Genomic DNA, 1,153,433 nt, shown 5'->3' with positions numbered 1-1,153,433 from the left:
CCCCCTCAGGATCCTGGAAGATAACATTTTGTTAGGGGACACAGCCCCTTCTTATACTTCAAATTCCTTTGTCTGTAGGTGCAGGGTGGGGGAGAAACCAGTCGCAGCTGGTTTTGGAGCACCCTTGATGGCTCAACCACCCCTTTCATTCACTAGGGAGGCTAGGGTTGTTAGATGCACCACAGGGAGCGGAGCCAGAATTGTGTGGGGGAAGCCCAGCCCCATTCAGGAACCAGGTGCAGCCCCTCCCTCACATCAGCATGCTAATCTCACACTCACCACCAGGCAGACCCATCCAGACTTCCTGGAGCCTGGCTCTCCAGCCAGCTCCAGCCAATCACACGCCAGGCATATTTTACACTAATATGCCAACTCCTAGAAGTGGCACTTCCGCACAAGACACAATCATGCCACATACATCATTGCGAAGCATTCAATCCCACGAGTTTGCCCATACCAAACTCGAGCATGCCCACCTCACGCATCAGGAACTACCAGGGACACAGACATTCCCCATGCATTCCTATGGGAGGGCAGGCCAACCTCACTCCACGCACTTTCCACTGGGACACAGTGAAAGTGCTTAGAAACCAAAAAATCACCATCACCAGGTCACCATTAAAAGCAAAAAGTTCAGGGGTGTACCTGCCAGAAGGGCCAAGTCCAACACAACCCCCTTCCAGCCAAAACGCAGGGGAGACCAATCACCACCGTGATGGACTTCCCTGCTTGGTGCGATAGAACACGGACGCTGGCCCGCAACTGCAGGGACACCCTCCTGTTCTATGCCACGGTGAACCCATGGGATTCCTTCTCAAAACACTGTCTGGACCAACTGGGCTACCCCACTGGTACTCCCGAGCTGTCTGCGGCCAGGACCAGGCCCTGGGCCACCCAGGTGCCACCGGTCCTTACCTATTCGCAGAGCGGGGGTAGTAACCCCTGGCACATAGTAGCCATTCTCCACTCTTCCTGTCTGCAAGACAGGACTAGACTGCCACTGGTTCTCCAGCCAAGGGTCTACAACCTCAGACGGACCAGGAGTCTCAGGGAAGGCTCTCCTCCCCCTACCTCTTCTTCAAGGGTTCCTCCTCCTCCTGCGAGGGGTACCCTTACAATGCCACTCCAACCCAGGGTTTAACCCCTCAGGTTGCACTGGGGTCAGAGGTGGGCTCTCCCACCCTCTGCACCCCCTTCCAGAGGTCTGCCCTCTTCCAACTGGAGAGGTTCCTCTGGAAGAAGAACCGGTCAGGACACTGGTTACAGTCGTCCTACCCTTCAGGTCAGGCTGATCCTGAACCTGGCCTCCCAACCTCTGGTCTAAAACCTTTGGTGGAACAATTGCCTGGCACTCCAGGACTTCTGGGGATTCACACACCATCCCCCTGAGGCTAACAATTGACACATATGTTGTGTGACTGTCTGTCTGGCGCAGATCTCCTGTCCCCTGTCCACCTGACAGGGCGTGAAGATCCCCCAGACCAGAAGTGGCGCCACCCGGGTCCCCCCAAGAAGACCTAGACCAACTGGCTAGTCCCTGGTCCACTGGTGCATCCACTGGGAAACTCATCTCCCAATCACTCCTCACTTCGGACTTCTGTGCACTCCCTCCTGGAGTAGCACTGCCGGACACTGGAACCCCTGGAGCTCTAGTTACAGATGCTCCAGATTCCCTAGACACTAGGGGATCTTCCTCAAATAGACTAACAGGACAGCCTAGGTCCCCAACCTGGTGTTCCCTCAAGAAACCATCCAAGTCCTGAGGCAGGTCTTAGGGCGTCTGGGGACCCTCGGTCTCCCTCTCACTCCTGCTCCACTGAGCCAGGCAGTGCCCCCTACACCCTCCTCGCTATCCTGGGACCTAGCTGGGCTACACTGAGCCTCCTCCACCACGCTGGGCTGGAGGATACCTGAACCACTACTTTTGGAGTCACTCAACAATGACTCTAGAGAACCTCTGGCACTTTCCAATCTGTCTGCTTCCTTTGCAAGCTCCCAAGGATCAAAGGTCTCCAACCTCAACAAGTGTTGCCGCAACTCCGGCCAACAATGACTGAGCACCTGTTCCTTGAGAATAAAATCAAACAGTTTGTCAAAATCAGGTCCCGTGGGAACCTCTAACCACTCAATCAGTGCACACTGACAGTCCCCTGCAAAGTCCTCCCAAGACTGGTGAGACAGTTTCCTACTGTCCCTGAACTTCAACCTATACTCCTCTTCTAGGGAAACAGGTACCAGACTGTGGGAACTGGGGGTGGGACTTCCTGCACTGGGCTCTATATAGCTGCCACCACTGGACTCAACCCTCCCTGGGGAATCCAGAAAATCACAATTACGCGCAGGGGATAGTCTAACTTCTAGGGTTATCTTCTCCCTGGCCAAGGCAATCTCAGCCTCTATCCTCACCTGCGCTAAGACCCTCTCAGTCTCTAGCTCTTGCTTCTTAACCTCCAGCTGCGCCATAGCCTGGGCATGCTCTAGCCTGAGCTTTTCTAAAGCCTGCTGGTGCTCCCTTTCTCTCCTCCTATCTTCCAGCTCCTCTGGGGACAGGGAAAGGGATGAGGCGCTGCCTCCTACGCTGGACCCAGCAAGGGACTCCCTACCTATGGGGTCTTCACTCTCTACTGGCGTCCAGGTACTGACATCTTCTTCCTCCTCTGAATCTTCAGGGCTCCCTACAGACCCACCACCCTCATGGTGTGAGGCCCAGGCCCTTTCCTCACTGCGCTCAAGATCTCATTGATCCTCTTGCCATCTGACCAGGCAGTTCTTAAGTTCGTACCGGCCTGCCTTATCCGCCCCTATGCCTCTCTCTTCACAGAACTTTCTCAGCTCCCACACACCGTATGTGGCTAGCTCATTGAAATCAATAACAAGCTCCATCTTGGCAGGACGTTCTGAGAAAAGATTACACAGGGAACCTAGGGGTCTGAGCTAAACACAGGAGTACACAATTCACAGAAGGTATTCAGTGAGCTCCCTATCCCAGAGAACTCACACTCACTTGTCCAGTGCAACACACCATTCATCCACACACAACCCCCCCTCGGACTGGTAAGGCAGTTTCTACCACCCCTGATTCCTCAACCTGACCACATGTGACACAGGTACCAAACTCTGGGCGCGGGGCGGGGGAACAAATGTACTGGACACAATTAACCAATGATACCTTCAGGAGAAGAAATATGGAACTTCAAAAACAATAATCCCCAAAATGTGGTCATCTAAAATGCAGAGTTTTGTAGTGCGGCCAGTTGCCACTGTGGTACAACGCAAACACAAATCCTTATCCTTTCCGCTGCGTCCAATGTTAGAAATGGGATCCCTGGCTGGCCAGGGCTTGCGCCAAAGTCAGTCAGAGACCACCACTCCTAAGTCAGGGCAAGGGAGTTACACGCCAAGATAACCCCTGCTCACCCTCTAGGTAACGTGGCGCGAGCAGCAAGGCTAAACTTGGAGGCGATGTGAGTTAAGTATTTGCACACGCACCCCAGCAACAACACCCAAGGCCCACCACAAAGGAAACTCAACACAAGGTTATATATAAAAATAGCCTTTGTATTATACCAAAACACATTAGATAAAACACACACTTTACAATGTGCCAACAGGCACGGGCAGAATTTACAGGGGATGTGTACAAGACAGGGCCACATGGACCACTGCCAGGAATCAGCACTTTTAGAACTCAGCACTAGGTAGAATTAGCACTTAGAACATGGAATATAAATCACTGTAGCACAAAATAGAACATGAAGCACACAACCAGTAACTACTGGTAAAGGTTAAGTACCACCTACGCAATCCTAACCACCTTAGGAACAGGTCATGCAGGGAACCAGGACCTCACTAGCACCACCTGTACTAGGAGAAAACAACCAACTAAGTATCACCATACATTTAGGGGTATAGACCTGGGGACAAAACACATGATGCATAAACATACATTCAGCGGTGTAAGAACATGGCACATGACGCATAAAAACACATTCAGAGGTGCAGGGAAGGAAAACACATGATGCCTAAAAACATTCAGAGGTGTATCAAAGAACACAATTGCGCAAAAATCACATTAGTCACCACCTGTGACTGTCCCTAGGCCAACTGGCCTCGTTGGGGCTAGGACGCCCTGTGTCCCAGTGTCAGGGGCCTAAATGTGGCAGCTGCCCACGAAGTGCTGGGCAGCTGTAGACAATGGTGGGCCAACGCTGGAGCCTCGTGGGCTCAAGAACCAAACAGAATATCTGAAAGTGACACGTTAGTGATAGATTCCTTACCTTAGAATATCCCCAGGTGTCAGACTGGATCCGGAAACTTTTGCGTAGCAGTACCCTTGTGCGTCGGTAGGCGTCGTCTGCGGCTCCGCGTTCGTCGTGAGCGCCGTGATGACGTCGTCGGAGTATATAGACGCCGCCTCCGCGTGCTGACGTCAGTTGTTCCTTTTTTCCGCGCCAGCCAGCGCAGATCTGGAAAAAGCAGTAACCCTAGTCAATTTTTGACTAACTTTTTGAGATATTTTTGATCTTTTCTCGAAGTCTCTCGACTCCGATTAGTGCCGTAAGGATGCCTGGTTTCAAGCACTGCGAGGATTGCGACCGCACGATGTTGGTCACGGATCCTCACCACCTGTGCCTAACTTGTCTAGGCGTCGACCACGACGACAAGGCCTGCTCCGACTGCCGGGCCCTCTCTTCGAAAGCCAGACGGGAGCGGTCCCGCAGGCGACTCGAACTCCGGCAGTCGGCCCCTCGCCGCTTGAGGTCCCGGTCCCACGGGAGGTCGAGGGACAGGTCGCGGGGACGGAGCCACCAAAGCTCCGGGAGTCGGCACCACTCCTCCGGGTCGAAGTCGTCGTCAGGTAAGAATGCTGCCAGAGTGTCCGTTGGAGGTATGGGCCAAACTCGGCCAAGCTCTTGTGGAGGGCCGAGATGCAGCCAAGTATTCTATCCGATGTGGGCTGGATACCACCGACTCGCTAGGCAGAGCGATGGCAACGACGGTGGCGGTGAGACGCCACGCCTGGCTGAGGTCCGCCAACTTTTCGGCAGATGTCCAAAACACTCTGATGGACATGCCGTTCGATGGCCGTCGCCTTTTTGGCGAAAAGGCAGACCACGCGCTTGAGCGCTTTAAGGACTCCAGGGCTACGGCCAAGTCCTTGGGCCTCTCGGCCCCACGCCAGCAAAAGGGTGCCTTTCGCTCCTTTCGTGGCCAAGGAAGGGGCGCCCCCACACGTGCCGCCAGCCACTCGCCGCAGACTAACATCCAGCGTTGTGGCGGCTGTGGAAATCGCTGTGGAGGCGGTCGGGGACAACGGCGAGGCCAGTCCACACCTTTACCCGCAGCATCCGCCTCTAAACCCTCCTAGTCCGTGCTTCTCGGCCCATAAGACGCCAGTGGGGGGCAGGGTTCACCATCACCACTCTCACTGGCGCACTGTCACTTCGGACAGGTGGGTGCTGCAGATCGTCTAGAGGGGCTACTCCCTCCCCTTCGAGACGACCCCTCAAGCCATGCCACCACAACACCACCGCGTATCGGGGGATCACTTGCGGCTTTTGCAGGAGGAAGGTTCGGCCCTCTTGGCCAAGGGGGCCATCGAGCGCGTTCCTGGGCCAGAAGTAGGACGTGATTGCTACTCCCACTACTTTCTGGTACCCAAGAAGGGCAAAGTGGGCCTACGCCCTATCTTGTATCTACGGAATGTCAATGGCTTCCTCCGGAAGGAGAATTTCAAAATGCTGACTCTGGCTCAGGTCTTAACTGCCTTGGACCCAGGAGACTGGATGGTAGCGTTGGACTTGCAGGACGCTTATTTCCACATTCCCGTCCTGCCGGCCCACCGGCGTTACCTGCGGTTCACGGTAGGCCACGAGCATTTTCAGTTTACCGTGCTCCCCTTCGGCCTTACCAGCGCCCCACGGGTGTTCACAAAGGTGATGGCGGTGGTCGCAGCTCATCTGCGCAGGTTAGAGGTTTCAGTCTTCCCCTACCTCGACGACTGGTTGTTGAAGGCGTGCTCGCCCCAAACAGTCGTCAGCCACCTCCAGACAACGGCAGACCTCTTGCACCAGCTGGGGTTCTCCATCAATGTGCCGAAGTCACACCTGTGCCCCTCTCAGAAGCTCCTTTTCATCGGAGCGGTTCTCGACTCGGCGCAGTTTCGGGTTTACCCACCCGAACAGCGGGTTCGGGATATACAGACTCTGATTCCAATCTTCCAGCCTTTATCCCGAGTTTCGGTCAGGTTGAAGCTGCGGCTTCTGGGGCTGATGGCTTCCTGCATCCTTCTGGTGCATCACGCCCGGTGGCGGATGCGGGCTCTGCAGTGGGACCTGAAGTTTCAGTGGGCCCAGCATCAGGGCAACCTGTCCGACCATGTCCTGATCTCGGAGGGCACTGTGAGACAGCTGCAGTGGTGGCTCATGGACCGCGATTGGGTCAGCGGCAGATCCCTCTCCCTTCCCCAACCGGAGCACGTAGTTGTGACGGACGCGTCCCTCCAGGGCTGGGGAGGCCACATGGGAGAGGCGGAGATCAGAGGCCTCTGGTCTCCGGCGGAGTCCCGGCTCCAAATCAACCTTTCGAGCTGCGGGCGATTAGTCTAGCACTGAAGGCATTCCTTCCCTCTGTCCGAGGAAGTGTAGTGTAGGTGTTCACGGACAACACCACCGCCATGTGGTACTGTAACAAACAGGGCGGGGTGGGGTCGTGGACCCTCTGCCAGGAGGCTCTGCGCCTCTGGTAATGGCTGGAACATCAGGGCGTGACTGTGGTGGTTCAACACCTGGCAGGTTCTCTGAACGCCAGGGCGGACGAACTCAGCCGCCGGTGCAGGATGGATCACGAATGGCGTCTGAACTTGGACGTGGCGCAAGGTCTCTTTCTGCAGTGGGGAGAGCCTTGGTTAGATCTATTCGCCACCGAAGAGAACGCGCAATGTCATCAGTTCTGTGCGTTGGAATTTCCAAGGCGGCACTCGCTCGGAGACGCTTTTCGTCGCGAGTGGAGTTGCGGTCTGTTGTACGCCTTTCCGCCTATACCACTTCTGCCCAGAGTGCTGAAGAAGATCAGGCACGACCGGGCACAAGTCATCCTTGTGGCTCCGGACTGCGCACGAAGGTACTGGTATCCCGAGCTACTCAGTATGTCAGTCGATCCCCCGGTTCGTCTGCCTCTTCAGGAGGACCTTCTGTCGCAGCAGCAGGGGACGGTCCTCCACCCGAACCTGTCCAGTCTCCACCTCCATGCTTGGAGATTGAGCTGCGACAGTTGAGGCCATTTGACTTGCCTCCTGAAGTCTGCAACATCATTCTGGCAGCCAGGCGTCCCTCCACGAAGTCGGTATACGCCTGCAGGTGGAACAGATTTGTGGCATGGTGCACAGCAAAGGCAATGGATCCCCTCAATGCCCCTCTTTCTGAGGTTCTTCTCTTTCTTCTTTCTCTTGCCCAGCAGGGCTCTGCTCTGGGCACTATCAAGGGCTACCTTTCTGCTCTTTCAGCCTTTCTGAGGCTGCCTGATAAACCTTCTTTGTTCAAGTCCCCTATCATTAATCGATTCCTGAAAGGCATCACACATACGTTCCCTCCTGTTCCCTTTGTGATGCCTCAATGGGACTTGAACTTGGTTCTAACTTTTCTGATGTGCGCTCCCTTTGAGCCACTTCACAACTGTCCTCTTCGCCTTCTCACTTTGAAGACTGCCTTCCTGGTAGCCATCACCTCAGCCAGGAGAGTGAGTGAGCTCCAGGCTCTATCCTGTAAACCTCCTTTCCTTTCAGTCCATCGGACAAAGTTGTGTTGCGGACAAGGCCCTCCTTCTTGCCCAAGGTAGTCACGGCCTTCCACATTGGGCAATCTATCACCTTGCCCACCTTCTTTCCGCCTCCGCATCCCTCGAGAGAGGAAGAGAGGCTCCACCGTCTGGACCCAAAACGTGCGCTCTCGTTCTATCTGGACCGCACACGCCAGTTCTGGGTGGATGACCAACTCTTTGTTGGTTACGTGGTCGCTAAGAAGGGGAAAGCGGTGCACAAGCGGACCATCTCGCGGTGGATCATCTTGTGTATCCAGGCGTGTTACTTCTTAGCAAAGAAGGAACCCCCTGTTGGGCTGAGGGCTCATTCCACTCGAGCCACAGCGACTACGACTGCTTTGGGCCGAGGTGTGCCCTTGCAGGACATTTGCTAGGCGGCTACGTGGGCCTCGCTGCACACGTTTGCAAGACATTATTGCCTGGACAGTCAAGTCCGAGGGATGGCTTCTTTGGCCGTTCTGTCCTCCAGGACTTTCTGGTGTGATTATTGGTTCGCAGACCCACCACCACGGGGTTGGTATTGCTGGGGTATCTATTCTAAGGTAAGGAATCTATCACTAATGTGTCTCTTTCAGATGCCCAAGTTACTACTTGTGTAACGATATATCTGTAAGAGACATTAGTTAGTGATAGATTCCTTACCGACCCACCCATCCTCCCCGTTCTGCGAACCGATATCTAGGGTTAAGGTCATCCCCTTTCAGGGCCCTAGTTTCAAGACACCAGTGTTGGTTTTTGGCATAGCTCTGCGTTTCTGGCGCGGAAAAGCTGTGTCTAAGAACTATCGTCAGCTTGCGGAGGCGGCGTCTATACACTCCGACGACGTCATCACGGCGCCCATGACGCCGACGACGGACGCGGAGCCGCAGACGACGCCTACCGACGCGCAAGGGTACTGCTACGCAAAGGTTTCCGGATCCAGTCTGACGCCTGGGGATATTCTAAGGTAAGGAATCTATCACTAACTAATGTCTCTTACAGATATATCGTTACACAAGTAGTAACTTGTGCGTCACCTGACGTTGGACTCGTAATCAACAAATGCCCCCCAAGAGCCTCGTGGGCTCTAAACAAACACTGTGGCACTCCAGAGCCTCCCGTGGGCTCTAAACAACTAATTGCCCCAGTTGAGCCTCTCAGGGCTCTGAACAAATGCTGCACTTAAGAGCCTCTCTTGGCTCTAACACTAAGATGCCCCTTGAGCCCTTCGTAGGCTAAAAATGATCAAATGCTCCCGGAGCTGGAGTAACACCACGGGGGGGGGCGGGCACCGGCAATGTGCCCCGACACTCCCTCTTGCTCTGACGGTAATGGGCACTCTGAGCCTGGCTCGACTCTAAACAAATGACTGCCCCCCAAGAGCTTCTTGGGCTCTAAACCGAAGCTATGCACCTGAGCCTCAATAGGCGCTTCACACTCGAGGGGGGGCGGGCACCGGCAATGTGCCCCGACGTCCCCCCTCTCTCTAAGAGGCCCATGCACTCACCGGCTTCTCTGTGCGGCGGCGGCTCTCTCTGGGCTCTCCCGGCACTCTTCCTGCGCTCTCTGGGGCTCTCCCTTGCGCTTGGGAGCCCCGGGGGGAGGGAGAGACGCCGGCTGCCTACCTCGTCGTGGCTGCAGGGCGGGACTTCCGCCTTTTCTCACAGGGCTGCGCTGCTATTGGCCGCCCAACTAGCTGCTTCCGGGTCGCCGTGGGCAGAGCGGCGGCCCGGGGGGCAGGGGGGAATGCTCTCTTTGGCGGTGGCAATCCTGGGTAGCCTCCCGGTTTAAAGGGACAAAAAAAGCAGGGTGAGCACCCGTGTTTCAGACAAAATGAGCAATAAGCGGCAAATAAGCGGAGTGGGCTCCCACGCCGCCCAAGTGGCCACAACACGCAGACAAGACCGGGTGGGCACCGGCTTTCACAATTAAAGCACTCCCAAGCGCTAGTTGGCAATAAGACAGCGCTCCCAAGCGCTATAAGTAAAAGAAAGCTCCAGCAAGGTTCTTCAGGTGGGCAAGAGGGCAAGGCTGGGCCCAGAGCCAGCTCACTGGGTCTCCAGGCAGGGAGACAATCCAAGTGGCGGTCCTCCAGCCCAGCAACAGCAGCAGCCCCCTCAGGATCCTGGAAGAGAACATTTTGTTAGGGGACACAGCCCCTTATACTTCAAATTCCTTTGTCTGTAGGTGCAGGGTGGGGGAGCAACCAGTCGCAGCTGGTTTTGGAGCACCCTTGATGGCTCAACCACCCCTTTCATTCACTAGGGAGGCTAGGGTTGTTAGACGCACCACAGGGAGCGGAGCCAGAATTGTGTGGGGGAAGCCCAGCCCCATTCAGGAACCAGGTGCAGCCCCACCCTCACATCAGCATGCTAATCTCACACTCACCACCAGGCAGACCCATCCAGACTTCCTGGAGCCAGGCTTTCCAGCCAGCTCCAGCCAAACACACGCCAGGCATATTTTACACTAATTTGCCAACTCCTAGAAGTGGCACTTCCGCACAAGACACAATCATGCCACATACATCATTGCGAAGCATTCAATCACACGAGTTCGCCCATACCAAACTCGAGCATGCACACCTCACGCATCAGGAACTACCAGGGACACAGACATTCCCCATGCATTCCTATAGGAGGGCAGGCCAACCTCACTCCACGCACTTTCCACTGGGACACAGTGAAAGTGCTTAGAAACCCAAAAAATCACCATTACCAGGTCACCATTAAAAGCAAAAAGTTCAGGGGTGAACCTGCCAGAAGGGCCAAGTACAACAGGAGAACCTTGGTTAAATCTGTTCCCCTCCAACAAGAACATGCAATGTCAGCAGTTTTGCGCACTGGAGTTTCCAAGGTGGCTCTCACTCACCCATACCAATCTTGTCCAGGATGCACAAGAAGATCATGAGCGACCAGGCCCAAGTCATTCTTGTGGCTCCAGACTGGGCAATGAGAGCCTGGTATCCAAGCTTCTCCAATTGAGCATTGATCCTCCGATCGGGCTGCCCCTTCAGAAGGATCTTCTGTCGCTGCAGCAGGGGAGGGCCCTCCATCCGAACTTGTCCACTCTACGCCTTCTAGCTTGGAGATTAAGTGGCAACAGTTGATCGCAATTCACTTTCCTCCTGAAGTTTGCAATTTTATTTTGGTGGCCAGGCGGCCCTCCACCAAGACCATATACACCTGCAAAGGTAAGGAATCTGCAGCTATATCATGTCTCTACCAGATAAGGCGTTACAGAAGGTAAGTAACTTGTCCTTTAATACAACCTATTAGCTTAACTGTAAACTAGGTGAACTTGTACTGGGGCATTATATGACTTATGTTTTTCGTTTTGCTTCTATATTTCCACTTGAAAAAGTGATAGAGCATTGCAAAATGTTGGGATCTTGCTTCTTAGAATAGTGGGGATGTTGCTAGGAGGTTGGAATGTTGTGATATGAATAGCAGACAGTACAGAGGAAGCTGTGGAAGGAGCTGGAGGTCTCTTTACTTCTGAAAAATAAAGTCTAACTTCAACTTTTACCCTGGATTGAAGATATCTTCTTTACATTGGCAACGAGGGAACCCTTTACTCTGGCAGGGGCAGAGATTGGAATTGACCTCCACCCCTGGATGATTCCACTACTGGATTTGACTGTGGTATACAACTTACTCCTCCAACTTTGTTTCCTATTTTTCTTCCCAAGGCAGCAGCAACCTTGTGGTATGTACATTTTACTTCATATATTGCTCTCTATCTGAATCTTGGAACTGGATAGATAGATCGAGTTTTGTTTAAATTTCAGATTCTTTCACTGCCATTTGTGCGACAAGAATTTTCATTTTGTTATTCTTGCCACTTTTGCGCTTTATTTTTCAACACTTCTGAAGCGTTTTATCTCAACAATGGACGTTGAACCGAACGTAGATTTTACTAATTTCTGTGATTACCTACATCTTTCCTGAAATCGCATCTTTTAAGCTGAGCTTACTTACATGCTCCTGCGATTCTTCGGATTTTAAAGCGGCCGCCTTAGAAGCCTTAGAAGCCGCTGCCGCCTCAGAACCCTTGGACATCACTGGCTTGATTACGCACCCGCGTGATGTTGAAGGCGTCACTTGCGTAATCCAACATGGCGGCCATTTTTGTTTGGGATTGTTCAAGAGTGTCTACGTTGGAGCGTCATTGTGTGATTCAACGTGGCGGCCATCTTGGTTATCCAGAAAGCTTCGTTCGCCCGATCTGATGTGTAAACTGGCTTCCTAGTTATCGAGGCTGTTTTCTCTTCACCGCGTTATTGTCCTGCTTGCTCCCGGTTTTTCAACAGTCAACTGCTGAACTGCTGATTCCTTTCTTGCCTATTTGGATTGCAATTACCTCTGACTTCAGTAATTTTACAACAAATAATTTATTTACTATACTAATCTTCATTGTTTTAGAAAAAGAAAAAGAGATTTGTTATTGATTGTTTACCATGGGTGACCAAACCTTTTCTACTCCTCCTTCCTTCCTCCCTACTCCCGGTGAACCCCCAATACCTTGGAAAGAATGGAAAAAGTTATTCCTCACTTATGTTTTAGCTTCTGGTGCAGACAAATATGGTCCTGTACGCAAACAAGCCATTCTTCTTCACAATTTGGGAGTGGAAGGTAGAAGATTGTACGAGGATTTACCTGAAATATCTTTAGGTGTGGGAGACGGTCATGCTGCCAATGTCTATGATATGAGTATGTTGATGTTGGAAAAGAGATTCATTACAAAAATTAATACTCTTTTAGAAAGGCATAAGTTCTTTTGTCGTGTTCAAAAAGTCGATGAGGATGTTGCAACTTATGTGGCAGCCTTACGGGGATTGTCACTTAATTGTCAATTTAAAGATTTGACAGATTCTCTGATTCGTGATCAAATCGTTAGGTGCACTAATAATAAGAGAGTGCGAGAGAAGTTGCTTAGTAAGGATTGTAATTTAGAAGAAGCTATTGAGATAGTTAAGGCTATAGAAAATACTGACTTATGGATAAAAGAAATGGATAAATGCTCTAGTTCAATAATATCAAAAGATAGTGTGACAAAAGAATCTGACTCCACTATAAAATCTCAAACACAAGCATTTGTTGATGAAACTAAGGTTGTTAAAAATGTTGGGAAGTTTGATTCTAAAAACAATAAGTTGTCAAATTATCATCCTCCAAATTATCGCCCTCCTAACTTTGTGCAACAAAGCAATTCACGTCTTGTGAAGTGTTATAGATGTGGATCTCCAGGACATATTGCATCAAGTCCTCGTTGTACAGCTAGGAATGCCATTTGCAGAGGATGTGGAAAGAGGGGTCATGTAGTTAAGGCTTGCAATGCTAAGACTCAATATGTTAATGAGATTGATGACTCTTGCGAAAATGTTGAGAATTTAATGTTGTGTGTAGATGGGCTGATTTTGAGTGAAGATTGTCTTTGCGCACAAAGTCCTATTTGTCTTATTGATGTGGCTACTGAAAGCACTGATAAACTTGAGAAGCCACATTGTTTAATCAATTTTGATTCTAGAGATCCTATGCATTCTCGAACTAGAAATGTTAACATGCTGGTTGATTCTGGAAGCCTTTATACTTTGTTGTCCAAAGATATGTATGTTGAAATTTGGGAAGGTGATGTGGATCTAAATTCTTGGACTCCTCTAGATATAAAGGCTGTAGGTTATGGTGGGAAGACCATTGACATCTTAGGCCTCAAGTGGATGGTGATCACTTTTCTAAACAAAAAAGTATTTGGGAGAGTGTATCTCACCAAGCAAGGGTCTAACTTGCTTGGTTGGCGTCACCAGAAAGATCTAGGAATTGTGCTAAATCCCAATGCTCCTGAACCTGTTTCTTCATTCTCTGTTCTTAGTATTGATACTTTTGAAACAGATGTTATGAAGAAATTCCCTAATGTTTTTACAGAAAAGTTGGGAAAATTGAAGGGATTTTCTCATAAGATCATTCTTAAGAAAAATGCGGTGCCTGTGGTTCATAAAGTGAGGAATTTACCACACTTGATGAGAGAACCCCTAAAAGTAGAATTGGACAAGCTATTAGATCTGAAGATTATAGAACCTATTGAGGCATCTGAGTGGCTCGCCCCCATTGTAGTCGCGCCCAAGGATGGTGGAACCAAAATTTGTCTCTGTGTAGACTTACGCGACTTAAATAAGAATATATGGGTGGATAGGCAACCATTGCCTAATATTTCTGAAATGTTAAGTGCCATGGGTGGTGGTGTGATATTCAGTGTGATTGACATGTCTGCAGCTTACCACCAAATTGATTTAGACGAAGGATCGAGACACCTTACCTCGTTTGTAACACCACTGGGGGCATTTCGCTATTGCAGGATGCCTTTTGGATTGGCTTCAGCCTCAGCGGTGTTTCAGAGAGTGATGGAAAGAGTTTTAGGTGGTATTGAGAATGTATTATGTTTTCAGGATGATGTATTAGTAGTTGGGAAAGATTGTCAACATCATGATAAGATTTTAACACGAGTTTTAGAACGTATGGAAGTTAATGGTCTGACCATAAAAAAAGAAAAATGTCAATTGAAGAAAGATTGTGTGACGTATCTAGGTCATGAGATATCAGGTTTAGGTATTAAGCCAAAAAAAAGTATAATTTCTGCAATTAATGATGCTCCTACACCAACAACTAAAGATCAGCTAAGATCTTTTTTAGGATTAGCTGAATATTGTTCTAAGTTTATTAGAAATTTTTCGGATGTGGTTGAGCCTTTAAGGCGTTTGATGAAGAATGGTGTGGTTTTTGAATGGGATCAAGTTTGTGAGGATGCTTTCAAGTGCGTGAAAGTAGGAATTCTCCATGCACCTACTTTAGGTCATTTCGACGTTAAGGCCAAGACTTTGGTTACCACTGATGCTAGTGCTGTGGGACTTGGAGCTGTGCTCTCTCAAGTATCTGATGGTGTGGAAAGAATTATAGGCTTTGCCTCTAGAAGGTTACAAGGTGCAGAAGTATCTTACTCAGTTATTGAGAGAGAAGCTCTTGCTTGCACGTGGGGAATAAAACATTTTAGATATTTTCTTTGGGGATTGCCTTTCAGAGTGCGTACAGATCATAAGCCTCTTGTGCATTTGTTTAAAGGAGGGAGAGGTTTGGAGGGTAATGTCCCCCTAGAATATCCAAATGGATTTTATCAGTGCTTGACTACAATTTTCAGATGGAGTATGTGAGAGGAGAGAAAAATGTTATTGCGGATTGTTTATCCAGAATGCCTGTAGACTTTGTAGATTTTGTAGAAGTTGATGACCCTGTAATTAGTTGTGATGAAATTCTTGCTTTTGATAAGAGTGATTGGGAGTCTGCCATGGCTGATGATCAAATGATCCCTTTGGTTATGAAACATGTTTCTGAGGGATGGTCTAGGGAATCCTCTAATGACATTCGCTTGAAGGGTTTTTCTAATGTAGAAGCCGAATTGAGTGTATCTGAAGGGAAGTTGTGGAGAAGGAACAGATTGGTGCCACCGTGCAAGCTCAGATCAAAGATCATGAATATAGCACATGAAGGCCATTTGGGGAGGAACATGACCAAGAGAAGGATCCGCGAATCTTATTGGTGGCCAGGGATGGATGGTGAGATTGATGAGTTGGTTAGGAATTGTCATGCGTGTGCTGCTAGCGATAAAACGAAAGTCATCAGGCAGCCTTCTCTTTCCTGCGTTGAGTTTCCGGTACGGCCATGGGAGAAATTGGCGATTGATTTCTTAGGGCCAATTTCCAAATTGGGTACTCGGAATAGATTCATAATGGTTCTTGTGGACTATCATTCTAAGTGGTTCGTAATGGAGTCCACTGAAAGTATTGACACAAAGAGAGTGATAAACATTTTGGAAAGAACATTTTTAAATGAAGGTATTCCAAAAACTTTGGTATCGGATAATGGTGTGCAGCTGGTGTCGAGACAAATGAAGGAATTTTTGGATGGCATGGGGATTTGTCATGAGAAGGTTGCGTTGTTTAGGCCACAGGCCAATGGCCTTGTGGAAAGAATCAATAGATTGTTGATGGACAACATTCAGTTATCCTTAGCGAATGGTTTGGTGTGGGCTGAGAAGCTTAAGAAGATGGTCTGGTCCTATAGAATAACTCCACATTCGGTCACGGGTATCTCTCCATTTGTCTCTCTAAAGGGGCGTGAGCCAGGTTTGAAGGAAGTTCCGGGCTGGCTCAAGAATAAAGAATGTGTGTGGGTTGATCGATCAAGTGTAAAAGATTGTGTTGTCAGTAGGCAGCGTGATTCTACACATTCATACAATCTCAGGATGAGGGTGAAAGATTCGAATATAAATGTTGGTGATTGGGTGGTGACAAAGAAATGTGGGATTGTAACTAAGGGAGAAAGTAAATATTCTCAACCTAAACAAGTAAAGTTTGTGAAGAAAAATGTTCTTATCCTAAATGATGGTTCTGCTTGGAGCTGTGGCAATGTTGCAAAGTGTAATGCTCCATAGATTTTATTGGTTCCTGTTTGTTTTATTTTTATATGTTTCATTTGTACATTTCTTCTGATATTGTACTGGGGGGAGATGTGTTGGGATCTTGCTTCTTAGAATAGTGGGGATGTTGCTAGGAGGTTGGAATGTTGTGATATGAATAGCAGACAGTACAGAGGAAGCTGTGGAAGGAGCTGGAGGTCTCTTTACTTCTGACTAATAAAGTCTGACTTCAACTTTTACCCTGGATTGAAGATGTCTTCTTTACACAAAACACGTGTTTGGTGTATCAATATATTACTATAATCTAATACAATGTATAACTGTTATCATATTTGTCTATTAACTTTCAAATGATGTATGAATAATATAATGATTGTGTCAATCATGAACTGAATCAATAAATTTCAGATCTCGAGGAGGATGGGTATTTTAGTTTTATATCTTAAATTAAGCTGTTAGGTGGTTCAACAAAATAGTTTTACTTTTTGAAATAGTTGTAATGCTAGAGAGGTAACTGTCACTATAGACAGTAACTTGCTCATGACTTAGATGCTCTCATATTACCTCTAACACTCTAAGGGCCAGATGTAGGTAGGTCGTTACCGATCGGTAACGGCCGAAAATACCGATTTTGGGCCCTTACCGATCGGTATACAGCCATCGAGATGTAGGGCAAAGAAAAAAGTCAAAATCGGAGCGAAAACCGATTCGGAATGAGTACCGAATGGAAAAGAATCCGATACGTACATACCGAAAATCGGATATGTAACGAATCGGTAACACACCGATTCGGATGCAAACACCGAATCGGTCCATGTACCGAATCGGTAGTGACACCGAATCGGAAATTATCCAATTCGGTCCATGTACCGATTCGGTAGTGACACCGAATCGGAAATTATCCGATTCGGTCCATGTACCGAATCGGTAGTGACACCGAATCGGAAATTATCCGAATCGGTCCATGTATCGAATCGGTAGACACACCGAATCGGAATAAAGCCGATTCGGTCCATGTACCGAATCGGTAGATACACCGATTCGGACATGAGCAGATTCGGAGAACCTACCGATTCGTATGAATCACCGATCGGGAAATTCCCCGATTCGGACAGATGGGGAGATGTAGGGAGGCACAGAAACACCGATTTCGGCTCAAAATCGGTAGAATTCACTCGGTATTTACCATGGATTACAATCAGGTGATAACCAACTCCAACCCATAAAAACAGCCCCAAAATGCATTGCAAGTTGCAGGATGGCAGCTTTTTATGTCATTGCGAGGCGGCTACGGCTACAGCAGGAAGGACAGAGGGAATGGCTAAGAAATGAACAGGTCTACAGACAGAGGATAACCCTGTTCATGCTCACAGAGGCAGAGATCCTACAGAGATACAGGCTGGACTCTGACACCATTCTTGAGCTCATCAGGGACCTCAAACCATTGTTGGACCACCACACCCCAAGGGCACACGACATCCCAGCACACGTCCAGGTGCTATGCAGCCTACACCTGCTTGCGTCTGGCAGCTATCAAAGTGGAGTTGCAGCGGCAGGAGGGGTGACCCAGAGCAGCCTGTCAAGGTTCTTCCACACATTCCTTGACGCCATGATACACAGGATGGACCAATACATCTCTTTCCCTGCAACCCACGCAGAACTGCTACAAACTAAAGCTGACTTCTACCAGATGGCACAATTTCCCCAAATCATTGGCTGCATAGATGGCACGCACATTCCGATATGCCCACCAGCGGACACAGAATACATATACCGCAATCGCAAGTCTACGCACACCATCAACGTGCAGGTGATCTGCAATGCGAAGTGCACCATCACAGACCTGGTAGCAAAATTCCCAGGGAGTACCCACGACTCCTATATTTTCCAACAGAGCGGCATCTATGCACGGCTGATGGCTGGCGAATTTGGTGAAGGATACCTCCTAGGTGAGACACATCATCAGACCCCCATAACACAAAGTAGCTAGGTGTAATACATGTATGCATGTGTGTAATGTTACCCCTTTCCCTTCCAGGAGACAGTGCATATGCCCTCCGCTCATTCATACTCACCCCCTACCTCAACCCCTCCACACCCAGCCAAAGGAGGTATAACCGGGCCCACAAAAGCACAAGGAATGTCGTCGAACGGACCTTTGGCATCTGGAAAAGTAGATTCAGATGCCTGCACAAGAGTGGAGGTGCAAGGCAGTATACCCCCATCACCTGCTGCAAGATCATAGCTGTATGTGCAATGTTACACAACCTTGCGGTGAAGAAGGGCACTGAGGTGGAGTTGTCTGACTACGAGGACCATGACGACGACGAAGCTGTGCCACTAACACAGCCAGCTGGGGTGTGTACGCCAAGTGATGGCAGATACAGACGTGAGGAGATTACAGAAAACTATTTCTGAGTGAGTACAGATGCACAGACAGGTAAATGGTTGTGGTGAAAAGCCAATTTTAATACTGTTGCAACACAGTTACTGCACTGATGTGCAACAAAAATAAGGTGTAATAGCTAAGAAAACAAAAGTCTAAGGTGCAGGTTGCCTCACCCGCCCTTGCAAGCCTATTTCTTTGAGCGCTTGGCAGCCCCACTGGGGTGTCCCTCACCCCCTTCAGAATGACCAGCGGCTTCTGCGGAGCGCCTGCTGCTCCTGCGTGGCTCTGACGCAGCGCTGGCCGGGCTGCTGCGGCTGCTGCTGTCCCCAGCATCCCCCAGGTCCAGGGCAGGATTTGCGGCAGTGTTTGAGATAATCATGCCCTCCATTGCTGTAGTGATGCGGGCCATTCCCCTTGTTATCTCGGCGGTATTTTGGGTGAGACTTGACTCCATGTTGGCACCGCGCTGACAGAGTTGTGCCGTTGCAGCAGCAAGGCGGCTTATGGAGCGGTTTTGCACCCGGGCATCCCGCCTGCGCGAAAGCTCATGCTCCTCTAGTCGGCCGCATAACTGGGTAATGGCAGTGGTTAGCCTGCCTAGACTTGCTGCTACCTCCTTGTTGGTATCCACAAAGGCCTGAAAACCTTTCACCATTTCCCCCATCTGCAGGTTGTGCTGCAGGAGCTGGCGTTGGCAGGCCATGATGGACTTCGCCTGCTGCCTTTGGATCTTCACCATATTCCCTTCAAGGCCCAGGAATACACTGCCCTCCGGTGCTGGCGCTGCAGTGGTGGGAATGGCACGGCGCTGGGTACTGCTGCTGCCGGCCTGCTGAGTGGGCTGGGGTGCCACTGGTGGGGGTGTGGTGCTGGCCGGGGCCTGAGCCCCTGCTCCCAGGACAGGGTGTACTGTAGCCACAGCCATAATCGTGGCAGGAGCTGGTGTAGGTGGATGGAGGTCCCTTGTCGGGGAGTTCTCTGGGGAGAACAGCAAGGGGGGTGTGCTCGGCATTTGTGAGGAGTGAAGTAGATCATAGTCAATTGCCAGGTCTCCCTCAATACCCAGCCCTATGGTGTTTTCCTCCTCCTCCTCGGCAGCCTGACTCGTGCTCGGCACTGCGACTGCACTGCTAGATGGTGCTGCTGCCTCTGTTGTCTGTGGTTCTCCGCCTGATGGAGCCCCTAGGTACAAAGAAGCATTTGTAAATTGAGTGCCGATGTATTACAGTCAGTACAATTAAAGCATTCCACATGTCCTTGCATCTCCTTAGAATGTGTTCCACTGTTTCCTATCTTGTTATTCTGCACTGCCATATTTTGCTACCTTCTGCTGACTACATGTACCATGATGCTTGTCTCTTGTATGTTGGTTACAGTACTGTGCTGGGGTTTGGCTGTGCATTGTGTCTAATGGGGAGGTGTCTGGTAGGGTGTGTCATGATGCGCATGCTTCTTACCTGTAGCTGTAGCTCTGGCTGAGCTGTCCAGGGTCCCAATTCCGATCACGCTCTCCCTCTCAATGGTGCTGGAGACCAGTTCCTCCAGCTCTGTGAGGGGTGGCGCCGGGTTCCTGCCTCCACCAGTGCCTCCAGCTTGCCTCTGGATCTCAGCCATCTTCCGTTTGGTCAGGCTGCGGATATCATAGAAGCGCTTCTTCAGCTCATCAAGGGACCTGGGGGTGACACCCACAGCATTGACCTTTTGGGCGATTTCGCTCCAGAGCCTCCTCTTGGTGCTGTCTGGCACATTGAGGGACAGCTTCCCGAATAGCTGCCGGTGCACCCTCACCACCTCCTCAACCAACACCTGCAGCTCGATGCTGCTGAACTTTGGCTTCCTCTTCTGGCTGGACTTCTGGCTCTCACTAGGGTTTGCCATCTTGATCTGAACAGTTCTCTACCTCCTACTCCCACTGCTGCTAACTGTGAGTGTTCAGCTCAGGCTGGCTCTCCAGAAAGTTCTTAATTAGCTGCACCTGCCAGGGTTGCCACTCCCTGTTTGGGTGGGGGAGGGGGGATCCACCTCATTGGCTGAATCGGCTTTTACCGAATCGGATTTTACCGAATCGGATTTTAACGAATCGGTGAAATCCGATTCGGATTTCGCCGATTCGGTTTCTTCAATGCATTCCTATGGGCTTTTTGCCCATGGGTGTGTTTTCATACCTCTGAATCGGTAATTGCTGAATCGGATTTTACCGACTCGGCTATTTCCGAAACGGTGGTAGCCGATTCGGCTATTTCCGATTCGGTGGTAGCCGATTCGGTACTTTCCGATTCGGTCCGTGCCGATTCGGTACGTAGCGATTCACATTACGGATGCCGACCGGTTCGGTATTATTTCGCTGTTTGTTTGCTACATCTCGTTTTCCGATTTCACAATACCGATTCGGCCCGCCTCGGTATTTTGAATTCGGAAAATCCCTTTTACCTACATCGGGCCCATAGTCATTAAACCTGTGTTAGACGTCTGACTAATGGCCAGAGAGGCCCTACTTGGCAAATGATTTCACACTGCGTTGAAGTCTCCACCCAACAGAATCGCATGATTAAAAATATGCCATGACAACTACGGTTGTGCTTCATTGACCACAACGCTATGTCACCTCGAAAGCTCCACTTGTCATTGTTGCTTTGCTTCCTGTGCTGGCTCTGCCCTCAAATGTTATGCTTTGATTGCTGTATCAGCTGGTATTCTCAAAACGTTTGTTACCTCCAGGCCTGTACTACTGGACAGTTGAACTATATGCCCATACATTTGGGTACTATGTTTTGTATTGTCCTTTTTGAAAATCAATAAATAAAGTTTTAAAAAATATGCCATGACAAATGGTGCAGATACTTTAAAAAGTCAGCATTGTCAAAATTACACACATCGACATTAGCCTATTCAATGTTCAACCCCTGCCACCATTTATTTTATTAACTTACACCCTTTTGAAATATGCAGCCATCCTATACTACTTCATTCTATTATTCAGCCCTCGAGAAATCCATGGCCTGCACAACATTACTTCCTCATCCCTGGTGTCCAGTCATTGTTCAAACCTATCTTGGACCCAATTATCCTAGCCCATTTTGTCCTTACTTGTACCTCTTCTGCAAATGCTCTATTGTAAAAAATTCGACCTTCACACAATAAATATGGGTCTACACTGGTCCATTGTGTGACACCCAACCACCAGATATAGAAACCACCAACCAAACAACACAACAATACCAATTTGTGTGATCAGTGCTAGTGATCATGAATGCCATTGGTCTTTGGCACCCCTCAGCTGCACTAGTGCTGCCTCTCCAAACCCCACCTACCCACGTTCGTACATTAAACATGGGAATCCCACCAACTCATGTACTCATCAATGTACATGTAAAAAAATAAGGAAAGGATTTAGACATTGCATACTGAGTCACATGACCTTGGAATTTTGCAATATACACACCCACTTTTGAACCCTCCAGCACCAACTTAATGAGCAAAATACATGCTTTATCTATTGTCAGTTTTCCACTAGGTAATATCAGTATTAGTTCTGCATTCTGTGTCTCTTAATCAGTGGTAATGTGTGGATGATAAACGTTAATGTACCCATGGCTTCTAAGACCAATAGCATTCTTTGCCACGAAAAACACCATCACATGCTTTAATTCACTGTCCTTTATTTCTAAATTGCACAATACCCTCTTAACACATATAAGGTACACCTTTACTCTCACCAATAACATTTAATTTCACTTCTAGACACAATTAATTAATTGTTTAGCCTACTGTTTCTTTAAAAAAAAGTGCTTCCAAGATTTCGTTTTCGGTTCAGGGTGCACATTACAACCCCAATCGCACAGCAACACTCCCTGTGGCCACCTCTACTAATGCAAGGTGTAAGTTAATCCAATATAATGTGGTGCATCCTAAACCCTAGTACATTACATGCAATTTACCCACCGTGACCCTCCTCATGCCCCCGCTGTGCCAGGCAGGGATCGGACTTCATTCACATGTTTTTGGGGTACCCTAGTTCAGCGGAATATTGGGAGGGGGTTTTAAAGTCCCTGAATGCGACCACTGGGTGGTCCATTCCCAGGGATGTAGAGCAGTGTCTATTAGAACGAATCCCAGTTAGAAGAAGCAGAAACTGAGTAGGAATTAATAGAGTGTTTTATATTTATTATAGATATGTAGTTAAGCTGGTTTGTATTTGTGATTTTGAAGTTCTCTGCACATCCTGCAGCTGCATCAACATGGTTGCCTACAATTTCTTTTGGGAAGTTCAAAGCCCGGACTTCAGTAAACTCTATTGTTTTTTTCCGACTCTTTTAATATTTTGCCATTGCAGTTGCACTACTTTTTGGTTTGGTTCCATGGTGACTTTTGTTCCAGTTTGGAATTTTATGTGAATGGAAACTGGGGTTCAGCCAGAGCATGCGCCTAAACCGAGCAAGTGCCCACATGCATCAAACTCCCGTTTTGCGATTCCAAATTTGCGATTTTTACCGAATCGCAAATATGGAATCGCAAAACGGGATGCATTATTGAAAGTGCATAATATTTGCGATTCGGTAAAAATCGCAATTTTTACCGAATCGCAAATATTATGCGAATTCCAATTTGCGATTTCGCAATTCCCATTGATTCCTATTGGCCAAAAGGCCCATAGGAATCAATGGGAATTGCGAATTCGCAAATTGGAATTCGCAAAATGTTGATGCATTCCATGGGTGCAGGGGGGGGGGTCCAAAGGACCCCCCCCTGCACCCCTGAAATGTATTTTAAAATGGATGTTTCAAACACACATGTCCTAAGGACATGTGTGTCTGTAACATGACAGTGTTTAAAATGCTAATTTGAGCATTTTAAACATTTTTCGCAAATTACCACGAGGTTCAACCTCGTGGTAATTTGCACTTGCAATCTTTAAAATCGCAATTTTTTTAAGAATGATGCATTGCATTTAAGGAATCGCAAATTTGCGATTCCTTAAATGCAATCGCATTTTAGAAAATCGCAAAATTAGCGAATTTCAACAAAAACAAATGATGCATCTCAAAAAGCATTTTTGGAATCGCAAACGGCCGATTTTAAGGAATCGCACCGTTTGCGACTCCAAAAATGCTTGATGCATGTAGGCAATAGTCTCATAATCCCTTTGGACATCTTTGAGGATATGAAAACTCAGTTTGCATAAGAAACTTATAAAGCCAATATGGGTTTCTTTTTTATATGTAAAACGCTTTCAGCATTGATTGGTGTATTTTTGTGTGGTTGTGCGGATGGGCGATGGGTGAAATTGGCAACAGATCAATGGATGTGTGAGCTCATAAGGATCATGCCATAGAAGGCTAGATGAGTCCGTGAGTGCAGGGAGGAATGAGTGGATGAATGGATGAAAGTGACACAATTTTCTATGCCATCTTGTTCTTATGTAACAAACCTCTGTCAGTGCTACACTCTCATAGTACTGATGGCTTTCTGTGGGATGCATTTACAATTGGGAGCTGAAGTAACTGCAAACTTGCTTCTGTTTGGAGATATGCTCTGCCTGTTTCTCCCCGTTCCTGTGTCTCTTGTATCATGGTGTTAGTTCGCCTTATGTCTCCTTAGTGTCCATCTAAGATCATTATTACCATTTATAGAGCATGCTTGTGCCTTTTGTAATTTCTTGCATAAAAGAGAGAATTAACTAACTAAAGAGATTGCAAGAAGATGTAATAACTAGAACTGGGCCCCAAACCGTGGTAGCGGGGACCCGACCCCTAATCACCATGAAATTCTTTAAAAAAAGAATCTATGCATAATTACTCTACAAATTGCCCAGGGAATACTAATTTTCATAATGTAATTTGTACTCTGTATGATGACTCTATCTTAAAGAAAGAAAAATGAAAAGTTTCAAACCATATACTATTAAATGTCTGCATATAAACCATCTGTTGCCAATGAGTTGCACTAAGTCGTATATATTTTTAATGTTTTTACATATATACAAATATTCACTGAAATCCATTATTGGAAAGAGTAACTTACATTATGCCTAGTTCTCACAAACTGCACTTTTTTTGATTTGCATAATTGTCACCCCTCCCCCAGTTAGCACCCCTTACCAGGTGCCAAGAAAATGTAGTCTCCCGTCAGGGTCCTGCAAGTGAACAAATGCAGTACACTGGAAAACATATCTTGTAGAACTCTATCCAGTCACCGTTTTCCGCCCATACATGTAGCAATTAGCCCAGCAAGCACAAAGATTTATCTGACATGGTGCCCTGTCCTGCCACATTGATTGAGATTCTGGTACCTTTGTCAGGTGTCCCTTATTTGATCCGCTTGACAGTTGAAGCTTTTCATCTCCTCCATTACCGAATTCTATTTGGATTTATGATGTAATGTTCTTTCAGGTTCTGCGTGGAGTGGCATCAAAGGATTAATACATAATGGCAGCCTCCGGTCTAGTAATGAAATTCTATTTTGAGGTGCCATTCTTCAAGCGGCAAGCGTTTTCTTCTCTTTCTTCCGATGAGCTTAACGAATGTCTAACTTGGGCTTTGCTGAAACATGTCGACTATTTTGTTAGGCACGGACTTACTCTTTTTTCAGCAAATAGAAAGATGTAAAATGGGTGCCCTTGAATTGGTTGGTGCACCCAATTCGGAGTCTGCATCTTGCTGGCACCTCATTATGGGTACTAATGGGAGGATGTATGCACAGAGCGTTTTATTTTAATTTCAAAGTAATTAAATAATTGAGTCCCCACTACCACGGTCTAATTTTTTTTCTTCAGAAAATGTTTTCGGGAGTTTCTGCTTTTTTTTTGTCCCTGTAGCGAATGCCTGAATCTCTGAAATAGGAATTAATCCCTGAATTGGTAATTCCTTCCAGCACCGAAAACTGTATAAGTAATATTATTTAACAATGGTTCAGGGCATCCTAGAGGCTGGCGACTGATTTGAAAGGTTCTGTCCCATAGTCACCATAGACTTGACTCAGTCCTTATGTCCCTCCAGTGCCCCTCGCGTGATTTGGACCCACACCTCCCAGGGCAGCTATGAATATGCAGTGAGATTAAGACATCTAGGCAATATATCTTTACTCTGTGTGCAAGGGAAGCTAGCACTGCTGCTCACACCAATGTAATAAATCGTTTTTGTGCGTGAAAAGCATACCCTGATTCTGTGTCTGACGTATCTGGTTTGGGTCTGGCATGCAAGCTTGAACTTCCCTGCACCCTGTCTTCCCTCCTTGCACACCGCACTCTCCCTTTTGAACCCTGTGGTTCTGATTTTGCACCCTCCTGAATCCTTTTTGCACGAACCACTCCCCACCTGACAGCCTAGATGTATAACTGTGGAACCTCTGTGCTCCCAAATCTGTACCCCTACACTATCCCGTTGCAGCCAGCCCCCTCCAACCTACTCTTTATCCTATACACTATGACGTCCACATCTTGATAGTGTCAATCATTTTGGCTTTTGCATAGTGAAAAGCTGTTCACCAAGCATCACAAACATTCCACACAGATGCAGTTTGAGCAGCAGAAATTCAAGAAATGCAACAGTGAAAGAACCCAAATGACAGAAGACAGCAGTTAAGGGTAGAAGAGATAATGATAGAAGCTGGGCTTTAAGTAGAGAAGGCTAGAAGGGATGCAGTGGTGTGCAGTGGACATGCTTGCCCTGAACTCCGTCAGTTGTTGGGACTCAGACACCTCCAGAAACTTATTGATGACTGGTTTGGCCTACGCCCTCCCCATTAGCTACTTATGGTTCCTGGAGGTTGTGGGCATTTGACTAGATCCGTCTACCTGTACCAGGTGGATGGAATACAGGGGATGTTTCTGTGTATGCCCCGCCAATCCTGCTAGGTATCATACAGGCGAGCCTTGCAACCGTGTCAACACACAACACCCTGGGATTTCCAGGGGAGGGAACAAGAGGCTACAGTGTTTTCAGGGTGAGCTGGCCTCCAACCACTAATGCACACACAAGGAAGCTACCCTGAATAAAATAGTCATTTTAGACTAGTAACTGAAAGCTGCAAAGTACTAGGTGGGGATGCTGGGCATCTCAAAAATGTGAAAGACTGTCTTCACACACCACCAGGTGTCATGCTTCATCATCGACAGTCCTCGCTCTCTAGAAACCACGTTTGGCAGCGAGCGGGCCTACACCTGGAGACAGGGAGGCACTTCTAAGATCTTAGTTGGGGCCCGTGAGAGAAGTGATTTAAAAACCAATGTAAAGGCCGAAAAACATGTATTCGCTGGGTATTTACTTGGTATTAGAAACTAGGTGTAGGGATTGGAGGAGCTAGTACCCCATCACCACCATGATCACCTTGCAACTGACCACCATCCAAGCTGGCAAGGTGGCAGTGTTGTCTCAAGATCAATCTGTTGAGTCCTGGGGACAGGGGCACACTCTGCAGTCTACATCCTGTTGCCCTGCAGCCTGCCGCCCTGCACCACAGTGCAGGCTTTAGCACTGGCGGCGCCCTGTGCGACAATGCTTGTTGGCGCCCCAATGACCACCTCTGCCACGTATTCCCTCACTACCATCATTTAACATTTAGTTTTGTAGTGCAACTCATACCAGTGTAAGGCGTAAGTAAGCAATATGCTTATAGCGCGCATGAATGCCGAAGCATCTTGGCGCTATAGCAGGACACTGAATTAGTACCAGGCGGAGTAGCTTACTTCTGTCTGGAAAATAGTCATGTCTTCAACAATTTCCTGAACCGAGGTCTAGAGGGTTGGAGTCTGATGTCGTCAGGTAATTCATTCAATAACCTAGAAGCACAATATGTCAGACTTCTTCCTCCCCATCTGGCTCTTTGTATTCTGGGTACCTGGACTAGACCTTTGTTAGCTGATCTAAGATAACGCCGAGGAGTATACTGCTGAAATAACTTCTGTATGTCAGGTGCTCCTCCACCAATCTGGGTTTTGTTTACAAGGCACAGCGCTTTAAATTCGATTCGCTGTTGCACCTTCAGCCAGTGGAGGGTAATGCTTCTCGAGATTTGATGGAACTTTGGGATGGTAAGCAACATTCTAGCCGCAGCATTTTGCAAAGATTGTAATTTGGACAGTTGGCGCTTGTTAATGCCCTTAGAGAGGGCATTGCAATAGTCGATCCGTGAAAAGATCAGAGCGAAGACAACCAATATCCGTAGTTTCTGGGGAATGAATGGGAACATTTTCTGTAGGACTTTTAGTTGAAAGAAGCAGGCTGATGTAAGCTGATTAATTTGGCTTAGAACCTTAGTTGATAGTCCAACAGGATTCCCAAGTTCCTGGCTTTTCCTGCCAGTACTGGACATTGACCTGCCTCTGCCGGCCACTTCAGAGCACTTTACATCACAGACACATTGCAGAGACAATCACACGAGTGTAAATCAGTGTATAGAAAATGTTACATAAAACAGAGAACTACACAGTGCAGGAGTCACATGTCATCCAGACTATTAGGCAGTATAATTTAAGAGCACTTGGTATGGAAAAGCACAAATTCCGAAGTTAAAACATAACACCATCGTTAGGGGTTTCTCTTTAATAAGAATAATTGATTTCTACCCAATAGAATATTTTTTCCAAGATTAGTATAATGAAAGACTGGGCAAAAAATATATAGGTCCAATATATACCTTGCAGTTTGCATGCAGCTCTTTGATGACAGTTAATAGCTCACTGTTCTATATTCGAATTTTAATGTATAAAATGCAAGTAACGAATGCATCTCTCTAACAAAAGCAGTAACCCACTGACCTATTTAGATTATATGCATTTTGTGATCTGCATAGTACACGTTCTTTGCAGCAGGCATATTAACCCTCTGCACTATCTTAGGATGAGTCAAAACTTTCACTAGACAAAACTCTGGTCTCTCTCCAGGAAGAAAATTAATCACTGGAGTTACCTTGACATTTTTATTGAGGCCTGAAAATTACTGGAGGCAAGAGACGCATTTGCAGGTGCTTTAAAACCATTAATATACTTGCAAACATGGCGCCACCACCCCAAGTCAACACCCGGTGCTGTGGCACCGGTTACACCGCCCTAGAGCCAGCCCTGCTGCACCCTACCTGCTGGGTGCCTTGAGTTCTGATTACTCAGGCCTCCCAAACTTTGCCAGCCGGTACCCACACACTTACTGGATGACTAAGATGGCAACAGCATTTGCTTGAAGTTTGTAGGCTGTCGGTATTTCTATACCGAAATCCTACCATTTGATTGTCCCCTAAGCACTTTTGGAGTCTGGGCAGTGCTTTAAATGGGCAGGTACGGTCAGGTACTGAGTACCTGCACTTCCTAAATTTGAATAGGGGAGTGCCTGTTCTTCTCAGCTCTCCTCCAATGCTTGTAATGGGAGAGTACCAGCACTTCTCAGCAGCAAACAGATACTCTGCATTAATGAGTACCTGTGCTTCTATATTGCCATTTCAAGCACTGAGTCTGGGAACCCTTTTTATAAAGATCTGGGATAGTCATTGACCAAGTATAGACCTGAATAGATTAAATTGTCTGATCTTTACAGTATGTTATGCGTGCAAGTGCACATACTAAAGGATCCTGCAATAATTTGCACTCAACTGGTGTGTCCAGTTATTCATTGCCTGATATGTTGAGGGGCATAGTTTGCCAACAATGTATCTTTGATGCAATAGCGTGCAATAGTGGTTATAGCATGATAATGTTCATGGTGCTGAGATGGATGTGGACGTGAGTGTGAGGAGGCTAGGAAGTGCTGTTGAGGCAGCAGCACTTTGTCTACTATATGGCTTTGGTACCTTGTTTTGTGCATGAGAGTGCCAGGAGGTCAGTGTAAAGTGTTCTGCTGAGGTAGAGTGATTTCTGAATAACTCAGGACAGGACTAAGGGCCTGATTTAGAGTTTGGCAGATGGGTTACTCTGTCATAAACATGATGGGTATCCCTTCTGACGAATTGCAAGTGCATTATATCCTATGGCACTTGTAATATGGCGTATGGGATATCCAGCATGTTTGTGATGGCACAACCTGTCCGCTGAGCTCTATAAGCATTTGTGAGATTGGCAGAGATAAGTGCTGCTGGAACACAGGTGATGGTTGACTAGATGATGCATGTGAACTGTGATGGGTGTCTCCGATGCACTGACTTAAGGTTTTTGTTGAATGGCTGTCCTCATGGAACAAAGCTTACAATTGATTCAAACATTCAACAGAGAATAATAAACTAGTTAGTACAGCATAGTGAATAAGGAGATGTTCCTCCGTCAGCCCCTTCGCATGAGGAAGGAGCGGACAAGGCAATCATTCATTTTGGTGCCCCTGAGATTTCCTTTTTAGTGGGGAGCCAACAATGCCTAGATCATAATAATTAGTCAAAGGCGGCATTGTAACGCTTGTGGGGTCCAGGATTCATAGCCCGATTGGAGAGGGTGCTAGCTGTTGGACCCTAAGAGCAGAGCATTGATAGGGTGCAGGGGGATTTGCGGAATCCTTTGAAAAGGTGGGTGCCAAAGAGGTCAGTGATACATTGCAGAAGAGAAGTAGGGGTACTAGAGTCTATGGGTAAAGCGAAAGAGGAGCCCCAGTGTCTCACACATTTAGACGTGCAGCAATAGAAGCAGTACAGAAGTGAAAGGATGACCCAGATACTAATGGAGGTAGCCACTGTGCGGCATCCAACCACATGGCACGATATGCCAAACAATAGATTGAGGCAAAGAGTCAGTACTTTCATACTGGGGGTGAGCACAAAGTAGCACAGTCAGTGCTCAGTTGAGTATATGGCAGACTCATATGCTGTGCCAGAAGAACACATAAGGTCAACCGAAATGTGACATGATCAATAACAGTTAAGAGAGTGCAAACACCCACGTGTAGAGAGACCACAAAGTATAGCTCACCCAAATGGGACATTAACAATAGAAGCGTAACAAGTGCAACAGAAAAACAAGAATTAGCAAAGTCTTGCCCTGTTGACCCATTCACTATGTCAATGCATTTTGCGGATGCTGTGCAGCATCAGAAAAAAAGAAAGAGAAAAAGGAGCAATGACACAGTTGCTGTTGCCAGACTCATCATTGAGTAGACCCATGCATTTATCAGCATGCCTATATGTGCCTTACCGAATGATGCATGCACTTTTTTCTTTTTTATTGATCTAAAATGGTGGACTCCACTTAGACCAATGAATAATACAAATGAAATTTTAAGTGTGCAGAAGCTGCTGGGACTTCCACACTTCCAAATATATGTTCAAATTATATTACCTACTGGCGGTTGCCATTAGGTAGTTATAGGTAGGACCTAGTTTGCACAGGAAACATGTTTTTTAACTTGCCTATACCTTTGGTGCCATTTGGCGAATCTTCACAAACTTTTCCCAAAAAAAGGGTGCTGGTAAGTCTTATTGTGCATGGAAAGTTTTGGAGTGATCCGTCAAGTGGGGGTTGAGAACATTGGGGGGGAAGGGGGGGTCAAAATAGAGTGGTTCCCGTTTTAATTCCCTTAGAGATTTTAGACACGACTACAGCCCGAAGTGCTGAGCAGAATCACTCCAAATTTGGCAGAAATGTCGCTCTTGGTCGAGAAAGTGCCTTTTTTGTTATTTTGTGTAAATTCATTCAGTAATTTTGTAGATATTAAAGAAAATCCAAATTTGTATATTAAGGGTGGCGAATAATTCGTGAATATTGACAAACTTGTGCAGAGATCCGATTGGCTACCAACACTTCAGCCAGGATGGGTTGGCAGCCATTCTGGAACTCTGCCTCAGTCTACAAAAAACACATAAAACTAAAGTAAATTTTGCTGTGAAATCATGAGGATTTGCGAATTTGCAGCAAAAATTGAAAAAACCAAGCAAGCTATCCAATGCTGGTTTCTTTTTTACATCCCGGGTGGGGGATCTCGGGGCATCAATTTTATTAATAAATGGGGAGAGGAGTGCATGCAGCTTCTGTCCCCATGTACAGTTTGAACCCTGGGGTCCGCTACCTCACCAGGCCTTTATTTATTAATTAGGAGAGGGCTGAATGGCCCTCTTCCTCAGGCCTTTAGAGGCCCCGGGGACTACCAACTCCGTGGGGCTTATAAATTATAAAAGAGGGGACCATGCGGACTCACCTCCTGCTTCGGAATTGCCCAAGAACAACCACCTCCCTGGGGCACAAAAGTTGTGCAAAGAAGGGAGTGGGACTGCACGGCCTTTCCCCCGGTCCATATGCACATCTTGGAACCACCACCTCCCCATGGTCGGCCCATGGTAACTGAAGGAGGGGGGCTGTGTGACCCCCTCCTGGAGCCATTAAGGGCCCTAGGGACGACCACCCCACAGGGCTGGCTCCCTATGTCCTGGGGTTGCCCATCCCCAGGACTCAGCTGTTTGCTTTTGATTGGCGGGAGCTATGACCGCTCCTGCCAAGCGGGAGCAAACAGTAAGTCTGCTCCCAGCGAGCAGGAGCAGGAAACCTGCTCCTGCTCGCTGGGAGTGGACTTTTCATCTGTTTTCCTGCACGTTGTCGAGCCTACATGGAGGAGTAATGCTGGCTTCCACTGGAGGCGGGGAGCCAGAGGGACCGCAGGGGCATTGGGGCTTCCTTCCCAGTCACTAACAGTCACCAACAGTGCTCACAGGGTGCCTTGGGTGGGCACCAGGGCACCCAGCCTTAGTTTGCTGGGATAAATTATCCAGTGGAAAGTACTGTTGTTGGGTAGACATTTTATGCAAAACTGTGCACTCTTGCTGGATAAACAGGCAGATGAGGTTCTGTTGTGACCCAGCTGCTCATTTCAGAAAAATTAAACCTCAACAGGAAGCAATTACATTTATAAACATAGCAAGTGCCCCAGCGGAAGTTCCACTTCTGTGAAGGACAAATGATCCCAACTTCCTGGGCTTGGCGAAGGCAAAGCAAGTATGTTTTCTCTGCAATTCCACATTGAAAAACGATCTGAAATGTTATGGTTTGTTACCAGGGTATTTGTAGAGCGTGCGGCTAATCGGCTGAGTGTCCCGGCGCTGGGTGAGTGTGAAAGGCTGCCTCAGTAGAGAAACCGGGGACTATTGTTGAAACAACCACGTCTTAGCAGCCATCCTGAAGGGGAGGAGATTGTGCATCTGTCTTAAAGTAAGCGGCATACAGTTCCAAAGTTTGGCAACTACTACCTGGAAAGATCGACCTCCTGTGCGAGAGCGGAGGAACCTGGGGATGATTACTAGCGAAAGGGACGAGGAGCACAAAGAGCGCCGTGGGTGATAACACTGGGCTCTTTTCCTAAGGTAGGTGGCCCCGGTATCATGAAGGGTTAAAGGCCAGGACAAGAGCTTTAAAGAAGATCCTCTTACGGATCGGAAGTCAATGGAGAGATTTCAAGTGAGAAGACATCCACGTCCTGGGACCAAGTAAAAGTATCGCCCTGGCTGCAGTGTTTTGTACCACCTGGAGGCGGGTGATAAGGTACTCTGGTAGGCCAAGGTACAGAATATTTACATAGTCCAGCCTGGATCCTATCAAGGCCTGGACTACAGTTTTCCTATGGGGGACCGAGAGAAGGGGCAAAAACTGTTTTATCATTTTCATGAAGCCAAAACATTGTCCGGCAACTGCTTGAATTTGGGTTTTCATACTAAGGGTGTCGTCCAGTTTCACCCCAAAATTTTTCACTGACCGGATCGAGGTAGTAGGCAGATGCATGTCCTGTGGCCACCACCTGCGCCACATTTCTTTTGGGGGCAAGCCAAAGAAAATTATTTCCGATTTATCGGAATTAAGTTTCAGTTGTTTTAGTTGGAGCCAAGCAAACACCTCCGATAAACAGTGGTTGATTTCTTTGCGTTAAAATTAATGTCCTTGTCGCAGGTGAAGTGCAGCTGCGTGTCATCAGCGTACAACACTATTTTTGCTCCAAGAGATTCAGCCTGATTTGCCAGGGGGGACATGTAAACGTTAAACAATGTGGGACTAAGAACAAAGCCCTGCGGGACTCCCACTTTTAAAGGGGGAATGGGAGCCGAGAATGGTGGAGCCCAAACAACTTGTTGGCGGTCTAATAGAAAAGAAGCGAACCACTTGAGTACCCTCCCCCCGAAACCAGACTCCTGGAGTCTCTGCAGGAGTCGGTCATTCGGGACGGTTTCAAAAGCTGCAGAAAGATCCAATAATATCAGCATGGCTTTGCCGCCCTTGTCCAGGACGTCCTTTATGGACTCTGAGATTTTGAGGAGTGCCGTTTCAGTGCTGAAATTTGGTCTGAAACCAGATTGACTCTGGTGCAGTATGTTGTTGGTTTCAACAAACGTGGAGGTGACCATAGTAACATGTTTTGGAGAGAAATGGTAGAAGGGATATAGGCCTATAGTTAGAGGCCAACTCCGGGTCCAATGTTGGCTTTTTCAGAAGGGGGAGTACTAGCACCTTCTTCCACCTGATAGGTACCTGCCCTTGCTGCATGGAGTCATTTAGAATCAGATTGACTGCTGGATTGATTGTCAAAGTTATTGACGCCAGGATGGAAGCTGGGCAAGGGTCTGAAGGAGTCCCCAACTTCAAAGCTTTCATAATTGGTTTTATCACAAAAGTATAGGGACATGTGTTCCACCCATGACGCAGATGGGGTGAAGATCCTATCCACCGCTCTAGGGAAGGAGAATTCTTTCACTATTTAAAAAATCTCCTTACTTTTATTATCCGCCACCTCGATTTTATATAAGAAAACAATGTTTTTCTCCTAAAAAATGCGTTTGTGGTGAGAATTAGGAGCTTGTTTGTAAGCTAGTTTCTCATTGATATCGTAATTTTTATGCCATGCTCTCTCTAGGCGTTTACAAGCACTCTTGCTGTTCTTGAGGGCCAGTGTAAACAAGGGCGCAGAGACACAAGAGGTCTGACCTGAGCGGGAGGAAGGGGGTGCAAGCTCCCCTGCTCGAAGCTGAAGCCAGTTGTCCAAACAGGCAACATTGTTCTCAAGCGTTCTGCTCAGGATAATAGGATGGTTATCGAGGGCCTCCTTCAAAGCCTCTGATATAATGAGGTGGAAGGGACTGAAACTGCCAGTTAGGGGCTTGCCCTGAGAGTTAGGATTGACGGACTCGCTGTTAATTGTGAACTCCAGACTTCGTGAAGGTGAATGCATCGTTCATCTATTGAAGTGCAATCTTTAGTGGCTGTGATGAGTGGGCTCTTTCTTCGCCTCTCATGGTGAAAGCAGATTTCCTGGTTCTCCCTTTAAATGACTACGAGTATGCAAAAGTATAAAATCACCTGGAGGCATCAGCCGTTTGGCCCTGCCCGTCCACCTTAGTGGTATGCAACTCACAGACCCACACAGCACTCACATGCCCAGTCACCGACCCATACAACCACTGACACACCAACTCACAAATTCATACAGCCACTGACACACTCACTGACAGACCCATACAGCCACTCACAAACCCACGTATATAACCACACAGCTGCTTATACATCTGCTTACAGACCCATATAGCTACTCACACCAACTCACAAATCCACTTACACGCTCACTCACTCACACACCCTTGAAACTACTCACACACCCATTTATCCACCCATACATAAACTCACACACCCGCCCACAGACCCATGCAGCACTCACACACCTAGTCACCAAACTAATCATTCACACACCCACTCACCTACCTATACTGTCACTCACACACCCACTTTCAAAGGTTACAGTTAGAAAATATTTTTTAAAACCTTAGAAATTCACTAAAATGAAAAAGGTAAGGGAGACGTTATACTTAGAAAAAAACATTAAAAACCTTAGAAAGTTGCTAAAAAAAAAAGGTTACAGGGAGGTTATAGTTGGGAAATAGAATTAAAAAACCTTAGATATTTAACAATATAAGACAAAGGCCACAGTGATGTGATGACATGGCCAGTGATATCACTGATTACCTCACTGATTATATCATCCATGGAACAACTCACACACCCACTCACATCCCCATATAACCTCTCATACACCCACTCGCACACCCACACAACCACTCACATACCCATTCAGAGACCCATATAACGACTTACACACACTCACTCATACAAAAACTTACACACCAACTCATTCACAAATACAGCCACTCACTCACCCACCCATACAGCCACTCACACACCCATTCACTCTCCAACAATCACTTACATACCCATTCCGACATCTATTCAACCACTCACATGCCCGATCACTCACCCATACAGCGACTCACACAGACTGTGATACAAAGCCACTCATGCATCCACTCACTTGCCCGTAGACATGCTCAAACTGCCACTCACTCACCCATACACCCACTTACATACCCAGGCACTCACCCATAGATTAACTCAGTCACCCATACAGCCACTCATCCATACAGCTACTCACATACTCACCCACATTTACAGCCACTCACACAGGCACTCATCTACCCAGGCAGCCACTCACACACCCACTCACTCACCAATACAACCACTTACACAGCAGTCACACACATATACATCCACTCACACACTCACTTATTTACCCATACATCCATTTTCACATGCACTCACACACCCATACAGTCAATCAGATATCCATTCACATACAGATGCAGTCAGTCACACAGCCAATCAGATGACAAATCTTAGAAACAGTGTCATTCATTACTAGCATACAAAGAATAGTAATTTAACCTACTTGTTAGCTTACTAAATATCTTTAAGTCTCAGAACTGTTTACAAAACACTTTCACTCACTGCATGATGTAATCTGTGATGTCACTGACCATGTCATGAGTGATGTAATGCGTGAGGTCATAAGCAGTGCATTGCGGGGGCTTAAGTTTAAGTTAGCTCAGATAACTATAACTGCTGAATTTCAGTGGTTTTGTAAAAGTGAAATCTGAGCCTAACTATATTGATCCTGTAACATTTGTTTTTTTCAGTGAATATATGTGTGTGTGCGTGCACATGTGTGTGTGTGTGTGCATATATCTATACATATACATGTGTGTATATATATGTGTGTGTATTTTATGTATATATATATCCACAACAAAATTCTTCACCCATTTAGGAGAGCCACAAACAGGTAGGCATAGATGTTGTTATATTGCAGAAGCAGCAGTTGCAATGTAGCGTAGATCTGTGCCAAAAAGTTCTAATGCCTCAGAAGTGTGGACCAATGCGGCTGTCAAGCGACGAGCGGCAGAAAGGGCAGGAAGGTCGTTTTGTGGAAGTCTTAATGGCAGTGCTAAGTCAGCAGGATGGTTTCCAAACCCACTTGGTATTTCATTAATTTGTTTTAAATTTGTTGCATCACGCAAGCACCTCACTCGAGGAATACTACAGCACTACAAAGACCACCATTCTTAGCGCAAGCCACCGCCCACTGGGGCAGGTGGTGTCAGTTATTAAAGTGGTGCTGGCTGCCTTGCGTTGTAATGAACATTTTGCCTCTGAAGAAATGCAAGCAGTGCATGAAACGCGTCAGGCATTAGAACTTTTTGGCACAGATCTTCGCTACATTGCAACTGCTGCTTCTGCAATTAAACAATATCTGTGCCAATATCTATGCCTACCTGTTTGTGGCTCTCCTAAATGGGTGAAGAATTTTGTTGTGGATGTGTGTGTATGTATGTATATATATATATATATATATATATATATATATATATATATATATATATATATATATATATATATATATATACATACATATATATATATAATTAATTCACTAAAAAAAACAAAGGTTACAGGGACGTTATAGCTAGGCTCAGATTTCACTCAAGGCCCCCCCCCCCCCCCCCCCCCCCCCCCCGTCCCAGCCGGCTCCCCGAATCCTGCAGTAGCTGGCATTGTTCTGACAGACAGGGGGCTGCTGAAAGGCAGCTCTTTGTCTGTCAGACCAATGTTTTCATCTGTTTCTCTGCATGCATTTGCGTGCAGGGAAAGAGATGCCAACAGTCAGACATGCCAAAGGACACCAAAGAACTACCCGGGGAGCAGAAAACCTTTGTAGTATATTCAATCCCATGTTCAGTAAAAAGCTATAAAGCACATTTATTTTAAAATAACGAGTCAGCTGCATAATAAATATAAGCGTGGGCACAGATTAATGAAGATATTTAGGCAGACGAGTTATTAAATACAATGTATCGAGTCATGGCTCTAAAGACAATCACGGAATGCGTCTAAGTGAATTGTTACAAAGTTATTAATTGATCACGCAGCAGAGCATTTCAACCACAGTTAGCTTTGGAAGTAAATATAAAATGTGCAGACAAAGTAAAAAGTCGGAGAAACGAGAGAGCATTATTAAATACACCAGGTACAGGAGTAAAGTCTGATTACAAAAGGAAGGTTTGAATACACATGGCAGTTTTTGTTGAACATTTTCTCTACTATTCCTACTGATGTGAAAGAGAAGCCTCACAATAAGAATAATGAAAATCACGCAAGGAAAGGGAATTGAGTGGAACCTACCAGAGAAGTCGCAAAAAATGCCAATAAAAGGCTCGACAGGAAGCTTAAGGTAAAATGCATTTTTCAATTTTCGTGAACAGATACTACAGTCCGTTTATATTTAGAGTGACAGGAATACAACATTAATTTTATTCATTACTTTACAGAGTCAACGATTCAGGTCCTGATGAGAACGCCAAAAGAAATGTGAGGTTTGAAAAGCAAAGCGTCAATAACCATTCATGGAGAGTTATTTGTATCCATTGAGACAGCAGCATGTAGGCCATCCTGGAAAAATAAATTTGTAGCCTACCTTAAAGTGCACTAGATGACCCCTATTGCTTGACTGGAAAAAAAGAGATCACTAAGGAGTTTAATAGAAGAGACCTCACTACCAATGAAATCATTTGACTTGTGTAAATGTAACATAGATATGTGAATCCTTGTTCATGTTCGATGTATATTTTAAGATGTTGAATGTTTTTACCGATATTTTGTTTAGAAATGACTTTACTGTTGACTTTAAAGTTGTTGTGGAAATGTATTGTGCAGCCACAGAATGCTGCAGAAATGTGCCTCATACTCATATGTGGTCCAATTAATAATATGAGGTGTTTTTGAAATGTCCTTGAACAATAGGAAGTCCGTAAATCGTAAAAAGATTAAAACAATTAAATTACTTGATCTTATGAAAAATGTTGCTTGACTAATTTTAGGTTTGGAACATTGTAAGTTTTTTTTACTTTCGAAAAGTGGACTTTTCAGAATTGTGACTTGAGAGACAACTTTACCATTAAAGAGGGTTTTAAATTACAATTCTTTAGAGATTAAACTTGACCTTCCTACCTGCTCCCAATAGAAAGCTATCACTGTTTATATATAAGTTAACCAAATGTTATCATATGGGAGAGGTAGACCTTGCAGTAGTAAAACATTAATTTAATAGTGTTTCAGTACCAGGGCAGGTAAACATTAAAAGTACATGTCTTACTTTTCTATACATTGCAACCTCCTCTCTGGGGTGTCCAGGGCCTAGGTGACATGTGAAGAAACAAGGACCCCCTGATAAGAATCAAATTCCTGGGTCAGGGTAAACAATATATGTAAATAAAACACCCAGGCAATATCACAATACCTACTAGCACATAGACAAGGTGATTTGCACCACAGGAAATAATAATCAAACTACTGTTTTAACACATAAAATACAATTTAATTCATTACAAAGAGTATTGTTTGATAAAATCAATACATGGTTATTAACATTTGATAAAACATTTTTAGCATTCTAGCATATGCCTTCTTTCATACAAAAAACATTAATTAGGTTAAAAATGGATGGTTTCCTGTCTACGCGTTTCGACACCTATCCGTGTCTTCCTCAGGACTGTACCATCGTGATGCTGTGAAAAGATATTTAAAAGTTCTTTACAATCTTGTAATCTAGTGCAAAAACAGCATATATTACAGAAATACTATTATGTGCCAGATATCGGTTATGAACCTACGATGATGATACCGCCTAACGATATAATGAAACATTTGTATATTTTCACACAAGAAAAATAGAAGAAACATGGGAGCCTAAATCTGTTTAGTTTCATACATATTAGAACCCAATTCTGTTCAAATTCATACATTTCGGGCATATTCATGATATAAGCATAGATAAACATATACAGACAATGATACCATTCAAGTTTGTCTGGTATTTCATAGGTTGGCAATTTCTTAAAACCTCATAACGCCATTCGTCCTATGTAGTTCTATTATAAATATATTCATATGGGTTTCATATTAATCATAACAGATTAGGAGAAAGGATAACAGAAGGGAAAATGAAAAAGTATAAAGAGGAGAGAGAAGCTTTAGTCTGATCTGTTACGAATACTGCCTGGGAAGGGAGAGGATATTTACAGTGAGTCACTCTTACCCTTTTAAAATACTCTTTTAGAAGGAGTTTCTAAATCCTTTGAGATACCCTTTGTGTATAGGACTGGCGTGCATTCACTGCTCAAATGCGTCTGACTTCACGATCATCTGTAAATGGATTAATGTTGCTATATTTTTTCTTTACTATTCCTTATTATGCATGCTAAATTTATTTTCTAAATGAACAAGGTCTCACACGCTGTTTAAGCTAATCTTTTTGACCTCCTTTAGGTACAGTTGTATGACAAAAAGATCCAAATTTGAGAAACAGTTGGTTATCTATGGAGTACCTATTGTACTATTTCCTAGTTATAACTATTTAGATTAATCTATTCCTGATTTAATTGTAATGCTTACCTATTTTGAAGAGACGACTGGCAACTATCAGGGTGCCACGTGAGTATTGGGCGTATCAATAACGGTGGTCTGAAACATGGCAATATCTTTATATTAGTTTCACCTCTCTAATTTGATTACATGTGTAAAATGCATACCCTATCTGCCTCCTATGTAATTACTTTACATTGTGTACTTTGCTTACCTATTTAATAATAATTCATGGACTTATATAGATCACATATATGTCTCCGTCTTGCCAAGTTAATCTTAGGCGTGTCAATGATGATAGTCTGAAACATGGTAAGATCCTTATATTAGTTTCACCCGTTATTAGTTTCACCTGTTATTAATAGCAATTTTTAACGTACATTCCCTATCTGCTTCTTATCTAGTTTCATTGCAATGTGTACAATGCTTACCTATTTAACATGAATCCACGGACTTTTATAACCCACGTATGTGTCTCCGTTGCTTCTACGTTGACACGATAAACCAGGCTACAGTGCTGACAGTTCGTTACCAAAGGGCAGCGTTGTCCATAGTGAGTCGGTATAATTACGGCAGCGATAGCTCTCTGTGAATGAGCAACGTTACATTAGCTAAAACCCGTATGGACTGACAGAGTGGCAATTACTGTGTAACAGTGATACACATCTTACCCTGCTTGAGTCTTTTGTATTCGCGGATATGCTCCAGCGTGTAAGCGTTCATTAGTCTAATGGAAAAATAGAGCACATCGGGCGCTTCATTAGTAAAAGAACCTTTTGTTCTTTTTGTTGTTTATTTGAGTTAAGTAAAGCATCTCGATCATAATATCGAGCCCTCTTGTATGCTTCGCGCACAAGGCGTATGCCTTTAAGGAACAAGCAGCTTAGGCCGACCTATCCACAGCTAGGCTATATAAACCAATCAAAAAGAAGGTTATAGCTCCTTTGCCGAAAGAACAAGATCCCGCCGTGGACATATCCGGTTCGCTCACACCCTGCCAAATACAGGTAACAAGTATTTAAACCTGAAAATGCCATCCACTCGTGCGTAAACTAGAAAAAGTTGCTCGCATTTGCGTTTCTTAAATAACTTTCTGAGGGTTCTTTTACTAATGAAGCGCCCGATGTGCTCTATTTTTCCATTAGACTAATGAACGCTTACACGCTGGAGCATATCCGCGACAACGTGACATCACGCCTATAATACTTGCAGCGAATACAAAAGACTCAAGCAGGGTAAGATGTGTATCACTGTTACACAGTAATTGCCACTCTGTCAGTCCATACGGGTTTTAGCTAATATAACGTTGCTCATTCACAGAGAGCTATCGGCGCCGTAATTATACCGACGCACTATGGACAACGCTGCCCTTTGGTAACGAACTGTCAGCACTGTAGCCTGGTTTATCGTGTCAACGTAGAAGCAACGGAGACACATACGTGGGTTATAAAAGTCCGTGGATTAATGTTAAATAGGTAAGCATTGTACACATTGCAATGAAACTAGATAAGAAGCAGATAGGGAATGTACGTTAAAAATTGCTATTAATAACAGGTGAAACTAATAACGGTTGAAACTAATATAAGGATCTTACCATGTTTCAGACTATCATCATTGACACGCCTAAGATTAACTTGGCAAGATGGAGACATATACGTGATCTATATAAGTCCATGAATTATTATTAAATAGGTAAGCAAAGTACACAATGTAAAGTAATTACATAGGAGGCAGATAGGGTATGCATTTTACACATGTAATCAAATTACAGAGGTGAAACTAATATAAAGATATTGCCATGTTTCAGACCACCGTTATTGATACGCCCAATACTCACGTGGCACCCTGATAGTTGCCAGTCGTCTCTTCAAAATAGGTAAGCATTACAATTAAATCAGGAATAGATGAATCTAAATAGTTATAACTAGGAAATAGTACAATAGGTCCTCCATAGATAACCAACTGTTTCTCAAATTTGGATCTTTTTGTCATACAACTGTACCTAAAGGAGGTCAAAAAGATTAGCTTAAACAGCGTGTGAGACCTTGTTCATTTAGAAAATAAATTTAGCATGCATAATAACGAATAGTAAAGAACAAATATAGCAACATTATTCCATTTACAGATGATCGTGCAGTGAGACGCATTTGAGCAGTGAATGCACGCCAGTCCTATACACAAAGGGTATCTCAAAGGATTTAGAAACTCCTTCTAAAAGAGTATTTTAAAAAGGTAAGAGTGACTCACTGTAAATATCCTTTCCCTTCCCAGTAAGTATTCGTAACAGATCAGACTAAAGCTTCTCTCTCCTCTTTATACTTTTTCATTTTCCCTTCTGTTATCCTTTCTCCTAATCTGTTATGATTAATATGAAACCCATATGAATATATTTATAATAGAACTACATAGGACGAATGGCGTTATGAGGTTTTAAGAAATTGCCAACCTATGAAATACCAGACGAACTTGAATGGTATCATTGTCTGTATATGTTTATCTATGCTTATATCATGAATATGCCCGAAATGTATGAATTTGAACAGAATTGGGTTCTAATATGTATGAAACTAAACAGATTTAGGCTCCCATGTTTCTTCTGTTTTTCTTGTGTGAAAATATACAAATGTTTCATTATATCGTTAGGCGGTATCATCATCGTAGGTTCATAACCGATATCTGGCACATAATAGTATTTCTGTAATATATGCTGTTTTTGCACTAGAATACAAGATTGTAAAGAGCTTTTAAATATCTTTTCACAGCATCACGATGGTACAGTCCTGAGGAAGACACGGATAGGTGTCGAAACGCGTAGACAGGAAACCATCCATTTTTAACCTAATTAATGTTTTTTGTATGAAAGAAGGCATATGCTAGAATGCTAAAAATGTTTTATCAAATGTTAATAACCAGGTATTGATTTTATCAAACAATACTCTTTATAATGAATTAAAATGTATTTTATGTGTTAAAACAGTATTTTGATTATTATTTCCTGTGGTGCAAACCACCTTGTCTATGTGCCAGTAGGTATTGTGATATTGCCTGGGTGTTTTATTTACATATACAGGGCCTAGGTGACTACATGTATTAAAAAGGAAGGTTTGAGTCTAGCAAAAGGTTAATTTTGCCAGGTCGAAATGGCAGTTTAAACTGCACACACAGGCTACAATTGCAGACCTGAAACATATTTAAAAGGCTACTTGAGTTTGTGGCACAATAAATGCTACAGGCAAACTGGGTACCTGTAGTACAACTTTACCAGGGACATACAAATAAATAAAATGTGCCAATTGGGTGTAAGCCAATTTCAGCATGTTTAAAACCAATCGCACAAGCACTTTACCAATGGTTAGCAGTTATAAAGTATGCAGATTCCTACAAGCCAATAGAAACAGATTCAGAAAACAGGATGGTTAAGGCAAAATGTTTGAGGATAGCCCTGGCGAAAGGGCCAAGTCCAACGGCTCTCCTCCGTAAAACCTACATATTTTCCAAGGTAAAAGATACATCTGGTGGGCGAAGTTAAACTGGGTGAACTTGAGCATAGTATTCCTGGACATTTTTTTTGTGTGTAAGCCATCATTTTCTCCCATTCCCATTCTCTGTCCTTTCATTTAAAGCCAATTTTCTCTTCTCCTTCACATTGGTGTAATCTAGTCTAATATGCACCATATTGTTCAGGGTCTTGTGAAACAACATCACCAAATGGTGACCAGCCTCAATTAGCATCAATAGTTGTAGTGCCAGGTTGCTGTAGTATCATGTTGCTGTGGTTCATCTAAACCTGTGACCCACAAGCCCTCAAATGTTCTAATAAGAGAATACATCAGGAACTTCCTAGGAACCAGCCCGTGGTCAGCAATAAATGTCTCCAGGGCTAATTTTGAGCCATTCGAGTAGCAATCTCTACCCATTAGTATTCTAGCCTAAGTCCAGTGGGAGAGTTGGTGCAGTGTAAATAGGGCAGAGGGCTCTCCTTACAGGATTCAAACTAGTGGCAATGTTGCGGCATTCTGATAGGGACCCCATGTCTTTTTGAGACATCTCTTCCAGCTCTTCATCGAAATGGAGAGCAGCGACATGCAGTCCTGTGTCCTAGGCTGCATCAATAATGCTATCAAAGCAAAGTAGCAGTATTCCCATAGCCATGACCAACTTTCAGCAAAAGAGGATTGGTTGCCAGGCTGTTGTAGAGATGTAAAGTGTTTGCTTCAGCATATTGAAAAATCTATTTAATATAAGAACGTAGATGTGTTTCTCAGACTCGTCCGGCACCGACTGGGGGTGGCGGGGTGGTGGCAGGAGGGGAGCATTCAAGGAAAGAGAAAATATTTTAACAAAATAGTTAAAAAACAAACTTACCCTACTGCCACATCTCTTCTCCGTCGTTCAGCTCAACCAGAAGGATCAGGAATCACACCCAGGCTCCCTAAGCCGAGCACAGCTCTGCAATGCAGCTTTGTGATTGGTAAGCACCCAGGCACCCCTAAGCGAATAACAACGCTGCAAAGCAGTGTTGTGATTAGTCTGAGCACCGCGATTCAGTGCTCAGCCAGGGAATGGGAGCCTGGGCATGTTCTCCACCAGGCGGGAATGCAGCCTGGGTGGAGAAAACATTGTAAGTGCGCATGAATGTTTGGCCGGCCCCAGGCGGCAGGCCAAACATTCATGCGCACTTGCAAAGTGTGCTCGCCACTCCCCCAGCTCCTGTGTAAGAGCGGCCCCGCCCTGCCCTACAAAGCTGCCACAGCAGGACAAAATACAATGATACTAACCTCAAGTTATTTTCATTTTATTTTCCCTTTATTTAGCTGCTGCACAGCAGTGGGACGACGGTCCTCCGCCTTAGTAGAGAATTCGCCACTGGTGTTTCTGTACTTTTCCACTGTTCAGTTTGTCCTTTGTCAGTATCGATGCATCTCACCTCACTCTTTGGCTGCTGAGGCCATATGTCAGTCCACATACTCCTGTCAAGAAGAGATCCTGTGCAGCATGCGTAAGAAGCAGAAATATAATTGACTGCACATCCGGTCTGCTGAGAAGTAGATTCTCTTGCTTGCATGTCAATGGTGAGAATCTACTCTATATCCTGGACAAGGTATGTTCCATTGAGGTGCTGAGCTGCATGTGCATACTATTGAAAGAAAAAGCACAATCCCATGATGGAAAACCTGTCACCACTGAAAGTAATCAGTTCCGGACTACCAAATAGGCAAAGTAGGTACCGACCTATGGTCCCTACTCCTTTTAGGAACCCTGCAACAACGGATCAAAATAATATTGATTTGATCTTGAAAGAAAATTACAATAAAGACAGAAAAAAATGAATTAACTCAAAAAAATGAAAACTTTACAATAAAGACTCAACTTGAAATAATTGTAAATGTTTAGTTTTGTGTAATAAAATTCGTTTATTTTAAATTGTTGGTTGGTAAAATTAAAAACATATTAGGAGATAATTTGTGATTGGGGAGGGGGGGAATACGAAATTTTGACTGCCTAGGAGCCTCCACAGGGTTTAATCCGACACTGAAAGTAATCAGTCATAAAATGATGAATAAATGACACTGGAAGAGAAATCTCTGATAGATGTCGTTTTTCAGAGATAATTCAGAACTACTTTCCCTAAAGGATAAACAGAAGTCACTGGATGGATGTAAACAGTTCAGCAATTATTCAATTGGTAGATTCCAATATTGAACGGTGTTCTTTTCTGCCTTCCATAAAGGTACCCATTTGAAAAGCTGTGGAACAACAACAACAAAATCATGATGTTACTTTTTTTATTAATTCGAAACAGTGCAGTCAAGAATGTAGTTTTTTAGAACTTAAATACATTTTTAGCAACTGATTTATGAAAAAAGTTTTTCAAGACAGCTGTTTTTGGTCAAAAAACATGACTGCAACATTTGTTGGTGCAAACAAAATATATAAAGTAAATAAGGGTCAGAGAATAAAGCTGTTTCTTCATATAATTTTGGAGACTTCTGAAATAACAAACTTGCCACTGTATTTCCCGATAGAAAACTACACGTAAGTTACTGCTGATTCTTTTGTCGTTGTAGTGACCTGGCGCAGGGTACTAGGACCCTGCAGGGGAATGTGGGGACACAGAGGAAACCGGCACCACATCCGGTCAAGGGTGTGGGAGGGGGCATTGCAGAGCGAGGAGAAAGCGTGGGCAGACGTGCTTGGGCACAGCACAGCATACTGAACAACAATAAAGCATTGAAGATCCTTACCTGTCTCCCGTGTGTCTGTGGGGCTAATGACATGACAACGGGCGAACGAAAGCGGGATCAGAAGAGCAGAAGTGGATCGGATCGTTGTTTCCTCGAGAAAAAGCACAACAGAACCAGGAGCCCACCCTGATCCGCTGGCCAGCACAAGGAACATCGTAGCGATTGGCGTGACGGTGAGGAAGAAGAAGTGGAGCCAGGAGCCCAGCCTGGTCCGAGTTGAGCAGCCAAAGAAACAGCGACTTGGGAGCCCACCCCTGCTGCCGAAATAGCGGTAAGAGCGCTGTGAGGCTGTGCGCTAGAGGAAATAAATAAGGCGTCTGCCAGCGAACCAAAGAGCAGGCAAGCGTCAGCACCCGAGAGTGCTTGTAGAGAACTAAAGCAGAAAGACGCGCGTTAGTTCAAACGAACAATTGCAAGAACGGTGGCCATCTTGAGGACAGGCAGATCGGGCCAATCAGAAGCCAGAAACAAGCGGCGGCCATTTTAAGAGGTCAGGCAAAGCGAGAGGAACAACGAAACCTCGCGAGACTACGGTGACAATTTTGGAGTCAGGCAACTGAGCCAATAGGAGCAAAGAACAGCGCTGCGGCCATTTTGAAGTCAGGCGGCCATTGAAATAGATAGGAAAACAGAGCGAAAAGACTCAAAAAGAAGAAGAAAACAGTGGAAATAAAGCACAATAAAAAGGAAACAAAGGAACAAATAACGTAATAAAGAAAATAGAAGAGGAAGACGAGTAGGGGAGTGCCATGGAAGAAAAATGAGCGACAATGATGAGAAGCAGAGCACGCAAGCAGTCTTCTGCAGGCCTTTACCATTCAGCCTATCGGAGCCGCAAGCAGGCATCTGGTGGGAAAGATGGATCAGAAAATGTGAGCGCTACATAAGTGTGCCACTGACGTCCCGGAAAGCAAGCAACTGCACCTCCTTCTGAATCTTGCAGGGGATGAAATAGAAGATCTATTGTTAACATTTCCCGCTGATCAAACTGTCATTTACAAGGGAGTGATACGGTGTCTCACACAGAAATTTGACCCTCAACGAAACGTTGACTTTGAGAGATACACATTCAACACTGTATGCCAGCAAGGAGAAGAGAGCCTAGACGATTTTGCAACGAGACTGAGAAACTGGTCACATGCAGCGAGTTTGACAAATTTGACAATGAGCAAGCAATAAGAATGTGCATCATCGAAGGTTGTCCATCCGTGGAGTTCCGAGCATGCATTCTGAAAGAACCAACGACGCTGGAAAAGATATTGACGATGGCTCGCACGGAAGCACGGGCCACAGAGCACGCCAAGCAGAGGGAGATGGGAAAAGAGACGAGAGTGGCGCTGGCAGTCCTCGTGTCACTGGGAATTTCAAAAAGAAAGAATTCCAGGCGCCGGTCCTATCAAAGAAGGGTGAACAAACATGCTACCGATGTGGCCTTGAATTCCCACATGTTGGTACCTGCCCAGCAATGGGCCAGAAGTGCAGAAAGTGCAACAGGGACAATCCTTTTTCAAGCACGTGCATGACCAGACAATTCTGAAGTGAAAGAGGCAGAACAATGAGACCACGGATGATCAGCAACAGGTACGCACGACATATGGAAACAGCCGATCGCAGCTCCTCCGAAGAGTCAGAAGAAACGGCAGTATCTGTGAGGGAGGCGAGACTATATCTATTTTCAGACGTGCTCAGAGAAGCCAAAGAGACAGAGCACGTTCATCGCGTGGAAAAGCAACTAATAAAGAAAACCGCCACTGTGGACATTGGCGTAGGGAACCACCAAGCTAAGTTTGTGCTTGACAGTGAAGCAACATGCAACATCATGTGCATGTCAGAATACAAGAAAATTTGAGTGAAACCACAGCTATCACTGTCGACCATGGATGTGTTTACGTGGGGCTCCAAAAGCCCAGTAGAAAATATGGGAACATTTACAGAGACTTCAAGGTACAAAGGCAGGTCCTACCAAGAAGAAATACATGTGCTTAAGGGTGACATCCCATGTCTGAACTGGTGTGGCTTGGTGAGCAAAATAACGATGGATTAAACCCAGATCTGTAACTAGGGGTGAATGTTTTGCCATTGTGCAACATTCTGTCCATCATCTTGTGTGTTTTGCTGTTCACCCTATGTGGGAAGGGTATGCCCAGACGTGGGTCCCCTGCTCACTAAGCCACTGCAGTCAAGCTATCCTGGCTGAAGACGGTTGATAGCCACAAACCGGTCCTAGGATGCTTGATTCCGGTCTAGGGAAGACATTGTTTGGCAGTTGGGGCTGGACTGTTCCCATGAGGCACAGGGTCAAGACTGATTTGCAAATGGCCATGTCTGAACTGGGGTGGCTTGGTGAGCATAATAACAATGGATTAAACCCAGATCTGTGACTGGGGTGAATGTTTTGCCATTGTGCAACATTCCATCCATCATCTTGTGTGTTTTGCTGTTTACCCTATGTGGGAAGGGTATGTCAAGACGTGGATCCTGTGCTCACTAAGCCACTGGAGTCAAGCTACCCTGGCTGAAGACGGCTGATAGCCAGAAACCGGTCCTAGGAAGCTTGATTCCGGTCCAGGGAAGACATGGCTTGGCAGTTCAGGCTGGACTGTTCCCATGAGGCACAGGGTCAAGACTGATTTGATAAACCATGTCTGAACTGGGATGGCTTGGTGAGCAAAATAACGATGGATTAAACCCAGATCTGTGACTGGGTGTGAATGTTTTGCCATTGTGCAACATTCCGTCCATCATCTTGTGTGTTTTGCTGTTCACCCTTTTTGGGAAGGGTATGCCCAGACGTGGGTGCCGTGCTCACTAAGCCACTGGAGTCAAGCTATCCTGGCTGAAGACGGCTGATAGCCAGAAACCAGTCCTAGGATGCTTGATTCCAGTCCAGGGAAGACATGGCTTGGCAGTTTGGGCTAGACTGTTCCCAGGAGGCGCAGGGCCAAGACTGATTTGCATATGGCCACGCCTGAACTGGGGTGGCTTGGTGAGCAAAATGATGATGGATTAAACCCAGATCTGTGACTGGGGGTGAAAGTTTTGCCATTGTGCAACATTCCGTCCATCATCTTGTGTGTTTTAAGGGTGACATCCCAGCACCATGCCTTCTAAGCAATGTGATGGCACAGGTGATGGGGCTACTAGCAATGACATACTACATGTCGGAAACAGAGAACATCCTACAAGAATACCCAGATATACTGAAAGTTCTTGGTAAGCTGAAAGGAAAACAGATAACACTACATATCAATGAAGCAATCAAGCTGGTGGCCCAGCATCACAGATGAGTACCAATCCACCTACAACCACAAGTTGAAGAGGAAGTAACTAGCTTACTGGCACAAGATATAATTGAACCTGCTAAAGGGCCAATGCCTTGGGTGTCTCCGATTGTGGCAGTTCCAAAGAAGAACACCTCAAAGATCCACATCTACGTGGACATGAGTGTAGGAAGGTGGATACCTGACTATGGTTACACCCAACGTTTTGCCTAGTGTTTAGCTGATTTTCGACTTAGTTGGCCTGGGATCCTGCTAATCAGGGCCCCAGGCTATCTGCTCTCTCTGTAAAATGGACTTCATGTACTTTAGGTACATCTCCAATTGGATATTGGGTCACCTTATGAGCCCCTGTACAGTGTACTATAGGTACCCAGGGCAGAGGTGCGCCTTCAAGGCCTACCAGGGGCTGCAGCATGTAATATGCCACCCCTGGCTGGCCATCCAAATTGACACAACTGGCTGATCACTCAGCTGGGGCAAGGTCGTGTAATCACCACTTGCTTAGATATAGTATTCCTATATCTATCCTTATATATAGACACATATATGCCTATAAGTCACTCCTATGGCAGGCCTTAACAATCCTGGAGGCAGAATGCTTGGATTTATGTGCGATGGTGCTCTAGCATGAGCTGAGCCTGTCTGAAGCTTTCGGAACCATGTCCTTATAGCTGTTCTATGATATAGCTATACCATATACTCTTAAGTGCATTATCATCCTCGCGGTTGAATGCTAACTTTGGTTTGTCTTTATCAAAACATGTCGTGTAAGGTGTCACACGCTTTGGAATACTACTCCCTCGCCAGTTCTGGCGACGGGGGTAGCATTCCACTCTTCTAGAGGGAGAAGACATGTTGTTCCTACTAATCCCGGTTAAAGTTAACCAGAGCCTCAGCATCACAAAATGGATGCTGCTGCCACAGACACAAGTCTGACCTACTGCTGCTGGGAGTCCTTCCAGCGAGGGAGGCTTGGACAATAGGTTTCCTGACTTGGGAGGTGCTAGCACCACCCCAGACAGGCCATAGTGTATTGGGGCAGGGAGGGCTGAATGAAATGAGACACTGCCTGGGGCACACAAGGTGCTCCATGCATAGTCCAGTTCAAACCAGTTGCTGGGGCACTCCAGCCCCAGCTCTGGTGCCAAACTGGACAAAGGGAAAGGGGTGTAACCACCCCCTTCCCTGGTCTCACCAATAGGAGGGACCTAGCAGGTAAACCAGCCCCTTTAATTCGTATAAAGGTAGGAGTCTAGAGACTTTAGATTTATCCTGACTGAAACTTAAAATGAAACTCTGGACCTTCGACATTCTATTGCGACTAGAAGACTGAAGAATCTCCCTTGTGGTCAAGGAGTGACCACTCTGTGCAAACAGGCACCATCCAGCGATCTGCGGTTTGCTTTGTCGACGCTCCCGCTGGAGCCCGAGCACAGAGTCTGACAAGAACAAGACTTCCAGACTTCCTTGAGCCGGATCCACAGTCACAGCAAAGCTGAGACCTGTGGAGGCGACGAGAGACGTGGGACCGGCCATCTTGGAAAATCTGCACCTTGCTACCTGCACAGCTTCTGAGGCACCCTCAAAGTTGTGCATTGGGAATTGAGAAGCCCCAGCCCCGAGCACCTTCTACACTGATGCACAGCCCTCCACACTCCACGAGTGCCGCGTGGGGCATGCTAGTGTTTCTATGCTCGACGCGTCTGTCCGGTCGCTTGCCCGTTGGCTAGTGGCCTCTGTGACAAATAACCTACAAATCTACACCACTGGCCTCGTTGCTCCAGGCTGGCCCTTGCTTCCCTGAAAAGGAGAAGCCCCTCAGACCTTGTTGGTCTGCACCAGAAGCCATCTTCGATTCCTGCGTGGGTTGCCTTTGCCAAGGCTTGTTTACTCCAATCTGGAAGCCGACAGCGAGATCCTTTGTGGGACAGTCCGTGCCCAGCTCATGGTTGTCGTCGACACCTCCTGGTCCACGTGGCTGCAGAGACAAGCTTCACAACATCACCTGATTGCTTCGCAACATCGCCTGGTTCCTTCCTGGTTCCTTCCTGGTCACTGGCTAGTGACCCAGACTCTGTCCCCTCTGCTTTCAGGTACTCTTCATCCTTGATCCACCCTTGGATCACACCGGACACTTCTCTCCTGGTCGCCTGCAGCATCTTTTCACAGGTCTCCATAGGAATCAGCGACAAACCCCGACACACTTTGACACCTATGCACCCGGCTTCTGTGGGTGAGGTAACGTGAGTACTCCGGTGCTCCTGTGGGTATTGACTATCCTAGTGTCCTAGTTTTCTGTAGCTTTCTCCTAGTCCATCCGGAAGTGTCCTAAAATAACTAGTTTCCAATTCTTTTGTTTCCATTGTATCCCTATGGTAACTCGCATGTGTGTTAAGACACTGCACACGCATCCTGTGGGCCACCTGCTTCATAACCTTTGGTAGTACAGCGTAGCCCCAGCGATTCCCTAGGCCCTAGGCCTATCCATTGTCCGTGACGTGGTTCTTATACCACTATTTTAGTATATGGTTTAGCATGCCCCTAGGGCCCTACTGTATTTTGTGCATTTTATTGTATGATAATTAAGTATCTTGTTATGTGCTTGTGCCTCTGATCTCATAAAGAGCTCAGAGGGGTTGTTTTAGTAATAAATACATATATATTTTATATATAACCTGTGTGGTGTCCTTTCATTTGATATTCAAGGGGTTACAAATGGTAAAACAGCTGGCTTTACATGCCCTCTGAAGTTTTAGCCTAAGACTGCTTTGTCTATGCTACCTCTAGGATAGCTGGTCTATAAGGTTGACTTTACAACCATCACCATAAGGGTTGTTTGGACGGCAACTACAAGTTGAAGAGGAAGTATCTAGCTTACTGGCACAAGATATAATTGAACCTGCTGAAGGGCCAACGCCCTGGGTGTCTCCGATTGTGGAAGTTGCAAAGAAGAACACCTCAAAGATCCTCATCTATGTGGACATGAGGATCCCAAATACCGCAATCGCAAGGGAACGTCACCCACACCTAAACAACATATCTGAAAGAGACACGTTAGTGATAGATTCCTTACCTTAGAATTTCCCCAGGCGTCAGACTGGATCTGGAAACTTTTGCGTAGCAATACCCCTGCGCGTCGGTAGGCGTCGTCCGCGGCTCTGCGTCCGTCGTCGGCGTCGTTAGCGCCGGAATGACGTCATCGGAGTACTTAGACGCCGCCCTCGCGCGCTGACGTCAGTTCTTCTTTTTTCCGCGCCAGCTAGCACAGATCCGGAGAAGCTCTACCCCTTAGTCACTTTTTGACTAAACTTTTTTGATCTTTTGATCTGTTTTTTCTCGAGTCGTTCGACTCCTACGGTGCCGGTAGGGATGCCCGGGTTCAAACCCTGCTCCGAGTGTAGCCGACTGATTTCGGTTACCGACCCCCATCGCCGGTGTCTTCAATGTCTAGGCCTCGACCACGATGACCGAACTTGCTCCGACTGCCAGGCCCTGACGACCAAGGCTAGGCGGGAGCAGTCCCGCAAGCGGCTTGAGCTCCGGCAGTCAGCCCGTGCTGTTCGAGGTCCCGGTCCCACAGGAGGTCGAGGGACCGGTCGCGGGGTCGGAGCCCTCGTAGCTCCGAGAGTCGGCATCGGTCTTTGGGATCAAGATCCTCAGGTAATTAATTAATTAATTGTGTGTTTGTAATGCGCTAGAATCGACTACCGAAGGAGTATCCCTGCGCAGTAGACCGCTGGGGAACCCGTCCTGGCTTTCCCTGTGAGATGGTCCCTACTGGGTATCTCCAAGGTGAAACCAGGCATCCCTGGCGTATGTGGGGGGCCGTTGTGGAGATGAGGCAAGCTAATGCCCAGAGTTGCCGAATGGGATCCCTGGTTAGAGTAGACACCGAGGTGAGAATTATCAAGTCCGCTGACCCTGGTCCATGACCCTGCCGCGTCGGGAATTGAACCCTGGTCCCACGCCGTCCTCTGCTCTCGGGTCTGCCGCCTGTAACCAGTGAGCCACACCACTCCACTAAGAGGCATGAGAGGTCAGAAAGGCGCCATCGCTCTTCCGACCCACCCCGACTCTCGCGCGACGTGGCCGGGGGTTCGGGTGACACCACCCACGTGGCTCCGACGGAGTCGCGGGCGCCACATCCTGCCCCATACCTAATGGTCCCTGGGCAGGATGCAACGCCTGAGGAGGTCGAGCGGTACCTCATGGCCATGAGGTCCCTCCCTCTTCCGCCGAGTTCAGCGGTGCCTTCGGGCCCAGCGGTCCCGGCTGGGGGTCCTAGTAGGTCGGGTGCTTCGGCTCCGACGCCGCCAGGTGCTTCGGCCCCGACGCCGCCGGCGACTTAGGTCCCGGTGCTGCAGGCTCCACTGGGTCCGCTTCCGGATCCGGGTCATCACCGGTTGACCTCACGACCTCACCGACGCCGGCCCCTATCCTACCCTCGATTCGGTTCCGGCGCCGGAGCGGCTCCGCTGGGCGCCGCTCTCGACATCGTTTTGAGATTTTTATTTCCACGAACCGGCCCCATCCTTTGAACCTGAATTTCAGGTGATGGGTGATGAGGGAGATTGGGAGGGGTCTGTGGATCCTCTGGCACAGGAGTGCCAGTCTCAGCAGGACTGGACATGTGAGCTTGGGGATGCCAGTGGACTGGACACTTCGCCAGACACTGGTTTTGTCTCCCCTCCAACCGTGGCTACGGAGGAGGGGGCAGCCTACAGTGTAGTGTTGACGAGGGCGGCCAAGGCCTTGAGCCTGGAGCTCCCTGTCGCGGCCGTGAGGACTAACCTCCTCACTGAGGTCCTTAAACCGCAGTCAAGCTCAGCTGAGCCTCTGCTGCAGTTTAATGAGGCCTTGTGTGATGTTCTTTTGGGCACCTGGTCCAGGCCTGCTACAGGTCCGCCTATGGATAGGAACGTGGCCACATGCTACCGCCCGGCTCCGGGCGACCCTTGCTTCTTGTCCACCCACCCCACCCCGAGAGCCTGGTTATCCAGGCCTCCACTTCCCAGACCGCATTCCCGACGGCTCCGCCTGATCGGGAATCCAAGAGGTATGAACAGTTCGGTAAGAAGGTGTTCTCGTCCCTGAGTTTGGGACTGCGGTCAGTCAATACCGCTGCCTCTTGGGCCGCTACACCCACACTCTGTGGGACACGGTCGCGGACGTGCTGCCACAATGTCCGGAGGAGGTCCAGGCTAAACTCACCCAAGCCCTTGCGGAGGGTCGAGATGCGGCACGCTACTCCATCCGGTGTGGGCTGGATACCACGGACTCACTGGGCAGAGCAATGGCAACGACGGTGGCTGTTCGACGCCACGCCTGGTTGAGGACCGCCAACTTTTCGACTGATGTCCAGGCCACACTTCTGGACATGCCGTTTGATGGCCGTCGCCTCTTTGGTGACAAGGCAGACCATGCGCTTGAGCGTTTTAAAGACTCCAGGGCTACGGCCAAGTCTTTGGGCCTCTCGGCCCCACGCCAGCAAACGGGTGCTTTTCGCTCCTTTCGTGGTCAAGGAAGGGGCGCTCCCACACGTGCTGCCAGCCTCGCGCTGCAGACTAATACACAGCACGGTGGCGGCCGTGGAAACCGCTGTGGAAACCGCCGTGGCGGCGGTCGGGGACAACGGTGCGGCCAGTCCTCACCTTCCCCTGCAGCATCCGCCTCAAAACCCTCCTAGTCCGCGCTTTCAGGCCCATGTGACGCCAATGGGGGGAGGGTTGGCCATCACCACTTCCACTGGCGCACTGTCACGTCAGACGTGTGGGTGCTGCAAATCGTCCGGAGGGGCTACTCCCTCCCCTTCGAGACGACCCCTCCAGCCATGCCACCGCAATACCACCGCGTGTCGGGGGTCATTTGCAACTTCTGCAAGAGGAAGTTACGGCCCTCTTGGCCAAGGGGGCCCTCGAGCACTTTCCTGGGCCAGAAGTAGGGTGTGGTTGTTACTCCCACTACTTTCTGGTACTCAAGAAGGGCAAAGGGGGCCTATGCCCTATCTTGGACCTACGGAACGTCAACGGATTCCTCCGGAAGGAGAAGTTCAAAATGCTGACATTGGCTCAGGTCTTAGCTGCCCTTGATCCAGGAGACTGGATGGTAGCGTTGGACTTGCAGGACGCCTATTTCCACATCCCCGTCCTGCCGGCCCACCGGCGCTACCTGCGGTTCACGGTAGGCCACGAGCGAGCACTTTCAGTTTAGCGTGCTCCCCATCGGCCTTACCAGCACCCCACGGGTGTTTACGAAGGTGATGGCAGTGGTCGCAGCTCATCTGCGCAGGTTAGGGGTTTCAGTCTTCCCCTACCTTGACGACTGGTTGTTGAAGGCGGCCTCGCCCCAGACAGTCGTCAGCCACCTCCAGACAACGATAGACCTCCTGCACCAGCTGGGGTTTTCCATCAATGTGCTGAAGTTACACCTGTGCCCCTCTCAGAAACTCCTTTTCATCCGAGCGGTCCTCGACTCGGCGCAGTTTCGGGTTTATCCTCCCGAACAGCGAGTCCGGGATATTCAGGCTCTGATTCCAATCTTTCAGCCTTAATCCCGGGTCTCGGTCAGGTTGACGCTGCGGCTTCTGGGGCTGATGGCCTCCTGCATCCTTCTGGTGCATCACGCCAGGTGGCAGATGCGGGCTCTGCAGTGGGACCTGAAGTTTCAGTGGGTCCAGCATCAGGGCAACCTGTCCGACCGTATCATGATCTCGGAGGGCACTGCGAGACAGCTGCAGTGGTGGCTCACGGACCGTGATTGGGTCAGCGGCAGATCCCTCTCCCTTCCCCAAGGGGAGCACGTAGTTGTGACGGACGTGTCCCTCCAGTGCTTGGGAGGCCACATGGGAGAGACGGAGATCAGAGGCAACTGGTCTCCGGCGGAGTCCCAGCTCCATATCAACCTCCTGGAGCTGCGGGCGATTCACCTAGTCTAACCCAGGGTGGTGTGGAGTGCAAAAAAACGATGGATTTGGGCCCAGATCTTTTTTTTTTTTTTTTTTTTAAACTTTATTTTGCAATATGGTAAAAAGGAAAAATAAAAAACAGGCGACATACCGCCACGAAACCCCACACAGGGGGCGCAAAGAAGGGGGAGGGACTCATCTAGAGGGGAGGGGCGATAGAGCTCCATAGTCCATCCATAATAGGAATTCCAGTCCAACATAGGTAGTGGTAGAGCGAGGCAGCGCTCAAAGTCCGCTCGTGGCACTGTAGCCCTCCCCAAGCATAGTTAGTCGCAACGAGAGAAAAAGGGGAAAGGAGAACAGAAGACGAACACCCCAACTATCCCCCACCCATAACCCTCCCCAACATCACCCTCCCCCCAGTGACGGCGACTAGTATTCATAGCACTCAACTCAGGCATTCTTGAAATCAAATCTGGAAAAGATGGAGAGATCGCAGTGTTGGCGGGCACACAGCTGAGGGCAAACCTCGGGATAGAAATCTCACAAGTGGGCCCCAATTATACATGAAGTTCTTAAAGTGCCCCAGGAAGATGTCAGAGAGGCGTTCCATGCTTAACAGACGCCACAGTCGGGCATGCCACAAGGAAATAGCCGGGGCAGATGAGGATTTCCACGCTGCCGCTAGGGTCTTTTTGGCCGCCCCCAAACACAACCACATCATTCGCTTATCCGCCCTGGTCTGGTGTTCAAGCAGCGGGTCTCTAAGTCCCAGTAGGACAAAGTCCATGGAGTTCGGTATCGGGTAACCCAAGATGTCTCTAATGTGGGATAGAATCTCAGCCCAGTACGGCTGGATGGTAGGGCAGTCCCACCAAATATGTTTAAAGTCTCCTAACATCCCACAGCCCCGCCAACACCTATCTGAAGTAGCTGGGAATATGCGGTGCAACTTGGAGGGATATAGGTACCAATCAAAGATGACTTTCATATGCGCTTCCCTGAGGTCAGCAGAGTGATTGTGTGCTGTCACGTCTCTCCATAGGGCCCGCCATTCGACAGCAGAGATGTCCCTCCCCAGCGTGGATTCCCAGTGATCTTGGTATCGTGGGCGCGGTGACACGGCAGAGTCTAGTAACAGCTTGTACAGGAAGGAGACTGCACCCCTCATGTTAGTAGTGTGAAGAAGGAAGGACTCAAATTTTGACAAGGGTCTGGTAGCCGCGTCCACCACTGCAGGCGATGTAGCCCAATGCAGGAGTTGGAGATGTCTGAAGCGCTCCGTCGGGAGGACACCATAGTCCCTCATACAGTTGTGAAAGGTGAGGGGCTCGGCGCCATGGAACAAGTGGGTGAGCGCTCTACAGCCACCCTCCCTCCATCCGTCAAACGGTCCCTCCTCCAGAGCCGGTGGAAAGGCCGGATTGAAATGAATTGGTGTGAAAGGGGACGGGAACGTGGTCCAGCGGTCATCACCGCTCACCGTGTCCCACACCTTCAGCACCGTGCTCGTGGGGGTGCTAATGTAGGCATTCCTGGGGCGGTCCGCCTTAGGTTTCCAGGCTAAGTCCCAAACGGAGCGGCCCGCCACACTACGGTCCATGTGGAGCCAGTGCTTCTCCGACTGCTGCTGGGACCACTCCACCATGACCCTCAGTTGGGCAGCTTTGTAATATAAGTGCATGTCCGGAAAGCCCACCCCCCCCTCCAAGCACGGGCGCCTCAGGACGTGGAATGGGAGCCTCGCTCGGCCACCCTGCCAGACATACCGGAGCATCATGGTCTTCAATTGGCGGAAGTAGTCCAGCCCTATCGGAATAGGTAACGCCTGAAATAGATACAACAGTTTGGGAAGGAGCACCATTTTAAGGGCGTGCACCCTGCCTAGCCACGAGATGTATTTAGGCTTCCAGCGTTCCAGCTCAGCCCTCACGGAGGATAGCATCGGAGGGAAATTAGCGCGGAACAGGGCATTCACGGTAGAGGTCAGGCGTACGCCCAAGTAGAGCAAGGACTCTGAAGCCCAGGCAAGTGGAGTGAGCAGTCCGGCCGCTTGCACCTCCCCCGCCGAGAGAGTCAGGTTGAGGATGTAGGATTTATCGAAGTTTACCTTAAAGCCCGCCACTTCCTCGTAGGCCGAGAGTACTGAGTGGACATGTGGTAGCGACCGCGCCGGATCCCTGATGGACAGCAGAACATCGTCCGCAAAGAGCGAGATCTTGTGCTGTTCGCCCGTAAAGGGAAGACCCAAAATCCCCTCATTATCCCGGACTGCTAACGCTAACGGCTCAATACTCAGAGCAAAGAGAAGGGGTGAGAGGGGACAACCCTGGCGCGTCCCTCGGGAATGGCGAAAAGGCGTGGATCTATGGCCATTGACCAATACACGGGACGTGGGACCACTGTAATTAGCCTCAACCATCTTCACGAACGCGGGTGAGAAGCCGAAAGCCACTAGCGTCCGATGTAAAAAGCCCCAGTCGACACGGTCGAAAGCCTTCTCTGCGTCGAGCCCCACGAGCACCGCGGGTATGTGGAAGCGCTCCGCCTTCTCGATGAGGTGTATGACGCGGCGCAGGTTATCATGGGTCTGTCTGTCCTTGATAAATCCCGATTGATCAGGATGGATCAGGGCCGGCATCAGGTCCTGCAACCTAGTCGCCAAGATAGAGGAATACAGTTTGGCATCTATATTGAGAAGTGCTATCGGGCGGTAGGATGAACACCGAGTAGGATCCTTCCCCGATTTGGGAATAATGCTGATTAGTGCTTCAGCCATAGAGTCTGTGGTTCTGCCATCAATCGCCATGGCGTTGAAGAGGGAAACCAGGTAATCGCATATTTCAGAAGCAAATGTTTTGTAAAAGAGGGCCGTGTAGCCATCAGGCCCTGGGGCCTTGTGCAGCTTCAGGTTTTTGATGGCCTCCAAGATCTCCTCCCGGGTGATGGGGGAGGATAGCGATTCGTTCCATTCTCTAGAAACCTTCGGGAGAGACAGGCCCTCTAGGAATTTGGACTGTGCGCCGGGATCGAGAGTGTCACTCGAGTAGAGTGCCGCGTAAAAGCGCCCGAAGATGGCTGCTTTGTTCGCGTCTCTATGCTGGACAGAGCCCGCCTGGTCGTGAATACCCCCGATATAGTCCCTCTCGTGTTTATCCCGCAGTTGTCGGGCCAAATGACGCCCGATCTTGTTGCCCTGGGAGTAGGAGGTACGCCTGAGTCGCAGAAGGGTGAATTCCGCCCTGTTATTGTAATGGGCCCTCAGTTTCCCTCGGACCGCTGTCAGGGGGCGTAGGGTCACCCTAGAAGGGTTCGCCTTGTGGGCCTGCTCCAAGGTAGCCAATTCCAATTCCAAAGCCTCCCTCTCCTCGCGCCGCAGTTTATTCAGGTTCGCGTTGAGAGCGAGGCACGTGCCCCGCAGGGAGGCCTTGCAAGCGTCCCACGTGGTATATACCGACGTGTCCGAGGGTGGGTTAAGGAGGAAGAAATCACCAATTGCCTTACGTAGCGCCTTACACGACGTCTCATCCCGGACCAGAGCCGCTGGAAAGTACCACTTACGCCAACCATCCCCCCCAGCGGCCCAGCGCAGACCCAGAACAACAAGGCTGTGATCCGATAGCGAAAGCGGAAAAATATTCGCCAGTTGTACATCTCCCCGAAGAGCCTGGTTGAGTAAGATATAATCAATACGGGAGTATGTGTGGTGTACGTTGGAAAAGAAGGTGTAGTCTCTGGTCTGTGTGTGAAGAAAGCGCCAACCGTCAAACAACCCTAGATCTCTCAACTGCTGCTTAGTTTTGTCCGAGAAGACGCCTGTGTCCGCCCTGCGGTCCCCAGAGCTATCCTGCCCTCTATCCCACACCATATTGAAATCGCCTAGCATCATTAAGTGACCCTCCACAAAGTCCCCCATTCTGTCCAGCAAATCCTGCAGAAAGCCATTCTGACCCGCATTAGGGGCATACAAGACAGCAAAGGTACACAGGCGGTCCCGCAACAGACCTTTCACCAGAAGCCAACGGCCGTCTCTATCCGCACTCACACCCATGGGCTGAAAATGAAGGGAAGCCCGAAAGAGTAGGGCCACCCCTCTGTGCTTCGTGGCCGCAGAGGCCCTGTAGATAAGGGGGAACTGCCGATGACGAAGCCTCAGTTCATCTTTCCTAGCCAGATGGGTTTCCTGGAGGGCCACTATATCCAGATGGTGATCTATGATGTACTTCCAGAGCTTCTGCCTCTTCTGTGGGGTGTTAAGGCCCTTGACATTCCAAGTCCCTACGCTAACAGGCATAAGGGCTCATATAGATACCACTCCATGCTCACCGTCAAACAGCCACGAGGTCCGCACCAGACTCGTACTAGCCCCATAAGCCAAACCCAAAGAAATAGAACATCCACGGGTACTCTAGGGAAGAAACCCAGCCACAACCAACTCAGGAGGCCCTCCCGGCCACCCCGCGAGTCCCAAGAGGCAACCACATCCCCAAGGCACATAAGGGTCAACAAGGACAGTTCCCAGAACCCTACGTAAAACACAAATGAAAATAACGATAATGAACCTGTCATTCCACATTCACCACACAGTGTCGCCGCCACCCCTCGAACTCCCAACCCCAACCCAAAACACCCCGCTATGTCACCCATAATCAGAGCGTCAACAAACCCCCCCAGCACCCCTCCAAGAACAAAGAACAACAAAACGCCACTCAAGGCACTGAACCTGAACCTCGCAGTCTTCAGTTCCAGCAGGTCATGGTTCAAAAGTCCCCCACTGGACTGTAATAGGGGCAAGGGAGTCCACCTCGGGACCCCCAGGTCCGAAATCCGGGGTGTCTTCTCCAAAAGTACCTTAGTACCCCGAGGACCTCAGGCCAAGAGCCCTCTCCGACGCCACCTCGCTGAAGTGGGGTCAAGCTGCTCCAGAGCTCAGTTGGGAGTCCGCCACAGTGGCGGAGGCCACCGAGGCTACCGCTGCGTCTCTCTCCTGTGCACTAGCCGCCGAATCTGGTCGCCGCCGCTCCGGGGATGGGCCCACCCTGTGCCACGAGGAAGAGCGCCGTCGCCCACGAAATGGCGAGCCACGTGCCTCCTGCGATGGTGTCGTCTCTTCGATGCCCAGCAGCTCCTTCGCCGCCTGCAGGGAGTTGATCTGTCTCAGTCTATTCTCCCACCGAAAGACGATCCGGAAAGGGTGTCCCCAGGAGTAGGACACCCCGCGCTCCCGGAGGAAGGCGGTCACAGGTCGGAAGTCCCTCCGCTTCTGCAAGGTTGTCGCCGCCAGATCCTGGTAAAGCTGGGGGTGATGGCCCCTGAATTGTAATGAAGAAATGGTTCTAGCCTTCCTCAATATCCTCTCCTTCATCTGAAAGTCATGCACACAGACGAGGATGTCCGGTGGTGGGCCCCCCCCTCTCCTGGGCAGCCCCACTCTGTGCACTCTGTCCATCAGGATATTCCGCACTTCTTCATCTTCTAGGATCTGCAGGAACAAGGCGTGGACGTACCCACGCAGGTCCCCCGCTTCGCCATCCCACGGTACCGCCTTAATACGGATGTTATTTCTTCTGGAGCGGTTTTCCAAATCCTCTGTGTGGGTCTGCAAGCTCAGATTCTGCTCCGTGAGACGTAGGATGTCCTGCTGGAGCTGGTGCACATCATTCGCCATGCTAAGGTCATGGTCCTCCAGCGTCGCCACCCTCTCGCCGATCCCATCGACATCCCTCCGCACCTCCCTGAGGTCCGAGGCCAGCTGTGTGCGAAGTTCGGTAATGTCCTCCTTGATGGTAGCGAAGAGTTCCTTCATGAAGGCCTTGGTCGCCGGTGCTTCATCATCCGACTGTTTAGAGGAACCACTGGCTCCCGGCGACGCAGGTTGCTGCGATGATTTGGGGGCCCCCTCCTTCCCCTTATTCCCTCCTCTGCGCTGTGAGTTGGACATGGCCGTGAACTCCGTCACACTCCTTCCACCAAACTGTAGACAGCCGCAATCGGGAGGACAAGTCACAGACAAGGGATTCACAGTGTCGGGCCTCCTGTCGGCGGTGTAGTTCCCCTCTTCCCGTGTTCATGCAGGCATGCCCAGGCGGCAGGGCGGCTTCCTCCTCTCAGGGCGTTAGGCACCCACCTCCAGCGTTCACAGGACCACGCGGGCCGTCGCGGGAAGAGACCTCCTCCCGGTGGTCAGTGAATGCAGTTCGCCACCATCCGGTCTCCGTGTCCTCCAGCTGCGTCCCCTCGTCTACTTCAGGGTGCAGGGGGCAGGCCCTCAGGGTTAGCGGTCAGTCGGTCGCAGGTGTGGGGAGAACGCGGTGGGCGTCTCCAGCCAGCAGCTCCAGCCAGAGAGACCGCGAGGACGAGCGCCAAACAGGGGTTCACCAAGATGGCGGCGCCAGCCTGCACGGCGGGACACCCACCTCAGGCAGCTAGTCGTCCCGACCGCCGGTGCGTGCAAAGTGCTCCTCCGGGCAAGGCCAAGCAACGTTGGGGGGGCGCCCCTGTTCGCAGAAATTGTGATAGGCGATGGACTCCCAGGGAAGCTAGTGAATTGTTTCCTCAAGCCCCCACGCGGCAGCACCCCTGGGACGAGGAGCGTCCTTGAAGGCAGTCACCAAAGTTTTTTCCTCCCTGCACCGATCCTCCCCCAGGATGGGGACACCTCAATAATGTGGCGCTCTCCCCCACCGGCCGCCAAGCAGGGTCCCTCCAAGAGGCCGTCTCATGTGTTGTCGCGGGGAGAAGCAGGTCCTCGGCCTCAGCAGTTCGGTCCCCTCGTTCTCCAGCCGAGCCCCTTCCGCTATGCCTGGACGCGTGAGTCACCACCACGGCCCCACTGCTCAGCCAGCCGTGATCGTGGGGGGCCACTCCGGGCCTCCTCCTCGGCAGCAGTCCGCGCCCGAGATAAGCAGGCCAATCGCCCACCAGGGAACCTCCAAAATGGCGGTGCCGGCCCGCCCGCCGAGTCCGCCCACCCCAGGCAACAGCGTCCTGGTCACTCGGGCCAGTCCATGGGGTTCATCGCTCAATGCCCAGCAACGTTCAGGGTGAGCCCACCGCAGTACAGGATGCAGGTAGGTCGATAGAGCCGCCGCCGGTCAAGCCACCGCCCAACCAGTCGAGGGCGCCGCCTCAGATCCACAACCGGGCCAGGTCACGGCTGTTGCGACTTTCCTCACGCCCTCCGCCGGCTCCGCTCACTCCACAGTCGCGCTGGCTCACCTCGGATGCGTCATGGCGGTGGGGGAGCGAACCATGCTCCCGTCCAGTCTGCCTCCGCCGGAGCTCGGTCCGCCCGTCCTCGGCCCTTCAGCGCCGTAGCCGACGAGTCTTCCACTACATCGCGCTGTGATCAGCGCCGCCCCAGGCAGAGTGCACTCCGCTCTTTCCAGGCCTACGCCGGGGCCGGCAGCACAGGATGGGCCCCAGAAGGGCCGGGCGACGCTCCAGCCGGGCCGGACCTCCCAGCACGCGAGGCCGCTGCTCCACAGGCCGCAGCTCCGTTCGGCTCCGGGGGGGATGCGCGGGCACCAAATCGCCCCGCTGTCGGCACCGGAGCTCTCCGCCAGTCTTCGCCTGCAAGGCAGCGCCGTGCAGCACTCCCGGGACCCCGCTATCAGAGGCTAATTCGATGCGGCGTCGGAGAGGCTCAAAGATGCGTCCTACTCCGACGCCATCTTGGCCACGCCCCCCGGGCCCAGATCTTTTGACTGGGGGAATGTGTGACATTGATCCACATTCGGTCCATCACTTGTTGTTTTTGCAATTGCCGCCCTAAGTGCGCTGGGGATGCCCAGACGTGGGTCCCAGGCACTCCACACCACTTGGAGTCAAGCTAGCCGGGCTGATGAGAGGTGTTACCTCGAAACCGGTCCGGTCCTCGGATGCTTGATTCCGTTCTGGGAAGGACATGGCTTTTGTAGTTCGGACTGGACTGTTCCCATGGGGCAACAGGGTCAGAGCTGATTTGCATATCGCCATTGTCTAACCCAGGGTGGTGTGGAGTGCAAAAAAACAATGGATTTGGGCCCAGATCTTTTGACTGGGGGAATGTGTGACATTGATCCACATTCGGTCCATCACTTCTTGTTTTTGCAATTGCCGCCCTAAGTGCGCTGGGGATGCCCAGACGTGGGTCCCAGGCACTCCACACCACTTGGAGTCAAGCTAGCCGGGCTGATGAGAGGTGTTACCTCGAAACCGGTCCGGTCCTCGGATGCTTGATTCCGTTCTGGGAAGGACATGGCTTTTGTAGTTCGGACTGGACTGTTCCCATGGGGCAACAGGGTCAGAGCTGATTTGCATATCGCCATTGTCTAACCCAGGGTGGTGTGGAGTGCAAAAAAACGATGGATTTGGGCCCAGATCTTTTGACTGGGGGAATGTGTGACATTGATCCACATTCGGTCCATCACTTGTTGTTTTTGCAATTGCCGCCCTAAGTGCGCTGGGGATGCCCAGACGTGGGTCCCAGGCACTCCACACCACTTGGAGTCAAGCTAGCCGGGCTGATGAGAGGTGTTACCTCGAAACCGGTCCGGTCCTCGGATGCTTGATTCCGTTCTGGGAAGGACATGGCTTTTGTAGTTCGGACTGGACTGTTCCCATGGGGCAACAGGGTCAGAGCTGATTTGCATATCGCCATTGTCTAACCCAGGGTGGTGTGGAGTGCAAAAAAACGATGGATTTGGGCCCAGATCTTTTGACTGGGGGAATGTGTGACATTGATCCACATTCGGTCCATCACTTGTTGTTTTTGCAATTGCCGCCCTAAGTGCGCTGGGGATGCCCAGACGTGGGTCCCAGGCACTCCACACCACTTGGAGTCAAGCTAGCCGGGCTGATGAGAGGTGTTACCTCGAAACCGGTCCGGTCCTCGGATGCTTGATTCCGTTCTGGGAAGGACATGGCTTTTGTAGTTCGGACTGGACTGTTCCCATGGGGCAACAGGGTCAGAGCTGATTTGCATATCGCCATTGTCTAACCCAGGGTGGTGTGGAGTGCAAAAAACCGATGGATTTGGGCCCAGATCTTTTGACTGGGGGAATGTGTGACATTGATCCACATTCGGTCCATCACTTTTTGTTTTTGCAATTGCCGCCCTAAGTGCGCTGGGGATGCCCAGACGTGGGTCCCAGGCACTCCACACCACTTGGAGTCAAGCTAGCCGGGCTGATGAGAGGTGTTACCTCGAAACCGGTCCGGTCCTCGGATGCTTGATTCCGTTCTGGGAAGGACATGGCTTTTGTAGTTCGGACTGGACTGTTCCCATGGGGCAACAGGGTCAGAGCTGATTTGCATATCGCCATTGTCTAACCCAGGGTGGTGTGGAGTGCAAAAAAACGATGGATTTGGGCCCAGATCTTTTGACTGGGGGAATGTGTGACATTGATCCACATTCGGTCCATCACTTGTTGTTTTTGCAAATTCACCTAGTACAGAAGGCATTCCTCCCCTCTGTCCGGGGGAGTGTAGTGCAGGTGTTCACGGACAACACCACCGCCATGTGGTACTGCAACAAACAGGGTGGGGTGGGGTCGTGGACCCTATGCCAGGAGGCTCTGCGCCTCTGGCAGTGGCTGGAACATCAGGGCATGACCCTGGTGGTTCAACACCTGGCAGGTTCTCTGAACGCCAGGGCGGACGAGCTCAGCCGAAGGTGCATGATGGATCACGAATGGCGTCTGAAGTCGGCAAGTCCTCTTTCTGCAGTGGGGAGAGCCTTGGTTAGATCTATTCACCGCCAAAGAGAACGCGCAATGTCATCAGTTCTGCGTGTTGGAATTTCCAAGGCGGCACTCGCTCGGGGACGCTTTTCGTCGCGAGTGGAGTTGCGGTCTGTTGTACGCCTTTCCGCCTATACCACTTCTGCCCAGAGTGCTGAAGAAAATCAAGCGCGACCGGGCCCAAGTCATCCTTGTGGCTCCGGACTGGGCACAAAGGTACTGGTATCCCGAGCTACTCAGTATGTCAGTCGATCCCCCGGTTCGTCTGCCTCTTCAGGAGGACCTTCTGTCGCAGCAGCAGGGGACGGTCCTCCACCCGAACCTGTCCAGTCTCCACCTCCATGCCTGGAGATTGAGCGGCGACAGTTGAGGCCGTTTGACTTGCCTCCTGAAGTCTATAATGTCATTCTGGCAGCCAGGCGTCCCTCCACAAAGTCGGTATACGCCTGCAGGTGGAACAGATTTGTGGCATGGTGCACAGCAAAGGCTGTGGATCCTCTCAATGCCCCTCTTTCTGAGGTTCTCCTCTTCCTTCTTTCTCTTGCCCAGCAGGGCTCTGCTCTGGGCACTATCAAGGGCTACCTTTCTGCCCTTTCAGCCTTCTTGAGGCTTCCTGATCAGCCTTCCTTGTTCAAGTCCCCCATTGTAAACAGATTCTTAAAGGGCATCACTCATATGTTCCCTCCTGTTCCTTTCGTGATGCCCCAGTGGGACTTGAACCTGGTTCTAACTTACTTGATGTGCGCTCCCTTTGAGCCTCTTCATAACTGTCCTCTACGTCTTCTTACACTTAAGACTGATTTCCTGTTTGCCATCACCTCTGCCAGGAGAGTGAGTGAGCTCCAGGCTCTTTCCTCAAAACATCCCTTCCTTTCTGTCCATCCGGACAAGGTTGTGTTGCGTACAAAACCCTCTTTCCTGCCCAAGGTAGTCACAGCCTTCCACATCGGGCAGTCCATCACCTTGCCCACCTTCTTTCTGCCTCCGCATCCCTCGAAAGAGGAAGAGAGGTTCCACCGTCTGGACCCAAAACGTGCACTCTCTTACTATCTGGACTGCACACGCCAGTTCCGGGTGGATGACCAACTCTTGTTGGTTACGTGGGCGCTAAGAAAGGACGGGCGGTGCACAAGCGGACCATCTCTCGGTGGATCATGTTGTGCATCCAAGCGTGTTACTCCTTAGCTAAAAAGGAACCTCCTGTTGGGCTGAGGGCCCACTCCACTCGGGCCAGGGCGACTACTACTGCCCTGGGCAGAGGAGTCCCCTTTCAGGACATTTGTCAGGCAGCTACGTGGGCCTCGCTGTACACGTTCGCAAGACACTACTGCCTGGACAGCCAAGTCCAGAGGGATGGCTTCTCTGGCCGTTCCGTCCTCCAGGACTTTCTGGTGTGATTATTGGTTCGCCGACCCACTACCGGGGTTGGTATTGCTGGGGTATCTATTCTAAGGTAAGGAATCTATCACTAACGTGTCTCTTTCAGATGCGTCGGTATTGCTACTCAAAAGTTTCCGGATCCAGTCTGACGCCTGGGGATAGTCTAAGGTAAGGAATCTATAACTAACTAATGTCTCTTACAGATATATCGTTACACAAGTAGTAACTTGTGCGATCAGCTGCCTCACTGGGGCCTGCCGGTTCTCGAAGCTGGACTTGTGCAAAGGGTACCATCAATTAGAACTGGACCACCAGTCCAGGTACATCACGACATTCTCCACACACCTGGGTCTGTTCAAATACAAGCGACTGAGCTTCGAATTCTCATCGGCAGCGGAGATATTCCAGGAGACAATACGGCAAGTGATAAGGCCGGTACAAAACAGCCTAAACCAGAGCTTTCCAAACTGTGTGTCCTGACACAGTACTGTGTCGCCTGCAAAAGGTGGGTGTGTCGCGGGCACTTAGCACATAACTGCTAATAATTAAGAGGCATTCCTAGACACTCTGCTCTATGGGGGCCAGGCGATTCATAACAAAGCCTCATTAACAAGTAAATGGTCTTTTAAAGACCTGTGAAGTGCTCCTTGCGGCTGTGTGTGTGCCTGGGAAACTGGGGTGAGGTGACAGAGGGAGGGAGACAGAGGGAGGGAGACAGACAGGAGGGAGAAAGACAGGAGGGAGACAGAGGGTGACAGAGAGTGAGCGAGATGGAGAGTGAGGGAGACAGAGAGTGAAGGAGACAGAGGGAGAGAGAGAGGGAGACAGAGAAAGATGGAGAGAGAGGGCCACGGAGAGAGATAGAGAGAGGGAGACGGAGAGAGGGAGATAGACAGAGAGAGGGAGGGAGACCGAGGGAGAGAGGGAGGGAGAGAGAGAAGGAGAGAGACAGAGACAGGCAGAGAAAGAGACAGACAGAGACAGGGACAGACAGACAGATATGGCAGAGACAGGGGCAGACAGATAGAGTCAGAGACAGACAGAGAGAGGGAGACAGAGGGAGGGAGACAGGGACAGACAGACAGATAGAGGCAGAGACTGAGACAGACTGAGGCACAGAGAGGGAGAGGGGGAGAGAGAGAGCGTGACAGAGGGAGAGGGAGGGAGAGAGAGAGGGAGACAGATGAGAGGGAGATAGAGACAGGGACAGACAGATATAGAGATAGAGACAGGGACAGACAGAGATAGAGACAGGGACAGATAGAGATAGCGACAGAGACAGATAGAGATAGAGACATGGACAGATAGAGATAAAGATAGAGATAGAAACAGGGACAGGGACAGACAGAGACAAATAGAGGCAGAGACAGCCAGAGACAGGGAGAGGGAGACAGATAAGCATAGGCGGATTTCGCGGATCCACGATCCGCGAATTTGCGGATTTGCGGATTCGCGGATCCGCAAAATCTGCGAATTTGTGGATTCGCGGACTTTGCGGATTGTGTGTGTAACTTTGCCATTGCGCCGAAGGGCGCCGGGGTCCTGTCTATCATAGTGGGTAAAGGGCAGGAAAACTGTGCACATCACTAGTGTGAGGGGCAGGGCCAAACGGGCGAGGCTTATATGCAAGTTCACATGCCTCTTGTGTGTATAAAAGGACAGGCACGGATCAGAGAAGCTCGTTGTCACAGGAACTGCACAGGGATTGAGCTCATGAAAGTCAATAATGCAAAGGCCTCCATCAAGCATCATAGCTAATTTTCGACGATAGATATGGGGAGAACGCACACCTGCCCAGCCTCGACAAAACTCACATTTTTGGGGGGGCTGATTAACTTTGCCATCACACTGAAGAGCACCGGGGTCCCTCAAGTGAGCTGTCCATCATAGTGGGTAAAGGGCGGGAAAACGGTGCACATCGCTAGTGTGAGGGGCAGGACCAAACGGGCGAGGCTTATATGCGAGTTCACATGCCTCTTGTGTGTATAAAAGGACAGGCACGGATCAGAGAAGCTCGTGGTCACAGGAACTGCACAGGGATTGAGCTCGTGAAAGTCAATAATGCAAAGGCCTTAATCAAGCATCATAGCTAATTTTCGACGATAGATATGGGGTGAACGCACACCTGCCCAGCCTCGACAAAACACTCATTTTTTGGGGGGCTGATTAACTTTGCCATCACACTGAAGAGCGCAGGGGTCCCTTGAGTGAGCTGCCAGTGCCCATCATCCTGTAACTATTTTAGGATGGCGCCGGGCAAGCTGCCAGCGCCATCCTAAAATAGTTACTAAATTAGCTTCATCAGGAAGCCATAATAGATCAAATAAAGCACGTGCTCGAGCGCCTGCTTTATTTTATCTATTAGTGCTTCCTGTTGAAGCTAACTTAGTAACTATTTTAGGATGGCGCTGGCTGCTTGCCGGCGCTATCCTAAAATAGTTACAACTTCAAGCTTGAAGGCTTGAACTTTTGCCCCCCAAATCCGCCGCTCGAGGATTCGCGGATTTTCGGTAAATTCGCGGGAGTTCGCGGATTGCGGATTTACCGAAAATCCGCGAAATCCGCGAGCGGAACGGATTTTGCGCTCACCCTTAGAGACAGAGGTAGGGAGACAGGGACAGACAGACAGATAGCGGCAGGGACAGACAGACAGAGGCAGAGAGGGAGACGGAGGGAGAGAGAGGGAGAGAGAGAGAGGGGGAGCAGAGGGAGGCAGAGGGAGAGAGAACGACAGAGGGAGGGAGGCAGAGGGAGGGAGATAGAGGGAGGGAGGCAGAGGGAGGGAGACAGAGGGAGGGAGGGAGGCAGAGGGAGGGAGACAGAGAGATGGAGACAGGGAGAGAGAAGGGGAGGGATGGAGACTGAGGGAGGGAGATGGAGGGAGGGAGACGGAGAGAGAGGGGCAAGGACAGGGAGAGAGGGAGACCGAGAGAGAAAGAGGGAGACAGACAGAGTGAGGCAGAGGGAGACAGGGAGAGAGAGTGAGAGGGAGAGCGAGAGAGAGGGGGAGGGAGACAGAGAGAGGGAGGGAGGGAGAGATAGAGAGAAGGAAGGAGACAGAGAGAGAGAGAAAGATGTGTGTATGCCGGGTCAGATTCACAATTGCTTTAGTAACCTTCCTGCTTTTTCAAATTTGCTTGAAAATGCACCATTGCCCACTTTTATTTCAACATTTTCTTCAGGGAGAACCCCCCTTGGAAGGTTCTGGCTCGCTCGCTACACTGCCTTACTGTGTCCTAAAATGATGCATCTCCAAAAAGTGTGTCACCAACATGAAAATTTTGGAAAGCTGTGGCCTAAACTATAGTGATGACATTTTGGTATTTGCGTCAAGCGTGCACACTACTGGAGCAAGCGGGCCTAACATTGAATGGAGAGAAATGCGAGCTGAGGAAGAGGGAAACTAGTGTTCTTCTGACACATTTTCTTCAAACAAGGCATGAGGCTAGACCCCAGCAAAGTTGAAACACTGAAGAACGCAAATCCCCGACGGATGTTGCAGAAGTAAGATCATTTCTAGACCTCGCCAGCTACTGTCCGCGGTACATAGAGGACTTCATTACAGTGAGCACACCACTAAGAGAACTGACCAAACAAGGACAGAGGTTCATCAGGTCTCTGGAATGCAACAAGGCATTCGAAGAAATAAGACAAGCAGTGGTGACTGTGGAACATCTGGCCTACTTTGACGCCCTGCTCTGCACTGAACTGACTGTCGATGCCAGCCCAGTAGGACTAGGAGCAATACTAGGGTAGCATCTGCCAGGGAGAGATTCACAAAGAAAAAGTGTCACGTATGCAAGCAAAAGCTTAACAGACATTGAAAAGGCATTCTTGCAACCAGAAAAGGAGAGCCTAGCAGTGGTATGGGTGTGTGAACACTACCACATGTTTATCTACAGGAAGTCGTCCACCATCATAATTGACCACCAGGCGCTGACCCACAAGACGACATCAATGGCAGAAGAATACCTCAATTTCGTACTAAAGCAAAACATCCCGGCACCGATAACACTAGCGGAGCAAGCAAGAGAGACCAAGGAGGATGCCACACTGCAAATGGCCACGGAGATAACGAGAAGGCAGAGATGGGGGCACATTAACTATAATTGCATCTGGGGAGCAGGAGTATGCAAGGAAGAAGTGCTAGCTCTAAAGAATATACATGAAGAACCGTCAGAGACAGACACAGGAATAATGATGAGAGGGACAAGAATCATGATACCAAGTTCACTCAGGAGGCAACTGGTAAATCTGGCTCATGAGTCACACCGAGGCGTAGTAGCAACAAAGAAACTGCTAAGAGAGAAAGTATGGTTCCCTGGCCTAGATCGCATGGTGGAAGACACCATAACGACATGCCACCTCTGTCAAGTGACAGGACCACCAGCTAGGATGAACCACTACAAGTCCTTCATTCCTGGAATCACCCCCATTGCGGACCAGATGTTTCCTGAAGACTGCCTGCCCAATCATCCAACTTGATTGAACGACTCTGTTTACCGGACCCAGGAGGACCCCCCCCGGGCCTCTTGAAGGGCTGCCATTCCGAGTTCCATCTGTGAACTTCCTCTCCCTCTGCCTGCTTACTTCACCTTCATTCCATCCCACTACAGATTGTACGACTGTTCGGGCCTTGATACCCAGTGCCGCGGAACGAAATATTCCCACGAGGACCTTGCCACCTCCCGACCTGATACTCTGCGCTGCCCTACCTTGCGCCAGCTCACCCTCGAGGCATATATTTTCCCTGTCCCCGGAGTTCCTCCTGCTCTTGCGGCTATCTATAGACCTGGAGAAGTGTGGCTCAATGGTTAGAGCGGCAGACCCTGATGCGGAGGTCTGGCCCGGGACCAGGGTTCAATTCCCCGCCTCGGCGGGTCTTGGGCTCAAAATTCCACGGACCTGACAATTCTCGCCTCTGTGCCTATTCCAATCATGTTGTCCCACTCTGCAACTCTGGGCAATAGCTTGATTAATCTCCACAACGGCCCCCACAATGCTAAGGATGCCTGGCCTCCACCTTGGGGGTGCCCAGGAGTGGACACCTCACAGGGAAAGCCAGGATGGGTTCCACAGCGGTATTCGTACAAGCGCCTTGAGACCCTTGCGGGTGAGTAGTGCGCTATACAAGTATCAATTTACATTTACCTGCTCATTTCCCGTTTAAACCTTCAGATAACCCCATTTTTGTCATTTCATTGGTTTGTGCCCTGATGAAGGTGAGACCCCGATGAGGTCACACACCGAAACGTACGTCGGCACCACAAACCTACTTGGCGAAACCTACATGATCTACTGTTTCCCCTCATATCGTTATTGTTACTTATTGTGGAGAGAATTTATTGCTAATTTTTATATTTCTTTCTGTGTTAACATTCACTTCATTTTGTTAACTCTGTTTAGTTTGTATTTTTATTTCATTAATGAGAGGATACAACACTGTATCTACCAGCAGCTATCCCATTTACTTTTTTGATTATTATCCAACCCTTAGGTATTCACCCCTTTTTGACCGTCGCCAGAATTTCTGGTTCCTAGAATGAATGTACCTCTGTAGTAGTTGGACGTCTATGAATAAATGAGTGAGAGTGATTGTGATTGCTTGAATGTTCTTTTATTGTGTGGGGTATTATTAATTTAATCTTGATTGTATTTTGCAATTTAATGTCTCACAATGTATGAACTATGTTTCCCATGAATTCTGATTTAAACAAATCTATGTATTCATAATCCTTTGCTCTGTTGTTTACCTATTGTTTCCTGGGAGGGAGACCGTTTGTATCAAGTGACTTTACAAGCACCCATTGATCGAAAATAGGTGGAGTTTTTGTGGTTTATTATAATGAACCACTACAAATGTCAGAACTTCCAAGAGCGGTATGGACAACATTAGCAGCTGACTTCTTTGGGCCCCTAGACACAGGCAACTACCTGCTTGTGGTCATTGACAAATACTCACGATTTCCAATAGTGAGACACGTCCCATCGACATCAGCAACAGCAACACTACTGATATTAGATGACATATTTGCAGCATGGGGTTCACCAGAAACACTAAAAACAGACAATGGTCCTCCATTCTCAGGAGAGGACTTCAGCAGATTCATGGCCTATCTAGGGATAAACCACAGGAAGATAACTCCGCTATGGCCTCAAGCTAATGGAAGGGTGGAGAGGTTCATGGGGAACATCAAAAAAGGCAGTTCAAAGGGCGAAGCTAGCACAGATATCACTTAGCCAAGGTCTGTGCCAGGTACTATGTGACTACAGAAACACACCCCACAACTCCACAGGAAGATGCCCAGCAGAGCTAGTACTAGGAAGAACAAGTAGAACAAGGCTACCACAAATAAAAGTAACTATGGCGCCAGATCACAGCAACATTGCAGCAAAAGACAGAGAGGCAAAAGAAAAAATTAAAAGATATGCAGACGCCAAGCGACACGCCAGCTCATCAGACCTAAAGGAAGGAGACACAGTGGTAGTGCGTCAACGAAAACAAAGGAAATCTGACAGCATGTTCTCCAAGGACCCGCTAATATTAACAAAAGTGAAGGGCCCAATGATCACGGCAGAGTCAGAACGTCAGAGGATAACACAGAACAGCTCACATTTCAAGGAACTAAAAGAGAAGAAAGGGGAAGACCAGGATAAGGAAACAGCAGAACAAGAAGAACAGGAGCACAACAGGAAGGAAAGAGAAAATGGTGAGGGACCAGCAGAAGAGCAACAGATGGAGGCCGGCCCGAGAAGAGCATGCAGACGGCCAAAAAGACGAATAGAAGAAATGTAATGATGGGAAGCACACCGACCTGTGCCCAGGCAGACTTGCATCTATCTCTATCTACACATCTCTGTGTTTCACTTTTCTTGTCTTTTCTTTGTGACAAAGGGGGGGGAGATATAGTGACCTGGGGCAGGGCACTAGGACCCTGCAGGGGACTGTGGGGACACCGAGGGAACCGGACGCCACATCCGGTCAAGGGTGTGGGAAGGGGCATTGCAAAGCGAGGAAAAAACCTGGGCAGCCGTGCGTGGACACAACACAGCATACTGTACAACAATAAAGCATTGAAGTTCCTAACCTGTCTCTCGTGTGTGTTTGGGGCTAAAGACATAACAGTCGTGACCCACCTCCACTTCGGCACTGATGCATCATGGTCTTGAAACAGGTAACTGAGGGACTCTTCCTTCACTGAGGCGCACTTTACTCCTCATTGCTGGATCAAGGTGGAGACCTCAAGGATGAGGAAGCATCAGGAGAACTGACTGGAATGGTCCCGGATTATGTAGTCATCTTTTCTGATCAATCCAGCATTAGTGAAGGTCTGTAAACAAGCATTGTTCACTTCTAAGGTGGATTTATGCCTATTGGTAAAAGATTCAAATGGTTTCAGAATTATTGTATTGGGTGCAGCACCTTGTTTTATGGATGTTGTGTGATGGTTATTATCAACTCTTATTTTTCATAACATTGCACTGCTTAATGTATTCTTCACTAACTTCATTTGCCCTATCAAGCAGTGTTGATCACCTGTAGAATCAAATTCCTTTTCTACGCTTTGCTATTCTTATTCTATTGTAACTTCATTTTCGAAAGGTCCAACATATTCTGAACAATTCAAACAACTCAGCTCCTTGACAAAAGCTTGCCGGCGTGGTGCCTAACTTCTAGAAGAACCAGTCCTCGGAATTGATGTCAATGGATATTCCCGTTATGATTGTATGTAAATGTAAATGTATAGGCATTTATATAGCGCACTACTTACCCGGAGGGTCCCAAGGCGCTTCGACCGCTGCGAAACCCTTCCTGGCTTCCCTGAGAGATGGTCCCTTATTGGGTATCTCCAGGGTGAGACCAGGCATCCCCGGCGGTCTGGTGGGGCCGTTAGTGAAGATGAGGCAAGCTAATGCCCAGAGTTGCCGAGTGTGAACGCTGATCAGAGTGGGCACCGAGGCGAGAGAATTATCGAGTCCGCTGACCCTGGTCCAGAAACCTGCCGCGCCGGGAATCGAACCCTGGTCCCGGGCCGTCCTCTGCTCTCGGGTCTGCCGCCTCTAACCAGTGAGCCACACAATACATTATATTGGACAGCAATGGGATCGACTTCTTATTTCTGTCCTCTTATTTTGCTTTACCTTTTGCAGTGCCTGTAACATGAGAGAGTAACAAAAACAATAATAATGTATCAAAAAAGGCAATACAATGCAGCACTTCACTGCAGCAACATTTGACTCTCTTAGGAGTAAAGTAAGTGTGCCTGAAGTTAGTTGATCTCCCACCTACTCTGATTAGGTCAAGCAATATCTTAAATGTCTCGAGTATCATCAAAGAAGGCATCCAGTGTGGCATCCTGAGAGACAACCTGTTTGGCATGGTTTCTAACAACCTGAGTAGCGTCAAGTTTTGCATCCAGAAAACCATCCCGACAAGCATCCTGTCTGTATGCATAGCACCAACATTTCCTGATTTTTCAGGATCCATAGTTTCAAGATCCTTTAACTCTATTCTGGATATGTTCAGGTGGATGTCTGCTTGCTAGCTCTCAATGAACTTTCTTTAGGTTCATTGAGAACTTTCTTTAGGATAAAGATATTTTTCTTTGCACTTTTTCTCAAAGATCATGACATCTTTTCTTCAAGTGCAGAATGGTGTGCTTCACTATGATCACTTTAAGTGCATTTTTCTGCCAAAATGAATTCTTCACTAACATTGAGTGCCTTGACCTACTACCAAACAATTTATCACACTGGGGTGTTATCTCTTGGATGAGTTATACAATGACTGTCCAGAAAAGTAACTTTGCCACTCTATGTGCTTCGACAGCTATATTGTCCCAAACCACTTGTAAATGTTTCCGCAAAGGTATGCTTTACAACATTCTGTGTCCTAAAAGAGATAGAATTATTAATTTGCATAACAATGTTGAAATCAGGAATGTCCTATTACTTACCGGTAATCTTCATTACTCCTGGTCCCGTTGTCCTTGTCCCATTCCTGAACTAAGTGGAGATGACCATCTCCGCGACAGAAAAAAAGAACAGGAGCATGCTGGGATTCCCATCCCACTCCCTCCCACTGGGAGTACTTATGCGGTACCAGCCCAGCAAGCAGCCTGAAAATACCAAGCGAACAACCAGAAGGCTGACCTCCAGGGAGGGAGGGAGGGAGGGGTGCAAGGAATAGGATGAGGAAAACGGGACCAGGAGTAATGAAGATTACCGGTAAGTAATAGGACATTACCCCAGGTCCCTCCTGTCCTCGTTCCATTCCTGAACGAAGTGGAGAATACCAAAGCAGACAATCGGCCTTCCTGACACCCACCATCGCCAGGGGTACCAGACTGAAAAACTGCACCCCCCAGGAGCAAAAGGAGCCCACAAGAAAGGAGAAAAATGCAGGCAGGAGCACACAACCAACCATGCCCCCAACCAAGCGGCCAGAGCCGAGACCCCAAACCAGCAGGGGACGACCAGCAAAAAGTACAAGAACCCCCCCAGGCAAGCCAGAAGGAGGCCCTCATGCAGAGCCAAGCCCCAAGGGAACAACCAGTGGGGCCAAAACAAAGCCCCTCCACCCCAAATAACCAACGGGAGCCAAGGAGAAGCAGAAGCGCCCCAACAGAGCAACCGAGCCACGAAGAGCAACCGACCAGGGAGAAACCGCCATAGGTGAAGCCCACAGTCCCATACACCACAAGGCAGCCACCCAAACAGGGACAAAACAGGCCAACCCGGCCCAAAGGCCAAGAGCAGAGGAGAACAGACCACACAGGGTGGCAAGGCCGAAGGCCCAGGAAGGAACACTGCAGAGGCAAGACAGAGAGCGACCCCCCCCCCCCCAGAACCGGGAAGAAGGCAACCCACAGGTGCAGGAACCCACAAAGGACCAAACCAAAAAGTGCGGGAAGGAAGACAAAACTGAAGAGGCACGCCAAAGCAAGAGAGCAGGGAAAGGCATGACCAACCACAGGACCAACTCCAACACACCAGCTGAAGCCACCAGCAGAGACGCAAAGACCAAAGAGGCACAATCAGACAAGAAAACAGGCACTGACCCAGAGGAACAGCCAGAAAGAAAAGGGGGCAGGGAACCCAAGCAAGGCCCCCCGCCCTCAGCCGACAACAGCAGCAACAGGGAGCCCAGAGGCACAGAACACATGGAAAGCCCAGGCCACAAGGCAGAAACGATCAGCGGCCAACCCCAGCAGAGACACCGAAGAACCGCAGGAAAAAAGGCCGCCACACAGGGAGAAGAACCCAAGGCACAGGAACCGGCCAAGTGGCCAGGGCCGAGGCACACCCCCAAAGCAGGAGACACTGGGACATGAAACCAGCAACCCACCCTACGGAGGCCAGGGAGAGCAAAGAAGCTCAACCCGAAGCAGACCTAGTCAAAACCATAGCACAGCCAAGAAAGACAACAACAGAAGGAGAGGCAAAAAAGAACCAACCAAGAAGGGGCACAGGGAAAGGCACAGCAGCCAACCACAGCCAGGCCACCCAGAGAGGAGAAGCAGCAGGAAGACAGGGAGAGAGACCAGCAACTTACACCAGACAACCCACACAACGGCCAGCCACAAAGGAGCGGCAAAGGAAAGGACAGAAGACCAGTTCAGACCGAGAACACCAGGGTCAGAACCACCAGGCGCCAAGAGGCCAAAAGAACTCCAAAAGCCCAAGAGAACGAGCGGCCAGGAAAGGACCCAAGCAGGGACCAAAAAAGGACCTAAAAGCAACCAATGGCCCCACAGCACAAATCCCGAAAAAAACAAGTCAAGAGGTGCACCAGAGACCCACACGCACAAGCGAAGGGGGTCCAAACACAAGGACCGCAAGGCCATAGCCAACAGAGGCAGAGCCCAGGCCCCAACAGCACACCGGAACAACCCAGGCACCTGAAACCAAAGAGGAGAAGCCTGGAGAAGCTGAACGCACACCACCCCCCCCAGGGTTGCGGGAACAGACTCAAACAAGGGGAGAACAAACACCCCAGAGCCAACAAAAGAGCAAGGGCCACAGGCACCACAAGCCGAAAGCTGCCCACACAGGAGCAAGAAAAAAGCTCAGGCGCAACGACAGGCCCCCAAAGGGGAAAGGCCAGCGCCCCAGTACCTAGGCAAAGCCAACCGCAACCCCAAGGCGGAAAGAGAGGAGCAGGAATCAGCAAAGCGGCCCATACCCCAGGGAAGGCCGACACCCAACCCCACAATGCAGGGAAAGGGCACAGCTGCCAGGGCGGGGTACAGAAGCCGGACACCCGAAGGACAAGGGGCCACCCAAGGCAGAGGCCAAGGAAGACCAACGACACCCAGCCACCACAGGAAGCAAAGGGAGCGGCAGACGAGAGGCAAAGCCCAAAGCGCACCAAGCCACCAAGAGAAACACAAGAGGCGAGAAGGAAACCACAACCGGAAACCAAACCCCCCCAGCAGGCAACACAACCCAGCAGCAGGGGAGAAGCAAACCCAACTCCAGCCAGAACCTACCAGGGGCACAACCAGCACCGCCCCGGAGCCAACAGCCCAAGAAGGCTAAGGGCCCACCAGGACAGAGGGAGGGCATAACAGCCCCCCTGAGGAAAACAAAGGGGAGGATCCAGCGAACCCGCGGAAGGGCAAGAAGAAACCAGACACCCCGAGCACGGGCCAAGCAAAAGCCCCCGTAAGGATGCAAGAAGCGCCCAACAGCGAAAACTGCAGGCAGGCACCCAGACAGGCATGCACCAGGCCCGAACCCACAGAAAGGGCAGGAACCAACAAGTGGCTGGGCAGGAGGCAGACAAAGGAAGGCCAAGAACAGCAAGGTAGCAGGACCCAAAAAAGGGCAAAAACACCCGACAAGCAGCCAGTGATGACCAGAACAGGCCACAGCAACAGGCAAACCCAGGCGGACCCCCAACCAGGCACCAACCATGGCCGACCAGGGAGAACAGACGCCCGCAGGGCAGGACGGCCGGAGGCCTCGAGGACCGAACAAAAAGGCCGCAAGAAGAAGCCAACAATCCCCGGGAGAGACCGCACAAAAGCGGGCCATGGCACAGCTAGCAGACACCACACCAGGGATGAACTAGGGCCAACCCGGCCGAACCACAGATCGGGCAGCAGTGAAAAAACGGGTTTTCAGAACCCAGCGGCGCCAGGGGCACGCCCAAAGTCTTCGGATTCACCTGTCTTGGTTTACAGAGACACAGAATACTTCTGGGTGGCGTCAGAGACCAAGTTTATTAGCTGCAGCCAGTAACAGTGATCCTAAAAATACAGCATGGTAGTATTTCAGGAGACTGCTCAAATTCGTAGAGCAAGACATCCCTTTTTATACCCAATATTCACATTTTACGAGCATACACTCCCACTGTGCCAAAAGTTAACCAATGAAATACATTCTCAAACAAAGTATCACATGACGAAAAGCTCAGTTTGCAATGTCCCAACCCAAAGTTAATCATTGGGAATGTCCCAAATCCAATCACCACAAGCAGGACAAACCCATAATTGAAAAGCACAATGCATGTAATAAAGAACATAGAAAAGGAAACAATGTGTGATGGTGAGCAAGATAAGGCATGTGTAAGAAGACTAAAAGTTAACGATGTCCTGAACAATGATTGGCAATCTCAGACAACGATCAAACCAGGGAAAGTGACTCGGCAGGGTCAGCTTCAGGTGAAGGAATCAGATCCTTGGAATTCACTTCGGAGTCAAGAAAGACCCTGTTAATGTATAGCAATACATGAAGGCCAGGTTGCTTTGTTCGTTCGACCATATTCGTCGGCCTGCGCGATGGCAAGACAAAATGGAGACTTAAACAAAATGGAACCCATGTTTGAGACGAAATCTCCAAATACATGGCGTACTCGCTAGCTAACATGACGAATTCACTCCGCATTAGCCGCATTCACTAAATACGGTCCGACATCACCAAAATCCTGACGGAACCATGACCTTTCGTAACGAGGCCCGTTTTCACAGAACCACAGACCATCCTTTTGCCATTATGTAGGCAATCACCTAAACTCACGTTAATCTGAATCTAGGTCTATCATCATCAGACCATCTAAGTGTTGCTGGAGCATCATCCTATTACTCTCTACTTCTCTCGAGACAGGTCTTCGCACACATGTCGTAGCACAAAGACCACAAACGGTGGGAGCACACTGAATACAAACGCAACAAGAGAAGAGAATAGCTAGAGCCATACCAAGAAAAATAAGAACTTTCCATCCCCATTTAGACAACAATTCCCAAAACCATCCAATCAACGACCAGTTTCCTTCGTCTACATGAATAGACTCCGAAACTTTATGCAATCTGGAAATGGCTTGGTACACTGTCGGGGCATTATCTGGTATGCAAACGCAGCAACTAGATTGGATCAATTTGCATACCCCTCCTCTATCTGCAAGTATAACATCCAACGCAACACGGTTCTGTAATGTCATAACACGATCAGCCTGTAGCTCCACCGTAATATTACTGAGAGCACCTGCAGTTTCATTTATAGTGGCCTCAACCACTCTCGTAAGCTGTTGTATGTGTCTGCTATTGGCCAAAGGACCCCAAAAGTGTAGGAGACCCTTGAAGAAATCTCCTACTTCCTGTGCTGCGGTATCTTCCTGATCAAAGACACCTCTAACATATCTTGTCCTGTGATAATCCATAGCAGCCCTGTACGTAGGGGGAAGCAAAAACGCCACATAACATGTGCCTGAAAAATCGGGTGGCAACCATGTATAGTCTCTGTCGTGACATACAAAATATGTACCTTTAGCTGGGACAAACGGAGGAGAAGTCTGGGATGCATAAACGTAGGTTTGAGCACATACACTCTCACCTAACTGAGCTCTCGGATTTCGACCATTACCACGCAAACAAAAGTGGCCTCGATGGGGTACGATCCAAATCGGGGGAGACCTCTTTCGTCTCTCCTTTACTGTCAGACTAGCGCTATACCCAGTGACATTCCAACCAATATATGCCTGCGCTTCATCCTTAGGGATAGCATTGTATGCATCGATATCTCTGATCATATCTACTATTCCCTTTATCAGGGTACTATTGCTCGGGTTGTCTCTCATGGAACGCATAGGGTATACCTCATTCGCACAAATGAACATTGTCTGTAAAGCCCATACAGACCCATTGGAAGAAAAAGGCAAAACCAGATATGGCATACCTCTATCTGTCGTATGGGGCATAAGACCACATACCCAGCAATTTGTAGTATTGACTACCAACTGATGCTGATGCAAAAGCTGTATAAATGAGTTGTTCACGAACTCCGATCTTCGTGTCTGTTCATGTTCAGGCAACGTATAGAATTTGTGCAAAGAAATAGTAGTAGACGAAAGCATAGGTTGAGAAGTGGGTGCAGAAATCAATGGTGTAGCATATACAATCCAACCCACACAAGCCAATGTGATACTCAAAAACACAAAAGAACACAGTATAATAAAACATCTGTTACGAACCAATGTACACAATTTCATTCTAAAATTCATTTTCTCAACAACTCTATCCTTTACAAAAGGCTCCATCCTCTAACCGTGCTGTTCGCGGCAGTTGTTTCTCTTCGCTCAAGTGTGCGTCTGTAAGTCTAGGGAACGCCCTAGAACAAACCAGAACTGCTGACCTTGCGTCCACGCGGCTCACAACCTTGAGTCTTTATACCGCGACCCTACAGCTGAACCCGGATGGTGGTTCAAAAAAGAAAAAGACAAAAAAAGTCTCTTGTCTGATAGAGTATAGTTCATTCAAAAATATCCAAAAAACTCGTAGTCTTTATTAGTCTTTTCTGCTACGCAGATTATAACGCTCTTTGCCAGAAACAGTCTGATCCTGAAACAATGTTTCTGGATTCGTAGTGTCGAGTCTTATCGACGGAGGCACAGCTTCTTGCAAAACTTCATCATCCTCGCGTTCAGACTGAGTCCATGTCAAATGCGCATCACTAAAGGGGACAAAATTCACAACTCTCTCGCTTCCTGAATCAGGAATACCATCAGCAATGCTTTGGTCATATGGCAAAGGAAGTGGAAGCTTCTTGGTGTGGGTGGAATGCGCCCAATTTTTCTTCCCGGAAACCTTGACGGCTGTTCGAGTGGTCAGAAGAATTTGAAAAGGGCCGATTCACCTGGGCTCGAGATTCTTCGTCCTCTGAAAATTCCGAACCAGTACCCAATCTCCAGGTTGGATCGAATGTCCTACATCCACGGAAGCTGAAGGTAAGGTGTCATACACCTGTTGGTGAAGAACACGCAATTTAGCAGTCAAATCATGTAAATAGTCAACCAACATAGGGTACTCGATGTCGCTGTACTTTTTTGGCCGCGGCACACCCCAAACATTTGCGGGACGACCAAACACAACTTCATACGGACTAAGTCCCATACGAGAATGCACTGTCATCCTCGTTGACAAAAGTGCCAACGGCAAAGCATCAGGCCATGCTAGGCCAGAGCTCGCTTGTATTTTGGCCAACTTCAACTTAAGGGTGCCATTGTAGCATTCAACCAAACCAGCTGACTGGGGGTGATTCGCAGCATGAAACTTCTGCCTTATTCCCAAACCTGCACACACTTTCTTCATAATCTGACCCACAAATTCACTTCCGTTGTCACTCCATACCATTCTCGGCAAACCAAACCTAGGGAAGAACTCCTTCAATAAAACCTTAGCTGTAGATAAGGCAGTATTATCCTTTAGAGGGTAAGCCTCTACCCATCTTGAAAAGGCGCAAACAACCACAAGGACATACTTTAGGTTGTTGCATCTCTCCATATGAATAAAGTCCAACTGTAGAGCCTCAAACGGATACGTAGGAGGAGCAAAATGGCCTGCTGGAGATGGGGTTCCCTTACCAGGATTGTGCATCAAACAAACCATACAATTTTTCACCAGATTCTCAGCACATTTTGGAATTCCAGCATTCTGCCATACTGGAGCCAACAACTTACATATCCCCTTCACACTGATGTGAGCCATTCCATGTGCCATCGTAACCACTGGAAGCACATACGCATCAGGCAATAACCATTGCTGGTGTTCTGACAACTCAATCCAACAACCAGTCGAATCCAACATTCCTGTACTCTCTCTCCACACTTTCAATTCTTTCTCTGTAGCTTCCGCCTGAATCGATTCCACACTCTCTATTGTATCTTCACACATTCCTCATTCCGGAACCCATCTAGCAGGGCCTGCAACATACATTCGACTCGTCACATCTTTCGCCGTTTCTCTCGCTACTTCATCCGCAAACGCATTACCACGACCAACGTCATCCGTAACCTTCTTATGTGCACTGCACTTCACAATCGCAACTTGTGTCGGCAAAGTAAGTGACTCAAGAAGTTCATTCACCAACTGTCCATGCTGAATCTTCGTACCATGGGAAGTGAGAAATCCCCTTTCTCTCCACAAACGTCCTAAACTATGAGCAACACCAAACGCATATTGGCTATCGGTATACACAGTCACTCTCTTTCCTTTCGACAACACACACGCTCTCGTCAGTGCAATCAACTCTGCTGCTTGAGCTGAATTCTGTGGAATACGTGCAGCTTCAACAATCGTGTGCAAAGTCGTAACCGCATACGCTGCAGTCGTATCTCCATTCGGAAGCTTAAAGCATGAACCGTCTACCCATAAGGTACCATCAGAATTCGAAAGGGGAGTATCTTTCAGATCAATTCTACCCTTCGTTTCTTTCTCTGTCCTGAGAAAGCAATCATGCTGTTCCTGAACATCTGTCTCTACAGAAATCGGCAACAACGTAGCTGGATTCAAAGCGTTGCATCATTTTATATGCACGTGACTCACCAAAAGCATCAACTCATGACCTGACAAACGTGCACTAGTAAGGTGCTGTGTCTTAGTCTTATTCAGTAGAGTATCCACTATATGTGGGACCATCACAATCAACGTATTATCCAATACCAGACCAGCAGACTGTCGGATAGAAATAGCCGCTGCCGCTGTAGCTCTCAGACAACTCGGCAACGCTTTAGCTACTGGATCTAACGTAGCCGAGAAATACACACATGGGCGTTGCTTGTCTCCAAACTGCTGTGTCAACACTGACAATGCACATCCTTCTCTCTCGTGCACATACAACGTAAAAGGCTTACTGTAATCGGGGGTACCCAACACCGGAGCCGAACACAACGCATCACGCAATTCAGAAAAACTCTTCTAACATTCATCAGACCAAGGAAGAGGATTCAGAGTATCCTTAAGAGTAAGTGCCAACAGAGGTTTCGCCAGTAGAGAAAATTCGGAATCCACTGTCTACAATACGAGGTGATACCCAAAAAAGCGCGCACTTCTCTCTGTGTGGATGGTACAGTCATTTGCGCAATCGCTTGTATACGCTCTGGGGTCAATCGTCTTCCCTCCTTTGACAAGAGATGACCTAAGTAGGTCACTTCTTGGCAACAATATTGCAACTTCGAAAGCGACACTTTATGATGAAGGTCAGACAAATGCCGTAACAAAGAAAGCGTAACTTCTTTACAAATCTCCTCATCATCAGCAGCAATCAACAGGTCATCCACGTACTGGATAAGAGTCGCACCAGAAGGCAAAACAAAAGAATCAAGCTGAGTCTTTAAAGATTGACTATATATTGATGGACTCTCACAATAACCTTGAGGAGCACGCTTAAACCGGAAGCTTCGGCCTCCTAAAGAGAAGCCAAAAATATCTCTACTCTCTTCAGCAATAGGAAAACTAAAGAAAGCATTCTTCAGGTCAATCACAGAAAACCAAGCAGCCGCAGCTGGAATCATAGTCAGTAAAGCAGTAATGTCCGGGACAACAGGAAACTGCGGAACCACAATCTTATTCACTTCTCGAAGGTCGATCACAAACCGATACACAGGTGGCTGAGAAGAATCAGTACGTTTCAGAACAGGCAAAACCGGACTGTTACACACGTTACCTCTCGTTTCTTCAATCACATCTTTCTCAACCAAATCATAGATAATCGCTAAAAGAGCTCTCTAGCCATCACTCGAGATTCGGTATTGTGGAATACGAGGCAACTTAGTATTCGCCTTAAGGGTAACAACGTATGGTGGAATCTGCAAAAGGCCAACATCATTTGGACCCGTAGCCCAAAGAGTATCAGAGAGAGAAAGCAATTCCAGTGGAAGCCGATCTTTAGACAAATACATCGGAGAAATCACTCTCTTACCCAATGTTAGATGTACTCCCGCAGGAGAACAGTACAATGTCGCATTCAATCTTTTCAACAAGTCCAAACCCAACAGATTCTCACCACTACCTGTCGTTAGAATCAGAGATGCTTCCAATTCACGAGGCCCAACAGAAAGAGACAAAGGACAAGAAACCGGGTTACGAACTGGGGCGCCAGAAAAACCTACCGAAACATTTGTCAAGCCAGACAAAGGTGCGCCAGGGAGTTTAGAGTGCATGCAGTATCCAACCGAAAAGGCTCTGACACACCTGATGTAATCACTTCAACATAAGGTCCACTCTGGTCTACTTGAAGTGACACTCTCCCTCTCTTTGTCTATGGCTGTCCTAGCTATCATTACAGTCAGCATTCTCACTCTCAACATAGTAATCATCAGCATAATATTGAGCCGACTGACCAGACGCAACATTCTGTTGATCAAAACAGTTCATAGAATTCTGTGGGGGAAAGGAACGTCCATTCTGGGGGAACACACCACGTCCTCTACCTCTAGGGACTTGCTGAACACCTCGACCTCTCACACCAGACACACCATTCGCACGCTGTAATAAAATCGGACAACTATTCTTGAAGTGGCCCTCCTCCTTATACTACGCGCACTGATTAGGGCCTACCGGAATTCGCTGCGGAAAAGACTCGGGCTTCTGCAACACTCTCTGAAACTGTGGGGGTTGCTCAAACTCACGCTGATTAAAACGAGGCGGATACGCCTGCTGCAAAAGAACCTTCGTTTTCAATTCTTTAGTCTTTTTCTCTGCTTTATCTTTCTCATCTTTATCTCTATTCTCGTATTATTGTGCAATAGCCAATATCTGGGCTGAAGAAGAAACAGCCCATGAACTCTCAGAGTCCTCCAACTTATTACAAAGCTCGGGAGCAAATTATAGACAAACTTATCCACAAACAACCTTTGGCCACCTTCCGTACTCATATCTTGACCACTGTGATCGATGAATGTCTCTTCAAACCTAGTGAAGAAATCAGACACACTTTCGTCTTTCTTCTGCTTACATGCTGCTAACTTATCCCAATTCACTCGCAACGGAGGCATCAAAGTCTTCATTAAAGTAATAATCTTACCAGGGAGTTCTGTAACTAAAGGCTCAGGTTTAGCTCCTCCACCTTGACGACCATCTGCAGCAACAATATTAACCCACGTATCTCCCAACTCTACTGCATGATCCTTGTGACGGATCTTTGCCCACAATGGTTGAGGGACTACATTCCCCAACAACATATCTATATCAGCTAAATTCATCACACACGCATCAACTGCCTAGGACAACTCTTTATAATAACCTGCAGGATTTTTACGGGGTCAGGTAGAGTCTGCTTAAGAGCCAGAACATCAGCTCTCTTCCAAGGAACATGTACCCAAACACGCTGAAAATGAGCCGGTACACCCTGAATATTATTAACGGCATTGGCAGCAACTGCCTCTCTCCATACCGGAGGAACTTCTCTCATCGGATACTGCTTCACTTTTCTCCTAACAGAAGGATCAGGTTTAAACAACAGCTGAGAAGGAAGTCTACACCTGAACGCAAGAAGCGTCTCTACCGCTTCTTCAACATCGGGACCCACTATCGTCCCTTTAGCAAATTCCGACTGAACATTAAGTAACGCCGATGGAATCAGACCCAATTTAGCATTGTCCCATTCTTCACGAAGGAAAGTACACATAACATCAAAAACATATCTTTGTTTTGGCGCTTCCCACTGTAGAAAAAACATCCATGTATGTCAAGGAGAGAGGTAGGGAGAGTATGTGACACTCTTGTTCCCCGGTCAAATATCAATAAACAAAAGAAGAGTGTCTGGGAGGAGGCTAGGCCGTTCTAGGGAGCACAGTAACAAGCACACTGGGATGTTTTAGAAGGCCCTCACTCACCACCTAGTGATGACATGCTTCATCATCGACAAGGGGTGGTGAGGGACAGAGTCTCTGAATTAAGCAGAAAGCTCTCACCCAGTCAAGAGATCAGGGCTAGATCCAACACCGTTTTTTAGCTCACTGCACCATCCCAGTTTCAGAACCTGGCTGTATGCAAATTAGTCTGTTCCTGTCCCAGTGCATGACGGGAACAGGGCAAACCAAACTACAAAAGCCAATTCTTACACTGGGAAGGAAACAAGCTCCCGGGGACCGGTTTCTGGCATTACAGCCGTCTTCGGCCCGGTTTGCTTGAATCCTGATGGTGCAATGAGCAAGGGTCTCACATCTGAGAATACCCTTCCACGCTTAGGGTGGACAAAAATATTTACAACAAGGGGTGGTGAGGGACAGAGTCTCTGAATTAAGCAGAAAGCTCTCACCCAGTCAAGAGATCAGGGCTAGATCCAACACCGTTTTTTAGCTCACTGCACCATCCCAGTTTCAGAACCTGGCTGTATGCAAATTAGTCTGTTCCTGTCCCAGTGCATGATGGGAACAGGGCAAACCAAACTACAAAAGCCAATTCTTACACTGGGAAGGAAACAAGCTCCCGGGGACCGGTTTCTGGCATTACAGCCGTCTTCGGCCCGGTTTGCTTGAATCCTGATGGTGCAATGAGCAAGGGTCTCACATCTGAGAATACCCTTCCACGCTTAGGGTGGACAAAAATATTTACAACAAGGGGTGGTGAGGGACAGAGTCTCTGAATTAAGCAGAAAGCTCTCACCCAGTCAAGAGATCAGGGCTAGATCCAACACCGTTTTTTAGCTCACTGCACCATCCCAGTTTCAGAACCTGGCTGTATGCAAATTAGTCTGTTCCTGTCCCAGTGCATGATGGGAACAGGGCAAACCAAACTACAAAAGCCAATTCTTACACTGGGAAGGAAACAAGCTCCCGGGGACCGGTTTCTGGCATTACAGCCGTCTTCGGCCCGGTTTGCTTGAATCCTGATGGTGCAATGAGCAAGGGTCTCACATCTGAGAATACCCTTCCACGCTTAGGGTGGACAAAAATATTTACAACAAGGGGTGGTGAGGGACAGAGTCTCTGAATTAAGCAGAAAGCTCTCACCCAGTCAAGAGATCAGGGCTAGATCCAACACCGTTTTTTAGCTCACTGCACCATCCCAGTTTCAGAACCTGGCTGTATGCAAATTAGTCTGTTCCTGTCCCAGTGCATGATGGGAACAGGGCAAACCAAACTACAAAAGCCAATTCTTACACTGGGAAGGAAACAAGCTCCCGGGGACCGGTTTCTGGCATTACAGCCGTCTTCGGCCCGGTTTGCTTGAATCCTGATGGTGCAATGAGCAAGGGTCTCACATCTGAGAATACCCTTCCACGCTTAGGGTGGACAAAAATATTTACAACAAGGGGTGGTGAGGGACAGAGTCTCTGAATTAAGCAGAAAGCTCTCACCCAGTCAAGAGATCAGGGCTAGATCCAACACCGTTTTTTAGCTCACTGCACCATCCCAGTTTCAGAACCTGGCTGTATGCAAATTAGTCTGTTCCTGTCCCAGTGCATGATGGGAACAGGGCAAACCAAACTACAAAAGCCAATTCTTACACTGGGAAGGAAACAAGCTCCCGGGGACCGGTTTCTGGCATTACAGCCGTCTTCGGCCCGGTTTGCTTGAATCCTGATGGTGCAATGAGCAAGGGTCTCACATCTGAGAATACCCTTCCACGCTTAGGGTGGACAAAAATATTTACAACAAGGGGTGGTGAGGGACAGAGTCTCTGAATTAAGCAGAAAGCTCTCACCCAGTCAAGAGATCAGGGCTAGATCCAACACCGTTTTTTAGCTCACTGCACCATCCCAGTTTCAGAACCTGGCTGTATGCAAATTAGTCTGTTCCTGTCCCAGTGCATGATGGGAACAGGGCAAACCAAACTACAAAAGCCAATTCTTACACTGGGAAGGAAACAAGCTCCCGGGGACCGGTTTCTGGCATTACAGCCGTCTTCGGCCCGGTTTGCTTGAATCCTGATGGTGCAATGAGCAAGGGTCTCACATCTGAGAATACCCTTCCACGCTTAGGGTGGACAAAAATATTTACAACAAGGGGTGGTGAGGGACAGAGTCTCTTTTCTGGTAAAGAATTGGCTTGGTAGTTTAGTCTGCCCTGTTCCCATGATGCACTGGGCCAGGGACAGACTGATTTGCATATAGCCAGGTTCTGAGCTGGGATGGGGCAGTGAGATAAATAACGGTGATGGATCAAGCCCTGAACTTTGGACTGGGTAAGAGTGGTCTGCTCAATTCAGACACTCTGTTCATCACCACCCCCTTTTGTAAATCGATTTTGGCCACTATAGGTGTGGCAGGGTATACTCAGACATGAGTCCCTTTCTCACTGCTCCATCAGGATTCAAGCAAGCCGGGCCGAAGAGGCTGAAATGCCAGAAACCGGTCCCCGGTAGCTTGTCTCCTTTCTGGTAAAGAATTGGCTTGGTAGTTTAGTCTGCCCTGTTCCCATGATGCACTGGGCCAGGGACAGACTGATTTGCATATAGCCAGGTTCTGAGCTGGGATGGGGCAGTGAGATAAATAACGGTGATGGATCAAGCCCTGATCTTTGGACTGGGTAAGAGTGGTCTGCTCAATTCAGACACTCTGTTCATCACCACCCCCTTTTGTAAATCGATTTTGGCCACTATAGGTGTGGCAGGGTATACTCAGACATGAGTCCCTTTCTCACTGCTCCATCAGGATTCAAGCAAGCCGGGCCGAAGAGGCTGAAATGCCAGAAACCGGTCCCCGGTAGCTTGTCTCCTTTCTGGTAAAGAATTGGCTTGGTAGTTTAGTCTGCCCTGTTCCCATGATGCACTGGGCCAGGGACAGACTGATTTGCATATAGCCAGGTTCTGAGCTGGGATGGGGCAGTGAGATAAATAACGGTGATGGATCAAGCCCTGATCTTTGGACTGGGTAAGAGTGGTCTGCTCAATTCAGACACTCTGTTCATCACCACCCCCTTTTGTAAATCGATTTTGGCCACTATAGGTGTGGCAGGGTATACTCAGACATGAGTCCCTTTCTCACTGCTCCATCAGGATTCAAGCAAGCCGGGTCGAAGAGGCTGAAATGCCAGAAACCGGTCCCCGGTAGCTTGTCTCCTTTCTGGTAAAGAATTGGCTTGGTAGTTTAGTCTGCCCTGTTCCCATGATGCACTGGGCCAGGGACAGACTGATTTGCATATAGCCAGGTTCTGAGCTGGGATGGGGCAGTGAGATAAATAACGGTGATGGATCAAGCCCTGATCTTTGGACTCGGTAAGAGTGGTCTGCTCAATTCAGACACTCTGTTCATCACCACCCCCTTTTGTAAATCGATTTTGGCCACTATAGGTGTGGCAGGGTATACTCAGACATGAGTCCCTTTCTCACTGCTCCATCAGGATTCAAGCAAGCCGGGCCGAAGAGGTTGAAATGCCAGAAACCGGTCCCCGGTAGCTTGTCTCCTTTCTGGTAAAGAATTGGCTTGGTAGTTTAGTCTGCCCTGTTCCCATGATGCACTGGGCCAGGGACAGACTGATTTGCATATAGCCAGGTTCTGAGCTGGGATGGGGCAGTGAGATAAATAACGGTGATGGATCAAGCCCTGATCTTTGGACTGGGTAAGAGTGGTCTGCTCAATTCAGACACTCTGTTCATCACCACCCCCTTTTGTAAATCGATTTTGGCCACTATAGGTGTGGCAGGGTATACTCAGACATGAGTCCCTTTCTCACTGCTCCATCAGGATTCAAGCAAGCCGGGCCGAAGAGGCTGAAATGCCAGAAACCGGTCCCCAGTAGCTTGTCTCCTTTCTGGTAAAGAATTGGCTTGGTAGTTTAGTCTGCCCTGTTCCCATGATGCACTGGGCCAGGGACAGACTGATTTGCATATAGCCAGGTTCTGAGCTGGGATGGGGCAGTGAGATAAATAACGGTGATGGATCAAGCCCTGATCTTTGGACTGGGTAAGAGTGGTCTGCTCAATTCAGACACTCTGTTCATCACCACCCCCTTTTGTAAATCGATTTTGGCCACTATAGGTGTGGCAGGGTATACTCAGACATGAGTCCCTTTCTCACTGCTCCATCAGGATTCAAGCAAGCCGGGCCGAAGAGGCTGAAATGCCAGAAACCGGTCCCCGGTAGCTTGTCTCCTTTCTGGTAAAGAATTGGCTTGGTAGTTTAGTCTGCCCTGTTCCCATGATGCACTGGGCCAGGGACAGACTGATTTGCATATAGCCAGGTTCTGAGCTGGGATGGGGCAGTGAGATAAATAACGGTGATGGATCAAGCCCTGATCTTTGGACTGGGTAAGAGTGGTCTGCTCAATTCAGACACTCTGTTCATCACCACCCCCTTTTGTAAATCGATTTTGGCCACTATAGGTGTGGCAGGGTATACTCAGACATGAGTCCCTTTCTCACTGCTCCATCAGGATTCAAGCAAGCCGGGCCGAAGAGGCTGAAATGCCAGAAACCGGTCCCCGGTAGCTTGTCTCCTTTCTGGTAAAGAATTGGCTTGGTAGTTTAGTCTGCCCTGTTCCCATGATGCACTGGGCCAGGGACAGACTGATTTGCATATAGCCAGGTTCTGAGCTGGGATGGGGCAGTGAGATAAATAACGGTGATGGATCAAGCCCTGATCTTTGGACTGGGTAAGAGTGGTCTGCTCAATTCAGACACTCTGTTCATCACCACCCCCTTTTGTAAATCGATTTTGGCAACTATAGGTGTGGCAGGGTATACTCAGACATGAGTCCCTTTCTCACTGCTCCATCAGGATTCAAGCAAGCCGGGCCGAAGAGGCTGAAATGCCAGAAACCGGTCCCCGGTAGCTTGTCTCCTTTCTGGTAAAGAATTGGCTAGGTAGTTTAGTCTGCCCTGTTCCCATGATGCACTGGGCCAGGGACAGACTGATTTGCATATAGCCAGGTTCTGAGCTGGGATGGGGCAGTGAGATAAATAACGGTGATGGATCAAGCCCTGATCTTTGGACTGGGTAAGAGTGGTCTGCTCAATTCAGACACTCTGTTCATCACCACCCCCTTTTGTAAATCGATATGCTTCATCATCGGGCCCCACCAAAGAGACCGAATGTCTCTTTGGTGTGCTGCAACGCCAGGATTACTGCGGAGCGGGTTGGTGAGTTTAGGGCGTGTTGAATGGAAATGAACTATTAGTGAGTGATGAGGGTATTTAAAAATGTCAGTAGTGTATCTGAAGTAATTTTATTAAATGATCACTAAAGACAAGAAATATAAAATATATGTGAGGACCCAGTCCACTTTTAATTGAGTGGTGGGATCCTAGAGGGTAGTCGACATGTTTCTTGCCATCGAAATGGTGTTAATTTACCCGGCAATTCGTCAGGACTGGGTGTGATAAACCCTGGCGGTATGGGCACACTAAGGCCCACCCTTACCTAGGGACGTGAAATGTGAAAATTATAAAAAAAGGTGAGTGAAAAAAGTGCAAAAAAATTTGGAATAATTGATTAATTCCTAATTACTCCTGGTTTAGGAGGCTTCTACTGATCGTTTCTGCACCTGGAGGATAAAGGGACAGAAACATACAGATAGAACAAGACACACATTTAGAATTACTCCTTGTTGTCATCAATCTTGTGGTGAATATCGTGCTCCAAACGTTAAAGACACTCTAGCTGTGGTTAAATAGCGCTATGTTTAACACCGCCTGGTAGCCATGGGTTCTCAAGAGCTAGGAGAGGTGTGGTGTACTATTTGTGGTACAAGCTAGTAGGGACTAAGGGATAAAACAGGTGAAAATCTTCATGGAAGATCGTCAGCTTAGCGATCAAATTAAAAGGTATATACAGATCGCGATCAAGTTAAAATTGTCTCACTTTTAAGGTGTTGGGAATGAACACCATGGGTCTCAGGAGGGGGGTGGGAGCGTATTCGGCACACCCTATATCATGGCGTAACAAAAGAAAAAGAAAAACAAAACCGGCATCAGGATTATGACAACCCCTTTGGGAAGCGGGGCGCGATCAATACTTAGCTCATTGCAGGCAGATTGCTCCCACTTACGCCCTTGACGCTCGGCACCCGTAGTCTACCTACTTCGCCCTCGAACCGGACCCCGAAGATGATAAAGCGGGTTTGGTTCGTTGTTTTAAAGCAGGGTAGCGAGGCGGCAAATGCTTCCGGGTGGGCGTGGCCAAATGACGTCATTGAACGTCACGGAGGCGTCGCTACGCGGGAGCGTTCAATTGGCTGAGATTACGATAGCCTCACAGGCTATGAGCACTAGTGATTCAGTGGAATGGAAAGCGTTATACAGTTGCCTGGGTAACATGGAAAGCGTTATACAGTTGCCTGGGTAACATGGAAAGTATAAACAGACGCGTGTTACCGCGACGGTGTCTGCATTGAGGCAAAGAAATGTATTTATGTCCCCAGATTTATGTAGTAACGAAAGACTTTAGAAATTAGCGCGACCTGCTCATGTGGAGTCAGGGGGTATTCATAATAAAGCTCTTCTTGTAGTTATTAATGCAGCTGAAATCACAAGACTCTGATCTGGTTCACTTAATTACTGTATTCCAGGGAATGTCGTCATTCAGACCTATAAGGTGGGTACCCAGTCTATACACCCACCTTTGTTCTTTTTCAAATAGAAGATGAGGAGTGTTTTTAGTGCCACTTACATGCTCGATGACAGTCCAACGCATGTCGTTGGGAGTATGATTGTGCTCCAGGAAATGGCGACTCAGTTTGGTGGTCAGTTTTTTGCACCTGATATTAGAGCGGTGTTCGCCTATTCTTTACTTGACTTTGCGGGTTGTCATTCCTACATAGCGTAGGTCGCAGGTGATCAGGTAGATAACATTGTCCGTGTTGCAGTTGGTGTGACATTTTTGTGTCCATGTTTTTCCAGGTTCAAGCTCAAGGGTTTTTGTGTGTGTCGTAAGGTGGCACACACTGCAGTTTGCACAGGGAAAGTGTCCAGTAATTTGTGGGAGACCCCAAATCTCTGTGATTGATCTTTCCGTGGTGGGTGTCTCGATTCTGGGTTGTGTGTGTACAAGGGTGTCCCTCAGGCTACGTCCTTTTCTAAAAGAGAACAATGGTTTCTCCCAATCAGTTTTGATGCTTGATACAATGCGCCAATTCTTGTTAATTGATTTTTTCATGTAGTTGGACATAGCATTGTATGTGGTAACGCAGGTCAGTGGTATGGTTTGATTGTTAGTGACCTTGTCTTCAAGGAGAGATTCACGTGGTTGGTTACGGGCCCTCTTGTAACCTCTAACCTGCAAACTCTACCTACAAACAACGGGGACTTCAATGGGCAGTACATTTGCCCCCAGCGTAGCTGGTTTGTACGTCGCTGATTTTGAAGCAAGACACATAATACAACCCAACAGCCCTTGGACGTCTTCCATAAAAATATGGAGGCGCTACATTGACGATGTCCTGGTGATATGGACAGGCAGTGATGAGCAATTACAAACTTTTCTGGGTTGGATTAACACACTAGACACCAACCTCAAATTTACTTCTGAACTAAGTAAAACAGAGATCACCTTTCTGGACGTTAGGATCCAGATCTGCGGTAACAAACTGTCAACAAAAACTTACCAAAAACCCACTGCTCGCAACAACCTACTTGAATTTACGAGCTTCCACCCTAGACCCCTAAAAGAAAACCTCCCATATGGACAATATTTGCGAATCAGACGCAACTGTTCAGAACTCCAAGACTTCAAAACCCAATCTGCAGATTTAACAGATAAACTGAGGTCTCGTGGGTACCCCACACAGATACTAAACAAAGGTTACAAGAGGGCCCGTAACCAACCACGTGAATCTCTCCTTGAAGACAAGGTCACTAACAATCAAACCATACCACTGACCTGCGTTACCACATACAATGCTATGTCCAACTACATGAAAAAATCAATTAACAAGAATTGGTGCATTGTATCAAGCATCAAAACTGATTGGGAGAAACCATTGTTCTCTTTTAGAAAAGGACATAGCCTGAGGGACACCCTTGTACACACACGACCCAGAATCGAGACACCCACCACGGAAAGATCAATCACAGAGATTTGGGGTCTCCCACAAATTACTGGACACTTTCCCTGTGCAAACTGCAGTGTGTGCCACCTTACGACACACACAAAAACCCTTGAGCTTGAACCTGGAAAAACATGGACACAAAAATGTCACACCAACTGCAACACGGACAATGTTATCTACCTGATCACCTGTTCCTGCGACCTACGCTATGTAGGAATGACAACCCGCAAGGCGAACACCGCTCTAATATCAGGTGCAAAAAACTGACCACCAAACTGAGTCGCCATTTCCTGGAGCACAATCATACTCCCAACGACATGCGTTGGACTGTCATCGAGCATGTAAGTGGCACTAAAAACACTCCTAATCTTCTATTTGAAAAAGAACAAAGGTGGGTGTATAGACTGGGTACCCACCTTATAGGTCTGAATGACGACATTCCCTGGAATACAGTAATTAAGTGAACCAGATCAGAGTCTTGTGATTTCAGCTGCATTAATAACTACAAGAAGAGCTTTATTATGAATACCCCCTGACTCCACATGAGCAGGTCGCGCTAATTTCTAAAGTCTTTCGTTACTACATAAATCTGGGGACATAAATACATTTCTTTGCCTCAATGCAGACACCGTCGCGGTAACACACGTCTGTTTATACTTTCCATGTTACCCAGGCAACTGTATAACGCTTTCCATGTTACCCAGGCAACTGTATAACGCTTTCCATTCCACTGAATCACTAGTGCTCATAGCCTGTGAGGCTATCGTAATCTCAGCCAATTGAACGCTCCCGCGTGGCAATGCTTCCGTGACGTTCAATGACGTCATTTGGCCACGCCCACCCGGAAGCATTTGCCGCCTCGCTACCCTGCTTTAAAACAACGAACCAAACCCGCTTTATCATCTTCGGGGTCCGGTTCGAGGGCGACGTAGGTAGACTACGGGTGCCGAGCGTCAAGGGCGTAAGTGGGAGCAATCTGCCTGCAATGAGCTAAGTATTGATCGCGCCCCGCTTCCCAAAGGGGTTGTCATAATCCTAATGCCGGTTTTGTTTTTCTTTTTCTTTTGTTACGCCATGATATAGGGTGTGCCGAATACGCTCCCACCCCCCTCCTGAGACCCATGGTGTTCATTCCCAACACCTTAAAAGTGAGACAATTTTAACTTGATCGCGATCTGTATATACCTTTTAATTTGATCGCTAAGCTGACGATCTTCCATGAAGATTTTCACCTGTTTTATCCCTTAGTCACTACTAGCTTGTACCACAAATAGTACACCACACCTCTCCTAGCTCTTGAGAACCCATGGCTACCAGGCGGTGTTAAACATAGCGCTATTTAACCACAGCTAGAGTGTCTTTCACGTTTGGAGCACGATATTCACCACAAGATTGATGACAACAAGGAGTAATTCTAAATGTGTGTCTTGTTCTATCTGTATGTCTCTGTCCCTTTATCCTCCAGGTGCAGAAACGATCAGTAGAAGCCTCCTAAACCAGGAGTAATTAGGAATTAATCAATTATTCCTAATTTTTTTGCACTTTTTTCACTCACCTTTTTTATCATTTTCACATTTCACGTCCCTAGGTAAGGGTGGGCCTTAGTGTGCCCATACCGCCAGGGTTTATCACACCCAGTCCTGACGAATTGCCGGGTAAATTAACACCGTTTCGATGGCAAGAAACATGTCGACTACCCTCTAGGATCCCACCACTCAATTAAAAGTGGACTGGGTCCTCACATATATTTTATATTTCTTGTCTTTAGTAATCATTTAATAAAATTACTTCAGATACACTACTGACATTTTTAAATACCCTCATCACTCACTAATAGTTCATTTCCATTCAACACGCCCTAAACTCACCAACCCGCTCCGCAGTAATCCTGGCGTTGCAGCACACCAAAGAGACATTCGGTCTCTTTGGTGGGGCCCGATGATGAAGCATGTCATCACTAGGTGGTGAGTGAGGGCCTTCTAAAACATCCCAGTGTGGTTGTTACTGTGCTCCCTAGAACGGCCTAGCCTCCTCCCAGACACTCTTCTTTTGTTTATTGATATTTGACCGGGGAACAAGAGTGTCACATACTCTCCCTACCTCTCTCCTTGACATACATACTTAGCAGCGCAGAGCTGTGAGAGCTTGTTTAACTGAGCACACTTCTGGCTCTTTTATCATTTGTCTTACTGTTTGGTCTCCAAATTAACACCAAGGGTTTATCATGGCAAACCTTGGATCAACATTTTCCGAATCTGAAATAGCTGATATCCTATCTGACTCTGACCAATTTGCTGACCCTGCTATTTCTCAGGTAATAGCTCACACCACAGAGTGGGACAAACTCACTGAAATCAAAAGGGACAGGATACGCACCATCCTACATGGGACTATACTGAAACAATATCTCTTAAAAAATATAGCACCACGTGGAGTGCTTGTCACGAATGCCCCGCGAATCTTTCTGAGTGATGCCACATTTAGAAAAGAATGGGCAATGATCGCGTGGCATTGCACCCGCGATTGGCTTGCATTGATTATTAAGACAGCGTTAAGATTCTCGGACGCCCTCCAAATTGAAATACAAGAAACCGAGTCCAAATTCAAAGCAACAATAACGGGTTACAAGAAGAAACTCGACAAAATAAATAAGGAGCTAAATGAGTATAAGGATAATTTGACACAAGCAAAAGTTAATAAATTTCAGAAAGATCTGAAAAAATTTGAATATGAGAAAGTATATCCATACTCAGCTCCAACATACACACCACCCTCCAACAACCCTTCGAATGAAGACGTGTCAGATGATAATAGATCTAACAGTAGTGGATCTAGCTCGGGATCATTCAAGCAAGGAAGAAGACGAGGGAATAGAGGCAACCGAAATAATCGCGGCTAACAAAGCTACCACAATCAACCACCCAGATGGCCAGGACCACCCCAAATGCCTACAATGGGCCACCAATTCCCCTTTCACCAACCACCATATCCTATGATGGGCTGGAACCCAGGTTTCTTTCCCCCCCCAACTATCAACCCCATTATCGCCAGCCTTTTTTAGAACAGGGCCGGAGAGGAAGGGGAAAGAGAAGAGGTGCGGGTCAACCAACGAACCATGTGTCTTGGGAGACCGACGACGCAGTGAGCAACCACACCCGCAACAGGGAACAACAACCAGGGTCGAGCGGAATTTGAGTCTGATAAACAACTTGTCTGACAAAGTGTTGACTCCAACAGAAACTGCTGTCCTTGAAAGAGGTCTGGGCTTTGTACCAACTGCCCGCCCAGACAAATTTAAGCTACATTGTGAGCTCTCAGCGTTTTTTAGGAAACTAAAGCTGAAAGCGTTCTTTGAGGGCAAAGAAGACCCGAATGAAGTACAACGCAAAGGTGACACCGGTTTAAGATTGAACTCTACCTTCAACCCTCCAATCCAAACAGTACCGGCTGCTATCACTGCCTTTGAACAGGCAGTATTTTTGGACCTGGAAACCTACCAGGCTGCCCCAACCTACTGCAATTTCAGCACAGAGGAATACCAAGCACTAAGATCCCTACAAAATGATCCCAAGATCACTATAAAACCAGCAGACAAGGGCGGGGGTCTGGTAATCCAAAACACCACTGATTACGAAAAGGCATGTGAAGTCCTCTTCGCTGACAGGCGGAACTACACTCCCCTAACACAAGACCCGACCCACGAGCTAAGAGCACGGATCACTAATCTGGTTAAAAGAGCTGAAGAAAACGGAGAAATCTCCAAAAATGAGGCTAACTTTCTCAGCACTTGTGAAAGTGTAATACCTTATTTTTACACTCTCCCGAAGACACACAAGAACCGGCTACCACCACCAGGAAGACCGATTGTGTCAGGCATTGGTTCCCTATTGGAACCACTCTCTCGGTTTTGTGACCACTATCTGAAACCCTTAGTACAAAACACCCCAACCTACCTCAAGGACACAAAAAGTTTACTGCAATTTCTTCAAAATGTTGACTTCCCAGAAAACACAGTCACTCTCGTGACATTAGACATTGAGAGTCTGTACACCAGCATCCCCCAGGACGATACCATCAAGGTCCTGGGGATGGCTTTGGACTCTTGCAACTGGGATTACCAAACTTCCAAGGCCTTTATCCTAGACTGTGCCACTATAGCTCTTAAGGAGAATTTCTTTGCCTATAAGGACAAACTCTACCTACAAACAACGGGGACTTCAATGGGCAGTACATTTGCCCCCAGCGTAGCTGGTTTGTACGTCGCTGATTTTGAAGCAAGACACATAATACAACCCAACAGCCCTTGGACGTCTTCCATAAAAATATGGAGGCGCTACATTGACGATGTCCTGGTGATATGGACAGGCAGTGATGAGCAATTACAAACTTTTCTGGGTTGGATTAACACACTAGACACCAACCTCAAATTTACTTCTGAACTAAGTAAAACAGAGATCACCTTTCTGGACGTTAGGATCCAGATCTGCGGTAACAAACTGTCAACAAAAACTTACCAAAAACCCACTGCTCGCAACAACTTACTTGAATTTACGAGCTTCCACCCTAGACCCCTAAAAGAAAACCTCCCATATGGACAATATTTGCGAATCAGACGCAACTGTTCAGAACTCCAAGACTTCAAAACCCAATCTGCAGATTTAACAGATAAACTGAGGTCTTGTGGGTACCCCACACAGATACTAAACAAAGGTTACAAGAGGGCCCGTAACCAACCACGTGAATCTCTCCTTGAAGACAAGGTCACTAACAATCAAACCATACCACTGACCTGCGTTACCACATACAATGCTATGTCCAACTACATGAAAAAATCAATTAACAAGAATTGGCGCATTGTATCAAGCATCAAAACTGATTGGGAGAAACCATTGTTCTCTTTTAGAAAAGGACGTAGCCTGAGGGACACCCTTGTACACACACGACCCAGAATCGAGACACCCACCACGGAAAGATCAATCACAGAGATTTGGGGTCTCCCACAAATTACTGGACACTTTCCCTGTGCAAACTGCAGTGTGTGCCACCTTACGACACACACAAAAACCCTTGAGCTTGAACCTGGAAAAACATGGACACAAAAATGTCACACCAACTGCAACACGGACAATGTTATCTACCTGATCACCTGTTCCTGCGACCTACGCTATGTAGGAATGACAACCCGCAAAGTCAAGCAAAGAATAGGCGAACACCGCTCTAATATCAGGTGCAAAAAACTGACCACCAAACTGAGTCGCCATTTCCTGGAGCACAATCATACTCCCAACGACATGCGTTGGACTGTCATCGAGCATGTAAGTGGCACTAAAAACACTCCTAATCTTCTATTTGAAAAAGAACAAAGGTGGGTGTATAGACTGGGTACCCACCTTATAGGTCTGAATGACGACATTCCCTGGAATACAGTAATTAAGTGAACCAGATCAGAGTCTTGTGATTTCAGCTGCATTAATAACTACAAGAAGAGCTTTATTATGAATACCCCCTGACTCCACATGAGCAGGTCGCGCTAATTTCTAAAGTCTTTCGTTACTACATAAAACTGGGGACATAAATACATTTCTTTGCCTCAATGCAGACACCGTCGCGGTAACACGCGTCTGTTTATACTTTCCATGTTACCCAGGCAACTGTATAACGCTTTCCATGTTACCCAGGCAACTGTATAACGCTTTCCATTCCACTGAATCACTAGTGCTCATAGCCTGTGAGGCTATCGTAATCTCAGCCAATTGAACGCTCCCGCGTAGCGACCCCTCCGTGACGTTCAATGACGTCATTTGGCCACGCCCACCCGGAAGCATTTGCCGCCTCGCTACCCTGCTTTAAAACAACGAACCGAACCCGCCTTATCATCTTCGGGGTCCGGTTCGAGGGCGACGTAGGTAGACTACGGGTGCCGAGCGTCAAGGGCGTAAGTGGGAGCAATCTGCCTGCAATGAGCTAAGTATTGATCGCGCCCCGCTTCCCAAAGGGGTTGTCATAATCCTGATGCCGGTTTTGTTTTTCTTTTTCTTTTGTTACGCCATGATATAGGGTGTGCCGAATACGCTCCCACCCCCCTCCTGAGACCCATGGTGTTCATTCCCAACACCTTAAAAGTGAGACAATTTTAACTTGATCGCGATCTGTATATACCTTTTAATTTGATCGCTAAGCTGACGATCTTCCATGAAGATTTTCACCTGTTTTATCCCTTAGTCACTACTAGCTTGTACCACAAATAGTACACCACACCTCTCCTAGCTCTTGAGAACCCATGGCTACCAGGCGGTGTTAAACATAGCGCTATTTAACCACAGCTAGAGTGTCTTTCACGTTTGGAGCACGATATTCACCACAAGATTGATGACAACAAGGAGTAATTCTAAATGTGTGTCTTGTTCTATCTGTATGTCTCTGTCCCTTTATCCTCCAGGTGCAGAAACGATCAGTAGAAGCCTCCTAAACCAGGAGTAATTAGGAATTAATCAATTATTCCTAATTTTTTTGCACTTTTTTCACTCACCTTTTTTATCATTTTCACATTTCACGTCCCTAGGTAAGGGTGGGCCTTAGTGTGCCCATACCGCCAGGGTTTATCACACCCAGTCCTGACGAATTTCCGGGTAAATTAACACCGTTTCGATGGCAAGAAACATGTCGACTACCCTCTAGGATCCCACCACTCAATTAAAAGTGGACTGGGTCCTCACATATATTTTATATTTCTTTGGCCTTATTTATGAAGGCCTTGCGCCACCGGTGCGTCACTTTTTCCCATGTTAAAAGTGACGCACCGTTGGCGCAAGGCCTTCATAAATAAGGCCCCTTGTCTTTAGTGATCATTTAATAAAATTACTTCAGATACACTACTGACATTTTTAAATACCCTCATCACTCACTAATAGTTCATTTCCATTCAACACGCCCTAAACTCACCAACCCGCTCCGCAGTAATCCTGGCGTTGCAGCACACCAAAGAGACATTCGGTCTCTTTGGTGGGGCCCGATGATGAAGCATGTCATCACTAGGTGGTGAGTGAGGGCCTTCTAAAACATCCCAGTGGGGTTGTTACTGTGCTCCCTAGAACGGCCTAGCCTCCTCCCAGACACTCTTCTTTTGTTTATTGAAAAAACATCCATAACCGCTTGCAGATCATATCTGGAAGCATTCAAAACCCATCTACGAGCAAGGAGATCTAACACCGCCCGCTCCTCGGAACTCAGGAGCTGACTACGCGTTTGTTTCCGTACAGAAACTGGGGTCATATTGAGTGACCCAAAAAGAGGAGAAAAAACACTAGTGACAGTTTCAGCCATTCGCTGTCGAGTAGAAGGAGAAGAAGTCGACATGAGGACTGGAGACAAAGTGTTCTGAGACGACAAAGACATAGGGTCAGTAAAAAAAGAAGTTAAAGGCAAAGGAGTAAAAATTGATACTTGTATAGCGCACTACTCACCCGCAAGGGTCTCAAGGCGCTTGTACGAATACCGCTGTGGAACCCATCCTGGCTTTCCCTGTGAGGTGTCCACTCCTGGGCACCCCCAAGGTGGAGGCCAGGCCTCCTTAGCATTGTGGGGGCCATTGTGGAGATTAAGCAAGCTATTGCCCAGAGTTGCAGAGTGGGACTCCATGATTGGAATAGGCACTGAGGCGAGAATTATCAGGTCCGTGGAATTTTGAGCCCAAGACCCGCCGAGGCGGGGAATTGAACCCTGGTCCCGGGCTAGACCTCTGCATCAGGGTCTGCCGCTCTAATCATTGAGCCACACTTCTCCACGAGTAGAAGGCAAAGGAGTTTGAGGCAAAGCTGGCGGCCCTAGAGAAGGCTGCGCCAGAGGAGAGAGAACCAACTGTGGAAGAACCGGTGGCTGAACAACAGCAGGAAGTTGAACAACTGGAGGTTGTGCAACTGGGGGTTGCGGAGGTGCCGTAGCACTCTGCACATAAGGGGGTGGTGAACTCAACAAATGTGACATCAAAGGATCCTTTTCAGGGTCCTTAGTCACATTCGGGACAGGAGGTAGCAAAGCCGGATAACACTTATCAATGGCCATGTAACTTTGTCTATCTGACACCTCAATCGCACGATCTTCTTCATCTTCTTTAAACTGCGTAGCAGCTTGCATTATCGACATATTCTTTTCTTTCCTATCTCTTTTAGCTTGCTTAATTTCTCGCTGTTTGGCTTCCTTACGCCAGAGGCGGAAAGAGTCAAACATCGCCGACCGGGCTTTCTTCCTAAATAGCGCAACTTCCAAATTATCTAAAACATCTGATTCGAAACTACCGTGTTGTGGCCATTTTAAAACACCATCTTTACGTGTATAGCGGACCCATACTTCATTATACGTAATGGGACCCACCTCATGCTTTGACTAGAGCTCATAAGTCGGAGTTCCAACCGGAGGTATCGGACATGAGTCCTCCAATCAGGAATCCCTGTTGCAACTACAACAAAACAAATTCCTAAGTTTGCTAAGACCAGGCATCTTCGCTCACTAATCTAGCTTCAAACTTCAAGGAGTTATCTAACACGATACACTCGCAAATGTACGAGCCCCTTGGCTTTGGTATTTGCAAAAACCAAATCAAAGAACCCAAGAAACAAAACCAAGTCGTGGGAGCGACCCACTTATACTTAACCAAAATGTATTGTCACGCCACCAGAAGACCGTCTATCGTCTCGCTCTACAAATCATCACAAAAGGGTCCAAGACACGGCGACAGTCAGAGCAGCAGTCCTTCGTAGCCGTCAGAAAGGGGAAGCCTCGCAGCAAAAACCTTCAGTCCACATTCGACATGCCGGGGTCGATGAAGTGGGGGCTCTCTTCCAGAATTTCCTCATGAAGCTCCTCACGATCCTCGGGCTTGGACCGGTACCGCTGAAGTCACCCGACGTTGGGCGCCAACTGAAGAACCGGATTTTCAGAACTCAGCGGCACCAGGGGCACGCCCAAAGTCTTCGGATTCACCTGTCTTGGTTTACAGAGACACGGAATACTTCTGGGTGGCGTCAGATACCAAGTTTATTAGCTGCAGCCAGTAACAGTGATCCTAAAAATACAGCATGGTAGTATTTCAGGAGACTGCTCAAATTAGTAGAGCAAGACATCCCTTTTTTTACCCAATATTCACATTTTACGAGCATACACTCCCACTGCGCCAAAAGTTAACCAATGAAATACATTCTCAAACAAAGTATCACATGACGAAAAGCTCAGTTTGCAATGTCCCAACCCAAAGTTAATCAATGGGAATGTCCCAAATCCAATCTCCACAAGCAGGACAAACCCATAATTGAAAAGCACAATGCATGTAATAAAGAACATAGAAAAGGAAACAATGTCTGATAGTGAGCAAGATAAGGCATGTGTAAGAAGACTAAAAGTTAACGATGTCCTGAACAATGATTGTCAATCCACAGACAACGATCAAACCAGGGAAATTGACTCGGTAGGGTCAGCTTCAGGTGAAGGAATCTGATCCTTGCAATTCACCTCGGAGTCAAGAAAGACCCTGTTAATGTATAGCAATACATGAAGGCCAGGTTGCTTCATTCGTTCGACCATATTCGTCGGCCTGCGTGATGGCAAGACAAAATGGAGACTTAAACAAAATGGAACCCATGTTCGAGACGAAATCTCCAAATACATGGCGAACTCGCTAGCTAACATGACGAATTCACTCCACATTAGCAACATTCACTAAATACGGTCCGAAATCACCAAAATCCTGACAGAACATGACCTTTCGTAACGAGGCCCGTTTTCACAGAACCACAGCAGGAGGAACAGAAGCTGAGGCCACAGGCCAGCCCAGCAGGAGAGCACAGCAAGCAAGAAACCACCAGCCGGCACGCACCAGGGGGACAGTCCCACAGAAGTTCCACAGAGACTGACGCCCAGCCCAGACGCCAACCAACAACAAGTGCTGAGCAAGCAAAAATCCAGAAGGCTGGGAACACACAACCAGTGGAGGAAGCGCCCAAAGGACCCGCACCAGACAGAACCCGCAAAAAAAGGCAGTGACACAGCGGAAAACATGGCCCAAGACAGGGCAGAGGACCCACAGCGAAGGCAGGGGAGCCGCCGACGCAGGCTGCTGAAGACGCTGATGGACAGAGAGGACCCCAGGAGCAGGGGGCAGTGGAGGTAGAGAACCAGGCTGGAGAGAACAAGGGCCCTGGACCTAGACAGCACCCGGACCCACGCCTCACGCAACCAGCAAAGCACAGAGGGTCAGCACTCAGGAACAGGAGCCAGCAAAGAAAAAGCTCCAACAGGAAACCACCAGCACTGGGAGAGACCTGAAGAATATGGGATCCAACAGCACCTGAAAGAAAGCAAGGAATCCAAATGGCAAGGCCCTAGGGAGACCAACCGTGACCAGCGCAACCCAAGTCGGACGCAACTGCAAATCCAGTGCACGGTCCAAGGTCACTGGAGATAGAGAGCTAGGTGGAGTCAAACCCAGACAACAGCTGGATATACATTAGAACCTTGCTATGGCATGCATCCATTCCCACCATCAGCATGAGAAAAAAATGGAACCGCTACGCGGTACTCACCAAGGGGGCAAAAACAGCGCACCACAAGCTCACTGCCCCCCAACTGCCGAAAATGGCCTCCGAGGCCACAGCAAGGCCCGCCCCAGCATCGTCTCAAATGAACAGCAGGGGCGCCAGGAAGTAGAAGAGGCTGCAGGACACCAAACGCCAGGCAGCGAGCCAAGGAGCAGCGCCAGCAGAGGCCCAGGACCCGCCAAACATCCGCAGCAGCGTGTCACCCATACCGGCCAAAACCACAGGGAGACGTGTACTGCAACCTGGAAGAGACCGGGAGGAACAACGCCCCAGCACAAAGGGCCAGGCGGCAATCAACGTGGCTCCTGGAAAGCCCGGCAGGCCAGGAGAACGCGGAAAGAGGATGCCGAGGACAGCCCAGCAGCCCCGACAAGACGTCCAGCGATGAATCTTAGCAGGTAAGTCCAAACACGTCCCGTCCTGTCAGAAGACAGAAAAAATGAACAAGCTGCATGCTGGGCTGGTACCTCTTATGTACTCCCAGTGGGAGGGAGTGGGTTGGGTATCCCAGCATTCTCCTGTTCTTTTTTTCTGTTGCGGCGATAGTCCTCTCCACTTAGTTCAGGAATGGGACGAGGACAGGAGGGACCTGGGGGTAATTACGTGATCTGACCTTTGCCTTTTACATAATATGGAACCCAGAAGGGAGTCAGCTCTCCTTGTGTCTTGGTATATACAGGAGCGGCTGGTAACATATGCATTTCTGCCAACTGTTATTAAGGTCTATGCTATACTGACAATAGACCTTATAAAAATGATGCTAAATGGATACTTTTACGAAAAACATACACAAAACAACAAAACAAGGGGTGCTCCGGCCAGTTAGCGGCTTCCAGTCAGATGACCACCAGCTCCTACAGGTGCCGGTGCAGGGAACACAGGTGACAGACCGTTCTTATCCCGCCCTCCTCTGCCTGATCAGGTCCCCTCGCATCGTTTTTGTCTCAACGAACATTGGTGTAACAAAACTTGAGGGGGCCCCCCTACAAAGTTCATGGAGGGGCCCTCCTCAGGACTCACTTAGGAGCTCTCAGGATAGGGTACTGTGCTGTAGAGGACCCTCTGGAGCTCGGGCCCCGCTGCACCGCGGGGGCCTATGTTATGCCACTGCTCATACCAAGTAGTGGCATACTGCTGCTCACCCTCAGCACCCTTCTTTCTTTGTCACGCCTGTGTTTCGTATGCTTTTGTTTACTCATCGACCCCTTCTGCATCTCAAAGTTCCTACTCCTCAATCATTGTTCCCGTTTCACCTCTCCTGCAGGCTTGATCTTAGATTGCCATGCTTCTTTGGATCATGGCCCATCTTGGACCAGGAATGGTCATACTCATTGACCCGGCCGTACCCATGACCAAAGAACCCAAAGATTATGGATGGAAAAGCCTCACCCACTGTCTTGTGGCATGCTTCATCATCAGCCAATCCGCCCTACTGTGTTAGGACATTGGCAATGCGGTGGTCTCAACCTTTCTACAATGGAGCTCAGAATAAAGCAGTTCTGGATAGTCAAGGGGTCTAGATTTTATAATAAAACTACCTCTGTGTAAACCCAGGGGATTCCCTTTATTCAGACCAATTTTATAATGAACTCTCTGCCTCTCTTTGATAGTTGCTTTTGTGAAAATGATATCACAGTGCATACATTATGGCTGCAACCATCCAGGAATTAATAATGCGGCAAGAAAAACCTCTGTAATTCCATGTAAAAATGCCCTCATGGCATGTTAGTCTGAAACGTAGCTGGCCACAAGTCCCTAGTCATAGCTAAAATCCACCAGGCCTTACATTATTCTGTAGTCCCATGATCTAGCCTTCTCTAGTCGAACTCCGATTCCCCAGGAGTTAACAACATGCCAATTACAGACCGTGCACAACTGCATAGCCAGTGTGAATCTGGCGTGCAGGTCACACGTGCATGAAGTAACCATCGCAAAAACAGGATTTTGGGACATATTTCTGTAGTTTTACCTGGCATCGAAGACTTCAGAACAAAGAACTATGAATCCAACAACAACACTCGTTTCCCCCCGCTTTTTGTGACCTTTCTGCCCTTTCTTGGGACCTTTCTGTCTTCTGTGCCACTTGTTTCCCCCCATTTTTTTGTGACCTTTCTGCCCTTTCTTCGGACCCTTCTGCCTTCTGTGCCACTTGTTTCACCCGATTTTTGTGACCTTTCTTCCCTTTCTTGTGACCTTTCTGCCTTCTGTGCCACTCGTTTCCCCCCGTTTTCTGTGACCTTTCTGCGCTTGTTTGGGACCTTTCTACCTTCTGTGCCACTCGTTTCCACCTGTCTTTTGTGACTTTTCCGCCCTTTCTTGGGACCTTTCTGCCTTCGGTGCTACTCGTTTCCCCCTGATTTTTGTGACCTTTCTGTACTTTCTTGTGACCTTTCTGCCTTCTATGCCACTCGTTTCCCCCTGTTTTTTGTGACCTTTTCTGCCCTTTCTTGTGGCCTTTCTGCCTTCTGTGCCACTCATTCCCCCCCGTTTTTTGTGTGACCTTTCTGCCCTTTTTTGTGACCTTTCTGCCTTCTGTGCCACTCGTTTCCCCCCGCTTTTTGTGACCTTTCTGCCCTTTCTTGTGACCTATCTGCCTTCTCTGCAACTCGTTTCCCCCCGCTTTTTTTGTGACCTTTCTGCCCTTTCTTGTGACCTTTGCCCTTCTGTGCCACTCATTTCCCCCCGTTTTTTGTGACCTTTCTGCCCTTTCTTGTCACCTTTCTGCCTTCTGTGCCATTCGTTTCCCCCCGTTTTTTGTGACCTTTCTGCACTTTCTTGGGACCCTTCTGCCTTCTGTGCCACTCGTTTCCTCCCATTTTTTTGTGACCTTTCTGCCCTTTCTTGGGACCTTTCTGCCTTCTGTGCCAATCGTTTCCCCCTGTTTTTTGTGACCTTTCTGCCCTTTCTTGGGACCTTTCTGCCTTCTGTGCCACTCGTTTCCCCACGTCTTTTGTGACTTTTCCGCCCTTTCTTGGGACCTTTCTGCCTACTGTGCCACTCGTTTCCCCCCATTTTTTTGTGACCTTTCTGCCCTTTCTTGGGACCTCTCTGCCTTCTGTGCCACTCGTTTCCCCCTGTTTTTGGTGTGACCTTTCTGCCCTTTCTTGTGACCTTTTTGCCTTCTGTGCCACTCGTTTCCCCCTGTTTTTTTATGACCTTTCTGCCCGTTCTTGTGACTTTTGCCTTCTGTGCCACTCGTTTCCCCCCGTTTTTTGTGACCTTTCTGCCCTTTCTTGTCACCTTTCTGCCTTCTGTGCCACTCGTTTCCCCCCGTTTTTTGTGACCTTTCAGCCCTTTCTTGGGACCTTTCTGCCCTTTCTTGGGATCTTTCTGCCTTCTGCGCCACTCGTTTCCTCCCGTTTTTTTGTGACCTATCTGCCCTTTCTTGGGACCTTTCTGCCTTCTGGGCCACTCGTTTCCCCCCAATTTTTGTGACCTTTCTTCCCTTTCTTGTGACCTTTTGCCTTCTGTGCCACTTGCTTCCCCCCGTTTTCTTGTGACCTTTTCAGCCCTTTCTTGGGATCTTTCTGCCTTCTGTGCCACTCGTTTCCCCCCGTTTTTTGTGACCTTTCTGCCCTTTCTTGGGACCTTTCTGCCTCTGTGCCACTAGTTTCCCCCTGTATTTTTGTGACCTTTGGCCCTTTTTGTGACCTTTCTGCCTTCGGTGCCACTCATCTCCCCCTCAACTGTTGTGCCCTTTTGCCTTCTGTTTCCTTCGTCACCCCTTGCCGCTGCATCCCCTGCGTCCCCACCCCCCTGACTGCCCATTCGCTGCCCCCACCTCCCGCCTCCCAGCTGCTCCTCCCTCCCATCTCCCCATATAGGCTGGCCGCTGCGTGGTGAGGAGAGCGACCCTTGACCCTTCCAGGTAGGTCGCTCGCCCTCCGCACAGCACCGCCTATGTCTCCCTGCCCCAGCTGCCGCTGCTGAGGAACTTCTAGGCCCTCCACCACCCGCAGGCTACCACCTGCGCCTCATCCCTGGTGGTCAGTGGTAGGCCGTAGGTTTGCTCATCCTCCATTGTATTGCCTGTATTTTCTTTCATTGCTCCCGTTGTAGTGACTGCGCTTTCATTGTTGTGTCTGTGACTGCTGTTGTCTGTCTCCCCAGCTACCTGTACGTGGTCTGTGCCCGTTCTCTCCCTCTCGCTGCCCCCTTTCTCTTTGCCCGGTCTCCCTTCTGCTCCCCTCGCTGCCCCGTGTCTCTCTGCCCGGTTTTTCCTTCTGCTCCCCTCGTGGCCCCCGTGTCTCTCTGCCCGTTTTTGCCTTCTGTTGCTTAGCTGCTCCTGCATTTCTATGACCTTTTTGCCTTCTGTGCCACTCATTTCCCCTCGATTTTTGTGACCTTTTTGTCCTCTATTGTGACCTTTTGCCTTCTGCACCACTCATTTCCCCCTGTTTTTTGTGACTTTTCTGCCCTTTTTAGGATCTTTTGCCTTCTGTGCCACTCGTTTCCCCCCGATTTTTGTGACCTTTCTTCCCTTTCTTTTGACCTTTCTGCCTTCTGTGCCACTCGTTTCCCCCCGTTTTCTGTGACCTTTCTGCCCTTTCTTGTGACCTTTTTGCCTTCTGTGCCACTCGTATCCCCCCCATTTTTGTGACCTTTCTGCCTTTTCTTGTGACCTTGGCCTTCTGTGCCACTCGTTTCCCCCCTTTTTTTGTGACCTTTCTGCCCTTTCTTGTGACCTTTCTGCCTTCTATGCACTCGTTTCCCCCTGCTTTTTGTGACCTTTCTGCCCTTTCTTGGGACCTCTCTGCCTTTTGTGCCACACTTCCCCCCATTTTTTTGTGACCTTTCTGCCCTTTCTTGGGACCTTTCTGACTTCTGTGCCACTCGTTTCCCCCCTGCTTTTTTGTGACCTTTCTGCCCTTTCTTGGGACCTTTCTGTCTTTTGTGCCACTCCTCTCCCCCCGATTTTTGTGACCTTTCTGCCCTTTCTTGGGACCTTTCTACCTTCTGTGCCACTCGTTTTCCCCCATTTTTTTGTGACCTTTCTGCCTTCTGTGCCTCTTGTTTCCCTCACTTGTTTGTGACCTTTCTGCCCTTTCTTGTGACCTTTTGCTTTCTGTGCCACTCGTTTCCCCCCGATTTTTGTGACCTTTCTTCCCTTTCTTGTGGCCTTTTGCCTTCTGTGCCACTTGTTTCCCCCCGTTTTCTTGTGACCTTTTCAGCCTTTTCTTGGGATCTTTCTGCCTTCTGTGCCACTCGTTTCCCCCCGTTTTTGTGACCTTTCTGCCCTTTCTTGGGACCTTTCTGCCTCTGTGCCACTAGTTTCCCCCTGTATTTTTGTGACCTTTGGCCCTTTTTGTGACCTTTCTGCCTTCTGTGCCACTCATCTCCCCCTCAACTGTTTTGCCCTTTTGCCTTCTGTTTCCTTCGTCACCCCTCGCCGCTGCGTCCCCTGCGGCCCCACCCCCCTGACTGCCCATTCGCTGCCCCCACCTCCTGCTTCCCAGCTGCTCCTCCTTCCCATCTCTCCATATAGGCTAGCCGCTTCGTGGTGAGGAGAGCGACCCTTGACCCTTCCAGGTAGGTCGCTCGCCCTCCGCACAGCACCGCCTATGTCTCCCTGCCCCAGCTGCCGCTGCTCAGGAAGTTCTAGGCCCTCCACCACCCGCAGGCTACCACCTGCGCCTCATCCCTGGTGGTCAGTGGATGGGCGTAGGTTTGCTCATCCTCCATTGTATTGCCTGTATTTTCTTTCATTGCTCCCGTTGTAGAGACTGCATTTTCATTGTTGTGTCTGTGACTGCTGTTGTCTGTCTCCCCTGCTACCTGTACGTGGTCTGTGCCCGTTCTCTCCCTCTCGCTGCCCCCTTTCTCTCTGCCCGGTCTCCCTTCTGCTCCCCTCGCTGCCCCCGTGTCTCTCTGCCCGGTTTTTCCTTATGCTCCCCTCGTGGCCCCCGTGTCTCTCTGCCCGTTTTTGCCTTCTGTTGCTTAGCTGCCCCTGCATTACTGTGACCTTTTTGCCTTCTATGCCACTCGTTTTCCCTTGATTTTTGTGACCTTTTTGCCCTCTCTTGTGACCTTTTGCCTTTTGCGCCACTCATTTCCCCGTTTTTTGTGACCTTTCTGCCCTTTTTAGGATCTTTTGCCTTCTGTGCCACTCGTTTCCCCTCGTTTTTTGTGACCTTTTTGAGTTCTGTGCCACTCGTTTCCCCCGTTTTCTGTGACCTTTTTCCCCTTCTTGCGATCTATTTGCCTTCTGTGCCACTCGTTTCCTCTTGTATTCTTGTAACCTTTTTGCCCTTTTTGTCACCTTTCTGCCCTCTGTGCTGCTTGTTTCCCCCTCAATTGTTGTGCCCATTTGCCTTCTGTTTCCTTCGTCCCCCCTCACCACCCCCGCCGCTGCATCCCCTGCGGCTCCGCCCCCTGACTGCCTATTCTCTGCCCCCGCCTCCCAGCTGCTCCTCACTCCCACCTCCCCATACCTGCTGGCCGCTGCGTGGTCGCGCCGCTGACCGCCAAAGGTGCACCTAAGGCAAGCCCGTCTGCGCCCCTCCGCTCCCGGACCGCGCCAAGCGCCAGAACCCCTGGCCACCACACCCACCACGACGACCGCCACCACTACGACGCCAGCACTCTGCGCGCTCTCGGACCTACAACTGCTTTAAGGCCGCCCCGAAACGCACACACGGTCCCTTCACCTGCCGGAACTGCAGCTACACCAGCCACAGAGCCAACGAACCACCCGCCAAGAAAGACCTCAACCTCCTCCGATGCATACTACTTGTAGGAAGGTGGATATCTGACTATGGTTGCCCCCAACTTTTTGCCTGGTGTTTAGCTGGTTTTTCGACTTAGTTGACCTGGGGCCCTGCTATTCAGGACCCCAGGCCCACTGCTCTCTCTGTAAAATGGATTCCATGTACTATAGGTACATATCTAATTGGATAATGAGTCACCTTATCAGCCCCTGTACAGTGTACCTTAGGTACCCAGGGCATAGGTGCACCCAGGATCTACCAGGGGCTGCAGCATGTATTATGCCACCCCTGGCTGGCCATCCAAATCCGACACAACTGGCTGATCAATCAGCTGGGGCAAGGTGGTGTAATCACCCTTTGCTGTAGATATAGTATACCTATATCTAAACCTAAAATGGACACATATACTCCTATAAGTCACTCCTATGGCAGGCCTTAACAATCCTGGAGGCAGAGTGCTTGGAATTATGCGAGATAGTGCTCTGGCATGAGCTGAGCCTGTCTACAGCTTTCGGAACCAAGTCCTTTAGCTGTTTCCATGATAACGCTATACCATATACTCTTAAGTGCGTGATAATCCTCGCGGTTATTGCTAACTTTGGCATAGCATTATCAAAACATGTCGAGTAAGGTGTCATACGAATTGGAATACTACCCCCTCGCCAGTTCTGGCGATGGGGGTAGCATTCCACCCTTCTAGAGGGACACAACATGTACCTAACTGTGAACCCCGGTTAAAGTTAACTCGAGCCTCAGCATCACAAAATGGATGCTGCCACCACAGACACAAGTCTGACCTCCTGCTGCTGGGAGTCCTTCCAGCGAGGGAGGCTTGGACAAAGGGTTTCCTGCCTTGGGAGGTGCTAGCACCACCCCAGACAGGATTTTGTGTATTGGGTAGCACAGGGCTGAAAGGAATGAGACATGCCTGGGGCACACAAGGTGTCCCTGTGCATATACCGGTCTAAACCAGTTCCTGGGGCTCTCCATCCCCAGCTCTGGCGCAAGACCGGACAAAGGATAGGGGGTGTAACCACCCCCCTTCCTGGTCCCACCCATAGGAGGGACCTAGTCATAGTACAGCCCCCTTTAGCAGGATAAAGGTAGGAGCTGGTCCCATTCCAAGTTAGATTAATCCTGAACTGAAACTCTACAAGAAGAAACTCTGGACTTCGACTTTCTGCCAAGAAGACTGAAGAAACCTCCCTTGTGGGCAAGGAGTGTCCACCCTGCACAAGCAGGCACCATCAGCGTCCAGCGGCCTCCCTTTGTCGTCTTTCCTCAAGGATCCAGACTTCAGAACCCAACGAGACCTGGATTCCCATACCTCTCCGACCTCTACCTACATCTGCAGCACAGCTGAGATCCGTGGGTGCGACGAGACACGTGAGACCGGCTATCTTGGAAGAAGCAGCACTTCGCTCCAGCACGACTTCTGAGGTAACCTCGACCAAGTGCTTGGGGGACTGAGAAGCCCCAACCCCGAGCAGCTCCTGCACCGAAGACCAGCCCTCCAGCATCCACGAGATCTGCGTGGGGCCCTTCTGCCTGTTTGCTGCTCGACGCGTTGTCTGGCCACTTGCCGGCTGGCTAGTGACCTCCTAGACAACGAACCTTGAAATCCAATCTGCTGGTCTGGTTGCTCCAGACTGGCCCCTGCTTCCCTGCAAAGGAGAAGCACCCCGGACCCTCCTGGTCTACTCCAGATGCTGTTTCCACTCACCGCGTGGGTTGCCTTTGCCAAGGCCTGTTGACTCCAAATCTGGATCCAAAACCGCCAACAGCGAGAACCTGCGTGGGACAGCTCGTGCCTCCATCCTGGTCATCGAAGACACCTCCTGGTCCACGTGGCTGCAGAGACAAGCGTCCACTCTTCACCTGATCGCGAAGATGACATCTGGTTCCACTCCTGGTTCGAATCCAGTCAATGGCTACTGACTGTGAACATTGTCCCCTCTGCTTTCAGGTTCTCCTCTTCACTGATCCACCCTTGGATCACACCGTTCATCTTCCTCCTGGTCGCCTGCAGCATCTTTTCTTTCAGGCTCCATTGACTTCAACGCCGGAACCCGACACGACTTCGCACCTATGCACCCGCAGCCTGTGGGTGAGGTAACACGAGCATTTCGGTGCTCAAGGGTAGATTGACTCTCCTAGTGTCCAGTTCCACAGCCATTTTAGTCCTAAGTAGTCAGGATTGTCCGTACTCACCTTTTTCTTGAACTGTACTGCCCATAGACGTTGTTACGCATCTCGCGTGTGAGTTCACATTCTGCACACGCGTTCGGTGGGCCTCCTATTACTTACCTAGAGTCAGGATAGTGTAGTCCCAGCTATCCTACAGCCTCTGGACAGCTCCATTTCCTTACTCGACTTTCACATTCCACTTACTCAGTATATGGTTTGTTGTGCCCCTAGGGCAACATTGTAATTGTGCAACTTAAACGTATTTTTCTTAAGAGTCTTGTCATGTGCTTAGCCCTCTGATCTCATAAAGAGTTCAGAGGTGTTTGTTAGTTAATAAATATCTTGTTTATTTTCATAACTACCTGTGTGGTGTCCTTTCATTTGGTATTCAAGGGGTTATATGTGGTAAAACAACTGGCTTCACATGCCAAAAGAGTTTAGCCTAAGACTGCTTTGTCCATGCTACCATTAGGATAGCTGGTCTATAAGGTTGACTTACAACCAATCACCATAAGGGTTGTTTGGACTGATACAAGGTGATCACTAGAACTAGTGAGCATCATATATCAGGCCAACTTCTCACATTGGTGTGCAGCGGTTGGATTTGAGCTTGCTGTTGTTTTTACCAAATATAATCTTGAGATATCATTTGAAAGATCACATAAGGTACCATAGGTACATATAACAAAGCTTAGAAATACTCTGAGTTCTACTGAACCAGCTGTTGTAGTAGAAAGGGAGTAGCACACCCTGACTACAACTCTTAGCAAGGGATCAGTAGGTAAACCCATAGTGTAGGTAAGTGCACCACTTACACCTCACTAGAAAGCATGTCTATCACAGGAGAGAACGCAGTTAATTGAATTAATTAATTGCAAGTTTATATAGCGCTAGGATCGACTCCCGGAGGAGTATCTCCGCGCTTCGACCGCTGCGAAACCCTTCCTGGCTTCCCTGAGAGATGGTCCCTTAGTGGGTATCTCCAGGGTGAGACCAGGCATCCCCGGCGGTCTGGTGGGGCCGTTAGTGAAGATGAGGCAAGCTAGTGCCCAGAGTTGCCGAGTGCGATCGCTGATCAGAGTGGGCACCGAGGCGAGAGAATTATCGAGTCCGCTGACCCTGGTCCAGAAACCTGCCGCGTCGTGAATCGAACCCTGGTCCCGGGCCGTCCTCTGCTCTCGGGTCTGCCGCCTCTAACCAGTGAGCCACACTACTTCACCAGTGGCTCCCCTTGTGGTTGTTGACCCTCCACAGGCCACTTCCAGATATGCAGCCCTTAGCTTCCAGGAGATGAGACAATTGTGTACCTCCAGGAAACTAAAACAGGGTTCAAACCCTACCATTCCTTTTCTGATAGGTCTCTTAGAGACATATGATGCAAGAAGGGCTTCTAATCCAGGCCCATCTGATCCTACAGAAGGAGACATACCCCCAGTAGAGGAGGACTCTAATCTCCCTGAGACTGAAGAAGTAGAGGAAGATGGAGACTCATCTGATGGAGAGGTAAATCATGGTCAGGTTAGAGTCAGCAGACTTACCAGGGCCAACTTAAGCATGCATGAGAATGGAACTGGGGGAGCCCCAGAACCATCCTCAAGCAGGCCTAACCTTGGGAATAGACGAATTAGGTCTCACTCCAGAGGCTCTAACAGATCTATTCACACCCATGTCTCTCAGGCATCTTCTCAGAGAGGGATGACATCCCCTCAGAGAAGAGAGCATGAAGCTAAGATGAGGGAAGTGCATCTGAGGATTGAGAGGGAAGAACTTGCCCTTGCCAAAGAGAAACTTGCCTTTGCCAGAGAGCAGAAATTGAGTGGATTAGATTCCACTGGTGGCAGCGACATTATCCCTAGAGATAAAGACAGGAGTTTTGATAACAGAAGCAATAAGATAGTGCCCCCCTTTAAGGTAGGGGATGACATCCACAAATGGATGACTGCTTTGGAGAGAGCCTGCAAAGTACAGCAGGTACCCCGAAGTCAGTGGGCAGCTATATTGTGGCTCTCCTTTGAAGGTAAAGGTAGAGATAAGCTCCTCACTGTTAGAGATGAGGATGCTGATGATTACCAAGTCCTGAAAAATGCACTGATTGATGGGTTTGGCTTAACCACTGAACAGTACAGGTTAATGTTCAGAGACACCCAGAAAACTCAGGCTCAGGATTGGACTGACTTTGTTGATTGTGCCACTAAGGCTTTGGAAGGCTGGCTACTGGGAAGTAAGGTTACTGATTACACAGGATTGTATAATCTAATTATGAGAGAGCAAGTCTTAAATAATTGTCAGAACCAGTTATTACACCAGCACCTGGTAGACTCTGATCTGACCTCTCCACAAGAATTGGGTAAGAGGGCAGACAAATGGGTCAGAACCAGAATTAGGCCTAAGAACCAGGGTGGTGACCAAAAGAAAGAATCAGCCAAGCCTCAAGAGAAGGGTGGGAATAAATCTTCAGATCAAACCACATCAGGGTCCCAAAAATCCTCTGAAAAGGGTGGGTCCCAGAATCCTTCCAATACCCAAAAGAAACCTTATTGCCATACCTGCAAACAGGTAGGCCATTTGAAAACTGACAGCAGTTGCCCAAAGGCCAACAATATGGTAAATATTCCTCCAGGTAATACTCCAACACCTCCTGTTACTACTAGTAGTAATACCCCAGGTGGTGGGAGTGCCCCCAAGAATTTAGTTGGGTATACTTGGGGAACTCAGGTGGACTCTGGCCTAACCGGGTCCCCTACTACAGATACTCTTGTCTGTGAGACTGGCATGGGGTTTGCCAACGTCACTGCTTGTCCCAACACTTTGGACAAGTACTAAGCATGGGCGGAAAATCCGTTTCGCTCGCGGATTTTGCGGATTTTCGGTAAATTCGCAATCCGCGAGATTCGCGAATCTCCCGCAAAATCCGCAAATCCGCGAGCAGCGGATTTTATGGCTTGCTCGCACTGTTCGCGTGAGTTCGCGGCTTTCCAGTACAACTTCGCGCCCCGCGAATAAGCGCTAAATTGCAGAAATACGATCTTAGCAAAACTGAAACTACTTACCAGGTTCAAAAGTTCAGGCTCATCATTAGTAGCCATTTCCTGTAGTGCTTCCTGAGGGGCCCCTCCAGAGTTCAGTTGCCAGTTGCAACTCTTATGTGACCCTGCTCTGAACCTCAGAATAGTTACACATATGCCACAAAGGTCCTGAATTACAGCTAAGGGAGACAAGCAGGAGCCAGGCTGGAAGTTCAAATCCATTAATCAGTCCCTAATTCATTATTGTCAGTTGGGGCAGGGCAGGTGTTGTAACTAATTTTGCAACAATGAAAGCACTTAGCAAGTGCAAAAGATCACTAACCAGGAAGCACTATGGAAGCAGGTGCCAGCTAAAAAAATATTCTGTGACACATTAATCAGCCCAAAATTAATTCAGGTCACTTGAGGCAGGGAAGGTGTGCTTTGCTTTGCCACAATAATGTAAAACTGGGCAACCAGAGGGTGCTGTGATGAAACAGAGGGTGGCATGGGTGGGCCAGAGGGTGGCATGAGTAGTCAGAGAGTGGCAGTGGTGACAGAGAGTGGCAAACACACAAAAAAAAAAATCCGCAAATTCGCGAGAATTCGCGGATTTTGCGGATTGCGAGTTCGCAAATCCGCAAAATTCGCGAACGCGAGATTCGCTAAATTCGCCCATGCTTAACAAGTACAGACAAGGAGCCCCTCATCAATGGTCTAAAAGTTGAGGCCTATAGAGACACAGGGGCTAGCATCACCGTGGTGACTGAGAGCCTAGTCCCCTCAAGGCAACTTATACCTGGAGCCACATACCAGGTGACCAACATTGATGGAGTACAGAGGGATCATCCCATGGCAGTGGTCAATCTCAGCTGGAGAGGTGTCACTGGTCCCAAGAGAGTGGCAGTGTCATCAAACTTGCCTGTAGATTGCCTACTGGGGAATGATTTAGAGATCTCAGCCTGGGCTGAGGTAGAGCAAGAAATCCATTTTAAAATAGTAAACCTCCATGGTAAGGTTAGTGGGGCAGGGATGGCCACAGCCCCAGTCCAAGATGTCCTCCCTGAACAGGTCAGGAGGGCTGTGCCAGTCACAGCCTAATCTCAGACAGATTCCTCCCCTGAACAGGTTGGCAAGGCTGTGATGGTAACAGCCCATACCCAAACTGAGTCCCTTCCTGAAAAGGTTGGTGGAGTTGTGATGGCCACAGATCAAACTCAGGAGGAGGGGGTCCCAGTGTGAGGGTAATATAATGTATACAAATCAAAAATTATTCTACACATGCACTGAATGGATCCACACTGTTTAATTCACAATGGGATTAGGTATTCTCAATATACAAAGAATTTATCAAAAGTTTTAAACGGTTGTACAGTGCCCCAGGGAGGAAAAGGGGGGGGGGGGAAGTGGTGATCGGGTGAGGATGTAGTGATGGAAGGAATTGGTGACAGTAAAATCAGCCAGTTGACAAAACTATGTTGGCGAATGAAATACAGAACAAAAGGACCAATAAGTTCGTGTTCGAATCAAAGCATCATACTTCACATAATACAATGAATGTTATAATGATGGCGTGAAGTTGACAATGAAATGGGTTGTTGTCGACGTTTCGACCCTCAGAGATACGCGCAGGGATTAGTCATGCCCTTGCTGTCGGGTCTTCTTCAGGACCAGGAAAGGGGGCAGGCAACCTAGTTATTGTATAGAAAATAAAGAATTATTCAAGGAGGTGGGACAAATATCATTGTTCCCTAAATAAAGTAGATATAGGCACAAAATGGTCAATTGGGGAGTTATCGCTCTTAACATGAATTAATTAATTGCTCCACAAGCGTGGCCGTACAGTGCCACGGGCGGGCGGGACTTCTGTGGTACAATAGTACAGTACGTAGGAACCATTAAACAATGGATTCAAATCATGTTGGCGCGTTAGACTATTAAATTGAAAAGAGCGTTAGGGTCTGAGAACTGGTACGAGGGGAGGTGGGGGCCATTTCTAGAACAAGACATAAAACAGTAAATGAAGGGTACCTTAATTAGTAGATTGGCACAGGGTCAAGAAATGACATCACATAGGGTCCCTTCACATGGTGCGTGTCTGAAACAGAACACATGAAATGAGTGGAACACGGACCATTTGCACTACGATAGGCCCTTGGAAATAAAATAAAGCAGGCTTACCCAATGGGTGAAATCACAAAGGCACGAGTTTTAAAGGATGCTTGGATGTAGGTCGTCAACAAGAGGATATCCTTCAAGCTCCTCATCCACGCACACAAGGCACTGCACAAGACCTGCCCAGCCTACCTCAACAGACAGCTCTCCTTCTACACCCCCAACCGCCAGCTACACTCCGCCGACCTCTCCCTCACCACCGTCCCACGCATCCGAAGAACAACCACCGGAGGGAGATCCTTCTCCCACCTCGCCGCTAAGACATGGAACACCCTCCCACTCAGCCTACGACAGACCCAAGACCTGCTCAATTTCGGGAGGATACTGGCTGTTCGAACAGTAGCGGCCCTTGACACCCCCCAAATCCCCCCCCCCCGCCCCGAGCCACCTTGAGACCCTCGCGGGTATGCAGTGCGCTTAACAAATGACTGATTGTTTGATTGAAATAGATACACACCTTCCTAGGTCTTCCACAGTGCTACGAGGCCAGACCAATAGCAAACGTTCACTATACAAATGCCAAGTAACAGAGCTCATATGCTTCACGCCCCCACGTCTCTTCATTTACTCCGCAAACCCACTAACGTACTTACTCACCAACTAAATTGGTTAATGTACCGGTCACTGACTCGCTGCAATATTGCAAAGAATGAAAAAAACAGAGGCACTAGACAGCAAGAGAAGCGCTGCACACATGCCTATTTCGTTCATATTTTAAGTATAGGGTAGAAAAGTGTTCTTTTAAAATGGCTCCAAGCTTTATTGTGTTTACCAGCACACAGTAGATTATCCTGCCTCTGAGGCAATCTGAGAGCCCTTCATTTTCCTTTCTTCCAAGCGCAGGCTAACGTGCAGTAAATCACACCTTGCTGGAAAAAAAGACGCCGCAGTCAAATTACTCGTTGTCAAGACGTTGGTTGATGGAGGGCTCGTTTTCTCACGCTACAGTCTTGGATAAAAGGTAAGCGGAGAAGGAGGGGCACCTCAACAACATCGATCGGGGTTTTTTGTGAAAGTGGGGGTAAAGGGCCTGACGTAGTCCCCTGGGAAAGTTGGGAAACTTAATTTGAAATATCGCATTTTAGGTCTTCTGCAAAGGTCAGGCGCTCAAGAACAACTGAAAACCCAGCCTTTGACCGTAGAGATACAACGAAATGGGGAATTTTCCAATCTGTTAATTGTATTTTCACTTACTTTAGATCTATGACTTGTTCATGACTTTTGTTTGCATTTTTGAAGATATTAAGTTCCACAGAGATAACAGCTGTCCTTTATAGGCAAGGATAAAAAAGACTAAAAATGGCTTTTGGAAACCCGACACCTTTTATAATTAACACTCTGCCTCTCTTTGATAGTTGCTTTTGTGGAAATTATGTCACAGTGCATACATTATGGCTGCAACCAGGAATAGCATATTTGTGCATGCATTAGTAAACCACCCACACGCTTTAGTTTTTCGTGAATAGCAGTGCTCGCCAGATAAATAACACAGAACACTCAGCAAAATCATGTTATGGATGGTTCTGACACGATTTCATTGATTACCGTTCAATCTAAGGGCCTGCTTTAGCCTTTGGTGGACAGGTTGCTCCATCATAAACATGAAGGATATCCGGTCCAACTTATTACAAAAGCCAAAGGATCTAATTTGGGCCACTGGAATTATTCAATTTTGTGGGTGCAGTGTCTCTCTGCATAATTATGGATGTGGCACATAATGCACGGTCTGCTGCAAAACCTGCAGATTTTAACAGAAAAAAATGTTTCTAGCTCAAATGGATCAAAAGTTACTAAAAGTGCTGCAACACTTGTTGCTGCGCAGGGAAAGGCCCTTGACTGGCCCCCTTTCTGTTGCTTATTGTGTATTTGGGTGTTAAACTGGTATTAATGAGGTGAAACCTTTGTCAGTGGCATAGCTAGACCTACTGCCACCCGGGGCGGCCCCTAACTTTGCCGCTCGGTGCAGGTAAGAGCGGTGTGGAGGGGTGGGGGGGGGGGGGGGGGGGGTTAGGCAGCTGATGGACAAACTGTTGGGGGGGGCGGTGGTAGTGGCGAGGGATGACTTGTTCTTGAGTGGAAGGGGATGGGATGGTGGTAGTCGACAGACATAACTTACTCACTCTGCTGCCCCCCAAAAGAGTGCCGCCTGGGGTGGACCCCACCCCCCCCGCCCCCCTCCAGCTACGCCACTGACCTTTACTCAGACAGCATTACTCTGTGTAAAAATGAGAAACTAAGGAAGTAATACTATCACAAAATGTGCTGCAATAAGTCACATAATTTTCCTTTTCTTGCTGCATAATTTGGCCCTCCAGTGGCCCTGGATCTAATGCACTTATGAGGCGGATGGCAAGCACACAATGCCCATTGGGCTAAAAGGCTTCAAATCCCCCAACCCATCGTGTCTTAGCCTGGGTTACATCTTCCAGGACCCACACACTACCCTTCAGTTGATGTGTGCTGGCCTCTGGTGGAGATGGGGCCGAAGCGACAGCCTCCTTCAAATATTTTAAAGTTCATTCACAGGTTGAAGTGCATAAACAAAGTATGGTAACTGTGTTAAAGTAACCCATGGGAATTGCATTCTTTTATATTATAAATGCTCAGTTGGTTAATGCAATCAGTGCAGAATTCAGTGTGTCTAACCAATCACAGAACTGAATTCTGGTTAGTGCACTAGAGAATAGTGATGTAAGTGCAATAAGGTCCCATCCTGCACCAGAGAGCACTGTGAAGACAGAAATCATTATTTAAAAATGGTATTGCACGCAGTATAGGATAGGCTGCCTCAAAATTTACAAATATACTTCTTAACAATTTGCACTGGATTTGTGTCACAAAAGAATAAAGGCGTACTTGAAGAAATACAATGAAGACTTCTGTAAATTACTCTGGGATATTCCAAGTGAAATTAAATAAGATTAAAATGTACCTCCTTTTCATGGATCTGAGCCAGTAAGGGATGTTACACCCTGTCAGAGGGTGTAGAAATGGCTGACCCTGATTATTAAGAATGGAGAGGAGTTCCCTTGTGGAATTCTGCTCTGCTCTGCTCATGAGCGGGCCCTTGTTCCTGCACCCACATTTACCAGGGGCAGGACCGACAGACCTGATTCTACTGGTCAGAAAATCTTGCTTGCAGAATCACTTTAGGAAAGGCCCCAAACTGCCCCCAAGTCAGGGAACATTTTCTTTCTCCATCCTCACCTCCAGCCACTCTGTCTTACACCAGCCTTCTGCACACATTTACCACCTGCTCAGAGAAGATCTGTGTCAAGCACTGCAGAAAAGGGGTTACCGTACAGCTTTCTTGCCAGTAATTCCGGTTGTGCACTGTTATTCCCCACTCCGGACAGTTTAATGCATAACTCCAGAAATTGAAGGCAGAGATTTTGACCAGCAGCGGAAATTCCAGCCAACCAGACTACCTGCATACAATCCCTAACATGTCTCAATTGGTGCCTGTGACCTAATCAATCATCCAAACTCTGGTACTAGATACAAAAAAAACAATTTGGAGAAACCACACACCAAGGCTAACTAAGAGACTTTTCCGTCATTCTAAACCAGCCAACCAAGAAAAGAATGGCATCTGAATGTCTACTAATGAACTCCAACAAATGAAAAATAGAGAACCCGCAGGCAGTAATGTGAGGGTTCCTATATTAAAGTTTAATATTAAAGAAATTATGTTTTACGAGGTATTGACCACATAACGTGCTGGTCTTGGTATAATAAAGTACTAAACATTTCTAATTCAAGCTTACCTTCTGAAATTTTACATTTCTGCATAGTGATGAGCCTTAATATCCATGCTGCTGAGGATCACTCCCAGTACCTGCCTATACAAATTGCAGAAGGAAGATAAGAAGACTGACCTATTAGGGATGCGTTATTCTAGAAATATCGCATGTTAAAGGCGTGTTAGAAGCTTGACCCTAAATCACACTTACCAGGCATCAGCGAGACCACTGTGCTCAAAAAGTCAAAGTCAAAAATAATTTTTATTCGTTTTTTAGTAATCCATAAAAGAAATAAAATATTACGTTCAGCACATACAAACGTATTTAGATAAAAAAAAAACACCATATGAGTCAGTTACCAATACAGGGTATATAAGTGCTTGTGCAAATCTTATTCAGCTCCGGTCTACCACATAAAAAAAATACAAAAACAGATTATAGCTCATACCAGTGAGGCGATAAAATGTGCAAATAGTGCTTGTGAAAACAGTATATAGTGCAAAATCAGGGCTACTCAGAGGTAACATTGATAGATACAACAATGCTTTGATTAAAACATAAAAACCAATTTAAAACGCGAAGAGTGTTTTAGCTATTACAGTTCATATCCAACTTACAATTCAGATGAAAAATATTTACTCATGTTCATATCTTAAATTATCCAGGTGGGTCAAATATTTTCTGTTAATTACAGGCATGATAAAGGTAAAAACAGTATAGCAGATCACTTCATTCTTTAAATTCCACAAAAGATTAAAAGCATCCCGATAAAACACAAATCTCTCAATTAAAAATATGGGATGCAACAGGCTTTTTCTAATGTCTCTGTACAGACCACAGAACAGATTAGATGAATAGTTGACTGGATGGCTGTCCCATCACAGAGGCATTTGGGTAACTTTTTTTTTTACCAAGCATTCCCCTTTGGGAATGCTACAAGTTGATGGAGAATGCCCAACCATAATCTCATTAAATAAAATCTCTGTTGGGGGTTCATGACCATTATGAAATATTGCTACACTCCCTGAGTAGCCGGCCCTTGCATATATCTGGCTATAGTATGCTTTTGGGATTCTCTGAATTCTCTATCTTCCATTCTATTATTGATGAACATACATTTCATTTCATGCTTACTGTAACGTAAAATTTTGGCAGGCTTAGTTACAGATACCTCATCATGAACCTCTTTTAATAGGCCATCCATATTTTTTTAACCGGTGAATCCTATTGTCATTTTCAAGCATGAGGCAATCATGTATAACATCTCTAGAAAATTTGGCCCCAGGCTTGTTCCAGATATTGTGCCAGCAGGTAAACATGTTCAAGAAGGGCATGTCCAGCTCTCTATGGGTAACAAAAGATGTTACGGAGTAGGGTACGGCTAAGAGCCTACCTAAAAAAATTATTTTACTGAGTTTGTAAAATGCCTTACTTGATTGGGCCCCACACTGCAGCTCCATAGGTAGCAGAGGAAACACATTTACTCCTATAGAGCTGAATCAATTCCCTTATTTGTTTATTACCAATCTTGCTGGAAAATCTAACGTTCTGGCAGTTTTTAGCTTTTGCGGGACTTAGGTAAGGGCCCCATGTACCAAGGTGAGATAAAAGCACCCATAGGTAAGAGAAATCTTTCAACTCCTCCAGTTTGTGGCCCATCAGCCGATGTATTTTGTACCTTGGTTTTCCCCTCTCACAGACCATAATGAAGGTTTTTGCTAGAAAATTGCTGCAAACTCTTCAGTCAGTGATTGCAACCCATTTGTGGTTCTGGAAATTAGAATAGCATCGTCGGCATATAGGCACACTGAAGTGGGTCAGGAGCCAATCTTGGGAGAGTCAGCTTCTACCTGTTGTAGCATTTTATTCACCCCATTGATTGATAGCGAAAATAGGAGTGGGGCAAGGACACAGCCTTGTCTAATGCTTCTGGTGACCTTGAAACCTGGGATACATTCACCCCCCATCCCATATCTTATCCGTTCTGTGAGTCGGGCATCAAGGTGCGATAAGTGTGAGATTATTTCAGTCGGGCACCCAACTCGGTCAGTGATTCCCATAACTTAGCATGGTTTACCATGTCAAAGGCACTGGTCAGGTCGGCTAAGCAGAGATAAATGTGTTCCTGTCTGGCTTCTGTGTATTTGTCTATTATAAGATCATTATTTATGCACTGATCAGTGGTGCTGATGTCACTTCTGAACCCGTACCCGTCCAGTGTGCTCATCCTAAACTTTTGGCACCAACCATCTCTTTACAAGATATAAACTCCTAAAGTTAGGCATTTCCAGTGGGATGTACTTGGAAGACTAGGAACATTCTCAGAACCAATAGCCCCCTGTTGGAACATTGACTTTGGAGAACATTTGGAGTGAGTTGATGCTGGAACTGGTTTTCCCTAAATTGTGTGCTCTACCCTCCTGTCCGTAACCACCATACCAGTAATGGCTCGGTTAAGTAGACAGGGGGACTTTGACATTATAATCAGTTTCTTTTTACTATCCTTTTTCAGGGTTAAGAATCCAAGTTCTCTTTAGGCAATGCTGGTTTGTGCTTTGTGAAGTGGATGAGAAATTCTCAGGGGTCAGGCACACTGAATTGTGCCTTCTTGTCACCACAACTTCTGGGCAATGTATTACAAAGAGCAGTGACATCAAAACACACTGGATACATTTGATATATTTTGTAATGGAGAAACATTGCCAGTAAAAGGCTGAGATATATTAATTTACACAGATCATCTACATCTAGCAATTTCTGACCCATAATATTGCATGTATATAAACTGCTTTATGACCCCTCACAGTATATTACAGTGTGATGTACCAAATTACTCTCCATATGGACAATCAGGTAGATGCCCAACTGTCCAATGCAGGGATGATGGAAAGGTGCTGGTTGATGTGTCGTTGTTAGTGTTCAGTGTTGGTGTCATTTATGAGTACACTCCAACCTTGTCACATCAAACCTCGAGCAGCACCCTTTGCTGAAATCAGAGATCAAAGATAATGTGATGAATATGTTTCTGAGCAACGTATGCAGGCCTATGTCTTCAGTTCTGATGTATTACATTATGGGAGGACTTAAGTCGTTTCAGTGAATTACTAAATGAAGTCATCACAAGACTGATAGGGCCCAATGACTAATGGCACTGGTATGCCATCCATAAATTACTACATGGGGTCCACTCAGGAGAAAAGAGTGTCCAAAACCCAGTGACACTGTTAAGCTAATCATACACTACTGAATGGGGTCCATCCAGGAGTGATAACTCATAACCCCTATCCCCTAGTGGCACTGTTGAGCCACTGACTAGCTAAATTACTATATGGAGCCATCCCAGAGAGAGAGGAAGATGCCTTTAATGCATAGTATGTTTTTACATGTCCTCCTATACATAGAGCCCAGTAGACTTTCCTTACCCCTTAATCAAGCACAGGTTTGAGCCAACTTACCAGCTTGGGTGAGAAAGACAGATAGGTGGTGAAACATGCATCTCCCATCGCTTACCTGGAAACAAGGCATATTACGTAACAATCAGTCTTTCTACAAACTGCAGGAACACACTTCACCGAAGGACGCACATACAATGATTCTATTCTTTTATTTCAAAAGGATTTATTAAGAGAGTAAAGCCCTGTTTCAGACAGTGTATATGAATAAATGTATTGTAGATATCAACATTGTGGTCAATAAATATAAAAGCAATACATGTAAAAAATTATAAGAATCGGCCATATATTGGTAAAACAGACAGCAAGTCAATCTTTGGATGAAATATATGATGGAATCCCTTCTTTCTAGCTAATGTTTTCGTTAGTGCTAGTTGTCAAGCTTATGAGCTTCCTACAGTGGCCCTCAGCACACAGACCTGCACATAATTCCATGTGTTCCCATCTGCAGCCTGCTATGAAGAGCACGGCCAGTCTTCGTTTATTTTATCCTGCTGATCTATCATGCAAGCACCAGTATGCCAACTTGATGCAGACTGTTATGAGATGGGTGCTTTGACTAAAATGCTTAAAGCATCACTCTTGCTGATAGTCTCCTTCAAAGGTCTAGTATAACGTTTCTCAAAATTTTAATGAAAAAATGAGTAGCACGATTTCTGATGTAAGGGATGAAAAGAAACGTGTGAATTCTCTTGCACATTGTCAAACACTATATATTTTTTTCTATACATACTACATATAAATATACGACATGACTTAATATTGTTCTCTCAACCTATAATAAAGCATCATTATACTGTTATCATGTGAATAAAATAAATGAAGTAATGTGTTATAAAATATATGTAAATAAAAATGAATACACAGTTAAATGAATGCTATGTGGGGACTGGAGGAGAGTGCAAAAGCAGGAAAAAGGCAAGGCACACATCCTCTACCTGCGCTTTACCCATACCTGGACTGTGTGGATGTGGAGCATTACTGCACTTTCCTACCCAGTCCCTTCTGGCCTAACTGGGGTAACTCTCTTACTTTGTAAGGCATTTCTGCACTTTGACATTGCTTGGATTAGGATGTTAGGCCTTATTTTCAATTGTCTATTTGTCCATTCATGGCTCTCCATGTAGCCCTTGACAATCAATGTTGGTCACATTTTCAGTATGAGTATCTGTCCTTTTTGGTTTAATGATCATCCAGTTTTGCAGTCTTTTGATTTTCGTGACACGTGCACCGGAAGGTTTGTGTGACCTGCAGAAGGCGATGACTCTTGGAAGGCTCATTGTAGGGTACCTTAAAGTTGACATTTGAACAATAGAGGATTTGCATCTTTGACTAACCTGCACTCTCACTTCTGGATCACCATTGGTGCAGGTGCTCACCGTGGATAAAGGTTTTCCAATGTTTCACCTTCTGTAATAAATTGGGTTATTAGTTAAGGCACGTAAGTACCCCACTCAAGTAATAATCACAACCCTTGTCAGGGTGAATCACTAAAGTAAATAAATAAGCCTGCGCTTACCTTGGTAGCTATGGCACAGAGAGACAATCAAAACAGTAAAAAAAATTGTCTAAATACAAAACAATAAAAATCCAAAACAAAATTAGGAAAATAAAGTAAAATGAAATAAAAAAAATGATACCAAATTGTCAAAATCAAATAAGAGGAACCAGAGAGATGATTTTAAAATAAATTGAGTAAACATTTCAGCAAGAAGCAGAGAGTGCCAATGTAAATGTAAATGTATTTGAGGTTGTAAAGCGCACTGCTACCCGAAGGTTTCCTGGCGCTGTATAATGCTGGGGAACCCGTCCTGGCTTTCCCTGTGAGATGGTTCCTATTGGGCACTCCCAAGATTAAATCAGGCATCTCTGGCGTTTATGGGGCCGTTTGTGGAGATTAATCAAGCTATTGCACAGAGTTGCTGAGTGGAACCCATGGTTTAGAGTGGCACCGAAGGCGAGATTTATCGAGCCCGTTGACATTGGCCCAACTCCCTGCCGCGTCGGGAATTGAACCCTGGTCCCGGGCCGACCTCTGCGTTTTTTGGGTTTGCCGCCTCTAACCAGTGAGCCACACTACTCCACGGTGGTCAGTGGTCGCAGTAGAGCAGGATCTATGCACAATGAGACACTGACTGTAATGGAGCGCAGGGCAGATACACCCTCGTCAATGATTTTACCTTCTGACTTTAGGCCTTTAAGTCCCAATCCACCATAGAAGTACACGTCTAAAGCTACGCAGGACCTCAGGAGAGGCACTTAGAGGTTTACCGTGTAATCCAGGTCCAGGTGCCACTGATCAGCAGGACAGCTGCAGGAAAGGCCTCTTGTAGTTTACTGTATTCCTGAAGATTGAACAGGAGATTAGCCTCATGAACTTTGGAGCCCACTTCTTTGTCCTGGGTACATGAGAGAGAGCAGGTCCAGGGCTGTCTTTAGGTTGCAGACAGCAGGCTCAATACTCTCCAGATCTTCCTCAGGTCTATGAATGTACTGAAATGGGTGCCTAGAGATGCCAGAACTATTCCTGTCTTGAGCTAGTGGTTGGGAATGGGGAACAGCCTTTATAACAGAGACTTTACCACAAAGTTCCGTTACAACAAAGGGCCTGATTTAGATCTTGGCAGGCAGGCTTCTCTGTCACAACAGTGACAGATGTCCTGTCTGCCGAAATATAAATCCCATTATATCATATGGGATTTATATTTCGGTGGCTGGATATCTTGCACCGTTGAGACAGAGTAACAGGTCCGCCAGGATCTAAATCAGGCCTGATGTCTTTAGCAACGCATTGATCTTCACCATGCATGCCATTACCAAGGATGTCTTCACATGTATAATGATACGTATAGGTAAGTATTTCTTATTGAGTTGTCAAGCAGGTCTTAAGACTCCAGCAGTATTCAACACTGTGATGTCAAGAAGAAGTCCACTGTGATTGGGGCCGGTCTAGTTGAGGATCAAACAAGGGTGCAGCCCAGGGTCTTAGATACATCTGCTTGTGACAGGTTAGGCTTCTTTGAAGATAATCAAGTTCCTGGTCTGAGCCAATGGGCCATCTTTTCAAGGACACTAAGACAACTTCACACCCAAAGCCTTTTGTCCCTGTCCTGGAAGCAAGTTCACACCTTGTTCACACCTTGCTGGCAGAAGTACAGATTAGCTCCTATTGACTTCAGTTTTTGCAGTCAGCAGCCGCGGGAAGGCTGCAACTTAGAGCTCCGTGATCTTGTAGACAAGATGCGGCATATTTGATGCGATCTTTAACGACGATCCGCCGATGTGGAGATATGTGAAAAGTCTATAAAATAGGATACTCCGAACTCTCGCGGGCTATATAGACCCAGTGTGTTCAAACAACGTGATTAAACCTCCCCAACCAGCCACGCTCATCTTCTACAGTCAGTAACCGCGGAAAGGCTTCGATTTAGAACTCCGTGAATTTTAAGACAAGATGCGGCATATCTGATGTGATCCTTAGCGACACACTGCCGATGTGGAGAGATGTTATAGGAGCAGGATACTCCTAACCTCTGCGGGCTGTATAGAACCAACGTGTTTAATGTGGACATAGCCATGCTACTTGCTCGACCTGGGCAGATATTGTAGTGCTCCCTTGCTGTTTACCCTGTCCTGATGAAGACCCCGATGTAAGGCAATATACACGCCTACAAGTGTAGCGTGGGGTCGAAACGTCGACGGCTACTTCCATCTCTTGTTCAGTTGACACTCCCCCATTAATTTGAATACTTCGGTGTCAACAGAAATAGTTTAAACCTTTGGGATATGTTATGATCCCCTACTTCTTCGGCTCAGGGATCTGAAGCCACGAAACCGTATTGCATTCTGAATTAATTTCGCAATATATAAGTTGTCACCAACTTTATTCCCTCACTGTCCTTTTCCTTCACAGCATCACGCTATCCCACTCCCCTTTCCTTTCTTGGGGCACTTTTATTTACCAAATGATATGGCTCATGCATTGTGATTAATTGACATTGTTTGTTATTACATTTGATTTTTCTACAATAAATGTAAGCAAATGTATAAAGTTCTACTGGGACCCTTCTTTCCTACACTCCAAACAAAAGTTAGCATTATTAGATGTAGTAATGTAACTCAAAGTTTTCCTATTGAGTAGCCCACCTTGCTTCAGTCAGTAAAAATAGCTTTTGGGCCTTTTTTCAGTGTAAGAATGTGTGGAACAGTATAGTGTTACATGTCTGTGATTGGAAGACTGGGGATGTGACTGGAACTGGCCTAGGCGAGGTACCTGGGGCCATGAGGAGAACGCAGACGAGCATTCTAGCTGTTTCCCAGGACACACCCCTAGAAAGCTTTGGGGCTAATAATAGGTCAAGGGAGGTAGCGTATGGTGTGTGAGACCAGGAGACGTGGAAGAAGCTGCACCTGGAGAGGAGGAGGGAAGAGACCCCGAAGATGTGGAATGAGGACACCACAAGGAGGGTATAACCGGCAGGACGGAATCGGGAACGGAGGAGTTGAGTCATCAGAGTGGGTTTTGGCATTGGAGGAGGAGAAGACCACATCACAGCAGCAGGAACTGCTGAACCCAATCCAGGAAGTGGACTTTGAGCGGGAATCCCCATGGAAAGGCGACACAGACAAGGCAGCTGTGACTCTAAAGCAGAGCCACAACCACAGGCGAGTACCTCAAGGGGGCATACAAAGGGTTGTTTGGTGGACAATGTCATGGGGATACTTGGTGGGGTTTTAAAAAGAAATCCCAAGCTGCACTTTTTATAAACCCCTTAAAGCATGGGTCACACTATAAAGCACGGGATGGTGGGGAGCACTTTGGCATGAGAAACACTCGGAGCACATGTCTGTAACATACTGATGATGAGAGTACTGATAAAAGGGGTCATAGTGGTGGCATATTCAAGGTTCTGATACCAACAAATCAGATACAAGAGGAAAACCTACGGTGCTGTGTTGGGTCCCTATATTTGCCATAGCCTGTTTACTAAGGCCTCTCTCCCATTTCTATTTTCCCTGAGGGTGAGTCTTGAGACCATGTAGAATCATCCCAATAGAAGGAGAAGACCCAGAGAAAACAATAGCAACAGAAAAGACCCATTCATTGGATGCTAGTAGTGCCCATGCACTCAGTAATCCTGTATACTACTCTAATAAATCCTTATAGCTATCTATACTGGTCTAAATCATATTCTTTAATCTGTTACAATGTCCTACTTTTAAATACCATGCACCCTGCCATATAGGCAATAAGGAGTACTTTGGGATGACTCATTAATATTTAAAAGCAAGATTTTGACCTGTCAAAAGGGTTTAATTTGACAGGTCGAATTGGCAGTTTAAAACTGCACAACTAGACTACAAAGGTTGGAATGGAGACAGGTTTGCTGGATCACTGCAGTGTGTGGCACAATGGGTGCTGCAGCCCACTAGTGACATTTACGTATAGGCCCAGGTTACACTCTGTACAAGGGGACTCCAACAAGTAGCTCAGGAACTACTGGTAGCTCGCCAGTATCTTCAAATAAGCTCTCACCATCTGGATAAATGTATGTACCAAAATATACATAATGTTTTGAAGACAGCGCATAAACACAGATTCACAAAAGAAAAATCTTTGCACAATAATAATGTTATTTTTTCTAAATGCCGGGTGATCACATAATATCAGCAGGGCAATTTGGCTACTTTTGACACTGGTTTTAATGCTGTACTGAGTTTATATTTCCAATGAACGTTGTACAATAAATTCAGTTCTCTTTGCAGCTTATTTTCGTTTGGATGCTTACATTTAAACATATATGCAGTATTAGTTGTATTTAGTATCCCGGTAGAAAGGTGCTTGCAATCCAAAATAAAGGGGGTCGAGCCAACAAATTAACAGGAAGAGCTGAGGCAGAGCAGAGCCAAGCGCGAGCTGAGCCCTGAAAATATTTACTCCGTAAATCATACAACAAACATCACGTAAAGTCTGTTTTGCTCTTTAATTCAATATGTTGGCACTTCGACATTAATAAGGCACATTATACTGCCACATTGAGAAGTACTTATTAAAAGTGATAGTTTTGTACAACCGATAGTCTGAACTCATACATTTGGAAATGCGTTCATGCGTGATAACGAAGAAAAAAGAGTTTTGTTGAAATAAAATAATGGCCTCACATTAAACCATTTAATCTGGGAAGTCGAGATTTATCCAGGTTTTCTGGTTTTACTTTGTACATCTCAGCAGCAAATGTGTATTTGTGTTTCCTTATCTTAAGGTTTTCAGAGTTCCTTTTATATCTAGCAGTTTTCAGGCAACAATAAAAATGTCAAGATTACGTTTGTACTTAATGTTCCTACTAGAGAGAGGATCAGAGTTTTGTCTAGTGGAAGTTTTGACTCATCTATTGTAGGGCTGAGGGTTAACATGACTGCTGCAAAGAATGAGTAACAGCAGACGGCATCAGGGCTCGTTCTATGTATATACGGGTGATTTGTATTGTGAATTAAGTAAAAAAAAGCCAAGGATACCAATTCACAGTGTTTGGTTCACATTGCACCATTGACTTGTGTGGAGTCTGGGGCCCAGTGTATGGTAGGGTGTCATAGAATCTGTTGGAGAGTGGTCCCGTAGAGTGCCGTTCAAGACAAACACTGTGAATTGGTATCCTTGGTTTATTCAATTTACAGTTACAGTGTCAGCAACAGATGAAACAGTGTTGGCGAGTTCAAAGACAAGGGCGAAATTGGAACAATTGAAATACAATAAAGAACTGTTCATACCATGACCTCAACGCTAGAATATTTTTTCGGAGTGCTCGGAGAACCCCTCCATTTCCTGCTTTTCCCTGCACCACAGACTAATCTTTAATGCTTACTTATGCTTGGTAGGTTAGATACATTAATAAGGTCCTGTTGCTTGTGGTGTTGGTGGCTGCTTTTTCATTCTCCATACATTGTCTCTTGCCTTATCTTGCCTTATCTAAATTGGCACAGAATCATGATTTCACACGTATGGGCACAGCCATTCTGCTGTAACAATTTGTAAGGATATGCATAAGGAAAAATGTGAATATTCAGCCTCAACATTTGGTGCATTTAAAACAATTTGGGTGCCAAAGATGTGCAATACCTGAAAATTGCAGGCTGTGAAATTCACAAACTAGAAAGATATGCAGAGATCAGTTATCTTTCATGACACTGGAGTTCTTGTCTGCAATGTCCTTAAGGTTCATGTGCAAAAACCACAGGTGATGGACAGAATGCAGAAAAATGTCATACATTCACCCCAGTACAGAGATCTGGGCCCAAATCCATCGTTTTTTTGCACTCCACACCACCCCAGTTCAGACTTGGCCATATGCAAATCAGTCTTACCCTGTCTCATGGGAACAGTCCAGTCCGAACTGTCAAGCCATGCCTTCCCTGTACCGGAAACAAGCTTCCGAGGACCGGTTTCTGGCATTCCAGCCATCTTCAGCCTGGCTTGCTTGACTCCAGTGGTGTGGAGAGCATGGGACTCACGTCTGAGCATACCCAGCCCACTCGGGGTGACAAATGCAAAAACCACAGGTGATGGACAGAATGCAGAACAATGTCATACATTCACCCCAGTACAGAGATCTGGGCCCAAATCCATCGTTTTAGGTTCATGTGAACACAGCATATCAGAGAGACTGTGATTCTATAAGAAAATGTACAAATTGATGCAAAGGAATGCTGTGTATGTCTTGCATACATTGCGCGCCAAGACTGGTTGTACTCTCAGAAGTAAAGCATTTCTTTCTCAGGTATCACCTTCCTGTAATTTTCAATCTACCTTTTGAATAGATGAATAATCCAAAGAAAGATGCATTTCAAACTATGTAACCCGCTCACCGATCGGCTTCTTGTCATTAAGGTGCATGAATACAAAGCAAAGTCAATCCTCAGAGACCCATCAACGTTTATCTGTAAGTACCAGTGACTGGTGAAATTGCAGCGAGAGAGATTAAGCAGCAACTATAAAATATACTACAGCACTTCAGAGTCTGCTGAGTGAGTCAACCCCATCTCAGGACTGTCTGGGTTTGCCTACCAGATAGAAAATATTCAAATAATGGGACCATACAGTGCATTTCACAGCACATTTTTTCGAAGATATTGGCTAAAAGGGGATAGGTTTACAGGCTGCTTTGAAGGCTAACTCGATACTTTAGGATCACCCTCAATAAACAGGAGTGTTCGAGTTAAAGTAATCGTCTAAATGCCCAATGGAAAAGATACAACCTATTTGACACTGGCTGGAGTAAAACCCATAGCATTTACAGAATGGACAGGGGAGTGAGAGGAATTTGTGAATACCCGCAAACATATGGATGTGGGTGTTCACAAACTTTCAAGGCTGACCACACCATGGGTGCCAAATTTCCCACGTGGGATTTACGGCTGCGAGATCTCTGCACACGTAAATGGATTTACGCCTGCCTGGGGAATTCCTAACAAGAGTATAGCAGGTATATTGGGGTGAAAACTTACTTTTGTCACCAAATGTATCTTTGTGAATAGGTCCCGCAGATCTTATTTCCATGAAAACCTATTTCGATAAGATAGTGCTAGAGAATCTAGTGGACGCTATATTTTTATCATGAGATGAATCGCATGTGATCTAGTGACCCCCCCCATGCCCTTCCAACATAGGGAAGGGAGTTGCTAGCAGATGAATGACTGTTTGAAAAGAAATCTGATCACACATTTAATCCCATGTGTACTAAGACATATTTCCATAGACACAGATTGGCAAACCCCTTTTGTACATCAGGCTCTTAATTCTTTGTCTCACAGATGCATTGTTTACAGAACACAATCATTTTGTGTCATTGTTCTTACTGTTTATTTTGGAGTGCTTTTTCACAGCTCAAGTGTGAACTTGACCATAAGAGAGATCTCCACAGATCGGGGTGGCAGATCCAAAAATGGCCATTCCATCTTGAGAGATCCCAGGTTCAGCTCAAACCACTTTCTTGTAAGTGTGGCTGTCCTGCTGTCAGGCCACTGCACACACTTTCAGAGCACTTAGCAGTTCAAGTGATGATGCTTCATTGAGCTCCCACTGCATATTTGTGTACAACTCAAAGCACTTAGCCTGGTGGCACTTCTCTCACTTCTGTGCAGTGACTCTGCCAATGACAGGTGCTTATGTTTGCTTTGGGTCTCTTCCTCCTTGTTCAGCAGCCCCACCATTACCACATCCACTATTATCACAATCACTGTTGACATTATTACCACCACCATTACCAGCAACACTACCATTAACACCTTCATTACCACCACCACCATTACCAGCACTATTTGACTGTTTTTTTCTTGGTTTGTATTTTGTGCCCTGATAATTATGACTAACATTTCTTTTTTACCCTGAATTTACATACGGGGCAGAATTAACACGATTACAATTGAAACTAGTTTTATATGATGTGTAGAAATGTGTTTATTATTGTGTTTTAGAAATGCCACATTTCCTATGAAATCGGCATCTTGGACAAGATGGATGCCATCTCTGTCACTAACTCCTCTTTCCCCCTGCAAACAACCTCCCTTCACAGGCTCTCCAGAGTGCAGTCAAGGTGATGTGTAGTAGTTTATTTCCATTGCTATCATTATATTCATTCAACAAACTCTTCCCTGTTCTCTAAGACTAGTAACATTTGTCAAGGTCCTTTTACTGCTTTACGCTGTGATCACTAGTTTATTCATTCACTGAAAGCTTTTTTTTTGCCATATCTCTTCATTGAATTTTGTGAAACATCAACAAACAATGCAGAAGGATCACTTGGCGACAAGTGCATGCAATTCCGACTCGTTCTGGTTACAGCCGAAGTCTGCAGCATAAATATATAATAAACAATAGTAGTGCTTGCATTATATATGTCTGCATAATAACCACAAGGGTGCCTTACTGTAACACTAACAATAACCCTTCGAGTGGTGCACTGTGGTGTAGGAGTAATTGAATTAGTAAGACTAACTGTGAAACTTAAGTATGGAGCCTAGAATCAAGTCATGGGAGACTGTTGAATGCAAACCTCCCTCGTACTAAGGACCCCATCTGGGCACCCACCATCCTGACCTGTTCATTTCTATGTCTGATCTACCACTACAATGTATCTGCTGCTCAGGGAGGGTGTATGCCTGATCTAGGCTCCAGTTTTTCCAAGTAGGTGTCCCAGTCAGCATAGCACACGCCTCTGCCCCACTTACCACGGGGACCAGACATCACGTCGATTGTGGTCGTTTCCGGAGTTCCTTCACCCAGTCTCTGAGTGTCGGTGCCATTGCAGCCTTCCATGACATTGTAATGTGCCATTTAGTAAGCACCAATGCCAGATCAATAAATCGTGATAAATGTTTGTGCTTTTTTGAGCTGGCCAATAACCCCAACAGGCACAGCGAGTTGTATGTAGGCATCAGCTATCCCGTAAGGTCTGTTATATATTGCAGTATTGCGTCCTAGAATTTGCCATCACTATGCCATATAGTGTGCGGGAAATCAGCTGCTTCTTCTCTACATCTAGGACAAACTGTTTCCGTTCCTGGGAGCATGCCGCCTATTCTATGGAGATTAAATAGGTTTGGTGAAGGTAGTTAAACTGTACATATATCAGGCATTCCTGGAAACCCCTTTGACTAACACTAGACATTTCACTCATTGTTGGTCACATAAATACATTTGTCTCTCTCGCTACCACTTTTCCCTAAAGTGTCTCAGTGGTTGTGCAGTGTAATGCTGCACAGTTGTGTAAGCAAAAGACACACAATTGATGTAGAGAATGCAGAACAAATCAAAACACTCACCCCCAGTGAAGAGATCTGGGTTAAATCCATCATTCTTTTGCTCACCATGCCACCCCAATTCCTCCCTGGACCGGAAAGAAGCATCCTAGGACCAGTTTCGGGGTTTCACCCTCATCAGCCAGGATAGCTTGAATCCAGTGGCACAGTGAGCCTTGGACCCACGTCTGGGCATTCCCGGCGCACTTAGGGCGAGAAAGCAAAAGACACACAATTGATGAACGGAATGCAGAGCAAATCAAAACTTTCACCCCCAGTCAAGAGATCAGGGTTAAATCCATCATTCTTTTGCTCACCATGCCACCCCAGTTTAGACCAGGCCATATGCAAATCAGTTTTGACCCTGTGCCTCATGGGAACAGTCCAGCCCGAACTGCCAAGCCAGGTCCTCCCTGGACCGGAAACAAGTATCCTAGGACCAAATATCCTCGGACCGGTTTTGGGGTTTCATCCATCATCAGCCAGGATAGCTTGAATCCAGTGGAACAGTGAGCCCGGGACCCACGTCTGGGCATACCCGGCAAGAAAATAAAAGACGCACAATTGATGGACGGGATGCAGAACAAATCAAAACATTCACCCCCAGTCAAGAGATCTGGGTTAAATCCATCATTCTTTTGCTCACCATGCCATCCCAGTTTAGACCTGGCCATATGCAAATCAGTCTTGACCCTGTGCCTCATGGGAACAGCCCAGCCTGAACTCCCAAGCCAGGTCCTCCCTGGACCGGAAACAAGCATCCTAGTACCGGTGTCAGGGTTTCACCCCTCATCAGCCAGGATAGCTTGAATCCAGTGGCACACTGAGCCTGAGACCCACATCTGTGCATACTCGGCGCACTTAGGGTGAGAAAGCGAAAGACACACAATTGATGGACGGAATGCAGAACAAATCAAAACATTCACCCCCAGTCAGGAGATCTGGGTTAAATCCATCATTCTTTTGCTCACCATGCCACCCCAGTTTAGACCTGGTCATATGCAAATCAGTCTTTACCCTGTGCCTTATGGGAACAATCCAGCCCTCACTGCCAAGCCAGGTACTCACTGGACCGGAAACAGGCATCCTAGGACCGGGGTCAGGGTTTCACCCCCATCATCCAAGATAGCTTGAATCCAGTGGCACAGTGAGCCTGGGACCCACATCTGTGCATACTCGGCGCACTTAGGGTGAGAAAGCAAAAGACACACAATTGATGGACGGAATGCAGAACAAATCAAAACATTCACCCCCAGTCAGGAGATCTGGGTTAAATCCATCATTCTTTTGCTCACCATGCCACCCCAGTTTAGACCTGGCCATATGCAAATCAGTCTTGACCTTGTGCCTTATGGGAACAATTCAGCCCTAACTGCCAAGCCAGGTACTCACTGGACCGGAAACAGGCATCCTAGGACCGGGTACTACTATCACGACCTTCTTCTCAAGACAGTCGTCCTCAAAGCTTCTGTCGAGTCCTTTCCTGTTGATTCAGGGCTGCTTGGAAGTGACAGAATGCTTGAGGCCCCCGGCATCAGGGGCCCCCTTGTCTCCAACCGTAAATGTGCTCCCACCAGGGTTTTAAAACAGTGCACTTTTCCTTCATCTGTGACTCGGAGTTTGGCCAGGAACATCAGACCCCTCCCAACGACTCTCAACGGCGTTGTGTCTCTGTAGTACAGTCCAGATAGAAACTTACTTGACTGTTCTTGATCACCCATGGCGCTCGTGCTCTGGGTGCTTGTAGGATGTGCTCTCTATCCCAGTAGTTGAAAAGTCTTGCCACAACTGGTCGGGGGGTGGGGAGGCGCTCGCGGTGCAGTGATCAACTCAGCACTCTGTGTGCTCCATCCGCTGAAAAAAATCGTGATTGGTTACCTGTCAGCACTGTGTCCATAAGCCAAGTTTCAAGATAACGTTTGTTTCTGGGGTCCCACTCCAGTCCAGGAGGCCAACAATACGATCATTACTCCTGCTGACTGCCCTTTGGCATCTTCTGTTTTCAATTTTAGGTATTCTAGTTCCTCCTGGAGAGCTTTAATGTATGTTTACACATCGCTCACTGAGGGGCAAAGCACCCCCAATCCTGACTCATTAGATCCAATCGTTCCACCAGCTTTCTGTGGTCTGCCCTTAGTAGTCCCACTTCAATCGCCACATGATCCAATTTGGGCTTCAAGTGGATTTCACCTCCTGAATATCCTTCAATATGTCATCCAGCCGGGTGGCATGTTCCTGCGTCGCAACAGCAGGGATGGCATGCATTCCCGGGGTTCGAAGCTTGAGATGCTGTCTCTGCATCTAAGAAGCCATCATGGCTTCCAGTTTTCACATTTTTTGGTTTCACCATGGTGTCAGGGAAGACTGTAGCTAACTCCGGACTCCCAGCAACTCGATGCTGTGAGCCGATGAATGGGTGTAGTGTTGGGGCTCTCGCCTTTAGGTAGGTTACTTTCTGAAGGGCCTCTACAATACCACTTCACCTCAGCCCTGTGCCCTCACCCGCTTAACACAGGCTATACAAGTCAGTGCTAGGTCTTTAGTGTCTCGTAATGCTCCACTGGGCCAACATACAGTGCGCACTCACCAGTGGGGTGGAAGTGTCCTCATCCATCCTACAGAATATCCATATACATAGCCCTGTACTCCAATAGGGGTCACCGTGATCGTCTGACTGGGTCGCAGTGGGTGGGGGGGGCCCTATGTGTTGTTTTTGACAGGGCAAGGTGAGATGGCCATAGTGCACCCGGCCTTTTGATCCCTGCCAATTACATCTGACCTGCTGGGCCCAGTTCACCAATGCCTAGTGCTGTTGATCCATGTAGCGAAGACCCAACTAGGCCGCCTCGGGCTCATTGACCTCCCACAACTCTTTCCGTGGTCAACCCAGCAGCGCAACATGGGCGAGACAGCGCCAGATCATTCTTGAGGCAATGAGGGAGTACGTAGATCATCAGGCTCCCGCAGGTAAGGCAGACGGCAAGATTCAGGGCATTGTCTGCTGCGCCCACTCTTCTGTCTCCTCCAGCAAGGCCTGCCATGTTCCCCGCAGTGTCCTGGCCGCGGCACGCCACTGGTGCAGGGGTCTTCAAGGTCCCCGTAGGGCAGAGGTCTTCAAACTTTTGGGCGACGAGACCCCCCTGTCAACATTTTCAGTCGTAACGACCCCCTCCTGACAAACATTTCTAAACCTGTAGGCAAGGCTTCTGGAATTACGAGTTAGGTGAGGACCAAATTACACGAAAGGCTTGACTAAATTGTGTGGGAGGAAAATGTAAATAATGTTATGTGATGCCGCGTTATTTTAGGATAGAATTGCTTCATTATTTTGACATTTTTTGCACACAATAACAAAGAGGAAAGATTTCACCCCATCAGTACCAGTTTATAACCAAAATACAGCAATTAACATCAGAAAGATGTCTAGTCAACCTTTGTGATGGGCCTTCCACTCTGCAGGAATACGTGCTGCCACATTAGAAGCTCATCTGGCCCTGGCCGGGAGCAGCAGGGGTCCCTTAAAACCCTGGCGGTATTGTGCAGAGTTAAGCAATTTACCCATGCCACTTTCATCTCACCCCCTCCCTTCTATCCCTCTCTCCTCTCCCAACCCTGTATCCCTCTCTCATATTGCCGGCATTTTCTTTCACCCCTTTTTACAACTTCTGAACTCTCCCCATTCAACTTCTCACTTCACCCTTAATCACCTCTTGCCATTCTGTCTTTTCACTGCCCTCATCTCTAACAGTTTCTCGCATTTATCTCATGGCCTCTCTGACCCCGTCACCTCCCGTGCCCATCTGCACTTCTCATTCACCTCAAGTCTCTCCATTCAAATTGTTGTCTATTTGTACCTTACACCTCTCCAGTCCCCCTATTCATCTTTCACATATCTGCTTTGTTCTTTCACACCTTCTTGAACAAATGTCCCTCTCCCCTGTTACCTCAGCACCGGTGCTTAATTAGAGCAGGTGGTTTCCGGTGCTCCGCACTGGCACCTAATTGTGCACACTGGCACTATGACCGTCTGCCACATGGTGGCTCTGTCTGTGTAATTTAGAGATGAGCAGAACAGCTGTTCATTAATTCAATATACATTAAAAACAATAAACTCCTGACATCCATGCTTGAAATAGTCACACTTCTACAGTGTTATGGTTGGTAGTTGCATAGGTATTGTCAAGAAAAATCTTTGCACAATAATAATGTTTTTTTTTCTAAATGCCGGGTGATCACATAATATCAGCAGGGCAATTTGGTTACTTTTGACACTGGTTTTAAAGCTGTACTGAGTTTACATTTCCAATGAACGTTGTACAATAAATGCAGTTCTCTTTGCAGCTTATTTTCGTTTGGATGCTTATATTTAAACTTATATGCAGTTTTAGTTGTATTTAGTATCTTGGTAGAAAGGTGCATGCAATCCAAAATAAAGGGGGCGAGCCAACAAATTAACAGGAAGAGCTGAGGCAGAGCGGAGCCAAACGTCTAGCTCGGACCTTAGAGCCCATGTGCGAGCTGAGCCCTGAAAATATTTACTCCGTAAATCATACAACAAACATCACGTAAAGTCTGTTTAGCTCTTTAATTCAATATGTTGACACTTCGACATTAATAAGGCACATTATACTGCCACATTGAGAAGTACTTATTAAAAGTGATAGTTTTGTACAACTGATAGTCTGAACTCATACATTTGGAAATGCGTTCATGCGTGATAACGAAGAAAAAAGAGTTTTGTTGAAATAAAATAATGGCCTCACATTAAACCATTTAATCTGGGAAGTCGAGATTTATCCAGGTTTTCTGGTTTTACTTTGTACATCTCAGCAGCAAATGTGTATTTGTGTTTCCTTATCTTAAGGTTTTCAGAGTTCTTTTTATATCCAGCAGTTTTCAGGCAACAATAAAAATGTCAAGATTACGTTTGCACTTAATGTTCCTACTAGAGAGAGGATCAGAGTTTTGTCTAGTGGAAGTTTTGACTCATCTATTGTAGGGCTAAGGGTGAACATGACTGCTGCAAAGAATGTGTAACAGCAGACTGCACCAGGGCTCGTTCTATGTATATACGGGTGATTTGATTTGAGAATTAAGTAAAAAAAAAGGCCAAGGATACCAATTCACAGTGTTTGGTTCACATTGCACCATTGACTTGTGTGGAGTCTGGGGCCCAGTGTATGGTAGGGTGTCATAGAATCTGTTGGAGAGTGGTCCCGTAGAGTGCCGTTCAAGACAAACACTGTGAATTGGTATCCTTGGTTTATTCAATTTACAGTTACAGTGTCAGCAACAGATGAAACAGTGTTGGCGAGTTCAAAGACAAGGGCGAAATTGGAACAATTGAAATACAATAAAGAACTGTTCATACCATGACCTCAACGCTAGAATATTTTTTCCGAGTGCTCGGAGAACCCCTCCATTCCCTGCTTTTCCCTGCACCCCAGACTAATCTTTAATGCTTACTTATGCTTGGTAGGTTAGATAAATTAATAAGGCCCTGTTGCTTGTGGTGTTGGCGGATGCTTTTTCATTCTCTATACATTGTCTCTTGCCTTATCTAAAATTGGCACAGGATCATGATTTCACGCGTATGGGCGCAACCATTCTGCTGTAACAATTTGTCAGGATATGCATAAGGAAAATTGTGAATGTTTATCCTCAAAATTCGGTGCATTTAAAACAAATTGGGTGCCAAAGATGTGCAATACCTAAAAATTGCAGGCTGTGAAATTCACAAACTAGAAAGATATGCAGAGATCAGTTACCTCTCATGACACTGGAGTTCTCGTCTACAATGTCCTTAAGGTGCATGTGAACACAGCATATCAGAGAGTCTGTGATTCTATAAGAAAAGGTACAAATTGATGCATAGGAATGATGTGTACGTCTTGCATACATTGCGTGCCAAGACTGGTTTGTACTCTCAGAAGTAAAGCATTTCTTTCTCCAGTATCACCTTCCTGTAATTTTCAATCTATCTTTTGAATAGATGAATAATCAAAAGAAAGATGCATTTCAAACTATGTAACCCGCTCACCGATCGGCTTCTTGTCATTAAGGTGCATGAATACAAAGCAAAGTCAATCCTCAGAGACCCATCAACGTTTATCTGTAAGTACCAGTGACTGGTGAAATTGCAGCAAGAGAGATTAAGCAGCAACTATAAAATATATTACAGCACTTCAGAGTCTGCTGAGTGAGTCAAACCCATCTCAGGACTGTCTGGGGTTGCCTACCAGATAGAAAATATTCAAATAACGGGACCATACATGGCATTTCACAGCACATTTTTTCGAAGATATTGGCTAAAAGGGGATAGGTTTACAGGCTGCTTTGAAGGCTAACTCGATACTTTAGGATCACCCTCAATAAACAGGAGTGTTCGAGTTAAAGTAATCGTCTAAATGCCCAATGGAAAAGATACAACCTATTTGACACTGGCTGGAGTAAAACCCATAGCATTTACAGAATGGACAGGGGAGTGAGAGGAATTTGTGAATACCCACAAACATATGTATGTGGACGTTCACAAACTTTCAAGGCTGACCACACCATGGGTGCCAAATTTCCCACGTGGGATTTACGGCTGCGAGATCTCTGCACACGTAAATGGATTTACGCCTGCCTGGGGAATTTCTAACAAGAGTATAGCAGGTATATTGGGGTGCAAACTTATTTTGTCACTAAATGTATCTTTGTGAATAGGTCCCGCAGATCTTATTTCCATAAAAACCTATTTCGATGAGATAGTGCTAGAGAATCTAGTGGACGCAATATTTTTATCATGAGATGAATCGTATGTGTTCTAGTGACCCCCCCATGCCCTCCCAACATAGGGAAGGGAGTTGCTAGCAGATGAATGACTGTTCGAAAAGAAATCTGATCACACATTTAATCCCATATGTACTAAGACATTTTCCCACGGACACAGATTGGAAAACCCCTTTTGTACATCAGGCTCTTAATTCTTTGGCTCACAGACGCATTGTCTACAGAACACAATCATTTTGTGTCATTGTTCTTACTGTTTATTTTGGAGCGCTTTTTCACAGCTAAAGTGTGAACTTGACCATAAGAGGACCACCTAATTGTTTTTTCATCTCCACAGACCGGGGTGGCAGATCCAAATATGGCCATTCCATCTTGAGAGATCTCAGGTTCAGCTCAAACCACTTTCTTGTAACTGTGGCTGTCCTGCTGTCAGACCACTGCACACACTTTCAGAGCACTTAGCAGCTAGCTCATGTGATGATTCTTCATTGTGCTCCCACTGGGCATTTGTATACAACTCAAAGCACTTAGCCTGGTGGCACTTCTCTCACTTCTGTGCAGTGACTCTGCCAATGACAGGTGCTTATGTTTGCTTTGGGTCTCTTCCTTCTTGTTCAGCAGCCCCACCATTACCACATCCACTATTATCACAATGACTATTGACATTACTACCACCACCATTCCCAGCACCACTACCATTAACACCATCATTACCACCACCACCATTACCAACACTATTTGACTGTTTTTTTCTGGGTTTTTATTTCGTGCACTGATAATTATGACTAACATTTCTTTTTGTACCCTGAATTTACATGTGGGGCAGAATTAACACGATTACAATTGAAACTAGTTTTATATGATGTGTAGAAATGCGTTTATTATTGTGTTTTAGAAATGTCACATTTCCTATGAAAGCAGCATCTTGGACAAGATGGATGCCATCTCTGTCACTAACTCCTCCTTCCCCCTGCAAACAACCTCCCTTCACAGGCTATCCAGAGTGCAGTCAAGGTGATGTGTAGTAGTTTATTTCCATTGCTATTATTATATTCATTCAACAAACTCTTCCCTGTTCTCTAAGACTAGTAACATTTGTCAAGGTCCTTCCACTGCTTTACGCTGTGATCACTAGTTTATTCATTCACTGAAAGCTTTCATTTTTTTTGACATATCTCTTTATTGAATTTTGTGAAACATCAACAAACAATGCAGAAGGATCACTTGGCGACAAGTGCATGCAATTCCGGCTTGTTCTGGTTGCAGCCAAAGTCTGCAGCATAAATATATAATTAACAATAGTAGTGCTTGCATTATACATGTCTGCATAATAACCCCAGGGGTGCCTTACTGTAACACTAACAATAACCCTTCGAGTGCACTGTGATGTAGGAGTAATGGAATTAGTAAGACTAACTGTGAAACTTTTTTTTTTTTTTTTTTGTGTGAAGCCTTTATTAACCACATGGCTGCTGCGGGGATTTTTGCGCTGTGCTGCAAATTGCCATTTTGCTGGTGTCATGACGAGCTCAGCTCGTCATCAGCACACGACACTCGTGGGTGATGACGAGCTGAGCTCGTCATCAGCATCGAAAGGGTTAAGAACCAAAGCAGTAAAACAGCACACAGCTTCTCGCCTACAACCTGAGACGTCAGGCCGGCAGCCATAAAAAGGAAGTCAAAGGCAGGCACATACTTGAAACGGCATGGCAGTATAGTTTAGACACAGCATGTCGCCTACAACCCCGTAGGGCTGGCCGCGATATAAATGAGGTACAGTCAGGTAAGGCATATATCATAGCAGTGGGAGAAGGCACACTGTATACAAGAAGAATGCAAATGGGGCTTCTTTTATAGTTTTTACAAAAACCCAAACTGGGAACAATCCCACCCGTAATGTACCACCATATCTTGTATGTGGATCAGAGAATTTGGAGGTGAGGAACCACAGTGTACTGCTGAATAGTAGGGGCGACCTGCGCCAGTATTAGTGCGGTCCGCACCAGGGAAATGCTTCTGGCTAACACGGGATAGGAGGGGAAGAGGGGGGGGGAGGGAAGGGTACGAGGGAGGGGGGGAGGGGGGAGACATCATATGGTTAAGTCTGTGAGGTACGTAGAGTGCCGAGGTCATGTGAGTAATGCTACGTGTGATATGCTGGTGACGCGAGTATTGTGACGCAGAGCTGTTAGAGGCCGGGCTTCGGGAGTGGGCAAGGAGTATATGAGGACATTACATGATTAGGAGGCAGAGGAGTATCTTAGGTCAGGGGGCCTAAGGGCACAGAGTGCAGGCAGGCCCGTCCACAGGATAGCAACCTGGGGAGGGAGGGAGGAAGGGGAGAGGGCGGCATGGGAGTAGGGCGGTCAGGGCAAGGGCCAGGCAAGGGACAGGGGAGAAGGGGAGAGTGCTTCAGGTATCAGGATGGTCCTCGCTCTGGCGTCGGAGTAGATAGGCAGTGAGGGGCCCCCATATGTCCTTGGGACGTGATTTGTGTGGTAAGAGTTCGGCGTAATTGTGGAGGTGATCTTGCCAGGTAGACATCGTATTGATTAACAACAATGGAGGAGTACCCCCTATGAGTGAACAAAATACAAAGAAGAGAATCCTTCTGTATCAGGAGCTTAAGGCTCTGGTTAGCAAAAAATTGCCCCAACCTTTATATAGGACAGTAGTAGTCCTTAGAGAAGACCCCTCACTCACCAACCTGGTTGGTGACATGCTTCATCATTGGGGTCCCACCCCATAGGCCGAGTGCCCATAGGGTGTGCTGCGACACCTGGTTACAGTGGAGCGGGTTTCTTTGTTTTTATATGTGCAAAGTAAAACTGTGAAAAGTGTTTTAAAAAGGGTCAAGTCTACTCACACCAAGAATTTATTCTGGAGTGCTTGAGCCCTGTTAAAATATATGTGTGGCACCAGTGCCTATTTAGGAAGGTTTTGGTGCCTCGAGACGTGTGAAAAACTTAAAAATAGCCAAGTGTGCTATGTGAAATAGTTAAAAGTAGGTCTACATGTTTCAACCATCTGTAAGATTTTTTGGTTTTCGTCAGGACCGTGTGTTGAACGGGGTGGTCCACGCACGCTAAGGCGTGTCCAGCCCTCGTTCAAATACAGACCATAAATAGTGGTCTGGTGTAAAAAAGTGCTTTTTCCTGGGTCAGGAGAAAAACCTGTAATAGAAAAACATATAGAAGGTTGGGTATACGAACTGGGGTGACAAAACAAGGGTATACACTTTGACAAATATTGTGCTAGGTGAATGCACCAACATTCAGGTGATTGTAGAGCACCTAACGTATCAGGTCGTACCCGTGGTCTGTCTAAGGAACCAGACTGTGGTGCTCAGGCGGAGATTACCGGAGCGTAGATGTGCTAAAAAATGAATCCAGCAACTAGTTAATACACTAGTTGATGGGACACGTGAAAAGGGAAGTGGGAGGTGTGGGAGAGCAATCGCCACTAACTAGTGTGGCGTCACAACACGCCCAGGCATTACTGGAAGTGCACGGTATCTAAGGTTAGTACCGAAGGGAGTCATAAACCGATGCTTACACTGGAAGCGATTGTTAGCGCTTCATGGGCATCGAGTTGGCCAAGACGGCAAGTATCCGTCACCTGGAAATTATGACAAAAAAGAAAGGCGCGCATCCAATTAACCAGTTGCCTAAGATGGATGCTTCTAGGTCCAAGACGTATACTCAGCGTCTTAAATCTGTCCTATATAAAGGTTGGGGCAATTTTTTGCTAACCAGAGCCTTAAGCTCCTGATACAGAAGGATTCTCTTCTTTGTATTTTGTTCACTCATAGGGGGTACTCCTCCATTGTTGTTAAACTATACCTTAGGGGACCAGGAGTTCCCACCACGCATAGACTGTGCAAACCTCCCTTACTCTCTCCTTTGTTATACACATACTAGGCAGCGCACAGCTGCGAGAGCTACACATAATTTAAGCCTATTTTCACAACCATGGCCGAAAACCAAGGTCTTTCCTACACCTCTGAAGAGGTTGAGGAGGTGATGAGCGATCTCTCTATTTTTGCGGACCCCAGCATTGCTCAAAGCATTTCTGCAACCTCAGATTGGGAAAACTTAACAGAGCTAAAAAGGAACAGAATTAGGACAATCCTACACGGGACTATCCTAAAACAATATCTGGACAAGAACATGGCGCCAAAAGGGTTACTAGTCTCCAACGCTCCACGTATCTTCCTAGAAGACGCAGTCTTCCGTAAAGACTGGGCTGCCATAGCGTGGCACTGTACCCACGACTGGATAGTCTTGATTTTAAAGACAGCCCTAAGACTATCCGAAAAAATCCAAGTGGAAATCCAATTAGCGGAAGGCAACATGAAGGCGACCATCACCGGCTTTAAGAAAAAGCTGGATGAACTGAACAAAGAGATGACAGACTATAAAGATAACTTAACACAACAGAAAGTGCAAAAATTCCAAAAAGATTTAAAAAGATTCACGATGGTGAAAGCATACCCATACTCGGATCCGGAGTATGTACCACCATCCAAGGGGGATGACAACTCTGATGCTTCAAGCAATGCCTCTAGCAACACCTCCAATTCCAGTGGTAATTCCAGCAATGGAAGCATAAAAATAAGAGGTAGAGGACGAGGCAGAGGGAAGAACAATTGGCCTACTTTTAACCCAATGCCAATGCCGCCTTTCCAAGATGTATACAATCAGCCAAACTTCCCTATGTACGGATGGCAACCACCGTTTCAGCAACCTTTTTTTTCCCCAAAATCCCTACATGCCCCCTTTTTTAAACCGGGGCGGGAGAGGACGGGGAAGGAGAAAAAATGCCGGCCAGGGCAACCAAGTCCATTGGGCACCGGAAGATCCGAGTACCAATCAGGGCAAGAACAGAGCTCAACAACCAGGACCGAGCAATCGGAGAACTTAATTACTAACCTCTCCAACAGACCACTCACTAAAGAAGAGGAATCAGTACTCAACAAAGGGCTAGGCTTTGTGCCGACCGCAAATTTGGACAAATTTAAACTCCACTGCGAACTGGCTTCCTTTTTCAGGAAATTGAGACTTAAAGCTTTCTTCGAAAAGAAAACCTCAACAGAAGAAAGCACCGATGCCAACGAGACGGGGCTACGGAACAAGTCCACATTCATGCCACCACCACACATGGTCCCCGTAGAAATCTCTACATTTGAACAGGCTGTTTACAATGAGGTGGAAAAAATATCCCCAAGAAAAACGTTTATGAATCTTACCAAACAGGAAAGTATTGCACTAAAAAACCTACAGAACGCAGACACCATTATCATCAAACCCGCTGATAAGGGCGGAGGGATAGTCATCCAGGACAAATCAGCTTACCAGACCGAATGCCTCAGACTACTGGGGGATCATCTGAATTACCGCAGACTACCGACGGACCCCACAGAGGATCTTAGAGGTGAGATTACATCACTTGTGGAGCATGGAGAAGCAGAAGGCTACCTCTCTAAACAAGAGGCTGATTTCTTGTGTAAGAGTGAAGGGAAGATCCCCTACTTCTACACTATCCCAAAGATACACAAGAACAAAATTCCACCACCTGGGAGACCCATTGTCTCGGGGATAGGCTCACTGCTAGAACCCCTTTCTTGTTTTTGTGATGTCTTTTTCAAAACTATGGTTCAAAAAACGAGCACCTACTTACAGGATACCAAGAGCGTACTTCGACTCCTGGACCAACTTACCATAGATGATGACACCATCCTGGTAAGCTTTGACATTGAGAGCTTATATACAAGCATTCCTCAGGACGCTACTCTTGAGGTGTTAAAAAGGGCGCTGGATAAAGAAGACTGGACCTCGAGAACCCCAAACAGAGTTTATCTTAAAATGCGCAAGACTGGCCTTGAAGAAAAATTACTTTCAATATGAGGACAAGATCTATCTCCAGACCGGGGGCACTTCTATGGGCAGTACTTTTGCTCCTAGTGTAGCAGGTCTTTACGTACACGATTTTGAAGAAAAGTACATCCTGAACCAGCAAAATCCCTACAGTTCTAATATCTTACTTTGGAGAAGATATATAGACGATGTGCTGACCATCTGGAAAGGCAGCGAAGACACGCTATCCTCCTTCTTCAACTGGATTAATACACGGGATGAACATTTGAAATTCACCTACGTGAAGGACCTGAATTCCTTGGTCTTCCTGGATCTCACCATAACGAAAGCTAATGGTAAACTATCCACTGCCACCCACTACAAACCCACCGCTAAAAATAACTTACTCCGCTTCGAAAGCTTCCACCCAAGACCTCTGCGAGAGAATTTACCGTATGGGCAATACCTACGGTTGCGCAGAAATTGCAGTGAACTTGACGATTATAAACATCAAGCTCAGGATCTAACAACCAAACTGAAGAATCGTGGTTACCCTATGAAGATCCTAAATAAGAGTCAAAAGAGAGCCCGCAACCAACCCCGGACGGCTCTTCTAGAGGCTACATCCAGAGCGGAAGAGGAACCTCCCTTAACATGTGTTACAACGTACAATACAATTTCCAATGAGGTAACGAAAATCATAGGAAAACAATGGAGCATCCTCAATACCGGCAATCTGCGATGGGAAAAGCCCCTCTTTTCATATAGAAGGGCTAGGAGCATCAGAGATGTAGTGGTGAACACAAGACCGAAAGTGACTACGGTGGAGAACGAGTCAGTCCTCAACACATGGGGGCTACCCAAAGTGACAGGACACTAAAAATGCGGCAATTGCAGCGTATGCCCCTTTACCCATAACACAAAAACCCTACAACTAGAGCCTAACAAAATTTGGACAATCAGGGGACACACGAACTGCAACAGTGAGAACGTAGTGTACTTGCTAACATGCCCCTGTGACCTACGCTACGTGGGCATGACTAGTAGGAAAATTAAAACACGCATTGGTGAACACAGAAGCACCATCAGGTGTAAAAAGGCCAATACTAAATTTACCGAACACTTTCTGTCGGTAGGACATAACGCTGATGACTTACACTGGACAATAATTGAACAATTAAGACCAGGGACTAATGTGAACCAACGCCTTTTTGAAAAGGAACAAAGGTGGGTTTACAGACTTGCCACCCACAAAACTGGGCTTAATGATAACATCCCATGGAACACAGTAATGGGTTAACCGACCCTTGCCCCCCACCAAACTGGGCTTAATGATAACATCCAATATAATAATATAATACAGTAATGGACTAACCACATGCACCCTACATTGTAACCTCGGACTGTATACAAATCATACTATCCAGTATTGAAGCCCTTCCTTGTAGCTCTATAACAATTGTTTTCCCAAATGTTTATCAATCGAAATCAGGCCAATACCCTGAATTCCAGCTCTCTCCCAAGGGGCGCGGCTATTCTAAAAGCTCGGATCACCCACCAGTTCCCTAGACAACCGCTAAACATTGAACCCCACGTGACCGCCACGTCAGACGTAGCGTCAGCGGGCCCCGCCCCTGAGCCGCGCTCTGATTGGTCCACAGGGATCCTCCGATTGGAGCCACGCCCAACGAGGAAGTAGCAAACAATCTACTTCTCGGTGCCGCTACCACATCGGATTACTCCACGGGGCAGTACAGAGTTAGAACCAAGTAGGTTTGTAGCCAGACGAGCAGAAACCGCAAGTAAGTGCCCAGTGATGAGATTTAAGACGCTGAGTATACGTCTTGGACCTAGAAGCATCCATCTTAGGCAACTGGTTAATTGGATGCGCGCCTTTCTTTTTTGTCATAATTTCCAGGTGACGGATACATGCCGTCTTGGCCAACTCGATGCCCATGAAGCGCTAACTATCGCTTCCAGTGTAAGCATCAGTTTATGACTCCCTTCGGTACTAACCTTAGATACCGTGCACTTCCAGTAATGCCTGGGTGTGTTGTGACGCCGCACTAGTTAGTGGCGATTGCTCTCCCACACCTCCCACTTCCCTTTTCACGTGTCCCATCAACTAGTGTATTAACTAGTTGCTGGATTCATTTTTTAGCACATCTACGCTCCGGTAATCTCCACCTGAGCACCACAGTCTGGTTCCTTAGACAGACCACGGGTACGACCTGATACGTTAGGTGCTCTACAATCACCTGAATGTTGGTGCATTCACCTAGCACAATATTTGTCAAAGTGTATACCCTTGTTTTGTCACCCCAGTTCGTATACCCAACCTTCTATATGTTTTTCTATTACAGGTTTTTCTCCTGACCCAGGAAAAAGCACTTTTTTACACCAGACCACTATTTATGGTCTGTATTTGAACGAGGGCTGGACACGCCTTAGCGTGCGTGGACCACCCCGTTCAACACACGGTCCTGACGAAAACCAAAAAATCTTACAGATGTTTGAAACATGTAGACCTACTTTTAACTATTTCACATAGCACACTTGGCTATTTTTACGTTTTTCACACGTCTCGAGGCACCAAAACCTTCCTAAATAGGCACTGGTGCCACACATATATTAACAGGGCTCAAGCACTCCAGAATAAATTCTTGGTGTGAGTAGACTTGACCCTTTTTAAAACACTTTTCACAGTTTTACTTTGCACATATAAAAACAAAGAAACCCGCTCCACTGTAACCAGGTGTCGCAGCACACCCTATGGGCACTCGGCCTATGGGGTGGGACCCCAATGATGAAGCATGTCACCAACCAGGTTGGTGAGTGAGGGGTCTTCTCTAAGGACTACCACTGTCCTATATAAAGGTTGGGGCATTTTTTTGCTAACCAGAGCCTTAAGCTCCTGATACAGAAGGATTCTCTTCTTTGTATTTTGTTCACTCATAGGGGGTACTCCTCCATTGTTGTTAAACTATACCTTAGGGGACCAGGAGTTCCCACCACACATAGACTGTGCAAACCTCCCTTACTCTCTCCTTTGTTATACACATACTAGGCAGCGCACAGCTGCGAGAGCTACACATAATTTAAGCCTATTTTCACAACCATGGCCGAAAACCAAGGTCTTTCCTACACCTCTGAAGAGGTTGAGGAGGTGATGAGCGATCTCTCTATTTTTGCGGACCCCAGCATTGCTCAAAGCATTTCTGCAACCTCAGATTGGGAAAACTTAACAGAGCTAAAAAGGAACAGATTTAGGACAATCCTACACGGGACTATCCTAAAACAATATCTGGACAAGAACATGGCGCCAAAAGGGTTACTAGTCTCCAACGCTCCACGTATCTTCCTAGAAGACGCAGTCTTCCGTAAAGACTGGGCTGCCATAGCGTGGCACTGTACCCACGACTGGATAGTCTTGATTTTAAAGACAGCCCTAAGACTATCCGAAAAAATCCAAGTGGAAATCCAATTAGCGGAAGGCAACATGAAGGCGACCATCACCGGCTTTAAGAAAAAGCTGGATGAACTGAACAAAGAGATGACAGACTATAAAGATAACTTAACACAACAGAAAGTGCAAAAATTCCAAAAAGATTTAAAAAGATTCACGATGGTGAAAGCATACCCATACTCGGATCCGAAGTATGTACCACCATCCAAGGGGGATGACAACTCTGATGCTTCAAGCAATGCCTCTAGCAACACCTCCAATTCCAGTGGTAATTCCAGCAATGGAAACATAAAAACAAGAGGTAGAGGACGAGGCAGAGGGAAGAAATATTGGCCTACTTTTAACCCAATGCCAATGCCGCCTTTCCAAGATGTATACAATCAGCCAAACTTCCCTATGTACGGATGGCAACCACCGTTTCAGCAACCTTTTTTTTCCCCAAAATCCCTACATGCCCCCTTTTTTAAACCGGGGCGGGAGAGGAAGGGGAAGGAGAAAAAATGCCGGCCAGGGCAACCAAGTCCATTGGGCACCGGAAGATCCGAGTACCAATCAGGGCAAGAACAGAGCTCAACAACCAGGACCGAGCAATCGGAGAACTTAATTACTAACCTCTCCAACAGACCACTCACTAAAGAAGAGGAATCAGTACTCAACAAAGGGCTAGGCTTTGTGCCGACCGCAAATTTGGACAAATTTAAACTCCACTGCGAACTGGCTTCCTTTTTCAGGAAATTGAGACTTAAAGCTTTCTTCGAAAAGAAAACCTCAACAGAAGAAAGCACCGATGCCAACGAGACGGGGCTACGGAACAAGTCCACATTCATGCCACCACCACACATGGTCCCCGTAGAAATCTCTACATTTGAACAGGCTGTTTACAATGAGGTGGAAAAAATATCCCCAAAAAAAACGTTTATGAATCTTACCAAACAGGAAAGTATTGCACTAAAAAACCTACAGAACGCCGACACCATTATCATCAAACCCGCTGATAAGGGCGGAGGGATAGTCATCCAGGACAAATCAGCTTACCAGACCGAATGCCTCAGACTACTGGGGGATCATCTGAATTACCGCAGACTACCGACGGACCCCACAGAGGATCTTAGAGGTGAGATTACATCACTTGTGGAGCATGGAGAAGCAGAAGGCTACCTCTCTAAACAAGAGGCTGATTTCTTGTGTAAGAGTGAAGGGAAGATCCCCTACTTCTACACTATCCCAAAGATACACAAGAACAAAATTCCACCACCTGGGAGACCCATTGTCTCGGGGATAGGCTCACTGCTAGAACCCCTTTCTTGTTTTTGTGATGTCTTTTTCAAAACTATGGTTCAAAAAACGAGCACCTACTTACAGGATACCAAGAGCGTACTTCGACTCCTGGACCAACTTACCATAGATGATGACACCATCCTGGTAAGCTTTGACATTGAGAGCTTATATACAAGCATTCCTCAGGACGCTACTCTTGAGGTGTTAAAAAGGGCGCTGGATAAAGAAGACTGGACCTCGAGAACCCCAACAGAGTTTATCTTAGAATGCGCAAGACTGGCCTTGAAGAAAAATTACTTTCAATATGAGGACAAGATCTATCTCCAGACCGGGGGCACTTCTATGGGCAGTACTTTTGCTCCTAGTGTAGCAGGTCTTTACGTACACGATTTTGAAGAAAAGTACATCCTGAACCAGCAAAATCCCTACAGTTCTAATATCTTACTTTGGAGAAGATATATAGACGATGTGCTGACCATCTGGAAAGGCAGCGAAGACACGCTATCCTCCTTCTTCAACTGGATTAATACACGGGATGAACATTTGAAATTCACCTACGTGAAGGACCTGAATTCCTTGGTCTTCCTGGATCTCACCATAACGAAAGCTAATGGTAAACTATCCACTGCCACCCACTACAAACCCACCGCTAAAAATAACTTACTCCGCTTCGAAAGCTTCCACCCAAGACCTCTGCGAGAGAATTTACCGTATGGGCAATACCTACGGTTGCGCAGAAATTGCAGTGAACTTGACGATTATAAACATCAAGCTAAGGATCTAACAACCAAACTGAAGAATCGTGGTTACCCTATGAAGATCCTAAATAAGAGTCAAAAGAGAGCCCGCAACCAACCCCGGACGGCTCTTCTAGAGGCTACATCCAGAGCGGAAGAGGAACCTCCCTTAACATGTGTTACAACGTACAATACAATTTCCAATGAGGTAACGAAAATCATAGGAAAACAATGGAGCATCCTCAATACCGGCAATCTGCGATGGGAAAAGCCCCTCTTTTCATATAGAAGGGCTAGGAGCATCAGAGATGTAGTGGTGAACACAAGACCGAAAGTGACTACGGTGGAGAACGAGTCAGTCCTCAACACATGGGGGCTACCCAAAGTGACAGGACACTACAAATGCGGTAATTGCAGCGTATGCCCCTTTACCCATAACACAAAAACCCTACAACTAGAGCCTAACAAAATTTGGACAATCAGGGGACACACGAACTGCAACAGTGAGAACGTAGTGTACTTGCTAACATGCCCCTGTGACCTACGCTACGTGGGCATGACTAGTAGGAAAATTAAAACACGCATTGGTGAACACAGAAGCACCATCAGGTGTAAAAAGGCCAATACTAAATTTACCGAACACTTTCTGTCGGTAGGACATAACGCTGATGACTTACACTGGACAATAATTGAACAATTAAGACCAGGGACTAATGTGAACCAACGCCTTTTTGAAAAGGAACAAAGGTGGGTTTACAGACTTGCCACCCACAAAACTGGGCTTAATGATAACATCCCATGGAACACAGTAATGGGTTAACCGACCCTTGCCCCCCACAAAACTGGGCTTAATGATAACATCCAATATAATAATATAATACAGTAATGGACTAACCACATGCACCCTACATTGTAACCTCGGACTGTATACAAATCATACTATCCAGTATTGAAGCCCTTCCTTGTAGCTCTATAACAATTGTTTTCCCAAATGTTTATCAATCGAAATCAGGCCAATACCCTGAATTCCAGCTCTCTCCCAAGGGGCGCGGCTATTCTAAAAGCTCGGATCACCCACCAGTTCCCTAGACAACCGCTAAACATTGAACCCCACGTGACCGCCACGTCAGACGTAGCGTCAGCGGGCCCCGCCCCTGAGCCGCGCTCTGATTGGTCCACAGGGATCCTCCGATTGGAGCCACGCCCAACGAGGAAGTAGCAAACAATCTACTTCTCGGTGCCGCTACCACATCGGATTACTCCACGGGGCAGTACAGAGTTAGAACCAAGTAGGTTTGTAGCCAGACGAGCAGAAACCGCAAGTAAGTGCCCAGTGATGAGATTTAAGACGCTGAGTATACGTCTTGGACCTAGAAGCATCCATCTTAGGCAACTGGTTAATTGGATGCGCGCCTTTCTTTTTTGTCATAATTTCCAGGTGACGGATACATGCCGTCTTGGCCAACTCGATGCCCATGAAGCGCTAAGTATCGCTTCCAGTGTAAGCATCGGTTTATGACTCCCTTCGGTACTAACCTTAGATACCGTGCACTTCCAGTAATGCCTGGGCGTGTTGTGACGCCGCACTAGTTAGTGGCGATTGCTCTCCCACACCTCCCACTTCCCTTTTCACGTGTCCCATCAACTAGTGTATTAACTAGTTGCTGGATTCATTTTTTAGCACATTACGCTCCGGTAATCTCCGCCTGAGCACCACAGTCTGGTTCCTTAGACAGACCACGGGTACGACCTGATACGTTAGGTGCTCTACAATCACCTGAATGTTGGTGCATTCACCTAGCACAATATTTGTCAAAGTGTATACCCTTGTTTTGTCACCCCAGTTCGTATACCCAACCTTCTATATGTTTTTCTATTACAGGTTTTTCTCCTGACCCAGGAAAAAGCACTTTTTTCACACCAGACCACTATTTATGGTCTGTATTTGAACGAGGGCTGGACACGCCTTAGCGTGCGTGGACCACCCCGTTCAACACACGGTCCTGACGAAAACCAAAAAATCTTACAGATGTTTGAAACATGTAGACCTACTTTTAACTATTTCACATAGCACACTTGGCTATTTTTACGTTTTTCACACGTCTCGAGGCACCAAAACCTTCCTAAATAGGCACTGGTGCCACACATATATTTTAACAGGGCTCAAGCACTCCAGAATAAATTCTTGGTGTGAGTAGACTTGACCCTTTTTAAAACACTTTTCACAGTTTTACTTTGCACATATAAAAACAAAGAAACCCGCTCCACTGTAACCAGGTGTCGCAGCACACCCTATGGGCACTCGGCCTATGGGGTGGGACCCCAATGATGAAGCATGTCACCAACCAGGTTGGTGAGTGAGGGGTCTTCTCTAAGGACTACCACTGTCCTATATAAAGGTTGGGGCATTTTTTTGCTAACCAGAGCCTTAAGCTCCTGATACAGAAGGATTCTCTTCTTTGTATTTTGTTCACTCATAGGGGGTACTCCTCCATTGTTGTTAAACTATACCTTAGGGGACCAGGAGTTCCCACCACACATAGACTGTGCAAACCTCCCTTACTCTCTCCTTTGTTATACACATACTAGGCAGCGCACAGCTGCGAGAGCTACACATAATTTAAGCCTATTTTCACAACCATGGCCGAAAACCAAGGTCTTTCCTACACCTCTGAAGAGGTTGAGGAGGTGATGAGCGATCTCTCTATTTTTGCGGACCCCAGCATTGCTCAAAGCATTTCTGCAACCTCAGATTGGGAAAACTTAACAGAGCTAAAAAGGAACAGATTTAGGACAATCCTACACGGGACTATCCTAAAACAATATCTGGACAAGAACATGGCGCCAAAAGGGTTACTAGTCTCCAACGCTCCACGTATCTTCCTAGAAGACGCAGTCTTCCGTAAAGATTGGGCTGCCATAGCGTGGCACTGTACCCACGACTGGATAGTCTTGATTTTAAAGACAGCCCTAAGACTATCCGAAAAAATCCAAGTGGAAATCCAATTAGCGGAAGGCAACATGAAGGCGACCATCACCGGCTTTAAGAAAAAGCTGGATGAACTGAACAAAGAGATGACAGACTATAAAGATAACTTAACACAACAGAAAGTGCAAAAATTCCAAAAAGATTTAAAAAGATTCACGATGGTGAAAGCATACCCATACTCGGATCCGAAGTATGTACCACCATCCAAGGGGGATGACAACTCTGATGCTTCAAGCAATGCCTCTAGCAACACCTCCAATTCCAGTGGTAATTCCAGCAATGGAAACATAAAAACAAGAGGTAGAGGACGAGGCAGAGGGAAGAAATATTGGCCTACTTTTAACCCAATGCCAATGCCGCCTTTCCAAGATGTATACAATCAGCCAAACTTCCCTATGTACGGATGGCAACCTCCCTTACTCTCTCCTTTGTTATACACAGACATCGTATTGAGCCAGATCTTGAATTTAGGAGCACGGCCTCTGCCCCATCTACATGCAACATGGCGTTTGGCCAACAAAAGGCCCAGCGCAAAAAAATTCCTATGTGCTTTCAATGCCGGGACCGCATGTCCCAGCAAGGCGGTCTTGGGACAGGGGTCCATATCGACCCCAACCATATCAGATAAAGCTCTAAAAATGGCATGCCAATATTCCGCCATTGCAGGGCAGGTCCACGCCAGATGGAAGAAGTCAACCCCTCCCACCCCGCATCGGAGGCAGCGGTCATTATCTCGGAGGCCGAGCCGGAATAATTTGGAAGGAGTGAAGTAAGTGCGGTGCAAGACTTTAAAGTGAATCAACCGTAAACGAGTATTACCGGTCACTGCGGTAGTATGCGAGCAGCTTTCCCCCCACTGATCGTCAGAGAGCGGTGTGTCAAGGTCACCATCCCATTCCCTGCGAACCCTGAGCGGGGGAGGCGATGGGGCAGGCTGGGCATGTTTATAAAGCATGGACACCACGTGTCTAGGGGTTTCAGTTTGTAAGAGTGAGTGCAAGGGGGCCAGGGTATCCGGCTCGTCAGGGAAGTTCGGAATGACTGCCCTGACATTCTGCCTTAATCGGACATAAAGGAACGTATCCATGACAGTGGGGGTGGTCCGAGGAACGGAACTGCCCCTGGAGGAAGAGATCTCCCCAGGTGTGGATCGCCACTTTCGTGAGGAGTTTGCACCCTATCTCCTCGCAGGTTACTCTCAATCTGGGGTCGTGTGCTAAAGGCATACATGGTGAGTATAAAAATGTGACCTCCATGTGAGCCGCCATACGGCGCCAGGCCTGGACAGTGCAGTCAACTGTGGTGGGGTCGTGATCTGACACTCTCGATTCGGTATATAGATAACCCGATGGTTGTATAGGGCGCATATATCCATCTTCTACCGCCAGATGGGCCATGAAGGGAGGGGGATGTAGCCAGTATGCCACAAAGTAGGCCTGGGCACAATCATAATATCGCTGAAAGTTAGGGACATCAAACCTGCCTTGATGAAAGGGTAACATTAGCCTCTTTAAACTAATCCTAGCTTGTTTGCCACCCCATATCAGTTTCGACAGTTGGGAATTGAGGGCATGAAAGAAGTGGGAGCCCGGGCGATATGGTATGTTGGTGAAAAGGTATAGCAACTTGGGGAGTACAACCATTTTTATAAGGGAAATGCGCCCCGCCATCGAAAGTGGGAGATGGATCCATTTGGTGATGTTGTCAGTTATTTTGCAAGTACTGTGCCATAGTTAGCCCTGATGAGGGTCTCGCGATTTCGGGACACTACCACCCCGAGGTACTTGATTTCCTCGGATTCCCATATCAGGGGATAGTCCAGGGGAAATTGCACGGTCTTATCTGTTAAGGGGAAGAGGGCCGACTTCGCCCAATTGATCTGTATTCCCGAAATAGCACAGAATTTAGTGATTTCGCGTAGCAGGGGGTTGAGGTTGTCTTGTGGCTTGTCGACATATAGAGTTATATTGTCAGCATATAATGCTACTAGGAGCTGCCGCTCCGGGTATATTGGAAAGCGGTGGTTATGATGCTGCCGGAGCTTGGCAGCCAGCGGCTCAATGGCTATCGCGAAGAGGACAGGGGAAAGGGGGCACCCTTGTCTGGTGCCTCTGTGGATGGGAAAGGGAGCAGACCTGGCCCCATTGAGGAGGACAGAGGCGCACGGCTCACCATAAAGCAGCTTAATCCAGTCCAGGAAGCTTTAAGGGATCCCCATGCTTTCAAGGAGGGCACATAGATAATCCCACTCAAGGGAATCGAACGCCTTAGTGGCGTCAAGAAACACAGCCGCAGCCTCGCACCTTGGGTTAATATCTTGTAGTACAGCCTGGAGGGTGCGTAGGTTATGTGAAGTCGCCCTGTTGGGGACGAAACCCGCCTGGTCAGGGAGGACCAGGCGCTCCATCAACAGGTTGAGGCGAGACGACAGTACTTTCGCTAGGATTTTGACATCCGTATTAAGTAGAGAGAGGGGTCTATAGGAGTCGCAGCGTTCCGGTGGCTTGCCCGGTTTCAAGAGGGACGTGATGAGGGCTTAGCGCATAGACGCGGGTGAGACCGCCTTCAAGGGACGCATAGTAAACTTGCTGGAGTATAGGGGCAAGGATATCAATATATGCTTTGTAGAAGTCGACCGGCAGGCCATCAGATCCAGGCGATTTGCCCGACTTCATGGACATGATGGCGTCCTTAATTTCATCTACTTCGAGTATATGGTGGAGAAATTTTTGTTGGGACGGGCCAAGCCAGGCAATAGCTGTGTCATCCAAGTAGGGACGCAGGTCAATAGGAGCCGATCTGTGAGAGGTGTCGAGAGTGGAATAGTGATTCGTAAGAATACGGAGTTGTTCGAGCAGTTCCTGTTGTGGGGTTTGGTGCTCATCCAGCAGAGTGGTGACATAGCCATTGTACCTAGGGGGGCGGACAGCGGAGGCAAGTGCCCTTCTGGGCCTATCTCCCTCGCCAAAGACACGCGCCGTGTGTTGTTTGCAGAGGAATTTGCACTCCCTATCCGCCACCTTGGCATATTCGTTCAGTTTTTCCCGAAGGAGGGCGTTAGAAGAATGGTCGCGGGGTTCGCGCGTACTAATGTGCTCCAGTTCCCTCAGCTCGGATTCGAGTTTGCGAAGCTCGCCCCGCAGGGATTTGAGGACCCCCCCCCCCCCCCCTTTAGAGATACACCAACCGTGGACGGTGACCTTGAAGGCCTCCCGGACCACGGTGAGGTCCGACACCGACCCTACATTCCGGTCAAAAAAGTCTTGGATGTCTTGTTCAAGGTCCGCCCTGAAGGCAGAGTCAGCAAGATGTGAAGGATTGAGGCACCAGCTCAGATACGGAGAGGTCTCAATGGGGATGCGCAGTGATATTAGGACCGGGGAATGGTCGGAGAATGTCCTAGAAAGTTGTATGGCTTTAATTAACCAGGGAGAGAGGCCTGCCGATAGGAACACGTAGTCTAATCGCGCCCATGTGGAATGTACTGCAGAGTGATGAGTGCCCTGTTTGAGGGATGGATGTAAGTGTCTCCATGAATTGATGAGGGAATTTTCAGTAAGCAAGGAAGATAGAACACGCTGAGTATGGGAGTAGTGCACTGCCTGAGGGTGAGAACGGTCCATGCTCGGTGTCACGACGGCATTGAAGTCCCCACCCTGGATCACATGGCCTACGCCCAAGGTTTGGATTTTACCCCATAGTGTGAGCAACGATGAAGTATCATCGACATTGGGGCCCTAGTAGCAGGCAAAGAGGATCGTGTGTGAGTGTAGTGTCCCCCAAACCATGCAGTATCTGCCACCAGGGTCCGCCTCCGTCCCGACAGGCAAATACTTCATACCCCGTCGAACCAAGATCGTAACACCCCTGGCGTAGTTAGAGTAGGAAGAAAAAACCCTGCAGGAAGCCCATCTGGATGCGAAGAGGGAGGTGCTATCTGACAATAATCGTGTTTCCTGGAGCATAGCAATTGAAATCCCCTGCCTATCGAGGTACCCTAAGATTTGCCTCTTCTTTCTGGGGTTGTTCAGCCCCCTAATATTCCACGATACCAGCTGGAATTGGTGCGCTGGTGGCATACCCTCTACGTCACCCATTCATACATAAGTAGCATCTTGTAGCATGAAATCACATAGTTTAGGACCAAAGCATAATCAACTCTGAACACAGCAAAATTACCTCGCAGATACCCCCCCCCCCCCACACGCTCCACCCAGGGACTTCAAAACCAGTATTTCTAAATCATCAGCAATGAAACGAAAAACTTTCCCACCCACACCGGCAACTCCAACTGGCCGGGAATTCAGCCCCCACCCAGCATCCCAAAAACCAAACCAATTACACCCTAAACAGAGTAGAACACAAATACCACCTCCCAGGAGGGAAGAGGTTCTTTGGGGTTCGCCCATTGGGGGGACCGGAACTATGGGCCCCAGACGTACCGAACCACCTCCTTACTTACACCCACAGACCACAGGTGAAACCTGTCGTCTAACGTGGGACGGAGGTGGGTGACCGAGCGCATCCGTGAGTCTCAGACCATTAGGCCCCATGCTGATCTAGCGCCCAGTACAAAGCATATACAAACAGGTACATACCAAGCGATATTCAGCGCACTACTCGCAAAAAGGGGGACAGTACCACCACAATGTTTCTCAATCCTGTTGCGACAGTGGTGATTGCGACCTAGATCTGCACCGAGCTGCGTCATCGCCATCCCGCTCCCTCCTGCAGCTCTTAAGGAAGTCCTCTACCTGTTAGGGGTTTTGGAAGAGGTGATGTTTACCCTGGAATGTCACTTTCAATCTGGCGGGGTAGAGCATAGCATAAGAGATCTCCTGCGCCTGGAGCTTCTTTTTGAATGTTGTGAATTTGCGCCTGGCCTCCTGGACGGCAGAGGTGAAATCGGGAAAGAAGGAGAGTGTAGTATTGCAGTAGTTCACAGTTCCCACATCCCTCGCCCGTTTTAACACTGAGTCTCTGTCTCTATAATTCAGGGAGCGCACAATTATGGGGCGCGGTTGAGCTCCGGGAGGCGGGCGTGCCGCCAGGGATCTGTGGGCGCGCTCAACTATGAAGTGTGACGAGAAGGATTGTTTCCCAAACAGTTCGACAAGCATGTTCTCTATGAAGGTCTCCATTTTACCCGTGTTGGTGGTCTCCGCAAGGCCTAGGATTCGGACGTTATTGCGCCGAGACCTCGCTTCCAAGTCCTCGTTCTTATCTGCGATGAGCTTGAGCAGCCTGTCCATTTGAGTGACCTGTTTGCCTGTTGAGTGGTGCCGTCCTCCAGGACAGAGATTCTATCCTCCGTTTCCTTGATGCGGGTGTCATGTTGCTCAAGCTTGGTGACAACGCTGTCCATGCGTGCGTTAATGTTGTCTATCTTGGCGTCGATCGTAGAGAGGCTTTGCTTCAGACCCAGCAGCAGTGCCTTCCAGTCCTCATCCGGAGACGCCTGGATGATAGGGCCACCATTGGACTCCGGGGTCGGTTTAGGAGTCTTTTTGGTTTCGAAAGGAATTTTGGACTGCCGGGCATCGTTGCGGCCCATGACTCTTCTGGGCGTCCGCGATGGTGGAGGGAAAGTGGACGCCAGGTCGCGAAGAGGTTCGAGGTGGAAGCTGAGAAGGTGCCCCTCTGGCCGTGCTCACGCTGAGAAAAGGGGGAGGCTGTGTCAAGGAGGCCCCAGGTAGCCTGCCAGGGGGTCCCACGGAGGGAGGGCAGCAAGGAGATCAGCCCCGGAGGAATGGCAGCACCGCGGACCGTCGTCCCACGCAGTGCCACCGTCTGGGCAGGCCTCACTTCAGGTCACACCTATGTCCTTGTACAAAGTGTGGAGGCATAGGTAGTTGAGCAGTAGGCAGTGCAGTAATGGCAGGGGGGATGGGAGGAGAGGTCCGAGGAGCCCGCCGCCCTTGGTAGAATGCCAGAGTGTAGATGGAGCTGTATGCCTCGTTGATGCCTCGAGAGGGCAGCAGGTATGGCCAGCCAGGTAAGGAGGGGGGGGCGCTCTAGAGCCGAATATGTCGTCCAGAGGCCTGGACGGACGTGCAGTAGAGTCTGAATCGGCGCAGCGACCCGCAGCAGCGAGGCTCGGAGCGGCCCTGTCACGGCCTGGGAATGGGCGCCAACTGTGCAGGCAGAGTGAGCAATCCGGCGCCACCGTTAATGCAGCGGACGGCGTGCAGCCACAGGTGCGGTCAGTCAGTGCCTCGGAGGGGGGGGGGGGTCCGAAGAGGTAACTGCCTCGATGTCTCTGCCCCAGGCCGCCCAAGATGGCGGAGGGTCCGGGTGCCAAATGTGCCGCGCGACCCCGTAGGACTCAGCAGTGGCGGCGGGGGAGGGGGCCAGTCGGGAGGTAGCAGACGAAGCCCGAAGGCAGCAGGCAGCCCTCACCTGAAGGATTGCTGCCCCCCTGGGCGTTGAAGCAGTCCTCGAGCGTCCCGCAGGCCCGAGCCCCGCTATAGGCCAGACCTCCAGGCCACGCCGGCAAGGCCGCAAAGCACCGGACTATCCTGGCGAAACACGGCTGATCAGGAGGACCACTGCAGCAGCACCGCGGGCCGCCCAAGTACAAACAGGCAGCCGATCTCGCCCAGGTCCAGGCTTTCCGGGCAAATCAGGTATCACCGTGATCAGCACGAAGAAAGGCAGATGTAGGGGCTATGTAGAAGCGAATGATAGAAGACAGGATCCCTGCAGGATGAGTTGAAGCGCTCTGTCATTCGGGAGCCTCACATCAGTGCGGCCATCTTGGTCTGGCGCCACCTAGCGCCCCCGACTAACTGTGAAACTTAAGTATGGAGCTTAGAATCAAGTCATGGGAGACTGTTGAATGCCAACCTCCCTCGTACTGAGGACCCCATCTGGGCACCCACCATCCTGCCTTGTTCTATGTCTGATCTACCACTACAATGTATCTGCTGCTCAGGGAGGGTGTATGCCAGATCTAGGTTCCAGTTTTTCCAGGTAGGTGTCCCAGTCAGCATAGCACATGCCTATGCCCCCCTTACCACGGGGACCAGACATCACGTCGATTGTGGTCCTTTCCGGAGTTCCTTAACCCAGTCTCTGAGTGTCGGTGGCATTGCAGCCTTCCATGACATTGTAATGTGCCATTTAGTAAGCACCAATGCCAGATCAATAAATCGTGATAAATGTTTGTGCTTTTTTGAGCTGGCCAATAACCCCAACAGGTATAGCGAGGAGTGTGTAGGCATCAGCTATCCCGTAAGGTCTGTTATATATTGCAGTATTTCGTCCTAGAATTTGCCATCACTGTACTGTGCTATATAATGTGCTGGAAATCAGCTGCTTCTTCTCTACATCTAGGACAAACTGTTTCCGTTCCTGGGAGCATGCGGCCTATTCTATGGAGATTAAATAGGTTTGGTGAAGGTAGTTAAACTGTACATATATCAGCCATTCCTGGAAACCCCTTTGACTAACACTAGACATTTCACTCATTGTTGGTCACATAAATACATTTGTCTGTCTCGCTACCACTTTTCCCTAAGGTGTCTCAGTGGTTGTGCAGTGTAATGCTGCGCAGTTGTGTAAGCAAAAGACACACAATTGATGGAGAGAATGCAGAACAAATCAAAACATTCACCCCCAGTGAAGAGATCTGGGTTAAATCCATCATTCTTTTGCTCACCATGCCACCCCAGTTTAGACCTGGCCATATGCAAATCAGTCTTGACCCTGTGCCTCATGGGAACAGTCCAGCCTGAACTGCCAAGCCAGGTCCTCCCTGGACCGGAAAGAAGCATCCTAGGACCAGTTTTGGGGTTTCACCCCTCATCAGCCAGGATAGCTGGAATCCAGTGGCACAGTGAGCCTTGGACCCACGTCTGGGCATTCCCGGCGCACTTGGGGCAAGAAAGCAAAAGACACACAATTGATGGACGGGATGCTGAACAAATCAAAACTTTCACCCCCAGTCAAGAGATCTGGGTTAAATCCATCATTCTTTTGCTCACCATGCCATCCCAGTTTAGACCTGGCCAAATGCAAATCAGTCTTTATCCTGTGCCTCATGGGAACAGTCCATCCCGAACTCCCAAGCCAGGTCCACCCTGGACCAGAAACAAGCATCCTAGTACCGGTGTCAGAGTTTCACCCCTCATCAGCCAGGATAGCTTGAATCCAGTGGCACAGTGAGCCTGGGACCCACATCTGTGCATACTCTGCGCACTTAGGGTGAGAAAGCAAAAGACACAAAATTGATGGGCGGAATGCAGAACAAATCAAAACATTCCCCCCCAGTCAGGAGATCTGGGTTAAATCCATCATTCTTTTGCTCACCATGCCACTCCAGTTTAGACCTGGCCATATGCAAATCAGTCTTGACCCTGTGCCTCATGGGAACAATCCAGCCCTAACTGCCAAGCCAGGTACTCACTGAACCGGAAACAGGCATCCTAGGACCGGGTTCAGGGTTTCACCCCCATCATCCAGGATAGCTTGAATCCAGGGGCACAGTGAACCCGGGGCCCACACTTGGGCCAGTCGCGGCTTGCATGACTCGTGGGTGGGTGGGGGGGCGGTCGCACAGGGGTTCACACAGAGGGCTTTAAAAAACGTAACTTACCGGGTCCTGCGCAGCCTCCGCTCCTGGCCGGGTCCTGCACCCTCTTTTTCCAGCTACTTTCCTGCTCTCCGGCAGGAACAGGAAGCAGGCATCCTCCCTCCCCTAAGCCAATCACAATGCTGAAATGGCAGGGTTGTGATTGGTGCGAACGGAGACCAGCCAGGCACCTATAGGGAGGCCACTTTCTCTACGTAGGCTGCATGTGTAGGTCCTGGGCTCACTGTGCCACTGGATTAAACCTACCTGGCTGATGAGGGGTGAAACTCCAAAATCAGTCCTAGAATGCTTGTTTCCAGTCCAGGGAGGACCGGGCTTGGCAGTTCAGGCTAGACTGTTCCCATGAGGCACAGGGTCAAGACTGATTTGCTTATGGCCATAAGCAAATCAGTCTTGACTGGGCAACTGGGGTGGCATGGTGGGCAAACCAATGATGGATTTAACCCAGATCTCTTGACTTGGGGTGAATGTTTGATTTGTTCTGCATTCTGTCCATCAATTGTGTGTCTTTTGCTTCCTCGCCCTAACTGCGACGGGTATGCCCAGACATGGGTCCTGGGCTCACTGTGCCACTGGATTCAAGGTATCTTGGCTGATGAGGGGTGAAACCCTGAAACCAGTCCTAGGATGCTTGTTTCCAGTCCACGGAGGACCTGGCTTTGCAGTTTGGGCTGGACTGTTCCCATGAGTCACAGGGTCAAAACTGATTTGTATATGGCCAGGTCTAAACTGGAGTGGCATGGTGAGAAAAAGAATGATGGATTTAACCAAGAACTCTTGACTGGGGGTGAATGTTTGATTTGTTCTGCATTCTGTCCATCAATTGTGTGTCTTTTGCTTCCTCGCCCTAACTGCGCCGGGTATGCTCAGACGTGGGTCCTGGGCTCACTGGATTCAAGCTATCCTGGAAGATGAGGGGTGAAACCTCGAAATTGGTCCTAGGATGCTTGTTTCCAGTCCAGGGAGGACCTGGCTTGGCAGTTCGGGCTGGACTGTTCCCATGAGGCACAGGGTCAAGACTGATTTGCATATGGCCAGGTCTAAACTGGAGTGGTATGGTGAGCAAAAGAATGATGGATTTATCCCAGATCTCTTGACTGGGGTGAGCGTTTTGATTTGTTCTGCATTCCGTCCATCAGTTGTGTGTCTTTTGCACAGTTGTGTAAAGCACAATGACAGCGTGCCTGCCAAAATCGTGTGTCAATGACACTAATAGAAGTCTTCTCCCAGTTGGGATGGTGTTTGGACAAAATATTGAGTCCAAAACATTGTGTGGACAGAATATTGTGTCAAGAATATCGAGGACAAGAATATCAGGAAGGTAAGTTTCTATGTGAAAAAAAAAGTTTTACTATGCTTGATTTCACAGATATATGTACCATGATTATATATACATATCTTCAAAGGAAGTAGATGTGGAATTATGAGTAAAGAGTAGTACATCTATACTTACTTACTTGCACTTACCTTCTCGATATTATGATTCTCGATATTTTTAAAACGATATTCTGTGCATAAATATTTTTTGTGTTTGATATTCTGTTAGTGATCCGGTTGGGATAGAGGATAAACCGCACCCCTAAGTTATGGTCATCTTAATAGGGCTAAGATCGTATTCTGCATCTATCAGTTTACCTACTAATGTCTTGCTGCAGTAGGACAGATCTTTGGACGTTTGTAAGGTGTGCACCCAAAAATAGAAAAAGTATTCACTACAGGTTGGGTAAATGGCTCCACATACTTCTGTGACCGCTATGTTTGTCGCCCATTCAGATAGTGGTTTTGATGGCGCCAGTGAGTATGCCCGAGGGCCGGGTAGAAGTGGTCTGTCAGTGTCAGTGTTTGGTACCAGGTTGAAGTCCCCTCCGCATTCTCATGGCAAAGTTGGGCTCAGAGAGCAAAGAGGGGTTGAGTGTGGTGAGAAAGGGTGCCACTTGCGCGTTAGTGATGTATATCGCTACCCTTCAAGAAGCCCTTCTAGCATTACATACCGGCCCTCCTGGTCTATCCTGGAGTGTGTCAGCAGGAACTGAACCCCAGGTGCAACACAAATGAGTACCACCCTGGTGAAATTAGAGTATGTGGTGCTCATCAGTGTGCCTTCCCAATGCTTGCGCAGTTTGGTGAGTTCCATGGTGAACATATGTTTCTTGTAAGCATGGAAAGTGTATACCTCTATGTTTAAAACAAGCATCAATTCTGTACTGCTTGATGTGGGTTCCAATGCCACAAACATTTCAGGTGAGTATATTGAATTGAGAGGTGATGCTTGTGAATGTATCAGGCATTGTGTCCCTTGTGTTGTAGAGTATACATCACATCTCCCCCTCAGTAGGCCTGGCCAGACTATATGTAGTGTCCTTTCAGTCTGAATTCCTAAACATGCTCTCGAAGAATGAAGTACAAAAACCCAACTCCCCATCCGCGGTTGAGGACTCAGACTTGCCTCACCTAACTTCGGCACCCCAAACTGGTGCCTTGGTAGGTATGCGCTCTATTCTCTGTGTCCCACCCCAAGGAAGTTTTCCCAAGAGCATGCTTCCCCCTGGCCCCCTCGCGCTACTCCTACATCCTAGTCTGGAAGGGTTGATGACATTTGATTTCCCTCATGACATAGACACCATTTTAAACAAACAAAGGATATGCAGGTGCAAATCAATTATCCAATCAAGTCCACCATTAGGGGCATCAGTGCAGGCCGTGCCTCAAGGACAGCAAGGCCTTCTCCAGTTCGGTACTGTCTACATCTGTGTGCCATTCCTGATTGTCCCCGACGTTGATGGTCTGGGGTTAGCGTACCTTTCGATCTCCTCTACTATCATGGCCTTCTTCTCAAGACAGTCGTCCTTAAAGCTTCTGTCGAGTCCTTTCCTGTTGATTCAGGGCTGCTTGGAAGTAACAGAATGCTTGCGGCCCCCGGCATCAGGGGCCCTCTTGTCTCCTATCGTATGTGTGCTCCCACCAGGGTTTTAAAACAATGTACTTTTCCTTCATCTGTGACTCGGAGTTTGGCCAGGAACATCAGACCCCTCCCAACGACTCTCAACGGCGTTGTGTCTCTGTAGTACAGTCCAGAAAGATACTTACTTGACTGTTCTTGATCACCCATGGCCCTCGTGCTCTGGATGCTTGTAGGATGTGGTCTCTATCCCAGTAGTTGAAAAGTCCTGCCACAACTGGTCGGGGGTGGGGTGCCAGCACTGTGTCCATAAGCCATGTTTCAAGATAACGTTTGTTTCTGGGGTCCCACTCCAGTCCAGGAGGCCAACAATACGATCATTACTCCTGCTGACTGCCCTTTGGCATCTTCTGTTTTCAATTTCAGGTATTCTAGTTCCTCCTGGAGAGCTTTAATGTATCTTTACACATCGCTCACTGAGGGGCAAAGAGCCCCCAATCCTGACTCATTAGTTCCAATCGTTCCACCAGCTTTCTGTGGTAGTCCCACTTCAATCGCCACAAGATCCAATTTGGGCTTCAAGTGGATTTCACCTCCTGAATATCCTTCAATATGTCATCCAGCCGGGTGGCATGTTCCTGCGTCGCAACAACAGGGGTGGCATGCATTCCCAGGGTTCGAAGCTTGAGATGCTGTCTCTGCATCTAAGAAGCCATCATGGCTTCCAGTTTACACACTTTTTGGTTTCACCATGGTGTCAGGGAAGACTGTAGCTAACGCCGGACTCCCAGCAACTCCATGCTGTGAGCCGATGAATGGGTGTAGTGCTGGGGCTCTCGCCTTTAGGTAGGTTACTTTCTGAAGGGCCCCTACAATACCACTTCACCTCAGCCCAGTGCCCTCACCCGCTTAACACAGGCTACACAAGTCAGTGCTAGGTCTTTAGTGTCTCGTAATGCTCCACTGGGCCAACATACAGTGCGCACTCACCAGTGGGGTGGACGTGTCCTCATCCATCCTACAGAATATACATAGCCCTGTACTCCAATAGGGGTCACCGTGATCGTCTGACTGGGTCGCAGTGGGGGGGGGGGGCCCTATGTGTTAGTTTTGACAGGGCAAGGTGAGATGGCCATAGTGCACCCGGCCTTTTGATCCCTGCCAATTACATCTGAGCTGCTGGGCCCAGTTCACCAATGCCTAGTGCTGTTGGTCCCTGCAGTGAAGACCCAACTAGGCCGCCTCGGGCTCATTGGCCTCCCACAACTCTTTCCGTGGTCAACCCAGCAGCACAACATGGGCGAGGCAGCGCCAGATCATTCTTGAAGCGATGAGGGAGTACGGAGATCATCAGACTCCCGCAGGTAAGGCAGACGGCAAGATTCAGGGCATTGTCTGCTGCGCCCACTCTTCTGTCTCCTCCAGCAGGGCCTGCCATGTTCACCGCAGTGTCCTTGCCGCAGCACGCCGCTGGTGCAGGGGTCTTCAAGGTCCCCGTAGGGCAGAGGTCTTCAAACTTTTAGGTGCCGAGACCCCCCTGTCAACATTTTCAGTCGTAATGACCACCTCCTGACAAACATTTCTAAACCTGTAGGCAGGGCTTCTGGAATTACGAGGCAGGTGAGGACCAAATTACACGAAAGGCTTGACTAAATTGTGTGGGAGGAAAATGTAAATAATTTTATGTGATGCCACGTTATTTTAGGATAGATTTGCTACATTATTTTGAAATTTTTTGCACACAATAACAAAGAGGAAAGATTTCACCCCATCAGTACCAGTTTATAACCAAAATACAGCAATTAACATCAGAAAGATATCTAGTCAACCTTTGTGATGGACCTTCCACTCCGCAGGAATACGTGCTGCCACATTAGAAGCTCACCTGGCCCGGGTCGGGAGCAGCAGGGGTCCCTTAAAACCGGGCGGTCTTGTGCAGAGTTAAGCAATTTACCCATGCCGCTTTCATCTCACCCCCTCCCTTCTATCCCTCTCTCCTCTCCCTACCCCGTATCCCTCTCTCATATTGCCGGCATTTTCTTTCACCCCTTTTTACAACTTCTGAACTCTCCCCATTCAACTTCTCACTTCACCCTTAATCACTTCTTGCCATTCTGTCTTTTCACTGTCCTCATCTCTAACAGTTTCTCCCATTTATCTCATGGCCTCTCTGGCCCCGTCACCTCCCGTGCCCATCTGCACTTCTCATTCACCTCAAATCTCTCCATTCAAATTGTTGTCTATTTGTACCTTACACCTCTCCAGTCCCCCAATTCATCTTTCACATCTCTGCTTTGTTCTTTCACACCTTCTTGAACAAATGTCCCTCTCCCCTATTACCTCAGCACCAGTGCTTAATTTGAGCAGGTGGTTTCCGGTGCTCCGCATTGGCACCTAATTGTACACACTGGCACTATGACCGTCAGCCACATGGTGGCTCTGCCTGTGTAATTTAGAGATGAGCAGAACAGCTGTTTATTAATTCAATATACATTAAAAACGATAAACTCCTGACATCCATGCTTGAAATAGTCCCACTTCTACAGTGTTATGGTTGGTAGTTGCATAGGTATTGTCATTGGCCGCAAAGGCAAGGCAATGGGTGGGTGGTTAAAGTTGCAGTGGCACCAACAATGCACCTCATCTCTCTGTTGAATAGAAAAATGTACCTTGAGGACTTATTTTATCTCATTACTTACTCTTTAGCAAGTCATAAATATGTACATTAATTCATAATAAACATAGGAGTCATGGTATCTGATATTTTCAGTTTTATATTACATTTGAAATTAATTCAAGTCATAAATCTTTTGAAAAAAAGGGAAAAAGCCAACAAAAAACACTACTACATTCAATCTAGCTTCTGGTAGTGTGTTATACTGTTGGTACAATATGTATTATACACATATATACATAACGTGCTCCTGAAACCTCAGTCAGCTCATTCGTCAGATCTTTCTGTGAATGCTGTTGTTAATAATTATAACGCAAACAGTATACAGGCGTCGACGTTTCGGTCTTTAACATGCGATTTTCACCAAGACCATCCTCAGGACTGTGTGTTGCTCAAAGTATCTACAAAAATATACAATATGTACAATATATTAGACCCTACCCCTAATGTCCAATATAGTCGATTGTCTGCTAACATTACCCGTCACCACACCCAGTGTGACTGAACATCATTATCTACAAAAATCCAATACTTACTATGCAGTAAGTCCAATATCACCGATCTTCCTAATCCATTTAAAGGTATCTCAACAATAGATAATCCAATTCCGGCGTGCTCCTATACAAATAACAAATATATACAATATACACTATGCATATGCCCAAACAGCATGACCATACAGCACTACTTATGCCTAAACCTGTATATAATCACTGCATCACTTCTGTCAGGCTTACCTCCACAATGTTGTCGGAGCACTTCAGATTAAACCGGGTGTTACTCCACAGTATGTCTCCAATAGTGTACCGTTAATCTACAAAATAAAAACGGGGGAACCATCCTCCATTACTAAAAGTAGACTGACATCGTCACCTCTAACTGCAGCCAGCGCTAGCACGCTAGTACTTACTTGTACACTTCGCTGGCGACGGGACACAACCTCGTCTCTCTCAGTTAGCGTACAAACTCCATCTGTAGCCGGAAGACGATAAATCAAGATCGCGGACTTCACGCATGCGCAAATGATTAGAAACGCGCATGAACGAAAGGTGGCCATATTAGAGTGGTGTAGGAGAATATACAAGTGGTCCTAATCGTTATGGGATACAGTAAAGTTAAAAACCGAATTCTCCTATTGGCAACATAAAACAGCCAAAATCTCAATCGGTGTACTTCATCTGGAATCTCTACATAAAAATCAAAGCGGAACTAAATATAGCTAAAGTTCGAGTCTTTCGGGCATCGACCTCATGGTAGGGACCAGTCAAAGAATAACACAATCCATGCTGTGCGTTCATGCGCGTTTCTAATCATTTGCGCATGCGCGAAGTCCGCGATCTTGATTTATTGTCTTCCGGCTACAGATGGAGTTTGTACGCTAACTGAGAGAGACAAGGTTGTGTCCCGTCGCTAGCGAAGTGTACAAGTAAGTACTAGCGTGCTAGCGCTGGCTGCAGTTAGAGGTGACGATGTCAGTCTACTTTTAGTAATGGAGGATGGTTCCCCCGTTTTTATTTTGTAGATTAACGGTACACTATTGGAGACATACTGTGGAGTAACACCCGGTTTAATCTGAAGTGCTCCTACAACATTGTGGAGGTAAGCCTGACAGAAGTGATGCGGTGATTATATACAGGTTTAGGCATAAGTAGTGCTGTAGGGTCATGCTGTTTGGGCATATGCATAGTGTATATTGTATATATTTGTTATTTGTATAGGAGCACGCCGGAATTGGATTATCTATTGTTGAGATACCTTTAAGTGGATTAGGAGGATCGGTGATATTGGATTTACGGCATAGTAAGTATTGGATTTTTGTAGATAATGATGTGCAGTCACACTGGGTGTGGTGACGGGTAATGTTAGCAGACAATCGACTATATTGGACATTAGGGGTAGGGTCTAATATATTGTACATATTGTATATTTTTGTAGATACTTTGAGCATAACACAGTCCTGAGGATGGTCTTGGTGAAAATCGCATGTTAAAGACCGAAACGTCGACGCCTGTATACTGTTTGGGTTATAATTATTAACAAAAGCATTCACAGAAAGATCTGACGAATGAGCTGACTGAGGTTTCAGGAGCACGTTATGTATATATGTGTATAATACATATTGTACCAACAGTATAACACACTACCAGAAGCTAGATTGAATGTAGTAGTGTTTTTTGTTGCCTTTTTCCCTTTTTTGCAAAAGATTTATGACTTGAATTCATTTCAAATGTAATATAAAACTGAAAATATCAGATACCACGACTCCTATGTTTATTATGAATCAATGTACATATTTATGACTTGGTAAAGAGTAAGTAATGAGATAAAATAAGTCCTCAAGGTACATTTTTCTATTCAACTTATGTTACCCAGTTCCTGGGGGAGTATTGGGTTGCCCTTTTTCTATTAACCTCATCTCTCTGTAGCACCTTTCTGACAAACATTTTTGTTATAGTGCTACGCATAGTTTACTCACACTCAGTTCTGTGATCTGCATAGTACATATTCTTTGTAGCAGGATCATTAACCCTCTGCTCTCTGTGGATGAGAAGAGTGCCCATGTGAGTGCACGGTGAGCGATGCAACAGTATGAGAGTAGGGAAAGAGGAGTGATTGGATATAAGTGCAGTGTGGGATGAAAGAATGCATGGTTAATGATGGGCTTGTTTGAGCGAGTTGCAAATTGAGCAGTGAGGGGGCAGGTGAATGAGGTGTCACATGAGTGCAGATGAGTAGTGTGACTGCATGCTGAGGTACAGGGCAAACAACGCAAGTGCATTGTTATTGCAGAGTGATCACTGTGAGTGCAGGATGAGAGGGTGAATGATGTGAGTGCATGGTGATCAGTGTGAGTGCATTGTGATCGCTGTGAGTGCAGGGTGAGCGTGAAAGTGAAGTGTGAGAATGATAAGTGAGTTCTCTGAATGCAGGGTGCATTTCCAGACACTTGAAGTAACTCAACATATTATTGACGGCGGCGTAGGGTTTAAGATATAAGTTAAACTATTGCTATTATGACATTAATCAGGGATCGAGAGTGGAGTAAATAAATAATATGCTGATCTTGCAACACACTTCCAGTTCTATGGTTAGGGTTGCCTGCTCATTATTTTGATGTCCCAGATGGTACAAAAATAAGCAGTCACCTAAAGCTGTATATTTCAGCACTCATCTGTGCATACTGGGAACAGAAAATATAAATAGAAAACACTTTTAATTGTGTTCTAGGGCTGCCTCAATGATCCATGACTGATAATTAAAGGGAACAAAGACATTAAAGTCACATTACGAATGTATTTATTTATTTATGCGTTTTTATATAGCGCGGACTTTACCCGAAGGTGTCAGAGCGCTTCACAATAGGCACAGTAGTGAACAAATTACAAAAGCAAACGTTAAGTTACATGAGGCAAAAGTGACAATAGTGAGCAACCAAAATACAAGAGGTGGCAAACGGTATATTACAGGAGGAAAAAGTGATATGTGTGCAGGTTACAAAAGCGTATAAAGTACAAGTAGAGGTATAATACTGCAATAAGTGGCAGACACTCCAGCACAAGAACAGACGTTATGTAGGCAATGGTGGCACTTGTGCAAGTATCTAAAGCAAACAAAATGTGAGAGGTAGAAAACAGTGTGTTACAAGAGAAATGGCTGGTATTTTTTTCTTCTGGCAACCCTACTTTATATTTCTTTTCATGAAATGCATTCTCACACTATTGCAGTAAATGGAAAATACAAATGTGAGGAAAAGGCTGAGTTGAGGCCCAGGGATTCCTGAAACTATAAAAAAAACTAAGCTTCATTAAGCAGTTTTCAAAAGGTATGTAAATATGCAAATGGTCTTTAACGACCTGTGAAAAACTCAGGGGTGCCGGGCTGTGCTGGAGATAAAACTGCAGACACAGCCCAGCGCAGCTCACAGCAGCTCGAGCTGAGACACACTATGGGGGAGGAGGAGGGCTGAATCCCTGTAGTCAGATGGGCCCAGGCAGAAGTGTGATTGGGAATGCACGACCCCTTTTCCATCACTCCACGGCCCCCCTGGGGGTCGCGCCCCACACTTTGAAGACCCCTGCCGTAGGGTGATTCAAGGTGCGGGGATCGTGGCCAGTGCAGTTCAGGATGCTAGCAGGGGGAAAACTGTCAGAGCGTGGAGCTGAGTGAATTACTCAGTCGCCATCTTGGCCACACCCCTCAAAAGTTTTCATATTAGTTAGAACAACACCGAATGACATTAGCATAAAAGAAGGTGAACAATATTTTCTGGAAACTGGGATGGATCTTCTTTGTTAAGGTAAGGATATGCATCATCTTGAACATTCTAATTTGCCAAAAGAAATGTTACGTATGATCACATCACTGTGTTTGAGCAATTTTCCTAATTTGTTGTGCAGGAATTGTGTATAAGAACCTCTTGAGTTTGGGGGTGAAACAAACTACTTTTCTGTCCTACTAGGTATGCTACCTAATCCTTTTCTGATTTCGCTACTCATTTGTGACTTAAAATATTTTCGGACTTTTACATACTTTGTGTAACTTTGCATCTGAGAACCTTCATGACAATACCTCTGTACCGCTTTTTAGGGCTCGGCCTACATCCCACGAAGTGGGTGTGGCTTCAGAGTCCTTTTGAGAGGATTTCGAAAATCTAACCTACGAATTCCAGAGAAGCGCGTGAATTTTGTTTGTTATTTATGGCAGCTGCATGGCAATTGGCCCTCGCATGGCTGTGTTTTTACAAGGCAGCACGCAATAGGCCATAGTCTGTAGAGTTGCTCCACTTCCTGCATATTTCGTGCGGACACGCGCAGCAGAAGGCTATAATTCATCAATTACCAGCTGTCAGGGGCCACGGTAATTGAAGCATCCTCGTGAGCTCGGTCTGAGGCGCCGGCCGTGCTTGTATTATCTCGTCCCAGCCCGTGTGTGTGTTTTGGGGGGGCAGCACTGGAGGGTGGGGGAGCTGCGGAACACGAGGCGGTTCTGTGGACAGCAGCCAAGAAACCTGTCAGGTGAATAAACATGGAACCTCTTTGGGGCAGTCTGACGTCACTGTTTTCTTAACTCCAAGTCTTGAATTAATCATGAAGTTGAGATGGTTCCCGTGCTCAGGGGCGTGAGCGCTCCCGCTGCACTGGAGGGGAGCTATTGATCTTTATACGGATTGCCGGAGCATATTGAAATAAATTGAGATTCAATTAAGGAGGCGCGTGCACGCTGTTAGGATGAATCAACATTTATGAAGTAAGAATCGTTGCGACAGGCTCTAATACACAAATTAAAACACAACTTCCAAAATAATAATTACATAATGCATATCTGCTGTTAAGCGCTCTATGTCACGCCTGCTAATATTTCTCAATTTATATTACGCAGCTTTTCTGCTTTGGCAGGATTGGAACTCATAACTCAGAGAACGCTCTATTTTGTTAGTGGCGAAAGATAACAGGAAGCATCAGAACTTAAGCTGAGATACTACCGATACAAACAGCCCTGCACGATGCGTCTTCTTTTGAGACAGAACACTCCAGCGAGCCACCTGTAATTTCTGAAAGCAAAGTCAGGTTTGCTAGCCAGCGCCAAATGTCAAACACAGCTTCGTAGGAAACACAAGGGCATATTATCTGTCTTTGTAGGCCCTGCTATGTGCTAATTTATCTGGCGTGCTCTCTCCGGCGAACACAAGCAGAGACACATGAAATAATCAATCTAATTATGTAGCTGTTTTGAGAAATAGAAACAAAGGAAGGTGTTTTTTTGTGTGAGCCACTACAAAGTATTTCACGAAAACCTAACACAGCTGATAAAAATAAACGAAGTGCTTGTAAGCTGTTACAATATCAGAGCAAATCAACGTTTACAGGTTTCATATGCAGCCTAGGCGCAGGTGTCTTTCTCACTGCCCTCCAGCTCTCTAAACTACTTGCCTCAAACCTGATACCTCACCTGTCTCCATCCATCCCCATCCTGCCCCCTCATGTCCATTCGGGCTCCCTGTATCCCGTGCCTCGCCGCTCGCTGTGCCTCAATCCACCCTTCCCTCCCGTATCGCTCTCCCAGTCTCTCGCTCTTATCTCATCTGCGCTGTATCTTGCAGGGCTGCAGCCCTCCTTCCCTCTCGCCCCCTTCTACCCCTCTGCTTCTCTTGCCTCAATCCTACCCCTCCCTAACCACCTGTCCCACCCCAGCCCCCGCACCGGTCACCACCACCCTTCTCCCTCTATCTCTCTTCAGCACCTTCTCTGCAACCCGTTCCCTCGCCACTGATTTCGCTTATCCTCCCTCCCCCGCCTTCTGTGCTATCTACACTGCCCCTTTCCTCGCACCAGTTCCACGTCCCTGTCTCCCGCCTGCCCTGCTCTTCACCACAAGCTGTATCTTATTCCTCTTTTTCTACCCCTATCTTCTCCAGGATACAAGAGACCATCTACCCTATTGCACATTTTCCGCCTCGCACCACCTTTTCTTTCGTATTCTGCCTGTCTGCCCCTCCCCCGCCCGTTTATATTTCTGCGCATGTTTTTCTCCCTATTATAGGCCTGCTCTGCCCATTCCCGTCCTGTTCCTCCCTGCCCCCTCCCCTCACTTCCCTATTTGGCCTTCTCAGCTCTCCTGAATGCACAATTTCAGCTCTATTGGGTTCTTTCCCTGCGTGCCGCTCTCCCTTCCAGTTTCCTTGCCCTCTACCGCTCTGCAAAAGGCACCCACCTTTCTGAGTCACTGCCTCCCCACCTGCCAATGCTTTTCTTCTCCTTTTCCAGTTTCCGTGTTCTTCCTTCCCTTTCCACGCCTCAAGCACCCCCTCTCATTCCGATAGCACACCTCTATCTTTCTCGTATGTTTCCTCTCTCCACCTTTTCTCAAATTTCACTGAATTTTTTTTATTCTACCTTTTTAATTCCCTTTTATGTTGCTAATGTCCCCATTAGCCCCCGCCCCATTTCAAAACCACTCGTGTCCCTGCCCTTTCCCCTAGTTAACTCTCCCCTCCAGATGCCTCTCCTCTCTGCCCCTGCGTTGTCACCTGCCTCTCCTCTCAGTCCCTGCGCTGTGTCCTGCCTCACCTCTCCCCCCTTGCGTTGTGTCCTGCCTCACCTCTCCACCCCTGCGTTGTGTTTTGCCTCTCCTCTCTGCCCCTGCATTGTCTTGCCTCTCCTCTCTGCCTCTGCGTTGCCTTGCCTCTCCTCTCTGCCCCTGCGTTGTCCTGCCTCTCCGCCCCTGTGTTGTCCTGCCTCTCCTCTCTGCCCCTGCGTTGTGTCCTGCCTCACCTCTTCCCCCCTTGCGTTGTGTCCTGCCTCACCTGTCCTCCTTGCGTTGTGTCCTGCCTCTCCTCTCGGCCCCAGCGTTGTGTCTTGCCTCTCCTCTCTGCCCCTGCGTTGTATCTTGGCTCTCCTCTCTGCCCCTGCATTGTCCTGCCTCTCCTCTCTGTGTTGTCCTGCTTCCCCTCTCTGCCCCTGCGTTGTCCTGCCTCTCCTCTCTGCCCCTGCCTTGTATCCTGTGTCTCCTCTCTGGCCCTGCGTTGTACTGCCTTTCCTCTCTGCCCCTGCGTTGTCACCTGCCTCAACTCTCTTACCCTGCGTTGTATCCTGCCTCTCCACCCCTGCGTTGTATCCTACCTCTCCGCCCCTGCGTTGTATCAAGCCTCTCCACCCCTGCGTTGTATCATGCCTCTCTGCCCCTGCGTTGTGTCCTGACTCTCCGCCCCTGCGTTGTGTCCTGCCTCTCTTCCCTGCCCCTGCGTTGTCACCTGCCTCTCCTCTGTGCCCCTGCGTTGTGTCCTGCCTCTCCTCTCCGCCGCTGTATTGTGTCCTGCCTCTCCTCTCTGCCCCTGCGTTGTCACCTGCCTCTCCTCTCTGCGTTGTGTCCTGCCTCTCCTCTCTGCCCCTGCGTTGTCCTGCCTCTTCTCTCTGCCCCTGCGTTGTCCTGCCTCTCCTCTCCTCTCTGCCCCTGTGTTGTAGAAGACCGGGCACATGTTACTTGAGGCACACTGGTGTGGTGGTGTTAAAGACAGGGGCACTGCTTTCAGAGTCTTTGGCTCCTAAGGGAGACCCCAATCACCTGCCAGCTCTTTCACAGGAGCGCAACATTTCCATGCTCCCCCATCTGACCAAAGCTTCCATTCCAGACAACAGACTCCAGTGTCTCACAGAGGATCACACAACCCCACACAGACACACACCACACAGACACAAACCACAAACACCCCACACACACACCACACACACACACACACCACACACACATAACACTACATACATAAGACCACACACACCACACGCACACACCACCACACACAACACCACACACACAAACACAACACCACACACACACACACACACACTCACCACCACACACTCACCACCACAAACTCACCACCACACACACACACCACCAGCCATCAGTGCACACTTTCACCAAGCACATACAACACCAGCCATCACTGCACGCTTTCACCAGGAACACACACACCACCAGCCGTCAGTGCACGCTTTCACCAAGCACATACAACACCAGCCGTCATTGCACGCTTTCACAAGGCACACACACCACTAGCCGTCTGTGAGTGAGAGTGACTACAGAGTGAGAGTGACAGCATGAGTGCCAGCAGAGTGAGAGTGACTGCAGAGTGAGAGTGACTGCAGAGTGAGAGTGACTCTGGAGAGTGAGTGTTCCAGAGAGAGCAGGGTATGCGTGTGCGCTTACAGGGTGCACTGACACACAGGAGCTAACACAAAGAACAGGTGAACACGTGTCTTGGGAGCTTCATGGAGGCAGCCGGCCTTCTCTGAGGGGAGCAGCAAGGAGGGGACGCCCCAACCAATCAAGCCCAACTACTCACAACCTACTGTACGATTACAACGCAGGCCAAAGGGCAGAGCTAGGTCTTTTTGTATTACGTAGGGTGAGCAGTGTGTGAGTGTGTAGGGTGAGCAGTGTGTGGGTATGCAGGGTGAGCAGTGTGTGAGTATGCAGGGTTAACAGTGTGTGAGCGTGCAAGGTGAACATTGTGTGAGTGTGTAGGGTGAGCAGTGTGTGATTGTGAAGGGTGAACATTGTGTGTTTGTAGGGTGAGCAGTGTGTGAGTGTGTAGGGGCAGTGTGTGAGTGTGCAGGGTACGAAAACCCGAACTAAGTCCACCACACACACACATAAGACCACACACATAAGACCACACACACACACTCTCACACCACACTCTCACCACCACACACTCACCACCACATACTCACCACCACACACTCACCACCACACACTCACCACCACACACGCAACCACACACACAAGCACACACACACACCACCACCAGCCGTCAGTGCACGCTTTCACCGGGCACAAACACCACCAGTCGTCAGTGCAGGCTTCCACCAGGCACACACCACCAGACGTCAGTGCCTGCTTTCACCAAACACACACACACCACCAGCCATCAGTGCACACTTTCACCATGCACACACAACACCAGCCATCAGTGCACGTTTTCACCAGGCACACACACCACCAGCCGGCAGTGCACGCTTCCACCAGGCACACACACCACCAGCCATCAGTGCACAATTTCTACAGGCACACACACCACCAGCCATCAGTGCACACATCAATTGTTAACGCATCCACAATTACCTATTTTAGCAATCGCAATATGGTGCACTTTACATTTACACATATTCATCTAAAGCGCAGCATGCCACCATTGCTACAATTCCAATCCAACCCACATAATTCCACTACACACAACATGCATACACTCCATAACACTTGGCTAAAAGACATTGCCATTTACAATGCCATTAGCTCTAACTCAAATAAATCCGAGACCTATTGCAGTTCCAATGCTTGTTTTTTTACTTTGTGATAAACCCTTTAGCTTTTTGTGGATCTAACACTGAATTTTTGAGTGGGCCTCATTACTTAACTGAGTAACTTATTGTTTAGTTAATTAAATCGATAACAATTGTAGCATAATAAAAACAGGGTACATCAGGTTTTATAATTAAAAGAAACTTGATTAACTTGTCATCAAACATTGATTCCTTGTGTGGAAATAGTCAAAGCAATATACATTATTTGGCAACGCAGAACGCATGAGGTTAGCCAGAGCTAGAGGAGAACAAGCTTCATTCTTAAGATGGAACATAAATAAAAATTTCGAAATTAATTAGACGTAGAAAATTAGGAGGTTGATTTAGTGTGCAAAAAAATCACTGTGAACCCTGGCCTAGTTTACAGGGACCATAAAGTGCATTGTGCTATAACTAGAACTGTCACACAAGATTCACTCTTACATAGGAGCAGAATAAGTGCCTCGTTTAAGAGTTGATTCAATGTGCAAAAAGCAGCAAGGTAAACACAGATTCCATTCTTAGTTTTAGACATTCTTAAATTGCATGCCGTTGCTAGTATGTAAAGTGCATTGTGGTGACTAAAACTGCCTCACTGGCGACATTCTTCAATTGAGACGTGGTGTGTGCTTCGTCGAAATGTTATACTTGTTATTATATAATTAATTATAATTAGTTAGGATTTAATTTAATTAATTTGGACAATTAGGTCCATTAAAATAGCTAATACAAAACGAGGATATTGCAAACATGGTTAAATCAAACTTAAAATCTGTACAAATACACATCTCATTTTTCAGTTCAACCAAGTGCTATATAAAAAGTGCCAGAACGACATGTGCAAACTTAGATATGTTGGATAGGCTTATGCAAAAGAGCAGTTGAACAAGCAGACCATGTGGAACCCTGCACAATAGTCTGGATTTCATTGTAAATTTAGACCATGTTGTGCTACATAATACTCAATGACCTCATATCATACTGAATCAGGGGGGTGGTGGACTAGTCTAGTTTTTTGTCATCTACTTATGTGATTTTAACTGGACCAAACTGCCCCTATGTAAATTGGTTACGTTTAAATTAGTAAATCTATACTACAATAAATGCAAGTGGAAGCGCCATAAAATATTTAAGAAATTATAGTTTGACCCTAACGAGCGGCCCTCGTTGTTTGTCCAATCTCTCATAGGAGCCTGCCAGTTTCCGCGAACAATTTGCCAAACTGTGCTAGATTCATTGGGGTCACAGAGGTGTAAATGGGCGATTGTGCCTCCTCTCATGTTCTTATTCCATGCTGTGCGAAGATTGGCCTTAAGTACCTTTGTCTCTGTTGTAATAAGCTTACGCAGCATACAATGGGCACAATTGATTCAGAGTGGTATTGGCACAGCCTGCATTTTTCCTGTCCCTGAGCCAAGTTCTTCCAGTGTGCCCTGTATTCCCTTATGGGCTTTTGTGATTTTATCTCAGTTTGTAAAAGTAAAGTTAGGAGTCTTAACTGTACTACTACTAAATGCCTTCTGTGAATACCAAAAGTAGTAAGTTTAGGATTTTATCTTAGATTAGTTCTGTGAATTGGCCCCTTTATTCTTTAGTTGTCCTTTAGTGATTCGGTAAGCTAAGAAGACCACTGAGTTCATATTCAGCATTCATCTTGCTTGTCTGAAAACATTGCCTTAAGGCCACCCCGCAAAGACTCAGAATCTGCCCAGCTCTCCTGAAGATAAAATGTGATTATATCTTTTTTGCATGCTATATCCATGTTTACTAGATTGAATTCCAGACGGAATAGGGTGCGCTCAGTGTTGTTTGGCATGCCAAATATTTTCTTATGTGAGGTTGTGAGACAGCACTCTATTGTCTCGGTTAACCTTCCTGGGTAAGCCAGGTGACCATAATTGTGGGTGCAGGTTTGGCCCGATGACTTTATTCAAATTGCCTCAGCGCAGTGACTGTTTAGTTTGTGATATAGCTTTGATAGCGCGTATGTAGTTTTTGCAGCTTTTCCTGCTAGTGCCTTTGCCTGCAATGTTTGTTTTCCTGTGTCCATCAGCCAAACTCCAAGATAATTATATTTGGAGATTGTTTATGTTTTTATTGGGCTGAGTTGCAACTTGAGCTGACTTTTTTTGGTAATTTGTCCGAAGACCAGGACTTTTGTTTTCCTGGCGTTTGCCTGGAGAGCATTGCTTGTGATGTATGTGTTTATTATATCCAGAGCCCTCCTCATTCCAATGCGGGCCTGACCCATCAGGCCCAAGTCATCCGCATATTGTATTATTGGTAGTTTCGTCCGGCCTAGTGTGGGTGGAAAAGTTTTGCCTTTCAATAGTTCTTCTCCAAGATCCGCTGTATACAAATTGAATAAAGTCGGGGCAAGTATGCATCCCTGCTTTAGACCTTTTTTGGTGAGGATTTGTGCAGTGGCGTGTGATTGTGTTATCTTGATCCTCACCCAAGTATCGTTGTATGATGCTGCTATTGCTGCAAGTAGTTGTCTCAGGATGGCCTATATTGCCAATTTTCCCCATAGTATATTACGGTCAATACCGTCATATACCGCACTATAGTCAACAAAGCAAGCATGCAGAGGAGGAGTGTTAGAACTGGGGGTCTCTAGTTCGCAGAAGTAGGTACCCTGCTCACCCCCTTGGTAGCTTGGCACGAGCAGACAGGCTTATCTCAGAGGTAGTGTGTATAGCATTTGTGAACACATACAGTAATACAGTGAAAACACTACAAATGGACACCACACCAGTTTAGAAAAATAATTAATCTTTACCTGACTTAACACAAGACTAATCGACAAAAATCCACAATACTGTAATCAAAAATAGACTTTAAAATAGTAGAAAATAGCTTAGTTTAATGTAGATGGTAAATGTGACACTTTACTCTCAAAGTACCTTGGATGTGTCACGCAAACAAACAAGAGGGTCGCAGGGAAGGTGATGTGTCAGTTCCTTGCTTCGGGGGAGGTGATGCGTCGGTTACTTACTGCAGCGCAGGGGAGGTAATGTGTCGATTCCTTACTGGAGAGGAGGTGATGCGTCGGTTTCTTCCTGTGTTCCGATTACAATGCGACTAGATGGCGCCTCGATGCGATGCGATGATCCGGTGTGATGGCGATGCGAAACAATTGCGTCTTTATTGCGATGCGACAACATTTGATGCGATGCGTGCACGCCGGACGGTTTTACGGCGAACTCTGTAACTTCTGAGCCGCGAAAGGCCCTGCGACACACTTCTTCAGGGATGCAACGGTGACCTCTGCGGTGGCGAAACGCTTCTCCGGTGATGCAACATGCTTCACCGGTGATGCAACGGCGAACAGCTGCGGCATGCTTCCTCGATGATGCGACTGCTGCAGCGGCGACACGCTTCTCCTTGTTGCGTTGCGCTTCCAGCTCCCAGCGACACGCAGTCTTCTCAGAGGGCCCAAACAACAGCAGGCACCTCTCTGCAGGTAGAATTCCCAGCAAGGGAATTCAGGGGAGCTGGTGGTGAAGTCTTGTATTCCCGAGACTTCAGGCAGGAGGCAAGCACACTTCAAGCCCTCGGAGATTCTTCCTCAAGATTATGAAAAGTTCACAAAAGTCCTCTTCCCCTTTCCTTGGCAATAAAGTAACCACTGCAGGCCAACTTCAGAAATAGCAAAATAGCACAGGGGCAGCCTCCTCCTTCAGCTTCCTTAGTTCTTCTCCTTGTGAAAGGTTCATCTTGATTCCCAGAAGTGATCTAAATTCTGGGGTCTGGGCCAAATATTTTACTGCATGTCCCCAGCCAAAACCAGTTCTGTGAAGCTTCCTGGCAGGAGGTGGAGACAACATTGTTGAAAGCAGACCTGGCCAAGGTCGCTGAAAGGAAATCTCCTCCCCTACTATATATTTTATGAGGGCTCAGGTCAGTGAAAGGAAATCTCAGCCCCTCCACTGTCTATTCAATGCAAGTCCTATTCAGCCCAGCCCTGAGCCATCAGACTGCTGGAGCCAAAGCCCTTTCCAGCCCATTGTAACTCACAAACCAGACATGGAATACACAAATCTAGCAGAGGCATGCTGGATGGTTAGGCAAGAAAATACCTACTTTCTAAAAGTGGTATTTTCAAACACAGAATGTAAAAACCACAGTCTCTAAAAGATGCATTTTAACATTCTGAGTCCAGGCATACTAAAGTCGAATTTCTACCTAGTTCCCTGAGTCAGTTAGGATTATAAGATGTTATAATCAAACTGCCTATTCTGGCCTATGGGAGCCTTGCAATAGTGAAAAACGAAATTGGCTATAATTCACTATCAGGACATGCCACACACATCAGGGCATGTCCTACCTTTTACATACAATGCACTCTGCCCATGGGGGTACCTTGGGCCTACCTTAGGGGTGGCTAACATGTAGAAAAGGAAAGGTTTAGGGACTGGCAAGTGTGTGCACTTGCCACGTCGACATGGCAGCCCCAGGCTGCACACAGGCTCTGCAATGGCAGGCCTGAGCCACATTTTACAAGCTGCTTCTGTGGGTGGCACAACCAGTGCTGCAAGCAGACCAGCAGCATTTGATTTACAGGCCCTGGGCACACATGGGGCATTGTACTAGTGTCTGACAAGTAAATCAAATAGCGAATCATGGAGTCACTACTCCATTATAGCAATTTACAATAGGGAGCACTTGCACTTTGGCACTGAATAGCAGTGGAAATGCGCCCAAAGCATCTAGACCAGCAAAAACATAGCAAAAACACTGGAGGCAACATAAAAAATGGAATGGAGACCCACGCCAATGGTGCTGGGTCTAACAAGGAGTATTTGTTTCGCGAGCTATGGAACTCAGGTATGTGAAGGAGATAAAGTTGTCCATAGTTGAGGCATTGGGTCTCAACTCTGGTAGGTCGGAATGATTTTGTTGTTAGTTATCCATTGTTCTAATTCTTGTAGTAGCACTTTGGTAAAGGTGTTGCCATTCACATCTAATAGGGCAATTAGCCTGTAGTTTTCAGGTTCAGTGGGATCTCTTTTTTTGTGTATTGGGTGGAGGGTCAAGCCCTTCCATGCTGCCGGAATAAATGATGTGGCAAGGCACTCATTAAACAGATTGAGCATCAATGGAGCCCAAAATGTTCAATCTTCTTTAATGATGATCCCAGGTAGGCCGTTGGGTCCAAGGCCCCCTTCTCTCCGGCTATTTTTCTGTATCTTCAATATCTTCTCCCTAGTTACTATTATTTGGCTATCCTTCAGGTCTTCTTGGGAGTTCTTCAGCCGAACAGTATGGAAAGACTGTGTTTTATCTAAGTCTACATATATTTTTTCACCTGCGTCTCCCATGTGGTGGCCAGTACAACATTCTCCTTGCTATACGGTGTAGTTGCTAAGCCATTTACGTATCCCCAGAATTCTCTAGACTTGCTGGTTGATAGCAAGAAGTATATATATTTCCATTGTTCCTGAGTTTCTTGTTTCAGATTCTGACCTCTTTCACTTTGCTTTCTGTGGCTATGGTCCTTTCTTTCCTATGTTGTTGTTCTGCGCGTCGATATGTCCTTTTTCTCTCTAGGGTCTCCCGTATTCCGGGAAGTCGACCCGACCAACCTCCTTTCGACGCAGCTTGACATATTTTTCGTTTTTGTTGTATTTATGACCCGTGATGCTTGCATAGCAATAAGGACCAAAGCACTGTCATACTTCTCTCATGTTCCCATGACCAGGTTGTAACGGTGTGCTTCCAACCTTTGTAGATGATCATGTTGGCTGGGCCCCATTTAATTATTTTTGTCATCGGACCCACATTTATTTCGGACTTGCAACCGACTGGATTGTAATTATTGTGGACCTTGGCACCTATGTTGATGTCTATGGTGATCGGATTATGGTCACTTTCGTTCCTTCCATGTACTTGGTAGGTTGTGCATCTCTTTAATAGCTCCTTACTGAAGAAGATATAGTCCAAGGTTGATAACTCTTTATAAGTATGGATCTTGGTGTCCCCTGTGGACCCTCCTGGGGCCGCCGACTCAAGATCAAATTCACTGTTACATGCTTGTCGAATCGACCTTTGCTGGTCTCCATGTGTTGTTTTGAATTGGTCTTATTTACAGGTGTTGAACTCACCAGCCAATATACACTGGTTCCCTGGATACTCATATAAAAAAGCTGGGGTGGCCCCTCCACTAGGGTGGAGGAGTGTCACCCCACTGCTTTCTCACAGTGTGAGAAGCAGAAACATAAAATGGTAATAACTTTCCATTATTGCCATTTTATGTTTGGTTGCGGGTGGGCGGGCTGCTCTGTGAGCAGGCAGGGGAGGAGTAGTGTGCCCACTGCTGAGGGTGCAATGACTGTTTGGTCGGCCCTCTGGGGCTGCCCAAACCAGTCATGCACAATCTGATCTTCTCCATGCAGGCTGCAATGCAGCCTACATGGCGAAAATGGACTTCCCGTAAACCCCTGACTGGGCGGCGGCCCCACCAATCACAACGATGCTTGCAGCTTTGGGATTGGCTTAGGGGAGGGTCTGGAGGGAGCCTGGCTGCCTGCTTTCTGTTCCTGCCAGAGGCAGGAGAGCAGGAGCAGGAGCCTAGAAGAAGACACAGGACCTGGCTGGCGGAATGATAAATCTATTTTCTTTTGTAAAATAAATCCCCTGTTGCCAGGCAACCACCCCCTCCCTGTACACCCCCCCACCCCCTCATATGAACCCCAGCCTTACCACCCTCGAGACATGCCAGCCGCGACTGTAAAAAATCCTTTATTCGTTCAATGATGTTCTTCACCTTGACCAATTTTGTGTCTCTATGAGGATTTATTTACAGATTTATCAGTGATATTGTGTGGGGTCTTTCATCAAGTGCTAGTCCCTCTATATTGACTGCCTGTATATACCAGGAATTGTTCGCCCATTCTCTAATTTTCAATTGCAGATCTAGTTTCTGTAGATTGCGAGGCTGCCCATTGGGCTTCCAAACAGGCTTTTTTATGGGCTGGTATATAGCTAGTTTGAAATCCTAGAATGGGGATGTGAGTGGCTGACCAGGTTTTTTTTTTTAATGCCATTTATAACGCGCTTGAATCACCCTGAAGGGTATCTTGGCGCAGCCAGGCGACAAGGCAGCTTATGCAGCCAGCTCAGAACAAAATTGTCTTGAGTAATTTCCTGAAACTAAAATGATCCGCACAAATCCTGATATATTGTGGCATCTTGGTTTCTTGCATACATAAAATGTCACCTGTAAAAAGTCCTGTGTCTTATCATCTGTCCTGAGGGAGTGTAGGCCGGCCACGTTCCAATTAATTAACCTTAGGGCACTTTTATTTTCCCCTTTTCTCGCCTAGGAGTTTGACCGCTCTGTAGTCGTAAAAACTGTGGGTAGCCAAGCCCAGTCCAATTGTTCTGGGTATGTATGTTTTGTTTGCTCCTCTATCTTGAGATTTTTGCTCCTACTATTGCATAATTGAATTTTGATCATGCTCCCCAAGAGAGGGTTCCTCTTAAGATTGTACTTGCATATTTGAGGTGCCCTATTGTATTCTGCCTCCCCAATAGAACTTACAGATATTTTTCTGTAGTTGGTTTGTTAGGTGATATACTCCACTCCTTAAATTAATGTAGTCTGTATTGATATCCGTTAGTCTTATATGTCAATATGGAGACGTCTGAAATGCATACCTTGAGGCACATAATCTATGTCAGGCATTCCCAAACATATGTCAGAGATACCAATCTCTGATAAGATTTAGGATATAAGGACTGTCACTTGGCCACTTGTCATGAGAGGTCCTTCACCCAGATTATTACTAGAGATGCTGCCAGAGACGGTTGCACCTTCTGCAAGTACACTTCTCACTTCACGGATGATACCTCTCACTTGAAGCTGATTAAGCCACATCCCAGAGGAAGACCAACTGACTGTTACCAAAGATGGCATTTGCACTTTGCAGGGGACACTGTCTTCACAACTCCACAGATAAAGATAGCCTTAGTCTTTGCTTTCAACAAGGTATACAGTGCACCTTTTCTCGTAAGAAACTCTAGACTGCGAGTTGCTCTGCCTTTCATGCTCTCGTAGTATAGTGCATAGAAGTAGGCATTAGAGTGTTAGATTCTAGATAACATTTTAAATGACATGTTTATGTTTATGTTTATGTTTATTAAAACTTTTATAGCGCGCTCTATTACCACGGAGTATCCTGGCGCGGTGAGTGGTTTGGGAACAAAAGTGCTGGAGCAAAACCTGGATAAACTATTAGAGAGGAGCATTGAACAAATGGGTCTTGAGTTCCTTCTTAAACACAGTAATGGTTGGCGAGGCTCTGAGAAAAAGGGGGAGAGCATTCCAGGCAGAAGCTGCTTTAACTGAAATGGATTGGCCTCCCATACGAGCGTATTTGAATTTAGGGGTGGCTAGTAGACATTGATTGGCCGATCGTAGGGCACGGTTGGGAGTGTAGAATGAAAACCGTTTCTGCAGATATGTTGGTCCCAGGCCATGAACTGCTCTGAATGCCAACACAAGAATTTTAAACAGAATTCGGTGTGGTACTGGTAGCCAGTGCAAACTGCGTAAGTGGCTACGCATGCTCGACCTCCTAGGGAGAGAGAAAAGCAAACGTACTGCAGCGTTTTGTATCACCTGGAGGCGATGAACCATGTACGCAGGTAGACCATTGAATAAGGCATTGGCGTAGTCGAGCCGAGATAAGATCAGAGCTCGGAGAACAGACTCCTTGGCTGCCCTAGGCAGAAGAGGAAAAAATTTCCTCAGGGCTCGCAAGGTACCAAAGCAAATGCCGGTCAATTTTTTTATGTGATCCGCAAACTTCAGATCCTGACCGAACCAGACCCCCAGGTTCTTAGCTGGGCCTCCCGTCGCACTGGGACAGGGCAGGTCCGGGGGCCAAATCTGATCCTTAAAATTGTCAGGAAAGGAGCCGAAGAATAAGACCTCGGATTTGTCTTCGTTGCACTTGAGTTGGACTTGTGCAAGCCACCTGAATACTTCCGACAGACAATGCTGGACTGCTGATGAATCAGACACACCCTTAGGCCATGTGAATAGCAGCTGAGTGTCGTCAGCGTACGCTATTATCTTGGCTCCCATATGTTCCGCCAGATATAGTAAAGGGGTCATATAAACGTTAAACAATAAAGGGCTTAACGTAGAACCCTGCGGGACTCCAGTTGACAGTCTCTTCGGGGCCGACGAGTAGGGGGGCATCCAGACCTGTTGAGTTCTATCGCTCAGAAATGATGACAGCCAGTCAAGGGCCAACCCTGAGATGCCGACGGCACGCAGTCTGGCAATCAGCAAGGCATGTGGGACCGTATCGAAGGCGGCAGAGAGGTCCAATAAAATCAGGACCGCTCTGCCACCTCCGTCCAGGCACTCACGAACTGCCTCCGAAACCTCAACTAGAGCTGTCTCGGTGCTGTAGGCCGTTCTGAATCCTGACTGAGCAGGGTGTAGGGCGTGAGAGGACTCAATGAAGTTGTCCAGTTATTTAAAGGCCACCTTTTCGCACACCTTCGCCAGAGCTGGCAACAGTGAAATGGGCCGATAGCTCGATGGTGTTGCTGGGTCTGAACCGCCCTTTTTTAACAAAGGGAGCCACTTTGCCTCCTTCCAACTTCTCGGGATCGTGGCCATGGAAAAGGAGAGTTTAGTGATATACGTCACCTCTTGATTGATGGTGTCCGCTATCCCACCCAAAACCCTGGCTGGGCAGGGGTCTGAGGGAGATCCAGACTTTAAAGCAGTCAGGATTTGCCGAATGTCCAGATCCGAGGCCGGGAGGAAGGCAACAAACTGATCCTTTAGACATTGTCTGTCCGATCCAAAAAGGACAGGTGGAGTCGTAAACGACTTTTGAGCCACTTCTAAGTCCAATTGAATTTTTGCAATTTTGTCCGTAAAATAGCAGGACAGTTCTTCACGCCATTGAGCGGAAGAAGGGAATTGGGGTTGGCCAGCACAAGGAGATAGGAAATTTTGGACAGTTGAGAAGATCTCTTTACTATTGTTTTCCGCCTTCTCAATTCTGTCCGAGTAGTACCTGCTTTTAGCTGTCTTGATCGCAGCTTAATAGTCCATTTGGGCTGCTCGTAAGGATTTCTTTGCGGCAGGCAGGTAAGCTTGTCTCCATGCTCGCTCTAATTTCTTACAGATCAGCTTCTGTTCACGCAGGGCATGCGTGAACCATGGTTGAGAGGGTCTTGACCGCATTCGACGGACACCCCCCACATTAGTGGAGGTAGCGACACCATTCGCTATCCAAGAATTGAATGCGTCCACAGTCGCTTCTAGCTCCATCATTGGAGCCGGACGGGTGTCGGAAAGGGACTCAGATAAGGACATCAAATTAATCCGGGGGTGATGTACCATAGAAGGAGTTTTCCTCAAACCCTCATCTAGCTGCCAGGCAAACTTAATCATGTAATGGTCGGACCACACCATAGGCATTGGGGGGGACAGACTGATATCAAAATTAGTACAGATCAAGTCAAGAACATGACCTCCCACATGAGTGGGGGCGTCTACCCATTGAGAGAGGTGAGCCATGCTGAAAGTCTCACTGAGACGAGTAGCTTCAGTGGTATTCACAGAATCTACATGTATATTAAAATCGCCCAGCAGTAAAAAACGAGAGAACCGTAAGGCTCGTGGCACGATAACCTCCTCCAAAGATCCAATAAAGTTTCCGACATAACCTGGCGGGTGGTACAGTAGTGTGCCGCCTAAGGTGAAATGCGGACTAATGTCCAAACAGAAATGGAGAAGTTCCGCCTCTTTGATTTTGTCCAGATGCTCGCAGGTGAGAGACCAGTGATCCCGATAGATCACGGCAACCCCCCCTCCTCTTCCCACATCTGCAGCGCGATCTACTCTGCAAATTCTGAAACCACGAGGGATAGCTAACTCGACTACCGGCGAGCAGGAGTCAGTCATCCAGGTCTCAGTAACAAAGAGTAGGTCGAAATCATTGTCAACTAATAGGTCAAAGACCTCAGCCGTGTGGCATACCAAAGATCTGGCATTGATCAGGCCCGCCTGTATGATCTTAATCTCATTGCAGGGTTGAGTAGGCGGGGGGACAGGACTAGGAAAATGATAATTACAGAAGGGGCAAGATCGGAACCGATTATCAAACAGCGCCCAGGAATGCGACGCCTCACAAGGGGGGATCTGAAGGGCCCTAAGGTCGGCAGCGGTATACCGAAGTGGTGTAGGAGGGACAGAGGTGGTAGAAAAACGGCCAGGGGTGTTATGCTGGGAATGTTCATCTTGTTCTCCTTGTTTATAACATGTCTCGTTGCTGTTTTTATAATTTTCTATGTCGATGTTTCAGATGTACTGAGAAACAGATTGTTCCTGTAGTAATATATACTTTTAATGCAAAAGTGTTCATTCGTCTTAGAACAATGAGTGTGATACTTTGAATAATGAAATAAGGTTTGTTGCTGTTTCTACATGATCCCTTTATGGGATTGTTAAACACCCAAAAGTAATACCTCTATATCAATTACACATTGAGTAGTGTTTGCAGGGCTGTAATAACTTGATTTCACATTCACTGTGGTGTATTGAACCAAGTTCACCTTCACCCTTGTCCCCTGTGCATGAGAAAAGCAGCCCTTGTAGAGTTTCGTCAAAGTCGTAATTTACGCAACAATCTGGTCTTGGAAACGATCAGATGGGAAAACTCATTGGATCCATACACCTACATTTTCCGTCCTTGAAAAGGGTCACTTTAGCATCTCATTCCTCAATCTGACTGCAGACTGGTACTTCAAAGGCTGGCCGACAAACATTCCTTTCATCATAGATCACCTGTTGCTGCATGGCATTGATTTATCAAAATTTGGAAAGTGTGCATAATTGTGCTTGTAAATGTGTGACTTACCACCAATTTGTTGTGTTTTTTTCTTTTACTAAAGGTCTGACCAAGTATCTTTATTAAACATCTTTACGAAAAGAAGGTAACACCTGACTGTGTGATTTCATATCTCTCCTCTGCATCATTAATTCAGTACAGTTCTCATTGCATTACCATAGAGTAGGTTTAAATAAAATCAGCCTGGGACCAAAGTAAATTTAGGTCACAACACTTTAAAGCGTGAAAATTGTGAAAGCCCTCTTCTAAAGGAAATACACACACTATTTAGCAAGCGATGTGTGCATGCTAATGTACTGCTTTGAAAATCAGGCCCTTTGATCTTTATGAATCAATGTGTATAAATGCAAAGCATTGGTTAATGGCCGTCAAGATATTTTCTGCTATCCATTTTCTTCTTTCCTAAAAGCATGAATATTTACTGCTGTGGGATTGCCATAGCTTCTTTGATCTCAGCGTAAAATAATCATATGAACAAGTACCTATGAAGAGGGAGAAGGAGAGGCGATCATGGTGATGATGTGGAAGTAAAAAGAGATGGAGGGTAAACCTATGCCAAGTAGAACATGAGGTGGTACAAAGAGGGAAGACAATTAGCCAATTCTTCATTGGAACTAGTTTTGATTTGCATAGAAATCAATATGAATTTAGCTTGAAGAAGATGTGGTATTCCAATAAATTTTAGGCATCTGCTCAGGCTCTGGAAACAACCTCAAGGTCATCTAATAATTTTGAAAAGCATTCATGTAGGAGCTTTGTAAAGCACAACCAGAGTCCATGTGGCTGCCTTAGTGTTTTTTGTATATTATGTTATGTTATGTTATGTTATATTTGTCTTGTATAGCGCACGGCTACTCGAAGAGTGTCCCGGCGCTTTGATGCAAACCTGTATCACAACATAACAGAAAGAAAAAAGCAGAAAAGAGGGGGGAAAAGCCTGACTAACCAGCGAAACTGATATCTAAGAAGTAAAAAGCCAGGTTTTGAGGCCCTTCTTGAACGCCAGTAAATTTGAAGTACTGCGCAGTGTCACTGGCAAAGTGTTCCAGAGCTGCGGAGCCAGCAGTCTGAAAGATCGGCCTCCTATACGTGCCCTTTTTATTCGAGGGACCACAGCAAGAAACAAGGACCCGGACCTCAGGGACCTTGCAGGATGGTAGAAAGTTAGTCTTTTTTCTAAGTATTTTGCTCCTGAGGCATAAAGAGCTTTATGAGCCAGGGTCAAGGCCTTGAAAATTATCCGCTTCCGGATGGGGAGCCAATGAAGTGACTGCAGGAGGCCCGAGGTTCTAGCTCGGCCAGGTAATCCAAAAATGGCCCGTGCTGCCGAGTTCTGGACCACCTGCAGTCGTTGCAGCAGATACTCCGGCAGGCCGAAATAGAGAATATTAGAGTAATCCATTCTCGACCCGATTATGGCCTGCACCGTTATCTTCCTATGTTCCTCCGATAGTATGGGAAGAAACTTGCGAAGCATCCGGAGCAGACCGAAGCAGGTGCCAGTAAGACCGATAATCTGTGTTCGCAATGTCAAGCCATTATCGATCTTAATCCCCAGGTTCTTGGCCAACTGGGAGGAGCCTGCAGGAGGAAAAATATTCGCCGGCCACCATTCCTGCCAATCTGGATCCGATCTGCAACCGAAAAAGAGTACCTCGGATTTATCCGAGTTGCACTTGAGGCTGTTGAGTTGGTACCAATTAAAAACAGCCCCAAGGCAACCCCGGATACTCTCTCCATCAAAATCCGCACCTTTCCCGCACGTGAAAAGGAGCTGGGTGTCATCGGCATAGGAAACGATCTGGGCCCCGAAAGACTCCGCCAGTGCCGCCAGAGGGGTCATAAAGATGTTAAAAAGAGTCGGGCTCAGCACTGAGCCCTGAGGGACTCCGACACCCAATGACAGCATCTCGGCGGAACTCGAGGTGGCCCAGACCGTTTGTTGACGGCCAGCCAAGAAAGATCAAAACCAGCTGAGCACCGTCCCCCTCAGACCGATCTTATGAAGTCTGGCGAGGAGACCCTCGTGGGGGACGGTGTCAAAGGCCGCCGACAGATCGAGCATCACAAGCATCGCTTTGCCACCAGAGTCCAGCACCTCCTTAATAGCCTCCGAAACTTCCAAAAGCGCTGTTTCGATGCTTAAGTTGGTGCGAAAGCCGGATTGAGTGAAGTGCAATAGATCATGCGATTCCAGATAATTGGAGAGCACCCTATGCGCATGCTTCTCGAGGATCTTGGCAAAAGCGGGCAGGAGCGAGACAGGCCTATAATTAGCCAATACCTCCGAGTCCAGACCGGGCTTTTTAAGCAGAGGGATAATCACTGCCTGCTTCCAGATCTGGGGGACTGCACCCTCACTAAGAGAGCGGTTCAAAAGGGGTTTCACAATAGGATTGATGACATCCGCCATTTTAGCCAAAAATTTGGCAGGGCATGCGTCGCGAGGTGATCCCGATTTGAGACAGGCCATCAGATCCAAAGATGAGGAAGATGAAAGTGGTGGAAAGTCTGCCAAAATCGGGACTACACTAGCTGTAGAAACAGGGACACCCTCTGAACAGTAGGAGACTTCAGGCCCCTTCAAAGGAATGGAATCCTGAATCAACTTAATCTTGGAGGTGAAGAAGTTGGCAAGAGCACTCACCCATGCCTCCGTAGGGGTTGCCTGAGTCGAAGAGACACGAGGGGCCATAAATTCCCTTACAATGGCAAATACCTCCTTGCATGAATTGGAGGCCGTCTCAATTTTTCTTGCAAAGTAACCTCTCTTCTCAGAGAGAATGTCGCGATGGTATTCTTTAATAGAGGCTCTGTAGGCGAGTTTTGCCGCCGGATCGTATTTCGCCCGCCACACTCTTTCTGCCACCTTGCACTGCCGTCGTGAAGCCGCCAGGGCTTCGGTAAACCAGGGAGCGGACGCCCGTTTTACAGTATTACGAGGAGGCCTAACCGGGGCAAGATCATCCAGCCTCTCTGAGAGCCACAGTTGCAACAGCTCTGAATCCCTTTCTAAATCCCCTGTAAGGATACAAGGGTGAGCCAGACATGCCTGTGTCAGCAGTTCTGGAGTCACCCGATGAAAAGCCCTAGATCCTTGGCAAAACTGCCGGGGAGGAACATTAGATGGTTTTCTTGCCTCCGACACATAGTACTTGACCAACCTGTGATCCGACCAAAGCACCTGAATAGGTGCTAGCATCTCTATAGAGGTCGTCAAGAAGACCAGATCCAGGATATGGCCCTTTTCATGTGTTGGTCCGCAGTAATAAGGTGAAAGGCCGAGAGGCGCCGTCACATCCATCATTTTAATCGTGTCTACATCCGTTACGTCATCCATATGGATATTGAAGTCGCCTGCCAATATACACTGCTCAGATCTGAGTGCCAGTGTTGAGATTATCGACTGAAGCTCTTCAATGAAGGTGCCTGTCGGCCCCGGGGGCCTGTAGACAAGAAGTCCTTTGAAAGAATGGTGCGGCGATAATACAATGGAGAAAGCGAGGGATTCGCAGCCCATAATAGCCTCCGTAGGAACGGTGGTACAAGTGGCTCGTTTGTTCACCACAAGTGCTACACCCCCTCCTCGCCCTTTCAGTCTATCTTGCCTAAGGATATTGTAATCAGGGGGGATAGCTGCGGCAATATCGGGGTTAGAGAACTCCCCAAGCCACGTCTCAGTCAGCATCAGGCACAGAGGTTTTTCTGTTACCAAAAGATCATAAATGTCCAAAGCATGCCGACTGAGAGATCTAGTGTTTAAAAGCAGACAAAGATGCTTAACACTATCTGCCTCCCTATCTAACACAGGAACCTGATTTTTCTGAGGCAGCCATCCACAGTCAGGGCATCGGCTCTTACCCTTGTGGCGGGCAGGAAATACCTTACGGCAAGAACTCCCCATCTTTTGTAAAGACCGGAGCTCCTGCGCCGAGTATTGTAGCATGATGGTAAGATAAAAAATGAGGACCGCCAGAGACCAGTCCAGCCCGCCGCCCTTGACGCCTCCGGGACGCTGACGGGCGCAGATGGGCTGGACTCTGGTGTGACTCCGGCGTCACTACAGCGAAAATGCTGCGCGTAAGAGAGGACGCTTTATATGCAGGCCAGCGTGTCCTTGCGACAGCTGGTCTGCTAGCAGAACTGGCGCCGCCAGGCGTCCAGAAAACTACCCCCAATATGGCGCACAAACCTGCGAGAGACCGGGGAAACCAGGGACCCGCCAAGAGCGGGGGATATCCGATTATGGTGCAAGTGAGGGAGAGGCGCTCTGCCTAAAAACAAGGTACAAGCAACAGAAATTAAATAAAATGGCAAAACGGAATAATTTTAAAAAACGCTGCCGTGTTATTCCTGTATGCGCTGCAAGCAGTCTTGCGAGTGAGGTAGCTGTCAGGTGGCTAAAGATGGTAGGAAGGAGCCCGCCTATAATGCCCCCTTATATGCAGGCCAGCGTGTCCTTGCGACAGCTGGTCTGCTAGCAGAACTGGCGCTGCCAGGCGTCCAGAAAACTACCCCCAATATGGCGCCCAAACCTGCGAGAGACCGGGGAAACCAGGGACCCGCCAAGCGCGGTGGATATCCGATTATGGTGCAAGTGAGGGAGAGGCGCTCTGCCTAAAAACAAGGTACAAGCAACAGAAATTAAATAAAATGGCAAAACGGGATGATTTTAAAAAACGCTGCCGCGTTATTCCTGTATGCGCTGCAAGCAGTCTTGCGAGTGAGGTAGCTGCCAGGTGGCTAAAGATGGTATGGCAATCCTTGATACAACAGATCGGCGGGGTAGGAATATTTGTGTATGCTTATAGTATTGATAGAGCGCAGATTGCTCTGTTATTGTAGGGGTGCATTATAATCATGGGTAATCTGCACCCGCATATAATCTTTATTGTGTTAACATTTGTGCCCTAGATCGGGTGTTGTAATAACGTGTAAAGTGAAGTGATAGGCATATTTTCATATAATGTGGAAAAAGCTGCATTTCAACTGCGCATAATTAGATGAAAATCTCAAAGTGAAGAATTATATATCTGACTAATGAACTTTATTATTTGTATGCTTATGTAATGCATTGATTTAAATGTGCTCAGTAACAATGATCATGTATCCTTAATAAAATTACGAGAAGCTTCTTATGTTGGCCGATTTCTGTAGGCCCAATGTGTATTTCTCCATGCTGCTCACGAGCTACATTTGCTAGTAGAATTCATGTGTATGCAGTACTTGTTCTTTCTCACGTTTCTATTGCAGGTGGAGAAACGCATATTTTTTAGTTAGAATAATGTCTTTGTTTTAGAAGTCAGGCTTAGGGAGACGAAGATGCATTGCATGGCGATGCTGATAATGTGGTACGGTGTTCTTTTCTCACCAGGGAGAGGCTGGGAATCAAAGTCATCGAGCCAAGGCCTAGGAGCATCGCTGCTGGATGGAAAGTTACCTACGAGTAGGTGTCTTGAGTGGATGGGGTAATGTCGCAAAGCCTGATGGGATGGTCTGAATCGATTCTTCTATTGAGGTTAGGGACAGAGGCCGGGGACTTCTGCCTTGCATTGAGAGAGAGCGCATCTTAGAACAAGCTCTATAGCTTCATGCTACCTGACCCATTCAAAGTAAATGGCCTTTTTAGGAAGCCTTCACCCCCTGACTCCTTTTTTAGAACTTGCCTGGGAAATGCTAAGAAGGGATGTCACTTTAGCACTAGAGTAGGGACAGACTAACGCTCTTTACCTACGAAATCTCCGATGAAGGGGACTCTTGATGTCGGGCAGTTACATTCTGTGTCCTGATTGTTCGAGTAGTTATTCTGTGTATGCTGCATTATCTTAACTTCACTCGTAGGTTTGACTTTTTATTAGTTCCAATGTATTTCTACACCCTCATTTTAATGTGTTTTTATGTCCAGCTGTTTCTGTCTTTGTAATAAACTGACTAAACTTTGAAACGGGAGTCAGTGATTCTTTGGAGTCATGAATCACTGGAACTGTAAAGCATAATTGGCTAACGATAACTTTCTATCCTCCACACTTTCAAGCAGAGCAAAGAAACATCGGCTAGGGGGTTCCAGAGTAAGTCTAGAAGGTTGAACCCGGCTCCTTGAGTATTACGTGTAGTACATTGGTGTCCGTGAAGCTGGCCTTGTAATTATATTCAGCGGGCTCAGATTCTCCGTTGTCTATCACTGATGCAGGTTAACAATAACGATCTACAAATATATAACATCCACTATATGCCTACCACTATATTGTCAAAGTACATAGATATCGGTATATTTCATTTTACTGGGGCCTATTCAGCAATAAAGTCGGAAAAATGTTTGCCTATACTTTTCCGACTTTATTCTGTCCAAAAACATTTCTAAGAGTATGCCTGGAAAGTTGCACCAGGAGCAGGTTTCCAGGTTCACTCTTGGGAAAGCCACGTTACTTTTCATGCAGCTCTCCATAGTTGAGAAATCTTCAAATGGATAACAGAATCCCTTGTGCAAATGCACTTTATTTTGTTTTAATTTTATTTTTTCTCCACTGGGAAACAGTTTTTCCCCTTTGGTAAACCCCAAGCAAATCTTGGGGTGATTCATTCCCCTTTCTACCCTGGAAATTGATTTATTCCAGCCAAGGGCTGGAGAAACAATCCTACAGTTTCCATGGTGGAAAGGGTATTAGAGGAGAGTTTGTGAATGCCCAACAACGCTGATATTTGTGGGTGTTTACTAAATTCCAAGGCTAACCATGCCTTGGAAGGCCCATTTTCCACCCGGTGAGTGGGACTTATGGAAGCAGAGAACTCCAACACAAGGCACAGATTTGTGCACATATAAACAGGTTTACACCTGCCAGGAATCCCTTTGTGAATTCCTGACTGATGGAAAACTGGTAAATTCAGGCATAAACATTCGTTTATGTGCGAATTTACCTTTGTGCATAATACTTACTTCAAATGACAAAGTGTTAGTCAATATAGCTTGTGTGATATTTAGTTCATATGATAAATCAAATGCAATATAGTGACACCCCTCCCCACACAAATATAGGGGTGTCAGTTTCCAGCAGTTGAATGTTTGTTTGGAAAGAAATGTTTTTAGGTCTCTCTCGAACAGTTGGTTGTTCGCTCATGACTGAAGACTGCAGTGCAGATCATTCCAGAGTTCAGTCGCCACTCACGCCTTGTACTCTTCCTCCATGTTTTTTTTAACCTCCTCAGTCTGTTCAGGTATGCATGGCCACAGTGTAGTTTCATGGTGGATATGTACTGGTTTGCTAGATTTTCAGGTAGATCAGATCCATGCCCAAGAAGGTTTCCTACAGTGGACGTGGGCCATGATGTTTGTTCTTTTCACCCTCAAAACCATTGGATGATTTAAAAGGTGGCTTTACGTGATTTAATCTCTTTAAAATTAAACATGTTTTTGCTGACCCGTTCTGCATCTAGTCATTCTCTAAATGTCTAAATTAGTGTTCAACAGAAGGGTTAAAGGGGTACCCTGAGTCAAAATTAACAGTCCAAGCGTATGCCCTTCATTACTAGCAGAGGGACATCTCTCCCCTAATGAAGCAAAGGATTTTCATCATAAGGTATCAAACGCACCAGAACATCTGACAGCGAGCTGTTCATTTGAGGCAGCTCTCCCATATTTTTTCGTTGATGTATTCCTGACATTCCAAAATGGTGCCTGGGTACTCTAATCTACTCCAAACTTTGGATGGATCTGGTTGTTGTGTGCATATAATTGGAGTCATTTGTGATGGCATTGTGTGAGGTGAGATAACTGGCACATATAAATATTCCACAATACAAAAAGAACCCTACTTCCTACACCCCTCATATCATAAAAAAATTAGCACCCTTCAAAATTACCTTTTATGAGGGTTAAAAGAAGTAAACAATCTTGTTCTTATGGGGTGTATATTCATTGAGAACCAACAACTACTACTAGGTGTAGTGCCGTTGTGAGTTAATAATAGGAGGCACCTCCCGTAAGCTTAAGTCTGTTGGATGGCGATCCCACCAAACTGTGCTTCCATCACAGGTGTACCTCTTTTGTTTGCAGGGAAGCCACCATACCACCCCATAATTGAGCACGCATAGGGAGGATCTAATGTGCATCTTCAGACATCACCCCGCTACCTATTGTGTCAGGCCCTCATCAACTGTATTGCTGAACTACACTCAAATGGTCAATTGACCCCACCACAATAATGTCTATAGGGAACTGTTGGACACTTTAATATTACAGACCCTGGTACACGATTAAAAACCAAATAACATATTCTGACCAATTATCATGGAAGGCCAACATGCTTCATTGCCACACTTTCTTGTCGCCACTGCCTATATTTTGGCTTGGCGTGCAGGATCTCCGTATGAGCTCACAGATGGAGAAAAGGAGCAAGTGTGTGTGTGCACACAGTAGCTGAAGTCATTGTCCATTGGTATGCACCCACCCGGTGAACCTATAGTGCAGTGCATAATGTGGGTGATGTGATGGCCTTCTAGCCTTGATGTGATTGCCGGAATTTTTGTGGCAATGAAATATGTTGGCCATCCATGATTATTGTGGTTTTAATCATGCTTTTATGGTGCAGTTTGGAGAATTACTTTTTTCAAAAAAGGCCCTTCTGTAGATTTAGATGCAGAGTGTAGATACAAACTGCATACTTGTTTACAACTATTTCATTACTAGTCACTTCTCAATGTGCTGCCATAAATACAAATCTAAAATGTAGAGAGAGACTCACCCGGACACTTGGCGGTATCAGTTGATAAACAAAACTTGTTCTGGTGCACAAAACAAAACTTTGTAAATCTACTTACAGGGTGTATGATTTGAGGAGGGCATTAGCATCAATTTCATGCATTGGGCTGCTCCAAAATAAGATGCCAGTGGCCGTTATAGCAATTTGTTTCAGTTTTTTTAAACAGCTTTAAAAATTGTCTTGTTTGTGTTGTACTAGTTTTAGTGTACATTTATACATAGTTCAGCCAACTCTAGAGTACTCTTGAAGTATTTTCCATGCGTTCTTCCAGTTTTTAACTTTTTATTTTCATAAAAGGAAAACAATCATGCTATCATTTATTTTCTGCATTTTTACCAGCCTTTGACATAAAAATACAGATGTTGTCAGTCAATTGATATGCAGGTTGCATCACTACTCTTACAAGACCTTGCCTACATAATGAGACGGAAACTGCTTCAGGTGAGTTATTTGGCAGTCGGCTAGCACTGAATTCCCTCTGGACCACGATCAGACTGATAGTCATTGTTGGAAGCTGGTTTGCTAGGATTGGTCTAAATCCTGACGCACCAAAGAAAATCACTCTTAGACCTACTCAACTACACACACACACACATACACTCATTGTATCTGGTGCAATAGATCTCATTGCCATTTGTTCACTACTTGGCCCCCTGCTGCCCATTAACTGCAGTGGGTAACTCTGCTGTCTTTTGGAATTTGCATACCCTACCCAATCTATCACTATGCAGCACTTGGCTGTGACAACTTCATGTGATCTTTCTAAAGTACGTTCATTGTAAAAGCAGAATTACATATGAGACTAGGCATCTCTGTGCTTTTCACTAGTAGGATTCCCAGAGACCCGGAGATATCTTCTGAGTTTAGTAAATTCATCTCAATCTAAGTTTCAAGAAAGCTCAACAAGACATTCTTTCAAGCTAAATTCCCACAGGAGGCTACAAAGGATCGGCCATAGGTGCTGTCATGATCTAAACTTTGACATTTGACAGGTTTTGTGCATTAAGGTAAGTGAGACACCATGTTTTCACTAGAAATCTTCTTGTCCAAAGGCCAAGAAGAGAGCAGCATTGGGAGTATGGTGCTGGAGAATGTATCTACTCTGAAACCTGCTTTCCGGCGGTTAGTGGTATGAAGGGGTCAGCTTCAGCATGATGGGCACGTAGCATGGATTCCCTGGGATTCTGGATGTACAAAAATGGCGCCTCGAGCTGCGATGTTGAGCTTGGAGTCTTACTTTGAGGAAAGACTAAAAGTTTCCAGCCACTCACTGGAAGCTGTTTTTTTCCATCTGGGCAACGGCAGCAGAGTGTGACAGCTCAGCAGAACTTTGGAGGGAGTTCAGTGCCTTGTGTGCTACTGAGGCATTGCCCATGATGACGCAGTTCTTACCTAGGCACTATAAAAGTAGGTATGGGTGCCAGTACAAGCTAAGCTGCCTTACAACACTGAATATACCTTATGAAGGCTTGCTCCTGCCTTTAGAGTCCCTCCTGTGTTCTTGCTGTAGTATTTCCTGTGAATTACATTTTCTGAAATGTCAAGGTATGTTTATTACTTCAGGACAAGCTCATGGGCTTCTCCCATTTGGCAGCTTCCTGTCAGCCTTAATTAGTGACCTTGAGCCAATTCACTAAGGAATTTATGAGTGAGTAAAGTAGTTCTGCTTATGTCTTTTCAAAATGTAATAAAAAAGATTATTTTTTTAAAAAAGTAATGTAGTTCTGCTTGACATACTCTTAATTGGCTGTGTGAATCAGTCCCAAACGTCCGCTACCTATTAGTAAAAGTGCAAATACAGCACAGCCCTTTTTATTTGTACCTATTTTACACGAATATTTCCGGAATATTCCCATTTTTCCCCATTTTAGATGTTGGGGGCCAGTTCACAAAGGCATTTCAGAGTACAGGAAGTAGCATTACTGGATTACTACGTCATATACTCATAAATGCCTAAGTGAATTGGGTCCAATGTAAATAATGGCCTTTATTTGTCATAGCACATGTTGTGTGTTGGTACCGTCATGTAACTGTGCGTGCTAGGACACTTTTCAATGTTGGTTAAGGGAGATGCCTTTATAAGCTTATACTCTGATCCCAGATCACAAAGCCAGATGTGCAATAGGCAAACCTTCTTTGTGCCTGTGGCTTCTAGCAGTGTGCATTCAAGGCTTGGATTTGGCTCTTGGTGGAAGTAGCTATAAAGCAGTTAAAAGGAGTTTCATCAGAGCCTGGCTTGATGAGGACAAAAACCATAATAAACTGGATGCTGAGATAAAACCATCTAAGAACAGAATTCACAGATTTTACAAAAGCAAATGTCTACGATGTTATAAGTGAAATTGGAAAATGCTGATCTATATACGCTCAATGCAGATTTATATACACCCAGTGCTATTTTTTTTTTAAGTAAGTGCAGAGGCATTTGCATTTGTTGTACCTTTTTTTTTCTGTATACAGTGCAGGTTTTTTGCCATCGTGGCTTTTTCCCGCTCTTCTCTAATATCTATTTTTAGGTCTTGCCCTATTGAATATACCTTAATCCTCTGGATTTCATATGGGATCCGACTACGGATGTTAAGGAGTGAGTTGAGCAGATAGTGATTTCAACTGTCTCTTCGATTGTAGTGGAAAGATTTTCTCGAGTTTTCTATTCTGATGCTAATCTTTACCTTTTCTTTTCTCTTTTTAAAGATGCGTGTGGCTTTGCCTGGCTCCCAAGAAACTCCGGAGAGTGATATCAAGATTTGTCCAATATCTTTTCCTTGTTCCCTTGTTCACCTATCTTCCCCTGGTGCGTTTTCCATTCATGTCTGTTTTCCTCTTGGGCATGAAGGGTTAAGGCACAGGGGGTGTGGTGGGACATTCTTCGTTCCTGCAGTACCTGGTTTTCAGGTGGGTGGGGGCAGAACATGGATAATTATAGAGGATTGACATCAGAGAAGCCACTCTATATTACTATATTTACATTTGATTCTAATATGTTTAGTAATTTTCAAACTCCATGTCAGTTATGTTTTTGGCGCATCATTCAAAGTTTTTCCAACTGATCAGACAAAAGTAATTTTTGTCATCTCTAACTTGATGGAAGATCCATAAGCGTGACACAGACCGGGGTTGAAAACCTGGGACCGTCTATTCTCTCTACCTTTCTCCCTTCTTCCCACTAGTCTGTTTTTTGCCTTTTTCTTTTCCCCTTATATTACTCGATCAAGAGGTTACCAGTCCACTTCAAATGTTTATACGCTTGTTTTGTACCACCCGTAAACTCCCAATAAAAACTTGTTCGAAAAAAAAAAGAAAAGTGCTCATTTGTTCATTCGTATCTGCCAGAAAATGTCATGTTTTGGTTGCACAGTGGTTCTTTACACAAATAATAGGGTACCACTGATGTAACTGCATGCATGCCAAAATTCAATTCAAGAGATTAGCATTAGAAGAGATGTGGATTCAAGATGTTCCATTTCTTTGATTATTTATTTCATTTTGGGTAAAACCACCAATTACAAGATATTATTGTTACACAATCTCTTGCTAAGATTGTAAAACTATGATGAAGTGATGTAACCCAAGGCAGCGATTAGCGGTGCCTTGCGTTACTCTAGATTTATCAAGCCATGTAGGGTCACAGCAAGTTGGCCTTGCGAGGCTTGATAAATCTTACTCAGGTGTTGCGTCAACCTTGAGCCCCCTTGGGTGGTGGAAGGGCGATGCAAAACCTTAATAAATCTGGCCCCTAATGTGTAAGTAAGCCACTTGTTTTATATATCAAGAGGATATGGTACCTTTGTGTGCTGAAACAATCAATCAATCAGCAAATTTGTGTAGCCCGCTACTCACCCGCTAGGGTCTCAAGGCGCTGGGGGGAGGGGGAGTCGCTATTGCCCGAACAGCCAGGCCTTGAGTTGTTTCCTGAAGGAGAGATGGTCCTGGGTCAGCCGTAGGTGGGTGGGGAGGGAGTTCCATGTCTTGGCTTCCAGGTAGGAGAAGGATCTTCCTCCGGCGGTGGTTCTGCGACAGGGGTTTATCACGTCTTTACTAATTCAGTGAATTGTGGTCAAATGTGTCAAGAGTTGGTTTCGTGTGGTGTTTAGTCTTTGTTGTCAGTGAGACTGATGAAAGAGTTTGGTCATAAGACAGAGAAAGAGATGGATAGGTTGCTCAGAGGTAGGCAATTTGTCTTGCCTCTCCATGCATTGTCTCTCGGTTGCGGACAAAGAATTCCCTGATAAGCAACTCAATAGTGGGTGACGAGCTTGCAGCATGAAGTCTGCTGTTGACTTCTAATCCTCACTCCACTGGGCTGCGCCTGTAACGCGGAGGCACAACACAGAGCCCCAGAGGCACTGCTTGCTGAGAGGCACAGGCTGGGAACAGAGATGCAAGAACACTACCTTTGTCGGCCATTCCTACCGCCTTCAAAAAGCTACTACCAAGCCGGCACCCGGACCAGCCAATGGCACTCCCACCCTTGCCACAATGCCCATCATCTAGCAGGGCACAAGGTCCTCTGGCTTCCAACGGAGGCACAGATTTATCAAGCCTTTGCCCCTGTGCTAGTGCAATGCAAATTGGAGCATGTCATTTACATTCCAGTGTAAATTGTACTTTGTACTACTAGAAAGGATACATTTTCATAGCACCACTTTGTGTCAAAGGAGCATTACTGAGACTATCAATGCAAATACTCATATGCTTTGATATAAAGCTGGAATTTGTGTTAAAAACTAATGCCGACTGGAATCAGGCACAAATAGGGGGACGTGTTTGTTTAAAAAAAACAAACATGTACTGCATGGTTGCTGAAGTGCACACCTCAAATATGTGAGAATCATCTGTGTTTTCCAAGTACGAAATGAGTGTTCAACGCCTTCTGCAACTCATTGATGTAGGCATTAACCCCATCAATCTTCGTGTGATGCTTGAACCCAATATGTACTGGCGAAGACTTTGGACCATAGATGAGTTGGAGTTATTTAGAAATATAAAGGCACTCTTAATATCCTTGGGTAATGAGAGGATCCTCTGGTATGTGTATATGAAATCTATGCTTCATGAGATTGGTCTGCCTTCCTTGTAGGACACCCTGGGCGCAGCAGAGCCAGTTTCTCGCTCCCTAATTAAAGAGCACTTTAAGAAGTGCTTGTGATTGCAGGAACTGAAATATGTTCAGGCAGGGAGGCTCACAGATGCATTCTTAGACTTTAAGATTATTCTTGCCTATGGGTTGTTCTATTGCTTTGAGATGTTTTATGCTCTTGTGAGGGTGTTTACTTACTTACAAGTCCCTAGTACATGGTGCCCAGGGCATGTACGGGAAAGTGTTCACACAGGGCGGCAGCACTGTTTGTGCCACCTTAATCCGAAAACACTGGAAGTTGGTGGTAAACATTTGAGGTCCTTTTCAAATTGCAATACGAAAAATTTAATTTACAATATTAGACCATACACAATGATTTATATGGGACAGACTACACAGATGGCGAAACAGATGTAAAGTGGAGAGAGCGCCACTGGCACGCCATCAAATGGAACTATAGCACACAGAAGACGAAATACAATGGCAGGTGGCAGAAGTGGTATCCACAGATAGCCTAGGTGGCAACATTAAAGGACTTTTGAAATTATATGAATGCAAATGGATGGACATGCTAACCAGCACCAAATGGGGTTGAATGATGCAAATGACATGAGGTCCTTGTCAATATTGTCATAGACGGTATAGATGGCAGATTTTTTATATGTATGTGGGTAGTTTTGACAACATGATTTTTATTCTCCACCACATGTGCAACAATGTTTATATATCTGAATATGGTAATGTGAATATGGTTATATGTGGTGTGCAATGCTCTGCATTATACACATGAGCGACATCGCTGGTATATAAGACATGCACCATAGCCTAGTATGGTTGCAACCATGTTAAGCTAGTATGCAATGATTGTATTCAGACTGGGTTTGTTGTATTTTCAAACCTCACACACCCATTATGGTTAAAGAAGAAATACACATCTTGGATTCCCTGTGGCATATTCAATTAGCTTGTGTATGCACTTTGGCTCACTTTTGCCTTTGGACTATTGAGTACTTTAGGCTAGATCAGTGTGAGTGTAAGAAGGATACACCCAAGCTCTGGTAGACCCTCCAAAATAGCCACGGAGAGTTAGTTTGTCTAGACTGCCCTGAGACAAGGAAAGATAAGCGAGCAGCGTCTGCCGTGTCTTGCCTTGCTGACATGTGATGGAGGGTGATGGTGCTCTTTCATTTGTAGGGGTGCATCATAATCATGAGTAATTTGCACCTGCATGTATTCTTTTGGCGTGCTAACATTTAGTCATTAGAATGTGAATTGTAATATTGTGAAGAGGTGAAATGATAGAACGTTTTGTGCAATGTGAAGAGATTAACGTGGCAGTTGTGTTCTGAATAATGTAACCTTTAGAATTCATTTATAATTGGTTAATGAAGTCTGCTCATTAAAGTGTAATGCATTGATTTAAATGTGCACCATATTAAAGTCTGCACATATATGTGGTTATTTGAGCTTTAACGTATAGGATTGTGTAGGTTGCCTACAGTTGCTGATGCATTTGACGTATTCACGTAATTTGTTAATTTAGAAGTATTTAGTAAAATATTAATTTCTGCGTGATTTCCACAAGGCCTATGGGCCTCATTCTTGTGTTGACCGATCTCTGTAGCCTGAAATGCATTTTCCCTGGCTCTCTTAGTCGTAATGTTCATGTACATGTTGGATTTGTTCTGTTCTCACGTTTCTGTTGCAGGTGGAGAAAGTCATTTTTGTTAGTAAGAATAAAGCTTTTGTTTTAGGAGTTAGGCTCGGGAAGAAGAGGATATGTTGGTACAAGGAGTGCTGATAATGTGAGACAGTGTTCTTTCTCACTCGAGAAGGCCTGGGAATCAAGGTCATATAGCCAGGAGCTGGGAGTTTCAAAACTAAATGGAAAGCTACCTATGAGGAGGCGCCCAGAGGGATGAGGTGATCTAACGATATCTAATGGGTGCGTTCTATGATTTGGTATTTTGAATTAGGAACAGTGCCCCGGTAATGAAGTTAGGAGAAGAGAGGAGATCGATGGAGAGGGAAGGAGCATCTTAGAACGAGCTCTGTAGCCTTTGTCTACTTGATCCATACAACGTTTAGTGCACTTCTTAAGAAGTCTTCACGAGCTGAGAACTTTTCCTAATTTGCCCTGGGAAATGCTAATTAGAGATGTCACATTAGTAGTAGTGTAGGGACAGACTAATGCTTTTTACTTGCGAACCTCAAATGAAGACTGATCTTGACATGGGGCAATCATTGCCTGCGTTCTGTTTTAGGAAATGTTCATCTTTTTCATGTTTCAGAGAGGGAACATTGTGCTCAGGTTTGGATTTGTATTAGTTCTGATGTATTTGTACAACCTCGTCTTGAGGTGCCTGTATGTCCAGTTATTTTTGGCTTTGTAATAAACCCACTAAATTGGAAAAGTGGAGTCTGATTCTTCGGAGTCCTGATTCCTTGAGCCTGTGAATCTGACCTGAGTTATTTCTCCCCTCTACACTTCTAAAGCAGATACAAACGGTTCATTGTCTGAGGGTTCCAGAGTACATTGAAGAGAGCGAATCCGGCTCCTTCACATGCACAGGATACAGTGCGGTGTATAGCGAAGCAGAGGCATTTACTGCTCACAGTAAGTGTTGATGTCTCAGGGGTCACTGTAGAGGGGATGCCAAGTATTATGGGCATATTTGATGATGACTGTAATGACTAACGTCGTTCACATCTTTAGGATTGCTTCATCGGGTAATTTGTGGCTTGCTTTGAATATGAGATAGAGTTACAATCACATTTTCTGATGTTTTGGGGAATTACCTACATGTGGGGGCTTATGTTTACTTGTGGGCACTTTCCTCACAGTTGGTGTGGCATGTTGGCAATTGAGGGCTGTATGTGTTTGAGGTATAGTTGGTGAAATGACTTGCTCTCACAGGAACATCACAGAGTTGAGTAATGTTTTACTAAGCAAACTCCTTGCTCCCACCTGACACATCCAGGGATTGACATATGTCAGCATAAATTACAAGCATTGCTTGTGTCTGTTGGCCATGGTTTGTATGCATCTGAGATTGGCATCATATTCAGGCACTTTTGGCATAATAGTTTGTATCAAAGCACACATATGTGGTGAAGAAGAGGACGTTCTGAATATGAATAGATTAATTCCTTCTCATACTCTCTTATATAGAATGTTGGACATTAAAGTGGTTACTGTTGAATTGTTGTCAGCGGCTCAACCCTATTTCACATGTTGGTGAGTCGTTTTCTGGTTACAATACGCCTTGGTGGTGTGTTTATTGAAAAAATATGGAGACTAAGGATATTATCTGTTTTCTGACTTATTACTTGCATGTTGAAGAGTCAGGTGACTAGGTCCTGATAAGACCCCTTAACTAACACTAGGTCGAAACATCGACAACCCCTCCCCTTGCTTTTTGTTGAGCAAAATTATTGTAACAGGGCTGCTGTGATTTCCGGCACATCCTCCCCACGTGTATAACAAAGAATCCTATGTGAAACCAGAGTGTTGCACAGTGTTTGGATGCATATACTTTACATTTTTGTTTCATGTGTGTGCACTGCTTCGTCTGCACTTGATTCACCTTTGACTGCCTGTGAACTGCAACATGTATAGTATCTAATATATACAATTGACAGAAATAACCGTATTTGTGGATTTTTTTACGGTTTGGTCACCTGTGTCTTATTAACATTGGTTGTATGGAGAAATGTGTTGTATATTAATTATTAGATTCCTCTAAGTCGCAAAGTGGTCTTCCACCTTGAGTGAGTCCCACAGCACATTTGTGTGTTTATTATGTGTTAACCCTCCTCCTGGTGGGCGTACAGGTAGTCCTTGTGTTAGGATATGAAGTAGTATTATACAGTATTGTCAGGGTTCAATGGGGCCCTCTCAAGACTCTGCAGCATTGTGCCCCCTAAACCTGTTGTAGCTATGCTCCTGAGTACCTTAGCCCACCATTGTTAAGTGATATATTTTAAACAATATGCTCCATAGGCAACACACTAACATAATGTGTATTTGTAAAGCGCACGTTCACCCCAACAAGGTCTCTTGGCGCTGAATAACAGATGTTTATTGTTACCCAACGGTACTCATGTTATCGACCTCAGATGGATGAAAGGCTGAGCGGACCCACCGTATTTTGAACCTGTGACCATGAGGTCGAACACGGGCCCCTGTAGTGGATGCATTAGTCCACTGAGCCATCAGACCCGGCATTACTCACCCAACATTCTCCTACACTTTGTGCAACACTTGGATTTTTCACAACCTCTATGACTTAAATGACGTTACATTAATGGCAGCACCCCCACTTTGAATATTGTTCCAGCACCACTGAAGAGAGGCTGACATCCTCACACATAACGTGCGTAGGTTTGCAGTTTATGTATTTTCTGTTTCTTGCATGCCCAAATTTCGCGTACTAACACAATTCAATTAGTGATGCAAAAAATGACAAATACGAAAACAAGCATTTACAATGCAATGGTTTTGCCTTTGTTAAAGTTAGAGCTATTGGCATTGCTCTTGACATTATTTTTATTTATGTTTTTTTAACATAAATAAATGGCATTGCCACTAGCTTTATCTCTCGCAAATGACACACACAAACACACACAGAGCCCACCCACACACACACCCACACAGAGCCCCCCACACACACACCCACACAGCCCCCCACACACACAGCCACACAAAGCTTCCCACACACACAGCCACACAAAGCTTCCCACACACACAGCCACACAAAGCTTCCCACACACACAGCTACACAGAGCCCTCCACACACACCCACACAGCACAAGCAGGCAACAGGGGCACACGGAGGCACAAGCAGGCAACAGGGGCACACGGAGGCACAAGCAGGCAACAGGGGCTCAGGGAGGCACAAGCAGGCAACAGGGGCACGAAAACGGAGGCACAAGCAGGCAACAGGGGCACGAAAATGGAGGCACAAGCAGGCAACAGGGGCACGAAAACGGAGGCACAAGCAGGCAACAGGGGCACACGGAGGCACAAGCAGGCAACAGGGGCACACGGAGGCACAAGCAGGCAACAGGGGCACGAAAACGGAGGCACAAGCAGGTAGTGCTTGGAAGCGACCAAACTGTAACCTTAAGCTCTATCTCCAATGCAAGCCATATTATTGCATGTTGGCATTTAAATTGATTATTGGTTATTAAGATTATCATTTTTTGCTGCATCCTAATACATACGATGTGCTTTTCTGCGCGTCATCCTTCACATTGACGCCTTCCATGGAGGGACTGCACCTAGCCTGTCACATTGCATTCGTTGTTTCACCTCCCTGACCTGCCTACCTACTGGGAAAGTTTGCTACATATTTGACCTTTCATATCCTACTTGTGATGTGACGCGAGTTGGAGAGCAGACTGGGCTTTTTTTTTTTTTTTTTTGATAGCAGAGGCCCCGGACAACAAAGAGGATTGTTGAGGAGATGGCAAGAAAAGATACAAAACCTGCTGGCAACGGGATGGTACAAAAGGTTTTCTGTGCCCCGTACATCGCAGTACTTGTGCAAGTACAGTTAATCACTTTAAAAAGATGACCTCGGTGTTATAGTAGAGTTCCCCGAACCCGAGAGGGAGCTGCCACAGACCATGAAAATATTTGCACCTTTTTTGAGAGCATCTCGCAGTTCTAGCGCAGCTTAAGTGATTTGGCCTAAACACCAGAGGTTTTCTGGCGTCGTTACCTAGACTCGAACCCAGATTCCCAAGTCCGGGGTCAAGCGCCCCAGCCTTCAGCCCACGGCAGCGATGAGAAATAAGTGCCACCTTGAAAAGATACTTCAACACTCCCTAGATGTATTTCAAAAGGGATCGCATCAAGAAGCCATATGATATTGAATTAATTTTTCATCAGTGTGTAGGAACAGTTGCAAAAACAATCTGTGACAATATTGTACACAAATGCGGCAGCTATCATAAACAGCTGTATTGCTTAGGAAACCTTAGACAGACACTGCGATGTAAGCTTCAGAATACATTCCTCCGGAATAACTTTGTTCATGATAAGAGGTGGCATTCCCTTTCCGTTACAACCCGGCGTTCCCCGCAAATAGAGGCTGCAAAGCGAACCACTGCGTCACCAAGAAGGCCCTTCTCAATTCTGACTAGGGTTGAGATAATACGTGGATGCAGCAGTCAGGGACGGACAAAATTCCCTCGGGCATATGGCTTGCTTCTACCTTTCAGATAAACATTGCCGCTAATGGCGTAAGGGCCTTGTAAATAAGCCCCTAAAAGTGCAAGTTACTCTTTAAGTGGAAGCACCCGATTACTGCCTCATTTAAATTCTATACTCACCAGAGTGACCAACACGTGGAGCAGATACTTAAATAGACACTTTACAATTTGAAGGCTGTACTTGCATAGGGTCTCACATTCTTTTAAATAAATGGGGATACACGATAAATGCACAGGTTGACCTGTGCGGCCATAGTTAAAGTATGCTTCGTTCCTTGTTTGAATTGTTCTTCTGTATTTTCCCATGATGCAGTGCACTCAGACAATGCGAACGTTTGCTTCAATGGGAAAATAATGTTGTTAAAAAGGGGCGATTTCTATGACTCTGTGAAAGGGATACGGCGAAGTGTGGGCCCTGCAAGTGTGAAGCACCCATGAGGAGGGGCAGGGGGGGGGGGCGCCGGACAACTCGGGAATCGGAACTAGGACCCGCCGCCACTTGCCACAGTCGGCCTGAGACCCCCACCTCTCTCCATGGTGGGGGGGAGGGGGAGTGGGAGGGCAGTTAAGCTCGCACGGACCAACACAATAGGTCGGCCAGGCCCCGCTCGGCGCCGCATGTGCCCACACATAAGTAGAGTGCTCTGGGAGCAAACAGAAGCGGCTCAGCCTATGCGGGGCTCGTGCTCGGAGCCCCTGGACGCCATGCAGCCGCGCCACCAAGCGCACCTCTCCATTTATACCCCATCTATAAAATTGTCAGGAAACGATAGATCCCCAGGTGCCCCCATGCCACGCCGCCGGACGCCATGCCAACACTAGCATGCGGGGAGGGGGGACGCCTCACACTGTAGGCGGAGCGGGCAGGGGACCGGCTAAGTACAGGAACACCAAATGGACCTGGCACACATGGGAGGAGGGGGGGGACTAACCTCGTCGCAACCCCCGACCACGGCAACGGCGTCGAGCCCCCTTATTATTATTGTTACAGCTGCCGACCCCTGACAATTGCTACGGAGTCCTTGGTGTGCTTTCATTATACCGCGTGTCTCAGTGCGCGTGTCCGAGACCCTCCGGGGGTATGTAGCGCGTGGGGGCCCGTGCTCCTCGTGGCTGAAGCCCCTGGTTTAGCCCCTGTTTCTTCCGAAGATCCTTACCCGCACCCGGTTGCACATGACCGGTCAACCGGAGCTAAGCCGGAAGGCATGGCACGATCAACCCCTCGAAGTGCCGAGGAAGATTCCGTGGGACGCGGGCAGCGGCAAAAGCCGAGGAGCTCCTTACTCGATGTCCCAGAAAGCGCTTTTAGCCGTTTTAGAGGAATGGCAGCACCTACAACTCGCTTCAGTACACGGCAGGGGCCGAGTCAGTTTCATGTCCGTAGTGCCTCAGAAAGGATGGCCGGGCAGCTGCAACACCCAGACGAGGTGACAGGGAAGAGATAATCACGCCATGGAAGGCTGGAGAAGTACTGAACAAGTTAGTGCTTGATGCACAACAAGCAGGAAGGCGGGTGCCGGCTCAATGCCGGGACAGATTCGGGGGCGTTCACGGCTTTTGGCTGACGTCGCGTGACGTAGCCAAAGCCAAAAATTCTCGGGAACGCCCCCGAATCTGGTCCGAGATTGACGGACGGAGCCCTCTCCCAATGGCTAGCCTCCATTTATGGAGCTAGCCAATTGGAGGAGGGGGCGTTTACCCGACCCACACACACAACTCAGGAGGTTTTTTGGCGCATGCGTACTGAAGTACGCATCGCCAGTCAAAACCTAAAAATGGGTGTGCCTGGACCTTTTCAGTACCTTCCCGTTTAAAGTACTCACTGTGTACGCAAAGAGTTGGCAGGGTTTGGTGGAGGAATGGTCCCTTCAGTTTTAGTTTAACTATACCAAGGTCAGCCAGAAAACGAGCATAACCTTACAATTAAGAAAGGGTTTGTTGTTTCATTGTCTGATGGGATAAAAGATGATTTTTCGAGTTTCACTCATAGGGCATTTAATTATCTGCTTCCTTTTCTGCCATTTGACGTGACTTTCCCAAACGCTTTCTGTTTCTATTAGTGAGGAGAATATTTTGATGGTTTATATTAAAAGCAGCCTGGGCCCTGCGCCGGCTGCTCCCCCGTAGCCCAGCGTCGCGTGGTGCCCTGTAGTAACACACTGACTGATTCCCTCACAGGTGTAATGATGCAGACGGATAATTATCCTATGGGATATCCCTGCAGGATGACGGAAGGGCTCGACAGCCGGACTGATTGCTTCCCCTTTAAGAGGCTGGTTTCCCATCTGTGACGTCAGGGTGTTCCTGCATTAAGATGGGTATTTGATAACGAGGGATTAGGCAGACCTAGGAGAGAGCGAGAAAAGGACGAGAATCCCCCCTCCCCCTGCGATCGGTCCGTCCGCCTGCGCTCTCACCCAGCAACAGCAGGCGCTGCAGACCGCAGGAGTGCAGGCGGCATCCGGGCAGCACGGCACAGGCTCGTCGGTCGCTCCAGGCACAATGTCGGTGGCAGGGCTGAAGAAGCAATTCCACAAAGCCACTCAGGTACGGCGGGCTCGGCCTGCGGGTGCTGTCTGTCTGTCTGTCTGTCTGCCCTCTGGCATCCCCTGCATGGAAGGTCGCCCCCTCCCCTGGCGAGCTGCTGCAGTGCCTGCAGCTGATGAAGTTGTCCCTTGTTGAACTTGAGCTCTGAAGGTGATTTGCTTTGGTGCATTGCCTGCTGCCAGGGTGGATGCGCAGGCATCTGGCTGTCCTTGCATTGGGGGTTGCCCTAGGTGGCTGTGCTGCACATGGCACGTCAATGTATGCATTAAAAGGACAAGGGTTTAAGGGGCAGATATGTGGTGTGTTTGGTGCTTTTTCTGGTGCGGTTGGGTGTTTAGTACTAGTTATCCGCACTGGAAGGTAGAGAGGATGCCACAGACAGACCGTGGCTTGCTGTTACATTACGTCCACTGTTACTGCACCTGCCCTGCACGGTATGTGTCCCAGGTTCGAGGCAGTCATGCTGGTTCACTCTTAGCTCCCTTATTTACTGCATGTGACTCAAACGTGGGACGGAGAAAATAACCTCAACCTTCCATAAGGTGCACACTTGCACGGGCAACCGGCTAATTGTTGGTTTTGTACACATAACGTTTTGTTATTGTTTTTTTTTTTTTTTTGCTGCAACCACCCTGATTCCGCGTCAAGGCGACCATAGGGGAACAGGAATGCTGCCCGTGTAGTAGTCCACATTTGCTGGACGTGCAAGTGGAAGCCTGTCGATGTATAGATATGTGTGGTTCACCTGCTTCGTGCACTGGTCGTGTGTGTGATAGCATGCCCGCTCTGTGCAAATCCCTGAAATAAGTGTAGATCCATGTGGTGTTTGACTTTGTACCATTACAAGACATCCACGTATTTCGAACAATGATGAAATTCGAAGCGTGCATTATTGGCAGTGGTGAAATTCGAAGCGTGCATTATGATGAAATTAAAAGCGTGCACCATGGTATGATGAAATTACAAGCGTGCATTATGGGCAGTCATGAAATTTGAAGCCTGCATTACGATGGCATTACAAACGTGCACTCTGGACGATAAGGAAATTACTAGCGTGCATTATGAAATTACAAGCGTGCGTTGTGGGCAGTGATGAAATTCCAAGCGTGCACTGTGATAACGTTCCAAGCGTGCACTGTGATAACGTTCCAAGCGTGCACTGTGATAACGTTCCAAGCGTGCACTGTGATAGCGTTCCAAGCGTGCACTGTGATAACGTTCCAAGCGTGCACTGTGATAACGTTCCAAGCGTGCATCTTGGACTATGATGGCATTACAAGTGGGCACTGTGATGAAGTTACACGTGTGCAGTTTGGTCACTTATGGCATCACTGTGCATAATGCACAGTGATGCCATAACCCGGTGCACTGTCTCCCTCCCTCCCCTTCCTCGGAACCCCCCGTGGTTTCTTTGAACCCCAGCCATCCGCCATTCAGAGCCGGCCTGCGCAGCGCTTAGCAACTGCATTATTAAGCGGGTGTCGGGTGGCCGCTGGACTGCTCTGCAGTGGGTGGGAGCCCTCGCTGCGGCACAGCCCGTTGCAGGCTCCTGTGTGCACGGTCAGCCCGTGATGTGCTGCGGTCTCACAACGCATATAAGGCGCTGCCAGCAAGAAGGGGTGGGTTCTGTGATTTTTGTTCTTTTGGTTGGACGACTTACTTTACTTTTGCACTTTTTTCAGTCAGCATAGCTCAGTAAGTCACTCAGTGGTGCTTAAGTAATAAATATAGATACAGAAGTACATATATATTATACCTATTCATATCAAGAGATGCACATATCTTTAGATAAATATAATCAAATTAAATGTATATCCTCTACCTCCACCCTGACTCCTCCCAAACCGTATTCTACTACTATGATCTCCAAAATAACCCTTTCTAGGCTCTTCCCTCCCCTATCCCCACTTGGGTCACCCCAAACCTCATTTTAATGCTAGAATTCCCCAAACTACCCTTCTAAATGTTTCCCTCCTCTTTACTCATACCAAACCTCATCTCCCAATGAACACTTTCTAGACTCTTCCCTCTTCTATTCCCCCCACTACCCTTTTCAATCCAACTAGCACTCACATGTCCACTGCTCAAATTAACACATATTTCCCTTCCTGATTCTCTGGGTTCTGGGGCAGCGTGCTACTCGCCCAAAAGAGCTTCAACGCCTCATCCGGGGTAGTAAGTGCTTTATTAACCCCTCCCCTGCTGGTGACGGAACCACTCCGTCATCAGCCGCGGTCGTGCTGTGCTGATAACGGAGCGGTTCCGTCACGGCCCGCTAGGAACGCCTGCGCGGCGTGGATTCTGCACCTGCGCTGATCGTTCTATTGAGCGGGTGAGGCCGTGACGGAACCGCTCCGTCATGTTGAGTGGTCTAGGCTAGGTAGTGTATGGACCCAGGCCTTTCTTGTTCCTCCCGTCATGAGCACAGTGCAATTGCGGCTGGTGATGGAGCGGTTCCGTCACCAGCATGCGCACGCCGTGCGGCCGCCCCACCCCCATAGCACTGCGGCGGAATAGCCGCCGCAGTGAAGGGGTTAATACAATTACAATACAATACACGCGTTGGGTTCTGCCCCGACCTAATTTTAAGGATTTCTTTAGTCTGCTTTCAGCCCGGTGGGCATAGGCAGGTGTGTTTTAATAATGCAATGTTGTAATGCTTTTGCAGTTGTGATTTTGGCCTCTCAGCTCTATGTTTGATTTTTTTGACACCGTGCATTGCGTGTGGTGTCACTGCAACTTTTTTCAATTGCCTTAAAAGGTCTAAAAGGCACCAGGCGAGACGGACCACTGCTTTGATAGTGGGAGGCCCTCCATTTCCTGTCACTAATATATTAAAGGGACCATCCGGCGACTGATGTCTCAGTTCATCTTACAAACCCAGCTGATATAATCAAGGTTGTAAAATTCCTACAGAACAGGGTAAAGAAAACTTCGTTTTTTCTACACTTGGTGGCCTCTTTAAGGTCCAGAAAATGACAAGGTGGCGTCCACAACATTTTTTCTCCCAAAATGGCCTGGATGTAGCACCGAAACATAGTAGAAGTGTGTGTGTGCAGAGGGGGCTACAAGTAAAAGAGCCGAGGCTCCTTACTTTGCACACAGGGTGGATCACGTGACATTTACAGTTTTCAGTGAATGCCTGCGGGTGGGAGCTGTTCGAAATACCTGTGGCACAGAAATCCTGCTGCAGCCGTCCAAAAACAAGTTATACCTGTTGAGGCGATGGTAGCTCTTGTGCTGAACAGATGCAGGTAGCTGCAGGGGGCACTGACACGCAAAACCGTGTGATCTCATTCGAAACGATCCCATTCCCAGGTGATCTGACTACACCAAAGATTGATTACATGGACGTCATAGCATGACCCCTTCACCTCTCACTTGTGTCTCAGGGTTCAGGGGTGGCTCTAGGCTCATGGTGGCCCTGGGCAGGGAGCATAGGTAGGGGGCCCCGGAAGAGGGGGGCGGGGCGGAGCGCAGAGGCCAGTGAAAAAGGGGGGGGGGGGGGGGTCAGGGTGTTTGGAAGTGGAACAGAGCCGGAGGCCGCCTAATCCCTGCCAGGGGCCACCACGCAAATATGTATCCATCCTCAGATAATTTTTATATTAAGGATATATATTGGCGTGGCGGCCCCTGGGGTTTGGTGGCCCTGTGCAGCTGCACAGCTTGCACATGCCTGCAGGGTTGTATGGCATTACAACGCGGGCTTTTACCAGGCGTGCCTTTACAACGCTGTTATTACAACGCAAGTCTTTACAACGACTTGCACTGTAAGCGCTGGATAGTGGAAAAGTTTAATTTTCTATTCCAACTCCAGCCCACGTTACAGTATGGAAGGTGTTGGAATAGAAAATTAAACTATTCCCTATCCAACAGCGCCCTCCAGCACAAGTCGTTGTAACGACTTGCGTTGTAATAGCAGCGTTGTAATGGTAGCGCGTGGTAATACCCGTGTTGTAAAGGCTGTTCCCCTTGTCACAGTTCCATACTGAGCTTTGAGTACAGTTTTTGAATAGTATCTTAGAACTTCTTGTCTTGCTATATGACATTTAAATGGAGGCGAGCTAGCAAAGGGCTAGGAAGCGAATTGGGTTAACCGAAGAATACCGTCCCCCTTCTGATGTACAATTGAGCCTTTAGGATTTTTTTTTTAAATATCTTTACTGATTTTGAGTATTGCAGCAATGTTGAAGCATTGCAATAAACTCATTCTAAGGTGCCAAACTGGCAATAAACATTTAAAGAAAAAACATGAAGGAGCCCTCGTCCACACCCACACCAGTAAGCACAGTAGGACAATGTCATAACATCTGCATCGTACCCAAAGAAGAACCCCACGCAAATTCTGAACACTAACACAATCAAATCAGGGAAATCGCCGCCCCCTGTGAAGAAGGAATATTATAGTATTGCAACCATCCGCCCCATATTTTGTAGAATTTACAAGGGCAACCCATAAGCGTGTATACAACCTTCTCGGCCGTCATATACTAATCCATCCGCCTTTTCTATTCCGACAATGTCAGAGCCTCAGGCCCCCCCAGTGTCTTGCCACATCCCGCTTTGCCACGACTAGCCCTAAGTTGCAGAACAGCAGTTGAGCCCTAGGAACATCTACGTCCCCCCAGGATACCCAAAATATACGTTGGGTCAAGCGGGATGGTCTCGCCCACTACCAGAGCCTTTTGGACTTCTTATCTGCCCAGAATGAGGCTCTGTATCTTGTGAAATTGCCCATTTGTGGAGAGTTCCTCTGGTCTTTGGTCAGTGTCCGGTTCTTGGAGGGTCTCCGCAGTAAAGGTTGCGAGAAGATTGGGCTCACAGAGAAGAACTAGATGGAAGCTCAGGGAAGGAGAACAGAGGCAGGAAAAATCTAGATGTGGGTATTGTACTGGGTACATGGAATCGGGGATCCACTAATGGAGGTAAGGGCGCACTCTGAGGGAAAGACTAAGAAAGCCAGAAAAGAAACATGGAAACCAGAGAAGACAAGGAGCAGTCAATCTGAGTCTTGGAAGACACCCAACAGCTCTTTGGAAAGAACGCTCAGTGACTCTCTTGTGAAAGAGGCACCAGGCCTTAGAACTAACAGGCACACTCTGGGAAAACGATTAAGATTCAAGCACAAACACTAGTGAGGACAAAGAGAGTGGATCAGGAGGACCTGATGGTTATGATTCCTCTGCTGAGCAAACACAAGGAGCAAGTGGGGGTCTTCTGACCTTTATTAAGTTATATCTGACACATGATGGAAATTAAGCCTTGTAACACCCCGTACATACTCGGGGTCCTCCTTTTTTAAATTAACCATACTAAAGTATTATGTATTAACATATATAATCCAATTTATGGAAAGGTGTCAAATGATGTAGTGGCATCTCTTAGTGTTTTTTTTAATCCTATTTTTCCTCTCATCCTTGCAGACACCCTATTCTGATGATCACTGGAGTTTTAATATTCACCCCTGTGGAAACTGTTATCTGTACAATGCAACAGACTCTGAGGTTGGATCTCAGAATCAAATCCATCTTCAGGGCACGGTTCAGGGTGATCTAATGAATGGGCCTGGTTAACTTTTTGAGTGTTGGGACCTTGCTGTCAGGTACCAGTGCCCGACTTTTAAGGGCATGGGTTCTGGTTCTGAATGAGACAATGTATGTGTCTCTGCTGGCTTGTTTTCTTCCTTAAAAACCTTCTCAGTGAATTTGAATGTCTCTAGTGATCATAACCCCCTTTTTTGATAGTTTCCATTGGGACAAGAAGCAGATAGATTCACAGTTCTTTTAGAGTCCCTGTCACCCTTAAAGATTAGGGGCTTAGGCTAAAGTAGGGCAAAGTCATTCCCGAATTGTTCTTCGCGAAGTTGGTTACGATTTGTCACTCTGAATTCCAGATATGCCTGGATGAAGAGGACCCTTGTGACCGCATACAGAGGGCTTTTGACACAGTGTGTATCCAAGTCAATTCTTCCATTCTGAGGCCTGGGCAGGCAGGACTCCCTTCCCCAAGTTGTTGGTTTGATAAGAATTGTGGCGGGCAAGGCACTCTTAGATTCACAAAAAAAAATCCTGCAACCCTGGAGAAGTGAAAGAGAGGACAGCCAAATATAGAGTTGCTTTAAAACATGGGAATCTGGAGTAAAGAAGGAGCTGTGGGGGGATCTCCTCACAATCAGTACCCTGAAAGATAGCACCAAAGTTTGGAAGGTGGTCAATCATCACTTCTTTAAAGAGAAATAGGTGTCTGACGAGGCAGTACAATTTCCGGCTCAGGCCTGGGAGGACCATTTTCCTGCCCTGTCAGGATTCAGAGTCCCTGTCGCCACTGCTAATACATGGTGTTAAGTTGACATTATACTGGGATGAGGTCAATGGGGTGCCATGTGACCTGTTTAGGTCCCTTGTGGACTTTTGGGCCCCTGTACGTACCCTTCATATCAATGCAGCTCTTGGCTCCTCTTTGCCTGAGGCGCGGCGTAATTACCTGATAGTGCCTCTATTCAAGAAGCATGACCGAAGTAGTCCTGCTTGCTACAGACCTGTTTCGTTAATTGACGTGGAGGTGAAATTATTGGACTGGTCATTTGAAAGAGATTAACCAGTGGGTTGATGACCATAGGATATTATCTGACCTAAATTATGGGTTTAGACCTAGCAGGGGTACAGTGGAGCAGAATCTAAATCTACATCGAGTAATAAATAAATGTCAGGGCAAAGAGGGGATCCTTACATCTTGTCTTCATGGACCTCAGCTCGGTCTTTGATGAGGTTAACGAGGAGAAGCCCTAGGCTGAGCTGGGGTTAATGGGGTGGACTACTCTGTGGTTGTATTTCTTAACCCGTTCTCCGCGGCACGAATTCCGCTGCGGTGCGGGTGATTTATGACTGGGCGTGGTTCGGACAGCTGCCGGCTATCCTCCGCACACGCCCACCGTGACTTCGGACGGCAGGCGGCCGTCCGACGCACGCAAAAGGGTTAAAGACTGTCAATTTTGTCTGTCGGGCTCCGTCCGATTCGGTAGCAACGGCTAATGGATTAAGCACTATGATCTGAACACAGGGGGCCAGCAGGCTTGTATCTGGGCATCCTTCCTTTTTATCATATATATATCAGTCGTCTAGCGAGGGTACTTTCAGTCCAGGAACAAGATGTATCAAGAGCTGGGGGAGATCCCTCCCAGCTCTTTTGTATGCAAAAGATGCAGTCCTGATTACTCGCATCGCTAAAAATCTTCAGCGGATGTTAGACATTTTAATCTGCTCTCCGCAAAGCCCAGAGAGAGTACTATGCGGCCATGTTTCAGTGGCTTACACATGCCCAACTGAAGTGCAGTGAGGACAAGTCGGAGGTCCTTTTGTATGGTCAGTTTCGGCCCACCTTTAGAGAAACCTTGTGGTCATCAGACTTCCCTTGACCCAAGTTAGAGGGCGTTCCAGTAAAGAACTTAGGGGTCTGGTTTGGAGAATACCTTCGGTTTTCGGTGCAAATCAAGAAACTCACTGGAGTTTGCTTTGGCACTCTTAAATCATTAAGAAGGTTCTTCCCCATGCTTCCAAGGTGTGCCAAGGAGATGGTCGCCCACACTCTCATTCTCTCCTGTATTGACTATGCCAATGCCTTGTACATTGGCATCCCAGGATATTTGTTAAAGAAATTACAGACCATACAGAATGCTGCAGCTAGACTTCTGTTTAACATCTCAGGAAGATCAACCATGAGACAGCATTTACGAGATCTTCATTGGCTTTCTTTGGCCCACAGAGTGCAATTTAAGGCTCTCACCTTGGCCCATAGAGCCCTGCACGGTCTTGGACTAATGTATATCAGGAAGTGTTTTGCTTTCTATGTCCCCAGTCGATCTTTGAGCTCGGCCACCCAACGACGGTTGACGATCCCCTGATTCTGCAGGATGCGGCTGGGGTCAGTCAATCAATCAATCAATCAATCAGAGGACTTGTATAGCACGCTACTTACCCGTGAGGGTCTCAAGGCGCTGGAGGAAGGGGGGGGGGGGCGTGGCGCTGTTAGTGCTCGAAAAGCCAGGTCTTGAGGCGTTTTCTGAAGGCGAGTAGGACTTCAGTCTGACGTAGGTGGGTAGGTAGGGTGTTCCAGGTTTTGGTGGCGAGGTGGGACAAGGATCTGCCGCTGGAGGTAGTACGCTGGATGCGGGGGACAGTGGCGAGGGCGAGGCTGGCGGAGCGGGGCTGGCGGGAGGATGTGTGGAATCTGAGACTGCTGTTCAGGTAGGCTGGTCCGGCGTTGTGGAGTGCTTTGTGTGCGTGGGTGAGGAGTTTGAAGGTGATCCTCTTTTCGACGGGGAGCCAGTGGTGGTCTCGCAGGTGGGGGGTGATGTGGCAGCGGCGGGGTACATTGACGATCAGTCAGGCGGAGGCGTTTTGGATGCGCTGGAGACGACGCAGGTGTTTGGCTGGGATTCCGTAGAATGCGTTGCTGTAGTCCAGCCTGCTGCTTACGAGGGCCTGTGTTACCGTTATTCTTGTCTCGGTCAGGATCCATTTGTAGATTCTGCGGAGTGTACGGAGGGTGTTGTATCAGGAGGAGGATACGGCGTTGACCTGTTTGGACATGGAGAGGGTGGAGTCCAGGATGAATCCTAGGTTGCGTGCATGGTCGGTTGGCGTTGGTGCTGTTCCCAAGGTGTTCGGCCACCAGGAGGCATCCCAGGCTGAGGAGGTGGGTCCGAGGATGAGGACCTCCGTCTTGTCCGAGTTCAGTTTCAGACGGCTGCTCCTCATCCAGTCGGCGATGGCCTTCATCCCGTCGTGGATGTTGGATTTGGCGGAGTGCGGGTCCTTGGTGAGGGAGAGGATGAGCTGAGTGTCGTCGGCGTAGGAGATGATGGTGAGGTTGTGGTGTCGGGCCACTTGAGCGAGGGGGGCCATGTAGATGTTGAACAGCGTCGGGCTGAAGGAGATGCCCTGGGGGACGCCGCAGATGATGTCGGTGGCCTCAGATCGGAAGGGCGGGAGGCGGACGCTCTGGGATCTGCCGGAGAGGAAGCATGTGGTCCAGTCGAGGGTCTTCTCTTGGAGTCCAGGTTCCTCGAGGCGGGTCTTTAGTGTGCGATGGCAGACCGTGTCGAAGGCGGCCGATAGGTCCAGGAGGATGAGGGCAGATGCAGTTTCCGTTTAAGCAGCTACAGCATGGAACTCCTTTCCTTTGGAATTACGTTCTATCCAGGACTTCATACTTTTTAAAAAACAACTTAAAACTTTCCTTTTTAATCAACCGATTTGACTCTCCGCTCCATCAGGCTATGGTAACTGTGCGCACCAGGACACTCTTGAGTATTTGAGTGCGGTATAAATCCATTATAACATAACATATAACAAACCAATTGTATAGATAGTTTGGACCTACTCACCAATTTTAAGAAATCTCATGTTATGGTTCTGGATCTGAACAACACTAAAAGCTCTACTTTTGTGGTGCAGGGTAAGGTTTTAGGCCAGGTGGATACCTTCACTTATTTAGAGATTTTAATCAGCTTGGGTCTTAGTTGGCAACCATTATTGAAAAAGAATGTTGGAAGCCTTAAAAGGGCCTGTGCCGGAGTCATTAATTTCTCCTCTCAGCGGGGCCAGAAGCCGTTGAAAATTATGCTTTACATTTATTGAGTGAAATGTGACCCTATTTCTACGTTTGGTTGTGGGATCTGGGGCTATGTTAATATAGCCCCTATCCTGGTGGAGGAAAATACATTTTTAAGGGGTCTCTTTGGTGTTGGGCAGTGTACGCCCTCTGAGATTTGACATGAAGAACTTCGGTTGAGCTATACTGCTGATTTTATCCGTCTACGATCACTTTTACTTTGGTGTGCAGTCTGGCTAATGGAGGAACTTAGCCATAACTGGCTAGTTATTCGGGATTGACTGAATTTAGATGATACATCCAATTTACCATGGTTGTGTTATGTAAAGAAAAATCTCAATGCCCTTCGGAGGCCTGAGCTTTTCTCTAACCCAGAAGGTATTAGGAAACATGATGTTGCCTGGTTAAGGCAGGCCTTTCAACTCAGGCTGGTAGGCAAGAGGAAAGCTTCTGCCTAGGCCAAAGAGACATACCATCATTTTGCTATGATCAAAACTTTTCCAATGATTGAACCTTATCTTCTTCTTGAAATGACAGGCCATCAGCCGTGTTTGTTGAGCAACTTCAGGCTAGGTATATTTCATCAGCTGCTTATTACAGAGGGCTCCTGGTTTAAAAATGCGGACTTGCCACCACGTATTTTGTGACCAGGTCTCCGTTTGCGACACCTTGCACGTTAAAGACCCTGCGTCATACGTTTTTAAGTCCACCCCTTTTCACCCTGGATATCAGATAAGATAGGATTTCAGACAGGCTAAACCTGCTTTATTATATCTATAGACTTTTAGCTGCACCCAAAATTTGTTTTCATGTGTCATGATATCTGTCAGAGGTTTTTAAGATTGACCACTAGGCCCCACCTCCCTGCTTTTTTTAAATCTCGTGCAGATTGCTTTCTAGAAGGACTTTTATCTGGAATGTGGGAATATAATGATGTTTGTTACTGGGATTTTTTTCCGATGTATTTTTATCCTATACATCTGTATGTTTTTAATGGTGTTGTAATGGTCATATTTCTATCTATGTAATACCGGATGCAATGTTTTTATCCTTGTATGCTTGTATGATTTTACTTTTGTAAAATTGAATAAAGCCTTTGATTAATTGAACTGAATGCATCAAAGGGGCTCAGGAAAAGCAGGACTGGATTCTATGAAGGAAAAACAGAACTGTAAAACTGAAATAGAATAGAATAGAAGGAATTTGCACAGAAACAAGGAAAGGATTGGAGGTATACAGACTGAACTAGGAGCACTGGAAACCAAGCTAGGGAATCTACTCCCAATCACTGGAAACCAAGCTAGGGAATCTGGTATGCACCTGTTACAACGCATTCGTTACTCCGCACTACCATTACAACGCGACTTTTATAACGCATACCATTACAACGCATTGCTCTGGGGGGCGCTATAGGATAGGGAATAAGTATAATTTACTATCCAACACCTTCCCTAGGGTCCACGGGGACTGGAGTTAGAATAGTAAATTATACTTACCACTATCCAGCACCCCAAAGCGCTATGCGTTGTAATGGTATGCGTTGTAATGGTCGCGTTGTAATGGTAGGTAGTTGTAACGGTATGTGGAGTAACGTCATACATCCAGGGAATCTACTTCCAATCAAGGCAAGTGGAAACCAAGCTAGGTAATCTACTTCCAATCAAGGCAAGTATTGAAAGTAAGGAGAGTGAACTATGAACACTGAGATACAACAGGGACAGAGGGACTGTAGCAAGAAAGAAAAGGAACAGAGAAGCTATAGTAGCAAAACAGGTACTGTAAAAACAAGTCCAATCCAATCCAAAAATCTTTATTTCGGCCTTTTAGGCCATAAAAGAAACATTCAAATACATACAACAATATAAAAAACATCATTGGAATGTACACAAATACAAGTAACAAGTCTTCTTACCCATTTTAAAATCGAATAGATAAAATACATAAAAAGGGAACAACACAATTCATAACACGAGAGTAAAATTGACATTATGGTAAAAGACGTTTACAACGGAAGCCGTAATTAACAATGAGACAGTGGCAGAATATTCAGTCTATGTTAGTTTATCCTTAATCAGCTTGGACCTCATACGCCACATGGCAAGAAGAAATTTGGAAACTGCAAATACAATATGAGGGGAAGAGTCAGATTTCAGTATTCTATAGGATGACAGACAATTCCTTATGGCCATGTTCCTGCATAGGGGCACCAACCAATATTTCCTTGGGGATTTATAGGTGGGGCAGAAAAACAGAACATGGATTTCGTCCTCATCGCACAGATTGCAGCCAGGGCATAACTTATCCCCCCCATTGGTCCATTTACTAGTAAAGGATTTGATTGGCAGGGAGCCAAACCGCCACTGTAAAAACAGCTTCCTTGCCAAGGTTGGATATATAAAATCCAAAAAAGTTTCAAACTTGTATGAATTTTTGGATTGAGTAAAACAGTGAGTTAGGGTGCCGGTGCTAAGTGCAGTCATGTAAGATTTTGTTCCTTGTACACTTCCACTAGTCTTTTCCGGGGTACCTTGCTACAGCCTATTTCTGGAGTCACCCAAAGCTCGCTAAAACCAAGCCTGAACAATTATTTTTTATCAAATGCTAGCCATGGGATCTTGTCATTGTGGTTCAGGTTCATGACATTTACAAGATCTTGCCTGTAATGACTAAGCTCCTTTGTTGACCACAGTCTATGCCAGAATCTAATGGGTTTGGATTTGAGATCCTCTCTGATGGAAGGTAAACCCAGATCCAGACGTATGGGAAATAGGGGAGTTGCAGTTGGGAGGGCCAGGAGACGCCTCATAAAGTTATTTTCAGCACTAACCAACTCAGTTGCCGCTTGGTGCCCCCATAGCTCGCTTCCATAAAGCGCAGCAGGTTTCACTTGCACTTTATACATCTCAACTGCAGGAGCTATAGGTTTATATGTTGAAGTGTTGGTAACCTTTAAAATAGCCCCAGACAGTTGGGAGAGCCTTAATCGCGAGCTTGCAATCTGTGGGCCCCATAAGAGGTTCTCTTGAAGGGTTACACCCAAATACTGAAATGTTTTGACCCTCTCTAGGACCGTAGAATTTAGGGTTGGGTTAGGTCTAGTTGTAGAGGAGGGGTTAAAAATTATGTATTTGGTCTTCCCTGCGTTTATCTCAAGGCCATACTGCCTACAGAAGAGATCAAAGCCATCAAGGATTCTCTGAATTCCCATGGGTGATTTGGAAAGCAGGAGGGTATCATCAGCAAACATAATCGCTGGTACCCTCCTGCCTGCCAAGACTGGGGCGTCATTATCCTCAACATTAGCTAAGTGTGAGATGACGCTGTTCACATATAAACAGAAAAGAGTAGGGGCAAGGACGCAGCCCTGCCTGACCCCCCGGGAGACAGGAAACCTATTTGTCAATGCTCCGCCCCGTCCACAGCGTACCTGAGCGAAGTTGCCCTGATGAAGTCTAATTAAAGCCTGGAGTAGATTAGTGGGCACTCCTATCTCCTTCAGGACCTCCCAGAGCTTTCCTCGCGGTACCAGATCGAATGCTGACTTCAGGTCCACGAACACCATGTACAATCTCCCGCCCTCGATGGTCACCGTTTTCCAATAGAGGACAACTAGGCGGAAGATTTGGTCCATGGTGGACGTATTTTTCCTGAAGCCAGCCTGGAGAGGACTTAGGATTTCATTATCCTCCATCCAGACCACCAGATGGTCCAGTAGGATTCGCGAGTAGATCTTCTGGGGGACATCTATCAGGCTGATCGGCCTGTAGTTGGATGGGAGCAGAGGACAGCCCTTCTTGAAGATGGGGACTATCTCTGCCCCCAGCCAAGTACAGGGGATCGCCATACCACGTGCAAGTGAATTGAAGAAGATGTGGAGGTAAGGCGCCCAGATCTCTGAGTGGGACCTGAAAAGGTCACCAGGTAATTTATCAAGGCCAGGGGCCTTACCCATGGCTAAGCCATCAATTGCACTGGCCACTTCCCCTAATGTAAACTCCAGAGTATCACCAGGAAGGGAGAGGAGTGTTGCAACAGTGGCATCAGTATTCTCATGGACATCTGCATAGAGTTTCCCGAAGTGATCTTCCCATATTTGTGCTGCTATATTAGGTTCTACTGCGGCTTTGGGTTCCCCTGAGCCGGCAGTAACCAAGGACCAAAATCTTCTTGAGTCCTTGGCTGTTAGAGCTGCTGAAAGATCCTGCCATCTATCCCAGTCCGACCTCACTCGAGCCATTGTGTCTTTGTACTGTCGCCGCAAAACGGACACCTTGGACCGAGGTTCCCCCTCTTTGACTGCAGTGATAAGGTCTGCTTTGGCCTTTCTGCACTCAGAGTTATACCAAGTAGATGTTCTGGTCTTGTGCTTGGGCTTCGGCACCTCTGGGTAGAGGACCTCTCCCAATGCAGCCACTAACTCTTCGTGAATAGAAGGTAAGGATTCCTGCAAGGCCTGGGTGCTGGGTAGACTAATAAGTTCTTCCAAGGCCTCAAATTTGGGCAGCACCAGATTATAGATTTTCCCCACGTTTTCTTCAGATTTGGAGAAATTCTGCCATCTCACCCTACGCCTATTTGAAGTTAGTACCAGATTTCCCCTTTCATCTCTTTCCTCTGGGCGAGAGGGTCCTATAGGTTCGGGAAGATAGGCCAAGAAGAGGAGGAGGGCATTATGGTCACTATCAGTGCGGGGAATTATATAAAAGTCCTCCACCTTAGGCCAGAGGCTGGTATCAACAAAAATGTAGTCCAGTCGTGACTCGTGATTGGGTCTATTGAAACTGCACTTGGAGGGGGTGTCTGAGGGAGTGCGTCCATTACAGGCTCTTAACGCGAAATTAAGAGTTAAAGACTTAATTTGGACAGCAAGTGGAGACCAGGATCTAGGATGAGGCGAGTGACACACTGGTATACCCCAGAAATCGTCTTCTGCAGTAAGAGCCCCTTCCCTCAAGCCCTCTAGGGGCTCGAAGTGGCAATTAAAGTCACCGCCCATTACCACCTTGAAGTCTGCCGGCAACTGGCCCAGAAAGGAGACAAGATCTTCAAGTGTGGTGGACTCTGCCGTTGGTCCTACTGGGCGGGAATAAACATTTATTATTGCTAACTTTGGAGCCCCCTTCCAGTTTAGTAGAACACACTGGATGTCTTGGGAAGACGTAGCTAGGGATTCCGCTTTGCAGCCAATATGCGAAGCTATCCAGACCGCCAAACCACCCGAGGGCCTCCCCTTGCCGTTCCAGGTGGCATGGATTTCAAATATGGCATAGCCAGTTTTGAGAACCGGCTCCCTCGCCCATGTCTCTTGAAAGAGGCAGATATCACTATTTGTTATAAGGGAATCCCATTCTTCCGTGTGGATTTTGTTGGAAATACCTGCAACATTCCAAGATAGTACCCGCAGGGCACTAGAGGGAGTGTGCAGGATTAGTCCCTGCCCCCCTGAGATGTTTCTACCACTACAAACTTTTGGGATGGGAACCCCTTGTGGGGAGGGTGGACTAAAGTTAGATGTAACTGGAAGACTTGGGATCGTACCATGAGGGTCTGCTGACAGTTGGCGAGGGGGGTTGGCACCGGCAGCGTGAGAATTTTCATTCAGTCCATTTGACGCTCTTTCTTCAGCAGAATAACCAGGAGAGGACCCCAGGCGTCAATCACAAGAGTCCAAACCAGAGAGAACTTCAAATCTGTTATTAACTTCCAAAGGTGTAAATGGAAGCAAATGGTCCATCCCCCCTGAATGAGAAAAATGGTCCATACTCCTGTAATTAGTTCCATAGCCCCTTGGTGGGACATGTTCCCACCCAAGAACATTGTTTGGGATCATGGAACCTGGGTGTGAGGGGAAGTAATGGTTAGTTTGTTTTGGGCCATTAATCCCTATCGGGGGCATGGGGGGCCATGGGCATGACAGGGGAGCTACTAGGGCTCTAGGGTAGAAATAGGTGAGATCACACGGCATAATTGATTTGCCTAGGTTCCCCGGCATCCAGCTCAGAATAGGCCTAACAGCTTCGGGGTCCCTGAAGTTAATCACAATCAAGTCACCCTCTATGTCTTTCTCCCGTCCCCCTAACCAGGAGAGTCGGCGCACATGCACTATGTCACCATTAACATTAACCGGGAGAGGTCTATTTTTAGACAACCAGTACATGGTTTTGTTTTTAAGTTGCTCTGGGCCTTCTCGCTTATCGGGGTCTAGAGTGGGCACACCCGTAAGCACCACTACATAAGGTAGTGATTCTGGAGGAAGTTCAACCTGGGGGATCCTGCGTTTAGGTGCGTTGCTAGAGGGTGCCCTCTCTCCCGCCGGATGGCTTGATCTTGTGGCGGTACTACTTCCACCCTTCGAGTTGGTACCGTTCTTATTAATGACAGCTGTGGAAGGGGTGGCGGAGGTTAAAGTGCCTAGAGGAATATGGGACACTGTTTTAGTGGGAGGATTGGGCATAGGGAATGAGGCTGTTGTAGTGGTGGTAGAAATCGTATGGGCCTCCTTGGCTAGATTGTTAGACGTTGAATGGAGCATCTTGGAAGTAGAAGGTTTTGGGCTGTTAAGTGAACTGACTGCAGTCAGAACTATACTAGGTGTTATAGGGACCTTCTGATTGGCCAGTCTATTTATAATAGCCTGTTCCAAGTTCCCTAACCGTTGTTCTATGGCCAATAATCTATCTACAATAGGGGAAGTGAGCGTCCTGAGCATTTGCGCAAGGAACTCTAAGGTAGGGGCAAGCGGAAGAGTCTCCTCCAGAAATGCACATGGAGGGGTAGTAGTTAGTATAGGGGGTGGTATTTCTTGTGCAGTCGCTGTAGAAGTAGTAGGTCTAATACCCACAGCTGGTATAGAAACAGAGACTGCACCCCCCCTTTCCCCTTACCAAATTCAGAGTGGCTAATTTTGCCCTTTTGTATAGTACCCCCCTTCCTCATCCTTTTTTTGGGCGGAGGGCCAGGGATTATCTGGGCCTCAGTCTTCCTCGATTGATTTTTAGCAGTAGTTTTTGCCATAGGGATGGGAGCTGGCGTAAGTTTCTGGGCTGCATCAGGATTGCAAGGTGGTGGGGGAGCGACAGTAGGCAGACTAGAGGGATCCCCTGAAGAAGAAGGAGGTGTGGAAGTAATATCCCTTAGAAGTTCTGGGATTCCCTGGGATGTGAAGGGGTCCTCAGTAATGGGGGACACCTCTGTACTAGGTATTAAGATATGCGGGAACGTAACCAAGGGGGTTCTTGCCTTGTAACCCTCGATGGAGCGTCAACGCTCCACCCTTCTCTCTGCTAAGGCTTCTTCCCTTTCAATTTCTGAGATGGATTTCTTGAAATAGTTATCTAGAGTGCCCTTATTAGGGTTAACCCCCGATGTCCCAGGTGAAGCCGTATCCATAATGGGAAGAGGATACACAACTGTGAAGTTATACAGGGGTGACTATATCTAGAAATACCTAACCAGCAAAACTGAAACAACTATAGTAACACTTAAACAGTGTGTACAAACAGTGGTATTCACAGAGAACCCGGGTCTAGGTAGGGAGCACAAATAAAGGGACAGGGCCCAGCCCAGCCTCTCCAGCCACCTAACGGCCACACAACGGCCCGCTCTTTGCCCGGTCTTCGCCCGCGCGCGTCCCGCGTGCGCGTGCGGAAGTTGGGCTAAGTAGGAGGAGGAGGGGGCGGGAAGAGGCCCAGGTGCGCGCGATTACCTGGCGCTAGCACCTTTCGTTGCCTCGCAGTCCCGCTCCCGCTGCCAAAGTCAACTCCCTCAGCAGGTGGAAAGATCTGGCCTGGAATGCGCCGGCTGACTCGTGCAGGGTACCAAGATGAATCCCTTGGGCCAGTTGCAGTGAAGAAATAGAGCACACGGGCTCAGGCACAGTTCTGCATTCAAACGCAGGCGGTGGAAACACAACGGAGCACACAGGCTCGAGATGCAAGGGTCCCAAATGCGGAAAGACAGCAGCAGTGTAGAGGGCTCCCCACGCTTCCAGCGGCAAGCACGACTGCGAGCGGCTCCCACGGAGCGGGGGCCGCGAGTCGTTAAGTGCTTGCAGGGAGGAGGGGGCAGGAAGAGGCCCAGGTGCGCGCGATTACCTGGCGCTAGCACCTTTCGTTGCCTCGCAGTCCCGCTCCCGCTGCCAAAGTCAACTCCCTCAGCAGGTGGAAAGATCTGGCCTGGAATGCGCCGGCTGACTCGTGCAGGGTACCAAGATGAATCCCTTGGGGCAGTTGCAGTGAAGAAATAGAGCACACGGGCTCAGGCACAGTTCTGCATTCAAACGCAGGCAGTGGAAACACAACGGAGCACACAGGCTCGAGATGCAAGGGTCCCAAATGCGGAAAGACAGCAGCAGTGTAGAGGGCTCCCCACGCTTCCAGCGGCAAGCACGACTGAACACTAATAGTGCACAGAACTAGGAGAAAACTTAAAGCAAAACAGTAAGATAGCACCGGTTCGTGCAGTCTCGCAGCAGTAAACATGTTTTCAAGAGCACGCGGCTCTCAGCTCAGAGGAAAGAAATAGCTGAAAGCTTACGAATTGAGTACATGCAGGAGAGGGATCTGGTGTGAGTAATTAACCAGTTACTGGGTACCAGAGATCCTCAAATGGAGGGAATGCTGCACTCCGAAGTGGAGAGGGAAATATCTGAAAGCCAGAAGGTGCAAGAAGGAAAACAGGAAACTAGGAATGGAGTACAGATTGCATCTGAGGAAGAGAAAAGTCCAGAAAGTATTAAAGTATGGGCCAGCATATCCATAGAAATCAGACACCATGATATTAAATAGTGCTTCACCTCCAGGGTTTGATCTAGGCAAGGTTTGTCAACAGAATGAACTACATGCACCAAAATGCATCAGAATAGTAATGTGGAAACAAGATTGGCGTGTGATGTGGAGAAAGGTGTGCTGGTATGTGCTAAGGCAAAAACTGATGTTGAGACCGCACTGGGTAATTATTAGGTTTCGCCTGCATAGTGCTTGCGCTGGGCTTGTGCAATCTTTTGTATTCAATATATCTTAAAAGAGACTTACATCTTATCCTCACTTCTTATTTGTTTGTGTGCTTGTCACTTTACTTTTCCTCCTTTTCTATTGGTTGTAGCTTTGGATTTCCTTTTTTTGGATGTGCTTCTCTTATCAGGATCCCTTCACCCAATTACTCATTTGTATCCGCTTCTATAACTAGAACTTCTTCTTTTATTATGTTAAGGCTGGGATCCAACTTCTTTAGTTAAAGTTTGCTTACTTTCACCGATGCATTTGAAGAATTCTTTTCATGAAAGCCTGCATGGCTACATTTCTTCGTTTCTCCATTTAATTATTTAAACCAAATCTCTCCCTGCATGCATTTGAAGTGTGCTCGTCGTCTGCATGTCATGTTTTTTGTTTGCCCGAAATGCATGCTTGTACACGATGTTGAGCCAACGCCGAGGCTCCCCAGCTCCAAGGTCAGCAGTTCTGGCTTTTACACCACATCCTTAGTTCTCCCCCTTTGCTTGTTTTTATTTTAACATTCTCAAACCTACCACTCGTCTGAGATTCCAGTCACTGTCTCATTCAGCTTACATAATAAGTACGTTTAAGGTAATATATGCCTCATTCATGGCTACTGCTGGTCTCCGTTCATTGTGCTGGCCTGTATTGTACTGTAGTATACATCGTACTGTGACACTGGAAAGGATCGTTATAGTATAGATAGTGCTTAACAAGGGCGCTTTTATTTGTGAACTGTTTAAAATTTTTGAGGAAAAAAAAGTAATACAGAGTTAATTAATTTTAATGTACAGCTGATGCCGAGACTTGAACCCGGCTCTCCATCTCCAAGGTCGGCAGTTCTAACCATTATGCCACATCCCCTGGCACAATGTTTAATTAAAGATGGGTCACAGGAGAATCACCTTACACACAAGCTGCTTCAAACACAGTTCAAACAACAAGGACCCACCCCGCAAAGCAGTGACATGGACACTTTCTGTGAACACACAGACGACCTGCACTAGTTTCTTGTGTTTTATTTGATGGGCCCACTCTATGCTTTCAGGGACGCTGGGCACAACAGGGGTTTCTTCTTCCCTAGTCCATGTTTTTACCTGTCATTCATTGCCTGTTACTCGGTCACCGGTTAAGAATCAAAGTCATATAAGCGGCCTGAGTAGAACAGATTTCAAGCAGTCTTTTTCAAAAGTAATTTTCTCCTTTTTTAATTTAGTGAAGAATTGAGCAGAAAAGGAGGAAATGGGAGCGGGAGCACCCTGCTTGTCATCTCAGCACTGTTAGGCCCCGTTGCATCTTGGTAAACGCAGTAAATTCACACATTCAGGTCGCTGTAGTTTTTAACCATTGTTGGTTCTGACAGTGCAGATATCTCTAGACACTAGTGTTTCAGGGTTTAGCCCATCGTCAGTAGAGAGCATATATTATTTCAGAAGCATGGAAAAAGTCTTTGGGGGTTGCTGAGAAGGAGCCCAGCTCGTCGCAGGTCACAGTACCTATCCGAGGCACACCGGCGCTACACCGGACAGCTCGTCAGCTCGAAGCCGAAGAAAACCGGAAATGGGGGCGGGAGCACCCTGCTTGTCATCTCAGCGCTGTTAGGCCCTGTTGCATCTTGGTAAACACAATAAATTCGCACATTCAGGTCGCTGTAGTTTTTAACCATTGTTGGTTCTGGCAGTGCAGATATCTCTAGATACTAGTGTTTCAGGGTTTAGCCCATCGTCAGTAGAGAGCATATATTATTTCAGAAGCATGGAAAAAGTCTTTGGGGGTTGCTGAGAAGGAGCCCAGGTCATCGCAGGTCACAGTACCTAGCCGAGGCACACAGGTGCTACACCGGAGAGCTTGTCAGCTCGTCAGCTCGAAGCCGAAGAAAACAGGAAATGGGGGCGGGAGCACCCTGCTTGTCATCTCAGCGCTGTTAGGCCCCGTTGCATCTTGGTAAACGCAGTAAATTCGCACATTCAGGTCGCTGTAGTTTTTAACCATTGTTGGTTCTGGCAGTGCAGATATCTCTAGACACTAGTGTTTGAGCATGTGCAGCTGGTGCAGGTAGGAGCGGTGTGGCAGGGCAGGGGGGGAAGTCGGCAGACAATGCAATAAGGAAAGTAAAATAAATAAAAAAATATCGTTGATGCGGCGAGCTCAAGGTAGGTGGGTTTCTTCTTTTCTTTTCCCTATTCCGTTGTCTGTCAACTCCCCCAACCCTCTCCCTTCGCTCCGCCCCACCGCTCTTACCTGCACCGGCCATGACTGGAACTGAGGAAATGATCTTAGATTCATTTGGTTTATCACACTTCTTTCGAAAAAATTCACAAATGCCTATCCACATCACCCTTTCGGTTAATGCTCTTAATGCAGAATTACTAATGTGCTCACCAGAACTGAAGGTTTATCACGTGTGCGCCCTTTAATTGACCTCCTTGGGCCACTTTTCTGTTTTTACGGATTGGAAGATCCCCTTTTAATTGTATGCATGATTTTATGTTGAAAACAAGGTTGTACAGGTTCTGTTTTTACCCAGCCCTGCTACTTTACTCCTCCCTTTGGCTGGTACAGGGCTCGGGTGATTTTTAAATTTATTTTATTTAAAAAATATATAATTCCTCTGTTTTCTTCAGACAGCCATCAATTGCTTCATCGTGTTTAGGGATTTTTCAGGAAATGTTATCCTTGGATTGTTATCTGTCTTCCTGTTCTTAGGAAATAGGAATGTACTGTCCATTTCAGATGCTCTGGGTTTGTTTTTTAAGATATTCTTTCTTGATTAGATACTTTTTTACATTTCCTGCTGAGTTTCTTTTGATCCTAGTATATTCTTTGGTTGGGATGTTGTATTTGACACTCAGCACAATATATTGCCTTCCTCAATAAACAAGTCATAACATTTTAACGGAGTTTCAGTTACTCATATTGCACAACTGCTCACCAAGCTACAACTTACTACAAAAAACTCCTTCTTATTATTCAATTAGGCGAAACATATTGCATTTACCAATGTTTGTTATAATTCTAATAATAGTGCATAGGATTGTCAAGAACTCCTTAGAAAATCCGACACTGCATCATTGGAGCACCAGAACTTGAAATGTAGGAAATTAAAAGACTCCTTGCTTTTTCTTCGCTGGTGTGTCTCACAAGTAAGCTACATCTAGAAAAAACATACTCTCAGACGCAACAACCATCAGGGACTGAGTGTACATACTAGAGCATACCAGCATGTGCTTCAAGCTTCCTCCTTTTTCCTGTCGCTGCCCAATCAGTGATCGGTGATGTTACCGCCTTATACTTTATTCCCTTACTGTGCTTTCTATATTCACTTTGTGCGGTGCAGTCAGTGACCCAAAAACTGTTAAGTAATCAGCTACCAAAAATCTTTCTGTCCGGCAATCCCTAAATATACTCTATTAGGCGTGTGCCAGCACACGACAGGGTCTTAATATTTATAGGCACTTCTAACAAGCATTGGTATAGCCAATAAGTCTTGCCTTTGGACCTTAGAAGTGTTTAGGCATGCAGCACATTATCCTGGGTGCTACAACATCTATTGTTACTTCACGTGTGCGCGGTGTAAGCCCACAGGTTGAATACAGCATGCACTACCTAGGGTCAACCTAATAAATGACTTTGGGGATGCCTGGCTGGAATGGGACCTGTGTGGCTCACTATCTACTGCATACAGTAAAGTGACGGAAGAAGGGGTGATTGGGAGTATCCCCTACAGCAACAAGTGGAGAGGTGTGGTGCAGCGGCCAGGGCAGCTGACTTCGCAGCACAGGGTTCACGGTTCGATCCCTGGCTCCAGCGGCAGCTCAGCACCATGTGACTCTGGGAAATAGCTCACTTAATTTCCACCACGGCCTCCAGCGCATTGAGGCCCGTAAGGGTGAGTAGTTCGCGCTTTACAAATACAGATTTATATTTTTACATCTTTCTCGTACCAGTCTCAGGGAAGGGGCCAGAAGGTTGGCATCTTTATCTACACACCCAATGTCAAACAAATAAATATATTTATTACAGGCACGCGGCGGCTAGAGTGCACACGCCAAAACAAACCATAAAAAGCAATTGTAAAGCAAACTGACAAGATGCAAAGAATAAAAACAACTACAACAAAACCGGGAGAGAAAGGGTCATAGGGAAATTTTAAAGACCATCCCAAGTTCACATCCCCAAAAATTAACTTGTAAACAACACAAGAATAAAAACAACACATTCAACACTGAACACGAATACATGGCTTTGCACAGCACAATACTATTCAAAGTTATGCACCGATTAATGAGTGTAAATCAGAATTGAGTGTCCTTGCTATTCACTTACACCAGACTAAGGTCCTCCCCAGGTGTTGGAGCCGGAACTGCTGGTTGGGCCGACTCCAATGGTTCCTGTACTCCTTTCTGTACACCACCATTCCACAGGTTAATGTTTGTTCTGATGAGACTCTGACACCCGCAAAGGGTCGAAATTCTGTTGACACCAAAAAAGAGAGACCGTATTATTTTTGTATCATTAAACACCAGGACTCTACACGCTGTGTTTGAAAACATTGTGATATAATTTGGCTGTCTTTCTTAAAAGTAGTCAATATACCATTAATGCTCAACTATGTTATCACTTCTTCTTTTATGGTTTTGGTTCTTGTCAGTTGGGGTTCCTGAAGAACATTTCTCTACTACTCACTTGACTGTTATTTTTTGGGATTCAGGATTTGATTCTGATATTGATGAGAAAATACATTTTGATTCGGTTGAATCAAATTAATTCAAAATACTGGTATGTTTATGTTTTATGGATTTCATTAGAAGAGAAATTCTTTTTTGTATAAAACAGAAATTATTTTCTGTAAAAAAGATTAATGTTTTTCGTGAGATTAAGTCCATCCATGATTTCCTGTATTACCATATTGCCTTTTAGAGAATGCGTTCCATCTGAACACTTGTCTTAAGCTATACTTTCTTGGAAAGTCAGGCATAGATCTCATCCTAGAATGCACCCTGAGGGCTCGGGTCTACGCCACATCAGGTACTTACCAATCTCCAAGGTCTTGCTCTGGCAGGAAGCCTTGTTTTTTTCCATAAGAAAGGCCCTGGAGATAAAATAAGCAGAGAAATGAGGGTGTGGGAGATGGTATTGTTGCTGTTTCTCTGCTGGCAGCAACCACATTCCTACTAACATTCACTGTTTCAAACTTAAAGCCATTCACATTAATTCTAGTAGATCCCTAACAACATGTGTTCTAAATGGGAGTGCAATAAATCCTACATTGATATTCAATACGCAGGGTGACCAATTGAAGCTCGCCCCATACATTAAGTACACCAAAGGTGTCCCTAAACTGCTTCAGAAATGTATTTTGGCAAGTCACTAGGGACCTTTCATGACATGCCAGAAATTATATGGCATCCTCCAATGCTGTCATGCCACCATCAGTTTGTGTGTACATATTTGGTAGAGGATTGTAAGGTCCTCTGGGACAGTGATAGATGGTGGGAGTGAGCCACATTTCTGTGAATAGTGCATCCATGTTGTTGGTAGTTATTCGCTCTATGTGTGCCAGTGCCAGAATGAGTACCTGACATTAATTAACATGAGTGTTATGAAGGACACTGGTGGGGAATGCTATTGATTGTGGTGATAGACATGAAGATTGTGTGGTCTAACTGTTTTTTTAGGAGGTGTCCATGTTTGTATGTGTAACGTAGAGAGTAAGAATGGGGCATTGGCTGCTGAGGTACACGTTGGCTCACCTGAGTAGAGCAGGACCTCTGACCCTGGAATCTCCAGATAATAAAGTATAATTACATTAGTATTGGATGACGTGGGAAATGGAACCAAACACACTTTGAGTCTATTTATAAATTGTGTGCCAGTATGTCTGGCCACGCAATCACCTGGTACTAGAATAATATAGTTTTTCTTCCCATCTCATTCTTGATCTCTTTCTAAGTTCCTTCTTTGAGGGAAGCATGGTGAACCAAGGGACAGACCGCTCCGCTCATCTGATGCCTTTACAGGTACCGGGTGCTACAAGAGGACAACATCTCAGGTTCTGAAGAAACTCTTTCCACTTACCAGATCCTTTGTGGGAGAAGGGTGTTGCTGCTGCCCTCCCTTGATAGCTGATCCTAGGAGAGCATAAGGGAGGAATGACCTTCAGTCTCATCAAACATCCTTAGTCCAGTGACACTGGATAGCCCAAAAATAAAAATGTACAGAAAGAACTGCAGTGTTCTGGGAATCAACTCCAAGGGCCTACATTAGGGCACCGAATTGTGCTTGATGCAAGTAGTAATGATATGAGAATAGTAATTTGTGATTTGTAGTCCTCATTTTGCAGTCTTCTTAACTGAAATAAACCAATAAAGGCATATTAAAAAAGAGATTACCGTTTACTTCTCAAAGTCCTCTGCAGTTACTCCTACTGGTCAAATATAAGATATGAGAATAGCCTCAACCAGTATAACATTTTTTTTATAACTTATTTCATTGGATTCCCAAGGTACATAATGAGCCATTGCCTGCAGTGAACATGTGATACATCGGATATATCTAAGGTACCTGCGTTTGTGAAAAAACTGGAACCCATGCATAACATGTAGGCAACACAACATAAACATGACACAGAGCATTTTAAACCCCACAAAATAGATTTAGTTAGGATATATTCGACCACCAGTAACAATAGTATAGTGTCTAAACCGTTCAGGGGCTGGAATCTCATGAGGGAACCATTCTGTTCAGCGTCTATGTTCGGTAGAGGCGGTAACTATTTTCCTCGATAAATCGCCCATCTGGACCATATTTGTCTGTATTTCTGAGGCCACGCCGACCCTGGAAGACCGCTATCTCTGCCCCCATGCAATAATCCAGGGCCTTCTTCCAACCACCAATTGTCAGGGGGCGTAGCCTTCCAATGCTGTGCGATGTCTTGCTTGGCCAGGGTGAGGGCCAGGAAGAGTAAGTGCTGTTTATATTTGTTCCCACCAATCCCGTCCGTACTATGCAATAAAAACAGTCTGAGGTCAAATGGGAGGTTCCATGATCTAAGCAGGACACTACTACTACTTTGTGCACTGCAATTCCATAAGGTGTGCATAAAAGTCCCCTTAGTATAACTGGTTTTGAGGAGGCTTCAGAATAATGTTTTTGCCAAAGGTATTTTGATAAGCTCCCTCAGACATTTACTAGAAACTCTGTTCCTTTATATACTTTGTGTGCCAAGTAGCGCTACTGCAATTTCCAAAATGGCAACCATTGTGTCTTGCTTAAAATGGCCCAGAACCCTTGTGCTGGTGGACCTCGACTGGTAGAATCGGAGAAACGTGAAAGTGAGACAAAAGGGATTTAAAGGGCACGTGTTTAGAGTCAGACATTTTATACAAACTATTGCCCGCATCTAAGGTTGACATCTGGTTGGGTTTTTACTGGCATGACCAATATTTTAATGTCCGAGCTGGTACAAAATTAGGAAAATCCCCTAAAGGCATCCTTTTTATCCTTTACCAGTACATACTTAAAACAGCAATTAGAAGAAGAAAACACTTAAAAATGTATTCTAGAGAACCTTAATTGCTTCGGACGGATAATTAAAGTTAACTAAGGCAGAAAGGCTGTGTGAAAAACAAAAACAGATTTAAAGTTCTGTTGAAGTATCATGTCTGGGCCATCCACCTAGATTTCTAAACCTTTGCTAGACTAGTTATGTATATTTATTTGTTTTGTAAAAGTGTGGATTTTGAAAATCTGCTTCCACTTGTCGTTGATAAATATGGAGGTGAACTTCCTACCTTCACCATTCCCTCCGCAGTTAGCTGACGATCCATGTAAGAAAACCTGGAGATCTCTTGATGGTTATTCTGTTTTAATGGCTCAGAAAATCAAGTTGTACTCAGTGGTGCCATCCCCATTTTTAAGGGTGGTGCAGGGCGTAGGCCTAGTTGTTTTCACATTCAAAAGTGGAAATCTCATTGAAGAAGTTTGGATTGAGATTTCTTTGACACTTTCCTGTTTCTATGTTTTGGGAACAAAGATTTCCCAAGTTTTGTGCCCAGAACTTTAATAGTTCTCTCTCTGTGGAGCAAGAGCTTAAATCTGAATTGAGCTAATGCGTTTGTCATGCTGCTTCTAAAGTTGTCATTATGTGTCTTGAAAGGAAATTGGGCATGAAAGTATTTTGGGTTGTAAAGACATATCATGCTTCGTGCGACTGGAAGGTAATGGAAGACGTTCATGCTAGTCATGATTTCAGATTAGTTCAGGGTCAGGAGGAGATTTGTGGCAGTCTGAAAGCTTGGTTTTACAATCTCAGTAACTTAAATATCTATTTCTCGGGGCTCAACATAATAAAAAGGTACAGGACAAAAATCTCAACACCAAAACCCTGGTCGGTTGAAAATGAGAAGAGGTAGAATGTGTCGATTTTGTTTTACTACCATGTTTATTTGGTGGTCAAACAATAGTTTTTCATAAAACATTATTCCACGATTTTCCTGCATGAGTAGAGATGGGGATGGCTCCTAGGCCCTTTGGTCATGTAAAAAGTAGGCTCCCATTTGAAGAGGATCCATTTCTGCCATTCGTGTAATGGTAATTCTCCTTCATCAAAAGGTACACAAGTTTTAGGAGGGCAGAGCTGTTTTTGCTTTGAATGCCTTGACTGGCCAGACATTTGGGAAGTCGATTGTTGGCATACCGTTGGAACTGCAGGTGGGTTTGGGACAAACCTGTGCCAGTGGACCCAGGAAATTAATTAAATGATAGGGGAAATTAGCATCTCTGCGAGACCCCACCTGAGATCGATTTGACTGTCGAAGAGAAGGATTTGATTCTGATTTGGTGGCAGTGGTTTGGTAAGAATGTTTGGCACCATTGGCAAGCTGCTGCAGTATTACCTGCCAATCTGTACAGTACTTCCAATAGAGTATTGTGGTTGAATGTATCATATTCTTCCCATAGGTCAAGAGTAATGGATTTAGAGCATTGAGGAAGGAGAGAAGGTTTTCTCTAATGTCAGCAGTTGACATTTTATCCTCCTTTCCAGACTGTGTTATGTAGTATGGTGTTGGGTTCTGTGAATTCTTGATGTTGGCATCTTGCATACCCCTTCAATGATCTTAATAGTAAATGTTGAAGCTTCATATGGGCCTGTAGTTTGCTGTATCCAGGCAGGGGTGTGCGCAATTCAAGTACTTTGCTTTTATGTAAATATGCTAAATTTCTGGAAAAATATGTAAACTTACGTAAAATATAAAACCACCATAAAGAGCTTTATTTCCTATACTTACATTTATGACACAAGTGTGCATTTTGTGTTTACAAAAATTGCACAAAAACATAATTGCTGCAAAGAACAGCTGCTCAGATACAGGCTACAGTCTATATCTAGGGGGCTGTCGCATAGAGAGGTACTATTATTGTAGTTCTACCCAAATCAAAGAGCCCTACAGCTCAAGAAAGCAGTAAGCTTTACAAGTGGAGAGCAGACATGTCCTTCCTTCCCAGAACTAAGCCCGATACTAAAGGTCAAGCGGAGAGGGTTGCTAGTCGTCCGGAAAGGGCTGCTTGAGTAGCGACTGTCTGCCTCATCTGGTACCCAACTCACCTAAAAGTGACAAGAGAAGGTCAATCATATGTTTTTGTGCAGGTAGAGGTGACACTATCATTTTGAGATTCTGTGAAAGGCATTTCTTGCAGGCAAGACTGGCATAACAGGGCTGGACTGGCAATATTCGACAAATGCGATACTCACTGCTTCATCGGCAGGCCTTTTGGGCGGGTGGGTAGGCTCATTTTAATATATTATCATATGTATATTGTAGATAGGGCTTGGGAATCCTCATTTTACTCCTCTTATTTCCTCTCCCTATTCCTCTTCTTCACTTATGCACTCTACCTAATTTAAGTTAGCAGGGAGAATTCTTTGTAATATTCATGCATAATCCACCTTCAGAAGAACAGGAATTCAAAGGTGTTTGACAATAGGCTAAAAAATAGAACTTTGTGTTTAGTGGGCTAGATATTACAGCTGTTTGTGACACATACTCCTTTTAATTAAAGATGGGGAGATTTATAGTCTATGTCGTGTCCCTATTTTTCTTTCATAAAAAAATGTGAACCATAAAGATGGGTGGGGGCAAGGATATGTAAATATGTAATGGTCAAAAGACTTGATGATGCCAGTGGTTAAGTCCATATTTATAACTAGCAACTTGTCCATGATAATAGAAGGCATAACCATGATGTTGAAACCCTATGAAAATTTGTAGCCACAGGACAATGAGAAAGAGACAAACCTTAGGTGTTAGAATTTGATAGTGTGGGGTGGGCATAAAAAGACCATCTTTGGGTGTTATCCATAAGAATGACAGTTTCTTGAGGTAGGCAAAGGCACAGTGGATTAATGAAGTCTAAGGGCAATCCAAAATGTCACCCTCCCAATGAGAGATAATCTGGAAGGGCATTCCAAAAGATAAATAAAATCTTAGGGTGGCAGAGACTAGTTATCATATCTGATGTCACTGCAATTGTACAAATGATAAGATGCTCTCCTGACTACTAGGGTGATTTTGGATTTGAAATTGAAGAAGGGCTCTTGGGTTTGGTATTGATGGTGGTAGGCTATTTTGATGATTGATCTTATGATGGGGAGAGACCTAGAGATCTACATCAAAGATCACACCCTGACTGCGTTTTCAAAGAGCAGTTTTGGTTTCATGTTGGATAAATGTTGCTCTTCATGAACAAATTAGCTTTTTTATCTTATATCAGGCAGCCCTGATGAGTGAGTGATTTCCGTTGATACTTTTGTGCATGGCTAGTTGCCTGGAAGTTATGAGCATTCCTCTGTACACATTTAATGTTATTTGGCTACTGTTGTTGGCAGAAATGCACATGCTCTCTGTAAGGCTCCTTCAGAGAGAATGTACGTTGGGTTAGAAAATATGTTTGAATGAAGTTTTCTTGCTGCATCTGGCCATTAACCAGCCTAGAATTGATATTTATTCTACCCTCCACAGAGTGTTTAGGTCTGGCTTGACAACACAATTATCACTATACCTTATGTAATCAACATTTCAGCTATAAATCTGATCAGTTATTATGAAACAGTACGACAAATGTGGTAGGTTTGACGTACTTATTGTGCAAAGAATATTTTAAAATCAATAGGCCTATAAGGGTTACATTGCTACACTGTGGTAAAGCCTTTACACAGGCATTTTATTCTGTAACCAGGAATCTCACTGGCTACTGTAATTGGAAGAATGTTGGTGTTCATTACTGTCTGTGACAAAAACTTGGGGGAGAAGATTTGCCATGTGAGGATCTCAGTTCTACTGACTTTAGAGGGGTTATATAGTTTTGCCAACTCCAAAGGTGTACATATTTTGAATTTACTGAATTTATGTAAATGGTTGCATTGTGTGAGAGCCTATGTTCGATAGAGTAGGCCTGACTTGGTTATTTTGACGAGCCAGTAACAAAGTCAGTATTCCTGATTGGTTCATTGGAAAAAGTTATATCTGATCTGTTTAATATGAAAAGTTATGGCAAAGGCGTCGACCAACATATTTTCTGCAAAAAGCATATCATAAAGCCACTAAGCCTGTAAGGATGGATAGATACTATGTGTTAAAGCCTGTTGACAGGTATTTTGATGCATGGATTCTAAGTACTGTGGTACGCAAGAGATTTTTGTATTGCTTTCCACCATGATCAAACCTCTTGGTAGATTTGCCCTTTGAGAATCCTTGTAAGGGTGACTTAGGAGAGGTTTTCATATTGTTTTGACAACTGCATGTTTGTACATCATTCTAATGTTGTGAGTGTGTGCCTGGTGGTTGCACTTTGGCAAAGCTTTTGCTCAATACATGAGGTCCATATTAGTCATGTTGAAAAGCCATGATGAAGGCTCCAGACCTGAATGGTCAATGGGAAAAAGTGTTATCAAATCCCTTGTAACTTTGTTTATTACTATACAGGCAGTAGAACTGACTTATTTAGAGTAAAACACATGCAAAAGACAATTGCCCACATGCATCAAAGTCAATTGCATTCGCAAACAGTGCGAATCGCAATTTTTGGCCGTTTGCGAATGGAATTGACTAATTTGGAATGCATCATACATTTCGCAATTTTAGGAATCGCAACCATGTTGCGATTTCTAAAATTGCGATTGCATTTAAGAAATCGCAATTTCAGATTTCTTAAATGCAATGCATGATCATTTTGAAATTGCAAATTCGAAATTTGGAAGTGGTAAATTAGCATGAAGTTGAACTTCATGCTAATTTACCGAAAACTTTCAAATATGCACAAATTGCATTTTTAAAACTTTTAATTTACACACACACATGCCCTTGGGGCATGTGTGTGTGTGTAAATTGCATTCAAAGTTACATTTCAGGGGTGCAGGGAGGGGTTCTTTGGAGCCCCCCTGCACCCTTGAAATTGCACTCACATTTTGCGAATCGCAATTTGAAATTCGCAAAATGTGAATGCCTTCCCATTCATTCCTATGGGCCTTTTGGCCCATAGGAATCAATGGGAAGGGTTTTCCTTAATTGCGATTCGCAAATTGTGAATCACAATTAAGGAAAAATACCGAATCGCAAAAAATATTGCGATTTTTTTAATGCATAGCATTTTGCGATTTCTTAATTGCGATTCCTTAATTTTCGCAATTAAGAAATCGCAAAATGTTATAATGATGCATGTGGGCCTATGATCCTTTCAGGGTGGATTGTTAAAAACTGTAGACAGGAATTTTGTTACATAAATCTGACAGGTTAATGTGGTAGGCAAGTGTTTTAGTGTTTGTTAACCACCTCTGACCAAGCCAGGGGGTAGAAGATTTGGAAGGTTGCGTATTGTCTTACTAACTGTAATGTTTTACATTTGTAATTTTATGCATAGCATTTAGTTGTGTATTAAATAATTTTTCAGATCTTACATTTTTACCTGCCAGGCTCTTGTAATAATAATTGTTTTTAAACATAAAAAATGAGTGCATACATTCACATACATACACAGAGGGACCGTGGGTCAGCCCTTGTCAGCAGTTCATCTGCCACTGAGTGTCATTCACATTCTGTTTGTAAATGACAGCTTATGGCATGAGGCAATGCGTCAGCCCACTTCAGTTATTGGATCTATTGCAGTTTTAGAGGTGGCAATCTTCCTGATCACATGCACCCATCTGCTTAAAATTAAGTGCACTTCATTGTGTGCCAATCACTTCACTTTAGCATTGCATTTTTATCTTTTATAGATCCCCTCCTCTTTTTTTTCTCGCATTCTCTTTTTTAAGTCTTTACTTTTTTTTAAGCTTCTAGCAGCCGCCTAGACCATGCTACAGGGCTGCTCATTTTATCTTCAGTGCACCACATTCCCTATGACCCCTGGTTCTAAACTGAGCCATTGCCTTGAAGAGTAATGTCCATAGTGTAGCACTGTTTTACCCCATTACATGATGACCACCACATTTAGATGCAGCATGACCGCGATCTTGGATTGGTATAGCAATTAATCACCATACCGTTCAAAAATGGCCACTTTCTGCTGTGTTTTTTATTCATTTATTTTTCACTTTTTCTTAATTGCAAGGACATTCCTTGCACCTACTTCTACTCTTATTCTTTTAATTTAGCTTTCAGTTTCCTGTTAAGTTTGTATATATGCTTTATTTTACATGGTTTGCTGGTTGAATGTGAGAATGAGTCAATGGGTGGATGAGTGACAGAGTGCATGTATTGAGGTTTTGAGTACCTAATCTCACTCCTAACTGAAGAGGCTCTTTCAGGTATTCGCTAGACTATTGGCATGGTCAATGCTTGTTTAGATTACAGTGCTTCAGCTGCCCTCCCTGGGATTGTGAAGACCACCAGGTTGCCACTCGCGGCAGGGGTAGTGAGCTGGATTCGGCCTGGGTTTGGCCATTTGTGGTGTGATTCTGATTGCTCAGGTGGATGAGATGGATCCTGAGGCTCTGCGTGATTTAGAGGGCGTGGGTCTGTCATGGGCAGGAGTTGAAGACCGTGAGTCACATCCCTGGGTGATCTTTACTCGGAGGTACTCACCTGAGGAGGCCCTCGTGGGCCCCTGAGAGTCTCGCTCTAGGGTTTGTGCAGATTGCAGGCGCATCCAAGAGTTAAAAAAGAATATATATATATATATATATATAATATATATATTACCTACTGGCGTTCGCCAGTAGGTATATATAGTTAGGATTATTTGTCTATGGAACTTTTGAAAATTCTATGTCTAATAACTTTGGCGTTTGTGGACGGAATCGGCTGAAATTTTCAGGAAAATGGCACATTTTGTTTCTGAGCAGCCCCTGAAAATTTGGGGGGGGTTTCGTCAAGGGGGTGCCGAGAAAAAAGGGGGGTCCCAAAATGCGTTTTTCCCATGTTAATTTCCATAGGGCCTTTGGCCTCACTTTTAGCTCGAACGGCTGAATGGATTTGCACGAAACTTGGCAAAATTGTAGGGACTGTTAGCCCGATGTGCCTTTGCTAGGTCTCAATATATGTGCTCCAGTGGATTTTGAGAAATTAACGTTCAAAACAAGATATATATCTGTAACAGCGCTCCGGGCTGCGCTCCGGTCCGCTTACTTTTCGCGAAACGGAACTTTGCGATGCGAAGCTGATTGGCTCCCCGGTGTCTGTCAACATTCTAAACAGTCCGGAGCGGCCGCCATCTTATCTCTCGGTAGGATCGAGAGAGAAGAAGAGGTGAAAAACTAAGGGGGAATTTAATGAAAGGGGGCAAGGTATACCCCTCTTGACCCCCTAGGAATGTTGTTGGGGTTATTAAAGGGTCCCGTGGGGAAAATAAAAAAAAAATTATTTTTCACGGTAGAAGCGCTTCACGGGCCGCGAACCGGGTCGCAAACTGGTAGCGAAACGGGAATTCGACATTTTGTGTTTCGTTTTAATTAAATTACTAGGTATAAGGGGGTGCGGGAGACGTATCCTAATCCCTTATGTTTTCTGAGGGTGGCTGAGGAGGCTCATATATGTTGATACATGTCTTCCAGCGGCTGTGCGTGAGCTTTTTTTTTTTTTGCTGCGTGACGTCTGTTAACGTTCGATTCGATGGAAATCAGGAAGTGTTGACCGCCAATTTGTCAGTGCGATAAAATATTTTGTTATAAATGAATCCTTATTGATAAACATTGTCTGCGCCATCTTGCCTTTTTTCCAATGCCACAATTTTGTCGTGCACGGCAGCCATTTTAGATGCCAGGCCGGTCCCAGGCTATCACCTAGCCCTGCGGATGTAGTTTATGGCCCCAGCTGTAGAGAATCCAGACATGCCAACCCTCCCGATTCAGGCGTGAGACTACTGATTTCAGTGCTAGTCTCCCGCCTCCCGATTTCTGCAAGCAAAAACCCGGGGGCATATTACCAACAACTAGCGATAATTTTTGTCTCTAACTTGTTTAGAGACAAAAATTATCGCAGCACATCGGCGATTTTTATCGCTGATAAACCTTGCTATTAGCAAGGTTTATCGCAAATGCGATAAAAAACGGCCGCAATGCATGAATATCGCTGAAAAGTCAGCGATATTCATGCATTATCGAGCAAATGCTCTTAGCCATGTTATCCACCTCCCATTGGATAACATGGCTAAGAACTGCTCAGGTCAGGTGTTAGCTTTTGGAGATATTCGCGCTTAGCGCGAATATCTCCAAAAGTTGGTAATAGGAGATAGCGATGTTAGGGACTGTTTCCAGTCGCTAACATCTTGGCACGCCCACTTTGCATGTCATTAGTGATAAATATCACTGACATGCAAAGCGGGGCCCAAGATGGTCGCTATCTCCTTTTAGCTGTCACTAACTGGTGTTAGCGACAGCTTGGTAATAGGGAGATAATTTTATCTCCGCTTTCTTGGCTTTTAAAGCCAAAAAAGCGGAGATAAACCCCCTTGATAATATGCCCCACGATTCCTCGGGGGTTTCAGCTGACAAGGCTTGGTATTGTGTTACGTGGTAATTTTTCCAGGAAACGTCAGAGGGTCGATGCAGGGGTTCTAGAAGGGGTGATAAACCATTTAAGCCTCATGAACAAGCGCATGGTCTTTTAAAGATCTGTGAAGTACTCGGGGCGGCGGTGTGTGTGTGTCCTCTTTCAGGAGCGGGCGGGGGGGGGGGGCACTGCCAGCAATTTGCCAGGCCAGGCAGTGTTCAACACTTGCATCACCCTTTCTCTGCCTGCTATTGCGCTCCATGCTTCGGAAAGGTAAGAAAAAGAACGTGCATTTGAGTTTGAAATGTCCGATCCTGTAGCAGTACACTTGCAAAGCCCACACATGACAATAACCCGATTCAAGGCCCCATTCACCCGATTTTTTAAAAATATATAGCACTCCAACAAAGTGGGATTATAAAACTTTATTAACTTTTAAATATAACGAACGGAACAAAAACTGTAACAAACATTTAAACATTTTTGACAAAAAAGAGCAACAATGGTCAGAAGCTGTCTTTTGTGCGAATAGTCCCAAGGCAGCACAACGTGCTGAGTTCTGGACGGCACCCAGGTGATGTCACCTGGGTGCCGCACTGGTTTTTGGGATCCTACAATGCAGCTCAGAAAAACAGCGTGGGGCGTCCCGGGTGGTGCGGGGGGAGGCCTCGTCACTAGCGGTCTGTTTTGCGAATAGTCCCAAGGCAGCAGAACGCGCTGAGATGTGGATGGCACCCAGGTGATGTCCAGTAAACTGCCGCACTGGTTTTGGTATCCTACAATGCTGCTCCGAAAATTGGCGTGGGGCGGCCCGTGGGGGGCGTGGGTGAGGCGGCGTGAACGGGCCTCCCCAGGTGGTGGCCATCTAGCTGAGTTGCGCCCGCTCTTGCGGCTACAGCGTCTCGCTCACCATGTAGTTGAGTTGCTCCCACTCTTGCAGTGCAGCGATAGGCGGGTGCCACAGGACTCTTAAAATGGCGGACGGCTCTTCGGTTTTGGGCCTGGTCCACTAAAATGGCCCTGGGACACCTTGGAACTTGGACGCTTGCCTGCTAGGGCTTGGGCTCCATTCTCGAAAGCGTACCCTCAGCCGTGAAGATTCTACAAAAGTCTTTGGGGGCCCTCGACTCCTGCAGGCTTCCAGTGGGGAGCGGCTGCCATGATTGCTCGCGGAATGACCACGACGGAGCCACGAGATGGTGGTGCTCTCATGGTGACGCCAGCTTCAGTCTGAATCATCCAGAAACAAGGTGGGGCTTTCATCGTTTGGGAAAAAAAAATGTTCTAAACCAATGAAAAGTGTTATTTTTAGGTCATATGACCAAGCCTTCCATCTTTAGGAAACCAAAAGTAAAATGAACCAATGAAAAGTTTTATAAACAAGTCACATGACCTGTTATGCGGCATAGGGCTACAAAAAGCGTAGAAAATCCGTTGGCACGTGAGGCGGCGTCAGTAGCGGACCGGTGTGCGAATAGGCCGAAGGCAGCACAACGCGCCGAGATCAGGATGGCACCGAGTTAGTGTCCAGCAAGTTGCTGCACTGGTGTGGCTATCCTACAATGCTGCGCCGAAAGTCGGCGTGGGGTGCCCCATTGGCCTGTGAGGTCGCGTCAGTCAGTGGGGGCTGTGCGTCTCCCCCAAGATGGAGGCTCTTCGGCTGCAGTGCGGCGCTCCTTATCTTTTCACTCGCCGTCCAACTGAGTTGCGTCCGCACTTGCGGCTACAGTAGGCTGAAGGCAGCACAACGCGCCGAGATCCGGATGGCACCGAGGTGGTGTCCAGCAAATTGCCGTACTGGTGTGGCCTTCCTACAATGCTGCGCCGAAAGACGGCGTGTCCAGCTGAGTTTCGGTCACTCTTGCGGTACAGTGACTCGAACGCGCCGAGATCCGGATGGCACCGAGGTTGTGTCCAGCAAGTTGCCGCACTGGTGTGGCCATCCTACAATGCAGCGCCGAAAGTCGGCGTGGGGTGCCCCGTTGGCTTATGAGGTGATGTCAGTAGTGGACCGATGTGTGAATAGGTCGGAACCAGCACAAGGCGCCAAGATCCGAATGGCAAGTCCTGGATGTTGAGTGCCATAGTTGAGAGTTCTGAGCAGTGCTTGTAAGACTATCTGAAGCTTATTTGCACCTGCTGCAGCTTCACTATTGCCCGAGGTGGTGTCCAGCAAATTGCCGCACTGGTGTGGCCATCCTACAATGCTGCGCCGAAAGACGGCGTGTTCAGCTGAGTTCCGGTCACTTTTGCGGTACAGTGACTCGAACGCGCCGAGATCCGGATGGCACCGAGGTTGTGTTCAGCAAGTTGCCGCACTGGTGTGGCCATCCTACAATGCTGCGCCGAAAGTCGGTGTGGGGTGCCCCGTTGGCTTATGAGGTGATGTCAGTAGTGGACCGATGTGTGAATAGGTCGGAACCAGCACAAGGCGCCAAGATCCGGATGGCAAGTCCTGGATGTTGAGTGCCATCGTTGAGAGTTCTGAGCAGTGCTTGTAAGACTGTCTGAAGCTTATTTGCACATGCTGCAGCTTCACTGTTGCCCTGGTGTGGCCAAAGATCGCCCATAACATAGGCGGCCGGCTCCCGAGGTCCGGCGGAACTTTTTTCCTTTTCCTTTCTGCTTCTTGTCCCACAATCCGTTTCACCTGAAGACACGACCAGGTCCCTGAATGTGTGCAGGGGGACGCTATTGATTGAATGAAAATGGCGGCTTGACACAAAGCTGACTCAAGCGTTGCTGTTGATGCTATACAGACAAAAATTGGTTTTCAGTTTGTACATTCTTCAGGATTTTTTTTTCCATCCAAGGCTGATTGAGAGTTTGTAGAAAAATGGCTTCAGATTTTCCACATATTACTCTTCAACATTCTTCCTAAATGTAACAATGTGAGACTCACTAGGAGAACGGCTGTTTATCTTTCCTTTCAAAATGCTGCCAACAATATTTTCTGAATGGAAGGCACCATCTTGTAGCATAAAGGGCCGAAAGGGGTTCTGGTCTGGCCGATGGTTGGTGGAGACATTTTGACTATATCTTGGACCTGCCCGGCCTCGCCCAAAATGGCGCCGGTATAAATGGGACTCGTAACTCCTTGTTGTGTACTGGTTGAACAACCTTGATATCACGAGATATGAATGCAGTTTTGATGCTCATGGCGGGCGGGGACGAGAATTGATTGAATATTTCTACATCCCTATTGATATTAAGTTCTGATGTGTTATTTATTACTGTACTATTGAAAGTTCGAATTAACGTCACCCATGGTACTTGCACGCAAATGTATATCTAGATAACTTTTTTGTAAGTGGCCCTGTCGTATTTTAATTACAAAATGTACGTCCACCGATTCCGCAACTGTTAGACATCTTAGTTCTTGCAACCTAATGGCTCGCTCGTTACGTTCCTCTATAATGTAAATGTCTCCTCATCATATACGATTTCCGTTTGCTCCGTGGCCGGCCCACGTGGTTATAGGCCCGTATTTGTATACTGACATTTTCACAATAAAGGTTTTTAAAACAAAACATGGTAGTAGTATTTACATTGGTAAAGTTTTTACTTTTAGTCACTGTTTTAGAATCAGTAAAAGGCAAGTGAAATAAAGCAGTCCAATTACATGACGGATAAAAGGTATAATATGTAGGAACGCAGTAAAGATAAATGGTCAAGGGCAGTTGTGTTTTCCACTCCTGCAACATAAAGTGATCGATAAGAATCTGATAATCAGGCGTATCGGCGACTAAGACAGCAGGCCAAGTCTCTTTTACTCAACGGCTCCGTCATGGAACGAAGAAATGCCCTTATTCTCGAAAAAGGAATATATTTTACTTGCAGGACAGTTGTAAATTTTCCGGGAAAGTACATTAGCCTGGAATATTATAACATATATGTTATAAAAAAAAAAGTTCGAAATCAATAAAAAGCGTAATTTTTAGGTCATATGACCAAGCTTTTCATCATTAAAATAACAAAAGTAAAATGAACCAATGAAAAGTTTTATTAACAAGTCACATGACCTGTTATGCTTACGTTACGCGCTGCGCGCCGCGCCCCGGATCACTTCCGGGTGCGCTAACGCGGCGTGTCATATAACGCATTACGCGACAACGTAGGTCAAGAATATAGTCAAAATGTCTCCACCAACCAGCGTTCGGAACACAACCCCTTTCAGCAGTCCAAAAAGTTCTGTTAAATGACAACAGAGGGGACAGGCAACAAGAACCATCAGTCAAAGAGGGGAGGGCAAGTTCTTCTCTACCGGGTCATGTTGGGGCGCTACCGGAACTGATCGAATTGGTAGTCTACAGTGTTTCTGGATGTTTCAGACTAAAGCTGGCGTCAGCATGAGAGCACTACCATCTCGTAGCTCCGTCGTGGCCATTCCACGAGCAGACATGGCAGCCGCTCCCCACCAGAAGCCTGCGGGAGTCGGGGGCCCCCAAGACTTTTGTAGAATCTTCACGGCTGAGGGGACGCTTTCGAGAATGGGACCCAAGCCCTATCAGGGAAGCGTCCAAGTTCCAAGGTGTCCCAGGGCCATTTTAGTGGACCAGGCCCAAAACCGAAGAGCCGGCCGCCATTTTGAGAGTCCTGTGGCAGTCGCCTATCGCTGCACCGCAAGAGCGGGAGCAACATAACTACATGGTGAGCGAGAGGCTGTAGTCGCAAGAGCGGGCGGTAAACAGCTGAATGGCGGAAGAGGCACAGTGTAGAAAAAGCGGGCGGAATGGCAACTAAAACGGTAAAGGGGCGCCCCACTACAGCGTGTCTTCAGGTCAAACGGATTGTGGGACAAAGTCCAGAATAGAAGAGTCATCAAAAGGCAAAAAGTTCCGCCGGACCCCGGGAGCCGGCCGCCTATGTCGGGGGCGATCTCAGGCTACACCAGTGCTATAAGACTTGGGGAGGGGGTCGGAGCCAAGCGTCTTCTCCGAGTCCGTGCCATCACACCGCCCCTCGGGGGCCTCCGTCAAGCGGTTTAGGGAGGTACCATATAACATTGTTTTCAAATGCAGTCAGGTCCACAAACGACCCTCACTTACTTTGAGAATAGTGAAGCTGCAGTAGGTGGAAATAAGCTTCAGACAGTCTTACAAGCACTGCTTTTCTAAACATTTTTTGATTTTTTTGTATTTTTGCACAGTTTTATATATTTTTTTTTGTTTTTGATGGAGGGGAAACAACAAAGCACAGGCATTGAAAAAGGCTCAAACTCAGAACTCTGAACTATGGCACCCAACATCCAGGACTTGCCATCCGGATCTTGGCGCCTTGTGCTGCTTCCGACCTATTCACACATCGGTCCACTACTGACATCATCTCATAAACCAACGTAATGTAAATAGTTATTTAATAAAATGTTTTACCCTGTTACTTTGCTGGTGTGTTGTCTATATTTTTAATATTTGCATAGGGTTTGTCGTTATTTTGGGCGGGGTGGGTGACGGAGCCGAGCTGTCTTGCAGCCCTCATGGTGTGGAGCTCAGTTCATCTCACTATTTTCGTATTTCTCATGAAGGGTTGTTCCTAATGTTTCTATTTTAGCGAGGTCAAAAAGAGATCCAATTAGTGGCCTACTGATTTTGCTCGATTACTTTTATTTTTTTACATGATTTTTCACGATTTTTCACAATCTGCAAAGACTAAACAGAGTATTGCGACTTTGTGCTTGTTTGTAAATAGAGAATGAACCAAAGAGAATCAATTGTAAAACAGTAAATGCTTGGATAACAATCAATCAAATGGAGGGACAAGCAGGCACGACGGATTACAACGGGGGTAAAGGCCTGCGTTAACTACTCTTCACTATCTGCAAAGAGAGAGTACTACTAAGAGAAAAGAGGGGAGGGGGGCAGCGTTCAAAGCACATCAGCGTGCATAAACACGAAAAAGTTTTTACCTATCACGTACTTGACATTTTACAGTTTTTGATATTTGCTATTAAAAAACCAATGAAATTCACTGAAAAAACCATAGGTTATAGGCCATATATAGTTAGGAATTTGCATTTACAAAACCTAGAAAATTCACTGAAAAAACCATTGGTTATAGACCATATATAGTTAGGGATTAGCCTTTTCAAAACCTTATTTTACTCGCACAAAACCATTGAAATTTCATATATAGTTAGTTCCACTAACTATATATCGCGCACCCGCAATCCACTGCTGATGATGTCACATATTACATCATTCATGACATGGTTAGTGACATCACTGATGACATCACTGATGACATCTCAAATGACATCACTGATGACATCTCAAATGACATCACTGATGACATCTCAAATGACATCACTGATAAAATCACTGATAACATCTCATTTGACATGACTGATCACATCACTGATGATATCATTCATGTGATAATACCATGAATCTCTTCAGACTCTAATATAACCTTAGATACAATCAGTGTAAACAGACAGTCACAGACTGTCACTCATCCATGGAGTTACTCACACACCTAGTCAGTTATGCAAAAAATCAATCACACCTCCATTTTCTTAACTATACAGTTATACACACCTTACTTATTCAAACATATACTAACACATATTTACTTTACTCTCTTATACAATCCCTGATACATGTTCACAATGATCCATACAGCCACTCACACATTCACTGGCTCTTATGCACAGTTATTTATATATGTCAACTCTCACTTGTACTGTGTTTTACATATGTACTTACTTTGACATGCAGCACTGAGATATCCATTCACTCACTAATACACTCATGCACAGTCAACCGCCCATACAGCTGTTTCCACATGCACTTTTGAACCCATACATATAGTGAATCAACTACTCACACATCTATGTACAGAGTCACACACCTCCCAGCCACCCATACACACACACTCAGTTTCCCATACAAATACTTGGACAACCAATGAATAACCCATACAGTTACTCATATAGCTACTGATCAACATATGCAGCAGTTTGTAGAACAACAGATATAATGATGCACAAATTAAAACAGTTTAGTCACTAACCCATGCACTCAGTGAGACACATTTAATCACTCACTCATACAGTTAGTCATGCACCTACTAAATCCTTCATCCAGACACTTATACATCCACTCATTCTTCAATATGTAAGACATATTTTAACTTTACAGAAACATACAGTCACTGGATGTTGTCATCAGTGATGTCATCAGTGATGTCATTTGAGATGTCATCAGTGATGTCATCAGTGATGTCACTAACCATGTCATGAATGATGTAATATGTGACATCATCAGCAGTGGATTGCGGGTGCGCGATATATAGTTAGTGGAACTAACTATATATGAAATTTCAATGGTTTTGTGTGAGTAAAATAAGGTTTTGAAAAGGCTAATCCCTAACTATATATGGTCTATAACCAATGTTTTTTTCAGTGATATATATATATATATATATATATATATATATATATATATATATATATATATATATATATATATATATATATATATATATTCCTAAATATACCTGAATAAAGTTTGCAAGGGTGCAATGGAATCCGAAGTATGCAAAAGTGTAGTACGTATAATGTCATAGAATATTTCATAGCCATAGAGCAAACGCGATGAAACCGTTCTTTTGAGCATTCATTCATTATAAATGTCCAATAGAAAAATTCCTTGCTTAAATAAGAATTTATTATCAAGCAACGCAATTACGCTGCTTGGCTTATAACCAGTGCAGATAAATAAATTGCTCTTGTCTCGAATGAGTAGTTGTCTAAACTGCAATTGATGGTGGACATTATTCATATGAACAAGATTAAAAACGTTGAATGGTATGCTCGGATGTAATTTAAAGCACATGCAGCGCAGCCTCCTAAAATGTACACTCCTAACACTCATATAAAAACATTCAGCTTGATCCTTTGCTTTGCTACATGCAGTAAATCCCTTCATTACTTTCTCTATTTAATACTCTCAACATATAACTTATTTATAACAGACACTCTCATCAAGCAAGGCTAATCACAGGTTGGAAAACGGTCACATACATTTTTTTAAATTCCAAATATAAAAATACTTCTTAAACTAGACACACAACGTACTATGGGCTATGACTTTGACCTGGATCGAACTACTTCTTAATATGCATGCCAGGCCGTAGGCGTTAATTTCATCTCAGCCTCTCTTATGCTTGGAGACCATGAGTTGCTGCTCAATCCTCTGTCGAGTCTGTCGTAAGACACCTATAACCTGTGGGACCATCGACCACATGGCTGCCAGGTCAAGGCAGCAGTAGGCCTGCTCTACTCTGGGCAGCCCTGTGGATGCATACTTTTCTTGCCTGTAACTGCCATGTGAGGCTAGAGGAATTGCAGTACTTAATTTGTAAAAAAAAAAAGTAACTGCCAGCGGCTTTCTCTGGAGGCCCCTGCATCTTGCACAACCTATTGCCCCTGCCAGTGCTGCCAATGACAGTACCAACACACAGGGGCGGCTCCTCCACATGGGCGGAGGAGCGTTGCCCCCCCTGCTTTCTCGCAGCGCGAGAAGCGGAAACATAAAATGGTATTATGAATACCATTTTATCTTTCTGCTTCTCGCATTGCGAGAAAGCAGAAGGGTTTGGTTAGGGGCGGGGGAATGGGCGGTCCTGCTGCAGGGCTGGGGAGGAGTGGCTTGCCCACTGTTGGGGGCGCTGACTGTATGGTCGGCCCCAGGGCCGACCAAACCAATCATACGCACTCTCCCGTTTTCTCCATATAGGCTGCATGCAGCCTGCATGGAGAAAACGGCCTCCCCATAGACGCCTGTGCGGTTGCCGTACAAGCCAATCACAACGCTGCCATTGCAGAGTTGTGATTGGCTTAGGGGAGGAGAGGAAGACTGCCTTCTTCCTGGGACTCGGAGCACAAGGAGGAGTTGCGACGCAGGACCGGAGGCAAAGGTAAGTTTTACTTTTTTTATTTAAACCCCCCACCCGCCAGTTATGCCAGCTGCGACTACCAACACAAATACTTACCATTTCACTTCTGTAAGTGTGACAATTCTGACTACTCTAGGCCACCCAAAGCTATAAGAATTGCATAGGTGGCAGATAATATTCATTTTGAATGTATATTGAATCGTTAAACACTGTTTGTCTGCTCACCTTAAAATTTGAATGATGCCACCACCATGTGAAAGACAGTCATTAGAGCCGGTGTTGAGAATAAAGTGCCGGTGCTGAGCACCGGAAACCAGCAACTCAAATTAACGGAATTGGGGATTAAAAACGGCCAATGGCTCTCATGATCAGCAGAAAACTCCCTGCATGTCATGGCCATTGTTTTGTTTTTTTCTTTTGTGCCAGGGACAACCTGCTACATTGGTGGGCTATAAATGAAAGTCGAGTAGCCACCATGACATGTGAGTCAACTGATACTACGGTTTTGAGGAAAGTGCTGTAGCTCTGTCAGCGAAAGCACTTTCTCTAACTCAATCCCTGCGAAATTGGTGGGGATCTCTGCTGGCGGGTGGGAGGGGGTGAGGACCTCCATCGCACTGGCAGGCAGGTGGACACTCCCCAAAATCTCGATGACTACCATAATCTATTAGAACATACGCACAAAGAAAATGGGTTTGCTCATTTGATCCGCACATCTACTGACTTACTGAGTCCATGGCAAGATTATCTAACTTCCACTTGGTAAGAGGTGCTCACAAATGGTGTTTTCACACCCACCCACTGGGGTGTCAATCAATCTATAGATCCAAAGGATCCAGACTTAATATTATGTACACTACACCCGAGCACACCGAATCATTATTTTTATGATCCAATCAAAGCATATTACAAATGTTAGAGAATTATCAAAAAAACAGTTTCCAAACTTTTTTACCACGGAATTGGAGGTAGTGAATGAGCCCGAAACAACGTCTGTTACATTACAGGCTTCCGGACGTATCAAGGTCCGAAGGGCCTGACCTGAATTTTTCTTGGATTGTGCGATACTCTTCACAGTCCCGATTATTTAAACTGGATTCAATACATCGACACTGAACATATTTTATGGGAAAGTGAATACTTGTAGAAGGCTTATTGACAATATATCGAATTCAACGTACCAGCTATAACCACAATCCTTGATATGAAACTCTATTTTGAGCCTTGAAAAACCCCTGTGGGCGAAACGCGCGTCGGCTGCTGCTGTCTCTACATTTATGCCTTTGAAATAAAACAAGACCTGATTTGGAAATGTGACTTGAATACTCTGTGAAGTGTGATTCTCAGGAGATTGGACCAAGGACTGTTTGGAAACAGTTTTTTTGATAATTCTCTAACATTTGTAATATGCTTTGATTGGACCATAGAAATAATGATTGGGTGTGCTCTGGTGTAGCATACATAATAATCTATTAGAAGGGAACTGGGATTCAGCATGGAATTTATAACAGAAGAGACAGACCCCAAAAGAGTTGTAGCACTTAGAGTGAAAAATGGCAAGATAGTAACTAACCGGTGACGCCCCTGAATCTAGTGTTCCCGCACTAAACAGGCATTCTTCACACGATGACTCAACCAGTAAGAGCCAATTAGCTCAAGTGTTTCAGTTCTATGCTTAACACTGAATGGCTGTGCCACAGATACTTTTAAATAAAGCCTGTCAGAAGGGGGAGGGGCAGCGGATTCGGTTATTCGCCAGATCCTGCAGTTTTTCAGGGCCCTGCACATGGGCTGCAACCTTTATTTATAGATTTTACGAGAAGTCTTCTGTGTTTGTTAATGCCGAGGAATCTAATATAGCCAATAATAGTAGAGAGCACTGGATGTTTTCGGGGGGCTTGCTGAACAAGGCCCACAAAACCGTATTCCTGCTCTGAATGAAAGGCAGTCTCACAAATAATATCAAAAAAGTTTACAGATATTGCACATCCTGTGATGAATGTATACCACAACTAATCTCAGACCTGCCAACTTTTGAAAAATGTTCAGTGTGAAGAGAGGGTGTTGAAGGGTGGAGCGCTTTGTGCTGAGCACAGCCCAAGACACTTTTAAATTGACTGCCTCTTCTCCCCCAACTACACCACCAATTTATCCCACCCCCTTTCACCCCACCAACACCAAAAACACAACTTTGGAGGCTGCTGCTGATGTCCTGGGGAGGTTTCTGACCTTGTAAAGGAGATCCGGCCGAACAGAACTTCCAAACATTGTGCTGGAACCTGCTCTCTGCTAGGGTTACCTTCTGATTGTGTGCACATTGTCTGGTATTGACTCCTCACCAGGTGAGTGTCATGGGAGCTGATATCGCATGACACACAGTGGCACCAAGGGAGTTAGAAGGTCTGAATCCTAGCCCAGTTAGAGAGCATATAGCCGAACTTACCCTAAGTGTTGGCCAAAGTGATAAACTACTTTAATAATCTGGGGATTCAGACAAAAGATGTCTAGAATATCAAGGACAAAATATTGTGATGGTAAATTTCTACAGGTACGTGAAGTTTACTATATATATATATATATATATATATATATATATATATATATATAGCTTCAAGGTACATAGATGTGAAGTTCAGAATAGTAAATCTATATTTACCTATTTGCCCTTACCTTCTTGATATTTTGGTCCTCGATATTTTTGACATGGTATTCTGTCCACACAATATTTGTGATTCGGATATTCTGTCAGTGATCCAGTAATGTGCCCACCCCAACAAGAATACTGCCTAGAGGAAAGTGAAATACAGTCTTACCCTCAGAAGTAAATCCCACCTGCGGTGGTACATTGGCAAATACCGTTCTTGAGTAGAGTTAAATACACTTCAAATTCTGCTTCTTAGGAATTTAATTTAGAGCCTCATTCAGAGTGTTGTGCAATTCAGAGTAGATGCACTGGGTAAATAATCCAAGCATGTGGTATTTACTGGGTGGGGTATTACCGCATCATATAAGATAGTGATATTGGAATGTGCCATCAAATGTGCTATGGTATCAGAAATTGTGCATCTGATTACTACGTGTTTCGGCTCTTTGTGATAAATTTTGCTTGGGGAAATTATGCCCAGTCTTTTCTCAGTGAAATGTGTCTGAGGAACTTTGCAGAGCTGAGGTGATTTGTACACAACACAGAATTCCAGTTGCTTTGTAAACTCTAGCTTGCACCTGAATGAGCAAATGCTGGATACTCATAATGTTACCCCTATTGTTCAGCAAAAATTAATAAGTGTTGGCAAAGCCAATAGTTGTGACTTGCATTTTAAGGTTCTGAATACAAATTTAAAAAAGCCTGCAACATTGAAAACAAACAATGCACCAAATGATTGCTTTCTAAATAAAAATGCATCTATGTTATAAAGAATTTAATGTGTGATGATTTATTAAACATTTGATGTGTTTTGAAATGTAAACTAGTCTCTCAAGCATTAATAAAGAAGCAATCCACAGGAGGCAGAATGCTGGACTAAGGTACCAGTAGCATGAGTGAGATAGATACACTCTTCTGAGTGAAGTCACAGTCTTCTTCATGTATTTTTAGGTTTCCCCTACAGACCGCTTTTATTTGTCTACTAGCAGCCCGTCCCGACGTTGTCCGGGTATGAATTGGTGCCGGCTAGTAGTATATTGTTTTGTAGGATTTCGTTTTGATAGCATTTTTGATCTGTGACAGGCCTGTAAAATGCTCCGATTCACAGTGCACTGCTGATATACTTAAGAGTGCGCGTTCAGTAGTGTGTGAACTCGAGTTTCCCTACTTTATTTTTCCTTGCAATATTATATAGCGCAAACTCGACAACCTGGCATGAGCACAATTTCATTACAGAAGAACACATTCATTTGTGGTAGGCACGGGGAGACAAAGCGATTTGCCTGGAATCACAGGATGTTGAGCTGATGCTGAGATTCGAATGTAGCTCCCCAGCTCTAAGGTTTGCAATTCTAGAACTTGTGGCGGGAGGTGTGTCTAAAAGTGTATGTCGGTGCTGGCCATCAATGAGAGAGACCTGTGCATTTTTCAAATGGGTGGTGAAAAAATATGAGTATGTTGCTGGATATGTGGGTCGCCGTGCCACCAATGTACTTACCGGGGGAGGGTAAACACCCATTATTCCACAACTTTCTTTCCGCATACCATCACTCCGCATACTTTCATTACGAAAGTACCATGACTCGGCAATGCCATTATAACGCATGGCATTACATTTTATATTTTTTATAATAATAATCTTTATTCGGTTTTTTGCAGTTGAAAAACCATGAAAGATGACATAGTTATACAAACATTCATTAAAAAATTACAATTAAGTATTCAGTTAAAAAGTCAAATTGCCGGCAATTTACATAGGATATAAGTTAGTACTTTGCTTTTACAGATTATTTCTGTGTCTCATAATACACTTTAAAAAATGTAGTACATGGTACACAGTGCATTCAGAGTCCAAAGATTGGAGTGCCAACATAGCTGGACGACATTGTCTATAACCCCATTTTTTTAATAGCGGGATAAGCCATGTCCTTCGGTGGGTATGATAAAACTTGCAGAAAAGTATTGTATGGATGGTGGACTGTTGTGAGTGATCGTCACAGGGGCATGGGTCCATCTGAGTTCTCCAGTTATTTTTTTCCGGGAATGTCACTAGTCTGAAAAATAGGTTCATTCTGAACCTTGTTAGGAGCATCTTTTCATACGTGGTGATTTCTAGAGTCAGATAAGGCTGAATTTTCGGAGACTGCTGTATGATGATTGCGTGCATGACAGATTTTTTTGTAATCAGCGAAGCTAGTCTCAGGGAATCCAAGTGATTCAATGCAATTTGCTTTAGTTCTTTTTTGGATATTTCCTTTAGTTTTTCTGGGTTGTGGTAATATTGTTCAAGTCCCAGATCACAAAAGAAATGTCTTATGTATGAGAGCCAAGCTATTTTATTGACATGGTCCAACTCCATGGTATCCTGTATGATGCTTTTTGTCAAGGTGTTTTCTTCGGACAGCCAGACTCTCCTCCAAAGCATAAGAGGTTGGATTTTGATGAGATCTTCAATATATGAGATTCCCAGTTCTACGTGTGAGGCATAGGTGGAAGTACCTCGTGGGGTTGATAGAAGGAATCTCATGAAGATATTTTCCTCTTTTTGTATGGAGCCAGTATTTGTGTGCCCCCAGATCCCTGCGCCATATAATGCGATGGATTGGCACTTTGCGGCATAAATCTGTAGCAGTTCTACTGGAGGTCTTTTTCCGAGTTTTTTTGAAAATTTCATTAATGCCAATATCGCTCGTTTAAAAAGATGTCTCCTTGCCTCTACCGCCGCTTTCCAGTTTAGGGCATCATCTATCATGATGCCTAAATAGGGGTATTGTGAGGTTTTCTCAATTTTTTGATCTTTCAGAAAGATGGACTTGACAGGTTTTCTTGTTCCACCGACTACCATCACAAAAGTTTTTTTCACATTTATGTGCAAGTCCAAGGCGGCCATGAAATCTGCATATTTAGATAGTGATTTCTGCAGTTCATTCGGAGTTCGGGCTAAAATGACTGCGTCGTCCGCGTAGAGCAGCGTGGGGATCAGGCGTTCTTTTACTCTTGGGAGGTCTCTCCCCCCTCTCAACATGGACTCTTCAAGGCTGTTAGTATAGAGTGAGAAGAGAAAGGGGGCCAAGACACAGCCATGTCTCACTCCCCGCTCTACCCTAAATGGTGCTGTTAGTTCTCCTCTTGTCCCATACCTCACTCTCGCCGTGGCTTCACTGTAAAGCTCCCTTAGGAAGTCCAAAAGCGGGGGATCTACCCCCATTACACTCAGCAGCGACCAGAGCTTGGCGTGTGAAACACAGTCAAATGCGGAGGACAAATCCACATAAGTCATAAAAATGGTACCTGTTTTGGCGTGGGTGTACTTAGATGTCAATAAACTAAGGTTTAGTGCTTGTTCGATGGTACCAAAGCCCTCCCTGAAGCCGAACTGAAGGTCCGATAAGATGTTTTTGTCTGCTACCCACTGTTGCAGCTTACCAAGGAGGACTCTGACAACCACTTTGCCCAGGGAATCAAGAAGCGAGATTGGACGATAGCACTTGACATCTTGCCGATCCCCCTTCTTGAAAATTGGGACCATTATAGATGATGACCATGAATCTAACAGCCCGAGTTCCATTGTTGCTGTACAGACTCTCGTGATTATTGGAGCCCAAAGGTCAGGGAGAAATTTGAAAAGGTCAACTGGGACCCCATCTGGACCGGGGGCTTTCCCAGACGTACTTGAGGATAGTGCCATTTCAAAGTCCTGTAGATCAACTTCCAGGGAAATAGGAAAGGCGACTGGATTGTTATTAGACTGATGTAATTCGCTATTGGGTGTCAGTTGGAAAATTTTCGAAAAATGGTTCACCCATGTTGCCTCGTCAATAGCCACATCTATTTTTGGACCACTGGAATCAGTTAACAAGGGGGATTTAACTATTTTCCAGAAAGTCTGGCTGTCTTTCAAGAGAGCACTCTCGTGCAAGGCCTTCCACAAGGATAGTTTTAGTTCTTTTTTCCTTGTTTTCCTAGCAGTGTTGTATTCTCGTCGAAGATCTTGGATCTTTGTTTTGTCTCTGTTTGATTCACCAAGAGCCTTCCTCAAGTTAGTCTGAGCTTTAGTACAGTCTCGGTTAAACCAACCTGTGTGGTTTTTCTTGTTTTGGTTAGAAGTTCTGGTTAACAGGTTTTTGACCTGTTCTATTATAACATTAAAGTTTTCCAGGATTTGGTTCGGTTCCGCCTGAGGGTCAAGGCATATCAATATGTTTTTATATGCAGAAGTAACTAACTTTTTTGTAAGGATATTAGGATCTACTTTTTCCCATTTGATTGTAAAACCATTACTGTTGCCCAGTTCAATCCTGTTCTGTGTTAGTGTGTTAGCTATGTTTGCCATCAGAGATTTTGGTTGATGTATTTGGAGAATTAGACTTAACGCAGAGTGATCACTGAGATGATTTTCCAGGATTTTGATAGTACTGATTTGAGCTTTCAAGCCTTCTGTAACTATTACGTAGTCTACAGTAGTCTCATGGCCCCTTCCTCTGTACGTAGGTTCTAATTTATTGGTTGACTGTTGGACGGGGTTTATAATTTGCAAGTCCAGATCAGAGAGTATTTTATTCATAGCTGGCCCTGTGTGGATAAAGTGGGTTAGAGGATTGTCATGCTCGTCCACCATTCCACAAGTATCGATGTTGGGGCAAGGATGTAGGTTGAAATCACCACCCCATATTACATAGGGATTAGCCGTTTTCTGTTTGATATAAGAGTGTTCAGTTATTTTGTCTTGAATTAAAGAAAGAACACTCACAAAGTTGTCAGCATCCAAATTATTGTATGTGTTTATTATTGTGATAAAGAGTTTTTTTCCTATAGTGAGAGTGAGGATCTGGAAGTTCAAAAAGAGATCTACCTTGAAAATCTTTGTATCGGCAATTGTGTTGGCCATGTAGATTACTAAACCCCCTTTAGGTCTTCCTGAGGTGCTGGGGAGGGCGGGAGATATGAATGTCCTGTACCCCGCAAGATGAAGGGGTGTCGTGGCCCAGGTCTCTTGTAGACAAATGATTTGATTGTCCTTCAAGAATGCGGCTGCCGAGCCGTCCTCAATCTTGTTACGGAGTCCGGCCACATTCCAAAAGATCACGGAGAGCTGAGTGGATGCGTGTTCTAATACATCATTAGTCGTTTGTGATGAAGGTGGAGTAGAAGAGGAAGGTGCCAGGGTTATTAATGTAGGCTCCGGGGATTTAATTATTGGTCAATCGACCATTTCCAGGCCGCTAAACCTGTTCGTGGTCGGGATGCCTAGCCAATGTTGCCCGTTATTGGTGTCTCCATAGTTAGGTCCGTAAGGCTGGTGGGATGGTCTCTCCCACTGCTCCCAGTTTCTAAATCTGTTTTGTGGGCCCATAACCTGCCATGGAGCTTCTCTCTGGTGGTGGTTCTGATTAGGTGGGCACCAGGAATTGATAGGGTCGCTATATCGCATTGATAGGTTTGGGCCAGCAATATCTAGCTCCCATGGTTGCGGAATTGGTTTCCTCCAGATGTTATCGGTGTTACGTGTATAGTTGTTATTGTTGTACCTCTTTGGGTAAAAATAGGACAAGGGTCTTGTTACAATCCCCCCTGAGGAGTGGTTATATTCCCAGGAGCAGATATATTCAGCTATACTGGGGTCGTCAAACGTAATTACTATACAGTCTCCCCGGATGGATTTTTTCTTATAGCCTACCCACGGGGTCCGGGATAAGTATGGGCGGAAAATCCGTTCCGCTCGCGGATTTTGCGGATTTTCGGGAAATTCGCAATCCGCGAGATTCGCGAATCTCCCGCAAAATCCGCAAATCCGCGAGCAGCGGATTTTGCTCGCACTGTTCGCGTGAGTTCGCGCCCCGCGAATAAGTGCAAAATTGCAGAAATACGATCTTAGCAAAACTGAAAGTAACTACTTACCAGGTTCAAAAGTTCAGGCTCATCATTAGTAGCCATTTCCTGTAGTGCTTCCTGAGGGGCCCCTCCAGAGTTCAGTTGCCAGTTGAAACTATTATGTGACCCTGCTCTGAACCTCAGAATAGTTACACATATGCCACAAAGGTCCTGAATTACAGCTAAGGGAGACAAGCAGGAGCCAGGCTGGAAGTTAAAATCCATTAATCAGCCCCTAATTCATTATTGTCAGTTGGGGCAGGGCAGGTGTTGTAACTAATTTTGCAACAATGAAAGCACTTAGCAAGTGCAAAAGATCACTAATCAGGGCGCACTAAGGAAGCAGGTGCCAGCTAAAAAAATATTCTGTGACACATTAATCAGCCCCAAATTAATTCAGGTCACTTGAGGCAGGGAAGGTGTGCTTTGCTTTGCCGAAAATAATGTACACTGGACAACCAGAGGGTGTGGTGATGAAACAGAGGGTGGCATGGGTGGGCCAGAGGGTGGCATGAGTAGTCAGAGAGTGGCAGTGGTGACAGAGAGTGGCAGTGATGAAGAAGAGTGTCCCAAACAGGCTGGACACGTAGAAACAACAAGTTCGCAAAACTTGCGACCCGACAGGTAAGTTCGCAAATTGCGAAATTGTAAAAACCCTCGCGAACTGGCAGAAACACGGGCGAACACAAAAAAAAAAAATCCGCAAATTCGCGGGAATTCGCGGATTTTGCGGATTGCGAATCCGCAAATCCGCAAAATTCGCGAACGCGAGATCCGCAAAATTCGCCCATGCTTAGTCCGCGATACCGATGCTATTTTGCTTTTCCAGGGTGGCGGGACAGGGCGATTTGTATTCAACCAATACTGGACTTTATTCTTTAAAGACCAGTTGGGTTCCGACCCCTCGCCTGTGAGTTCGGGTACCCCCGTCATAACCACCACATTGGGAGAAGCCTCAGGTGGCAAATGTAAGGTAGGTGGTCGTTCAATTGTCCCTTTCGGGGCACCTTTTGTTTGTGGTGGATTTGTCTTTGTTGTAAGAGGAGTTTTAGAGGCAGGTGTTTTTACGGTTGAAGTGTTTGCTGTTGGTGTTGGTTGAGAACTGGCTTGTGGGGGAATAACCAGGGACGTAGGAGTTGACTTTTGTGCAACGGGGGGATTTGTTGGGAGTGTTATTGTAGTTTGTTTTTTGGACTGCGGGGGAGGTAAAGTTGCAGGTTTCTTGGGTACAGAGAGAGTGGTTGATGGGTTTGAAGGTGGTTTGGTATGGGGTTGTGAGGTTATAGATTTAAGGGAGCCAGTAATTTTTGTTATCTGACTCTCTATGTTACTGAGTCTGGATTCTAATGGACGGATGTAGGAATTTAAGAGGGAGGCTATCTCTTTAATTAATCTTGCTGATTCTCTTTGTCTTCCTGTGTGTTGTGGGCTTGAAGGGTCTGGGATTAAAGATTCTCGAAGGTCAAGTGGTAAATGATGTATTGTTACCACGTTATTAGTTGGGGGAGCAGTATGGTTGGGTAGCGCTGAGGGATTTGTGTCGCTTACCAAAATTGGGTGCTCGATTGCTATGGAATTTGCGACGTGTTCTGACTTTTTCTTTGGGTTCCGTTTCTTTATGGCTCCCTCCCGTCTCCCTCTCATTTGCCTTGCTTCTTCGGGTGTAGGATCAGGAAAGATATCAGGGGTTTTTTCAAGGTCACTTTCTGTGAAGGTTACAGATAATTGGGATGCTGAAAGGTCGACATTATTTGGCAGGCTGTCTGTTTGTAGTCACCGCCGTTTGAGTTGGGGCTGGGTGTACTTCAGGAGTTTTTGCAGTTGCAAGAAGTCCCATTGAGGATCGGCGTGCAATTGCAAGGTCCGTGGAAACTCTACCCTCGATTAAGCTTATACTCTGATCAATAAATGTGTTTGCTTTGGCCAAGAAGTCATCCATTGGACCTAGTAATTTTTCTCCTATTCCATTCTTTTTAGATTTTTTCTGCTTGGTGGATCTCGTGTTCATATTGCAATGAATGTTCACCTTGGAAGGATACTATATTACTTGTCCGGTTGTAAAACAGGTCAAGGAGATGATGGATACCTTGTGTTGGGTTGTCCAGGGGGTAATTCTTGGGGGGGTGGGCCGGACCGGACTCTCCCGTTCTCGAACGGCCTCAAACGGCCCGTCCTTTGCCCGGTCGTCGCCCCGGCCTGCGTCCTGCGTGCGTCCCGCGTTGCGGGATGGGCCCCTCTTCCTTTACGCTAGAAGGCTAGGGGCGTGGCCGCCGGGGGAAGAGTCAGCAGCTGTGGTGAGCTAAGGCTGCTGGTACTCGCAGTCCCCCGGTAGGCTTGCCGCTCTCTTGACCTCCGCTGTACTCAACCTGGGAGCGAAGCTGGCTTACCACCGACTGTGGGCGCTCACACCAGGGAGAACGGAGGCAGGCAGGTGATGAGCGGCACCCGCGAAGCGGGTGTCGCGAAAGGTCCGCGTTGAATGCAGGCAGCAGGTTGTCCTTGCAATGGGAGTCAGATTATGGCCAGGAACACACCACTCTGTGTGCGCAGCTCAGCGCTTCAAGAGGCCGAAGGCTGGGGGCGTGGCCGCCGGGGGAAGAGTCAGCAGCTGTGGTGAGCTAAGGCTGCTGGTACTCGCAGTCCCCCGGTAGGCTTGCCGCTCTCTTGACCTCCGCTGTACTCAACCTGGGAGCGAAGCTGGCTTACCACCGACTGTGGGCGCTCACACCAGGGAGAACGGAGGCAGGCAGGTGATGAGCGGCACCCGCGAAGCGGGTGTCGCGAAAGGTCCGCGTTGAATGCAGGCAGCAGGTTGTCCTTGCAATGGGAGTCAGATTATGGCCAGGAACACACCACCTTTTATATGCTTTTACCACGCATACATTTACAACGAAATTCGTTGTAAATGCATGAATGGTAAAAGCATGTTTTTTTATGTTTGGATAAGGTAAGTATGGGTATAGGGGTATATGTTTTGGGGTACTGAGGTATGTTTTTTGGGGTGTTTGGGTATTTTAAGGGTTCACATATAGTTTTGGGTTATGGGGTACAGGGGTAGTTTTAGGGTTTAGGGATAGGTATGGTTTTCGGGTACAGGGGTATTTTAGGGTTCAGAGGTAGGTTTGGGTTTTGGGGTACAGGGTTATTTTTAGGGTTCAGGGCTAGGTTTGGGTTTTGGGGTACAGGGTTATTTTTAGGCTTCATGGGTAAGTTTGGGTTTTGGGGTACAGGGGTATTTTAAGGGTTCAGGGCTAGGTTTGGGTGTTGGGGTACTGGGGTATTTTAGCGTTCAGGGGTAGGTTTGGGTTTTGGGGTACAGGGGTATTTTAAGGGTTCAGGGCTAGGTTTGAGTTTTGGGGTACAGGGGTATTTTAGGGTTCAGGGCTAGGCTTGGGTTTTGGGGTACAGGGTTATTTTTAGGGTTCAGGGCTAGGTTTGGGTTTTGGGGTACAGGGTTATTTTTAGGGTTCAGGGGTAGGTTTGGGTTTTGGGGTACAGGGGTATTTTAAGGGTTCAGGGCTAGGTTTGGGTTTTGGGGTACTGGGGTATTTTAGGGTTCAGGGGTAGGTTTGGGTACAGGGGTACAGGGGTATTTTAAGGGTTCAGGGCTAGGCTTGGGTTTTGGGGTATAGGGGTATTTTAGGGTTCAGGGCTAGGTTTGGGTTTTGGGGTACAGGGTATTTTTAGGGTTCAGGGCTAGGTTTGGGTTTTGGGGTACAGGGTTATTTTTAGGGTTCAGGGGTAGGTTTGGGTTTTGGGGTACAAGGGTATTTTAAGGGTTCAGGGCTAGGTTTGGGTTTTGGGGTACAGTGGTATTTTAGGGTTCAGGGGTAGCTTTGGGTTTTGGGGTACAGTGGTATTTTTAGGGTTCAGGGCTAGGTTTGGGTTTTGGGGTACAGGGGTATTTTTAGGGTTTAGGGATACGTTTGGGTTTTGGGGTACAGGGTATATTTATAGGGTTAAGATGGGTTAGTGTTTAAGGGTGTCGAGGTATTTTAAGGAGTAAGGGTGGGTTATGATTATGGGGTGCAGGGGTATTTAAAGGGATCAGGGTGGGATTAGCACACAATATGAGATATGGCATGAAGGGCGGAATGCACCACACGCCCCCAGAAAAACGCCCACAGCACAACGCAGACACGCCCACAAGGGACTACTTTGCTGGCACGGTTCTTTTACCTTTTTTAATGTATAAGGTGGGCGTCTGCATAGCCTATGTCCTTCTGCTGCAACTGCCCTTTCCAACGCTGTATTGGGTGTTGTGATTGGTGTTGTGGTTCCTGAGATTACCCGCCTCAAAGTTTTGGGCTCTCTCTTTATTATATTAGTATGGATTGCCAAAATACCTGTTGTGGACAATAACAAAACTTACAGATGGATTTGGCCCAGCCCATTGCTTATCATTGATTGACTTTCTTATCAATCTCATTTACTTGCTTCTTATTTTTGACTTTCATGCCTCTTCTAGTCTTTGTCCCTCCCCTTGAGTATAGCTTCTTTACCATTCTTTTGATTAAATGACTTGTATCCATCCACTGCTCACATTCAGGAAGCTACTTTTTATTTTTTCTTAGCATTCCATGGGAGTGCATGTGTTTTCTTGCTCATGTGCTGTTTCCCCAAAATTAAATATGCTTCATGTTGCTCACCTTGTTTGCCCATTGCTTCCTCACCTGGCTTTTTTTAGTTTTATATTTATTTTTTCTCTACCCCCGCCTCAAGATCCCCCCCCTTCTCCAGCCTTCTCCCTGTTACTTCCTTTTCCTGTAAGTGCTCCTCTATTGCTCTCCCCCTTCCCGTTGCGTATTTTTAACAAAAACATATTTCAGACGCGCTTTTAAATGTGTTTTTATTTATCATTCGAAAGTTAAAGTCCACCATCTTGGAATAGTAAATAATTAAAGAAAATAGCTGCCAAGCCATGGCATTTGCACACATAAGCCTGGTGCTTCATGTACAAGCATACGTCATTTCACTGAGCCGCTGTAGCACCGACACATAAACCTGCGTGCAATTTGCCGCATGCATGATTGCAAGTTGTTGCACTTTTTCTTTTGTATCTTTTTTTTGCTGTTGCTGCACAGTATCGGCAAAAAAAGTATAGTCATAAAGCATTTCTTTTTGCTGAAATTGATCAACATTGACAAAGCCTTGGATAAGCCAATAGGGCAAAAAAAGTTAGACAGATTGGATTTGCCAATGCTTGTTTAAAAATGTATAACACTAGGCCTCGCAGACAGCTGCACTTTTAAACAACATTTTAAAATGTATCACCCATGTAAACTGGGTCAGTAAAAAGGGGTGATATTTGCGAGGGATTGGTAAATCTTCTAGTTTAAAAAGATGTCTGGCGCAAGGCCAGTCAGTCTCAGGTGACACTGCAGTGTGACATCCCACCCACAGCAAAGCAGCTCTCATTAGCACCTACTAAATAGAGTAGCAATCTGAGTTACGGAAATCATATTTTACCAGCAAAAAATTAGGCCATCTCCTATAATTTGATAATTCATGCACAATGAGTAATGTTTGCACATAGGTACTTTTGGAAAGTGTACATTTATAGGACACTAATGCCGCTGAATATAAATAGGCCCACGCCTTGTCTGGTGATGTTCCATGATGATGCATAGGAATATGCTAATTTAAAAGGAATAATGCCTCCGGCTACTGCTGCAGTATGTGTGGCAGCAACATTCAGACTCTGTAACGCTGCAGCATGAGAAGATGACAGAAGATTATGATAAGCAACTGATGAAAGGAATATATAAACTGAGATGCAGATAAGGCTGCCTGCAGATCTGCAACTGAAGGAAGGTGCAAACCAGGTAGCATATCCTGTACTCTTTAACCTCTTCCATGCTCGTGACGGCCGGGAGCCGTCACGCGTCACAGTGGGCGTGTGCGCAGTACGGCCCCCGGCCGTCTGAATCCCCGCCCACTAATGGAAACGCCCGCACAGTGTGGAAATTCCGTGCGCACGGAAGGGGTTAAGGCGTGCCCCCTGAATACCAATGTCAATAGTATTGAGGGGCAGAAATAGAAAATAAAACATTGACAGGTGAGTCTAGATTTTCTGTGCCTGTCGCCACATACATGTACTTACGCGGTACATATATCTTCAAGGTTTGTAGATGTGGAGTAGGAATAGTAAGTCTGTACTTCCCTTCCTGCTCTTACCTTTCATTATTTTACCCCATCATAATCTGTCCTTGATATTAGAATGCACCATATTGTTGGTGTCAATATTCACAGTACAGTAATGCTTTAATGCAGATGACACTTACTTGCTGGTGCACATTGCTGATGGACCCAGAGTTGAGGGCACATGCCTCCTGTTAAACATTCTGAGCCTTATCTTCGGAATTGTCATTGCGTGTTCACCTAACAAATCTTCCCTGCGACTGTAGAATGTGTGACAGCTAGCAATTGGCAGGGGTCACCACGCGGGAGATGCCATGGGGTACGGACGAGTCTACAGTACTGATTTCTACAAGCCTCACACATCTCTTAAACAAGTCGTCTCTCAGCACTGCTCCGAAGAGACGTCGAGCCCTTGCACTTGTTCTATTGATGTTGACAATGATAATACGTCTTTGCGGACTCTCGGTACTCCGAAAGTGCTAAAGTGATGTTTGCTCATTTTCAACTCAACATGCCCTTGAGAGAAGCCATTCTAGTTGAGGTCAATCACACATCAAATTGCAAGAGTAAAAGTCACTGAGATTGCTCTGGTCTACCTTGCCTATCTATAAGGAACTTGGCTTTTCGGGGAATTGAATCTCCTTCCTAGACTGATTACTTTTCAAATATTTGCAGTATTGACTGGGTTTTTGTTTTTATTGAAATACTTTTTTTCACACACCCATCTCTTTTGTTCATATACACCACCACTCCCAAATTATAAAATAGAGAATTGCTTTTTAGCTAGGTTTGCTTTGTGTATGTCCACACATACATATATAGAAGCATGCATGATATGATAAAAGATACTTATAGCGGACACAGTTACACCTGATTGTCTTTTGGCTACTACAAGAATGGTTAAGAAATAAAGCAGTTAGGTAACAAACAGCTAGGATCTAAATTATTTTCAGTAAAAGGTATGGGAGGAGATCGATTTGAGAAAGAGAGGCACATTTTCCTCAGGTGAGGGGTTAAAGTGGAGAAGATTTTGTGCCAAAATATTTTTAGTTCATGTAACTGTTATTGGGAGAAGAGAAAGCTGAAAGAAGAACATGTGTGGGTATATATATTCATTCACTCTGTATTTCAAGAAATCAAGATGAATGATAAAGACAGTTGTGGACCCGATATCATTTTAAATGTAATTCTTTTATGAGTGGATAACCAATGAAGTCTTTCAAAACTAAAGGAAACAGAGAATGGGTACTGATGTTATGAGTCTGCCTGATTCTGAATAATCTGTAATCAGTGGATTTGTTTAGTTGGAGATGGCGAGATAAATGGCATTACAGCTGTTGAGCCTAGAGCTGATGAAGACCACCATTACAGATTTCTTCCAGTCAAAAGAAAGAAGCTGAAGAATGGGCATCAATTTTCAAAGATCTACGGTACAAACTGAGACCTCAGCTGAGTCCTGAGTATCCATTTTGAGTTTGGGGTCCAATTTGACCCCCGACCTTTAACGGTGTTCTTGGGCAGTGGAAAGGGGACTAGCGAAGAAGGACAGAGTGATGGCGAACACATTAAAGGATTACCACCAACCACTAAGATCTCCTTTTTAGCCAAATTTATTTTAAGCTAGCTAGAGTATACCCAGTTTTATAGAAATTAAACAGTTTATTATAGATTCCTTTTGGATATATGGACAATTAAACCTTGAAGATCAATTGGGTTCCATTTTCGTACATTTAGAAATTGTAATGAAACCTCTGAATTAGATTGATCAGAGGATAATGTAGAGGCTGAATATATAGGGTTAAAGAATGGAATCTTGGGTACCTCCATTGTCAATGGAAACTGAAGTTGATATAAACTTTTAGCCTTGCACATTGATTTCTGTTGGCTAGAAAAGAGAGTGATTTATACCATACTGAACAAGTCTCATATTCAAAAGAGAATGGTCCAAGGCATCAAAGGCTGCTAAAGACTTGGTGCCGCATAAAAGCAAATCTTTCTTTACACTACATAAAAACCTATTTTGATAATGAAACTCTAATGTGCACTTTGCACACTTCAGAAAAATAACACTAAAGACCGAAAAAGTTGAAATACCAGCACAGTAAATGTGTGCTTGGATAATAAGAAATAGAAGATTTTTAGAAGAATGCGCTTAAAATGTTTATTAATTGCTTGCCTTATTCCTTTACAATGTTGTTATGAAAGATTATTGATTAAAAGCTTTCTAGGATGCCAAATAACACAAATATTATTATGAAGCAGTATATCTATGTAACAAATGAGTCGTACACACAATTGTACATATATTAATGATGAAACTTGACGTCTATATTGCTTTTAATTGTAATCCCCCATTGCAAATTAAAAACTAGTGCAAATCAAAATTGTTACTTTGTATATGATTGAAAGTTTCAGCATAAATGATTGATATGATTATAGTTTTAGGCTTCTTAAAACAATTTTATCATAATGACTTTTAAAAATAGTTTGTTTACTTCTAAAATTGTGGTAGTAGGCCATATGTAGTACATTTCTATGCAATAATCAATCACAACATTATTACTCTATATGACATTCTTGATTTATTTCATTATTCTTGAACTTAATTATGAGTTTATTTTACTAAACAAGAAATGCTGACTTTACACTGAATTATATTGCCTCTTTCCTTAGCCTGCATGTTGTCATTTCCTGGTAATGGACCTTTTGTTATGCTTCCTCAAATGTTGCTTTGTCTGCCTTTTTTACACGAAATTCATAAATCAATAAACACTTTTTTGGTACTTTGTTGTGAGTGAATTGATGGGAACTTGTCCATTCAACTTAATACATAAAGAGCAACAAAGTAAATAGTCGCTTTGTCAACTAATCTGTGAGGACAGAATGGACAGTCGTTTCTCATGAGCAACATGGGACAATATGTTGGAGTATCAATTTTGTCCTGGTGAATGGAAGAAAGGTCAAATGATGATCAGTCCATTGCACGGTGACAATTGATGTCACATATGGACTATTTGGATTATAAAAAGTTACTTTCCAAGGAGGAGGGATTGGAATCTCTCTCTCTATATTTCCTACCCACCCACCATAGCGTTGGATTTTCCATGCCCCTTGCCTTTTTCCCTTTGCTGATGGACTTCCCTGCTGGATGATTTGGAGCTATCTGATGAGAGACCAGACTTGAACTTTACTGGTTTTATCTCCATTCTCCTTGCCCATGTCCATGGAATTTCCCTTAGTGGACTCTAATCTGATTCTTTTTCCCATGCTAGGAGAACTCTTTTGAATTGTCCTCTGACCTTTGCTGGTAATTGGAAACTCTAATCTGAACCATCCTCTTTATGGATTATTTTATTCTGCAATAGATTTACTTCGACTAAATGTGTGGTTTTATACAGTGTGCTGTAAGACACATGACTGAACTGTTTAAACTTTACTAGCATGAATTGATTTTGGATCTTTAATACAAAAAACAAATTATCTAAAATTTGTCTTTTATTATATGTATCTTAATGTTTTTCTTTAGAAACTGTGCTTATAATTATCTGATTTGTAATGCATGATAAAGAGTCAGAGAGAATCTTCAGAACATGAGTTTATTTTGCTCTTGTTCTGTGTAGCCACAGCAAAGCTTCTGGTATTCATGATTCGTGTTAGATTGAACTTCTTTAGGAGGTTTGGTCTTCCAATTGCATTACTCTATGTCTTTAGCATAGTTCTAAGAGTAGTGTATTTCGATGTGATGGTTAATGTGTGAGTTAGCTACTAATTATTGGTCCTCATTAAGTGGCCAACAGTTCGACACACTGATTTCTCACCCCTGCGACGAAGCAAGGTCCATCTGAGGACCAGTGCCTCTGTGGGTGAACTATAAATTCTGTCATTGTTTGGCCCAGAAACGATAGAAAAACAGAAACAAGAAAAAGCTTCCGCTGCAATAGATTCAATAAGTTAAAATCAGATTTAGTATTGCTATCAGATTGTCTGTAACAGTGATCAAAGTACTTATGGCACAGTGTAAACACACCTAAAAACAATCTAATACTTTGAACCCATTTTGGCTAGATTCTGAATATTGTGCATTTGTATAAGAAAGCTACATACAAGCAATACCCTAATGAAATAATATAGTAATCCTTCATTTCCTATGTTGTCAATGTACATCCACCTCTACATTGTTTAGGGATGATACAAATAAAGCTATTTTCCACTACTATTGTGCAGAGTAATGAGAGATGCCTATAGCTTTCTCTTTATGAAGCATCCTAATGATGAAAAGATGCTAAGCACTCTTGATTGCTTTCTACTTTATCAACATTTATTAAAAAAAATACTTTTTTTATTGAGATGTTTATTGATTTTTCCATTTGAACAGCATTCAATCAGAACATAAAAATGTCACGTACACAGAAAATAGTAAATCACATGCAGGAGATAATGTTGCTTCAGCAATGTATTTTAATAAATTGCCTTTTGAAGGGCCACGCTAGACCAAGCATGCCCAATTTCTTTCATGGTCTCACTGTATGCTGTGTTCCATCACACCTGTCTACCTCATTTGTTTATATAACAACAAATCCATACTTGCCAGCAAATCTCCCTGGCTGTTGGAGTAAAATTACAGGTTCAAGGCCGTATGTTTGAACACAAAATAAGCTAGCACAATGACCCTTCCTGCAGTCTGGCATTCAAATTGTTCTGCTGTCAATCAGCAATTTTGTATCCATAATATTCCCTTTTCTGGGCTCATCCCCCCTGTTCCTTTGTACAGGTCGACAAGGCGTTCATGGCAGTCTAGTATCTGGAGAAACAATTTGTTTCTGCGCCATCACTGCCTAGTCTGCTTGGTATTCTGCTAGTTTTTCACCATGCCTTGACAGTTTCATTTGAACTTCTTCTGCTGTTGCCCACTCCCCCATGTCTTTGATCCAGCTGCTAAGTTGTGATGCCTGTGGTTGTAGACTATATATGACCAGCCATCTCTTGGATAACATTGTCCCCAGTGCTGCAGATTTATGCCTCATTTTACACTTCGTTTTCCTAGTGTTAATACCCAATAGGCATTGTGTGGCAGTGAGGGCATGCACGCCCCCGAGTAATCGACTACAACTTTGCTATTAGTTCAAACCAGAAGACCTGTGCCTGTAAATAATCCCACTGCAACAACAACAAAGGGGTGGATAGATGGAATGAATCTCAACCACCGGCAATCACTAAGACTACTTCCCAGTCCATCATTTTACGTCCACCATGCCACCTCAGTTTGGACCAAGCCATATTCAAATCAGCGTTGACCCTGCTCCAATGCAAACAATCCAGCCCAAAGTGCCAGTACAGATCCTCCCTAAACTGGAACACAAGCAACCCAGGACTGGTTTTGCTTGACTAAGGCTTATTAACAAGGTATAGCTTGGCTCCTGTGGCACAGTGAGTATGGGACCAACATCTGGGCACACCCATCGTATTTAGGGTGCGAACTGCAACAAAAAGGTGCTGGATGGAATGCTTGAATTAATCTCCACCCGTGGCAATCACTCGGGCCACATCCCAGTTCATCATTTTTCAGGGCAAAACTAGTCCTCGGTTGCTTGTGTTCCTGTTCAGGGAAGACCTGGCCTGGCAGTTCGGGCTGGAAAGTTTCCATTGGAGCAGGGTCAAGACTGATTTACTTTTCGTTGGGTGCCAGCTAAGGTGGTATCAACCAATCAACTGGATTTGTTTAACCTGGCTTATCGCCCATGAGGTTCTCCAGGTCGAAGGAGTTCAGTTGAACAGCCAGGTCTTGAGTCCTTTCCTGAATTCCAATGGAGAGGATGTGGTTTGGAGGTGAAGGGGGAGGTCCTTGGTTGTGCAGGGCTTTGTAGGTGTGGAGCAGCATCTTGAATTGGCATCTTTTCTGAATGGGCAGCCAGTGTAGCTTCCTGAGGTGGAGTGTGATATGCATTCATGTGGGGGAGGTCAAGGATGAGTCTGTCTGCTGAGTTATGAATGGTTTGCAGCCTTTTCTGGAAGTTTGTGGTGATTCTTATGCAGAGTGTTGCCGTTGTCGAGCAGGCTGGTGACTAGGGTTTGAGTGATGTTTTTTCTAGTTTTGACGGGGAGCCACTTGAAGATCTTATGGCGCATGCAAAGTTTGACGAAGCAGGCTGAGGAGACAATGTTGATTTGGTGAGTCATGGAGAGCTTGCTGTCATGGATGATTACAAGGTTGCAGGCATGGTCAGACAGGGTCTGGAGGGTCCAAGTTCAGAATGCCACCAGGATTCCTTCCAGGCTGTGGCGTTGTCCTTGAAGATCAACTCTTCTGTTTTGTCTGTGAGTTTAAGGCAGTTGTCTTTCATCCAATCGACGATGCATGTCATGCAGATGTGGAAGCTGGTCCTGGTGGCGGAGGTGTCTTTGGATAGCGAGTGGATGAGCTGGGTGTCGTCGGCGTAAGATATGATCCTTATTCCATGAGATCTGACGATGTTGGCCAAGGGGGTCATGTAGGTGTTGAACAGTGTGTTGCTGAGGGATGAACCTTAAGGGACCCTGCAGATGATGCCCTTAGGATCTGAGGTAAAAGGGGGTAGACAGACTCTCCGGGTTCTTCACCTTGAGTGCTTTTACTTGGATTCTAATATGGTGGAGTCTCTTGATGTGGGTGTAGTGGGACAAGGTGTCGAATGCAGCTGAGAGGTCGAGGAGGATCAGGTCGCTGTTTTGTGGTCCAGGTGGTTTCTAATGTCGTCAGTTGCAGCGACCAGGGTGGTTTCAGTGCTGTAGATGGTGCGGAATCCAGATTGGGAGGCATCCAAAAGGCTGTTATTCTCCAGTTGTTCCATGATGGTCTTTTCGAGGACTTTAGCTGAAAAGGGGAGCAGTGAGATGGGACAGTAGTTCTTGGGGTTCCTGGGGTCGGCAGAAGGTTTCTTGAGTAGGGGCTTGACTTCTGCGTGTTTCCATTCATCGGAGTAGATGGCCATGGAGATGGATGTGTTGAAGATGGTGGTGAGCTCTTTGCTGATTATCCTGCTCCCAAGGTTGAAGATGTGGTGGGGGCAGGGGTCTGAGGGTACTCCAGAGTGGATGGAGTTGTCTTGAGGGGTGAGCTGGTCCCAGGTGATGAGCGGGTGGGTGGTAATATGGCTAGAGGAAGCAAGGTGGTTGAGGGTGTCGGCTGTGGTGGCCTGGGATTTGAAGTTTTTGTAGAGGGTGTTGATAGTTTTGTGTTTTTCAGGAGATGGTGGTTGAGTTCTTTGGTTGCGCACCAGCTCCTTTCAAGTCGCATGCATGTTAGTTTCGTTTAGTGGTTCTTAGCTCTGTGGTGTACCAGCTGGCTTCATTGGTGGGTTTATTGAATGGTGGGCTTGATGAGAGCGACTCTGTCGGTGATCCAGGTGGAGAGGTTCTTGAATGCTTGGTCTAGGTTAGTGGAGGTGTCAGGGTGGGAGGTGGTGAGGGCATCGGTCCACTGGGTCTCAGAAACTTTTTTCCCTCTGGGGTGATGGGTGCTGGGAGGCATGGTGATGGAGCCTGGGGGGGTCTTATGATGGTGAAGTGGACAATGGCATGGTCTGTCCAGGTGAGCTCAGTGACATGGCTATTTTTGACTCTGTCGCTGGCTGTGAAGTTGGGGTTGAGTGTGTGTCCTGCGATGTGTGTGGGGTCAGTGGCATTTTGGGTGAGGCCGATGTTGTTCATGCTTTCCAGGAGGTTGGCTGTATTGGGGTTGTCGAGGTGGAAATTGAAGTGTCCGAGGAAAAAGTAGTACTTGGAGTTGATGGCGAGCGGGCGATAAGTTAGGGAATGGCGTGGCAGAAACTGGGGCAAGGACCTGGGGGTCTAGGCAAGGGTGCCTCTGATGGTGTCTTTGCAGTCTGTTTGGAGCGGGAAGTTGAAGTGCTTCATGACTGGGGTGGTGTCTATGGCTGTATTGCAGAGAATGGTTTCCTTGTAGATACTGGCAATCCCACCTCCTTGTTTGTTAATGCAGTCTCGGAGCGTGATCTTGTAGCCGCCGGTGTTCCTACGGTGATCTCAGGAATGGAAGTGGGGTTGACCCAGGTCTTTGTGAGGAAGACCACGTCAGGGGTGAACAAGGTGATGGTGACCCAGATCTCTGTGACTTGCTTGCAGAGTGATTGTGTGTTGAGCAGGTAGCAGTTGAGTTGATTTGGGATGGTCATGGAGGTGGTAGCTGTGCATGCAGGGGAAGCGGTGTTGCAGGAGAAGAGGCAGTGTCAGAAGCTGAGCAGTCCTGTTGTGGAACTCTGTGTGGTGTGGCAGCAGTTGTTGTTCCAGGGCCCAGGATCCAGGGCTCCGAGCTTGTTGCGATGTATCTTCAGCTTGCGGGAGGCCCAGGGTTCCTGGCGCTGGGCGCGGTCCAGGAGTGGATGGGCCCAGACAGGCTGGCCTATGGCAAGCCGGCATCAAGCCTGCTGTACACGTCTTCTGCACGGCCACGCTGCTGCCTCCATAAGTAGGTTGGTAGGGGGACAGGCTGCTCCGGGCGGTGGGTGGGGTGGCGTGAAGAAAATGTGAGAATGGGGTGAATGAGGAACAAAGAACAAGTATACAGAAATAATAGTTAATACAAAACTTACAGAAGAGTACAGATACCCAAATTAAGTAGAAAGGATTAGTAAAAGAAAGGAAAACAGATGGATCAATTTAAGTTAACAGTCACTGGGCAAACAGAAGCAACATGCACAACAAGCAAAACATGGCTGCGGGAGAGTTAGAGTGGGAAGGCTGCTCATTAAGGCATGCAAAATAATGCTGTACTAGGATGTTGTTGTTGTGGGGGAATTGTTAATCCATCACTTTTTGTATAATGGAGTGTAAACAATTTGACATCATGCATAGAAAGTCCGCGTCCTATCATCTTGCATAATTCAAGGTCCTTTGTGGATGGCTATAATTTAATGTCCTTAGCGTGAGATACGTACCATGCAATTAATTGAAGTGGAACAATTTAAACCAGGTGTTATTTCATATTCTTTAAAGTTATGTGCAGGCTCGCTCCCACTCTTCACCCGTAATGGATTCTGGGAAATTTGAATCCCATTTCTGCTTCTCTGTAGCAGTCTATTCCCCTTTACTTTTTTGCAATACCCTAGGTATATTAGCTATCAGTCTGTCACCCTCTGTTAGGCTCAGAGTGGGTTCTGTTGTTTGAGTTGCATCAGGGACCTTGGGGAATTCTTTCCATTTTCCCTTTGCAGTGTGAGCTTTACTTGCATTTTGGAGGAATTGCCCTTTTCTGATTCTAAAGCATTTTGGAGCTAATGGCCTGTTCTGATTCTAAAGTGTTTCAGGCTTCCTCTAAGGTAATGAATCCGCCACTGGTGTATGTGTCCTGCTGTCATACTAGCAACCCACCTGTATCCATCTCCTGTGCAATTTTTTTAAATGGTCTAATACACCACCACGGCATGTCTTCTACGTATTACCTTAACCACCCTTTCCTATACGCTTCCCACCTGTGTCCCTATGTAGGGGGAGTCATCTGGTTTCCCATCCTGAAGAGCTCTGGTAGTATTCTCTGAATGCATGTTCACTCTAGTGTGCTGTAACCCAGTTAATTTTGTCAAACCTATTAATTAGGCATATCCTATAGTTGTAGATCAGGGAGGGCCTAGCCATTTTTAGGTTGAGCCTGGGCAGTGCATGTGCTGCTCTGCGAGGCATGCTGTATTCTGGTTGGGGCTTGAAGCTCCACCCACTCCCCACCCATATTTTTCATTGGCTTGTCATTTTCCATGCTAAACTGTGGCTGTTTATTGGTCAATAGGCTTAGTAGTCCCTCCTTAGCACAGCCTTGTCTCATTTTGTAATGTCCTATGGCGACACCCCCTGTTACGTGTGTTGTTACTTGGTAAGCTTTAATTTCACCTTTCGAGCACCATTTTTCCAAATAGCTTTGTCCTGCTTGCTGTTGCAGGTAGGACACACTCTCTTCTAAAGCTTAAAAAAAAAATTATAGCACAAACGCATTTACAATGCATACGGTTGCGTATTTGCGAGAGTTTAAGCTATTGGCATTGGTAATGACAATTCCTTTTATTTATCTGTTTTAAAAACACATAAATAAACTGCATTCTCATGTACAATGCCAATAGCTCAAACAATCGTAAAATGGGAGACCTATTGCATTGCAAATGTTTGTCCCCCTGCAGTTTCAGCATCTGCAATGTCACCTGGCTACTCTTAACATCCTGGACCAACAGGGACCACAGCTGATCTACCTCTCAAAATAACCAAGGTCAGGGGGGCAAATTGATTCCTGTAAGACATAAAGGCGCTGAGGTAAAAACACAGGTGTCGAGTAGCTGTAAGACATTGACGTATGCGAGCTTGGAGGAGGGGAGGGGTGGTATGAAAAGAGTGGCCATAGGACAAGAGCCTTGGAGGACTCCAACTGCTAGAGAGGTTGTTAGAGATAGAACAAGACATTTGAAAACTAGGAGAACCATTATAGTTGTACCTACGACTTTAAGTGGACCTGGTCTCACAAGTGCAGAGCACCTGCAGTTTTTTAAAGGAGGCCTCGAAACGGGTCTCTATCGGGCGGGCTCTGTTTTGTGCCCTGGCATAGGCGGTCCATTTTTTCCGGACTGCATTGACAGTAGGCACATCTATGTCGCGTGCTCACACTACTCACTTCTCACTAGTCGAGAAGTTATTGCATGTCCTCATGCCAGGTGAGCGTTGTTGGGGAAGAGAAATCCTTTAAAGAGAGTCATTTTCTCTCACTTCTCCTTTTGAAACACAGGAGCAGCAACATTGTTGTGGTGTCACCAGGGCTTTAAGTGGAAGCTTTTTCCATATTATATACAAGCCATAGTTGCTGCTTATTTATCTTATGCAACAAAAAACCCTTGACAAAGCCAATAGTCCTGACTTGTTGTAGGTATGATGCTACTTGTATCATATATCTGGATGCAATGACAGAAACAGCAAAATACAAGTCGGGCGGCACACTATGCTAAGCACAGATTTTTAGCTCATATGTTTTTAAGCCACGCCCTTAATTACATTGCCATGGCCCTTTGAGAGACCCCCAGTTTTTTCATCCCACTTCAAGCCCTGGTTGTACCGTTAGTCTAGTTGCCAATCATTCGATGATTCAACTTTTATAATTATCTCAGACGTTCACTGTTGGAATCGCGACTCGTCTCTACATTCACGTGTATGAAGCAGAACGCCACCTCCCTCCCTCATCTCCTGCACAGGGAGTGTGGAACAGAAGATTATGACGCATTGTTTATATATAAAATTGTGGTATTTCCTTTCACAGCTTATAATTTATTGCGCATTGTTCAACAGCCACTTACTTCTGGAAACAAGCAGTTCGCTTTGCAGCAATACTATCTGATATCAATTTCTACGATTTAAACCTTTCCCATATTTATTCATGAGGCTGTAGCGTAATGACTGTGCTCGGCTTGTCTGGGATTTTGTTTTTTATTTGGACTGCCTAAAAATAAATCCTCCTCTTTGAAAGATGTAAGTGTTAGAGTGCGAGCCAGCGTGTGCGGATTTCATTTTCAGCTCTGCTTGGCTTGTGTTATCACTTCATGACTCACCGAGTTGATTGAGACAGTCTAACGTGTGTATCTAGTTTGGAACAATGTCCAGTCGTATTCACTGTCAGGGCCAGTGCTTTAAAAGAGCTGGTCCTCACCGTTACTGAGTACCGGCACTTCTTTGATTTATCACTCTGAGTACCGGCACTTCTCTGATTTATCACTCCGAGTACCGGCACTTCTTTGATTTATCACTCTGAGTACCAGCACTTCTCTGATTTATCACTCTGAGTACCGGCACTTCTCTGATTTATCACTCTGAGTACGGGCACTTCTCTACTGCCCTGGAGAGTACTGGTACTCATGAAAGGGTAGGGTCATTAGCTGTGCTGGTGAGCAGGTGTGGAACGTGTCTCTGGCAGCCAAGGCACCGCTTCTGTAGCCCCGATCTGAGCCCCAGCTGAGCTATTCAGCAGGTCTCATTTGAATAATGTCCGGGTGCTCACCAACACGCTGTGTTTGAAAGGGCAGGGTCCATTCAGGCCCTGTGCTGTCAATCACATTCACTCTATCCTGCGCATTCGTGCAAGTACAGGAATCATGTCAGTCCCCTGTCAGTGGCAATCAGGCTGCGGCCAGCCCAGCCCTGATGGCAATTAAAAAAGCTTTGGTAGGAAAATAGAAAAGATGGCTTTTATCATACCTGAGTCTTTTGTGAGTCTATGTTTGTGTTTTATGCTTGTTTTTGTAAGAAAAGAACATCAGCAGGTAAATGGTAGGATGAAAGGATGAATGGATAGATTGATAGAAGAGGCAAGAGATATCTTCTTGGGAGGGTCATGATGAGTTGCTTCATTTGCTAGGTGTCATAAGAGCTTTGGTGTGACGTGGGGTTATTTTCAGTTTTTTCCTACTTGCATTCTCAAAAATATATAGAATTGTGCCAAACAGCAATTAACAGTATGACATTAAGAAGGTGCAACTATTGCAAAGAAAGGAAATGTTAACATATTATCGCATTTCTCTATCAATGTGTGTAATGAGTTAACCTGCTTTGTTTATATAAACATATTTCTCATGTGTTTTGCTATGTGCTGCAACTAATATAGAAGTTATTCAGTATCATCATGTCTTGACCTTAGCCCGCCCCTAGCCTCGCCCCTCACCACACCTCTAGCTCATTTTAATGAGTGCCTGCACTTATTTTTTCCCATTTAAACCACTGGTCAGTGCAAGTAAAACCACTGTCAAACACACAGTGATAGTCACTTCCCGTTCATAGTGATGCAATAGCCACTTCGCATGAAGCGACAAACAACGTTTATTGCACAGTGCTATAGACTAAGTGCACAATAAACACTGTCAATGCAGGGATTCAGTCTTTCAATAGGCAATGGTGATCAGTCTCAGTGGAGAGTGATATTAGCATTCTGCGCACAGCAATAACCACTATGAGTAGGGTGATACTATTTTCCAACGTGAGGTTACAGTTGCTATAGTCAGAGCTTCAAATGATTAGTCAAGGATAGAGCAAGTCTCGGCGGTTGTTTACTTGTCTTCTGCCTCCCTGTACCTGCCTTCATCGAAAACTTGTCTTCTTCAGTATGTAGTGCAAATTAAGGAATGTGCCCTTCAAGACTCCTGAGAACTCTTTAAATCATTGGTTCTTCCCCTTAGAACATGGGTAATCACACACATTTCCCCAGGGGCCATAACGTTTGGTCTGTGATGTGACAGAGGGCTGCAATGATGTCTGCAGCAGGGCATGGGGGGAGTTGGTGATAAATTAGATGTAGGGGAAATGAAGCATATACGTCTTGTGGCTGACTTGCTCAATGTGAAACCAGAAAACTTTGATTTGATCCCAGCTTCCTCATGTAACCACATTGTGTGATCCTAGGCAATCACTTTCCCTCCTTTCTCTTCTTCTTCGCATAAAAGAGAGCCTGGAAATGAATTCATCCAGGATGTGCGCTTTAAAAAACCTTTTCCTGTGTTTGATTTAATAAACCTTAATGTTGTTAATGTATAATAGTCAGGGCCACTGGAATTGAGAGGGCCAAATTATTTGGCAGGTTTGAGTAATTATGTGGCAAGAAAAGGCAAATTATGTAGCACAATGCGGTACATTTTTTAATAGTATTACTTCATTATTTTCGTCATTTTAAAACTTGGTAACACTGTCTGGGCATTGGTTGCACCTCATTAGTACCAGTTAACACTCAAATATAGCTATAAGGAGCAGAAAAGTTAACCAGTCCAGTTTTACAAAGGGCTTTCCAGTGTGTTGCAACACTTGTCACTAAATGTTTAGTAACATTTGAACCTGTTCAGCTAGAAACAAATTGTTTTCGTTAAAATATGCATATTATGCGGCAGATGATAGATTATGTGGCAAATGCGGCAAAGCTATAACTATGTGAAAATTTCCAAGGTTGCACAGTTGCATAATTCCAGTGGCCCTGATAATAGGAGCTAAGGCTACCCAAAGAATGCACTTAACAACTGACTTGCGTCTTGGTTCTTTCAGTTCATACGTCTTTATTTCGATATATTTCATCATAAAAGACAATCATAAAACACTGTGTTCTAACTAATTGCAGCATATGCCCTACTTAATAAAAACACATTAACCATTGATTTCGAAACACATTTCATACCAGATAAAAAATTAAACCAAACATGCAAGATAATTAATTAAGATACATAAAACATGATTAAATTGATGATCAAAGACATACCAAAAATACATTACAATTAAAACAATCAGTTATTCGACTAACAGGTGTCAGACGGGTGCCTTGCTCTAATAATCCATGTCCAACCCAAAAATTTTGCTACAGCTATGGCTACAGGGGCTGATGTATTCGTCCTCAGCAGCCATAGGGCCTCCTGTCCCACCCGTGTTCTCAGGTTATTACAGATTGGTTTTAACCATTTTCTCCAGGGGCTTGGTAGGATGGGCAGAAAAAGAAAACATGGCCAAATGACTCTTTCTGGTCTCTACACCAAGGACAGGTGTCCTTAGACTGACCCCGCCATTTGTTTGTAAAGGATCTCAGTGGTAACGGCCCGACTCTAAACTGGAGGTAAAGCTTCCTATCACTGCTCTTGGTGATAACATCCCAGTAATTTTCTAACAGAGGGTCGAGCTTATGATCCAGAAACCTACCAGACAGAGAGGCTGAGTCAGACTGGACGATAAGCTGATTTCTTTGGGCGGCCCAATACAGTTCCTTAAATACCTTTTTAGGAGGGAATACATTATTTCCAGGGGCCAACCACAGCTGACTAAGGCCCATGTTCTCCAATATAGATTTTACATTCTTAAACCAGGGGAAATTACCTGAACCCACTATAGATCTAAGGTCTTGAATTTCCTTTGCAAAGGGTGCAAGTTCCGAGGTTGACCATATCCTCCTCCACAAGGCAATAGTCCTAAACCGAGCAACTTCTTCAATGGATTGACAACCCAGGTCCAGTAACAAGGGTTTCATGGGGGTAGATTGGGGCAGACCAACCAGGTTGCGAAGGAATTTGTTTTGTACTCTTACCAGCGAGGACAAATCCGAGAAACCCCAAAGGTCCGCACCATACAAAATTGCAGAACTTATTTTAGCATTATATATTTTAAGTGCAGGACCAATCCTTTTTATTAGAGAGGTTCTTTGTTCCTTGATAAGGCACCCAGTCAAATGGGCGAATTTCAAGGAGAGTACGTCAATCTGCGGTTTCCATCTAAGCCTATTTTCTAAGACAACCCCTAAGTAGGTCATCACTTCCACCTGCTCTAACCCAATGCCATTCATGCTAACATGACCCACCAACGGCCTATTTTTCATTAGCACCATAAATTTGGTCTTGCTCACATTACCCTGAAGCTCATTATGCTTGCAGAACTCCTCAAATGTATTTAGTGCATCTGAAGCCCCTTTTGAGTTTTGGATAGAATAAGGGTGTCATCTGCAAAGATGAGCAGTGGGAACTTTGTGCCACCTAGAGCAGGGGCATCTGTTGGTGTGTCCGCAAAATACTGCACGACTCTGTTGATAAATAATAAAAACAGGGTTGGTGCAAGTACACACCCCTGGCGGACACCACGAGTAACTGGAAATCTCTGTGTAACCTGCCCCTGCCTACCCCATCTAACCTCCGCAAAGTTTGCCTCGTGCAGTCTTATTACCAAATCCAAAAGCACATTCGACATACCCATAGTTCCCAAAGCATCCCATAACTTGGCTCTTAGTTCACTATTGGCATTGCTGTCAAAGTGGGAGGGGAAGAATTTGTTTCTAAATTCATGTTGGAAAATGATCACTTTTAGAAACAAAAATACATCTCAAATCACTGATATATTTTGATGTTCTAAGGTGAAACTGTTGTGCATGTTAATGAAATACGCACTTTGAATTTTAAAGAGATATATTACTTTTTTACACTCTTGCTGCAAGATGTCTTAAAAAAATTAAAGTGTTCCCAATGTTAAGCGGTGCAGGATGCCCTAGTTATTTCCTTTAACTTCAATTAACCTTGAAATAAACACTTTCCTGTTCAATGAACATCTTTTTTGTTAGTGCTGTCAAGCAAATAGCAGTTTAGTGCTGCAGTTAATGAGGGGGCCACATGGGAGGTCAAGAGGGCCGCATGTGGCCCCTAGGCCGTACTTTGAGTGTCACTGCTAGAACATTCTAACATTTTTACATGGTTTTATAACTTCCACATAAAACGTGGTAATCTCCAGAAATATTGTATATTTTACATGGCTCTAATCTCAATTTCCATTTGAACTGTACAACCCATACATTTTTTTGAACTAAGATAATGTATCATTACTTTTTTTTTTGCTCTAGTGCTCGAGACCACAATTTTGCATTATCTTTTCAAAGCACTATATATAAAAGTTGTTACTATTAAAACATTCCAATGGTTCTCAGAATAGCGACATTCTATTGAAGGCTGAGTTGGGCTTGCCAGGATTCAAATCTTTACCTTGAGAAGCCATTTTCTGCCAGATCTCAAGAACCTTTCTTATTGATCTAATTAGTGTATTTCATTCGGGTTAACAACATTTGTATATCTATGCATAGATATATTATGCATAGTTTTAATACTATGGAAGACTAGATCCATAAGGTTGTTTCTGGTAGGAATACATGTTTTGTTTGCTTTAAAAAAAATGTTTTAACAAAAGCAAAGTTAAAGTTTTGTATTTTAAATATTCATATTCATCATCATTTCTGCCCCATGTGTATTTTGCCTTTTTCGTTAATCATGAGTAACTTAAAAAAACAAAATGTAATAATCGCCGGTTCCATAAGTCAAGCTCACAGACACAATCGGCAATATTTGCCCAATTGGTGGTACATTTGCACCACTAGTTTAACTGTTCCTAAAAATATAAAACTGTCAGCATTTTTAAATGTTTGCATAATTTACTCTTGAACGTTGTAAAGACTTTATCATTAAAGAATCTAGTTGAAAATCAGTGTTTACGGCCTAATTATGAGTATCTTGTAGATTGGTCCCGGAATACTGCATTGGGGGTATCAGTAACTTCAGCGAGTAGGAGTTACAGGGTGTTACTGTTACATGAGGTACTCTGAATGTCCCCTTCGAAACAAAATTCTGCTGCATTTCTCCTGCTGTTTGAATCTGAGACCATATTTGCTTAAAACTGGTTAAAACAAGTAAAAGTTTGCCTTCAAGGGATTTTGTTTGTAGATGAATTTCAGAGATAATATATCATAAACATTTACTTCTGTTCAACCCTGACTAGTGGTGAACTGTTGATCAATCTGGCATTAAAAGAATGATTTTGCTTTCTGTCTTAAAATCATACAGTATAGCATACGGGGCAGACTTTACTTCAAACAAAATATATTTAATATATGAACAATTAAGACCCAGAGAGAATGAAATTGAAATCAGCCAGACATAGTTCTAGAGGTAACATAAATGTGCCTACAAAGGAACTATGTGTACATCTATTCTATAAATGAGTAGAGGGAAACAATCTGATACAACAGAAAAAATTCCTTCAATTTAACATGAGCATAAAAGTAGATGTCGCAGTCGACGTTTCGGTCTGTGTTGGTGATGAGACCGTCAGCCCACCTTCAGGACGTAAGGTTGAATAATATCCTTCTATAATTCCTCTTGATAAGCCAAGAGAGTCTAACATGTATTCCTTCAAGTTAAAAAGAATTTTCCAAATTAATGGTTCCACACTGACAGGAACCGGAGCCTGTGCGCGAGCGTTCTAAATCAATCAGATCTCTTGATAGCAACTTAAATATATCTCATTTTCAGTTCAACACTGAAGGGCATTGGAGCTTGTGCGCGAGCGTGTTAAATTAATCAGTTCTCTTGATAGCGACTTGAATACACCTAACGTGCCGAGGTGCCGATTCATTTGTGCCCTCTCACATCGTGCTTTCATTAATTTGGAGAATTCTTCAATATTTTCATTACATAAATTTCTCAATACTCACACTTCACAAACAACCCTTTGACCAACACCTTCTAACAATAAATTAGAATTAGTTGTCCCAGTTACATGGTATTAATTTTTTTAACTTTCAGTCCTTATTTATTCATAATTATTTTTAGCCATCTTGTTATTTATCAAATATGTATTTTGTGCTTTGAGAAGAAAAGAGGTTATTACTTGCATAACACTGCATTTATTTCACTGATAAACGCGCACTCATACTTTGATGCCTGTCAGGTTTTAGCACATTACACAGCCAATAATAATAAAATAATAAATCCACAGCAAAGAAAATAGCATATTATCACAAGTAGATGTGGAGATATGCAGTAATTTAAGCAAATCTCCTTCAGCTTTGTGACTTCCCTTGCTGCCAATATGTACAGCGATTGGCCTGAAATTCATTAATATCAGCATGGAGAGTCAATCAAAAGAAGCCAAATTATCTATATTTTTCCACATTTCTAAATAAATACAGACTGGAAACACACATTTTTCTGTCTGTATTTATCTGTAAAAATCAGTAAAAATAGAAAACGGTGGAGCCTTAGTCATAATTTCAGATAGTGAGTTGTTATCCTTGGCTTCAGGCCCCTTGGTTTTTTATGAGCCTTAGCTCCTAGCATTGTCTTCAGTCTTGCTGCTGTAGTGCTTATATTGCAGCAAGAGATGACGATTAGTGCTTCTAACCATATTTGAATCAATATCCGGATAGCGCGTGCTTAGTGGAAAATTGTTGAAACATTAAAGCATCAACTGCACCTTACTTTTCACAGAATATTGAACAATCTGCGAGTTCATTTCCCCATTATGTAAAAAAAACAGTGGGAGTTTTTCTGTATTGCCAGGTCTTCACACTGTGGATGAAATCATCAAGCGTTTCCTCCTGTGCCTCCACAAATAGTGTTTTTGCAAGAGACTTTTTTCCTACGTTGTGAGGACATTTACAAATTGGATATTCTGAACAACAAAAAACGCGTGTTCTTTGTTTCCTGTTCCAGCTTTAGTAACATGCAGACATTTTTCCTACAGTTCCCTGAATTTGTAGCTTTCTTTTGGAGGAGCATGTGGTTTTGGACAAAGGTATAAATATGTTGGTATTTAATACATGGGCATTTTCATGTGTCCATGAATGGCATTCTTAGAAGAGAAGTGTGGCTCACTGGTTAGAGGAGGCATACCCTGAAGCTGAGGTCAGACCCGTGACCAGGGTTTGATTCCCGACGCGGCAGGGTCCTGAACCCAATTGTCCACGGACTTGATAATTCTCATTTCGGTGCCCACTCTAAGCACGAGTTCACACTATGCAGCTCTGGGCAACAAGCTTGCTTAATCTCCACAATGGCCCCCCTGCGGCGGGATGCCTGGCATTCACCTTGGGGATGCCCAGCACGGGTGATCTCACAGGGAAAAACCAGGACGGGTTCCCATGGCAAGCGCCGAGATGCCCAAGGGTAAAATCGAGCGCTATATAAGAACACACATACATACATACATACAACAGGAGATCTGTAAATTGACTGATTTCGAAGAATGCTGACTGCTCAAATTTTGGATGAAAATCTCTAGTCTCTACCATTTTTAAAAAAAGCATTTTTTTATATAATAGACCAACAATAAATTAATAATCAAAAACACCTCATTAGAATTTCTAGGTCTGGTATTAGCCAAACCATTTTGTTTTGAATAAAAATATGTGTACTGCACATATTTACAGGGGCTTTCAGCAAGTCCTCCTCGTCTTTTGGTCTGGTGTAGGGTTACTGATATTTGGTTCCGCTCACCACAGCAAACAGCATCGGGTCTAACTAAGGTCAGACCACTTCAGTCTTTGGCTAAACTCTCTGTGAGTGACTGTATTCTGCTCTTGCACAATGTGCATATCTCCACAATAAGAAGTCCCCTTCAGCTCCTGGGACTAACTAACTATCTATCTATCTATCTATCTATCTATCTATCTATCTATCTATCTATCTATCTATCTATCTATCTATCTATCTTTATCTATCTATCTATCTATCTACCTATCATGCTTTGCCAATGCTTGTTTTATCTTGTAACGTGTTGTTGGTCGTTCTGCTTCAATGTTTGCATTTTTATGATGACAGTGGAACATCAATTTTCCTGAAGGTATATTTCTGCAATTCTGCTTCTCTGTTTTGCTGAGTAAATTAGATGCCTGTGCCTGGGCCTGATAGAAACAATCTTTCAAATGGCCCCTGCTGGGCTAGATACATTTGTTTTGTTCTTCGTGGGAGAAGCCTGCTGGACCGCCACGCGGCTGCCAGGGAACACTTTGATTCTTATTTCTCAAAAACACGTCAAGCCCATGAACAAATTGCTGTTCCGCAACAATTGGATTCACGTTGCGCTTTCTGGCCAACCGAAGACCCAGGGACCTTAGCATCAAATCACTGCTGATGTAGTGTACGTGCACCTCCAGCGTGGAAAGCATTCGGCACTGGGCTCACCAGACCAGCACCAGCCCAGGCAGCTGCATGCTGTGGACCTGTGTTCACACTTAGAGGAACTTTACAACCTTTTACCTGATTCATAGATATGTGACAAGCCTACGCTGGAGAAGTTTATGGTTTTCCTAACTTCCTTAACATACATCGTCTCTTGTAACCCTACCAGATTGTAGTATTACAGTGCAGAAAATTCCCATATGTAGGGTTAAGATGTTTATCAGACCTGAGCAAGATCATGTAAGCAGTCAGCACACAACTTTGTGCAGTTTTTTCAAAGTTCAGCTACACATAGAAAGTAGTTGGAGAAGTTCTAAAAAGCAGATAAATAGGGGGTGAACATGGTTCCCACCATAGAAGAGGGCACTGCCATACAGGACCCTTAGAAGTAATGCTTACAGTTTTCTGGCTGGCTGCACTCACTCATTATCTGTTCCCCCAAAGACATACTTCTGGACTACCAAAGTAAGGATCTTGAAAGTCTGGGGGGAGGGGCGGGGGGATTCACAACCTAAGTTCCTCAGGATCAGGGAATGAAGATGTTAACCTTGCTGTCTGATGTCCCATCTTGTTGGATTGGTCATCAGGCTTTAGGGAGTTGATGCTAACTGAATCACCTCGGCGGACAACTCCGGGGCACTACATACTACATCCGAAGAGCAACATTCCTTGAATTAGTCATTTACCCGACAATGATTGAAACGTCTCGCATGCCTAACATTCACACAATTTCAAAATTGTCTTTAGCTTCTCTTTTTACCGCACATGGCAAACGTTTTCCATTGTGCACTCTTTCCTTCTCTTATGCGTGCTATTAAACAATGGGGTTTTCCTTGAACTTTTACACATTTAGTGCACCCATTAAGCCAAGTTTGGGAAACTATGGGGAAGGTGTTGCAAATGATGGTGAATACCTAAACATTTGCAACTCTGTGAGCTGTGGGATTTCCACACTCTGCATCTCTTCATCAAAAACTCTGCCACTTCTCCCTATTTCAGGTGCTTTTTAATCTAGAAAACAGGTGGGGCCATAGAAGTAGGAGGGTCATAGAGAAGAGATTTGTGCCTGCCACTGGCTAAATCACCTCTTCTATCCTCCCCAAAACGCCAACTCCAAATTCCTGGGAGGTTGCAAAACCCAGAATAGATCTCATCTGTGCAGAGCATCCACAAAGCTGCTGGAATCCTACTCTATGTAGGGGTTTCCAGTTCAAGTATCTATGGGGTGTACGGTTCCGAAGGCAAGAGGGTACCAGTTGTCTGCCATGGCTAGCAGACCTTTTAAAGGGTCAGGAACAGCGTGGCTGTGTAGGAGCAAATGTCCTCACCCACCAATTTGGTAGCATGCTTCATCATTGGATGTATGCTGTCCCTAGGGCTGACACTGCAATGCCCTATGGGCCCCTAGCGGGCTCTTTGCCGGAGATCTTTTGTTGTTTGGCCAAGGAGTCTATTTATGTCGACCCATTATAGAGTGGAGACTGGCTTTGAAGATGAGTGAGATTGAATGATACTAACTAAAGAACCATTTCAAAGAATTTTTAATATGCAAGAGCCTTTGTTATAGTTAAAACCTGAGTTGCTCCTAAGGAGACGATGTTCCATCGGATCTAATTGTGGTGAATATGTTTCTTGCCCTTTAGCAGTCCGAAACAGGCTCTAATGGCAATTCATCAGGACCTAAGATGCTGTGCCTTAGCTATATAGGGGGATCTCATTAAGATCATGTTATTCAAGAGTGCCCTTGTGGCAGACCCACACCTTGTGTTATATACACAGGTAATGGTTGTCTGAAAAGAAAAAATAATATATATATTATATAGTATATATATATATATATATATATATATATATATATATATATATATATATATATATATATATATATATATATATATATATATATTATATATAATTTGTAGCTCAATCACACCATCCTTCTTGGAAACGACGAGCGTGGACCCAGGATATTGCGCAGAATGTATCTTTATTTAGCCAGCTCTGCCACTATGCGTTTCGGGCGCTCCCGCCCTTGATCACATGACAACTCCACTATTTTTCTCACCGCTTTTTAAAGTACAAGTGTAAATGGACATGGATAGACATGAACAAAATACTATGTCTCTAGTTCCTATAATAGTAAAAGGGTAAATTTGCATTTACAATATTTACACCCATGATCACTGTAACTTAGGATATTAAAATCACTGCATAAATGCATTTAAAAATCCATAGTTGTACAAAAAAGAGGAAAAAAGAATATATAGATATATATATACACATCCCTATTATTGAGGTTATATTGGCGCCGTAGAACCTTAAAAAGGTATAGCCCCTTCTGTTCAAGCATGGAGATAAGACCACCTTGCTAAGCCCTTGTTAGTCCGAATGATCACCGCTATTAGTCTTCCCGTCTCTGTGGATACAGAAGGGACACCTTGTGTTCACCATGTGATATCACCGTGTGATATCAGCTCTTCATCGGGTGACCATGTGATGTGACCTGATATCGTGCAACACATGCATCATGTGAGCTAGCAGGTCTTCTACATGTTTTTGGATCAGATTTTGCATGTATTATTTCCCCTTTTTGCCGTACATTATCCTGAAAGACAATGGGAGAAGGATTTGTGAATTGGGCCCTCTTTTGTCTGGAGTATTCTAATAGACTGGACTTCACATATCACCAATTCGAATATGCAGCACTAAAAGAGCCAAGGTTTGATCCAGTGCTTTAAGTGGACCGAGTCCATCCGGGTCTCAGACCCGGTAGTAATTAAAAACGGATATGAAAACTGGTCCCCTTCGGGCCCTAAATTCAAGTTCAGGCAAAAACACTGCAATTTCTGAACAATGAATGAAAATAAATGTGAACGTAATCCATGTCAGTGGTTTAATTCCTGTTTATATTTCACATGTTTTACTTCATCTTGCATCCTCTTGGAGTATTTGCTAATTCATGATGTGTTTCTGTATTTTTTGTGTGTATCGTCTTACTCTTGTATAGAGCATACTTTGAACTGAGTCGCCTCCAGGTGTTCAAAACAGGCCACAATTGAGAGCACAGTGTGAGTTTCTCACAGTGTCTGTCAGTGGATCAGAAAGGTGATCAGAAAAGTTGTTCCTTGGCCTCTCTGCAGAGCGCACAGAGTAGTGCTTACAAATTCCAGTTGCAATTGTGATTCTGTGCAAATGTGTGTGAAGCAGGTACACAGTTGCCAAAATGCAGTGCTTTAAGTTGAATGGGCGAGTTGTGTGTTTGCGGGGTGGTGAAGTAAAGGAGAAGCAAGGAAATGCTTTGCGGATAGAGAGAAAAGAGGGCCCTGAAGAGAAAAGAGATGAGATGTAACATATGCAGAGGGACAAGATGTGAAGAGAAAAAGCGTGTACATGTCTAACAGAGGGAACATAACAGGAGTGATTGAGACACTCTGAAGGTCACTACAAAGGCCTTATTAATGTTTAATTTGTGTTGTAATTCAGAATTGGAACTTTTCAATATTAATTATTTACATCAAACTCATTATTGCGCTTAAACAGCTAACAGCCATTGACAAATCCAATAGTTCTGGCTGGTGTAAGGTGTAAGTCAGTTGTTGTGTTATGTATCTGGATACACCTACAGAAAGCTCCCAGAGGAACAAAAATACCGGCCAGTTGGCACATTATTGCAAATCACAGAAATTGAGTTTACATGTTTAAGCCACGACCCTTAACCCCTTCCGTGCGGGGCTGTTTCCCCCGCTGTGCGGGGGGGGGGCGTAAAGCGCCCCAGTGCTCATGACGAGGTCAGCGCTCGTCATGAGCTACGGCGCTCCGGTGCTCATGACGAGCTGAGCTCGTCATGGCCACACCCGTTCCAATGGAACGTTCAGCACAGCAGGGGAATCAGCCCAGCATGCGAGCGTTCCACGGAACGGGCGAGGTCATGACGAGCTCAGCTCGTCACGAGCACCGGAGCGCCGTGGCTCATGACGAGCTGACCTCGTCATGAGCACCCAAGGGGTTAATTACACAGGATACGTCCTTTTTAGAGACCTTGACTTTTTCCATTCCACTTAAATTCCTGGTTTGGTCTAAACCACAAATGCCACCTGTGAATGTATTGAGTAAAGAAGTCCACTTTTTTGCTCATTTACTCGTTTAATCAGAGTGTTAGAAAATTAATATTAACCACTGTTGAAATTAAAATGTGGGTACCTACAATACTGTACACTATGTAGAGGCAAAGTTTGAAAACAGAGAGCAAGAGCTGGGATGGAAATGGTAAACTTGCTTCCATGCAGTATGAGTGCTGGAATAATACCTGGTGACTGCTATTAAGGAATTATTAAGGAATTATGGCAGATCGATTTTGTAATGGATGTTTGTGTCAATACTGATTGAATATGTACGGACAATAATTTAAAACTGATCCTGTTTTTTGTTATCGTTTTGTAATTGTGGCAAAATGGATAGCGTTTTTGATGTAATCAAGATTTCTGTAAAACATTTTGCAGGCCAGATTTTCAGGATGTCTGTTGATGACACTGTCTGCATTAGTCCACATTGCTTATTGTGGCTCCCCCATATTCATTTTTTTTTAACATTGTTTTTATTGCAGAACCAAATCTAACATATATCATATGGTTATGGGTATTTCACCACTGCAGCAATTAGACGGAGAATTTGCTCAAGCGAATCATTTACACAGCCAATAAGCCCACAACCCGAAGGCCGGGCGGCGTCAACTCGTTATACATCCTTCACAGTTGCCCTCGATTTCTTGTAGTCCGTATGCCAGGATATCAGCGGTCTGCTTTTGCATTTTCGCCCCTCCCCCTAACTTCCCGCCCGCCCAGAACCCCAACTCTCCCCCCCTCCACCTTCCCTCCCAGTGCCTGCGCCTGGAGTTCTAAGTAGCGTATGTTCTGGTTTTTGCTAGGAGGAATGTATCATTTGCTAATAGTGTGTACCTGGTGTGCTAGTGTGATCTTCCGTTTCAGAGTCGGTGTGCCCCCCCTCCTCCTCTCCCGTTCCATCACGGAGAACGGCTCCCCCATATTCATGAGTGGGATCAGGGGCCTGTCTTCTTTGAGCGGGTCCTCTATGCCCCTGGTGTGTGGTATAAGATATGTTTCCACAAGGATGTTTTTATGAGACATATGCTGCCAGTTGCCGAGATCAAATACACAAAGTTCCTCCACCCGTCGAGTAGATTGTAAGGAACAATCAATTTTAACTAAATAAACAGAGTGTGCTCTCATACGCTGAATATAAATTTGAATTTAGATAAAGAAACCCATCTGTATGGGGGAATAAAATAATGATACCTGTATACCTCAATGCAGGTAAAAACGAAACTCACAAAGACAAGATGTAATGACAAATGGAGGTTATATCTGCCAAGGGAGGAAATAAAGACAATCTAGACCTAATCGCAGTGCCATTTTAAATATATTGCTGGCCCTGAGCAAGACATAATTTGGGGGCCCCTGTGCACAATAAATTTTGATTGTATTTCCCATGTCTAGCTAATGTAAGCCAGCACAAAGGCAAACAATGCGTAATTATATGTTAAACTTTATCAAGGTAAAATATGTCTTGCCCAGGACTCCAAAAATTCATAAGATGACACTGGGTAGAGAGACAGAGTCAGAGGTACAGAGAGGTTTAGGGGGAAAAATAAAATGGAGGTTTAGTAGAGGGGAAGATCACTTGGAAGTTGGGGGCACTGGTTAATTACCCAATTTCCCCATGCCTTAAAACGTCTCTGCCTAGTCTGACCAATGGTGGCAAAACTGAGCTGTCCAATAATGGGAAAACAGAGAACCAGAGAAAGGGTCCCTAAAGAGAAAGTGGTGTGGGTGAGCTGTCCTCCCACGGGGCATTTGGGGGCAATGGCACATCTTTAGGCGTTACAAAGTGCACTGCTCCCTAACTAACCAATTTGACTGATGGACAATGAAATGTTTGTGCACCAATGGAATTTTATAATCACAATCAAATCTAGGTTTACATGAATACCTAAATAAGTATCCTGGAACCTGCACAGGAGACCATCAACCACCAAGTATCCATAAATTAACACACCAAAATATTTCCCATTAGCTTGTTAAATTCCAAAAAAGGTGTATTGTACTTTCTACCCCCTGTTTAATCCGGAGTTATTCTATCCTAGTCTATGTACCTTATCCTCGTTTTCTGAACTCAGGTTTGGCTTTGTGCACATCGGTATATTTTAAGAAAAGACCTGTTAAAGCCACACATTTTACATTCTTTGTCCATCCCATCACAAACAAACAAAGTAAAAAGTACTGCCACACTTCTAGCACACGTTGCCATTTTATTTTCAGCTACCCTTCTATATCACTATTGTGTACCAATAATTTTTATCACCGATGTTTCAATCCAGCAATATTTTACCAAGCACTCACACATATGTCCCTTTCTTAGTGGTTGTCAGCATGCCCAGTTTCTTTATGCATTCTTTTGCTCTTCAAATTCTATTTTTCACAGCTATAATTTCCTTTTGATCTTTTATTCAATTAATGAATCTCAGACAAGCGGCTCTCCATGAGTCCCATCCCATGCTTCCTCAGCATTGCCACAAGTTAATCAAGTGATCAGAGACTCACTGTGGGGCCATTTAGAACTTGTGATGTTCCACTGCCATGTTGAAACTTTTTTCATAATGAAACTCCAACCATCTCAGTGCCTGCTCATAAACGTCATCCACCTCATTGCCATCACCGATTGCTATTGAAATATTACCATCTGAATATTGTTTCTACGGAACAGGTTGTTTGCCAGATGGTTGGAAACAGAATGGAGATCCATCCACTCGTCCATCTCTTTCCTGTATTTGGAATGATGGGCACCTCCATTGGGAGCTTCCACACTCTACACAGATCCAACCTTGAACAGGGTTATGGAATGCCCTTCCTTTTCATGCCTCATTGACTTCTCTGTCCTGTCCAGCACCTGAACAGATACAAACCAATATCCTACACCTCAAGATACCATCGCATACGCACCTCACAGCGCACGGGTCTGTCCTGTGGTGGTCAGCCACCATATGTAATCTCCTATATGCTAGCATCTTTGGCACTGACTCTCCCAGGCACTTGTGACACATCCCCGTGCACCTAGTTAAATGTAGAATCCTCTTTTGGTGCTAGACTAGTGTAGTGCGGCTTTCTGTAGGTCGCCAGTGCAATAAAGACTACAGTATGATTGTCAGCGGCGGCCAGCACAGAAAAATGTAGTGGGGCGATAGGGCAGGGTGGGATGGGAGCGGGAGGAAGTCGACAGATGACGGAATAGATATAATTAAATAAATAAATAAATAAACAACACCTATTCTCTCGTCTGTCTGCTTCCCCCCTGCCCGCTTGCCCGCTTCACTGCCTCACCGTGCTAACCTGTGCCGGCCGCCGCTTATGATTGTACTATTCTTTTGATAGTATTAACAGAACTGATATACTTAATTTTATATTGGCTGATTTAACCATGTTTCAAACTTTCGAACTCTTCTCTGGAAGGACAGCTATACTACAAGATATAGTTTTTTTGCCTAAAGAGGAACTAAGAGGTTCCAAGAATTGAAGATGCTAAATTATCGGGATCTCCTCTACAGAACCTTGCTTAATTTATGACATTATTAGAAGGTCTTGGTTATTGGTACAGTTAACAATTAAAATTGCCGTAGGGTTGGGTGCTTTATGAGGGGTTAGCTGAAGCATGCTGAACTGACATACTGGCTACATGTAACTTCCAGGCTTGAGGCCACTAGAAGGAAATGTCTCAGTTCTTAATTTGTTTAAAAAGGTGCAGGGATCAATGCCCCCCCCCCTCCGCCCCCCCACCACCTTTCTTACGACTACGCTGGCTTCCAATCGGTGGTTGGGTGAGTCGCGCTTTTCATCAAAAAGCCATTTTCCCCTCATTTTTATGCGTGTCCATCAATGGAGCAGGGTCAGATTTAAAGGGGGCAAGGCAATGGTAGTTTGGCATGTTTGAAGAATTTGCACAAACTTCGTAGAAGTTTAGCAAGTTCAATTTTCTTTTGGTTACATCTAGTTTTGATCAGATCTGTCAGGGGGCAAGTATAAATAGGTGCAATAAAAGATTAACTCACTACCAACTTAGAAACTCTTTGACGAACCTGCATGGAATTTGGCAGAAAGTATGCTAAATAAGCCCAGTGCACGGTCAGCCAGGAGCTGTGACTAACCCCTGCTACACGCTGCTGCAGAGGGTTGACTGCAGGGCCTGGCCAAAGGTTGGGAGTGGAATGAGTATATAGCAAGTCAATATGGTTCATTATCGAAAACAAATATGAATTGCACTGAAAAAACTGTTACGTTAGCTATGGGTCAGAAAGTGAAAAAGCCTGAAATTCACCATTTATTGTGAGCAATGCACGTGCATACCATACCCCCTGCTGGGGCCAGTGCACCTCTTAACCAATGGCATGTTAAAAAATAAACCAAAAACTGTGTACACGGAGCTAAAATTTCAGGGACATGAGTTATGGTGTGCATTGTGAGTTGCACACCATAACTAGCAAATTTCCTTCCTTCCCCCCTCCCTTTCTCCCTCCCTCCTTCCTTCGCTCAGGGTGAAGTTGAGTGAGTCATGACCCCCCCTTCCCTCTAAGGGGGTTATTTAGAGTTTGGTGGATGAATATTGGCAGCTGTCCAGTCCACCCAATTCCGAGTTTTTTGTGAATGGCCATTAGGCAAACTCTAGCCAACCCCCTATGACCAGCTGGAGGGAAGAGGCTGTATTGCACAACCTTACTTTGATATTAACTCTAGAGAATCCGTCTGCTCCACTTAGTATTACACACACATCATTTGCCTTTTTTAATTGCTCCAGCCAATCTTCTCTGTTTTATGCTCCGTGGGTTAAGAGGTAAGATTAAGACTGTCAGGAGGGGAGAGGATGTGATGTTAGGGCCAGAGCTGCCGACCTTGGAACTGGGAACCAGTAAACCGGGTTCAAATCCTGGCGTCGGCTCAGCATGTTGTGGTTCTGGGCAAACCACTTAATCGCCCCGCGCCTGTAAAATAGATATGACCTTGTGTAGTATGACTGGTGCTCATGTAAAGCGCTCCAATGCCCTTGGGCCAGAGTGTGCACCCCCTCCACCACCGCTGGACGGATGAGTGAAAGTGTCAATAGGTGAGCAAAAGGATGGATAACTGAAAGGATGGATGGATGGATGAAAGGGGGATGGATAACTGAAAGGATGGATGCCCGAGTGAAAGGAGGGTATGTTTGATGGACAGGTTTAAAGAAAGATGGATAGGTTTGGATATGGATGGGTCGAATTGTGACAAACTGAGTGTTGAAAGAAGAAAGACTGAATAGATGATAGAATGTAAAGATGAAAAAATGGACATGAATGGGTGGATGGACAGATGAAAAGATGAATATATAGGTGCTTGAATGGTCTAGACAAGCAAGCTCTTTTGGGAAGGGTTGCGATGACTCGCTTCACTTGTTTAGTGCCGTAAGAGCTTTAGTTCAATGTTGGGTGGGGTATTTTGATTTTTTGGCTATTTAATCAGTTGATTCGTGCTATATAAAACTGCATAAGAAGAAGAAACATGAAGCTTCACTTCAGGCACATTGTGCACTCAACAGTAGCATTCCATGCCTCTGCATTAAAAATAGAGAGCACAGATTGTGGTTCTGGTGACTTTTGCTTGCCCTCGCAAGCTATAAATAAAAATCTGCTATGATTAAGCTTTTATCGTGCAAACTTATGGCAAGGTAGGAACCCACAGAAAAGGGCTGATTTTTCTATCTCGTTTATTTAAGTGGAAAGGGTATTTTTAAAATGATCTTCACATGAGGTAGTTTCACAGTTGGCTAATGAGGCATTGCTAAGGAAGTGTGAAGCAGAATGGTTGACGCACTGCTGCAGGAAACGGGAGCCACAATGTGTGTGTGCTTGTGTGTGTGTATACATAAATAAATAAATAAATATATATATATATATATATATATATATATATATATATATATGTTTCACCACAGTTATAGTTAGGAATTAGCATTTAAAAAACCTATTAAATTCACTGAAAAAACCATAGGTTTCACACCAGTTATAGTTAGGTGGAAATTTTACTCGCATAAAACCATTGAAATTCCCACGTTATAGTTAGTTGGACTCACTATAACTTGCGCGCCTGCAATGCACTGCTGATGACGTCACATATTACATCACTCATGACATGGTCAGTGACATCACTCATGACATCACTGATGACATCTCAAATGACATCACTGATGACATCATCCAGTGAATGTGTATCTTTCTAAAAAATAAATATTTTTTATATATGTATATCTAAAGGTTTATGGAAGAATAAATGGGTAAATAAATGTCTAAATGGATGTTTTTTTTGTGTAAAATTGATTGGTTAACTGACTTATTAAATGTATCTTAGTGAATACATATATTAGCGAGTAATGTTTAAATATTTAAATATCTGTATCTGATTCTCACTTTGTGTATAAGTGGCTGCATGGGTTGGTGAGTAGCTACATGAGTGAGTATATGGGTTATTAGTTGTTTTTTTGAGTATCAGTATCAGTGTCTGTATGGTTCGGTGGGGGATATTACTTAGAGCACAGATGCATGAATGAGTGACTCACTATTTGTATGTATTTTGAAGACAGCATGTGTGCAAGACTGTATGGGTTGATGAATGTGTGTATGGGTGGGTTAGTGAGTATGTGTTTTTATAATTGATTGTTTAAGAGAGTAAATATGTTTCCGTTTCTGTAGAAGTATGTGTAGTGGTGTGTATATAGCAGTATAATCAAGTAAATGGTTTTTTGATAGTTTATTTGCATGTGTGAATTTGTGTGTGAGTAACTATATGGATGAGTATTAGTGTGTAACAGGATGTATAGGTGTATGAGTGCATATGATGAGTAAGTACATGCATGAGTGACTATATAGAACTGTTGGTGAATGAGTGGATGTGTATGTAGATGTTGGACTTACCTAATAAGTTGTTGTAATTGGTATTGGTTTCTCCTTTTTTAAGAAAATGTTAGTTTCTATTTTTGAATGTGTGTGTCAAAGGTTATTTTATGCTGATAGGAGGTCTGCCACTTTGTCACAAGGATGTTGTCATCAGTGATGTCATTTGAGATGTCATCAGTGATGTCATGAGTGATGTCACTGACCATGTCATGAGTGATGTAATATGTGACGTCATCAGCAGTGCATTACACGCGCAAGTTATAGTGAGTCCAACTAACTATAACGTGGGAATTTCAATGGTTTTATGCGAGTAAACTTTCCACCTAACTATAACTGGTGTGAAACCTATGTTTTTTTCAGTGAATATATATATATACACACACACTCACACACCTACTGTCGGTCACCAGTACGTAGTTATGGGTAGGACCTAGTTTCCATAGGCACATTTTTTTTGTTTGACCAATAATGTTTGCTCCGTTTGACGAATCTTCACGAAATTTTCTACATTAATTCAACAGTCGCTTCAGGTGTAGTCTTAAATGTTTTGAGGTGTAACCTCAAGCGGGCCGAGAATAAGGGGGTCCCAAAATGCATTTTCCCCATGCAATTTCCCCTACGGATTTTAGACCAAACTGCAGTACAGAATTGCACCAAATTTGGCAGAAAGGTAGCTCTTGGTCCAGAAAGTGACCATTCATTCGGAAGTTTTGGAGATATTTAAGAAAAGCCACATTTGCCTATCTTGGGACACGAATCCACCGCAAACGCTCCCGATCTCATACAGAGATCTGATTGGCTGCCAACAGTTCAACCAGAAAGTGTTGGCAACCATCTTGAGACTCTGACTCAGCTGAGTCCCCAAAAAAAAGACAGGTGTATGGTACAAATACCCTGACCCTCTCGGCCCTACCTGGACAAACCAAATTTTTTAAATAAAAAATGTCTGACAAAAATCGCAATGGAGGTGCGAATTACCAAAAACATATTTAAAAAAACAAGTGCGGTCTCCAGCGCTTGTTTGTATTTCAACTCCCAGGTGGGCCAGGTCCTGGGGGCATGCTAAGCGCTTGGATTGGATTTGTATAAATGTGCTGTATCTTCATATGGGTTAGAGTACACATATAACACATCTTAGAAGAGATGTTGCCATTATCCCTTCTGCAAACTGTAATACCGTGTGCTTAGGGTGAAAAATACAGGATAGATTTAGACACATCACGTACTCCTGTGCTCGTTGGTCTCAAGCATGGGGTGAACAGGGCCAGACTGAGATCCCAAACCAGCCCTGTCAATTATGTCCGATTCGCCCCAGTTTTGGGTGGGGGTGTGCTCTGCAGGAACACTGTTGCTGGGTTTTTGTTATAAGGGGCGATTGGGCAGCACTGCTGCAAAACCGGTCCCCTGTAACAACAAGCATTTGCAATGCAATAGGTCTCGCATTAGGAAAGTTTGAGCTATTGGTATTGTAAATGACAATTTTTGTATTTATGTTTTGTTTTTGAAAATAGCTAAATTAATAGCTTTGTCATTTACAATGCCAATAGTTATAACTTTCGCAAATGTGACACCTATAGCATTTGTAATGCAATATGTGTTGTATTTACGTGACTTACATGTATTGATATTACAAATAACAATGGCTTTTAATTTTTTTTCAATAGTTAATAATTAAATAAAAGTTATTGTAATTTATAATGGCAATAGCTTAAAGTTTTGTAAATAACTTTTGTGAAGATTATGTTCAGTGTATTTTATTGTGACGAAATTCCAAGAACAGAAGTGAAATATTAACATCTTTTTGTTACATTTGTAATAAAGCTTGAAACATTGATAGAGCATATTTGAACCAGGTGTTGTTGAATGGTCGCAGAGATTGATGATGTGGTGGCGCTGAGTGATGTTGTGATGGCAAACGAGTGATGCTGTGGCGTTCAGTGATGCTGTGGTAGCACATAGTGATTTTGTGAGGGTGAGGGGGTGTGAGGGTGAGGGGGAGTGAGGGGGTGAAGGTGAGAGGGGGTGAGGGTGTGTGTGAGGGTGAGGGGGTGAGAGGGTGAGTGAGGGGGTGTGAGGGTGAGTGAGGGGGTGTGAGGGTGAGAGGGGGTGAGGGTGTGTGAGGGTGAGGGGGTGTGAGGGTGAGTGAGGGGGTGTGAGGGTGTGTGAGAATGAGGGTGTGTGAGGGTGGGGGGGTGAGGGTGTGTGAGGGTGAGGGTGTGTGAGGGTGAGGTTGTGTGAGGGTGAGGGGGTGTGAGAGTGAGGGGGGTGTGAGGGTGAGAGGGGGTGAGGGTGTGAGGGTGAGGGGGTGAGAGGGGGTGAGGGTGTGCGAGGGTGAGGCGGTGTGAGGGTGAGGGTGAGTGAGGGTGTGTGAGGGTGAGGGTGTGTGAGGGTGAGGGTGTGTGGGGGTGAGTGTGTGAGGGTGAGGGTGTGTGAGGGTGAGGGGTGTGAGGGTGAAGGGAGTGTGAGGGTGAGAGTGTGGGTGAGGGGTGCAAGGGTGTGAGGGGGAGGGTGTGGGGTTGTGAGGGTATGGGGTGGTGAGGGTGTGGGGTTGTGAGGGTGAGGGTGAGGGAGGGTGAGGGGGGTGACAGGGGTGAGGGTGAGTGAGGATGAGGGTGTGTGAGGGTGAGGGTGTGTGAGGGTGAGGTGGGTGCGGGTGTGTGAGGGTGAGAGGGTGTGTGAGGATGTGTGTGAGGGTGAGAGGGTGTGTGCGGATGTGTGTGAGGGGGTGAGGGGGTGAGGGTGTGTGAGGGTGAGTGAGGGTGAGTGAGGGTGAGAAGGTGAGTGAGGGTTTGTGAGGGTGAGGGTGTGTGAGGGTGAGGGTGTGTGAGGGTGTGTGAGGGTGAGGGTGTGTGAGGGTGAGGGTGTGTGAGGGTGAGGGTGGGTGAGGGTGAGGGTGTGTGAGGGTGAGGGCGTGTGAGGGTGAGGGCGTGTGAGGGTGAGGGGGTGTGAGAGTGAGGGGGTGTGAGAGTGAGAGTGAGGGGGTGTGAGAGTGAGGGTGTGTGAGAGTGAGGGGGTTGTGAGGGGGTGAGGGTGTGTGAGGGTAAGGGGGTGTGAGGGTGGGTGGGTGAGGGTGGGTGAGAGGGAGGGTGAGGGTGAGAGGATGTGTGAGGGTGAAAGGGTGTGTGAGGGTGGGTGGGTGAGGGTAAGAGGGTGGGTGAGTGTGTGAGTGCGGGTGCGGGGGTGTGAGGGTGAGGAGATGTGAGGGTGAGGGGGTGGCGACTGGGGAGGAATGGACAGCAACTTCCAATCTATATTTACTGAAAGGTCTTCCCATACACTGTTACCTATTTGAAGATCCTTAACCCACTCACAAATTGCAATTTCTGGCATTGCTCTGAAAGCAGGCTTAATAAGGTTTGTAGAACCAGAGCGGTAGAAACACATTGCTCCACGATAAGGTAACTTGCCTTGAAGCAGAATTAATAAAATTAAGCCATCAATGTTTTATATGCTAAAACAAATTAGCTACGTTATCTGCATCAACATTAGTTGAGAGGCCAAAGAACAGTGTAAGAAAAATAGGCCCCAGAGGTTTTATGTGTGTGACTTCACTGCATAACATGATAAGACCCCTGTTATAACCTACTTTAAGGCACTGTAGGAGGATGCGGTCCGTATATATAATTATACTTCAAAACTAATACAGATTATGTAAAAAGCGTTTTCATATGAAGAGTTATGAATAGTTTAAAAAAAGTATAACTACGTGAGTTAATGGATGCCCAACGCTTCAGCAATTTAATTAGCAGGCTTGAAATCCAAAAATAAATCCACGGGCTGCTTCATAGTTCAATAAGAGCACAGATACCAATGCTCAGAAAGCCAAATTATATATAGTAATCGGGGCACTTATTGGCAAGTCAGTTAGGCATTCTTATATGAGAGAGCCAAGATTGAAACTGAGAAACTCTATTCAGTGTTCCGACAAACCAAGGTTGGACTGGTAAACCCAGTGTGAAGATTATGACGAAAATATTGTCTTAGCACTTGTGTTTCAAAAATGGTGGCACGGCCTTTTGTTTTGCAGGAACACAGACATAGGAAGCAAACATGTCGTGTCTTTCCAATTCAAAGTGCGTTCACTTATTGAGTGTTTCCAAGTGGAGGACAGTATTTGCAGTGTGGGGTATCTGCAATAATTGTTTGCATATCAGCGGTCTGGGGCTAACTTGACATTGACATGGTCATGTATGCAATAACCAAATGCTAACATTTAATTAGATTGAGCGAACTCCTATTTCAGACAACAGTATCCCTGGCTTTCCTAAAGTATGCTATATTTGAAATTAGACGCGTTAACCAGATGAAAATACTGGGTAGGGTCCCGTGGTGTTATAAAGGCTTGTTACAAGATAGCTGAACGCTTAAAAAACACACGTATGTTTGCAAACTTGCACGTTGTTTTTTTTCTTTGTACTGGTACTTTAAAACTGTAAACACGTTTTTTCTTTGCGGTCAATTAGAGAGCACACCTAAGCAGTCAGGGTTTCACTGTTGGGCCAAGCAGGGAGTTTTCTGTGACACGCTGACCCTGGGGTTGCTTGCAACCATTTCATTTCCAGTCTGACGCATAGCTCGGGATGTTTCCTCAAACGTATGCCCTTGGGTACTCTGGGATGACGAAAAGGGCTACAGTGAATACGTTGACAGATTCCTCGAGTACCGACTCTTTGGAGAAAAAAAAATATCTCGTTAACAACTTGGATGGCCTCACTTTGGAATTTGCAACCGGAGACATGACAGACGTTTTTTTATCGCTTTCGTAAGAATGCTCATTTAAGATCGGAACCTCTTGATATTTGTTTTAGGAGTTACTGTTTCCTCCTCTGACATTTTTGAACAAGAAGCTAAAAAAAAAAGCGCTATGACGGAGCAACAAAGAATACTGTGGATGCTAAAAAGAACAAGTCAAAACGAAACCTAAGAGCCGCGCGTGTGAGCTTTTACCGTAGACAGCTCACATCCCGCGGCTCTTAGGTTTTGTTTTCCAAGGCGCATGGCAGAGTCGCGCTCGCACGCAAACAGCCAGCAGCAAATCCGAGACGGAAAATGCGCGCCTCCGACTCGTGTCCCCATATTCAAGTATACTAAAGTATACACGAGGTCCATCGCTACGCTCGACCTAAAAACGGCCCTCACAGGTCCAAAACCGGCCCCCTCCCTTCCGGCCCACCAGGGAATCGCCTGGTGCCTGCTACTCCCAGTCCTGCCCTGGGGGTGAACTACCTCAGACCGCACTTTTAAGCACCTCTTTCCGCATCCAGCAAGAGAAAAGTGTCTCTACCTTCCGAGTATGGAAAGGGGAACCCTGTCGCTTTGTCAACTAGAAAGCTGCTCTTCCAACTAAGTTTGTCAAATCCTGCTGTTTGTGGGGGGGTGGGTGTCGGGGGTATGGAGGGGTTCTCTTTTGGAAAAGGGGCACAGAGCAGTTTAAGGAGTTCAAACAGCCCCATGGGGAAATTTCGGACTGAGTGAGAGCTTAGCTGCCAAGGTTTCAGATTGCTATGTGTGACATTTCCATAATTTTAGTGTAATTATGAGTGACATTTCAAGGACTATGAGTGACATTTTCTCTTGAGTAAAATCAAGCAATTTATTCATAAATCACAACCATTCAAGCACCGAGAAGCAGTGTCACTTTAGAGTAACTGTTGTAATGTGACACACACTGTACTCACACAGACACTCAGCAGCAATTGGGTTCTCACCCGTCCAGGCTCCTCTGATGACAGTGATATTGCAGCTCTCTCGGGTGTCCTTGTAACTTATTGTTACATTCTACCACCCCAGTGATGCTGTATGCAGCTGAGAAGAGCTGTAGCTGAGCCAGGGAGCCCCCAAGCCTGACGGAAGCAGCGTGCTGTGCGCGCGGCCACTGCAGCTAGTATTGTACTTTATGGTAACAGCGCTCCCAGCTTGAAAGCTGAGGAGGCGCTATAATGTATGACTTTGCATTTCAGTGCAGTGATGCGGATCACCGCACTGAAAAGCGTTAGTCTAACACCTGATGCGTGGTACATGGCAAGGCTATTCGAGGTGGAGAGATCATGCTGCAGACATTCATGAAAAGAGGCGACAGGACAGGTAAGGTGGACTAGGTGGGGAGGTACGCAGTGCTGGGAGAATGAGTAGGCAGCAACATTAACGTCTGTGCATCGGGTCCTCTGCTAAAGTGAGCAAAATCAATGTGCTACTCATCAAAACGAGTCCACCTTGGATGAGAACACCGACGTTGGCCGGGCAGCGTATCTGCATGTACGCGCTTCTCTTACAAGTGGTGAATATTACTTCGTAAACTTTGAGGAACAACAATATTGCTTGGACGTTTTGCTCTGCACCAAATAACGGAAAGGGGGAGGTGAGGGATCCTCCCAGTACTCCCACAAAACAAACCCATACTCGCCTACCAAAACATTGTTAGAAATAGCGAGTGGACCAGTAGGCTTGGTGAGGTGGTTTCACAGAAAAGCTTAACAAATGTTGCCAGATTTTCTGAGGGTAATTCGTCAAAATACGCTAATCTGAATTCCGTTTTCACTCTGGTCATATTGGGAAGCGAGTAAAAATACTGCGCTAGCTCCATTTCCTGCCCACCAAAATTACCAAAGATGATAGAATATATTTTTTGGTCTGCTTTAACTCTGCTGGAGTGAGAAGGGGTGACAAATAGTGTGTACATGGAAAGAAGGGGACGTCATTTGTGACTGTTCTAAACAAATTAATAATATTAAACCTCGACCCCCAGACCCTGCGGGCGTGAGATTTTGATCGATTATCTTATCACCCTGATCCTTATCTCACTTGAGTCTCTATCTGAATCGATTATTGACTGTCATTGAGTAAAAGGCAACCCACATAGATCAAATCAACCCCATAGACTGACGCAACTCTAAAGAACCACCTACCACTGGAAAGTTTTAAAGATTTATTATAAAGCCAAAATCAGTTGCAAGTACAAACACCTCATTAGGAGGTTCAAAAGGTATACAGGTAATAAAATGAACATGAACTCTCTAAGAGATCTCAATCGACAGAAGAAAACGACTAAAACCAATTCAAAAATCAATAGGTTGAATATCGTTGACACAAGATGAATCTGGAGAGTCATTTACAGAAAAGAAATGAAACAGGTTAAACTGTCCCTACACTATGCTAGATGACATCCCTACTTAACAAGCTCTTTACCTAAAAAGGTGTCAGCCGTTGAACTTCCAAAGAAGCTCAATCTCTCTTAATCTCAGGTGGAAAACCTATGTCGTGTAGCAGAACCCTTTCTGCCTACCCATCCGCTCTCTAAGAGTCCTCAGGCCATCTGCTCTACCTCCTCCCCGGGGTACTGTCCCTAATACAAAATCACAGTATGGGTGGAACGCCCCTTGAGACGCCCACCACGTATGCATTTCATGTGGTCTTGCTTCTGTTTTTTTCCATAGTTTCGTTTCTTTGGATCGTCTGTTAAGTTGACCTTGCTTCCCAGGCGCCGTCTCCATCGTGCCGGTACCCCCATGACATTCCGGTTGACTCCTCCGGACCCGAGCCTATCTCCTCAAACAGAGCTCTATTCATAAAGCTTTGATTGGTACCCCCCTTGCACCTGGAAACAGACACTTCGAAACAGGGCCCCAAATTCCAGGCTTCTCTTATCTTACTAGGCCGTAAAACTTCGACCAGCGTTGGCAATTTATTTTAACGAGACTTTTGACTTGTAGCTCACACGTGCAGATCAAAGACAGCCACTATCTATCTAGGCTCACTAAATTACATGCAGTATTCTACGCTCTGTGAACTCTAATTCACTCTGCTTAAAATAACACGCTAACCTACCACACTAAAGTTATACAAAACACTTCTATAAAATATTGCCTTTAATATATATGTAAGCGAAATCATTGATTATAATGAATCCATGTCGCATAAAAGATGCAATTGTGTCTTTCTTCTCACACAGTGCCATGTGGTCTGCACGTTTCTTCATTTTACGTTTTACATCTTTCTTCATTTAGCAGCTACATACATGGAACTCGATTAACACGTCTAATAATTCTAAACAGTCCACTCACTTCTACTTTAGCTCACACTCTATATGGATTTTCTACTTCTAACAAACACTCTAGAGTAAATTCAAATACATTTTCTCACTTCTGTGGTTACATTGGCTAACATTACGCCACAAGCTTGTAAATATGATGTATACATGATTTTCATTCAAATTTCGCTCTCTCAGTTCCCCCCTTTGATGACCTCTAGGGGTCATCACTAATATGTCAATTTGAATGTGTCACACAGAACTTATTGCAAGGCTCCCTCTTTTTACCGCTTCTAGAGCTCTCAAACTTCTGTATTGGGTATCTTGCATTGCAGCTAATCTCCGCTCACGTTCTCTCATGGATCTTTGTAACCTGTTTGATCTATGCCATCTGTACAACCTCACTAAACCCCATAATATAATCATACAGATTAAGACTATGAGAATAGGCTTCAGAATATACCAGACAAGGCTCTTCCCGAGATTGGCAAACCATCCTCTGCTACCAACTGCGGGCGTGAGATTTTGATCGATTATCTTATCACCCTGATCCTTATCTCACTTGAGTCCCTATCTGAATCGATTATTGACTGTCATTGAGTAAAAGGCAACCCACATAGATCAAATCAACCCCATAGACTGACGCAACTCTAAAGAACCACCTACCACTGGAAAGTTTTAAAGATTTATTATAAAGCCAAAATCAGTTGCAAGTACAAACACCTCATTAGGAGGTTCAAAAGGTATACAGGTAATAAAATGAACATGAACTCTCTAAGAGATCTCAATCGACAGAAGAAAACGACTAAAACCAATTCAAAAATCAATAGGTTGAATATCGTTGACACAAGATGAATCTGGAGAGTCATTTACAGAAAAGAAATGAAACAGGTTAAACTGTCCCTACACTATGCTAGATGACATCCCTACTTAACAAGCTCTTTACCTAAAAAGGTGTCAGCCGTTGAACTTCCAAAGAAGCTCAATCTCTCTTAATCTCAGGTGGAAAACCTATGTCGTGTAGCAGAACCCTTTCTGCCTACCCATCCGCTCTCTAAGAGTCCTCAGGCCATCTGCTCTACCTCCTCCCCGGGGTACTGTCCCTAATACAAAATCACAGTATGGGTGGAACGCCCCCTTGAGACGCCCACCACGTATGCATTTCACGTGGTCTTGCTTCTGGTTTTTTCCATAGTTTCGTTTCTTTGGATCGTCTGTTAAGTTGACCTTGCTTCCCAGGCGCCGTCTCCATCGTGCCGGTACCCCCATGACATTCCGGTTGACTCCTCCGGACCCGAGCCTATCTCCTCAAACAGAGCTCTATTCATAAAGCTTTGATTGGTACCCCCCTTGCACCTGGAAACAGACACTTCGAAACAGGGCCCCAAATTCCAGGCTTCTCTTATCTTACTAGGCCGTAAAACTTCGACCAGCGTTGGCAATTTATTTTAACGAGACTTTTGACTTGTAGCTCACACGTGCAGATCAAAGACAGCCACTATCTATCTGGGCTCACTAAATTACTTGCAGTATTCTACGCTCTGTGAACTCTAATTCACTCTGCTTAAAATAACACGCTAACCTACCACACTAAAGTTATACAAAACACTTCTATAAAATATTGCCTTTAATATATATGTAAGCGAAATCATTGATTATAATGAATCCATGTCGCATAAAAGATGCAATTGTGTCTTTCTTCTCACACAGTGCCATGTGGTCTGCACGTTTCTTCATTTTACGTTTTACATCTTTCTTCATTTAGCAGCTACATACATGGAACTCGATTAACACGTCTAATAATTCTAAACAGTCCACTCACTTCTACTTTAGCTCACACTCTATATGGATTTTCTACTTCTAACAAACACTCTAGAGTAAATTCAAATACATTTTCTCACTTCTGTGGTTACATTGGCTAACATTACGCCACAAGCTTGTAAATATGATGTATACATGATTTTCATTCAAATTTCGCTCTCTCACCCTCCCTTCACTGTCTGTAACGTGACTGCAGCTGAAGCGGACTGGTATGGCTGTTGCTTGTCAAATGTAACCCTCCTGGCGTTAGAGTGGGTGCCTCAAAAGTAAAACTTAAGCTTTCAAAAAGTTTGAAAGTTGACGAGGCGGGCACATATTACCCGTATTCTCATGTGCTCACCGTGATTAGGTTCAAAAGGGTTAACACAGGGGAAAGAGATCCATGCCCTCTCCCTACAATAGTTAAAACACAAATTGGAAAAATAATTTATGCGCTGAATTGGCCTCGAGGCAGTATTGAAGTGTGGCCACAACCTCAGGAGTGCTGGCGGGTGCTATCATATTGGATCTAAACAGAAAGAAAGTGTTGAACCGCACTACCATCATTCACCTTACTCTAGAAGACCCCAAAACATGGTAGCTAAAGCCTAGTATCCATGTGACGCATTTAACCCAAAAGCAGGGTGAGGGGTACACAGATCAACAATTGCAAAATATTCATTTTTGGGCAGTTTGGTATAGCGCAAACTCTACCAGAAGGTATTAGAGCACTTTGCATGAGCACCAGTTATGTTACACAGGGACACATTCATTTTTTGGTAGGCGCCGGGAGATTAAGTGATTTACCTAAAATCGCAGGATGTTGAGCTGGCGCCGAGACTCAAACACGGTTCCCCAAATTTAAAGTTGGCAGCTCTGGCCGTTGCGCTGCATCCTTTCCCATAGTGCTGTCATCCTGTGAGGTTATCAGTGATGTCATTTGAGATGTCATCAGTGATGTCACCGACCATGTCATGAGTGATGTAATATGTGAGGTCATAAGCAGTGCATTACGGTGGTGTAAGTTATAGTTAGCTCAGGTAACTATGCTGAATTTCACTGGTTTTGTACGTGTGAAATCTGAGTCTACCCATAACGTCCCTGTAACCTTTGTTTTTTTTCAGTGAATATATATATATAAATAATATATATATATATATATATATATATATATATATATATATATATATATATATCCATATCCATATCCATACTAATATAATAAAGAGGGAACCCAAGACCGAGGTACGTCACCGGCCATAAATAAATTGAATTGATTTGTTGCTGGCCCCCCCAGCCAATAGCTGGCTAGCCTTGTCCTGCCCCTGCCTTGCCTGCTGCTGCCTGCCCGGCTGGCCCGCCCGCCTCACGCCTACCTCTCTGGGCCTGAAGCCTGCAGGCCTGGCCGGGCCAAGCCCCAGCCTTCTGGTTGGGTGGGGTGTAAGCTCCAGGAACAGGACTGGGGCTCTGCTGGGAGGCATTGGAGAGTGAGCGGGGCGGCATTGGAAAGGCAATTGGCCTCACATTTGTTTGAGTTGGAGCGTCTCCCTGGATGGCTCGCAGTGTTTCCTCGGTGGCCTGCCCAGCAGTGTCCCTGATGCTGATGGTGAACATGGAGGCGTTCCCAGGTCTCCACAGAAGAGATTGAAGGAAAGTGTCTCAAGAGTGTTTGGGGGTGAATGTGCGTGTAGAGAATGACAGAGTGCTTTTTTATGGTTGTTTAATGTGGCGCGGGCTCGCCTCCAGGGTATTGGAGTGCTTTGCATGAGCGCCGGTTACATTACACGGGGCCACACTTGTTTTTTAAGCACAGGGATATTGGGTGGTTTGCCCAGGATCACGGGATGTTGGGCCAACACTGAGGCTAGAGTGTGATTTTCCCCCCCAGTTCCAGGACCGGCATCTCTGGCTGTTGTGCAGCATTTTATTATTATTATTATTATTATTAATGAGTTTTATATCGCGCCTGGTTACCCTTGGGCATCCCCGCGCTCATCCAGAGAGAAACGCCAAAACAACAGACACAGGAATTAGGCAGGGAACAGATGAGTTTTTAAAAGTTTGTGGAAACGTAAGAAGGTCGTTTCCGAGCGCAAATACAGAGGAAGAGAGTTCCACAGTGTGGCCACATTTATGGAGAATCTTCTGCCACCGGTTCTTGCCTTCCTTACCCTCGTGACCTGCAGCAGATGTTGATGGTCTGAGCGGAGGGCACGGGAGGCCTTATAAGATTGAACCATATCCCGTAGGATAGGTGGGCCTTTCCCCTGCAGAATTTTGTGGGCCATACAGAGTGCTTTGAATTTCACCCTCTCTCTGACAGGGAGCCAATGCAGCGCCTTCAGCGCAGGGCGAGCCGACTGACGCCTGGGAAGGTCCATCAGGAGCCTGGCGGCCGCATTCTGCACTTGCTGCAGTTTGTTTAAGGTGGATTCTGGGCCCCCCGGAAACAACGCGTTACTGAAATCCAACCGTGAGATGATGAGCCCCTGGATAAGTAACCTCCTAGCGGCCACTGGGAGGAGTGGTAAGATCTTCCGGGCTGACCGGAGCAGACCGAAACACACGCCTGCGGTCTTTTTAGCGTGTGTCTTGAAGGAAAGGTCCTGCTCCAACCACACCCCCAAGCTCTTGATCTCCTGTTTGGGGGTGGGTACCGCTCCCAGGCAGCTGGGCCAGCTGCTAGGTGATAAGGAGGGAGGGGAGTTCCCCAACATCATCAGTTCCGTTTTTGAGCCGTTAAGCTTGAGTGCTGAGCTACACATCCACGTGAAGATCTTAGCCAAACACGTGTGCAGCCGGTCGGGATGGTAAGCCGACTGGGGAAGTCCTACCACCAACTGAGTATCATCAGCGTAGCTGATGATCTTGATACCCAGAGGCAGAACCACACTCTCCAGTGGGGCCATGTAAATGTTAAATAAAGTAGGGCTCAGCGATGAGCCCTGTGGCACACCACACTGGAGAGGGACCGATGATGACTTCTCGTGGCCTTCCCACACCTGAAACGTCCGGCCTTCCAAAAAGGAAGCAAACCACTTCAGGGCCACTTTCATTTGTATCTGTGGTCTTCCCGGTTGCAAAGGAGGGGAGAGCATGTCTCTGGTTGTTGCACACTTTTGAGCGACGTTTGAGACCAGGTGCGGACTGTCTGGAGCCTACAGAAAAATTCTATTTTTTGTTTATTGCTCCCTCCTTGGAATAGATTGGTGGTGTTTGATGCTTTTGGTGTCAATTTGGGGCTGTCTGGTGCTGGCACCATAGGCACCTGCCTAGTGTTGTTGACTCGCTTTGTTATCGGCCCTTTGTTTATTTTTGGAGTCTGGACATGGGCGTGCATGCCAATGGTGCAGTATGTGCAGTGGCATCGGAGCCTGGGAATAGGAGGGGCACACTGACTGTGGCTGTCTTTCACTAACCTGGAAGAAGCCATGGGGCCATTTTCACCTCCTTAAATGAGGGCGCGTGGGGCTCATGCTACTTCACTGACTCCAGCTTGGCTGAGAGGCTCACATTTTGGGGGTCTCCGGAGTGCTATGGAGTTGGGGAGAGTCGTTCTCGGGTTCCACAGCACAGAGCCTTCATTTTCTCTTTTTTTCGATGCATTTTAAGTACTCGGTTTCCGCCCATGCTGTGCACTTTTTGTTTTGTTTGTTTTCCTATACATTCTATTTCTTGTTGTTCACATTGGTAATGTTTTTTGTTGAGGAATCCAATAGAGAGCATGTTATCGATTGGTGGTTAACGTCTAGTGAGGCGTGGAGTGAGCCCCCAGAGCAGCAACTGTGCCAAGAATGATAGAGATATATTTGGGGAAGTGGATGGGACTGGAGTGAGGCAAACTGTCGCCGGAGTCATATGGGAGAGAGCGGGACACACATGGGCAGGAAAGGAAGTTGTGGGTCAGAAGGGGAGGACCCATGTGGGATGTCATATCTAATAAGCGTTGGCAAAGCCAATGGGTCTGACGTTGGTTTCAGAGCTATTGACTGTGCCAAAGTATGTTTCTTTTGCTGTAGTTTATTGTGACTTTGTTGTTCCAAGATGGCTAGTGGAGGCTGAGAGAATAAAGACTTGAAGAAATCTCGAAATACGAAGGGGTGTAAATGCAGTGGGTGGACAGTGGTGTATGAGAGACATTGAGGCACTTCAGGGTGTGGATGCAACGGGTGGACTGTTGTGTATGAGAGACAATGAAATGCAGTGGGTGGACAGTGGTGTATGAGAGACAATTGAGTGCTGCAGGGTGTGGATGCAGTGGGTGGACAGCGGTGTCTGGGAGACAATGGGATAGAGGATGTGAGTGCAGTGTGTGGACAGTGGTGTATGAAACAATGGGATGCCACAGGGTATAGATGCAGTGGGTGGACAGCGGTGGGTGAGAGACAATGAAGTGCAGGGTGTAAATACAGTGGGTGGACGGTGGTGGATGAGAGGTGTGGATACAGTGGATGGGCAGCGGTGTACGGGAGACAATGAAATATAGGGTGTAAATACAGTGGGTGGACAGAGGTGAATGGGAGACAATGAAATACTACAGGGCGTAAATGGGTTTGCACAACATAGACCATGAATTGGAACGGGGCAGGGAGTAAAGACGGTGGGCTTTGAAATCGTGACACTTGGCTGTCCTGCAGGGAGCTGTGCACCAGTGCCCCATAGCCTATTGCAGACCCTGCATCGTGCATATGGGTCAAGCTGTTTTTGTTCAATGGGATGTCTTCCTTACTTTCCTACGTGGGTAGCCATTCCAGGATGGTTGATATGCATTTGATCTGTGGAGGGGTACAGGGGACATGTGGGTGTCCTTGTGTACTGGGAGCTTGTCGAAGCCGCTAGTGAGATTCTGCAGAGCTGCCCCATTTCAACACCGGCTATGTTCCATGATTGTGTACTTGATTGATGGAATGACATAGTGTTGGCCCTGCCATGGTGGTGGTACATGTCGGCCCAATGTGCTCACCCATGGTATGGTGGTGCCCAGGCCGGGTGGAATGTGGGCCTTGGCATAATAGTGGTGGTTCCTGTCTGATTACGTGATGGTGCACAGCCCTCGTGCTAGCTTCGGCTTGATGGTCGTGGTTTTTGGCATGGGATTGGCGCATATGACATGCGGCTATGACACATGGATGTTATGGGCAGTGGTTCATGGCAGTGGTTGAACTTTTTCACAAAGGAGATGACTTCTTGATTTAAGGAATTTGGGTTGTTTTTCAAAAATGCAAAGCTAGTGTTTGGTGTCTGCTTTCATGGGCCGACGGGCTTATGTTTTGGAGACAAATGACCGAATTTGTTTGGTGCTGAGATTTGAGTGGTTGGGGGGCCGACTTGGGAAGGACAGCCCCGGGCACTCCTCTTTCACTTTGGTGTGCTTGTTGTACTCACTTGCTCCTTTGGTTTGGGTCTCGATTTTTCGTTCCACCACTTTTGGGATCCATCGGCCGCCACTGGTGCACGTGCAGCAGGCCCCTGACCTGAGAACTTCTGGTTTAATCCGGAGCATGGGGGGCCCCCTCCTATATTATTTACAGGGGGGCCCCCTCAAGTTTTGTTACGCCACTGGTAGAAATGTGCCCTGCTTCTTTTGGAGGGGAGGTAGTTGGACGGGGTTAGGGAGGAGAGAGCGGGAGACAGAGAAACAGCTAGAAACTGAGACTGGTTTTGTACAAGAACCGCTGAGTCCTTTGGTTGAATTTTGGCACCAAGACACATTCCCTCTCCCTTCCCCTCCAATCCTCTGTTTGGTGAATTTGTTCAGTTATTTCACACTTTGGTTCTTATTATAATTGCTCAAACAGAAGTGATTTCAAAATCACCATCAGATTGCCAGACCCAGGATCACCATGAATTGGAGAGAAGGCGGAGGAGCGTCGCCCCACTGCTCTCTGAGCAGTTCAGAAAGGAAAAATAAAATAACTCAGCATTATTATCATTGTATTTTTCCTACTGTAGTGGCTCAGTTGGTTATGTGCAGGTGGAGCTGGGCTCAGGGCCGGACTGGGAACCACAACCGGCCGTGGAAAAGTGTTCGGTCGGCCCCCCTCCCCACTCGGTGTAGGGAGGAAAGGGGGGGTGGCCGAGCACTTTGCCGGGGCCGGTTTTCGGCCGATTTTGTTACAGGGCCGATTTTGCATCGAGGGGCCCAAAACCGGCCCCCACCAGTGCGGCGCACGGGGGGCCTGGCTGGGCTCCGGGATGCCAGAACACTGCAGGGATAGGAGTGGTGCGCAGGGCCGGCTCTAGGGTGGTGCGACCGGTGCCACCGCACCGGGTGCTGACTCTTTGAGGGGGCGCTGTGTTTGGAAGTATTTTATTGTTTTAAAAGCACCTGCTGCTGCATTGCTGGCCTCCAGCAATTTTCATACAACAATAAAAATGACAAGATTACTCTGGTGATTAATGTTCTTCCAGGAGAGAGAAGGTGGTTTGTCTAGAGGAAGTTTTAACTCCTTTTACTGTTGCTCAGAGGGTTAATATGCATGCTGTAAAGAATGTGTACCATGCAGATCACAAAGTGCATATAGTTTAAATAAGTCAGTGCTTTTATCAGAGAGATCCTTTTGTTACTAGCAGTGTAGATGTTAAAATCCTAATATGGAACAGTGAGCTATTAACTGTCATCAAAGAGCTCCATGCAATAATAATAATAATAGGGGGCATTTGTAGAGCGCTGAGTTACGCGCACCGGCGTGTCCCCGCGCTGACAGTGAGAAAAACATAAGACAGGGAAAACAGTGCTGGCAGGTCAGGATTATCTAGTAAAGAGGTAAGTTTTTAGCTTAGCTCGAAACTTCATTTCTGCTGGCTCCAGGCGAAGGTCCGCTGGGAGTTTGTTCCAGTGGTTGGGGGCCAGGTGCCTGAAGGACCTGCCTCCCATACGAGCTTTCTTTATCCTGGGAGTCCTCAGCAGTCCTCCGCCCGCAGATCTGAGCGCTCTAGAAGGTTCATAGGCTTTGATCAGTTTCTGCAGAGGTCGGGGCGCCCTACCATGCAAAATCCGATGACATGTGCAGAGGGCTTTGTACTCAACTCTGCTCTTTACTGGAAGCCAGTGTAATTTTTGGAGTGCCAACTTCGAGGGCGCCCTTTTGGGCAGCCTAAGAATCAGGCGTGCCGCCGCATTCTGCAGCACCTGAAGGCGTGCCACGTTTTTAATCGGTGCCCCAAGGTACAGCAGGTTCCCATAGTCAAGCCTTGCGGTCACCAGGGCATGCACCAAGGTTTGGCGGGCTTCCAATGGCAGAAGGTCTAGAACTTTCCTTAGTCTCTTCAGGACCCCAAAGCAAACTCCTACCACCCGATTGATCTGAGGCCCGAAGGTCAAAGCCGCATCGAACCAAACGCCCAGGTTTTTAGCCTCCTGACAAGGGGCAGGAGTTGGTCCAAGACAGGATGGCCACCAGGCTGACGACCAGGCTGACTGGGCCCTCCCTACCACCAGCACCTCTGTCTTGCTGCCGTTTAGCTTCAAACAATTCATGGCCATCCAATCGGCAAGGTCTTTCATGCACGATTGGAAGCCATCTGCAGCAAGACAGGGCGCGTGCGACAGGGAGATGACCAGCTGCGTGTCGTCAGCGTAGGTTACCAATTGGAGGCCATGGCTCTCCACAATCGATGCAACAGGTGCCACATACAAGTTAAAAAGGGTCGGGCTCAGGGACGAGCCCTGAGGCACGCCCTGGCCCAAAGATACCCCTTTAGAGTAATGGTCACCCTGCCTCACTTGAAAGCTCCTTCCTGTAAGGAAGGACTGGATCCACCTCAGCGCGGTACCGGCGATGCCACCTTTGCTCAGACACTGCAGCAAGGTGGAATGTGCTACAGTGTCGAACGCCGCGCTGAGGTCAAGCAGGATCAAGGCCATGGTTTGCCCCTCGTCTACGCCCTGTCTCAGATGTTCGGTTGCCATGAGAAGGGCGGACTCTGTGGAATGACGCGGTCTGAAACCGAACTGCGTATCGTGGAGCAAACCCACCTCCTCTACATGCTTCATGATTTGGGTGTTCACTACCTTCTCAGCCACTTTGGACAGAAAAGGTAGGAGTGAGATGGGCCTCAGATTTTCCAACACCTCAAAACCAATGTGAGACTTCTTTCGAAGGGGGAGTACCACCGCCTGCTTCCACCCCTCAGGAAGCGTGCCCGATTTAAAGGAGATATCCAAGACGTGCCTTATGTAAGGCTCCAGGACACTCAGGCTGTCCCCCAACCGCTTAGGAGACACCGGGTCCATAGGGGAGCCAGATTTTACCGAAAGGCACGTCCTGACCAGCTCCTCAGGAGGTGGCGTGATGAAATTTGTGAGGGATCCCAGAATCTCCATCCCCACTGCCGTAGCTTCAAACTCAGCCCCCATGGGAGGAGGATTGGGGAAGGTCGAGTAGATTTTCTCAACTTTGGTGGAAAAATAGTTGGCGATGCGGTCACATGTTTCAATCGAACAGCTCTTCGGGTCAGCAGACGAGTCGATTGTGGTCAGTGACTTGTAGATACAGAAGAGCTCCTTAGCAGAGTTTTTTGCCCCTAGAATTTTCCCTGCGTAAAAGGCAGCCTTCGACTTTTTGATCAGTCTGTGATGCAGCCGCCTCTTCGCTAAAAACGATTCCCTGGCTTGCGCATCATAAGATACCCTCCAGGCTCGTTCAGCACGCTTGCACTCTGCCTTTGTCCGCCGCAGCTCTCCATTAAACCAAGGAGCAGATCTTTCCTTGCGGCCGCCCTCAGATGTACGGCAGAGTGGCGCTGTCTGATCTAACGCCTCGGTGATGCGCCTATTCAGGTTGAAAACAGCAGATTCAACGTCCGCACCTCCAGGCTGACCTTCCCTTGTTAGTGCTAGATTAAAATCCTCCAAAGAGAATTTTGCCCACTTCCTACGAGAATAGTTCATGGGTGCCTGACTACACTTTATCGGTTTTGTGTTATTTATCGAGAATGCCACCAGGGAGTGGTCTGTCCAGGGAATCGGCTCAATTGTAGAGACTTGCACCCCTCCCCAGTTAGCAAACACCGGATCCAGTAAATGGCCTTGGCGATGCGTGGGACTAGAGAGCTTGAGCTCAAGCTGAAGTGCTTGGATGTCCCTGCAAAACTCCTCCGCTCCTTTGTCCTCTGGGCTATTAAGGTGTAAATTCAAATCTCCCAGTAAAAGAAATTTGTCCCTACGTAACGTAGCCTCGGTAAGACTCTCTACCAGGCTCTCTCTAAACTTGGTGCAAGGCCCAGGAGGTCGGTAGACAAGAAAGCCTTTAATCACCGTCCCCCCATGTATATGTATGGTAAAAGTACCTGCCTCACTCTCTGCGACCGGAGTGGACTCCAGTGCACGTTCAAGATTTTTCTTAAAAAGGATCGCTATTCCTCCTCCCTTCCCCACAGGCCTGTCCTGCCTGACCATGGAATAATTCTCAGGCATGGCCTCTATGATATCAGAGTCGGAAAACTGATCTAACCACGTTTCCGTGAGGAACAGAAGATCAAACTTTCTCTCCGTGAGCAGCTCGAAAATATCGAGTCTGTGCTTACGCAGCGACCTCACATTGAGAAGTCCGCATAACAGCGCGGCACGCTCCTCGATGGTGTCCGGCACGGTGGTGAAACGATACCGGCATTGGCCACACTCCTTGTCCTCACCTGACATGCCATGCAAGCAGGGACATGGAATCACCGGCCGTAGGCTGAGGAGCTGCTCCCTGTCCCAGCAGATTTTACCAACCGGACCAGGGGTTCCAGCCCCAGCCCGCTGTCGGCCGCAGACGGGCTCGACTTTGGCGACACTTCGGCGCGCCTTCGTCGCGCCCGCTGCGCTCGTCCGCTGCGCTTCCGAATGGACATCCTCCTTTTGAAGCCCTCAGCCCGTCTGCCTCACAACCACTAGACCGCTAACTGGTCAGTCACAGGCGGAAGCGGAAGTGACTGTCTCTCACCTCCACGCCCTCCGCTCAACGGTGCTAGCCACCCTGTCGGACCGAGGCGTGGAGGAGGGAAGACGAGACAGTCAGCCCAAATGCGTCCGGTGAGTCGGGGGATACGGGGGGGATACGGGGGGGTTAACGGAGCCACAGCCCACTAGGACTTGACCCCGGCGGAATCACCGCCACGAATGCAGCCGAAAACAAACAGGAAAACAATTTAAAATGTTGCTGTGCAGCACAGTCCGTGGTTAAAAGCCCAGCGCGACCGCTGTTTAAAACCCAATGCCTGCGCGCAAAGCAGCTGTAAGCCCTGCCACTGCTTACTCACCGCCACTCGCCCCACGCCTCTGGATCCCTTTTGAAGCCCTCAGCCCGTCTGCCTCACAACCACTAGACCGCTAACCGGTCAGTCACAGGCGGAAGCGGAAGTGACTGTCTCTCACCTCCACGCCCTCCGCTCAACGGTGCTAGCCACCCTGTCGGACCGAGGCGTGGAGGAGGGAAGACGAGACAGTCAGCCCAAATGCGTCCGGTGAGTCGGGGGATACGGGGGGGATACGGGGGGGTTAACGGAGCCACAGCCCACTAGGACTTGACCCCGGCGGAATCACCGCCACGAATGCAGCCGAAAACAAACAGGAAAACAATTTAAAATTTTGCTGTGCAGCACAGTCCGTGGTTAAAAGCCCAGCGCGACCGCTGTTTAAAACCCAATGCCTGCGCGCAAAGCAGCTGTAAGCCCTGCCACTGCTTACTCACCGCCACTCGCCCCACGCCTCTGGATCCCTTTTGAAGCCCTCAGCCCGTCTGCCTCACAACCACTAGACCGCTAACCGGTCAGTCACAGGCGGAAGCGGAAGTGACTGTCTCTCACCTCCACGCCCTCCGCTCAACGGTGCTAGCCACCCTGTCGGACCGAGGCGTGGAGGAGGGAAGACGAGACAGTCAGCCCAAATGCGTCCGGTGAGTCGGGGGATACGGGGGGGGATACGGGGGGGTTAACGGAGCCACAGCCCACTAGGACTTGACCCCGGCGGAATCACCGCCACGAATGCAGCCGAAAACAAACAGGAAAACAATTTAAAATTTTGCTGTGCAGCACAGTCCGTGGTTAAAAGCCCAGCGCGACCGCTGTTTAAAACCCAATGCCTGCGCGCAAAGCAGCTGTAAGCCCTGCCACTGCTTACTCACCGCCAAACTGTAAGGTATAGATTAGAGCTTTATGATTATTTCCTCTGTCTTTCATTAGTCTAATGTTTTAAAAAGGGTTAATTTTGGTTAAAAAAAACAAATCCTTATTATTAAATGTAACTCCCAAGCATGGGATTATATTTTAAATTGTGAGTTTGTTCTTCTCCAGACCAAGCCCTCGTAAACTGTACTGTCTACCAATATGGATGACATGTGACTCACCTTGTAGTCTTCTGGCTTATGTAACATTTCCTATACACTGGCCAAAGCGCCATGCACACTTTGCATGTTCTCCACCCAGGAGAACATACCCAGGCTCCCACTGCCTGTCTGAGCCGAGGACTGACCAATCACAAATCTGCATCATTTCAGCATTGTGATTGGCTATGGGGAGCCTGGGTGCTTCCTGTTGCCGGACTAGAGATGAAAAGGATGCAGGAGAGGCGGCAGCCGGTTGGCAAGCCGTAACCAGGTAAGTGTGTGTGTGTGTTTTTTGAAAGTCTTTCATTCTCCTCCGCCCCCATCACTTCCGTTCGTTAGCAGCCGCTACTAGTTATAACAGGGGGCATATATAAATCACTCAGCCTGTTGTTTATCATCGTGTCTGTCAAACCCTTCAATGACACTATGTGGCCATATTACTTCATACCTAAATCACAATCTATTTTGTGCACTGAAGTGTAGATTTAGTATGCAAAAAGGCACCAAGGAGGGTGAGGTGCATTTATAATTGTTAAAAATGTGACTAAGGCATCTGTTTCACCATTGTAACTTTAGGATTACGGGCAGGAAGGCTGTGTTCTCGGGGAGAGGGGTTTGTCTTGTAAGATGCATGAAACACCCACAGATTGTAGGCATTCACAAACATTTTGCATGTCTGTTGCTACACTCTAACAATTTCGAAAACTACATTCGCCGGTTTCTCCACAGGGATAATAATTTCCCTCTTGAGAGGTAAAACAGAAAAATAAATGGTTTTAGTGGAAATGCACAAAGCCAGCATTCTTAATAGTGCAAATTGTATGCCCTGCGGACAGACTGCAGGAGTAAGTTTACTGAACGAGAGAATGCATAGCGATCTATATATCGGGTACACTTCCACACATTCTCCTGGGAAATTTTGTAAATCCCCAAAAAGTCCGAAATCTATGCCAATTGCAGGCTGAAATCTGTTCTACAATACATAGATTTCTTGTACTTTACTAAGCGTTTCCCGAATCGACACCTAACTTGAGGTTATGTAGAATCGGTCTAATGGTAATAACAGCCACACTTATGTTTTTACTGTATAAAATAATGTGTTTCTAGTTGCTGAAAATGGGAGATATTACCGAACAAAAATATGTTTTTTTATTGATGTGTGGGAGGTAGAAAGGCTAAACCTATGCCTTGTGAGTTCCATCTTTGCCCTTCAGATTTTACACAAACTTCTAGATCTACTACACTATTTTACTAGTTTTCAAGTACTTTCAATAAAATGAACTCCCTGTCCAGCCACTGGACCCGACGAAAAAAATGAACAAAGCAATTTCTTTTACGTGTACTTATGCAAACCACCAATGTTTGTAAAATAGGGTCAGAAAAATAAGCAAAGCATTTAACAAAACAACATAGGGTTTGAATAACTAAACCTTTACTTTTTGGGGCCCTGTGTTACCTGAATATCTGGTCTTTGACGCGAGCTTCACACAATCATTGCCATCATGGGGTCATTGAATGATCCAGATGGGAATGCGCTCCATGCTCATTTGGTCCTAATCCTTAGATCCACTGAGTTTAGTGTTGAATCAGCATCATTTATCCAGCTGCGTTAGGATCTCCATAGAATTGATGAGCATAGATGGGTTTCCTGAGACACACCTACTTGTGGGGGATTCCTGGGGCTCGTTCAAGCCTCCGAGAAGGTTGGGCACATAGCCGCCATCTCTCAAGTGACGGCATTTCCATCCATGGCTTCACCGATGCATTAGGTGGAAATGACCTCACGGGTACAGTGTGCAAAGCTGTTTTCCGGAAAACAGAAAGGGATCTCTTTTAGTCATCTCTGCCTACTCTTCCCTTTCCACCCTATGAGTTGATTCACTGCCGTCACCGTTAATTAATGCCAAAAAACGTGTATTTACATGTCTTATGGTTCCATGGCATTGGCGACAGGAAAAACATGTATGGTAACGAACAGCTGTCATCATACCTCGTGACTGAGAGATGCCCATGCCACAGTGAAAAAATGCATGCTGGGGTTAAAACCTTAAACCCAGGAGTGGCCCGTGTAGGTGAGAACAGTGGGTCGGAGTGATTTGATGCGCTCCCTTCCAAGGTGTTCTGCAGAGACCCAAGCAAGTTCACGGGTGGCGGTTTTAGCAGCCTTTCCTTCACCTCTACCAGGTCTCCAAAAACAGAGGCAGGTGGGGGACTATGGACGGCACTCTGCCCCCACCTCCTGCCACATTCCCTTTCAGCCAGGGCTTTAGGTGGGCCGGGTCTCACCAGTGCTGAGTACCAGCAGTTATTTAAAGGGGGCCTCGAAATGAGTCTCTAACGGGCACTCTTTTGTTCCCAGGCACATGCCTGTTTTTTTCCGTACTGCAGTGACAGCCGGCACATCAAGTACGCGTGCTCACACTGCTCAATTCTCATTAGTGGAGAAGTTATGGCATGACGTCATGCCACGTGAGAGTGGTAGGGGAAGGGAAATCCTCTAAAGAGAGTAATTTTCTCCCTGGATTTCCATTCTGTTTTTGAAACTCAGGAGCAGCAAACATTGTTGTGGTGTCATCAGGGCTTTAACACCTTGGCTGCTGCTGGAATTCCGCGCCGGTGCTGGACATTCCGATCGTGGGCGTGGTCATGACGGCTCCCAGCCGTCATCAGCACACGCCCACCGTGACTCATGGCGGCTGGGAGCCGCCATGAGAACCGAAGGGGTTAAGTGGTAGCTTTTTCAATATTATATACAAGCTTATTTATCTTATCCAACTATTATCCATTGACAAAGCCAATAATCCTGACTTGTGGGTATGATGTTACTTGTTGTATCATATATCTGGTTGCAATGACAGAAACATCAAAATACAAGTCGGGCGGCACACTATGCTAAGCTCAGATTTTTAGCTTACGTGTTTTTAAGCCCCACCCTTAATTACCTCGGCCGCACCCTTTGAGAGACCCCCAGATTTTTCATTCCAATTGGAGCCCTGCATTAAGCCACAGGTCTCTGCTGACCGATGCTGTAAAGACATTGAAATCTGTGCTGACCAGGCTCTCATAAAGCTTGTGCAGCTGCGGTGCGGGGCACAGTGGGGAGGTTAGAGGAGACTAGCACAGAGTGGGATGGGGATAGGGTTGTGAGGCAGGAAGTCACATATTCTTTTCACATATTTGAGGATGGATGCGAAGAAAAGAAGAGAGAGTATGAGGGTGGTGACATGGGACCGAGTATTCTGGTTTTTATATATTTGGGTGATTGGGTGGAAGAGGAATGCAAAAGAGAGTGATGGAGTGGGTGGCAGGAGTCCAGAAATGTGTTTTCAATTGTGGCCGGGGTGAGGAAAAATGCACTGTGTGGTGGTGGCGAGATGCAGGTGACCAGGTATTATTTTTTTCCATTTGCGAATGGGAGAGAAGGCCATGTTACATATGGTTTCCCACTATTCACCTGCCAGAGGGCAGGGTTGAAAGCATCAGTTGTTGGTTTTGTGTGGGAGCATATATAACACAATTAACAAGGCTGTTTTTCACCATTATAGACTACTCAAGTTGTGCGCTCATTGTCTGCTTGATGTCATTCAGACAACCTCAGTGAAAAACATCCCTTTCATTTCATGTTACCTATCTACAGTTCTATATACCTTCTTCTGAAGGGTTTCAAGGGACTTCATAGGCAGGGGAAGAAGAGTTCCTCTGAAGGCCATATATGCAAAAAGCTCATTTTGTAAAATAGCTGTGTAGTGCTTGAAACAGTAATTTGCTGATAGTGAATTTTGCAGTTTAACCCCTTGGTCATGGCGGTAATTCCGCCGCGGCGCTAGGGGGGAGGGAGGCCGCGAGTCGCCGCCATGCTCGTGACGGAACCACTCCGTCACAAGCCACAAGCGCGCTGGGCTTGTGACGGAGTGGTTCCGTCATGGCCCCGCCCGCTCAATAGAATGCGCCACGGCCGGGCCGTGACGGAACCATTCCGTCACCAGCACAGAGCGTCCGTGGCTGGTGACGGAGTGGTTCCGTCACCAGCACAGAAAGGGTTAAGGGTCGTGGGCTCATTTGAATCTTTATATTTCAGGGGTCCTTAAATATCTTATGATTTGGTGCATTAAACTCTGCTTTGACCAGTTTGGCCTACCTCTTGGGACTCCTCAGAACAACTGCTTAGGTGGACTACGTTTTCGGGGCTCATGTTCTCTGAGACCACTTGACCCAAATTTCCTCATGTACCCATCTAATGCGGATTACCACCTGACCATCTGGGGTAAATAGATTTCTCAGGTTCCATCACCACCTTTTGTTGCAATTTCAGAGCAAAGTGAATTTGTAATCTGTCTACTCAAAGGTTTTTCTGCATTTTTTAGGTTTTCAAACTTACAGATGAGTTATTTGCGGAATGAGATGGCTACCTTTATCTGCTTCTTTCTCCGTCGCCAATATAGTCATGCAATAACGTGTGTACAGTACCACGTGTGGCGATTGCAAGTTCCTTTGATTTTGGTCATTGCAAAACAATGTTTGGGTGTTCTGGTTCCAACACCTCTCTTGGTCATGTTTTAAAAAGACTTTCAATTTGTTTATTTTGCCACTGAATCCTTGAAGTGTAGCTCCTAGTTCTCTTTGCCCCAGACTTCACCCTTTTATCATTCTATTTGCACACGTCCTTGTCGTATCGCTCCTTGCAGTAAAACACACCGATACAGAGGTAAGCTTTGTACGTGCTTCTTTATTCATTGCCAGCATCGCACTGGCTCACAGACTAAACTTCTTTCTGGACGTCACTTCCTATATCCTGTTTCCTGTCTGCCTGTCCTGTCCTGCGACAGGGTCAGGCGGGACGACATGACATCTCCCCTGTTTTACAAAGTCTCATTTCCTCTACATTTCCTCAACGAGGCGTCGAGGTTTTCTTATCAGGCGTTGCCGACGTTCTTCTCGCCTCGGTGTGCGACTTGTGGTTTCCACCATTCGTGGGGGGCTGTGATTGTGGTCACTGTGTTGGTTCTGGTCACTGCCATCACTCTGGTTGGAAGAGTCGCTCGAGGTTTGACAAGATGAGGTCTCGTGTCGATCGTGCCTGTTGCACCTTTTGAAGTGCGAGATGTTTCTCGTCAGCAGTTTGTGGTTTGATTTGGCTGTGATCATGGTTCCTTTTCTCTGAATGACCTGCAGCGGAGTGTCGAGATATCGACTGTTTGCTTTGGCTCGTCGATCACCCCGTACTATTACCCAGTCTCCTTCTTGGATGTTGGAGTCCCTGGCGTGTCTGCGCCGGTCAGCATATGTCTTCATCTTGCGCTTGTTTTCATTGTCTATTTCAACTAGAGTGTTGTGATCAACTGTGACATGTCGTTGTTGAGGAGCCGCGTTTAACATGGGTAGTTCGAGGCGTCCTTCCTAGCATCACAGTTGCTGGACACGGATTCGTGGTGGTGTGTGGCGTGGTTCGGTACGCCCTTAGTACCTCATTTAGTGTTTGTTGAATGTCCCGGTGGGTTAGCTCGGCCTGCTGAATCGCTTTTTTAAGTGTTCCCATGAATCGCTCCACCATGCCATTCGCTTGCGGCCATAGTGGAGTGATCTTTTGATGTTTGAAGTTGAGGTGCGTTGCGAAGTTTGTGAATTCGTGGCCGTTGAAGGGAGGCCCATTGTCTGTCTTTACTCGCAGTGGTATGCCCCAGGCTGCGAATATCTCATCGAGCACGGGGATCACTGTAGTTGCTCGGGTAGATGGTATTAGGTGTGCAAATGGGAATCGAGAATATTCATCCATGGCTACGATGATGTATTGCCCTGATTGTAGTGGTCCAAAGAAGTCGACTGCGACTTGTTGCCATACTCCTTCCGGTAATTCAGACATTTGCAGCGGTGCCGGCGGTTCTTCCCGGCTGACTACTTGACAAGTCATGCAGTCCTTCAGTGTTGTTTCTACCATGGCATCAAGAGTGGGGAACCAGACACGTTCTCTCAGGGCTTTCTTGGTTGCATTTATGCCCCTGTGGCCTTCATGTGCCAGATTGACAATTCCCTGGCGTAGTTTGTGTGGAATCACAATCCTCCCCCCTCTCAAGAGAAGGCCATTGTCACTAATGGAAAGTTCATCACGCACACGTTGAAATGCTGCGAGGTCTTGGCGAAATTGAGCAGAGTCTTGGGTCGACTGCTTTATATCCCTCCATGAGTTGGTGCAAATTCGGGTCATTATGGCTTGCACAAGAGGGTCAAGTGCGGAAGCCTCCTGTATGGCTTCAACTGGGGCTGTGGGGGGACATGCTGTGTCAACAACGAAGTGGAGGTATTCATCAGCCACAGAAAGGGCAGCTCGCATACCAGGTAGAGGGTGACGCGACATGAAATCAGCTGGATTTTCGGCTTTCCCTGGTTTGTGGACTATGGTGAAGATGTAGTCCTGTAAGCGGAGACCCCACCGTTCGATGCGTGGTGGCATTTTCGCATTGGGGCTTCCGAAGATCGTGATGAGTGCCTGGTGATCTGTGATGATTGTGAAGTGCTTGCCGTAGACGAAAAGATGGAAATGTTCGCATGCCCATACGACAGCCAGGCTTTCTCTTTCTGGTTGGGAGTACGCCTTTTCGGTGTCCGTGAGGCTGCGGCTTGCATATGCAATGATGTGTCGCTGATCGGAATCTTCGCGGTACTGGGCTAAGATGGCACCTAGACTCACGGGCTGGCGTCTACCGTGATTTCTGTCTTTCTCTTTGTATCGAAGTATGCCAGGTTGATTGCGGATCCGACAGCTTGTTTGATTTCGGTGAATGCTTTATGACATGCTTCAGTCCATTCAAATGTCTGACCTTGGCGAGTGAGCTCTCGTAGTGGGTAGCTGATTGTGGCGTAATCTCGAATATAGCGCGCACAATAGCTTGCCATACCAAGAAAAGAGCGAAGGTCACTCACGTCTCTGGGCTTTGGAGTATCAGCGAGAGCTGCTACTTTTTCAGGGTCTGGTCTCATTCCCTCTTTGGAAAATATGTGTCCATAGAATTTTAGAGTGTCTCTATGGAATTCGCATTTGCTGGCATTGAGTGTTAGGTTTGCAGTCAATAATGCGTGGCAGACTCTATCCAGAGCGGTGTCATGCTCTGTTTGGTCCTTTCCGAATACAAGTAAGTCATCACTGTAGTTAAAAGCATTTGGGATGCCTTATATGACCCTTCTAATGGCTTCCTGGAAGATCTCGGCGGCCGAGGAAATGCCAAAGTTCAGGCGTTTGTAACGGAACAGGCCCTGATGGGTAGTGAAAGTCGTAATGTATCTTGATTTTTCATGTAGCTCCAACTGGTGGTAACCTTTATTCAGGTCAAGTTTGGAGAATACGGTGCCACCATTGAGTTTCGTGATCATATCACTGATGTGTGGCCCAGGATGGCGTTCTCGCTCAATGGCGGTGTTGGGCGCACGCATGTCGACACACAGTCTGACCTTGTTGTCTTGCCCCTTTTTGGGAACCACCAATACCGGGGATACCCAGGGGGTGGGTCCTGTCGTGCGTTCTATGATGTCTGTTTGGAGCAGGTCTTGGAGCTCATCGTCGACGGCTTGTTGTAGGTGGAACGGCACCTTTCTATGATGTTGAGCAATCGGTGTCACGTTTTCATTGATGTGGAGCTTTACTTTGAAGTGATTTAGCTTCCCGAGACCTTTGAACAAGTTTGGGAACTTTGCTACGATGTCGGGAGCATCCTCAGTCATGTAAAGGAGTTCTACAAGCTTGAGTCTTTCAGCTGTGGGTAAGCTAAGCAGACAGTCTGCCACATCCGGTCCTTCTACTACGTGAATGAAGGCATCAATTTTGCGGTCTTTGAAAGTGAGAGTGGTGTGGAAACGACCCAGGCATGGTAGTGGCTTGCATGACATCCATGTGAATATGCGGACAGCTGCGGGTTCCAGTTTAGGTTTATGTTTCATGTTATGATATTCCAGGGCACAGATGTAATTTAAGGAAGCTCCGGAGTCTAAGACAAATTTAGCTGGGTGGTCACCTATCAGGATGTCAAGCTTCGGGTATCGCTTCAACCGGTCCGGGTCTGATACCATACAGATGTACTCATCACTGTCCTGTGACGTTGGAGTGTGTGATGATGACTCGCTGGAGGTGTCTCTACGTGACCGGTAGGATTCAGTCGTTTGACACCTGGTGCGGTGACTACTTCCGGAGCGACCTCTTGATGGATAGGAGTACGCTGACTGGACGCTGGAGTTAGATGAGCTGCATGAACGTCCTCCTCTCTCTTTTATTGCTCGAGCGTGATGACGCGTGTCATGTCTTTTGGCCGGCGACCTGTGAATTGACTGCTTGGCTTGGCATGCAATCTCGAAGTGGCTGTCTCTCCCACAGCGATGACATCGCTGGCCAATCGCTGGACATTGTCCTGAATGTGGATACTCTTGTCCGCATCTGTAGCAGGTGGGCGCAGACTTTGTGGATTTTGTGTGTCGTGAGCTTCGTTTAGACGATGTCTTTCGGGTGGTGTGAGATTTGTGAGACTTAGACTTGTGCTTGGTCGTCTTGGAAGATCTATGTGCTTGGACTCGCAGAGCTTGGTCTTTCCGATCTGACGATTTTTGCGTTCCCATTCGTTTAGCGTAATCTTCTGCTTGATCATTGATTCCGGTTAATTCTTCAATTTCTTCTAGTGTGTACGGTTTTTTTAAGAGTCTCCTGCGGAGGGTTTCGGATTGGCATCCATCGATGATGCGGAGTCTCAAGGCATCTTCTGTTTTGAAGTTATCAAAGTCACAGTATCGCGCTAATCTTTTAATGCACGTGATGAAATCGCTCATGCATTCGTCTTTTTCTTGCGTGGCCAGATTGAACGCGTGGCGTTCATAATCTACATTGCGTTTATGAAGGAAACGTCTATCAAGGGAAACTTTTACTTCTTCATAGCTGGCAGTTGCTGCATTGGGTAGTTCCTTGATAATCTGCGCAATGTCCGGGCCTATCAAATTTCTCAAGGCCACTAGTTTTTGTTTGGGGTCTTGCACTAGGGATCATACCATGAAGTCCTCAAAGTCCTCACTCCACGTTTTCCACGTTGGACCCATGCTATTGCCTGGCGTCAGTGGCAGTGGTTGTGGTTGACGCATGAACGATGCTCCAATGGGATTGGTGGCTATCGTGGACACGTTTACTGGGGGCGCTGGACCTCCTGTGCTTGGACCTCCTGTGCTTGCTGGTCCTACTACGTCGTGTCCTCCTGACGAGCTGTCGGGATTCGTATCGGACATCTGCTGCTAACCGGTATTGAAAGATGCTCAGGTTTTGTTTGTATTGCTGCTATCTGCAATTGCAATGAGTGCTTCTCTTATGTTGCAGGGTTTTCTTTGGCTTTGGGCACGTATTTGCCCGCCTTTTCCAGCAGTCCTTGAATTTGAATTGTGCCTGACCTTAAGATGGCCGCCGTCAAGGGTGTGTGAAGTAGCTTACGCGCTGGCGCCTGACCCCAAAATGGCCGCCGCGCGGGACATCATGTCTCTCAACTTCTCGTGTGCTCGTAGCAAGTGGTATATTTTGGCGCGCAGGGACGGTTGCAGGGTCTTTGGACTCACCCTCACTCTTCGCTTCATCCTGGCGTTCGGCTCTTTCGCCTCTCTCCTGGGCGGGCGCTGCTCTCCAGCACGCTGGCGCTGCGGGGAGCCGGTTGCTCGTCCGGGGACACGTGGTGACGGCGCTTTAGCACCCGCGCTCGTCCCACTGCAGGTAGCGCGTGTCTTGGCAGGGGGCGTCTGGATATGCACACACACAGAGCGGCACTCCGGCACACGCGCTCTGGATCTCCGGCAGACGGCTTGATGTGCCGTGACTTTCGCGCTCTTTCCGCAGAGTCAGGAATGGTGCTGCAGGGTTCGGTGGTCGGCCACGCTGGTTGGCTGAGCGATGGTGTTGCATGTGGGTTTTATGGGGATCCCACCCTCGTCGCCAATGTCGTATCGCTTCTTGCAGTAAAACACACCGATACAGAGGTAAGCTTTGTACGTGCTTCTTTATTCCCTGCCAGCATCGCACTGGCTCACAGACTAAACTTCCTTCTGGACGTCACTTCCTATATCCTGTTTCCTGTCTGCCTGTTCTGTCCTGCAACAGGGTCAGGCGGGACGACATGACAGTCCTCCTCCTTTAAATAATTTTAAAATATTTTTTTTTTTTACATTTTAATTAAAGAATACTTTTTCTGTAAACGTTTGCAAAGTGATATAAATAAAGTGATTATATTGATCCACGAAAAGAAATTAAGATATCGGGTGCTCGTCTCTACAAGTTATGTTTTACTGAGCATGCAAACGCTATGAATTAAAAAAAAAAGAACATTTGTCGTAAATTATGCATTAATATGAGTTAAATACTAACAAAGCTTTGTTATATTAGGACACTTATCTCACACAAAGCACTTCTAATTACTGTGAGCGTTCAACAAATATTAAATATGAAGAGTATAAAACCTTGAATGAAGAATAACATTTCAGTAAATAGGTTAACTTTATTACTTTGGAGTTTTCTAAACTATCTGGTTGTAGACATGTATGGTAATTGCAGTGGATGCCCAATCAGAATCAGTGTGGATTGAAACATGTCGGCTGCATCTCTAATATCTGGTGTATTAAGGCGGGCCGAATTCCATTGGCCTGACCTGAATACACAGCTTGAGATCCATTTCCTTTGGAAAAAGTGGAAAACTAAGAAGGTCCACATCATCTAAGGGTGATTTGTTTCACCGTGATTGATAATGCTGTGTGGATGTGTTAAAATGATTTACTATTACGTTAGAACAAGTGTTGTCTTGGTATTTTAGTGTCCTGTGTGATTGTCTCTTTGGAAAGCTTGCAGCAACGACAGCCAGTCCATATTCTAATAGCCCTATATATTTCCAGCTGAAACATCTGGATCATGTAAAATGTGTTCCAACATAACATTGGCTTTTTACAGAATGACTTCAGAGTCACAAGGTTTGATGCACGAGGGCCCCTAGCTGTGAATAGTGAAATTCACAAAGGACTCTGACGTTATTTATTTATTTATCTGAAACTTTCGCCAGACTTTTCTGCTAGAACACATCTGACATGTTTGGACCATATTTGCTGTTGAAGCAGAGCACCATTGTGAGGGTCTTTTGAACTTGCAAAGTCAAAATTGTCTGATCCACGTTCATTTATAATGGAGTTACAGCGTACAGTGTGGCCTCTTTCTCTCTGCTTCTGAGCGACAATTGGGAACAAGGGAAAAGACATAAAAGAAGGGCTACCAGAGAAAAGGTGGCAATCAACCAGGGACTAGCTCCGCTCGGAAGGCCGACTCTAGTTCCTGTTTTACAGGCCAAGGCCTCCCTGCAGCGTGCCTTGTCTCGCTCTTGTGAATCTACTATTGAGTAAATTGACTGCACATTTCCTGTTAACTGGAGCTCTTTCATTCTTTTTCTGGCTCACTTTATCCGGGAGATTTGGTTGAAGGCTCTTATTTTCAGGAAAAATATCAACAATGTCTTACTTTATCAAGCATTTGAGTTTTCCAATACTTTATTTTTTATTTAAAGGGTAAGGTAACTTGAACAAAACCTGATTTAGTAACATGGCATTTACATAAAGTTTAAATACTTGATCACCTAACATTTGTTACATTATAAAGTACTGAGGACAAGTGACGCAATGAGAGTTACTATCAGCAGGAAAGGCAGTGTGTGTGAAATTCCACGGACAGTAAGTCGGAAAAAAACAGCAGTGGTGGTGGTGTACAGGTACTCTGTCTGGCTCTTTATTAAACAGGAGCCGCACAGATCCGCTGCTAGTCGTATGTAAGCCTGCCACCAAACATGATTTAAGAATGTTCTATCAGAGATCCAGCAAGTTGCAACACTAATGTCTGCAGTTCCAGGCCTTTCATATTGATATGATTAAATCAATTTGCTTGTGGACGGGTAGGTAGACTTTTTAACTTGCAGCAGCTTCATTAAAGCCCAGAAGTTGGGTAGCAGTTTCAACTCTTCGACCATTGCAGAGAAGGACATACCAGCCTGCAATGTAAATCGCGAGGGACCTCCTCCAATCTCGTCCCCTGCTTCAGTGCTCTTCACTCTGTCACATTCAGGTACGTGTTCTGGCCCCCTTAGCGAGCATGAAAGAGCCTGACATGAGATATCACGTCCCTCATCCTGGTTGAACCCTCTCATTGACATTTTGCACCATCAAATGCACTCTATGGAGTTTCGTCACAGCCTCTCACAGGGGTTCTTGGTCCAATGTGAACGCCACTGTTTTTGATCCACTGGAGCACTGTGGTGTGAAGGCTCATCCCACCCAGCATCTACACCTAAGACGGACATATGGGGGGCATAGGGAGACCAGCTGCAAACCTAGCTCACATCTGGAAGGGCTTATCGATGTACCTAGTGTGCGGCCAAGATGATCACAAGGTTTGAGCCGCGAGTCTCCGTTGTCATTATCCGTAAGCTTCTACCAGCCAGGACACAGGGAGGGTCATTGGACTTCTAGGATTCCTCAAACATCTGAAGCTCTTGGAGACACTACTGAAACCTCTGTCACAGTCCTCAATCCCTCACCATGTATTAGTTTATTTGATTTTCATAGTGTGTGTCTTAACCCGTTGGCTGCTTCAGCTTTTTTGCGGCAGTGCGGCCGTTTTAAAAAACGGACGTGGTCGTGTCGGCCATTGGCCGACGGCAGCACCAGCGAGGTAGTGCTGCCGACGGCAGCAGCCAACGGATTAAACTCCCTTGTTTATATATCCTTTCCAATTTCACTCCAGCAATTTGTATGAAATTTTAAAGGAACCTGCTAAAAGCATTTTTCTCCTTCATAAATTATCTAAACATAACCAGGAGTGATGGCCACAGCTGTTTTTTACTTTCCCATTTCATTCTGATAGCTTTTAGGGAACCTTTCCTCTGACTGACCATAACATTTTTATTAGTGTTCAAAACATTTCTACCAAATGCAAATATCCCTTGTGGGGATTCCAAATGGCATGGTACAAAAGGAATCTTCTGCTTTCAGTACCATCCATTCGGTGCTTGGACATTGTATTATATATGTTCAACTGACAAAAGTCTACTTCTTAAAACAAGTAACCACTGAGGCCATTAGACACAATTCGCCTCCGAGAACCAGTTCCACGATTCATCTAGAACAGCCTTCTCCAACGAGTAGCTCGTGAGCTATTGGTAGTTGTCCAGCTACCTTGAAGTCGCTCTTTTGTGTGCATCCCAGACTACTATATTGGAACATTTTGCTTGTTTGAATTAATATGTGTATACCAAAATTATGTGTTCAAGACAAAAATATATGTATTTTCAGAACTCATAAGCTGATTTTTGAATGCTTAAGCATGTAGGGAGACTTATTACTCATAATATTACATTCATGCCAGGGTTACCGCAGCTTTGGCTGGCATGTTTTACCTATGTAGAGGCATTGCAAATTGACAAAGCCTTTTTACATAGCTGTTTGCAAGCCTGGCCGATGCACTGAGGTGATCACTGCTGGTCTTCTTGCATATAGCGGTCACTAATGTAATCTTGTCTGATGTGGTCACTATTACAACACTTATAATATCAGCAGCTTGTCATGAATTTACAGCAGCTAGGTTCTTAGGTGCCTTGAGTTTTTTTTTTGGTAAAAATGCACACTGCAAATGCTTATAGTACTAAGGGGCTCATTATGATCGACCATCGAGGAGGAGGGAACCTCCGAATGGCCTGCGGAGTTCCCTCCTGTCCAATTAGGATGTGACCGCCACCCTGGCGGTCACATCCTCTATATTTAACATTGCGTGGGTGCGGCTTCAAGCTGCACCTGCCGCAATGTTAAAAATGCATACATTGCATTTGTATGCAGAAAGCGGCAGGCACCATGCGGTGCCTGCCAATTACTGCATACAAATGCAGGGGGGTACCATAGGTACCCCCCATGTGCACCCCCCACCCCCCCTTCACCCAGGGGGCCCGCATTGGGCCCCCGCAGTGAAGCTCCGTATGCTTTTCCACGGCGGAAAACCCACTGTGGAAAAGCATTTCTTTTTGGGCATCCTAATATGGCTGGCGGTGTCTGAGAGACACCGCCACCATATTAGGGCTTTTCCGCCGCGGTTGTAAGGCAACCGCGGCGGAAAGGCTGCGGACAGAAACCAGGACCCACCAGCCATCCTAATGTGGCGGTGGGTCTTTGGTGGGTCCGCTCCGGTTTTTCCGCATCCTCCGGGCCGGCGGTGCCTTCCGCCGGCCCGGAGGATGCGGAAAAACCGCAATCCTAATCTGCCCCTTAGTTTGTAACCGGTCCTCTGAAATGTCCACCAAATATGAAAAGATGTACAGCATAGTTGCTGCCTCTCTGCCCCCAGAAGGTTGACACAATATTTGTGGTCAGGGATACCACTGTAACATTGTTTCGTTTTATAACAAAACAGCTGTCTCTTGGTTTTCCTCTTTCCAGCTACTCTTCTATCTGTATAAAACAAGCACACTTTACACTTATTATTCTGGAAAAAACACAAATGCTCAAGAAAAGGAAATCTCGCGCTGGAGACTGATGGGAACAAATGATGTGGTGAGAAGTACAGGTGATTTTTTTAATGGAGGAAAATGTAACCGGAGTATTTAAAATGCAGAGTGAGCTAATTGAAAAAAAAACCCACTGATAATGTCACACGCCTGCACATCGCCTCTATGAGACGCGCCACTGCGGCGAAGGCGCGTGATGCCCTCAAGGTGTGCTCTGTCATTTCTCTGCAGGCTGAGTGCCTAATTATTTTCAGTCCCCAAACTCCCATTCGGCTTTGAAATCAAATACCCCGGAACCAGGATGACATCGTATAGGGAAATTATAATATCAGAATCGGGCTGGAAGAAAGAACCCTACAGAGCAATGCGTGGTGGAAAATAATGCCAGCTGCTTACAGTGCGGGGGCTATTAATATTCTTTCAGCCTCTCGGATTCCATGTTTCCTGTACATGATGCGGCTGAGCCCTGGATCTCCAAGGCTTGGTCCCCATTGATTCCGTCTATCCGCTTTCCCTGCCCCCAAGTGATGCTCGAGGCTGCAACAGAATCACAGGAGCATATTGCTGGCTGCTGTCACTTGAGAAGCGGTTCTGTGTTAAACAGAAATGATGAAGCACAAATGGTTGGGCAGAAAATAAGTAAAAAAATAGCTCAATTTAATGATCAGCCACAGGCCGCGGTAACCAGCCAATAGGCATGGACTACTTGTGCTGTAGATTCTGTAAAAGCTATCTCTGCATCTTCTAAGGAAACCCAAATACTGCGCGTGACACATTAGGACATATTATTAAGTAGGCAATTAATTAACTGGTAATGTTGTAGGATTTGTCACAGTACTATAAGTCCATATTGTTTTTGGATATTCATATTAACCTTAAATGTTGAGATGTATTCAGATCCATATCTCACCAGGGAAACTCAAGATGCTTGTCATGGCTTGTTGTTCCGGGTCAAAGGTACATGACTCCATGGTCATTACTGACTTAAAAGGTACATACTGCATAACGTGCCAGGCAAAGGTGCAAGCATTCCCACCACATCTTTTGAATCGACTTTGAAATTAACTTCTTTCCATGTGGGGTGCATGTCAAAACCAAACCTTTTCCTTAATAGCGGAAATGTAAATTGTATTTCATCATGTTATAGAGATAAGAAAAGGCATATGTCAAGGGTTTGTGATAGATTTTGCAAATTACAATGTCAGCAGTAGACTTGGGCAAAATTCTCTTTATTTCCTTTGCAAGAAATTACGTGAAATGCCCAAGAAATGAAGTGAAATTTCAGATTTTTGGGCAAAATACCAGTGCAGCATTTTAAGCTAATTTGGACAGATTTCGCACTATAACACAACAGTTGTGTGCACTTCACATGCTATAGTACTCTTTTTTTTTTGTTTTGTTTTTTTGTTACCAGAACAAAATCTCAATTACTCACAAAGGCATAATTATGTAATCTCAGGCATTTTTTCACAACAAATGTAATGCAAAATGCTTGAAATTACGCAACATTACACACCTGGAAGCAACATTTCACCAGGGTCTAGCCAAAAGGTGTCAAATGATAGCAATAGATTTCTCAACACATTAAATCTCTCTTTGAAGTGCTGCTGGGTACAAGCTTCTGTACCTTTTTTTGCTAGTGGAGTGATCTGGGCCTGATCCTGTGCGGTGCTGATCTCTTTCCCATCCTAAACTTCTGAAGACTTCTACCAGATCTCCCTGATACAGTGAACCAGACAATTAACTATAGAGTTCCTGTTAACAAAAAAAGTTTAGACCTTTTTAGTTCTTATTTTTTTTTTTCAAAGTAGCTTTTAGCCCGCACTTCATATACCATTGGTTGGCTTCTTTTTCACTCTCATTTCCTTGATTCTATTTGGTCAGAGCATGCTAGCATCACTTCCTCTTTGTGTATGTTCCTCACTTCGATGGAGCATGGACCAAGTACTAATTAATGTCTTTACTGGGGTCCATCCGCTGCTTGCACACAGATTTGGGTACTTTTTCTGTTTTGTTCTTCTCCCGTCGTCGATGCTCCCCGTCTCTGATGCTTCCCGTTGACAGTGTACTCTGCTGCTGCTTGTTTGTGGTATGTGTAACTGTTGCACTTTGTGCTATGAGGCACGTTTCTTTTTTGTTAAGGTACAGTGAGTATTAACCAGTCACTTTAATTTGTATGGGAAAGATTGCATGTAACAATAACTTGGGTCAGGGTATTCCTACGTACTGCATGCGTGTCCATTTTATCTGGTCTTTCCATGGTTCTAAATTCAGTCCCAGAAGCACTGCCTGCTCCCTTTGAGACTATAAGTCACGATCTAAAGTAAGCAAGCATTGAATAGAATTTAAAACCCTGATTTGATCTAAGCATACTTAGCGCTGGACTGGGATTTTGAGATAGTTTATACACTTTCCTACCTATTTACAGGTTACAAATGGGGGAGAGGGTGGTTTGCAAAGCCTCGCGTGTAAGACCATACTAACCTACAGTACATTGAATCTATTCTCTAGACAATAGCAGTGTTGGGTGTATATATTAATATTTTTCTGGATTTCACAGTAACATTTCAGTTCCTGTGTTTGCTTTCTTTCTGCAGGGTTCCTGGTTATTTTCTTGGGATTGTCTCATTGTGCTTTAAGTTTGTGAGCTCACCCAGCAGTTGGGCCCATAGAACCAGAACTTCTGTAGGTTTGTCACCTGTTTGTTGTGCTTGTGACATGGATTTTTCATCTGCTAATGTCCTTTCACCCACACATGTTTCCCATTTATATCTTGGCTTACTTTGTGCGCCACACAAAACAGTCAGCCACACAGTGCTGTATTTACCAAAAAACTGAACTTAGAAATATTATAATAATAGTAAAATGGACGAGCTAAGAAAACAGCAGGCAAAATGCAATACTTGCCTTTGCTCGTCGCTTTCCCCCTTTTTAGGTCGAGCCTAGCCGCAGGCGCTGCTCGCTCTGCGAGGCATGCTGTAATAGAGTATGCAGTGGAAGCCCCACCCATTCCCCACCCATATTTGTCATTGGCTTTGTGTCATTGTCCTTAAATGCTGGCTTCTGATTCGCAAATAGGCTTGTAAGTCCCTCCTTGGTACCGCCTTGTTTGCATTTGTTACTGACCATAACGACTGGACCTTTTACTTGGCTTGTTACACGGTCTGCATTATAAGTGGGTGAGCACTATTTTGTTTATTGACACTGGTGGGGACAGTGCGGCTCCTTTTTTTTTGTATTTGCATGCTGAACGCGGTGCCCGCTTTAGGGACACATTGCTCAGTTTACATTTTATTTTTAAAACTTTGATGTTGAGCCGGCGCCTGCTTCAGGGAAACCGCACTCTTTCATTTTTTTTCGTTTAACTTTAATAATGAGCGCAGTGCCCGCTTCAGGGAGACCGCGCTCTGCAATACAATATGTATTGCTTTTGCAAAACCTTGAACTATTGGTATTGTGATTGACAATGCCTTTTCATTTTTTATAAAAGGCATTGCCATTTACAATTCCAATAGCTCAAAAACTCGCAATTGTGAGACCTATTATATTGTAAATGCTTGTTGTTGTAGTGCTTCCTGCCAGGTGTCTTAACCCCTTCAGTGCGGCGGCAATTCCGCCGCGGTGCTAGGGGGTGGGGGCGGGTCGCACGGCTCACCTGCGCTTGTGACGGAACCGCTCCGTCACGCGCCTCCGGTGAGCTGTGCTAGTGACGGAACGGTTCCGTCACGAACGCACCCGCTCAATAGAACGTGCCGAGCAGGCGCCAAATCAGCGCCGCGCAGGCGCGTCGAGCGGGCCGTGACGGAACCGTTCCGTCACTAGCACAGCTCACCCGAGGCGCTTGACGGAACGGTTCCGTCGTAAGCGCCGAAGGGGTTAAACTATGAATAAAAGACTGTTTTAAAAAGATCTTCTTCCCCATTTGGGTATTTTATATTATTCAGCGAATCAACATGTGTGGTGAGCTCGCAAGACCAGATGGTGGTCAGTCCTGAAATTTGATTTTGATGGGCTAACAAAATATTTATATTATACATATAAGCATTGGAAGAGCTAATATGTCTCGCCTACACAAAATACTATACTTTGTTAACGTTTTTCATAGCCATTTTGTACCTGCAGTATGGCTGAAAGTAAAAAAACAAAATGGTATGACGTGGCTAGCCATGACCACATCTTTGCATTTTTTTCTTTACTTTCAGCCGTGCTGCACAATAGCTGGCCTCTGTACAGCATGGCTTAAGTGCTTTGACAAAGCCAATAGCACTTGATAGGCGAGACCTATTGGCTTTGCCAATCCTTGTTTTCCCTAAGGTGAAATATATGTTCTCAGGGGAAAAAGGCGACATAGCAGCTGGTGCTATCTAGTGATAGGCAGTGCTGCAACCTTCTACATATTTAAGAAACAGGGCAGCCTTGCTTTATAAACTATGGAGGCGTTTGCAGTGAGTGGGGGGAGGGGCGGGGGTTAAAAGCACAGGGCCTAGTGCACAATACCACTATCCCCCCTCTTTTGTTCCGGAAGACCTGCATCTGGCCAGCCCTATTCGAAGGAGACAATGACTATGGCCTCAAAGCAAAGTCCCATTTCTCTTCTGTTTCCCTTCTCATGGGTAACCTGGAATTCCTGTACAGGCCAAAATGCAAATAACACCTCCCCACGTTATTTGCATAAATATTTCCTGAGGTTGCACTCCGGATTTGAAAACGATTTAAAGGACCCAGCCTTCCTTTTCTTTCAGTTTCACAACACGCACACATTTGCTTCGGGCCTTTCTGCTGTTGTATAAGTTGGCTGGGGCTGTTATTGGAAGTTTTTTAGTCAATCATTTGCCTCTTGGCTCTGGTGAATGGCAGCCTAAAACATAACTGCCAAAGCTGGTGGATTACTGCTTAAATCAATTTTTTACACGTCTGCTAATTAGCAGATGGTCCCTAATTAGCCCCTGCCATCTTGGATTTCCAAAAGCAGCGCGTGTGTAGCCATAATGAATGCACAGGGCTCGAGCAGTCTGGAATATCTGGGCAGCTGGTCCAGAACCGATGCCATGACTTCCTGGTTTCACTGTGGGAAGGCTAAGCTCCTTAGAACTCACTTCAAAGGAAAAATGGGGGCTTTGGCCACCTTCAGTCTCTGTTGATATGGCCAGTGGCAGGAACACAGAAGCCTGGTTTGTATTTAACTACTGGCGGGGTGATTGGCAGGTGCCATGTGAGGTTTGCAGGGATTCTTATATATTGATGTGGCAAGAGGATCAGCTGCAGCAATGTTGTTTTATTGGTCGTGTCCCCTCCATTATTGTTGGTTAGCCTTCAGGGAGCACATTTATTGCTTTTTTTGTCAGTTAATTTATACCCAGGGCCCTGAGTGTTCTCTGCATAGTTTGAGTGGACCACGAAGGATTGTTTGAACCCCATAATATGGGAAAAAGAGACTTGCTGTACAGAAGTGGTGGCAAAGCCCAGTCCACGAGCTGGTGAGGAGCTTTAGCAATCTATGGATGGGCAAATTGTCTGTGAGGCTTAACATGAAATATTTCTTCCAGGTGAGAGGTGTGCTGGAGGTGGTATTTAGAGCAGCCTTTTTATCAGGATCTGGTGGCTGACGGTGTCCAGGCCGCTGACAGATTCAAATAATAACAGGGGATCAACCATGTCATATTCGATCTTCAGCATCGAATCGCGAGAGCCGTCACAGGCAGGGTGCTCCCCTCCCAGAACATCACCCTGCCTGAGAGGACACCCAGAGAGGATGTTCTTCCATAAAGGAGGGGAACTGAAGCTGTGCGTTGCAGTGGTACTCTATGCAGCTATGCTCGACCGTAGAACTCTCCGCAGGTGTACTTCTTCATGGTGTCTCATCAACAACACTCCTGTACCTTGTGTTCACTACATCGGTGTTATTCTGCGTAGAGGCGTAACGAAACTTGGGGTGCCCCCCTGCTAGGCGCGTGAAGGGACCCTATCCGGAATCAAATATGAGCTCTCCAGCCAGAGTACTGTGCTAAGGGGGGTCCCTGGAGCTTGGGGGTTCTGCGGGGGCCTGTGTTACGCCACTGATCCTGCAGCGCTAGAGCATTTCTGTGCTGTGTATGCCAGAGTACTGTGTTCAGCTGTGCCGTACCACTGTGCACTCTACAGATGTGCTCCACGTCTTTATGCTCTACTACTGTGTTCTATCACAGTGCTCTCCACAGCTCTGCTCTGCTCAGGTCCTCTCTGCAGCTGTGCAGTGGCCTATCTAAACAATTGCACTCTGCGCTATGTTCCTCTATGCTAATAGTTGAGACAGCTGTGCTCTGCTCAGGTCCTCTCTGCAGCTGTGCAGTGGCCTATCTAAACAATTGCACTCTGCACTATGTTACTCTATGCTAATAGTTGAGACAGCTGTGCTCTGCTCAGGTCTTCTCTCCAGCTGTGCAGTGATCTGTCTACACAATTGCACTCTGCGCTATGTTACTCTATGCTAATAGTTGATACAGCTCTGCTCTGCTCAGGTCCTCTCTGCAGCTGTGCAGTGGCCTATCTAAACAATTGCACTCTGCGCTATGTTACTCTATGCTAATAGTTGAGACAGCTGTGCTCTGCTCGGGTCCTCTCTGCAGCTGTGCAGTGATCTGTCTACACAATTGCACTCTGCGCTATGTTACTCTATGCTAATAGTTGAGACAGCTGTGCTCTGCTCAGGTCCTCTCTGCAGCTGTGCAGTGGCCTATCTAAACAATTGCACTCTGCGCTATGTTACTCTATGCTAATAGTTGAGACAGCTGTGCTCTGCTCGGGTCCTCTCTGCAGCTGTGCAGTGATCTGTCTACACAATTGCACTCTGCGCTATGTTACTCTATGCTAATAGTTGAGACAGCTGTGCTCTGCTCAGGTCCTCTCTGCAGCTGTGCAGTGATCTGTCTACACAGGTGTAGTCTACGCCAATAGTCTCTAGAGTGAATCATAGCAATGGATTCACTATTAGAATGATGAGAAATAGGCAGAAGATAAGGAATGCTGAGCTGCTATTGTGTTCTTGGTGTTGATGTTGGTACCTCTGAGACCAGAGGTTACAAAAGCAGTGCCAGGGGTCTCAAGGGGCAAGACAGGGGTCGGAGTTGCATCCCTAAATGATGCCCATGCCTCAGACTCTGACATTGGATCGAAAGGCCTGCTCCCTATCATGATTTGAAAATTGGTTGCACTAAGATGAGTTAAGAAAGTGGAACTAGATTTGTAACTACCATAAGCATTTGAAATGTGTGGTAGATCTTTGAAGTACATTTTACTCGTTCTTTTTACTGTACTAAGGTGGATACTTTCTGATATTTATCCCTACATATGGATTTCATTGCTTGGTTTTACTGGTGATACAGACTCACTCAAGGTGTCACGAATTTGGCGATAGAATGGCAGACATAAGCACAAGAAAACAATTGAAAAGTTGCACACGTTATATGAAAACCATATGACAACTATGCATTCTGTCATGGTTTTCTTTGAAAGAAATGCTACATGACTGGTGTTTCGAAAATTGAATCCCTAGCAATTTGAAAGGCATTTTTATTCTGTATTCTGCAGGCACCTTCACTTGGTCACTTTGTGTCATTTCATAAAACTCGAATTTTCAATAGGAGCCTAAAAAAGATGAAAGTGACCCAGGCAACTATATTTTTAGGTGACCTTCACGAAAGTTACGTCACAGGACAGTGTGGAATCCAATTAAATAACAGGGATAGTGCCATCCAATATTCCTGTGTGATGTAATCATTCTTAGGAAAGTCAAGTGTTCTAAATTGTAGTTGCATTGCTTGTTTAAATTTGGGGTTCAAAACATTTCCACCTGTGCCCTATAGGCCAGTCCGACACTGGACATAACAAGTAGGGGGTGTGTGTATGTGTAGTAGTGGCTGCTATTTAACGGCAGTGCGGGTGGATCACGGGGGTAGGGAATGAAGAATTTTTTTTTACCTGTGTGCCACCATCACTAGGTCCTCTTCGCCCGCTTCCAGGACTCCAGGGGCAAGAAGCAGGATCAGGAAGCACCCAGGCTTCCAAACTCCCCTAGCCAATCACAAGGCTGCTGATAGCGTTGCGATTGGTCTGAGCACCGTGGTTCGACGCTCAGAGAGAGACTGGTAGCCTGTGCATGTTTCCCACCAGGCTGTACAATGCAGCCTGGTGGAGAACATTCAAAGTGCGCATGACAGTTTAGCCAGCCCAAGATGGCCGGCCAAACTGTCATGTGCACTTAGAGTGCCACCACTCGTACCCCTGCTCCTCTGACACAGCCCAGTTCTGCCCCTAACCTGCTGAGCAATGACGGAACACAAAAAATGATAACAAAGCGTTATCATTTTATTTTTCCTTTTTCACCTGCTCACAGAGCAGTGGGGCGACGTTCCTCTGCCTTAGCGGAGAGGGGTGTGTGTGTGTTTGTTTGTGTGTGTCAGTCAGAGCTCATCTTGCTTCAATCTATGGTGTGTACTTGATCTGTTTGTGGGAGAGACACTTTATTAGTGTTTGGCATGATTTAGCTTCTGTGTGCGAGTGGGAAGCAATGGCTTTCCTGCTCATGTCTCTGCAAGGGATGTTTTTGCTGCTTTAGTCTGTGCTGTAACATTTGTAATGTGCACTTGCACTACTGCTGCCAGGCTGCACCTGTCCGGTGTGTGAAAGGAATGGAGAAGTCTGCAGTACTGTTTCTGAAGGTGGTGTGCCGTCCTGTTACCTTGTGTTAGCAGTGGCATAGCAAGGTTGTCATGAGTCCTAGTACAAGCAAGAACAAATGTCTTTCTGCCCCATCTGCTGTTTGAGTAGTGAAACAGAGCCATCATTTGAATCCAGGGTTGGATTGGGATAAAAAAAATCGACCCGGGCACACCAAAAAAAGTGGCCCACATTTGCGTATTGCCATTCCCCAAAACACTGCTTCAGAGAAGTTTTATGAAAAGAAAGGGAATGGGGCATGTTTTATTAACTTCACTTAGATAAAAAAAGACAGATTAGTTCACACTGCTGAGCCACACATGAATGCAAGTGAGACCACTTCTGCTCAGGCCCCCTGACCCCGCTCAATCAGCATACATTAATGGGCCGGCCCAGTGAGAGAAAGGGAGTGATACCTCTGACCATCTGCCTCTAGAAAGGCCACTCAGGCACCTACTGGACCGATGGCAACATCCTAGCAGCACAGACAGAACTCAGGCTCCCAAAAAAGCATCTCCCAGCTAGAACTCGGCTACTGACCCGTCGGCCATTTCCCGAGTTCCCCCGTTACCAAATCCGACCCTGCTTGAATCCAGTGCGCTACTAATGCACATGGGTTCTGGTGCCACTGAGCTTGCTGCAATATTGATAGCTACGCCCATAGTTGGGAAGAATTACTTGTTACCTGTATCATGAGCTGACACAATTGTCCCATTTAGTCCTTTAGTGCGACTAAATCATACACAGCAGCTTACCATGTACCTGTGTTCTCTGTATTCATGGTTGTGTGGATATGTGCGTGTGTGAAGCTGGACGTGCTGCTATCTGTACTATACATGTTCTCTATGTAAGCTACGTTTTTTTTTTTTTTGCAGTTTTATATAGCGAGAACTCAATTCAAAAGTATCAGAGCGCTTTCCAAGAGCACTAGTTGCATTACAGACACATTCATTTTTAGGCACGGGGCGATTAAGGGATTTTCCCAGAATCACATGATGTTTTTGCCTCCCATCAGACTCGAACCCGGTTCCCCAGCTTCAAGGTCCGTCGGTGCTCCAGGGCCATAATAATGGCGGGAACGAGCCATACAAACGCACTTCACACAGCATTCCCCAACGGCTGCCGCCCTTGCGGTGCGGCTCGAGAAAACTTTTTCACTATTAAAAAAGCAATGCCATCCCCGATTATAAAATTTGATAGTGATACTTTTGTTTATTCCTTTGATAGTAGCCTTTACCTAATTAGTTCCTTTATTTATAACAGGCTATTTTTACTTTTGAATGCATTTACTTTGCTTACACCTCAATTTTAGCCTCTGATTGTGTGTTTATCTTGACTCAATTGTGTCACTTTTGTTATATTATGTACCTACTATTCTTTGTCACTTCTTTATAAATAAAATACTTTGAAATCAAAAAAAAAAAAAAAACAATGCCTTAAAGCTCGGTTTAATCCATTATTATATTTAGTGTCTGTGACGCCAGGGAGATAGTAGGGCTCCATTGACTAATTTCTGTGCAGTTATGATGCCTCATTTAAAATATAGCATGCCTTTGGCCGTCGGGCTCAGCAGCAGTATGCTGGCCCTCGGGCTGAAAGACCCGCTGCCATGCCAACAGACCCTCGCAGCAGTGATTGGATAGCTGCTGGGTGAACAGGAAGGTTCTGCGTACAGCGCGCGGCTGCGTAAACTCGGTTGCATTTGCTCAAATTCTATTCAGGTGTTCTGATTGCAACATTCCTCTGTTTTTGTTTCTTCTCCTTTTCCTAGTCTAGATTGGAACATTGCATCAGGCCGGACATAAGGACATGTTTTAAAAAGATAAACCATTTAGTGCCGGCCATAAGCAGGTGGCCTGCCTGCTTTTTTACAACCTTGGCCCTAACTCCAGGTTTACTCAACCTAATATACCTAATAAGAATCTTTTCATGATGCCCAGAGCTCTCCCTCGCCAGTGGATGCGCTGCTTTGAATGAACGCCTGTGCCCCCTCCCCTTCTCCTGTGCCTGGGTTAGGTGCCAGCCTGTGGCTTCTCTCCTGCGGGTTGTGCTGCCTTCTCCCACGCACTGCTGACTCTCTGGGGCTCTGTGGGTGTCCGCAGGGGGAGGGTGGAGCAGGGGTTTTGAAATCCCACGGTGGCATTGCCAACAAATGCCAACTGGAGCGAGTGACACTCCTCTCTGCGGAGACCTCGCGCGTTCTGCATCTTGAATACTAAAGGAATGGATACTCAAAATGTGGAAGCTGGAAAAAACAACATTTTATAACAAGTATTGGCACAGCCAGTGGGTATCGCTTGTTGAACTTATTGGCTACGAATGCTGTTTGCCGATGGTGGGCAACATTGGCAAAAAATGTTTTTTTTTCCCTGAAACTATGCAGTATTGGATTAAATTAAAAAAAGAAGGGGAAAAAGGTGCAATGGTGCGAGCTACTCATTTCATGTGCGCACGCGTGGGTGACCACACAGGTCTGTGCCTTCGAAGTAGCGCAGGCACCATGCATTTGTATTTGTTGAGTCTAGATGAACCAAGACATTAAAAAAAATGAAATTTAACTAGTGCGAAAGCGGTGAATGAAATGTAAATAAATTGTATGAGGACTGCCATGCTGAAGACCCTTTTAGCAAGGCACAAATCCTAAAAAAAGAAGTGGGGAGCAGCGCTTGAAATGGAAAATAGAAGCGCAGGTACCCTATACCTGAGTATCTGCTTATTTCTGAGAACTGCCGGTACTCTGCAATTAAAGGCATTACGCTTCTCTTTAGGAGCGCAGGTACTCTCCCTCTCAAAATAAAAAAGTGCTGGTGCTCCGTACCGGACAGTACAGGCCCATTTAAAGCACTGGTGGGGCGACTAATTAAGTTAGACAGTATGCAAGTGACTTCACGGTGTGTGACATCACTGCTGTGTGTCATCGCATGTGGCATCACAGGTAGTGACATCACAGTAAGTGGCCTCTGTAAAAGAATTAAGTTAAAACATTGGGTATTTAAATGGCTATTCGTGTAAATACTCACACAGTCCGATAGAGCAGACATTCCTAAAGGGCATGCTCTTTTAGGTAGGGATTGAATAAAGTCAAAGGCTTGCTTCCAAATCGTAGTTTCACTTATACTCTTTTAAAGTTATAACAAGCTGTGTGTGTGTGCCTTTATTTCTCCTCGACTGCTCAGGCACCTTGGTGTAAGGCTGCAGATAGCTCACAGACAGGATTGTACTTGCACAAAAGGAGAGCTAATGGCCTTTGGGGGTTGAGTTTCTTTCAATTAAGAGCATTGCAAACTCCTCTTATGCTAACATTTGATTAGTTCACACTGTCCTCCATCTTGCCTCAACGTCATAATATACCACGTGCTGATTTTGGTTCTAAATAAAGTATCGCTAGTGTCCACATCACTAAGCAGAGGGTGCTCTCTCAGAAGTTTCTCACTGTACTGAACAAAGGATGTTTCCAACAGGCCCAGGCTCTTGCTGAAACAATGCATCTGTTCAACGGTATAGCAAACGCCGTGAGAATGACGGCATCTCAATGCATTACCATTAATGAGATAATTCTCAAAGGTATTCTATAGTAAAAGGTTTCTTCTAGCTTGCTACCTGTTGATGCAAATCCGGAGAAACATGTATTCCCACTGAATGTATGAAAGTCTTTGTCTAAAGCCCTATAAAAGTAATTGGAATTCTGTAACCCTTTCCCCACCATTAGAAGGTGAATCTATTCTGGGTTGCACTTAGAACAGTATAGAGTTATTTGAACTTATGCTTTGTATGCTTTGCTGCTAAACTCGCTTATGGTTTATTGTGGTCTGCCTATCAAAAAGCTTTGAAATGGCAACCCTTGTCTGTCATTCTTAATAGAATGTTTCAGTATATTCATGTGAATTTACCAAAATAAAAATAGTGACGTTTCCAATCGGGGAGCATCAAAGTCCGTATCAGGACTACATCGCTCTGGGTCCTAATTGTTGGTGCAACCCTTGAGCTAGAATGTGAGACTAAATTGTGCACGGACAGCCTTTAACGCCTTAACTGCTGCTGTTATTTCGGTGCAGTGCGGGTGTTCTAAAAGGTGGGCGGGGCCGCGTCGGCCGTTGGCTGACGGCAGCACTAACGAGGTAGTGCTGCCATCGGCCAACGGCCGACGGCAGCATGCAATGGGTTAAATCAGCCATTGGACCTGGAGGGGAGAATAAAATCCTCCGCTGTCCGCATATTGTTACTTGGCAAAAAACAATCAACAGAGCAGGCGCTGCTGAATTTGTTACAGTGCCAGAAAATGACACTGCTACAAGTACAGGTTGTTTTACTGTGAAAATAGTGGATAGGCGCTGTCTACTTGTGTGTACCCCCAACTTGTGCCCTGTCCTTTAGGGTGATTTGCTTCCTAATACAGATCTTGGTGGGAGAAATTGAGAGGGTCCGGTAAATGCTGCCTACAAATTCAAAATATGAATTGATACAATTGGAAGAGGGATAAAAATTGCAAAAATCAAATGTAACATTTCTGCAGAGAAGCGCTTGGTAGTCTTCGAATGTAATTATGAAATTTCGGGTAACCTGGTTTATATTGTTTTTGTGACTTTGCCTTTGTTAATATCTGGTTTCGCTGCATCGCACTTTAGAGGACAAAGGTGCCTGTTTCCAAAGCCATCAAAAGAACATCAGGTGTGACTTGCATGCAATCTGCCTCATTCAGTTTCACACTGCAACACGTTCCTCTAAAAAATGCAAAATATGCAGTCCCCCGGGAGTGAGTGGGTAGCAAAATTTAGATTTTACGCACTTTCATGCTAGAAGTGGGCATTGCCTCCAGGGAGAAATGAATTACTGTGTGTACATTTGCAAAATGATTAAACTGTGCCATCGACCCCTCTTGCGCTGATTGCTCTGCGATGCATATTCTTAACCAGCCCACATTGATTTTATATCAATCAAACTGGGCTGAACTTTCCTTAGTTGAGCTTGTAGCAACCCAAAGCCACGAAGTTCTATTTCTGCATTGTTCAGGATAAGAGATAGAGCTGTGTTTGCCCTATAGTCCGATACATAAGCAGGGTAGGAGATGAGTGGATATGTCAGCTCAGCCTGCGGAGTTCGCAGAGTTTTGGGCACACCGCATTATGGTTGTAATGCATTGTTGCAGCCAAACTCTGCAAACCGCCGCTTGTTGGAGTTTTTTCATGTCACGGCTCCGAAATGGTAAGTTGGAAAGTGTGAGCGAGAATTGGCATCCCCTATTGCGATTTAGGGGCACTAGGAGGGCAGTCGTGAGATTTTCTCAACACTGGTGGTGGGGACCATTCTCTGTGAGAAAGCTGCAACTCGAGTAGAAAATCTATTCGAACAGCAACAAAGAAGCAGTGGCCTCTGGCCAGCAGTGTGGTGCCATTCGGGGTGATTTTGCAGCGCGGAACAAGCTCCCAGCGCTAAAAATCTGCGTGAGTACAGCGACGGGCCAATTTCCGCTCGTTCACAGAATCTCGCTGAGTTTTCATGTAACTCCATGAATTCCGCAAAGTTCCGCCCACTTGTGAAGCAGGCGCATAGCTACCATTGGTGCAGCAGGTGCAATGGCACCGGGGCCCAGAGGCCTGAGTGGCACACCGAACCATAATTATTGTTGTATTGCACAGTTCAAACAGCGACCAAGTGGCTCATAATTTCCTTCCATAACAAATTAGCTACACCACTGTACATAGACTGTGTACAGTATTACAAAATGACTGAACTTGAAGTAAAATGACGTGAATGCATTCATTCCTTGATCTCTTCACACCCTTAATTACATATTTATTTCTTTTTGTGAGAACCCCATTCAGTGGGTCATGGGGCAAGCAGAGCGACTGAACCCTTGGGCCCGAGGTTGAGACCTTTTCTTCCTGATGTCCTGGGGCCTGATCTACTGTGGCTCCAGAGCAATTGGGCAAATTACTACTTCAGCACTTGACTCCTAGTGGAAGCCCGGGTTGAGCAGTCCAAGACTTCCCAGTTGGGTAGGTAGATACACAGGCTCACAACTCAAAATACATTCAGTAGTAGCAAAAGAGGAATGTCCAGTGAAATACTTTCTTTCATGACAAAAGTAGTATTTGTATATGAACACAAAGTGAAATATGGCATGCACAAACAATACATATAGTCCCCGGAGTTAAGGGCTCTACTGTTATGTATCATTTTAGGACCCTATTGTAAGTTTCCTGATTAATGCCCCTATATAGCTATAAATCACCATATCCTTATATAGGCATAGAAATCCTAACCATATTAGGCATAGCTCATGCAGTCCAAATATGGCAGGGCTACTTCCACTAGTTCCGAAAATGCACAACGATTTCTTGGAAAAACCCACCTTCAGCAGTCAGCGACTTCTCCTTGCTTGAGTATTGATTTATCCAAGAACTCATGGAGTTTTCAAAGAACTGAGACTCTTTGATGACGTTATTATGTCCAACTGTACGTCAAAGTCGGCACCTTCAAGGTATAAATATACCCAGACTCGCCCAAGCAAACACACAGTGGTTTGGAGCAGTTCGACTATCTACTTGCCCAACGCGCCCTGCTACAGCTAGTGCCGAAGGAAGCCGACCCTCCAGCAGACGCACTGAGAGAGACGCTGTCTTTTCTCCTGCCGAGAAATTCAGCTCCAGGGTTTCCAAGCTACCCTTGCGGGTTGTTGGGAAATCGAGTCCCGAGACCAGCCTTCTCCATTCTAAACTAAGGTTCGGAGCTGATTAGACCCTTAGATAAATCTTGACCAGATTCTTGGCAAAAAGAATACTACATTTATGCTACACCTCACTTACTTCTTCCCTTGTACTAAGCTTAGGTTATGTACACCGGGGTAGGCGTATTTTAGAAGCACCAGTTGAGTACTTTTAGCCTCTGTTATTTATGTATGTATTTATATATGGTTTAGGAACCATACAATGCTCTTACAGTATTATTTTATTCTACTATTTATACTGTACGCATGATATTTTACAAACAGTTTTACTATTGTAGCAGTTCATTTCTTATGCTTGAGAAAGAAGACTGTTCAATAAAACCTTTTATTGAAAACGCCCGTCTTTCTACTTTCTCTGCACCTCTAGTGAAACGAAGCATGCACGATTGACTGAGTGAAATATCTATCTATTGTTTCCACGACTCTGAAGATACGTTTTATCTTGGGGAAACAAAGTTGTCATGTTTATGCGGTTGTCAGAGACTAATCCCTTCTTGTGAATTCAAGAAAGTTTCTAGTGACCTCTGAGCTAGCTGGCACACACAATTAAGTCTAGTATATTCGATAGAGACCTAGTCGACCACATTCCTACGTCTAATGTATAGGATATATTATTCCAATGCGCAGAGCCTATTGGGAATATAGGAACTACACTACACTACTGATTAATAGCAGTCCCCTGAGTACCACTTCCCTCTTACTAGTGGTAGTGGTTATCTGGAAGACAAGTTCCACCAAGGCCTCCAGCCCAAAGTTCAGTCTTACCTACTCCAGCAGGGATCATTCAGCTGAAGTCTGAGAGCATCTCTTTCGCAGGCATTGTGGCTGCAGTGTCAGTCTTAGGTGAGTATCACACATGTGGGTTTGCAGGGGGTGTGGCTGGGTGTCCTCGACGCTCCTCCGGTGCAATGGCAAGTCGCCTTTAGTCTTACCCTCAAAGGGGTGGGGGTTTTATGATGTTCATTCAGGGCTCGGGTTCGCACTGGTCATCATGGCAGCCTCTCCGCACGACAATGGCATCCACCAGGCTGACCTCCTCGTCTTCCTCCAGTGGACCCCCTCAGGATACGGGTCAAGACATCTGGTCTGGACTCGGGTGAAGTCCTGATTAGCACCGCAGCAAGTTCTCCTTGATGGTGGCATACGGGATTGCCAACTCACAAGGGTGATGTCCCAATCGGCATGGCAGTCTATATGGTGGACCCCTCTACCACATGGGTCACCGACTCAGACTCCACATGGGTGATGGCCCGATCAGCAGAGCAATGTTCATGGTGGCCCGCTCTGGCATGCGGGGGTTGCTAACTTAACATGCACAAGGGCACCAAACCGATCGGTCACAGGCAGAAGTCTTGCAGAGCCTCCCCTCCTTGCACAGCCCGTCTGGCTGCTTGACACTGTACAATGCTGGGAGCCTTGGGCTGCCCTTCTCATAATCCATTTTCAAACACCAAATGTGATTTAGGGTCTGAGTCTTTGAAGTTTGTGTTGGGGGTCACATCTTTTTTAAGTGCCCTCCTCTGCCCTGCCCGGTCTCCAGGAAGTAGTCTGTCACAGCAGGAGTTGCTTCAAATCTGATAGCCCCACAGCACGGATCATAGGAGTGACTAGAGGTTCACACCTAGATGTCAGGTACAGTGATTAGTGTATCACAATGTTACCCCAGGGCTCCAGGCCTACCCTTTATAATTCTATCAGACCCAACTCCTTCCTGAGATGTACTCAGGCCCCTTACCAGTGACCTCTCTCTGACACAAAGAGCACCCTTTGAAGTGCATAGGAGAGCCTGGCTTACCTCAGTCCAGAGTGTGTTCCACCATGCTTACAAAAATGCAGCATTCTTAAGAGATATGTCTTGGGATATGTCTCTACCTTCTCATGCTCCTCCAGTGAGCACTGGGTCTCCCAAATGGAACCCATAATCTTCCATGTATTGTACCATTTAGAGGCATGTATACGCCCAGCACATGCTTACATTACACACACTGCACAGCACTACATGCTAAATTGATGTAGGCCAAGGATGAGTTGGGCATGCAACAGCATAACTTTACATGAGTGAACCTGTAGGCCTCTCTCCAGTGGCATGGGAAAAAAGGCCTGTTCACTTCTACTGATCACTACACGATACGCTGCCACCACCATGTTGGTGCCACTTAACTCCTGGCAATGTAAGTAGCCTTCCTCCACTATGAGGCAAGCACTTTTGGTGCCACTCCTGGTCCAAAAAGACCGCAATCTGTGAGACAAGCCTATTTCATGACAGACACAGGATTTGTAGTCACACATGACAACTAAAATCAACACCAGGGATCTAAATACCATTACAGATAGGGCAGGAGTGCCTGTTGTCACCATGCCAGGGACTTTTCCATCCCAACTTTTTTTTTTTTCAAAGACATTTTTTTGGTTTTTCAACAAGAACTCAAGGCACAATCCGCCCATTATCCCACGCAGGGGAGAGATTACTACCAGGCAGCATAATGATACAAGTCAAAAGAACCCTGTTGTGCATGTCGACGTACCCTCATCACAACTCATAGCTCAACTGAAGGGTACAGTTTCTAAAGCATGTGGGTACATAGAACAAACAGGTCGAGAAGGAATGTCAGTGGCAGCCTATGGCATCTCCGTCTTCTTCTCCGTCAGATTTAGTGTTCTTGACATGTCCACCGTTGAGTCAAAGTCACAGTAGGTGTGAGTATAGCGGGACTCTCCCTGTCGGGGACCTAAGCAGATGGTGAAATTAACAGCCACACAAAGGAGTCAGCTGAATTTAACTAACCCCCCCCCCATCCCCACCCCCCCTACCCTGGTGGTGGCCTCATACAATCTACAACTAGCCCGCAATAGTGGGGCCTACTCAGAGTTGGAAGAGATGTAGAGCCCGTAACGTAGCAGGACAGACTGCTGATGGAAGACCTCATGAAAGGAAGGAGACCAGCGGACCCCACCTAAACTCGAAATTTTTAAAATCATCCTTAAAGATGTCAGACATGCGTTCTAGGCTAAGCAATTTCCAGAGGCGGGAGTTCCACAAAGATATTGCTGGCGCTTCCTTCCTTTTCCATGCCGCCGCTATAGTAATCTTAGCCGCCCCAATACTAAGACACAGTATTCTTTTATCCACCCTGGTCTGGTGTTCTAACATAGGGTCTCGGATACCCAGAAGTATTTCTGCCATAGATGTAGGGATGGGGTACCCAAGCATGTCTTTCACCTGAGCTAAAATTTCCTCCCAGAAAGGTCGAACGGTTGGGCAGTCCCACCAAATGTGCTGGAAGTCTCCGAGCAAGCCACACCCCGCCAACATCTATCTGAAGAGCCCGGGAAGATCCGAGATAATTTGGAGGGATATGAGTACCAGTCCATCATTGTCTTTAAATGGGCCTCTCGTAGGTCTGTGGATTGGTTAAATTTAAAAATGTCAGATCACAAATGAGCCCACCCTTCGTTCGTTATGTCCAGTTGAGCCAGCCCCTCCCACATGGACATACACCTCGGCCGAGGGGAGAGTGTAGTGGATAGTAGAAATGTGTACAAAAACAAAATTACACCCTTCATAGAAGAGGATCTGGTAAGGAAGGCTTCGAATTTAGTTAGGGGACGGGTAGCCCCTTCGCGAACCTGGTGAGCGAGTGCCCAATGCATTAACTGAGTATAGTGATAACTTTCGAATCTTCCACTCCATAGTCTCTCTTAAAGTTATCAAAAGCAAGGGAATCATAGTTGTGGAACAGGTGGGTCAGGGCAAGGCACCACCCCTCTCGCCAGGCATCCAAGGGTCCCTCCTGAAAAGCCGAAGGAAATGTAGTCCAGCTGTCATCCTTCGTTACAGAGTCCCAAACTCGTAGGGTGGTACGCGTAGGGGTGCTAACGTAGCCGTTTTTGGGTCTGTCATGTTTCGTACGCCAGATTAGGTCCCATATCGTCTTGCCAGCTACACTACGGTCCATATGGAGCCAGTGCTTCTCGGACTCCTTCTGCGACCATTCGACCAGTATTCGGAGTTGTGCGGCCTTGTAGTACAGGTGAATATCAGGTAGACCAACCCCCCCTTCCCGTTGGGGGCGGCGCAACAGAAAAAATGAGAAGCGGGCATGTCCTCCTTGCCAAATAAAGCGAAGGATCATAGCTTTTACACGTCTAAAAAAATCCCCTTCTAGTTTTATTGGTAGTGCCTGGAATAAATATAGTAATTTAGGGAGAAGCATAATTTTAATTGCGTGCACGCGACCCAGCCAGGACAAGAAGAGAGGTTTCCATCTTGTCAGCTCCACCTGAATGCGATTAAGAATGGGCGGAACGTTGGCTGAGTATAATTTCCCCACTGTCGATGTCAGCTGGATACCCAGGTATTGGATGGAGGAGGCGGCCCATGACAAGGGTGTAAGGGACTGGAGTTGGTGGACCTCCTTTTGTGAGAGGGTGAGGTTAAGTATATAAGATTTATCTAAATTGATTTAAAGCCTGCTACCGCCTCAAAGCGCTCGAGTTCCCTTTGTGGGTGTGGAATAGACACCGTCGGGTCCGAAAGAGACAAGAGGATGTCGTCTGCAAAGAGAGAGATCTTATGGGATTCCCCGGTGAAAGGTAGGCCTTTAATCCTAGGGTTTTCTCTGACCGCAATCGCTAGTGGCTCTATACTGAGAGCGAATAGCAGGGGGATAAGGGGCATCCCTGCCTAGTCCCTCTGGAGTGAGTAAAGGGGGAAGATTGCACCCCATTCACCGATACTTTAGATCGGGGGTGTTGGTAATTGACCCGAATCATGTTTAGGAATTGTGGCGAGAAACCAAACGCCGTGAGTGTGTAGAATAGGAACTTCCAGTCAACGCGGTCAAAAGCCTTTTCGGCATCTAACCTGATTAAAACCGATGGGATCTTAAATTTGTTAGCTTTTTCTATCTAATGGACAATGCGGCGGGTGTTGTTGTGAGTCTGACGTCCCGCAATGAAGCCAGACTGGTCTGGATGAATAAGGATCGCCATGAGGTCGTTCAGTCTCTTAGCCCGAATAGAAGAGTACAGTTTCGCGTCTATATTCAGGAGGGCAATAGGCCTGTAGGAGGCGCAGCGTGAGGGGTCTTTCCCTTGTTTAGGAATTACCGAGATCACGGCCTCAGACATAGAGCCAGCCGTGTCCCCGTCAATGGCCATTCTATTAAAAAGCCTAACTAAGTGGGGGCTGGTGTCGGAGGAGAATGTCTTGTAGAAAATCGCAGTGTACCCATCAGTGCCCGGCGCTTTATGGGATTTCGATGCCTTAATAGCCGAAGTGACCTCTTCTAACGTGATTGGAGGCATCGCTGCTGCCCCAGGATCCCCCTGCCATGTGTTACTCTTGGAGGAAGAAGAAAAAAGTCTGAAACCTTGCTGGTCTTCCCTGTCGTCGATTTCTTAGGAGGCATAGGGCAGAGCCCCCATGGGCGCGATGCAGGTCGCTAAGGAGCCAAATTAAGTAGTTGCTGTTGGTTGGGGCCGATGTGTGAGGCGCCATTCGTCGACCCCCACTCGGTGCCCGCCCCCCCACTGCGCTTCAAGGAGGTGGTGCGATGAGGCCCCCGATCAGGTAAGTCCACAGTTGCCCTCACATCACAAGGGAGGCAGGTCTGCGGGGGGGAGCAGCATTCCCGGGCCTACAGGGCCAGTTGAAAGGCGGGGGGGCTTCGTAGGCGCCACAGGTGAGAGCACCAGCGTTAGCGTGGAAGGCAGCAGCAGGTACCCTCAGGAGAAAGGTAGGTGTTTTCTTAGGCCATCATCAGCGATAGCAGCCAAACGAGGGGCAGTGCAGAAGTCTGCGCGGGCAGCCTGCCGAATCGTAGATGGTCCCAGCGTGGCAGGTCCAGAAGTTTTCCGCCGCCATTTTAAGGTCAGGCACACGTGGCAGGTTGCCGTTTTAGGATGCAGAGGCCCCCCCCCTCCGTTCGCCCCCACCTTCAGATTTGCTCCCGCTGAAGCGGCTCCCATCCGTGTCATCAGAAACCCCGTCGGGTCCCAGGAAAGTCAGGCGCAAAGAGTTCAGCCGTTAGGTGGCCGCCATTTCGGGGAAAGCCACCGGCGGGTTCTGTGCAGGGCTGGAGTTCTGGAGGCGCGCTTACCTTGTGTCTCGTGGGCTAGAAAGCGCACTCGAATGTGCCGCTATGCGTCAGCTCTTCATACCACCACTCGAGAGGTGTACAGTACTGCCAGAAGGAGCCGCCAGAGTCGAGCGCGGACCAGGAGCCGACACAGATAACGTCTGTTCGGCCATCTTGCCAGGCCACGCCCCCTCCATCCCAACATTTTTATTCCCCCTTTGTATTGATTTTATCCTGCATAACTAAAATATTTTGATGCTCAATTGTAATGCCCTGTAAACCACGCAGATTCATTGTAATCCACTTTCTGTAATCCAGTTAATCGTTTTGATAAAGTACACAGATAACCTACCCATGAAATCAAAGACCCACAATCAACCTCTCCACAAGTTCAGCGTCCTTGCTCAATTGGTTGTACCTATTGCACCAAGCCCAGGCAACAACTTCTTGATCTTTTCAACAAGTCTCCATCACAAGGACGAAAAACCCCTGTTAGAAAGACTGGCTGTAGTATGTTCCAACATAAGTGACAAGATTTTGCACTCCAAAAACCAGTATATTCCACAAACACAGAAGTAGGACTCCAATGTTGCATCAACAGTGGGACTCCGATCAACGTAATTGATAGTGCTCACCAACATAGAAGACACAGAAAGCGAAGAAATAAGGGAAATTAAATGCAACGTTTACACACAGTATCATCTGTGTCTCCCAGCGTGTTCATTTGACCCGCTTTAAAAACCAGAATTGAGAGAAATATGCTTGGATTTCCAAGGACAGATGGTAAAAAGGTGGAGCTGTCATGGCAAATCTGGGATGCTTGGTCACCCTATCCAGCATCCCATAATGCTTCCACATCTGTCCTGAAGGCTGAGTAGCCAAGTCCCCACCCTGAGTGATCACATCGTAAATGCTAAATCTTTTGTCATCTTTGTTGATGACCTTTGCTTATGTTCTTGTGACCTAAATCTAGACATAATGCTTTTCAAAATAACTTAGCCCAGTAATACAAAAGACTCCAACATACTTCTTCCTAGCCACAGACGGCAACCTCTTGTTCGTAGGGCAAGATTTATCAAGGAATTGAATTGACCATGCGTCATGCAGGGTGTCGCAAGGGCAACGCAGTCCTTAAGTCAGATTTACCAAGCAACACAAGGCCACCTTGCATGGCCGTGCATTGCTTGCTACATCTGAAGTAAAGCAATGCTGGGCAAGTCGCTGCATTATGTTACTCTTCACTGGAAGGCGTTCCATGGGTGGAGCGTGGGTGTTCCTACGCATACACCCATGGATTTTGGTGCATTCCTAGATTTACCAACACTTGTAAACATGGGAATGCATCAAAATGCTACGCCTTCCCATGGGAGGTACAATGAGGAAAAACATATTTATTTCTCCTCATTGTTTCCTCTTTCTAAGCGTGCTGCATTCTGCAGTCTCCTTAGAATTAGTAAAATGCCTCTGAGGATTGTTTATGTACAGGAAGGTGCCCCTTCCTGCACAAAACAATCCACCCACAAGGCCGGCCCCCTTGCACCATGACGCAAGTGTGTCACCATTGGCTCAAGGCATCACATTGTGCACCAGCGCAAGAAGAGGACAGGGATGCGCGATATAATGTTAAATATGGAATAGTCTTGCCCTCTCTCTTTCACGCAGAGCAGCAAGGTGTCTTACTGCCTTGTGTGAAAGTATGATAAATCTGCCCTCCTAGTGAGTAACTTCCAGAAGCACTATGCCCCGACCTTCCACTTTGAGCAGCTGAACTCCAGGCAGCAACTTCTCTTAAGTATCACACACACACCATAACAACATCTGAACTGAGGGGAAGGTGCGACTGTTCTTTCTCTTAACAGTCTTTCTATCATCATCCACCTCCTCGTTTGAGTAACAGGGAACTTTAGCACCTGTAGTGATAGCTTCAATGTGCATTGATCTTATCCAATGTGCATAGATCTTATCCATTTATGGGCATAATGGTAAGTTAGGGTTACCAGTTATGTATGTCCATCAAAAAATAGCAGAGTGAGTGCAGTTTTTGCACCAAGACAGCAAGGGGTGACGAGTGTCTACACAAGAGATCATAAGGTTACTAGATCTTGGAATGCTTTCTACATTTAGCCAAGCCATCGAAAATATTTAAGCCCCCGACAGGTCACAATTAGAACAAACAGACTTCAGCTGGTTTTATTCTCTACTGAACCATTATTTTCCCTACTTTTTACCATTCACATGGCACATGGACAGCTGTGCCTGATCTTACTATGGTTCCTATGGCCTATTCCTTCAGTAGCCAATCTCTAGAAAGACGTTCACTAAGCAGACTAAGCCCATCTGAAGTATAGGATACATGTTTTCCAGAGGAAATGTGCAAAATGATTGGAACACCAACAAAGTGGAAGTTTTGCGGCCATTCAAAAACATTTTGCATGATAATTTCCACCTTGGGCACCCATGGATATCCAATCTTAGTGAGGGTAGGTTTCTGTGTTTTTTTCAGGCTAGGAAAATGTGTGGAACACAAGATCCAGGCATATGGGAAGGAGATCCAGTTCAAAATGGCGTGCTTACACAATGCATATTATTTTAGATTGTCTGTTCTGTGAATATTCAGCAAGAGAATGCGTAGGGCAGTAGAACTGTGCATAGAATTCTATCATTTGCATAGATTTTCATCCATAATCCTTGTTTTTCTATGGTGATGCCCCTAAAAATCAGAAATGCATGCAAACATGGCTATATGTGGCAACAGGATGCAGGACTGTGAGTGGCCCACTGTACTCTTTTGTCTACCTGACGGAAGTAAAGGGGATTATTTTCTTTGCTTTCATAAGAGTCTATAACACCCTTGCTATGCCACTGTATGCAAATTATAGGAGGAAACCCAGGATGCATACATTTCTGACCCATTGAAACAGGGTCAAGACTGATTTGCATATGGCTGGGTCCAAACTGAGTTGGCATGGTATGGGATGCAGCTCTTAGTAATTACCAGTGGCTGAAATTAAATCAAGCATTCTGTCTGCCACTATTTTTCCTATACCTCAGTGTGACGCCCTAAGTGGGACGTGTATGCCCAGACGTGGGTCCCTTGCACAATGGGCCACTGGAACGAAGATGTCCACGGCTGATGAACCCTAATAAAGGAGAAACCGGCCCTGGGTTGCTTGTGTTCTGGTTCAGGGAGAACCTGGCCTGGTTGTTTGGGCTAGATTGTCCCCATTACAACAGGGTCAAGACTGATTTGCATATGGCTGGTTCCATACTGAGGTGGCATGCTGTGCAAATATAATGATGGACTACCAGATAAAGGCCGGAGTAATTACCAATGGCTGAGATTAATTCAAGAATTCCATCCATCCCTTTTTTTTTATACTTCATATAGGGAGGCGACATGGTGTTGTAGGGATGCAATAGGACACAATAGTGAATCCTAAAAAAATCACTGCATGTCGAATGACTTGCACCAGTGTCTCGAGACAACATCTACAAATAAATAAATAGTAGATGGGTATTGGACTTTGAGCGTGACCCCTCAGCAATTGGTTGCCATGTATTTTTAAGGTTTGCTATTGATTGGATGGGCTGTCCTTCAAACCAATATACTTTTATTGATGTTAACATAAGACTTGAAGTAAGTCTACTTCTGCTCTCCTGTGTACACTCTTACTCTCAGTGGCAGCTTTCTGCCTCTCCATCAATCCCCATGCTTTCTACGCCCTTAGTGACTCAGTGGTCCTCAATCCATTCTTCCATGACCCCTTCATCCTTACATCGCTCCTTTCCACTTCATCCTCTCTCATTATCGCCGCCTTCCTCATCATCACGCGTGACTAGTGCTCTCTGAAACAATGATAACAGTGGGCAAAGTGAACTTTGGAGTTTGTCTTTACTCCATTGCTGTCAGCAACAGTCCTCTCCTGCAAGGTTCCTGCTCATATAGTTATGCATTGGTGACGCTTGTGCTATGAGCTTCCACTCGAGAAGTCCATCTTCTCTTTCATGACATCAGTTCACTCTGTTCTGCACAATAAATATGGCAGGTTATTGAGAGTTTCACCTTCCATCATATTGCCTCACACCTAGGGTACCTCAGCAGTGTGCAATCTCCTCAGCCCCTCTCAGGCTCAGCAATGGACATCCATCACTGAGGACAGCCTCCAGAAGTCAGTCGCCGCCTCTGGAGGGAGGCGCTGTGAGACTGGGTCTTGCGTGGTTTCCCTCCATCTTCTTATCAACATCAGCGGTCTATTGTGGCATGTCCGTGCACCTCTTATGATTGTGTGAGGCAACGAGTGACTAGTGGAGCTGAAATCACTTAAACAAAATTGATGTAAATATTTTAGGATGAGCTCTTTGAAATGACATGATATTTCTTAAAACATTAAATTTTTCGAGATAGTTGATTGTGCTAGTTTTTCCTGAACACGAAGGAGTGATGCAAGGAAAAGAACCTATAGGAAACAGAATCAAAGATAGACAGTGCATTGTGCAGTAGTTGCTTACTCAGGGCATGAGGAGTTTAGAGGTAGGAGTAAAGAGGAGAAGTGGTGGTGCAGACTATTCGTATCTGGAGGGCGCAGGAATCCTGTTAGACCTGGGCTTCCAATCTCACCAGGGTCGGACTGGCCTATAGGGCAACCTGGCAGTGTCCGATGGGCTGATTTGATGAATCAGTGTGTGGGCTGAATTTTTTTATCTGTTTGTGGGCGTGTTTTATTTTCTGGTGGGACTCTGTTTTCTATTGATTTCCCTGGTATTGCTACAATCATTGCCTGCAGCAAGCACAAATAGATGCAGTCTCCCTTACTTTTCAAAAAACCTAATCAGCCTTTTTGTACATATTCAAACCTGGGCCTATTTGCACATGTGGGCCACTTTTCTTGGCTATCTGGTTGACTGACAGAGGACACATAGATTTTGTTGCCTGGGCCTATTTTCTCTCCCCGTCCGTCCCGGAGTCCTATCATTTGCAAGGAGATGCCCTGAGTTCTGGCTGAACATGGCTAGGAGCCGACCCTGACCTAGTGTGTGCCAGTGAGTACATATAAGCTGGAGCCCCAGTGTCCTCTAGGGTAACCATTGTAGTATAAGCCTCTGTTTTGAACCATAAATGTGCCCATCTGTGGCAGGATATTTTTTAATTGCTGAGGTTCGAAGGATGAGTACCCTGCAGGATGGATAGCAGGAGTTGAGCGCAAGGGGCATCTGAATGTTCATGCATTTTTTTTTTTTTACAGAGCCATACCTATTGGCATTGCCAATGTTTGTTTGAAATTGCCTTTTAAAATTATCTGTTTTAGCTAGCTTATTCCGCAGGGCGCTCTATGCCCTAATTGAGTAATTGTTTTTACTGGGTAAAGTGGAATTTGGATCCCATTTGGCTCATATTAGCATTAAACGCCTCTGTTAGGAAGGCGGGAACTGTACTATCAGGTGTGGCAAACTGTAAATAAAGCTGCTCTCGGTCACCAAGGACGCCAACAAAATGGACGTGTACCAGCAGCGGCACAGGTCCAAGCCGGTTTACCCTTGGAAACTACAGTTTAGTTTCTTGAAATAGCCGACCCGTTTCTGCCCTAAAACTGGAGCGGCGGTAATTCGCTGTGACTGCCTCGGCGAGCCTGGAGATTATATCTGGAACACTCTGGTTCCTAGGCTTGGCCAGGCCTGGAGGAGGCATGACGCAGTCCGCGCCTCGAGCCTTTTCAGCCTTGCTGGAAGAATAGACGCTGTGTAATGGAAGGCAGACGAGCTTCTCTGTATTGCTACAGCTCTGGGACAGTCACCGTGACTTTTCCACTTGCACCCCCGCCCTCACTCTCTCTCTCTTTCTCTCTCTGTCTTTCTCTCTCTCTCAGCGCATTAACCTCTCTTTGTTCCGCATCCCATTAGCATCTGTCTCTGCTCATGAATGGGTAGATATACTTCGATTCGTGAACGCATGCTTTAATATTGTTCTCAGTGGCTTACCTTTGGCGTACCTTTTGTGGGGGAGGGATGAATGGGGTTCACACCCCCTACAAATGTACTTTTTGATCAAATGTTGGGTTCAGGTGCTTTCAATCGGGTGTGGTGAGTTGTCTGTCGGATTTAACCATACATGTTTACATAGACACCGTCAAAAATGAACATACTTCGCCTCTCTCCCGCTCTGTTTTGAACGTCGACAAAAATGTTGGTTATTTTACAAAATGTTGAGTTCTCGCTCTTAGTACTCATACCAATCGCATCTCTTCCCTTTCCACTGCCCCTTACGTCCCTCCCATGCACCCTGCTTGTATATGATGTATTTTAACATTATCTGTAAGCCTGATTGTTGGAAAATCTGAAGTCCATCCACCCCTCCCCCACCCCCAGTTTTTCTGACCCGCCTGAACCTTGGATATGTCTGCTTTTTAATTAACGCTTCTCATATCAGAGGCCGCTCAATATGGTTATTAAGGGTCAGGTCTGTGAAGCTTGCTCGGCCAACCCCTGTATTTGCTTAATTTTACAGAGGGTTCAAAGTATTTCTTAGCAGCCGTCACAGGAACTGCTGTATGCTAAGGTTGACAAAATATCAAGGCTGCCTACTAGCCTTCATTCCAATTCCAAGATTCCTGGCTGTTTAGTTCACTCCAAGGATTTTTCATCCACTGCATTCTCATGTTGTCACAGTTTCTTTTTTCCTTTCTTTATCTTTTCTCCTTGTTGGCCTTCCTCTCATTTTTTGCGTGCCTTGCTCTCTTCTGGCCTAGGTAAAAAATGAGATGGTGAAAAATAGGTCCCCGAACCCGAGTGTCGGCGCCCACACCTGGACCAAAGTCTGTGCAAATGATGCAAAATAAAGCCAATAATTTTCAGCTAGGAAGCCTTTCACGTCCACCTCAATGAAACCAAATGGGATTTCAGGAGTGTTGGGTTCTTGAAATGTATATGTATTGGAATTTTAGAATACAACATCCATTTATTAGACTGGGGGCTGGAGTGTTGCTGCTTTACTGCATTTTCTGCCGGTTGCACTTTGATGCTCATTAAATATTTCTGAAACATACCTTGGAAGTAACCCTGGGCTAAGCACTACGCTACGCTTGCGGGGTTTGCGAAGTTTGCGCAACTTCGGACTGCACGAGCTGCACGTAGCACAGTGCGAACACGCGTAGTGCAGCATAGCGTAGTGCAGCGGTCATTTTTTGCTTGTTCACGGTCCTCAACGTCATGTTCGCGAGCAAGCAAAATGACATCCCGGCGAGATTCTCAACGCGGGGAAGTCAGGTTTCTCATTGCGAGTGGTTGCGCATGCTCGCAACTGCTCGCGATGAGAAACTACCAGTTCGTGTTGAGTAAGCTGCCGCTCGAGTAAAAATCTACTTGAGCAGCAGAAAACTACAGCTCGCACTGTGCAAGATGCCGTTTTCAATGATTGCACAGTGCCGGATGCTTGTTCGCACTGTGCAATCATTGAAAACGAATCTTGCACAGTGCGAACATGCTACTACGCAGCTCGCGTAGTGCTACGTGAAGTTCGCGTAGTGCGAAGTGCACTTCGCGTTGCGCTACTTCGCGAACTACGCCCACCCTTACTTGGAAGTGGCATCCTTTCGAAGGGTGTGGGCATTCCATGCACCTTATGCTGGCTTCATACATAATGTGTTATATCACCTTATATTTTTTATTTTATGCGTTTTTATATAGCGCAGACTTTACCCGAAGGTGTCAGAGCGCTTCACAATAGGAACAGTAGCGTTACATGAGGAGAAAATTACAAGTGGGCAAATTACATGAGGCAAAGGTGACCCTTGTGCATGTATCAAAAGCAAACAAAATACAAGAAGCACAAGAGGAGAGATAAAGGGCATTTGTGGGCTCACGTCTGCTCTTAATTACTAATCAAATCACAAAAGATGGCAAGACACCCCAGCGTAAACCCCAGTCTGCTATTTATCGAAACATGAACAGCGGATATTGGAAACCTTGATGCAGTGCGTGGCTCTGCTGCAAAGGCTTTGTCTCGGACCAGCTGTTTCACAGGTTTCCCATTGCACTTCCCAGCCTGTGCCTATAAAGTGATGGACTGTTCAGTCAGTTTCACTCAGCCGGTGCATCTCACACACGTAGGGCCTGATGTAGAAAGCACTTTTGCAATCACAAACACCGCAGTTCCATTAGCCTGAAAATTCCTTCTGACTCGTAAACGGGATTTTGCGACACTTTCTGAATTGCAAGTAGGAGAGGATGTGGAAGGGGGCTCCCATTCTATTTCCGATTCAGAGAGGATTGTCTCCGTGGGTGATGGCTGCAATTGCAAATCATTGATGTGTTACGGACCACAATCTTGGGGTGGTAACTGATGCTTGATTTGAGAATGCAGTAGCACCTGCTGGGGAAAGGTGGCAGAGATGCTGGGGGGCTTAGAGTTATTATTATTTTTGTTTAAAAGAAAAGGTACTGACGTGCCTAACACCGGTTGCCACCCCTCCTCTATCCTCTCTCTGTTCCTGGCTTCCCAGGCTCCCAGACTCCCGTAGCAAATCAAAACGCTGCTGTCACCAGCATGACAGTAGTGACGTCATTGGTCTGAGCAGCCTGGTCAGCACTCACACAGGAATTGGGAGCTTGTGCATGTTCTCCACCCAGGCTGTGCAAAACAGTCAGGAGGAGAACATGCTAAGTGCACGTGACTGGCTCGCCCAAGACGGCCGGCAAAATCATGGGTACTCACAAAAATTTTCCCGGGGGCTGCAAAGTTTGGTCTTTGGGGTGACCAAGGGCTGCATTGATGCCAGTGGCGGGAGGTCGGTGTAAAGTGGGTGTAGGGGAAGCGCAGCATGTATATATAAGGGCTGTCCTAAATTGCACAATGTGAAACCAGACAACCTGGGATGAACCAAATTGACCAAATTGTGTGACCCTGGGCTACTGTTTTATTTCAATTTCCCTTCTTTTTCTTCATTATCACATATAAGAGGACCTCCAAAATACATGACTTCAGGGTGTGTGCTGCACAAAATGATCTACTGTACTTGGATGTAATTACTAATTGCATTGTTGTCAGGGTGGGGGTGGAGGAGGGCGGGAAGCATGAATGCTTCTAAATTTATGTTTGAAAACCATCACTTAGTATGAACAAAAGCGTTGAGCAATTCATGTTATTTGTCATATGTTGTAAATGTCAAATATACCAATAATATTATTTTTTTTAAAAATACTTCTGAATGCACTGCTATAATTTGATTTACTAAGGGGAAATGGTTATATAGGTCAATGAAATCCACTTTTGAATTTTGAAAAGACTATTTTATTTTTACATGAATTCTATTTTTAAAAATGAAGGTGTTCCTAAAGTTAAGAGCCTAGTTACTTCATTTCCCTAGCTGTAATTAACGTTCACATAAGTTCTCGCTGCATTTTAACAATTTTTAAAGTTAGTGCTGAGTTCAGTAAACAGAAGTCCAGTGTTGCTGCTGCCTAGGGGGCCGCATGTAAAGCTCAGGAGGCCGCATGGGGCCCCTGGGCCGTACTTTGAGTATCACCAGGCCAAACCGTCATGCGCACTTTAGTGCACCAATCTAGTAGATGTAGTATCAGGCCAATAATGACGTACATTGCACAATTAACCAACGGAACTTAGGAAACCTTCCTTTGAAGAAAGGAGAAGCATTTAATATAGTGATAGAATTTTGCACTACAGAAATAACCGTAGAATAAAGCGCATGTCTACTTCTGCTGCAAAGTTGTTTCTTAGAGTCGGTATATTTTTTATTCTTGCTAATATTTGAAAAAAAACTAGTCACTTCCAGGGCTATATTTTCATGTGGAACTAAAGCTTTTCCTTTAGGAGGGTTTGTGTTCAAAACTTGGGCTGGCAGTCTCCTGTAACCTCGAAAGTGCAGAAACAATGTGGCACTTAGTTCAGTTTAACCATTATGCACTTTTACATTTTTAAATCTTAAAATAAAATTCAGTTTTATGCATTATTCATTCTTTGTTCAATAAGAGTTTCAAATAAGTGTGACTTTCAAGTTCACAAAAACATTACTTTTCATGGCATTTTCGGAACATTGCTTCCATTTCTCCAGATAAAATATTTATAATTGATTGTCCATAATTAGACACCGCAGTGTGTTTCAAACTTAGCCACCATTAACCACAGGGCGATTACTTCTCACAGCAAAGGTGTTTTGTTATTATGTGTCTGTGAACCTTCAAATACTTTTTGAAAAAGTTAGACAACTCTTGGCAGCGGAGAAATGAAGTGAAGACTCTTCCACATCTCAAAGGTTTCTCTAAAGTGGCTCGTTGACCAGGCCGAGCGCTAGAATAGCGCTCCGCCCTTATGGCGGTCGAGCCTGTCCCCGGGGGAAAGGAGGAGGTGGGAGCACTCCCACCTCCCCCATTATCGTCCAGTAAGCAGGTTGCTGCAGGGCGTGAACCGGAAGCGCATTAAGTGTTTCCGGGCCACAAGGACACCCAGCAGCAGGGTCCGACCAGGTTAAACTGGCCAGTCCCCCCCCCTTTTAAAAGGGGGTGTGGGGAGCAGAACAGTCTCTTGTTCTTACGCTCCCCACGGGCACAACACCCGGGCAACCAGCGGCCCGTGTGTCGTGTGTATTAAAGTTAGGCATGTGACATCATCGGTCTAACAATGTATCTGGCCTTTCTGCGTAACTGTCCATAATGTTAATAAACAATGTTTTTTAATTTTGTAATAAATACGGCCAGGGGGGTTACACACCCCTAATCCAAAATTGGTGTGGTCTCAATACTTGTCTTGAAGGAGGGAGGGAGACCCCATCCGGGCAAGGGCTGGCCGTAGGTACCAAAGGTAAAAAAGGGGACTTGGGCGAGTACCAGGCCATATTGCTCTCTGCACAGGCGTGTAGCTCAGTCAGTACGATTCAGGGAGAGTGAGTCTGAGATTTGTATTTATTTGTATTTAATTTATTTATAAAGCGCTAACAATCATCCTAGGTAGGATATCACGGCGCTGAGGTTTGGTGCTGAGGGTTACGGTAACCGCATTGATTACTGATTATTCTGGTTTAGGGAAGAGTAGTGTCTTTAATTGTTTCCTAAATGATAAGAGACATTCTGTCAGTCTGAGATTGGGAGGTAGTTCATTCCACTTGGTTGCAGCTAGATGAGAGATTGATGTGAGCTAGATGAGAGATTGCGCAATCATCTCCGCCATGAACCCAACTGGAAAAGATGGCCAGCCAAGCCGTGTCTGTTGGGCTCAATGAAGGACACCGGGACGGTAGAGGCTGTGGCTGTTTAGGGTGTCAGATACAGGGTCAGTGATATTCTGAAAAGTAACAGAAATTCTTGAAGCCCTTGACTCTATCCAATCGTTTATTCTGTTTGATGACCTTTGATAATAGCTGACAGAAGAGTTGAGCGCATGCCCTAGAAACTGTCATGTGCAGTTACAGTTTCTCATTCCTATGACTTAAGTCCAGTGCTTAATTTGAGCCAGTGGATTCAGGTGCTCGGCACCGACACTTAATTGTCAGCACCGGCTCTAGTGACAATCCACCACATGGTGGCACTGTCTGTCATATTTTGATATAAGTACAATACCAGAGTTATAAGCCAAAGTACATACAAAATGAATAACATCTGCTGTTCACTCTATTATTATAGTTTTGGGTGGCCTGGGATAGTTTGAACTGTCAAACTTGTAGCTGTGCGATAGTTAGTACATGTGTTGGTTCTGTCATTGGCAGTGCTGGCAGAGGCAATGAGTGCTGCAGGCTTCAGTAGCCTCCTGAGAAGTGTCTTGGCATTTTTTTTAAATTTTTTTTACAAATAAGCTCTGCATAAGTCACAAGGTTGGACGTCTGCTGCAGTGATCTGCGTGTTACATTAATGTCATAGTTTCCAATGTGGTGCAATAGTTGGGGGTAGAGGGGGACTAATCCTCTTACCGATATGTGTACATATGCGTACATGTGTTTTGTGTGTTGCTGCATGTGTGCTTATGTGTACATCCTCGAAGATGTTCTTATTTTTTATTAGGTTCTTGATATTTTAAATGAGCCTTACTGCATGGAACAGTGGAAAGCTGCACAGAGAACATTTTTATACCAGCAGGAACATCTCAGGCCTGAAGAGGTGCTGTTCAAAAAACAATATATTCTATGGTGGAGTCCAAAAAGCAGAATGACATGAAGAGTGCGGATTAGCTAAAACACAGGAATCAGAGGGTAATTAGCATGGCACCCATCCCATCGCTCAAAAGGCGCCTTCCAACATTTGCAGAATAAATGCTATGCACATATGAAGTTCAAAGCCTGGAAGTCAATATTGCTGTGCTAAAAAGGCTGCTAAGTATGCATATATTTATGGAAGCACTTTACTTCTTAGTACATTGACTACTTTCCTCAATAAGGCAGAAGAGTACAAGAAGGTGTATTTTTGTCCTGTTCAACCAATCCAAACCCATTCCCTCCCGCAAAAGCAGAAGAGCTACTGATCAGAGGACTATTGGTATTTAACCTGGTTTCCCCTTACCATCATGGCAAAGATGTTTTCACATAGTCTATAAGACCCAAGTACCAGATCAAAAAAGAAACAATTGAAAACTTGTCTTAGGACCAAAAGGATGAGTAGCACAGGGGGTTTCTGCATCAGGTCATTTACAAAGCATTACATCTCATAGCAGCCTAATAATTGTCTTTGTTTATCCTTTCCAAGTGGTTTGGTGCAGCCTTTCCTAAGGAGGTGGTGCTGGTCTGGAAAGTTCTTCACAGGTTAGTGGGACATTTGCCTGTTGTCTGATTGTTTATGAGCCCCAGAGAAACCAAACACACATGCTGTTGGCCAGCCCAGAGTCCAAACGTGCAACTAGAAATGCATTTATTGGGGGGGGGGGGTATGGCACCCTAACCACCCCCCTGAAGCTACAGTCTTAGGTCTATGTAACTCGTACGTGATGTTTGAGTCCATGGAGGTATTTGCTTCATTTTTCGAGTTGAAGTATTAAAGAGGGATCAAAAGGATACCCTCAGAAGCTCTGACGACAACATCATCTAAGCTTCCCTGGTTGTTGCTTCCATGCTCTTGGGATAGGAGGACAGAGAGAAATCTATGTGGCATGACCAGCGGCATTAGTAGGCCCCAAATTATGTCTCTGGTTCCCATACGTTCACTGATGAATTCTCTAGGGAAATAGTTGCTTTACATCTCTGGGTTGTTAGTTGGATACATCAGTGGGTCCTTCCAGCCCAAGGTGACATTCAGGGGGAGAGGGTAATTAAAATAAATACAATTTTATGGAAAGTTCCATTTGTAATGGCAACTTCAAGCCTACCTGTGTTAATGTTATGGGTCTTCCTTTTGGTGTGCAACTCATCAGTAAACCTGCTCATTTGGACAATGGCACGTGTGGCCCGGGAAGACAATGGTATGGCTCGCCTGGAATGCTTTGTATGTTTGTTTGGTGGTGATTTGATGATCACGGGAACATTTTGTGGCTAATGTGGGAGCAAATATGTGGGATATTTCAGGCCATTTATTCACAGAGTTATGGTTCAAAAATGGAGTAAATCCTTTAGGAGTTTAAAGAATTATTGGGGCATTATTGAGTATCTTACTTTGTATGACATATTCTTCACTAATGGATGATTACATTATGACTCATGGCAGAATTTCCTGCCTCAAGTGAGTTAATTTCATAATTCAAATGGATTTACTATGATAGCTCAGCTGGAAAAATGTACTCAAAATACATACTTACCTGTAAAATTCTACATTTCTACTTTCACAATCGGACCCAGCACATGGAAATTAATTTTAGTAACCAGACAACAAAGGATCTATTTCTAATAAAAAAATAATCCTTCCTATATGTGATTGTTGTAAGACAATAAATGTGTTGTATGTCAAATCAAAAGTATCGACTTAGAAAAATATCTACTATAGAATTTTGATTACCGCTATATCATTGAGGTAACTAGATGTGGATACAAAATAATCGATCTACACATAACTGTATGCTTATCTTGACGAGATAATGGGAGTCAGCATAATTATTGTTGCAGTGTGATATTAAAAACTCAGGGCCTTATTCCGAGTTTGGCGGTCTCCTTCTGGGACCGTGGTGATCCCGGGAAGACTGCCAAGCCTGTGGTACACCTGCCCAAGGAATTCCGAGTTGAATCCAGGGCGTGTGGGAAGTGCTACGGCGGTGGTCTGTTAGGCTCATAGGAGAGCCTAACAAACAGACTGCTGCCTTGCACATTCCTGCAAGGTGTGGCATACACTATGTCTTGCATGGGATGTATGACGTTACAACGCATACTTTTACCACGCATACCTTTACAACGCGGTTTTTACAACGCATGCCTTTACAATGCATAGCGCTTTGGGGTGCTGGATAGTGAATAGTTTAATTTACTATTCCAACTCCAGTCCCCGTGGACACTAGGGAAGGTGTTGGATAGTAAATTAAACTTATTCCCTATCCTAGAGCGCCCCCCAGCGCAATGCGTTGTAATGGTTTGCGTTGGAATGACTGCGTTGTAATGGTAGTGCGTGGTAAAAGTTTCGTTGTAAAGGTTGTATACCCTTGAATGCCACACCGCGCACAAACGAAGATGCAATTACAGGGGGGCACAACATGTGCATCCCCGCACGCACCCCCATGGTCAGATGCACCCGGGGGCCCTGTTAGGACTCCTTATCTGCATTTCCGCCACTCTTTACATGGCGGGCTCCCCGCAATGAAATGGACGGTGTAAATGCAAGTCATAGTATGCTCTGCGGTGCTAGCATCGGCACCACCAGCATATTCAGGCCCCTTTCCGCCGTGGGATCCTGGATACCGACGGAGGTGGGGGTCTTGTGGTGGTCCCACCGCCACCATCATAATATGGCTGGCGGACCAGCGGAGATGTTGGTCAGACAGCTATAACGAGTACGGCGGTCCCAGGACCGCCGGACTCGTAATAAGGCACTTAGTGTTGCAGTAATGCAGCAATCATGCCACCACATAGGTCATTAAACAAAGGTAAAATCAAAGTAGCAGCCCAAGTGTTGAATACACAGTGAAACTCAGGGCCGCAATTCTGCAGTCAGAGTTTTCGCATTACTATGGATTTGCCGCATTTGCTTCATAATTCACTATCTGCTGCATAATTTGCCGATTTCAGTAATCCAATTCCTTATGTGCTGCATAATTTACATATTTCACCAACCCCAAAACATTTTTTCTAGATAATAAGGAGGAAAAGTTACAAGAAAGCACAAAAACATAGTTCGGAGCAATGATAGTTCCTTTGCTCAGGTTAAGTGATTACCCTTACAGTTGCTGCCGTATTCACGAGTTAAACTGTTACTAATGTGGTGCAACTTTGCCCATATTATTATCTGTTAAAATGACAAAATACCAAAATCATACTGCCACTGATTGTGCCGCATTATGCCACATAATTTGCCGTCTTTGGCATATCATTTTGTCAACCCTGCTGCATAATTTGGCCCTTTAGTGCCACGTGTGTATCCAAGCAAATGCTATTGTTCTTCAGGTTTGTTTTTCATTGCAGGTCTGCTGGTACCCTTGTTGCTAGCTGCCTTTATTAAGACCTGCTCCAGATTGTAGCAAGTCTAGTGTGCAGGACCGGAAAAGGCAGAGTAACTACTGACACCAATTAACAACCCTAAGCTAAGTTTAGTTTTTCTGCCGCCAAAGCATGCACTGAGTATTTTGTACATGCTGAAAAGAACCTTTTGACCAATTATGTTACGCATTGCAGTACGTATTTTAGAAAGCTATTATAATTACTTGGCGTCTAATGCAGTCATTTATAAGGCATGCACAATCCTTTATGAACTATGCATTTTCAAGGCCATGTATTAATTATGATTTCTTTTTTTCCACATTAAAAATAAAAAAATCAGCATCTCCCATTGAAAATAAGCACTGCCTTTTCAAATGGCTTCTATCGCTCTCTGGTCTCTGTTGCTTTCTCTCATTTGTGGTTTTAACTCCCAATTGTAGGGGGCTGAGGAAAACTAGTGAAAACACATTTTTCCCATCATTTCACCACAAGATTACAGCTGCTGGTAAGAGTGTGGAACATAGAGCATGTTTCCCACTCAACTCAGTGTTGGCAATTACACCTCTAAAACATTGGTGGGTCTAAATTATGCCCCCCCCCCCTCTTGAGCTCTCTCTTATTGTCACTCGTTTTGCAAAAAATGTAAGTAAAGTCTCTACACAAGCATTCGGAATTCAGCATTTTGAGCCTTGGTTTGAAATCCCTCTTGGGGCTGGTTAAATAGACGTTTGACTTCTTTGAGCAGATTCGAAACTATTGGTTAACAGTTTGGAGTTTATTCTGCACTTTTTTACTCAACTCCCTCAAAATTGACAGCAGGTTTCAATCGTCCTTTTTGAAGCAAAACTAGGCTGGAAGGTAGATGTGTTGAAAGTTTTCAGTGGTAGCTCATAGAGGAACATTCGTTACGGTCACCTGACCCAATGTAGCTTTTTTTAATGTATCATCAATACCTAAAAGGGATAATGTTGAACTGTGTGTTACTATTTGATGTATTTGTATAATGTTTTACTGTTTTTCTTATTATTCTATTTTTTCTCTCCTCACGGATATATTATGTCAACCTTGAAGCCGCCTATTACTTGTCTTGTAAAGTGCCCTGATACCTTTGAACCTAGCTAGCGCTATATAAAACTCTATAATAAATAAATAAAAGGTGGAAATACTGCTGAAGAGGGTGGGTGGGGAAGGAGTACATTCTTGTCCGTATTGCAGAGAAAAGAAAGGTAGAAATATCTGTTTTGCTGTAATCGGTTACATTTGGTCCAACAGGTTTTTGCTGTGCTGCAAGGTTACTCACCCCTTAGAAGGAAAGCAGAAACTCTCATTTCAGTAGGCTTCAGAGCAACAGCGCACACTGCCCCAGCCCTGGTCCTTCTTTTAACAGCTCATGCATTCTAGGAATTGTGATCTTGTCTGAGTCGAAAGCATACCACGTACCAGATTACAGCGGACTGTAAAGATTACCAGGTAATCCTCCACACAGATCACTGGGTGACTGTCATCAAATGTTTAAAGGAAAGAATGTGCCTGATCATATCCATGACCAGTGCTTATTGTGAGCCGGTGGTTGTGGGGGCGGCACTTATTTTTCCTTATCAGACTTTTACCCAAAGCATGAAAGAGATAGAAAAACACACAAAGAGGGAAAGAAAGAGGAAGAGAAAGATGGGAAAATATTAACAAGGGGAGAAAGCAGGAAGGAAAGAGAGCATGCAAGAGTGAGGTAAAGGCTTAGGGGGGACTGGTGGAGGAAGAAAGAAACATGAGGTGGGATCAACATAACATAACAGGTGTATTTGTAAAGTGCACATTCACCACGACGAGTATCTTGGCGTTCAATAACAGATGCTTAATGTTACCCAACTCCGTGGTACTCATTTTATCGACCTCGGAAGGATGAAAGGCTGAGTGGACCTGTCAGGATTTGAACCTGTGACTATGAGGTCAAACACAAGCCCCTATTGTAGACACATTAGTCCACTAAGCCACCAGAACCGGCGTAAAGACACTGTAGCCTTGGTATTTGGTACCCAAGATAGGGTCAAACTATGGGCCCCCAACACTCATTGTTTTACAAATTAAGCACTGATTGTGACGTATTGAAACCATTTTAGTAAGTATCTTGATCATCTCTAGGTGCAATGTCTGAATCTTAATGGCACTAGACAGCCGCAGTGATGCCCTGCAGCACATCAACACATCGCTCTATTCCGCTTGGCCACAGGTACCCTCTCCAGCACATAGTATTCATCCTTTTCAATGAATATAACTTGGGAAGCAGGAGGAGGATGGACAGCTGAGGAGGGGGTAGGCTGAGAGACGAAGATATAATGTGTGGCGAGTCAGAAGACGGACGTGGGGGATGTTGGGGTAGACCTGGCACGGCATTGAGACCCCAGAAGGCATGCAGGGACTTCAACCTGACACTGAAGGTGAAAGTCAGACATCCAGAAGAGCATGAGAAGAGCTGCTTGTGAAAAGCTGACCTGCTTGAAGGTGCTTGGGTAGGTACTTTGGTGTCAAGAAAGTGAAAAGTATGCTGGTTGTAATAATAACTTTGCAAAGGGTGACAATGTACAGTTCTGACATCCACAGACAGACTGCCACAAAACTTAAACTCGCTAATGACAAATGTGTTAATGGAGAATCTAGTAATATGGAACGGGTGATGGGAATTGGTAGTTGGGAAAAGCCAAATGAGGAGATAAGTTTATCCCCTTTGGAGATGAATTATGGGAACGACACTGAGCCATAGGTGAAAGAAGAGTGGTGGAAGAGTCGATTCGAGCTGAACGCCATGAAACAGAATGAATTAGTGGGAAGAGAAGAAAGGTAATAGTGTTGAGCAGGACTGAGTTGTTGAGTGTCGAAAGCAGCTGATTGGTCAAGGAGGATGTATATGGCTAATGTGAGCTCTGGTTTGTTGAAGAGATAACTTTGAATACATGAGAGTGGAATTTCAGTTCTGTGAAGACCACTTCGAGAACAGTAGTGAGTGAGCCTGTTCAATATACATTTAAAAAAAAAAGACCTTTGGGAGACCGGTCTGTCGTTGGATGAGGAGGAGCTTCACCCTTTTTATTTTATTTTATTAACAAGTGTTCATTCACCGTGGCCTTGAAACATAGTTAATGGTAATGAGGATATGAAGCACTTGTGTTTCTTTCATGAGTTCTTCAGAGATCTAGGACTTGGTCCAGTTGGGTAGGAGGCAGCACATCTGAGTCTCAAGGAATTACGTACATGGGAATATTCATGGATTAATCGGGGAGTCGATGAAGGAAAGATATTGAGGGGAAAGTGTCCAGCTATGATAGTGCAAAGAGTGAAATGTAAGTCTACAAAGGAATCTGAGTTTGAGATTGGGCAAGGTCATCATGGGCTGGATTGAGGTATGCATAATGGAAGTCAAAGTGGATCATATTTTAAGAAGTTGGAGAGTGTGTGGGATTGTGGGGTAAGTGGCATGTACTTTGAGGTTTAGGTGAATAATGATATGATCCAAGTGTGATGAGCCAAAGGTGGGTATGAGGGAGCAAGAGTGTCAGGGTATACTGTGTGAGTAAATAGGTGAGGGGTAAGTGTTATTAGAGAAAAGCTGTGAGAAGGTGGGTTCTCTACTGTTGTACCTCTAGGTTAAAGGGGAACAGCTGATCTAGGCGCTGTTGTGGTTATCGAAGAACCACTCGATATGACTAGGTGGGTGGTGGACACCACCTTGTGCAGTAATACTTAGCTATTATAAAGATGATAGAAGATGGCCCAAGAGTATGAAAATGGTTGTCTTCTGTGATTTTTTTAAATAGAAGAAAAACTACTTACTCGTGAGAAACACATTGGACAGTTGTAGGAAGATATAGAGCAGATCTGCTTTCATATCGCTCGGAAGATCTATTTCGTCAAGAATTAACTTTTCACTTCTTCAGGTTCTCAAACTTTTTATCATGACAAGGTCAACTCGTCATGGGTTTTACCTGCCCTGTGCTTATGACGAGTTGACCTTGTCATGAATAATGGGAATCATAAAATGTCAGCACCCAGCGGGAAAACCCCCTAGCAGCGAAGGTGTTAATATGCAGTGCAGGCTATGTTTTTGTCTGTTGAATGGGGAAATTATATTTTTACTGGCTTTATAAAATGTGCTCTGCTCCCTCCAAAAGGCTTATTCTGTTCTGCGGACTGCCATTATGTGAGTTTAATGAGCAAGGATCCCCATGATAGCCTTCCCAACAAGTAAAAGGAAAAAAACAGAGAATCCATTAGCTAGAGAGTAAGTTGCTGGCCAAACCGGAGCTTCAACCACACTTGGCAACTATGTTTCTCCACCCCAAGAGATTCCACAACCTAAAGACGGCACACTCAACCCCAATCCCCAGCTGACCAATCACACCCCGTAGCCTCCTCCCTTGCTACTTGAACCTCTTGCTAGTCCCCTTTGGCAGACTGCCCAAGACACACCCACCCAACCCTACCTCTTTCATGTAGCACCAATCATAGAGCATCAGCCCACTCTGTGAGAGGGAGGAGAGACAGCATGGAGCTGTGGGAATGGAAGGTAAGTATGAAAAAAGTTAATTTTGAGTGTGTGTGTGTGTGCACTTGTGTGAAGAGTATGGTGTACCCACTGATCACCCTGATGAAATCCTCACACATTCGTTGTAATTCTTGGCTACCAGTCAGCGTGCTTTACATGATAAGCATTGCCCACCCTGGTGACATTTTAGCCCTTGCATAGTAATGGTAATTCTTCTTAACTTGTGGTCAACCAACCATGAGATGAAGCTAATTGCCCACAATGTGAAAATGTTGGACCAGCACAGGGGTGGTGATTCTTGTCAGGTTATGGGCATCCATGAGATTATGCCCATTAACTACCTCGAGTAACATGTTAGACTTCACAATATGGCGGTAATTCTTGGCAGCTTGAGGGCATCCATGGCCTGATGCCCATTGCTCACCCTGGTATATTTTTGGAGCTACCATAATAATGGTAACTCTTGGCAAACTGTGGGCATCCGTGGTATGATGATGCCTACCACAGGGATGAATGAATGAATGAATGAACGAGGTGGTTACAAAGTGGACTGCCACTCCCGGAGGAGGATCCTGGTGCTTGGCAGCAGCAGAATTTACTACATAATGGATGAGTAACTCACCGAAAAGCAGATCAAAGAGTGAGAGTGTAACATAGCAAATTAGAGATACCATATAGCCATGTCTTATACTGCTTTCTGATAATGGCCTCCGATTCAATGAATCTCAGGTGACTGAGACAATCGTTCCATGCCTTTGTACCCAGAACAGCGACGGATTTGCCCCCTTGAGTTTTGAGTATAAAGGTAGGGGGCTTCAAAAGATTGGTATGTGAGTACCTCATGTGATGGGTGAATCTGGCAATTAGATATTTAGCTCCCGACGCCCTGTTTGCTCTAAACGTAAATTTTGAGGAGGACCCTCTTTTGTACTGGCAACCAGTGTAATACCTTTAGAGCTGCCGAAGATCGACAAGGGAGTTTCAAAACCAATCCTGCAGCAGCACGTTGTACTAACGGCAGTTTCTGAATAGTTTGTTTCGAAGAACCAGCGTACAAACTATTGCAGTAGTCCAATCTAGATGTTATTATGCAAAGGCCACTGACTTTCCTGCCACTAGAGAGAGGTACTCAAACAATCCTTTCAGTGATTTGGTCAACTTGAAACATATTCCCACCACTGCAAGAGTTTTGGGGTAATACTGGTCCTGACACAGTGGTGCTCGTTAATGGAATACTGTTCACAATCTTGATAGACTGGCGTCCAGCCCTGGTATAATATTCACACTGGCATAGTAAAGGTGATAATTATTGTCTGACTGTGGACATCCTCGGCACAGTGATGGTTATGAAAGTTTGTTGTTAATGGTTAACAAAGGCTGTGCATCCATTGCCAAAGGAGGTAACTCTTGACTTATTGTGGACATCCACAGCCCCCACACTTGTGTTAATGCTGGCCCTGTATCATGGAAGTCCTTTATGACAAATTGTTGGCATGCATGTCAGGGTGGTGCTCGCCCTACAGTAATGCTGGCTCTAACTAAATAATTTAGTAATTTCTAGCTATTTGTGGGTAGCCACGGCATGATGGCGCCATGGCGAGAATGGTTAATACTTTGAATGCATAAAAAGAAATCAACGCGGCTCAGGGAAGGAAGCAACAAGTTCAGTGACATGGTTAACATGCACCCTACTGTACATTCATAGCCGGCACTTGGTGGCAAGGTTAAAGATCTTTTGAGGTACTATCTTGTTAAATTGTAGGACTATGCATTTATTTATATGGATTTTATTGTTGCTGTATCACTGTATTGTACATGTGGACAATGAGACAAAGTCTGCAGCTAAGAGGTCTAATAATGATAAAGCGCTGGAAACTGCAAGGGCATGGGAGGCCTTGGTGGTGACGCTACAGACCCTGGAGGCGGAGTCAGACAGTGACTCGACACTGAGCGATCCGCTGAGGGCATCCCAAACCGAAGGAGAATGAGGGGAGATCCTAACATTCCTTGGGGACAATGCTATGAAATTGGGGAATGTCAGATTGGAATGAGCAGTCTGGGGGTTGAAGTACTACACTGAGCCAGAATGAAACATCATATTGTAATTTCCTCTGTGCGTACACTGGACACACCAGTGGCAAAATGGGGGGGGGGGGATTATGGAAGTGGGACTGGCTTTTCTGATGAACATAGACTCGAAGTTCGGTACAAACATAGATGCCTGCTTAGAAAAAAATGACAGAGAATACACATAAATATGATTGCCGGATACTTCATGGTGAATGGGACATACCAGATAACTATGTAATGGCGCAATATGGGGTGATGCTGAGTATGATCAAATCTGTCCAACATAACGAAATAGAACGTATATCGAAGTCGACAATGGGTAATATTATTGAGCAACAAAGGCCAGCTGTTTGCTGTTGTTGAAAATCAATAAAAATACATTCGAGACAAAGTCTATGCCAAGCTAAATACTTTTTATAACATAAATAAACATGACAAATTCCCGTAACCGGAATATCCTTTTACTCCACTTCCTCTTCCCAGAGATCTGACTTGTCTTGCTGAAACAATCTGTAGTTTCAATATGAAAAAGTCCTTGACATAGGGAAAGGAGCTCATTGGATTGCTGGCCCGGATGGCTGAGCTCAGGACTGACCCTCCTAGGCAGGGTTTTAAGTGGTACGGCTTCTGCCAGTGTTCAGACCCAGCAGTAATAAAAATGTGACTTTGGAACGGGTCCCTACTAGGCCCTGTGTTCACACCATTAACTTTACAAACAACAAACCTGATCATCCCTTTAACGATGACCTAAAAACCCCTCAATATAATGCATGTCAGCCATTCAGTCCTTGTTGATGGTTTTAATGTTTTACCTCATCTTGCAGTCCCTAGGAAAAAATAGCTTTTTCCAGCTGTTATGTTTCTGTAGTTTTTTCCATGCAACATATGACTGCTGAATAATGCATGCTTTCAGATGACTCCTCTCTAGGTGTCTGGGTGAGTTCAGGTTGTAGGTAGTTGTTCATGATGGCAAGGCTAGGAGCTCTGGAATTGAGGACGCAGCAAAGACGGGTACCATTTTACGTGGAAGCGTGATGGAGGTATACACAATATTGACAGTGCCAAAAAGCGAGAGAGAGGTGAGACTGTGTGTGGTCAACTCTCTCCTGCTTTACAGGGACCAAACCCCATTTGTTTGTGCAAAGGGGAAGGAGATGGCATATAAGAAAGAGGATTTCAGAAAGATGTGGCTAGTAGAACATGGCGCATCTAATAGAGTGAGAGATTGCAGAGAAAAGTGACATGAAAGGGGCACAGGAATGAATCCGATACTCCAAAGACGGTTCCTTGCGTGACATTCTCCTACAGCCCAGGTTTTTGTATTTGAATTCTGGGATGTGGAGTCCGGTTTTATTATGGAATAAACAACACTACAAGTCCCAGAATGCAAGGAAAAAACCTGGACTGGAACAGCACTTCACGCATGAACCTGGGACCTTTGTCACAGCTGAATAGAATTACATAGGCAGCGCATCAAAAAGTCTTAGTTAAGCTTCTTGGACCATCCTCTTTGAGAACCCCCTCCAGTGAGCCTGTTTCATTGCACTTAAAGCCTGCCAGTAGGAATTCTCAACTGAGATAAACACAAATGTTTCCTTAATCATGAATAAATTACCTTTACCAAAACAAGCTACACTTGTGACATTGTACACTGTTTACTGTTAGAAACATATGAGACAGTGTATCTTTTAAACAGAATCAAGAATATTTCAAGTTTTCTTTGGAACATAGTGTCAGTTGATTCTTATTCATATTAAGATTGGGCATTTTTCCTTTAAATAACTTCAAAATGCACTGGTCTGATAAAGGAAATAAGACCAGAATGTATGACCTTTGTAATGCTGGGACTCAAGACATTTAGAAATGTTCTTTTTGTATGCCGGTGAAGGAAGCTAGAAATTGCTTCTCAAACCCTTTGTGTCTTAAATATATGATACTCAAAACCAACTACCTGATTGCCCTAGCAAAGTCACCTCCCGATGGATTTGTTCGCTATAATTTGCACAAGTTTTTTAAATGTATTTATTGTTTGCACTGAGACTGTCAGGCCACTTCTCTTCTCTTTTGTTTTTTTATTTCTAATTGTAAATATTGTTGATCTCCGATAAGATCTAAATCAATAAAAATGTGAATTGAATTGAAGTACCTTTGAAGAAAATGCAACCATATCCTGTGTACACCTCACTTGAGGCAATACCTGCACTCTTTAAGGTAGCAAATCTCTGACCATTTAGCACACTTTTAATGAGTATGGTTCATTCTCAGAGGCTGCTGTGGAATTAAATCTAAATGACTTTAATAGGTGCGGGGAGATTATGTTTATTTCTGAGATCAGGGTGTCGTGTGAGGATCGGAGGGGATCAGGGGTGTAGCTTCCATTGGTGCTGAAGGTGCAGTGGCACCCGGGGCCCAGAAGATTGAGGGTCCCGCTCACACCTGATCATTGCTGTATTTAAAAGTCCAAACAGCAGCTGGGGAGTGGGCGGCAATTCCTTCCTTGCATTAGGGCCCATGACACAGGCAATATTGATGGAGGGGCTGAGACTGGGGGCTCCCAGTCCTGGATTACCAAATAGGCAAAGTAGGCACCGGCCTATGGGCCCCACTCCTTTTAGGGGTCCTGCGACAACGGATCAAAATAATATTGATTTGATCTTGAAAGAAAACGTATTAGGAGATAATTTGCGAGGCCCCCCCCACTATTTTGACTGCCTAGGGGCCTCCACAGGGTTTAATCCAGCACTGGTGGCCCCCTTTCCAAATGCAGTCAGCTGAGGGACCTTGTGGCTGCCTGTGAGACAGCAGGGTAGGTGACCTTCAGGCAAGCCTCGCCAGGCCCTCAGAGCACCGCCTGCTTACATAACGCCATTACTGCCGCTTTCTAAGAGCGTCTAATGCACGGATCAAGGCAAAGGCAGCTTTTTAGGAGCTCCTGCTCTGTCCTCTCTATTATTAGCCGCCCAATGGACCTGTGCTTTCTTGTTTCATGTCATCCTTCTTTTTGGAATTGTTCTATGCTTTTAGCCTAATTAACTGTCTTGCTCAGTGGATTATAATCGATGAACAACCTGTCACATGAGACAGAAAATAGGAAACTGCCCTCGTTTGGGAATGGCCTTATCTTGTATTTTGGTCTTTCTGCTTGCCCTACACACTTTTTGTGACCAGTGCCTTCATTATTTCGAATAACTTGTTTTTTATATCCTGCGCCTCTGGTATTTCTTATCATTGTAAACAATGTATGTTACTATTAACTAAGGTAATGCTACTAAATTTACCAACCTATGAAGGATGGAAGGTTGAGACTGTCTTGCTTATAGGGCAATTTGGCAGTGCCAGAAGGCCTGGGCTGACAGGTCAGTGTGTGGGCCATTTTTTGTCTGTTTGTGAACCAGTTTTATTGTCTGATGTGTCAGTTATTGCTGTTGATTTCCCTGATACTACCAAGAATATTTCCTCCACAGGTACAAATGCATGCAGTCACTCAAACCTTGCAAAAAAAAGTCTGTACCATGTGTCTTTGTGAGCTCATACACACCAATATTTTGAAACTGAAAAGAGAGAGATTTTAAAAGAAAATCGGGGGATTTTTTTCCCCATTGACTCATATTAAAACGGGGAAATTTTTGATAGGATGCAACTAAAATAGAGCACTTTTGGCTAAAAAAATGGGTGTCTCCACCTGAATCAGGTTTGTTGGTATGTATGTAAGCTCGAAACTACTCTGATATACAGAATTTGGGCCACTTTATTTTTAGCTATTTGATTCGCCAATGGAGGCCACTTTTATTTTAGTGCATGGACCTATTTTCTGCATTAGCCAAACACTGCTTGCCAGGATTCAAAGACCACTGTGTACAGACAAATAAGCATTTAGCTCACTAAGGCGTGGTGGTGCACCATACTCGTCCAATGCCTGCTAATAATGAAATTGCCTTCCTGCTCCCTACACCAATAAGGGATCTATGTTTCCCACGTGAACCAAATGCTCTGCCCTTTGAGTGTTCACTGGAGCTCACGGGTGAAAGAGGAGATCTGGGTTGCAAGTTGTGCCCAATGAAAATTGAAGCTACTGTAGCGATGAGACACAGTATCGAGGACAGAATATCGAAAATAAAATATTGATCAGTAAGTGTAGATTTTTGTATCCCTAACGCCACATGTATGTACCAACACAGCACATATAGATTCACTGCTTTTAAACACCACATCTATGTACCGTGAAGATATATTTCCATATAGGCGCTTACTTTCTGATATTTTGTCCTTTGATATTCTGTCCTCGATGTTCTTGTATCACAATATTGTCGGTATCAATATTCAGTAGTAGAACCGGTTTACAATTGTAAATTTATGATGAAGGTACAAATGTGCTAAATTGGTAGCCAGGCAAGACTTCATTCTTGCTCTTTTCATAAGATTTCCATTGAGATGATTCAATCTAGGTATAGGTAGAATGTTTTGCATTATGCTCAGAGTTAGTCGGGTGTTATTTAAGGTTGTTTTTAACGCACCCAACACTGCCCACTTTTCAAATCGTAATTTTCTTAGTGGCTCAAGAAAAAAAAGATGCTTTTTTGCAATTTTTTTTTGCATATTCAATCATCTCACATTTTTCGATGAATCATTGTTGATTACAAATTAATTTTTTTCTACAACCAAGAAATGGAGTCAAAGCTATAAAATATAAATTTCTGGACACAGTTTTTCACGTGTGTATAGTGGTGTAAATATAAAGACAAAGCCATACACGAAATGTGTATTTCACGGATCCATGAACTTTATATATTGTTAATGACGGGGGAGGAGGTCAGAATATTGCAGATGAAATATTGATTTGTAGAAATATTGGAACCACAATGTGGATGCCTAATGAATCTAGTTAGACGGGGAGTAAAGAATAGTAAATTTAGATTTCTTATTACAGGCACTTCCTGACCTTTTGAACTCACTGGAATAGGAAAATCACCCCACCCATTTAAATTCTATAGATATTAAGTATGTTGAGTTATTCTTAAAGACACGGTTGATAAAGCTCGGTTCACGCAACCCTAATCTTAGCCTCTCGCTAGCACAAGATGGAAGGTCCACCAATGCACTGAGCAAGGCGACTATTATTTTGCAGATGTGGAACATCCCACATAGCACTGAGAGAGAGGGGAGTTTTGTGGGGCAACCCCATCACATATGAGTCAAATGGTATGCGCTCATGACGTGCGGGGATGTTAATAAAAAGGCCTGGGGCCTTTACCCCATGGTCATTATCACGCAGGAAAACTAATGTATGTGTCAACCCTTAAACGCGCGGCATTCTGTGGATAGGCCGCATGATCCGGCATAACAGGCACTTTGCACTATTGCTCATTTTGCTCCAATTTACTAAGGTACAATCTGCCCATGAGGCTTTTGCTTTATTTTTCAAAACTAGAAATTCAAGAAACACCATGGTGGACGACTTATGTTTGTCCCACACTCTCCTATACCCGGCTTATCTGCATGTTTACGTCTGAAAACACAGTAGGAGGAACCGAATCCCATAGAGAACTGGCGAAACTTCGTCGTCTTACATTCATACACGTCCATTAGCAAGGAATGTGGTTTAACTCAGATCAAAGGGTATGGATAGTCTGCACTGCAGTCACGCGAGGAGCTTGACAAACCTCTTTGTTCCCAGGTTAAAGAGGACTTTTATTTCAGGTTGTTGTTGAAGGGAGCCCTGTGTCTTCAAGGGTCCGATTCCAGGTTGTCTGATACAGAGAAGGTGGGGACACCCGGTCCGGAATGTTTCAGGCCTTCATGACTTTACAGGCCTGAATGGGGAATAACCAGTGTCTTCCATCATTTCTTGAATTCCAGCCCTGCATCTGCTTGTTCTTCCCAGGTACATGTCCACACCCTGTAAACTTGTAACTGTGTGAGCTTACATTCCCGATGACAGTAGCATAGCTAGTGTCATGGTCTGTAGTACAAGGAAGGAAATTGGCTCCTGGCTACTGTTTGAATGATAAAATACAGCAATAATCAGGGTTCAGTGCGCATCTCAGGCATCCGTGCCCTGGTGCCTCTGCACCTTCCGCACCAGTCGAAGCTACGCCTCAGCCTGGTGATATACCACTCGGTACAACTTGTAATTCGCCCCTACATAGACATGCCAAGTGCAGTTACTTACAGTAGTTGTGCAAGTTATTCCTAAGCATAATGCTCAAAGAGTGTACCGCATAGCAACCGATTTTAAAATAAAATTTAGTTAAAAAAAAGTGCATAGCTTAAATGCACACGTGGTAATGACTGTCATACTTCCCTTCATTGTAAAAAGAATACCAGACTTGAGGGTAACCTAAATCGGTGAATAGGACAGGAGAAAAAAGCGGAACAGATTTGGTGTGGTTTTATGCGTTCATTTTCAATCAATTCATGGCAATCGGGGAAACAAAACTAGGCCCCCACGTTTTTAAGATGTAGAAACCACAAAGATGAGTCATATTAGGTCACACGTTTTCCATATAAGCCAAATCGTTTTAATGCCTCTCTCCAAGACCTCAGGCGCCCCCCCTGAGTTTATCACTTGATTCTCAAAATGTTGTGTGCGCTATCTTTAGGACTTGTGGACGTCTGATACATTTAAAGGCCTTAAAGTGTAGTTTTGGTCATCAAGTTGGCTTCTTGACATGACCAACTCCGCTCTAGATATTTAAAAGGTACCAGTGACTCCTCACTTATCATGAGTTACCAACATTCCACCCCAAACCTAACAAGTTTAGGTAGCTCCTAGTAAGCCTCATTAAAGGTTTTAGTCTGTCATTGTCTCAGGATTCTGAGGTATTTGTCTGCCCACCATCATGGACCACTTGCATTCCTCTCCTCTGCCTCTGCGAATGTCTGATGTTAGTTGCACATGCCCTTACTGAACTGATATCGACATTACACCATTGTATCAGCCCCCCTTTGCAGTCAACAAGTCATCCCCTTGAGGCCACAGGGAAGTATGTATGTGATGGAACACCATGCACATTTTGTCTATTTCTCGATTTTTTAGATTCCTTATATTTAACACTGTTTGGGTAAAATCGAGGATAACCGTGTTCTGCACCATTTTTACTATCAAGGGCATGCTGCAATCTCTAATCTTATTCCTTAATTTGATGATGGCACCTTCTACAGTTAAGTTAGTCTCTCCTTAATCTTCCATATAGTTGTAGCATTTTTACTTTGCTGAATGAATCTGAAGTGTGTGTTTGATGCACAATACCGCAGGTAGTAAGCTTTAGAAGCAACCAGCTGGGTTTCAGCTCAATGTCTGCCTCTGTCTGGGGCTTTTGAGCCCCTCAGACAAGCCAAAGGCAAGCATTGGTTTTCTGTGAAGAGATCTGATTGGTCAGAAAAACTATTTAAACTTATTTCACAAATATTATTCTCTTCTATTAATTTATACTAATCATACTTCTTCTGTCCTTAATTTACTGTTTGACCCTTAGAGTTTTATAGTTTTAAAGGCGCGTGCTGCATGTTTAGATTGCAAAGCAGCCACTGACTTGGCTCACACAAAGACTTTAGGAGCCAAGATAAACCCCTGGCTTGGCTTTGCACCAGAACTTGCTGGCTTCCCCACTTCTCTGCATGAGGCGAACAGAGAAGAACACGCTGCCTGTGCAAAGTGAAACCATTAAGTTTTCTTGTAGCATGGTTCTGTGTTGTGTCTTTACTGCACGAAGAGACTGTCTTCTAGTGCTCTGAAGACATTGCCCAACAGGATAAGCTTATTTTGAATATGGTAGGCTGTACTCTGCGGCCCAGCGAAAGTACACCCTTCCAACTATTGAGCTGTGATGGACACCCTCCCTTGCAGCTGCTCTGTTGAAGGCACTGAAAACTTTCTGAGCTGCCACTGTGTTTAATGCTCTGCAAAGTTTTTTGTTTTTCAAAAACAAACTCACAAAGCAAGAGTTTGTTGTAGAAAAAACAAAACAAAAAACGTCCCTTACACGCTGGGAATTTTGTCCCAGCATATGAGGTAATTTTATTGATTCCTGCTCAAGACAGCCAGAAGTTCCATGGAAGTCCAGAAGAGCAAACAAATGCATTGGAGCATTCCCAATAAATTGGGCGGATAGTGTGAGATACTTTGGTTGAAGGCCCATGTTAATCAGACCCTCTTCCCACTGTCAGGACCATAAGAGGCTGAAACATTAAAACATGGCTAACATATAAGCCAAGGGAATTGCAAAATTGATGGACAGGGTGTCACAGCACTTTTGTGGCGGAGTACCCGGCCTGCCAAACTCTAAATAAGTCCATTGGTCATTAAATGTGTGCCTATCTCTTGCAAACTCTACCAAGTTGAACCCAACAAGGTATTCTCAACAGTAAGGTATGCCAACAACAAATGGCATGATCCATCATAGAGCTACTCCTTGTGGGGCTGGACATCCACTGCACATGGTGAAATACAAAATGGCGGTATTTATGATGCATTTGTATGCATGGGACAATGTCCGTTCAGACCCCCCCGCCCCCCACCAATCTTTTAACGGTGGTGGAGAAATTAAGAGTTCTTTTGGACAGCACTCTGTACCTGGGAAGCAAAATCAACGACTGGTTTCATCCACCTTTGCCTTCTATAAATATTATTCTCCTTATAGGTCCTTCTTATCATATGCCAGTAATAAGCACTATTCTTCAAGTGCATCTTGGCTATGTTTTTCCAGTCTACCTTGAATCTTCAGACAAAATCTTAGGTCGACTGGCACTTCCTCAGATATTGTGGCACGTGTGGTCATAAAAACTGACACAGAAAACCTCATGTGTTACCAGTACTGTAATCTCTACACTGGCTTCCAATTTGATCTCAGGTAACTTTAAACACCTTAACAATTTTCCATAAAGCAGTACCCTCATTTGAGGCTAAAATATTTTCTTCTATCAACCCTCAAGCTCACTCAAGTCGGCAAATCAATTTTTGCTTGCCACCACTGGGATTAGAACAATCACTTTTAGGGACAGTGCTTTATTTATAGCAGCACCTAAACTGTGGAACTCTCTCCCTTTGAGTTTACAGGCAGTAAAAAAAACAGTTTTTTCCAGGCCGGTGAAAATCTGACTTTTAAATATTTAATTAGCTTCCAGCCTTTTTGCCTAGTCACTGTTCAGTTGTAAATCTGTGTCTTCTTAAAGCACCAAGAACAATCTTCGTAGGCTCTTAAAATATTTTACTAAATGGCACCTGGGGACAGAGTACAATGCATGTAAAAAATTCTACCCTTCTAAAAAGTTCCTACCAAGTAGTGCAGAAAGATCTAATCTACACTAACCTGAACTGTCGCTATCATAATGTAATCTAAAAGTATGTGTTTAAGAGAACCAGATGTTTATTCTATCCCCTTAACCACAAGGTTAAAAATAGTTCTGGTGTATTAAGTGCAAGCCCCTAAATTTCAATTAACATGATTCAGCAAAAAACAATGTCCATAAAGGGTTGTGTTTATGCGGATGTATGACGGTACAACGCGTACCGTCACAGCGCATCCCTTTACACCGCATCCCTTACAACGCAAGTCGTTACCACGACTTGCGTTGGGGGCGCGGATTTCGAATAGTATAATTTACTATTCTAACACCAGTCCCCGTGGACCCTAGGGAAGGTGTTGGGATAGTAAATTTCCTATTTTTGATCCTTTAGCGCCCTCCTGCGCAAGTCGTGGTAACGACTTGCGTTGTAACAGCCTTGTGGTAAAGGTACCGCGTGGTAAAAACTTAGTGGTAAAGGATGTTTACCATTTATTCATATACAATACCGATGGTGGATACAGGCTTGCACCCCACTGCTTTACAAGTTGAGAAGTGACTATTCCCAGCACCTTGCTTTAAAGGATTTCACTATGATTCCAAATTCCTTGTATTGCATACTGGAAAAGTCCTTGACCTTAAGCTTTTTCAACTATGTTATCGTGATCTGACCTGCATGCACTCTTCTTGCCATTACTATCCATTGATCTACTTTACTACCAAGAAAATGGCAGAATTCCAACTAGTAGTCTGCCTTTCAAGTGTCGTGTCCCCTGAGAGAACTGGAAGGGCTACAATGTGAGTGAAGCTTTGAAACTGTATACCTTACTATGCCACACCATGATGTATTAGAACATTAGAATGTTGACCGCTCCATTGAAAACAATGGAGTGCTCCAGATTTCTAATGTCCAGTAGAAGCCCGGAACATCAACATTCCAATGTTTAACAAAGGCCTCAACGAGCCTGAGGGGATGTCAACCCCCTCGCGCTGCATAAGGCCTTTGATTTACAAATTAGAACTTTCTGCCTTCTGGTGGCGGAATGTTCTAATAGCCTTGAGGCACCCCGTAGCAGGCTATACTGGCCATTAAAGGCCTGCTCCCTTGTTAAGCTGGAGCGGAACTTTAATGGCTGGTAGAGCCCGCTATGGCGGGCTCTGAGGCTATATCATGTACATACTTGTGAAGAGCATGTTCAGCCCAAGGGATCCCTTGGTGCTATATACAAGATGGTTATTGTTAGCAAACTCAATGGTCATTATTAGCAAACTCAATGGTCTCAGTTCCACAGACTTCGGAAGATGAAAATACATTTCCCCCCAATATTATGGGAGAAAGCAGAATATTATTCTAACTCCAGTCCTTGAGAAGGTTGATATACAAACTTTGGTTGCGGCTTTATGTAGAGAAAGAGGACATGCTCTGCACGGGTTCAAGCATGTCACACTATGTTATGTCTATTTGTATAGCGCTCTAATCACCAGTGAGTGTATCCAGGCGCTTATGATGAGTGGGTTCCTGAAATGACTCAGAATTCAGGTGTAGCGGGTTAGAGGGAGCGGCAGAAACAAATGGCACAATCACACCACAATTTGCACCTGACATCCCAAACACATCCTATAATGTTTTCCCTGGCTGCATTAAACATTACAAATGTTGCATTTGTTTTTGTTGTCTTTTTAATGAGCGGTGGATCATCTCCCATCTTCTAACCATTGCAATCATTAGTGCTCCAAACAAACAGCGAGATTCTGATTGAGGCACCAAGCAAATGTCACCAAGTGTAATTGCGTCGCAGCTGCCGAGCTGGAATGCCTCTTGTCGTGTTTTAGTACTCCATGAAAGGGTATGGTACTAGCAGGGGCATAGCTTCGGGGTGGGGGGATGTTTGGGATGTTACATCCTCCTAATAAATGTATTTTCTGATGAATAGTTGGGTACAGGTGCTTTCAGTCGGTTATGGTGCTGTGGCTGTCGAATTTCAACTGGGATTTTTGCATGCACGCACTCACAAAAACACACAGGCACTCTCTCTCTCATCTGTTTTGAACATCCTGAAAAATGTTATTCGATACAATATTGGGTTACTCTCACTTAGCACTCCTACCTATCTGCTTTCCATACCCCCACTGACCAAGCGACGCCTGTGGGTACCAGAATGTTGTGGACTAAATATCGTTTGCCAAAAATATTGTTTACAAAAATATTGTACTGTAATGGAGTTAACCATATAAAATATACACCCATTAAGAAGATATTTTTGTAACTATATCAACAAACAACATGTATTTCAGATTATGTTTTTGTCAAAAATATTCAAATTTGACATACAACCCAGGGGAAAGGATTTGCAAGATGGTTTCAGGCAGCTATTGGCACCTCGTAGGAATGCTCAAGAAAACAGCATGTACACATGAGTTGGTTGAGTGGGTAAATAGTCAAATCCAATCAGATTCCCAGGAAAGCTGCAATAAGTAAATTAATTTAGGCGAAAATTATATGAATATTTATTAGTCATTCTGCCAACACAAATGTTGGTGGCAAACAAGGCAGACCCTACTTCATTGCACTAAAACATCACTACTACTTCTACAGGTCAGTAACTGGTAGTCTGTGTAGTGATTTTTAAAAACAAAATTGCAGTACCTCGAAGAAGGCCTGAAAAGCGCACAATCATAATCCTCAAATATAACAAGCAAGGGCACAGCCAATGTCTGGCTTGTAGTTTGAGTTTTGAGTAAAACATTTACCAAAGCTCGCAGCAGTGTAAACCTAAAACATAAATAATTGCCCTGAGTGTACACTGCTGCTAGGACAGTGGTTCTTAACCTTTTGACGTCTGTGGACCCCCACTTAATCATCATTGGAATCTGGGGACCCCGACATAACTAACTTTGATGATAGGAACTGCAAAAAAGACACAAAAGGATGGAAAAAGCATTTATCAAACAAGTACACATTTTGCTTTTTTCTCTGCATTCACTTTATTAATCTATATATATTATTTTTGTTATCTTCTAAGCTCTTGCGAACCCCATGAGTGGGTATCACGGACCCCCAAGTGTGCCCGGACACAGGTTAAGAACCACTGATCTAGGAGGTAATGAATTTAGCGTCTGAGGCTTCACGGTCCTTTTGTAATGTAAAATAGTATCTAATGTATTGTAATGCAGGCAGCCTGATGAAGGCGGAAGGATACACCAAACAGCCAATAGCATGAGGTATGAGGTGAGAGAGAAATATACTCGTCTGCGCAGAGCAAAATCCTACCCTATGTATATTTTAAAACAATTAGTAGCAATAAGTCGACCGATAGCTGTGCTACAGCCACACCTAAAAAGTGGAAGGTAAACAATAGAACCAATCATGCTCTTTCCTCCCATGTACTTAATTGATTTATTAGATTAATTGAGAATAGACATGTAAATCTTTGTCTAAATGAGACACCTTTCCTAGTCCCTCATTTTGAAGTCTGTGCAAATTCTGATTACAATGCTTACTCCAATTTACACCCTATTTGGGATTTTAAACTGGTTTCTAACTCTGCTTCGGTGAGAGTTCACCCGCATTAAAACCTGGCACACTTGGGTGGTCAGATTGTGTGCAATTCACGTATATGCATCTCAGAATAAGAGAAAGTATGTTTTATATCCATTGTGAGGTCCAAAACTCAGAAAACTGCACATTAAGTGCATTTCAGCCCCACAACCCTTTCCGATGAATGAAGATGAATTAAATATAGATCTTGTGTGTTTCTCTGTGATCTTTGGTGGTGTCTATCTGAACTGGTTCCTCTATAGACCACCTCACCTAAAGAAGATATCAATCCTAGGCCCTCATTTAGGAGGTCATACATAGCCCAGTGCAGGCTAAAATTCCTGTTTGCACCGTAATCGGGATTGTAACCTGGGTGCAAATTGTGCTCCCTTGAGTGTTTACCTGCATGCGTTTCACTACTGGAAACCTGGTGCAAAATGAATGGGCAACCTACAGGAAGTTTGAGTTGGCATGTCTTTGTTGTGTAAATGTATGTTTTTATTGTGGTACTTTTATGAATTTTATGAAATTCGAATAAAGGTCTTTTGAACTTGAACTTGAGTTTGCACATATCGGTACTAGGCATGGGCGGAAAATCCGTTCCGCTCGCGGATTTTGCGGATTTTCGGGAAATCCGCAATCCGCGAGATTTGCGAATCTCCCGCAAAATCCGCAAATCCGCGAGCAGCGGATTTTGCTCGCACTGCTCGCACTGTTCGCGTGAGTTCGCGTGAGTTCGCGCCCCGCGAATAAGTGCAAAATTGCAGAAATACGATTTTAGCAAAACTGAAAGTAACTACTTACCAGGTTCAAAAGTTCAGGCTCATCATTAGTAGCCATTTCCTGTAGTGCTTCCTGAGGGGCCCCTCCAGAGTTCAGTTGCCAGTTGAAACTATTATGTGACCCTGCTCTGAACCTCAGAATAGTTACACATATGCCACAAAGGTCCTGAATTACAGCTAAGGGAGACAAGCAGGAGCCAGGCTGGAAGTTAAAATCCATTAATCAGCCCCTAATTCATTATTGTCAGTTGGGGCAGGGCAGGTGTTGTAACTAATTTTGCAACAATGAAAGCACTTAGCAAGTGCAAAAGATCACTAATCAGGGCGCACTAAGGAAGCAGGTGCCAGCTAAAAAAATATTCTGTGACACATTAATCAGCCCCAAATTAATTCAGGTCACTTGAGGCAGGGAAGGTGTGCTTTGCTTTGCCGAAAATAATGTACACTGGACAACCAGAGGGTGTGGTGATGAAACAGAGGGTGACATGGGTGGGCCAGAGGGTGGCATGAGTAGTCAGAGAGTGGCAGTGGTGACAGAGAGTGGCAGTGATGAAGAAGAGTGTCCCAAACAGGCTGGACACGTAGAAACAACAAGTTCGCGAAACTTGCGACCCGACAGGTAAGTTCGCAATTTGCGAAAGTGTACAAAACCCTCGCGAACTGGCAGAAACACGGGCGAACACAAAAAAAAAAAAATCCGCAAATTCGCGGGAATTCGCGGATTTTGCGGATTGCGAATCCGCAAATCCGCAAAATTCGCGAACGCGAGATCCGCAAAATTCGCTCATGCTTAATCGGTACAAGTGAAACCATGCATGGATATATATGGGATTAAGTACCCCTGCCATACATGTAACTGAGGATTTCCATGACCACGTAGAGGAACCAGGTCAAAGGCGAGTTCCTTTGTCAGAACATAGAACTCTGAGGTGACTTGCAATACCCTTCTAATGTATGGCGAGGGAACATGATTCTTTATAATACATGCCCATACCCTCACCCTTCCCACAAACTGCTTAGGTCCTTGGTATCTTGTTCCTGTATGTTCATTGAAGACAAAAAGAATAAAAGCAGAATCTATGTTGGGAAATTAAGCACCCCAAAAAGCAGTTAACAATTTATGCAAAAAGATATTATAATCAGTTTAATGAAAGTCGGGTAAAAAAAGTGCTGTGGTTCAGATTGTGCATAAACATGTAGAGACTCTATCTTTTCTTCAATAAACTGTAAGGTAGTAAAAATAAGCATGTTGCCATAAAGTTTTTAAAAAACGTATCTGAGAAAGGAAAAGGCGACATGCCTTTCACCTTAGCAGCATGCATTGGGACATCAGAACACACATATAATAACGTATTAGAGTTAAGCAGCTATGCCATTTCTTTATAACTGGCGCCTAGTGACATCCCAAGTCACCTGCAATAAGGAAATTGAAAACAGACTTTTATAATAAGGATTTCGGGCTCCCACGTATTATGGTGTTATTCACCGTTACAAGGTACAAATTGGGGGAAAGTGTGCAAATTGCTCTCCCCTCACTATCAGCAGATAATGCATTTTCAATTTGCATGCTTCCTGTAATGAGTTTCGGTAGCCATGTCATACAGCTAAGCCCTTTAGCTGCGGAATATTAACATGACTCAGTTTGGTGCTGAATTAACACTGTTGGGGTGTGTGGCTTTGCAATTGCTTCATATGTGCAGTATTTAGATCCCTACGAACGAGTGCCTGCTCCAAACTGCTGTAATGCCAGAGGTGGCTGCGATTTGTCATACCCTCCGTTCAAATGCATGTAGCTGACATTTTCTGTTGTTCGTGGGCACTTTCTGCAAGCTTTTGCGCCTCACTGGTGCGAACAATGAACTGGCAGCTACCAGCAGCCCTGGGAAATAGTTGAACACCAACTCCCTGTTGCAGTTTGTGAGCGCTGCTCATCAGTCTTACTTTATTCAGGAACCTAGAACACTTATGTAAAGCTTTAATAAACTATAGTGGAAATAAAAACAAAATAAATAAATAAAAGAACAGGAGGCAGGCCGGAGGAAGATCCTTCTCCTACCTGGCAGCCAAGACTTGGAACTCCCTCCCCACCCACCTTCGGCGAACCCAAGACCATCTCTCCTTCAGGAAGCAGCTCAAGACCTGGCTGTTCGAGCAGTAACTTACCCCTCCCCCAGCTCCTTGAGACCCTCCCAGGTGAGTAGTGCGCTTTAAAAATGCCGTGATTGATTGATTGATTGAGGCAAATAGTTATTTTTTGTAATGAAAATTCCCAAGTGTAATACCCGAAAGAAATTGTATTGACTGCTTTGAAGAGAAACCCAAGGACTATTCCACCAGATAGGATCTGGCACAGCTCCCCACATTTGGACTGTGTCCCCTTTGAGGGTTTGCCGGTGACAGCCCTTTCTAACATATCTTAATGTTTTCACATAACATATAAAGCACACTGATACCTTCGGGTCTACCTAGCACTATATAAAACTCAAAATAATAATAATTAAAAAGTATTTTTTCTCTGCAGCAGCTAATTTTCTAGATAATTATAATTACAACAAACGTTTTGCCGATGCGTTTGGTGACCTATGTTGATGGAACTAAGGTATTCTGAACACATTCAACCTTCAGAGCATCTCATTGTCTTTCAGACTATTCCTGTTTTTTCTTCCAAATCCTAAACATTTTTCATAGCGGCTACACCCCTGAGAAATCCAGGTTCTGCACTTTACCACATGGCTACCGAACAATCAGGAGGCAATCCTGTTTTTCATCTTTTCATAAATCTTTTACTGGCGGAGGAAATCAGTGTTTTGCCTCATTCATAAATATTCTCACGTAACTCCTCGGTGAGTTGCAATATCCTTATGATGTGCAGCGGGCAGCACTTTATCCTACATATTACAGTTCAGCAGTGACGTGTCTAGTCACCTGTGGTAAAGAACGACTTTGCTGCGCAACAGTAATAACTCATTACAGTTGAGTTGTGACGTTCTGCTGCCGGAGCATGCAGCTAAGATGAAATGCAGACCTCAGAGCACCACCACAGCTGTAATTCAAGCAGTACACATGGGAATCTGGCATGTCTTTCTTCTAATCTCTTTTTATAAAATGAGTAGTGATCAGCACTTAGGTGATATTTAAGCAAACAGGTTTGTTTTTTCACTGCATAACTACAGGATATATAGCCCTCTGCATGTTTCTGCACATTCTACACCACAGGGTTTCTTAAAACCTGATTTACATGACCTGATAGTAATATTTTTAGCAACAAATTACGAAATGCTTTTTGATGGGTTTCACTTCACACTATAGACTCTGCTTTTATTGTTCATGTCTGCAACCATACTATCAATTTCATATGCAAGTGCAAGAAACCATTGGATTCTGAGACCTCTTTTGGAAGCGCCCTGAGACCTCTTTTGGTGATTTGTTGCGCTATATAAAAGCCTTTGACATTTGAAATAAGTTTTTTTTCGGGAAGGATGAAGATGTGGCCATGTATTATAAGACCTAATATACACTCTGCCATTAAAATGATATTTCAAGCCACCTCAGAGTTCCAGGTCCTTTTAAAGGTACATGTTGGTGACATAGAATATCCTTTAAAAGTGCATCAGTGGGTACTTTATCCCATAGATAAGGGCATAGAACACCTAAGCAAGTTTTGACTGTCATGCATTTGATGACCGTCAAACAGTTTCATGAGATTCTATATTAGGGGCGACACAGTCCTATGTGCCGGTTTAAGGTGACCGTTTCCTAGTTTTACCTTTTATAGTTTTTCAGGAGCCAAGGCGTCAGGCATACCTCCTAAATGAGTATCCTATTTCTGAAGACATTACAACAGTTTGCCCAGATGATATTATGTCGAATTTCTCTAAGTGAGGTTTGACTTTCCCTCAGTTGCGGCTCCTCCGCTAAGGCGGAAGAGCATTGCCACACTGCTTTGCAGCAGTGAAATAAAGGAAAAATAAAATTATAGTAACTTAAAGTTATCATTTCATTTTTTTTATGCTGCTGCAGTTTTGCTGGTGGGGCGGACGGGGCTGCTCTGATGACAGAGGAGCAGGGGGAGGAGTCATGGCACACGGTTAGTGCGTATGACTGTTTGACCGGCCGTCTTGTTTCAGTGTCAAGAAGTATGAGCAGTTGTAGGTAATTTAATATTGAGGTAGTGTTAAATCAAAATATTATTTTAATATGAATTTAGTGTTACTAGAGTGCAAGTAATGAAGTCTTTATCTAAATCAATCCCGCAGCGTTGTGATTGGTCTGAGCAACGTGGATAGGTGCTCAGATGTGGACTGGCGGCCTGTGCATGTTCTCCACCAGGTTGTGTAATGCAACCTGGGGGTGAACATGCAAAGTATGCATGATGGTTTGGCTGGGCCAAGATGGCCGGCCAAGCAGTCATGCACACTTAGGGGCCAATTACGATGTCACCGGAAATTCTTCTGATTGAATCGGTTTCAGAATCGTTTCTGACAGAATCATGTTCTGCGAGTCCAACCGACCAATTACGATGCTTCCGAACATTGTTCAGTCAGACTCGCATTGACTTCAATGGGAGCCTGTGTTCCGAACGAGAACACAGGGTTCCAATGAAAAAAGGAGTGGTTGGGGGAAACCGCGCACCCTGTGGTGGGTGCCCCATGGTGCCTGCCACACGGTGCCTGCCACACTCTGCATGGTTGTAGAAAAGGGTCCCATGGGTACCCCAACGGATCCCATCCGGAGGCCTAGGGGTGAAGGGGGGCCTGCTACGGGCCCCCAAAGTCAGATTCTGACAGCCATTTTGTGTCAGACAAACTGATTCGGAACTGCTGTCAGATTCTGACATCATAATTGCTCAGTCGTAAACAGTGTCCCTAGAGCTTTATGATTCGGCTCTGAATGACTCAGTCTGTCTGAATGCTGATCAGAACCGATTCGGACAGCCCGAACAGTATACTTGTATCGGACGTTCGTACATGTATCCGATACGGTCTGAAACATAGGTTCTGAATTGGATTCGCCATCGTATTTGACCCCTTAGTGTGCACAATCCACTCCACATCATTGAACCACCAGCCCCACCCGCCCTAACCTAGCCCTGCAGCAAAGAAAAATAAAATGACAATAACTTTGTTAAAGAAAAATAAAATGATAATAACTTTATTATCATTTTATTTTTCCCTTTTCCACTGCTCTGAGAGCAGTGGAGCCGCCCCTGCCTTATATGAAAAACTATTTTGCATGCATAAAGTTGCGATTCACAAAATTGCCACCTTTGCGACTGCAAAACAGTGTTGTAAAATGTACAAAAGTTTTTATGCAAGTCGCAAAATCCTTTACAACTTGCAAAGTAGCAGTTGTGATCTTATGTGAATTGAATTGGCAGACCCTTTGTGAATTGAATTAACATGAAAGTTGCACACACCCTTGCGATTCAGAACGCTACCTAACAATAAATTGTGACTGCAGTTTTGTTACCAAACTGTAGATCAGTTGCTGAGCCATGAGTTAGGGTGGTCCTCTTTGAGAGCCACATCAGGTGACCTCTGAATGAGCACACAGTGGTCCAGGAGCCATAGGATGTTCTGAAACATTGTGCTTTCAAAGTAGCTTGTGTTCCTTTAAGAGGCCGGAAATGGTTTTAAGAAACAGTTTACCTATAATTAATATGAATTCAGAAGTTTGTTCCTGCACTCCTTGATCACTTTATTGACAGGGAGTAACAGGATGGCTCTGGCCTAATGAAAATGGATTTGGCCCAATGATTTGCAGCCTCTTGAAAATCCATATTTTGTAGTATGAAAGATAAGTACATCAGTTGCATCGCAAAATGAAGCACAGGTCTCAAAGTAGTTTCAGTGAAATTTTCACTTGCTGATTTTGCTTCGTAGATCGTGTCCACTATCACATATCCAAAAAAGCTTTATAAGCTCTGTTGTCTTGACGTACAAGATCTTGCTCCTATTCTGTTTCTTTTGTTTGAAATCTTTGTTAAGGAAAAATTTAAGTAACAAGTTTTTGAATAACATCCAAGGCAGCAACAGAATTCGTGCTTTCATCTATCTATTGAAACTTAAGATAATTTCAATGTTTTATGAACTTCTATTCAAATGTTTGCGCTTTACTCCTGAAAATATACAATCTGTGTTTAATCTAATGAATGTATGTCTGCTGTAATTTAAGATTTATGTACTCATTTGTTGGTGAGAGTCTGTCCAAATATTCATAGAGTTTAGTTTCACCTTTCTTGTATTTGCCAGGCTTATTAAGTTTTAAATGAATTTGTCTGCTTTGAAAAGCCAGCACTGTCTACTATGCCTTGGTTGTATGGAAAATATAGGTAGGTGAATGGACTACTTCAATCCTTATTTGCAGTGAGAGTGATGAGCGCAGGACACTGATGCCTGTTCAGGCCTCTTTTATTCCAGATCATAGATCTGTGAATGTAGAAGCCCTGCCTTCTGCCCTTTTCTTTCTTGCAATTAATTATCTCCAGTTTGTCCATGTCCAGGCTCCTGATGTGACTCCGGGGCGGTCGTCCATTTGAGCGGAGGAGCGTCGCCCCACAAGCCCTAGAGCTGAAAAATAAAACAGTAATAAAGTTTATTCATTACCGTTTTCTTTTTCAGCAGCTCGTCCCGAACCGAGTGTCAGGATGGGGTGGCACCAGTGCATGCCATGCCGAGTGGCAACAGAGAACTGTGCACTTGAACCCCTCCCATGCTCGTGACGGAACTGTTCCGTCACGAGCCTCGGGTGGGCTGTGCTGGTGACGGAACGGTTCCGCCACGGCCCGCTCTCCGCACCTGCCCGGTGCAAATTCCGCGCCTGCGCTGACATTCTGAAGCGCAGGCGGGGCCGTGACGGAACCGTTCCGTCACAAGCACAGCTCACCCGCGTGCCGCAACGGAGCGGTTCTGTCACGAGCACGGGACCGCTGCGCGGCCCCGCCTCCCCCTTAGACCTGCAGCGGAATAGCCGCCACAGTGAAGGGGTTAAAATGTGCATGTCTCTTTGTTCCGGTTGTCTTGGGGCGGCTAGACATGCACATTTTAAACTTCTGTAACCTAGCTGTTTTAGACATCTGGGTGAAGGAAAGCGCAGGCCTCCAGTGGTCGGAGGAGTGCTGGGAGAGCCAGCTCTATCCAATCCTGGTGCTGCTTTCATGCCGTGAAAGCAGTGTCACGATTAGGTAGTGCCGTTTTCTGCATTGGGAGCTTCCTAAAGACACTTGAGGGAGAAAGACGTTGCGCTGCTGCAATATAAGTGAATTTATTTTATTTATTTTATTTTTGTGCCCCCAACCCTTGCCCCAACACCCTTGGTGCAGCCAGCTGCCGCTGGTGTGCCCCTCCGCACCAGAGGCGGTTAACTACTCAGGCAGATAGTCAGGAATGCAGTTTTGTTACTACTTACATCAGTACTTCCCTCAGTGACCCTGCAATTTCAGCAAACATGCAAGGGTTTGCAGGTATTTCACAGCGGGACTCACTCCAATACACTCTATATTCTGATATTGGTCCAGCGGCGTTATCCTAGACTCTTTCACCCCTAATGTTTGCCTCCTCCTTCTTTCTGAGCATGTTTTTTGCTGCTCTTCCATATTTTCCATGGAAGAGCAACTACTTTAATCTTTTTTGAGTGCACTATGACCCGGATGTGCAGGCAAGCTTCTGCGGTCTTCCTTTTCTTCCTTCTTTTTACAGCGGGTGTTCACCTGTCCCCTGCTTTCTTTTTTCTTTCAAGGCGGATGCCCACATGCTCTTTCAAGGGGGACCCTATCCGTGCTTTTTCACACTACTGCCCCCAAGTTATGCTGCCTGCTACAGCTGCACTGTATTTAGGTTTCGCCTACGCAGCGTGCATGGGCTGCATAGGCAAAAAGACCTTTTGCAATGGATTCTGTTTTTCAGTCAAAAACGTGCTCGCATTGCATTGCTTTGAATGCAACACGTGCATGTTTGACGATTCCATTGCGGGAGCGAGCTTTAACATATGGTCCCGGCTCGCTCCCACAAGGGAAACAGCCGCAGCTCCCTCCTCTCTCCTCTCCCCCTTCTTCCTCTTTCATTGCGAGGCACGCACTGGTTCTTTTTTGGATCAATTTCACAGGGAAGCAACTAAATGAAAGAAGGAAAGAGATGTTGTGAACCGTTTCTTCAAGTCACGGTTTTCAGTAAGTGAGGAGCCAGGGGCGCGCTGGTTGTTCCTTTGTGGTTGCTAGGATGAAGCACAGCAGGGCACACATCGGCGTGAATCAGTCCACTGTGTTTCTTTAATTGCATTTTCATATCTATGCTCGAGTAGGCCATTTGTTCGCGGCCGCGTGGCCGTGCTTGTTACTAGAAGTTGCAGACCCCGCTGCAATATAACCTTCCTTTACCATGGCTGCAAAGCTGTTAACAAGCTGAGGTCCTTTTCCTCTGCCACAAAGAAGCTCCGTCCTTAACCCTTCTTGCCCCAAATTTTCCTCCATTCAGACCCCAAATTAAATATTTATATATTTGCTTAGAGCGCCATGTGTCCTCTCTCCGATACCTCAGAGCACTTTAAAGAACACACAGGCCCTCATTACGAGCAGCTTGGTTAATTGTGATGTGAGCGGTAACTGATGTCACCGCTGGACTCACAATTATGAATTTTGTGATAAATATCGGTGGTCAACACAGCCGATATTTATCAGGGAAAATGGCTGGTATGTACTGAAAAAAGGCTGTACATTCTCCCCTAAAAAGCAAGCAGTGCATTTCTCGGTAGCCAGGAAGTAAAACATCTCTTCAACAGACAGGTGCCTTATTCGTGCACCTGCTCATTCAGCAACTGGATAAATGGATCCGAGAAAGTTAGTTCAGTCTTAATCCCTGAAAGAATAGCATGCTTGTCACTGCGTAAGCATCATCTATATTGTATTTACTGTACTTGCACAGACTCCTGCAGAAAAAAAGCCTAAAGTCTGGGATGTTACTAAAGATGGAACTCCCCATTTCACGCCCATAGCAACAGAATGTTTGGTGTTTGTTTCACTTAAGATATCTCATCTTTTATTCTCTGCTAATCACCTGACATGGTAATTTGTGTAGCTATCCGCTAAAAGCTAATGATTTAAATACCACCTAAACCAAGCAAATATCAGAGATCAAAGCACCGCCTTCATATCATCTTAAACTTATACATAACGCATATCCCTTTTATTAAGATGGAACTGAAATTATAAGCGTTTCAAGTGATACTATGGGGAGTATTAAAAAGTCTTACCTGTTTATCTCCATGATGCTTAATAAAACACAGAAAATACCATGTATATGTCCGCACGTTGCCTGTTATACAGATTTTTACAGACATTCCTACAGTTTTCAGTGGAATCTTATACCAAAATCTAGCAATGTTCCCATCAAACCAAAATCAGACGTGACAGAGGTGCTGGAACCCAGGGAGAGAGAGAACTTACCCTGGTGACGTTACAACAGTGAAAACCAACTTTAATTTCCCACTGCTGTTATTTCATAGAAGTAAATACATGGATTTCAACCCAGCTATCTATGCCGATGGCTTCCAATTGGAAAACAAACTAGACACAAAAGCGTATCATTACATAGGAAACAATTTCTAGAAAACTATGCCACACTAAAGCATAGAAGTTTTCTTTTAGGATACAAGAAACACTGCCCACCAAGGTGGGATGCTTCATCATTGGGTCATGCGCCATGTCAGGCTTGGTGTGCAATACCCCACGGACTCCACAATCGGAGCACTTTATGGAGATCTTTTTATTTTTTATAAGACAACCCGTAGTATGGTGTCTGGAGAGAGTTGTTTGGCAAAGGCTGGGCAATAGGTTTAACATTTCCGTAGGATAGGACAGAAGCAGCTTATTCATTACGGTCATTATCCACAACAAGATAAACAAGCATTGGCATAGCCAATAGTTCTCGCCTTTGGGACCTTATAAGTGTTTAGTTATCCAGCACAATATCCTTGGTGCAACAACATCAACTGTTGCATGGCTAAAAACGTATAAGTTCCCAAAGGCGAGACCTATTGGCTATGCCAATGCTGGTTTTATATGGCGCAGTGCTGGGCTGTGGAACTTGGGGCAACGCAGCGGACACTGGAAGAAGGATACATGCACTTGCAGCATTGGGCATGAAGTCTTTGTGAGGGGCTGAACACCATCTCTCCATCCAGCAAAGGATTCACGCTATGTTTGTCTTGTGCATGCTTTGAGGCTATTCCTTTTGATTACATTTGGTTAGATCGAGAGGGATGTACCTTATTTCAGAGACAACCCGAAATGTAGAACACCAGCCTCATAATCCCATGGTGGTGAACCCCCATTATTGTGAATTTACATCATAAAGACAATACTTTTCCTTGATGACTAGTAAGAATTTCACCAAAAAGCACACACCAGGAAACGGTACAGAGGGGCAAGTAAATGGTACATCTCAGGGTGCTGATAGTGGCACAGGTAAATGGGCCTTCCAAAAACAATTTGATTGCATCCCGCACCTCAGGGCTTGCCCAATTGTCAGAAGGGTCCATCTGACAAAGACTAAAGGTTGCTTTGTGGGTGAATTGCTAAACTTTGTACTGAATTCCAATGTCTGGAAATGAATCAATCGGGCATCTGAAGGGTGTGTTTGAAGTGGTGAGAATCAGCGAAGACTGTTTGTGTTTCTGAAGCCCTTTCTGAACCTGCCACAGCCTTTCAATTGGTTCAAGGTTTTGAAGACACGCTATGTGTATTGAAAGGGATGCAGGACTGCATGCATTCGTGCTTTCTGCAAGCAGCATTTCTGGTAACATCAGAGAAATCGACAGACCATAAAAGAAGCCCACAAACAACCAAGACAAGCATTGGCTTAGCCAATAGGTCTCGCCAATGCGAGAGCTATTGGCTTTTTCAATATCTTTCATCCATGCTGCACAGCAGCATGGCTGCTGTGCAGCATGGCAGAAAGGTAGCAAAAATTTGCCATGAACCAGCCTATGCAGGCCATGCCATAGTGCTCTTTTTTGTTAATGGGACAGGAATAGTGCTATTTTGTGGTTGGAGGGGGGATGGGATGGACGAGACTGGGCAAGCAAGGGGGAAAGGTAGGCAAGCATTAGCAATCGGTCTCACCATTGGGACCTAAATATGTATCCATGCAGCACATTATTGTGGGTCAAACGACATTTACTGTTGTATTAAAAGTGCACGACCTCCTGAAGCCACCTTAGCTTCCAAAGCTACAGCGTGGTACTTGTTCTCACTGTGGACACTGCAGTGTAACAAGGCTGCTTTTTCTTTACAGTTGTCTGCACTCTGACATGGGTTTATAATTGCCCTTACTTGAAATGGACTTAATTATAGTAGTGAGCTACATTAGGCCGACACAGTGAGAGAATGGCGACCTTTTCTGAAATGGCAGCCCTGGCGTATCGATTCCAGGCAGAGTGGTGGTCGGGCAGGCAACAAAGGCGCGGTCTCGCTAAGCAGGCAGCTGGGCTGGGAAGAACATAGAATAGGCAGGATTTTTGTGAGGTGGGAGGGAGTCCACCCCACGAGGAGATGCAGTGCCGAAGCTGTAAGTAAACGATAAAGAGCGGCACTCGTGAAATTGGTGCAACGCTGAAAGTCAAAGTATGTTCCAAGTTATAAAAAAAATGGAGGTTGGCAAGCCGTGCCATGCAGAACAAAAGAAAGGCGCGGCTGCCATAGAGTTCTCTGATACAACAAATGAAGAATGGAAGCAACAAAACAACAAAAAATGTGTGCACAAACCCAAAAGAAAAAACACTCCACAGAAAGGATCCCATAATAGACCAATACTCCCAGGGAGGAGTAACACTTGAGAATTTAGGACAAAAAAGTATAATAAAATATAGAGAAGAAAGCCTTATGGAACAACACACACTTTAACCAATCAGCGGCAAGGGCGTGCCCAAAGCTCTTAGAAGTGAATACAGCATGCCTCGCAGGGCAGTGCATGCGCTGCCCAAGCTAGGACAACAAAACGGCCAGTGCTGCCCATTTCAGTGTTATTTTAGTTTCTGTTGGGAAGAGGTTGTTGGAAGCATCAGATCGCAAAAAGGCAGGTGGAACAGAGCAAGCAAGATTGTGAAGAGAGGCAAGGTGATTCTTTATTAGATACAAGCCTCTGTGCAAACAGATGCAAACTGCAGCATTAACAGATCTATGGCACTGTGTCAACAGATAGAAAGTGCAGCGCAATTAAAAGGTGCAGTGCAAACAGTTTAAAAGAGGCCCTAAAGCCACCTGAAGATGCTGTAGAATAGAACGTCACCGTAAGTGCACCCAAAGCTCTGCCTGTGCACATTTTATTAATGTTTCCTAATCTCAGTTTTTATTCACACTGCATAAACAGGCAAGGTTTATTGTCAAAATAATTTTTGTGAGCATAGGGAAAGACATCCATCGAAAGCTGAAATGCTGAGCCGGCTAGCACTAACTGAACCATGCCACACCCTCCTGGAAGATGTGCAAATAATGCTGAAAATCTGAGCTAAACATCACCAACTAAACCATGCTTTGCCTTCCTGGGAGATGTAGCTTTACTGCAGGAAAGATGACCCCACAGTCAGCAACTAAAAAAGACCCATCTTTGATTCAAGACCAGCATAATCAGCTGAAATGTTGAGCTCATTTTCACCATATAAACACGTTAAACCGTCCCCAAAAAGTATCTTGCCCACTGGGTCAAGGGTCTCCTTATAAATGTTCGGATTAACTGAATGACCTGGTCAGCTTCACAGAAGATGGCGCTCCTCTAACCTCGCTCTGTTTCTGCAACTGAACTATTCCCAGAGTGATTAACCGAACTGAAGCCCATTCTCAGATGTTAACATTTATAGGTCTGCCCCTAGCATAGATGCGACCCCATGGTGGCCGGGTGCACCCCTCATAAAAGGAACCTGCAGCACTGACTAAAATGTCTTGGAGAAACAACTAAGAAAAAAGTCGTCTGAGACTGCACAGCATTTGGGTATTGGGTTTAATGTTTCATGATTAGGTTTATAAATATATGCAAGCTGCTTTTTATTAACGTAGCAGCGGAATCGCCTGCAGCGAAGATAGTCATTCAAGCCCTGGAAATCTTTTCTTTTAATATGGAATGTACCATACCTGCCAACTTGATGATCAATTTCACTGTGTGAGGAGGTGACGGACCTTGAAGGGGGCGGGGCCTCCTGCCAAGAAGCACCTATGAGGCACTGTTTTAACCCCATACCGCCCCAAAACCCCCTCTTCCTGAAAAAAAATGACACTCGCTGAGGCTGGTGTCGATGTCCTGGGGTGGTTTTACACCCCTTAACCCCTTGCATGCTGCCACGATTCCATACCTGTGCGGCAAAATCGGGAGTGGGCGGGTTTATGACGGCCCCCAGTCGTCATCCGCACACGAGCGCCGTAATGCATGACGGATGGGGGCCGTCATCAGCATGCAAGAGGCTAATGGACGTCAGCAGTTCAACGCTTCGGAAAATGAGCTGGAAAACCTCTATTTACAGTTGTTTTCGGCTTGTTTTCCCTGCCACCGTTGATATCAGCTCCTCACCAGGAGACCGTGTGATGGGACCCGATATTGTGTGTGCGCGCGCTCTAGCTGACGAGTAACAACTGTACATAAGTAGGCGGTACACTCCCTTTTCACTTTTGCACACCTTAAAGCAGATAACTGCAGGAATGTCAGTGGTGAGTTTGGAACTTGAAATCATGGCAGAACTGTTGAGTCTACATGTTTAGAGCATTATTCACCCGTGAGGGTATCCAGGCGCTTGAGCGTGTGTGTTGGTGAGCCCCCCCAGAGTAATTTGAAGAGCCAAGTCTTCAGCTTCTTACGCAGCTCAAGAAGTGTGGAAGCGGCTCTGATGTGTTGTGGGAGGCCTTTCCATGTTTTTGGTACGATGTATGAGAACGAATCACCGATTCTGCTCTTGTGAATGTGGGAGACCGTGTGCGAGTGAGGCTGAGCATAGGTGTGTTTCAGTCTGGCGAAACTGTGTGTGGTTGTTGAGGTATGCTGGGCCAGTGTTGTGTATATGACTGCGAGCGAGAGAAGCTTGAATTGGCAGCATTGGTGATTGGGGAGCCATGGGGGCTCTCTTAGGTGGGGTGAAATATGGGTCCGGCATGGGGTCAATGGATACTGTTCAGGAGGGTGGCTATGAGGGAAGAAACTGGAGGTTAGGACAGGGGGATATGGGTTCTTTCCTGAAGTAGAAATTAATTCACTGTGCGTCTGCAACTTCTCAACCATGTGAAAATAAAGAGTGCAATGTGATGCACAAAATGTCCTTTGCAAGGATAGTAAAATGAATCACTTAACCTCTGCGGAAAACTGAGCAAGATTAAAAATATATATAGCCATGGTGGTATGGAGAATGCCAGAACTGCTAACTTTGGAGGTGGTGAACCAGGGTTCGAGTCCTGGCGTTGACTCAAAGTCCTCAGACTCTGGGCAAATCACTTAATCCCCCAGTGCCTTAAAAAAAAGAGTTTGACCTTGTGAAATGTAACTGATGCTCATGTAAAGTGCTCCGATGCCCCAGGGCCCAGTCTGCGCTACATAAGAACTTAAAAAAACAAAACACATTTGTGATGCTGACTATACTTTATTTCCTTTTAGCACATTCTCTCTAAAGTGGTGTACAAGATAGTAGGTCGGTTTGGTTATGAGATCATGAAATTACCCTCTCTGCACCAGTAAGAGCTTCCCACTGGCTGCCACTAAGAGGGCAAATAACCAGTGCATATTACAGGCCTAAAACAGACTATCTCAAGAGCTGCTGCAAGGTCATGGCGAGGTCAAACATCCTAGTCATATCTATAAGGGGCAGTAGGGGGCACCTGTAAGAGTACTCCAAGTCTTCTCTTGGCTTAAGATTTCAGGTCCATTTAAACATCGATTCAAGTTAAATAGGATTCGAATTACAATGTCAGGGGAGCCTCACCTCGTAGGACTAACAGCGGCAAGGTTGTCAGAAGGAATGTTTCTAAAAAAAGAGCGTGCCTTTCCTTAGTCAGAGTTTGAGGCAGCCGCTGCCTGTTCAGTTAAGAGCCGTGGGGCGGTGGGGCCATGTGGGGGGAATATCAAGGGACGATAAAAAGGGAAAATGTATTATTCATTTAATTTTTCCTCGTTGTCGCCTGTCGAAATGTGCCACCGCACTTACCTGCACGGGCTGCGGCTGGTTTGAGGTACAAATAAACTACCAAAAAAATAAGTTTACTTCCGATGCAAATGAAGTGCTGAGCTGCACAGTTATAAATCGGAGGGACACATTACACCCTGCCACCAGGGCCGGACTGGGAACCAAAACCCGCCCTGACAAAGTGCTCGCCCGATCCCCCCCCCCCCGGACCACCCTCCCGGGGGGGTTGGAGGTGCAGCCGAGCACTTTGCCAATGCCGGTTTTCGGCCGATTTTGTTACAGGGCCGATTTTGCAGCTTTGATGCTAAATCGGCCTGTAGGGGCCCAAAACCGCCCCCACCCGCATAATTACATCCTCGTAAGACTTTTTTCCTTGTTTGCGATCAGCAACATCAAGTTGCCGATCCCGAGCATGGAAAATAAACCTCACAGCGAGATTCTCAATGCGGGAAGGTCAGGTTTTTCATTGCGAGTCGTCGCGCATGCTCACGACCACTCTCGATGAGAAACTACCAGTCCGCGTTGAGAAAGCTGCAGCTTGAGTAAAAATCCACTCGAGCAGCAGAAAAGTACAGCTCGCACTGTGCAAGATGCAGTTTTCAATGATTGCACAGTGCCGGGTGCTTGTCTGCACTGTGCAATCATTAAAAACTACATCCTGCGTAGTGCGAAGTGCACTTTGCATAGCTACGCGTAGCGCTACTTAGCGAACTACGCCCACCCTTAAACGTTACCTCAAATGGGCTACTCACAACTTTCCATGGTGCGCCACGCTGGCAGATCAAATACAACCAAAATAAAAAGTATTTATGTGCATGAAGATTTAAGAGGACAGGGTGCACCATTCAAATTATGACCCTGTTGTCTGCAAGGCAACTGCACTTGTGACTCCCTGTTAAATTTAAATTTTTTAGCAATAATCTGGGTTTAGTGGAGTCCCTGGAGTTCTTGGCCCCGGTGCCACTGCGCCTGCTGCACTATTCAAATTAAGCCCCTTTTAACTGCACGGTAACTGCAATTTCAACTGCCTTCTTAGTATCCCAATAAAGCAATATTATGTGTTTAGAGGAGCTCTGACAACCTTTGGGCCTGGTGCTGCTGCACCATTCAAATCAAGACCCTGTTGTTTGCAAGGTAACTGCACTTGTGGCTGCCTGTTTAGTAGTAAAATATAGCATAGCTCTCCTATATTTTATACTTTATTTTTAACGCACAATGTTTATTGCAGCATTTCACATTTTATCATATTTACTAAATAGATTAAGTTGAAAAATCAAACCGATAACACCTACAAGGTACAAAGAAAGTTACTGAGACATGAATAGGAAATGTCGCAAACGTTCTAAGGCTTAAGCTTCTGCTTTACACAACTAAGTAATAAAAAGCAAGCATTGTAGCATACTGTTAGAAGTTGGCTGCCTTTTCCGTGGGAAGAGATGTTATCTTGAGCGAATGGGGCTTAAAGAGTGTGAAGAGCTTTAGTAGAAGTATCGTAAATGTGAGCTGCCAGGGGATGTAAATAAAAAGTTCCACACAACAGAATGAACATAGTAATTCAGCATTGGGAACGGATTAGAGCCCCCTTTTAAGATATATTAAATACAAGAGATTTCACAAGCACAGCACTCGTGCTGTGCAGGCGAAACCTAAAAACGCTAATGAGGGAGCAGCAGGCAGCGGAAGTGGGAACAAATAGTACCTCAGTAACGTCGGGAGCAGCGGACGGGCACTGATTAAGTGAAATCAATCTGCGTTTGGTATGTGTGGCACTGGATGCACCTGAAGTGACGTTTTGGCAGGATTAGCCAACTATGGATGCTGGAAAGATGAGTGATGCCCAAGCGCACAAACAGTAAGCAGTGCGAGGGCTCCAAGCCCTTTTAGTTAACAATAGTGTCTCACAAGCGAAATGCAGGCAGTAGAGCTGCTTGACCCTAAAACGGCCCACAGAGCTGTCAGACTAGCCCTTTTGGCACTACCAGATTGCTGTGTAGTCCAGTACGAGCCTGGTTCTGTTGAACAACCTATCAGAAAAGCATGTAAATATGCTAAAACTCTGGCCTTCTTCCGTCCATCCTTTGATCAATATTCTCACATGAAATTAGATCGATTTGGGCTCTGCGATTTTAATAGTTGCTCTGTCAACTGTTTTTTTATGGCGGTAAAAGTTGGGAGCAGAAGTTGCATTTCATATATATTTTTGAAATGCAGTGCTTTAGTATAATCTGTGTTGTGCTGCATAGGCAGTCAACAGTGTTCTGAAACCTCTGTAGAGGATCAAGTTGGCGCTATAAAATGTACAGCAATATTTATCTAAAAAATATTGCATTCATCAGTTGTCTGCTCTGGTTACAACACAGTTTACATGGTGGTCAGCATGCCGTATGTCAGGCAGGGTCGGACTGGTAAGTCTGGGCACCGGGCAATCCCCGGGTAGGCTGGAGGGGGTGGGGGCCGGTTTTGTGACAGGGGGCGGTTTTGTTGCTGGGGCCGATTTGGCCGTGTGGAACCAACCCCTGCTTGAGTCAGAGACAGTCATTACATGAAGAACAGCCAGGCATTACCTTCTCTTTCCTCTTTGCGTTTATTTGCTCCCCTGTGAAATGGATGCAAAAAAGAGAAACACGGTTGCTGGAAACGTCTCTTTTTCTGACATTTTTCAATTTCTAAGTGTCCAGCCTCGGGGTGGAGAGATATAAAACATTCAGAATATGAAAAATAACTAACTAACTAACTAACAAATCAAAGCAAGACTGGGTGGTTCCAAGGTGACCAGATTGATTTATTCACACCTAAACCGATTAGCGCCACTTTACAGTGTTTGCCAGTGAAGCACTACCTATGTTTTCTCAACTCTCAGCATTGCTTACCCTGGGTGGGAAAGTGCACTATTTCTGGAGGTACTGAAATACCTGCTTGATGGGTCAATTGGTAAACAAATATGTACAGCCGCTTTGTGTTCACAAACGTGGTTTTTAAACCATACTAATTATGTTTTGTAAGGCTATAAGCAAAGGGCATTGTAACGGGTCCCTTCTACGCCCTGTAATCATGGCCTTAACTTTTCAGGCAAAAGCACTCACTAATTTCTGAATAATGAGTGTAAAAAGAAAAAGGTAACCATGTTGTTTCCTGCTTACATTTCACATGCTTTATTCAATCTTGTTTTCCCTATGAGTGTTTGCTTTTTCTAGAATGTTGATAAATTTTTCTAGGCAGCCTATTGCTCTTGTCTAGTGCGTGATTTGAATTGACTCACATCCAGGTGTTTTTATAGCGGGTCAGTGCAGTGCAAGTGTCTCTCAGTGGGGCAGTATGGTGTTCAGTGGTGGAGGGGAGGGGGCACTATGGTCAGAGCTGCTGATTTTGGAACTGGATAATCAGGTTCAGCCTTCATGACCAGTCCACCAGACCACTCTCCTGAGGGAGCACATTCCCATGCTAGACCTTAGAAGGCCACACAAAACCTTAGAAGCCCTGGTGTCTTAGCACCAGCAGGTGGACCCTAGCAGTGGCAAGTGTGGGTTAACCTAGAAGGCCTGTCCTCCACAATACATTCTGAAGTTCACCTTCAGTCTTGCAGGCAGGCCTATGAAGCAGCACACCATAGAGTGACAGTGACTCTGTCACTGAGGTCACAGGACCCTTGAGCAGGGTGGCTCTAGGGCAGTGCGACCACACCAGGCGCTGACCAGCCGCAGTCCGTGCAGGTACCAGCAGTGGGGCAGAGGGGCCGGGTAAGGGGGAGGTTTCGAGGGATGATGCAGAGGGAAAATTAAATAAATTATTAATTTTCCCTCTGCATTGTCCCTCAAAATCCCCCTTTACCCGTCCCCACCACCCACTGCTCTTACCTGCACGGACCGCAGCTGCTTCTGACTTCAGGTGGGGGCGTCATGTTTGCAAGTATGATATGGTTTTAAAAGCACTTGCTGCCTCCTTCCTGGCCTCCAACAATTTTAGGCAACAATAAAAATGTCATGATAACTCCAGTGATTCATGTTCTTAGTAGAGACAGAAGGTGTTTAGTCTAGTGAACATTTTGACTCATGGAAAGAGGGTTAATGTGCCTGCTGCTAGGAACATGTACCATACAGATCACAAAGTGCACATAATGTAAATAGTATAACTGCAACAAATGAAACTGGTCCTAGGATGCTCGTTTCCAGTTCAGGGAGGACCTAGCCTGGTAGTTCGGGCTGGACTGTTCCCATTGGGCACAGGGTCAAGAATGATTTGCATATGGCTGGGGTCAAAGTGGAATGGCATGGTGAGCAAAAAAACAATGGGTTTAGGCCCAGATCTCTGTACTGGGGTGAATACATGACATTGTTCTGCATTCTGTTCATCAATTGTTGTTTTTGCATAATGTAAATAAGTCAGTGGGTTCCTGCTTTTGCCAGAGAGGCCCCACTTGCAGTTAATAAGTTAAAATCCTAACATAGAGCAGTGAACTATTAACTGTCATGTAAGAGCTGCATGCAAACTGTAAGGTAAAAATTAGAGTGTTATGTTTTTTCCCCAGTCTTTGATTATCCTAATGTTACAAAAAAGGGTTCATTTGGGTAGAAATCAATTCTGATTATTAAAGAGAACCCCCAACCATGGTATTACATTTTAAATTCTGAGTTTGTGTTTCTCCAGACCAATCACTATTAAGCTATGCTGTTTACCAGTATGGTTGTCATGTGACTCCTACACCTTGTAGTCCTTTTTCTTATGTAACATTTCCTGTACAGTGATTTACACATGTATGATTGATTGTCTCTGTGTAATATGTGTGATGTAAAGCGCTCTGACACCCTACACGGGTATAAGTGGTGCTGTACATTTTCTGATACTTTTTTATTTTGGCATTTTTACACATGCTAACAGCCTCTGCAAATATTTTTACTTATTAGTACCAGTGGAACATATAACTGCAGCAGTGAGAAAGGTGACCAGTCAATCTTTTAATGGGGCTCTACACTTCACAGCAGCACAAGTCACATTTCTTAGTAACTTTTGATACGTTTGAGGTATAAACAATGTATTAGTTAAAATCGTCCGATATGCAGCAGCTGATGTTTTATGTGGCAAATATGACAGAGCCATAATTGTGTGGAAAACATTTGCAAACTAGGATATTTTACCATTCATGTTTGAACTGCTCTTGTGGAAAAGGGAGGAGAAGTGCTGATGACATAAACTCCATGGCTGGGAGACGAAAGGCTTGCGATTCCACTTTTAAAGATATTTGGGACTTTCTATGATTGGAAACATATCCCACTTTGTGAATGTATTTTAATGTCAATAACTAATATTGAACCTTAAATAAACATGTGCATCCATTGGTTAAATTAAATAACGTAATAAGCTGTAACCGGTTAGTGAAATGGGAAACAAATACTAAAAATTGGGATATTTTGCTCTTTCTGCCACACCTCTGACTCCGCCTACTGACCCAATCCACGGGTTAGTCCCGCCCTCTGATTCTCCGCCCACAGTTCCCATACTTTTTTCCCCCCACTTCGACCACTGGGTGGTGGGCGCGGGTGGCACTGTATGGGGGCGTCGCGACCGGGCCAGAGAAATGAATTAAAAGCAAAAGGGAGCAAAAGGGGCCTAAAGGGGCACGGGGCACGGGGCAGCAGGGCTAGGCCCCGGCCCGGTTCTGCAGCTTAGTGGTTTTTTTGTTGTGAGCAGGGGCGGAGCGAGGTGGTGACCGGCCTCAGGCTCCAGGCCAGGCAAGCTCTGATTGATGACTCAGGGAGCAGCTATCCTGGAACCCAATACTCCATGTAACTTAGCAAGCCATGAGCCATCACCCCCCCTCAGAGATCGAAACATGCTACATGCATCAACCTGGAATCCAGGAGGACCTTGAGGGCATGTGGTGAGCAGGGGGCAGGAGAAGGCGGAGATCCTTCGCTGTATTTCGGCTAAAGCATCACTCAGGCCTTTTCCAGAACTCATTAGAGAATACATACACAGCAAAACTAATTGGCAAAACGTACATTGCCTCACTCAGGTGAAACCTAACTGGTCTTCTGCTACTTAAAAAAAATATATATTATTATTATGGGCCTTATTTTCCTCAATGAACTGAGAAATTCAGACACTTCCTTTTCCAAGAACTATTCAGTGAGTGCACCCTTATGACAGAACAACTCACCCCAAAGGGCACCCAAATCTTGCAGTTGCACCAGATCGCTACAAAGATCAGTCATTCTGTATTAAAAGCAAACAAAAAATGCCTCGGCCCACACACAGCATTGCTGCAAACGGGTTAGCAAATGTTTAAAATAAATAAAGTGGGTGCTCACTGTCCCATATTGCTGCATTCACCTCAGAAGTGCAGACACTGACCTATCACAGTTATTACACCCTGGCAGTGACCTGCTGCACCAAGAAAGGAAATCAGTCCTCTTTAGAAGTGTTCCTTCCGGTCACACTAAAGAGAAGCAGCTCTTTGCAAAAGTGTTGGTACCACAAGGGCTGAAGTACACATTGTCTTGTACACTTTTTACTATTTTTACAATTGTTTGAAGTTAAGTGTGTTTTTAAATGACTTTATGCTATTTTATATGAAGAATACATTGGTTATATTTAAATTCATGTTTCGTGCTCGACATTTAATTTCTTAGTGTTCTCTGCTGGAATGTCTGTGATTTATGACTGGGTATCCTGGTGCTCCATAAGGTAATCATTTACTATGCTTTAAAAGTTAACACAATGTAATATGTAATGAAAATTGTGTTGAAAATTGCTTTGTTTTGGCCTTTCTGTCTCAAATTTTCTTGGTGGGACAAACTCCCCCTACTAGTGATTGCTCACTGCGCTTGCTCGCTACACACCATGTTGTGGCTGGACTCACTTTTACTTTGTTCTCTCTAATTCACTACTGGTGTCTATTTTTGGTGCTCTCTGAAAGAAGGTCCATGGGTACATATGACTTGGTGGGTAACCTGGTGCTCTTTAAGGTCATCATCTACTATTTACTGTGTTTTGAAAGTTGATACATTTGAATATGTAATGAAAAATGTGCTGTAAAATTCACCATTTTGGTCTGTCTTTTTCCAAAATTTTCTTGGGGGGGAGGACCCACCCAAACCCCCCTAGTAGCGGTTGAGCTCGCGCGCTGCGCGCTCTCGCTACGGGCCAGATGGGGGCTGGTCTGGAAACATTTGCCAGGGCTGCTTTCAGCTCCCAGTCCGGCCCTGATGTCAGGCAGGGACGTAATGCAGGCCCCAGTGGCATGGGCTGGGGGGAGCACAACCCTATGGGCAGGGTTGGATTGGTAAGGTGGGCCATCGGGCATTGGCTGAGGGGCCAGTATCTGAGTTACTGCTGTGGGCTACTTTTTTGGGCAGCCTGGGGCCGATTTGGGCTGTGTCTGTGTTGTTCGGATGCCGTAAGCAGCCTAGTGGGTTCCTGAGTGGCCTTCTTGAGGCAGATGGGGGTCCATTACCTCCTTTTTATCAATTGGCAGAGGTGTCACTCCCTTTCTCTCCCTGGACCGGCCCATTAATGTATGCATATTGAGCGGGGGCACGGGGCTTCACTTGTTTTCAGGTGTGTTTCACCAGTTTGAACTAATCAGTGCAATTGTTTTATCTATGTAAAGTTAAGAAAACATTCCTCTCTCAGAGATTATTATTATTATTATTATTATATAAAATTTATAATGCGCTCAGTTACCCAGGGGCATCCCGGCGCAGTACAGAACAGGAAGAAGCACTGAACGATCACTACACTGGAAACAGATGGGTCTTCAGAAGTTTCCTAAAGAGTAGGATCTTAGGCTCTGAACGGATCTTAAAGGGGAGGGAGTTCCACAGTGCCGCCACTTGCACTGAGAAACGCCGGCCCCCAGAGCGAGCTCTCTTTACTCTGGTTGACTGCAGGAGATGTCTTTGGTCCGAACGCAGTAGGCGTGTGGGCTTATAGGGGCGTACCATGGGGGCAAGGATCGGTGGGCCCTTAGCATGCAGAATTGTATGGGCCGTGCACAGCGCCTTAACCTTCACCCGTTCCCTAACGGGGAGCCAGTGAAGCGTTTTCAGGGCCGGAGCAGCTGAATGTCTTCTGGGAACATCCATCAACACTCTAGCGGCTGCATTTTGTACCTGTTGGAGGATTTTCAGAGTCGCATCGGGGGCACCGAGAAACACCGCGTTGACGATTGACCAACTTTTCTGCGACTTTAGAAAAGCCGGGCAGAAGTGAGATCGGCCTAAAGTTGGCCAAGTTAGAAGAGTCTAAGCCTGGTTTCTTCAGTAGTGCTTTAACCACCGCCTTTTTCCATCTCTGAGGCACTGTGCCCTGGGATACTGAAAGATTAATGAGGTCAGACAGCGGGGAGGATAAAGTGTCTGCCACTAGTTTAAGATATTTCATGGGCACTGGGTCACTAGGAGACCCACTCCTCATCCCCTTCAAAACTTTTGTGACCTCTGCCTCTGAAAAGGGGCCAAAGGAGGATAACTCAACGGGGCATATTACCGGGCTGGGGTCCAACTCAGAAAGCTGAGATGTCGCCGGCAATGAGAATAGGATCTTCTCTATTTTCGAATGAAAGAAGTCCGCAAGTTCTTCGCATTTTTCCTGCGGGTTGTCATGAACAACTGGGGGGACTGGGGCTTTCAGGAGTTCCTTAAAATGTTTAAAGGATTCCCCTGGTGAGTTGCTTGCCCTCTCGATCCTATCACTGAAGAAGCTCCTTTTGGCATCCTTCAGCGCGTTTTTATATTTCCTCATCGCTCTCTTATAGTCTAAACTAGATCCCCCCATTCTTTTTATGAAACTTCGCCAAAGCAGTGTTTGGCGGGAAAGGAAATATGCAAATGGTGGCCATTTATTTTTTGTGTGCCCTGGCCGAATTTTAATCCCGATCCAGCCCTGCCTATGGGGCTCTAAACCTATTGGGGGCCTCCATTCAGTCCAAGGCCAATGAATAGCTATGCAATATGTGAAACTCTGGGCATCTCATCACATTCTGCATGGGTGGGTGGGCATTATTTTGAGTTGCGCCACTGAAGTCAGCCAGTTATTGCTGGTGATAACTGACACCTGTAGGAAGCAGTGGGGAGAGAGAACTGCACTGCTCCTTCTCAAGAATGCTAAATAGCTTGGGTTTAAGCAGAGGCAAAAAAACACAGGAAAGTGAGAAATGCTAGTGAAGCAATTTGCGAGGAGCTAATGTGTGCGTGGGTAAACTGGAGACGGATACACAACTTTCCTCTGAGGAGCTATTGTGGAATGAATAAACAAACACTCCAGAAGGCTCTAAAGGAGATTAATTGTAGCAGGACTTCCACCTGTGAGAAACAACAGCCCCTGGAGAGTCATTGGAAATACGCTTTTGTCGCAGAATACATTTAGTCTGCACTGCAGCATGAGCTGTCTGCTGGCTCTATGGAGGCGTGATCCCTCGCCAGCCCTCTCTTCACAACCGTAATGCTAAAATAACAGTGTGTGTATATATATAGATAGATAGATAGATATATAGATAGATAGATAGATAGATAGATAGATAGATTTAAATAACCCATACTGTGGGGACAGGCTCGGTCCTCATAGAATGGGCTAACCTTGCCAGAACCCGAAAAACACTATCTGGTCCTCGTAGTGTGTTTAGATGCTTTTGGGCAAGTGTATCAAAAATGAAAGCTGCAGTTATATTTGCCTCAGTCCGCTTTATAACATACCCTCCTATCATTGTGTGCATGGATCAGTGGCGGCTGGTGCATAGGGGTGAATGGGGCGTTGCCCCACTAGCCTGGAGAGTCGGGAGTCGGGACGAGGATTGAGGAGGAAGAGACAACAAGAGAGACACGTACCACACGCAATGCAGCATGAATGAAGACATGCTCACTGCCCTTTGAGTCGCAAATTACATGAATTCTGTCTGACTCTGACTGTTTTGTTTTCGTCAAGGGACGGACGATGACGAGGTCTCAGGAGGTCAGAGACCTCCTGCGCATGTGCTGGGCCGGGGCGAGGAATATTGCTCGCCCTGGAAGCACAAATGTGGAAAGAGTGATGTCACCATGAAGGGAGTGGCGTAAGAAAGGGGGAAATGCCTGCTTTCAAATGGGCGCCTATGCTGCACCCTAGGCGTCTTTAGCAGCGTGCCACTGAAATCAATGGCAAGGGGCAGGGCAGTGGGTGGCAATAACCGGACCACTCCCCTTGCCTTCGTGCTACTCCCATGCCTCTTATTGGACAATGGGAGGCGGGAGCTTGTGCATTTCTCAGGACGGACACCGGCACTGGGTAAATGGATCGAACAAAATAAACAGTGCGAGAAAATTATCGATTCGGCAGCTAGGAAAGCACAAGCATAGTGACGCCAGGTAGGCACAACATTAAATAATCCATGGACCACTACACTACTCCCTTGTGGTGTTTCACTTTCCACCCCAATGACACTCTCGCTCACCTGACTCCCTTGGTGACCTCATTAAACAAGCTCTGTGTTGCACTCCGTACAGCAAGGGGGCGAGATGAGACACTGTTCGTGATGCAAAACTGTGTTCTCTAAACACAACTTTGCATCTAGACAAACTCTCTAAGAAGTACGTTGATGTGCAAGAGATGTGCTTTGCACCAGTGCACAGAGTTTTTGGAATTCCGGGCAAAAATAATTTTGAGATTGAAGCGCCCCCTGCCCTAATAAACAGGCAATTTCTCTGTTTGTAATTTGGCATCACCGATTTGTGGCATCTTTGTCCCTCGTTATGGAAGTGGCGGCCATTATTCCACTTGGTTAAGCACATCCCCTTCAGAGTAGTACCTCTCAAATAGTCTTACCAGGGGCAACAGCAAGTCCGGGACCATATTGCATTGCTAGGAGATCAGTAAGCAAGTGGGGATACAGTTGAATTGTAATCAGGGCCGCTGAAATTATGCGTCCGTTTAATTTTCCACATAATTATGGATTTTAACGCAATTGCCACACAATCCATTATCGGCTTTATAATTGGCAGGATTTAACAAACAATTGTTTCCAGCTCAACAAACGGATCAAAAGTTACTAAAATCACAGCAACATATGTTGCAGTGCAGTGTAAGGCCTTTCACAAAGGTTGACTGGTTATCTTTCTTTTGCGTTTTGCTGTATTTGGCTAGATACTGATAACGTGTAAAAATGACAAAATAATTAGGTGATACAATCACAAAATGTGCCGTATTGCACTGCAAAAGTTGACTTTTTGACCCATAATTTAGAAAACTCTAACTTGATCCTCCCTAGCCACATAATTGCAGTGGCCCTGATAGTATGATCGAAAGATGCCTGTGCCAATCTGGCTACAGTTGTTTGAGAGCTGCCTCGCCTTCTTGTCTCTCATACTGTACATGCATGTTATTGCATGTGTCTGTGTCCGTTACTGCACAAGGCGATCCTTTCATGGCATTGTGTCTATTCATGTAGGTGTTTGTGTCAACTACTTTGTGTGTGCTCTTTAGCTGGTGATTTTTTAATTCAAAAGCTTGCCTGTCTCCGTCGATGGCTTTATCGGAATTAAAAAGTGCACAGGGCCTATACCATTGGCTCCAACATTATAGGATTTTCAATACCCCTTTACTAGGGTTTTTCCGGTTCATTCCTAAACACCTGCGTAGATAATGTATGCATTTCGTAGCATCTAGTCAGTGACAGTGGTCAACAATGTACGTGCTTTAAACATTCCTTCAAAACTCTCTCCCCTCCCTCTGTGTCCCTCCATATTATGTAAATGTGTGTAAATGTAAATGTGTTTCGATTTATATAGCGCACTTTAACCCAGGGGCCTCAAGGCGCTTGCTTAGGGAACCCGTCCTGGTATTCCCCTGTGAGATACCCCGGCCGGGTATCCACAAGGTGAAAGCCAGGCATCCCGCCGCGAGGGGCCGTAGTGGAGATTAAGCAAGCTATTGCCCAGAGTCGCAGAGTGTGACCCTGTGAGTCGAGTAGGCACCAGAGCGAGAATTGTCGACTCCGTGGAATTTTTGAGCCCGAGACCCGCCGAGGCGGGGAATCGAACCCTGGTCCACGGCCGATCTCAGCTTCTGGGTCTGCCGCCTCTAACCACTGAGCCACGCTTCTCCACAATTATTCAATTACTTTGTACACAACTACCCTCCCTACCACTCTCTTTGCTTCGCACACACTTCCCTCTGCTATGCCCCCCACCACTGTGAATCCACCCACCTCCGAATCTGCCTCTCGTTTCATTCCTCGGCGCTTTCTCCACTTATTCATTTCTCTCTCTCTTCTAATTCTGCCTTTTTTCTTCCTCTCACACGCACCTCCCAGGCTCCCACGCTCTTTGATTCCCCAGCTCTCCATATCCCATTCAGTTTTGCACTCCCGTTCTACGCCATGTTTTTCTTCATCTGTCTTCTTTGTCACTTTCCTCACCTTCACACATATTCTCTCACCTTGCTTTTCCCCCTTTCTCCTTCTCTACGTGTCCTCTTCTTTTGTCTAGTATCCCTTTCTTCTCGGCTACTCTTTCTTTCTCCGGTTCCCTTTATTTTCCCTCTCCACTGTCTAACTCATTTTTCTCTCCCCATCTCTCAGTTCCTGTTCGTTCTCTCCCTCATCTTCCTTTGCTATTTATGCCCTGCCTGGATTGGCTTCACATTGCAATCAGCGTGCTCCTCATGGTAACATACATGGCATGCCTGCATGGAGGAAATTACAGCCTCAATGCCAAGCATGCCCTCTTCTCTCATTAAATTATGATTTTGTTCCTCTGCGCTATTACATTCTCGCGCTAGCCAGGCTTTAATTAGAGTTTTGAGAGGAGGTGCGAATGTGAAAGTGAAAGATCGACTGTGGTGGTGAGTGACTGCAGTGCAGAAGTCTTTAGAGTAGCGCGCGCGTAAAGTACTTTAACCGCATCGCTGCGGCGGCTTTTCCCGCTGTGTGCGGCATTTTTTAAATTGCCGCGTTACGTGACTAGCTCAGCTCGTCATCCGCACACGGCAGGTAAGCCTGATGACGAGCTGAGCTCGTCATCAGCATCGAAGTGGTTAATACATTCCCGAATGTGGCTTGAGTGGTTTAATTTATAGATTTGTGTGCGCACGGAGTTGAGCTCTGGCTGGCAAAAGGAGGCATCAGGCATTGTTTCTGTTTGGCAGAAATCAGTTGAACCCTCCCGAGCCCCCTCTCCCCTTCCACCACTGGGCACTCAACTCGGACCTCCACGCCCACCACCTTCAAATGTCACCATCCGCCTATGGCGTGGCGTTAGAGTAGTAAATACACACTTCATTACGGTCAATGGCTGGTCCTCATAATAATAGATATGTTATGTTGTGTGTGTTATATGTAACATGAACTAGCCTCCTGGATGCATTCGAGTGCGCAAAGAGGTGATTCCGCTGGGACTAACATTTAACCACATGCGTGCGGTGCATTTTTCCGCTGTGTGCTAAGGAATGCAGGATGCCAGTGTTCATGACGAGCTCAGCTCGTCATGAGCACACGACCAGTGTACTGCATGACGAGCTGAGCTCGTCATGAGCAGCAAAGGGGTTAACTTGGTCAATGCACAAAGAGAACATTTAGGAATAGGGCTGATAAAATGGAGTTTAACCCTAGTGGCCTTTAAAAGGATGTGATGGACCCTTATGCAACAAGAAAGTGGGCCTCCTTCCCTTGTTTGATAGCATAAAATATCCATAATTCGTATTCAGTGGGTCCCGCACACATTGGGCCCGGGTGTCAAGGCACCTGCTGCAGAAATGATAGCTGTGACCCTGGATAGCACTGGTCGTTGGATCCGGATTACTGTAAAGAGTACTGGATGGCGTCATTACCTCTGGCATTGAATTTGCTGACCTAGGAACACCCCACCTGCTTCCAGAGCTCTAATGTAAGAGTAATTAGTACACAGTGATTTTGATACAATATTATGGATGTGTCTGTAAAACTAATTTGAGCCTAAACTCTCAAAAAAGCGACTTATTGGTCCAAATGTATCAGGAGGGACCTTCCAGTACAAAACCTATGCTTTAATGCCTTCCTCTGTGTATGGGTGCTGTACAATGCAGTTCACATGCTAAGTGGGGGAAAAAGTGGAGAAAAAAACATTTTTCCTCGTTGCAGCAAAAAACATTTTTCCTCGTTGCAGCTGTCTCAAGTAGGCACAGGATTTTGGTACAAATCCCTGTCTACAATTCTTTGTAGATAGGTATCTTTATCAAAACCCATGGGTGGTTGCATGGGAGCGCCCAGGCACCACCTACAGAAGGGAAACCACCGTTACAACGCAACTATTACAACGCACACCGTTACAACGCAGGATCCTTTACAACGCATGCCTTTACAACGCATGATATTACATAGCAGATGCTATTACAACGCATGCCTTTACAACGTAAGTATTGGTAAGTATATCATTTTATTTAACCTTTTTTTAATTTCAAAAATATTAAAATAATTAAAATAAATTAATTAAAGTTATTTTATATATATAGTTTGGGTTTTGGGGTACAGGGGTATTTTTAGGTTTCAGGGCTGGGTTTGGGTTTTGGGGTACAGGGGTATTTTTAGGTTTCAGGGTTGGGTTTGGGTTTTGGGGTACAGGGGTATTTTTAGGTTTCAGGGTTGGGTTTGGGTTTTGGGGTACAGGGGTATTTTTAGGTTTCAGGGCTGGGTTTGGGTTTTGGGGTACAGGGGTATTTTTAGGTTTCAGGGTTGGGTTTGGGTTTTGGGGTACAGGGGTATTTTTAGGTTTCAGGGTTGGGTTTGGGTTTTGGGGTACAGGGGTATTTTTAGGTTTCAGGGCTGGGTTTGGGTTTTGGGGTACAGGGGTATTTTTAGGTTTCAGGGTTGGGTTTGGGTTTTGGGGTACAAGGGTATTTTTAGGGTTCAGGGCTGGGTTTGGGTTTTGGGGTACAGGGGTATTCTTAGGTTTCAGGGTTGGGTTTGGGTTTTGGGGTACAGGGGTATTTTTAGGGTTCAGGGTTGGGTTTGGGTTTTGGGGTACAGGGGTATTTTTAGGTTTCAGGGCTGGGTTTGGGTTTTGGGTACAGGGGTATTTTTAGGTTTCAGGGTTGGGTTTGGGTTTTGGGGTACAGGGGTATTTTTAGGGTTTAGGGTTGGGTTTTGGGGTACAGGGGTATTTTTAGGTTTCAGGGTTGGGTTTGGGTTTTGGGGTACAGGGGTATTTTTAGGGTTCAGGGATGGGTTTGGATTTTGGGGTACAGGGGTATTTTTAGGGTTTTGGGGAACTGGGGTATTTTTAGGGTTCAGTTTTAAAATAAATAATTTAAATTAATTAAAAACAATTATTTTAATAATTTTATAATTTTTTAATAATAGTTCTTTATTAATAATAGTACAAAATATATATATATATGTACAAAATAATTATTTTAAAATAATTTAATTTATTAAATTAATTAAATTTTAATTAATTACATTTTTTAATAAAATAATATACTTACCTATACTTACGTTGTAATGGCATGCGTTGTAATAGCATCTGCTATGTAATGTCATGCGTTGTAAAGGCATTCGTTGTAAATGCATCTGCGTTGTAAAAAATGCGTTGTAACGGTGTGCGTTGTAAAAGTTTGCGATGTAACGTCATACATCCCCTACAGAACGCCACCTTGACACAAAGTAACACAAGGCAGCACATTGGGCAAGTAACGCAAACCAGACACAAAGCATTTGTAAATCTAGCCCATCCTTTCACATGACTATGTGATGTGGCCTTTACGATAATGGCATATTTGTATATGAGAAAAACAACTATCATTCCAGACCTGAGAATCTACTTCACTTAATCTGTTTCCTTGAAATATCCAAAATGAATATCATTCACAGCATGCTAGAATTCAATGTAGTGAATTCCTTTCCTCTCAAGGTTGTCTTCTGTCAGTTTGTTTTTCTTAAATTTGTCACACAAGTGCTTATTTACTTTTTTGCTACCACCTTCTCCAAGCAGCTATTATCATCATGTTATTTATTTGCCTTACATTTCACGAGGAGACACCCTACAACCGCATCTCTGCTTTTGTCCCATAATCCGTCTGCTCCTTGTTGTTTTTCTCTGCTCCTCTTGCCTCCCCTTCCTCCTTCTTTTCTCGTTTTTACTTCTTTTTTGTATTTTTTGGTGGGTGAACTCTTTCCTTTTTGGGAAGGGTTTTCCTACTGTAAATTTGACCAGGTGTTTTTTACCTGACGAAATCTGATGTGGGAACGCTGCATTGGTGTGGTCATTACCACTGAACCGGAGCCTAGAATCTACTCCTGAACCCGTAATCAGGGAGGCTGAATTAAAATAGTTCGACCACCACAGAACCTGCCTTCCTAACCTAGCTGTGCATGCCCATTAAAATGTTTTTTTAAGGCAGTCTTGTAGGATCTGAACCACAAAGAAACCCAATGGTTCGAATTCTCACGCACCCCAATATTTTAGTGATTCGAATTTGTTTAAGGTCGGTTCACTCAGAAATACCTAGAGTCCCTGACAGAAAATGAAGGTGATCAAGAACTTAGACTGGTCAAAGCATGCAGCACCCCATCCAACCCGTGTCTAGGAATGATAAAATATTATTTCATCAATGAATGTTTGTCGCATTAAAGTTTGCTTGATCCTGGAAGAGACCCGCATTCTGCCTCCATTCCCTTCAGGATGTTGCACGTGAGCTGCAACTCTCTGCCTGCATCTGGCTGTGTTTTTAAACAGACTTTCATGTATGACAAATGCGTGCAACCTTTTCTTGCCACATAGTAAAGGCCTGTGCACCTTTAGTTGTAGCTAGCCGTGCAAGGTGTGGAAGACACCCCTGACCCCGGTGACTAATGCTTGGGTTATGATTTATTATGCAATTACTCGAGCTCTGGCGCATAATGTCGATGGGCACCGCCAGGGATGTGAGAATGAGCTGCATTCTCACTGCAGGCACAACTTTGCTGCAAGCAGGCGGGGCCTGAGACTGAGGCCAGCTCTTTGTTGTAGAACACATGTTAGCAGCAACGAATGTGTGACCTGGCCCTGTGGCATGGGGCAGTTGTTTTTTGAATGCAATAGATTTGGGGCCTTATTTATAACTATTTGTGACGCACCGGTGGCATAAAAAATGCACCACGTTACGCCCTGTATACAAAGTGACGCATCTAAGCAGATGCGTCACTTTACAGACCCCTGCGCTACATTAAACCTTCGTCAGGTATAATGTGTGCAGGTTGGGCATTCCCACGCAATAAGCCTCGTAGAAGAGGTGCAGTGAAATCTATTTATTTTATTTATTTATACCATTTTTAAAGCGCGCTGTTACCGGGCGTTGTCCTGGCGCTGAAATGATATGCTTTCTCCCCTATGTAGGTCGCTATTTTCTACAGGTCAAAGAGCCATGTTTTGATGTTTTTCCTAAAACTCATCAGGTTAGTGCTTTGTTTCAGGGTCAGGGCAGTTTATTTCAGATAGTGGAGGCTCCAGAAATAAAGCTACGTCCTATCCATCAAGCTTTCTTGATCCGATCTGTCTTAACTAGCCATTTGTTAGCTGATCTTAGCTGTCTGCCTGGCGTGTACAGTTGAAAATGTTGTTGAAGGAAGGATGGACCAAGTCCATTCACTGCCTTGAACACTATACACAGTGATTTGAACATAATACGTTTCCGTATTGGGATCCAATGCAATTTCCTCAATTCCTGAGCAACCGGTGCAAATTTGGGTAGGCCAGTGATTAGTCGAGCAGCAGCATTTTGCAGCATCTGCAGTTTGTTAAGAATCCCTTGCTGGGCTTGCAGGAAAAGTCAAGTCAAGTCAAGTCAAAGAATTTATATAGCGCACTACATACCCAGAGGGTCTCAAGGCGCTTAGGGAGGGGAGGAGGATTATTTGTCAAATATCCACGTTTTAAGTTGCTTTCTGAATGCTAGGTGGTTCTGGGTAAGGCGAAGGTAAGTGGGGAGTGAGTTCCATGTTTTAGCAGCCAGGTATGAGAAGGATCTGCCTCCCATGGTGGTCTTGTTGATGCGAGGTACAGTGGCGAGGGCTTGGCTGGAAGAACGTAGTTGGCGGGAGGGAGTGTAGAAGGACAGTCGTGAGTTGAGGCATTCTGGTCCGATGTCGTAGAGTGATTTGTGTGCGTGGGTTAGCAGTCGGAAAGTGATCCTCTTATTGACGGGTAGCCAGTGGAGGTCTTTCAAGTGGCCAGAGATGTGTTCGTTGCGCGGGATGTCTAATATGATCCTGGCTGAGGCGTTTTGGATTCGTTGGAGTTTCTTCTGGAGTTTAGCGGTAGTACCTGCGTAGAGGGTGTTTCCGTAGTCCAGTCGGCTCGTGACCAGAGCATGGGTGACTGTTTTTCTGGTTTCGGTGGGGATCCAGCGAAATGTTTTTTTGAGCATGCAGAGAATGTTGAAGCAGGATGAGGATACGGCGCTGACTTGTCTGTTCATTGAGAGTGAAGAGTCCAGGATAACGCCTAGGTTCCGTGCGTGGTCTGTCGGGATGGGTGCTTTTCCAAGGGCTTCCGGCCACCAAGAGTCGTCCCATGCAGAGGGGGATGTACCTAAGATGAGGACTTCTGTTTTATCTGAGTTCAGTTTCAGACGGCTGTGTTTCATCCCTTCGGCAACTTCTTTCATTCCTTCGTGTAGGTTAGTTTTGGCGGTGCTGGGGTCATTGGTGAGAGAAAGGATCAGTTGAGTGTCATCCGCGTAAGAGATGATGTTGAGGTTGTGTTGGCGGGCGATGGCCGCGAGGGGGCTCATGTATACGTTGAAGAGGGTGGGACTGAGTGAGGATCCTTGTGGTACGCCAGAGATGACTTCAGTGGCCTCGGACTTGAATGGTGGAAGGCGGACTCTCTGGGTTCTTCCGGAGAGGAACGAGGTGATCCATTCAAGTGCTTTTCCTTGTATTCCGATGTTTCTGAGGCGTTGTAAAAGGGTGCTGTGGCAGACTGTGTCGAAGGCTGCAGAGAGGTCGAGGAGGATGAGGGCGACTGTGTCTCCATTGTCCAGTAGAGTTCGAATGTCATCTGTTGCTGCGATGAGGGCGGTCTCAGTGCTGTGTTTTGCTCGGAAGCCAGATTGTGAGGAGTCGAGGGATTTGTTGGCTTCGAGGAAAGCGGCGAGCTGGTTGTTGACAGCTTTCTCGATTACTTTGGCCGGGAATGGAAGGAGCGAGATGGGGCGGTAATTTTTGAGTTCGGTGGGGTCCGCTGTGGGTTTTTTCAGAAGGGCGGTGAGTTCAGCATGTTTCCAGCTTTCCGGGAAGGTGGCGGAGTTGAAGGAGCAGTTGATGACATCTCGGAGGTGCGGTGCTATGATGGAGTCTGCTTTGTTGAAGATGTGGTGAGGACATGGGTCTGTGGGGGATCCTGAGTGGATGGAGTTCATCAGGCGGGTGGTGTCCTCAGTGGAGATTGGGTTCCAGTCGTTGAGGGTGTTCAAGGGGGGAGAATGCTCAGCATATGGTTGGGTGGGTTGGTCTCCGGGTTGGTTGTCGAAGCTGTTGTGGATGTCTGCAATTTTGTTGTGGAAGAATGAGGCTAGGGAGTCGCAGAGGGCTTGAGAGGGGGTGATGTCGTTGGAGTTGGCTGAGGGATTGGTAAATTCCTTGACGATGTTGAAAAGTTCCTTGCTGTTGTGGGCGTTGTTGTCAAGTCGATCCTTGAATGCTGTTTTCTTGGCCTTTCGGATTAGTTGGTGGTGTGTGCGGGTGGCGTTTTTGAAGGCGTCCTTGGTGCTAGTGGTTGGGTCTTTTTCCAGGCCTTTTCAAGGGAGCGGCAGAGTTTCTTGGACTTCTTAAGATCATCGTTGAACCATGAGGTCTTCTTGCTGCCAGGTTTGTTTTGACGTTTTTTCAGTGGTGCTAAGGTGTCGGCGGTGTTGGATAACCATAGGGTGAAGTTGGCGGCGGCTTGGTCTGGGTTAGAAGAGTGGGCTGGGGTGTTTAGAAGGAGCGATGAGGAGATCTGGTCGATGGTGATTTTGTTCCAGTTTCTTTGCAGAGTTGGTTGGAGGTGGTTGATGGGTTTTGGCTTGTTGTAGGTGAAGTGAACGCAGCTGTGGTCAGTCCAGAGGAGATCCGTAGTGTGGCTGAAGGAGACATGATTGCTGGAGGTGAAGATGGGGTCGAGTGTGTGACCTGCGATGTGGGTGGGGGAAGTGACCAGTTGTTTAAGTCCGAGGTTGGCGAGGTTGTCCAAGAGGGTGGTGGTGTTGCGGTCGTTGATCTTTTCAAGGTGAAAGTTGAGGTCTCCCAGAAGGATGTAGTCTTTGGAGGGGAGCGCGTGTGGAGTGATGAAGTCCGTGATGTCTTCACTGAATTTTGCGCGGGGTCCTGGTGGTCTGTAGAGGAGGGTGCCTCTGAGTGTGGTCTTGGGGTCGATGTGGATCTGGAAGTGAAGGTGTTCGGAGTTGGCGAGGTTGGCGTCAGAGCTGGTTGAGATGCGGATTGATTTTTTATGGACGATAGCGATTCCTCCTCCTGTGTGGCCGGTACGGTCCTTGCGTGTGATCTTATAGTCTTCAGGGATGGCGATGGTAATGTCTGGGGCGGAGGAGGCGTTCATCCATGTTTCAGTTAGGAAGGCGACGTCTGGAGAGATGGTGTCTAGTAGGTTCCATAGGTCAATGGCGTGTCTGTGGACCGATCGGGTGTTGAGCAAGATGCATTGTAGGTGGTTGGGGTCGGGAATCTGTGGTGTGGTCGTAGCGGAGATGTTGTCGGTGCCGATGAATTTGCAGGAGTAGCAAGAGAAAGGTCCATGGGTGAGTCCAGGAGCGGCTTGGATGCAGTTGGGGGCGCGACCGGGGTTAAGGGCTAGGAGGGTGGCGGCATCGTAGGTAATGCGGGAGGGCTGGGCAGCGCGAGGGGCAGGGGGTCTGGCGCTGGGCGCGGTCCAGGCGCGGACGGGCGTAGACGGGCTTACCTTTGGCGCACCTTCAGCGCGGATTGGGCGAGGTCGCTGCGCGTGAACGCTGCGCGCTTGGGCTGCTGTCATATATGGAAGGTGGGAAGGGGGAGGGGCGAGGGCGGCTCAGCTGGGAAGCGGGGCGGGCTCAGGTCAACACGGAGCACAACAACAACAGATACAAAATGGAGGGGGGAGTCGAGCAGGGCGCCGGGGGGTATCGCGCAGTTAACTCTATGGCAAGACAACAATGGTGCAAGCAAGCGAGGAGCAGTCAATACAATTAATAAGCAGTTCGAAATATGGCACAGTTAATTAATACAGCGCAGTTCAACGATACCGGCAAGCAAGCGAGGTCAAAACAATTAATTAGCACTTCAAATATGGTACAGTCGCTCAATGCAGCGCTGGTCAACGATACCGCTTCACGGTGGAGAGGCAGGGGAGCGACCACTCAGGGCAGAAGCAAAGAGGGATCACAGCGCTTCTGGGACAGGGAGCGCTGTAAATAGATAGTGGGAGGGCGGCTCAGCTGGGAGGCGGGGCGGGCTCAGGTCAACACGGAGCACAACAACAACAGATACAAAATGGAGGGGGGAGTCGAGCAGGGCGCCGGGGGGTATCGCGCAGTTAACTCTATGGCAAGACAACAATGGTGCAAGCAAGCGAGGAGCAGTCAATACAATTAATAAGCAGTTCGAAATATGGCACAGTTAATTAATACAGCGCAGTTCAACGATACCGGCAAGCAAGCGAGGTCAAAACAATTAATTAGCACTTCAAATATGGTACAGTCGCTCAATGCAGCGCTGTTCAACGATACCGCTTCACGGTGGAGAGGCAGGGGAGCGACCACTCAGGGCAGAAGCAAAGAGGGATCAAGGGTAATCAAGGCGGGACAGCACAAGTGCTGTCACCACCGTTTTCCTGCTACTGTTAGAAAGAAAAGGGAGAATTATCCTAATAGTTTTCATGATCCAGTGAATGGAGGATGTTAGAGCATTAACCTGTGGTTTAAAAGATAGTTGCTTATCAATAAGCACACCCAGGTTTTTTACTGTCGTTGCTGGAATGGGTGGAGCTCCCATATCTTGGGGCCACCAATTGGGAGTCCAGAGATTAACGTCATTGCCAAAAAGAAGAAACTCAGTTTTTGAGGAATTCAACTTGAGGCAATTGCTAGCCATCCATGAACTCACTGCAATCATGCAGTCCTGGAACCTTGCCGGTGTTCCTTCTTCTCGCCCCGGGAGCAGAGATACCACAATTTGTGTATCATCTGCGTAAGATGTTAGTTCAAAATCAAATGAACGAATCACCGGGGCGAGGGAGGAGACATAAATATTAAATAGTGTGGGGCTCAGGGAAGAAACCTGAGGGACCTCTCCTGGGAGTTTGAATGGTCTAGATTTGAATCTATCAGATTTCACCACGCCACTTCTAGGACGTTACTGCATCAAAATCTTACACCTGCCTCACAGCATGTGTAAGACTGATGCAGGCACTTTATTATGGGGCTTGCTCCATGTAAAAGGACTCGTTGCTGGAGTTGCATCTGCTTTTAGACGCACCCCAGCAATGCGTCACTTTTGCGCCTACACATACGTCAGGAATACTGACATCTGTAACTCCTTGCGAAATGGAGCACCGTACATTAAATACTGCACTTCCGTTGTGTCGCAAGGAGGGTGCAATGAAAAGTGTTGCATCAATGTTTTCAACCAGCGAGGCGACACTTTTCATAAATGAGGCACTCTATCCGTTTGAAGACCAGCATTATTAATAGTGCTGTAGATGGGCAGGTACTGACAGGTACTCAGTAGCTGCACTGCTTTCATTTGGATGGAATAGTACCATCTCCTCTAAGCACTACTTCAATGCTTTTAATCAGGAAGTACCCCTACTCCGCAGCAACAAACAGGTACTCTGGGACAAGGAGTACCTGCACTTCTGTATTTCCATTTTTAAGACTGATTATTACATACATCATGAGCAATAATAATTAATCAGATGGAAAGACGAATTTATCATTGATACCACGCAATAATTTAAGAAATGTATCCCACATTAATGCAATAAAACCTACCTCTGAGGTATTTTCAAGTTGTTGAATGATGTGTCATCTTGTTGGTGCTCTTACCTCGCAGAAGGATACCACACTATTCAAAGAGCTGAACATGACTATCGTAACTACAGCCAAAGTGCCCTCTTCAACCAGAACCAACAAGCATTGGCAAAGGCAATATATCTCGCCTTTAGTGGGAACTATTAACTTTGCCAATGCCTTTTGGTGATGCTGTGCAGCATTGACAAAATGCTGTGCACCATGTGTAAAAGATTTTTTTTTTAAACTGCATGATGACATGGGCACTATTTTCTATTTAATTTACCAATCCGAGATGGATTGGTAAATAAAAAAGTAATAAAATAGCACAAAAGTGCTTTTTTAGGGCAGCGGGTCTGGCAGCAAGTTGCTGCCTGGTCCTCTCCAACAAAAACAAATGTACAAATTAAAAGAACCGACATTGTATGGGGGGGCAACAGAGGAGCAAGTTCAGCAGTTGCGGTTCCTCTGCTAAGTCAGAGGAGAGTGGCCCCAAGGACTTTAATATGAAAAATAAAATGATAATAACGTTTCTTTATTTATTATTTTTTTCCTTTTGAAGTGTCTCTCGGGCAGGGCAGGGCTGGCCGGAGCAGGGAGAGGAGTGGTTTGCACTCCTTAAGTGCGCATGACTGCTTGTCGGGCCCTCTCGGCCTAACAGTCCTGCACTCTTTGCATCTCCTCACCAGGCTTGCTTTACACAGCCTAGTGAGGAACATGCAAATCCTCCTAGACCCTGTCTAAGCACCGTGTTTCGGTGCTCAGACCAATCACAATGCTGCATTGCAGCGTTGTGATTGGCTATGGGGAGCCTGGGAGCCCGAGTGCTTTCTGCTCCTTCCTGAAAAGATAGAAAGTCAGAAAGAAGATGATGGAGAAGAGGTGGCAGCTGGCCGGCCCAGTTGTGTGTGTTTTTTGTTGTTGTTATTTTGTTCCATCCTGCTCCCCCCTCTCCACCCCTTAATGGGATCATTGATCGCCAAAACCTTCAGGATGCAGTCATGGTGAGACACAGGATACGTGCTCTACTCTACTCTTTTGCTTGTTAATATATCTTATTGTACTACGGTTATGGAAAGGCACACATTGCGGCTGGTGACGATGGCACATTGGAAGAACTGTTTTGGCACCGGTATGGGACAAGTTGCTGATAGTCCAGGTTGAGAAGCACCAGCAGAGCTTTTTGGCACCAGTATAGGACAAGTTGCTGCTAGTCCAGGTTGAGAAGCATCGGCAGAGCTGTATGGCACCTGTATGGGAAAAGCTGCTGCTAGTCCAGAGTGAGATGCACTGTCAGAGCTGTTTGGCACCTGTATGGGACAAGTTGCTGCTAGTCCAGAGTGAGATGCACTGTCAGAGCTGTTTGGCACCTGTATGGGACAAGTTGCTGCTGGTCCAGGTTGAGAAGCATCGGCAGAGCTGTATGGCACCTGTATGGGAAAAGCTGCTGCTAGTCCAGAGTGAGATGCACTGTCAGAGCTGTTTGGCACCTGTATGGGACAAGTTGCTGCTAGTCCAGAGTGAGATGCACTGTCAGAGCTGTTTGGCACCTGTATGGGACAAGTTGCTGCTGGTCCAGGTTGAGAAGCATCAGCAGAGCTGTTTGGCACCAGTATAGGACAAGTTGCTGCTAGTCCAGGTTGAGAAGCATCAGCAGAGCTGTAAGGCACCTGTATGGGACAAGCTGCTGCTAGTCCAGAGTGAGTTGCACTGTCAGAGCTGTTTGGCACCTGTATGGGACAAGTTGCTGCTAGTCCAGAGTGAGATGCACTGTCAGAGCTGTTTGGCACCTGTATGGGACAAGTTGCTGCTGGTCCAGGTTGAGAAGCATCAGCAGAGCTGTTTGGCACCAGTATAGGACAAGTTGCTGCTAGTCCAGGTTGAGAAGCATCAGCAGAGCTGTATGGCACCTGTATGGGACAAGCTGCTGCTAGTCCAGAGTGAGATGCACTGTCAGAGCTGTTTGGCACCTGTATGGGACAAGTTGCTGCTAGTCCAGAGTGAGATGCACTGTCAGAGCTGTTTGGCACCTGTATGGGACACGTTGCTGCTGGTCCAGGTTGAGAAGTATCAGCAGAGCTGTTTGGCACCATTATAGGATAAGTTGCTGCTAGTACAGGTTGAGAAGCATCAGCAGAGCTGCTTGGCACCAGTATAGGACAAGTTGTTGCTAGTCCAGGTTGAGAAGCATCAGCAAAGCTGTTTGGCACCTGTACGGGACAAGATGCTTCTAGTCCAGAGTGAGATGCACTGTCACAGCTGTTTGGCACCTGTATGGGACAAGTTGCTGCTAGTCCAGGTTCACAAGCATCCGCAGAGCTGTTTGGCACCTGTATGGGACAAGCTGCTGCTAGTCCAGAGTGAGATGCACTGTCAGAGCTGTTTGGCACCAGTATGGGACAAGTTGCTGCTAATCCAGAGTGAGATGCACTGTCAGAGCTGTTTGGCACCAGTATGGGACAAGTTGCTGCTAGTCCAGAGTGAGATGCACTGTCAGAGCTGTTTGGCACCAGTATGGGACAAGCTGCTGCTAGTCCAGAGTGAGATGCACTGCCAGAGCTGTTTGGCACCAGTATGGGACAAGTTGCTGCTAATCCAGAGTGAGATGCACTGTCAGAGCTGTTTGGCACCAGTATGGGACAAGTTGCTGCTAGTCCAGAGTGAGATGCACTGTCAGAGCTGTTTGGCACCAGTATGGGACAAGTTGCTGCTAATCCAGAGTGAGATGCACTGTCAGAGCTGTTTGGCACCAGTATGGGACAAGTTGCTGCTAATCCAGAGTGAGATGCACTGTCAGAGCTGTTTGGCACCAGTATGGGACAAGTTGCTGCTAGTCCAGAGTGAGATGCACTGTCAGAGCTGTTTGGCACCAGTATGGGACAAGCTGCTGCTAGTCCAGAGTGAGATGCACTGCCAGAGCTGTTTGGCACCTGTATGGGACAAGCTGCTGCTAGTCCAGAGTGAGATGGACTGTCAGAGCTGTTTGGCACCAGTAGAGGACAGGTTGCTGCTAGTCCAGAGTGAGATGCACTGTCAGAGCTGTTTGGCACCTGTATGGGACAAGTTGCTGCTAGTCCAGGTTGAGAAGCATCGGCAGAGCTGTTTATAGCCCCCTGCTTCGGAAATGCGTATGTTAATGCTAGTTAGAATTACCAAGGTGCATTGACAAATGTCTAGAGCTCCCTGCATTTGAAAAACAGTGAATGCTGCTAGCAAGATAGATGAGGTGCATTAGCAAAGCATAGCAAAGACGAATGGCTGCAGGATCAGGATGGCAGAGGTGCATTGGCGAAACTGTTTATAGCTCCAGGTACAGAAAAAAGAAGTGTTGCAGGCGTAATTGCGGGGTGTAGTTGCAAAGCAATTTTTACCTGTACTGGAAATATGAGAGGTGCTGCAAATTAGCATTTAAGAGGTGAATTGGTAGAGTCGTTAATGTCACGAGATGCTGCTTCAGTACTGAGGCGATGAGAGCTGTTTAAGGTGACAAATTTTGGAAAGTTGCTTATTGGCAGGTTTGAGGCAGTGCAGCCTGGACAAGTTGCTGCTGTTTTGGATTTGAGAGGTGCTGATCGTGTGTTGCAAATAAGGCTTAATGATTACCTTGGGAGTGTGTACATAAGGGGATGTATTATGGTAAATGCGCATTTTCATTGTTTGCCCCGGGCGCAAACAGTGAAAAGGCACCCTATTACCATGAATGCGCAAACTACTGCTGCTCTGGGGGTAGCGCATTCCTGTGATAAATGGAGTGGCTGCCTTACAGCCGCTCCGTGTTTTTTCCCAGTGCAGGTGGCACCCCACCTGCACTTTTTAAGGGTATTAGAGATCCCCCTTGCAGACTGGTGCAGTCAGTGACTGCACACACCTGCAAGGAGATGTCTGGGGGGGTCCATGGAACACCTTTTCCCCCCTCCATAGGGCTGCCATCAGGGGGCGCACTGACAGTGTGCCACCTTTTAGATGGCGCACTCTCAGTGCACCTCCTGAGGGCTTCTTTGCTTCTACGTCTGTGTCTGAAATATGGCGCAGGTGCAGAGTCAAAGGGATTCCCCCATTTGCATTGGGCCCAGCCCCATTCAAATGAGGGAATGCCCCCTTCAGATAGCGTTGGTGCTTTTTGTGAGTCAGCGCTATCAGTAATACAGAAGGGGCTGCAGATGCTTGCAAGCGTCTGCGGCCCCTACTGTGATACCCAAGTGCCCCGGGGGCACGCAAAGCGGGCGCAAAGGGACGTTGCGCCCCCGAGGCACTTTATGTAATACGGCCCAAGGTGCGTTACTTCACCGGTTATGAGATGATAGAGACTTGTCATAACCACCACTACCCCTGCTCAAACCACCCCACCCCCGCTTCCTGTGACCCAGGGCACGTGCCCTATCAAGGCTCCCACCAATATCTGTCTGATTATCAGCCTGGTCCTGCTCCTCAGTGTCTCCTGCTTGCACAAGGCAATCTCTGAGCTTGATGAAACACTTTACCTCAAGAGAAAAAGAGGGAGGGTGGGGGACGTGAAAGCAACATGGAAAGCTCGGGAGGAGGGTGGGACTTTATGTCATGCAAAACTTGACTTGAGAAAGTGCATCTCAAGAAGTCAACATCTGCTTTTGCTGATGCTATATTGTTGGACATTACTAGCACACAACATTTATGAACCTTTCTGCCTAATTAACAGGTAATAGAACGTGCTCTGCTGATTTCCGGCAGGAGCGGATATTCTGATTTGGCTGCCTTCCTACCCAACTGGAGGTTAGGGGAGCATTTCCAAGGAGGGCCCGTTGCGCTCTTCCTATGTTTTCAGGGGAGGCAGCATTGATTGACCGAGCAGCCAAACCAAGATATAATAACTTAGTGACATCTGAAGGCTACATCAGGTATTCGATAACCCTGGGCGGTAATTTCCGTTCCACTCATGGAATTTTGGCAATACCAAGTTCTGCGGAGAACGCGGAATTGCAGAAAAATTCTGCGATTTAAGGCGTAGCGGAATTTTTTCTTGTTCGCGCTTTGAAAAAGCGTGTTCACGCACGCAGTAGTGACTTACCGGGATTCCTGCATTCGCCGACGAGTATTCCTATCCGTTCACTTGCGGTGCGAGAGTATGCGATCGTGAATACATCATTCGGACGAGCCACCGGACATCCGTGTTCGCGAACAGGAAACACGCATCGCCTGGGACAAGTGAAACAAGATGGCCGCTACAATTGGCAACCGGATGGGTACGTTCGTGAGATATTTCCCCCCGAGCACGCAAACACCATCCCCGAACAGGAAAAACGCATTGCGAACGGGCGGAACAAGCAATTCCGCATGCTTGCGGAATTCTGCTAAGCTTGTGGAGATTTTTTACCGTTTTGCGGAACTTTGCATAACACGACGGCGCAAATTCCGCCCACCCTTTGTAATAGATTTAAAAATGCCTGAGAGAAACCATCACAGGAGCCAAGGTGTTGAGCTTGCAGAAAGTGCATTCCTGTGATTGACCAGCAAAAACGAGTGCACTTGTATGTATGCCATGATGCTAGCAGAGCAGATCACTATGACCTGGTTTCAGCATGCCTCAGGAGAGAAAGTGTATCCCAGGGTAATGCAGCAACTAATCTGCTGCACGTGGAGCTGCTAATCTCACAAAACGGTGCCAAGAGAGGGAACAAGTGCAGTGGACGGTGCCTTTGCTGGCCAAGCCAGAGTGGCAGGCATTCAGAATGTAGTGGTGTGTGGGTGACAGCTAAATCGGGTGTGGGTCACATTATTACAGATGGGGCAGTTGCCTGGGGTTGCAGCCGGAGGCACAATGCCCAGGGAAGCGGGGCATGGTGGTGCAGGAAGGCAAGATTACCTGGGTCTGGCTTTCCCCCAGCATCACCTTTGCTTTCGACCACCCATGGCCTCTTTCCTTAATTTTGGCAATGTTGGTGGGCTCCTTCCCATGGAGTGCAAGAGCCAGGCTTGCCTTGACCGGGGAGAGAGGACTCTGGGGGAAGAGGAGCTGCTGCCGCTGGGATGTGAAGGGACTTTTTGGAGAAGTAGAACGGGTGCTTTGACAGGATATGGTGTTTGCTGCACTCAGGCTCCGCTGTAGCAGCACACGGGATCTGCACTGGAAGCGTGGTTCTGCATTGGTGGGAAACCAACAGCGACAAAACAGCAAACAAGCCAATGCAGGCGCCGGAGAACACAAAAAAAAGAATCCAACTGTAAACACGAGCAGGAAATGAATTTAAAAAAATTGTCTCTGAAAAGAACACAAACGCAGAAGCGTAAACATACCAGTAATTGGGTGGTGCTTTAAGGGAGGAAACTAAACACAAAAAGGAGGGACAAAGAGGAAGGATGAACCACTAGCAAGCAATGGTTTTTGAAGGGCAATCGAAGGTACAATTAAAAATGGCAAAAGGAGGGCTGTAAGCTCACAGAGTGATACAGCATGTCACCACCTACAATGGTCCTTGATATTACCACTTTCTTTTCACCAGATGACGCCATAATCCAGTCCTTCCCTCTCTTTGTTCTGAGCCCTGCCATCTAGTACCGATGTCCCACAACATCCAGTGAAAAAAAACCTCTTAAAGGGTGTAGATCTGTACAGAACTCAATTCAGCTGAGGGGAAGACCCAGTCAGAGAGATATGAGCGTTCACCGCAGGCTACCACAGAACACAACACCTGCCTTGGGGGACAATGTTATTTATACCTCTGTTGGGAGGTGCTTCTGACTTTTATTCTGTGCTGTTCACTGCAATTCAGGGAACCTGTACCCAGTATCGCTGACTCGGACTTCCGGATGAATTTGGTTTTACACAACATTGATTGGATATCAAGTAGATCTTTTTCTCGTGGCACATTCTTGTCAACAATATTAATGGTCATCAGTAAACAATAAAATAATTTAGATTGTCCCACCATCCCAATCAATTTATGTACCAATCAATTCATGTACTACATTGGATTTGTAAAACAGATCCATTTGTAAACTAATATAAAGGGCATTGAGGCACCCTTCTTCTGGCCTGGCTTTCCCTTACTTCTTTGAAATTCTGGTTTTCGATGGTGCCACTTTGGGATATTAGGCTAACCCATCGAGGTCTTTTTCTTTGACTACATAATGTTGAGTGAATTTATTTGACTAAACAATACACCGAGGTTCTTACTCATAGAGTTCACTTTTAATAGATTTGGGGAAAAAATATGAAAAGAGAACAAAATAAAGTATCGTGGTAAATAGGGTTGTTGCGCGATTGAGGTAGTCCAACTATCGGTAGAAGTAAAAGTTATAAAAGTAGAAGTGAGGCCAATACCATAAGCAGCCCATCTAGCTGGTGAACTTAGAGCATAGGAAAAAAATGTCCCTTAGTGGCGTCGCAAGGATTTGAAATTTTTGGCCCTTCCTCATCAAAGTATTAAAGGGGCCATCCGGTTAATGACGTCACAACAGATCTCAAAACCCCAGCTGACATCATGAATTAAACATTCTAGAATGTGTATTATTGATTATTGGAGATGCGGGATTGGGGAACGACTTTTCTCTGCTTTGGAGGGTCCCTTTAACGCACGTTCTAAGGAGCATTTGCTCAAGCTATTTGTCTACCTCCCAAATGATGCATCCCAATTCAAGGGATGGATGCCTAACGAGGGTGAAGGGCGATAATCTCACTGCTAACGCACTTAGCATGTCTAATAATGATATCAGAGCATGTTTGTCGCATCTACTTCCTGCTAAGAGTTTAGCTTGTATGATCTGGGTGCTTCGGTCGACTTAACTTCAAAATACAGCTAGGCAGCAGCAGGAAAAGTTTAGAGTCATATTCTGATTGGCTGATTGAACATTTTTATGTTGCAAGCTTCAGTGATGGGCAAAGAGAGGCTTTATAACTACTGGAAGCACTCTATGTGAGCATTCGGATTTGTCACCCAGTTAACTACTTGCTCTTCTGTGCCTCAATACATTACAAACAAGTGAGCTCCTTGATAACAATACTTATCAGATGCACTCAGTGACGGGAGACAAAGAAGATATAACAGAAATGATATGATTAATTGGGCACCAAGACCATTAAGGATAATTATTCTTTAACTGTCGGTCGTTTGGCTCTTAATGTAGATGTTATATATCGAATTAAATTTTAATGAGTAAATGTTTATATATTGACTTATTTACAGAAAGCAGGAGCTACCATTTCCACCAGAAACGCAGCATTATAGGACACGCAGGCCGCCATGGCAACAGGCAGGATGGAGGGTTTACATGCACTGGTTTTAATATTGTATGGTTGAGTTAGAAATAGGTTGAATGAAGAAAAATTGCATAAACAAGCACGAAACCTAATCATACTTTCAAGTTAAGCATGTGGCGTGCGTAATTTTGATTCCCAATAGTGTACTGATTTACATATTAACAAGTTCACACTGGTTAGCAGGTGCAGAGAAATTAATCGTATTTATTGCCTTCTAGAAGCTGGAGGTGATTTGTGGCCTTGCTGGGGAATCGAGCAGTGGGTGGCTAGCTCTGATTGTCAGTGGAGGAGCATATTAAGCTTCTTTAGGGAATACAAAGAATTGACATTACTTACATATTTTGTTAACAGTTCCCTAGCTTTAAATTGTATTGACCATTATTTTGAATGAAAGGCTGTGCATATTCCAATTTTACAGAAGTAAAAGATAATGGCACTCTGGAACTGGCTCAGGGCAATGGGTCTCCAGTATTTGTGTACATTTTAGTTGAAAGGGGAGTGGATGAAATTATCTAGAGAGGTTTGGTGTTGGGTGAAGTTGAAGTATAAGAAATAAAATGGACCCCTTAGTGGCATCTCAAGGATTTAGAATTCCTGGCCCTGCCTCATCATCATAAGCAGCTCACCGAATAAAATAAGCATTAGTTGGCTCTCTGTTATGAAATAGGTTTGGAAAGGGGCCAGTCGGATGGGCGGGAGGTTGCATTTATTTTTGCACATATGTAACTTGTCAGAAGAGGCTGGCCTCTTGTGTCTGATCGCATGCGACAGTGGTTTTACATTGATTAAAACCAATCTACCCCCTATAAAAAAGCAACCAGGTGCGCTACAGTGGAGCCAGGGTGATGAGAAGCGGGTGCCGTAGCGAAACCGCGATCGAGCTACGCCACCCGTGACAGCATCAATTTGCTGATGGCTAAACATAGCAGTAGAGATGGAAAGGTGGTAAAGCAGCAAGGCTTTCATCCTAACAGGCGGGCTTTGAAAGCCAGCGAAGTTTGTACACGGTCTGGAACATCTAGGGCTATATTACATATGCGGCGCATCTTCCTGGAAAGCGCTGGGTGCACCTTTGAAAAGGTCCACCCAGTGCTAACCAGAAAAATGCACTGCATTATAGAGACTATGCTGCCCCCAGAGCAGCCGCGAACTCCCGCTGCCTCAGGGGCAGCGCATTCAGGTGAAAAATGGAGACGCTGCTTTGAAGCCGCTCTGTGTTTCTCTGTGCAGGGGGCAACCCGCCTGCACTTTGAAGGGGATTAGAGATCCCCTTGCAGGCGGGTGCTATCAGTGACTGAACATGCCTGCAAGGGGATGTGTGGGGGGTCCATGGGACCCTTTTTCCCCCTCCAGAGGGCTGCCGTCAGGGGGTGCACAGTCAGTGTGCCACCTTCTAGGTGGTGCGCTGTCAATACGCCTCCTGAAAGCTTCTTTACCTCTGCACCCGCGTCTATAATATGGCACAGGCGCAGAGACAAAGGGATTCCTTCATTTGCATGGGGCCAGGCCCCATGCAAATGAGGAAACATCCTCTGGTGATAGCGCTGGCGCTGCATGTGCGCCAGCGCTATCGGAATTACGGAAGGGGACTTACAAGCATTTGCGGTCCCTTCTGGAATACCACTGCACCCTGGGGCGGAGAAAGTAGGCGCAAATGCAGTTGAACCCCTGTGGCACTTGAGTAATGTGGCCCCTGATTACCAAATGGCACACATTTGAAAATAGCTATAGTTCATTTGTTAAAAAAAGACTATTTCTGCCTCGTGTGCTCTCTTCTTACTTAGCCTCGCCTCTTTTTCCTCACCCCACTCTCTTTACCTATCTTTCTCTCTCCTTCTATCTCTAGATCTCTAGGCACCTACCCCTCTCGCTGTATGCCAACTCCCTCTGCCTCACCTATGTCTACCTCACCTCCATCTACCTCATTTGTCTACCTAGCCTCCCATCTCTATTACTACTGCATCATTCTCTACCCCAGCTCTCATACTACTTACCCTCTCCATTTACCTACCCATTCTTTTGCTACCTTGACTCACCACCTCCCTTCTCTACCACCTCTCTCCTCGTTCTACCTCTCTTGCCTCTAGCTCACCTCTCTCTTTACCTTACACTTTTTATTATGTGTAACTCTTTTTCTTTAACTGTAATTACTCCCCATATCTGAACCCCTTTCTCTATTTCAATCCAGCCTTCTACCTCATCAATTTCTCTCTCCAACTGTCATTATAAATCACTCTATCACTCCTCTGACTCTACCTCTCTCTCACTGCCTCTCAAGTACTTCTCTGTACTTCTCAACGATGCATCAAATTCACTTCTTTCTCATTTGTTCCTTTACTTCGCCTCTTTTCTACCTACACCTAATCTTTCTTTTTATCCTGCACCTCCCCTCCTTACCTTTTCTCTGCCTCACTATTCTCTTTACCTTACCTGTTTTTCTGTACCACTTCTCAATTTGCCCCTCTGTATCTTACCTCTCTCTCACGCAACCTAGCATCTCCCTATACTTCTCTTGCTACTTCTCCTCTCTACCTACCTCTAGTTCTCTCTGCCTTAGCTCACCTCTGTCTCTACCTCCATTTAAAATCTTAAGAATGTATCAACCTTTCATTCTCTACCTACCCGCTCATCTTTCTACGTCTCTGTTTTTTATTTCAGGATGTCTCACATTTCTCTCTTTACCATATGTCTCTCCCTACCTCACCTAGCTACTTTTCTTCTCCCTCTCCTTCATCTCTCTCACTATACCATTCTCTTGACCTCTCTGCCCTTCTCCTTTCTCTTATTCCCCTTACTGAGGAGAGTCAGAGGTCACAGATTACCCAGAGAAGTGAGTAACAAGGCATGGGAAGAGAATTAAAGAGAAGGACTCCACCAGATAAGATGATGAAAATCCTCCAAGCATTGTTTTGTTTTAAATTTTGAAGTGAGAATGTAGGTTTTCAAAGGGGAATATATTTGTGATTACGAATATCTGTTATTTAAAACTATGTTTCAAGTGCTTTCTGTATATGTATTTTTTTATTTAATATTATGCTATAGTCTGCCAAGCATCAACTAAGTCACCAATGTGGTGATTTTCCTACAATGGGAAGATACTGAATTTCATGTTAGATAATGTTGTAAGACAAAATGCAGATATAAGTGTGAAAAGAAATATCTCTCTATTCGTGCTTATTCATGCTTTCCTTTGGCTGGCAGGTGTCGGGCAGCTTGAGATTTTGGCATTTTTCTATGCACCCATTTCTGGGCAATAAATTGAAGTTGCCCTGAACAGAAGACCCCAAAATATGGCTAGCCCGGGAACTAACATTTTTGATGTGGTCCTGTTCCAATCTCCTCTATTCCACTTGCCACCTTGTCTCGTGCATTATAGTTAGAAAAAGACAGTTACCAGGTGGCAAGATATAGTAGCTGGAAACAATACCAATATTTTGATATAAACATTTATTTTAAATGCAGTTCTTGAAAATGTTTGCAAAATTGTATATTGAGCAGGATAGCGTTTTACTCAGATTCATTGGCCAATGTTGTGTCCAGTTTTTGAGCAGCTTGCGTGGGAATTAATATTGAGTTATCACTCCTAGTGCCATCATAACAGTTCAAGGTTTTTAGGGTACTTTTTTCATGACTGAATCCCTAGGACTTTAGCGCTGCGGACCAGTATCTTTGCTATGACAGTGGGAGGTTTCCTTTCTAGCTTTCTAATTTTAAGGGTTAAAGCTTGCTTTACAACTAGGCATTATCTACCTTTTTAGGTCTCGCCAGACCCAGCGTATGCGCTAGTCTGGCGAGACATTTAGTAAGGGCTTAAGAAATGCTACCATGGCCGGCCTACAGCTTGAGTGCATGTGCCCGGGCGCGCGCTTATGAGATGCTACCATGGCCGGCCTATAGCTTGCGTGCATGTGCGGCGCGCGCTTATGAGCAGAGGCGCCATATGGCTTTCCTCGTCATGCTCATTAAGCGCAGCACTGGCCGCGCTTGATCACGATAACTTTTGCGGACGCTTTGATGTTTGTTTTTGAGTAATTTCGCTCCCTTAATTACTTTATCCGTCTTGTGGCCATTTCAAAGAATGACTAGGACCACCGATAGCTGATACATGGGTTAGATTCAGCATAGTCATGCACACTTGGAATCTCCACTGCTACTGAAACTTAGCTCACGCAGTCCCCTAATATAGGGTCACAGACCAGCACTGCGTGCAAATAAATAATCCTGCATGCAAAGGAAGCCGAGGCTGGGGCATGTGCACCGGAGCAGACGCTCATAAGGTACACTAATTACCACTACTTGTGGCACTGCCTGATTGATGTCTCTCCGTGAGGCAAGCTTTTTTATTTGCCGGCGTGATGGGCCACTTTCCTCCAGAGCAATTACTAATTCATCACCCCCCCTCTTCCCGCCAGGCGCTGCCCCTGCTCCCTCGCTCTTCGCCAGCAGCCGTGAGGGCTCTCGCCGGCTCTTGCCTCCCCCGCGGGGGTGGAGAACAGTGGATGAATACCCGCGCACCTGAGCATCCATCGCTGGGCAGTACCGGTACCCCTCGGCCCAGTACACACGCCCACTTCACTACTGGTTCACTACTTTCTGCAGTACGGGGCCTCTCAGCTGCTGCACTGAGTAAAGTTGACTTTTCTCACTCTCGGCCCGGACATCCCAGTCTGCTCTTAGGGTCCTATCCGTGTTCACAGATTCTCTTCCCTCGAGTCAGCTGAAGAGCGAAGAATATAGCGCGCCAAATATTTTAACACCACGAAGATTTAGGTTGCAACACACAGGCTTGTTCTCCCTGGTGCTCCGCAGTGACATAACGACATAAACACTGTGGACTTCTGGGGAAGAAATTGCCGTAATGAGTATAAATGTCGCGCGAAAGTCCCCCTAGCTAAAGGCACAGTAAGGTGAGCTCGGCGGAAGTTGAATTTGATGTGCTAAACCCGGCTATTCTCCGTAATAGCCTGTGATTCTTTACAGGGCATCAAGGCGCACGAGGAACACTTTATTGGTTTCCTTTCAAGCGGAGGAAAACACTTTAAATGACTCTGACATTACCGCTTGCAAATTCAGCAGTCTGCCCCTGGCATGTAAATCTAATTTTAAGGAGACCAGTCTAGTCTGTACGCATTATGCGACTTTTAAACGAAAGGCTAATTTTTTCAATTTTCATTTTTGGGATAGCTGCTGTTAGAGTGTTGAGCACTGCATTGAAGTGCCACTCGTCTAGGTGCACGGGTTGTCTTCAAATGTTGGGACTTATTGTACCAAGACAGGGCGTGGTGTATGATTACGTAGTACCAAAAGTCATTGCTTTTTTAAAAAAAATCAGAGAATCTTTTCATTCATTTTTACTTGCCTAAGTAATATAAATTTACATATATATATTTACATGTTTACTAACTTTATATAGGTACAGTGCCTGATCCTACCACTAAATAAGTGTTTTAAGTACAACACAGAAGTAACATCCACTGTCATCTGTGGAGTGGAGAAGTGTGGCTCACTGGTTAGAGCAGGCAGACCCTGAAGCAGAGGACAGACCCGGGACCAGGGTTCAATTCCCGATGCGGCAGGGTCTTGAGCTCAATGTCCATGGACTCGATAATTCTCGCTTCGGAGCCTGACCTAATCATGGGTTCACACTCTGCAACTCTGGGCATTAAGCTTGCTTAATCTCCACAACGGCCCCCCACGGCGGGATGCCTGGCTTTCACCTTGGGGATGCCCTGTAGGGGCTATCTCACAGGGAAAAGCCAGGACGGGTTCCCAAGGCAAGAGCGGAGATACCCCTTCGGGGGTCGATTCAGGCGCTATATAAGAAACATAATAATAATAATAATCTCTGCACGGCCACAATGACCGTGATCTGAGATGAGGGATCCTTGAGACCGTATGAGACAAGGCAGGCACAAGTGACCCAAGTGCTACATGCAAAGAAACCGAGATGAGCCTACAGACTACAAATTGGTTTGAGTGGTGATATCCATTGGTTCCACCTGGGCCATTACATTCTCATTTGGTATTGGCCAGAATATATCTTAGCCACAATAACCACTCTCTCTGTTTTGATCCCTGTACGAATTGACCCTCCATGGTACTTCTCATTAACTCTCCTGTTGTGTACAGACATGTTATGACACATATCTTGAAACAGGTTGGCGCTGAAGGAGGTGCGATTTGAACCGACCGTTTGAATAAAGTAAACAAGCGCATGTGAATGCAGGTTCTTAAGACTAGCGTTGTAGTAAGACCCTGAATGACAGTTAAAATAGAGGAGTGATTGCCTGCCATATATTAATGAGCATAGGTGGGTCTTCATGGTTTTCCTAACGAGGATTTGAGCCTGGTGCTGCAGTTCCAAACCCGGCAGCTCTAGCAGCTAGGCCATATCCACTCCCCATATAAAAAAAATGCCAGCAAATGTGCAAATAAAATGTACAGCAGTGGGATGTGGGACCTGGAGAAAGGTAGAGTGGGAGAGCAGCAGCAATGAACGTGTGTTTTCCTCTACTCGGTTTGGAGTGCATTTAAGTACAGTTCCAAACTGAGGATTCCTAAAATGTACAGAGGTGATCTTTGTCATGGGTGAGCAGGCGCAGAGCCCCTCTGTCATGCAAGCCGCAGGACGTGTTTACAGAGGGAGGTATCTGCATGCTGGGTTTTCAGCTCAGAAGTGCTCCCTTTATGGCTCTGACCCTTCACTGAAGGGCATGGGAGGCAGGGGAAGGCCAAAGCAATTAAGGTATTCTTCAGGCTGTTTTACAGCGGCAGAAAGCGGACTGGTTAATTGAAAAGCTGGGAGAAAAGTGGGTGGTGTGAGTGAAGGAATGCAGAGTGGCAGGGAGGTACAAGGAAGACTCAACTCAAAAAGAAAACACATAGTCCTCCTCCTTGTAATTTTAAAAGGCTACCTGATGGCGATAGATCAAGACAGAAGTATGCATACTTGCACAACTGCACCGCAACACACACACACCTCCATTTCTCTCTCTCTCACAGAAGACAGAAGCATGCATATTAACCACACATACATCGAACTGGAGCACGCACACCCTAACACTGACCGAAATATAGTATACACACACACATGCAATTATATAAAAATAGGCATGCACGTACAAACACGTTCACAGCTACATCTTGACCCAGGCAGAGAAGAATTAAGCCTGCCTTGGAGTTAGTTTTAACTACATTGTTCACATTTTGTGCACTCTGCTAGCCTCACCACCCTGTTGTCTCCTTAGGGTTTTCTACCATACATTAGAACATCCGAAGACCTCCTCCTGATTAGAGGGAGATGTAGGCCGCACCGTGATTTGCTCTCAGCGTGTGAGGAGAATCCCTATGATAAAGCATGCCACCTCTGGGGGATGAGGGATTTCGTCCTAATAAAGGAATACTTCTTGATTTTCTAGGTTTCAATTTACTCTTGGTGTCAGGCCTGTGTATTTCATTGTGTGAATTAAGCTTTGCCGGTCTCCACCATCCAGGGACTATTCACTACTCTTTTGTTCGTTTGCTTGGTTAATTTGTGTTCTGGATGGCTTCATATTCAGAAAGAATATGCACTATCTCCAGGTGGCCCTAGACAGTGCCTTGTTAATGAAGGATACAATGGCCTATGTTGTCATACGCAACCAACTTGCCTGAGAGCAACATTTAAAGTTGCCTATACCCGCGCGTTGCCTAAGTCTGCGCCTAACTGTGGGTGGAAGATTGAATGCTAGTCTTTTTGTGCATTATGCTAGTTGGAAAGAAGATGTCTCTGAGAAGTCAGTTTTTCCGAGTAGCTTTTTTTTAAAAATAGCCTATTGTATATTTTTGATGTATAACTGATTAAAGCAAACACTGAAGGAAACGCACATAATAAATTGACATCTCAAGATGAAAATTGCCAGTCCAGTTTAATATGGTTGCAGTCCTATTTTACAGTAATGACTCTGTTCAAACTGAATACGATTTAGTAAGAAAATATCTACTTTGCCTACTTTCCCCAGTCTTTCTTTGAAAACGGAGGTGTTTAATTATGCAAGTAGCAGAAGAATGGAAAAAACACGTAGTATATAATGCCACTGACTTTCCATTGATGTCAAATGCATTAAATGATTAATAAGAGAAGGACATGGGCAAATTATTTCCTCCCCAGATGCCGTTTTCAATGGGGACAGAATTGTGTTTATTCATGGGTATCTGACTTGTGTTTGAGTTTCCATGTCTCGGCCGTTGTATATGTAGATGTATAGTTAGTTATCCATGAGCCTGTTGAAACTGGTAAAGGCCAATTCTAAGGGCCACGTTTAATCTAAAAAAATAAGATCATGTCAGTTGTGCTTAAAGCCGCAAACTGGTATTCTGTGCTTACAACTATTGCATGTGTACCCCTGAATGGCGTTGCTTCAGAGATGCCCAAGTACAGGTTGAGCCTGTATAAGTACAAGGAAGAGCTACAGGGGGCCTTGGTAGCCCAATCTGAACTGCCAGCATGTGACAATTCTTACAGTTAGTGGTCTTTCTTTGTCAGCCTGCAATGATCTCTTCTGAAGTTGGCAAATTTACCAGATCCAGAAAGTAAAGAACGTTTGACTGTTGGCTGGACAGACGAGCTGTTCCCTTAGACCAACATTACTCAGTACAAGTTTATTTTTTAGTCTTGAATTCTAAAATGGTGTTTGTTGTTGTGATCTGTACACAGAAACTGTCATTGGGTTTTAGTATTTCTTGACCTCTCTACTCCCCTATCTTTGTACCCCAGTAACTGAGACACAGGCCTTAGTCCTCCCTTGTTTTCCAAGCACACATAGGGCTTCCTTTCATTTTCGTGTCCTCCGTTTTGAGAGGAGTGCTGTATTAGGCCTTCATCATTTTTTTCCTCTTCCTCCAATGCAGTGTCACTTGCCAACATTCTATAGTGTCTTCAAAGAACAAGCATTGGCATAGCCAATCAGTCTCGCCTTTGGGACCTTTTAAGTGTTTAGCCGTGCAACAGTTGATGTTGTTGCACCAAGGATATTGTGCTGCATTACTAAATACTTATAAGGTCCCAAAAGCGAGACCTATTGGCTATGCCACTGCTTGTTGAAGGCTGGGACCAACACAACAACAGTTTCCTTCATTGTCTGGGTCTGGTGGCTCAGTGTACTAATGCGTCCCCTGCAGGGGCCAGCGTTTGACCTCATGGTTACAGGTTCTAATCTTGGCAAGTCCACTCAGCCTGTCAGCCATCTGAGGTCGATAAAATGAGTACAGTTGAGTTGGGTAACAATAAACATCTGTTATTCAGCGCCAAGATGCCTACTGGTGAACATGCGCTTTATAAATACATGTTATGTTATGTTATTGTCAAAGGGAAGGGCGCCGGTTGTTTAAAGATATAATTCAATGTGCACCCCTTAATATAAATGTTATCCTTAATTACCAGGTGAGATTACCAACATACTCGAGTATTGATTTTATTAACTTCAGAAATATAAGCTGAATCACTCCTCCCTATTCCATAACATGATAGATCTCTGCACCTGGAATTCAGGACGCTGAGCTATTTTATCTTTTAGTCCATATGATTTTTCTAGAAATTCCTAAACTCTAACGTTGAAGAGCATAGCAGCAGTGGCCTTCTCATTTCATAATACAAGGTGTCAATAGGAGTATATTGTTATTTTGTTTGAGGTTAATGGATGTCTATGATTCCTCCTACTAAATCAACAAGACAAGGGGTACTAGTTTACGAGGCAATGCATAATGGATAAATGTGAAACTTTAGGGAGATTTCTCAAATACCTATCATAAAATGCTTTACCGATGGTCACATCATTGTTTCTCCGTCAAGAACCTGCATTCCCGTAATAAAGGGGTGTTGCCTATCCATTCTTTACATTAGACTTTCAGATGTGGATATACTTGACTGAGTGGTCAGGCTCTGGACACATATTATGAGCGCTGATTTGGACTTCGTCATTATCATATACATTTATTGTAAATTAGGTAGCTATCATAAAAATGCAAGGGAGGATAATGCATAATTATCTGAGTTAGATTAAAATAATCAATGACTTGCTAAAATATTTGGCATCCTTTGACAGCCATGAAGTAGAATCTTAGGTGGGCTGAGTAAGGAGACTACCACCTCCCTCTCTGCCCAGGATTGGCTAAGAATAGGCCGTTTAAGGCACTTGCAATCGTGGCGGCCCCTTTCACTACAGGAAGTGACCTATTGTCTGCCTGCCTACTTCCTGATCTCCTGTATCAGCTACATCATTGCTTCCCAACCACACTATCTTTAGTCTTTGGTAGAAAACACCAAAGAAAAGTGCACCACATCCACTCTTCCACAGACCACCATCTCAGGCTCTCATCAAAAGTGGGCAATTAATTCTAACGAGGCTGGTAAGGAGAACCCCGTGGACTTTTCCATTTTACCGGAGATTTAGACTTACCTTGCGCTCGCCGCATTGTCTAGTCGGGAAGGGGTGGAGGGGGGCGGTGTAAGTGACAAACCACAAAATAGGGAAAATGAAATAAAGAATAAAACCACTTACCTTGGCATCGTCGACTTGGCGATGCCAAGGTAAGTGGTTTTATTTATTGATTTAATTTTCCCTATTCCGTCGTTTGTCACTTACACCACCGCTCCACCCCTGCCCCGTTGCACTTTCCTGCACGGACCGCGACTGCTTGACCCAACTGTGCTGTGGTACGCCAATTATGCACCATCACGTTCCCATTGCACACATTGCACGGATGCAGCTTTGACATATTTGTGCACCCTACCTGGTGCAACACAGACTTGTGCATTATCAGTGCATAGGTTTGTTTGACATTGCACCAGTGCAATTTATCTAACCCTGCCCACCGAGCACCCTTCAAGGCTGCCTATCATTTCTTTAGAAAAGGGGTTCTTAACATGTAGTCCGTGGACCCTGGGGGCTCCGTGACTCCTGCATAATGCAGTATATATACCATTTTGTTTGTGAATTAAATACACTTTTTCATCATTTGTGGAGTTTGTTGTATATGTGGTTTAATATTTATATGTATAGTTTTGAGGTTCTAATCATACAAATTGCTTAGCCTGGGGTCCTCCAACTTCCAGTAATAACTCTGGGCTCCAGTAATGATTCAGTTCGGGCCCACAGAAGGGATTAGGCTAAGAACGGCTGCTCTAGAATCTGTCAATCAACCAATGACCTGCGAGGTGACTACACTGAAATAATGTTACAAAGATCGGTGTGATCTTTGTAACATTATTTCAGGCCATTGAGCTATTTTATCAGCAACATTATTCAACCAACCAGATGATTCATTTGTATCAATGAGTCCGGGTTGTGCATATCCATGACAGATGTGCAGAGCTGCATAATGATAAACAATAACATTCAAGGTGTGACCTTTAAAAACCTTCCATTTTGGGATTCTGGCTCGTTAAGGACAGGAGTGAAGAAATCATTATTTAAAGGCTCCCACAACCACCTCTTAAAAATATGTGCCAGTGACGGCGAGGCTCATGGCTACGCCTTTTCACTGTGAAATCAGTTTACAAACTTTTACAAGTTTTCTTCCAGCAATAATTTACAAGTAAATCAGGAGTGCTTCACACTTATGGTAGAAATATCTGTTAATCGTGACCTTTATTCGGGGGGGTCAAAAGATACCGAAAATCACGCTGGTGTCAGAAGGCTAAAGACGTGTCACTGGGACTAGGATAGAGAATTCGAGGTGCTCTGGTTTTACGGCTAAAGTTCCGCAGGCTACAAGTTCATACGAATTCTTATGATTTCGATTCCTAAATACCTGTGACTGAAATGCGCATGCTTCATTTCTTTTTTGAGGGTTTGTGGTTTGTTTCCTGGCAGGGGAGGTGCTTTGTCTCTCTGCCCTACCAATTTCAATGAAAAATAAACTCCTGATCGGTGTAGTAACTATCGGGCTGTGGACAGACGGGCACCATGTCATGTAAAAGAAGTGTTTACACCATTAAATTAGATTTCTCCAATATAAGCCCAGGTGCATGACTCCGGTGACTGTCTGAGTGAAAGCTGAAACTGTTTACTTGGAAAGTATACTTGGGATAAGTATAAAACAAGGACGAAGCACTTTTTATTCGCATTAAAACAAAAAGGCTGCTGGAAGAATGACTGCAAAAGTCTCCACCTCTGGTTGCATTCAAGTCCATCATTTTTTTGCCCGCTGTAGCATCCCAAACATTGAACAACATTATGAAAGACTATCAACATGCGCCTTGCAATAGGAGCTGTCCTGTCAGAACTACCAGCAGCCCCGAGCATTTTCAGCCTCTATTGATCCCATCAGCATGTCTTCATCTGCACACGTGCACTGGCAATTTGAAGAAGCCTACATGTTAAGTTGAGCGAGTCTAGGTACAGAAAAAATATAGATGTGGCTCATCTTGTAGCAATTAATGATCATCTCCATGTTTTCACTTGTAATATTAAGATCTTTATTGCATTATTCTCTCCTGTAGATTTGTTTCCCCACCAGGAGACAATACTTTCCAAACATCTTTTACATTTTTTCAGATCACAGTTAAATTCTTACAAATTTTATTTAGTGTTTGGTCCTTTGAAATTCAGGTTGTGGATGTTGGCTCCTTTGAAGGGCTCTCTCCTCTGCCCTGACCTTTGTGAAAGTGACTGTCTGCCAATGCAGGCATGACTGATCCTCAACTAGGCCTGGGCGGAGCTTGTGGAGTTTTACTCTGCGGAATTCAGCGAGTTGCCAAAAAACTCCACAAAATTCTGCTGCTTTCGATGAGCGGGCAGAGTATTGCTCGGCCACCCCTAAGAAGTCACCTTGGCTGCTGTAGGTTGTTGGGGGCCAAGAACCGCTATTGTTGCCACAAGTTAGTCCCCTACAGCGGGATTGCTTACATGTAGTCAGAGGCCCCCCTTTCTCAACCACTCTGCAAAGGGGCCTCCTGGCACATTACTGGTTGTGGGATGAGTCCCCTTGGCTGCTGAGTGTTGTTGGGGACTAAGAACCCCTATTATTTCCACAAGTAAGTCCCCGGCAGCAGGATTGCTGAGACTAGGCTTGAGCGTGCTGGTAAACTCCACTCTGCTGGCAGGCTGGGAGAGTTTTTGCTGAACTCCGCATTCCAAGCATAGCGTGGAGAGGCAAAACTCTGCAAACTCTGCCGACGGAGTGGAGTTTACCGCCCACCCCCCTCATAACACATGCAAGGGAGTAACCCGGGATCACACCTGGCTGTCAGCCTCCACTGAAGATATGCCTCATAAAGGTTCAAAGGTCCAAGCTTTCCCCTCTTTCATGATTCCGTGGTCTTACAGTGCTAACCCTATCAGACACACCATCCCCTGACAAGGATCCCAGGCCCCACTGACCGGTAACTCTTCCTGGAATCAAAGATACTTTTAATGTGCACAGAGGATGCTTTGCACATCTTCACCCATTGTGTGTGTTTTCTTACCCTACACATCAGGAATGCCAGCAATCCACTTCTCCTGTCTGTGGGTTGCATTCCTCTTTTTCACTAGCCTTACTATGCCCTGGGCTTCCAAAATATAACCCACAGGCCTCTATTTTATATACAATGCACAGGCACATATATATTCCAGCCCAGACATGCAAGTATCTCATGCTGCCCAGTGCTACAAACATGCACAATGTATGCAAGGGGGGGACCTACAGGTTTCCTGTTAGAGACCATAAACAGTCACACATACATCCCAGCACGCACTCACATGTATCATGTGCTGTTAAAAAGGGTGAGGTAAGTACACAGTGGAACTTTACTTGAGTAGGCCGATAGGCACCACTCCAGTGACACGGGTAGAAAGACCTGTTCAAACTACTGGCCACTATTTAACAGAAAACTGTTATGCTCCCACCACCATGCTCGTGTCACTTAACTCCAGTAGCTCTCTACCACTATGCGGGTAGCACTTGCCAATCCACTCCTGGACTAACAAGACCTCTTTAACAGGCCTAAATGCATGATCTGTTTACCCATGACCAAAAATTAGTACCAGGAATTCAGATATTCATGCACCTGGGGCACTCAGGGAAGAGGTGCATGCCCTTCACCATGCAGGGGACTTTTCTTTCCCAACAATCAATATTTGAGTTTTTGGGCCCAAACAGTCACATGCGGGTGTAAAGTAACTGATGTAAAGGAAAGGAGATGGGGAGAGCAGGAGTTGGCTTGGCGAAGTAAAAAAACACCTTCGGGAAGCAAAAAAAAAAGCCATGAGCAGTCCAAAAATATTCAGAGTGAGAATGAGAACAAAATCAGTCACTTTTTTCACTCCTCTGTATTTCACAAAGTGGCACTGTATGAGAGCTGTAGCATGCAGCAGCAGTGGGTCGCACTGGGTGGGCGGTGCAGGTGTGGAGAAATAACTAGACACCCACACCCTCACGCTATACTCCACAAGAAGTAACTCGTAGGTGGAACTCGCCTTTTATTTACTCACCCTGACTGCCAACGTGGGGTCTGGGCATGAATGCGTGTATGCATAACTATGTCCAGGTATAACCCCATGCTGTGTAACATTTCACCAAATCTTTCAACAAAGAACATTTTTGCACAGTTCATTTGCTACAAACTGGGTCTTGCAACCCAGTTCGGTGAGTGTGATGGCAAGTCCATGCGTCTGATAACACACATAGTCCTTGAGCCTTCTTGGTTGTGTGATATTGTTCCTCAGGTTGTAAGGGTGACTCTTGGATGGTTGGAGCGTAGAGGTTGGCTCTGGAGTTCCTGCTGGCCCAGCCTCCCTTTGATTAGGTGGTGCCAAAGCCTGCAGTTCGAGGCAGTCATTGAAATGTCCAGCTTTGGAGTCTGGGTCCTTTTCATTGTTTCTCAGGATAGGGTTTGGGAATCCTAAGCCCAGGGTGTGAGCTGCCAGCCGACACCACTTGGTGAAGGCAGACACATTCCTTGTTACGCAGTCCAAACTGTTCTTTGCTGTCACCATTGTTTCCTTCCTGGCAATGACTTGAAGTGGGCATACTTTGAAATGGAGTCGAAACTTCCTACCGGGTGCCGGTCTCGCAGTAGGACGCAGTCTCCAACACCGATGTCCAAAACTCTAGCCCTGCATGCTTGACTGGCATTGATGTTGTTCTTTACTCTTCTCTCTTGTCTGGATGTGATGTCAACATGCTCTGGGATCCATGTTGTTGTATGAGGTATGCTGTCCTGGATGGGGCGCACAAACAGGACGTCAGCAGATGCTCTTTGCCTTGTACTGTGAGGAGATCTCCTGTATGCCTGAGGGTTTGGTGGATCGCCTCTTTGATGTTGATTTCTTGTATGCATGCAATGCGTATTGTCTTGTTTAGTGATGGCATCAATCTTTCTACTTCCCCATTGGCTTAGGGCCACAGGTGTGATTTTCCTGTGTTCATTGGTTAGATTTTGGAGATATTGTGTTAAGTTTAGACTCTGAAACTGCCCCCCTGTCTCTCTTGAGATTGTGGGGGACTCAGAATGTTGCAAAGATCTCGTCAAGTCATTTCCTGGTGTGGCTGAATGATGATGCTTGTATCACTTATACAATTGGACATTTGCAGTAAGCATTATAAACAACTAACATGTGCCGGCCGTCAGACAACGCTGAAGTTGCACCACAGTGTCACTTGGGATGTTGGTCACAATCAGAGGGAGTCTATCTGGCAATTTGCTGTCCATGCACCAGTGGCATCTGCAACCAAGTCATCAACTTTGGCATGTAATGCTGGAACCACCTCTTGTCTTAACTGTGCTTTGGTTTTTGTGATACCTTGGTGGCCGGTGTTTGCGTGAGCCAGCATTGTACCATGTAATGCATGAGGAATGAGGACTCTGTGGCCAGGCAGGAGGAGCCCAGGCAGTGTGGTGCTGAGTTTGTCAGGGACATTCCAGACGGGAGCCAAGTCTTATTGCGTCGAGTCATTATGCTTCTTTATGTCCTGAAGAAAAAGGCTCTCACTTTTCTGACGTGGTGGCTTACCAAGTTCTTTGGATGGCTGGATCCAAGGTCATGACATCGGCCATATCCAGGAATCTGGAGGTTTTAGGGTAGGGAAACAACGTTTACAATGCTGTTATTACATTGACCGCGGTGTTAGAACACAATGCCTTTACAACGCCAGTCATTAGATCGACTTGCTGTAGGGGTACTCTAACCTAGGGAATATTATAATTTACTATTCCAACACCTTCCTTACTGTTGCGCAGGCTGGAGTTGGAATAATAAATTATGCTATTCCTAAGTACAGCCCGCCCCCTACAGCAAGTCGATCTAATGACTTGAGTTGTAAAAATATTGCGTTCTAACAACTCGGTCGTTGTGCCGACAGTGTTGTAAAGGAACATGATGTAATAGCATACAATGTAACATGCTATATTCGTTAGGGTATACAGTTTCCACCACCCAATCGATGTACCTCTCTGATGTGAGAGAGAGACTGGGTACACCGCTCTGTCTGGAAAGGTAGCCAGCTGGATTGCTGCAGCCAGGTCAGTATCCTATGGTAAGTTGGTATTTCTGTAGTTGCAGGGCATATTTTTTAATCCTGGGTGCTAGATGTGGGGCATTGCCAGCAAATAGAGATATTATCAGATTGTGATCAGCGATGACTCAGATTGGGCGACTATACAAGTAGAGAGGAGGACAGCCCCACTTAATAGCAAAAGCTTTTTTCTTGATGTGAGCATATTGTTTTCAGTGTGCATGAGTGCTCTGCTAGCGAATATGACAGGGCTCAGCGGTCATCTCCCATGTTTTACATGAGCACTGCTTCTAGGCTGACAGAGCTGGCATCTACCGCTAGCTCTTTGGTGGGGTCAAAATAAGCTATCATGGTGTCTTGAAGCAGCTTCTTGATTGCCTGGAAAGCATCTTCTTCTGTCGATCCCAAACCCAGGGGTTGACTTTTTGGTGAGGTGTCTTAGTGGGCTAGCAAGTGTTGCTAGGTTTGTGATGAACCTCCCACAGTAAGTTGCAAGGCCGAGTAAGCGCTGGACTTCTGCTGAGGAGGAAGGAGTGGCTGCTTCCTTGATGTCAACACACTTGAACTTGACCCCTTCCTTGAAAAAGATGCAGCCAAAGAATGCCATCTCTTGAAAGAAGAACTGGCATTTCACATGGTTGAGGGTAAGGCCCGCTGACTAGCCTGCAGACTCAATCTGCGAGAGTGCAGCGTGCAGGCAGTGGTGTTGGCTGTAAGGGGGGTGGGGGGTGCAGCTACCGAGATGTCATCACTGATGTTGAAGACACCTTCTAGGCCCATCAAGTCTTAGTGGATGGGATTTTGAAAACCTCTGCTGCTGATGATATGCCAAAATGGACATTGCTGAAACAGTGGAGGCCAACAAGTGTAAAGAAGGTTGTGATATATCTGATGTTCTTGTGGAGTTCAAGCTAGTGATAGCCAGAGTTTAGGTCTAGTTTTGAGAACCAGGCTGAACCTTTGATGTGGGCAATGAGATCATCAATGGTGGGGGTTATATGTCATTGCCTTTTAATTGCTGCATTGTTGAGGTGGATGTCAATGCAGATTTGGATGGTATCCGGCTGTTTGGGTTTGCAGGCAAGTACCATGGGAGACACCAATGGGGTCATTCCGGAGGACTTTTCAATGACTTCAGTGTCGTCCAATTTTTAGAGCTCCGCTTCCACTGCCAGACGGAGATAAAAAGGGATTCTGTGGTGCCACACTGCAACTGGGCGGACTGAGGGGTCCATGTGCATTGAAATCAAAGGGCCTATCAAGCGCCCAGACTGATGAATTGGGACAGTGAAACCACTAAGCAGCCTTTCCACATCTTCTGAGTAGTCCCTTAGGGTGGCGTCAAAGTAGACTAGTTCAAGTTTCTTGGCTGTGTCGCAGCAGAGGAGTGTCTTAGAATCCACAGAAGGGGCAAAGAACTTTGCTTGGCATGATGGGGTGCCATCTGAGGTGATGCAAGAGAAGATGCCAGCTAGCGGGATGGGGGTTGTACTCCCACATGTAAAAGTGCAGATAGCTGTGGGCCACAGGCTAGATCGCAGGACCACGATGTGGAAGTGCTGAAGGCTGATGATGTTCATTGAGGTACCCGTATTGATGAGTGCAGGGGTCAGGGTGTCATCAAGGTGGGCTTGGCAGGTGGGGTAGGCACGCTGTGTCGGTTGCCCTGGTGACAGGGCCAATGATTTGAGGCAGATGTCATCATCTACTCCATGACATCCTCTTGCCCGGGTTATGGGTTGGTGGGGCATTCTCTAGTGCAGGCGTAGGATCTTGTGTAACTGCTTTTATCTCTTGGTGGCAAGGTGTGCCATAGCCATAAGTGGCAGTGAATGGCATCTGCCAGATAGACTTTGGCAAAATAGTTGGGTCAAAGGCCCACCGAGCAGGTCCTGCCCTCAGTTGGGCACTCATGGAGTGGGTGAGGGGACAGTACGCAGTATCCACAGTGATCTGTTGGGGCCTCCGTTCCTGCAGCAAGCAAAGAGGCATACCGGCAATGGGGGGCCTCTTGTGATGGTTGCAGCCATTTCCACCTTGATAGGTCGAGAGATGGGTTCTGAAGTAGCTGGGAGTTTCTGGAAGGTGAGTTCGATCTGCTCTGCATGATCATTTGAAGGTTCATGGGGTCTGTAAGTGTGAGGATTTTGTCAAAGGGCATGTTGGGCCAGCGGAGTACGTGACGTCTGAGCACGGCCGACTGGCAGCCCTGTTTGATCTGTGTACACACTTCTTTCTGGGGGTCATCTGCAGAGCATGTGCTGGGCCAGCACACGCAGACGGGCGTAGAGCAGGTCAATGAATTTGCCTTTGCACTGGCGAGCCTTCCTCAATTTGAATCGTTCAAAATCAGGATTGATTTGGGGTCAGAGTGTGCACTGAGAGGTGTGATTACTCCATTGTAGTCGTCGTCAGTGCCACTGTTGGGTAGATTGCAAAATAGGTCGAAGATCTACTCCCCTGCATAGTGTAAGAGGAGGGATCATTTTCGGGTACGAGCACAGGCACCAGACAAAGCCTCTTTACTTCAGCAGCCCCTGCAGCACTTGCAAGTCTACCACCATCCATCAGAAGGGCACATGCACCATCTGATGGACACTCTGTCCCCAAGTCAATCCTGATTTTGAACGATTCAAATTGAGGAAGGCTCGCCAGTGCAAAGGCAGAGGGTGCAGGTACAGTGGCAGGCAGCCCTGGATGAGGGAGATGAGGTTGCAGGGTTTGCTCCATCCTCATCACCGCTGTAGTGTGTTGCAGAAGCAGGCAGCATTGGGAGGGCGGCGTAGATGTAAAGTAATAATTAGATACCCAGACACTTGTTCCGTATAGTTTGCGAACTAGCGCTTAGGCGGGAAATACCTTCTTTTATTAACTTGCCCAAACTTCCAATGTGTAGTCTGGACTTGTGTGCGTGTAAGCACACCAGCGTCAGGGGGGTTACCCTGCACCGTGTTACAAGAGATTCATTAATAAAATTAATTGGAAATGAGAGCAGAAAGTCTGATCATGCAAAGGACATTCCATCTGTCTGGTAGAACCATCCATCAATGCTGGCTTCTGTACTGCCTCCTGCTGGACTGAAAAGGAAATATAGACTGCAGACAGTTCACTGGGCAAGTACTCATAGCATCCCTTTTTGGGACATGTTTTCTACATGTCACTTTGCATATTAACTTCATACTTATCTCTAGGGTCACTGTAAGTAGCAGCCACGGTATATGTGATGTTTGTGAATATCGAATGTTGTGGAAATTGTAAGTATGCCTGTTGTGGTGATCAATTGCAACATTTGCCACATTCTGAGTCTCACACAGGATGTGCATTCAAATCCTGAAATGTGTTATAATCTCTTCATGCAAATTGCCCAGAGGTAATGCAGATAGGTCACATCGGGAGCTTCTGAGTGCTAAGGACGTTTCTTTTGCCCCTCGGGTTCTGAGGGCCACTGCAGGGCTGGAGCAGTAACGAAGGGAGCTTCTAAGTAAATTCAGTTGCCGTGGCAGGGGCAAAACCACTGAATACTGCATGAGCCTTCCATGACTTCCTAAGTACTGCACTTCATTTCAAATTCAGCCATTGATAATTTATACAGATTTCATTGGTGTAACTCGTGGTGTGGGCCCCAGTGTAATACAGCACACATCACAGCCTGGCTGGCCTTGTCGGGCTCTTGTTAGAGAAGTAAACCGAGTGCAGAAGAGACATTGGGATGTCAAACACGGTCTGATGCATGGCTTTTTACATGCAATGCATAGAGATGTTTGTCTCAATTTCCATGGAGCTAAATTTGAACAGCAATTCTCCTTATTGAACATTCTTCAGAGTTTGCTCTGAAATCTGAGTCTATGCAGTCAAAACGAGACAAAAAGCCCCTCGTATCTGGCATGCTCTGTAGGCTCTTGCAAGATCAAGTGACAAAAGCCCTCAAGTATTGACTTTGACACTAAGACACTCAATTTTCCCTCCGTGAATAGTTTTCGTAGCCCAAAAATAGCAGACAACCTTGATGATTGATTAATATGAATTTGAGCTGTTTCAATGACATCCTCTCTGCCTCTTACTGTCTCTACTGCCCTACCAGGTCAATTTCTAGGTTGCCATTTGTAGCCAGTATTGTGTCACTAATCGGTGTGTGTGTGTGTGTGCATGGATGCACATGGGTGTGCTACCTACATCCCACCGTTGCTATGTCTTTTCTCCCAATCCCTCACCCTGTCTCATTTTTCTGTAACAGGCTCCCCCCCTCAGTCATCATTTACACTTCTATCCTCCGTCAGTTGTTCGCTTTCCATCTAGTTCGTGTTTTAATACCTATTCACCCCTCTTTCACTAGCTGAACTCTTGGCCTCTTCTCCATCCTCTGCTTCTCTTCCTTTCTCCTCCTGTGTCTCTTACACTTGGGTCTTCGTTTTCTCCAGCTTGTTGATACAGCATATGCATCTAACTTCCATTTGTCTGTAACCTGTTCTTCTTTTTTTTGTTTTTTTTTAACTTTAGATCGAACCCTAAATGTCTCTGTATCATTCTCTACCTTCCCTCTCTTCGCTTTGCAATCATTTCCTTCTCTGTAGTTTCTTTTTTTAATTTCTCGGTCTCCCAATTCTCTCGTTTCTTATTCCTCACTGTCTCTGTTGTTCTTCCTTCTGTCGCCTCCTAAAGAAAGGATCCTTCTTCCATGTTCCCTTTTCCTTCCGCCCCTTATATCCGTCTAATTTCCTCATTCGCCACACCTTTCAAAAGTCCCTCTTCTCTGTTTCCCCCTCTTAACCCTCCTGCCTTGTCTCGCGCTCTCCAGCCAGTGCTTGCAACGCAGGTTTAAATAAATCATGCGCTGCGAATGCGTCGGCTCCGCAGGAGGTGGGAGCGCGTGGGGGCGAGGGCTGGAGGAACACAGGGAAGGAACAAGCTGTTTGCAAAATACCACGGTGGAGCTCTTCAGCCTCGCGGCCTGTCAGAGGGGGGATGACTCATCCTGAAGGGCAAAGCTGATTATTCAGAACCGGACTGAGCGACGCTCAAGGTTTGACTGAAACGGCCACCGTCATATCGCCCCAGACCCACTTAAAACAAATAAGAACTGGCAGGCCCTGACGTAGACATTATTCCGCGCAAAAATAAACAAACTGCATTTAAACAAGCATGGACAAAGCCAATAGGTCAGGCTTTTAATTTCGAATTTGGAAATTTACATTATAAAAGATTAATGTTGGAGCTGGTGCCTTTTGTCACTATATAAAATCGAGGTGACAAATCAAAAAGAACAATTCAAAATTTGCAAACATTCGTGACAAGAATTTCCAATTTTATTAAGGACAAGGAGGCGAGGATTATGCTTTCTCATTTCTTTAATGAAATGCTCAGCAGCCAATCAAAAAACAAAACTACAAATCCAATGAACACTTGGGAATGACCCTAGAGGAAACACTATATAAGGTCCACATATTAGTCCTTCTTCCTCTTTCTTTGGGTAAGCAGTTCCACATCAAAAAACAATCCCAGGTAGAGTAACAGCAAAAGTTCCAAGCAAGCCGCCGAAATCCACAGGATCTTGTAACCGAAGATGGAGGCATCCGGGATCCGGGCGCAAGGAGACAGAGGAGACTCTCGAGGTAGAACAACCACATCACTTCTGGTCAGAACCTGTAACAGATACAGAGCCGTAATATCCCAACAATGGAGAAAAGTAAAGAAATACAGGGGAGGGAAAAATCAGGAAATTTGAAACTGTAACAGTATGCAAATGTTATACAGTACATGAAAATACCAATACAATTACAATCTGGGTGGGATAATCCTCGCCTCTTTGTCCTTAATAGAATTGAAAATTCTTGTCACGAATGTTTGCAAATTTTGAATTCTATGTCAGGACAGGAGGCTCCGATTATGCTTGTTTAAAGCTCGTCCACCACAACAGAGGCAACACTAACAATTGGTTTATAATAAAATTGCTTGAAAACAGAGTCTGAAGACCAGTCTGCAGCTTTCATGATGTCAAACAAAGTAACACCCATGGAGAAGGCTTTTGAGGCCATTGCCCCTCTAGCAGAATGTGCCCCAAACACAGAAACATCAATGCCTGCCTCGGACATGAGCCAGCGCACCCAGCGAGCTAAAGTAGCCGGTGCAACAGGACGGAAAGGCTTCTGCAAGGCGATCAACAATTGACCTTGCATGTCTGCGCGTAAAGAAGCGGTACTCACCTTGTAATCCTTCAAACATTGTACAACACAAAGATTGGGGTGATCCGGAAAAGAAGGATACGTTATGGAGGAGGTGTTGGTTTTAGTCCTCCTAGAGAGAGTGAAAGTAACACCTTCGGGGGTGAAGGAGCGACCCGCCAGGTCTAAAGCCCGAATATCCGAAACACGTTTGCAAGAAACTAAACACAGTAACATTGTCAGTTTTGCAGACAACTGTTTACGGGATAATAAAAGATTAGAAGGCCAGGCCTCCAAGTATCTCAGAACAATCGAAACATCCCACAAAGACACATACTTCGGTGTGGGAGGTTTCGCAAGGCGAATTCCTTTCAGCAGTTTGGAAAGCAAATGATGTTCCCCATCAGGCTTACCATCAACGTGGACATGGCCCGCAGAAATGGCCGACCGAAAACCATTAACGGTCCGATATGCAAGACCGGACGTGGCCAAGGAAGTCAAGAAATTAATGACTAGACTGATATCCGCCGAAACGGGATCAACTTCCCGTTGAACACACCAATCACTCCAGCGTTTCCAGGCTCCTCGATACCGCTTGTGGGTATTGGGAGACTAGGCGTTACTGATGAAGTTGGCAGCTTCGCTAGAAATGCCTGGGATCGACCAACGATCCCCGAAATTCGCCACGCTAGCAACTGGAGAGTGCCGGCGAGAATGAGGGGATGCGGATATCCGAGAGGATCCTGCAACAGATTCCGCTTCAGGGGAAGAAGGAGGGGAGGTGCGCAGCACATTTCCAAGAGAACCGGGAACCACGCTTGAGCCTTCCACAAGGGAGCAATCAGAATCAGCTCCGCTCGAAAGCGTTTGGTGTAAGCAAGGACTCTGGGAAGCATCATAAATGGGGGAAATGCATAGCAAAGAGTCGATGGCCACTGTTGGAGAAAAGCATCCGTGGCCAGAGCTAAGGGGTCCGGTCTCCAGCTGTAAAACTGGGGAAGCTGCGCATTGAGGCGAGAGGCAAAAAGGTCCAGGTGACACTGGCCCCAATGACGAAGAATGGCGCGGAAGACTCGAGGGTGAAGTCTCCAGTCGCTGAAGTCCCGAAGATGTCGGGAGTGCCAATCCGCAACCTGATTGTTGCGGCCCGGGAGATACTCTGCAATAACCGTGATCTTCCGGTGGAGGCAAAAATGCCAAAAATCCTTGGCAATCTCCGCTAAAATCTTGGACCGTGTCCCGCCCAGTTTGTTGACATAGCGGACTGCCGACACGTTGTCCATCCGGAGAAGAATGCAACAATTCGCCTGTAGGGGGGAAAAACACCGAATCGCAAAGGAACCCGCCAGGAGTTCCAGACAATTGATATGGAGAGACAACTCCTGGGGTGACCAACGACCCCCCGTCGAGACCGACCCGCAACGGGCTCCCCAGCCCCATTGACTGGCATCCGATTCGATCACCAGTTCTGGAGACGAACCGAACAGGGCTCGACCGTTCCAGGCCTCCATGTGGTCTAGCCACCATTGCATCTCCATCCGCACTTCCTCTGAAAGAGGAATTTGATCCGAATATCGGAGGCCTTTCCGGAGATGTTGAATCTTCAAGCGTTGCATCGCCCGGTAATGTAAGGGACCCGGAAAGATTGCCTGAATGGAGGACGCTAGAAGGCCTACCACACGTGCCAACGACCTCAACGACACAGTCTGTTTGGAAATAACAGACGTCAATTCTCTCCTGATGTAACGGAGTTTCTGGTTGGGTAAGAGAAGTTGGCAAGTCAACGAATCTATCTGAAAACCCAGAAAATCGATAGACTGAGCGGGAACCAAAACCGATTTGGGAACATTGACTAGAAAACCCAGAGACTGCAAGAGAGTGATGGACCACTCCAGATGTTGCAGAAGCTTGAGAGGGCAATCCGCCATAAAAAGAATGTCGTCCAGGTAAATAATCAGCCTGACCCCCCTGGAACGAAGATGCTCTACAACTGGCCTCAGCAATTTCGTGAAGCACCATGGTGCTGACGAAAGGCCGAACGGGAGAACTTGATATTCGTACCATTGATCCAGCCATTGAAACTGGAGGAATCTGCGATGGGGACTGTAAATCGGGATGGACAAATATGCATCTTTCAGGTCCAGACGGACCATCCAATCCCCTTCCCGAAGGAGATCCCGCAGAAGATGGATGCCCTCCATCTTGAAGTGCCTGTATACCACTCCGCTGTTGAAGTCTTTCAGGTTGAGAACCAGGCGAGATCCGCCTCCTTTTTTCTCGACCAGAAAGACTGAGCTGACAAAGCCCTGAGAATGGCGTACTGTTGGAACAATCGCCCCTTTGCTGAGGAGTACCTTTATTTCCTCCGACAGACAAGCCGGAGAGTGACTGGAAAAAAGCATAGGGGTCGGCAGACGGGATTGATGAATTGGGTGATAGAACTCTATCTTGAACCCTTGAACGGTTTCTAGCACCCAAGCATCGCTGGAGATTAAGCGCCAATTGTTCAGAAAAAATTGTACTCTGCCCCCCAGCATTACATCGCATGCTTGAATTAGGCTCACCTGTAGCTCCGGAATCTTGATATTGGCCTTGGTGACCACCAGATCTTCCTTTGCCGTATTGGCCTTTTCCTTTACGTGAAGGATAGAAATTTGCGCGGGTGGAGTAACCGGAGTCGTACTGACCACCGCGCTGCTGCGAAGAACCCCTCTGGGACTGTTGCTGCGACCCACGGCCGAACGACCGTCCCCGTCGTCGTCCGGCCTTGCTGAAAACCGGACGCATGGCCCGGCGCAAAGATGCCTGCGCTTTATCAATCCCGCTGAAGGCGGACACAAATTTAGTCAATTCCTTGAGGAAGGGTTGTCCGAAAAGAAGGCCCTGCGCCTCCGGACCGGCCTCAGAAGTTGCTAATTCGGCTAACTTCGGATCCAATTTAAGTAGAATGGACCGTCGCCTTTCAGCAGAAATTGCGCAGTTAACATTTCCAAACATGCAAACAGCCCTCTGAGCCCATTCGATGAGCTCATCCGGATTGACGGTCGCTGAAGCCTCCTTCGCCTTGAAGCCTAGATCCAGGATTTTAGAGAGGGGGCCCAACATGTCCATTAATTTATCTTGGCAAGACCGCCAGGAACGGTCGAGGCCTTTTTTAGGGTCCTTTGAGTACTTCTTAAGGTAGGTCACCATCATGGGGTCCACCTCCGGAGTTTCTGCAATGTGGTCCGCAAGGTCCGGCCTCGGACACTCAGTGCGCAGTCGAGCTCGGACCGGCGCCTCAAAGGGATGGCGAACATGCGCCTCAAGATAAGCGGCCACTGCCGGAGCGGGCAACCAGGACGTGGAATTTGGGTGAATGATATCCTCCGGTTCAAAATTCAAAAGTAGGGGACGCTCAGGAGCGTCAACGAAACGCTCCTTGCGGAGACGCTTCTTAGGAGGCGAAGAGTCGTGATCGGAAGAGGCCTGAGCATGGTCCGACTCTTCCACTGAATGTGACGCAGAAGTCTTGGGCTTGTCGGAAGACAAAGCCTTCGCCAGTCTTTGGAAGTCCGATTTGTGAGGGTTATGAGGTGATTTAGCGGCCTTTTGGGAAGGCGGCAACCAGCCCTGCTGAACAGCATATTCATTTAAATGACGTTTGAGAGGGTTTATAGCTCTAACCAGTGCCTTGTTCACTGAAAGTTGTACACCTTTGTCCAGTTCTTCGACCAGGTTGTACTCTAGAGAGTCATCCTCCTCTTCGTCGTAATAGCAGTCATCATCTGCGTCGTAATAATCAGCCATTGCACCAAGGTACAAAATTCTATGCCCACTAGATGACTGACCAAATATTGAGTATCAGCGATACAAGTAAGGGGGAGTGATAACCCCAAAGCAGGCCAAATAGAGGTTGGAGAAACCAAACTCAAGAAAAAACTTTTTAGAGTGTGGAGGGAGATAGCCTGCCAACAAAAAACCACTCTAGGCAGAGCCTATGCACAACAATTATCAACCAAAACACTTTCCTGTGCTCCGGCGTAGACGGGGTCGAAAGTTCAGGGCTGTGGGCGTGAGCGCTGGTGAGAAGCGTTCTTTCACTCGACCGGCGTGAGGCGAACAGCCAGAAACCGGAAACAAAGCAACGCGCATGCGCGACGTTGCTGCCGCTGAAACACCGGCTCGAGAGCGCTCGCGCTCTCCCAAGAAGCCGGCGACCCCTGCTCCCACTCCACCAAAGCAACCGGGCACAAAAGAGCGGCCAGGCGCAGGGAGGTGAACACACGCTCCCAGGAAGACACGTCGCCAACGGACGCAGAAAATATCGGCACCGAAGCCGAGCAAGAGAACACAAGCGTCGCGCACAAAAGTACAAGCAGCGCAATATAAGGCAAGTGTACACAACCAAAGCAGAGCAATAACAAGTAAAGCAATGCAAGTAAGGTAAAGTGACCTAACTGGCTGCGGAGCAGCAAAGAAAGAGGAAGAAGGACTAATATGTGGTCCTTATATAGTGTTTCCTCTAGGGTCATTCCCAAGTGTTCATGAGATTTGTAGTTTTGTTTTTTGATTGGCTGCTGAGCATTTCATTAAAGAAATGAGAAAGCATAATCGGAGCCTCCTGTCCTGACATAGAATTGATGGACAGAATGCAGAACAATGTCATACATTCACCCCAGTAAAGGGATCTGGGCCTAAATCCATCCTGTTTTTGCTCACTATGCCATTCCAGTTTGGACCACACCATATGCAAATCAGTCTTGACCCTGCGCCCAATGGGAACAGTCCAGGCGAACTGCCAGGCCAGGTCCTCCCTGGACTGGAAACAAGCATCCTAGGACCGGTTTCGGGCTTTCAGCCATCATCAGCCAGGATAGCTTGACTCCAGTGGCATGGAGATCCTGGGACCCACGTCTGGGCATACCCGTCCCACTCAAATGACAAATGCAAAAAGAACAATTGATGGACAGAATGCAGAACAATGTCATACATTCACCCTAGTACAGAGATCTCGGCCTAAATCCATCTTTTTTTGCTCACCATACCATTCCAGTTTGGACCCAGCCATATGCAAATCAGTCTTGACCCTGCGCCCAATGGGAACAGTCCAGCCCAAACTTCTTGTGTTTGCAGTGTTAAAATTGAAGCAGAGCATTCATGTTTAAAGGACGTTGATTTTTTAGGCTGGATGTATTGGTTTGCTTCATTGCTCAGTAATTGTTAGTGCCTGCTCATCACTGCCCCATCGTTCATTAATCCGTAGAGCCTTTTCAGATTTGCCCCCTCGCTCAGTAATGCCTTTTACGTGATTAAAGTTGCCTCATAACACACAAATACTCAGTTAACGGTCTGATTTGCACCAACACTCCGTAATCTTTAATGCATATTATATTTGCACCAAACCTCAATCCTTAGCTACTGGCCAGCATTGGATTTTTGTTTTTCTATTGTATAAAAGAGCACTATAATCCGTAAAATGAAAAATGTGTTTGTAAGGCACATTGCAAGCCAAGAGGCTTCCCACATAGGCCACACTGTAATTTAACATTCTTCCCCTATGTACTCGCCCACAGTGTGGCATGCTTCCCTTCTTCTAGTGCACTTTTGCGAGTCATCAGTAGTATGAGGCGCTATATAATAGCAATTACAATGCATTTTATGGAATGAATCACTTCTGCTTTCAGTGTTATCAGTTTAAGAAAATGAGGCATGTAGAGGTCATTTCCTTGCTCAGGTTCATGAAATGGGATTTAAAGGGAAGCTGGGAGTTCCATTTAGATTTCTGGGTTCACGCTGCACGTTATCTCCTTCTGACTTTACTTTTACTCTGATTGAAAATTAATCTATACATTCTTATCTTCATACAGACAAAGAAGTTCTCTGTGCTTAACAGAATATATAGAGCTCTAATATTGAAGTCCGTCACATTGGGTAATAGTACAACCTTTTAATTCCAGTGCCTGGAAACAATAGGAGTGTAGTATAAAGCATTAAGTTAAAATGATAGGGTATCATGAATTGATGTCTTCTGCAGGCTAATAGCAGCCTAGTATATTGACCAGTTTATGTGACATAATTTTTGTGGAAAAAGGATCCTCTTCGGTTTTCCCAGACATTATAACTGCAGTAGTCAGTAAATAATATGATGTAAATTTTGTAATGAAACTGGTAACATAATGGTTTGCTACCATTAATGTTTATCTGTAAATGGAGTAATCCTTATTGTATAAATCTCTTACTGTCATTAAACATATTTACAACAAACTTGGATGAGGCAATTACCAAATATAAAACGCTTATTTGACTGGGTGCATACAGGTGAGGACATAAAGTAAACAAAAATAAAATGCTGCTGTTTTAGTGAGAAGTTGAACCAGTGCTTAATATGTGCAGGTGTTTTCCGGTGGTTGGCTCAAGCACTTATTTCTTGACATCGCCACATATTTATGGCAGTCCACCACATGGTGACGCTGTCTCTCCACTTTTAAACAGCCACAGACGATTTCACATTGGACAACACATAAAACATGATACCAGAACCTCCAGGCCATTCTTAACGTTGTTGATAGGCAAACTAGTTAATATTATCCCATTTGTAGGAGTGTGATGGTAAGTAGGTTGCATTGGGACTGACCTTCGGCAGTGCTGGCAATGAGAGAGGGCGTTGAAAGCTGCAGCGCCTTCCTGAGAAATCTATTTGGGCCCTGGTACTTATTGTTTCACAAATGAAGCGCTGAATTGAATGCTTGAATCAGAAACCACTTGAAATACTTCCAATTCTCAGTTTTTTATCTGCTGGTCCATAAAGCTGGTGAATTGATTTTCAGGAAGAAACTTCAGTCTAACCCATGGTAAGTGAGCAGGTCCCAAATCAAGGCTGCATCTGGGAGGCAGGGTCAGGCATAGACTGCAGCTGTGTGTAGTGGTTCATCTGTGAAAAACATAAGTGTGGAGATCCCCAAAGAATTTCTGAGGATAAATATTACAAGTGTCCAGTGGAATGAATTGAGCAGCCTACCCTTAATGAACTGTGCCTATATTAATAGATTACTCCCTCATAGTTTAGTGTACGTTTCCCTCACATACAATAAATGATCAAATAAATATACATAAGACCACTCTTTTCTGAAAATTCTTAGATTATTCTGAGTAAATTGTAGTATTGTAATAAATATCAAGAAAGTACCCTAGTTGGGCACACAGAGTCTTGTCTATTTCAGTGGCGGCTGACATGTACCGAGCGTGGGAGCACAACAATAAAATAAAATAAAATAAACGTACCTTCCTTTCTTTGCAGCGCGAAGTCCTCCTCCCTTAGGTGTCTGAAACTGAACTACCCAATCCTGGCGCTTCTTTCACAGCATGAAAGCGATGCCAGGATTGGATAGAGAAGGCTCTCCCAGCGCTAGCCCTAAAAGCACTGGAGACCTGAACTTCCTCTAATCCAGCTAGATTAGAGAACTTTAAAATGCTCATGTCTGGCTGGCTGGCCCAAGACAGCCGGCCAAAGAGACATGCACGTTTTAAAGTGCAAAGCTACCTGCTGCCATCGGCAACACTGGCCCCGTCCTGTCACTCAGTTCGGGACAAGTCAGTTGCTGAAAAATAAAATGTTACAAATAAACTTTATCACCATTTTATTTTTCCGCTCCGGGGCTTGGGGGGCGACGCTCCTCCGCTCAAATGGAGGAGCCACCCCTGGGTCCATTTTCTAAGGACAATGCAGCTGGTGTTGTTGAATGTCGGAGTTACAATATATCACAACTATGCAGTCTTGATTCCACTTCATGCCTTTTTTCTTCCACCACCTGCACTTTCTGTCTCTTTATCTCACTGTTCCAAGTGTCTCTTTCCTCCTGATTTCTCCCTTTACCACTCTTTTTCTACCTTAATTTTCCTCCTTTCTGCTTTTTCTGTCGGCTCTGACTTGCTCAAGGTCTGATGCAAAAAAATAAGTCATGGTCCACAAAAATGAACTTGGGTGACCACCACCTGCAAACACAGGAAGACATTAAGCACTGCCTGTGTGGCAAATACCTACAGAATATCTTTGCAACAGCCCCAAGGTAACATGGTTATTGTCTAGTCTCATCTGTGCTGAGGTGCACTAGGGGCTGCCTTGTGGACAAGAGAGCAACGGATGTCCTGCAAAGTGACATTCTCCACAAGGTCTATGAATTTCTCTCTTTTTTTATCTAATTCATTGAGCTCTCTTTGCAAATGGAAAACAGGACAAGTGTATACTTCCCAATTTAAGAAGTTCTCAGACCTCTTCTCTGCGTTACATTCCCACATGGCTTATTACAGACGCACATTTTGTCGGCCATATTGCCAGGATTAGAGCTTTTTAATAACAACAGATGGTACTGAACTGAAAAAATTGGCGTAACGCTAAATATAAAATTAAAGGATTTGACCTAGTTAGATTTTTACAGTATACCATATCTTAAACAAGGCCTTTGAAACATGTTCTGATAGATGTAAATCTGCGATAAATGTATAATCTGTACCAATTTACAATTTAATTGGCACACAGCTAGTCATGCGTAATAAGGAATCGCCACAAGTACTCCATTGTAATATTTTATTACATTTGAGTTGTGATTCCACAATACTAACCATTACAACAAGCTTCCAGCCAAAGATTTAAATGGAATACTCACTGCACCCAGATGACTGATGATCCTACTCAAAAGGAATGTTATGAAGAACAAGGGAACCCAAACAAGGTTGGTCAAGGACCTTGGGTAATCAATTATTTCCAAAGACAGTGGTCCCTAGACAAGGATTAATGAGAGCAAACAATAAATATAGGCCCTATCAGTACTATATTTTACAGCTGTCCAGCCGGACAGGTGTTTTTAATAAATAGTTGCTTAAATGTACACAAAATTCAGCAAGAAACAAATAAAGTGGGACACAAGACTGTATCCAACTTACAATTTACTCTGCCTGAGCCTTTTTGTTTCATGTTGTACTTCCTTCCCACTAAGTTGGATACAGGCTTATGTCCCACTTTATTTGTTTCTTGCTGAGTTTTGTATATATTTAAGCAACTATATATTAAAAACGCCTGTCCGGCTGAACAGCTGTAAAATATTGCACGATTGGGTCTATATTTATTGTTTGCTCTCATTAATCCTTGTATAGGGACCACTGTTTCTAGAAATAACCTACTGAAAAGGAAAGCAGACTCTGTGTAGTGGGAATATTCGAGGCCAGGACATAAAGGAAGTCCTGAAAGTGCTAACATCCATATTCATGTCAATACAGCAGTCTACAAACCTCTGTTAACCCCTCCCATGATCGTGACAGAACCGTTCCGTCACGAGCCTCGGGTGGGGTGTGCTAGTGACGGAACGGTTCCGTCACGGCCCGCTCGCCGCGCCTGCGCGGCGCGAATTCTGCGTCTGCGCGGCGCGTTCTTTTGAGCGGGCGGTGCCGTGACGGAACCGTTCCGTCACAAGCACAGCTCACCAGCGTGCCGTGATGGAGCGGTTCCGTCACGAGCACGGGACCGCCGCGCGGCCCCCCCACCCCCTTAGCACTGCGGCGGAATAGCGGCCGCAGTGAAGGGGTTAATATAACACCTGCTGCCAGTGGGAAAAACAAAAACCCAAGCTGAGCAACACCAGCAATATAAATATCTACGAGCCTGACTAGTGTTTCTGGGGCAAATCCTGGCTTACAAAACTTTGAACCAGATTTCCTCCCTGATAACCAAAGCGTTGTAAATACGCCTAAATCCAAAGTCTAAAAACATAAACTGTTTTCCTTCGCTACTTGACATTGACCTATGTAATAATACCTAATATGCTATAATGACGCTTCTTGTTTACTAAAGCACTGATTTTCACCTTTCTTTTTATAATTCGATACTTTTACATTGGAATGCAAAGACTTAATTTTAAATGTGTTAATGTGATGCACATCATGTATCCTTGTACTTATATCCTGTCTAACGTTTATTGCAATGGTTTTAAATAACTTAGCAATTATTAATAAACTTAAAGGATAGTGCTTTGGACTTTTGTCCTAAAATTCTTTCATCAATATCTGACCCTCATTACTTGACATGGGAATATTTATGGCCTTATGATACTTTAATGCACTGGTGGGGTTCAGTGCAAGAAAGCACACATTTACCCACATGTTACCAAAGTTCTCAAACCCCAAAAATGGCTCTGGCATTGATTGGCTTCTTACTTGTTAGCATAGCTGCCAACTGTCCCATTTTTTGCCAGGACAGTCCTGGCAAGTTGGGGACTGTCCTGGGTAATGCACTATCCTGGGACAGTCCCGGCGGGAAGGTTCTACTCAATAAAGGTAATTGCAGGGAATAGTAATGGAGATTTCAAACTTTAGGCCAAAGTAGCAGAGTTGAAAAAATTCTCCAGTGCAGCTGAATGGGAGTATTTTCCAACTCAACTACTTTGGCCTTAAGTTTAGAATTCCTATCTCAATTCACTGCAGTTCTCATGTAAATTGGCACCTACATTGCATGCAATATAAATAGCAAGTATTTAAAGTTAATTTGAAAAAAATCTCACTTTGATCTAGCTTTGCAAACTAAAAAATATTTGTAGGTGGATACAAACCACGTGCACAGGTTCTGTGGGGTGACTGGAAATGAAGGGTGCCAATAGGTAAAGTAGGCTAACTCAATGTGGTGGGGGATGGGGTGGGGGGGGAGGATCAGGTGTTGCAAAATGTGATAGATATTTTAATAGATCACTGGATCAGGGTTGCTTGCCAAAAGCGCCTCTGTGTATATAATGTATACTTGTGGGGGAAAATCAAAGTTGTCTTGTAGACCAGACCAAAAAAGAGCTTTATATGGCGCATGTGAGGAAATGCATTTACTTTGCATGATTCCTTTGTGGTTTTTTTAATTGGAAATCTGGATTTTTGATTTATAGTGTGGATCAAGGCCTGCCAAACGGGAGGGTGCTCTGTATGACATGCTTTTCCCTTTTCAGTGCAGTCATCACTAATGTGATAATGATAATGATAATTATGCACTTATATAGCGCACGACTACCCGGAGGCATCTCAGCGCTTGTACGAATACCGCCAAGGAACCCTTCCTGGCCTTTCCCTGTGAGGAGCCCACTCCTGGGCACCCCCAAGGTGAAGTCAGAAACCCTCAGCGTTGTTGGGGCCGTTGTAGAGATTAAGCAAGCTATTGCCCAGAGGTGCAGAGTGGGGCTCATGATCAGAATAGGTACCGAGGCGAGAATTATCAGGTTTGAGGAAATTTTAGCCCGAGACCCGCCGAGGTGGGAATTGAACCCTGGTCCCGGCCAGACTACTGCATCAGGGTCTGCCGCTCTAACCATTGAGCCACACTTCTCATTTTGTTTCTGAGTCCAGTTTACAAAGTGTACCACATTGTGATTCTTGCTGGGGCACATAAGGTTTTCCTCATAATTTGCTTTTACAAATGCGCACCCCCATACATTCCTGTTGGCGTCTTCATTTTATCTGTTTACTAAAAAATAGACAGGTTGAGGTAGTGCTCGGCCATTATGACAAGGCATAAGTTATTCACAATAGGAAGGTATGGCATATTGTTCTGGATGAATGCTACTTTTACCAAGTCTCCTAACAGAAGGGTGAAACAGGTAAAGCTGATGGGGGTCGGGGCCAAAAAGACACCTTTCTGCTTTAAGTCATCATCACACCCTGAAAAGTAAATTCATGAAGTGACGGGCATCCTAGAGGTGATTTATAAAGCGGGGGCAGAGAAAAAAAGGGGGGCGGGGTACAAAACATGTTTTCCCAATGCTGTTTCCCATATGAATTTTAAACCGCTCTACAGCAAAGACTGCTCAACGAAAGTACACCACATTTGGGAGAAAGCTAGAACTTTACCCTCCAAGCATGCTTGTTGTGATTTGGTGTAAATTTGTACAATCGTTTTTGGAAATTTAAGGTTCAAAATGCATAGATCTCTAGCATCGCTGTACTACGTAGAGAAAACCACTACCGCAAGCTTAAATCACGCAATCTAATTGGATGGCTGCAACATAAAGAGAACGTTTTTTCTGCCATTTTTTGATTTGGGACTCAATTCTTTCATTTCATTTCATTTTCATTGAAAACAAATAAAAAAACAAACTCAATTAGAGGACAGGATAGGGACACCCTGGCCCACGTGGGGCGGTCCCAGAAGGACTCCCGCAATGTCTAATGAAAATAATTTTTTTCACGGCACCTCATTATGGCAGCACAACCCAATGTTCAGAGCGGTTCCTATATAATTTGTGGTAGTACTGTGGAAATAAAGGGTGGGCCTTAGGGGGCTACCAAACATGGCCAGCTACAGGGTCACGCCCACCCGTGGATAGTTGGGCACAGGACCTGGCTACAGGCCCTCGGCCAACTCTATGCAGAGCATGACAGAAGTCCATACATGGCAGGGATTGGACACCAGCAATAAGTTGGGTCGAGGGCTTGGCGCCAAGATAGGCCTTGTGGCCAAACTCTCCCTGTGCACGGCTCAAGGCTATACATGGCAGGATGTTGTCAGCCCACAGGGATTAGGCACAGAACCTGACCACAAGCCAGGGTCTGCGGCCAACCACACGCTGTGCATGCTGAAAGCCACTTGCGGCATGGAATTGGCCATCCATGGGAAGTTGGATGCAGGGACTGCAGCCAACATTACGTTACACATGGCAAAAAGCTGTGCATGACGGGGGGCAGGTCTAGTTAGCTATGGTACATTAAAAAAATAGAAACTCACAAAAAAAGTGATGTTATACTTAGGTATGGTCATAATATATTACTTTAGATTAAAATAAACACTAGAAATTCACACAAAAAACAAAAGTTAAAGTGATGGTATAGTTATGTGGAAATTTCTGTTAAAATGTTAAATTTTAAACTACAAAAGGACTGAACTTTGCTAGTTCTAGTTAGCTGAAGTAACTATAACTTCCACCCTCTCCATGCACTGCTTATTAGCTCACATACTCACTCATGACATGTTCCATGAAATCATTGATAATATCAACGCAACATTGGAAATTACATCATTAATGGTAACACGGTGCAGACGCGAGTTATAGTTACTTCAGTTAACTATAACTGTTGAATTTCAGTGGATTTTTTAGTTTAAATTGTGATGCTTTAGCTGACATTATCAGCCAAACTATAACATCACTTTAACATTTTTTTTCAAGTTTTCCTTCCTGCCATGTGATCGGATACCACCAAGGGTCTGAGCTCTCAGAATTAACGAAAAAGTTAATTAAAAATAAGAAACAGGCGAAATTGTTTTACTTTTTTATCCTGTGGCTGCAGTAAACACCTAGCTAGCCATAATCTTTAAACTGATGGGCAAAACGCTGAAAATGCAGCTGGCATTGCTACTGAGTGCATGTAATGCAGTGGTTAATTTGTAAAAACATAAGTGCTGGGGTTCTCATCAACAGGCAGCTTGCACCAGCCCATTTCTACTGTTAGTGCCGCTTAAAACAGAACCAACTACTTACTGTGAAAGTGGGGAGAGGATGTGGTGTAATGCCCAGAGCTGATGACTTCAGAGCTAGGGAACCAGGTTCGAGTCTCGGCGTGGGCTCATCATCCTGGACAAATCACTTCATCTCCCCGTGCCTACCATAAACAATGTGTATTTATGAAAAGTGCCGGTGTTGATGATTAAGTGCTGGTGCTGAGCACTGGAAACCACTGGCTCAAATTAAGCACTGAAGTAATGCCTTCAAAAATAAATAACGTTTTTCAAGTAAGTGGCATATTTATTTTCTCTGTGTCTAAGAAATGTGCTCAGAAGGGACTAAAAATAATTGCATGTCCAAATCCACATTTTATGGGATTGAATTGCGAATTACTCCTGTCAAATTTCTTAGGAACCATGGAGAGGGCTAGAGTTGGGAAGTCTAATCTACCAGGATCCTTCCAGATTTTTAGCCCAAATGTTGATGGTGCACCTCATTCATTATCCCCTGAAAGAGCCACACATCATTTATTTGTGTATTTATATGCATTAAGACAGAGCGAAGTGGATGACGTTGCTCTGAAAAGCATAAGGAGTCAATTAAAACCATAACATATACAGGGTTAATCCTTTCTGTGCTCAAGGTCTCCTAATGGTTGATGTTCTGAATTCTAATCTTCCTGAAGCTTCTTCTCTAGCTCCATGATTAAATGCCAGAGACTCAATTACAAGGATAATCAGGTTTCACGAATGCACCCAGGCACCTCATCATCATTTTAATTGTTAATTAGAAGTGATAAAGTCAGCATGGCCCTTGCAACAATGTCAGAGAGCAAAGGGCGTGTCTTCTTGACGTCACCCCGAGCCTCCAGACTCATGGAGGCACTTGTTATGGAGTAAGTACCATGTTAGGTACATTGCACTGTCAGAGTAATTGCTGCTATCCGCTAGGATGTAACGCAGTAAGTAAACATTTCAGAAACCCTACAATTTACGATATAGTGGAATTAATGCAAAGCAAGGGTTGATAACACTGATGCTTCATTGCATTTGATTTTGCACAGTAGTAGTGTTCGTTGTCATTGCTGTCCAGGCTTGGGATCCGCTGTATACATTTCTGGTACAGATTTTTGCCATATTTCACAAAACATCAACCATAGACTATTAACAGTGCCACTTGAATTAATAAAAGTTTTTACATATTTTTAATTGAATTTTAATTTTTAATAAGATTTTTCAAACTTTTTATGGCTCCTCCATACTTGCTTATCATCCAACAACTACTCCATAATTTACAGAGCTCTATAAATAAAATGTGTATTTATCCCAAAAAAAAAGAAAGGTTCCTGGAAATCTGCGGGCGGGATGTCATGCAGATCACAAATGTCTTCTTGCTTATTGCTGTACATAGGCTCTAAAGAGGGATGGCTATTGCCCAGTTGGTCTTCGTATCCCCTATCGCCATAGAGGAATTGGTATGGGGTTTCTTCCTTAACAAGAAACCAAAATCTTGCACATTTAAATTTAAAGCATATAGGATAACAAAATAGTTCCTTTCCTTGTCTTTTTCTAAGGTCATCATTTTTATTAAAAAAAGAAGCCAATAATAAATATCTGCCTTTAATAAACAGAAAATAAAGCATTGTTAACAGTATGAAGTACAATAGAATTTTATAGAGATTAAATGAGAATAAACCTATCTAATTAAACATACAATTTGAAGAAAAACAATATACACAACGCAGGCATATTAATTGAAAAAGAGAATTGTAACTATAGAAAGATAAAGCAAGGAAGAATGAGAAAAGGAAAAGGAATTTGCACTAAACGTAATGGTAGAGATAAAGATTCAAATAGGAAAGATAATTAAAAGAGAAGGTTATGAAAAGAATAGAATCAAGAGTATGACAATTAAACTGAAAGAACAAATTAAGTATTAGTATAGAATAAAATGTAAGAATTCTTACATATATTTTTGAAGAAATCAAAACACTGAAATTGGTCATCAATAAGTAGCAAAATGATGGTTAACATCAAACTTAATCAAGTAATCAGTGATGGGTAGTTACATGTTCCACGCTTGGCAGCCAAGAAGTGACGCCTGCTCCTGGGAAACAGTAGTGGGACAGGGAGCAGTGGCGTAGCAAAAGGGCGGCGGGGGGTCAGCGACCGCCCCTCCCCAGCTCTTACCTTCGGCCTTTGCTGGGTGGAGGTTGCGGCCACCGCAGAAAACAACAGCACACACCCCTGTCTTCAGACGGCCGCCGCGGGGCGGCAAACTCAGTGGCCGCCATGGGTGCCTGTAGGTCTAGCTACACCCCTGGCGGGGAGGGGGTGTTAACATTTTTTTTAATCACTTGCCGGATGACTGGCTGTTGCCTATCCTCAGTCCTCTCTTCTTCCTGGCTTCTGTTTGAACAGGAAGCACCCAGGCTCCCCTAAGCCAATCACAACACTGCAATACAATGATGTTATTGGTCTGAGTGCCATGGTTTGGAGCTCAGATGGGGAATGGGAGCCTGGGCATGTTCTCCACCCAGGCGGTAATGCAGCCTGGGTAAAGAACATGCAAAGTGCGCATGACTGTTTGGCCGGCCCGAGATGGCCGCCCAAACATTCATGCGCACTTAGAAGGGTATTCACTACTCTTCTCACCTGTGCTGCCCAGTCCAGCCAGGACCCACCAAACAGCCTCAGCATGGAAAAATAAAATGATAATAACTGTGTATTATATCATTTTCCTTTTCCTTTTGTGCTGTGCTGAAAAGCAGGGGGGCGACTTTCCTCCACCTCAGCAGAGGAGCTGCTCCTGCAGCCAAGGACATTAAACTGAGATTGATCTATCAAGTCTATGATTCTGACAAACCATATTTTTAAACAAAATTGTTTCCAGAAGTTATATATGTGAGGACACGTAATGCATATGCAAACATGTACCATCCATTCCTTGTCTTAATATTTTGCTGCACTTTCCATGCAAACTCATGTTAACACCGCAGTGTTCTCAGAGATGCAGACATTTGAAGAGGTTAAAAGAACTCCAAACAGCATTCTTTAACCCTTTCGCTGCGGCAGCTATTCCGCCGCAGCGCTAACGGGGCGGGGCGGCCGCGCTGCGGCCGCATGCTGGTGACAGAACCGCTCCGTCACCAGCCGCGGTTGAGCTGTGCTGGTGACGGAGCGGTTCCGTCATGACCCGCCCCGCTCAATACAACGGCCGCGCAGGCGCGAAATCAGCACCGCGCAGGCGCGGCGGCCGGGCCATGACGGAACCGCTCCGTCATCAGCACAGCCCAACCGTAGCTGATGACGGAGCGGTTCCGTCATCAGCAGGGGAGGGGTTAAAAGGGCTAATATCATGAGTCTTAAATTGCCTCCTAGTGAGGTACTTACACAATTGGTGTGTACCACTTTGCAGGGCTATTGCTGCTTGATAAAAAATATACTTTTAAAGACTCTAAAATGTGACAAATAAATATACCTGTATTTGATGGCGATATGATTTTTAACAGTTTGTTGCCAAAATAGACTACAGAGTTTTTGTGCAATAAGTGTTCACATTTAAGCTTTTTCCTTGTGAGTTCAGCATAGTACATTTTTTAAACAAACCTTCATACATTGTTGGTAACTATTTTGAATATGATCTGATGAACGACTATTGCTTCCTTTCTCAGGAAACCTATATATTTTCCATTGTGTTGAGATCCAATTTGAATCAATCACCTTTTAAATTTTAAATGTTGATATCGCTATGCAATAGTCACAGATGATGCAAAATTCACCTCAATTTCATTATACACGGCATAGCTTTCCTTTACTTACCTTGAAATTTAGTCAACCCAATTGTGTAAGTGAGGAAGGTCTCAAAACCCACTGGTTCACAATCTTCCTACCTTCATCGACTGTTTAATCCCTCTTCACCCTACCTCAATGTTATATTTTGGATCCCTTCGGTATTCGTATGCTGTTGGGGTCTTCAGTTCACATTGTAAACGCACCTGCATCTTTTGGTAGACACACATGTTGGTTACATATCCTGTTGATATGTAGAACTCTATTCTGCCCTCTGGGAGTACGTTCATGCTTCCAAATATCCCCAGTATAATAGTAAAAAACAATAGAGTTGATGCTAAACTAGTGCATCGTTCCAGCGGCTGCAGCTACAGATAGAAACATTTCTGTTACAGCATCTCTGGTGTTTTCAAATGTGGGGATCTTGCATGTCTAGGGTAGTTGGGCGGCGGGGGCATATCTGGAGGGTACGGGTCCTATGACAAGCGCGGAGAATCACAATGCGCGCACTTAGGACCCGGCCTCTCCGGACCCCGCCCGCTCCAGGTCTTTGGTGGTTGGTCCGGCGGACGGCCCAATCGGCGGCCGGCCGACCCATTTCCGCTCCGGCGATATTGCGTGACCCGAGGGTCAGGGGGTGGAGACTCTGGGCCTATTTAGGGTCAACTCCCTGTGACTGGGGTCTCTGTTCCCGCTATCACTCTTGGATACCTGACTGCTCACGCCGGCACCTGGTCATTCTCGTGATCCGGGCCGGCTTTCCGAAACTCCCACCCACCCGTCCCTTAGATTAATGGTTTGGGGGGCGTTCTGCGGAGAAGAAACCTGCGATCAGTAAATAGTGGCTAAACAAGATGGATGGGAGCCCGCTTGCCCGGCTCCATAGGCCAGCTCTGAGAGGGGATATGGCAAGCTCTCCACTGGGAGGAAGTGACCACTGGCTGGGAGGCTAGGGCGACAGATTTCGAGCCTCCCGGGCGACCCGGGGCAGCCTGGTGGTCGAGAGGTGGGCCCCGGTAATGGCGGACAAGGATAGAAGGGCGGGACCCACCCCTCTAAGGGGCAGGTGCACGGCACTTGGCGTAGGATACCCAGTTGCGAGATGCGAACCAGATGGTGTTCCTCACTTAGGGTTGGGAAGTTGATGGAGCTGATATGCTCATAAATGTAGTTATGTTATAACTTGTGATTTTAGATATGCATTTTATTGCTTGTCATGTTTCTACAATGTGGTGAATAAACATGGCCTTTTTAACCCCACCTGAATCTCTGGTGATTTCAAATGTGGGGATCTTGCATGTCTAGGGTAGTTGGGCGGCGGGGGCATATCTTGAGGGTACGGGTCCTACGGAATGCCCTGTTCTAGATCAATGGCAATTCTAGCAATTCACCTCATCTTGATTCTCTAGTATCTGGTGAGACAGCCGCAGAACCCAGTTTTTGATTTCATTGTCAGACTTGATAGGAGATGGTAAAAATCTTCAAAACACTAAGGAACTACTGAAAAACCCTCACTGATCTGCACAATCTCTTCTTTGCAAAGGTCACAGAGTTCTCAGACACTGTAATAGGGTAAGATCCACCTGTATTTCAAAGCAAGCGTTACCTAACTTCGATCTGCTTGAAAAAAAAGTTCTCTATACTTCAGAACCATATGTGTTTTAGAGAGGTTTTCAAACACCTTCTCCTCAGACTGTATTGGCCAGGGGGGGCACTGCAGGTTGAGTGGTAGCTATTGGCCCAGGTTTGCAGCAGCCTCACGTGCGGGTGTTCTCTTGACTGGATGGTTTGCATTTGTGTAAATCAGAAATTTGTTACAGTTTTCTTCCCGGCTTTAGGAACATACGACCTGTAGAAAGACATAAATGCACAGGTTCATTCTGATACACATACAGTTGCATGAAGTTATTTTTTAAACGTTTGATGAGTGCTTGTTCTCGTCAATCTGTAGTCACCTTCTTCTACTCGGAACTCTGTTGCGATGACGATGTGATTTTCAGCTGTAAAATATTGTTCTACCTGTTGTGAATGGGATTCTGAAATGACCTGTGCATAGAATTTAAGCCTCTGCGTTGATCAAGGAGCTAGATGAAAAGCTTGGGTCCAAAAGGTGGCCGGCCTATTTGGGCAGCCTTCTTTGGCAATAGTTGGATTTAAGGCTGCCTATTCCCTTAATGTAGAAATTATTTTTGGGAAAAAAGACTTGCCAATCCTACAATTTAAGTCGCCTAGGATTCTAATCTTAAGGAATGGCTGTGAATGCTGAGGCAGGTTTTGGAGCGCAGTAGGTCGGTAGGAAAATGAAATTGATGTTCCTAACTCTCAGGACAACAGTAGGGGTGTTGTGAAGCTAAATTGTGGGGCCTGCATCATTTTACGTCAGTTACAATTTGGTAGATTACTGTCACCCCTCTCCCCAGGCCCTTCCCATCATCTGGCCACAGCAATTTATAGTTCACTGTTGTTCAGTCACTCAGGACTGGATTAGAGTGGTCCGATAGCTGGGATCTGGAAATAAAGACTTGGCCTAGGTTTACTTTGATAATGATGTCATGGGTGGCATTCCGTTTATAGCTGCCGAACTAATATATGTTAATAACGCAAAGATATGAACTTGTAAGTGAAAATTAAGAACTAATGAAAATTCATAATGTTTTATTCTGTTCAATAAATGAATGCAATTCTTCTTTAAAAAAAAAAAATAATGTCTGTATGGAAGAACACTTTCGTAATGTACAACAATGAGGCCCCCCCTACAGAATGTGAAGAGGGGCCCATGCGGCTCCTCCTAGCTAAAATATGTTCATTGACTTTGGGCTGGATGGGTCTTCTCTGTCAGGTTTGGTGACTCTGGAAGGGTTGGCCCACCGTGCAGCCGAGGCCTGTTACGCTTCTTTGGAACTGCTGAATAGCTGAGCAGGCTTCGCGGGTTTTAGACTGGCCAACCCTACACGAGAACACATTCCTTGATAAAAGACACGTGACAGATCCTGGCAACAAGCGGTATCTGGTCATTAAATCTTGGTTCTGATGCTGCATAGTGGCTGGAGGAGTCCAGTCTCCATTGGTCTCCGACAGACTAGTTCTTGACTGTACCTTTGGCCATCTGCTGCACACGTTGGCTACATAGTAAATTTATATTTCAAGGAATCAACATTTATATCAATTATCCCAGCAAAGAATACACACAGTGATTAGAATGGCGCTTGTAAGAAAGCTTGCTCAAAGTTAGCTTTTAATGTATAAACATGATTTCCACATTTTATGTAAGAACCTATTAAACAATAGCATCATTGAGGAATGGTGTGAGAAGTTTTAAAGTCATTTTACCGCACTCCTGCGGAGGTTGGTTAAATCTGCAACACACCTTTAATACTTCACAACCCAGAAGTGAAAACGTACACAATTTAAAAACCCATTGGCGTAAGTGGTATTTCCATCAGAAGCAGCTGTGACATGTGATCGCCAAGCTAAGTTTCTGCTGCCATGTGTGATTTCCTACATACATCTCCATCACAGGCCCATCCTCTATGCAAATATAGCTCAAAAGATGATAACAAATAACTGGTCCAAGACTAAAGTGGCAAATTGGAGAGCATTTCTGAAAACTCAGAAAAAGGCTTGCAGTGGCACTAGCAGATGTGGGTAAGATCAGTCCAACCCTGGATTAGTCTCATTAAAACACTTATAAAATATCCAGGTAGCTTGTGCAATAAATGCACAACGAAGGGGTGTATGCGGTTATGAAAGTTGCCAGCTATATTATGCGTTAGTCTAATAAAGAAAGCATCATTACAAGATTGCTTTTTTCAGGGCTTTAAGTGGGATGAAAAAACTGGGGGGGGGGGAAGGTCTCTCAAAGGGGCGTGGCCCTTGTAATTAAGGGCGAGGCTAAAGAACATGTAAACAAAAAATCTGTGCTTAGCAGAGTGTGCCTGCCGCCCGACTGGTATTTTGCTGCTTCTGTCAGTGCATCCAGATAAATAATACAACAAGTAACGTTACGTCTACAAGAAGCCAGGACTATTGACTTTGTCAATGGTTGTTAGTTGCATAAGAAAGGTAAGAAAAAACTATGGCTTCTTGTATATAATATTGAAAATGCTTCAGTTCTGAAATTATGTTACTGTGAAAGAACTATAACCGGTCTCTTTGAAGTTACATCAAAGACAGTGAATGGTGGCACTGCTGCAGAATGAAGAATTTTTTTTCACTCAAGGGGGAGGGCAAAACTGGAGAACCTGATAGAGACCCACCTCAGCAGCTGCTTTTAAGAACTGCTGGTGCTGAGCTACCGAAGGACCCAGCCCACTTAAAGCCCTGGCTTTTTTTAAAGCTATATTGTAAATACCATTTATATTATTTTTAGTGTTTTGGCGTAGAAATTGACTTTTCAATCGACAAGGTACCTTTAATGATACCAAATGATAGGCAGCCTCCCTTTGGCTCTCTCGGCTATTGACGGATCCCAGGAAGTATTTCAATAAATGCAATAACCTCACCTGTTAGCAGTTAATAGCATGTCTCTATCTTTTGAAATGGGGCAACTAAATCACTCGAATGAGCTCAAATGGCTGGAACGCATCTGAAATTGTTGCTTCCTCGTCAGAGGTGAGGATGTCTGCATCTGCAGATCAATGCGTGCAACAACATTGCCGCAGAAGAAGGGTTTCTCAGAAACCAGGACCGAATGCAAAAGAAGAGGCTTCAACAGTGGCATAACAAAGGCCCCCGCAGCCCCCGCAGTGTGGGAGGGGGATGATTCCCTGGGGGTCCCCATCACAAAAGTCTTCAGGCCTGAGAGCTCCTGAGTGAGTCCGGACCCTCCCTGTACTTTGCAGGGAAGCCCCCCTTATGGTTCGTTATTCCACTGCTTCAAGACAGGCTCATGCCTGGTGCTCTGAGCTTGCATTCCAAATATTGGAGGAAACCTTACAGATGTTAAAATACCTTCCTTCATTCCTACTCTGAGAGGTCCATTTGTTTACTTTGGGGTCTACCACAGGGAAGCAATCTCTCCTTCTTTCTATTATTGATCACTCCACATCCACAGAAGCACAACAGGAGGTCAATCATTCTCTCACCAAGCCACCAAATCCGTAAACGACCTCCGTCAACACATCGTGCCTCCTGCTCACTTCTTCAATTCTGCAAGAAGTTGAAGGCCTGGTGTTGTATATTTATACTTACTTCAATGTGGTTACATGGTGTTGGTAGTCCTTTCTTAGTGTTCCTATCTTACCTATCCCATAGTACCTAAGAGTGTTCTCTCTAGTATGTGAAGATTCCAGCCTTGGAAGTGGATGGTCTGGTCAGCTGTGAGGTTTTACTGCTCTGCTGTCCTATCTTGTACTAACTTAATAAATCTATCTTAATAGCTTGAAGACGTGTCCTGCTGCCTACCTAATCTACTTACAACACCTGGCTTTTCAATTAGTCTTTTTCCAGGGACCATCAACACTGACTGTAATCAGGCCCAGTCTCACCATACACCAACTTTTGTCTACTCAGTGCCTGGATACCCTTGCGAGTGACAAGCAGCTTATAAATCTACCTTAATTACATTATATCATGATTTGTCAAATGTACATGCATTTTACTTTCTTTTTCTTTAAACCCTGTGGTGCTGCATATCACAAAGTATTATTTCACGTGCTTGTCAATAAAGTGTGAGGAAAAGCAAGCAGGTGTTATACTCACAGGCACCTGGACTCTAACTTCCAATTTGAGGAATAACTGTATATAAATGTACTCATTTGATCGACCATAGAAGAATGGTGGAGTTGGTGATGCAGAAATCAAGGTTACATGCAGATTTATGCAGCAAGGAAAGCTAATGATACATCTTGCTGGGGTTGGACCATTCGAAGATGGAATGTGTAGGAGCGCCAATGCAAATGAGTCTTGGTAAAGGCAATAGGCTGGTGATTGCTTTTAGATGATAAGAGGATGTGTTGTCTTTGCAAATGCTTGTTTTTATCTGTTAACAGTACCAACTAATGGACAATATAACCACTAAACCTCATTGTGGTCTGGACTTGTGTGATAGTATACTGTTCTAAAGAACGTATGAAAGGAAGGCGGCATGTGTGGAAGGCTGCAGCCAGCAACATTGAATTGCACGAAAATTTATGATCAACATTTTGTTTTTCAGTATTTTGTTTTCACCTGCTACGGCCAACAGTATATGCTCGTCTCCCTGAGCTATTATACCATCTTCAAAACTCACAGAAGATGTCATTGCAAGTATAATCAAATTTCATTTGATGACTGTGTGGCTGGGAAGCAGATAAAGGCAGTGTGGCTGTGATCAGATTAGACTTTAGGAAATGCTATAACAGTCTACAGAGAATATTAGTCCACAAGTCGAACAGCCTTAGGCTTAGCGAGCTAATTTCCTAAACTAAGTTAGAAATGGATTGATTGGTGGCAGGTAGTGCTCTTAAAAGGAGTACACTCTGGGGAAAACAGTTCTAAGTTTCATTTCACGACCTACCACTTCCCAATGCATTCGTTAGCAGCCGCGGCCTGTGCAGGTAAGAGCTGTGGGGGCGGGTGTGGGGTGATTACGACTGACAATGACAAGGGGAAATTATTTAATTTCACCTCGTCTTCGTCTGTCGAAATCCACCCCCACCCGGCCTCACCTCTCTTACCTGCACGGGCCGCTCCTGTGCATTAATGACATTGCAGTGCAGCTCCTAGGCAAGTTATGTTTGTTTGAAGTGCATACCGTGGTATGCAACAAGGTAGAGACCACGGCCTGTGTTTGTGAGAAACTTTGAGACATGCATCAGAGATCCTGGATGAGTGGCTTGATAATTGGTATTTCTGAATCCTTAAACCAGTTCTGTGGAACAGTTGATGATGGAAAATGAAGCCATAAAGTTTACTGAACAGAAGAAAGATCATAGAGATTTCATGACAGAGGACCTCCAAGTGGCTAGACAATTCAACTAGACCATGATGAAAAAAAAGGCAATGTTAGAATGCACAGGAAGAGCTAATACCATCTGAATATGGTGGTGGGGTTGCCATTATTGCATTTATTTAGCGCTTGCTACCCCTGATGGGGTGTTGAAGCACTCTTTTGGTGAGTAGCACGCTACTCAAGAACCCATAAAGGATTAGTGGTGCATTAGTATAGTGAAATATGAAATTAATTTGAGTGGTGGATATGTTAGCCTGTTATTTGGTTTGAGAAGGATACCGAAGGGATAGAAGAGGGAAAAAGGTTTGCATTTATATAGTGCTTGCTACCTCTGATGAGGTGTTGAAGTGCTTTTTCTGCCAGTAGCACACTACTCCGGAACTCGTAAAGGATTAGTGGTGAATTAGTATAGTGAAATATGAAATTAATTTGAGTGGTGGGCATGTTAGTCTGAAATTTGGATTGAAAAGGAAACTACTTTCATATTTCATTATACTAATTCATCACTAATCCTTTATTGGTTCCGGAGTAGCGTACTACACGCCGAAAAAGCATTTCTACGCCTCGTCTGGGGTAGTAAGCGCTATATAAATGCATTTACAATCACAATTATAATTCTTAGTATGGCCTCATCTGCACTATTGTTCCTAGGTTAAGGAGGTCACATTTAGAGAAGGATAACAGCTTGGAAGCAACCCAGGTGCAGGTTATACAAATTGCAACTGCTATAAAGTGGCAGTTGTTGAATGAGTCAAATATTTGTTTCAAAAACACTTTGGTTGAATGATTATGTTTCAAAAAAAGGGCGCGAAAATTATGGATCCCTATAGGAATGATACTTCAATAGAAAATACATTCGAGAAAAACCTGTAGTTCGTAAATAGAATGAACTGTGGTTTTACATTAGGATTCTCTCAATCACATCTCTAGCCCTCTGCTCTGTTACATTTCTCTCTGCTGATGTGAAGATATCACCTCGGCAATGTAAGCGGCACGCAAATCGACAAAGAGTTGATATTCTTATCAGCCCTTTTCATTGCGACAGATGCTCAACTCCTGACAGAATTACTGCAGAACCTACTCCAAGGTTAATATGTTATGGAAGTATCCTGTTAAATGCAGGTTCTATCTTGTCTTCATTAATATTCTTTATCCATCGCACCAATCCCACCTTGGAGGTGAAAGAGGTGTGGCGCAACGGCCAGGGTACCTGACTTCGGACCACGGGGTGTACTGTTCGATCCCCAGTGCCAGTGGCAGATTAGCCCAGCACCATGTGATTCTGGGCAATAGCTTGCTTAATCTTCCCCCGACCACCAGCGCCAGGACACCTCTCCGGAGGTAGCTGTGGGCTTTACAAAGGCTGGTATTTCATTTCAGTGATGGTCACCCACACACACTCTTTGCTTAAACGTCTTATTGCTTCTTTTTATAAAAAAAAATAAAGAATTTAATTTGTGTGATGTAAAAATTCAAGAGCATATTAAGGCGACAAATTGTACAGTCACCACCTCATTCCAGGTCTTTACGGACATTGTATGAACGTTTCACCTACAAATACTTTATTTCCGGTCAGTTGTATAGACATCAATTCACCAAAATGCCTGAGGTAGCGGAAGTGACTTCACATGCCCCTTGACCTTCACTTTCACTGCACTTACATATGCTTATACATACGCACACACTCACACATACACATACACTCTGCTTACATATGCACGCCCATTCACATATACACACCCTCTCTTTTCATGAACATACTAAAATCTGCAAGAACGCCCACAACATACATACATTTAAAAGCATTTTTTTTTAACTTTTCTTAGCTGCCAGGAAGTCATATTCTAGCTATTTGTACTCCATTTTGTATTAAACTAATAGTAATGTAATAATATTCACTATTAGTATAATAAAAAACGGACAAAAACCGAGGTGAGTGAAGCCCCCACCGACGTCCCTGCGGACGAGCTGCTTCTGTTCCTGCCACTGCTGACGCTAAGGGTCACAAAGGCAGTGCCACCAACCCCTAAATGATGTCCATTGTGAGTTTGTGTAATCAATTCATTGAAAGCAAAACAAGACTCTAAAAGTCTATAACACCCAGAATTCATGAGGCTGTCAAATGTCTGGGACTCAAATTAGTGTCTGTTGTGACATTTGACACACCTTAGTATATAGACAGAAGAACGCGAACGCTCTGTCTGTATCTCATTCAACCAAGTGGTTCCATATTTGTATTGTACTTATATTGTATAAAAGCGTGGGCAGTGCTGGAACAAATCAAGCTTCCAGGTGACATGAAAACAAAAAAAACCACAACTTGCAACATTAAACTGCCTCCAAGGAAAACAGCGAGTCTGATTGCTGTCACATCAGCAACGCGCGCTAGTGAGCTGAAGGCCGCTTGCTACCATGAATCATTTTGAATATTTTTTCTTCCAGCCATTTTGTACTCCTGGTACATCAATCCTGTTTACCAAAGATTTTGAAAATGATTCATAGCAATGTAATGATATATATATATATAGCCCATTGTTTGTCGAGATTTTTCTTCGGATGAGGAGATGTTACAGACAGTAGCAGCCGTCAGAGATCAGGGGTGGTGAGTCGGGGGATTTGAAAAAAGTAAAGAAAAATAACGTACCACCTCGCCATTCTCCCGCTCTCACGTCGTCTCAGTCTTTCCGGGACCAGCACAGGACATAGCCAGGCTCCCTCCCCTAAGCCAGTCACAATGCTGCAATGCAATGTTGTGATTGGTCTGAGCGCCGTGGATCAGCGCTTAGCCAGAAAATGGGGGCCTGGACATTTTCTCCACGCTGGCTGAAATGCAGCCTGCATGGAGAACATTCAAAAAAATGAGCCAGCAAGGGGTTTTGTTTGAAATTCAAAAACGCCGGCTTCGGAAGCGACAGCATATTAAAAAAATACGCTGTTGCTTCCGACGTCGTCAACGATTGTTGCTTCGTATTCTCGATCTCACAAATCGTGATTTTCTACCAACTACCATTGAAGTCATATCCATATGTGATACCTGAACTTCTTCTGCTGCGTTTTTGAATTTTATGCACAAGCATTGTTGTTGCCTCGAAGCTCCTGACCCAATATCCGGCAGAGCCTTGTCGTTCCCCGATTTATCTCAACTAGCATCACTGACCCTCATGGGAAGTGTATGTTTCAGAACCTTAATTTTTTCTTAGGGTCATCAATTATAATGCACAAAGCCCAAGTCCTGATGATGGTCTTATGAAACAGCGCCATGAAGCCTCCGGGCGTACGAGCGCTTAACAAATCCCAACTAACATTAACATTAACATTAACAATCTCCCAAAGACCGAAACGTCGACTACTGAGTCTAATTCTGCTTGATATTTATTAATCACCATTGATTTTCATTTACTTTTTTTGATCTGAAATCATCGTGTCATTATTTGTTAGCAGTGTAGACTTATTATGAGATGTATTATAGGAGTATATAAGACGCTCCTTCTATATCCCAAATGCATTTTTCTGTACCCTATCTTTATCATTGATTGAATTTCTCTGTCGTAAAGAAAATAATAATCTTTTGACTCAAAAAACCTGGTTATTGTATTCTTTCATTTTGTTAGTGTGGTAACATTATTGATCTGTATTAGAGAAATCATATTCAGCCACTAACTGATATTAGCGTGGGTACCTAATCAACCTGATTCCCTCATTTGCTGACACTGAGAATCTCAAACAAAACCCCTTGCTGGCCCATTTTTTTGAACGTACTATTTGCCCAGGCCCGCAAGGGTATATTGGGTTGCTCACCCTTTTTTTAAAAATTGCATGGAGAACATGCAAAGTGCACATGACTGTTTGACCGGACCAAGAGGGCCGTCCAAGCAGTCATTGTGCACTTGGAGTGGGAAAACCACTCCTCCCCTGTTCTGAGATCAGAGCAGCGCCACCCGGCCCTCAAAGATGTGCTGCAGGAACAAAAGCAATGATAATAACCGAGAGTTATTATCATTGTATTTGTTCTTTCTTTCACCGTGCTTTTTGATTGGACATCTTATATCCTTACATAGCTTATGTCAGATTATTATTTTTTTCCTCTGTACAACTGTACATATCATTTGTCTCTTAGCTCTCCATGGAAGTGCATGGTTATTGTCCTTCTCTGACTTTTTATTCTTCCTTCTGATTGTTCAGGATCCTGCTTGTTCTTTTCTTTCTTCCCTTTGCTAAAGATTCCAGCTCAATGTGTCACCTTCTTAATTTTTTTTCTTCCTCACCCCTCCTTTCTTGATTTGTTACCTGTTTCTCCAGGTCCCCCCACTCGCTCCACCATATTCTGAATATTATTCTCCCCACCTCTCCTCTCTTTTTCTTCCTTCCACTTACTCTAGATCCCCACTCGCTTCTCCGTCTTCTGAATATTTTTCTCCTGCACTGCCCGTTTCTGGTGCTATGGTCGTAACCGTTATTGGCTTTGCCAGTACATGAGACTTTTAAAATCCTCCAGCATTGGCAAAGGCAATGGAGGCAACCGGCTATGTCGTAAATATAGAAGACGTTTTATTTGATTGGTGACCACATTGAATGTTTCAGCATGTGTTGCATAGTTATGTCACATCACACAACATGGAACCATCGAGAAGTCACAGAAAACAACGTTTATTATGCTTTTAAAATGGCGACTGCATTTTATTATGCGAGACACATTATCATCATGTGGCATCACTTAGTGCTGAATCCAACTTAAAAGTATAGAAAAATATTTCTATACTTTTAACATAGCTAGCAAGGCATTGTCATAGCCAATCACGTTGCTCGCTCGGCATTGGAAAAGTAAGACCAATTGGGTTTTCCAGTGCTTGTTTTTTCTTTTTTTCTTTTTTGTTCTCATTTGCCTCTATTGTACCATTTCGCTTTTCTCGATAGCTGAAATGTCCATAACCTCATTTGCTGACATGAGTCCCTGACTGTGTTGCTGTAGGGCGCCCTGGAGCCACCTATCGCACCGTACCGAGTCCAATACTTACACCAACCCAGTGAAGAAATAAAACAATCATCATGAAGGAAGGTACTATCAGCCGAGGCGGAAAGGGGCTTAATCATTGGACACCTACACTAAATACCAGTGCTCTCAACAGTTCACAATAGGAACTATTGTGCTTGTTGTTCGGATAGTGACCACATTGCAAAAATACCATGTCAAACAAAAATTCCAGATTTTCAGAATATCGATTGCTTTTTCTCATAGGGAGAATCCCTTACTTCCAGTTTCCTTGCACATGACGCGTGACCCATTATGTCGTCCTTGGCACTCTCCAGGCACACCCCAAATCTCCTTACCAAAAGCTTTATGAAACCTTCCTGTTGGCTCCTATCTCTTCTATGGAATATACCCACATGTTTGAGTCCGTAAGTGAGTTTGGACTTGAGAGTTAAAGTTGACTTCATGGTCACTCTGTCCCTCCCAGTTTATAGACTGTCTCCTATTCCCAACATCTTCCGGCCTATCACACAACTTGGTTCCCTTTTAAAGAGGCATCTGGGTAGGCCGTGCACCCTTGCAAGGAAAGAGTTCATAGTAGTGTACACATCCTCACGCAGGTGCAGTACTAGCTACACAAATCTCTCTAGATATAGCTTTAAGAAACAGGTTCTGGGCCCATACAGAAGCAGCAGATGCCTCACGATAGATTGTAAGTATTGGAGTAACCATTAAGTTACCATTATAATTTTCAGTATTTTAAAGCTGGGTACAAAACCATGTTCACAAAACCATCTTTCAATTACAAAGAGAAACAAGCTAAATGCTATTATGTTTTATTTTCTCTTTTTTCCAATCAACAGTATGAGGCTTATTTGCCTTTGAGCTCAGGTGCTTCGGTCAGAAGCCTTGCTGGATTTATTTCCAGACAGTGCCCATGCAATGCCATTTATGGTATGATGGAAACAGGCTGGTAGAGCCCCCCACTCTGACCCTCTCATAGTCCACCAGGCACAATAGGACGACTCTTAAAGTTTGTTAATAAGCCTGCTTTCGTGTAGACTGTAATTAAGGTGCGCTTGACATCTGTTCCATAAATAAGCGATTTTGTATTTTTTTTCGCATCACTGCCAGTTTGGTGCCTACCAATTTGCTTTTCCAACGGTTCTTACATTACATGAGCTCCTATTCGCACAAGGGGGGTTCGTGCTGGCTCGCCATCTGGTCTCACTGCTTTCATAGCAATACATGGCTCTGCCCTCTCTCTTTGGGTTATTTTGTTGCTTCCCCTTCTCCCATTTGTTGAAAAGAGACACGCCATTTTGCTGCGACGAACATGATACCTTTGTGGTTTATAAGCATCACTGTAGTTCTATGTTCCAGGTCATGTGTGCAGCTTGCATTTATGGCACATAAATCAGATTTTTTTTGCATGAAGATCCATAGTCCCTCATCCTGGTCAAAGGGGTCCAAAAATACTTCATGTTAGTGTGACACTGACATGAAGTATTTCATAATGAATAATCACAGCAACACTGATGGGCGGGTGATGATCTCTGGAGACTTTATTTACATGCACACTAGTCGCAGCAAGACAAAACATAACTGCTCAACCGAAGGTTCTCTAGAAAGCTGAATAGCATACACTTTCATAGTAGAAACGCATAATCCTCAGTACTTCTAACTTACAAGACTTTCTGACAATTTGCCACGGTTTCAGGCAGATTGAGTGGACGCCTTCACTAGTACACAACCATTTCTTTGGCTATCAGCATCTTTTTTGGGGTGCTAGAAGGTCACATTTCAAATGTGTAAAATGTCACCTTTTGATTGACATGCTTCCGGTATTTGACCTTGAATAAAACAAATAAATGAAACAGCAAAATTTAAAGAAAACATGTAAAAACACAAAATAGTGGATTTAATCTTCATTCCTCGCACCACAAACTGTGATATGAAGGACAAAGAGGGATCAATGGAGGCAGGGTCGGATTGGGATCACAATTCGGCCCGGGCACTGACGAAAAAAGTGGCCCACATTCAAGGGGCGTGGCCCATATTTAAGGGGCGTGGCCCACATTCAAGGGGCGTGCCCTTTCATGAAACACCATTTGCACAGACAAGGAATGAAAGTGGGAGGATACTGTTCTTGCACAGGACACAGGGCCAAGGTGACAATGGCCTACATGCTGAGCAACTAAAAAAAATAGCAAGGCCCCTTTTTGTCACAAAATTATTCCAGCCCTCCAGCACAGGAGCACCTGAAAAGCAGCAAAGCCCCTGCTATTACTAACCTACTTAGCCCTCCCCAGACCTTCAGCTCAGGAGCACATGAACAGAGGTAAGGCCCCTGCAATTAGTAAATTAATCAACCCTCCAGGCCTTGGGAAAATGTCCTGGCAGAGGAGCACAAAACACAGCTTTCTGGGTCATCCAAGGTAGCCAGGTAGTCAGGTAGCCAGGGGGAGGCAGAGGTGAAGCTGGTGCATGGGAAGTGCCTACCCAGTGTGTTCTGGCAGTTTGAGTATTTACCATTTACTGTAGTATTACCCTTGTACCTGTGTATGGTACCCTTTTGTAACTTGCACACGCCACTTTTCTCTTGTAACACAATGTTTGCTAACTCTCACTTTTGTTTGCTTTAGATACTTGCACAAGTGCCACCATTGCCTACGTAACGTTTGTTCTTGTGCTGGAGTGTCTGCCATTAATTGTAGTATTACACTTCTACTTGTATTTTGTACGCTTTTGTAACCTGCACACATCACTTTTTCCTCCTGTAATGTATCGTTTGCTCCTCTTGTATTTTGGTTGCTCACTATTGTCACTTTTGATTCATGTAACTTAACGTTTGCTTTTGTAATTTGTCCACTTATAATTTTCTCCTCATGTATTATTGCTGTTCCTAGTGTGAAGCGCTCTGACACCTTCGGGTAAAGTCTGTGCTATATAAAATCGCATAAATAAATCAATAAAACAAAAAAATTCCAAACATCACCAGGCCCCCACAGCAAGACCCATTCTTCCTCGCCCACTATGCCCTGAATGTGATGGGCTGTGGGCGAGGTGCTAAGACTAACACCGTTTCTGGGCTGCATGGGCGCCAGGGGGCCGAGGTGCAAATGGCTCAAAGGCCTGAGAAACACCTGGCCCCCAGGGAGGCCGATTATTGCAAACAATCACCCCTGCCCAGCCCAGCCTCAGCTTGATTGCTTGGCAGGGCAGGGGTGAAGGAGAGCCCACAGCTGACAATCGCTGTCCGGCCGCACAGCGAGGCTGCTTTCATTTTCTCTGTCTGTCTCCGTGCACTCTGTGGGGCGATTTTTTTTCTCCCCTTTCCTAGTCCACTCTCTGTGGACTGGGACAGGGGAGAAAAAAACGGCCCACAGAGGGCACTGAGGCACTGGCCCTTCGGCCCATTCCCGAATGCCCGCCTTGCCAATCCGCCCCTGAATGGAGGTACAGGAGAGTGTAAGTGACTTATTTTTGCGAGTGTCCGCTGAGGCCTTTTATCCACAACTGGAGACTTTTCAGCGAATCTTGTTGTCTGTCCCTCCCTAAAACATGGTTACCTCCCACACTGACAATGTGACACTCTTCCTACAAATGTGATCCACACATACATGTGTAGGCACAATACAGTTTGGCCTTCCACTTCAATGACTGTTAGTCCCTTTTGGAATTACTAATGGCCCTGTAAATCTCCTGGTCTTGTGCTTTGAAGTGGCCCTTCTTGTGGTGATTGTTCGAGGCTTACGTTGTGTATTCTTTTTCCTCTTCCTGTGGGCTTGCACTAAGTATGATGTAAGTTGCTGAGTGAGGCCTGTGAAATGTACTTCTAGTAGTTGAGAGGAAATGTAATCTGGATCTAGCTTGGTCAAGTTTGTGATCAATTTCCTTAATATCTTTTGTCTTTCTTCGCTGTACCACTGGCACCAGTAAAAGTCATGGTAGACGGATTCCGGCTTAACCATCAGGGCACAGGCAGTGCTTAATTAGAAAGAAAAAGATAAGTGTTGGGGCTGAAGGTTTTTCTTAGGGGCTTACTGATGAATGCCAGAATAGCCAAATTCAAAGGTTGCCTAGTCATGATTCAACCAAAATCCATTTATTTCTCCAAAAATGAACTCTTGCGCCTACCACCTGCAACCACTGACACAAATTGAAAACTTGGCACCGGTAGGCATCACTGCTGGTGCACCCCCATTTCTTTTCAGAGCAAATGGTCTCTAGCAGGCTCTTCTGACCAGGGAGATCCTTTTTGTGGCTTTTCCAAGGATACCTGGTATAATTTCATTTCTTCCCTGGGCTGCAAGATTCCTCGCCAGTGAATACCTTTGGCTTGAGCTATTACCTCTTGATAGTTAACACGTTCTCTGTCTTGATAACTGCCACCTCAGCTTTTTTGTATGGTGCATTAATTGGCCATGGGATGGATCAGAAAAATGTCCCCATGCAGTGCAGTTATTCTGCCTTCCGTCTGGATGAACCCTCATTACTTTTATTTGCCACAGGAAACTCTTCCATCCAGCATTTGTTAATTAGGTGGCTGTGCTTTGCTGCCCATCTGCTAGCTGCATACCTTAGAACAACCTTGTTTGTTGTATGCTTCATGCTTCCAGAATAAGAGAAGATCTTAAGTGTCCGAAAATTAATTCAAGATCCAAAAGGCCATTCACAAGGGCACTCCAGCATCAAGAATTAATTTCCACTTATAGATAAGGTATAGATCAGTTAAAAAACCGTAATAAGCTCTTCCTCAAATAGACAGGCAGGTTTCATATGCTGGGTCTGGCTCTGACTCACGTACAGGAATCTATTGTAAGTAGAATAATAGCCATGAAAGATGAGGTCTCGCGAATTTCAAGAGCGTGCAACCTTTTGAATAAATGGCATGGTTACATCTACGGATTTCCCTTCTGCCGTACTACAAGTGCCATTGGATATAATATACTTGTTAACCCATTTACCGCAGCGATAATTTTGCCGCAGTTTGGTCGTTCCATTATGTGGGCAGGGCCGCATTGGCCAACGGAAGTGTGCAGCACTACCGAGGTAGTGCTTGCGACGGGTGTTGGCCGACGGGTGCACTTAAAGGGTTAATATGGGGGGCAGGCTATCCATCACGTTTGTGCCAGTGTAAACATCTATCAAACTCTGAATCAGGCCCTTGGTTTCTTAAGCAGTAAAAACAAAACAACATAATTTACTCCACCAATATGTTTTAGAATGGGCCTAAAAAAATCCCCTGATGTTGGTGTGTGTTGTGCCATTTAAAAGCATACCGGCTCTCAACCATGTGACTTTGCTACTTGAAACTTAATGAGGATTTTAGTATTGACGTCATTTGGGAGTCACCTGGACTTTGGTCTTAGACCTCTGGCTTGCTGCTTTCAGCTCTTGGCTTCATGCCCTAAATTAGATATTATTTGTTTTCTCTCCTGGAGTGCTAGCAGCAGGCGTGCTTGGATTACTCTTTTGTTTTTATATTTATGCTGATTTTTTAACTGGAAAACGTCACTCTTAGTCAAGGGGGTGGCCCAATATGATCCAATCCAGTATTTTTACCCAACTACATTTTTTTCATTTCTGTTCATGTGTGAGGCTTTATGTTTAAATGTGTGTTGCACCATCTGTGTTTGAGATGCAAGTCTGGCTGTGTGCTTTTGTGTGTCTGCAAGGCAAGCCTGCTGTTTGTATATCTGACCGAGTGTGAGTAATATGTGTGTGTGGCAAGGAGGGGCAATAACATACTTGGCTGGGTGTGTACGTAATGCATGTATTTTGATTTGTCTGGATGTGCTTGCCACTGTGGGTATGTGTGTGTGTTTGCGCAAAGCAGATCCAGTTCAGTTTGTAGGTTTCAGCTGTCTTGTATCCTTCGTTCCAGCTTGTTTATGGCATGCATGCATCAGGCCTCCTCTTGTGTATGGCCCTCCCATTGAACATGGACCAAGTACTTGTGCCCATCCACTGCTCCCGTTTTGGAGCTACTTTTTTATGTGTCTTTAAGCACTCCATATGAGTGCTTATGTTTACTCTCCCCGTCTCCTCCCACCACTTCCATTCCTGTTGCTGTGAGCCGGGGAACCAGGTTCGAGTCTCTTTCTGGAAATCCCTATTTTTGGTGTGTTTTTGCTCTTTTTAAGTATACAGTTTGCTTTTAGTGTGTCTAGTTTCCAAACAAAATGGTGTGGTGTATGTGATTTTATTACTCAATCCAATATAATTGTGAACTGCATGGCCATAGTGAAGCAGTGCCGGTGAGGGGTTTGCACTTTGCCTGTGTGGGGAAACATCCTTTACAACGCAACTTTTACAAAGCACTACCATTACGACGCAACTTTTACAACGCAAGTCATTACAACGAACTGCGCTGGAGGGCGCTCTAGGATAGGGAATAGTTTAATTACTATCCAACCCCTTCCCTACTATCCACGGGGACTGGAGTTGGAATAGTAAATTAAACTATTCACTATTTAGCGCACACCCAACGCAAGTCGTTGTAACGACTTGCATTGTAAAAGTTGTGTCGTAATGGCATGCGTTGTACAAGCATGCGTTGTAATGACATACATCCCCTGTGTGTGTAATAGCATTGTACAACACGCTTTATATTTTCAATTTCTGAACTATGGAGTGCCACATTTTATTTGTAACTCCCAGGTTCCTTATTAGCATATTGTTCCTGCGCAGAAACTTGCAGGTTACTTGCATTCACTTTCTAAGACTGATGAAACCATACGAAAATACAGTTTGCTAATGTATTTATCGGAACCCAACAAAACATCCCACTAGGTTTTGATAACCTGTAAATGTGGAGATGTGGTTTTCACGAGGTCCACCGGTCACTGAACTCCCAAAGCGTACACTGTTGTCAAAGGCTAATCTAGGTGCGGCGTAGTGGCCTTCCTTGCTGCTGAGTCACTCAAGTGGAATGTAAACTCTCAGTCATGCAGTAATCTGTCCGAAGAATTTACCATTAGAGTAAACAGATGCAAAATGGGACAAGATTTGAAGTCACCCAGTGCTCACCATTCAGTCTATCTTTACCCAGGCAGGGACGTAAACGTCTGTCCCTGTTGCTTCTTTACCCTGGTCCCACCAGCTCCCATCCCTTTTGCTGCTTTCTCCCTCTCACCTGCCTCCATTTCTGTTGCTTCTTTCCCTCTTTCCCCCTCCCTCCCACCCATCCCATCCCTGTTGCTTCTTTCCCCCTCCCACCCATCCCATCCCTGTTGTTTCTATCCCCCTCCCTCCCACCCATCCCATCCCTGTTGTTTCTATCCCCCTTTCTCCCACCCATCCCATCCCTGTTGCTTCTTTCCCCCCTCCCACCCATCCCATCCCTGTTGCTTCTTTCCCCCCTCCCATCCATCCCATCCCAGTTGCTTCTTTCCCCCTCCCCCCCATCCCATCCCTGTTGTTTCTATCCCCCTCCCTCCCACCCATCCCATCCCTGTTCCTTCTTTCCCCCCTCCCACCCACCCCATCCCTGTTGCTTCTTTCCCCCTCCCATCCATCCCATCCCAGTTGCTTCTTTCCCCCTCCCACCCATCCCATCCCTGTTGCTTCTTTCCCCCCACCCACCCATCCCATCCCTGTTGCTTCTTTCCTCCCTCCCACCCATCCCATCCCTGTTGCTTCTTTCCCCCCTCCCACCCATCCCATCCCTGTTGCTTCTTTCCCCCCTCCCACCCATCCCATCCCTGTTGCTTCTTTCCTCCCTCCCACCCATCCCATCCCTGTTGCTTCTTTTCCGCCTTCCACCCACCCCATCCCAGTTGCTTCTTTCCCCCCTCCCACCCACCTCCACCCCAGGTTCTTCATTTCTCCCATGGAGTCCGATAGCATGAATACAGAGAGGATGGAGAGAATGGCCAGAGCTACTGAGTTTGGAGCTGGGAAACCAGGTTTGAGTCTCGGTGTCGGATCAACATCCTGTGATTCTGGGCAGATCACCTAACCTCCCCGTGCCTAACAAAAATGAATGTGTCCTTATGAAGTGTAACTGGTGCTCAGGTAAAGGGCTCCAATACCTTCATGTTAAGTTTGTGCTTTAGAAAACTGCAAAGAAAAAAACACTTACATTACATGAGGACGCATTCAGTTTCAGGTCTTGTCTCTTCGCACCCAGTGTTGAGTACACTGTCCCACCCCTCCTGATGCACCAAGTAGTGCTATGATGGCCGCATCATGGTGCTTTTTGCTGTGTGCTGCTAGACAACATGGCTAAAAGACATTACCATTGAATGCACCAGTAGCTCGGGCATTGCCAAGACCTATTCTCCAAGGCTTGTTATTCTTGGCATTCTGGTATATATATTTCCTGTTTTTTTTCCATTAGAAATTAATGACTATAGTTGCCAGAATGAAAAGAAAGAAACCTGGAATGAATGAGCTATTCACGCATGGAATGGGATAGAATGGGATAACTTGAAGGCTGATAGAGAAAGGGTATATGTGTTTTTGTGTGTGTGTCTTTGTGATTGACAGAGAAAGAATGTGCCTGTGGCCTTCCTTGTGCGTGGGTCTGTATGGAAGAAAACGTCTTGTATTGCAAGTGTAGGTAATGTGTGTTATGGATGCGTGTCTGTATGTGTGTTATGGATGTGTGCATGTTATGTATGTGCCTGTTTTTATGTGTCCACTTTGCTTGTTAGGAATGTATATTTGGCTAGGCTTGTATTCACAATAGACATCTCACTAACAGGGCCGGACTGGGAACCAAAACCGGCCCTGGCAAAGTGCTCGGCCGCCCCGCGAAGGAGGGACTGGAGCAGCTAGGCTAGACAAGACTCTGTGTTCCTGTACGATAGGGCGTTAGATGCATGCAGAGGGCTCGCGTTACGAGGCCACTGCAGCTTCCACCATGCATTGGCCTGTTATGCTGCCAGTGAAAGTAACAACAGAACTACTAACCATCACACTCGTAAGAATGTGACAATTCAGACTAGTTCAGGTCCCCGAAGCTACAAGAATGGCTTGGACGGAAGGTAATAGTCATTTTTTATTAATATACCATCAATATTTGACTGTTGTTGTAGTCCTCTCTAAAGTAGCTAGACAGCGCCACCTTGTGGCAGGCTGTCACAAGCGCCAGTGCTGACAATTAAGTGTTGGTGCCGAGCACCGAAAACTACTGGCTCAATTTAAGCACTGGATGCATACCGGTGAGAGAAAGCCCAATTACGCACAGGTGACAGGGGCCAGCTGCACTTAAAAATGAGCTGCACATAGGCGAAGGAGTGTATGAAGGGGGTTAGGTGTACAGAGTCGAGGTGGGGATAGGCTAGCAGCAGAGGGATGGGTGAGAATGAGGTCTTCCAGATGGGGCTACTTAAGAAATGACGCCTCAGTCTGAGTAGCTGGGGGTGCACTGTGCGAACAGATGACAGGGGCTAGGGGCACACAGGAGAGAGCGAACAAGGAACACAGGGGAGGGCTAGGCAGCTATAGATGAGAGCATTCTATGTGCACACAGGTGAGTACTGTTACTGCAGATGATATGAGTAGTTACACTGAATTAAAAGGGACAGTATGTACAAAGGTTAGAGGGACGTAGGCACAACCAGGTGAGATGTGCCGAGTTGAACAATGGAAAGAGTATGACCTAAGAATAAACACATGAGAATGGGACAGTACATATTCATGGGTGAAATGTAGCTTAATGTACACGTGTCAGAGAGCTAGGTGCACAAACGCAAGTAGTGTATAGGTGCACACTTATTAGAGGTGTATAGTTGCACACTGTGAAGTGTGGGTGGGTGTGCAAGCAGTTCACACAAGAAAGATGTGGTTAGGTGCTCAAAGGTTTAGATAAAAAAACATTCTTTTGGGTGACATTTATTACTCAAGCAACATGTCCCAATTTAGTTTGTGATTTGTGCTTCATACATGCATACATAATTAGTCTATTTTCAACAAGGTCTTGGCAGGCTGGATCCATACCATGTCAAACACATCTGTTCATAAACGAAATCTACTCATCCCAACAACAAGCAGCCATGTTTCCTGTGCATGCAGGCACTTGAGATACAAGATCAAGATGAGTAACAACATTTTTTGGTGGGGATGTTTGTGTCTCGGTTTGGGTCTGCGGAGTCTGTGTGCTGAATGGCTCTGATACGCAAAGCCTTTGCATGTACACCACCAAATGAGTGTGCTCTGATGGACAGCACTGGTGATATGGGGTATGCATGAAGCATAGGCATTTATTGGTTATGCCTTCACATGTGGCATCTTGAGGCTATGTCGAGGGAAATTATGGTTGTGACTAAGCTAATGAAGGTTGCGGTTAGGAAAGGGCTGCAGGGCCTTGGCATCTGGACATTTGAAGCTATGCGTAGGAATATGACAACACTAGCTGATCTATCTCCTGGTCCATAATGGTTGTTCTCCTGGGTTTTCATGGTACTTCAGAAATGTACTACAAAAGTTAGAACATGCCAATATGGTCAAATATGAAGGGACATCACTGCCTGCGATGTCACCATTTTTAATACATTTTTATTTAGAAAGTTTTATATATAGCGCAAACATGACCACCGAGGGTATCAGATCGCTTTACAGATTATGCAGCAAGAATGGTACAAGCAAACAAAACCGAATCAACAAAGTGAAAAATTCACTGTCTAAAATGTCCGACATTCTCGTGAGCCAGGCAGCTGTGCCACAGTCGACGGCAAGGTCCCAGAATCAAATGGAGAAGCCAGACTGAGGGAGAAATTTCTTCATCAGGAGCACTTTGACTTCTTTTTTGAAGAAGACAGTGGAAGGGTTCACTCTGACTTCGGGGGGAATGGAGTTCAAGATCCTCTTAGCAATACCTGAGAAGGCTCGGTTATAGGTTTTTTTTTCTTGAATTTTTGTGGTTTGAGAAAAAGGGTGCTGGCGCTTCTGGAGGCTCTCGAACCACAAGAGAGCTCCAGTTTCTGAGCGAGGTACAGCAGGGTATTGAAGTGGATGGCTTTGTGTGCCATGCATGCAATTTTTCACTGTATTTGAGCTTCATATGGAAGCCAGTTCAGTTCCCGCAAGTCGGGAGAGATATGGTTGTATTTTTTAGTGCCTGTTACAAACCTAGCAGCAGAATTGAGGGCCACCCTAAGAGGAGCCGTCTTCACTCTGGGCAACCCACAAAGCGTTGCGCTACCATAGTCCAGTTTTGAGATTACTAATGCTTGTACTGCAACCTTTATGTCCGGAGCAGGGAGAAAGGTTTTGAGTTTCCTTAGGATGCTGAGTTGGAACTTTGCTACTTTGGTGAGGGAACTGATAGGCTTCTGCATGTTCAGACTTTTGTCTAATATAATACCCAGAGAGGATGCCAAATCCAGGAGGTGAGGTCTACAGTTAAGAGCGGTCAGTTGATTCAACCATTGATCCATGACCAGAGATTGTTTGTGGGGTGAGATTAGGAGAAATTCAGTTTTCGACCGTGGTCAAGGATGACATGATGTCACTTCCTGCGATGTCATTTGGGTGTGTCAGAGTGCATGGGATGTCTCTTCCACTACTCCTAGCATTTTGGTGAATCCGCCTCTTTGAATTTTAAATTCCCAAATGGAATGTGTTTGTGAACTTGCACGCCTTAGGGTTGTTGTAATGCCGTCTCGTGCCCTTCAGTTAACAGCCTGCCGAGCAGACCTCGCACACTCTAATGAACACAATCTTTCAGTCTCGAGGAGGTCAGCATAACAACAAACAGCTAACCGTATTTATAATTTATCGTTTAGGAAATTGTTGCTATACGTGAGGGGCGGCGCGAGTTTTGATTCATGTGTAGACTAATATTATTATACCCTTCCTGCTGTTTCTGTGTGACTTCTCTAATTTGATGCTAATGAAAGGAGCCAGAACCTTTCCTAAACGCTGCACACATGCTATGCATCAGTGTTTACAATTATTGATGTACTCTTGTCTCATACCCAGGCCTCTGCCATTTCAATGCTCTGTTTAGGATTCTGTGTTGCTGGTGACTCTGATCTGATTAGGAATGATTGACTGAGATAAATGCAAGCTACCCATATCTTCAATCCTAACATTTTATCAAAGAAAAGAAAATAGTGTTGGCGTCCGAGTACACTGAAGGTAGGCCGTTGGTTGGCTGCTGAGCATTTTAACAGGCAGTCGTTTATAAATCAACGCTACAATGAATGGCTAATTACCTACTTAATTAATATATAAAAATAAGTGCACAGGCTCCCTGTTTTTTTCTAGGAGCCATCCGATGGCACAGATGAATGCTGCGGTTATTCAGTAGCAAGGTTGCCTAGTCTTGATTCCACCTCATGCCTCTTTCCTCCGCCACCCACTCTTCTTGTCCATTTATCTGACTCTTGTAGGCTCACTTCCATCACTGCTTTCTCCCTTTCCCACTATTTCCCAATCTTTCTCTCTATTTCTCCCATTTTTGCGTTTTTCTTGCTTGCTCTGGTCAAACGTCTGATGATAAATGTGTAGTCTCCAAAAATGAGTGCTGGTGTACATCACCTGCAACCCCGGCCCAAATGAAGCACTGTGGTTAATTGAATTGTGAGTGACGTTTCTGGACTGAAGATATGCAGAATGCTTAATTGTAGATGCAAGGCCCCAAAAGCATTTATATCTTAAATTTTACTTCACAACTTAACTGAACACTTTCAGAATGTGTACGTCTCTTACCTTTGCAATTGGTTGGTGATATTTTAGTTACATTTAGTTTATTCATTCACCAACAAGGAAGGAATCCTGAGCATGAACATTGTGTCAACATTTTTAATTTTTTTTTATGCAAACAAGAAACTCTGCTAATTGGTAGAGAAATAATGTCATGTATGTACTCCAACTGAGTAATAGTCCATATTGGTCTGAAAGTTCATAGCGATTATTTTATCCCATGTTATGTGTGGGCCTTCTGATAGTAGCCAAGTAACCCATGTCACATTTGACAACTTCAGCCTAGTCCTAGCTTTTTAGGTCGAGCATTCGAGACCTCTTGTATATACTTTAGTAAATACTTATATGTGTATGTACTTTGCGGAGATCAGCCCTAGGACTTGTCTGCTTCCGCTTACGGAATTTTTTTTCTGTTCAACTGCCTCTATTTAACTGTCTTGATAGAAAACGACCAGTAGAGATCAGTAAAATATCAGAAGTGCTTTCTGCTGAGAGACTTTCTTTTTTTAATTTTTCTGGCAACTGCCTCTATTTAACTTTTTTGATAGACAAGGACCAGCAGTGGTCAGTAAAATACCAGAATCATTTTAGCATTTTCTAGATTCCAGTCCATAGAAATTGTCTTCCACGAGCACCTGTAGACAATTAGGGATTAGGGATACTGAGGGGTCACAGACGCCAAAAATTCCTATTGAAAATGGTTTGAGACAAGGCTGCGTACTGGCCCCCCAGCTATTCTCCATATTTCTATCAGAATTACCGGAATGCCTTGAAGTGAAGGGTAGTGCCAGCCCAAGAATGAATGGCAATAAGGTGCTGTGCCTGTTATACGCAGATGATCTCGTAATAGTGGATCAAACAGAAATTGGCCTTCAAAGGAAATTGAATTCTTTTAACCCGTTCGATGCTGATGACTCAACCGCTCCGTCATCAGCTGCGGTTGGGCTGTGCTGATGACGGAGCGGTTCCGTCATGGCCCTGCCGCCGCGCCTGCGCGGCGCTGATTTCGGGTCTGCGCGGCGCATTCTATTGAGCGGGCGGGGCCATGACGGAAGCGCTCCATCACAAGCACAGCCCAACCGCGGCTGGTGACGGAGCGGTTCTGTCACCAGCATGCGGCCGCCGCGCGGCCGCCCCGCCCACTTAGCGCTGCGGCGGAATAGCCGCCGCAGCGATGTGGTTAATGAATATTGTAAAAAGTTATTTTTAAAGGTTAATCTAGACAAGACGAAAATCCTGTGTTTTGGGAAAAACGTGATTAAGTTTAATTGGTTTTTAGGGGATCTTAAATTAGAATCTGTAAATGAATACCGATACCTAGGTGTGTGGTTTGATAAAAGATTAAATTGGCAAACACACCTAGAAGCCCAAAAAGCGAAGGCACAAACTTCAATTGCTGGTTTAAAAATGTTCAACCGGGACTATGGGGATAAGTCTCATCGACCATTATTAAAAGCTTAAATGCAAAGATCCCACCACAAGTACTCTATGGAGCAGAAATCCTTTATTTGAGCGGTAAGGGAGTCTGGGACCTAGAGAAAGGAAAATGCTTGAAAAACCTCTTATCCCTGCCCCCATCAGCAATGGTGCAAGCTATAAGAACAGAGCTAGGGACAACAGCTTGGGGGGTTCAGGCACAAAGTGCAGTAATTAGATTTTGGAAATGCCTTAAATGATCAAAAAGTTGCACAATGGTGTCGGAAAGAAATACAACAAAGTAATTTAAAATGGGCAAAAATGTGTAGGAAGAGAATGATACAGGCCTGCGAAAATATAAAAGTAGATATATCCCGTGATTCCCTAATAATAGAGTGCTCAAAATATGAGCTAAAAATTAATGGACAAGCTGCTACTAAAAGCATGGATAGGGAATATCTTGGTAAAAAAATATCAGTGGAATTTATGATGAATGCATGGGCAAAGGAAACCTGGTACCCATACTTGGATCTCTTGCCAAACCCGTGGTTTAGACAAAAGATCCTAAGGTTACGCATTGGGATAAACCCATGGATATCAAATAAAGAATTTAAAACCAAAATGTTGGACCCTAATGGGTATTGTAAATGCAGGCTGGGTACAAAAGGGGATACCGTGCACTTTTCGTTGGATTGTATAAATATCTTAGATCAGCGTAAACTTTGGCTGCGTCCAATATTTATAAAATATGATATAGGAGACAAGCACTTGAGCTAATCACAGAACTTCCAAGCATTGACATTGCAATTGCACTTGGGAAATTTATAAAGGTTGTACAGAGTTTTATAATAAGTCAGAAATAGATTTTAATGTTTTAAACAGAATCGTGTCTAGAGATAATCGGTTTTATTATTTTTATAAGGATAAAAATTAATTGGAGGAATCAATCATATGTGCACCCAGTTTTAAATGTCATATGACTTGGGGAAGACCATTCGCATTTGTCTTTTTAAAGGAATGAGATTTTAACTACAAATTTGTATGAATTGTTGTTGATGGGAAATATTTTACCTCAACTAAGTGTTATGTATTGGTTTAAAGATTACGATCTAAATAAACTTACCTTTTGACTTGACCTGTAGACAATAATATTTTTATCAAATCTTGTATTTTCAGTGATATGACCACCGAAGGCCCTGATTTTATATTAAAAACAGAGTTTTGGACTGTACCATTTCCTGCTGAAAGGATATTTCTCTCCATGTGTTCCCATACCTGGCGTGTCACACAGTTTGGTGTTTAATTTCCCTCCATGTTAAAGAACAGTAGATGTTTCAGCACCCAGGCTAATGTGCTGCATAGCTAAATACATATAAGGTCCCAAAGGCGAGACTGATTGCATTGCAAATGCTTGTTTTATCAAGCATTCCGGGACTTTTACGCCTATAGCTGGAATTTTGAAATCAAATCAAGTCCCAAAAGCAACACGTTGCAAGCTAAACATGCAGATCATGCTGACGGAGTCACACATGACAATGGGCCACTTGACATCTGAAACCTAGTTCTGTGCTTTATCCGCAGAGGTCTGGGCTCCACACATTTGTTTTATCACCTCACTCCAAGCTAGAAAATATATTTTTGTTTCTGGGACGCCAAGGAATGTGGTGTTGGTTCCTGGAGGCTGCTTAAGATGGCTGCCATTGCGGAGGTAATGAGGGAAGCAGGTCAAGGATCTGATCCCTGTCTCTTTGTTAACAGTTTGATTTAGAAACACCTGGGTAATGACAGACCGCCCAGCCATTACCCCAAATGCCACACTTTCCCCTGATTAGACAAGCATAGACTTGAAAAAGTCCAGGAGGACAAAACACGTGTCGGCTGTTTTAGATTTCACTGTTTGTGATTCTGACTCTGAGGTAATAGAAGAATGTAACTTCTGTGGACTGGATCTGATCAATTTCAACGGCTCATCACTTAATACAGTGTTTCCCAAACTGTGCACCGCGGCACCCCTGTGCGCCGTTAGAAGCAGCCAGGGGCGCCGCCGCACATGTGTGAAAAAGCTTGTAATCCTGTTGAGAGAATGCATCTGAGCAATTAAGAACTGATGCGTTGTTTGCCTGAAGGCAGCAAGAGAAGCTTATTTAAATGACTCCCAGCCGCTGCGCAACACGAAGGAAGCTACAAATGCCACCTTTATAACCCAGAATCATCATTTGGCAAAAGAGCCCATGGCTGCCATACACATGTACGTACTTTCATGTAGCCTCCGCATATGGCCGCCATGTCTGTTGAGCGTTATTGGAGCCCGTGTTCTGCTGCGCCTCCGGGGACCCTCCGGGGACCCTCTTCACAAGTTAAAAGTAGGTAACAGGTTAGTTGCAGAGTAGAATACTCCTTGCTTTAAGTTTAACTATAAAGAAGGCCAACTCGTGACCTCCAAGCCTGTGTATTATTTATATGCAGGCTGCTATTTCTGCACTTCTTTCGTGTGAGTAAACGCCGCACCGGAATTTACAAGCCAGAAATTCCACTGTGCAAACTCACTGTGGAAATAGGCCGCATGCAGCCAGGATTAGTTTCCTGGACCCAGTCTGACCATCATCTAAGGCCAGGCAGGGAGCACCCTGGGCCTGCAGCTTTTAGTCAGATATTTAAAAAATGACAGCTTACCTATTGAGAAAAGCAGGCGTTTCTTCAAGCATGCTTACCCCTCGATGCATATTCACCTGTTAATTATTCAATCATTCCATTCTGTGCTTCATACACATACAAAAAAATGTGTATTGGACATAAAAACTTAAACCGCTTTTGAAATTCATATGTTTAAATTTTAATCAGTGATACCAAATATTTCAGATAGAACAATGCTAATATCTGAAGAAGCACAGCTGACTAAAAGACCAGCTAGCATTGTTAATAGGTAAAATGTATTGATTTCTAGGAACATTTTATGTAAAAAAATAAATTAAAAAAAGAAGAGGGCACAGCTGTTAATCTATTAACTATGATTGTGCTCTCAGATCGCCCCAGCTCTTTTGAGTTGAAGCTGTGGCTCTGCATTATTATTTGCTATTTTATATAGCGCAGACATGGCCTGTATGTGTCAAAGCACTTTACGAAAGTAGCATGATACAATGGTACAGCAAGTTACTGTTACAATAATTATGTTCAAACATTGCCGCTGATGGAAATGTGAACAGCCTCAATCACGCCTGTTACTTTCCTCTTGGGCCAAATAAGGCCTCTCTAATTGTATTGTAATTGTGTGGATATAGTGCTTACTACCCCAGACAAGACATCACAGCACTGATATGCAAGTTTAGCTCAGACTGCAGCAACTTGGGCGTCAGAAAGGTTGATAATTTACCCTAGACTGGGCCACCTATGTTTTATTTATGGGAAGAGGAGTGTGACAGAGGGATGAGAGAAATACAGGAAACTAAAAGTGACACCAAGACTTTCAGTCTGAGAAAACAAGGGCAAGCCCCCCAGGTTGAAGATGGAATACACGAGGTAAAACAAAGTATGAAAGATTCAAAGAGGAAGAGAAGGAAATCAGGACATCAAGGGAGAAAAAAAATGTCTGAAGAGGTAAGGCTTCAACGAGAGGTGGAGCAACGAAAAGGATGAGGGAATAGACGCTTTAGCTTTTTTATAACTGAAAGTTTCATCATTACCTGACCATAAACAGAATACAAGCTTCCTTATTGGTGGTTAAAAAAGGTTAAGTCATGGAAACATATTTGGCAATTAATATTGTATAGTTGCTCACTTAACCAAAGTTCTTATTAAATGAATGTTATATTTTAATTTTGTTACAAATATGTTTATAATACCTTCATCAGCTCCATCCCAATTAATTTCAGGGAGAACATGGGAAGTACTCCTGAGGTCGGGCTAACATCCCCCCCCCAGTGATAAAAATAAAATGTGACATAATGGGGAGCCACAGCCAACTGCCAATTAGGTCAAGGGAGCCACAGGTCGAAAAAGTTTGGGAACCACTGACTTAATACAAGATTGATTCTCAAATAATGTACTATTGTGTGCTTGAGTGTTTTTTTCTGTTTGGACACTGTACCTCACCTCACATTGTGGGGTGTGGTCGGCTAGCACCTAAGGTGAATTGGTGCACAGCACGCCAGCACCATCTGAACATTTTGATTATGGACATTGTGTTCTCTATGACAGCCCATGTTTTTTGACAGATGTGCAGTTACTAAGGCTTAGTCAACAATGTTTGTTGTAGATCATGATTTAGAAACAGTAGCGGATGCACAAACAGTTCAGAGACCTCACACCAGAGGATTTCCCTAAATTGACTGAAAACTATTGTTGCTCAGTGCCTTCACTAGTTATCTGTAACATTTTATTGCAGATGAGTAGATGTAATTTTCTTAATTCACGTGTCAAATGTAAGAACACACCTTTAATACGAAAAAAACAGAACTAGAGTTAAAAAAACAACAACATTATAATAACGGGAAAAATCGGAACAATCTCAAAATCAAGAATCTGCTCTCTGTTTGCATTGCTAGGAATTGAGATTGATGCATCACTCGTGGTCCCGCCATTTGCTACAGCTGCAGCCTCGGAGGAGTCACCTCTTTGTTTCCCGTTCAGCGCTTTGGTTTTAAAACGCTTAGAGGAGCACGGGATTGTGGCAGGCCTCTCGGGCCAGCATTCCGCGCAAATCTGCTCTAGAAATGTTGTAACCCTTTGAGTTCAAAAGCAGATTAGAGGGTCGCTGCTCTGCAGTGTGTCTACAGCCGAGGATTAACCAACGTCGAGTCTGTGGCAGGGCCTCCACCGTCCGCGATGAAGGAATACAGGGAGAGACCCGACCTCTGAATGTCCCTTCACAAAATGTGAGTGTCACATGGACACTTAATAATTAACGAAATGACAACCCTTACAGAGTGCCTGTAAAAAGGAATGTTCTGACTCTTGTAGTACGTTTTTAGGCTTCCTCCGAGACAACTTTAGCTGTTTTACCAATCTCATGTTTACAATATATATGTGTATATATATATATATATATATATATATATATATATATATATATATATAGTGTGTGTGTATTTTCATCTTTTTCATCACTGCCTTCTCCCTTTGACGCTGATTTTCTTCCTTATTCGTTAACTTTTTTCTCCTTTTTTCTGTCCCTTGTCTGGTTCCAAGCTTGAGGGTGGAGAAATAAATCCTAGTCCCCAAAAATGAGTGCTGTTGTCCCAAACCTGCAACTCCCCGCTCAAATTAAGCACTGAGTCTAATACTTGTCAACTTGTCACTGAACATGTTTTGCTTAATCTGCTGTTCATTTTATTGATTTAAGATATCTGTTTCTCCTTCACGTGCCGAAGAGCTACTGATTTATTTAGCCTGAGCCTCATATGGTGGGAAAAATGGTCCCCATTCTGGCAGAGGTAAATCTGCTATAGCCAAGTATTCTGAGAGGTTGGTTATGATTTTTTTTAAAGCACCTGTCTCCACCGTATGTGGCGCCATTTTGCGGGATAAATATCAGCTACAGTTTACACCATGGCAGATGGTGGATTTTCTATCAATATATTGGGTGCTGGGAATATACCCTGAAAAGGGTACATCTTCAGCACTCACATTGGAGATCTTAACGTGCTAAGGTGTTTTTTTTGTAGTTTGCTAGTGTCCTGTGTGTACCGTTGTTCTGTTCAGGGGAAGACAGGCAGTTTCCACTGCCGCAGGATGGTGGCCAAGGATAGGGCAGTTAAGTACCAGGTAGTGGTAACAGAATTCTTCTTCACCTAGTCAGCAGGATTTCCATTGTCAGCGTCTTCTAAAATGGATGATGAGGTCATACAGCCAGATTCATCAATGTCAAATTCTGTGATTTCTACATTGCGAGAAAAAACTAATCGCAATTTTTCTTTAGCGAATTCGCATTTTTAGGGATTACACTGTCATGAATTCCTTTTCATCAAATTGTGACCGCAATTGCATATTCACAGCTATTGCGATCGCAATTTGGCTTCATGAATCTAGCTGATAGTTCCCAATGGTGAAAAAGTCGGAGTGTTAGGAGGGGGTCAAGGAAATAATAATAATAATAATAATAATAATAATAATAAAGATATTTGTAAAGTGCCTGGTTACGCCATCCCGGCGTGTCCCCGTGCTGTGGAAAAAGGAACTGTCAGGGACGAGCAACCAACAAAATTAACCACAGGAAACTAGTTGTTAAATAGATACGTTTTAAGCAGTCGTCATTCCATTGAATATTTTGCAAACATCCACAAAGTCAAAGATTTTTATCAGCATTCACAACAGATGTCAAACACAGAATAGTTTGGGAAACTCCTAAAGTTCACCTTAATGAGCGTGGTCTAAACTGGACAAAAGGTGGGGTGAAGTGTGCCAATGGACCTGAAATTCACATGATGTGTGCCAGAAAGAGTAGCGTGCATGTGAAAACTATATTTGGAGGCTGTAGAATAAGACTGAAAAAGCAGTTTATGTTGTTTTCCTAACCCATCTCAATGGTAAATTACTCAGTGAGGCTGTTGCACATAAACAGGGCAACAGAGATAATGGTAACTCATCTTCCCATATGAATCCTAACTGTTTCTCTAGATGTTTTTGCCGTGCTTAAATCAAACAAGCTGAAATTGGAGGCTAATGCAACATTTTTGTGAAATAGCACTAAGCTGTGTCTTACTAAATGAACCTATCAGGGTTTATAAAGCAGTGCTACTCACCCGTGAGGGTCTCAAGGCTTTGGGGGGTAGGGGGGCTGCTGATCCGTCTGAGTGCTGGGGTTCAGTCGATGAGCCAAGTCTTGAGATCCTTCCTTAATTGGGTCAACGAAGGGGATTGTCTGAGGTGGAGAGGCAGGGTGTTCCAGGTCTTATATGATCCTAGGCACAACTTATGACTTGAATAAATTGCAACTGTTTGCCAAACTTTGGATACGCTTTCATTTAGTCCCAATCACATAGTTCAGTATGGCGTGGGATGGCATCTCACAATGTAGAGGTTTGCCGAGACTGTAACAGATGTTCGATTAAAAAGGCAGCAACTTCTACCTTACCAGTGTTTTATGTTTGGATGCAGCTTGCCCTCCTGAAGATGGTAAGTGCACCATATGCTAGTCAAACAACTCACTGCCTTCCCATTACTGTATGCCAGCAACAATATGGCACTGCCCTCTCAAGAAAGGCATAGCGGTGAGAACACGCAGCAATTAGTCCCTAAATTTGTCACACTTCTAAATCCAGTGCTTAATTTGTGCTACTGGTAAATTTCATCTGCTCTATGCTTAATTTGTGCCATTGGTTGTAGCTGGCAGATACCATCACTTATTTCTGGTAAACAGGGCTTATGTTTCCTCATTGGGCTTTGACCAAGCAAGTGACAGAGAGGCAGAAAATGGGTAGAGAAAAGAGTTATGAAATGACATTCTGGAGCACCAGGGTTGGACCTCTAACTTCTAAAAAAAATAGTTTGGACTCTCACTTATTTTTTTTTCAATTAGTTCATATACATCCACACTACACCAGCCAATCATCTTGCTTTCCATTTTTGAGCTGGGGCTTAGGTTTAGTATCTATTCAGAATGTGGTGAGTTGTTGAGTGAGGACAGTAGCCCAAAGAAAGCATAAGTGTGGCACAGAGCCACACCTGAGATAGTTTCTACTGTACCCTGTTGAATACATGCTCCAACACAGACTGCCTATCAGCAATGGCCAAAAGGGCCCACACACTACTGATAAAATACAGGAGCAGGACAAGCTCACAGTAGAGCCATAAACAACCGCCTGAAAACAAGTGTTTGGTTTGTTGTGCAGGATATGGGAAGGGAAACAAACGAAGGAAGTTGAGGGACTACAATCACTGCTGCACCAAGTGGAATTTCCTCTCAAACCTAGAAGGATTGGGACCTGCAGGCTCATATCTTATGGAGCCATGCACCAATCTGGACCCGGTGACAATGTGGATGTCTTGGGTTAAGAGGACTCATTAACCTGATCATAACTGTTTACTTCCTGTGTAAGGAGATTGATCTCTTTTGATGAACATTTCGAGAATCAACCACCATTAGAACTTGTTTCTTTCTCAAAGAAATTGATTTGCTTGAGGTTTTTTTATTCAGCATGCCATTCAAATGTTCTAACCATTCCTCCCACTAAAGGAGACACATGTTGTTAACATGAGCTTCGATAGCTATTCCCTGCATTTCACAGAGTAGTTGCGATTGCAAACTCTGCGGCTTGTGGATCACAGTTAGGACCACCGGTGCATTGGTGAGGGCTCCACTCTTTCAGCGAGAAGAGGAGAGCCACATGCATAAGCAAGACCTTGCAGTCAAAATGAGTGATCTTATCCCAGGGGAAGTACCCGGCATCCTTGCGGGTCTGCCGCATGCTCCCTTCTACCCAGAGCCAAGGGAGCGATAGGTTGGAAGCGCGTCTTGACAGATGCTCACTTTTGATAAATAAGCCTGGCAGGTGGGCAGGCAAGCATTGAATGGGATTTGAAATGCTCACTCTGAAGGAAGGCATATAGATAGAACATATTTCTGTCAGTGATCTTTGAAGGGTGTCTGCACTACCCTTTCAGTGCTGACTAACCAGGGAAAAGAGTTCTCGTGGATCGCGCTGTCCAATTTTTTCTAGTATATGTTAAAGAAACTTTGACAGATTTCTCTTTGTACTTTAGCCTTACTTTCGCCTCGTTTGAAACACTGCAATTGCATTTTACAAAATGAGCAAAACATATTTTCATTATAGTTCGGTTTATTCTGATTTTTGAGTGTCAGGTTGTGCTTCATTATTTCTTTTCTAATGTCGTTGACGTTCATGTCGTAGTAAAACAGCACAAGGCATAAGGGTAGTGAAATATATAGAGTAAGACAGTGGTTCACTGCTAACTTATTTGTACCATATTTTGAACAATACAGGAAGAAAAATTCAGCCAAAAGGAACAAATCAATAGAAAATTCTGCCAAACCATCCAAAATAAAGTTGCTATATATACATTGATTGGCATGTATGCGAAATAAAAACTTTTAGGTTCTCTGAAAAGTGATCACATAGTTCAAAGAACCATAAATGTGTGACGTGGGTATAAATGAAAACAACAATGACTCTGGGAGATGTACACAGGGGTTGTGGGGTCCGTGAGTATATACTGTTCACGTCAACACATTTCGACTTTTGTGATGAATGGGAGGTCTTTATCAGGACTAGAAACTGTGCATAGTCTGAAAATGAATACAGGAGATAGTTAATCACGTTTGGACTGGTATTCAATAAACCAAAAGGTAAAAGGGGGGGTGGACTGGGTGTGAAAGTAATTGAGCAAAAAGAGAGTAGAATTTAGAGGGAGTGTGTGTGATAAAGTATGATTGAGTCAGATTGAAAGTGAATTTCAGTGAGTATTTGTGAGTCAGCGTCCGCGTTTATAAGTGACAGTGAGTGAGAATTATGAAATGAGAGTAAGAGTGAGTGCGCAACAGTGAGTGACAATGAGTGAGTCAGATATAGAAAAAGTCAGAGTGAGTGAGAATACGTGTGATTGAGTAAGTGTACGTGAGCATGAGTGACAATGTTGTATTATGCTTGTGACTCTACAGATTACCCTGGCATAGTGAAGGTATTTCTATGGCTTATGGAGGCATCATGGTAAAATACGAGCACTGGCAGACCGGAGATAATACTTGGCATCATGTTAAAATACTGCTACTGGCATACTGGAACTCCAAAAGCAATTTAATCTGACTCTGTACTTCAATATCCCTTGCCTCCAAAGTGCTATCACGATGGGGGAAATCTGCTCCTGCAACCTGACAAACCCTCTGAAGGCTCATGCACTTGTCTGGCTCCACGTCATACAAAAATAGTTGGCTCTTCTATAGATACCTACCATACACAAAAGACTTTCATCCACAAAACTAGTGCAGCTCATACAAGCTGACTTTATTAATTTAAATTCTTATTTCATGTTGCTCAAATTACTCTTTCAGCCCCTCACTAACATACCTTCTGGAGGTGAGGTCAGCTCCTCCCTTTCTCCCCTTCTTTTAAATCTTTACATCCACCCACTTATCTCTTCCCTCCTTGAGCTGGGGGTCTCTGTGTTTAACTACGCAGATGACCTCCAGCTCGTCTTTGATCTTTCTTCTTCTTCTCACTCCCTTTCTTTCTTTCATTCCACTATGGTCTTTATTTCTGGGTGGATGAGCGCCAACCACCTCAAGCTCAATCCAGATAAGACTGAGCTTGTCTTGACTGGCGGCTCATCCAGCCCTTGGTCCCCTGCCTTCTGGCCCCCTATTCTTGGCCCCCCTCCCACCCCGGTTTCCTCCGTCAAAACATTGGGCATGAAGGTCAGTCAGGACCTGTCCATGCACGGCCAAGTCAGTGCCGTGGTGTCCTCTTGCTTCCTCTCCCTCCGGATGATCCGGAAAATCTCCCGCTTCTTTTCTTTTGACTCTCTCAAAATCATTATTTCTGCCCTCATCACTTCCCGCCTCGATTATGGCAATAGCTTGTTCTCAGGCATTCCTGCCTATGAAACCCGCCGCCTTCAAGCTATCCAAAATCAGGCTGCCCGTCTCATCTTTCACTTGCCCAAAACCCATCACATCACTCCTGTCCTCAAATCCCTCCACTGGTTACCCATCCTGCAGAGATCTTTGTTCAAGCTAGGGTGCCTTGTTTATCGGGCCCTTGATCACTCTGCACCGGCTTTCATCAATTCTCTGATTTCCCATCACACCCCTGCCCGCACTCTCCGTTCATCCTCTTCTGCCCTCCTCACGGTTCCCCGTTTCCACAAATCTCGCACTGGTGGAACTAGATTTTCTGTTCTTGCTCCCCGGTTTTGGAACTCCCTTCCTCTCTCTTTGCGTTCTATCCCCATTTTTTCACATTTCCGTAAAGCGCTTAAAACTTTTCTGTTTGCCCTGGCCTACCCCCGCTAAACCTCCTGGCCCTGTCTGTTCTGTTCTTTAGAGCTCTCAGCGCCAGGAAGCCGTTTTGGCCATCGTGCGCTCTACACATATTTTCATTCATTCATTCATTCATTCATTCATTCATTCATCGATGGAATCCCACGGAACCCTACGATGTGAGGCAAATCCATGTATGGCTCTGTACCAATGTCAACGCCATGATCAAGCACACAACTTGCCTACAGCCCTAATGCCACAAATAAAAAGACTTTGACTATCTAGTGCAGTGGTTCTTAACCTTTTGACTGCTGCGAACTCCCACTCTATTGATATCTGTGGACCATCTCTGAATCTTTATTGGAATTCGGGAACCACCAGTGAGTCATTATTGGTACCCAAGGACCCCGGCTTTAGCAATTTCAGTGATTTGAATGAAAAAATTATTCACAAAAATATGGAAGAAATGACCATCAAATACAAAAATGATTAAATATTTAATTTAATTCACAGATATAAAAACTATTCAAAATTTGAATCAGAAGATTGGATCTTTTCAAAATTCAATTGAGACCACTCATAGTTCATAATATATACTGTTTGTTGTACTTTTGCAGCTCCTACCAATCAATAGAACTATACCAACCTAATTTTAGCCTAAATGTTCAAATTCCTTTCCATTTGCAGAATTTACAATTTTCAATTTGAGAGTTTCTTCCTTATTGATATACATCTTATTAATCTGTTTATACTATTTCATTTCCTATGTGCTTGCGGACCCCCTGAATAGGTGCCACGGGCCATCTGGGGGCTTCGGACTACAGATTAAGAATCATTGATCTAGAGAATGGCCGACCACAATGCAGCAAGATTTGACCAAACTCTAGGATCTCACGTTATTCCATGCGTCTCAGTTCATTTATTTGCCAAAATTAGAAGAAGTGAAAAAACGCTCCTCACCAACCCTTTTTAAAAAAAAGTTCTGCTCACTTTTTCACACAGGCTCTCAACACAATGTATGTAACGTATACCACAGGCTTTCTAGTATTTCATGCTCCTCCATGTAAAAAGTCTTGTTTTTTCTGCACCTCAGATCTCCACTTAACGTGTATAGTTTATCCTGCATACTCCTCGTGTTGAAGTAACTACGCTTCTCTTTCATACTCCTCCTCATCAGAATCGAGCATTGGCAAAGCCAGAAATTCTGGGCTGTTTTTGAATGAACATGCTTCTTTGCTGTTTGCAATTTTTCACTTGTGGTTGTGCAGATTGGAGAGTTGGTGAATTAGAGAATAAGCCAAAAGGAGTGCATGGACAGAGGAACGAGTGAGTAATTAATAGGGGAAATTCAGATGCTCCCCAGTTTCGAATCACCTAGTGAGGGAAAGGACGTGAGGGACATAGAGAACATGGTGTAACTGCTAGAGATGGGACATATTTGGAAAGGCATCAGTTGTGTTGATTAGGAGTTTGATTCTCCAATTCTTCCAAAAGTACTATTTGTACGATGGCGTGGTGACTCCTTGATGAAGAGAGGTTCCCCCGGGTCATTCATGTGTCTGGTTTATGTGCAAGTACTAGTATTGGCCTAAGATTTCACCAGCCTGTATCACATTAGTGCTACACAGTTAGGTATCATAGCATCCCTAGGGGTAGCCTCTATGAGATTATACAACTTCTGGTCCATTAGTGATGAAAATGATGATGGTAATTTCTCCTCTGAAGATTCGCAGAAAGTTTGCTTTGGGTCCAGGTTCTTGTGGTAAGTAGTTGAAGTACCTTGAGCTTCAGACCAGAGCTCAAAAGCTGTTCCATGTCAGGTGTCGGCAGCGTATCCATCTCCAACTTTATTTTCCCATATTAATGCAGGACCATAAGGGAAAGCTTTGTTTGGATGTCATGATAACAAGTGATCTTTGGTGTACAGCGCATCTCATTATCAATAAAAAGACCAATCAGCCCCCTTGTGGAGGAGGACTAGAACGACACTGACAAAGAGCTTTCTGCCTCATTATACCCCTTCCAAGATTCTAAATCATGGGTACTCACAAAATTCTGCCCAGGGGCCACAAAGTACAGTTGGTGGTGTGACTGAGGGCCGCACTGATACCGGCAGGGGGGCGGTAGGGGGTCTGGATGGTTCAAGGATTGTGCATAGAGGTCTAAAAATGTTAAATAGACAGACTAGTATTTATTTGCAGGTCAATAAATGCTTGCCCATTTATTTAAAAAAAATCTGAATATTAGTGCTTAGTAACTATACAGCACCGCGTGCGGATGTTCACTGGGGGGGCCACATCTAAAGATAAAGAGAGTCGCAAGTGGCCCTCGGGCAGTATTTTGAGTAACACTGTTCTAAAAGGATTTGTGGCAATTCATTCTATCTAGAGAAACAAATACATATTATTATAAATATATATTATATCAGTGTTTCACAGCTCTGCGTCTGTCTTGAAATGCGGCAGGTCGTCTGGGGAACCAGGCTAGGTCCGTGGCAAAGATTTTATTGGGATCTATAAACAGACACAAACTCTTTTTGACCGAAACACCAGCGCTCACTGTGATTCCATTCATGCCCCATAGGAGATACTTACCCAGGGTTGTTGCCTGCTGGGAACTGTAGTTCATCATCCAGAGCTACAGAAAAACTCAATTGAAAAACTGGGGCCAGCTGGACTCTCACCAATGGGAATACTTCAACATATTCAAAAAGAGGGAGGAGGCAAATTACCGATATCTACGGCATTTGAGAAAGGCAAACCTCGCCGAAATGCATCATGCACATCTGTTGTCAAAAATGGACTTTGCTGATGTCCCTGCTGTGTCCTCTGGTTACTTTCTAGTGAAGTGATCTGTTTTTGGATGTTTTACGTGCTTGCCAGTGGCACGGTAGGAGGACCCGCCCTACAAGTTGTCAGAGGCATCATTGGCATGAAATTGGAGGAGATCCATGGGAGTGGAGAGCCTCTTGACCACCGCGACCAAGGTATGCAAGGGACTGCTGCGATGCGCAGTCCGTGACTTCATGGAGAAACGCGATCATTGTATCAGTGATTCACAGCTCTGCATGTCTTGGAATGTGACAGGGCGTCTGGGGACCAAGGCTAAGTCCAAGGCAAAGATTTTGTTGTGATCTATAAACAGACACAAACACTTTTGGACAGAAACACCAGTGCTCACTATGATTCCATTCATGCCCCATACGAGATACTTATCCAGGGTTGTTGCCTGCTGGGAACTGTAGTTCATCATCCAGAGCTACAGAAAAACTCAATTGAAAAACTGGGGCCAGCTGGACTCTCACCAATGGGAATACTTCAACATATTCAAAAAGAGGGAGGAGGCAAATTACCGATATCTACGGCATTTGAGAAAGGCAAACCTTGCTGAAATGCATCATGCACATCTGTTGTCAAAAATGGACTTTGCTGATGTCCCTGCTGTGTCCTCTGGTTACTTTCTAGTGAAGTGATCTGTTTTTGGATGTTTTACGTGCTTGCCAGTGGCACGGTAGGAGGACCCGCCCTACAAGTTGTCAGAGGCATCATTGGCATGAAATTGGAGGAGATCCATGGGAGTGGAGAGCCTCTTGACCACCGTGACCAAGGTATGCAAGGGACTGCTGCGATGCGCAGTCCGTGACTTCATGGAGAAACGCGATCATTGTATCAGCGATTCACATCTCTGCATGTCTTGGAATGTGACAGGGCGCCTGGGGACCAAGGCTAAGTCCAAGGCAAAGATTTTGTTGTGATCTATAAACAGACACAAACACTTTTGGACAGAAACACCAGTGCTCACTATGATTCCATTCATGCCCCATACGAGATACTTATCCAGGGTTGTTGCCTGCTGGTAACTGTAGTTCATCATCCAGAGCTACAGAAATACTCAAGTGAAAAACTGGGGCCAGCTGGACTCTCAACAAAGGGAGTACTTCAACATATTCAAAAAGAAGGAGGAGGCTCATTTCCGATATCTACGGCATTTGAGAAAGGCAAAGTTTGTCGAAACGCTTCATGCCACATCTGTTGTTAATAAATGGACTTTGCTGATGTCCCTGCTGTGTCCTCCAGTTACTTTCTAGTGGAGTGATCTGTTTTTAGATGTTTTACATGCTTGCCAGTGGCATGGTAGGAGGACCCTGCCTAGTAGTTGTAAGATTCATCAAGGGCTTGAAAATGGAGTAGATCCATGGGAGCGGAGAGCCTCTTGACCACCACGACAAAGGTATGCAAGGGACTGCTGCGACTCTCACCAATGGGAGTTCTTCAACATATTTAAAAAGAGGGAGGAGGCAAATTGCCGGTATCTACGGCATTTGAGCAAGGCAAACTTCGCTGAAACGCTTCATGCCACATCTATTGTCAATAAATGGACTTTGCTGATGTCCCCTCTGTGTCTTCCAGTTACTTTCTAGTATATATATATATATATATATATATATATATATATATATATATATATATATATATATATATATATATATATATATATATATATATATATATATATATAAACAACGAAACCGGACCCAATAGGATATTTGCAAAAAGTCGTTTTATTTTCTCATCCTTGTGCAGACAAACACGCCGCCATGCCGCGTTTCGGGACCTTGATCCCTTGATCACATGACATGGTCCGGCAAATCACCCATCAATTTAAAGTGCGAGTGCATAATCAGCTGACCCCACAGCCTGTGGACATAAAGAACAGACTTCAGCCTGGTCAGGGATGAAAGCACAACATAATCATATGTACAATTTCAGTGCCAACAAGTTTTGCTTTTTTCAAGGTCCTTATCATTTAAAATACAACATGTACAAATACAAGAAATAATCAAGATATGAAAATTTCAAAATCATTTCCTTTCATCTTGACCTCCAAGTCCTCATCTTATACTCAAGTATGTTCCATTGATTGAATTGATTAATTATTTTAAAAAAAACAATTAAAAGAATAAAATACTATAGTATATTGCATGTTAAAATCATGGCTAAAATATACAATTTTTTAATTCTGTGCAAACTTGCTATATTATATGCAAATTACGCAAACGGAAACAAGCCTGATATATATGAGTCTGCCTCATATATATATATATATACATATATATATGAGACAGATATATACATACATATATATATATATATATATATATATATATATATATATATATATATATTACGTATCCCGCTTTACAATTTGCGCTGCAATGATTTCGCCAGCCAGCAAAAGGCAACTCGGACGCGGACCAGGTAGGCTTCTGTTTCCTTTATTTACAGAGGTGCAGTCAAAGACGTTTCGGCTCAACGGAGCCTTGTTCACATGACAACGTTTTGATCATTGGACAGCCCTTTTAAAGTGCTAGTGATGATAAATAATATGTTTCACCTGTGAATTACCTTAGTATGGACATGGAAGAAATACTTTCCGCTATTGAGTGATAGCTTTAGTTCACATACAGAACGCATTCAATATTGGTATAATACCAAAACCAGAACCCACATCATGAATATATACAACTGGATACTGATAAAAATAAATTGATCATGGCAACAACAAATAACTGTAAAATACATGTTAAAATCACAAGTCTGTATACGATTAAAAAACATGAGGATATACGGGAAATGAATAGAATAAAGTGCAAGTGCATGACTATATATTGCAAATAGCTCTTTAAAATATGTGCAAATATCGCAAATGTGCAATTAGAAGCAAAGAACCTGTGCAAAATATGCCAATCTTTTCCCTTCCAGGGCTTAGTATTGTTACTAAAACCCAAACCTCACGTCTTTTCAGTAAACAACTGTTATAACGTACTTTGTGTCTGCCAGTCCAGCCGTGTGGGTTCGCGGTCTGTCATTATCTAATCAAGTCTAAAATATGCGATTCTTGTCAACTTCCTTTCCTAGTTATTAAGTTATTTCATGAAAGCATTAAGACCTAAGGTACATACTATCGTTAAAAAATAGTGATAACCTTAACCAAAATAATATAACTAAACAATGTTGATAAGTGCATAGTGACTATAAAAAATCATTGTTAATGGCTTATCTGTAAGCAGCAGCTAAGATCGGTCAAATTTCAGTATTCTTTAATCTGTCGCAGCCAATTCATGGTACCTGCACGAGTTCCACCCAGCCGGGTTGCCCTCCAGTACAGATATCATGAAGAGGAGACATAAATTAGTGATGGGTCAGGGCAGGCAGGTGTAAAGATCTTCCGTGATGTTGAGGCCTGTCGGGGTCTTGGTATTGAGTAATAAGATGTACTTGGTTTCAAGTCTCCTTAATTTAGCTTCCCTGTCACCTCCCCTTCTGCTGTTGATAATTGCGTCAATCACCCAATACCTAAGACTAGTGTTGTCGCTCTGGTGACTTTCCCTAAAGTGGCGAGCCACCGGGTAAGTGTTGTCACCGTTACTGATAGCCCGAAGGTGCTGGAGGATTCTCTTGTGGACAGCAAGTTTGGTGCTGCCCACATATTTCTTTTCACAGGGGCACTGCAAAACGTATACCGCGTATTCCGTTTTGCATGTTAACACTTGGTTTATTGGATGCTGTGTGTCAGTGAAACCATCTTTGTAATTGTATATATATATATATATATATATATGAGACAGATATATATATATATATATATATATATATGACAGAAATCCTTCCAAGAAAAGATCGGAGGCCACAAGGGGAAAACGAAGCAGAAAATACCTTTAATGAAAATTCAGGGAAGGCGGATGCATTTCGGCGTAGGTTGCCTTCCTCAGCGCCCATCACTGTAAAAGTCCCAACCCTGATTAACTCCTCCTGTGTGAAATACCAACATGCACCTGAGTTACCTCCCCCTAACGCAATCGGCACACCAATGAAAGTTTGTGTTGATTGTGATGAACTACATGTCCCAGCATGCACTGTGTAGGCATTGTCGAGTTGGTGGTATGGGGGAGTGAAAGAACTATCAAGTCGGTGCAAGTTCCAGGTGAGTCGGGTGGGTTATGGACTGCCTCGGGTCCCCTTGATCTGCTGCACCAGTCACTGCAGGATAGTGAATGAGTAGGGGCAGCCAAAATAAAGACACACGCCCCCGTCGAGATGAAATACCTCAGTTACTCAAAACCGCCTGCAGATTCTGGCGGACTTCAGAATTACTGATACCTCGGTCACGAAAACGCTGCAAGCAGCGGGATGCCAGCAAGAATTCAGAGTCTCTTGATGCTGCAGGGCCTTCCCTACTGCGCAGCCAGCAAGCGCAGAATATATGACAGAAATCCTTCCAAGAAAAGATCGGAGGCCACAAGGGGAAAACGAAGCAGAAAACACCTTTAATGAAAATTCAGCGGCGGCGGATGCATTTCGGCGTAGGTTGCCTTCCTCAGCGCCCATCACTGTAAAGCTCCCAACTATGATTAACTCCTCCTGTGTGAAATACCAACATGCACCTGAGTTACCTCCCTGACTCAGGGAGGTACCCCCTAATGCAATCGGCACACCAATGAAAGTTCGTGTTGATTGTGACGAACGACATGACCCAGCATGCACTGTGTAGGCATTGTCGAGTTGGTGATATGGGGGAGTGAAAGAACTATCAAGTCGGTGCAAGTTCCAGGTGAGTCGGGTGGGTTATGGACTGCATATATATATATATATTACCTACTGGCGGTCGCCAGTAGGTAGTTATAGTTAGGATTTTTTTCAATGCAAAATCTCAAAATTCTATTGTGAATAACTTTGGCGTCGGTTGACGAATCTGCCTGAAAATTTCCTCAAATTTGCCTCGTGGAGCTCCGGTCCTTCCCTGAAAGTTTGGGGGTGATTCGTGAAGTGGGGGCCAAGATAAAAGGGGGGTCCCAAACGTGTTTTCCCCATGTTAATTTCCATAGGGCGGTCAAACTCACTTTTAGCCCGAATGGCTGAATGGATTTGCACCAAACTTGGCAAAATTGTAGGGACTGGTAGCCCGATGTGCCTTTGCTATGTCTCAAGATATGTGCTCCAGTGGATTTTGAGTAATTTAGGTTCAAAGAAATATATATATCTATGGCCGCGCCCCGGTACGCGCACCGGGGAGCGCAGCGGGCGCGACCCGCGAGGTGCGCACGGAAAGCTGATTGGCTCTCGGGTGTCTGTAAACATTCGAAACAGTCCGGACCGGCCGCCATCTTGTGTCTCGGTAGGATAGAGACACAAGAGGTGGGAAAAAAAAAGGGGGAAATGACCATAAGGGGGCAGGGTAGACCCCCCTGACCCCCTAGGTTTGATGTGGGGGCTATAAAAGGGCCCCGCGGTGCAAAAGAAATTTTTTATTTTGATTAACGCGGGGGGAGCGCCCGGTACGCGCACCGGGGAGCGTACCGGGGAGCGTACCTTGGGGAAAAAAGAATGACAGTTTTTAAAAAATGTAGCCTTTTTTTATAAATTGGAGGTAGTTCTAAAAAGAACTGGTTTTTTTCTTCTTTTTGTTGTTTTATATTTTTTTAGTGTTTTTGGAACATTTTGTACTTTTTTTGGCTTTTATGAACTATTTTATATTTTTTGGGTATTTTTATGTGGATAAACGAAAAAACAGGGAATTGAAAATGGCTCAACTGGAGCAGAAAAAAAATAAGAAAAAATGTGGGTTTTTTGGGGCATTTGTGGTTGTCCCCAGCAAGGACGATGAGCTTTATGCTCAGTTCACCATAGGAGATGGTCTTACCACAATGTATACATGTTATACGGAAATCCCCAAACCGTGGCTGAATGCAAGGGATCGTCTCCCTTGCCTCTGGTCCCGTTGGAGTGGGTTGATTTCTTTGGGAGGTGGAGCTTGAAGATTGGGGAAGGTTACTGGCCAGTTCCCTCATCTCTGCAGCAGAATAGTTGATTGGATGCCTGCGCTGCATGTGGCGAATCATGGTGTTGTTTCCAAAAGAGTATTTCTTATTAGGGTTTCCCCTGGAAAGTTAAATGCCACAGATTAGGCAAGTCACCTTGGCCGCATTGACTTTTTTCTTGCCCTCTGGGATTGAAAAAAACTCCCATACAATGTGTGGTTTCGGCTGGTATGGGGTATTGTGTTCTGGCAGCCATCTTCTCCTCCCCTCCTCCTCCTCCTCCTCCTCCTCCTCTTGTTGACCACCAATGTAATCTTGTGGTGGTCCTCTTGGTGGTTGTGGTGGTGGTGGTGCAGATGCTCCAGCTGCTGCTGCTACTGTGGCCATTTCAAAGTACAAAATATACCTCAAAGATTGCAAAACAGGTCTTCCTAAGTCAAAGGACAAAGCCAGAATAAGGAAAATAGGTGGGGTCTTTCATCATTTGGAAAAAAAAAAGGCCTGAACCAATGAGAAGTGTTATTTTCAGGTCACAAGACCAGGGATTTCATCATTATGAAACCAAAACTGTTCTGCACCAATTAAAAGTGTTATTTTCAGGTCCCATGACCCGACGAGCTTACGCGGCGCACCCCGGGGTGCGCCCGAGGGCGCGCCACGGATCGCATCGCGTAAGCGCGTCGAATGTTTACGTTGCTCGATCGTATTCGCTCGAGTGCTTCCGGGTGCGCTTACGCCTTGCGTATCACGTGGACCCGGCTACGCGATACGCCACAATGATGTTTTCGTTCGTGGCAATAGCGCTAACGGGACGCTCTCTGGTGCGCGCCCTGGGATGCTTCAAAAGACTACGCTTTCCGGGGCGCTCACCGGGGCGCGCCCCGGGAGCGCTCCAAGGTAAAAAAAAAAAGAAATGTTTTTAAATATATATACATTAAAAAAATTGTTTTAAATACAAATAAAATATAGGATTCCTTCATTTTCAAAAATATTACATTTCATAGCTATAGACATTTGCTATTAACAACATTTTGAAATTTAAAGAAAAAAACATAGGTTTTGGGCCTTATATATAGTTAGGAATTAGCATTTAAAAAACCTATGAAATTCACTGAAAAAACCATAGGTTTCACACCAGTTATAGTTAGGAATTAGCATTTAAAAAACCTTTGAAATTCACTGAAAAAACCATAGGTTTCACATCCGTTATAGTTAGGAATTAGCATTTAAAAAACCTATTAAATTCACTGAAAAAACCATAGGTTTCACACCAGTTATAGTTAGCTTTAAATTTTACTGACATAAAACCATTAAAATTCCCACGTTATAGTTAGTTGGACTCACTATAACTTGCGCGCCTGCAATGCACTGCTGATGAGGTCACATTTTACATCACTCATGACATGGTCAGTGACATCACTCATGACATCACCGATGACACCATCCTTGTGACAGAGTGACAGACCTCCTTTCAGTGTAATGTAACCCTTGAAACACATATTCAAAAATAGAAACTAACATTTTGAAAAAATTGGAGATACCCATACCAGTTACAACAACCAATTCAGTAATTCCACCATCTAGATACACATCCACTCATTCACCAACAGTTCTATATAGTCACTCATACATATACTCACTCATCATATGTAGTGATACACCTATACATCCTGTTAAACACCGACAGTCATCCAAAAGTTACTCACACACATAATCACACATGCAAATAAACTATTGAACATCCATTTATTTGCATACACAGCTATACACTCACTACCACCTAACTTCTAAGGAAACTTACACATACTCACTCTCTTAAACAATCACTTATAGAAACACATACTTATTTAAACAGGAACTCTTACAATCTCTCACTCTCACATATACTCACTTATATACATCAAAACTCACATATACTAGATTAAAACATATGTAGTTACTGATAAAGACACTAGTGAAACAGTCATTCACTCACTAACACACACATATACACACACATCCACCCATACAGTCCTGCACATATGCTGTCTTCAAAAGACATAGAAACAGTGAGTCAATCATTGACCCATCTATGTGTTAAGTAACACCTCCACCAAACCATACAGACACTCATACTGATACTAAAAAAAACATATAATAACCCATATACACACACATGTAGCTACTCACCAACCCATGCAGCCACTTATACACAAAGTGAAACACTGATACAAACATTTAAATATTTAAACAATACTCGCTAACAATAAGCCAGTTAACCAATCAATTTTTTTTAATAAAACATCCATTAACACCCTTATTTAAACATTTATTCTTCCATCGTCCTTTTTCATATACATATATAAAACATATTTATTTTTCAGAAAGACACACATTCACTGGATGGTGTCATCAGTGATGTCATGAGTGATGTCACTGACCATGTCATGAGTTATGTAAAATGTGACGTCATCAGCAGTGCATTGCAGGCGCGCAAGTTATAGTGAGTCCAACTAGCTATAACGTGGGAATTTCAATGGTTTTATGTCAGTAAAATTTAAAGTTAACTATAACTGGTGTGAAACCTATGGTTTTTTTCAGTGAATATATATATATATATATATATATATATATATTACGCTCCAAAACTCCCAGGAAAATGACTCCAAAGGAAAGTAGCACACGCAGGGGAGGTTTCCACAGATATTTAATGGAGAAACCAGCAGCAACGACGCGTTTCGCTTTGGGGCTTCGTCAAGTTGAACTTGATGAAGCCCCAAGGCGAAACGCGTCGTTGCTGTTGGTTTCTCCATTAAATATCTGTGGAAACCTCCCCTGCGTGTGCTACTTTCCTTTGGAGTCATTTTCCTGGGAGTTTTGGAGCGTAATTTAAAAACGGGTACACCCCCGTTTTCGTGTGCACCCACTCGTGTGTGCAATTGGTTGGTGTCTGGGAGCTATTATATATATATATATATATATATATATATATATAGATATATATATAACAATATAATCTCTCCAGGAAAAGATCAGAGGCCACACGGGGGGTTCAGAGCAGGACACAGGTTTATTTCATTGAGTCCCAGCCGGGGCGAATGCATTTTGGCATAACAAGCCTTCCACAGCGCCCATTGCTGTGAAGAGTACATCCCTGTAATGCTCCTCTTGTGTCAAATACCCGCCCGCACCACAGTCTTCTCCCCCTAAAGCTATATATACAGGACTCCGTAGCTTATCCTCAGCAGCTGGATCTCCACCGCTCACAAGCAAGTACGGACAGGGACCACAAAATATATATATTAAAGTCCTGCGTGGGTGATCCCTTCTTCCCCTGCTAAGTATAATGTATATTATTCATTATATATGTAACTATCCTACTTGTAAACAACACCTTAATTTACCAAGATGTTGAAGGATTAAAAAAAAAATGCTTAAAGGCACCTGTCGCAATAAAGGCATTATATAGGTAGACAATTTAAAAGTGTTTCATTTTCTCCTACCCAGTGGTCAGTTTACTTAGTTGCCAATCGAAGACAGTTATGACAACTCGACAAAGGGATGGTTTTAATGTGACACCTATGTTTTTATGTATTTAATTATCATGATTATTTATTCAAGATGGTTTCCAAATGGTGTATGAACAAAAGATTCGTGAATGATGAATATTACCAATATTACGTTTACCTTTACAAATGTAACATTCGATTTTGGTTGAACTTGAGGTAGCCTTTATTGTGATGTGAAAAGTCAGAAGTGATTACAAAGGGGACACCTGGGGTATATGCCGACTGAAGGAAGGAATACTTCCAGACACCGCGGCGCAGACGAGGCTCTCTTGATATGCAGTGGCCGCTGCTCCGCAGCATCCATGTGTGATCAAATGTTTCAGCACAGCTCATAAGCCTTTGTTTTGTTTATCATTAGCTTGGAAGTTTAATTACAGTGTTCAAGAACATTTTGTGTTGAGTCAAACTACCGTGCGTTATGTTTCCTGACGCTGACGGGAGGCATAATTTATTTCGCGGATGCACAGGCAGTGTTTATGGTTTGCAAATCACAGAGACGGTCTAAAAATAAATTGCGATTGCTCACGGTGCCATAGAATGTGCAGCAGCGGGGCCCGTCTTATGGTAATATGACCATTAAAATGTCATTTAAAGGAAGCTAGTTTCATCCATTTGGCTTCCAGTGAGGCAGACTGAATGAATCATATCAAACCATGTAGACAAGGGTGGCGGATAGGGCTCAGCTGATCAGCGCGCAGTCTGATTGGGAGCGTGCTGATGTAGGTGGTGGGCGTATGACGCGAGGACGCGGACCGGGTAAGGTCACAGGTCATAACCCCTGCGCGTGCTAGGCCTGCTTCAATGATGTGCTGTATATCGATCAGTCCTATTGAGATTCTGCACTCCTGTGCTACACAAAGACTTTGTACGATTTGACTTCGTGGTCAGGTCCAGGTTATGCAGTAAACAAAATGTAGAACTTGCTAATTTTGCCAAATAATCAGCAGGGAGTCTATTATGTTCTGCAGGAAATGTGCCTAGTGAGGAACTGTACTGACCCTAAATATGTAACGATTACTTACAGAAATAGACATCCTGTGAAACAGATTTACGTCTTGAGTTTTATTTTAAAATTCTTTTAAAAGTATGTAGGGTTGTTTGGGCTATGGGGCCCTGGAACAGAGGAATTAATAAAAAAAACAGGACAAGTGCCCTATCCTCAGGTGCGCAACACCTAATCAAGGGGTTTCAGCCGACCCCCCCCCCCCCCCGTCCTGTTTGTCAGCCCGGGCGGAGACAGCTTCGCGGGCTGGCGAGAATCTAATTGCAGCTGCACCCAAGTACTTAACATGTCATTAAAAGACCATTTACTTGTAAATGAGGCTCTTGTTGTGTGTTCACCCCTTCTTACAGCCACTCTGTCCATGGTTGGAAGAATTAGTCCCCCCCTCCCGAAATATTTTTCAGCCCCCAGCACCCGAAATTTGGCTCTAGTTGCCCGCCTGCCTATCCTACAATGCAGGCTGCTGGGTATTGGGCCTGAAATACAAGGGAGGTGTGTAACTTTGGAATAACAGACTAGATGCAGTAGTAACTTTTCATAAAGTTACTGTCTTATGGGAATCCAGTTAGGTGGTTCCGCAAAGGCCCCCAGGTTTATGCACCTAAAACTACAAGAAAATGCTTTTTTTATGTTCATGCCTACCTAATAGTGGCATCTTTTCTTTCAGGGGAAAATCTGGTGTTTGCAGTTAGGGTTTAGGTGCAAATGCACCTTAACTTTTATTATTTTCTCTTTTTCATATGGAGAACCCGTTTTTTCTACACCCTCCGCTAAATATGGTGGGTTTTGTATGTTTATCACACCCACATTGCACACCACCTCCACCCATGTTGGACACTAAAGTTGAAATTGGTGGCTTGCTGGTAAATGGATGGTGCGAGCAGTATTTTGAATGGAAAACTCTGGAGAAGGGTGTCTGATGATTAGAGGCTTGGGGAGGAGGAATGTGACGCCTCCTCCAGAAGAAAGTACTTCACTGCTTTTTAGGGCGAGCCTAGAAACAGAGCGCATGCACTGCTCCAGGAATCGGCCTCATGGAATCACTTCAGGCTTTGTAAAAGCTTTTTCTTTGGTCCTCATTTGCCAATAAATAGAACAGAGCTGCTGGAATCACTCCTGTCTCCTCTCTCGAAAGCACCAACTGGAGCACTCTGTAGCTGATTGGAGGTTCTTTACACAAAACCTCACTGTGTAAATGTTCTGAAACCTGGGCACCCTACAGAACCAGGGAGGTAAAGTATGTCAAGTGTAAAAGCTTAATCATTGTACCAAGTTGTTCATTGATCGTGAGAGGAGAGCCAAGCCTCACACAGGCAGCAAAAATGTCTAGCCTATTTTCCCTATTGTTCATAGAATTGTTTTTCTCCATTTTAACTCTATCTAATTTCATTGTGTATTTAATAGAGATAATCCACTCTAGAAAGGAGGGGGAATCTCTTGTATCCACTTTTTAAAGACTTCTCTTGCCAACAGGATCAAATATAAGCATAACTTATTTTTCCATCTGGGGAGCATCTCAAATTCTGGTAATAGGCCAAAAAACACTAAAAGTTGGCTTACCTGAGTGTTGAAACCCAACATGTCTCCAAAACCTTTTATTACCTCCGCCCAAAAAAGTTGGAGCATGGGACACTCCAGGAACATATGAATATCATCCGCTCATCGGGCATTTAGGTAATGGACCTTTCTAAAACTTCGCGAGTTTGTGGGGAGACCAGTACACCCTGTGAGTACAGAAGACAGCCACGGCCGTCAGTGGGAGTACATGCAGGGCGGTGATGTGGGGAAGGGGAGGGGAAAGGTGGGGGGTAGTAATGTATGGATTACGGAGCTTCCCAGGTAAGTAAACATTTAAATAAATAAAACAAATTTCGTTGCGCGTACTGCATCGCATTTGCGGATGCAGTGCACTCAACTAAATTCGTTTTATTTATTTAAATGTTTACATACCTGGAAAGCTCAGTAATCCATACAATAATACCCCCACCCTGCCCCTCCCCTTCCGCACGTCACCGCCCTGCAGGTACTCCCACTGCCGGCTGCGGCTGACAGAAGATGATTCCTTTTCAAATACGCAGGCTGCACCGTAGCATACAAAATGTCAAGAGATACTTGCCATACATCATTAAGATGGACGCCAGGCAAGCTCTCTCCCCACACCTCCGTTGGTAGATTAAATTCTCCTTCCTCTAGGTCCAGCATTAACCAATAAATAGTCGCTAACTCCATCTTCTTCCTGGTCTTTTTCCAAAGAACATTTTCTAGTTCGTTTACTTTGCCCACATCTGTCCCAATGTTCAGATGCCAGCTTCTTAATTGCCAGTATTTACATTTTGAGAGCCTATTATCCGTAAGAAAAAACAGATCTTCAGGGATAGCAAAGACTCTCCTGAAACTAATTGTCCCCAGCACCGAATACCAGCATCTATCAGCGGAGTAGACAAGGAGTTTCTAGTCCATCCAGGTGATCCTGGAGCGTTCCAGATAGGGGCAAGTGCACTAAAGTAACTGATCTTCAAAACTTTTCCGACCTTTGCCCAGGTGCCAGCAAATTCCCGCAGTATCTTTAGTCGCACCTTTAAAAAAATCTTGGCTCCCCAAATTTATGTAAAAAAAACCTTGATTCCCGTTTTCAACATCTACAAGCATTGCCTTAAACATTACTCCTACATCCAACTCATCTGGGATACCCAGAAGAAGTTTCCCTCCACTCAAAGATAAGGCTCTTGCATATAAAAATAAATCTGGTAGGCACAGCCCCCCCCCCCTGTTCTTCTTCCTACGCAATTTCTTCCACAAAATTCTAATCGCTTTAGAGGCCCAAATAAAGGTGTTAAATTTAGACTGAAGAGATCTTACGTTTTTCATTAAATGCCAGAGGGATATTCTGTAATACAAAGATTAACTTAGGCAGAAGCCTCATTTTTATAAAATTAACTCAGCCAACCAGAGTTAGAGGCAAGTGAGCCCATGCCGTCAGGGAAGATTTTATTTCCTTAGCAATCCTTTGAAAATGTAAGTCTGGAAACTCAGCGATATTTTGGCTGATCTGGATTCCTAGATATATAATCATTCTCTTTATTGGATGGGAACAAGTACTCAGGTTCCATACCGTACACTCAGTTTTTGTGGCGTTGATTTAATATCCTGAGATGTTACCAAACCTTTTTGCTTCCTCATATATCAATGGGATTGAGACATTAGGGTCTGGGGTAAAAACCAATAAATCATCAGCGTATAATGCCCTCTTTTTGTCCTAATCCTTGAATTGGAAAGATTTTATGCCTGAATTCGATCTAATTTGTTCAGCAAGGGGCTCAATGGATAGATTAAAACGCATCGGGGATAAAGGACACCCCTGTCAAGTGCCTCTCTGGATTTTAACAGGAGCAGACAAATTCCCATTCACAAAAATTCTTGCCGTGGGAGATTGATATAATAAGAGACAGACCTACAAATGTTTTTCCCTAAGTTGTACTCTTTTAGTATATATTCTAGATAGACCCAATTGACTCTATCAAAAGCTTTTGTAGCGTCTAACGTTATTATAGCTAGTGGGCATTTATAAACAGTAGCTATATCTATTGCCCCTATCAAATTATATATAAGTTTAGCTATGCCTCTACCTTTAATAACTCCCTTTTGATCCCTATGCAGAAGATCCTCTGCTATCCCTTTTAACCTCTCTGCCAATATTCTTGCGTAGATCTTATAATCAATACTGAGCAGAGAGATGGGTCGGTATGAATCACAAGATCATGGTGACTTAGAGGGTTTAAGGATTAGGGAGACTGTGGCTTCATTCCATGAGGGAGGAATGTCACCTCCTTTTTCAAAAATATGGCCAAAAAGTGTAGTCAGAACTGGAGAGAGAACATCCCTTAAAGCTTTATAGAGTTCCGCAGGTAGCCCATCCGGGCCTGCGGCCTTCCCTTTTTTGCCCAGATCAATAGCTTTCACTACCTCTGAACTGGAGATCGGAAGATCCATATTCTGAGCCTTAACATCACAGATCTTATTGATAGGGGTGTAGCCCAGCTGATCTTTAACCTCACTTGGTTGAACATTCAGGTCCTCCCGATATACTTCATCAAAATGAAGCTGAAAGGCCTTAGTGATTTCGTCTGGGGTCTCAAGTGTAGCTCCTGGAATGGAGGAATTCAGCTCACTAATAATACCTTGAGCCAGATCTTGCTTGGTCTTCCATGCCAGGAGCTTCCCGCAGCTCTCCCTATATTTAAAATGAGCTAGTTTGCTAGCCTGCCACTTTATTTTCAGCCTTGAATCCAGGACTGCTGCTAGGTTTGATCTTAGAGATTGTAGCTTCTCTGACAAAATAGGGTCCAAGGGTAAACTCTGCTGAGTATTGATAGTATTCTCAATTGTTTGGATCTCTTTTTCTATTTCCTCAACTTCCATCTTATATTTTTTCTGTCTGGCAAATTGAATGGCAGTAATTTGACCCCTTAAGTAACACTTGTATGAGTCCCATACTATGTGCATTGGGGCACTGCCCACATTAGTTTGAAAGAAGGCCTCTGTTTCTATTTTTAGCTTATCAATTATTACTTCCTCCAAAAGGATGGCACGCCCCACTGTCCACCTTCTGGAGGTTGGCCCACCTGGAAAGATAAAATTTAGAGAGACAGCTGAATGATCAGAGAGATGTTCCCCTATATGTTTAACATCCTGAACCCATTCTTTTAGACTAATGCTCAGAAGAAAATAATCTATTCTTGACTTGTGATTATATTTCTTATTATGAAAGGTGTATCCTCTTTTCTTATCCATTTTGTTTCTCCAAACATCATACCAGGCAAGTTGCTTCATTGTATTCTTAATCAGGGCCGCCATTTTGTTATTACAGATGGCCCTACTTCTCTGAGATTTGTCAAGAGACTGATCCAAGACCACATTAAAATCCCCAGCCAATATCAATGGGTCGGTGTAATTTAGAAGCTCCGATAACAAACTGCAGAAGGGTCCTGGGTCATCTGTGTTCGGACCATAATACCCCACCACTGTGAACTTGAATGTATGGCATTTAATCCTGGCAATAGCCCATCTCCCCATTTTATCCACTGAGGTAGATTCAAGAGAAATGGCTGAGTTTTTCTTTAAAATTATAGCAACACCCTTGGTTGAGTGCTGCTGTGTGGTACAAACAACACTTTGAACCCAACTCCTAGATTTACAGATGGATTTTAACTCACTCTCCAACAAGTGCGTCTCCTGCAAGATAACAATCTGCTCTGGCGTATTTTTCCGTGGTGTGGCGAGGGGGGTCGCGGGTGGGGGTCGAGTGCCCTGAAGGACGTGGGGGTGGCGGCCGTGGCTGTGGCAGCATCAGCTCTGTTGAGGCACCGGGCTGGTGGGGTGCAGTGTGGTAGCCGCTCTGGGAGTGCGCCGCCCAGGAGCTGGATGGGGGAGAAGATTGGTTGCAGTGCTTCCCTTCCAGGGAGGGAGAGGAAGGGACAGCACAGCTGCCGCAGCATCAGAGCAGACACAGCCATCTAGCAGAGGGGGAGATAAAGTAAGGAGAGCTACAAAGGGGCTGTGTGAGGTCGTGAAGCGGTCTAGTGTTTCTGCAGCTCCTCGAGTGCCACGGTTTGGTAATAGGAGTAAGTCTAAGCAGCAGGGAGGCTGTATGTCAGCAAACTCAGGTTGGGGGCAGTAGGTTAAGTTCATTGATGGTTGCCCCTCAAGGAGGTGGGGCACAGAAAAATTACAAAATTCGGGCAAGCAGCATCACAAAACTAGTAAAAAAGCAGTACTGCAGAATAAAAGTGCAAAAGATTTAAATGCAGTGAAAGTCAGAGCTACTAATTAAAAAAAGTGTGCATCGGTGGTTAAAGACCCACACAAGTTAACCCCCTCATTAAGGAGTTACTGCAAAAGTACCCCTAGCACGTTAGTTTTAAAACCCCCTGACCGGTCTGATAGATTGGAACAAAGTGGTCCGCTTTCTAAATATCCTACCTGCAATAGATTTCTCCCCCTCATGGACGAGGTTGAACCCGTAATATCAGAGATGGCAGACGAGCCCAACATTACTGTGATTGAAACAGTGGGAGGTTTGGGCACTGTGGCCGAACAGGCTCCTCCAGTAAAGAGCAGTCTCAACTCAATATGGAAGCGCAGGACAGTACTTATATGCAGGCTTCTCCAGAAGACAATTTTGTGAATGGAAACCAGCAAAGCTCTATGTGTGATATGCTACAGACTCTTGTAAAGGAAATGAAAGAGAGATGCTCTACTTCAGAAAGCAATCAAGTTGACATTAAAAAATCGTGTGAAAAACTAAAAAACCAAATTGACTCGCTTGCAACAAGGACAATGGCTTTAGAACTCTCTGTAACTGAACTAACTAGCCAGATGGAAGAGAACAAAAAAACCATAGCAGCTTTGAAAGGGAGGGATTTAGAAACGCAAGATAAGCTGGAGTCATTGGAAAATTCTCAGAGGAGGAATAATATATGTTTCCTCAAAGTACCAGAAGGAGTAGAAGGGACTAAGATAAAAGAGTACGTAGCGAAATAGATAAAACGGGCTTCTCAAGTCGAGTGCTCGGAGGAGGCTCTTATAGCAGACATGCAGAGAGTTCACAGGGATCCATTCAGACTCAACCCTAACAAAACAAGGCCAAGAAAAATTTTAGTGCATATTTTGGCGTATATCTTGAAAGAGGAAATACTTAATAAAGCGTTCAAATTAAACTCTCTGATAGTAGACGACATCACGTTCCAGATTAGATCAGTTGTCTCGGCTATTAGGGCCTCAAGGCAATGGGAATTGGGCAAATTACTGGAACCGTTCAAAAAATTGGGGGCTACTGCACAATTAAAATTCCCAGCCTCCCTGAAAGTAATGAATAACAGCATGAAGGTCTTCAGGAGAGTTGAAGAGGCCAAGTCTTTTTTTGCAGTCCATCTCAGGAGAACAAGGAATGGAAAAACAGTAGCACTCAGGCTACAGGTGTAAAAGTATAATGAATAGTAAATAAGCTCCTGACCTAAGAAGAGGTGCCCAAAAGGCCTAGGTAGTGGCCATGGAGGAGGTAAAGGGGGGTTCTTCGGGGGGGTTTCAAAAGAGGGGAGGAGGGAGGGAGCACAGGGTGGGGAGCAGTGGGAGAAAATAAAAATAAAAAGGTTAGGTCCAAATCGCCAATTAATTGTAATAGAAGTTCTCAGAAGGAGCAGAAGTCAAAAGAATAGCCTGCCCTATGGCTGAACAGAATTTCAGGTTAAAGATGCTCTCCTGGAATCTTAATGGTTTAAGGATGAAATACAGAATGGAAAAAATATTTCAATATTTAAGACATAGGCCAGAGCGGATTCTTATCTTGCAGGTTTTGTAAAAGCTTGTGCGTGTGGTGCTTACACGCTATTGGCCTTTGCGTCTGGCTTCTGTACGCAATTGGCCAAAGGCGTGTGGATGTCCCAGCTTCTCGGGAAATGTTCACTCCCAGAACGTTTTGCTTTCGGGAGCCAGCAGCGGCGCGCAGGGTCCATCTGTTTTGGGTCAGGTTTCATTTCCAGACCTTGCAGAAGGTTCGTCCCCTCCACCCCACCTCCACAAGAGTGCGCGTCACTTTAACTTTCGCGGCCTCGCAGCTGTGCTTGTTCTAATAGGCCTTAATTGCTGCTACGACTTCTTCTAAACCGCATGTCATTTACCAGACAGCTCTGAGCGCAGAGCAGGCACCTTGTTCATCAGCCGACTAAACATGTAAGTATGCGTTGCACTGCTAAACGATGCAGAGCTGAGGCACTCAACAATTAAACAGAATGACACAGCGGGCGTACAATTAGAAACCTTGGCACTCTTCAAATGCAGTGTTTACCCACACGCTCATGGTTTCAGACGCGATGCTCGTAAGCAGAGCCGTTAGCGACTTGTTATGGCGTTGAGATCCCGCTTACGCACGGCACGTTCTACCTCAGTGTCCTCGAGTGCATAAGCTCCCTGGCCAGGGATGTGCCAGACATCCTGAGGCTTGTTGCTTTGAAGTGCTGCTGATACGGACGGCTATGTAATGAATTCCCTTTGGCACCTGCGCATGTGTAGCAGTATATTTTGATTCCACAGAAGGCCCAAAATAGTTATATTTTTACCTGTGGCTCAAGTTATAGACATTTATTAGATGTGCAAGTGTGCACGAAGCTATAAGTCTTGCAATTGTGGCTAAATAGAGACCCTGAAGAGGTGAAACAGGAAACTTACTCGTGCAGAGCTGACTTCTGCAACTGTGGAAACTCTGCAAAGTGTCCAGAACTTATGCTTTGTAACCTCTTTTTTCGATTCGTAGATGTGCGCATTCAAAAAACGTGTCAGAGAAGGGATCATGAAAATGAGAAGACTACGCAGTGGGACATTTGTGAAAATTCACAAAATTTTCGAACATATTTTACACGCTCATCTGTCCTTCTAAACTCAGACTTTAACGAGATATACATTGACATTGTACCCTCATTGCACGGGAGATGTGTAGGAAAGGAAGATTTTTCATGGAAAATATTGGACAAGAAAAAGGAAAAAATCAAAGTTATTTTACAGAATCTTGCATTGTATAAAGTTGCTATTTTTATTTCGCGCCAACTAGCTTAGTTACATTACGTGACTTGTACAGAATCACAGGGTTTTGAACCGAAGCCAGGACTTGTTTTGAAACGTCCTGTTAACTCTCACTCACCCTCCCTTCCTCCCATCTTTTTTTTCCACACCCAGCCGATTACCAAAGCCAATCACTTGTAAAATAAATGTTCTGGATGTCCAGCTTTTCCACTTTTCTGTTTCCCGTTTGCCTTAGTTTGTCTGTGTATTTGTCTGCTATTTATCTCTTGGCTATCTTCTTTTCCCCGTTTCTTTCTATGTATTTTCTCTCATGGTGTTCTTCCTCTACTAAGCTCTGCGTGTTATTTATCTGTGCATTCGTCTGCATCTTTTTTCTATTTTGTTCTATGTACTGTGCCTCACATCTTTACTTTTACTTTCTGGCCTCTCCTTTTCTATCGTTCTTGTTTTTCAGTAGTAGGCAGTCCACAACTTTTGTCATAAACTCAAACACGTTTGGACCACAAGTCACTTGAGGCTATTTAATCCTCTCCCCTGCAATACCAGAGTAAATAGTCACAATACTTGTCGAGCAGCTTAGCTGTCCTCAGTGACTCTGAGCTTCTCATAACTACATCCGAGTCTTGTAACAGACAATGCTAATGTTGCTTATGCACACTTTCTGGCTAACTTCTTCGTGGTCATGACGAAAGATACTTATCTCGGTTTATAGATTGTACTTGACAACAATTACCACTGATACCACGTAATTCTGCTCTCGCTTCCTTTATTTAACTTTATGGCCTGGCTTTAGTTTCTACATTTTCAGTAGCCAATGCTGCACTTGCCAGTGACTCTACATTTCTGCATGTACATTACCTATATAGGGTTTTTCTAAATATGTGTTAGTACCACTATTGGGTGATTACAACACTATAGTTGCGATGTAAGGTTTTAGTCGGAATTTCCTTTTTATGTCTCATGCAGATATTTTGTTTATGAACAGTGGGCTTAGAGGCTGCTTGTTGCTTACCATTGGTTGGTTTTATTTCCACTCTCATTTTCCTGTTTCTTATTGGTCAGTTGTCATAGGCTTCCCTCCTCTTCATGTGTTTGTCCCACCCTTGGAGCATATACGCATTACTTGTATCCTTCCACTGCTCACTTTTGAAGCATTACTTTTTCATTTTTTACTTTTAAATACTCTACAAAAATGCATTTGTTTTCCAAATGTCTATCTCGTCTTCTCCTCTTACCTGCACTCTGTGATGCTCTTTTGCTTGTGTGCTTGCCTCCAGGCTCCTCATTATCGTGCTCATCAATATGTGCTTCTCGTACAGCAGCTACATTGCTCTACAAAATACCTCAAAAACATTGCCAATATCTCTGACTAAACACTTATAAGGTCCCAAAGGCGAGACCTATTGGCTATGCCAATGCTTGTTTTCATAGGCAGTCGAATACTCTAGTATTAGACCAGAAACTCTGCAGTTAGTGTTTCATTAAACTTTTTTCTTTTTCTTCCTGGGCTTTTCTCATTCTCTTGATGTGGCCTTAGGGCTCTGGGCATGCTCCCCCTGTTAATGCAGTGTGAATGTGCATGCATCCTTCCTACATGCATTAGGAAGTGATGCTTACCTGATGTTTTTAAACATGTCACAATCCTGCCTTGCAGGCCTGTGTGTGTGCACTTGCACCAAGGATGTTTTTAAACAGGAATCAGGTCTGCCATTGCAGGCCTGTGTGTGCGCACTTGCAGCTATGGTGTTTTGAACACGTGTCTAGCATGCCATTGCAGGGCTGTGTGTGCGCAATTGCACTTGTGCTCTGGGTGGCCTCTTTAAATCACTAGACAATCCTGAAGGGGCCTTTCACTACCAATAGCACACCCTTAGGGTATGCCTTAAGGGGTGAAGGAAGTGGTAGATGAAAGGCCAGGTACACCTGTGTGTTCCCTGCCCAGGTAGTGAGGAATACCCATGTGTGTTTTCACTACCTATGAGGTTTGCTCTTCTCATGGGGTAACATGGGAAATGGTTGAAATTACTTCAAGCTGAAATAGTGGATTGCAGTGGAGCAGCCTCATCATGTTTCCTATCATTGGATTCCCAATGACAAACCCTTTCTGCTAGTAACGGTGGTTTTGTCATTGCAAGCTTAGAAAGTGGGCATTTCTCTGCTTAAAAATTCTGTGTGCCTTTTTGCTTGGCTCCAGTCCACACTGGAGGTGAACATCTGTGCATTCCCCAGTGACAGTTAGAAACCCTGGGCATGCTACTGGAATAACATAACTCCACCATTTGAGGACCTGGCTGGATAGATTGGACAGGTTTTGACACTTGGCATCTGTGATCCTGACCACACTAAAGATTAAGATTTGCATTCCACAGCCTCATGGCAGACTGACATTTAGGGGATACTTCTGTAATTCAAAGGGAGACCCTGTGAACCACCCCCAAATTCAAATGCACACTACAGTATAACTACTGGTGCCATACCTCAGCAGGTGAGAGATACACTTACGGGGAAGTGGGACCGGAGAACCTATAGCTGCTTGGTGCACACTGCTAGAGGAATCTGTTGTGCACAAGGAGGATTACTGCCTTTGGGAAGGACAGTGCATCCTTCCTGAATAGTGGCTGGCCTGGGCTGACTACTTGCTGCTGTGTGGTACCCTACAGTGTGCTCACCAAGGGCTTGTTGGCTTGCCCCCTGTTCTTTTGGAGGTCTCAGGGACATCAAAGATCTTGTACGAGGGACCCACACCATCTACTTGTGACACCTACAGAGCAGTGTCTTCTTAAGTGCCCACGTCGTCTGCTGGATCCCAACTAGTAGTGTGGTGTGAGCGTTGAACTAAGAATTGTGCCTGGACACTGGATTGCCTTGTGTGGATCCCCAGAAGTCTTGCCGGTTCACCGGTTGCTGGATCCAGAGTGCCTGCATTGATCGTGCTTCATCTCTCTCGTGTGACACATCCACTGCATGCTCACTACGTGTGGTGTCCGATTCACCGGGTGCGGCCCTCGGAGGTGCGGGCCTGTTCTTCGTAGTGTCTCATTCTACCTCATGTTACGCTGCTAAACGTGGAACTGTCTGGTGTGACGTATTTCAACGTGCATCAGGCGTTGTGCCTCATTTCCAGGGAGGTACGGAATTTGCAACTCCTCGTTGTGTGTGACCGGAACTTTCTGGTGTGACCCGTATCAACACGCACCAGGCCATGTGCCTCATTTTCAGGGATGTAGGGAATTTGCAACTCTTCATTAACCCGTTCGATGCTGATGACGGAACCGCTCCGTCATCAGCTGCGGTTGGGCTGTGCTGATGACGGAGCGGTTCCGTCATGGCCCGGCCGCCGCGCCTGCGCAGCGCTGATTTCGCGCCTGCGCGGCACGTTCTATTGAGCAGGGCGGGCCATGACGGAACCGCTCCGTCACGAGCACAGCCCAACCGCGGCTGGTGACGGAGCGGTTCTGTCACCAGCATGCGGCCGCCGCGCGGCCGCCCCGCCCTGTTAGCGCTGTGGCGGAATAGCCGCCGCAGTGAACGAGTTAATTGTGACTGGACTAGCCGGAATTGTATGGTGCGACTCATATCACCGCACAACAGACGTTGTGCCTGGATTGCCTGGGTGCGACTCTGATTGACATGTACCTGACGGGGTGCCTCTTCCCTCCAAGAGGCTACCCTTGCCTCATTCCCCATTCATCGATTGTTCCCTTTTGGGCCCTTAGTTTGGCGGACCAACTGCCCTCTCCTCCCCTAGTGCCCGACGGCATCGTGTTGTCAGGTAGTATTGCCCGGATCAGGCCTGGGTAGGGAGAGTGATTGATTGGGCTGGAGAAACGATTCTGAGAGCAATCAGAAGTGGGTCATGAGACTGCGTGACCCCTTATTGTGCTCTGCAGAACTGAGTTGGTGCCAGAAGGCACCTTGTGAAACCCTTTTGAGTGACTGACTATTGCACTCCACCCGCTTGTGCTCCACATCCTGTCGGTAAACTTCCAGAGTGGTGGCAAAAGCCCTATTAGATGACTTCCACCTAATTAGTCCTGCTACCTACCCCACATTCTTCCCTGGGACCCTGACTAAGTGTGACTTAAGACCCTTGCAGCCTAGTATCCAGGGGAAGGGCTGGTTATCTCTAATCTGTGGGCGTAGGGTAGTCGTGTTGAGTTGGAGGGTGGAGGCGGGCTTGGGCCACGGGGTCTGCAGTGTGCTATCATTTGACCTGCCGGGTATCAGTTGCACCTCATTACAGTGCTGTGTGCGTTTGTGTGCAAGTGCATTCCGTACGGACCTGTGTGATATCTGTTGTACCATATATTGGTTCTGAGTGAGTGTGTGGGAGTGACTGTGTGGACTGTCTGTGATTAACAACACTGTGCTGCCTTACACGTTGATTTCTTGCCAGAAAAACACTACGTTAGACATTGGCTTTACCCATGAGGCTTAATTATTTTTATGCACATATTTCTGATATTGTTCCAGTGATGCAGCCGCACACAGAATCTTATAATGCTGTTGATTTGCATCAAGGCACTTGTCTTTCTGTCAGTGCGTTAAAAAGTGTTGGAATATGTCCATAAATGTTTCCTGAGGCAAGCAAGTATTCCTGAATCACACTGCATGACTCAGTGTGTAGTAATTGTATAGCGCTTCAACCCCTGATGGCACAGCACCCAGGATAATGTGCTGCATGGCTAAACACTTATAAGGTCCCAAAGGCAAGACCTATTGGCAATGCGAATGCTTGTTACCAAAGTTGTGTTCAGTGACTTTAACAGTAGGGCTGCATAACAACGATGACATGTTTGGTGCATTACATAAAGGACAAGTGGTTTATTTGTCGAATGGGATTGCGATACAGACATTGGCACTACAATTTAAATAAATCCCATACTATATGAAAATAAAAAAATTATTTAAATGCATAATTACTATTCCAGGTGCTGTTGGAGGATGGGTAGGATATAAATGGTGTAGTTTTATCTGAACTGCTATTTCTGAAGAAGGTTTGAGAAGAATGCATAAGTAGCATGGGGAAGAAAGGTAGTTGTGAAGAAAAGTTGTCATGAAACCGTATGTGGTCTTAGGGTTTGCAGAAGCAGAAGTGCAAAACTGTTATTTCACATAATAAAATGTTAAGAGCTGGATGCTGGGAGGACTATAGATTCCTGTTCTTGATTTCCCACCCTGTACTAAATAATACATATGAAAACTGTCAAGTGTCTCCTCAAGAGGGTCCCAGGAAGAATGAAAATCCACAAAGGGTAAAAAGCCCCCTTGGCAATCCAGTATAGCACTTGATTGAAGATCAAAATTAATGCTGAAGTTATTAGCATGGCCAAACTCCCTGTTACATCAGGGTCAAGGATAGAGCCCAGCAAGAACATCTACAAACAGAATCCAGTCAATGTTCCACCTACTAGAAGCAAAAATCAGGACAGAAATAACAGCAAGTAGATGAAAGCAGTACAAATAAGGGGGAAAATGTGTGCTGATGGATCCATCCCATAGACATGTTTTCTCATATGAGATTCATACAGGAACTGACATCGCAGGAAGATGCCCTACTTCATTTCAGATTGGGAACCTCGGGCAACATTCTTTGGTTAGACCACCATCTTGGAAAGGGTCGATTATAAGACTTATCCTTGTGCCTTTCCTGAAACGCATAGCATCCAATTAGCACATCAAGAAGAATTAAAAGTTTGACCTCCTTTGTTGGGGCTGAATTCTGCAGTCCAGCTCCCCCCTCTCCCCCTTTGTGCCTGTCATTCCAAGCAACTCGTGGGACGCCCCTCTGGGTGACCACAAGTGCAAAGACGCCAGTGAGATCTAGGTGGTGCAGATGTTTAACCACATGCTGAGTGTGGCATCCAGCAGCATGCTCCCTGAAAGCACGAGGGCCCACATGCATCAAGCATATTTGGAGTCGCAAACGGTGCGATTCCTTAAAATCGGCCGTTTTCGATTCCAAAAATGCTTTTTTGGATGCATCAAGCAATTTTAGAAATCGCAACATTTTTGCGATTTCTAAAATTGCGATTGCTTTTAAGAAATCGCAAATTTACGATTTCTTAAAAGCAATGCATGATTACTTTTGAAATTGCGAATTCGCAATTAGAGGGATAAATTTACCGAGTAGTTGAACTACTCGGTAAATTTGGAAAAAGTGTAATTAACACAGAAAACGCATTTTAAAAGCATTCATGTTACGGACACACATGTCCTTAGGACATGTGTGTGTGCAACATGATGCGAAAAATACATTTCAGGGGTGCAGGGGGGGTTCATTTGAACCCCCCTCACCACCCTTGAAATGCAATCAGGATTTGCGATTTTGAAATTGCGGATTCGCAATTCCCATACATTCCTATGGGCCTGGCCCATAGGAATATATGGGAATTGCGAATTCGCAATTTCAAAATTGCATTTTTTATGCGATTCGGTAGAAATAGCGATTTCTACCGAATTGCATAAAAATTAAAAAAATAATCATGCATAGGCTTTTGCGATTTCTAAATTGCGAATCGCTATTTATCGCAATTTAGAAATCGCAAAAGCCGAGATTGATGCATGTGGGCCGAGGACACTTATTCTGGACACATGCAACTGTGGTAAGGTCTTCGAACAGCTCTCAGCACGGGCACAGTTCTTGGCGCGGATGTAACATAAAATGACTGCCTCTTATTTCAGATGCACTCTGCAATCTAGTATCAGCCCGAGTTACACTAAGGCCACATGCAAGATTACATCTTACCATCGCCAATATAGAACATTATATACCGGAGATCATTTTTTATTCTGCCATTACTACGTTGTTTAAATGTCCCAGAAAGGGCTTTTAAAACCACCAATGTGTTCGTTAAGTGCCTGTTTGTCTCATCCCTTATTTTAATTTATTAGTTATGGACATTGTTGGAGCACTTTTGTTTGTATTGACATATTCACAATTATTTTGTGAATTTCAAATGAATATTACGTTTGCCATTCGAGGAAGGCTGGGGAGCTGTACGAAGTCCTTCAGGCTAGATCCTGCACCTTTACCACTTGCACTTTAGTTATTGGCAGAGATGAAAACCTGTATATGGATTTTGAGTCGCCAGTGGAGCTGGTGTTCTAAGTTACATTTATGATGTTTGAGGTTGGAAGAGCGATAACGAATGTTTTCAACGTTTTTCAGAATATGAGATTGTGCTAAGTCATTTCCAATAATGTTACCTGGGCCAGACGGCAAATTGTTTGTCCATGTCACAAGTAAAGTGATACAGGTTGTTCAATCATAATGCAGTGGAAAAGAGCTGTGTGCAGTGCCACAAAACTTCTCTCCAAGTGCAGAAGCAAAATAAATTGCCAATCAGCCCCTGCCCGTTATCCTGTCGTGTTACTTAAGACACAGAAACAACACAAAACATAAACATAAAGGCAGAAATGCTAGGCCCTCTTATTTTTTATTATTATTTATCAGATTTTGATGAATTAACATTTGTAGACTGTAAAGATGAAGATCATGCTTCCTCAAACATATCGAGCAAACCAGAGGATGATCATTAATCAGACGACGGTGCTTTTAGGTTGCATCTGAATGGTACAAAACAAACATTTCTTCTTTCAACCTTGTAAACCAGCTATGTGGGCGGCGTGGTAAGTGCCTGCTTTAAGAGTTCCCGGTATTGTATGTACCTATTTCCTGCTTATCCTGGAAGCAGTCTGCCAAGAATTCTGCTTAGATGCTGCCTGCGAATGTACCGGGAGTGGGTGTGTGGGTTGTGCTGGGATCAGGGCTGGACAGGCCTTTTATTCCATCAGGCATTTCCCTCCATGGGCCGGACAACGTGTAGGATGGAAGAATGGATGGAAAGAGAGAGACTGCGGGGAGCTGAAGGGAGATGAACTGGTTTGAGCATTTTTGCCAGGGCTACTTTTGCATAGCTGCCTAGTTTCCCAGCTCAATGCATGATGTGCTGCTCCAGTCCAGGTTTTTTTCCTTTGAATTCTGGGACTTGTAGTCATGTTTTATGACTACAAGTCCCAGAATTTAAAGAAACAACCTGGACTAGCGCAGCACATCACGCATGGACCTGGGAAACTTTTCAGGCCTGCTTAAAGTTACCCAGACCATCCTTGGGTGGCATACAATCCTTCCTGCTCTACCTGCCCACAAATTGTGGTGTATTGTCATTATTGTTCTCACCCTGTCCATTGGCACTGATTCCTTGGAGCTTTCCTAGTCAGCCACCTCTGTCACCTCTTCCCATCCCAGGTTGAGGTCTCTCCGGCATCTCCGCTCCACCTGCAGTATCCATTCCAAAGTGATTCTGTCTCCACTTCTGATCCATTGCACTACACTCTGGCCATGGGTAGGTTTCCAGGAAGTGGTGATGCTCCATTTAGGTAATAATAAAGCTAGATAAAAGAATCCACCTTCCTCTTCATGAGGCCCGGGAACAGACCTATGAGACAGTTTGTGGAAGCTAGTAGACCGCTTCTGCCCAGAGCCTGATCTACTATTAATACGACTATCTTCCAATAATCTACTGTGGCTAAGCGTGACCATGTCAAGTGGGAAAAACCTGCTTCCGCTTCTCTACCCCTTGTGCACTCGCAGGAGCATTCGTACCATTCTTTTAGGAGATGGGCACACCCTGTGCACGAAGTTACATTGTTGCAGCTTGAATATACTAAGCAATCTTACCACCAGTTAAACATACATGGGGCCTCTATTACTGGGTTTGTGCACTTCTGAATGACTAAAACTATATTATTGTTGAATGCCTAGGCACATATGCTCAATAGCCTTGCCTCTTGCACCATTTTGGGCCTACCTAATCAGCAAAATCACGTGTTAGTTTTGGTATAAAATGTACGCCTTCGTATTAAAGTTTTGTCTATTTCACCATCTATGGAAATGCGCATTGCTGGAGCTAAAGGCTGGGCTCTTATAGAGTGTGTGTCTTGATTGGTCTATGCTGGAAGAAAAAAAGGCATTACAAATGAAAAAAAAGATATTAGCCCTCATCAGTTGCGGCTGGCAAGACTTGCGGGTGGGGGATGCGAGGGGTCGTTAATTTAAAATAAAAAAAATGGAAAAGTTAACTTACCTTCGCTGCCCATTCCCGCTTTGCCTCTGCTCCTCTACTGCCTCTGACAGGATCAGGAAGCAGGCAGCCTCCCTCCTCTCCACTAAGCCAATCACAACGCTGCAATGGCAGCTTTGTGATTGGTCGGGATGCCGGCCAGAGACGGTGCCCATGGGAGGCCATTGCATGCAGCCTACATGGAGAAAAGGCAGAGTGCGCATGACAGGTTTGGGCCGACCAAACAGTCAGCGCCCTCTGCAGTGGGCAAGCCACTCCTCCCTGACCCGCCCGCCCCCAACCAAACACTTTTTTTTTCGCAGCACGAGACGCAGAAACATAAAATGGTAGTTTTACCATTTCCTGTTTCTGCTTCACGCACTGCGAGAAAGCAGTGGGGCAACGCTTCTCTGCCCTAGTGGTTTGCATTCAGAATATTTTTGTGGGGACAACGAGTACTCAAGCCACAAAGCAGGTTGTAGTCTCCAGTTGTAACTTAATAAATCTCAAAAGCATATCTCCTCACCCCAAAATACCACCTTTGCACCAAACTGCTGATATCTTTCGTCCTTTGCTGCACTGTGCTGATGCCACCTCAAGGCTTACTTTATAACATGCTTGTGATAAACATTTATTACAGATGGTAATGTGCAGAAATTAGGAAGAAGACTGTGAGCGGGGCGAGGGAGAGAGCCCTTGCGCATTATGAGAGTTAACCCTTATTTAAGTGCAATATTTGGCAGTTTCTTTGTGATCATCAGACACTGGATCAAGGTGCTGTGTGTTCAATCACAGTTGGTTTGCATTTAAGTCTTGCACTCTGAAAGAAGGTGCACAGTCACCTTTCACTTGTGTGAAGAGATGGGCAAAAGTCTTGCTCGAAATCTGTCATTTGCCCATCATGGAGTTCACCAGGTGAATTGAAGCAGCCAGCATCCACCTCTGCAAGGACACTCAACAAAATTGATACCTGTTACAATCTAGCTTCCATGTCTCTTCCAAGCGTGACCAGCAAATCATCTGCTGAGAGAATTCCATCAGGTGGAGGCACAGAGGCTCCGTGGATGCTATTCAGCTGAGAAACCAGGCATTTAGTTACCACGCGGATAACAAAAATGGAGAAAGCCTCATTGACAGGCCTGCTGAAGCAGAGAAACCTGGTTTCAATAACAAGCGCTTGGTGGGTGTGCACTGCAGGCCCGCTGGCTGCTTCATCGCACGCGTCTATTACTTCTTGGTCTATCACAGCTGGGCTTTGTTTCAGTCACTAATGGCGACCACTTCAGCTCTCTGTGTCATGTGGAGAGGGGAGGAATAAGTGGCGTCTTTAAGAAGATCATTGTAGTATTTGAAGGGCCTCGCAAAGCTGTCTCACCTGCCAGGTCAAAAATAATAGCCGGTTTCTGTTTCTGAACCTGTATTTCCAACTCTCGACAATCGCCAAATAGTATTTGACTCTAAGGCGGTTAACATAATTCTTTACATAAAGGAGTTGGTTCTACATTTAAATATCTTTAGTTTCAAATTCCATTCCCTAGGCTGAATCTAATATTTGACTCTTTTTCTAAAGGAGGAGCGTTTCCATGCGTACCTAGACCTGTGGCCGCCCGTTGCGGCCATTGCGTTTGCCGCACCGTGGTGGCCGTATGTAAGGGGGAGAGGGGTTGGTAATCCCAGCTGTAGGTAAGGGGGAGGCTTCTGCACCCAAAACTCGTGCAGCCCGGGGCGGATCACCACCCCCCCTTGCTAGCCACTGGACCCCCCCTTCCCTTGCTAGCCACTGGACCCCCCCTTCCCTTGCTAGTCACTGGACCCTCCCTTCCCTTGCTAGCCACTGGACCCCCCCTTCCCTTGCTAGCTACTGGACCGTCCCCCCCTCCCTTGCTAGTCACTGTTGCCATGTCCCATGTTCAACACACTGCCACTGTTCCTGTGTTTAGACTGATGCATCATGCAGTTATTAGTCATGACTTTTGGAGGGTGCAGTGGCATCTTTTGAGGCATTGTCAGTTTTAAAAAAACGATGTAAATGATCCATATTAATTAATAGAAATGATGTTTTTCATGTCCATAATGAAGACACGTAAATACGTAAAAAATTTGAAATTGTTTTTGATTAATTAAAACCATTACAAAAATACACATTGTTAAAAGTCACATATATTGAAACAGGTCAAAATACCTTTCTAGAAACTAAAAAGTCTCCAGTATAAGAGACGTCCTTATTCGGATTATGCTGAAGAGGGTTCAATATCTATGCTCATAATGAAGACAATGTTAAACATAAATGCTGCCTCTTTAGATGCTGGTAATATGGCACACTTTCCTCTGATCGCTATATAGAATTATTAACTTAAATTAGCTCAGCAGTCAGAGTCTTTCTTTGATCATTAGCATCAGTTGGTACTTTTGGCTGATAAATTGAAAATACAACTCAAAAGGTGCATCCTCATTTGCAAATTATCTGCAATGTTTGTCACATGGGATGTTGTCACAAAGTGACACATACTGCGGTTCTGAGATCCGTTTATTAACTAGCCTCGGCCCCTCCATTATGGCAGAGGAGCGTTCCCCTCACCCCCCCCCCCCCCCCCCCCCCCCTCCGATGCCAGCACCGCAAAAGATGAAATAAAATGGAAATATTACCATTTTATTTTTCCCTGTCCCCAGCCCGAGATGTGTTTGGGGAGCGGGGCCACTGCTTCTAACTGGCAGCAGGGGAGAGGTGCTTACTCCATCAGTTTACATGGCACATGTCAGTTTGCCGACTGTCTTGTGATGGCCAGCCTGACATGCACAGTGTAAACCTTTCCACCCAACTGTCTGAGACCGCTAGGTGGCGAGCAGGCACAAGCTCTCAGTGGCTGCAGGAGCCTAGAAGCAGCCCGCTCTGGCCAATCCTGGCACTGCTCTCATACTGCTAACATTTTAAGCTTATTGTAACAGACAATGGTCCCTGAGTAACCAAAGAGTAGAGATGAAATCAATACAGCTCTAATCGGTACTATATTTTAGCCATTATCCAGCAGGATAAGGGCAGTTTAATATGCAAATAAATTAGATAAACAAAACATGTGAATTAATTACAGTGGGACACAACCTGTATCCATGAACTCACATAGCAAGGGGAAATGAAAAACGGCTCATCCAGCATGTAGTTGTTTGTATCAAATAATTACAATACAATGTATGTATGTATGTATGTATGTATGTATGTATGTATGTATGTATGTATGTATGTATGTAGGCATACTTATATAGCGCATCTGTCACCCAAAGGTGACAAACAACAATTACAGAGGGGTCACCTTTACACATAATATAGCATGCAAATCACTGTGTATAAGGTTGACAACTTTGTCAACGGCCTTTCGATCCTTAACCAAGAGATATAGGACCATCATCAGGATTTTCAAAATATAGTGCCTGAAAACATTTGCCTGTAGTTTACTAAATCAAGAGAAGGTATAGTTTGGGAAAATAAGAGGGGAAAAAAATACATAAGACAGTGAGTAAGGGCTACAATCAGTGATGTCGCATAGTAAAAAGGGGAACCGAGAAGGGGCCAGTTTAGGTTTTACGCGTAGATTCATTAGTCAATAACCAGGTAGAAGTATTGCAAAATAAAGAGGCTGTGCTTTTAATGAGGAGCAGAAGAGAACCTCAGTAATGTGGGTGCGAGGCATTCTTAACCCACTGATGCACTTGCACTGCCTTCAACCTGAACACCAGAGTTCTCAGTTGTGGTTCGTTATAAACTCTGTTTAAAATGAGCCACGACTGACATCTTTGGCGTTGACCAGGGATTGCTGGCCAGTGGTTGCCTCACCAAATAATTAGGCCGCCAGCCACCACTAAACTATAGCATTGAAGGCTGATATGCAGAAGACTTGGGATACTCATCTTTTTGAAGCCCGACTAGTTTATAGTTTTTGGGAAGGGATGTTACTTGTATGCTTATAAAGTTCCCGCAGCTAACTTACTGACCTGGAGTGTTGGAGATAAATCACTAGGATTAATGGGGTATACACAGATATGCCTACCTGTGTGGTTACTTTATATGAGTTATATTGTATGCATTTTATGTTAGGCACTTGAATTCTGTTGGATCTGAATGGTGTGCTAAAGAACTTGGTAAATCCTACATGTATGTGGATAGTGGATGGTAACCCAGCCTGGTTGGAGGGTGTAGTGCTTAGTGATGTGTATGAGTCCCTCATTTTTTATCAGGATGGCTTTGGAAGTGGTACACCTTTGTATCAATCAGGTTACTGGAAAACATAGAGACGTCACCAGTTAAAACCTTGCTTTATAGTACTGATCTAGAACCAATTTATATGTAAGTAATGAGTGAATGTTATTTATTCAAATATCTGGTATGAGGCAGTGAGGACTTTTGACGCCATTTATCTGTTTGGTATTGGGAATGGGTTTGCTGACAAGACTATTTGTGGTGGTGCATTTCTGTACCAGTCCTTTTACTCACTATTACTTTTTGGTACACTTCTTGCACAACCTATGTTTTCTGACACGTAGTAAGGACAGACTGGTGATTGGGTGGAGCTGTTTTTGTCGTTAGATTGGCAAATATGGGCCAGATTTATCATTCTTTCTCACAGCGCAGCGCAGCAAGCCACCTTGCTGTGCTGCATGAAAGGAAAAGGGCGGGAATGTGCCATATTTACCATTTATACAGCGCATTCCTGTCCTTTCCTAGCACTGGTGCAGTTTTGGCTGCCTAGCGCCAATGCATTATGGTGCTAGGGTGCCTGTGCTGAAGGCAGGATAGTTACTGCTCAGGAAGGGACACCATCCTGCACAAAACCAATCCTGAGAGGCATTTTCTTCTTAGTATGTAGCAGAATACAGCACACAGAAAGAGGAAAAAATAAGAAGAAATAAAGATATATCTCCTCAGTACGCCTCACCTAGAGAGGCGTAGCATTTTGACACATTCCCAGCTCTGCCACTAATTGTAAATATGGGAATGCACCAAAATCCATGGGTGGATTCGTGGGAACGCCCATGCTCCACCCATGGAGCGCCTTCCTGCTGCAGAGTATCGTAAGACAGTGATTTGTGCTGCCTTGTGTTATTCTAGATTTATCAAGCGATGCAGGGCCAAGCAAGGTGGCTTTGTGTGGCTTGATGAATGTCACTTATGTTATGCGTCACCCTTGTGCCCCCTCGCATGGTGCGAGAGTACCACAAAACCTTGATAATCTGGCCCTATGAGTTCTTGAAACAAGCACCAATTGATTAAGACTGTCCTGACCCTTATATACAAATGTTTTATTCTATTAGAATAAACCACTTGTTGTCCTGGGTGAAAGAAGAACATCCGTTGGTGATGGGTACTGAAGAAGGTGGTTGAGAAAACTTGAACTCCGTCTGAAACGTGCATTGCCCAGTATTGTTTGGAGATCCCAGATCAAGACACAACCATGGAAGACTGAATGAGAAGTGGTCTCATTGTTGGGCTATTGGAAAAACTCTTTCTGGGAGTCTTGGGAAAAATGTATCCTTATGGAGGGTGAAAGAGTGTGGTTGGGAATGAGTGATGATGTCTCAAGTGATTTTTAATTTTTGTATGGTATGTATTTAATTTTTGTGCTGTATTGTTGGTGGGATAAATACACTTGCAATCATGCACAAATAATAATAAATAATAATAGATATGCTTTTAAAAGTAAGGCAAAATATAGAAAAACAAAATATGTAAAATTACAACAATGTATGAACAATGGAAATATATTTGATATCATGTTTTTGGGTCAGTGGCTCTGTTGGATTAATTCCACTTATTAATGTAGATAGTATGAGTGAGATTGTCCATTACTTGTTTGATGGTTTGCTTCCCCCATGTTCCTGAACGTAAAATAATATATTAGGGGGTGCCCTTTTTGTGAACAGACCCTCTTTTGCAAACTGCGCTTCCAGTACCTAAAATATCATAGGGCTGCATTGCGGCAAGCTTACTCCTTAGAGCAAGAATAACACGCATCTGAAAACCTTGATCAGTTGGCTCCTTTTATCCTCGAAGCTTACACCCCTAAATATGTTTTTTAAAGTTTGCATGCCACGGTTGCTCTTGATGGCGCCCATGGAAATAATCAAGACATCAAATCATAAGTGAGTCATTGGGACTGTCGCCTATACACTGATCAGAAAGGCGATGGGATTCTCCTGACAGCTGATGTGCACAAAGGATTTTTTTGTACATGCTGCAATTACTTGCAGGGGACAGAATGAGTGGCAGCTTTATCAAATAACTTCCTGCTCAAAGGATTGAGTCTTTAGAAATGGGTGATGGTGTAGGTCTTTTATCGTACAGACAACCTTGATAACGCGCTAGGTGACAAATGGTATCATAACAACAGACAGCATCTGACAGGAGCTTCATGGCAGGACATGGAATAGAAATCGGAAAAATGGCAGAATGCAATTCATCGGTCTAAGCAGAAGAGCAGTGCCTCCTGCTCTGTGACACCAACTGATACAATCAATCGACGCCGCTCTCTCCCGCGATCTCCATGTTTCAATAAAACAATATCACAAATCTAGCAGGAAATCGGTGCGGATGGAGCAGGCCGGACAAATCAGGCCATTATTGTACCAGTTGCGGCTGGCATAACGGGCAGGTGGGGAGTGGGGGGAAGTGCCACGCATGTGGGGGGTGAGTTACGCGTGGGGGGGGAGGTGGGAGGGGTTTAATTAAAATTAAACTTACCTTCCCCCGGGTCCCTCGTTTTCCTGCTGCCGCAGCTCTCCTCAGGAAACACCCACCCACAGGCAACCTCCCTTCCCTTTGCCAATCACTACGCTGCAATGACAGTATTGTGTTTGGTGTGGACAGCACCCAGCCGGGCGCCTAATGGGAAGCCATTTTCTAGATGTAGGCTGCATGCAGCCTACATAGAGACAAGGGAGAGTGCACATAATTGCTTTGGTCGTCCCCAGAGGGCCGACCAAACAGTCAGGGCCCACAACAGTGGGCTAGCCATGCCTCCCCTGTTTTCCAGCAGACCCGCCCACAACCAGGCACTTCTGCTCTCTCCCAGTGCGAGACGCAGAAACATAATTGGTAGTTTTACCATTTTATGTTTCTGTTGCAATGCCCCTGCGCCCTACTGGCGGAGCTGCCCCTGCATTGTACACACGCTTCTGTGCTTGTTTTCACTCAGAAATCCATATCACAACCTCTTTACCAAATATAATGTATCAGTTCCTCAATGAAACAGTGCAGGCGCATTCAAAAACAATTTCCTAGCTCACCGGGAGACGGTGTCCACTAACAGTTCTCTGAATTGGTCAACAACTTCTCTAACCATGCAATGGTATGCAAGGAATGAGTGATAGTGAAGAGAGCCACAGCAACAGGCCACAAAAGACACTGAGCCAGAAATGACGCTTGTCAAGTAGCAAACACAATCCTTTTAAGACAAGTATGTTGCGTATGAGAAAGGGGATAGAAGGAAGAAGGTGAGGAATCTCAAACTAAATAAAGACTTACAGATGAATGACATTGTGACACACCACCAAGACCTGTTCAGGAATTTTTCTAGAACAACAGGGTTCCTCATTGGTAGTGAAAGAGCAAAATAGATTAACATCCCCACAGACATTTTAGACAAGATGCTCTTTGAAATTCTCAACATTACCGGGTATAGATTCAGTTATGTAACAATATTCCCTGCAGCCCCGGTGGTTCGGGGGGGGGGGAGGGGGAGGCGCGAGCCCCAGGGGGCTCCCTCCGGCACTGTGCAGAGGTGACATCTGAGAGCTCCTGACTGGGTCCAGAGGATGGGGCCCCTCCCCCCTCTATGTGCTTTGCAGGGGGGGGGGTCAAGTTTCGTTACACCACTGTATAGATGTCCACTCAGTTAAAGTAATATAAGCACGATTATTTCAGTAAAATGTTTATTTACAAGTTATGATCATAGCAATTTTCTCTACCAGGAGCTATTATTAACTCCCCCCCCCCTTCATCTCAGCTCCATAACAATGAGAGAGGATGGGGGCCCTCATCATGCGCAGATTCCACTGGCTTTATTTTCAACACAGAATAGTGATACCATCACAGCAGAACAGTAAAGAGGAAACAGGGCATAGCACTTAGACATCTAATTCAGATTTCACTGGTAAATTCATCACAGTCCGAAGTGGTGGCAACAGAAAGATATCCACCAGATGTAGCAAGAACTCGCTGGATGATTAGCATAGCTAATAGGTGAATTTAGAAGTGGCACATAATTTAAAAATTTGATTTTCTGCTATACCTAGATATTGCTGCATGCATAACAATTATGAAATGTGGAGGGCAGGAGTCTCAGAAGTGGTGACTACTTATTGCATGGAACAGCCTTCCCAACCAGGTTCAAGTACTGACGCACTAAAATACCCTTTCACACTGTCCAAATCCGTTTTGTCCTTGGACATCACACTAGACACAAACTTGTAGATGAAGGAACTCATCAAAAATACTGCCAAAGGCGCACACTACACACCAAAACATCGTAGGAAAATAAAACTGTTTATCCCCCCTGACGATCTTAAGATGGTAGTATAATCCTCAGTCCTCCGGAAACTTCGCAACGGCAATGCCACCCTGATAGGAACCCCTAAAAGTCACCTTGCTCCCCTAAGAACAATTCTCAATGCTGCTGCTGCCAGACTTGTCACAGGAATTAAACGGGTTGACCACATCTCACCTGCCCTCAAATGTCTCATTTGGCTTCCCATTGAAGGTAGATGCATCTACAAGACAGCTTGTAACACCCACAAAGCCCTACATACAAAAACACCCAGTTATCTCGAAACTGAACTATCAAGAGCAGGATAAAAGCTGGGCTCTGAGAAGCTCCAACTCCCTTTTTCTCATGCCTCCCAAACTTAAAAAGAAATCATTGCTGGCATGGTCCTTCTCTGGAAACGGCCCCAAGATTTGGAACGCACTCCCTAAGGACCTACAATACAACCCCTCCTTTTCTTGCTTCAAATGGGACCTCAAATCTCTTCTACTCAACAGCTACTTCAACAAAAACTCAAGCTGATTTACCCCTCTCAAAGATTCAACCCTCTTTGTCAATTTCCATTAGGGAGGTCCCCTGACTTACTAACTAAGCAGTCTCGTAACTGCCTCCATCCTCATTTCCCAATTGCATGATTTATATATATTACTGTATCCTGACTGTGGACTACATTACTGCTCTATTGTCCTATATTTTTTCTAACTGACTGTTTTAACCCACTTGGCTTGTTCTTGTACTTCTTGTAAATGTATTTCTCAAGACATGTAAAGTGCTCTCATACCGTTAGCTCCAGCTAGCACTATATAAAACTCAAATAAAAAATTAAATAATATTAACAAATTGTAATCTCCATAGACGTCAGTTTGTCTTTTGGCCTTCGGCTGTCTTGAAAGCGAGTGTCTTTCCAAGTTTGCTATTACTTTTCCCGGCTCACGTGCTCCTTCTTAAGCTGCAAATCATACAAAAGGGTTTGATTTGATAGGGGATAAAAAGTGAAAAATTATCAGAAAGTACTTGTGATTGTTGAACCCACAGGAAGATGGTCCCTCCCCAATCACCAGGCGCTTTCACATGATAGCGCCTTCACTGAGAAGGTCTGGAACACTGACTTGGGCAGTAGCTGCCCATGCCTTGTGAAAACCTGTGTGAAGCCACAACCCAAACAGACCTGTTAATCTATGCATTTGTAATTTTGATAATACTGTACTAGATGTGTTGGACTAATTGCTGGAGTATGTAAACTTTCCAATCCCCTTGACTCTTTTTGAGGAAAAATAGGCGTGAAAACTGGTGGCTCAGCCAAGGTTTGATTCTCTAAGGCATGCCCCCCTACTGAGGCAGTATAATTATTTGAGCAAGGCCAGAAGTGCATTGGGGTCACTGAGCACAACAACCTAAAATAGCACTTACAAAAAGCACACGATGTTACTGCTCCAATAGAAAGGGGGAAGGAAGCAAATCAGCTTGATCCAAGCACAGTGGGATCTAGGGATTTTCTTTTTTTTGTGAAAGACCCAACAATTTCCCAAAAAATAAATTAATAACGTAAAATACATTTTCATACATTTTGTTACTTCTTGAGTAACTTTTCTCTGCAAGGGTGTTAGTTTGCACAAATAAGCCATTGGAGATACTGGCATGAGACTGGCTTGGGGAGAAAATTAGTCGTTCAAAAAAGTGTCTCTGCAATACATTTTCTACTCAAATTAGTCTTTAGTAGAAAGAAGTCACACAAAATATGACATTATAGTAAAAATAGAAAAAATACTGCCGATGTTACACACCAAAAAATGTGGGAATTATGAAAGTGTTATGCCAACATAACGACAATCTCACTGTGGTTTAAATCAGTTGGTATATTACAAAGTTGGGAAGTTTTCATTGCTTAATTCATAAAAGATCATACTTTGGCAAAAGAATAAGAAATGACATGCTGAACAATGATTGGATTATAAAAATCAAACAAACCTTTTTGTAGTTCTACACAACTAGCCATAGGTTCCTAGGCCAGTTGTAGATTCTCCGCCTTTCGTACCTTAACCTAGCCCGTTCCATGGGCCACATAGCACTTAAGTCTTGCAGGGTGGGCTACTGTCCGTTATCACATTGCAGGACACTTTGCGCAAACAGAAGCTTGTGAGACTTTTTTGTGGGTTCACACAACACATTTCTTGGTGTTTCACTACACAATCACTTGCTCTGAATCAGTCCCTTTTAAAAGATGTAGTTAGGTTGGCTCGATACGTTGCTAATCAGGTATGATAAATGTGGCATACTATATTTGAGCTCCAATACTTTTATCACCTCCTGGAATGAACTTTGACTGCTCGCTATTGGGAGTGACACGTTTCTAAAAGGAATAACACATAAACAAATGAAATAATCAGATCTGAAACAGCAATCTTAAACAATGGTACCTCCACAAATGCTGCCACTTAATCACCTACAGCCGCTGACCCAAATGTTCTCTCAATATACTTCTACTTTTTACATTTTACATAAAAATAAATTGTGGGACATTCGAGAAATAGGTATCAAAGAGAAGTCAGAAGATGCTGAGAATGTTTTTTGCATAGAGCAATGACCACAGCTTTTTCACTTTTTTGACATTGGTGGGAACTGATGACGAGGCAAGGAAGATATTGCAAAGGGAGGTCAGGGCAGGAGCTATGATCTCTAGCTCTCCAATCAGGACTTGCACAGGAAAAGGTCCCACTGGGATTGAGATTTAATAGACGGATCAAGAGGAGTAATAGAGTACACAGAGAGCAGGCTGAAATTTAGCAGGCAAACTGAGGTCAGTTCAAGATCACAACCCTTTGTGAAGGATGACACATGCGTCTCAAAACTAAGACAAATGTTTACAGGGAAAATAAAGAGATGGTGTTAGAAATGGGGGTCTCTAGTTGGCAGTGGTATGCATCCTGTCCAAAAAGGGACCTTTCCTTCGAGTAAGGATAATGGGATTATACACCCAAGATAGCACTTGCTCACCACTTTGGTAACTTGGCAGGAGCAGTCAGGCATATCTCAGAGGCAATGTGTAAAGTATTTGTACATAACACATACAGTAACAGAGAGAAAACACTATAAAGGGACACCCCACTAGTTTAGGAAAATAAAGTATCTTCATCTAAACCAAACAAGACCAAAACAACGAAAATCCTACATACACAATTCACAATATGAATTTTAAAAGGTTTTAGCAATTCTGTCCATAGAACTCTATGATTGCGATGCATTTACACAAAGTACCTTCAGATGTATCAACATTCACAAGGAAACCAGCCGCAGAGGAGGGAAGCATTGGAAAACACGCAATATTTTGGTTCCCGAACCCTTGGGGAGGCAATGCTTCAGTTCTGCTGCAGGAAGGAGAAGTGCATTGAATTTGGCCTTAAGGGGAAGCGATGTGACAAAAATCAAAACGATTCTGGTCTGTGGGCGATACGTAGGAAAACTTGGTGCACAGGTGCGATGCGTGGAAATCTAGACGTGCTGGAGGTTGATGCGGCGGCAAACAGACGCTGCATTGATTTCTTCAACCATGGTCCCATGATGCGTCGATTCTTTCAGCTGCACAGCAGGGCATGCGTTGTAGTCAGTGCCAGGGTCTTGGGCTTCAGAGACACGGTGCACTTAATTCGGGCTGCAGCGGTTTCTTTGGACGCTGACGGGCGCTGCGTCGATTACTTCAGCCACATGGTGGCGGTGCATGGAAATTTATCCTACATGGCTGTGATGCATCTGAAAAACAGGCGCTGGAAAGGCGATGCATCGATTTTTATGGTTTCAAGCAAGTCTTTGCAGCAGGAATTATCTCCAAGGGTGAAGCTCTGGATTTGGCACCAAAAGGCAAGTCAGAACTCCCAGCAGTGGAGTTCAGGGATGCTGCAGTCTTTGATGGCCCTGAGACTTCTTAACATGAAGCAAGCAGACACAGCCCTTGGAGAAACTTCACAAGCAAGATCACTGTAAAGTCCAGTCTTTTTGCTCTCCAAAGCAGAAGCAGCAACTGCAGGCAAACCCAGCAAAGCAACACACAGCAAAGAGTAAGTACTCCTCCTCGAAGCTCTTCAGCTCTTCTCCTTGGCAGAGGTTCCTCTCGATATAGAAGTATTCTAAAAGTTTGGAGTTTTTGGTCCAATAATTATACCCCTTTTGGCCTTTGAAGGAATTGTAGTTTACAAGTTCCTGACTTGCCTGGCCTTGGCTCCGGACACACTCCATGGGGGTGGAAACAGCATTGTGAGCGGACAGGCGCAGCCTTATTCAGATGCAGGTGACAGCTCTTTCCATCACTCTAGCTTAGGATGACCAGTATATGCCGGCACACCGCAACTCCCTTCGTGTGACTGCCTGAAGTGAATGCACAAACAGGTCCCTGTGAGTCTAAATCAGATGTTGATTCCCCAGGCAGACAGAGGCATAGGATGGTTAGACAAGAAAATGGCCACTTTCTAAAAGTGGCATTTTGAAAAACAATTTAAAAAACACCTTTACTAAAAGATGTGTTGGAGAGCCCAAACTCCAAATCTGCAGCTGTTCCGAATTGAAAGTTACACTCGTCAAATGTTACAAAGCAGCTCCAATGATAACCTGTAGGGGAGCTGGTCCTTGCAATAGTGAAAAAACGAAATTGGTAGTATTTCACTATCAGGACATGCAAAACACACCAGTACATGTCCTACCGTTTACCTACACTGCACCCTGCCAATGGGGGTAACTTGGGCCTACCTTAGCGGTGCCTTACATGTAGTAAAAGAGAAGGGTTGGGCTTGGCTAGTGGGTGCACTTGCCAGGTCAACATGGCAGTTTAAAACTGCACTCAGATACTGTAATGGCAAGCTTTAAACATGTTTGCAAGGCTACTTGTAAGGGTGACATAACCAGTGCTGCAGGCTTACTAGTAGCATTTTATTTACAGGCCCTGGGAACACCAAGTTCACTTTACTAGGGACTTACCAGTAAATCAAATATGCCAATCATGGATAATCAATCAGAATTACAAGTTACACAGAGAGCATATTCGCTTTAGCACTGGTCAGCAGTTCTAAAGTCCTAAAGCCAACAAACACAGGTCAGAAAAATAGGAGGCAAAATGCAAAAAGTTTGGGGATAACCCTGCAAAAAGGGTCGAACAGATGGAAAGCTGAAAACTTCAGTAGAAGGCTTAATGGACTTTGCAGCATACCCTGGTCTAAAGGCATTTTTACTTTTCTCCAGCCTTTTACTTTTTTTGATGATTCTGCCCACTTACATCCACCTCCCTCTTCTATGCTCTACTTTTCTTCTAATCTCTTTTCTAAACCTATCACCCACCCTTGCTGGTTCAGCCCCCTCATATATCCAGTTCATCCCCACATTATCTTCTCTTCACTTCTAATGCCCCCCAAAGTATCTTACCATCTCTCTCTGATTATGCCACTCTTACACCTATCTGTTTCCTCAATGCTCAGCTCCTTTCCTCTCATATTTCCATCCAGCCTCTCACCTTCTCTTGCCTCAACTTTCTTTGCTGGTTCCATCTCCTTTACATCAACCTCTCCCTTCCCTCCCGGACTCTTTTTGCTGGTTCTGCCCCTCTTACATCCACATCTCCTCTCCATACACTGCTCTTTACCACTCTTCTCCCCCTAGCCTTTTACATTGTTTAAGCTGTTCTCATCCTTTACATCCCTTTCTCCCCTCCTACTCTTTTACATCTTATTATAGGTGGGTGAGGCCAGTTAAATCTCAAGCCAGAGGCCAGGCTTTCCTCAGCTGGAGGCCCTCTTGGAACCTCATGTGGCCTAGTGGCTAGAGCTGCCCACCATGCACCATGAGGAGCCAGGCTCGAATCCTGGTCCTGACTCAGCATCCTGTGTATCCAAGCAAAGCGCTGAGCAGAAAAAAAGTGATCTTTGTCTGTTGTGAAGCACTCATATGTCCATGGCCAAGGTTTGTGCTATGTAAAACAGCCAACAATACAATTTGGACCCTGTTTGTCATCACCCATGCTTTAGTCTCACCCTCCAAGAATTAAAGTCAAAGAATTGAGCTTTAATGTCATACAGAGATATCCATCTAGTGACTGAATTACACAGTGAGAAACTGTAAAATCTAGGATCAATCCTGGTTGCCCTGCTTAACCAAGCTGTGTGTTCCTAGGCAAAGGCTTTGTTTCATTATCACATATCAGCGCAGTTTCAAATATGTGCATTTAGGGTGTGTGTTGTACAGGCATCTCTTGTGTTTGATGTATTAAACTATAATTATTCTCCCTGTTTATTAAGACTCTAGTCCACATATAGAGTATGTGAGCGCTGACGTTCATCTTAGCCAGGGCCACTGGTATTATGTATTTTTTGGTCGCTGCATTTTCTGCATAATTATGGATTAGCTGTATTTGCCACATTATCCATTTGCTGCATAACCTGCAGCTATTAAACAAAAACATAATTTTGTTTCTAGTTACTGCACAGAGAAAACCCTTAGCAAAAGTTGACTGGTCATCTTTCTGGTGCTTATTGCTGTATTCGGGTTTCATACTGGTACTAATGAGATGAAACCTTTCCTCACATTGTAATAACATGGGAAAAATAAAAAAGAATAAGGTAATGCTATCACAAAATGTGTTGTATTATGCCACGTAAATTGTTCTTTCTTGCCGCATGTTATTAAACCCTGTAGCATAATTTGGTCCTTTACTGATGCATAATTCCAGTGGCCCTCCTCATAGTTCACTAATACCATTAGCATCAGGAAGTGGGCAGGAATGTTTGTCAGCTCATGTTTAAAAACCCTCACCCTTACTAAATACATATCAATGCAGTGATATTATCTTAAAGTACTTAGGTAAAATGCCTCCGTGAGTTAAATAAATATGCTTTTTTGAATTTTGATGAGCCATATAGACTCTTCCTGTTAGTTTGTTGGCTCTCCCACCTCAAAATGCTATCCCTTTCACCTCTTCTCTCCCCCAGACTCTCACTGACATTCTTCCCCTGTCTCCCTTTCTTTCTTCCATCCTAAGGGAGTAATGCTCATTGGTGATGTGTCATGATTCTTTCTTTTGTTGTGAGCCATGGAGGGCTCCTTGCTTTTCATTTGCTGAGCGGCAAAGCTCACTTCACACCTAAGGGCACTTTAGGTACACATCTAATCGCTGCACTGGGAGGGGCCTTGATGTATTAAACTATAATTATTCTCCCTGTTTATTAACCGCTTCCGTGCTGATGACGGAACCGCTCCGTCATCAGCTGCGGTAGCACTGTGCTGATGATGGAGCGGTTCCGCCATGGCCCGCTCGACGCGCCTGCGCGGCGCGGATTTCGCGCCTGCGCGGCGCGATCTATTGAGCGGGCAGGGCCATGACGGAACCGCTCCGTCATGAGCACAGCTCAACTGAGGCTGGTGACGGAGCGGTTCCGTCACCAGCATGGGCGCGCTGTGCGGCCCCCCGCCCCCTTAGCGCTGCAGCAGAATAGCCGCCGCAGCGAAGGGGTTAAGACTCTAATCCACATATAGTGTATGGGAGGGTATGTGTTCCGCCACCACTGCTCCCTGGACCCCGAGACGCAGGACTATTTTTAAAGGCAGTGCTCTGGTGCGGGACCCCCTGGTTTTGAGCAGGGCGATGTGCAGCTATCCGCACTGCCCATGCCTAGAGTTGGCCCTGCACTCACAATATAACTAACATCTGGTCATGATTATGTCACTTTGGTCTGTGGTTCTCCCTGTCCTGTAAGTCAGGCTGCCCTTGACATAAAAGAACAAAATAAAAGCGGACTTTACCATTCCTGCAGGGCCGGACTGGAAACCCAAAGCAGCCATGGCAATTTTGTCGGACCAGCCCCCGGTAAAGCACTGCCTAGCCCGTGGAGGCTGGAAACCCTTGCTGGCCGCTTTTGTTACTGGGGGCCGATATTCCAACACTGCTGCAAAACAGGCCCGAGTAACAAAACCTGGACCCGCCCATGCAAAACCGGCCCCCACACTTCCAGCCTACCAAGAAAAAACCCAATGCCTGCTACGGCCAGTCCGGCCCTGCCTTCCTGGAGTAGATGAAAGTCTCTAATCTGTCCTCTAGTCCTCAACCCGACAGATTCTGCATGTAGGATTGCTGCACCTCAGTTAGCACTGCACATTTTGATCAAAACAGAGACCAAAATAGGCGTATGAACATAGTGAAGCAGAAAACTGCTCATCAGTTTGCTTTCAGAGCATGCGATTCGCTCTAAACCTGCATTAGCAAAAGAGAAGCAACCCCGGGGATAAGGACTGACTAAGATATGTATGAAATAAACTTATTTTCACAATTCACTCATATACAAATGTTGCAACTTTTCACATTTGCACCTTGATCAAAATCAGCACCTGGGAGGTTGCAAACGTGCAAACTCCACATCTACACACTTTGAAGATATAGATATATCATCAAGATACATATATGAGGATATTTTTTCCTTCAATATTGTGTCCACGATATACCGTGTTATCATGATCCTTACCTGGTTATTCTGGGGACACAACTCCAAGGAACAATTTGTTGAAGCTAGTCAAGCACTTCTGAGTGATCGGTCAACCATCTGCACTCAGCACTGGACGGAAAATGGACCACAAATTGTCCACCTTGATTTATTTCATATTTATGAAAATTTTTAAAACAAACTTCTGTCTCTCCCTGCAAATGTAGGTATAGGTACTGGCTCAGCTATTTTTAATATATGTATTCAACATTTTGATCCAGTGTGAAGTTCTCGAAGAAAAAAAGAATGATCACTTGAAAGTTCAATAGACAAATATGAAATGACATTTCATTAATTAAATTAAAGTATAAAGCAGCAGAAATGGAAATCGGTAATCTTTCCATACATATGTACATCAGGATTAAATCAAGAATTTTGAGATAGTTGGAGCAAGTATTCCCCAAATTGGTAAAACTTGGTGGAACCTTTATGTTTTGCTTCTGAGATTGCCACTATATATTGAGCAATCCCTCTAAAGTTTTTCATTTGCATGAAATCTCTTTAGGTCTCGTCTAAGCAGCTCTTGCGCTGTCTCTTCGAGACATGCTGTCTTCAGAATATGGGCTTGAAGCTCCACCCATTGCCCGCCCATGTTTTCAATTGGCTCTTTTTATTGTCCTTTGTTAATGCTTCATTGTGTTTGGTTACTTTGCTTACTAGTCATTCCTTTTCTATTCTTGTAACCCCCACATGAGAACGGCCCATATTACATGTGTTACTCAGAAAGTTTAATTTATGCTTTGCTTCTTCAGTGTGGCTGCTGTTGCAGGCACAACAGCTACGCACTGTCAAAAACTTACTTCCCGACATGCAAAGTAATATTTTATTTATTTATGTTATGTTTCTGCTCGACATGCACAACATTTCAGGCAGGCGGACGCTGCATTTTTAAAGTTTCTTTACTTTTATAGCAATGACAGTACACTTGCTTTACTTTTAAACATATTAATGTTAAGTGGGGCGTGCCGCGATTGCTACAATAGTAAATAAATAGAAAAAAATATGGCAGCCCCATAACTATTTTTCTTCTATCTATTGACTTTTGTACCAATAGCAGCATGCCACGCTTTAACTTTAAACATCTAAAGCAAAATCGTGCCGTTCTGTCATTGCTTCAAAAGACAATAGAAATAAAAACAAAGGCAGACGGATGCTGCATTTCTTTTACATTGCAAAGCAATATCTCTACATTTAACTAATGCAAGACCTATTGAAGTGCAAATGCTTGTTTCCATAGCACACAAGTTTGGTGTTGGTGTGTCCACCCCAGGTGACTTCCCCACTTCTTCCTCCCATCATGCTAATATCCAGACTCCCTGATTTTAGCAACTGTTTCTTTGAGTATTTAGTGCCTTGATGCAGTGTGGAAGGAGACATTTTTACGTCTCGTTCTTTTTGTTATATTTTCTAAGGCGTTTTGTACTCACCACAAAGGGATTGATAGGTATTTGGCTAAAGCCGAAAGCCTGGGTCACTGCTTCAGATGCTTTTATAATGTGAAGTGAGATTAATGCTTCCGAGATCGCTTCCTAGGTAAATGCTTTCAGGAGTGATACAATGAGAGAGGAGAGAGAGAATGAGAGAGAGATAGTATCATTACTGGTGTCCAGCTGGACTAATGTGTGCTGTGAAAGTGTCAGGCTTGAAAGGGTCTGAATGTAATGGTTTTTGCACTGAGCACTGGGAGATATTACAGAGAATGTATCAGTGTATGCAGCCAGCAAAGTCGTGGACCAATATTGAAAGCTTTAGGGAAAGGTATGGGATGGCTTGGGTGGAGTGGGACTGCAGTGCTTTAAATGGACAGTTACTGTCCGATACTGAGCACCTGCACTTCTTCAAATTGAAACGAAGAGTGACTGCACTTATCAGCACTGCTGCAATAGATTTAATGGGAGAGTACCTGCACTTCTCAGCACTGCTGCAATAGATTTAATGGGAGAGTACGTGCACTTCTCATCACTGCTGCAATAGATTTAGTGGGAAAGTACCTGCACTTCTCAGCACTGCTGCAATAGATTTAGTGGGAGAGTACCTGCACTTCTCACCACTGCTGCAATAGATTTAGTGGGAGAGTACTTGTACTTCTCAGCACTGCTGCAATAGATTTAGTGGGAGAGTACCTGCACTTCTCAGCACTGCTGCAATAGATTTAGTGGGAGAGTACCTGCACTTCTCACCACTGCTGCAATAGATTTAATGGGAGAGTACTTGTACTTCTCAGCACTGCTGCAATAGATTTAGTGGGAGAGTACCTGTACTTCTCAGCACTGCTGCAATAGATTTAATGAGAGAGTACTTGTACTTCTCACCACTGCTGCAATAGATTTAGTGGGAGAGTACCTGCACTTCTCAGCACTGCTGCAATAGATTTAGTGGGAGAGTACCTGCACTTCTCACCACTGCTGCAATAGATTTAATGGGAGAGTACTTGTACTTCTCAGCACTGCTGCAATAGATTTAGTGGGAGAGTACCTGCACTTCTCACCACTGCTGCAATAGATTTAGTGGGAGAGTACCTGTACTTCTCAGCACTGCTGCAATATATTTAATGAGAGAGTACTTGTACTTCTCAGCATTGCTGCAATAGATTTAGTGGGCGAGTACCTGCACTTCTCACCACTGCTGCAATAGATTTAGTGGGAGAGTACTTGTACTTCTCAGCACTGCTGCAATAGATTTAGTGGGAGAGTACCTGTACTTCTCAGCACTGCTGCAATAGATTTAATGAGAGAGTGCCTTCACCTCTCAGGAGCAAACAGGGACTCTGGATAGTAAGTACCAGCACTTCTACATTTCCATTTAAAGAACTTGGTGGCTGGAACTACAATTGGCATTTTAGTTTCAGAAAAAACCTTGGAGTCTTCAGCTTCTTTCTGAAGAATTGGGGAATTGATTGTACATACCCTGAATGGATTCCCATTCTATGCAGCCTGAGAAACAGTAACATACTTGGCTAATACTCAGACAGATGCAGCCGGAATTTGGTTAACAAACTAACAAAAGAAGGATGTATCACATCTTTGCAGCATGGGTTTGTGATTATATACCATTCGAGTTACTTTTTCATACATATGAGCATTACCTGCTGTTGTGTCCTATGAAGGTAGACACTAGGAGCCAGGATGTATATTTAAGTCTTCTTTATTCAGTTTCAGTCCAAGTTACATCAGTCTTGACTCCAGCCAGCCTAGTGTGGTACCAGTCCCACAAGGAGCAGCCTGCCTTGCTGCTCAGCCCATCTCTAACTGCCAACACTCATCCTCTCAGACACCCAGGCATTCCACGCATCACAGGCACACCAACATTCTATGACCATCTCACACTCTGGCTGAGCAGCTTGAGGCAGCAGGGCTGGAATACATGTAAATACAACTAGCGTTCATGTAAATACATCTGAGTAGGATATAACACCTGAGTTTCCATTTCGAGTGATGGCAGCGAAATCTCTTGCAGCATCTGCGGTTTAAGAAGTGAGCCTACGAGTTCCGACGTATGAGGCCCCTGCCCTCACCCAGCCGTTCTTGATATATTAGACAGTGTGGGGACCTAGTGGATGCGTGCACTGACCTGCCCTGCGAATATGTTTGTTGGGTCACTGTGAGATATCCCAGCTCCTGGTGGGGGATGCCTAAGGCACATGGGAAACACAGATTGGTTGGGATAGGCTGAGTTGGGGCACCCTTGTACACTACACACATACACACACACACGTGCAATTTGGGGGTGGAGGGGTCTTGCTTTAGTATTTTTGTCCTGTATTGTTCACGTTGCAGTGTGTCAACATTTGGTACAACTGTTTGGTTTTTGGTATACGGATGCTTTGTCTGTGTGTCGTTGCCGGGTGGCGCCTACTCTATATCTAGAGAGGGTCGATGTGTTCGACCAGTAGAGTTTTGAAGAGAGGACGAGCGTCCTAGTGCATGATATCTGCCAACATTCTGAACTAATATGATTGAACAGTGTCTGACTTCCTTCCTCCACTGCGGAGTGTTGTTACTGGATACCAGATTTGGTCCCGTGTCATATGTCATTGAAACAGAAATGCAATTATTTTAGAAGAACTTTTAAGATCATGCGTAACTCATTTAAACTTTGTGTAAGCTTAGACTAAATTATTATGTTCTTTTTTTGAAAAGATAGTAGGAATCTTTTCGTAGTATATGGAACTGAAGTCCTGAAGCAGCAAAACAGCAAAAAAGGGTACATGTTCTCATTGACACCACAAACAGCCTACTAGTTATAAGGGAAGAGCCTGAGCTATGTGCCCTATCCTACGCACGAGGAAACATTGGAATGCACAGCAACTTTATCTCTATGGCAGACTGGTCAAACCAGTCCGACAACAGCTGGTAAGGGAGGTTACACCAGTTCATTCCTTTAGCAAAGACAGTCAATTGTTGGTCTGTCAGTCACTTTTTTTTTTTTTTTAAATAAGAAGACTTTTAGATAAGCTAATTCTACGCCATGTATTGCAAATTCTTGGTCATGGTGTTTCTGCTGTTGTACTTTGGAAAGAAATCTAGAAGAGCGTGGACAATTGCACATTCACTGATGTATGATGAAGATAGGTCGATATAGCCTGCTGTCTACCTTGAAGCTACATATCACAGCAATGCCTCCAGCTGGAGACTTTGGAATGTAACATCAGCGTAAACAGCTGTGCTTAATTTGTAACAATATAATTGCCAGGGCCCTCATCAGGAGGCCACTGCAGCTGGCTCCACCCATTGCCCCTGGCCGTGCTGCCAATAACAGTACAATTACAAAAGTGGTGGTGATGGACGGAGCATCTGAATCAATCAAACACTCACACCCAGAACGGTGATGGATTAAACCCAGATCTGTTGACTGGGTGTGAGTGTTTGATTGGTTCAGCTGCTCCGTCCATCACCACCCCCTTTTGTGCCGCCAATGACAGTACCAGCACAACTGCAAACCATCATATTCCTACAAGTGTAACAATTCAGACCATTAAAGGCCCCTAAAGCTATAAGAGTGGCTTGGGTGGCAGCCATTAGTAATTTTTAATGTATATTGAATTAATAAAAAACTGTTGTTGTGCTCCTCTCTAAATTAAACAAACATTGCAATCATGTGGCAAACTGTCATAAGGGTCAGTGTTGACAATAAAGTGCAGGTGCCGAGCACCAGAAACTACTGGCTCAAATTAAGCACTGGTAGCCAGACAATTTACACTGACATTTTTAATGTGTTTATTGTTCATACTCAATATTCACCATCACGGCAGCTGGTCCCATTGTTGCATGGCATATATTAACAAGTTATTTCACTCAGTAGTTGGTAGGGCCGACTCTATGAGGCACTACAATGTAGACATGTAATCACAGCGGACATTTTGGTGTCCAGAAAGGGATAAGAATGTTGCATTCACATAACGTGTCTAATAATCCACATGACATTAAAGTAATTGCGTTTTGATATTTTATGTATATGAATAACGTATTTTTGTACTCTTTCTCAACAGAAAGTGAGTGAAAAAGTTGGAGGTGCTGAAGGAACCAAGCTAGACGATGACTTCAAAGAAATGGAAAGAGTAAGTCAACCATCTTATAAATATCGAGACACTGACACAGTTATAAACAAATCATGATCAGATCCAAGATGGCGTAGACCCAACTGGGTATTCAGGTGGCTTTTGTCATATGTTTTAGGATGTAGCTGTTGATACACGTATTCAGACGAATGAAATACACATTTCCAACTTTTCTAAGCATTTGGGTCCACTATTCTGAATTGGTTCACGTTGTCTTTAAGCAATACCTGCAATAAATAGATACTGGTGGCTGTTTCTACAGTTTCCAAGACTACGGTAAAACGTCTGTGTGAATTTCTTGCCTGCAGGGAGGCAGGGCAGAGGAGGATCCACCTTAGTTAAATTTATCTGTAGGATGAATTATTTTGCCAGAATATTCGCAGCCGTGTTAGATAAATTGAACTACTACATTAATATTTGCTGACAGAGTCTGGTGCTTAATTGTTATTTTTCCTTTCCAACGCTAATTAAGGTTTGCACTGCATCCACCAGTTTGAAAAAAAATAATCAAAGTTTCAATTTTTTCTTGAATATTTTTTGTATTGTTAAGAAAGTGTTTGGATTTCAGTGCTTCTGAGATGTGTCTAAAGAAAGCGCTGGGGTATAAGATGATTAATTTCAGGCATCGATTATACTTGTGTGGCGCTACCTGCTTCTGGATAGCTGCTTCACACCCCGTTATACCGCAGGACTCGAGAGCAAGAATACTTGAGGTGGAGACTGACAGGTAGAGGAAGTGGAGATGTGGATTGCAGTAGGCTGGAAGAAGTTACTATTGTACATCATACAAGGTGGAAAGCAGGAACAAAGTTAAAGATTATTGTGAAAAACATACAGTTTAAGATTACTCTGAAATCCAAAGGGAGGGTCCTGCAGCTTTTTCAAATACATACTTGCTGTGCAGGTTCACAAGTAGGTGTGCATCCAGACTAGAATTATGTTTTTTTTCAGGCGTGGCTGGTTCAGGTAAAAGCGGGGGGGGGGGGGGGAGGGTGGGGTGGTGGGGAGGGTAAGTCTACCTATGACGAATATGTAAACTAAATACAAAAGGAATAACACCACTTACCTTGCACTTGCCGCATTGCCGAATTGGCGATGCGGCAGCGCAATGTAATTGGTTTTATTAATTCTTTAATTTTGTTTTACCTATTCCATCTCCCCCCTGCCCCGTCCCACCCCACCGCTCTGACCTGAACCGGCCACACCTGGTTATATATGTATTGTTATTATCGTGCCCTAAGAGTGCAACACCACATCTCTTTTGCTGCTGAAAACTCAGTCAAAAAGAGAAATGAGTAGAAAGGGGACTATATAAGGTGTTGTCAGATCATTCACTTTTTTAGTTCCTTCCTGAAATGCATGAAGGAGGAGATGTTTCTTATGTAAGAGGCAGAGCATTTCACATTGAAGGAGCCAGGACCAAAGAGATACAACCTCTAAGAGCCTTATGGAATGCGTGATCTCACAGATGACCCTGAGAGGACGAATGAAAAGATCTTAAGGGGGGTAGCTAATGTCTTGATTAACAATAAATCTGGGAGTTGTACCACAAGGGGAACAATCAGTAAAGTACAGTGCTTTGCTGGTCCAAGCCTTAATGGGAAGCCAGTCCAAAGCGTTTAAGACTGGGGTATTCCGACAAAACCGGGGTGCAGCTATCATTATGAGTGTTTGATTTTGGATGGTATGGAGTTGATCAGCTTTATACCTACATATATTTCAATGCAATAATCCAGTCTTGAGCTAGTAAACTCTGAAATAGTTGTATGACAGAGCAAGTAGAAAACAGATACAATTTCCTCAAGCTTCAGAGGGAAATAACTGCAACCGTCTGACTGCCCAAAGGTACGCAGGAAATTTAACCCCAAGACTTTTGATAAGTAAAATACTCAGATTGCCAGAGAGAGGACCACCAAGGAGCACTTTGGGAGAGACACTGCAAGATCCCTCACCAGGCTTGGAGATTTGTCCCATATGTTCCTCAGTGGAGGGTATCAGAGACACTTCTGTATCCAGCAAGCTCTCTGCAGTGGTAATCATATACCCCAAGAGCCTGTTAGACTTCATATGTATCATGTTGTTGCCTCGAGCTGGTCTAGGACTGGAGGTCTAAAGGTGAAAAGCTCCCCTAACTCTGCCACACCTATTGAACCGTCTGTAACATCCACAACAGAGTTTGCAGGTGCACATCTTCTCCATATCAATAAAAGGTTTACTCCATTTTTTCGGCAATAATTTCTTTAGGGATTGAAGGGCTATTTGGACTATGAAAAAGGTAAACATATACTGGTGTAACAATTTATACTATATGCTCTGCATGGTCTCCTCCTGTTCATACCTAAGATCATTAGCACTCTGCCACTACTCCTTTTCATGCTATACTCTCGAAGCTAAAGGAACCCTCACACGAAAGTGAATGAATGATGAGTTCTTGTCACTGCAGGATTTGCTTTCTTTGTTTAAGGTAAAATACATATGATTTTACACCTGTATATATGTAAAGGGACAACCAACTTGGAGCAACCGGAGGACTGAGAGCAATAATAGTTATGAGTAGGGAAAATGCTGATAAGATGCATTTATGAGCCCTATTGAAGAAGCACAACCCAAGAGCAATCTCAAAGTTTCCATTGATCATTAATATGTCCTGGGAGGAGGGCAAAAGTGTCTTATTTTGTGTTTTTCTGTTTCACTTTGGAAATAGCCGATTAGTCTGGTACTTGCTGTTAGAAATAGCCATCAAGCCCTTGGAGTCACTCTGCGTTCAAATGAGAAGGTCCAGTCCTTGTCTTCAGGGCATAGATCAGCAGGACAGCTTAGCAAAGCAAAGAAGCAGTACCTCAGAACAGTCAGTCATAGCAAAGTGGCAATTCTTTCAGCACAACAGTCTTTACTCCAGCACAGTTCTTCCCAGGTCCAGTAGTGTACTGATTTGATAGGGGCAGAGCCCGAGTACTTATACCCAAAAGTGCCTTTTATGCGGGGGTGACTTCAAAGGAGTTCTTTGAAATGCAAGATGATCCCTTTGAACCCAGCCCTGGTTCCGGACTGCCAGTGGGGGGTAAATCAGCCCTTTGTAAGAGGGAGGGGCACAACATATTCAGATGTAAGTATGAGCCATCTCTTCCCCTTCCTGCTCTGGAAGGCTATCAGTATGTAGATGAATCCCCTGTCACACCCAGCCCTTCCTGTGTTATGGCTGTCTAGAGGGAATTCACAAAGTGTATCTGTCACCCAGCCGAGACGTGTATCGTAGACAGGCTGCAGACACACTCAGTAAAATTAAGTGCAGATAAATGTCCTACTTTAAAAAAAGAGGCAATTCTAAAATGGTAATCTCTAAACCAACTTCACCTTTAAAGATGATTTATCACCATTCCAAAGATATTAAAAATGAAGTAGCTACTCCTTTCCAATCGGGAATAACAGCTTACAATGTGTTTGAAGGCATCCCCATAATTGAAGGAGTGGGCCTCACAGCAGTGTAAAACAAAGTTAGCTGTTTCTCACTGCCAGTACATGTAAAACCTAAAAGTACATGTCTAACCTTTTAGTTACACAGCACCCTGCCCTTATGGGCACTTAGGACCTACTGTAGGAGTGACATGTGTAATACATAGTGAGTTTAAGGCTTAGCAAGTGGTTTTAAATGCCAAGTAGACGTGGCAGTAAACTGCACACACAGGCCCTGCAATGGCAGGCCTGAGACCGATTTGAAAGGCTACTTGTGTGGGTGGCACAATCCGTGCTGCAGGCCCACTAGTAGCATGAATGAACAGGCCCTGGGTATATGGTATAAAACTTTACCAGGGACTTACCAGTAAATCAAATATGCCCAACAGGTATATACCAATTATGCACATGTTTAGGGAAGAAGCACATGTACTTTAGCCCTGGTCAGCAGTGGTAAAGTGCTCAGTGTCTTAAAGCCAACAAACAAAAAATCTGTAAAGGAGGAGAAGGAAGGCAAAAGGTTTGGTGTAATCCTGCAAAAAGGACATTTCCAACACTTGCTTTGTGCCGTATGCCAGATGCAGCTAATTTTATATGAAAGTATGTAAGTTTAAGAGGTGGAGATTTTTGTTTAGGATTCAATATTATCTTGAAAAGTATAGCCATGTAAATGAAAGCCAAAAGGAACCAAGAAGTAAGCGTGGTTTGTGATCTCTTGTTTTGGATATAGTTGCAAATCCAGCAGTTACATAGAGGGCTGAATGCATTTAGTGAAGCAGTGGATGTTTTGGGCCAACAATTGCAGTGGCGGCTGCTGGTAGGGGAAAATGATGCGGCAGAGTGGGAAGGGTAAATAAAACATACCTACCGCCTTGCCGCACTCTTTAGCTCCCGAATCCAGATACACACAGGCTCCCAGAGTCCCCTGCGCCAATCCAGACACTGCTCTCATGCTGGTATTACCCAGCATGGGAAAAGCACTGGTATTGGGAGGAGCTGGCAAGTTTCATGCTCTAACAGGTACTGGGAGCTTGTGCTCCTGAGCCCTGCTGATAGCTCTAAGAAATAGCCAGGAGATATCCAAGTGTTCATGTCGGTTTGGCCGTCCTAAGATGGCTGGCCAAACCGACATGCGCACTTGCCATGCCCTATGCCCACCGCTCCTCCTGCTGCTGATAGCCCCACCCTCAAGACTCGGCTGCACCTGCGGCTCCAATAAGTAAAAAAAATGATAATAAAGCAGTTTTAATAATTGCTTTATTATCATTTTATTTTATATGTTTTGATATTCTGATTCCAACAGTTGGGGCGACGCTCCTACACCATAACGGAGGAGCCGCCCCTGGACTATTGACAATTGTGTTGCCACTTTCTAGAAGACCAGTGTGTGAACATTTGTATCAGGTTTTTGAGCATGAGTTTGATTTTCTTTAGTAGAAACAGGTGACATTGTGAAAAATATATTAATTTCTAAAAGCCATAATGAAATGTAGGAAGGTTTTTAGAGTAGTCTCCAGGATTTGCTATGCGCTACATTAAAGAAGAAATTTCCAGAGCGTTTGCCTGCTCTTTTAATTTTGGATGCTTTGACTCTGTCATAGAGCTGTTGTAATTTCGTTTTTGTAGTTTAACCCCTTCGCTGCTCATGACGAGCTCAGCTCGTCATGCAGTACACTGGTCGTGTGCTCATGACGAGCTGAGCTCGTCATGAACAATGGGATTTGAAAAATGTAAGCACCCAAGAAGAATTGCCTCAGCATTGATGTGGTTAAGTTTCAGTGACAATACGGTTGTCCAGTTTAGTAGATTGTCAAGTAGTGTTGGACAAAATATTGGGCCAAAGTTTACATCAAAGCACGAAACATGCAAGAATCAAGCCGAGGAGCAGAGTCACAGTTTCGGTGAAGTTTATTGGATGTTCTAGCTTTTTGCATTATTTACCAGCCACCATGAAACACAGAAACAGTCTCGAAATTTCATGTTTTATGGCATATCAGCACAGGAGCAGAGTATCTCAAACCTCCTATTTGTACAATTTGATTTCTGCCTTCTAGCTCAACTCCCCTTCTCTGCCTCACCCTTCTTTCTGCCCCTCACAGTTCTGTTTTCATCTCACCTTCCTATATTTCTGCTCCACCTACTTCCTCTCTCTCTCAACTTCATTCTACCTTCACCTCGCCTCTCCATTCATCCCATTTCTCTCTACCGCACTATTATCTACCTCTCTCACAACCTTCCCGCTAGCTCCCCCCTCTTTGCCTTATCTCTCTATCTCACATCACTCTCATCTCTCTCTATACCACCTCTCTTTCTCTCTACCTAACCTAGCAATGTACCTCGCCATTCTGTAAATGTAAATGTACAGGAATTTATATAGCGCAAATTACTGAGCGGTTTCTAAGCGCTTGCTTAGGGAACCCGTCCTGGTATTCCCCTGTGAGATAACCCCGGCAGGGTATCCGCAAGGTGAAAGCCAGGCACCCCGCCGCAAGGGGCCGTTGTGGAGACTAAGCAAGCTATTGCCCAGAGTCGCAGAGTGTGAACCCGTGAATCCAGTAGGCACCGGAGCGAGAATTGTCGAGTCCATGGACATTTTAGGACTCAAGACCCCGCCGAGCCGGGAATTGAACCCTGGTCCCGGGCTGACCTCTGCTTCCAGGTCTGCCTCCTCTAACCAGTGAGCCACACTTCTCCATTCTGTAGCGGTGCCCTTCTCTCTCTCATCTATCTATCTTTCTCGCTCTCTCTCTCTCTCTCCCGCTCTCTCTTTCTGTTATAATCTGGCAGTTGGTACATTCCGCCCCCCTCTCCTTCCTCCCCCTTGGTTCATGCTTACCTTGTTCTGAAGATTCTACAGCTGACTGGACTTGTGGTGGTGTAACGGAATAAAGTCTTCTTCAACACTTTCCCTAGTGTTGTCTTCAGTTGCATCATTGGCGACGATTCACCGTGTGGGGACGGTTCACCACCACCCCAACTTTCAATTGCATCACTTTCTCTGTCTCTTTCTACCTCTGTTGCCTCTACCCCAGCGCTATCCCCTCTTCCTCCCCACTGCTTTTTCTCTACCCCTTTTCCTTTGTCTGTCATTGCCTCCACTCTCACCTGTCTCTCCACTACCTTCTCTATTTCAAACCACCTTCACTCCATCTCCTTTCTCTGTACTTTTGTCATTAGGCACCTCTCTGCCTCACTGTCTCTCTGTCTCTGCCTCTCTCTGCACATCTCTCTCCTTTTACATCTCTCTCCCTTACCTGCTTTCTCAACTTCTATCTCAAACTTACCGGTCTCTCTACTTCACCTCTGCTCTCTATAAAACTCATTTATCTTTCTACTCTTCTCCCGTCTCTCTCTACCTTTCTCTGTCTCCCTCCTCTCATTACATGACATGTATTCCTATATTTCTACTTATTTTGCCTCTCTCTACCTCAGCACTCTCTCTTTTTACTTTGCGTTTCTGTACTTTTCTCACTGCTTCTCCTCTGTAAAGTCTACTGCTGACTCTTTCTGCCCCTTCGTCTTCACCCTCTCTGTCTATAATTCCATTCTCTCTACCTGGCTACCTGGCCCCTTAGTGTTCCCCACCTCTCTCTCTCTCTCTCTCTCTCTCCCTCTCTCCCTCTCTCACCATGTTTATCGTGCAGGAAGAACAGACTGGTTAGGCATTGCACTTCACATACAATACTGCTGATGCCAGACAAACAAATTACATCCAAGGATAAAAAAAAGACAATAGGAGTGCTTTTTCAAGCTTTCAATTGGTACTGTTTAGCTGGAGGTAGCCAGGCAGCTTGAGTTTCTGGCTCTTTTTACTTGCTACTGTTTTTGTTAATTTTGCATACATTCAATGTAGTTTTGCATCACAATGCCTTAAAGTAGCAGGAAAATGGAAATAAATTCAAAGTTACTGTGAATCGGGTTCCTCAAAATATGTCTTGTCCTGCACTGTGCCTCTGTGCTGCATTTGGGCCTGATATCTGATTGTAGGACCAGGGGATGCTGAACTAGGATGTGTATTTGAACAATTAGTTAGCAAAGATTTCCTCAGTTTTTTGCCCACATTTCTCGGCACTATTAAAGGTAGAGCTATTGGCATTGCTCATGACATTTTTTTTCATTCTTTTTAAAACATAAATAAATGGTATTGTCATTTACAATGGCAATAGGTGAGCATTAGAGAGTAGTATAGAGTATTCGCGGACACAGAGCCACACACAGACAGAGCCGCGCACACACACACAGACAGAGCCGCGCACACACACACAGACAGAGCCGCGCACACACACACAGACAGAGCCGCGCATACACACACAGACAGAGCCGCGCACACACACACAGACAGAGCCGCGCACATACACACAGACAGAGCCACGCACACAGACAGAGCTACGCACACACACACACACAGACAGACAGAGCCACGCACACAGACAGAGCCACGCACACAGACAGAGCCACGCACACACACAGACAGAGCCACGCACACACACACAGACAGAGCCACGCACACACACAAACAGCAGTGGCGTTTGAGGAAGTGAAGAGCTGATTGGCCGGCCTTTCTTTTCTTAGCCTCTTTGATCTTGGTCCATTGAAACACAATATGTAAATTGAATCTGCGCGTGATCAGATTTGGAGCAGTGAGTGGGAGCCAGGCCACGCTTATCCACCAGCCCGTTTGTAAACAGACAAGGAGCCGCACAATGGAGGCCTCTTGTGCGGGAAACGTCTACACGGTCTGCACGTGAACCGTGGACTCGGTGCCTGGCGTGGGTCCTCAGCAGTTGTGGCCTGGTGGGTGGGCCTATGACCCACTACTCTTGCACTACTTCTGGTGCACTACTTCTGTGAAAACAAATATTGTTGATCTGTGGTGTCAGTGCCCCAAAGTTATTGTAAGATAGGAATTCTGAGCTTCACAAAACACCTAAATAAATAAGTGTAGGACTGGGAAGAGAGCTTCGCGTGGGGAAAGAGAGATCTATCTGTCTGTCTGTCTGTCAGCGTTGTCTGTCTATATCAGGGCTCAGAGTCCATGACTTCAAAGAGGGGGGACGGGAGCTTCGAACTGCTCGCAGGAGTCATGTGGACGGCTTGTGAGTACAACGCTTGGCAGGCCTTCAGCACCTCTCCCCCCGGGGTCAATCGGCTGGTTTTGGCTCCATGTACAAAGGCTTCTCTGTGGTGTGGAGCAACGAGGGCAGCAGATTATTGCAACAAAAGGATCATAAACATGCCATGCCCTGCACCGAGACGGCTATGGTGACTCTGAGCAGAAACCGGAGTACAGACACCGAGACTTATTTTTAAAAAACAGCGACTCATGCTCTATCCCGCTGTATAAGGCTGCACAAATATGATTTTTTTTAGCGAGCTTTGGCGTATGGAAACCCATGAAAATTTGCATTTTGCCACGATTTTTTCGCCTGAGGCAGACACCTGCATGAAAATTGCTGTTTCTTTTGCATATAATACACATCGCGAAAGATAGTGTTTTTATCTCCCACAATGCATTGTGTGGAAAAGCTCTGCAAAATGTAAACTTGTGGAGTAATAATTCAACTTACGTTTTCCGGTCTGGATCTATGAAACGGATAAGCAAGTAGCCTGAATCGCGTTCCATGTATTGTACTTTATTGATTTCTACAAGTGTAGAAGAGAACACGCTGAGTAACAAGAGAACAAAAAAGAACACTACAAACCAATTTATAATCTTACTTCTAGCCTTGATTCAAAATTAGTTCAGTCAAATTTAAGAGCACTTTCTCGAGAGCGGGGCTGCTCGGGTCAAGGCATGCTTTCACTCATCGGCTTCCTGGACCTGCAGCGCGTCTCCTTCCACTGCGGCGGGGGCAGGCACCGGCAATATGCCTCCGGCCCCCTCCGCCTTATGGACACAGCTGCTGCAGGGCACCCCATCTTCCATGGGTAGCTTGCGCCTGGAGCTTGTGATTAACTCTGCCCCGGTGGTTACCACCCTTCCACCTACATCTGTTCCGCGGAATGCTGGCGGGGGGGACGGGGCGAGATTGCAGTGTGGGAGCATGGGGGGGGGAGAGCGGCGCCACCACTTGGGCAGTATTGTCAGATGCGCACCACCAGCAGCGGGTGGTTGAAAAAGCTGGGTGGGTGCAGTGCCTGCTCCCTCCTGTACCGGTAACCAACCACTTACGCAACAAAGCGCAACCAGCACAGCAGGCAGACCCCCGCAGAGCCAGAGGGTCTGCCCCAAGGACTCTCCACCCCGGCCCAGCCATTTGCAGCGAGACCTGCCCCCAGCACATGACCTCCATGGGCCTGGTCCGCCGCAGACCCCAGCATGTGGTAGGTTAATCCTGCATGACCCCGCGACCCCGGGGACAAGAACAGGGACAATTCACGTTGTGTCTAGGGCCCCAACCCCCCCCATGCATTCACCCGGTGCACAAGTGCGCCGCATATCGGAGCCCCCTCGGAGGAGATTTCCGCACCCCTCCCGGAGCGCATAGCCACCCCAGGGCAATCACACATCCCAACCTCATGGGAGGACTCGGAGGAGGGGGGGTAGTAGTGGGGCGGTAAGGCACTCACCACACGAACAACAGCTCCTTAAAATGACTGGGGTGACGCCGCCGACAAAGGGGGAGGGGTAATCACGAGACGGAGTGTCCAGCAGGCACTGGCAATGTGCCTCGAGCCCCCTCCGCCTCACGGACACAGCTGCTGCAGGGTACGGTGCTCTCCTCCTCACCCGGGAGCCCCGATGCGGGACAGGCGGCTTCTTTGTGTCCCTGCTCCTTCTCCTCATGGCCGCAGGCGGGGCTCTACCGTAACACGGGAGCCCCACGGACTTCACCTCTCTGCCTCACTCCTCTGCACTGGAGCGCAGGGTAGGCTCCCGTCTGCTTCCGGTTTCTCTGGCCACTACTTCCGGGTCGTCGCAGGCAGCGCCGCGGCCCGGAGGGAGAAAAGTGGATTCCGGCAGCAATCCAGGGTAGGCACCCGGTAGATGAGGGAGGTTTCAGAATCGGGGGCGTGCTTTTTGCGTTTTGAGTGACGGATGACATCACAGGGCGAAAGAACGCAAAAAACACGCCCCCGAATCCGAAAAAGACGGGGCTTCAACCGAGTGACGCCCCTCTCCTCCAATGACTGGCCTCCGCTTAGGAAGCCAGCCAATGGAGGAGAGGGGCGGGTTCAAGCCCCCCTAACCTAAAAACATAAAATCTTCGGACTCTGCCCACTGCTACGCAGTGCGACGGTACTCGACCTAAAAAGGAGAAAGATTTCCCATTTTTAGAGAAGAAGGAATTAATCTTTGGTTCATTAAGTAGTTTCAAGATGAAGTTGTTCTGCGAGGCATGCGCATTCCTTAATACCACTGGCATGTAGATGGTCATCTGTTAATGAGAATGATCTGTTTAATGAGAATAGTGGTCAGATCTGCTTCCAAAATAAGGATCCGGTTTGTGGTGAAAGCTTTCTTTGGATATTTCTGGGTTTAGAAGGTGGTTTGACCTTTTTAAGGTCTGATGATCATTTTGTGACTAAGTCTTCTGAGTGAAGGAAGGTGAGTGTCAGGAGAAGCTAAGCACAATACTTCACTTTGTTTTTTTATTTTTTGTTAAACTGTGTTTATTATGTTTGGAAAAACAGACAAAGTTAACACTGCTGTAATAAGGAACGCAATTACTTTACCATCACGTAAACCGCATCCTTCTCTACACCACTTTTACTTTTGCAATTCCACTTCCATATCAGCCCTTCCCCTCACAAAACTCTTAGAAAAAGAAAATCTTGGAACTCAGCACAGCAGGTCCATTCCCCAACTCCGTTCCACTATCAAATAAAATGACTGGTCCCTTTCAGTCCAGATCAGACACCACACTCTTCCATGGTTCCCAGGTCTTGTTGAACTTGGTAGGGCAACCTCTGGCCCAATAGTCCACAACCTCTGGCCCGATAGACCACTTCTTCCGTTCTCATGCACCAATGTAGGTTGGGGACCCATTCAGACACTGCCAGGATCGTTGTCCTCTGCCAATGGTGTACTATATCTCTCCTTGCCACCATCAATGCCACACTGCATAAGAAGGGTGCACACCTGTCCAGTGTCTGCTCCCGCCAAATGCCCAGAGTCACTAATTGAGGAGTGAGCATTAGGGGACAGCCCAAGAAGGAGGACATTTTGCCCCGTACTGCCACCCAATATCCCCTAGTAACTGATCACTCCTGTAAGGTATGAACCAGAGATCCTCACTGCCCGCACCCCCTGATGCATTGGATGTCATCCATCCTCGCCATCCTGCACAATCTGGTTCATGTGTGGTATGTCTGATCTAGCCAGAATCCCGCCCAGATGGCCACCTCCCAAGGGTATCTGTCTGCGGACCTTCCCCATGCTTCGAGCATCCCCAGATCTTACTCCCATTGGCTAGGCAGAGGGTCGAGGGGAGATATACTATTCATGAGCAGAGTTGAGTAAATTAGCAAGACCGTGTGTTTGTGGAGCAGGGCCCCCAGTATCCAGAACTCCAAAGGTGTCTCCTCCTCTATCATGTAAGAGGACCCATTATCGCCCAATATATTTTATCTGTAAGTAATGAAAAACTGTCTACCTGTCATTTCAAATTGTGCTTATTATTCATGGTACAGAATCATCTAGACATCATCCAGTTTTGAGATATCCAGTACATCCCAATTTTTTTGCCTTCAACCTGTTTTAGACATGCCAGTAGAGCTAATTTGCCAAATGATGTCTTAAGCGTCATCCGATATTTCCACCCAATGCCATTGTCGCCCTACGACCCTATGCCAAATCTTGAACACAATGGCCTTTGGGCATGCCAATTGGGTCACCCTCTACAGTTGACCGGGGTATCCTCACCTAGACTCCAGGCTCACCTATCACCATACACCGACGGTTCCTGTGTCACAAATGCCCATTCACTTATAATCAACAACTGGGTGACCCAATAATAGAGCCTCAGGTTTGGGAGGGTCACTACTCCATCAATCTTAATCCGAGTCAAGGCAGAGAGGGCAATCAGAGGTGGGCCTCCACCCCATAGCATCAGTCTAGTAGCCGCATCCACAACTCAGAAAAACTTAACCGGGACCTCAAATGGGGTATTCTGCAGTATGTATAGAAACCTGGGTAGATAGATCATATAAAGGGCTGCCCGATCCAACATGGAGATGGGGAGCTTTTGCCAGCGAGAGTCTACCCCTCTATACTCTGCCAGAATCCACTCTAGATTCAACTCAGGGTCACATAAATGCCCAGGTATTTGAAGAAGGTCAATTCTAATTTCAGGGGACTCCCTCAGATACTAGCTGGGGGTCTAGTTCGTTATTGTGAATGCAATACATTTATTCCTGTTAGTATCAATCCCTGCATACGTTCCGAAGACATCAACGATAAAGAGAATGCAGGGATCGAAACCTCCAGGTCTGCTAGGTACCGCAGTATGTCATCCACATACAATGATATCACATCTTCCCAGTTCAGGTCTCACTTCAGGCCCCTGATCAGTGCATCACCTCGTATCCACTTCGCCAGGGGTTCTATATTTACAGCGAATGAAAGTAGGGACACAGGCATCCCTGCCAGGTGCCCCTACCCACCCGGAACTACCCCAACCTCACAATTTGTTTTCGAAACTAATTTCACTTCATTTGCATTTATTCACTTGGTGTGGCTACTCTAGTTATTGGGGGTTTCAGATTTCTACTTTTTATGGTTTCTGGAGCACCCCCATCAAAGTAGTTGATGGACTTCTGGCTCTGTTGACATTTTGGTAGGGGCGCTTTGAGTTTTTCAAACTGCTATAGAAATTCTTCCTTCCTAAGAGGATACTATTTCATTTTCTCCGTTTTTGTTGGGGTTATGACAGTGCTCTTGCACTCTTTTCCTGATGAGAACATTTGAAAAATGATAACCAGGTGATCACACCAGTCCTGCTTGAATGGCTTCTACATAACATGGTCATTTTCCTGCGGCAGAAGAAGTTTGAATATTATCATTTGAATGTGTACAGTTCCAAAGGTCCTTCATTGCGTGATTATTAGAAGGTATTTTCTCCTGCATGAGGTGACATTTTCCAAATAGATGTTGTGGCTAAAATTTATGTTCGTGGTTCTTCTGAGGTCTGTGAGTTATAATTTAAGTTTTCTCTATCAATATTTAAATGACTCTCCCATGTCATACGTTGGTCAAATATTTGAAGCCTTCAGTTTCTAGTGACTCGAATTTCGTGCAAGAGGCATGTGAAAGCCTAGCTTCTATGATGAATATTACAATATATCTTTATTGTAATTGGTGACAAAGTCTGTAATTAAGTGCTGCCAACACTGGCGGATTTCACATTTGTTGGCATGCAATTTATTTTGGTTTGTAGGAAAGTAGATTGTTAATATATGTGAAAGAGAGGACTTCACAGTGATGAGAGTCGCGGCTGAGCTGCCATAAAGATAATAACAATCTAGCTCCTAGACATATAAAGCAGCTTTCTATGAGGAATCCCAAGTTTGCCTTTGGTAATTTGGCCCAAGCAGCCGAGCCTTACTCAGAGAAAAGTGTACCTGGGGCATGTGGTACATGAGAACAATACCAAACATCACACTTCAGAAATAAATATGGCAAAATTCCCTAAACTATTTAGTTACAAGGAGTAAAGTATAATGATTTAAAGCACACCAAACAATCAAAACAGAATGTAGGTTTGAGAAGTTTACAAAAATATTAAAAAGCAGTCATAGTAAACGCTGACCAGCAATGCAGTGAGTTTGAGTGACTGTTATTGTGTCGACTTGGTCAAGACATTTACCTTTGCACTTAGTAACTCTGGCAGACTAAGGCTCCAGAGGGCTGGGTATGTCGGGTTTGCAGTACACTGTAACATAAAACTTCACTATGTGAAGCTGCAAGTCTGTCAAAATTGGAAAATGTAATAGAATATATTCCACAGATGACCATAAGTAGCCAGGTAGTATATCCATGTATGAGGTTTATTGGTAATTAGTTTCAGGTTCCATAGAAGTCTTTAGTAGGTCTTAAGATGATCATATGGAAGATCCCACCAGGAGCTGCATGGTTGCTGCTCAGCCCACTCTCTTCAACTGTCATTCACCACACACAACCAGGCACACTCACATTCTACTCTCTCTGTCATCAAGCATTCCAACATTCCACACAGACATCACAATCATTCTGGCTGAGCAGCTAAGAAGTAGATGAATCAAGGTACAACATATCCCCTTTCCTTACATAGTAAATAAAGACAATGATCTGCAACATTGCAACTTAAAAATAAAAATGAAGATACTTGCAATATTGCACACAGTTCTTATAAGAGAAATCATAAAAATACAGTGATAAGGAAGAAAGAAATGAATAGGTAGTAGAGAGTGACTAGAACGGAGGGAGGAAGAAACAGTGCAAACATTCACAGGATTGCACATACCCTTCCTTAGGAAAAAAAATATATAGGTAATAATAGAAAAATTGCATGAAAAACGTTGCTTGTAACACATTCAAGTATAGCATCATGAGAGTGAAGAAAGAAGAGAAATAGGAAAAATATGTAAATAAAAAAATAGTAACATGACTAAAGTAAAGATGGTAACACACCCAACCATATGGAATAGACAACCCAATGTAAGGCAAATCGCCCATAGCACCAAGCACAAAAGCAAAAATATATAATAGATAATGGCACAAAGGCTCAAAGGTATGAATACATAACTTATGACTTATAGCTCAAAACAGGAATGAAACGGGATACACTCACCCGTGTAAATAACAAGTAATGGGATACTGATAATTACAGGAATGTCCTCACCCATGTAAACAACCAGAATAATACAGACACTCATCTGTGTAAATACAAGTAATGGGATACACTCACCCGTGATAATTACTGGAATGTCCTCACCCATGTAAACAACAAGAATAATACAGAATAGACTCATCTGTGTAAATTACAGGAATACCCTCACCCGTGAAAACAACACAAACGAAACGGGATACACTCATCTGTGTAAATTACAGGGTTACCCTCACCCGTGTAAATATCAAGAATGAAACGGGATACACTTATCACAACTTAAAATAGCATAATGGCACACAGACTCAAAAGTGTGAATACACAACTCATCACCAAAGGCACAAGGCTAAATAAACTCGCGTAAAGGGTGGTGTAATGTTAGGCACAGCAAAAATATGTAGGGTAGGAGCAGTGAAAAGTTGAGCGCACACCTACACTGAAGGAAAGAACACGTGTATGGAGACCTGCTCCTATACACACTTACCCTAAAAGATAAACTAAGTACCCCTAAAATGTCTAGATCGGCCAAATCTAAAACATACCACATAAGCTAAACACCCACTTACAGCATGAGAAAAATATAGAGTAGTGTAAAACTCAGTGTATATAACACATGACTCGCAATAAATACCGTAGTGCACTTCCTAATACTTGCCAATTGCCAACATGTCACAGTATTGTTTAAATTACTGTATTAACCATTAATAGCATATTAAACGGTAATACTAACAGTTACATATTACAATCTATGTAAGAAAATCATTCCTTTTTTAAATTTAAAAACACCGGTGAGCGAACTCTCTCACCCGAAGAGTGTTGAACACTTCCCACGCCGATCAGTAAATCATTTAAATACCTAAATAAGGGAAGAAAAAGTTGCACCCTCTGGCAGTTGACAATGAGGATGTCAATGTCTCAGCAGCGGCAAATAAGTTAGTTAGTTAAACTTCAGTGAGTTGGAAAACTCAGCATATATACTGATTGCTAACAACAGTCACTTGCCGGAGTTTAGTCACTTATATTAAGAAGAAAGATATTGACACTGAAGGAAGTAACCGCAACACATTGCACCATTAATCGAGACTGCTGACACTAAACAAATATCAAGGTGCAAATCTGATCGAGGATATCATAAAGAGACCATAGTACCGGAGTGTTACGTAGCTTGAATTTGATCCTGGAGCTGACAGGAACTACGATGAATCCGGCTGATGACAGGAAGCTGACAGAAGAGAAAACACGGTTGGCATACAGCGTTGTATGATGGAAGTAGCTGGAGAAGATGGAGCATGCCAAATATAAGATGGCGGCACGCACTGTGATGCCGCCCCGGATGGCTCCCGGCACCACCATTCTGCCAAACGTAACTAGCCTCGATCCCATCCTCGTCGCCAAAATGTAATAGAATATATTCCACAGATGACCATAAGTAGCCAGGTAGTATATCCATGTATGAGGTTTATTGGTAATTAGTTTCAGGTTCCATAGAAGTGTTTAGTAGGTCTTAAGATGATCATATGGAAGGTCCCACCAGGAGCTGCATGGTTGCTGCTCAGCCCACTCTCTTCAACTATCATTCTCCACACACAACCAGGCACACTCACATTCTACTCTCTCTGTCATCAAGCATTCCAACATTGCACGCAGACATTACATTCATTCTGGCTGAGCAGCTAAGAAGGAGATGAATCAAGGTACAACATAAATCTTAGCTGCAGAGGTTGCATCTTCATCAAGCACACGTTGGCACTTCTTTCCACTCTGATGGGGTCCCTTTTGACTTAGAATCGTTTGTGACGGTCGAAGTCCATCAGTAGAGCAAGGCTCAAAGGTTGCAGCAGAAATCTCAGAGTAAGGCACACCAGCAAATCTTGCCCACCTTGCCTACGTCTTCAGTGGGTGGGCTCGTGTACTTGTCCTCATATTCCAGACATGAAAAATTGCCCAAGTCTCGAAACTGTGTCTTCCTTCTTTGTCTTCCAAAAGTACCCAACCAACCTGGAAAGGCTTCTTAGAGACCGTTCCCCTGGTTCAGGTGATACAAATGATTTCCTTGCTAGCAGTTAGGGCCACGACCACAAGGATAAGTCACCAGGAGTCTTGCTGGTTTCTGCCACACTGCTTCAGCTGTCTCTTTTCCTCAGATCTTCTACAATTTTCCTTCTCTGAAAGGAAGTTCCACAGCAGAGACGTTTGACCTCGTTTGATCCTTGACACTCTTAACCTTGAGTTTCAGCAAGGGGTTATATTTACTGACACTCAGAGTAGCCTTACAGGTGATTTTCAGCATTCTCTTCTTCACCTGTTTTGTAGGCAACAAGCCTAGTCTGCTCTTTTTCTCGGATCCATTGTCAGGCTCTTACTCAGTGATTCATATGGCCCTATTGCTTGTCAGTTGCAATTTGTGGTTTGATGTTTTATGGGATCCAAGTGCAATAAAAAAAGTACTGCAGTTTTAAAAAAAACTACATGCTCCAAAAACACTTCTCTGAATCCAGTATTCACAAAGGCACACGTCAAGGTTGTAAATATGCAAATGGTACCTTTTGTAATCATCCTAGCCTGAATAAAGTCATCAGATTACAATCTTTCGCTATCAAATTTGAAGTCTACCTTGGTATCTTTAGATGAAGCATAACAATTCAGGATTTCAGTCTTTCTGCAATTGAGGAAATATGTTACACCACATTTTACTTTGCTCAACCACACTTCTGGTCTTAATTATTGATGACCTGTCCCCTAATCCACAAGGAGGTCTGGCAGAAGCCGGGCACTATCTGCAAACAATTGTTACCATTTAATTCATTCTTTAATTATCAGGTAATGAGGAAATTGAACAGGAGACAACAGGAAAGGGCTCATGAGGAACCTCCATTTAATTCTATCTGCTATGATTAAAAAATAACAATCCTATCAAGCATGTTGTGACTTGCTGGATATGAGAAAGGAGGATGTGGTCATTACTATTCCCTTATTAATGTCTAGTGCCCCATGTGACTGATCAGAACCATAGGACCTAAGATATTAAAAGCAAATAGGAGTCCTACAAGATGTGCACCTCTTTACCCTTCATTCAGAGTGAATATAGGATGCTTTTGATTGTAACTTCAATTGAATAACTTTAGGATGGTAAAGAGGAAGATTTGCACAGAAAGGTTGGAGCACATAGATCCAGGTGAGGAGGTCATTCGAAAAAGGAAGATTGTACCTGAGGCATACTTTTGTAGACAAAGGACATCCATAGGTAAATCAAGGCCCTGCTTCTGGACTTCTCGTTATCTATATCTGTAGCCTGTTGGGAGTTGTATTACTTTGCTGCAAAACTATTCTATTTTGAAAAGCTCCTGTATGTGGATGGAGGACAAGGTGGCTCAGGTTGATTGCGATGTACACAAGGATTTTGGTATTGAGTGGAAAAGTGCGCTGTCTATATTTGGGATGGCTTCGGGAGTAGCACAGCAGATTAAGCTATGCCAAATATTTGGTTTTCTGTAGGCTATTTGGCAGATAAAACTAGATTGAATAAAGGTTCTGAAATCTATGGGCAGAGGAATGAAGTACTCCACTAAGCAACCTGAATTGTAACAATTAAGATCTTATATGGTTTGTCAGTAATGGTGATGAATTAAATGTTTCTACTGGTTTGGAAGTCAAAGGGCCACTCATCAAAAGTACAATCAGGGAACATCCTGTCTTCGATAGGCTGAGTTTCAGATGATGTTACACCATACAACCCACAATGATGGCTAAGCATTTTAAACGCGAGGATGAAAGATGTGTTTGAATACGAGTGGGCATTTTCAATGAACTGCTGTAAAGTATTCACATAAAACATTCCATAAAAATATTAAGTAAACCTCTAGAATCAGGGAAGTGAACAACTGGCAATCAAAATAAATGTTTTAAATATCGTTCTTGAAAGGACATATTTGAAGAAGTATGTTGTTAATTTGTGGGATCTATAAGTGATGTCTGTTCCCCTTCTTTTTAATCCTTACTTGTACAGATGGATTACGAATAGCCCTAGTCCTGAAGAGGCCAGAATTGATTGGCTGAAACGCGTCGACTGTAAAGAGACAGCAGATATATAAAAAACTTGATTAATTTAAATAATTTGTTGAGGGACTTAAAGGATATTGGGTTTGAATAATTTTTACCTATTTTGTTTTCCTCACTTTAGTCTGTTTGATCTCGATAGGAATGTCTTGTTTATTGTTTCAGTGAGACATCCTAGCTTTGAAACGAAGGGCTTCTATTGTATATATGTAAAAAATACATGTATATACAAATGTGGTTGAAATTGAAAACGAGAAATATATAAATTAAAAATCTCTTCATTTGATATAATAAAAAATCATTCAGTATAATTCCAAGGCGTGGTGCGGTTCATGACGAGATATGAGATTGTAAAGAAAAAATAGATAAAGTGTGGTCATAGTAATATAAATACTAAGTAGGGAATACTTTTTCTTTATTCCCTATTATTTCAATTCAGAATATATACCGTAGAACCGAGGTACCAATTTCTTATGAATTTATATATTTGAAGAAGTGGCATATTGCCTTGCTATATAAATGCAATGACAACGAACTTGGAAAGAAGTATATTTATGATTGCGTGACTAAACTTACAGGACACACAATAAATTACTGTTTTTTGCAACAAGGAACTTATTGTGAGATACTTAAGTTGTAGATCCATCTTGCCAGTTTAAGATTGCATAGATTTAGAGTCTTGAGGCACTATTCTGTTGCATCAGGAAGGCTATGTCAGCCGTGTGAAGAGTAAGGGTACCATTGGTGAAAGACTGGTTGGTTTTTTTGTACATGTGGTTTTGGAGGTTGACAGCTTCACAGTTTTCAGTTTTGCTGTAAGAGTTGGTAATACAGATTGACTGAGGTTTTTCAGGTCAAATTAGGCCTACTGTGCGTATTTTGTAGGATAAGCACATTTCCTAATCCCAGTGCTTCTATAAAGTCACTTTATGCAAGGAGGTTGGAGCTAAATCAGTGGCGGCTCCTCCGCTAAGGTGGAGGAGCGACGCCACACAGGAAAAATAATATCATAATAACACCATATTGCACACAAAAAGGGTACGAAGTTCCTCTAGGATTCACGATAAGACGGGAGAGATACTGTAGAGTAGAGTGAGTCACTTATGACCACCCAATTATATGAAGAAAGGGGGGGGAATCCCCTTGTCGGAACTAGGGCTCTTACACACCCAGCAAGCTAGGTGTCATGCCTCATCATATGAGCATGCCCCTCGTCAGGTCGGCGCTGAAATACCTATCAGGGATCTTTTGTTCCTGCTTGTGGGTGCAGTGGGGGTGAGGGGCCTAGTGTGTATAGGTGTGAGGGGTTGTGTATCTAAAACAGGTCAGTTAGTCCTAACAATCGGAATATTAAGAAGGTAAACTGCCTAATTTAAAAGGGCGAGAGGGGCGAATAACTAGCGACAATGTGTCTAGTTGTGTGTGCCCTGCTCTCGGGTGATCGGCATGTTTCAATGTCAAAGAGATCTGGGCACTTCCTCAGGGTCAAGGTCACGCTATCTACACGGAATGGGTAAGTGAAATTCTACATACCACGTTCTCTGGTTGATAACCTGAAAAGGTAGAAAATGGGAAAATATTGAAAGTGCATAATTCGTGCAATCATACAGTATCTTGTCACTTCATTATTAAAAAATTGCCACAGTGGGCAAATGTGCTGGCGATCCAAAAATTATCACACAATACCATCACTATATCATATTATGCAGAGCAGTGAACTAATAATGGTAAACAATATTGTGTGCTGGAATATTCTGCAAAGGCTCAATGGCAAGGGAATCACATGCAGTCAGGACAGTGGTGGAACTCACCAAAAGCTCGACAATCTAGGTTAACCTAATAGCTCTGGAGATACTGTAAATATATGAACAAAAGCACACAAGGATGATAAGTAAACTCAAACTTTATTTTGGGGCTTTTTCAATAATTGTCTTAAATGTTCAATTGTAGTATGTAAATGTAAATGTACTTGTATAGCACACAGCTACCCGCAGTGGGTTTCCCGGCGCTTGTACGAATACCGCAAGGGAACCCTTCCTGGCTTTCCCTGTGAAGTGTCCACTCCTGGGCACCCCCATGGTGCAGACCAGGCATCCCTCGCGTTGTGGGGGCCGTTGCGGAGACTAAGCAAGCTATTGCCCAGAGTTGCAGCGTGGGACCCATGATCAGAATAGGCACTGAGGTGAGAATATCCTGTCAGGGGAATTAATGTGCCCGAGAAACGCCGAGGCGGGAATCGAACCCTGGTCCCTGGCCAGAGCTCTGCATCGAGGTCTGCCTGCTCTAACCATTGAGCCACACTTCTCCACTGTATGCTCCTGTTCCCTTAGGTTGGAGAGATACCTGTCTACCATAGCGTCCACCTTTTCAGATTTGGAAAACCACCAGAGTCCTGAGTGTAGAAACCTGTAGCACTGGCTGTGACTTCAAGAGGGCCAACGTCTAGGTTGCTTTAGACTCTCTGGTGCAAACACCTGTTCCTCTTGAATTTGGAGTGGAAGCGAGGAGGGTGGTGCATCTACTTATGTGTCTGTTATTAGTCCAGCGTTGGAGTTACCTACCACAAAATTCTGCCTGACCATTAACCAAGGAGGTCAATGTCTGATCTGCAACTTGTGCCACCTCTGCCTCTTGAGTAGTAGGATCTCATCTGAGCACTGGGGGACACAAAACTCTTCACTTCTTCTTATGATAGGGGCCTTCACCGATTGAGTGTTTTATTCCTTCAGATAGCCTCCTGCACTGAGCGAGGATGAATAAAGAGCCAGTCAAGTCTTCTTAAGGTCACAGTGCAAGAGAAAGTGTGACAGAAGGCGTTAGTCTGAATCCTCCGAGTTTTCTGAGCTTTCCTGTATCTAAGTTCACTAACTCATGTCCAGGAAGCCATGTATACTTGATCTCTTGGTATAATGAACCAGCAACATCATGTCCAAACAAAAAGAATCCCACTGTGTAGCTTGGGCGGGGACCTCCTTGCTTAGACATGGAGTTGGAATAGTGATTATCCAAGGAATGTGAAGAGAGAACAAGATTTCATAAAAAATACAGAGGCTAGCTAGCATAATGCATTAGGTCTTTTAATGCTGACCTCCTGCAGTAGGGCTTTTAAAGAGCAAACAAAACATTACCATGACAACCGTTCTAGAACCAGAACAACAAATATTATATAAGTCGATGTTATAGAGTCATCTGCCTCTTTTAAATCATCAACATGATGAAATCATTGTCCTCTTCTCCAGACTTCTCTCTGCTTCATCCGCCCCTTTAATGAATAACCTCTTCAACCTTCGAAAAACGTACATAAATGCCATTTACAATTACTATAAATACTTAGTCACATTTGCCAACTGCTTTGATTGCCTACCCCCTAAGCGATTTATGTACGACACCGCTGACATATTGTCCATCTGCAACAACACTGTTTCTCCCTTCAATATACCTTTGAAACTTTTCAATGCGTAAAGACCTGCTGTCGGCTCCAAAAGAATTATCTGAGATATCTTCTCCACCAGTCAGCAACAACCACCAGACTATACTTCGCCCAAATGAGCGCCCCAACCACGCAAACTTGCATCTCTTTCCAAAATGAAATCTGATGAACTCCCAAAAATCGCCTTGACATTTGAAGGATCTAAATTCTCCAGACACCATATTAACTCCTCTTTCCCCTCTTCCTCCAAAATCACTACAGCTCTATACCATAGTCCATTTCTTACAGCTTTCCCTTTCACTCTCTGTTTGGCCCAATATTGTAACGGCCTGGAATAATCGGCTGTATTGAGGAGGATAACAAACCAATCATTCTTGCCAAATCTTAGTGTCAAACGCTCTTTTCCCAAAATATGTCTTATCACCTTACTTATTAATTTCACTTTTCCTACTATTTTCCCCAGCAGCATTAACGTAATCTGCACAGTTCCTATCTGACACTCTAAAAATTCTATCCTTCTTGAAGAAATAAAGATTGAGTTTTCCTCCTTATTATAAAACCCAAACTCTCCAGCAAACTCCATACCAACTTCAACTGAGCCACCAATTTCTATTTGCTCTGTGGTATTAAAAGCATATTGTCCAAATAAATTATTAGCCGCATTCCTCTCTCTCTCTCTTAAAAAGGCTACAACTGGCCTCATTACCTTCGTGCTACAACCAGGAGTTGAAGTTAGACCAAAATGTAGACACAGGAATGGATAAAGCTGGTGTCTCCATCTGATTGGACACACGCTTGGTTCTCTACATCTATTGATATTGTGAAATATGCGTCCTTCAAATCTAACTTCACCAACCAATGTTCTTCATGCAGAATGTCTTTCAAAAGATGAATCCCTTCCATCTTGAAATGCTTGTTCATTTCCCTTAAAGTTATCACAGGACACCAGCCCTTGTCTTTTTTCTCCATCAAAAACAGATTGCTCACAAAAAACCTGTGAGTGTCCCCTACAGGCATAACTGCCCCTTTCCCTATTAACAGTACCATTTTGCCATCCACCATTTGCTATTGGCTCATACTAACTGTTTTGCTTCTTTTTCTTGATAAGGCATCCCTACCCATTCTCTCTTGTAACCTTGTATTGTCCCTAACTCCCAACAATCTGATCTTATAGAAATCCATTGTTGTGTGAAACATTTGAACTGTCCTCCTACTTTCAAAAGGAACTAAACAGTAAAAGTCTCCATACTCACCTTGAACTTCTCCAGAGATTCCACTCCTTCCTCCATTACTTCTGACTCTTCCAGCTCCCTCCCTGGATGGGAAGAAAGCTGTTGCTGACTGAAATCCTCTACTCTATCTGTGGATACCATAATGAGACCTTGACCATCCTTGTCTGACATATTGTCCCGGTCTGCTGGCCCTGGCAAAACACTACCCCCAAAAACCCTGCGTACATTACTTTATGCTTTATTAAGAGCAGTAAAAGTGGGATCATATTAATCCAGACTTTTTACTAAGCCTTCTCCAAAGAGGAGATCTCTTGGATCCTCACTTGATTCTCTGCTGGCTACATCTAGTTTAGGATTAATCATCATCAATATTGCTCTACAACTCTCAGCAATCAAGCTAACATTTGCATTGCCCAGAAAACAAAGAGCCCTTTGGCTTCAACCCCTCAATAATTAATTATCCACTGGAATACTTCTTAGATGAATCTCTTCTGCAATTTCGAAATTTCTTGGTAAAGGCCCCAAAATATGTAACAACTTATCCTGGCATTGCTTTTGTGATTTTCCAAGACCTTTACGTTGATCTCTACCTAATTTGAACAGAAATTAAATACATCTGGATCCACATTGGGTGTGCAATACACTTTATCCCCAATCACAGTCCTTGAACGTTCTGCCTTTAGGACCACTCTTACCTCTTTATCCAAAGACTTCCTTAACCATCTTTTAATGAAATTACCAATGTGCTGTAAAGGCCACCAATCTGTACTTCTTGGGTGCCTTATTCCAAATGGTGAAAACATCACTTCCCCTAATGGATTTTGAATCACTTTACTAGGAGTTGATGGTCTCTTTATGTCTTCCTCCAAATTCTCTAAAATATCATCCTCGTTTTGAGAATCAAAAATATATTCATCATATATTTTCTCTATGTTTCCTTCTTTTTCTCAACACATTTCCTTCTCCAAATTGCCATCTTTGGGTTCTCCATGCACGTGGAAGAGAACAACTCTTCCCTCTTTGCCTTTTGTATTTTGTCTAAATGCTTAACTTTTTTGAGGCATTTCCCTTTCTTATTTTCCTCTTCTTCTGGAACAGTCAAATATTCATCCTCTTACTGAACCTGCTTCCTATTGTGACTCATAATTGAATTCAACGATTCCTTTATTGCCTCTGTCATCTCAGGCTGTATCAGTTTTCTTATGATTTCCTGACTTAATATACCTTCAAGTCTCTCTCTAGCATACTTTGCCCCTCACTAGCCATATTTCACCTTCTCAAAATAACCCTTCTAACCAACCAAAAATAATAATCTTTCCAGCACTCTTTCCACAATCATTAGCTTCCAGACCTTCACCATGCAATTTCAAAAAGTATTCTAATTGCTGGTTATGACGCTGTTAATGCGTCATCCAGACAAGTCTCTTGCCCAACCTAACATGTCCACTAAATCTTGCGCAACCAAGCTGGAAACAGAGTCATCTTATTCACCTGAAATAGAAATTTCACTGCCAACTCACGTAGCTACAAAGGCCACTAAATCTAGAACGAGAAGAAGCCTGAGATCAAGTCATTCAATTCAGAAAGCATGGAAGATGCAATTCCAAGTCACACGACTATGCTCGAGCCAAAGCGTCTTTTCCGAAATGCCTGTACCGCTCAGCCGTCTCTCGCAACCCTCCAGCTCCCTTTTTTCGTATGCTGCACTCTTCAACCTCAAACATGATCCTCTTGTAAGTACAAAAATGTAATTTATGTCAATAAAACGTGATATGAATGGTTTCTATAATCACCCATGACCTAAATAAATCCCCAGTCTCAAGACCTAAAATTAATTTCATACAAACGCAAATCGAGTTCCTATACATTAGCAACCCTTTTAAGCACTTGTACCACTCAATAGCAACATTCAGAAAAAAGAATCCTCACACATATATCAATCATACGTATTTGATCAGGAGCAGGATTTAAAAGAGGAAGAGGATTCTATAACATAGACTTAAATAGTATTTGTTGGCTGATTCTAGAATGTTTATTATGGTAATGTGTGTTTGTTCTTTCGAAGTGCTGCTGCTGGAGTTCAGAATGAAAAGACTTAATGCATACTGATAGCCTCTGTGCTAGTAATGAAAGCAACCCATCAGTGAAATAGAGTCTCTGACAAGGATGAGCACTTTGCCAAGGGCACTTAATATGTGGGTATTTGGAACCTGTGGGTAAGTAGACCTGACAATTTAGTTATGAGGTGTCAATGGAAACATGTTACCCTAGGCAGTAGCAGCTGGCAGGGAACGAGAGTGGAAGGGCGGGGGAGGGAGTCGCAGAGGGGGGGTTACAAAATTTTAAAAAACACTTATCTTCTCTCCATCTCAAGTCGTCTCTTATCCATGTCCCTCTTTGTGACATTGTCTCTCCACTGGACGCACACATGCTTCCTCCCCTAAGCCAAACACAATGCTACAATGCAGTGTTGTGATTGGTCTGAGCGCCATGGCTCAGCACTCAGACGGGAAATGGAAGGCTGGGCATATTACCCACCTTGCTGTGTAATGTAGCCTGGGGGGGGGAACACGCAAAGTGCACAGGCCTGCTTGGCCGGCCCTCTCAGAGTACAGCAACCACTCCTCATCCCTAACGTCACAGGATTTCCAGCCCCGCCCAACCGGGCCGGAAAAAAATAAAATGATAATAACAGAAATAACTTCTGTTATTATATATTTTTTTAACATTGCTCAGCGAGCAGTGTGGCGACGCTCCTCCGCCTTAGCGGAGGAGCCGCCACTGACCCTAGAGTTATTCAAAATGCCAAAATAAGGCAGTGACGGGGACCTTAATATGAGAGGGGGGAGGGTCTCATGAAAAGGTGAATCACTGACAAGGAGATTTTTCAGTACCATGCATAGTTTGTTAGTCTCTCAGTTTGCTGATGAAAACTTATGTTTGTTTAAAAAAAAGGTTGCCTTGCTTCGTATGTATGTTAGGGTTATTCCTGGGTTGAACTAATTAGCAAAATGAAAAATCTGCCAGTGAAACGAATTTGCTCAGGCGACGAATTTGGCATTTATTTGTGAGTTTATCCTGCTCAGTGTATTTTCACAGATTTCTGTGATGTTCGTGACATTGTCACCCTCCCCAAACACCCTAAGCAACAACGAAACACCATGCAATGCCCAAAAGGCCATGAAATTACACAAGCTAGTGACATTGGTGAAAACTGTAAAAATGAAAAGTATGTTTGTGGCTTGTTGGACCCGGCCTCGTGGCGTGGTCCCACTCCTCCCGCATGGCGGGCCCCAGACTACCTCGAACCCTGTTCCCCGGCCGAGAGCAGCCCCTTCCACCCTACACGAGAGCCGCCCCTCCGGGCAGCCACCAGCTCTCCCCCGTTGGAACTCGGCAAATCCGCCTCAACACCCTCGGCTGGTCCGAACCCTATCCCGGACCACCATCTCAAACCCAGGGCTCCATCTTGGGGCCTCCACGACCAGGCCTCGTGGCCTCGGCCCGACCCCAGCCGCAGACCCAGCAAAGCCCCGACATCGAGGCACCACGATCCGACCAGGGGATAAAGAGGCCACTTGACAGATCAATGGGGGAAAGAGTTTTGATGGTCCTTCAACCGTCCCCCGACGCCTGGTTTCGATCGCCCCCAGCCTCCTTGGGCGCTGGCTCCACCCCCCTGCAGGGTGTCTGGACACGCACATCCCGGCCCCTCCGACCTCCCGGTACGAGGGTCCGGACATCAAAGGACGCCAGACCTATAACTGGGGCAGCTTCGGAGCAGGTCGGGAGTTGTATCCTGGAGTCGAGAGACACCGAGACGAACTCATCCGCGTGGAACCTGTAACCATCTTTGGAGCCCTGCTGGCGCTGCCGTGGCCCATCTTCGTGAAACCATCTTTGGAGCCCTACTGGCGCTGCCACGGCCCATCTTCGTGAAACCATCTTTGGAGCCCTGCTGGCACTGCCGCGGCCCACCTTCGTGAAACCATCTTTGGAGCCCTGCTGGCGCTGCCGCGGCCCATCTTCGTGACACCATCTTTGGAGCCCTGCTGGCGCTGCCGCGGCCCATCTTCGTGAAACCATCTTTGGAGCCCTTCTGGCGCTGCCGCGGCCCATCTTTGTGAAACCATCTTTGGAGCCCTGCTGGCGCTGCCGCGGCCCATCTTCGTGAAACCATCTTTGGAGCCCTGCCGGCGCTGCCGCGGCCCATACGGAAGGACCCCCCAGCTCGAGGATTGAGAGCTGAGCGCAGGGTATCCCTGTACCAGGCTGGTACCAAGACTGTCCCGCTACCCCCTTCCCTCAGAGACTAATCCGGAAAGGATCCCTAGATCCAGTTATACCTGTATCGTTACGATAACCTGCCTTAAAGTATTGATAAAAACATTGAGAACCTATCCTTGTGTGGTGTCCATCTGTAGGGGGGTGATTGCTCGTCTGTACGATCCTAGGAGAGGAACCTCGCCAGGAGGCCTCTCGACTTCGCTCGGCCAGCCCTAAGATCCCCTTTCCAACATTGGTGGCAGGCGGTGGGATCCGAGCCGACGCAGATCGTACAGAGAGTAACTCGCCCCACTACGAACAGAAACACACGACAACCATGACGACTAAAGAAACGGGACCAACCTCGGAGTTCCAGATGGAACGACTAGAAGAGTATAGCCACAAAGAATTGAAGCAATTCTGCAAAGACTTGGGTATCGCTACCACAGGACTAAGCACCAAAGACGATCTCAAGCAGGCTCTGCAGACCTGGGTGGAGACAGGAGCGACGCCACCCCAGAACGAAGGCATCACAGTCCCAGAGAACATCACAGTCCCAGAAAACATCGCAACCCCAGCGGAGGAGAGAAACACGGGCCTCTCCCACGAGGATGCCCGAGAACGAGAAAGGAGCCGGCTCCACGAATTAGACCTGGCTAGACTCCGCTTAGATGGGGAACTGCAACTGGCAGAAAAGAAGATAGCCCTTGAGCAACTACGGCTACAGGGAGACCTGGAAGAGAAAAGAAGGCAGAGGGATTTGGAAGAGAAGAAGCTCATGTACGAGCACGAGCACGGTTTAAAAGAGCTAGAAATTAAGGCGAAAAATGGGGACACAGGCGTCTCGGGAATCGGAGCCCCCCTCCCTCCACAGACACCAAGGTCCACATCCCCAAAGATGTCGTCCGAGAGTACTATAAAAACGACGACATCCAGCAATGGTTTAAGGCCTACGAGGTAGCCATGACCTCACCCCGAGTACCACAAAAAGACTGGGGTGCCGGGTTGTGGGGGAGGTTCGTCAACGAGGGGAGAGACGCCCTGCTACAGCTCCCCGACGCCGAGATGACCTCGTACGAGCACATGAAAGCCGCCCTCCTCACTCGCTATGGGCTCACCCCCGAGATGTACCGGCAGCGATTCCGAGACTACAAGAGGATTCCCGGTACCACCTGGGTGGAATATGTGAACTTCTATAGTAGAGCCTTAGAGGGGTGGATCAAGGGCAGCCAAGTCACCACCTACGAACAATTGTTCAACCTCATTGTATGGGAACACCTCTCCAACAACTGTTTCGTCGAGCTCAGGCAGCATCTCCTCGACAGCAAACTGACCGAGCCCCGTAAACTCGCCATCGAAGCAGATCGCTGGGAGAGCACACGGGTCCCCCGGAACTGGATGGGAGACCAAGGCCGAGTTCACCAGCGATCCCACCATCAGCGAGGAGGAGGAGGAGGCCAGGGCAGGGGCAGGGACACCACCACGGTGCCCCCCCACCAACACTTCCCCTCCCCTGGCCGGAAGAGGAGCCCCCCCTGCCCGGCCGGGGCCCCGCTCAAACGTTATCTGCCACAAATGCCAGCGACCCGGTCATTACGCCAATGACCCCAACTGTCCCAGAAACCAACCATCCAACCATCCAACCCCACGGGAAGACTATGAACAATCTCAGACCGAGTGGGAGCCCGCAGCCATGTCTCTGGTATGTCTGGGCAAAAGAGACATGGTTCCTCGGGCCCGATCCCGGCCAACACCCAGAAGTACAGCCAGTGGGTCACCATTAATGGACACCGGGCTGAAGCCCTCCACGACACAGGGGCCAGCGTGACGGCCGTCCGTTGCCATCTGGTGACCCCAGATCAAATTTTGCCCAATGTACTGTGCCCAGTACGGTCCGCGGATAATTCCGACAGCCTGTGCCAGATGGCCCGCGTCCCCATTGAGTGGGGAGGAGTGTCAGGTATGCTGAAAGTGACTGTCCGGGACGATGCCCCTGTAGACTGCCTCCTCGGGAACGACCTCGAGAGCTCCCCCTGGGCTGACGTCGAGCGGAGGGAGCACATGGGGATGCTTGGCCTCCCTGAATGGGTCTGTGCGACAACCCGATCCATGGCCGCCCGAGCCATCACCTCCACCGAAGAACCAGAGTGGCCCGACACTCCACCGCCCGTCGTCGCCGGAGACACCAACCCTGAACCCGGTCCACCGGGGCCCAACTGTGACGAAGTTGCCCCACTCGGCGACCTTCCGGAACTGGCCCAGTGGGGCCAAGAAGGTGGACCCACTCGAGAATAGTTCCGTCGGGAACAAGAAACGTGTCCCTCCCTCGAGGGGATCCGACAACAAGCCGCAGCCCAGAGCACAGGGGATGCCTCGGGAGCCCACTGGGTCTATTGGGACCATGAGCTCCTCTACAGCGAGCAGAAGGTTGCCGAACTAGGGGCCAGCCGGGTACTGGTGGTCCCCCTCCGATTCAGGGACTTCCTCCTGAACCTGGCACACGATGTGCCCCTCGCCGGGCACCTGGGGCAGGACAAAACTTACAGCCGCCTGGTGACCCACTTCTACTGGCCCAAGATGAGGAAGGATGTGATCAACCACTGCCGGGCTTGCCCCACCTGCCAAGCCAGCGGGAAGAGCGGCGGAAAACTAAAAGTCCCCCTACAACCTTTTCCCGTCGTCAACACTCCCTTCGAGCGGGTGGGAATCGACATCGTGGGGCCCCTGGAACCCCGGACATCCCAAGGTCACCGGTTCATCCTCGTCCTGGTGGACCATGCCACCCGCTATCCCGAAGCTGTCCCTCTCTGGACCGTGACGGCTCCCGTGGTGGGCCGGGCCCTGATGGGGATCTTCTCCCGGGTGGGCTTCCCCCGAGAAGTCGTCAGTGATCGGGGCACGAACTTCATCTCACGCTACATGAAGTCCCTATGGCAGCAATGCGGGGTCACGTACAAATTCACGACCCCCTACCACCCCCAAGGGAACGGACTGGTGGAACGCTTCAATCGCACCCTCAAGGGGATGATCATGGGCCTAGGGGAGCCCTTACGACGCCAATGGGACGTGTTGCTACCCTGCCTCCTCTTCGCCTATCGGGAGGTCCCCCAGAAGGCCCTGGGATTCAGCCCCTTCGAACTATTGTACGGGCACCCGGTCCGGGGTCCCCTAAGCTTGGTCAAAGAAGGATGGGAGGTGACCGCCCAAGGCGCCCCCCCCGACGTGTACCGGTACCTCCTAACCCTCCGGAACCAGACTCGGCGGTTCCGAGAACTTGCCAAGGCCAACCTCGAAGCCAGTCAAGAAGACATGAAATGCTGGTATGATCAAAACGCCTCGTCTATCGAGTTCGAGCCCGGACAACAGGTCTGGGTCATGTCCCCGGTCGAACCATGTGCCCTCCAGGACAAATGGACCGGGCCCTTCAAGGTGGTGGAACGCAAGAGCCCAGTCACCTACCTAGTGGACATGGAGTCCCCCAGGAACCCCCTCCGGGTCCTCCATGCCAACAGACTCAAACCTCACTTTGTCCGCTCAGAACTTAGCCTCCTAATGGCCACCGACGGCGGGGCTGAAGATGACTCAGAGCCCCTACCAGACCTCCTGAATGCCCTCGAAAAAGACGGCTCCGTAGAGGGAGTCATCTTCTCTTCCACCTTGACCCCAGAACAACGCCGAGATTGCCGAGAGCTATTGGGACAATTTGCCAGTCTATTCTCTCTTACCCCCGGGGTCACCCCATGGTGCGTCCACGATGTCGACACCGGGGATAGCCCACCTGTGCGACACCGGGCCTACCGAGTTCCCGATCGAGTGCGAGCCTGCATCCAGTCAGAAGTGTCCAAAATGCTGGCTCTGGGGGTGGTCGAGCCCTCCGGCAGTCCATGGGCCAGTCCCGTTGTCCTGGTCCCCAAAGCCGCCGCCCCTGGCGTCGCCCCCGAACTCCGTCACCCGAACAGACGCTCACCCCATCCCCCGGGCTGATGAACTGATCGACTGCCTGGGGGCGGCCCGTTACCTGAGCACCTTCGACCTGACCGCGGGCTACTGGCAGATCGGACTCACTCCAGGCGCCCAGGAGCGATCCGCTTTCTCCACCCCCGATGACCACTACCACTTCAGGGTAATGCCCTTCGGAATGAAAAACGCCCCCGCCACGTTCCAGACACTAGTGAATAAGGTGCTGGCGGGGCTCGAGGAGTTCAGCGCCGCCTACCTGGACGATATCGCGGTGTACAGCCTCCACTGGACTGAGCACCTCCAACACCTCCAGGAAGTCTTGGCCGCCCTCCGCCGGGCCGGATTAACCATAAAAGCCAGCAAATGCCAGATCGGCCAAGGTTCCGTGACCTACCTGGGGCACCAAGTGGGAAGCGGCCAGGTGGCCCCCCTCCAACCCAAGGTCGACGCCATCATGGCCTGGGAGCCCCCGATCACCCAGACAGAGGTCCGAGCCTTCCTGGGCCTCACTGGGTATTATCGGCGCTTCGTAAAAGACTATGGCAGTATTGTGGGCCCCCTCACGGAACTCACTTCCAAAAGACAACCACAGAAGGTGCACTGGACACCCGAGTGTCAGACCGCCTTTGAGACCCTCAAGACAGCGATGTGCACCGCCCCGTGCTCCAAGCCCCCGATTACAGCCGGTAATTCATAGTGCAAACGGACGCCTCCGATCACGGCGTCGGGGCGGTTCTCTCACAAGTCAACACCGAGGGAATTGATCAGCCGGTGGCCTTCATTAGCTGACGTCTGCTGGCCCGAGAACAGCGCTGGAGCACCATTGAGCGGGAGGCCTTTGCCGTGGTGTGGGCCCTCAAGAAGCTCCGGCCCTATCGCTTCGGCACCCACTTCCGGGTACAAACTGACCACCGACCTCTGCGGTGGCTGATGCAGATGCGAGGGGAGAACCCGAAGTTGCTGCGTTGGTCCATCTCCCTACAAGGGATGGACTTCACTGTAGAGCATCGCCCAGGCAACGACCACGCCAACGCAGACGGCCTGTCCCGCTTCTTCCGCCTCGGCGAGGAGAATACCCAAGAAGATGGGTGACTCTCCCTGCCTTCAGCTGGGGGGGACGTGTGTTGGACCTGGCCTCGTGGCGTGGTCCCACTCCTCCCGCATGGCGGGCCCCGGACTACCTCGAACCCTGTTCCCCGGCCGAGAGCAGCCCCTTCCACCCTACACGAGAGTCGCCCCTCCGGGCAGCCACCAGCTCTCCCCCGTTGGAACTCGGCAAACCCGCCTCAACACCCTCGGCTGGTCCGAACCCTATCCCGGACCACCATCTCAAACCCAGGGCTCCATCTTGGGGCCTCCACGACCAGGCCTCGTGGACTCGGCCCGACCCCAGCCGCAGACCCAGCAAAGCCCCGACATCGAGGCACCACGATCCGACCAGGGGATAAAGAGGCCACTTGACAGATCAATGGGGTAAAGAGTTTCGATGGTCCTTCAACCGCCCCCCGACGCCTGGTTTCGATCGCCCCCAGCCTCCCTGGGCGCTGGCTCCACCCCCCTGCTGGGTGTCTGGACACGCACATCCCGGCCCCTCCGACCTGCCGGTACGAGGTCCGGACATCAAAGGACGCCAGACCTATAACTGGGGCAGCTCCGGAGCAGGTCGGGAGTTGTATCCTGGAGTCGAGAGACACCGAGACGAACTCATCCGCGTGGAACCTGTAACCATCTTTGGAGCCCTGCTGGCACTGCCGCGGCCCATCTTCGTGAAACCATCTTTGGAGCCCTGCTGGCGCTGCCGCGGCCCATCTTCGTGAAACCATCTTTTGAGCCCTGCTGGCGCTGCCGCGGCCCACCTTCGTGAAACCATCTTTGGAGCCCTGCTGGCGCTGGCGCGGCCCATCTTCGTGACACCATCTTTGGAGCCCTGCTGGCGCTGCCGCGGCCCATCTTCGTGAAACCATCTTTGGAGCCCTGCTGGCGCTGCCGCGGCCCATCTTCGTAAAACCATCTTTGGAGCCCTGCTGGCGCTGCCGCGGCCCATCTTCGTGAAACCATCTTTGGAGCCCTGCCGGCGCTGCCGCGGCCCATACCGAAGGACCCCCCAGCTCAAGGATTGAGAGCTGAGCGCAGGGTATCCCTGTACCAGGCTGGTACCAAGACTGTCCCGCTACCCCCTTCCCTCAGAGACTAATCCGGAAAGGATCCCTATATCCAGTTATACCTGTATCGTTACGATAACCTGCCTTAAAGTATTGATAAAAACATTGAGAACCTATCCTTGTGTGGTGTCCATCTGTAGGGGGGTGATTGCTCGTCTGTACGATCCTAGGAGAGGAACCTCGCCAGGAGGCCTCTCGACTTCGCTTAGCCAGCCCTAAGATCCCCTTTCCAACATGGCTCATTTCATAAAACAACAAAATCGCTCAGGACTAGTCAGGGTGGTAAAAGAGGTACCTCATAGTGATGATAATACAAAGGGCGTAGGCATGCACCATAAGACTATCCAAAAAACAGGATACAAAGTGGATCATGAGGTTCAGCTGCTGAAAATAGATATTACCATGAGGTATCTGGCTTAGTTCTGGAGCATTTGCAGCATATGCTGCTCAACCTGAAAAAAATTGAAGTAAGAGCAGAACAGCAGCAAGAAACTCGAGGGAGATTACTGAGGACGGGCCCCTGCGTAGATGGTTGCTGAGAACAAGAGATTGCCCATGAAGGATAACATTTTTGTTCAGACTTGCTAGGCAGTTATCCACCTAGGATTCACTTGGCTTTACTCATCTCTTGGGATTCTTGAACCTCAAAGGCATAAAACAGGGCCTGGATTACACAAGTCAGCTTTTACATTATCACTACAGAATGTTAGCAGAACGAAAAATCCATTGGCTAAACTGAAAAGTGCACCTGAGGCCCCGATTCACAATCCGTGGCGGAGGGCCCGCAGTCATGGTAGAAGGCCCGCACTTGTGGCAGAACCTCCTCATTGTAGTTTCTCATTGACGGGGTCCTGCCGAGAGTGAGGGCCCACTCCCATGACTGCAGGGGCCTCCGCACTTTGTGAATCAGGTCCCGAGTGTTTATCTTTTCTCCTTTTTCTCTACACACAGAAAACATATTCCGGTAATCCCTTTGTCTACACTCCCTGAAAAAGTTGAGTTGTTGCCCAGTATCCTTGTAAAATCTGTAGCAACATCAATTGGCCTACTTTTGTTGGTTCAATGAGTGGGGGAAATGCCATTGTAAATGATTGTCAATACCCACGGCAACAGCAATCACACCTCTCATTGCTCTCCCTAACAACATGCAAACCCTTTCCAAACTGATTTGTTCTCTCTGGACCCCATTCTTAAACCCGCAACTTGGTCTCACAAATCGACTTTTACAACATTTTATGGTGTATTTGTGTTCAATTAAGTTATAAGCTAACTTTGAAAGTGCTTCATAAACCTGCTTCTCTGTCTCACTTTTCTTCACAAAATATCGGTAATCCCAGCCTACTTGTTATGTTATGTTATTTTAATTAGATTTATAGAGCGCAGCGGTTACCCTGAGGTGTCCTGGTGCTATGCACTGTCTGTAAGTTAGCGGAGAGAATGGTCAATGAGTGAACAGCCAAGTGTTCAGTCCCTTTCTAAAGGAGAGGAGATCGGCAGCATTCCTCAGGGGGAATGGCAAGCCGTTCCAAGCCTTGAATGTGGATGTGATGAAACTCCTACCTCCCCAACTGTCTTTTTTAAATCTAGGGATTTGGATGTTTTTTGCTCCTGTGGACCGAAGAGTCCTACCAGGAACATACCATTTAAACCTTTGCCTCAAATGGTCAGGCCATATTCCCTTAAGGGCTTTGAAGGCAGTGCAAAGGGCCTTAAAACAGGAAGCCAGTGTAGCTGAATTCATTCTTTTTAAACAGAGACAAATTTAGGTGTGCCTGACAACAGCCTTGTTGCAGCATTTTGAGTTATCTGAAGCCTTTTGATGTGCTGTTTTTGGACGTTCAGATAGAGGCTGTTGCAGTAATGCACACTATTTGAGTGTCATCCGCATGGGAGGTGAGTTGGAAACCAAAGGATCATATCAGGCCAGCCAAGGATATGATGTACACATTGAAAAGTGTTGGGCTTAATGAAGATCCCTGGGGAACCCCACAAGGAAGGCAAAACGGCTTGGACTTATTATTGTCCAGGTCGGCTCTTTGTGTTCTTTCAGATAGAAAGGATTGCAGGAGTTTCCATGCAACAGCTTGTACCCCTACATCAGGCAAACGCTCATCAGAACCTCATGATGAACCGTGTCAAAGGCTGCTGACAGATCTAACATAATCAGTATTGCCTTACCTCCACAGTCCAATGCCTCCCTTACCTCCTCTATAGATTTGATTAAGTCCAACTCCGTACTATGTTCTGCTCTGAACCCGTATTGAGATGGGTCAAATATATTGTTAGTTTGAAAAAATGTACTAAACTGGATGTTCATAGCTTTTTCTGTAATTTTTGCAGGGAGTGGAAGCCGCGAGATTGGCTGATAGCTACAAGGGTCTATAGGATCCAAAGTTGTTTTTTTAAATAGGGGAGGATAGAGGCCTTCTTCCAATCCTTGCGAGAAATCCCAGTGGTGAATATGTTATTGATTAGGGGGTTTAAGACGGATCCTATGACTTCCGGAATGGATTTCAGAACTGAAACCTGGCATGGATCTGTAGGAGATCCTGATCGCATGGAATTCAAAAGTTTAGTTGTTTCTGATGTTTCTGGCAGTGCAAATTTGTCTTGGACTGGTGCAGGGTTGGATCCTAGCTAGAATTTTTCCGGTGATTGTGTCCCTTTGCCTTTCTGAACTGAGGTGAATGTGGAAAAGGAGCATTCAACTTTTTGTTGGAAAAAGCCGAATTGTCGCTCAATTCTGTGCTACTTGCCCTCTTAGGAGTAATTGGTGAGGCAAGTTTTTTTATGGTTTCAAAAAGTTCTTTAGGGTTGGACTTAGCTTGGAGGATTTGATTAGAGAAGACATTATTTTTGGTTGTGAAGATAAAGCCTATTGTTGAAGACATAGTACTGAGTATCATGTGCCTTCACTTACCTCATGGTTTGCATCTGGTGGGCTTCCCATGTTTCTAGTTTACAGGCGTGTTTGCCATGAAGGAACTTCTCCATTTGCTTTCTCGCACGTTTTATCCATTCACAGAGCCCTATGTCTTTGCCTTTATTTTTGCAGTTTCCAAGAAGATGAGTAAATAATATATTCCAGGACTTTAGAGCAGAAGGGCTCTCTGGCAGTGAGCACTGTAATTTGTGAGGAAAGTGGAGTTCTATCTCTATGGTATTTTAGCTTGAACGTGTGTTTAAAAAAAAGGATTTGAACAGCTTTTAGGTTTCAGAAATAAAAACAATAATAATACTAATACCAGTCTCTGTGTCACTGATAAAAAAGGTGCAAAATATACGGGTCACGTTTTCAGTAGTGCAATAAAGTGGAGCAGATTGCTCTTCGCAGTATTTTTCCTGCTTCCCTGTTAGTCCATATTGCATAACTCCATGGAAAATGTGGAAAACATAGACAAAACGGCTAGTGAACCCACTACCACAGTATAAGAAACTTAGGGGCATATTTGCAAGCCCCTATCCCCACCACAACGCCACTTTTCACAACGTTGTAGTGGCTAAAGGGGCATCGCCTTATTTACAAGGCAGCGTTAAGCCACTTAACGTTGCTTAATGCTGCCTTGTAAATAAGGTTCCCTTTCACGCTGTGCTTAGAGTGAAAGGGGAGGACAATGGGTGTTCCACTGCAACAGCCATTGATTTTGACGCCGCCCCATATTTACAAGGGTAGCGTAAATATGGGGCAGCGCCAAAAATTGGCGCAACAAGGAGAAATGTTCAATTTCTCCTAATTTTTGCTGTTTCTATGTGTGCTGTGTTGTGCAGCACACATGGAAACAGCAAAACACCATTGATGTTTATGTGCAGGAAGGTTTCCCTTCCTGCACATAAACAGACATTTAAAATAATTTTGTTTTGCAACTTCTACTTGTGCTGCATTAACCCCTTCGCTGCGGGGGTTATTTTCCCACTGTGCTGGGGGGGAGGGGGGCGCGCACGGCGCCCGCATGCTCATGACGAGCTCAGCTCGTCATGAGGCACGGCGCTCCTGTGCTCACCCGTGGAACGCTCAGCACAGCAGGGGAATTATCCCCGCATGCGAGCGTTCCACGGCTCATGACGAGCTGAGCTCGTCATGAGCACCGGAGCGCCGTGGCTCATGACGAGCTCAGCTCGTCATGAGCATGGAAGGAGTTAAGCAGCACACATAGAAGTTTCAAATCGCCATTTAAAGATTGTTTCTGTGCAGGAAGGGACACTTTGCAGAACATAAACAATCTTCCCCTGCAACACAGACACCCTTGCACTATGGTGCAAGGTTTTAGACACCCTTGCACTATGGTGCAAGGTTTCATCCCTTGGCGCTAGGCAGCTAAATTAAGCGCCAGCGCAGGGGGAAACCCAGGGCTGCACCACATTGTTGGAAATACGGTGTAGCCCTGTGTTTCAGAAGTGGCGGAACGCGGCGTTAAGCCAAGTAGGCTAACGCCGCGCTCCACCACTTCTATTGTAAATATACCCCTTATTTTACTTTTAAATCACTTTTCTTGTCAAACAGAGTTCTTAACAAAGTAAAAAAATACAGTTAGGTATTCCTGAAAAACCCATGCTGAACTAAAATTGAAATAAATGATTTTTCTCAAATCTAGTTTGTCTTTCACATTTAATAGTTAGGAAACATTATTTGCTGTATTCCATATAGTTATATCATAGCACACATAGAGGACATTCAGGGTGCACATTTATTTTTTAAATTTTTGCACTGATTCAATACTTTTCAATACTTCACACTGGAGCAAGTGTTCTATCTTGGGAGCATCAAAAGCACCAGACAAAGCTCAATATCTTTGCACCAGCAAAGAAAAATCCAGTTGTGTTTTCACAATGGCAAAGCAATATGCTAATGATATACACTGATATTATATGCAGATTCACCTTATACATATTCATTGTGATAGTTTGGCAACCAGGCTGAAGGAGCCCAGAACCACTGCTGCTCCAGGAAAATGTTTATGTTGGTTGCTTCCTTTAATCCCCATCTAATTCAACCAGTCTGTCTGGAAATGGCCTCTGCGTAAAAGACTTCAAGCTGTCTAGTTCCGTTGTGGCAAATTGAAATATGGCCTAACTCATAATTTGGGAATTAACTTTCATATTGGTTTGAGGGAAGTAAGTGCAGATAACGGCTAAAGTGAAATTGCAGGAATCAGATGCATTTGTATTATCCCAGTTGTGATAATGCGTTCACTGTATGGGGTAGGTGATATGCTGTGTATATTTACTACTCGAATGCATATGTATTATCTCAGTTGTGATAATGCTTTCACTGTATGGGGTAGGCGATATGCTGTGTATATTTACTAATCAAATGCATATGTATTATCCCAGTTGTGATAATGGTTCACTGAATGGGGTAGCGGTATGAGTTATGCTGTGTATATTTACTAATCAAATGCATATGTATTATCCCAGTTGTGATAATGCTTTCACTGTATGGGGTAGGTGATATGCTGTGTATATTTACTAATCAAATGCATACGTATTATCCCAGTTGTGATGATGCGTTCACTGAATGGGGTAGGGGTAGGTGATATGCCGTGTATATTTACTAATCAAATGCATATGTATTATCCCAGTTGTGGTAATGCGTTCACTGAATAGGGTTGGGGTAGGTGATATGCCGTGTATATTTACTAATCAAATGCATATGTATTATCCCAGTTGTGATAATGCGTTCACTGAATGGGGTAGGTGATATGCTGTGTATATTTACTAATCAAATGCATATGTATTATCCCAGTTGTGGCCCCCCCCTTCCGAAAAACATTTTAGCCCACAATTGGAATCGGACCGACCTTGACTCCCTCTCGCTCACTTTGGCTTCCTCTGCTCCTAACCTCACTAATCTTCCTCTTGAATCCCAGGTTAACGCCATTGGCACATGGCTCTCCTCTTCATGCGATCTAGTCGCCCCGCTTAGAAAGATCAAGGCGGTTCGTTCTTATGATGCTCACAAATGGTTCTCTCCAGAACTTAAAACACTTAAACTCGACCTCAGGCGGTCGGAACGCCACTGGAGACGGAACTATTGTCCTCTCTTGCGCGCCAAATACAAATCACTCCTCACTGAATATAAAAAAGCGATCCTAGCGGCTAAAACCGCTTACTTCACTGAAAGAGTCGTTCTCGCGCCCAATAAACCCCGTGAAATTTTCTCTCTGGTCCACAATCTTGCCACCTCTGATCGCTCCACCCCTAGTTTGGTTCCCTCACAGTCCCTCTGCTCTTCACTTAACGACTTTTTTATCGACAAGATCGTGAAGATTCAAGCCAACATTCCTACAGTGCCCCAACCCCCTCATACTTGTCCCTCTATCTGTCCCTCTTTCTCTTTCGCTTTTTTCCCTCCCATCTCCACCGATTTATTTTTAAAACTTGTGGTCAAAATCAAGTCTGGCTCTCCCGTGGATTGCGCACCAGCACGCATTCTTAAAACTCTTTTCACCAACTGTCCTGCTCCCCCTCTTGCTCTTCTTAACTCCTCTTTGGCTCTTGGATCTGTCCCCTCTTCTTTTAAATCCGCTATAGTCCTCCCTATTCTAAAAAATACCGGTCTAGATCCCTCTCTTCCCTCCAATTTCCGACCCATTTCTCTCCTTCCCTACCTCGGCAAGATCCTTGAAGCTCATGTTACTTCCTGCCTCTCCACTTATATAGAGGAGAATGGCCTCCTTGCATCCCATCAGGCAGGATTCCGCCCGGGCCACTCCATGTAGATGGTGGTCCTCGCAGTCTTGGACGAGCTCAAGGGGAAGGCCGATTCTAACCTCCCCCAAGCCCTGGTCCTTCTCGATCTGTCCGCTGCGTTTGACACGGTTGACCACTCCATCCTTCTCGACCGTGTCAGCGCAGCGGGCATTCGGGGCGCGGCCTTCTCCTGGCTGGCGTCCTTTCTTCGGGATAGGTCCCAGGCAGTTCATCTCTCAGGTTTCTCTGCTCCTCCCCGTCCAGTCACTTGTGGCATTCCCCAAGGTTCCTCTCTTTCCCCTCTCCTTTTCAATCTTTATATTCATCCCCTCATCACCTCTCTTCTTGAGCTGGGGGTCTCTGTGTACAACTACGCAGATGACCTCCAGCTCGTCTTTGATCTTTCTTCTACCCCTGATTCTCTTCCCAAGTTCTGCTCCACTTTAGTTTTTATCTCTGACTGGATGAGCGCTAACCATTTGAAGCTCAATCCAGACAAGACGGAACTTGTTCTCACTGGTGGCCCCTCAACCCTTGGTCCCCTGCACATTGGCCCCTTTCTTTTGGCCCCCCCCGTGCCCGCTTCCTCTGTCCGCACTCTTGGTATCAAAGTCAGTCACGACCTATCCATGCACAGTCAGATCAGCTCCGTCGTGTCTTCTTGCTTTCTCTCTCTTTGTTTAATTCAGAAAATTTCACGTTTTTTTTCTACCGATGCACTTAAATCCATAGTCATGGCCCTTGTCACCTCCCGCCTTGACTATGGGAATGGCCTGTACGTGGGTATACCTGCTTGCGAATCCCGCCGTCTACAGGCCATTCAAAATCAAGCTGCTCGTCTTATCTTCTCTCTCCCTAAATCTTCTCATATCACCCCGGTTCTCAAATCACTTCATTGGCTTCCTGTTCGCTTCAGATCCTTCTTCAAACTAGGTTGTCTAGCTTTTCGGGCTCACTCCCGTTCTGCGCACCCGTTCATCACCTCTCTTGTTTCTTCTCATGCCCCTGTCCGCACTCTTCGCTCCTCCTCTCTTTCTCTTCTTCATATCCCTCGCTTCCGTAAATCCAGAACGGGGGGCACTCGATTCTCTGTCCTGGCCCCCCAGTTCTGGAACAGTCTTCCTCTTTCCATCCGCTCCATTCCCATCTACACTCACTTCCGCAAAGCTCTTAAAACCTTCCTCTTTTCTCAGGCTTTCCCTTCTTAATCTCCTTGGGTCCCCTCTGTTGAGTTCTGATCAGGTCCCCAGCGCCAGGAAGCCGCTCGGCCACTGTGCGCTCTATTAAATACTTTATTCATTCATTCATTGTGATAATGCTTTCACTGTATGGGGTAGGTGATATGCTGTGTATATTTACTAATCGAATGCATATGTATTATCCCAGTTGTGATAATGCTTTCACTGTATGGGGTAGGCGATATGCTGTGTATATTTACTAATCAAATGCATATGTATTATCCCAGTTGTGATAATGCGTTCACTGAATGGGGTAGGGGTATGTGATATGCTGTGTATATTTACTAATCAAATGCATATGTATTATCCCAGTTGTGATAATGGTTCACTGAATGGGGTAGGGGTAGGTGATATGCTGTGTATATTTACTAATAAAATGCATATGTATTATCCCAGTTGTGATAATGCTTTCACTGTATGGGGTAGGTAATATGCTGTGTAAATTTACTAATCAAATGCATATGTATTATCCCAGTTGTGATAATGCGTTCACTGAATGGAGTAGGGGTAGGTGATATGCTGTGTATATTTACTAATCAAATGCATATGTATTATCCCAGTTGTGATAATGCGTTCACTGAATGGGGTAGGGGTAGGTGATATGCTGTGTATATTTACTAATCAAATGCATATGTATTATCCCAGTTGTGATAATGCGTTCACTGAATGGGGTAGGTGATATGCTGTGTATATTTACTAATCAAATGCATATGTATTATCCCAGTTGTGATAATGCTTTCACTGTATGGGGTAGGTGATATGCTGTGTATATTTAATATTCAAATGCATATGTATTATCCCAGTTGTGATAATGCGTTCACTGAATGGGGTAGGTGATATGCTGTGTATATTTACTAATCAAATGCATATGTATTATCCCAGTTGTGATAATGCGTTCACTGAATGGGGTAGGTGATATGCTGTGTATATTTAATAATCGAATGCCTATGTATTATCCCAGTAGTGATAAAGCGTTCACTGTATGGGGTAGGTGATATGCTGTGTATATTTATTAATAAGTGTGCTAGGGATTTTTATTGTATTCTTCGCAGTAATGTGTACTGCATGACTGCAGGCACTTACCTTTAAATGTCATTCGCTCATTTGATAAGCCTCATGGGCTACTTTCTGTCCCCAAGTTTGTTTTTAGGTCTACATTTCGACAGCATGGCTGTTAGACAGACCATCAATTTCTAATAATTGTACAATGGGTTGTGGATCCCTTTCCTTCGACCACTGTCTTTTCATCCTGTTTCTTACAGCCGTTGACTGCAGAGTTTCTCAGAGCTTGGCTCAGTACAGACGAGTGTTTCTCTCTCACCTTATGCTATTGACTAGTGGACTATCCTGCCACCAACGGACTTCTTGCATTTTACCTTTTCTCTTACCTGACTTACCTGAACACTACACCCGCCGCTCCGGACCTCTTCTTTCACCCATGGAGGAACTGGATGCTGCAACTACCGTGACCAATCCTGGCACTGCTCACATGCTGTTATACGTTTAAACCAAAGTGGTTTCGTCCGTTCTGGGAGCCTGGCAGGAAGTCTAATACATTTTTTCAAACAAGGGGTACCAGGCCACCAATTTCAGTACTGCTAATCAATACTGCAGATTCGAAATACAACGCAAAAAATCATTGTACTTTACTTTCATATTTGTATTCATGCAACTTCATGTTAAACAACTGTTCATTACTCTTGATCCATAGGAGGGGTACACATTTCATTCAGTATATTGTGCGAATCAAAATTGTATGAAAAACATTTTATAAAAACATATTATAATCAAAAACAAAGACAAAACACTGTTGTATTTGCATCAATTAATTAAACCAGTCGGGGTATGTTTCAATTATGACACCCTCACTAGAGTCCCATTCAATGTTGGTCCCTCGCAGACGATTAAAGATGTGCCGACGCATTTCCAATCCCCTTCTGCATTGGGGGATTATCATCAGGGCTTTAGACCACGGTGTAATCCTTAAAGCTTTTGATGAGGTTCTTTTAAAGGTCCATCTTCTGTCGTGGAGTCTTCGTACATCTATTTCGATGACTCCCCACTTGTGTTCGTGTTTCCAGACACGGTCAACTTAGGACGCTTTGAATTCACCTTGTATGAAAGGTTCCTCTTCTACCAGATGAATTGTATCCTCATCTAAATTTGGGGCAGCATAATTTCTTTGCAGCTGTGCTCTTCTGGCATAGATTAAGTATTCTTCCACCTTAGTTCGGAAAGTGGCGTCTCTCACCAAACGTGTATCCTGTTATACAGCATGTGAGCAACACCCTGATTGGAGGGAGCAGCCTCACTCAGTGCTCCCAAGCACACTGGTGGCCTGCACTTGCTCTCAACCCAGCTGGGTCTAGAGGTTTAAAGAGCAAGTGTGGCTGGCTATCGCTAAACGGCCGGCCAAAGAGACATGCACACTTTGAACAGTGCAAAGGCAGCCCTCTGCCCACCACTCCTCCCTGCTGCCACACTCAGCAGGCCACGCCCCATCCTGACACATGGTTCAGGATGGGACGATGAAAAATAAAATGGTAATAAATGATCATTTTGTTTTTATTCTCTGGGGCTTTGGGGGACATTTAAGTGGGGTGACGCTCTTCTGCTTCAACGGAGGAGCCGCCCCTGGTGTGTGGGCTGTTTTCTGCGGTTTGTGGGTCTACTCAATGTAACCCTGGGCGGAGTTCGCGGAGTGGGGCTCCGCGGAGCTACGCGAAGTGGGCGAGAACCTACGCCCACCTCCGCACTCCGCGTAGCCCCACTCCGCAAACACCACAGGCCGCCAGCCCCGCCACCCGCCTCCCTCCCGCCCTCCCTAAATACTTTGAAATAAAAGAATCAAATAATTTAAAAAGCACTTACCTTGCCGCCGCGTCCCCGGGGCTCACTATCTTCCGTCATCTATACTAATGCGCATGCGCGGGCGGCCGCGCATGCGCATTTTCTCGTGAAAATGCGCATGCGCGGCCGCCCGCGCATGCGCATTAGTATAGATGACGGAAGACAGAAGATAGTGAGCCCCGGGGACGCGGCGGGCAGCGGCGGCAAGGTAAGTGCTTTTTAAATTATTTGATTCTTTTATTTCAAAGTATTTAGGGAGGGCGGGAGGGAGGCGGGTGGCGGCCAGCTACGCTCCGTCTGCGGAGCGTGCGTAGTGCCGCCTGGCTCCGCCAGCTCCGCAAAATGCGGAGTAGGCGGCACTACGCACACTCCGCAGACGGAGCGTAGCTGGCCGCCCACCGTTAATTTAATGTCCAGGTTGACCGGTTTTTACAGTTGATTTTCCTGATATTACCAAACATTGCCTGTAGCAAACACAGATGCCTGCAGTCTGCCGCACAGAGTGCCTTTACATGTTCAAATCTGGCTTAATTTGCAAATGTAGCCACGTTTATAGCTATCTGGTTTACCATTGGAGGCCAATTTTGGATAGGTGCCCGGGCCTATTTTTGGTCCCAGTCGGACCCTGTTGTTCCCTGTATGCTCAGTGCACCACGCCACTCCAGCAGTCTCCTTAGCAACATGCTAACATCCCTGCCAAGCTGCTCGTCTCTCCTTCTGTCTGCCCCTCGTTGCTTCCTTTCACTTTTAGCTAGTGTGTCCACTCCTCATTGGTACCTCTGTACCCGGCCCTCACTCCAGGTTTTGTGTTGTTTTGCATTTTTAACTTGATATTCTTTAAGGTCATTCACAGAGGGCACATCAACTATGATGCACTTAAATCCAATCTTAAATAGTCACGTGCACAGTGAGTGATGTGATGTGATGGGTTTTTATAAAGCGCAGGTTGCACTCCAAGAAGCATCTTTGCGCTGTAGAAGAGATTTAAGAACCCTAGTAGATCTGGAAGGGAAGGGGGGAGGTATCTAGACTAGGTTTTTACATTGTTGTTTGGAGAGAGTGAACATCCAAGTTTTGAGGGCCTTTCTGAAAATTGCTTCTGTAGGGATTTGACGGAGATGAGAGGGAAGAAGGTTCCAGGCCTTGGAGCCTAGTACCACCAGGGATTTTCCTCCTTTAGTCTTGAGTCTGAATTTGGGAATGGTGAGAAGATTGGCCCCTTGAGACCTGAGGCATTGCGTGGGGCTGTAGTGCTTGAACATTTTCAGTGAGTGTTGCCTGGAACACTGGAGCAACAACATACAGCAACATACATGTAACTGGGCCATTCCTTCACCAGCTGTCCTCTCCCCTGCGTTTGCCTCCTAATGTTTCCCCTCCGCCATTGCTTTCCCTTGATCTTCTCTCTTGCCTGGATGTGCCTGGCTTCAACATGATAGCTCTGTATTTTTATGAGTTAGCCAATTAACCGAAGGCCTATTGGCTTTGTCAGTGCTTGTTATACATCGGTTATGTATGTGCTAGACTATGGCCCTATGCTGGGAGGCACCAAAAGCGTCACTAGCATGCAGCTCTTCAGTGTTTTGCAGTGCGTTGGGAGTGGCATGCACAAAAACACACATCACAAAAAAGGCCCAAAATTGTACCACTGACACCGAAATTACACCATTATGCCACGTCACATAATTTCACTACTGTTTGTTACACAATTATAGCATGGGCAGCATGGACAACAAAAAAGTGTTTCTGGCACATGTTTTTTTTTTGCACGAAACGCACCTCCTTTCTCAAAAATGGATGCAAGGATGCATTTTGTGCTAACATATAGCGCCAAATACCGAATTTTCATTGCGCATAACTACATGTAATTTTGCGTATTTCCGCAAAAAGTTTGCGTAATTTAGTGAATGAAAGTTACACGAATTCACACACAACGATTGATGCTTGGTAACCGAGGTGTTTAGGAAACGTCATATGATAGTTTGTGAAGTTTTTTTTGTAGCTCTTAATGCTGGGCCCGCTCACAGGGGTTTTAATGGATTAGCCCTAGTTTATGATGGATTCATATATCTTGCACGTGAATGGGCTATACTGCCTTTAAACACTGAAATTATGTTGGTTAAAATACATATGCACACTCACAAACTTTCCCAAAGAGTGTAGGATAGCATGTAACCACAGCATAGTGGTTAACCCAGTGCTTAATTTGAGCCTGTGGCTTCCGGTGCTCGGCACCGGCACTTAATTGTTAACACTGGCACTTATGACAACTCCCATATGGCGGCGCTGTCTGTTCAATTAAAAGATGAGCAGAACAATAGTTGTTTATTAGGTCAATGTACAACAAAATAACTAATACCAGCCGCCCAAACCTCTCTTATAGCTATGTGGGCCTTGAATAGTCTGAAATGTCACACTTGTAACAGAGTGGAGGTTAGTAGTTGTGTAGGCACAGGGTCGGACTGGGAAAAGAAACCGGCCCAGGCAAACTGCTTGGCTGCCCCCCCCTGGGGAGGGAGGGGGATGCAGCCAAGCTGTTTGCTAGGGACGGTTTTGGCTGATTTTGTTAAAGGGGGCCGATATTACCAGCTCCCGGTAATGAAAACGGCCACCCAGCGGCCCAAAACCGGCACTCACTCTGGCGGCCCACCTGGGAAGCGCCTGGTGCCCACTACGGCCAGTCCGGCCATGCATTGGCAGCGCTGACAGTGGCAAAGAATGGTGCAAGCTGTGGTAGTTTCCTGAAAAGGGCCCGGCACAATTTTTTTTTTACAAATTAAGCACTGGGTTAACCTGCCAATCCCTGTATCCTTGCACCCGCACGGAAACTTGGAGCGTCGAGCCAACCACCGCTTTCTCTGCAGCACTGACGGTTGTAAATTAATTCAGTACAAACTTGGTCGAGTAGCGCACGAGGTACACCTGTTTCAATGTCATTATTTAAAGAGTGCAAGGACCTGGGCTGTACTTGAAAGTGGGCACAAGAACCTTGCTGCCCATCATGATACGCGCTTGAACCGTATAGTGGTTCCTGGCCCAAACTGTTTTTATTGTATACGGTTGTGCCTTGAATCAGTAAGGCAAGATGTTATTGGAAACCCCTTTGAGTCCAATTAAGTACTACTGCATTGTGTGCGTACAGTCCCCTGAGCTGCTTCTATGCAGTGGAAAGCCTTCACTTGCTTCCCTGAAGGCCCACCAGCTGCAAACAAATTGTGTCTTAGAGAAGAAGCAATCAATCTACACCTTCTCCTGGTCTCACTTTACTCCTCATTGATCATAAATTGGATCACAAGATTGCTGCAATTTTTTTAATGCCGGGTTATTTGAGTGGCTTTGTGGCATTGCAACAGTCTAACCCTCCAAATAAAGGCTTCAGATTGGTTTTACTCTTTTGACAATATCATTGCTTTCTTTGAACCTCAGTACTGTATCGTTGTCGGACAATGCGTAAATATTGATTCACAAATTCAAGGTGATAGTAACTGGCTGTTGTGGTAGCAGAAAATCAATGTACCCTTGAGTCCTCTCCAGTACCATGTTATCTGGGCTAGGAAAGTACTGCAGTAATGCAGCAAATCATTGCTGGATAAATAGGCAGCACTCCAGAATTACAGAGTCAAGTTTGTAATACATATATAGGAAGTCCAGCCGCAGCATGGCCAATCACTGATGCTGATCTATCGAAATAATGGAGGCCTTCACTTAAAATAAAATCCCATTTGAAGTAACGGTAAATTAAATTATTTAAGATAGTTATAAATAAATATAATTTAACTTTAAACGTTAAAAAAATCTCAAAATAAAATGTATTTCATTTTTACGTATAAAATATTTTAACCAACATTTTTTAATTTATAAATGAATGTAACAATTATTTTAATAAAAATCGAATGAAAGTACTTTAAAATAATTCTATGCATCACTTGAATTTTTTTAATACATAATGTTTTTGCAATTTTTGATGGGAATTTATTTTTTAATGTTAACTTCAGAAAAACATTTTTTTAAATTTAATATCATTCAATTCATTAATGGTATATTTCAAAGTTGAACTTATGCTGTAGCATCTTATTTTTGTTCAACATGTACAATAAATATGTAAAATTAATTTACATTAATATTTGGAATTGAAATATAAAAAAATACATAGGATGGTGTTGCATTAACAGTGTCTGGCCATGTGTGGTGTTGGACTCACTCCAGCTCTGTGCTGGAGAAATTTACCACTGTTTTGGGTCCCTTTTTGGCTTTAGTAACTTTGAAAGAGCAGTTTGTGGATAGCAATGAGCTTACTGTTTTGTGGATGCAGTATGTCTCTCCCTAAACCTGCCCCTTACCCCTCACTAACCCCCTCGCCAACCCTTCTTAACCTCTCCATACTCCATACTCGTCCCTAAACCCTCTCACTTAATAGTGCATATGGTCCCTAGTACCTCCCCCATTAACTATTAAGGCCTCGATTTCGATGTTGCTAGGAAAGGCTCCAAACAGGATTCGGATTAAGCGAATCCGGTTCGGAGCCCATGTTTCCGACTGAATCGTCCACCTTTCTGGACAACCAAGTACGATGCGAGGAAGCCGTGCAATCAATACTCTTCAGTGAGATCACTGAGCACTTCATGTTACTTTGTGGTATCTTTGCCTACCATTATGCCTACCATTATGTAATTTGCCAGCTTGAAACAGGGAGTGTACTTCTGAGCAAAGTGGACTTTTGGCAGCAGGACAATAAAGGAAGAACACATTTTACTTCCATGAAATTACTATGCGAATGAGCTTATTTACGAGCAACTACAAAAGAAAGGTAATAAATTAAAGCCACAACCAGTAGCTTTACCCCTTTTCATTCCAAAGGCAATTCTACCCAATTACTGGATCTTCCCACTCAATTTGCAATCCAAAGTAATAAGAAGACATGACCACATAATCTACTATTGAATAGCATTGCCAGCTAAGCATGCACAAAACATTCCTATATGCATCAGAATAGACAATTAAATTATTGATCAAAATTAAGTGACTCAGATGGCATTGAGCTCCCATGATCCTAGCGTGCTAAAGCACACAATACAAGAAAATGTAGAAAATAGTCAATGTCAAATTAATGTTGGCCGTCTTGCCACTCTGACTTCACCAATCACATAAAATAATTAAAATAATTATGTAAGCCCTTTAGGAAAGTTATAATAAATTAACTGACTTTAAAGTTTTAGGATAAACTTTTTGTTTGGGATGAGATTGTAATTTGTGGACCTAATACTTGATGATGAATCACTAGCAGAACTTAAGGTTTGGTAGCTGTAAAAATTAGAAGATTCCCACACTAGGGAGTGAAATATCCAGCTAACAGAGTCCTTGGCATGTGTAATTATTAGTGTTTCAGAAAAATCTGTGCCCGACCCCCGAATCTAAAAGGCCATAAAATAATTCAGGAGGCATAGCCCATACTGACAGGAAGAAGGCTCCTCCCGGTCCTTACCGCCCCATTCTTAAAGCAGATGACCCGGAAATGTGTTCCGTAAGAGCCTACACCAGCATAGGGTTTGGGGTGTTTATTACATGGTCTACCATAAAGAGGTCTTCAATCTTGTAAAAACTATTGATTATGGAAATCCCTGTATGCTGAGAACATATTCATCTGTTTTCTTTAACATTTTAAGAGTGGTTAATGGGCGATGCTGATTATGCGTATAATCAGTTGATTGAAGGGGAGCTGATTCAAAGATCTTTCTATTCTTGAAGCTTTCCTATGTAAAACATAATAAGGAAATGCTAGCGTGATTGAGGTAGTAGCAGATTTCAATGCTGTACTTGAGTCATAGGTGATACGTTTAGTGCGATTTTGACCACACTGATATTTCTGTCAATGAAATGTAATTTACCAAGTGCCAGATTCACAAGCCCGGTGCATTCATAAATCAGGTATGTAAGGCGGTCATGTCCACAAAGGCCAACCAAGCAGATATAGTTCTATTTACTGCTGAGTAGGTTAGGACCATCTTTGCACAGTAATAAACCTCATGTCAGGTTTGGGGAAGGGGATTGTAAAACTTGGCTTGCCTTGTCAGTTTGTGATTGCCCATAAAAGTTCAAATTTGTGGGCATTCTTAAACACCTATCCAACCCTCTCCAGTCCTGGAGCTGGTTAGTTTGAAGGTGGAAGTGGAATGGCTCAGTCCCAAGCTTAGTGGGGAGAGGAAGAGGTTTCGCCAACGGTTAACATATTTTCCATCTAAAGAAAAATAAAACAAAATTACATTTACTCATCGGACTGCCTTACAGGAGTTTGGAAATATACACTGTGGACAGTTCTGCACTGGGGAAATAGCAACCTTCAAAAATCATATGATTCTCTCAGTAGTACACAAGGGGTCGTATTATAAAGAGTGTCCCGGGGGTGCAATGGGCATTTACGCCCGCTTTGTGCTTCCCGGGGCACTCTGGCAATACAGAAGAAGCCGCAGACACTTGTGCATCCCCTTCTGTAATACCGATAGCGCCGGTGTACAGAAAGTGGCCGTGCTACCTGCCAGTGGCGTTACCTCATTTACATGGGGGAGAGCCCCATGCGAATGAGGGAATCCCTTTGCATCTGCTCCCGCACGTATTACCTATGTGGGCGCAGAGGCAAAGAAGCCCTCAGGAGGTGCACTGACAGTGCCCCACCTCAAAGGTGGTGCACTGTCAGTGCGCCCGCTTGATGAAAGCCCTCTGACAGGGAAAAAGGGGATCCCCTGGGCCCCCCAGATATCTCCTTACAGGTGGGTGCAGTCGCTGACTGCACCCGCCTGCCAGGGGATCTCAAATCCTCTTTGAAAGTTAAGGTGGGTGTCGCCTGCACAGTGAAAACACAGAGTGGCTGTAAAGCAGCCGCTCTGTTTTTCACATGAATGCGCTGCCCCAGGACAGCACGAGTTCGCAGCTGCCCCCAGGGCAGCGCATTCCCCATAATGCGGCACACTTTCCTTCATCAGAAACTGATGACTTTTGTGAATAGGAGAAAATTATAAATCTGCATTTGTGAGGAAGAGTACTTCAGTGTAGATTTACACTATGAGTCATTCCCTTAGTGAATAGCTACTAATGGTTGCAGCTATATGTGGTTTTCTTCCAATGAGTAAAATATTTCAATCCTTTACAGAGGATCACTGTAACATTTGAATGAACCGTAGATCTATATGAAGGAATTTTGCCATGATTAACATACAATAGCAGGTGGTTACATGACATTTCAGGGTTACTGCTTGCCTTAAAATTGATCACATCTTAACTATTCTCTTACAGCGAGTTAAAAACGCACTAGCACTGAAGTAGCTGGCGAGACATTTTAAATTACTGGAGTACCGGGGCAATCGCAGCATTGGAAATGTCATCTGACCCCCAACGTCCAATCTTCAACTGTCCACGCTGCCCCCGACTATCCTAGAACCCTAGAACTCCACATCCCACACGCCAAGGGGACTCTAGAATACTCAGGCACGCATAGGACACATCATATTTTTAGCTACTAATAACTGTGATGCGCCTTGAATGTTTGTTACCCAGGAGATTGAAAAGGAGGCACATGTCTTAATGTTGGTAGGCACCACAGCTTCTAATGCCGTTTTGATATTCGATCTTTTGTCTAACAATTTGCAGTTATTATTTCTGAAAGTATAGGTAGCAAAAAAGGGGGAAAAGCAAGATTTTAATCCTCAAATTAATCTCAGTAACTGGTAATTACTCTTGGTTGAATTCAAGTAGGTTTAATCCTTTAGCTCGCCAGTGAAATTACAGATAGAGACCATACACCCCCTCTCCCTAAAAAGAAAAGTCCAATATGAACTGCTAGGCCACTTTCCCTATTAATGGGAGCAAAAGCACCCACAGACCAGTCTTGACCTTGAAGCATATCCTACATGAAAGGCAATTTGAGTTCTGTGCCATAGCAAGTTTGATCATCAGGTCTTGGAATAACTTTCTTTGTTAGTGAGACACAAAAAGCAAGGAGTTGAATGGTTCAATTAATCTACACCACTAGCAATCATGCTGGGCCCTATCGCAGTTCACTGTTTTTCCTTTACAAACAGGAGCTAACTATATGCAAATCACTCTTGGCTAACACCCATGTAATGGTCTGGAAGGGAACATCTGTACCTACCTTTACTAGTAGAAAACAGAAGCTCAAGTGCATGAAATGAATCTAAACTAAAAAAGTGACTTTGAGTGTATGTCTACTAAAATTACTTTACTAATCTTAGCAATGTCCTGCTACTAAAGATAATTTAGTTGTGACATGCAACCAATGTTTCACAACTAAAGGGATCCTCTGGCAAGGGTGATTCGATCACGGTACTTGGTGTTTTATATGTATGCAAATGACATCAGTTAGTCCTATGAACAAAGGATGATTCGGAGAAATGGTCAGGTGGAAAAAAATTATTCTGCCCAAAAAAAAGCCATGTTTTATTGCACATCAGAAAGGCCTCTGAGAAGAAGGGCCTGATTACGATGTCGTACGGACTGCCACGGACAGGCTATCGGTTCTGCGGTCCAACTCTCAGATTACGATGCCGGCAGTCAGAGTGCTGCTGGTGGGGGGAAAGATCGCCATCTCCGACAGGATCAGAGATCCCATTGGGGCGGCGGTCGGACAGCTAATCCCTGAATGGCTGCGGTGCCTGCACAGGCACCGTCACCGGGATTACAATGTCCCTTTCCCTTTGCCTTTTTTAAGGCGGTCCTACCAGTAATCGATTATCATGTCATCTGTGATTTTCCAGTCCTTCTGTTATGAGTGCTTCAGAGTCTCATCAATACTAGTAGTAAAGCATCTGACCATTTCAATGAAGAAGATGCACAGACTTTAGCCCAGCATACCATTTAGCTGCTGAACTATAACCGAAGCTTCAGAACGATAGCTACAATACAATCTCTGTTCCGATTACGAACTGAGCATTTACACTATCAGTGTGTGCCAATTGGCAATTGGATTCATAGCAATCTCGGTTCCACTTGAAGTGCCACACAGCATTCTTTGGACCTCATTGTTAAAACTGAGTCCCTCCATCTGATTTAAGAGAAACTGGAAATTTGAATTGTGGAATGAGTTCTCATAACAGCAGTTTGGCTACAGTGAGACTTTCATTTTTACGTGTTGGGTAGGCTTCCACCCATCAGGAGAAAATGCACACTATAGCCAGGATATATCTCAGCCTATTGCAGACAGGCATTTCGAAAAATTCCACTGCATCTTGTAAAAGGGTCCTCATGATCTTTCTCTATGACTCAGTGTTACAGGGTTCTTCTCCCTACATTAATTTGCTGATACGTCACACACCTATGACATAGTTATGACTCTAGATCTGGTATTAGACTAGTTCTGCCTGAACATTCTAACTATTGCATCCGTCCCAATGTGTGATGGGCCATGGAAATGTGGTTTCATGGGTACAACATGCTATCTAGCAACACTGGTCTTCCATCTGCTGAAACCCAAATGTCATTTACATTTTTAACACATCCAGCTCTGATCCTCCTTGCTGTTCTGCCTCTGAAACATCTTCAACTTCTTCCTGTAATCTTCTTCCCACATATCGGCTACTGAAAAAAGCATGGAAAAGGTGGTGTCCTCATCAGATTAATTTGTATATTCTCTGTTAGATGTGCATGGCACAATACCATGCAACTTCAGCAGCATATCTATTTTCAATTGTAACGTAGTCTGTGCCACTCCTGTGGGCTACACATTTAACAAAATCAATTTCTTGTAAAACTTTCAACAGTTTCATCACATATTCCCTATTCTGGATCGGTGATACAGATAGGGTCATACATCCCCTCTGTGTGACCACAAGTGCCCAATGTCATGGACCACACCAAAACCAAACTAACTTTTTGTAAAGATAGTCGCTCGCAATTTATCTGAAAGATTGCAGACTCGCATAAAGGCGATCAATTTTGCCACTCCTTGCAGAAATAATACATTGAAACCAGGAAGCTACCACCACTTCCTGAATTGTACAAACAACTTAAGCTGCTCTCAAAGTCCCCTCACCGTCTCTTAAACATGAGCCGTCCTCAAAAATTGCATAGTCAGGCTCACCAAAGGTTCATCTTTGATATCTGGTCATGGCTTGGTGCATAGCTCCATAACATCAAGACAATCATGTTCAATTTCATCTCCATAAATTTTATTTTCAGGCAATGGTAACGATGTGGCTGGATTGAGAATCTGACACCACCTCAAGACCACTTTCTCGGCTGCAAGAATTAATTCTTCATAATTTGTAAGTCTTATGTTTCTCAAATACAGGGTTTTGGTATGAGTGAACACTATCTCAACTGAGTGAAGGACCTTCACTGCAAGAGGGTGTGCCATCACTACACTATTATTTCTCTCAATACTGACACCATTCGCCGCAACTGCTTAAAGGAAGCCAGGCAGTCCTGTGGCAACAGGGGCAAGAGTAGTCAAAAAATACACCAGGGGTCTTCTAGAGTCTCCATGTGAGTGAGTAAGCACTGAGAAAGTGCAGCCCTCCCTCTCACTGCAAAACAATGTGAACATTTTACTGTAATCGGGCATTCCCAGTGCCGGACCATGACTTTCTCTCAGCTCTAGGAACCGCTTCAAGCAATCATTGTTCCATAGAAGGGGATAGGGCACATTCTTGTCCGTAAGCCTCGGTAAAGGCTTGCCTACTAAGGAAAAGCTGGATATCCACTGTCTACAGTAGCCCACCATTCCCAATAACATTCTGACTTCTCTCTGTGTTTTGTATGGACTCATTTTAGTATGGTCGTGATTCTCTCTTGTAACACCTTCTTCATTCCTTTTTCAATGAGATGCCCCAAATATAAGACCTTTTTCTGACAGTACTGCAATTGCTCGGGGATGTCTTATGTACATTCTCAGCCAAATAATTCATGAGTGTTTGTCTCTTGTTTACAAGCTGTACTTGATACCACAAGTATGTCATCAATATGCTAAACAAGAACAAAATTGAGAGGCATTTGAAAAGTATAAAGATTCTTCTTCAAAATCTAGTTAAAGATGGCAAATTCCATCTCTGAATTTAAATGAGATTTATATTTTTGATATCTTTCTTTCTCTTTGGCATGAGTGACACTCTCCCAAGCATTTAATGCTTCATATTGTGTGGGTGTAGGAAGTGGCTTCATTTCATTTATCTTTTCCCTCAAATGTTCAATAATCCTAAAAATCAAACGTACCATATTGTTGAAATCTGAATGCTCCTTCATTTTCAGTGATTTTGTGCCATTGATGAAGCCACTAACATGTATGAAGACCTACCTTTGTCAACAAATAATGACATGGCGTACTTTACGGTGGAGCCTCTTCACCCTCTTGCTCAGGGACTCACACATCACCTTTCATGAAATTTCTAAGAGCTTTAAAACATTTGATGATAGCAAAAAATCAACAATAAATGAGCAATTATCGATTCACTAGTTTTAATGGTTTTGTTCAGTTTTCAGTTATGTAAGCATCAATATTTTCTTCCAATCCCAACACAATCCTTCTTCAATAATCATTTCACAGTATAACACCAGATGATTCAACAACCAATCCCAGTGTAGCACTTCAGACTAATTGACCTACCCAAGCATGGCACACTCTGACATCATTCTCATTCCTCGCAGCAGTGCACCCTCCTTAGCAACTTTCTCATACATGAAATTCCACAACTTTAAGCAAGTACTGTAAACAAATAGCTCTTGTCTGCTCCATTAAATAATTTAAAGTACTTCATGCACACAACCAACAAATCAGAAATAATACTTGAATCTTCCGACTTCCTCACATACACACACAAATGAATTTTTCGACCACTGGGAAATCATCCTGAATGGTATAGTTTCCCCTTTGCATAATAGGTTCACTAACACGAGTCCAGGACTCATTTAGGGGATTGGTGGCCCCCAAGGAAATTCTAAAATGTCCTTCCTTTCCACCACCCTTTTTTCAGTGTATTTCCTTCTTTCCTTTTTTCCTTCACATAATCATTATTTCTGGTTGCTCTCATTGTTCTTTCCTTCCTTTTTACTCCATCCATCCATCTCTCTTTCTTTCCTTTCCCTGTCATACCATCCATCATGCTCTCATCTATCTATCTTCTGTCTTTATATCTATCCTTCTCTCCATCCAGCTTCCTTCCTAACTTCCTTCCTTCCATGTTTTATTTGTTCCTACGAACCCTATAGTGACATCACACTCTTTCAGTGGTATTTATTTGCTTCTGATTGGAGACCATCAGTCTCTGATCAAAGTCAAAAGAGGAGAAAAAATGTTTTATGTTAATAAGAACTGCAACCACCCTCCACCCAAGCTGCTAAAGTGGTGTGGTTTACAATGCTCCTGATAGGAAGAAACAAAATACTCTCAGCAAAAATGAACCATCAACCTTGGGATCAAATGAAATGCAAGCTAAGTTTTTTGGGCATTTGGGCCATTCCTAGATGAGACCGTTATTGTGGAAACAAGAAGGTTTTACGTTTTGCTAAAGGTGGAGCCCAAGTGCTTGATCTGTAAAAGAATGAGTGCTGGTGCCCAGAGGTCAGCTGCGGTGGTACTTTTAAAAATTGGTGCTCAAAATACCATGGCTTCATAGTGTTGAGTTCACCTCAGGCCTCTTTAATTCACTACCAAACACAGCTGCTCTTTATTTCACTATAGCGGGTTCTGACTTTTTCCATTTGTGCCCATTTGTCAGCCTTTCTCTCCATCTTCATTCTTATTGGGTGTTTATCTCTCACTTGCTTGCTGTGATTATCTGATAAGGAAAAATAAGTCCTGGTCTAAAAAATGAGTGCCAGTGGGCCCCACCGGCAACCACTGCCTCAAATTTAGCACTGGTGGGGCTTTTCTCTTTGCAGGAAAAAACTTAGGATATGGAATGTCTGTACATCCCTATCATTCTGTAGCTGTGAGAAGACATTGCCTGACACACATAAAAAAATTCTGTTCTGTCTAAATGTTTAGTGCCAGTCCTACAGACGGGCTGGACTAGAACAATTAGGTAGGTATGAGTAGGAAGCTGACTTTGTAAATAGTGCACTCTTTCTAAAGTGTATCACCTTGCACCAATCCAGACAACCCTTATGTAGTTTTTAGTGGTTTAGACAACCTAAGAAAGCTCTCTAAATGGTAGCCGTGGACAGCAGCCTTCAGGCTTAGTCTAGGAGGAGTGTAAAGCAGCTTCTTTCACCAGTATCTAATCTTATAGTGCAGCCTAAACGAAAAAGAACAACACCATGTAGTTATAAAAATAGTTATTTATTACATACACTTATTAATCCCATACAATATCTCCTACCTGGAGATATAGGAACAATAAACACAATACTTTGTTAATATGACCTGTAAGTAGCACGAAAATACAATGGGCTCAAGGGGTAGACCAAAAATAGTGGAATGTGACTAACGACCGAAGTTGAAAATTGACCCAGAAGAATTAGGAGAGCTGGGGACCCAAAGAACTACCCGAGGCAAGGACCCAGGAACCCCACGGTAGCCACGTACTAAGTGGAAACACAACTACACTCTTAAGGTAAGTCAAAGGAGGACACCCCTTGGAAGATGGACGGTATGAGAGCCAACCACCCATGGATACCCAGAAGACCAGGTTTCCTGCTGTCGTTCCCAATGGAGGACTTCAAACAAGATGCTGCTGGTGAAGGAGCGGGAAGAGTCTGGTGGAACCCACAGGTGGATTCAAGAAGAGAGATACCTGCAAGCAGAGGGGACAGAGTCTATGTTCCTCAAGAGTGACCAGGAGGCACGGGAGTCGGGTGCCCATCAATGTCATGTCGCTGTTGCTGGAGAAGTGACAGTGCCCTTATCTTTGCAGCTACGTGGACCAGGTGATGCTGTGATCAACCAGGAATGGTGTACGAACTGTCCCACGTCAGATGCTGATATTCAGGGAGTTGGTGTCCGGCAGGAGCACCTCCGGCCTTGGCAACAGCAACACGTGGAAGAAGATGAAAAGGTGCAGTGTTGGGACCAGCAAGGTCGAAAAGACTCACTACGTACAAGTAAATCAGAGTAAGCCCTAAACAAGCAGCAGAGCCCACTGGAATTGAAGAAGACCCTCGTCGCGGCCCGAACATATCTGGAGACAAGAGTCGCCCAGCCTTAGCAACAGCCCGCCTACACGGTGAACAGGGGCTCAGTTCTGGTTGTGTTGCCATGGGATACTGGCCTTTGACTCAGTCTGAAGACAGAGCAGGCCTTGAGGAAGTTGTAGAACCGCCACCTGTGTTACCGACCCAGTTGGAGACCAGGATCAGCAATCGGCCAGCTGTGTTGCAGTGCCTGCAGATGCAGGGGAGTGACTCCTTCACTCCAAGGGAGATTCCTTCAGGTTTCTTTGGATGTCCACATGACCTGGAAGGCACCTGTATGGAGCCTGGACACTGATGGAGCAGCGGGCTTCAGGAACAAAGAGATCTGGAGTAGATGGAGTTGCAGACTTGGTTCTAAAAGTGAAGTCCGACACAGTCTGTACGACTAGGTCAGGATGTCCAGTTCGCACCAGAAGGGGGAGCCAATGGATCCCTGAACTGGTTTGAGCTGGAGTATACAAGGTGGGCACCAAACATGCCCCTCAAGCAGTCTCAGTGGCACTGGCACTGGCAAGTGCCCCCACCCTGTCCCAATACATTAAAACCTGCCTGGGAGGTGGTCACACCTCCCTGTGACAGAATATCTATTGTTCTGCCTTCCCCTGCTCGAGCTTGACTCCGCAGCAGCAGGGCAGAATCATGCATCATGCCAGCAGCAGCCCTAGCTTGCTGTCCGGTTCTGGTAGACTGGTACAGGGTGCACTGAGGGCTTCCTGAAGGAGATTTGCAGTGCATGGAATCATGCCTCCCAACCCATCTACGGTGTGGGGGTATGATGCCAACACGTTGAATACCAAACGTGAGAGGGTTCGTTATAGCCAGTTTAGAGTTGGTCATTGCATAATGACGCACACCCACTCAATCTATCATACTGGCTGAGGTCTATTGAGTCCCTGCTAGCATTCTAATCAGTCTTGGTTTGAGTGCGACTTTGGGCAAAACCAGAGTTGGCCATCTACTTAAAAGCCAATGCGGGAAATTGAGTCGAGTAACAAATCAACAAAGTTAAAATGGCTCAACCATATTGCAAGGATCGTCTCGCCTTTAGGTTGTGTGGAATTTTGGACTAATCCAAGTCAATTACCTCACTAAGGGCTCAACTAATCAAGGATTAGTATTGGGGCTGTGTAGGAGCAAAACTAAGGGGTGCTCTCACGACACAAATCTGGCGTTTAAATCGACCACTTTGATGGAAGAATGTATAGATCAGCTATTACCAGAACTGAAAAGGTAATTTTACATTAGGTTCAGGTTAGGTTCTCAGTAGATTAAAACTTTCACCAAAAATTCACCTAACAAAGCCGAGGAATAAGCTGTATGTTACTGTGAACAAGGAGGAGAAGAATCTCTACTGCAATTTATGCTTTTTTGCACTAAGTCTTTACAAAACAGAGGGTGTATTTGCGGCTTCTTTTCATTAGATACAACATAAGACAATTCAAAGCAGTCAAGAGCCAGGTGTACGAAGCTTTTTTGCATTCACAGATGGCCGATTTGCAGAATCAGTCCGTTTGTGAACACAAAAAAGCATTCTAAAATGTACAAAGCCCAAATTGTGATTCAGTAACCTGTTACTGACTCACAATTTGTAATTGCAAATCGCTATCTGGAAGGGGTGTGTCTAGGGCGTTTCTTTGGAATAGCAATTCACATTGGTATGTATGAATGTTATACGGCCGAAATGTGGTTGCAAAACATTTACATTTTACCACCAACTAGAAGTTGGTGGAAAGCCATTCGCAAAAGGGAAGGGATCCCCATGGAATCCCTTCCCATTTGAGAATGAAAAAATATATTTATGCAAAAGCAGTCAGTGGTCCCACGGACCATTGTCTACTGTTAAAAAATGAAACTTTTCTTTCTTTTTTTTGAAAACACATTCAGTTTTTCTTTAAGGATAGCGGGCTGCATTTAAAACAAGTATTGGCAAAGCCAATAGTTCTCAGCAATCCAAGAGCTATAGGCGTTGTCAATGTTAATGTCTATAGGTGTTTTCAATGCCCTGTCAATGCTAATGGCACATCAGTGCAGGCATGCACACTCCATGCCAGGTGAGGCCTAACCTCCTCTCAGCATCACCAGTGGAGCGTGTAATGTGCCCTTGCCCCTCCGTGGGCCAGAGCACTGAAAGCAGAGCAGCAGACACGATTCGACATAGAGAAGCAACACCTCCACAGCAGTTCTTCGCTTACGAATGGCATCATGGAAAAACATTGTAACAACAATATTATTTAAATTAGTTGACAAAATGGTTTGTAATTGTGGTCTCACTGCATGCATAGAACAAAGTATGTGTTCCTACTGAGTATGTTTGTTTCTACTATATATTTCTTGTGCCATCATGTGAAAGAGAATAATAAAAAGTATATAAAAGAAATGTACGTTGATTAATATAATGTAGTCACTGTTGTGTCCATGTAAATATCAGCCTTTGATTTGATGGAAGTGACAATTGAAAATCAAGGGCAAAGGCATGATAAATGAATACGTCAAGGGGAGATGTAAATATAAAATCTCACTTCTGTGTATTTCATAGAGGTTTTTTGTGAGTGCATGTCTGAAATCTGAAATGTGAAACTGATGTAAAGCCTTTTTTAAGTGAGTATTTTCAGAATTAAGAGTAATGTTGCAGTGGCAAATCATTGCTTTTATTTGTACCCTGATTTGCTGGTGAAGCATTTTTAATTGTGACTGCACCCAAAACAGACACTTAAATCGAGCTTCTATCACTACAATGGAAAGAGTTCATTTAGGTATGTATTTACAAACAAAATCATGTGTTTTAAATCCTTAATTTCAGTGTATACTTTGCAATTAAATCAGATGCATTCAGAATTAAAAGTATTGTTGCACCGGCAAAGCAAAATAAAAAGTAAATGCAGTATGTTGAAAGTATTTTACATTCATTTGCCGGTGTAACATTGCATTTCATTTTGAATGGATGTGAATTACTTTTACAACATGTGCTTAAACAAAGACTTTGCATAGCTTGATCTTGTTTGTAAACACCCCCCAAAAAAGTCTTCAAATTGAAGTGATAGAAGTGTCATTTAGCCACGTGTTTTGAAAGTCGTTCACTGGCACTCAGATTTACAATTATATCATACCGATGTTGGACAAGTGCTTTTACATACACTAATCATGCGTAAAATTGATAAACAAGTGCTCTCGGAAAACAGCGTCTGGCATTTGATCTTGGTCTTTGAATTCTCAGCAAATGTGATGAGATCACACGAAAAATTGCTGGCCTACTTACAGAACTGATTAAAAGTCTTCGTTTAAGCATATGTTTGGAAATTAAATCACATGCACTCCAAATTAAAAGTAATGTTGTACTGACAATTCAAAATAAAAAATAAAGAGTATGATTAAAGTATTTAACTTTGATTTGGCAGTGCAACATTAAATTTATTTATGAATGTGGGTGAATTACTTGTACAACATGCACTTAAACAAAGGCAGTGCATCGCTTAATTTTGTTTGTAAACACGCATCCAAATAAAGTCTCTAAATTGAAGTCACAGAAGTGTACTTTAGCCATGTGTTTTGAAACTCAATCACGGACATTCAAAATTACAAGTATATCATACTGATGCCAGACCTGAGTGTTGATGTACACCAATTATGTAGAATGCATGTGAATTACTTTTACAACATGCACTTAAAAACAAGCCTTTGCACTGCTTGATATTGTTTGTAAACCCTCACCCAAATAATGTCTTTTAATTGAAGTGATAGATTTAGCCACATGTATTGAAAGTCAATCACGGGCACTTAGTGTTACAAGTATATCATACCAATGACAAACCTGAGTCTTGATATAATGTGTAAAATAGCTAAACAGGCCCCCTCGGAAAACAGCATCTGGCATTTGACCTCGATCTTTGAATGCACAGCAAAGGTAACACGATAAGAAAATTTACAGGCCTGTTTACAGAGCAGCTTTGAGGAGCGAGTGAAAACATGAGCGCTTGTGTTAAATGCTCTTTAACAAGGAAAACAATAGTTCCTGAAACAGATCCTAAAACGGATGCTGTGGACGGATAGTGTAATTGGTCATGCTCTCGGGAAGGGCTAAACACAGGAAGAGGCATGACAAATGCATGCCATGGACAAATGGGTAGAAAGAATATGAGAGCATTGATGAAGACATCAAATTGGAAGCCGATGGGTGGGCTGAAGCCCACAAAGTATCTACAGCATGTCTATTCGAGACAGCAAATGTGCTGTCTGGTCGAGATCTAAAAGAGATTGCTTTATTTAAAAGCAAATATAGGTATGGTGGTCTGTTGACCCCAGCAGGCCACCATCCCTGTTATTCTTTGCAATTTCCAATGGGTCGCAAACTGTGACCTACCTCATTAATATTCATGTGGTAGGTCTGTTTGCGATCCACTGTGAATCGCTGAAAGTGTAAAATACACTTTCACACCTTAGTGTTTGCAATTACTAAATAGTGAACTGCAAAAATTCATAATTTGGTAATCGCAAACACTAAGCTTTGAACATCCTGCCCCATGTCCCTTTGCCTATGAGCAGACTCTGAAACATTCATCAGTCTGGTGGCTTCATAAATGTTTGTTGCTTGGAAAGTAGCTAAAAGTAACTCCCATGATGTGCACCGCATTACTTGAGCAGCGGACCCTCTACTTAGCATCCATTATCTCTGCCAACCTGCACATTAAAACTTAAATACCAGTAAAAGGGTTGGGAGGAATTTGGTACAGTAATTGAGCCACCATTATATTGATCTTTTTTACCCTAAAGACGTTGACAGATGGCTCTTATACTTGCGATTTCGCACCTTTTAATTCTCCCCATAACCAGAGCACCTGAATGAGGTGTGGGGAAGTGGTGTGATTTTTTGTTGCATGATGTTGTATGAATATTCCATACAACCTCATGTATGAATTTCCATGCTAGTCTAAATAAATAAATAAATAATAAATTAATGCTATCAGGTTTCCCGATGCAAGTTCTAAATTACCATGCAACTGCCAGTGTGGTCAAAAATTATTTATTGCAGACTGCCGAATGTTACACTAGGTACAATTGGTGGGCTGTACTAATGCATAACGCGGATTGTGATTTTAATTATAAACATAGTTGTTTTAAGTACATTTTTTATGGCTTACATATGTAAAGCTGAAACAATATTGTTATTCCTTAAAAAAACATTCTTGACTCACTGCATCAGGAATAACTGAGATTTATTCTAGAAGTTGCATTTTCAACTTCAGAAATTCAGCTAGAATAGTGAAATGCACATATTTGTAAATTTTGATGTACTTGAGGTTTACATGTTTCTGGCCAATAGGGGTGAAGCAGCCGTCTCTGTGAAGCAGTTTCTTACAGATAGTTTGGAGCCAGGAGGTGGCAGACATCTAAAATGCTGAGAAAAGAATAGAATGAACATCATCCCAAGAGAACTTTGGGTATGCTCCCCTGCCCTAACATATGAGGACAGTGTGCCGCACTATCAAGGATAGCGGAGGTGGATTAGCTGGAGCGAAATTATTCAGAAGTCGACCAAAAGGAGAGACAACACCTGGCATAGTACACATCTGTGAACAAACCCAAAGAACAAGACATTTAAAAAATACCAAAGAAACAAGCAACTAAAGAACAAATAAATAAGGTTTACTGGCTTCTGGGGCAGTGTTTCATTTAACACCCAGTGGCTGCAAGCAGGTCCTACCCACACTCTTGTTTGGGGACTGGCACTGACATGTCCTCATCAGACTGCAAGAGAGAGATGAAAACACAAAAGGAGAAAAGGAGCATGAAGAGAACGGCAGAAGCTGGGATGAAAAGGAACACGTTACAGTGATATAAAGGGGCCGGGAGTGTGTGATAGTGGAATGATGGGGCATGAGGTGGAATGAAGACTGTAAAGCCTCACTGTCCGGCAATCCTGACATTCATCAGTACTGGCTGCAGGCTTCTGAGAATAACTTTGAGCACTGGCACTTATGTATTTTACAAATGAAGCTCTCTTCGCCGGTGGGAAGGAAATGTACAAGATCACCAAAGAGCTTCCAGTATTTGATGCGTTCCCTAGGAGCGCACAGCATTTCCCTGTGTTTATGGACGAATGTGATGACTGCAGAGTACTACAGTATCTCTGATGAGGACTCATCTGTCCTTTCACAGCTCCAATTTAACTCTAGGAGTCTAGTGGGTCATTCGTCAAGCCAGGCCTGTCCTAGGACTGTAACCCATCCGCTGGGCTCGCCTGCACTTGGGTGTCCTCTAATCTCTATGATCATGATCAGAGCCGTACTAGAGTGCATGAGGTCTTGTCCTGGACGCGGGCAGCCTTGTGATGGTCTCTCAGCCCTGCTTACCCAGTCTTACTGACCCTCTTGGATCCAGTACTGTGATAAAGTGCATACTTCTATGAGCAATGCTATCTACTCATTCCTTTAGGTACTGCAGTTTCCCAAGGGGCCCATGAAGTCCCCTAACAAGGCACTGATCCACCAGCAAAACCCATAAATTTGTAGGAATTTACCAATGATTAGCAGGTAGTTTCTCAATCTTGAAAGGCATCCAGGCCTACTCTTGACAATGATAGGAATAATATGTGAGCATATCCACTGTGGATGTAAAGAGAGAACATCCCTAAAATTGATGGCAGTAAATAGGACGAGGCCTGTGCAAAACATCCATTAGGCATTTATTTATTATGCTATTATGTCATGTCACCTAATTACATGCCAGCCACTTTTTTGTGTATGTGGCAAATATTTAGCACAAGTGCACGGCTACATCGCGAGCAGTTCCTTTTTGCTGCGTTTGAATTTTTGCCCTCTTCTTTCTAATTGAGCAACTTGTCAGTTTTGCATTTTTCGTAATTTTCCCCAAATTGTGTGTAATTATGCAAAGACAGATTACTTGAATTTCACACACCGCTAATTCGTAAAGATTTATGTCCCAACAAAAAACATATTTTCCCCACGAAGAAACAAAAAAAAGTTTAATGCGTGTCTGCTGTTGCATACATGAAGAAATCCTTATGAATGCCACTATGTCCAAAGGAAGAAGTCATTCTAATGGAATAAATGCATTGCTATTTCTGAAAATGTTCGTAATCAGCTCAACAATTATTTAAAACAGAAAGATGAATCAAGTGATATATCATGCATGCAATTTTAAGCCATCAGTGTGGCTTCTGCTTTACAAATCAATTGCATTGCAAATCATAACATTGCTGGTCCACCTTTGTCAGGAAAAAACCGAAAAGAAGGACCTTGCTACTGTGCTTTACATCAATCACAAAAAGTATTCATTCCAAGTTTTTATAACTGCACGTATGTAAATGATCTTTTATACTCCTCTAATTACAATTCTCCCACTTCATGCAATGAAAAAAATTGCACAGCTTTGTATTTGATAAAACAGAATCATGTCAAACGTCTTTATCTGCTAATAAAGTTCCATTTATCTCTCTCTAGCAATTTGATTTTCATTACTCCTTTTTATTGTTTCTGTTCTAGCCAGCGCACTCCTGTAATGACAGAGCATGGAGGTGCACACTGCTGCCAAATATCTCATCTTTTATTAACATAGTTATTGTCCCCACTGAGACTGGGATTCATTTAAAGTGTATTGAAAGGGCTTCCACTATGTATTACACCGTGTCCAAGATCTACAAGACGGGAATATATTCTTGGACAGTAATTGCACATTTTAATGGAATGTAAATGACCTTCTCTTTTCTCTTGTGCCACGAAAGACATTTATTAAAGCTAATAGTCATCGCAGGGATGCTGCTATATCCATTCTTGTCAGAATATTGTCAACTAGCAATAGGCCTTTCCTGATTGTGTCCCTTCTTCAAGTCCAACTATGTAATTGCTAGCTGTCACATCTGAGAATGAGTTCTTTTCATTGTATGGGTGTGTTTTTCCTTTGTAATAATGTAATACTCCTGTAATTTGCAGGGATGAAATATTAAGCTGAAGTTTCCAGTGCATACAAAACCATTTTGAAGAAGAACACAAAATTATAATGATTTCCAAGATACACAGCCACAATAGTAACATCAAGTTTTTAAATCCAAATATACCCTCATACCACAATGTCTAAGATATGTTATATCGCATAACACATGGGGGCAGATCTACTAACATTTTGCTCTGAGTTTTTACTCAAAAGGAGACGCAAACCAGTGCAAAATATTTATTTGTGCTGGAAAGTTGTGTAAAAGTAGGACAACCCAGTGCTCTGTGATGCTTTGCAGGACTTTGCATCTAGGGGTAGTTTCATGGATACTTTGGCATTGCCTTGCAATCCTCCATGGTTATTTGGTGCAAAGTCCTATCTACTAACAATAGTAGGCTGAGCTTTGCGTCCATAAAAAACGGCTATTCAAGAAAGGTAGTGGAGAAATTATTCGATTTCTTCATACTTTCTGACTTTAACCCCTTGCCCGCGGCCGAAATTCCGCCTCTGTGCGGCACATTCCGATCGCGGGCGTGGTCGTGACGGCTCCCGGCCGTCATCAGCACTGTGTGCCATGACGGACGGGAGCCGTCACCAGCATGCAAGGGGTTAAATGTGTGCTGCATCGTACAGCACACACCCAATGTGGGAAAAGTTTAAACGTTTATCTAAGCAGTATTTTATACTGGACGTATAGTCTTCCAGTACAAAATCTAGCTAGACATTACACAGACACCTTTTCCCTATGGTGCATATGGTGTGGTACTAGGCAGATTGAGTGTGTGTCAGTGCTAGGAAAGAGGGCACCATTTCTATGTACAGGATGGATAACCAAGACATAAAGACTACTATATCTATTTTAAAATCTATATTTCTATATTGCAACTTTTGAATATCCATGTGTGCTTTGAATGACACTGATTCTGAACCGAATGACCAATAGCAAAATGGGTGACCATTTTAAAAGAGGTTATAGGTTAATATTAGTTTTTGTCTTCTGCCAGTAGAAATTATATTAACTTGACTGCCATTAAAAGTCAACTCCGGAGCCAATTCTTTGACAGGCAAATGAAGCCATTTCTCTGTTCTCACAAGTGGGCCTGTATCATCTGCAAAAAGTAAAATATCAACTGGTTGGTTGAAGACGCTCATGGTCTTGTTGCAGAAATATTTTATTATGCCTATATATATATATAGGTCCGTTGTAGTCTTTCCCACCACCTCGCCAGCGATAGAAAAAGACCACGCGACTCCAATGTTTATATTAGGCAAGTTGATTTATTTTCGTCAAGCCACCAGATCCGACGCGTTTCGGGCGTCCGCCCTTGCTCACAGATCGTCAGATAAGTATTTTTTCACAGTTTATATGTATTTTTTTCCCCGGTTTTTTCAAACCCATTACGTCAACACCCCTTGTGACCATAGATGTGGAAGACATACTACAAACATTAGGCTAAGTAGTCTATTTTCTATTGACATTTTCTACATATATTTTAAAATTGCAATTCGTTTTAAAAATACATGAATATTAAAATTTAGTACATATGTTGCTACATACAGGATTAAAAAGGAGTATAACTGCATAAATGCTGTACAGCCAACATGTAAAATAGCAAACGGGAAAAAAACCAAATTAATGGTTTGAAATCCAAGTGTGCAAATTACGCAAAAGATTTTTTTAGTGCAACATAGAGCATATAAAGTGCTATGTGCAAGGTGCAAATTTCGCAAACAATCAATAACTGTGCAAAATAACACATTGTAAACAAATATTTGTAAACAATCGAAGACTGTGCAAAATCACGCATTGTAAACAGTTCTTGGAACCCATATATAATTTCACTATATGATGGGAATGGTTCTGTTACATACACATGTTCTTTGTTATTTCTGCATAAATGCTCATGTGTGTGGTTGGCTCATGTACATAATATCTCACATTGTGCAACTCTATAGTGTAAAAACAAATTTGCAAAAAGATATAAAGTAAAAGAGATCTAGCATATGGACTACTTATCATCATGCCCCTTTGTCTATGATAAGACATAGACAAAGGGGCATGATGATAAGTAGTCCATATGCTAGATCTCTTCTACTTTATATCTTTTTGCAAATTTGTTTTTACACTATAGAGTTGCACAATGTGAGATATTATGTACATGAGCCAACCACTGCTACAACCACTGGATCGAACATATAGAATCGACTCTGTTCTATGTCTATAACCTGTTCTGATTTTTTCCTCTAGCAAGGACCATTGTTCTCTGTAATTAGTAAAAAAGCAGTCACAGACATGGTGGTCAGCATCCATGTGAGTGCTAACCAATCCTAATGGGCTCGCAAATTGCACCTGCCTCATTATTATTATTGAGGCATGCAATTTGTGACCCCATTAGGAATTGCAAACAGTTTCTGAGACACTGTTGTGCATCTCAAATTGCGAGTCGCAAATGAGGCGCAATTTGTGAGTCGCAATTTGTTGGGTCGTACATCTGGCCCTGAGTACCCTGGGTGGGCTCCAGGACAACCAGTATCAAAAATCAAGAGGCCCCTGGCCAAGGGGATGGGGTAATCGGAGCTGAAATCGGCCCTGGCAGGGGGACCGTTAACTCTGTAGGAAGGCAGGGTTCTCTTTCTTATCCTCTCCTGGTGAGAGGAGCGTCCATAGTACTTCCTTTAAATTACTGTGAATATGCAAATGTGCAAATCACCTGGAAGCTCCGTCTGTTTGGCCCCACCCTGTATACTTTAATAGTCTGCAAAGGTCTTCCAGCCTTTTGCCAGCATGATGGGCAGCCTACCAAAAGACTCCGTAGTGTATTTCCATACGATTTTGGTGATGCAGAGAAATATGAGGACATCTCCACCGAGCAAAGAAACACTTACATCACATAGTTAAGATGGAGGACCCTTGTTTGATGGAGATTTACCTCTTTGTAGTCTTGTTGTCTTCTCTATAGGATGATTCATGTTGTTACAGATTTTTGGATAAAGACGTACAAGGAAAAGTCACATGGCCGAAGCGCTCACAAGGTCACTGGAGACCTTTCCTCGTGGTCCATTGCGCAGATGTAGTGTAGAATACGCACTCGTCATTTACCCAACAAGGTAGCAGTTAGCAATTAACCAGAAGAAAGAACTCCAGTTTAGTAGATTTTTTGTACAAACCTGTGGACTCTTGTTGGATACAGGCAAAGGTGAGGGTCTGTTCTGACCCAGTCACTCACACGGTTATTGACACACCCACAAAGACACTTAGGGCCAGATGTATGACCGAGGGGATTTCGACCCCTTTGCGACCGCAAAATAGGTCAACCAAATGTACAAAACCTCTTTTGCAAGTGGCTAGTTAATTAGCGACTCTCAAAATAGGGTTAGCGACTCGCTATTAGGAAGGGGCATGCCAAGGGTGTCCCTTCCTAATATCGAGTCCATAACCTATGTACGAATGTTTTGCGACCGCAATGGCAGTCGTAAAATACTCGCAGTTTACCACCCTTCTCAGAAGGGTGGTAAACACCCTTCTCAGAAGGGTGGTAAAGCACTTGCAAAAGGGAAGGGGTCCCCAGAGGACCCCTTCCCCTTTGGGAATGGATGCACAAATATTTTTTAAGAGCACCCACCCACTCACTTAGCTATACACCCACTCTCAAAGGTTACATATTACAGTTAGGAAATACAATTAAAAAAAACTTTCAAATTCACTAACAAAACCAAAGGTTATAGGGATGTAATAGTTTGGAAACAACATTTAAAAAACGTAGAAATTCACCCAAAAAAACAAAGGTTACAGGGATGTTATACTTAGGAAACAGAATTAAAAAACCTTAGAAATTCCCTGAAAAAAACAAAGGTTACTGGGACATTATAGTTAGGCTTAAATTAAAGTAGCTGTAGTTACCTGAGATAAATATAACTTATGGCCCCCACAATGCACTGCTTATGACTTCACATATTACATCACTCATAACATGGTCTGTGACATGAATGATGACATCTCAAATGACATCACTAATTACATCATCCAGGAAAGTAAACTTCAATATACTTCATAACATACCGTTTAGATGTTTGAAAAGTAAGAAGAAGACACAGGTAAATGAGTGTGTGAGTAGCTGTATTGGTGAGTTTGTGGCTGTATGGGTGCGTGAGTGGCTGTGTGAGTGGCGGTATGGGTGGGTGTGAGTGGCTGTATGGGTGACTGTATGGGTGACTGATTGGCTGTTTGAGTGGCTCTATGGGTCAGTGACTGGGTGCGTATGTAGATGTATCAGTGAGTGAGTGGCTGTTTGAGTGGGTGTTTATGGGGAAGTAAGTGGCTGCATTGCACAGTTAGTGTGAGTGGCTGTATAGGTGAGTGAGTGAGCTTGCGAGTGCTGGTATGGATGTGAGTGCTTGTATGGATGTGCAAATGCATATGGAAGTGGTTGTGTGGTTGAGTGGCTGTGTGATTAGCTGTATGGGTGAGTGAGTAGGTGTGTGAGTAGGTGTGTGAGTAGGTTGTTTGAGTGGCTGTATGGATGAGTGAGTGGTTGTATGAGTGGATGTATGGTTGGGTGAATGAGTTGCTGTATGGGTGAGTGACTGGGTATGTAAGTGACTGTCTATCTAACTGACTATGGGTGAGTGGGTGAATATTTAAATGGGTGTTTGGTTAAGTGGTTGGATGTGTGAGTAGCTGTATTGAAGAGAGTGTGTCTTTGTGATTGGTTGTATGGGTAACTAGGTGTATGAATGGTTGTATGGATGTGTGGATAGGTATGAAAGTAGTTGTGTGAGTGAGTGAATGGGTTTGTGAGTGGCTGTATGAGTGAATGAGTAGCTCTGTTAAAAACTGCATGGATGAGTGTCTGGCTGTGCAAGTGGCTTTATGGGTGAGTGAGTAGATCTGTGAGTGATTGGGGGAGTGGCTGCATACGTGGCTGCAATGATGAGTGAATGGGTGTGTGAGTGGTTCTATTGGTCTGTGAATGGGTATGTGACTTTAGGTGTGTGTGGGCCTATGTAAGGTTGTTTCGGGGTATGAGTGGGTGTGTGAGTGGTTCTGTGCATGATCTCGTCAGCGATGTAATTTGAGTTGTCATCATTGATATTATCAATAATGTCACCGAACATCTCATGACTGATTTAATGTGTGTAATATGTGAGGTCATCAGTGGCAGCTGATGACTTTTGAAAGTGGTAGGGCTTAAAGGTTTTTGATGAGTGTTGTGTCATGAGAATTTTGAAAATAAGTGGGAAAATAGTGCAGTTTGATGAAGCAAGATGGTTTATAAAGCAATTGTGACAGTGTAGACTTGGAAAATTGAAACATTAAAAATACTGCATATTTACAGAATTAAAATTGCTTAATTACTGGTCACAATGGCAGGTTACAAATAACATTACAGCAACAACAGAATAATATAACTTTGGGAGAACAAGAGAGTCATATTAACCACGAGAGGGATCACTTGGCAGTTCTGTTGAGTAGTTTGCACTTAATGACATGTAATGATGGTGAGAGCGGAGACTTGCTGTGGTGATGGAGTGATTATGCGCTGTAGTATTTGATTAGGAATACGATTGTGTTCTTGGTTGGTTGCGCCACTTCCGGGGCATGGAATAAAAATATAAGGAGGCTTTAGAGAATCCCTCAAATCTAGAGGTCAGCTAACCCCACTTTATGGGCGGTGGTTGTTTCCGGAACCTTCTGGCTTGCTCACTCTTGAGGGCCGAGCTTTCAGATTCAGACAGAGGAGGACGTATCAGCAGTGAACACCTACCATCACCAAAGAGGCCGTGGGCCTAAAGAAAGGACACATGCCCAGTCCGCCTATTGTTCCTCTATAGGCCCTGCCGCAGCTTGCCTTGTCTGAATGTGTGTTTGTGTGTGAAGCGGCCCACGCTCTTTTGCATCACAAACAAACACACATTTCGACTGGCACTCTGTTTCTGAGGCACATCAACGCCCAGCGGTGGCCCGTGGATTCACACAACACACATAGGATTAAACTGCTTTTTAAGCGGCTGTTTGAGCAGTAAGAGCTGGGGGCAGTGGGCCAACAGGGGACATTAGCAAATGGGAAACACTGCGCCATATGGGACACAGTAAATGTATTCACCAGGGCAAGAGGGGACGGCACTCACTAATGTGCCAACATAACACACTGCGTGAATCTGGAAATAACATCGTAACACAGAGTATCTCTGTGCTAACCTGGGCCATGCAGTCTAAATTAGGGGCACAGGGTCACTGTTTTACCATGGGGGTGCCTCATCAACCACACAGCCAGAGGACCGTAGATTCCCACTGCTGGATATGTCTATGATGGTGCACAGTCTCTAGCTGCAGTGTAAGGGTGCACAATGAAAGGGTTGCATGCATTGATAATAATTATAGGTTTTCGATTTTGTAAATATTTTCTCTTGCAAACTACCAGTTTTTCTCACAATTAATATGCATAGTTCATGACATTTTCTGCACAGGACTTTTATGTTAAGACTTGACTTTTGCACTTTGCTTTAAAATTGTCCTGGCATCCGAAGTGGGCACAGTCGCGGCTGGCATGACGGGCGGGTGGGGGTAGAGGGGACGGAAATAGGGTCATCCCGATAGGGATGGGGGGAAGTGGGAGGAGTTGGTTTAATTAAAAAAATATATAAAATAATTTTAAACTTAACTTACCATCCTGCGCCGCTGCCACCTCAGCTTCTGAATGGGTCCACTGTCCAACTCCCGACTCCCGCTGTCCTGCCTCTTCCAAATTGAATTCCTGCATTGTCATCAGCCAGGAAAGGCAGCCTCCCTCCCTCCCTTCCGTCAATCACAATGCTGCAATTGCAGCATTCTGATTGGTGAGGCGCAGCGAAGCGCTCCCCACCTGGGCCATTTTCTCTATGTAGGCTGCTGCATGCAGCAGCCTACATAGAGAACAAGCATTTGCAATGCAATAGGTCTCGCATTAGGAAAGTTTGAGCTATTGGTGTTGTAAATGACACATTTCTTATTTATGTGTTGGTTTTGAAAATAGCATAATTAATAGCTTTGTCATTTACAATGCCAATAGTTTTAACTTTCGCAAATGTGCCACCTATGTCTTGTCTTTTTCATAACCACGCTATCAAAGCAAATGCTGTTTTATTAGAAATATCTTACAACGGCCTGTCCGTGTAAAATAAATGATGATGGTCACCTTTGCTCTAAGCTACTTAACTTATGCTGCATTTTTCCAGTGTTTATATAGAAAGCAGTACGTACGTACTACTGCTTCTGGTTTTCCTTCGGCAACACTGTTAGCAAGCATTACATGAGAAGCACATCTTCTACACAAAACATGCCACGTTTTCCAGCATTTCGTACAGAAGGCAGTACTGGTGGTGGAGTTACTTCGTCAAAATGGTCAGCAAGCATTAAACGATTTTCATGAGATGCACAGCTACACGAAAGCTTACCTTTCTGCCTCCGTGGCTTGGGGGAGGTCCATCTGAGCTCCTGGTCAACTTCCAGTGTTTCTGGGAAACTCACTTAATCCCCCGCTCCACAAAAGCAAAAACAAGACCTATTGGCTATGCAAATGCTTCTTGGAATTGACGAGTGTGAATAAATCATGGAGTTCGACTTAGAGTCGGGCAGTTGTGCAGGTCGACATGTGTGAAACTGTGCTAGGGGTGTTTGGATATGGGTTTTGTGAACGTTCTGTCAAGTTTCCCAGGTCCTCTAGTCCAGTTTTATTTTTACTTTGCATTCTGGGAGTTGTAGTCCTAATTATATAATCGTTTGAACCGGCTACAGGTCCCTGAAAGTAACCAGCACTGCCTGAGGAGAGAATGGCCTATCGACACTGCCAGCCCAGTGCGCAGAGATATTGTTGACATATAATAGGTTTGCGGCGCTGGGAAAAGCTGTGCTAGGCCAAGAGGCCGCGCGCCTCAGCGGGCGGTGCAGGACGGGTAACAGGTGACAGGGGTCGGGCTCCAGGCCTCACACTGCAAGCTCTGTTATCCGAGCTGCGTGATCAAACTTTGAACACTGTGCTAATCCTCTTCTCTGGCACCCATCAAAGCGCCCTTTCTCTCTCTGTTCTTCTCGGCCTATAGGGATTTTCTTCAAAAGATAAGAACACTTCTGCAAACTGCAGGGAACACAAGTCGCTTGGGTAATAGACTCTTTCCCAATACCTTCCCGGGAATGATGAATAGACCGGAAGTCAGGCAGCCCTCCTCGAGACAGAGGCGGGGCCTGACCAGAAGCAGGAAGTCGAGCCCGACCGGAGCTTCCCAGGAGGCAGGCTGCAGTGCCTGGCGCAAGGCTCCGGTGCAGAGAGAGGAGAGCCCTGCGTGCAGCCAGCGTCCGCCCGGGAAGCCAGGGAGCGGAGTGCCAGTGTCCCTGTGCCCGTTGACGCCGGAGGGAGCAGCCCCGGAGTGGGACCTGACTGGGCACGTAGTCTCCCTGGAAGAGTCCTGCGGAGTAGAAGTCCCGGTGAGATCGGCAAAGCCCCTTCCTCTCGCTCATTGTGAGCCTGGCAGAGGGCAGCTGCCCGTGACACCCAACCTGTGTGTGTGTGGGGGGTGGGTGGGGGGGTAGAGGGCAGCGGCGGCGTGTGTATGCGTGCGTGTCTGTGTGTGTGCAGGGGGGTGGGGGGCGGCAGTGTGTGTATGTGTGCGCGCGCCTGTGTGTGTGTGTGTGTGTGTGCGTGCATGCAGAGGGGTGGGGGCTGGCTGTGTCTGTGTGTGTGCTCCGTTAATGCATGCGAGGGAAGCGGAAGCAGGGGCTGTGAGTTCGTCTGCGCAACCGCGGCTCAGACGCGCGCTCCTGCGGTCAAAACTGACTAGGAAAAAGCGCGCGTCTGACTCGTGTCTTCATTCCAAAATACGGGCGACAATAGGTCTAAAGCAGACACAATCAATGCTTTCGCATTGAATGTAGGTCTGCTCGACCTAAAAAGGGAGAATGGGTAATCCTGCTCGAGGGCAGGGGGGGGAGTGGCTTGCCCACTGTTGTGCATACTGACTGTTTGGCCGGCCCCGCCGACCAAACAGTCAGTATGCACAACAGTGGGGAAGCCACTCCCCCCTGCTCTCGAGCAGGACCGCCCACCCCCAACCAGGCACTTCTGCTTTCTCGCCATGCGAGAAGGCAGAAACATAAGTGGTAGTTATCACCATTTATGTTTCTGCCTTCTCGCACAGCGAGAAAGCAGTGGGGCAACGGACCCAATTCTCAATGGGGGAGCCGCTACTAGAGGTCATAAGCAGGGCATTGTGGAGTGTATGTTATAGTTATTTCAGGTAACTTTAACTGCAGAGTTTCACTGGTTTTGTATGAGTGAAATCTGAGCCTAACTATAATGTCCCTGTAACCTTTGGTTTTTTCAGTGAATATTTATATATATATATATATATATATATATATATATATATCTCAAGTCTTCCCCACTTGTTGCCTGGAGTGCCTGTATCAATATGATTCCAGTAGGGGGGGAGGGTGTGTGGGTGTGTGTACGTGTGTTTGTGTATGTGTGTGTGTGTACGTGTGTGTGTACATTTAATATTTTTGTTTTACTAATGACTTTGACCCCATTTGACAAACCTTCACAAAACGTTCCAAAAAAAGGTTTATATACCTGAGCTTTTTCCTTGAAAGTTTTGGAGTGACCCATCAAGCGGAGGCCAAGCAGGGACTGAGAAAAAGTAGGAGGAGGGGGCAAAAACCATTGTTCCTAGGCAATTTTCCAAATGGGTGCTGGTTGGGGACATGGCAAGGTCTGTGGGGGCTTTGGAGTCCCCCCCCCCTACAGCACCAATGATTTGTATGTTGCATGAACTCCATGTGGGCACCAACTGCAAAAACAAAATGCTGGCTCCTGGCAGCACTACGCAGCTATAACTTACACCCACTTCATGCACTGCTAATATCCTCACTCATAAAAATTTTTACGACATCATTGATAACATCACTGTTACATTTGCAATGATGACAATGCTGTTCATTGTGGGGGCACTATTTATAGTTACTTTAGGGCATGAGCTATTGTAACTTGAGATAATTATAACTGGTGAATTTCGATGCTTTTGTTTGTTTAAAACTGTTTGTTTTAACTGATATTTTCACCAAACTATAACTTCCCTTTACCCTATGGTTTTTTCCAGTGAGTTTGTTAGGTTTTTGTTAATGACTAGTAAGATATTAGTACAAGTCCTAACTAAAATGTCACCATAACCGTTGTTTTTTTCCAGTGACTAGATAGATTGATAGATAGATAGATAGATAGATAGATAGATAGATAGATAGATAGATAGGTAGATAGGTAGATAGGTAGATATGTAGATAGATAGGTAGATATGTAGATAGATAGGTAGATAGATAGGTAGATAGATAGATAGATAGATAGATAGATAGATAGATAGATAGATAGATAGATAGATAGATAGATAGATAGATAGATAGATAGATAGATCACGAGCGCTGCGCTTGGAATTGCAGCATCTCCTGAGGCACAGCCGGGAGTAGGATCCTCTGTTATATTTTAAAATTGTACATAAATTGTGACTCTGACTATTTTTAAAATTACGAGCATTGCCTTCGCTCGGCGCCCAGCGCTCTGACAGCTGACGCGGGCGGGTGACTGGAGCACTAACGGGAACGCCATTGGCCGATTGAAGGCCACGCCCCCTGACTAGAGACACACCCCTCCATCTATTCCTCATATAAAAGATGTGTCCCTATAGGAAGCGCAGCGGGCGCGACGAATGCGCGCCGAAGGCTCGCCAAAGGCGAGCCCGTCTGTGCCCATCCGCGACCGGCCGGGACCAGGGGCCACAACCCCTGTCTCCCTAACTACAGATAGACCAGGCAAACCTCCGCTGGTATACTCGCGTGGTGAGCTGCTTATGTTAAATACTCCTCTAACAACCTCCCTTTGTGCCAAAGTTGGACCCTCCTACACCATGGGCCCCTTTAGCTGCCGTCATTGTCGATGGAATTGTAACCACTTGGAGCCACCCTTATCGGAAGTTACACCTACACAGAACTACACATGTGTTTATGTCAATGCTAGGTCCCTCCCCAAACACTCCACTGAAATATGGGACATGTTACAGGATAGCAGACCCGATTTTGCCTTCATTTCGGAGACTTGGCTCGGTGAGCACAATACCCCGGATATTACCGCAGCCCTACCTATTGGGTACAAAATCATTAATTCAAATCGACAAATTAAGAGAGGAGGCGGAGTGGCCATGATATTTAAAGATAGTTTTTCATGTTGCCAAGAAAGAGTCACTCAACTAGGCAAACACGACGTGTTAATCATCTCCATCTCCATCAATACTCAGGTTATCCTCGGATGTGCAATCATCTACAATCCCCCAAACAGTACAGCTGACTTTAGCACTCAACTCCTCGAACAAATCCTTCCATCCTGCCTTAACCATAAAAACAGTATAGTCATTGGAGACTTCAATGTTCATTTCGATTTAGCTGATAATTCCCTAACTAAACAACTTGCCACAGATATGGAAATCCTACAACTATCACAGATAATAGCTCGCCCCACACACAGAGCGGGGCACATGCTAGATCTCATATTTACAAATATATCGAAGACCAACATCACGAATATAACTCCTTTGACATGGACGGACCACTATAGGATAGATTTTACCTTAAACCTACCTTCAAAAACAGATCACTAGCCCAGTCGGCTAACTCCACTAAATGTTGGAGCAAATTCTCCTTGGAAAAGTTCAAGGAAGATTTTTCCTTTTTTTCTAGTCCTGAAATGACATGCGAAGAAGAAATTTGCCTCTTACGAGAAAACATAGAGATAGCACTTGACCACTGTTCACGGACTCGCGTAACCAATCGATTAAAATCAAAAACCTCTGAGAAATGGTATGGCCCAGACCTAAAAATTGAAAAAAGAAAATGCACCTCTCTGGAGCACAAATGGAGAATTAGTAGAAACGCCGAAGATAGAACATCTTACAAACATCAGTTGAAAATATACCATACTGCCATACGCAAAGCAAAGAAAGACTACCTTTCTCAAAAAATTCTAGAGAATAAAAATTTGTCCAAGGAGCTTTTTAAAATTGTAAAAGAACTTTGTAATCCTCCTAGCCTTACATCCAACTTGACACCATCACAAGAGAACTGCACAAAAATTAGTGACTTTTTTTGTAATAAAATTGACAAAATATATGCCTCTTTCACAAACAACGCCCAGGCCTCTGTGGAGTATCGGACTGACCCTACTTTGCAAACCAGCTGCTCTACCTTTGGCCCATTTTCAGAAGACAAGGTCACTAAAGCCATGTCAGAAATTAAATCTGGCTCACCATGGGATGTGTGCCCACACTTTATTTTTTCTCAACTGACTCCCATAATTGGCCACGCAGTTACAAAAGTTCTTAACCAGTCTCTGGAGCAAGCTGTTTTTCCCGAAGTTTGGAAAAAATCGGCAGTAATTCCATTACTAAAAAAGGCGGGAGCGGATATAAATGACCCTGCCAACTACCGCCCCATCTCACAGCTCCCCTTTCTATCGAAGGTTTTAGAAAGACTGGTAACAAAACAACTGTCAAGTTATTTAGAAACCAACAAACTCCTCGACGTCTCCCAAACAGGTTTCAGATCTAATAACAGCACAGAAACAACGCTACTGGCCGTAATGGACGACATTCGTATGCAGGTCGATAAAGGCAAAACGGTTGCCCTGATACTTCTCGATTTATCAGCGGCATTCGATACCGTGTCCCATAAACTGTTAATTCACATACTTGCCGCAAAAGGAATTCAAGGTAAAGCCCTAAACTGGCTGGAGTCCTTTCTATCAAACAGATCCCAGTCTATTTGTTTAGGCAACTTTACCTCCACCCCCGTAAGATTAAATATGGAGTCCCCCAAGGAGCTACATTGAGCCCAACATTGTTCAATGTATATGTCTCCTCTTTGGCGTCGATTGGCAAGAAATGGGGCATTAATAGCTGCTCCTACGCTGACGATACTCAGCTGATGGTTACCCTAAATGGAGATAACGATGCCAAAAGTAGACTACACAACTGCCTGTCAGAGCTATCCAACTGGATGCATGGCCATTATTTAAAACTGAACGCTGACAAATCAGAAATTCTACTCTTTGGTGGGGCCAAACAGCTCTGGGATAACACCTGGTGGCCAACTTCCTTAGGCTCTCCACCAATCCCTACATCATCTGCTAGAAATTTAGGAATTCAGATGGACACCACTCTATCAATGAAAAGCCATGTCTCCTTAATATGTGGCAAAGGATTTGCCATATTAAAAAAGTTGAAAAGGGTCTTTCCCTGGATCCCACTTGAATGCAGACAGATCCTAGTCCAGTCGTTACTAGTGAGCAGGCTGGATTATGGCAACTCACTATTTGTAGGTATGTCGGACTACTTATTTAGAAGACTACAGCTGGTCCAGAATGCCGCAGCAAAAGCTGTCTGCAATAAGAAAAAGTATGATTCAGCCACAAGTTGTCTGAGAGCCTTACACTGGCTGCCCATGAGACAAAGAGCCACGTTCAAAATGCTATGTATTGCCTATAAAACAATTCACAATACTGGCCCCTACATTTTACGAAATAGAATTAAGTTCTATGCCCCAGCGCGGAACTTACGTTCACAAGCCTCAGCCAAAGCAGCCACCACTCGGATTAAGCTATCCAGAATGGGCGGAAGTGCTTTTTCTCACATTGCTGCGAAATGTTGGAATGAAATACCCATCAACCTCAGACTCACGGATTCCTACCCCACCTTCAAGAAAAAACTAAAAACGGCACTATTCCCCACATCAGAATAATCAATATGCTTCCTGGCTACTGCCTTGGTTTTACTGTTATTTCTTTCCAGCGCCGTGATATCCTTGCAGGATGAATGTTGCGCTTTACAAATACGCCTAAAAATAACAACAACAATAGATAGATAGATAGATAGATATGTAGATAGATAGGTAGATAGATAGGTAGATAGATAGATAGATAGTTCTCTCTTTATAACTCAGCTTGTGGACTGTACTATAAAATCAAATCAGGTACATTTGTATAGCGCAAACATATCACTAAAAAGTCTCATGGCGCTTGCAGACGTTCTGATTAGACGTGGACTTAAATGTCAAATAACCATGTTTTCAGCAGTTTACGAAAAGGGATATGGTCGGGGATGATGCATTAGTGAACAGGGATTTTATTCCATGATGCCGGACGAAGGAAAGAGAAAGATCGACCGCCTTTCCTGGCAGTACGAATTCTCAGAGGAGTGAGCAATAATGTATTGCTTGATCTAATGGTCCGGCTTGGCTGGTACCCCTGTAGTTTTCTGGACCAGTATCTTGGTCCCCTTCCATACATGTGCTTATGGATTAAACATAAGATCTTAAAATGGATTTGTTTCTTTACTGGAAGCCAGTGTAATGATCTTAAACAGGGAACAGAAGAAGCCATAGGTGGAAGGTCAAGAACCAGCCTGGCAGCCGTGTTCTAAACAATTTGAAGCCTTTTCAACAGGTTTTCATTATTTGAATACAGTAGGGCATTTCCATAGTCCATTCTATTGATTATTAGCCCCTGGACAAATGGTTTCCTGGCCCCACTAGGAATCCATTTGAAAATCCTCCGGAGGCTACGCGTTATTCCAAAGCACATGCCATAGATATAATTTATCTGACTTTCCATAGACAGTTGATTGTCCATGTAGATGCCCAGGTTCCGGTCTGTGGATTTATGGGTAGGACAGGTGCCGAGGTTAGAGGGCCACCAGTCTTGGGACCAATGATCCTGGGCTTTGCCAAACAGCAAGATCTCTGACTTATCTCAGTTCAGTTGGAGATGGTTGGAATTCATCCATCTGTAAATGTGAGACATGCATTGCTTGAAGCGCTGTTTTGTTTCGGCTGGGTCCGGGCCAATGGTGATCAGAATCTGCGTGTCGTCCGCATAGGTTATGACATCAAAATTGTAGAATCTGATCATCTAGGCCAGTGGTGTCATATATAGATTAAAAAAGGGTCGGGCTCAAAATAGAGCCCTGAGGTACCCCCATCGCCACTGGTCTCTCCCTCAAACATTTTTGCCCATTTCAACTGTGATTACACGGTCGGCCAAGTAGCTCTTGAGCCACTTTAGGGCCTTTCCCTGACACCAATCTCCTACAGCCGATGTTCTAAAATGCTGTGGGAGATGGGGTTGAAGGCGGCAGAAAGGTCGAGCAGGACTAGAAAGGCTGACTGATGTTTATCCAAAGCCAGCCTGACATTGTCCATAACTTCGACCAGAGCTGTCTCAGTGCTGTGTGCCGCCCTAAAGCCAGACTGTGAAGAGTCAAGTAGTTCATAGCTTTCAAGGTGGGCAACTAACTGTTGGTTCATAAGGGATTCCATCATTTTACCAAAGTAGAGAAGTAAGGATATAGGGCGATAATTAAAAAGTTGTTTCGGGTCTGCTGTAGGCTTTTTTAATATTGGTCGGACCCTCACGGCCTTCCACATTTTAGGAAACGTTGCTGCCGCAAGAGACTTATTTAATAGGCTTATAAGATCGTCTAGAATCACTGGTGCAATAATGGGGGAAAACTTTGGAGGTACTGGATCTGTTGGTGAGCCTGATTTTATCTTTGACATAACAGTTGTAACCGGTTTTAAGTTGAACTTCACAGAAGCATTCAGGATACAATGGGGGTTTAGAGACAGGCTGTGCACATCATCAGAGTAAGTATTATTGTGCTGTGGAGAAAAGAATTGGTGAATGGCAAAAAGTTTGTCTTCAAAGAATTTGGAGAGCGTGTCAGTCCAGTCCTGAGTATTTGGGACTGATGGCTGGTTGGGAGGGGAGGTAAATTCTTTGAAGATTTGATATAATTCCATACAGGAATTTTCAGCCTGATTTATCCGAATTAGAAAAAAATGCTCTTTTGCTAATTTGATATCATTCATGTAGTTGTGGTGGATATTTTTATAATTTTTACGATCGTCGTTCTTTTTGCTTTTTCGCCACTTCCGTTCTGCCATACGACACCGGAGCTTGGTGTACTTTAACTGGTCAGTGAACCATGGGGCAGTTCTAGATTTAATTTTAATCTGGGCGAGAGGAGCTATTTTATCCAAAGCGGTCCTGATTGCTTTGTCAAGGTCATATGCAGTTTGGGTAACACTGCCTTCGTGTCCAGCTGAGTCTAGGCAAAAGTATTTAGAAAAAAGAGATGGAGCGACTTTCCGCCAAGATCTTCGGTCTATTAATTCACTTTTATGGTCAACTTTGATCGTATTGTTAAGAATGGCACATTTTATCATATAGTGCATAGTAAAGGGGCAGGCGGTTCTATTTGAACACCAGAGAAGTTGGTAAAAAGAAAGATCCAATGTGTGGCCAGCATTGTGAGTAGGGCCTGTGACCAGCTGGCAAAGACCGAGCGTATTCATGTTTGAGATCAGTTGATCAGTATCTATGTTTGACAAGATCTCAGCATGATAGTTAAAATCGCCAATTAGAAGGAAATTGTCCAAGGCCAATACATGGGGAGCGATGTTTTCTAACAGTTTGTCATGAAAATTCTCTTTGGGTCCAGTAGATCTATAGACTAAGGCCCCTCTCCAGGTGCCATTTGATAGGCCATCTATCTTAAAAATGCATATTTCTATGTGCCGTGAGTTTCTAAAATTATGATGTTTAGGTCTTTCGTGGAGGCCACTAAGAAACCACCTCCTAATTTTTCTTTCCTGTCCACTCTGGTTATCTTGTAGTGGGGCAGAAAGGTGATGAACACATCAGGGGATGCACCTTCGTGCAACCAAGTCTCTGTGATGAAGCAGATAGGAATACTATAGGAAGGAAGCAATGCAACCCCTTTAATAGGGTAGCCCAAACTGAGCCTCAGGTGCCAAGCGCAGAATTTGGTTGCACCGTTTATACTTCTAATTTATGAGATGTGAAATGATGTGGTCAGTTTTAGTTTATTCATGGATATTCTGTAGGTTCTATACAAAATGGCAAATTTTATGGACATTACTTATACGAAACTGTCTGATTTAGTCCTGCTTACATTTTATAGTGCCAGTTTTATTGTTGTTTTAATTTAGAAACATAGAGCTTGATTTAGAATTCGGCGGAAGGTTACTCCTTCACAACGGTGACAGTTATCTGGTCCGCCAAATTCTAAATGCCATTATTTCCTACGGGTTTTAGATTTCAGCGGACGGGATATCCGTCACCGATGTGATGGAGTAACCCATCCGCCGAAATCTAAATCAGGCCCATAGTGTGATGATGATTAGCTTTGTTGCACTGCTTTAATATTAATATATTATTATTGTTCTGTTTATTGTATGAATTTTTGGGTGATGATTTTATTAATTGCTCAAATAAATATGTATGCCTTTTGACACTATTTTTCCTAGTAAAGTCTTAGTAAGGATTCATATTTCCACTTCATTACATTGTATCAAATAAGCACTAATTTGCTGATAAACATGCAGTCAACTGTGCCACTGGAATCAAGCTATCCTGGCTGAAGAGGGGTGAAACCCTGAAACCGGTCCTAGGATGCTTGTTTCCGGGCCAGGGAGGACCTGGCTTGGCAGTTCAGGCTGGACTATTCCCATTGGGCGCAGGGTCAAGACAGATTTGCATATGGCTGGTTCTAAACTGGGGTGGCATGGTGAGCAAAAGAATGATGGATTTAACCCAGAACTCTTGACTGGGGTAAATGTTTTGCTTTGTTCTACATCCCGTCCATCAATTGTGTGTCGTTTGCTAAACATTTAGTCAGCAGCATAGATACAGATGACAGAGGCATATTTTTGGTATCTCCGATATTTACTGGCAACACCATGGATTGTCGACCTGCCCTTTCACTTTATTTAGCACCCCACTTGAAAATGTGGTTAGTGCCACAATATTACTTGTGACACCCTGACATGTATAGCAACTCTCATATATATATATTAGCAGCACCATAGCACATGAAACCAGCCATTCTACATTTTTTTAAATCCAAGCACAGTTTTCTAATTAATAGTCACAGGAACTTTCACAGTGAATTGATTAAATGTCTTGCCACCGTTTGCAAACTGTTGTTAATTCCTGCACAGGATTAATAACAGACTTGCTTCCAGGTGGACAAATTATTAGATTTTTTTCCCCGAGGCACAGACATTTAATTGTGCACAACAAGATTTCTATTTGATATTAGCAACATATGTTTATTTGTTGATGCTGACCTCGGTGTAGGGAAACATTAAATGAGCTTGTTCAAAAACCCGTCTGTTCTGGTGACTTTATGGTTAATGTATTTGGAGAATTGTATTTATGATTCATCATTTGATTCCATTTTCTCATAAAGGCACCGGGGAACAATTGTAAGGTTAAGGTTTCATATGAGGTCGTTAAAGAGCAATTTTATGATTTTATTATCATGGGTAATAGTGGTTGGTAGTTTGAGTTTATTTCTTCTACAGAATGAATGCCTAACCTCTTGTAAAGTACTCTTTATATAGGATGGCATGATCCTATAGATTTTTAGTGAATGCTCTTTAACCTAGCCTGGAGCTGAACGGGTTCATTGTAGAAGGCTCAAGGAATGAATGTCTATCCAGCAGTTTTATGTGCGAGGAAATGTTACTGTCAGTCATGTGCTTTCTATTTTATTAGTGAATGGATTAGGGAAGGGCAGTAATGTATAATCCTCCAAATAGAGGAAGTAATGTATTTTCTTTCCATCAATAGAATTTTGACTGAGAATTTGCTGCTAATGGATTTAGACTGTCAGCAGTTTTCATGCTCTACTGGGAACAAGTATGGAGGAAATTACCACTGCTTTCCAGGAGATTACGTGTTTACACCCTTTTCTAAACGGGGCCCTCAGTATGCAAATAAATCAATTTTCAGTTGGAATGAGATGATGATATAAGACCCATTTACACTTTTTTTCTTAACAAGGTCTTGATTACACATGTCATCCGTGTAGTGTACCTGTGAAAATAATGTGTTCTGGTGAGTCGTTAAAAAAACAAAATGCTTGTGTTTGTGCGTGCGTGTAAAGCGTACATTATTAACCAACAAACACATACAAAAAGGAGCAATTGCTAAAGTATTAAAGGGAATGGAAGACAATCAAAAACCTGCCTGGGCGAAAGAGAGCTAAGCTTACAGAGATAAACAGGACGATTGAAGACTGAAATCAAAGACGATTCTAATGAGATCAAAAAAAAGGGCCACGTAATATCAGTGTACATCACTGCCAGCCACATTGCAGCATTATTTGCACAAAATGACCAAGGAAAACTTGACCAACAATGGTGCAAATTAATGGAACTTCTTTCACCTGGGTCTCCTGAGGAAGGAAGGAAGGCGAATGCTGCACCGCTGAACGGTTATGGAGAACTACCATCATGAGAGGGAGTGATAGCAAGTTGCGACTGTCGAAGAGAATGAATTACAGATGAGTGTGTTTATTTATAATTGGTTCAGGCTTGGAAAGATGGGCAAAGGGACTTGAAATTCAAATAGAAAAGCAGAAGGGGCAAGGGTCCACATCATGATAAGATTGAGGGAATTGGGAGCCGCAATTACTGACATGTTATCAGGCAAGGAAAGATGGACCGATGCCATGTCATGTTAAGGATGCTAGAGCTACCCACAGACAGGGTCGGATTGGGATCACAATTCGGCCCGGGCACTGACGAAAAAAGTGGCCCACATTCAAGAGGCGTGGCCCATATTTAAGGGGCGTGGCCCACATTCAAGGGGCGTGCCCTTTCATGAAACACTATTTGCACAGACAAGGAATGAAAGTGGGAGGATACTGTTCTTGCACAGGACACAGGGCAAAGGTGCCAATGGCCTACATGCTGAGCAACTAAAGAAAATAGCAAGGTCCCTTTCTGTCACAAAATTATTCCAGCCCTCCAGCACAGGAGCACCTGAAAAGCAGCAAAGCCCATGCTATTACTAACCTACTTAGCCCTCCCCAGACCTTCAGCTCAGGAGCACATGAACAGAGGTAAGGCCCCTGCAATTAGTAAATTAATCAGCCCTCCAGGCCTCGGGAAAATGTCCTGGCAGGGGAGCACAAAACATAGCTTTCTGGGTCATCCAAGGTAGCCAGGTAGCCAGGGGGAGGCTGAGGTGAAGCTGGTGCATGGGAAGTGCCTTCCCAGTGTGTTCTGGCAGTTTGAGTGTTTACCATTTACTGTAGAATTACCCTTGTACCTGTGTATGGTACCCTTTTGTAACTTGCACACGTCACTTTTCTCTGGTATCACACTGTATGCTACCTCTCACTTTTGTTTGCTTTAGATACTTGCACAAGTGCCACCAATGCCTATGTAACGTTTGTTCTTGTGCTTGAGTGTCTGCCATTTATTGCAGTATTACACCTCTACTTGTACTTTGTACGCTTTTGTAACCTGCACACATATCACTTTTTCCTCCTGTAATGTACCGATTGCTACCTCATGTATTTTGGTTGCTCACTATTGTCACTTTTGATTCATGTAACTTAACGTTTGCTTTTGTAATTTGTCCACTTGTAATTTTTCTCCTCATGTATTATTAATGTTCCTTGTGTGAAGCGCTCTGACACCTTCGGGTAAAGTCCGCGCTATATAAAATTGCATAAATAAATAAATAAAATAAAAAATTCCAAACATCACCTGGCCCCCTCAGCAAGACCCATTCTTTCTCGTCCACTATGCCCTGAATGTGAAGAGCTGTGGGCGAGGTGCTAAGACTAACACCGTTTCTGGGCTGCATGGGCCCCAGGGGAGCCGAGGTGAAAATGGCTCAAAGGCCTGAGAAACACCTGGCCCCCAGGGAGGCCGATTCTTGCAGACAATCACCCCTCCCCAGCCCAGCCTTAGCTTGATTGCTTGGCAGGGCAGGGGTGAAGGAGAGCCCACAGCTGACAATCGCTGTCCGGCCGCACAGCGAGGCTGCTTTCATTTTCTCTGTCTGTCTCGTGCCCTCCGTGGGCCGTTTTTTTTCTCCCCTTTCCTAGTCCACTCTCTGTGGACTGGGACAGGGGAGAAAAAAATGGCTCACAGAGGGCACTGAGGCACCGGCCCATCGGCCCATTCCCGAATGCCCGCCTTGCCAATCCACCCCTGCCCACAGAGGACTTAAGCAGAATCAGTAGAGATTATAGAATCATAGGAGAAAAGGAGAAATGAACACACCTTTGATGAAAAAGGAGTAGTTTCTGTCCTGTAACTCCAGTTCTGTAGTAGGGGTATCTCTGTTATAGTCATAATCTAGTGAATAGTCCCGCCCATGTGCGTGGACCCCGGCAATCAAAAATAATCTCTTAAATTGTCAAATCATGCAGAACCTGCAAGACACTTAAGAGAGAATTTAAAGACAAATAATGCAGCCTATATCCACAGGCCACACTGTCCAGTACTTCAACTAGAAATTCCACCAAACAACACCACACATAACCCAGTCTGCAGTTTCTACCATAGAGAAACTTGCCTCCACCTGTAAAAGACTCTGGAATGATAGAGAGGAAGGCATGGACAGACAAGCCCCATAGGCTGCCATTATGTGGCTTTGAATAGGATACTGTGCCTTTAAGAGAACTTTCCAGAACTTTCTCCCAGTATCCCAGAATGCATAGCAGGTCCCTCTTACTTTCAGTTCTTTTTGAAGGCGTAGCACGCCAGACCTGTCGCATTCCTTACATGATGAAATATCTCCACCGGGGAGGAGGGCGGGCACTTATGACTATAACAGAGATACCCCTACTACAGAACTGGAGTTACAGGACAGAAACTACTCCTTCTGTAGTAGGGGATCTCTGTGTATAGTCATAATCTAGTGAATAGAATGGCAAGCCCATCCCCACACCAAAGCGGCGGTGGAGAAAGAAATTAACGCCACTATTGTGCGAACAAATTCCGCAGAGAGGCCTGCCCAACCTGAGCATCTGCCCTGGCATCAGTGTCAAGACAGTAATGCTTAGCAAAGGTATGAACCCACTTCCAAGTGGCTGCTTTGCAGATTTCAGCTATCGGCACGTTACGGAGCAAGGCTGTCGTGGCAGCTTTGCCCCTGGTGGAATGAGCCTTAGGCTTACCTCCTAAGGTCTTATTAGCTTTTTGGTAACACAATTGTATGCAGGACACAATCCATATGGAAATGGACTGCTTAGAGGTAGCAAGACCCGTCTTGACTGATCCATAATTAATAAACAACTGGTCAGACCTACGAATATCTTTGGTTTTATCCAGATAAAATGTCAACACCCTCCTAACATCCAGGGAATGGAGAGACCTTTCCACTGGAGATGAAGGATTCTGAAAAAACGTAGGCAAAGTTATGGTCTGGTTGACATGAAAATCAGAAATAACCTTGGGAAGAAATTTAGGGTGAGTACGCATAACAACCTTAGCAGCATGAAATACAGTATAAGGTTCAGTACAACACAACGCCTGAATTTCACTCACCCTGCGGGCCGATGTAATGGCTACGAGGAACGCCGCCTTCCAGGACAGGTGCTGCAACGAAGCCTTATGAATAGGTTCAAAAGGCTCCTTCATCAACCTGGACAGCACCACATTCAGTTCCCATGAAGGCGAAGGAAGCCTGACAGGAGGGAATACTTTCTTCAAGCCTTCCAGAAAATCTTTGATCACAGGGATCTGGAAAAAGGAAGTCTGTGAAGGGCATTTCCTGTAGGCAGTCAATGCGGCAAGATGAACCTTAATGGAATGAACATTAAGTCCAGACTGCGCCAAATGTAGAAGGTAAGGAAGGATGACATCTTCCTTACACGTCGTCGGGTCATGGTTCTTAGACTGGCACCAGATACAAAACCTCTTCCACTTGTAAGCATAGGAAGTCCGAGTGGAAGGCCTCTTAGACTCCTTCAGTATGTCCATACAATCCGCAGGCAGATTCAGATGGCCATATTGCACTATCTCAGGAGCCATGCCGCCAAACTCAAAGACGAGAGGTTGGGGTGTAACATCCGTCCCCCGAACTTCGTGAGAAGGTCCGGCCTGCACGGCAGCCGAATGTGAGAAAGGAGAGACCGGTGGAGCAGGTCCGTGAACCACCACTGCCTGGGCCACTCCGGGGCAATGAGTATCATCCGAGCCCTGGACCGGCCCAGCTTGATGAGCACTGCCGGAATCAGGGGAATGGGAGGAAAAGCGTACAGAAAGCTGTTTGACCAGTTGATCCATAACGCATTCCCCAGCGTCCCCCGCTGGTAGTACCTGGAGGCGAAGTCTCTGCATTTGCTGTTTTCGGCGGTGGCGAACAAATCTACGTCTGGAGTTTCCCACCTTGCGAAGACTTCTCCTAGTACTTCGTCGTTTATGACCCATTCGTGGTTTTCCTGAACCAGTCTGCTCAGTGCGTCTGCCTGAACATTCTGCACACCTGGCAGATGGGTAGCCATTATCGTCAGTCCTCTGGCTAGGAGCCAGTGCCAGATCGCCTGCACCTCCTGTGACAGAGTGCGTGATCTCGAGCCCCCCTGCTTGTTGAGGTAATACATCGTGGTGGTATTGTCCGTCTGAACAAGCAGAGAGTTGGTCTGGAAGGACGGAAGAAAGGCCTTCAGTGCCAAGTGAACAGCTCTGAGTTCCAGGAAATTGATGTGATACGTGGCCTCCATCGGTGACCACGTTCCCTGAATCTGTAGGTTCCCGGAGTGCGCTCCCCACCCCAGGAGAGAAGCATCCATCACGACAGTCTGCGAGGGAATGTCCTTGTGGAAGGGAACCCCTCTGAGGAGATTCTCCGCTGAACACCACCACTTCAGAGACTGAAGAGCATGCAGAGACAGTCGTATCTTGTCGTCCCAAGATCCTTTCCTCTGATCCCACTGGTCTTCCAAGCACTCCTGCAGCGGTCTCATGTGCAGCTGTGCGTGTGGCGTCAGGAAGATACAAGAGGCCATCGATCCCAGTAGAGAAGACACCGTCCTCACTGTTGTAGATGGAGTCGTCATAAGAGCCTGAGCCTTCCGAAGGAGAGATAACCGTTGCTCTTCCGAAGGAGACACGCTTGCTGACAGCGTATTGATGGAGGCTCCCAAGTACTGTATGCATTGGACCGGAGTCGGGACAGACTTGGACATGTTGATGTGCAGCCCCAGCTTGTTCAAGAGAACGCACGTCTTCTGGAAGTGTGCTCACGCTTCCGAGAAGGAGGATGCCTTGATCAACCAATCGTCCAGGTACGGGTAGACAAACACCTTGTTCTTCCGCAGGTGTGCTGCTACCACCACCATGTACTTCAAGAATGTTCTCGGCGCAGACTTTAGTCCGAATGGGAGTACTGTGTATTGATAATGATTGGCGACGACTTGGAACCGCAGGAACTTCCTGTGTTTGTGTGCAATGGGCACATGGAAGTAAGCATCCTGTAGGTCTATAGCACATAGCCAGTCTCCCTGTTACAACTGAGGACAAATCTGATGCAACGACAGCATGCGAAACTTTTCCCTGCAAATCCATTTGTTTGCCTGTCGCAAGTCCAGAATGGGCCTGAACTCTTTCTTGTCCTTCTTGCGAACCAGGAAGAACCGGGAGTACAGACCTCTTCCTCTCTGGGACAGAGGTACGTCTTCTATCGCCCTTTTCCTTAACAGGATATCCACTTCCGCCTGAAGCTCGCGCAGCTGACACTGCGAGCTGACCGGAGGAATCGCTGGAGGCGGGCTTGTGAACCGAAGACTGTATCCATTGCAAACAATATTCAGCACCCACTTGTCCTGAGTAATTTTTCTCCACTCTGCCAGAAAAAATGTAATGCTTCCCCCTACCCCCTACTGGAGTGGGTAACAGATCCGGGGGAAGTAGGTTCCTAGGGCCTAGACCCAGCCTGGCCCTTGGGCACCGAAGCCGACTGCTGGCCTCCTCTGCCCTTCTGGCGCTTCTGGAAAGGCTTACGGAACTGTTGTTGTTGTTGCGACTGTCCCGAAGCTTGGCCACGTCCTCTGCCTTGCCCACCGAACCGCCGTTGGAATGGCCGGTACGATTTCTTCGTGTCTTTAGGCTTCTCCAGGCCCACAGCCATGAGCGTTTCGGCCTCCGCCTTCATGCGGGCCATCTCGTCATCCGCATGCTTCCCGAAGAGGGTCTCGCCAGAGAATGGCAGGTTGGCTACCCTCTGCTGTGCGTCCGGTTTCAGGGACGTAAGACGGAGCCAGGCGTGACGTCTCTGGTTAACTCCATGGCAAAACCCATGTGCCGCCAACAGGGATGAGTCTGCTGCAGCGCTGATAATCTGGTTCGCCACCAGCATCCCCTCATTCAGCACTTCCTGGAAGTCCTCGCGTTTCTCGCGAGGTAAGTGCTCCGCAAACTGCTGGAGGGAGTCCCAGAGGGCGCGGTCGTAGCGTCCCAGCAGCGCCGTGGCACTCGCAGCCTTCATAGAGGTCGTCGATGTTCCACATACTTTCCTCCCTGCTGAATCCATCCACCTAGACTCCTTATCCGGGGGAACCGTGGATGACGGGGTGGTGGCATGTTGTTTGCGGGCAGCCGTCACAATCACAGAATCCGGGGGAGGTTCCGCCCTCAGAAAGGCCGGGTCCGAATCGGGAGCCCGGTACTTTTTCAGTAATCTCGATGGAGCCGCCTTGGTCACCGCAGGGGTGAGGAAAAGGGCCATAGCCGGTTCCTCCAGGCCCGGCACCAGAGGTAGCAGTGGACGAGACAGGTGTTTCTGATGCAATGTCTCGAAAATGACTGAAGTCTTAGGTGTAGGCACCGTCAAGGATATGCCCAGCTTCGCAGCGCCCCTTAAAAGGACATCATGGAACGCCACCAGGTCATCAATTGGAGACACCCTCGTGTCCGGTGACCCCGACAAGGTCGGAGAATAGTCCCTGGTCCCTGAGGACCTTGTGTGAGAGCGAGATCCGCGCCTCCTATGGCGGCGTCTCGACTGCGTGGACGATCTGTGTCGCAATCGCTCCTTCCTCCTAGAGCGTGAGCGAGATCTGCCAGCCCGTGGCCGCTCCACAGGTTTCCGTGGGGGAGTCTTCCTTGGTTCCTCCTGGGGTCTAGGTTTCGGTGTCCCCTTAGGAGGTGTAGGCAGAGGAGGTAACGACGTGGACCTCGGCGGAGGGACCGGAGGTATCACCGATCGAGGGGCCAGTCCATGCGGCGGAATTGGTGGCAGTGGCCCGCCTGGCGGAAGTGGAGGTTTGGCGGGAGGGTCCTCCTTAGGTACAGGCGGAGGTGGCGACCTAGGCCGAGATGGTGTGTATACCACTGAGTACACCGAGCCCGGTGACCCCTTAGGCGAAGGGGGCTGAGAGCCAGCCCCTTCAGCAGGTGATCGCTTCCTCTTGCGTCCTCCACTAGAAGCAGTCTGACTTCTGTGGCCAGAATCCCTCTTGCGCCGTTTAGGAGAGGTGGAGCGCCTCCTAGACGCCGATCTCTTCTTTCTTGACGCTGAGCGTCGCTTTTCCGGTGTCGAACGTCGCCTCCGTGACTCCGGCGTCGAACGCCGCCTCGGCGACGTCGACCTCTTCTTCCACGACGTCGAACGCCGCCTCCGCGACGTCGACCTCTTCCTTCGTGACGCCGTACGCCGCCTCTGCGACGACGAACGTTCCGTTCTCGACGACGAGCGTCGATTCCTCCTTCTTGAGGTCCTCGACGTCGAGGAGCCCCTCGACGTCGACCGGTGTTTCGACGGCGATCGGCGGTGTCGCCTCGACGGCGAGCGCCGATGCTTGTCGCTTCGTCTCTGACGACGATAGAAAGACTCCGATGTCGACGATGACGACGACGATGCCGACGACGGTGGCTTCGACGGCGGCCTCTCCAGGCCCTTCGACGTCGAGTCGTCACGCCGTCTCGACCCGGAGCCCCGGGGAGATGGGGAACACACCGCCGTCATCCCTCTCGACGTCGTCGTCGATGCAATCGACGTCGACGGAGACCGGGACCGTTTGCTGGTCTTCCTGCCTCTGGGGAGCCCCCCAGAGGCCTCAGCAGAGGCAGAGGGAACCTTCCCAGCCTGCCCAGACCCACCTGCAGCCTGCAGACGTCTCTCCTCAAGGCCTGAGAGCCTAATCTTCAGCCTTTCCCTCAGGGTCCTTGCTGTAAACTGCTGGCAGATGTCATAGCCTTCAGGGACATGTTCTTCAGGGAGAAAGACGATGCAGACGTCCTGTGGATCACTCTTGGCCTTCTTCCTTCCACATGCTGGACACTTGTCAAAAAGACCAGGCATTTTAGAGCCCTAAAACGCCTGAACCAACACACAGGAGAGAAGAAAGCTAACTCAAACACTTTTAAAACACAAAAGTGACAAAAATCCAATAAACCCTTGAAACAAGGGAGAGCTCAATGCCAGGGTCCTGTTAGCATGAGCCGGAAAAAAGAACTGAAAGTAAGAGGGACCTGCTATGCATTCTGGGATACTGGGAGAAAGTTCTGGAAAGTTCTCTTAAAGGCACAGTATCCTATTCAAAGCCACATAATGGCAGCCTATGGGGCTTGTCTGTCCATGCCTTCCTCTCTATCATTCCAGAGTCTTTTACTGGTGGAGGCAAGTTTCTCTATGGTAGAAACTGCAGGCTGGGTTATGTGTGGTGTTGTTTGGTGGAATTTCTAGTTGAAGTACTGGACAGTGTGGCCTGTGGATATAGGCTGCATTATTTGTCTTTAAATTCTCTCTTAAGTGTCTTGCAGGTTCTGCATGATTTGACAATTTAAGAAAATATTTTTGATTGCCGGGGTCCACGCACATGGGCGGGACTATTCACTAGATTATGACTATACACAGAGATCCCCTCCTACAGAACAGGATACGAAAAACTATATAATTAGGCCTGGGTGGAGTTAGTGGAGTTCTGCTGCGCTTTGTGGGGTATCGCAAGCCACGGAGTGCGGTAAGTTGCGCTGCTCGTGCTGATTTTTAGCACCAGGAGTTTATCCCACACTGAAAATGCTGCACCACGTGCAGCGCAAGAGGAGGTTGCTTGTTTTTATCACTTGAGTATTTGTTCTACTCATTCGGCAGCTTCTTGAATGAGAGGGGCAGGTTTCTCAGTGCGAAAGGTAGTGATCTACCGCGAACGCCAGTGTCAAGAACTCTCGCTGGGAGGTGGTCTAGGAGGTGGTCTAGTAACGCAACTTAACGTTGGCAAGCCGTGCGAAAGGAAAAGCTTCACGCCACTTTGCTGAGTTTTGCAGATCCGGCAAAACGCTGTGAACTCCGCTGGCAGAGTGGAATTCGTCGCCCACCCCTACTTATAAGGAAGATTTCCAAAACAAAGGCCGTCCATGAATGGTGTTGTGGCAAACTTTACTTGGGAAGCCTTTGCCAAACCCAATCTTCGGGCTTATTTATGGAATAATTCCTTGTCACCTCTGATCAAGCAAAGAGAAGTAAGTCAAGGGTGAGGGAAAGGATGAAGCAATCAGCAAGTTAAGCTAAGCAATAATGATTTTTTTCAGGGGAGGTTGTTAAATCAAAGCACAAGAGGTGGCATAAAGAGCCTCTTCACTGACTGTCTGATTAGTGCTGCACAACGTCTTCCTCATTGGACACATATCAAGAGCTGTGTACTGCTGAGAAGTACTTTACATCTTTTTAGGTAGGTCATTGGCTCCATTTCACCAGCATTTCCTACAACCAGTTCTCCTCTATCCTAGTCAGCAAGTTTTTTTTTTCTTTTTAGTAATTCCTTTACCTTTGTGTATGCATGGCAGTGAAGGATGTCCATAGTCAGCTTGCAAAGTAGGCATGTCCATACAATGCCTAATTTGTACATAAATAAAACAGTGTAGTGGCCCAAACTTTTCTTGGGAACCCGCCATTGGCACTGCCGTATCTCGTGTAATTTCTGACTGCGAAGACTCTGCACATATAAAGATAGGCCTGTCCTATCTTTTTATGTGCAGAGTACTCTGTCCCTACTTTATTAACAGTTTCCTCTGATGCTTGAAATGTTATAATGTCTTTGAAAAATTCTTATTGTAGCATCCTATTCCTGCATTGAGTGACACTCTTTTGTTGATTGGTATATGTATCTATAAGGGGTATGAGAGTGTTTGTTCGACCCTTTCTCTCCTGTTGTTTAAATTATTAGTAAAATTAAACTTGTAGTTTGAACCAAAAACATAGTAGACTTACAAAATGTTAAGCTTACCTTTGTGACTGCCTAGTTTTTATTCCGCCTAATGCCTCTTTCTTTCACCAGCCTGCACTTACTGTGTTTTGTTTCATTCCCGAAGGTTCTTTCTCATCCCTGATGTCTAATTTTGTCAGAGTTTAACTGCCTTTATTGTCCTCCTTCTTTCTACTGATCCTGCCATTCATTCACTTGCTCTGGGTCAAAGGCCGGTGATGAAAAATACTTTCCTGACCCTGAAAATGAGGGCAGGTGCCCACCACCTAGAGCCACTAGTGCAAATTAAGCACTAGTCCTTTGTATTTAAGCCTCACACTAGAGTGCTTGCATAGCATTCTCAGGGTCTGGTTCCTGCCCCAACTACTCTGGCAAAAAGATAGAGTAGATTAGAGAGCACCTGATGTTACTAGTCCACTAGTGGCACTATTGCTTATGTTTATTTAGACTCTTCTGCAAGGAACAAATCCGCCATAATACTTAGGGCCTGATTACGAGTTTCGGTGGTCCTTGAGCAGGCGGCACGCCACTGCTCCACACCAGTAACGCCGAAACTCACCCCTGCCTGCCAGATTACAAGCAGTTTTGTGTTCTGCCGAGTGGCATGATGGCTCCGGCAGGTCTGCTGTTTAAAGGCACATTATGAGCTTTAAACAGCATTGCCATGGGACCGCCAGTACACATTCCTGCACAGAAAGAAATGCACCATGTCGTGTCATGTTTGAAGTCTTATTTTTTGCCACGGTTTACTGTTAATTTTATTGTAATTTATGTGTAATATTATATTGTGATATTTTGTAAAATTGATTTACTGTTGATGTAGTAATAAATTTTTTTTCAAAACAAGGGTGTCAATAATTTGATGTCCTTTTTATAAAGTTGGTTTTATACTGTCAAAGATTGTCTAATTGAAAATAAAGACTGACATATATATGTAGCAAAAACGGTAGGAACCCAATGTACTGGATTCAGAGACCTAGCTTGTGTGATGGTCATGGTCGTTACACTGGGAATTTTCTATATAATAATTTCTTATAATTTTGTTGTTTAAGTCGATATTAGCGAAATTGTTCTTTGCCTAGGAATTTATTCTTCTTTTGCATTACTGGCCTGCCCTATGAATTGTGAAATCAATTGTACAGGGGTCCCTGATATTTACATTTGTGCATTCATTCCCATAAAGGAACTGGGTGCGCATAACTACAGGGGGGCTCAACAGGTGTCCCCCTGCATGCACCCCCATGCACAAAGGCAAGATGGGGTCATGTAGGGCCCCCTTTGTTGCCTCACTACCACCCTTTTCATGGCGGTATGACCGCCATGAAAAGGGTGGCAGTGAGGCAACTCAAAATATGCTTGGCTGTGCTGCTGGGGCACCGCCAGCATATTTTGGCCTTAAACCCCAGACCACCGCAGGATCCTCGACCTGCTGCGGTAGCACCGGTTCTGTGGCGGTCCAACTGCCACACTTATCATGCTGCGGGTGGTCCCGCAGTGTGTCGATGGTCGTACCACCACCACGACTATGGCGGTGCCATGGACTGCGGTTGTCGTAATAAGGCCTTTAGACAGCTCCATATTGAAATTTACCTGATATTTCCATATATAATATTAGGTGCTCTACTTCCTTTTAAAAAGTCATATTACTACCATTGTACTATAAATACCTCCTATCTGTGAGCCTTATGCTAATAATATTCCTCTGTGCGGTATCAGCCAGTCAGCGAGGAGCCGCGAGAGATGAGTCACGCCACGCGGCGGGCTAGTGGCTGCGCGCGATCTCCTGCTCTGGTAATTGGATTCCCCTCATTACAAGGTAATGTGAGGGCGGTGGAACAGACCTCCACTGTAACCTTACACATTTCTGGCTCAAAAGGAACAAGCACAAAGGCTTTTCCAAGTAAAATTACAATTATCCATTGAATTCTGCTTTAGTGGCATGGATGTGAAAATAGGAAAAGCTCCTGCAGGTGATGAGACATCTCATGCCGCTGCTCTGACTCACCAGGGGTATCACATGCACCGCTGGCTATTTTTATACTTGGTTTTTTCCATTTTATCTGGGAGGCACTCTGAAGGCGATCGATAAATCCATTCTGTACCTAAACATCTTAGGCAGAATTACATCTCACTTTCGTGCCAGTTAACTGTTTTTACCAGTGTTGTCTTGCCTAAATTCTGATTAATGGTCTCTGCATATTTAAGGATTTTTTTTATATTTTATGCTTACACTTTTTGCTTAATTTTTGCACATGTGTTACTAGTTCAAATAGAACATACCTCTTGGGAGCTGTGAAACAGGGTTTGTGCAATGGCATCTGCACTGCACTTACAGCGTTCATTGCATAGCTTCAAAACTATCTCTAAAATACAGAGAATTTTATTACAGTTGCCGCGGATTTTGTCTTGTTCAATTGTTGAATTAGTGATGTTTTTACTAATCAAAAAATTAACTATACTTTAACTTATTTTAAATTGAGCATGACTTTTGTTTCGAGTGACATAACTTCAGTTACGTTTTCCTTCTGACGATTGTCCAATACACTGAGCACGTTATCTCGCGTGACTTTAGTGTGCCAGGCATAACCCACTTAAAATGTTAACAGAAACAATTGCCCAGGTATAATATGTGCAATATTCGCAATGCTTTTACACATACCTAGCTATTATATAAACTATTTAAATACGAGATCATTATTTCTGGGTCTAATGATTTGCTTATGATACAGAATGTGAGGCCTGAATTATTATTAGTAGTTTTTGAGTTTTATATAGATCTATCTAGACCCAAAGGTATCAGAGTGCTTTACATGTTATGTGATAACGTTTTTAAGAGGTGCATGAGGGGATTCATAAGAGTCATAGTTGAACAATACAGCATTAAGGGGTTATAAAGTCACACAAGTATAACACAAGGCAGGGCTGGACTGGCAGTAGCGGGCACCGGGCATTTCCCCGGTGAGCCAACAGGTTTGGAGACTGGTTTTGGGAACCTGGGGGTCGATTTTGTTACAGGGCCGTTTTTGCAGCATAGCTGCAATATCGGCCGCTGTAATGAAATTGTCCGAAACCAGCCGTGGCAAACAGCTCCTCCGCAACCCCAAAGGCACTTTACCATGGCTGGTTTTGGTGGTATGCACCTGTTACAACGCATTTTTTACAACGCACTACCACTACAACGCAGGCATTACAACGCATACCATTACAACGCATAGCGCTGGGGGGCGCTCTAGGATAAGAGGTAAATTTAATTTACTATCCAACACCTTCCCTAGGGTCCACGGGGACTGGAGTTAGAATAGTAAATTATACTTACCACTATCCAGCACCCCAAAGCGCTATGCGTTGTAACGGTATGCGTTGTAAATACCGCGTTGTAATGGTATGCGGAGTAAAAGTATGCGTTGTAACGTCATACATCCGTTTTGGTTCCCAGTCAGGCACTGACACAATGACGCATTGAGGAATGGCATCAGGACAGACTAGGAGACTGAAAGAATCATGTGGCCGTCTTGAAGGAACTAGTCAAAGAGGGAAACGTAGGACCGCTGTAAACTAAAATTGAGGTTACTTGACATTAGGATTACAGATTACAAATTGCTATGAAATTCCTCAGAGTGAGAACATGGTTTCAGAGGGTCCTGCTGTAAGTGTGAACTAACAGCCAGACCACCACGCATGACATTCAGTTAAGTTGAACAGTTTGCTGTCGCTAGGCTGGTCGTGGGTGCACCACACACATAAAACTGAAAATGTGATCACTTCCATCATCAGTTGACTCTCCATGCCCGATCATAGTTTTTAATCAATCGTAAAAGCCCTAGAGAATTGCTCAATGCCTCCTTTGTGCACTCAGGGTGACATGATATTTTCCTACTGTATTCTGAGAAAATGGACAACGTTTTTGGAACTTGGGAGTGATAATTGGTATTGTGACACGTGTACACACATCTATGCTCTCTCTCGCACCATCGTTTTTCTCTGATAATCTTCTGCAGTCAAAGCATCAGTAACTCACAAAGCTGAAGCATTAAAAAGAAGGTAAACAGAAGATGCTATATCTGCTATAAACGTCTTTCCGCTGGTTTTCACTTTATTGTGTTGCCTAATTGAAGTTGCTTTCACATATCTTATCAGCCCACAGGATCATTGCGCAATTTTAAAATGTGCAGTGGTGGTTGTGAAAGAAAATATTTCTATTACTACTGCAAAGTGAAACTAGACAATACCGGAACAATGTCATATTGAAATCTGTAGTGTTCAGGGCTTTAAGTGTGCCGGGTCCTGCCGGTGCTCAGCACCAGCAGTTCTAAAAAGCAGTTGCTGAGACGGGTCCCTATCGGGCTCTTCATTTTTACCTTCACCATCAGGGTGAATTTTTTTTATTTTTTTTACTCTGCAGCCGTACCACCCTTCCCTCCTTTTGAGGTAACTTCGAAGAGCCTAGTTATAGTTCTTTCAGTATCATCATTTCAGATTGATAGCATTTTCAATATTATATACAACAAAGCCATAGTTGTTGCCTTTTTATCTTATGTAACTAACAGCCATTGGCAAAGTCAATAGTACTGGCTTTTTGTAGGTGTAATTGTTGTATTATGTATCTGTATGCAATGATGAAAGCAGAAAAATACCAGACATGCGGCACACCATACTAAGCACAAATGTTTAGTGTAGGTGTTTTAAGCCACACCCATAATTACATCAGCCACACCCCCTTTGAGAGACCCCCCAGATTTTTCAACCCACTTAAAGCCCTGGTTGTATTAAAGTACTTAAGACAGAGACTGGCTTTAAGAATGGAAGCTGTACTGAGTGTTCTTTTGCCCTGCCTGCTCACATCCTTCAGTGCATCATTTATGAAGATAAATGACAGTTCTAAGAAAGGACATTGCGCCAGTGTGATATGAACCCACGGCATCATGGGTATGCAAATGAAAAACCACCATAGATGCTTTCCAACAATGCAGGTGTAAAGGGCTACTTTAGAAATTAAATTAGCACCCGGGTGCTTGTGCTGGAATTGAATTCAGTTGCTGCACAAATGAAATTACACCAATCTATAATTTTTACAGAATAATGTAATAGGACTTCCATAGAAATTGAAATGAAAACTGAAGGGCAGGTTTACTAGCCCCTTGCGCCTCTTTTGTGCCGCTGTTGTGTCCCTTTTTGTGATGCAAACAATGCGCCACATTGCAGCCCATTTACAACGTGACTCATCTAGGGAGATGCGTCACGTTGTAAAGCCCTGCGTCACATTATACCTGCGTCAGGTATAATGTATTCAGGGTAGGCGTTCCCATGCAGGAAAGCCTTGTAAAAGTGACGCAGTAACATCTACAAGATTTCACTGAGTCACTTCTAGGACGCCACTGCTTCACACCCTTATGCCTGCTTGAAGCAGGCATAAGGAGTGATGCAGTACAATAAGTATAGGCCTCAAAATGCATTGCTGGAGTTGTGTTGTGTTTGCGACACATCTCCAGAAATGTTTGACTTTTGGTCCAACAGATGCGTCAGAATTTTGGACACATCTGTCAATCCTTGCGCCACGGTGTGAAGTATTATAAATACGGCGCATCCATGGTGCCCAAGGGTATTGCAGGCTGCGCCAGTTTCTTGTAAATCTGCCCCTGGGTAACTTAGCTAAAGATTTTTCAAAATGTTCCCTATATATTTTTTTTAAAACAGAGAAACTGTGAATACCTCTACTGTGTCCATCTGCTTGTTATGCTACACCATACTGACTATGTGTGCAAAATAAGTAAAACTAAAAACATATATTTTATTCTGGATTATTTGGAAAGTGTGGTAAACATCAAGTGTTGTATCGCTATGTTTTGCACCTTGTTGACAATGCACCAAAGCTGTTGGATTATGTAAGAAATAGACATATTCGGGGCTATCCTATTTTAGCCTTTGATTTGCAAAATTTCATTTGAGCTTTCTTCAGGTCAGAGGTCGGTGAATTGCAGATTGCACATGACACATGTATAAGTATTTTACAAATTAGGTCTATATTGTCAGTTTCACCCCAATAAAATGTTCCATAATTCCGAGTGACCGGAAACATGCCCACTCCACTGCTGCAGTCTAAACAGGGGCAGTGAAAATCTTCTTAATGTGTTTTCTGGGCACATAACTAGGATATCAACCAGGGCAGGACAGGGAGCCAAAATCAGCTGTGGCAAAAATATTCATTCCAGCCCCACTCCCTACCTTCTCCTATATCTTTCTTGTCTATCTCTCCTCCTCTGTATCCCCAAAGCACTGTCTGTGTGTACTGCCAAGGGCCTGACGGAGGCCCCTGCTTCCTCCGCTTTTTTAGGGGCCCCTGGGGTTTCAAGTTTTAGAGGGGGCCCCCCTCACCCTCTAAGCTGTGCCAATGCATGCCTTACAGAATGCGTACATTGGCATGGAATAAGAAATAGTTAAACGCTCTGGAAAGTCACTCTGCTTTACCAAGTAGGCTCCTGCAGTGTAGGAGGCAACAGTTCAGGGGCCCCCATTGAGCCCATTCTGCTTGTTTCTGGTCTAGGGAGGACCTGGCTTGTCTGTTCGGGCTGAACTGTTCCCATGAGGCACTAGGTCAAGACTGATATGCATATGGCCAGGTCTAAACTGGGGTGGCATGGTGAGCAAAAGAATGATGGATTTAACCCAGATCTCTTAACTTGAGGTGAAAATAGGGATGTTGACCTGTTTCTCTGTTATGAAGGTTTCAGTGTACCTAGCGCATATGGCTAACACGCTCCAATCGGATGACTGAGCCTCAGGGGGACTATTGCGTCCGTGCCTGGCGTCCACTGTGTGCGCTGCTCAAGCCGATCCGGAAAACCGGATCGGCTTGAGCAGCGCACACAGGTCAACATCTCTATTTCTTTTCACTTTTCGAGAGCACTTTATTTATATTCTATTCACGTTATTCACTTAACGGTCCTGATGAATGCCCGTAAGTCCTAACCGAGGCAATTGAGGCAGAAACATGTCGACCACTTTTTAACTTCCCCCCCCCCCCACTATCTATGACCTCTATACTCTGAGTGCACCTTCTACTCATAACCAAGTTTATAGATGCACTAATCCAAGAGTTACCAGACCCTAAAACCAGACCAATAACGTTTTCCTTCTGGATTTTCGGGCCTTTTATTTCCTTTATACCCCTTATCACTGGCTCACTACTGCATCAACCTTGGGTTAGAACCTCCTGGTGGAGGCTGCATAACTTGATCGACCTAATGATTATGCACACACGTGAACCAAGAGCGGAGAATCAAGATATACCGCTTTAGATACCAACATACCTATTTCGTGCATGAGGGTCTTTTATATTGGGACACCCCCTCCTCCTTTTTCGCCTGCATACCTACGGTTGTGCAGGACAAGTGATCCATTCTCATTTTGATTAGCATATGTAATTTGGAAACTGAATGGATCAGCATTCCATCTCCCCCCACATTTGATTAAAAGATAACACAGATGTCACCAACATGGAAACTTTGTATATACGCGGGTTGCACACCTGTTTTTCAGAGAATACATCCAATTCCTCCTGTTGTAATCATTCCGAATTTTACATAGCGTGCTCAATGGTGACGTGCCCAGCCCCAGCGGCACGTTTTGTTCTAAAAGTAGCATTGTGCTGGGACACTGGTTAGTGCCCCAGACCATGGCACAGTCACTGCTGCCTTTGCAATTGTTGTTGCTCTTTATAACATCCGCTTTAAACCATTTTAATCCTTTTTGCTCCATGTTTTAACTTTTTCAAACATTTTTAATCCATATGTAAGGAAATGCCATTTCCTATGTTTTCTCATATTCAAGCTGGGCCATCCGAACCTCTTAGTGCAAGAGTACGTACTAAAGCAAAGTTCATCAAAAGCAGTTTATTTGGAACCCAATGCATTTCGGGCCTCCAGGGGCCCTTCGTCAGGAGTAACTGAAAGATCAATTAAACAAACATTAATATATAATGCACCACTATATATACTAAATCACATCATTATCAGTTGCAACACATTCAAAACAACTTACATATGATTCAATAATGCGCTATAATCTGACTGGAAACGTCCTAAAGGCTCCCTCACAGTTAAATCACATTTATAGATGCAATTCTGTTTTAATCTTTTTAGATCTTTTTAACATTCCTATATAATCATCGAGTCGCCTGTAGGCTAATATGTTCTTCCAATTCAGAATTGCTGCTCAGTACGATTGCAGGAAAAATTGGTATTTCTCAGTTACAAAGGTTTAATAGTTTATGCACGACAATTGTTTGTACCCTGGTTTAAAAACAAGTAATTTTGTGATGCTGACTGTGTAGTGAATGACCATGGGAAAGACATCTTTTTCGTCGTATATTTTAGAGTGTTTTCACCACTTAAACCGTACTCATGGCCATTGGAGTTATGTAGTTGGGAAGGGCTAAATTGGGAAACGTATTTGAAAATGAAAGGGAAATTATTCAGCGCTCTATGCAATTCAACACAAAGTATTCACCACAATGTGAGATATTATTGCCTTCCAGTTGTGACAATTTAACATTTTAACACGCGGGTGAGTGATTCCAATGCTATAAAACCCACAGGCTTCTTAATAACGAAAACTACACATTCAGCTGATTTTATTTGCAATATTATTAACCAACAAATAATAATTTGTTTAGCACTGGAGTGCTAGAACCACACTTAATTAACAATGTAATTTCTACTTTCCAAAAGTTAAGTAGATTATGTACAACATATCCAATCTTGCCCTTAGCAGGAAACTAGCTTCCATCATGTACATGCTTTTTGTAATAAAAGGTGTACATCATTAGTTTGATGGTTCCCAATTATGGTCTAACGCTTGTTTTCAGTTTACCTTTAGTCAGTCTACTGGACCTCTGTAAGAGATGTGACTTAATTGCTAGAGATGCTGATTTTGGAAGTAGGGAACCAGCTTCGCTTCTTGGCATCAGGTCATCATCCTGTGATTGTGATCAAATCACTAGGCCTGAGCGGTGAACTCCGCTCCCTGCTCGAAATTTGCAAGGCTTTCCACACTCCATGGAGCTTGCGGAGTTCCAAAAACAGAGCAGAGGTTTTCTCACTTGCTAACAGTAAGTCTAGTGTTTAAAATGGGCCGGTATTCCTCTGTATGGAGTACCGGCACTTTTTTATTTTAACTGGAGAGTACTGGCACTTCTCAGAAACAAGCAGGTAACCTGGTATAGAATACCTGCACTTCTATTTTTCCATTTCAAGCACTGATTAAGTCTAACGCAAGACCGTTTCCCAGCGAGATTACTCAATGCGGGCGGTTGTGAATGGTCACTACCGCTCATGTTGAGAAACCTTTCATTCACATTGAGGAAGCAACTGCTTGAGTAGAAGTTCTACTCGAATAGCAGAAAGAAGCAGAGCCCTCTTGCGCTGCAGGTGATACTGTTCGTGCTGATTTTACAGCGTGGGACAAACACCTGGCGCTAAAAATCAGTGGGAACAGTGAAAGGTAACGCACTGTGCAGCTCGCGGAACTCCGCATAGCTTAGCAGAGTTTTTTGTCACTTCGCAGTGTTCTGCATTTCAGAACTCTGCCCTTTGGCCTACAAAGCACTCAACATTCCTGTGGCTATAAAAATAAATAACAAAAAATGTAAAGTCTAGCTCTCCTGTAAAATGTCTAGCTCTAATGTACAGTGCCTTGATGCCTTTGGGGCAAGTTTGCGCTGTTTAAAAGAGCGAAGTGAAATAAAATATAAACAGCACTTCAGAGCAGTTTAGTAAGTACACTTTATATTGATTATATGCGTGACTCGGCAAGGATGTTTTTAGGATTCAAGGCACGGGGCCTTCAAAAGACAATCAACATGTTTAAGATTCTTCCAAAACGTGAGTGTCGTGATGAAATACTTGCTGCATTGTAAACAGCGTATGTGACGTGAATATGAAATTGTGTGAAGTGTTAGGAAAAAAGACCAGGTAAAGAAGGAATCATTTTGAATTCTGTGATCAGTATTTCAGGTGTTTAGTTTCCGATCATCAGATCATCAAATTGAAATGGCTGCACTACCTGGGCAAAATTGGTCTATTTTAACATCTACTTGCATGAATGAACAGCTAACAGCAACTAATTAGCCTTCACAAAGTGTCAAATGCGGCATTGTCCCCACGCTCGCAAATTTTAATAACTTTTGATCTACTTCAGTTAGAAACGCGTCCATCGGCAGCCTGCGGCAGCCTACCAAAATAACAAAGTTAACCAGTGGACTACAAAAGTAGTTCAACAAACTCTGAGTCAACTTAGAAAGCTGGGAAAACCTTTCAAATACATTGTGACCTGCGTAATTATGCAAAAGAATGGAGCCGGACTGCATACAGCAAGCTCATGCTTTTGGGACAATGGCTCTGATGGAAGTTGCACTGTGAGATGCGAGAATAAGACTATGTAGTGCATAGTCAGTGCCTTTGGACTTGGAATCTAACAACCCACTGCATAACAGTGTTCTCAGTTTCAACATCTAATTGCATATCCTGGACATAAACCTCAGCAAGTCTTTTAACTACGGCAAAAAGTATTATGTTTCTATTATGTCAACATCCACAAATATAGAAATGTGATTCTTTAGGTCATTTGACCTTTACATTTGACCTTACTTTGTATCACAGCTTTCCAAATACCATTGTTGCCATGATACTGTGTCTTAAAACCTTTTCAGCCTGACTCATTCTAAGGGGCTAAAAAACTCAGATTTGCTGCAATGTGAACACTCTGTTTTAAGCTTTAATCTCTGGAATGAGGAACTGCACTCACAAACTAATTTCCTCACTTTTTACTTCTGTTAGGAGTTTATTAAATGATTGTAGGCAGTGCAAAAAAAGAAAAGTGTACCAAGTACCTTTTAGCTTTAATGTGCATGCTCGACCTAACCAGCAGAGGGCACTCTTGCGAGTTATGTTTTATTTGATTTTATAACATATTTTACATGGTATTTTCTTTCGCGCGTTTCGGCAAGTGTATGCCGCGGATATCCCCTCGTAGACCAGTAATAACCGTAATATGTAATAAGGTTTTTTTTAAATTGTTTTATTGAAGTGAATGGAACATGGCCAGTTCTATGTAGCCAAGCTGCATTCAGTGCCACCATCACATCTGTTAACGCCAGTGAGTAAGACGTCATGTGACCATGTTATTACTTCGAGGCTTGAAATGAAGCCACCGAAATCGGGTAGTATTGTGCATTTATACAGACAAGAAAATCAGGCGTTCGTTGTTTTTTTTTTAATAGACCTTTTAGTAATCCGTGTTGTGCATTTGCTAGCTGTAGACTATTTTGAAAGAAAAAATGATGTGTGCATAGAAAAAAAATAAAAAAATATATTATTCACCAACAGTCATCTCACCAACACTACAAACATTGAACGTGCATATCAGCAGCGTTGGATATTTACAGGTTGCATAGAAATGCATCTCGTATCCAATTATTGTCTGGTATGTACAGCTGCATGAGTGCCTGCCGTGGCACGCATTTTCTTCATAAGTCATTTAGTGGAGTGGTGTGTCTCACTGGTTAGAGGTGGCAGACCCGAGAGCAGAGGACGGCCCGGGACCAGGGTTTAATTCCCGACGCTGCAGGGTCGTGGACCAGGGTCAGCGGACTCGATAATTCTCACCTCGGTGCCTACTCTAACCAGGGATCACACTCGCCAACTCTGGGCATTAGCTTGCCTCATCTCCACAACGGCCCCCCACATACGCCGGGGATGCCTGGTTTCACCTTGGAGATACCCAGTAGGGACCATCTCACAGGGAAAGCTAGGATGGGTTCCCCAGCGGTCTACTGCGCAGAGATACTCCTTCGGGAGTCGATTCTAGCGCGTTAGAAACCCACAATTAATTAATTAATTATGTTAAATATCACACATTCACTCTCTCTCCGTGCAACTCTATATTTTTCTTTATCTGTCTCCCTTCTGCCTCTTATCTCTCTCTTGCTACTCATTTTTGTCTCTTTCCCTTTCTTCCTATCAATCTTTTTGCAGCCCCCTTTTGCTGCTTCTTTCTCTATTTAGCATTTTCTGTATTTCGTGTCTATCTTTCTCATGCTTTCGCATATTATCTCTCTTCTGCCCTCTCTCTCTCGCTTAGCGGGCTTATCCTTCTCTTTCTTCTTGCAGAAAGTGGACGTGACCAGTAGGGCGGTGATGGAAATAATGACCAAGTCCACTGAATACCTCCAGCCCAACCCAGGTAATGAACCACATTACATATTTTTCACTGACGTCTAAAGTTTCTGCTGTTTCAGTCTGTTCTTCACTTTACGTTGTTGCACCATCTTCATGAGAGACACTTCATCAAGGAAACAGTTCTTCATACAGTGTGGGAGACAGCTCAGTGGGGAGCAAGGATGGTGATGAAATGGTTTGTGGGGTCCTCCATCTATGATCGGGATATAGACCCCCATCTCCAGAACTCCCTCACCTAAGGGGGATTCTCGAGATTCACTCACATTTAGACCATGGCACAAATCATGTTGCTTAGAAAGGTCCAATCCAACTAACAGCATCACTGATCCTAAGCTGCTTGTATGTAGGTGTCCAAAAAGGAATATGCAAAGAGCTGGGTTCAATGGTTGCACATTTTTGTAGGTTGAGCTTTTGACCTCTTGTGTGAGCTTAAACTCCACCCACTGCTTTTCATTTGCTTGTTTCAGTGTCCTTTAAAAATCCTTACTTGCTAGTGGTCAATCATGTCTCTTTGTCTCTCCTTTTTCTCTTACCTTCCTCATATGGAGCAGGGACTAAGTACTGTATCATTACACTATGGTTGTTTATCTGTTCTTTGGGGGATTTATTTTCCTTGGTTTCCTACTCTGTTACTGTTTGCCTGTGTTCAGTCTCTGTGCCATAGCTGCTTACATTTTAATATAGCATTCCTCCTTCCCACCTCCTCTTAATGTCACAGTTGTTTTAGTGCTGCCTCCTGCTCCGTTGCCTGTATATTTTTATCCTTTTTGCAATTTTGGATGTTGACCGTTAGCTGGACTTCTTTTGGTAAGATATTTGTTTGGTTTTGGGCTTTCTTTTAAGGGGGAATTTGGCTTGTTTTTAGCCTTTTTTCACTTTTATATGACAACCGTCAATATTGTGTTGGGCTTCTTTTGGTAAGATTTTTTGTCTTGGGCTTCCTTTGAAGAGGAATTGGACTTGTTATTATCATGAAATAATAGTGGGGATAGATTTCAGTCTTGTCTTGGTCTCCTGCATGCATCACTTGACCTTCAGTTTTCACATTATATTTTTCCATTCTAAATTTGTGCATTTAATGCATCCATTAAAATGTTCCCATATTAGCGTTAACCTCCAACCCCCTAGAGTGGCAATGAACGACATCAGCCTAATTTTTTCGCAGATGCCAGGTTGTAAGGGCTCTTGGCCCTGCCTCTATCAATAATTTATGATACGAGCCTCAGAGTCCAGCCAGGACCGCACACTTTGTTATTCTTGGCCACATCTGGCTGAGAGGGAAGGCGTTGTGAGCAGAGGGCCAGCTGAACCAGGCAGGGGTGATCCAGCTCGCTCTCTGGTGCCGACTGACACCTGCTTTGTAGATCTGGCATTAAGTGATCAGCATCTCTAAAGGATGATGTGTGGAGTCATACACACGTGGTTTCAACTGCATCTCTCAATTAACACAGCATTGCCAGGAAAGTATCACAATGAAGGAAGGATTTTTTTAGTCATTGAGAAATGACCCATTTCAATATACCAACCAGTGTTACTGCCACACTTTTTTAAAATTATGTAATTTAGAGGTATTTGTAAAGTCCATTCTCACTTAATTTATGGAAAATATGAATCTGGTTTAAAAATAAGTGAAATACATTCTACATGTACCTTTCATATTTCCATTTGTAATAGATTTATAGTTTAATGTTATTTTTCTATAGCGCTCACCTGATGAGGAGGCTGCTTCAAAACATTAACAAAAGGCTAACATGACCACCTGCCTGTCCCACTCTCCACTTCCCTCGGTATCCACCTGTCTTTCTCACTTTCCACATGCCAGTCCTCTCTCCATCTCTTCCTCCTTCCCTTGTCTCTGCCCTCTGTTCTTTCCCTTTCAACCCGGCACACTCTGTCTTTCCTTGCTTGTGTGTATCTTCTTTTCACATTTTCACATTTCTCTTTATCTTTCACACTCATGACTCCACGCTTCCTTTCCATCAGTAGAAAACCTAAACCTCCTCCATTGTCTCGCTCTCCTCCCGCTTTTCCCTTTCTCTCTTCTATGTCTGTCTTTTTTTTAGCCTCCCTCCAGTCTGCGACTGCCCTTGTATGACAACGTGTCTCTCCCCAAACCCTCCCTCCCTCTCGCTCCCTCTCTATATGCACTTCTTTCCGTCCCTGTCTATCACATCTATGCTTGTCACTGTTGCCTCCCATTGGCAATCCCTTCCATTTTTCCTCTTCTCTGTTGGCTCACTCCCTCACTCTACCTGACTCTCACTCCCAGACCCACTTGAGGGTGTCCTTCTCACCTCTCCTTCGATCTGTCCCTGCCCTTTCTGTGACTGTTGTGGCCACCTCCCCATCTCCCTTGCCTGCCAGGCTTTCTCTCACTCTAGTTTTGCATGTCTGCCTGTGACACTAGCTTCATGCCACCTCCTTCTGTATATTTAGTTAACCCCCAGCACGCCTTTCATTTAGTGCCATTATGGGCAACACTCCCCACCCACTGCCAAAGCATGCATGGCGTATAAATAAATACACAACACAACTTTTGTTTGGGAAAATATTGCTGCAGGGTTATTCCATACAAAAGTGTGCACTATGGTGTGTTATCTTACGGGCGATCCAAGGGCAGGCAGCGGTACCTAACCTATGTTGCCCTGCCCGCTTGATGAGCCAACTTGCACTTTATCGAACCCAATCAGTGCTATGCACTATAGAGTGATCCCCTTCCCAGGATCACGTGACCCATTGAACCATCTTACTCACGCCTCTTTCAGGGCGGAGCGTTGCAAGGCAAGCCCCGGTTGTTCAGGCTTACAACCGCCCTCAGGAATAGCAGGGCACCAATGAATTTCTTCCAGGGACCTGCCATGAGGGCTCCTGGGATTTGGCACTGGCACCCCTATTGTGCTCCTGCAGAAGTACCCTACTGTACCCTTCTGCCTCCAGATCGCCCAGTAACTCCGCCACAGCTCTGGGGGCGGCCCCGTCACCTACTGAGCCCCCCACCAACACTGCTACTTTCTCACCTGCAACACAATGTTTCCAGAGCCTGCTTCATGTCCAGTAGGCCATTAAATGTAATGGGGTGACCCTGTAACCCTCAGAACCTGGGCGGGTAGTAAAACAATCAATAATGGTTCTGTCGGATCAAAATACACAGTGATATAGTATTTCAATTCAATTACTTGATCAATACGTCCCTGTAGGGGTACATATACAGTGGTACTTCTACCAAAGCAAGCAAAAAACACACTGACCACGGTGAAAAAGAAAGTAAAATCTTTTTGTCATATACTTTCCTATTTTCTGAATTGTTTCCAAACATTAGTTTTGCTGTCCGAACAAACATTAAACATATAGACTACATACCACGAAGATTTGTGCAAGACTGATATACATTAAAAACAAACATACAAAATTGCCTAATTACAAAAAATTATTAAGGAATGTCAACTATATATACAATAGTCCAATCAGTTAATCAATTAATTATTGGTCCTGGTAGACTTTGTATAGTTGAATCGTAAAAGAAGTGCGTCAATGTCCAGTAGGAGCAGATCCATGCCCACCTGTGACAAGTGCACCATCTTTGTTAAAATAACCTTTGGTGTTCGCCTGGCATCGCCCATGTTTGATGAAGCCAAAGCCCCTTCGCTCTGCGAACTTGCGCATGGAGCTGATTTATCCTTCTCCGGGAATGTACAACTGCCTCACATGACATGTAGTAATGTGATGGCCCCCCAGGAGGGAGCTCTACTCTTAACCATCGCTATATTACCCTTCAAGCTGATGTAGGCTCCCACCTCCTGCAACTTGTGGTCGTAAACCTTCTAGCAGTCTGTGCCTTAACACCTGTTTCCCCAATTTGTGGAACAGCAGCACCCTAATCCACAACCCGCCTCTCTACTATGTCTATCAGGGCGAGAATTTTGTGCTTAACTGAAGCCACCCATAACCTGCCCTCTGAGCAGCATGCACATACTTCGTTGAAGTTGACCAGACATTTGCATGGATCTTTTTGATGGATAAACCGTGGCAACCAAGAATGCTCGTATTGCACACCCTATTGCAGTCACAGCAACCTGTTCAGAGTGACCACTTCCTCCACCTACCAGGCGTGCTTAACTAAAGCTCGATTACGTGACCCTTGGAGCTCATTACAGTTATAGACCGAGTTCACTTTGTTATTCTTGGAATTATTGTCCTCCACAAAATCAAAGCCGCATTCAGCTTACCTTCTAGTCACCTTGAAATTCAGGTTGGAACATACCTACCACGCATGCCAAGGAGTCATGCATATATTAACTCAAAAACTGTTAGAATCTAAGATTCCCAGTTTCAAGGTATTGCTGCAGCCCCCTTTTGTGGGTCTGCTGGGACCACCAGCTTACTGCAAGTTACCCCGCTACCCATGCAGCTCCCTTAGTGCCCTTGTGTGTCCCTGAGAAACACCTGGCAGGCTAAACTAGCTGATGGACTAGGAATAAGTGACACAAGCAAGTGTGTACTCATGTACATGCCATTAATCACCTATTTCTTACAGAAATTACACCTGTTCAGCTCCATCTGTGGAGACTTCCAGTTTGCTTAACTGCTAGCACAGTGTGCAGATGCAGCATTAATGAGTAACATCCCAGTTTGCACCCACCTTAATGTGCTATGCTGTGAGCAATTAGGTATCCCAAATATCTCTTCATTATGAAAGATAAAATAAACCGGCAGAAATCACAAGGCATAGGCAGTGTGCCCAATGATAAACCCCAGTTCTGTGTGATGCAAACCCTAACACACAGTGTGCAAGTTTGTGATGTCCTTTCGGGGTGACTAAGCCCTAGTTTGCCCACTTACTTGGATGATCCTCGGTACGAGGGTACAGACTGATGACCAAGTGCTGCACCAGCCAGTGAACAAGTGGACATGAAGCGAATTTAAGCTGTCTCATGCCTTACAAGGACACTCAGTGAGACACCTCCTTAAACCAAGACAAGATGTCCGTATTGCCTGCAAACCCATCCGTCCACTGCCACGCTGTGTCGCCATGCTGGTGTCCCCCGCCCCAGCATATGTATCCCCTAACAACTATTGCTAAGGTATACGGAGTGTCAAAAGGTTAACCAATGTATTTGGATAGGACAGAGAGTAAACCATGAGCAAATATACCTGTCCCTTTTGAAAAGAGGGTGCCAGAAAGGCAGGGGGAGGTATAAGTACCCTCCCCTGACCCTCTAGACGCCGGAAGTGATGCGTCTAGCACACCGTGCAGAGGGACTCCTCCTGAGTCCCACAAATAGAGGGGTAATGGCTGTGCCTAATTGGCACTAAGTGGGCCGTCCTTTTTGGGTGGCCCACTGCGTGGGCCGCAGGCAGCCGCATTAACTGCCCGATTTTCTTTTCTGAATGGCTTAATCTCATTTGTCTCTCTTATTTGCCTGTGTCTCGCAGGAAACTGCCAATTGTCCCCACTGTCTCTCCCTTACGGTGTCTGTATCCTACCTTATACATTTCTCTACGTGCCCCCTACCTCCCACGAACCTCCATTCTCAGCTGGCCTTTTCTCCTCCCCTCAGCCTACCTGCAACAACCCATTGTCGTCAAACCCAGGGTTACTCTCTTTCTTCCTGTCAATCTACACTCGGCCTATTTCTCACCGGTATTCCTCCCCCCTTATTCCTCTCTCACCTTTCACATACTCTTCCTTTTTGCTCTACCTTTTTCCTTCTTACCTCGTTTCGCTCTTCTGTGCTTGTTTCTGTTCTCTGCCTGTTTCTTTCTCCATTTGGCAGGCTCTCTCCCTCTCGTCGCCTTGCCTCTCTCTGTCGCTCGCCCTTCTTTGCTTCTCTCCCTCCCCTCTTCCTACCAGTCTCTGCCCACATACCTTTGGCACCCTCTCACCCCTCAGGTAAGCAGTCTGTTCTGTCTACCGATAACCTATCAGGAGAGACAGGCCTTTCGCCCCAGGTGTGCAGCTGCCTGCACAGAGTCAGTCTTATTAAAACACCCATATGCTTAGTCTTCTGAAACCGGGGCCTGCTGGGCAAAGCAGAATGAGTGCCTTGTGCCATGGTAGTGAATCTTCCCGGAAATATGATGGATCCTCTCATTTACCCCGTGAATTATTTTCCAAAATGGGGTCATTATTTTTCAGAGTATATTTACACAATACATGCTTTGGCTATAACTGGCGGATGTATGACGTTACAACGCATACTTTTACCACGCATGCCTTTACAACGCGGTTTTTACAACGCATGCCTTTACAATGCATAGTGCTTTGGGGCGCTGGATAGTGAATAGTTTAATTTACTATTCCAACTCCAGTCCCCGTGAATAGTAGGGAAGGTGTTGGATAATAAATTAAACCTATTCCCTATCCTAGAGCGCCCCCCAACGCAATGCGTTGTAATGGTTTGCGTTGTAAAAGTTGCGTCGTAAAGGCACTGCGTGGTAAAAGTTGCGTTGTAAAGGATGTTTCCCATGACTGTCCACCCTCAAGAGGTTCTAACTTCCACTGTTTGGTTCCTTAGTGGGTTTAAGCCCCGTGGCCCCCATATTAATTTCGGAAACGGCAACAGTGCATGCCACAGCACCTGCTTTCCTTGGCTCATCACATGCTCTGCCTTCTCTCTGCCTAACAGACCGTTATTCCTGCATACTTCGCACCCACTACACTTTACACCCATCTGTCTGTCACTGCATACCTCCCTACGATATGAAGTTGTAATTGGGAACTTGTTCTTTTTCTATCTGCCTGCCTCCACTTAAGCCAATGCTCACTGTAACTGTCTCTTTGTTGTCAAAACACATGGGTGTAAAAAAGGAGGAAAAAAGACAACAGACATAAATAAATCTCCTTGAGAACTTGGAAATCCAGAGTAAATTCAAGGAGAAATATCCTAAAAACCCATGTGCAATAATATAAGAAGCGGGTGATGAACGTGAAGAAAAATACTTTTTGGAATGCATTGTATCGCTGGGAGCATCAGTCAACCTTCTCATATAATTGTGGAAAATGATTTTGATTCTCCACATTGAATTGGGAAATAGTGAAAATAAAAACAGCAGTCTGCCATCTTCTTCCGAGAGAAAGTTATTGTATCCCTGCCTATCCCTAAAGATATCCTGTGATGAATCTTGCAAAAGACATATGGCTAAGGGTAGGCGGAATTTGTGGAGTTTCACTCCATCGAATTCCGCGGAGTTACATAAAAACACTGCGAGATTCTGCAGAGTTCCGCCAACGTTCAGAAATATGCATGTTGTATTGTTTGCACTGCAATTTAGTGCCAGTAGCATGAACAACTTTGAAAAATCAGTGTGAACGGCAGCAAATGGTGGGCAAGAGCGTGCGGCCATTCGAGTTGATCTTCCTGCCGCTCGAGTAGAAAATCTTCTCAAGCAGCAGCAAATCTACTTGAGAAGCAGCCCTCTCACTGCGACTGCTCGGAACCACCCCGTTTAGGAATTGTCGCTAGGGGACGCAAAATCTTGCTCATATTCCCGGAGCTATGCAGGAAAAGAATTTCACCATGCTTTTCCACAGGCAGAGTGAAACATTCGCCCACCCCTACACATGGCACCAAACAAATCTAGCTTAATATTAAAAAGTGACTTGCCTACATGCACTATTTCTTTGCCATTTTGAAGGGCTCTCAAGAAGTGAAGTGGTAAGCTGAAAACCACCTGTCACCACCTATAAAATACAACAAGCAGGCATAGAGAGCAGGAATGGGCTCCTGAAGTAATATTTACCCTGGTTGGCATGTCCTGGTATCACTTGAGCTTGAACACGTGCTAGCTCGTCTAGCTCCGCCTAAGTTTGTTCCCCGGTGAGCTGGCATGACAGAACCTCTCGAAACTCCAACTGATGTAGAAACAAACCTCATGGATCTATTTTGGCCTGGAGTCCGGGGATCATGTTGATAACAGCAGAAATGCTGGAATGCCTTACCTCTGGACCTTCGCCTGGAGCCATCTGAACTTGGCTTCAGGAAGAAGCTAAAAACACACCGAAGCCGTAAACCGAGCAGACCCTGCGGCCCAGCTTGCTGATTCCACCTGTCTTAGCGCGGGGACACGCCATCTGAGCGTAACCAGGCGCTTTACAAAATTCCCTTATTATTATTATTATATTTATTATGGCACTTTATCAACTGACAATGGTGCAATGAATTACACTTATGGTCCCGTGCACCACTTTCAAAGTCCACAGGGATTCTGGGTCCCTAGAGAAGTACTGATCCATATTCTATACCAGTCCGAGATCTGGGATCCAACACTGCTACCCTAAACTAAAGAGTTACAAATATACAAAATACCATCCACTTACTCTGAGTACAGGGCATGCAGACCTTTGGCCGTGTTGTTCCTTCTGACGAACATTTTGCCACCTGCACTGCAGCACACCATGAAACAGCATTGTAGTTGTAGGTTCGGAAATACCTGTCAGCAGGCCAGGTATGTTTAGTGGGGGGGATGTGGCAACCTACCATTAAAAATGAAAGAAAGCAGCAATTACTGTGGGGCAAACATGGGCATCAAGAGTGAGTTGGTGTTTGCCACATGGTGAAATGTCTGCAAATCGGAGTACCCATGTCAAATGGTAGAATACTTGAAAATGAAATAAGTGTGCCTTTGCTACTGATCTGCAGCTGTGTCTGATTTCAGACTTGCATAACTATTTTATGTGATTTTATTCTCAGTCTTAGTGAAATAATGGATGTGGGAAGGGGTGAGAGGCTACAGTGGTGGTCCTTGTAACACTTTTGTAGATTCTATGAGTCAATTTGGCTAGTCTTTAAGTTGTGTAATCCTGTAAAGTACTTTTTCGTGAGTGTCTCAGAGATACAGTAATGCTTTGTCTTTTGGAAAAAGTGTAGGAAGGTCTAATTTAACAACAAATGTGTTTATTGCAAGAGTCCCAGTAGAGAATGCATTCTTGGTGAAGTCCTCCTCCTATTCTTTACTAGCTCACCTCTTGCTCAGATAAGGTGGACCTTTTGATTTTTTTTATGGTCTGGCTTGACAGCGTCAGACAATTTTATGTGGGCATCACCAGAGAGTGCTTGGACTCTGCCCACAGGTTGGGAGCCAGGATTACACATTTTGATTGAGTGCGTTCATAAAAAAAGTGCTTGCCCTCCACACAGCTTTGATCATTTTGTTTATTTATCCAGCTGCCTGGACTTGACATTTCAGCGGCACACACGACATTGCAATGCTGTCAAAGCGTCTTCAATACCTAGATATTGTAAGATGTTTGTTTCTGTAGCAGCAGCCCAGATGGGAGGAGGGCAACCATAAGGAATGTATACCAGTCAATCAATCAATCAATCATGACACTTGTATAGCGCGCTACTCACCCGGAAGGGTCTCAAGGCGCAGGGGGGGGGGGGGGGGGTTATGTTACTGCTCGAAAAGCCAGGTCTTGAGTTGCTTCCTGCAGGAGAGGTGGTCCTGGGTTAGCCGAAGGTGGATGGGGAGGGAGTTCCAAGTCTTGGCTGCTAGGTAGGAGAAGGATCTTCCGCCGGCGGTGGCTCTGCGGATGCGTGGAACGGCAGCGAGGGCGAGGCTGGTCGACCGTAGCTGGCGGGTGGGCGTGTAGAAGGTCAGGCGGTTGTTGAGGTACTTGGGGCCGAGGTCGTGGAGAGCCTTGTGTGCGTGGGTGAAGAGTCTGAACGTGATTCTCTTGCTGATGGGGAGTCCATATGTTGTTGAATTTGTGTGCCTTTTATTGTAATTGGTCAGAGAGTGAATGTGAGAATGAGTCAGTGGATAGGTGATTGGATATATGAGTGCAAAGATGAGTGACAGAGTACATGTACGATGACCTGCTGAGTGCCTAAATCCTTCAGTGGCACAAGATGTGCTTTCATTCATAAAGCAGACCTATTGGCATTGCCAATGCGTGTTTCCAATATCATGTGAATATTTACCTATTGTGGTTAAACTGTGGCCCCTTTTTTTCATAGAAGTATATTGCACCAGCATTGTAATTGGATCAAAACATGGGGGTTGGCTTTAACACTAGCTACAATTTGTGTCTACCTTGTGGTCTGTGATTGAGATTCAGGACAGGCACTTTAATTAACTGAGGGCTCTACCCAACTATTATAGATATAATTGAGCTTCTAATCACAGCCTTAAGCAGGCTGCAATTTTTAGAGCGGGAAGAGAATTCTGCTTTAAAAATTATTTTAATTAATGTGATGTGCAATGTTTCATTTATAAGTTAGGTTACACTGTGGTTTTTGTTCCGGTACCACTACCATTCAGGAAATGTAGGCACCAGGGGAATTAAAGTCAAAGGAAAGGTGAACAGTAGTACGATTGAAGACACACATGTATGCATATGTGTAATAAATGAATTAGAGAAAGTTAATTTCAATTTCTCTTCTTGTGATTGTGCTGTCACTATGGCTCTGCACACTTGCATGAGGGAAAATAACTACATAAACTTGTGTTCAGTTTCTATTTTAAGAGCATATTGATCAAAAAATTAACCTTTAGGTTAAAGTTTCTATTAAGAATTAGTTGAATAAAACCAAATCAGTAAATACCTTCCCCCAGATTAAGAGTAACTCTTTTACTGGAGCACCTACATCACAGTGGCAGCTGGTGACATCTGAAAGTGGTGAGGCGTAAAATACTAATCATACTGGACCGTAGTGAGCGTTCGGGGGGATTTCCCCCCCGAGAAAATTTTGAAAAAAACGTGGACAAATGGTGCATTTTCAAGCAAATTTGAGAAAGCAGGAAGGTTAATAAAGCAATTGGGAAAGTGCAGTTCTTACATTATTAGATGTCATAACATAGGTAGCTGCTTATTCAGTATAACCACTGAGCTTCATACTTAACACTCCAATTTTATCCTTGCAGTTTGCATGCAGCTCTTAGATGACCGTTATTAGCTCGCAGTTATATGTTAGGATTTTAACTTACAAACTGCAAGTAACAAAAGGATCTCTCTGACAAAAGCAGTGACTCACTGACCTATTTAAATCATGTGCATTTTGTGATATGCATCAGGTACATGTTCTTTGCAGCAGGCACATTAACCTTCTGTGCTACCTTTCCATGAGTCAAAACTTCCATTAGACAAAACTCTGATCTCTCTTTAGGAAAAACATTAACAATATCCTTGGTGCAACAAAACCTTTAGGAACTTGATATGGACTGTGATCTATGCTGCCTAGCCTTGGCTCTTCTTGTCAGCAATTAACCAGTGGGAGCCCGAGGTGCCTGAAGCCCTTAGCTGGTGACTGGGGCTCTTCTAAGGCTTCATGCTTAGGACTGCTTCTTCACCCTGCCTTCACTTGGAATCCTACATGAAGGCTTTTCCACTGAAAAAACAAGGACCAAACGTTTGGGGCAAAATGTATCTTTTCATTCCTCATTGGGCAACAACTCATGATTGCTTTCCCCTTGTTTTCAGTTTGCTCTCCCATGCCCTCCCACCTGCCCTCTGTTGTCATCTGGCTTCCCCAAAGGGGAATGGAAAGGTGGGGGGATTGAGCAGTGCTCAGTTAGCAACAACAATACTGTAAAAATAAGGACAATGTGCAACGTAAAGGTGTGAAACAAGAGGCGCAGCCTTACAAGTAGTGCTGTATAGAGCCTCCAGAGATAAGCCATTAGTGCACTGTGCGTTGGTTCTGGAAAGGCAGGCCTAGAAGAAACAGCGGCAGCGGGTGCAGTAAGTTGGGGTGTGCAGGGGCAGTCATTTGTGGATGTCCACAGTTGGCCATACGATCAGAAGGAGGCCACCAGACCAGAACCATATATGTAGACAGGTGGGTTTTGGCCGCAATACTAATCCTGGAGGAAGGCTTGGAGCGGCAGTGCTGCAGTGCTCGGAAAGGAGTGCCTCAAAATCTAGGGTTAAGGCACACCAACTCAGGGCAGAAAAAAGTTCTGCCAAGGCCAACAAATCTAGCAAGTACTACAGAGACAAAGAATCAAAAAACTTCACTGTCATCTGCAACAAATCTTAAGGCATATGTGGAAAGGCACACATTCTACAAATCTGAAATGTGTTTAGTTTCCTTTTTCGCTCCTTATTTCACTTTTTCCCTCATTGTTTGAAGCCTCCCTGCCTTCCCTGCCTCTCCCTCCCTGTCGCTTTATCGTCCTCTTTTTTTTTCTTCAAGTTTCTTTCTCTCCCTTTTTTCAGCTGTCTGTTTGTCTTGTGCTGTCTCTCTCTCTTTTCCTATTTCCAGATTCTCTAGTCATTTTATATTTTTCTTCTTTCTCTCCATCTTTTCTACTGTCTCTTTCACACTCCCCATTCATTACTCCAGTTCTCTGGCTTTCTCGCCTTCTTTTCTCCTGCTTTTTCTTTTTTCTTGCTGTCACTAAATCTTTCTCTCTGTCAAACTGTGTCTTTCCCAATTTAATCCCGAATTATGTCTCTCTGCATCTTTGTATTTATTCTGTCTCTCCCTTTCTCTGCCTCTCTCCCTATCTGCCATTCCACTTTCTCTCTTCCTCTCTTTGCAGGTCCTACTGCTCTCTCTGCTCCTGTCTGGGATTCACCCATGCTATGAGTGCCTTTGTATTTTCTGTCTCAGTTTGGCTGTCTGAGAGTCCCTGTCTTATGTCTTCCTCTTTCTTTCAGTGTCTGTCTTGGTGTCACACTGGCTGTTAAAGTCTTTATCTTTTCCTCTCTCAGTCTTTCCCCATCTTTATTCCCCCCTCCCTTACTTTGACTCCCCCTCTCCTGTCTCTTTCTTTGTGTCTGAAAAAAACTGTTACTGGGAAAATAAAGAAACATAAGTAAACATCTCCAAATGAAACAGTATTCCTGTGATCCTTTTCTGTTCCTTCGCTCGGCTCAATGACACCTAGTAGTGGCCCCTAACAATCAGAGAGTATATTTTTATTATTCGTAAATTGCATATCTTAGTGAAGAAATGCTGTTTGATACACTATTCAGTCAATAGAAATTAAACTTGCACACCCTCGGTGCTGACACATGCTGCCTGTAAGACAGCAACTGCATCTTCCAATGTCTTATCGTAATGTAACCTCGCACTACGTACAACAGAAAGGATGCCACTTCACACTTAATTCACCTTGTCCAAACATGTTAAATTTCAACACTCGGTCAACTCCTGAATGCACATCTATGATAAGGCCACACTAGTGCTAGGATACATGACAACAAGATCAACTGCCACACCTTCCCAGAGAATGCACTAATAACCACTGAGTAGGGTTTCTTTCCAAGTTCCAGACTCTGCCAGAGCAGACGACGGCAGAGCCGGTCTCGCTCCCAGCGTCCACTCATCACCTGCTGGGTTTGGGCAAGGCTATCCCCTGGCACCAAGAGTTGGGCCTGCCCAGGTGTAGAGGGGTGCGGGGGGTGGGCGATATGTAGAACTGGGCCGGGTCGGCACGAGGAGTTTATAGTTAAGGGCATGGCAGGGGTGACTGACATGGGGGGGCATTGAGGCACGGACCCTTCCGGTAACATATTGGGTGCAGTGAGTGAGGGGGCCACCCTGGTCTGGCGTCATGGGAGTTGAGCTGCAGTGGCCGGCAAACAGTCGGTGCGCAGCCCAGGAGTTACTGCCTAGGGAAGCTGGGTTAATTCTTCCTCCACTGCGCCGGGCTTTGCAGGCCGGGGTTGTGCCAATAGGAACTTTGCACACTGATGCATGTGAACTGTATGCAGTCATGTAAAGAAACATTTATGTATTTTTTTATTTGTTTTAGTCATGATTTTGCTTTCTGTTCTGGTCACAAAGGATACAACTATTGATTCATGTGCATCGAAGCATCTCCAACACCATCAGTACTTCTAATTGCAGTGCAACATCTATTCACTGCAGTCTGACACCTCACTCAAAGTGCTGTTAGTAGCAGCACTGTCTATTGGTCAGAACACGCTGGGCACCTTTCATAAACCAATGACGGAAGACATGCGCAGGCAGCAGGCATTGCTGTTTACACTTGGTGACAGCCATGACACCAGTAGTGAGTGGGTTACTTCATCACTCAAATCAACAACGCACAGCTTCTTGTTGATATTGTGCCAATAGACATTGATGACAATCATACATGTAATGCACACTGCTGTCCACACGCCAAGTCCAACTCCGCCACAAACAGGGACCCTGAAAGCACTTTAACGTCTTCGATGCCAGGGTGTTTGGCAATTCCATTCACAGATGTTTACTGAGTTCTAAACAGCTTAAATGTGGAGTTGGTGACTATGCAAGGGAGATCATTTGTTCAGATGTTCCTGCCATTGTGTGCACTAGGTGTTTTCAAACTCTGTTTGTCATATGGTATGTCCGCTTGAGTGTGTGTATGTGTCGTCCGTGTGAAGTGAACGCATGTCAGAATCACCACCTCAGATGGTCCGATGGATATGGAAGGGGCCGCAAGCTCCTCTCACGGGTCAGCAGGGCGGGAACCAACCACCCTCTGGTGCCCTGTGAATGATTCCGCCACCCACCACCCACCGCCCAACACCACCACCCCCCCCATCCTCCCCACCCCCCCTCCCGGCGGCACCATCTGAAGTCAGCGCGGTAACTCCACCCAATCCTGGCGCAGCGCTACAGCGCCAGGATTGGCTAAGAGCAGCGTTATTCCTGCCCATAATCAGACCCGGGGGCCCGGGTCCCTGCCAATGTCAGAGTTAAAATTTAGGGAGGAAAGAAGCAGTACTTCGTGTGCGCATGCTTGGGCCAGTACTAAAAATTACTAGGCCTTACTTTGACATTTCCTTAAAGAGTTTTTTTTTACTTTAGTAATGCCGACGCTTGGGGGATTAAAATAAAGGGGGCGGAGCCCCGACGCCCTTAACCAGAAACCGCCACTGCTACATCAGTAGTTTGCAATAGCGGCGGCTACAGGGCAGTGGTGGTAGGTCGGGGAGGGGAAGTTAAAAAAAAAAGGAAAAATTAGAAGAAAAAAAGAACAATTGACTTAAACGCCGGCTCCTGTCCTCTTTGGTCGACGCAGGAAACAGGAACCACACAGGCGCCAAGTCTTCCCTAGCCATTCACAATGCTGCTGCAACCAGCATGACAGCAGCGTCGTGAGGAGTGGGAGGCTGTGCATGTTCTGCACCCAAGCTGGGCCACACGGCTGGGCGGAGAATGCTAATTGCGCATGAATGTTTTTCTGGCCCAAGAGGGTTGGCCAAGTTGACATTGCGCACTTAGAAAGTGTCCACGAGTCCTCCCCCTGCTCTGTTGGCAGACCAGCCCGCTCCGCACCTACAGAGCCAGTAGTGAAAAGCAAATTGATAATAACATGGTGTTTTTATCATTTTATTTTTCCAGTGGGGAGATGCTCCTAAACCTAGCAGAGGATCCGCCTCTAGCAGTTTGCTTCTTCATAAGGCAACCTACCATCCTAGTTTGTTACTACATGCATTACGTTCGCTACAGTTTGTTTGGAAATAGTTATGGGAACCCCAGGTTTTAACCAGCTTCAGCATCATAAATAGATGCTTCAAGATCACTGCATTAAATATATGTGTTCATTGACACTGATATGCATATACAGGCCTTATGACCTAATTTCACGTCAAGTGATCTTCTAAACTCTCACTGTAACTTTATTCAGAGTATGTTAGAGGACCCTCCCTGTTGCGTGTTTTCTGAGATGCAGAATATTTAATCTCTAACAGTTCTCAACGTCCTTTAGGGAAACTTTCATTTGTTGGCGCTTTTCTGCCTGATATTTAATTAACATGAGAGAAGCTAATGGTGACCCAGCACTCTTAGCAACTCCTGCCACAAGCTAGTGTTACTGGTGTAACTTGCAAGTACAAGTTCTGATAGGTGATGCTAGTGCCTGGATCCTCGTGAGTGGAACTTCCTGTAAAGCCACAGACACACAAGTGCTCGGGGGTACCACCACGTCACTCATATAACATAAATCAATGTTAAAACTAAGTAAGGACAATAATTGTAGCTTTGAAATAAGATGAACTGATCATAATAGATCCTAGCACAAGATGTGGTAAAGTGGTTGATCACCAGTCAAAGTAACCTTAAAGCTGACCCTAATATCAAAAGGATGTGTTTTAGAAAGATAAAAAAGCGAAATCCTTTTCGTCCCATTAAAAGGTGTAAACTTCATAAAATACATTTTTGATTAGTAAAGGGAAAATCACTTAGCGGTGTATTTAAAAGTGCATTGAATTTAAAATTAACCGTAGCGCGCATGGTGGTGCAATCTGTGTGCTGTGGGACATCATGTTCATGGAATAAGGCATCCTCCTCTACATTGTCTCCTAAAGTGGTAATTGCCCTTCAATGCCATCCAGGGGACTCCACCAACGTTACATGCACTTATTTATTTATAAAGTTTTATATAGCGCGAACTTGATCCCGAAGGATATCAGAGCGCTTTACAATTTGAGGCAAAGGTAACAAATCAGAACATTAGTCTAACATGGCTCATCATTCTTCATGAGAGCAATACCAAAGAGCAAAGGAGTTGCAAAGAAGAGATATCTATCTCCTCACTCTATACCACAAGGCTTAAGAGCGGTAGAAAAATTGATGTTTTTTAGTTCAAGGAAAAGTTCTGTCGGAGGCCTTACTTTTTATATCTGCTCAGACAGAAAATACGAAGCAGATTCAGTGTCTTTTACCCATATAAGTGCAGATACATTCCTAAAGTGGTAAATGTTCAACATACTGAAACAACGTTTATTGAACTACCTCAACTAGAGGTAAACAAGCATCTTTCCTCTTGTTAGTGTTACAAGCTGTTAGAACCGGCTGTCTCTAGTTGGCAGAGGTATGCACTTCTGACAAATAGGGACACACCTTTTCTAGTCAGGGCAAGCGGATCACACCCTTTGATAACCCCTGCTCACCCCCTTGGTAGCTTGGCAGAGCAGACAGGCTTATCTCAGAGGCTGTGTGTTAAGCATTTATGACCACATACAGTAATAAAGTGAATACACTACAAATGGACATGACACAGTAGTATTATAAAAATAAGGATTTTTATATAAGGCTTAGCACAAGACCAAATAACGGCAAAAATATACCACAGTCTTAATAAATACTCTTGGAAGGAAAAATAATAGTTCAAGTGTAGTTTCTTCTTAGCACAAAGTCTTTAGTATCAAAAGTAACTCTTCTTAGGTAAAACACAGTTCTTGGCAACAATGTAACCCACACTGGATTCACATGACGTCGAGGCAAAGTTAATCCAAAGGTTCGGCGTCGACCGCGAGGAGCGCTACGTCGAGCCCGGAGTCACACAGACCCCCACAGCACAGTACCTTGGAAAAGCGAAGCACACGATGATCAGCGGCGTCGAGATGTCCGGCGTCGCGTCTTCGGCGTCGATCCGGCCTCGGAGTCTGGGCGACCTGCAGCGGCATCGATCGATGTCGGGCAGGAGCTTCCCTTACGAGGCGATGCAGGATACGTCGTCGTCGTCGATGTCGATGATGATGTTGCAAGAGTGAGCAGCGCTCACGGCGTCGAGAGGGCTTCGAAGTCGATGCGATCAGCAGCAGTGCAGACACGGGGTCACTGGGAGCTGGAGCCGAACTCGCTACTCACTGGTGTTGCTGCTGGCGTCGATCGGGCCCGGCGGCCGGCGTCGAGGAAGCAGGACACTGGAGCCGTTACTCACGATGTCGAGCTGGATTCGGCGGCGTCCGTCGGCGTCGAGATTGCTGGATTCTTTCAGAGGTGCTGGATTTTCAGGTTCCAGCAACAAGCACTTTTAGCAAATGAAGTCCTTTAGCCCTGTGACTTCAACAGGAGGCTGGCACTCTTCCAGCCCTTGGAGATTTTCTTAGCAAAGTCTGAGAGTACACACACAGTTCCTCTATCCTGGTTCCTTGGCAAAAATAAAGAAGCAACTGCAGGATTCCCCCAACAAACAGCACTCTTGGCAGAAGGGGTAGGCAAGTCCTTGGATCAGCAGGCTTCTTGTCCTTGGTTCAGGTTTCCTTGTCAGAAGTGATCTAAATTCTTGGTTCAGGGGTCCTTCTCTTATACCCCTTTTTGGCTTTGATCCCTTTGTCCATGCAGGGGAATTTCCCAACATCCTGGGTTTGTTGTGGGTGTTGCCAGGCAGAGGCACCTGGCCCATTCACTGTGCAGGGCTGGGTCCTCAGACGCCCAGCAGGAGGTGGAGCCAGCATTGTCACTAGCAGGAGCAGAGCTATCGGCCTCCTGGTAGGAGGTGGGGCCAGGATTGTCCCTGGCAGGCACAGAGTCATCAGTCGCCTGGCAGGAGGTGGAGCCAGCATTGTGTCAGGCAGGGCAGGCTATCAGGAGCTACTCTCCCCCTACTCTCAATGCAAATGTCCCACTCATCCCACACTGACTCATCCAGACCTCTGGAGCCACCCAGCTCCTGTCACACACACACCAAACCAGCAGAAACTAGAAATAGTTAGACAAGAAAATAGCCACTTTCTAAAAGTGCTATTTTCAAACCCAGAGTCCAAAAACCATCCACACCAATGGATGCGTGATTAAACCCCGAGTTCAGGGATACCAAACTCGACATTGCACCATGCTCCCCGAGCCATCTAGGATTATAGCATTAATAATCCTGGCAGCCCATTCTAACTAATGGAGAGCAGGCTACCTTACAATAGTGAAAAACGAATATGGCTGTAATTCACTATTAGGACATGCCAACTTGGTCAGGCTTGTCATACCTTATGCTTACAATGCACCCTGCATCCAGGCCTACCATAGGGATGACTAACATGAAGTTAAGGGAAGGTTTAGGGACAGGCAAGTAGGTGTACTTGCGCAGTCTGTGTGACAGTACTAGACTGCCCGTAGGTCTGGCAATGGCAGACCTGTAGACACACTTTTACTAGGCCGCTCTTGTGGGTGGCACAACATGTGCTGCAGGCCCACGAGCAGCATTTGTATTTACAAGCCCTGGCACTCCTGGTGCACTAGACTAGGGACTGACAGTAAACCAAATAAGCCAAACATGGAATTCAATCAATACAGCAATTTTACATAGGGAGCACTTGCACTGTGGCAGGGGCGGCCTTAGGCATGTGCAAGCTGTGCGCCTGCACAGGGCCACCAAACCCCAGGGGCCACCACACCAATATATATCCTTAATATAATAATCCTCTGAGGATGGATACATATTTCTTGGCGGCCCCTGGCAGGGATTTTGCAACCTCCGGCTCTGTTCCACTTCCAAAACACCCTGACCCCGCCTCTTTATTGACCTCAGCACTCCACCCCGCCCAAACCCCCTCTTCCGGGGCCCCCTACCTATGCTTTCTGCCCAGGGCCACCATGAGCCTAGAGCCGCCCCTGACTGTGGCACTGATCAGCAGTGGCACAGTGCCCAAAGCATTATACCAGCAAAAACATCGTAAACAGAGGAGGCAAACAGAAAAAAATGGAGGAGAGACTCAGGCCAATGATGTCAGGTCTAACACAAGCAGTTTTCAACATTCCAACAACTTGACATTGCTGCTTTTTATTTGCGAACGATGGTATGCTGTACACAATGCAAATCCATCATTTCTAAAATGATTTCCCACAGCACTGGCTTGTCACCTTTATAGCTGTTACTTGACAGGATCAGCATGAGAACATCCATTAGATGTCTCTTGCCCCCATAGCAGTACAGGTTTACCAAGCCATCTATTAATTGATCAATCAATCATTCGAGTGGACTTATATAGTGCGACTAATCACCTGAGAGGGTATTAGCGCGCTTGAGGGTCATGCTGTTCAGGTGACTCAGTCGAGCAGCCAAGTCTTGAGTGCTCTCTGGAATTCTAGTAAAGAGGTGGAGCTCCACAGCTGCAGAGGGAGGTCTTTCCAGGTTTTTGACGCGAGGTAGGAGAAGGAGCGTCCTCTGCTGTTCCTTTGGTGCCTTCAGGAGTATGGGCGAGTGAGAGGGAGTTGGAGCATAGTTGTCTGGTAAGATGTAGAAATTCAGGTAATGGTTGATGTAGGCTGGTCCTTAGATGTCAATGGCTTTGTAGGCGTGGATCATTAGCTTGAATTGTTATCTTGTCTGTATGGAGAGCGAGTGGAGTTTTCTGAGGTGGTAAGTGATGTGGGTCCATCTGGGGAAGTTGAGAATGACTCTGGCAGCAGAGTTCAGTATCGTCTGGAGTCTCAGCAGAAGGTGTGTAGTGATCCCAGCGTAGAGTGCATTGCTGTAGCCTAATCGGCTGGTAATTAGGGCCTGAGTAACAGTACGCCTGGTGTTCAGTGGGGCCATGTGAAGACTTTACATAACTGGTGAAGTGTGCGAAAACAGGCAGAATTGACTGTGTTGATCTGGAACTAACAGCCCGATTCATGAAGCTATATTGCACTCGCAAAGGGCCGGATTCTGAGAATCTGGCCCTTTGCGAGTGCGATTTTTGCGTTTGGGATTAATCATCCCAAATGCAAAAATCGCTATTAGCATAATCGCATATTTGAGAGGAATTGGATTTAAGGAATCTCTATTAGAGATTCCTTAAATGCTATTCATTAACCAACAGGAAATTGCGAATTCGCAATATTTGGTCGCTATTTACCACGAAGTCTGACTTCGTGGTAAATAGCGAAAAAATCGTAAAAAGCACTTTAGTGCATTTTTTTGTGTTGCATGTTACACACATAACATGTCCTTTGGACATGTGTGTGTGCAACACCTGTTTAAATTTGCATTTCAGGGGTGCTACAGGGTGTCCTTTGGACACCCCTGGCACCCTTGAATTCGCTATCTTATTTGGGATTAGCTAATTGCTAATCGCAAATAAGGAATACTGCCCATTCATTCCTATGGGCCTTTACTCCCCATTCATTCCTATGGGCCTTTAGGGGAGTTATTCCTTATTTGCGATTAGCAATTTGCTAATCGCAAATAAGGAATGTGTAGGAATCGCAATTTATTTTGCGATTCCTACATGAATCCCGTTTTGCGAGTCTGTAATAGCGATTCCTTATGAATCGCTATTACAGACTCGCAAAACGGGTCTTTGCTGAATCTACCTGCAAATGTCCAGTTTGTTGTCCAGGATTATGCAGAGGTTTCTGGCATGGTCGGTCAGTTTGGGTGATGGTCGTAGGTCCAAGGGCAACCAGGAGTCGCTCCAAGGGATGGTTTTGTTGTCGAAGATTAGCACTTCTGTTTTGTCCGTTTTGAGCTTCAGGCAGTTGTCGACACTCTTCATCACATGTGGATGTTGATTCTTGAGTTGGCAGGATGTTCTGAGAGTGAGAGGATACGCTGGGTGTCGTCTGCATAGGATGTGATGTTTAGTACTTGGGATCTGATGATGTTGTCCAAGGGGGTCATGTAGGTGTTGAAGAGGGTGGGGCTTAGGGAGGTTCTTTGAGGGACATCATAGATGATGTGCTTGGGTTCAGAGGTGATTGGAGGTAAGCAAACCTTCTGCGTTCTTCTGGTGAGGAAGGAGGCAATCAACTTCATGGTATTTCCTTGGATACCGATATGATAGTCTTCTTATCAGGGTGTGATGAGATACACTGTCAAAGGCTGCTGAGAGATCGAGCAGGATCAGACTAGCTGTTCCTCCCAGTCGAAGAGGGCTCTGATATCATCCGTGGCCACGATCAAGGCAGTCTCAGTGCTGTGGTTGGTACGGAATCCATATTGGGAGTTGTCAAGGAGAAGGTTCTACTCCAGATATTTTGTGAGATGTCGGTTGGTGGGTTTTTCCAGGACTTTGGTGGTGAAAGGGAGAAGGGAGATGAGGTGGTAGTTTTTGAATTTACTCGGGTCGGCTGATGGTTTCTTGAGCAATAGTTTGATTTCTACATGTTTCCAGTCTTCAGGAAAGGTGACCGTGGCAAGTGAGGGAGTTGAAGAGGGCGATGAGCTTGCTGCTGCTCCTGTGGCTTCTGAGGTTAAAAATGTGGTGTGGACAGGGGTTTGTGGGGGATTTTGAGTGAACAGAGTTTATGATGGCATTTGTGTCTTGGGGGTGTGCTGGTCCTATGAGGTAAGTGGCTGATCCGTGTTGATTTCGGTGATTGCATGAAGGTCAAAGAAATCTGAGGACTTGGGCTGGGGTTCAAAGTTCTTATAGATCGTGGTGATTTTCACGCATGGTCAACCTGAACTGCTCACTTTGCCCCGGTACAGCACAACCAGATAACACCCATTGTCACTTATTGTATCTAAACGCTACAACTCTTTTTATTCTTTAAAACCTCATAAGTCGACTTCTATTTATTGGATTTTTTCATGTTGGTCTTGATTTGTTTATAAAATTATTGTCTATTTTTCTAAACCAATGTTGGTTTTTTTGTGGTGTTTTCAGTGTGTTACTTTGTGCCGTGTTGCACAAATGCTCAACATATTGCCTCTTTAGATAAGCCTGAGTGCTCTGTGCCAAGCTACAAGAGGGTGAGCACAGGTTATCTTTTGGTGAGTATCTGACTTACCCTAACTAGGATTGTGGTTCCTGGTTGGACAGGGTACATACCTCTGCCAACCAGAAAGCCAATTTCTAACATTGGTGTTCAGCGGTGAGGATAGGACTTGTGTTTAGGCAATACAATTTAGTAACTCATTGTTTACTACTACTTCCTAACTGACCTTTGCTAAACCAAGTCTCTCTCTGGAGAAAAGGCACTGCAGTAATTGAGGTTGAGCTGACCAAGTTAGAGTCCTATACTGTAGCCCAGCTTAAGGTTTTTTGCAAGGGGTTTCAAGTGTCCACTAAAGGCTTTACACAGAAGGTGGAGCTGCAGAAGGCTTTGAGAGCCTGGGCAGAGGCCCGTAATTGAGGGGTTTAGGTCCCAGAAGAGGAGGAGCAAGCAATTAAGGAGGAGGAGGAAGAGCTGATCCTGGTGTTTGATGTGGATCTGAGACTGCCTATGGAGGGGGACAATACCTCACTGGAAGCAGTAGTGGTTCCCAGAGCAGGGATCAGTGTTTGCTCAAAGAACCTGTCCGCAGAGGAGCTGCCAGACAGGAGGGAGGAAGGAAAGCTCAAAGTGGAGCTTGCTAAGTTGAAGCCGGAGCAGACATTTACCCAAATGGAGTGAGAACAGGCTCAGACTGAGAGAAAACAAACTTTGGGAAAATAAGATGCTGGCCATGGAGGAAAGGAAGATGGCCCATTCAATGAGCATCAGAGAGCTGGACATTAGAGCCCTACAAGTGGGGTCCAGCAGCAGTAATAATGACATCATAACTGCAGTGTCCACTAGTAAGACAAGGATCTGTATACCCAAAGGCTTGGTGCCCAGTTTTGTGGTGGAGGATGACATAGATAAGTGGTGCAGCCTATGAAGGGGCCGTGAGAGTGCACAAGATACCAGAGGAGTCCTGGAGTGGTAGTTTATGGAGGTACATGCCCACAGTGGGGAGGGACACACTTCTCATACTATAGGTTGGGCACCGGACATACTACAATGCAAGGAAGTCCATCTCAATAAGTTTGGACTGCCCCCTGAGAAGTATAGGCAATGGTTTAGGGCAGCAACGAGATGTCATCACAGACATGGGTAGATGTCTTAGATTATGCTAGCAAAGCACCTAAGAGCTGGGTGAAGGGCAGCAAGGTACATGATTATTGAGGTCTGTACAACTTGATTTTAAAGGAGCACATGCTTGATATTTGTTTTCCAGAGCTTCGCCACCTGGTTGATTGTAAGCTTTCTTATCCTTGCAAGCTTGCTGAGGAGCAGATATCTGAGTCAGCACCAGAGTGTCCCGGAAGGTATCTGCGGGGGTAACTCCTAAAAGGGTGGTCAGGTTTCCATCAGAAGAAAGAAAAGGGAGATAAAAAAGAGTTTTTTCGAAACCCCCATGGCAACTCACAGGGAAAAGGGTCCCATTCTCAATCTGGCCACCAGAAGCAAAACTACTCAAACAAAAGTCTGCACTCCAAAGTGCTGTGAGTGTTTTGAGCTTGGACACTACAAGGGGGATCCCAAGTGTCCAAATATAGCACAACCTCCCACTGAAGGAAAGATCTCAGGGGGAGGTAAGTATAGTCCTTTGAGAGGAGTTTGCCCCAGTTAATGGTGTTATTTAGTGGCCTTACCCCAGTGTCCCTGGGTGACAGTGAGATGGTTCAAAAGTTCCATGTGCCCTCTAATACTGCATACAACATAGGCAAGGGATCACCATCAGTGGGCAAGGTGTTGAGGCACATGTGTGCCAGCATGACTATGGTAAGGAGTTCGCTGTTGTCCCCAGAGCAGGTAATACCTAATGTATTGCACTGGGTTGTGGTGGCTGACAACGGAAAGGGTCACTGACCAGTTGCCCATGTTCCATTTGAGTGGAGGGGGGCGGGGGGTTCAGGTCTTCTGAAAGTTGCAATGAGCTCTACCATGCCTAACAACTGTTTGATGGGTAATTATCTTGAGCACACTACCTGGAAGGAAGTGAAGCTCAAGGCTCATGTTTTGGGGTTACCTTATTGGATCTGTCAACCACAAGGTCCACAGCTGCCCAGGATGGGAGTCAAAAAGGGCTTGAAACTCAAAACATAGACCAGCCAGCTGCTAAGAATGGGAAAGGCAGAAGGGCATGGCACACTACCCCTTGAATGTCTTCCCAGTGAGGTGGATTGGGCCCCTTTTATGGCCTCTGAGAGACCTTTATGGGAATTGCTCTCCTTGGTGACCCACCAGAGCTTGCTGGATAAATGTGGAAGGAGATGCCACCAAGGAGGAGTTCTGCCCAACCCTTGAAGACATGAGGCAACAGGCCAAAGAACAAGCAGAAGGTAATGCCTCTGGAAGTAATCACATTTACCACATTTACTGGAAGGGCAACTTCTTTACAGTGAGTCTAAGGGACCTGTGCATGGGACAACAAGGGCCCTGGTGGTCCCCCAATGCTACACGGCCTTCCTGCTGGAGCTGGCTCACAAAATTCCCCTGGCACGACGTCTGGACCACAACAGGACCTTTACAAGGCTTGGTCCCCACTTCTATTACCCTAGGATCAAGACTTCCTCAGATGTGTAATGCAGGACTTGTGCGACTTGCCAGGCCAGTAGGAAGACAGGGCAGAAGCTAAAAGCCACCCATAATCCCTTCCATGTAATTGGCACACTCTTTGAGAGGGTGGGCATCAACATTGTTGAGCCTATTGGTCCCCAGACTGCTTCAGACAACAGTTTTCTCCTGGTTCTCGTGGATCATGCCACTAGGTACTTGGAGGCAATCCGTCTGAGGACCATGAATACAACTACAATGGCAAAGGCCCTGATGGGGATTTTTGCCCAAGAGGGTTTCCCCAAGGAAATGGTGCCTGACAGGGTCACCAAATTAATGTGTGCTTATATGTAGTCAATGTGGAAGGAGTGTGGGGTAACCTACAAGTTTTCCACCCCTTACCATCAATAAACCAATGGGCTTGTTGAGAGGTTCACCAAGACTCTGAAGGGCATGATTAACCCGTTCCGTGCTAGTGACGGAACCACTCCGTCACGAGCCACGGACGCGCTGTGCTCATGACGGAGTGGTTCCGTCATGCTGCGCCTGCACCGCCTACGTGGCATCAATTCCGCGCCTGCAGGAGGTAATTAATGCGCGGGCATGGCCATAACGGAACCACTCCGTCATGAGCACAGCACGCCCGTGGCTCGTGACGGAGTGGTTCCGTCACAAGCATGGCGGCGCCGTGCGACACCCCCCCTCCCCACTCCCAGCGTCGTGGCGGAATTACCGCTGTGGCCAAGGGGTTAAAGTCCTGCCAGAGGACTTCAAATGTAAGTGGGTTGTCCTCTTGCCATGCAGTCTCTTTTCCTACATGGAGGTACCACAGAAGGGAGTGGGCTTTAGTCCCTTTGAGCTTCTGTATGGGCACCCTGTCAGAGGACCTCTCAGTTTGGTGAAATAAGGGTGGGTGCAAGCTCAGAGGAAGGTTCCCCAGGATGCAGTGAGCTACATGCTGGCCTTCAGAAGCCAAATAAGTTGGGGAGCAAACTTCAAACAACTTAGAAGCCAGTCAGGAAGTTATGAAGCAGTGGTATGACCAGAATTGTAAGTCTACCACTGTAGAGTTGCAATCAGGACAGAAAGTGTGGGCGATGGAACTTGTGGAGCCCAGGGCCCTCCAGGACCGCTGGTCTGGGCCCCATGAGGTGTTTGAAAGGAATGGTGAGGCCACATGCCTGGTGGACCTCAAGACCTCTAAGCACCCCCACAGGGTGCTCCGTGTAAATCACCTCAAACCCCACTTTGAGAGGTCTGAGCTCACCATGCAGTTGGTGACAGTGGAGAAGAGGAAAAGCAGAGTGAAACTCTCCCTGGCCTCTTAGCCGCCAAGGAAAAAGATAGCTTAGTATAGGGAGTAATCCTGCTCCAGTCTGACTCCTGAACAAAGGAGGGACTGCCACCAAGTGCTGAGGCAGTACTCCTCTCTGTTTTCCCTCATCCCTGTGACTACCCTCCTGTGTGCCCCTGATGTGGACTAAGGAGACAACCTCCCTGTCAAGAACAAATTGTACAGGCTGTCTGATATGGTGAGGACCAGCATTAAGGAAGAGGTTTCTAAAATGCTGAAGTTGGGGGTGATAGAACCCTCTAGTAGCCCTTGGTCAAGTCCTGTGGTACTGGTAAAAACAGCTGCCCCACCTGGCACCATACCTGAACTCAGGATCTGTGTGGGCTGTAGGGGGCTCAATTCAATCACCAAGACAAAAGCTCATCCCATCCCAGGGCTGCTGAGCTGATTGACCGGTTAGGGGCTACCCAGTACTTAAGTACCTTTGATCTTACATCAGGGTACTGACTGATCGCCCTAACAGAGGGCTCAAAAGAGAGGCCAGACTTCTCCACTCCAGAGGGCCACTATCAGTTTATAGTGATGTCCTTTGGAATCAAAAATGCCCCTGCCACCTTCCAGAGGTTGGTCAATCAGGTCCTTGCTGGTATGAAGACTTTCAGTGCTGCCTATCTGTATGACATATATATGTTCAGAAGCAGCTGGAAAGACCACCCTTTTCACCTCCAGGAAGTGCTTCAGGCTCTGAAACAGGCAGGCCTGATTTCCGAGGCTAGTAAGTGCCAGATAGGGCAGGCATCTGTGGTGTACTAGGGACACTTGGCGGGTAGGGTTATGGTGCACCCCCTCCAGGCCAAGAGAGGTACTATAATGGCCTGGGAGCCCCCAAAACCGAGACTGAGGTCAGAGCATTTTTAGGCCTCATTGGGTACTAAAGGAGGCTTGTGAAGGGATATGACACCATTGTTGACTCTTTGGCAGAGCTGACGTCTAAGAAGCAGCCCAGAAATGTGATTTGGGCAGAGGCATGGCAAACTGCATTTGACTCCCTTAAGCAGGCCATGTGCACAGCTCCTGACTTATCCAATGATTTTATCATTCAGACAGATGCCTCAGAACATGGCATAGGGACAGTACTATCCCAACTTCATGAGGAGGACCTAGACCAACCTATAGCTTTCATCTCCCAAAGGTTACTCCTGTGGCAACAGAGGGGGAGTGCTGTTGAGAGAGAAGCTTTGTTGTTGTCTGGACACCGACAAAGTTGAGACCAACCTGTTTGGCATTCACTTCCTGATTAAGATTGACCCTGGTGAGGCCACTACTGGCCTGGGGGACTCCATGCACTGTCACAGGGACAACGCGCTGGAGACTTGCACCAGGCAGACTCTTGCACAACACCTGCAGAGTGTATTTTCCTTGGAAAGAGGGGGGGGGTAGTTGTACTCCCCTGGAAGTCCTGGCTTGCCAGGCACATGTCCAGCCTAAGGGTAAAGCCCCTGGGTTGAAAGACCAGTTGCAGGATACTTCCCCTTGAACTGGAGGGAAGATGATTTCCATAAGTTCCCCAACTGTTTTGTTTTCTGGGGGTACCACTTCAAGAAGGAGGGTATATGACCCCGGATGGAAGAGCAGGAGGAAGGACAGACTCACCCTCGACTCCTGTTCAACTCAAGGGTACAGACCATAGGTTGAAAGACCAGTTGCAGGATACCACCCTGAACCAGTGGGAGGGAGAGGAGAGAAAGGAATCAAGGTACCTAGGCTACTGCCTCCCACTCTGACAAACCAAAGAGAACAGAGACCCCTGAATGGCCTAGGGTCTGGCCCTTGACACTGACAGTTGTCAGGGGCCTCTTTTGGTTGCTCTCCTTGTGGACAGATGCCTCAGACCATGGCATAAGGGCAGTACTATGCTAGCTTAATGAAGGGTGCCTATACCAATCTGTAGCCTTCATCTCCAGGAGGTTACTCTCCATGGAACAAAGGTTGAGTGCTTTAGAAAGAGAAGCTTTTGCTGTGGTCTGGGCACTGAAGTAGTTGAGACCATACCTGTTACCTGGTACTCACTTCCTGATTTAGACTGACTACAGGCCCCTCACGTGGCTCATGCAAATGAGGGGTAAGAATTCAAAACTGCTAAGGTAGTCCATTTCCCTACTAGGTATGGACTTCAGGATGGAATACAGACCAGGGTTAGACCATGCCAATGCTGATGGCCACTACTGACCAGTGCTAAAGCACATGTGCATCTCCCCTAAACATGTTAACATTGGGTTATACACAATTGGCATATTTAATTTACTTGTAAGTCCCTTGTAAAATGGTATACCATATATCCTGGGCCTGTAGATTAAATGCTACTAGTGGGGCTGCAGCACTGATTGTGCCACCCACACAAGTAGCCCTTTAAACTTGTCTAAGGCCTACTGCTGCAGAGCTTGTGTCTTCAGTTTTACTGTCAGTTGGACCTGGCATTTATAACTTTTTCCCAAGTCTAAAACTCCCATTTTGTTACACATAAGTCACCCTAAGGTAGGCCCTAGGTATCCATAGTGCAGGGTGCTGTGTAAGTAAAAAGTAAGACATGTACTTTTAAGTTTTGTATGTCCTGGTAGCGAAAAACACCTGCATTCATATGAATTCCTTAATACACGTTTAAGCTGTAATTCCTGATTAGAGAGGAGTGGCTGTATCATGTTTTATATCTTTGGAATGGTGATGATAAATCCTCTTTACTGGGAAAGTTGGATTTAACATTACTATTTTAGTCATACCACTTCTAGAAAGTGGACATTTCTCTGCTCTTACAGTTCTGTGTGCCTGCAGCCTCCAATCCATGCCTGGGGTGGGTGACAGCTACACTTTGTGCATTCCCTCTAGACAGCCACAAACACAGGAAGGTTAGGTGTGTCTGAATACTCTTCTGCATTCTGATGGCTCTTCCTGGGCAGGAAGGGAGGGAGGGGTTGACACACCTGAATAGGCAGTTCCCTGTCCCCACACAAAGGGCTGATTAACCCCTACTTATAGTCTGAAGCCAGGGCTAGGAAGAAAGGACCTCTGTGTGCTTCAAAACCCTTCTTTGACTTTTACCCTCTTCAAAGGCACAACTGGGTATAAGTAATGGGTCTGCGACCCAAACAAACCAGACACTTCCGTACCTGCAACTGAACTCTATCAGAAGAACTGCTGTGCTGCATCAAGGGTTGACACTCTGTAGGCTGCTTACATGGAAGACCTGCTTTTATCCTGTGCTGCCCTGCTACCTGTTGCTCTCAGACGCTGATGAAGGAGATTTGGCTACTACCCAACTACTGAAGTGATCTCCGAGCGATTGTTGACTTGCCTCCTGTTTGAGAGTCAGAGCTATCAAAGTCTCTACACCTGCTCCTGTGCCTAGTTCACTGGAAATAAACCCAGATACTTGCCCAGAGAAATCGATGCATATCCAGTCGGCAGGTGGCAGACCCAGCGCATTTAGCCTGTTGCAGGAGTAGAATCGCCAAATCGCTCTCAGAACCAACGCATTGCCTTGAGACTCCAATGCATTGGAACCACGCAGCGCTGCAGCAGCAGAGTGGAGGGATTGACGCATCCCCTTCCCCTTGACTGCAAGGACAAACCCGGCACATAGCACTTCGAACTAACGCATCTTGCTTGGCACTTCATTTTCGGAACGGATGCATCGCCACCACTGCATGGAGAAAATCGACACATCACCTCGAAATCTACTCCTCGCTCGTCTGCATCCCACATCTTGCTATTGTGACCAGAATCAAGGTACTCTGTTCACCCGCCCTACGTGGGTCTGGTCCCCAGCCTGTGCTCCATTGCAATTGGCCTGAACTATTGACTTTGCCCCAGTTCAGTGCGTCCAGATAGTGCCTCATTGCTTCTAAGCACTAGAGCTCTATTTATTCTCTTCAAATTCATAACTCAACTTCTATTTTTGAGATTTTTGTCGTTTGTGGTCTTGATTTATTTATAGAGTTATTGTCTATATTTCTAAACCAGTGTGGAGTCTTCCTCTAGTGTTTTTAATAAGTTTACTGTGTGTTGTGTTGCACAGATGCTTTACACATTGCCTCTTTAGATGAGCCTGATTACTCCATGCCAGGAGGCTAACAGAGGGTGAGCACAGGTTATCTTTTGGTGCTAATATGACTTACCCTGACTAGAATTGTGGTTCCTGCTTGGACAGAGTGCATACCTCTGCCAACCAGAAACTCAATTTCTGAAAACAATGTAACCACTGTCATTGAAGCTGAGATGCGGCTATGAAGCCATTCTCTCTAACTGCTCTCTTGTGTCTAGCTAACAATGTTAGCCGAACCACACAGCTTTCAAGGCCCTTTCTATTCCTCTGATACCTCTGCTTGCTGTAAGAAATAGAGCCAGGTGAACAGGAGCTACACTTCATATAGCACAGCATCTATTACCCTTCTGTGACTTAGCAGCAAACCGGGTGTAGCAAGGCAAATCACTGTAGCTTATTCAGGGATAACTTACATGCCTATAGTCATCCCCTTGATGTTGGGATTCCTCCTCTGACACTTCAGCAACCGTATCCATCTAGGTCAAACACTTCTTTAGGTACCATAGTCTGTCACAATAAGCTTTTCAGGGGTTGGGCTAAAACTCTTTGCTGGTCCGCAGGAGAGGCTGAAAGATGAAACTTACACATTCATGGAAGTCATTTAGGGTTCCCTGGGGGTCGCAGGTGCGACCCCAGGTTTGCTCCTTGCGACCCCTGACACTGTCTTTGCTACCCCTGACATGATAGATCATGTTTATCCTCTTAAATTGGGACCTTTTCGTTCATTTGTTTGTATCCTCAGTGTCTCAAGAAGGGATTTTTAGCGGGCATACTAGGGGGGCACAGATAAAACTGGTGGGGGTAATCCATAACTTGTAATCTTAAGAATTGTGTGCATGTGTATATTTGATATACTCCTCCTTCACCACCCTTTTTATGCATTTACACTTTGATAATAAGTAGTAGAAATGTATGCTATGTGCCAATATTGGTAAAATTGATGATATTATATTAAATTGCTTTCATCCCCTCCTTTAAAATCTATTTTCAAAATCTCTTTCACTTTCTTTTCTTTCTTCTACAAAACGTCTCAGCTTGAATTTAGGAATTCAATACTGCATATACGTTTTTGCACAAAATGAGAGAGAAACAACTGTTTGCAATGAACTGGCACTTTATAGGTAACTTATAATTAGAGTACAGTATGCCATTTTAGCATGAACTAGATGAGATTATTCTTTACAATGAAAATACACTTTTACATCGAGACATTTGTAGTACTGTATGCACATTTTGTACGAATTGGAGAAAATCTATATTTTCAAGTAACATGCTCTTTAATTTTAAGAATAGATCATTTTGAACACAGTACTGTATCTTTTTCTCTTATATAAGATGAGTGTGTTTGTTTACGGGAAGCAGACTCTTTATCGTTGATTTTTTTGACAAAGAACGAGAGAGAGGAAAAAGAAAAGAAAGTACCTACATAGTCCCTCCAAATCTCTTTACTGCTGTCTCTCTCCTTTCATATTGCTATATTTATTCACTCTTTCTTTTTCCACCTTTACATTTAATAGGTTTACGTTTTGACACTAATACATGATCTGGGAACTGAATTGTACTTTGCAAGGAATGTAAATTGATTAACAATATGAATTGAATAAGGGTACTTCACCAAGATTGATTATGACTGCCTCAAATCAATCAATATTGAAATGCAAATGAATTTTAGTGTCGCATACATAAAAATGTGAAGGAATTGAGAACGAATGTATAAAATTCCATTGATATCACATAAGCTATCTAAGAAACGAAAATCATTTTGGTGGAAGAATCGTGCCATTTAGTTGACTGTACCGCAGTCCATGAATTGTTTTTAATGGTGCTGTTTTAGAGGGTGGGTCCCTTTAAAAGAACTGTTTGCACATTTGAACTCTATGGACCTGTTGAAGGCTAGGGCTGAAACACGTTGGCACATGTTCTGTGATAATTGAATACAAATATAAAAAATCTTACAAGGTACTGGTACCTGGCTGTGCTGCTGTTTCCTAGCCACTACCTAAATGTTGTTAATTTAAAGGTCACTCTCCCATCAGGATAAAAACAGGATTTTATAGGAGAGCAAGGAATCTCTGACAATCGAATCCTCTTCCACATACATCATTCTTAACTTCTCCAAGTCTGAGATTTACCTGGTTTATTTGGCTGGTCTGTAAATTCTGTTCATAAGCAGAAGCTACTTAATTTGAAATTCTGTTGTGGAATTAAAAAATTCAAATTTCTATTCCATTCGCAAAAGCAGCAGCTGCAGAAGGCTCAGAAGATTAGTGCATTTTTATCTGACCAGATGCTTAGGTAGTGAAAATATCCTCTGAGATAAATATAATGAACTAGATATAGCTTTTACAAAAATATCACCCATTGAGGTTAATAATAAAAAATCTCAAGGGAATGATATTTTTGCAAACTATATTTAGGACTCTATAATGATGTTAGATGATATTTTTTATAGATACTGTGACATGCAACCAGCTGATGATATGAAGCGTTACTTGAGCCAGTGAGAGTGGCTTGTTATGAGTGTGATGGAAGGCTTATGGTAGGAAGTTGTAAGGGGAGAAAGAAGCAGCCAAGATGATAGGCGGCAGCAAATGAATAGTTTGGCGTTCTGCGCCCTAGGCCCACAATGAGGAATACAGGATGACTCCGACACTGTGCTGAAGAGTATTAAACAGGGCAGGAGCACTCAGCCCCCTTTTATTTACAGGGTCACATCACTTGCAATGCCTGTGTTAGATGGGCGTGGGGTGGGTGTAATGGCCAGCCCTCGGGGTGTGGCTGGAAACAGCTAGGTGTCCGGAAGGACACTACATATCTCCAGAAATCCTAATGGAAACACAAGTACAACCTGGGGGAATAAACAAAACAAACTAGACACCACTGAGTCTCTCAGTCTCTAAAGGAAGTACGCAGGACATCACTGGACAAATGGCCAGGTCCATCTGGCAGCACAAGGACATCACTACTTGCATCCATGGGGGGAAACATAGGCGAAGATTACGTCTGGATCCTTTGACAGCATGTTGGTTGGGTTGAAGTCCACCCATTCAATGTTGGTCGGTCCCACTTGCTTTCGCGGTGGTATGGTTGGTGTCAAAAGTTTAAACTGGGGTGCATCAGGAGCATTGGTGGAGTCCGCTACAGAACTTTCTCTTGGGGTGTCTTGGCTCCGTGAAGGACAACCCTATGAGGACTGGGATGGCATCAACAATGTTTAAACATCTTCCTCTGAGGCCCGAGGCATCCTGGTACCCGTCGGTGGAGCAGTTTCAAACCCATCTCTGGTGCGGGATTCCATTGGGGCCCTTTTCAAAAGGTCGTTATGGGACTGTAGGGCCTGTGCTGGGTTGCGAGTAGGCTGTGCGGGGGGCCACTGCAAGACTGCCAGCAGAGCCATGGGTGAGTCGTTCATGGTAGATGATACCTGTGCTTGTCAACTGGACCCAGGCACAGATGAGGTAGCAGATAGTCTCTGGCCAATTGACCCCTCACTGTACCAGGTGGCCTCTTTGGTCTCTTAGTGATTTGCAGGTGTAAGGTGCCCCTATGGTGGTGAGATGCTCCTTCGGTGGTTAGGGTGATGCAGCTGGCATGATGGTGTTGTTGATATTAGACAACCTGTACAACAGGTGGCAAGGACTTGCAGAGAGTGAAGGTGACTGGAAAGACTCTGCAGCCCTGCAGCTCAGTGCGGCATGTGCAGTTCTTAGCATGGACGGCACCTTCATCGGACAGCCAGTGACTGTGGCTGGATGGTCACACTGGAAGCGTGGGTCAGATAGTGGTTCATGCATACGTGCTCCTTACTTTTGGTTCTCCAGCTGAGCTGTTGCCTGAGACGTCGCTCCACATCAGTGGCTTGCTTGTGTCAGTAGGTGCACTCTTATGTAGTGGCACGAGTCCTCGGTCTTGTCACCATTGATCATCTTCTCCTGTGCATGTGGGCGTCAGGTTCTTCAGTGTGATAGGTCTGGCCACACACCCTTCTCTCCTCTCTTTTTCTGAGTTTGTCCTTGCTATGTGGCATCCGGCCAAAAGTCACATGTGCTCTCCTTTCATTCTCATGACCCTCTCAACGGTCCTGTCTTGTCCTGTTCATAGGATGGTGCGTTTTCTCCCATCATGGACCTCTTGCAGATCCGGTCCTGTTCGTAGGTCTGTGTGCCGTCTCTTCAAGTTGGTGTGGCATCCACCCAAACTTGGCATGCCCCCTCCTTGGGGATCTTCTCCGCCTTCCCTCTGTGGATAGCAGGTAACCTTCCTTCCACCTTCCCTTCGCGCAACAGCCCTGTGCTTCCGTCTCGTGGCAACACTTATGTTGCGCATGGTCCTGCCTAGAGTTGTGTGCACATGGCCGACTTGGGCACTTGGTGTGACATTCTCATTGATGGGCCAACGGTGGCCATTCGGTGCAGGGGCGGCCACCTGGAATGGCCTCTTTCATGCGGCCATACATTATCTATGTGCCCCCTTAGTTTGTGCTTTCGGTCTATTCTCTTTGGTAGGGTGTGCCCTGATTAGCTGTTTCCCTTTCAGACTGTGGTGGAGCTGCTCGACTCTCTAGTGCTTAATACCAGCTTCCTTTTTTCAATAGGGGCACCGCAGGCTCTTTTTCATGGGGGCTTCTGGTATTTTGCACAACTATTATCTACATCAGGAGTTTTATTCGAGTCACTTACTCATCCTGGTGGAGTGCAATGAGGTACCGCTAGGCCGAGCTGCAGCCACTTGACGAGGCTGTGGCAGCTCTACTGATGCTGTAAGTCTTTTTGCCCATGTGGGCACTGCAGGTGCCTTTTCGAGAGTTTGCAGCAGGAACCAGAATGACCCCTTTCCTTCTTGATGCTGGGGCCTCCTTGGTGCTATGAAATCGGCGCGAGAGGCAAACTGGACTAATTTCTCCTGCAGTAGTACCGGGTAGCCACCAAGGGGCATGCTGTGCTTTCAGCCTCTATCTCAGCAGATCGCCACTGAGATCATGGGGTGAGCGCAACACTCCATACCAGGGGCGAATTGGCACTGCAGGCACTCGGGCATGGGCCGAAAGGCCGGTGTCTCAGTGCACACTGTGGTCCGTTTTTTTCCCCCTTTGCCAGTCCACAGAGAGCACTGATAGGGAGAGGAAAGCAGCTTCGCTGTGCCGCCGGCCATTCAGCAATGATCAGCTGATCTCCTTGACCCCCTGCCCTGCCAAGCAATCATGGTCATGGTGGGCTGCGGATGGGTGATTGTGTGCCAGAATCGGCCTCTCTGGGGCCATGTGTTGCTCAGGCATGTGAGCCATTTTCACCTCGACCCCATGGGGCCCACGCAGCCCAGAAACAGTGCTTGCATTGGTCCTTGCCCACAGCCCTTCTCATCCAGGGCATAGTGGGAGAGGAAGAATGGGTCCCACTGTGGGGGCCAGGTGATGTGGGGAACTCGCACCATCTTCAACTTAGCCCCCCCACCCCCACCCCCATGGGTGGCCCAGAAGCTGTGTTTTTGCATTAGCCCCTCTCCTGTCACGCCATTGCCCTGAGGCACTGAAGGGCTGAGTAATTTACAAATTGCTGGGCCCTCGCTGTTTTCAGGTGCTCCTGCGCTGGAGGGCTGGCAAATCATTTTTTAAGAGAAAGGGGCCTCGCTGTTTTCAGATGCTCCTACGCTGGAGGGCTGGGAATCATTTGGTAATAGAAAGGCCCTCAGGAAAAAACAGGTCACGGTGCTAAATTATGCGGACAACTTACAGCTCCTATTCACAATTGACAATTCAGATACGTCCATTGCTTTTTTCCAGTCTACAATGAGGTTCATCCAAGCCTGAATGAACCAGAATCATCTGAAATTGAACCCTGGGAAAACGGAGCTGGTCCTTACCGGGGACAGTGTTAAATACTGGGGCCCACACTACTGGCCATCAGACATGGGCCCAGCCCCGTCCCCCTCACCATCGGCCAAAACGCTCGGCATCACCTTAAACAGTGACCTCTCGCTCAAAACGCAAGTTGGTCAGGTAGTCTCTAAATGCCTTTTTCAACTAAGGAAAATCCGGAAGGTTCGTCGCCTTCTGACCCACGAAGCCTTGATACAGGTGGTGATCGCCACTGTGATCTCTCACTTAGATTATGCCAACTCAATCTACCTGGGTCTTTCTCAGTTCCTCCTAAAACGCCTACAGATGGTGCAGAACCATGCTGCAAGACTGATTCTAAGCCAGCCTAGATGGCACCCAGCAACCCCCCTCTTGAAATCACTCCACTGGCTCCCGGTAACTCAGCGCTGCATTTTTAAAGTCAGCTGTATGATGTTTAAAGCACTCGACGGCAAAAGCCCTAAATTCATCTCCAAACTGATCATAAAATACAATCTGCCTCGAAGTCTACGCTCAGCACACCACTGTCTTCTACAAACACCCTCCTTCAAACGCAAACGGTCTGGTGGCTGTAGATTTGGCACTCTGGCACCTCGCTTATGGAACTCCCTTCCCCTCGAGATCAGGCAATGCCCTGACCTCCTGTCATTCAGGAAACTCCTAAAGACCTGGCTCTTTTCACAAGCATATCACTAATCCCTAACTTCCACCTATGATCACACTCTGTCTTCACAGCGCCAGGAAACCAACCGGTGTCAGTGCGCTATACAAATCCTTGTTAACATAACATAACATAACAAAGGGGCCTGGCTGATTTTAAGGTGCTCAGCTTGTAGGACATTGTCACCTTGGCCCTGTGTCCTTCCCAAGAACAATATCCTCCCACTTTCATTCCTTGTGTGTTTCATGAAAGGGCATGGCAGCGAATGTGGGCCACGCCCGCGAATGTGGGCCACGCCCCACAAATGTGGGCCACTTTTTTCGTCAGTGCCCGGGCCAAATTGTGATCCCACTCCGACCCTGACTCCATACACCAGTGTCACATTTGCTGGCTCTGCCCTGGCTGGAACGCAGAAGGCGGGAATCACTCCTGCCAGCTCTTCGGAGTAGCTGGGCAGCACAGCAGCTTAAAAGCAGGGCAGCTTCTGAACTCTGGCCACTCTTACTGTCTCTCCCAGCACCTCACCATCGCCCTCACATTCACATTTGTTTTTTTGCAGTTTTATAAAGAACAAACTTGCCCCAAGGGCACTTGGGCGCTTTACATGAGCACCGGTTACATTATGCAAGGTCAGATTCATTTTTTTTGTAAGCGATTTGCCTAAAATCACAGTCTGTTAAGCCACTGCAGGGACTCGAACCTGGTTCCAAATTCGGCGGCTCTGGCCATAAAGCCACAAGTTGTTTCTGTTTTGCAAACATTTGGATGTAGGAAGGTGACCATTCAGAATATAGGCGGGAATCTTGCAACATGGAGAATGCCATCTTTGCCAGTGGCTAATACAGTCCACTGATTTGGAAGCGGAGAGGGGGGAATAAACAAACCGCAGAATTCCTATTCAAAAAGCGCACATAGCTTAACGATGATGCTACGTTAGTAAAAATTGCATATGAAAAAAGGGAAAACAGAGTTCTATCTCTATACAGATCTTTCAAACGTTTTAGCGTTTGTATCACCTGCTGTTTTGTTATCAGCACTCCATCAACAGCAGCTGCCTTAAGAACTATTGGAGCAATGAAGTCCATTTGTGAGCTGTTCGGTTCCCATGGGAACGACTCCTTAAAAAATAGAGGTTTGCTTTCTCCTAGCAACCGAAACACGAGTTTGGTCAAATCTAATTTTTATTCTTCTTGCAGAATAACTAACTATATTTACCCACTTCTGAACACCCTAAATTCTACTGTCAGACCAGTGCAATATTCACATTATATTCACCAGAACGTAGTGCAGCAGAACTGGGCAATTGAACACTATCCTGGCAATGGAGGCACGTCCAGGGAACAAGCTAGGCATGTAACAGTATGCAGAGCTGGGCTAGAACCTAATTAATGCCTAAAACGGACGCATGCGCGTCCACGCCCTCCCTCAATTCAGTACCACGCTGCACCCAGTGAGAGGCGGGGATCCTCATGAATGGGCAGCCCCTTCCGGAACATACCCACCCCAGGCCCCCAGAGAACACTCCTCATCGGAGCGGTCTGTCCCGCCACGGACTCTCATGGACTTCTTTACTTTTTCCTTTGTCCTGGCCGCCATTTTGCTGCTGTTCTCGTCCGCTTTTCTCTGGACCCCGACCCGCCATCTTGTCCATTCCCTCGTCCTTTACCCTCGTTTCCCCCTGGACGATCCTCAAATGTTTCTTCCCTTTTCTCTTTTGCCTTTTTTCCATACCCTTGTATCCCTCCCACCCTCCCTTGGTGCTGTGACTGCGTCCTCCCTCCGACCGCACTTAATGAAACTCTGCTCTCCTGTTTTTTTGGGGGTCTTGACCTGAGAAAATCTACTATGTGTATATATATATATATATGTATATAGAGATAACTCTAATCACTAGTATATCCAGTAGACCTTTTTACTCTCTACCATTCCTATGTGACTCTTAGAGTATATCGATTTGTGTATCTCTTCCTTGTGTGAGTTTACTTCTTGTACATTTGCAATTTTTCTTTCTGTTTGTATCTCTTCCTTGTTTGAATTTACATCTTGTACATTTGCAATTTTTTCAGTTTGTATCTTTTATGTAACGCATGTAATCCTAAATCCTTATGTTTTGCAACTGGTTCTTATGTAAAGCGTTCTGACACCTTCGGGTAAAGTTCGAGCTATATAAAATCGCATTAAATAAAAATAAAATAAAAAAGATGGAAAGAGTGGGAAAGAATTGCATCTCTCTGCGCCTGACTTGTTCTGTCTAAAGATCATGAAGTAACTCGGAGTCATTCGAGTTATATGTTTGAAACTCCTCGTACGCAAAAAATAAACAGTCGCATGACCCATCGTCATATGACCCCGGCAGTGCATGCATGCAGTATGGGTGTCAGGGGGTCAGGTCCCTGCGTGACTAGTTAGTCTAATCCGCGCTTTTCTTGGAATTCTAGAACGCCGCTCTTATTTATCCCAGTATAAAACCAGGGCCACAATCCCCAGAATTGTAAAAAAAAATTGAGACGGGTGTAGGAAACGTGCTGCTATGGTGCAGCAGCGGGATGTCCCAAACGGCTATGCATAAACCGCCACCTGCTCTGTGCAGGTCTATTAAAATTGTTCTTGGACTGCGATGTAAAATGTGTAGTGGTAGTAGGGCTTTGGAGAACGGTCTCTCTTCGTCTCTCTCTCTCTCCCTCACTTTCTCTCTATCTCGCTCCCCCTCCTTCTCTGGAAACTTGGACCTGGCCATAGACAGAAGAGGACAGCCTCAAGGAGAGGCCGTCTTCCACTTTAAATGTTTCACTCCATGTTTTTGATCACAGTTCATTGTTGCTTTTATAATGCAAAACCACCTACCACCTTTACTTCTGAGAAACAGACAAACAGACATCAAGTCCCTCAGTAGGGCTGCCTTGGTATCCTGCCCTGTAACTTTGACCGACCCAGAGGTAGCAATAAGGGGTAGCTATAACTCCAGGGTCAGGGAGATGGGGATTACAAGTAGGACCCTGGGGCTTCCCTTAGAAATGAAGAATTCCCAGTAGTACCATGACTGAGTTCTATACCCCTGGCATTTATACATTTTGCCTCAATTTCCTTCCAGGGATTTTGGCTTATTTTGGTGAAACAAACAGGATCTCGTAATTCCATCGCCATGAATTACTGTTGTCAGCTCCCTGGAAATTAAACTGGGCCCTGTATTGAGGCCCTTGGTGCGCTATCTCATGACAATATATACGGTAATAAAAATGACGAAAGTAGTAGGCACTCTATAAACGTTAATATATAGTGGTCATTGTTATCAGCAGTAGAAGCAATAGCATTATGTGAGGTGCTATCAGGCAAGTATTGATCACAAAGCGTTTCAAGTGGAAACATCAAAAAATGATTTGATAAGAAAATTATTAAAGTGCCATTGAATGAGTTACATGCAAAAAGCCTTGTTTTGTCGCTGACGTGTAAATAATTGATCACCCTTTATGCTTGACCGAGTTGCGGCCATGCACCAGCTAGGTAGTGATGTATGTAGCTATGTAGAGGGTGTGGCTTAACGGCCAGAACGGCCGACTTTAAAGCTAGGGAACCTGGTTTGAGTCTGGCGGGAGGTTCAAACATTCTGTGATTCCGGGAAAATCACTTAATTTCCCCGAGCCTAAAAATGAATGTGTCCGTCTGTAATGCAGTTCGCGCTATATAAAACTGCAACAACAACAAACAAAAGCCAGAGCAACAGAAAAGGTGGCGGAGGTACAACTGAAGTAGGGTAGTCTTGATATAATTTATTCTTCACCAAGAGAAGTTAGCACACGGTGTCTCTCTGCCACTACTCCAGGCTCACCCAACAGCAGCTGTCAGTCTGGAACATTCGCAGAGCTAAACCAGCGACACTATAGCACACACGCAGCATTGTATTAAAGGGACATACCTAATAAGCCCATAACCACCAGCTACCTCCATGACATGTCTGTGTGCGTATTGCCGTGAGAGTTGTGCTCTTTGCTGTACTCACCCCACATACATCAGAGTGGTGTGCTACACGCCCGCATAGTGCTTCAACACCTCTTCAGGGGTGGCACTTCACCCAAATGATGGCTGTCTTTTATTACACTAACTGGGATAAAGTGAGGTCCTGGCTTGCGCTTTGGCCCCCCTATGCTCTTTATACACCACTGAATGGTGTCTGCTGTGCTTTCGGCCTCAAGCAATGTGGCACAGCACCGCTTATCATTGATATTGCATACATAGGCTGACCTAAATGATTGTGAAGCTCCGAGTCAGCCAACCTGAGCCCTTCTGTTGCTGACATTCTGACTGTGTTTAAAAAACAAACATTGGCAAAGCCAGTAATTCTCACCTTTATGATCTACTAGCAGCCCGCCCCGGTGTTGCCCGGGGCAGAAGGGGGCTGGGGGCAGCATTTTAGGCTTGCGGCAGCGTTGCCCGGGGCAGAAGGGGGCTGGGGGCAGCATTACAGGCTTGCGTGCACCCATGGCTCCTGCCCGTCCTCCGTAGCGCACCCTCACTTACCTTACTCGCCGCTCCTCCTCGCGCTACTGATTTTACCGCTCCACTGCTCCTCCGCTCGCTTATCATTACCGCTTGTCCGCCGCTCGCCGCTCCTCCCCGCCTGTCCGCAGCTCCACCCGCGATCATGTCCTCCGCTCTTCCTGTTGCTCCTGAACGCCGCTCCTCCCCGCACTCCCGATGTCATGACGCAGACGTCGAGGCCGGCGCTTCTTTCGGGGGACTACTTTGTTTTTAAAGTTAATTTTTAAAATGTACGTTTTAAAAATTTTTTATGTAGCCTATGTCCATCTACACACCCTGACAATTTCAAGGATGTATCGGGTGTGTGGATTGGCGCTGTGGTTCCCGAGTTTACCTGGCTCAAAGGGTTGTGTTCTCTCTTTATAATAGTAGTATAGATTGGCTCTGTCTGTATTGTTTGCAGATTCAAAAAGAAATGCTTTGGCGATTCCACAGTATCACATAAAATAGAAAGTGAAAAGAATGCATGCACACATATGTCATGACGTCTGCAGATGTATTCATCATGACACTATGGCGGGCCAGTGTGATGATGTATGCTGCCTGAAGTGGGCGCCATTTTATTACTTTTTGTGCTATGTTAGAAGCTTACTGGTAACTTCATTCGGAATGTGCCCACGCTATTTTCCTCTTGGAGTATCACAGAACCTGAAAAAACTAATAGCCTGAAGATTGCCTAAAGAACCTAGGGCCCGATGTAGGTCGGTCGGTAACGGCCGAAAATCAGTATTTTCGGTCGTTACCGATCGGTAAATAGGTGATAGGTATGTAGGGGGCATTATTTTACCGGATCAGTAAAATTACCGATTCGGTAATTGTACCGATTCGGTAAAATAAAAAATCGGTACATTTACCGAATCTGAGCCACCCATATGTAGGTGGGACTCTTCAGAGTCCCAGGAGCCTTACCGAATCGGTATTTTACCATCAAATCCAATTTGATGGTAAAATACCGATTCCGGTGTGCATGCACATGTGTGCATGCACACCTATGCCATGTGACAGGCAGACCTGCCCTTAGGGCATGTATGCCTGCCACATGGCACCCGAGCCTCTTTTTGGGGGTGCCAGAGGGTGTCAAAGTGACACCCCCTGCACCCTTGTGAAAATCAGTATTTACCGATTCGGTAAATACCGAATCGGTAATGCCCATTCATTCCTATGGGCTTCAAAGCCCATAGGAATAAATGGGCATTACCGATTCGGTATTTACCGAATCAGTAAATACCGAAATCATCCGATTCGGTATTCCAGCACCTCTGGAATACCTACATGTCGACCCCAAAGATTTACCGATTTTTAATTACCGAATCGGTAAAATTCGGTAATTAAAAATCGGTAAATCTATTTCACCTACATCTGGCCCCTAGTCTTCAATTGTTTCTAAAAAAGAACTTTGGAAGGTTGCATTCTAAGGTCCACATGGAGTAGGTTCCACAGCTTGGTAGCCAGGAAGCTGAAGGAGACACCTCCCAGGCAAATTCTTTGTACTTTTTGGATCACTATCCTAGCCGTACCGGAAGATCTGAGGCATCTGTTGGGAAGGTAAGGTTTATTCATGGTAAAGAGGTACTGAGGACCTTCCTGATATAAAATTCTATGACAGACACATAAAGCTTTAAAAGAGACTCTGTCCTGAATGGGAAGCCAGTGAAGTTTTGCAAGAGCTGTGCCTATAAAGGAGCGTCTTGGAATGTTCATAAGCATCCACGCTCAGGTATTCTGAACCCTCTGCAGCATTCTCAGCCTGCATTTGGAGGCACCAGGATAGAGAACATTACAGTAATAGAGGCACGACTCCACAAGCGCCTGAATTTCCTAGCCGAGTCAGGCAGGAGCCCTAAGAATTTGCAAAGCATCTTTAAGATTCAGAAACAGGCTCCAGCAAGAGTAGAGCTCTGGTTGTCAAATGTAAGCGAGGAGTCAAACTAGATCCAGAGTTTTTTTACATAAGGTTAAGATATAGGGACTAGTTCAGTTGGCCACCATGCAGTAGACCATACAGATGGTTGTTTTCCTACCACTAGGCCTTTCGTATTTCCTGCATTTAGTCTAAGGCAGCTGGGGTCCATCCATTTAGCCATATCCACCAGACATGCTTTGAAGTCTGCTGCAGCTTTACCATCATCCTGTGCCAGAGTAATAATCAGCTGAGTGGAATGAGCATATAACACTAACTCGACGCCGTGACACTCTATTACCTCCACCAAGGGCGCATATACTGGTTAAACAAGGTCAGGCTCAGGGCCGAACCCCGTGCACTCCCTCCTTCAGGGGAAAGTCTCAGAGGTGTAAGATTGCTGAAAGACCTGGAAGGTGCGATCTTGAAGGAAATCCACAGTCCAAGCAAGAGCACAACCCCCCATACTCAGCTTCAAGAGTGGTTCTAGTCGTAGACCATGAGGCACTGTGTCAAAGGCCGCACTTAGGTCCAGCATGACCGGGGCTGCTGTCTTGCCTTCATCGGCAGTGAGTCGAAGAGATTCAGAGGCAAGGAGAGCAGATTCAGTACTAAACAGAGTCCTAAAACCAGACTGAGTCTCGTGGAGTAGTTCTTTCTCTTCAATTAATTTTGTTAGCTGCTGATTAAATAATTTTTCAGCAACCTTAGCAAAAAGCGGTAGGAGGGTTATTGGTATGGGACTCTTGGGTATTGTGGGATCTAGCAAAGGCTTCTTTAACAGAGGGGCCACCAAAGCATATTTCCAGTCAGATGGGACACAGCCAGTAGAGAAAGACAGGTTAAGCAGATTGCAGAGGAAGGGGGCAATGGCCACTATGCCCCGCTCCAGCAGGGCAGGACAATCCGGATCAAGAGCTGACCATGATTTCACGTTAGAGAGTAGCATGCAGGTCTCAGTGACAGTTAAGGTCTTTAGACTGAGAAAACCTTCTGAGGTTGCTCAGGCAGAGAGAATTAAAAATCCCTAACAGTTTCTTTGAAGGAAGCATAGATAATATCTATCTTCTCTGAGAAATAATGTGCAACCTGATTACAGTAATCATTTGAGGGGGAGGTGGTGACAGATACTCGCTGGTGGGAAGTGAGAAACTTAATGTAGTATTCTGTATATGTATTTATCCTGTTGCTTTCTCCCTAGCTGCTCAGCCAGTGTGAATGTGCTGCATGGAATGTTGGTGTGGTGATGATGAATGAAATGTTTGGGTGCCTGTGAGGTGAAGTGTGACAGTTGGAGTATGGGCTGAGCAGCAGGCAGGCTGCTCCTGGTGGGGCTGCTCTACATGAACTTGCCAACTTGTAACCAAGATTCAATAAACCTACTTAAACTACATCTCGGCTACTGGACTTCTTTACTACACTTAACTATCTGACAAATCTCCTGAGGACAACCTGTAGACTGCTCAATCTTATCAGCAAAGAATTGAGTGCGCGTACTTCTACTTCGTTTGTGATATTCCTTCAGTGCATTGAGGTAAGAAATTTTATCATCTGCTTTCTAACTTATCCGCCACAGGCATTCCAACCGGTTACATGCCGATTTCATAATAAGGAGTTCCTCAGAGAACCAGTGAGCTGTCGGTTTGAAACGAGTACTAATGCATAGTTTCAAAGGAGCAAGTGTATCCAAAGCCTCAGTTATCTAAGCAGCCGCTTGTCGATTTGCAATGTGTGGATATATACATTAAGATCTGGGGTATTAGGATTCAACTCTGCAGTGAAAGCAGATGGTGTAATCAAAGACCATTTACATGTTTTTGTAGCAGGGGTTCTAGGAGCAGTAGGAATCTGCGACCTGAAAAGGTAAAATGAAATAATTTGACCCGGAAATAGGGATGGGGAAGTAACATTCACCAGAGCGAAATTCGAAAAAAAGGGATTGAGCATATGACCAAAGGTGGGGGTGCGGACTTGTACTAGCTGATTAAAGTGAAGCAACTCAAGGTCTCCGACCAAGCGTGATGCTGTGTAAAGCTCGCATCTCCGAAAGGTACATTGAGTTCACTTAAGAGTAAGAAATTTGAATAATGAATGGCATATAAGGGTAAGATATTCACTAAGGCATTTGTAAATGGAAGAGCAGAGCTAGGTGGGCGGTAAACGAGAAGGCCTGCTACAGAGCAGCAGCTCGTTAATGATATAGTAAAAAAGCCACCTCACAGTAAATGATCTTTAGTTCCGTTAAACTACAGCGAAGGTGTTGCTTAAAGATCACTGAAAGCCCTCTGCCCCTTTGGTTGGGTCTATCAAGATGGCATAATCATGAGGAACAGCATCAAGAATATTAGTGGATGACTTAGCATTAAGCTAAGTTTCAACAAGAACTAGAGAAGCTGGCTGATGACTGGCCAGTAGCATCCCACTCTCACACCTGTGTTTGGTTTATTAAGAGGCACTGAGCAGCATTTAGACTGTGAAGATCAGTTCTTTAGTCAGCCTTTGGCACTGACGAAGTGTTAAAGGTGAAATTGCACTTGCAGCAGGAGGTCACACTGGATGATGCATCCAGGAATTTGCGGCAGTGTTCCTTCACTGTTGGTGCCAAGGACAGGATCTCTGCTGCAGAGTAGCGTAGGGCAGCAGGCGGGGAACCAACAGCGGTCCGGGCCCCTGGCGTCATCCAGGTGTGGATGGATGGAGACTGGCTTGCCTTTGGTGCTCCAGTGGCACATCTGCTGCGCACATCCGCACAGCTGCCTTAAATGCATAGCCTGCTTCCAAGAAGGCGTGGCTAAGTGCCAAAATGGGGGGTCAAACAAAAGCAAACTGGAGCCCTCATGCTACCGCGCCAGACCTTGTAGACTCCCTTCCCATCATGGAGCTATCAAGGAAAATAAAAATAGAGTTAAAAAAATAACTTTAAGTAAGAGTGAGAAACAAAAACATAAACATATTGAAAGCCTAAGATGGCCGCCAGCCAGGACAGGGAGCCAGGCACTTCCTAGTGCGCTACAAGGAATGAAAGCAGAAGTCAGATTGTACGTCCCAGCTACACCCAAAAGAGCAGTAGGTTAGGCGTCACCACACTCATCCGTGGGGAATCATGCATGTATGCTGCATGAAGAGGGCATGTACTGTTCAAAGATGGCAGACTCCAATTTAAACTTGTGCAAAAGTGTATTTGTGGAAAAGGGCAGCCCAGTAGCAGTGGCAGCTGCCATATAAAGACACTTTTTGTTTTTTAAAGAACGTGACGGGGGGACAGAGGAGCAATTGAGAATTGCTGAGAGAAAATCAGTGCTGGGGTGGTAGTATGGGGGTCAATGGACACGCTTTAGGCAAGGAGGGAGGGGGACAGAAAAATAAATTAAAAAGCAAAATAAGTCTGGTTAGGAAAGCAATGGAAACGCTAGAGAGTAAACACAGAGGATGCAGTGGAAGTGGGTATTTGAGATGGGAAAACAAGAAAATATGTGTGCTCTCTTGGAGCACTTTAAGAAAAGAAAACACTGTTCCCTGAATGTGATCGTCAAAAAGGTTACTTCTCAAACGATCCAAAAGATAGGAAAGAAACAATGCTCCAGGGAGGTACAAACACAAGATGATGAAGGAACACCATTAAAAATGAAGCAAGCAAATGAGAGTGACAAGAAAGCCAAACAATACTTTGCCCACTGTAAGATTTGATATGGTCCACAATATGCCTTTCGACAATAGACAGTTCTGTAGGAGAGATCTAAAAACAAAGGAAAGTTGTATCCTTTTAATGCCTTTATACTGAAAAGTAAAACACTTCCATTTTCTGCTCTTCCCTTCCCTGTCTCAAATTCTACTGGCCACTCACCTATCTCTGTAATACCTTTACTGCGTGACAGTGAAGGGAGGCTAATGAGCCAGTGATCATTCTGTGTAGCTGATTGTGATGCAGGGCAAAGTGATTTTACTCCACTATCTTTGGGTCTCCATTTCCTATGACTTCTTTAGGGAGCATTGCTCAGAAGCCACAGAAATGGACTTGTGCTATCCATCCAACCAGTATTCTCTCGATATTTTCTAAATGTGTGCGGCATACCATCCATACCTGTATGAGTCTTTTAATGCAGGTATTTACTTATTGGATACATTATTTCATGAGGTAGAATTTACTTCTTTTCAGGATTAACATAAAATCTTGATCATTTTTCCTGCAACACAATTTATCCCCATTTCTTTTTCAAATCTTCTGAAATATCCTTCTGAAAATCTCTCAATTCATTCATGGACATCTGAATGGAACTCATGAAGAAACAATTGACATTTTCCGCATTATCTTTTGATTCATCATATTTATTTTCTTGTACCACAATCTCCTCCTGTAAGGTATACCGTTTTGCCTCCTGATCCGATACCACTTGCCATGTGCAACTAGATCTTTACCAGCCTTATGGGCAAAACACCTGACTACAACAATTCCTTATGGGTGTTGTAGTGTGTCTAACAAACCCAATATGTAAACATTGTTCTTTATAAGAGAGCCACAAAAAGTAATAAACCTCCTCGGTGACCACAGTTTACCATAGTCATGCATAACTCCAAACCCATACTGGATGTCTGTATAGATTATCATTTTCAGAACTTTAGACAACTAGCAAGCTCTGTCAATGCCATCAACTCTGCTACCTGTGCTGAGGTTCATTCCTGAGATAAGATGCTCCAAGCGTTTCAGCAGTAGAACATACTGAATAGGCAGATATCAGTGTTCCATATTGATCTCTTAAACAGGAGTAATGCCAGATCAGCCACTCTCAAAAAGTTTCTTGTATGTCTGAGCTAGGTTTAGTGCATAAATCAGTAACTGCAATGCAGTCATGTTCAGGTTCATTGTCAATTTCTTCACTCTCCCTGCCTTCCCAAGTCCTGTCTGAAATAGGAAGCAGTGTTGCTAGATTTAGTTAACTACACCTTCTGATAGAAATCTTCTTAGCTTTAAGAATAACTTGGTCATAACTAGTCAGTCTGTTATCCGCCAAATGCTGTGCTCTTGTTCTAGTCAACTAGATCTCAACTGAGTTGGGGAACATACACAATTATTTGAGGCCCTCTAACTATTCCTTCACTATGTTCAGTGGCAACACAAACAGCTGCAATCTATTTCAAACCCCCAGGAAGTCTTACAGCTACTGGATCCACTTACAGTTACTGGATCTAATATGACAGAAAGATTTGCAATTTCACGCACTAACCCAACAAAGCTTTGAGTCAAAATTGATAACTAACATCCACTCCTCTAATGACAGTACTAACAACATTTTAGCATAAGATCTTGCATTCTCCGTGCAGTTGCACAGCACAGACTCTCTTTCAAAACACTTAAATGCTTCAGTGCATTTTTTGACAAATGGTACCAGATCTTGTATGTCACTATGGGGCAATCACTGAAAAGTTTGGAAATCACTGAGAACAGTAGGCAGCAATTTACAGAAACATCCAAACCTCCCTCTGAGTTGTTGGTGGGCTCATTCTCAGAATTGCAGAATCACATTCTGTTGATTCTTTCCCCGCACCTTTTTCAAACTGATGTCCTGATAGATCACTTTTTTCTTAGAGCACTGCATTTTTGTTGGGAAGACCTTATGTCCACTATCAGCTGTGTGATTTAACAAGATAATTGTATAAAGCTAAGAGTCCTCCCTTGTTTTCGATGCAATGAGGAAATCATCTATATATTGCATTAAGACTAAATTGCAGGGCAACCTCAAACTTTCTAGATCTTTCTTTAGGATTTGACAAAATATATATGGACTTTCTATATACCCTTATGGGATCCTACACCACACAAGAACTTAATTCCAAATTTGAAATGCCAAAAAGGAATTGAATATCCTCATGCGAAGGAATTGAGAAGAACTCTTGGCATAAGTCAATGATTGTATACCATTTTCAAGTTGATGGAATTTGGAACAAAACCACTGCTGGACTGGTACCACAGAACAACATGGGAGGACAATTTTATTTCTTTCAGAGGTCTTGTACAATTCACCGTTTTCCAGTAGGCTTCTTTATCCCTATCATGGGAGAGTTACAAGGCCTACCAAGAACCCCAAGGAGTTTCATTCCCTCTTCTGCTTATTTTGTAAGTTTATACTGTTAGTTCTAGGGTAAACCTACATCTGATATCACTTTTATTTTAACTGGCTCAGCACGGTTTATCAGACCAATGTCTTTTCCATAGTAATCCCATACCTCATCCTTGACAGCAGGTCAGCTCTTGTTAAAGCCAGGAATAGATCTCTTGTGGTTTTATTTTAAATACTGATGGTTTTATTTTAAATACTGAGTTCTCATCATGTTTTTCAATCGCAACACCTTTCAGTTTTCAATCAATTACATATTTCAGTTTGTACAACACGTCTTTTCCCAGAAGATTCACAGGACTCGAATAACATAAAATGAACTGGCGCTTATTTTCCAGCTGACCAATTTTGACTGGGATATCTGCTGTAACCTGATTAACAATTTAATACTTATCCCTACAACTTGGACTTTTTTCCCTAGAGGGGTAGTTTGGGACTTCTATAGGGAGAACTGTAGAGTGACCAGCCAAGTATCACATTTTAAATGAAATGGGATGACCATTGACTTCTCTGTCAATGTATTGGCCACTTTGATCTACCTCCAAGACTGCTCCAAGTAAGCAATTCTCCTCCCTTCTCTGGCACTGTCATTGTGAATGTCTCAATGATGAATCTTCATTCAGAATACCCTGCACTGTTTGGCATTTTATTTCTGATGTTTTGCTGCATCACTGGAGATGAAGGCATTTGCATTTCTGATTCTGCATACCCTGCTCAGAACTTGAAACAGTTGGGATCAATATGTGTATCTACATCTGGAGAACACCATCACCCTGAATTCTATTGGGATTCTGGCAACACTCTTGCTTCCAGTGTCGGATGTTCCCACAGAAGTTACAAGCAGTGTTTTTTTCTCTCGTCCTTCCACACACACCTTCATTCCATCATTGTTCACATTCCCCTTCCATACCTAGCATCTGCATCATTCAATTTTCGGTTGCTGCACCCTGCATTTGATTCATTCCGGGCTGAACAAAATTCAAACTCATTTGGTTCTGAGATCCTTTCTCAAATAACTTTGCCTGAGCAATCATCTGCTCTTCCTTCATCTTTTTCTCCTTTGCGTCAAAGTAATCACTACCATACTTACCCAGCTTTAAGATTTTCCCAATACTCTTTGTCTGCCAACACAGTTCACTCTGCTATATAAAATTACTAACCTCCGGTTGCCAACCCATGACAAAATTAAAGTAAGGGTGGGTGACCAAATAAACCCTTGCGGGCTTGGGCTATGATATGTTTTATAAAAAAGTGCTGGCAAGGGGATTTATTTAAATTCTTAAACAGGAGGTTGGTTTGCATAGATCCAATACCAACTAAATTGTTTCTAAACCTGTTTGTGTCCAAATAAAGACTTGCAATTTATACACAAGAATAATCATTCACAGTAATAATAATAAATATATAACCTGGTGATTACTCAAAATAGAACAATCTTTATTTGGACACAAACAGGTTTAGAAACAATTTAGTTGGTATTGGATTTATGCAAGTCAACCTCCTGTTTAAGAATTTAAATAAATCCCCTTGCAAGCACTTTTTTTTATAAAACAACCCATGACAAAAGCACAAACAAAACCACTAAAATCATCTGTCTTGGGTCATCGACTCCACTATGCATCCTAAAGATTTGCATGAGCCTCTCAAAAAAGGCAGATACTGACACGTTTGACTTTTGTGAAGTTCTCAAAATCTATATCTAATTGATATCCTTTTCGGGTGCACTCTTTTTCAGGTACGCAATCACCTGTCTGTATTTATTGGCTACCTCTGCAGAAGCAGCATTATTTGTAGCAACGATAGCTGGTTCTGCATTTGGCCAAGCAGCCACAGCATTGCACTCTGCCCACAAGTTACTATGAACCATAATTTCAACTATTGAATGTAAATCAGTCCACGGCATCTGCAATATGTCTGTCATCCTTTGCACATCTTTATACAATCTCCCTGGTTCCTCCAGCAACTTAGGGACATTTGTAGTGAAAGCATCAAGATCAGCCCTTGTCCATGGCACATGCACAAAGTTCCCTCCATGTAGCTCTCTCAACGTAAACTACCAAACCATCCAGTCCCAACCACTAAATCACTCATCATTCCCTTTGCCTTTGGTTGCTTTGCTTTCTTTGTACCTACTGTCCCTTTCTTCCACCTCTCTTTGTATTTCTTTAGGTCACTCCAGTCCCTTATTTTCTCAATCAAATCTTTAATGTGAGCCCTTCAAGTAATCAAGCCCATTTATCCGATTTTATGATCCATTAAATCCATTTCGTTCCACATTTTTCATTTTACTGATATTTACTTCACACCCATCATCTAACTCTGATGTGCTTTGTTTGCGCACCTGATTGCTTCTTTAATTAAATATCTCATTTTATCAGCATTATATGTCAACAGCCTGTTTAAATCAAGATTTCCCCCACCAAATGTGATATTTAAAAGCCAATGTTAATAGCTTTATTAAGCTCTTTGACCACCAGTATTCTTTTGGGTCCACCGATTTGAGCCTGGGCAACAGGCTGGGCAACCCTACTAGTACAAGGCATTGTTATCACTGCTGCCTCAGTTGGAGCACTCAGTACTAAATCTGTAAGAGCTTTCCCAAAAGTGCCATCTCCTCCTGCTCCCATTTCAGAACCTGATGCAGAACCAGCTATCCCTGCTGCTCCAGCAGTATGCAGAGAGGTTGAGGATTCAAGATGTCATTGTAAAAATGATCCTCCTCGTCGGAGTTCTCATTCTGTTTCTTTCCCTTTTTTATCTTGCTTAGTCATCTGTTTCTTTAACTATATCAGGATAAACTCTCTCCCCATCCTCCTTCCTGCATTAATGCTTGTATATCCCACTTCTTCTCCAACCATTACATAAATGATCCCATCACCTGCTTTGGTATTTTTTTCTATCTTTCTCAGTTGTTATACAATCCTATTTGTTTACTGTCTCAAACGGTGTAGGTCTGGGCACTGGCTTTATAACAATCATAGTCTGTTTAACAAAATCCAGTTTTTTAATATCAAATGTACCCTCTAATGAAAATTGCAAATCTGTATAAGAAGCAGCATGATCATGCCATTCAGAAATCCATGTACAAATATAGTACCTGCTTTCAGTCATCAGTCCGTATGCAGGCTTCCCCTCGTCTGGTATTTTCATGCCCCTAGGGCAGGGATAGCAGAACAACGTTAGTTTTTTTCCCAAAACATTTCCTATTATTCTTGATTAAAACAGACTCAAAATCACAATAGATGAACTAGCGAACAACAATCAGTCCCAGCATGGCCTTGTCAAAGACCAACCAATAACAACACTGCTTTGTCAGCAGCCAACCAATGACAGGATAACTTTGTGGTGATGTCTCACCAGTCCCTGTACGTCTCCCAGGCTAACTAACCAATCACAGCACAACTTGTCAGTGAACAAGGAAAACAATTGAAGAACCTTTTTAAACAATATTAAACTTATTAAACTCTTGTTTGCTGGCTTAACCTAAAAAGGAATAAAGTCAAAAGGAATACAGTAGAGTAAGTCAAATTTCACAACTAATGGCCAAAAGTGCAACGGAAACAGCACCTTTCATGGTATTCACACTAGGCATACCCCCATCCAGCGGCAATCCACCCTGGTTAATGCTCTTACTCCCATGCACTTAGGAGAAAAGTTGCACCAACCTAGATTAACCACACAATCCTGGAAATGAAAACACGTTATTTTCAGAAACCCCTAACTGTGTGCATGCGGCACTTCACACTACACACTGCCTTCTTCAGACAAGTAAAACCACAATATCTCAACATCTTAGATTTCAATGAAACGGAGAACCAAAGCAAGCAATATTTAGAATTTTTTTATCACAAATATGAGTAAAAACATCAGCAGAAAAGTGATTAATCTGCCATTTGATCCAACAATAAGTTTTATATTTGTGAACATTTCACAAACCAAACAGTTCATTTCACAAACTCATACTATACAATTTCACACCATACATCAATCAGTTTGCCTTATTCACAATTGGACTCCAAATCACTCAAGAACGTACTGCAAATCAGCTCCCATAGGAAACTCCAGTGCCAAGAACCCTTTTGACGGTTTAGTAAAATCCACTATTCTCCAGGGTTGGATTCCTGACCAGGAAATCTTTTAGGGATCACCTACAAAGAGTTGCTCATTTGCAACCACCCTCTGCTACCAAATTCGTGGAAGTGGAACCGTGTACCCCAATATTTAAAACATAACCCAGTAATTACGTTTCCCCCAAAACTTCAGATTACAACAATTTACATCAGGAAGTTCCAGTCCTGGTTTCTCTTGTGTAAAATGGCACCCACCCACCATCAGTTTAGCAGAGTAATAAGGTTTTTATTACAGAAATCTCAAAATAAGCGATACGGAATAAATACCATGAAGTCTCAAAATTCAAAGTCAAAACGGAATAGTCTAAAATCATAAATCCTTCTAAGTCTCAAATGGGCAGCAAAATAAAAAGCATCCCTATAGAATGGGAAGGAAATTCTCCAAAATGTGCATCACCCTCAAAATCAATGGGTTCTTATACACAATTCTTGCATTGTTATTTGTCATACAAAGTGTGAACCTTAAAAAACTTTAATACATGCTATGGGCATATGCAAAATAGAATGATATCTTCCTTATGCAATTTCCTCTCATTGGCCTACCTATGCAAACTCCACTTATTGGCCAATAAGGTGATTGGTGACAGCTCTCTCTTCCCAAAGTTTGAACAAGAAACACAGCGAAAGTGGATAGTACCTTTCACAACATCTTAGTATCCTTCCACTGACTGAGGAATGCAAAACCTGTAACTGGTGCCATGTTTCTTTGCTACTGTTTTGTAAGTCTCTCATGTGACCAATACCAAACTACAGACTATACTTTAGTTAACAAAGGCGAAGAACTGAATAGGCTTATATACTGGGAGCCATTTCACGCAACAGATGGGACTTTTAATCATTTGTGTTACAGCCAGCCAGGCATTACACATACCATATAATATTCAAAAATGATAAATGCTTTCTGGTAGAACAAAATGCCCCACTTCATGTTAAAAAATGTAATCTGCAAAGGGAAATAAAACAAGCACCGAAAAAGCCAATAGGTCTTTTTTTTTAATAGAGTAACTGTCACTGAAAGTGTGATTTTTTTTTGTGTGCAGGCCGCGTGTTGTGTATATGGGTCAGTTATTAAATGCAGGGGTTTTGTGAGTGAGTGGATAAATGTGGGTTGGTGAATGTGAGTGATTGGGTATATGAAAGGTGAAGTTGAGTGAGCGCATTATCTTGATAGAATGAATGTGGGTGAGCAGGTGAATGTGAGCAGATGAGGTGACAAAGGAGTGAGGGGGTGGATGAATGTGAGAAGGTGAGGGTAGCTGGGTGAAGTTAAAAAAACATCTATTTGAAGTGACAGAAAGGTGAACCACAACATCATAAAGCTACTTAATGAATAGGATAAAGTACACCCTGTCGTACATTACAAATATGTTGATAGTCCAGTGCTTAATTTGTGAAAGAAAGAGTGCCGGTGCCCAAAACTCTGCTCAAGAGCCAGCAGTTGGTGCAATTAAATGATTAAATGTTGGCTCACTGAATACCAAGGTTGGTAGTCCTTAATCCACTAATATACACTCCCTATCCCGCTTTCTATGTGTGATGATTTTGCCGTCTTTTTCTTCCTCAGTGTTTCCACTCTGTGTGTTTTCCCTTCTCTTGCAATCGGTAAATATCTTCTACAGAAAAATAAGTGCGGGTCCCCAAAAATAAGTTCTGGAGCCCCCCACCGGCAACCACCGGCTCAATTTAAGCATTGCTAGTCACTGAGGTGTTCCATGAAAATATAGTGGAACCACGCCTTAGGCTGTGCTACTTTGCAAGACCAAGGTGAGTTAAATGTGATATGCTAGCTACAGTTCAAGATGGGAATTGTTTTATAAAATCGATCTAAGATCTGCATATTATCAGGTTTCTGCCAGTTTTTTTAAACACCAGATACTTTTAATGTAAGGCAGAGGGTATTTCATTACTTACAATAAATATTCATATAATTACTCTTCCAAAGAAAAGTTTAAATCTTTAGAGCCTGATTTAAAGTTTGCCAGACGGATACTCTGTCGGCACATTGACAGATATCTCTTCAGTTTTTTTTCGGTGGTTTGGGATATATTACAAGTACTTTACAATATTAGGCCCTTGATGCCTTGCTCTGTCATATTTACTGCAGTTCAGACTAATAAAATCAGAATGTGTACTGCAAAATTAGACACATCCATAGCAGTCATTTTTGCAAAAAGACAGAAACAGTTTAAGTCAGGTTAAGAAATGATGTGGCTCAGATTGTGTAGAAATATGCAGAGATTCTATCTTTCCTGTAATTACCTATAGCATGGAAAAAATAAACATGTTGCCATAAACATCTTTTTGCTTATTGTTTTTTTCTAGAAACATATCAGAAGAAGGAAATGCGACTTCCTGTTTTTGTTGTTTGAACTGCAGCTGTAATAATTTTCCATGACCTGCAGTCATTGTGACATCAAATGTCAACTGTAATAACTTACACTAGAGATGTTCGGTTGTAATAGGGAACTTAGATACTGGCTTTTATACAGTTTGCAGGCTCCTGTGTTAGAAAAATCTAAAATTATAACATTGAGTGGGTTAACAATTCAGATTAACTGTGTAGATTAGAGGAAAAGCATGTAAATGGGTTTCTCCAAGCCCTTATATTATTGGTGAATGTTTGAAGGGAATTCGGTCATTAACACCCCCTTGAAAATAGACCCAATTTTTTGATCCTCGGTTTCTTCGACCTAGAGTAACAGGAGTCCTTCCTCCTCCTTTGATCAAATGGTATATATTGCTGATAGAGTGAGAGTATAAAGGAGTTTTCACTTTAACACAGGTTGTACAGATAGCAGCATTCTTGCCGCTGACCATTATCCAGAGGCCAAGATTACTTCGAACACAGAGAGCTATACAAAATGAGCTATCCCTCTGGGAGGAACATTAGACACTATAGGCACATATATAGTCACAGATACTCATAGGAAGCATATGTAAATGTAGAAAAGCGCACAACAAAACACTAATAAATCCACAAACACCGATGCACAAAGATATACAAACAGATGTGGAGGAGTATTTGTACACCAACACATTCTCAAAGCCATATGTTTTGAGTTTGTTTGACCATCCGTGTCTGTTTATGTGTGTCACATGAATGTAAGTTGTAAAGTTATGTGCTCTGTATGTGTCTAGAGTGTGCTCGTGCTAGTCCCATGGTATGCCTCGTGACAGAGTGGGGAATGTTGGGACTGGAATGATGGAGTGTGCATAGCTGCCATGGTTTCAGATTGTTTATGTGTGACATTTTCATAATTTCCTTGTAATTTTGAGTGACATTCAATGACTATGAGTGACACTTTCTCACGAGCAAAAATCAAGCAATGAAGATGAGGGAAACATATAAATATCAGAAATTAAATCAGGTACTTTAAGTAGATCTTAAAATTGCTGCAAAGCACCAGAAATGGAAGGGCACTAACAGGCATGGTACATAGAAGCCCTGATCCAAGTCATCATGGCTCTTGTCCTCTCCCGCTTGGATTTCTCGAACTCTATCTATCACGGTCTGCCTAAATCCTTTCTCCTCAGACTACAAATTGTTCAGAACCAAGCGGCGAGACTGGCCTTCGGGATCCTGAAATGGCAATCCGCCAAACCTCTCCTCATCAAATTGCATTGGCTTCCTGTCATTTCGAGGGTAGCCTTCAAGATCGGCTGCCTCACCTTCAAATCTCTAACCGGTCCCTGCCCTGCCTTCCTGAAATCCCTTATCAGTCCCTACTGCCCTTCACGTAACCTCAGATCTTCTCACCTCCACCTCCTGGTTGTTCCCTCTATCAAACTCTGTAGATCCGGAGGTCGGAGATTTGCACATTTGGCCCCTAAACTCTGGAACTCTCTCCCTCCCCTGCTCAAATCCTCCAATTCCCTCATTCAATTTCGTAAATCTCTAAAAACATGGCTTTTCCCACAATCAAGCTAATTCCCTTTGCCCCCTCAGCATCAGATCAGCGCCAGGAAACCCACGGTGACAGTGCGCTTTATAAGCCTACCTTAACATAACATAACATGACATAACATAACATAACATAGAGGCACAGCCTTTAGAGAGCCTTCAGCTCCTCTTTGCATCAGTATATTTTTTAGCACTATAACCACCGATGAGCCAAAAGTAAATCGATTCCAATGTAGCAGTAAAAACTCCTATACTTATTTAGAAGATGAAAGTGATAGAAAAGCCTATGTAATTGTACATAGCCTTGGAGAAGGGTTTGGGGCAATGGGGTATCACAAATAGGTTCAATATAATTGTCTAGGGAAGTTAATTGTAAGAGCAGATGGAACGGCGGGTTCAACTGTATTAAACACAAGTGCTACTTTTTCATCCTCATGAACTTGGCTGCTTGTAAACAATAAGAAACTGTCTCAAATGAGATATCAACACAGCAGCGGTCTTCTGTTACATCGTGGTCCTTGTAGTCTTGCTCAGTTCAGTTCAGTTAGTCTTTAGTCAATGTTTTTCAATCATAAAAGACACAACAAGTGTCAACTAAAGCAATAAATAACACCATAAGAGCATACATACAAAGATTAATATCATCATTGTCGAATATTCCTAACAATTAAAAAAGAAAGTTATTGTTTTAAAATAGAAATTTAAGAACAGTTAGTAATGCAGTAATAAATACATTCCAGAAGCCTGCCTAACAAAGGGATAATCATTAAGCACAAAGTACACTCTAACTAGCCTTCAGGTTTTTCCGTCTCAAGGCCCAGAACCAACTTAGAAATTTCGCCATAGCAATGACTATGTCTGGGCGGGTGTTCGAAACCAGGATACGAAAAGCTGTACAGCATGATCTAATGCTGAGATTAGAGCACAAAGGCCTTGGCCACCTACGACGAGGACCCTTGTATGCTGGACAAACAAAGAGTACATGTGTTATCGTCTCCTCCCTTAAGTTACATAAAGGGCAAACAGTGTCTGATAGATTGTTCCATATGGCAGTAAAAGATCTTATGGGGAGACTACCTACTCTGAAATGGTGGTAGAGTTTCCTATCACCTGGAGAGGTAATCAGATTCCAATAATCCTCTAGTTCCATCATGAGTTTATGTTCCATAAAAAGGTTTGTAAGCGAACTACTATCTACTAACGAGAGGGTCTTCCTAGTAATCATTGCCCAGTATAGTTCTTTATTTTTACTGGGGAATGAATTCCGTGTCGGATCTTCCCACAGGTAGCGGAACCCCATATCAGTCAAATTACGCTTAATCTACTGTAGCCATTTGATTTTAAAAGGCTAGGCAACTTGTCTGATATGCAGAAAGGCGCTGGCATGTGATGCCAGTTCTGGTGTAGTCCAGATCCGCCTCCAATAAGCTCGGGTTCTAAACCCCGCCACTTCATCAATAGATACACAACCTACATCCAACAATAAAGGCTTGATAGGGGTAGATTGGGGCAGAGAAGTCAGTGATTTCAGGAATTTATTTTGTGCCAATGCCAGGGGAGTTATATTTTCATACCCCCATAATTCTGAGCCATATATAATGGAGGCTCTAACCTTCCCATTCTAAATCGCAAGCCCCCACCGGTTTAGTAGTAGAAAGTCTATATTCTTTAAGTAAGGCTCCTGCTAACTGATTATGCCTGAGTACTAGGACATCTAGCTGAGGGATCCAATTCATCCTTTTACTGATGGTCACGCCTAAAAAGGTAAATGTATCCGTCTGCTCCAATAGCGCATCATTCATTACAACTCTGCTTTTAATATGTTTATATTTATGCAACACCATGTATTTGGTTTTATCAACATTTACTAAAGGATCATGGTCATTGCAAAACTTTGTAAATCTATCAAAGGCACGTGGCAGACCAGAGTGAGTTTTAGATAAAATTAAAGTATCATCTGCAAACATTAACAAAGGCACCCTTGAACCAGCAAGAGTTGGCACATCCGTAGGAAAATTATAGTAATATGAAATGACCTCATTGATAAACAGGGAAAATAGGGTGGGTGCAAGGACGCATCTTTGCAGCACCCCTTTGTTTACAGGGAAACGATCTGTGAGTTGGCCCTGTTGTCCCCATCTAACTTGGGCGTAATTCACCTCATGCAACTTAATAACAAAACTTAAAATTTATAAGGGCATACCGGCCTCCTTTAAAGCATCCCACAGCTTTTGACGAGGTACCAAGTTCAATGTTGATTTCAAATCAACAAATGGTGCGTAGAGAGTACCTCCCGCAATTACAACTGTACTCCAAAATACCAGCGGAAATCTGAAGACTCGGTCGATAGTACTGACATGGGGACGAAAACCCGCTTGGTAGGTTGAAAGTGCATCTTGATCCAGGATCCAATCATTTATTCTACCTAGGATCAATCTGGCAACTATTTTCTGAAGCGTATCAATTAGATTTATGGGTCTATAGTTGTAAGGATTGGCACGATCACCCTTTTTATATATTGGGATTATTTCCGCCCCGCTCCAGGTATCTGGGAGCTGCGCATTCCTAGCTATAGCATTTATTGTGAAATAAATATACTCAATCCAGTTCCTCTTATCATGTTTAAAAATGTCAGCCCCGAAGGAACCCGTTCCAAGGCTCGTTCTATCTCCCCTTTATCAAACATTAAGACTCTCTCAGTGATGACCTCAGGATAAGAAACTTGATCGCACCAAGAGGAGGCAAATTGGGCCTGGTAGTGTTCCACCCACAGTTCGGGAGACACATTATTCACTGGAACACAACTCTGCACCCCACTGCCCCACTTTACCAAGTGCCAAAAAGAAATCCATTTTTTTCCCATTACTGGCATTTAGCAAATATTTCCACCTGTCCTCATCAAAGTCCTTCTTTGCCTCTGATTGGGCTTTTTTAAAATTGGACCTCACTATTTTAACTTCTTGGGAGGTTCCATCCCTAATAGCCTTCTTTAGCTACTCCAAGGCAGCTTTACATGAGTCATTGTACCAATTTGCAGTTTTTTTTATAATGCGACCCTGAATTTTAATTGTTTTTATAAATAAAGATTTTAATTTTGCAAATAGGTCTATATGCACTTTTTTATGGGCAATAGAATCAATATCCGATGGGTCCAGCATGCCAATTAGTGTTATTGATTTCTCTACCATGGCCTTGATCTGTGCAACTGAGGCCTAATCTTCAGAGACTATTGCCCATTTCGGGCGGCGGCAATCTTGGGACAGGAACACTTCGCCTAACGCTGTGTCCATTACTGGCCCTGCATTGTCTACATCTTTCCCAGTAATAGACAGTGTCAGCGGGTCATGTTCACTCTCAGGTATTTGATGAATCCGCATATCACCAAATCTGGGCCACAGCTCTAGAATAATAAAAATATAATCAATTCTACTGCCTCTGAAGCCATTGGAGAAGGTGTTAATACATTCCATATCAGACAGGGCTCTCCCGTTTACCACCCTTAACTCCCTCCCAAGGGACATACTTTTTAATTGCAAAGCCGCTTCTGTCCATTTAGTGACCGGCGGCAACGTTAGGGAGGGTATCACCCAACTCTGATCTTCCTCCAAAGAAAGACTATGGTCATCAGGACCTAAAGGCTCAAAAGTACAATTAAAATCACCAGCAATAACCAGGGGCTTAGGGGTACCTGTATCGTTAAGAATAGTCTCCAGGTGGGCAATAGTTAGCGAAGCTTTCCCTCCCGGGATTTCTCTCGCATATATGTTAAAAAGAATTAAATCAATCTCTCCCTCAACTATCACTTTGACTGCAAGAATATCTGGGCTATCTATTTGTAATTCTTTTACTTGGAATAAAGTCTGTTGTTTAACCCAGATAATCAATCCCCCACTGGGTCTCCCCTTCCTATTAGGAATTTCTGCTTTTGAATTCTGCGGTGAATCGTCTCTACTGACCATGTCTCTTGGAGGGCAATAAAATTGTGCCCCTCAGTAAAACCAAGCCAGTCAGGAGACAGAGTCTTCGTCAAGAGGCCAGCTATATTCCAGGAAATCAGAGAGAGTTGAGGGGGGTGGTACCCGATGGTAAAGCTTTAGATAATGCGGGTTCTAAGCCCACCGCAGTCTCTGTTACAAGTTGCTGAAAGCCTTTTTCCAAACTTAATGAAGAAGTAGAAGGGCTGTCATGGGATATATCCAATTCAGTGGAAATCAGGGACAGTGAATCACACTGATCTAGACCAGAAAGAGGAGTATATCTGTTAGTCAGGGGGGGCCTCATAATGTCTAATTACATGATTTGTGCGACCTGGAAGTGCCTGCCCTTCCCGTGAGAACTCTAACCAGACAATGGATAGGGCGCTCAGATTTATAAAAAAACCCTAAAGGTAGGACAAATACTTTATCCCTATATCTACTGTCCACCCCTCCCAGTTTATCCAGTAAAAATCTAGGCATATATGCATTATTAAAGTTAACAATTACAAAATCACCACCACCTTCTTTCCTAGAATAACCAATCCAAGGGGTACGTCTGACCATAATCATGTGCCTATTCAAGCTCCCCTCCCAAATCCCAACATCCTTTAGGCTATTAGTAAACAAATGCAGAACTTTTGACATAAGCTGTTCGGTGGGTTCTATCTGCATTGCCCGTAGCGGTGGCACATTCGCTAACACAACCACTAAAGGTGCAGCTCCCGGAGGTAGATGGAAGGTTGGGCTCCCAGGATGCGCATCATTATGCCCCCTTTCTCCAAGTCGTTGAGTGTCTGTAGGTGGGATAGATTGCTTTAGTGGATGACGGGTGTCACTATTGGGAACCTTAGGTGGCGCTGTTCTCATATCCATTCTACTGTCAGCAGAAGGGCGTATAATCATCTGGGCAAACTCCCTCGAAGAATTTCCTGTTGGTACATCCCGAGTCTCCTTCGGGATTAAATCCCACAAAGGTACTGCTGCTAAAATTATAGACGGCTCAGGGGCAGATAGATGGAGAGTTTCCCAATTTGAACATTTCGGTTTTACAGTAACCAGGGCTGGCACTAGGTTCGCTGATTGGATATTCGTAGTCCCCGGTATACATTTGAAGTTAGCAGAAAGGCCCTCAAGTGCAGAAGAACTCAATTTTACTTGATTTTCGACAATAGCTAGGCGATCTTCAATCCTGATCAGTCTGTAAGTTATAGGGGATAGTAAAGTTGACAAAAGGTTTTCTAGCCTTCTCCACATATCCTCATTAGAGTTCAAACTATGATTACCCAGTGCTGCAAGGTCAAAGTCTGGGGGAATCATTGCCTGTGTACTTGTTGTACTTAACACAGCTGATTGCATATGACCTCCATTTTTGCTGATCCTGGGCGCTTTTGCTGTAGATTGTCTCTGAGGTTGGCCTCCTCTTTTCCTTTTAGTTGCGGGGTCAGGTAAACTTCTGTTGTTAATTATTTTATTCTTTTCCAAGGATCTAGCTGATGATCGTACGGGGACACTAGGGACAGTAGTTATGGCTGTGGATGGCTTAGCCATATTCCCCTGAAGGTTTGGAGTGGAGGACAAAGATATACTATCCTCATTAGTGGATAAGGCAGTGGTTGTGTTTGCTTATGGTTTAACCGGGGAAAGTGCTGCAGCAATTAGACCTAGCAATGATCTTTTCGTCAGGTGCGGTTCCAAAGACAGACGGTGCTCCGTTAGCGCTATCTCTTTCTCAAGGACAGAAGTTGCCCTAATTATAAATTGTTCTAAGGTCTCCGTTATACTTCCTCCGGTGGGGGCTTCTAACCTTTTCCCTTCTTGCTTACTCATTTTTAAGGTTAAAATTTAATCAGGCCTTAAATTCGGCAAAGATGTAATACGCAGATAGAATATTAAAGCAATTGAAAGAACTGACCTTGAAGTGCTTGGACTTTAGAGAGGGGGTCCAGCCCGGCCTCGTCCGGCCTCTGACTGGCTCAGATGGGCCCGCCTTTGGCCCGGGCTTCGCCCGGGGCACGTAGCGGGAGCGGCACAGTAATTTATGCCCCCTGCAGGCTCAGGTGAGGGCGTGTAGTAGAAGCTGCCTCCTGGGACTTCGAGCCCCTCTCAGGTCCTGGTGCCAACAACAAAGACGCTGTGGCTCCCGCGGAGCGGAAGCGGCGAGGTAATTTATGCCTCCTGGAGGCTCAGGTGAGGGAGTGTAGTAGAAGCTGCTTCCTGGGACTTCGAGTCCCTTTCAGGTCCTGGTGCAATCAACAAAGACGCTGTGGCTCCCCTTGTAGTCTTCTTTATTTCAATATAAAACCAGAAAAGAAAGTGCCAGGATGTAAAGAAAAACCTGGGCTAAATGGCCTACTCACATATGGATATAGAAATAAAATAGGAACTTTTAAATATAGTTGAATACATTACATATTTTGTCAGATGTCTGTGTAAACCTTTCTGTACTTATTTGACAGACTTAATAGAGAGTCACCCACGAAAGCGTGTTTCCAGTTAACGGCCGAATCTTTTAGAAACCACACTTATTTCCACTGGAATAATGATGCCATGAGCTGGAGCCAGTTTCCCTTGTGGTGGAAGGGCATTGACATGTTCATTGCAAACTCTTGGTAGTCCATACAAGCTAGAGATCAGGCCTGGGTTGATCACTTGCAACAGAGAGACTTCAACGGCCAGGCCTTACAAGTAGTAACACCGATCAGCAGCTGATCGCACACCTCCACTAAAAAATTTGTAGATATAGATTAACACTCCTGCACTGTCTCACTAATTTACTTGTGAGGCAGGTGAGCAACAGCAATTCGGTTTAATGTGTTGGTGGGCAACCAATCCACCTCCTCAGAGTCTTGGCCGCTGCAATGCAAGGCGCCACCCCACATAAGGGGCGTGGCGCCGTTATATATATACACGTGTGAGTATTTGAATACTGTGATGTTGAGAAACAAGTTTTTAAGAGTTTACAATAAAGAAATGGAGGCCAATGGAGTAATTGGCCTGGAACTGTATTTTAATAAAGAAGTACACACTGCGGAAACCAAACAAGACTCAGGTGTCTCTATTAAGAGGGGGGAGTAAATGTGATTGGGGTGAGTGCACTTTGTATGCCATCTATGCAAGGCGCCACCCCACATAAGGGGTGTGGCGCCGTTAGTGGCAGTCAAAGGGCCACATAGGTAGGGAATCCCTTCCGGGTCGCACGACCCGGAAGGGATATCAAAGAGAAAAACAGGAAGCGCGTCACTAACAGGGTCAGAGTGACCCGGAAGTAGTTGGGAGCGCGAGGCTTGAAAAACTGTGCCTCACTTTATGACCCCCTCTTTGTCCACTTGACCTCCCAGGAGTCTGACGTCGCATAAAGAAGTCACCCACCCACCCATCCCTGAATTAGGGCTTCAGTTAGGCGCGGTCACGGGGTCCTGGACAATAGGTATCACAGGGACTCCTTTGGTCAGTGCCATTTTTTTACCCCAGAACAGGTCTTAAAATCATCATGGGCTCCGGGCTGGCTGGAGATTTGGGGCTGACCTGCTGGTGGCCCTGGATTCTCTATTCAGAAAAGGGGGGTGGTGATGAACAGAGTGTCTGAATTAAGCAGACCACTCTTACCCAGTCCAAAGATCAGGGCTTGATCCATCACTGTTATTTATCTCACTGCACCATCCCCGCTCAGAATCTGGCTATATGCAAATCAGTCTGTCCCTGGCCCAGTGCATCATGGGAACAGGGCAGACTAAACTACCAAGCCAATTCTTCACCAGAAAGGAAACAAGCTACCGGGGACCGGTTTCTGGCATTTCAGCCGTCTTCGGCCCGGCTTGCTTGAATCCTGATGGTGCAGTGAGAAAGGGACTCATGTCTGAGTATACCCTGCCTCACCTATAGTGGCCAAAAACGATTCAGAAAAGGGGTGGTGATGAACAGAGTGTCTGAATTAAGCAGACCACTCTTACCCAGTCCAAAGATCAGGGCTTGATCCATCACCGTTATTTATCTCACTGCACCATCCCAGCTCAGAACCTGGCTATATGCAAATCAGTCTGTCCCTGGCCCAGTGCATCATGGGAACAGGGCAGACTAAACTACCAAGCCAATTCTTCACCAGAAAGGAGACAAGCTACCGGGGACCGGTTTCTGGCATTTCAGCCGTCTTCGGCCCGGCTTGCTTGAATCCTGATGGTGCAGTGAGAAAGGGACTCATGTCTGAGTATACCCTGCCACACCTATAGTGGCCAAAAACAATTCAGAAAAGGGGGTGGTGATGAACAGAGTGTCTGAATTAAGCAGACCACTCTTACCCAGTCCAAAGATCAGGGCTTGATCCATCACCGTTATTTATCTCACTGCACCATCCCAGCTCAATACCTGGCTATATGCAAATCAGTCTGTCCCTGGCCCAGTGCATCATGGGAACAGGGCAGACTAAACTACCAAGCCAATTCTTCACCAGAAAGGAGACAAGCTACCGGGGACCGGTTTCTGGCATTTCAGCCGTCTTCGGCCCGGCTTGCTTGAATCCTGATGGTGCAGTGAGAAAGGGACTCATGTCTGAGTATACCCTGCCACACCTATAGTGGCCAAAAACGATTCAGAAAAGGGGGTGGTGATGAACAGAGTGTCTGAATTAAGCAGACCACTCTTACCCAGTCCAAAGATCAGGGCTTGATCCATCACCGTTATTTATCTCACTGCACCATCCCAGCTCAGAACCTGGCTATATGCAAATCAGTCTGTCCCTGGCCCAGTGCATCATGGGAACAGGGCAGACTAAACTACCAAGCCAATTCTTCACCAGAAAGGAGACAAGCTACCGGGGACCGGTTTCTGGCATTTCAGCCGTCTTCGGCCCGGCTTGCTTGAATCCTGATGGTGCAGTGAGAAAGGGACTCATGTCTGAGTATACCCTGCCACACCTATAGTGGCCAAAAACGATTCAGAAAAGGGGGTGGTGATGAACAGAGTGTCTGAATTAAGCAGACCACTCTTACCCAGTCCAAAGATCAGGGCTTGATCCATCACCGTTATTTATCTCACTGCACCATCCCAGCTCAGAACCTGGCTATATGCAAATCAGTCTGTCCCTGGCCCAGTGCATCATGGGAACAGGGCAGACTAAACTACCAAGCCAATTCTTCACCAGAAAGGAGACAAGCTACCGGGGACCGGTTTCTGGCATTTCAGCCGTCTTCTGCCCGGCTTGCTTGAATCCTGATGGTGCAGTGAGAAAGGGACTCATGTCTGAGTATACCCTGCCACACCTATAGTGGCCAAAAACGATTCAGCACAGCCCGAAGGTCAAGCAAAGCCCCTTTGGAGAACGGGCTGTAAATAAAATGAATATGTATATACGTGTGAGTATTTGAATACTGTGATGTTGAGAAACAAGTTTTTAAGAGTTTACAATAAAGAAATGGAGGCCAATGGAGTAATTGCACTTTGTATGCCATCTATGACCTTGTCACCCGGCAAACGCACCGGGCTCATGATTGATTTTAAATCTACTGCCACGCGAAGGTGCGAGCAGCTGCGATACCATAATTTGCCGCAGCCCTGCCAGCTCTCCAAAAACTCTGCAGCCGGCAGCAGGACGTTGTGTACAGCGGCGCCTAAGTATGACTTGCCACACTCTGACTCGGCCATTGGGCACTGCCTCGACGTGATGTCAGTCAGAATGTAATGCTGCGCCGGCTGTGGCTGAAAACTTTCTATATTGTGATATATTGTAGCAGCGCCCCCAAACCTGCCGGGAGCAGAGCATGGCTGGGTACGGCACGCTGCCAGCCACTCTAGCCTAATTAGTCAGAATAGCAGAATCAGGCAGCGCTAGATTGACAGCAAAGCAGCTATGCCTATATTACGTTATTCTAATCCCTGAAGCCTTTCTCACAAGCAATTCAGTTTGTATTTTCATAACACAAAGGCACAACAAAACACTGAGAACAATACAGAGATAAAAACAAACATATGGAAACACAGGGACATCCGGCAGGGCAAGTTAGGGGCGTTTTGCTCATTAAGCTTCCAGATAACAAACCAAGCATTCAAAATGTCTTTCATCCAGGTTGAAGAAGCCAAAAACAGTGCTCCAAGTAGAACCAAATTAAAGAGCACCAAACCCCTCCCAGACTGGTGATTGCCATGGAGCTCCGTGGCTGATACATGCACCCCACCTGAAACAAGCCTCTGAGGCGCAATACGGTCTCAGTTTCTCTATATTCAATTGAATGATCAAAACACACAATTCAAGTTTAACCAAGCATAACAAAATTATTGCCCAAATTGTTTGTAGCTCAAGTCCTGTCTTTCGTCCATAATTTCACCCGGTGACACCGCCCTGAGAGAATGCCCCTTCTCAGCAACGGACCAGCACCTCCTGCGGCCTCTCTTGGCTACACCTTGCTCCCAAAGTATTGTGGGCGGCTCTCATGCCTGACCTAGACTGCAAGCACCTTGTCCGTCCTCTGCTGACCCCTTACTGACTCCTAGCCAGCTCTCTGTGCCCCTGTCATAAGGCATCCCAAGGGCACGCACTTGAGCGGCTCCTCCTTTGGCTATTGCGCTCCCTTTCCTGTTCCTTTGTGCTGTCCCGCCACTGTGCCCCTTGCCTAAGCTCATTCGCTATCCACGGCTGCGACGCCCGTGTGACAGGTGTGGGTGGTTGGGTCAACAGGGAAGGCACATTTTCTCTTCGGGGGCCCCCCCACACCCTTATAACCTTGTGGCATTCCCAGGGGTGTGGGGGACCGCCCCTTGGTCACTTCAAACCAAGCAGACCAATTGGCACCCAGCATTTTCGCGCGCTCAGCTGCTGCCTACTCTCGGTTCCGTCCCCCGTTAGGGGTTTGTCGCGGGCCCCTCATAGGTGTGGCTGCATCTCCCTGGCCCACGTGCTTTATTCTTGGGGGAAGAAGCTTCATTGGCTTTGTTTGCTTGCACAGTAAACTCCAGGGTATGGACTTGCACTTTACTTTTTTAAGTTCACCAGCCATCACTGGCTGACTGGTTTCTGACATTTTCGACAGACTTTGGTTCAATACGGAGAACAGTAATCCAGAGATTAGTCAGGTTAAACTGCAAAGGTGACAACAAAGCTCTGCATTCTCATTGTATTTCGCTTCTTAAATGCTGCATTTCAGGATTACAAATGTCACTTTTGACACTAGAATATCTGCCAATCTGGTAGATTTTCTGTTGTCGCACATGGCAGATTGAGGTTCGAACAAGAACATTGCTGAGGAGTATAGTTGTTTCCCTAAAAATACATAAACACAAAAGAACCAGGTCTCTAAGGTAAAAAATGTATGGAAGAAGTATATATATCTCACATCTATTTCCTGTTCTGCAACAAAACCCTCTAATTACTATTTCATATGTGGTAGTGTGCAATACTTATTGCCTTTTATTTTTTAATAAAAACCTTTTACAACAGACAGTCTTCAAGAAAAGTGAGTGGTGACTGATATACAGTTTACACAGTTCTCAAACAATTCAGTACATCTGGACCAGTGAAAAAATGTGAGAAGGACAAAATGACCCCTCACGGGTGCACCACCAACAGGGTAACTGGTAGGTACTCACCAGACAGGCCCCCTGTTCTCATCATAGGTGGTCATTTTTGTCCCGAAAAAGAAAAGTGTCCCAACAAAGAAAATCGTGTAGTGCAATGGAGTGAAAAGTAAAAATTCATAAAAATTGGCAGACACACTTCTATCACAATTTCATTAATTTATTAAGTGTGATCTGTCAAAATAAAAAGAAGGCTGATAGCAATCCTTGCATACCAATACCCAATGCCAACATGTTTCTCTGCTACTAAATTTTCGGCAAATTCTTCAGGGCCAGACACTATGTCACAGCACCAGTGTTGGACACATCATTTTTATAGACCTCAGTCAGCTCACATTTCTCATACCAGCTTGTGAGGTATTCTTGTAGTGTGACAAACTCCTCATGTGAGACCTCCTTTTGATTGACCCTTCAATCGTTTTGTCAATCGAATGAAGCCTCACGGATCGCAGCAGCTCCTCTTGTGAAAAATACAAAAAATACACACATTGCCTGCAGCCAGCACAACTGCATGCAGCCTTCCATATCTTGCAAATCACATATACAGTGTGTGTTCACATGCTCAAAAACTGCTATGATTTACAGAATGTGATCCATGTTTTTTTAGCTATCTGATTCGTCAATGGGGGCCACTTTTATTTTGGTGCCTGCTCCTATATTCTGCCTCGGTCCTATCGCGGGATAATCCTTTTTTCGAATGGATTTTTTTTACCTCATTTACATATAAAACTATTTAAAAATCGAAGGATTAAATGTGTAAATGGGGAATAAAAAATAACCAAAACTCCCTCATTTTTGAGGGAATATATTTTCTATAAATGAAAAGTCATGTTGCCAATCCAGCAAATATGAAAATGCATTACAGTGCAACGTCACCGTTAGAGAAATCTAAACAGGAGTATTTTCCACCCGGGAAATGGCAATGGTTTAACTGACAGAAATCCACTCCTGTTGTGGAAGGAGTACGTTTGAGGCTATAAATATGTATTTGTAAATTGAACCTTAAACTGAACATTACTGTATTTAATCCCGCTGTCAAGGTTGCTGCTGATTTGGCCTGAATACCAATTTTTATAGAGGCTCACATTAACACCACATACTCCCCGAAGAATTAATAAAAACAATATTGTCCTTTCCAGCCCTTAACAGATTTGGCAGAACAAGACCTTCTAGACATAGCTAGTGTGTATTGCATTCTGTGTAAAGACAATACAATCTCCAGTGGTGTGCGTATCCATGCAATATGCACTGTTCTGTCCATTGCTTGTCATTAAATGTCTTCCCAGAGCCACAGCCAGAACATCAGATCCATCCTGATATGCAGGACAAAGACTCTGCATACTCATTGGAACCCAATGAAAGGCATGGGGAGGACTCAGGACTAGTATTTAGTAACCCCAACGTTCAGCTGGCTTCTAAGAAACATTTTGTCACTTAGTCTTTTACAAATTATTAAACACTGATTTGGGGTCTCTCACCCGGCTGCAATGGGGCAGTAGTGGTGGGACAAGGGAGGGACAGGTTAAAATAATAAAAGGAAAACTAAAATTAAACTTACCTGCCAACCACCGCTTCTCCTCCGGCCTCTTATTTGCCGACGCGGATGCAGATGCAGGATTAGGAAGACCCAGGCTTCCAGACTCCCCTAGTGAATCACAATGCTGCTAATAGCAGTGTTATAATTGGTCTGAGCACCGTGGTTCGGTGCTCAGATGGGGACTGTGAGCCTTGGAATGTTCTCCTGGTGGTGAACATGCCAAGTGCGCATGACAGTTTGGCTAGCCGAGACGGCCAGCCAAACAGTCATGCGCACTGCGGAAGTGCCTACCAAACCTCTCCCTGATCTGTGGGCAGTCCAGCCCGCCACGCCCCTTCAGAGGAGCACTGAAAAATAAAACGATAATAACATGCTGTTATTGTCATTTTATTTTTCCTGTAGGCGATGCTCCTCCGCCTTAGCGGAGGAGCCGCCCCTGATTAACTTGATACTGACTGGAAGCAGCGTGTGATTGATTTTTGCTGCAGTAAGAGCCATTTGGTTTTTAATATCTCTTCTACATTTACATTTATTGCAAAAGTACAAGACAAATACAGGTCATGACGGCATAGGGCGCAATCTGGAAGGGAACTAGTAGGTTTTGGAGTAGCATTATACTCACTGAAAAGCGCTTCAAAACCTAATCGGGGGTAGCAAGCGCTATATTAATGCAAACCCTTTCCTTTTCAATCCAAATAACAGACTAACATGTCCCCCGCTCAAATAAAATTTCATATTTCACTATACTAATTCACCACAAATCCTTTTTGGGTTCCAGAGTAGTGTACTACTCGACGAAAAAGCACTTCAATGCATCGTTAGGGGTATTACGTGCTATATTAATACAGTTACATACAGACATGCAAAAGGATAATATACAGTAATGCAAGCCACATAGGGGAATGTGGCTCCACTATTAATAAGTAAACAGAGACACACAAAGGGGCAGCAAAACACTGTTCGGAATGAAAAAGTGGGGAAACTTGTGTGGTGAAACATGTTTCATGCCTTACGAAGGCCAAAGAGGGGGTGGAATGGTGCAGGGGTAAAAAAGGAGGAGTGTGGTACTTGGGGTGTGGAACAAAGTACTGCAACATCTAGCCATCCAAACCAGCCAAAAACCTGTGCACCTGATAATAAACATTATGTGACCCTGCACCACAATACAATGCATAGTATATAGGCTTTGTTCCACATCTAAGTAACAGTGATAACGGTGTAGCGAATAGACCCTGAAATGTTAAAAAGTGAAAAGATCCGAACCACTGAACAGGGCAGGCGTAGCCTCAAGGGTGGAGTAGGGCATGGTACTCTAGGCATAGGCATCAGATCCCGACAAAAAGTGCTGCTTGGTCCTGTAGACTATACATGATGTGTGCGTGCGGGACCAAGAAGCCCCAACATTCATTTGTCTCAAGAGAGCATCTCTCCCAAGCACTGATGCCTGAGAATGCAAATATTTAGCAGTGGAGAGCACTCTAACCCTCCATCTTCACTAATGATGTGTACCGTTGTCTGAATCGGAGGAATCATGTAAGATATCTAGTTACGCTGCTGGTTAGAAGGTATAGTCACTGATATCTCATAACATCTGCCGCACCCCTCACCATCAACTAGATAGTGGGGGCAGGGCCACTGTATGAGCAGAAGGTTACATTTGGGGTGTTTGCATCTTATGCAGAGATCATTCATAGTCAACTTTCCCCTGTGTAACTTAGTGGTGGATATGCAACAATGATGTGAAGTTTTGAAACTGGCATATTTTAGGCAAACCTCCCAGAGTTCCCTGTCATGGGTCTCGAAGTGGCGTTGATTAGAGAAATAGATCTGTAACTGGAATAGAATAGTGGATCCCTGCATGGCCATGGCAGTAAAGTTATAATTGCCATGTTCAATTCTGTTCTATGCCTCCCTGTCTCCTTCTCCTCTATGATAATGACATACAGGACTGATGAAAGTAATGCCTTATCAATCCTGTAAAATTCACCCAGCAGGCCTTCATCCCCTACTGTTTTGCCATAACACAACACAAGATGGAGATCACGCCTTGGTTTCCTCCACTGTGATCCAGTGGAGTTCTGCCTTTGCATAATGGCACGCATACTTATTCTAGGAAGGCACTCTAAGCTGTAAAAGTATCTTGAAATTTCAAGCTATAAAGATGTTGGAATAAAATTTGAATGCATTTGCAGTCTCCTCAGCATGAGAGATATTGTAAGTAAACACATATATCAGGGGCGGCTGTCACCCTATCCATAGTGTTGCTACTGTAGTCACAGAGTACTCAGCTTTACTTGTGAGGAGGGATTTAAAGTTCAGTTTTATGGGGGCGTGGCCAAGATGGCGATGGAGTGAGACGTTCTTTCGAGTCCCTCCGGCGCCGAACCCAGCTTAGCCTTGTACAGCATACTTAGCGGCGTGCTGTTCGACTCCCAGAGACCAGCGGTGGACCCTGAAGCGAAGGGGTAGGGTCCGGTGCTGCGAGCAAGAGCAGAGGTTGCCTGGAGGCGGTCTTGGGTGTAGCGGCGGACTGCGGCCCTGCGAGCCTCGGCCTCGCGTAGGAGAGAGGCTGGACCTCCTGCTCCGCGGCGGAGTGGAAACGATACAGGCGGGGAGCCGCGACGGACTCAGAGCTCTCGGCTCCCGTCCCGCCGCTTGCCGGAACCTGCACACGCCCCTGGGGAGAAGCGGATGCCTTGGGAGCCCCACAGCAGTCGGCAGACAAGTGCCAGTAAGACAGGCCGGCTGGTACCAGCGAGCACGGCGGCCGCGGAGCTGCCCCCCGCCGCCGCTGACTTGACCTCTTGAGCGGGGCCGCCCAGCCAAGCAAACGCACCCAACAAGGTCCTGTCGTGGGCTCCTGAACAGCGTGGTTGGGTTGGCGATATCCTCTGGCCGGCAGGGAGCAGAGGTGATTTGGCGGTCCGTGGCCTAGGGATCCCCGGAGTGTGGTAACTGAGGGGCCCGAGCTCCCTGCTCCGAAGAGGCGGTGAGGATCCATTGGAGAGGGGCCGCAATGGACTGGGCTCTTGGCATTTTGTACTGTCGGGCACCCACCTGTCGGGGGAGCTGCGCGGGGAGACGGGAGAGCGCCCTCCTTGTCGTGAGGCCTCCGCTGCGGTTCCGCCACGACTGGAAGCTTGGTGGCTACAACATCGAACGGCGGGAGCCAGCGAGCACAGCACTTGCTCACTTCATCCCCCCAGTCCCTGACCTGACCGGGCGGTTTGGGCAGCCTGGCATCATGGCGGCGTCCTGGGACCAGGGGGTACTCCCAGGCCTCCCTGCCTGAACTGAACCTGGATATCCACAGCAATTGACCCCCCATTTGGGAGCAGCAGGCGGCTGGACAGAGGCGTAACACAGGTGCCTCCTGGGGTGAAGGTCTTAGCGGTGATCTCTGGAGGAGTGGACGGTGACTTGACTCCTGGCTGAGCTGGCTGGTGGGGGTGCTGTACGGGCTGCTATTTCGACGGCAACAGCGGGGTGAGGGCAGCCGCAGTGACGGCCCTTTGGCCACTGGAACGTGCACGGTCGCCCTGCCTTCCCGCCGACGCGGGAATCCCACGATGTCCAACACGCTGCGCAAAGGGAGGCCTGGGAAAGATGGCGCATCAAAATCCTCTCAGCAGCCGGCTTCCCCCGGAACCAGTGCGTCGCCCAAGCAATCGGATGATGAGGCCCCTGCTACCAAGGCCTTTATGACGGAACTCTTCGCATCCATCAAGGGGGACATCTCTGAGCTTTGCGCTCAATTGGCGTCGGACCTCCGGGAAGTGCAGAGAGATGTAGATGGCATTGGAGAATGGGTGGCGACGCTGGAGGATCATGACTCGAGCATGGTGAACTATGTCCACCAGTTACAGCAAGATATCATCCGGCTCACTGAACAAAACTTGGACCTCCAGGCTCACTCAGAAGACCTGGAGAATCGTTCCCGGCGGAACAACATCCGCATTCGCGCGGTGCCATGGGACGGAGAGGCGGGGGACCTGCGCGGATATGTCCAGGCTCTTTTCCTGCAGATTCTGGACGAGGAGGATGTTCAGGACATCAGAATGGATAGAGTCCGTAGAGTCGGTCTGCCCAGGCGAGGAGGGGGGCCCCTCCGGACATTCTCGTCTGTGTGCACGATTTCCAGTTAAAGGAACGCATCTTGCGGAAGGCTAGAGCCATCCCGTCTTTGCAGTTCAGGGAGCACCGTCCGCAGCTTTACCAGGACCTGGCGGCATCGACACTCCAGAAGAGGCTGGAGTTCGGTCCGGTGACCTCCTTCCTGCGGGAACGCAACATCTCCTACTCGTGGGGTCATCCTTTCCGCATCATCTTTCGATGGCAAAACAGACTGGCGCAAATTCGCTCTCTTCAGGTGACGAAGGATCTTTTGGGCCTGGACGACGTCGCTCCATCGCAGGAGGCAAGCATCGCACCATCACGGAGGCGTCGGCGATCCTCCTCCTGGCACAGAGTGGGTCCGACCCCGGACCAGGGAAGGCCAGACCGTACTGCTAGCCTGCAGGAGAGGGGCGCTGCAGTGGCATCGGTGGCCTCAGCAACGTTGGCAGGCTCCCAGCAAAGCTCTGGGGCGGCATGATCCTTGAGCCGCTGGTGGTTTGGTGCCGGAGGGGCACAGGTTCTCAGGTCTCGTGGGTTTGGTTGTACTTTTGGAGAAGACACCCCGGACCGTGGCCCTGGAGGACACTAAGATGGTGCCCCGACCCCAGTCCAGGGGGGCCCTTACGGACTACGATCTACTGGAACTGCTAAGTACAATGTTCAGGTTCAGTGCATTGTGTTACTTTCCCTTGTTCTTCTGTTTGAAGGGGGACGGGGGGTGGGGTGACTTGGGGGTGGACTGTGCGGGGGGGAAGTTGGGGCTCAGGATGGGGGTGGGCAGGGGGGTGGTGGCGACCAATGGATGCTTGTGGTGAGTGTTCTTCCCTCTGGAGGACTGCTGAGTGGGCCTTGGGTGACGGTGCTTCTGTACAGGTGTTATCACTGACCCTTGCTCTGATAGGGATCCTATGCTTCCTGCTGTACGACTGGTCTTTGGGGGCCCTTGGAGATTGGGGCCTGTGGTGGGAGAGAGGGGATGGGAGTCGGGCGGGGGTACTCGAGGGTGGGACTGGACCCCGGGAGGAGGCCTGGACGTTGGGGGGAGACAGGGGACGGGACCAGGTCACCATGTCGAGTGCACAGCATTGGGGCTTCATGACTCATTATGCCTGTTAGTATTGGCACTTGGAATGTGAAAGGTCTCAACTCCCCGCAGAAACGCCAGAAACTCTGGAAATACCTGTTGGACCATCATCTTGATGTGGTGGGCCTCCAGGAGACTCATCTGGCTAGGAAAGATGAACTTAGGCTCCGGCACAGACATTTCCCTCTCATCTATAGGGCTTCTGCATCCACCAAGCACAGGGGGGTGGCTCTCCTTTTCCGGGCGTCCCTTCCCTTTCAGCCTGTGGGGGTGAGCAGCGATAAGGAGGGCCGTTGGTTAATGGTGAAGGGGTCGTTGTATGGTCGATTGTGTACCTTTGTGGTGGTGTATGCTCCCAATGCTAGACAGAATAGCTTTCTACAGGACCTATTGGACAAGGTGGGGGACTTTGTGGAAGGGCACTTGCTCCTCTTGGGGGATTTTAACATGGTGTGGGACAAAGATTTGGATAGCTCGTGTGCACAGAGGGCAGAGGCTGGGGTCTTCTCCGATGAAACGCAGCGACAGGTGGGTGAACTGGGGTTGAATGATAGCTGGCGCTTCCTGCACCCCCAGACCAGGGATTACACCTTCTTCTCCCACGTCCATCGTCCCTACTCTCGCTTGGACCATATCTTCGTGAGCCAGGCCCTTAGAGGTGATGTCCGTGTCTCCAGCGTCTTTCCATTCTCCGTGTCGGATCATAGCCTGGTGGTTCTCGGGCTGCAGTGGTCGGTGGGGGGGGGACGGGTGGCGGAAGTGGTACTTTCCGGCAGCACTGATACGGGAGGATGTCTCCTGCAGGGAGCTGCGGAAGGCCATTAGGGAGTTCCTGGCTCTTAACCCACCGTCGGACACCTCGGTGTACCACACTTGGGACGCCTGTAAGGCCTCGTTAAGGGGCACCTGCCTAGGCCTCAATGCGAACCTTAACAAATTAAGGAGGAAGGAGCGTGAGGACCTGGAGGCGGAACTCGCTGTATTGGAACAGGTGCACAAATCGAATCCGTCTAGGGTGACCCTCCGACCTCTGACTGCGGTGCGGGGGAAGCTGAGGGCCCACTACAATAACCGGGCTGAATTCACTCTCTTGCGCTTGCGGCGTGTTTCCTACTCACAAGGGAACAAAGTGGGGCGGCACTTGGCCCGGCAACTCCGGGATAAGAGGGAGAGGGATTACGTTGGAGGGATTTAGGATCCGACGGGGTCCGTGCAGCACCGAGATGCGGACAAGGCGAATATCTTTGGCCGCTTTTATGCTGATCTTTATAGGGGCGACGCCCTAGACCGGGATGCCCAATCTGAGTTCTTGGACGGTCTCCCTATACCACAGATTTCCAAGGAATGGAATGAGTTGCTGTCTGCCCCTATCTCCAGGGAGGAGGTGCTGGACGCTATCAAAGCTTTGAAGCTCCACAAAGCTCCGGGGCCGGATGGCTACACTGCCTTGTTTCATAAAACGTTTGCGACGGAGCTGTGCGACTGTCTGGTCTCCCTCTTTAATGAGATGGCAGTCACCGGGCTGACCTCTGGGACCATGGCTGAGGCCATGATTACCTTCTCCCCAAACCGGGGAAAGATCTCACCAAGTGCTCGTCATATCGCCCGATAGCTCTTCTCAATTTGGATGCTAAACAATACTCCTCTATCATCGCGAGTAGGCTCCAGGACTTGATGCCGGCCCTCATACATCCGGACCAGTCTGGATTCATAAAGGGGCGACAAACTCACAACAACCTGAGACGGGTGATCCATCTGATAGAAAAGGCCAACAGGTTTCGTATTCCGGCGGTGCTGATGGGGCTCGACGCCGAAAAAGCCTTTGACCGCGTCGACTGGGGATTCTTGTATCGTACCTTGGAAGCTTTTGGCTTCTCTCCCCATTTCATAAAAATGATCAGTGCTAATTACAGCAGCCCCACATCTAGGGTGATGGTCAATGGGCATAGATCCGCCTGCTTTCCTCACTCGCGCGGGACGAGACAGGGGTGTCCTCTCTCCCCTCTCCTCTTTGCTTTAAGTATCGAGCCTTTGGCCCTCGCAATCCGGGAGAAGGAGCAAATCAAGGGTCTTCCTTTTAAGGGTGAGCAGCACAAAATCTCCCTATTCGCGGACGATGTGTTGCTGTCGGTGGGGGATCCAGCCCAATCGCTACCTCACATTCAAACGGTGCTCTCTGACTTTGAAGCGGTGGCAGGGTTCAAAGTCAACTTTGACAAATCGTACATACTGAACCTGACTCTTCCCCCCGCGGAGGTAGACCGGGTGCGCGTGCTTACGCCCCTATCATGGTCGTCTGCCTCTCTGTTGTATCTGGGCATCCGACTAACGTCTAACCTAGGCTCATTATTCTCAGCTAACTTCCCCCCAATGCTGTTGGCAGTGCGCGCTGAGCTGGAGCGATGGAAGCCAAAGTACATCTCTTGGCTAGGTAGATTCCACGCTATCAAGATGGTCCTACTTCCTAAGTTCCTGTATCTTTTCCAGTCTCTACCTATACCGGTGGAATTGGATTTTTTTTGCCGCCTCAAAACTTTGATGCTGAAGTTTGTGTGGCAGGGAGGCCGGGCGCGACTCTCGTTTGCAACGCTGAGGCGACCGCGGAGGGAGGGAGGAGTGGGGTTCCCGGACATGCACCTGTACTATAAAGCCGCGCAGTTGCGGGTTCTGGTGGAATAGTCCCAGCAGCTCTCAGTGAAACACTGGCTACATATAGATCGGAGTGTGGTCGGGAGATCCATCTGGGATTTGGCCTGGAAGCCTAAGGTTGACCGACCCAGGAATGCGTATATCAGCACTCCCACCAGCACGGTTCTAAAAGTCTGGGACACGGTCAGTGGCGATGACCGCTGGACCACGTTTCCGTTCCCGTTTACGCCCATTCACTTTAACCCGGCATTTCCTCCTGCTCTGAGAGAGGGACCCTTTGGGCTGTGGAGAGAGGGAGGCTGTAGAGCCCTTACCCATTTGTTCCACGGTACGGCGCCTCTCACCTTTCATAATTGTATGCAAGATTATGGTGTTCCACCCACTGAACGCTTTCGCCACATTCAGCTCCTGCATTGGGCGACATCGGCGGGAGTGGTGGACGCCGCCACAAGACCATTGACAACATTTGAGGCTTTTATTCTCCGCACGTCCACTATGAAAGGGACAATCTCCTTCCTCTATGGGTTGCTGCTAGACACCGTGGTATCCCCTCTTCCCCGCTATATGGAACACTGGGAGGCCCTCCTAGGTAGAGACATTTCTGACTGCGAATGGAAGAACCTCTGGCGGGACGTGGCAGCGCATAACCACTCGTTGGACCTTAGAGAGGCTCACTTGAAGCTCATGTACGATTGGTACCTCTACCAGTCCAAGCTGCATCGGATATTCCCAGCCACCTCAGACAGGTGCTGGAGGGGTTGCGGTCTGTTGGGAGACTTCCGCCATATCTGGTGGGATTGTCCTATCATCCGCCCGTTCTGGTCTGAGATTTTGTCCCACATCAAGGATGTCGTGGGTTATCCGATTCTGGAGTCAATGGATTTTGTCCTGTTGGGGCTTCGTGATCCGATGTTGGAACACCAAACTAAGGCCGACAAACGTATTATATGGCTGTGTCTGGGAGCAGCCAAGTTAACACTAGCGGCAGCCTGGAAGAAACCGACTGCTCCGGCTATTTCACTGTGGCACGCGAGGCTGTGGCGACTGCTGAGCATGGAGAGAATGTCAGGTATATTTTTGGGCAATTTTAAAAACTTCTTGTTCCGTTGGGGTCCTCTGGTCCAATTTTTGTCTCGAGGTCTCCCATCTGCGGTCTGTCCCTTCGCACTTCGTGCTCTTCACTTCTTTGAGATTTAACCAGCTGGTCTGTATGAGAGCCTGATGTGAATGAGTGAATGGTCGCCACCGCCAGGGAGGGGGGTGGGGGATGGGGGAAGGGGGAGAGTGGGGGGGGTTGCTGTTGGGGTTGTTAGTTCTTCTCTGTTGCAACACTACTTAACCTGTGGAGACGGACTATGTTGACATCTTGTGCAGCTTTGTCCCCCAATCGGGGTCGTCACCTCTCACAGCAAGTTTACAGACGATTGACCACTTGAGAAGGGGTTTGAGCCTAATTCTCCTTCTGCATCTGGCGAACATTGACTCTTGTACCTGCTTTTAACGTTCATATATGCTGCCTCCCCTTGCCTCTTTTGTGGAAGCGTTCTCCAGCACCCCCTGTGTGGGGTTATTTGTGGCTTGTCGCCTGTACTTTTCCTTTTTTTCCCTTATTTCTTCCTTCTTGTCTTTCCTCCCTCTTTCATTCATGCTCAAGGAAAAATAAATAAAAATTCTATTTAAAAAAAAGTTCAGTTTTATGCATTCTAGGGTTCATCACAATTATAGGGATGGACGTGCAGTGTAGCTGTCCCCTAACGTCTCAATCTAGGTTACTTTGCCTAAGCCTAGATTTATGTCTGCTAGCAACAGAATCCCTCGCCATATTGACCCTTAGAGTCTCCTTACCTTCAACCCAAAGAGTTTGTGAGGAGAGCACCAAGCCATTGTTCATATGGTGGTGGTCTCTTCGACGTGAAGTTTCGGATGGGTGTCCATACCTCAAGACTTTCATTCTCCTGAGGAGACATGGCTGAGCTCAAGGTCCAAACTGTCAAGTTAGTGGTCTCATATCCTACCCTCTAATATAGAGCAATTAGATAAGGTACTAAAGATTGAGTCAGGCTTAAAGAACTAGTCTATCCTGGAACAACTGCCATGAACACAGGACTTAAAAGTGAATTCCTTGTCTTGGATTATATGCCAATGGTCCACAAGATCATTGTGGTCCATGAAGTGACTAAGGATTGCCCTATCTGTGGCATTGTTTGTCCATGAGGTAATTACTGTCCAAGATTGGCTCAAGAGCCACATTCCAGTCCTTACTGAGCCAATGTCAGTAACAATTATAGATATGGAAGAAAATTAGGGGATTTTGAGGTTTTTAGTCCATAAACACAGCCAGCAACCAGGGTTGTAATTAGAGCACACACGCTGGTGAAGCCAAACCTCCACAAGGGGGTCATTCCAAGTTTTCAGTGTTGGTTCTTGCACTACAAAAGTGTGCGCATTGGATAGCGCGACACAACAGACGAGTCTCCTGAGGCGGAAGCCGGGAGTGAACCTTGCTCTCACAATATTGCGTGTAATTTTACTGTGTTTTTAAAACTTACTTATTTCACTTCTGCACTCGAACAGCGTCTTCAGCGCTGCAACGTTTCCCTTCTCTGCCATCACCGAGGGCGAGGCGCGTCCTCAGACACGCCCACCTCAGCTGGCCACGCCCCCTGAAACTGACTACAAAAGTGTGCGCATTGGATAGCGCGACACAACAGACGAGTCTCCTGAGGCGGAAGCCGGGAGTGAACCTTGCTCTCACAATATTGCGTGTAATTTTACTGTGTTTTTAAAACTTACTTATTTCACTTCTGCACTCGAACAGCGTCTTCAGCGCTTCAACGTTTCCGTTCTCTGCCATCACCGAGGGCGAGGCGCGTCCTCAGACACGCCCACCTCAGCTGGCCACGCCCCCGTGACGCCCCCTCCGTCAGGCATAAAACCATGTGCCTTGCTAGGAAGCGCAGCGGACGGGCGCAGCGGGCGCGCCGTCAGCGCGCCGAAGGCGCGCCTAAGGCAAGCCCGTCTTCGCCCGTCATCGCCAGACCATCGCCTCTCGCCACCCCCCCTGGCTCATCCAGGCCCTGTCAGCGCATACGCTACGACGGTAAGGAACTCCTACATTTGAACCCTTACCAAACATGCTCTAACACCATTGGCAGTCTAGGTCTTACGCATCTCCACTGCAACCACTGCCACTTCTCCACCAATGCACCCACTAGGGTTCGGTGTGACCTCCCAAATACTTCAAATCCACCACTGAGGATACTCCAACTCAACTGCAGATCCCTCGTTAAACATCACCCTGAGGTGAATACGCTTCTTCAGGAGGAAAACCCTGATGTACTGTTTCTATGCGAAACATGGCTCCAAGATGACATTACCACCATCCCCAATCTAACGCTCCCAGATGAGTTTAACCTGGTCACCATTAACCGCGAATCTCGCGGTGGCGGCATCGCAATTATCTATAAAAAACAGCTGACCTGTTCTTTTATCAAGGAACCTCTCCAAGACTGTGAATGCGCCCAATTTAAAATTAGCGTGACCCCTCAATTTATGCTAACAGGCCTATACATTTATCGCCCTCCAGGCCAGGCCACTAGATTTATTAATGCCCTCCTCAAAACGGCCACAGTGCTCACCACTAAATTCGCCAACTTCACCATCTTAGGTGACCTAAATTTGCACTTTGATGCGACTGGCGATAATGTCATCACTAACCTTCTCGCAGACCTCTCGGCACTGCAATTTAACTCCCTAGTCCACACCTCTACCCATATAGCTGGACACATTCTAGATCCGATCTTCTCTAACATACAAGAGGCAGCTGCAGAAACCCCCACCCCAATGGGATGGACGGATCACTATCTTGTTAAACTGAGCGTCCCGGCACCCCAACGTCAAAACAAAACTGAATCCATTCAGCGTCTAAAAAGACCCTGGCACAAACTCTCCCCATTTGCCTTACATGAAACCCTTGGAGAGTTTCAAAACGAAGCCAACCACGATATAGACGCAACCTATACCTCATTTACCAACTGGATCAGTAACGGCCTCGACTCTCTTATCCCGGCTAAACTGACTAAAGGACGTAATATACCCTCCAACCCATGGTTCGATGACACCCTTAGGGCAATGCGCAAGGAGTGCAAAAAGGCTGAGCGCCTATGGAGGAAGCAATATGATAATCAGGATAAGGCTAGATATCTATCTAGTCTTAAAACCTACCATAAAGCTATTAGATCCTCCCGTGCCTCTTTTTACTCCAATAAAATTAACTCCAATGCGAACCCATCAAAAATCATTTTTAAACTAGTGAAAGAGCTCCAAAGCCCTAGGGCCCCCCCTCCAAAAATCTCTTCCCACGAGCAATGTGAGCAGCTCGCAACCTATTTCATTGAAAAAGTCCAGAAAATCTATGCAACCTTTCCACAGACTGCCCCTTTCAATGGAGCCTCCATGTCCACAGCCCCTAACATCTTACCTCTGTCCCAAATTTCTGCCATCACCGCTACAGATCTGATCAGACTGGGCAAGAAAGTGAAGACTGGTTCCCCAGCCGACCCCATGAGCCCTTCTCATTTCCTGGCCTCGATGGATTTTTTTCTATCCCCCATGCTGAACATCCTCAACCTCTCCTTTTCTACAGGACTTGTACCCATAGCTTGGAAACAAGCATGGGTATCACCGATAATTAAAAAACCTACCCTTGACCCCACCAAGCCTGAAAATTTTCGCCCCATATCCCTTCTCCCCTGGATGTCCAAAATTGCCGAAACCCATGTTAATAACATTCTGTCGAAGCATGTGGAAAGTCATGGAATTCTAGATCCCTCCCAAAATGGCTTCCGTGCAGGCCATAGCACGGAGTCCGCCCTATTGGCCACTACGGAGCATCTCCGGATGATTTTGGATTCCGGTCATAGTGCTGCGCTGATTCTTCTTGATCTCAGCGCAGCCTTTGACACGGTAGCCCATGACATCCTTTTGAATCGTCTGGAGATGACCGGTGTGACTGGCCTTGCACTTGCATGGCTCCGTTCCTTTCTTAAGGATAGATCCTTCAAGGTGTCTGCTCCTCCGTATCTTTCTAAACCTCACCCCATCGCTCAAGGTGTTCCCCAGGGTTCAGCGTTGAGCCCCTCCCTCTTTAATCTTTACGTCCAGCCACTCACGGACGTGGCTAGAGAGTGGGGGCTCACGCTCGTCTCGTACGCAGATGATACCCAGCTGGTTGTCACCCTATCGGAAAGCCCGTCCCTCGTGGCATCCAACTTTAGAGAAGGTATGACTGCTGTGGCCCGATGGATGACGGACAACTACCTCCAACTCAACGCCGGGAAAACCGAGGTGCTCCTCCTAGGCCGTAACACCAGCCTTTGGAACGAGCACTGGTGGCCGTCATCCCTAGGCGCCACTCCACTCCCCAAAAACGGTGTCAAAAATCTGGGAGTTTGGGTCGATGCCAACCTTAGCTTCCAGTCCCACACAAAAAAGGTGGCCGCTACCTGTATAGGCCTTTTAAGGAACCTCAGACCCATACTTGGGCTCTTCGATTCCAAGGCCCGCCAGCTTATCGTCCAGGCTACCATCTTATCACGCCTGGACTACGCTAACGTCCTCCTTTTGGGAGCTAATAAAGCGGAAACTGCTAGGTTCCAACGCATACAAAATGCGGCAGCCAGAACGCTGGTTGGCCTCCCACGCAGATGTTCAGCCAGAGCTACCATCCGTAAGCTCCACTGGCTGCCCGTGGATCGCCGAATCAAATTCAAGGCCTTAGTCACGATCTTTAAGATTGTGAAACAAGGTAATCCCCCTCTACTTCGCAGCCTTGCCCAACCTTACGTTCCTGGCCGTGCCTTACGCTCTGCCAACCAACTCCTCTTGACAATCCCAAGGTTTCGACTCTGCCGAACTGGAGGCCGCTCATTTAGTGTCCTTGCCGCCACACTGTGGAACGATCTCCCCCTTAACATTCGTTCCATCGACTCCCTCCCTGCCTTCCGCAGAGCAATTAAGACCCACCTCTTCCCCGCTCCCTAGTTTTCCCCCTTCCCCCTCTCCCTCTATCCTCAGTCTGCACGTCTGTTCTCAGCGCCGGGACACCCCTTTGCCGGGGTAGCTGTTGCGCTTCACCAAATCCTGAAATAGAAAATGAAATAGAAATGGATTTGTAAATAAATATTGCTACCTCACAGTGTTTTGAGGGATATGAGTTTAATGGCCTGTGTGTTGGGCCAGGTTGATGCTTCTTTCTGCTATTACTAACCACCCTCCCCACCCAGTCTCTCCTCAACTTCTCAAATTCAGCAGGGGAGAAGTGGTTTTTGTTGAATAAGTGATATATCAGGAGGTTTTTAAACACGGTATGATATAACTTTTTTTAAAATAATTAATATAATGCATCATGCCATTGATAGTGAGGGACAGAAATGCAAAAGGTTTCTGATGTGATATTATCAGTTGAAGCTGTACCATATTCCTCTTCTGTGTCTCGAAGTAGGGCAAAGCCTGCTGGGAAACTGTAGAGCCTAGCTAGGGATATAAAATGAGTGGAGCAAAAAAGGGTAGCAGAGGGGGCCATAGGGGTACTATGTAGAATGTACTGTATCAGCCACAGAGAAGGCTGCTCCTATGTCAAATCTAAGGAGAGAGAGGATATGATAACGCAAGGGATGGAAGATGAGTGTCTAACCCTGCTATCACAAAACAGTTACCAGCTCTAACTTTAATAGGCTAGCTCGGCCTCAAGTCCCTCCATTCCACGTGCAAACAACAAAAGAAAGCAACTGTAGTCTTTCTAGCCAACTGAAGGATATTCAGAGGACCATCCAAGGGTCAGTCTCTGAAAGGAGAAGAAGTCTGGCTCTATGTGACTATCAAGAGGAGGTAAGACACATTCCTCGACAGTCTGAGCCCTTCCTCAATATTCCATGTATGCAGACTTTCCAAGTGGTGATACCCTAAGTCTTAGAATGCCCTGCCTTATGATGACAGGAAAAAGAGATGTGAAATAGTCAGCAGGTATGAATGATGTGCCCCTTTTCTTTACAACACTTGTGCTGTCAAGTCCTGGCTTGGTCCCAACCACAGGTCTCGGTGGAGGTAAGTTCCTTTGGCAATGTTTCTAGAATCACTTCCGTGATGTTTGTAGTGGCATTAGACTTTTCCCCAATGACCGCAGAGAAGAGAAGCTGACAGTTACAGTAAAGGTTTGGCATCAGGCAGGTAACTTAAAAGCATGTAGAGCATTGTGACAAAATCTCACATGAGAGCTCACGCTGTGGAAAGAGGGTGCAAGAGTAGACATTTGAGCACAGACACCACTGCTGGTGTGCTCGAGTGGGGCCTCAAGTCAGGAATGAAGCTCATGTGGACAGGACACTCGAAGTTGTTTGGGGGGGATAGTGGCGGGAGGGTGAAACACAGTTAGGCCCACAAAATGTTGGGGCATCCCAAGTAGCAGTCACACATCCCAGGGGAAGTAGGAGATGTGTGACGTAGCATTGGGTCTTCCACAGATCCTGCAGGAATCCATCCAGTTAGGCAGCAGAGACAACATAGGGCTGTACCAGAAGTAAGGAGACGCCAGGTAGGGAGGGTAAATGTTCCTATAACGCCCACAAGCAGTTGAGTGCTGGGAGCCTAAAGACACCCACAAGAGGGCTGTGGTTATGTTGATCGCAGACCTAATGATGATAAAGATGCTAACCAGAAGGGAATTATGTCCCCAAAATTACTCAGTTAATCTCTATCAGTTTATGGATTTCATGTAGCAGACAAAGCATGAGGTGAGTACTTTCCAGCAGGTCATGTCTATGTGGCCTTTGGCAGACACCTATGAAATGTTTTTCTGCACAAGTTGTGGCATCTGCCATGATCTAGGGTCACTGCTGGTTTGGTGTTTCCAAGGCCTGACTGTTGTCTATTGGCTAAGCCAGGCAATCTAGGCTGGTGGTGAAAGAACCTGCAGCAGGGCACTATGCTGCCATCATATACTGCTCCGTCAGACTCTGCGCTCTACTAAAACTTGTTCCAGACACAAAGCAGCAAACGGGTATGAGGATGGAGATCATCCGCACGCTGCCGAGACACGGCACGAAGAACGGGCCCCACGGCAATGTTCACTGCAGAGCCGAGTCTGGCCGTCTGGACCTGTGAGAAGGCTACACACTGCATAATTTCCCACTGCAACTTCCGGTCATGCTGACATACACCTGTCAGACAAAATAATGTCTCAATACTTCTGATATCCACTTGGATCCTTGTGGTTGCTGCCCCTGTGTCATGGATGTTGGAAAATGTAGGTAGGCACTGGGAAAGGCTGGAGCTCTCACCATTTTTTTACATTCTTTCACCGGTTGAAGCACCCAGCATTGCTTTTTAATATATCTCAGCCTTTATAATCATATAATTGATCCTGTCAAATAATGTATAAAATCACCCCAAACCTTCCTAACTTTTTGTAAAAGGTGCTTCACTGGTTTTCCTCTTACAATATACATTTTGCTTTATAAGAACATTTCTTCTCTATATCGAATCAATCATATAATGGTGCATTATTACAGTGGTGCACAATTTAAGGCTTGAAGGTTATATTGAAGAAGAATGTGATGTGCATCTTTATTGCTAAGCTTTGAATTTCAATAATGTCAAAGTTCGAAACATGACAACCTTAGAGTCATGATACCACAAAAAATGATTACATTGACATTTTACATTTAAGAAACGTTAGAACACAAGAAAGGCTTTCACACCTGATAGTATGAAAATGGAAAAAAGAGGTCAAAATGTCACAAAGTTAAATCAATGTTTAAGTGAGTTTTTTTCTGATCCAAAACCATGGCAAATGAATAGGTTGGAAAGGCAGTAAACTCCCTTATTGATAAAGACAACATGACAAATTGGCTGTAGCGGCTGCTACTGAATAAGGGTGGTGAGGCAGTGGAGGCCGGAGATTGGGGGAACGAGGAGCAGAGGGGGAATAATGACTTACCTGGGTGCCGCCGGACGCCACCTCTCATCAGACTTTTTTTTTGCACCGCAACAGGAAGCACATAGCCTCCCATAATCCCCTGGCTAATCACAGTTCTACAATGCAGCATTGTGATTGGTATAAGCGCCATGGTTCAGTGCTCAGACGGGGACAAGGAGGCTGTGCATGTTCTCTACCAGGTTATGCATCAAAGACTGGTGGGAAAGATGCAAAGTGCGCAGGACGGTTTGGCCAGCCCAAGAGTGCCAGCTGAACGGCCCTGCGCTCTTTAGAGTGTTCTTAACACTCCTCCCCTTGGCCCCTGCTCTGGCCTGCTCAACCCCACCCGCCCCGCCGCGCCCCACACCTAAGCAGGAAGGAAAACTAAAAGAATAATAGCATTAGTTATTATCATTTTAGTTTTCCTTTTTAAACTGGTCGCAGAGCATTGGGGCGACTCTTCTCTGCCTTAGCGGAGTAGCCGCTGCTGCAAATTGGGAAAAAACTCCAACATGTTATTCAAAAAGATCCACAGAAACACAATTGTGCTAAAAAATGTATTTATAATGACAAGAGTTAAGAGTCTTAAATCAAAAAAACAAAAGCTCAAGAATATTTAACCTTTTCATATTATTGCACACTAAATGAAGGAATTTTTCCAAATCATATCAGTTCCGACTCTTTTGAAAATATATAGGGGAATCCTAGAGGTAACTAGAGGTACCTCTAAAGTCTTCAATCAAAGATGTCATCAAATGACAATATACGGTTCACACTCAATAAGTTCTATAAAAATATTTATTTTATCAGGATAGTCCCCTTGAAGTAACACTTTATTTGTTTTATGGCGTTGGTGGAGATCTCTGCCATGGGGGTAGATATCCCCCTATGGGAAAGTATAGGGGCATTTAATTACATTTATAATAATCTAAGAAAAGATAAACACACATTTTAATGTGTAATCAAATGTAAATTAATGAAAAATACATTTTAAATTATTTTTAACACTGACATAATAACATACAATTTTGCAGCCTTACCACATCAAATTAAATGTGTACCAAATAGTATAAGTCTTCCTTTTACTCACCGTCATTAACATTTTTATTCTTATTCATTATTTATTGAACACAGTTGAAGGTTATTTATTTAATTCATTTAAATTATTTATTTATTTTAGGTTGAAATTACATTTTTGGGAAATTAAGTTTATCAATACATTAGATAAGATCAATAATTGTATTTAATATTTAGTACTTAAAACATATGTCATTTTAAACGTCATACTAATGTAATTTTTTACCATACGATGCTGTGGATATGATAACGATATGATGTTTGTTAATTTACCTGCCAGCATTGTTTTCTATGGGAGTGTTTTGCAGTACCAGTGGTTGACCATGTGTGGTGCCTGACATACTTCAAGCCTGGGCTGTAGTTAATTTGAGGCTATTTTGACGACTTCGGGCTGTAAGAACTATAGCAGAGTATTTTGGGAATTGCAATTGTCTTCCTCTTTTATGGGTGTGCATTTTACATTAGCATCCCACTATCAAACCCCACTTTAAATTTCCTTAAAAACCTCCTATTTGCCAGTAATTATTCCCATGGTCTCCCCCACATTAACTACTAAATCGTATATGTCCAAACAGAAAAGGGGAGTGAGGTGGAGGCTTCCAACGGTAGGTTTGAGCATTGTATTACATTATAGTATTACTATAATACTAGATTACGTGCTCCAAAATGTGATTTGTGAATGGGCTGTTTGTGTTTGTCATTCAAGAAAACAGGAGAAGATCACGCGTTATGATGGGTAATCTATGTGCATGTTGTAGGACTTTGCCATTTGGTTTGCACCATGAGGTTCAATGACTACCAGCTGTCCAGCATGACGTTATTGGTGTTGACCAGCATAATTTGGCAAGTGTCTAGCTACATTACTGTTTTGCGGGCATGGGTGTCTTATCTTTTACATTGCAGTTTTTGACAAATCTCTGAGGTGAGGTTATGAGAGTACATTATATAATTGAAATGGTAGATATATGACTACTATATATAGGGAGGGTGCCGTATGGAGAGTGCAAGGGTGTGCCTTGGCTTGGCTCACATCTAAGCTGATTCTTCAAGAAAAGATTTTAGTGAGTAAATCATGAGCTCTGGAGGCAGAAATACTTTTCTAAGTGGTATTTTGGTCTAGTGTTGTGAATATGGAGCTTGGAGATCTGTCTAATGCATTCTGTTAGAAGTTAGCAAAATATTTATCTGAGCCAAGTGGTTGAGATGTTTTGATGGCTAATAAGTGTTACTTGCTTTTTATATGGTCTAGCAGAACTCTGTTGAATTATGTGATATCTTCTGTCTAGAGTGATGGTCTGTTGGTAGAGCGTCATAGGTGATTGCATTAGGGTTTGTGATGAGATCCGTCTACAACAATGAAAAACAGTGTTCGAGTTCTCAGGTTGAAGTAGTAAGTAGAATAATGCAAAGATTCCTTCAGCTTAAAACACATAGAATGACATGGTTAACATTTGACTGTGGAATGAGAACTCACTGATTGCGTAATATATTCTTGTTTAATATGAAAATCTCATATGTTCCCAATGCAGGACCGGATGCAGGCAGCCCACATTAAGAATGGTTTCAGGATGCAGACTTTAAGTGACAGTACAAAACTAGGATTTTTATTAGCAGAACATTCATTAAAAATAAAATAAGATAATGAGCCAATAACAAGATTAAGAAATGGCTATGAAGTAATCTCAGTTTTCCCAATCATTATTGCTGTTGTACGCTTTCTTGGCAAAATACAAATAAATTAATTTGCGTGCCCGTGGATGTTGTTGGCCAATGAAGAATGGCAATTGAATGAAAAAAATAAGTTATCGTAATGCAAATGATTAAATTATTATAATGAATATAAGGCAAATTTAACATAAAAGATTAATCAAATAACGTTACCTCATGTCATCACTTAACAAGTTATGACTACAAAAATCTGGTTCAGTAAATTTTATACTTGGACCCTCCACCCCTATATTGTCAACACACAACGAGTAATCAAATCTTATTAAAATGAACTTAAAAAGCATGAAAAACATTTATTATGATTAATTAGAACAGAGAAATAACAATCTAAATCAATTGTGCTTGTCTGACGAATAAAGCTCATGCATTCAATGTCCTAAAATAACAAACATAAGCGAATAAAGAGAAAAAATAGAACCAAAACAAGAAGCATAATGTTGCTAAATTCATCATCTACTTATTCAATTGAAGCTGCTTGGATCTTGAGAGTCATTATACACTTTAGTTGGTTATGTACATAATTGATGGATCCACCATACATACTTCTCTGTGAAGCAAATTTATAAGCATCACATGTGCTTCAACGAGCAGTATGTAACAGCCAAAATATCAGCATTTATGCCCAAGTAATTTACATCTTGAAAGTCCACTAGATTTCAACAATCACATTTTGTGCACCATTACAAAGCCCCTTTGTAACCAATATCATAGTAATCAGGTTGCTGATCCCAGTCATTGATTGAAGGGGGATGTTCCTCTGGTTCTTTAATGACAAAAGAGCTTCTCTGTCTGGTCAGGACTTGTATTTTACCTGATGCCCACTTGTAAATGTCCTATTGCCAGAGGAAATTCTGCTGCTCACATGGAGAACTTCAGGACATCACTATGAAGCTCGGAATAATGTCAGGTCTTTGCCTTTGCGCTGTTGTATTTTTTTTCTTATTTTTTGGGAAAAAGTCTTGTGGTATGAACAAAATCGCGCCTGAGATACATGTTCATTTTTAACCTTCAAGAGTACTTATTGCCTATGGGGTTGGACTATACCACATTCCCTAGCCATGTCTACAAAGTGGAATTTGCCTTTTCTTGATTTGTTCATACTTGTGCAAAGTGTGCAGTGCCACTTAGGATTTGTATAGGAATTGTAAAGGATTAGTTTGAAGGTGCCATTCAAAGATGTCTGATCGGCATATGCACATATTTCCCCATATGGCATCTGCCAGAACTTTTTACCACTGATCACAGAGTTCACAGGGATTTATTTCTTTTCCCCCCCAGTAATACACTCAATAATCTCTATGGTACACTCTCTAAACTCTTGGGGATGTACTAAGGATAGATGTTTCTAAAGGTTCTATCACTGTAGATCGCCAGGGTTCCTGTGCCACCCAAATCAGTTTCCTATACTGTAGAGACTGGCTTGGTGGTATAACCACGTATTTTGTTATTCCTGTAAAGGATTTTAGTTTTTTTGTGGAAATCCTTTTTAAGTGCATCTTTAATTATTACTTCCACAGCATGATCAGCATCTCCATTGCTACTTTCATTAAAAAGAGCCATTTGACAACACATTGACTCATAAATGTATATGGGATGTTTATACTCTTTTTCTTATATGCACTGGCCTTTGTTTGTCTTACCGCCATGACCAACTCTGGGAAGTATTACAAGTTTCAGAACATTCATTAGTAACCAAATAGTTATATCACTGAAAGTAACTTCTCTAGCTAGGATTTGTTCTACATATGATTCAAACTCTTCATTCTACGGTGCCGTAAATTACAGTTGAAAAGAAACAATTGATGGACGAAATGCTGGACAATGCAAACATTCACCCCCAATCACAAGGATGTGGGTTAAATCCATCATTCTTTTGCTCACCACACCTCACCAGTTTGGACCCAGCCATACGCAAATCAGTCTAGACCCTGTTCCTTGTGGGAACAGTCCAGCCCGATCTGCCAAGCCAGGGCCTTCTTCCTTTGACCAGAAACAAGGATCCTGGGACCGGTTTCAGGGCATCTCCCTTCATCATCCAGGCTAGCTTGAATTGTTGTTCATTCGGACCTCCACTGCCCTTGTAACTTTCTCAAAGAAATTAGGAAAGAAACCTCCGGAGGAGCTCCTACAAATATATCAAGCAAAATGCATGTATGGAGCAGGGGTGTGGTGTGGGGCCTAGCTAACACCAAGCTGTTGCAACAAGTCGAAAATGAATTTCTAAGATTTATTCTATCAGTTCCACCTAGCACTCCCTCTTACGTTTGCCACGAGGAGTTGGGTCTCTTCTTAATTTCTGACCTTATTAAAATAGAACAGATTCTGTTGTGGCACAGTATCTGGACGAAGAAACAGATGCAGGTAGATAGGGAGATTCTGCAGGACTGTCTTAAATTAGATGGAGCTTTAAAGATCCCTTGGGTCAGATTTGTCCGTGACTTTATGACAGATTTAGGTCACCCAGAATACTTCACAGACCCCGCGACCCTGCAGACAATCCCTAGAAAAGTACTTAAAAAGGAGGGCTTATACTTGTTGGAAACAGTCAGATTGTCAGAAGAACTTCTAAAGCCTAGTGTTAGCCAACACCAATTACGATTATTTACATTAAGAATGGAGCCATATTTGTCATTTGTCCCAGGGACTTATGATAGAATGCTATTGACTAGGTTTAGGCTCAGTACTGTGCATAGACTAGTGACTCTGCCTAAAATGAATGAATGGTCACCACAGTTACCATTATTCCCTTGTGACAACCTAGCCACTCAGTCCACTATTCATTTAGTCCTTTTTTGTACATTTTACTTCGAGTTAAGGAAAGTGTGGCGTTTGGATTTTACTGATGATTGGATTATTTTTAATGCTTTTATGATTGTTAAAAATAACATTCGAATGAAGCTTTCCTTTACCTTGACCTAGTCCCCCACTGTATTTTCCAACACTCCCACACCACTTGTCCAAATGTATCTCTTGGTGGGACGGTAGATTACTGATCTAATGAGATTAGAGTCTAAAGCTACCCATTATAACCTTCCAAAAGGTGTTACCATTCCTGGGAGTGAAACACATTTTCTGCATTAAAGGAGTCTGCCTATATTGATGTTTTTCTCCAGATTCAAACCCTTGTGTGATGACATCACTTTTTGCAATCTCCACAAATGTTTTGCCTAGGTAACAGGGCCTAAGACCACCATCATCAATGACACTTCTACCACCTGGAAGACTTTGGATTCAGGCGTGCTTGTGCTACTCATGCTGCTTGAGCGCTCTGCTGTTACCAGTATCTGCCAAACGTTTGGCAGGGAATGCAGGTGTGCTGATTACCTTTTGTAAAGTGGCTAATCGCGTTCACGTCTTAGAGGAAAATGATAGTGTTAGTTGATCAGGGGAGCGTTGAAACCCTCATTGTGCAACACAGATGTATCACACAGCTTCTGTCGACCCCACCTTCTTTTTTAGGTCTTGCACCTAGCGTTGCAGTGCGTAGCATTGCTCGAGCAGTGAGAGACCTCATGTAGGGGGTTCCAAAACTGACCAAGGAATCGCACAAGCTCATGCGTGTGCTTTTTCTTTTGTCCCACGCTAGTGGCCTTTGCGTGCGTCTTTTTAACAAAGACAGCACGCAATTGGCCAAAGGCGGGTGCATTGCTCCACCCATGACCTATTGGTGTCGGTTATCCACACCGCCGCCATGTGGTTTCAATTATCGTGCCCAGACACGGGCGCGTTAATTGAAACCACAAGTCTCGCTGTGGCACTCACGCTCGCACCACTCGTTTTTTAAAGTTGTCCCATTTCCATAATTATTAACCATTAAGCTGAAAGTTTCAGTGCGTGGCAAAAATGTCAAACAAAATTGAAGAACCCAAGAAAAAGCCATCTGACGAAATAAAAAAATAGAATTCCGATAACAAATTCAGAATGCAGGCTATAAAGGATGCAGGATGCGGCGTCTTGTGTACGCTTCTCCGAGAGGACACAGGTGGGATCTGTAGTCGCCATTTCACAAACAACAGAGTGCAGCACGCTGGTTAGGAGACAAAATAAATTCAGCTTTTTGGCACGCTGGCCCCTTGGAAAGAAATAATAACCGTGACAAAATGAGCTTTCCAGTGCTAATTAAATAATGTATAAATCCCATTTTTCCGCAGAACTCCCTCAACTACATTACAAAGAGCAATGAATCAATGCGTTAGTTGCAAGTGGACCATCCTGCCCATACTGCTGGGGCTCCATTAGACAGCAACAAGCACAAACACGCAAGCACTAGGGAAGGCCGATCATCGTAGTCCAGAACATGCCTCGCTGTGAACGACCTGCCGGGAACAGGCACTGCCTGCAGCCTCGCCAACAAGCATTTGGAATCAAATATGTCTCGTACTTGTGAAAGTTGGAGCTATTGACAATATAAATGACAATGTGTGTCACTTATGTGTTTATTTGGTTTTTTTTTGCAGCAAAGTTATTATTTACAGAAAATAAGTGCACGTTGTCGTGTGGCGTTTGTGTAGTGATATTGTACACTAAATATGGAACGACTGTGTGTGCTATATTGTGACAAAAAGCATATTTATTTGCACTAAATGTTAACTAATCTGCACCACTCATATTTATTAGGCTACTAAAACAAAAAGGCTAAGAAATATGTTTTAGCTCATATTTTTGTGAGGAATCATAAATTGTGGGCACTGCGCTGCAGTAAGCACGGCATTGTTGCACAATTGTCAATAAAACGTATTTATTCGCCTTGCCTGTAAAAATGAGCGTAGTTTAAAGTCCGTAGAGGTTGCGGATGACGTCCTGCTAGGGCAGATACTCCTTGGACTGCTACTTGCTGCCGCCTTTAGGAGCCATCATGATAGGGACAAGCTAAGGAGAGCTTTAGGGAGAGAAAGAGTGACCTTCTTGGGCTTCAGTCAGATGCAGGCAACTCAAGTAGGCAACTGGAGCAGGAAGAGGAAACGCAAACCAATGTGTCAAACAACAGGGACGCTAATCATCCCAGCTCCTGTTGGAGGACACGTCCCCAGCTGTACTCAACAAGCATTTGCAATGCAATAGGTCTCGCATTTACGCGAGTTTGAGCTAGACATTGTCATTTACAATGGCAATAGCTTAAAATCGGGTAAATGCGAGAGCTATTGCATTGCAAATCCTTGTCATGTTTATGTCTAGACACTTTTTCAGCTCTTCGTCAAACTCGAGGCATGTTTCAAAATTATGGAGATGACTTTCAAACTGTCTTTTACCGGTCACATGATCCTGGATTTGACTGTATTTGGCCCTGATGTTTTTTCTGATATTTAGGATTACATGTACTAGGTGGGGTCTTTAGGCAGCTAAATCTGCGATTGTGAAAAATGACTATTTAGAACTACTAAAGAGGTGCTGCGTTTTCACTCTTGACATAGTGTAATATTCTCTGTTAATGTGTAATTTGCATTCTGTGGAATACAGCATCAGTATTTTATAGAATGCTGCATGACCAGTGAGTTGTTTTGAAGTCGACAGTTGACGGTTGATGAATGGTGTACAGAGGCAGAGAGGCGGTGATGTTGCCAGCTCCGTTCTTTGATTAAAACACATAAAAAAATCTTCCAAAGGTCGTCTGGTTGTTATTATGGCAGATCGCCACACAGAAGCCAACCATGATTATCTTTGAGGCTTCTAGAAGTAGTATTAGCTTGCTTCCCCACTTCATCTTTCTCCTCACTCCCAGTATTTCCTGGTGCAAAACTAGTAGAGGATACTTGATAAGCGAGGTATCGACAGGAAGTGCAACAAACAAAAGTGTGTTGTTGGGTCCATTGGTGGGAATCATGGGATTGAGCATTGGCTTGTGAAGGTTTCATCTCCGCTTGTTCCTTGATTGATACAAAAAGATAATATTATTGTCAATTTATTCCTTCCATGTTTATCAAGTGTCACTATTAAAACAAAAATAGTTGGGTTATGTGCTTGAGATTGAAAAAATACAGGAATTTTTTTTATCAAAAGCATAGGTTTTCTTGTAATGCTGTCGAATAAACCTTTAAAATAAACTGTTAAATTGATGTGCTTCATTGTTGGAGCTTTGTGCAATAATGTCTGGTTTCATTTATGCTCTTTGCCCTTTTTACAGCTTCAAGAGCCAAGCTCAGCATGGTTAACACAATGTCCAAGATTAGAGGCCAGGAGAAAGGTCCAGGTTACCCGCAGGCAGAGGCCTTACTATCGGAAGCAATGCTAAAGTTTGGCCGAGAACTTGGAGACGAATCTAGCTTTGGTAAATTCACATTACATCATATTCTTTTCATGTCTGTTTTACTTGTATTCCGGAGCAATAGGCACGCACCCTACCCAAGGACAATCATATAATCAAGGGGTACCCAATTTACAAAAAGCCCTTTCATCTCAATCAGCAGAGTAACACCACCCTTGCACGCGCTCGCGCACTCTCTCTCTCTCTCTCTCTCTCTCTCTCTCTGTCTCTCTGTCTCTCCACCAGCTCAGACACTGCTGTAGTTTTGGTTACCTGCAAGATGGCTGCCGACCAAACTCTTGAAAGAACGCATGTTAGTGTTTTTACTCAATTAACCTCTTGCTTCATAAACATGTCATTCTAAGCAGCAGTTCTTTACCTTATGACTTTGTCTGAATTACTATTGGAAGCTGGGGAACCCCGCCTAAGCATTTTCTATGATTTGAACTTCAATACACAAAAATGCACATAAACAAGTACACAGGAAATAAGCACACAGGTATACATAAATCACTAAACAGGGCTACCAATTATGAAATATTAAATTCACAAAGAAAAACATATAAAACAAATCTAAATTTGACATTTATTAGGATGGTTAAACCTTTACAAAATGTGGTTTTATTTCTAAAAGACAATGTTGAATGCTAGATGGGCAGACTATTTTGCTCCCAAAACATGCTGTTTTTTGTTTGTTTTTCAATTGAGGCCACCATTCGTCCATGTTAGTTTTTGCATGCTGTACTTAAGTTGCTCCTAAAAATCAAGCTAAAGATCCAACTTAATTTTTAACCTACAATTAAAACTAGATCCTAAAATTTTCAATTTGGTTTTTTTATGAATATACACTGTATTACACTGCTTATATTAGAGATCTTTCTAAACAGCCACAGACCCCTTAAGTAGGCCCCACAGTCCCTAGGTTAAGAACACCCCCCATTTTACAGTTGGGTCCCCCAAGGATCCAAAAAATGTATTTTACCTTTTTAAGCTTTAAAGCGAGCCAGTCGCGGAAATCATGAAAGATCAATGTATTTTTCACCAACTTTGAGCCAATGGCATACAGCTTATCGCTTGCTCAAGGGCAAGAAGGCAATACAAAAGATTAGACCTCTTTCTGTTAGACATTTGACCCTAGAATTTCAGAAAATGTTTCCTCTCAATTCTGGAGTTGACCAGGCAGCGCAGGGCAATTATAGACATCAGTATGGTGATAGTGCTGCTGCCAGGGTGATGTCCTTCTACATCTGGTATTCTGGCTACTGAAACATGTGTTGTGTGACCTGCCACAATGTAGGCTCATTTCTCAGACTGGGGAATATCTTGGATACCCCTGCGCTGCTATGTATGCATGGAAGTGCTTGGGTGAATCACAATAATAAGAATAAACACTTGGGATTACATTTTTCTCGGGTGCACATTTGCAAGGATATTGAGGAAGTTCATGGCTTCGCCTTGGTCTGCTGTATATATATGTTCCTGTTAATCAGATGGGCAGGATTGGCTTGGTAAAATGAAGCAATGCACTTCACTCTGTAAGTCATAAATAGAAACAATAATGATGAGAATCCGCTTTCAGGCTGGGCCTCACATGAAAGTCTACACACCTGTTAAATGCAGGTCAGAGAGGCTTAGCTGGGACCCAGCTAATAGAAATGCCAGGTTTGCAAAGCAACGCTTTCCAAAATTACTTACACTTAAAGGCTCAAATGCATCTGTAATCTGAAAATAAGGCATACACACTTAATCAATCAGTCTGGTTATACAAGCGAAAGGAGCACTACATTTCCAAAGATTGCAGCTGCCCCAGAGGAGGAACATCCTTCAATTTCTTGGGACACCAGGTTTGGAGCAACCTACTCCTATACTTAGAGGTGGCAGGACAAAAAGTATGTCAATGATGGTGCCTACTCTGGCTCCATCACAACATACTCTTCCAATGACAGTACGAACCATCAGAAGTTAGCCATCTTACTGTCCACCCAATTTGAAGTTGGCAATGGGAGGGCTTTTTTTCCTTTTAGGTCAATGATTGGCAAAACCTGAAGGTGAGAAGCAGTAGAAAAATGACCCAATCAGCATGAGAAACTCCTGTGGTGTAGGAGGTCATTAATGTTTCTTTTTTCAAAAACAAACTCCCGCTTTGGGAGTTTGTTTTAAAAAATGTATAAAACCTGGTAGAGTTTGATTGCGAGCCATCCTGTTTGAAAGAGTCATCTTCCAAACTTTTACCCCATTGACTGGACCTTCCATTATTGCAGTTCCTGACAATCTTAAGAGATGTCCACTGAGCTAGCTCTAGATTTGGTAGGCTGTCCCTCTGGATGGCTGGGGCAATTTCCTCCACCTGCCAAACCCTAAAACAGCCCCTCTACTATGCCACATTGGAACACTGGAATGTGAATCACTCCATTGAGTACAATGGAGTGCTCTGGGCTTCTACGGGCCAGTAGAAGCCTGCAGAACAACATTCCAATGTTGTTTTCGTTCACAGCTGCTGCTGTGTACAAAGGCCTCTCGGTGCCTGAGGGAATTTAAACCAACTCGGGCTCTGAGAGGCCTTTGTTTTTAGTAATTAGAACATTCTGCCCAGAATGGTCTAATATCCTTAGAGCTCTCCTAGCAGGCTCTTCTGGCCATTAAAGGTCCGCTCCCTTGTTAAAGGCCCTAACCTTCGGCTCGGGCCTTTACGCTGGAGTGGGCCTTTAATGGCTGGTAGAGCCCGCTAGGTCGGGCTCTAAGGCTATAAAAGACTATACCTTGAGGCATTCAAATTGAAGAGTATTCTACAGAGCCTTTCCTAACTTTCATCTTATATGTACAACATTGTATTCTTCAATCAATACTGATGAGGGACTAGTGAAACAGAATTCTTCAATAAGTTAGGTCCAGGACCTTCTAAAAGCTCTGAATTGTTGTCCCTTATTATATACTAGCGGCCTGTCCCGACGTTGTCCGGGTAAAAAAAGGCTAGGCAGCAATGGTTTTAGTATCATTGTGCATTCGTCCCACATGATAAGAGACACATTTTGAAGCAGTGTCCCCAAAGGTCCGTTTTTCCGAATAGGCCATATTTAATCCCTTTCAAGGGAAACTGTTAGAGGCAGTTCAAAGGTAGAATGTGCTGTTTTCCCAGCTGTTAGCAAAGTGGCAGCTATTCCAGATGAAGCAACAGCTAGAGAGCCAAATTCCCAGAAGATCGAACTTTGGCAAGTATGAGGTTGATTAGGTAAGTCTTTCCTGTGCCACCGGGGGCGTCTATGAACAATAGTTTGCCTTGCTTCTTTTCAACACTATCAACTATGGTGTTGTAGGCGAGTTGTTGATCGGGAACTAAGTTAGGCAAGTGTTGAGCAAGGTAGTTATTTAGCTCTGGAATATTGTGTGCGGTAGCGATATTGTGGTACCCAGTTAGGTTAGTTCGGACTGCAGGCTGAAATCTTGTAAGGACTTCTCGCTTAATAGATACAGTAAGTCTTCAATTTCTATAAGTCCTTGGTTTATGATTTCATTGTTGATAGCAGCCCGTGCCGACGTTGTCCGGGTATGAATTGTTGCCGGCCAGTAGTATATTGTTTTGTAGGATTTCGTTTTGATAGCATTTCTTATCTGTGACATGCCTGTGAAACGCTCCGATTCACAGTGCACTGCTGATGCACTTAAGAGTGCGCGTTCAGTAGTGTGTGAACTCGAGTTTCCCTACTTTATATTTCTTTGCAATATTATATAGCGCAAAATCGACAACATGGCATGAGCACAATTTACATTACAGAAGAACACATTCATTTGTGGTAGGCACGGGGAGACAAAGCGATTTGCCTGGAATCACAGGATGTTGAGCTGATACAGAGATTCGAACGTAGCTCCCCAGCTCTAAAGTTCGCAATTCTAGAACTTGTGGCGGGAGGTGTGTCTAAAAGTGTATGTTGGTGCTGGCCATCAATGAGAGAGACCTGTGCATTTTTCAAATGGGTGGTGAAAAAATATGAGTATGTTGCTGGAGATGTGGGCCGCCGTGCCACCAATGTACTTACCGGGGGAGGGTAAACACCGATTATTCCGCAACTTTCTTTCCGCATCCCATCACTCCGCTTACTTTCATTACGAAAGTACCATGACTCCGCAATGCCATTATAACGCATGGCATTACATTTTATATGCTTTTACTACGCATACATTTATAACGAAATTCGTTGTAAATGCATGAATGGTAAAAGCATGTTTTTTTTTAATGTTTGGATAAGGTAAGTATGGGTATAGGGGTATATGTTTTGGGGTACTGAGGTATATGTGTTGGGGTGTTTGGGTATTTTAAGGGTTCAGATATAGTTTTGGGTTATGGGGTACAGGGGTAGTTTTATGGTTTAGGGATAGGTATGGGTTTTGGGGTACATGGGTAATTTTAGGGTTCAGGGCTAGGTTTGGGTTTTGGGGTATAGGGGTATTTTTAGGGTTCAGGGGTAGGCTTGGGTTTTGGGGTACAGGGGTATTTTTAGGGTTCAGGGCTAGGTTTGGGTTTTGGGGTACAGGGGTATTTTTAGGCTTCAGGGCTAGGTTTGGGTTTTGGGGTACAGGGGTATTTTAAGGGTTCAGATACAGTTTTGGGTTTTGGGGTATAGGGGTATTTTTGGGGTTCAGGGCTAGGTTTGGGTTTTGGGGTACAGAGGTATTTTAGGGTTCAGGGCTAGGTTTGGGTTTTGGGGTACAGAGGTATTTTAGGGTTCAGGGGTAGGTTTGGGTTTTGGGGTACAGGGGTATTTTTAGGGTTCGGGGCTAGGTTTGGGTTTTGGGGTACAGGGGTATTTTTAGGGTTCAGGGGTAGTTTTGGGTTTGGGGGTACAGGGGTATTTTTAGGCTTCAGGGCTAGGTTTGGGTTTTGGGGTACAGAGGTATTTTAGGGTTCAGGGGTAGGTTTGGGTTTTGGGGTACAGGGGTATTTTTAGGGTTCAGGGCTAGGTTTGGGTTTTGGAGTACAGGGGTATTTTTAGGGTTCAGGGGTAGTTTTGGGTTTTGGGGTACAGGGGTATTTTAAGAGTTCAGGGCTAGGTTTGGGGTACAGGGGTATTTTTAGGGTTCAGGGGTAGGTTTGGGTTTTGAGGTACAGGGGTATTTATAGGGTTCAGGGCTAGGTTTGAGTTTTGGGGTATAGGTGTATTTTTAGGGTTTAGGGCTAGGTTTGGGTTTTGGGGTACAGGAGTATTTTCAGGGTTCAGGGGTAGGTTTGGGTTTTGGGGTACAGGGGTATTTTTAGGGTTGAGGGCTAGGTTTGGGTTTTGGGGTTCAGAGGTATTTTAGGGTTCAAGGGTAGGTTTGGGTTTTGGGGTACAGGGGTATTTTTAGGGTTCAGGGCTAAGTTTGGGTTTTGGGGCACAGGGGTATTTTTAGGGTTCAGGGGTAGGTTTGGGATTTGGGGTACAGGGGTATTTTAAGGGTTCAGGGCTAGGTTTGTGTTTTGGGGTACAGGGGTATTTTAGGGTCCAGGGCTAGGTTTGGGTTTTGGGGTACAGGGGTATTTTAGGGTTCAGGGGTAGGTTTGGGTTTTGAGGTACAGGGGTATTTATAGGGTTCAGGGCTAGGTTTGGGTTTTGGGGTATAGGGGTATTTTTAGGGTTTAGGGATAGGTTTGGGTTTTGGGGTACAGGGTATATTTATAGGGTTAAGATGGGTTAGTGTTTAAGGGTGTTGGGGTATTTTAAGGAGTAAGGGTGGGTTATGATCATGGCGTGCAGGGGTATTTAAAGGGAGCAGGGTGGGATTAGCACACAATATGAGGCATGGCATGAAGGGTGGAACGTACCACACGCCCCCAGTGTTTGTCACGCCCCCAGCACACGCCCACAGCACAACGCAGACACGCCCACAAGGGAATACTTTGCTGGCACGGTTCTTTTACCTTTTAAATGTATATGGTGGGCGTCTGTATAGCCTATGTCCTTCTGCTGCAACTGCCCTTTCCAACGCTGTATTGGGTGTTGTGATTGGTGCTGTGGTTCCTGAAATTACCCGCCTCAAAGGTTTGGGCTCTCTCTTTATATTATTAGTATGGATTACCAATGTAAGGTGTCAAATGTAGATTTGGTACGTGCAATAAGGTGGAAATTTGTCTTGAAAGTGATATATTAGGCAGCAAATTAAAGTTAATAGCCCATTCTTTACCTCCAATCATTCTGAGTGAACAAACCTACTTTAGAGCAGAAGTAACATACATCATTCTGTTATAGGTTTTACCGTCCTTGAGTTACCAAAATCATATATTGCATGTATCCACAATTGTGCACAGATTGAGAATATGTACTTTGAGGGCAGTATAGAAGCTAAGATAATGGCTGACAGCGGTGAAAACATCTGAGCCATCAACAGACAAATTCAACCGAATGAGATGGTGGAAGGCATAGTGTGGCTGATGGAAGACTTGGGCTGGAACAATCTTGTGAACTGATCAGAGAATCGTCAGAGTGACTAGGAGTTTCAGGTATAAACTATGTACTCTCTTCATGCGCAGCCTAGATGCACTCCTGGCCACTTCTGTACTCCTTCTGTGCCTGCTGATACTGAGCAGAACAGATACAGTTGCTTGTTGTGACACCTTTCAGAACCACTGCTCCTTCTCAACAAGTAACCTGAAAGGCTGGAATTCTCATGCCTCCACTGCTGTTAGCCCTCCACTCCCCCTTCATCTCACAAAGCCTCTTGACGTGTAGTCCGACTTCGCCTAACTAATGGTTCCATTTTTGAGTGCAAGACCAGGATGTGGGGGTGAGGTTAACCTGTCTCATTCTTGACTTGAGTAATAAATTACGTCAGTAAAAAAATCAATGCACAGGCCTACCTACATAATCCTTGATTAATAACAAGCCCATCTTGTATCCCCAAAAACTGGGGAAAAGGCAGAGGGTGTCATGAAAAAATACAACTTAAAAGTGGAAATTTACGACTTAAACCTTGCTTTTCCCCATGTTAGCCAACACAACTTCTATGTGGCTTTTTGTGGTTGTCTTTCACACTCTTTCTCTGGTTAACAACTCCTTCCTGCTAGAAGACTTATTGGCTAATAACAATGGTCTTCTGACACGTGCTACAATCCTTAATGCTGTCTAGGAGGAATCCGGAAAAAAATGACCTGACTAGCTTTGTAAGGTTCTGACAGGCCTTTCTAAAAACAGCACTACACATGGTATACCATTAATCACTGGCGAATATCACTTGTATTATCATCATTCCAGTAGTCCCCACTTGCCGTCTTTGATAGCCATGGTTATATTTAAGGCAGCCCATTTTCACCTAAAAGATGTAGCTTGTGGCAGTATTTGGAAACCGAATGTCACTATAAATAGAAACTCAAAATTGAAAAGAAAGGCACTCTGTTCATTCTTTTCAGTCTCAAATCCAAAATGCTCGAAATTCATTCCTGTTAATATTTGCCTTTCTTTTGATGATATTATCTTGGAAGTAATAGAAAGTCTGCCTTTTCAAGCAGAACATAGCTTCTCCGTCTTAGTCCTTCACTTTAAAAAATCAGTGATACCGAAAATTAACAATGTCATTACTGTTTCTTTCAATAGTGAATGGCCATCAATTTCCAAACCCTAACATGTACCAAAGGGATTACAAGTTACTCCACTAATAGAATTCTGAACAGACAAGATAAACCACTTCTCTCCCCACTATGATATGTATCACCATGATACTCTCTTCCTTGTTGAAAGAAAGGTTCCTTGATGCTGCTATGTCTGCTCAAATACTAGGTCTAAATAAAGCACTCCACTTATTTGACCTAAGCCACTAGTTATATCACAAATCTTCCATGTGTTGGGAAAGCCTCTAAATAATATGTAAAACCCCACCCAAATGCCCCATCACATTCACAACTGTGTTCAGTTCCGGCACTCACCTCTTGTGCTGTCTTACAAAACTTTTGCGCTGGTGCAAATGCATCTCAAACCATATAGAGAATTTGTTTGCTGAGAGGCCTAGCAATAACCTAGGCCATGCTTCCTTTAAAAATATTGTGTCCTCTTATTTTCCTCATAGTAAGTCTTTATTAAAAGCATGAGGTTACAAACGTTGTCATACAGTCCCTGACCAATCCCACACCTGTCACCATAGGCATCCTACAGGGGTCTTTGCTATCACCCACTCCCCTCAAAACATGCATAGATCCTCTAACTGAAATTCTATAATTATCCAACATCCACTACCACATGTATGCTGATGACTCTTCGCTATACTTGAAAATCTCCCACCCCGAGAATATCAGATCACTCAACACCATTCTTCATTAAACTCTAAATGGCTGACGCACAACCACCTCAAACTCAATGCCCTTAAGACGTAATTGTTCCTAACCTCCTCTTCCAAACAGTCATTGAAGAGTAGATAACGCATTAATAACTCTTAACTGCCCCCCACATGTTATAAACTCCACAAGATCACTGTGAATAATGCTTGACAAGAACCTGAATATGAAGGATCACATCAGTACAGTTATCAAAGGTGCAAATTTACAAACGACCATCGTTAGGAAAATATAGCGACTTCAAGTCAGCTGTTCAAGCTCTAATGATTCCCAAGCTAGATTATGGAAGTGCAGCCCTCTGTGGCATACCTAGATCTAAGCTGGCCCCACTAAAAGCTTCTCTTAACTCTGCCACAAGTCTCATCACTTGATGTAAAAGAAACTACCACATCTTTATTATCCTGAAATCTCTAAACTGGCACCCATATGAGGCTAGGATGCAATTGAAAATTGTGTGCATGACCCATTAAGCACTACACTTGAACAACTCGAGATATCTTGCACAAAAACTTAAGCTTTAGGGTGGCTGCAGATTCTCTAGAAGCACCATCACTTTATTGTTGAAATCACAGAAATTTCACAAAAAGGAAATATACAACCGAGCCTTCTTGGGTATTGATCCGTGTATTTGGAGCTCCTTGCACACTGCAATCAGAATGAACCCTTCAACTGCATCATTAAAAAAAGAAGTTAAAATGTTATTGTTGAACAAATCTCTACTCTTCAATCCATAGGACCCTACTCCTGGAACACTGTTTTATCATCCATGCTCTCACTTGATGGTTACTATCTTGTATGTATATCTGCAACCTCGGACCTTGTGATTGCAAATCCTACACCCTAGGTGCTGCTACTTCTTATATTGTTTCCGAATTGGTGTTGTTTACTTTATTGTATTGTTCTACATATCCCATTATAAAGCGCTCTGATACCTTCATAGGTCACGTTTGACCTATACAAAACTTTTATAAATTAAAAAAAATTAAGTTTCAAGTTTTAACCACATCTGTGGTGAATTTCAAAGGCAGTCTCCCAATGCAATCGTCGACTTCCTTGTACGCATAATTACCTCCTTCCACCTGTGAGCAATTTATTCAATCATACTTTACAAATGCAGTTACTTTAAAAGTCTATCTAATGTACAGCCAGCAATACAAATACCTAATCTAATTGCAGCTGTAAGCGTCAATATTTTACATCTGCACACTTAATTACAGTATTTCCATGAAATCTCAATTAAAGTAAGAAATAAGCGATAATAAGCAATTACAGAATTCCAAAGTGCATCAATTGTGATAATTAAACACTGAAAACAGAATGCTGAATGTTTTTGAAACAGGAACAGTAAGATTCTGATATCTTACAACTCAATAGGTGAAGGAGAAACATGCAGTTCCTCTTCGTGTTTCACATGTACATCACCTTTTGGCATCAAATGAACATTTATCCATGCTTCTTCTTGTCGGAATAATAGCTGAGTATTACTTCTATGGCAACTGCTATAGATTTGGCAGTCAATTATCTTCATATCATCAAGATTACTGTTGTGAACCACAGGAAAAAAGTACAGTGATAGTATATTCATGATCAGCTGTTTTTATAACCTGTATGTGTTGTCTTACTCTATTAATGTTGATGCCAGACATGCTTTCTTCTTCTGGCTTGTTATGTAGTCGTGTGTAACAGTATCATAAATACATTTGGTTCTGTAAAGGTTAAAGTTGGTCTAAGGCTTGTAAAATGTGGCAAGTCTTTTTTTCCAAAGTAAACATGACTATTTCTCAAATTGAGCAACTTTTTACTTCCCATATTGAATGTGGTAATACACAATATCTTTTTCATGATGCCTCATCTTATCTGCTACCTTATTCTAAAGCTACATCTAATGGTTATCTCAGCTATCCTACCTGTGCAAACCTCTTCTTCCACGCTTTGGATCCATCACAAAATCCACATCCTTTTAGCACTTTATTCTTGCCAATAATAATGCTCCGCAAGGGATGTTTTCAGTTCCTTTGTTTGGATGGAAACTCTGTGCATGCTGTTTTGAATTGATCAAGAGAAAAAACCTTTGCACTACTTTGGGGCTTGTGTACTATGGAATGGAGAAAGGATGTATGACCTGGTCAACATTAGAAATATGTTTTTCCACGGATCCAAAAAGGCTGCTACTCTGCAAATGGTATTTATTCTACTTACCACACGAGAAGGCTGTACCCCTTGGCTTATCCTAGTTCTCACATCTCTTCTACATCTGGCATAGTTGATTGCGGTTGATGAACAATACTGTACATAGCGTACACAAGCTTAGTCCTATGGGATTGTTACCAAACTGATTCTCATCCTTTTTTGCAACAAAAATCTGTCTTTTTGGGTGGAAAGGTGTAAGTGTGCCCCTTCCTGTGAGTATCAAATGGATCAAAAAAAATTCAATTCTTAAAACTTACTTTCACTACGGCAAAAGTGAAGTCTAGGTAATTGGACTTCCCTGTGAATCACTTTGCTGAATATATAAAGCTATATTTAAATCACCTCTTTGCAAAATATGCACTGCCTACAAACCTGATTAATCACCAGTGAAATCTGGGCAGTTTGGATGACATGGTCCCACTTAAATATCCAACGACCAAAAACAGAATTCCTCCTGACAAAAGCAAAGCGCTGCAATCCTTTCAGACAATCTTGGTTTTAATGTCTCCAAAACATTGGGAGGAGAGCCAAGTCTCAGCTGTGTTCTTGAAAAATCCAAGGAGTTTAATCTGCATCCCAAAGATGTTTTCCAGATTTTAAGCCACTCAAAGGTTGTTGCTTTTATTTACCCTGGTCCCCCCCAAGCCACCTTAAGTTCTGCGGCATGTTAATCACTCATGCTGGGCAGTTTGAAAGCAGAGGGTCAGATTTAGAGTTTGGCGTACAGGATACTCCATTGTAAATGCGACTGAGTATCCTGTCTGCCAAACTGACAGTCTGCCTGCCCTTTATTGGGTTGAGGGGACCACCTCCTTTCTGTTGACTGAGCTCCTGTTTCCACCATTTTTATTTTTTTATATTTCTTTTTATTTAAAAACAAGGCATCATGAGGTTAAAGGCATTAAACAGAGGTGACATCTTTCAATATTACAATATTACAATATTATAGCACTTAATACAGAAGAATGTGGAAGGGGGGAAGGAGGGAACAAGGGACAAGGGAGAAAAAATAGTGATCAGGGTGAATTCGGAACATCAAAGTTAGAATTGGCAAGTGGTACACAAATCCCACCCCTGTATCGCTTCCACTGATCCCACACTGTGGACCATTTACGAGGTCGGCTTATTGCCACATATCCTCTTTCCAACCCTCGAGAGTAGGTAGACTCTCGGATCCCCACTTTTGAGCAATATTACGTTTTGCGATCATGGCACCCAACGTTGCCCATTTGGTCTGGGCCACATTTAGATCCGTCGGTTCCCAAATATTAAGTATGCTTCTCCTAGCCTCTGGCCGTAAGGTGATCTCCAAGACCTCACTCATCGTATTGTGCATCTTGTTCCAATATTCAACTATATATTGACACTCCCAGAGGACATGGATAAATGTAGCAACAAGGCCACAACCCCTTCTGCACAAATCCGTTTCAGTTAGCCCGATCCGGACCAGTCGTGGTCCAGTGACATACACCCTGTGTAATATTTTCAGCTGAATAAGCCTTCGCCTTGCTGGGATCGCAACCTCCTTCGGTGAAGACACAGCTGACTGCCAATCTTCATCGTCTATTTCAAAACCATTTCGTGTCCATTTTCCCCTCACCTCCGTAAGCAGATCAGCCCTATGGTTAATAATTTTTTTATAAATCAGGGAAATAGTCATCTCCGGCATATGGCCATCCAGAATCCTGTCCTCTAGGGTGGGGCCTCTGGTAGGTCCGTCTCTGTCGCTAGAGCAGGTTTCAGCACATGTGTAATTTGTGCGTATCTGAAGTACTCCGATCCCCCCAGCTCAAATTCCGTCTGTAATTCCTCAAATGTTTTGATCCTCCCTTTCATCAAAATATTACCAATGGTCGAGATCCCAATCAAGTCCCACTTATCAAACCCTTTTGTGTGCCAAAGCTTGCCTAATTTTTCAGATGCAAACAGCGGAGTAGCAAGTGTTAACCGATCCCTCCATCCCATCGAGTTTGTGGCTTCTCGCCAGATACGCACCGCATGTTTGGTAGGTCCTGTGAGATTCGTGGCCGAGGATCTATCATATAGTGCCCTGTTATAGTTACCACCAGGGAGAAGCTACCTGTCCATCGCGAAACCAGGGTCTGAAACAGGCCCATAGGATTAATGGCTGCCAGCTGAGAGGCCCAATAATAACGTTTGATATCGGGGAGAGCGATTCCCCCATCATACCAGGGGATTGTCAATTTGGCCAAGGCGATACGGGGTCTCCCCTCCCATAATAGACTGCTCTGCAGTCCTTCCACCTCCCGAAAATAGCTAGCCAGAACCACATCTAACGTGTTTTTAAGGGCATATAGGAAGCGGGGCAGAGACATCATTTTAAAAAGTGTTGCACGCCCCAATAAGGATAGAGGAAGCTTCTTCCAGCTGATTGTGTCTGCCCTCAGTCTGGACAGAGGGGGGAGGAGGTTCCTGGTGTAACGGATCGAGGGGTCCAGTGAGATGAAAATCCCGAGATACTTGAACCCCTCAGTGGCTATTTGAATGGGGCAATTTCGGGGGGGATCAGAGCCTCCCTGGAAAGAAAATACAAAAGTGACTTACCCCAGTTTATCGACAGCTCCGAGTTCCTGCCAAAAGAGGCCAACACATCACACACTACATTTAGGGATTTCCTAGGAGAAGTCAAATAAAGGAGAATATCGTCCACATATAGGGAGATCCGGTCTTCACACTGAGAAGCCCATCGAATACCTCGAATCGAGGGCTCCCAGCGGATCCAGGCCGCCAAAGGCTCGAGGGCAAGCGAAAACAAAAGTGGAGAAAGGTGACAGCCCTGCCGAGTGCCCCGCCCAAGGCAAAATGGCGCTGATACCCGGTTTTTTACCACCACTTGAGCCAGAGGCTCAGTATAGAGCAATCGCACCCATCGAATAAACTCGGGACCAAAACTAAATTTAGCTAGAACTGCCCATAAATATGGCCATTCCACCGTGTCAAAGGCCATCGGCGCGTCGAGTGACGCTATTATGGCCCGCTCTCGTAGGGTGTGAGCCCTAGCTATTACTCCATGTAGCCTGTGCAGATTTAAGGCCGTGTTTCTATGTGGAATAAAGCCCGATTGATCCGGGTGTATCAGCTCGCCAATCACTTTAATCAATCTATTAGCGAGGAGCTTAGCTAGTATCTTAGGCTCTGCATTCAACAATGAGATTGGCCTATACGAGGCGCAGCTCGATTTTGGTTTTCCCGCCTTGTGTATAACCACAATAGAGGCAATCCTCTGATCATAAGGTAACACTCCCGCCTCCCGAGCTTCCACAAACATGTCCTTTAGGTGAGACGCTATCTTATCTGGCCGTAATTTGTAAAGCTCAATCGGGAGTCCATTGGGTCCCAAAGCCTTACCCAGAGCCACCTCATCAGCCGTAAAAACAGCGTCCATGAGGTCCCGATCCTCGCCAGAAAGGCATGGTAACCGTAGATCCCGCAGAAGCAGGAGAGAATCCTCCTCCAGCAGACCTGAAACCGACCTGTACACAAATAATCAGCAATACTGTCCACTATACTCTGTGGGTCTGTGAGTGGCACACCATTCGCATTCACAATTTCCGGGACGACCCGGTCCGCTCTATCCTTCTTGTCTAACCAGGCAATGAGTTTACCCACCTTGTCTCCGACATCATACAACCTACCCTGCTGCTCTCTACTCAGAGCTCTGGCAGTATCCGTGACCATTGATCTATACTCGAGTTGTTTGAGCTTCAAGACATGCAGTTTGGCTCGAGCCACCTCCTCCTCCAGTCCCGCCTCAAGGTGTGCTATCTGAACTTCTGCTTCGACGACGGCCTTATTCCTATTCTACTTTTCACCCGCAATCAGTGAGAGGGCCTGGCCTCTGATAACCGTCTTGAAGGCTTCCCAAAGCGAAACGGGGAGGCAACAGATCCAACATTCTCCGCAAAGTAACAATCTAAAGCCTTGATCAGTGCGTTCCGGATCTTAGGGTTGCGCATATGCCATGGATTGATGGGGGCTACTCTACCTCCTGAACCCAGATTAGTACTAAATCGGAGCCAGAGCGGTGAATGGGCTGAGATGCCGCTAGCAAGGTGTGTAGCCTCTACAATGTGGGATGCCTGGGCCGCTGGTACCAGGCAGTAATCCAGACGAGAGAGGCTACCATGGGCACCAGAATGGAAGGTGTACTGTTTTTGGTCCGGATGAAGCAATCTCCAACCGTCTACCAATCCCATAGCCTCTAAAAAATCAGACAGCCACCTCTGAGCTCGTCCTACATCCCTTGGAGGATATCTGTCCATGACCCCAGATACCACAACATTAAAATCCCCTCCCAAAAGTGTCAGTCCCCCTGGGAGGTCAAGGAGAAGCTTCCCCAAATCAATGAAGGTTGTGGCCTGCATACCAGGAGGAACGTAGATGGACAACAACGAGAGGGTGTGTCCCTCCCAGCGACCCCTGACCCCTACGTACCTGCCTCTATCATCTTCAAACACTGAGTCTATCATTAACGGGAGCGCTTTTCTGATCAGGATTCCAATTCCCCTAGAACCAGAAGTAAACCCAGCATGTCCCACTAACTTATATCCCATTCTATGCATTGCCCGACATGTGTTCCCAATCAAATGCGTTTCCTGGAGTAAAACCACATCTGGAGCATGCCGCTTGAAATACTGAAGCACCACACTGCGCTTGATTTTATTCCCTAACCCATTAACATTCCAACTCAAAACCCTTAGATCCCCACCCCCCCATCATCACAGTTGAAAGGAAAGTCGTCACCCTCCGTGCCCATCAATTCAAACATGCTAGCTTTCCATAAAATGCCAGAGACTCGATGCCTATTGTAAGAACAACAAAAAAAACAATAAACAAAACAAATGAACTACCAAACCCCCCCCACACAATACCTCCCCCACCCTGCACCCCTGCTCATGGCTTTCGCTCGTCCCCAACGTGCAGTGTGCCTGTCACCCTACAACTAAACTGATCTAACTAACTAAAAGATAGACCCCTGGAGGAGGATGACCCCTCGAGTCCCCGCTTGTCCCCGAGGATGTTGTAGTTCCCGAAGGCAGACTCTGGCCCACCACAGCCCCGGCCAACAATACCAATAACAGTCAAGGCACTCCTCATTCTTGTTCTTGTGAGCCCTCCTCCCCGTCTTCACTGCGTCTCTGCGGTTCCTCTTTAGAGGGAAGACTCTCCAACCAGTCAGAGGCGATTTCAGGATTGTCAAAAAAGTATACACTTTCATCATGTGCCACTTGCAACTTGGCAGGGTACAACATGGCGTACTTCATGCCTTTATCTCAAAGTCTTCGTTTGACACCCATAAAATTTTGCCTCTGTCTCTGAACCGCCTGTGTGAAATCCGGGAAAAAACTAAGGGAGGAGTTCTCGTACTTTAGGGGGCCCCCTGTCCTGGCGGCTTGCAGGATGGCATCTCTGTCCCTAAAGTTGAGCACCCTCGCGATCATCAGCCGAGGTGGAGCCCCAGGTTTTGGCCTTCCGCCCGGAATCCTGTGCGCCCTCTCCACTGTGAAATAATGTCCCAAGCCTTTCGGTTTCAGGTGGTTCAGGATGATGTCTTCCACAAAAAGGTCCGCGGCTTGATTTTCGGCCTTTTCCGGTACACCGATAATGCAGACATTGTTTCAGCGGGCCCTTCCTTCGTACTCATCCAGCTTGCGGCATGTGGCCTCTTCCGAGGCCCTCAGATTACGAACCTCCTGTTGCAGCTGCGTCACATCCTCCATGAGGCTTGTCGTTTTAATGCCAAGTGATTTTACTTTTTCGCTAGTTTTGGTGAGGTCTGCTCAGATCAAATTAACCTCGATAGTGACTGTGTCCAACTTGTGATCCAAAGTTTCCATTTTTTGACCGAGTGAGGACCTCACCCCTTCAATGACGGCCATTACATCTAGTAGCGTAGGCTCGGTCGAAGCCATCAGAGGCTCTCTATTGCTTTCCTGCGTCTTCCCAAGACCCGGAGGCGACCCTTTGGATTGGGTATATCTATCCATCTTATTAGCTTGTATTTGTCTGGTCCCCCTAGTAGTTTTAGGCGGTTGTTTGTCCGTGTCCGATTTCTACGCCATTTTCAGGAGGGCAGACAAAGCGCCACCGACAAGGTGCGAAGAGCGCAGTGAAAGATCGAGCCCTCACACCCGCAGCAGGCGGCTGGGCCAGACAATATCCACTTTTCAGTGTTGCATACCTCCTGTCCTTCACTCAATGTCCGGACCTCAGGGTAGTCATCAAAACAGCCACCAGATAGAATCGCAGGGAGCCTGGCCCAAGAAGGGGGGGGGGTGGGGTGGCGACTTCCGGTTTTAAGCTGCCGTTGCTGACCAACTCCAGCCGGGCCCCAGTCTCAACCCAGCACCCCGGTCTCTGGGGCGAGTAGGCCTCAATCTTCTTGGCGCTGTATCTTTGGTTACCGGAGGCTCAGCGAGGTCACGATTTCAGAATTCAGCGCACTTTCTGTTCCAAAGCCGCAATCCACAGACGGGAGACAGGATTAATAACAGGATATGCCCGGGAGTTTCGGGGGTCTCAAAGCCCTAAGATCACGCGGCCATCTTGGATGCGCACTAGCTCCTCCCTCCTGTTTCCACCATTGATGGAAAGCGTCCTTCTACGATCCACCAGAGTAATGGCTGTTGGAGGAAGGACATTAGTCTGCTGGCCTATTTAGGGTGGATGGGGTGATATCCTTTTTTCTGTCTTTTACCGCCATGTAATGCCTGGAAGTGAGACACAGAAAAAACAAAATCCCCACTCCTGAGGGAAAAAAGCTCCCTGGGTATGGGGGTTATTAGTTTTCTTTTTCAATGACAAACTCCGACTTTGGAGTCTTTTTTGGAAAACCAAAAACTTTGTGGACAGCAATCAAAACGGACAGTGGCCATCTACCAAGCTTTTTTAACCTTAACAGGAACTGCAATGGCCCATAAAGTTATAGAGAGCACAGTTGAACCAGCGGTGATTTCTAAATTTGGCAGACAGTAGTCCGTCAGGATAGTGGATGAAATGTCCACCACTACCCTGCCAGACAGAGTACGTACGGTCTGTGAAACTTTAAATCAGGCGATAATGTCTATTCTGATGTCACTACATTTGGTGCTTCGGCATTCTTTATGTTTGATCAGCTTTATTTGGAATAAAATTACATAAAATGAATAAGAAATATAACATGTGAAGAGGGAATGCTTATGTATGTTAACAAGGTAGAAAGGACTAAAGCTGTTTACACTTTTAAGATTTCATTGGGAAACACGGATGAAAAGAGAGGGGGGATGAAGGGGAAAAAGGGGGGAAATATAAACCAACAATTGAAGATCGAAAAGCATTATGAAGCAATTCATACAGACATTTTGAATAATTAAAATACATGGTTGATAAGATACAATAAATGAAAGAAAGCATAGAAAGATGCACTTTATAGAGGTTTAAAGTTTTCAGAGCTTGTATAATAAACAGGTTGCTTAGCAGCAAAATCTAAGAAATGTGTTATTGGAGACCAATATAAATAACTAATAACATGTGGTCTGCACTAGGAGGTAAAGACTACATCTAATCTATGATAATAACAAACATTATACCACCAAGCTCTGAAAGAAATATTCTTTGAACACTTCCAGTTAATTGTGATTTGTTGAAAGGCCCAGGCAAATACGTGGTCAAACAATCAATTTTTATCTTTTTGATGTCACAGCATCTGATAAACTTCTTTAAAAAACGCAAGGAAGTCGACATAGGGAAATGAAAATTAAAAATTCATGTGAGTTGTGACCAAACTTTTCTCCATTAAGAGGCAGCGAAAGGGCATAAAAAGAGGGTGCACCAGACCGTCGTACGAGTGTCAACATGACCAACAAGCTTTATTATTCGTACCAGAAAGGTTGGCTGTAGATGCAGATGTATGACATAATCTTTGGTATAAAAAGAAGAAAGATTGAATGCTAGAGGCTGCGTGTATTTGTATGTAGTGCACCCCTGGTCTTTTATATTTTGAAAAAATGAAACAAAGTCTGTCAGAATAACTCAGTCAAATGGCCCTGCAAATCCCTACAAGATTATATATGGAACAAAAGCATCTGGGAAACTTGCTAAGTATGAGCAATGACTCCCCAGGATATTGCCATGAAAGGACTGTAGAAAGCTAGTGAGGAAGAGAAGAGCTATGTTAAAACGCCATTTGTGGGGTTAAAAATGAAGAAATATCATAGGACCAAGTGAAGTGCTGAGGAGAAAGTGTTCATCGTGGTGAAATTCAAAATGGCAGCTGCAGTACTCCAGATGATGCGACAGCTTCCTGCCATACTGCCATAAGGAGCTTTTAAATGTTGAGAATGCAGGTCAGGACTTGTTCCGCTGCTTAAAAAATGCAGTTGTACTAACTCAACATGCCAGATACTGCATTAAATTAATCAGTGGTTCCAGGTGGTGAGGAGCCAGAGATTAGGCGTTCATCTTGAATGGCATCTTAGCCATGCCCCTGCTTTGGTTATTCTTCAAAATGCCTGCCACTAAGACACAGCTGTTTACCTCAGACACCCTAAAATGGTTCCACTCATCTGGAGGAATGAGGTGAACAAATCAAATCTCTCCCTTGAAATAACTCCCTACTTCAAAAGTTAGACTTTGACACAGCCTTCAGAAAAAGTTGTCCTTGAGTCAGGTTCTCATTATTGAGCTACTCTTAGTATTGAGCTCTGTTCCACCTTACGCCATGTACCTTTCCGCTAGATGCTGAAAATGCACAGTCCCCAAATCATCCACACCCCTAGGGAACCAGCCTAAAGCTCCCCTCAGGCACGTACACAGGACCCAAATCTCTCTTATAGTGAACTCACCAATACCTCCTGAATAGCTTCCCTTGTCACTGAAGATCATCCTACATCTATAAATCCCAGAATAACATAAGCCACAATCTAATTCACATTTATTGGTAGAATGTTGTAGTATGGTTTCCTGGAGCTTATTAAGTCAAGCTTTGGCCCCTATCATGGCATTAATGCTACACTAGTTTGGATTTTCTAATTTGCTACAGTAGGAAAGAGACAGTGGATATGGTCATAAGCGCTACTTTTCTTTAGAATCTTACATCACATCCCCGGGCACCTTACAAAAAGTAACAGTATTTTATCATCACTGAAATAGTTTGCCACACTACATACAGTCACTAGAGTGGCATAACGTCCTCTTCCATCCCAGAAACAGTGTAATATTTGTGAGAACCACTAGAAGACCACACTAGGAAACAATAGAGTCTCGATATATATAAGCTGATGCAGATTTGTAGATTCATTTTTGAAAACCCACAACAGGGGACCTCAACATCTATGGTGGAAGCATTTCTAAAGAGTGATGGATGATTTCAGGTAACTTACACTGAATACATTCTAAATATTTTCCCTGTTTCTATAACCAGTAGATTTGAGAAACACATTCAGCCAGGTGGTCCTCACGTTAGAAAATAAGAGGCAATGCAATAAATTTAGCTTATTGCATGAATGTGTTGTTTTCCACCTCCTTCTTACATTTGCACAGTGACAATTGCACAGGGTCTGGACTTCCCTCAGGTGGCTATTTACAAGGCTTTTTCCACTTATGCTTGTTGAAAAAGGACTGGATGTAGTGAGGTATTCAACCAATGGAAGAAAGGACTGTGCTATGCTTTTATGACATATGTTGTTGAACTAAGCTTTTTGGATTGGATTGGATTGAACTGGGCTGAGAGTTATAAAAAGGCATATGAGACAGAGTGTTCTCTGTGTAGCAAAGCACATATAGCCTGGAGATCCTACACCGAATTCAATTGTTAATTAGGAAAAAGAAAATGTTGCTCAGCTTGGTTTCATATCCTGAAACTAACACACCATCACTACAATTAAAAGCACATCTATGTACACTGTGTAAAGTGAATATTTAAATTATCTGTTCGAAAAAGAGAATACCTTTAGCGTGTTGTTATTAACAAATCTGTTACACTTTATTACCACTCTGTTACAAATTTCTCGAAAGTATAAAAACACATCACCACTTATATACACCGGATGATATAATGAGCCAAATACAAAGTACTTTTTCCTGAACACAATTACAGATTCAATCAAACTATAATCAGACAACCACTAAACCATTATTAAAAAGACAACGTTTAAACTGGGAAAAATTAAATACAATATGTGTGCAGAAATTTATAAAAGCTAAATTCAAGAAGCGGGCAGAAAGATCGGAAACGGTCTTCTTAACAGTACATTTTCTCAATGAACATGAAAACTAAAGAAAGGCTTTTTGTAAATGCACTATTTCAATTAAAACATTAAATCATATAAAGTTTTTTATAAGGGCCCAGTTTTCAAATAGCATGGAAAAACTAACTGAAAGATTTTTCCAACTTCAGTGGGATGATCATATGTTGTACCCTGGAAGCATGTTCATCTTTGAAAAACATATCTTTGAATTATAAATTTGTACTCATCTTCTTGTATTTTGTATATAACTATTTTGTCTTCAAAGGGCCACATAAAAGTGGGGAGGGTATATGTTTGTTCTCCATTATCATTACAACACAATTCATAGGCTAGATCAGTAAACCTAAATTTGTCTGGTTTGAGGTTAACAGTTGTTTGCTAATGAAAACCTTTCGATAGCATTTGAACCTTTGGGTGCCATTGATAACGGGAAGTTGCATAGAACAGTAAGCACTGGAAAAGGCCCTCTGCACTGAGTGTTCCAGACAGCACAAGCTGTATCTGTCTGCGAACATCATCTGTTGTTGTCTTAGAAAGTAATGTATTTCATATTTCTACTAAATAATATTCTACTATTGAATCTTGTGTGCTAGGTAGCTGTTTTATTCACTTCGTATGGAAGCTTATGTTTTTTCTTTTCCTGTTGTACAGTTACATAGGTATACCACAGCATAATTTCTGGGAGTTGGTACTGGTCTGTGTATTTTACTAAGTGCTTCCTTCAAGACAAATGTTAGTGCATACTCAAATATTATACCTATTCAGATCGTTTGTTCTCAAAACACAAGTCGTATGTGACAAAGGAAATTAATATTCAAATTAAGCCTCTGGACATCTACAGTGACTGCTTAAACACCAAATTTAATATTCTACTAATTGGTCGTCTACAATTGGAATCACTGAGATTCAGATAACAATTAATTCTTTGGTTCAAATGCCAAGCAATCACACCAGGAAAAAGTGATCAGGAACAATCAATCAATCAATCAATCAATCACGGCATTTGTATAGCGCACTACTCACCCGGGAGGGTCTCAAGGCGCTGGGGGAGGGGAACGTTACTGCTCAAACAGCCAGGTCTTGAGCTGCTTCCTGAAGGAGAGATGGTCTAGGGTTCGCCGAAGGTGGGTGGGGAGGGAGTTCCACGTCTTGGCTGCCAGGTAGGAGAAGGATCTTCCTCCGGCGGTGGCTCTGCGGATGCGTGGTACGGTGGCGAGTGCGTGGCTGGTCGATCGTAGCTGGCGGGTGGGCGTGTAAAAGGTCATGCGGTCGTTGAGGTACTTGGGGCCCAGGTCGTGGAGAGCCTTGTGTGCGTGGGTGAGGAGTCTGAACGTGATTCTCTTGCTGACGGGGAGCCAGTGCAGGTCTCTCAGGTGTCCGGTGATGTGGCTGTGTCGGGGGATGTCGAGGATGAGTCGTGCGGAGGCGTTCTGGATGCGTTGGAATCTTTTTTGAAGTTTCGCTGTGGTTCCGGCGTAGAGGGTGTTCCCGTAGTCCAGTCGGCTGGTGACGAGTGCCTGGGTGACGGTCTTCCTGGTTTCCGTGGGGATCCATCTGAAGATCTTGCGGAGCAGGCGCAGGGTGTTGAAGCACGAGGATGAGACGGCATTGACTTGTCTGGTCATTGACAGGGAGGAGTCCAGGATGAAGCCCAGGTTGCGTGCGTGGTCCGTAGGTTTGGGAGCGGTGCCCAGGGCCGGGGGCCACCAGGAGTCGTCCCAGGCGGAAGGTGATGATCCCAGGATGAGAACTTCCGTCATGTCTGAGTTCAGTTTAAGGCGGCTGTTCCTCATCCAGTCGGCGACGTCTTTCATCCCTTCGTGTAGGTTGGCTCTGGCGGTGGTGGGGTCGCTGGTGAGGGAGAGGATGAGCTGGGTGTCGTCGGCGTAGGAGATGATGTTGAGGTTGTGCTGGCGTGCGATGGCTGCGAGGGGGCTCATGTAGACGTTGAAGAGGGTTGGGCTGAGTGAAGATCCTTGTGGTACGCCGCAGATGACTTCGGTGACCTCGGATCTGAACAGAGGGAGGCGGACTCTCTGGGTTCTTCCGGTGAGGAATGAGATGATCCACTCCAGCGCTTTCTCTCGGATTCCGATGTTGCTGAGGCGCTTCACTAGGGTGCGGTGGCAGACGGTGTTGAATACCGCAGAGAGGTCCAGGAGGATGAGGGCCGCTGTTTCCCCGTTGTCGATCAGGGTTCTTATGTCGTCTGTGGCTGCGATCAGGGCGGTCTCGGTGCTGTGGTGACAAGTCTTTCTAGATATTTCCAGACATTTAAAAGGATTTAGGAAATATCTTTCTATTTATTTGGACATCTTACCCATGGATGCTGACTCACCAAAATCTCAGTGGTAGAGGAAGTGACATCTCTTGCCCATTGATCCCATTTACATCACAGCAAGTGATATGATATGAACTTTCACCCAATATCATTCTAGGAAGTGATGTCTCATGACCCTTACTTTGACCACATCAAAAGAAGTGAAATCACAGCAGTTACAAACCATACAATAAGTGCAAGGCTAATAAAAAGAAACAACACATAACAGATATATTTCTCTTTTAATGCATATTGACGTTCCATTCTGTACTATATAGGCACACTAGCGTATGTGGAACTCTCTCCAAGACAACCTCATGAGACCCTGGATGTTATGGGGCAAGTGCGATCAGGGTGCCAAGGGTGCCTCAACAGGAATAGTTGGTGATGGTTTGGTTACTTACTATATGAGGCCCACCATCTCCCACAAAATATTCAATCATCCTGCCCACTCCTGGCCACCACAATCCTCCCATACTCTGTCCTTCTTTAAATGAATATTCACTTGACCTTCATGGGCCAATTCCAAGACATTTCTTCTCATATCAGTAGGAACCACCAATTGCTCTTATCTGCATATCAAACCTTCATTGCACATTAGTTTGAGTGGAACATGTCCATAAAGCACAGCTTCTTTAGACAGTTTTTTTAGAATTAGATCATCTACTCGCTACCCACAACATGACTTGTTGAGAATTGCGTCATCCTCCAAACTAGTTCTCAAAATATTCACATCAAGCACTCCTTGCAACATCCCATCAATCTGATTAGTCGTGCACAACTATTTGCTGTTTTCGTCCCTGCTATTATACCAGCCGCACGAAGGCATCCTGTATAACAAAGACTACCACAAAATTCCTCCTACCTATTAGATATAGGAGAAAAGATATTTGCAAAAATATTACTAAGCAAGGTAAAAGACTGGGTGGAACAGTTGTCTATTGTACCAGTGGAACAGGGTGGGTTTAAAGAAGGCCACTTCACAATAGATCTCTGTTTTGCCCTGTGGGCACTGGCTAGGAAATCAATAGAGCAAAACGGTAAACTATTTTGTTGCTTTGTCCATTTCTGGGCGGCTTTTGATTCAGTGGACCGTAATAGCCTTTGGGAAGTGCTGGAAAATTATGGAATGCCGGACGGCATACTGAATATTTTAAGAGTTACATATCGGCAATTGGGCCCAGGTCATTAGAGATACAAAGGGATCACTAACCCATAAAATATTAGTAAAGAATGGCCTTAGACAGGGGTGCATTTTGGCACCCTTGCTTTTTTCAATTTTTTTAGCAGATCTTCCTGCAGTATTGGAAATTGAAAGAAGCGCGAGTCCGCGCATGAATAGAAATAAAGTGCCATGCCTTTTATATGCGGATGATCTTGTGATCCTTGACCAAACTGAAATGGGCCTACAAAGGAAATAAAATGTGTTTAAAAATTACTGTGACAAAAAACTTCTAAATGTGAACATGGAAAAAACAAAGGTCCTATGTTTTGGGAAGAGCATAACAATTTTTTATTGGTTTTTAGGACAGGACAAATTAGATATAGTAAGCGAATATAAATACTTAGGCCTTTGGTTTGACAGCGCATTAAAGTGGAGTACTCATTTGGAGGCACAAACTGCAAAGGCTTTTTCATCGGTCTGTGGATTGAAAAAATTGAACAAAGATGATGGTGATATGTCACACAGCCCGATTTTAAAGGCATTTGAAGCTATGATCCCCCCGCAAGACTTTTACGGTGCAGAAGTGCTCTATCTGAGCGGCAAAAGGGGGTGGGATTGTGAAGAAGGAAAGATTCTTAAAATGCTGCTGTCTTTACCAAATTGTACCATGGTCCAAGCAATTAGAATGGAAGTAGGGCTAATAGCATGGAACGTAAAGACTCAAATGTCTTTATTAAGATTCTGGAAACGCCAGGAGCCTGGTGGTGAACAGAAGGTCTCAATATGGTGCAGAGAAGAAATCCAAACAAGCAGCTTACGCTGGGCGCGGGATGGAAGGAAAACCCTCCAGACTGTAGCTGCGCACCTAAAATTGAACCTCTTACCGCCAACCATGGATTTAGTCTTTACTAAGAAAATGCTTAGGGACCAAGGGCTCCAATACTCTAGATCACAAGACCATGATTATCTGAGGGTAAAAAAATCGGTCAACTGGATAAGGAGCGAATGGGAAAAGGAGGTCCGGTTCCCATATCTGGATTTGCTGCCCAACAAATGGTTAAGACACAAAATCTTAAAGGTTCATGTGGGCATAAAACCATGGAAGACTGAAGGAAAAATAAAAGCAGCCTTGATCCAACCAGATGGTATTTGTAAATGTGGCTTAGAAGCAAGAAATGATATTTTTCATATATTGCTTGACTGTACATTGATTTTAGCAGTACGAAAAGTGTTTTAACGCCCAATATTTTTTAAATATAAGGTGAATTCACGTGCTGACGCTGCTGGTCTTCTTATAGAAATGTCATTTTTAGATAGTACAATTGCGCTGGGGAAGTTTTTGAAAGCAACAAGAGAATTTGTAATGGAGGCAACAAAGGAGGCTGGTAGATTTTAAAATGTTTAGAGCTATCCCAATATTGTAATTTTATGGTTTTATATCTTTGTAAATTGTGTTAAAATGAATTGTGGTTTAATTATGTTATCATTATGTGGATCTAAAGTTTTATGCATGGTTTATAGACTATGGTCTAAATAAACATCGTTTTATCATCATCATCATCAGAACATACTTAATCCTGTAGTTGTACTCTTGCAATGGAAATTGACGTTTTGCAATTCTGGGAGTTGCTTTACCATTCCCTTCAGTGCCAAAGACTTAGATCAGTGGCTTATGGTCTGCTCCTAGAATGAATGGGGCACACCAAATGTAAGTCGGGAAATATTGTATTTCCCACCTTAGGGCTAACACTTCTTTCCCAATTGCTTCAGCACCAGAAAGTGACCTGGAGGCAAAAGCAACTACTTCCCTAACATCCTTTTTTCTGTGCATGAGTACGTTTCCAAGTCCAAAATTGCTAGAATTTGTCAAAATGATGTTCATGACTTTACCATCAAAGGGTTTTAACAGTTCAGCAGATACAATGTCTTTACATACTCTGTTAAACACTTCCTGACTTCAATTACCCCACTGGTACATGATACCTGTCTTAATGGTGCTGTTTTTTCTACAAACCTCGGAACAAACTTTGAGTAAATTTCAGTGAAATTTATAAAGGACCTTACCTGGTCTTTGTTGCATGGGGTTTGATTCCTCAATAACCCTGATTAATTTCATCTTTAGTTCCACAACATTTTCTTACTACGTGATGACTCAAATAGTCAACACTCTCCTATTCAAACCTACGCTCCTCATATCAAAGAGCGAAACCTCTCTACTGAAAGATATGTAGCACCTTCATCAATCTGTCATCATACTCATGAATATCACTGCCAGCCATTAGAATATTGTCTCGAAAATATAATATTCATTGAAAGTTCCTAAACATCTCCCTAATTAATCTCTGAAACACGGAGAAAGCTGTTGCCAAACCAAAGGGCATAGACTTGAAGCATAACGCTCCCTCAGGCGCAGGAGTTGAGATGGCTTGACTCATCACTCAACTGCACCTTGTGATATCCACCTGACATATCCAATGTTGTCAAGAAAGCGGCACCTTGCGAAGTACCCAAAATCAGATTTTTTTGGCAGTAGTTTACAATCAATCCAGGTACTGTGATTCAGATCACGCAGATTCACACTTCACTGTAAACAGTTATTACGCCTGAGAATAAAAACAACCTGAGCTAAATACTTCGACTCCTCAGTCGGCTCAAAAATGTCCATTTCACTCAGCTTGTTCAACTCCTTGCATAAATCTTCCCTTAAAGACAATGGTACCTTCTGTACTTTGCCCACGGTCAGCGTGGCCTCTTTTTTTTTTCAAAATGATCTTGTGCTGGAAACCAGTCAAATTTCTCAACTATTTGGAAAATACTTCTGGATACCCATGCTCCCACTGATTCATAAGCGTCACATTCATACAAGGAAGTTTGTTTCTGGAGATCACACATTCAGGATGATGCAGGTGTAATATATCTAGATCACTTTGATCAATCCATGCCAAAAGTTGGAGCCCTCTTTTGCTATATATATGACACTCAACCCTATTTTTCACTCATACACTAACTCACCATAAACCTCGCCCTCAATTTCAATACTTTTCCCACAATATGAAAACATTTTGATTCCGGAAGTTGTTCATTTTTGTGGCTGAAATTTCTTGAAAGCCTCCAGACCAATTAAGATAAATGGTGATCCTGAATCAGCCATCAACTGAATTTCAATTCCATTCACACACACATTGCAATAAGGGAGCTTGCTTTTGAATGATCTTACCTGAGGCTCCGTCTATCACCCTTCACTCACTTCACACAACTCCGAATCCCCAATTCATGTAACAGTCTGCACGAAATCACCCAAGTTCTCAATCACTTCTCATTCTTCCACATGCATTACTATTATCTTATCTTATGCTGTGACACAACCTAGTGAAGTGTCCTTTGCAATTGCACTTTAAACAAATTTGAGAGATTGCAGGACAGCTCTTACCATATGGTGATGGCTCACACATCTGAAACATGCACTAGAGCAAGTGTCTCGAACAAGTTGATTATGAGCTACCAGTAGCACACAGACACCTTCACAGTAGTTTGCAGCCTTAAGTTCATTTTTAAATATGCATAGAGTCACATTTTCCTTTTAAAGTTATGGGAAGGCTGTGTTATTTTTACATTATTATCATCAGGCTGTTGATGGTAGGACCAGATAATGAGCTGTGCTCAGTCAGATTTATGACCCAGGCTGGGGCACAGAGGTGAAGAACTGAAGCACTAAGGTATTTATCTCTTAAATAAAAGCCCTTGTCAACTCAATATTGGAGCACAAGAACTCAATGATGTTTCTGAATGCTTTGATATTGGGAGAAAAATAAGATAAAAGGGGCTGGTGTCCTGTCTTTGCTACAGGACAGTATGCTTTTTACCAGTCTGGCATTCCCCCTAAGCATTTCCGGACTCTTACAAAAATGCCTCTGTAGACTGCAGAGTTCAGGCAGTGGTTTCATCTTAAAGTCTGGCATGCATCCATGTTCTGCCAACCAGTCTCTAAATATTTATGTTAGCCAGTTTGTAATTGTTCTGGTATTGGATGCAGAACTTTTCTCTTCAAGTACATCCAGTTCATGTCCAGCAAGGATTTGGGGGAATTTTGTAAGCATCACTCAGCATGCATTGTTCAGCTATTATTCAATAAGAGAATTGGTGTCATTTATGGTTTACCAGAGGTCAGATTTGCGACCCCAGACTTGCCCCTTGTGACCCCTAGCATTGCCCTTGTGACCCCTGTGCTACGAAAATTCATAAATTAGTTATAGGTATGTTAAATATGGCTCTCTTGAGCTTTTTCATTTGAATGCTGTTTAACCCACAGCCAGAATTGACCTTAGGCTTCCATAAATTAATTCAGCAGTGAAACTGCACTATACTGAAGCTAAATGTTACCTTAATTTGTGACATGGGGGTCACAAATTGCTTCTGCAGCATGCATTGTGAAGCAAGAAAGTAACACAGTGCACATAAACTGAACATCACATATGTGCAACATAATTTATTTTTGCTGATTGAGAGGGTGCAGCAAAAAGGCATCTGGATGTCTTTGGCTGACTGGGAGCATGTCAAGGGAGAGGGAAATATGGTAGAGAGGAGAGAAAAAATGAAAAGTTGAGAGATGAAGAAGAGCAGCAGAGTGACAGAAGAGAGGAAGAAGACCGAAGAGAGGAAGAAGACATAACAGAAAGATCAGTGTTGGATCAGACTTTGAGTTATACCATGAGGTCAGCAATATGAAATGGTGGAGCAGGGAATTCTATTGTTGGTGGTTTGTGCTGGTGAGCTGTCAGTGGTCCAAATGCTGTTTATTTGAATCACTGGAACAAAGGCATCTTCTTCCTAACTCAATGAGTGCAGAGTCTGCTTTTCTGCACTGGCGATGAGTGGAGGTGAGAATCCGTGATCCCTGTGACCACTAAGTTGTGCATTTGAGACTTGCTGATAGCACACTGCTGAAGAAGGGACCATCTGCATCACAATCACAGTCGGAGTAATGCTCATACAAAATGAAGCAGCCAGGTTTGTTTCTTCTAGTAGGCCCTGTATTGGCATAGTGTCATGAAGCTGACACCCCCATCATATGCTGCGTGTGCATGACTCCACTCGTCACACACCGCTTCATTTTGTATGGGGTAATCTAGCGACACGTCATCTTGATGATTGCAGCCTGAGGTTGTCATTTTGATTCAGGACAAATAGGTCTTGTGAAACACGTACCTTCAGTTGTGCCACCATTTTAATTTGGGATGTATTTGTAATGGAACGCTTTGGGTGAACAGTAGCATAATGCCTTTAGTTGAATTGCCCTTTAAGACTGGGATGAGTCTTTCAATGAATATTAGAACATTGGAATGTTGGGAGCTCCATTGCAGACAATGGAGTTCTCCGTGTTTCTACGGGCTGGTAAAGGCCCGCAGAGCAACATTCCAATGTTCTACAGAGGCTTCTCGAAGCTCGAGGGGATTTATATCCCCTCGAGCTTCGAGAACCCTTTGTTTAATTTGTTAGAACATTCTGCCCTCTAGTGGCAGAATGTTCTAATAGCCTTATAGCCCTTCATAGCAGGGCTATACCGGCTATTAAAGTCCTGCTGTCTCGTTAAAGTCCCTCGCCTTCGGATCGGGCCTTTAACGATTCAGCGGGCCTTTAATAGCCGGTATAGCCTGCTACGGCGGGCTATAAGGCTATAATAACACATCAACCACATAATATGTTTCTGCTTTGATCTATGGCACAATTAATTTGTTGTGAGGGTACCATTTTTGGCTGAAATTGTTTCCTTCAGAACCTCCTATTGCACCCCATTTGAACTGTATTTCATTTCATTTGCCTTGAAACATGGAAAGTGTTCCAGGTCCTCCTTCATTTTTAACAGAGCCTGGTATGCTACCTTTAGATTGGCCTAAATGGAAAGAGGCATTCAAAACCTATTGAGATTATTGATATGGATTAAAAAAAAGCTCTTTTAATCAACAATTTGGGTGTGGAAAGGAGATCTGTGCTGAAGACCTTGACATTACAGGAGATAAAAACAAGAATGGACAGAGAAGGTACATCATGGGAGGTGATAGTTGTGGAACTTATGTATGAATATGCCATGGTAACCAAAACATTGGATACAAGATTTTTGCCATCTAGGTATGTTGTTTTAGAAAGACATACATTTTTGCAGAGGAATAAACAACATGGTGAATCCATTGATAATTTCAGAAAATTACAAGCAATTATTGTGAACTAAAGGATGAGATCACTTGTGATCAACTGATTTAAAAAACCTCCAGTGAGAAAATTAAAGATAGGTTGCTTTCCACACCAGACCCCAAGTTTGAAACTGTGTTATCTATGTCGGAGCCATTAAAAAGACCTATTTTAGGATTTTTTACTTGTAGTGGAGTCAATCTGTGGCAAATGTGTTCATGTATTTCAAGGCAAATAGGAATCTAAAGACATGAAGTGGCATTGAAAGAAAATGGAACATCAAGCAGAAGGAAAACAATAGATTGATTTTAGTGTAGGAGTCCCCAGCCTTTTGTGTAGTGAGAGCTTCTTCTAATCAGTCAATGTCATTGGGAGCTAGTGAACGACATGCTTTGTTACCAGGCACCCCTAGGCCCAGCTTCATTGTCTTTAAGCCTAATGTCCATAGATATAGATACTATGGTTTGAACAAAATACTTTGACTAAGGGCACTAAAATAGGGCTGCCATGTTGTCAGTGAGAGCGTGGTGTTTGTGGATGCATGAACGTGTGTGCATATTAATGGGATATATGTGTCTGGGAGCCTGTGTCATATGTACTTGTGGTAGAAGCATAACTTTAGCCGTTTGTTACACCACACCACAGGGAAATGCATTGGCTTCCAATATACAAACATGCTCAATTCAAGCTCCTCAGACACGCATTCAAGGCACTTCACCACTCAGGCACCACCTACCTGAACAATTCCATCTCCTTCTACCAACCATCCAGACACCTTGAGGTTCCGTGACAATTGTAAGTGGTGTTTTCGACTCGCGCGAATATGGTCGAGTCTGGTATCTATGAACCGCAAATGACGAGTTTAGTGGGTGTATGCAGTTTCGCTGTGCTAAACTAAACCGTTCGTCTGTTACGTGGGTTATTCTATCTGTACCCACGGGTTCCATCTTAGATATGGCATCCATTTCGTTTCTTGCCCTCAAGTAGCCAGCGAGCGGACGTTGTCCGCTTCGCGACCCTGGGATTTCCAAGATATGTACGGAAGACACATGTCCTTTGAAAATGTCTTTATGACGAGGGGGATGATACTGTAAGGCAAATGGCCCCGCACGAGGCTCATCTTGCCGTGCCGGTTTATTGTCTCAGCCGTGCATCTCATTAGGCACGTCCCTTTGATGCCTGTAGCTCCTGTTTCCCCGACACCTCCTCTCTTACACCCTTCCCAAATTTCCCACTGTCTCCATCTTCCTCCGCACCTGTCCTTGTTCCTCCTTCGATCTGTTTTATTGCTGAATGGAATGTACTAATGGTGGGAAGATGGGTTTATACAGTTGGGAACCGCCAAATGTTTCCGCACTTATGTTCCGGACCTTGAATGTATCAAAGAGACCAAAGCGACCCCTCTGGGGGATAACTATGGGAACCGAGCCATAAACCTTTGTGTACCATGTAAACCTATGGGTGAATTACGTATAAAAGGAGCGGCCCATTTGTAGCAATTTGAAGCAGTCTCCACAAGTAGCACGCGTTGTACTTGCCGTGACTTCTGTATTCCCTGCAGTAAATAAAGCTCGAATCTTTGACGCCGAAGGAAGTGTCCCGTGTCTCTGTCATCTGTACGCCGGAGCAGGTTACCCACGAAGGTTTCAGGTGTTGTCCCCTGGCACCGCTGGGTCTTAAATAACCCAGTCCTTCAGTTGGCGCCCCACGTGGGGCTGCATCAGTGGTACCGGTCCAAGCCCGACGATCGTGAGGAACTTCGTGTGAAATCTCTGAGGGAAGGTGCACTCCGCTTCATCGATCCTGTTGTCGAAATAAGTGGCCCGAAGACTTTTCCCGCGAAGATTCCCGCCTCCTGACGGCTGCGACGGACTGCTGCCCTGACTGTAGACCTGTTTTGGCGCCTGGCGTAGACCTTGGTATAGCGAGACGATTGACGGGCCTTCCTGGTGACGCCATCGATCTTTGAGTTAAGTATTTGTGGGTCGCTCCCAGAGTTCTTGGTTGTGGTTACTTAGTTGTTGCATGGTTCCATTGCATTTGTGGTTCTTGGTACTTTGTTGTGATATTTGACGACTGCAGACGCCAAAAACCGAGGGTTTTTGCTCTTTGCTGGGACTTGGTAAATCCCGTAACCCTTGAAGTTTGTGAAACACGGCTAGTGTGCAAGATGCCTGGTCGTTGTACTTTGTTTAGTTGTTTCAGACGTTGTGGTACGGATTCCCGACTGGAGGACTCGTGTCCGATACCTCCGGTTGGAACTCCCACTTATGAGCTCTACAGTAAACACGGGCTAGGCCCGATTACTTTTAATGACTATTGGATTCGGTATACTAAGAAGGATGGTGTCCTTAGTTGGCCACCTCATGGTAGCTTTGAGACTCCAATCTTAGATAATCTAGAGGCTAAATTATTTGCGAAGAAGTCAAGGCCGGCCATGTTTGATGCCTTTCGGTTGTGGCGTAAAGAAGCCCGACAGAAGGAGATCAGACAGATTAAACGTAATCAGAGAGATGGTGTTGCTACCATTGTAAAGAAAGCAGAGCAGTTTCAGCGTGATAAGGAGGATAAGGAAAAGGAAGTGTTTGATAGGCTACAGCGTATGTCCATAGATAAATGCTATCCTGCTTTGCCTACGGAGTCGGATAAGAAGGAAGAACCAGTTGAGGATCCTCTAATGTCTTATCTTCTGAAATCACCACCTCCGTATGTACAGGGTACCGCTGCTCCAGTGGTTCCCCCTGTACCTGTTTCTCCACCTGTTCTTCAGCCTGTTCCTCAACCTGCACCCGTTCTTCCGACTGTTCCTGCTCCTTTGCCTACTGCTATTCCTACTGCTCCTCCACTTCCGCATACTCCTGCTCCCGCTACTGTTCCTGCTCTACTAACCCCTGCTGTTGTTTCTGTTTCTACTCCTTCTCTTGTTAGTCCCTTGTGCTATACTTCTTCAGCTACTCGTAGTCGTACTTCTCCTGTTGCGGCTAACTTCTTTCATTCTCTTGGACCTGTTCTTGGGTCCGCTGGTTCAGACGGTCCTCAGAGACGTAGTCAGCTTCCCGGTGGTAGGGAACGCGCTTCGCTATATAACATGGCGATGGGTTGGATGACGCATCCTCTTAGAAATCCTCCACGTATTGTACTTGACACGTTCTGTCAATTCAATGTACCGACACAAAGATTTGTTTTCGAAGAAATGTGTAAAGTTTTGCGCGATCAGATATCGGCCGATGCACCTGACGAGGTGTTGACCGCTTTGTCTGATCTTCAACTTCAGTTCTCGAACGGACTGATAGTGGATACCAACGTTCGACGTGCTGTTGAGCGGTTGCTATCTTTCCGTCCCACTCCTATACCTCAAGCCTTGTTTGTTGAGGACGTTGAGAGGCAGTTCGATGCGTCTGGTCAGTTTCCTATGCGTGAAGTTCCACCAGTATGGATGCCCGGTGATGCCACCCGAGCACCGCCAATTCTGCCGCATTTCCAGAGAGTATGGATTCATCTCCCATGGAAACGATCAGAAGTGTTGCAGGTGAAGCAATCTTTGCCTGACCCTCGCAAGAATCCTGCAGGGTATTATAAAGAGTTATCGCAGCTCGTAGATGCTAAGATAATGAATCTTGCCGATATTGATATGCTGTTTGGCAATGTAGTACCGCAACCGGTCTGGGCTAAGATTTGTCAGGAAAACCATCCTAACGAATTGGGCGGCGATTGGGCTGCCCTTATAGCGGCTGATGGGTTGCAAACTGGTGGTGCTAAACCCGAGCAGTTGATTGCTGCTCTTCCTCAGAGAATAATTACATTAATGAAAACTCTTATGCCAGCTATGAGGGTGAATTGGGACAAATTGTCAGCTTGTAAGCAGAAAAAGGACGAGAGTGTCTCCGACTTCTTTACGAGATTTGAGGAGGCATTCATTGATCATAGTGGGCAGGATATGGGCACTGAGGGTGGTCAACGGTTGTTCGTGGATAAATTTGTCTCTAACTTATTGCCTGATTTGGGCAGTAAGTTGAAAAACTCTGAAAGTGCGTGGGCCGTTTCTACCTCGGCTCAAATATTGGCTACAGCACAGTATTATGAGAATAGAGAGAAAGAGGAGAACGACCGCGCTGACAAAAAGACGAAAGAGCTTAAAACTAAAGTGTTGTTACAGCAAGCGTATCCTCCGCGTTCGAATCAGAATGCTTCACAGCAAAATGGATCGCAGTCGCAATCTAATCGATCACAATCTAGAAATGACTCCTCATCTCAAAGATCCTCGTTAGGGTACAATCAGTGTGCCTATTGTAGACAGGAGGGTCATATAAAATTCAATTGTCCTGTTTTGAACGATCGTAATAGTGGTAACTCATCTAGAGGAGGTCGTGGTGGTTCTCAGCAGACATCACGTGGTAGAGGTCGTGGTGCTCCAAACGACCGATCAGATAACCAATCAAATTCTAATAACTGTTTCGATCAACGTGGATCATCGCAAGGACGATCTGCGCAGTACAATGTAGACGATTATTACGTCGATCAGGGAACTGACGACAGTAATTACTAGGATAGCCATAGACAAGGAGAGGGAGTGGTATCAGTTCCGGTTGATCAGAGAGGGCCTTACGTCGCAGTTGCTACATCGGGCGTCGTTGAGCCTTTTCTGTTGGACACTGGTGCAGCGAAAAGTTCCATTATGCATTCGAAACTCCCTGGCGCACCTTTGTCTGGCTTAACAAATGTTTCCGTTGGATTTTCTGGTGCCCCCGTTAGAAATCCAGTTTCACGCCCTTTGCCTCTTACAATTGGACCACGTGAGCTTGAAGCTCCGTTGATTTTGACTACTGGTTGTGGTGAAAATCTCTTGGGTCTGGATTTGCTAAAACGTTTGTACGCAACTCTGTATTGTTCTCCTGCGGGTGTAAAGCTTACGTTAGGAGAGAGGGTTGTCTCTCCTATGTACTTGTCTCTCGATAAGCTTCCACCGGAATTGAGTTCTCTTCCTGCATCTCTATGGGCAACAGGTCCCAATGATGTGGGCCTGCTTGACATCTCCCCTTATGTCGTTCAGTTGAAATCTAATGTGCGATTGCCACGTATTCCCCAGTACCGTATCTCTCTTGATGGTGAACGAGCACTGTTAGCGATTATCTATGATTTGATCGACAAAGACGTTATTGAAGAGACTCGGGGAAACGTGTGCAACAGCCCTGTACTGCCTATTTTAAAACGTACTGATCCTTCGAAACCACCTGTTTATCGTTTTGTTATCGATTTACGGGAGGTAGATAAAATTGTGATTCCTCAGTTCCCCGTTGTGCCTGACATCACGGCACTACTGACTCTGATTCCAGCATCTGCATCTTGGTTTTCGGTGATTGATTTGAAGAATGCATTCTTCAGCATCCCGATCGCAGAAGAAAGTAGAGACCTTTTCGGTTTCTCTCTTGGTGGACGCAGCTTCCGGTTTAAACGCGCTCCTCAAGGCTACTGTGAGAGTCCATCGATTTACAGTCAAGCCTTGAAGGGTCAACTGGATGCGTTTACGTTGCCGGCTGGTGCGGCCTTAATCCAATATGTCGATGACTTATTGGTAGCTGCGGATACTCAGGACATTTGCAAAATTGCTACGGTGTCGTTGCTGCAACATCTCTGTGACTTACATCACAAGGTGTCACCTTCTAAACTCCAATATTGTTGTCAAGAAGTAACCTATCTAGGTCACTTATTTTCAAAGGAGGGAAGGCGGTTGACCCCAGAGAGAATTGCAGCAATTGCGCGAATGACTGTGCCAACAACACAAAGAGATGTGCGTGCCTTTCTAGGTATCACGTCGTATTGCAGACAGTGGATCCCAAATTTTTCATTGCTAGCGAAACCATTGGTGGCTCTTACGTGCAAGGATGTTTCAACTCCTTTACCATGGACGGAGGAATGTCGGAAGAGTTTTTCTGAACTACGTGATTCATTGTGTTCTGCTCCTGTGTTAGGTACCCCTGACTACAGTAAGCCGTTCACATTATATGTTCACGAGAGGGAAGGTTGTGCTTTGAGCGTCTTAACGCAACCTTTTGGTGGTAAGCAACGTCCATGTGCATATTTTTCCTCGACCTTGGACCCGGTAGCTAGAGCGGCAGCTGCGGTGTCCATCCGACAATCAGCAGGATTGGTCATGGATAATATGCTTACGGTGATGGTTCCGCATGCAGTTGATACTCTTTTGAATCGTACGAAAACTCAGCACTTGACAAGTGCGAGGTTGTTCGGATACGAGTTGACGCTGCTGGCAAGTCATATTCAGATAAAACGTTGCAATGTTCTGAATCCGGCAACTTTGTTACCCATTAGTACAGAGTCAGATGAAATAGCAGCCCATGACTGCTATTTGCGAACAGAAGAGGAAACAAAAGGTCGAGTGGACCTTAAAAACACTCCTTTAGAAGAGCCAGATGGAACGTTGTATGTAGATGGCTCGTGTTTTAAATTGCCGAATGGTGATGTGACCACTGCGTATGCTGTTGTAACTTTGAGTACTGTTGTGGAAGCTGCGAGATTGAATCAGAATTCTGCCCAGGCTGCAGAGCTGATTGCCTTAACTAGAGCGTGTGTGTTAGCAAAAGATAAACGTGTGAATGTGTATACTGACAGTCAGTATGCATTTGGTGTCGCGCATAGTTTTGGACGGTTGTGGAGAGAGAGAGGTTTTATGACATCGCATGGTACGAAGATTCAGCATGGCCAGCTTGTGAATGATCTTTTGGATGCACTCACGTTGCCTAAGCAGGTAGCGATTGTTAAATGTAGTGCGCATCGTAAGGTGACGGATGATGTTGGACGCGGTAATGCGTTTGCAGACGAGACTGCTAAGGAGACTGCCCGGAACCTTAGCACTCGGATGTATGTGGCAAGTTCGGTTAGGTGGCCTGCGGAGACTAGTATGTGTGAGGACACTATCGAGAGTGTGAAGGCGATACAAAATGAGGCCACTGAGACTGAAAAGAAGAAGTGGAATGAAAGTACGGGAAAGTTGGATGCGAATGGTTGTTGGGTAGACTTGTCGGAACATAAGAGATGGATGTTGCCAGATGCGTATGTGCTGGCTATTGTGACAATGGCACATGGGTTAGCACATATTAGCGTGAAAGGTATTTGTAAGTTGCTGTCTCCTGTGTGGAAGAATGATGGTATCACGAAATGTGCTGAGCGTTTGGTTAAGAATTGTATGGTATGTATGTTGTCCAATCCTGGTAAGGGAACTCCAACTCCTCCTGGTAGTTTTGCTCCCCCTTCGTGTCCCTTTGAGGTGATTCAATTAGACTTCATCCATATGGAGCGATGCAATAACCTGAAATATGTTTTAGTTGTGGTTTGTGCGTTCTCCCGATGGATCGAAGCCTATCCTCTCAAGGACAACACTGCTTTGTCAATGGCAAAAATCCTACTGAAGGAATACTTTCCTCGGTATGGAATGCCTCGGGTTGTATGGTCTGATAACGGAAGTGAGTTTGTGGGGAGTGTGATGAAGAGTGTGTGCAAAGGCCCTGGCATTAATCAAAAATTCCACAGTGCCAATCATCCCCAGTCAGCTGGTTTGGTTGAAGGGTATAACGGCACCCTTAAACTAAAACTAGCGAAGATTCAGGCTACGACTGGTCTTTCGTGGCCTGACGCTTTACCCTTAGCCTTACTGTCAACAAGGGCAACCGTACACTCCCGAGTAGGGCTTAGTCCCTATGAAATAGTGTTCGGTCGCCCTGCGAATGTGTGGGGGGGTCCCTAGACCAGGTGTGTTCCGTGATCTTGAGTACCCAATGTTGATTGACTATCTTCATGATCTGACTGCTAAACTGAGGTTAATTCACCAACAGGTTTACGAAGCATTGCCGACGCAAACGGAGGGTCCAGGCCACCAGCTCCAGCCCGGAGACTGGGTGGTCACCAGAAATTTTTCTCGGAAGAAGAACTTGGAGCCCAGGTTCACCGGACCCTACCAGGTCCTCCTTGCCACGAGAACTGCCGTTCGTTTAGAGGGCCGGAAAAATTGGGTGCATGCCACCCATACGAAGAAAGTTCCTATTCCGTTACCGGCAGACTCGTGGGTAAGGAAGGGCATTGCTTCAACTGAGTCCGAAGGATTGCCGGCGTTTGTACCTTTCAGCGACGCACAACCTGTCGGAGAATCCCCAGTGCAGCAGAAAGATACTGTTGAACATTTGTCATCAAAAGACTCGAGACCAGAACATTCGACTGATCAACAGAACTCTGTTTCTTCAACGGATCCTTTGTTCGATGAACAGACACGTCCTGGGAAAACTCGATACTTTTTGCGATCTAGTACTAAGGACAAATAAAGTTTTGTTTTGCCCCTTGGCAATTGCATTATCCCGTTTTCCACGATCAGTCTGAACACCTGTATCATTGCAATTATTCTTGTATATATTGAAGGTTCTTTTTCCTATGTATTTTTTTACTTCCACAGCTGAGAGACATTGCGTATATATATTGTAAATAAAGGCCGTAGGGCCGCGCGCGTACTTCCTTCTGGTTAGTAGGTCTTGACGCTAGGTTAAAGACCGTCGGTTCCTGGGAACTCCTAGGGATTGACTATTACTACACAGAACGAAGTGCGTCAAGAAACGTTGCGGACGGTCATAGGGGATGGCGTTTTTAAAGCTGATGGACGTGGAAAAAGCACAGGCACAAAGATTCGAGCTACAACAATTCAGCCGCTCGAAATGTTTTATGTTTCAGATATCTGTATTGCTTTTGACTGTTTCTGCATTATTGGCGGGTGGGGTGTACTATATGATGTCGTACTTCGTACCTTCTGCCATACCTACTCCTGCTCCTACTTCTGACTCTAACCTTATCTCTATTGCATCTCCTCATTCTTTCCATATCTTACCCGAACACGAGCAGGCTAGACGTGCAGAGTTTCGCAATAATTCCTATATTCAGCTCCTTCACCAGCACCAGTTAGTGGTTAACACTACTAATTGTTGGTTGTGTGGGTTGATGCCACATACCACAGATAAGGGAATTCCATATTTGGTTTTACCGTATAGTTCCCAGGGTTCTGCTCGGGCATTCCAAACAATGTTCCGAAGCGCACTAGGTTCCCACCCCAATCGAGAGCCGCGATCCCCCTACTCTGGCCCTGGCTCGTATCAAAAGCCTTTGTTTATAGCGATAGAGGATTTAGATAGAGATATCTATGAACCATCGCTTATTCCCGAAGAAGAGGTACAAGCCTATAGGGTCCTGAGTAGAGGCGAGTATAGTGTGTTCACTAGTGTAAAACAGCTTAAAAGCTCGCCCCCGATATGGGTCGTACCCCACATTGGTAATTTTTGTCTGATAGGTCGTGGCCGAAGATCGAAAGCCCGACTTGGAGAGAGTGCTTGCACTGAAAATTACATATTGCCGATGGTCTCGTCCCCTGTGTTTCTGGCTGCCAAGGGTACATACTTTATCTGCCATGATCGTGCGTATGCATGGTTGCCCTTCGACTTTGTGGGCTCATGTTTTATCGCAAATTTGTCGCCTCCGACGTTTACTGTAGATGCAGACTATCACAAGACTAGAGTTGTGAGAGGCGTAATTAGCGAAGAGGATACTGCCGGTCAAGAGGCAGGAGACTTTTTCAAGGGTTTCCTCCCGTTTTGGGGGCCTATGTTTAATAGTAGGAACCTGAGACAGTTGACTCGAGTGGTGGAATCAACAGCTAATATCACTGCCAGTGCCCTTGGTAATATCACCACAGAACTACAGGCGGATAGACTTATGACGTTACAAAACCGTATGGTTTTAGACGTGATCTTAGCAGATCGAGGTGGGGTATGCAAGGTGATCCATTCGAGCTGCTGTATTTTCATTCCTGATAATGCTCCAACTGTTTATCAAGCCATCTCAAAGTTGCATAAAATCTCTGAGTCCATACACGTGGACGTAGGGGATTGGACGCTAATTGGGTGGTTTTGGGGCCTAATGTCGACTTGGGGTTGGAAGATTCTGATGATTATCGGAGTTGTTGTGGCATTCCTGTTCACGTGTTGCCTTTGTGTGCAGTGTGGTCCTGCCTTATGTGGCCTCTGTGCTACAACGTGTATAAGACAGCCGCCTGTTACCAAAGAAGCTCGATTGGACAGAGCTATGTTACGGCAACATCTGGATGGTCTGATGAATATCGAGTATGATTCCGACTAGTGCTTGCCTACATGAGGGCAAAAGGAGCGTCTGAGGTTCCGTGACAATTGTAAGTGGTGTTTTCGACTCGCGCGAATATGGTCGAGTCTGGTATCTATGAACCGCAAATGACGAGTTTAGTGGGTGTATGCAGTTTCGCTGTGCTAAACTAAACCGTTCGTCTGTTACGTGGGTTATTCTATCTGTACCCACGGGTTCCATCTTAGATATGGCATCCATTTCGTTTCTTGCCCTCAAGTAGCCAGCGAGCGGACGTTGTCCGCTTCGCGACCCTGGGATTTCCAAGATATGTACGGAAGACACATGTCCTTTGAAAATGTCTTTATGACGAGGGGGATGATACTGTAAGGCAAATGGCCCCGCACGAGGCTCATCTTGCCGTGCTGGTTTATTGTCTCAGCTGTGCATCTCATTAGGCACGTCCCTTTGATGCCTGTAGCTCCTGTTTCCACGACACCTCCTCTCTTACACCCTTCCCAAATTTCCCACTGTCTCCATCTTCCTCCGCACCTGTCCTTGTTCCTCCTTCGATCTGTTTTATTGCTGAATGGAATGTACTAATGGTGGGAAGATGGGTTTATACAGTTGGGAACCGCCAAATGTTTCCGCACTTATGTTCCGGACCTTGAATGTATCAAAGAGACCAAAGCGACCCCTCTGGGGGATAACTATGGGAACCGAGCCATAAACCTTTGTGTACCATGTAAACCTATGGGTGAATTACGTATAAAAGGAGCGACCCATTTGTAGCAATTTGAAGCAGTCTCCACAAGTAGCACGCGTTGTACTTGCCGTGACTTCTGTATTCCCTGCAGTAAATAAAGCTCGAATCTTTGACGCCGAAGGAAGTGTCCCGTGTCTCTGTCATCTGTACGCCGGAGCAGGTTACCCACGAAGGTTTCAGGTGTTGTCCCCTGGCACCGCTGGGTCTTAAATAACCCAGTCCTTCAGTCTCCAAGCTGCAGGACTCCTACTCGCCAAAATCTCACACATACAAAGAACCAGATCATCAGGAGGATGAGTGTTCTCATACATCACTTCTAAAACCATTTTTTTTAAATGGGTGAAATTTAAAGTGCAGAAAAATGTTATGCAAAAAGGTTCAGAATATGGAAACATTTTCTGCACTTTAAATTTCTCCCACATAAATAATGGCTGTATTTTTCACTTTTAAATATGGTACCGTGTCTACCAGCCACTGGGACCAAGATGCCTGCTGTGCCTAAAGGCGACACTTTGAAATGGTAGAAAATTACACATAAGGGTTAACTTCATGTTTATATGGATTCCATAAACCTCACCATTTGAATTTTCTCCCATTTCTTAGAGTAACATTTACAAACAAGAGGCATCTTGCTTCCAGTGGCCTGTAGACATAGTGCAATACTTATAACAGAAAAATATGGGCATTTTTTTAAATGGGAGGATTTTAAAGTGAAGAAACATGCTTCCGAAACATTTAGAAGTAATTGACCTAATTGAAAGTGGAGAAAAACTTTAAGACTTAGTGTTTCATAAACATATATTTTTTTCAGTGTAAAGCGTTCCCATAAAAAAGACTGTATTTTTCAGTTATTAACCCCTTCGATGCTGATGACGAGCTCAGCTCGTCATCAGCCACGGGGGGCGTGTGCGGATGACGAGCTGAGCTCGTCATCTAACGCGGCTTTTTGAAAAAAGCTGCGTAGCGCAAAAATTACCGCCTTAGCGATGAGGTTAATATGGCACAGTGCCTACTGGCCACTGGGAGCAAGCCCTGCTTGAAGGCAAAGACACAATTATACAAAAAGAATTTGTATCAGCTCAGGACTTGGCATTGCTAAAAAATCTGTGGTATTTTGACCTGTGATGTCATTAGCACTACAAAATAGTTTTTGATACCCAACTACTCCTTCCATGGCGTGCATTGCCTAAAGTGCATTGCCTTTCCTGATAGATGACAATAAACCAGAGGATGCAACTTTAACTTTTAACAAAATGACTAAAAACCATCTGTATGCAAATGAAAAACACAGATATCAAAACCGAGAACCCATTACGCTCAACCAACCAGGGCAGTGTGTTGTGAAAATTCTTTGAAATTAGATATTTACAAACAATTGAACAGAGTCTGTACTGTCTTTTGTCTTCAGTCAATTAGACTTTATGCAGAGGATGTAGCAAATGCTACAGTATGTCATTACAAACTGCCTCTTGGGAAATACACAGTTGAAAACTAAAAAAGCAATTATCAGAAAAAGAAGAGTTAAAATAAGGGAAGGACATGAGATGGGCATAACTATATAAAACAAACACTTATTAATTGAGTACCATTCCTGCAGCATCTTCTAGTCAAATTTTCATCAGTGCTTTCAGGTGATATGGGGAATTCACACATAGAGACCCTTTGCTTTGGTCAGCAAACACATTACGCTTGGTGGCAGCAAGACCGGTGTTGGGTGACCTATTTAGTTTTTTAATGCCTCTGTGTCCTGGAACTGCTTGAATCAGACCCCAAGTTATTTTCTATGTTCTCTGTCAAACTCTGTGAGAGCTCTGGCCACGAGCACTGCACATGCGTACTGTGTTTAGCCCAAGCTGTCAATGAACTTTAATGTGAAAATGTGAGCAAGGGCTTCGGGCCTTTCCTTTTTTGGGGGGAGTTTTATATAGTCGAAACTTGACCTAAAGGTATTAGAGCGCTTTACATGAGCACCAGTTGTGTTACAGACGGACACATTCTTTTTGTTAGGCTCAGGGAAAATAAGTGATTTATCAAGAATCAAAGGATTTTAAGTGTACCTGTAGACTGGAGACTTGAACCTAGCTCCCCAGCTTCGAGGTTGACCGCTCTAGCCATTAGACCAGGCTGGATTAGTGTTCAAATGGCCATATTGCCCACCAAAGAAGTTATACTGGCCATTACAGACTTGTCACCTTGTTAAAGGCGCAAAGCTTTTTTTCTGGCATATAATGCTGAAGTGTACCTTTAGTGGTCAGCATATCCCCCTACATAGGGCTTTAACGCTTTATAAAGAAATTCTTCCCTAGTGATGTGTTCTGGGGATATTGTAAAATATTTAGACCAAAGTACCACTAACAGGGTAAATATATTATAGCTGAGATTCCTGTATTTTAGTAAAAAAAATTAAAAATACATAATCAGGGAAATACAGACAGGTTTGATAGATTCGTTTTTCCTGTGGCACCTCAGAGCATCGTCATTTACATATGATTTGAATGCATTTTTTTAGCAATATTAGAATACGCCTTTTTTTCTCTTTTGACTTGAAATAAACATAAATTGTAAACAATGCAGAAAGAGATGCTGTTCAGGTATAGGTTTTATTTTCAAGAAAAGAAAAAAGATGAGGGTTGTGATATTAAAAGAGGGTTATTACATCTGATGTTCATTCTCTGACCGACCTCTACCTAGACACTATGACTTCAATAATCAATGAAGCCGCCCCCCTGCAACTGAAAAGAGTCTCCACCAAAAACTCGAACCCATGGTATGATGGTAGACTCAATGAAGACAGACGTGCTATGCGCATGGCAGAGCGCACGTGGAGATCTGATCCCTCAGCACTGCACCTTAAAACGCTTAAGAATAAGAGAAACGCCTACTTCAGAAAAATCAAACGCTTGAAATCAGTCTTCTTTAGCCAACAGCTGGACCAAGCAAAAAACCGACCAAGAAAACTGTTCGAGTTAGTCAAAATCCAAACCAAGACTCAACCTCCACAACCTAGCATCTCAACAAATGATATTCCAAGCTGTGAGGACTTTTCTGCTTTCTTCAAGCAAAAGACCGACAATATAAGAAGTGATCTCCTCAAGGATGTAAGTCTATACTCCTGCTCCATCTGCATAACTAACACTCAACCTAAAAACAACGCTTCATGGACGTCCTTCGACACCTATTCTGAAGAATCAATTCACAAATTGCTCGGCACCTTGAAGCCCGCTAATCACCTCACAGACCCCCTACCTGCCAATGCTGATAAAGCCCTCACCCCCCCTGCTCCTCCCACTCTGGACTAAAATCATCAACGGTTCCCTTCAACAAGGACTCATCCCAGACTCCCTCAAGATAGGGCAAGTCACGCCTATACTCAAGAAACCCACAGCTGACCCGGCCGACCTAAACAATTACCGCCCTATCACCAATATCCCCACTCTGGCCAAATTGCTAGAAAAATGCGTTCAACTCCAATTGACAAAACACATTGATCAGTTTGACCTCCTCAACCCTCACCAATCAGGATTCAGAGCAAAACATAGCACGGAAACGGCTATGACACACATAATTGATGACGCCCTACAAATCCTTGATCACAATGAGTCCTGCCTCCTCATCCTTCTTGATTTCTCCTCAGCATTCGATACGGTCAAACACGAGAATCTACTGGAGCTGTTAAATACCAGAATGGGCATATCCGGGACTGTTCTCAAATGGTTCACGTCCTTTCTACACAACCGGTCTCAGAAGTTCAAGATCAACAACGCACTGTCCTCACCTGTGCCCGTAACACTTGGCGTCCCTCAAGGTTCCTCCCTATCCCCCACATTGTTCAACCTCGTCATGGAACCACTCACTACCTTGCTTCAAGCATCAAATGTACACTTCCATATGTACGCCGATGACACTCAACTCTACCTCAAGCTACAATCCCCGGAAGACATCAAGCTTTTGAACGCCACACTAAGAAACACCCAAGCATGGCTGGCCGATAATCACCTCAAACTAAATGCTCTGAAAACTGAGTTCCTTCTGATCTCACCTCCTGCGAAAAAGGCCATCACCCAAACCTGGCTCACTCATCTAACCGCACTCAATGTCCAACCCACCATCGTGGACTCTGCGAAATCCCTTGGCATCACACTTGACTCCAATCTCAACATGCAGCAGCATATTAGCAAAGCAACTAAAGGAGCCAACTTCCAAATCAACACTCTGAGAAAACTCAAACCCTTCCTACCACCCAAGGACTTCCAAACTGTTGTACAAGCCCTAGTCATTCCTCGCATAGACTATGGAATTGTGGCTCTCAGCGGGCTGCCCCTAACAACAACGGCACCGCTAAGAGCCTCTCTGAACGCGGCCGCGAGACTCATCACTGGCTCAAGAAAACACTTGCATATATCCCCTGACTTAAAAGCCCTGAACTGGCTGCCTTTTGAAGCCAGAGTTCAGCTGAAAATTGCCTGTATGGCACACTCTGCCGTACACCACAAGTCACCCAACTACCTCACTCACAAGCTGACTGTACCAGGAGGCTCAAGATCCAACAGAAGCACAAAAAACCTCCTCCTGAAACCTCGTAGATTCCGGAAGGAAAAAACATACAAACGCTCCTTCTCAGGAATGGCACCTAGGATCTGGAATGCACTCCCGCCAGAAACTAGGCTTATCCCCTCCACTGTTCTCTTCAAGAAAGAGGTAAAAGCCATCCTTATGGCTAAGTTCACCTGAAAACTATTGTTACTGGAACATTGACATTACACGGCCCCTATATTATCGGCTACCTGAGTGTTTATCTGTGTTATACTCTTTTTTGATTGCTACTGGATCAAAGTCATTGCACGGATTCTATATTATTGGTTTCCAGTTTGTTTATTAGGGTTTATACTATGACCTGATTGCTCTACTAATTTGCAATCCACTTATTTCTGACTACTATACTGTTTTCAACAGTGTGTTTACTCACCCGCTAGGGTGCTATAATCTTATTCGATCGCTACTGGAGCAAAGACATTGCACAGCTCCTATTTTTTGTTTCCTGATTGTTATTAGTGTGTATACTCTTATGCGATTGCTACCCTACCTTGCAACCCACTCACTACCGAATATTATATTGTCTCCAAGAGTTTGTCTACCCTACCTCCTGTTTCTGTAAAGCGCTTCGATATCTGCAAAGATCTTGTTTGCCCTATATTAAACCTTAAAAATAAATAAGTAAATCCATGATACTTCACTATATATATCCCAAAACATTTTCTCGGAATCAAGCAAGACCTCATTAATGAGAAAGTGATGTGTCCACAACCACAGCATAACTTAAAAAAGCATAAAACAAACCTAAGAATTTTCTCTAAAAACAGAAATGTAAGCAATAAGAAAGAAGAGAATCCACTGGAGAGAAGGATGGGACCAAAACCCATGAAACAGCTGTTCTTGGTGCCCTCGATCATTCTGATAATGACCTCATACCCTGCAGAGGAGACAACTTTCCATTTAAAAAGTCTATACTTGACAAACTCAAAGTGGGGGGAAGAGAGAGAGAGAGAGAGGAGATGAAGTCTTCATGACAGAACATAGAAAATGGAACATTGATATTTCTAGCTTATTTAAAAGATATGTTGACGAACACAGCGACAGCCTATCATTCAGATACCGTGAAAGGCCCTCCTGTCAGCAATTACATGTTGAAAGAAAGGACTCAGACCAGGTACTGCCCAGGAGTTCAGTGGCAAAGAGAATGCATTCGTTTCCATGGCACACTTGGTGCTAGAAATAGGCCATCAACAATATAGGATGCAGAATACTGGATTATTATTAGAATCAGACTGCATTCAAGCATTATCACTATTAATTGACTTTTAATGAGATGCTGTGGGCTGATGTCATGCAGTAATATAAACGTGCCATCCATCATATTATCTATGGTAGGGGAGCATATTTGATTGAAAAAGAGTACTATTTAATTGAAAAACTTATTTATAATTGTAGTCTGGCTACTGACATTCCTATAGTGACTGTGCACAATCTGCATTCCACAATTCCCCTGAAAAGGCAGAGGCTTGTTTTTAACTCCAAATACCATCATATGCTCATCCACAAAGGAAAGCATAGTTGTGGGCACTGCATTACTTAAGTAATTACATGATTTGTTTGTATAATTTGCATAGCTTTATCACAATAAGAAGTCTGGTACCCTGGATTACCTATCTTTTAAATATTGGTAGAACATGAACAAACAAACACTACTACTAATAATTCAGTACAAATGAATGGTACTTTGTAATGAAAAGCATTTCGAGTTTTGATGAAAAGCAAGCCAATTAATCAAACCAACAAAAACTAAAAAAAAGTTGTTTTTAAATGCGCTGGGTTAGAAATGGGATTCCTGGTTGGCTGAGGTAGGCACCCAGGCCAGCCAGGAGCCACCATGCTAGTCAGGGTAAGCCAGATACACACTAAAAGATAACCTGTGCTCACCCTCTGGTAGCTTGGCGTAGAGCAGTATTTGTGCAACATGCACACACAGTAGCCCAATGAATACACCACAAAAAACTCTAATTAGGTTTAGAGAAATGGATTATTATATTGTGAACAAAACAGGACCAAAATGACAAAAATCAAATGTATAGAATTTAAGATTTTAAAGGAATTAATTCAGTAAAGGGCTTAGAAGAAAGTAGCGCCAAAAAGGTCACTGGAGATCACTTGGAGTGAAGGCAGAGTCTACCTCTCCTTCAGCAGAGTCAGAGAGCAGCAGGCAGCAGGGCAACAAACTGTCATGGTTAGAACTTCTCTTAGCTAGCTTTGGTTCATTAAGATGGTTCCCTACTTCGGTTCTTGAAAGCTCTGGCCTGTCCGAGGTAAGGAGGACCCTTTCCGATAGCCACGGTACTGCTGACAATGTAACGCCAGAGCAGACTGTGCCTTCCAGAAGGAGACCCAATTAGGAAAAACCCAGAAGGGGAAAAAAAAACTCTTACTGCAGGAGGAGACTCCAGAAATGGAAAGGAGGTGAAAAGAAGTAGAACAAGGAAAAGGACAGAAGATTCCAGCAAGGAAAAATAGACCTGTAAACAAGAAATGCCAGGCAAGAGCAGGAAGCGTCAAGGATTCCAACAGGAACAGGAAGCGCAAACAGGAAGCAAAGATACACCCAACAGGAGCGAGGACAACCCAGCAGAGCAAGGAGTGTTGCAATGCAAACAAATGAAATATCCAACCCCTTATATACCTACAGACAGGACGTTATGCAACAGGAAATAAGTAGTTACCATCTTGGATAAGGGAAGGTAGTGAAAAAGATAGGAAAGATCGCCATCTTAGTATGGTGCAACAAAACCACCCCGAAAGCCTTTGGGAGCAAGACAGTAGAATCATGGGACAAAGAAAGGCAAGAATATGGCCCCTATGCAGAAATTTGGCCATATGAATTTCACTACTCTTCCCCATATCAAGTAAAAAACTGCAGCTTTAATTAATAATATTACAAGAGATGCGGCTCCAGGATGGAACCGCAATGTCTTCTGTATATTTCAGGCCGCCATATTACTCTGCGGTGTGCCTGAAGGTGAAACTGCAGTGAGGGCATTGCAGGATGTACCCACAATGTTCTAATATCTAAAGCAGGCCATGGTGAGAGATGGCACGCACCTGAGCAGGAATGTGTGGCACTACGGGCGGTGCAGAGGAGGACGTGAGGCGCTAAATATCAGCCTGTGGCAGTGTGGAGGAGGACGTCGTGGGCTGTCAGCAACACGTGACATAACAGCAGGCCCTTACCCTCTGAGGGACGAGGCTTGGTAGGAAAAAGTCTAAAAAATCAATGGACCAGGAATGGAGCATGAACAGAGTCAGCATCATCCCAAGATCTGTCACTGGGAGGATAACTTTTCCACTGGATTCGGAATTATAAAGAGTTTAAAAAAAACTGAGAGTTACAGATTTCCTGGACCTCGTACTCAGGAACATTACTAACCAAAACTGCAGGAGGTTTGGAAAAGACCCGCTCATAGGGATAGGTAATATAGGGTTTCAGTTGTGAGACATGGAATACCGGATGCACCTTCCAGGAACGAGGCAGCTGTAATTGAAAAGACACAGGATTCACTATTTGGAAAATCCTAAAAGGGCCATAAAAGTGTGTTTTGAATTTATTAGGGGACAGGTGATGTAGCAAATATTTGGAGGAGAGCCTACCTTAATCATTCAAGTGATATGAGGGAGATTGGCGTTGAAGGATGTACTGTTTCATTTTCTTTTTGGTGTCTTGTAAATTAGCATGTATTTGTCACCTAACTGCTCAGAGATGGCGGGTAAAAGGTCAAAGGAAAGGCTCTCAGATGGTAGCCATAAGGACAGAAAAAGGGGATAGCCTTGGATGCACTATGAACAGCATTATTATTGGAGAATTCCGCGAGTGGCAAGTAAGTAGTCCAATCACTTTGGGTAACATTTCAAAAACAACGGAGATATTGTTCCAAGCTTTGGTTAAGGCATTCAGTTTGAACATTGGTCTGGGGATGGAATCCAAAAGAGATGGCTGTATCTATGTGAAGAGACTTGAAGAAGCGTCTCCAGAATTGAGATATATATTGAGGATCACGGTTGGATATAATGACCTGTGGAAGGCCATGTAGAGGAAAGATCTCATTCATGAAGATCCTACCCAACTATTTGCAGTGGGTAGTATTTTGACAGCGGTAAAATGTGCCATCTTCGAAAAGGAGTCAACTCTCACCATAATGATTTGATGTCCTGCAGATGAAGGCAATGAAGAGATAACATCTGTGGATATGGTATGCCATGGTGCTGGAGGAACAGGTGAATGATGAAGTAACCCCATAGGTTTAGGGATTTAGCTTGGGCACATATCGGGCAAGAGAATACATAGTTTTTGGTATCCTCTCATATGGATGGCCACCAAAAGGATTGGAGTATTAGTTCTAGAGTATTCTTTAAACCATGATGGCCAGCAATGGGAGAGTCATGGCACACTTGTAAGGCTTCTACTTGAACTTTTTTTGTAGGTAGGAATAACGCTTTTTCTTTATATTAATGTTTGTCATGTTGTTGGAGTTGATTGTTTACCTTCTTCCATTCTTCTGTAGTTACAGTTGCGTAGCCAGACCAAACCCTATCCAAAAATGATTAAACAGTCCCAATAATGCACTGTAGCTTTATAATGTGTTGTTGTCGAATAGTTGGACTTTCAGGATATCTGTGTGGGCATCCAAGGAACCAGGTATATAAGTAAAGGTGAAGTCGCATTGGCTAAAAAAGTAGGCCCATGAGCTTGGTGGTTGTTCTGGCATTGAATACTGCAAAGACATTGTAGATTTCTGTGATCTATCCCGACTTCAAATAGCTCCTTGATACCCATTAGAAATTATCTCCATTCACGACAGGCTAATGTCATTGCTAGTAAATCTCGTTTGAGAACGGAGTCATTCCTCTCCAATTCTGACAGCACAAGGGAGAGATAAAATGCTGGGTGTTCAAGCCCATTGCCCCCTTTTGTTTTGGAGAAGAACAGCACCCACTTCCCTATCTGAGGTGTCATTTTCTACATTAAATTTCTTGGTCGTGTCTGAACGACGCAGAATTTGTGCCTCAGTGAAAGACTTTCTTAGGGTCTTCTCTGCAGCTTCAGTCCATTTAAATCCTTGCCGAAGATTCTCCTTTTTCAGTGTTTGAGAAATGTAACTTGTTTGATAGGCAAAATTATCAATGAACTGGTGATAAAAATGTGTTATTCACAGAAAACATTGGGTTTCTTAGATGGTTGGTGGAGACGGCCAAGCCATGATGTCCTTCATTTTCTGTGGATCCATGGCAATTCCTTTCTTGTTAATTTGATAACCCACATATTCAACTTCTGGTTGGTCAAATTCACATTTCTCTGGTTTGCAAAACCAACTATTTTGTTGTAATCTTTCTAGAACTTGAATGGGTGCGCATGACGATTATTTGGGTTAGTAGAATAAACAAGAATGTTGTCTAGCTATTTCATGACAATTTGGTTAAAACAAATCTGCGAATATACTGCCCATGAATCTTTGAAAGATGCAGGGGAGCATTTGTCAGCCCAAAGGGCATGATCCTATACTAAGAATGACCTGGGGGAGTTCTAAAAGTGGTCTTCCGCTTATCTCCTTCTTTGACATGAAGGCGATGATACGCTCCACGAAGATCTCATTTAGTGAATAACTGTGCCCCTCTTACGGATACTAAAATATCCTTAATTAAAGGCAAAGGAAAACGATCCTTGAACGTTATCTTGTTTAATCCTCTAGGGTCAGTACATGGTCGCAAATGTTTAGTCTCTTTTTTGGAACGAAGAAAAGTGGTGCCCCGGCTAGTGGTGATGACTGTATAATCAAACCACTTTGTAGATTTTCTTTGAGATACTGCTTCAGTGTCTCCTTTTCTGATTCGGTGACAGAATATACTCTTCCAAAAGGTACTGTTGCCCAAGGTTCAAAAGGTATGGCATAGTCCAGCTGTCTGTGAGGAGGATGTGTCAAAGTTTTTGGTTTCTGAAATACGTCAGCATACTTCTGGTAATGATTAGGAACTCCTTCTACAGTATATATGGATATACACTCACTTTCTTTCACTATCAGCATTTCCTTTGGTTACCAATATTCCTCTGTTACGTAACAGAATTATTGACTGAAATGTGAGGACAAGGAAACCACCTGGTTTCCCAATTGATGTAAGGATTATGCCTAATCAGCCAAGGGATCTCCAATATCATTACATGATTAGGAGAAACTAGGATCATAGCTCATAGGACAGGTATTCCCGATGCCTTCCAAAGGTCAGCCATAATAATGGTGTTCTTTGATGGGACTGGAGACTAGTGGGGTTCCATCCACACTATGCACCTGTTCCAGTGTTTCCTTGTGAACACAGGGTATTTGTTTTTCAGTAGCACAATTCTTGTCTAAATATGGTCCACTGGCATCACAGCCCAACAAATCTAAAACTCTTCCCTCTACCATTGGGCAATCCTAGGAGCAAGGGTAAGAGAAAACGAGAATGAGATGTTTCTTTTGAAGACCAGATTGACGGTATACCAGACCATCCCACCCTCTTCCTTCCTACAGAGGGCATTTGGCTTTTCCCGGGGGCTTTCATGGATGAATACTACAGCTAGGAATCAGTTGACTAGAGGAACCACAATACAGGCATAGTCTTTGTTTCACTTCTGTGAGCACTTTCAGCTTCAGAGAAGTGCCTTTGAGCGAATCCTGTATGCATGGGTTCTTCTTCCATAGAACAGAGAGGTGTCAGGTAAGGATGAATCTGTTTTGCGAGATACGGAACGTGCAGTTCCCATATACTGCTGGATACAAGCCTTTCAATTTTCTGACCGACGTTCGTTGAGATGGTATTCCACAGATAAGGACAAGTCCATCAGGCCCTCCATGGTATCAGTTTGAGTTAAATGTACCAGTTCATCTTTGATTTCTTCACAAAGACCTCAGCAAAAGAGGGTAATCAAGGTGTGTTCCACCCAAGCGGTTTCTGCGGCTAGCTATCTCAGGCAAGTTATATATTGTAAAACGTCTTGGTGTCCTTGCTGGATGTCGCACAGAGCTTCTTCTGCCGAGGATTCCAGACCCGGTCTTTCAAAATTTTGTGTAAAAGCAGAGACAAAGGCAGTATAATTAGATAAACATGGATGTTCTGTTCCTACTAAAGGAGTCACCCAGGCCAATGTAGGATCTAATTTCCATAGGAAGCTTTTTTGTCTTGCTGATAACTTTGGCGCAGTTTGATGAATCTTTACAACCTTTAAAACTAGTTTGACACTTACTTCAGCTCCTGTCTGAAAAGTTTCTGGGTGATTTGTCAAGCGGGGGCCAGGAAAAAGGGGGGCCCATAATGCGTTTTCCCCATTTAATTTCCCAAAGGAAATGTAGGCATGACTACAGCCTGAACCGCTAAATGGAATTACACCAAATTTGGCAGAAAGCTAGATCTTGGTTTAGAAAGAGTGCTTTATGTAATTTGGTGTAAATCTGTTTAGTAGCTTTTTGAGTCATCAAAGAAAAACTATTTATGTATATCTAGAGATGCTGATCCATTGCAAATCTACTGTGGTGGATCAGGGGATCCATGCGCCAACAAGAATGCCGTAATTGGCTGGCTGCAACCTGAAAGAAAAGCTTTGACCGCCATTTTGTCAATCAGGAGAGGGTTCTTGGGGAGGGGTGGTGGGAACAAATTGTATATATGTTAAAAAAGGGTCAGGATAGATGTATCCTGACCCCATGGGCGGATGCAGGGGGCCGTGAGTCACCCCTCATTGGAAGAAATTGTCCATAAACCTTTTTGGGGGGGTGTAAGGCTCCATGGATTCACTGCTGTGCTTAGCGCGGACCCCTTGTAAATCTGTGGTGAATTTGCAGATTGTATTGTATTGTATGTTGATTTGTAGAGCGCGATTGATGCCCGGGGGCGTCCAAGCGCTAGAACCAGATCCCAATTACAAAAAAATACACCCACTCACACACTCTATCACCCTCTTACACACCTGCACAACCACTGACATTCCCACTCACACATCCATAGAGCCACTCACACACCCACCTAGAGACGCAGAACACATCTCACACACCCTCTCAGAGACCCAGGGAACCACTCACACATCCACTCACAGACCCACACAGGCACTCACACACTCACTCTCACACCCACGTACACACTCACAAAACCTTGCAAGTAACACTTACCTTAGGTCACTAGTTATAGTTACTTGAGATAACTATAACTGCTGAATTTCCATGGTTTTGTATCCATAAAACCTGAACCTAACTATAATGTCTCTGGAACCTTTGTTTTTTTAGTGACTTTCTAATGTTTTTTCAATTCTATTTCTAAATTAAAACGTCCCAATAACCTTTTTTTCTGTGAATTTCTATGTTTTTTAATGCTATTTCCTATAATATCTCTAAGATTGGTATATATATATATATATATATATATATATATATATGCAGCAACAGAATTCGGTGAGTCAACAAGAATTCAAACGAGCCCTTTGTTTGGTATTTATTGTGGCACAGCAAACGATCGAGGATAACGCGTTTTGAACAACCCTGGTTGTTCTTGGTCACATGACCCCCGTTCCTCACACACCACCTTTTAAAGGTGTATTTGCGTTTTTTCATTTTTTCATTTTTTCATTTTTTCAACATTTAGTACTTTATTGTTCCTTAACACAAATGTTTTTTTGTTTTGTATATTTTATACATGCATGATTTCAATCAATGGCTCTAATTTGTTTGATGAAAAACTCGCAAACATAATATAATCAATTACACTCATTGACCATATATACCAACTTCGTGTATTTGTTGTGATAAAAGTGCTAGTGACCAGCTATTCGTTTTTGTTCTCAACATTCCAAACGCTTTACATAGTGTTTGGTTTCTGGTTTAGGGTTTAGTACCCGTTTTAACATATTTCTGTAGTCAACTTCATTTCAACAGTAAATCATAAGATAACTCGCAAAATATGAGACAATATTGGTATAGTACCCTTGTAGTCTCCCTTCTTTCTTTCTCCCCATATACTCATTGTATTACCAATGTATACATATCTGATCATACATGTAGATTCCTTCTACCAAAAATTCATACTTTTCAGATACAAAGTTCATAATCAATCTTCTGAAGTTTCTTCCCTTTTCGACCTATAACAAATGGGAGAAGAGAAGATATTGGTATGCTGTAATGGTAAAAATAGTGCATTATTATGTCTAGGGGAGGTGTGTTATCAGGTCTTGTTGCAGAAATATGTGTTACATAATCCACATTGATTAGCTGGTACCAGTTATTAGGGTGTGAGGGTGGGCGGGTGGGGAATTAAAAACAAGAATGATTTACATATCTGGTGGGTAATCAGTCTAGCGACTTTCAGTCATATTGGTCTTTACAGGGTTTCTTTCTTATTTCTCCTATAGATAAGAGTGTAGCTCTTCATCCATATTCATTCCACCTGGGACAGGGTTCCTGCCAAAAGAATTAATCTTGACTCCAATTTTCGTAATGCAGCTAACCTGTCTCCGCCCCTGATGTTATTTTTGATAGTAGCTAACCCTATGTACTTGGCCGCTGATGTTTTACTTCGATGGAATTGATTAAAGTGCCTCGCGGTACTGTATGAAAGGTCTTTATTAGTGATTGCACGGCCTCTTTCAAAGATTTCTGTGAGTAACCTCAGGCACGGAATCTCTCTTTCATTTCTTGGTTTGTTTTTTCGAATTGGTGCAGTTGTTGACCCTATATACCATAGGTCACATGGGCAGCGTATAAGGTATACTACATATTCAGTAGAACATGTGATACGGGGTTTGATCTCCCATTTCTTTTTTGTTTTGGGGAGAACGATCTCATTGCAATTTACACTATCCCTGCAGGCCTTACAATTACCACATTTCCTAAAGCCTTTATTTGTTTTCAGCCAGTCTGTTTCCCTAGGTGACAAATGGCTCTGTACTAGACAATCTTTTAGAGATTGTCCGCGTTTGTAAGATATGCCTGGGGTAGTACCAATGGAGTTTCTTAGAATTGGGTCCTGTCTCGAGATATCCCATCTATTCTTCAAGATTTTTCTTATTTGATAGGATTGGCCACAATATTTGGTTATGAATCTGATCTCAGGAGTCTTTGTATTGCTCATGGGGATACTTTTCTTTGATGTTAGTGCCTCTTCTCTAGTTACTTTATCTACTCTTTCTTCGGCCTCTTTCAAAGATTTCTGTGAGTAACCTCAGGCACGTAATCTCTCTTTCATTTCTTGTTTTGTTTTTTCGAATTGAGATTCCGCCGAACAATTCCGTTTTGCCCTTAGAAATTCGCTAAAGGGAATTCGCAATCTAAAGCTGGGAGGATGGGCACTGGATGAATGGAGTACAGAATTCCCAGCTGTGTCCTTCCTGAACAGGGTTGTGGTCAAGTGGTTATCTGTTATAGTGATTTTGACGTCTAAGAAGTCTACTGTGAGTTTACTGTAACGTTTTGTAAATTTCAAGTTAACTTCATTAGTGTTCAAACAATCAATGAAGCAGTTCAAATTTTGTTCAGAACCTCTCCATACAAAAAAGACGTCATCTATATACCGCGTCCACTTTCTCACATTCAGAGCCCACTTTTCCGTCTGGTCATTCCAAGGCACCTGCTTCTCCCACCAGCCAACCATAAGGTTGGCATAACTGGGGGCGAAGCAGGTGCCCATGGAAGTCCCCTGTTGTTGTCTATAGTAGACTCTGTCAAATAGAAAAACATTCTCATTTAGACACATCCGGATCATTTCAAGTAACATACATGTATGTTCCCAATGTTCCACCCTGCGTTGCTTCAGAAAGAACTGGCATGCCTTGATGCCGTCTTGATGTCTTATGCTGGTATACAGCGATTCGACATCAAGGCATACCAACCAACACTGATCGTCTAATACCAAACTTGAGATTCTATGGATGAAATCCGTAGTGTCCCTTGTGTATGATGTTAGTTCCTGTAAATAAGGGAAGAGAAAATAGTCAATGTAGATGCTAGTGTGATCAAAGAGACTGTCTATAGATGAAACTATTGGTCTCCCTGGTGGTCTAGTCAGGCTTTTGTGCACTTTTGGCAATAGATAAAATGTTGGAGTTACTGGGTTATCTTTGTGCAAGTATTGTTCCTCATCCCGTGTTAATAGTCCTCTCCCTTGCCAGTGCTTCAGTTTCTAATGATATGCCTCTTGTAAATTGATCAGATATTTTTTATCCACTTTACAATAGCATGTTGTATCCATTAATTGTCTTTTTGCCTCATCCATATACATCTCTCTGGGCATGAGCACAATATTCCCACCCTTGTCGGACGGTTTGATTATTGTATTAGTGTCTTGTTTAAGGTTTTGGATCACTTTCCATTGTTCTTTGTTAAAGTTTTTACTAGGGGAACGTGTCAAGAGTAATTTATCCAAATCCGCTTTTACTAAGTCACTAAAAACATCTACATTGTCTCTTGGTGTAATTGGTATAAATTTGCTCTTTCTCCGGAAAGTGGTACTGGCTGGGACATTTATGACCCTATCGGTTAGGTTGGTTATCTGTGTTCCGATTACTGTATCAAAAGGATCTACTATGGTTGAACCACTTATCTGACTTTGTTGGGTTTCCAGTGCTGTCAGTGTTGTAAGAATGGGGATGTCCCCTATTGTGGGACCTCCTGTATATGAATTTGTGCCCTGTCTTGTTTGTTGTGTTTTGTTTTTACCTGCATGTATTTTACATAGTTTCAACTTTCTTTCAAATATATATATACACACATATATGTGTTTAAATATGTTTACATACATATGTGTGTGTGTGTGTGTGTGTATATATATATATGTATATATATATACACATATATATATATATATATACACAGACACAATAAATTACATTTTACAAATTTTTAACCTCCAAAACACATTTACTAAAAATATTATACCCAGTAGGGAAAGTGTAGAAGTTCGGAGGGGTAACAGTTACTATTACCACTCCAGTCTGTGTAACTGTAGGGAAAGTTTGGTACTTTGGAGGGGTTATATTTACTATTCTTACTCTAGTCTGTGCAATAGTAGGGAAGTGTTGGACTTTGGATGGGTTACATTTAGTATTCCAATTTCAGTCTATGCAGCAGTAGGAAACGCACTGGGCTTCGGAGGGGGTAAGATTTACTATTCCCACTCCAGTCTTTGCAACAGTAGAGAAACATTTGGACTTTGGAGGGCAGAATTTTTACTATTCCCACTCCAGTCTGTGCAGCAGTAGGGAAAGCGTTGGGCTTCAGAGGGGGTTAAATTTACTATATCCACTCCAGTCCATGCAAGAGTAGGCAAAACAATGCACTTCGGAGGGATTACATTTACTAATCCCACTCCAGTCTGAGCAACAGTAGTGAAAGCACTTCACTTCAAACATATTACATATTTCAATAGCCTTATTCATTTATAAAAAATTATAAAACTGTTAATACAAACATTATTAATTAACACAAAAATTGTATGTATAAAGCATTTAAAAAAACTATTGATCAATTTACATAATTAATATACAATTTAATAACAAATTGTCAATTAAAAATAAATGTTACTTAATTTCCCACCCTATACACCGACAAACGTAGCATCCCACATCTAAATAATGAACAATTAATAATTAATTGTCAATTAATTATTGCCTAATATACTTCTCATTCTTTATCTCTACAAACCAAGCAGTTCACACCTAAAATATAACTAAAATATATAATTATGACACAATCTACACACTAATTAATCAATTACAATATTAATAAAAAATGATAACTAATTATGATCAATTATTACTTCATTAGCTTCCCACCCGATACCCCTGCAAACCTAGAAACCTGTACCTAAAATAAAACTTAAATAATAAGTATTACATAATGTACATAATTAATATCAATCACATCATTAATTAAAAATGATTAATAAATAAATAATTAACTTCCCACTGCATCCTCCTACAAACCCAACAACCTGATATGACACTATAAATTACTATTAGCAATTCAATTGAAAATCTTAATCACTTAAAATTACAAACTATATTTTGAAAAATCATAATTATACAATCAATAATAAGACATAAAATTAATGTATAAACTAGAACACATTGAAATAATTAAAAACAAATTTTTTTATAACTATATTATTGAATGCGATAATCTTAATGATATTACATAACAAAAAAAATATATTCTTGAAAACGATATTTCTGCACAGCATTATTTTTGTTTCACAGTATTTTATTCCTGATATTTCTGTCTCTCCATCTGTCATAAAAAAATAGATATTTTGACCAAACACCCATGGTATATATTGATTACTTTCTAGATATTTTTTTCAAATGGTGTCAATGCTACTGTTGCTTAAGGAAACATCCTCAGATGCGCCAAGGACAAGTTCATCTCTACCCCTACTGGACAACTCCAACAGCCTGATTCTGAATCTATATATATGAGAAAGCATGTCAGTGGCCCAGATCATGTGTTTAAAACAGTGTCCAGTTTCTGAGTTTGTTTCGTTATTCCGGCATCTCCACTGATTTAATTTTCTCTTTTCACAGAACCTTTCTCCACATGTAAAAGAGATTATAATTGGACCGAGAATTTCTCAATTTGCTAATTAGTTAACTACATTCCCCAAAATAGCTCACTGTTGATGCTGACTTTCCCTATATGATACTTTTTGCACTCTGAATATCTACAGGAGATAGCATGGGATCAATCTAATATAGCTGTCCCGACTATCTAGACTTTCCATTGTCTTACATCAAAAGAAAACCATCTCAGAATTTTATGGACCAGATGTGCGAAACATTTTAAAAGCTACAAATGCCTCACTTCAGCATTTGTGACCGGTAAAATGCTGTTTACTATGTAAAAAACTCATTTTAGAAGCAAGAAAAAGTTTTGACTCCTAAAATGGGATTATGAATGGATACGGAGTCAGTATCCAGAGGTGTCGTCTTGTAAGTGTCCCTTCTAATTACCGAATTGGAATTTATGTATCAATGTTTTACAAGCGAAATCCAATTGCAAAACATTTACATTTTAAACACCAAATAGGGGTGGTAACACATTCACAAAAAGGAAGAAGGTGTCACTTTTGGACCCCTTCCCCTTCATGAATTTAAAAAAAGTTTTAGGGAGTAGGCAGTGGTCCCTGTCCATACTCATACAAAGGTAAACATATTTTGATATGCAGCCCTGTTTCCTTTGAAAAAAATGGGGTGCATTTAAAAGAAAATAAATTACTTAGTTGGAATGCAATCACAGATTCGGTGGTTTGATAACTCAAAGAGGGCACCGAAATGGGGTGAATCGCAATTTGTCACCAAAATAAGGTCTTCAATTCTATCTTGGGAATTGTTGAGGTTGAAGCAGCAGAAACTAGCATAAAGTGCTTTTCCTGATTTCACCTTTTCTCTATTCTGTTGTACACAATATTACATCTACTAAACAATGGAAATGTGATCCAAAGAACAGTTTTTATCTCATGCAGTGTAAGAAATTTATGTTTTTGATTGAGATGGGCGTAAGCCCTTCTCAAGCAACAACCACTAAAGTCACTAAATTAACTTGTGCTTAACCCTCAGGTAGCTTGGCACAAAAGCAGTCAGGCACAACTTAGAGGCATTTGTAAGTATTTATTTAGCACACAAACAGCAATAAATTAAAAACACAGCACTCAGGCAAACAGAGAACTTTTTAATAAATAAAATGACACCAAAAGAAATAAATTCCAATCAGTAGAACTGGAGTTATGAATTCTAAATGTTTGAAGTGAAAAATAGTGCCTAAAAGATCAAAGTGCCAAACTTGAGTATCTGGTCATATGAGACCAAGGCAAAGTCAAAAGTTACAGCCAACTGCAATGGAATGCGGTCCAACTACACAAGGTGGTTCGGGCCCCGGCATGGCTTACCTTCGGACTTAGAAGATCGTGTAAAGAAACGTCCCTGAGAAGGTAAAGTTCACCCAGGCAAGTCAGCCAGCAGTGTCCAAGAAGGAGGTGCCATTGTTGGAAGCTGCAGTAAAGGGTCATGGTGTAGATTTCTATTTTCAGAGTTTTTCACTTTTTGGAAGTCGCAAATATCCAGCTGGATGAAACTGCAGCCTGTAGCCAACGAGGGATACAGAAGACAGGATACCGTCACTGAGAAGCCCCACAGAATAAGAGTTGCTTCCTCCTAGAAGAACATAATGGGACTGGCCATGCACCATGGATGGATCATCAGGCAGGGGGTCCTTGTCTTCTGTTGGTTCTCAAGGGCTTTTTTTGTGAAAAAAAATCCAAGTCCCATATTTTAGGTTGAGTGAGGAGCAGTACCCTAAGCACCGCCAAAAATGGTCCAGGAGTGGAAGGACACCACTTGGGAGGTCAGGACTCACTCTAGAACAGACCACATGCACGGTTCACGATCTTTTGAGCTTGTTATGTCCCTGTAGTTCACACCAGTGGTGATCCAACTAGCCCAATCACTCTGGAAGTCCTAGTTTCAAGCAGCAAGACTGGCCTCAAGCAGCAGGGCAGTCCTCTGAAGAACAAGGCAGGCCTCAAGCAGCAATCAAAAGTTGGCACTTATTAAATGTAATGGTGTAACCCAATGTTATCCAATGGAGAGGTAGGCCTTACAGTAGTGAAAAACATATTGAGGACTTTTTTAACTACCAAAACATGTAAAACTTGTAGCGTCACATCTTTTAAATACAATGCACTCTGCCCTGTGGGCTGTTTAGGGCCTACTTTACATGTGTATTATATATTTTAAAAATTAAGGTTTAGGCCAGCCAAAAGGTTTCATTTGCCAAATTAGCAGTTTCAAGCTGCACTATAGCCTGCAAAGACTGATCTGGGACATGTTTAAGAGTTGCCTAAATGGGTGGCACAATGAGTGCTGCAGGCACACTAATACATTTTAATTTACTGGCCCTGGGTACATGTAGTACCATATACTAGGAACTTCTAAGTAGATTACATTTGCCAAAATGATGTAAGCCAGTTTTACTACATTTAAAAGAGCAAGCACAATCCCTGAACTTTAGCACTGGTTAGCAGAGGTAAAGTACACAGAGTCCTACTGCCAACAAAAGCGAAATTCAGAAGACAAGAGGGGTGAAGTCAGAAGGTTTGGGGATGACCCTGCAGGGAGGACCAAGTCCAACACACAGCCCTCTGCTTTTACTGCTGCAGTATTGGGTAATACATTGCTATTTCGTATCACTTGTAATGTCCCCAGGTCTCCATACTGTCTTCTGTCATATGCAATCTATAAATGGAGCTGCTTGATGTTCTGCTCACAGATAGCAGCATTCAGTTTCACTAATATGTCAATGATACACAAATTTACTTGAAGACATCTAATGCCTCAAACACTGCTTGCACTTTATCCTGACCTAGATGTCCAGCTCCTACCTAAAGCTCAACCCAACCAAGACAAAACTTCTGCCAAGAACAATAAACAGGATAAAATGCAAATCTGGCTCAATGACATAAACCTTGATGGGTTGGAACTGCAGCTTTTACCTTACTTGGATTTACCCTGGACACCAACCTCACCATCAAGGAAAGCATTTCCAAAAAAAAGAAGACATAGTGCCAGCTGTTTCTTCTAAAAGAAGTCAAACTGTTTATTCCAGAAAGTGACTTCAGAAGTGCTGTTCAAGCCCTCATACTCTCACATCTGAATGGTGGTAATTCCCAACTCCATGGCCACCCATACTTCATACTGGCACCTCTTAGGAGCATTAAACACTCTGCAGCACACTTCATCCAGGGCCTCTAGATGAAAGATCACCCCACCATTATCCTGATGGTGCTCAGTCATTGGCTCTCTATGCCGGCCCATACCATCTTCAAAACCAGCAACAACATTTACAAAGTCAGTACCCCTGATTATCTTGTAGACAAGCTCATTATCTAAAGTAGATCTTGGCCGACCTGCAGCCAGGACAACATTAGACTGCAGACTAAGAAGTGTGAATAACCAAAAAGGCAGCAGGCCTTTCTCATCTTTGCACTTTGGATCTGGAACAACATTCCCATATGCATCAGGACTTCCCCAACACTCTTCCAAGTTAGGAAACATTTAAAGGCTCAAAACTTTAAAGAACACTACACAATAATAGAATTAACCATCTACAGCTCAGCGTCCTGTCCACTTACATGCTGACTTTGTGCTTGTCTTTGGCCATGTGTCTCCACTGCCTTTGGGCTAGGTTTGCTCCATTGAAATACCATTTACATACATGCTAACATAAATGTTACAGCATATATTGGTATTATCTCTGTGCCACAGTATAATATTGTGAATAACAAATAAACTAGGTGAGCTTTATTTGTAATTCCCATGTTTCTGTTTTAGGACCTGCTCTCATAGATGTTGGAGAAGCCATGAGGGAACTTTCAGACATCAAAGATTCTTTGGACATTGATGTGAAGCAAAACTTCATTGACCCACTTCAGAACCTCCACGACAAAGATTTGAAAGAAATACAGGTACATGTGCCTTTAGAATATTTTTTTTTAATTAGAGCTTTTTTCAGAAAATCATGTCTTCTTTCATCTACTTCAGGGTGTTTTGCTATACCCACAATTGTATATTTTGAACTTGATATATTTGGTGGTGATCTGCATTTTCAAAAATGTCTGGAAAATAAGGTAAAGATTTAAAATATTGTCTTCAAATTATTGTATCAGTAATGGTAGTGCTGTATTTCTAGGAAGACCGTATGGTAGTGAGTGCAATACAGTAAATGGTGCTGTATGTAAGGCACAGTACATTGTGTGACCTAGGTACCTGGAGTCCATGAGTTACTGGCTCATACTCTCAAGGCCTGAATCACAACGGTAAACTTACACTTTTACGTAAATAAGTTTACGATTGTTTGGCATTCAATAAGGGATTTACGAGGAGTATCTTTATGAGTAAGGAGTTTCTGCACATAAAAAAATAGGACAGTCCTATCTTTTTATGCGCTGAGACTCCACACTTGTAAAGATACACCTCCAAAATCTGTTTGTGAATACCAAACAATAATAAACTTACACAAAAGTGTAAGTTTAATTTTGTAAATCAGGACCTCAATCTTCAATCACTTGGTTGATTTAAAAGTTTTGCTTTCCAGAATTTCCTTGAAGAGCTATTATGGATAGATTTAGGGAGTTACATAGTATTTTGTCATATACTCACAATGGATATGAATGTACTACAAATAGTGTGGAATACTTTACATAACATCTTTGCTCAGCAAGAGCTGGCTGGTTTATTGTTATTGAATATCTTCCATATGAGGCCAGATTACCTTGCCCAGTTCTTCACTCACTGTAATTGGTCTACAAGGCAACCTGTGTGAATCACATTACAAAAATGGAATCATTCACATATTTGTTGCTCTGTTTGGAGTATTGTTGTAGCTAGAGCCTTACAAATACTACATTTACTTCAGTAAAAGATTATATTCAGATTTCTAACTTTGTGTACTTTTGCCAGAACATTACCCATAGACACGGGCAGATAAAATGCAGCTATTCTATGCTTTGCTCCTACCAGTCCTGAGTTTATGTTTCGTATTATTCAAATCATTTAGTGGTACGTAAGGTTTAGGCAACTTTTGATCATAGTTTAAGAGAAGTTGATCTGTGTCTTCTGACCCATGAATAAGCATACAGGTTGGAATTACAAAATGGTATGTATTTAAACACATTCGATAATTATCAGATGAGTGAAATACCGCAACCTTTGTTACATTTCACAGGTCAACCCTGCCATAATTAAATGAGGGAAAAGCATATGGTATTTACTGTATCATGTGTATTGTGGTGTACTAAACACCAAAATCTGCATGATATTCCCCACAAACTAATAATGGGGCTATTTCTCATACTTGATAAATAACAAACCTGATTGTATTGTTTTCAACATAAAGATCAATAGGTGCACCAACACATCAATAATATAACAATTACGAAGTCTGTGTCCAAAGTTTGCTCTTCAAGTTTTCTTTTTTATTGGAAATACAAGTCAAGTAACAGGTAGACCAGCCAACGCGTTTTGTCCGATACAATGGACTTCTTCAGGGCGAAAGCAAGTTCGTCTCAGAATAAGCGGTCGATTCTATCTCTGGTGAATATAGATGACTGGAAACTGGACAGATCAGTCACTCCGTTTGTAGTATATAATAGTTGCAAGCAGCTGTGTCCTAGGCTCAGATGCCAGGAATATGCAGTGCATCAAGAATAGGTGGAATGCCGGATCAAATGAATGGATGTGTGGATGTGTGTGCCATAAAGCCGGTGCAGATTAAAAGAAGTGACACAAGAGGTGAATTAGGACACTTGTTAGACCAGTAACAGCTGCTGCTCTGTGGGTGTGTTGATTATCCAGTCTTGCACATCTGACAAAAGTGCATACTGATCCTGAGAAGGTACACTGAGGAGACAGGAAAAATAGTTGTCTCAATATCAAAATCTAAAAAGAAGCCATTGGTTTTCAGGCCTCACTGGAATAAGAGAAGTATAGAGATCCCTCCCCCAAATAATGTCTCACTTACTGGTTGTTTTTGGTGCACAAAAGGTTTGGAAGGCTAAAGAATTGATATAGCTGAAAGATCTTATTAGATATTTAAGTGGGTGACCATGTTGCAACATATTTTCTAGGCGTTGTGCTTTGTAGTTCAACCTCTCCTTGGCAGGAAGTCAAAGACGTACAAGGGCTGGAACGGTATAGTGGTGGTATTTCAATGTTATTATAAATTGGAATGCAGGTTTCTGGGTTAGTAAGGTGGAAAGATACTTTTTCTTGAGGACCTGTATTTATGACATTGAAGTACTACAGTTGTAAGATGACTACTGAATGAATACAGCATTTTTTTGTGTGTGTATTTGAGGGGTTGGGTGCAAAAGAAAGGGCCTGATTCACAAAGGTACAAAATAGGTATTTTTTATGTGCCGAGAATCCACACTCTTAAAGATACTACTCATAAATCCCTTTGTGAATAGCAAACTAAAGTGTAAGTTTATCTTTGTGAATCAGTCCCAGAGGTTACATTGTAGGTCACATAGGTAATGGAGAGCGTGTTTGATGACTCCATAGACTTGAGGTTTGAACTAGATGTCTGTGTCACCAGTGTACCTTTTGTGTGGGTGTGGTATATTGAATCTGGCCACATGAAGCATTTTCTAATGGTAGAAGCAGAGCCAATTGAACATTAACCAGTGCTGGATTTCCTTTCAGCTGTTAACCCAGGTAGATTGGCTGCAAACTTGCAAAGTTGGGACATATGGCTGGATTCATTTTATTTTTTTGTAAGCTGCATTGGCTTTGTAGGGTACAACAACAGAAAGCAGGCAGTTTATTACCACTTTGCTGAAGAGGAAACTATTCTCATTGAACTCAGGGCAACCGCATCCCACAGGAAAAGTTTTAAATCCCGGAGCTGGTTCATCTACTGCATTGTGTTACATCACCCGTTCAATTTCCTGCAGTTGTCCCACCACGTGGGAGCTGTACACCATCATGGACACTCGTGCCCAGAGCAGTCCCATGCTTCTGGCTGCTTCTCCTCCACTGTCCTCCAGCTCTTGCGTACTTTATACCCCACTGCCCCTACCTGAGCATGGAGGAGTTTCAGCCTCAGTATTTCTCTCCTAAAGGATTTCATGCCTGCGGAACATCCTACTCCAGGAAATCTAGAAATGGGCCATGTGAGTTCGATTTCACAATGGATAAAGATTGGAAACTTCATCAGCTTTCATACGATTAACTTTCCATAATTAAAGGTGAAGGAAAGCCTGCTTCTACCAGTGATTACCCATATACAGCTTGTGGCTAAAATGATGAACATCCAATACGTGGTCAAACTGAACCATGTATACATTAGAAACAACTGGTGATCGGGTCTTGTTGGGCCTCCAGCATGCATGACCAGCGATCATTCAATTCAAAGGATTTGTTAAGTGCATGGCTACCTGGACGGGCTTCCCAGCGCTGAAGTCCAGTTGACTTAAATACAAAGAGCTTAAACAAACAGATGATTTTTGAGTTGTTTCCCAAAGCTGAGTAGATTGTCGTTCCCTCTAAGGGTTAGCAGTAAAGTGTATCTGGGTTTGGGGGGCAAAATTGGCAAAAGAGTGCCCCACGCATCTGTCTCTTTGTACTTTGGGAATGAAAAGAAGACTAAGGTTACAACGATCTTACCTCTCTGATGGCATGATATGGACTGATCAGATGATTATGGATGCGGGCCCCTTTTTTGTGCCGTGCATGGTGAGCTATGCAGAGTGCTTCAAAATGAATCATCTTGCTTATCGGCAGCTTGTGAAGTGCGGCGAGAGCCAGGGATGCTGAATCAAATTTGAGGATGCCCAATAGTGTTCAGGCCGCATTGCTTTGTGTAACCTGAAGTTTTTTAGTAACAGAGTGTAGGCTTCCCAGATAGTGAGTGTCCCCGTAGTCAAGGCAATATAGTATTCACCCTTTTTAATTTAAATGCAATTAGTAGCAATATAAGCGTCTTCCTAAGACCTTTTAAGAGTCCAAAGCAGCTGGATGCCAGCCTCTTTGCTTGGATAGCCATTGCAAGTTTACTGTCCAGTGTGATACCCAGATTTTTTTATACATCTAGCTTGGGGGATGGATGGTCTTCCAAGGAAGAGGGTCAACTTAGTTGATCCCAAAGCAACGGGTTGTTGCCGACCACCGAAACCTCTGTTTTGTCACCGTTTAACTTAAGACAGCTGACTGCCATCCAGTGTGGTGACAGCTTTAAACAGGAGTTTACTTTGGGTAAGGCTGTTTTCGAGGTTATTATGACCAGTTTAGACCACTGCCAGTTAATCCTTGATTGCAACACTATGGAGGCTTAATTTCCTGACATCAGAAGGGATAATAAAATGATCTGACCAACAGACAGGAAAGGGGGGTTTCATTGTCATGTTTGGAAAAGTTTAAAAAATTGCATCAATCAGATGACCTTTGTTGTGTGTGGTTGAGGTAACCAATTGAGAGAACTGTATTATTGAGAGGTCCTGTATGAAGTTGACTGCATGTGTTCAGGCTTTATCTTCAAGAGGCATGTTTAAGTCACCTAACAATGTGAAGTTTGCTATATGCAAGCTATTGGAGGCTAAAACGGTGTCATTGGTATCCACAATTGCTGAGAGGACTAGAAGAATGAAAGCAAATATTTGACCCTGGTTACAAGTGAAGAGAAGTTCTATTCTGAAGTTTAATAATGTGGTTTTTGTGTCAGGTCAGAGGTATCCCAACTGGAGAACACTTAAGCACCGATTACGTGTCTAACGGTCCTCGGACCCGTAGTCTCGCGGGGGCATGGCAGTGGCGGTCTCCCGACCTCCAAATTATGATTTGGGTGGTGGGATCACCACAGCCCGCCGTAGCTGCCAGGGAACCGCTGTTCCCTGGTGGTGCAATATGCTTGGCCGGACCACAGCAATTTTCCTCTCCGTCGGTGGTGTCATGGAGGTTCCTCCTCCAAAAACGCTGTGGCGGAGAGGAAACAAGGGGGACCCTGCATGGCTCGCTGTGCATCCACCGCATGGGGATGCACACAGTGGGCATAACATATGCCCACCAGGTCTGCATGCACCTCAGTTCCTGCATAGAATGGACTTTTTAGTCTATGCCATGCAGGAACAGTTTTTGCGTTCCCCTTGTAGTGCCCATTTTTAGAGGCTCCGTCATGGGAACGTAAAAAACCAGCCCACCTGAAAGGAGGAAACTCCTAAACTTGCAGGCGGTCTAACCACATCTTTGGAGGTGTGGCGACACTGCGGATTTGGCGCCCCACCGCCAAAGTCATAATCAGGCCCTTAGCAAGTTGTTAGTCTTATAATATGTAGGGAGTTGAATGAACAGCACTCTTTCCATAGCCTTTGAGACGCAGAGTTGGCCTGGAATATGGAAGTCATTGATTGTTCACAAGATGTATGCTTGGGATTATGGTTGACTAAACTGGTATAAGTGAGGCAACCATCAGGATGGTGATGAAGGAGCAGGAGAAGTTAGACTTTAGTTTCAGTCCTGTTGCACATATTATTTAGAGGAGAGAATTTGTTAAAAGATAAAAACTGTTGATGATCTCTAATTCCAGAGCCAGTATCTTACTGCAGTAGAAGGATGTCTGGCCAATCCATTTAAATGTAACCAGAAAGAGCAGGGGAGGAGGGTAGCGCAACTAGTGCTCTCTTATAGAGGTGTTCTTCGTAATATTGAAGGAAATGAACAGGCGCCCCGTGCCTAGGGAAGGGGTGCCCTTAGTTGTGCCACGGGGCTGAGCCTCCTCCGGTGCCCCTGGACAAGGAAAGGTGTTGGCTGGCTGTGGTGATGTCTTCGGGAGGCATGGACAAAACGAAACCTAGAAGAAACGAAACCTAGCAGGTTATTTAAGACTGTGTCCCGGGGGGGGGGGGGTTCGTTCTCTTTGTCCCCTCGGGCTACAGCCTGGGTTACAGGAACGTCGTTGACTACCCACCCACCCGGCAGAAGAGCAAGGTTTCACAGAGGCGGAGCGCTGACAGTTAACAACAAAGAGGGATGCACAACAATGGAGGTGCAGGGGGGGGGACTGACCTGCCGGTAGTTCTGGACTCTACTGCCCTAACCCACAACTTATGGACTGAGTAAAATCTTGGGGAGGCTGCCTGTGTTCAGGTACCCCGGTGGGCCGGTGCAGTATGCGGTGCCCTGGATGTCAAGTAGTGCAACTGTTGGCTGTAGCGCGTTGAGGCCTGCCGGCACAATGTACGCAGCAGAGTGGGACATTGGTGGCCGAGATGGCCAAGTTCAAATGTACAGCCAAGTTCCAGTGTACGGCAGAGTTAAAAAAGTGAAAGTGTAATGTTCAAATGTACGGCCAAGTTGCTCTAGTGTACGGCCGAGTTAAAGTGTAATGTTGTACCTAATTTTCTTGCTGCCGTTGACATGTTGATGCAGCTAAAGTGTGATGCTGTGAATAATTCTTATATATCCAAGAAGGATACTTTTCTTGAGTAATAGTCAGTGGTAAATTACTTGGATTGTTGTGAATAAAAAGCTACGCCGTGGACAACATACCCTGATTCTGAGAGTTTTTGGGCGTAGTGGGCGGTAAGGTGACTGAATTTTGGGAGGAGGGAATGTCACATTGTGCACATAATATTAGGTTTTGAAAAGATTCCGGTGAGGGTTCACTTCATGAGTGGCTTGTGGATTGCATTTTTCCTTGAATTTGTGGCATCATTTATGTTGGCATGGAGGTGATCCTTTTTGCCCTATTTTAAAGGCCTTGCAAGTGTATTTTGCATAAAGTGCTGGTTGATATTCGATTCATTGTCTTTTATGGGCCCTAGCCTTTTTATTTGCTGTGATGTAATTGGTAATGTACGCATGGCTTTCTTCTGTGTTGATTGGGTAAATTTGTTTAACTGTGAGATGGGCCAGATAGTGGACAGCAGTGAATAATTTACAAACCAGCTCTGTTAGGATTTCAGCGTGATTTACAAAAGGTGATCTGTGCTTGTGTGTGTTTAGAAGTTAGAAATTGACAACTCTGAACTGTGGAGTTGCCTTTTGCTTACTTGTTATTCATAGTCTGTATGTGTGTTGACAGGCACAAAAACATTTTGGAATAGCTGTCTATCTCTACCTTTTCTGACACATTTCTTCTAAAGGAAGAGAACTGACCGGAGGTATGCTGGAAATTTTGAATAAGCTCATTGTTGCTGGTGTGAAGACCAGATATGTCCTAACAAAATACAGAATCTTGCTTTTTAATCAGTTAGACCTACATATATTGATGCCTTTTTTTCCCCTGCCAGCATTGAGGGTTACCTGCTCTCTAATTCTGCTGCTATAGTACTGTGCAAGTAACACACTTGAAATGATTGCCATGTGAGCAAATCATAACAAATAAACTGGTGGATTTTGGTACGAATAGGCTGAAACTTAGATTGTAGAGAGTATTCCTACTTTAGTAAAAAATGAAAGACTAATAATGTATGTTATCCTTTAAAATGATTTCTGAGCACATAGCGTGTGGTCTTTGACCATCATTCATGTGGTTATAAAGACTACTGGTATTTCGCTTTATCGCGTATCCCAACAATGAAAGAGCTGCAAGCCTTAGAGCTGGCCAGGACCTAGTTCTACCCACTATGAACCCACAGGACATTCCTATAACATTTTCAGACAACTGGTGATGCATATGACTAGGTTCCTATACAAACACCTATATGTCTAGGTATGTACCTCACTCTTGACTACAGGGCATCTGGTTCTGCAGCAATTGAAAAATTGTGTATTTCAGTTGGAGTCCCTGCACGGCTTTCCCCACATCTCATTGCCCCATGCAAACCTGCATGCTACTCCCAATGAATGAGGAGGGGCTACTCCAAAGGGCAAAGTCACAGCCTGCAAGGTTTTGAATTTGATCCATCACTCTTTTTGAACCATCACCTCTCTTGAACCATCACTCCTCTTACTCTTATTGTGAAATGTGTCTTATACATGCTTCTGTGAACCATACTCTAAATAAGGCATCTTTTCTAAAATGATGTGTCATGATTTCATACAGTGTCTTCAAGTCAGGTATGTGTGTTACACCTGTTTTCTTGCTAGTTTTTCTCCCAAGATAGGTCCTTGTATCCCCAAATGTGCTAGAACATTTTCTTTCACTTGGCCCAGCAGTGGACAGATATAAGTAAAGTATTGCAATTTTAGCCTTTTACCGCACGATTCTTTTGGCACTTGCCACTATGTGACCTTCATCTACATATCATTCAGCCATGGCAGCCTCTGCCTTCTTTTAATAGGGCACACTGCAGTTCCATGTTGCAACATCCGCCTGCTTTCCTAGTTGAGGTAGCCACACAATGATGTCTTTTTCTTTCTAAACTTTCAGCATTCAGGGGCAGTCTCTCCCCCTCCATATTCCTTGTGATAATTGGTGACCATTGTCTCTTTGTTATATTGAAGCTCCCTATTGCCATCCTGGACCTTGCTCTGTGGGGAATTATTCACTTTACCCACTTTCAGTCCCTTTCTGACCCCTACCTTTTCCCATGCCACTTACTCTCTTTTGGGCTACCTTTGTAGTCAGTTTCATCACATTGCTCCTCCCTTTCTCCTGATCTGGTTACGTTTCATAAGGTGCCACCTCCACCTTTGAAGCTGCTACTGTTGTCTCCTCTTTTAAGTTTCAAAAGATAAGTTTATTAAAAGTATGTCAAAAAGGAAACATCAAAATATCAAATAACATAGCATCAAAAAGAAACATTGCAGAACATATCATTAATGGCACATAGGCAAGTAATTATATAAGAAAAGAAAGTCCATAGCAAAGATAAAAAGGGTATAGAAAAGGAAAACGGGTTTGAAAATTAATAAGAATCTAATTAAAACAAAGTTACATTAGATCAAGTAAAAATTTGAAAAATTGCAAAAACCAGAGTGATCAAGGGGGTTTAGCAAATTCCCGGATACATGGTATTGGAGCAAAGGATCTTTTAGCACTATCATCCAAAAACCTCATAACAGGAGACCATAAAAGGAATATTTTTTGTTTCAGAGATATGGGAAATACAAAAGTAGTGTCAAGTCTGTGATTATGGCAAACAGAGTACCACCAAGCTAAATACGAGAGTTTGGACCCATCTTTCCAATTTTGGGTGATTTGCTGAAAGGCAGCAGCCACTAACAGGTCAATAATTTGCGTTTGTGCTTTTGGTTTGTTCCAGCTTTTGGAGAGACTGCCTAGAAAAATATTTGCAAATGAAAGGGGGATGTTAGTCCCAAAAATAGCATTCATGTGGAACCAGACTGATTTCCAAAATTGCATAACTTGTGGACAAAAAAAAGAGTAAGTGCTGAAGATCTGCCTGTGGAAATGACCAACAAGTGCTGGCAGTGTCAGAATGCATTTTATGTAGGGAAACTGGTGTTAATAACAATCTATTATAAATTTTAAAAAATAGTTTGTGTGGCACTAGCTGCTCTGGAAGTGTTTCTAATTTTCACCCAGATCTTATCCCAACTAGATATGGGCCAATGTATACCTAAATCTGTCTCCCAGGAACTTTAAATCTTTGTTTTGGATCTTGGTAAAAATGGGAATAGTAAGCAGGTGTAAAGGGTGGAGGCTTTAGGCGATCTCCAGAGGATGTTTCACCAGGAGTGATCTACTGGCAAGGGGGTGTGAGGCAAGGATTGAACATATGAGTAAGAATCTATTATGGCAGAGCGTAAGGCAAGAAATGTATGTATAAATCATAAAGGTAAGTGAAAAAGAGAGCGTGCTTTTGAAAAAGTGAGAAAAGTGTCATTTTCAAATAATTGATGCACCAATAAAATGCTCTGATCTCTCAGTGCTCTCCAGTAAATCGTTTTTTTTTGCTTGATGCGTCCGTTCGCCACCCCCGTGGTGGAGGGACCGTCCGCAGGGGTAGCGGCGTTCCCTCCGTTGGAATTAGGATGTGACCGTCACCCTGGCGGTCACATCCCGTATATATAACATTGCGGCGGGTGCTGCTTTAAGCAGCACCCGCCGCAAAGTTAAAAATGCATGCTGTGCATTTGCATGCACAAATCGGCAGGCACCAGGCGGTGCCTGCCGCATTGTGCATGCAACTGCAGGGGGGTACCATAGGTCTCCCCCATGTGCACCCCCACCCCCCTTCACCCTGGGGCCCACAATGGGCCCCCAAAGAAAATACTGTATGCCTTTCAACAACGGCAATGCCGCAGTGGAAAGGCATTGGACCGCTAGCATCATAATATGGTTGGCGGTGTCTCGCAGACACCGCCACCATATGTGAGCACTTTTTCCGCCGGTCGGAAGACGACCGGCGGAAAAAAGGCGGACGATCTTGCCGTCCGTTGCGGACCCCTCAGCCATCCTAATGTGGTGGGGGGTCATTGCAGGGAGAAAGGCAGACGGATTGCCCCCGCCAGTCCTGCGGAGGCAATCCGTCCGCCATCATAATCGACCTCAAAGTTATTATGCCATATAGTGGAGTTGAGAAATGTATTAAAATCGTGTGGCTCAACATGATAGAAGTTTATTCAAACTATTACACAGGTGTTTAATAATAGGTGTGTGTAAGTTTTGCGGTTTTCCCGTAAAATGTAAATATTCTTGGAAAGAAAACGGAGAAAGGAAGGAATTCTCTAGATTGATCCAAAGAGGAAGATCAGGAGAAGGGATAGACAACCACTTGGATATATGTTTTAGTAAAAAGGGTTTATGATATTTGGGAAGATTAGGGAAGCGGACATCTCCTTCGTATTTCAGATGCAACAACTTTAATAAGGAAATTCTAGGTTTTTTGTTCAACCATCGAAAGGAAGTAAGGATGGAATTAATTTTGTGGCACCATTTTGTAGGAATGGGCACTGGCGCATTAGAAAGAAGGTAGAGGATAATAGACGTTAACATCATTTTAATGGTGTCAAGACGTCCCTTCTATGAGAGATATAAAGGATGCCATTTGGTCGTGAGGGAGCTAAGGGAAAAAATGTCTTTAAAAGTATATTTAGATAAGGGCAGAATTTCACACCTTTCATTATTTAGTCTGTAGCCCGAAACTAAAGAATATGATTTGACTTCATTCAAAAAGGCTGGCATGGAATTTTGAGGTTGGGAGAGGAATAAAATAACTTCGTCAGCATAAGCAGCTAATTTAACCTGTACAGAATTAGAGGTGTAACCCGTGATAGATTGATTCTGTCTTTTTTTAGACAAGAAGGGTTCAAGGGCTAAATTAAAGAGGAAAGGAGATAAGGGACAGCCTTGCATTACCCCTCTATGGAGAGTAAAGTAGGGAGAGGTAAGACCGTTGGCAGAAAATTGCGGCTTTAGGACTCAAATAGAGCAGAGAAATCAAGGAGATGATTTTTGGGCCAAAACCAAACCATTTTATTGTCTGAAAGGCCAATATACTCTATCAAAAGCCTTCTCTGCATCTAGGGCAATGGCAGTAAGGGGTTCTGAAAGATTAGGCTACTTGGAAATGATGTCAAGAAACAAAGGGGTATTGTCATTAATAGATCGTCCTTTGACAAAGCCCGATTGCTCCCTACCTAAGAGATGGGGTAGAAAAGTTTCCAATCAAAGAGCTAATGATTTCGAGAACATTTTTTAGTCTGTTAACTAGGGAAATGGGGTGGTAGTTTTTGCAGTAATGTAAATCCTTCCCCTCCTTTGGAATAAGACAAATGAACCCTACGCTGCTGCGGCAATTCTGCCGCAGCGCTAGGGGGTTGGGGGGGCCGAGCGGCGCTCGCATGCTCGTGACGGAGTTGCTCCGTCACGAGCCGCGGTTGCGCTGTGCTCATGACGGAGCGGTTCCGTCATGGCCCCGCCCGCTCAATAGAACGTGCTGCGCAGGGGCACAGCTCAACCGCGGCTCATGACGGAGCGGCTCCGTCATGAGCATGGAAGAGGTTAAGGCTTCGAGAAAAGTACAAGAGGAATTACCAGGAGAAAGAAAAGAGGAAATTAAAGTATGTAACTTAGGTAAAAATATTTGGGCAAAATGTAAAAAGAATTCAACAGTAAAACCGTCAGGACCGGGGGCCTTATCTTTCTTAAGGGACTTAAAGAGCACTAAGTGAATCAGTCTGAGTCAAATCAGTTTCAAGGAGGTCAAGTTGTAGAGACAGGGATGAGCGTTTGTCGATTGAGGAGAGATAAAGGGAAATATCATCTTCAGTAGGATATAACTCAGGAGTATAAAGTTGTTCATAACATTGACAAATTCTTGTAAGATATTGGTGTCCTTGTATTGAGAAGTGTTTGTGTCCGATATTATGGATTCAATATAAAGCTTATTTTGTTTGGACTTTAGATAATTAGCTAATAGTTTGCCAGATTTATTTTGTTCACCATAGAAATTAGCGCTAGTCTTTAAAAGAAACAAAGGAGCAGCGTCAGTCGTGTCTTGATTATACTGAATCTTGGCATTAATAAGATCAGTTAAGCAATTTTTTGATTTGGAAGTGTAATAAGTATGCTCCAATTTCTTTATCTTCAAGAGGAGTTCCCTATTTAAAGCCTGAGCTGTTCTCCGTTTATTAGATGTATACCAAATGATAAAATAATGGGCAGAAGCTTTAAAAGCATCCCAAATTATAGAAAAGGGTATAGTGTCAGTATTGTTTAAAAGGAAGTATTCATTGAAGAAAGAAATAAAGGAAGTATTGAAGTGAGGGTCTAAAAGCAGGGAATTGTTAAAGCGCCATCTCCTGGGGTGATCAGAATGAGGCAATAATTCTAACAGGATGGAAACAAGGACATGGTCGGAAATGAGTATGGGGCCTCTATCCGCACATGTGAGCGATTGGTAGACACTGTGTGATGGGAAAAAATAATCAATTCTTGATTTGGTCTGATGGGATGTAGAGTAAAAAGTATATTCTTGCAAGGACGGATTACATAATCCCCATGCGTTGGTTAAATGTAAGTGTTTCATAGTTTCTGTGAAAGTTTTATGTGCTTTTGAAGGAGTGAAAGGAACTGTGGATTTTCGATCTAAAAAAGGATCAAAAACCCGATTGCAGTCCCCAGCTAGAATTACTTTGCTATCAAAATGTTGAGAAATCAGTTGATATACATGGGACCAAAAAGGAGCGTCATCAGAAGTAGGGGCATAAACATTAAAAAGAGAGAGCGAGACACCATCAATTTCTAACTTGGTATACAGCCATCTACCTTCCTCATCTCTCTCTTGTGAAATAAGAGAAGTCTTCAATGATCTGTGGACCAAAGTGATAACACCATTTCTTTTGCCATCACCAAGTGAGTAGAAGAGTACACCAACCCATTTTTTCGTAAGCTTCAAAGATTCAGACTCGGTAAGATGGGTTTCTTGCAGCAAAAAATGTTAGCGTCCATTTTAGAGAAGTAAGATAATACCCGAGGTCTCTTAATAGGGGAGTTTAAACCTTTAACATTCCATGGAATGATTTTTAACACCATAAATCAATGGAACAGAACAAATAGTAAAATGAACCAGCCTTGAAACAAATACCATTAAAATACAAATAAGATGAAATGTATGCAAAACTTGAAACTTAAGGAAGTGAAGGAGGAAAGAGAGAGGAAAAAAGGGGGTGAGGAGATTATGAAGAACAATCATTGAGAATAGGAGAGATTATAAAAATATAAAAGGTGGAAGAAATGAGAATACAAGAGGGTTCGTAGTTAAAGGAAAAAGTTAAGGAAAAAAGGAGTGAAGAAAAAAAAGTATTACTGTGAAAATAGCGAAAATGGCAATAAATATGTCAATGAGAAAAGAAAGAAAAGGAAAAAGAAGCAAAAAAATGAAGATGGAGAAGTAAGGTAGGAGCCAATAAATAAAACATAAATGACATACTTACAAGTAATTAGTGTGAGAAAAATCCCAGGACGTCTAATGTACACTGTGAACAATCGGGATGGGTCAGCAATCAAGCAGGAAAAATCAAACATATAACTCTATATATAAAAAATATGTATCTTTAATGAGTATTGATTTAAAAACAACATATAGTGTGTGACCACAGGGTCAACCCATATGCTAAAGGTAAAAAATGAGTCAATTGTAAATAGTTCAATTAATCAAAACAACATAAAATTCGTGAACAATACATAAAAATCATATACGAAAAAGCATGTAATACATCAAATATTAAAAGAGAAAACATAAGAACTCGACGCGCGTTTCGGCAGTGAACCGCCTTCTTCAGGAGACACAAGATAAATCCTGAAAATACATTTGTAAAAGAAAAAATGTCTATTAAAATACATTCCATATATCAACATATCAAAACATGACATTTCCTACTATCACACTAACCATCCTACTCGATTTGTCCAAACAGTGGCAATGATTACTAAAAATATCTTTGTCGATTGTATAGTACCTGACAAACTATGGCAATTCATAGATTGATCTCTCATGACTGGTTTCAACCTTTGTAGGAAAAACACACATAGCTGATAGCCTATTTTTAATTTTCTGCTAAACATTGGCTGGATTTCAGATGTTATATTGTATCTTATCGCCCCATTGGTAGAGGCTGAAGATATGCAGTGGATTGAACCATCTTTTCTTATTATTTACATTTACATATTGCTGACATAGAAATAAGATTATAGTACATAAAGGATTACTTACAAACATTGGATGCTCTATCCATACAGTAACAATGATGGAAGGTGATACCCCCTATAGTTTGGATTACTTTCGGATAGACGAATGTTCTGATAATAAGAGAGAAAACATAATTTAAATAATTAGAGAAACTAAGGAGAGGTTCTTCGAGGTGTACCTAAATGGGTCAAGATAACCACGCAAGACATGTGGATAGTCCTATAATATTAATAGCGAGTCTAGTATATAAACGACAAGGTAAAAGGGATTATTTGCGATGCCAACACCTTTGATTACTAACCTAATAAGAAGTTAACCCTCATTATAGAGTTATCATAATATACACGTATATGGTCTCCATATTAATGGCGTCATAACCACTACTCTGATTATTGGACTTGTTGGAATACGTAGCACAGGTCTGCTCAATGAAGCAGGCGATGGCCCCAGTGAAGAAAAGAGTATAGACAAGGGTGACAAACCTCTATAGTCCACATTATTAAAGAAGGCTTTCTAATTACTGAAGCCTGCATAGATATTGGTACTTTTTCTGTTACTTGATTCTGCGTGACATCGCAGACTTCTAATTGTCTCATGTAATCTGTATTTGAAATACCTTGGATATTTGTAAAGAGCGCCGGAATAGTGATCCAATGGGTTTTACTCGCTACTCAGATGCTCGAGGAAGGTAAAGTCAAAAGGTAGCTTCTGTGGGTAGACACATAAATGCGCGTCAGTGTAAATTTCAACCACAGTCTACATAGAGGTACATTCGTTGGGCGACTATTAATGGTGCATGGTATGACTAGATTCTTACCTTTGTTGATTAAAAAACGGATGGACAGCAGGGAGGTGCTGCTCCAGTTTATGTGCTTTATGGATCTGATTTCCAGATATATGGTTAATCACCCATCTCTGTAACAAGAGACATGATTGGAGATCCATAAAGTTTGCATATAGAGCCATAATAAAGCTAGACTGAGCTAGACTAATGATAATTACAAGTACCCAAGATTCTTACCATAAATACAGAAATGTTACGTGAGCAGCAGGGTGGTGCTGTTCCAACGCTCATTTAATGTAGGTCCAAACTTCACATTTAAAATGGGTCAGCCGTCTCTATGAAAAGAGTAACGGTTGGAGGTCAAAATTCGTGTGCATATTAGTCCATAGTCGAATTAGGGTAATGATGATTACAAGTGTGTGGAATTCTTACCTTAGATAAGGTTACAATACGCGAGCAGCAAGGTAGTGCTGTTCCGACCCTCGTTTAGTTATAAATCCGAGCTGCACGTAGAGGATCAGTCAGCCGTCTCTATAAAGAGAGTAACGGTAGGAGTTCAGTAACGTTAGCTACTTAGTCCGTACTCAGGCTGAATTGTAGAGATATTCTACAGTACCCTGTTCGCCGTATTTCTTACCTTGAAGTAGTAGGCGGCAAGCGGACAGCAGGATGGTGCTGCTCCGACGCTCGTGTTGAGGGGACCCGGCTTCCACGAAAAAATACCGATAGCAGCCGGATAACGGAGGTCCCATTTAAACCCTGATTTTGGCGCGAATAGTCGAGCGTTGTTGTTGACCTTCATAGGTATCAACGACGGACTACTTTGGGAATTCGTTATACATGTCCCTATCTAAGATGGCGCCCGAACTTTCTCGGATACATATAATTGTTTTAGGTTGTCTGCTCTTCATTTCAGGGGTAGTAACGTGTCTATTATCAAATAGATGAAGAAACTAATATTAACCCTGGTATTTTAAGGCACTATAAAATATTATTAAGATTATTTTTTATATCTTTTAAAATTATCCAACTTTAAGAAAGATAGCAGTAAGTTCCTACTTAGTATAAATCAGAGGTATTATGCATGGGACATAATACGATATATATATATATCTCTTAACCTGACATAATGACGGACAGTTCATGACTCGGGTTTGTTTAAGAAACATATTGTCGTATACCTATTTTATAGTTAAAGGGGCATGTCTTCTAACATATGGGTGGTATGTAGAGTATACAGAACTGAATCTTATATATACTCATTCGTATTATGAGATTACCAATCCTCAAAAATGTTCACAGTTCGAAAAAGTTGTCGACGCAGTCAATATGTACAGGACATATATGTAACCAAGGAATCAATTACCGATGGCTATATAGATTTCTCAGCTGAGTGTAATAATAATGTATTAATAAGGCAGCAGTTCTAAACATATCTCATTAATAATAGGGATTCTTAGAATGACTTAAACTGAGTTATTAACAGGTACTAAAGAATGGCGTTCTCCCAGGGAATCTCGGCATTAAGGCCTCTCTTAAATGTTCCCAGGGAGAAAATCCAGAACACCTCTCTTTTCTTTCTCACTAGGTCTCCACCCTTGTTGTTTGGGAGTCTGATTTTCTCTAAAATGCGCCATTTAAAATCCTCTGGAGCATGGTGATTTTCGTTGAAATGTTTCACCAAAGGAGCTAGTTGTTTATTTGTGCGGATAGCCGACCTGTGTTCAGTGAGCCTGGTTTGAACCGACCTTGAGGTTTCGCCCACATAGCCAAGTTGGCATGGGCACAAAATAAAATAGATACAGTTCATGGTCTTACAATTCCACATATCTTGAGCAGAAGTCCGACAACCATTATGTTCAAAAAACTCACCTTCAATGATGTTACTGCAGGATTTACAGGATGAGCATTTGACAGTGCCTCTAACTGGGAAATTATTACTTATTGATCTCTGTAGAAATTCTGACTGAGTATTCGTAGTTGTAAAACGAGAATGAACTATGAGATCCTTAAGGTTTTTATTTCTCCTATGGGCAAAAATGGGCTTCTCTAGTTTAGTACTGGTGGGATTGGAGTTGAGGATATGCCAATTAGAATTGACAATGTGTCTGACTGTCCTGTCAAGAGTGGAATGTTTTGTAATACACACCAGTTGGTCGTTGGCTGTTGGTGTCTTAGTTTTCAGGAGATGATCACGGTCGTAAAATCTCGCACGTTTATACAAGTCTCGTATCAATCTATGAGGGTATCCCCTGTTGAGAAATTTCTGTCTCATTTTTTGTGCTTGAATGTCAAAGTCCGATAGATTGGAGCAATTCCTCCTAACTCGGAGAAATTGGGAGAAGGGGATACTCTCCTTTTGGCACCGGGGATGAAAACTTTTATAATGTAATAAGGTGTTTCTAGCTGTCGATTTTATAAACAAATCCACAATAAGTTTGTTGTTTTGATTCTTAATGATAACATCTAAAAATTCGACCTGTGTATCACTATGTTGGGCAGTGAACTTAAGGTTCACATCTGTCAGATTAATCCACTCAAGAAATTCACGAAGCGAATCCATCCCATTGGTCCAGATAAAAAAGATGTCGTCTATGTATCTGGACCAATGGGAGATAGATTCATAGAACGGGGCAACCTCGTTGTAGATGAATCTTGCTTCAAAAGCTGCCATATAAATATTGGCAATTGAGGGAGCTACAGATGCCCCCATACTGACGCCTTTAACTTGGCGAAATAAAGAGTTTCCAAACTCTACAATGTTCTCTGAGAGGACAATCTGTAACAAGTCAAGTAGAAAGTTTTTGGGACACACGATGTTGTGGGTGTCGATGAACCAACTAGTTGCTGACATTGCTTGCTGCTGCGGGATGTTGCTGTATAAAGCCTCTATGTCCATCGTCACCAACAAATTTTTGTTGGGATCAAATGGTAGATTTTCTATTTTTGAGATCATCGCGCCTGTGTCTCTGATATAAGAGGTGATTTTAGGGACATGAGGCCGTAAGTATGAATCAATAAATTTGGACAGAGGTTCTGTATTGGTTCCTATCGTAGACACAATGGGTCTATAGGGAGGGTCTACTTGGTCTTTGTGAATCTTTGGCATGCCATAGATGCATGCAGTTTTGTGTTGATGGTTATTAAGGTAATCGAATTCTTTTTGGTTGATCTCTCCCGAAGACAGTGCTAATAGTGTTAGATTATGTATCTTCTTAGAGATTGTACTAAGTGGATTTGTTCTTATTTTGGAATAAGTGGCGGTATCTGACAACAAATTTATCATTTTTTGTTCATATTGCACACTGTCTAATAGAACTATGCCGCCTCCTTTATCGCAGCTCTTGATTACTAGCTTGTTGTCTTTTCTTAGGTTCCGAAGAGCTTCTGATTCCTCTCTACTTAGATTGTATATGGGCTTTGGTATAAATCTAAGAGATCTCTCTAGTTGTTGAAGAACAACCAATTCGAAGCTAGCGACTTCTGGTCCTAATTGATCTAACGAAGGACTAAAAGTAGAAGGTAATGCTACCTGATTGGTTGTCTGGCTTATATCTGTAGTATCTAGACTGGAGGCTGCAAAAAACTTTTTCAATCTGATTTTTCAAAAAAAAGAAATAATGTCTTTTTGTAGTTCAAATATGTTTACTTGTGCATGAGGGACATATGATAGACCTTTCGAAAGTAACGTCTCAGTGTGAATGTCTAGATGTTTAGAGGACAGATTAAATATGGGGATCACATCCCTTGACCCCAATATTGGCGATTGCGCGTTTCGCGGATGAATTGGGGTTCCTGTGGTTGGTGTTGATATTGCTGATGTTGCTGCTGATGATGATGGGCCTGCTGGAAATTGCCCCTGGATTGGTTCTGGAAATGGACTCTGGGTCTGCCCCGTCGTGGGCCCCGATTGGCTAAAAAAGGCTGTTTTGCACGAGGTCCATTATGTTGGTTATAATTCTCTGCCTCATAATAATTGCTGTTTCCTTCATTCTCTGAGTCAGAGGAGTCTGTAAAATTATTGACTCTCTGAGGAGTAGGTCTAGTTTCATCATTGTAATGATTCTGTTTGTAGAAGTCCTGCCTCAAGTATGGGTAGGTACCCTCTAGTGTATTGAAACGTTTGTCCTTCGATAATTTATCATTTTTACGTTTATTAAGGTATGCACTAAATGACTCTATTTCTTTGTTAGCCTCTTCTATTTTCTTTATTGCTTCATCTATACTGCCCGAATTTTTTAGTTTAGTCTCTAAATCATCAATTTCCTTTTTGATTTCTGTGGCTAGTTCCTTGGCGGTTTCAATAATGAGGATCATAAGATCTCGGGAGCACCTATTTGCGATAAGGCTCCATTTTTCAAGAAATGGCCTATGGTGGACAAAAAGGCCTGGAATATTACGTACTCTGAGACCCATGGGTATGATACCATTTTTAAGATATGCTAATATAAATTCCCCATGGGCTTCCATGCGTGTTAATTTCTTTTTAAGTTCTAGAAGTTTTCGACTATCCTCATTATTGGTAATCGTGGTAGTACCACTGTTATTAGTAGCGGAACTAGTTCCTACCAGGGAAGCAAATACATCATCAGAAAACCCAAAGGTGGGTAGTTGGGCCATGTTTACGCTGTGTAAACAGCTCAGGGACAAGCTATTGATATACAGTCGGTACTAACAATCTTTGATAACAAATGTAGTGATACACAGAAAGCACAGCCCTACACAGACAAGCTGTGGGTAAACAGGTGAAGACAACAAGGACCCCCTGGGTAGTATATAGACTCCTAGGGCAGGGTAACAACTAGTGTGAGAAAAATCCCAGGACGTCTAATGTACACTGTGAACAATCGGGATGGGTCAGCAATCAAGCAGGAAAAATCAAACATATAACTCTATTTATAAAAAATATGTATCTTTAATGAGTATTGATTTAAAAACAACATATAGTGTGTGACCACAAGTAATCCAAGACACATGTAAGGTGGGGGGAATTGAGGCCACATGGGAGAATGACGTATCCCGACTTCAAACAAGAAGTTGGAAGGAATGAGAACTGGCGAGAAATACGACACAGGGGAAAGCACAACAAGGGAAATTAATCCTGCAAGGAAGGAAAAGGAGGTTAATGAACATTCAAAACAACCAAGCCAGGAGGAACATTATCATCAAATAAATAAACATGAAGAAAGTCAATAACAGTATATGAGAGGAAATTAAGACCTCATGCAAGATGAGAACAAATGCAACTATTTGTTATACGATGAGGAAGATGCGGAAGTATCCATAGACTCTGAGTGACAAGAGTTTAGAAAACTTTTCCGCTTTATAGGGTCCTCATATGTAGTAGTCTTGTTGTTGATGGTCACCTTGGAGAGAAATGGGTGAAAAAGGCCATAACGTACTGCAAGAGAGTGAAGCTTTGTTCTCATTGCCAAAAAGTCTCTGCGTCTATCAGCTGTAGATTTTGAATAGTCCTCAGAAAAAAACTGACAATTGCCTGCCCACGTAACACGATTGGCTGCCCTGGTGGCTGAGAGAACCTTGAGCAGGTCAGTATATTCTAAAAAACATAAGATGACTCCTCTCGATTTCCTCGCGGTGAATGAAGTTGTAGCAGAAGCAGGGCCCAGACGGTGAGCTCGTTGGATGTTGAGCTGCTTATCCTGAGGCAAATTAAGGACTTTAGGAAGAAAAGATTTGAAGAAGTTGATGGAGTCAGGACCCTCTGAGCCTTCTGATAATCCATATATGCGAATATTGTGTCGCCTGTTTCTGTTTTCCAAGTTTTCAACTTGCTTTTAGAGCTTCAACACTTGAGAGTGAAGGGCATCCATTTTACTGCTGGCAGAAGATAAAGATTCAATGTTTTGCTCCACTGTGGTAACTCTGTCCTCCAGGCTTGACCATCTGTCTGTTAGAATTTGAAGCTTAGAATTAGTCTCCTCAACAAATGGACGAAGAGCTCTAATTTCCTCTTGTAGCAAATCCATAGAGACTGAAGATGGTTGCTTGGGGGGAGAAGGAGAATCCTTCTTTAGACGTTTGCTTGGTGCTTTGTTTGTACTAGAGGAAGCTACAATGGTGGAAGCTGTGGCACCCTTAGGCGAATAATACATAGAATCATCCATTGAGGAACAGTACAATGGGATTTAGAGCAAGTTGAAAGTTTGCAACCCAAAGGCGATGGATAGGATAAAAGTTTAATAAGTTTGCCCATACAAACAGACTAGAAGCAGAGTGAACCCCTTTAACAAAGACCGGAGAGCCGAGGCGAGGTCGTATCAGCTGGAAAACGCATTGAGAGGAGTCTCAAACCTAAGTGTAACACTCCTCAATGTGCTGAGGTGAGAGGACAGGAGGTGTCACCAAACTTATCTAAGGCATAAAATGAATAAATATTGAGTTCCTCAAAACTGATCATTAAGCTGTAGAGCACGGAAAAAAAAGAAAAAAGAAAGTATACACTTGAGATGAAACATTCTCTTTAGTAATGTTGCAGATTAAAACTTACATTTGAAAAGCAAGATTCTCTTCAGTAATGTTGTAAATAAACTTCCAATAGAAGCCAGAAGAGAATATCCAATTCACTGTTCTGCTGGCAACAAAACAAAGTAATTTGCTGAAAGTCTTAGCTTAATTGTCACATAGAAAGGCACACAGGTGAAATGTGCAATGAAAATACCTAATTGAGCACAAGTTAAGATGGTGGCTGCTTCCGTGACGAGGCCTTTGTGTGCAAAAAGATGAAAAAGCTGCTTACATTCAGCGGTGGCGTTTCAAAAGGTTCTCATCATGAGCAGGATCTCATCCGCTTAGGCGTTCAATGTGGGGTCCGTACAGGCGATATCCAGCACGCCAGGTTTATCGCCCTCTCCGCCATCCCGGGAGAGTCAGGGAGCGACCACCATTTCTCTTGGGTGCTAACCACACCCCCTACCGTTGTCTCCTCTATTATAGGGATGTCCAGCCCTGGCGCTCCTCAGGAGGTCTGGGGAAACTTATTACCATTACCCAGGTCCTTATCTAGGCTCCCTTTCTTCTGTGACTTTTGCTAATAGCAGTGTTAATCTCATCCCTTCTCCCTCTTTTTCTCCGCATCATTTCTCTACAGTACATTCTTTCTGTCCTTCCAGAGTTGGTTATGCTTTACTTAGGAGGAACATGACAGGCTACCCAGACGTACCATTAGAAGAATTCTGTTTAGGTTCCTGGATTTAACTTGCTTGTCCAGCAAGGCTGTGCCTTGTTATGCCTAGAATTCATCCTTATTGGGCCAGACTCTCCAGATGGCTGCCTGGTTATCTGTCCTAACTACCTAGAAAATAGGTGTCTGAGCAGGTCTCATTTGGCATCACACCTTTTCATGTGTATGCAGGTTATTATGGTTTGAGTTCCCTGGAGCCAGGAGCGGAACCATAACCTAGTAATGGAGTGACATGAATGCTTCTCTGCTGCAAATCATTGTAGATGTGAGCGAATCAGGTGAGAGATCGCTTTCCCCCTCCATGACTCAGCAGTTTGAGTACTATTCATGAGGCAGTTGTTTTGCAATGGTTCAAGTCCCGACTGCCCATCATTTCTGTTCTAGGAAGGACATAAATAGGAATATTTGTTCTGTCAAGGATTAAAAAAAAGAGTAGTTCTATCATCTTGTCATTTGTTTTCCAAAAGTGTTGGACTGTAGAGGGGTGAGATGTACTATTTCTAATCTAGCCTATATAACAGTAGGAAAGCATTGGATGTTGGAGGGTACAGATTTAATATTGCAACTGCAAACTGAGCAACAGTCAAGAGAATGTTAAAAAATTAAATACATGTTTATTTCTTTTTAGAAGCAACATACAAAATAATATATTTAATTAATATTTTAAAACTAAAATAAAATATTCGTTTTTAAAAGTATTTCTATATACACACCCAATAACAAAATAATAAAATTACCTTATTAAAAATAAATTACTAAAGTAAACGTAATTTGCCAATTATAATTGCAAACACCTTAATTCGTTACAGTAAAAACCCTTCCCACCTTACTCGCCTACAATCCCAACAACCCTACAAAAAAGTGAAATGACACTAAAAACATTAAACATGCCACAGAAAAAAACCTGAAAAAATATAAAATGTCTCAAAAACGAAAACTTAAGATATTAAAATTGTAATCAATAATTTTTTTACATAATACTCTAATTAAAATGTTTAAAAAATTATGATTTACAAAAAACAAACACTAAATGAAAACTTTATCTAATTACCTAATTAACCAGCTGCAACAATTAAGAAATGTTAACAATTCACGGCGGCGGCTGTGTTTGGCTCATAGGAGAGACTTAATAGCAGACTGCTGCCATGACAGTACCTGCAGCATGTTCCTGCATGGTGTGGCATGCACCATATCATGCATGCCACACCATGCAGAAACAGGGGTGTAATTCCAGGGAGGCATAATGTGTGGCCACTTTTGTGCACCCCGGCCCAAAAGCGGCAGGGGTTAGGGTCCCCAGAGTTTCATATCTGCCACCCTTTTCATGGCAGGCTCAAATCCATGAAGTGGGCAGTGGAAAAGCAACTCGGAGTGTGCTTGGTGGTGCTGCAGAGGCCCCGTCAGCATATTCCTGGCCCTTATCACTGCACCACCGTCGCAGGATCCTCGATCCCGGCAGACCACAGTGGTGCCAGTGGTCAGACCGCCAGCGCGAGTATAGCGGTGCTATGACCGCCGCACTCGTAATAAGGGCCTTAATCTAATATAATTGTGTTACTTTAAGGTAAAGATCAAATGTGAGCTTTAATGATTGCTGAGAAATGTTTAATTTAGTTATAGTATTTGCAAGAATTTCAATAATATGAAGAATTTCTCCTGGCAGCTACTTCAAGCTCCTTTCACGTTCAAGTATTCATTGAAAACGAATGGTGAGGAGTTATCTTGAACCCTTTGGACTCTCTATCACAACTTAAGAGGTGTCGTGTCCTGGCTCAAGGAAGACAGACCCGAATATTTATATTATAAGGAGCTTTATTATTTGCATCCTTCTCCGTCCATGTCCCTACTCTATCTGCCCCTTTCCTGCCTACGCTCCTCCTCTTCCCTTGGTCCCCTTCTAACTCCGCCCACCCAACTACTAGACTGCTGACTACATTACAAGAGGGTGTTGATTACACCAATGTAACAGCTTCAAACGTTTGTTCTGCTTACACGTTGCTTAGTCGTTTTCTAACCCCAACATGTTTTCACTGTACAAGTGTATCCTTGCAGAGCATGCGGTGTAACTGTGCACACCCATTTCATTGAGAGTAAAATTGATCACAGACTTTCCTGAACCTCTGTATTATTCAAATCACCCATCTCCTCATAGCGAAAAGTCGGAGGGAGCATACTTTTTTCAACTTCCAGCCGAAAAATAATGTTCACATTTATTTTCAGTTTCTCCTTAACCTGTGACTTTTTTTTTAAATATAAAATGCATTACCAATGTCTAGAGTATTTCTGTGGCTTTAAAATAATGGCTTGCCTGTTTGTGGCAAATCTATAGATGGATTAATCTCTACAAAGGCACCCCTGGCCCAAATAATTTTTCACCACACTAATCCTGCACCACTCTTTCAGTCACACCAGGCATTATTTGAATCACTTGCAGGCAAAAAAGGCAGCTACTTCTGTGTTAGTCCATGGTTTCAATCCTGACAGAACGCCTGAGACACCACTTATCTCATGGTCCATATCACATTGGTGGCTTTTCATCTGAGCAATGGAGTTGAGCTCAATGTACAACACCAGAGGCTTTGTTGATGATTTGCAATGCCCACTGAGGTTATGACACGATACCAGAATGGGTTGCTATTTAAATATAAACTGACATTTTATCTTTCAGCATCATATAAAGAAGATGGAGGGCCGGCGTCTAGACTTTGATTACAAGAAGAAAAGGCAAGGCAAGGTGGGAGATGAGGAGATCCGGCAAGCCCTGGAGAAGTTTGATGAATCCAAAGAAATTGCTGAATCAAGCATGTTCAACCTCTTGCAGATGGATGTAAGGACATTTCTTTTTTTGCTAGTTATAAGTACATATATACAATCATCACTTGAGGTTTTTTAGTTTATAAAGAGTTGCCAAAACAAAACATGGACTGGGCTAGCGCTGATTTTCTCCCGCTGTGTATATCTCGAAGCGATGACAATCTTCACCTCTGAGTTAATAACCGCCACCACACTGTCTCAACTTCAGATATTATTTGTGGCGATGTTGAGGAGGGAAAAGGCTTCCAAGTGCAGGGTGGGAAGCTGAGTGCTCCTCTTCATCACAACTGAGCGTGTTGAGAGCGTTTTCAATTCATTCATGGGAATAGACTTTGTTTTGTATAAGCACTAGTATAACCCTAATGTGACATTGGTTAGTAAGTAGGCTTTGCCCAAGAAAAAAATTATGCATCTAAAGATTCTTCTAGTTAGGAAAATTAAATATACCTATACAAACTGTTGAGGAAAATTGTTTCCTAGTTAACTTGCGGCCTAACTAGGAGGCAAAAAGTTATGAAAAGGCACCATTCACTTAATAGGTCAAGTTCAGCAAACATATATACACATTGTCTGATATAGGTTCTTATTTACGTCATTTGAGAATGACAAACATGTAACATGATAATAGGCAGGGCCGCTGGAACTTGCTGGCATACAGCTGCACAATCTGTGCAGTAATATTTCTTTATTTTGTTATTTTAACTCATGCAACTTAAACTGTCTGGATAAATGTCACCTCAATAGCACCTAACACCTGAATTCAGCAATCAACAACTTAAAGACGACCAGTTATCCTTTACAAATGTTCTGTCAATGTGTGTCCCCACAAGTGGTGCTTTGTTTTCTAATACATACATGGATTCCAGCCTTTGGGATTAATAAAAGCAAGCAGTACCCGACAAAGGCTAACCCCACATGTCAAAATGTACTTGTCCTTCATGTCCTCATATATACCATGCTACTGCTGCTCCTAGTGACATCATTATTCACCTACCTCTTGTGATGACGTGTGACAATTTAAGTTATGGTTCGCAGATTAAAGAATTTTTGTGCAAATTCTTGTTTGGAGAAACAAAACCTGGTTGTTTCAGCATACATAGGAGAGCGGCAGAAAAACAATTGCGTTCTGAAAAGTTTAAAGTTGGTTTGTCATTGATGGATTTGCAACCAATCTACTTTTGATATCAAACCAGTTCTCTCTCACACACACACACGCACACTCACACCCACTCACACCCACAATGCTGCTTCCGCTCAATTTTGCTTGTACTTTGAACCCCAAAGGAAAGCTGAAACCAAACACCAGTGATGAGTGTTGTTACAGCGTGGGAACACAAGCAAACTGAAGGAAGGCTGAGAGAAAATATACGGCAAAAATAGCAAAACCTACATATCTATGTGCAACTGAGATTATGGGGCCGGGCAGTACTTAATTTGATCCAGTTGTTTCCAAGTGCTCAACGCTGGTACTTAATTGTCAACACTTGCAGTTATGACAGTCTGCCAAATGGTGGCGCTGTTTGTCTAATTTAGTGAAGAGCAGAACTACTGTTTATTACTTCAATATACATTAAAATGACTAACACTGTCACCCAAGCCAGTCTTATAGGTTTGGGGACCTGAAATGGTCAGAATTGTCACACTTGTAGGAGTGTGAGGTTTAGTAGTAGTGTTGGTGCTGTCATAGACAGCGCTGGCAGAGGCAATGGATGGTGCACGCAGCAATGGCCTCCTGGTGAGGGCCCTGGCATTTATCTTTTTTACAAATTAAGCACTGCCAGTGCTTAATTTGTAAAATAATAAGTGCCAGGGCCATGACCAGGAGGCCATGGCTGCTTAAACCACCATCGCCCCTGTCATCGCTTCCAAAACAACTGTTAACCATCTCTCTTGCCTGAAAGTGCAACAGTTCAGATTATTCCAGGTCCCTAAAGCTAAATGAATGGCTGGGGAGGCAGGTATTATACATTTTTAATGTGTATTGCATTTTTAAACACCCATTGTTATGCTTACCTCTAAAATAGATGAGCAGCACTACCCTGTGGCAGACTACCATAAGTGCAGTGTCCATAATTAAGTGCTGGTGGCGAGCATCGGAAACCATTTAAGTGGTAGTGCGGAGCACTTGAAAGAACTGCCTCTAATTAAGCACTGACATTGCACACAATCCTGTTAGGCCAGGTAACCCCTGCTACTAGGCCCCTCGGAAGTTACAAGCAATTAGTAATTGGGCCCTACGAGGCCTCTGACAGCAAACCATAGTTTCATTTAGTGCAGTGCACATAGATAGCCAAGTGTCTGCCACTAATGAGGCACTCGTTGCTTGCTCTGTGGTACATGGCTATACTAATGCTTGTGACGCACTTTAATTCGCAGATTGAGCAGGTGAGCCAGCTGTCTGCCCTTGTACAGTCCCAACTGGAGTACCACAAGCAGGCTGCCGAGATCCTAAAGCATACCACGGTGAAACTGGAACAAAGGTAAGTTCATTATTCTTCTGTAGATATTGTTTGCAACATTACAGATGTATATTTCATTTATTTAGCTGCCATCGGGATGCATTACGACACTTTACATGTAGCGCAACAACATTAACTTGAAGGAAAAAAAAGTGTACAAAGATTTGTGCCAGGACAATAGCAGCACAGTGGCAGGATGTAGGAAATAAGCACTAACATCATTGGAGAGTATTTCATGAAATAACTTGCAGGAACGTGCCTATTGACAACGTTGTGCAATATAGGCTAAAAACAAATACTCTACAGTCAATTTGTACATTTGCGTAAGTAGGTTGATCATTATTTCAGGAAAATGCAATAGAAGAAGGCTGTATAGCAGGTGTAGCACCCTCTCCAGCCTGGGTACTCGCCAATGACTATGACGCACATGGAGCTTAGTATAACACGTCTTAATTCAAGACTTAATTCTTCTCTTAATTCTTCTGCGTGTAACTGCAAATTCAACATTCTAAATCAGCGTTCATTGCATTTCGCTCTAACAGTTAATCAGAAACCAAAACTGTTCCAACATTGCTAACTCCCAAGACACTATAGTAGAGGTGGGTATAACTTGTGTAATTTGCTCTCTCAATAAATTATGGATAACAGCAGCAAAATTATGTGAGATTACGCAGGAGCATAATTTAGCATATATAGATATTTTTGCTTGTCTCCAAAATGGGCCTGAGGATGCCTTTTGCATTAGGAAAATACTGCTAAATGCAACAGAACATGAACAGCAGCACCCAGTACCCACACCAGCTCACACTCTCTAAATGTGTTGTTACTGTGCTCCTGCAATAGGATTTTGTGCAAAATTCATGCCTTTTGTTTTCAAACGGTTATCGCTACCACATGGTTTCCTCCTTATACAAATACAACTTGAATTGGCCTCCAACTGTATATCCTGCTCGATTACATCCCCATGTAATATGACTTTTATTCCATGGGAAGATTTGGGAAAGGGTGTTCTTTTTTTGCATAAATGTGAGAAAGGGTTTGATGGGATTGGTGAAATATATTAGAAAGGGGCTTGGACATGCAGTATTGAAAACCTGAATAGTTACAGAAAGATATACTAAACAATCATTTATATTCTCGTTTAGATCATTTTATTCATAAAGTCATGGTAGAACAGTTCAATATCAAGTTTTTTCCTAAAACCAAATGACTGCTAAAGTAGCCAAGGGGAGGGGCTATTTAGGATAGCTCCAGGTCTCATTTCTAAGTGTTCCTGGAATTCTATCTGTAGGGAAGCAGATTTTGAATGGTTTGGAGGTCTTGGCATACCTTTCAAAATAATGCCAGCGGCTGTGTGCGACTGGTGTAGAAAGTCTTGAGTGGGTGGTTGCAAAGGACATCTGTTTCCACGCATGTGCACAAAGGCAGGTATATGGAGAGGGACTGCTTGTCTGACCTAGACTAGCGTCGGCACATGGCAACACTGTTACAGACAGGCTCCAGAATGAGCTGTTGGTGTTCTGCTCAAAAGAAGCGTTCCCCGTCTTTTTGACTGAAGTGTAAACTCCATAGTGTTCAGCCTGTTTTTGCTCTTGGGATAAAGTGTGCCTAAACCATAAGTGTTGATGGTTATGAAATAGAAAAGTAATTGATATGCCTTTTCCAATCAAAGCCTGGGAAACAATTGCATATCCAGTGTTAGTTTTTTTCTATATGTGTTTGCTGGGCATATTTTCCTGAGCCACTTTTAATGGCATTCACGCTGTGAGTTACACCACCAGGCCCGTCAATTATTCTGCTGGCCAGGTGGCAAGTCAAAGCTCCCCTGAATAAACCAACCCATTCTGGGGGGTCTATCCTTCTAGCAGAGAAAGGGAGTTGCGTGAAATCCCCATATGGTAATTAACCGCATCTCCTTGACATACAGTGAGAAGATGGTTCAACCTGGGACAAAGCGATGACTGGCAAACCTTTGGCTCCATTTCTCCCGAGGTGGAAACTTGGATGGAAGAAACCAGCTGTGGGTGGGAGGAGCTTAGCTCAGAGAGAGGTATTTGTTCCAAATCTCAATTTAGGCTGCCATTTTGTTTCTTGATGTTAGACCTGGCATCCTTGGCATAGTTTCCCCCCATCTTTTTGCCTCTACCTCCTGTATTTTTGATGCTGTGCTAGTTAGATGCTTTGGTCACTCTGCCACTGCTGATCAGTGTGAAAGTGTAAATGCTCCCTGTGTAAATTGTTATTGTAATTGGATATACCTGATTGGCATATTTGTATCACCCAGAAGTCCCTAGTAAAGTGCACTGAGTGTGCCAGGGCTGGTGGTGCCAAATGCTACTAGTGGACCTGCAGCACTGATTGTGCCACCCACATGAGTAGCCCTAAAATGGTGTCTCAGGCCTGCCACCGCAATGCCTGTGTGCAGTCTGTGAACTGCCATGTCCTCCTGGTCAGTGTCCCCACTGACCGGGCCTAACCCTTCCATTTCTTTGCACATTGGTCACCCCTTTGGAAGGCCCAAGTTACCCCCTTGGGCAGGGTGCAGTGTATGTGAAAGGTAGGGCATGTACTTGTGCAGGTGACATGCTCTGGTAGTTTACAGCAATTTTCGTTTTTCACTGCTGTAAGGCTATCTTGCTCCATAGGCTATCATGGGGGATGCTTGCTACAGTGGCTACCAGCATATCTTCCCAAAGGAACAAGATAGGACATAGAAGTCTGGTATCCCTGAACTCAGACTTTAATAGCACATCTTTTAGGAACGGTTGTTTTTAAATCCTGTGTTTGAGAACAGCACTTTTAGAAAGTAGCTGTTCTCTTGTCTGACCTTCCTGTGTGCCTTAGCCTGTTTGTGAATTGCCTGTCTGGTTTGAGAGTGACAGGGGCTGGGGAGCCCCCAGGAGGCTGGCTGGGTCAGCCCTAGGCTGAATGACTGCATTTGCAACTTGAGTGGTGGGAGGAGATAGCACCTGGGCGTGAATAGGGCTGTGCCTGCCTTCCACAATGCTGGCTCCACCTCCTGCTGGGCGGCTGACAACCCTGCCCCTCACTCTGAAAGGAAAGGAGAAGCCAGGAAAACAAAGTGCTCAAGGAACACCCAGAACTGGTTCAGACCGGGCTCAGGGCCCACTTGCACAAAGAGAACAAAGACTTTTAGGGGTATAAGTACAGGACCCCTGACAACAGAAAATTAGATCATCCTGGAATCAAGAAGGAACCTCTGCCAAGTAGAAAGCTGAAACTGAAGAAGGAAGACTGTCCTGGTGTTGCTCTGCTGGACTGACCTGCTGTTGCTTTGCTGCCAAGGAGAGGGGAAGGAATTTTCTTTGTGCTGTGTCCCCTTGCTTGAAGGACTCTCCAAGGGCCTGAGAGAGAGCTGACTCCCTGTTATGAAGTCCCAGGAACAAAAGGACTTCACACCCAGCTTTCCTCAACTCTATTGAGAAGGTTCTGTCCTTCCTGGAGTGCTTGGCCCATGTGTGGTGCCTCTGGAAGTTGTACCTGTGTTGGGAAGCTGGAAACCAAGCTTTTAAAGAACTTTCTGCAAGTTTTGTCGCAAACCCGGCTGAGCGAGAAAATTCCCGCTGCTACGAAGACCGAGATCGTCGCAGCGCCTGTCGCCGCTGCCTGAAGATGTCGCACCCTTCATTAGCGGGAAGATTTCCGCCGCTGCGAACATCGTCGCAGAGCCTGCCATCGCTGGGTGAGATCACCGCATTACGTCGCTGCGAGAATCGTCGCAGAGCCCCCAGAATCATCGCATCGTGCCTTTGCGAGCATTTTCCTATGGAACCTCCGCACCAGAATCCATACAAGTCATCGCCTTCCTCCCCATACAGATCGGATTCGTCGTTACACGCTGCTACATTTTGCTGAATTGTCGCTACCACCTCCCCAGGGTCTCAGGAGTAACGCATCACTTGTTTTCCACCGCAACAGCTTCTGTTTTGGAACTTTGTCGCATTTAAAGGTACTGTTGGCTAAACGTGACGCTACTGTGAACTTTTCACGCAACTGTGGATTATTTTAACGCTAACATTAAGAACTCTTTTGCAACCATATTCTTGAACTGTGTATGTTGGATTTTTGTCGTTTTGGTCTTGTGTAGTTTAGATTAAATACCCTTATTTTTCTAAACTGTTGTGGAGTCAGTTTGTGGAGTTTTCACTGTGTTACTGTGAGTTTTGGTACAAATACTTTACACATTGCCTTTGATAAGCCTTGACTGCTTGTGCCAAGTTACCAAGGGGGTGAGCAGGGGCTATCTCCGAGGGTTTCCTCCTTACCCTGACTAGAAGCAAGGGTCCCTATTTTGACAGTGGTACCTACCTCTGCCAAGTAGAGACCCCTAGTTCTAACACTTGAGAATTGGTTTGCAGATAGATTGGACAACCAATGATGCTGGAAAGGCCATTAATGGGTTGAGGAATGATGCTGCATTTCTGGGTTTGGTAGGGACTCCCACCTTCCCAATCTTGCCACCTCCAGTTTTAAGCCTCTACACGAGGAAGAACTTTTGAGATGAAGAGAAGCCACCACAGGAAATGGACAGTCCCTCAAAGGGAGTGAATCCCTGTCTTTAGTAGAAGAACACAAAGTATTAGCTCCCCATCTTTCCCAGGGGCCAGCAGCAGTGTCTTTTCTGGGAACCTTGGGAAGGGGTTTCACTTGCACTTCTTTGGGCTGGTTCTGGTTGTGGGTGCTTTAGGGATAGAAATGCAGGCTCCTGCTAGACACAGATGCACCATGCATTTGGCGGAAGGTCTTGGGTACTTGGGGGTGGGGTTCAGACATAGATAGTGGCCTGCCTTGAGACTGGGGGTCCTGTTACAGAAGACCCCAGGTCAGAAGACTTCAAAAGCCTGGACTCAAGGGTAGGGTCAGACTTTCACAGCCAATTGCTGATGAGTATGAAGAGGAAACAGCGTGAGAATTCACATGATAAAAGCGCCAAATATTTTGGAGCCAGAATGTCCACAAAAAGACTCCCTGTGGCTGGAGAGCAGCCAGAACCAACAAAAGCAAAACAAAACAAATTCCAATACTATTCACTCATTGAGGTAAGACATATTCCCACAAGAGATAGCTAATTGAACCAGACAAGGGCATCATGTTGGTGTGCAGCTGGAGCATGAGCAGGACCAAGAGAGCAGGATCAAGAGAGCAAGCACAATATTTCATAACTTGCCCTACTACGAGTGTAGGCCGACAACCCAGAGATTCCCTGGGACTGTCCAACATAGCCCATAAGGAGTGTGGTTCCCCACAGTCCGAATAAGCGCCTATGCACTGCCACTCACATGACACTTGTTCCAAAGACCAAGTCACGCAGGAGCGTAAAGAAAGGCAGGAGGAGGAAAGAAAGCTAGCTTCTCCACTGCCAGCGAAGACGATTCCCAGTGGTTGCAGAGCTGGCCTGAATCATGTGTGTGCTTTAGAGCTCAAGTATGGTGCCAAATATTCAGTATTTGGGGGGCCCAAAAGGGAAGGGGCATGTGCTCTGGAAGTGCATGGGTCCCTTTGAAAGGCAGGGTCCTGAGAAGTGGCTAGACAATGTGGTACAGCAATAGAAATATTACTTACTTTGAAATGTTCATTGAATTGTAATGTTTACTATTTAATGTGTGTTACAAATAATAGGTATGGGGGGGCGTGGCTACGCAAGCGGAGATGGCGTCGCAGCTTGCTCAAGCTCCCGCCGGCCCGCCAATAATTCGACGACTTATCCTGGTCCCCGAGCTCGAGACCCGCAACCAAAACGGGGCTAGTATTACCGGAGGCGCCAGTGACCGTCCGGTGTGTTCGGTGGCGATCCTGCGCTCCCGGGCGGGGCTGGGCGGCGAGGTGGCAGGTGCGGCCTGGTGGACTGTGGAGCAGCCGGGGCCTTGATTTTGGCGCAGCTGTGGAGAGCGTTGTGACCCGAGGACAGCCGCGGCGTCCGCTTGCCCTGAGGCCGAGTGACTGCTGGCGAGTGTTATCCCGGGGCCTGGCTGGGCCTGAAAGAGGTGTGGACGTGACGGGCGGCCCGGAGCAGCAGAGGCGGCCTGGAGGCCCAGGCGCAGCCGGGACCTCGATTTTCGCGGCCCGGTGTCTGCCCGGGGCCGGCGGCGTCGGAAGGGGACGGACGCCATTGAGATCCTGATCGGCGGTGGGCGTACCGAGGTGAATCTCTGACCGGCTGGCAGCAACTGTGAGTAGTGGCCCTCCCCGGCCCCCCCCCCTCCCCTCCCCCCCGGGCCCGTGACCAGAGGGGACACCGGCGCGGTGGCGCGAGACGCAGCGGGCCCACACACCATCTGGAGGAGCGATACTGGTCACAGAGAGCCCCGATCATCGGTGGCTGGGGGGGCAGCCTTTGGGGGCAGTGGCTGAAGTCCGCTCTGCTCTATATCCAACGCTGGGTCATACCGAAGTGACTTGCCAGAGGCTCCCCCCCTCCTGGGGGCCAGCGACAGCCAGGTGGCCCTGACGACCTTGCAGTCATGACCAGGGGAGGTAGCGGCTCCACTAAGCAAGTGACGATCGACAAATTTACGGGGCCCGGTGGGGGCCCTGGACCATCGGGGTGGCCCGCCTGGAGGGGGGCTGGACAATGCAGCCCTTATGGCGGCCATAACCCAGTCAAGAGACATGCGGGAGGCCAAGATAGGGGCAGTTGGCGCAGATGTGACCCTGCTGCGCCAAGACCTGAGAAACGCCGTGGCGTGAATCACGGAAGCCGAATCCAGGGTGTCAGTGGTGGAAGAAGACGTAAATACCCTTAAAAAGAAAATGGCAGCGATGGAAACGGCGCAGCGGACCACAGCGCTCCGTGTGGAAGATGCAGAAGGGCGGGCACGCCGCAACAACCTCTACTTCCTTGGATTTCCGGAGCGCTGTGGGAAGGGCAGCATGGAACAATTCATCGCACAGTGGCTAGAATCATGGATGCCCCCAGGGTCGCTATCGGCCTGCTTCATTGTTGAAAGAGCACACCGCGCCTTGACGCAAAAACCACCTGAGGGCGAGCGACCTAGGGCAGTAATCGCTCGGCTGTTGAACTATCATGACAGGGACGCCATACTGAGGGAAGCTAGAAATAAGGAAACCCTCCTCTATGAAAATCAAAAGATCTTAATCTTCCCTGACTATACCAAACTCGTCCAGCAGCAGCGTCATTCTTTCGTGGCAGCCAAGGCAAAGTTGAGAGGCCTTAAGTTACAATATTCCCTGCTGTACCCGGCGCGCCTAAGGGTGATCTTCCAATCACGGACACTGTTCTTTGATACGCCAGAGGACCTGTTCAGATGGACAGATGAAACGGTACAGGTCAGACCGAATTCACAACCAGGGCTCAATCCGGGCTCTCCTGAGGGTTCGCCACGGGCGCAAAGAGACCGGACGTCAAGACACGGACGGAACAAACGCTCCAAATCACGCAAGCGTGCAGCCTCGGCCGATGGCACACAGGACACTGGAAGAACCGAGGACTCAGAACAATCTGGCACGGATCACTGAAGATTCCGGGGCCTCGGCTCCCTCTTCTGCTGTTACTGCTGTGAATTCTGGATGGATGCACCTGGTCGCCTGAGACCCACTGTGTCACTAGCTGTATTGTAGCCTTGAGACAATACTGCTTCTGTCTCCTGATCGTAGATGGGGTTGTGGGGTGGGGGTTCGGGGACTACATCATAGAGGCTACCACTCTCCCACTCGAGAGAGGGACACTGAGGGAGGGGGGGTGAGTTCACTGTTCCTTTTTGGGATGTTGGGATCCATTGGTATGGGTGGGCCCGAGCCCTCTGTTTTGGTCTCGGGACTACCCATGCCGCGACAGGTACTTCATAGTTACTTGAGGTATAGGGTGGGGGGAGGCAGGGGATGGGCGGTCAGGGATGTGGCTGCTGAGTTGGGGTTGGGAACTGTTGGGGGTTGTGGGACTGGGGGATTGGTGGCTTTTTCTGGGGTAGATAGTAAAATGCATGTGTGTGTCGCAATGATGGTCCGTGTGACGTGCGGTGGGTGGCGCTGGAGTTGGGGGCTCGCATGGTGGACTCCAATAGACTATGGCTGAATCGACTCGTAGACTCCCTGAAGACTCTATGCGGGTGATTACGTGGAATGTCAGGGGTCTACTGGACAAAATTAAACGTGGGGCAGTGTTACGCTGGGGGAAAAAGGAAGCAGCAGATGTACTATTGCTTCAAGAAACTCACATGATGGGCACGAAGGCGCTGGGCCTGCAGAGGTTTGGTTATCAGCAGGTTTTCCATGCGGGCTTTTCCAGGGGATCCGGGGGAGTGGCCATATTGATACACCGCAGGGTAGCATACGTCCATGAGAGGCAATGGGTGGATCCCCAGGGTCGCTACCTGTTTGTTAAGGGCATGGTGGGCACGGAACCGGTGGTGTTTGGGAGTGTGTACGCCCCCCCCCCCTTGCAGTGGGCCCTGGCTGAGAGGCTGTTTGCGGTGTGGGATGACGTCTCCGGGTCACTGGCAGTAATTGGGGGAGATTGGAATGACGTGATGGACGTATGTGTGGATCGCCGGAGGCGTCAGGAGGTGACCGGAACCCCCCCCTCTCCCTTCCACCCACCAGATTACATGCAATGAGTGAGGGGCTGGGCTGGGTGGATGCTTGGCGACATATGCACCCTGCAACCCGTGAGTATACCTATGTCTCAGCGGTACATGGGTCATTCTCACGATTAGATTATGTGTTTCTGCCTCGAGAATGCTTGAGTAGGGTGAAGAGCGCTGACATCTTGCCGAGAGGCCTATCTGACCACTCCCCAGTTTCAGTTAACGTAGACCTCCTTCGGAAACGGCAGCCGTTCAGATGGAGGATGTCCTCGTGGCACCTCCTGCAACCGGCATATACTAAACATTTGCGAGAAACCATAGACCACTACTGGCGGGAAAACCTGGTAGAGGGGGCGGATGTAGAAGTGGTGTGGGAGGCTATGAAACCTACCATACGAGGAGCAGATATTGCATGGTGCTCGGAGGCCCGTCGGCAGTGCCGAGAACAGACTGCAGAAGCGGCTGAGCGAGTGGTGACCCTGGAACAGGAACACCGCGAGGGTGGCGATGAGATCGGACTGCGGCTGCTTCTGCAGGCACAGCAATCGTACGCGTCCCTATTGATGGATGAAGCCAGACAGGCGTGGCTGGCCACAAGAAGTAGGGTATATCAATGGGGGGACAAGTCGTGCTCAATGCTCCATAGATTATGCCAACACAACTTCCAACCCCTCATGCTACCGGGCCTCACGGACAATAATGGGGAAGTCCTGACCGACCCTACCGAGTTGGCCGCGAGCTTCGCCACGTACTTTGAGGCCCAATATGCCTCATGTGACCAGTTGCCTGAGGGCGACTTAACTCGGTTCCTCGCAGAACTGCCGCCCATACGGGTGTCGGACGAGACCAAGAAGGCCCTAGTTGCGCCCCTCACAGCGGAGGAGCTAGGAGACGCACTGGGGCAACTCAATGCTGGTAAGGCTCCTGGTCCGAATGGCTACCCGTGTGAATTCTTTAAAAAATTTCATGTACAGCTGGGGCCACACTATCGCCGAGTACTTGAGGCGGCACGAGCACGGGGTACACTGCCCCTGGACTGGCGCCATGCTGAGATAGTGGTCTTTCAGAAGCCAGGTAGACCCCCGGGTAGCCATGACTCATATAGACCCATTTCCCTAATTAATATCGAGGCCAAAATATTGGCCAAGGTCCTGGCGAACCGTCTGGCTCCATACATCACAGACCTGGTCCATTCGGACCAGGCAGGTTTCATGCCCCACAGGGCGACGCGACATAATATCCGCCGGGCACAGGCGGCGATTGACGCTGTTGGAGCCTTGGGAGACCAGGCGGCACTATTGTTGGCTGATATCAACAGGGCCTTCGACTCGGTTAGCTGGTCGTACCTATTTACATTACTATCTTGGCTCAATCTAGGCCCAATCTTCCGATCATATATCAAGCTACTATATACGGACATCACAGCCACGGTGCGCGTCGCTGGGGCGGTGTCAGAGACATTCCGCATCGGCCGGGGGACTATGCAGGGGTGCCCTCTTTCCCCCTATCTATTTGCCTTAGCCATGGAACCCCTGGCTGCCAGAGTGCGCAGTGATGCGCTGATACGGGGTTTTTTGTGGAATGCCACCCTGTCAGATAAGATTGCGCTATACGCGGACGATGTCCTCTTCTTCCTTACAGATTTGCAGCGCTCCGGCCCACGTGTCCTGGAGGTCATGCAACAGTTTGGGGAGGTTTCAGGCTTATATCTAAACCTGCGTAAATCCACCCTATGGGTGCTATCTGGAGGCACGGTGACGGATCCCTGGGCCTCGGAATTACAAGTGGCCACAGCTGGTCTGAAATACCTCGGGGTGTTTCTATCCAACTCGGCAGATACTGCTTGGGAACGAAATCTGCTGCCCGTCTGGGAGCGGGTCCAGACGGATGTCAAAACTTGGTCTCGAATGCCCCTATCAATCTTTGGCCGGTCTGCTATTTTCAAGATGGTTGCACTCCTGCGCCTACTCTACCAACTACAGAACCATCCGCATCCTATTCCACCCCAGTGGTTTCGGCAGGTCAACTCAGTGCTGGGTCGCTTCCTTTGGGCTGGAGGTGCCGCCAGAGTGGCGCTGCGCACGTGCTTTTTGTCCACATACTGTGGGGGCTTGGCCACCTCGGATCTACAGTCATACTACCAAGCCGCTCATCTCCTTGTTCTGAATGAATGGTGGTATGGTGACGGCGGGGATCCAGCCTATGCCCTAGAACGTGCATTGATGGGCGATAACTCGCTCCACACCATCCTATACTCACCCCGACTACGTCGGTCGTTGCCGAGGGTTACTAAACTTGCCTTTGCAATATGGCGACAGGCCTTGCGTCGCATGGGCTGGTGGGGCAGACTGATTGCGGAAACGCCACTATGGCGCAACGGTTTACTACCCGAACTGTCTAAATTATCAGGCTTTGATGGCTGGGACACAATAGGTATCTCGCAGCTAGGTCATGTGATGTCAGGGACGACTCTCAAGTCCTTTCGGGCCCTTAGTGCCGAATTCGATATGCCCCAATCTCAATTTTTTCGATATTTGCAATTCCGGCATGCACTGACGCCCAGCATAACCAACCTTGACTCACTCCCTGACTTCAGCCCAATCGAAGCAAAGGTCTTCATGGGTGACCTCGGGGACAATAAAGTATCACGCATTTACCAGACTATGGTCACCCACTGTTCCTCCACCCTTCTTCCGCTAAAGACGGCCTGGGAGGCAGATATCGGTCCGTTAGATGAGGATGATTGGCGGGAGGCCTTGGAGTCCCCGAGGGGTGCGGCTATCGCGATACGGTTTCGGCTCATACAATTCAAGATTCTTCACAGGGCCTACTATACCCGAGAGCGTCTGTGGAAGGTGGGCCTGATTGGGTCCCCGGAGTGTCTGCGATGTGGGGCAGAGGTGGGTACATTGCTCCACACGGTATGGTCGTGCTCCAAACTGGTTGGCTTCTGGAGGGGTGTATGGGGCTGCCTGTCGGAGGTGCTGAGCTGGACCCTTCCCCGTACCCACCGTCTGGGTCTATTGCACATCCTAGAAGGGGTTGGTGGTAATATCTATAAGCGACACCTACTCCTCCTGGGGCTGGTAGTAGCCAAAAGAGACCTGGCCCGAGCATGGAAGGACGTGAGGCCTCCCCCCCTGAGTGCATGGAAGGCTGGTGTAGACTTCTGTATGGGTCTGGAGAGACCAATCTTTGAGGCACGAGGATGCCCTCGTAAACATTTTAAAATATGGAAGAGGTGGGCTGACTACAGAGGCTTGGCACTAGACCCCCAGGCGGAACAAGAGGAGGACCTTTAGCCCCATATGGTCCGGCGAAGCCCATTCCCACACACATAATGAACACGTCAAGAGCTTACATCAACACAGTTCGTACACACATGCATGGGGTTAGGGCGGGTTCCAGGGAGGGTTCTGGGAGTTGGGTGGGTAGATAACTGAAAAGGTGAAGGTGGGATTGTTGTTTCCTTCTATCCTTGATTACATTGGCTCCTTGTTTAAACGCTCAGATCTATCTTATGATTGTAACTAAAATGCCTGGTGGTATCGTCCTGAATGTGGGATGCCACTCCATTTCATATGCTCATCTTTATCAATAAAATTGTTGTGAAAAAAATAATAGGTATGACTTTTCAATCATGTGTACCTATTCATATTCACAATAAATCTTGAAATACTCATTAATAATTAAATATCCTTGTTACTAAGTGATACTATGGTGAACACCAACTTATAAAGTCAGTAGGCCTGACTTTTTATAATTGCGTCCGTTATGATTCCTACGGGCATTTATGTGGCTATTGTAGTTTTAGGAGTTATGGCCTTCTTGCACGCAAACTGTTGAAGATACCTCAGACCTACGGGGTTTAGTATTCATTTTGGGGTGTAGAGAATTAGTTGATTTCTGTGACCCTTCTTTGGTGCACATACCCTAGAGTACATGAGGTCCGTTAGAGGGTTTCCTACTACCTTTTTCTACTTTTGGTCTACAATTTTGATGTATTTGTAATTTTGGTTGTAGTATTTAGTTTTGCATGTAGTAAAGTACTTTTTAAAAGAAAAGGCACTGACTCGAAATTGATTATTGAGTGCTGTTAGTTCCCTTTCTGAGTTCTGAGTTTCTAGAGCACAACAGCTCTTTGTAGAGCTCTTTTTTGGGGTACGTCTTGCTTACATCTTAATAGCGTTTTACCACATGAGGTATCCATACCAAATTTGCATCCTATTTTTTAAGCACCAAAGGGATTCTAAAGATACCCAGAGTTTATGGATTTCCTTAGAGGACAGCAGAGAAATTGTCAACATCTAGTTTTTGATTTTGGGGGGGAAATGACATTAATGAAAGGTTTGTTGTGCTAGGACAATCATCTTCCCAGCTTTCAGGGACAAGCAGAGCTGTATAAAAAACCCTATTTTTTACCACAGTTTTTGCATTTTTCTTTGAGGCAGTACATTTTTCCTATTTTTTGTGGTTTCAATCTTTCTGTAGTTTATGGTGAAAATGGGTGTGAAACCTGTGGGTGAATCCGGAAAACTATAAATTTCTGAAGGAATTTTGCCAAATGTGTTTTTTCTTCTCTACTGGCTTACATTTGAGAGCCCAAAAATGCAAAAAAATGCAATTAGTGATAGCAAATGTTGTACTATTCTATTTCCACATATCTCCCTAAAAACGGTATCCCACTTGCGATGTTGAGCCTAGCACCCTCGACACAAACACCCAAAAACGAAATGTGAATACATCCTCTTTCATCAATTGAAACAGCTGCAAAATGTTTGAGCTCATTTGCCTGCCACTCAGGAAAACCAGTCAAACCCTGACATTTCTGAAAACTAGACATCCAGGGGTGTTCACGGGGCTCTGACTCGTGTGGATCTCAAAACGTTTCTTTATGCAGAAGGCACAACAATGTTCAAACTTTAACTAAAAGCACCCATTTTTCTCAAACGTTCTGTGGCAATAAGTTACTGAACGGTGCAGATCCACAAACTACGCCAGCATTTCCACCTGCCTCCTGATAAAATCAATATCCCATCTGTGTGGCTGGGATTGGCACCTGCGACTGGAACAGAACAAATTAGTGACCTAAAGAAGACGGTCTTTTTGAATAGCTTGCTCATATGGTAGTTCAATGCAGTAATGTAGGAGCTGCTGTCTAGCCATGTGGTCAAATTCCAGTGAGATCACTCCCCTTTTATACATTCCCACCCAGTAAAAAGATCACCTTTGTGTTTGGTAACAATGCACATTGTCATCAGCATCACAAGACCAGCCTTGCACTCTACAAAATAGGCATTTCCTGATTATCGTTGTTGAGATACCCCAGACTCCACTTCTAAAACAAAGGTGCCTCACCAAGTGGGTGTTCTTACAGTGCATCACTAGAGTTGTTCTCCTGTCCCTCTAAGAGTCTAGGGTTTTGTAGCACTGCTTGAGCATCACGGCACCAGACTGTCGGAGTGACAGGAAAGACACAAACTGTATGTCTGAATGGTCCTTGGTCTCTCCTCAACCAACCACACATACACTATGTGTGCCGGTTCCATCAGTGTTCCACTTGCCTGCCTGTAGATATCAGGGACCTCAAAATATGACCTGTAGCTCTCCAGCAGACCATTGAATGCCAGAACCAGAAATCAGTGACAGGTGTAGCATCATGCTTATCAGCACAGAGGGCGTTACAGAACCATTCACCATGTGGCTTAAGACACCTAGTGCTTTTCTCTCTAATGGGCCCTGAACTGTGATTCACACTGTAAGTGGCGAAAGGCCTCCAAGTGTCAGGAACAGAACCAGATAGGATTGAGGTGGCAGCCAAAACAGGCCATCTCTCTCACTTCTCCCAAAATGAACTTGTTGTATCAGTTTTCAGAATCCATTGCTACAGGTGCTTGGTTGTGGAGCTAGTCCTCCCTGTACCCAAAATCACACACCATTGATTCAAACCACAGTCTTGATCCTCTTTACAAGTGTTACTGCATGTTGATCATAATAATAATAATAATAAAGGGGTTTATAAAGCACCTGGTGACGCCCTCCCGGCGTGTCCCCGCGCTGTGGAGATAGAGTCAAGCAAAATGGAAAGAGAAACTAAAGGGAAAAAAGGTAGGTTTTCAAAAGTTTTCTGAATTTAGTTTCAGTGTCAGCTAGTCTAATGCTCGTAGGGAGAGAGTTCCATTTGTTGGCTGCCAGCACACGAAAGGAGCGGCCTCCCATTCTGGCTTTTTTTATGCGGGGAATTTTGAGCAAGCCTGTTCCCCTAGAGCGAAGGGTTCTATTAGGCTCATAGGGGATGGCCAGATCTGTCAGGTAAGGGGGGGCTTTATGCGAGGTGAGCCTATAACACATGAGAAGAGCTTTAAATAGGATTCTCTTTTTTATAGGCAGCCAATGCAGAGTGGTCAGGGTAGGTTTGGAGGCTGCTCTTTTGGGCAGTCTGAGGACTAGGCGTTCTGCCGTATTTTAAAGCACCTGCAGTCTCCTGATGTTCTTTTCCGTAGTTCCTAGGAGTAGCACATTGCCATAGTCTATTCGTGAGGTCACTAGGGCTTGAGTCATGGTACGTCTGGCCTCAAGAGGGAGGAGGTCCAGAGTGCGGTTGAGGGTCTTCATAACCCCGAAGCATTTCCCTACAACTTTATGGACATGGCTATCAAAAGAAAGTCTGGGATCAACCCAGATACCCAGGTTCTTTGCTTCCTTACAAGGAGTGGGTAACGGCCCAAGACAGGATGGCCACCATTCTTTGGTCCAGCTGGCATCCTTACCTCCTATTACTAAAACCTCAGTTTTAGAGCCATTTAACTTCAGGCAGTGTTGGGTCATCCAACCTGCAAGATCCTGCATACAGGTTTTAAAGTTGTCAGCAGCTGTGGTGGGAGCTTGGGACAGGGAGATAAGCAATTGGGTATCGTCGGCGTAGGAGACTAATTCAATGCGGTACGATTGAACCACCTCTGCCAGCGGGGCCATATAGAGGTTGAACAGGGTGGGACTCAGGGCAGAGCCCTGAGGTACCCCCTGTTCTAAGGCTATGCTGTCTGAGAGGTGAGTGCCTCTCTGAACCTGAAAGCAGCGATCGGTGAGGAACGCTTTCAGCCAACCCAGTGCCGCCTTGGTGACCCCGGCTTTGTTTAGACACTGTAGCAGGATGGAATGTGCTACAGTGTCAAACGCGGCACTGAGGTCCAGCATAATAAGTGCCATGGTATGACCCTCGTCAGCTCCTGCCCGTAAGGATTCGGTCGCTCTCAAGAGAGCTGTCTTGGTGGAGTAGCCCGACCTAAAACCCGATTGCGAGCTATGGAGAGCATTGTTGGATTCAAGATGTGCCATAAGTTGATTATTGGCTATTTTTTCCGCCACCTTCGTTAAATAAGGTAGCAGAGAGATGGGTCGCAAATTTTCCAAGGTGTCCTGGCTCACATTGCAACTATGCAATGCTTCATTTAGAAAACAGTTAAAAAATGTATTATAAAAGATTTATGACTCACTTTATCTCAAAGGACTTGGTGTTTCTATTTTATCAAGCACGGCCTGCCAGGTCAGGTGCTTCTTGCAAGACGCATTTCGCCCGGATAGTGGCACAGTGAAATCGAGACCCATGTCTGGGCATACTCGTCACACTTAGGGCATTGACCTGAAGTAGACAAACAAGTGGTGGATTTAAGGCTTGAACCAGCCATTGGCATTCATTTGGGCCACATCCCGGTCCATTGATATTTCTACATGCTGTGCCACCTCTGTTTGGACCAGCCATGTGCAAATCAGTCTTGACCCTGCTCTAATAGGAACATGCCATCCCAAACTGCCAGGCTAGGACCTTCCTGCATCAAAGCAAAAGCAACCCAAGACTGGTTTCACTCTGATTGGGGCTTGTCATTTATCTTGTGATCCATTGCATAAGAAAGGCCTTCGTCTAGAGTGGCACAGTGGGCTAAGAATGAATGACTGGGATGCAGCCCCAAGCAATTTCTGGTGGCTGAGATTATTTTAAGCATTCCATTCATCACCTTGTTGTTCTTGCAATTTACTCCTTAAATGTGACAAGTGTGCCCAGCCATTGGTCCTATGCTCACTATGGCATAGGACTCAAGCTACACCTCACAGATGAGACCTAAGTAGGTTGAAACCTGTCTGGGGTTGTTTGTGATCCATTCTGGAGTGGACCTTGCCTAGCAGTTTTTGAGTATTCCCATGAGAAGCAGGATGGATACGGATTTGTTTAAGGTGTATTTTTGTCTAGAGCAGCATTGTGGGTTAAAAACGATGGATTGGAATGAGGCTGAAGAAATTGCTAGTGGCTGAGATTAATTCAAGCATTCCATGCATCACCTTGTTGTTGTTACACTTTTGGCCAAGAGCATCAGCTCACAGTGAGTGGATTTCTATGAGAGTTTAATAAGAGACTTGGGCTTAATAGACATAAATGTTTGCAGCCGACGACAATCGTGCCGGCTCACCACTGTGGAACCCAGGACTTCTGCTTGTACCCAAGTGGTGCCTACCAAAACCTCTGCGAAAAGCCCCAAACTGGCAATTCTTCAAAGTCTTCTATCAGCTCAACAAATCATTGCCACTACATTCCTTGACCAAAATTCTAAACAACCACACACACACACACACACACCCAACACATCTACACACACACATACCCCTTTAAGTGGTTACAATGGGTACATACCGTTTGGTCAAACAAATTCTTGAGATGGCAACTGCTACCTCCCACCCACAAACGCTTCAATGTCATTATGAAGGCCCCTGTCCCCAAAACACATACTCCTAGTTACCGACCTTTAATCTCTGCAAGGAACCTTTAAAGTAACTGAGGGTATCAACAAGGCACAGGCAAGTGGAATGCGACTTCCGCGTAAAATAGCTGCCAGGCTCAAAAGCGCAGGTCGTGTGGAAGTGTCTTTCATTTTTCTTCTCAATGAACCTTTCATGTGAAGTCAAGAAACAAAATGGTTAGTCAGCCGCGCATTCAGGAAGCCTGGAAAAGGACGCTCACGGATATAAGGCCGATAAGATTGACATAAAATCATTTTCTCTACTGAAACACAAGGATGTTTGTCATGTATTGTGCCTGTAGCTGGTCTGTTATTTCCATCACTGGCTGCGATCGTCCCCATCTGCTATTTCTCACCCTCTGCTTTTTTAGGAACACAATAGCTTAAAAATCATAGGAAAAACGCACACGCCAATAAGCGCGAATGCTACAACGAAATACGTTCCATCTCAAGCCTCAAGAAAACAGTAACATGATGTAACTGCGGCTAAATTGCCGGAGGTGGGCCTACATTCCCCTATATACGCATAAAAAAAATCAAAGGTGGCAAAACATTATCAGTGGCACGAGAAACACCCAATTTTCCATTCAGCATATTTCAGAAAGCTGCCATTCTAATATGCAATGCATCGACGAGACAGATGGGGGATTTTATTTAATTAGCTTTTTGATGGAATAGCTCCCTCTGACTCGCCATCCCGCCCACGAGCACATGCAAGGCCTCCCAGCATGCATCTCTGTAAGCCACGGAGAATCGACTCCCCCTCTCCCTTCCCTCCTCCCCCCATTCCCTCCCACTGGGTACCAGAGCAGGTTCAGCAAAGCAAACCGCCAGAGACAGCCTATTCTGTGGCCGTGATGGCCATTATGTGTTGGGTTGTTTTCCCTCAGAGACAATTGCAGCCTTATTACTTCTAGTTGGAGTTTCGTTTTTTGTTTTTGTTTTTTGCTGTAGTTTTATATAGCGCAAACTCGACCCGTAGGTATTGCAGCGCTTTACATGAGCACTTGTTACAGTACACAAGGACACATTCATTTTTGGTAGGCACAGGGAGGTCAAGGGGCACATGTATGAAAGAACAGGTTTGCAAGTCCTTAAAAGCCATTTTTTACGAATCGCTATTGAGGACTCGCAAACTGCTATGTAGGTAAGTTTCGTATTTAAAATAGTGATTCCTACTCATTCCTTATTTGCGACTCGCAAATAGCAAGTTCGCAAAAAAGGAATGGCTTCCCATTCCTTTCTATGGGCCAAGAGGCCCATAGGAATTAGTGGAAATTTCATGTGCAATTTGCGAGTACCCAAAATGTACTCGCAAATAGCGCACGCAATTTCAAGGGTTCGAAAAGGACACCCTGTTGCACCCCTGAAATGTGCATGTGTGCACATGTGGCACACATACATGCCCTAAGGGCATGTTTGTGTGCCACATGGCACTTTGAAAAAAGCAAGAAAGTGCTTCTTTTGAGGAAATCGCAATTTACCACCAACTCAAAGTTGGTGGTAGTTTGCGATTCCTTACAGCAATATCGCAATTTGCGATGGCTACTAGAATAGCATTTAGGAAATCATAAATTGATATTCTCTAAATGCATGCGCAAATTAGGGATCAGATTTTGCGATTCCTTATTTTGCGAGTTGGTTATTCTTTCCTACATTGCACACAACTAAATTGCGATCGCCAACACTGAAATTCTGCGAATTTCAGTGTTTGCAGTCGTAATTTAGCTGGATACATCTGGCCCTAAGTGATTTGCCCAGAATCACAGGTTGTTGAGCTGACGCCGAGACTTGTACCTGGTTCCCCAGCTCCAAAGTTGGTAGCGCTGGCCCTTGGGCACATCCGGAAACTGCACTACTGGAGTAGGAAATGTGATTTGTTATTCATTTAGTACTGAAGCAAGGTGCTTTTGTACAAGCAGCAAGGAACAGAGCTGCTTAAGACATAAAACTACGTTTCCACCCGGGACGTCATGAAACATCGACTTCCAAATGTAATTCCCTTATCGAGTTAGCACAAATTACAGCACACAAAAACAAACCTCTCAAACGCGAACTGACACTTAGCTAAAATGTCACTTGACGTGGAAAACATTTACAATCAAACGTAACGATCCTTGTGGGTAAACACTAATTGGAATAATGTCATCTACGGCATCATGCACAAGCTAAGAAATTAAGGGACGTTCATTATCGACTAACAAATTACATTAATTGAAGAACGTGCGTGCAGCTATGAAAACAAAACGCGCTAAAGCCAACAACTAACGACGGCAAGGGACGCAGTCCCTCATGAGCCAAATACCTGCCACAGTTGGGTGCAAATCTCTGCTGGGCTGCAAACAAGCACGACACCCAAAGTGCTGGAATGGAATTGCGATGATCTGAGGCTGCCTCAGCTTCCATAATTGACACAAGCAGGTGGTAATTTCAAAGGTGAAACTACTGCCTGCGAAGCTTCATAGATCAAGAAGTTATTATTTTCGTTAAAAAGCCTCCAACAACGTCTCATAATGCTTGTTAGTGTGGGGCACAAGGCTCATTTCCCAACCTCTTTAGCCATCACTTAAGTCACCTGAATTGAGGCTGATGTGCACTCAAACTACGCTACCTGCTCGCTCAGGGTTTCAGTGGAAGAACATTTGACAGACTTAACGCCTCTCCGTCTAACAATCTCTGACAAGTGAATGAAGACCTAGCGGTTTCTGTTAACAAATGTCAAAGGCTCTCAAAGGAAAGAGAGAAGGTGAACCTGTAGGCTACATGCAACTGAAGTGGAAATAGTTTCCTTGTTATGCTGTGTATATCTAGATGTGTGTGTCCAAGAGAGAAGGCATGGGCCCTTAGGATGTTCTTTCACATTAGCGTTAAACCTGCCTGATTTTTGATTCTCAAACCAGCAAGTGGGTTATTGAGAGTTTGAAACGTTTCTAAGTGACTGAGCAAAGACACCAAGGGGCATATTTATCATTGAGTAGCGCTGCCCTTGTGACACACAAGGGGGCGCAAGTGCAACAAAACTTCTAAGTCACCTTGCGTGGCCCTGAGTGGCTTGATAGACCTAGAGTAATCCGCCACAATGTTAAAATACATGTCATGCTTTTGTATGTACAAGGTGACAGGCACTGTGCGGTGTCTGCCACCTCGTACATGCAAATGCAGGGGGTACCATAGGTACCCCCCAGGTGCTGCAGATCCGCCCCCATCCCCCGGGGGGCCTGAACAGGCCCCTGAAGTCATTCTCTGCCTGTCTTTTTGCGGCAGGATCTCCACCAAAAAAGACAGGCATCGTAATGCCCACTGCGGTGCCTGCACGGCACTGCAGCCATAACCCCATAGAACTGTGTCCCGCAATGCGAGCGGAAAAGGATCGCCTTGAAGGACCACAGCGGACGGTCTTTCCTTCCGCCACGGTACCATTCCGATTCCCACCACCATCCTAATTTGGCGGTGGGAATATTCAGGTTGATGGCAGGCGGTCCGCCACCACCGGGCCGGGGGCCCTCACCGCCATCCCAGCGGTGGCGGACTTCCCGCCCTCGTAATCGGCCCCAAAGATTTTTGGGGCCTCAATAGGAATGAAAAACTAGCAATCCACCTTGACGATTAATCGATTAATTACCCCAGGGCCACACAGAAGCTCCCAGCATAACTAATGATTACGAGGAACAATTTGCTCCCAAAAGGTGGAGGAATGATAACTCATACAGGGCATAATTTACTTTTGGAAGATTAAGTTTGAAGAGAGATTACTCTGTGGATTTATGTTTAAATTTACTGCTATAGCAATTTAAAATACGTTTTCCTAATTCTGTGTTGCATTCATGTATGTATATTTAGTCTATCCATGAGGGAACTGTAAATATTGAATATGTCTGCCATGTTTGCTGTCTATGCCTTGCAATGATTATGCGTTTACATAGTATGAGTTCAAAATGAACATCATTTCAGGCAAATATGCTTTAGCATATTAAGTTCTCTTTATATAGAGAATTTGTCAAAAAAATGATTCTATTCAGTTTATTAATTATAAATTGTACATTCAATTTGGCTGCCAAAGTAATGCACGTAGCACTTGAGTGTTGCAGTCTGATTTCTACATGTATTTGTATCCTGCAATGAGAGCATGTCTAAGTTATTTAAATCCTGTCTGCTTCATTAAGATGCAAACATTGAGAAAGGCACGCACCCGAAATGCGTTTGTTTGATTAAATAAAATCAAATGAATTCTGGACCCTGCGAGTGACCGTTGTTTTCTTCGGACGTTGTAACTATTTAACGTGAGCCACCCGCACGAACGGAGGCACGCATCCTGCAGTATCAGCAGTAACTGGTGGAACATGTATAACTTTATGTATATATATATAAATATATATATATATATATATATATATATATATATGTATATATGTATATATATATATATACATATATGAAGCTCCAAACTCCTCTCAGGTAATGAATACCTGCAAAAGACGACAGAACTCTATGGAGTAGGTTTCCAATCAGTTTATTTCAGAAAGAGGAAACAACGGCAAATCGGGACGCTTTTCGGCACACAGCCTTTGTCAATTGTGGCACAAACGGCACTGCGGCCGCCATCATTAAATTACAATTTTCACTCACATGTTTTTTCGGCCAAAGACATAGAAAGAGGACTGTTTGTTATTATTCAACATCATGTCGCCATCTTAGAGTATGTACATAACGGCAAGATGTCATTACATGCAGGTATATTTACCATGAAATGACTGTTACTTCACTTTAATAAACATTGCCAAAAATAGTGAGTGAAAATTGTAATTTAATGATGGCGGCCGCAGTGCCGTTTGTGCCACAATTGACAAAGGCTGTGTGCCGAAACGCGTCCTGATGTGCCGTGGTTTCCTCTTTCTGAAATAAACTGATTGGAAACCTACCCCATAGAGTGCTGTCGTCTTTTGCAGGTACTCATTACCTGAGAGGAGCTTGGAGCTTCATCTATAGATGGGAGCACCCCCGTTCAACAAGCACCCGCTCGTGTGTGCGGCAGGCTGGTGTTTTGGGAGCTATATATATATATATATATATATATATATATATATATATATATATATATTCATTGAAAAAACCATAGGTTTTACACACGTTATAGTTGGGAGATAGCATTTGAAAAACCTATGAAATTCACTGAAAAAACCATAGGTTTGACACCAGTTATAGTTAGATGGAAATTTTACTGACATAAAACCATACACTTTCAATTACATTTTTTTTTTTTACAATTCATGTAATGTTACACACCTTTTCTAAAATACACCAGTCCCTATTATTTATAAGGATTTATTTTCAGTCTTCATCAGTGACACTTTCTTAACATATAATGAAAATCACTGTAACTTTTTAAACGACAATGCTAACGCGGTAAAAATAACCCTTCATTTCCTTTCCTTTAAGAATGCAGACTATCTACCCCACGCATGCGTTTCTTGATCTTTGTATTTGGCAGCGAATACCGACCTTGAATCGGAAGACATGAACAAGACCTCCATTGTCACATTTAAAACTGAACGTTGCATCTGCTCACACACATATCTTTCACTTAGCTAACATTCACAGAAAACAGCATTGATGTAAAAAAAAATTAACCTTGCTTTACAACTTGGTCAAATAACTCCCTTATTTTTTAACGCATCCTCCACTTCAAGAAAAGCTACTTTTTTGATAACTACTAAGCAATATATAGCTGACTAGACTCCTAAAAAATTTATCAAGTCATTCTGCTCCTCTCCACTGCATAGCCGGCGACCTAATTCTGTGGAGTTGCTATACAACCGGCAGTGCTGCGCCGTTTCCTGTACCATCTTGGGAAATTCAAAATGGATGTCCCTCCTGCCTTCGCAAACGAGCCGGACTACTTAGAACTATTTCGACAGAGAATGCTTTTGTACTACGGCACCTTACCACTCTCAACTTTGAATACTTCATATCGATTATCATTTCGATATTCGTATTTCACCTGTGTGCAGCCTGTATTTCATTGCCTGAGCTGTGATTTCACATGGGCCCTGGATTTATGTCTCTACAATTTGGTACCTCCTGAACCGAATTACAATCACCTCATGAATCCGTTACTTGATCATGAACAGCTTTGTTACAACGGAGGGTTTATGGCCTTTGCAGTGATACAAGGAGTTCTGGGTCATTGGAATATATTCGCAGCGGCGCAAGATTTCCTAACAGAGAGCTACATCGAAAACCCACCGAGCTGTCCTATGATGGTAAAAGACGCTCCAATAATGACAGATCATGAATGCTCCTTTCATCTTCTCAATTGGATGGCTGACATGTTTTCAGATGATAACAATGATTTCCTGTTAGAAGCACTTGCTGCATACTTTGCCTACACAATGGACGGTTAACTCTTTCCTAACAGAGAACTACATCGAAAACCCACCGAGCTGCCCTCTGATAATAAAAGAGGCTCCGATTTTAACAGATCATGAGTACTGCTTTACTCTTTTCCATTGGATAGCTGACATACTTTCAAATCATAAAAGTGATTTCCTGTTACAAGCAGAAGTTACCTATTTTGCCTAAATAATGCTTCAATAACTCTTATACAAGCCATTGAGGTCCTCATTTCCTTTTGCTTCCCTATATTCTTCACGTTCTTTTCCATATTTTCTTTTGAAGAACAGACCTATTGGCTTTACTAACAGTGGACATTATGATTTCGTGTTGTTTAAATTTTGGTCTTTTATGTGGACTACATTTGTTTCTTCAGCTACTCGATTTTCAACTTTTTTTTTTACAGTATAATCTCAACAATCCTATTGCATATCTTATCTAAGGTTATTTCAAACGTACTCGATGCAAAACTCGCTAATATATGCTACATGTACCCTAATTAATGTGTAAATTATAAACGAGTTTTTTATAACTGTAAACGCCATTTCGCATCTCAACTGCTTATTTCCACCTCACACGCCTCTGCTCCTTTAATTTTCTATAAAATTATTAATTTAAAATACTTTACAGAAAAATATGTTCTTTCAACAATATTTCCATTGTTACTTGTGCTGTATTTCAAATGCAATACTGCAACCTTCAAAAGATATCTCAATACAGTAGTTCTCCTCAATAGTGATTTCCGCAGCATCCAACAGATTACATACATGCACCTCTCGCCATTTTGTCGCTTTTGGCGCCTTTTTTTCCCCGTACACAGTAACATAACACAAACTTGATAGTGCTTCACATGTAGACAGCTGATTGATAAAGTAATGATGTATAACTTGCATTTTCATATATCGTTTCTAAACTGAAAGGCCAGAGACCTTCTACCATTTATTAAAATATAATATACTTCCTTATAAGAGTGTACAATGTTTTTTTCCAACTATATTCATTTTTCTTCAACTATAGCGTTTGTATTCCATGTACTACTGACAATACCAATTACTGTGTTTTTTGCAATTTCTGTACTCATATTACATAATGATTTGCCTTTAAAACAGTACATTTCTAAATAAACATTTCAAATATTCACGGTTTCTCTTTTAATCCATAATCTCAACTGAAATGATTTCATATTGAAAAACTATTCATGGGTTCCACATAACCTTAACTGTAGTCACTGAGGACCTTATTTATGAAGACCTTCCGCCGCCGCTGCTTCATTTTTTAAAATAGGAAACAGTGACGCACCGGTGGCGCAAGACCTTCATAAATAAAGTCCTGAATGTTTTCTTTTCTCGACCTCACTTACTGATACTAGAACCTGCAAGCCAATTACGGCCCGTGAACTTTTTCTTAGTAGGTCGCGCACCGTACAGACAGTTATACCACTGTTAAAAAAAATTTTTTATTGTTACCAAGCACCGCCACAGTTCCGCTTCACTCAGAGTTAATCACTGCTCCCACGCTACTACAGGCCAAACGCTATGTCGTATTTCTCTCCTTATCACCCTTTCATCTCTACAATAACAAACAGTTCTCCGCCTGCCACCACAGAACAGAGTCAGACACAGAGGCACCAAAGAGTGAACCCATCACCAACTGCCATCTCCGGCTGTTTCCATGGTTACACCTCATTCTGCACCTTGTTGAAGGCACAGGTCAAAAGTTCATGTCTCAACGTTCTACAGCAAACTAAGAAGACTGTTTTCCCTCTAGAAACACCTGCCAATCCACAGCTCTGTTACATGTCTTGTTTTTTCACACCCAAAAGTACTTCTCGTTTAACATAAACATTAACATGCAACGTACTGTTCAATGTCCACTTATTACAATCAACCAATCATTTTTATTTTTTTAACCACACCCAGCCTCTTCCTTTTTCTTTATTTAGAATTTCAACTTCTAACTACCATTCCACTTCCAGAACCGATCGGAGGACGACTACAAATCCCTTGAAAATGAAGGTCTGGCTAATAGGACACAGTTATATTCACTGGAGTGAAAAATATGCAGTAAGCAGACGAATTTGCAACCTCTGCTTACCAAATGTACACATAACATGGATTGCCAAAAGAGGATTGAAATGTCACCAATTGATTCCATTGGTGAAAACTTTTATGCATCTCCCAGAACCAGACCTTATAATTGTGCACTGTGGTGGGAACGATCTAGGCACAATCACTGGGGTAGGTCTGGAAATGCTTCTAAAAGACACCTTTCGACAATTGATGACACTTTTTCCTCGATCTGCCTTGGTATATTCCAATATATGCCAAAGACAGAAATGGAATTGGTCCAATCAACATTGTGCACAATTTGAGAAAGCAAGGAGACATGTAAATAAATCTGTTTCTGCGTTCCTCAGAGATTATAGCATGGGTTCCATTTACCACAACAACTTGCGATACCACATGCAAGACGTCTATAGGAGAGACGGAGTTCATTTCACTGCATCGGTACTTACTTATAAATGCAGAAAACACTCAATTAACACAAGGGCTCTTTTCAGAGCCACCTTATATCTAAGCACTCAAACTTCTGATTTATCTCCATTTTCACACTCTTGTAATTAGGTGTGCGCGACCGGGTGCGCGCACCCCGTATTTTTTTTCGGGAAAAAATTATATCTTTTCGCGTTTAAGGGCATTACTGCACACCCCGAGAAAAGCTACGCAGCAAAACAATCTCTACCTTCTCCCCTTTCCATGTTTCAACGCTTTGAAATGAACAATATATTTACTCGCAGTGACAAAATGGCGAACAAAACTTCATGATTTCCTTCGAATCGAACGTTAACAGACGTCAAGCAGCAAAAAAAAATTCCGCTCACGCGCAGCCGCTTGAGTGCGCGCACGCGTGCGCGCCTATAGATATATAATTGACTTTAACTTTAATTTTCTCAACAACTACTGAACGGATTTACACCATTCCAAAAAAAGCGTAATCTGCGAACCGGACTCTACAGTTTTGCCAAATTTCTTATAAATCCATTCAGCCGTTCGACCTGTAGCTGAGTCTAAAGGTCCTATGGAAAATAACATGCAGAAAACACGTTTTGGGACCCCCCTTATATCTCAGCCCCCACTTGAGCAATCCCCCCCAAACTTTCAGGAAAGGAGCGCAGCGGACCGAGCCATCTTCTTTGAGAAATTCGCTAAGATTCTTCAACCAGGGCCAAAGTTATTCCAAATAGAATGTTGAGGATTTCCTATGGAAAACAATCCTAACTATAACTACCTACTGGCGACCGCCAGTAGGTAATATATATATATATATATATATATATATATATATATATATATATTCACAAAAAAAATAGGTTTTAGGCCTTATATAGTTAGGAATTAGCATTTAAAAAACCTTTAAAATTCACTCAAAAAACTATAAGTTTTAGGGGTGTTATAGTTAGCTGGACATTTCACTCATACAAAACCATTGAAATTGCTCCTATATAGTCAGTTGTACTAACTATATTTCGCGCACCCGCAATCCACTGCTGATGATGTCACATATTACATCATTCATGACATGGTCAGTGACATCACTGATGACATCTCAAATGACATCTCAGGGTGCTTCTACCCTGCCCCCTTTTTGAGTTCTACACGTTTGTTTTTCTGCTTTCCCCTGCCTCAGTCTACCAAGGCACAAGATGGCTGCCAACAATTTCTGTTTTGGAGTGTTGACAGACATTGGCAGACAATCAGCATGCAGCTCATGAACGCGAATGTCCTCGCACGTCTGTGCACGTATATATAAATATATATATATATCATATTTAGCTGGACATTTTACTCATACAAAACCATTGAACTTCCCCCGTTATAGTTAGTTGTACTCACTATAACTTGCGCGCCCGCAATCTACTGCTGATGATGTCACATATTACATCGTTCATGACATGGTCAGTGACATCATCCAGTAAATGTGGTTTGCTTTGATATTTAAATATGTATTATAAATACACTACTCTGCATTGAAGAATGAGTGGATATGTAAATATAAATGTGTGGATGGTGGATTTAGTAACAGTGTCATTGATTGTTTCCTTGACTAATTTGTAGAGTCTCACTATATATAATGTGTAGTTACTAAACTGTGTGAAAGTCTTTATTGCTTTGTCTTAATTGCTATGTTAAAGACTATATTTGTTATTGGTTTCCTAACTGAGTATTTATATGGGTAAATGAATGTCTATGTCGTTTGGTGGGGGTGTGTGATTGCCAAAAAATGTGTGAATCGTTCATTCAGTAGGTATATGAGGTTAAGACTACATGTTATAACAGTTGTTTCAGTGAGTGTATATGTTTATGGGTGTGGTGGTGATGAAATATTTCTCTCAATGGTACATCTCCATGAAACTTGAAAAAAAAGGCAGTGTATGTGACAGTTATATCTAATTAAGTGTGCCTAAGACTTAGTGATTGTATGAATCACTATATGGATAACTGTATACTTGTAATAGTGATTTTATTACACACTAAGTGTGAGTTACTATCTATATAAATAGATGAAGTGGTGTTTGTATAAGCGTGTAGGTGAGTAAATGTAAGTATAATCAATTGTTTGCATAGGATGTCTTTATAAGTGAATACAATGTGTGCTCGTGTGTAATGTTGAAATAGGCGTAAAAGTATATTTGATAGTGTTCTGTTGAATATTCACTGCATATAACACTGAATCTACAGGTAAGTGATTAGATGTGTGTATAGTTCTATGAATAACTGAGTGGGTGTTTAGAAATTTCTATTGGTGTGTCAATGGTTTCAAATATGGCACTTTCTATTTTACAGTGAGTGATGAAAGATTATACTAGTGTGTGATGAGGTGTATTTGATTGTCACATGGATGATGTCATCATTGATGTCATCAGTGATGTCATTTGAGATGTCATCAGTGATGCCATCAGTGATGTCACTGACCATGTCATGAATGATGCACTTTTTGTGACGTTCAGGTGGCGCAAAAGACTGAGTGATATTTATCAGGCAGGACTAAGCCACTTTTTGTGGCGTAATCCTGCCTGATAAATATCAGTCCCTTTAACGCAGTGTCCTGCGTTAAAGGGGTGTGCAATGGGTGTTACTGGGGGCGTTCCCAGCAGCATCCATGGACTTGAGTAATTTATAGCATCCTCAAAGTCAGTCTTTCAAAAATTCCAAAGTATAGGAAATGATAATCCAAATCCAAATGTTTCTCAAGAAAAGTCATAAACCGTGTCCGTGGGTCATATCTGCCCAAACGCCGATATTCCGAACGATTGAAAATGACTTTTCTTGAGAAACATTTGGATTTGGATTATCATGTCCTATACTTTGGAATTTTTTAAAGACTGACTTTGAGGATGCTATAAATTACTCAAGTCTGCCCGAATTGTGTGGGTAAAATTGATACCTACTCTCTTTGAATAAGAATGTACTTATGTCTCGTCTAACATTTGGAAGAAATATCTAGTTATATGACAACAGGATACCGACATAACTTGAAGGAAATAAGAACGCCCTGAAGAAGTTCTGTTGTACAGAACGAAACGTGTCGGCTGGCTGTGGTACATAAACTTAAGGAAAATAAAAGCATTTGAATATACACCAAGATTCAGTGCTTCAATAAGCACTCTAAGTGATATGATTTGATTGGACTTGTTGTGCAAGTGGTGCTGTGCCAAACTTTGGAATATTCTCCACTACTCTCTACTACTCACTCTCTACTACTCCACTACTCTCTAATACTCACTCTCTACAACTCATTCTCTACTACTCTAGTACTCTCTACTACTCTCTCTCTACTACTCACTCCCTACTACTCTCTATCTACTACTCTCTACTACTCACTCTCTACTACTCTCTACTCTCTACTACTCACTCTCTACTACTCTCTCTCTACTACTCACTCTTTACTACTCACTCTCTACCACTCTCTACTACTCACTCTCTACTACTCTCTACTACTCACTCTCTACTACTCTCTCTCTCTACTACTCTCTACTACTCACTCTCTACTACTCACTCTACTCACTCTCTACTACTCTCTACTACTCACTCTCTACTACTCTCTCTCTACTACTCTCTACTACTCACTCTCTACTACTCACTCTACTACTCACTCTCTACTACTCACTCTCTACTACTCTCTTTCTACTACTCTCTACTACTCACTCTACTACTCACTCTCTACTACTCTCTACTATTCTCTATCTCGGCTACTCACTCTCTACTACTCACTCTCTACTACTCTCTACTACTCACTCTCTACTACTCACTCTCTGCTACTCTCTACTACTCACTCTTTACTACTCTCTACTAATCACTCTCTACTACTCTCTACTATTCTCTATCTCGGCTACTCACTCTCTACTACTTACTCTCTACTACTCTCTACTACTCACTCTCTACTACTCACTCTCTACTACTCTCTACTACTCACTCTACTACTCTCTACTACTCACTCTCTGCTACTCTCTCTACTGCTCTCTACTACTAACTCTCTACTCTCTATTACTGACTCTCTACTCTCTACCTCTCTACCTCTCTACCTCTACTCACTCTCTACTACTCACTCTACTACTCACTCTCTACTACTCACTCTCTACTACTCTCTTTCTACTACTCTCTACTACTCACTCTACTACTCACTCTCTACTACTCTCTACTATTCTCTCTCTGCTACTCACTCTACTACTCACTCTCTACTACTCTCTACTACTCACTCTCTACTACTCACTCTCTACTACTCTCTCTACTGCTCTCTACTACTCTCTACTACTCACTCTCTACTCAATATTACTCACTCTCTACTCTCTACCTCTCTACCTCTCTCTACTAGTCTCTACCTCTCTACCTCTACCTCTCTACCTCTACCTCTCTACCTCTCTCTACACGCACACATATACACATATATATATGCATATGCATTTATATGCATTTATATATACATACATATATAAACATATATAATCTGCATATCTATATAAATACAAATATAAATGCATGCATACATAACATATATGCTTACATATGCATGTTATTTACATGAAAGTTTGAAAAACACTAATAAAAGCAAAGCTAAAAAGCCACCTCATTACTAACAGAATGGCTTTAACTTAAAACGAGGGCGAGATCTATTGCATTTTCAATGCTTGTTTACTTTGGTTCCATCAAGAAGGCATTCAGATGTGTCACACATTTGCCATATTCTGAATGTTAGCACTCTAGTTGCTCATTAGATCACTGTAGTAAAGCTACTGCTCACCAGGGAAGTCTGCTGCTGGTATTCAAAGTGCATGTTTCAGTCTGCATGTCAGAATTTTTTTAATGAAATAGAAGAGGATTTGAGAAGTCACTCAAAATGTGCCCTAATTTTTTTTTCTGAAGCACTAATCATACTTTCTATGGCAAAATGAACCCCCTCATTTTGTTCCTTTTTAAATTAAATGTTTTCAGACTTACCACTTCATTCCAATCAAGATGGCTTCTGGTGTGCCATACTTTTGTCATAAGTAAGACTGTTAGCGCTCACAATGATTGAAGAGCTCAACCCCCACGCACTTTTCCTAACGGAAACTTGGCTTCACTTAGACAACGATCCAGCGATTGGGTGGGCCATTCCCCAGGGCTTTACACTCAAGAGGCTGGATCGTCAGACTGGGAGGGGCGGGGGACTGGCTATTGTCTATCGAGACAATTATAAATGCCGTATTACCCCTACCACCTCACCTACCTGCGAAAGTGTTCATTTTTCGTTAGAATTCTCCCCTACTACTACCTTTTCAGGAATATTAGCCTATCGCCCTCCTGGTGCTTTAAAAAACTCCATCGCTCAAATAACTGATCTTGCTGCTAGCATTGTGCTGTCTTCACCCAACTTCACTCTACTGGGGGACCTTAATCTGCATCTTGATGACCCTCACAATACAGCAGCCAATACGCTCCGCTCTAACCTTTCAGCACTGGATCTTCATCAAAAAGGATTTCATATAACCCACAATAGAGGCCATCTTCTGGATCACATTTATAGCAACAGTGACGATCTTACAGTGCTAACCCCGATTCCGTTACCATGGACCGACCACTTTTTGGTTCCTTTTATCTGGCATACATATTCTCCCATCCCCACTTGTCATCTTGCTAAACAGCGAGGTAGGAAGTGGTCTTCACTCCCCCTCTCCGAATGGGAAACTGCACTGGCCAGAGACCCCCCGAGAAAAGCCCTGAATGCCAATATCGCAGCCAATAAATTCGACAGCTGGATCTCTTCCTCTCTGGACATGGTCCTCCCTGTGCGAGTTACCAATGCCACTAAAAGACTGAGACCTGCTCCTTGGTTCACTCCTAACCTTAAATCTAGGAAACAACTCTGTTGGAAATATGAAAGAGCCTGGAGACAAGATTACTCCCAAGACAAGAAGGCTAGCTATAGAGCAACAATCAGGCTCTATAAACTGGAGCAAAAAACAGCACAAGCCTCCTATTACGGCAGCAAAATCGAGGCTGCCGCTAATGCCCCAAGGGAAATCTTTAAAATCGTAAAAACCCTTATCTCTCCCCCAACTGAATGCCCCTCCGTGGAGGGTGCCCAGGATCGCTGCATCAACTTGGCGAATTTTTTCTCCCAAAAGATTCAGACTATATACTGTTCTTTTGGAGAAGCCGATAGCACCCCGGACCCCTCTTCCCCTACTTTCCTGTCCACTGCTACTCCTTGCCAGCTAAATACCATTCCTCTTTTAGATATGCCTACTTTGGACAGACTTATTTCTCAAATTACCTCTGGTTCACCCAGTGACTCAGCATCCCCCCAGACCCTTCTGAAGGTAGTGGACATAATCCGCCCGGTTGTACTGGACGTCCTCAACACCTCCATCACCACAAAATCCGTACCCCCGTCATGGAAGTGCGCAATGGTGAGGGCTCTGTTGAAGAAGCCCAACCTGGACCAGGACAACCTGGCGAACTATCGCCCTATCTCTTTGCTCCCTTGGCTGAGTAAACTACTGGAGAGGCACGTGAACAACATCCTGATGAGCCATTTGGAATCAAACGGGCTCCTGCGTGCCTCCCAAACAGGGTTCCGCCCTCGACATGGAACCGAAACCGCTCTCCTAGCGGTAACGGAGGAAGCTAGAACTGTGTTGGACCAGGGTGGAAAGGTCGCCATTATCTTATTAGATCTAAGTGCTGCGTTCGACACAGTCAACCATGTCACGCTCTTACAACGCCTGGCGGACATGGGTGTGTCGGGCGCAGCCTTAGAATGGCTGACATCCTTCCTGGCTGACCGCTTCTTTCAGGTCTTCGAGGGCGAGGTGACATCCCCTAAACACCCTCTCAGATGTGGGGTTCCTCAGGGCTCCTCCCTGAGCCCCACTCTGTTTAATGTCTACATGGAGCCCCTAGACAGGATAGTCCATCCCTTTGGTGTGCGTATTGTCACCTACGCAGACGACACCCAACTGGTGGTCTCCTTAGACCACCAGGAGGGATCGTCCAGCACCTTAGGCTCCTGTCTGGAGGCGGTTTCCAGATGGATGCAATCCTCATGTTTAAAACTCAACGGGGAGAAGACAGACGTCATCTTGCTGGGCAATTCCTCCCCCTCGGGCTTTGCATCCTCCTGGCCTCCATGTCTAGGCCCACCCCCTACGCCCAAACCTCAAATAAAAAGCCTAGGGATTTGGCTTGATACCGACCTGAACTTTTCGGTACAAGCTACGAAGACTGCGGCTACCTGTTTTGGGTTGATGAGGATGCTACGGAGGGTGCTCCCTCTGCTCCCATTTCAGGCAAGGAGGATCCTGATCCAGGCCCTTATACTATCTCGCCTGGATTACGGGAATGTCCTCTACATGGGAGCTCCTGCCTATACCATCCATAGGCTCCAAGTCGCCCAAAACAGTGCAGCCCGTTTACTCTACAACCTTCCCCGTTGGCAGTCAGCGAGGAATGCTTTGAGGGAACTTCACTGGCTTCCTATAGCTGGAAGAATACAATTTAAGGCCATGTGTATTTTACACAAGGCCTTCCATCGCACTGGCCCTGCAATTCTTCAGTCCCTGGTCTCCATCTCGTTCTCTTCGGTCCAGCTCCTCCCAGTTGGCTACTCCCATCAGAGTCAAGAAGGCTCGATGGGGTGGCCGCTCCTTCTCACACACTGCGGCAAAGCTATGGAACATTCTTCCTCTGCCTATGCGGGAAACTTTAAACCATCTCTCCTTTAGGAAAACTTTAAAAACACACTTGTATACTACATTCTGTTGACCTGCCCTGAGCCCTTGCTAATTGAGTTTCTGTCATAAGCGCTACGAGGCCTCCGGGTAGATAGCGCTATACAAGTATTGCTTCATTCATTCATTCATTCATTCAGTTGTTCTTTAGAACACTCTGGGACATTCTGTCATTGGGCTATACTTGGGCTACATCTGGGTGATATTTGGGCTACATTTGGGCTCTTTTGTCTCTGGTGGCCATCTTGGGAGACTGCATGTCAGAATTTTTTTATGAAATAGAAGAGGATTTGAGAAGTCACTCAAAATGTGCCCTAATTTTTCTTTCTGCAGCACTAATCATACTTTATATGGCAAAATATACCCCCTCATTTTGTTCCTTTTTAAATTAAATGTTTTAAGAGTTACCACTTTATTCCAATCAAGATGGCTTCAGATGTGCCATACCTTTGTAATAGGTAGGACTGTTAGCGCTCTAGTTGTTCTTTTGAACACTCTAGGAGGCTGCAGTAGAACACAAAGGAATCAACTGACAGTCTCTGTCCTTGTTGGATGTACATGTTTAACTGAGAATGTCAGACTTCATTCTCACATGACTGGGAAAGATAATGTGAATTTACAGAAAATATGCTTTCAGTTTAGCTTATAGATCCCCTTCCAAACCACTGTGGGAAAAGCATTAGATAATAGTTTTCTTTCAAACATGATTCATGATATCCCAGCAGAAGGCCCGGGGGGGGGGCGTGAAGGGGCGGGAGTGTAAGATAAGGATCAACAAGGTGCTGCACTGTCCGGGCGTCGACCCACCGTACTGGCTGGCTCATCCAGCGAGGGGTTGCCCTCCCTGGATCACCCGTAAGATAACCCAAAAAAGGCATACTCCTGTTGTATGAAAATAAACCTGCAGCAGTTCTTTACCCATGAACAATGTGTCCAGTGTAATCATTGTAAGGGGAATGTGCATGAAGTTGGGAGGGGGAGCGGATGACGGTGTGGGCACTATTTCCCTGATGGATTAATATTTTTCACCACGGAAAAATCACTTCCTTAACAACACAACTCCTGCCCTTGAAAGGCCAAAGGGCCGTTTTTAGAGTGTGATAGAGCTGGAAAACTGCCACAATTGTCAGATATGTCTGCCATATTTAGAGTGACATTGACTTCAATGCACACAGTACAGTGAAGGGGACATCCACAACTTTTTTGGCAAATGCTCCAAACTTGTAAAACACGTAAGGCCCTAAATCTGGTTGCAAATAGTGGTTGAAATGTTTTCGACCTGTCTGTAATCTTGAGATGCAACCTGTGTACTAATAGATTGCCCTGAAAAATCCCTTTTGAATGGGTGGTCACAGAAGGAACTGTCTAATGAATATTAATTATTCCGGTCACTCTTTGCGACCTCATGTGATTGGCTCCAATGAATACAAAAATGGTCACCTGCATAGAACCACATGCCACAATCCCAGTGTCTGCATTTCCAAATGGGAAGCTTTTCATTGTGTAAAGCAGCCAGTGTTCCTGAAAGGAACCAGTGCTGCTTGCTTTAAGAAAAAACTACTTCCATTTGGTGATTGGTGGGAGGGAAGGGAACATGCTTTAGACTCATGAGATCTGTCTGCTCCTCTCGGAGGCCACACAACAAGATTTCTAAAGGGGAAGCTCTCCCCTAAGCACAGCTTTGCCTTTGTGAATCAGTTACCATCTCCTTTGATAACTTTGTAGCTTTTGTAATGGTTTGCAACCACAATTGTAGTCACAAACGTTTGATACATTTCACTGTGAATTACAATTAGGAGGGATTGCCCCTTTCACTTCCCCCTCCTAATTTCTATTTGAAATGAGTTGCAAAACGCCTTTTCGATTTGAGAAAGGTTTTCCAATTCGCAAAAGGGGTTTATTACATAGAAAACTCAATTTTGTAGTTGTAACCCTAATATTTTGCATATTACAGGGTTTGTAGCTACTAAATTCTTTAGTACATGAAGATCTTAAAATTTGTGTAAATGCATTTGCAGCTACAAATTCAAGCTGTGTGGAAGGATTTAAATGTGTATTCTTAAATAATGGTATTACTAATGGAATTCTCACTTAGTTATGCATATCTCTTGATCGATGCTATTACCTTCAGAGTTGAATTATTCATAGTAAAACATTTGCAAATTATTATTACTGACTCTGTGCTGCAACAGACACATTTGGTTTCATGTCTTGTTGTTTCTTTCAATCAGTCCAAATTCATGCTGTGATTGGTTCACTTTTTTTCTGAAACAGTAAATGAAAAACAATATGAGAAACATGCAATTAGAACAATTTTAAATCCACTGTAAATAATACATGAATGACATATTTTGTTACACATGTGTGCTTTGGTTTAATAATGTTCTTTAGCAATGATTTTGTAAAGTTCTTCAATGGAGAATCTGAATTCCACTGAAAACAATGCAATTGTTAAATGACAGCAGTGTCAGTTCCTTCTTTGTCTCCCTAGGGTGTCTAGTCAGAAGAGATTGCTTCTGAACCTACCTTCTGGTATATTACAAATAGAATGGGGAGTATCACGAGGCAGGATGAACCCTCAGTCAATTTTCAGAAATTTCTAATGAAAAGAATATGAGAAACATGAAATGAAAACAATGTTAAATCAATTTTAAATAAGATATGAATTAAATATTTTGTTACATGTCAGATCTGCTTGATACATGTTCTTTAGCAATGATGCGGTAAAGATCTTTAACGGATAAACTGAATACTACTAGTAGCAATGCAGTTGTTAGATTGCTACATTGCCTGCAGTGTCTGTTCTTTCTCTGTCTCCTAGGATGCCTTAGGGTATTAAAAAACTATTAGTTCTTCTTCTTTCTTCCTATCCCCCAGTTCCATCCTTCTGAACGTTGTTATTATTGTGTTTTCTTTTCTCAACTTAACTGTTATTGTATTAAATGTTATATTCTTTATATTTATTATAATGAGCTGTGATAAGCAAGATGAAACTGGCTGCAAACTCAATGCGCTTGAAGGAAATACACTAAATGTAAGATTTATTTTTCAGAATCAAAGAAGCTGCAAACCAACCCAGAAGGGAGTACCAGCCGAAGCCCCGCATGAGCCTTGAATTTGTTACTTCTGACAGTCAGCACAATGGAGGTCTTTCCAGTGCTGGGACTCCTAAACCAATAGGTAAATTATCACAGAAGGACAACATTGTTTATATGGACACCTTTTTCAGAAGGTCTCATAAGTACGTCATTCATCAGTAATCTTCTTAAGTGGTCCAGATTGTTATGCCAACTGCATAGCAATTGATTGAATTCATGATTTGCTTTTCAAAGAAGATGAAATGTTGCTTTGTTTTGATAGGGACTGTTCTTTATTGACATATTTTGTTTGCACATATGAACCCACAGGGAGCATACAGTTTTCCTGTGGCATTTTTACCAGATCATGGCTTTCAACATATTAACAGAAAACAAATTGTACCTAAGTTCAGTGAATGCCTTTTGCATGATTCAGAATATGCTGCCGATCAACATTAGCATATACTTGACCTCACCTCGGGGGGCGTGGCCTGGAGCCGAAGATGGTGGACGTGTAGCTCTAGAGCTCCGTCCGTAGTCCTCTACACAAGCAAATTATCCTGATTCCCCCACCTGCAACCCACCTGATTGCTGTACCGGAGGCCCCCGGAGGTGTCCTGCTGGAAGCGGAGCGGTGCTTCTCCACTCTGCCCGCTCTGCTGACGCGCTGACATGGCTGCTTCGGCCGCGGCCTGCTGCTCGTGGTAAAGCCCCGGGCTCAAGTGGGCAATCTCCCCGGCCTTCCCATAGCCTCTGGCGCGGTCCGATCGGGACTCCGCGCCGGAACACAGAGGCGGACACCAGCGGCAGACATCGCCATTGAAGAGGCGCCCTGCTCCTGCAGCGATCCTGCGGCCCCCCTCTCCGCTGCGGAGCCCTGCCCGGCCACCCTGCTGGGGGACCTGCGGAACGAGCGGAGGCTTTCTCTGACCGGCTGACCGGCTGACCGGCTCGCCACCAGCCTACACGGTGAGCGAGCCGCCTGTTATCTGCTGCGCTGACCGGGACTGTGGGACGGGCGGCGCCAGGCACCTGACACCGGCACTACTTGCTCCGGACCCCCCGGGCACTGCAGGCCTCAAACGCAGTATCATCGGCGCCATCTTGTCTTTGAGTCCCGGACGGAAAGTGTCCCCGGCCCTGCGCTGAGACATCTCTCTGGCCCACACACTTGCCGATCGGCGGAACTGCGACTGGGATTTCACACGGAGTGACGCACTGTTGGGGTCAGTGTGCCCGGCAGCAGGCAGCGGACTGTGGACAGCAGACCCTGGATATCCAGACAGCCGGCCCCAGCCAGTGGTATGGGGGTGAGACACGTGCGCTGCGGACCTGCCACCACGCGCTGGCCCAAACTTCTCGAGTGCTCCTGCGTGAGGCCGACTCACTTGACATTTGCAGCAGGCCGTCTTTCTCCCTTCATCTGTCCTCTTGGGAGCTAAGGTCACTTCTGCCCACGGGGCCCCCCTGTGGAAGCCGCCTATCCCGATACCGACGCCACGGACAGAGATTCCACGCACTCCCTGCCAACCCTGGGTCTACGCTACTTTCACCCTTGACCACCACACCCTGATCCTGCGGTGGACGCGGTCCGGCGTCCAGAGTAGACACGAGGGTGGGCGGCGGCGATCTGCTGTGCCCTTTCCAGCGCCACCCTGCTAACAAGATCCATGGGCAAACATAGGAGCAAGACTCATGAACAGGGCGCTGCAGCGGACCTGCAGTCCACGGGCTCCGAGGACCCGCTGGCCTCCTCCAACATGGACATCATTGCGCCGACTGGAAAAAGGTCCCAGGACGCAAAGTTGGACCTTATCCTCAATGAGATACGAGCGACTCGCGAAGCCCTGGAATCGCGTATAGACAATATGGCGACTGGCCTATCGCTATTAAGGGCGGACCATAACAAATTGGCGGAACGAGTGGCGGAGCAGAAGATAGCGCTGAATGACCTAGTGCCACAACAGACGGAGCATTCCACGAGGTTGGAGGGAGTGGAGAAACAGCTCAAACATCTCTGGGACAGGGTGGACGAGGCCGAAGGACGAGCGCGCCGCAACAACGTCCGCATCTTAGGCATTCCGGAGAGAAGCGAGGGGAGGAACCCCACCCAATTCGTGGAGGACTGGTTACGAACGCTGGTGGGCCAAGAAGATCTCACTGCCCTGTACAGCGTGGAGAGGGCACATCGGATGCCTCCTCGGCCCCCCAAACCGGGGGCGCCCCCTCGTCCCCTGATCGCGCGCCTCCTTCACTACAGAGACCGGGACACTGTGTTGCGTGCGGCCAGGGAGAAAGCACCGATACGATTTGAAGATAAAAACATTTCAGTCTATCCTGATTTCACGCCCACTGTACAGCGCGCCAGATCCACATTCATGGGTGTAAAACGCAAATTGAGAGACAGGAATATGAAATATGCACTGCTGTTCCCTGCTCGGCTCAAAATCCTGCACGACAACAAATCCCACTTCTTCGACTCACCAGAAGAGGCTGAGGAATGGATGGAGGTCACTCTGACGCCACCGACCTCACAGGACCCATTCGGGGAACACCAAGGAGGCGGCCGCAGCGACCACGGAGACCCACCGGACCGACGGCACAACACTCCCAGCCCGGGACACCACTCTTCCCATGGACCCTCTGCGAAGACGCACCCTCCTGGTACTCGGGTGGCAAGCCGCCCGTCGTCAACTCACCGGCAGCAGCTCACGACGCGGAAGCACTTGGGGACAGGCACACCATCACCACCGACACTCATACAGAGGTGTCTGGCTCAGTGGACAGCTTGCCGCTGTTCCCGAAAATTACAGCCCAAATGGCAGAGGAGTTCTGATCTGCTGAGAATATGACCCCCTCCAGGTGGTAATGTATACTTGAACTCCCCCCCCTCCTTTCGTATGTGGTGGGTTGCATAGGGAACCCACTTTGTTGAGGACTAACTAGCCCATGCAGACCATTCAGTGACAGTTGACAGAGGCCTGTCACCCCCCGGTATGCACACGGACTCCATTGACTTGTGCCCACGTTGGGCACCACAGTTTGGATCCCGGGCACGTTGGCTTGGGGACCTTTTTGTTCAGGGGTTATTTGTTTTCACGACACTCTCACCTTATCGCAACGCAGAACTGACATGGGGACCCGGGCGTTTCGCTGGGTAGCACCACACAGATGGTTATGGGGCCACTTAATAATTACCAACTGTGCACCTGGAACGTGCGTGGCATGGGAGCAGTGCAGAAACATCATAGAATATTGGCCCAGCTTAATCGCAGGGGGACCCAGATTGCATGCCTGCAAGAGACACATTTGAACGCTGCTGAAGCTGTGAAGCTGCGCAAGAAATGGAGGGGACAACTATTTGCTACCTCCTATTCTGCGTTTTCGAGGGGAGCAGCGATTTGGTTCCGCGGCTCTGTCCCCTTTCAGATGTTAGAGCAAAGAATCGATAAAGAGGGCCGTTATGTATTTGTGCGGGGGCTGCTAGACGGGGATGCTGTTGTATTTGGATGTGTTTACTCGCCGAACTCTAATCAATCGGAGTTCTTGTTAACAGTGAACGGGGTGCTGGCGGAATGGGCTGATCATCGTTGGTTTATTGGGGGTGATTTCAATGCTGTGCTTGATGTTACGTTGGATAGGTCACATCCCCCTTTACAGGCGACTAAGAGTAGGAAACAAGCGGATGCTCTTACTAGGTGGGCTGAGGGCTGGGACCTGACTGATGCATGGCGCAGTACACATTCACAAGAGAGGGAATATACTTTTTTCTCCCCACCACACCAGCTTCATACCAGAATTGACCACATATTCTGTTCCCGCTCCGTAGCAGATGCAATTGTCCAGGCCCATCACATGGGGAAAACTCTGTCCGATCACAGCTCCGTAGAACTCACCTGGCAGTGGGGCAGGCGACTAGCCCCCATCCCCACTTGGAGACTGTCTCCAGATCTCCTTGAAGACTTGGTATTCCGGGCCTCTCTGTCCGATGCTATAGTAACATATTTCTCCACAAACATGAACACGGCCAGCACCCGTCAAGTGGAATGGGATGCATTTAAGGTCTGTCTGAGGGGGGCAGCCATGACCGCTGGAATGGGCAGGAAACGGGAGATAATTAATCAACTGAAGGAGGTGGAGGGCTCCCTAACTTCCCTAGAGAATGAGGCTGCCGGCACCCATGGACCCTTCACACCACTACAGGAGGCTCACATTCGACACGCAGAGCTACTGGAAGACCTGAGGCTCCTAGACTATAGAGAATACACGAACAGGCAGCATGCACAGGCGGATAGAGCTGGCCCCCTTCTAGCCCGCCTCTTGCGGGACTCCCCAGTGAACCACCCCATTTTGAGAATCTTGGACCAAGCAGGCAGCCCAACTACCACGCAGGTCGGGATCAACACTGCGTTCAAGGAATACTACACAACGCTGTATAGCCCCCCACAGCCCCTTCCCGAGGTTGCATTCGAGGCCTTCACGAGGGACTTAGCCCTGCCTCGACTTACTGACGGGCAAATCAAAGACCTTAAGCGCACCATTACTATAACTGAAATCAGACAGGCAATACGCACCCTTCCAAAGGGCAAGACCCCTGGAACAGATGGCCTACCAGCCGACTTTTATGCAACATACATAGACCTACTAGCCCCACGGTTACACGCTATCTATTTAGAAGCTCTGCGGACTACCCTACCGCAATCGTCTATGCAGGCGTTAATCACGTCCCTTTTGAAACCTACTAAAGAAGGGCTTCAGATGGCTGACTATAGACCCCTGTCCCTTCTCAATACTGACTCCAAGATATTGAGCAAGGTGCTGGCATCGAGGCTCGTGCAATACGTACCTCAGCTGGTCCATTCGGACCAATGTGGTTTTGTCCCTGGCCGCAATACGGCCATGAACCTCAGGCGATTAGCCCAGCTCATGCTCGGTGACCGTGAGGACACGAGCTCCGAAGGCTGCATATCCCTAGATTTGAAACAAGCATTTGATTCCCTTAGATGGGACTATATGTTCGACACGCTGTCGAAATTTGGGATTCCACCCGAGTTCCTCGCTTGGGTCAGATTGCTGTACACCGCCCCCACAGCTAGAGTGCGCACCTCAGGCCATATATCAGCCCCTATAGCTATAGCACGGGGCACCAGACAAGGCTGCCCACTTTCCCCCCTCCTCTTCGTCCTTGCCCTTGAGCCGATGCTCTGTAGGCACCGCCAGATGGCCCCCCGATATGGCATTCTACGACATGGGACGGCACATATAGTGTCCGCTTACGCGGATGATATTATCTTATATCTCCGGGACTTGAGGGGCGACTTGAGCCCTGTTGCCCAGGTCTTTGAGGACTTTAGGTCGATCTCAGGCCTGACCATAAGCGAATCCAAATCATATGGATTTACATTGCAGCCGCAGGTCTGGCTACTCCACTACCCTTGGCCCCCCACGAGTTCCAGATAGCTGAAACCAACTTCAGATACCTGGGGATGCAGATCTACAGGGAAGCCGACAAGATGCTTGACGGTAACCTTGGGAGGGCCATCAGAGCACTGAAATCGCAGATACAATTTTGGCTCACACTACCACTTTCTATACCCGGCAGAGTGGCGATATCCAAGATGGTGATGCTCCCCCGCCTTCTCTACCACTTCACTAACTTGCCACACCTGATCCCGGCAGCAACCTTTAAGACCCTAGACACTCTACTCACAGAACTTGTGTGGGGGCACGGCCGCAGGCGTATAGGTCTGTCCAAGCTGCAGCTCCCCTCTGACGACGGTGGCATGGGTTTGCCTGATTTTAGAGCCTACAACTATGCGTGTCAACTACAATGGCTGGCCTTCTGGGTAGCGGGCCGCAATCTTCAGGTGATCAATATGACGGATAGGGAGCATGCATTGGGGAGAATAGACACGTTACTTTTGCCCAACTCGGTTATACCGAGGGATGCCCCGCCTCTCCTCAAACTGGCGATAACTTACTGGCGAAAGGCATTAAAGTATACGTCCCCTGGGTCGTCTTATGCACCCACGATCCCGCTCTTGGGTATCCCGCTGGCCACGGGGACTCTATCGGCGGACTCGCTGGAACAATGGCATGACGCGGGAGTGTCACACGTAGGTGACCTGTTCGCGGAAGAGCACCTATTGTCCTTCGCAGACTTTAGAACTACCCACGGAGTCCCTAGAGGCACCTTCCTCCTACACGCTGGCCTTCGCCACTATATCACACACAAGTGGTCCCCTAGGGGCCGAGAGCCAGCTACGAATCCTCTCATCACAATGCACTACCTGATGGGCACGGGCGCCCACCTGACAAGGTGGCTCACTGCTAGTGTTAAGAAGGGGAGGGCTTTCGATCTGTCACCACTCCGGGCAGCATGGGAGGGGGACATTGGTAGGCCCCTGAGGGATAGAGAGTGGGAACGTATCCTTCAGTTTCCCAAAAAAGTAGCTAGGAACCCCAAGTTTAAGTTCATTCAATTGATGCTCCTACACAGAGCCTACCTGACCCCACGCCGCATACATATGATGTTTCCTGATGCGAAAAGTAATTGCCCCCGATGTGACACCGAGGACGCAACACTAATACACATGCTTTGGCAATGCCCCAAACTAGGATACTACTGGACCACGGTCCATGAATCGCTCCAGAAAGTGGGCGCTCTGTCCCGATCTCCTACACTGGAATGCACGTTACTGGGGTTGGGGCCCTCACAACGCACCAGAACCGTGGCGGCACGTTTCTCGGACCTGGCCCTGTTGCTGGCGAAGCGTGCCATCACGATGAGGTGGAAGTCACCCAGACCTCCCAACCCTGAACTGTGGAAGGCAGAAGTGGTGCTGTGGGGTAAGGCAGAGGGAGATGCACTGCAGCGGGAGGAATACAGAGGCCTGAGGAAAACGCCAATCTCACTGGACTGGTTTACCACATTAGGCATGTTTGAAACTGGGGACGAAGGAGAGGACGAGGATGCAGGTCCCTCTCCGAATGTAAGGTAAATGTGTCCTTAGCCGGACTGACATGCACTGTCACTGACCGTGGTGCGCTATGGAGAGGTGCGAGGGGCCCCCCAATCACAATCACTGTACTTGTCTCGTTCCATCTATGTGTACAGACGGATGGAGCCATATGTTGTAATACCGTAGGTGCCCCAGTCTAATGATTGCTCAATCATATGTTTTTGTGAGAGTGTCGGGTGGGTTTGTTGAGGGTGGGGGGAGGGATAGCATTGACCGGGGTTTGTCTATAGTGTGACGGTTCTTGTCACCAACAAAATGAAAAATCAAGACAACTATGCAATTATATGTTCTAAGCAACCTTATGTATGTATTACCCTGTTTCCCTCCGGGACTGGAAATTTCTGTGACTGTTTTACCTACTATGCTAATAAACAGATTTTCAAAAAAAATAAAAAATACTTGACCTCACCTCCTATCAACATGAGCATATACTTAGACTCACCTTTTGCAAATTGTCTTCTTCATGCTCGGCTGCTCATTTGTGAGCAGATTGTACTCATAAGTGACTGACACTGACAATCCCCTCTTATCCCACCAGGTAATTAAAGTGGTAGTAAGCTCATTGTACCACGATTGATAATGTAATTGCACTCCAGGTTTTTTTGATCCCTTTTATTGGACTAATTGAAAAAAAAATACAAATGTGGTAGGATACACTAGCCGTTGCATTATCTTGCAGGGTCTAAACCAATAACTTCTTCAAATGACATCTAAATGTTGCTTTATAAGAACTAAAGATGACATGCGATGTCTGTTTGAGACCTTTTGTTTTCTAACAATGGGCTTAAAAGCAGCCCATTGCTTACTATTGGTTGGCTCCATGGTCACTCCCATTTTCTTGCTTCTTATTGGTCGGCTGCTTCATATGCTTGTCCTCCCATGATGCTGGCCACATTACTAATGCCCTCTCACTGATATTTTTTTCAGCATTACATTTTTCTTTATGTTTAAGCATTCTACCAGAGTGTGTCTTTTCAGCTGGCTCACTCATGTATATCTCTCCCCTCCTACCATCTTTCCTTTACTCATCCGCATTGTTGCCCCCAATTCCAGAAGGTCACATAAGGATGTCATTGATCAGTAATAATGTTAAGTGGTTCAGGTTTCTATCCCAACTGTATAAAACTTGGAATTAATAAATATTTGTAACTGAAATTGAAACTTTGTCTGTCCCACAAAAAGGGCCTCAGGCAATGAGAGAGGTATGTCTTGAAGGAAACAGCAATTTAAATATGTTAAAGGTCAACAGCTTATCAGAAGCAATGGTATCAGTACTGTTGCCCATTATCTCACCAACACAAGCAAATAAACGTACCCTCTGCTCCCTTCAAGACTTTACTGGATATAAGTATCTAACATCACCTTTTCTACCACACTGAGTCTCAATCCACATGCACAAATCAGAAACTTTAAACTTGCATTTTATCCACTAAAATGGCAGCCCTACTATTGATTATTTCACGCATACCTGATTGCTTTAAGAATGCAGATTCTATAGGGATATTAAGTTTGAATGGATGGCTATTTGTAATATATTCACTTTATCAATATCCCTTTTTTGTGTGCCTTCCAGTAGGGACTCCACTGGATCAGCCCTGCTGCAGATCTCTGTACGACTTTGATCCTGAAAATGAAGGTGAACTTGGATTCAAGGAAGGGGACATCATTACCCTCACCAACCAGATTGATGAAAACTGGTATGAAGGGATGCTTAATGGCCAGTCAGGTTTCTTCCCTATCAACTACGTGGAGATTCTGGTACCGTTGCCTCTCTAAGATGGATGGCTGTTCATCGTTCCTTCACTCTCCACTCCAGATCTCACTTCCTGACCCTGGAAATTTATCACCACGCCATCCAAAAGTTCTGCTTATGACACGTAACAAGTGAAAGGCTCAATGGTTGAAGTTGCAGCTTCATCAGATAACTTTGGTTCACATGTGTTACAGGTGTATTACTTTAAAGTCTTAGGGGTATCTGCTGTATGACAGAGGGAAACACGCAAGCCACTTGTCTTTCTCATTCCAAGGATATTGTCCTCACAAGTTTACTCTTACCTAACCAGCATTGTGTATTCTAATTTATACTGGGTTTGTTATTGTTACTTGCATATATTTTATTCTTTAAAGGATATGTTACTCTACTGGAAGGGTCCTGGTGCTTCTCTGACTGCACAATTAATTTGTTAATACAATTTATTCTGATAGAATGTGAAAAAGACCCACCAGTTAATGCTGTTTTAATGACATTGAAATGCAATGCATGATCCTCTGTATGAAGATTTAAGTTTGTCTCTTCCTATGCAATATGTGCATCCAGGAAGCCACCAACTATGAAAGAAGCTCCTGAGAACATTCTTCATCTTGTTTATACGCTGGTAAGACTTCTTCACAGGACACAATTTCATGAAAGTTTCATTTCCTGGGCAGACCTAAAGAGCCCTCCTCCCATAACCCATTATAGGAACAGAAGGTGTTACATGCTCCTATTCATTGTACCTTCTGCTCTGTGGACATTATTGGTGCAAAATCTGCCCTCAGTGAGGACTAAAAAACATGTAAGCTTCGTGCAGAGTATTGAACGATTTGTGGCTGTATTCGCGAAATCTTACCCGTCAGTTTGGATGTTGTTTTTCGGTTCGCTGTGCTCCCCGTTTCTCCTCTTACTTGGTGTATACAGTGTTTTGCTGAGCCTAACCATTTCTTTTTTGTAACTGTGATGCAAGTCCATTTTAGTTTAGCTCTCAGAGGTATATTTATCTAAATTGTACAGACTCCGATGGAGATTATTGTGCTGCTTTGGATGTGCCACGTCAGTAATTGTTCAAGCAAAATGAAGGCAATCCTTACTACTGTATGTATGAAGTATACTGTGGAAAGCATTGATGTTTCAAATAAACAATGCTGAGAAACCAAGATGATGCTCATGCTGTCTTCTCTCTCTTTTGCCTTCTCTTTTTCAAAGTAATCCTCTTTATTTGCCATCCCTCACAGACACAACTCACAAATTCAAAAGGTGAGTGTCTCAGCGTGTGAATGAGTGAGTGGAATAATGGACATTGGGCCAACATGGAATGGAGAAAATAGTATTTATTTTATCTTTTTCATTGTACATTAATACAACATTTAACAAATAAATATTGCACATCCAACTCCCCCAAATCTTTGTTGCAACACATTTTGGATTTCCACCCCAGCCGACAAGATTTGTCCTTTGAGTAGCCTCCAACTAAAGAAAACACTGTACAGTGTGGTAGGTTCTCTGGCCAAAGAAGTTACTCAAATTACAATTTATGAACAAATACAGGTTAGCCAAGACTCCTGTAGGACATGGATTAGGGAAGGTTGGTTTGACTGAAGCTGTTCTTAGGTGCTGGAATTAATAGGGACCATTGCAGAAATGCAAAGGGCAACAAAGCTCCTTAGAAAAATACCCATGAAAAATGGCTAAGTCAGGGAAGATTTAATTTTCTCCTAAAAGTAGAGATGCAGGGGGTTCTTAGATTTTGGATAACATACCTCGAAATATCTTCTCCTGCAACATTTAGTTTATGTGGCAAAATAACATCATACTAGAAGCTGTCAGCAATGCTAATGAATTGATACAAGGATACAATGGAAAAGGACGACAAAAAACTTAGAGCATATTGACAAGGTATTGGAGTAGCGTGGTGTTAAGTTCAAAATGCTAACGCCTCGCTCCACCATTCCAAAAACCCAGGGATGAGACGCATTTACAAAGATACAGCACATCCCTGCGTTTTCCCTAGCGCTGGCAGTAAATTAAGATACCTAACTCTAACGCAGGCACCGCTGCACAAGAGTACAAGGGTGCCTGCATTGAGAGAGTAATTGTTTATATGCATTGTCATTTTTTTATTATTGTACATATATAATCATTCATGGTGCTTTGCTGTTTCTATGTGTGCGCTGCACAATGCAGCACACATAGAAACAGCAAAAACAATGAGAAATAAAGCATTTCTCCTCGTTTTGCCCTGTTAAGGACAGGTTTTTTCTAATTTTAATTTAAGCACTGCCTGCTATTTACGTCACCCTTGTAAATAGGGGGCAGAGTCAAAATCAATGGGTCCTGTGGCGGAACGCCCACAGCAACACCCATTGCCCACCCCTTTCACGCTAAGTATAGCGTGAAAGGTTGCCTTATTCACAAGTGCCTGTTCTCTTCATAGGGTGTTTTTGCAATATAATTATCGGTACAGAAAGAGCCTTTTTAAAATTAATTTGGCTTGGTAGCCTTAGCTATCCTCCAGAGCCTTTGCCATAGTTTTTCTGAACAATATGGAAGCAGTGGGCTTCGAAGAAGTAAACATCTCTCACCTCATGCTATTATGGGCTGTTTGGTGTCTCATTTCGACTTCCAGGAAGTGTTTTCCTTGCAGTGCATATGAGATATTTACATATTAAAATGTAGTGAATCATCAGACGTTGTGTAACATCCAATCCTTTATATCGCATATGGCTTTTAAACACAAAGCAATCTATTTTTTAATGCTGCACATGAAATGAATAGTTAAAAAAAGGGGGGGATAGGCCCAAAAGACCGGAACCAAGTAGGGCCTTCTTATAGAGTTTAAACAAGAGAGGACTTGGTATCCTTATCACTTATATTATACTATTTGAAACAACCACGCTATATTCTTTCCGTGATTGGGTTATTTATTCACCCTATTTTTCAAAGTTCTCATTTTTTTTAAAAAGGATTTTGACCTTCACACAGAAACACATAAATATCATACATATATTACATATATTCACATATATGTACATATATCACAATTTACACTTATACTAGAACAATATATATGACCAACATTTGATAGCAACATACACTGTACTTTTACAATACTTTGGACAGTCAAGACTCCATCAAAACAAACCAACGTGTGACCAAAAATATTTGCTCAATTCTAATGTCATTAAGCATTTTATAGCCATCAAATTAATTCCATTGAATACAAAGCATCAATGATATTCCTTTTTCTTGATCCTTTATCAAATCCAGCTAAATTAATAGCTAATTGCAGATGCGTTTCAAGCCCTTGTGATTCCCTTGCGGGCCATATGGTAGCTTTTTTTTTTCTTTTTTTTTTATTGAAAGTTCATGACAATATAATGTACTCTTATACAAAACAGTAAATATTAATACAGGATTATAAATATACGCACAGGAAGATAAATACACATAATGAGAGTAAAAAGCTCAGCTGACATAACATGGGGTAAAAAAAAAAAATAATACAATAAATACACTACTAATGGCTACGTTAAATGTTTTAGATGCTATGGGCCCCCGCTTTTTAACTGCCTCCATGATGCCACTGGCGCCCATATCCTTAATCCCATTTCCCTGGATTTCGCACCCTTTAGAGCGTATAACTCGGACTCGATGTTATGGATCCCGAGAATCCTGTACATCCACATTTGGAAGGTTGGGGCCTCAACATCCTTCCATGCAGCTGCGATTAAGATTCTAAGAACAGCTGTTGATATAAAAACAAGTGCCTCGGATTCTGTACTTAGGCCCAGTTTAGCATCACATCCAATTATTAAAAGTGTAGGGGATAGGTCTATTTTGACAGCTAGCAGCCCCTCTAGGAACTTTTCGATTTCATTTTTGATTGTCCCTAATTTCCCACAGCTACAAAACATATGTAGAACGTCAGCAGGCCCATTCCCACATTTAGGGCAGTTTCTATCCTCCCTCTTTCCCCATTCATACAGTTTAGCCGGAGTGTAATATAAGTTGAAGAGAGTCTTAAAGTGCTGTGCTCTTAAATTTGAGGAGCGTAGGAACCTTTTATCCATTAGGATAGCTTATCCAGATCAATGTCAGGATCTCTCAATGTAACAGCCCAAGCGGCCTCTGTCTTAAGAATATCATCAGGCAGCGTTTCCAAAAATAACCCGTAGATTGATCTGATTCTGCAACCACCTCCCTTCATATAGTCTAGTATTGTACAATCTTTTGATACGTCTATACTCGGTCTTTTTGATTTAATTGTATTGGCCAGCTGTATATATTTGAACTCTTGGGATCCTTGGAGTAAATATCGTGACTTCAGAAGTTCAAGGGGCCTCAAAACATCCTTTGTCATCACTTGACCTAATGTAGTAATTCCCTGTCTTTCCCAGTGTCTCCATGGGCCATCTCTACTTAGATGAGTAAATAGTCCTGAATTCCAGAGTATAGTGTGTTTATTAAACTTTGGAATGCTCTGGTTCTTCTGTACAGAGGACCATAACCCCCAGATGTCTTCCAAAATTTTATAGCCTGTTGCCTTATAAAAAAGTTTATCGTATTTCCTTAACAATACCCCGTGTGCTTCACTCCCTAGAGCCAGCTGATAAATAGATGGGATATCTCCCTGGCTATGTGGCATAACATCAGGAAAAAAGAGTATAGCCATTTCTGTCAGAAGGCAAGACCAATTGTAGAACTTAAGATTAGGAATTCCTAACCCAACCTTTTCTTGGGGGAGAGACATGTATTTAATTGATCTCCTCACCTTGCCATATTGCCAAACAAATTTCATGAAGACTGCCTCCATTTCCTTGATCAATATGTCGTCTACTTTAAAGGGGATAGACCTAAATTTATATAGGATCTTCGGGAACATTGTCATTTTAATGACATTGACCCTGCCTATAATTGACAAATGAAGGATATCGATTCTTTTTAGATCCTTTTTCATCTTTTCAAGTAGGGGCAAAAAATTGTCTTTGATGATTTCCCTTGGCTGAGCATTAATTGTTATTCCAAGGTATACTACTGAGTCTACATATCTGTCGTCTCGTTTGACTATGTTTCTTGTACATAGTACCTGTGTTTTTGCCACATTGAGTCGATACCCAGATAACCTCCCAAAGTCAGAAGTAATATGTAACGGCGGGACCAGAAATGGGCAGGAGACGTGTTTTTGTTACTCTTGCTTTTAATTGCTCATATAGCGCATCTGTACAGGTTTTTCTAATTGTGGACCTCCGTGGGGATCGGCTTCTCTCTCGGTGTTGTTTCTTCCGGGTTCCCTCTTCTTTCCTTCGGACCGGACTCCGCCGCTCAGGGGGATCTGGAGGCTCCGTGCTGGCCGCCCACGCCGATGCCGAAGGGGAGAACGAAAAAGAGAGGCAGGTATCAGAAATGCGCAGCTGTTTAGCAGGTGGAAACACAGGGATGGGGTAGTGAGGGAAACACTTAGTGTAGTGATCTTGCTCTCTTAGTTTACGGTCAAGGAGGAGGGCGAGTGCTCGTGCTTTCCCCCCTTGGGTCCTCCCTCAGGTTCCTCCCTCCCCGGTCTGCTAATAGTCGTGCTTTATCAGAAAACCACCCCAGGAAGCGTTTACGTACCTCCGTGAGCCGTACCCCTCCTGGCGTACGGCTGGGCGACGCGTGGTGTTGGCCTCCAGGCTTTCCCCGTTCTTCCTTGGGTGTCTCGACGTCTCCTTCTTCCTGCAAGGCTTGGTCCGCACGGCTCTCGGATAACCGCTCCCAGGTCCACTCTTGATCCGCCGGCTCTCCTTCGGAGCGAGGGGTCTCGTCTATCCTCCCGATGCTGTCGCTCCACTTGTCCTCGCTCTCTCCGCTTCCTCCTCTCCTCCGCACCGCTCCGCTTTCTCGTCCTTCTTCTCTCCGCTCCTCCACGCTGCTTCCCGCCACTCCGCTCCTCTTCACTCTGACCTCTCCTCCGGTGTATAGACACACCTGGGGTTGGGCGTTCTCCTCCTTTATCCACCTGTGCGACTCCTCCCCTTCTTCACCTCCGGGCTGGTTAAAGGGCCACACATCCTCTTCGTCACAACTGTAGGAGTCTGGGCTGTACCACTCCGAATACCGCGTGGGCTGTGGAAAGAAGAGGGGGGGGTCACATTGGGTCAGTTCGCGCCCTGTTGCGGGGCCCCCCAGGGGGACCCCGTTACATAATACTAATTATTGCGCTCATTGCACTGTCTGGATCAGTGGTAGTTATGGCTAAATCATCCGCATATGCGAGGATTTTGGTGTGAAATCCATTAGTGACAACCGGCTTTATATTGATGTTATTCTTTATAAGTGTAATTAAGGGGTCTATGTATAATGCGAAAAGGATGGGTGAGCACGGACACCCTTATCTCGTGCCTCTCGTGATATGAATCTGCCTAGAACTTTCACCCATAAGCTGGATACTGGCTGTTGGATTAAAGTACATAGCCTTAATTGCCTGCAAGAATCTAGGGCCAAAACCTCTATCAGCCATCACTTTCCACAGAAAGCTCCATTTGACACGGTCGAACGCTTTTCCTGCATCGAGGAGGATCATCGCAACCCCCCCTCCACCAGCCGCATGGATATCGAACAGGGTTATGGCCCTTCTAATATGGTCAGTAGTACCCCTTCCAGGGACGAAAACATGCTGCCAAGGCGAGACGAGAGTCACGATAATCCTCCCCAGCCGTGTAGCCATTATCTTTGCATATAGTTTGTTATCGCTATTTATTAATGATATGGGTCTATAAGAACCCGGACTTTCCTTGGGTTTACCTTTCTTGTGGAATACCACTATATTGGTTTTGGTCCAAGATTCTGGTATAACTCCGGTATTTATAACCCCGTTGAAAAGATCTAACAGAAGAGGTGCCGTTTCTTCCTTCAAGTGTTTATAGACCTCCAGGGGTATGGCTTCAGGCCCTGCTGCCTTGCCTGCTGATAGATCTTTTAATGCCTGGGAGAGCTCATCCATAGTGATATTCTGCTCCAAAGTTTCTATCTCGCTAGACGTGAGTTTAGTGCCTGTATCCGGCCAGTTTATACTCGAATCGTTTATATCCGTTTCTTCCTTGTAAAGATCCTGATAAAACCTCCTAAAAACTTCGAGAATTTCAGTTGGTTTATTATAGATCTGATCACCTTCTTTAATTTCGGTAATAGTGTTTTTTGATGTAGCTTGTCTTATCCTTAATGCTAAAGCTCTGCCTGCATTCTCCCCTGTTTCATATATACTGGCTCTGCGGGTCTGATATTCTACTGCGGCTTTTTTTGCCAATTGCAGTTGGATATCTGCCTTTATGCTATTCAGCCTTTCTAAGCTCTGATTACCCTGAGTCCCCTGGCAGATATCTCTCCTGTGTTGTTCCTCTGCCTCCGCCAGTTTGACCAAAAGACGTTCTCTTTCTTCCTTAGCTTCTTTCCACATCCTACCCGAAAAGCTGATTGAGGAAGACGAGGGGGTTGGTAAAGGGGCCAGCGAGTGTACAGCTTCTATAACTGTTAAGGATACACTAGACTCTCTACCAGAAGGCATGGTAGAGCGTACTCCCATATCCCCAACAACTAACAACGGAGGTACTCAAGAAGGTTCAACACCAGGTGAGGCACTGAAAGAGGATACCAGGTCCACCACGGTCCTAGACGAACCTGTTCAATCAGTAGGTAATGGAAATGTCATTCATGCTGGATCAATACATGGCGAAAAGGAGAAGGAAAAGGAGAAGACTCCCAGTGAATGTTTCTTCTCCGTGACAGAGGAGGCCGACTGGTCAGAGGATGAGGAGCTCCATAGCTCTGATATCGATTGCAGCAACCCAGAAACGGAAAGCGACAACGAGGAAGGGATACCATCAACTACCATTAAAAACATGCCTTCTCAAAGGGATCACCCAGAATTAACATGGGATCACTCTCCTACAACATCTCTCCAGGGAAACCCTAATCAGGGGACGGCTCAGACACAGCATCAGGAGACTACGCAACTCTCAATGATGTCACTGATGGCAATGATGGAATCAATCCATCAAGGAATAACAGCACATAGAGAAGAGACTCGATCAGACAGCCTTAAGGCCCAAGCTGCAATGCGAAAGATGAAAGGAGTGGTCAGGAAACTCTCGAAAGCCTGTATAAATGTAGGCAACAGGGTCTCAAATTTAGAAGAAAGGATCGTCGCTACTGAAGTAGAGGCTGCAGCCGCCACGAGCAGGGTGGAATCTCTTGGCGCACAAGCAATAGATGTCCAGTGGAAGCTGGAGGACCTAGAAAACCGTCAAAGAAGGAACAATCTCAGGGTCCTTGGCATTCCGGTAGGAATTGAAGGGCAGGATGTCAAAGCCTTTATAGTCAAAACCTTCGAGAAAGCCTTTCCAGACATTGCTGGTTGGAATTGGACTACTGAAATTCAGAGAGCGCACAGGACTCCGCCTAAACTGAGACAGAATACCAGAGAAGGTGACAAGCCCAGAGCTATCCTAATCTATATAGGGAACTTTCTTCTACGCCAGTCCATCTCAGAGAAAGCGAGACCAGACGCCAAAAGAACCGTCGAGGGAGGTTCTTTCTTTGTAAGGCCTGATTTTTGTAATGCCACCGTTGAACGGCGTTGGAGGCTGAGACAATTAATCAAGCCCTTTCAGGACAAAAGAGTACAGGTCTAGCTCATTAATCCCGCCCAGTTAAAAATAATCCATTCAGGCAAGACTATGTATTTCTCTTCAGAAATCAAAGCTCAGGAGTATCTGGACTCAATTTAGTACGGTACATAACTACCATAGATTGTGTAGTGTAGGGGCATCCTACACATAATATATCAGAGCTACTAGCGGAGTGTGTTTTACTACTAGTCTTCAATGAACTATATAAAAGAAGGATGCAGCCTAAGGGGGATGAGCATCACAGTTGTATAGTACATGCGGGGCAGGGTACGACTTGCAAGTTTAAGTCCTAACTAAAGTTCAAGGTTTATAGAGTTAAAGGTGTCACGATAAGGTGGTTCATGGTTCATTCATGAGTTGAGGACGAGTCCTAATAAGCAGTCCGTAAAGTGTCCACTGCTGGGTTGCATCCATCACACGCACAGACTCAGTCTGCGCGCTTCACTGGGGAGAGGGTTGGGGTCAGGGGGGTTAGGGGGGGACAAGGTTTGGAGTGGGGTGGGGGGGTGGGGAAAGCAAAAACTAAAAAGGAAAAAGAAAGTTCATGCAATAAATGTGTTTCTCAATATAAGTGTAATGTTTAAAGTGGATATGTACAGTCACGGAAAGCTCAGGAGAAAATGTAATTGGTTAGAGTGTTGGCTTTGCTCCCTACAGGGCTATGTCTAGTATTAAGGTAGTTAGCCTAAATATTGGTGGGCTGAATAACTGGAAAAAGAGGGGTAGGTTTGAAGAGTATATAAAATTAATAAGGGCTGATATCATATGTTTACAAGAGACCCACTTACCATGGAAAAAGAAACACTGGCTAAATTTAAGGGGGTATGAAATTCTGTCCTGTTCTTCACAGACATCAAAGGTAAAGGGGGTAGCTATTATGGGTCGGGTAGGTCTGGGAGGAGCAAAAAAATCAAAGGCTGATGCACTGGAAAGATGGGCAGTATGCGATTTGAAACTAGGAATAACTCTGCACAGTATACGGCTCTAACTTGGATGATCCGGGGGTGATGGATCATATAGAGAGGGAACTTATTAACTGGCCTTCACCTATAGTAATGTGCGGAGATCTTAATATTTCATCAGATTTTTCGGGGGATACCCCATATATTGGTCGTAAGCCCCGAGTATTCAGGGCCGTATCTTCTATAATTCAATCTCATGGGTTGAGGGATGTGTGGGGCAGCCTAAAGAAAGACGAACCCGGGTTCACATACTTCTCACACCCATTTAACAAACACACAAAATTGGACTATTTTTTAATATCAGCAACTTGTCTTCCTAATGTAAAAATCGAAATGCTGCCTAGGCTAATATCGGATCATAACCCCCTCATTCTTACTATGACCATGAATATACAAAGGGAGAAGATCAGACCCTGGACTTTCGACAGAAAGCTTTTAGCGGATAGCAATTATTTAGCATACATCAAAAACTGGTCCCAATCTTTCTTTGATGCGAATAGATATAGTGCATCCCGGGTTATGGTCTGGGATAGTTTCAAAGCTGGCCTGAGGGGAGAGACAATCAGCTTTTCGGGTAGGATGTGGAAAGAAGCGGGCCATATGGTAGCAATCATCGCCATATGGTAGCAAGCCCCCTCCCCCGCGAGGTGCGGGTGCTTGTTAAATATTCACGTGTCTAATATCGACTGTTGAAAATTGTGATGAAAACGGTGATGTTCAAGGAGAACTAAAAGCTGCAAGGATGTCATTGTTGTGTCCGCTGTAGAACTTTTAGCGGTGTTCCCGGCTGTTATAAACCACGCTGACCCCAGCCACAAAGTAAGCAATTTCCTTTGCGGCTGTGTAGTAGAGGTTGTTGTGGCACTAATGTCCCCGGTAGCCGTACACCCACTACAGGCGTAGGTGGCAGGCCGGCAGCCTGTGGTCAGCCATGATCCACAAGCTATCTTTTCCTGGGGAGGGGGTAATGTGACTGACCACTGGTAAACGGCGAGCATGGTTCGTCCGCGAAATCAGCCTAATATCCATTGTCCATTATTGATCTTTTCAAGGATTATATTTGACCGTAATTTCGCATGCAAGCCAATCCCGTAGTCTGGGAGTCACCTGGGTGTGCTCGGGACTGGTAAAATGTAAGGTTCCATAGGATTGGAGCATTGGTTACACCTCGGCCAATTTTAATGCCCTGGGCAGACTGACGAAATGTGTTATTGGCTGTGCAGTCCGCATGTGCCTCTTCGGTGTATATAAACACTGCCCACTGCCTTTTCTGCCAGATGGCAGACGTCACGCAGGTTATAGACGTTTTGGGTTAGTTTGTGAATGATCTATGGTGAATCAGACACTGACTTGGAAGTAAACGTGAGTTGGAGCTGACAACCGCTCTCTGCCTGGGTAGGTCCTGTTCCAGTCGCAGTTCTGTATGCTCTGGGTGGCCAGCATGAGTAATGGTCGGACAAACCTCTGTCACGGCTACCCAGCATGAGAAGTAAATGATGGATGGGTCAATACACGGTTGGTCAGACAAGCCTTGCTGGCTGCTTTCGGTGATTGATATACCAGTCGTGGCTAGGTCCCCTACCTATGTGATATGAGGCAACATTCTCATTTAGTATTTAGGGACATTTGTCAAGTGTTTCCGGCCGATTCGCACTCCACAGAGACATTAAATTAATGTTTTATCTAAATCCACACACAATACATGTGCAATAAATATCACTACATGCAAATTCTATTATTGCTAAAATCATGTTCAATGCTATGAATTACCATTCCTACAAATAATTATCGGTTTATCTTCTAATACAGTAAAAGGTCCTTTTGAGCCCGTTCCCACTTTAGGGCACTCTATGTTCTACTCCCCTATAATTTAATGGCCAAGTCTATGTATTGCATAATGTGCACATCAGTTTTTAGTGTGGTGCTTCTGAACCAGAATAAAATTGATACTGAGATTGTTCTGGACACCGTAAGAATAAATCTGTACTCAACAATGAACTACATATATTGTATCCTAGCTTTGCTAACAAATGGGTTATATCCGAGTTAAAGTTAGGCATGTGACCCATGTACCTGAGGTTTCCATAACGCAGACGTTCATTGAGGAGAAGGAAGAGAGAGGAGTGTGCATTATTATTCAGCCCTATTCCAATTTTCGAAAATAAAAGGCTATTTTTTTTTTGCCTGTAAAACCATATTTTCGTTGTCTGGACTTCACAACACATTTAATTAAATTATTTTTTTTATCCATTGCAAGGATATTGTAAGCACTTCTTCTAAAACATTAGTTTAACATTTTATTGTGTATTACTAGACAGGAGGCTCAATCATGAGAAATATTCTTTAATGATAACTCTAGCAGCAAAGAATAGCAAATGTATCACATCCAATAGAGTAGGAAACAAGCATTGGCATAGCCAATAGGTCTCGCCTTTGGGACCTTATAAGTATTTAGTTATGCAGCACAATATTCTTGGTGCAACAACATCAACTGTTGCATGGCTAAGCACTAATACGGTCCCAAAGGTGAGACCTATTGGCTATGCCAATGCTTGTTTTACTATTTGTAAAAGATGACATAATTGTATTCTTATTTTTAGCAAAGCTAAACAATTACATGGTTGTTTAAATCGAGCAAGCAGATATTTCTAACAGTAAACATACACAAAACAAACATTCTTGACTATTTTTAAAAATGTCAGCACAAACATTATATTTTCCAGCAAAGGAATTTAAAAAATGTACTTATAAGATTATGAGGACCCTTCATGATGTATAGGTGTGGTGAACATTTTCTTACCTTCAAATGAATGTCTGATCTCAGCGTTCATGTGTTCCTTAAATATTTAAACAGTAAACGCCTTTGGTAGTTATTTATTTAGTGGTTTTGAGAGCACGCAGTTGGCGAAAAGGTGTCCAGACACTTAGAAATAGACAATCAACCATCAAGGTCCAAAAACAGCTGCAAATAACTTACACCCAACCTAAGAACACTAACTGAAAGTAAATAAGGTCAGCTTCTAGGTCGGCCTAACTAATACATTGAAATACCCCAAAATATAAATCACTACCAGAACTGGGTCAAATGATCCTGCCTCTAATTCTGAAGGTCTGACTTTTGATGGCCTACATTATTATTCGAAGAAAAACCAAAGGGGATGATGGACGGAGCGTTGACAATACAAACACTCACCCCCAGTCAACTGATCTGGGTTTAATCCATCACCGTTCTTTAGCTCACTCCGCCACCCCAGTTCAGACATGGCCATATGCAAATCAGTCTGACCCTGTGCCTCATGGGAACAGTCCAGCCCGAACTGCCAAGCCATGTCTTCCCTGAACCGGAATCAAGCTTCCCAGGACCGGTTTGTGGCATTACAGCCGTCTTCAGCCGGGCTTGCTTGAATCCAGTGGCAAAGTGAGCAAGGGACTCACGTCTGAGCATACCCTGCCAACTTAGGGCGAACAAAGAAAAACCAAAGGGGATGATGGACGGAGCGTTGACAATACAAACACTCACCCCCAGTCAACTGATCTGGGTTTAATCCATCACCGTTCTTTAGCTCACTCCGCCACCCCAATTCAGACATGGCCATATGCAACTCAGTCCGACCCTGTGCCTCATGGGAACAGTCCAGCCTGAACTGCCAAGCCATGTCTTCCCTGGACTGGAATCAAGCTTCCCAGGACCGGTTTCTGGCATTACAGCCGTCTTCAGCTGGGCTTGCTTGAATCCAGTGGCAAAGTGAGCAAGGGACTCACGTCTGAGCATACCCTGACAACTTAGGGCGAACAAAGAAAAACCAAAGGGGATGATGGACGGAGTGTTGACAATACAAACACTCACCCCCAGTCAACTGATCTGGGTTTAATCCATCACCGTTCCTTAGCTCACTCCGCCACCCCAGTTCAGACATGGCCATATGCAAATCAGTCTGACCCTGTGCCTCATGGGAACAGTCCAGCCCAAACTGCCAAGCCATGTCTTCCCTGGACCGGAATCAAGCTTCCCAGGACCGGTTTCTAGGAATTACAGCCGTCTTCAGCCGGGCTTGCTTGAATCCAGTGGCAAAGTGAGCAAGGTACTCAAGTCTGAGCATACCCTGCTAACTTAGGGCGAACAAAGAAAAACCAAAGGGGATGATGGACGGAGCGTTGACAATACAAATACTCACCCCCAGTCAACTGATCTGGGTTTAATCCATCACTGTTCTTCAGCTCACTCCGCCACCCCAGTTCAGACATGGCCATATGCAAATCAGTCTGACCCTGTGCCTCATGGGAACAATCCAGCCCGAACTGCCTACATTATTATTCGTGCATATACAGCCAAGTTTGTACCTGCTTCTTAAACTCGATATATTAGTCTGACTTTGGAGATTGAGCGGCAGAACACTGCCTGTTAGGCAAAAGATCTCCCACATTTGGGTCTCTGTGTATTTTAGCAATGTGTAGGATGAATGCAGACGATGAACAAAGTAAGTTGTGGACAAATCCATGGAAAGGTTTCTGAATTAATAGAGGAACCGAGTTATGGAAAGAATTGAAACAGATGGAAAATCGGTTAAACAATTTGGTTTTGGATTGGGATCCAGTGCAAAGTTCTTTCGATAATGAAAATAGAGGCAGGAAGTGGCATGAAGTTTCAGAAGCAAACATGTTGGACTGTTTTAAACCAGCTGGATTCAGTGCATTGACTAGGCAGGGAGACCAAGATAAAGAGCATTGCATTAGCCCGGCCGTGCACCTATGGTGGCTCGAATAGCTGGATGAAGGGAGGATTTTGGTAGAAAATATTTTTTTTTCTTAAGATCTTCCGATGGCCATGCTTTTAATTGCCTCAAGTGTGGATTACTGTAATTGATGTTTTAGATCTGTCAATAAAAGAACTTAAGAAGCTCCAGTTAGTCCATAGCTCTTCTGACTGACTAATTTGCAATCTTCGGTGCTTTGATTCTGTCACCCCCTGCTCTCCATTCACTGGCTACCTGTAAAGCAGAGAGTCATTTTTAAATCACTATATTTGGTTTACAAAGCAGTATGCAGAATCAGAAAAAATACCCTGGCCATGAAAGGTATTTAGTATATGCTGGCAGGGAATTTAAGATCCAAATTCACCTACTGACGATTGTACCAAGTTCCGGTGCAGCACAATTGGGGGCCGTGCTTTTTCACTGGTAGCTGGGAAACACTGGAACACTTTGAAATTTGAGCTCTGATCTAATCAAATTGAGAAAATTCTTGAAAACATAATTATTTAACCAAATGTAATAAGTTAGCCCTACTTAGCTTTTCTTTCCTCTTGGGAAATATATGTATGAGCTCCAAGTACCTTCTAGTGGACGCTGTGCTGTATTAATATGAATAAATAAAATATGGAAAACAAGACAACGTGAGTCTATCAATCATAGTATGAAAAGAATGAGTCTCCGAAAATCAATATCCCTGATTTTCACCGGAGTTTGACTGAGACTATCAGGCTGCCAATCAGAAATCCAAAGAGAAAAGGGGGCTCCTAGCATCACACCTACATTTTATAGGAACTTAGCTTGAGATCATTAGCAGACATCCAGTTTGCCATCATCTTGAGCACCAAGCACAAGTTGCAGTACCTATGCCATCTATGCCATTATGCATAACACCTGCAAGACAGCTGAAAATCCTTGATTAAGGTGTCAAGTAGGGCTATATAAAGATTGAACAAGATGGGACAAAGGGAAGACCCTTGGGAAATGCCACATTGAAGCAGCTGAACTGCAGATCAAAAAGGAGGCATAACAATGATTATAGCTGATTAAGAATAATTTGAACCAGTCTAGTGCTTGCTCCCTCACTCCTACTTATGCAAGCCTTGCCAACAGATTTAAATGACATATAGTATCAAAGGCTGCCAAGAATTCAAGGAGAATGTAGAAAGCAGTATCACCTTGGTACAAAATCATTTGTAGTTCCTTCTAAACTGCTACCAAGTGCTACCCTGTGCCAATAAAAGGACGGCATCTGGCCTGAGCTGGATTGGGAAGAGAATGGTAGTAATAAACTCAGAGAGTTATGTAAAAATGATCATGTCAGCTGCCTTGTCGTTAAATGTGTTAGCCTTTAGGGTGGTTTCCTCCAACCTTTTTGCCTGTTTTGCCTCACTTTTTGCTGATCTGTTTTTGTTGGCCTTAGGACTATGGGGACTTTACCACTGCTGATCAGTGCTAAAGTGCATGTGCTAACTCCCCTAAGCATGGTAACATTGGTGTATCTACAACTGGCATATTTTAATTGACTTATAAGTCCCAAGTAAAGCACACTATATGTGCCCAGGGCATGTCAATTAAATTGTACTAGTGGGCCTGTAGCACTGATTGTGCCATCAACTTAAGAAGCCATTTGAACATGTCTCTTGCCTGCCACTGCAAAGCCTGTGGGTGTGCAGTTTTACTGCCATATTGACTTGCCATTTAAAACCCCTTGCCAAACGTTAAACTCTTCTTTTATTACACATATGTCACCCCTAAGGTAGGCCCTAGGTAGCCCATAGGGCAGGGTGCTGTGTAAGTAAAAGGCAGGACATATATGTTTTAGTTTTACGTGTCTTGGTAGTGAAAAACTCCCAAATTTGTTTTTCACTACTTTCAGGCATAACCCTTTCATGGGTTAGCATTGGGGATTCCTTATTACATTTAATAAGTGTAATTCCTGATTGAGAAGGAGTAGAACTTTCATGTTTGGTACCTATGGAATCGTAATAATAAACCCTCTTTAATGGTAAAGTTGAATTTAATATCACAACTTTAAAAATGCCACTTTTAGAAAGTTGGCATTTTTCTGCTCTTAAGCCCTGTGTGCCTGCTACCTGTGTCCAATACATGTCTGGGGTGAGTGACAGCTGTGCTTTGCACATTTCCTCTAGACATTCACCCACAAAGGAAGTTTAGGTGTGTCTAATGGGCAATTCACATCCTGATTGGTCATCCTGAGGATGGGAGCGAGAAGCTGACACTTACACCTGAATGGGCGGAGTCTTGCTCACACACATTGGGCTGCTTAATCCCCTGGAGGGTGTCTGGAACCAGAGCAGGAAGAGAGGACCTGTGTGCACTTTAAAGCCCCCACTTGAAGTCACCCCCACTTCAAAGGCACCACTGGGTATAAGAACTGAACTTTCAACCCTGCCAACTCTGTACACTTTTAGACCTGTGGATACTCTGCCAGGAAGAAGGCCTGAAGGACTGCTGCTCTGGAAGAATTGCTTTTTTGCTGTGCTGAACTGGCTGCTGCTTGCCTGACTGGGTGAGAAGGACTGGACCTACACCATTTGAACCGAGAGTGACTCCAAGCTCTTGTCTGCTTGCCTCCTGATCTGAAGTTTCAGAGACATCAAAGGCTTCCAGCAACCCTGGGACAGCACCTAAACTCTGCCATCTGTGAGTCCTAGCCTGCCAAATGGTGGCAATCGAGTCCTTGGAAAGGGTTTTTCTGTGCTGAACCAGCAAAATCCATGCATTGCTGACGTTTCGCTTGTCGGAACCGACACATCTCCTTTGACACATCGCTGCTTGAGGACATTGCATCGCTGGCTGCACTGCTAAATGGTGATGCATTACCTTCATCGTAAAGGGTTAGCCAACAACACATCTCTGACAGTATGGATTGGAACTGACGCATCGCCTACATCCGAAGGGATGAATGCCAACACATCGGTTGTATGTCTAAACAACTACTGCCTAAACCACGACTTCCTTAACCTCGAGATATTCTTAACCACTACCTTTTTTAGCACGACTTCCTAAATAACGAAATGAAACATCTCATGTTTGGCCATTAGATGGCACTATTGTAATTACAATACTTCTTGCGTGAACCACTCGTACAAAAATACGGATCTAAATGTACTATGTTAGTATGCTTAGTATGCCAACACATCACCTCCTCTGCCTCCTGCATAGCCGCCGCTGCATCCGGCATTGGGTCTTCGATCTTGACACATCCTCCACACAAGGTACTTTTCAGCAGGACAAGGTTGGTCCCTGTATCCCACCTGCGCTCCATCATGGTCGGCCTGAACTTTCAGATTTGACCCAGTCCAGCGCACAGATATTCTTTAAAAATTCATAACTACGTTTCTACTGATTGGATTTTTATGATTTAGATATCAAGTAATTTATTTCAATGTACTCAATTTCAAAATTGGTTTGGGATTTTCCTTGTGTTGTGTTTTCAACTTATTACTGTCTGTGTGCTGCCTTAAATATGACTATTTATTTGTGCCAAGCTACCCAAAGTTAAGACCAGGTTAATTTGGCAGCTTTTTGTGACTCACCCTGCAAGGGACTGTGGCTGTTGCTTAACCAGGGCTCACAATCCAATCTATGAACAACCTGATTTCTCACATTTGTCATAATAACGAAATAGGGTGTTGGAAATATAATTGCTTAAGTTCAATGAGTTGACAGAAGGATTGTTTAAAGGGAGACCAATTCACAGATCTCAGTGGATGCGGGAACCATATTCTGACAGCAGGAAGATTGGTAAATTGTCTCACAATCTTGAACATCTCTCTTAAGCAGGGGCCTTCAAACTCTTAATGCTGTGTCTCTCTGAGCAGAATGTTCATGACCCCAGCCCCCCCAAGCTAATGTGCTTGTGGTGATTACATTTTAGGTAATGCATTTGATGTAAAGTATGAGGAAGTTTATTTGAATGTGTTGCACATTAGGGATTTTATTAGGGCTTTGGAGGTACAAGATAGGGCTATTTGTTTTGTCAGCTTAACCATAGCACCTGCAGCACTCCCTCACCCTTGAGTCCTGCATTGCATTCTCTAAGCCTACTCAGTCTCCCTACCTACCTCCTAGATTTGTTTAGCCCTCCCAATCTTCACATACTCTTGCCGTAGTCCCTGTTTCCTTAGTTATCTAGCCCTCCTTCTTGTCACTGTTTCATCACTATAGGCACCTGCAACACATCCCCTTTCTAGGTTGTGCAACATTTGCTCTCTCCAGATTCTAGCAGCAATTTCTTACCCATACCTCCCGATTGTCCGGGCCATGTTTGACTGCTTGTTCCATGTCCAACTTTTTGTTACATTCTGGGACTTGTAGTCCAAGTTTCATATGTTATATATAGATTACATGTTTCAGAATTCAAATTCAGATCCTGGACTTAAGTAGATATGGAAAACTTGGCAGGGTTGCTTACGCAGTGTCTTTTGTCCCAGTAAGTGCTAGTAGGCAGCGTTCCCATTTCTACATGTGCAAGGATCTTTCCCAAAGTTGCCTTCACTTTTTCACATTGACTTTTGACACACATTTGTATTTGTTACACTTAGGTTAGTTTCTTGGAAACACTGACCTTGCTTACACAAATAAACTTTGCGAGAACGCTATCATATTGCCTTAGCATTGCATACAAGGCCTACACTTACACTGGGCAAATGTGTTTGTTATTTACGTCTGTATTGCAACACAGCTATATGTAGAAACCCAACAATGTCAGCCTTATCACAATATCAGCTCAAGACAAGGATGCCTTTTTCTATATAAACATCTGTTGTGGGTCAAGTCTGAGAAGGCACTTCTGCTTACTTCGAGAGGTCTCTACATGCTGAAGCTTTTACCCAGCAGCTGACTGACATCTTTGTGAGGAGTATCCAGTACGTGTCCATGACGTGGTCCTACATTCTTACCCGCCAGGTAATGGGGTTGGATCATCCAGTAAGGCGTTTCTTGGCAAAACATAAACATACACCCTATACACGTAGGTTAGGGTCTGCATAGTTAGAGTACACCAGATTGTTAAACTATTTTATATGCCTGCTTATATACACTGTCTCAGCACCATGGTGGAACTTTTCGTTCAGTTCTCTGTTGTGAAGCTTCTTATAACTTGCATCTACATCTGTCTATTGACCATTGCAGCACATATTTTCTGTACCAGTCTCAGTTTGATTCAATAAACATTGAAAACTTTCCTTTGTGTATTCTTTGTATATTACTCTGAGCAAACGAGAGCACAAGTGTATGAGCGAAAGGTTCTAGGTCTGTCACCACGATTCCTGAGGAAAGAGGGTGTTATGTTCAGTGGTTGCCGGAACTGATCACTCTTTGTCTAGGTTAGGGGCTTGTGGAGGCACAGTGAGCTTGCTGTTCCAAGGGACAACATACTCTGTGGGGGTGCACGGAATCCGTCTGGCACCATCCCAAAGTTTTTCATCCACAAACGTGCAGTTCCTACTGATTAGTAGAAACTACACAACAGCAGTCACATTTTAGTCCCCTCAGCCATGTCTCTGTAGTGCCCCTCACCCCCTTCCGGGATTCTGGAGCTCTCACTTACTCAAAATACTAACAATTTCTTAATGTCATTAGGATTTGGACGAACCAGCATCTAGTACTTAAATATGACTTAAATAAGAATGCATTGCATATTTTTTGTTTTTACATGGCAATTCTGTCTCTGTTTACTTTACCCGTTTACTGCTTCGAATGTTCAGCGCCGGTGCTGAACGTTCGAAGAAACGGGTGCGGCCGCGTTGGGCGTTGGCGTGCGCAGAACCAGGGAGGTAGCTCGCGCGACGTCCAACGGCCGATGGCAGCAGCGATAGGGTTAATTATCAGTTAGGAATTATTTAGACAGTTCGCAAAATACTTATCAATTATTATTTTTCTTTTAATTGCTTTTTAAGGAATTATCAGATGGGGGGGAAAGTTTTGAGCATTTTTTTTTTTTTTTACCAGCCTTAATATAAAAATACTGGTCATGTCAGAAAATACTGACAACCCTACTTCCTTGTGGTTTGGGCACGTCACTCTTCCTCTACAATCCAGTAGCATCCCACCTCTACTGGCTCCTGCAAAGCCCCCTCCCTTCAAATCTCAGGTGAGATAATGTATGGGGGCTATGAAGTTAAATTAGAATAAGCTACTCTATTCTTTTATGACTTTTACTTTCTGATAATTGGCATACTTGGAGCTGTCATGTCTGCAAACCTTTGTCATGATGTCATGAACAATTCCCAGAATCTTTTGATGAATTGGTTGATTAAATAGATTTTTATATAGTTCTTAGACTCTACCTTTCAAATGAAAACTTTAAGTAGTTTTTGGAAAGTACTCGGGCCCTTGAATCACCTGCAGCACCTCCTTCTAGGGTTGCTACCTTTCCCAGAGAAACATATTAGCCATTTGTACGTGTTTTGGGGTTCTGGAATGACCAGGAGATGGTACTGAAACCACAGATTTTGTCAAATCCCATTAATGCTTTTTTGATTTTTAAATTATTTTTAAATTTGATTTAATCAGTTAGGAATATTCTCGATAGTATTAACATTCTTTTGACATATTTTATTATCTTATATTTGTTTTCAGTTCACATTTCAAAGTAGAAAATACTGGATTTTATTCATTTTCTTGTTCGTTTCAACTGCCTTTGCCTAGAAATTTCTAGTGAGGCTGATAAAATTCTGGTCATGTGATGACTTATCCCAGACCTGCCAACTTAAAAAGATAATTTGCCGTGTGATAAGGGGGGGGGCAAAAACTACCCGAGAGGCCCATCTGCCCATCACCTGCTCCAACCGACCTCCTTCCCCTCCAAAAAAGCCAAACACAATAGGTTGCTGAGGCTTCTGTTGGTGTTTTAGGGTGATTTGACACCCCTTAATGGACATCAGCTGCTTACAACCTTAAAAGACATGCTGAAAAGCCACTTTATACAGCGGTTTCCAGCTTGCCTTTCTTGCCACTGTGTGATATTGGCTCCTCACCGGGTGACCGGGTGAAGGGAGACTATATTGTGTGGCACACAATGGCACCGTGTGAGTTGGCAGGTCTGTTTACCCTTGCTGCAGTGTTTCCTCTCCCTGGACACCTGCACCTCTCCTCAGCCCCTCTGCTGCTCCATTGCATTGCTTGCCCCTCCATGGACGTTTTTACAAGTACAAATGCCCATAAAAAGAGATCTAAAACAAATCCAACTCACACAATGATGCTGATAAACATTTCACAATCATTGTGTGGGGTATGTTTGCTTGGGCTTATTTTTACAGGCAGTTAAACTCGGTTGCTTTTGCCACACTCAATTCATCAAGGAATGAAAAGATACCTGGGGTCATATTTATTACTTTGTGGCACAGTGCAGCCAGTCGAAACAAAACATTAAGGAAGGTCTAAGGGAAATGTTAAAGACCTGCAAGGTGTAGTCCCCTCAAGAACATATATACACCACCAAACACCTCGGGTCTAAACAAAGGAAATAGGAGAATGGAAAAAGGACAAAGGTAAAAGTGTGTCAAGGGTTTAAGACAACAACTTCCTCTATTAGAGAAGAGAACCTCTTGTGCCAAAGCCCATCATTCCCAAATTGTGATATCTCATCATTTGGGTCTGGCCTCTTCTGACTAGGGACCTCTGTCTGAGAAATTGACTGGGGTACCCTTAGCTGATAGAAGAGCTAAAGGATGGCTGATGACTCCATGAAACCCAAAGGCACAACTACATATTATGTGAAGAGGAATATTTACTCAAAAGAAAAGGCAGCGCTGAGTGATACAAAAAGGAGTGTGTTTAAAAATGACTAAGGGAACTCTGTAACCAGTTTATTCCAAGAGTGCCGTTGTCAAGGTTAAAAGCAGTATGCTAACACTCGAGAATATCAAATGTTAAGCAGAAAAATAAGGTCGACATGTTTCTGCCCTCACAAGGATCTAACAGTATTTGGGGCATTCTTCAGGACCAAAGTAGTGAATTATAAAGCTGCTGCTAACAGTGAAAAACTATAAAGTGAAAAATATATACTCAACCGGTAATGTCCAACTGGACAAGTTTGGAAGTGATTACCGGGTACCTGTAAAGACAATATACAATTAATAAAACAACAGTTACCCCACCTATCCCATTCTCCAAAACAATAGCTACTCCTATAAATGAGTGCTTAAAGGAAACCCAAAAAGTGGTTTCAACCATGTCTGAAAAATACATGCACTTACCCATATCATTTTGTTGTCACCCTCACCTCAACCTGGTCACTACTCAGGGAATGGGGCCCACTCTATAACGAAAAATCAATGCCGTATAGCCAGACACAAGGAAAGGGCAGCAATGCACAGTTTTTAAAAGAATATGATGCATTCCAGTCCTTCTCCCTGCACAGACACCATTTTGCCTGCCTAGCTCCAATGCAAGCGCCCTTGCAACATGATGCAAGGGTGTCTGAGTTGCATGCATTAATGTTTTTGTGCAGGAAGGGGCACCTTCCTGCACAAAAACAATCCTGAAAGGCAAATTCCTCTTACTGCAGCACACGTAGAAAGAGGAAGTAGTGAAGAGAAAGAAATATATTTTTCTCCTTGTTATGCCTCCCCTGGGAAGGTGTATCTTTTTAGCAAATTCCCAGGTTTAGCAGTTCTGGTAAATCTGAGAATGCATAAAAAACCATGGCTGTGTGTGGGAACACTCATGGAACTCCCCCTGGCACAGACTACGGCAATGCAGCAATTTACACTAGGTTGCTTTGCTCAAGTTTTATGAAGCCATTCAGGGCCACACAAGGTGGCCTTGCATGGCTTCATAAATCGAATTTTTTAGTTGCGTCGCTCTTCCACCATCTTGCATGGTGCAAGAGCAAAACAACACGGCTCATAAATATGCCCTAAGATTGTAGAAGCGTGGATCCATAAAAATGGTTCAATTGTGTTTCTTGACCATAAATGCGCCTTCAGGGCAGCAGTGGGTGTGGCAGACACTGAAAGGTGAAATGTACTATTCTAATTCCAGTCCTACAATATTTGGGAAAAGAGCTACTTGCCCGGTTGACAAAATATGTTTTTTCCAATCCTTGTGATCAGTTATGGGGACATGTGCATTTTGTGCATTTTCAAGTTCAGAAACGATTTTAAATCTATGCAAAATGTCAATGTAGTTATGCAGATCCAGTTCGCACATTTGACCAATTTAGTATTGTGGGCAGGGCCTGTGGGTGTGCACATATCATAGACCTCCGATTCCATGACTTGTACAGGTCTCATGAAGACGAAGAACCTATGCAGTAAGTGGTCAAACGTGCAACCTTCATTCAATGTCGGTCTCTTCCCACTCTCATGCAGAGATAGAGGTGGGTGAGCCACCATATTAACTGATAGATTCAAGCTGGAGCCGAGCCAAGTGTCGGCTCTAGCTCTAAAAGCCAGTGCACGAGCCGAACCATGAAAATTCTTGGCGTGGGAATCATGTTGCATAAGTAAAAATACGATAAAGTCTCTTCAGAATTCAAAAATGTGAATTTTTCAACATGTAGAAGCATTTAATCTTCAATCAGGTTATATCACTACATTCAGAGGCATTTATTAAAAATGATAGTTTTTTAACTTGAATTTATAAATATTATTACTGCCTCTCCACCTTGACAACAATGGCATTAGTGAACGAAGAGGCAAGTCAGTTGTCATGTGCATCCGACATATCCACTAAAGAGGTGTAATGCAAAATGATGGCATCTCCATGAAGAATGTGAAGATGGGCCCCTGAGTCTCCCATAACTCACATCTATTCATTGGTTTTGGGCTGAATGGTGTCCCCCATTCCGGAGCTGAGGGGCCTCTAAACAGGACGGAGACCCGTGCAGTGCAGGGGCTTGCATCACTGCCCTGGTCAACTATAATCGTATAATATATAAAGCAACATTACAGTCTATTAATTCAAATAGAAAATAGGTTTTTGTACAGCGAACATCCCAAGCTCAAATATTTCCAGTACATAGTAACAATGAAGAAAAAAGAGGCAAGTGAAACAAAATATTTGCCTATGCTCACACGATTTAGTCAAATAGGAAAGCTGGGATTGGTTATGGGTTTTCTGGTTTCTCAGTGTGCAAATCAGTCACTAGATGGCTATATATTTCTCACACTCCCATGTATACATCAAAGGGTAATACTTGTCTTTATTTCCTAGCTCATGAAGTTAGAGCGCGGTAGGCAGGTACAAGTAACATAAAGGCTCGGTTCATTTTCAGCTCAAGGGTGCATGAGGACCTCGGGCTGAGCCAGAGCCAGACATCTGGCTCAGTTGGAGCAAACTCGGAACTCAGCTTCATACACAAGAATGTACATTAATCTCAAACTGAGTCTGAAATCCCAAATTCATGAACATTGCATTGACAGTGAAGCAAATTTTTGCCCCACAATAACAAAAGAGAGGATTCAATTTGCACACCATAAATGTTTATTAGCAAGTTAGTAAAGTCTCCAGTCAAATCAATTGGACATGAATTGAAATTGTAGTGAAAAGTCGCTAAATTCACTTTTCACTACAGCTTGGCCTATCTATCCCATAGTTTAGCATTGGAGCTGCCCCGTAGCATTTTACATGGGTATTTTGCAATTGGGAGCTGATAGAAAATTGGGGTTTGGTGTCTCTTGGCTCACAAGTTAAAGACACATCTTATAGTGAGGTTGTTTTTTAAATTGCACATCTGAAAATGTGTATATATACATATATATATATATATAAATATATATATATATATATTCCAAGGAAAATCTGATGAAGGCACAGATTCAATCCCGACTGCAAGTACGGACACGGACCCAAAAGTAGGTGCAAGTGTATTTTTATTCTTTTGTGTTTTCAGTCGCCATGACGCGTTTCGCGCTTCCACGAGTGCTTGATCACATGACACGGCTCTCTTTAGGACATTGGTTTAAATACATTCGTTTGCGGGTCACATGTTATTGCCTACAACTTCAATAGAAAGAAAAGAGTTTTGCAACTGAAAAACTACAAAAACAAATTTTCTAATGTTTCTCCAACACAGTAAAAAGAGCATAGTTTGTGATGTGACTAAAAACATGTGCAAATTACCGTATTTAAATATCTCAGACCCTGTCCTAATTAAAAAACGGTGACTAGTGCAATACGAGTGTCCAAAATTAAAACATTACCCAGTTTTGTAAAAAGTGCAGCGCAACAAATTTCAATCACTTTGCTTTAGGCAGAAAAGTGCAATTTAAACCACTAGATAACCGTTTATAAGCAGTTTAACAGACTAGGTCTCTGAAAACAGGTAAGAACCTATCCGTGTGACAATGGAGCCCCATTGTCACTCCTATTTTTAATGGTCAAAAGAACTGCGACCAATCAAAAGTGCAACGTGCATAAAGCCGAATAGCGGTATAAATACCAGATTAGGGCCATGTTTCCTTGCTCTCAACCTCCCCAGTGAGGAACAGCAGGGCTTATTAGTGGTGTAAATACCAGTTTTATCCCATGCTTCATGATCTCACCCTCCCAGGTACTGGGTGGACATTTTTGAGTAATGTCGGTATGAATACCTATTGGGAGTCCCTCTAGTGAAACCTAAGTCCAATCAGAACTAGGGGGAATAGTCTTGAGCTTGTGCAAATAACTGCTATGTGGCCTGAAGACCGTAAACTTAACCCTCATAGACATACATAGACAATCAATATTTCATAAATACGCCAAGCAATTAAAACCTTAATATGGTTAAATAATGGCTAAAAGAATGAATTCATTGATACAGTATATACATCACATAGTCGAAATATGAAAACTGGGTAAAAGTTTAAAAATGGAATTAAATATTATTTAATAAATATTTGTCTTAAAAGCCACAAAAAGGATTTAAACTCAATACAATCCCTATTGGCATGGTCAATCCATCAGCTCTGACCCTTGGGGAGGTAACACATTACAAGCATGTGTACAGATCCTCTGTGATGTACAGACCAGAAGGATGCTTGATGTTAAGCTCTAATATGTAACGGGTCTCAAGGCGGCGCAATTTGTCCTCCCTATTGCCTCCTCATCGACTCGCCGGGACACAGTCCATTACAAAGTATTTTAATTCTTGGCTTCTAGACCCGTGTTTGACTTTAAAGTGTCTTGCTACAGGATATGTGTTGTCCTGATTGTAGATCGCTCTCAAGTGCTGCAGAATCCTTTTATGTCCGGGGAGCTTAGTGCTTCCCACGTAGAGCAATTTGCATGGACATAGCAAGACATACACGGCAAACTCAGTTTTGCACGGGAGTACTTTATCAATTTTGTTCTCTTTTAAGTCAAACGGTGAAAGGTAGCTGGTTTTGTTCACCGCTTGTTGGCAAGCTTTGCAAACTTTACAGTTAAAAAAGCCTGCGTGGGTCTGAAGCCAGTTGGTAGATTCCAGAACCTCTGGACTGGTTTTGACGAGTTCATCTTTCATGGATTGCCCTCTACTGTATGTTATAGTGGGTCTTTAAGGATGGTCTTTTCCTATTATAGGGTCGCTTAGAACCAGAGGCCAATTTTTGTTGATGATCGACTCAATTTGTTTGTGCTGGGTACTGTATTGCACAATGATTCTGAACTCAGGTTTGGTTTCAGGGATGTCCTCCCTGGTTGTTACCACATCTGACCCACCGGTTAAAAGTTCAATTCTGTTTTTCTGCCCAGATTTAGAGATGGCTGCCTCAATTATGTATTCTGAGTAACCCCTCTCCATAAATCTCATTTTACTTTCCTGTTGGGCTTCTCTTAGAGCTTTTTCTCTGCTGTGTATGCGTTTGAGTCTCAACATCTCCCCATACGGGATACTATTAATGAGATGTTTGACATGTGCGTTACTTGCATGCAGGGTAGAGTTCCCCGCAGTTGATTTACGGTGAAGTTTAGTTTCAATATGATTATGGTCAATGAATACCTCTGTGTCCAAGAAAGTGATAGATGTTTTGCTGAGGGTGGCTGTGAATTGTAGGTTGAGATTCTTTGTATTCAAGTCTAGCACAAATGTTTCTGCTGACTCCTGATCCCCCTTCCAAATCACAAACAGATCATCTATGTATCGTAACCATGTTATTACATGCAATTCCATAGATTCTGAATGTTCAATCATGAGGACCAGCTCCTCCCACCAGCCCATGTGAAGACACGCGTAGCTGGGGGAGAAACTGCCCCCCATGGCATCGCCCTGTAGCTGTCTATACATCAAATTGTTGAACATGAACACATTATTATGTAGGCAGAAATCCAACATCTCCACTAGCAAAAGTCTATGTTTTGTCATGCCCAATAATGATTTGTGTAGGTAAAAGTCAAGTGCTCTTAAACCATCAGCATGTATGATACTTGTATAAAGAGAGCATACATCTAGTGCTATTAATAAATAGTCGTCCTGCAATTCAATGTCCTTTATCTTGTACAGGAAATCGCTTGTGTCACTTACATAGGAAGGTAACTCTTTGACTTGACCCTTCAAAAAGAAATCGACATACTGTGACATATGTTCCAAGCACCCATTCCTGACCGAGATTATTGGACGACCTGGAGGGTTTTTTGCATCTTTGTGTAACTTGGGCAGAAAGTACATAGTTGGTACCACCGGGTCGTTTTTTAGAAACTTATTTTCTTGTCCTGTTAAGAGGCCTTCCAATTTCCATTTAGATAGTTTTCTATAGCAATTGGCGTACATTGATTTCAGTTCCAACCCAGTACATTTGGTATAACATTGCTTGTCATTCAGTTGTGCAAAGGCTCCTTTTAAGTACATATCCCTATGCATCAAAACAATATTTCCTTCCTTGTTTGAGGCTCGGATAATCACTTTATTGTTTTTCTGTAGCTTTGTTATTAGGGATCTATAGTTAGCTGCTTCTTTGTCGTCCTTTTTTCTGCCCCTGTGCACCTTGATGTTAAGGTCTTTAAGTTGACTAGTCACTTGGTCATGAAAAAGAACGATGGCGTCTTTCAGGATAACTGGGTTAAAAGTTGACTTTTCTCGAAATTGTGTTAGTGGTCGTTTTGTGTGGGAAGTAGATGGAAGAGCTCCTGTTTGGCAGACTCTAGAATGATTTTGAGCTATTACATTGTCATTTGTAGATTCCGCCTCCCAAAGCTCACCTATTTCTTCCATTAGCAATTCAGTAGTTTGAGAGCATTCATCAACCCTCATGTTGGTACTGCTCCCTAATTGCATTTTGTTTTTGCCATGTTTGTTAAGGATGAAATATTTTTTGAGTTTTAGTTTGCGTGTACTTTTAAAAATGTCCAGTCTTGTAGTTGCATAGTTAAAGTCTTTTTTGGGGCAGTATGTCAAGCCCAGACTTAATATTTCTTTTTCACTTTGGTCCAGTTCAATCCCATACAGGTTGACAATGGTTTTATCCACATCTATTGCAGCCATTACTTTCCTCTTCCCCAACCCCCTCTTTTCTTGAATGTTGCCCCTGCGTTTGTTTGCTTTTCTCCGTTCTCGCTGCTTCCGATTTTTGTTGCGTTGTAAGCTTGTCGTTTTTTCCGAGGGCGCAGCGTTTGCATTCGGTCCTCGCAAAATAGGGTAAGTTCCTCATCAAGGGTATTTTTTGGGCCTGCTGCCTGAGCTTGCTCTTCTCTTTCCGAGTCACTGTCCGGATTGGAGCTCACCTCAGAGACAGATATACCTGATGAGACGGTTTCCGGTCGTGTTGCTTTGGCCTTGGCGGCAGGTTGCTTCCCGGTCTGTTTGTTCTTTCTCAGTGCCTCATATTTTTTTGAAAAGGTAAAGATTTGTCCTGTATATATATATGTGTTTGTATTGTAACGGTTTTAATTAACTATGCAAATAAAGATTTACTTACGTCTGAAAATTTAATTTGTTTGACAATTGGCACTTTCTTCCTTTAACCATTCTGTGCCTCTGCATGTCTCTAGAATAAATGTCTGGGTTGGATGACAGTTGGGCTCTGTGAATTAGCTCTAGACAGTCACACACAAAGGAAGTTGAGCTGTGCCCTGCATATCCCGATGGCCTATCACTAGGCTGTTGGGTCTTTCAGAGCTAGAGTGGTGGGAAGAGTTGACACTTGCACCTAAGTAGAGCTGTGCCGGTCCCCACACAAAGAACTGTGTACCCCTCTGTAGACTGTACAGGGCCAGGAAGGACAGGTTCTTGTGTACTACAAAGACCTTTCTTTGAAGTCTCCCTACTTCAAAGACCAAAATGGGTATAAGTACTGGACCTCTAACACCATATACTCAGAAACACTCTGGACCAAGAACATTATGCTACTAAGAAGAACTGTTGGACTTCCAGGAGGGACTGCCACTTTGCTGCTTTCTTTGCTATGTTGGACTGCTGTCTGCTGCTTCTTACCTGGAAGGGAGAGGGCTAGACTTGGCTCTCTGCATCCTGCTTTCTAAAGTTTCTCCAAGGGCTTGATTGGAGCTTGCCTCCTGTTCGAAATCTCAGGGCCATCAAAGACTTCACCTGCATCTTGCTACCAGTACCTTGGCTTCTCTGCTCTGAGTCCTGACCAGCCGAGTGGTGCCAAACCAGTCCTGGACCCTTGGCGGTGTTTCTGGTGCTGCAATCAAGAAATTGATGCATCAACTCCAAGCGTCACTTCATAATCGTCTCATCACCACTGCCTGCACTGAAGCACTGTCCCTGTTCGCTGAGTGTGCGATGCAACATCTATGACTTACAACACAAGCTGTGACGGTGCCGCAGTACTTCTGAATGAATATATACCTTTACATCGGGATTTTGCACTGCGATACATTCACAACGCTGTTGTTACCATGACCGCGTTGTTACAACGCAGTGCCATTACTTCGCAAGTCGTTACAACGACTTACGCTAGATGGCGCACTGGACTTAGGAATAGTATGATTTACTATTCCAACTCCAGTGTGTGCAACACTAGGGAAGGTGTTGAAATAGTAAATCATACTATTCCTTAGTCAAGAGCTCCATCTAGCGCAAGTCATAAATACTTCTGTTGTAATGGCACTGTGTTGTAACAAAGTGGTCATTGTAACAACCGCGTTGTGAATGTATTGTGATGTAAAGGTTGTTTCCCCTTCTGAAGTACACTCATTGTTGGAGTTTTGAGCACGGCTTTACCAATATCCGTGACTTATAGCTCTGACTCCGATGCAGCACCTGCGGCCTGGGGGTTGGACATCGATGCTGTGGAATTGACTAACTACGCTGTGAGATTGGTGCATCATCGACACCACATTGCCTTCAGGACCTGAGGTCTCGCACCTGCACCCAATACATCGCCTCCCCTGCGCAAGTATTGTCCCCCGGCTTTTATGGCTCAATGACCCAGCACTGCCTCCAGGAACTGAAGCATCTCTTTGCTACAGTGATGCCTTACCTCCTTTGCACAACGCGTCATCCACGAGTGCCAACATACCAGCGACCTGCATAGCAGTAAGGAACTGACGGATCACCGGCCTTTGTGATGTCTCACCTCCTCTGCGCATCGCACTATCTTTGATTTTGCGACTCACACAAAGTACTGTACCGAGGTCCGTGTGACTACTGTAGCTGACCCGCGCTCCATCACAGTTGGAATGAACTGGCAGATTTGTCCCGGTCAAAAGTGACCAGATATCACAAGTCAGACCTATTGTTTTCTCATTTTTTTTAATGAATTTAATGTTGATGGATTTGTAGCTTGACTTGTGTATGTTGGATTTTTGTCATTTTGGTCTTGTTTTATTCAGATGAATATTGGCTTTTTTTGTGTAAACTGGTGAGGAGTACTTGTGTGGTGTTTTCACTGGGTTAATGTGTGTGTGTGTGTGTGTGTGTGTGTGCACAAATACTTACACATTGCCTCTGTAGGTCTGTAAGTCTGACTGCTCTGTGCCAAGCTATCCAAGGGTGAGCACAGGTAAATTTAGTGTGTCCTACACTTGCCCTGACGAGCGTAGGTGTGCCTACTTGCACAGGGTGCAAACCTTTGCCAACTGTTATGTTATGTTAAATTTTTATTTATACAGCGCATGTACGCCCATGGGCTTCTTGGCGCTACTAAAACTTTTGGAAACCATAACACAACACAGAATGACCAGAGAGAGAAAGCCAGTCTACGGGTATGCCTGTCTAAATAGCACGGTCTTAAAGGCATGTCTGAATGTAAGCAGATTGTCACTGTGTCTCAGAGAAGAAGGCAAGGAGTTCCATAAGGATGCAGCCAAGTACTGGAACCCCTTGGCGTTTCCTCTTGACTGAGGGGATAGTCAGCAGATTTTTGTGTGCAGATCTGAGGTTACGTGACGGATTGTGTTTACACAGCATGTTGGTGATGAATTTCGGGCCTTTCCCTTGTAAAGCCTTAAATACAATGCAGCCCGTTTTAAATATGGCCCTTTGATCTATAGGTAGCCGATGGAGTTCGGCCATTCCAGATCTGATAGAGTGCCATTTAGGTAAATTAAGGATGAGTCTAGCAGCCTGGTTTTGAACGTATTGAAGCCTCTTCAATTGGCCCACAGGAAGACCCAGATAAAGACTGTTGGAATAGTCAAGGCGAGATAAGACTAGAGCAGTCACTGCTAGAATAAGAGCAGAATGAGTCAGCACATGGGAGATTTTCTTAATCTTCCGTAGCTGGAAGAAGCTGGAAGATACGACCGTTCCAATCTGAGCTTTGAGGGATAAATCGCTGCAGAGGGTGACCCCGAGGCTCTTAACAGTATTGGATTTGGTCGGGGGGACTCCCAGGTCAGAAGGCCAGAAGTGTGGGCCCCAGCTGATTTCGCTTTTCCCAGGCAGGACCAACTCTGTCTTGCCTGGGTTAAGCTTCAGGTGATTTACGTTCATCCATTTCTGGATATGGCACATGACCTGCTGGAATTCTGATACTGCCTCAGGGGAGTTCAGAGGAAACACCAATTGCAGGTCATCGGCGTAGTTAAAAACTTTGACCTTGTAATCTCTTAAAGAGTAAAGCAGGGGGCGCAAATACAAATTAAAAAGAAGCGGGGATAGGGACGAGCCCTGATGCACACCACACAAAGAGATTCTCTTGGGGGCTGTGTAAGTTCCCAGTCTTACTGCTTGGGTACGGTTTGAAATGAAGGACCTCAACCAGCCAAGGGCGGGCCCCCTGAGGCCGGCCTGCTCGACACGGTTGACCAAGATAACATGGTCCACCGTGTCGAACGCGGCCGACAAGTCCAGCAGTACGAGTGCCTGGTGAATGTCCCTATCTGCGTTGGAGTACAAGGTGTTCTGGACTGCTAGAATCACCGTCTCTGTGGAGTGGCAGGGACGAAACCCTGCCTGATTGGGTTCTAGATAGTCTGTACCCTCAATGAACTTTGATAAGCAGCTCGAGACATATGCCTCCAGTATTTTTGACAAAAAAGGCAGCAAAGAAATAGGTCTGTAGCTGGAGGGGTCAAAGAGGTCCAGTCCGGGTTTCTTGATCAAGGGGATTAGGAGCGCTTTCTTGAAGTTGCTTGGCACCGCCCCTTGTTCCAGAGATTTATTTAAAAGCGGAAGGATGCTATGAGGAATAGCCTATGCTACCGCCTTCATGATATAGGGTGGACAAATGTCGTCTGGAGACCCTGATTTGACCCTGACCATCAATTCGGACAGTATTTTGGTGTCGATAGGAGGAAAGGCGTCAAGAGTAGACTTATTATAGAATGTATCTTCCATGGGTGGTGCATTAGGAGGGATGGTGATGCTCCGTTTTATGGTCGCTATTTTCTCAAGGAAGAAGTCATTCATAGAGTCACATAGTTCCTGCGTGGGTGCTATAGAAGGGGCAGTCCGGTTGTTGATAACACTAAGCCAAGGTTGTGGGCAGCTCGGGGAAATACAGAAGCAGTAGGAGTCAGCAAATAGAGCAATAAAAGAAAAAACAAATAAAGGCTCCAATTAGAATGAGAAGAAATATGCTTGATCTCAAGAATAACTCTATGAGGAGGAAAATAAGAAGCCTTGGTCTGAAGAGGATGGAAATGACGTTTGACTGCAAAGGTGGACAGGGGCATGTGGTCTAACTAACCAACAAGCTTCACACAGTTAAAGATAAGTTCCATTAAAGTAATATATTCTTTAGGTTCCCACCAGGCAGGACATATTCTGGTTGTCGGCCTCCTTCTCACAAATAATACTGTGCCTTCTTCTTCTCCTCTCATTGCTGCCTTCATAATATCTCTGAAATAAGTTTTCACTCCTCGGTTTCCATCCTGTGCAGGCGCTGAAGTCACTGTCTAAACTAACTAATTTCTACTCTATGTCCTTTAGACGATAAGCTGACAAAGAATGACATTTCCAAATGAGCACACAGTGACAGCCTGAAGTAAAGCACATAGGCCTACTCATGACAATGTTAACTACCACATAGGCTAACTAAAATTAATCATTATGTGATTCATTTAGTTCACTAAATATAAATGTGAAAGAACATGTAGGTTAATGTGTGAAAATAATGCGTAAATAATGAATTAATTATGTGTAAATCACTTAAGCAATGGTTATGCTGGTTATCATTTAACATATTATTTAACCCTGGGCGTAGTTCGTGTAGTTGCGCTACACGTAGCTACGCGAAATGCACTTCGCACTACGCAAGCTACGTGACCTGCGTAGTACAGTAGGGAAAATCCTGTTCGCACTGATTGCACAGTGCTGGATGCTTGTCCGCACTGTGCAATCATTGCAAATGGCACAGTGCAAGCAGTCGTAGATTTTTACTCGAGCTGCAGTTTTCGCAACGTTGGCTTGCCTCCCTGGGCCCTGCCCAGCCCCTGGATGCTGGAGGACTTCTTGGATCCTTTTTGGTGTTTCTATTTTTCTAGCCTTATGGACTTAGGCTGCCCTAGCGCCCTGGGAGCACTTTGCCTGCTTCAGTGGATTTAGATTCCCCCAGAAAAATAGAACCTGAGGGCTGTGCAGCGCTGATGCTGCAGGCCCTGGTGAAGGAACCCCTCTCATGGGGATTCCCCTGTGATGCCAGCCTTGCGGGTGCCCACCCCGCTTATTTTGATTACTTGCAGGTGCCACCCTGCCTTCTGCCTGCTTATTTTTATTGGTAAATTCGGGTGCCCACCCCGATCAGGGCCGCCGCTTGATTTCGAAGCATTAAGGGTGCCCACCCCGTTTTATGTCAACTCTAGGGTGCCTACCCCTCGTTCCTGCTGCAAATTCACCGCCGCCGCTTGAGTGCATGAAGACCTCCGGGCTGCTGCCAGAAGGGACCCGGAAGTCAGGCAGCATGGTGCCTGATGGCGGGCGGGACTTCCTGGGTTACTGCAGGAAGCCTGGCGCCCGCCCGCGCTGCCGAAAGAGAAACTGGCTAGAGAATAATGGTACCTGCCTGTGCGGGGCTCCCATGTGGAGAGAGAGCCCCACAGGCACCAGAGAGTGCAGCTCTGAGGAGGAGGGGGGTGCGAGGCACATTGCCAGTGCCAGGCCCCCCACCGCAGGGTGAAGATGAGAGGCCGGGCGAAGGAAGGAGACTCCTGCTGCCCTGCCGCAAGAGAAGCAGAGTACAGGTCCCACGAGAGCGGAGATCTAGGGTGAGCCCTGCAGTGGCAGTGAGGCATTCCCGTGGAGCAGGGGGCCTGAGGCACGGTGTTGGTGCCTGCCCCCTGCCGCATTGAGGGAAGCGCAGCGGTACCGGCAAGAAGAGAAGCCTGCAAGCAACGCTCCGGTGAGTTGAGCGGTGTGGTGCATCTGTGGGGCAAGTTGGGATTCTTCTTTTGAGTCCCCGAGCGGGATTCCAACGTATGGGGGCCACATCTGCTGAGTGGGCTCGCAAGAGAGCGAGCTGCCCCACCGTGGGGGCATACATTCTTTGGGGGCCATTTGTTTTGAAGCTAGAGTCCCCAAGAGGGGCCCGGGCCTTTCCCCAGTGTTAGGGGGCATTTATTTCTTTAAGGAGCCAGTGGGCTCCAGGGTTTGTACATGCAACAATGGTCCCATGCATACAAGAAATATGAAACAAATGAATATAGACAGAGTCAATCTATATTACGAGTGACATGTCCAGCCGGACAGTGGTCTTCAAAGTTTAGTCAATATACACTTCGTTATAACACAAGGAGTACCTTCCACAATTCAACCAGTGTGGTACACAAGCCTGTGCCCAGCACTAACAGAACGGGTACAGAAGGGCTGGGGGTCGAGTAACTAGGGGGCAAGTGTTGCCCATTATTTGTCCAGAGACTAGAGGGCTCCAACCTTTTGTGCAGTCTTTGTATTTGAGGAGCCAGAGAGCTCCAGAGGGCACATGTGTGTTCAGAGCCAAGAGGGCACCACCGTTTGCGCAATATGTATCTTCAGAGTGGCTCCAACGTTTTGGCGCAATGTTCTGAAGGGCTAGTGAGAGCCCCCTGGTGCAGTGCTGAGTTCCCAGCTGCCCAGCAAGTAGTGGACAGCTGCACCGTTTAGGTTTTTCTTCCTAGGGACTTGCTCTTTGTGAACTCAGGAGTGGGACGCACTCCCTTGGCCCCTACCTTGGCCTTTCACAGCTGCGCAACACTTAGTGCCAGCTGCAGTGTTTAGGCCCTCTGCTTGCCCGCAGCTGCCCAGCAAGTAGTGGGCAGCTGCAACGTTTAGGTTGTACCCTTTCTTGGATGGCACCGTGGGGTCGGGAAATTCTGATAGTTCGAGGATGTCTTCTTGTGGGTAGCAACTCAGAGCTGGTCGGTCCTTCGCGAGTACTTCCTCTTGCACCTCCACCTCTTCACAGGTTGCCAGTGTTGGAGGGACTCACTTGCAGTGATGAGCGTGCAGCCAGTTTCATTTTCCTTTCATTTAGAGGGCAGTTCTGGTGGTGATCAGGACTTGCCAGGGGCCTGTTCACCTAGGCTCTAGACTCTTCGTTCTTTGGAAGTTGCGAATCAGGACATCGTCGCCAGGTTTTATTTCATGTCCCGGGCCCATGGATACGTCAGGCAAGGCTTGATGCACCTGTTGGTGGATAATTGTTAGCTCGTTCATCAATTTATGCAAATATTCCAACATTAATATGTTCCGGACATTGTTAATGGAAGTGGGTCTATGCGCCGCCAAAATGCCCCTACGCCTGCTGAAGACCACCTCATACGGGGTCAGTCTGTGTTTGGTTGGGGTGGAGTGCATCGATAGCAATGCCAATGGGAGGGCGTCGGGCCATTTCAACCCGGTTGTGGCAACTATTTTGGCTAGTTTTAGTTTCAATGTTGCATTATGTCTCTCTACCAGGCCCGCTGATTGGGGATGGAAGACGGCATGCAACTTTTGTTTTACCCCCAACCCTCTCAGTATGTTCTGTATCACCTCAGCTACGAAGTGAGGGCCGTTGTCGCTCCATAAAATTCTGCAAAGGCCGTATCGGGGGAAGAATTCTGTCAGCAATACTTTTGCAGTGGCTAAGGCGGTATTGTCGTGGGTGGGGTATGCCTCCACCCATTTGCTAAAAGAGCACACAACCACCAGGACATATTTTAGACCATGGAATCTCTCTAGTTGGATGTAATCCATTTGAAGGATTTCAAAGGGATGGTCAGGGACTCCTAACCCTCCCTGTGGTACTACTGTCCCCTTCCCTGGGTTGTGTTATAGGCAGACAATACATTGTTGTACTAGGCGTTTTGCAGATTCTGTTATCTTGACATTATGCCATACTCTGGTGATTAGTTCAATCATGGGGGTGGAGCCTATGTGTGCTGGTAAATGTGCCATGGTCAATATGGGGATGAAGTAGGCATTGGGGAACAGCCATTTATTTCCGTCTTTAGTTCTCCAGCAATCTTCCTCGTCTTTTAGTCCCACCCTTTCCCACTCGGTCAATTTGTCTTGTGTGCTTGTAGTCTGTATGTCCCTTACAGTGGTCCTAGCGTCAGTCCATTGTTCAGCTTGTGACCTGGTAACATACATTCGTGTCGTAGTTCTGTCTCCTGCCGTGGCTCAGGCAGTAACGTCTGCCAGTGCATTTCCCTGTCCTATGAGATCAGTCACCTTCCTATGTGCTTGGCATTTTATCACTGCTAACTTCTTGGGGAGGAGGACTTAAGCATGGCCGGAAAATCCGTTTCGCTCGTGGATTTTGCGGATTTTCGGTAAATTCGCAATCCGCGAGATTCGCAAATCTCCCGCAAAATCCGCAAATCCGCGAGCAGCGGATTTTATGGCTTGCTCGCACTGTTCGCGTGAGTTCGCGGCTTCCCAGTACAACTTTGCGCCCCGCGAATAAGCGCTAAATTGTAGAAATACGATCTTAGCAAAACTGAAACTACTTACCAGGTTCAAAAGTTCAGGCTCATCACTAGTAGCCATTTCCTGTAGTGCTTCCTGAGGGGCCCCTCCAGAGTTCAGTTGCCTACTTGCAACTATTATGTGACCCAGCTCTGAACCTCAGAATAGTTACACATATACCACAAAGGTCCTGAATTACAGCTAAGGGAGACAAGCAGGAGCCAGGCTGGAAGTTCAATCCATTAATCAGCCCCTAATTCATTATTGTCAGTTGGGGCAGGGCAGGTGTTGTAACTAATTTTGCAACAATGAAAGCACTTAGCAAGTGCAAAAGATCACTAATCAGGAAGCACTAAGGAAGCAGGTGCCAGCTAAAAAAATATTCTGTGACACATTAATCAGCCCCAAATTAATTCAGGTCACTTGAGGCAGGGAAGGTGTGCTTTGCTTTGCCACAATAATGTAAAACTGGACAACCAGAGGGTGCTGTGATGAAACAGAGGGTGGCATGGGTGGGCCAGAGGGTGGCATGAGTAGTCAGAGAGTGGCAGTGGTGACAGAGAGTGGCAGTGATGAAGAAGAGTGTCCCAAACAGGCCGGACACGTAGAAACAACAAGTTCGCAAAACTTGCGACCCGACAGGTAAGTTCGCGTTTTGCGAAATTGTACAAAACCCTCGCGAACTGGCAGAAACACGCGCGAACACACAAAAAAAAAATCCGCAAATTCGCGAGAATTCGCGGATTTTGCGAATTGCGAGTTCGCAAATCCGCAAAATTCGCGAACGCGAGATTCGCAAAATTCGCCCATGCTTAGGAGGACTGCTTGCGTCAAGGCGGAGACTAAATCTTCATGCAGGATGGATGTACCGTATGAAGTCAGGAACCCTCTTTCTTTCCATAAGATCCCAAAATGGTGAGCCACCCCGAAGGCATATTGGCTGTAGGTGTGTATTCTTAACTGTCGTGCCAGTTGCTAAAATACATGCTTGTGTGAGGGCAATGAGTTCTGCAGCCTGGGCTGAACGTTGGGGAATACGGGCTGTTTCCAGAACGTTTCGGGCTATGGTGAAAGCGTATGCAGCTGAGGTGGTGCCGTTGGGGAGTTTGATGCATGAACCATCCACCCATAGTTCTCCATCTGGTTCTAGAAAGGCGGTGTCTATTCTACTCTTTGTTTGTTCATCGGTTAGTATCACACAGTCGTGTAGTGGAGTCACGCTAGGATCATTTTCGGGTAGGGGTAACAGTGTGGCTGGATTGAGGGTGGTGCCTTGCTTTAGAACAATGTGCGGTGCTAGCAGGGTCAACTCATATCCTGTCAGTCGGGTGCTAGTCAAGTGTTGAGTTTTGGTCTGGTTTAGCAGTGTGTTGCCTGCATGAGGTACTAAAACAGTGACTGGATTAGAGAGCACTATTCCTTCGGTCTGGCGTATTGATACCACTGCAGCTGCCACAGCGCGCAAGCACGCTGGCAGTGCTCTGGCTACTGGATCGAGGGTGGCAGAGAAATATGCACAAGGGCATTGTTTGTGTCAAATGATTGTGTTAGGACAGACAATGCACATCCCTCCCTATTGTGCGTGTAGAGGAAAAATCGTTTGGAGTAGTCTGGGGTTCCTAGGACAGGTGCTGAACAAAGGGCATTGCGTAGTTCTTTAAAGGCTGACTGGCATCTAGGGTCCAGGGGAGAGGTGAGGGGATGTCTTTAGCTAGGAGGGAGAGAAGGGGTTTGACAAAGAGGCTAAATTTCGGTAACCAACATCGGCAAAATGAGGTGAGCCCTATCAAAGAGCGGACTTGCTTCTGATTTTTGGGGACAGGGGTGTCTAGAATTGTCTGGATCCTGTCAGGCGTGAGTTTCCTCCCTTCTTTTGATAAAAGGTGACCCAAATAGGTCACTTGTCATTTACAGAACTGCAATTTCTTTCGGAAGACCTTGTGACCATTCTCAGCAAGAAAATGGAGTAGTTTGATGGTGGCTGTGACGGCTATTGGTATGGTGTCTGCTGCTAGAAGGATGTTTTCTACATATTGTATTAGTGCCACTCCATGTGGCAATTGTATGGCGTCCAACTGTCTTTTAAGTGCCTGGCTATAGATGCTTGGGCTCTCAGTGTACCCCTGGGGTGCTCTGCAAAATCTGTACAAACAAGAGTTTAGGGTGAATCAAAAAGATAGCGGCTGTCCTTGTGTATGGGTATGGAAAAGAACACATTCTTGAGGTCAATCACAGTGAAGGTGGTGGCAGTGGAGGGGATTAAAGTCAAAATTGTTGTGATGCTGGAAACTACTGGATATTGTGGCACTACGATTTTGTTTATCTTCCGCAGGTCAATGATGAAGCGGTAGGCTTTTCTGTATCCCTCTCCCTGTTTCTTTACAATCGGTAGTATGGGACTGTGACAAACTTTGCTCACTACATCCTCTCCCACCTCTGCCTCTACCAAAGAGTGTATGATCTCTGTCAGTGCCTTCTCACTTTCTGGTGATATTTTGTACTGCGGTACTTTCGGTAGGCTTGTGTCCTGTCGTATTGTTACGTGTACTGGGGCAATCACTATTTGTCCTACATCTGAATCAGCCCTAGCCCATAAGTGTGATGGCAAAGTGTCCAGTAGGGATGCGTCAGTCTCAGAGATGGGAAACATGTGTTGAGATGGGTTCTCTCTATAGCGCTGGTGGTTGTCATACAGGATGACACGCACTCAGTCCGGTGAGCATCTGATAGTTGCATGGAAGTGTTTCAAAAGGTCGATACCCAAAATGGCGTCGGGGGTGTTAGAAGAGAGGAGGAATGTCATTTCAACAATATTGTTGTCAAGTTTAAAAGGGATTGGTCCGGACAAAGGGTTGGTGGAGGGCGTACTGTCAAATCTTATTGAGGTCCCATGTGAGCCTGACAAGGGTGCCCTTGGAATCAGTCATTTGGATAGTGCACTACGTGTTGCTCCCGTGTCTACCGAAAATGGCGACTTTGTGTCCAGGACCTCAGCGGTAACATAAGGGCCTTGCTAATCAACATAGAGCTCGACTGGATCCCTCCCTTGCCCCTGGTTGTCCTATGCAAAGTTGTACGTATTATCATAATCTGTCTGTTGGTACTGATTCTGTTTGGGATGGTCAAATGCGTTCACTCTTCCTGGCCTTTCCACGCTTGCTTCACTCATGTACCCTCTCCCACGTCATCTTCCTCTCTGTCCACTTGCAATTTCCCTCACCCCTCTGCCCCTACCAGCTCCTAACAAAGCCGGGCATTGGGATTTCCGGTGTCCATATTTTTTGCAAAATGCACATTGATCCTGTCCTAGGTCTTGGCGTCCTACATATGATGTTGATGAATTGTTTCTAGGTGGCTGTACTCTAGGGGTATTCTGCTGTTTTCCTCCCTTATATTGCTCCCTTCCTGTATTCGCCCCCTGGAGTTGTGCTATCATCACCCTTTCCTTCAAGTCCTTCTTTTTCCTTTCTGTAGCCCTGTCATTTTCGTTTTTCTGATGCTCATAGTACTGGGCCATTTGGAGGATGGCCGCCAGTTTAGATGTTGCCCAACTACTTTCGCTGGCTTGTAATTTTTGGGATACCTCTGGCAGTAGTCCTTTGACATAGTTCTGCACAAATAAGTGGTGTCTGGTTGCGGTGAACATGTCTTGTCCACTGTAATAGGAGAACACTGTTTCAAATCTGGAGAAATACTCTGAGACATCCACTTGTTGTTTCTGGCGGCACGTGGTTACTATGGACCAGTCTATCTTTTTCTCTGGGATCAGCGTTTTTACTTTCTGCACTATTTTGTCAGGGAGGTCCAATATTGCTGTACCTGGTTTTTGACCAAGGTTCCGCTGTTTATCTAGTGTGTTGAGTTGTTCCCAGGTATGACCAAGCAGTTCGGTATGGTCTACTTTCCTAATCTGTTTCCACACATCTGCTGGCAAACATAACCCGAAGAACAAGTCAATGTCGGCAAGTGTCTTTATTGTTGATCCCAAAGCGGTACCTAGCTCGGTGTAAAAGGCAGTGGGGTTCTTTCGTAAATCCGGTAAAGATTTACGGAACGTCAAGATGTCCTGTCAGTCCCATGGCTGATACACCCAATTTTAGCCCACCCTTCCTCTAGAGTCTAGATGGTTCATATCATCATGAGTCCCTTGTCCTCTAGGAAGAACCCAATAAGGGGCAGCTTCTTTTATCAGCATCATGCTATCTGGTTTTTCTACCGGGGGGTACTGCTATTTTAGATGTCCTGTCCTTATCTATCCATCCTTGTTCTATGAGGTGACGGAATACTTCCAGTGTGGATGAAAAGAGTTCTGTCACATTGTTGTCGCCTTCATCTCCAGTGTCTACCTTCCTATAGAGAGCCACTAGTCAGTTGGCCCTTCATCCTGGTACTTCTTTTCATATGAAGTAAGAGTGTGATAACAGAGACGTACAATAAAGTATCATTTCTGGTTTTCGACATAGGTGTTGCATATGTCAGTTACATACTCTTCTGTCTCCTTCCTATCAATGAGGGATTTAACTATTTTATCAATGCCTGCTCGCTCATTTTTACTTAATTGCGGGACCCTGGGTACTTTTTTTCCCTTTGATCCTACTTCTACTACTGTATCCTTTGATGAGGCATTTGGTGTGAGTGACTCGGTGGGAGCGAAGGCGGTGGAGACCGAGACGATCGTGCCATCTCCGGCTATATTTTGGGGGTCCTGGCATTGTACTATGGGATGAGTAGGGGTGTAAGGGGGTGGCATGTATATGACTGGGGGACCTAATAATAAATCATCATCTATCTTTTGTGTTGCCGGTAACTCAAGGTAGAGAGTCAAGGGTGTTCTAACAGTCTAACAGGGTATTGACCTGATATTTTTGATTCCTGTTCCTTGTTATCGGTTTCCTTTTCTTTTAGTTCTTCTGCTAACCTTTTACAGGTTTGATAAGCTGATTTTCGCGTTTCTTTATCTTGTCTACCTTCGTCTCTTTTCTTTATTTGAGCTGCCTCTTTTTGCCATAAACCAAAACTGTCAAGCATGGCTGGTGTAGTTTTCTTTTTGTGGAGAGCTAATTCTAATGTTTCTATTTTAGCGGGATCGAAAGATCCCGTCAGTGGCCACTGATTTACCTGGTCCTTCCTAGTGTATTTATGCCATAGTTTGCTATAAGCTACGTTGGCTAATCCATATTTTACGTACATGTCCTTGTTAGGGGTGCCTTCTGGCGGCACCAGCTGACTGACTTCAAACAAATGGTCCAGTCTAAAACAATTACAACACAATCTAGAGAAAACAGGCATGACGTATTTACCAGTCAAAATGAATATCTCAATCAATTTAGACAAAAAGTCTGCACTACCTGTCCTTCACTGTCTGCAAAGAGAGAGAATATTCCTATTCTCTTTTGTTTGCAAGCAGGGAATGTCTCAAATAACTCAATATCAAAAAAGGAATACTAGTATTTCGATCAAATTATTCAATCAATTAATTTAAGTTGTTTTTTCACTACCTTGCCCGGACCGTATGGACAGTTCTTCGTCTCCCCCTTCCAGCGCCTGGTTGTCCTCTCACTCCAATAATCAATGCGGCGTTCCTCTAAGGTCCCCGTCAGGACCGCAGGTCACTCGAGAGAGGTCCGTTTGGAACCGGTGAAGTTCAGTCGATCGGCAGCTAAGCAAGGGTCTTCTCAGGCAGGTATACCCCAATCGTTTAGTCGTTCACTCTGTTGTTAGGACTTCTTTAACGGACCCACGCATCGCTGATGGGCCATCACAGTTGGGTGCCAATTTTGGAAAAACATCGAGTCTTCTAAGACCTCCAATGCTGCCCGGTGCAGGGTTCATCTCTAACTCACTCTGGGTTCGCTATCAAAATAATGAGGCAGCACTGGAAACTGGAAGACAAGAAAAAGGTTTATTTCTCATGAGGAGACCACGTCAACTGCAGACACTGGGATGTCTGAGGGAGGTGTTCTGCTTGTATCTCCTTTGGCTCTTCTTTTATACAGGTTTTGCACAATGCATTTGTTTCATCAACATGGTTACACAAGCTTGGAGTCCCCACCCCAGGCAGGTTGCCACACAAGCCCAACAGTAATTCCCTTCCCACTGAGGTCAAACAGACAATCTTATCTTGCAGCTGGACCTTGCTTCTGGGTCTAAAACATGTGAGACCAGTCAGATCTAAGAGTCCGTTCTGTTGATAAAAACAGGTCCCATTGTTGGTAAAAACAAGTCTTGCTGTTTGCAGTGCAATAAATCATGTTGCAAGGGTCTTTTTAGTGTCTGGAACCTGTTTGTGTAACTAGGTGCGGTGAGGGGTAGAGTGTCCAAAGGATTGCCTGCAAACGGAGATGAAAGGAAAAACGAGTTGGTAGCAGCAAGTGGCGCAGAGGTTTGTTGTGACAATAGGGTTTATAGCCCCCAGCACACATATCAGGTTTGGTCAGAAGGTCAGAGGGATGCTAGTAAGGGCAGGGTGAAACAAAGGTGACCAACAGAGTACAAAATGGCTGTGATGGATTAAAATGACTACAGCTTATAGGCACATAGAAATTTCCACCAGACAAGATGGCGCAGGCAATGTTCACGATTGTCATTTTGCTTTTAACAGGCTACCATGGTGAAAGGACGATTGCTTTTTTTATTTTCAAAAAGAAAATCACACTTTGAGATTTATCAATATTATTATTAAACGAAGTACAAAAATCCCACCCTTGCTAACATTTTTAGTTTTCATTAATGTTAGTACAGTAAATTGAAAGTTAGGCATTTATTTAATGGAAATTAGTTTTATAAAATGTTGCATACATGTTTTAAAATATAATTTAATATTTATGTAACATTTTAATTAATAATTTTGACTAAATGAAGGCCTCGAGTTCATCTATATCAGTTTTGTTACCTTTGGGGCTGTAATACCTTTAGAAGTGTAGTTTGTGAATTGTCTCACTCTTTTGTGGGTATGTCTTTGTACAAGTATGCCCCTCACTAACCCCAATCTTTACATTTCCTTGAACCCAACCCATTCCATTATAATTATTCAAAATGTTCCTTCCACTCTCATCGTAAACCTACATATACTGAGATCTCTCCCACATTCATCATTCCTAAAATTGAAAAGGCTGGAGGGAGCTAACAATAAGGACTACACCATAAGGACTACACCACACCCATCAACAGCAGAATCTCAATCAAACATCAAACAATCACACACAGTCTGCTCGCATAAGAAAGAGACACTCAGACAGTATTTTCCATTCCTTTCACCAAGCTGGTGAATATCTTTGTGGCCTTGCCCCTCATTTACAGGAATAGTTATTTGAGGAAAAGTGAGTAGATTTTGAGCCAAATGATCAACATCTTTGGGATGTTCTGGGAATCATTTATTGCCAGATTTAGCTTCTCCTCTGAAATGATCATTAATATTGTTGCAGACTTACTTAAAGAGCCTAAATCACCTACAGCCCTCCCAGACCATCCCTGCATGTGTTCAAATACTGGTTACATTCCAGTTTCTGGACACTGATAGCTTCAACTCCATTTAGCTGTGCCGTGCTGCATAATTTTCAAAGCAGAGAGATGCATTGTATCAATAACAATACAATGCATCCCTGTGCTTTCACCTGCACTGGCGCACAATTAGCTGCCATGCACCAGCGCAGACACCCTTGCGTCATTTTGCAAGGGTGCCTGCACTCAGGGGAGGATCATTAATGGTATTTTTCTCTTTCTATGTGTGCTGCAGAATACAGCACGAATAGAAAGAGGAAAAAACATGGAGAAATAAAAGTAAAAGTAAAAGCAAAAGTGAGCGATCTCTTAATGCATCTGAGCTTTGATTCCAGGTGTAAGGGATATTGTAGCAGATTCCAATCAGATCCAGGGGGTAAGCACACTACTAACATTGACAAGAGGGGCAAAACTGTATCAGAAACATTCTGGCCTAGTGTGGGAGAGCAAGGTTCAATGACCATCACTGTTCTCCTGTCTTGGAGGCCACCCTGTGGGGATCTGGATTTGCTAATGACCCTACTCAGTGTTTCCATGACCTATTGTTCCCCCGAACTATCAAGTGCCTGGAGAGTGCCTCTACAAGCGAGTCCAGACCACAGGGAAGATCGAGGATGGAAATTAGCATTTCTCTATGACATTACAGGCGAGGAGCTTGAATAATTGCCAACATTCATCATTATGCTGTTGATTGATTCCTGAAAGTTCTCCGGGTCTCCCGAATCTGACTATTTGTTATTTATTTTTGTGATCATTGCCACGGGTTCCAAAAAGCCATACTTAATGTCCCATAGTCTCAACTTGGGATGTGACATGGTGGGGGGACTTTTCTTCTTCACATTGGTGTTATGGAAGAAATCAGCCAAAACATTTATCTGATCTCCATCAAGGAGGAATATTTTTCTTGACAGCCTGTAATATCGTTCTGGTGTGTTGATGTTGTAGGAGACCGGTGATGATGTAGGTAGGGGTTGTTCCCGCCCTTCCGCACATGGTTTGATTTGTAGGCCCTTTGCAATTCTAGTGGTTTCGGGACCATGATTTCTAGCATCCTTGGCAACGGATGAGAAAAAGTCTAATATTGTGGGGGCTATAAACAAAGTTACATTTGTACTTGTAGACTTACTCATTTGTACATTACGTGTAGGAGTAACTTTACTATTTTTTTGCTATTCACCATTTCTGAGTGTAAAAATGTGTCCTAGGTGCACACTTAGGGCCTGATTCCGAGTTTGGCAGTCCATAGGCTTCTGCCAGCCACCCTTTCTCTACCCAGGATGTGGTGTTATGGTGAGAGTTGCTAACTTTGGAAGTGGGGAACCAGGGTCGAGTCTCGGCTTCAGCTCAACATCCTGTGATTCTGGGCAAATCACTTAATCTTGCTTGGTTTAAAAAAATGATGTGTCCTTGTGTAATGTAAGTGGCGCTCATGTAAAGTGCTCCGATACTATAGCAACTGCAGTAAAATGCACAGAGGTAAAAACAAAGAATTATCATAACAAGGAGAGACAAGAATATAAACATTTAGTGGGTGATTTGTACAAAGTGACACCAGAAAAACTGGATAAATTACAGCTTCCCCACTTGAATTTTGTGATCTTATGCACATATTTTATTTCACCAAAACTCCTTTCTCTTCCATATCTTGTATGAAACACTTTCAAATGTGTGACGTCAGAATACCAGAAGTAAATGCATCTTTATAAGAATCTGCGCCACATACAGGGTTCACATGAGAACGGTCTTGCCTCTTAGTGGCCAGAGTGGGACTGGAGGCAGAAATGGTTCAATGTTCATTTTTAAAAACTGTCATTTTTAATCAGTACCATTCAATGCAGTGCTATGATGTGGTGTATTAATGTCAAAGCTTCCACATGGTGAAGAAATAAACTTTTTTGAATTTTGAAGAGACTTTATCATTGTCTATGTGAAGTTTGTTGTATGATTTACATCGCAAGCGTTTTTAGGGATCGGCTAAAGAGCCAAACCAGACCAGGGGCTTAGCTCTGGCTTGGCTCTTCCTTGGTTCCCCCACCTTTAGTCCTTACAACTTTTTGAAAAACTTGATCAAGGTCAAATTTTTTAATTATGAGTTATACCTTTGTCCTCCTATCGAAGTGTTTCCCCTGTAGTGTGTTTCCTAATTTCGTCGTGATAGTGTTGATGAGGCCGAATCTTTGTTCACAGTCTGTGCACAAAAGCTGGAAATGTACACATATATCAACGAGTTGAGATGCCACGTTATACTGAGCAGCATTCCACAGAGTGAAATCGACCATGTTTTGGAAGGTTGCAAGCAGCCTACCTTTCACATGGTCTGCCACAAGATACTTGTTTCCCTGTACTGTTGGACAATATAGTCATAGGTTTCCCAATGACATAGGATCAGCAGCTTCCTATATTTTTCAACAAGCTTTTGCACATTCTCAGTACCAAATTTCAAATGGTATTGTGTTGTTATTATCAAAAATGTGTCCACTCTTGTTCATCTGTTGCGTGCTTATCTAGGTTCCTGATCGATACAGTGACCTTATGCCCCTATTCGGCTATGAATCCATTTATTCCCTATATTGGCATAACCGTTCAAGTGCGATTTTCTGAAAAGTCATCTCTGGCCTCACACGAACAGAGCCACATTCCAGCATGACTCTCTGCTACTTCCTTTGCGACCAATTAGTGCAATGACAGAGCAGCAGTCACTATCTGATATTCCTAGATAACACTCCGAGTTCTTCAACAAGATAAAAACTTAGCAAACCTGGAAATCCCCGCTTGCTATGTTTTGATTAGTAATGGAACTCTAATGAGCAACTGATAACTGTCACTTCCTAGTGACATCTTTAATTGACGTCTTATGTCCAGCAAACTTGCGTCAAACCCGGCACCTGTCAGGTATAAATATTACCAACGTTGCCTTAAGCAATGAGCGAGAACCTGTTGCTGATGCCAGCTGCCTGCAAGACCCCGTGTTGGTAAAAACTAGCACTCTGTCGCTGCAGCCTGCTATCCTGTGGTGGTGAAGCTGCTGATTACCATTATCGCCGCTACAGCGCGAACTATGGTGCAGTACGCTTAAGGAGCTGAAACAGCCGTCCTCTGCGAAGACATCCAGCAGATTCCAGCTGCCCGCGGACGCTGTCACCCCTCCTTCCTCGACGCGCTGAGAGAAGCCGCTGCCTTTCTCGTGCAGAGAAATCCAGTCCCGGCGCTTCCGGTTTACCCTCGCGGGTGACTGGGATATCGAGAGAGACCCCTGAAGGAGATACCAATCCTCCATCATTCTATTCAGAGGTATGGTGTTGACTAAACCCTTAGATGAGAATTCTTGAAACAAACCTTGGCAAAACCAACTTAACTTAAGCTACTTACTTACTCCCCCTTTCACGTGTTAGGCTTAGGTCAGGCACACTGGGGTAGGCTTAGTTAGAAGCACCAGTTGAGTATGTTAGCCTAATGTATATATGACTGTATATATGTTTTATTACTTTTAAACCATTGTATGGCTAAGAAACCATACCAATGCTTTTACAGTTCTATTTCGCAATACTTATCTTACTGTACGTACTTTTTATAATAACAGTTATTGCAATTGTGGCAATACATTTCTCTTGTACGAGAAGAAAGACTGCTCAATAAATGTTAACCCTTTATTGATACACGCCCGTCTCTCTATTCTCTACATCTTGTGAAAGTAAACTGCACTAGACTGACTGAGTGAAATCTAGGTCTATTGTTTCACACGACCCTAGAGATTGACTCTTGATCTGAGGAGCAAAGTTGTCATGTTGCACGGTTGTTGGAAAACTGAATCCCTTCTTGTCTGTGCCAAGGAAGCTGATCACTTCCTATGCAGAGAAGAAAGTTTCCAGTGACCTCTGAGCTAGTTGGTAACACAACCCAATTAAGTTTAGCATAGTCAGTGGAGGCCTGGAATATCCGCAGTTCCACGTCGATACTACTGTTTATGTTATTCCAATGCGCAGGGCCTAGTGGGAAACTAGGAACTACACTACATGGCGCCCAAACGTTTGGTAAGGCGATAAACTAACGCAAGACTTGTAGAGTAACTCAGTCGTGCATATTTCACAGACCCCTTTCTCCCGTAAAAACTCCAATAGACGTCTGGAGTGGGTGAAAGGTTAAAATCCGCCCGACCTTAGTAGGAAGAGATTCCTATGTAAAGCTCCGGTTTATTCAACGTTGAAGGATACAGTGTTCCAAAATATTGTGCACCTAATCTTTGTCTCCTTGGAGACCTACTCTGCAAACCTGCATTTTTTGAAATGTCAGTAGAAAACGGAACCTCTGGGGCCGCAGTAGATGCGACTCAGCAAGGTCCCGAACAAGCAGACCCGGATGCTATTATCATCCCGGTCCAGTTGAGAAGATCTATAACTTTAAAACTTATAGAAAACGGACTGACACCTCAGGGTGGTACAGTAATTTTCGTGATAGAGGCTCACGAGTATCGGCAGACAGAGGTATTCTATTCATGGATAAACTTTCCAGCGGCAAACGCTGCAACACAAGAGTTTCACTATTACAAAATAGAGGAACCTCCGGAAGAGTACGCTCCTTTCGAGGAGATTGAAATTCCACTTAAATTTCAAGAGCATCTGCTCTGGTTTAATGGCGCCCTAAAACACAATAATCACATAACTAGGCTCGGTCCTCTAGAGAGACCAGGAGCAACGTGGCCGGTTCTAGCCAGCTACACACCACATCCTGACATTGCAAGAATGTCAAGAGAAGAGCTGTTAGCACAGCTAAACACATTAATAAAAATACATAGGCAATTAGTCCAATATGTAATGCGGACTGCAACAGTCCAGCCAGCTGTTAATTCACACCAGCTGACCCCTCATCAGGGGAACACAAATAAAATTACACCACAGAACATACAGTCATGTCTGGGTAAAACACCCGTAAAACGGGAACAAATTCCTTTCTGGTTAGCCCAGAAAATCACTCAAATAGAGGCAGTATTTCCTGATACTACCCCTATTGAGAAACACAGAATCTTGACCATCTGCCTTCCTATGGGAATCGCACCACACGTGGAGGACTGCGACACTTGGGGTACAGTCTTTGCTTCCATTTACACAAAAACACACGGTGTTCCGTCTATGGCGGTAATACCAGAAGTGCTAAAACAGATTCAAAATGAATTCGGTCCAGAGCCCGCTTTAAATCTGGGTATGAAATTACTGAAAGATTTCAAGCAGGTCACGGCTATATTATTAGCCAACGTAAAGGGAGAAGCAGCATCTGTGGCGATTCGCCAGAAGTTGAGGGAAACAGATATAAAAGATCCTGTTGAGCTTGCAAAAATCATAGAAAAATGCTATGAAGAATTAGGTAGAGACAGCTTGGGTGGAAAACCAGTTAAGCCCCAACTGCTCGAAAATCCTGAAAAATTATTTATTAAAAATAATTTAAACACTCCTAAAAAGAGCTGGGATGGAAATAAACAATCCACTCCCAAGGAAAAAGTTTTCCAGTCCAGAGGAAGGTCTCCTCGACGGAGGGAAAGAACTCCGACTCGAGAACGCCAGTCTCCCCAGAGGGAGCCCTCTGAGAAAAGATATAACCTTAGAAATAGGGATAATATAAAAAAACCTGATAGATATCAAAGTATTGATACACGTCCCTCTCGATCTCTTCCACAGAATTCGGAAAGAAGAGGACGGTCAGACCCAGGAGAGCACACCAAGTCCAAAGACAAGGAACCTGCTCAAAATAAGAAATCTCAATTTCAGAAAAAGAAGGTAGCCAGTATTAGAGTAATCAACCATGCCGAGAATACTGAGGACACAGTTGAAAAACGGGGAGTGGGCATTGACAATGTTGGACAGTGCAGCAGAGATCAGTATAGCGCGCAAGAACTTGATGAGTCATCTGGAGACAGTGGACACGAATGAATACATTCAGGTTGAAACTGCCGACACCAGACTTAGCGAGCCCCATAAAATATACGAAATAACATTGCGTATAGAGGGTGATAAGACTAGGAAAATTAAGGGTCTATTTTGGGATAAACTCTCAAAAGGCTATGATATTCTGTTAGCTGAAAAAGATTGGCCCCCGGAGTTTGTCAGGGAGTGCCCTCGTGGCGAAGAAGTAATTATGCCTGCCTTCACGAATCACATACCGATTCATAAAAAATACACATATGCACGGAAATGGGCAGTAGCCCAGGCACCTGCATTATATAAAAATCATGTAGGATGGGATGAGGATTCACCGCCTCACAAAATCCAGCTAAAAAGTGAACCAACTGCCCAACGGCAGTATCCCATAAAGCAAGAAGCTAAAAAACAGGTCAGGGAGATCCAAGATCAACTTGAATACCAGGGGGTGATTGAAACATGCACCTCTCAAATGAACAATCCTTTGTTTCCTGTCTCCAAGCCAGACAATTCATATCGTCTAGTTTTGGACTACAGTCATCTTAATACATGTTGCAAAACTTTTGCAGTACAAAACTCGCATAGTGCAGCCCTAATGAATAACATAGTTAGGAAAAAATATAAAACGACATTAGACATATCTAACGGTTTCTTTTGTCAAAACATTGCACCAGAAAGCAGATATTTGACCGCTTTCTCCGCATTTTGGTCGCAGAAAAAATTCTGTCGACTCCCACAGGGGTTCAAGAACAGCCCAGGACTATTCTCAGCTAGGGTAACAGAGTTACTACAAATCTATGATGATGAAGCATTATCTTACGTAGATGATATCTATCTCACAGACGACGACTTGGATACTCACTTGAAAAGAGTGAACACCATTATACTTGGGTTCGCAGCAGAGGGTTACAAATTCAACTTTAAAAAGTCCCGAATTGCCCATCTGACAGTACTGTTTTTAGGGTACGAATTATCAAGTGAAGGGAAAAGCCTAGCGGACAACTTCTTAGAGAAGTGCGCTGTACTCCAAGCTCCAAAAACGCTGAAGAATTTGCAATCAATACTAGGTTTTCTGAATTTCGGAAGAACTTACATCCTAAATTACGCAGAGAGGGTTAAACCTCTCTACGAACTAATAAAACCTGATTTTAAACAAATCAACTGGACTCAAAAACACACAGAAATTTTGAGATCACTGCAAACAGACATGTTAGCAAAAACAAAATTAGATACACGTGACAACACGATCGATCTTGTAATCCGAGTCATCCCAGGAAGATGCGGATTCACATACCTAACCTCTAATGAGGGAGAAAAGGTACCAATTTCAATTCAATCTCACTTGTACACACAAGCAGAAAAAACATTCAGTCACACAGAAAGAACTGTGAACGCAGTGCAAATCGCATTAGCAAATGAAAGAGAACTAGCACACGGCAAAAGGATTAACATCCTCACAGCGGAATCCTCCTTCGAAGCGCTATTCAGCCCAGTAAACCTGCCTACAGTGTCACTAGATCCAAAATGGATACAATGCATAGATTCTCTAGGAGCGGAAGACGTGAAATACTATTTCGCCCCGCAATACGAACAACTGAATGATTTAGAGTATGAAGAAGAATATCCTCTGCCAATCGAAATTCTGCCTCTCCCATTATATGCCTGTATAATCTATACAGATAGCTCTGTACAGCATTTCAACGTAGAGAAAAAATCCTACGATGCAGCATGTGCGATCATTAAATGTCGTTGGCTGTGCGGTAAAATAAAACCAAAAATAACAAAAACTGAATCAGTAAAGTACTGTTCGGCTCAAAGAACTGAAATCAGATGTTTAAAGATGGCGCTCGAAAATGCAGAACGCGAATTCCCCACACTTATAGTGTGCGATTCTCATTTTTGCGTCAATTCTTACAATAACAAACTGCAGAGTTGGATCGAAAACAACTTCAAAGATGACACAGGTGCCACAATAAAGCATAAAAAGCTCTGGAACGAGGTAGCTCTTTTACACAAAGAACTACAAAAGACTCACGTGATTCACGCACAGAGTCTTCAACGTGATGGCGTTCACGTTGCAGGGAATTCATTGGCTAATACAGCCACCGCGGAAGCAACTAAACCGGCTTCCGTAGCCACAAAAAAGCGTACAGATAAATACATAGACGGGGAAACCATGCTGGCAGTAAAGACGACCGTAAAAGGCGACTGTGCAGCACTACCCGTAAACTATCCACTCAATTATGCATACATAATCGATGCAAACTCCGTTCCGTTTGCTCGAATCCCTGGAGTGGGGGATAGAGTAATTCCAAACACGAACAGGAGAATATTTTTAATAGCAGACGCACATATGGGTTTGGGTCTGAGACACCAAACAATTAAGGAGTCACTGACTGAATTGCAATCAGTATACTGGTGGCCAGGAATGAGTGTAGAACACCAAATATATGCAAACAACTGTGAAAACTGCAATAGGGATCGCAGTAGCGAACCTTGCTACCGGCTACCAGTTAGAAAGAGCGTAACGCTGCCTGCACCCCAACCTGCGTCCTATTAATTAGTTAAGACGAAAAGCACTTTTAAAAAATGAGTCCTCCAGCACTCGGCTGACGCCTAGAACTGTTATAAAAGATTTGCGAGTCTTTATCGGCACATACGCAATTACCACGTTCCATTCTGACCAGGGTCCTGCTTTCAGCTCTCGAGCTTATAAGGAGGCCATGGCTAGCATGGGAATTGGGTTGCGGTATTCTTGTCCGTCGCATCCCGAAGGGAATAGTGTGGTAGAAAGAAAAAACCGTGACATAAAGCAATCTATAACAGCGAAGGTATTAGGTTCAGGCGCTGGGTGGGTCAAACATTTAATAAGTGTCCAGACTAGTCTTAACAACATGCCAAGAAATTCTCTAAAAGGTTTCAGCCCATACGAACTATTGTTCGGAATTAGAATGAACGTTCAGGACCTCGATAGTCAGATGTCAGTGGTACAAGAAGAAACAACGCACTTTGATGTAAAAGATCGTTTGGCTGTTTTACAGGAACTGAATGAAACAAGAAAATCATTAAGCAACATAAAGTTAAAGCAACAGCCAAGTACCACTGACGAGGCACCACCCGCAACAGCCCCAGCAAGGCCTGTCTGGATTCCAAAGATTGGGGATCTAGTCAGAGAAAAGATCGCGGTTAAGAAGGAATTTGGGCCTTCTTACAGAAAAGCAGTACCTGTCTTGGCAGTCACCGGAACAAGATCAGTTGTGCTACCGCCCCTTGCTGGTAAAAAGGAGAACAGAGTCGTGTCTATCGATCTGGTAAAACCACAAGCATGTGGCCTATAATCAACAGTAGGCCCAGTGGACTCCCAAGAAACAACAGAATACCCAAACTTGCAACAATCCAAGAGGTTCAAACTGAAAGACTAATCACATTCGATCAGCCTGCAGTGCACAATGAAGGACTATGCAATAATGCCATGGAACTCGTGCCTCTTGAAACACAGATTGAAACAGTTCGTCAAGAAACAACACCAGTCTACAATGATGTGGCATCAGAAAGTGCTACCGAGAGACAGATTGAAAGAACAATCCCATCAATCGACAGAACTGCCTCTGGTTATTTCATCAACTTCGACAACTTCTCTGAAGATTTAAACGACCCCGAAGTGATGCCAGAAACAAGAAAGTATTCTAAAGAAAATACAACAGGACTCCTTCAACAAATCAAAGAACTATATCTGGATTCACCGTTGATTGAGCATTGGATTATCTCAGGGGTATTCATACTCCTATTATGCCTAATTTTAGTTTTAATTTTAGGGAAGTTTATTACAATTGAATGGACACAGCAAGTCAGAACATCAACTTAGTCCTGAAACCACACAGATCATCCCACGTGAAGAAAAGAGAACTGTCAACAGTAAATGTCACAGCAATTCCAATACCTGGTGGGGTAGTATGGGAGAAAACAGACTATGAGATATATGGTCCGGTCGAAATCCTGAAGTATCCTCATCAACTAAAGGTTTCCTTAAGTGACTTTGTGACACCAAGTACATTCTCTGATGATTGGGACTTTAACAGTATTAATGACATGATGTCTGATTTAGTAATGTCAGCTAGATTCACAGATCATGATTATTTACAAGGTTCATCTAGTTATGAGCAATTATTCTGTTACACCCACTATGGGGATCATTACTTGCATAAATCTGCACAGCCTAGAAATGTTTTTATGTATAATCAATGGGAACATTGTTCTACACCACCTAAAAGCAGTTCTAAAGCATTCTTTGAGAGATTCAAATATTTTTCAGGGTTTAACACCAGTGATGCAGAAACGTTTTATTTTAAACTGTTAGAGAAAACAGGAATGAAAACAATGCTGACAAATTCTAAATTGATATATTCAGAAGCATTTTATGACAAAATGATGGCATTTGGTTTTGATTATTGGAAAAATAATATTGAAACGAAAACAATTTGGGGTACAAAAGATTGGCAGGTGCAAGGCATAGAAGCACTATTTAGAACCTGCATGGTACCAGAACAAATGTTATTTTTAAATGACACAGTACACCAAACATCTTGTCTTGGCCTAGCTAAGAACAAGGAACTTAAAACACCGTCTATACCAAAGCCAATACCTGAAAATACAACAGCTGATATTGAGTTAGACGTGTCACAAATTTTACATTTCAACAGAACACATCCTGATTGGAAAAAATGGTTAATCTGGCCTACAGACACAAATAGCTGTCAAGATAGGTTCCTGAATAAAACACTGGGGTTAAAATGGACCAGATTAGACCCTAGATATTCCCAGAGACAACATCCAGGGATTATAACAACATACAGTGTAGGGAAACTCTGCCTAGAATGGCTAGCTACATCCACACTGGCTGAAATTAAGCAACACTTGTCTTTATTAAAAGATGGTGCTGATTTGCGCGATTTCATTCTTGGACCACGCAAACAGCGTCAAAAGCGTTTCATAGCGACCAGTATCTATGCTGCTTACAACGAGGCTTGGAAAGTAAAGCAAATTGAAACTGCTGAAAAAATACGAGAAATTGATCGTATTAATTTGGAGAAATCACTTTCTGTGGTAGACAATGGGTTAACGACTCTGTCTTCCAGAATATATTCGTTGGACAATATTGTATCCTCTGCCTTTGATGTGATAGACAGAGATTTGCTAATGTTACAACATGGCCAGTCTCAAATTGCGCTCTATTATAGAATTAGGCTGGACGCTGCAAAATCTTCGTTCAGGCTATGTGCCTTGGCGTTTAATCAACACAACGTCATTATTTTCCAGTTTTAACCTTACTGATAAACAGATCAGTTTGGCACAGAAAGGAGCAGACTATACAATCTTGAGCATCGAGAAACTCGAGAGATTACCATTGACAATGTCAGAGAGTCCTGTCATTGAATGGATAATACACGGAATTATCACAATTCCGATAACAACTTTCCGATTTAAAAAGTGCCTTGAATACATACCTGCTGGCCAGTATGAACAATTGGGTAAATGATATGTAAAATCCATATGGAAATTACCATACACTCATTCTTGCTATAGTGACAGCGACAAAAATGTATTTCTTAGTGGTGAGAATTGTAAACATTCACTAAGCGGTATACTTTTGTGTCAGGGTATTAATTTACACGGAGCATGTGATGGAAATTCAAACAACCTTTCATGCCACCAGCTAGTCACACCTGCAACTCAGATAGAGCCCTTCTTTATGCAACTCGCAAACGGGAGTTACATTCTTAGAACGGATCACAGGTGTTGTGGCCTCGCGCCAGGGACAAGTTATCTAGTACAAGTTACGTCCATGGTCAAATGCTGTATGCAAGCATTGTTCCCGAGCGGGCCTCCAGACATAGTGACTCCCCTCTGGCCTCGTCTGAATCTCTATTCTATACGAATTGATACATTAAGCAAAGTGAAATCTGTACTTTTACAGACAACAGTGCCTATAACGTCATCTAAAGAGACGTATGATCTTCTAGTCGCAAGGACGGCTACTGAAGTCCATGACCTTTTATCAACAAATTGCCCCGTGCATTTCGTAGAAATGTGCAGCCAACTCCTTAACATGTCTAGTGCAACAAGCATCCCAGGCATATTTAAGACAGTCTTTACGGGACTGCTAACACCCTTCCAGGCAATTTTGGTGAATCTTTCCTAATTTTGTGCACTCCATTTTTGGCGGTATACCACTATTTTTGGGACTCATCGCAGGGATTCTATTTTTGACCATCCTGCTTCGTTATGGCAAGCCTCGGCTCAGACATAGCTCCCATGGGAATGGAAGAGACAATCCTAGCAATGCGCTACAGGGACAGGATAACTGACGTCCTCGGATTGGCCAGGCTGAGAGATCTAAACATGACCTGGTTCCTTTCATTCAGACCGATATGGCAAAATTGCATTTTACCTGTGCTACGGTGTATGCTTTGCGGCGATGAATGCGTGTTGGACATCTGTCTTTCACTTCCATCAGCAGTACCAATGGACGTCGATACTTTGCTCAGTCCAATAATGGCTCACGCATTGTGTTGTCCCCAGCGGCTACCAATCCTGATGACGGCATTTGTGGAGACTCCTGTACTACAGCCAAGTGGTAACAGTGGAGCGAGTGACAAAAGCAACATCATCCAGGTACAACGTGCTGTGAGCATTGCTGGTCCTGCCTTCGATGACAGCAATCATTCTCACACCTGCCAAGTTACAGCGCTATCTAATTTGGTTGAACTATCACCTGATTTTGTAGACCAATTCTTTGCGAGCCTGTCTGATACGATGTTCTCACCCACAGAGAAACAATAACTTTTTAGAAGCTTTCCGACACACAGTGTTCCCATGAACTCTGAATTCGGCCTTCAGTTTTGATCAACAAGAACTGCAATAAGCTTTGGAAATCTATTTTTCCCCGTTCAAGCAATAATTCTTTGAATTGGACAATTTTTCTAATATTGACATTTTTTGGCACAAATAATTCTTTGCGTAACGTAAAAACTATTCTTAGAGAACAGAAGCTTCACACTTCTATTTCCAAACACATCTAGAGACATAACAACATAACACCAGCCTCTAGCACACATGTTATTACAATGCATTTTTATGTGATGATTTATCTCGCTTTTCTTCTGTCAGAGATACTTCATGTGTAATTCTTTATGCATAATCGTTCATTGATTTCATATGCAATACCTTTTGAATGATTACTATGCTTTAAAAAATGTACAGTACCTAAATTCCATGTATTACAAGTACGCCTATTTCGAATGCATTTATGTATTTTGGGGTGGGCAATGTTGCACATGCATCTTATTGCTTAGTTTTAGTAATTTTGATGGACATTACCCGTGGAGTGGGTGTTGCGTGCTTATCTAGGTTCCTGATCGATACTGTGACCTTATGCCCCTATTCGGCTATAAATCCATTTATTCCCTATATTGGCATAACCGTTCAAGTGCGATTTTCTGAAAAGTCATCTCTGGCCTCACACGAACAGAGCCACATTCCAGCATGACTCTCTGCTACTTCCTTTGCGACCAATTAGTGCAATGACAGAGCAGCAGTCACTATCTGATATTCCTAGATAACACTCCGAGTTCTTCAACAAGATAAAAACTTAGCAAACCTGGAAATCCCCGCTTGCTATGTTTTGATTAGTAATGGAACTCTAATGAGCAACTGATAACTGTCACTTCCTAGTGACATCTTTAATTGACGTCTTATGTCCAGCAAACTTGCGTCAAACCCGGCACCTGTCAGGTATAAATATTACCAACGTTGCCTTAAGCAATGAGCGAGAACCTGTTGCTGATGCCAGCTGCCTGCAAGACCCTGTGTTGGTAAAAACTAGCACTCTGTCGCTGCAGCCTGCTATCCTGTGGTGGTGAAGCTGCTGATTACCATTATCGCCGCTACAGCGCGAACTATGGTGCAGTACGCTTAAGGAGCTGAAACAGCCGTCCTCTGCGAAGACATCCAGCAGATTCCAGCTGCCCGCAGACGCTGTCACCCCTCCTTCCTCGACGCGCTGAGAGAAGCCGCTGCCTTTCTCGTGCAGAGAAATCCAGTCCCGGCGCTTCCGGTTTACCCTCGCGGGTGACTGGGATATCGAGAGACACCCCTGAAGGAGATACCAATCCTCCATCATTCTATTCAGAGGTATGGTGTTGACTAAACCCTTAGATGAGAATTCTTGAAACAAACCTTGGCAAAACCAACTTAACTTAAGCTACTTACTTACTCCCCCTTTCACGTGTTAGGCTTAGGTCAGGCACACTGGGGTAGGCTTAGTTAGAAGCACCAGTTGAGTATGTTAGCCTAATGTATATATGACTGTATATATGTTTTATTACTTTTAAACCATTGTATGGCTAAGAAACCATACCAATGCTTTTACAGTTCTATTTCGCAATACTTATCTTACTGTACGTACTTTTTATAATAACAGTTATTGCAATTGTGGCAATACATTTCTCTTGTACGAGAAGAAAGACTGCTCAATAAATGTTAACCCCTTATTGATACACGCCCGTCTCTCTATTCTCTACATCTCGTGAAAGTAAACTGCACTAGACTGACTGAGTGAAATCTAGGTCTATTGTTTCACACGACCCTAGAGATTGACTCTTGATCTGAGGAGCAAAGTTGTCATGTTGCACGGTTGTTGGAAAACTGAATCCCTTCTTGTCTGTGCCAAGGAAGCTGATCACTTCCTATGCAGAGAAGAAAGTTTCCAGTGACCTCTGAGCTAGTTGGTAACACAACCCAATTAAGTTTAGCATAGTCAGTGGAGGCCTGGAATATCCGCAGTTCCACGTCGATACTACTGTTTATGTTATTCCAATGCGCAGGGCCTAGTGGGAAACTAGGAACTACACTACACATCGTTAGGGAACCTTTTTTGCAAATGGTCATAAAGTAGTGGAAAGATAAACAGGCTAGGCCCACAGTTGAACTTTTGGGTCCAGATTCTCAAAGGTGTCATGGAACGCAGCGCAGACAGGGAGAGAGCACGAGAGCACCATAGTCACAGAGATATGGCACTCTTCTCCCCTCTCCCTAGCGCAGGCACTGATTTTAGCTGTTGTGCGCCAGGCACACACAATAGCGCCATAGTGCTAGGATGCATGCCTGAGTCTACCATGGATTTTGTCCAAGAAAGGAACACTTTCTGTACAAAATACTATGACTAGTCAAGTGAAACACCTTTTCCTAATTTGCATGTATGTACACCCATTAAAGCCCCCTTGATGGAAACACTGCTTTGTGTTACTTTTGTGTACTTTCCAGGGCAAAACAAGTTTTGCCCTGGAAAGTGAATCAGGGAAAAACATTCAGCCTGATTCATGTAGCCAACAGCGCTCGCAAAAGGGCCAGATTCTGAGAATCTGGCCCTTTGCGAGTGCGATTTTTGCATTTGGTATTCTTGATCCCAAATGCAAAAATCGCTAATAGAGAATTAGCAAAGATGCGAGGATTAGCATTTAAGGAATCTCTATTAGAGATTCCTTAAATGCTATTCATGACACATTTAAAAATTGCGATTTAGCAATTTTGGGCCGCTATTTACCGAGAGGTCAGACCTCTCGGTAAATAGCAAAAACTCAGAAAAATGCTTTTAAAAGCATTTTTCTAAGTTGTATGTTGCACACACACATGTCCTTTGGACATGTGTGTGTGCAACACCTGTTCAAATGTGCATTTTAGGGGTGCTACAGGGTGTCCTTTGGACGCCCCTGGCACCCTTAAAATCGCTATCTGATTTGCGAGTAGCAAATTGCTACTCGCAAATAAGGGATACTCCCCATTCATTCCTATGGGCCTTTTGGCCCATAGGAATGAATGGGGAGTTATTCCTTTTTTTGCGAGTAGCAAATTGCTACTCGCAAATAGAGAACATGTAGGAATCGCTATTTATTTAGCAATTCCTACATGAATACCGTTTTGCGTGTCCTCAATAGCGAGTCGCTATGATTCGCTATTAGGGCCACGCAAAACGGCCCGTACATGAATCAGGCTGCTTGTATTCTGGTTAGCGTCACTTTTGTGACACTAACCCAGTGCAAATTGTTTGAAAATCTGCTCCTTGGTGTTTTCTGTAAAAAGACAAAGAGATTCCTGACTCTGCTGCTTTAAAGGACAGTTTCACTCAAATACTGCTCTTTAATTGGGCCAATCTTGGTCTTGCATACTGTATAACCTCAACTGTGTCGAAGAGCTTTTCTGAAATAACTTGGACAAAGATGTAAGTTCACTAAAAATGTCATCCAGAGTTGCAAGGGAAATATGATCATTTGATTTAGACAGCTTCTTGTAGCAATAGTTAACACCTGGGCCATTCTCCTCAACTTGTACCTGTTTAATGTACTTCAGAACAATCTCATTATTAAGCCAATGCGGGTAACTATGCTCCGCCAGCAGAGTTTACGTGGTGGAGCGTAGTTAGCCGGCCCCTCCACCCTCCTAAAGTAATTATAAAGTAAGAAAAAAGGCACTTACCTACCTGCCGTGGCTGCCTCCTCCTCACCAAGGCCGCTCTCCTTCCTCGTCCTCTCCATCCTTCTTCTTTGATAACCCCTATGTTGTTCATCTTGCAAATGATCATGCACATGCGCAAGACATACTTCTACTTTTATTTCTCCACGTTTTTTACTCTTTCTGTAAGTGCTACATTTTTGGGCACAAGGAAGTTGTAGTATTTTGTGTGTCCCAATTCCCTGTATGTCGGAGAATAAATGGAATGTTGAGGTTGAATGAGGTAATAGAATGTTGGTGTGTAGTTTAGAGAGCTGGGAGCCAGTGACAATGTAAGGGAGACGGAGCCCTGAGAGTATCTACCTGCTGTTGCTGTAACCCAAAGACCCTAAATTGAAATAAAGATCTTACCTCCTATCTAAGTGGTTTCAAGCTCTTGCATTATGAACCTGCCAACACCAGAAGTCCATGTAAGATGAAATTGCATCAGTCTTTGAATATGATGTAGTCTTATTTTGACCACTGAATGAAGTGAAATACAAAATTAAGAGTAACCCCGGACGGAGCAGGCGGAGCTCCTCTATGCGGAATTCCATGGAGTTGGAAAAAAACTCAGTGAAACTCCGCTCCCTCCTCCCTCCCAAAGTAATTATAAAGTAAGAAAAAAGACACTTACCTACCGTGGCTGCCTCCTCCTCACCATGACCATAAGTTTTTTTTAAAGTTGAATAGGGCAGACAGCGAGGAAGGAACTAGGTACCCCTGAGGTTCGGCTCTCAAACCTCTGTGATATACATTTTTTTTTTTGACTGCTTCTGTTTGCTTTTTTTTCCATAACCCTTAACTCAGGTGCTAAGCCTTAATTCTACGTTTCTTTGATACAATATTAATATCTGATTCTCTTTTGATTTTTGCACATTTTTACTCAGTTCCTTTTCTATGCTCTGAGTACTATGGATGGCTTGTATTTCACTTTCTTTAAAACATATTAGAATTTTTTTGTGTAGGTTCGGGTTTGTTCAATGGTGCTTTCATTTTATTCCGGGCTTTCTTTGAGCATGTAGTGTTGATTGGTGCTTTTTTAGTCTGCATAGATGAATTGTGTGCTGTCTGTCCAGCTGGTGATAATGATTTGAGAGAGGAAGGACTATATAATGAGTTTTGAGCCTCTGTACAATCTTGTCTTGTCGGAAGGACGTTTATGTGCAAACGCGCTGTATTATTGTAGGCATGACCACACAGGAATTTTTTTTACCGCTGTGAAGTAATTCGGGGTTCCCAAGGCCTACACGCTCCGGAGATAACCCACTTACACACAAGAACTGTTGGCACGGAAACTGTAAAAGGCAAAGAACAAATTTATTAAGACCCCATGGGGTGGTGGTACACTCAAACAGCACCCTTCGGTAATGCAAGAGGTATCACACCGAACACCGGTGTGACCCCGTTTCTATACAGTTTTGGGGCAATAAAAGATAGGCGGCACGAGTTAAGACACATTTAAGGACATATATGGTCATGTTTTGGAATACTGCCAGCTCATTGGAGGGGGCACAACTCCGCTGGTCAGTTTGGTGCACATTCCAGAAGGTTTACGGGTCAGTAAGAACTGCGCATGTGCGGCTTGACCAGTACTAAAAATAGCCTGTTGCTGGGCAGATAGAAGTGGTCAGCGGAACGGACAACGGACTAAAGGGCATGCCAGCCACGAGGCCGCTCATGATCTAAGATGGCCGCTGCAACATTCAAAATGGTGTTTTCATATATAGCCAAGTTAAGGAGGACAATGTGTAGGTTCAGCTAATCGCTAATGCGGCCGGGCCAATTACAACAGACGACCCTTTTAGCGGTTAGCTGAATCTACCTCATAGTGAACATAGTCAGGATGTTCGTCCTCGATGTCTATTAACATTATTTGTGTTACCTCCTTGTGAAGCATCATTTTGTCATGGGCAAGAGCTCGTCTTGATGGTATGCAAGCTGATAAACACATGGAACATAAGGCTGGGCCACATTGAATACATAGACATATAAAAAACATGGCTCCTACAAGTATACAGAGAATTGTCAACAGTTTCCAGCCCCAAGTTGTAATCATAGACCAAAACCACCCCGAAAGTGTCCAAGTTCCATTGTCTGGATGTATTTCAGCTGCTATTTTGTGAAGCTTGGAAATAGCATCATACACAGATGGAGAATTGTCCGGAACGTATACGCAACAGCTGCTTCCGATAATTCTACATGCCCCCCCACGATCAGCCAAAACAACGTCCAATACCATTCGATTTTGGAGGGTAACAATTCTGGAAATCTGTAGTTCCTCGGTAATATTCCCCAGGGCAATGGCAGTGTCATTCGCAACAGCCTCAACAACACGTGTCAGTCGTCTGATTTTCCGGCTGTTCAGTGCAGCCCCCACAAAGGAGAATAGTCCCAGATTAAAATCCACATACTGTTGTAATGCAGTGTCCGTTTGGTCAATGTCCTCCAGGGCAACAGTTCGTTTAACCCTATTCAAAACGAAATCATGATACAATGTATAATCATTGTGGTACATCGGAGAGGCAATGAATACAGGGGGTAACACAAACGATACGTAGCACGTGCCCAACCACCCCACTGGAAGCTGATGGTATCCCTTCGTTCCACAGATAAAGTATGTATTCCGTGATGCAACAAATGAAATGCCATTCGGGCTATCAAATGTGAGAGTAATGTTACATTAGCTTTTTCCCACTGCAATCAAACCCTTATTCCTGATGCATAAATCGGCTTTTGTAGCAATGACATTTATGACATGGGCACTAGATACATTAACATTCCGCTGATTACTGTATACACGTGGGGCAGATACATTGTCAGGCCTATACTCCTCCCATTCGAAACGAGTGCCCTCAGCCCGGGGAAACCCATCCTTGTCATGGGAACATACTTTATTCAAACGGAAAAGCACCCCCCCTTTAGTTGGCCATCTCAGAGTAAAAAGGAGGGTGTACCAGGCGTTGCATGACCCATTATGTGAAAACGGGAGTGGAATAAGTGGGGTGCCCCCTCTCTTCTGGTGCCCAGGCAACATCCCACACACCCAGCAATTCGAAGTATTGGTCATGTTATGTGTGTGGTGAAGAATCTGAATGAAGCTGTTATTTAAATACGTTTGGCGGTGGCGCTCTTCATGGAAAGGCAGTGTAAAATGAAAATGTTCAGACGGTGCTGGGGTAGTCGGCAGCAAATGTTCACGTACAGGCACCACAAGTTCGACTACCCAGGCTATAACAGCTATCACCACAATAGTCAAAACAAAGAGAAAGGCACCCAATATTTTCTTATCACGGGATGCCGTTGATGCCATAGTTCAAGAATGTTCGTGGAAAGTCTCAAATAGCACAAATTGTTCACAAATTGTTCACCAAAGTCTCAGATACACATACGTGTATACCTAAAAAAAGGAAAAATACGGTGCTGAACTCCGAGGTAGCCGTTGTTTTCTTCTCCGGGCCAAGACGGGTGTCGCTACTCTGGCAGAACTGATCCCCCCCCCCTTGGAATTCCCGGTTTCCGTTTCACAAACCTGGAGCGGTAACCAACCAGTCATTAAAAAAAAAAAAAAAAAAAATCTTCTTATCGTGGGCGCAAGTTGTAACGCTCTCTTCCGATAGCAGATTGGTCCGGGAAGGCTCCCTCAACTTCGGGCGACGTCACAGCTGGGCTCTTTTCTTTTTCCAAGATCTCCTTATAATCAGTCAACACAGCAGGAGTCACCAGGTCCGGAGAGACACGGCGACAATGTGTCGAATGCACCCACCGCTTTCTGTTGGTCACTCGTACTGCGGTGCGGGTCGCAAGGAGGACCTGCTCGGGGCCCTTCCACCTGGGCTCCAAACTGCTTGCTCTCTCAAACGAGCGAACCATTACATGGTCACCAGGACGAAGATCATGGCCCTCTCCAGTAGAGTTGTCAGGGAGCGCTTCTCGAACCTGTTGATGAATAGAGAGCAAATCATTTGTTAATCGTGCCAAATAATCATTCATCATAACACAAGGCACATCATGTATTAATCGCGGCTTGGGCACCCCCCAGATATTCATCGGGTGGCAAAACACCACCTCATAGGGCGTAAGGCCAGTTCGTGAGTGGGGTACTGATCTAAGAGAAAGCAGTGCCAGCGGCAAAGCATCTGGCCACTTCAACGATGTAGACGCTACAATTTTGGCCAGCTTAAGTTTCAACGTGGCATTGTACCGCTCGACCAAACCTGCTGACTGAGGGTGGAATACAGCGTGGAACTTCTGCTGAATCCCTAACCCCTTCAGTACATATTCCACAATCTTTCCAACAAAATGGGGCCCATTATCGCTCCACAAAAATTTGCAAACTCCAAAGCGAGGAAAGAATTCCTTAAGCAACACCTTAGCTGTCGTCAAAGCCGTATTGTCTTTCGTGGGGTAGGCCTCAACCCATTTGCTAAAAGCACACACCACCACTAGGACGTACTTCAGGTTGTTGCAGCGCTCGAGTTGGATGTAGTCCATTTGAAGCACTTCAAATGGTGCCGAAGGTGGAACGAAACCTCCTTTCGGAGTATGGGTCCCCTTTCCAGGATTGTGTTGCAAACACACCAGGCAGGTCTGCACTACTCTCGTTGCAGTATTAGCAATCTCGGGATGTTCCCAAACTCGTGTTAAAAGCCGAGTGATTGCCAGAGCCCCAACATGAGCTAGTCCATGCTTCATCTGAACCATCGCCTGCAAGTAAGCCGCAGGCAATTTCCACTTCTCCATGTCTTTACTTCTCCAACAACCCTCATCATCTAGTACCCCATCTGCTGCCCAAGCCGCAAGTTCAGATTCTGTGGCTGATTTTTGAATATCCCGTATTTCTGCTCTAGCATCACTCCATCGCTCAGCCTGTGATTGTACCACGTACATGGGGGAGCTAGTTCGAGACATAGCCGTTTGCCTTGCTATGCTGTCTGCAAAGGCATTTCCTTGACCCACTTTATCCGTAATCTTTTTATGGGCACTGCACTTCACTATCGCTACTTTCTTAGGGCCAAGCAACGCATTTAGGAGATCACGCACTAGCTCTCCGTGCATAATGTGCTCTCCGTGTGATGTCAGAAACCCGCGTTCCCTCCAAAGCAGCCCGAAGTCATGGGCCACTCCAAAGGCATACCGGCTGTCCGTGTATATGTTCACACATAATCCGGCACTCAATTCGCAGGCTCTTGTTAAAGCTATCAGCTCTGCTGCCTGAGCCGACTTTTGTGGTATCCTAGCTGTTTCTACCACTGTCTTAAGCGTCGTGATCGCATATGCTGCGGAAGTCGTACCATCTGGCAGCCTTAGACACGATCCATCAACCCACAGTTCCCCGTCCACATCTGGAAGTGGCACATCCTGTAAATCGACACGACCCTTTGTCTGTTCCTCGGTCAGGAAAACACAGTCGTGATGTTTTTCTTCCTGACCCTCCTCGGCCGGATAGGGCAATAAAGTGGCAGGGTTCAAAGTAGCGCATCTTTTCAATGTAATATGTGGCGCCAAGAGTGTCAGCTCGTATCCTGTTAGCCGTGCACTCGTGAGATATTGGGTCTTAGTTTGGTTTAACAGGGCATCTACTGCGTGAGGAACTAACACCAACAATTTGTGTGATAACACTATGCCCTCACTCTGTCGTATGGCTACTGCTGTTGCTGCTACCGCTCGAAAACACCCAGGCAACCCTCGTGCTACAGGATCCAAAATGGCAGAGAAGTATGCACATGGTCTCTGCTTATCCCCGTGTAATTGTACTAACACTGACAATGCGCACCCATCATTCTCGTGCACGTACAATGTGAAAAGTTTCGTATAGTCTGGTGTACCTAACACGGGTGCGGAACAAAGGGCCTGCCTCAACTGCTCAAAAGCTTTCTGACATTCATCTGTCCACTCAAGAGGCATTGGTGTAGCTTTGGACAGTAATGCTATCAAAGGTTTTATGATATGCGAAAAACCCATGATCCATTGCCTACAAAAAGACGTCAACCCTATAAAGGCACGTACATCTCTCTGCGTGCGGGGGACTGGTGTGTCTAAAATTGCTTGAATTCGATCGGATGTTAATGCACGCCCCTCCTTAGACAACAGATGACCGAGGTAGGTCACCTGGGGTCTACAGTATTGAAGCTTTTTCTTAGAAACCTTGTGATTGTTTTGTGCCAAAAAGGAAAGCAACGCAAGTGTGCTCTGTTCACATTGTGCATAAGAGTCAGCGGCAAGCAGAAGGTCATCCACATACTGGATGAGCGCAACGCCAGACTGCAATTTAAACGAATCAAGCTGCCTTTTCAAAGCCTGGCTATAGATGCTAGGACTTTCAGTATATCCTTGGGGAACACGACAAAATCTATACGATTTATTATTGAGCGTAAAACCAAACAGATATCTGCTATCAGGATGAACAGGGATGGAAAAGAACGCATTCTTTAAGTCAATAACACTAAAGGTGGTGGCTGTCGGTGGAACCAAGGTAAGCAAGGTCGTAATATCAGACACCACCGGGTATTGGGGAATGACAATTTTGTTGATCTCTCGCAAATCGATAATAAATCGATAGACTTTGCCGTCAGTGTCTCTCTTAAGAATCGGAAGAATAGGACTGTTACAAACATTATAAGGGACCTCCTCCACAACCCCTGCAGAAATCAAATCCTGAACAATATGTATCAATGCAATTTCACCTTCTCTCGAAATCTTATACTGTGGTACTCGTGGTAGAGGGGCCCCCTCCTTAACAGTAATGTGTATTGGTGGAATACGCATCTCTCCCACATCCGTATCTGAGGTCGCCCACAACGTATGCGGTAGAGAGGCCAAGGCTGGACTGTCTAAAATAGCATAAAATCTGTCAGGGTCAGGGTAATTGTCATTCAGGATAACCCGCACTCCCTCTGGAGCGCAACGTATTGTCGCTCGAAAATATTTAAGCAAATCAATGCCCAGGATATTATCTGGGGTATGGGGTGATAACAAAAATTGGCCAAAAGTATTTGTCTATGCATAGTGCAAGGGGCTTGGACAATGGGCTGGGGGAGGGTGTGCCATCAAACCCTACACACGTAATCATTTCGCCGGACAGGGGAGCCCTCGGAACCAAGTTTTTCGACAAAGCGCTACGAGTAGCTCCTGTGTCGACTAGAAACTGATCAGTAGAACCCAGAATGCCCGCTGTTACATATGGACCTTGCTGATCTACCGGCACTTCAACTGATTCCTTACCCCATCCTACGCAATCCTATGCATGCACATAATCCTGATGTTCCACATTCTCTCCTTCCGAAATCTGATATTGGTTCCGTCTATCAAACGTATTTCGTTCATCCTGGCCACGGCCCCTCTCCTCAACCTGTCTACGATCACCTCCGCCACCCCTCGTTCCAGTATAACCTCCTCTTGACCTTCCACTTCCACGACCACGCTGACTACGCTGTTCACGAAGTACCGGACAATCTTCGGCCCAATGCCCAAACTCCTTACAATAAGCACACTGATCCTCCGCAATATCCGTGCGACCATACGATGCGTTTCCTCCACCTCGTCTACCTCTATCATTCCCTCTACCCTGTGTTCCCCGAACTTGCGCCAACATCACCTTCGTTTTCAATTCCTTCGCCTTTTTCTCTACACTTTCTTTAGCCTCCACTTCCTGTCGCTCATAATACTGAGCCATAGTTAACAAGGACGCAGGGGTCGCCGTGGCCCAGGAACTTTCACTCGACTTCAATCGTTTTGCAATCTCTGGTAGGAGATTAGCTACATACTTATCTACAAACAAATGCCGGCCCGTATCGTCTGTCAAAGATTGACCACTGTAATCATGAAATGCTTCCTCGAAGCGTGTAAAGAAATCTGAAACCGTTTCATCAGGTTTCTGCTTGCACGATGTTAGCATAGTCCAATCAATCTTTTTGGAGGGAACAAGCGTTTTTAATTTATTCAAGATAGCTGCCGGCAGATCTAAAATTAACTGGCAAGGCTTACAGGCTGGTTCTCTATCTAAATCTGCAGCATTTATTTCCTTCCATGTTCCCCCCAATATCGTTCCGTCATTATTTTTACGAATCTGCCTCCACATATCAGGTGGTAATATCAGCCCAAAGAACAAATCTATATCCACAAGAGTCATCACACAAGATGATATAGCCCCCTCCACCCCCCCATAAAATGCCGCCGGATTCTTCCGAAGATCAGGTAGAGAATTTTTCAATGCCATGACATCTGCTCTATTCCACGGCGTATATACCCAATTATACAAAAAATACCCTTTCGCATCCTTCGACAATTTATCATCATCCGTACCTTCCCCTTTTGGTGGAACATACAAAGGTGCGGCTTCACGCATAGGCATAACATGCAATGCAAAACTCTTATCTGAACCACGGAGAGAACACTCTTTGGCCTGCCCATTTGTCTCCAATTCGGCCTCCTTTTGGCTCTTTTTCCGTTCCTCCCTCAATCGGATTGTCTCATCCCGCAGCTTGATCAATTGCGTAAACAGGTCATCAACATCTGAAAGATCAAAATCACCTTTAGTCAAATTTTCACGATACACTGACAATGCTTGGGGCTCAAACATATCAGAAAGGTCACGATATGCGCCTACTACTTCATCCGCCAGACTAGACAAAAAGTACATCAATTCGAGATCCGACCACCCTTTCTTTTCTGTTAACAATTGCTCCTGAGTAATACTACGCTTATTCACTTTACGAGCCCAACTGCGTAGGTGAGCGGACCTCTCCGCAGTGAACCTGAGAGCGGATATACCCTTCTTGTCCGACTTATCCCGTCCGTCGTCCCCTGAATCCTCATCCGGAGCCGTCGGCGAAACATACGGAGGCGGTGACCGTTCTAACAAAGAAAAATCATCAATTTCATTATTAAGGACAGGATAAAGTGGTCGGCGAATAGGAAATTGACCAGTCGTTTGCAATTTACGTTCCCGTTCCTCCCTTTCTTTCTTCTCCTGAGCCTCCTTTTCCTCAAGCTGTAAAGCCTTATCCCGAGCAGCCTTGCGCTGCTCTTTGTCCGCCAAGGCAACTTCACGCTTCATTCGCTCACGCGCCGCTTTCTCCCACATTCGCACACAATCAAACATATTTTGTCTAGACCTGCGTTGAAACAAACATTGCTCTACAAATTGTATTTTACTTAAATCAAACGACCCGTGTAGAGGCCATTGCAATTCAGGATCGGCCTTGGTGTACTTATGCCATAATTTACTGTACATAATAGGGGGAAGGCCAAATTTTATATACATGTCCCTATTTGGTGTTCCCTCTGGGGGAGCCGGCTGTGCTTCTGCTAATCTAATTGAGGTACCTTCTCCAAGACAACACATTCCTCGGAGTGTGCTGAAAACAGGCATGTTCAAAAAGTATCACGAAAACGTGACACTACACAAAATGGCACTTACAGTTCTTCACACAAGTGTGCCGCTCAGGGGAAAAAAAACAAAGTTAGAGAAACATCTCTACATGCCTGCCTATGTGAAGTGCACTACACATATAAGTTCAAAGATCACAAATTCACAATGTTAGCTAACTCAAATCAAAGGACGTAGATCATAGGACTTCGGCAAGCGTCCGAGGACTACCTTACCGATCACAAATCACAGAATTTCAGTAAGCGTCCGAAGACTACCTTACCGAACACAAATCATAGGACCTCAGTAAGCGTCCGAAGACTACCTTACCGATCACGAAGCTTACCCAAATTCCAAATGTCCAGATTCCAACTGCCAAGGTCTTGTAAGCCAAATCAGCCAAACGGCACTTTCTCAGCGATGCAGACACTTCGGAAACTCAGTCGGAGACCGGCGCCACCTGGAAGGTCAGATCGGAAGGAAAGGAGAAAACACCGTGGCAGCCAAGACTCGGGTCACTCGTGGCAGCGCGCGTCCATGGCGAGTTTCCAAGCCTTCGTCACGACCTTTCCTTCGGGCATCCGAGTCGCCGATGAGTCCCTTCGTGGTCGCCAATTGAAGTAATTTGGGGTTCCCAAGGCCTACACGCTCCGGAGATAACCCACTTACACACAAGAACTGTTGGCACGGAAACTGTAAAAGGCAAAGAACAAATTTATTAAGACCCCATGGGGTGGTGGTACACTCAAACAGCACCCTTCGGTAATGCAAGAGGTATCACACCGAACACCAGTGTGACTCCGTTTATATACAGTTTTGGGGCAATAAAAGATAGGCGGCACGAGTTAAGACACATTTAAGGACATATATGGTCATGTTTTGGAATACTGCCAGCTCATTGGAGGGGGCACAACTCCGCTGGTCAGTTTGGTGCACATTCCAGAAGGTTTACGGGTCAGTAAGAACTGCGCATGTGCGGCTTGACCAGTACTAAAAATAGCCTGTTGCTGGGCAGATAGAAGTGGTCAGCGGAACGGACAACGGACTAAAGGGCACGCCAGCCACGAGGCCGCTCATGATCTAAGATGGCCGCTGCAACATTCAAAATGCTGTTTTCATATATAGCCAAGTTAAGGAGGACAACGTGTAGGTTCAGCTAATCGCTAATGCGGCCGGGCCAATTACAACAGCTGGTGTCATAAGTGATATGTATCATTTCGATACTTAGGGGCTTATGTGCAAGGAAATGGTGCAGCGTGTCGCTTTGGCAAATTTTACAGCACCATGTCATTCCCAAAATACAGGGATGCACCATTTTTACAAGAATATGGCGCACCCCTGTGTTTTCCCTTGCGCTGGTGCTAAAAATAGCTGCCTAGTGCCAACACAGACTTCTTGTGCCATTGTGCCTGGGTGCCTGCGTTGCAGGGGTGATTGTTTATGTGCAGGAAGTTGTCCCTTCCTCTCCATAAACTATCAATAATGGTGATTTGCTGCTTCTATGTGTACTGCATTTTGCAGCATACATAGAAGTAGCAAATTACCATTATTTAATGATTGTTTTGTGCATGAATGTACACCTTCCTGCACAAAAACAATCATTAATGGCATTCTGCTACTTCTATGTGTGCTGTAGAATCCAGCACACATAAAAAAAGCAAAAACTAGGAGAAATAAAAGTATTTCTCCTAATCGCACCAATCTAATGCCTGTTTTTGATGCTGCCTCGGATTTTCAAGCTGTCTTACATTTGCAGATGCTTGTAAATCTGGGGCAGCGTCAAAAAGCAATGGGTGTTGCGGTGTTCCATTCCAGAACGCTTCCGGTTAGAAGTTCCTTTTATTCTGTCGTCTCGCGGCTCCAAGGACATATCAGATCTTGATGTGCCGATGTAACACACACAACGGAATTATACTACAGAACACCATCTGTTTTCAAGTCCGGTATTTTTTTGCACCAGGCATTTAATATTAGAATAACAAGCCGAGATTGATCATCAAATATCTCCAGGACCACTGCAGGCCCATTTTCCTTTTAACTTGATTGTAACACTTGATTGTATCATTCACATTTTTTATCATCTTCTGAATTGCCGGATATTATCTGACAGGCTTTTTCCTGAAGAAGGCATTTGTTTACACGCCGAAACGCGCATCGATTAAAGCCAAAAGACAAGCTTTCCATTTATACATTGTTATGCATATTTTTAAATAATCATTAACCTTATGAATTTTGTTGATGACTGAATGTAATTTTATATTGTATTTTGTATTATGTTTGTTTTTTTTAAAAAAATTAAAGGCTCCATATATTTTTTACATGGTTTCTCTGTCCGTTACTCTCCTATATTTTATTAATATGATGTTGATTAATATAATTGCCTAGGAATTTATTCACTCATACACCTACAGCAACACCCATTGCACGCCCCTAATAGGCAGATACCTGCATGAAAGGATACCATATTTACAAAGAAGCATTAAGCATGCAAAGTGGCTCTTAGAATTGGGGGTAGGTACTTGTGACAAATAGCGACCCCTCCTCTAGTCAGGATAAGGGGAATATACTCCTAAAATAACCCCTGCTCACCCCCTTGGTAGCTTGGCACGAGCAGCAAGGCTTTATCTCAGTGGCGTTGTAAGTTAAGCATTTATGACCACACACAGTAACCCAGTGACAACACTACAAATGGACACCACACAAGGTTTTTATATCAAAAATAAGTCTATTTTATATAGAGTTACCACAAGACCAATAAACGACAAAAAGAATCCACAGTACTATTAGATTTCAAGAATTCTTGTAAAAAAGGCTTAAATCAAGGTTTTGTGCGAGGCGGTAGCCCTGTCTGGCTACAGCATTGTTGAAATTACACAGAGTCTAGCAACTCCAGCGGACCGCGTCGGTACGGGCCCACTCAAATGTCAACAGACTCAGTCACAGTACCTTTTACTTGAGGCGGCCGGCACAGATGTGCGAGCCGGTTCTGGTGTTCATCACAGTGCAGAAAGGAAGTGTTGCAGGACGCGTTGTCCCTCGATGCGGTGCAGGCAGAGGCCCGTTGACAGAGTCGGTGGATCCAAGGCGTGCGTTGCAGGGCGAGACAGTGCTTCGATGCGGTGCTTGCAGCTTGCGGTGCGGCGACAGAGCCGGAATTCGGGAGCTGGCGTCGATCAGTCCGGACAGCGGTGCGAGTCGGGCGGTGCGTCACGAAGCGTGCGGGGCGGTGCCCAACTCCGGTGCGGTCACAGGACTCGGAGTCAGCAGCAGGGACCTCCTCGGTCAGACCAGTACGAGTCGGTGTAGCGAGGCGTTGCACGTCGCGGTGTCCACCAATCGCGGTGCAGGCTACGGCTCGGTGACGGCGTAAGGACGGAGTCGGTGAGCGCAGAGCTTGCGTTGTTTGAGGCAGACGTTGCTTGATGCGGTGCCTACAGGACACCGGGCCAGTCATGAGAGTCGGTTACAGCTCCCTGCCTCTGTAGCCACTGAAACAGTGTTTCCAGCAGCAATTCACAAAGGCTGGTGAAGTCCACTGGTCCTGGTACTTCGGTCAGGGGGCAAAGTCTCTTCCAAGCCCTTGGTGATCTTTGCACAAGTTGAAAGAAAAGTCCACAAAGTTCTTTCTCCTCTCTTTGGCAGTCAAGCAACCACTGCAGGCCATTCCCCCAAGCAGCACTTCAACTTGGGAATAGTCTCTCCTCAGTTTCTTCAGGTTCCTTCTCCTCAGCAGAGGTTTTGTCTTGTAAGTCCAGAAGTGATCTAATTTCTTGGGATCATGGTCCCAATATTTATACCCCAAAATCCTTTGTTCTCTGAGGGGAGAGGGGCCTGTGCCTAGTCTAAACTAGTTCTGAAGCACTCTGTTTACCAGACTTCTCCTTTCTTTTCACAGTGCAGGGCAGGAACATCAGACGCCCCACAGGAGGTGGAGCCACCATTGTGGAAGGCAAGTACAGCCCTGGAGCACTTTGTTGACAGTCTTCCTTCTTTTCTTTCAGTGTGCAGGGCAGAAACATTAGCCGCACCACAGGGAGTGGAGCCAGCACTGTGGGGGGTGGGCACAGTCCTATTCAGGTCCCAGGTGCAACTCCTCCCTCTCATCTAGATGCAGATCTCTCTATTCACCACTGGCTGACTCATTCTGTCTCCTGGAATCCCCCAGCCCTGTCACTCAAAACTCCAGACAAAGGAATACACAACTTCGCAGAGGCAGGCTTAAATGGTTAGGCAAGCAAATACCTACTTTCTAAAAGTGGTATTTGCAATCACAGAATATTAAATTAAACTTCACTAAAAGATGTATTTTATTATTCTGAGTCGAGGCATACTAAACTCTAATTTCTACCATGTTCTCTGAGTCGGTTAGGATTATAAAGTGTAATAATTCTAACAGCCCATTCTGGCCTATGGAAAACAGTTAGCCTTGCAATAGTGAAAAACGAAAATGGCTGTAATTCACTATTAGGACATGCCACACACATCAGGGCTTGTCCTACCTTATTCTTACATTGCATCTTGCCCTTGGGCCTGCCATAGGGGTGACTAATATGAAGAAAAGGGAAGGTTTAGGGACTGGCAATTAGGTGCACTTGCCCAGTCAGCATGACAGTACGACACTGCATGCAGGCTCTACAATGGCAGAACTTAGACACGTTTTAATAGGCCACTTCTGTGGGTGGCACAACCAGTGCTGCAAGCCCACTAGCAGCATTTGGATTTACAAACCCTGGGCACACTCAGTGCACTGTACTAGGGTCTGACAAGTAAATCAAACATCCAATCATGGAACCACTAATTATTATTATTATTATTATTAAGGGAGTCTTGTAGAGCGCATGATTACGCTGAAAGCGTGTCCCCGCGCTAACTGAAGCACTCAGGAGAAGCAGTGGGGGATGGAAGCCCAGCTATTTTGAAAATAGGTGTGTCAATACATCAATTTGCAATATCGAGAGCATATGCACTTTAGCACTGAACAACAGTGGTAAAGTGCCCAGAGTCATAAAAAAGCCAACAACAGGTCAGAAAAAATATAGGAGGAAGGCAAAAAGTTCAGGGATGACCCTGCAAAAAGGGCCAAGTCCAACAGTGGCTTATCGGCACTTTGTAAATATGGGGCAGAGCATTGCACCACCGGATCATCAAAAAGTGTGACATTTCGGTGCTGCAAGCCCCTTGTACATATGCCCCTTAGTTTCTTTGTTCTGTTTTTTCTTTAGCCTTCTAGGATAGGATAGGATAAGGATTTATAAAGTGCACTAAAACCCGAGGGGGCCAAGGCGCTGAGTGGACGGGAAGAGGACAGGAGAATGAGAGGCTACTGACTAACCTGAGAAATATTTACAACAAGGGGTGGTGAGGGACAGAGTCTCTGAATTAAGCAGAAAGCTCTCACCCAGTCAAGAGATCAGGGCTAGATCCAACACCGTTTTTTAGCTCACTGCACCATCCCAGTTTCAGAACCTGGCTGTATGCAAATTAGTCTGTTCCTGTCCCAGTGCATGATGGGAACAGGGCAAACCAAACTACAAAAGCCAATTCTTACACTGGGAAGGAAACAAGCTCCCGGGGACCGGTTTCTGGCATTACAGCCGTCTTCGGCCCGGTTTGCTTGAATCCTGATGGTGCAATGAGCAAGGGTCTCACATCTGAGAATACCCTTCCACGCTTAGGGTGGACAAAAATATTTACAACAAGGGGTGGTGAGGGACAGAGTCTCTGAATTAAGCAGAAAGCTCTCACCCAGTCAAGAGATCAGGGCTAGATCCAACACCGTTTTTTAGCTCACTGCACCATCCCAGTTTCAGAACCTGGCTGTATGCAAATTAGTCTGTTCCTGTCCCAGTGCATGATGGGAACAGGGCAAACCAAACTACAAAAGCCAATTCTTACACTGGGAAGGAAACAAGCTCCCGGGGACCGGTTTCTGGCATTACAGCCGTCTTCGGCCCGGTTTGCTTGAATCCTGATGGTGCAATGAGCAAGGGTCTCACATCTGAGAATACCCTTCCACGCTTAGGGTGGACAAAAATATTTACAACAAGGGGTGGTGAGGGACAGAGTCTCTGAATTAAGCAGAAAGCTCTCACCCAGTCAAGAGATCAGGGCTAGATCCAACACCGTTTTTTAGCTCACTGCACCATCCCAGTTTCAGAACCTGGCTGTATGCAAATTAGTCTGTTCCTGTCCCAGTGCATGATGGGAACAGGGCAAACCAAACTACAAAAGCCAATTCTTACACTGGGAAGGAAACAAGCTCCCGGGGACCGGTTTCTGGCATTACAGCCGTCTTCGGCCCGGTTTGCTTGAATCCTGATGGTGCAATGAGCAAGGGTCTCACATCTGAGAATACCCTTCCACGCTTAGGGTGGACAAAAATATTTACAACAAGGGGTGGTGAGGGACAGAGTCTCTGAATTAAGCAGAAAGCTCTCACCCAGTCAAGAGATCAGGGCTAGATCCAACACCGTTTTTTAGCTCACTGCACCATCCCAGTTTCAGAACCTGGCTGTATGCAAATTAGTCTGTTCCTGTCCCAGTGCATGATGGGAACAGGGCAAACCAAACTACAAAAGCCAATTCTTACACTGGGAAGGAAACAAGCCCTGATCTTTGGACTGGGTAAGAGTGGTCTGCTCAATTCAGACACTCTGTTCATCACCACCCCCTTTTGTAAATCGATTTTGGCCACTATAGGTGTGGCAGGGTATACTCAGACATGAGTCCCTTTCTCACTGCTCCATCAGGATTCAAGCAAGCCGGGCCGAAGAGGCTGAAATGCCAGAAACCGGTCCCCGGTAGCTTGTCTCCTTTCTGGTAAAGAATTGGCTTGGTAGTTTAGTCTGCCCTGTTCCCATGATGCACTGGGCCAGGGACAGACTGATTTGCATATAGCCAGGTTCTGAGCTGGGATGGGGCAGTGAGATAAATAACGGTGATGGATCAAGCCCTGATCTTTGGACTGGGTAAGAGTGGTCTGCTCAATTCAGACACTCTGTTCATCACCACCCCCTTTTGTAAATCGACTAAACTGAGAAAAGCCAGGTCTTCAGTAGTTTTTTTTAACACCGGAAAAGGTTCCACCTGGGCGATTGAGGAGGGGAGAGTATTCCAAAGTTTAGCCACCGCCACCCAGAAAGAACGTCCGCCCCATCTGGCTTTGTGAACTCTAGGGATGTTCAGTTTTCTCTGGGATGAAGATCTCAAAGTCCTCCCAGGCATATATCATTTAAACATGGTTTTTAGCTGTTGTGAACCTATATTATGCAGGGCCGTGTGAACCGTACACAAAGTTTTTTAAAAAGATTTGCTTCCTAATAGGGAGCCAGTGCAGAGTGCGAAGCCCCTCCTTTGCTGAATGCCTTTTCCGGATATTAAGGATCAGCCTAGCAGCCGCGTTTTGTATGACCTGACGCCTATTCAGGGAGGCCGTACTAGTATTCAAATACAAGGCATTACAGTGGTCAAGCCGAGCAGTAACTAGTTCAAAGACTGTGGGCCGGTGGAGTGCTGATGAAATATACGGGAGCACCTTTCTGAGAGTCTTCAGAATGTAGGAGCAAGTACTGACTGTGCGACTGACCTGAGCCTCAAAAGTCAGGCATGCGTCAAAAATAACCCCCACGTTTTTTACTGTTTTGGCAGGAACAGGAAAGGGACCACAAGCTCCCGGCCACCAGGCATTTTACCAAATTGAAGTCTGGGAACCAAAAGCTAGGACCTCGGTTTTTTCTGCATTGATCTTGAGGGAGTTATTTTGCATCCATCTGATAATACTGGCCCTGCACTGGTTAAATTTCCCGGCGACCGACTACCAATTATGAGAGATGGAAACAATGATCTGCATATCATCAGCGTAGGAGATCACCTGAAACCCAAAGGATCTGACCAGCTTGGCCAGCGGGTCACATACACATTAAAGAGGGTGTGGCTCAGGGATGAGCCAGGGGGAACGCCACAGGGTAGGCTAAAAGCCTTATATCTGAAAGCCCCACAACTAACAACATTAGTTTCCTCTGTCTGGAAGGAGTGGAGGACCTGCAGGGCCTTACCCGAGATTCCCACCTCTATAACCTGCACGCAAATTGAGAAAGCACTAAAACAGCTCAAAGAGGCATTAGAAGCACCCCAAGCAAAAGTAGAGGAGGGTAAGTAGATATTACTAGTAAAATATGCAAAAAATGGAACTCACTCATATTGAGAAAGAACTAAAACAGCTCAGAGGAATTTAAAGCATCCCAAGCTAAAGATAAGGTGGACAAGTACATGAAAAAAGGACTATGAGACTATTGAAAAATGAAGAAGAGATTAAACAAAAAACAGAGATTTAAATTTCTCTGGGCCTGATTTAGATCTTGGTGGATCTCATCCCGTCATCACTTTTTCAATGGTTTCACTGCCCGCCTACTCCGCAGTCCGCCTGCTCTATTCAAACTGTTTCCATATTGGTTTTGATCCCCCACCAGGAATTTCAGCGCCAAGATGCTCCCTTCGGAGCGAACGTTGCGCTTTAGAAATACCCCCTCAAATATCAAATATCAAATATCTATTTAGATGTTAGCAGGTTCATGGATGAAAGACTGCCTGAGTGCAGCCAACTCCTCCATGAGTTTTCACCTGTGTTGACGGCGTCAGAGGCAGAAGTGGCTGTCAGCGGGCGGTCAGTCAAGATTACAGCCGGGCCAATCACGATGTGCCTTTCCGTCAAAGAAACTGTGGCAGGGATACCTCCTACTTTGAGTTTGTGGAATTGAGGGAAATGAGGTAGAAACTTACCTTTATTCAGTTTTCCACTTCAGTTTCCAAATTGAACCCCATTGTCAAGGGCCTCCCTTTGCTGTTACTACATGAACATGACACTAATGAACTCCGTTGTTGCCGGGATCTAAAGTAAGCTTCTGTTACTCTTGTCTTACTATGACAATTGCTTTAGTCTTGTGTATTTTAACATTGCTCTTACATGCATTTTATGAGTAATGCATTAGTGTACATTGTACAACTTACAAAGGTAAAATGAACACACCTGTATTGACACTTAAAAAAAATATATGTTGTTGTGGGCGTTTTGCTTCTGGTGACTGTAGGTGTACATTCAGTAATGTGTGTGCGTCATGCAATATGTGAGAAAAGCGGCATAACACATTACCTACATATATTTTAGAAGCAAACACAACATATATTTGTATTGACATATAAATCAGTGGTACTACCAGTCTCCACTCCACCAGGGACTCACTCCCTCAGCAAACTGCAGCTAGAACAATTCCAGCACAACGGGGACATCTATATCGGCTTGGAACAAACCCGCCAACCTGACGGCAACAGAGCTGTTAGCCAGCAGACAAGTCTGCTGCCTCGCGACGGCACGCTGCTTACGAGATAGGAAATAGTCTGTTGATGCAGATGGTAGTTCAGCGAGTGCACATCTAAACAACAGGATGCTAATAGAACAGTGGATAATGTGAAAGTCAATTCCGATGACAAACTGTGCATAAGTGATGTTGACAGTTTAAATACCTTGCTTGAATTACAGGGTGAGAGAGGTTCATGCGTCACTGAGAGGGAGGAATTGGCCCTCCAGGGTTTTGAAACAGTTAGACCCAGTCAAACTCATTTTAAAACAAAATCCACTTGTAACCATTCTACATTACACATCATTAGCAACTTTCATGAGCTTGTAATAAAAGATCTTAAACTTGTGGGAAAATCAACTCCTAATAGGTTTACTTCCAACTTAACACTCAACCAGAGACAAGCAATAGAGAGCCTTAGCAATGATACAAGCTATATAATAAAACCTTCCAATAAAGGAGGTAGCTTTGTTCTCTGGGACATCAATAAATGTCTGAAGGAAGCTTTGAAACAACTGGAACAGGCAGTATGTTATGAGTGTATTAATTCTGACATATAGAAACACCCTATACATGTTTTTGATCAATTGTGACAATGGAGTAAAAGTATATTCAGAGTTTTGAGGATTAAACCTTTTTGAAAACCACGAAACTTATATTATCCTGCTTTTCCATGCTCCCTAAGTTACATAAAGGCATCAATGATCCTCTTGTATGACCCATAGAATGTTTAATGAGTAGCCTGTTAGAAGGTATGCCACAATATAGCGATCGTTTCTTGACATCTTATGTTCTGAACTGTCCTTCCTAGTGCCAGGACAGTAATGATTTCCTAAGGAAAATCTATGATACTGAAATGGAACCACAATACCTTAAGAGCACAGTGGGTGTGACACCCCTAAAATTCATTCATCTTACATACATATGGACTACAAGCAGTTAAACATTTCTTTAGAAGCAGACCAATCCACCATTACTAAGAACCATGATGTTATTGGACATGTTAACATTTTGTCTACAAAATAACATGTTTACATTTGATAGTAATGTGTACAGGCAGCTAACAGGAACATCCATGGGTACCTGCTTCACTCCCAGCAGGTGGTGTGGACATAGAAAAATGAAACCTTGATAAAATATGTTGTCCATTGAACACGCTATATTGATAATCTTTTTATAATATGGCAGGGCAGGTCCACACTTGCCAGTCAATTTCCTAAATCTCTAGAGAATGATTCTTTAAATCTCCATTTTACATACAAAATGTGTCTTAAAGACCTGGACTTCTTGGATATTAAAATGAAGATCCTTGGCGGATACACAGAAACCGAGTTGTTCCACAAAGAAACAGGAGGGAATAGAACATTGCATGCACAAAGCGAACATCTTAACAGATTGAAATGGAGTGTTCCAATAGAGAGCTTTTGAGGGCTACATGCAGCTGAAGCAACATTAGACAATTTGAGATTGAGGAAGCTAATATAAGTTAGTGATAGACGCTAGCCAAATAAGGTTTTACACACAGCTAGTGCCAAAATGAAAAAAAAATACGAGGGAAAATCACTTGTTTGACTACCAGTGGTAGATGCAAAAAAAGAGAAACAAAATATGATTAGGTTTATTACAACCTACAGTATAGTATTCAACAAGATACATAACATCATGAGAAAATGTAGTCAAACAAGATCTCACTATTGGCAAAAGGTAGCCCCCCCCCCCATATACAGATGACATACCCCTAAGCCAAGTCATTGAAAGACATTAATACACAATCATGTGTCATCCGCAACCATGAATAAGAGTTTAGAACCCTTAGTAGGATTCTGTAATGCAGGAAATGCAAGTCGTATTGCCACAGGCATGATAAAAAACATGCTTATTGCTGGATGGACAAATGTGAACCATCAGATAGTTCATTTCTTGCAAATCAGATTATTATGTTTATATCCTCAAACATGTCTGCACAATATGTTATGTAGGATGTACCATCTTCCCAATAAAAATCAATTTTTTTGACATATTAGAGCAATAAGGGAATGTAATCCATTATGCTCTGTAGCCAGAAATTTCAAAAAATTCCTTCGCCAGAATTCTGATCTCCTTTCCTTTTTCAGTATTGCCAGGGCAGAGCTATATGTGATTGGTGGATATTGAGAGCAAACACTGGGGAGACTGGAGTGTAAATATATTTTGAGATGGAAAGCAAACATCCAACTGGCTTGAATTCTGAAGAGGAACATTATGTGCATTTGGTTACATTTTTAAGAGGATGAGTATTTGTTCTTCATTACATTAAAGTTGGATGTTTTTCAAGTTTTGATGATGAAATATCCTTATACTACACACATTTATTTTCTGTTAATATGGAAGCCCCTAATATGTCACCCTGACACTTGTCATGGAACTCTGTGCAATTCACATTGAAGAGTGTGTGCATTAAAAGAGACCAAACTGCTGAAATTGTAATTTATATGTTTTGATCATATCAATGTCCCTTATTTCTCATCCTGACACTTTACATGGAACTTGCCTAACTGGCACCTAGAGGCCAGTGCCTTAATGCAGATCACAAATGCCTGAATCCATAAATGATGTGGTTAAATATAATGTATAGTGACATTGATGAGTGGGGCTCTCCATGCTCCCCAAACTTTTTTCAATATTTACTTGCTTTGCAGAAATGACAGTAAATTTGTGTTATTATTTTTTGATTACTGTATAGAGGTAAGCACTTTATAGCACTTTTGTCACCTTAGGTTGATTGGATACATGAAACGTCATAATTTACATGCATTAGAGTTATGATCAATGTTTGTGTTTTAATATATTGTGATACAGACTCCCAAGTCTTGATTAAAAGTAGCATGTTATCTACGCAGTAGGGGCTGCTACTGGGCAGCAGTTGTGGGGCAGGGAGGGGGGAGAGGGGAGTGTAAACAAAAAGAAAAACTGAAAAATAAAAAATAAATTACCCTACCAGGGGTCGCCTCTCCTCTGTCCCTCTTCCACAGCGCAGGAACACGACGCACCCAGTCTTCCAGACTCCTCTAGCCAATCACAGCGCTGCTGATAGCAGCACCGTAATTGGTCTAAGCACAATGGTTCGGCGCTCAGAGGGACACTGGGGGCCAGTGCATGTTTCTCACCAGGCTGTGCATTGCAGCCTGGTAGGGAACATGCACAGTGCACATGACTGTTAGGCCAGCCCGAGACGTCCGGCCAAACAGTCATGTGCACTTGGGGAGTGCCTACCACTCCTCCTCTACTCTTTGGGCAGCCCAGAACCTGGAGATCCACTAGGGAACAATAAAATGATAATAACCTGGCGTTATTATCATTTTATTTTTCTCGTGGGGTGATGCTGCTCCACCTTAGCGGAGGAGCAGCCACTCTATCTACAATAATGTTAGATGGCTAAGAACGTTTGGAGCCATAAGGATGATAACGTGACTTTGATTTAAATGAGACAACTGAGATGTCTTGTTTTGCTTTCTATTGTAGTTCATCAGATGCTTGGGAACTACCACTTTATGAAGAAATATTGTAAAGAGTGTATTATGATTTAACAACAGATCAAAGAAACATAGTGCCTTTTGATGGTATTTTTTAATATTGAACAATTAAGCGCACTGATATTTCAGCAATTGTGTGTCTATGTCTATTTTCATGCAAGATGATGCTAACATGTAATGGTGCCTCTTTCACATTTTTTTTTTTTTTATAAACGGCGAGTATGAGAAATGCATTGTATAAGCTGGATATTCCCAACCTTGGAGTGCCTCAAAGGTCTGTATCATATTGATTGGGAAACTATTGTGGACTATAGATACAGGGCTTGAACCTGTACATGACAGCAAATCTGTATAGTGGACATGATCGGTTTTGGTACAAGCAACAGGGGAAAGGATATATGTATATATAAACCAATGTTTAAAGTGATGTTATAGAGAATAGGTGATTATGTCAGTTAAACAATTCCATTATGAACTAAAAAAAAACTATAATTCACCAATTATAGTTATCTTAAGTAACTATAACTTCTGCCCTGAGGTAACTATTTGTCCCTGCTCCCTACCCCCCTAGCGTGCCCAGCTCCTGCATGCACAGCCTTCAGCCATGCGCATCAGGGGGTTGAGCGCAGGGCCTCGCTGCTTAACCCCACCCCTGACAGTGAATGCCCATTTTTTGGGGTGTCCAGGTTCCACGGATCCACTGTCGATCCACATGTGGGGCCACACATGGTCACGCTAAGGATCAACAGATCATCAAAACACACACCGAACATATATTATAGCCCCAGAAGTACCTTTGCCCCCCCCCCCCCCGTTTGGCCCAGGGGGTCAGAGTACTCCGACTATGCCCCCTTATATGTTTGCGGCCAGCCAATGACATTGCATATTTTGGCTTTGCATATCCACAGGGATCCATGGTTCCTCCGAGAAAGTATCACTTCGGTATGTATACATAGATTTTGAACCTTAATTTATCAAAAAAAATACTGAGCAGATTTACACCAAATCACAAAAAACAAGCTTTCTGGACCAAGATCTAGCTGTCTGCCGAATTTGATCTAATTCTGTTTAACCATTTTTGCTGTATTTTCTTCAATTTTCTTATGGAAAATATGTTTTGGAAGCAGCCCTCTTTCTCAGCATCCGCTTGACGGATCTTCCCAAAACTTTCCCAGAGAGAGCTGAGTTGGCTTAATTCTTTTTATGTAAAAGTTTTATGAAGATTCGTCAAACGAGGCCAAAGTTATTATAAAACCCCAAAATCCATTTTGCATGGAAACATAGTCCTAACTATAACTACCCAGGGGGCGGAGGGAGGGAGGGATAGAGAGAGAAAGAGCTAGAGAAAGAGAGAGAGAGAGATGATTTTGTCTGTACATAAAAGTATTTCACACAGTGATTGCAATTACTAAAAAAGACCACTAGATGATGCAATTGTGCTTAGAAAGAAATCAAATTAATGAATGAAAAACAGAGTGTTAAAAACTCTGGGTCTGATTATCAAAGGACCTCTGCACTCGTGGTGGAGGCCCCACACTTGGGCAGAATAATTCTTAATGCGGCGAATCCATCCGAGCATAGAGACTGCAAAACCTTTGCCACGCATGCGGAGGTCTTTTGTAAATCAGAGCCTGAATGACTGTCTTGTGAGTAGTTGTGTTATTTAAAGAGAGAAACTTTTTGCACATTTTAAAAACAGCTCAGAAAAAGGTATCTTTATAATGATTTGTCTGAATAATTGCTCTGTTAATTGAAAATTCAGCCTGAGTTAGGACGAAGCTATGGTCCATATTCATGACCTGGTTTGCGTCGCTCTTGCCCCATGTAAAGTGATGCAAGAGCGATGCAAACCGTAAGTTAGATTTTTTAAACCACGCAGAGTCACTTTGCGTGTCACCAAAACTATGGAGTAACGCAACGCAGCACAAACGGCTGCTTTGCATTACTCTGCCCCGGACAGGTTTTCCATGGGAGTTGCGTGGGTGTTCCCACGACACTCCCATGGTTTTTGACGCATTCCCAGACTTACAAAACATTGTAAACCTGGGAAAACACCAAAAAGATATGCATCCCTAGGGGAGGTGTAACAAGGAGAAATATCTTTATTTCTCCTCCTTCTATGTGTCTGCAGCACACATAGAAAGAGGACACATCCTCTCAGGATTGTTTTTGTGCAGGAAGGTGCCCCTTTCTGCCCAAAACCAATCCTGGCTAAAATACAGGTACCCTTGCATCATCATGCAAGGGTGCATGAGTAGGCGCTAGGCTGCCAAAACGGCACCAGCACAAGAGGAAAGGACAGGAATGCGCTGTATTGGATAAATATGGTGCATTCCTGCTCTTTCCCTGTGATGCAGTGCAGCAAGGTGACATAAATATGGCCCTATGTGTTTGCTGTGAATAGCTCTGTGCCCTATCAATTTCAGAAATAAACTGATAAGATCTGAGCAGCCAGGCTGGTATTTTTTCATTGAATATGGCGGCCTGCACTATGGCCTAAAAGTTGGAGACTCAAGGTTATGTTTCAATTTATTGAACAGAACCAATTTGTGCAAACAGTGTTGTGCTTTTTCATTATTTATGAGAGAGTTCTGTGCCAATTGGCTTAACCCCGAGAAGTGAGTGCAGGAAAGAGGTTATTGTGTCTCATGTTGTCAAGCCACGTTTGGTTACCATTGCAGAGTTGGACAACCTCAGGGCCATATCTATAAGTGGTGTTGCATCGCTCTTGTATCATGCAACGTGGTGCAAGCGCGACCCAAGTCCTAAATGCAGTTTATGAAGCCACGCAAGGCCACCTTGCGTGGCCCTGAGTGGCTTCATAAATCTGAAGTAACGCAGTGAAAATCACTGCATTGTGTTATTCTGTCCTGGGAAGGCATTCCATGTGCACCGCGTGGGTGTTCCCATGCAACTCCCATGTTTTTTTACACATTCCCAGATTTATCAAAAGTGGTAGAGCTGGGAATGAATCAAAAAGATACGCCTTCCCAGGGGAGGCGTGACAAGGAGAAATATCTTTATTTCTACTCATTATTTCCTCTTTTTATGTGTGCTTAGTTGCAGCTCACATAGAAAGGACTTTTATTTAGGACGTTGCCCCTTCCTGCACACAAACATTCCTACATGCAAAACAGGCACCCTTGCACCACGGTGCAAGGGTGCCTGCATTGGTGCTAAGCAGCCAAAGCGGTACCAGCGCAAGGTCAAAGGCAGGAATGCGCCATATTCTTTTAAATACAGTGAATTCCCGCCCTTTCCCTGTAACGCAGCACAGCAAAGTCACTTTGTGCCCTGCGTGGGGTTAAAACTTGAGGGCACAGATTTTCAAACATTTTGTGTTGGATTTCCGTTTTCAAATCCGATTCAAAGTGGTGTGGTAAGATTTATAATTCTACATTACTTGCATTGAGTAGTAACCCAATTTAACGCAAAGCAGTGCAATGCACTGCCTTGCATTACTTTGCGTCAAGCTGGCATTCCATGAGTGGTGCATGGGCTTTGCTATGCAACAACACATGGGTTATGACTCAAATCCCTATCTACAAAAAATTGTAGACAGAGATTTGCGCCACAATTCTGTTCCTCCTTGAGGCAAGCTAAAGTTTACTACGGGCCACATCCCAGTCCATCGTTATTTTGCACACCATGCCACCTCAGTTCGGTTATGGGCTCATCAGTTGGATATAGCTTGGTTCCAGTGGCACAGTGAGCATGGTACCCATTTGTGGGCATACCAGTCCCACTTAGGGCGACATTAAAATAGACAAAAGTGATTTGATGAGGGGTGTCACCCAGAAACCAGCCCCAGGATGCTTGTTTCCGGTTGAGGGAAGACCTGTCTTGGCAGTTCGGGCTGGACTGTTCCCATGAGGCACAGGGTTGAGACTGATTTACATATTGCTAGGTCTGAACTGAGGTGGCGAAGTGAGCTAAAGAATTTAACCCAGATCTATGACTGGGGGTGAGTGGCTGAAATGTTTCAGCACTCCGTCCATTATCTCCTTGTGTTTGCTTTGTTCGTGCTAAGGGGCTGATTACGATGGAGGATTTCCCGCATCCTCCGGGCCGGCGGAAGCCATCGCCGGCCCGGAGGATGTGGAAACTCCTCTGCGGACCCGCCAAAGACCCACCGGCACATTAGGATGGCTGGTGAGTCCTGGTTTCAGTCCGACGCTTTTCCGCCGCGGTTGGCTTACAACCGCGGCGGAAAAGGCCTAATATGGTGGCGGTGTCTCTCAGACACCGCCAGACATATTAGGATGGCTGAGAAAACATGCTTTTCCGCGGCAGCTTCTCCGCCGAGGAAAAGCATGCGGATCTTCACCTCGGGGGCCTGTAGCGGGCCCCCTGGGTGAAGGGGTGGTGGGGGGTGCACATGGGCGTACCTATGGTACCCCCCTGCATTTGCGTGCACAAAGCAGCAGGCACCGCGTGGTGCCTACCGCTTTGAGCATGCAAATGCAATGCATGCATTTTTAAACCTTGCGGCGGGTGCAGCTTGTAGCTGCACCCGCCACAATTTTAAAGATAGAGGTTGTGACCGCCAGGGTGGCGGTCACATCCTAATTGCACAGGAGGGAACTCCGCAGCCCATGCGGACGTTCCTTCCTCCTCAGGGGTCGCGGACGCACGCGCGTCCGTCCGCAATCCTAGTGGGCCCCTAAGTTGGAAGGGTATGCCTAGACATGGGTCCCTTGCTCACTTTGCCACCGAATTTAAGTTAGCCTGGCTGATGAGGGGTGTTACCCCGATACCGGTCCCAGAATGCTTGGTTCCAGTTCAGGGAAGACCTGTCTTGGCAGTTCGGGCTGGACTGTTTCCATGAGGCACAGGGTCAAGACTGATTTGCATATCGAAGGTCTAAACTGAGGTGGAGAAATTAGCTAAAGAATGATAATAGATTCAACCCAGATCTGTGACTGGGGTTGAGTGTCTGAAAAGGTTCAGCACTCCATCCATCATCTCCTTGTGTTTGCTTTGTTCTCCCTAAGTTGGCAGGGTATGCCTAGATGTGAGTCCCTTTCTCACTTTACCGCTGGATTTAGGCTAGCCTGGCTGATGAGCGGTGCTTATTTCCGGTTCAAGGAAGACCTGTCTTGGGTTTTCAGGCTGGACTGTTCCTATGAGGCACAGGGACAACACTGACTTGCATATAGCTGGGTCTGAGCTGAGGTGGCTTAGAGAGATAAAGAATGATGATGGATTCAACCCAGATCTGTGACTGGGGTGAATGTCTGAAAAGTTTCAGCACTCCGTCCATCATATTCTTGTGTATGCTTTAATTAATCTCAGCCAATGCGAATTACTTGGGCTTCATTCCAGTCCCTTGTTATTTTGCACATCATGCCACCTCTGTTTGGACCTAGCTATATGCAAATCAGTCTTGACCTTGCTCCAATAGGAACAGTTAAGTCTAAACTGAAAAGCCAGGTTCTCCCTGAACTGGAACACAAGCAATCCAGGACTGGTTTTGCCCTTGTTATGACCGCATCAGCTGGATATAGCCTGGGTCCAGTGTGCACGGGGCCCTTGTCAATGCTTGAATTAATCTCAGCCACTGATAATTATTTGAGGCAGGCATAACATGGATAAATGCTTTAATTTCACCTCATTTTCCCTATTTGCTCATTGTACTGCACACATACAAAGTGGTAAATGGCATAGTGCATAATTTGTATACTGGAAGAAGGCACTTCCAGTATAAATTTACACTTCACACAATGCAGACATCCTTGCATTATGGTGCAAGGATATCTACATTGGTGCATGGAAGCTAAAAGTGTGCCAGTGCAGGGAGAGAGCTGAACAGCACCACATCTTCGTAGATATGGCGCTGTTCTACTCTCTCCTGTTCATGCAACAAAGCACCTTTACTTGCAGCAGTGCATTGTGTGAATTATATTTAAATCTGGGCTGAAGTATGCAGATGAATGATCCTTAAGTTGGAGGATGTGATAATCTGTGCTGAATATTTTCAAGCAGGATTTTTAAGGGTTTCCCTGGGGGTCAATAGTTATGGGCATCAAGGTTTAGCCCTCGGTGAACACCACAATTACGAGAAAAAATGAAACGTTTATGAGGTTTCCATTTCTGCACTTTGTGGGTACACTTCAAAAACATATATTAAAACTTTTAAAGATGGTTGGTCTTAAATGGATCAGCAGGCATGGGTTGCTCTAGTCTTGCATATCAAGAGTGTTGTCAGCCACTTGTACTGTACTGCTCTTACTCTGGGCCCAAAGCAGGCTCCCAAGCCTGAGAGCCATAGAGTATGTTGTGTATTAAAGTGGGCTTTGCTTTGCTTAGTAATTGCTCTTTCAGTTACTTTGCTGTGGAAAGGGAGATAAGTTATTGAGCATTTAGGAAAGCAACTTAGGGGCATATTTACAAGCCCCTATCGCCACAGGAACATCACCTTGTTTGACGTTCCTGTGGCAATACGGGCTTCGCCTTATTTACAAGGCAGTGTTAAGCCACTTAACGTGACTTAATGCTGCCTTGTAAATAAGGCACCCTTTCACGCTATACTTAGCATGAAAGGGGAGGGCAATGGGTGTTGCGGTGGGTGTTCGACAACAACACCCTTTGATTTTGATGCTGCCCCATATTTACAAAAGTGGCATAAATATGGGGCAGCTCCAAAATTAAGACCAAAACAAATGGTCTTAACATGGCGAAATGAGGAGAAATGCTTTATTGGTTCTCCTTTTTGCTGTTTCTATGTGTGCTGCATTGTGCAAAGCATTAGAGGGCAGTGGGTTGAAGGGGGTCCATGGAGAGGTGTAGTTGGGGGGTATGTGTCGAGAGGGGGCAGGGGACGGATCATTTTATTGACCAGTGTGTTTGTTGCTGTTAACTTCTCAATAGAATATGGTAGGTGAGTTAGGTGAGAGGTCGATGCAGTAAAATACTGTTTTGAATAAAGTTCTGCATCCATTACTGAGAAGATATTTTATAACAAAAATGTAGCTTTGGGTTTTTCTGTTTCTTTTTTACGCTTAAGGGAGGTTAGATCAATATGGGGAGAATATGCAGCAACATTTTGAGAAATGTGTGATGACTTTCTGAGATGCAATCAATTCTTGGAAGCACCTCAAACAGATGTATTGTTCTTCATATATTTTAACTAAAAGGGCATGGGTGTGGACAAAGCATTGCATCTTGCAATTGTTAAAACAAGCAAGTTGACAGATTTATGAAATCACACTTATAATGAAAGAGAATTAAGAACCTGGTGCAGAAGATAGAGTTGTTTGACTTAATTGTTTGAAGGATCTGGCAAGGGCTTTGGTTGATCTTTGCCAGGATATGGAACCAGTGTGGCAAAGAGGTATCTCCATTCACATGGTTTAGAGTGTGGGCAGGTTAGTGTGTGGTGTGGAGCAACAACATAATTTAGGATGATGGCTTTGCTGTACATGAGTGTAAGGTGAGTTGGTTGATGGCCAGCGCGTCAAGAGCTGATTTGGATGGCAAGGGTGATAGGGTCACCATGGAGGTCCAAGTCACCTAGAAGATGTTGCATGAGCGGGCAAGGACCTAGAAAGCATAAAATATGGTGACCTTTTCGATAAAGTTTTCATTGTTGCCACGTGCTCTCAGTGTATCACATCAAGGGTGGAAGTTTGGTGGGGTTGTGGAGGATGTAGCAAATAAAGTTCTTCTGAAGCCGTGAGTGGTGTGATTGGGGAGGGAGCACCTGGCCAGGATGACTTACAAACGATGAGATGCCAATACTTGATGAGTGGGGAAGACAAGAGTTTTGTATGAAGTAGCCTTTGAGTATGACCTCATCTATGATGAGGCTCGATGATAATGTTGATGGCACTCTGGTATCTGCACCTAGTCTAGTAAATCATCAAATACATTTCCCCAGTAGTCGTATGGACCGTTGTTAGCAGACTTGAAGAGCTGTAAGGGAGTAAACATCAGACATACATTTCCAATTTTGTGAAGCCAATGTGACTCCACAATAAGGACTAAGAATCAATTATTTTGATTAAATGGGTATATTTTAGGATATTAATCCATCCAGTAATTATGCAGGAGAAGTAAACATAAATCCACAAGATACAGCAATATAGGTTGAAGGCTGAAATGTGCCAGTAAGTTAAGTCATAATAATATGTGATACAGAATAGTAACAGCTACAACACAAATAAAGCATTTCTTACAATGGTGTGGTCCATACAAAATTTCCACTTTTCCTATTTTAAACATAAATTGCGAATAGAACTAGCTAACATGTATTTCTATCCAGGTAGCATAGAAGGTGTCAGCATAGAATAGGATTTCTCTAGAAGTCCAAGAAAAATAGAAGAAGTGTTCAGCTATACACTCAGGGAAAGCCCTGCAGAGACAGATCTGTTCCCTCTAAGGGTCAAGAGGAATGTCTGTCTAACTAGCTCTGGAAACCCCAATTAAAAATAACAGTAGCATCAGAAACATCCATATCTCTCTTTCACCACCAGGAACTGACCAAATTGCTGAATGTGAGGGAAATCAACATACTCCCTAAGTTCTCATCTCCTCGAAACTAGGCCTGCAGCTGCTGGCCTTGAACACCCCATCCTTGTGGTATGTGGTAAACAGAAGGCCTCCTTTGACCAATTTTTTTCCACTTTTGTTGCAAACTTCCTCCCCGCAGGCCTCACTATCAGTTGTTTAATACAAGCAACAAGCCTGTCTCTAGCTGGCGAGAAACAGGATAACGCACCCGCAGAAAGAAAAGTTATCACACTGGCAAATTAAAGAAAGCATTTTCAACCGGGGACTCGTGTCAACTTAAGCACTTTCAAAATCAAAATAGAGACATGTTACAATATTAAGCATATGTCATGTGAGAACAATAATCAATGTTAAATGAGAATATGCACAACGTGGTTACATCAGTCAATTGGTCATAATAATACACTAAAATATACTCTGTAGTGTTTCTAATACATATACTCTATTAATTTGTTTAATGTAATACACATGGAAATGAAGTGAAGTTAAGTCACATTGAATATAAATGTTGTATATCAGCATATAACTGTACATTCATGATGTATGGGTCATAGAGTGGGACCTAAACTATGGTGCTCTACAGTGAACCTTAGTCTGTGATGGGAAGTGTGTCAGCTGAGTTTTGTGGGATGCGGCTGATGACTTCAGCAGTACAATGGATTACAGATGTAGCAGAAATTAGCATAAGAAAGTGGGGTGTTGGTAAATCGGGAGGAAACATATTGAGGGTGATGGAAATTATGTCAACATTGTTGATCGTGCAAAGGTGAACTCTTGCATTGTTTTTATTGCAGGAATATTATATCAAGTATTGTTTTTGATTCAAACACATGAGCTAGATGTCTAGGAAAAAGAGGTGAGAGCCACATGGCCTTTCTCGCCAGAACACCTGTGGGACTAGAAGCAGTGCAAATAAACAAAACCACCGGGGAGAGCTCTGAAGGAAGTGGTAAATATTTCTTTAGGCTACTCAGCAGCTATTGGCCTTTCAAGCTCAAGGCCACTGTGGACAGAAAGGGATGGGGGTCATGACCAAACTTTCTCAATGAGATCACAATAGCGGCCATTACCTTTCTGATTACCAGAAGAGCAGCAACACTGTGTAAGTGGACCAGACCTTTTAGAAAAGTATTCATATCATACAATTATATCTGTATTCATGCTGTAAAATGTAAAATTAAGCTGTTAAAAAGTAAAATGGGAAATCCTGCAAGACTTTAAAGGAAGGATAGATAGATTATCTTTGAAATTTTGGGTGTTAAGAGTGAAACTTCAAATTTAACTTCTTATACGTCTGAACCATGGTGATTGCAATGGTTAATGTTATTACTTGGAAAATACAGAAATACATGTGTATATATACATACTTGCAGATCTACTCTTACACCAGAGTGTAACGCTCCACTTTTGAGCGATTCACCATTTCCGAGTGGCGAGTTACAACTAGGTGTAGAGTGAGGGGGTGTAGCCCCCTACAACAGAATTTATAAGTGTGAAGGTACTACTAGTACCTTTTCACATGTTGGTGGAAATCTCCACCAATGGGGGCTGCGGGGGAAGCGGAGCCGTTATGGAGAAGTGGAGGGAATGTAATAAAATGTGTTTTTAAATCTAAAAATATCTTAAGGTACAATATAAATGTATCATTATCCTGTACCTAATAAAATAGAAGATTACAGCACAGTAGCTCATCAAACTAAATGGGCATTAAACAATAAAATAATTTAAATATAAAACTGTATTTTATGAATGTTCATTTTTCAACAGTCTTTTTTTAAGAATTTGCTTACCCTAACATTTTTATTTTTATTTCATTTATTGTCAAATTGTCTAAATGTTATGTATTTAATTAATTTAAATCATTTTTGTCTAAAAAAGTGTGAACATTTCTTTTATTGCAATCCAGTTTACTATTAATTCAAAAAATGAATAGTCTCAATAATTATAGATAACTTTTATTACAGATTCACACATCTATCTCTCTGTGCTAATTTAACATAAGTTTCTATGGGGTGTTATTTAAATTCCCTTCCTCTATTGTTTTCTATGGCAGTGTGTAGCGTTATTAAAGTCTGGCCATGGGTGGTGCTTGACTTACTCTAAGGCTAGACTGGCGGACATTTGCATTTGGGTTGATACTTTTAGGGCTGTAGTAACCTTAGAAGAGTATTTTGGGAATTGCAATAGTCTTACTCTTTTAGAGATGTGTTCTGTATTAGCATAATGCTCCCATACCTGTACTTACATTGCATACTACTAAATGCAGTTTGTGAAACAGGCCCATCAGTTTTAAACTTGGGGCTTCATATACAGAGTTTTGGCGAAGGGCAGCGCAGCAAGTCACCTACCTGTGCTGTTCATTAAAGTGAAAGGGCAGGAATGTACCTTATTTATCCAATATGGTGGGCTGGTGCCATTTTGGCAGCCTAGCACCAACGCAGGCCCCTTGCACCATGGTGCAAAGGTGCCTGTGTTGTAGCCAGGATTGTTTGTTTAGGAAGATGCTCCTTCCTGCAAAAAGACATTCTTGAGGAGCGTTTTCTTCCTTCTATGTGTGCTGCAGTATGCAGCACACCTAGAAAGAGGAAAAAAAGAGGAAATAAAGATATTTCTTCTCGTTACTCCTGCCCTGGTGAGGTGTACCATTTTAAGGCATTCACAGGTTTACAAATCCTTGTAAATCTTGGAATGTGTCAAACCCCGTTGGTATTACGTGGAAACACCCACCACAACACCTATGGAACACCTATACACGAAGTGGCACCTTCCAGCACAAAAACAATCCTGTGAGGCGTTTTCCGTCACAAGGAAAAAGGAAATAACGAGGAGAACTAAAAAAAATGTATCTTCGTTACGCCTCGTCTCGGGAGACGTAGGTATTTGGTGCTTCACCAGGTTTACATGTTCTTGTAAATCTGGTGCAGCATCAAATTCTATAAGTGTTGCACGGGAAAACCCACGGCAACGCTCATGGAACACCTCCGGGTGTATAATAAGGGGACACAGTGATTTGGGCTGCAACGCCTTTCTCGTGATTTATGAGGCCATGCAAAGAAACAAAGGGTAACTTTTACCACTTGGACCAGGCTTGGACCACTTTACTGGTGCAAAAGTGACACAGGGCTCTCACAAATAAGCCCCCCAATACATCTGGCTCTTGCTCCTCAAGCCTGTACATTTTACATTTTAATTCATATATTTGGCCACCAGATGGCAATCGAACGCCTTCAACAAATTTTAGGTCTTGGGTATACTATGTTTACAGATTCCCTAATTTCAGCATTCTTTTAAACTGTTCTTGTTTCTTAAAAGTATTAGTTGTGTACTCCACTCACTTTCGCTTGTATCGTACTCCTTCTCACAGGCTTATAGCTTTAAAGAGCTGGAACTTTCAGTTGATGTATTTGCTTAAGCTTCACAGCACTAGTTTTCATCTACTTCGGTTACGCTGAAGGGCTGGAACATGTAGTCAGCAGATTTCACACAGATTTCAGCAGAAGGAGTGGGACTCAAATGAGCCCCTGAAGAACTGTTTGTTTGTATGCATATGTTCATTGCTGTTATCAGCATTAATATTATTGTTATTATGGTTGTTTCGATGTTATAATAGTTTTATAATTACAAATAAAAATACAATCACATTATGATTAATATTCCACTGCTGTTGCCACTATTATGACGTTGTTGTCTCGTTAGTATGTGTGATTATTTGCTTGCACCTACTGAAGCGAGGGTTGGTATTGCGTGGCCTGAAACTGCATTCCTTTAACCCCTTGGGCGCGGCCGCGATTCTGCTCCTGTGCAGCCGTTTTAATGAGTGTGCGGGTTCATGACGGCCCCCAGCCATCATCAGCACACGCCCACTGTGATGCATGACGGACGGGGGCCGCATCAGCATGCAAGGGGTTAAGAGCTCTTCGTCTCCACACTGGTGTATGCAAAATCATGCTTTGAAAATGGTAAATACAACACGCGGCGACTCAGTCTGAGAGAAGTTCACTCTTACCACATGCTGGTGGAGCATCCTGAGAACTGGGCTTCCTGTTGATGTCTGCACCCCACCTCCAGGCAGGAGTAAACCTGCATCGGCCTTTACCACCGCAGCCAGGGAGATTACCTCAGTAGCTCGCTAATCGCGTGTAGCTGGCAGGGAGGGGGAGGAGAGTTGTGATGAATGAATTTCAGAATGGTGGTGCACGAATCAGCGCACTATGGGGCATATTAGCAAGAACCTCGTTAAAATGATCGCCATTTTAGCGGTAGGAAATTGCCGCTAAAACGGCGATAATGGACTTAATAATATGCGTTATAGAATTCCAATGGAAGCCCAGGTTAGATGTCCTGCACATCTAACCTGGGCTTCTATTGGAATTCCTTAACGCATATTAGAAAGCCCATTATCGCCGTTTTAGCGGCAGGAACTGAGATCATTTTAACCAGGTTCTTGCTAATATGCCCCTATGGTACTTGTTCTACGTGCAGTCCCTATGGGGATAGAACACACCACGGGGATGCGCGTGCTATGGAGTCACCGGCACAGTTGTCTCGTGAAAATCCTGATTTTCCTCATGGTGAACGGCCGTAGAGATCTCACAGCTGTCCCCGTGTTAGACAGCCTTGGAAACCTCTAGGACGAACTTTACTGGGAAACGAAGATAGGCCTCTGGAAAAAGAGGTGCTTGGTGCCCAAGGAGAGAAAATCCTATGGATTATGGGGGTGTCTCAGAGATAGGAGAGGAATAAAACTCATATTCTCCTCTTAAGGGTTCAGGAAGTTCCAAGGTCTTCCATTGACATTCTGGACCTGCTCAGTACTCCGGGGCATATTTACAAGCCCCTTGCGCCGCTGGTACCTCACTTTTTCCCATATTAAAAGTGACGCACTGGTGGGGCAATTGGCTTGTAAATACGCCCCACAGTCTAATGCCAGCTCGGCTCCTATGGGCCCCACTAACCCTCTGCTTAGCTACATGTCGCATTGGAAGTGAGCGTCAAGAACCACAACCCCATTCAAGTAATTAATGTTTTTGCCGACTGCTTTTGGAGGTGCTATTGTGTCAAGTGATCTTGCCTTTGCCCCTGTCTTGTTAATGACAACCTATAGTTAGCATGGCATAGAGAGAGCATCATGGTGCAGTGCCCACTCCATATCATTCCTTGTTACCTGCAATATGTTATGTGTTATATGCTGTTTTATACCGCGCTCAATTACTACCGGAGTATCCTGGCGCAAATAGACCGCTGGGGAACCCGTCCTGGCTTTCCCTGTGAGATGGTCCCTACTGGGTATCTCCAGGGTGAAACCAGGCATCGCCGTTGTGAAGATGAGGCAAGCTAATGCCCAGAGTTGCAGAGTGTGATCCCTGGTTAGAGTAGGCACCGAGGTGAGAATTATCGAGTCCGCTGACCCTGGTCCATGACCCTGCCGTGTCGGGAATTGAACCCTGGTCCCGGGCCGTCCTCTGTTCCTGGGTCTGCCGTCTCTAACCAGTGAGCCACACCACCAATATTTACTCAGAGACCATCAGACTGCTCCCTTTCTCCTCTCTGCCACCTGCACTGGGGGAAGCTTTTCATTTCTTTTTGAGTGAGGAATGTGGGGGCAGATGTCTCAAGGAGTTGCATCGCCCTTGCACCACGCAAGAGGGTGCAAGGGCAACGTAACTGCTAAGTCAGATTTATCAAGCCACGCAGGACCATTTTTTGTAGTCCTGCGTGCCTTGAAAGAACCAGAGCTAAGCAACGCAGCGCAAATCATTACATTGCGTTACTCGGCCCCAGGGAGGCATTCTATGGGTGGTCCCACACATCCACCCATGGATTTTGGCACATTCACAGATTTACCATTACTCGTAGACCTGGGAATGTGTCAAAATGCTATGCCTCCTCAGGTGAGTTGTAACAAGAAGAAATGTCTTTATTTCTCCTCATTTGTTCTTCTTTCAAAGCCTAGAAAGAGAAAAATGTCTCAGGGGGATTGTTTTCATGCAGCAAGGTGTGCCTTCCTGCACAAAAACAATCCTGTCTGAAATGCAGGCACCCTTGCACCATGGCACAAAGGTGCCTACATTGGCGCTTGGCAGCACATTGTGCGCCAGAGCAAGGAAAGGACAGGAATCATGTTAAAAACGGTGCATCCCTGCCCTTTCCCTTTCACTCAGCACAGCAAGGTGGCTTGCGGCAGCACTGCGTTTGTGGGGGGCGGCACTCGACACACCGGCGAGGCTGGATATGCAGCATGTGAGCCATTCTGCAGCAGTAAGTTCAGGTAGGTGTCTCTTACAACAGCACTGTCCAGGTTGGTTGGTGTGCCCCTGGAATATCGAAGACAGAATGTCTTGGAATGGAAATAGCGAGGACAAAATATCGAAACAGACATATTGAAATGTAAGAAAAGATTTTCAATACCTAACTCCTTGATGATGATATATATATATATTCACTGAAAAAACCATAGGTTATAGACCATATATAGTTAGGGATTAGCATTTAAAAACCTTATTTTACTCGCATAAAACCATTGAAATTCGCATATATAGTTAGTTGCGCTAACTATATATCGCGCACCCGCAATCCACTGCTGATGATGTCACATATTACATCATTCATGACATGGTCAGTGAGATCACTGATGACATCATCCAGTGGCTGTCTGTTTCTGTAAAGTTAAAATATGTCTTACATATTGAAGAATGAGTGGATGTATAAGTGTCTGGATGAAGGATTTAGTAGGTGCATGACTGACTGTATGAGAGAGTGATTAAATGTGTCTCACTGAGTGCATGGGTTAGTGACTAAACTGTCTTAATTTGTGCATCATTATATCTGTTGTTCTATAAACTGCTGCATGTGTTGATCAGTAGCTATATGAGTAACTGTATGGGTATTGATTGGTTGCCCAAGTATTTGTATGGGAGACTGAGTGTGTGTGTGGGTGGCTGGGAGGTGTATGACTCTGTGCATAGATGTGTGAGCAGTTGATTCACTAGATCTATGGGTTCAAAAGTGCATGTGGAAACAGCTGTATGAGCGGTTGACTGTGTGCATGAGTGTATTGGTGAGTGAATGGATATCTCAGTGCTACATGTCAAAGTAAGTACATATGTAAAACACAGTACATGTGAGAGTTCACATATATAAATAACTGTGCATAAGAGCCAGTGAATGTGTGAGTGGCTGTATGGATCATTGTGAACTTGTATCAGGGATTGTATAAAAGAGTAAATATGTGTTAGTATATGTTCGAATAAGTAGGGTGTGTATAACTGTATAGTTGAGGAAATGGAGGTGTGATTGATTCTTTGCATGACTGACTAGGTGTGTGAGTAACTCCATGGATGAGTGACAGTCTGTGAGTGTCTGTTTACTCTGAGTGTATCTAAGGTTATATTAGAGTCTGAAGAGGTTAATCGTATTATCACATGATTGATGTCATCAGTGATGTTGTCTGTGTTGTCATTTGAGTTGTCATCAGTGATGTCATCAGTGATGTCATTTGAGATGTCATCAGTGATGTCATCAGTGATGTCATGTGAGATGTTATCAGTGATGTCATTTGAGATGTCATCAGTGATGTCATCAGTGATGTCACTGACCATGTCATGAATGATGTAATATGTGACATCATCAGCAGTGGATTGCGGGTGCGCGATATATAGTTAGCGCAACTAACTATATATGCGAATTTCAATGGTTTTATGCGAGTAAAATAAGGTTTTTAAATGCTAATCCCTAACTATATATGGTCTATAACCTATGGTTTTTTCAGTGAATTTTCAAGGTTTTGTAAATGCTAATTCCTAACTATATATGGTCTATAACCTATGGTTTTTTCAGTGAATTTCAATGGTTTTTTAATAGCAAATATCAAATGCTGTCAAATGTCAAGTACATGATAGGCAAAAACATTTTTGTGTTTATGCACGCTGATGTGCTTTGAACGCTGCCCCCCCCCTCTTTTCTCTTAGGAGTACTCTCTCTTTGCAGATAGTGAAGGGTAGTTAACGCAGGCCTTTGCCCCCGTTGTAATCCGTCGTGCCTACTTCTCTCTCCATTTGATTGATTGTTATCCAAGCATTTACTGTTTTTGAATTGGTTCTCTTTGGTTCATTCTGTATTTACAAACAAGCACAGAGTCGCAATACTCTGTTTAGTCTTTGCAGATAGTGAAAAATCGTTTAAAAAAACAAAAGGAATCGAGCAAAATCAGTAGGCCACTAATGGGATCTGTTTTTGACCTCGCTAAAATAGAAACATTAAGAACAACCGCTCATGAGAAATACGAAACTAGTAAGATGAACTTAGCTCCACACCATGATGGCTGCAAGACAGCTCGACTCCGCCGCCCACCCCACCCCACCCAAAATAACGACAAACCCTATGCAAATATTATAAATATATACAACACACCAGCAAAGTAACAGGGTAAAACGTTTTATTAAATAACTATATACATGACAGCCTGCTGCAACATTGATCCAAATGCCTTTTGGTGACTCTTCCATTGTGAACATTGTCCCACAATCCGTTTGACCTGAAACGATTACACAAATAAAACATTTGTGAGTTTTAAATTTCCGGAGAAGTATAATTCACCAATAGTTTTCTCTGTAGATCTTTTTCCATTAACAATCCCAGTTCCATCACCCGCCCAGGATATCACTACTGTTAGTTGTCATTGTTGCTTCTGTCTAGTCTTTGCAAGTAGTGAAGGGTGGGTAATGCGGACCTTTGTCCCCCGTTGTAATTTGTCACTCCCCACTGATTGAGAAACTACTTCCACCCGGACCATTTATTAGAGGTACATCATCTGACTCAACCGGAGAGAACCCCTAATAAAGAAGACATATGTAAAATACGAAGTAATCCCTGTATCCTGTTAAACAGAAACTTTAGCATGAAACACACTTGAAAAGGAAAGGAAAGAAATCGAACAAAATCAGTAGGCCTCTGATGAGTTTTTGACTTTGCTAGAAATAAGAAACATGAAAATGGTGAAAGAAGCCAAGCTTGACGTTACGGCAGCCACAAGGTAGCTAGGCTCCGCCACCCCCCCACTGCTCCAAGCATGTCTGTCCCACCGCCCGCCACGCCCAATAACGGTAACATGAAATAAATACAAATCAGCAGATACCTACCCCCATTCCGGAAACTCCCGAAGTGCAACAGGTCCACGGTTACGCCCATCCGGAAGATGAGGCCTCGACACGTGCAGGGCGGGGCCCGACTAGCCGCCATCAGCCGGAGAAGTCGTGGGATGGTCGGCCCGGAATGTACTGGTCTTCCCATTCTCTTCTGGCACCCTGCAGGCCACGGGGGGGATGTCTTGCCTCTGCCTCCGACCCCCCCCTCGTATCTCCTGGTCTGGCCTCGGCTTGATATGAACTCCCCGTTCGGGCCTGAAGCGGCGCCCTGCAGGCCACGGGGGGATGTCTTGCCTCTGCCTCCGACCCCCCCCCCCTCTTATCACCTGGTCCGGACATCACGGATATCAACGCCAGGTGTTGGCGTGGGGTGCGCTGGGAGGGAGAGGCAGCGCGAACGAGCCTCTCCCACCCCCCCCAGGTGGGGGCCCCTCAGCTGCACCCCCAACGCTCCACTCACACAACAAAAGGGTTCGTCCACTCTTGCGATACAGCGACGCTCCACTCGCCCAACAAAAGGGTTCGTCCACTCTTGCGATGCAGCGACGCTGCACTCACCCAACAAAAGGGTTCCTCCACTCTTGCGATGCAGCGAGGCTGCACTCACCCGACAAAAGGTCTCGTCCACTATTGCGAGGCAATGATGCTCCGCTCACCCAGCGGGGGTCTCGTCCACTGTTGCGGTGCAACGGCGCTTCTGAGTTCAACTAGAAAATGAGTCCTGCATCCAGAAACGTTCTCCTCAACTTTGAAGATTCTATAAGAGCCACGGGGGCCCCCGACCCCCGATGGGGAATGACTGCCATGATCACCCACGGAACGACCACGACGTAGCCGCGGGACGTCGGCGCGCTCATGCCGGCGCCGGCCTCAGTCTTGAAATCACCAAAATCCTGCAAGACTACCAACTTGATCAGTTCCGGTGGGACACCAGTATGACCCGGTAGGAGAGACTTTTGCCTCCCACCCCTCTTTGACTGATGGTTCATGTCGCCAGTCCCCTCTACTATCCTTCAACGAAAACTTTTGGACTGCCGAAAGAGGTCCCGGTCCAACCACGAGTTGGTGGAGACATTTTGACTATACTTGCACCTTCCAGACCTCACCCAAAATGGCGCCGGTACAAATAAAACTATTGTGCCCCGATTGCTCAGCCTTGATATCATGAGATATGTATGCAGTTTTTAGCACATGAATTGAAATGGGATAAGACTGATTATATGTTCGGACAATAAATTGATCCGGGATAAGACTGATTATACGTTCGAACAATTAATTGACATGGGACTTGTACTGATTACACATTCGGACAATGAATTGATATTAAGTTCTAATGCATCATTGATTACTATATTTATTGAAGGTTAGAATTGTCGACACTTTTGGTACTTGCTCACAATGAATTATCGATATGATTTTGTTGCACTTGTCGCGCTTTTTACTGATTATATGTTCGGACAATGAATTGATCCGGGATGGGTATTGAAGTTCGAACAATGAATTGACATGGGACAGGTACTGATTACACGTTCGGAAAATGAATTGATATTAAGTTCCATGCATCATTGACTACTGTATTTATTGAAGTAATACTGATCTCTCCGCATGAAATTAATTTTCCACATGCTACACAAGTCAATCTCATCTGCCCAAAGTTCTTTTGCAGATTTGGGACCGTTTCCCTTGCCTCTGACTCACTTATTGCTAAGTCATTGGTGGATGTTTTTGCCGGTCGGGAGTTATCCCCCAAATCTCGAAGTTATGCTTTAGAATAATTAAGAGGGTGCCACCTCTCCATGTGCCGATGCATGGTATGATTACCATAGCGCTATTTTTTTTCGGTCCCTCTCGAGAGTTTTTTTTTTGCAGATGAGGCAGGTAACGAACCTGGCTTTAACTTTCTTTTCATGAGAAGGAAAAGAAAAAAATTGCCAGATAAAATTCACTTTCACATGGGACGTTCTTGGCATTTCTTTTAGTTTTTTTAATGTACATGTTCATAAAACAATTACACAAATGAAACATTTGTGAGTTTTAAATTTCCGGAGAAGTATAATTTACCAATAGTTTTCTCTGTAGATGTTTTTCCATTAACAAACCCAGTTCCATCACCCGCCCAGGATATCACTACTGTTCCCCATGTCATAAACCATTGTTGCTTCTGTTTTAATAAAAAATGTTTTAAGGTGTTTACTGTTTTTGTTGCGATGTATATATTTATAAGTTATTAAAGTGTTATTTTCCTTCTACTTTGTTGGAGTGCTATATATTTTTAATGTGACACATAATTGTGAAGACTTTGATGTACAAAAAGGCATCCCTGGAATCTTCCGCTTCAGGCTCGGACCCACACACCCTCACAGTGAGAATCCCCTCCCCAAGCCCAATACAGGATGGTTATCAGATAGTAGGAACGCGTGTGGTGTGACGGATCTCATCGGGTGGGGGCCTTGATCTACTGTAACTCCTTTGAACAGGGGTGATTCTCTACAGCTGGAGCCATAAACTACATCGGCAGGACCAAGTGATAGACTGAGACCAGCCTGCACAATCAGACACAGAGGAAGAGGAGTGTCAGAGAGTGCGGTAGTGAATAGGGTGAAAGGGAGGTGTCGGGCGGGCACAGGGTGTGATTCTCAGAGAAGAACAGCGCAGATGGGAGGAGGTTTCTGGCCCATGCATGAGAGAGAGAGCGGGGGTGACTAGTGCGTGGGGGAGATGCCTGCGAGGGTGGGGAGCCGTGCTGAGGATCGACGGCGTGCAGAGAGTGGGTCTGGTCAAGGCATCTAAAATGGCTGCCGTGCACGACAAAATTGTGGCATTGGAAAAAAGGCAAGATAGCGCAGACAATGTTTATCAATAAGTATTAATTTTTAACAAAATATTTTATCGCAGTGACAAAATGGCGGTCAACAGTTCCTGATTTCCATCGAATCGAACGTTAACAGACGTCACGCAGCAAAAAAAAAAAACGCTCACGCACAGCCGCTGGAAGACATGTATCAACATATATGAGTCTCCTCAGCCACCCTCAGAAAACATAAGGGGTCAGGATACGTCTCCCGTCCCCCCTTATACCCTGTAATTTAATTAAAACGAAACACAAAATGGCGAATTCCCGTTTCGCTACCAGTTTGCGCCCAGTTCGCGGCCCGGGAAGCGCTTCTACCGTGAAAAATCACATTTTTTTTATTTTCCCCACGGGACCCTTTAATAACCCCAACATCATTCCTAGGGGTCAAGAGGGGTCTACCTTGCCCCCTTTCATTAAATTCCCCCTTCGTTTTTCACCTCTTCTTGTCTCTCGATCCTACCGACAGACAAGATGGCGGCCGCACCGGACTGTTTAGAATGTTGACAGACGCCGGAGAGCCAATCAGCTTCGCTACGCAAAGCTCCGTTACGTGAAAAGTACGCGATCTGGAGCGCTATCTGGGACGCTGTCACAGATATATACATTTTTTAAAACGTTAATTTCTCAAAATCCACTGGAGCACATATATTGAGACCCAGCAAAGGCACATCGGGCTAACAGTCCCTACAATTTTGCCAAGTTTCGTGTAAATCCATTCAGCCGTTCGAGCTAAAAGTGAGGCCAAAGGCCCTATGGAAAAATAATTGGGAAAAACGCGTTTTGGGACCCCCCTTTTTTCTCGGCCCCCCCTTGACGGAACCCCCCCTGCTCAGAAACAAAATGTGCCATTTTCCTGAAAATTTCAGCCGATTCCGTCCACAAACGCCAAAGTTATTAGACATAGAATTTTCAAAAGTTCCATGGAGAAAAAATCCTAACTATATATACCTACTGGCGACCGCCAGTAGGTAACATATATATATATATATATATATATATATATATATATATATATATATATATATATATATATATATATATATATATATATATATATATATATATATATATATATATAGATAGATAGATAGATATTGTTACGGTACATAGATGTGGAGTTAGACATTGTAAATTTAAAGTATCTCTGTATGCTTTTCTCTTTTAATATTTTGGTCTTGTATATTTTGTCTTCTCATGAATGTGTCTCTGCTTTTATTACTCAAAGAGGAAGTATTGCAATTGAGCCATAATACTCACCCCAAAATGTATGGGATTAGCACAACACATTTTGTAAACACATGGGTTCCTTGGGTTAAAAATGAAGGACATATTCCTACCTTTATGGGTAAAATACTATGCACATGTGGTAGAATTCTGTCTGGATATATGTAGATGGGACACTCTGAAATTGCACTTGATTGCAAACAAGTCAGTAAAAAACAACCACTAGAGAGTTGGGTCCTAGCTTCCACTCAGAGATTATGATTGTCTCTTTTACAAGACAGTTTTTTTATTTTTTTTTATTTTATTTATGTTATTTTGTATACATAAAATACAGACAAGAATTGTTATGTGGGCTACCCGCCTCTGAGAATACAAGGTATGGAGTTAATGGCATACATCTCTGCCGGTTTCCCCTTTGCGGGTTATACGTTGGTGGCAGGATAAAGGATAGAGAGAGAAGGAGAAGAAACTATGAATAAGTGTAGGAGAAGGATAGGACAGGAGTAAATCAGACATTACCTAACAATCATGATGACAGTTGCATACCAGTTTTAATAGGGCCCTTATGCGTTCAACAAATGCATCACATTTTTCTGGATGCGACAGTCCTCCATTTCAACAAGTTATTTATGTTCCTCGAATATGTGGGGTGTCCAGCTGCTACGCTAGATTCAATGCAGACACATTTTTTATACTCTGTCTATTGGGATATCGAATCACAGTTTGTGTTCATCCCATGCAATGCCAAAAAGATAATGGGCAATAAACAATTATGTTATGTTTCTAGAAAATACCCCACAGGATCACTGACTAGGAAAAATATTGGGCCCTAAAACACTGTGTGGAGAGTGAAAATAGGGCCACAGTGTTGTATTCTACATGGAAGCCATGCCCACAGATAACCTGACCCCAGAATTTCACCTCATATTATTGTATGGTACCCTAAAATCCTCATCAGAACTATGGGCCTCATTTTGATGGTGGTCTGACCACCACAGACAGACCGCCAGTGATGGTCCTACCGCTGACAGCCCTTCGGTCCGACCGTCGCATTTTAATGCTGCAGGTCGGACCACAGCGGTCAAAATCCAGACCACCTTCTCTGCCCGGATCTCTGATCCCCACGGGGCAGTGGTCGGAGTGAAGGTCCATAATGGCGGTGGCCTGAGCCATGCACCGCCATTGGTAATTGGATATTCCTTTTCAACAGCCTGTTCATGGCAGGTACACCGCCATGTACAGGCTGTCAGAAAGGGATATTGGGGGCACCAAACAACACCACAAGCACCAAACAGCACTAAAAGTGGCCCTGGGAGCGCATGTAGTGCCCCAACTCACCTCCATGCATCATGTGCCATGCACAACATGGTGCATGGCACACGGTCCATGGACGTGCAGGAGGTGCTTCCTGTCATGGTGGCTTGTGCTACGGCCCTTTTCTTGGTCGCAGCAGATGCTACCGTGATAAGGAGCACTTTGCGACTGCCAGCGCGGTGGTCGCATCCTAATGCGGCGGCCAGACAGCCACCTGCTTGTTGGGCTGTCTCTTGACTGCTGCAATAGCGTTTATGACCGACATCTATCAAAATAGGGCCTATGTGCTGAAATAGGGTTATTATATGACAGCACTTGAAACAAACATTTCAAGGGCATATTTACGAGCCCCTTGCGCTGCTGGTGTGTCACTTTTCACATGGGAAAAAGTGATGTGTCGGCGGTGCAAGGGTCTTGTAAATAAACCCCTCAGTGTGTTATGCTTGCTGCTGTAAGCATTTAAAGTAATACAGACGCCTGGAATATTATGGAAACATTCTTTTTGTTTTACCAATGTAAAGTAGCCATTCCCTACATGATAAAGTGTATTGTGATTAATGTATACCAGTTGTTTCATGACATTGTATAATGAGTGCATACTATAGAACTTGTATTATTGTTCATGTATTTATAGTACGATTGGTAAACATAGTCATCAATACCACTGTGAGCTGCCTTCTTGTTAAACAGCTTCTTTTCAAAAAGTGTGTCACAAACTTTAATTCACCACCTATTAATTTGGAGGCACTATATTGTTTTATATTATAGGTCCTAGGAGTGTGTTGAATTCTGTAATCACTATATCACTTACATCCTTCTTATAATCCAGGCTATATATACAATAAGAGACCATATTAAGCAGCATTTTTTAAATGAATACAAATGGTGAGTCTGTTAGTCTGTAATAATGGGTGGGAAAGGTGCAGACCCCTATGCCGAATTTGAGCATCTGTTAAGGCTATGGTAGTTCAGGGGCAACATCATAGAAGGAAGCCTACTGTAACAACCAGTAATACACTATAAAAAGAAGAAGGGATTTAATCCATTAGTTTATATTACATTCCAGACAACCACTTTCTAATCTCGGCTCCTGGAACTTCACAAACAATGGAGTCACTATGGGCAAGTCACTTTAAATACTTGTATCTTAAATTGTAAATATCTGTATGTGTAAAAAGAGGTAATATGTCTAGCATTTTTCAAATTACATGTACACATTCACTGCTCACGCCACCAAAATTTCTGTAAACTAGTTTCAGTCAGATCCTCAGGGGCATATTTACTAGATGCTTGGGCCACGCATGCACCATGCAAAGTGGTACATGCATGACGCATACCTCTGAGTCAGATTTATGAAGGCACCCAAAGCCATTTTGCGTGATTCAGAGTGGCTTTATAAATCTGCAGTAACGCAATGCAGCGCAAATCACCTCAGATTTATAAAACTGCTCTGGGACGGTGTTCTATGAGTGCTCCATGGGTGTTCCCATGTAACGCCCATGGATTTGGATGCATCCCCAGATTTACAAGACCTTATAAACCCCGTGATGCATCAAAATCTCATGCCTTCCCAATATCTCTGTTTGTCCTCGTTTCTTCTTCTTTGTATGAGAGCTGCCAATAGAGAGAGGAACATGCCTCCCAGGATCAGGATTGTTTTTCTGCTGGACGTTTCTCCTTCCTGCACAATAACAATCCTGTGTGCAAAACCCGCACCCTGGCACCTCGGTACAGGGGTGCCTGCGTTGGCGCTAGGCTGCCAAAAGGATGCCAGCACAAGGGAAAAGAAAGTTATGCACCAGATTGCCTTAAATACAGCGCATTCTTGCCCTTTCCCAATGGGGCAGCGCAGTCCAACAAAGTGAATTGCCGTGCAGCTCTGCTTCAGTTTTTCATAAATCTGGACCTGAGAGTATATTCAAACACACATATGTTCAAACACACACATGCACACATGGCACACACGTATGCACACTCTGTCTCTCTCTCTCTATTCTATGTACTGCTCCTTGTGTTTGGGATGCCTTAGTAATAAAAATATTCTTAGTAAATGTTTTCAACATCCTTGGCACTTAGGGCCTGAATTACAGTTCGGCGAACGCTGTATTACAAGTGCCATTGGATGTAATGTACTTGTAATATGGCGGACGGGATATCCGTCACGTTTGTGAGGGAGTAACTGATCCGCTGAACTCTAAATCAAGGCCCCTTGTTTGTACAGTATCAAATATCTAAATTTGATAAATAATTAAGCATAAATCCATAGATAATTAAAAGAATGCAGACACTTCAGCATGAAACAGCTAAAATATTGACATGTGTACTAGAAAATATTCAACAATAGTTTCCACTCCTGCATTGGACTTGCCTGTGACATAGCACAAACATTGTGCGGATTTGCACTTGTATGTCAAACAAGAGATTAATACAAAAGTGGAATAATGCATCACAATAGTACTAGCCTTTCTTAAATGTGTCTCAGTTTGTTTCTGACATATATATATATATATATATATATATATATATATATATATATATATATATATATATATATATATATATATATATACACATATATATACATGTGCGTTTACTACTGGTAGTGGTAATATATAAAAAAAATAAACTGTAGAAAGGAAACTAGTCTTTCAATTCTGTGGAATGTATTTTAAATTTGAGATCAAAATGTGTTTCCTCTTTTTTCACCTGAGTGTCACTAAGGAGCAAGATCTAAGGACCTAATTACGAGTTCAGTTGTACCCGTGGTGGGGGTGCGGTTCGCCGCAACCGCTGAGGGACGGCGTGCCCGGCGATGGCGCAGCGGTCTTGAGGTCGCAATACGCTTGGCGTACCACTGCAGCACCACCAAGCATATTACGAGTTTCCTCACAGCCAGCATTTTCATGTCTGTGAGCCCGCCATGATAATGCTGGTGGTGAGGAAACAAAGGGGGCCCTACAGGGCTCCCTGTTTCCTCAGGCCCATGGGATTCATGCAGGGGGGCACAGTGTACATGTATCCCTTTTCCTGCACAGCATGGACTTGACAGTCCATGCAGTGCAGGAACGGGTTTTGATGTTCACATTGCAGTGTCTTTTTGAAAGTCATCAACGTAGGAATGCCACAGAACCACCAGGTGCCCGCCTGACGACAAAAATACTGGTAATCTGGCAAACAGCTGGTGGCCCTGTTTGGTGGTCCTGGAGCGGGCGTTGTTTTATTTTAAACACCAGTCCTTTGTTTTATTTTAATTTTATTGTTTGTAACATTTTGCTTGAGAAACTACATATCCCATAATGCCACTTAATGGCTAAGATGGGGCAGTATATAAACTAAAAGCAAAAAAGGACTTACTGACTGTGAGAAAAGCCGTGAGGCTGAAACACGTCGGTGGAGTGTTTTGTGTGATTAAAGCTTCATAAAAGGTATCCAGTTGTGCCGCCCTCTTTGTTCTAAAATTAATACGGGGCTATGATCCGGCTCCCGGGTTGTGCACACACTGCTGAGCGCTCTCAGGCTTGAAAGGATCGCTTTGGATTTATACGTCTGCTGCGAGATGTGCCCGATTGCCTGCGTGTAGCAAGCCTGCTGAAAACGTGAAGGAGACGCCCTCGTCTGCTGTGGGGAAGAAGCGGCGGGCTCGGCTGCAGCTGTAAGAAGAACCCCCTACGAGGTGAGCGTCCCCGTTTACATTGATTCCAAGCTAGCGGGTAATCGAAGTGGCTGCTAACATCAGCGGCGAATGCGTCTGTGCGTATACTATACGCGAGGCGAGTTGGTGTATGTCAGACTGGAGAAAGTGAAGCCTCATTGAAAGTGAACCACCTATAAAAGCGCTCTTGAAGTAAAGGTGTGCTGTGACTCTAAACTGCGAGTAAATCACAATAATGGAAGCGCGTGTTGCTAAACGCGCTACAAAAGCATCAACAATGTTTAAACCAGGGGCTATAGCGGCAGACGTGACCCGCAAAACAAAGGCACCTGAGAGTGAGAATGTCACGTTAAAACAACAAATGAATGCTTTAGAACGTTTGTATAAAAAAGAAGTGAATAAAAGCTGGGAAATTATTACTCTTGAGAATTATGTGGAAGTTAAACGAATTCCACGTGGATTAAGGATTTTTACCATGCCAACTCATCCAGACACCAAGGAGGAATTGATTCTGGAATGGTTAGAAAATAACACGCTGTGTTCCTTAAACATGATGCGCATTCTCATTAAACATGCCAAAATGGATATTGATGAGATCACAACAAAAATCAAAGAGATTGAAGAACTGATTTCCAAAGAAACGAAACAGGAAGAAATAACCAAATTAAGATTAGAAATGGAAACAAGACTGGATGCATATGAAGTAGATATACAGGAACGCAAAGAGTGCAAGTTTAAAAGGGATGAGCTTGATTATCTACATGGTCGCATCCTGACCTTTGCGAGACGCTACGACAACTTAAAAAAGAACTTCCCTCCCACCATACAGGCATCCAGTGGCAGCGAATCAGATGCAAGCCTAATTGAAGTGACAGGTGACCAGTCAAAAAACTTCAATATTTTAGAAGAAGTGAAAATGGTGAATTTGGAAAAGGACATCACCAGAGGGGGAGGAAGAGGAAGAACGCACTTTCGGAACAGGGGGAGAGGAAGAGGTGCACAAAACCAACGAAATCCCTCACCAGCACCCAAAAAACCCGCAGGTCCAAGCAACGAAAGAAGGCAATACCCCCTACGCAACAGGAAGTGACCAATCTAATAGTGAACCTATCGCAATACCAACTAATACAAGAAGAACAAAACGTATTGAATAAAGGTCTATCATTCTGCCCAGAAGCCCATTTCGACTATCCACAAACAAAAATCGACCTGTACAAATTCGTGAGGAAACTGAAATTGGCGAAAATTCACGCCAATAAACCAACATCAGATTGTGGAAACAACTTCACAGAAGAGGCAACGGAGGAAAACATCACTACTACCATTGAACAAATATCTGACCTAAGAGGGACATTTGAGGCAATGTTTAACCCTGAAGGCAACATCATAACTGATTCCCAAATGTTGGAACAAATGAACATTCAAACTAATTTGAGTAAAAACACTGGATTAAAAAACAAATCTCGATACTGTCCAGTCCTATCGCCAGGAAATAAAATTGATTTATTCTCGGATGCCATGATGGAAGAGCTAGATAATCTCATCAAAGTCAAAGACAACAGGAGACAAAATCTATCAACTAAAGAAAGAAAGGCAATCCAAAATTTGATGAATAATGCTACCATAACGATAAAACCCGCCGACAAAGGGGGAAATATCGTTATCCTGGACACCAAGGATTACATTCAAGAGGCGGAACGTCAACTTAAGGTCCCACAACATTACAGCAAGTTGAAAACGAATCCTATAGGAAAAATGATGTCCGACCTCAAGGAACAACTATCGGCCTGGCAGGCAAAAGGACTCATAAATGAAGACGAGAGAAAATATATGACCACGGAACATCCAATCACTCCGTGTGTGTATTTCCTACCTAAAATCCACAAGACACTTATTCATCCACCAGGGAGACCCATTGTGTCCTCATGTGACTCATTGTATGAAAAGGTCTCAAGGTATGTTGATAACTTCCTAGCTCCGATTGCCCAAAGTATGCCATCATACCTAAAGGACACCGGAGACTTTCTGAGAATCTTAATGGATATACCATGGAATCCAAGTTATCTTTTAGTGACAATAGACGCCGTGTCACTATATACCTCAATAAGGCATGAAATAGGTTTGAAAGCCTGCAAATATTTTTTACACCAACGCAACATCAAGGAACTGCAACATACAACGATGCTCCTTAAAATGATAGAGCTATGCTTGACAAACAATGCATTCTTATTCAACAGTGAACTGTATAAGCAAGAATGTGGCACGGCCATGGGAATTTCTTTCTCTCCCAATTACGCCAATATCACCATGGGCTATTGGGAAAAAATGCTAGTATGGAACAACAATGAACAGGAAGAACTTGATCGAATCATACTGTGGGTCAGATATATCGATGACCTTTTCCTGATTTGGAATGGGACCAACGAACAATTTCAAAAATTCTTTACCAAATTGAATCAGAATGAGATTGGACTCCAGTTTACATGTTCAACCAATACCAAGGAGATAGAATTTCTAGACACTAAAGTCTACGTCTCAGAAGGTAAACTAGAAACCACGTTGTTCCGCAAGAAAACTGCTACCAATAGTGTTCTCCATGGAACCAGTTTCCACCCGAAATCACTGCTGAAAAGCATTCCATACGGAGAATATCTTCGACTCAAGAGAAACTGCTCAAAAATGGAAGATGCGGAGAAAAAAATACTTGAAAGCAAAACCAGATTCCAATCCAGGGGATATAAAGACTATGTATTGAAAGATTGCAAAAAGAAAGTCGACAAAATCAGCAGAGCAGAAACTCTGATTGTAAAAAAGAAACCCCCACAAGACAAGGATCCTCCAAGATTTATTACCACCTATAACGAAGAGAGTGGATTGATTGCAAATAAAATGAAAAAGTACTGGCATCTGATAACCAGCGATCCAGACATTGGGCCACTAGCTGGGAAACATCCCTCCATTACATATAAAAAGAATACTTCTTTGCAAAACTTATTGGTCAAGAGCCACTTTCAGATGGAAGAACAACCGAAATGGTGGACGGAGCAAAGTGTGGCTTCAAGCCTTGTACCACATGAAAAGCCTGCAAAATAGGTAAAAAAATGAAGAATGTAATGGAACCCAATGGTAAATACATGCCTATCAAACAATACATCACATGTACATCCAAAAATGTGGTGTATGCAATCGAATGTAAATGTGGTATGAAATACATAGGATCCACAACATGTATGCTGAAAAAAAGAATTTTGGAGCATATCCGGGCTGTTAAGAATTCAAATATGCTATATGCCACAGCCAAACATTTGAAATCCTGTCAGAATGGGGACTGGCGAGCCATGAGTTTCTATGGACTGAGAATGCTGACCAAACTAGACAGAGGAGGAGACACAGTCTGTCTCCTACGACAAATGGAATCCCGTCTCATAATTCAATTCCGAACGAAACATCCCAGAGGCATGAACTTTGGAGAAGACCTCCACATACATCTGGAGTGATATTGAACTCAGCTTGAACTGTAATTGACTGTAAAAGGGTACTATACCCAACCACACAGTATCAAGAACTTAAAAGTGTAAAAAGCCCTAAGTGAAAAAAACTTAAGATGCTTAAGTACTCTACTCATACAACCAGAGCACACCAGTCCTTTGTTTTATTTTAATTTTATTGTTTGTAACATTTTGCTTGAGAAACTACATATCCCATAATGCCACTTAATGGCTAAGATGGGGCAGTATATAAACTAAAAGCAAAAAAGGACTTACTGACCGTGAGAAAAGCCGTGAGGCTGAAACGCGTCGGTGGAGTGTTTTGTGTGATTAAAGCTTCATAAAAGGTATCCAGTTGTGCCGCCCTCTTTGTTCTAAAAAAAATAAAAAAATATATATATATATATATATATATATATATATATATATATATATATATATATATATATATATATATATATATATATCTCACAAAAAGCCCCCAAGCTTTAGAGACCGCACTCCACGAAACACTGTTCACAGAACCTTTTATTCACATGAAGCCCAACAACGACCTGATTTAAGGCTGTCCCTGACGCGTTTCAATGCTCCTGGCATCTTCTTCATAGGGCGGGCAATGTGAAGCGGAAAAACAGGAACGGACTTCTAGCCAATTAGGTAAGGCATGCATACTCCAGTGCAATGCATGCTAGTAGCAGTAGTCCTCATTAGCTCCCTTCTGGTGTGGGTCATTTGATATAGGTCCGTTTCTCCCTTCATAGTAAACTCCCGATTTTGCAGTTAATTCTTTACCCTCTGGTGGGTTGCAAGTTCATGATTGTGCTTCTTTTTCAAAGTGCCTGTTTCGTGCTGGAAATAGGCTGCTGCGGCGTGCTGCTGCCTCACAGACCTGTAACTCACGTTGGCGGCGGTTCGGTCTCCCACGGCTGGAGTTGCCGCGTCCATAAATCTCACAAAAAGCCCCCAAGCTTTAGAGACCGCACTCCATGAAACACTGTTCACAGAACCTTTTATTCACATGAAGCCCAACAACGACCTGATTTAAGGCTGTCCCTGACGCGTTTCAATGCTCCTGGCATCTTCTTCATAGGGCGGGCAATGTGAAGCGGAAAAACAGGAACGGACTTCTAGCCAATTAGGTAAGGCATGCATACTCCAGTGCAATGCATGCTAGTAGCAGTAGTCCTCATTAGCTCCCTTCTGGTGTGGGTCATTTGATATAGGTCCGTTTCTCCGTTCATAGTAAACTCCCGATTTTGCAGTTAATTCTTTACCCTCTGGTGGGTTGCAAGTTCATGATTGTGCTTCTTTTTCAAAGTGCCTGTTTCGTGCTGGAAATAGGCTGCTGCGGCATGCTGCTGCCTGACAGACCTGTAACTCACGTTGGCGGCGGTTCGGTCTCCCACGGCTGGAGTTGCCGCGTCCATAAATCTCACAAAAAGCCCCCAAGCTTTAGAGACCGCACTCCACGAAACACTGTTCACAGAACCTTTTATTCACATGAAGCCCAACAACGACCTGAATTAAGGCTGTCCCTGACGCGTTTCAATGCTCCTGGCATCTTCTTCATAGGGCGGGCAATGTGAAGCGGAAAAACAGGAACGGACTTCTAGCCAATTAGGTAAGGCATGCATACTCCAGTGCAATGCATGCTAGTAGCAGTAGTCCTCATTAGCTCCCTTCTGGTGTGGGTCATTTGATATAGGTCAGTTTCTCCCTTCATAGTAAACTCCCGATTTTGCAGTTAATTCTTTACCCTCTGGTGGGTTGCAAGTTCATGATTGTGCTTCTTTTTCAAAGTGCCTGTTTCGTGCTGGAAATAGGCTGCTGCGGCGTGCTGCTGCCTCACAGACCTGTAACTCACGTTGGCGGCGGTTCGGTCTCCCACGGCTGGAGTTGCCGCGTCCATAAATCTCACAAAAAGCCCCCAAGCTTTAGAGACCGCACTCCACGAAACACTGTTCACAGAACCTTTTATTCACATGAAGCCCAACAACGACCTGATTTAAGGCTGTCCCTGACGCGTTTCAATGCTCCTGGCATCTTCTTCATAGGGCGGGCAATGTGAAGCGGAAAAACAGGAACGGACTTCTAGCCAATTAGGTAAGGCATGCATACTCCAGTGCAATGCATGCTAGTAGCAGTAGTCCTCATTAGCTCCCTTCTGGTGTGGGTCATTTGATATAGGTCCGTTTCTCCCTTCATAGTAAACTCCCGATTTTGCAGTTAATTCTTTACCCTCTGGTGGGTTGCAAGTTCATGATTGTGCTTCTTTTTCAAAGTGCCTGTTTCGTGCTGGAAATAGGCTGCTGTGGCGTATATATATATATATATATATATACACACACATATATACATGTGCGTTTACTACTGGTAGTGGTAATATATAAAAAAAAATAAACTGTAGAAAGGAAACTAGTCTTTCAATTCTGTGGAATGTATTTTAAATTTGAGATCAAAATGTGTTTCCTCTTTTTTCACCTGAGTATCACTAAGGAGCAAGATCTAAGGACCTAATTACGAGTTCAGTTGTACCCGTGGTGGGGGTGCGGTTCGCCGCAACAGCTGAGGGACGGCGTGCCCGGCGATGGCGCAGCGGTCTTGAGGTCGCAATACGCTTGGCGTACCACTGCAGCACCACCAAGCATATTACGAGTTTCCTCACAGCCAGCATTTTCATGTCTGTGAGCCCGCCATGATAATGCTGGTGGTGAGGAAACAAAGGGGGCCCTACAGGGCTCCCTGTTTCCTCAGGCCTATGGGATGCATGCAGGGGGGCACAGTGTACATGTATCCCTTTTCCTGCACAGCATGGACTTGACAGTCCGTGCAGTGCAGGAACGGGTTTTGATGTTCACATTGCAGTGTCTTTTTGAAAGTCATCAACGTAGGAATGCCACAGAACCACCAGGTGCCCGCCTGACGACAAAAATACTGGTAATCTGGCAGACAGCCGGTGGCCCTGTTTGGTGGTCCTGGAGCGGGCGTTGGTGTGGCAGACTGTTCCAGTGACACCAAACTCATAATCGGGCCCTAGATCATAAGTAAAGCAAAAATTGCTATTTGTATTTGTATTTGTAGTTAGACTTATTAGGCGCACAGCTACCCACATGGGGTCTCTCGGCACCGCTTGAGGTGGCACTGAAAGCCCAACAACTATCACTGGGGGAAGAGCCAGGTTTTGAGATCTCTTCGAAATTTCATCCAAGATGGTTGCTAAATTCTTAGGGCCTGATTCAGAGAATGAACTTAAGACTCAATCCTAAACTTACTACTATTTTGGTATTTACAGAATGAACTTACTACTTTTGGTGTTCACAGAAGTTAGGATTTTGTCTTAAGTTTGTCTTAAGACAGACTTAAGACACAATCCTAACTTCTGTGAATACCAAAAGTAGTAAGTTCATTCTGTGAATACCAAAATAGTAGTAAGTTTAGGATTGAGTCTTAAGTTCATTCTGTGAATCGGGCCCTTTGATTTCTGTATATTGTGCTGTTATTGACTCCCAACTCTCCTTTAAAGCACAGGCTAATGCCTTATATCATCCTCCATTCACTGGATAATAAAAACTATTAGGAAAATCCTTCCTTTCCTCTCCAGTGATAGCAGGAAAACGGTGGTGACAGCACTTGTGCTGTCTCGCCTTGACTACTGCAATAGCATGTATCTGGAGGCCCAGCAGGGAGTTCTGAACAAATTGCAAACGCTACAAAATGCTGCTGCCCGACTGATTACTGGTCTACCTAAGTTTGCATCGGTAGCTCAGGAATTAAAAAATCTACACTGGCTTCCAATACGGAAAAGTATCATGTTTAAGGCTCTTTGTATGGCATTCAAGGCAGTAAATGGAATAGGTCCATCCTTCCTTCAAGAACACCTCCAACTGTACAAACCAGGGCGACAACTAAGATCTGCTAATAAAAGCCTGGTCATGACTAACCGTATTAGGAAAGCCCGTTGGGGAGGCCGTAGCTTCTTCCACTGAGCATCTAACATCTGGAATGAATTGCCTCTCGCCCTAAAACAAAGCAATGATCTCCTGACCTTCAGGAAAAATATCAAAACATGGCTTTTTAACCTCCAGTAACTTTCTTTGCCTCTTGGAGATAATGTATCGTTTCAGCGCCAGGACACCGCCCGGTAACAGCGCTCTCAACAAATGGTAAAAATAAATAAATAAAAATAAATAAATTTAGAATATTTACATGAAAGAGTTTGTATAAAATAAACTGCACTCAGTTTGCAGACAGACAATTGTGAATAAATGTAGATGGCAATAGAATAACCAGGAAACAGATGCTGCCTGGCCAACATATATCCAAACAGTATTTAAATATATAGCATATGCTCCAAGAATAGATACAATTAATGGCTTTTTAATCTTCCTTTCTACTTGAGGGCTTCCTCGAGTTTTTCTGGGGGTGTTGCTTCAACTGCCACACCCTTTCTTCCAGCACCACTCTCAGTGCTCTGCAGCTAACCTAAAATGCAGGCACCAGGCTGGTAGCTGACCCTCAATTCGAAAATATTCAGTGACTACCTCTGGCTACTGCATACAGCTCAGATACATGTGCAAGGTTCACAAAGACATCTGTTATAAATCGTACATAGCTAACTGGAGGGCCCAAGTCATTGAAAACCTCCCAGTTCGAATTCTGACTCAAAGCTAATAGATGTTCTCAATAAAAATGAACACACTCTTGGGGGATCCCTTCCGAGTACTCTTCCTGTGACCTCTGGAGCGTTCAGTCATTGCAGCCATTTCTTTGAGTTCTTGGCTGATACATGTCTGTAACAGTCAGGGTCAGTGAAGATCTATCCCCATGTAAGACTTGCACGGGGAAAAGCTTGCAGTGTATATGCCATCATCAAAAGGAGGGTAAAGGGGAAGGTCAGATTTCGAAGAGATGGTCATTGACTATTTATTTATTTTATTTATTTATTTATAAAGTTTAAATAGCGCAAACAAGATCCCGAAGGGTATCAGAGCGCTTTACAATAAGTTGGAAGAGGGGACAAATGCAGAAGTTGCTGCGAATGCAAGGTTGGCGGCATGAACAATAATTCAATTGCCTCACCATGCAGGAAGTGGTGAAATGGTCCAGGAATTCAGATCTGGTTAAAAGTGTTTGGCATTTCCATGAAGGCCAGTCGTGATGAAATACTCAGGAATCTATGGGTAGCAGGCCAAGGCTTCAAGTTTGATCACAGAAGACTCAACATTTCACCCCGAGACTGATAAAGTGAGGATCACTCAGTAGTGATTGCACTATTTATTCAAGTGTTAAAAACAGTTCAATTAATGTGTACCTTGTACAAACGTTCCATGTTATACCTTTCCTGTGCCCATGGACCTATGGAGAAGGTTTGGTATAGAAGGCGTGAATGGCAACCTCACACTCCAGGATCAGACTTTGTTATTCGGGTCACTTCATTTCACTTTGTGTACACAAGTCTAGAGGCTCAAGTTGGCTAGGAGGAGTTGGAGGAGCAAACAAGGGACCTCTTCTTTCAGGTGCTTTTCTCTCAGTAGCAGCTGCTACCGAACAAGGGTGGTGAGGTGGAGGGAGGGGATGGGAAATAAAAATTAATTTTTAAAAAAGCACCAACGCTGCTGACTGCCGGCCGCCACCTCTTCTTCCTATGTCCTCCTTCCACAGGAAGCACACAACCTCCAAGAAACCCCTGACCACTCATCACGCTGCCTTAGCAGTGCTGTGATTGGCACTCAGACATGGGCTAGCAGACTGTGCATGTTCTCCACGCAGGATGTATTACAGCCTGCATGGAGAACGTGCAGATTGTGCATGACGCTTTGGCCAAACCATCATGCGCACTTTAGTTGCTGCTGCCATACCTCTCCCTGTGATGTTGGGAGCCCAGCCCTGCCCCCTTGGCTTCAGCTGCAAGCTGAATACAGAAAACAAAATGATAATAAAGAACGTTATTATTATTTTAGTTTTTGTATTCAGCTTGCAGTTCAAGCAGCGGGCGACGCTCCTTCGCCGTAGTGGAGGAGCCGCCACTGCAGCTATCAAATGTATCTAATACCCCAAAAGTCTCCAACTTCACTCTACCAACAGTAAACACCCAGGGGCAGATTTACTAAGAAGTCACACAATGCTGTGCAGTAAGACAACTTGCTACTCTGTTTTGCATTACAACAGGAGAGCAGAAATGGGCCACATCTACTAAGATATGGTGCATTTATGCTCTCTCTCTCTACGCTGGAACATTGTGTGCTACTTACCGCTAACTCAGGCACACTTGCGCCATGGTGCAAGGGTGCCTGCATTACAGGCAGGAGTGTTTTGTGCAGGAAGGTATACCTTCTACACAAGTAGAATCCTTAGTGGCATTTTCCACTTTCTATGTGTTGAATGCAGTGCACGTGGAAAGAGGAAATAACCAGAAGAAATAAAGATATGTCTAACCGTTGCGCCTCACTTGGGAAGTCATACAATTTTGCCGCAATCCAAGGTTTACTGGCCTTAGTAAATTTGGGATTGTGTCAAAATCCAGAGGTGGATGCATGGGAACGCCAATGATCTACTCATGGAACGGCTTCTCAATGCAGAGTCAAGCAGGAACGTAATTTTCCCGGCCTTCCGGTACTCTAGGTTTACTAAATCACGTAGAGCCATACACAAGATGGCTTTGAGTGGCTTATTAAATTGCACTTAAGGGCTTGCACTACCTTGCATGACGCAAGGCAGACGCAAGCCCTTTGTAAATCTGCCCCTCATTCTTTTAATAATAACTTGTTTTTTTTGTTCAGCAGTATTGGCCATAGTTGTGCTGTTTCAAAGCACTGTAAATAGCAGGTCGCCTTGTGTGACATAAGGCCAATCAATGCAAGCTCTTGGTAAATCTGCCTCCCCTTCTTTTAATAATAACTTGATTTTTGTACAGAACTTATGGCCATGGTTGTGGTGTTTCAAAGCACCATAAATAACTTGTGTATCAGTTACCCAATTCAATGACAATCAATTAATCAACCTCACAAGGTAGAAATTTAATTTTCCTAAATGACCACACTGCATGATCTCAGCTAAGCTCTGCAGACCCTTGTGCCTCAGCTCTTTTGTCTACCAAATGTATAGGGTCCAATTAATGAAAACTGAAGTCCATATTTACTAAAGCTTTGAGCTGGAGCAAACAATGCAAAGTACTGCATAGGTATGTTCTATGCAGCTTAAAAGGTTTTGTGTTCTAGAAAGATGCCTTTCATCACAGTGAAAATCCCCTTTCAACCGTTTTGCATAGGGTCGGATAATAGGGCCTTACTGTGACCGATCAACGCAGATGCCCAAACTTGTTCAGGCAAAGTTGCTACTAAGATGGCAAAAATGTAATTTCAGTAAAAAGAAATAACACCTCCTTGAAGAATGTGCTAACAAGAGGACATGTGCTTATTTCTCAAAAGAAAACCTTCACATTGCAGGTGTGCTGCAGTGCAAACCACGCATCCAAAGCATGGAGTCCTTCTGAGTTTGTTTACGCATAAGAGTGAATGCTGTACTGGTAAGCTCCCAGTACCAGTCCTTTGTTAGACAGTGCTCACCCACCTCTGCACATGGTGTGAAGGTGCCTGTTTCCCATAGGCAGCCTTTTTAGAGTACCAGCGTAAACATGGATTTCTACAACCGGAAGTCACATCCAATTACAGCAAACTCTCTCAGAAGCCAATGGTAACACAAATTGGAATGCGTGGGGATGAGGTGATGTGTTAGTGAGAATTCAGGTATTCACACCAATTCTCTAAATCTGCCAGTAAGGGCTTGAAGTGCGATGAAAAAAGCAGGGGTGCTTAAAAAGGGGTGTGGCTTTAAAAGACTAAGTAGAAATACTTTACAGGAGGTGTGCCCTATGTAATTAAGGATGTGGCTTAAAACATTTTAACTGAAATTCTGTGCTTCCCATAGTGTGCCACCTGGCCAATATTTTGGTGCCCACCAATGAGCTTTCTGTTATTGAGTCCAGACATATCACACAGTAACGAACATGTACCTAAAACAAGCTAAAACTACTGAATGTGACAATTCTTGTTACCATTGTCACATAAATGACTAACAGCAATAATTTTATTGTGAATAATTAGTGTCAGACCCAGCGGCTCCTGGCTAGCAAGGACGCACCAAAACCAGACAGAATCCACCACTCTAGATAGGATAAGTAGCATACACGTATACGATAACCTGTGCTCAGCCGTCGGTAGCTAGGCACCAAGCAGTCAGGCTTATCCTCAGGGGCCAAGTGTAAAGTGTTGGTACAACACCACCCTCGAGACACACTGCGTATGCCACAAACAGACTACAAACCATATGTATAAACACTTGTCTTTGTATTACACACACACTGAGTCAAAACAAGATACACATTTGATATACCCTTTATAGTGATATCTAAGCGCCGAACTTTCCCATTCGCGGAAAGGTCAAACAGTTACAGGTCTTTGACTACGTCTTGTGACCCATCCCCTCAGTCACTCATCTACACCATCCAATGATACATGTTGCTCCTGCTGGCACGACATCGACTAGACAGTCTGAATGACCTAACATGGAACAAACAGTTTTATCCATTTGGATTAGGCCTCCAGACGCCCGACGGCGCTTGCACGAGAGAAGGATCGTGACACAACACTCCCCGTAGACAAAATGTTGTGACCCAAGAAGCTGGCATGCTTCCACATCTGGAGAAGTGTTTCCCCTCAGGCGGATGTGTGAACTGCCGTAGACCCCTGACAGTCAGCTGCAGGTGCCCACGAGGCACACAAAACCCCTCGAGCCTTGTGACGATGTTCTCCACAGCAAAGTACCTTGTGGCATGTGTCCAGGGAGAGGGAGCCAACAAACTCAGACAGAGGTTGAGATTTCAGGCCCTGTCGTCCTCCCGGTCTGGAGGTTGAAGACAGTCTCAGCTCCCAGCTCATGTTCCTCCAAAACCCCTTGGACACCACACACCCGAGGGCACAAGCTAGCAGAGGTCCCCTTGGTTGCAAGCATGGGTCCCCAGCACACTGCAAGCTTCTGCCGCACTCCTTAAACTCCTCACATCTCGACACCTCAGGGCGCTGCTGCTCTTTACGAGCACACTCCTCTGCACAGTGTGATGGTGGTGTACATCAGGACAGTCCTTGTCCCCACCAACAATCACTTCCACCCGCTTCTGTTGCACCCAGTGTGGTCCTTACGATCTTGTGGAAACTCTGAGATCATTTGTATTCCTGGAATCTCATGGACTGGAGTCAGCTAACAAGCCCTTGGAGAGTACTGAGGGACCCGTGCCAACAACAGTTGCCACTTAGCTGCAGGCCACCAACATTGAGGCAAAATCCACCAAGTCCTGGAGTACAAGCTCCAGGCCACCATAAGTCTGTGGATAATCCAGTAGCAGTCCCTCCAGCCCTAATGATTCCTCATGTCAATGTTCCAGCATCAAACCAGTGTAGTCTAGTTCCAAATCCAAAAGCATCTCTACTGTCAGAGGCCAGAACCCCAGTAGTTATACCCATCATGGCCTTTGAAGAACCAGTTCAAAAGGCCACCTTTGAAATGCACAGGACCTCTTTAAATTGTTTCCTGTCTGCCATCCTACCTGGGAGGTTTGATCAATATCTTTAGTGGGGCCAAGACCCTGCCCCTTGGAATGTAGGTGCCAATTCCACCAACCATGTAACCATACCTGAAAGACCCCTCAGAGTCAGACGTCAGCAGCTTCCTTGGAGCCCCTGGCCTTCAATCAGGAATCAACAAATGTAGCTGTCCCCAGATGTGAATTGGAGACATGCTGACAGGCACACAGCCATACCCACTTTCCCAAAAGTGACATTTCCACAAACATAATGTAGGATCATCTCACACAGCCGGAGACGATTTGCCATTACAATTTCATCTATATCAAACATGATACTGCTACTATTCTGCCCGTATAAAACCCTGCTCAATAGCCTTTCCCTACATTCCCCCATACTAATCCAATGTGAGAAGAGGGCCCCGTTGTGCCGAACACGCCACCTGGTGCCACTCAGGAGCCTTGCATGCAAACCACACATGCACATGCCATTCCTCTTCCTAACCACGCACCCTGTCTCTAGGGGGAACTCCGATATAGCAAGCGTCATGCAGAACCTTGGCAAGTAGTTTTTTAAATGCCAACCCGAATAACAGTAACCTGTGCACACAGCAGTGGTCGAAGTGGGCAGGATCGGAAGGGCACGGCGTGCCCCTACTTCTTTTGTTAAAAAGATTATGTTCCCCTACTTTTTCTTTTCAAAACTGTGTCCCAGGACAGCAGAAATAACAAAGGCATTCAGATAAGGCTTGGCTTGCTTTCGTGGACCGGTAGAGAACCAAAAGGACTCTGTCTCGACCTTACTGCCCTGAGAAGACACAGACAATGTCCTCTTCTTTTCTGTGCTGGCAGCTGCCCCCCTCTCTTCCTATTATTCCCTGTCCTTCTGTCTTGCTCCTCACTGAAAACTGTGACTTGAAGAAACAGTTCACAACCCCTCTTTCCTTCTTTCATTTAGTTGCTTCCCTGTGAAATGGATCCAAAAAAGAAAAACACTCTTGCGGGAAATGCCCTTTTTCTGACATTTTTTTATTCCAAAGTGCAGCCTCAGGATGGAGATATGAAAAATAAATACATAACTAAACAAAGCAAGACAGAGTGGTTGCAAAGTGGCCAGATTAGTTGTATTCACATCCAAACACATCAGCCTCACTTTACAGACTTTGCAGTGAAGCACTACTTTTGTAGTGCATAATTCCTGGAGGTACTGCAATACCTCGTTAATGGGTGGTTTGGAAAACAAAATGTGTACCATGGCTCTGTGTTTATGGATGGGGTCTTTTAAACCATACTGCTAACGTTTTGTAAGGATATAAGCAATGGACATTGAAACGGATCCCTTGGGGCCCTTTAGTCATGTTCTTAACTTTTCAGGTAAAACCACTCGCTGATTTCTAAATAGTGAGTGAGAGATCGTTAAGGTAACCACCTACATTTCACATGCTTTACTTATTCTTGCATTCCCTATGAGTGTTTGCTTTAACTTTTTTTTTTAGGCAGCATATTACTCTTATCAAGTGCATAATTTGAATTGAGCCACATCCAAGTGTTTATAGCAGGCACAATTAGGTTGTAGCTGAATTCAATGTGAGTTTCTCTCAGTGAGGCAGTATGGTTTTCAGTGTGGGATAGGATGTGGCACTATGGCCAGAGCTGTCGAATTTGGAACTGGGGAACGGGGTTCAGCCTTCATGACCACTCCACCAAACCACTCTACTGAGGGAGCATATTCCCATGCTAGACCTTAGAAGGCCCCACTAGACCTTAGAAGGCCTGATGTCTTAGCACAAGCAGGTACCCTAATGGTGTCAATTGTGGGTTAACCTTGAAGGCCTGTCCACCACAATCCATACTGAAATTTATCTCCAGTCTTGCGGGCAGGCCTACGAAGCAGCACACCCTAGAGCAACAGTGATTCAGTCACTGTGACTCTGTCACTTAGGTCACATGAACCTTCAGCAGGTTAGGGCGGTGCAAAAAATGTGACCGCACTGGGTACCTATTTTGGGTAGGTGCGTAGTGTTTGCAAGTATATTAGGGTTTAAAAAAATCTTGCTGCCTCCTTCCTGGCCTCCAGCAATTTTTAGCAACAATAAAAATGTCATGATAACTTTGGTGATTAATGTTCTTCCTAGAGAGATGGAGTTTGTCTAGTGAAAAAGTAGACTCCTGGAAAGGTAGCACAGAGGGTTAATGTGCCTGCTGCAAAGAACATGAACCATGCAGATCACAAAGTGCACATAATGTTAACTAGGTTAGTAGGTTACTGCTTTTGTCATGGAGATCCTTTTGTTACTTGCAGTTTATAAGTTAAAATACTAACATAGAACAGTGAGCTATTAAATTATACTGCCTACTAGCATGGTTATCATGTGGCTTCTACTCCTTGTGGTCCTTTGTCTTATGTAACATTTCCTATACAGGGATTTACACTCGTATAAAGTATTGTCTCTGTGTAGTGTGTGTGATGTAAATCGCTCTGACACCGCACACTCATATGAGTGGCGCTGTAAATCAAATTAAATGCATCTTAGAGTGTGGTTATGGTGACTTGTGGAGGACGGTTAAAGGGTGGTAGTGAGGGAGTCCGAGGTGTAGGAGATCATTGGGGGCACCAACAAACATTGTTGCACAGGGCACCACCAGCACTAAAGTCGGCCCTGCCATCAAGGCCAGTCCGCCTCACCCATTGGTACCTCCATTGGCCTTGTTTCAGCAGTAGTAGCTGCAACTCAGCAGGGATCGGCAATGCAGGATTTGCACGCACACCAAACTAAGTTTGCAAACTTCACAGCCTCTCTGCTTCATGCACAAGCACTTTTAACATGTGCTACCTGCTCTGGAGCCACTGGAATTATGCAGCAATGGGGGACAAAATGATACCGCAGTGTTTACTAAATTATGCAACAAAAAAAAAGCAGCAGCGTAATGCACTATATTTTCTTATACTTTTTTATTTCGACATTTTTACACATGTTAAGTCTCTGCAAAGATTCTGTCTCATTAGTATAAGTATTACATACAAATGCTTCAGTGAGAAAGGTGATCAGTCAACCTTTCCAAAGGGCTGTCCACTTTGCAGCAACTCAAGTCATGTTTTTTTAGTAACTTTTTATCCGTTTGAGCTACAAAAATGATTAGTTAAAACTGTAAGATTATCCAGTGGATGATGTATTATGTGGCAAATATGGCAGAGCCATAATCATATAGAAAAAATTTGCAAAGTAGGATATTTTGCCATTCATGTGTGTGAGCATTAGACAGAGCTCTTGAGGCGGAAGCCGAGAGCAAGAGAAACTTTTAAAAGAATACTTTTTAAAATTGTACTTGTGATAATTCTGTGTTTTTAAAACTACCTGTACCTCTTTGCTCCCCTTCGTGATTCGCCTCCCCGCGCAGCCGAGTCAGGCGCTGCAGCGGGTCGCAGGAGAATCGCCGTGACCCCCGGGCACCGCCCACTGACCCAGGCCACGCCCCCTTTGTTATTTAAGGCGCGCTTTCTGGCCAGCGCTGCATTAGACAGAGCTCTTGAGGCGGAAGCCGAGAGCAAGAGAAACTTTTAAAAGAATACTTTTAAAAATTGTACTTGTGATAATTCTGTGTTTTTAAAACTACTTGTACCTCTTTGCTCCCCTTCGTGATTCGCCTCCCCGCGCAGCCGAGTCAGGCGCTGCAGCGGGTTGCAGGAGAATCGCCGTGACCCCCGGGCACCGCCCACTGACCCAGGCCACGCCCCCTTTGTTACTTAAGGCGTGCTTTCTGGCCAGCGCTTCGCATTAGACAGAGCTCTTGAGGCAGATGCCGAGAGCAAGAGAAACTTTTAAAAGAATACTTTTTAAAATTGTACTTGTGATAATTCTGTGTTTTTAAAACTACCTGTACCTCTTTGCTCCCCTTCGTGATTCGCCTCCCCGCGCAGCCGAGTCAGGCGCTGCAGCGGGTCGCAGGAGAATCGCTGTGACCGCCGGGCACCGCCCACTGACCCAGGCCACGCCCCCTTTGTTACTTAAGGCGCGCTTTCTGGCCAGCGCTTCGCATTAGACAAAGCTCTTGAGGCGGAAGCCGAGAGCAAGAGAAACTTTTAAAAGAATACTTTTTAAAATTGTACTTGTGATAATTCTGTGTTTTTAAAACTACTTGTACCTCTTTGCTCCCCTTCGTGATTCGCCTCCCCGCGCAGCCGAGTCAGGCGCTGCAGCGGGTCGCAGGAGAATCGCCGTGACCCCCGGGCACCGCCCACTGACCCAGGCCACACCCCCCCCTCTCTGACATTTAAGAATGTGTTGCTCCCGGAAGCGCAGCGGACGGGCACAGCGGGCGCGCCGGAGGTGCGCCGAAGGCAAGCCCGTCTGCGCCCGTCCGCGACCATACGGGACCAGGGGCCACAATCCCTGGTTCCCACCTAACCCAGGTCCAGACGTACAGCTCGGCAGCCATCCACAACATAGGAACTATAGCCGCTGTACACTGCACACACATTTATTCACCAGCTGAACTCCCCTCTCGCTGCCTTGGATGTAAACATCCCTTTCACAACACTACATCACCAGCCGCGACGCAGGAATATTGTATGTATGTGCTAAACTGCCGGTCATTACCGAGGCACAGCACACAAATTGCCCTGCTGCTAGAGGAACGTAAGCCGGACGCCATCTTTTTGACAGAGACATGGCTTACATCTCAGTCCGAGCCAGACATAGTCTCAGCCTTACCCTCTGGTTTTCAAATCTATAGGTTAGACCGGACAGAGGGGAGAGGAGGAGGCCTGGCTATCATACTAAAAGACCAGTATCGCTGTCGCACTACAGCTGAAACTATTCCTGAGTGCGAGAGCTTAGCATTCAGCATAGATTTTACTGCGAACAGCTCCTTCTGCGGGACTCTGATATTCCGCCCCCCAGAGCCGGCTAAGTTGTTCCATAGGTCTCTTCCAGACATCATAGCCAAACAAATTATGACCTCCGCTAATTACACGGTCCTAGGAGATCTTAATTTCCATTTCAACTCCCCCACAGATCATACTGCCATGGAACTAATAGATGATCTAGCAGCCTTACAATTAACTCAGCTTGTCACAGCCCCTACTCATGAAAAGGGTAACCTACTTGACCCGATTTTTAGCAACTGCACCGAGCTGGTGGTGGGCCAGCCCACTCGCCTTCCCTGGTCGGATCATTTCTTAGTCCCGCTTACCTGGCTCACCTGCAAAACCCCCCTGCCTACCCCCCAAGTCATAACGAAGAGGAATTGGGCTAAACTTCCTATGGAGTCTTGGATAACCAACTTAGATTCCACCCGCCCATCTCCCCGCACAGACCCCAACTTGGCAAACAAGAATTATGAGGGCTAGATCACGAACTCACTGGATACGATTCTCCCTTTTCGGAGATCTATATCAAAGAGGCTGCATAAATCAGCACCCTGGTTCTCAGACACCTTAAGAGAAAAAAAACGCCTCTGTAGGAAACGAGAGAGAGCGTGGCGTCTAGATTTTCTACCTGAAAAAAAGTCCCAATATAGAGAGGCTATCAAGGCCTACAGAGATGGGGTTAGGGCGGCCCAGGCCACCTACTTCGCGGAAAAAATCATGGAAGCCAAATCCAAACCCAAGGAAATTTTTCACTTGGTAAAAAAATGCACCAAAGTGAACACAGCTCCTCCCTTGGCAAAAACGCAAGAACAATGCAATGAGCTAGCGGAATTCTTCCATAATAAAGTTACCCAGATCTACTCTTCCTTCCCGATAGCAGCCACAAATCCAGGAGCAGCCGACCAAACATCTTCGAGACACCCCACTCCCCCAGACCAGCCAAATCTTGAACTTTTTCCCCCATTAGACCTTGACACCCTTAATCAATTGGCACGCCAAGTCAAATCTGGCTCTCCTCGTGACCCAGCTCCCCCGGAGATCTTGCTCCAGGCAAGCCAAGCCACCCTGCCCGTAATTCTGGATCTATTAAACTCCTCCATTTCCTCCTGTACAGTGCCCACTGTATGGAAGAGAGCCATGGTACGGGCACTGTTAAAAAAACCAAATCTTGATCCAGAAGATCACTCCAGTTACCGTCCTATTTCACTACTCCCCTGGGTAAGTAAGGTTCTGGAGAAGCATATAAACACCCAGTTAGTCCAATTTCTTGAGAACAACTTGCTATTGGACACGACCCAGACAGGCTTCAGACCTAAGCACGGTACTGAAACCGCCCTGTTAGCGGTTACCGAAGAATCACGCAGGATACTAGATCAAGGAGGATCAGTGGCAGTGATCCTCCTTGACCTAAGTGCAGCCTTTGATACGGTCAGCTATGCCACCTTGCTGAACCGTCTACGTAACATCAGAGTAACAGGCGATGCACTGAGGTGGCTTGACTCCTTCCTGACCAACAGATCTTTTCAGATCTTTGATGGGGAAATAGTGTCAGCCAGCAAATCACTGAGCTGTGGGGTGCCGCAGGGCTCTTCTTTAAGCCCTGCGTTGTTCAACATATACATGAAACCGCTGGCTGGGATCGTCGAACCGCACGGTATTAAAATCATATCGTATGTCGACGATACCCAGCTAGTGGTTTCTCTGGCTCAAGAGGGCAACAGGCAAACCTCGGAAGGCCTGATGAAATGTCTAGAGGATGTCAAGGAGTGGATGACATTCTCCTCTCTAAAACTCAATGGAGATAAAACTGAGCTCATGCTCCTGGGCCCAGTATCACCAGTGCCACATATCTCCCTATGGCCTTCCTGTCTGGGCACCCCTCCTACCCCTAAGGAAAGTGTAAAAAGCCTAGGAGTATGGCTGGACAAAAGTCTCTCCTTCACCACTCAGGCCACCAAGCTATCTGCCACATGTTTCGGCCTACTCAGAACACTGAGGAAAGTTCTACCCCTTCTGCCAATGGAAGCCAAACAAGTGGCAGTACAAGACCTGATTCAGTCCCGGCTAGATTCGAACAACGCCCTATATGTGGGAGCCCCTGAGATGACCTTACGAAAGTTGCAGGTGGTACAGAATTGTGCAGCCCGTACCTTGCTACAGATCCCACGCACTCAGTCAGCCAGATCCGGATTAAAAAGCTTGCATTGGCTGCCAGTGAGGCAGAGAGTGGCATTCAAGGCACTATGTATTGCCCACTGGGCCTTCTGGAAGACAGGCCCAGCAATCAATGACAACTTAGTCACCCACTACCACCCAAATAGAAATCTTCGCTCTGCGGAGGCTTTCTTGGCTGTGGTACCCAAAGTTAGGAGAGCTAGGACCGGAGGCAGGATGTTCTCTCTGAACGCCTCGAAGTTGTGGAACTCACTTCCTTTACAACTCCGGTCCAACTCGAATTTGCTCTCCTTCCGCAAACAACTGAAGACTCTTCTGTTTGCAAGGTCCACCGAGTTCAAACCTCTTCGGCACTGCCCAGCTCTGTCTACATGCGCAGCGCTTGGACGCCCATTGGGCAGCAATCGCGCTATACAAATACAAATCAATATCAATATCAATATCAACTGCTCTTGTGGAAGAAGGGAGGAGAAGTGCTAATGAGAGAAACTGCATGGCTTGGAAACAAATGGTTCGTGATTCCACTTTTAAGCGTATTTGGAACATTTTGTGATTGGAAATATATCCTACTTTGTGAATGTTTTTAAATGCCAATAACTCCTATTAAACTTTAACAATCAAGTGTATCCATTGGTTGAATTAAATAACACAATAAGCTGTAACTGGTCGGTGAAATGCCAAACAAATACAAAAAATTGGGATGTTTTGTGCATTCTGGCCACATCTCTGACTCAGCCCACTGAGCCAATCCTTGGGTTATCTCTGCCCTTGGAGTATCCGCCCACAGTTCCCCTAATTTTTTTCCCTCACTTCGACCACTGGCATACAGGTACCACCAGTGCAAATCTGTGGCACAATTGATGATCTACCTCCGTGGACACATCACCAGTGCTGCAGACCCACGGAGGAGCATTTGAGATACATGCCCTGGTTCTATGTCTTACCCCTTGACAAGGGAACTAAAGTTAATGTGAATCAGCCAATCATGTATATGATGAGCACAGAGCTTTGGCACTGAATGGCAGTGTCAAACGCATTCAAAGTCGTAAGCCAGCAAAACAAGGTCCAAACAGGAGGTCGGCAGCCAAAGGGGTCAGGATAGACTAGCCAAAAGATGCCAGGTCTAATACTTAGAATGGAAAATGTTTCAATTCTGAAATTATGAGACTGTGAATTAAACATTCCTATGGTCTGTGGACAGGGCCGGACTGGGAACCAAAACCGCCCCGGCAAAGTGCTCGACCGGCCCCCCCTTCCCCTCTCGCGGGATTGGCGGTGCCGCCGAGCTCTTCTCGGGGGCCGGTTTTCGGCCGATTTTGTTGCAGGGCCGTTTTTGCACCGGCCCCCACCTTTGCAGCGCACCTGGGGGATTGCCCGGTGCCCGCAACTGCCTGTCTGGCCTTGTCTGTGGAAGGTAAAGTTGTGTTGGGGGATGGGGGGGGTATATCTTTCTGAAACCAAGTGCTGTCCACTTATTAAATCAGCCCCGTGGGGTCTCGAACAGTGGGCACCCGTCCCATCACTCTCCTGAAGTGAACGCTGAATTAAAACACACCCGTCCGTTCGCTTGGACGCCTCTGTGGGTGAGGGATTAGCTCTCTCGTCAAGGCTTTCCCCTCAGAGCAAGCATTCCGCGCTCAGGCGGCTTTCGCACACCTTCTGCATTCCGGGCATAGCTGCAGCCTCTTAGACAAGCACCTTTGTTCTTATGTTTTCTCTGCGAACAAACAGGTCCGGCTTTCCGTTGCCTGCATGGCAGGGGACGCGGGTGGAAGCTGAGACGGAGAGAAACGCAGTTCCCGGGGGAACGCGGAAGGGTGATGGAGAGGGGCGCGCAGGCATCTGTGGAACGAGGACAGAGTGATAAAAGAAGGACAGAGACCAGCGAAAGGATAGATTCTGCGAATAAAATAAAATAAAGTACATTTGCTTTCCTCTTTTCCCACAGGACTCTTTCTCGTACACCTCTTCTCCGGGATTTTTGACAACCGGTACCGGCGCGGGGCCAAGCCGGAACGAAATGTATACCTGCAAATACCAGGCCGCTGGCGCATGGGAACAGCTCGCATGCCGGACTGTCACCACTGCCTGAGCAAAAAATTCCGAGAAATGACGAAGGGAAATTAAGATGTGTCCAGGAGCGATTAGCGAGTTGTTTCATAATGTTGTCTATATATATGTTGTCTTTGCATTCTTTAGATGTTTGTATTAACTGTTCGAGTTCCGAGGACTTTAATGGGACAATAATATTGTGTGGTACACCGCCAGTATGGCAGAGAAAACCACCCGGGATTTAGACCAATAAAAAGCTATTCGAAACATTTAGGGGCAAAGTATTTTTTTCTCACAATGCAGCACAGCAACTAAACCTGATGAGTTGCACAAAGGACAGAAAGCAGAGCAAATCCAAATTTATTTAAAATTGACAGTGCCAGCTGTCAACCCAGGCGCTGATGCCCGACCAGTCTGCGTAGTGGCACACACAGAGCTTTGCATGACGGTGCAGAGGTGTTTATGTGATGTCCGGCATGAGATTTTTACAAGATGTATGCCTCATGTAGCTCAAAATCCTATGTCAATACACATTTTAATCATTCCACACAATGAATGTGTGCTGCACAGTGTGGAATGTTGTAGAAGTAAAAACATTTCTCTTTGACTGTGCCTGCTTCAAGGAGGTGTCATTTTTTTGACGTAAATCTCAATCTAGCTATGTTAATAAATTGGACTTTGTGCAAAAACTATAGGTGCTTGTCCTGATCCACCCAACTTGCACACAAATAATACCAACTTTACTCAAAGTAGTGTAAAGCAGCTCAATACAAGAACCTCGGATAATTCCACTGGATCTTTTCTCTTATTGCTTTGGGTGCACCCTATGTTCATAATTATATGTTTTTTTTGTGGAGCAGGAGCATCATTAAGCAGCTGATACATTTACAGTGTGCACCAAAAAACTGTGACAAGGGACAGAGGAGAATATGCAATTTGCCGTTGTGTCTAGTTGTTTGATTGGAGAAGGTCAGCACATCTGAGTATCTTTCCTTATCACTATTGAATTAAACAGAATGTTTGAATTCCTACCTTTACATGCATATGTAAGCATTGTGAAAATGATGCTTTTCTTTTGTAGAAACCGGTTTGATTACATGCATGTAAACAAAATTAGATTAATATATGTTGTTTGACTGCGTGCGTACAACATTTTTTATGGCACTAAAATAAAAGTAAACCACATTTATATTCTGACAGACTACAAATTTGCACTGCCTTCTCCTGATGACATATTTCTTCACAGAAGGCAAGCCAGAGAGAACATTAGTTACCTATGATTCGATTTCAAATTTCACCTTGTATTAAAACTGTCAGTTATTTAACTAAGTTACAGTTTGACTAGCGATTGAGTCTCATTGTTGCTTGGGAGGGAAGTAAAAAGCAGGAAGGCCCCATATCTACCAAGACATGGCACTCTTATGCTTTTACCCGACTGCTGGCACACAATGAGGGTGCCTAGAGAACTGGCGCTGTTGGTGATTCTTGCAGCAAGAAACAGACCCATCACGCCAAAATTACTTTCACCTTCATTTATTGCACACCCCAAACCTGGCCCTAGTTCAATCTGTATGGGACCTGCCGGGTACAACGGAGAGCCTACCAGTTCCGTGCTAATGAACTAGGTACCAACCTATCAGTTTTAGAGAAGCTCAGTTCCATCATTGGCATGTACTGAACCTGCACCAACCGCTAAAAAAAAGAGCGCTTTGGGCTCTCAGTTCAACAGGACCTCCGGGGCGATATACAGGCCGCACTGTAGTTAGACTGACCCTCTCCGGCAGCCCAGAGGAGGACCTGAGGTACCTAAAAAGGCTGTGATCCACTTCTGGGCTCCCCTTAACCCAACTGAAAGTGCCTAAGAGGGGCCTATTTACTACTCTTCTATGTACGTTAGCAGCCTTATTCTACATGCCTTGAAAAAAACACAAACAAGCAGAGTGTCGAACTGCTTTCAATCGGCTGAAGCACTGGACTTGAACCCACCTGCAACCACAGAAGGCAAAATGGCATTAACTAAGGAGGATCTCCTATACTCCCTTCAGGAATTAAAAAAAAGAACTGCAGTAAGAACTTATGGCTGACCTCGCTACGTCTCTGGAGGCTCTTCAGATGGACCTCACCGTAAGACTCGCTACTCTACAACAAGATGAAGACTCCCTTGAAACATGGACACTTGATCTGGACAATACATGTCTGACCTTAGAACAGAGTGAGCCAACTTGAGAGCTCTTCCTACCACCTTAAAAACCACTTTAAGGCCACACTGCTAAAATGCAAAGTCCTGGAGAATTGCTCAAGACACGACAATATTCAACTACGGCATCTGGAGTAGGGAGAGGAGAGTTCGGTCTTGGAGGCCTTCGTAACTGGTCTGTTCTTGGAGTTCCTGAGGGAGAATAGCTTCAAAGTTTAACTAGACCAGGTCCATTCATCCATGTTGACGGGAAACGCCCCAGAGACGTCTTGGTGAAGCTACACTCTTTCATGGTGAAATATGCAAGGAGCAAGGAAAGTAGAGGAGGTATCCCTTCAAGGCATATCATGCTCAGTGTTCCTAGACATTCCCCCAGCTACTTTAGCCCGACGTTTACAATTCAAGCCAATTACATATAAACTGTGACATGAGAACATCAAATACAGATGGACTTATCCTTTCGGGCTCGCCTTCAACTACCAGAACAACGCATACCACTTCCCAGGCCTTCAGAAAGCAGTGGTTCTCGAACAGGAACACTCAGAGGGTCACACGGAAGGACCATCCACGAACTCCAGGACTGGTATGGACAAAAGATAATGGTTCTCACAGCGACATTGATGACGGCAGGGAAAACACTTCTCTCCAGGCTCAAACGACCACCCAAGCTTCTGAGTACAAAGTAAGGAGAGTTTCAAATCAGAGACTAAAGCTTATGTATCTGTGTGGAATTTTATCGTTACCTACTATGTACGGTAGGCACCAATGTGGGTAAATTTTCCTGATCAGTGTATACAATGTTTCGCCCCCACTGTGTGAATCTGTACATTGTGCCCGGTGAATTTGGGTGATTTATTTCAGCTTCTAATTTACATGCGGTTACCTTGATCTTGTGTTATCTGGGCCTGAATGCTTAAAGTGGTTCATGACTAGGGATGGGCGAATTTTGCGGATCTCGCGTTCGCGGATTTTGCAGATTTGCGAACTCGCAATCCGCAAAATCCGCGAATTCTCGCGAATTTGCAGATTTTTTTTATTTTTTATGTTCGCACGGGTTTCTGCAAGTTCGCGAGGGTTTTGTACAATTTCGCAAATTGCGAAATTGTACAAAACGCGTGCGAACTTGCAGCAACCCGTGCGAACACAATAATATGAAGAGAAAGAAGCTCCTGGTCACAGGAACAGCACGGGGATTGCGCTCATGAAAGTCAAGGATGCAAAGGCCTCTACCCAGCATCACAGCTGATTTTCCACAGTAGATTTGGGAAGAGGCACACCTGTCCCGCCTCGAAGACGCTCATGATTGTTTTTGGGCTAATGATTGAGTCACTGATTTTGAGCATCAACTAGTTCGAGCGACCATGTGCGTGTTACTATGCAATCGCCCCGAAGGGCGCAGGGGTCCCTTGAGTGAGCTGTCCATCATAGTGGGTGAATGGCGGGAAGACGGTGCAAACCGCGAGTGTGTGGGCTGGGCCAAACGGGCAGGGCTACCATGTGAGTTCACACATGCTTTTAGTGTGTATAAAAGGTCAGAGAAAGATCAGTTCAGCAGATGAAGAGAAATAAGCTCCTGGTCACAGAAACAGCACGGGTATTGCGCTCGTGAAAGTCACGGATGCAAAAGCCTTTATCCAGCATCACAGCTGATTTTCCACGGTAGATTGTGAAGAGGTCACAGGAAGGGCATGGTAAATTTTTTAGGATGGCGCCGGCAAGCTGCCAGCGCCATCCTAAAATAGTTACTAAATTAGCTTCAACAGGAAGCTCTAGATAAAATCGAGCACCTGCTTTATTTTATCTATTAGAGCTTCCTGTTGAAGCTAACTTAGTAACTATTTTAGGATGGCGCTGGCAGCTTGCCGGCGCCATCCTAAAATAGTTACAACAGGCCTTCAACTTTTGCCCCCGGAAAAATCCGCCGCTCGCGGATTTGCGAATTCTCGGTAAATTCGCGGGAGTTCGCGGATCGCGAATTTACCGAAAATTCGCAAAATCCGCGAGCGGAACGGATTTTCCGCTCATACTTACTCATGACATGCATGCAATTACGAACACGATATACCTTATTGTAGATAACTGTTAGGGAACCGTGTTCCCAAATGCTTTTGGTTTGTTGTTTACTTTTATTCCATGAGTGAAACTACTGCAATGTGCGGAGTGGGGTAGTGGGGTGTCCCGGGAGAACCCAGGGAGAGAAACCTTGGGGGGGGGCACCAGAGCAATAGGGAAGAGACACGATGGGTACCCATAAATGCGGTTGATCACCTAACACCATTATGTTGTTAACCACACTAACATGAAACATTAAAGGGCTCAATTCTCCGGGCAAATGGCACAAATTGTGGAAATACATTTTAGACAGGAGACACAATATAGTGGTGCTACAGGAGACTCGCCTGAAACGCAGCGAAGAGCACAGAATACGTCATAAAGCATACGCTGTAATTTATCGATCTTCTGCACCTACCACACAAAATGGGGTTGCCCTTCTTTCTCACTCTCCTCTTAGACCCTTCTGGGCAGATAACAATATTAGGTTATCCCCTCCCATCTACTCCAGGCTCTGTCCTGATGTGTCTGTGAGATGAGACTCTTAGCGTCAGACCTCCAGCGACTGCTCTATTATGTGGCTAATAATAGGTGCGGCTAAGACAGCCATAGCAGCAGCATGGAAGAACACAACAGCACCTTCACTCTCACAAGGTCACACAAGGGTTTGGCAAGCTCTGACAATGGAAAGAAGAAGCAGGTATTTTAATGAATAACTATACAATGTTGAATATCAGAGGGTCTGCTAGTACCCTTCCTCTCAGAAGGTCTTCCGCTCACCACTTGTCCCACTCGCATGACAACACTTCACCTCCTTCAGTTCTGACCTTCTCAAAGGACCTGAAGGTCACCTCCCAGTGACAGGAGGTCACTAGTAGGAAGCTCTGTGCCCACCCATCAGGAACTACACAGTTTCACTACACTCACTCATGGTTTACTCTTGGGGATCTTTAGGGGGAAGGGAGGGATAAATTGGGCACAGGATTTATTCAATACAATTATAATTTGTTGACAGAGATGCATTTGACTTCATTATATGCACTGGAAATGTCATGTTTTTATGCACCTGACTATATCATTGGCAATATTCGTGTAATATTTGAAGACTTCTTTACACTGCACTATGGGGCATATTATCAAGAGGGTTTATCTCCGCTTTTTTGGCTTTAAAAGCCAAGAAAGCGGAGATAAAATTATCTCCCTATTACCTAGCTGTCGCTAACACCAGTTAGCGACAGCTAGTAGGAGATAGCGACCATCTTGGGCCCCACTTTGCATGTCAGTGATATTTATCACTAATGACATGCAAAGTGGGCGTGCCAAGATGTTAGCGACTGAAAACAGTCGCTAACATCGCTATCTCCTATTACCAACTTTTGGAGATATTCGCGCTAAGCGGGAATATCTCCAAAAGCTAACACCTGCCCTGAGCAGTTCTTAGCCATGTTATCCAATGGGAGGTGGATAACATGGCTAAGAGCATTAGCTCGGTAATGCATGAATATCGCTGACTTTTCAGTGATATTCATGCATTGCGGCGATTTTTATCGCATTTGCGATAAACCTTGGTAATACCAAGGTTTATTTGCGGTAAAAATCGCGGTAACTCTGCGGTAAATTTTATCGCTATTGCTTGGTAATATGCCCCTTTGTCTTTATGGTAATGTGCCCTGTAAAATAATGAAGAAAGTTAATGCTATACTTTAGCATGAAATGCGTCCTTGGGTCAATTTTCAGATTTTGCGCCAAATCATGCGAAAAAAGCAAAAGCACTGTGAACGACAGCCAATTGCATTCTCTTGTTCCTATGCATTCATAGCGTCCTTTTGCAGTAAATGGTAAATTCATGGTAAATGTATACCATAAATGAGGAGTAATTACGCAAAGTGGAGTAATTATGAAATTTCAGGAATTTTGTCTTAGAATTTTACTGCGAAATTCCCACCATTACACACCGGCGTGATTTACATTTTGCTGAGGCCTACTTAAAATTAGCAAGTTAAACAGCTTTGAATCCACTGTTTGTAAAACGTCATTGAAATCATACAAAAAGTGCCCCTCCTAAATCTGTTTTTGTGATAGATTACGCAGGGGGAATATTTGATTCCAAGCTGAATATTGTCCTTCAGCCGCACAATAAATTTTCAAAATCCCATAATTTTCACCTCTGAAAGATCTTTTGGTGACCATCGCAAATTGTGATTGCACTACATCAAATACGTGTACATTGCACACCTGTAAAATACAATACAAAACGTGGTCTGCTTATGTAAAACACCATGCCCATATAATGCCAGCTTAAATCATCTTTGCTGACTCCTCAGTGGTCAGCAGATTACTCTGTACAGAACTATGTTGGAGGCCTTGGTCAGAGCTCCCAAGATTCCCAGTTTTATACTAGTGCAGGCCACCAAGTTCAGATTTTCTTTCTTTTTTGGGGGGACTTGTAATAATTTTTTTTTTTTTTCAAATACATTTTTATTGTTGCTCTGGACGTATCATCTGAGAATATAGAAGGACACGGGCTGGCGTCAACATTCAGCCAGTATCCGTCAATGCCGCAACTTTTCTTTTGCATGTTAGGATTATGTGCATATCAAAAACAACAGCACAGTAATAAACCAAAGCTAATGACGAACGTCAATAAATAAGCAATAAACAGCCCCAGAAATACAGCTCCTACTATGCCTACCACCCCCCCCCCCACCTTGCCCCCGAGTCCGTCTGACCTTTGCTGTCAGAGTTACCCCCCCCCCGGAGAAGAAACAGGGTCCCACAGCAAGACATCTGACAGGCCCACTCCCTTCCTCCATAGTTGGATGCATCAAAGATCAAGTATCACAATGCTCTCCTTCAGATCCCCCGTGTATTCACTCTAGTCCGTGGTACTGCCTCCACTTGGTCCACACTCTCCGGAATTTTTTGGGGCAGCCCCTAGCTTTATATGTCACTCTCTCGGCCGCCATATAGAGGTCCAGCCCCCTCCTCCATTCCTCTAAGTCAGGTGGTTCGGCCACTCCCCAGCGCCGAGCAATGTCTCTCTTAGCCACCACCAACGCCAGTACTAGGAATATGATCAAGGGGCGGGCCAGATCGACTTCGGTCGTCAGCCCCAGCAGAGCTAGTTTTGGGTCACGTGGTAAAGTGGTTCCCAGGACCTCTTCCAGTTCCCCGAAAACGTCCTCCCAGTATTGTTGAATGATCGCACAGCCCCAAAGTATGTGGTAAAAGCTCCCCTCTGGTTGGTGGCATCTAAGGCATGCAGTGTCCATGACCCTCCCCATTCTGTGTAATCGCACCCTGTCGTAGTAAGCTCTATGTAACACCTTCAGTTGTATGAGGCGGAGTCTGGATTTAATCGCCACCTCACGAGGGTGCATAAGGACCATCTCCCAGTCCAGGACTTGTAATCATTTTTAAACCATTAGGCAAAAGTGGTGACAGAGAAGGATAGAAATGGAGGCCGAACAACACAGCACTGCCCGCGAAGTAGCATCGCTCGCATGCAGATCTAACTTGGCTATGATACCTAGAGTAAAGCTATATGACATTTCAGACAGGGGCTGATGTTAAAGAGGCTGATGACACAGATCTGGGCCCCTGTAGTAGTCCACCCATGTGAGAAGGTGGATAAAATGGAACGGCGCATGCCACAGCAGAGGAGCCCCTGATGTGAACATGCCTTCCAGAATGTAGTCATTGGCTGAGATTCTGGGGTGCTTGTGTTCCTGTCAGGGTGAACCTGACTTTGCAGTTAGGGCTGCACGTTTCCCACTGGAGAAGAGCCAAGACTGATTGGCATATGTCTGGGTCCCAAAAGAGGTGGCATGATATGTGCAAAATAACGATGTACTTTAGTATGTTAAAAGAACAATTGATGGACAGAATGCAGAACAATGTCATACATTCACCCCAGTACAGAGATCTGGTCCTAAATCCATCGTTTTTTTGCTCACCATGCCATTCCAGTTTGAACCAAGCCATATGCAAATGAGTCTTGACCCTGTGCCCAATGGGAGCAGTCCAGCCCGAACTGCCAGGTCAAATTCTCCCTGGACTGGAAAAAAACATCATAGGACCGGTTTCTGGGTTGCACCCTTCATCAGCCAGGATATCTTGACTCCAGTGGCATGGAGAGCACGGGACCCATGTCTGGGCATACATGTCCCCCTCGGGGTGATAAATGAAAAAAGAGCAATTGATGGACAGAATGCAGAACAATGTCATACATTCACCCCAGGTCAAAGATCTGGGCCTAAACCCATCATTTTTTGCTCACCATACCATTCCAGTTTGAACCCAGCCATAAGCAGATCAGTCTTGACCCTGTGTCCAATGGGAACAGTCCAGCCTAAACTGCCAGGCCAGGTCCTCCCTGCACTGGAAACGTGCATCCTAGGACCTGTTTAGGGGTTTCACTCCTCATCAACCTGGATAGCTTGATTCCAGTGTCATGGAGAGCACTGGACTCATGTCTGGGCATACCCGTCCCAATTTGGGTGACAAAAGCAAAAAAACAATTCATGAACAGAATGTAGAACAATGTTATACATTCACCTCAGTACAGAGATCTGGGCCTAAATCCATTGTTTATTTGCTCACCATGCCATTCCAGTTTGAACCCAGCCATATGCAAATCAGTCTTGACCCAGTGTTTAGAACTGGGGGGGCGAAGTGAGCTAAAGAACGATGATGGATTCAACCCAGATCTATGACTATGGGTGAGTGTCGTAAAAGGTTCAGTGCTCCGTCCATCATCTCCTTGTGTTTGCTTTGATTGCCCTAAGTTGGCAGGGTATGCCCAGACGTGGGTACCTTGCTCACTTTGCCACCGGATTCAAGCTAGCCTGGCTGATGAGGGCTGTTAGCCCGAAACCGGCCCAAGGATCCTTGTTTCCGCCCCAGGGAAGACATGGCTTGGCAGTTCAGGATGAACTGTTCCCATTATGCACAGGGTCAAGACTGATTTGCATATAGCTGTGTCTGATATGGGGTGGCGAAGTGAGCTAAAAACGATGATGGATTCAACACAGATCTGTGACTGCGGGTGAGTGTCTGAAAAGGTTCAGCGCTCCATCCATCTTTTTTTTTTTAAATATATTTTTATTGTTTTAATGCAAACAGCCCAATGAACTACAATATGCAAATATTAATACAATTGGGTTAACATGCAATACGGCATAGGATGAGCTAGGACAAGGCCTAATAACAGGTAAATGTGCATATCATTAAAATTCGCTGTCCCGGGTACCGCTATTTGTACGTCCCTTCCGCCCTCCATTTCAATTTAATCATAATAGTCTCTCTTGTCTAAAGGTCAACAGGAAGATACATGTGCCCTCTCGTCATGAACCTGGATTGCTGAAATGCAAACTCCCACCCCCTCCCTGTTGGCATAACATCCATGTACATTTATTCATGAATACAAGAATTAGCTGCATTAATAGTAACCAAAACTAAACCTCAAGCAATGACACAGTTCTCTGCTGCCAAAGGTAGACCCCAAACAATATACCACAGGGACATCTCTTCAGGATAGAGGACATCCTCAAGGTGACCCATTTAGTCCTTGTGCGTCTGAATCCAAATCAGAGTTTGTGTCCGGTACTTTTAATGATACCACCAATGTTTCCCAGGCCCTCGCCTTCTCCATCGCCTTTTCACTGTTGGAGTGAGTCGCCAGCTGCAGCCTCGTAGCACCCTCATGTTCTGCCCACTTAATAAATTCAGCTTGCCATCTCCGATAGCTAGGACCCTTCCAGGCTTTCCAGTGGGTTGTGATTTCCCTCTTCGCCAGCAATAGCCCTAGATCTATAGATTTACTCGTTACCTTGTTCTTAGAGGTGTGAGGGAAACAGTGTATCAAGCAGAGGCCTATGGCGGGCTCAAAGTCTCTAGCTGTATCTTCCTGCAGCAGTGTGACCACCTCCTCCCAATATGTTCCCAGTTGAGGGCATCCCCACATCATGTGTAAGAACTCTGCTCCCACTGTACTGCAACGCAGACACATTGCCGAGTTCACTTGAAACTGCTGGTTAATCTTAGCTGGCGGAAGATAAGCCCTTTGGAGCATACAAAAATGTACCAGTTGGAAGCTCGCATTCCTCGTACTTTTCCCATTATATGCCCTGCGTTGTCAGTGGGCCTTCAGCCGTTGGCACTGCAGGAAACAAATAAGCATGGGTGAATTTTGCGAATTCGCAATTTGTGAATTTGCGAATTTGCGAATTCGCTGTCCGCAAAATCTGCGAATTTGCGGATTCGCTGATTTTGCGGATTGTGTGGGTAAAGGGCAGGCTGGGCGGGAAAACGGTGCACATCGCAAGTGTGAGGGGCAGGGCCAAACGGGCGAGGCTTATATGTGAGTTCACATGCCTCTTGTGTGTATAAAAGGACAGGCACGGATCAGAGAAGCTCGTGGTCACAGGAACTGCACAGGGATTGAGTTCGTGAAAGTCAATAATGCAAAGGCCTCCATCAAGCATCATAGGTAATTTCCGACGATAGATATGGGGGGAACGCACACCTGCCCAGCCTCGGCAAAACTCATATTTTTGGGGGGGCTGATTAAGTTTGCCATCACACCGAAGAGCACCGGGGTCCCTCGAGTTCACATGCCTCTTGTGTGCATAAAAGGACAGGCACGGATCTGAGAAGCTCGTGGTCACAGGAACTGCACAGGGATTGAGCTCGTGAAAGTCAATAATGCAAAGGCCTCCATCAAGCATCATAGGTATTTTCCGACGATAGATATGGGGAGAACGCACACCTACCCAACCTCGACAAAACTCAAATTTATGGGCTGCTGTAACTATTTTAGGATGGCTCCGGCAAGCTGCCAGCGCATCCTAAAATAGTTACTAAATTAGCTTCATCAGGAAGCACTAATAGATAAAATAAAGCAGGTGCTCGAGCACCTGCTTTATTTTATCTATTAGTGCTTCCTGTTGAAGCTAACTTAGTAACTATTTTAGGATGGCGCTGGCAGCTTGCCGGCGCCATCCTAACATTGTTAAAAGTTCAACAGGCTTGAACTTTTGCCCCCCAAATCCGCCGCTCACGGATTTTGCGGATTTTCAGTAAATTCGCGGGAGTTCCCGGATTTACCGAAAATCCACGAAATCCGCGAGCGGAACGGATTTCCCGCACATGCTTAGAAACAAACAAGTCTTTGCCTAGTTTATTTTAAGACCAGAAATGGCTCCAAGGTCAACCAGCTTAGCACCTCGAAGAGCGTCTTCCGTGTGTGCCAAAAACATAAGGAGGTCGTCAGCATATAGTGCGATGTGGTGGACTTGTTCACACACCCGAAGCCCCTAATAATGCAAGCCCATCCTGGCCTGTGCCGCCAGCGGCTCCATAGCCAGGGCAAACAGCAAATGGGATAGAGGGCAGCCCTGTCTCGTTCCCCCGCCCCCAGCACATGCTTCCGAAATTATCCCACCTGTTTTAACTCGTGCTGTAGACTGGTGATACAAAAGAGCCATCAAGTCCACAAAATCAACCCCCAGACCAAAACGCTACATCACTTGAAATAAGTATGGCCATTCGAAGCTGTCGAAAGCCTACTCGATATCTACTGCCAACACAGCAGCAGAAGGCTTGGGATACGTATCAGCATCCAAAATATTAAGGATATATACGGACCCTAATACGTTCAAGGAATGGATGAATGTACTAAAAAGAATGGGTGGGCAGGGAAACATCAGGAAGACCAAAGGCAAAAAAAAGAAGCAGTCTGCCCCATGGTTTAACCAAGATCTTAAAACAAGACAAGGAGAACTGCGCAGAGCAGAGCGCAGATGGCGTAAGAACTACTGCATGTTAGAACGCACCAAATATAATGCTACTAAGAAAAAATACCATGAACATATTCAGTTGGCAAAAAAAACCTATTACTGTAAGGCAGTTGAGGCTGCAAATAACAAACAGAAAGCCATCTTCAACATCGTTAGAGGATTTAATAAACCTGAGTTCCTAACACAAGAAATTCCTCCTTCAGAGACTCTGTGCAAGGCTATCGCCGAGTACTTTGAAGCAAAAATACAGGGCCTGACAAAGGATTTTGTAATCCCTAGCCTGACTAGTTATGAAGTTAATGGAAAGGAGAGATTGGTAGAGAAACAATTGGCAAGCTTCCAACCTGTCAGCTTAGAGGAATCTCGGCGGGCTATACTCTGCACCAAATCAGGTTCTCCATTTGACCCCTGCCCTATTAAACTTCTGCACCTTATTGTGGAGGCTGCCAACCCAGTCATTAACGACATTGTAAATAGTTCCCTGGCCACAGCCAATGTCCCCTCAGAATGGAAAATTGCAGCAGTGAGACCCCTACAAAAAAAACAGCTCCCTGATCCCACCACATTATCTAATCTGCGTCCCATTTCATTACTTCCTGCTCTATGTAAAATCACGGAGACTATGGTCAACCAACAACTGACCAGGTTCTTAGAAGAGAGTGAAGTATGGCATCCTAACCAGGCTGGTTTTAGAGCACAGCACTCAACGGAGTCTGCTCTCCTGCATACTGCAGATACCATCCGTACAGCCCTAGACCAAGGGAAGAAGGCCGTCCTGATTCTTTTAGACCTATCGGCGGCCTTCGATACGGTCTTACATATCATCCTGATAGACCGTCTGAAATCCTTTGGCATCACGGGCGTGGTACTTGAATGGCTCAAGAACTTCCTGAGTGGAAGGAGACAGGTAGTGACGCTAGGAGAATTTCAATCTGGGGAGAGAATACTCACGACAGGAGTACCTCAGGGCTCGAGTCTTAGCCCGACATTGTTTAATGTCTACACCGCACCCCTAATCAGTTTGATTGCATCGTTTGGCATAGAAGCTATAGCCTATGCCGACGACACGCAACTGATCCTGACCATGGATAAAGACTACCAGGTCTGGGAAGAGAAACTCAAGGGCTGCCTCACGGCGACCTTTGAATGGATGCGAACTAATCATTTGAAATGTAACACCGGGAAGACGGAGATAATACCGATGGGCCCAAACAATGAATTCATACCCAGACTGTGGTGGCCTGAGAAAGCAGAAATACCACCCAATACTGCTATCACGGCCCGCAATCTGGGAGTGACCTTTGATAGGAATCTGTCCTTTAAACAGCAGGCACTGAAAGTGGCAGGTACGTGCTTTGGTGTTATAAAGAGTCTGAGAAAGTTCTTCGATCTCCTTCCTTTGGAGGCCAGAAAAACAGTGGTGGTCGCACTGGTTACATCTCACCTTGATTATTGTAATGGACTATATGCAGGCACCAATAAGGAGGTCATCCATAGGCTCCAAATGGTGTAGAACTCGGCGGCCAAACTAATTTTAAAGTGGCCCAGAAGTTCATCAGCGACAGAAGCCCTTAAGACTTTACATTGGCTACCTATCATTAAAAGAATTCTATTTAAAATACTGCTCATCACCTTCAGAGCATTTCATAAACGAGGACCATTGTATCTGCGGAAAAAATTCACCAGATATCATCCAACCCGAATTCTCCGCTCGTCCAATGCCAATCTTCTGGCAGCTCAATCATTCAGGCTTAAGACCCGCGGAGGTAAGTCCCTCGCGGTGTTAGGTGCAAAAGCCTGAAACACCCTTCCACCTTACATAAGAGCTCTGGATAGAGAAACTGAATTCAGGAAACAATTAAAAACCTGGATCTTTACCCTACCTGACACTACTGCCAGATCCCTAGTTAAGAATTCTATCTGATCAGCCATACAAGTGGGCGCCAAGATGCTCCTTGGAGCGATAGTTGCGCGGTATAAATAACCCCTTACATTACATTACAAGGAGGCGCTGCATATTCTGAGCTGTGTTCCGAGAAGGTATAAACCCTGTTTGATCCACGTGTACCAGATGCACCATATATGGAAGCAGATGGGTCACCAGTATCTGTCTCAAAATCTTTTAGTCTGTAGTCAGCATTGACAATGGACAATATGCTGTCTTGTCATGGGGAGGTTTTCCTGGTTTTAAAAGCAGTATAATTACTGCTTCACGAGTAGTGGCTGGTAAAAGGTGCTCTTTTCTTGCAGCCTTATATACGGTCACTAGCCGAGGAGCCAGAAGTTCAACATACATACTATAAAACTCCAGGGGCAGGCCATCCACCCCAGGGGTTTTTCTTTGGGCCAGATGTTTGATTGCTCTGCAAACTTCCCCTATAGTTATGTCCTGTCCCAACAGCTCAGCCCGTTCCTTATCCAATGCTGGAAGATCTACCCTCTCCAAAAAATCTTGAATGGCTTCCTTGCTCTGGTATAGGTCTGAATAATAAGCCCAGAACTGATCATTAATCCTCTGCTGCGTACAATGGATTTCTCCATCAGAGCTGTGAAGCTCCAATTTGACCGTGCCCCTTCTCGCTGGGTTGGCCAACCATGCCAGTAACGCCCCAGACTTATCCCGCTCCGCATGAGCACGCACTACGTACCTTTTACAATCAAAGCAGCGCAGTCTTTCAACTTGCACCGCAACCTCGTCTCTTGCGTCCACTAAGTACTGGTGGCGATCAGGGTGGTTAGGCCTCTCCCTCTCTGCTTTCCTCAGCTTCTGCTCTGCCCTCTGTAGGTCCTGCAACAGCAATCTCCGCACCCTCATCTTATTTGCAATACATTGCCCTCTTATTACACTTTTAAAGGCATCCCAATCCACTGCCATGGAAGAGGCGGTGCCAGTGTTTTCCCGAAAATAATTATCGATCCCAGTCCCCACCATCTCGCAAAATACTTGATCTTCCAATGACTCCAGAGTCAGGAGCCAAGTTGGGATACTAGAACGTCCCAGCAATAGGTTGACGTGCAAGAGCAAAGGATTATGATCTGACAGCGTTCTGGTGAGGTACTCACTGTGCTGAACCTTTGCGTGTATGTCAGGGGAACAGAGCATCGCATCTAGTTGGACATGGAGGGCGTGCAGGGCGGAGAAGAAAGAATACTCCCAATCATTCAGATGGTGCGCCCTCCATGTATCCACCAGTCCCCAGCTATGCTGCCAATCTCGCTGATGCCTTGATAGATTGTGGGCCGGGGCATCCGGGAGAGGCGGGTGAAATCTATTCAGTGAGACATCTGCGCCAGAATTAAACTCTCCACCCATGAGGACGGACCCAGTCAAAAAAGAAGCAAATTTCCCTGACAAGTGTGTAAAAAAGGCTGCTTGCCCCGTGTTCGGAGCATATACACTGACCAGCACTGCATCCCTACAATTCAGACGCCCCGCCACTAAGATGTATTGCCTGTCAGGGTCTTTTAGCTGGAGTGTGGGTTGGAAAGGAACTCCAGCCCGGACCCAGATCAACACCCTCCTCGCAATGGCTGAAGATGTTGTGCAAAAAACCTGCCCTCTCCATCTGCGCTGCAACGCCACATCTTCGCTGTGTGCAATATGAGTTTCCTGAAGGAAAGCCAGTTGGATTCCCCAACGCACTAAATATACATGTATCTTATGCCTTCATATCATGGTATGCATACCCCTGACATTTCAAGTTATACACTTTAACTCAGACATTGAACCCATGACAACGCTCCCCTCCTCCCAGCAGCTGCATGTTCAAAAAAGTTACGTCAACATCCCCTTACTATAGAAAGAACAACAACCCCAACGCCCCACCCCAGGACAGGCATGAAAGAACTAGGCCCCATCCAAACTATCCAAAAACGGACTGCCCTCTAGTGGTTATAGAGGAACAAAGGGGAAAAGTGTTCGCAGTCTGGTGACAATCGACTACAAAAGTTGGTGAAGTCTATCGCGATCGATTCCCATGTAATACAGCACCCCCCATCCCCAAGTCACTACTACTCCCTAAAACCCCATGTACCCTCCCATCCTACTGCAGCCAACATACAATCAAACATCCACAATATACTCTAAGCAATTCAAAAGTTCCCAAAACAGGTACCTGCTCATAAATACCTGTTAAGGAAAACTAGTTAGACAATTATAATTAGGCACAATGAAAACCCCCATCAAAAAATGTCGTCAGCCGTGCCCGGCGTGACATGTGACAACTGCAAGCTATCGTTTGGGATCCATTAGTGTCCGTGCCCTCAGTAGTCTTGCCAGAATCTGTGCCAACTGGTGACGCCTGCTTCCGATCTCGGAGTAGTTCAAATACTGCCCTCAGCGCCTCGGACATCTCCTTCATTGTCTGGGAGGAGCTGGGTGTCTTCAGGGTGGCAGAGCGCCGTCGTGGTCTGCGCTGACGCCGAGGGAGCCGCACCGGGGAAGCGTGCACCCCAGGTATCTCAGCCGCCCGGCGTCCTGTCTGGTACGTTTCAAGCCAGTCCCAAGCCTCCGACGGGTCATCACAAAAGTGAGTCGTGCCATCAAGAATAATTCGAAGCCAAGCCGGAAACATCAAAGAATATTGTAGACCTTCATCTCTCAGGGCTCTCTTGACGGCCAGGAAAGAAGCACGGCGCTGTTGAATTTCTGGTGTGTAGTCCGGAAAAATTGAAACCTTGCTATTTATTATCCATCTGGTAGGGGCTGGAGTTTCATGCTGTGGCAGGCGAGCCAGGACCCGAAGATCTCTCAAGAGTGAAAAACTGGGTCAGCCCTTCTGGTGCCACTGTGTTGCGGAACCAGCCCTCCAGGTATTGGGCCATATTGGCCCCCTACACTCCTTCCGGCAGGCCCAAAACGCAAATGTTATTTCTCCGATTATGGCCCTCAGCGTCTTTGGCCCGTTTTTCTAAGGTCAATAACCTCTGAGAGAAGCCCCCCATGTGCTCAGCCAGGGATTTCTGTGCAGGTTCCAGCGCTGCCAGGGTCGCTTTGGTCTGCTCTACCCTATCCGCCAGTTTGGAGTGTTTAGCGCGCAGCAGCCCCAGCCCCAGCGACACCGTGGCTATGTCTTGATGTAGGGCCTCCCTTATGTCCATAATGGCCTTCAAGATGCGTGCCAGCTGCTGCTGTACCCCTGGGTCCGCAGGCCCTCTGGCGAGTCTTCCTGCCCCAGACTGTCATGTTATGGCGGGGCCACTGCTGGTTTCCCCCTCGGCTTCCACATCATGGAAGGAGGGGCAAAGGTGATCCCCACAGCACGAGGTGCTCGCCACTCCCCTCCTCACTGCTCACAGAGACCCCCTGCATGCGGTGTGGTACACGGTGCACAGGCCCCCAGGTCCCCAGGATGTGCCCGGAACAGCCCGGATAACAGTCCAGGCCCACAAGCCGTGCACGGCGGGCTCTAGGCCAATCCCCCCACCGCAAAATCGAGGGTCCTTGAGCCCAGACCACCCTGCGTCTTCCCCAGCTCTTGCAAAGTCCTCTGTTGGACCTGTCAACCAGCGCAATGGTTGTGCGTGCCCTCCAAGCGGCCGATACTAGCCAGCAGTCCGCAGGATGCATGAGGGAGGGCCTCCTCCCACGACACCAGTGTTCTGCTTCCCCCGGCCCCCGCAGAGTTCACTTCCTCTCAGGCCCCAATTGTAAGCAGGAGCTCGAGCCAGGATCCCCACGTGTGGTGGTGGCACCTAGTCCAAATACACCATAAACCCACCGGCATCGGGGCCCGGCAATGCGGCCGCTGCTTCACTCTGGTTTGTTCCTCTGATAGGCCGTTGTCCAGCTCACTGGTGTGTGAGCATGATCAGGAGCAGCAGAGGGCCCTCCATCAGCAAGAAGGGTCCTCCTCCCTCGAGTCCTTCAGGCCAGTCTCCAGGAAGCGCTCATCCGCTTCGGGCAGTCCCGCAAGTGAGGCAGACCATGCCCCGGATCCCTCTGCCGTGTAGCTGCTGCCCTGGGTATGTCCAGAAGAGTGACCCCCGCGGTCAGCACCAGTTCCAAGCGCCCGCTCTCCGCTGACTCACACGGCTGCAGGCTGTCTCACTCGGGGTTCGCGACTACTCCGTCAGCTTCCCGCACAAGTAGTTCATTGTCCGGCACCATCTTGGAGACAGGTCTTGAAACATTTTGCGGGTCGTTGCAGCAGCCCAGCGCTCTCCGTCCACCAGCAATTGCCCCCGATCGGGTCTCCGGGGCTGCTCACTGCAGCAGGAGAAAGTATGCGTCACCCCTGGGTACAGGGCGGCCAGGAAAAGCTAATAAATCAAGAGGCTGGCGCGGAGCTCCAAGTTCACGCGTCCGCCGCCACCAGGCTGCAAGCCACACCCCGCACTCCATCCATCATCACCTTCTGTTTGCTTTGTTTGCCCTAAGTGGGCAGGGTATGCCCAGACGTGGGTCCCTTCTTCACTTTGCCACTGCATTCAAGCTAGCCTAGCTGATGAGGGCTGTTAGCCCGAAACTGGTCTCGGGATGCTTGTTTCCGGTCCAGAGAAGACATTGCTTGGCAGTTTGGGCTGAACTGTTCCCATGAGTCACTGACTGATTTGCATATAGCTGTGTCTGGCAAAGTGAGCTAAAAAACAATGATGGATTCAACCCAGATCTGTGACTGGGGGTGAGTGTCTGAAATGGTTCAGAGCTTCGTCCATCATCTCCTTGTGGGGACTAAGTATGTTAGCAGAGTTTTGGACCTGGCCCTTTTTTGCAGGGTCATCCCCAAACCTTTTGCCATTCTCTGCCTATTTTGCGGACCTCCTTTTTGTTGGCTTTAGGACTCTGGGCACTTTACTACTACTAATCAGTGCTAAAGTGCATCTGCTCTCTCCTCTAAAACATGGCATTTGGTTTCTCCATGGTTGACATATTTGATCTACTGGTAAGCCCCTAATACCATACACTATATGTGCCCAGGGACTGTAACTCAAATGCCACTAGTGTGCCTGCAGTACTGATTGTACCACCCACACCAGTAGCCCTTCAAACCTGTTTCAGGCTTGCCACTGCTGAGCCTGCGTCTGCAGACTTAAACTTCCTTTTCAACTTGGCAGGTGCACTTACTTGCCAGGCCCAAACATTCCCTCTTAGTATACATACACCACCCCTTAGGTAGGTCTTAGGCAACCCAATGGGCAGGGTGAAGTGTATTTGAAAAAAATTTTTGTCACTCCAGCAAGGCCTATCTCTACCATAGGTTAGCATTGGAGCTGCTTTGTAACACTTTATAAGTGTAACTTCCAATTGGGAGCAGATAGAAAATTGGAGTTTGGTGTCTCTGCACTCACATTTTAAACACACATCTTATAGCGAAGTTGGTTTTTAAATTGCATATCTGAAAATGCAACTTTTAGAAAGTTGGCAATTTCTTACTTTAACTATTCTGTGCCTCTGCCTTTTCCTAGAATACACGTCTGGGTCAGGGTGACATCTAGGCTTTGTGAATTCCCTCTAGACAGTCACAAACAAAGGGAGCTGAGGTGTGCCCAGCATATACTGGTGGCCCATCACCAGGCTAATGGGTCTTCTTGAGCTAGAGTGAGTGGGAGGACTGTGCCTGTCCTCACACAAAGAGCTGCATACCTCCCTGGAGTGTACCTGGAGCCAAGACGGGCAGGGTCCTGTGCACTACAAAAAGTTTTCTTTGAAGTTTCCCTACTTCAAAGGCTAAAATGAGTATAAAGATGGACGCATGACCGACGCTGCACTACCTTTGGAAACCACAGCCTCGTATCCACAACAGATGGATCACTTCCTATGCGCATCGTATTGTCCCCTTGTGCTAATTCCTCAAGGACTTTGCACCGCCTCCAGGATGCGCAATGCATTGTCCTTCAAGGATCAAGGCATCTAAGGTACTGTAAGCTGGTCTGCATGACTCCTGCCTGCACTCCATCACGCTCGGACGGAACTTTTGGATTTGCCCCCAGTCAAGAGTGACCAGATAGAATTCTTAGCACCACATTTTGATTTAATCTTGAAAAATTCATATTTTGACTTGTGTATGATGGATTTCTGTTGTTTTGGTCTTGTTTTACTCAGTTTAATATTGGCTATTTTTCTAAACTGGTATGAAGTACTTTGTGGTGTTTTCGCTTTGTTACTGTGTGTGTGTGCGCACAAGTACTTTACACATTGCCTCTTTAGTTTAGCCTGACTGTTCTGTGCCTAGCTACCAGAGGGTGAGACCAGGTAGACTTTAGGGGCCGATTATGATATTTCCCCCGGTTTACTTTCCGAACGCCTAATTATGATCTAGGCAGTCAGAAAATAAACCAACCAGTCATTCTGACTGGCTTCCGGCAGGCCCTAGGAGCCTGTCGGCCACTCCGAAGCCAGCCAGTAATCTCAAGTGCAGGCCTTTCCGCCCTTGAGATTACGATGCACGGTTTCCATGCCGGCCTACCCGACATAGAAGCCTTGTCGGTAAGTGTGCTTGGGGGCCCCCAGCAGGGCCCCCTTGTGCTTTTGGCCTCTGGTTGAGGGCTGAGGGGACACTAATGGTGTCCCCTTGTTGATCTCTGCACCCTGTAACAGGTATCTTGTGGTGCCTGCCATAGGGTGCAGGGATAACCTGTACCTTCCTTTTCTCAATGGGAGCTTTTGTTATGGCTGGTTTACGGTAGTACCACAAGCTCCCATTGAGAAAAGGGAGCATACGACTGAATAGTGTTCGGTCTCATTGTGATGAGCTGGCCAGGAATGCTGACCGGAGGTCGCTGTCGGGCGGACGACATTGAAATCAGGCCCTTAGTGTGTACTACACTTACCCTGACTAGAGCGTGGGTCCCTATTTTGACAGGGTGCATACCTCTGCCAACTAGAGGCCCAATTTCTATCTAACACAGAATAGTAGTGGGTTATCTGTTTCATCACTATGGTGGCTTCTATATTTTTTATGTTTTATGAGTGGGGTCATCTGTTATCAGAAAGATGAAGGATGGATGTGAAGCAATGGGCCATGCGTTGGAAATGAGGTATTTACTGAATTTGTTTACGTGTGTGAAGGATTCAGAGTTCAGAAGAGCACATTGTATGTGTTTTTCAGGCTTATTTCAACTGCATGGCTCATATAGACAGAGTTCCTAGCTCAGCTTTCGACTCCAAGACCTCTTGAAGAACAGGTGTCTTTTACACAGGGAGGCTATGCAATTCCCATGTTGTACAAAACATTACAGTAAGACAAACCTGAACACAGATTACTAATAAGAGACAGGTGGGTTATTGAATTAATGAACTATTTACAGATGAAGCGAGGCACAGAATTTGTCAACGTGTTTGTACTGTGCATGGAAATGCCACATTCCAATTGACACAGTTTAAGGTCTTACATAGAACATACCTCACACCTGGAGTGTTGCACAACATTTAACCCTGCTGAGCAGACACTTACAACAGGTGCAGGGACAGAACTGTGGCATTTATGCATATAATATTGAATTGTTGGATCATTGCTATATGCTGGAAAATTGTAGTTGAAAATCTGAATAGTGTGGTTAGACCTATTGTAAGGTGTACTGTTAAGCATGGCTTGTTGAGTAGCTGTGCAGTACCATGTTAAGACGAAAACATCATATGTTCGCAGCTCTATGTTTATGATTAGTGAGGAGGAAAATTGATAAACACTGCTTTCAACACATGACATTTCCTCTGTATTAGGTGAGCTGTTTTGTAGTGAAGATGGGCAATAGCAGATGGCAACTTATTTACTAGTTGTGAATGCTCCCTCTTTATGGTACTTGTGCCTAGCATTTACTAAACAATCCCAACTTCTGAATACATGCCTAAAGTCTCATGGGAATACCTTGATTTGTTGGCCTATGAAATGTCAGATGTTACTTATAAATAAGTGCATGCTGGAAATCTTCCCATCCCCATGGAAAAAACTTCAGGGAGAAACAAAAATTATTTAAGGGTATATGATTACCCCCAGGTCCCTCCTGTCCTCGTCCCCTTCGTACTGAACAGTGAGATTAACCATCTCAACGACAGAAAAAAGAAAAGCAGGGATGCTGATACACCCCTCCCTCTCCCTATATGGAGTATAAAAGGGTTCAGTACCCAGCATGCCTCCTGTTCTGTTTTCTGTCTTACGACGTTTTCTGTTTGGATCCAGGAGCCGGTTGGCTACTGGAGCTTACCTGCTGCATGGCTTCGGGTGAGGCTGGTCTTCCGGGTTTCCCCTCCTGCCGGGCTTGAGGGGTCTCCTAGGGCACATCCTGGTGTCTCCTGTTTCCTGACGTTCTGGATTACTACAGCTGGTTGTGTCTGGGCCGTGTCTCCGTTCTGCTTGGCTTTTCGAGACGCGGCAGAGCTCTGGAGGTGCTCCGGGGGTGCGGCGGCTCCTGTGTGGCTGGGGCGCTTCCTTCCGGCGCGCGCCTGACTTCCTTTGTTTGGGGCAGGAAGTCAGGCTTTTGGATGGTCGTCTGCCGGTGGTTTCGCTGCTGTGTTGTAAGTCGTTCGCGTGAGTACTGCATAGCGGTTTTTGGAGCCTTTTATAAGTGTTGTTTGTTTCTTTTTTCCCCTGCATTCGTTCTTGGCTGTGGCTGGGTGCATGGTGCTTGTTCTGGGCTTGTGCTGTTTGCTGTCTGCTGCCTGGGTCCCTTGTTGACAGGCTTGCTTACTGGCTTTCCTGGTTTTGCCTTGCTGGTGGTGTTTGGCTGCCTCTGGTTCCCTGCTGTTCTCTGCCATGGGGAAGCATGCTGATAAGCGCAAGCATCTTGCGATGGCCTCATCTTCTTCGGATTCCTCCTCATCTTCTCCTTCGCCTAGACATTCACGGCGTCGTTCCCGGGGTAGTGATGCCAAGTTGAAGGCCCTGATTAAGGAGACATTGTTGGAGATGGGGGGTCCCAGGTCCAAGGGATCCAAGGCCAAGTCCAAGTCGCGGTCCAGAGGTGTTCTGCCTCCATCTTCTTCTTCTTCTTCTTCTTCTTCTTCCTCTGGTTCGGAGGAGGATAGTTTGGATGCTGATTTGATTAAAGGCAACTATATCGATAAGGATATGTTGCCAGACTTGTTGAGCCATGTTAAGGCGAATATGGGGTTCCCTGCGGATGATGTCCCTGGTACTTCTGGGGGTTCCTTGCTTCGCCAGTTCCAGTACACTGCGCCAGTGGTTATGACTGTTCATCCATGTGTGAAGGAGGTTTTGGATCGGGAATGGAAGGATCCGGATCGCATCCTGCTTCCTCGCTTCATGGCCAAGCTGTATTCTCTTCAGGATATGGCTACGGATTTGCCGGACTCTGTTCCTGTGGATTCTTTTGTGGCGAGTCTTGTGGGGCGCACCTCTTTGGCCAAGGAGGCTGTTGTGCGTGATCCTGTTGATAAGAGGGTGGACGCTTCCCTTCATAAGGTGTATTCTGGTTCCCATCTGGCGCTGCAGGCTGGCATTTACGGGACTTATGTGGCTCAGTCTTTGCTTTCGGACATGAAGACTTTGTATGGTTCCATGGATAATACCACAGACTGTTCTGACATTCTGGCTCACATTGAGAGTCAGGTGGAGTTTCTATCGGACGTTTCCTTCGATGTGGTGCGTGCCTCTGCTCTGTCGGGGGGTGCTTGCATTGCTGCTCGTAGGAACGTGGGCCTCAAGGACTGGAAGACCGATTCGGCCCAGAAATCTGCTGCCCTTTGTTTGCCCTTTCAGGGTTCCATGTTGTTTGGGGCGGAGTTGGAGGGCAGGCTTCATCGGCTTTTCAAGGAGAAGAAACATTCTTCCTCTTTCAAGCTGCCCTCGGCTGCTCCTGCTTTTTCCAAGCCAGAGCCTTTCTTTCGACCCTCTTCTCACAGGCAGTTTTCCAGGGGTAGTGGTAGTTTTCAGCCTGGTCGGGGTCGGGACAAGAAGGCGAGGTCCCCTCCTGCGAAGCCTCGTTCCTGACTATCTGGGGTCCGAGGTCGGATCCTTGGTAGGAGGTCGGCTTCGGTTGTTTCTTCCCACCTGAATGTCCTCCTGTTCAGACTTATGGGTCCTGGACGTGATCCCTTTGGGGTACCTGGTGGAGTTCTCAAGCCCGCCTCTGGACTCAGGGGTCCGTCCGACTCCTTGGCCGTCCTGCCAGTCCAAACATGCGGAACTGTCTCTGGGGGTTCAGTCTCTGTTGGACAAGGGGGCTGTTCAAGTAGTTCCTCCGGGGGAGCTGGGTCGGTGGTTTCACTCCATCATTTTTCTGGTGCCCAAGGTGACTGGGGGGTTTTGTTATGTTCTAGATCTCAATGCCCTTAACAAGTTTGTGATGCGGATTCCATTCAAGATGGAAACTCTTCAGCGGGTGATTCCCCTGGTTCTCCAGGGTCATTTCATGTGCTCCCTGGACCTCCAGGATGCCTATTTTTACGTGCCTGTGCATCCTCTCTCCTGTCCCTTCCTGCGCTTTTGTCTTCTGGGGGTGCATTACCAGTTTATGGTTCTTCCCTTCGGCCTCAGGTCGGCTCCGAGGGTGTTTACCAAGGTGGTGGCTCCCTTGGTGGCTTTCTTGCACCTCCTGGGGATGATGGTTTATCCTTATCTGGACGATTGGCTCCTGCATGCTCCTTCCGCGGCTCAGTTGTTGTTGGATCAGAGGTTGGTGTGTGTGGCCTTGCGGGACCATGGGTCCCTGTTGAATCTCCCTAATTGACAGCTTCTGCTGTCTCAGGACTTGCAGTTCATAGGGGCGCGTTTCCGCACGGATTTGAATCGGGTCTTCCTGCCAGTGGCTCGTGCTGTGACCCTGTGTTCCCTGGCACATCCGTTTCTGGTGAGTCGGTCCTTCCAGGTCCGTATTTGGTTGCGCCTTCTGGGTCTGATGGCGGCCACGGTGTTCACGGTGCCTTGGGCGCGTTTCCATCTTCGTCCTCTGTGGTCCTACCTTCTGGCACGGTGGGATCCCTTGTCGGGGGACTTGTCCCTTTAGGTTCCTGTGTCCCTGTCGATCCTTCCTGCCCTGTGTTGGCGGACTCTGTCATCCAATCTGGATAAGGGCTTGCCTCTGCAGGCTCTGCCTCCGGTGGTCCTCACGATGGATGCCAGCACTCTGAGCTGGGGGGCGACTTTGGGGTCGGAGTGCCTTCAGGGTCGTTGGTCCCTCCTGGAGGGTCGTCAGTCTTCGAACTGGCGGGAGTTGTCTGCTGTGTGTCGGGCTGTCCGGGGGTTTCGGCTCCTTCTGATGGGCCAGCATGTGTTGGTTCGGTCGGACAACTCGGTGACGGTGGCCTACTTGAATCACCAGGGCGGTATCCGTTCTCGGTCCCTGAACGCGGTGGTGTCCCCCTTTTTTTGCTGGGCGGAGTGCCATCTTCTGTCCCTGGTGGCTGTACATGTCCGGGGGGTGGACAATGGGGTGGTGGATGCCCTCAGTCATTTTTTTCCTGCCTCCCTGGAGTTGGCCTTGACTCCGGTGGCCTTTCATCAGGTGTGCGTGAGGTTTGGTCTTCCATTTCTGGACCTCTTTGCTTCCCGGCTCAATGCGCAGCTTCCCCGGTTCTTCTCCCGGATTCCTCAGGAGGAGTCTTTGGGGTGGATGCCCTGTCCCTTCCTTGGCCTTCCCATCTGCTTTACGCCTTTCCTCCTCTGGTTCTGATATCTCGCTTTCTGTCTCGGTTGCTGATGGAGAATCGGGAGGTGGTGGTGGTGGTGCCTTTCTGGCCCCGCAGGTCTTGGTTTCCCACTCTGATGCTGTTGGCTGTTCAGGGTCCGTGGTTCTTCCCCTTCGCTCCGTCTCCATTGCGGTCCTCTCTGATGTTGCCCCTGCGTCGGCTTCGGCTGTCGGTTTGGCTGTTGAGATGCAGGGGTGGCGGAATAGGGGCCTCCCGGAGCATTTACCCTTGGCTATTCAGCGGTCTCGGAAACCCTCTACCCTTCAGTCCTATGGTAGACATTGGAGTAACTTTGAGCGTTGGTGTCTTGGCCTGGCCTGGTCTCCCTTGGTTTGTCCTTTGCCGGATGTTCTTCAGTTCCTTTGGTATGGGTTCGAGAAGCGTTTGTATGTCTCTACTCTCCGGGCTCAGTGGGCTGCTATCAGGGCTTTTCGGGCTCCTTGGGAGAACCTGCCTGATGTTGATGGTTTGGTTTCTCGTTTGTTGCGCAGTTTTGCGAATTCCCGCCCTGTGGTGCGCCCTTCTTTTCCTATCTGGGATCTTCTCTTGGTTTTGAGAGTATTGGTTGCTGATCCCTTTGAGCCTTTGGAGGAGGTTGATATGAAGTTTGTCACCCTGAAGGTTGTTTTTTTGGTGGCTATCACTTCAGCTCGTCGTCTGGGGGAACTGGGTGCTTTGATGGCTCGGGAGCCTTTTTTGTCCTTCTCTGCTGATGGGGTGGTGCTTCGTCTGGATTCCTCCTTCGTTCCTAAGGTGTCCTCTCAATTTCATCGCACTCAGGAGCTGGTCCTGCCGGCTTTGGATTCAGCTCAGGTGGACGGGGACGACCTTCCTTGGTCCTCACTGGATGTTTACCGGGCCTTGCGGGTCTATGTTGATCGGACCCATGCCTTTCGGCTTTCTGACTCCCTGTTTGTTTCTTTTGGTGCTGTCTCCAGGGGTTGCCGTGCTTCTTCTTCTTCCATTGGGCGTAGGTTGAAGCAGGTTATTGTTCTGGCCTATTCTCTTTCTGGTTCTCCTCCCCGGCTGGGGTGCAGGGGCCTTCTACTAGGGGGGTGGCTACTTCCTGGGCAGAGGTTCGTGGTGTGTCCCTTTCTGAGATTTGTTGGGCCGCCACTTGGGCTTCAGCTAATACCTTTGTTAGGCATTATCGTATCCAGAATGTTCTGGGTGATGACACTAACTTTGGTTTGGGGGTTCTTAGGGCTGTGTGTTCCTGATTCCCCTTGTTTCCTTCCACTGTGCTGTTGTTTGCAATAAATTGCTGGATTTGCTGTACAGTTGTGTCCTGGTGGTTTGTTGTTTGATGATGGCCGGTTGCTGCTTGGGTATTCTCACTGTTCAGTACGAAGGGGACGAGGACAGGAGGGACCTGGGGGTAATGTCCTATTACTTACCGGTAATCTTCATTACTCCGGGTCCCGCTGTCCTCGTCCCCTTTGTACCATCCCTCCCTCCCTCCCTCCCTCCCGGGCTTTCCGGCCCTCATCTTGGGCTTGGTGGTTCAGGAGGCATACTGGGTACTGTACCCCTATATACTTCCTATAGGAAGAGGGAGGCCGTACCAGCATCCCTGCTTTTCTTTTTTCTGTCGTTGAGATGGTTAATCTCACTGTTCAGTACGAAGGGAACGAGGACAACGGGACCCGGAGTAATGATGATTACCGGTAAGTAATAGGACATTAATAAGCTCACTATTTTAACCCCAAAATAGTTTTTTTTTAAATCTGTTTTTTCTCTTGATATACTTTTATTATGTTTTACTGAGTGATGTGCACAAACCTTTGGCCCTCACCCATTCACAGGTATGACATTTGCAACCCATAATTTGAGAGAATTTGTTATCCTGACAAGTACATTCATGCACTGTGATACTTTGCAAAGATATATTCATTTGACAGCAACAATTTGATAACTAAAGGACCATCTCCTTAAAAGTTAATAACATAAATTGTTAGCAGAAAAAAAGCATTGGCAGTCATTTAGAGGTTGGTGGAGCAAGAGCACTGCTATTAATTAGCAGCACTTCTCCACTGCCAAACAGGTAGTGAAACCACTGGGTTGCAGTGAAGCTTCAGCCAACTGCAATGGAAACCACTGCCCCAGTGGTCTGTCCACTCGACGACCACCAGGTAAAAGTGGCAGTTGGCCTAGGTTGTGGTTACTCTAAGTGAATGTTACTTTCTGAAACTCGCATGTGAAGCATGTAAGTCCCAGGAAGGAAAAGTTTGAACTGTCCCTAATGCACTAGAAAAAACACGCTGTGACATTTGTCTTTAAGTTTTTTATTGCTGCAAGCAAAAGAGAATAATGCAATGTGGGTCACTTCATGTAAATGTATTTGAGCTTATATAGCGCACAGCTACCTGCAGTGGGTGTCCCGGCGCTTGCTTAGGGAACCCGTCCTGGTATTCCCCTGTGAGATAACCCCAGCAGGGTATCCACAAGGTGAAAGCCAGGCATCCCGCCGCGAGGGGCCGTTGTGGAAATTAAGCAAGCTATTGCCCAGAGTCACAGAGTGTGAGCCCGTGAGTCGAGAAGGCACCGGAGCGAGAATTATCGAGTCCGTGGAATTTTTAGCCCAAGACCCGCCGAGGCAGGGAATTGAACCCTGGTCCAGGGCCGATCTGAGCTTCCGGGTCTGCCGCCTCTAACCCCTGAGCCACACTTCTCCACCACTTCAACATAGAGGACTGCTCTATAACTGTCATATCAGCGGGCACATTTATATTTCAGTGATCAACGCTGAAAAGCAAATCATAGCAGCCAATAAATGTAAATTGTCCACGCCCTTTCTCTCATCACACTTACAGGACACGATAAGAACACTTCTGGTCACTCATACACAGCACTAACATGCTTTCTGCATAGATCTCACTGCAAAACATCACCATTCATGCTAAGGCTGTAGCTTGCTAATCTTCTGATAATGAACCTCTGTACCTCTCAATGTGGTATGAAGTAGTATACAAAACAATTACAATTGTCAAGTTTAATGGTACACAGTTTACCCACCCCACAAGGATGGAAGGCTGAAGCAACGTTCACTAGCATTCAAACTTATGAACAAGCAGCTCACCCAGAAATCCTCCTACCTGTACGATCCCAAATACATTCAAGAGCAGAATATAGCTGTACTTCGGATGAATATCTGTATAAAAAGTGATATTATTACCTACGTTTAAAAGATGTTTTTTTTAAATGCAATTATTCCTTATCAACACTGACTGCTCTTGTGTTCCATGCAAACTGAGCAGTTGTCCTTCTAGCATGAACATTCACTTTCAACATAAGAAAACGCATTGAATATAGATATACAAAAGTAAAATGTACTTTCTGTAAGCAATTTCCTGTGATTTATTAGCACCAACCGACTGCCTGTAAAATGGTGTTGCTTAACGTTAATAATGAGGCTTGCCCACTTTAGTTATTCATTTCTCTAGACCCGCCAAACGTTTGCAAAGAGGATAAAACCAATTTAAAGATTCGAGGGCCCAGAGAGGAAGGCGAAACCCGAAACCCTCAGGCCTGAATAGCCATGTAGGTAACCTGGAGAGCCATGGGCCACTGAAAAGAGGCAAAAAAAGGCAGTGCTTTTGGAAAGGGAAGACTACTCGGTCCCCCCGAACGTATGGATGGGTGCCCCGATCCCCCCGGGAAACCATTTTGGGCTGGGGGCGTGGTTCGGCTGGTATGCCCAAAGCGGCGTAGCCGGAGCACGCCCTTCCCGCCTAGAAGGGGTTGTCCTAGACACCCGCCCGGAAGACCGCGCCCAGTGGGCGTACCTGAGGAGGGTCCCCGCCCTCCCGCAGACGGATAAATAGAGCGGGAATCCAAAGAAGCGTCCTCTTGTTCCAGTGCTCTGAAGGCTGCACCACTCGTTGCTCGTGAGCCCTCGACGGAACAAGCGGCAATTTTGAGAACTTGTAATCTTGTTGTTTCTCTTTCAGTACCAGGAGTGTGAAGATTCTGGGACCTCCTCGATCGACTAGAGCGGAGTAAACGAAGCTATGGCCGGCAAAAAAGCGGGAAAGAGCTCCGAGCTGGAGAAGGTACTACGCACCTTGTCGAACCGAATGGCGGTCATGGACCGAAAACTGGGTAAAGTAGATTCGATCGGTCGAGGTTTGGCCGAGGTTAAAAAGCAGTTAGCGGCCCAGAACAACCCCTCGGGCCGTCCTAAGAAGGTGATAGGCCCGGCCTTGTCGGGAGTCGGCCCTGAGGGTAGGGGGAAGCGTATTAAGAAGAGGGCGGGGAGGAGCCAAGATGGCGGACGGGACAGACGCTTGAGCTCCCGGCTCCGCGGGCCGCCTGGCTTCCTTCGACAATCCTGCTCACTTCTCCTGACCTGCGCCGCTTCAATGCCGTGGTTAACTGGCGCTGAAGTGATTGGCGTTCTTCCGACACCTTTGCCGGCGGATTTGGTAGCATATTTGGCGTTTATTCTGACCTCTAACGCTTCCCCCGGTACCTGTGTTGCTGGCTGCCGCTGACCGCCGATGGACGTGGACGGCAAGACGAGCTGGGGTGCTGCTGCTGATCACGGGGGTACAATGCGCTGTCCGCGCGACCGGGGTTGGACCCTTCTGTCTGGGCCAGACTCCCCCCTCGCGCTGCCTATGTCGTGCTGAAGCTGGTGGCTCCCGTGACTGGTTCTTCTCTGCCACTCGGTCGAGTACCGGGCAGACTCCATTTTGGTGCATCTTCCTGCGGGGGACGGCCGGTTCTCATGATCGGCGTGGAGTGCCTCTCCCTGTGCTGTTTCCTGCCTTTTTCGGTGCTCCCCCGGTGGCTGGCTCCTGGAACTTTTGGCTTCGTTGGACACCCCCGTCTTGCCACGGATTGTCTGCAGCTGCGGCGAACATGGCGCCTGCTCTTCCTGCTGAGGCACAGGCTGACCCTGTGTGCAGTGTACCTGCTTGCCTACATGCCCCGGTGCCACTGCCAGTACCGGGGGAGCGGCGGGATTGTGGGGACCGGTGTCTGCAACCGAGTGACCCGACCCGCGGTGAGGTCCTGGCTGCCCTAGTGGCGTTGCGGGTGGAGATGCGGAGCACTGCCCGGGCACTGGCCCGGAGACTTGATGACGCGATGGCTGCCACGGAACAGCCCCGGCTCGAGTATCTTCCGCCGCCCCTGCTCTCCCCTGGAAGGGAAACAATGTTGCCGAACGATGGGACGGTGGTGCGGCGTCCTTGCGGTTACAATGTAACTTGCCTGTTCATCGACGAGGAAACAGTAGCGCAGACGCCCTTCACTTTGAAAGCTGTGATTTTGCCTCAGAACTCTCTGTCGGAACCCAGTTCCTCACTTTCCCTGCCAAATGCGACCTTGGCTGTATTTTTCCCTGAAACAGCAGTGCCGCATAACTCTTGGTCTTGGGACCCTGCGGCACGATCCGTCTTCATTGTTCTCTTCCTTCGTGAGCGGCCATTTTGCTTCTTTGTCCCGGTTGGAGATGATTCGCAGCGATGGACAGGCCTGCAACATTTCTGCCGGTCCGGACAGGGGTGATGGTATTGTGGTCGTCGCTTTGGATAGATCGGCTGGCGGAGACCTGGACTGGCACACGTTATGCAATACTGGCTGAGTACTCTATAATATCCTGAAGTTTGCTACATGTCGCTGTCGAACTCTCCTGTGGTTCACCTCTTAAGCTGGGGGGAGGACTTGTGCTGTGGTGGGATACTAGATGTTCTTGATTCGGGTCCACCGGGTTTATGGACTTTGACATTGTGTTGTACAAGGCGCAGGATGTAATGGCGGCGAGGGAGACCGGGAATTTGGTTGTTGGGTGGGCTCCTCCCCGCTTTTTTCCCCTTTTCCCCTTCCCCTTCCTGGGAGTAGTAGGGTAGTGTACTCTTCTTTTTCTCCCGGGGCTTATGTGCTTTGTGTCTCTTTTTCCCTTTCTTTTCCCCTTTTCTTTCTTTTTCTCGAATTCTCTTCTCTTACTGCATTTCGGGTTTTTTGGGGAGATAAAACACTCTGCTAGGGGGGGGGGCAGGCCGTAGCCTCTGCATGTGTGTAGGGTGGGGGGGTATGTTTTAGTTGGTGTTATTTTCTATGGTGCCTTTTGTTCTCTCTATTGTTTCTTTTCTAGGCCCGTGTTAGGCAGACTGGGGGATGGGTGGCGGCGCGGTGCTGGATGGGTATGTAGCGTCCTCCCTTGGGGTGTGCAAGCTGTGTGACCGTCCTCTGGCTGGGACTTACATGTCGCGAGTAGCGCTGATCTAATCGACTGTTTGCTGTTGAGTCCCACCTACATGGCCCTAGTCTTCTCTTTTTGTTGGTATCAGTGCGGACTAGTACGACCTGACTTTAATTGTCGCTATGAAAACCTTAAAAATTAACCTTCATCGATCCTGAGACATGGTAATGTGCTAATTACAGTGTGACCCATTGAATGCTTGCCTAGAACGGATGATATTGCTGTGTCGCCGTAAAGTTGCATTGATGCGCAGATGTTTTCGTGGCCGGCCGGAAGGTTGTAGGCCCGTATTTGTTCTGACTTGAAGCACAATAAAGGTTTTCAAAAAAAAAAAAAAAAAAAAAAAAAAGAAGAGGGCGGTTTCCGGGGAGGACCCGGTTCCGGAGGTGCCCCCAGCCGCCCCCATCACACCGGCGGACAGCCCGGTACCGAGTCCGGATATAGGTTTACCAATCCCTGTTGTAATTACCCTGGTTAATGATGATCAGATGCCCCCAGAACTGGCTCTTCAGTTAGCGGCAGTGTTGCCCTGGCTTAAAAAGAAGGCAGTGGGGGCAGTGGCTGCGAGGGATCCGGCCGAGGAAGCTAGATAAATAATCGAGCAGTTACGGCAGTCGAGAGAAGCCGGGACAGCGAATGTTCCTTCTGTTTCCCCACAGGTGACGCCAGGAGTAGCTACGGTTGGCCGGGAAAAGACAGCAGACACGGCGGTTGAACCCGGTAAGAACCCATTGCCAATGGTGGGGGAAAGTTCAGTGCCTTCAAGGCGCGAGAGGGTGGCACAGCACATCCCAGCGGCCACGAAGGAAATGATATGGGGGGACAAGTATGTTAATATGTTTTCATTATTGAACGACCATCGTGAGATGGAATACGCAAAGACCCAGAAAGATTTATGGCACCCCAGCGTATGGCGGGCCAAGATGGCGGAATTTAGGGTCGACGAGACCGTAGCGAACTGGGTAAAGGCCTTCTCTATATTTACGGCAGTAATGGGGGAACGTAAGCCTGAAGTGTTGCCCGAGCTATCTTGTCACCAGAATAGGATCATGGATTTTTATAACATGTCCGGGGGGAATGAGTGGAAAGGATATGACATGCAATTCCGAAAGTCTAAAGAGTTTGATGTAACTTTGACATGGGATTGGCTCGACACGGTATCGTGGCATAGGCAGCTCTTGCCTGGATCCGCAGGTATGTCCTCGCCGGGCGGGAGCGGGCCTGGGACAGTTCAGCAAAGGCCAGCGCAGCCCTTTCGAGCAAACGCCGGTGTGGAATCACAACCCAAGATCGGCAGAAATGGGGGCAAGCGCTGGGTTTGTCGGGGTTTCAACAGAGGTAACTGTAGCAGACCCCAGGGAACATGTAGGTTCCGGCATGCATGTGCCAGCTGTGGGAACTCCTCACACCCGGAGAGTGGCTGCAGATCCAAGAACGGCGGTTCGGGAGGAAAGGGGGGGTCCAAGCAAGAGTGAGGTGAGGCTTGGGAAAGAATCGTCTTCACCCGTCGACATCATGGCTTTGACTCCCTGGTTGAACAAATACCCTGATCATGTATCCGCCGGGATTTTGAGGAATGGTTTCCTATATGGCTTCAACATCCCGGCGGGGAATTTTTGGGGGACCCCCTTTTGTAAAAATCAGCAATCCGTCCAACACAACCCGGCAGTGGCAGCCAGGAAAATTACCAAAGAAGTCAGCTTGGGGCGGGTAGCAGGACCTTTTCCATGCCCGCCGGTGGCTGACTTCGTGTGTTCACCTCTAGGAGTGGTCCCGAAGAAAGACCCAGGGGAGTATAGACTCATTCACAATCTGTCGGCCCCGAGGGGCGCCTCGGTGAATGAAGCCATTGATCCGGATGTCTGTTCAGTTCGGTACGCATCGTTTGACGATGCCGTTGCCCTACTGAATCACCTGGGCCCCGGTGCTCTGATGGCGAAATCGGACTTCGAATCGGCATTTAGGTTTCTCCCGGTACACCCGCGGGACCAACGCTTGCTAGGATTTACGTTCCAAGGGAAGTACTACATGGATAAATGCATGCCCATGGGTTGCTCAATTTCTTGTGCTTATTTTGAAATGTTCAGCTGCTTTTTAGAATGGGCATTCACTGAGGCCACAGGGCATAGGCAAGTGATGCACTATTTAGATGACTTCCTGTTCCTGGGGCCGGCCGGCAATGCGAAATGTGCACAGGCACTGCAGGACTTCTGCATTCTCATGCAGGAGTTTGGAGTCCCATTGGCACCAGGTAAGACGGTGGGGCCATCTACTTCACTGGAGTTTCTGGGAATTGAGCTCGATTCAGTGGAGGGATGCTTCCGTTTGCCAATGGAGAAGGTGGCCAAGTTCAGGGCTTCCTTAACACAATGCCTGGGCAAAGAAAAAGTGACCCTGCACCAGCTACAACAAACAGTGGGTCAGCTTAACTTTGCCTTGAGAGTAATACCGATGGCTCGCCCATTCTCACGCTCCATTGCACAAGCTATGGTCGGCCTCAAGGAGGGACACCACCGCACGAGACTGTCGGCAGAGGTTCGCCAGGATATGCGCATTTGGTTGGCATTTCTGGCGGACTTCAACGGTCGAGTAGTGTGGAACAAACCCCCAGCATCGTCGGACGAACTGGGTTTGTGGACCGATTCAGCCGGGAGCGTGGGATTCGGCGCCATCTTTGGTAACCGATGGTCGGCGCAAGTATGGCCGACGTGGTGGCACTCCAGTGGCCTAACAAGTAACATTGGGTTCTTGGAGCTATTTCCCATTTGGGTGGCTCTGTTGGCATGGCCAGACGCTTTTAGGGACCGCTCAGTAGTGTTTTGGTCGGACAATATGACTGTGGTTGAGTGCATTAATCGGCAGGCAGCCCGCTGCAAGTGGATATTGAGACTGTTGAAAGAGATTGTGTTACGTTGCATGAGATTGAATGTACAGTTCAGGGCAAAACATGTGCCGGGTGTACTGAATAATGCAGCTGATGCACTCTCTCGTTCACACATGCAGGCTTTCAGGGGCTATCTACCCACAGCGGAACTAGTAGCGGCACTGTTCCCGAAGCACTATGGCTGATCGGTGCCCCGGATTACAAGACCTCGTGGCAGCCAGCTTAGCGCCCAGGACGAGGAAGGCTTATGAGGGAGCGTTTCGTTCTTATGCGCCTTTTTAGGCCCGGCAGGGAGACATAGCTGGGGGCAGGAGGAATCCTTCCTGGGGTTCTTAGTAGCGCTGCACAAAGAGGGCCGATCAGCCGCAACTGCCAACAGACATAGGGCGGCCATATAGTTCATGGCACAGCTCCACGGCATAAGGGACCCAACGGGTTCCTTTTTAGTCAGAAAGGCGCTTCGCGGCTGGCAACGCCTGGAGGGTCGCAGACAGGATACGAGGCGCCCGATTGGTTTAGAGAGATTGTCTCGGCTTTTAGCAAAGCTGGATGAGACATGCTCCTCCCCTTCCGAAGCAGTTCTGTTCCGGGCAGCTTTCGCCTTGGCATTTCATGGGGCCATGCGGGTAAGCGAACTCGTGGCGAGGAACAAGAAAAATATGGAGGGAGGCTTATGCAGGGATCACGTGCAAATACGGGGTGATTCGATGCTAATCTCGATAGCCAGGTCCAAGACAGACCAGGAAGCTATGGGGGATAGTGTGGTTGTGCAGCGCGCTCGAGGGTGCCCCACTTGTCCGATAAAGTGTTTAGAGGAATACTTGGCACAGAGGCCAGCGACATGGGGAGGGAGCCTGCTTAGGCACAAGGATGGCACCCCTCTGACGAGATTTCAGCTTCAGAGGGTGCTAGCACTTACAATCGCTGCGGCGGGCATGGACCCGTGCGATTTTGGGACCCACTCCTTCAGAATAGGGGCCGCTACTGAGGCTATGGCCCGGGGTCTGGGTGCGGAAGAAGTGAAACAGCTAGGCCGTTGGTCCTCGAACTGCTTCAAGAGGTATGTGCGATTGCACATGTTGTAAAAGACTGAAGAAATGCACTCACGCTTGTTGTCTTTTGTTTGGATTACAGTTTCGCAAGCCTGTGACGCGGGCGGAATTTGGAGTCAACCCATCACCGGGAGACCAGCGGTCGAGGATCACCGTCTGGAGAGCAAGTGGTATGGGTCGTGGGCCACTCCTACGTGAGGCGCGCCGGGGACGTATTCATGGCAGGTGACGCGACTCACGCATCTGGGGAATACGGGTTTAGAGTGACCTTCCATGGGAAGGGAGGCCTCTGTTGTGACCAATTTCAATCATTTGTGGAGGGTCTCTTAGGGCGGCAAAGGTCACCGCCATCTATAGTCATAGTACACTTGGGGGGCAATGACTTGGTAAGACTGGGAAGACGAGTGTTAGTGGAACACATTTTGTCGGCAGTCAGCTGGTTGGCTAAGAGGCTCCCGGGGTGCACAATCGCCTGGTCCCACATGATCCCCAGGAAAGTTTGGCGAGGGGGTTTCTCTGTGTCAGCGTTGAACCACTCGGTAAAGAGGGTCAACAATAAAATTGAGAAACTGTTTTCGCTCCGCGCATTTGCATAGCATTCCCCATGGGTGTATTCGGGGTGATCACTTTTATTTGAATGATGGGGTTCACCTGTCCAGGGTGGGGAATGATTTACTCATAGGAGACTTCATAGCAGGGCTAAGGGGTTTGAGGAGGCATGACCTTTAGGAGGTGTGGGGGGCCGGATAGTCGGTCAACTATCCGGCCTGTGGCGGTAAGGTCATGATCGGTGAGCAGTAATTTCAAGGTCCCTAGGGGGGGCGCCACCCAGAATGGATGGGAGCGCCTGGGGGGAGGCGGCCATTGGCCCCTCCCACAGGTAGGCGGCACCCACTACGGATGGATCGCCTAGGGGGAGACGGCCATAGGCCCCTCCCAGGGGGGAGACGGCTAGATGCCCCTCCTACGAATTTCCCAGGGGCCGGATATCCGCTCCGGCAGAAGAGAGGGTGGGGAAGGGGGGGAGTCCACGCTGTCCTTCTTACAGATACCTCACACGGGGACTCGGACGACCTTTAAGATGGCGTCGAGTGAAAGGGGGCCCCCACAACAAGGGAAGTTACAATTGGCAACGAGGGTAAAGTCCTCTGCGCATGCGCCACTCACACCGTGAGGGCGGGAGTTTGGTAGTAGGGATCTGACACCGGTTAAGACCTTGCCGTTGGCCCTTAATGCTAGGATGTACAACTTTAATTTAGAATATATGCATTTTCAGGATGCTAGACTCGGCTAGGAAACCTTTGTATTAGAGATCTGTTAAGGTTAGCCAAAGAACATGTCTTCATCAAAATGTAATGAAAGTAAAATTGTACATAATTCATGAAACGTTAATTTAATGTTTTAAATTTTGGTTCATATTTTAATAAATACGGCCGGGGGGGTAACTCCCCCCCGCCTTCCAAAAGCTCAAACCTGTGTCTGTCTCCTCCCCTTGGGGAATTGGTGTTGGGAGGGGGTGGCGGGCATCCCGGCCATAAAGGCTGCACAGCTTGAGCAGCCTTCGGCCCTGGGAAGCAAAGAAAAGAAGAAAAGCAAGGTGGGTGGAATTGGCCCATTAAAAACAAATACCCAGACCACCACTTTACTGAACAATATATGTTCAGCAGTTTTCTAATCATGCCAATGGGAAGAGAAAATTCTGGCTGGTCACATGCCTACCTTTTCCAGCCACTAAATGTGTGGGCCTTTGACGTCCGTGACCAGCACCCTTCTCTAGGGCCATTCACATGTAGAGTCCATTGATTACATCTATGTAAAACTACAATATATTAATGCTGTATCTTTGTTAATGAAATCCTATCCATAATAGCTACACGATGTAATTAATTACAACTTCACCATCCTGGCATCCTTATAATCTCCCTAAAAATCTTGGGATCCTGAACCCTCATCATTCAAACCCTCACTATTCCTCTACCAATTGGAAGTCTAAAATAAAATGCACAACAAAACGTATCTATTGTAAAGTAGTGTCTTATTATTGCTACATGTGCCGCCAGACATTTCTAGAACTTTCCCAAGTTGATTATCACCCTGGCTTTACCAAATGTCTCCAACAGGTCAATGGTGAGCTACCAGTTGCTCATACACACCTTTGGATGTAGCTCCCAGCCTTGAGTTAATTTTTAAATAAGCACAGGGTCACATTTTCCTAATGGAGTTAAGGGAAGTCTGTGTTTATTTTAATGTATTATCTTCAGGCTGTGGATACCAGGGTCTGATAATGAGCAGAGCTGGAGTCAAATGTATGACCCAGGGATCAGAGGTGAAGAACTGAAGTACTGATGTATTTAAATATTTTGTAAAAACGTCCTTGTCAACTCAATATTGGAGCCGAAGAATAAAATTATGTTTCTAGATACTTTTAAATGGGAGAAAATTAAAATGAAGAATTAACTTAATGATTAAATTAACACTTCATTTTCATTTTCTCCCATTTCAAAGTGTTGCATTTACAAACAGCAGACCTCTTGCTCCAGGTGGCCAGTAGCCACTGTGTCATATTTACAACTGAAAAATCCAGTCATTCTTTTAAATGGGAGGTATTTAAAGTGCAGAAAAATATTTCTATGAAACATTGCGTCAATGTTTTTCTTCACTTCCAATTATGTCTTACTATTTTATGGATCATTGGGGCATATTTACAAGCCCCTATCGCCACGTTCCTGTGGCAATTGAGGATTGTAAATATTTTCAATGCAGCTATAAGCCACTTAATGTGGCTTAACGCTGCCTTGTAAATGAGGCACCCTTTCATGCTGCACATTTAAATGATGAGTTTTATGCAATTCATACAAACATAGATAACTCTTGAGTTTCATTTTCTCCCATTTCAAGTGTCACATTTGCACACAACAGGCATCCGGTTTCCAGTGACTGAAATACATGGTATCATGTTTATTACTGAAGAATACAGCGATTTTTAAAGTAGGAGAAATGTAAAGTGCTGAAAAACGTTGCATATGATTTAAATTTCTCCCATTTAAAAATGGTTGTATATCTGTGCTACTGTGCAACATATGGTGAAAGGCATGTCCTGTGTCACAAGCACATACAACACAGGCTCTCAGTCACCCATACACATATATCCCGTTCATAGGCACACAAGTCCATATATCCCCAAGACCACCCTCTCACTGACACACATGGCAGCCATGTCATAGTGCCCCTAGTCAACGTATTTTGTTCAAACCATAGTAGCTGCCTCTATAGACATTAGACTTAAAGTTAATTAAACTAGGAGTGGGGGTGTCTGGTGATGGAGCGAGCTTATGAATGAAATTTTGTTCAAACTCGCAAAGTTAAACTTCCATAACAAATGTAATTGTATTAATAAGCATGTGTTGAATTTATTAATCAACTTAGTTTTAAAATGCATACATACATTCAGAAATCATATGGGACTCATTTTTATGCTCTATGTTGCAATTGCAAGTGTGTGGAAAATAATAAACTAACCTTGTCTATTGTCTTTGTCAGTAATAAATGCGGCTGTTTAATTAATGGCATGTGCCTATTTTTGTGCTTATGTTATGTTATGTCTTTTCTGTGACAAAAGCTCGTGGAGAATCCTTATGACCTAAAAGAAGAAGGCTAATATAAATGCTGCTTTGTGTGTTTAGCTAGGTAACATAAATTAACGGGTTAACAATTAGCAAAGGGGGTGGGTAACAGAATGGGTTTCAATTCTTTAATTAATTAATGTTTTGTGTTTGTTTAAATATTAGTTTTCTAGTGGGCCTAAGAAGTGGCTGGCAGAGCTGGAAAATGTGAAAACTTGACCAGAGTGAGGTCTTCACTCACGTGCAGAAAGAAGAGCTTTTTGCTGAACAATTAAATGTTAATGCAGAAGCAGTTTTTGGTCGAGTTGTACGTGTTCTTGGGGAAAGGTCCAAGGACAGGAAGTCCGAATTTCCTGCCAAGATTAGGAAGTGAAGTTTGGTGCTCGGGCGAATGTTTAATTTTCGAGGAAACTAGAAGGATGGAGAATGGAAAGGGGCGACCACTCGGTCCCCCCGAACGTATGGTCGGGTGCCCCGATCCCCCCGGGAAACCCTTTTGGGCGGGAGGCGTGTCACGGCTGGTATGCCCGAAGCGGCGTAGCCGGGGCGCGCCTTTTCCCGCCCAAGAGGGGTTGTCCTAGACACCTACACCATTGGCCACGCCCTGTAGGCGGTCGGAGGAGGGTCCACGCCCTCCCAAAGAGGAATAAAAGGAGCAACAACCCAAGGAAGCATCCTCTTGTTCCTGTGCTTGGAAGCTGCACCTCTTCGTTGCACGTGAGCCCGTGACGGAACAAGAGCCAATTTTGAGAACTTGTAATTTTGTGTTTCTTCTTTCAGCGACATCGAAGCTTTGATCCAGGATCTCGAGTCGAATATCCGTGAACGATGCCTGGCAAGAAGGTCGGAAAGAAGGTTGGGACCGAACAGATGCTTCGTATGCTGGTGAAGGACATGGCGAACATGAAGAAGCAGATGGCGGCAATGAATGGGGCGGGTAGACCGAAAAGAGTCATCGGACCAGCATTGCCGGGAGTAGTCCCAACCGGGAGAGGTAGAAGGGCCAGGAATGGGGCGACAGGAGGGGAGGCGCCGGTTCCCGAATCACCTCCAGCGAGCCCGGTCAGTCCGGTCGAGGCCCCAGTTCCGGTCCCGAACGCAGGACAACCGATCCCTGTAGTGGTCACTCCTGTGAGCGAGGGGGATATGCCTCCTGAGCTGGCTGCCCAGTTGGCGGCATGGTTGGGCAGGGATAACGAGGGGGCCACGGCCGAGGAGGCCAGGTCGATAATGAAGCAGTTGCGGCAATCGAAAGATGCTGCGAAGGCACCCTGTCCTCTTGTTTCCCCACAGGTTCCCGTGGAACAACCAGTTTCGAGCGTTGGAACGGCAGCGACAACAGTCCCAGCTACTTGTTCGGGTAAGCAGCCGTTGCCAATGGCGGGGGAGGGATCGTTACCCTCAAGAAGGGAAAAAGTGGTTCAACATATCCCGATGGATGTGAAAGAAAGGATTTGGGCCGATAAATATGTGAACATGTTTTCATTGTTGACCGATCACTATGAGATAGAGCATGTGAGAAATCAGAAGGAGTTGTTACATCCTAGTGTATGGCGTGCAAAGATGGCGGGGTTCAGAGTAGATGAAACGATTGCCAATTGGGCCAGGGCTTTTGGAATGTTCACTGCAATTATGGGGGAACGTAGGCCCGAAGTATTGTTGGAACTAGCTGTTTACCAGACACGTATTATGGAATTTTATGAATCGTACGGAGGCAATCAATGGTTTGGTTATGATAGCACATTTCGTAAGGCCAAGGAGCACGACCCATCCCTGACGTGGGATTGTTTCGACTCCATTTCCTGGCAGAAACTGGTGGGGTCGAACACGGCGAAGTCGCCTTCTTTGGGCGGGAGCGGGGCTGAGCCTTCCCGCCATTCTTTGGGGGCGCCCTTTCGGGCGGGCACAAGCGGTGATCAGAACGCAAAGAGCAATGGGAATTCAGGTAGGAAAGGGGTCTGTTGGAGCTTTAACAGAGGCAAGTGCACCAGGCCACAGGGGACATGCAAGTTCAGGCATGAGTGTGCAGGGTGCGGACAGTCCTCACATCCCGAGAGTTCGTGCAGAGCCAAGAATGGTGATACGGGAGGTAGAGGAGGCACCAAACAGGTCTAAAATCGACCGAGGGGCACCGGGACCTACTCCCGTGGATATCATGGCAATGATCCCTTGGCTGAACGAATACTCTGATCATGTCTCCGCCGGGGTGTTGCGAGACGATTTCTCATATGGTTTCCGCATCCCGGCGGGGGATTTTCGGGGGGAAGCACAATGTAAGAACCAACTATCGGTTCAAAAAAATACGGCGGTGGTACAGGCAAAGATTGCGAAGGAAGTGGCCCGAGGTCGGGTTGCGGGACCATATGGCATGCCACCAGTTGCCGACTTTGTTTGTGCACCGTTGGGAGTGGTCCCCAAGAAGGACCCAGGTGAGTTTAGGTTAATCCACAACTTGTCCGCTCCTAGGGGTCTTTCGGTGAATGATGCGATTGACCCGGGAGTTTGTTCGGTGCGGTACGCATCCTTTGATGAGGCCGTCGCCATTTTGAATCGCCTGGGGCCCGGAGTGCTGATGGCTAAATCAGATATCGAGTCAGCGTTCCGGTTGCTCCCGGTACACCCAGATGATCAGCGTCTCCTAGGTTTTATGTTTCAAGGGCGCTACTACATGGATAAATGTATGCCAATGGGTTGCTCCATCTCTTGTGCGTATTTTGAGAAGTTCAGTACTTTTTTACAATGGGCTTTCACCAGGGCCACGGGCTTTACACTGGTCATGCATTACCTTGATGATTTTCTGTTTCTGGGGGCAGCCGGGGACACGGAATGTGCACAGGCTTTGAAGGAATTCTGTAATCTTATGAAAGAATTTGGCGTGCCACTGGCACCAGGCAAGACGGTAGGGCCATCTACTACACTCGAGTTTCTGGGAATTGAGCTCGATTCGGTAGAGGGGTGCTTCCGCTTGCCCAAAGAGAAGGTAATGAAATTTAAGGCCTCGCTTGAAACGTGCCTCGGCGAGAGAAAAGTAACTCTCCATCAGTTGCAACAGGCTGTGGGTCAGCTTAACTTTGCCCTGAGAGTGATACCGATGGCTCGCCCCTTTTCCCGCTCTATCGCACAAGCCATGGTTGGCCTCAAGGAAGGGCACCACCGCACGAGACTGTCAGCAGAGGTTCGCCAGGATATGCGCATATGGCTGGCATTTCTGGCAGATTTCAACGGTCGCGTCGTGTGGAACACACCACCAGTTTCCTCTGAAGAGCTGGGGTTGTGGACAGACTCGGCAGGGAGTGTAGGTTTTGGCGCCATATTTGGTAATCGATGGTCGGCGCGCACCTGGCCAGGGTGGTGGCACGATGATGGGCTCACAGGTAACATTGGGTTTCTGGAGCTGTTCCCCATTCTGGTGGCCTTGAAAACATGGCCAGAGGGGTTTCGTGATCGCTCTGTGGTGTTCTGGTCTGATAATATGACTGTTGTTGAATGTATCAATAATCAGGCAGCACGCTGCAAATGGATTTTGAGATTGCTGAAGGAAATTGTCCTGCTATGTATGAGACTAAACGTCCACTTTAGGGCAAGACACGTGCCGGGGGTACTAAACCAGGCAGCTGATGCACTCTCTCGTTCCCATATGCAGGCCTTCCGGGGTTTTCTGCCCTCAGCGGACTCGGTGGCGGCACCATTTCCCGAAGCTCTCTGGTCTCTCGGTGCCCCGGATTACAAAACCTCGTGGGAGAGAGTCTAGCACCCAGGACAAGGAAGGCATATGAAGGGGCGTTCCGTTCCTATTGGTCCGTTTTGGGATCAGCTAGGGGGGAGCATTGGGGGCAGGAGGAGTATGTCCTGAAATTTCTGGTATCACTACATCAGGCAGGCAGATCAGTGGCTACGGCCAATAGGCACCGGGCCGCCATCTCCTTCATGGCGCGGGCTCATGGCATCCAGGACCCCACATCGTCCTTTCTCGTACAGAAGGCACTGCGTGGGTGGCAACGCCTTGAGGGTCGTAGAGTGGATGAGAGGCACCCGATAGGTTTAGAAAGGTTGTCCCTGTTACTGTCCGTACTCCCTGCGACATGTTCATCTCAATCAGAGACGGTGCTATTCCGGGCCGCTTTTGCATTAGCATTCCATGGGGCTATGCGGGTAAGCGAACTGGTAGCAAGGAACAAGCAGGATACGGGGGGAGGTCTGTGTCGAGAACACATTCAAATTAAGGGGGAGACAATGGTAATCTCGATAGCCAGGTCCAAGACCGATCAGGGAGCGATCGGGGACAGTGTGGTAGTCCAGCGGATTCCGGGATCTCCCATGTGCCCGGTAAAATGCGTTGACGAGTATTTAGCGCAGAGGGCGGCATCATGGGGGGGAAGCTTGCTGAGGCACACCAACGCCACCCCACTGACTAGGTTTCAGTTTCAGCGGGTGCTAACAATGGCAATCGCAGCGGCGGGCTTGAACCCGAGCGATTTTGGGACCCATTCCTTCCGGATAGGGGCTGCTACAGAGGCTACAGCCAGGGGTCTGAGTGTTGAAAAGGTGAAACGGTTGGGGCGTTGGTCCTCGAACTGTTATAAAAGGTATGTGTGGTTGCACATGTTGTGAAGCTAATGTCATGCACTCACGCTTCTTGTTTTCTGTTTGGTTACAGTTTCGCGAGCAGGCTTTGCGGGGCGGACTGTGCAGTTGACCCGACACCGGGGGACCAGCGGTCAAAGATCACCGGCTGAGGAAAGAGTGGTGTGGGTCGTTGGCCACTCATACGTGAGGCGCGCCGCAGACGTATTCAAAGCAGGTGACATGATTCACGTGGCTGGGGAATACAGGTACAGGGTGACCTTCCACGGAAGGGGCGGGCTCTGTATTGACCAGTTTCAAAGTGTCATTGAGGGACTGTTAGGGCGGACGGGGTCACCGCCATCTGTAATCATAGTGCATCTTGGGGGCAATGATTTGGTGACCATTGGTCGACGAGTGCTTCTCGAGTTAATTTTGTCCACAGTAAGTTGGTTGGCAAGAAGGGTTCCGGGGTGCACGATTGCGTGGTCACACATGATTCCTCGGAAGGTGTGGCGGGGGGCCCTTTCTGTGTCAGCTTTGAACCAGTCGGTAAAGAAGGTTAATAACAAAATGAGTAGGTTGTTTCGTACAGGTAATTTGCATTGCATTCCACATGGATGTATCCGGGGGGACCATATGTATTTGGCGGATGGGGTCCATTTGTCCCGGGAGGGAAATGTCTTACTCATAGGAGACTTCGTAGCTTGGTTAAAGAGTTTACGTAACCATGACCTTTAGTAGGAGCTTTGTGGGGGGTCCGGATAGCCGGTCAAATATCCGGCCTGTGCCGGTAAGGTCATGATCGGTGAGCAGTAATTGGAAGATCCCTAGAGGTGGGGCGCCACCCATTATGGATGGAAGCGCCTGGGGGGAGGCGGCCATTGGCCCCTCACACGGGGAGGCGGTACCCTTCTAAGGATGGGACCGCCGAAAGGGAAGGCGGTCAAGGCCCCTCCCTGGGGTGGAGGGGCTACGGGCCCCTCCTTGGAATTTCCCGGGGCCAGGACATCCGCGACGGCGGATGTGGTAAGCAGTGTGGGGTGTGAGGGGGGTCTACGCTACCTTCTAGACACCTCACACGAGTCCTCAGACGACCACCAAGATGGCGTCGAGTAAATATGGGGCCCCCGTTAAGACAAGGGAAATTGGAAGTTGGCACAGAGGTACAGTCCTCTGTGCGCCCGCCCCTCACAAGTAAGGGGGGGAGTTCTGGTATTAGGGATCTGACACCGGTTACGACCTTGCCGTTGGCCCGTAATGTTAGGATGTACAATTTGAATTTTGAGAAATGCATTTACAGGATGTTTTAGAATCGGCTAGGAGAACCTTTGTATTAGAGATATGTTAAGGTTAGCCAATAAACATCGTAATGTATAAATGGAATTGTACATGATATGAAACTGTTATTTTAATGTTTTCATTTTGTTTCATATTTTAATAAATACGGCCGGGAGGGTAACTCCCTCCCGCCTTCCAAAAGCTCAAGAACTGTTTCCGTCTTCCCATTCTTGGGGATTGTGTTGGGAGGGGGTGACGGGTATCCAGGCCATATGGAAAGGGGCGACCACTCGGTCCCCCCGAACGTATGGTCGGGTGCCCCGATCCCCCCGGGAAACCATTTTGGGCGGGAGGCGTGTCACGGCTGGTATGCCCGAAGCGGCGTAGTCGGGGCGCGCCTTTTCCCGCCCAAGAGGGGTTGTCCTAGACACCTACACCGTTGACCACGCCCTGTAGGCGGTCGGAGGAGGGTCCACGCCCTCCCAAAGAGGAATAAAAGGAGCAACAACCAAAGGAAGCATCCTCTTGTTCCTGTGCTTGGAAGCTGCACCTCTTCGTTGCATGTGAGCCCGTGACGGAACAAGAGCCAATTTTGACCCACCCACCAGCCCCTGATGACAGCGATTGGTATTGCAATAAAGTCGATGAACCTGGATATTATCTCTTTTTCAGGTTGTTTCTAATAAAGTTGGCCTTTTCTTGATGTGCAATAAAATGGTTGCTCTTTTAGCATGAACTCAGGCGAGTATCGCAGCTGTGTTGAAAGAGGTGTATTGTAGAAGTAGAGGTTTATAATTGAAATGCCTAGTATAACTGTTTATTTCATTCTCATTAGGTTAAACAATGTCGTATTTATTTTTTTGGTCGGGCGGTAAGGTCATGATCGGTGAGCAGTAATTGGAAGATCCCTAGAGGTGGGGCGCCACCCATTATGGATGGGAGCGCCTGGGGGGAGGCGGCCATTGGCCCCTCACACGGGGAGGCGGTACCCTTCTAAGGATGGGACCGCCGAAAGGGAAGGCGGTCAAGGCCCCTCCCTGGGGTGGAGGGGCTACGGGCCCCTCCTTGGAATTTCCCGGGGCCAGGACATCCGCGACGGCGGATGTGGTAAGCAGTGTAGGGTGGGAGGGGGGTCTACGCTACCTTCTAGACACCTCACACGAGTCCTCGGACGACCACCAAGATGGCGTCGAGTAAATATGGGGCCCCCGTTAAGACAAGGGAAATTGGAAGTTGGCACAGAGGTACAGTCCTCTGTGCGCCCGCCCCTCACAAGTAAGGGGGGGAGTTCTGGTATTAGGGATCTGACACCGGTTACGACCTTGCCGTTGGCCCGTAATGTTAGGATGTACAATTTGAATTTTGAGAAATGCATTTACAGGATGTTTTAGAATCGGCTAGGAGAACCTTTGTATTAGAGATATGTTAAGGTTAGCCAATAAACATCGTAATGTATAAATGAAATTGTACATGATATGAAACTGTTATTTTAATGTTTTCATTTTGTTTCATATTTTAATAAATACGGCCGGGAGGGTAACTCCCTCCCGCCTTCCAAAAGCTCAAGAACTGTTTCCGTCTTCCCATTCTTGGGGATTGTGTTGGGAGGGGTGACGGGTATCCAGGCCATATCTAAGAACAATAAGGGCTTATGATGTGCCCTGGACTTGGTCTGGAGTGAATGACATAATGGTGGACTGACACGGCTCAGCCAATGAGAAGTTTGGATTTATGGAGAAGAATGCAAAATTTAGTTACTTTAGCTAATTAGAAAGGTATAAAACCTGGCCCATGGGGAGGAGGGAATCTCTCCTCGTTTTTCGATTCCTGAAGGGCGTAACGTGCGGTTGGACTCTTTGGCGCACGTAAGGATAACAGTCTTTAATGATTATTCTTTTTAGGTGAAGCGAGTTTTAGACAGAGAGATAGAATTTAGAGATGGCAACTTATATTTTGCTTTCATTCAGACTAAATGATTTGCCTTTGAAATGTCAGTCCAATAAGTCATTTCCTAATAAAATGCTGTTTTCATTTTGCTAATAAAATAAGATTCTTGATTAAAAAATGCTCTTTCTTTGAATAATAAAGTTAATAAAAATTAGATTTTGAAATGACAAGCTGGTCTTGTTTATTCATGGTCTAGTTATCATTAGTTGATCCATTCGCCTAGTGACTTAATTATATGTCATATATTTTAAACCATGGTAAGAAATGATAAACTGCATTTGTATATAATATTGTAAATAGTTTGTGAATAGTTCTGATTAATTAGGTCACATGATTCAGTTGCTCAAAAATTGTCTTGTTAGTTTATGGGCCTTGGTAGTGATTCATGATTATTGGTGAGTATTGTGGAGATAAGTAGTGTTTGTGAGACAGTTTTTCATTAGGAGCGCTGGATCAATTACTTGGTAGCAGAGGATGGTTACTATGGTAACTGACATGTTACATGATAATTACATAGGATACATGTCTAAAACATGTTAAGTTTGTTCAGTTGTTACATGTAGTCGAAAGGTTTTTTCCAGCAGTGTGAAAATTCCCGGTATGCCGGCAAAGTTAAGTGTGACAAGTGAAGTTACAGAGTGCATTTGTTCTGTTTCAAAATAGTGGTATTGTCATATATCACTAGTGTTGTGGACGTACAGCACAAGTTTAGGGATCTTAGGTGTGTTAGGTAGAATGTATAGTGAGGATTGTCTATGAAATTGTAGCTTTTGAGTATAGGGACACCTGTCCTGTTTTAAAACTCACTGTGAAAAGAGTAAAAGAATGTATCCGTGCTTGAGTGAAGGGTAAAGAAGCGTTGTCTATTCTTACTGGCGAGTGAGGATTTTTTTGGCGGGTTAAAGTCCTACCAAAATTTCATGTATGAATGGTTAGGGATTCTTTCTGTATGATTGTGTGTATTAGAAGGGTAGAACAAGGCTATTTGTTTTATCAACAAATTTAAATATTCTGTGGAAATAGCGTCGTCTATTTCATGCGAAAGAATACTTGAATGATTGAGAAAACTCTCGCTTTATTTTTAGTGAAACAGACAAATGGTTTGTTTTTGTGAAGTTACTAACTGAATTTCATTAAGAGTTTTGTAAAAAAAGGCCCTGTGAAAATATTTTGTAAAGGAAGTGTCAGTGTCAGAGAAGAGCGAGGACAGTGAAGCTGCAGCGGCAGCATACGTCACTAGGATCGCGCTGTGATTGGCTAACATACGTCACAGTATTTGCGCACTGATTGGCTCATGTGACTAGACAGACAAGCACCTGATTGGTTCATTCTGAAATTCAGTAATTCTATTGGCTGAGCAGAGTAGTGACGTAACTTAACCTGATTGGCTTGTTGGTGAGTTTCGTGCACAGATTGGCTAGAGTAGCGGAACAACAAGGAAATATTTACGATCTTTTTCAAAGTAAGCGGAATTGTTTAAAAACATGGATTATTAATATATGAAAGAGGAAAAGAATATTTTTAAAAATGACAAGAAAATTGAAACGCGAAGTGGAAGATTACTTCATAAGTACAAAACACCCGCAGCTTATATGACAGGTGAATATGGTTATCATATTTGCCTTTGGATGGAGAATTGGATGGAATATACCGCAAATTATGGTGTACTGGCATGGCCGGAAGATGAGACCTTTAACATTAAGGTGTTGAAAAACTTGAGAGAAAAAATGATGACTCTTGTACCAAAACCTACATCGTAACGATTTGAGGCTTTAGCTGAATGGGAAGATGAGATGTTTGAATTAGAACGAGAAAACAGAGGTGTAACAAGAGGCACTAGATTAGATATTAATCAAGAAACTCATGAAGATAGAATGCGTCGTTGGAGACAAGCAGAAATGTGTAATGGTTTTTACCCAGCAAGATTTAGTGAGGAAACAGGTCAAAAGAGTACTGAAAAGAAAAATAATTTTTGTGAAGATAGTGAATTAGAAGATTCGGTTTTAGAAGAGATTTATATCACAAAATCGAAACCGCCACCTTATCAACCAGTTTGTTCATGGTCAACCCCGAGAATTCTTCCAGGAACTTCTCCAAGTGCTCCTCCTAGGGAAATTAATGATGAAACTCTGTCTAGATTAAATCAGAATAATGAAAAATTTCCTGAGAGAGTGGAAACAAGAACTAATTCTAGTACATCTGGAGAAAGTAGAAATTATGCTGAAACTCCAGTTCAGGGAAATAGAATCCCAAGAAATGTAATGGGAGCAGACAAATGTGGGGATATACCAAATGCCTCAGAATATTTTTGATCAAAAGATGAATAAATACAGTACCAGTAACAATTGGACCTGTTCTTCCAGTTTTTGATCAGAAGGAAATTAGACATTCAGCTCTGACTGTTCCATTAAATGCAGAAATTCAGAAAGTGGCTGAAAAATGTTATTCAGATTTAACAGAAATTCACTGAGAGAAAAAGATGCCAGGCTTAACTTTTAATCAAAGTTTTTCACATGGTCAAACTCCATCTGTTGCAGGATCTGATTCTGGAACTCCAGAAAAGAGCATAAATAAAATAGATTTAACACAGACTCCGCAGCACCCAGAATTTAAATTACTTGATGTTGCAAAGTTGAAGGCGGATTTGGAGGAATTGATTATTGTTACAATTGGACCTGACAGTTTACAGCTATATCAGGATGATGAATTATTGTTTATTTGTAAAAGTATACAATGGAAAACGAAAACCAAGTATGATCAGTTAGAGGAAATGGCTGCTGAATTAGAAATAGATTTGAGTAGACAGAAACATTTGAAGAAACATTACAGAGTGGATTTCTCTGAAAAAGATATTGAAAACATGAACACCACAGGAAGGATAATTCATATAAAAGAATTAATAGTGTTTCTAAAAAGATTAGGTGAATTAAGTAAATGGAGAGTGAAATGGAAAAAGAAAAGAGAGGAAGATAAAAGAGAAAGATGGGAAATAGCAACTGAGTTTCCTAGGAGAGAAATAGCTGGCGGAAGGTATGTTCATGTTCCTTGGACAAGACAGGATATTTTATTGTTTACAAATGATTTTCCCCGACTGAGAGAAAAACCTGTGGAATGGTATCGTCAGGTAGAGAGATTTGTTAAGATTTCAAAAGTTCTGTGGATTGATCTTGATGGGTTCTTTGACATTGTTGTTCCTTCAGATCTTTGGACAGAATGTAAAATTTCTATAGATTGGCCCAAAGAAGAACCTGCTCGAGATAAAGTAACAGATGCACCTTCACCTGATGTTATAAATCTGTATGATAAGGTGATTGTGTGGTTGAAAAAGAAGATTCCCCTAAAGAAGTAGATTGGGTTAAAATAGACAGAACAAATGAGGAACCAAAAGAATAAGTACATTCCTTTTATGAAAGACTACTGCTGGTATTTAAACAATGCAGTGGTTACGAGAAATTGAGTGAAAAGGATATGAGCTAAATTATTTAGCCAACAAGCCCAAGGAAACCATACAACTGAATAAATTGTGACATGTAATAGAAACACAACTAATTATTTATGTATACATTGATTTTTTTGCTTTATTTAAATTATTTTCTTCATTTTTGGTAAACAATTCCTATATATAGATATACATATAATGCATTAAAAAGTCAATAATAGACATATTTATAATCCAAAATATATGTGAAAACATATTATACTACAAATAAGAAGTGGGAAAAATAGACAACACAAATGACACCGATGTTAAATGGGGCTAATGGAGTAAGCAAAGCGATGGATGGAAACTCTACGCGCGTTTCGGCATTTGCCTTCTTCAGGAGTCCGTCATTTGCAATAAGACTTAGGACACAACACTGAAAAACAATTAAAAACATGTCACAGACTAATGTGCAATTGTGCAATTATTATATATACAGTGTAACCTTCTTGGGCTTAGGTCTAGTTTATATTGAAAAACTCAAAACACAATTACCATGTTCAATGTACTCATGATATTTACATATGGTGAAACACTGGAGCAGCTATCTATACACGTATATAATACATTAGTACATTGGTACTCTAAACGTACTTTGCTATATGAACATAGAGTAATCCAATACCTGATTGACTTAACATATATACTATTTAAATCATCCTCCTTTTCAAATTTTCTTCCTACTTTTGAGAGAGAGAAATATACCTAAGTCTGTTATGTCATACATAGATGTACATTACTTTAAGAACATAAAATGATATACTGTCTAATTGGCTTAATGCTCTATGATTATATACAAATTTACATCAAATTTATTTAGAGATTATCTTCCTTCTTTATAAAAAGAGAGGTTCCATAAATGAAAAGGTAACACAGAAAAAGAGAAGGGAAGAAAAGAAGAAAAGAAGAAAAGAAAAGAAAAAACCAGACGTTACTGGTTAAATAGTACTGTATAAGAGTTATTGCATTCGGTTATGCTCTTCTTAATCCATATTAGATGAATAAACAACTATGAGCTTTGAAACAAAGGTTAGGTTGGAGATGTCTTTGTATTAACTACTTACATAAAAATGTAGAAGCACACTATTTTCTTGGTTATATTCAGGATAGAAAACTCAGCTAGGGGTTATTACTCCCATTACATACTGGTTTAAAGAGAGAAAACAACACATAGTATAAAAAACTTTTAATAGAAATGGAGTAGGCATTTTATAGAGAAACTTATTTTGTCAGTGTGGTATTACAATTACCGATATGCAAATTAGATACCTGTTAGTCCCATATTACTAGTCAATATAATGCACTAGCCTACTCTGATACACATACTAGACTGCAACTTGCTTATATTATATCATGGTGAGCCTACTAATTCAATTTCAAGAAAAAACTGGCTATAAAAAACACAGTGGCTGTAATCTAACATATTAGTGTCTACACTCCAAACTGACATAGGAGGACATAATGTTATGAGTTATGTTTTTTGTACCTTATTATCTTGTGGTTCATTTTTATACACTTCTTTGAGGACTTGCTGACAATTCGGAATTTAATGAATAAGAGCCAAGCGCTTAAAAGAATAAAGAGATTTATATATAAGATTAGCAGTAAGGGAAAAAGGGGGATGTCACATATAGGCATTCTAATTATTAATAAGCAGTTACCCTATATTGATTACCTTATTTTTAAATAGCTGTGTCTTGATGATATACGATATCTTTAAAGGATCAAACTTGGTAATATGATGAAACCTACGTCGACTGATGTATCCAAGTAGATGTGGTCCTGCCAGCTGTCAAGACGAAATTATCTGCTATTAATTGCGGGTCGAACTGATTGGTATGTATAACAATTAGACTGACTATAGGTCACATAAAACCTATAACAGTTGGGATAAGCGAATTCAATTTACCTGTAGATAATGCAGGTAGCTATTAATAGATAACTGTGGGGCTCCAAACACAGCAAAACTTTCGAAATTCTAGTAAATAACGATAAGAGAAAGAGAAAGCATATTATTGGAACTGCATTTCTGGTTTGAGCAGTATAGTATATTGGACCAGATCACGGAGCCTACCTTGGCGTGAACTGATGCCGTGATAAAACAGGATACTGAATAATGTAAAAACGGGTGCTCGAAAACGTTGGCAATCCTTACATTTTGAAATAGTTGTAAGGAAAGAGAAGCAAAAGACAGGTGTAAGTATCTCAAACTACACTTCTCTAAAACTCTAACAGTGATATTACTGTCACGAAGCGTACCTTTTCGTCAGCAAGACGCCATCGTATAATGGGGTTCTGGATCTTGTCCGTCGTCGGGGCCAAACCGTAGGAAAGGATTCCCTTGTTTTATGATTCTTATATATGCCCTGTGTTGTTAAGGGGAACCAGGTGTGTGTGGTATCGACGAGGGCGTGAAGCCGAACGGGGGATCGTTCCATACTCAAAGGGCGTTACAATTTACCCACAAGGACCAATGAGAACGCACTAGTAGTTCAATGATTGAACTACTATGAGACGAGAATTGTTAGATGACGCGAGACGTATATCGTCCCTCTTTGATTACCGGGACCAATGAGCACTTATCAGTAGTTCAAAGATAGGACTACATACAAGCGAGAATTTCGAAGTCTCGCGAGACTTTCTAGGCCTATCCGTACGATCGAGTTGTGTCAAAGTGCTACTCTTTGATTGCATTAGAACAGTGAGGTAGCAGACAATGTTGGGAAATACATAAAGACGTGTAAAATAATACATGATGTAGCAGTGCACGTAGATCATTATTTATATTTAGTTTAATTCTGATATGTTAAAATAAGACGAGTATGCAAAGATGCAATGATAATTGTATAGTGGTGGCTCGATGGTGCAGAGCAACTTGAAAAAATAGGACTGGTTAGGTAAACTCTACTTATATAGCTTAAGAGGCAGAGAAAGTAATCTTGTCTCTCAGATCTATCAGTCTGCATAATAACCAATATGATTGCAATTAATTGGGCATCGTTCCAGTAAGTCTGACTATGTAGAGAGGAATGCAGGGATGTGAGCCATAATGTTGCAGTGGTGGCTAGATGATACGAGGCAACCTGAAAATTCAGAACTAGTTAAATAAGCTCTAATTTAGAGCTTAGAAAATAGATAATTTGATATTATGTCTCAGATCTATCAGCTTCCATAATTGACAATATGATTGTTCTTAATGAGTGAGACATCATGCAGGCTAGTCCTTTAGATTATTGCCTGCTCCCAAGGGATCTCTGAATTGAGGCCCATAATGGTTGTATCCAGAGAGAAAATCCAATACACCTCTCTTTTTTTGCGGATCTTATCTGGACATAGTCCTGCTCTGGGGTGTACATTTTCCAGGATATACCACCTCATATCTTCCGGGGAGTGGCCAAATTCTAAGAAATGTGCCACCAAAGGGGTATTGATTTTCTTAGTACGCACTACTAAGAAAATCAATGCCCCTTTGTACACCCCAGAGCAGGACTATGTCCAGATAAGATCCGCAAAAAAAGAGAGGTGTATTGGATTTTCTCTCTGGATACAACCATTATGGGCCTCAATTCAGAGATCCCTTGGGAGCAGGCAACAATCTAAAGGACTAGCCTGCATGATGTCTCACACATTAAGAACAATCATATTGTCAATTATGGAAGCTGATAGATCTGAGACATAATATCAAATTTTCTATTTTCTAAGCTCTAAATTAGAGCTTATTTAACTAGTTCTGAATTTTCAGGTTGCCTCGTATCATCTAGCCACCACTGCAACATTATGGCTCACATCCCTGCATTCCTCTCTACATAGTCAGACTTACTTGAACGATGCCCAATTAATTACAATCATATTGGATATTATGCAGACTGATAGATCCGAGAGACAAGATTACTTTCTCTGCCTCTTAAGCTATATAAGTAGAGTTTACCTAACCAGTCCTATTTTTTCAAGTTGCTCTGCACCATCGAGCCACCACTATACAATTATCATTGCATCTTTGCATACTCGTCTTATTTTAACATATCAGAATTAAACTAAATATAAATAATGATCTACGTGCACTGCTACATCATGTATTATTTTACACGTCTTTATGTATTTCCCAACATTGTCCGCTACCTCACTGTTCTAATGCAATCAAAGAGTAGCACTTTGACACAACTCGATCGTACGGATAGGCCTAGAAAGTCTCGCGAGACTTCGAAATTCTCGCTTGTATGTAGTCCTATCTTTGAACTACTGATAAGTGCTTATTGGTCCCGGTAATCAAAGAGGGACGATATACGTCTCGCGTCATCTAACAATTCTCGTCTCATAGTAGTTCAACCATTGAACTACTAGTGCGTTCTCATTGGTCCTTGTGGGTAAATTGTAAAGCCCTTTGAGTATGGAACGATCCCCCGTTCGGCTTCACGCCCTCGTCGATACCACACACACCTGGTTCCCCTTAACAACACAGGGGATATATAAGAATCAAAAAACAAGGGAATCCTTTCCTTCGGTTTGGCCCCGACGACGGACAAGATCCAGAACCCCATTATACGATGGCGTCTTGCTGACGAAAAGGTACGCTTCGTGACAGTAATATCACTGTTAGAGTTTTAGAGAAGTGTAGTTTGAGATACTTACACCTGTCTTTTGCTTCTCTTTCCTTACAACTATTTCAAAATGTAAGGACTGCCAGCATTTTCGAACACCCGTTTTTACATTACTCGGTATCCTGTTTTATCACGGCATCAGTTCACGCCAAGGTAGGCTCCGTGATCTGGTCCAATATACTATACTGCTCAAACCAGAACTGCAGTTCCAATAATATGCTTTCTCTTTCTCTTGCTCTTATCGTTATTTACTAGAATTTCGAAAGTTTTGCTGTGTTTGGAGCCCCACAGTTATCTATTAATAGCTACCTGCATTATCTACAGGTAAATTGAATTCGCTTATCCCAACTGTTATAGGTTTTATGTGACCTATAGTCAGTCTAATTGTTATACATACCAATCAGTTCGACCCGCAATTAATAGCAGATAATTTCGTCTTGACAGCTGGCAGGACCACATCTACTTGGATACAACAGTCGTCGTAGGTTTCATCATATTACCAAGTTTGATCCTTTAAAGATATCGTATATCATCAAGACACAGCTATTTAAAAATAAGGTAATCAATATATGGTAACTGCTTATTAATAATTAGAATGCCTATATGTGACATCCCCCCTTTTCCCTTACTGCTAATCTTATATATAAATCTCTTTATTCTTTTAAGCGCTTGGCTCTTATTCATTAAATTCCGAATTGTCAGCAAGTCCTCAAAGAAGTGTATAAAAATGAACCACAAGATAATAAGGTACAAAAAACATAATTCATAACATTATGTCCTCCTATGTCAGTTTGGAGTGTAGACACCAATATGTTAGATTACAGCCACTGTGTTTTTTATAGCCAGTTTTTTCTTGAAATTGAATTAGTAGGCTCACCATGATATAATATAAGCAAGTTGCAGTCTAGTATGTGTATCAGAGTAGGCTAGTGCATTATATTGATTAGTAATATGGGACTAACAGGTATCTAATTTGCATATCGGTAATTGTAATACCACACTGACAAAAGAAGTTTCTCTATAAAATGCCTACTCCATTTCTATTAAAAGTTTTTTATACTATGTGTTGTTTTCTCTCTTTAAACCAGTATGTAATGGGAGTAATAACCCCTAGCTGAGTTATCTATCCTGAATATAACCAAGAAAATAGTGTGCTTCTACATTTTTATGTAAGTAGTTAATACAAAGACATCTCCAACCTAACCTTTGTTTCAAAGCTCATAGTTGTTTATTCATCTAATATGGATTAAGAAGAGCATAACCGAATCCAATAACTCTTATACAGTACTATTTAACCAGTAACGTCTGGTTTTTTCTCTTCTTTTCTTCTTTTCTTCTTTTCTTCCCTTCTCTTTTTCTGTGTTACCTTTTCATTTATGGAATCTCTCTTTTTATAAAGAAGGAAGATAATCTCTAAATAAATTTGATGTAAATGTGTATATAATCATAGAGCATTAAGCCAATTAGACAGTATATCATTTTATGTTCTTAAAGTAATGTACATCTATGTATGACATAACAGACTAAGGTATATTTCTCTGTCTCAAAAGTAGGAAGAAAATTTGAAAAGGAGGATGATTTAAATAGTATATATGTTAAGTCAATCAGGTATTGGATTACTCTATGTTCATATAGCAAAGTACGTTTAGAGTACCAATGTACTAATGTATTATATACGTGTATAGATAGCTGCTCCAGTGTTTCACCATATGTAAATATCATGAGTACATTGAACATGGTAATTGTGTTTTGAGTTTTTCAATATAAACTAGACCTAAGCCCAAGAAGGTTACACTGTATATATAATAATTGCACAATTGCACATTAGTTTGTGACATGTTTTTAATTGTTTTTCAGTGTTGTGTCCTAAGTCTTATTGCAAATGACGGACTCCTGAAGAAGGCAAATGCCGAAACGCGCGTAAGTTTCCATCCACCGCTTTGCTTACTCCATTAGCCCCATTTAACATCGGTGTCATTTGTGTTGTCTATTTTTCCCACTTCTTATTTGTAGTATAGTATGTTTTCACATATATTTTGGATTATAAATATGTCTATTATTGACTTTTTAATGCATTATATGTATATCTATATATAGGAATTGTTTACCAAAAATGAAGAAAATAATTTAAATAAAGCAAAAAAATCAATTTATGCATAACTAATTAGTTGTGTTTCTATTACATGTCACAATTTATTCAGTTGTATGGTTTCCTTGGGCTTGTTGGCTAAATAATTTAGCTCACTACGGCTTGCTTTGCAAAAAAGAGTTCATATTATTCCCTACAAGTAGTGAATGCATTAATAGTAGGGGTCCCCTTCTTTCCAAATTGTGAAAAGGATATGAGCCATTTCATATACAGATTTGTTTATGGCTTGAGACCTGAAATTGGTGAGATGATTAGATCAGGAATAGGTGGTTGGCAATCACTCACAGTTGATGACATTCTGAGAAAAGCATAATACTGCAGTGATGAGATAGATGCTAAACAAAAGAGGCTAAAAGAAAAAGCTATGTGGGCACAGGTAAAAGTGGCTGAACAACAAATTGCAACTTTAGAAAATAAAAATGTTCACCAGAATCAAGAGAAATTTAAAGGTAATTTTAATAAGCCAAAATTGATGGGTAATATTGAAGAATTAAAGCAGAAACTCCCATGTTTTAATTGCGGCGAAATTGGACACTGGAAGAGCGAATGTAAGAATCCGCCCCGAAATTTAAAAAATGCATCATTAAATCCACAGATGCAGAATGAGATAAATCAGCAGCAACAGCTACAGCGACAGTTAGTGAATCAGCAAAGTCAGATTCCACAACCGCCACTTCCAAATTGTGTAAATGTGCAGAGATACAATACAGAAACAGGATTCTGCGGAGGTGAACAGGTAAACAGATCGCCAAGAGTGAATGTGTTGAATGTTTCTCAACAATATTGGTTGAAAGAAAATGAAGGAAGCGAATCTGAGGATTACTTATGACGGTGCCTGAGAGAGGAGGAAGAGTGTGTGCTTGGAGCCACTCTTGAGGTAGATCAGTCTGGTCCGTTTGTTAATGGTAAAGTGAATGATGTAGAAATCACTTTTCTAGTGGACACATGTGCTACCGATTCTACTGTTAGATCAGTGGAAATAGAAAACCTACCTCTCTCTGGGGATACCATCCAAGTAGTTGGCGTAGCTAATCAACAAATTAAAACAGATTTAACAGAACCAGTTAAAGTTGAAATTGGGAAATTTAAAGACAAACATAGATTTGTAGTCTGTGATAGCAGTCCTGTAAACTTGTTAGGGAGGGATATCCTTTGTAAAATGAACTGTACAATATATTGCTCACCGGATGGTATTGAGCTCCAAACTCAAGATGAAGATGGCCTTTATAAATTAACAATGTTCATGGTTGAAACAGAAGAAAGTAAATTATTTCCTGCTTTTGACAAAAATGATTTACCTGAAGAATTAAAAGAGACAGTCAATACTAAAATTTGGGATTTATCTGGGGACGAAATGGGTTTGATGAAACATGAGGACCCAGTAAAAATAACAGTAAGACAAGGAGCAAATTATCCAAACATTCCTAGGTATAAAATGAGAGCAGAAGTTATTGAAGGTGTTATACCTGTAATTGAAAAATTTATAAAACAAGGTGTTTTAAAAGAAATTGAGAGCAGTCCATGTAATTCACCAATTATGGGAATCAAAAAGCCAAACAGAACTTTCAGGATTGTTCAAGACCTGAGAAAGGTTAATCAAATAGTTGTTCCATGTTGCCCAGTCGTACCAAACCCAGCGGTAATTTTATCAGATTCCGCATGATGCAGAATAGTATACAGTTATAGACCTTTGTAATGCATTCTTTACTGTTCCATTGCATCCAGAAAGCCAACAAATGTTTGCGTTCAGATTCCAAGAGCGTATTTTAGCATGGTGTCGTATCCCTCAAGGGTATACAGAGAGTCCATCTATTTTTAATCAGTTGCTAAAGAAATCCTTGGAAAATCTAGATTTGGCTGGAAAATCGACATTAGTGCAATACATTGATGATCTCCTTGTAGCTGCAAAAACACGAGACAACTGTGTGACAGATACCATTACTCTTTTGAATCATTTGGCAGACGAGGGTCATAAAGTGTCTCTTGCAAAATTACAGTTTTGTAAACAAGAAGTTAAATATCTTGGTCACAGGATTGCAAAAGGAATTAGGCAAGTGACAATTGAAAGAATAAAAATGATCCAAGCAATGCAACCTCTAAAAACACAGAGACAGGTCAGAATGTTTTTAGGAATGGTAGGTTATTGTCGTCAATGGATTAGTGGATTTTCAGTGATTGCAAAACCATTACAGAGACTGACAAAAGCAGACATAAAAGACCCGATTACCCTAACAGAAACTGAGTTAGAGGCTTTTGATTAGTTAAAAAGAAGTTTATGTGAAGCTCCAACATTAGGAATGCCAGACTAAGAAAAGGAATTTGAGCTCTATTGCAGTGAAAGGGAAGGATGTGCATTATCAGTTTTGATTCAAAGACATGGAAAACTGAGAAAGCCAATTGCCTATTTCTCAGCTGTTCTTGATCCTGTTGCAAAAGCATTACCAGGTTGCTTAAAAGCAGTAGCTGCAACAAGCGTGAGTCTGGAACAAAGTGAAGGGATAATAATGGGGTTTCCTGTTAAAGTATATGTGCCCCATTCAGTTGAGATTCTCCTCACCAGAAGCAAAACTCAGCATTTAACAAGCAACAGATTAACAAAATATGAAAAAGTTATTTTGGGATCAGATAATGTTTCTATTACAAGATGTGTGAATTTAAATGCTTCCACATTATTGCCTGATGGTACTGTGACAGAAATCAGAAACGAAAATGACATTGATCATGAATGCTTGGATGTTTTAGAATATTGCACCAAACCTAGGCAGGACATTAAAGATGTTCCGTTAACTGAATCAGATTTTGTTTATTTTGTTGATGGTTCATGCTTGAGAACAGATGAAGGCATTCTGAGTGCAGCATACTCTGTCTGTACAGTTGCAGATGTGGTTGAAGCTTCATGTCTCAAAGGAATTCGTTCAGCTCAAATAGCAGAATTGATTGCTTTGATTTGTGCATGTGAAAGAGCAAAAGGGGTTGAAAATTACTATAGTGACTGATAGTCAGTATGGGTATGGCGTTGTTCATGACTATGGCCAGCTCTGGTCTCAAAGAGGTTATTTAACTTCTGCGGGAACACCTATCAGGAATGCAAAATTGATCAAAAGGCTGATCGATGGCATTCAGCTACCAGAGAAAATTGCTGTAGTAAGATGTACAGCACATAAAAAGGGAGACGATTACATGACAAAAGGAAATGCATATGCTGATAAAATCGCAAAATTCTGCGCAAAGAATAATATGTCCATTATTCGGGAAAAAGACAATGAACATGTTTTGAACTCACTTATGCTAACATCTGTAGTTGAGACATGGCAAGGAGTAAAAGATTTATAAGATGAGGCAGATGATGAGGAAAAAGACACATGGTTAAAAGCAGGTTGCAGACAGCGAGAAGAAGATGAAATTTGGGTTTACAAAGATGACAGACCAGTAATGCCAAACTGCATGATTGCTGACATGGCACGAATGTATCATGGTCCAGGATATTTAGGAAGAGATTCAATGATTAGGTTGTTTAGGCAGACATGGTACAATCCAAAATTCAGAATAATTGCAGAATCTTTTTGTCAGAGATGCTTGATCTGCCAACAGATCAATCCGAACAGAAAAACAGTTGTAAGCTTGGGAACCATAGGACGGGAGGGTGGTCTTTTTACCAGGTTACAGATGGATTTCATTGATATGCCTCCTCATAACAGATTAAGATATGTCTTAGTGATAATCTGTCTGTTTTTGAGATGGGTGGAAGCATTCCCAACTTGTCATAATGATTCAGTTACTGTGGCAAAAGTGCTCTTAAGAGAAATCATACCTAGGTATGGATTTCCGGTGACGGTCGAGACTGATCGTGGCACACATTTTGAAAACAGACTGTTACAAATGATTTGTGAAGTATTTGGTATAAAAAAAAGCTACACTGTGCTTACAGACCAGAAGCATCAGGTGTTGTTGAGCAAGTCAATGGTACAATCAAGAATAGGTTGGCGAAAATGTGTTTGGCTACATGAATGAAGTGGACTGATGCACTTCCACTTGTTTTGATGTCTTTGAGAAGTACTCTAGATAGAAAAACTGGTTTAAGCCCGCACAAAATATTGATGGGCAGAGTCATGAGACAAGCATTTGTTCCAGTTGATAAAGTACTAAGTATAAATGATAGTGCAAATATGGACTACTGCAAAAACCTTTCTGACGTGGTGAATTCTGTGTTCCATCAGGTGGGAACTGAAGTACTTACAAAGGAAAATGAACTGGCTCATGATCTAATGCCAGGAGATTGGGTGAGGACAAAGGTTCATCGAAGAAGGAACTGTCTGGTACCCAGATGGCAGAAAGCAAGACAGGTGATTCTTGTCACAACAAATGCAGTAAAGTGTAGAGGTCTGAAGAGATGGATACATGCTAGTCATACCATTCGAGTACCACCACCTGAGAATCCTGACGAAGAAGGTGATACAACAACTGATTCAGATTCTGAAGAACCTGAAAGAAATCCAGATCCTGAAGATCGACAAGAAAGTCGACATCTGGAAAATTCAAATGCGAATGAGACATTGAATGAAAAGGATCTAGAAATTGTGATACTAGGCTGCAAAAATTATGAAGATCTGCTAGAAAAAGGAGCAGAAAAAGAGTCTGAACAAGAAGTGAATCAAGATCAGGAGAGTATTGAAAAGCGGACTGGAAGCTCTGAAAGAAGGAACGAAAATTCTGAAACTGGTGGATTGGAAGTAATTGAAGAAGAAGAAGAAGACGATTTACCAAGTACCAGCTATAAGGATGATGTTCCTAACAGAGTGAAGCTGCCGAGTAAAGAAGTGCCTGAATCTAAAGCTGATATCACAGAGAGTGAAACAGATGAAAGTGATGATGAATCCAATGTGAAAAGATCAAGAAAAAGAGCTTGGAAAGTTGCGTGCAATCAAGCTGAGCCAAAGAAGAAACTCTCAAGAAAAGGAGATAATTGGCCAAATGAGAATGAGAGTCTGAAATTCAAATTAGTGAACAAATCAAAAGAACAATTTAATGAAATTTCAAGTCAGAGAAGTGATTCAGATAAGAAAAATCAAGCAGGAAAGAAAATAGAAGTGATTAGCAGTAGAGCAAAGAGGGTGTTAAAGCCTAATCAAAAATATAAGTCACCTGAATGGACCTACATCATCATTCCACCAGTAGTGGAAGTAAGCAGTAGTAGCCAAGAAGATATAGATGACACAAGTGATAATGATTAATTTTGTTTTCATATAAGGTTGAAAGTTGTAGGTGACATAAGGTCGAAGAAATTGTGTTAGGTGACACAAGGTCGAAGAAATTGTGTTAGCTGGAAGAACACATTGATGTAAGACGTAAGGTCGAAGAAAAGCTGTTAGAGGATTCTTTAATTAAAAAAAAAAGTAAAAAAGAGGGGTGTATATTTAGTGATTAGTGATTTTTAAAAAAAAATTTTTTTTTTTTTGAAAGCCTCTTGTTTCAAAGTAAAAGATGCCTAATACTAACAACAATTTGAGATTCTCTATTTTAAGAAGATGTTGCAAAATGTCTTCTATTTGTGTGATTTTAATAATTTTGGTTTGGTAAATTTTAGCTGTCATTTTTCCTTTTGGAATTGACAAAGAAATGTACAAAGCTAATGTAACTAGTAAAGTTGAGGCTAAACAAGTTATTCATGATATAGTAGGTAAGACTAATAGAGTCATTGAGCACAAACCAGAGATCCACCAAGATAGATCTGTTGGTGATTTTTTTAGTAATACCTTTTCTAGACTTTTATCTGAATATGTTAAGGTGATGAATGTGAAAAATTGTTACATCTGTGTGAAACTACCTGCTTCTGTTTCGGAAGGGGTTACCTATAACACGCTTCCTCTTACTTATGGCATCACTTGTAGTGTAATAGCTAGTTTGTTTTATCGAACAGGTCAAATGGAGGATTATTACTCTAATTATGATGAGATTTTTGAAAATGTAAAGATTGACAATAGTCTAAATGAACTGAAACATGCTAAACCGATGAGGGAATTTTTTTATAGTGACTAATGAACTCACGAGTATGCTTTTAGAAACAATTTAACATGCAAATTAAGAACGGAAGAAAAGACTCTCTTAAACATGGTTGAAGAGATAAGAGCAATTTATAAAAGAAACGAGATGCTGAAACAAACAATCTAAGTTTTGGCAGAGTGAGGATGAAAAGCTTAATGGTAGAAATGAAAATGTTGCTATACACATAGATAAACCTGTTAGTGGAAAATTGTGCATAAGGAGAGATAATACTCAATTTGATAATTATTTCGTGGGTGCTAGTCAATGTGAAGATACCTATCGTATCTTAGGAGGGTGGGGATTTAAAGGAGGCAAAGACCCAATTTTCCCTAGAATTTATTTTGTTTGTGGGAACAAAGCTTACTTCATTCTCCCAGACCACTGGTATGGGACTTGCTATGTTGGTTAAGTTTTTCCAAACATTTTTCATATAGATAGAAATTCAGAAGGATCATTTGAAATTGGCAAACACCTGAATAGGTTCAGGAGGGAAAGTTTTCAGAAATAATGGGAGATATATGTGGTGCAATTATACCTATGGTGGGAATAACCCTGAATGCGAATAAAATTAGAAAAGTGTCTACAATTGTGGACAGATTGTCAACAGATACTGCAAGTGGATTTCAATTAGTTGATACAGAACTCATTGCTATGAGGTCCGTCTTGCTCTAGACATTCTCCTTGCAAAAGAGGGAGGAGTTTGTGGAATTTTACATGTCCAGCATTGCTGTACATATATTCCAGATAAGAGCCAGAACATAGAGATGTTTATCAAAAATATTACTGAATTACATACTGAGGTAGAACCTTTAGAAGATGAAAATTTTTCAGAAGATTTGCAGCAATCAGAAACTGGTTTCAAGAGATTGGTAGTTCAATCATTGGTAAAATACTTTACCCTGTAATAGTTATAGTCATAGTGACACTTTTGTTAAAAATTAGTTGCATGATACACAAGAGAAAGAAATATGTAAAGGAGAAGAAAAGAATTTATAAGCTCAGAAAAGAACGAGAATTGGAAATAGAACTAGAAGAGTTTCGTAGTGCCCAATATGAGAGTTGTAGACAAACTGCTGAATCAAAGGTTTAGAAAAGCTAATACAGTGTATGTTCAAAACATGTTCGTAAAATGTTGCTGAATTTTTTGGGTGTAGTTTGGTGATTATGAAATCACCAGATGAGGGAGTTGATGGAGCGAGCTTATGAATGAAATGTTGTTCAAACTCGCAAAGTTAAACTTCCATAACAAATGTAATTGTATTAATAAGCACGTGTTGAACTTATTAATCAACTTAGTTTTAAAATGCATACATACATTCAGAAAACATGTGGGACTAATTTTTATGCTTTATGTCGCAATTGCAAGTGTGTGGAAAATAATAAACTAACCTTGTCTATTGTCTTTGTCAGTATTAAATGCGGCTGTTTAATCAATGGCATGTGCCTATTTTTGTGCTTATGTTATGTTATGTCTTTTCTGTGACAAAAGCTCGTGGAGAATCCTTATGGCCTAAAAGAAGAAGGTTAATATAAATGCTGCTTTGTGTGTTTAGCTAGGTGACATAAATTAACGGGTTAACAATTAGCAATGGGGGTGGGTAACAGAATGGGTTTCAATTCTTTAATTAATTAATGTTTTGTGTTTGTTTAAATATTAGTTTTCGAGTGGGCCTAAGAAGTGGCTGGCAGAGCTGGAAAATGTGAAAACTTGACCAGAGTGAAGTATTCACTCACGTGCAGAAAGAAGAGCTTTTTGCTGAACAATTAAATGTTAATGCAGAAGCAGTTTTTTGTTGAGTTGCACATGTTCTTGGAGAAAGGTCCAAGGACAGGAAGTCCGAATTGCCTGCCAAGATTAGGAAGTGAAGTTTTGTGCTCGGGCGAATGTTTAATTTTCGAGGAAACTAGATGGATGGAGAATCTAAGAACAATAAGGGCTTATGATGTGCCCTGGATTTGGTCTGGAGTGAATGACATAATGGTGGACTGACACGGCTCAGCCAATGACAAGTTTGGATTTATGGAGAAGAATGCAAAATTTAGGGGCATATTACCAAGCATTAGCAATAAATATCGCTATTGCTTGGTTAGAGACAAAAATGTACCGCTGAGCTGCGGCGATTTTTATCGCAGATACACCTTGGTATTACCAAGGTTTATCGCAAATGCGATAAAAATCGGCCGCAATGCATGAATATCGCTGAAAAGTCAGCGATATTTATGCATTACCGAGCTAATGCTCTTAGCCATGCTATCCACCTCCCATTGGATAACATGACTAAGAACTGCTCAGGGCAGGTGTTAGCTTTTGGAGATATTCGCGCTTAGCGCGAATATTTCCAAAAGTTGGTAATAGGAGATAGCGATGTTAGCGACTGTTTCCAGTGGCTAACATCTTGGCACGCCCACTTTGCATGTCATTAGTGATAAATATCACTGACATGCAAAGTGGGGCCCAAGATGGTCGCTATCTCCTTCTAGCTGTCGCTAACTGGTGTTAGCGACAGCTAGGTAATAGGGAGATAATTTTATCTCCGCTTTCTTGGCTTTTAAAGCCAAAAAAGAGGAGATAAACCCCCTTGATAATATGCCCCTTAGTTACTTTAGCTAGTTAGAAAGGTATAAAACCTGGCCCATGGGGAGGAGGGAATCTCTCCTCATTTTCCGATTCCTGAAGGGCGTAACGCGCTGTTGGACTCTTTGGCGCACGTAAGGATAGCAGTCTTTAATGATTATTCTTTTTAGGTGAAGCGAGTTTTAGACAGAGAGATAGAATTTAGGGATGGAAACTTATATTTTGCTTTAATTCATACTAAATGATTTGCCTTTGAAATGTCAGTCCAATAAGTCATTTCTTAATAAAAATGCTGTTTTCATTTTGCTAATAAAATAAGATTCTTGATTAAAAAATGCTCTTTCTTTGAATAATAAAGTTAATAAAAATTAGATTTTGAAATGACAAGCTGGTCTTGTTTATTCATGGTCTAGTTATCATTAGTTGATCCATTCGCCTAGTGACTTAATTAAATGTCATATATTTTAAACCTTGGTAAGAAATGATAAACTGCAGTTGTATATAATATTGTAAATAGTTTGTGAATAGTTCTGATTAATTAGGTCACATGATTCAGTCGCTCAAAAATTGTCTCGTTAGTTTTTGGACCTTGGTAGTAATTCATGATTAATGGTGAGTATTGTGGAGATAAGTAGTGTTTGTGAGACAGTTTTTCATTAGGAGCGCTGGATCACTGGCAGCAATGCGTGAATTGCTTAGCCTTCAGTAGCTCACAATGATTTCCACTGATCAGAATAAGCTTTCACTACAGAAAAGGTTGCAGACCTCTGCTTTAGACTATCCCCTCATCACTCAAACCTGCCTTCTCCCTTTCAACATTTTACCACATTAGCCCACAGGATTTTCCTCTCAAACTCAGCAACAGAACTACAGGTAGAGCGTATGTCTCACTCTTACAGCCTGATTCATCAAAGACCCGTTTTGCGAGTCTATAATAGCGATTCATAAGGAATCGCTATTACAGACTCGCAAACCGGGATTCATGTAGGAATCGCAAAAAGAATTGCGATTCCTACAGATTCCTTATTTGCGATTAGCAAATTGCTAATCGCAAATAAGGAATAACTCCCCATTCATTCCTATGGGCCAAAAGGCCCATAGGAATGAATGGGGAGTATTCCTTATTTGCGATTAGCAATTAGCTAATCGCAAATAAGATAGCTATTTTAAGGGTGCCAGGGGTGTCCAAAGGACACCCTGTAGCACCCCTGAAATGCAAATTGAAACAGGTGTTGCGCACACACATGTCCAAAGGACATGTGTGTGTGCAACATGCAACTTAGAAAAATGCTTTTAAAAGCATTTTTCTAAGTTTTCGCTATTTACCACGAGGTTTACCCTCGCGGTAAATAGCGAGCCGAAATTGCGAATTCGCAAATTTTAAATGGATGATGAATTGCATTTAAGGAATCTCAAATAGAGATTCCTTAAATGTAATTCCTCGCAAAATTGCGAAATCGCTATTACCGATTTTTGCATTTGGGATGATGAATCCCAAATGCAAAAATAGCGCTCGGAAAGGGCCAGATTCTCAGTATCTGGCCCTTTGCGAGCCGATTTCGGCTTGATGAATCAGGCTGATAATCCTTAGGAGGAATATCCACAAGCTAACCATTTGTGTTAGAAACCCTTTTGAATCCTTGGAAAGACCCTCCCAACATTTTCAACTAAATCCTTACTTGCATTTACCCACCTACTCCTGCACAAAGCTTCTTTGAAAAATTGCATTCTCTCCTAATTAAATTCTTCCTCACATCAAATCACCTCCTATCCATAGGGGATTTATTTTTAGACCACAGACCAAACTATGCTGTCTTTCAAAGAATTCTTTGACAAATGCCATAGCACCAGCCTAGAAATAACAGTCACTCCATTCCTTTAAACCAGCGGCCATTGTTGAACATCATAGTTCACCATGGACATAATATCACTTCTGTCATTTGGTATGACCATCACACTATCCTTAATAACCATCTTCTACAATATAGTCCTCTCTGTACCCAGCACAATCATTAACAAACACCCCACCTCCTACTTCCGCTCCAAGAAAGAAGATTAAGTCCTATTCAGTCAAATACATTCTAGAGAAAAATCTCTTGTCAGTCATCACCACTAAATCCACCCAATCCATCATGGACCCCATACATTGCCCAATTTCCTTTACAACTGATTCATGTGCACCCCTCCAAAAATCACTATACACAATATGTGATACTCATAAGTGCTGAAACTGTCAAAAAAAGAAATCCATCAACTGGAATCAGTCTTTTCCTGCACTGCCCTCAAACATTACAGAACCACTTAACATATCACCTTCTTCAAAGCCAAACAAGCAAATCTAAAATGCAATGGATTGTCCCTGGAAAGTCTTAAAGATGTTTAAGAAGGTTTCCTTACATTCAAATGCAAAATTGTTTCAGCTGCCTCTTATCTACAATTCATATTGCAAAAGTATATTCCAGCCATACCCTTCCATTCCATCAATTCAACCTCCCTTACACTCCCATATCAAATCCACAGGAGATAGGTGCATCTTGGTTGCAACTAAAAACCCTCATGTGGAACAGCCTTCTGGTCAATACGTGGAAATCAGGCAGTGCCCAATGGGGTGGTCTGCCAAGTCAGCATGTGGGCCTGTTTTATGGCCGGTGGGCTGGTTATTACTGCTAATTTCCCTGATATTACTACAAGCATTTGCAGCAGCAAACACAAATGCATGCAGTCTGCTTTATCTTGCAAAATACCCATACAACATGTCTTTGCAAGTTCAAGACTGGTATGTGTGGGTATCACTTTTTAGCAATCTGGTTTGCAAATATTTATTTTGGTGCCCAGGCCTATTTTTCGTACCAGTCCAACCTTGCCTCAATACCACAACTACTAGAACCCCTGCATCATGTAAACCATTTCCCATCAACCAGACTCCGCAAAAGTCCACTTACAAAGTCACAGCCCTCCTTTAGCCTTTGAACCATAATTCCTGGCAAACTGCATATTTTGCCCTGCTTTCCGTAAATTGGAAAAGAGTAAAGCATTACTTAAAAAACACTCCCTGGGCTGTCCTCTACCACGGATCATGTTAGGCGCTAGTTCCATATCCTCTTCTTGCACCTCAACAACACCAACCACCTGCAAGATAATGCTGCATAATGTCAATCTACAGCTTGAACATATCTTTTGGGCCTCACAAACCTAACGCCCCAGCTTCCAACATTAATACCCTTCTCTAAAACTTCACTACATTCCTGGAAAACTGCAGAAATCCATTACCAACGAAAGCACATACGTATATATCTAAATCATAGGCACCCTGATACTCCATATAGTTTGACGTTAACAAGCTCACCATTTATTTACAAGAAAAGCTGGTCCACCATTTAACTCACTTTACCAAAATCCATGCATTTGACATCAATACCATCAAAGAGGCAGCAAACAAAATTAGAATGCTCTGCAAGACAAGCATTGTACCAAACCCTTACCAGACAGCTAAATACCGCATTCAACAGAAAAGTGCAATGCTATCATACGCTTCTTAGCTGAAAAAGATGTAAAGATTTGACAGCATGTGGACTAAACTTACACTTAATGCCTTGGAAAGTCCCCTTTCCCTCTCTACGCACAGCAGCCCACCCAACAACCATTTAAACAATCTTGAGGTCCTATAGTGCTCTGTTGCCTCTGGCTAGATTTTTGCTATATAGATACATGCATACAATTATCAAGGTATTCTATATGCGGGCTTCACCTCACCTCTTCTGCCTTCCTCATTGTGGTTCCGGTAGTGCTGTAACTGTACGGGTAAATGTAAAACTACAAGTTTCAGAACGTAAAAAACTAACACAGTAATACAATGCTGAGAACCCATGCCAGCACCACATAATTAAAATATTCACAAGCATTGCACTGATAAAATTGATAATAGAGAAAAAGCACACACAGATATGGACTAGTTCATGTTTCAAAAATACCCTTTAACTAATAAATGAGTAGAGATAGCATTATTCTAAATGAGATTTGAAATGAAACAGGTTTACTAGGAATGTGAATATAATTTAGTGATGTGAATTTAATTGTATTCTTAAAAGTACCTTAGAGTTGCTAGTCGATTTTCACAATGGATTCCCAAGTCAAAATATCAGGGCTCAAATGCCTACTTTCAAGCACTTGGGAATGAAATAAAGTTCCATTATTTCTGCTGTCTCTGCTAATCAGAGATCGCGCAGAGAATGTATGACCGAGGAAAAGAAGCGCACACTAATTGAATGTACTGTTACTAAAGTTGTTCTTCTTCCTAAGTGCCCCAATCATTTGTGGAAGCCCTCCCCCATACTCAGGTTGATGCAGGGTCGAGAACCTCTTTTGTCTGCTTTTGTTATCATGACTATGGGTGTGGATCAGGTGTGAATGGGTACTCTCCCAGGTTCAGCATACCAAAGGGCTGAGACTGATTCTGACCTGACCAGTTCACACCCTGAATCAATGAGTGCACAGCAGCACTTCATCCAGGGGCACCCCTGCAGCCCAGACTGCAGTTAAGTGGGAGGGGATAAATGAGCTAAACATAAAAACTTACACTGAAAAACAAGCATTACACTGCAGGGGCGCAACTAGACCCAAACTTCGGTGGGTGGGGGATGGGGGGGGGGGGCGGGGCTGCTAGTACCTCAAGCCGTAGCTTGAAGTTACCACATCATGCATTGTGGGTAGAAACATTCTCAGAGCCAGTTGAAGAGCACACAATGGGGAAACAGCCTTTACAATGCATGCTGAGCCATGCATGGCATTTCCCCACATGCGTAACAATGCCTGCCTGAACCACCCGGGAAACAACTGTTACAACACAACTATTACAACGCACACCGTTACAACGCACACCATTACAACGCATGCCTTTACAACGCATGATATTACATATTACAACGCATGCCTTTACAACGTAAGTATAGGTAAGTATATCATTTTATTTAACCTTGTTTTGATTTTCTAAAATATTAATAATACTTAAAATACATTAATTAAAGTAATTTTATATATATAGTTTGGGTTTTGGGGTACAGGGGTATTTTTTGGGTTCAGGGTTGGGTTTGGCTTTTGGGGTACAGGGGTATTTTTAGGGTTCAGGGTTGGGTTTGGGTTTTGGGGTACAGGGGTATTTTTAGGGTTCAGGGCTGGGTTTGGGTTTTGGGGTACAGGGGTATTTTTAGGGTTCAGGGCTGGGTTTGGGTTTTGGGGTACAGGGGTATTTTTAGGTTTCAGGGTTGGGTTTGGGTTTTGGTGTACAGGGGTATTTTTAGGGTTCAGGGCTGGGTTTGGGTTTTGGGGTACAGGGGTATTTTTAGGTTTCAGGGTTGGGTTTGGGTTTTGGGGTACAGGGGTATTTTTAGGGTTCAGGGCTGGGTTTGGCTTTTGGGGTACAGGGGTATTTTTAGGTTTCAGGGCTGGGTTTGGGTTTTGGGGTACAGGGGTATTTTTAAGGTTCAGGGCTGGGTTTGGGTTTTGGGGTACAGGGGTATTTTTAGGTTTCAGGGCTGGGTTTGGGTTTTAGGGTACAGGGGTATTTTTAGGTTTCAGGGCTGGGTTTGGGTTTTGGGGTACAGGGGTATTTTTAGGTTTCAGGGCTGGGTTTGGGTTTTGGGGTACAGGGGTATTTTTAAGTTTCAGGGTTGGGTTTGGATTTTGGGGTACAGGGGTATTTTTTGGTTTCAGGGTTGGGTTTGGGTTTTGGGGTACAGGGGTATTTTTAGGTTTCAGGGTTGAGTTTCTTTTTGGGCTACAGGGGTATTTTTAGGGTTCAGGGTTGGGTTTGGATTTTGGGGTACAGGGGTATTTTTAGGGTTTTGGGGAACTGGGGTATTTTTAGGGTTTCATTTTAAAATAAATAATTTAAATTAATTAAAAAAATTTTTTTAATAATTTTATTATTTATTAATAATAGTTCTTTATTAATAATAGTTCTTTTAAAAATAAACTTAAAGTAATTTTATAGCCTACACTATCCAGCACTTACCCTACTATTACACTCCCCTGGCGTTAGATTTTTTATTTTTAAATACCTTAACTATTTTTTTAAATATATATATATATATATTTACAAAATAATTATTTAAAAATAATTTAATTTATTAAATTAATTAAATTTTAATTAATTACATTTTTAAATAAAATAATATACTTACCTATACTTACGTTGTAATGGCATGCGTTGTAATAGCATCTGCTATGTAATGTCATGCGTTGTAAAGGCATTCGTTGTAAATGCATCTGCGTTGTAAAAAATGCGTTGTAATGGTGTGCGTTGTAAAAGTTTGCGATGTAACGTCATACATCCGAACCACCCATTGCCTTAACCAAGCATATGTGTGATTAAGGCAATTAACGGTCTAGTGTCCGGATGGGTGGCGAGAGGGAGAGGAAGTGTCGGAAAAGAAAGCTCTTGACACAGGCAGGTAAGTGGGGTTGGGGCTGGGTTTGGGGGTAGTTTTAGGGTGGGGGTCGGTTTTAGGGCTCAGGGCAGGGGGTTGGGGTAGTCTTTGGAAGGTGGTGTTTAGGGGTCAGGCCGGGGAAGGATCGGGTGATTTTTGGGATGTTAGTTTTTAGGGGTGGGGTCGGTGTTTAGGGTACAGGGCAGGGGTGTCAGGCAGTCTTTTTAAAAGGGGGTAGGCCTTTAGGGCTTATGGCAGGGGAAGGTGTCAGGGTACATTTAAGGTATAGGCCTGGGTTTGGGGGAGTATTTAGGGGTCGGGTCAGTTTTAGGGCTCTTGGCGGAGGGGTCCGTGGTTTTTTTAAAGGTCGGCAGGGTTTTTGGCCTCATAGCAGAGGGGTAGTTTTAAGGGCAGCGCGGGGGTACGTTTTAGGGCTCAGGGTAGTGGGCTAGGGTCAGGGTAGTTTTTGGTAGGGGACAGGTGTTTAGGCTTCAGGGCGGGGGATGGGTAGTTTTAAGTGCGGTGTGGGGTTGGTTTTAGAGCTCAAGGCAAGGGGGCAGGGTAGGGAAATAAGATTTTTGTGGTTAGGGCGGGGAGGGAGGGGTCGGTAGTGGTAATTTACCACACATATCCCTTTAGCAAACATACCTGCCCTTTACAACAACATTTGTTGTAAAGGCAACGAACAATCTCTGGCCACCCTCAGTAGCCATATCCTGACCACTATGATAAACAAAAGTTTCTTCAAACCGCGTGAAAAAGTCGGACACCGTCTCGTCTTTCTTCTGCTTACAAGCAGACAACTTGTCCCAATTAACACGCACTTCGGGCATCAAAGTCTTCATATAGTTAATTATCCTGCCGGGAAGTTGAGTGATAAGATCTTCAGGCTTAGCACCTCCAACTTGTCTATCATTCGCAGCAACAATATTAACCCATGTATCACCCAATTCATGATCATGATCCGTATGTCGAATCGTACTCCAGATAGGCTGTGGAACGACATTACCAAACAACATGTCTATGTCCGCTAATATAATATCCCGCTGGATTTTTCCGCGGATCAGGTAAAGACTGCTTAAGTGCTAAGACTTCCGCACGCTTCCAAGGAACATGTACCCAAACTCGCTGAAAGTGCGCAGCAACATTTCCATCAGTAGGTCTCCAAACTGGAGGAACCTCACGCATCGGATATTGACGCGTTTTTCTCCTAACTGACGAATCAGGCTCAAACAATCGCTCAGAAGGGGTAATATTACGAAATGACAACAACGTCGCAATTGCTCTCTCAATGTCATGAAGACTCACAATGGTCCCTTTCGCAAACTCGGAACGCACTCGATACAATTCTTCAGGAGCTTTACCTACTTCCTCAACCCATTGTTCATGGAGGAACACACACATCATCTCAAAGACATATCCCTGTGTCGGTGCTTCCCATTGGCGAAAAGCATCCATAACACTTCCAATATCGTACTGAGAAGTGTACGTAACCCATCTACGTGCCATGTGATCCAAAACTGTACGTTCATCTATACCAGGCAACTGACTACGTGATTGTCTATGCTTTACTAGCTGGAGACATACCCAATTGACCCAACAAAGGAGAAAGAAAACCAGAAAAAGCAGCAGTCATTCTCTGTCTAGTAGAAGGAGAAGATGGAAGAATAAGAGAAGACGGAACAATAGTAGAAGAATCCAAAGTCGGAACAGACGGAGCATTTTAGGTAGGCGTAGGAGTAGAAGACGAAGAAGGAAGCAAAGTTGGCGGCCCCTGAGGAGGCTGCGCCAAAGGAACAGTAGCCAACGGAAGAGGAGGTGGCTGTGGAGGAATCGCAGGTGGCACAACAACCGGAGGTTGTGGAACTACAATTGGTAGTGGCGGTGCCGTAGCATTTTGTGCATAAGGGGGTGGCAAACTCAATAGATGCGACATTAAAGGATCTTTCGCAAGATCTTGCTTTTCTTCCTGTTCTTTAAGTGGCAAAACTGGGTAGCATCTATCTACCGCTAACTTCTTAACCCTAAGCACCTGTTCGCTCTCTTGCTCTTCCTCATTATCCCTATACGCAATAGCAGCTTGCACCATGGACATACCTCATTCTCGTTTATTCTTCTTCGCTAATTTAATTTCTTTCTGTTTGGCTTCTTTGCGCCATATCCGGAAAGAGTCAAATATTGCGGGCCGGGCTTTCTTCTTGAACAATTTCACTTCGAGATTATCTAAAATCTCAGCTTCAAAACTACTGTAACGGGCCCACTGTAGGACACCGTCCTTTCTCGTATATTTTAGCCAGATCTCATTATAACTAATAGGGCCCACACCATGCTTCACATATAATTCATATGTAGGAGTTCCAATTGAAGGAACCGGACACAAATCCTCTAACCGGGAATCCTTAGAACAACCACAACCAAATATCTTTCCAAGTCTGCTAAGACCAGGCATCTTGCTCACTAGTCTAGCTTCAAACTACAAGGGAAATCTCAAAATAATAGTCTCGCGAATACACTATTCCCTTGGCTTTGGGGCCTGCAGGTACCAAATCAAAGCGATCCACTAAAGGGATACCAAAAACAACCTAAGGACTAGGAGACGCTCCACTCATACTTAACTGAAATGTCGATGGCGTCACCAGAAGACCCATCAATCGTCTCGCTCTACAAACGTCTAAGGCTCCAAGACAGGGCGACAGTCAGGGAAGCAGTCCTTCATAGCCATCGGAAGGCGGGGAACCTCGCAGCAAAGACTTTCGGACCACGACGACATACAGGGGTCGATGAAGTGGTTGGCCTTCCTCCAGAATTTTCACACGAAGCTCTCCACGATCTTCGGGCTTGGACCGGTACCGCTGAAGTCGCCCCACGCTGGGCGCCAACTGAAGGACGGGGTTTTAGAACCCAGTGGCGTCAGGGAAATCGCCCGATGCCTTTGAGTTCCCCTGCCTTGGCAAACAGAGACACGGGACACTTCTTGATGACGCCAGTCAGGCCGGACAAACCCATCATAAAACCCTCAACCCAAATTAGTGATTATGTCGTAAAGGAAGGAGCAGAAACAGATTGGAAGTGAGATAGAAAGGTGGGTGCAGTGTACTATAAACTTCAGCATGTCCTGCTCTTTGATCTTTATCTGACCAGCTGCCTAACAAGGAACTGGCTCAACGAGGTCAGCCTCGGGCAAGGGAGTCAGTCCAGCCAGGTCATTCAGAAGTCAGCAAAGGTGTACGTGTCCTAAAAGACTCGTTCGGCCGCAGTCATCGGCCTATGTGAGGGCAACCACCCAAAATGGCTGCCACACACAAAATGGAACCCGAAGGTTTGAACGAAATCTCTAAATACGTAGTGTTCTCATTGATCGATTAATGCGAAAACACTCGTACACAACACACTCGTGATTTGCGGTCCGCTGACACCAAAATCGTCTATTTCCGACGACCTTTATCGAACGGGTTCGGACCCACCGAACCCCAGACCCTCAAACCACGGAACTACACCACCTCTTGTCGAATCACCCCGAAACTTTCCATGAACAGCTCGGAACAGTAGGTCGCTTTTTTTGGGAAAATGTTGTGAAGATACCTCAAAGGTACCAAAGTTATGGGCACGTTAGCCCCTAGTACCCAATTTCTTTCCTGTATGAAAATCCTGTCTTGGAATATTGCAGGTCTAAGGTCCAAAAAAGATGATGTGCTTTGGCCGTGGTCCCTCCTATGTTGCCATTTAATTGCTTTACAGGAAACATGGGATACTAATGAGAGTTTTTTTCTGTGTGGCTTCACCTCGTTTTTTAAGTGTGCAACCTCTTCAACAGTGGGTAGAGCCAAGGGGGTCTTCTTTTACTGGTCTCACTTGAACTAACATGTACAACTAGAATGGTAGATTGTCATTCACCCCATCTGTTAGCAGTGGAGCTGTTGTTCAAGAATGATCCCGCCCTGCTAGTAGTTAATTTTTATAACTCCTTAACTAGAAGTTTTGAGATCAAACATTTAGTTGCCTTAGAGGGGTTTCTCGAACATTAAGGGGAGAGGAAACACTCTTATTATGAGGTCATTTTAGGTGATTTTAATACTCATCAATGTCACCTTAGTGTACTTCCTTAAAGGGCCATGTCGATTTCTTACCACTGGCCACACATTTTGAGCACTCAGAAGCAGACACTCACTTAGACAAACTCCTTTCAGCTAATAACCTGTGCTGCTTAGAGCAAGCGGGAGCAAACGCTTCTGTTCCTACCTATATATGTAGGGGTTGCTCTGGTAGCATTGATTTTATAATGCTCTCTGCACCGTTAGTTTCTACAGCCCACAAGTTGAGTGTGTCCAGGGGCACCCATAGCGATCACAACCCTCTTATGCTGGAATTGGTTTACTCCTCAGCTCTACATGTAGGAGAGGGCAGTAACATTGCAAATTCTGTCATTAGCACTAAAGACCAAATGTGCAGACTGAAGTGGGAGAAGGTGATACCTGAAACCTTCCTTGACAATTTGTATGTTGAGTGCACAGCAGAGATCGCAATTGGTATGGATACTAGGGTGCAGGACAGAGTTGTTTTAGATGCTTTTGACAAGCTAACTAAGCAGATCGCCAATAGTTAAACCACTATGAGCAGGTCTAAAGGTGCCAAGGAAAAGAAATGGTTTGACATTAAATGCTCTAAAGCCCATAGAAACTTATTGTTGGTACTAAAACAAGTTCCGTGGGATGAGGCTGTGGTGAGAACTTGTAGGAGGGCCTATAAATTTGTAACCCAACAGAGGAAGAAGTCAATTAGGGAGCAGGCTTGGGAAGCTTTTGGGCTGGCAAATGTACTGTCAGATAGCACAAAGTGTTGGGCTGTGGTCAACAGTCCCCTTTTTTCTTATACAGCTAGTTCCAGTACAGACTGTACTATAGCCACAGAGCGATGGGTTCAGCACTTCGAATGTATAGTGGTGACGATTTAGAAGGGCCCGATGTACAATGGGACCCCAGCTCAGTTACCGCAATGCTGCACTTTAGCACAGATGAGGTGCCCAAAGCTATCCTGGCCACAGCCGGGGGGAATGCGCTGGTTCCCTCGGATCTGTACAAGGCTGACCCTCTGGTCTAGGACAAGATATTCGCACAGGTTTTTAACCCGGCCTGCATATGTAGTTTCCCCTCCTATTGGGCCAAGGCTATTATTATACCTATTTTTAAAAAGGGATCACAGGATGATGCCGTAGGTTACCCACCTATCTCCATATTAGATTTGGCTGGAATGGCTGCCAAAATCATGGGGAAAGTGATCTTGGACTGTCTAACCTTGTGGTTGTACGACATTACAACGCAGGCTTTTACCCCACGTGCCATTACGACGCTGTTTTTACAACGCAAGTCGTTACAATGACTTGCGCTGTAAGTGCTGGATAGTGGAATAGTTTAATTTTCTGTTCCAACTCCACCCCACGTTACAGTAGGGAAGGTGTTGGAATAGAAAATTAAACTATTCCTTTTCCAACAGCGCCCTCCAGCGCAAGTCGTTGAAACGACTTGCGTTGTAAAAGCAGCGTGGTAATGGCAGCGAGTGGTAATGCCCGCGTTGTGATGGCTGCTCACCAACCTTGTGGTTAGATAATGTTAATGCTATATCTGACCCACAGAATGGTTTCAAGCAAGGCAAAGGGATGCTTGATCAATTCATCAACCTGCACCTAGTGGTAGGGAAATACACAATAGCAAAGAAGGGATCCCTGCACATGGCCTTCATGGACCTGACATCAGTGTTCGACCATGTTAACAGATCCAAACTGTGGCTGATTCTTCAGGATCTAGGTCTGGACGCACACCTGGTGGCCTTTCTACACTCCACCCATAACAATACTACTGCGGCGATGAGATTCAATGAGGATGATGGTGTGCGGACTCCTGAGAAGTCTGGAGAGGGGTCCGGCAGGGGGAACAGTTTGGAACCCCTGCTGTTTATGCTTTATGTTAATAAGCTTGGGGACTTTCCCTCATCTAGCAGCTGGTTCTAAACTGATCCCTGCCCTCCTGTATGTAGACAACACAGTCTTGTTTGCCAGGACTGCTGTAGGTCTCCAAAAGCTTTTAAATGTTTTTATCGATTTTATAGATTCACTTAATCTTGCCACTAAGGTTTTAAAATCCTACACTATGACAATAGGTACTCAGAAGGCTGTAGCTGCAAAACATTTTTTAGGGGGACAGAACTAACAAAAGTGTCAACATTTCAATACCTGGGGGTGCTATTGGATGACCAAGGGACTTGGGCTGTGCAAAGAACACACAAAAAGAACGTTCTGGCAAGAGCAGTATGGGCAACCATGGACTTTGCAAAAAGATTGGGGTACCCGCCCTGCTAAAGATGTATAGAGAAAAATGTGTCTCTTTGGCTGTGTATGGATGTGATTTATGGTGACATAAAACGTGAGAGACATCAGAAGACAACTGTATGCCCCAATTTCTTGCTGTCCACCCAGTACTCCAGCTTTTATCCTGCATGAGTAACTTGGCATGGGGTACATCTCTGACCTTATTGCTGTTGCGCCCCTACTGCACTGGCTGAAAATTTGTTCTAGCCCAGCTACCACTTTAAACCAACTTGTCGTAGCGGACTGCACTGCACTTGATGGGGCCCTACGATGCCCCTGGTTAAAGTATATTATGGAGCAAATGAGGTGGCTAGGTTTCCCTGATCTGTATACCAGCCCGAGGCCTTCAGGCCCAGCAGCTATTAGGAATATTAGACAGCTGTTTTTGGATAAGCAGCAGGGGATAAGGGAGGACAGGGAATTAGTTAAACCCACGGTGAGAAAGTATATCACACTGAGTCTGAGCCCACAGCTGCAGCCTTATTTGTCATTGGTCGCTAACACACACCATCGCTTTGTGTTAACCAGATTCAGATAAAATCTGGTACAATGGCTATTAGCCTTCCTAAAGGCTACATGAAGCCCGATGCCTTAAAGCCATGTCCTTGTGACAATTTCACTGAACAAGACACTTAACATGTTTCTTTTTTCTGCGAATTTTATGACCCCCTGCGTAATAAATGTATTCTCCCGCTGCTTAGATCCAGCCAATTTGTTCAAGTAAGGCCTACGTTATTATACCTACAAATACTTACCTCCCCATGGTTTGTTTTGGGGTTGCAAGTTTTTTTTCACAGGGACCTTAAGACTCAGGAAGGGGATGTTTTTGCAGTAGCTAGGTTGTAATCGTCTAATGCTTTATGAGAAATATAGGTGCCCACTTTTGTCCTTGACATGAGGTGATTATGCAGTCTGTTTACCAAGCTGATGCCTCATTACTGTTGCACTTTATATGTTGTATTTTATCTCTAGAGTGGCCCTTGGTATCTGTTTTTAATTATACGTTTTATCTTTATCTGTTTGTATATAAAGCCCTAGTCAAACTCATTCTTAAATGTTTTATATGTTTGCTTGTATGGCTTTTAGTGGCCGAATAAAGTATCTTTGACTTGATTTGCCTTATAGGCATGTCCAAAAATAATTTTCCCATAGAAACTGTGTCCTAATATAACTACATATATATCTAAATATATATAACTGAAAAACCAAAGGTAACCAAAGTTGTACTTAGGCTAAGGTTATACATGCACACAACCATAGAAATTCAGCAGTTATGGTTACCTGAGCTAACTATAACTTACACCCCCTCAATGCACTGCTTAGGATCTCACATATGACATCACTCATGACATGGTAAGGGACATCACTGATGATATCACTAATGACATCATCCACAGAACCACTCACACACCCACTCACACCCCATGCAGCCTTGCATACAGCCACTCGTGCACACAAGGACTCACATATCCATTCACAGACCCATACAACTACCCACACACCCATTCACTCATCCATACAGCCATTTGCAACATGAACCAATCACATAATGTAGGAGAAGGGGGATTCTGACAAGAGCCTTTGAGTTTATAGTGTGCAGTATCCTGTTACACATACAATTGAGTGCATTCCTTGAGGGAAACAGCCTCAACAATGCAGGATCAGCCACGCATGCCGTTTCTCCACAAGCCAAACCACGCTTGCTTTGAGCACACATATGCCTTAACAAAGCATATGCCTGGTTAAGGCAATGTGCAGTCCAGTTGCAGAAAGGATAGGTGGGCACAGGAAAACAGGAAGGGGAAGGATCGGGAGAGGATGCAGTGAGGTTAGTGGGACTGGTGGCAGGCCTTGGGGTGGAGGGTAGTTTTTGGGGTTGGGTAGTTTTTTGAGCTCAGGGCTGGGGTTGTATATAGGGCAGCGAGCAATTTTAGGACTCAGGTCGGGGGGGCTGGATCGGGGTAATTTACAGGTGTAAGGGACAGTTTTTAGGGCTAAAAGCAGAGGGGCTGAGGTTGGGGGAGTTTTTACGGCTTGGGGGCAGTTTTGGCCTCTGGGCGGGGTGCTGGGTCAGAGTAGTTTACATGGGAAGGGGTCCGTTTTTAGGGCTTAGAGTGGGGGAGCTGAGGTCAGGGTAGTTTTCATAGGGTGTGGGGGCAGCTTTTAGGCTCCGCATGTGCCAGGGTTAAAGGAACAGTTTTAAGGGCTGGGGGCAGTTTTAGGCATCAGATGCATGGGGACTGTTTTTTGGGCTCAGGGTAGTTTTCAGGGCATAGGGTTAATTGTTAGAGCTCAGGGCATGGAAAAGGGACAGATTTTAGAGCTGGTGGAAGGGGTATGATCTTTAGCACACATGTTCCTTTACCAATCATGTCTTTGGTATGAAATTTTGTGGTAAAGGCATGCACAGTAAAGACACAGTTGTGGATAAGACCGCGTGGTTCAGGCATGCGTTGTTCAGGCATGCATTGTTCCATCATACAACCATTTCTTGATGTTATTAAGGAAGATTCTGTTTCCTTCTACAGTGACAGGCACTCCGTCTCGCCTGTAGACACCTGGCATATCAAAGCGGATATTGGTATGACAATAGAGACCATGTCAGGGTCATGACGAAATGTAGAAATTGTTTTATTAACATGCTTCTAGGACTTCTCAATCTTAGGACAAAACTCTTTTGACCATTGCCATTTTTGCCTTTGACATATATTAGAATATACAAAGGCTGTATGAGGAAGGAGAGATATCAATTGTGAAAAGGTGTCCTTCACTTGGATTTCAAGAGCAACCCCCTGTGATTGTGCCTAGGTCACTGCCACCACAGTGCACTATCATGGGATCTGGGTGCTCACAATCCAAAAGTCTCTCAATGATTGGTAATAATTGATGGCACTACATGCCTCTGTGGCCAATCCAAGTAATGACCAAGTTTGTAAATCCAAGACTTTTGTCAATACCACAAGTAAAGGCATATTCTCTAGCACAGTGGATGAAACTGTGTCCCAAAATCCAGAGACAAACCATGATGCAGTATGGAGATGTCAGTCACAAGAAGAGTGCTCAGCAGAATGAGTAAGCTTGAAGATGAATATGAAATCACATGGGAAGAGGAAATATGGGATGGAAGCAAAAGTACACATGTAATTGGTAATTTTTTTACATTTAGAAAAGAAGGTTATGTTGTGAGCAAATGTATGTATGGTGCACAGTTACTGATTAAACAGTATGAGCTTTTCAATTGGGTCATTTTAAAATTCTGCTACAATCCCGTGAGAGTCATTTACAAGCTTCTGCAGGTAAAGCTTGCTGTGGGGTTAAGTACGATCCTGCGAGAGTCGCATGGAAATTTACAGAGTGACCCTGCCATGAGGTCCTTTTACAATCCTGCGAGCGTCTTGCAAACTCGAATGTACACAGAGAGAAAAAAGTGCATATTAGCACAGTACAAGTGTCTTTTTCTGGTTAAAACAACCATAAAGTAATACAAATAAAGCACAGATTGTCAATGTTAGTAATTAAGTGAAAATAAAAGCTTACAAAGACCATTAAAGGGGAATGTGGTACAAGCAGTACATGTACTGTGGAAGAGATGCATTTGTTCTTTGAAGAATGCAAGTGTGTCTGTGCACCACAGTAAAGTGCATAATCTAATAAGACGATTTTATTTTGTGAAAAGTACAGCTTTCCAGCTTCAAAAACTAAATCATATGTTTTTTAAGAGGTAGTCATTCTGAAGTGAGTTCTGTTATAGGAAACATTAACATGACACACTTTGGGCCTGGAAGACCAACGGAAGAAAACAAGATGGTTGTAGAGATCAACAAGGAAATTTCTAATACAAGCACAGTTTTAGAAAATGTTCAAAAGTAAATTGATGCATTTGCAACAATTGCAGACATTCCTGACAAGGTCTGTGTCTGTGTTTGTTGTAGGCTAACTCACTACAGATCACAACCAAAGAAATGGATGTTTGTAAAAAAACATATTAGAGTGATCTGGTACAAGATCGTTTTTACTTGTGCATAATGCAGATTGTGTGTAAATGTTGCATTGGCAAACTAGATGATAATAAAATTCCTGCTGGAGGTGTTCATAATAAAGTGCAATTTTTCCAATTCCTCCTGAGCTTCAAAACCTAAGAACAATATGAAATTAATTGAATTATATAATAATGATCACTCTAAATGCCGTTTGTATATATGAAAAAAGAAGAAGAAAAAAACAAAATATCTTTTTTCACCTCGTTTTTGCACTATTAACCCGTTAAGCGCGCCGAAAATTCCGCCCCAGTGCGGACGTTCGATTGCGCTAACGGGAATGGAACGTTCAGCAGACGTGCGCAGCACTAGCGAGGTAGTGCACGCGACGACCGCTGAACGTTCCCCGCACTTAAGGGGTTAACTGTTATGATTAATTTAAATTTGTTTTTATTTATATGATTTTAACAATAGGATCCAGCAATGGCCATTTTATTGTTAATAATATTTATACATTATATTTAATCAAACGGTTTGCACTTTAAATAATATTTTGCACTATTTTGCACAGTTTTGCACAGTACTATGAATGCTGCTTTGATATAAATGTTTGCACTTTAAGGGATAGGCCAACCATAAGATACTGTCTAAACCGATAGATAAAAAAATCATGCAATTTTTAATTCAACCTATATAGGGTTAGCGGCCAAAGTTATGGGATTTACCCTACTATGAAGAGAACCAAGAATTTTTCCGTTTGTTATGAAGTTCTAAAATGGGCCAGAGTGGCTGGAACAGGGAAGCTCTATCCCTCCGAACTATTGCACAATTGGCATGTTGGAGGGTCAAGGTGCTTTTTTCGATTTGTGGTGACCAAGCCAGCTTATCACTAATGCGTACTGCGAGGTAATCAAATGCTTTAACCTGCTCCAGGGCTTGACTATGTAGCAATATTTTACCTTTGTATGATTTATATGGATCAAATGTCATGTATTTGGTCTTTGAGCAATTTATGACTAACCCCCTGTCTTTGCAGGATTTATCAAATTGATTCAGGAGGTTCTGAATCCCTTTTGGTGACCTGGCTAAGAGTAAGGTATCATCCACGAAAAGCAGACAGGGCAATACACTGCCTGCTAATTTTGGGGGATCGCCACCACAATTGAAGAGGTCCCCTATTAACCCATTGATGAAAAGGGTGATCAATGTTGAGACCAGAACACAGCCTTGAAGTACGCCTTTATTTATCGTTATATCCTTGGAGAGACTTCCATCCAGATTCCACCTAACCTTTGCAAAGGTGTTATAATGCAATCAAATCAAAATATTAAGTAAATACGGTGGGAGACCAATATCTTTCAGGGTAGACCACAGTTGGGTGCGATCAATCGAATCGAAAGCTGTTTTTAAGTCCACAAACACAGCGTACAGATGACCTCTGCCTACGGTCACTTCCTTCCATATGAGGATAAGAAATCTGTAGACTTGATCAATTGTGCTAGTGGATGCCCTAAAGCCTGCCTGTAGATCTGAAACGACATTATTGTCCTCAATACAAATTTAGATCCTATTCAGGACGATTTTGCAAAAAAGAATTTGCGAGACATCTATAAGGCCAATTGGCCTCTAATTTTCAGGACAGCCTTTGACCCCTTTTTTGCATATGGGGTTGATTTTGGCGCCTCCCCGGATGCTGGTATCTCTCCTCCACTCATAATGACATTAAAAACCACTTGTAGTAGGGGTCCCCATTTTTTCGGCTCAGCCCTATACAGGTCTCCCGGAAGCTTGTCCAGTCCCGGGGCTTTCCCTTTCTGTTGTGATTTTATTGCTGTTATCTTTTTCTCTAAAGTAATGACAGTCTACTCAGTAGATTAGAGATCTATTATGTAGACCCAGATCAGAGGCCTCACCCCGTCCTGCATATAAGTACTTGAAATACTCTTCTCACACATAGGCCTGTATGGGGAAATCATTTGCTGCTTTCAGTCTAGGTGGCCCTTTTGACAGAAGATGCCAAAAGAATTGGCTATTTTTCTGTCTTGATGCCTCCACAAGCAAGCACCAATTTTGAGATTCCCAGTCTCTTTTGGCCTTATTTAGGGCAGTTTTATATAGCTTCCTAAAAACACTAACATCAGATTGAGGTCTTGACTTCACTGCTGCGAATAGATCATCCCTTGCTGTTTTACAGGCCTTGTTAAGCCATAAAGCAGTTCTCCGAGCTGGTTAAGCTTTACTACTCTGTCTGTAAAAGAAAGATCTGAGTGGGGCATTTAATTGTAAGAATATGGCCAGAATGTCGTCTTTACTATTGTCAATATTACTCAGGCCAGGAAGGACCTGCTCTACTTCTGAATACATTTTTGGCAGAGCTGTTTGACCAGCAAGTATCATTGGCCATTTGACCCTTTAATCATTGTTACTAGTAATTACTGGGGTGCTGTTGTACTGGGGCTGACCCATGTAATATTGATAAACCAGACCGTGTGAGTACCAAAGCGTTATGGTCGCTGTCTTCCCGGATTATTACGACCATGTCTTTGACATTACCCCATAATTCGAGATCAACAAGAATGTAATCAATTCTGCTTTTTCTATCACCCCTTTTAAAGGTATAACATTCTTCTTTATCAGAGCATGTGCTACCATTTCAGGCTCGTACCCCGTAGTCAATAGTAAATGAAAGAATCTGTTGTCCAACCCTGGTACACCTCTTGACCGATGGTTTCTGGAGCTTTGCAATCCCTCTGGCTACATCTCCTTCTGCTAGTAACTCCTGTATGTAATCAACAGGTTCATATGTTATATTAAAATCACCTGCAACTATCAGTCAATGGTTCCCCTTAAGAGTGTCAAGATAATTGGTAAGTCTTGGTATAGTCCCAGAAGACTTGTGGGCACTATCAAAGTAGTTATATATATTAAATAACCTAACTTGAGTGTTCCCTTTCAACGAGCACAGTTCAAGCCCAAGGATTTCTTCGGAGCCGATGTAACATCTTAATTTTGCATGCCAATGTATTTTTTACCCATATCAAAAGGTCGCCTGCAGGGCGACCAGCTATTGACTGCTTAGCTTGGATGCTATATGTGGTAAACACCACCCTGTGCACTTGCCCTACAGCCCAGGTCTCCTGCAGCAGGCATATGTGAAAATCATCTAATAGTTTGCACCAGTCAGGATCAATTAACTTAGATTTTATACTTGCCACATTCCATGATAGGACTTTCATATCTTGGGAATTAAGTGAGGGTGCCTGTACATGACCCCTGCTGTTTATTTCTTTCTTGGATTCAGTTTGTTGTTGATGATGTCTATTCTTTCTTATTGTGTTCCCTGATAAAAACAACATTATTTCTAGGATATTCAGGGATTTCCTCCAACTGCGTAGCATGGGGGTCGTCAAGAATTATTGATGGTGTAATAGATACTATTACTAGTCAGTCTTGGGAGTCTAACAGTACTTGATATCTGTTGCTAAGTTCCAGAAGGGAAGCCTCCCTATGTGTAGTGGTCATCTGTGTGATAGGCCTGTTAACTAGGATACTCACTCCTCTGTAGTCAAGATGCCTATAAAAGAACACAAGTGGTAGAATTTTGATCCCCGGACCCAGCCTCTGGCTTACTGATTGTGACCCCCTACCAACCAGATATCCTGCCAAAGATGGAGATCTACAATTTATAACAATACAGTTTCCATCAAGGAACTTTGCCAACGGACCAATCCAGCCTACAAGCCTTAGGAACAGAATATCACGATAATGAATGTTAGAAAAAATTTGTATTCTGTGTTAGCCAATAGCAGACTTTGTTTTTCAACTTGGTCTGTGATTCCTTTTGACCATCCTGCAGTGACGGAAGACTAGTAAGAATTGCCACATAAGGGCAACACTCCGGTGGAAGGTGCACGGTCACCCTATCATCTTGGCTGATTTAATTATTTTGAGGCCGCTAATTCTATGTTGTTTTAACGGGCATTGTGATATTGCAATCTACCAAACCCCCCCACAGGAGTTGCATGTGGTATTCTTGGCCTTGCGATTCCAGGAGCCAAACTTGGATTCCCTGCATGATTAATATGCGTAGGCCCTACTTGATTTTGTTGCTCCCTTTAGTGGACCTAGTAGCACTTCTTCATTGGCCATTGCTCACTATGCAGGAAAGTTGATCAGCACCTGGAACCAAAGTCCCCGTATTCAGGCCCCCCCGGGGGTCCATACCTCCATCTACCCCCTCACCTGTGTCTCCACCACTCTCCTTCCTTTTAACCCCACCCCCTAATGAATTATCCAAGACTAGATTATAAAGAAATCCCACAGTGGACTCCAATTTCTCTAGTCTAGTAAGTATGGGGAGAAGGTTTTTGGCTCTCATTTCTTCTAAGCAGACAGTTAATGCCACACCAATCTCTGGGGAAAATACATCTGGGTCATGATTTACAATTATGTTTGGGCCAGTTGGACATATAGTAGGGGCTTGACTTTCTGATACAACAACAGTAACTCCTGTAGTTATATCCTGGGCCTTTTTATTGGATCTGGTCCATGCACAGCGTAGTGGGTCTTGGTGTTTAACGTTTATTTTCCTTTTAGCAGTTACTTCGCGCACTGGGGGAGCTGGGGGTGGTAGACAGGGGTTGTGGGTAGGGTGTACAATGTCTGGGGCTCTTGTCACAGGAGAGTTATCACATTCAATGTCGCTCATTTGAGGAATTCGAGTTTCAGCCGCGGTCATTGGATCAGTAATAATACCAGCCGGTCCACCTCCCACCGACAAGCGTCGCTCCGTAACCTGTATCTCCTTGTCAATAGCTTTGGCTGCCCGAAGAAGAAAACAGTCAAGTGTTGAGTTTGCCAGACTTTTTGGAGTGGCCAATTTCCCATCCCCTGGTTTCAAGGTAGCCGCCAGACCCAATGGGTTAGCTTAAGAACAAATATATGCTTACTTGAATGCTGGCACGTCACAGATATTGTTCTTGGTGTCCTGTGTTGTGTAGCCAGAGGACAAGTCAGTATGGGCACCCAAAATCCGGGATCAAAGAGACCTCGCCTTACCCTGCCTTTGCCTGCCGCTGACGGGCTCAGACGGGCCCGCCCTTGGACCAGGCTTCGCCCAGGCACAGTCCGGGCATGCCTGCGCATTTCCCATGCTGCGGGAGCCTGCGCCTAGATTTCAAGCACCTCCAGGTGCTGCGGCGTGACGCGTGAGTGGCGCCAAAGAGAAGGACAGGCTGTTTGTTGCGGTCCTTCCTGGACTGGGAGATGCGATGATGGACGAAACCCGCAATGTGGGAGCCCGTGCCTAGATTTCATGTGCCTCCAGGCGCTGCGGCGTGATGCTGTGAGTGGCGCCAAAGAGAAGGGCAGGCTGGTCGTTGCGTTCCTTCCTGGACCGGGAGATGCGATGATGTACGAAACCCCTTGAATCCGGATGACTGGCACTGGTGCATAGTAAGAGGAGACAAACTTCTTCTTTACTGCAATCTTCTCTCAAACTAGATCCCCAAGTTGCTTCTTCACTCAATCAGTGACAGACTTTTCAGAAGGGTCATTAGACCTTTCATTCCGGAAGTCTTGTTATTCCTCTGTGAAATGATGTCCCCGTCTCTGTGAGAGCAGTAATGCTATTGTTAATTAATTATTAATTGGTCATTCATTTTTAATAATTGCGTAATTGATAATTATATTAATTGTGTTCATTTTTTGGGGAGCTGGTTGTGGGTTTATAGGGGAATAGGGTGGGAAGTAAATACATTATAATACAGTAATTCATAAATTTTATTTATTGATATTGAGAATTAAGTTATTGTTAATTAATTAATAATAGGTAATTATGTTTTATCTATTGATTAATGGTTTATTATATTAATTGTGTTCATTTATTTTAGGAGTGGGTTGTGGGTTTATAGGGGAACAGGGTGGAAAGTAATTTTATTTTATTAAAGTAAATATTCATTTTAATATATTAGTATTCATAATTTATTTATTGTTAAATAATTATTAATTGGTTATTTAATATAAAAAAAGATTTCATTGATAAGCATGTTAATGTTAACTCTCTGCTATACAACACTTTCCCTACAGTTACACTCTCTAGAGTGGGAATAGTAATTTTTACCCCTACACTATCCAACACTTTCCCTACTGTTGCACTCACTGGAGTGTGAAAAGTAATTTTAACCTCTATCCTATCCAATACTTTCCCTACTGTAGCACTCACTAGAGTGGGAATAGTAATTTCTACCCCTACGCTATCCAACGCTTTCCCTACTGTTGCACTCTCTGGAGTTGGAATAGTAATTTTTACCCCTATGCTATCCAACACTTTCCCTCCTGTTGCACTCTCTGGAGTAGGAATAGTAATTTTTACCCCTACGCTATCCAACGCTTTCCCTACTGTTGCACTCACTGGAGTGGGAATAGTAATTTTTTATCTCTACGCTATCCAACCCTTTCCCTACTGTTGCACTCACTGGAGTGGGAATAGTAATATTTACTCTCTACACTATCCAATGCTTTCCCTACTGATGCACTCTTTGAAGTGGGAATAGTAATTTTAACCCCTCCGCTATCCAACACTTTCCCTACTGTTGCATTCATTGGAGTGGAAATAGTAATTTTTACCCCTTTGCTATCCAACACTTTCTCTACTGTTGAACTCTTTGGAGTTGGAATAGTAATTTTAACCCCTCCGCTATCCAACACTTTCACTACTGTTGCACTCTCTGGATTGGGAATAGTAATTTTAACCCTTTCACTATCCAACACTTTCCCTACTGTTGCACTCTCTGGAGTGGGAATAGCAATGTTTACCCCTACCCTATCCAATACTTTCCCTAATGTTGAACTCTCTGGAGTGGGAATAGTAATTTTTACCCTTACACTATCCAACACTTTCCCTACTGTTGAACTCTCTGGAGTGGGAATAGTAATTTTTACCCCTACGTTATCCAACATTTTCACAAGTGATGCACTCACTGGAGTGGGAATAATAATTTTTACTCCTACGCTATCCAACACTTTCCCTACTGTTACACTCTCTGGAGTGGGAATAGTAATTGTATTCCCTCCACTATGCAATATTTTTCTACTGTTTTTGTTAATGTAGTGTACAATTTATTTTAAAAAGATTAAAACTATTGTAATTTTTTTATTTGTTATATATATTTTTTACATTTGTATTTATATTATTTTTGTATGTGTATATATGTATTTATAATTAATAAAATGTTTTTAACAATTTATAAACGATTTTAAAAAATTATTTATGAATATCATTAAGTACATATTATATTTTATATGTATATGTTTTATGTATTATTACATTATATGTCTTAGTTATAATTTTTAAACATTTTAAAATATTTTTAACTATTTCTTTTCTTGTTATGTATTATTTACTTTATTTTACATTCTTTTTTTAACATTAAAAAACCCGATATTTTTAACAATGATATTTTTGACATCGATCTTTTTTTCCGATATTTTTGTACTTACCATAATGTAGATAGGACTTCGATGTTCTGGACATCGATATTCTGACTGTCGAGATTCTGTCAGTGATCCGAGATCAATATACACTAATGTGGGACAAGCCCTGGAGACATTTTGCACTCTGAACCCAGGGCCATTTGAGGAAACAGCTGTATCAAAGGTTGAAGACATACATAACTCCCTTTTAATTAGCTTAACTGTAGACTTTTTCAGAGAAGCCAGCGGCCAATGGCCAAGAAATAGTGTACAATCCTGGTTTAACATAGAATGTAGTATGGCCAAGAGTGCTCTTATTACTGCTATCAAGCTCACTAGGAGGGAAGACATCCAGGAAATTCGAGTTGCATATAAACCTGTTCTTGCAAGGACAAAAAGGGTATGAGATAGTCAAAACTGGGGACTCCTCCTAGCAGCCAGAAGAGAAAGCAGCAAACCCTATTCAGGAATTTAATAGCCACTCAGAATACGGAAGAAAGATCCAAAATTGACAATAATGTTGCTGTAGACACCTGGATAGCCCACTTTACAAATTTTTACCAACATAAATTAGATGAGGACCCAGACACGGAATATCCAGTTACCCCACTGTACTTTGGACCAGAGAGGGCAACAGATGATTTTCCCTTGATAACGTGTATAAAGAGACCATTAGAAAGATAGTGCCACGCAAAGGTCCCGGTAAAGATAAGATCCCTGGTGATCTGTTTTTATCTGAAATAGACGTCTAGGCACCCTATCTTACTGTGGTTTTTAATGCTATTGAGAATGAGTCAGTATTCCCAAAACGTTGGCTACATGTACAAGAAGGGCTGCCCCTTGGATCCTACCAACTATAGGCAAATTAGCCTATTAGATTCCACCTAAAAACTTTTAGCAGGGAGATATTAAGTAGGCTTCAGGACTGTCTTGATGAGAGTAACATGTTTTGTCCCCTTCAAGCGGGCTTTCAAGCCAATACGTCCACTGTTGACCAAGTGTTTAGAGCTCAGATGATTTAGTGGAAGGTCGTGAGTTTTGAGAAGGGTAGGCTCTTTGCAGTTTTTCTTGACCTTAGAGCTGTGTTCAACCTAGAACTCGGTTGTGGAAATGTCTAGCTGAACTGGGCATCCCAGCTTACCTGTGCATTAGAATAGTGAGACTGCACCAGAATAAGTATGTGCAAATCAAATGTGGTAAGCTTGGTGAAGTCAGAGCCCAATCCTGTCAAGCGTGGCATAAGACAGGGTTGTGTTTTGGCTTCCACCCTTTTTACTTTGTTTTTAAATGATTTAGTGGATTGTTTAAATAGTAGTGATAATGATGCCCCTCATCTAGCAGGCATGAGGTTTCCGGCCCTCATCTTTGCTGAAGATGAACTTCTGCTTTCAAAGTCACCTATGGGGCTTCAGCATCTACTTGATGTTTTTTTGGCAGATTCTGTGGGCTGAGGGGGCTGGAAATTAATATTAGTACAACTAAATGTGTTGCTTTCAATCCCTGTCCTTCCACGTGTTCAAACCCCACCTTGGACGGTCTCCTCATAGAGCAGGTACACCATTTTGACTATTTGGGGATTACTTTAGATGAGAACTTAGATCGGTCATCGCAAGTTGCTAAAAGAAGACTTAAATTGGAGCAGCAAAGCGGGGGTTGTTGAAGCTATACAAAGGGTCCCTTTGTAAATTTGTATTGCCTGTTGTCCAACTATACTCATACCAGACTCTTACGGGTGCCCTTTATGGAGCAGACATTTGGGGCCACAAAAACCAAAAACCCTTGATATTGGCAGAAAATAGTTTTATAAGGCATCTTTTGTGTTTACTGGTCAGCACTCCTCTACTACCATTGAGGCTTGATTTGGCACTATTAAAACCAAGTGAGCCGGATGTCCCTAAATGGCTTTAATTGACCAGATCCATCCTAAAGTGAGAAAAAACATTTGGTCAACATGTTTCTGCTTCTAGGCGTATTACATTAAGCATTTGTCAGGACCAGCTCACCACGGCGGTCTATGCATGCTAAGGCGCACCCTAACCTGTGGTGGATTCAACCGAAAAAAACTCATGGTTATACAGCAGCCTTCAAGCATTTCTCAAAAGCCGCGAATATGTCAAAAAATGAGTAACTTCATTCCATGGGTTTTGGTGGGTGGCGGGACTCCTATTCACAATTTAGCAAGAGTCAACCGCGAGCGTTGCACCTAAAGGATGGGATTGTTTTAATAGTGCTGAGTTTTCCACCATTTAAAGTCTTTTAGGATAAAACAGCGGCACTTTTCAAATCACCTTCTTCACATGTTACACTCACTTATGTCACACACAAAAAAACCTGCTCCGCTCTAATCAGGCGTCGTAGCACACCAGAGATGCATTCGGCATCTGGGAACCCAATGATGAAGCATATCACCAACTAGGTTGGAGAGTGAGGGCTCTTCTTTTTAACTATAGGGATTCCTTCTGCTATCTCTTCTCTCTTCTCCCTTCAGAGTGGATACACTATTTTGTTTAACGTGGACAGTTCAGGGGGACCAAGGGGCATATTATCAAGGGCATTATCGCTGCTTTAGCGGGATGTTTTCCCGCTCTAGCGGCGATAATTTTATCACCCTATTAGCAAGCTGTCGCTAACAGCAGTTAGCGACAGCTTTTAGGCGATAGCGACCGGTTTGGGGCCTGCTTTGCATGTTAGCGATATTTATCGCTAATGACACCCAACCTGTTAGCGACCGAAAGCAGTCGCTAACATTGCTATTGCCTATTAACAACGCATGCGAAGCGATAAAAAATGTTTTCGCTAAGCGTGAATATTGCCAGAACCCAATGCCTGCTCAGACCACTTCTTAACCTGTATATCCAATGGGAGGTGGCTATTCAGGTTAAGACCCTATTGGCGATGATGCATGAATATCGCTGGATTTCCAGCGATATTCACGCATTGAGCCGCTATCGCTGGATATTTTATCGCATTTGATAAAATCCGGCGATGCGCAGCGATAAAAAAATAATCGCTAAGCTCATTTACTGATAATTATGGCTATTTGTTGCTAATATGTCCCCAAGAGTGGCTCCAATTACTTTGCCCTCTCTCTTTTGTTGTTTTATTGTAGTTCTTTTTAGTCCAGCGGTCGTGCTTCAAGAATGTTTTCCTATATTTTTCTTCACTTTTTTACTCCTTTTACTCCCTTCTTTTCGCACTCAGGGTCAAATTCTGATAATGAAAAATACGTCCACAAAATGACGGTGCCCACCAACAGGTCTATGCGGCATATTATCAAGCACGGTGTTAACATTATCGCCGCTTTAGCATCAGAAAACTGCAGCTAAAGCGGCGATATTGGGTTTGATAATACGCTGTCGAGAATTCCCATAGAAGCTCATGTTCACACCAGGACATGGGCTTCTATGGGAATTCACAAGGGCGTATTATCAAGCCCATTATCGCCGCTTTAGCTGCAGTTTTCTGCCGCTAAAGCGGCGATAATGTTAACGCTGTTTCTTGATAATATGCCCCTATGTGTTTAAACAAATTCAAAATAAAGCCATACATCGCTAGCAATACAATATATGTTTTCAAAAGTGGTAACTGCAAACTGTGCATATTTTATTTCACAACAGGAACAAATATCTTTAGGGTGTTTCTCAAGAAACCATCGCTATAAACACAATGAGCTGCGAAAATAATTCCCTTTTCCAAGACAAACATTTTAAGGTAATGTTTTCAGCCAGGTTGCAGATAATTTTATGATTCCCTGTGCTCGTGTTGCTGTGAGAATGGAAACATTCCTGCAGAAAAATTCACTGAAAGGAAGGAGGGAATTGCTGCAATGTCCCTCCTTTGACAAAACCCTGGAACCGATCACTGTCGTTCATTATCGTGAATTTCTGGTTTTTTTTTTAATAGCTCTCCCATGTATCTAAGGTCATGGCCATTCAGCCATCAGATTCTTGCTTTTGAAATGTAGCTCACATTTCTCAGTTCTTGCCTTCTCGCATGAGGAGGCGGATCTCGCATTTCTCTGGGCATTGTTTGCCCTTTTCTAATGCACCTGTCTCTTTCCTGAGGGCACAGGCGGCACTATTGTCAGATCGGCGAGTTTCACCTCGAATGGAATTTGCGAAAATAGTCGGATTTCTCCCTTGTTTTATAGGGACGGGAACATGCCCTTCTGTTTCCTTACTAGGACCGCGGTGCATTAGTTTTCACTGCATAGGCTGGATGAGACAATGTCGCCGGTATTTTTAGATTTTATGTTGTTACATAGACTGCCCTGCGTCCCTGGTTATTTACAAGACAAAGCACTCTTCATTAACTGAGCTGAACCAAGTATGGAAAGGCCACGTGGTCTCTGAAAGCTCCACGTTGTCCTAGATGTAGTAGACGTGCACTATAATCAAGGCTCGAGTCGGGGGTCCATGCGGGTGGATGGCGTCCCCTACCTCTTTTCACAGGGTGGACGCCGTCCCCCCTGCCAAGAAGTTTGGCCCCGCAGAAATATGCTGAACGTGTCCCGGTATACATTTCAGACACCGGGACACGTTTCGCACGTGACGTCACGAGGTCATTTGCATACCATCAGTCCCCCAATTCTTTTTATAGGACTTGTGCCCTGACTATAATGTTTTTTACGACAGAACATGACATATGTTTCAATTGTGTGGTGTAAATTTCAGCAGAACCTTACTGCCTGACTTCCCTTAACCACATCTTCGTCGATATTAATCTAAGAAAACAAGAAATGCTTTGATTTCAGGGCCACATTATAGTAAAAAACAATTACACAAGTCGTCTAAATTAATCTACTTGTTATTCTCAAAAGCTTGAAATGTGTTTCATTATTGCTTAACGATTATTGTAGGATTTTCCACATGTTTTATTTACAATTTTTCCCCATCACAGTTCTTATCAGTGAGCAAGGCTAGTGCTAAATGTAGGCGATGTAGGCAGCTGCTTACTGTGCCACCACAAAAGGCCGCAAGAGGGTGCGAGATTGCAACAAATGGCCAAACGATGGGCTTGCTGCTTGACGAGTGAAAGTACTCGAACAGCAAAAACTAATTTTGCGTGGGCCTCTGAAAACACCGACACAGAGCTGCCAATGAGGGCACATCTCTCTGTTAGATAGAAACCATTTGACCTCATACAATTATTTTTTTAACGTCTTTTTATAATCAAGGAGGCTTTGTGTATTCGTCCTTGCTGCAAGTCTGTCCCTACTTACTTTCATGTGGTTTTCATGTATTTATATATCTTTCATGGTTCGTTAAAGCACAGGCTCGCCACAGACGGGTCTGTCCTGTGTGCCTCGCAGTGAGGGCTATAGAAAACATCTGACTGTGGCCTGATCCTCACTGTCCCGGTGCAAGGCAGAGGGCGGTGGTGAGTGGGCTGGCTCTAATTAGTAGCTTGCTGTATTTTTTTTGCTGCAGTTTTATATATCGGGAACTCGACCCGAAGGTATTGGAGGGCTTTACATCAGCACCAGTCACATTACCTAATGACACATACTTTTTTGGTAGGCACGGGGAGATTAAGTGACATGCAGGGCTCGAGTCGGGGTACCACGCGGGTAGATGGCGTCCCCCCACTTATTTTACCGGAGAACCCCCCTGCCAAACACCTGGACTTCACGCTTTGGCCTCTCTGGGACGAGGAGCTCGGCACCTTTCGTGACATCACTTCCTGGCGTGACGTCACTTCGGGTGACAGCGTCCCCCGACTTCTTTTTTTACGACTTGTGCCCTGGTGATATGCCAAGTATCATAGGATGCTGAGCCGACACCGAGACACAAACCTGGTTCCCCAGCTCCAAAGTCAGCAGCTCTGGCCCTTACATAACAAACCCAGAGATGTTCATAGTATTAGTTCAAAAAGTTCCCACCCACTACATTAATCCTTTGTGTTTTCACCTCAGAGGCACAAGCCATCTTATGGCAGCTCCTCTGCTAAGGCGGAGCAGTGTTGCCCCACTAAACAAAAGGAAAAATAAAAATTATAATAAGAACTGTTATTATCATTTTATTTTTCCTATATAATTCGATGGCTCTCTAGGGGGGCAGGCCTGGTGGAGTAGGGAGAGGACTGGTTTTCACTCCTGAAGTGCGCAGGACTGCTTGGTCAGCCCTCTCAGGCGCCCCAAGCAGTACTGCGCACTTTGCAAGTCTAACACCAGGCTGCATTACACGGCCTGCTGAGGAACATGCAATTCCGCCCAGTCACCATCTGAGCACTGATCCAAGGGCGCTCAGACCAATCACAACAGCTGCATTGTAGCATTGTCATTGGCTATGGGGAGGCTGGGCTCTTCCTGCTGCTGACAGGGACTCTCTCATCTCGCCCCACCCCATCACCCGGGTCAAGTAGCAGCCTACTCTTTACACAAAATGCTTCTGTGTCAGAGGTCATGCTGTGCAAGAATACGCTGAGATGATGGCTTCCACTTTGCCTGGACGAGGAATCCTTATCTATATTTAAAAAAAAGAATGTGAATCTATTTTTTTGCATTATTATGTTGGACATTGCTGTTTTGCTCTCCTACTATGGAAGGTAAAACATTTGCCAATGAAATGGTGACACTGGTCCAGTCCAGCCTGTAGATAAGTAAAGGAAAGTCAGGAGCAACAATAAGATGAGCAGGTGGCATACAGAAAGGCTCAGAAGTTGGAAGTGTGATAGTACAAAGTAGGATGTGCTGTACAGACAGGCTTTCCTGGTGCAGAATTTGTTTAGGGCTAATCGAGGAGATTGACCAACTGTCAAGTATGAATCAACTGCCAAGTAACTCAAACTGGCAAATCGTTGCTCTCCCAAACCCACAGCTAAGGTATAATTCAAGGTTTATAATTTGGGCTTCAACTAAAGCAAAGGATGTCATTTGAAAGGAGGTGATAATAGGTCAGTAAAGTCAAGTCAAAAGAATTTATATAGCGCACTACATACCCAGAGGGTCTCAAGGCGCTTAGGGAGGGGAGGAGGATTACTTGTCAAATATCCACGTTTTAAGTTGCTTTCTGAATGCTAGGTGGTTCTGGGTAAGGCGAAGGTGAGTGGGGAGTGGGTTCCATGTCTTAGCAGCCAGGTATGAGAAGGATCTGCCTCCCATGGTGGTCTTGTTGATGCGAGGTACAGTGGCGAGGGCCTGGCTGGAAGAACGTAGATGGCCGGGGGGGGGGGGGTGTAGAAGGACAGTCGTGAGTTGAGGCACTCTGGTCCGATGTCGTAGAGTGATTTGTGTGCGTGGGTCAGCAGTCGGAAAGTGATCCTCTTATTGACGGGTAGCCAGTGGAGGTCTTTCAGGTGACCAGAGATGTGTTTGTTGCGTGGGATGTCTAATATGATCCTGGCTGAGGCGTTTTGGATTCGTTGGAGTTTCTTCTGGAGTTTAGCGGTGGAACCTGCGTAGAGGGTGTTTCCGTAGTCCAGTCGGCTCGTGACCAGAGCATGGGTGACTGTTTTTCTGGTTTCGGTGGGGATCCAGCGAAATGTTTTTTTGAGCATGCGAAGAATGTTGAAGCAGGATGAGGATACGGCGCTGACTTGTCTGTTCATTGAGAGTGAGGAGTCCAGGATAACGCCTAGGTTCCGTGCGTGGTCTGTCGGGGTGGGTGATTTTCCAAGGGCTTCCGGCCACCAAGAATCGTCCCATGCAGAGGGGGATGTACCTAAGATGAGGACTTCTGTTTTATCTGAGTTCAGTTTCAGACGGCTGTGTTTCATCCATTCGGCAACTTCTTTCATTCCTTCGTGTAGGTTAGTTTTGGCGGTGCTGGGGTCATTGGTGTGAGAAAGGATCAGTTGAGTGTCATCCGCGTAAGAGATGATGTTAAGGTTGTGTTGGCGGGCGATGGCCGCGAGGGGGCTCATGTATACGTTGAAGAGGGTGGGGCTGAGTGAGGACCCTTGGGGTACGCCACAGATGACTTCAGTGGCCTCGGACTTGAATGGTGGGAGGCGGACTCTCTGGGTTCTTCCGGTGAGGAACGAGGTGATCCATTCAAGTGCTTTTCCTTGTATTCAGATGTTTCTGAGGCGTTGTAAAAGGGTGCTGTGACAGACTGTGTCAAAGGCTGCGGAGAGGTCGAGGAGGATGAGCGCGACTGTGTCTCCATTGTCCAGTAGAGTTCGAATGTCGTCTGTTGCTGCGATGAGGTGTGCTTTGCTCGAAAGCCAGATTGTGAGGGGTCGAGGGATTTGTTGTCTTCGAGGAAAGCGGCGAGCTGGTTGTTGACAGCTTTCTCGATGACTTTGGCCGGGAATGGAAGGAGCGAAATGGGGCGGTAATTTTTGAGTTCGGTGGGGTCCGCTGTGGGTTTTTTCAGAAGGGCGGTGAGTTCAGCGTGTTTCCAACTTTCTGGGAAGGTGGCGGAGTTGAAGGAGCAGTTGATGACGTCTCGGAGGTGCGGTGCTATGACGGAGTCTGCTTTGTTGAAGATGTGGTGAGGACAGGGGTCTGTGGGGGATCCTGAGTGGATGGAGTTCATCAGGCGGATGGTGTCCTCAGTGGAGATTGGTTTCCAGTCGATAAGGGTGTTCAAGGGGGGAGAATGTTCAGCATATGGTTGGGTGGGCTGGTCTCCGGGTTGGTTGTCGAAGCTGTTGTGGATGTCTGCAATTTTGTTGTGGAAGAATGAGGCTAGGGAGTCGCAGAGGACTTGAGAGGGGGTGATGTCGTTGGAGTTGGCCGAGGGATTGGTAAATTCCTTGACGATGTTGAAAAGTTCCTTGCTGTTGTGGGCGTTGTTGTCTAGTCGATCCTTGAATGCTGTTTTCTTGGCCTTTCGGATTAGTTGGTGGTGTGTGCGGGTGGCGTTTTTGAAGGCGTCCTTGGTGCTAGTAGTTGGGTCTTTTTTCCAGGCCTTTTCAAGGGAGCGGCAGAGTTTCTTGGATTTCTTAAGGTCATCGTTGAACCATGAGGCTTTCTTGCTGCCAGGTTTGCTTTGACGTTTTTTCAGTGGTGCTAAGGTGTCGGCGGTGTTGGATAACCATAGGGGGAAGTTGGCGGCGGCTTGGTCTGGGTTAGAAGAGTGGGCTGGGGTGTTTAGAAGGAGCGATGAGGAGATCTGGTCGATGGTGATTTTGTTCCAGTTTCTTCGCAGAGATGGTTGGGGGTGGTTGATGGGTTTTGGTTTGTTGTAGGTGAAGTGAACGCAGCTGTGGTCAGTCCAGAGGAGATCCGTAGTGTGGCTGAAGGAGACATGCTTGCTGGAGGTAAAGATGGGGTCGAGTGTGTGACCTGCGATGTGGGTGGGGGAAGTGACCAGTTGTTTAAGTCTGAGGTTGGCGAGGTTGTCCAAGAGTGTGGTGGTGTTGCGGTCGTTGATCTTTTCAAGGTGAAAGTTGAGGTCTCCCAGAAGGATGTAGTCTTTCGAGGGGAGCGCGTGTGGAGTGATGAAGTCCGTGATGTCTTCACTGAATTTTGCGCGGGGTCCTGGTGGTCTGTAGAGGAGGGTGCCTCTGAGTGTGGTCTTGGGGTCAATGTGGATCTGGAAGTGAAGGTGTTCGGAGTTGGCGAGGTTGGCGTCAGAGCTGGTTGAGATGCGGATTGATTTTTTATGGACGATAGCGATTCCTCCACCTGTGTGGCCGGTACGGTCCTTGCGTGTGATCTTATAATCTTCAGGGATGGCAATGGTGATGTCAGGGGCGGAGGAAGCGTTCATCCATGTTTCTGTTAGGAAGGCGACGTCTGGAGAGATGGTGTCTAGTAGATTCCATAGGTCAATGGCGTGTCTGTGGACCGATCGGGTGTTGAGTAGGATGCATTGTAGGTGGTTGGGGTCGGGAATCTGTGGTGTGGTCGTAGCGGAGGTGTTGTCGGTGCCGCTGAATTTGCAGGAGTAGCAAGAGAAAGGTCCATGGGTGTGTCCGGGAGCGGCTTGGACGCAGTTGGGGGCGCGACCGGGGTTAAGGGCTAGGAGGGTGGCGGCATCGTAGGTGATGCGGGAGGGCAGCGCAGTGCGAGGGGCAGGGGGTCTGGCGCTGGGCGCGGTCCAGGCGCGGACGGGCGTAGACGGGCTTACCTTTGGCGCACCTTCGGCGCGGATTGGGCGCGGTCGCTGCGCGTGAACGCTGCGTGCGGGAAGAACTGTCATATATGGATAGTGGAGGGGGAGGGGCGAGGGCGTCTCAGCTGGGAGGCGGGGCGGGCTCAGGTCAGCGCACACGGAGGCACAACAACAACAGGGACAAAATGGAGGGGGGGGGAAGTAGAGCAAGGCGCCGAGGGATATCGCGCTACTAATTCAAATTCTGAACAGATATGGTGCAAGCACTACAAAGTTAAAAACGGAACAGATATGGTGCAAGCACTACAAAGTTACAAACAATTACGATCCAACAGAGAATACAGGCACAGTCAAATGCAGGCAGCGCAGTGCTACAATACCGAGTCTCGGTGGGGAGACAAGGGAGCGACCACTCAGGGCAGGAGCGAAGAGGTATGTCTTCACAAATCGTATTATTCGTAGGACAAGATTTGTTGCTTACTCTTTGCCTCAGCCTTCCTCGTGGAGTACCTTGCACCCCATATTTATCCTCCCTGCCCTCCCCTCCACCCCTTTACCATCACCCCTACACTTTCCTTATTCTTCCTATCCTGTATTACCCTGTGCAATACGGCACGATGGTGTGTTACAGTTAGCTTCATGCCATAAATATCCCCAACGCCATACATACATTCTATATAGGCCAGAGGGTTCTAGAAAGGACATGCTTGTGTGGCTCCCCTCTCCCTATTGTCCGTTTGTAGCCTCACCCTGGGTACAACCTGTGTGTTCCTCAGTGCTTAATTTTGAATGGGGGTTGCCATTGGAGGCCACCAGCAGTCGTTTTTGGGGACCGACCCTTATTTTTCCACATCAGACATTAACCAAGAGATGGAAACAACCACAAACCGGAAAGACAAAGGAAGAGAAAGACAGAAAAACC

General features: G+C 44.9%; 1 protein-coding gene across 2 annotated transcripts; it reads left to right on the top strand.

The window, feature by feature from the left end:
• The first annotated feature begins 218,081 nt into the window (after positions 1 to 218,081).
• On the top strand, positions 218,082 to 920,767 carry SH3GL2 (SH3 domain containing GRB2 like 2, endophilin A1). 2 transcript variants are annotated; one of them, XM_086961467.1, is made up of 9 exons: positions 218,082 to 218,322; positions 577,508 to 577,576; positions 686,068 to 686,140; positions 782,344 to 782,487; positions 845,714 to 845,847; positions 871,135 to 871,293; positions 873,657 to 873,760; positions 910,808 to 910,935; positions 919,428 to 920,767. In XM_086961467.1, the coding sequence occupies exons 1-9, from the start codon at positions 218,278 to 218,280 to the stop codon at positions 919,628 to 919,630; spliced, it is 1,059 nt and encodes a 352-aa protein (XP_086817593.1). In that variant the 5' UTR covers positions 218,082 to 218,277; the 3' UTR covers positions 919,631 to 920,767. The 2 variants fall into 2 exon arrangements, with proteins under 2 accessions (XP_086817593.1, XP_086817594.1); XM_086961468.1 differs by having other exon boundaries at positions 218,138 to 218,322; positions 919,431 to 920,767.
• The last annotated feature ends 232,666 nt before the right edge of the window (positions 920,768 to 1,153,433 follow it).

This window comes from Lissotriton vulgaris, chromosome 3_1, assembly GCF_964263255.1.
Source record: "Lissotriton vulgaris chromosome 3_1, aLisVul1.2, whole genome shotgun sequence".
NCBI lineage: Eukaryota > Metazoa > Chordata > Amphibia > Caudata > Salamandridae > Lissotriton > Lissotriton vulgaris.
The sequence above is the reverse complement of the archived record's forward strand: the minus strand, read 5'-3'. Positions and strand labels throughout refer to the sequence as shown.

Excerpts from the sequence above, each read along its gene's own strand:
- SH3GL2 (XM_086961467.1), top strand. The coding sequence starts at position 218,278 with ATGTCGGTGGCAGGGCTGAAGAAGCAATTCCACAAAGCCACTCAG. Across the intron at positions 686,141-782,343 it reads ATACCTCCAGCCCAACCCAG|CTTCAAGAGCCAAGCTCAGC; the intron begins GTAATGAACCAC and ends CCCTTTTTACAG. Across the intron at positions 873,761-910,807 it reads ACGGTGAAACTGGAACAAAG|AATCAAAGAAGCTGCAAACC; the intron begins GTAAGTTCATTA and ends TTTATTTTTCAG.